Source organism: Triturus cristatus, chromosome 9 (assembly GCF_964204655.1).
Source record: "Triturus cristatus chromosome 9, aTriCri1.1, whole genome shotgun sequence".
In the NCBI taxonomy this organism is placed as follows: Eukaryota; Metazoa; Chordata; class Amphibia; order Caudata; family Salamandridae; genus Triturus; species Triturus cristatus.
This window is the reverse complement of record NC_140592.1, coordinates 1,046,286,664-1,047,440,096: the sequence shown is the minus strand read 5'-3', so window position 1 is coordinate 1,047,440,096 and position 1,153,433 is coordinate 1,046,286,664. Positions and strand designations below refer to the sequence as shown.

Genomic DNA, 1,153,433 nt, shown 5'->3' with positions numbered 1-1,153,433 from the left:
TAAGTTCACCTCCTTTTCTGCCGCCGTCGCGGCCACGAATGAGCATGCCAATGCCTCTACACATGAACCCCCTTTTTTAACCAAATGCTCCCGGCAAGCCTCAGACAGGAACTGTACTGTCTTCCTTCTCCAATTAATTGTGGGATTGTGGAGGCTAAACCATGGCATCCCCAATATAACCTCGTACTGTGGGGCGTCAATGATGTTTAGCGATACTGATTCGAAGTGATACATGTCACCGGTCCTGGTTTCTAACCGGAGTTTCTCTGTTTGTTCAATGAGGAGACCGGATGTTAACGGTTTGCCGTCAACCGCCAACACCTCTTCTGGGATCTTCCTTGACACCTTCCTAATGGCCAATCTCTCTACCAATCCGTGGTGTATGAAATTACCTGTGGCCCCGGAATCCAACATGGCTCTAATCTGATAGGATAGCGGCCCCGTCTCTATCCACATAACTAGCTCGATATGCCTTTCTGTGTCTTGCTGTTGCGCGGTAGCCAAAGAAGGAATCCTCCATTGTTGATCCTTCTCTTCTACCACCCTCCCCAACACCCTGGGTTCTATGTCTGTGCTGATCACAGCGGCTATGGACTTTTTGCTCCGACTGTACCCCCCTGTCTTTTTGGGTCGAGCGGGGCATTCACAGACGTAGTGTCCTTTTTTCCCACAATACATACAAAGCCCCTGGATTCTCCGGCTTTCTCTTTCCGCTTGGGACAGCTGAGCCCTCACTGCTCCCAATTCCATGGGTTCCGGTGCTGTCTCCACACTAGTTGTCAGATATGAGAAAGGGGAGGGAAAACTTGTGTTCACGGACACTTAAAATATTGGTTTTACTGGTCACTACGGGACGGGATTTTTACTTAACAAGCGAACGGGTTCCCTGTAGAATGAGGGACACGCGCTAAAGAGGACGCTAACTGATCGCTCACGATGCCCACACATTGTATCTGATAGTTATCTTTGGGTAACCAACATCGACTACGAGACCTTATAGAGTCAATAACATTAGGGTTAATGAGAACGCGCGTTTAACATTCATCCCCATCAATTCGTAACGTTAAGATTGTACACTCTAATGGAGATTTATCATTGAACTCAAACAATCACCAATGTTGTTTATATGAGCTAGCCTCTAATAAGTTCTTTGCATAGTCCAGACAGTGCTTTAACCTTGGGGTTTCATGAGTCTAATCACAGCAAATAGCGACCCAGTTACAAAGGTTGGAGCAGCCATTTCAGCAGATACATGTTTTTAAATATTAGACCAAGGAGAGTACCTTGACCATACATGAGGTTCATTGCCACTTCTCTATGCATGTAACTCCATACAAAATAACGAACCGCTAACACCAAAAGAAAGATTGTTTTTAGTCGGTTAATTGGAGTGTCTCAAATACATTTAGGATGTATCTACAACAATAAGAGAAGGGGCCAACATGACCCTGGAGTTTGTCATTCTTAAAACGACCCCTGTTCCTTTAGCAGTGTTCATATATGATTACAGAACGCGAGGAACTCCTTGCGTTCATCTACCAGGAACTGCAGTGGGATATCCTTAAGAATTGTTAGGGTAAGTCCATTTATGAATTTTATCAACACCGAGTATAATAGAAGTCACTTCACAGGGTTTAGTCTTCACTTAGTTTCTTTTCACCTTTCACGTTTAGAGTGCACTTTCACCATAGTAGCACTCAGTGGTTCACGAGATATCTTATGTACATAAACAGTGACTATACAATGCTTTCTTTAACCTCCTTGGCCTTTATCCCCCCACAGGTAGACCGAGCTGCAGGTAATACCAATTTGTGACAGAGATTGCGTACTGTTTATTCAAATATTAGTTTAGATGTAGATAGACAAACATCTTTTTGGTCCTGAAGAATCGCCAGAGTACTTCTCTAAATGGAGCGAGAAACATGTCGACCTAACTGAGGCAGTGTATATAACTTAGTTAATTACTCTTAGTTAATAACACTAAACCTCAGAATCTTTTAACTAGGGGAGAAGACTTCCTAATAAATTAGTTGAGTAAGTACTTCGACCCCTATTTTAAATACCCACGCATCTTTCATCTACATCACTTTAGAGCCCCATACACGCACGCATCCACCGGCTTCATTGGATTTAAAAGATCTCCATCAAAGTGCTCCTTGAACAAGAGCCCGTCGGGTATTGCACCAGCCGACTCGACGCAGGAGCAGCCCGATGATGATGCAATACATTCAAGGGGGTAACGTAAATTACGATAGCCCTGAGTTTGTGTGAGGGCCTCAAAATCCAATATTTTAAGTGTCCGTGAACACAAGTTTTCCCTCCCCTTTCTCATATCTGACTTTCAGGAACAGCTTTGTTTTCGTTGTTGTATCTTCCTAGGGCACACATAGCTGGACCTCCTTCAAAAAGCGCCCTTACGCCCCCCCAGTTCATTTTGTGGATATATTATGCACGGATCTTTATCCGTGGGGCATCTTCCGGTGGGTTAACCAGTGTATATCCCCCATTTTTAAGGTTTTTTTGTCCACCCCCCCTTTTTTCCTCTTTCAGTACAAAAAGAACCCCATTTTGTCAGTTCACCTGAACCCTGAAATTGACTTCTACATTCGATAATCCTACAAAGAGAGGATCTCATAATCAGAGACCACTACTTAGATCATCATGGAAGGTCAAGGACTAAGTTTTGGGGATGATTTTGTCGACGAGATACTGAATGCCCCCTCAATTTTGGGAGCTGATGGTGGGGCAGCCACAGGGAGCCAATCAGAAGACTGGCAGTCCTTATCTTCACTAAAAAGAGACTGGGTGAAGATCACACTCCATGGCGCCCTGATGACAGAATACCTGAGGGCAAACATCGCCCCTAATGGCTTAATAGTGAAAATCTTCCCACGTATTTTTCTAGAGGATGGTACATTCAAGACCGATTGGTCACAGGTGTCATGGAAATGCACCAGAGATCTCCTCATATTGATTATTAAGACAGCCAAGAGACTAGCGGATACTCTCTTGGCAAGGATCCAATTGGCAGAAAGCGCGTTGAAAAGTGCAACATCGACGACCCTTTTTAAATCTAAATTGTCGGAAATCAACAACGAGATCGCAGAACATCGCGAATACCTGATGCGACAAAAGGTTAAAAAATTACAAAAAGATGTGAACAACTTCAACAAAGAGAAAATGTACCCCTATTTAAAAGAAGATTTTGTACCTCCAGGTTCCAACAATTCTGGAGATTCCGATACAAACTCTAACTCCACCAGAAGAGGCTCCTCGAGCAACAGCAACTCGAGCTCTGACTCAACTAACTATGGTACTTCACGTAAGGGAAATCGCCAAACCTACCCTCCTTTCCAACCACCTGCTTTTCAATATCCAACCTTTTGGCAATATCCTATGAATTTGCACGGCCAACCTCAATATCCAATGCCACCACAGGGCCCGCCACAGATTTACCCCCCGGTATTCAACCAGCCTTTTTTAGGCAGAGGTTGGGGCAGAGGGCGCGGGCGAAGAAGAGGAAACAATCAACAAACCCAACAAGGAACCAGAGTCCAGTGGGAAGATACTCCGAGAACAATGGAAACCAGGAGCCACACCAACATCAGGAAGAAGACTTAGTTGTCAATCTTTCTGAAAGAACTCTCACTGAGATTGAACACAGAGTACTCCAAAAAGGCTTGGGCTTTGTACCAACACCTCAGATTGATGAATTCAAACAGCAGTGCGAAATTCAACAATTTTTTCGTAAAATCAGATTAAGATCCTTTTTTGATGGAACCGAGACCACAGAACAAACAGACAGTGGCCTGCACCTAAAGTCTTCCTTCACTCCCAATATGTCAATGATTCCACCAGAAGTATTGACTTTTGAACAAGCGGTATTAAAAGATCTGGCCAACATAACCAAACCCAATAAATACAACAATCTGTGCAAAATGGAGACTGAGGCTATTAGGACCCTATCCAACGATACATCAATTACCATTAAGCAAGCCGATAAAGGAGGAGCCACGGTCATAATGGATACATCAGATTATGACCGAGAATGCAGACGACAACTGAGTGACAGGACTTACTACACCCCGGTCTCCACTAACCCCACCCATAACCTACTTGCTACCATCACAGCCTTAGTCTTCTCGGCTGAGAGTGAAGGCTGGATTAGCAAGAAAGAGGCCGCATTTTTGGTGAAGAAGAATCCACGCACTCCATACTTTTATACCCTACCAAAAATCCATAAGGGTATTTCACCTGTCCCTGGAAGGCCCATCGTATCAGGGATAGATTCTGTTTTAGAACCATTGTCCCAATTCTGTGACTACTTTTTACAACCTCTAGTCAAGAAGACTGCTTCTTACATACAGGACACCGCAGATCTATTAAGACTCTTGAATGAATTACCATCCACAGACGAGATCACACTATTGGTGACCCTAGATGTACAAGCACTGTACACCAATATACCACAGAGGGCCACTCTGAATGTGATAGAAGAGGTCCTGAATCAGGGAGTTTGGGAACACAACACCCCCACGGGTTTCATCATGGAATGTGCCACCCTAACATTGACGGAGAACTTCTTCGAATTCAAAGGCCAGATTTACAAGCAGATACAAGGAACTTGCATGGGGAGCACGGTTGCTCCTAGTCTAGCTTGCCTATATATGTCTGATTTTGAGACCCGATACATTCACCACGAGTCCAACCCTTTTAGCACAGACATATACCTCTGGAAGAGGTTCATTGATGATATCCTCATCCTGTGGAAGGGGGATATGTCGACCTGTACCGAGTTCTGTGATTGGATCAACACACTTGATCCACACCTCAAGTTTTCAAAGACAGTGTCTGACAATATCATTCCTTTCCTAGATCTAAATATCAGTCTGCACGGGGGCACTTTATCCACCTCTCTATACAAGAAACCAACAGATCGTAATAGTTTACTACTATACACAAGTCATCATCCCCGCAGTCTGAGGGATAATCTACCCATTGGACAGTTCCTTAGGGTCAGACGAAATTGTAGTGACTTGGCAGACTATAGAGTAGAAGCGAAGAAATTGGCTAAGAATCTCCGGTCACGCAGCTACCCCACTAAGCAGATAGCCTTGGCCAGGAAGAGAGCCCGGAACAACAACCGTGAAGCCCTACTAGAACCCAATGTGACAACTCCTAACGACACTTCGACCTGTGTCACATCATTTACTCCATTGTCAAACCAGATCACTAAAACAATTAAAAAACATTGGAGCATTCTAAACACAGGCACCATGCAACTCGAGATCCCTAGATTTGCATTCAAACGTACAAAAAACTTAAAAGACACCCTGATTCACACTCGGCCACGTCCACAGGGGCAAACAATCCAGAGACAACTATGGGATTTGCCACCTGTAACTGGACATTACCCTTGTGGCTCATGTTCAGTGTGTCCTATGACCACAACACACAAGTCTGTTCTCTTCAAGAATAATTTCAAATGGGAGCTACGTCGCCATACAAATTGCAACACAGCAAACTGTATATACCTTATCACTTGCCCCTGTAGACTGCAATATATTGGCATGACCACCCGCCCCATCAAAATACGCATGACGGAACACCGCAGCAATTTCCGCTGCAAAAAGATCACCACTAGAATGTGCACCCACTTCCTAGAAAAAGGACATCTTCCTGAGTCATTCACCTGGCTCATTTTGGAATCATTTTCAAGCATCACAAAGGATGCTTTACTTACAAAAGAACAGAGGTGGGTGTACAGACTGGGCACTCATATGACAGGATTGAACGACGCTATTCCATGGGCTTCGATCAAACCCCCGTGAATTATGTACCCAATAACATCATCCCCCTGATACACTGAACTCTCCTACACTGACATATAGCCAGTGCATGACAAATGACGAACATACTATGACCCCTACCTAAGATGGCGACCGGGTCTGCCACAGGCTGCTAGTTAGCTATACGACATCAGTCTCCGTCTCTCTCCCCCCCCCCCACATTCCTCCCACCCCCCCTTTTTTAGATCAGTGCCTTGCAAATAACAAACGAGGTCCCAATAGCAACATCACTGGAAGAGCCAGTGCACGACAGATGGTTATTACACGATGTCCCCCACCCAAGATGGCGACTGGGTTTTGCCACTGGCCGCTAGTGAGCTATAGAATCTCTAGTGTTCCGATCACTTCCGGGATAACGTCAAACGCCGGGTTAAATACAGCAACGGGATTCTAGACACCGCCGCCCAGTCCTGGTAGAACGGGGTAGGTGTATACGAGACACGGACTCGGCGTGTCAGTAAGTAGCCTTTTCTTTACATTTCATTTGCTGATGGTTATTGTCTTACATTTTTTAAAAAACGAAGCAGGGGTGTGGAGGTTTTACTGGTCACTACGGGACGGGATTTTTACTTAACAAGCGAACGGGTTCCCTGTAGAATGAGGGACACGCGCTAAAGAGGACGCTAACTGATCGCTCACGATGCCCACACATTGTATCTGATAGTTATCTTTGGGTAACCAACATCGACTACGAGACCTTATAGAGTCAATAACATTAGGGTTAATGAGAACGCGCGTTTAACATTCATCCCCATCAATTCGTAACGTTAAGATTGTACACTCTAATGGAGATTTATCATTGAACTCAAACAATCACCAATGTTGTTTATATGAGCTAGCCTCTAATAAGTTCTTTGCATAGTCCAGACAGTGCTTTAACCTTGGGGTTTCATGAGTCTAATCACAGCAAATAGCGACCCAGTTACAAAGGTTGGAGCAGCCATTTCAGCAGATACATGTTTTTAAATATTAGACCAAGGAGAGTACCTTGACCATACATGAGGTTCATTGCCACTTCTCTATGCATGTAACTCCATACAAAATAACGAACCGCTAACACCAAAAGAAAGATTGTTTTTAGTCGGTTAATTGGAGTGTCTCAAATACATTTAGGATGTATCTACAACAATAAGAGAAGGGGCCAACATGACCCTGGAGTTTGTCATTCTTAAAACGACCCCTGTTCCTTTAGCAGTGTTCATATATGATTACAGAACGCGAGGAACTCCTTGCGTTCATCTACCAGGAACTGCAGTGGGATATCCTTAAGAATTGTTAGGGTAAGTCCATTTATGAATTTTATCAACACCGAGTATAATAGAAGTCACTTCACAGGGTTTAGTCTTCACTTAGTTTCTTTTCACCTTTCACGTTTAGAGTGCACTTTCACCATAGTAGCACTCAGTGGTTCACGAGATATCTTATGTACATAAACAGTGACTATACAATGCTTTCTTTAACCTCCTTGGCCTTTATCCCCCCACAGGTAGACCGAGCTGCAGGTAATACCAATTTGTGACAGAGATTGCGTACTGTTTATTCAAATATTAGTTTAGATGTAGATAGACAAACATCTTTTTGGTCCTGAAGAATCGCCAGAGTACTTCTCTAAATGGAGCGAGAAACATGTCGACCTAACTGAGGCAGTGTATATAACTTAGTTAATTACTCTTAGTTAATAACACTAAACCTCAGAATCTTTTAACTAGGGGAGAAGACTTCCTAATAAATTAGTTGAGTAAGTACTTCGACCCCTATTTTAAATACCCACGCATCTTTCATCTACATCACTTTAGAGCCCCATACACGCACGCATCCACCGGCTTCATTGGATTTAAAAGATCTCCATCAAAGTGCTCCTTGAACAAGAGCCCGTCGGGTATTGCACCAGCCGACTCGACGCAGGAGCAGCCCGATGATGATGCAATACATTCAAGGGGGTAACGTAAATTACGATAGCCCTGAGTTTGTGTGAGGGCCTCAAAATCCAATATTTTAAGTGTCCGTGAACACAAGTTTTCCCTCCCCTTTCTCATATCTGACTTTCAGGAACAGCTTTGTTTTCGTTGTTGTATCTTCCTAGGGCACACATAGCTGGACCTCCTTCAAAAAGCGCCCTTACGCCCCCCCAGTTCATTTTGTGGATATCCACACTAGTTGTGTCTTACCTGACCCTCTCCCCTCTGAACCTATCTCCCCCCCGGTCCGCTATGCGCCCATCCAACCTTAGTGCTAGGCTAATCAGAGCGGTGCAGGTGCGGGGTTGTGGGTCTATTCGGGCGATGACGTCCTTTAATTCATCACAGAGTCCCTGGTAGAATAGAGACATCCGTTTCTCTTCTGGCCAGGCTGCCTCCGCTACCAAACGGTTGAACGAGGTCAAACAAATCACAAGCTCGTTCCTCCCTTGTTTAAGTTCTAGAAGCTCTCTGTCTGCACTAAACGTGGTGCTTCGTCTGTCAAATACCCCCTCTAATGCTGCCCGAAACTCGCCCCAATCGGATAACACCGGGTCGTTGTTTCTTACCAAAGGTACCGCCCAGTTGGATGCGTCTCCTGCTAAATAAGAGATAGCAAATGCCATTCTAGAATGATTATTCGGGAAGGAGGACGGTCGGCAGGAAAAATGCATCAGTATTTGGGTTAGAAATACCTGTATCTTCTGGGGGTCTCCGGTATAACGTTCCGGATTAGCTAGTGGAATTGGTGGAGGCACATGGACCTGAATGGGTAGAGTCCCTGCACTGACGTCAAAAGGATTTCTCGACAGCCGTTCTACCTTCTCCCGTAATGTCGCCGTTTCAGCCCTAGAGGCTGCTAATTCTTGACGCACCGCTGTAAGCACCTGCATAACCTCATCCATGCTGCGTCCCTACAGTACCCCCTGAACCGGGAGGAGTGTATATACGTGGGTGCGTAATTCTGTGACAATTCCGTCCCAGATCAGACTCTCCTCAGGATTCAGGCAATGCTATAGGGGGTCCACCTCTCGACGTCTCCAACTCCTGCACTAATGGCACGGAAGGTTGGAGCAATCAAGCGAGGGAAGGGAAGGATGGGAACAGCGGGGAGTAGAACCTGTAAAAGAAATATAAACATACAAACAATAACAGAGTTAAACATGTGAGGCTACACTCATCAATTCTCGCTAGTGGTATCAAAGCCTTGTAGTTTAGAAGCGGGTATTGTGTGGATGCAAGTTGGCTGGCAGCATTATTACATCATACACATACAACCATTGTCTCACATCCATCCTCTCCCCGTTTAGACACACAACTGCGGGCGGCCTCCCCCCCTTCTTGGCGGTACCCCTTCAAACCCCTTTTGGGAACATCTGAAAGGATTGTCTTGGAACTTATGAGCCTTGTCTGTAAGACCCTTAAAGTCTCGTTATCTATGGTACCAAGCGCGCAGAGGAGACCCTGGAAATTAATGGTGTAGTTCCTTTTTCAATTATTCACCAGGATTTGGTTTAGGCCACACTGGCCAATGTACTCACGGTTTCAGGCCGTGTAGTCCTATCGTCTTGTGACTCTCGTGGTTAACTCACCACTCGGTGCTTTGCTGTCAAGGGGCGAATACTGGGCTCTCCGCCCAGGGAAAAGGAGAATGCAAGCAGACCCTCCTTAATTGGGATCCAACGCCTCGCAAGGACCTCGGCGAACATACACCCCCAAGGCTTCGGTGTCAATAAGAATAGTTGCCGGCTTTACCGGTCAGAGACGCTCTGAGCATACAGCGCGTCGGTGCGTCCCTTACGTCGGGAACCAGCGTAGTCCACGCTGAGTTCAGCTTTTCATTCGCCAATACCTCCCGACCTGAATCGCAGGGAGATTCTTCGTAGCAAACGGCCCGGGTCTCTTGAATCGGTCGAAACAGGAAACCGGAACCCCTACGATGTTGGAAACACCAATGTCGAATTATGCACAGCGTCAGGCGTGCGTTTCCATTGTTTTATGCTCGCGGCTCCGCCCACACTCACCCCGAGGATTCTGGGGATTGTAGGTGAGGTAGGCGCGATGTCCAAATCACAACAAATATATCACTTGACTTCAGCCACCAGGTTCGACTGAGCCAATGCCATATATCCAACAAATTCACAAGCCACTGGCCACTGCATCATGCAACACATTCTGTCTTTTCATACTCCCCACTCACCTAGAAGCAAACATTACCTACCACTGTAGACATCAAGATCTGCTGCACAAGACATGCCACTGATACTACCTCCAGCCTCAGGACAGTTGCTACTTGCCCTTGCACAAACACTGCCACCGCCACCACAAACCTAGGTGCAGACACTGTTCCACCACTATTACAACCAGTTCAATCACAAAGAATAGGTTTCTCATTCCTACTGTTGCAGACATCCTCCATTTAAAATATACCTGCTACTATTATATTAGGATTTTCCAAAGATGCTTTACCGAGTAGGCAAAGTGACATTTTAGTTCCATCTAATGCCTGTGCCCATAATGTCCTAAGTGAAGTGCAACTCATGGATACCACAGCCTTCTGCTGTGTTTCCTTAGAGCCCAACCATTTGCGTACAGGTCCCCTTAAAAAAAGCATTGCCAAAGCCAATAGGTCTTGCGTATGCTACCAGCCTTTTCGCTTTGCTAATGCTTGGTTCATTTTGACATGTGTTTTGTAAGCTTTATGTTTAGGGGTCTGCGGGCCCTGACCAACATAAAAAAGTAAGCATTGGCTAAAAGCAAAAACACCTTTGGTCTCAAAAAGCACCCACTGCCATTGCCATCATTTTTGGCTCTTTAGAGAACTACTCTGTGTATGAATCTGCTCTTTGTGACAGAGCAGAATGTCTGGGAGTAGAAGATTTGTACTCTTATAATCTTTGATATTCCTTCTTAAAAGGGATTGTATATTGTTTTGCGTACTGTAACATACATAATTATAATGTTATGACTTTATGCCTGACTATAGCATTGTTTGAAAGCTAATGCTCAGTGTAGCATGCCTGAGTTGGTTATGATGACAAGCCAATTTAGAGGCAATAGGCCGGATGGTTTAATTGGGAAATGCTAGTCAGACACTAAATGCTATGACGAAAGCAGTAGACCTGACTTATTCATTATGAAAAGCACATGTTAAAACCAATAAGTCTTTAAGGATGGATTGTTATTACATCGTGTTAGTGCCAGGAGCCTGGTATTTTGTTACACGGGAACCCACAAATTACATTAGTAGGATAGGGTTTTGGGAAGGATTACATTATTTGACAAAACCCTGGGGTTAGAAGAAATACTCTGTGATTATCCTTTCAAGGCTATTTTAGGACGGCCTGATATGTTTAGTTGTGTTAGGAACTTCTTGAAATAAAACAAAATAATAAATATAAATATAGTGAACAATAAGGTTTTACATGCTGTTGCCTTTCGTGAAAGAAAATAAATGGACACACCTGTTTGATGATGCATTCTGGGCGAAAACCAAACCGCAGTGGCAATGCACGGGGCAAGGTGAAGAACAGAATTGTACCCGTGATCAAGCCTCTCATGGAGGAGAAACGCATTGGGTTTTTATATTTGTGCAACTTTCTGCGTGGAGTAAAGGCATTTTCAACCTCAAGCCGTGGTGTCAGTGTTCCTCACTTCAAGGTTTAGTGAGGTGTTGTTGGGATTTTGATGGAGGGAACCGGTATTGTGCCACGGACCCGCCCTGCAGAGCCTGTTGGCATATATACATATATATATATATATTCACTGAAAAAACCATAGGTTTCAGGGGCGTTATAGTTAGCTGGACTTTTCACTCGTACAAAACCATAGAAATTCCCCCGTTATAGTTAGTTCAGCTAACTATAACTCGCGCGCCCGCAATGCACTGCTGATGACGTCACATATTACATCACTCATGACATGGTCAGTGACATCACTCATGACATCACTGATGACATCTCAAATGACATCACTGATGACATCATCCAGTGAATGTGTGTTTATCTGAAAATTACATATGTTTTATATATGTATATCTCAAGGTCGATGGAAGAATAAATGGGTATATAAGTGTCTAAATGGATGATTTGTTTTTGAAAAATTGATTGTATAACTGACTGATTAAGTGTATCTTAGTGAATACATGGCTTAGTGAGTAATGTTTAAATATGTAAATATCTGTATCAGTCTCTCACTTTGTGTATAAGTGGCTGCATAGGTTGGTGAGTAGCTACATGAGTGTCTATATAGGTTATTAGTTGGTTTTTTGAGTATCAGTATAAGTGTCTGATGTCTGTATGGTTCGGTGGGGGGTATTACGTAGTGCATAGGTGCATGAATGAGTGACTCACTGTTTGTATGTGTTGAAGACAGCATGTGTGCAGGACTGTATGGGTGGATGAGTGTGTGCATGGGTGTGTTAGTGAGTGAATGACTGTGTCAATAGTGTCTCTATGAGTAACTACATATGTTTTAAACTAGTATATGTGACTATTGGTGTATATAAGTGAGTATAGGTGAGAGTGAGAGATTGAAAGAGTTCCTGTATGAATAAGTATGTGTTTCTATAAGTGATTGTTAAAAAGACTAAGTATGTGTAAGTTTCTGTAGAAGTAAGTGTGGTGGTGTGTGTATAACTGTATATGCAGGTAAACAGATGTTTGATTCTTTATTAGCATGAGTGACTATGTGTGTGAGTAACTTTATGGATGAGTGGCGTTGTGTAACAGGATGTATAGGGGTATGAGTACATATGATGAGTGAGTACATGTATGAGTGACTGTATAGGACTGTTGATGAATGAGTGGATGTGGATGTGGATCTTACAATTACTGAATAGGTTGTTGTAACTGGTATTGGTATGTCCATTGTTTTGAAAATTTTAATTTCTATTTTTGAATGTGTGTATCAAAGGTTATATTAGGGGGAGAGGAGGTCTGCCACTCTATCACAAGGATGATGTCATCAGTGATGTTATGAGTGATGTCACTGACCATGTCATGAGTGATGTAATATGTGACGTCATCAGCAGTGCTTTGCGGGCGCGCGAGTTATAGTTAGCTGAACTAACTATAACGGGGGAATTTCTATGGTTTTGTACGAGTGAAAAGTCCAGCTAACTATAACGCCCCTGAAACCTATGGTTTTTTCAGTGAATTTCTAAGGTTTTTTAAATGCTAATTCCTAGCTATAACATGCCTGAAACCTATGTTTTTTTCAGTGAATTTCAAAGGTTTTTTAAATGCTAATTTCTAGCTATGCCTACAGAGATAGGACATGTGAAGAAAGAAGGAAAAACGCACAGAAAGAAAAAAAAGAAATGCAGAAAGAAGCAACAGAAGTCCTCAAAGACGAAGAAAAGTGCAGGAAGAAGTATAACGTGCAGAAAGAACAAACAGAAGAGCAGAAACAAGCCTTGTTGCAAAATCATCCTGTACCCTCAACTTTTTCAGACGGATACTGGTGGTAACTGAGTCTGACTAACCAGTCCTAGAGCAAGTGCTATGTTAAAAGACACTCAGAATACAGTGAAAACACCTACATACACTAGGGCACACTATGTGTTGGGGTCCCCCTGTGATTAGCATGACCTCCTCTGTAAGCCCCTAGTATATAATAGGGCAGGGGATTAAAACTACCTCTTAAAACGCACCACAGGACGTGTTTGAACACATCACCTCATGCCCCGTCCCCTCCCTTCCCCACTGTGTAAACACGCCCTGTAGCCGTTTTAAGTTGGGAGATTAAGTCCCCTTGAATCCTGAGGGTCCCTAGGGTCCAACTAGACCACTAGGTACCTCCAGTAAGCGCCACAGAGCTGCGTTGCAGAGAGGTGTAAAAAGTGGCACGGCCTGCACCACCTCTCTGCAACGCAGAGCAGTGGTGCTTACTGGAAGCACCTGGTGGGCTAGTTGGACCCCAGGGTCCCTCAGGATTGAAAGGGAATTATTTCCCCAACTTAAAAACGCGCCACAGGGCCTGTGGGCGTTCTGAGTTGAGAGATTAAGTCCCCTTGAATCCTAAGGGTCCCTAGGGTCAAACTAGCCCACTAGGTACCTCCAGTAAGCGCCACAGAGCTGCGTTGCATGGAGGTGTAAAAAGGGGCATGGCCTCAGAACACCTGTCTGCAACGCAGCTCCCTGGCGCATACTGGAGATACCTGTTGGGCTAGTTGGCCCTCAGGGACCCTCAGTATTGAAGGGGAATTAATTCCTCAACTTACTGGCCAGGGGGCACGTTTGCAGAGTGCTGCAAGGAGGGGTCGTGGCCTCCGGCGCGATAGCGGTCTTTTATTTATTTATTTTTAAGAAGGAGGGCAGTGTGGCCCCCTTTCTTTTTCTAATTTATTAGCCCTGGGGACCCCATCCCCCAGGGCGTGCACCCTAATTTTTTTTGTTGAAAAAAATTAATTTGGCCCTCCCAAGGCCTTAAACGGCCCCGGGGACCCCAACCCCCAGGTCATGGCCTTTTTTTTATTTTCTTATTCTTTAGGAGGGGGGTTGTGTTGCCCCCCTCCTCAGGCCACTTATGGCCCCGGGGACCCCATCCCCCAGGGCCGGCCTTTGTTTTTTATTTTAAAAAAAATATATATATTTATAGAAACAGCTAGGACATGCTGGACAAACCGTATGTACCTATCACCATGACGATTTGCGTGACATCCATTAAGGCGACTATGCATACAATGAATCCACGTAGAATGTATTCACACCTCTATTGAAGCTCTGACATGTCTGACACCCTACCGTGCCTAATCCCGGCACCCCCGCTGGTGGGTACTCTCCAAGAAGACACCCTTGTCGTTTATTTATACAAACATGGGTAGCTATTGACGGGCACATTTAATACACATGCACACCAAGCCATTCAAAGGGGATTCGACAAAAATTCGACAAAACTATGCAAGAAACCCCCTCACGGTTAATAAAACACACATCCACCGCCGGATGTGTAATACTTTTTATTTTACTCTCTGGAAAGGAGACAAACCTCACTTGAGAGTCACAGCGTGCTCCTGGCTGAGCCCAATGCTGTGTTACACCCACCAGTGCCCGCCGAGTGCCACACACCTCTGTGTTGTATTCCACCAGCTAGTGCGTATGCTATGACACTCTCTAGCCCATGTGCACTGTAACACCACCCCGTGAATATGTCATGCCACACTTGCCTTCGCATGGGTTATATTGCCCCATCTAACGTGCCTTCCTCGATGCCTATGTTATAAAGCACAGCGCTATGCCATACATATTACAATCTGGGATCCATATCTTTGTCACAGTGCATATGCAATGTTACACTACCCAGCACATATTTTATATTACAACTTTAGAGACTACTTAGGTTACACAACACTGCCCTGTGCATATTACACTCCAAGGCGCATATCACATAGCAAGCGCTAGTGCATGTGCTATCTCACGCTCTCCAATGAATCTGTCATTGCGCACAATGTATTGCATATTATATTTCACGTCCGGTTCATCTTATATCACACTTTTTGGTGCATAGTTTATACCATATACTATATCTAGTTTTCATTTTCAATCGTGCTCTCAGGACTATGTTCTATATAACACTGCGTCCACCTACCCTTTTCACGGGCATTACATTTTGCGATGGGGGGTGGAGGGTCAGGGGATGTTTCTGCCAAGTGAGCCCGGAGTCACAGTCCCAAACGTCCTCTTCTTCCTGAATAAAAGTGAGATTATGCTGCATACTTGTTTATATTTTAAGTAGTTCGCACAGACACACATTTTAAAAACAATAAAGTTCCTAATACCCACCTTCTATGAACAGTTAGCTTGCTGCCCCATCCACCTCCTCCCTATCCTCTGTTGTCTGAATCCATGCACTAGCCTCCTCCCTCCTGCCATGTATGGTCTGATGTGCTGCCACTGCCCTGCATTTAGCATGATGTACCAGTCCACTCATCCTGCCCTCCATTGCCCAATTCTATGGCCTATCATTGACCTCCTGCTTAGCCTCTGTGCTTTGCTTGCTGCCCCTATTCTCCTTCCCCCTGCCCTCCAATGTCTTTGTGCATGCCCCTGCTCCATCCTTTTTGACCACCATGTTCCATGGACCTGCCACTCCTATCTACTCTGAGTGTTCTGTTGAGCTGCCACTCCCCTACCACCTGCCTAGCATTGTCAGATGACTGTAACCTGTCCCTGCCACCTCCACCCTGCCTGTCCACATGCCATGCCCCTATCCCCTTCCTCCTGTCCTCCAAGGTCCATTTTACTGCCACACCCTCCTGCCCTCCCTGGTCTGTTGTGCTGCAACTGCTCCTCCTGCCTGCCCCGCGCGGTCTGTTGTGAGGCCCCTTCCCCTGAACTCTCTTGTCTGTGCCCAGGTCCTGACCCTCCCTTATTTCTTCCATGGTCCTTTGTGCATGCCCCTGCACCCTCCTTCTTGTCCATCATAGCCATTGTGCTGCCACTAACCCTCCCGCTTGCCATGCATGGTCTTCTGTGCTGCCATGGCCCCTCCCACCTTCCCTGTGTGGTCAGCTAGCTGCTCCTGACCCCCTCTCACCTTCCCTCCATGGTCTGTGTGTATGCCATCATAGTCTCACTGTTGCTCTCCATGGTGTGTCTTGTTTCTAGTGCCCGTCCTGTCTGACCTCCATGGTCATCTTGCTGCTCCTGCCCTGCCCACTTGCCCCCAGCCCTCTGTTTCCATGTGCAGACCCCTATTCCCTCCCTCCTGGCTTGTCGGTTCCATTGTAATGCCCCTGATCCGTCACTCCTGCCCTTTATGGTCTGTTATGCTGCAGCTTTCTCTCCTGTCTGTCCATTATGGTCAGCTAGCTACCATTGCCTCTTTCCCCTCTGTTGTCTGTTGTTCATGTGCATGGTCCTGTCCCCTCCTTATTGCTTTCTATGGATTGTTGTGCTGCACTCCCGTCCCGCATGCCCTGTGTGGTGTATTGTGCTGCTGCAAACCCTGATGCCTGCCCTGTAGGGTCAGTTTGGTGCACCTCTCAATGTCCCTCCTGTCCTCTGTTATCCTAGTCCATGTCCCTACCCCAATTCCTCCTGCCTACCATGATCCAATGTACCATACTTGCGAACATTTTGAACTTGGTAAGAGGGAGATTTTGAAAAAAAACTGGGGTATTGATTTTCCCCTTTGAGTTACATTGAAAAAGAGAAGATTGTAGACAGGAAACAGATCAAGTAAAGCCCATTTGAGCTTAAAAACATTGGACGTTTCCTGGCTGAAACGGGTCTGTTGGCATGTATGGTTGTATGACCACTGCCTCTTCCTTCTGCCCACAATGGTCTATTATATTGCCACAGCCTCTCTTGCCAGTCCTGTATTGTTGGTTTGTTGCCCCTGCCCCCCTTTCCACTGCCCTCCATAGTCTGTTGTGCTGCCACTGCCCTTCCTGCCTGCCTAGTGTGGTCAAATTGTTGCCTCTGCACTCTCCTACCTGCCTTCAATTTGCAGAGTCCGTGCCCCTGGCCTCTGCCTCTCAACAGTATCCCAATGAACAACTAGATTGCTAACATTCTATATTTATTACAAAAGTGTGGAATGCCTGACGTCATCTTGATGTAATCAAAACTGTAATGCCTAGAGCATTTCCTTTAGAAATTACATATATGAGAGGGTCTTATTTGCATCAAAATTATGGTTAGTGCTCTAAAAAACTAAAATGAGGACATATTTTCTGAGTTTTCAAATAGCGACAAAGAACTTTTAAATTATTTTTTAATCTTAGTTTTTTTATCCAGTTGACCACTTGATTAAATGTTGCATCCAAGGGGAGAGGGTGTGGTGTTACTTCCAGAGCTGCAGACTTTGCAACTGAGGAACCAGGTTGGAGTTTCTGCTTCAGCTCAACATTCTGGGATTCTGGTCAAATCACTTAATCTCCCCATGTCTACAACCAAAATGAATTTGATCTTGTGTGATGTAACCAATGTTCTTGTAAAGCACTCCAATACCTGACAAGTCTGCACTATATAAAACTGCAAATACACCAAAAATAAGTGTTTTGCACACTTCTGTCATTGGGCTATACTTGGGCTACATCTGGGTGATATTTGGGCTACATTTGGGCTCTTTTGTCTCTGGTGGCCATCTTGGGAGATTTATTTGTTATGAAGTTTCCTAATTTCCTCATTTACTGCAGTCTCCTCAGTAGGAAATACTTTAAGTTTTTTACTTTGATTCCATCAAGAAGGCATTCAGATGTGTCACACATTTTCCATAAATTCTGAATGTTAGCACTCTAGTTGCTCATTAGATCACTGTAGTAAAGCTACTGCTCACCAGGCAAGTCTGCTGCTGGTATTCAAAGTGCATGTTTCAGTCTGCATGTCAGAATGTTTTTATGAAATAAAAGAGGATTTCAGAAGTCAAAATGTGCCCTAGTTTTTCTTTCTGCAGCACTAATCATAATTTATATGGCAAAATGAACCCCCTCATTTTGTTCCTTTGTAAATTAAATGTTTTAAGTGTTACCACTTTATTCCAATCAAGATGGCTTCAGGTGTGCCATACTTTTGTCATAAGTAAGACTGTTAGCGCTCTAGTTGTTCTTTAGAGCACTCTGGGAAGCTGCAGTAGAACACAAAGGAATCAACTGACAGTCTCTGCCCTTGTTGGATGTACATGTTTTACTGAGAATGTCACACTTCATTCTTTCATGACTGAGAAAGATAATGTGAATTTACAGAAAATATGCTCTCAGTTTAGCTTATAGATCACCTTCCAAACCTCTGTGGGAAAAGTATGAGAAAATAGTTTTCTCTCAAACATGGTTCGTGATATCACAGCAGAAGGCTTTTTCACATGGTAAAATCACCTTAGAACACACCACAATTCCTAAAATGAGTATGGTACCATCAACAAATGATTTATAATGTAACTAAAGTCTTAAAACCTTCTATTAACTGCAATGCTTTTTAATGAGGTGCTATCATGTATATTGGTCCCAAGATGGCTGCCAACACTTCTTGGATGAAGTACTGACAGCCAATCAGATCTCACGATGAGATGTGTGGTTAGGCTCCGCCCAGATATGTATGTGATTTTACTTTTGATTTTCTCAGGAACTACTGAACAGATTGACACCATATATGCAAAAGGCACATGCCTGACCTGAGGACTACCTCTTTGCCAAATTTCAAGTAATTCTGTTCAGCCGTTCGGGCTGTACCTTGGACTAAAGGTCCCTATGGAAAATTGCATGGGGAAAATGTGTTTTGGGACCCCCCTTTTTTCTCAGCCCCCGCTTGACGAATCCCCCCAAGACTTTCAGGGTAGGAGCGGAGCGGAGTGACCCACCTATTTTGAAAATTTCGCGAGGATTCGTCAACCGGCGCTAAAGTTATTCTAAATAGAATGTTGCGGATTTCCTATGGAAACACGGTCCTAACTATAACTATCTACTGACGACTGCCAGTAGATAATATATATATATATATATATATATATATATATATATATATATATATATGTACATATATATATATATATCTTTGCTCCTGAGTTAGCACCAGCCCAGCGCACACATGAACAGTGCTAGTCACGGCGGGGGTGCTCCCGCCTTAAAATTCAGCTCCACACTGCCAATCGGTAATTGTACCGTAACACAGACGACAGCACTCACGGGGGAGAGTTCCAAGAGATGATTTATTTTGGGAACTCTGGGCGCTCAAAACAGACGCGTTTCGGCAACTCGCCTTTCTCGATGTTAAGCTCGGAACGCCAACATCGCCATTGTTTTAAATTCATGGTTCGCGCTTACGTTGACAATCAACATAGTGAAAGGACTAACAAAACCCTGAAATCAGGGTGTTAACGTTCCGCCATCTTAAGATGTTCCAAATGGTAACATGTAGCATCAACATTAATACAGTAAAATGGCGCAAATAATCATAATAAAGCCCTGGATGGGCATACGTTCATATGGCGCGAAAAAGAACAAATTGTCACCAGTAATAAAACAATGGACAGCGGCTTTCAATACTCGACGCATAATGTTCCAAACAATGCATAGTGTTTCATGAAAAAAGAGAGAAAGAGAGACAGACAACTCAACGGATACAAACGTCATGTACAGACAGAAATTCATATTGAAGATGCAATCAGAATACTTTAGTCTCCCAAATGTACCGCTAACTCCTCACTACTATTCAGACCAAACGGATTTTTACTTTGCAGATCAATGATATAACGTGACTCAAGACGTCTGAGTCTTTGAATCCTATCACCTCCTCTAGGATTGATAGGTACGTGATCTAAGCAAAAGTATGTTAACAAGTCTCGGTCTCTCTTGTGACATTGATTAAAATGTCGAGCAACAGGATAGGACTCATCAAAATTTGAAATAGCCCTCATATGCTCCAGGATCCGAATCTTGGCAGGGTGAATAGTACTGCCAATATAACGGAGTCCGCAAGGACAAGTCAAACAATATATAGTGTAAGGGGTGGTACATGTTAGGAATTTGGTGATTTTCTTAGGTGTTACCAGGCCTGGGACAGTGTATGATAAGACCCTTTTGCTTTTCTTACAGGCCTTGCACTTACCGCAAGGAAAGAAACCATTCAGAGCCCCAAATGGTGATTTTGGATCTACAGTGGGTTGATAACTGTGCACCAGGGTGTCCCTAAGGGATCTGGCCTTCTTGAAAGTGATCAGGGGGTTGGAGGGTAAGTCACTGCCAATGATAGTGTCAGATAGGAGAGTGGCCCAGTTCTTTTTTAGGATGCGTCTAAGATGACCTGCATCCTTCGAGAATGTGGTGATCATTCTAAATTTACCTGTATTCTCCTCGTCCCTGTGTTCATGTTGATTACTCAAGAGGTCAGTTCTGTTAACACGTTTGGCCTTGTTAAGGGCTCGGGTCAGGACATTCTCACTGTACCCTCTCTGTCTAAAGCGGGCAAGGGTTTCATTAGCTGAAGATTCAAAATCTATATCCCTGGTATTATTTCTCCTTAAACGTAACAGTTCCCCGTAGGGGATACTGTCAATCAGTTTTTTGGGATGACTGCTGGAGGAGTGTAGAATAGCATTCCCAGCCGTTGGTTTGCGATATAGTTTTGTATGTAATTTCCCCTCTGCTATGAATATACTAAGGTCCAGGTAATGAACAACATCTGTACTGACCTCTCCTGTAAATTTCAAATTTACATTGTTGGTGTTTAAAATTTGTATGTATTCAGATGCCAATGCCGGGGGTCCCTTGAAAATTATAAAAAGGTCGTCGATATAGCGATGCCATACCACAACTCTGTCCGTCCAAATTTTATTGGTTTCGGCCCATGCCACCTGCTCCTCCCACCAGCCTACGAAAAGATTTGCATAGCTGGGGGCGAAGCAGGTGCCCATGGCCGTTCCCGAGACCTGTCTGTATAGCTGTCTTTGATAAATGAAAATGTTATGAGTAAGGCAGAAATCAATAAACTCAACAATCATGGCATTATGATCCATAGAACACAGCGGACGATTGGCAAGAAAATACTTCACTGCTCTCAGCCCGTCACTGTGTGCTATACAGGTATAAAGACTAGCAATGTCTAACACCATTAAACAAAAACCCTGTTCCCATTTGACTTGTTCAATCTGTACGAGAAAATCTTTAGTATCTCTAAGATACGATTTCAGTAGTACCACCTGTTGGAAAAAAAAGTGATCTATGTACACAGATAAATGTTCAGTCAAACTGCCCAAGGAAGCCACAATGGGCCTACCTGGGGGATTTATTATGTCCTTATGGACTTTGGGTAGGTAGTAAAATGTAGGAATTGTAGGGTTCAGACATCTCAGGAACAAATGTTCATCCGCTTCCAGTAGGTTTTTTTTGTACCAAGAAGACAACATGAGGTGAAAATCCGTGATGCCCTGATTGTACAATAGCATACTGTTTTTTTCATAATACAAAGGATCATTGAGTTGCCGGTACACTTCCTGATGGTATTGTTCTTGAGTCAATAAGACAATATTTCCTCCTTTGTCAGAAGGTTTACAGACAAGTGTATCGTCCTTGCACAGATTTTCTAGTGCCAGTTGTCGTTTTCTGGAGAAGTTATTGATGTTTCTCCGATATTTCTCTTCGCTTCGAAAACGAAGTAAATCTTTTACGACTAAGTCCGAGAATGTAGCCACCGCGTCTGTGGGCATTTGTGGAAGAAACACAGACTTAGGTTTAAATGAACTATTACCACTTCTCTGCGGTATATCCAGATCAGCCAAAAGTTGGGTTTGACTGATAGTTGTTTCGCCAGCCTCGACATTCACTTCCAATAGACTGTCCATAGTGCGTAATGTTCCAAGGTCAGATCCCGTTAGATTTCTCATGGGTCTCTCTGACTCGCAAATGCCAATGGATTGACTTTTCTTCGTAGTAGGTTTCAGCTTGAAATATTTGAATAATTTCAGCTTACGAATGAACTTAAATAGATCTATCCGCGTTTGTGCGAATTCCATTTTACGTTGTGGGCAGAATGAAAGTCCAAGTCTCAAAACCGATATTTCAGTTTCGGTGAGGATTTTGGGTGTCAGGTTGATGATTGTAAGATTATTACCATCTACCTCCGCTTGTTGAAACCCTTCTTGCTGCGAGTGACTGGTGGTGAGTGGTCGTTTCTTACGGCCCCCGCCCTCCCGCCTCGTCTTCCTCTTCCTCTTGCCGAGGATTCCGGGGGTTTGCCTTTGCCTCCCTGTTGCTGTTGTTTCCGGATCAGTTTGAATTCTTCGTGAAAAGGGGTGGCCTCGGCGCCATGACTTCTGTCAGTTTCCTCGCCCGATGTTTCCCCACCTGTAACATCTGATTCGGTGGTGTCCCGGTTATCTGCTGGTGCCTGTGTCGGTTTCTTCTTAAGTTCCTTTCTCGGATTATCGTATTTTTGGGCAAAGGTCAGTATACGTCCGAGATTATAATCGCGCTCATCGCGTTCAAACTTCTCCTCCTTACGTTTCTTGATTTTCTGCTCATAAATTTTCAAAAGTTTTTTCATTGATTCTCTCTTTTCTTTCAATTTACTCTGATCTGGTTCTTTGAGTAGTTCTTCCTCCAATTCCATGATCTTAAGCAATGCTGTCTCCCGGTCACTCCATGCAAATCTCACAAGTATGACCAACATCCCCTTGCAAGATTGGGCCGTGTGTTCTGCCCATTCATCGAGCAAAGGGGGATCGGGATTTTCATAAGCGGGGACAGTGTAAATATGCAGGCCGCGTGGCACTCGGTTAACCTCAATATAACTTTGTAATGAGGTGGCCTCCCACCACTTCCTGACCTCCCGCTCATACAGTCTCTCCAAGGCGTTAAGTTTGGTATTAACACTCGTCGGAACCGCCTCTTCATTGCTATCACGTGCACTGTTGCCATTACGTTTACGAAACATATTTTGTGCCGCTTCACGGCGTTCCGTTTCACAAAACATATTTGTATGACCTTAGTATGATTGATACAGTCACAAAGATGATTCTTCGCCCCTATTCCCCCTAATTCTTGCGATAAAGGAGTATCCACAAATGGATCCGTTGTGCCATCGGCACCTTACCCGGAGGTCTCGTACTTCAGCTTGTCCGTACGCCGCCACAGATCAGACAGCAGTCCCCAGGTTGCACGGTTCCAGGTCACACTGAAGCGTGTAAATCCCACGGTAAAGTTCGGTGTTCCTTAGTATTCCTTACTCCTTATCCCGGTGCGCCAGGAAAATGTCAATCTTTGCTCCTGAGTTAGCACCAGCCCAGCGCACACATGAACGGTGCTAGTCACGGCGGGCGTGCTCCCGCCTTAAAATTCAGCTCCACACTGCCAATCGGTAATCGTACCGTAACACAGACGACAGCACTCATGGGGGAGAGTTCCAAGAGATGATTTATTTTGGGAACTCTGGGCGCTCAAAACAGACGCGTTTCGGCAACTCGCCTTTCTTGATGTTAAGCTCGGAACGCCAACATCGCCATTGTTTTAAATTCATGGTTCGCGCTTACGTTGACAATCAACATAGTGAAAGGACTAACAAAACCCTGAAATCAGGGTATTAACGTTCCGCCATCTTAAGATGTTCCAAATGGTAACATGTAGCATCAACATTAATACAGTAAAATGGCGCAAATAATCATAATATATATATATATATTATCTACTGGCGGTCGCCAGTAGATAATATATATATATATATATATATATATACATATTATCTACTGGCGGTCGCCAGTAGATAGTTCTAGTTAGGACCGTGTTTCCATAGGAAATCTGAAAATTCTATTTTGAATAACTTTGGCGCCGGTTGACGAATCCTCACGAAATTTTCAAAACTAATGGGGCGCTCCGCTCAGCTCCTATCCTGAAAGTCTCGGGGCGATTCGTCAAGTTGGGGCCGAGAAAAAAGGGGGTTCCAAAACACGTTTTTTTTCCCATGCATTTTCCCATAGGACCTTTAGTCGAATGTACAGCCCGAACGGCTGAACAGAATTACTTGAAATTTGGCACAGAGGTAGTCCTCAGGTCAGGTATGTGCCTTTTGCATATATGGTGTCAATCTGTTGAGTAGTTCCTGAGAAAATCAAAAGTAAAATCACATACATATCTGGGCGGAGCCTAACCACACATCTCATTGTGAGATCTGATTGGCTGTCAGTACTTCATCCAAGAAGTGTTGGCAGCCATCTTGGGACCAATATACATGATAGCACCTCATTAAAAAGCATTGCAGTTAATAGAAGGTTTTAAGACTTTAGTTACATTATAAATCATTTGTTGATGGTACCATACTCATTTTAGGAATTGTGGTGTGTTCTAAGGTGATTTTACCATGTGAAAAAGCCTTCTGCTGTGATATCACGAACCATGTTTGAGAGAATAGGGTGGGGGAATCATATCGCCCGACGCCCGAACCATGTTGTTTATATTGACCGGCAAGAAGATTTATTGTCTATTTATGTCCGATGGACATGTAAACTTTAATCACGTTTTATTCACGTTAAAACAACAGGCTGTGGGCACTCTGGGGCTCACAGCCAATCCGAAGCTTGCAGAGAGCCTTTGGCGGCATCTGATTGGCTAGCAGCCCATGACTGGGCTCTAGCCAGTGATTGGCTGAGGGAGTGAAACGTCACTCAGCCTCTGCAAGCAGTAGTCCGTGGCCGCCACGAGGCTTGCAATAAGCATTCAGGTAAAATAAGCAGTTTTGCCCGCTTGAATTGTGTGATATTGTGACGGATGTGCTGCGATTTTCTTTTATTTATATTTTTAGCAACCGTGCGTGGGTAGATTAATTAGTACAAAAGCCTAGGCCTGGTCCGCCTCGGCGCTTCAGATGAGGACGTCAAAAAAGCGTATCGCAAGCAGACGCGCTGCGCTACCACCGCTTCATAGGGGAAACACCCATTACAACGAATTCAGATTCACGCGCTGCCATCGCAACGCGGGTTTAACATCGCGGGTCCAGAGCCTTCATACCGCAGATGGAAACAGATCTGCAGATTAATGCTTTCAAAAGAGACATCCGTTGGTGACTTGCAATTTATAACTTAAAGTCCTAATATAGAATAGTGAACTATTAACTTTCAGCCCAGAACTGCATAAACACACCGACAAATATACATTACAAAATTGATTAATGTTGCAAAGAGGGTACATTTGGCGAAAAAACGATTCTTATTATTAAAGGAAGCACCCAACTTTGCTGTTTCTTTTTCGACTCTGCGTTTGTGCTTCTCCACACCAAGCACTCTTAAACTACTGCCTACCAGTATGGGTGACATATGACTCCTACACTTTCACTCCTTTGGCTTATGGGCAAAAAAACATTGTCGCACACGGCGCAGCCAGCACTAAAAGCTTTCGAAGCACCTGCTGCAGCGTTTCTTTCCGCCGGCAATTACCAGGCCTCACAGAAATGTGTAGGAAACTTGTGTGATGAATTACCATCCTGGAAAGAGATCCGTGTTTTGTATAGTTGAGGTTGTGACCTCGGTGAAGTTAGTGCAGAGGGTTAATATGCCTGCTGCAAAGAACATGTACGAAGTCGATTACAGAGTGCATAGGATGGGAACAGATCTGCAGATTAATGCTTTCAAAAGAGACATCCGTTGGTGACTTGCAATTTATAACTTAAAGTCCTAATATAGAATAGTGAGCTATTAACTTTCAGCCCATAACTGCGTAAACACACCGACAAATATACATTACACAATTGATTAATGTTGCAAAGAGGGTACATTTGGCGAAAAAACGATTCTTATTATTAAAGGAAGCTCCCAACTTTGCTGTTTCTTTTTCGATACAACTTACCGATTCGCAAGGAACGTAGGGCTCACGTCTGGCCAGCTGCAAAAGTGAGGGGGAAATGGCAGGAGGCACCATGGCTGACACCTTTTATATCCCACTCATACGTTTTTACAAGGGTGACGGTAAATTAGTACATTACGTATGGTTCGAAATGTACGTATTTTGTGGGAATAAATACACAGCCAAGGGTGACGGTAAATTAGTACATTACGTATGGTTTGAAATGTACGTATTTTGTGGGAATAAATACACAGCAAAAAAAAATAGAAAAAAAGGGGAATAGAAATAAAAGAATTGCTGTCAGGGTTAAGGGGAGGGGGCGCAGGGGGGCAGGAACGCGATAATATCGCCTGACAAGTTTTCCTTTAGCATTATTATTGCACAGCATTCAATGGTTTACTGATTTTAATAAAGCAAAAATATATTAATGTTTCTCTGTCAGCCGGAGCCCTTAGGTTTGATATGGAACGGGGGTAGGTGGGACAAGTGGATTTTACAGGACATGTAGATCTCAGTGGCATTTTGTCCCTTGGACAACTAGATTATTTGGAAGATTCCACACCCCTGTAAATAAAAGACCGTCATCGCGCTGGAGGCCACGCTCCCTCCTTGCAGCACTCTGCAAACGCGCCCCCTGGCCAGTTGTAAGTTGAGGAATTAATTCCCCTTCAATACTGAGGGTCCCTGAGGGTCAACTAGCCCAACAGGTATCTTCAGTATGCGCCAGGGAGCTGCGTTGCAGACAGGTGTTCTGAGGCCATGCCCCTTTTTACACCTCCATGCAACGCAGCTCTGTGGCGCTTACTGGAGGAACCTAGTGGGCTAGTTTGACCCTAGGGACCCTTAGGATTCAATGGGACTTAGTCTCTCAACTCAGAACGCCCACAGGCCCTGTGGTGCGTTTTTAAGTTGGGGAAATAATTCCCTTTCAATCCTGAGGGACCCTGGGGTCCAACTAGCCCACCAGGTGCTTCCAGTAAGCACCACTGCTCTGCGTTGCAGAGAGGTGGTGCAGGCCGTGCCACTTTTTACACCTCTCTGCAACGCAGCTCTGTGGCGCTTACTGGAGGTACCTAGTGGTCTAGTTGGACCCTAGGGACCCTCAGGATTCAAGGGGACTTAATCTCTCAACTTAAAACGGCTACAGGGCGTGTTTACACAGTGGGGAAGGGAGGGGACGGGGCATGAGGTGACGTGTTCAAACACGCCCTGTGGTGCGTTTTAAAAGGTAGTTTTAATCCCCTGCCCTAATATATACTAGGGGCTTACAGAGGAGGTCATGCTAATCACAGGGGGACCCCAACACATAGTGTGCCCTAGTGTACGTAGGTGTTTTCACTGTATTCTGAGTGTCTTTTAACATAGCACTGGCTCTAGGACTGGTTAGTCAGACTCAGTTACCACCAGCATCCGTCTGAAAAAGTTGAGGGTACAGGATGATTTTGCAACAAGGCTTGTTTCTGCTCTTCTGTTTGTTCTTTCTGCACGTTATACTTCTTCCTGTACTTTTCTTCGTCTTTGAGGACTTCTGTTGCTTCTTTCTGCATTTCTTTCTGTGCGTTTTTCCTTCTTTCTTCACATGTCCTATCTCTGTAGGCATAGCTACAAATTAGCATTTAAAAAACCTTTGAAATTCACTGAAAAAAACATAGGTTTCAGGCACATTATAGCTAGGAATTAGCATTTAAAAAACCTTAGAAATTCACTGAAAAAACCATAGGTTTCAGGGGCGTTATAGTTAGCTGGACTTTTCACTCATACAAAACCATAGAAATTCCCCCGTTATAGTTAGTACAGCTAACTATAACTCGCGCGCCCGCAATGCACTGCTGATGACGTCACATATTACATCACTCATGACATGGTCAGTGACATCACTCATGACATCACTGATGACATCACTGATGACATCATCCTTGTGATAGGGTGGCAGACCTCCTCTCCCCCTAATATAACCTTTGACACACACATTCAAAAATAGAAATTAAAATTTTCAAAACAATGGACATACCAATACCAGTTACAACAACCTATTCAGTAATTGTAAGATCCACATCCACTCATTCACCAACAGTCCTATACAGTCACTCATACATGTACTCACTCATCATATGTACTCATACACCTATATATTCTGTTACACAACGCCACTCATCCATAAAGTTACTCACACACATAGTCACTCATGCTAATAAAGAATCAAACATCCGTTTACCTGCATATACAGTTATACACACACCACCACACTTACTTCTACAGAAACTTACACATACTTAGTCTTTTTAACAATCACTTATAGAAACACATACTTATTCATACAGGAACTCTTTCAATCTCTCACTCTCACATATACTCACTTATATACACCAATAGTCACATATACTAGTTTAAAACATATGTAGTTACTCATAGAGACACTATTGAGACAGTCATTCACTCACTAACACACCCATGCACACACTCATCCACCCATACAGTCCTGCACACATGCTGTCTTCAACACATACAAACAGTGAGTCACTCATTCATGCACCTATGCACTACGTAATACCCACCACCGAACCATACAGACATCAGACACTTATACTGATACTCAAAAAACCAACTAATAACCTATATAGACACTCATGTAGCTACTCACCAACCCATGCAGCCACTTATACACAAAGTGAGAGACTGATACAGATATTTCCATATTTAAACATTACTCACTAAGCCATGTATTCACTAAGATACACTTAATCAGTCAGTTATACAATCAATTTTTCAAAAACAAATCATCCATTTAGACACTTATATACCTATTTATTCTTCCATCGACCTTGAGATATACATATATAAAACATATGTAATTTTCAGAAAAACACACATTCACTGGATGATGTCATCAGTGATGTCATCAGTGATGTCATTTGAGATGTCATCAGTGATGTCATGAGTGATGTCACTGATCATGTCATGAGTGATGTAATATGTGACGTCATCAGCAGTGCATTGCGGGTGCGCGAGTTATAGTTAGCTGAACTAACTATAACTGGGGAATTTCTATGGTTTTGTACGAGTGAAAAGTCCAGCTAACTATAACGCCCCTGAAACCTATGGTTTTTTCAGTGAATATATATATATATATATACATATATATATATATATAGTATACATTTTGGAATGTCCTTGCAAACGTAGATACGTGGGTAGTACCACTTGTATGGTAAAGAAAAGAGTAATGGAACATCTCAGAGCTATTACTAACATAAATGTACAGTACCCCATTGCAAGGCATTTCCTGGAATTCCACCAATCCAATAATTCCCTGTTGCGATACTTTGCTATTGAACAAATAGTCCTGGGTCCAAGAGGGGGCAATAGAGACCTTAGACTAAGGCAACGGGAATCCAAATGGATTTTAGAACTGGAAACAAGATTCCCGGGAGGGCATAATCTTGACGAGGAACTGGCCTCACATTTGCATATTGAATGAGAACTATCACAAGTATAAATGGAGATAATGTTGAACTTTGAATAGAGTAACTGTATGATTATATTAATCTTCAAATATATTGCTTGGTTATAGAGTATTTGTCTTCCCTTGGAGAATATAATGGCTGTATATCTTTGATTCTGTGTTTTACAGGAGGAAAGGAAGGGGCCCACTCTAAGCATGACTGTCTCACGGGTTCCCTAACCTTTTCTTCCCCGGGCTCGGGACTGCACTCAAACACAGATAAGAGAATTTTATATTGGGATTTCTATTGGTGTTTGATTTTTTTGATTTCGATTATATGTTTGTAATTATATCACAAGGTTCGGTGGTTTCACTTATTTATGAAATGATCTTTGTCTAGAAAGATGCTGCAAACAACTTTGACTATAAGCACAACCAGCGCGAAGTAATAATATACAGACCTTCATAGGCACTAGACCGACAAAAATGAATGTTCCATCAAACAACGTATATATGTGTATATGTAAGCCACTAGAGCGTAGATACACAATATTGATGTTCTTGTATTCTGCCAACGAATAGATGGTTATATCGCACGCTAAAATAAAAATGCAACTTAGAATGATTCGGACTACCATTACAATCATGGGTTGTGTTGCACCTAGTAAAAAGATACGATAGATAGCCGTCTTGTTAGGCGATTGGTATAGACACTTGTCTAATGTCCTATTATTTAATAACACTAATAACGGGAACTATCATCAGTAATACGACATTTAATTACCATAAAATGTTTTATATTATTACGTTGCTTTGGACAAAAATACATGTATAATTTTTACAATGTAAATAGGTCATGATGTATAAGGACACAGCAGGTTTGCATTTCCAATATGTCTGCCGCACTACACAACATCTAAATAGACAAGCTAGAGATATAGTCCTATTTCTGTTGTTATTTTGAGTGAGTGAAATCACGTCAATGAACTTTATTTAAACTAATGACAAACGTTTGGTGATTCGTGTGATCAAGACACTTTTTGTGTTGAAACGCGTAACGAAGAACAAACTGCTGCCAGATTTGTAAATACCCGTGACTTCGAGTGTGCATGTATCGGTGAAATTGGATTTTGATGAAAAATTGCCGGTTTTCTGGTTTACCGGCATCAGTGCACCAACTGACAACGGGCTCAGTTTCAAAACAACCTGTTTGGATGAAAGGAATATATATATATATATATATATATATATATATATATATATATATATATATATATATATATATATATATATATATATTATCTACTGGCGGTTATAGTTAGGACCGAGTTCCCATAGGAAACCTGAAAATTCTATTTTGAATAACTTTCGCGTCGGTTGACGGATCCTCGCGAAATTTTCAAAACTAATGGGGCGCTCCGCTCAGCTCCTACCCTGAAAGTCTCGGGGTGATTCGTCAAGCGGGGGCCGAGAAAAAAGGGGGGTCCCAAAACGCGTTTTCTCCATGCATTTTCCCATAGAACCTTTAGTCGAAGGTACAGCCCGAACGGCTGAACAGAATTACTTGAAATTTGGCAGAGGTAGTCCTCAGGTCAGCCATGTGCCTTTTGCATATATGGAGTCAATCTGTTCAGTAGTTCCTGAGAAAATTGCAGTTAAAAGCACATACATATCTATAGCCGCTCACCGTACGCGCACTGTACGCGCACGATGCGCGCACACTAACGTGCGCGAGCGTAGTTCTGATTGGTGGATTTATGTCAGTCAACATTCGAATCGGTCGAAATCAGGAAGTGTCGGCCGCCATTTTATGTGTGGTGTGTGTGACAGGGAAAAAGAAAGGTGGAGAACTTGAAAAGGGGGCAGGGTAGAGAGTTCCTGACCCCCTAGGCTTTGTCAGGGGGTCCCTGAAGGACCCCGAAGGGTGAAACAAACATTTTATTTTTTTTCAAAAAATCACGGGGTGCACGCACGGTGCGCGCACGGCCAGCCGCCATTTTGAGTTTTAGAGGTAGAAGAGAGTTAAAAACACAAGAGGAAAACGTGAAAAGGGGGCAGGGTAGAGAGTCCCTGACCCTCTAGGCCTTGTCAGGGGGACCATGAAAGACCTCTTAGGTCTCAAAAAAAAAAAAAATGTAAAAAAATATCGCGGGGTGCGCGCACCGTGCGCGCACGGTGGCAAAAAAAACATTAAAAAAATAGATTAAAAAATCAAGTATAAGTGTTGGCTCTAAAAAATGGAGTGTTTTTTGTACCTACAAGTAAGTACCGATGCAGAGTCTAAAGTTCAAGAGGAAGACTCTGTTGCCTTCATCTGTGAAATGAACACCGTCTGCTCTATAACTGCCTTGCATGTTGTAACGCAAGTTGTTGTGGTATATAGAACCCATACCATAGTCTCTGAGGAAAGCAGAAACAGACTTATTGACGTGCTTTCTTGCTTTGTCAATCTGTGGACAATAATGGTTGGACCAGCTCCACTTTTGCCTTTGGCATATATTAGAATATACAAAGGTAGTTTGTGGAAAAAGTGACATCAATTGCACAAAGGTGTCCTTAACAAGCATTTCCAGACCTACCCCAGTTAAAGTGCCTAGGCAATTTCCACCACAGTGCACAATTAAAAGGTCAGGCTGTGGGAGATGTAGAAAGGATTTCACCAAGGGCATTAATTGGTGCCACTTTAACCCTCTCTGACCAATCCATTTAATGTCTACATTTGGCAAAGCAAGGTATTTGAAAATACCTGTTTTTTCTGCATACTTTTCACTCCAGAAGACATAGCTATGACCTACAATCCACACTGTGAACATCTTTCAAGGAGATCTGGATGCACTCAGAAGGTGTCTTTCAGTAGAATGGCAATATGAAAAGAAAGATAGTTGTAAAATGGAGGCTTACATACTTTTTTGTAATAAAAAGAGCTAATTGGCTGTTTCAGATCATTCTACACAAAAAACTAGTCTGTAAGTTTACATTTTTAAAAGCATGTTTTGTATTGGTTCAGAAAAATGTGTACCCACAGAACATTACTTTAGATTTGCTGTTAGGTTTGAAAAGTCAAGCACTCTTGCTCTTTGGATTAGAAACATTGTGTGCTGAACTTCTGACCTCTCTGCTCACACCAGTGTTCCATGACCTGTTGCTATGGTAGCAGGCAGAAGTCATGTTGGGGGTAGGAATCATTTGGAAAAGGGTTGAAATTTGCAACCAATAGAAATGTGTGTTTCCATTTGAAAAAATGTGGGAAGCACTGTGATTTGAAGTTAACATGTATATGTGTGAAAAAAGAGAGGGACACATTGCCATTTACTGGTTCTGCTGAGAGGTGTACAGTTCAGAGATTCTGGCTCTGATAATCTGCTGTGTGAGTGCCACATTTCTTTCTCAACTAACTACTTTTAAAGGTGAGTTATCAATTTGAGAGGGGATGTATGTGGTGCATTTTGATAAAAATATTTTTAAATGAGATTCTTGTTATAAAGTTGTGTTTTACATTTTATGTTTTGGAAGAAATTTAACTGCCAAGAACTTGTCAGATAATATGGAGTATGTCTTCAAAATAAGTCAAGGTGTACTGGTATCAACCAGGAATATTGTGTTATGCCTAGACTCACACCATGAGCCTGTGTGCACAGAGTAATTTGTTGTCAGAGATTTAATATGTCGTGGTCTGGTTCTGTAAGACTTGCATTCGTAGGAAAGGGGCAGCTTGTTTTCTTGAACTGTGATGGTTTGCACTGTGTGGTATTTCAGATAGCAGTGTGTAACGCTAACACATTTACAAGGTGAGTTATGAATTTGAGAGGGGATGTATGTGGTGCATTTTGATTTAAAAAATGTAAATGTGATTCTTGTTTTAAAGTTGTGTTTTACATATTATGTTTTGGAAGAAATTTAACTGCCTTGAACTTGTCAGATATTATGGAGTATGTCTTCACCATAAGTTAAGGTGTACTGGTATCACCCAGGAATTCTGTTTTCTGCCTAGAATCACACCATGAGTCTGTGTGCACACAGGAATTTGTTGTCAGAGATTTAATTTGTGGTGGTCTGGTTCTGTAAGACTTGCATTTGTAGGAAAGGGGCAGCTTGTTTTCTTGAACTGTGATGGTTTGCACTGTGTGGTATTTCAGATAACAGTGTGTAACGCTAACACATTTAATGTCTCTAAGGCTCATTTCCTTTGCTGTAGTCTAATCACTCACCCAGGTTCCATATGCTCATGCTCTCAAGTAGCTGTTAGGACATGTGCTCTTTTCTACCTCTCTAAACTATAAGGAAAATGAGTCAGGCTCTTACAGTAATTATCACTTGTAAAACCACAGCGTTAAATGTGCTTTGAAATTGCCAATGAAAAATCGTTTTCTGCCTAGAATCACACCATGAGTCTGTGTGCACACAGGAATTTGTTGTCAGAGATTTAATTCGTGTTGCTCTTGTACTGTAAGACATGCATTCGTAGGAAAGGGGCAGCTTGTTTTCTTGAACTGTGATGGTTTGCATTCAGCAGAAATCACTATCTCACAAATGAGAGGCAAATCCTAACACATTTGAAAACAACAGGGTAGATTTTCCTTCCACACCTGCCATGGGTGAGGTAGATCCTACATGTTCCAAACTGCGATTCACCCTTACCCCACATGTACTCTTACATACATCTGTGCAGTCTTCATGCAGTTCTGCAAGCGTCCATGCAGATCTCTCTTGCACCTGACAATACACAGTCTCCAAAAGCATGCTCTTAGCACACAGGCAGTTGCTTCTCCTGCACTCTCATGCTGAGTATTCAGCACTGTGTGGTATTTTAGATAGCAGTGTGTAACGCTAACACATTGAACGTCACCAAGGCTCATTTCCATTGCTCTAGTCTAATCACTCACCCAGGTTCCACATGCTCATGCTCTCAAGTAGCTGTTAGGACATGTGCTCTTTTCTGCCTCTCTAAACAATAAGGAAAATGTGTCAGACTCTTACAGTAATTATCACATGCAAAACCACAGCTGAAAATGTGCTTTGAAATTGCCAATGACAAATCGTTTTCTGCCTAGAATCACACCATGAGTCTGTGTGCACACAGGAATTTGTTGTCAGAGATTTAATTTGTGTTGCTCTTGTACAGTAAAACATGCATCCGTAGGAAAGGGGTAGCTTGTTTTGTTGAACTGTGATGGTTTGCATTCAGCAGAAATCACTATCTCACAAATGAGAGGCAAATCCTAAAACATTTGAAAACAACAGGGTAGATTTTCCTTCCACACCTGCCATGGGTGAGGTAGATCCTACATGTTCCAAACTGCAATTAACCCTTACCCCACATGTACTGTTACATACATCTGTGCAGCCTTCATGCAGTTCTGCAAGCGTCCATGCAGATCTCTCTTGCACCTGAAAATACACAGTCTCCAGAAGCACGCTCTTAGTACACAGGCAGTTGCTTCTCCTGCACTCCAATGCTAAGTATTTAGCACTGTGTGGTATTTCAGATAGCAGTGTGTAACGCTAACACATTCAACGTCACCAAGGCTCATTTCCATTGCTCTAGTCTAATCACTCACCAAGGTTCCACATGCTCATGCTCTCAAGTAGCTGTTAGGACATGTGCTCTTTTCTGCCTCTCTAAACTATAAGGAAAATGTGTCAGACTCTTACAGTAATTATCACATGCAAAACCACAGCAGAAAATGTGCTTTGAAATTGCCAATGAAAAATCGATTTCTGCCTAGAATCACACCATGAGTCTGTGTGCACACAGGAATTTGTTGTCAGAGATTTAATTTGTGTAGCTTTTATTGTGTAAGACTTGCAGTTGTAGGAAAGGGATAGCTCATATGATATGTTTTGAAATATAGTAATATATATAAATTACATAAAGGTTTTTTTTTTTAGTTTTTTTCAGGTATTGCTGAACAACACTGAAATAAATTAAAGATGCCTATAAAATCAAGAAAGAGAAAAGAACAGCAACAACATCTATATTTGAAGACAACTGGACAGAAAAAAATAGTTGAAGAACCTCATGTTGGATAAAAGAAAAAGCCTTCTGGTAAGCAGACTAAGGATTTTTTTAAAAATATCTTCAAGCAAAGAAAAAATGTTAGTAATATATCCACTGGAAATAGTGTTTCAAGTAGAAAACAACCAGACAACCGACAGAATATACTAAATGCTAATGTACAATCAGAAGTCGGAAAGAATGATTTAAAAAGAAAAATAGATTTTAAAAACATTCGTAGAAAAATGTTTGAGAGAAGAGTGATGTTCAATTTGTTGAAGGATGTGAAAAAATATAGGAAGAAAGCCAAATTTTATAAGAAAAGGAATCAATTGTTGCCAAGGCTTTGGAATTAAAAATTTGAACAGGATCCGTACATTAGATACATTAGTGAATGTAATGAAGTCAAAAAGCAAAAGAAAAAGAGAAGTGAAAAAAAAAACTTTTGTAAAGTGTTCTTAGGAGAATGGAAGCATAGTTCAAGTACTGAACCATTTTTTAATGAAGAGAGTTATCTTCAAAGTAATAGTTTGCTGCATGCAGTTGACACCAGTGGTCAAGCTTATGAAGTTAAGGATGGTTGTGTAATGGAAAAGGAGAAAATGGTTCCAAGAAATGAGGAAGAAGTGTTAGCTGATGAGGTTATGGGGAGACGTCCTAAAGCCCCAGTGTACACTTGGAATTGTAGTAGTATTTGTACTGTACGACAGGAATCAATTGATAAATTTTGTGATTTTCTAAGAGAATATAGTAAAAAAAAGTGTTAAACAGAAGATTAAGGTGCTTCAAAGACTAGATCCATGCAGAGTGAGAGAGAATACTGGTTTGCAAGGACATTCTCTGGCTTGTCTTTCTAGGAAAGTTTGTCAAAGTGTTTTTCACCATTTTAGGATGCTGGCTGTTCATCATACTGAAATCAGAAAGTTTGTGAGAAGATTGTATTTTGCTAAAAGTCCAGCTTTAAAGTTAAATGAGTTGAATAATGCTCTGTTCCGTGGATCTGTAACAGATGTGAAGAAGGTTTGTGAGGATATTGAGTTTTGTTACTTTGGTCCAGAGCAAGAAAGTGCAGGAAATGACACAGTTATTGAAGAAAATGTGGAAGAAAATGTAGAACTCACTGTTAGTAAAATATTTGAAGATCAAATGACAAAATTTACTATCATCTCTAATGAAAGACCAAATATTACTTGTATTTGTTGCCGGAGAAGCCATTATAAAAATCAAACAAGGTATGTTGATCTCTATAAAAAAATTGAAAAAGAAAATAATACTAAGTGGATGGATTTTGCTACATATTCATTTCTGGAAAATTGTTTTGATTTGGGTGAATATCACCGTATTTGTAAATACTGTTATAACAAGTTAGAAGAAAATAAAATGCCAGCAAGAGCTGTACATAATAATTTAGAATTGGTTGAAATTCCTGCCGAACTTAGTGATTTAAATACGTATGAGTCTATACTTATTCAATGTGTCCATCCTTTTCAGACTATAGTTCGTATGGAGCCCAAAACAGGCAAATTACCTCCTACAGATTTACAAAAAGGTTTAAAAGGAAGAGTTGTCTATTTGCCATTAGATTTGAAAAAAAATATTGAAACAATTGATGCAGATAGTTTGGAAACTGAACCATTAGTTATTCTGGTTAATGGTGTACCTACAAAGAACAAGAAAATTTGGCAGGAGCTGGTGGATGTACGAAAAGTACAAAGAGCAAATTTATATTTGAAAAGAAATAAAAAATTGTATGAATCAATTTATATGGAAGAAGATGAAGAAGTTTTACTAGGAGACTCAGGAATACCAACTCGGCAAATTGAAAAAGTGGATAAGTCAAAAGAAGAAGAAATTTATGAACATTTCAGCATACATCCTCTTCATTCTAAAGAAGTTATGGGAAACACTATTGATCTCTTTCAGATGAAAAAAGCAAAAGGAACTCCCGTGAGTGTATGGGAGGAGAGCTTGGAAGCTCATTGTTTTCCCCAGCTGTTTCCTACAGGAAAAGGTGGACGATATGATGAACGTCCAGTACAGATTCCTGCTTCTGAGTATCGGACTACAAGGTTAAATGCAGAAGATCCAAGATTTCGTCAAAGTATTCCTTATTTGTTCCATCTTTTATTTGAAAGTGACTTATCAGCACTATCTTATGCAGTAAATCACATTTTGAAAACTGGAGTACATCTACATAATGTGTCTGCAAAGGATTTTCTGAACAAAGTGCAACAGCGAGATGATCATTTGGAATCACAATTAATAAATCTGATGGCTTGTCAGCGTGGGACTAATGAATATTGGTACCGACGCCATGGAGAATTGAAATGTATGTTACGGAATTTAGGAACTCCTACATGGTTCCTTACCCTAAGCTGTGCAGAGTACGCTTGGGATGATTTACTGGATTTTCTTCGAGAGGCAAATTCAAATATTGAAAACATCCAATACAAGACAGCAGGAGAATTTTGCTCATTGGATCCGGTTAATGTTTGCAGATATTTCAATCACAGATTTGAGGCTATGATGTCCTTCATCTGGAATAAAAAAAATCCACCTCTTGGAGAAGTTGTGGATTTCTTTTGGAGAAAAGAGTACCAAGCAAGAGGTGCTCCTCATATTCATATGCTGTTGTGGATCAAGGAGGCTCCAAAATTTGGAACAGATTCTGATGATGCAGTTTTATCTTTCATTGAAGGATATGCAACATGTGCTATACCTAAAAGCACAGAAGAAAAAACTTAAAAGAGCAAGTTTTACGTTTCCAAAGTCATCGGTGTGGAAAATAGACGAAAGTACAAGAGTAAAGATAAATTCTACACAAAATGTCGATTTGGATTTCCACGACCTGTTCTTTCAAAAGGAAGAGTAAACAGTTTTATGTCAGCTGTGCGACATACCATTACAAGAAAATCGCCTAAGAATACCTATAACCTAAGAAGAAAAGAAGAGTCAAAATATATAAATGACTACAACCCAGTCATTTTATCCATGTGGAATGCTAGCATGGATATACAGTGTGTAGCTGACAATTCTATTGCTGTTGTTCGGTATGTCACATCTTACATCACTAAATCTGAGAAAACGGAATTGAAAGAAATATGGGAAGAGATTTCTCACGAGAAGACTGTCAGTAAAAAGCTACACAGTTTCAGTTTAAAGATGTTATCGCATCGAGAAATTGGATACTACGAATGCTCAGATAGGTTATCATCTGATAGTCTGTACTCCAAATCCAGAAGAATAATTTGGGTAAGTTTAGGCCTTGCAGGAATGAGAAATCGGGTACTGAAATCTATTCGAGAAATTGAATATTTAGCAGAGTACGAACCTGAAAGTACAGACATTTTAAGAACAAACATGTTGGACACATATTACCCAAAGAGAAGTCATCATCTTGAGAACATGTGTCTCTATGAAGTGCTGCAGAACTACATTTATAAACGGAATGCCACAGAAGACATCAAAAATGGAAAATATAATGTCATTGGTGAGGAAGGATGTTTGGTAAAACAAACAAAAGGAAGTTTGATTAATCACAGAAAGCTGAGTTGCGACACTACTGACAAGAAGTAATTTTACCACTTAGCACTTTTACAGTTGTTTAAACCATGGCGCTCAGAGGATGAATTACTTGGACATTTTCAAAGCTATGAAGATTCCTTTAATGCATGCAAAGATACCATTGAATGCAGTACTTTCACAACTTATGTAGAAATGTTAAATGAAGAAATTGAACAAGAAGCAACAATTGCAGCTGAAGTAGCTAGAGACAGTTCTCAAGACAGTCAAAGTTCAAAGTCAAAGTCAAGATCCCCTAGGACAACCAATCGTAGAAAATGAAGCTGCAATAGCCATGACTGAAGTGGAAACAGCTATGAATCAAGCTCAGGAAGATTTAATAAACTTACCAAGTTTGGAACAGCAACTGAATGATGAACAAAAACAAATTTATGAGGAAGTCACAAAACAAATTGATTATGGATTACTACATGAAAATAAAGAGTGCTCATGCACATCGTTTAAACCAATCAGAATGTATGTGAGTGGACAAGCCGGAACTGGAAAAGTTTCTTGATTAAAGTAATTAGAAGCTACCTACAGCAAAAAAACGATTCAACTTTGTCGTGTGTTGTTACTGCTCCAACTGGGTTAGCAGCATATAACATAAAAGGAATTACCCTCCATCGTTTGCTAATGTTACCAGTAGAGCACGAGAACAAAATACAATACCACAAGCTAACAGGAGAAGCATGTTTTGAAGTTGCAAGAGTATTGAAAAAAATGAAAGTTCTCATCATTGATGAGGTAAGCATGGTATCAAACTTAATGCTTGCCTTTGTGCATTTAAGAATGCAGCAAATTCTAAAGACAAACTATGACGTGCTATTTGGAGGAAAACATGTTATAGTTTTTGGGGATCTTCTGCAGCTCACTCCAGTTAAAGGACAACCAGTATTTCAAACTCTTACACATGAAGACACGAAAAAGTCGTTAGGAAGTATAGGTAATGTGAATATTTGTGACATACTTTGAGTATAAAGAACTCATTACCAATATGCGGCAGGCAAATGATGATGATTATGCAAGTATTCTCAAAGATATCAGAATTGGACTACTCACAGAACATGGCAGAAAAGCTTTACAGAGTCGATTGCTATGTAATTTGTTCCCAACAGAACAAATTGTTCCAGAGAAAATATACAAGAAAATTGCTGGAAAAATACTGTAATCTGCTAATGCCAACACTACATGAATGCTCTATATTCAATCAAGAACTTTTGAAATTGGAAAATGAAGAGATTGTCAAACTGGAAGCTGTGGATAAAATACAACATGAAGGAATAACTATTATATTGACAAGCAAATTGACAACTAAATTGGATTCTCTAGAGAAAAACATCTCGAAAACAGCTGGTTTAGAAAAGAATCTTTATGTATGTATGAGCTGTCGAGTAATTTTAAGACGTAATTTGGATGTAGAGAAAGGTTTAGTGAATGGAGCTATGGGTAAAGTTGTGGGTTTTGTTAATTACCAGAAAAAAGTTGGAATTGAATTTTTTAAAATAAAATTTGATCAGATTGAAGAGGTTAAAGACATTTGTCCTTGTTCAGTTCGTTTCTTGCTTGTGAAAGACTTATATGTACGTAGGAAGCAGTTTCCATTTTCTCTAGCATATGCTGTAACTATTCACAAATCTCAAGGATTAACTGTAGATAGTGCTTTTGTAAACATTGGATCTACTGTGTTTAAAGAGGGTATGGCATATGTTGCTTTGTCACGAGTGAATAAATTATCTGGTTTATTCATGATAGACTTTGATGACTCAAAAGTTAGTGCTGATGCAAACTATGTAAAGGAATATAATAGATTAAGAAGAAGCTATGCTCCTCATTTAGGTCAGTATCCTGTGTTTGAAAAACGTGTTGTTTGTCGGAAAAGGAGAATTGAGAATATCTGTAATGAGGATGTACAGAAGAGAAAACAAAAGGAGAGTGATATGATTCCAAGCAAAAAGAAAAAGGACAATGTTGAAGAGGTTGTTGGTTGTCATTTTGAAAATAGCTCTGGTGTCAACTGCTATGCTAATGTAGTGCTGAATGTTGTATTTTATCTTGAAAGTTTGCAAGAGCAGATAATACTAAATCATGAAAAAAGATTCTGTTCTCTGCTGAGTTTTCTTTTTGAGAAGCTGAGTAATGATAAAACTAAAATAGAAAGTGCTTCTGATGTTAGAAAACTTTTAGATGTATGTTCAGGATGTAATCAGTTTACTCAAAATGTCCAGCAAGATGCACAGGAATTCTTGATGTATATGCTTATGGTACTAGAAGATGAAGGGGTAGAAATAGAAAATATGTTTGGTCTCTCTTATAAATGGGAACATAGTTGTGAAAACTGTTTGAACACATGCAGCTCTAATGTTGATTCTGAAAGGTTCATATATTTAACATTACCAGAGAGTAAATCAGTGACTTTTAGTAAATTAGTTAAAGATGCCAATCACAACATGGAATGTTCTCAATGTAAATCAGACATGTTATCAACGTTATTTTTAAATAAATATGGACAGTATGTAATTTTAATGATGCAACGTTGTAGAGCAGATGGTACAAAATTGAACACTTTAATAAAGAAGTTTACAGGACATCAATTATCAATATCTGGAAAAACTTTTGTTGCAGTTGCAATAATTTTCCATGATGGACCTTCTATAACTTCTGGTCATTACACAGTTTATCTAAAATGTGAAAAAGGCTGGACACTGTGTAATGATTCTCAATTGATTTTTAAGCAACGTTTGCCTGCAGAATTACCAAATTCCTACTTATTTTTCTAAAACCAAAATTTTAGATACAAATTGCAGCATCTGAAAAAACCAAGATTTCGATTTTATTGGATTACCATTGGATATTTCACCAAAAAAGAATTTAAAAATTACCATTTGGCCTCATGGAAAGGTAAAAATTTCTCTTGTGGACTTCTTTGACAGATATTATTTTGGTGTATGTGCTTAAGCAACAAGATTTACAGACGATATTTATTGCAAATAGTTATTGTTCTTTGATGATATTGTGATTATATATATTACATTTCTATCAAGGTATGTTTTACTGAGAAGAGATTCAGGGCTTTTTTTAAACAATCTTTCAGATTGTTAATTTTTTTGCCCGCTGTTAAGTGATGAATGCAATTGGTTTCACAATTTGCAGTGAAATTCAATATATTCTGAAAACAGCAAAAAAAGGGCAAAATATTACTTTGTTAAATATGAAAATATGTGTACTGTATTCTAAAATGTATTGTTAAATATTAATACTTTTTTTCTTTTTTTTCAGATCGAGAAAGAAAATTTAGGAAAATTATTCCTTTTTTCTAGCAATTGGGCCCTCAACAGGCTAGGTCTCAACTTAAACTATCCCAACTAGCGGGGAGTATTCTTAAAATGTCGAGCCCCCCACACGCCCCGGGGACCGTCACCTCCCCGGGGCTCTAAATATTATAATTGGGGGGTCTGTGATGGACCCCTATCTCCCGGGGACCACCACCTCCCCGGGGCTTTTGAAATGTTGGGAGGGGGGCCACGCGGTCCCCCTCCTGGAGCTCTTGATGACCCTGGGGGCCGCCACCCCCCAGGGCCAGCTCCTGCACTGTCCCGGGGTGCCCACCCCCGGGACACTGTAGTTTGCTATGGCAGGGTGGGAGCCTCGCGGATTCAAGGGGAGTTAATCCCCCAACTTAGAACGCGCCACGGGGCGCGTTTGCACAGTGGTGAAGGTAGGGGGCGGGGCCTGAGGTGACATGTGTGCAAACACGCTCTGTGGCGCGTTTTAAATTGAGGAATTAATACCTCTTCAATCATGAGGGTCCCTGGGGGCCAACTAGCCCACCAGGTACCTCCAGTATGAGCCAGAGAGCTGCGTTGCAGAGAGGTGTTCAGAGGCCATGCCCCTTTTTACAACACTCTGCAACGCAGCTCCGTGGCGCTTACTGGAGGTACCTAGTGGGCTAGTTTGAGGCTAAGAACCCTTAGGATTCAAGGGGACTTAATCTCTCAACTTAGAATGGCCACAGGGCGCGTTTACACAGTGGTGAAGAGAGGGGACGGGGCCTAAGGTGACATGTGCAAACACGCCCTGTGGCACGTTTTAAGTTGGGGAAATAATTCCCCTTCAATCCTGAGGGACCCTGGGGGCCAACTAGGTGCTTCCAGTAAGCGCCACTGCGTGGCGTTGCAGAGAGGTGGTGCAGGCCGTGCCCCTTTTTACACCTCTCTGCAATGGCGCTTACTGGATGTACCTAGTGGGCTAATTTGCCCCTAGTGACCCTCAGGATTCAAGGGGTCTTAATCTCCCAACTTAAAATGGCCTCAGGGCGTGTTTACACAGTGGGGAAGGGAGGGGACGGGGCCTGAGGTTACGGGTGCAAACACGCCCTATGGCGCGTTTTAAGTTGGGGAAATAATTCCCCTTCAATCCTGAGGGCCCCTGGGGGCTAACTAGCCCACCAGGTGCTTCCAGTAAGCGCCACTGCACTGCGTTGCAGAGAGGTGGTCCAGGCCGTGCCACTTTTTACACCTCTCTGCAACACAGCTCTGTGGCTTTTACTGGAGGTACCTAGTGGGCTAGTTGGACCCTAGGGACCCTCAGGATTCAAATGAACGTAATCTCCCAACTTAAATCGGCCACAGGACGTGTTTACACAGTGGTGAAGAGAGGGGACGACGGGGCCTGATGTGACGTGTGCAAACACGCCCTGTGACGCGTTTTAAGTTGGGTAAATAATTCCCCTTCAATCCTGAGGGCCCATGGGGGCCAACTAGTCCACCAGGTGCTTCCAGTAAGCGCCACAGTGCTGCGTTGCAGAGAGGTGGTCCAGGCCGTGCCCATTTTTACACCTCTCTGCAACGCAGCTCTGTGGCGCTAACTGGAGATACCTGGTGGGCTAGTTGTACCCAAGGGACACTCAGGAATTCAAGGGGACTTTATCCACCAAATTAAAATGGCCACAGGGCGTGTTTGCACACGTCAGCTCAGCCCCCCTCTCCCTTCACCAGTGTGCAAAAGCGCCCTGTGGTGCGTTTTAAGAGGTAGTTTTAATCCCCCTGCCATATTATATACTAGGGGCTTACAGAGGAGGTCATGCTAATAACAGGGGTACCCCAACACATAGTGTTCCCTAGTGTATGTAGCTGTTTTAACTGTATTCTAAGTGTCTTTTAGCATAGCACTGGCTCTAGGACTGGTTAGTCAGAGTCAGTTACCACCAGTACCCATCTGTAAAAGTTGAGGGTACAGGATGATTTTGCAACAAGGCCTCTTTCTGCTCCTCTGTTTGTTCTTTCTGCACTTTTTTTCGTCTTTGAGGACTTCTGTTGCTTCTTTCTGCATTTATTGTTCTTTTTTCTCTGTGTTTTTTCTTCTTTCTTCACATGTCCTACCTCTGTAAGCATAGTTAGAAACTAGCATTTAAAACACCTTAGAAATTAACTGAAAAAACCATTGGTTTCAGGCACGTTATAGTTACAAATTAGCATTTAAAAACCATTGAAATTCACTGAAAAACCATAGGTTTCAGGCACGTTATAGTTTGGAATTAGCATGTAAAAAACCTTAGAAACTCACTGAAAAAACCATAGGTTTCAGGGGCGTTATAGTTAGTTGGACATTTCACTCATACAAAACCATTGATATTCCCCCGTTATAGTTAGTTCAGCTAACTATAACTCGCGCGCCCGCAATGCACTGCTGATGACGTCACATCACTCATGACATGGTCAGTGACATCACTCATGACATCACTCATGACATCTCAAATGACATCACTGATGACATCATCCTTGTGATAGAGTGGCAGACCTCCTCTCACCCTAATATAACCTTTGATACATATACTCAAAAATAGAAACTAACATTTTCAAAACAATGGACATACCAATACCACTTACAACACATCTATTTAGTAATTCCAAGATCTACACATACAGCCACTCATTCACCAACAGTCCCTATACTGTCACTTATACATGTACTCACTCATCATATGTACTCATACACCTATACATCCTGTTACACACCGCCACTCATCCATAGAGTTACTCACACACATAGTCACACATGCAAACAAAGTATCAAACATCCATTTACTTGCATATACAGTTATACACACACTACCACACTTACTTCTACAGAAACTTACATATACTTACTCTCTTAAACAATCACTTATAGAAACACCTACTTATTTGTACAGGAACTCTTCCAATCTCTCACTCTCACATATACTCACTTAAATACACCAATACTAGTTTAAAACATATGTAGTTACTCATAAAGACACTATTGTGACAGTTATTCACTCACTAACACACCCATACACACACTCATCCACCTATACAGTCCTGCACACATGCTGTCTTCAACACATACAAACAGTGAGTCACTCATTCATGCTTCTATGCACTAAGTAATACCCCCACCGAACCATAGAGACACTCAGACACTCTAACTGATACTCAAAAAACCAACTAATAACCCATATAGACACTCATTTAGCTACTCACCAACACATGCAGCCACTTATACACAAAGTGAGAGACTGATACAGATATTTACATATTTAAACATTACTCAGTAACCCATGTATTTACTTAATCAGTCAGTTATACAATCAATTTTACAAAAAGAATCATCCATTTAGACCCTTATATACCCATTTATTCTTCCATCAACCTTGAGATATACATATATAAAACATATTTAATTTTCAGAAAAACACACATTCACTGGATGATGTCATCAGTGATGTCATCAGTGATGTCATTTGAGATGTCATGAGTGATGTCACTGACCATGTCATGAGTGATGTAATATGTGAAGTCATCAGCAGTGCATTGCGGGCGCGCGAGTTATAGTTAGCTGAACTAACTATAACGGGGGAATTTCAATGGTTTTGTGAGTGAAATGTCCAACTAACTATAACGCCCCTGAAACATATGGTTTATATATATGTATATATATATATATATATATATATATATATATATATAAATATATTACCTACTGGCGGTTGCCAGTAGGTAGTTATAGTTAGGACCCTGTTTCCATAGGAAAACCGCAACATTGTATTTTGAATAACTTTGGCGCCGGTCGACGAATCCTCGCGAAATTTTCAAAATAGGTGGGGCGCTGCGCTCCGCTACTACCCTGAAAGTCTCGGGGGGATTCGTCATGCGGGGGCTGAGATAAAAGGGGGGTCCCAAAACGCGTTTTTCCCATGCATTTTTCCATAGGACCTTTAGACACAGCTACAGCCCGAACGGCTGAACAGAGTTCCTTGAAATTTGGCAGAGAGGTAGTCTACAGGTCAAGGAAGTGCCTTTTGTAGGTTTGGTGTAAATCTGTTCAGTAGATTCTGAGAAAATAGCCTTTAAATCAATATATATATCTGAGCCAGCTTACGGTGCGCTTACGGTGCGCTTACCGTACGCGTACGGTGACGTGCGCGAGCGCGATTCTGATTGGCTGTTCGATCTAAGTAAACATTCAAATCGGTCGAAACCAGGAAGCGGCGGCCGCCATTTTCTCTCTCGCACTCTGAGGGGGGCAGCAAAAACAAAGACAAAAACCATCTAAAGGGGCAGTATATTCAGTTCTTAACCACCCAGCATCGATATAGGTGTCCCCAAACAACCCCCAAGGCCAAAAAAACTATTTTATTTTTTTTCGAAAAATTGCCGATTACGCTTACCGTACGCGTACGGTTAAAATTATTTAAAAAAAAAAAATTATCCACACTCTCCACACCCCGTGTGCAAATGGTGCCCGAAGGACACCATTTGTGCATGGCTTATATGTTCACGAAATAGTACAAATGAATACCTTTTCACAACGAAGCGCATAATATGTCCCCCATGTGCGCACGGTGCGCGAAGCGCATCGTGCGTACATGGCCCATCCCGCATAACGTGGGCACGCGGTGCGCGCAGCGCACCGCGTGACCACCGTGCGTGCACGGCACTAACTGCGTAAAGTGGGCGCGCGGTGCCCGAAGCGCACCGTGCGCGCACGGAACGAACTGCGTTAACTGGGCGCGCACGCCACGAATGGCGTAAAGTAACTTAGCATTTAAAAAACCGTACAAATTCACTGAAAAAACCATAGGTTTCACACACGATATAGTTAGGAATTAGCATTTAAAAAACCTTGCAAATTCACTGAAAAAACCATAGGTTTCACACAAGTTATAGTTAGCTGTACATTTCACTCGTAAAAAACCAATGAAATTCCCCCGTTATAGTTAGTGCAGGCAACTATAACTCACGCAACCGCAATCCTCTGCTGATGACATATGTGTCTTTATGAAAAAAAAATATTTGTAATATATGTATAGCTAAAATTTAATGGAAGAAGACATGGGCAAATAAGTGTCTAAATACAGTATTAGCATCAGCAGAGGATTGCGGTCGCGTGAGTTATAGTTGCCTGCACTAACTATAACGGGGGAATTTCATTGTTTTTTTACGAGTGAAATGTACAGCTAACTATAACTTGTGTGAAACCTATGGTTTTTTCAGTGAATATATATATATATAACCACCATTCAGCTCCGTTCGGGGGACCTCTGGCGCGCCTTTATCCGGTGCAGTGCTATGGCCGAGCCATGCCGTGTTAAATGTATCCAACGGTTCACTTCGCAGTGAACCAAATTAGCACGCACTCACAGTCTGTTAAAACTATCCCAAGTTCTTTATTTTCTTTAGTAGGTATCCAGTCTACAAAGTCAAACCAACGCGTTTCGCCATCCACCGATGGCTTGGTCACGGTTAACATTGTGCATTTCATTTACCCAATAAAAACATTCGTTGTTAGTCATGTGATTGTTGATGTCACATCTTTCTTAACATGGAATTCTGGTATATGTAGTTTCCACCATATATTATTTACAATTCATTTTTAATTACAATTTCAAACAATAATCATGCGGATTTTAATATTGATTGTTTCCTTTAGTATGGTAACCTATCATATTTTGATCTGAACCACTATCTCGATTGAATTATTATTGTGGATTATCCCAAGCGTGTTTGTTAAACCGTGTGTTATTGGTAAATGTGTAGGTCACTTATTCTATTTTATTATACTTAATGCCATTAGTGCTGGCCACTTTGAGATTGATTCACATTAAGGTTAGAGTTTCCTAATGATTTAGGTTTCTAAAGGAGAACCGGTTCTCACCATTCAGGTTTCACAAGGAAACCATTTTTTATTAGTGAATAAGGTTTCACTGATCAGATTCAAGGTCACCAATTGTATTAGTATGATACCCTCTAGTGGGTTAATCCTCACAGTTTGATTTGAATCCCCTCTAGTGGGGAGAGACTCTCACTGGCTGAACTTGTTGATAATTGTAAGTTGGTTCTACCGATTTAAGGAAATACATTGTGTCTATATGGTGTGCAACTACCTAAAACAAAAAAAAATCTCCTTTAGAAACCTAAATCATTAGGAAACTCTAACCTTAATGTGAATCAATCTCAAAGTGGCCACAATAATAATAATAATTCAATCGAGATAGTGGTTCAGATCAAAATATGATAGGTTACCATACTAAAGGAAACAATCAATATTAAAATCCGCATGATTATTGTTTGAAATTGTAATTAAAAATGAATTGTAAATAATATATGGTGGAAACTACATATACCAGAATTCCATGTTAAGAAAGATGTGACATCAACAATCACATGACTAACAAGCTGACAGCGATTTTCAAAATCCGACTTCCCCGAGACCGCAGAGACGTATTTTTCGACATTCACAGGGCGACTCTGATGATTACTTTACACCGTTGACAATTGTGGCCTGCTATAAAATGGCCACCAACCGCAGCCTATTCTCGAGTAGACGAATTATGAGAACGATGCTTCTGCACTGACACGACCCTGTCCTTTGAATGAACCGGAGAGCTATGTCATGATGACGGTCCAGGAGCAGTGCCAGGATGCCCCTGAACATGCAGAATTTATGTTGATAAAAGAACATTTAAAGATGGTAAACCGGACCCGTACAGGGAAAAAGGACACTTTGTATTTTGTGTTTGAATTCACTTTTTAAAAAACTTCTGTACCTCTAAACAGAGCTCCTCTCTGTATTCACCGCCTTGCAGGCTCCATACCAAACAGCGGATCTAACGCTGCACCGTAGGAAAGAACGATCACACGGACGCTCTCGCTGCTCAGCGCGAGGCCACGCCCACCCGTGAGGCCACGCCCACTTCCCACCTCCCAGCCTATGAATAGCGCTAGCTGACAGCGCGTGTGCCAGAAACTGAAGACCTCTGAGGCGGAAGCCGGAGGCGTTGTGACTCGCATTTTAAAATTGTATTTTGTGTTTGAATTCACTTTTTAAAAAAACTTCTGTACCTCTAAACAGTGCTCCTCTCTGTATTCACCGCCTTGCAGGCTCCATACCAAACAGCGGATCTAACGCTGCACCGTAGGAAAGAACGATCACACGGACGCCCTCGCTGCTCAGCGCGAGGCCACGCCCACCCGTGAGGCCACGCCCACCTCCTCGCTCTTCAAATGTGCCTCCCTCGCAAGCGCAGCGGACGAGCGCAGCGGGAGCGCCGTTTGCGCGCCGAAGGCACGCTTGAGGCAAGCCCGTCTGCGCCCGTCCGCGACCGACCGGGACTAGGGGCCATATCCCCTTCAGGCTCCAGCTCATCCACGGCCAAACCCATCCGCTACACTCGCAATGATTTACTAGCTCTTAACAAAACCACCACGGTTGCTGGATCGCCTCCATGCATCCAAACTGGCCCTGGCCTATCTTATGGACCTATCTCTTGCCGCTCATGTCGATGGTCAAGCCTGGGTCAACTTCCAACTGATCATCACACACTCCCCACCAGCAATCAGCTGGAACTGAAATCCCTATACTTTAATGCCAGATCTCTTCCCAAACATGCATTAGACATCTGGGACATACTAACATTTAGGACCCCTGATCTGGTCTTTATTACCGAAACATGGTTATCTGACGCCAGTGCTCCAGACCTGGCCAACGCCCTTCCCCCCGAATACAAAATAATCACACATAATAGACAAAGCCAAAAAAAAGGAGGTGGAGTTGCTGTGATTTTCAGAGACCACCTAACATGTCTCATGGAAATAACACCTGTCTACCCCGAACATGAGATTCTTCCATTTAAAATCTTCGCGGAGAACCTCATCATACTAGCCGGTGCAGTTGTCTATAACCCGCCAGGACAACAAACCAGCATAGGCACCAAACTACTGAATCAATTGCTTCCATCCTGCCTGAAACACAAAAATTACATGGTCATTGGTGACTTCAATGTCCACTATGAAAATACTAATGCACCCGGATCGTCACAGTTGAAGTATGACATGGAAATACTGCAACTTAAGCAGTTGGTTGAGGGCCCCACACACTCAGCAGGACACACCCTGGATCTCCTTTTTACTAACATTGAGTCGACTACCATGAAGGAAATCCTCCCCCTGTCCTGGTCTGATCATTCCATGCTATCCTTCTCCTTTAAACTCCTCGGTAAATCCGCGAAGCCTAGATCCACCCCTCTCACCACCAACAGAGCTTGGAGACTAATCAATGACTCCAACTTTCAAAATCACTTTCTTGAGATAGATGTCATATTGCAGGATGACTCCTCCGTCTGTAATAACCTCACTTTGCTAGAAACCAGAATTCGCCAAACTTTAGATAAACTAGCACCCATGCGGGAACTAAGAAAAAAAACAACTACCAGGAAAAAATGGTACACCCCTCTCCTTAAAAGCCTCAAAAAGGAATGCCAGAAAACTGAACATCGATGGAGACAAACCAAAGATTCAGAAACCAGAGCAGACTATGTCACTAAGCGGAAACAATATATTCTTGCCATTCGAGATGCGAAAAAAGCATTCTTCACGCAACGAATCCATGAAAACCACAACTCCGCAAAAGAACTGTTCAAAATTGTAAAGGAGCTTAGTAATCCATCCAGCACCTCACAAACCCTCACCCCCTCAACTGAGGCCTGCGAACGTATTAGCACCTTCTTTGTCGAGAAGATTAATAAAATTTACTCCACCTTCACCCCTTCACATTCCTTTTCCCTGCCCGATAACCCCGATGAAAATTCGCCAATATCAGACAAAGATAATGTCCATCCGGACGCAGGCAATTCCCCACGTCTAACCAATTTTCAACCACTTTCTGAAAACGAGGTACTATCGGTTCTAAAGACAATTAAATCAGGCTCTCCTGCAGACCCATGTCCTCATTTTGTGTTTTCTGAAATTGCACCGACACTTTGCCCTTTCATCACCAAACTTTTTAACCAGTCCCTCACCACCGCGTCTTTTCCAGAAACCTGGAAGCACGCATCTGTAACCCCCCTCCTGAAGAAAGCCGGATCCGACATCCTCTACCCGGAGAATTACAGGCCAATTTCCCAGCTCCCTTACCTCTCCAAGGCTTTGGAAAAAATGGTTAATATACAACTTTCCAAATACCTGGAAGACAATTCACTTCTGGACCCCTCCCAGACCGGCTTTAGAGCCAATAACAGCACCGAGGCAACGTTGCTGGCAGTGTCGGACAGTGTCAGATGCATCACAGATCAAGGGGGATCTGTGGCTCTGATACTGCTAGACCTGTCAGCAGCGTTTGACACGGTATCACACGACTGCCTAATAAACATCCTCCTGAGCAAAGGAGTGCAATCCACAGCGTTAAGATGGATTAAATCATTCCTTAGCAATCGCACCCAAGCTGTGCGCATGGGCCAATTTCACTCAAAACCCTGTCCCATCGGCTGTGGGGTCCCACAAGGGGCCTCACTAAGCCCCACTCTCTTTAATGTCTACGTTTCATCTCTGGCTGACATTGGAAGAAAGTGGGGCATCGGCATATGTTCCTATGCCGATGACACTCAGCTGATGGTGACAATGGAAGGGTCGGAAACAACTAAGAAAAAACTACACAGCTGTCTCTCCGAAATGGCAGAATGGATGCGCAACCACTGCCTAAAATTAAATGCCGGAAAATCGGAGATACTACTGTTCGGAGGAGCCAAACTCTCATGGAACGACACGTGGTGGCCACCGTCTCTGGGATCAGCCCCCGTCCCGAAACAGTCTGCCAGAAATCTTGGCATCATGATGGACGACGCCCTGTCCATGAAAGATCACATCCGCATACTCTGGGGCAAAGGTTTTGCAATTCTCAAACTCTTGGCAAAAATTTTCTCCTGGATACCTTTGGACTGTCGACGCACAATCACCCAGGCCCTCCTGGTTAGCCGCCTAGATTACGGCAATGCCCTGTTCGACGGGATGAACGAGCAACTGTTCTCCCGCCTACAGGTCCTACAAAACCAGGCGGCTAAACTGGTCTGTAACAAAGGCAAGCGAGATTCGGCCTCTGTATGCCTAAAAAAACTTCACTGGCTACCAATGCGTCAGAGGGCCACCTTCAAATTACTTTGCCATGCGCACAGAGCCCTTCATAAAACAGGCCCCATTATCCTTCAAGAGAAAATTGAATTTTATATCCCCAACAGGAATTTAAGATCCAACAACTCAGCTCTGGCGAAACCCAAGCGCATTTACAAAGTAAGGACTGGTGGACGCGCCTTCTCATACTTGGCGGCTAAAAGATGGAATGAGTTACCTGTGGACCTCAGACATACCACTAACTACCTCCAATTCCGCCAAAAATTAAAAACTCACCTCTTTCCCAAAAACTAACCCCCCAGCACAGTTTCAGTAGTCTTCTTTTCTTACAGCGCCGTGATATCCCATGGGATGAGTGTTGCGCTTTATAAATACCAAAAATAAATAAATAAATAAATAACAACGAATGTTTTTATTGGGTAAATGAAATGCACAATGTTAACCGTGACCAAGCCATCGGTGGATGGCGAAACGCGTTGGTTTGACTTTGTAGACTGGATACCTACTAAAGAAAATAAAGCACTTGGCATAGTTTTAACAGACTGTGAGTGCGTGCTAATTTGGTTCACTGCGAAGTGAACCGTTGGATACATATATATATATATATATATATATATATATATATTCACTGAAAAAACCATAGGTTTCAGGGGTGTTATAGTTAGCTGGACTTTTCACTTATACAAAACCATTGAAATTCCCCCGTTATAGTTAGTTCAGCTAACTATAACTCGCGCGCCCGCAATGCACTGCTGATGACGTCACATATTACATCACTCATGACATGGTCAGTGACATCACTCATGACATCACTGATGACATCTCAAATGACATCACTTATGACATCACTGATTACATCATCCAGTGAATGTCTGTTTTTCTGAAAATTAAATATGTTTTATATATGTATATCTCAAGGTCGATGGAAGAATAAATGGGTATATAAGTGTCTAAATGGATGATTTGTTTTTGAAAAATTGATTGTGTAACTGACTGATTAAGTGTATCATAGTGAATACATGGCTTAGTGAGTAATGTTTAAATATGTAAATATCTGTATCAGTCTCTCACTTTGTGTATAAGTGGCTGCATGGGTTGGTGAGTAGCTACATGGGTGTCTATATAGGTTATTAGTTGGTTTTTTGAGTATCAGTCTGAGTGTCTGCATGGTTCGGTGGGGCGTATTACGTAGTGCATAGGTGCATGAATGAGTTACTCACTGTTTGTATGTGTTGAAGACAGCATGTGTGCAGGACTGTATGGGTGGATGAGTGTGTGTATGGGTGTGTTAGTGAGTGAATGACTGTCTCAATAGTGTCTTTTTGAGTAACTACATATGTTTTAAACTAGTATATGTGACTATTGGTGTATATAAGTGAGTATATGTGAGAGTGAGAGATTGAAAGAGTTCATGTATAAATAAGTATGTGTTTCTATAAGTGATTGTTTAAAAGACCAAGTATGTGTAAGTTTCCGTAGAAGTAAGTGTGGTGGTGTGTGTATAACTGTATATGCAAGTAAATGTATGTTTGATTCTTTATTAGCATGAGTGACTATGTGTGTGAGTAACTCTATGGATGAGTGGCATTGTTTAACAGGATGTATAGGTGTATGAGTACATATGATGAGTGAGTACATGTATGAGTGACTGTATAGGACTGTTGGTGAATGAGTGGATGTGTATGTGGATCTTAGAATTACTGAAGAGGTTGTTGTAACTGGTATTGGTATGTCCATTGTTTTGAAAATTGTAGTCTCTATTTTTGAATGTGTGTATCAAAGGTTATATTAGGGTGAGAGGAGGTCTGCCACTCTATCACAAGGATGATGTCATCAGTGATGTCATCAGTGATGTCATTTGAGATGTCATCAGTGATGTCATGAGTGATGTCACTGACCATGTCATGAGTGATGTAATATGTGACGTCATCAGCAGTGCATTGCGGGCGCGCGAGTTATAGTTAGCTGAACTAACTATAACGGGGGAATTTCAATGGTTTTGTACAAGTGAAAATTCCAGCTAACTATAACACCCCTGAAACCTATGGTTTTTTCAGTGAATTTCTGAGGTTTTTTAAATGCTAATTCCTAACTATAACGTGCCTGAAACCTATGGTTTTTTCTGTGAATTTCAAAGGTTTTTTAAATGCTAATTTCTAACTATGCCTACAGAGATAGGACATGTGAAGAAAGAAGAAAAAATGCACAGCAAGAAATAAAAGAAGTGCAGAAAGAAGCAACAGAAGTCCTCAAAGACGAAGAAAAGTGCAGGAAGAAGGATAACGTGCAGAAAGAACAAAAAGAAGAGCAGAAAGAATCCTTGTTGCAAAATCATCCTGTACCCTCAACTTTTTCAGATGGATACTGGTGGTAACTGAGTCTGACTAACCAGTCCTAGAGCCAGTGCTATGTTAAAAGACACTTAGAATACAGTGAAAACACCTACATACACTAGGGAACATTATGCGTTGGGGTCCCCCTGTGATTAGCATGACCTCCTCTGTAAGCCCTTAGTATATAATAGGGCAGGGGGATTAAAACTACCTCTTAAAACAGGACACAGGGCGTTTTTGCACATGTTAACTCAGGCCCTGTCCCCTCCCTTCACCACTGTGTAAACACGCCCTGTGTCCGTTTTTAGTTGGAAGATTAAGTTCATTTGAATCCTGAGGGTCCCTAGGGTCCAACTAGCCCACTAGGTACCTCCAGTAAGTGCCACAGAGCTGCGTTGCAGAGAGGTGTAAAAAGTGGCACAGCCTGGACCACCTCTCTGCAATGCAGCTCAGTGGCGCTTACTGGAAGCACTTGGTGGGCTAGTTAGCCCCCAGGGGCCCTCAGTATTGAAGGGAAATTATATCCCCAATTTAAAACGTGCTATAGTGCGTGTTTGCACACGTTACCTCAGGCCCCGTCCCCTCCCTTCACCACTGTGTAAACGCGCCCTGTGGCTGTTCTAAGTTGAGAGATTAAGTCCCCTTGAATCCCTAGGGTCAAACTAGACCACTAGGTACCTCCAGTAAGCGCCACAGAGCTGCGTTGCAGAGAGGTGTAAAAAGGGGCTTGGCCTCAGAACACCTGTCTGCAGTGCAGCTCCCTGGTGCATACTGGAGATGCCTGTTGGGCTAGTTGGCCCTCAGGGACCCTCAGTATTGAAGAGGAATTAATTTCCCAACTTACAACTGGCCAGGGGGCGCGTTTGCAGAGTGCTGCAAGGAGGGGGCGTGGCCTTCGGCACAATGCCAGTCTTTTATTTATTTTAATTTTTTAAGAAGGGGGGCTGTGTGGTTCCCCTTCTTATTCTAATTTATTGGCCCTGATGATCCCATCCCCCAGGGCCTGTCTCCTAATTATATTTTTTTACCCCAATCCCCAGGGCCGGCCACTGTTTTTTATTATTTTAAAAAAATATATATTTATAGACACACCTAGGACATGCTCGACAAACCGTACGTACCTATCACCATGACGATTTGAGTGATATTCATTAAAAGGCGACTATGCATACAATGAATCCACGTGGAATGTATTTACACCACTAGTGAAGCTCTGACATGTCTGATGCCCTACCGTGCCTAATCCCGGTAGACACCCTTGTTGTTTATTTATACAAACATGGGTAGCTATTGACGGGCACATTTAATACACATGCACACCAAGCCATTCAAAGGGGATTCAACAAAAATTCGACCAAAGCTATCTAAGAAACCCCCCTCACGGTTAATAAAACACACATCCACTGCCGGATGTGAAATACTTTGTATTTTACTCTCTGGAAAGGGGACGAACATCACTTGAGAGTCACAGCGTGCTCCTGGCAGAGCCCAATGCTGTGTTACACCCACCATTGCCTGCCGAGTGCCACACACCTCTGTGTTGTATTCCACCAGCTAGTGCATATGCTATGACACTCTCTAGCCCATGTGCACTGTAACACCACCCCGTGAATATGTCATGCCACACTTGTCTTTGCACGGGTTATATTGCCCCATCTAACGTGCCTTCCTCGATGCCTATGTTATAACGCACAGTGCTATGCCAAACATATTACAATCTGGGATCCATATCTTTGTCACAGTGCATATGCAACGTTACACTCCCCAGCACATATTTTATATTACAACTTTAGAGACTAGTTAGGTTACACAACACTGCCCTGTGCATATTACACTCCAAGGCGCACATCGCATAGCACGCGCTAGTGCCTGTGCTATCTCGCGCTCTCCAATGAATCTGTCATTGCGCACAATGTATTGCATATTATATTTCACGCCCGGTTCATCTTATATCACACTTTTTGGTGCATAGTTTATACCATACACTATATCTAGTTTTCATTTTCAATCGTGCTCTCAGGACTATGTTCTATATAACACTGTGTTCACCTACCCTTTACACGGGCATTACATTTTGCGATAGGGGGTGGAGGGTCAGGGGGTGTTTCTGCCAAGTGAGCCCGGAGTCACAGTCACAAACGTCCTCTTCTTCCTGAATAAAAGTGAGATTATGCTGCATACTTGTTCATATTTTAAGTAGTTCGCACAAACACACGTATTAAAAACAATAAAGTCCCTAATACCCGCCTTCTCTGAACAGTTAGCTTGCTGCCACATCCCCCTCCTCCCTATCCTCTGTTGTGTGAATCCATGGACTAGCCTCCTCCCTCCTGCCATGCATGGTCTGATGTGCTGCCACTGCCCTCAATTTAGTATGATGTACTAGTCCCCTCCTCCTGCCCTCCATTGCCCAATTCTATGCCCCATCATTGACCTCCTGCTTAAACTCTGTGCTTAGCTTGCTGCCCCTATTCTCCTTCCCCCTGCCCTCCGATGTCTTTGTGCATGCCCCTGCTCCATCCTTTTTGCCCACCATGTTCCATGGACCTGCCACTCCTATCTACTCTGAGTGTTCTGTTGAGCTACCACTCCCCTCCCACCTGCCTAGCATTGTCAGATGACTGTAACCTGTCCCTGCCACCTCCACCCTGCCTGTCCACATGCCATCCCCCTATCCTCTTCCTCCTGTCCTACATGGTCAATTGTACTGCCACACCCTTCTGCCCTCCCTGGTCTGTTGTGCTGCAACTGCTCCTCCTACCTGCCCCGTGCGGTCTGTTGTGAGGTCCCTTCCCCAGAACTTTCTTGTCTGTGCACAGGTCCTGACCCTCCCTTCTATCCTCCATCGTCCTTTGTGCATGCCCTAACCCTCCCACTTGCCATGCATGGTCTTCCGTGCTGCCATGGCCCCTCCCACCTTCCCTGTGTGGTCAGTTAGCTGCCCCTGACCCCCTCCCACCTTCCCTCCATGGTCTGTGTGTATGCCATCACAGTCTCACTGTTGCTCTTCATGGTGTGTCTTGCTTCTAGTGCCCATCCTGCCTGACCTCCATGGCTATCTTGCTGCTCCTGCCCTGCCCCCTTGCCCCCAGCCCTCTGTTTACATGTGCAGACCCCTACTCTCTCCCACCTGGCTTGTCTGTTCCATTGTAATGCCCCTGATCCGTCCCTCCTGCACTTTATGGTCTGTTATGCTGCAGCTTTCTCTCCTGTCTGTCCATTATGGTCAGCTAGCTACCATTGCCTCTTGCCCCTCTGTTCTCTGTTGTCCATGTGCATGGTCCTGTCCCCTCCCTCTTGCTTTCTATGGATTTTTGTGCTGCACTCCCGTCCCGCATGCCCTGTGTGGTGTATTGTGCTGCTGCAAACCCTGATGCCTGCCCTGCAGGGTCAGTTTGGTGCACCTCTCCATGTCGCTCCTGTCCTCTGTTATCCAAGTCCATGTCCCTACCTCATTTCCTTCCATGATCCAATGTACCATACTTGCGAACATTTTGAACTTGGTAAGAGGGAGATTTTGAAAAAAAACTGGGGTATTGATTTTCCCCTTTGAGTTACATTGAAAAAGAGGAGATTGTAGACAGGAGACAGATAAAATAAAGCCCATTTGAGCTTAAAAACATTGGACGTTTCCTGGCTGAATCGGGTCTGTTGGCATGTATGGTTGTACTACCATTGCCTCTTCCTTCTGCCCACAATGGTCTATTACATTGCCACAGCCTCTCTTGCAAGTCCTGTATTGTTGGTTTGTTGCCCCTGCCCCCCTTTCCACTGCCCTCCATAGTCTGTTGTGCTGCCACGGCCCTTCCTGCCTGCTCAGTGTGGTTAAATTGTTGCCTTTGCACCCTCCTACCTGCCTTCAATTTTCAGAGTCCGTGCCCCTGGCCTCTGCCTCTCAACAGTATCCTAATGAACAACTAGATTGCTAACATTCTATATTTATTACAAAAGTGTGGAACGCCTGACGTCATCTTGATGTAATCAAAACTGTAATACCTAGAGCATTTCCTTTAGAAATTACATATATGAGAGGGTCTTATTGGCATCAAAATTATGGTTAGTGCTCTAAAAGACTAAAATAGGGACATATTTTCTGAGTTTTCAAATAGCGACAAAGCACTTTTAAATTATTTGTTGTCTTTATGTTTTTTTATCCAGTTGACCACTTGATTAAATGTTGCACTTAGGGGAGAGGATGTGGTGTTACTTCCAGAACTGCAGACTTTCCAACTGGGGAACCAGGTTGGAGTTTCTGCTTCAGCTCGACATTCTGTGATTCTGGTCAAATCACTTAGTCTCCCCATGTCTACAACCAAAATGAATTTGTTCTTGTGTGATGTAACCAATGCTCATGTAAAGCACTCCAATACCTGACAAGTCTGCACTATATAACACTGCAAAAACACAAAATAATAAGTGTTTTGCACACTTCTGTCATTGGGTTATATTTGGGGTACATCTGGGTGATTTTGGGCTACATTTGGGCTCTTTTGTCTCCGGTGGCCATCTTGGGAGATTTATTTGTTATGAAGTTTCCTAATTTCCTCATGTACTGCAGTCTCCTCAGTAGGAAATGCTTTCAGTTTTTTACTTTGATTCCATCATGAAGGTATTCAGATATGTCACACATTTGCCATAAATTCTGAAAGTTAGCACTCTAGTTGCTCATTAGATCACTGTAGTAAAACTACTGTTCACCATGGAAGTCTGCTCCTGGTATTAAAAGTGCATGTTTCAGTCTGCGTGTCAGAATTTTTTAATGAAATAGAAGAGGATTTGAGAAGTCACTCAAAATGTGCCCTCATTTTCTTTCTTCAGCATTAATCATAATTTCTATGGCAAAATGAACCCCCTCATTGTGTTTCTTTTTAAATTAAATGTTTTAAGTGTTACCAGTTTATTCCAATCAAGATGGCTTCAGGTGTGCCATACTTTTGTCATAATGAAGACAGTAAGCGCTCTAGTTGTTTTTAAGAACACTCTGGGACATTTTGTCATTGGGCTATACTTGGGCTACATCTGGGTGATATTTGGGCTACATTTGGGCTCTTTTGTCTCTGGTGGCCATCTTGGGAGACTTATTTGTTATGAAGTTTCCTAATTTCCTCATTTACTGCAGTCTCCTCAGTAGAAAATACTTTCAGCTTTTTACTTTGATTCCATCAAGAAGGCATTCAGATGTGTCACACATTTGCCATAAATTCAGAATGTTAGCACTCTTTTTGCTCATTAGATGTAAATGTAAAATGTAAATTGATACTTGGGGCGGGGAATTGAACCCTGGTCCCGGGCTAGACCTCTGCATCAGGGTCTGCCGCTCTAATCATTGAGCCACTGTAGTAAAGCTACTGCTCACCAGGGAAAACTGCTGCTGGTATTGAAAGTGCATGTTTCAGTCTGCATGTCAGAATTTTTTAATGAAATAAAAGAGGATTTCAGAAGTCAAAATGTGCCCTAGTTTTTCTTTCTGCAGCACTAATCATACTTGTTATGGAAAAATGAACCCCCTCATTTTGTTCCTTTTTAAATTAAATGTTTTAAGAGTTACCACTTTAATCCAAGCAAGATGGCTTCAGGTGTGCCATACGTTTATCATAAGTAGGACTGTTAGCGCTCTACTTGTTCTTTGGAACACTCTGGGAAGCTGCAGTAGAACACAAAGGAATCAACTGACAGTCTCTGCCCTTGTTGGATGTACATGTTTTACTGAGAATGTCAGACTTCATTCTCACATGACTGAGAAAGATAATGTGAATTTACAGAAAATAAGCTCTCAGTTTAGCTTATAGATCACCTTCCAAACCTCTGTGGGAAAAGCATGAGAAAATATTTTTCTCTCAATCATGATATCCCAGCAGAAGGCTTTTTCACATGGTGAAATCACCTTAGAACATACCACAATTCCTAAAATGAGTATGGTACCATCAACAAATGATTTATAATGTAACTAAAGTCTTAAAACCTTCTATTAACTGCAATGCTTTTTAATGAGGTGCTATCATGTATATTGGTCCCAAGATGGCTGCCAACACTTCTTGGATGAAGTGCTGACAGCCAATCAGATCTCAGGATGAGATGTGTGGTTAGGCTCCGCCCACATATATATATGATTTTACTTTTGATTTTCTCAGGAACTGCTGAACAGATTGACACCAGACCTGCAAAAGGCACTTCCCTGAGCTGAGGACTACCTCTCTGCCAAATTTCAAGTAATTCTGTTCAGCCGTTCGGGCTGTACCTTGGACTAAAGGTCCCTATGGAAAATTGCATGGGGAAAACGCGTTTTGGGACCCCCCTTTTTTTCTCAGCCCCCGGTTGACGAATCCCCCCGAGACTTTCAGGGTAGGAGCGGTGCGGAGAGCCCCACCGATTTTGAAACTTTCGCGAGGATTCGTCAACCGGCGCCAAAGTTATTCCAAATAGAATGTTGCGGATTTCCTATGGAAACACGGTCCTACCTATAACTATCTACTGGCGACCGCCAGTAGATAATAATATATATATATATATATATATATATATATATATATATATATACATATATATATATATATATATATGGTTTCCAAAGTCCTTCAGAATGCCCAATGATACAAGCAGCAGGAACAGACCACTCCGTGGCTATAAGGTAAAGTGCTTTATTTTTCATACGACAGCATGACGCGTTTCGACCGGAGAACCGGTCTTGATCACATGACATGTACAAGGGTCATAGAGTTTAAATAGCCGTGAGTGCCGCCAAAACTACCAACCATGTAATAGAAGTAGAAAACATACTATTAGCTAAAATCATTTGCAGGTCGAGTCAGTAATATTGAGAAAGAAATATAATCCATGCCATCAATCATGAACCAAACAGTCTAGAACAATAAATATAAAATACAATAATAAAATGTTGAATTAATGTATTGAACGCCTATAATCAGTAAAAGCGGGAGAACATTAAAAGATATTATTTAAGTAAATAGAGAATCCTTTAAAATATTTTATGTCACGCTGTTATAAATACTGAAAAAAGAATAATAATAGGGGAATAAAAAGGCTCTTGGGCAAGTGCCCCTAGACTGTTTGTAAAACAATGGTTACATGGAAAACAACTCAGACCTGGAAACCAAAATTGGTTGTCAGTTGGACGAATAGTAGCAAATTCACATAAAAAATATACAGTGAGTAAAATAGTGCAGATGCCTACAAGCAAGAAAAGGTTAAAATAACAGAATCACAATACTAACCTGAGCTCTACCTTGTGAGAATAATTAATGCAATATAATGTGGGAATAGTCCAGATACCAGAAAATAGGATGAATGAATTCATTAATGTAAACATTGGCGAGAGCAAAAAATTACAGAATAAATACTCTAAAATGAATTTGAGTAGTGAATAATCCTAATGAGAGACATAAGAAACTGGACAAATACCTGCAATAAATTTTAGGCAAAAAAGGTTTGGAGACAATAGTGGAATAACATCAAGACCATAAAGATCACCAGCTATGAGGATAACATAATCAAAAGCACCCCACCAGCATCAGTCTAAAAACCGATAAAATCAAAAGATAAAACCAGTTAAAACGACACACATGGAGTAAAATAGATCAGGATAAGAACATAGCTGGATAAGAAAAAGTAGTATAAATACTAAAATGACGTAAAATAGTATAAGAGAAGAGAATGCAAATAATAAGGGAACATCTAAAAAATCAAGTATATTAATCAGTTCAAACACAGAGCGTCATACAAATAGGGAAAGATCAATGAATTGCACATTATAGGAAATTGTGAAGGTCCTCCCCAGTGTTCAGGCCATTGGGAATCTTGGTATCTAACAGAAGAATATAGTGGCTTTCCAACTGTCTGAGCCTCTTCTCTCTATCGCCACCTCTCTTGGAGTTCGGGACAGCGTCAATAACAAAATAGTTAAGATCTTTCAGATTGTTCTGGTGAACTAGTTTGAAATGACGCGCCACAGGATAGCTAGGATCAGAGTTGACAATAGCTCTAAGGTGTTGCAGGATACGGTGAAATACTTGGAGTTTGGTGCTGCCAATGTACCGGAGATGGCAAGTGCATTGGAGCACATAGACTGCATAGTCCGTTTTACAAGTGAAGAAACCTTCAATTCTCTTAACATTATTACTGAAGGCATCGCTATATTCACAGGTATTCACACCAAACTTACAGGCCCTGCACGAACTACATTTAAAAAAACCTTTCCGGTTTGAAAGCCAATTGGTAGATTTGCAAGATTCAGGACTGACTTTAACTAAAGCATCTCGCATAGAAGGTGCTCTTCTGAAGGTTATGCCAGGATGTTCAGGGATGAGGGGGGCAAGAGTTATGTCAGTTTTCAAGATAGACCAATTAGACTTGAGAATATTCCTAATTTTTTTCTCATGACAACTATAGGTGGTGATAAGACGTATGGTCATATCTTCTTGAATAGAAGGTTTAATGGCCTTAGGAATCATAACACTGGTGTTGGAGGCATGAGAACAGTCAATTCTGGTGTTACTAAGTTTACGCATGGCATCATGAAGAATATCACTTTTATAACCACGAGCCAAGAATCTATGAAAAGATTCATCAAGATATTTTTTGCGATCTATTTCATTACTGCAGATTCTCTGGATTCTAAGAAATTCCCCATAAGGTATACTCCTGATGAGATGTTGCGGGTGGGAGCTTGACGCATGAAGGGTAGAATTGCCTGCTGTACTCTTTCTATGTAATCTGGTTTGAATTTCATTGTTGACCACATATATTTCCACATCTAAAAATTCCACTCTTTCTTTGCTAATAGTAGCCGTGAATTCCAAGTTGAGATCATTAATGTTGATGTTAGCCACAAAATTCTCAGCAGTTTCTCTAGATCCGTTCCAAACGATGAAGACATCGTCAATGAAACGCCACATGTGAACAATGCCTTGATCGCATGTTGGTGAGGCGCGGCCGAGGACATGCTTCTCCCACCAGCCCACATGTAAACATGCGTAGCTGGGGGAGAAGCAAGCCCCCATGGCCACGCCCCGCAACTGCTGGAAAACCTCATTATTAAAGAGGAAATAAGTGTTGCAGAGGCAAAACTCGATCATTTGGACTAGCATCTTACTGTGTTCATAATGACTGATGTTTCTACCAGAAAGATAGTATTGAATAGCACGTAGGCCATCAGAGTGGTTGATAGAAGTGTAAAGTGAACAAATGTCCATGACAATAAAATAGTAATTCGAATTCCAAACAACATTGTTAAGTTTAGATAAAAAATCACCAGTGTCTTTGATGTAAGTGGGGAGGGATTCCATATAGCTGTGCAGGAAAAAATCAACGTACTTAGAAATGGGTTCAAGCAAACCATTCTGTGCAGAGATGATAGGCCTACCCGGTATAGGAGACACACCTTTGTGGATTTTAGGTAGAAGGTAGAGGGTCGGAGTAATAGGGTGATCCTTTTTCAAAAATAAATACTCCTTTTTGTTAATTAAACCCTGTCCTTTCCAATCAGATAAAAGTCTATGGACTTTTTCCTTAACACGATTGAGTTCAGAGAAGGAGGCCTTCCTATAGCAAAGGGAGTCATTAAGTTGTCTCTCAGCCTCAGTTATATACATATCCCGTGGCCATAAGACTATATTTCCACCTTTATCTGCTTTGTTAACAACAATGTCACCATGGTCATTAATTTTACGGATAAGTTTGGAGTATTGAAGTTCAGTATAGCTCCGCCGTTTAAAATGTAAAGAACTGGAGCGATTAAGTTGTTTAAGATCATCAATCATACGATCACTGAACACATCAATAGCGTCCCTGGGCATCATGGGAACAAATGTGGAGCGAGGACAAAAAGGGCTAGAGCCTGCACTGCTATTAGATATACCCATAGAGGTCAATTCATCCTGAGTGTTGGCACAGGTATTATCACCAGTATTAGAGAGAGAATGTAGAGTTTTAAGGGTGGATACATCAGAAATGAGGATGTTTTTACTAGGAAGGGAGTCGGCAATAATATTGCTAGCAACATTAGTAATTTTATTTAACTTGAAGTATTTCATCAATTTCAATTTGCGTATGAATTTGAAAACATCAATACGAGATTGTATATATTTGAAATTGTTTTTAGGGCAAAAGGACAAACCCAAAGATAATAGTTGAGTTTCAGCAATATTGAGATCTAAATCAGTCAAATTGATAACAGTATTAGTCTCTTTAGTGATTGTAGATACATTTACATCGCCTGAAGATTCCCTCTCCCTCTTGCTTTCCTAATTGCGCCGCCTCTGCCTCTTCCTCTGTTTCCGACTTTTGTTCCGCTTGTGCCGTCTTTCATCTGTTGTGGTGCTCTCGGTCTTAAGGTGTGCCGTCTGTCCTCTATTATAAACCCCAACTCTTCAGAAGGGGTAAAACCGCTCGAAATTGGTTGGCAAGCCGCACCCAAACTATCATCAGAGTCAATGCTGCTGATCACTGAACTAAGGTCAGTATCCGATGTTGCTGGAGTGTTGATTTGTTGGATTTGAATAGTCGATGCTTTATTGCTCATGGCCTGACGTTTCACAGATTCAAATTTTTTCGAAAAAGTAAAAATGCGGCCATTCTCATAATCAGCTTTGTCGCGTGCAAATTTGAAAATTTTACGCGTTTTAATTGTTTGTTCATGTTTGTCAAGACGTTTTTTTATCTCATCTCGTGTCTTGATAATTAATTCTTGCTGATCACTGGCATCTAATTCAGTATTTAAAGCATCTATTTGACAAACAATATCAGACCTGTCGATTTCAGCATATTTAATGAGGATACACACCATATTCATTGATGCCTCTAGGTTGTTGGACGCCCATTCTTTCAACATGAGGGGGTTGGGGTTCTCAAAAGAAGGAGCAATGAGAACCCTTAACCCACGTGGCACTCTCCCCACTTCTTTGTATTTCTCTAGGGATTTCTTTTCCCACCATTTGGTTAGCTCTGTACGAAGCAGTTTTTCAAGTCTTTTAAGTTTAGATGTCACATCATTCTTCTCAGTTGGAACAATGCCACCTTTATCCACAGTGTTCACATCAGGTATATTAGAAAATAGAGCATCTGCTACTAATTCACGATCCTTGAGCACGTCAGCTGCAGTTGCCATGACGGCAGATTCACGAAAAAAGTTATGCACAAAAAATCGTGAGCAAAGTTGAATAATTGAAAATCAACGGCTCACAAAATATACAAAGCCACAATCTTCTCACCCGCTAATGTCCATGAGATATAAGAGGTAGCTGCACACAAAAACGGCTCACCTCGATCAACAAACAAAGGGTCGTGGGTAACCTCCGCAACCTCGCAATCCTCCGGTTGAGACCTTCCGATGACGCCGCACTAGAACTGCCAATCCTCTTTTCCTTCTCAGGTGGCGGGGGGCTGGTTAACGAAATCCTTCCGGATCACTCATAAAATCGAAAACGATGATGACTGCTAGAAACCAGCCGCTTTGCGAGAAAAGGGTCCGTTTAAAGCGGAAACAGTCAAACCGCCGAAATTCAATGGTTTCAAAAGTCCTTCAGAATGCCCAATGATACAAGCAGCAGGAACAGACCACTCCGTGGCTATAAGGTAAAGTGCTTTATTTTTCATACGACAGCATGACGCGTTTCGACCGGAGAACCGGTCTTGATCACATGACATGTACAAGGGTCATAGAGTTTAAATAGCCGTGAGTGCCGCCAAAACTACCAACCATGTAATAGAAGTAGAAAACATACTATTAGCTAAAATCATTTGCAGGTCGAGTCAGTAATATTGAGAAAGAAATATAATCCATGCCATCAATCATGAACCAAACAGTCTAGAACAATAAATATAAAATACAATAATAAAATGTTGAATTAATGTATTGAACCCCTATAATCAGTAAAAGCGGGAGAACATTAAAAGATATTATTTAAGTAAATAGAGAATCCTTTAAAATATTTTATGTCACGCTGTTATAAATACTGAAAAAAGAATAATAATAGGGGAATAAAAAGGCTCTTGGGCAAGTGCCCCTAGACTGTTTGTAAAACAATGGTTACATGGAAAACAACTCAGACCAGAGATGTGTGGTTAGGCTCCGCCCACATATATATATGATTTTACTTTTGATTTTCTCAGGAACTGCTGAACAGATTGACACCAGACCTGCAAAAGGCACTTCCCTGAGCTGAGGACTACCTCTCTGCCAAATTTCAAGTAATTCTGTTCAGCCGTTCGGGCTGTACCTTGGACTAAAGGTCCCTATGGAAAATTGCATGGGGAAAACGCGTTTTGGGACCCCCCTTTTTTTCTCAGCCCCCGGTTGACGAATCCCCCCGAGACTTTCAGGGTAGGAGCGGTGCGGAGAGCCCCACCGATTTTGAAAATTTCGCGAGGATTCGTCAACCGGCGCCAAAGTTATTCCAAATAGAATGTTGCGGATTTCCTATGGAAACACGGTCCTACCTATAACTATCTACTGGCGACCGCCAGTAGATAATAATATATATATATATATATATATATATATATATATATATATATATATATACATATATATATATATATATATATATATATATATATATATGATTTGTGTCAGCCCTCTTCTGCTATTTGTTTGTTTGAGGTATGAGTGTCATTGTCACTCTGCTTCAATCCAATGCAGCATACAGCATGGACAATGGGCAATTCATCCACTGGTTCCATTTTCCTGTGAAAGATGGCATTTTGCCAAATTACATGTGTACATTTGCATTTGCCTGAAAAGGAGTGTGCTTCACTGCCAGGGCTGGTTGACCAGTTTCTGTATTCTGCCATGTTATCCTTTTATAGGCCCCGTTTCATTTCTATCCTTCTCCATCTTTTTACCTACTGTGGCCCCACCCCAGACCGGCAATCTGGGCTACTTGCTTTTGAATCACTTCATCTACTGTGTGCTGCTTCTCACATGGATACTGGCGTGGTTTTGTCCATTGCATATCATTGTTTCACTGTTACGATATAGCCAACAAGTTGCCTCTAAACGTGGCATGTTGGAACGCTAAATCATTAGCCTATGTACAATCCCATTGAAACGCGGTCACCCCTTGCTATGGTTTATTTTACTTTTATTGGAAACATAAACCTGCCACATTTAGGAATCAGCAGCCAGCACATTTATTTTCATTTTTATACTTGTACTCTTTTAATTTATCTAGATTATGCATTTTGAGTTTGTATGTCTGTTATTATGTGGATGATTGAGTGGATGAATGAAGGAATGAGTTAGGAGGTGGGTGAATTGATGCATGAGTGCAAGGCTGTGTAAAAGAGTGCATGTGTGGTGACTTAGGAAGTGCCTAAACCCACCACTGACTAAAGAGGCCCTTTCATTCATAAGCCATATCTATTGGCATTGCCGATGCTTGTTTATGTTTTGGTTGCTTTATAAGGCGCTGGCCTTACTGAAAATCACCTGCTGTTTAATTAATGCAATATACAGAATATGGCAGGAAGCTGGACAGGCAAGTTTGCTTGCACCTACAGAACTTGCAGGAGCCTTGTATTGGAGTACATCTGGGGGTTCCAGAGTAAAGGTCCCCATGTTAACGGAATGCCCTGTTAGAGCAGGTCAGAGACCTGAAACAGTAGGATGTGTCAAACTCAGGTAGTGCTCGAGGGTAGCACGATCAGTGGAAGTGGGTGGTACCAGTGGTAGAAGACATCTGTCTGAGTGGTGGGTGGAAGTGGACAATGCAACAGGGTAAATGGGCAATGACTACGAAAAAGTTTGAACACCTGTACTTATTCTTTTTACCAATAAAGAACTGCTAAGGTCTGACTGAGACCCTCCCCGAATGAGCTCCAAATACCTGGAATTCCTTTCCTCCTTCTCTTTACAGCATTTCATCCCTTTCCACATTTGAGAAGGTGCCGCTCGTGCAGTGGAGGAAGTGTGGATAGTGTTCTTTTCGTTGGAGGGGCAATAACAGCAGCGGAGCCCTTCTCAAGACCCTCTGCGTGGCCTGGGAGCATTGCGGCTCGGTCACCTCGGCTGGGGGAGTACCATAGACGTCACCTGCATAGGGAGCGGGACTGCGAGGTCCAGAAGTGCTTGCGCCGTCCACCGCGCGCACCTGGTTCCTCTTCCCGCCCCCTTCTCCCTCGGACCTCCCTGGACCCTCCCTGGACCCTCCTGGTTGTGTACTTAACTCCTCGCGGCCCCCGCTGGCGCGGGTGCCGCTCGTGCAGTGGAGGAAGTGTGGATAGTGTTCTTTTCGTTGGAGGGGCAATAACAGCAGCGGAGCCCTTCTCAAGACCCTCTGCGTGGCCTGGGAGCATTGCGGCTCGGTCACCTCGGCTGGGGGAGTACCATAGACGTCACCTGCATAGGGAGCGGGACTGCGAGGTCCAGAAGTGCTTGCGCCGTCCACCGCGCGCACCTGGTTCCTCTTCCCGCCCCCTTCTCCCTCGGACCTCCCTGGACCCTCCCTGGACCCTCCTGGTTGTGTACTTAACTCCTCGCGGCCCCCGCTGGCGCGGGAGCCGCTCGTGCAGTGGAGGAAGTGTGGATAGTGTTCTTTTCGTTGGAGGGGCAATAACAGCAGCGGAGCCCTTCTCAAGACCCTCTGCGTGGCCTGGGAGCATTGCGGCTCGGTCACCTCGGCTGGGGGAGTACCATAGACGTCACCTGCATAGGGAGCGGGACTGCGAGGTCCAGAAGTGCTTGCACCGTCCACCGCGCGCACCTGGTTCCTCTTCCCGCCCCCTTCTCCCTCGGACCTCCCTGGACCCTCCCTGGACCCTCCTGGTTGTGTACTTAACTCCTCGCGGCCCCCGCTGGCGCGGGTGCCGCTCGTGCAGTGGAGGAAGTGTGGATAGTGTTCTTTTCGTTGGAGGGGCAATAACAGCAGCGGAGCCCTTCTCAAGACCCTCTGCGTGGCCTGGGAGCATTGCGGCTCGGTCACCTCGGCTGGGGGAGTACCATAGACGTCACCTGCATAGGGAGCGGGACTGCGAGGTCCAGAAGTGCTTGCGCCGTCCACCGCGCGCACCTGGTTCCTCTTCCCGCCCCCTTCTCCCTCGGACCTCCCTGGACCCTCCCTGGACCCTCCTGGTTGTGTACTTAACTCCTCGCGGCCCCCGCTGGCGCGGGTGCCGCTCGTGCAGTGGAGGAAGTGTGGATAGTGTTCTTTTCGTTGGAGGGGCAATAACAGCAGCGGAGCCCTTCTCAAGACCCTCTGCGTGGCCTGGGAGCATTGCGGCTCGGTCACCTCGGCTGGGGGAGTACCATAGACGTCACCTGCATAGGGAGCGGGACTGCGAGGTCCAGAAGTGCTTGCGCCGTCCACCGCGCGCACCTGGTTCCTCTTCCCGCCCCCTTCTCCCTCGGACCTCCCTGGACCCTCCCTGGACCCTCCTGGTTGTGTACTTAACTCCTCGCGGCCCCCGCTGGCGCGGGTGCCGCTCGTGCAGTGGAGGAAGTGTGGATAGTGTTCTTTTCGTTGGAGGGGCAATAACAGCAGCGGAGCCCTTCTCAAGACCCTCTGCGTGGCCTGGGAGCATTGTGGCTCGGTCACCTCGGCTGGGGGAGTACCATAGACGTCACCTGCATAGGGAGCGGGACTGCGAGGTCCAGAAGTGCTTGCGCCGTCCACCGCGCGCACCTGGTTCCTCTTCCCGCCCCCTTCTCCCTCGGACCTCCCTGGACCCTCCCTGGACCCTCCTGGTTGTGTACTTAACTCCTCGCGGCCCCCGCTGGCGCGGGTGCCGCTCGTGCAGTGGAGGAAGTGTGGATAGTGTTCTTTTCGTTGGAGGGGCAATAACAGCAGCGGAGCCCTTCTCAAGACCCTCTGCGTGGCCTGGGAGCATTGCGGCTCGGTCACCTCGGCTGGGGGAGTACCATAGACGTCACCTGCATAGGGAGCGGGACTGCGAGGTCCAGAAGTGCTTGCGCCGTCCACCGCGCGCACCTGGTTCCTCTTCCCGCCCCCTTCTTTCCTCCTCTACTTTAACCCCGCCCTGAACGCGTACGCGGGACGCGCGCGGACGAGGAAGCGGGCGAAGACCGGGCAAAGAGCGGGCCGTTTTAGGCCGTTAGAGGCCGGCAGAGACCGGACCGGGCCCCCCCTCTAACGTTGTCCCTGTCTCAAGGCTTATTTCCATACTCCATCAGCCTGCGGCTTTGACTGTTCCTCTCGCCATGGCTACTAGAGTATCCAGGAGTAAGGCTACCCAACAGTGCTCTAGCACACTGGACAAATTCTTTCCGAAGACTAGTGCTGCGGCTAGTAAAGGTCGCACAGCATCAGACACTCTCCTTGAGGTAAATTTAGAAAATGTGTCAGTCTCAATGGTCCCCTCGGACTCTTCATCCATTGATGTTAGTACTCCAACACCCTTTGACGCCACCCACCTATCTCTCATGGATAGTATCGATCAGACAATCGAGACAGTCCTTCAACAACTTAGGACTCCGTCCAATCTATTGAGGGATAGTGAGTCTCTGTGCCCCTCGGGGGTGGTGGAGACCACTCCGTATATCAACTGTGCGGAAATGTCTAAGGTACAGGATGAAGGGCAGGTTGCAGCGCCAACAGATCCCGTAGGCAGTAGAGTCTACCATCCGCCGAAAAGGAAAAGGTTAAGGAAACTCAGAGGGGTAAAAAGGGCCAAAGTGGATAAAATCAACCCAACATTAGATGTTAGCTCAGGCATTCCGGCTTCTCCCGTGGTTACCTCCCCGGGAATTGGGTCTGATCAATCAGACTCGCCATTAGCCAAAGTGGTACCTGGGTGTTCTGGCCCGTTTATATTCGGTGGAAATCCTCTAAATGCGACAGAGGCTCTGATTGGCTCTTTTAGGGATATCCTTAGGAGCCTGTTGGAGCCCCTGTCTGTAAAATTGGATTCCATAGTTGCTAGACTCAAGGCTATAGAAGACGCACATTAGAGGAATAGTCCTAGCAGGGGGTTGGGTCCAAGTGCACAGACGGCTCCCCGGGATTCTGCAGGGATCAGACCATCTACTGCTGGAACAAGCATACAGGTCCCGGTTGGGGCACAAGATAGTGTTACAGGTAGTCATGCTCCCCCACTGCCCTCTTTACAAATGTCTAGGCCCCCTGTCCCGGCACCCAGAAGATCTAAGCAACCAACACTACCCCTCCCAATGAGTGGGGGGCGAGCCAACAATGAATATACTGGTCGCCCCATTAGTCCTAACACTAGGCGCAGGGTGGTTAATTTGCCCCCTGAGGCTGTGCCCTACACAGCGATTATGGTGGGAGTTCCTGAGCTCACTGGCGACACCAGAGAGCCACAGGACTCACTTCGTAATAAGGTAATTAGTTGGCTTAATATTAATAGGCCCCTCCCTTCTAACATCAAAGGTGATGTGCTGATGGTCAGAAGGATCCCATGGATTGGAACTACCCCCAAAAACAGGGCAGGGGACTGTATCATAATTAGTTTTAAAAGCCCACTAGTTGCCCCTTACATTTGCAACTGGCCGGTAAGGCCGGATAAATCCAACATAGACGTAGTGTCTCTCTCACATTTTTATCCAAATGTTTCCAACTTAATAGTGGGGAGGGAACAGAGTTGGACCAGAGTGGGCTTCGCCGTAGATGGTTCACGGTACAGACCCAAGCACAACTCATTGCCCGCCCATGGTAATTTTGTCCTTCAGAATAGATTCTCCTGTCTGGACCAAGTAGATTGACCAATAAGGGGGGACATTCCACAAAACCCAATAAATTCTGCCTATGGGTCTACATTCAGGGGGGAAGGTACATCTGTTCCCGTAAATAAAAAAAGGTCCCTGGCCCCGGCAAAAGACGGGGGGACCACACTGGGAAGCACCCAAGTTTTAGATGAGGATCCACCAAACACATTAACTGTTGCTGTAACGCAATTGGTGGAGTTTGTTGAATTACCCACCCGGTCGCCCATTACCACTGGCCTGGGTGACTTGGGTAATTCTGCACATGACACCCCGTCTGCACTAAGTGAAGTAGGTCCCCAATTCCAAGGTCCAGGTTTGACCATCCTGTCCTGGAATGTAGCTGGCATTTCAAGTAAGGTGGATACCCCGGAGTGGGAAACTTTGGTCAGCAAAAGTGACATACTCCTCTTCCAAGAGACATGGGCTAGGGTACCACAGCTCAGGAGGGGATATGACATTTTTGAAATCCCGGCAAAGTCGAATGGGAGAGGGAGACCCTCGGGAGGTTTGGCAATCTGGGTGGTGAGCCACATTGGGTGTCAGGTTGTTGGAATGGATACACTTTCACCGGACATTCAGTGTGTGCTCCTCAGATGGCCTGACAAAAGTACTTGGGCTATTGTTAATGTCTACTCTCGACCAGTCGCTGTGGGTAAAGAATCCCCCACCCTAGCTGTTCTCTCATCTTTTTTAGGGTAATTGACAGGTAACCTGAAAATAGTGATGGGAGGAGATTTTAACTGCCACTTTGAACCCCTGGAGGGCCTAATGGAGGGTGCCTTTACTGCCGAGGATGACCATTGGGGAGTCCCTCCTTCTTCATCACCCCACCCCAAAGCTTGGTCTCCGTTGGAAGTACAACTTACCTCTCTCACCCTGAACTTTGCACTGAGGGCGTGTAATGGGCGTACCCCTTCTGACACTCCCTCGGTGTGCACCTTCAACAAAAACGGCCATGAGTCAAGGTTGGACTACATTTTTATAGATATTTCCCTGTGGCCCAAAGTTCTAGATTTTAGAGTGATCCCGAGGACAGACAGTGACCACAATTCCCTTCTCCTGGAGATCCAGCACCCAGCCCCTGCCATAGGGATGCTAACTACCGATTTTGTAATCGACCAGGGAGACATATTACTCACCACAAGCAGGCGCCGAGTGAAATGGGGGAAGCTAGTTGATAAAGAAGAAGCTTTAAAAAACCTTTATGGTATAGCACTCCCCAGGTTCCAGGAGGTGGATGCCCTCATTAACCAATCTAGACCCTCAGACTACAATGAGAGACTATTTGGCATTCACCAGGCCCTAGTAAGGGACCTTGCAGATGTCTTCAATCCGGCCCTGCCTATTAGAAGGAAAAAGACTCGTGCTCCGACTTGGTACACCTCCACCTGCAGGAAAACTAAGTCTGAGCTTCTTTCCGCAATCAAAGAGGGTAGTGATAAGGTGAAGATCGCTGCCCTTAGGAGGGGGTACAAGTTAGTACTGGCCAACGCAAGGGCAGAGTGGGATTGGAATCACTGGCATGACCTGTCTGAAGCCCTTAAATCTAAAGACTTTAGAAAATTTTGGGCTCTGGTAAACAATGGAACAGGGGATCTGTTATCCGCAGTAGAACCCAATATTGCCCCCTCTATTTGGGAGGCTCACTTTGGGTCACTATATCAAGAAACCACTCTCTGGCCGGAAGGGATGGTGGTGGAGTCCCCCTGCCTGCCAGATGTGGCCTTGGAATTTTCCTTGGGGGAGGTGAAGCTGGCACTGGAGGGCTTAGCGCTGGGGAAGGCACCGGGGCTGGACAAGCTACCCGGTGATTTGTTCAGATATCACCCTGACATTTGGGCCCCGTACTTTCTTGTCCTTTTCAATGCTATTCTGGGAGGTATGGCGATCCCCTCCTCTTGGTTAGGGGCTGAAATAGTTCCGATTCATAAGAAAGGGTCCCCCTTGAGTCCTGCAAATTACAGGCCTATTAGCCTGATAGATGTTCCCCAAAAGCTTTTTGCGCGTCTTATCTTGAACCATCTATTAGACTGGGTGGAGGAAAATGACATCTTGAGTCCCCTGCAGGCTGGCTTCAGGAGAAACACGTCGACCATGGACCAGATCTTCCGCCTAGTTCTCCTCTACTGGAAGACGGTGAGGATTGAGGGCGGGAGATTGTACATGGTCTTCGTGGATCTGAGGTCAGCCTTTGACCTAGTCCCGCGCAGGAACCTTTGGGAGGTGTTGGAAAAGTTAGGAATTCCCCCCCAGCTACTTAACATCTTGGCCAGGCTGCATGAGAACAACTATGCGCAAGTTAGGTGTGGGAAAGATGGTAGACTTTCATCCAGGTTTCCTGTGCGCCGAGGTGTGAGGCAGGGTTGTGTCCTGGCACCGACCCTGTTTTGTTTATTCATCAATAATGTCATCTCACACCTGGAAAACGTCAAGGACAACGACGCCCCCTGTTTGGCAGGTAGGAGGGTACCGGCAATCATGTTTGCCGATGATACCCTCCTCCTTTCAAAATCCCCAATGGGGATCCAGACGATCCTGGATGGTTTTGGTCTTTTCTGTCATCAGCATGGGTTGGAGGTGAACACAGAAAAGACCAAGTTCATGATCTTTAACCCACCAATTAAAACTAGGCCCAATCCTACCCTGGGGACCGCCAGCCTTGAGAGGGTGTCCACCTTCATATATTTGGGGGTTACACTGCAGGAAAACTTGGCATGGGATCGACAGATAGTACGATCCAAGGCCAAACTATCCCAACTGTCGGGTGCAATCCTGAAAGTGGCTAACACCTCTTCCTTCAAGCCCATAAGCCCGGCCCTTGAAACTTACAAGACCCAGGCCAAGGCTGCGGCCATATATGGCAGTGAGCTATGGGGACATAAAACGGTGAAGGGCCTATCAATAGTGGAAAATAGCTTTCTAAGGCGCCTTCTAGCCCTTCCAAGTGCCACGCCACTCCAGCCTCTAAGAATGGACATGGGTCTCCCCCCTATTGCAGAGGAGCTTGTGTCAAAGCCAGTGAAGTTCTGGCACAGGCTCTGGTCTACGGACGAACTCCATCATTATAGGGAGGATCTCACCCATGTCATGAGCTTAAACTCCAGCGGCAAAATCCCCTGGCTCACCTTTGTGGAAAACGAACTGTCTGCCATTAATCTCCGTGTCCTGTGGGAGGACCCTGCACGAGGCTGCCGTACAATCTCACGCAAAGCTCTGGCACAAATCTACAAAGCCAGGTCCCTTGCACATTTGATGGACGCTCAAAATAGCGGCACCCTAACTTTGCGATTTTTAGAATCCAAAAATTCTTATGTTTTTGAACCTTTTATGGATTTTATCTTTCCCATCCTGGCAAGGAAACTGTATGTTCAATGGAGGTATAGCACACTACCTATCAACTCATACACCTCGAAGTGGACAAATGGGGGCGATAAAACATGTCCCTGCTGTAACAACCATGTGGAAGACGACCCCCACATCTTGTTTGTGTGCCCTGCATACCAAAGGCCCAGAAAATATTGGATAGCACCACTCTGTAAGAACCTGGGGTTCAGAGAGTATGCACAAGCATACAGGATTTTGAAAACTAGTACCCTGGGCCACATTGTGTTTGCTGTTTCCAAATTTCTTATGGCCATATGGCTGATTAGAAAGAAAAAATCGTCTGAAGCCCCTTGAACTTTTTAAAGAACTTTCTAAATGCAATTTTAAACCATTCCTCGCTGGGAGAGTCGTTTTTATTCAAATGCATTTTAATAATGTTTTAATGTTTGTAATGTTTTCATTGCATCTTTTATGGTCTACATGACCGAAATAAAGAATTTTTGGAATTGGAATTGGAACATTTGAGAAGAAACTGAAGGACCTTCTTTTTAGGTCTTGCCTACACGACGCATACGCTGCAAGAAGTATTGTTTACAATTCAGTGGGCTTACAACCTACCCCCAGTATACCATTAGTTGTTTTCGTTGTCACTCTTGTTTGCAATCTTTCAATTGCTTAGCTCCCTTAGGCTTCCCTTCCTTTCTTGTGTTAGCTCCTCCTTGAAGCATACACCAAGTACATGTGTTCTCGCTCGTCTTTTTGCAACGCACTGTTTTTTTCATTTTTATAAGCGTTTTGGTATTATTCCTGGATTGCAGTGTGCATTCCAACTTTTAACAAAGGCATGCAGCTTTTTATTCATGTTACTTTAGTACTATCTGCAGTCACTATTGATGCTTTAGTTACTTACATCTCCAACTATACTACTGCACACCTCTCCACTCTATGCCTCACCACTTTGTGCCTCTCCACTCTACGCTACTGTATGCCACTTCACTCTATTCTATGCCACTCCAGTTTACGCTACTCCACTCCGTACCACTCTATGCCACTCTGCTCTATGCCACACACTTCATTCCACCACATGCCACTCCACTGTATGCCACTCCATGCCACTCCACACAATGACACTTTATGGCATTCTGTGCCACTCTACTCTATGTAACTCTGCACTACTCCATTCTACTCTACATCAGTCTACTGTACACCACTCCACTCCACGTCACTCCACCCCATGCCACCCTACTTTACGCCACTAACCCTGAGCCATGCTGAACAGCCACGCTGATGTACTCCATGGCTAAAAGACATCTGCACAGCCAGTACCACTCACATAGGTGAGACCTATTGGATTTGCCTTCCCAGGAAACTTTGATGGTCCCAACTCATGTAACAGTGGTCCTCATTCAGAAATCTTTACAGGCTCACCTTCTCATAGAAGTCAGTCTGTTACTCTTTACAGACCTCCTACCTTGCCTCAGGACTGCATAGATTTTATTTGTCATACAGAACAAGTTGAAAAATCATTTTATACCACTAATATTACATTTGTTTCCCTGTAATGTTTACTATCCTGACTTACCTGTGTTGTTTTTATGCTACATTGCTCTTCTCACAATGCATATACCCTCTGCTTTGTGCTGCTATTTTCTAAAGCACTGTGGCAAATCTCCAGAAATGAAAACAAAAACTGCCTATCACGTCCTTAGAAATGGCTTACATGAAAGTTCAATATTTTGGCAAATAAGGCAATTTTCTATGCTTGTTTTTTCCTCTGTCAGCACAGCCCACTAAAAGATTTCTGTGACTGCACTCCCACTTCCCTGCTCCTCATCAGGGACCCGACCGATACCTTGAGAATGCAGATCTGCAGACTTACCTCCATTGAGGGTGACCTGGGAGGAGCACATCAGCCTGGAATCTTCAGCTTTCATCTGTATTTATATATTTCTGATGCATCCTGTAGGGGGTACACCTCAATGCACCTGGAAACAAACAACGCGCACAATTACGCTTTACTTATTTGAGCTGCAGTTCTTTATTTGAGCTGCTGTCAAATACAGGGCCAAATTACTCGCCCATTTGATAAATCTCAATATTGTTCGGGAGTCTCACTGATGTGTTGTCACTTTTGTGCTGAGTAGTGATCTTTTCTATCCATTTCCCTCATTAAAAAGCGCGAAATCTAGGGCCTCATTACAATGTCGGTGTCGGTTCCACCGACATCTATATCCGCGTCAGACCGCCGCATTACGGTGCGGTCGATCGGATCGCATTCTCCACAATGGAGGTGGTGCCTTCTCAGGCACCACCGTGGGGGATAATAATCCAACTTTCCACCAGCCACTTCATGTCAATTCTTCCAACGTGAAAAGGCTGGTGGAAGGGTTTTTTGGGGGTCCCTAGCAGGGTCCAGTCCCCCGTGGTCCTCCACTATAGGCCCTGTGCCCCCCTAAACATCCCTGCATTGTGTGGCAGTCACTGCATGGTGCCTGCCACAGGGTGCAGGGATGTTTAAAAACATGCCCTTTGGCATTGGGGCTTGAGCTGCAACCTTTTTCCAGGCTGCAGCACAAGCCTCAATGCAAAGATGCATGTTTCCGACTGCCTCCACGGCGGTTGGATTCTAATTTGGCGGTCGGGACCACCAACTACCTATTGGCTGATCCCTTTACACCAACAATCGGCGTAACTACGAGATCCAGAAAAAAGGAGATGGAAAGAAGAACATAATGTCCAGCAACCTAATAAAAAATCTATCCCACATCCAACTGTCCGAAAACGAAACCAGCATACTCAACAAAGGACTCTCATTCTGCCCAACTGCCCAATGGTATTTGACCAAAACACAAATAGATCTCTTCAAATTCATTCGCAAACTAAAACTCAAGGTTTTCTTTGCAGACAGGGACATAAGACAGGAAGCGCCACTCATAGCTACCACTTCGGAACTATCAATCCAAGAACTAGAAAATGTGGATTTACTAACTCACCTGAGCGAGGAAGAAAATGACTCAGATACACTGACCACAACTGCGCTGGAACTAGGAATTGAAACCAACATTTCCATAGACAGCAAATTAACCAAGAAATCTACCTTCCTACCACAACTACCGGCAGGGAACAACATAGATGCCTTTCACTTAGCAGTTACACGTGATCTGGAAAAAGAATACACTAAACACCAACGAAAATTAAAATACCTCCCACATAACACCACTCCAGAAGAGAGGAGAGCGATAAAACAACTAAAAGACAGGAAAGACCTGATTGTGAAAGAGGCTGACAAAGGAGGAAACCCGGTCACAATACACATTGATGACTACATACTAGAAGCAAATCGACAACTTGGGGATAACACCTGTTACGAACTTCTCACGAATGATCCAACCGCAGACATCCTCAAATCCATTAAAACCAGACTTGACAAATGGTATACCTTGGGACTTATATCCCAATCAGAAAAATCATTCCTGTACATACCGTACCCCACCATGCCAACCCTCTACCTCCTTCCCAAAATACATAAAGGCACCTACCCTCCACCAGGAAGACCCATCATAGCAGGAATTAATTCGCCCTGCTCACGAATAGGAGAGTACGTGGACAGAAAACTACAGGGACTAATGAAAGAAATACCGTCTTTCATCCAAGACACAAAAGACATTCTGAACAAACTCCAAGATATAACGTGGGAACCAGATTTCATACTAGTCTCTATTGACATTGTCAGCCTGTACACATCCATCGAACACCGCGATGGACTAACTGCAGCACAACTCTCATTATGGACACAATCAGCCAACTTACTGGAATGCAACAAAATGACTCTTGAAATGCTGAACTTCTGCTTGGAAAACAATGTCTTCAGCTTCAATGGGAAGATATACAGACAGAGACGCGGGACAGCTATGGGAGCCAAATTCGCGCCGCCGTACGCATGTATCTTCATGAGCCACGTGGAAAAATTCTGGCTGTGGGACCATAACTTCGCCGATTTTACCTCACACATAATACTCTGGCGACGATACATCGATGACATTTTATGCATCTGGCAAGGAGATGAAACACTTCTAAAAAGATTTCTGGAAAAACTCGACCAAAACCCCTGGGGAATCAAAACGACTCACACTTTCTCCAAAAAGGAGGTCAATTTCCTGGACGTTACTCTTTATGTCAAAGACAATACGTTACAAAGCAAACTTTACAGAAAGGACACTGCAGCTAATTCCATCCTGCGAGCTGACAGCTTCCACCCACGTCACAACATCAAAAATATCCCTAAAGGAGAACTTCTGAGGACCCGCAGAAACTGTAGCGAGGATGAAGTCTTCGAAACCAAAGGGAATGAGATCATATCAAGACTATCCGAAAGAGGATATGAGAAGTCCACACTTAAAAACACCATGACAACAGTATCAAAGTTAGATCGCAAACAGATGTTTACAACTGATGGTAAAAGAAAAAATAAGAATGACTCAGCAATAAGATTTATTACAGACTACAGCATTGGTCATCACCAAATCAGGCAAAGCCTGAAAAGACACTGGCACCTGCTACAACACACTCCAAATCTAGCTGATGAAATCAAAACCTATCCGGAGATAACCTTCAGACGTGCCCCGAACCTAAAAGACATACTGTGCAAATCAGAATTTGAGGATAAACGCAAACAAGTTACCACCTTTCTAGACAGACCGCCAGGATACCATACCTGCAAGAACTGTAGTGTCTGTAAACTGAGCCGCGACAAAACCAAAAAGATACCAATGACACAAGGAAAAGAATTCACAATAAAAGAATGGATTGATTGCAATAGCAAATTTTGCATTTATGTGATCCTTTGTCCATGCAACCTACCATACATCGGGAGTACAATCCGACCCCTACGTATCCGGATACAAGAACATTACCGTAATATCCACAAACACACATCCGGTCACCCCCTGACGGAACATTTTGCAGACAAACATCAACACAAAAAGGATTTCATCTTCTATGGACTGGAAATTGTACACCAGACCAAAAGAGGAGGAAACCGAGAACTGAGACTTCGCAGACGCGAAAGCGAGCTGATCATGAACTTCAAAACAACTGAACTAGGACTCAACAAAGATGCAGAAATGCATGTATGGCTGGGAGATGACTAATTGTATTAACTGAATGTCCACCTTTTCTGATTGTTTTTTCTCCCTAGGGTGTGAAACCATTATGATTAACATCCCTATCTTAAAACCTAGAATTTCCTCTCATTCCCCTGGAAATGTGTCTGAATAGTATTTTGTACAAATTCTACACTATATATCCAGAACCATTCCACAGTCCGACCCTTGGTATCCCCTAGAATTTCGCTTTATATTTCTACGCACCTTCTTGAATGGCCAATGATCCATTGGCCCCTTTCAACTCAACTAAATCCTTATAATTTTTCTTACTAGAAACTTTATTTGTCCTTGACTACTAACATGACATTTAAACGGCCAATCTACCTCCCCCGTCCCCTTCCCTATCCAAAATGGCGCTCCCGCACGAACCAGGCCACTTCCGGGTCCCGACCCGGATGTCCTTCCATGAGCCCCGCTATTTACGCTGCCTCCGCTAAGCGCACAAACAGAACTGAATGAAACAGAACACTCGTACCGGGCATTAGCCAAGATTTGAGGTAAGCATTGCAACGAAGCAGTTACTCCCGTCGGCTTTACCTCCTTCTTTGAACTAAGGATTTCTTTTCTCCTTTTTGATCCCCTCCCCTTAGAATCCGACTATATCTTTCTAGCACATCGTGGAAACGTCCATTTTCAGTAATACCCGGTAAGCTCTACTCTGCCCTTCCTTGCCTCTAACGCTTAAATACCTCACTCGTCACGAATACCATCACTGTAAAATATAAATCTGCACGACCACAATACTCGTATTTTGTTATACTTTTAAATTTAAAATTAAACACGCACAGTGAAAACGCCTCTCTGATCACGTCTTGCTGTAATCACGTCAAGTCTTGTCACCACTGTATTATCAGTTTCTACTTAACTTCATCATTCAAGAGCACGCTAAACCTTTTACATATGCCCTCACAATACCGCGCCACGTAAATATAAATACGTCTATCCCGTTTGGGACCACAATTTGCCGTGCTGCCGACCTCGACTTTTTGACGGCCGATTTATAAGTTCACGCATGAAATACCTAGTGCACGTTAATGAACTCTTTCGAATGATTCAGACGCCTGTAAATTCCCTCCTTGATTACCCTATTCACGATCTCGCGTACAACCAACCAAGATACTCACCTCGAGCATTTTATTACACAACAACCACGCCACCTGATTTTACCTGATCACTGAATCACGACCACTTGGCTTTAAGCCTTCTCACTTTTCTCGTCTATAATTGAGATATCACCATACTCGCCTTGCATGCGCTACGACCAGTTCCATTATAAAGACTAATTTAAATCCTCTCTCTCGTGACAAACCCTACCGACGCAATATCAACTCATCACCCTGATGCCCATGACCCGGTACAAACCTGTAAATATATAACTTTTACTTATTTACACACCAAACTTTAATGTTTTGTTGGCCCACAATGTGTCATATATACGTTTCGTCATTGCCGTTCTTCACCAATGTATACTTTTTTGGCACTGTTATTTATTCACTCTCGTGTTCCATACTCTATGACTTGTCGAAAATTTCATACCGTTACGCGTATGTGGATCACATTACATTTACCCTGTAAATTGATACAAATAACGTATTTTTCTCGATATATGACAATGTTTCTGTTTATACACTCGAATGATCTGTGGCATATGGAACCTTTGACTTCTTTGGTCTTGATGACCTCCATTACGTCCTGTGATTCTTCTTTCTCTAATATGGACATGCACAATATTGTATTGTATCCTATAATATGTCACACACTGTACCTTTAACTTACTTATTCTTGATACCTACTGTACCGTCCACACTAACCCTCACGTGACCTCTCCAAATAATTAAAACAAACCCCCCTTCTTTTTTCCTTTGGCTTTCTTCTATAAAACGCACTATCCTTTTCCCTACTAATTCTCCGCTGTTAAACATTACTCCTAAATGTGTATCTTATTGTTCTTTCTGTTTTCTTCTCCCATTAACGTTCTTACATTTTGACTCACTGGCCTGTTTTCTCTTTAACTCTTGTGCTTAACATGTCATATGCATTCGCATATCCCAAATGTTTTTTACCTACCCTTAAAATGAACAGCCCTGAAGAAGCCCCAGGCCTATAGGCCATGTAGGGGGCGAAACACGTGTTGGCTGTGCCACCCCTTGGTTTTTTCTCATACCCACCCCTATGTATGAGTGCAAATAAAGGACTAGCTCACGTTTAAATCAACTTGCTTTGAATTGGAATTTTTTCCTCCAAGAATCAGAATACACTAATCTTGCCTTGACAACCCATCAGAATGTTTAAAAACATGCCCTTTGGCATTGGGGCTTGAGCTGCAACCTTTTTCCAGGCTGCAGCACAAGCCTCAATGCAAAGATGCATGTTTCCGACTGCCTCCACGGCGGTTGGATTCTAATTTGGCGGTCGGGACCACCAACTACCTATTGGCTGATCCCTTTACCGCAACGATGTCGTTCGGACGCTTGTCCAACTGGCATTGTAATCGGGCCCCTAATGTCCTAAGCTGTCGATGATCAAGAAATATACCTGCCGTGTGCACCAAATTTTAGAAAAAAGTTTGAAAATGGCATTTTTACTGTCAGTACATAACCATCCTTGGTCGAAAATCCAGTTGCGTGTACTCACTAATAGCTTCTACTTCATTCATTCGCTGGTCACCTACTTTATTTAGGACATTGAATGAACCACTGTGAAAAAAATGCCAGTTGCACACAGGAACTGGTTTTGAATGTAATTAACTGTTTTTGTTGTCTAATGGCGTCTATTTGTTTCAGTTTATTTTTAGGTCTGGCTTCATCCAGAAGTCTAATGTTGTGTCATTCACATTTTCTTCCACCCCTAGCCCATCTCATTCATTGTCTGACTTCAATGTGAATTACACAGCGGTGGCTGCTCCGTTAAGGTGAAGAAGCGTTGCCCCACTGCTCTCTGAGCACTGCAAAAAGGAAAAATAAAATGATAATAACAGGATGTTATTATCATTTTATTTTTCAGTACTGAGCAAGTTTAGAGCTGGGCGGGGCTGGGCTGTTGTCACGGAGCAGGGAGGTGGAGTGGTGGGCAGCATAAGTACGCATGACGTTTTGGCCGGATGTCTTAGGACGGTCAAACCGACATGGGCACTTGGCAATTCTAGGCACTGTCTGAGCAGCAAACCAGGCCGCTTAGATCAATCACAACGCTGCTGTCATCCTGGTAATACTATTATTGTATTAGGCGAGTCTGGAAGGCTGGGTGCTGCCGGGTAGTTGAAAGGAACCGAAGACGGGCGCCAGCAGGTAAGTGATCTTTTCTTCCCACCCCCCACTCTCCACTTTTGTTCTGAAGCAGCCGCCACTGGAATTACAACGTGCTACCCTCACAAGGAGCACAGCTGCACAAAAAGTAGTTCTCTTTAGTACCAGGGACACCTATGGTAATGTGGGCCCTTTTGGACCCAAAAATATTTTTCCTATACTCAGTGTTTTTTAGATTGATGAGGGCCTGGTAGTTTCCCAAACAATCACGTCTTGCATAAACCATGAGAGAACAAAACAAGAATTACCAAAGTCAAAAGCCTGACGACCAACTCCCGACCTCTTGGATTTGCCAATGCTTGTTGTATTTACCCAACAGTATTTTGACATATATTTGCTGTTTTCCAAATAAAATCACACGCTGTAATTCAAACCAATGGAAACCTTTCACAAGTGGACAACTAGACTTTCCATCTGCGAACCATGGGCCCGATTCATAGAACTAATCTGAGACAAAATCCTAAACTCACTACTTTTGGTATTCACAGAATGCACTTACTACTTTTGGTTTAACTTACTACTTTTGGTTTTCACAGAAGGCATTTAGTTGTAGTAAAGTTAGTTTAGTACTACTAAATGCCTTCTGTGAATACCAAAAGTAGTAAGTTTAACCAAAAGTAGTAGGTTTAACCAAAAGTACTAAATGCCTTCTGTGAATACCAAAAGTCGTAAGTTTAACCAAAAGTAGTAGGTTTAACCAAAAGTACTAAATGCCTTCTGTGAATACCAAAAGTCGTAAGTTTAACCAAAAGTATTAAGTTTTACCAAAAGTAGTAAATGCCTTCTGTGAATACCAAAAGTAGTAAGTTTAACCAAAAGTAGTAAGTGCATTCTGTGAATACCAAAAGTAGTAAGTTTAGGATTTTGTCTCAGATTAGTTCTGTGAATCAGAACCTACGTGTTTTTCCAAGCCATGAGAATAAATGTAAATGGACCAGGATCCAATACATACCCCTCATCCCCCCCCTGATAAAGGCTCACTCGTCCATGGAGGACTGGTCCCAGCGCCTCATACCATCCATACATCCGAGCTGTACAACGCGCTATACTGTACAGACTATGGACATCCGCTTAGCCTACGCAGTTTTTTTACATCTTTGTTTGCTATGTATAGCACTGAAATCTGGGACAGGGCTCCTTCATCGGTCAAATACTAAAAATGCATACCAGTTTTCAGGTCATCTACACTGAATATGTATGAGACACATTTACATATAATGAATTTCAATGGAGATTCTTTGTGTGTTTGTTGGCTAATCTGAAAACCACACTTGTTATCATAAAAGGCATGTTGACAAGCCCAGCCTTACTGAAGACTGATGTGAGAGCCCGCTACATCAGTAATAATGTGAGCTGTTAGCTGAGGCTGAGAGAAACAACTGACCTTGTTTCGGGCTCCTGTGACCAGCCATGCAGAGTGACATTGTTTTATTTGAAAACAGATGCATCTCATTGTACCTTCTGACTAAGGTAGCTAAATCGGTTTAGCGCATGTTACTGAGATCTGTGTACGATCAGCAGTTTAAAATTCTGACATTAATGACACAGCCTAGCATTCTTCTGAGACTGATAAAAATGACTGGTAATTTTGACTGGGTATTGGACATAGAATATTTCATGCAAAATTATTTGAAAGAAGTATTTCATAAATATCATATTTTTATTTTTCCTATATTTCTTTCACTTTAAAATCTTCTTTTTAAGTCTTGTGTTAGCCAAGACCTTTTGATTTTTGGGTCTACTAAAATAATTTATATAACATACTTATTTAAAGGAGCTTTCAGCCACCCCTCTTCTCCCATTGGTCTGTTGTTGAGCCATTCCTATTTTGCTTCTGCCAACTAAAGCACACTCCATGGGGCACTGGGTCAGCCTACTTATGCCTCTGGTTTCACAAGTTGGGCATCCACACACAAATTATTTCCCTTTAGTGCCAGTGTTGCCTGTTGTGATAAGAGGAAACATATGAAGTGAGTGCAGAGCACATTCCAGCTTTATCATTTCCTGTCTCCTTTCAAAGCTCTTGTAAATTTCTGCTGCTATTTCACACTATACAATGTTGTATTCCTGGACTCAGTTTCACCAATGGTTCTTTAATATATTTTACTCAAGAAGAAAAACAAAATGTATTGTGTTTAATTTGCAGGACACTTGTAACAGTTTTATTTAAACATGGGGGGGGGGGGGTTGTAATTTGAGTTTTAGTATCCGGAATTTTCTACTGTGAACCCTATTTTCTTCCTGCTTTACATCTTCCTTCTTCCCTTACTTCTTTCTTTCTTTTTTGCCTTTTGTTTCCTTCATTTTTTCTGTTATGATTTCTTTCATTACTTTTTTCTTTCTTTTTTTGCCTTTCCTTTCTTTCATTCTTTCTTTCATCCTTTTTTATTTTTTTGCCTTCTTTTTCTTTCTTTCCTTCTTTCATTCCTTTCCTTTCTTAATTTCCTTTGTTTTTGCCTTCTTCTTTTATTCTTTCTTTCTTTTTCTTTTTCCATCATTATTTCCTTTTTTCCTTCACTTCTTTTTTCTTCTATCAACTTTCTTTCCTTCTTTCTTTCTTTTTCTTTCTTTTGTTCTCTTTTGTCTATCATCAATTCTTTGCCTTCTTCTCTCTTATTTGCCTACTTTCCTTTTTTCTTTTCTTCCTCCCTTCCTTTTTTTCTTTTATCCCTTCTTCCCTTTTTCCTTTCCTTCTTTCCTTTTTTCTTTTTTGCCTTCTTTACAGTTTTTTCGGCTTTCATTTTTTCTTTCTTTTTTCATGTTTATACATCGCCTTCTTTACTTTTCTCCTTCTTTCCTTCCCTTTTCCCTTCTTTCCTTATTTTTTTCTGTTCTTTATGCCTTTCATTCTTTTTTGCATTCCTTCCTACTTTCTTTCTTTCACACTTTCCTTAATTCTTACTTTTTTGACTAATTTCCTCTATCTTACCTTCCCGCCTTCTCACCTTTCTTCTTTCCTTTTTTCTTTTTCTTAGTTTTTTTCTTGCCTTCTTTCGTTCATGCTTTCCCTCTTTCTCTCTGTTGTGCATTCTTTCCTACTTTCGTTCCTTTTTGCCTTCTTTCTTTTCCGTTTTCTTGCCTTCTTTCTTCCTTCATTTCCTGATTTCCTTCTTTCTTCCTTCCTTCCTTCTTTCGTTTTTTTGCACTCTTTCTTTCTTACTTTCCTCTTTTCTTCCTCTTTCTTTCTTTCTGTCCACCTTTTGATCTTTCCTACTTTCTTTCTTTCTTGCATTTTAACCTTTTTTCCTTCCTCCCTCCTTTCTTCTTTTTTGCCTTCCTTCCTCTCCTTTCTGTCTCCCTCGCTTCCTTCCATCCTTTCTATCTTTCTTCCTTACCTCTTTGTCCTTCTTACTTAATTTTTTGTCTGCCTTCCTTCCATTTTTCTTTCTTTCTTTCCTTCCTTCCTTTCTTCTTTCCTTCCCTTCACTTTGGCACAGTTTCCTAAAGCAATGCTAGCAGCCAATGCAAGACTGATTTGTGTTAGCCAAGACTTTTTGATTTTACTAAAGTTCATAACATAGTTACTTATAGGGTTTTCAGCCAGACTTCATCTATTAGACTGGGACTGTGTCATTCAAATTTTTCTTCCACCCACTCCAGCTATCATCAATGTTAGCTCACTTCAGCCATGGACTGACTTCACTGCCGGGTGTACTATGGTAATGTGTACTTTTTTTTTAAACCAGAAAAACATTTTTCTCTTTAGCCATGTTTTAAATTTTTTAATGAGGGGCGTGCTGCTTCACGACAATAAAGTTTTTAAAAAACCATGACAAAACAAAACAAGAATTGTCAAAAGGTCGGTGACCAACGGTAGACCTACTGGTTTTACCACTGCTTGTTGCATAAGTGCCACTGAATCTGGCAGTAAATAACAGAGGTCACCATTAACCAACTCAACGGTATCCATTTTCTCTATCTCAGAAGCGTGAAAGGCTGGGCCATGGCGGATTTGAGCCTGAAATTGTTAGGCTAATCGAAGATGGATCTCTGCTGTGGGTGCAATAACCTGCTGCTGCTGAGAGCTGTGCACAAACTGCAGGTCACAGACGTGAATTCTAGTTGGGCAACTCATCCCTTTATCCTTTTAGTGTCATCCATTGAGTACTGATGGAGTGCTTTTCTTGGTGCTAATTTGGGTCACTTGAAGCGCTCTCTGATGAATCTTGATTTGCAACTGAGGCTAGTCACTAAAATCATTACATATAAATAACGTGAAGCACATTTGGCTCCACAAGGAATACAGAGACATGGTTGAGGCAGTGTCGGACGCGTAAGCTGCTGCTCCAGGACCCCTCCTCTCCCTCTGGATGTAACTTAATTTGGAGTATGCCAAGTGCCCCACCCCGCTGCTATGACCTAACAGCCTCGTCCCTTCCAATGATTTGAATCGTCTGTGGTATCTCCTCTGAGCCCACACTTTGCCTGGTGTGTGTCGCTGGATTCACACCCTCGCTGTGTCAGCGCCGCTCATGGGGCTGCAGTTCCAGCAGCTCCAATGGCCACAATGCCTCCGAAAGCCACCAGAGGTGAGAAACCTCGCGCTTTGGGCGATACTTCCGGGATAACGAAGTGAGGTCTCGGCTCACTTCGCAGCGGTACCCACACCCTGGAAAGCACTGCGGAAAAACAGGACACAATCCACAGAGGCGACTTTGGGGGTGTGAGAAGTTGGACTGGCATATGCTGTCCACTAGTTATAGGGGATACCTTGCACCAGTCCAATTCGACTCTGAAGGTGATAGGTTAAAAGACAACCTTTAAAGAAAGCTATCCTAGTGGTAGCTGTGGAGAGCAGCCTTCAGGCTAAGTCTTGAAGGAGTGTTAAGCTTATTGTTTTACCATAGATAACCTCTTGAATAACCAAATGAAAGAGTAGTCCACACAGGTATATATACAAAATATATGTATTTATTCTAAGAATAATCCCACTAGTTTTTTTTATGAAACTGGAGGTAAAGATACAATTCAAACAAGCATTGATAGTTACAATAAATAGCACTGGAATCATAGGGCCCCAGGGGGGGACCAAACCATATATCAAAAAAGTGGTATAAGAACCACGACAATTCTACAGACAGTGCCTAGGGCACTTAGGGTCGCTGGCCCCTTAAGAAACCACCCAAGGTAGTGAGGAAGGGGGCCCACGGGAGTCGCGTGCAGTGGTATAAACTACTGTCGGGATCTCTATTAAACCCTATGGAGAATGTCGCGGTTGGAAATTGCAAGAATTAAAACACTTCTAGCAGGAGTTGAAGTTCAGCAGCTTAGAGTTAAGCTCTTGGAGGGCCCACACCCACGACAGTACCGAGGTACCACTGTTATCTGCCCCAAGGAAGCCGGGTGCATAGGTTGTTTTCGATGTCGGGTCGCGATCTCGTTTTCAATGGAAAAAGGTGAAGAACTGCTGCTGGCGTGAAGCGTTGTCGATGTCGTGCAGATCGAAGATGTAGATCTTGAAGGTAAGGACCTGAAAGCAGAGGGGACAGAGTCTGGGCCATGGCACAGTGACCAGGGGGCTCAGGAGAAAGAGCCCTTCAATGTCGGGTGCTTCCAGGTGGAAGATGGGTAGCTTGGATTGGCAGCCACGGGATTCAGGAGGCTTCAAGGAAGGCCAGCTTCTGGAGAGCGACTGTCCCACAAAAGATGAAGGCCGCTGCGGTGTTAGTGTCCGGATTGGATCCACTAAGCCTTGGCAACCACAACTCACGCAAGGATCACAAAACAGCTACGGTGCAGACCCACGAGGTCTGAGCAAGGTCTCCAGCAAGGAGACTGTAGGGTAGGCCTGGAGCAACCAGGGGAGCCCTTTAAAGTGAAGATTGACCTCCACTAGGGCCCACCAGTCGAGAGACAAGGGACCGCGGGAGGCAGCAATTTGGCGTGCCTAAAGATGTGCCCACGGGTCGCCGGAGCAGGCTAGGGTGTCGATCTTTGACACAGATGATGCTGAGAGGTTGGCTCAATAATGGGCCAAAGCACAACATCCCCACTGGTCGGGGTCGTGTGCTGTGCAATAGGTGGCTGGTGTCCTAGGGTATTGGGAATCTCAGCACCCACGGGGTCCACGGTGCTGAGCTTTTCTGTGCACACTCACTGGCCTCTGGGATGCCTGGAAACCCACCTCAAGGTAGGCAGAAGTCTTCGATGTCCATAGGAGCAGCAGAGTTCCAACTGGGTCACTTGCAGTGTTTCAGGGGCCTGCCAAGCAGGGGGGTAACTCCTTTACCCCAAGGGAGATTTCTTCATTCAGCTGTGTGGCAGCAAGTCTAAGGTTCAAGTCTGTGAAGTCCAAGATTAATCTGAGGCTCTGGGGACCCTGCATTCACCTTTATCCAAGGATTAGGGGAGTGTCTAAATCAGAGCCCACCAATGAGAGTTCAGGGGGGAAAGGGTGGCTACACCCTCTCCCCTTTGTGTGTTTTCCCACCTGGGCAGGGCACAGGATGCCCCTAAACTGGTTTGAGGCGGTGTATGCAGAAGTAGGCACTGGAGAAGCCTACGTGCAAGTCTGAAAGACATCCTATGGTGCACTCACCCAGTTCCAATCCACATAGTCTGTCTGGGGAGGTGGGAGCACCTCCCTGCAACAAGATCCCTATTGTCCAGCTGCCGTGGCTGGAGTTCTGCCCATCAACAGGCAGCCAGAGTCGTGTGGGTGGCGGGTAGCATCCATTTTGTACTACGTGTGCACTTTTAAATTGGTGTCTAAAATCTGCCGCTTTTACCATATCGCCCCTCTAGCAGGGGGGAATCAGGCCCTCACTCACATGGTTGGATTGGGGTTATGATTCCTACATGTTTGACACCAAACACAACATGGTTCTGTGCAGCCACTCTCAAGTTATCACGCTATCGCGATTACTTATAATGCGGTTAAGAGTATGTGGTGTGGCTGCACTACAAACAACCCAGCAATAGTTTTATGAAGGTTGCAGAGGGGCCCTACTCAATTAGGGGTTCCCCCTCACACATATCTCAGTACCCTGCCTTTTAGGATTAGCAAGGCCTGCCTTAGGGGTGACCTATGAGGATATATGTGTTGTATTAAGTGGGATACAGAATACCTGTATCCCTGTAAGGGGTGCAAGCACCATCTTACCCAGACTACAGTAGTGGTCTGGGGGTGTCAGTTTGTATGGCTGTCCCAGGGGTGGCACAATAAGTGCTGCAGCCCCTAGTAGGCCTCTGAGGGACCCATGCCCTGGGTACCTAGGGTACCATCTACAAGGGGCTGATAGGGTGTCCTCAGTATCCAATTGGTATGTACCTAGGGTACTCACATCAGTTTAGAGAGGAAGCAGATAGGCTGGGGTCCTGGATAGCAGGATCCCAGCCAGACTAGTCAAAAACCATTCAAATACCAGGAGAAAAGTTGGGGGCAACCATATAGCCAGATTCCACCTTCCTACATAACCCCCCCCCCCAAACAAAAGGAGATAAGGCTAACCTTGTCCAGATAAGCCTTTATTTCCTGAGTGGCCATATAAGGGAGAACCTGCACTAGCATGGTTGCTTCCTGTCTCATGGGCCACTTGGGAAATCCTACCCCAAGGGGTTTTAGAGTTTCTCCAAAGTCTAGGGGAATTACCTGCATTGGGTTTTGGTACAGAAGCAGGCTGGTGGGGTGTCTGAGTCTGGAAGTGAGGCCCTATTTGGGGTGGTCTCAACCTCCTCAGGCCACTGGTCACCATGGAAGCCTTTCTGTCCATGACTGTGTCATATCTGGCCCTAAGGGTCAACCTCCGGCTGCCTACAGCTGGGGGTGGGGTCCCTCTGGTTAGAATAGTGGGGGGCACTGGAAGGTTTGGGGCAACTATGTCCCAGGTTTCCCTGTGCCCAACAAATTCCATCTGGGGGGTACCTGCACCTAGGGGCAAGGGGGATCCCTTAGTTTGTAGAGGAATATCCACCTGGCTAGAACTACTCTGCTGGGTGTCCCCAATCTGCTGATGAGGGGGTTCCTATGGACCGGGTCCCACTAAGGGTCCACTGACCTTCCTGACCTCTGCAGCCCTGGGCTGACTGAGGCAGGGTAGAGAGGGGCAGGATACCTGCTCCAGACTGGGTACCACCTTGGAAGGATCCCCTGCCATCAGAGCTGTGGCCAGGACAGGCCTGACCACTTCTGGGGCAGTTACTTCACAAGGGGCAGGATCAGTTCCCTTAGAAAGCTGACCCTTACCTTTAGTCTGGCGGGGGAGGACTGTTCCTCACCCCCTATGCTCTCTGTTTGGGTGGAGTGATCCATTGTTTCAGGCTTCACTCCCTTTAATTCCTCCTGGGGTGGTGGTGAGGCCCTCAGGGTCCCATCCACTCTCTAAGGGATGCCTAACATTCTTAAATGGGTATTGTGGTCTACCTCAGCCCAGGCTGAGATTTCCAGGTCATTCCCCAGTAGACAATCTCCAGGTAAGGTTGGGGACACTGCCACTCTCTTGGGGCCAGTGACCCCTCCCCAGCTGAGATTTACCACTGCCATGGGATGGTCTGTCCTAATTCCATCAATATTGGTCACCTGGTATCTAAACTCAGGTAAAAGCTGTTCTAGGGGCACTAGTCTTCTTGTCACCATGGTGACACTAGCCCCTGTGTCCCTGTAGGCCACAGCCTTCTGACCATTGATCATGGGCTCTTGTCTGTACCTGCCCAAGATATTGGGACTCATGGTAAAGTTGGCAAACCCCATGCACCATCACAGACTAGAGTTGCTTGTGTAGGGGACCTGGTTAGGCCAGAGTCCACCTGAGTTCCCCAAGAAAGCCCAACTAAGTTTGTGGGTGCACTCCCACCACCTGGGGGATTACTACTAGTAGTAACAGGAGGTGTTGGAGCTGCAATGGGAGGAACATTTTCTTTATTGCCATTCTTTGGACAACTGGAGTCAGTTTTCCAGTGGCCAGGTTGCTTGCACACATGGCAATATGGCTTCTTATTGGAAGAGGAAGGATTTTGGGAACCACCCCCAGAACTGGATTTTTGGGGCCCTTCAGAGGACTTTTCTGTTTTATTTTCCCCACCTTTCTCTTTGGGCTTTGTGGAATCTTTCTTCTGGTCACCACCTTGGTTCTTGAGCCTAACCCTGGTTCTGACCCATTTGTCTGCCTTCTTTCCCAATTCTTGGGGAGAGGTCAGATCAGAGTCCACCAGGTACTGGTGTAAGAGTTGGTTTTGACAATGATTAAGGATCTGCTCCCTCATGATGAGATTGTATAATCCCTGATAATCATTTACTTTACTGCCACATAACCAACCCTCCAGAGCCTTGGTAGCACAATCTACAAAGTTTACCCAATCTTGATTTTGTGCTTTCTGGGTATCTCTGAACTTTTACCTGTATTGATCAGTGGTTAGACCAAACCCATCTATCAAAGCATTTTTCAAGATATAATAATCATCTGCATCCTCTTCCCTAACAGAGAGGAGCTTGTCTCTTCCTTTGTCAGCAAAGGTGAGCCATAAGATTGCTGCCCACTGATCTACTGGGACCCTTTGAACTTTACAGGCCCTTTCAAGTGCAGTGATCCATTTATGGATATCTTCCCCTGACTGATAGGGGGGCATGATCTTATGCAGGTTCCTATGGTCAGGAGCTTTCTCTCTAACTCTAGGGGTATTATTACTGCCACCAGGGGTCTCTAGACCCCACTTTCTTGAAACTTTCTGAAGCTCCAGGGACTCCCTGTCTAATGCTAACTGTGCTCTCCTGAGCTGAAGCTTAGCTTGCTCAAACTGGATCAGTCTGCTTTTCCTCTTTTGGGAGGACTCTCTTCTCTGAGAAGAGGCAGGGGTCCTTGTGGATCTCTTAGAATGGTTAGATTCCTCTAAGGGGGATCTGTCCCTTCTGATTGGATCCACCACTCTCCCATTGGGGATGGAGGGAGTGCCCCTTGAGTCATCACCTCCATGTTGTGAGTGGTCTGGTTCATCCAGGTCAAGTTCAGTTTCCTCTTCCTGGTCCTTATCAGAGTCCACCACCTGGGTGTCCTCTTCTGTGGGATGCCCACCCAACCTAGCTACCCCATCAGACACTAAATTCTGATTGAAGTCTGCAATGAGCAGAATTTCTCTGAGACGTTGAGTGTTGGCACCTTTGTTTGTCTTCAAATGTCTAGCTGTGTACATCTCCCTAAGCTCAGAAAAAGTGAGATTGTCGTACCTGTCGACTGGGACCTTTGAAGGTCCTTCCAGGGCCTTATGGGCTCCTGATCCTGAAGACATTTCTAGTGTAGTGGATTGTTGCATCTACCTACACTAGGTGTGGCCTACTGATCCCTTTCTTGAGCTGTAGTCAAGGTGTGCTAAGCCCTCTACACACAACTCCTAAGTTCAGTAGAACTTATTGTATTCTAAGCTAAATTTATATGTACCTTTAGTACCAAAGTTGCTTTCACTTTAGAAATTCAATTTGTTATCTGGTAAAACAATGGCAAGCTTGAATCCCACCGCTGCCACCAATGTGAGAAGTTGGCCTGGCATATGCTGTCCACTAGTTATAGGGGACACCTTGCACCAGTCCAATTCGACTCTTAAGGTGATAGGTTAAAAGACAATCTTTAAAGAAAGCTATCCTAGTGGTAGCTGTGGAGAGCAGCCTTCAGGCTAAGTCTTGAAGGAGTGTTAAGCTTATTGTTTTACCATAAATAACCTCTTGAATAACCAAATGAAAGAGTAGTCCACACAGGTATATATATATATAAAATATATGTATTTTATTCTAAGAATAATCCCACTAGTCTCTTTATGAAAATGGAGATAACGATACAATTCAAACAAGCATTGATAGTTACAATAAACAGCACTGGAATCATAGTGCCCCAGGGGGGGACCAAACCATATATCAAAAAAGTGGTATAAGAACCATAACAATTCTACAGACAGTGCCTAGGGCACTTAGGGTCGCTGGCCCCTTAAGAAACGACCCAAGGTAGTGAGGAAGGGGGCCCATGGGAGTCGCGTGCAGTGGTATAAACTACTGTCGGGATCTCCATTAAACCCTATGGAGAATGTCGCGGTTGGAAATTGCAAGAATTAAAACACTTCTAGCAGGAGTTCAAGTTCAGCAGCTTAGAGTTAAGCTCTTGGAGGGTCCACACCCACGACAGTACCGAGGTACCACTGTTACCTGCCCCAGGGAAGCCGGGTGCATAGGTCGTTTTCGATGTCGGGTCGCAATCTTGTTTTCAATGGAAAAAGGTGAAGAACTGCTGCTGGCGTGAAGCGTCGTCGATGTCGTGCAGATTGAAGATGTAGATCTTGAAGTTAAGGACCTGAAAGCAGAGGGGACAGAGTCTGGGTCACGGCACAGTGACTAGGGGGCTCAGGAGAAAGAGCCCTTCAATGTCGGGTGCTTCCAGGTGGAAGATGGGTAGCTTGGATCGGCAGCCACGGGGTCCAGGAGGCTTCAAGGAAGGCCAGCTTCTGGAGGGCGACTGTCCCACAAAGGATGAAGGCCGCTGCGGTGTTAGTGTACAGATTGGATCCACTAAGCCTTGGCAACCGCAACCCATGCAAGGATCAGAAAACAGCTACGGTGCAGACCCACGAGGTCTGAGCAAAGTCTCCAGCAAGGAGACTGTAGAGCAGGCCTGAAGCAACCAGGGGAGCTCTTTAAAGTGAAGATTGACCTCCGCTAGGGCCCACCAGTCGAGAGACAAGGGACTGCGCAGGCAGCAATTTAGCGTGCGTAAAGATGCGCCCACGGGTCGCCGGAGAGGGCTAGGGTGTTGATCTTTGGCACAGATGATGCTGAGAGGTTGGCTCAATAATGGGCCAAAGTACAACTTCCCCACTGGTCGGGGTCATGTGCTGTGCGAGAAGTGGCTGGTGTCCTGGGTATGGGGGATCTCGGCACCCACGGGGTCCACGGTGCTGAGCTTTGCTGTGCACACTCATTGGCCTCTGGGATGCATGGAAACCCACCTCAAGGTAGGCAGAAGTCTTCGATGTTTGTAGGAGCAGCGGAGTTCCAACCGGGTCACTTGCAGTGTTTCAGGTGCCTGCCAAACAGGGGGTAACTCCTTTACCCCAAGGGAGATTTCTTCATTCAGCTGTGCGGCAGCAAGTCGAAGGTTCAAGTCTGTGAAGTCCAAGATTAATCTGAGGCTCTGGGGACCCTGCATTCACCTTTATCCAAGGATTAGGGGAGTGTCTAAATCAGAGCCCACCAATGAGAGTTCAGGCGGGAAAGGGTGACTACACCCTCTCCCCTTTGTGTGTTTTCCCACCTGGGCAGGGGACAGGATGCCCCTGAACTGGTTTGAGGCGGTGTATGGAGAAGTAGGCACTGGAGAAGCCTACGTGCAAGTCTGAAAGGCATTCTATGGTGCACCCACCCAGTTCCAATCCACATAGTCTGTCTGGGGAGGTGGGACAACAAGATCCCTATTGTCCAGCTGTCGTGGCTGGAGTTCTGCCCAGCAACAGGCAGCCAGAGTCGTGTGGGTGGCGGGTAGCATCCATTTTGTACTAATTGTGCACTTTTAAATTGGTGTCTAAAATCTGCCGCTTTTACCAGATCGCCCCTCTAGCAGGGGGGAATCAGGCCCTCACTCCCATGGTTGGATTGGAGGTATGATTCCTACATGTTTGACACCAAACACGACATGGTTCTGTGCAGCCACTCTCAAGTTATCACGCTATCGAGATTACATATAATGCGGTTAAGAGTATATGGTATGGCTGCATTACAAACAACCCAGCAATAGTTTTACGGAGGTTGCAGAGGGGCGCTACTCAGGTAGGGGTTCTCCCTCACACATATCTCAGCACCCTGCCTTGTAGGATTAGCAAGGCCTGCCTTAGGGGTGACCTATGAGGATATATGTGTTGTATTAAGTGGGATACAGGATACCTATATCCCTGTAAGGGGTGCAAGCACCACCTTACCCAGACTACAGTAGTGGTCTGGTGGTGTCAGTTTGTATGGCTGTCCCAGGGGTGGCACAATAAGTGCTGCAGCCCCTGGTAGGCCTCTGAGGGACCCATGCCCTGGGTACCTAGGGTTCCATCTACAAGGGGCTGATAGGGAGTCCTCAGTATCCAATTGGTATGTACCTAGGGTACTCACATCAGTTTAGAGAGGAAGCAGATAGGCTGGGGTCCTGGATAGCAGGTTCCCAGCCAGACTAGTCAAAAAACATTCAAATACCAGGAAAAAAGTTGGGGGCAACCATATAGTCATATTCCACCATCATCCTACAGGGGGGAAGAAAGGCATTCCCTTATTGTTTTCATCAGCCAAGAGAAGAAAGTCCCAGCCCCCCCAAAAAGAGAGAATGGATCTGGATAGTGTCCGAGCCTGTCAGGAAGGCGATGCTGGCACTCAGCAGAACCTCCCTGTGGAGGCCGGTCAGCTTGGGCAGAAAGCTGATGCTGCCCTTCTGGACAATGAGATTCCAGGCAAACAGGACAAGCTGGTAACTGGTGTTGGAGCCTTAAATACTAATGGGGGGTCTTGGGTGAATTTTGGATTAGGACACGTACCTCTCCCCGCTTTAATGGGGGCGGGCATCCCCAGTGACCGCACTGAGCCACGCAGGCCAAGTAGTACTACTCCATGAAGATCATCCATGAGGAAAGTAAAGGTGGCCAAAGCAACGCTCTACGATGAGCAGGGGGCAAAGGGTAATGTCGGCAACCAGGACACTGTAAAAGAGATAGGCTCTGGGGATAATATATTTTCCATGTCGGATCCATCTAACTCATAAGGAGAGGAGACCCCGTCTATTCTTAGACCATGCTCTAGAGGACAGTCACCCGGTAGCTGCTGGAGTGAAGCTAGTAGGATACACCTTGAGGATGAGACTGCTGGCAATTCTGAAAATGGCTTAGCAATGGTACGGAAGAGGCATGAGATGCTTGAGGGAGCTGTACAATTCGGAGACACAGGTGCACTGCTATGGGACTATTCATTTTCAACAGGGCTTGGAGCTGTCAGAAGGCCTGCATCTAAACATCCGGAAGAGACACTGTTGGAAAAACCTGAAGACATATCCCTTGACGTGACGTACCAAAGTATTATGGCACACAGAGAGGAGACTCGCACGAGGAGAGCCAAAGGACGCAGGGAGCATGTTAAAAACTTCAGAACTCTATAAGGCATATTGCTAAAGCCTGCACAGAATTTGTGGATACGATTAATGAAGCAGAGGCTTGGATTTCAACCTTGGAAGACAAACTTGCATCTCAGAGATCTATAACCGAGGCGATACGCTCTGAGAAAGAAGACACACAATGGAAACTAATGGACCTGGAGAATCGCCTATGACAGAATAGCCTTAAAGTCTTGGGTATACCGGAGGGCATTGAAGGACAGGATGTCAGAAAATGTATTATTGAACTCTTTGACTAAACCTTTCCTGAACTTTCTCACTGGAACTGGATTCAAGAAATACAAAGGGCACATCGATTCCCTTTTAAACAACGGCTGAGACCGGGACATCTACTCTTAGACTGAGGACAATTTTGATATGTTTAAATAATTTTCTAGCGCGCCAAGCGGCGTACGAATTGGCACGACCAGATAAGAAGAGGGTAGGGAAGGGGAATTAGATTTTCGTCAGACCTGACTTTTGCCATTAGACGGTTGAAAAACGCTGGCAGCTCTGTCAACTAATTCCACTATTTCAGGGCAATGGCGCACAGGCTTTTCTTATGAACCCGGAAAAGTTGAAGATAATTCATAATGAGTAAAGTCGGTTTTTCACCTCAGAGGTGCAAGCCAAAGCATTTTTACAGTCACTTTAGTTGGGGCACCTGGGTCTATACTCTTTCTCTTTTTTCTCTTGCTCTGGAGTTTAGGTATGGGGATAGCAAGATAACGTAGATAATGAAGAGGAAAGGGGGTGTTCCGGGTAGCCAGGGAGCTTCCCATTTGACAGGACCTTGGGTCCTATTGCCTCGTTTCTGGGAGGGGATGGGGGTGGGGTTCTGGAGAAGGCCCCGGTTGAGGGCCCTTGGGAGGATGTGGGGGAGTTGGTTCGGGAGTGTGGGGTGGGGAGCACTTGATGGGTTGTGGTTGGGGGTGGTATAGAAAATTAATCCATAACATGTGGAAGCTTGATGGGTGTGCTCAGATCTCGAAGCCTAGGTGGGTCAGCCTAGGGAATGCCTTTGATTTGATCAATGGGGGATAGGGCGATTTCTCTGGGGGTAAGCATTTGCTCTTTTCATGTATGTAGCTTGAACAATAATGGGAAAAGGCAGCGAGGGGTGGCAGAGCTGTGGGTGATGAAACCTGATGTGGTCTGTATACAGGAAACCACATTCCTTGGGATAAACGCAGGATTTTTGCCGAGCTTGGCTATATGTTAATTGCGTCTACACAACAAGGTACAACAACTCATTGGTGGCTATCCTGGCAGCACAAAGTATACGGGGTACAGGGCAGGACGTTGGTAGATAAATATGACCTGTGGGTTATAGCAGAATGTTTAGCAGGTGCTGCCAAGTTTGTTGTATGCTCAGTCTATGGTTCAAACTTGGAAAAGGCACAGGTACTTGAAGGCCTCAATGTAGAACTTGCATCATGACCTAAACCCCTGGTATTGTGTAGTGATTTTAACATTCATACAGACTGTCAGAAAGTACAGGCAGACATCGCCAATTACAGTTGTAGAAAGCCGAAAGTCCTCAAGGCATTACAGCAGTTGGTAGCTGCTCATGGACTTGCTGATGTTTAGTCTACAGTGAGATATCCTGACCCCGGTTTCAGATTTTTCTCACTCCCACATAATAAGTTCGTTAGGTTAGAATACTTTTTCATTTTGAGGATGCTAATTTCAGGGTCGAAAATTCAAGTGTGCCCCAGGATAACCTCCGACCACAGCCCGCTGTTAGTAGACATCCCAGCTATAAGCATCTCTCGACCTCTAAGATCTTTTTTGTTTGATAAGAAACTCTTGCAAGATACTCTGTTTACTAGTCATATTAGACATTGGATCATGCAATTTTTTGATATTTTTTTTTTTTTTTGAAACCGTTTATTGCAGTTTATAGAAGTTACAGGTATGGGCCTACAACCACACGGCCGGCCGCTAGAGCATCAAAAGCATATTACATACATACAGCAAAAAACTTTCTCAGCGGTGCACAGTAGGAAGACAGGAGTGATCAATGGTGCAGGCCTCACAGCTCCATGCCCACAGTACGGTTCCATTTTCTTAAAGCAAAACAACGTAAACAAACCACAACCGCAAGGCAACCCTCAATCCAAAGTGACAACACGTGCTCCATAAGTGGGGGATCCAAACCAGCAGCAAAATTCTGAAGAGGGGGACGGGAGTAGATCAGGGACTGGGGGACCGCGCGCCCGCGGCCAAGGGAGGGGCGCCATCTAGGGAGACGGAGCCGGCGAGGCCGCCGGTAGCAGCGGCGGCTCACAAATACCCCCGCGGTAGGCGTTCCAGGGGCCCCAGAGTTTCATCCACGCCCCAGGCTTACCCCTCGCCACATACACCACCTTTTCACGAAACATACACCAATCCATATGCTCTTTCCAGGCCGACACCGCAGGGGGCCTCTGGGATCCCCACAATTGGGCAATATCACGCTTGGCTATCATGTATCCCAGAGTCACCCACCGCGCCTGCGGGACCGAGTAGTCACTTGGTTCCCAGACATTCAGCAAGCATCTCCTCGCTTCAGGCAGCAGCGCGACACGCGTAACCATTCGTAGAACCTCATGCACACCACGCCAGAATCGCTCCACCTTCGGGCACTCCCACAGTATATGCATGAAAGTCGCCAACGCACCACAGCCACGCTTACACATTCCATCACCGGCAAAACCCATACGTAAAAGCCTTGGCCCCGTCACGTAGACCCGGTGAAGGATCTTGAGCTGGACGAAACGAAGGCGAGCCGGGATGGCCACCTCTTTCGGAGAGGCCACCGCGGAGATCCAATCCTCGTCGTCCAGCTCCAGCCCGTCGGCAACCCAAGCCTCGCGGAGACTAGTCAGCAGACACGATCTATCGTTAATCAATTTTTTGTATATGAGGGAGATCGTGCTGTCCGGGACATGGCCATCTAGCACTCTGTCCTCCAGGGGGGAAGACTCCGGAATGGATGCAACATCCGGGAAGACGGAGCCCAGCGCATGGCGGACCTGTAGGTACCGAAAGTACTCACTGCCCTGCAGCTGAAACTCCGCCTGCAGCGTCTCAAAAGTTTTGAATCCCCCCCTCGTCCAGAGATCTCCCACCGTGCTGATTCCGATCGTGTCCCACTTCTCGAAGCCCTTCGACGTCCACAGGGAGCCCAACCTCTCAGATGCATACAGCGGAGACGCTCGGGTCAAACGGTCCTTCCACCCCATAGCTGCATTAGCCGCGTGCCAGACACGCACCATGACACGCGTCGGTCCCGTCAAACGGGAGTCGGGCGCGCCAGAGTAGAGCGCTCGATTATAATCGGCACCGGGCAGAAGCGTCCTGTCCATCTCAAATGCCGGGTTCAAGGCGGGCCCGTAAAGGCCATGATTAATTGCAGCTAGTTGGGAGGCCCAGTAATACCGTTTGATGTCCGGGAGGGCGACCCCTCCATCGTACCACGGGAGCGTCAATTTAGCCAGAGCAATACGCGGCCTCCCGTCCCAGAACAGGCGCCGTTGGAGGCCCTCCACCTCGCGAAAGTAGCGTGCCGGGACCAGGTCCATGGTATTCTGGAGGGCGTAGAGGAAGCGCGGCAGGGACATCATTTTAAATAAGGCCGCTCGGCCGAGCGGCGAGAGCGGCAGACGCCGCCAGCGCACCACGTCCTCCCTCAGACGCTGGAGGGGGGGCAGCAAGTTCCGCTCATAGCGGGCCTCCGGGTCAAGAGTGATATATATACCCAGGTACCGGAAACCCTGGGAGGCAATCTGGATCGGACAGTCCCGTGGCAAGACCGGGGCCTCCCCGGAGAGCACATAGACACAGGATTTCGCCCAGTTGATGACCAGGCCTGAGTTGCGACCGAAGGAGCGCAAAACATCCACCAGGACGATCAGTGACTTGCGCGGGGAGGCGAGATACAAAAGGATATCGTCAGCATAGAGGGACACGCGGTCCTCATGCTCGGGGGTCCAGCGGAGACCACGGATAGAAGGGTGCCACCGCAACCACTCCGCCAGGGGCTCCATGGCCAGGGCGAACAGGAGAGGCGACAGGGGACAACCCTGTCGCGTGCCCCGCCCCAGCGCGAATGGGGCAGATACTCGCCCATCCACCACCACCTGCGCCAACGGGCCCGAGTATAGCAATTTGACCCAGCTGACGAAACCCGGGCCGAACCCAAACTTCGCCAGCATCGCCCAAATATATGGCCATTCGAGCGTATCAAACGCCATGGTGGCGTCCAAGGACGCCAAGATGGCCGGCTCCCACACAAATGGGACACGCGCGAGCACCCCGTGTAAGCGCCGCAGATTAAGCGCCGTGTTGCGGTGTGGTATAAAGCCCGATTGGTCTTGGTGGACCAAATCGCCCACCACGCCAACCAACCGGTTGGCCAACACCTTGGCGAGGATTTTGGGCTCCGCGTTCAGAAGCGAAATCGGCCTATAGGATGTGACCCGCTCACGGGGCTTCCCCTCCTTATGGATCACCACAATTGTAGCCAGACGCTGGTCAGGCGGGAGGGAGCCCTGCGAGTGGGCCGCAAGGAACATCGCGCGCAGGTGGGGCGCCAACACATCCGGGCGTAGCTTGTATAGCTCAATGGGAATACCATTGGGGCCCATGGCCTTGCCGGATGCAACCGAGCGAATAGCCGAGGCAATTTCGTCCGAGGTGGGCGGGGCATCCAGCGAATCCCTGTCCTCCACCGTAAGGGAGGGCAGTGCGATGTCCCGAAGCAAGGCATGGGAATCTTCCTCCGAGCAGGGAGAGACCGGGGAGTAGACTTCGCGGAAATAATCCGCGAAGCAGGAGACAATGGCTTCCGGCTCAGTGACGCACACACCATCCACGCTCTCAATCAAAGGCACCACGCGGCTCGCTCTTTCCCTCCTGTCCAACCACGCAATCAATTTGCCAGCCTTGTCACCCACATCATACAATCGCCCCTGCTGCTCTCTACTGAGGCCCCTGGCCGCCTCCGTGACGAGGGCCCGATAGGCCGCCTGCTTTAAGTGCAAAACATGCAACTTGGCGTCTGTTACCCCGCTCCCCAGGTCACCCTCCAGTTCTGCAATCTCGGCCTCAACCCGGGTCACCTCCTCCCGCTCGCGCCGCCGGGCATTGGAAATAAAGGAGAGGGCCTCCCCTCTAAGAACCACCTTGAAAGCCTCCCACAGGGAGATGGCAGACGGGACCGACCCCACATTCTCATCGAAATAGCGCTGTAAGGATTTGATCAAGTCGGCACGAATGGTGGGGTCGCGCAAATACCATGCATTGATCGGGGCCACTCTGCCATCCCCCCTCGGGAAGACATCGAAATGCAACAACAATGGGGAGTGGTCTGAGATACCCCGTGCCAAATGGCGCACCTCCCCCACCCTCCCTGCCTGGGCCGCCGGGACAAGGATGTAATCAAGCCGCGAGAGGCTACCGTGGGCCCCCGAGTGGAAGGTGTACTGTTGCAATACGGGATGCTTTAAGCGCCAGCAATCCACCAGGCCCAGCGTGTCTAAAAGGCCGGGCAGCCACGCCTGTGCCCGGGGGAGGTCCCTAGGGGGATGGCGATCCATAGACCCAGAGGCAACCGCGTTAAAGTCCCCTCCAACCACCAACAGGCCACCCGGAAGGTCCAGAAGGAGGCGCCCCAGGTCCGCAAATGTAGTGGCTTGTAACCCAGGCGGGACGTACACTGATATAAAGATAAACACTCTACCCTCCATTCGTCCCACCAGAACAGTGTAACGTCCCCTCTCATCATGGCGCTCCTCGTCAATCTCCAACGGGAGTGAGTTCTTGACCATAATACCCACCCCCCGCGAGCCCGAAGTGAAGCCGGAGTGGGCCGCCAAACGATATCCCCGCCGATTCATTGCATGAAAGGTGTTACCTATAAGGTGTGTCTCCTGCAGGAAGACAACATCTGGAGAAATACGTTTTAAATACTGCAGGACCACACCACGCTTAATCCTATCCCCCAGGCCATTAACATTCCATGACAACACAATCAAATCCCTACCCCCCATCATACGTCAAAACAATCGGTCGCCCCCCACCGAGCATCTTAAAAACAACAAAACAGTTGCGGGTTTGCCTTGTGGTGCTAACAAACAACACACCCCCCCCACCCCCCGGTCCCAACAGAACTCCCCCCTCCCTGCACCCCTGCATGAGCCCAGACAGCCCCCCCAAAGTGCAGTGTGCCTGTCGCCCCATAGCTAAGTACTAACTAGTCCCCCCGAGGAGGAGGGAAGCCCCCAGCAGACCCCACCCGACCTCCATGGGAGGGGAACATACGAAAGCAATATATGGTAAAGGAACAATATCCAGAGCAAGGCCTATACAGTCACCCCTCAATTCTGATCCGGCGGGCCCTCCCCGCCAGCCGCGCCCCCCCCACCCCGATCTCCAGGCAAAGTATCTAACCAGTCCCCAGCCACCTCGGGCCGGTCGAAGAAGTGCGTACGGCCATCCACCTCCACCCTCAGCTTAGCCGGAAAGAGCATTGAGTACTTGAGGTTTAGGTCCCTTAGGCGACGTTTAATACCAAGAAAGCTCTGTCGCTGCTTCTGGACCGCCGGAGTAAAGTCTGGGTAGAAGTGTACATCCATGTTGTCCAGCCTGACCGGTCCCTGTTGCCTGGAGGTCTGGAGGATGGCGTCTCTGTCCCGGAAATTAAAAATCCGGGCAATAATAGGCCGCGGCGGGGCACCGGTCTTGGGGCGGCCCCCAGGGACCCGGTGGGCACGCTCCACCGCAAAAAGCTTACTCAGCCCCCGGGGCTGGAGATGGGTCAGGATCAGTTCTTCCACGAAGAGATCTGCCGCCTCCGCCTCTCGGCCCTCCGGCACACCAATAATGCGAACATTGTTCCTCCGGGCCCGACCCTCGGAATCCTCCAGTCGCCGGTCCATCAGGGCGCTCGCCTGGCCAAGCCGGCGCACCTCCTTCTGGAGGGCCACCACGTCCGTAGTGAGGCTCGTTGTGGTGTGGGCCAGGGAGTCAACTCGGTCGTTCGTTTTTGACAAGTCTGCCCTCACAAGGCCCACATCCACCAGGACCGAGTCAATTTTTTGCGCCAAGGTATCGAAACGCTGGTCCACTGAGGCCTTCATCTCTGCGATGGCGCCCATGACGTCCCGGAGGGTCAGATCCACCGGTTGGGCAGGAGCCTCCGTCGGGCCCACCAGGGATGACCGCGATGTCTCCGGAGAACCCTTCTGGAGCGTATAGCGATCCATACTATTGGCCTGGTGCGCCGTGCCACGGCGGGTTGTCTTCATCTTCGCCCGGTCGCCATCTTGTTTGGTGGACATGCTGGCCCTTCCACCGTCGTGCCAAGATCTCCAAACGGGCCGCCACACCAAATCACGGGTGTCAGGGGGGGGGGCGGGGGCGACCACCGGGCCGCGGGTCAACCCACCGCCGGCGGGTCAGCCGGGCACCTGGACAAGGCAACACCACCGCACCCCGCTCCGCAGCCCGACCCCGCCTGAGGCAAGGAGGGCGCAAAAGCGAAAGTGAAAGTGCGGGGTACGCGAGTCGCCCAGCCCCGCTCGCCGCTGTTATTCACTTCGTCCCCGGATCGCCCCACTACTCCAATCCGGGGGGCCGGCGAGGAGAAGGCCGCAACCTTCAATCGATGCTCCCACCGGTGTTCGGGGTCCGATTCGAGCCCAAAAAACGGGTGGCGCCTCAGCTCGGGTTCACCGACACAGTCCCCTCAACAAGGACAGGATATCGCCAGGATTAATTCAGGAGGTCGCGGAGGTCCTCGGGAGCCTCGCACCTACGCGGCCATCTTGGTTGCGCGCTAGGCTCCTCCCCCAATTTTTGATATTAATCGCAATTCAACCTCGTGCCTGTTGATTGGGATGCCTTTAAAGCAGGGCTCAGGGGGGAGGCTCTTAGTTTTGGGCTTTAAAACAGAATCAACTCAAACTTCAGATGCAGGGCTTCTTTGAGGATCTCAGAAGGGCCGAACGGAACCTTATGCAAGGTGTGCATAATAGTACAATTATCACGTCGCTGCAAACCAAGGTAGTCTGCTGCATGGCTACGATTAATCTATACTGGAGGAAAGAAATTGCATGTAAATATAAAGTATATAGAGAAGATAATTACGAATTTGGGGAGGCCACAGGAAGGTTTCTTGCGCAAAGGCATCGGTCTAAGGAAGCAGCGCAAGTGATTGCGGCTATGACAGACAACAGGGAAGATAGTGGAGACACCTGCCAAGATTGTAAGAGTTTTTAGTACATTCTTTGAGGCACTCTATACGGAGAGCAACCCTGGTGGTCAGACGGGGGAATTCCTATTGCAGAATGCATGTAGGGAAATGTTGGGCTATGAAGAATCAGTGCTGTTGGATACACCTATCACAATGGAAGTGCTAGAGGAAGCAATACATTTATTGGCTATGGGCAAGGCGCCTGGCTCAGACAAACCTCTGCTTGAAGTTTATATAGCTCTCTTTCTGGATTTAAAAACTGACATGCTGGTCACATTCCAAGAGGCACAATATGGGCACTGCCTTAGGATAAGGCAAATCTCATTGTATAAAAAAAAAGACAAGTCCTCCACCCTACTGGGTTCTTATAGACCAATTTCTTTGCTGAATTGTGACAGGTAAGTTTATGCTAAGATATTAAATATGCGTCTTGCCATTGTTATCATTACCCAATTGGTCTCTATCCAACAGCATGGGTTCATACCCGGAAGAGGCACGGTCAACCATATCAACAGGGTGGCGACTATGCTGGATATGGCTAGTGTGCATTGAGCCACCATAGGCCTGGCATTATGGGGTGCCCAAAAGGCATTTAACCAGGTCTCCTGGGAGTCCTTATGGGTGGTCCTGAAATGCCTCGGGTTTGGGACAGGCTTTATCAACTCTATTCAGGTTATGTATAGGACCCCTACAGCCAGGATATGTATGAGGGGTCTGGAGTCAGATATTATCTCCAATGGTACAAGGCAGGGATGTCCCAGCTCCCTGCTTTTATTTGCTTTATACATCAACCCATTTTTAACCATACTGGAGGAAAGCCCGTTGATGAAATCCGTGTTTTGTGGACAGGAACGTTTTCGGATGTTTGCTTACGCAGATGACATTGCGGTTGTAACTGCCAGCCTTGAGATAGAACAGTTGGCTCACTCGTTTGGGCTGGCATCTGGCTATAAACTCAATTCATCCAAAACGCAGGTTATTTGTACAAATCAAACCTGCAGAGTTACGGATGAAGTTACATATTTCAGCATCAAAATTAGGGTATGTCCGAAAGAAGTGGTAAAGCATAATTGGGGCTCTATGCCGATTGGAATTAAAAATCAATTAGACAGTATTGAATGTCTCCTTTTATCGTTTGTAGGAAGGTGTAACATGCTCAAAATGAATATTTTACATAAGGTGCTCTATTATTTTAGATCAGTTCCACTGGAACTCACTCTGGCACAGCTCCAGAATATACAGTCATTATGTGGTAGATTCTTGTGGGGCTAGGGGAAGCCACGTAGGGCAATGACATTTATGACATTACCCCAACCCATAAGCGTCGTGGGTGGGCAGAGCCTAACTTTACTCTTATTATTATGCCTGTATGCTGCAAAATATGCGGATTTTACTCATCGGGGAGGATGTTGGAAATATTTCAGAAGCCCCTTCCATTTATCAGATGTTACTTGGCTCTGAGGACGAGAACTGTTTATTCAAGATTCTTCAGTCAAGCTACTATCAAAAAACTTGCTTTAAGGTTTTGATAGCTGCTTGTAAAGTTTGGAAAGCGGTACGGAGATGCTTCAAGATGGAGGGGGTTTGTTATTATATATCCATGGCCGCCTCAACAGTGTTGCCCCCTATTTTCTGGTATACGGTAATGGCCAGATGGAGACACAGGGGGATAAAAGTTATAGGGCATTTTTATAATGATGATGGTATTTTCACACATGCAACACTGGCTGGAAAGTGTCTTCTTCCAAAACTGAATTTTGTAAGTTTTTAGAGGTTTGAGATTCTGTACGAGTCAGAAGGAGACGGCAGCAGATCAAAACCCCTTGGCAGAGGCTATTAGACGTAAGGATCGGATCGGTTCTCTATATAATTGTCAATTGGATTCGTAGCAGGATGATTTAGAGGCCAAAAATCGCAAATGGAACAATTGGTTGGGTATGCAGGGGGCAGTGTTGTAGGAATCTATTGCGATTGCAGAGCACAGCATTTTTAACCGTATTTAATGTTTACTATACTCCTGCTAGAATGTATAAATGGGGGGGGCGAATGATGGGAAATGCTTTTGCTGCGGGGCGGGACAGGCTAATATCCTGCATATTTTTTGCATGTGCTTATCTAAGTAAGTTATTGGGTCAAATTTAAACCTTTCTTTCTGAGATGACTGGGGTGGAAACTCAAATAAAGCCAATAACATTGGGGCATATCAACAACAACCGGCGATAATTATCTCTAAGCGCACTTAGCGCCAGGATAATTATCGCCGGCTAGCGTGAATTTTTATCGCTGAGATAGCATGCTATTAGCAACGCTTATCTCAATAGCGATAAAAATCCTCACGCTAACAGGCTAATGTGAGATTATCGCTGGAAACCCAGCGATAATCTCACGTTACCTTGTTGATAGGGACAGGCAAACTTAGCCATGGTATCCTTCTTCCATAGGATATCATGGCTAAGTCTGAAAAATACCAGACGTAAAAAAGCAGCGTTAACCGCGGTTAGCGCTGCTTTTTTTGTCTCTAACAGGGTTAGCGACATTCTTGATAATAGGAGAAATGTCGCTTAGCGACATTTCTCCTATTATTTTACTCTGGAACGCCCCCTTTGCATCTCATTAGAGATGCAAGGGGAAGCGTAGAGTAAAAGGGTGCTAACATGCAAATTTGCATGTTAGCACCCTGTTGTTGATAGGGCGCTAGTTTTATCTCTCCTTTTTTGGCTTTTAAAGCCAAACAATCAGAGATAAAGCCCTTGTTGATATGCCCCATTGTTATTAGGTATAGGGGAGGAGATAATACCTGGACAGGCTCCTCATAAATTCCGCTATCTGATTTTCATGGCTATGGCAGTGGCACGTTTGATTATAGCCTCCTAGTATCTGCAAAAGACCCCCCTCCTTTGAGATGTGGAGAGCTAGATTTTATGCTTTTTTATAATCTTGAATACAGTCTCTACTCTCTCAATGGGCCAAGGAGACGGAAATTGGGATTACAGGTCTGGGGCCCAATGATTGACCATATGAAAGAGTAAAATGTTTCTGTATGCAACCTAACCTTATTTATTTTCTACCCCATCAGATAGTTTTTAAACTACTGTTTCTACTTCTGCACCCTATGATTAAGATGTAATATGAAATATTTGTATGTATTATTGGATTCGTATGGTTAATTAAATTTCATTTTGATGAACATGTTATAGATTGAAATTAATAACATAAATAAGGAAAACATAGAGTGGTTAAATTCAAACCATAACGGTTTATTAAGGGATTAGCAAGGTTACACATTCAAATTATCAAGTTAGTTATAAATCAGTAGTCAGCACATGAATGCGTTAGTCAATATATAGCTCAAAGCAATTAAAACGTCATGAAAGCAAAGTCGAACTATGAAAAAGGTGTCTCAAAAAGGAAAGGGAAATAAAAACAGTTCTCTTATAAAGAGAGCACGCAACTCTGCTAAATCGGGAAAAGGTTCTGCTAATAAGTCAGGAAAAAGAGGTTCTGAATTCTCATCTACATTGTAATTGCTTAAAATCACACAATTCTGACTTTTGATATAGCTGCACATGGTTCCCATATAACGGACCAATGAGATTAAGGCACAAGTAGATACCTAACTAAGCTCGTTATTTTCTCAAGCTCCTACACAATGAGGCTTCTCTAAACGTCCTTCAAATTTATAGTTATCTGCAACCTAATGAGATACACTGGACCAGTCTGTACTCTGCAGGTGCATTGAAACAGCTCATTAGTTCCTTCTATAAGCATCACTGTAGGAAATTGGGTTACTGGTTGATGGGGCTGAAACCCTACTCAAGCATCAACCACAATTCCTGTCAATGTGAAGTCACAGGCAACCCCAAATTAACCTGTGTTTAACCCTCTAGTAGCTTGGCATAAAAGCAGTCAAGCTTAATTGAGAGGCAATGTGTAAAGTATTCATGCGCCACTTCAAACTGTTATAAAGTGACACCGCAACACAAGAAAAATCCCACACCATTTTAGAAAAATAAATAAAAATGTAATATATTATTTGAGACCAAAGTGAAAAAAAATCCAATTGGTAGAACTGGAGATATGCAATTTTAAAGATGGAAGTGAAAATAGTGGATAAAAGCACAAAGCCCCAACTTTGTTTATCTGGTCGTGCCGGACCGAGACAAACTTCCAAGTTCAGACTGAACGCTATGGAGCGCAGCTGGCTACAGGGACCAAGTTAGGCCCACTGAACGAAGTACCTTAAATCCTGTTTATGGAGCATTGTAAGATACTGTGGCAAGGATGCGGTGAGGATGCGTCATATAGCAGCAGTTCCAATCAGCTTTCACGATGATGTGAGGTCTGGCATAAAGGATGCATTGCGCAGCAGCAGGTCCGATGCAGAGCTGCGAGGAGATGCTTTGTGCTGCTTCAGTTCTGCCCAATAGGTCACAGCTGAGCTGGTAGAGCATCTTAAGGCCCACTTCCAAGGCTGCAGGACTAGGGTTGCACCACTTGGATGGCATTACTCACAGCAGGCAGAGTCCAGTTGCTGGGTTCAAGGTGGATGGAGCCTGTTCTGTCCCTGAGGCTCTGATCAGGAGGCAAGCCAAATAGCTCTTGGATTTAATCTGGTGGTCCTGGGTCCAAGATGTAGGTCCAGTCCTTTTCACTCAGGCAGCAGGGCAGCAAAGTAGCAGTCCTTCTTGCAGCAGAGCAGCACAGCAGTCCTTCCAAATCTTCTACAGGTCCAGATATATACGTCTGAGGGTCCAATATATATACCTGGTGCCTGATTTGCAGTAGGAGAAGGTTCTGGAGGTTTCCACTCCCAGAGGTGTCTGGGGGAACAGAATACTACCGTCAAACCCTTTGTGTATGTGCTGAGGCAGAGACTTTGTGTATGTGCAAGTGTGGTAGGTGACAGCTCCGCACCCCTAACAAGTAACAGGTGGCCCATCCTGCCAATACCTATTTCCCCTTCATCTCGCTGTCTAGGGATAATACACACAGACCAACTGACAGCCACACCTAGTGGGTTAACAGTATGGCTGAATATAGCCTTAGGGGCCTGGCTACGTCAAGATTTTGGTGACGCCAACTGCTAGTTTCAAATTAGTACTATGGAGGAGCCATTTCAGTCTTTATCTAGCAAACTTTTATAACATTGATTTTATAAACTCCCCGAATCTTAAACTCTCCGAGTTATTTAAATATCTCATCAAGCTGATGGATAAAGTCACGACTAGAGGAGACTGTACTTACGCTTAGCGGGGGATTTTAATGTTTGTCTTTCTCCTTGTTCAAGTACTGTCACTTGCCCCCTGTGATTTCTGATCTCAGAAGTCAGGAGTTAGTGTCCCTACTTGCACCATTGGACTTAGTAGACGCAATGGCGGTTGTTGGCAGTGATATACTGCTCTACCCACATGTAGCGGCAAAGGCACAACCTCAACAATGGATTATATGTTTGTAACACAGAACCTAAAGGATGTACTTCTATATGGGACAGTTGTCCCGTCTACCTATATAGTGAAAATAACTGCCTTGAGGTTGTTTTTTTAATATACCTAAGAATAAGTATAGTAAAGAGATTGGGGTTAGTAATCTCCATCCCACTATGGACAACTTGCGAGTATTCAAGGCTATAATTAAGGAAAATCCAGGGTTTGGGGAGGCCTGTTTGACAGAGGACAATTCTGAGAATCAGATTATTGGTGCATTTAATGGCCTATGTTTAAGTATTGGAAAAGCTCTCCTCAAACCTGTGCAGCCCATAAACAAACTACAGCACTGGTTAAATCGTGATTCTACTGTGGCTGATCGAGAGTTGAGATTGGCCCTTGTAAAGACACCCAGAGATCAATTACTAGTCGATACCCTGCTGAAACAAAATAAAGCAATTGTTGGCAGGAGGTGATATCTGAGCAGTAGGAGCTATTAGAGCCGGCAACCCTTCAGAAAACTATCAAGCACTTCTGGATAACTGTTTTGGACACGAAGCACAAGAATCAGTTTGTGTACTCAATTGCTTGTCATATTACTAGTGAGGTATGGGAGGCCCACTTCAGGAAAGTTTATGCTGTCCCTTCATCTGAGTGTGATTTTGAAATAAAGCCCAGTTTGATGACAGACATTAAGGTAACCCTGGGTGAGGTGGAACTGGCCATTAATCATAGTGTAGGGGGAAAGGCCTCAGGGCCCGATGGCGTTCCAATTGACTTTAATAAAACACAATACAGCTTTCTGGGCCCATCTTTTGACTAATGTATTTAATAACCTTGCACATTCTGATCTGCCTACTTTGTGGTGCACTTCAATCATTGTCGCTATATTTAAGAAGAGTATTCAGACAGACTCTAGCTGTTATAGACCCATTTCGATGATAGACTCCACCATTAAGATACTAGGTAGCATAATTTATACCAGAGGCAAGGAGTGGGCTGCAGCATCTGTGCAGTATATCAATCTCAATATGGGTTTAGAAACAAGATAGGGACAATCAAGCAATTTCTAAACCTGAATTTGGTGCTCGACAAATATATGTTGCCAAGCAAATAGCTCTTTAGTTGGCTTTTATGGACCTGTCTGCCTCATTTGATTGTGTCAGTCGTTCCACACTTTGGGTAATGCTATTATCTCGGGGGTTGGACATAGCACTTGTTCACTTTCTTGCATATTTGCATATCGACATGAAAGTCAGAATTAGTGACAAGGGTGAATTGTCTAAGGATATAGAGATTCACAGGGGTGTGGGACAAAGGTGTGTATTGGCCCCTCTTTTCTTTATTTTATATGGTAATGAACTTCACTTGTTTTTATCAAGAATTACTACTGATATTCCAAAAATCAGGTACAGATTAATACCTACACTTTTATGTACGGATGACAGTGCTTAAGGCTCACACCCCCAAGGAGCTGCGTCTCCTAGTGCATGCTTTCCTTGAGTTTATTGCCACTCGGGATCTGCACACTAATTTTTCGAAGTCACGTATCATGGCATGTGGGACAAGATGCAGCCAGCTCTCAACCCTGTCGGCAGGGCCGGACTGGGAACCAAAGCCGTCCCTGGCAAAGTGCTCGGCCGGGCTCCCAGGGGGTTGATGGTGCGGCTGAGCAGGTTTCCAGGGCTGGTTTTGACCGATTTCGTTACAGCGGCAGGTATTGCAGCTATGCTGAAAAAATGGCCCTGCAACAAAACTGCCCCCCATGGGCCCAAAACCGGCCCCAGCCCTAGTAGCCCACTGGGTAAATGCCCGGTGCCCGCTACGGCCAGTCCGACCCTGCCTGTCGGTTGGTTCTAATCGGCTGACCAACGTAGGTAGCTTCCCGTATCTGAGAGTTACTTTTGCAGACTCTGGATCATAGATTCCAAGCATTATATAATGCAGAATACAACTATCTAAGGCAATTAGTTCCCTTCTCAGTCTCCCACAGCCTCCTCTGTTGCAGATATATAAAGCTCAATGTGTCCCCACAGCAACATATGGTGCTGAAGTGTGGAGTAGAAAACAGGGTCTGCAGACGGATGCTAGCAGTTCCTATTTCAACCTCTCACTTCATCTGCCATTAAGAACTAGGTTTACGTTACTTCAGGGATTACATTAGAGGCCGACCAATATTATTATGGCTGTCAATTTGAAAGAATGAGGAGGTAGCCCTATCTAGAGATGCAATATTGGCCTGCCTCTCCTGTGATAATGGCCTTCCAATACCCCGGTAGGCATTTGTTATCACTGTGCTTGGTAAAATCGGTCTGCAGACGGCCTTTGTAGAACCCGATACATGTACAACCTTTAATTAAAAAGAGATTGCATTAGCACTTTATAATTGTGAGGAGGCATGTTGACTTAGAAGAGTGGAAAGGTAGACACAGATTGTGGCATAACAGTCTTTGAAAGCAATTAACAGCCCTATAATCTATCTCTGGAAACAGCGGGGACGATGAGAACGTTTCTTATTGTTCCATCTAAGAGCTAATGCTGTTAAATTCCTTGCTGTGTTTTCCTCTTGGTTTTAGGTCAAACCTGGCTGCTAATACGTATCCTTGTGATGGGAAAATAGGCCAAACCATATTTATGTTCATTTGCAAATATTATGAAAGGTGTAGTAGGCAGTTTTTACACCCACTTTTTGAAAGAAATATCATAACATTAGGCACTCTGGTGCTGCATTTACTTTTCTTCTGCAACCACCAGATGAAGAGGTTAGCCTCCATGTAGGCTGCTTCTTAAAACATCTTATAAGGACTCTAGGTACTATTCTGCTACAATCATGTTGCCGAACCAGTCTGATATTCTCTTTTAAATAAATTGCGATATTTTACTGTTTTAGGTTTTGTTTTTAATGGGTGTATTTATGTAACTTTTATTTGCAAAATCTCGAACAAATAAAGTTTATTTTGAATTAGACTTTGAGCTACACCTAGTCATATGATCCAGGATACAGACTGCAGACACCAAACGGTTTTGACAAGAAAATGCCAACTTTCCAAAAGTGACATTTTCAGAATTGTGATTTAAATCTGACTTTACCATTAAAGATGTTTTTAAATTACAATCCTTTATAAACCAAATTTGAAATTTCTACTTGCTCCCAATTGAAAGTTAATATTTATTAAATGTAGTAAGGTAACCCAATGTTATCTCATGGTAGAGGTAGGCCTTGTAATAGTGAAAAACAAATGTAAGAGTATTTTCACTATCAGGACACATAAAAGTTAAGAGCACATGCAAAACTTTTTAAATACACTGCAGCCTGTCCTCTTAGCTGTGTAGGGCATATCCTAGTGGTGACTTATATGTAAGAAGGTTTAGGTCTAGCAAAAGATTTATTTGCCTGGTCGAAATGGCAGTTTAAGCTGCACACACAGGCTGCAATGGCAGGCCTGAGTCATGTTTAAAAGGCTCCATAAGTAGGTGGCACAATCAGTGTTTCAGGCCCACTAATAGCATTTAATTTACAGGCCCTGGGTTCATGTAGTACCATTTTACTAGGGACTTACAATAAGTTAAATGTGGCAATTGTGTGTAAGCCAATTAGACAATGTTTTAGGGAGTGAGCACATACACTTTAGCACTGGTAAGCAGTAGAAAAGTGCACAGATTCCTAAGGCCAACAAAAACTAAATCATCAAAAATAGAGGTGTAAGGTAAAATGTTTGGGGGTAGACCACCCTAAAGCTGACAGGTCTAACAATCACGCAAAAGAAATCATTCCACATGAGAACAAGAGCAAGGAAACGTTCATTTTGTAAGTGCGAAGTCAGCGTCTCCTGGAATAAAGAAAGACATGAAATAAAACAAGATGGCAATCAGACATATAGCCTTTGCAGGCCTACATTAGCTATAGTCACTCTAAACGTGAATAACACATACATTTAGTTTTCATGTGCACATATTAATGTTGATATAAATGCAGACATTTAATTTTGAAAAATTCTCCAGTAACATTGAGTTAGATACACCATCTTCCGCACAATGGAACAACACAATTGCAGTGGACGGTGCTACATTTTTTTTTTTTTAAACACTTTTTATTGATATTTCAAGAGCATTAATAACAATCTCTGGCATTGCTTATAATGAGGATCATTCCAGAAATACATGTATATTCAGTTAACATCTGACACAGTAATACATTGATATGATCACATCTTATACCATTCCTCCGCGTTAACGCCCCATCAAAAATATCAACACCGCCATCTATCCCTCAACCGTCCCTCAACTTCTTAATCACTCATTTCTGATTCTGAGTTTTCTTTCAGGGGCTCGCATATATTCCCACGATGCCTGTTCCACCCCCTCCATATCTGAGTCCATTTTTGGGGGCATCCTCTATGTACATATACTGCCTTTTCAGCAATCATTGTGGTATCCATGTCCCTGCACCACTGGGGGAGGGTAGGGGGCTGTCCGGATCCCCATCTCTGTGCTATGTTTCACTTTGTCATCATCATGCCTAATGTTACCCATGTTTGCGTTGTGCGGTTAAGATCTGTGGGTTCCCATATGTTAAGGAGGCATCTCCTTGGTTCTGGGAGAATCGTGATTTTCGTAACCTGAGAAAGTGTGCGCATTACCGCCCTCCAATATTGGACAATCATGGGACACATCCATAGGGTGTGAAAGAGAGTCCCCTCCTCTCCGCAGAGTCGAAGACAGAGCGGCGAGTCTGTCCGTTTGAGCTTATGTAGGAGAGTTCGGGTATAGTAAGTGCGATGAAGCATTTTTTGTTGTATCAGTTTGAGTTTTGATGGTATCGCCACCTCCCTGGGGGACATAAGGGCTTCTTGCCATTGTGTGTCGTCGAAGTCCCCTATTTCTGCCTCCCATTTAGATTTGAGGACTGCTAGGGGGTCTGGCTGGACGGTGCTACATTAAAACAAGATTTTAATATTGTCAGCTGGAAGAGTTAATCTGCAAGAGCTTTATAGTACCCTGCTCCTCATCACGGCCGGGCTTGAACTCAAAATCACCCTAGTAAAAATGTTCAAATGAGTCCCACGCTCCAGGAGACCATGAGAAGAATGGGTGCCTGGCTTTCTTTCTCAGAAAGCAGCCAGGTTGCCTATCAAGAAAATGAGACATACTAATAAACCCTACCAATTTAAGATGTAGGTTATCATTTTTAGGTCGAGCCTAGGTAGCGCACATGCACTGTCTGGAAGACTTGCTGTAATCACTGTACAAAGTTTAATCCCGCCTGCTGCTTTCCACTGGTTTACTCCTGCGTTGCTCTTTTTTTTCTGGCTCCTGGTTTTATGCCAAGTAGCACCGGCTAACTACACTTCACTTATGCAATAGGTTGTTATCTGTTCTTTTAGGGACTACTTTGTTTTATTTCATTCTAGTAATTCACCACACCGCGTGCATAACTTTTTTTGTACACATATGCTGCGCTTCATGGTATAGCAAGGTGCCCACTTTCGTTTTTTTTTTTATCACCATGTCTCCCGCTTTACGGCCCGCCATGCGCATAACTTTTGATATAGCCGGGCGCCACACTTTATGTTTCAGCACCGCGTCCGCTCTCATGTTTGGAACATGGGCACCGCGCTTTATGTTTCAGCACGGCACCCATTTTCATGTTTACCATCAAGAACTATTGCATTGCAAATGTGTAATTTTAATGGTGTTTCTTGAGGGTCACCCTGATTAACCTATTTCCTGATGTTTCTTCTGAGCATGCGCATATAAACAGCATATTGGTAATGAGCAGGCTCTAGGGCCGCAAACAAAGTCTGTAACAGACAAGTAAAAGTTCTGACGTTGGCAGAGCTGGCATATTTCAAAGGTTGCACACTGTGTGTTGGAACGTAGGTGTGCAGGGTGCAAAGGTTGTGCCAGCAGCCAGCATTTGTGTTAGAGTAGATACAGGTTGATAAGGCAGGTAGCATTTTACACCTGCACCTCTTTGAAGAGTTGGCGTGTGATGTAGGTTGAATGGGATCGGTGGCACTCACTCATAAATTGTTTGAGCGCGTTTCAAGGCAGGGCAGTACCTCTCTTACATTGGGTTTGTACTATCAGTCAGCTATAGCACACGGGAAAGCAGCAGCCATGTTGTTCTCTCACAGACAGGGACTATCTGCGACTCACTTCCCAGACCTTCGCTCACTACATAATCCCTCACACAGAGTCAGGTGTCGGGCCGCTGCGTGTTCTACCCACTCTGAGCCTTAGTCAGCCCCGTCTGCCTCCGAGAGTGCACTCCCAACTGCTGAATGCATGCTTGCCTCTAGCAGGAAGAGCTGTGGATGTGCAGCTGCCACTCCTCTGCTGCAGTCTGCAGCTCTTGTCACCACGGAAGGGTCCACCACATCACCGTCGGCTCTTCACTGCAGACACCGGCTGCTTCCTTGCCGGGGATTCCTCTTACTCCCATTGAGCGGCGCCCAGCCTACGGGTTCACACCCTCTGCTAGGGCGGCAGCAGCAGCTGGCACCAATGCCATTGTCCTCCTGGTCCCTCCACATTGGGTAAGTGTATTTAATGTTAAATGTTTTGCTGCACTCCGCATAACTTCCGATCCACTTGCAGTTTTTACACAGAGCAAGAAGAACATTAGATGTAAGCCAAAATGCGCTTTATGTTACTGTGACTCACTTTCACTTGTGTACATGCCCCTCTACAAGATCGTCACAACTGTAAAGATGTAAAATATGGTTTGGCCTGGTGTTTTGTTCTGCCGACCAGTCTCTCCTTAAAGATCCTAAATTCATGGAGAAGGATGATTGTTCTTACCGGGCTCAGGTTGGTGAACAGACTTTTTCCTTTTTATGCGTCCACCCCACTCCGAACCAAAACACGTTTGTAAAAGACTTTGGTGCCGATCACGATCCGGTAAAAACAGGGTACAACCGTCGGACGGAGCATATTCTCCGTCCGACGCGTACCCGGTCGTCAAAATATGCAAACATGGAATTACGATTCGCACGGAAACACCATTTCCGTACGAATCGTACAAAACCCCGACCGACGAAAATAAACATACAAATGTGATCCGGGAAAGCGCCGACGTGACGTCGGGACGCACGCAGCCTGCCATTCACGAACCAGGAATCACGATTCGCACCGACGTCATCTCGCACGGTGAATATTTTCCGGCTGCCAAAAACTGCCGGGAAATCAGGACGACGCGAACAAGGAGTACCTGTACGCGACGGACAGACATGGACCCGAACCTACGTGTCATCCCGGCCCTCATAGCAGTCGACCTCCTCTACAGGTTCGGACGCAGACGCCGCAGAAGGTCAGAACAACAAAGGGAGGAGGGAAAGGGGGGGGGGCAGGACCAGGGGCAGGCCACCAAACCCCCACCAAAGTCACACAGCACACATGCCCTGGACATACCTGACCCCCAGGCCCTGGTCACTACGAGGGGGTGGGGGCGTGTCCAGCAAAGCCAGCGTCCGCCACAACGGAAGTGCTTGACGACGCGAACCGGCAACACAACAATACAGGTACGTCCCGTACCCACGCCTTAAGAGCGTGGGTACGAGTCGTACCACGCCCACACCTACGTCTTCCCAACAATGGCGGGACGGCTGTACCCACGTGGCATAGGCCTGGGTACGGCCCGCACAAGCATCACATAGCGTGGGGACGCATATGTACGGACCGTACCCCCACCCCCGTATGCATGGAGCGTACCTCCACCCCAACAGTGTAAGTACGACCCGTACCCTCACCCGCGTATGCATGGAGCGTACCCCCCACCCCAACAGTGTAAGTACGACCCGTACCCTCACCCACGTATGCATGGAGCATACCCCCACCCCAACAGTGCAAGTACGACCCGTACCCTCACCCGCGGACGTATGGAGCGTACCCCCACCCCAACAGTGTAAGTACAACCCGTACCCTCACCCGCGTATGCATGGAGCGTACCACCACCCCAACAGTGCAAGTACGACCCATACCCTCACCCGCGTATGCATGGAGCGTACCCCCCACCCCAACAGTGTAAGTACGACCCGTACCCTCACCCGCGGACGTATGGAGCGTACCCCCACCCCAACAGTGTAAGTACGACCCGTACCCTCACCCGCGTATGCATGGAGCGTACCCCCACCCCGTACCCTCACCCGCGGACGTGTGGAGCGTACCCCCACCCCAACAGTGTAAGTACGACCCGTACCCTCACCCGTGGACGTATGGAGCGTACCCCCACCCCAACAGTGTAAGTACGACCCGTACCCTCACCCGCGTATGCATGGAGCATACCCCCACCCCAACAGTGCAAGTACGACCCGTACCCCCACCCCAACAGTGTAAGTACGACCCGTACCCCCACCCGCGTACGTATGGAGCGTACCCCCCACCCCAACCGCGTATGTATGACCCATACCCTCACCCGCGTATGCATGGAGCGTACCCCCACCCCAACAGTGTAAGTACGACCCGTACCCTCACCCGCGTATGCATGGAGCGTACCCCCACCCCAACAGTGCAAGTACGACCCGTACCCCCACCTCGTATGCATGGAGCGAACCCACACCCGTGTATGTTCTAAGCGTACATATCGTGAAATAGGAGGGGTGGGTGCAGAGTCCTCCCAGCAGTGCCCAGAGACAGGAGGGGTGGGTGCAGAGTCCTCCCAGCAGTGCCCAGAGACAGGAGGGGTGTGTGCAGAGTCCTCCCAGCAGTGCCCAGAGACAGGAGGGGTGTGTGCAGAGTCCTCCCAGCAGTGCCCAGACACAGGAGGGGTGTGTGCAGAGTCCTCCCAGCAGTGCCCAGACACAGGAGGGGTGGGTGCAGAGTCCTCCCATCAGTGCCCAGACACAGGAGGGGTGGGTGCAGAGTCCTCCCAGCAGTGCCCAGACACAGGAGGGGTGGGTGCAGAGTCCTCCCAGCAGTGCCCAGACACAGGAGGGGTGGGTGCCTATCACTCCCAGCAGTGCCCAGACACAGGAGGGGTGGGTGCAGAGTCCTCCCAGCAGTGCCCAGACATAGGAGGGGTGGGTGCAGAGTCCTCCCAGCAGTGCTCAGAGACAGGAGGGGTGGGTGCAGAGTCCTCCCAGCAGTGCCCAGACACAGGAGGGGTGGGTGCAGAGTCCTCCCAGCAGTGCCCAGAGACAGGAGGGGTGTGTGCAGAGTCCTCCCAGCAGTGCCCAGAGACAGGAGGGGTGTGTGCAGAGTCCTCCCAGCAGTGCCCAGACACAGGAGGGGTGGGTGCAGAGTCCTCCCAGCAGTGCCCAGACACAGGAGGGGTGGGTGCAGTGTCCTCCCAGCAGTGCCCAGACACAGGAGGGGTGGGTGCCTATCACTCCCAGCAGTGCCCAGACACAGGAGGGGTGTGTGCAGAGTCCTCCCAGCAGTGCCCAGAGACAGGAGGGGTGTGTGCAGAGTCCTCCCAGCAGTGCCCAGACACAGGAGGGGTGGGTGCAGAGTCCTCCCAGCAGTGCCCAGACACAGGAGGGGTGTGTGCAGAGTCCTCCCAGCAGTGCCCAGAGACAGGAGGGGTGGGTGCAGAGGCCCCCAGCATTGCCCATGGAAAAAAATAAGGGTGGAGTACCCACAGATCCAATTGCCACAATTGTCAGTCAGGTGCACAAAGACCCTGCAGTACATGTAACACATGTGTGCGAGGCTGGGAGTACACACATGCATACAGCCTAAAAGGGAACATGTCCACATGAAGTCATGTCAACAAACTACATACACAAATACAGTGATCACCAAGGATGCCACGAATGATGCAGGTGGAGACATCGCTCTGCATGCATGGCCAAAGTTGAAGGGGTCCGTCACACACCCAGCTAATGTAGACACAGCTGAGCGCTAAATATTGGGAACACCCTGCAGGGAAGATGTCAGGGTACACAGAGGAAGGAATACACCTTGGGACAATTTCACCATGCAGTAACTGCGTACATGAACAGAGAAACCTAGCTAACACCTTGTGATGGCACACAGATACCAGGGTCCCCCCTATAACCAGCACACTACTACATTTCCCACACACCCAACACATGATCACCACCCAAAATCATGTAGCAGCCCCACCAACAGCAACACCACAAAAGCAGTAGTGTTCTAAGGAAAAAGAAAGGCTTTATTCAGCATTTCCAAATAATGTGTGTGTGGATCAAGTTCAATATTTACAAAGCCCATAGGGCAGTCCATGAGTCACAGCTGGATGGGGGACACAGTAGGACGCGTGTCCCCTAGCTTGCCTGCACAGTCAGACTCCTTCGTCCTCCACAGCGGGGAGGGCATCATATGGGGGGGAAGGACCAGGCACCGCAGGGACATGAGGGCGAAGGGTAGGCGTCGTGGGTGCAGGGATGGAGGACTCCACCACAGGGGGTGGGGCAGGGCCAAAGGCGGAAGCCAGGATGTCGCTGCACACCTTATCAAGGTCCTCCAGCGTCTCCCCTGCACCCGAAGGAACCACAGGCCCCAAGGAGGGGGGGGGCGGAGGGATGGGTCGCAGCGCCACTGGGGGAGGGTGTGGACAGGGGGGGGACTCAACCACCCTGACCGGGGACTCCCTTGACCGCTTGCGGGGTGGTGTCACAGTGGGGCTCAGGGACTGAGCGGCCATGAATGAGTCCTTGCCGGATATGTGGCCAGGAGAGCTGAGAGGAGGGGATTTGGAGGGAGTGGATTGGGTGGAATGCGGACTCCCACTCTGGCTGCATGACTTATGTTTGCCCCCCGACCCAGTGGGTGTGCCTACTTCACCCTATGTGTGCGTGCCAGGAGGTGTGCGTATGACCTTCCCTGCTGGTGTGGTGCCTGTGTCTGTTGTGGTGGGTGCATGCTGACGTCTGGGTGTACGTGGGACAGGCATGGGAGTGGGAAGTGTGGATGGGGCAGGGGTAGGGGGTGGGACGTAGCACTGCAGGAGACCCACTGCTGCAGTCAGTGTCGAGTCTATGGACCTCAGCAACTGGCGTTGGTCAGCCTGCGATGAAAAAATGCCCTCCAAGTATGCCTCCATGTTGTGCAGCACTTGGCTGTGGCCATGGAGGACATTAAGGATCGCAGCCTGACCAACTTGCAACTGCCGCTGGATGTCCACAGACTCGCCATTGGCGGCAGCAGTGGAGACAGGGGCAGGGGGTGCGGTGCCTGGCAGGAAGGAGACATGTGGTGACCGGGCACGCTGGGAAGGGACACGAGCAAGTGGGAGGCGGCTGATGGCAATGGAGGGGGCGGGGTGCGATGTTGTGCCGCTGTCAGCTGCTGGTGCAGCCTCCGCCCACTCGGAGAGATCATCCTCGGACCCGTCAGCATCATATTCTGTTGTGCCAGTGGACAGGTCCTCGGCCTCACTCTCCTCTGCCTCAGTACCACTCAATGTGCCAGCCACGATGTCAACGCTGGTACTGGTGCTCGGTCCCTCCGCTCCGTCTGTGCTCATGTCTCCCTCCGTGTCCCCCGACGATGCTGTGGGCAAGGTGAAGAGACAGCAATTAATCCCACACCTGTATACATATGTCACATGAGTCCAATCTACATAGGTTACAGTGCATAGCCTGCAAAGAAAGATCAGTAACATCTACAAAACAAGGTACAGATGTAGGGCATGCAATACACAGGTGGTTGACCCACCATGCCACTGAAAATCCATGGAGAGCATGACACAATAGCAAATGACATGAAATGGAGTTTGACATAGGAGCCAGGCCCTGGGGACAATCCAGCACTGCATCTGCACCACACAGCGGTGCCGAAAATAGGGATGAGGAGGGACCATATCCATGAACTTGAGGCACATGCTGCATAGGTAATACTGAAAACATGCCCACCATGACTGGCTCTCTGCACCTTTAGTGTATATCCAGACAAACATCACACACTGGCCAGACCTAGCAAGGAGAATTCTGGTTTTGACATGTAGGCTTGGCCCGCACCAACCACCCCCTACATGAGACAATTTGTTGAGACACAGGTGGCACTTACATCTCTTAGTCTGGGTGAAATACACAGGGGCTGCATAAATGCAAGATTGGACGCCAAATACCCAAGGTGCGCCTGTCCAAATAATCATGTACAAATGGCCATCATCAGATGATTGTAACAAGACACACAGGCACTGGCCACTGTGAGTATGAACAAGGAAAATCAGGTCAGGCTGTACAGTGGACACTGGTACTACATTTTACGTCAATATACATGGTGCCAGGGGACAATGGCACAGAGCACAACCCATGCTGTAGACACTGAGAGTGTCCACATTTTGTGATGACACACATGACACCTAGGAAAATATGCCCCAGGGGACAGTAGTGGCCACACAACTCCATGGTCCTGAATGGGAATGACTGCAACACACGCCACCATCCCTGCACTATGCGTATCGCACACTCATGCACATCATGTCACAGGCCACAACATAGGACATGCGTGCCGTAAGGCATGACACTTGAGAGACTAACTCCCATGTCTGGACTCAGCATCAGTGCCAACTGACATGGAACCCACAAGTACTGAACTGGACAGGGCACAGGCAAGGTCCCCAAACCTGTTACACACCACCCCCACACATGATGCTACAGGCATACTTCACGTTGAGAAAGCGCCAGCCTACATTACCTTGTGAAGGAGTGACTACACACAGACCAGGGAACACATTGCAAGGAGGGGAAGGGAGGCAGGAGAGCACAGCTATACTGTGGGTAACTGGATCTGCACAGCACCTTTAAACCCTGGCAGTGTATCCATGCAACTGAGCACTTACAAATGCTGGTGACACACAACAAACACACATGTACCTACCCCCTTCCTGCTGCTGCTTCTCCTGTAAGCGCCTGTCCAAGTCTGGAAATACCACCGCCAGCACACGCTTGTGGATGTGGGTCAGACGGCGGCGCCAGCGGTTCTTATGGGTCTCAGGTGAGTCCCCCAGCAGGACCCGTGCGATCCTCCGCGTCCAGCACCGGATATCCTGCCAGCGTTTCCTCACCTGGGCCAGGCGCCGCTTGCGACCATCCGCACTCCTCACGGCACTGACGGCTGTCAGCCATATCTGCTTCTTGGCAGAGGCGCCTACCTGTGAGGATGAACAAGTGACACTACATCAATACACCAGGCACATGTCACAGAGAGACATATTAGAACAAATTTGCTGTTTACAACAAGGCATAGTATGCATCCAACGCATTGCACCTTTGTCATAGTGACATGATCCTCTGGGGAAGGGCAAAAGCAGTCCGTGCCATTGAAAGTACACAGGTGGAATGAGGGCAACTACACAATCAATGATCCAGGCTCACACTGTGCATCACAAGCGACACCAGGATAATGTGCAGCACCTCTAAGCAGTCACATGCCACAGGCCACTGACGCTACCGCAGCAGAGTACACAGACACACACAGGCACAGGACAGTCACCTGCCATTGCCAAATGCAGCCACAAACCTCACTCTGCACATGTGCCACTAGACGGGGGGGGGGCTCACAGGTGTGGGGCTGGCTCTGCACGTCAGACACACAGCACTGCTCCCTGCTCACATCACATGGGCAGGGTATATCCATCCCTCATGCAGCCCGGGTGCTACACTCCACATATGCACCCACCCACATGACAGGGGACTTACACACACACCGATGTCCAGGGTACGAACACATCATGTGGACACTCTCAGCACAGGTACACAGAACTAACACACATCTGTGGGTACAGTCACCTGTCACACTGGGCTGACCACATAATCACATGAGGACTGTAGAGGCTACATTCCCAGGAGGACAAGACAGGCAGAATGTGGCATGCACCATGCAGTGATTGTCACAGTAAACACAATGCTAGTGAGGACGGCAGACATGCACAACAGCATGCTCTGGCTGGTAGACATCAGGCATTCCCCCCCCTGGGACACCCCCTACAGTACATAGCATGTGTGTCACACCTGGACACAATGGCAGAAGTCTCACTCACAAAAAAGGGACACAGTCTGTGCTAGTGGACTCTGCACTCACCTGATACCCTGGTCGCCCATACAGCAGGGGGTACTGTGGGAGGATCACATCCAGCAAAGCCAGGTTCTCCTCCAGGGTGAAAGGCTGTGACCTCTCCACAGACCTTGACATGGTTCCAGGGAATCAGTAGCAGCAGCTGGGTCGTCGAATACAAAGATGTGCAGGCAAGTGCTCCCTCATGGGACCTGGCTGCCTTATATCTGCCTTGCTGGCCTGTTTCATGCACAGGAGTACAGAGTGATTGGTCACTCACATTTGCATCCTATGTTTCCTCCAATCCCTTCAAACCTAGCACAGTCAGTGGGTTCTTATTGTGTTTTTTTCTTCAGCATGATGTCAACTCCAGAACCACATTGCAACAAAGTAGATTCATTCAAACTGACTACTGCTGTGCACCTGCTTAAAAAAATTCAAACTTTAAACTTGGTCTCCATGACAACCAGCATGCATGTAGGCCTTTATACTTGTCCCTCATGTGTCCCCTATGTAATTTGGAGCTTCACACACAGGTACGGTGTGTCCCGGGGCCCTAGGGCACCCAAAATGCATATCAACGGCCCGTACAGGCGTGTGTACGGTCCGTCTCACTATGGGTGTTCTCGCGTATGCGTACTCATAGTGGTACGGACCGTACACACGCCTGTACGCTCACTATCACTATGGGTGTTCTCGCGTATGCGTACTCATAGTGGTACGGACCGTACACACGCCTGTACGCTCACTATCACTATGGGTGTTCTCGCGTATGCGTACTCATAGTGGTACGGACCGTACACACGCCTGTACGCTCACTATCACTATGAGTACGCATAGACGAGAACACCCATAGTGAGACGGACCGTACACACGCCTGTTCGCTCACTATCACTATGGGTGTTCTCGCGTATGCGTACTCATAGTGGTAAGGACCGTACACACGCCTGTACGCTCACTATCACTAAGAGTACGCATAGGCGAGAACACCCATAGTGAGACGGACCGTACACACGCCTGTACGCTCACTATCACTATGGGTGTTCTCGCGTATGCGTACTCATAGTGGTACGGACCGTACACACGCCTGTACGCTCACTATCACTATGAGTACGCATAGGCGAGAACACCCATAGTGAGACGGACCGTACACACGCCTGTACGCTCACTATCACTATGAGTACGCATAGGCGAGAACACCCATAGTGAGACGGACCGTACACGCGTGCGTACGCTCACTATCACTATGGGTACACATACGGCAGCACTCCCATAGTGATAGGGAACGTACACAGGCCCTCTTAGCGAAAGTACGGTGCCTTTCACACATCACAGTGGTGACAGGCAGCACACAGGAAGGAATAGGGCTGACATACTTGTCCATGGATGGACATCAAGGCATTGTCTGGGCAGTACTACATGTGTGGGGCACAGGTGTGAAAGGCTGTGATATGGCACATTACTCCTGAGTCGAGAAGGCACCAGATGTATGATGAGATGTGTACAGATGTTATGTGTGACGGTGCAATGTGTGCCAGGCATGCCCTTAACTCCTTTGACATGTGTGCATGTCGTACTGCACACTTGGGATGAGCGTCACTGGCATGGCACGGTCAACAACACACGCAAGTGTCCCCTGATGCCCGCTACAGGGGTTACCACACCAGACATGTCACTACCCACGGTGCACAATGTGACTATGTGATGTATGTGTGGGGGGTTCCCATTAGGTTGATGTTGGAGGTCCCTCAAAAGCATCAGCTGTTGCAGCAACCAACATGTGTCTGTGTGTAGATGGACATGGCACACTGTTCCGCACACCAGGCCACATGTGGTATTGGATGTGAGGTGCGTATGTATGCATGAGACACGGAGTAGCATAACAAGGACATGTCTGCATCCTCTCTATGAATGTGTGGTGTACACCTTCATGGCAAGGTGTGTGGGCTGTCCTAGTGTGATGTCATGTGACCTGTGGCTCTAGTGTTCCGCTACCAGTCTCTGCAATCGACATCCTACTTCTGCTGATGTGTGGATGTATGTCACTCCTGTGTTGCGTCTGGCTGTTCACTTACACTGGGACACAGCTAATCCCATGCCATGGCATGTGGAGGTTCACAATCTCCGTGTGTAGCTGGGTCTTGGTAGGAGTGTCACCTGCCAGCCATACGTGTCCAGGGCATGTGGCACATACCTGACTCCGTATGTCGCATATGTGTATTGACAGATTAACATGTGCTCAGCACCAAAAAATTGTTGTTGTAGTGCACTCACTCTTCCTTGTCACTTCCAAATTACTGCAGAGCGCCGCCTCTTCCCCGAGCACTTCCGGACTTGGCTGACATGCGGGAGAATGACTGTATCCGGTGCTACCGCTTCCCCCAACCGTTGATTCTGGAGTTGACGGCGAGGCTGGCACCACACCTGCAACCGCTGCACAGGTATCCTACGGCACTGACACCCAAGCTGAAGGTAATGGCAGCCCTACATTTTCTTGCCATGGGTACCTTTCAAAATACCATAGCTCATGTTGGTGGCATGTCCCAGAGCATGTTCTGCCGTGTGCTGCATGATTTCTTAGAGGCCATGTTGCTTCACCTGGATGAGTTCATCCATTTCCCAACCCCTAAAATGTTGACTGGTGTCAAGCGTGGATTCTATGCCCTGGGAGGGATGCCCCATGTCATTGGGTCCATAGATGGGACACATGTGGCTTTGATACCACCACAGGCACCGGAGGTAGCGTACAGGAATCGCAAGCACTACCACTCCATCAATGCCCTTGTGGTGTGTCTGTCCAACATGGTGATTTCACATGTCTGTGCTCGTTTTCCAGGATCAGCACACGATGCCTACATCATGAGGCGTAGCAGGGTGCCTGAAATGATGACGCAGCTGCGCAACGAACGAGCATGTGTTGTTGGTGGGTACACTCTGTCTGTCCTGTATTTTGCGTAGACTTCCAGCACGACCGCTTCTCCTGTCCTACTTATGTCCATGTGGTTTCCATGTAGGGGACGCTGGCTATCCCAACATGCCATGGCTGATCACACCTCTCCGCAACCCCATCAAGCCGGCCCAGCTCCGCTACAACACCGTCCATGGCCGGACAAAGCGAGTGATAGAGAGGACATTTGGCCTCCTGAAGAGCCGATTCAGATGCCTCCACAAGACCGGCGGCGCCCTCCCATATGCCCCGGCGAAGGTCTGCAAAATCTTCATGGTCTGCTGCATGCTGCACAACATGGCAGTTGAGAAAGCTGTGCCACTCATCCTGGATCAAGATGATCAGGACCATCCACCCGTGGAGGATGAAGGTCTTGGCAATGGGGCTAGTGATGTGGAGGATGTGGTTCCGCAAGAGGACATCCGGAATCGGCTCATACACGACTTCTTTGCTTAGTGGTGAGTACCAGTGTCTGTGTGTGCACGCATTGGTCCCCGTGTGGCATGTGTTGCGATGTGTGTGTCCATCTGCATGTATGGCACGTGAGTCAGAGGTGTGTGTGGATGTGTCACTGGAGTGATGGTGCCAGTGATGAGTGTATTACCCCAGTCATAATTGTGACCTAGCATGTTGTCATCCTTACATGTGTCGAGTACATGCACATGCAAGTGGCAGTGCTTTTTGTGGCTGACTTCTTGTGTGTCTCTCTTCCCCAGGTACTTGCGCATGCCGTCTGCTGGTTGCATTGTTGTGGCACTGCTATTCCTCATGGACACTCCATCGTGTGCTGACTCAGCGTTACACGCACGGACAAGTTTGGAAGTCTCCTTAGGGTAAGGGATGCATCAGGGGTGTATTGGGTGTGGCAGTTGTTTACGATGTATGCACACTGCCCCTGTCGATGTTTGGTTTCTCTGCAGACATGTCGCATCACCATGGTACACGTGACATGCAGCTGGGTACACCTAAATAGATGGTCAGACTTGTTGACAGTCATCAGTGATGGGATTGTGGAATGTGATGATGGCATCAATGTGTGTGACACTGCCCTCGGACACATACGGTTTGCATTGGCTTGACATGGTGTGGGACTTCCACATTAGCGGATCAATGGTGTATGGCAGTCTCTCCGTGAGCAGCAGGGGGTGTTTAGCTGTTAGCCGACACTTGTGTGCCAGTTCCATGGCTATCACGCATTTGTGCTGCTGAAGGGGGGTGCCAGTGTTGGACCCACATGTTACTCCACATGACCCGTTCATGTGTACTCCGAGTTGCCTCTGCAATCCCAAATACATGACTAATAAAGGTGTCCCTATGCCTCCAAGGTGCCTCTTCTCAGTCAATGCTGGTGTGTTGCCACGGTGCATCCGGCATGTCTGGCATGGTTTTCCGTGATAGTGGCTATGTGGCTATGTGTCGAGTAGCAAGATGCAAGCTGTTTGTGTTGGATTACACTGTGTATTGTGCATGATGTCCATGACTGTGTGGGTATTGTGACATGTGCCATCCCCATGCATCCAACGTTGGCCAGGCCACCATTCTCTGCATCCACCTGACTCAAGCTTGCAGGACATGGTTCTGCCACCTGTCCACACATACCTGGGTGCCCCCCAGGACACTCCACATGATCCCTGACCTCTGCGCATGGCTGTCGCTGTACTCAATGTGTCTGTCGGCACAGTTGTGCGGCCACCCCCTCAGCTGGTTGGGCCCATCACGGGTGTGTATGGTGCTCCATGTCTGTCTTGCCTAATACAATGTGACCCATGTGTGTCCTGTGCCAGACTCAGGCCCCAGGGTGTGGATGGTTGAAGTCAAATGAGAACTCTGGCATGGTTAGACTTTAAAAGACACATGTAAGGTAATATTGCAATCAGTAGGCATCTTCTCTTTATGGTATGACTTTTTATTTTGGTTGGGGTAGGGGGGGGGGTTTGACATGAGGGGCTTTCCGGGTGTGTGGAATCCAAAGTTCACTAGGGGAGTTGGTGTCCTTGCCATTTGAAATCCTCAGAGTCCATGCCACAGTCTTTGTCAACATTGGTCAGACAGTGACCAGCAAGTCCATGTGGCAGAGAATGTCTTTTGCTGCTGTGCTGCTGTTGCTCCAGTGGGCCAGGTGCCAGGCCAGGTGTCCTGGGAGATGGTGCTGTTGCGCCGACCCTCACGGTCTTTTCTGTGGACGACCCGCCCTCCTGCGGGGACCCTCAGAAGCCGGCCGTGACGATGTTTGGGATGCTCCGTCGGATGTCTCCTCCTCCTCCTCCTGATCCCTCCCTGTGGGTGGTGATGTTCTACGCCTGATGGCACAGGGAGGGTTGCCCATGTTGTCGGCCATCCGACGGAGTGTACTGTGTATTCCCGTGAACACCGTCACGAGCTCAGCCTGTCTGTCCTCCATCCGCCGTTGGTGTCGCAGTAGACAGGCATGTTGCTCCGCATGTTGCTGGGCCTGCTGGGTCTTGATCTCCTCGAGGATGGACACAACCTGGGCCATGCCCGTGGTGTCCTGCCGGTATGTGTCCAGGATGTTTCGGACATGGGAATATACCGGTTCCCCAGCCAACAGGTCAGGCTCGCGCCTCCGCCGTCCTCCACTCCCACCACCCCTGCCCACTTGCACCTGGCCTGCCCTTGTGGGCACATCGGGTCTCCGGGACCCCTGAGGGGTGGCATTGGGGTTGTCGCCTGCCTCCTCCTGGGTGCCCGGGACACCGTGTCCCTCCTGGCCAGCCTGGCTGCATTGTGGTGGTGGGGCAGGGATCCTGGGTGTCTCCTGGGATGTGGCAGGAGTGGGGGTGGTGGTTGGCCCAGTTGTACCTGACGCAGGTGCTGCAGGTCGTTGGACAACAGAGGGGCCAGGTTGGTCGGGTTCGTCCACAGAGTGGTGAGAGTCGTCGCTGCCGGTGGCTCCGTCATCCCGCCGAGCCGGGTCCTGTGAGTCTTGCCCCCCAGTGTTGGGGGGTGATCCACGACGTTGACCTGTGTGTGAGAGAGACAATGTTAATTTTGTTCCATGCAACATGCATGTTTCATTCGTTTCAAAGTTGGCACATTTCCTCTGGGAATTTGGATATGTCTTGCATTCCACTCACAGTGCACTTGTGCATGGGTATGTCCCTTGGCCACAGCTTTTGCGACTTTACCTATGTGTGGAACAGTCTTACTTGCTGCGTCAATTGTGACTGCAGTCAGCAGTGGAGTGGGCAGGTGTGGCGAGCCATGCATTGGCGCCTTCCGTGTTGCACTGTACGTGGGCACATGGAGTGGTTCCACACACTTAGATAATGCAGGTAGCTGGCGTTGTGCTCGTGCACAGGTTGTGACATGGCCCTGTGTTTTGCCATGGAGAAGAGGGGGGGTTCTGGCACTGGCCACCCTTGTCTACATGCACGCAGTCCACCTGCTGACGAGCAGACATTCCCACACCCCACAAGGCTGAATTGGTCTCCCTGTGTGTCCCTTTCTCACTCCCTCTCTGTCCCCCTCTCCCTCCCTCTGTGTGTTAGCCTCCTCCCTCTGTCCGTCTCCCTGTGTCTCCCTCCCTCTCTCTCCCCCTCTCCCTCCCTCTGTGTGTCACCCTCTGTCACCTCAGCCCAGCTTCCTAGGCACACACTTTTAGCAGATCTTTGAATGGCCCTTGGCTTGTTGATGTGAGTTTGTTTCTGATCTCCAGGCAGCCATTGGGTGTAGTGTCTGTGTGTGCGCTGCTGCTGTGGTGGTGTGTGCTGCCACACTTTCACAGTGTTGGCTGTTCATTAGCTGCTGTCATGTGCAAAAAGTGCCTTCACCCCATGTGTTAATGCAAGGCGTGCGCCATTTGCTGGCAAGTCTTTCCTGTGTGGGGACACACTGTTTGTCTGGCTGTGACCTAGGCCATATGGGCAGAGGGCATTGTTGTCTGCTTCTGAGTTGCACTATGTGATTTTTGTGGCCCACACTCCAGCCATCCGGGTTACCGTGTCTTGTGTTGGTGTTTTCTGTGGCCTGTGACTTTGCATTGTCCAGCTGGGTGCATGGGGCATGGTGGCGCCAGTGGCATGTGCGTGTTCATGGAGTGTGGTTGAGTCATGCGATAGCTTGGGGTGGTTGCGTGCCTGTTTGTGAGTTTGGTTGTGGATGACGTTCCCCCCATGTGAGGTGAGTTGTTTGTGTACTCACCCGGGTCTCGGAGTCCGTCTAATCCGTCCACTGCCACCACCGGCAGTATGGCCATCACCCTCTCCTCCCAGGGATGGTATTCTACGCGTCTGCGGGGCGGCCCTCCTCCAGTGACGTTGGCCTGGTTGTGTTCGTCGGTCATTTTGGCTCGGACCCTCCTCCGCAGATCGTACCACCTGGCTTGGCATTCATGCCTGGTCCTTCTGGTGTCCGCAACAGCATTGACAGCATCGACAATCGTCTGCCACATGGCTGTTTTTTCTGAAATGCTGGTCTGTCTGACCAATGTTCCAAAGAGGTGTGGCTCGACTCTGAGGATTTCATCGACAAGGACCTCCAACTCTCGGCTAGTGAACTTTGGATTCTTGTTAGTGGGCATGGTGAGGGGTGTGGGTGTGGATGGTGGGGGGGTGTGTGTGTGGATGGTTGTGGGTGTGTGTGTGTGGTTGTGCAGGTGTGTGTGTGAATGTGATGAGGGGGTGTTTGTGAAGGTGTGTGTGTGAAGGTGTGCAAGTGTAAGGTGTAGTAAAGGTTCTAGTATGGTGCTGTAGGTTGTCTGTGGGGTCTGGCAGCAGTGAGTCTGTTGCAAAGGCTCATGGTTTGTGTGTGTGGGCCCTTTTTATTGGTCCATTGGTGGGTGTGGCTGTGTTTGAACTTTGGGTGGGTGTGTTATAAGGAGTGGTTGTGTTTTGGGCCTCTGTTTTGGATTTTGGCAGTTGCAGGTCAGTGAATGTGTTGTTTTTGTGGTTGTTGGACATGTTTAGTGGCTTTGTGCCATTCGAATGGTGTATTCTTGTGTTGTTTTGCTTTGTCCTGGTTGTGTACGTGCGTTTTTAACGTGTGTACGGTGTGTACTTCGGGCATTTTGTTGTACAGTGCTGTCCTTGTGTCTGGCTTGGTACGACTCGTACATGCGCGATGTTGTGTGAAGGTGCTGGTGTTGGGGCCTGGGGTGCGCTCCGTACTTAGAATGTTGGGGTGGGGATACGCTCCATGCATACGCGGGTGGGGGTACGCGTCGTACATACACGGTTGAGGTGAGGGTATGGGTCGTACATACACGGTTGAGGTGGGGGTACGCTCCATACATGCGCGGGTGAGGGTACGGGTCGTACATACACGGTTGGGGTGGGGGTACGCTCCATGCATACGCGGGTGAGGGTACGGGTCGTACATACGCGGTTGGGGTGGGGGTACGCTCCATGCATACGCGGGTGAGGGTACGGGTCGTACATACGCGGTTGGGGTGGGGGTACGCTCCATATGTACGCGGGTGAGGGTACGGGTCGTACATACACGGTTGGGGTGGGGGTTATGCTCCATACGTCCGTGGGTGAGGGTACGGGTCGTACTTACACTGTTGGGGTGGGGGTACACTCCATACGTCCGCGGGTGAGGGTACAGGTCGTACTTACACTGTTGGGGTGGGGGGTACGCTCCATACGTACACGGGTGAGGGTACGGGTCGTACATACACGGGTGGGGGTACGACTCGAACGCACACGGGTGTACATACACGGGTGGGGGTACGACTCGAACGTACACGGGTGTACATACACGGGGGTACGACTCGAACGTACGGGGGCTGGGGGGGTCGGCGCGTACATACGGGGGCTGGGGGGGTCCGCACCGTACATACACGGGTGGGGGTACGACTCAAACGTACACAGGTGTACATACACGGGGGTACGACACGTACACGGGTGTACATACACGGGTGGGGGTACGACTCGTACGTACACGGGTGTACATACACGGGGGGTACGACATGTACACGGGTGTACATACATGGGGGGTACGACACGTACACGGGTGTACATACACGGGGGGTACGACACGTACACGGGTGTACATACACGGGGGTACGACACGTACATGGGTGTACATACACGGGGGTACGACACATACACGGGTGTACATACACGGGGGGTACGACACGTACATGGGTGTACATACACGGGGGGTACGACTCGAACGTACGGGGGCTGGGGGGTCGGCGCGTATGCGGGCACATGTCTCCATGGTTGCTATGGGTGTTCGGTGCGGACGGTGTTTTTTCCATCCGGTTGTAACATCGGACGCACGGGATGGATCGTGATTCCGCGGTCGGACTTCACTTTTCACATTTGTACGGTAAATCGTCCGGGACGTGTCGGACACATTTTCCGACCCGAGGACGTGTGGGGAATTATTCCCAATGCGATTCGTATGGTCTTTTTCCCATGCGAATCGTAATTGGCAGTTTGTACGGCACTTGTACGATTCGTACGGTAAAAAGACCGGATACGAGTCGTACGGGGAATTTTTTTACCGGATCGTGATCGGCACCTTTGTCATTTACAATACCAATAACTCTCGCAAATGAGACCCATTGCATTGCAAATGCTTGTTTAATGATTCCTACTGCATATCAATTTTCCAGCAGATTATTATAGCTTTTTAATTTTTCCAGCCAGTCCGTGATTTGACTGTTAAGGATGTGCAGGGTCGGACTGGGAACCAAAACCAGCCCTGGCAAACTGCTTGGTCCGCCCCCGGAGGGTTGGGGGTGCCGGCGAGCTGTTTGTCAGGGCCGGTTTTCAGGGCTATGCTGCAAAAATGGCCCTGTAATAAAAATGGTCCCCCAGGGGCCCAAAACTGGCCTTCACCCTGGCGGCCTACCGGGGAAATACCCGGTGCTTGCTACGACCAGTCCGGCCCTGAGCATGCATTGTGATAAAGAGTGCTTTTTATCTGTGGAGGAAGCTGGCTCTCTATATAGTGTACTAAAATGAAGTACACTGTGCAGAGAGTCCAGGGATCCCTTTCACAGTAGATAATAATAATGCTCTGTTTGGGGTAGTGTGGGCAAGGAGTTAGGCTTATCAGGGGGTAGTGCTAAGTATTTGTTGTACTCATAGAGGCAATAAATGAGACACACGCTCAAGAAAAAATCAGAGACCAATTTAGAAAAACAGTGTCAAATGTTATGTATATTGTAAGACCAAGAACTTCAATCTACAGTAAGTACTTTACAAGTTACGAATTTTAAGGGTTTGGAAAATATGTAATTGTGCGCAATTATGCACCATTGAAATCAATGGGGAAAAGCTGAAAAATGGATATAAAATCAGGAAACGCTTTCACGAAATTCACCTTCTCGTTTTAGGGCAATAGCAGGACCAGGTCCACAGTTCCAGCAGGAAAAGATCGGGAGTATCCCAGATTGGGCTGGGAGCAGGGTGCTGAAGATGCTGGTAGCTGGAGCGCTATGACGAAGGGGCCCACCTGGAAAGACACTGCACAGGAGGACTTGGAGGACAATGGGAGCATGGCTGGTCCATTGTTACCAGGGCTGATGGGCAGGGTGCAGAGCAGATAGGTCGTGAGTCAAGAAGTCCTTACGGTCAGGAGCAGGCAACATGGAGAGGCAGGACAGCTGGGTCATTCAGGAAGTGGATTTTAGGCGTCTCAACGTCCCTAAACGACACAAACTCTGTGTCTCACTTATTGGTGTTGGGGACCCGGCACCCTCTGTATTGTTATAGTGCTGCTTCGGAAGGTCCTATTGTCTCCAAACTTGGTGAGGAGACAGACCTACAGTTATTTATTTATTTATTTGGATCACTTGTATCGCGCACGAATCATCCCCAATGGGGATCTCTCGGCGCTGGCAAAAAGGATCAGCAGTCGGAGAAGGAAAAGGGAAGAATTAGAAGAGCCAAGTTTTAAGCATCTTTTTAAAGAGAGCCAAATTTGAACATTGGCGAATAGATTCAGGGAGGCTATTCCATAGCTTGGGTGCTAAGTAGGAAAAAGCACGACCCCCTGACCTTACTTTCCTGATTTTATATTCGCACAGGATTTTACGATTGCAGGATCTGAGCTGTCTTAAAGGCTGATACCATTTAAGTTCATCCCTAAGATAAACAGGTCCCAATCCATATAGGGATGTAAAGACCAAACATAACATTTTGAAAGTGGCCCTTTTTCTGACTGGCAACCAGTGTAGTTGGCGCAGAAGCGGCATGGAGGGGGTTCACGCAGGCTTATCGAGAGTAAGGCGGGCAGCTGTATTTTGCACCACCTGCAAACGGGAAAAAAGATCCTCCCTGATTCTGACCAAAAGGGAATTTCCATAGTCCAGTCGACTCATTAGCAGGGCCTGGATAAGAGTTTTTCTGGCACTCAGCGGAATCCAAGGAAAAATCTTTCTTAACATCCGCATGGTACCAAAACACGATGACACCAGGGTTCTAACTTGGGTCTCCATTGAGAGCTGATTATCTACAAGGATCCCCAGATTTCTCGCACAACTTCTGGGAATAGGGGCTGGACCCAATTTTGATTGCCACCAGTCAGGGGTCCAGAAATCAGCAGCTTTGCCGAACAGAAGAATCTCCGTCTTAGATGAGCTCAGTTGTAGAAAATGATTTCTCATCCAGTCAGCAATATCGATCATACAGGCTGCAAACTTTACTTTGGTAGTTGCAGGATGTCATCAGCATAGGAGATTGACTCAAAGCCACAGTTTCTGATAACAGACGCTAGGGGGGGCCACATAAAGATTAAATAGTGTGGGGCTTAAAATAGATTAGATTGCCTACACCCTTTGAGTGACCTCTTCCTGTGGGAAGGGGCACTACCCTAGGACTGATTGGTTGTCTCTCCATCATCCCAAGATGGTGGATTTTCAGAAGTGGGTCTTTACATCACCTGCCCCACCCTAGGGGTGGTGGTGCTGGCTGAGTGTGGACCCTCCTCCTCATCTAACTAATTTTCCCACCTGTCCTCCTGCCAAATGTGGAGCAGGACATGGGGGTTGGCATCCCCCACTATCTGAGGACGCCTGGGCTGAACTTCAAAGGCGAAATGCCTTTGAAGCTTCCTGCTCTGGGCAGCCATTCCGGCCTGGAGGAGGTTTGAAGCACCTCCGCCCACAGCAGGTTTTATTTCTGGCCTCTGAGAGCGCAGGCTGTCACCCCAGGAGGTCAGGAACATGTCCGGTGGTGGCAGACTAGCTATGACTAGTCAGAGACCACACCAGTGCTTGGTAGATGTTCAGGGGACCCTTTAAAAGGTCTCCTGTGTGCATTTATTAATAAATCCGTCACTGGCATCATTGAGGATTTATTAAGACAAGATGTTTGGTGCCAAACATCTTAGGGTACAGTGAAGCCATCATGGAGCTAGGAAACGTGTAAAGACAAGTATCCAGCCCATGTACTCTTTATGGCTTTCCTGTGCACTTAACAATATTGTGGAATGGCTCAGATATTGCAGGGTCATATCTGCTCATGTAGATATGACCACACATGGGATATAGTGCACCCTGCCTTAGGGCTATAAGGCCTGTTGTAGGGTTGACTTACCTATACCTCATGCAGTGTATGAGGGCATGGCACACAGGGCTGTGTACAAACTATGTCACATACTTCAAGGTGCACTACTCATGCCCATAAGGTGCAATTGAACAAAAAGTTTTTTGAATAATTCTTCATTTCTAATTTATTATGATGTATCCCATTTTTTGAGTGCACGTAAAATTATTAACAATCATAACAACTATGTAAACCGTTGATCTTCAACATTTCTTGTCATATATAATGTTCATATTACATTGTTCACATTGAATTGAATTGAATGTACAATCAAGAAAATAACATAGAGTGTCCAATGCCGTGCTCCCAATGCATTTCGGGAAATCCCTTTGTCAGGGGAACTTCGAGCAGCAATAGATGAAAGTGCGTAACTGGTCCATCAAGGAATATAAAATGCAGCAGCTTTTTTGTTTGCTGAACTGCTACCTCACGTAACTCGCTCTTGCCCGTGTGTTTAACCACAAAGCACCATTATTCCTTGGAATACAAAGGTGTGCAGGCTATGTCCATCGTTTGAAGTACACAGGGCTGTGTGCCATGTCAACTTTTTGGTTTTCTCCGCACCAAGACACACAGCCTGCATCGGCAGTTTGCGCGGCTTCGGTGAGGGGTCCCGCGGTGGCACAATTTGTGCTGCGGACCCAGTGGGCCCTCTTTAGTACCCATGCCCTAGGTACCAGGGGTACCATATACTAGGGACTTACAACGGTGGCTGAAGTTGTGCCAGTCTTGTTACAGTTTTGGGAAAGAGATCTGGCACTGGGAAGCTGGTGAGCAGGGATCCAGTGAGGTCACAGTTCGAGATCACATCAGGCATCAAGCAAAAAAGTGGGGGCCAACCAGGTCAAAAGAAGCATTTTCCTACAAACTAAAGCAGTTTAAATGTCTGCTGTGTTACAATCAGAATTTTATTTTGTGCTTCTGAATGTTTCCCATTACTAGGGTTTGAGAAAAAGGTAGAAAAATGCTTCAGATTTTAAAAGTAAAGAAGTCCAAGGGGCACGTTGAAAGCTTGAAGAGTATTTATTTATGAGTACATGTATTGAACCACCAGCCCAAGCAGCAGTCAATCTCCAACTGCCCAGGATGCAGCCTTCAAGAAACTAGAGCATTCTGTTGCCAAGCTATGACACATGGAATGCATGGACGCAGCCCAGCAACACAGGTAAGAAGAAATAAAGGCAGGACACAAGGGTAAGAAAAGAAGGTGTAGAAAATATAAGTAAAACCACAACACACTCAAACTCTTTAAACATGTTTCTTCTGGACTTTTTAAGAATGCTCAGACAGTTTTCCCAGTCCTGCCTTTACAACTAGGAGCTGAACTAATTAATATAAGTATCATTAAGGCTGACTCTGTAATCAAAGCCCACTTGCTTATGACAAGTAATGTATGGTTAGTGATCTCATCTTGGTCAGAAGCCACATCATTCTCTCTGATGTCGATCTTCTCTCATGGTATGTAATTCCTTGTAATGTCATTGTCAGCACAATGAGCGTGCGATGTAATTTCCAAAGATGTTATTAGTCTGCGAATTTGCCATTTTAAAAACTGGAAATACTACCTCTTTTTGGTCAAACAATGGCCAGAGCAGTGCTTACTTTGCAAAACCACATTTGCCGAGGCCCTCGTCAGGCCGCTGCGGCTTGCACCACCCATTGCTACTGCCCTCACTGCCAATAACAGTACCTACACAACTACTAACCATCACACTACAAGGGTGACAATTCAGACTATAACAATGTAGAATATGGTGTTGTCAATGAAGTGCCGGTGCCGAGCACCGTTAACCACCGGCTCAAATTAATCACTGGGCGTCCTTACATCTCATCTTTATTGCAACGAGCTCTCCTGTATCCAGCCCTGTCCCGAGCCAACGTGTGTACACGTCTCAGGTGGCACTCTGCCAGCACACAGCCCATCCTCTGTTCATTTCAAAACAACACGCCCCTTCTGCTGTAGCAATATCTCCTGGTGTTTACCGGGAAAACCCATGCGCTGTCACCGCGAGGAGGTGGGGGCGCCACCGGCTTCACCGTTTACAATTGCAAGCCAACCCAAGTGCGCAACAGCAGCTGTTTTGGAATTAACTCCACTGTAATTAGCGCGCTGCAGCTGGTGCTAGAATTAAAGTGAGTCTTGTAAACAATAAAGGGACTCCTGGGGCCCAGGCCTGGGCCTCAACCGTCACAGTAATAACCGTGAATTAAAGAGCGGCAAGTGGAAAGCTCTCTTCCCATCCAAGGCTGCTACCTGAGGGATGCCGCCTGCACGAGCAGCATCGTAGCAAGCGAGGCCGGGGCCAAAAAACAACTTCATAAAAAAGACACGGTCCCTCTGTCAATCTACGCCCCTTTAGCATTCATCAAAGAGGTTTACCCCATAATCCAGGCAGAACCGATCGCTGTGGGTTGCCGTATTATTCCCACACGCAATGCAGTCTCCTTACCTCCGGAACGCCTTGCAAAACACAGTGGAGTTGATATTTGCCAAAGTGACCCCTTTCTTTCTGTGCTTATAGACTAAAAGGCAGATATGTTAAAACATTATGGGCCAGAACACATTTTCCCATAGACACAGAATGGGTAAATCCCTTTGATACATCTGGCCCATAGTGCTCGTAAAACCTGCGATTTACAAAATCATAGGGTTTGCAACTTCAAAATTATATTTAGTAATATACTAAATCCATTTTGCGAGTCAGAAACACTTTTTCGACCAGCAAAAGCGTTATGCAACTCATTACCGATCACGTTAGAAAGGGGTGTGGAAGGGACGCCCCCTTTTAATTGCAGTTCTAAATTGTATGTAGTAGTGATATGATTTGCGGTCCCAAACTATTGAAAAGTTGAGTTGTTTGGAAACGGAAAGCTTTTAAGGGACAGCTTTCCCTTTGGAAATCATATTGGGCGACCTCGGATGAACTAGTAGTATGTTATTCTTCATTTTTTACTTTTAATTTGTATGTGTGGTTTTAGATAGATAAAATTGCCTTGTGGGCTAGTGTAAACATTAGATCTAGAAGTAAGCAGTCCTCCTTCTGTAGAGTTAGCTGCTACTTGAGAGTTTCCCTCTCCCATCCCTCCTAACGATAAACGAAACCGCTCCATTCTCAGAAATTGCATTTTGAATAATACCAGAAATGTCCTTCTACAGCTAGACTCTCGCTTTTCTGAAGAAAAATTCTGCCACTCCCTTGGAGCTTCAATCTGGCATAACAAAGATATCAAAGTGGACACTAACCTCTCATCAGAAGAAGCTCCTGGTGTGCGAAAGGCATACATGTTGTTGGTGAATTTGGTTCCTCTGAGTTCTGTGATTTCTTTAAGCTAAAGGCAGCCATCGCAAAGCATGCTGCTTTCCCTTTTGAAGACGCATTCCTACCTAAGCTCCTCCCAATTCTCAGAAAAGGAGGCCATGTTGCCTCTAAAATATACTCAGAACTGAAACCTTTAAATTCTAAACTGTGTACCCTAACCCAGCACAAATGGGCGACCAACTGGACGTAGGACAGAAACCCTGATGCGTCATCCATCAACTGGGGGAAGCTGTGGTCATGTCTGATAGAGCGTTATGAGATTCTGAAATTTGTAGGGGTACATCATACTCACCGTTAGTCAGCACCCGCATATTAATCAATGTATGTTTAGAAGTGCCATAGAAATGTATTGCTGTAATCGTTTAACATAGAGGTGATTAGAAATTTAATAACGCTTTTGTGAGGATCGATGTTGCAAGTTATCGTGAATGTATTTAGTAAAATGCACAATGATTAGTTTTCGTACAATGCAATGTATTAGGTTAAACGTGTGCCATGTTAAAGTTATACGTTTAGTTTGCTTATTTACACATATGGGAATGATAACTAATGCTTAGAGTGTGATTTAATAGTGTGTTTAACTTTGTAAAGGCCTAACTGCATATACGATAGAAGAAAAGGCCTGTTCATTTCTTATGTTAGCTAATGTTGTAGGCCGAAAATGATTCCCTTGGTAAAGGCTTTGTGCTGCAGAGAAATGTAAAATCTTAAAGATGTGAAATTTTTCTTCTCGTTCCCATATTTCTGTTGCAGGTGCAAGGACATTTAGCTCGTTAGTGAGAATAGATCTTTGTTTTAGGAGTTAGGATGCTGTGAGAAGCCAACAGGGGAGTGCATTGGAATGCGAAATAGTTACTTTTGCCGAGCAAGGTGCCTGGGACCCAAGGTCAAGCTAACGGACGTTGGACGACAGACAACTTTGATGGAAAACTACCGAAGGAAGACCTGGCCGAAGAGGTGTGCCGAGGGCGTGTTCTACGATTTAGGGTTTTGTATTAGGGACAGTGCCCCGTGGGTTGAGCAGATGAGACTTGAGTGGGAAGCTAGAAGGAGCATCTTAGATCGAGCTCTGACTGAGTGAATGTACTTCTTAGGAAGTCTTCACTTCTGACACCTTATCTTTGATCCTCTTGCCTGGGATGGGAACGCTAAGTAGGAATGTCACCTTAGAGATAGTGTAGGGATAGAAATGTTTTTCTTTGACTAATGATTCCTAAAATAGACATCAGCTTGACCATTATATTTTTGATGCTTTTAGAATCTGTAATTCTTTTCGTTTTAAGTCGAATGAGAATCTTGCCTAGGCTGGCTTTTGTATTATTGCCCATTTACCTTTTGCACCTTGTATTGAGGTGTTTGTATGTTCAGATGTTTTTGATTGTAATAAAATCTTATAAATTTTAGATTTAGAGTCAGTGGTCCTTTCCAAATGAAGTCTAATTGTGGTAGATATATCTTGATAATTGTGTTTATCCCCTCTACGCTATTTGGCAGATAAAAAGATCCTGGCGACCTGTGAGGATTCTTGGAGATAACCAGGTAGGCAGGAATCCGGCCTTAACATGTCCATTTAAAAAAAAAGATTACGCCTAATGTGCATATCCTACACAGAATAATTTGTACCCCCCCTGCTAGCTTCCTTGTGTCTATCAGAAGATAGTCTCTGTAAAACTGAGAATGCCATCTTATGACACATGCTGTACGAATGTCCCTCATTACACATCTTTTGGGAGAACGTATATGATGTTGTTCACAACATTTGCCATCTATAACCACCAATCTACTGCCCAGGAACTTCTCGTTTCCCATATGTGGTCCCTTCAGCCCTCCAAGATCAGCCTTTTTACCATCAACGTACATTCAGTCCTTCGGTATGGAGCAGAAACTTGGAGAACAACAGAGATCACTACCATCAAAGTCCAAACTTTCATTGACATCTTTCTGGGGAAAATCCTCCAAATCCGCCGGTCAATCACCATCAGCAACACGATCTATGGCAGCAGACTTTTCAACTCCCTGCTCATGTAAAAATCCTGAAAAGATGCTGGGGCTAGATAGGTCACACCCTCCGCAAGCCTGCATCAACACCACCAGGCAAGCTCTCACCTGGAACCCTCAAAGGAAAAGGAAAAGGAAAAGCAGTAGGCCAAGAAATACCTGGCGCAGAGGCCTCAAGGCTGACTGCAAGGAGGTGGGTTACATCTGGAGTCATATTGAAAGAAAGAAAAGCCCATGACAGAGATGACTGGAGAGCCCTGGCTGATGGCCCATACCTCAGGAGGGGTAGTAGGCATAAGTAGGTAACTAAGCACTGAGGCTAGGATTGCACGGCACCTGATGCGCGCACATTTAAAACATTTTCTAAGAGGCTGGTACCTGTGTGTCCTTCTAGAGCATAGTTAGTTTTATTGTGGCTGGGCTGATCAATAGCAAGGACCTACTAGGGAATAGCTCCTTCTCAATACATGGAAAACCAAAGAATAAACACAAACAGCAGGTCTCTAAGTGATTGCAGTGCTTTGATGATGCTGACATGGAATCTATCCTAAATGAAAATGGTGTCAGAACTTTCCTACTCACTCACTCATCCATCTATAAATACCTCTCAGTGACTTAATTACCCTCTTCAGAGATCTGTCGGTAACTTACATGCCACTCATCCCTTCACTGTGCACGTTTTGTGAGTGATGAAAGCGGCTACTAGTCTGTCCTGCTGAGTCTGCTCTGCAGGGAATAGAGGATTGTACTTGCTGCCTTCTGTGAGAGAAAGCAGCTTGCTTTGCTGTTGCCATGTGGTTCTTGCTTTGTGAGGAATCAATGACTGCACAGCTGCTGACTGATTTGTCCATGTCCTCTGATGAGAAAAGCTTGTGCTGCTGCTGCCTCTGAAGGTTGGAAGCATGCTCTGTTTCTGCCCAATGTGTACTTGTTCTGTGAAGAAGGCGTTTTTCCAGTGCCACTGCCCCATCTTAAAAAATAAAGGGAAACATTGAATATACTTGAAGGTACGGTTTCACATTGTTTCATGTGACATACATGTAGTCCAGAGGAAGGTGCCTGGCCTGTAAGGGCAATCTTCGAGAGCCAAACAATGTTGGCAGAAAAGAGAAGCACTGCCTGTTTTCTCCACACTCCTTTTTTAGGTCTCGCTGAGTCAGCGTGCATGTGCTGCTCTGCGAGACATTTAGTAGGTGAGTTTTCAAAGTGCCACTGGCTGTCCTAGCGCTTGCGTTCATGCGCGCAGCCGGCCGCCATCTGTCTTTCACGGGTCATTAGCACCGTGATGACTTTCACTTTCGCAAGAGTAAAGAAATATAAAAAAACATCTATTTCTTTACTTTTGCTATAATCGCAGCACCCGCGCTTTACTTTTAATGTTAACCCCTTGAGTGCCCATGACGAGAAGGTCTCGTCATGGGCCGCGGTTGCGCTGTGCCCATGACGAGACTATCTCGTCATGAACCCCGCCCGCTAATTCAACGCCCGGCACAGGGCGGGGAAAGGGCGGGGCAAATAAGGGGTTAAATGCTTGTTTTTTTAAACTTTGAGCTTATCCCGCTTCTGCAACCCACCAGCGCAGCATGCCGTTTTTCTCTTTTCTTGTTTTTTCTCTCCTCCTATTGAGTTAGGAAAATCAGCTTTAACCAATTCAACAACGTATTGTCTAGACCATGTAATTTCAAAAATATAATGCTTTAAGTTTGGTACATTTTCAAGAGCTCCCTTTCATTCTGAAGTGGACTTCTACCTGGTCTCCGTATTTCTCCCATTCCTTGCTTAAGGTGAGTCCAACACTGTGGTGTCTCTTTGCTACCACCCCCCTTTTGCCAAGCAAAAGATACTAGAATGCAGCTTCTCCCCCTTCAAGGCATGACTTTAAAGACCTAGGGGCAGATTTATAAGCCCCATGCGCCACTTTTGCACCGCCGTTGCGTCACTTTTGTGACGCAGCGGCGGCGCAAAGCCAGCGCCATGCTGCGGGCTATTTACAACGTGACGCATCTAGGGAGATGCGTCACGTTGTAAAGCATGCACCACATGTGGACGTACCTGCACAGGGGGGGGGCGTTCCGGTGCAGGAACGCCTCCGAAAAGTGGCTGAGTGAAATCTACAAGATTTCACTCAGTCACTTTTCCGGCCATGCTGCGTCAAAACCCTTCGCCTGCTTGAAGCAGGCGTAAGGATTGACGCAGCATGTGAGGGATAGGGGCACCCCGAGCCTTGCTGGAGCTGTGTCGCGGTTGCGACGCAACTCCAGCAATGCGCCAACCTTATGGCGGCAGACACGTCACGCATCTGCTTGTCCTTGCGCCACGATGCACCGCATTGTAAATGTGGCGCATCTGCGGTGGCGCAAGGGCAAACTTGCGCGACGCATCTTCCCTGGCGCATCCCTGCTGATTTGCAGGGATGCGCCAGGGAACATAAATCTGCCCCCTTGTAACCAGAAGAACTCACATTGCCTAGCTGTGGAGGCACACTCAACGTGCTGGTTTACTATTTGTTATATTTTCATTGTGACACGAACGGGACATTGGGCTGTTACAGATGAGCGATCGCTAACTTTATTGTGCTGCCAGGCCAGTTCCATAAAGAACAATTTACAAGCACCAGACTTATGCTTACATACAACTGGACACCCTAAGCATCAGATCAGTGACAGAAGGAAGTGAAACTCTTACAGCCAAGTCCTACACATTTATAATCTCCTTCACTGACAAGGCAGACATTTGGGAATAAGAACCAGATTCACACATATGGATTGATTGTTTAAGCAATGCAAATGATGCATCAAGAACCTCAGGATACTCCTCTTTTAATGAGACCGGGGATTCTGTATGTACTAGTACAATTTCAGTACTTTTTTGTTTTTTCGTTTGTACTCCCACTCGATTTTAGAGGTCACCCTTACCCCTACCCATCTCCCACTACTGAAGACAACTGATCTGCCAATTCTATAACTTTTGCACGTGCTAGTCTTTTGTCTGTCTGACAATCTCATCCTGTCATTACTAGGGGTGGGCGGAATTTGCGAAATTAACTTTCGCAAATTATCGCGAAAATGTTTCAAATTATCGCAAACAAGCGGAAATATCGCGAAGATGTGGAAGTTTTTTTCCGGCATGTTCGCGAGATTTTCTGCATGGTTGCGGGTCGCCAACTTACCCAAGTGGTTGCTTGCGGGCGCGGCCATCTTGTTTTGAGTTGTCTCGCGGTGCATGATCGCGAGAAGAAAGACGTGATCGCGCGACGCATGACGTCACTGCGGGCGCGAACTGTCGCGAGACAGCGCAAATGGCTAAAAACAATACAACATCTCATGGAGAACGCGACCGGATCAAGAAAACTTGTCGGCGAATGCAGGGATTCAGGTAAGGCGATCGCGCGCGCGCGAGAATGTATTATTTTACAGCGCGAGCAAGAAACAAATTATCGCCAACATTTTTGACATTTTCGCGCTCTCCGCGGAACGCGAAAATGTCAAATTATCGCAATTTCCACGAACGGAACACAATTTTCGCCCAGGCCTAGTCATTACACACCTCTGCATCCACAACTGGTAACCTTCATTCGCTGCTGTAGGTGTTGGTAAATAAAGGCCCAGACCTGACTCTGAGTTGTTCGTGCCAGACTGAGGCTAGGCAGCAAAAAGGAGAACCAAGTCCAGACAATATTTCCACCCACCCCACACCTCTTTGCCCTTCAATAGCACTAGCACTGTTCACTTTTTATGAGCAAATACAAATCTTTATTTTTGTTAAAAATAAATGCATGGTTGAGCATCTTTTGGCTGCCATTTGTGTTCCCTATAAGTTAATCGTTTTTTTTTTTTTAACTCCTCGAACTTGCTGTGCATTGTACTTGGTTCTGAAAATATGGCAGGCAAAGCTTCCTGTGACTCTTCTTTACCTGTGGCTCCGGGGCACCAGAGGGTGCAAGCACCGTACAAGCGATACAGCAATAAAATACCGGCACCCCCACCCTCACTTCTCTTTCCCCCCTCCCCTGCTCCTTCTCGTTCTATCTTTCGTCTCTCCTTATCTTATGTTCTTTCTTGCCTCTCCCTTTCCCCGACCTCTTTTGCTCCCCTTATCACATCCTCCTCTCTGTCGGTTATTATTATAAATGTGCCATTTTCCTTCCAAGCAGTGTGTTTATCTTGGCACATTCGGTACTTTTAACTGGCCTGCCCAACTTCACGGAGACCCCCGCCCCCAACCAGCCCTTTCTAGCATTGACTCACGGTAGTTAGGGTATACACGATGCTTAATCAGCTTCGAAATAGCTATTTTTAAGGTTCGGTTGATATTTGCACTTAGTGATTTTTTTTAAATTAGATATCACTGACGTTTTCTAGTTGTTTTTCGTCGCTTTCTGAAACTCATGACTTCTCAGAAGGGCTGTCCCCACGTGCAAACCTTGCCTGGTGTTGTTTGTAACATCTTTTCACAGAGGTTTTTGATTATCATGTTATTGTTTATCTTCCATTCATGACTTTTTGGACCTCCATGGATCTTTCCTAGATAGTTTTGGATTCTAGATTCAAAGTTTGTTTTGCCGTCTCTTGGATGCAAGGTACATAGGACAATTTACATGAAAGTTTGGTTCTCTTCTTATTATGCTCTGGCAAGTGTGATGCTGTGGATTCATGCAAAAATTATTGAAGTATTGTGCTAGTTATCAGTATTCAGTTGTGCGTTATAGTGCGTGATGTGTTACAGCAACTGTGTGATGTTTATTGGGTGCCAGAGCTCCTTCAACCCAGATTTGAAATAAGAGCCAATTTAGATAAATGCTTTTAAAGAATAAAACACATTCTGGTGGTCTCTTAACGTCATTGCTGGAATTGTCCTACATTATTTCATGCCTTCGGCCATTATTCAGTTGTTGATCTGCATTTACAAATGCTGTTCTTGTGGTTGATGTGATTTCACATAACAATGAAAAACGAGGCACTTGTCAGGAGCATACACTTAGCAACCTGAAAAGTCTCTGTTCCGCAATAGGAGAATGTCTCTGGTCCTTATTAACTTCTATACGACCAGAACTGTGCAAAATGACTTGCAGTGCTGGCATATTCAGTTAATTGATGGCTTTTTTTCAACAGCAATTATTTATATCTTCCGCCATTAATTTCCCACAAACTTTGATATCGTTGATGGCTAATGCAATGTAATAGGCAATATACTGCATTGGTATACGGTCCCAAGGCGAGACCTATTGGCTATGCCAATGCTTGTTTAATCATTTGGTAGGGAGACACCATTAAAGCTTTTTGCTTACTTACACACAATTTTGACATAGGTCTGGCAGTTTAACAAAGGGAGAACATAAATGTAGACACGAGGGACATAACCTCACTGAAACTAGTGAACCCATGACTAGGAAACTGTAGAACCAGGGGGCAGTAGAACCACACTAATTAAGTGAGAGTTCGTCATCTCAAGTGAGTACATGAATGTATGGTAATTCGATTAGGGTTTGCTGTTTCTTCGAGGAGTGTTCCATTCACAATGCATGAAGTGAAAGAAAGAGTGAAGCATTACAAAACATGTGAGCAGAGTTTAGTTTTACGTGTGAAACAAGCAGTTTTTGAAATGAACAAGATAACTTCATACATTTTAAAATATAGGTCACAAGTGGCTCCATGTCATGTATAACACTTTCAGCCAATTTTGTCATTTTAGCCACTAGCACTCTGCATGTTGGGGTTTATAGCTCATAATGAAACTGTTAAAAGTAAAACTACGAGCCCCACAATGCAACATATTTTTGGCCGAAAAGGCAGGAGTGGCTAATGGTATGGTATGCCACTGCGTTCCTAGGCAGAATTCTGAAGTACAAAACAGGAATTGGCTCCTGACTTTCTCTCTTTTTTCTCTTATGCATTAGCCAGCCTATAGGGTTGGAGGGCAAAGGTAACCTTTCAAATGCAAATGCAAGCAGTTCACTGCTAATGGGCTAACATTAAGACATTATTGATCAGGACAGTGCAAGCAGCAATAGTTAGGTGCACCTTGAACGACAAAGAAAAGGCACTATGCTCGCACCCCTCTTCCGAGGTCAATTCTTCAACCTAGAGGTTGGTGTCCATTAGGTGGAGCATCTGCAAAATCACCTTGATGCCCTGATTTGAACCCGTGCTGCGAGGCAGTAGCAGCCGGTGTCAAACCAAAGTAGTGGGGTGGGGGAACGGACGACCACATACACAACAAGACACAAATAACTTACCTTTCGTATTGCCGTTCTTCTGTTCCTCTCTGGCTCCAGTCCACTGTAGTCACAGGCTCCCACACACTCCTGTGGCCAATCCAGACTGGCAGCATGGGAACAGGGTCACAATTGGCCTGAGCGCCCTCGATTTGTGCTCCCAGCTCGGGGTGGTGACAACTCAGTGCACATGTCGGTTTGGTCATCCTAAAATGGCCAGCCAAACCAACATGTGCACGGATAGCAGTGCCCCCCACGCCGCCTCCGAGACAACCAAGACTCGACCCTCAGAGGAAAATTAAAACGATAAGAAACATTTTTTATGTGTCCTTTTTGAGGCTGCTGGTGAGGGTTGGGGGTTCCTCTTCTCTGCCATTGCTGCTGGGATGGCCCCCAGTGATGCAAGCATCCCTGGAGCATCCATAGAAGACAGAAGGAGGAAGCCCATGGGACCTGCTGTAGCCAATGGGAGCTCCTGAGATGGGAATAGCTGGCTGAGAGGGCATCGACGAACAGGCAACCTGCCCAGGAAATTTATCTTTGGGCCTGCAGGCCACCACCCACTGGAGGGACCAAAAGAATGTGGTTCCCATAAATAAGTGTCCATTGGCAGCCACTGATACAACATATGCACTGTGATGTGGTGTTGCTTCAAGGAAGGAGGACTCACAGGAGAGATTCAGTACTCTGTAGAAAAGACTCTTGAAATTCTCAGCTTCTTCATCAGTTAGAGGTGGTGAAACATAGAAATATGGGATTAATGCTCACCATTTTGTACATGGATTTAGCTTAGATGTGTAGCCATGATGGGGATGATAAAAATAAAATCTTCTGTGGTGATCGGCATGTTTGCACTGCTTGTGAGCAGGCCTTTTTTCGTAATCAAGTCTCAATAATGATAAAGACTAGACTATTGTCTTGAGATCTTGATCTGTGATGTATGGTTTTGATCACTTATAAGGATCTAAATTGGCATCATGCACTTTGGCTGGTTATCCATGTAATATTGTAGATTTAATCATCTGTCAAGAGTGAAACCCAATTATTTATTACATTCTATGGTCTCAGGTTTGAAGTCTAGAATACAGCAGAAACCGCAGACATGGTGGTCCGTTGACCCCAGCACGTCACCATGCCTGTGACTCTGGCCAATCATAGTAAGTTGCAATTTACAACCCATCTCATGCATATTAAGGAGGTAGGTCGAATTGTGACCAATTACGATTCTGTATTTTGTGAACTGACGTAATAATACATAGGCTGGTTATGAAAATATCAATGTGTTCGGTACGTTGGTCTGCTCATTACAACCACTTCTACCAAATCCATGTTAGTACATTCCAAATAGGAAATCATAAATTGCTATTCCTTATTGTTTGAAATCTATAATTTCTTGTTTGGATTTTAGTACTTGAGGGCCTATATTCTGTGATTGACAGAGATCTGTGACAAGGAGATACATATATCAGCATTGCAGCAGAGCCCCCAATTCTAAGCAGACCACATATACATACCCTACTACCCAAGTCATTTTAGATGTCATCACATTGTATTGTACTGCAGCATTTATATGGCACTTACTATCCCTAAGAGGGGTTTTAAAGCGCTTGCCTACATAGGCATCATGCCAATTAATGTAGAGTGTGTGTGTCGGGATGTCAGTAGCTCAAGGTAACAGGCAGACTACTAACCTTACGTAACAGCCAGCAGGGACGACAGCCTGTAGAGAGGCCTCCCTATTCGCCTAGACACTACCTCCCACCAATGTGTAAACAAATGTATGGAGGGCAGCGCCCCGGGGAACAGGGAAGAGAGTAGCCGCTCGGGATGTGATGCGGAGTGTGGAGGGAGAGGGTCTGGGAACACACGTTCGTGAGGAGGCCTCCGTCAGAAGGAGGTCTCTTAGGGTGCTGGGGTCGTGACGTTTCAACTGGCTGTTCACACCACAGCCAGTGTGTATTTGGCAAGTGTTAGTGTCGTTAGATCCCTCCCACCTCTCTGTCAAAGTGTTCCAATCCTTTATAATACACTGGAAAAGATACAGTATCAGCGTCCTGGCGAAAAGCAGGTAAGTGCGAGAATCCAGAGCGTTAGTTCACGCCCCCGGCTCTCCTTACCTGTTACTCGGGACAACGGTCTGCTTCGGAAGCAAAGGGAGAGAGTAGGGAGCTTGAATCCAAAGCGGGAACGCAAGCGTCCGCCCTTGGCGTCGTGGCCACGCCCACCGCTGTTCCTGCGGGAAGGAAAGCGTCCGCACACAGCGAGGCGTCGGGAGAAAGTGATTCCGGCTTGGGTCCGGAGCGGGAAGGAAAGCGTCCGCGCACAGCGGAGGCTTCAGGTTTGGGATGGCACTGAAATCCGGTTTGCGGGAAGGAAAGCGTCCGCGGAACGGTGGTCCAAGCGAGGTGGTCAGGTCTTCAGCAATGACTCCGCGGCGAAGATCCGGTTCGGGTAGGATTGTCAAGCACTGACCAACAAGCGGGGTGGAGCTTATATAGGGGCGGGACGTGTCAATTTCCCGCTCGATTTCTCGGCGGTGCCCCGTGGAATCATGGGAGTTGTAGTGCTTTCGTATTGCGCACTGCTTTCGTCTTCCCCCAAGGGTCCTTACCATGGTAATAGGGGCGGTGGTGCCCTCTGGGATGTCTGTGACTATGGAGGATCGCTACAGAACCCCCTCTCAAGGACCGCCGACCCGGCGGGCGACCAGGCTTACCTGGATGGTCCCTGTGAAACTGTTCAAGTAAGTCAGGGCAGTGGAGATTCTGTAAGGGTTCCCATGTCCTGTCTTCTACCCCATACCCTTTCCATTCTACCAGATACTGTACTCTCCCTCGCACCAATCGGGAATCTAAGAGTTGTTGGACCTCATACTCTTCTTGCCCATCAATATCTAGGGGAGGAGGCTTGTCTGGCAACCTCACTGTAGAAGGGCAGGGTTGGAGTAAGGACACATGGAACACAGGGTGTATGTGCCATGCCACGGGTAAAGTTAGTCGCATGGCAACTGGATTAATCACTCTCTCAATGCTGTAAGGACCGATATATTTGGGCTTTAATTTCCCCACTCCCTTTAAGTGTAGGTTTTTTGTGGCTAACCATACTCTGTCTCCTACGTGATATTCTGGTTCTCTCTTTCTCTTCCTGTCAGCAAAGCGTTTCTGTGCTGCTTGCGCTGCAATGAGATGTTGTTTTGCGTCGAGTAAGACCGCTCTCAGGTGTTCATGATGTTCCCTTATGCTCGGAAGGTTGGTGGTACTAGGCCATTCAAAAGGAAGCATGTTTGGGTGGTATCCGTTGAGACAAAAGAAAGGGGAGCACCCCAATGTGGCATGGTCAGCATTGTTATAGGCGAATTCCGCCATCCACACTAATGGCACCCAGTTCGCGGTGTTTTGTAGAGTAAAACACCGGAGATACTGTTCCAGAGTCTGGTTGAGGCGCTCCGTTTTTCCATCCGTTTGGGGATGGTAGCTGGAAGAAAGGCGCGCTTCTATCCCCATAGTAGTACATAAGGCCTTCCCAAAACGGGAGGTGAACTGGGTTCCTCTGTCTGTGATGAGGACGCTGGGAATCCCATGAGGTCGAACTACGTGCTGTAGGATCAAAAGGGCTAATGCGGAGGATGTAGGCAGCCCTGTCAACGGTACGAAATGGCCCATCTTTGTCAAATGGTCTACTATTACCAGTATCGTTGTGTATCCTTGGCAGGGGGGCATTTCTACGATGAAATCCATGGACACCGTATGCCATGGTCCAGGAGGGATAGGAATCGGTTGTAGCAGTCCTGTCGGTTTTTCATGTATCGCCTTCCCTTGTATACACACAGAGCAGCTCTGGACGTATTTCTTGGTATCTTCCTTCAGTGAATTCCACCAAAAGGCTCTTTCAACACAGGCAATCGTCTTGCGGATCCCTAGATGTCCTCCGCGACTGGAATCGTGTGCCCACTGCAATGCCTGGATCTGGAGGTCAGGGACAGGAACATATAAGGCATGGCGATGGTATAGTAAACCACGGTTCATGGTCCTATGGTTGGGGTTTTCTTTAAGCCATTCTTGTCCATCTATACCCTTTACTGCTGTTCTAACTTCTTCTACGAAGTCTGTCGTTGTTAAAAGAGCGATGGATTGTTGTCGGAACGCTCCTTCCGCCAAAATCAATGGAGTCTCAGGGACGTTATCATTTCTTTCGTTCTCCGTATTTAGGCTACGTGAAAGGGCATCGGCCTTGCCGTTTTGAGGCCCCGGGCGGTATTTTATTACAAAGTCGTAGTCTGCGAAGAAAAGTGTCCATCGCAACTGGCGAGGGGTGAGGGCCTTGGCTGTTTTCAGAAATAACAGATTACGGTGGTCAGTATAGATCTCGACTGTATGATGAGCCCCTAGCAGATAGTGCCTCCATTCCTCGCACGCCCTTTTTATCGCCAGTAGTTCTTTGTCGGTTATCCAGTAATTTACCTCACTGGGGGTGAGTTTTTTCGAGAAATATGCCACTGGATGTATTTGTCCAGTTTGAGGATGTCTTTGGGACAACACCCCTCCAAGTGCGTGATGGGAGGCGTCTGTTTCGACGAGGAAAGGGAGTTGTGTGTCTGTGTGTCGAAGGATGGGGGCTTGCGTGAATCGAGTTTTAAGAAGTTGGAAGGAATTTTCTGCTTCTTTACTCCAAGTAAACGGCGTGTTTTTTCTCAAGAGACTGGAAATAGGATGTATTATTTTTGAGAAATCTTTAATGAAGCGACGATAGTAATTCGCAAACCCCAAAAAGCTCTGCACTGCTTTTACATGCTGGGGGCTTTGCCACTGGGTGATGGCCTCGATTTTTCCTGTTTCCATTTGGAACCCCTGGGCGTTGATAATATGCCCTAAAAAGGCTAACTCCTGTACATGGAAAAAACACTTCTCCAACTTTGCGTAAAGCTCATGCTGACGTAGTCTGTTAAGGACTTCTTTCACATGATTCACATGGTCATGGAGGCTGGATGAATAAATGAGTATGTCATCTATGTATACCACGCATATAGTATCCAGTAATCCCCTCAGTACTTCGTCCATAAAATACTGGAAGGCTGCCGGGGCGTTGCAGAGCCCAAAGGGCATTACCTTATACTCGAAAAGTCCAAACTTTGTCCTGAAAGCCGTCTTCCATTCATCCCCACTCTTTACTCTGACAAAGTGATATGCTCCTCGGAGGTCCAACTTCATAAAATAACGGGCTCCCTTGAGCTGATCCAGTAAGACAGGAATCAAGGGTATCGGGTATCGGGTATCTGTTCTTCACGGTTATGCTATTAATAGCTTTGTAGTCTATGCAGGGTCTCAACTCATCACAGTCCTTCTTAGGTATAAAAAAAAGTGGGGAAGAAGCTGGTGAAGAGGACGGGACGATAAAGCCGGAAGCAAGGTTCTCCTCCAGGTAGTTTTTCAGATACAGTGTTTCGGGTTCTGTAAGTGCGTATACTCTACTGCACGGTATGTGTGCTCCTGGTATTAAGTCGATGCGGCAATCGTATTCTCGGTGAGGAGGAAGCCGCGTAGCCGTCTTTTTATCAAAAAGAGTGCGGTATTCTTCATACTCTTGTGGTAGTGTACGGGTGACAGAGATCCTTTCTTGAATGTTAGCTATCGCAAGGAGGCTGGCTTGGGTGTTCGGGAACCCATTCCATGAAGCTGGTTTGTTGCGACAGTTACTTTCGCAGTACGCTGAGTCAAGGGATACTGTTCTCTCAGCCCATCTCACTGTGGGATCATGGAGTGTCAACCATGGCATGCCGAGGATGAGACGAAATTGCGGGGCATCTATCAGATCGAACTGGATGTATTCTTGGTGCCAGGCATTAAAGTGCATTAGCATGGGAATAGTATGGGATGTAACCGGTCCTGATGTCAGCGCGGATCCATCGACAGCTTTAACGTATTCGGGTTTTTTCTTCGTCTCCCAGGTTACCCCTATGCTTGATGCATACCCTTGATCCATGTAATTGCCCGTTGCACCTGAATCTAACAGTGCATCCACCTCTCGGGTTGGTCGTCAGTAGAAACCCACAAGGTAACATTGACATAGATATGCGCAACAGCTGGTTGCAAGGTATTGGCTAGAACTGAAGAGATCGGATTTCGTCGTTGACCCGAACCAGTGATCTCCCTCTGGCACGGGCTCTTCAGTTTTCCAACGTGTCTTGTATTCCCATCACGGCTTGTTGTCTCGGTGCTACCGGCCGTTCTGGTAGTTGGGCTCTGGCTCTACATTCTCGAATGAAGTGTCCTCCTTTCCTGCAATACAGGCACAACTTCATCTTGCGTCTTTTCTCTTTTTCTTCGGTGGTGAGGGGCCGGCGAATACCTCCAATCTGCATCGGTTCTGCCCCATCTACCGCTTTAGGATGCTCTTCCGTGTTTTGTCTTGGTTTCGTGTACCAACCCCGGGGGTCGCTTCTACTCTTATCACTTTTCCGTTCTTGCACTCGATGATCTAACTGGACGGTGAGGTCAATCATTTCCTCACAGGTGGCAGGTAACTGCACTACTTGTGCGAGTACATCCTTTAATTCACCCCTTAAACCCTGATAGAAAAGAGTGGTCCGTTTTTCTGTCGGCCAATCAGTTTCCACCACCAGTCTATTAAAGGAGGTTATATAGGATAGCAAATCCTGAGATCCTTGTCGAAGAGTCAGCAGTTCTCGGTCAAGGAACAACATGTGCGATTTGCGATCAAACAACTTTCTCATTGCCACACAAAAGTCAGTGTAGGAATGCAATGCGGGATCATTTCTTTCCATTAGCGATATGGTCCAACTGGCCGCATTCCCCCCCATGTATGACATCATAAAAGCTGTTTTAGCTGCATCATTCTGAAAGACTGAGGGTTTGCATAGAAAGTGGAGTCTACACTGATTGAGGAAAGTCTTAAATTTCTTCGGGTCTCCATGGAAGCGTTCAGGAGGTGCCAGTGGAATCCCTGTATTTTGTATCACGTGCACCGTAGGGTTCGGGCTTGAGGATGATGACGGAACAGGAGGTACCACAAAAAACCCACCCTCACTTGTGGTAATCAATACCGAAGGGGGAACCCCCGCCCCCGGTGGAGGAAGGGTTGCTTCACGAATATAAGACCCTGTCCCAGGGCCTCTACGTGATAGTCCGGCTACCTCTCTACGCAAAGTGTTCATTTCTTTTCTCAGGTCCTGGTTTTCTACCCGGGAGGTCTGTACCTCCTGCTGAAGTGCTGTAAGACAATCCAGCAGGGAGGACAAGACCACGTTGGTGTCCATCGTCCAGGCCGGTCCTTTTAACTTGGGCTTGACAATCTGTCGGGATGTCAGTAGCTCAAGGTAACAGGCAGACTACTAACCTTACGTAACAGCCAGCAGGGACGACAGCCTGTGTAGAGGCCTCCCTATTCGCCTAGACACTACCTCCCACCAATGTGTAAACAATTGTATGGAGGGCAGCGCCCCGGGGAACAGGGAAGAGAGTAGCCACTCGGGATGTGATGCGGAGTGTGGAGGGAGAGGGTCTGGGACCACACGTTCGTGAGGAGGCCTCCATCAGAAGGAGGTCTCTTAGGGTGCTGGGGTCGTGACCTTTCAACTGGCTGTTCACACCACAGCCAGTGTGTATTTGGCAAGTGTTAGTGTTGTTAGATCCCTCCCACCTCTCTGTCAAAGTGTTCCAATCCTTTATACTACACTGGAAAAGATACAGTATCAGCGTCCTGGTGAAAAGCAGGTAAGCGCGAGAATCCAGAGCGTTAGTTCACGCCCCCGGCTCTCCTTACCTGTTACTCGGGACAACGGTCTGCTTCGGAAGCAAAGGGAGAGAGTAGGGAGCTTGAATCCAAAGCGGGAAGGCAAGCGCCGGCCCTTGGCGTCGTGGCCACGCCCACCGCTGTTCCTGCGGGAAAGAAAGCGTCCGCACACAGCGAGGCGTCGGGAGAAAGTGATTCCGGCTTTGGTCCGGAGCGGGAAGGAAAGCGTCCGCGCACAGCGGAGGCTTCAGGTTTGGGATGGCACTGAAATCCGGTTTGCGGGAAGGAAAGCGTCCGCGGAACGGTGGTCCAAGCGAGGTGGTCAGGTCTTCAGCAATGACTCCGCGGCGAAGATCCGGTTCGGGTAGGATTGTCAAGCACTGACCAACAAGCGGGGTGGGGCTTATATAGGGGCGGGACGTGTCAATTTCCCGCTCGATTTCTCGGCGGTGCCCCGTGGAATCATGGGAGTTGTAGTGCTTTCGTATTGCGCACTGCTTTCGTCTTCCCCCAAGGGTCCTTACCATGGTAATAGGGGCGGTGGTGCCCTCTGGCATGTCTGTGACTATGGAGGATCGCTACAGAGTGGTTAGAAGGTTTTTTTTGTGTTTGTTTTGTTTTGTTCCTGTGTGGGAAGTGTTTCCATGTTTTGCATGAGGACCACCAAGGCATGGGAAACATCCATTACAACGCAGTCATTACAACGCACTACCTTTACAACATGGCTGTTACAACGCATGCACTACAACGTATGCCACTACAACGCATGCCTTTACAACGCATGCACTACAACGTATGCCATTACAATGCATTATAAGGTAAGTAATAGGGATTTTTTAAGTTTTAGGATGGGTATGGGCTTAGGGGTATATGGGAATAGTAATTTTTACCCCTACACTATCCAACACTTACTCTACTGTTGCCCTAAAAGTATTATGCATTGTACTGGTATGCGTTGTAATGGTATGCGTTGTAATGGAATGCGTTGTAAATGTAGTTTCTAAAAAGGCATTGTGATGGCACGCGTTGTAAAATCATGCATTGTACTGGATGTTGCATTGTAAAAACCGTATTGTAAAAGCATGCGTTGTAAATGTTTGCATTGTAACATGTCCTATTCCCAAGGCACAGTTATGATGTAATGGAATGCAGCGCTTAGCAGTGTAACGGATGAAGAAGTGTGAATGTAGGTGTGCAGTTTAAAGTTTTCAGCCGGCAGCTTTGAGCAGCTCTGTGGTCTCTTTGTGGTATTTGCTTTGATCATAGTCCACTTAGTTGGTTACTGCACTAGGTTGTCCATTCAGAGCTATTTTGTTAAACGCTTATTGCCCTGAGCAGACAAAGGCTGGAGGGAGAGATGTTGGAGAGATATGCTGGGACAGACTTTATTTTATATCATCCCATATGATTGTCATTGTGAGATGTCAGGAAGTACTCAGAGTAAATAGCTTGTTGGGCCCTGCAGGTGGTGAGCTACATTAAAGGTCTTCATTGGTCAGTGACAACTCTTCAGTTATTAAGTACCTGTTTATTTGGTAATGGGTGATTTATTGCTGTGCACTAGTACAGAAATGGGTGGTGAATACTATCCGTAGCAGTTTCATCTTATAGGAGTGTCAAGCAGTGTAAATGAATTACTATGCAGCCTTTATTAATTACATTTGGCTGCCAGATTGCTAAGTGTTATAGTTTTATTATTAGTGTGGGCCAAGAGGGTTATATGTTATGTTATGTTATGTTATAAGTTTATAAAGCGCATCTGTTACCCGTAGGTGTCCTGGCGCTAGGGAAAAGTCCTCCTTCAGCTGAGTGAGTTGTCAAATATGACTACTAGTACACAAATAGCCAAGTTTTAAGTGCCCTTCTAAAGCTGAGATTGTTAGAAGTGCCTCTAAGGTACCGTGGTAAGGTATTCCAAGCCTTAGTGGCTCCGACCAAGAAGCTCCGGCCAACCCATTTTTTTTTTCCGCTAGTGCAGTTGTTGCCAGTTTAGCCTCGGCAGAGCGTAGTGCTCTTCTGGGTGTGTACCAGCGGATGTGCTTGGTCAAGTATGAGGGTCCCTCACCATGGAGTGACCTATGCACTATACACATGGCTTTAAATAAAATACGTTTTTTTACTGGAAGCCAGTGTAATTTTTTGATTTCGGGTGAGATAGATGTGTACTTTGGGATCCCAGAGATGAGACGAGCTGCTGCATTTTGAAGTAACTGGAGTTTATTTAACAGCCCTTCCCGAATATTTAGGTATAGGCTGTTGCAATAGTCCAGTTTTGAGAGGGCAAGAGCTGATACCACTGTTCTTACACTCTCTTTGGGAAGTATGGGGAGAATTGTTTTACAGGACTTTAAAGTAAATGAGGTGGCGGACACCACTGCATTGACTTGATCTCTGTAAGAAATCTGACAGTCTAGCATTATCCCTAGGTTTTTTACTTTCCTGCTGGGTGGCGGAAGTGGTCCCAAAGAATCTGGCCACCATTCTGGAGTCCAAAAATTAGGATCATTCCCAAAGAGAACCACCTCTGTCTTGCTGGAGTTCAGCTTGAGGCAGTTCTGAGCCATCCACTTGCCAACCTCTGTCATACAATCATGGAACCTAGAGTGGATGTTCTGTTGTACTTCCGGGAGCAGAGACACCACAATCGGGGTATCGTCGGCATAGGAGGTAAGCTGGAACCCAAATGATTCTACCAAAGGTGCTAGCTGTTTGACATAAACATTAAATAGTGTTGGACTAATGGAGGAGCCCTGCGGAACCCCACAGGGGAAGGAGAAGGGTTTGGCAGTGAAATCTCCTAGGGTAACCGTTTGTACTCTATCCTTCAAAAAGGAGTTAATCAGGTGCCAGACCATGCCTCGGACTCCAATTTCCTCTAGTCGGTCCATCAGCAACCCATGGTGGACCGTGTCAAATGCTGATAAGTCCAACATAATCAATGCCGCTTTTCCTCCTGGATCTAGGGTGGCTCTGATCTCTTCTGTTGATTTAAGGAGTGCCGTTTCGGTGCTATGTCCTGCTCGGAAGCCATATTGAGTAGGATCAAGTGCCCGACCTGCCTCCAAAAAGTTGCTGAATTGGGTATTCATGATTCTTTCCACGATTTTGGCAGGAAACGGGAGCCTAGAAATAGACCTAAAGTTGTTAGGATCATTATTATCAAGTTGCGGTTTTTTTAGAAGTGGGAGGATTGATGCAGTTTTCCAGTCTAAAGGAAAATGTCCTTTTGTAAACATGGCATTTATTACAACTGCCAGATATTTTGTGACTGGTTCAGGTGCCAGCTTCAGCACTGATGCAGGGCATGGATCCAGTGGAGATCCTGATCTAATATTAGTCAGGAGATTCCCTACTTCAGTGACTGTGATAGGGGCAAACTGGAGTAACTGATTTGCTAAAGCAATCTGATTATTCTAATCTACCGTGCTCAGATAGGAATTTTTGGATACTTGTGAAAAGGTGGAAAATATCACATTCACCTTGTCAAACAGATGGTTGGCTATCCTGTCGCAAAGCTCTTGAGAAATATTTAAAGGAGGAGGAGTAGGGTGAGCCAGCATCATAACTGTATTGAATAATTCCTTCGAGGAGTTTTTTGCCTCGTTAATTTTAAGGGCAAAGAAATCTTCTTTAGTTTTGAACACCAGATTTTTGTATTCTTTAAGACCTTCTCTGTATAGTGTTTTCTCTAATTCATCGTAGTTCCTTCTCCAGTTTCTTTCAAGCATTTTGCAGCTGAGTTTTTTTCCCCTGAGTTCCTGCGAGTACCATGGGGACGATGGTCGTTTCCTGGAATTCCTACTTTTTCTTAGGGGGGCCAGATTGTTGCTGGCAGCTTCCAGCCATTTAAAATAACATATGGCGGCTTCATCTAGATTAGTAGGAGGAGTAGGAAGGGTATCGTGTAGCAAATTGTTTAAGTCCTGTCCCTTTACCTTATTCAATGGGCGATATACCCTGTGGGCCGTCTTACCCTGAATTGTGTCAAAAGAAGGAGATATATTGGATTGCATAGCATTTGCATTTATATAGTGTTTACTGTCCCTGATGTGGCACTGAAGTACTTTACGCCAGGCGGAACACTGCTCCGGAACCCAAGGTTAGTGTTTTTTCACCAGTTATTTCTGGCTATTTGGATAAGTCTTGGGCTCCTAATGAACTCTTTCCATGCATTTACTCCATTTTGTATGTGGTAGATTAAATTAATAGGAGTTAGGAGTGATCTTTAGGGGCGGGGTGGGGGCATGTGAAAACATGTTAATGATTGACTGTATTAGCAGTTGATCTATAGAAGATTAGGTATTGTGAGGTTGCAAGGGCTTTTAATGGAGAGGTTTCAATCTTTGAGGGGTTGGAAAATTGAGGAAATACTTCCCCAATTCCATGATATGAAGCATCTGTTTGGACCACAAATTCTCTGCTAAAGTCAGGTGACTTGAGTACAGCTGTTGTGCATAGCGTCTTTTTCAGGGTGGCAAAGGCCTTCTGACACTGTTTATTCCAAATCACCTTTTTGCACTGTGTTTTTAGGTGAGTTCTGTCAGGGGGCAACAATGGTGCCATACCCCTTCACAAATCTCCTGTAGCACCCGGTCAGGCACAAGAAGGCTTAGACTGAGCCTTTGTTTTGGGAGGCTCCCAAGCCATGATGGTTTGGATCTCGAATTGAAGAGGTTCTACATGTCCTCCACCAGCAGAGTGGCACAGATCCCTGCACTGTCTGACACTTGCTGGCCTTGACAGTCAGGCCTGCCTGTTGCAAGGCCTGAAGCAGCTGTCTGAGTTTGGCCAGGTGCTCTTGCCAGGTGTGGCTGAAGACAGCTATATCATGGAAATATTCGGCAATAAAGATCTTCACAGTACCCTGTTCACCAACCTCTGGAAGGCGACAGAGGCATTCTTCAGATCAAAGGACATCAGTTTTAATTGAAAGTGGCCCTCAGGAGTGGAGAATGCTGACCTCTCTTTGGCTCATTTGGAGCAATCCTAGAAGTAAGATAAAAAGTACTGAGATATATGCCATACCCAATTTGTCAATGAGCTCATCAGCTCTTAGATGGGTGTGCATCATTCTTGGTGACGGCATTGAGCCCTCTGTAGTCCACGAAAAATCTGAATTCTGGGGTCTCCCCTTTTGGGCTGGTGTGGGGCACTAGTACCACAGGGTGGGCCTGGGACTATTGGAAGTTTCAGTCACACCAGGTCCAACATTTTAGTCAGTTCTGCATGAATGGTAGCCTTGACTTTTCCCAACAGCCTGTAGATTTTGTTTTTGATAGGTAAATTGTCATGGACACAACATTGGGTCAGGCCAGGGTAAGGCCAGGTGGAAGGGAAAATTGTCCAGCAAACTGATACAATAAATGGTACCAATCTTTCTGCTACTGTTCAGTCAGTGTTAGAGAGAGGGCCTCTAACGTCCTTAGCATTATAGGATAAGAGGTCTGGGAGAGGCTCACTATCCTCTATTTCTCCTCCATTAGTCACCATGCCCGTCCTGCCAAAGTGTGGTTTCAACCAGTTGAAATGCATCATCCTCTGGGGTTGTCTGGTCATTCCAGTGCTTAATAAGCTTCTAACTCCTAGGTTTTGGTTAGTTTTCTTCATGTACTCTCCCTTGCGGAATGGCAAGCCCAGCACAAAGTCCACTAAGTCCTGGTTCAGTACCTTGAGGGGTTTCTCCCTGGTCTGGCAGTTCGGGCTGGATTTGTCTAATGGGGAGCAGGGTCAAGGCTGATTTTCATATGGTTGGGTCCAAACCGGAATTGCATTGTGAGCAAATAAATGATGGATTAAAGCTAGATCTGTGACTGGGGGTGAATGTTTGATTTGTTCAGCATTCTGTGCATCTTTGTTCTTTTCACTTTAAGAATTTGGCATTTTCTTACTTTAATCGTTCTGTGCTTCTGCCTGAATCTGAACACACATCCGGGTTTGAATGACAGTTGGGCTGTTTGTGCATTCATGCTAGACAGTCACACAGAGGGAGCTGAGGGGTGCCCTGCATATCCTGACCAGGCTGATGGGCCTTGCTGAGCTAGAGTGGTGGGAGGAGTTGACACTGACGTCTGAATAGGGCTATGCCTGTCCTCACACAAAGAAGAGTCCACCCCTGTAGTGTGTCTGGGCCAGGTCAAAAAAGAGCAGGGTTGTGTGCGCTACAAAGACTTTCCTTTGAAGTTTGGGTATTAGTACTGTACCTCTGGCACCATATACTCCGAACACCTCTGGGGGGTTGAGGACATTCTGCCAGAAGAAGAGCTACATTGCTGGCAGGAGGGACTGCCACTTTGCTGTTTGCTTCGCTGGCCTGCTGCTTGATGTGTCTGTCCTGGGAGTGAAAGGACTGGACTTTGTTTTCTAAATTCTGCTTCCCAGGGTCTCCAAGGGCTTGATTTGAGGTTTCCTCCTGTTAAGACATCTCAGGCCATCAAAGTCTTAACCTGCAATAACCTGGAATCCACTGCTATGAGTCCTACTCTGCCAAGTTGTGCCAAATCCAGTTCCTGGGCCCTTGGAAGTGAGTTATGGTGATACAAAAAAGAAAATCCACGCATCGACTCCTAGTGTCGTTCATTAACGGTGCATCCTCACCGAAACTCAACACATCGCTGCTTCCTATACTGGAGTGTGGTCCCCGCTTGAACCAACAACCATGGATTCAAATGCAGACCCCAGCTTTTTGTTGCAGCGCATCCGAAGAACTACCACTGCGTGAGTCACCAAAGCCCATGACATATCGCCCTGACTCCGTTGCAGAGTCTGCTTCAGTACTGTGGATTCGATACAGTGCGACTTGTCTTTCTACACATCGTCCCTGGGCACCAATTTCTTCATTGACATGGCCCCGCAGTAAGGAACCGAAGTATCATGCAGCAAACGATGTATCACCTCCACTGCCTAACAGTAAGGAACCACTGCATCATCTGCTTTTTCGACACCTCACCTCCTCTGCGCCTCGCATCATCTCTATTTTTTGACACGTCTAAGGTCCTTTGTCGTGATAAAGTGCAACCATTGTTTTTTTAGGAACACAACTTTATTTAATCTCTGAAAATTAAAATCTTGACTTGTGTATGTTAGATTTCTGTCGTTTTGGTCTTATTTTATTCAGATAAATATTGCCTATTTGTCTAAACTGGCGTGGAGTCCTTTTGTAGAGCTTTCAATGTGTTACAGTGTGTGTGTGTGTACAAATACTTTACACATTGCTTCTGGATTAAGCCTGACTGCTCTGTGCCAAGCTACCAATGGGGTGAGTAGGGGTTATTTTAGGAGTGTAACTTACTTACCCTGACTAGAGTCAGGGCCCTTAATTGGACACGTGCAAACCACTGCCAACTAGAGACCCCATTTCTAACAGTGACTTATGTGTAATAAAAGGGGAGTTTAAGGCTTGGCAAGTGGCTTTAAATGCCAAGTTGAAGTGGCATTAACCTATAAACACAGACCTTGCAATTGCAGGCCTGAGACGGGTTTGAAAGGCTACTTGTGTGGGTGGCACAAGCAATGCTGCAGGCCCACTACTAGCATTAAGATTCCAGGCCCTGGGTATATGGTATACTACTTTACAAAGGACATATAAGTAAACTAAATATGTCAATCGTGTATACACCAATGCCACAATGTTAAGAGGAGAGGCACATGCACTTTGGCACTGGTCAGCAGTGGTAAAGTTCTCATAGTCCTGTGGCCAACAAAAAGATGCAGCAGAAATAGGAGGTAAGCAGACAATAATTTTGGAGGAAGACCACCCTAAGGATGAGAGGTCTAACAGATAGGTTTTTAATCTCTTGTGAAAGGGCCTGAAATCCACGATTGCTTGGAGGGCAGAGCTCAAAACACACCTAGGAGGATATTTGGTAATGTAGGCAGTAAAAGCAGGGGGCTGGATTTGTTTATTACTATTGGTGCAGACATAAAGCTTTAAAAAGTACTCTTTCCTTAATAGGTAGCCAGTGCAATTAACACCTGGTTTCAGTGATATGCTTGAATGCACACATTCCAAGAGCAAGACCTACAGCTGTATTCTGGATCAGTTAAAGCCTGAGCACATTTTTTTTCAGGCAAGCTCAGATAGCAGGCATTGCCATATTCGATCCTGGAGAGGATGAATGATGCAACTACTATAGCCCAAATTGCAGATGGATGACTCAGAGACTCAGGAGTTTAATTTGTTAGGAGCATGCAGACATTGCAGTATAAATTTGTATCTACAAGCACAAGTCAATGTCAATTTTAAGGCCCTAGTTTTAGTTTTTACCACCTTGACCGGATTAGGTGGAGAGTCCAAGTTTACAGGGCAGAATCTGTTGTTTCATAAGGAGTCAGGTAGACATATTTAAATTTATGTTTTGCCAGCATTTCATTTGAACAAACTTTTACTTGTCAATGTTTGGAGAGCAGCAAGTCAGGGCTTAAGAAATTGCAGAATGTTTTGAATAGGATGGCTGAAATGAAGCAGAATTTGAGTGTGATGAGTGTGATTGAGTGTATTTGACTCGCTGCTCCCCGATGACCTCGATGCAGCACTGAAGCAAGAAAAGGTACAACAGCTCCAGAGGGTTAGATCTGACTTTCTACCAAGTTTGGAAGCACCAGGACCTATCTGAGCCGCAACGGCAAACACAGAGGTGAAGTGTCCACTCCGTACTACCAAAGTACCAGAAGCAGACACCCATCTAGGGACATCGAGCTACCCGAGTCCCACTTCCTGAGTGGCCCAGCTGTCCCTAGATCACCTCTCCAAGTTGCCTGCTCCTGACTCCAAGGACCACAAGACTGACAATGCCCGGCTGACCTGTTCGCTCAGCACCCGGCCTCACTGGCCCCAGCATCGACCAACCAGCCCTGATCCCGAAGTCTGCAGGCCCATGTCACCTCCTCCCCCCACTAACAAGACCGACTGGATTTACCTGTAAATCCTTCTGTGCAGTGCATTTTCAAGTGGCCCCCTTCATCTTTACGCACCACCTTCCAAGACCTAAGCACTCTGCCCCGGACGATCTGGGACGCTTCTGAACTTCTCTTGCTGGAACTTTGGATCTGATCCCCGACATCGACCTAAAACGAGAAGGTGAACTTCGTTAAATCATTGCTCTGCATTTCTCTGTTTACCCCATCATTTCCTATGGTGTGTAATTGGACATAGAAGTGATATATTTATCGAAAATTCATATTTTTTTAGCATATTTATCCTAGAACTATGTTTATAGTCTTAAAAATTATATAAAAATGTGTTATTTTTTACAAATAAGTGATTTAATCTTGAATTTCTGCCTAATTTATTGCCTATGTGAGTACAACAAATGCTTAACATTACCCTCTGATAAGCCTAACTGCTCGACCACTACCACAAAAAGAGAGTTCGTATTATCTGCTTTAACCTCAGCCTGCACTTTGGGGATTTCACACACTCTCTACATAGTGTGCTTCATTTTAGTACACTGTACAGAGAGGAGGTTTCATACAAACTGTCCTCATGATAGCAGGATCAATCATGTCAAATGCTGCTGAGAAGTCTAAGAGGTGGAGACCTGCCAGATGTCCTACTGTCAGACCCTTTCATTCCTCAATTTATTCAAAATGGAGACCAGAGCAATTGCGGCACCATTTCAGATTGAAATCCAGTTTGAACCACACCCAGTAGATTATTTTGTTCTATGTGGTTTGAAAGCCACTTACCAAGATATTTCTCCCATATGTTTGAGATCAAAGAAGAGAAACATTGGCCTGTAATGAGACTCCAACAATAGGTCCAGATTGGGTTTTCTAGCAGTGGTTTGGCTCCCTTTACATTTTTTGGAACCTGTCCAGAGATAAAAGAATGGGCCATGATGATAAATGGCAGTCTAAGGTCCACTTTTAATATGTCCTTCCTGTCGAGGCAGATGGCTCCTCTTGAAAACATATCTTGGCTGTCATTGGGATTTGTTGTAGTATCCTGTGAGACTGGGTCACTTTTAATACTTTCATTGATTGTTTGAACTTTATTAGTAAAATAGGAAGACAGTTTGTCACATAGTTCCTGGGTAGGAATTACTGAGCTCACATACCAAGAGGGGTTGTTAAGCTTTGCAACTATTTTAAATAAAGTGCATGCAAAGTTACTGGTGTATTTAATTAAGGTTCCAAAACAGAAACCTTTAGATTGACAAATACAATTTGTGTAGCTATTGAACTGCGATTTAAAAGTTAAAAAAGCAATATTGTCAAGATCAATGCCAGTTTCCGCTTGCCTGATCTTTCGTTTTTCAGCTGGATGTGTGATTCGGGTATTTGCCATTCATCAGCAGAGAGCAATCTTTTGTTTAGGGGGTGCTTAACATGCTGCTACATAGTCACCAGGGCACGTACTACTGCAGACACAGGTGCATCCCTAATTCCTCATCAGCCACAATCATTTCTCTCTGCCAGAAGCTTAACAATTTTAGTGGATGGGAGCCCACTGTTGATAGCCTACATCCTGAGCCTAGAGCGGCTTGAAGATGATAGGTCCTATAGCAAAGGAATCAGATGGGAGAAGTCTGAGTTAACTGGTTGGTATCTGGGCACATTTAGGCATCTTTGACTACCTTATGGGTACATTCACTCAACTACCCTGAAGTGGACTTTTTTTTTAAATCACTCCTGAAATAACGCACAAAAAATCAAATTGGTAAAGCTGCCTTTATCTGCCGACTTACGCTATTGTTTGAAACCTCTGACCTTGCAGGATAGTTTTCAACTTTTGTGTACTTTCAGGGACTGACTGGGATCTTGGATACTTATTCAAGAAAGATGTAACATCCTCAATAGAAGGGGAATTTGCTGTTCTGCAAACTATCTTACCTGAGCTTATGAGAATTGTCACTGCATTGTGACATACAGCTTCCTTGTTCATTCTGTTGGACTCCGTTTTCCTCTTAAAATGTTTCTTAAGTTCAAACTAAAATCTTCATCAACCTATTCCTCAACCATTGTCCAAATACATGCACTTGTGGTTGGGCCTTTCTTATTATGTCTTTCTGCTGACGTGTTAGGACATGCTTTGCAATTTTTTGGGAACTTTTACTCTTCCTGCTCATTTGTGTTATAACAAGATTTCTTATCTTTTATATGTAGCATTTTTTGTTTATAACACATGAGCTGCTTCAACGCCTTCTTCCATTTTGCATAATTTTGTACATGTTCTACTTTTAATCAAAATGATTTGGAACACAAAGTTGTTTATCTTCATCATTCATATTGTTTTCATTTTTTTTCCGATCGGGTTGTGCCATACCACAATACACATACATATTTCTCTCAGGGTTTGCCCTGATGTCCGGGCTAAGCTACCAGTCAAGGAAACTTGTTTTATACTTCTGGGTCCTCCTGGTTAGTCAGAGTGGGAACTCAGTCACAAATTACATTACAACTGTGACTTCTCTCCTCTATACGCTGCCAATCAAATTCTCTAAAGTTTGGTTGTTGGCACCCTTAGGAAACCATCAGTGGCAACATAGCTCTCTTGCCTGATTGACTTGCTAGGAAAAAGGGTTTAAAAGCGTCAAATTAGTATTCTGCTTATCTCAAATACAAACATTTAAGTGAGATTCTAGGGATTTCAAGAATAGTAATTCTACCATATTATAGCCTTTATTGCCCGCTGTTGAAGGCTATACCAGTTGTTAAAGGACCTGAACTCGAGTTATAGGCCTGAGCCGCAGGCAAGGGCCTATATCAAGGGTGAGGGCATAAAACAACTGGTAATAGCACGAGGCGGGGAGAAATTATGCATTTACTCTCCCCACCCTGGCAATTCCCTACCACAACTGCCTCAACATTTTTGTGTTGGTATATCCTCCTATTTATCGGATTCTGCTTTTATTTAACCCCTTGTGCGCTCATGACGGAACCACGCCGTCATGAGCCACGGGCGGCGTGTGCTCATGACGGCGTGGTTCCGTCATGCTGCGGCCGTTGGCGGGCGCTCCTCCCACGCGGCTCTAATTCCCCGCCTGTGCGGGCGTAATAGAGAGTGGGCGGAGTCGTGACAGAACCACGCCGTCATGAGCACAGCTCGCCTGTGACTCTTGACGGTGTGGTTCCGTCATGAGCATGGCGGCGCCGCGCTCACCCCTCACTCCCCCAGCGCTGCGGCGGAATTCGCGCCGCAGCGAAGGGGTTAATGTGTATGTATTTTTATCTATGTTTTATGTAACTTGGGTACCTGATGCTATTTAGTTTATATATCCCACTATATACCATTTACATTTTTATCATTACTATATATTTGTATCCACTCTCTATCAACCTCATGTTAGAGTGATCCTTACTCCGTAAAGCGCTCTGATATCTTCTGGTCAAGTTCGCTCTATATAAAACTTATAAATAAATAAATTAATAAAAGGCCATTAGAACATCCCACCCAATTAAGGGTAGGACTTTCTAAATTAAAAAGGGAGATACATGAAGACACACATTGGAATGTTGGTGCTGCGGGCTTGTACCAGCCATTAGAAACCCTGAGCGACCCCTTTGGTTTCAATGGAGCTCTCAACATTCCAATGTTCTGATATATGTTGTATGCCTGTATGATGCCCTTTCCGTTCAGTAACAGACCAAAATCATCTGTTGTTGGTCGGTAGGAGATATGGCCTAGCATCATGGGCCAGGCTGAACTTAAATGTCTGAATAATGCTAAAGGTATATTCAGTGGCTTACAATATATGTAGAAATACTTTATTAATTTTTAGGCAAACCTTATGTGAAAAAGATATATTTGCAAGTGGACCCATGCTACACTTTTCGTTGATGCACAATGAGACCGAAACCTGTCTGGGGTTTGCTTGTTGACTATGCAAGGAGGACACGGCCTACTGACCCACACCTACTTAATGAGCACATGCATAGGGGAATTTTCATTTCCTTCCTTTTCCAGTCGATACTAGAAATAACGGTGTTAAGAATGATAATGATAAGTGCATCCAGTATTTTAAAATGCCTCTTTCTGCTTCAGGCAGTGCATAAAGACAGCAACTCTGGGGGACATTTATACATGCACCCAAATGCTTCCCACAGATTCCGTTCCATAAAACTCACAGGGGCATATTTACAACAAAGTGGCAGAGTGTGGCTTAGCTCCAAAATTGCTAACGCTGCACCCCGTCACTTTAGAAGCACATGGCTGCGCCGTATTTACAACAAAACGGCTCAGCCCTGTGTTTCTCCCTCTATTGGCGCTAAACTTAGCAGCCTAGCACCAACGCAGGCACCCTTGTACCATAGTGCAAAGGTGCCTGCGTTGTGGGAATGATTGTTTATGTGCAGGAAGTTGGCCTTCCTGCACATAAACAATCATAAATGGCGATATGTAACTTCTATGGGTGCTGCTTTGTGCATCACACATAGAAGTTGCAAATCGTCATTTTGTTAAGGATTGTTTATGTGCAGGAAGGGATACCTTCCTGCACATAAACAATCATTCATGGCATTTTGCTGTTTCTATGACAGAAGAAACAGCAAAAACGAGGAAAAATAAAGCATTTCTCCTCGTTTTGCCATGTTAAGACCAGGTTTTCCCTGCTCTTAATTTTGGCGCTGACCCATATTTGTAAATATGCGGCACCAACAAAAATCAATGAGCGGTGCAGCGGAACGCCCATTGCAACACCCATTGCCCACCCCTTTCACACTAAGTGTAGCGAGTGTGAAAGGGTGCCTTATTTATAAGGCAGCATTAAGCCACGTTAAGCCCCTATCGTCACAGGAACGTCGTAAAAAGTGACTCTCCTGTGGCGATAGGGTCTTGTAAATATGCACCACAGTCTTCCAGCCAAGACTGCAGCTCTTTTCCCTATGGTTTTACAATACAGGTTTCTACATTACCTACTTATTGTCAAGAGTACTATTAATCAGGCTTAATGTATTAATCGCCAGGCACGGTGCGTCCATTGGGGCGTTGGAGCGTTGCCCCCCCACCCACGCCCGCAGCTCCCTCGGCGTCTCTGAACTTAGTTTACTTAAGTTCAGAGACGCCGAGGGAGAACTGACAATGCATGTCAGTCAGCATGACGTCGGATTGTGGGCGGTCCGGTGTCATGTTGACTGACATGCATTGTCAGACCAGGCAGGGACAGGCAGCACTGCAGCACAAGTGCGCATGAGTGGGGACGGTGTCGCCCGTGCCCAGTCATGCGCATTTGTGTTTTCACTGCCTTGCGCATGCCCATTAGGAGCCCCTCGGTCTCCTAATGGGTAGGCGTCGGGCGAAGAGTAAGCTGTGCCCTCAGCCAATCCTGGCGCTGCAGCAGCGCCGGTATTGGCTGAGGGGTTGCTTCTCCCGGCCTTTGGGGATGGGCCAAACGGGCAGAGAAGGAAAAGAACTCTGTCTGTTCCTTCGTGCCCAAAGAAGACAAGGACAGTGTCCAGTTCTCCCACTGCTGGCAGCTGGTCCCCCCTCCTTTGTTCCCCCTCTTCCCTCTCTGTCTTGCTCCTCCTCATGTAGTAAAAACTGGTCTGAGACTTCAAGAAACAGGTATTACCTTCTCTTTCCTCCTTTCGTTTATTTGCTTCCTTGTGAAATGGATCCAAAAAAGAAAAACACTTGCTGGAAATGTAGTCTTTTGCTGACATTTTTCAATTTCTAAGTGCAGCCTGTATTCACAAACGTGGTCTTTTGAAACCATTCTGCTTTCGTTTTGTAATGATATAAGCAATGGGCATTAGGTCAGCTCCATTACTCTCACACGTTCCTTTAGCACCCTCGTTCCCTTATGTCACTGTTTCCTTCTCTTTCTATTCCCCGGTTAACTGACTCTCTCTTGCTCGGGGGTGAAGGCCGATGATGAGAAATACGCCCCGGACGCCGGACCTTAAAAGAGTGGCAGCGCTAAGCGCCCACCACCTGCAAACACCGGTACATATTAGGCGCTATAGTAGAGTCTAGAGATAGTTCATCCGATTCTTGTATGAGATGTGCTCTGTCGTAACTACTTGTCATTTGCTATGACAGGGGAATGGAGGTACGGAGACAGAGAAAGAGACGAGGGAGGAAGGGATACTGAGATGTAGGGAGGGATAGCAAGCAAGATGGATGTGACAGCAACAAGATAGGAAGAGATAGCAAGATAGGGAGAGGAGAGCATGGGGGGTTGCGAGACAATGGAAGGAGCAGCAAGAGACAGTCACCGGGCAGTGTCAGCAGCACCCAGCCAGTGACAGAGGAGGGGAGATGCTGAGATAGCGAAAGAGATAAGGTAGGAAGGGATACTTAGATGATGGGAAAGTGAGAGTGTCACTGGAAGAGAGTGACGCCGATAGAGCAGCTCGCAGCCACTTACAGGTGAAGGTGGTGAATTCTGGGAAAGAGACAGGTAAAGAGAAAAGTGACAGTTCACAGAGGCACTTTCACAATTGCTTTATTAACCTTCCTGCTTTCTCAAATTTGCTTGAAAATGCACAATTTTTCTTCTCTTTTTTAAAATTTTCACGGGAAGAGAATCGCAACGAACCCCCCTTATCGGGGTTCGGGCTCGCTCGCTCGCAACGGTGCAGTATGCCAATCATTTTACGCCTCACCGCTTTCAAATGTCACCAGCCGCCCCTGTTAATCGCGTAGATTACAATGAAAATTACATTTTGCAATCATTATATTAAAATTAAAAAATAGTTAAAATGTACTGCATGAGTCATAGGAATAAAATAAGTCAACTGGTGATGGGCAGTAAAACCAAGAACAGCAGATCTCATACCAATAAATGTGCCACATTTTACAAGCATTGTGCATACACAACCCGGTAGACCGTTTGTGGCCCCTTGGAAAGCGCAGGTAGGGCCCAACTTATCAATTCTTGGCTGAGGTGCCCTACAAGGTATCACTCACGTTTCTCCCTCAACTTACCTGGAGTTAAGGCACATAACAATGCCAGAGACAATCAGGTAATATTTATTTATTCTTGATGCGAGTTTGCTGCAAATGCGCACATACTAAAAATCCACACTGTTATTTTTAAAGCCTTTATTTTAGGCCAGCCAGGTTTATTGTGGAAGAAATTAATCAAAATATTTGCAGAAAACAGTAAAGTCATAGCAAACTGGAAACATATCATGCACAGTGCATTTTAAGAATTCCTACATGCCTAATCTTTAATCATCAAAATTCTAACCGTAATGAGGGTCAGTATTCTAAAAGAATGAAAACACAGTTTTACTTGTACTCATTCTTCGCTTGTCCGGTTCGCAGGACTGTGTGCAACACACGGCTGAGTTATGTCTGCATGGGAACAAGATGTTATGGGACCAGCAGCCCAGATGGCCTGGGATGGCTGGACTTGGAGCCATGCAGCTCTGCTGCCTGGAATGTTATCGAAGTCACCATCTGTCTCAAGGAGTGGGCTCTACAGAGCTAATATATACTGTCTAAGCCATTTACTTTGAGAAGAAAAACGAGTGTATTTGTGGTGTAAGATGAGAGAAATACGTGGGATTCCCTTACAAAAGTTTAAAGCTAGCATGATTTCTCCTAAGAACCATCTATTCAAACGAACACATGAGCTTACCATCAAACTACAAGGTGAAGGTATTGCATGTAATGCAAATAAATGCATCAGCTGTTACACATGGATAATACACTTATATGTCCTGAGCAAACGAGCAAATGCCCGATATAGGGCCTCCCAAAAGACAAATAAGGCAAAATATGTGACAGAGGGGCCAGCAGATCTTGCTTGTTTTATTATCTCCCCATAAAGGCAAACAGACACACACAAAAGGCCGACCTATGGAATTCTGGGAGAGGATTGCATTTGTTGTGGATCTCATGCATACATTTTGTTCTCGTAGGTGATATGTGGAAACTAAACCAGGTATTTAGGGAGGTGCATGCATCCACTGTGAAGGTTCTGATTTTGTTTTGTTTTTGTTTATTTAGAGAGTTATATTTCTCCCAAGAGTAACAGATCACTGTACAGAGTAACCCAAAAAACAGCCCGTTATGTAACATAAAGTCTCCCATAACAAACGGTATAAAAACTATGGGGCATATTATCAAGCACAGCGTTACAATTATCGCCGCTTTAGCGGCAGAAAACTGCCGCTAAAATGGCGATAATAGTCTTGATAATATGCCCTTGTGAATTCAAATAGAAGCCCATGTTCTGGTGGGAACCTGGGCTTCTATTGGAATTCTCTGCGGCATATTATCAAGCCCAATCGCCGGTTTAGCGGCAGTTTTCTGCCGCTAAAGCGGCAATAATTGTAACGCTGTGCTTGATAATATGCCCGATAGTAACAAAATGTCTGCAATCCAACAAATGCCCACGTGGCCATATGACACTGTGCTGGAAGCTAGATGCATCTAGGCAAGATGATGCCTCTGGTGCCAGGGGACTCTGAGACTGGTTAGATCTGAGCATTATGTTCAGAATCTGCTTGATAAAATCCTCTTAACCACTTTCTTGAACATAGTTGTTGATGGGTTAAGTTGAACCTCCGGCAGGAGAACATTCTATATTAGGGCAGTGGATCCAGGGAACCTTAGGGCGTAGGTTTTCTGTTTCCTGAATTTGGGTGATTCAAGCAGGAGAGACTTGGCGCTTCATAGCGAGTGGCTGCCCCCTGAGGTAAGGAGCTTATTTGTAAGGTATCTGGGTGCATCATGGTGCAGGGCTTTGTGCATCATGCATGCTATCTTCATCCGAGCTTCGACTGGCAGCCAGTCTTTAGAGGGGGCGTGATGTGATAAACATGTCTCTTTCCTGTGATTAGTCTCGCTGCTGCATTCAGAGTGGCCATGAGTGGCGCAGTGCTTGATTTTGGTAAACCCATCAACGTCGCTCTCCCCTATTCAAGGCCGGATATTACTAGGGACTGAACTGCGCTATTGAAGTCAGGTGGTCGGATTGTAATTGTACTCATACAGCGCTTACTACCCCTGACGAGGCATCAAAGAGCTTTTCGGTAAGTAGCACGCTACCCCAGAGCCCAAAAAGGATTTGTTGTACCCTGCACATAGAGACACTGGTAGCCTTGTAGTATTATTCCAAGTATTTTTTATTTGTTCCGCGTCAGGGTAGAATCAATCTTAGTTCAGCCAGCTCTAGTCAGGTACTAGCCATGTACCAGCCCCACCAGGGGCAGCCTGCCTAGCTGCTCAGCCCATCTCCAACTGTCACCACTCATCCACACAGGCACCCAGTCATTCCATTCATCACAGTCACACCAACATTCCGTTACCATCTCTCACTCTGGCTGAGCAGCTAGCAGGGCCTAGGCTGATTACATATACATGCAATACTTAGGATATAACATTATTCCTTTCCTTTAAATAGAAATACAAATTACAAATCTAAAGGAGAAAACTATACACAAGAAAGCGGTAATGTTCATAACTCAGGGATGCAACTAAAGGCAAAACATCACAAGAGTGTGAACAATGCAAATCAAGAAAAGATGGGCAAAATCCGAAACATAAAAAGGTGCATCAATATCCCCCATCCTCCCTCATGAAAATTATTAAGACATTTCAAAAAGTGAAATAAATTATTAAGTCATAAACAATGTTAAAACGCAGAGAAGCGAAACTAATAGCAACTTCGCCAGAGTATATACACTGCGTACCTTTAGGAAGGAATAAAATTGTCAAGCAGTAATAATTACCAAGCAATAATAAATACAAAGCAAGCAATAATAATTACCATATACATGCAATACTTAGGATATAACAGGATTAGTGGTGAATTAGTATACAGAGCTATGAATTAATTTGAGAAGAGGATGTGGGAGTCTGTTAGTTATTGAAAAGGAGAATGGAGGGATAGGAGAGGGAACAGTCTAGAAAGTGTTTTTTGGCAGATCATAGTATTAGGAGGAGGTTTGGGATGAGTAAAGGAGAGACGGAGCAGGGAAGAGTCTCTAGAAATGGATTAAGGAGATCATAGTAGTAAAATGAGGTGTCGGATGAGTCTAAGGAGGGATATATGAGAGAAGAATTTAGAAAGGGTTGTTTGGGAGATCTTAGTAGTAAAATGAGTTTGAGGTGATGCAAGGAGGGATACAGAAGGGACGAGTCTGGAAAGGGTTATTTTGGAGACCATAGTAGCAGAATGAGGTTTGTGATCAGTCAGAGAGTGTAGGTAGAGGCTATATTAAGAGAGGTTTAGGGTGAAACATAGGTTAGTGCATTCGAGGTGCTCAAATGTGTTTTTCTTTTTCTTTTTTTGGGGATAGCCCTGGATAAAAATCTCAACACGCAAACACACATCAGATGCGCTGATATGTGTTTGCGTGTTGATATTTTTATGCAGGATTATCCCATAGGATGTCAATGATTTTATGGTGCAGGTGTGCACTTGAGCCCATGTCCCCAACATCTCCTGAGAAGCTTTGCTGATAGGGTTAACTTCAGATTAAATACTTGCAGTATGTGTCTCTCACATACAAATTCCTGTTGTATTTTCAGTGTCTTCTAAGTTTGCTTACTTCTTTTTTAAGTATTCTGGGTGTGCTGTACTGGCTTGGCCCCACAGTATCCAATCAATCAATCAATAAAACTTTATTCGGCCAACTTCACCATAAAAGAGAATACAACAAAGATAAAAGCAAGTTAAAATACAGACATTAATCAAAGAAAATGCAGATGCCAGCCATGGCTAACAAGAAGCTCATATCTAAAATCATGTGCAGAACAAATAACAAATTTAATTGTTACAAAGTAACAATAGCCTACGTACAACAGGAATAAAATACAGTTTAAAAACAACAAAGGGTTCAATAAAAACAATTCAAAGCTGGCAATTTGCCGATATTCTAATATCTCTCCTGATCCATAAGAAATGGCATAAAATCAGTAATAGCATGGCAGATAAGTTTAAAAGTCAAACATTGCAAAAGTTTTAGGCACTGCCGGGCCTGATCAACAATTGTTCAGTCATAGGATGGGGCATACAATTTGTATTCTAGGGACTGTGTAAAAGCTACAAAAAAACATAAAATGCATTGTAGATTGCAGACTAGTATTGCACAGGGACCGCAGGGCACATTTGCAAACCAACTACCCTGCTGTGGTAAAGCAATCAGGAAACAGGCATTGTACAGCCTAAAGCATCTTAGATAAAACCTGTGATCCTGATCAGGAATCCACACTAAATAAGGTTCGACCCACTCTAAGGCAATAATTTCCATATGGTAACATACTGTATCCATCACCCATGACTTGTTAAACCTTTTCAGATCACTGTTTGACTGAAAGAGGGAAGGGATCAAGCTCTTTGTATTCCCAAGTATTCTGGTAGGGGAGTGAAAAAGGTGTGGGGCTCCAAGATCTAAGTAGGATTTCCTGACGTATGCTAACCAAGACATTTTGTAACCACAATCTAGTGTAATGCAATCTGATAATACAAGGCAAGAGATATTAGTGAAAGGTGAGCTCCAGATTTTGACCCATAATAATAGTGGTGATAGTTTGATCGCATCTTCAATGTACGACAAACCAACCTCAGTGTGGGTAACAATAGAATTGGTGCTGTGGGGAACGGCAAACAATCTGGAGAGAAATTTGTTTTCAGAGATTTGTAGATGGTCATGAATTTATATACACCCACACACCTGCCCCGTAAGTACCCAATGAAAAACATTTTGCTCTGTAGAAAGAGATGAGGTCTTCAACCGTTTTTTAGGTCGAGCATCAGCGCGCATGCGCTGTCTGCAAGACCTTTTGTCTTCAACACAAACCACGTTTTTTCCGCCCCCTGCTTGCCATAGGTTCAGGCCACTGTCGCTCTTCTTGCCTACCTCCTAACTCGTTGACTCGGCCGGTACCTCACTTCCATTTAAGGGTGAGGAGCACCGGTCAAGCACAGATTTCTTGCGCATGCATCCTTATCTAACCATTGAGAGAACTCTTTTGTAATTACTGCTTTCCGCCCATTGCGGAACACCGCCACCCATCTGCTTTGCAATTATTAATTTCTGCTGCCAGGGAGTGTCGTGCAGGAACACACAGCTATATGCATGGGCGCCGTGCTTTATGTTTAAGCACATCGCCCAATTTTCTCTTGCACCATTGTTTATTTTACAAGAATCGTGAAGTCAGTGGCTAGCTATTGTAAAGAATAATTTTTGGCCCCGAAAGTTCAGAAATATTAGAAATGCTTCATGTAATGGAGATGTGATGCACGTGTACCTAATTTAGGCTAATATACTGGGATAATTATGTGTTATTATTGTGTGTGTTACTTTTTGCAACATGCGCAGAATTTGTAATGTGGCTAATGTACTAATCCGCTGCATAGAAAAATTAATATAAGTTGACAATTACAAAACCTCCCGCCTCTTGAAAATGAACCAAGCAAGTTACTCTTTGTAACTGGCTGGTATGAATGGCTGCAAATGCACAGTGCGGACAGCAAATCGTCATCCCTCATGGACATTAGCATCTTGTCAACACTACAATTTTCAGTGAGGGGGGGGGACCCTTTCATACCCCACAAACTTCGACATTCATCGTGAGTCATACGCATCAACATTGGGAGCCAAAATACTTTTCCAAATCGTAAAAATATGTTTTACACTTAACATAACACATTCTTGTGGTTCTAAAGCCTGTTTTTGTATTGTACGTGAGGCGCAGTATTCCGTACTTGAGTGTAACCTGCTCCAAAACGAACCAGGACTTCAGCTCGCGAAGGCACCGAAATGTTGGCCTCTTCCAAGAGAAGGCGCCAGTATGGACTATAGCAATGTTCTCCCCAAGCAAAGTCCAAACACAGGCCTGGAACAGACAAGTCAAACAAAAATCATATTCAAATATTTCTGGTCAGCTACTGAAGGTGCCGGATCGCCAGAGTGTCCAAGCCACTCTTCTGGTTGAGACACCCACCCGCCACTGCTTCAGTGACTGAAACAGCTTTTCCCGGTGGCATACAATTTATCGACGCAATGATTATTCTCTGTACTACCTTTCGGGATTAAAACAATAGAGGTACTGGCTGAGCACATGATTAGTTTAAACAGCATGCATATACCACGCACGTCTTTACCATGCATCAATTACTACGCAATGTAAGTTTATTAAAGGTAAGTTAAATCCTTACATACTTAAATATATTTAAAAAATCCAAATTAATAAATGTTCAAATATATTTTATATTAGTAATTTTAAATGAATGTTATTTCTTTCTTTTTTAGGGGTGAGAACCCCCTATCTGCCTTTTTTTTTTAAACATTATCATGCATTTAGATTTTGTTCTTTATTGGGGAGACCCCCCTCGATCCCTCCCTTTTAAAATTATTTTACCCCCGTTTTTAGGTCCTATTATAAATGACAACGCCTTTTATTTGTGTGATGGTTTTCCAAACATAAATTAAAGGCATTGTCATTTACAATGCCAATAGCTTAAAGTATCGCAAATGCGAGACCTATTGCATTGCAAATGCTTGTTTCTTGAGTTTCCTAAAGAACCTACAAATGGCATCAGCTGCACTATTCATTTTATACCCTCTCTGTCCCAGAAGTTTGCCCCAATTAAAATTTGCGTCCACTAAAATCTCTAGATAGTTAAAGTTTGAAACTTTCGTGATAGCAATACCGTCCACGGTAAACCTACATGTGGGAATATTTCTGGGTCAGTAGGTCATAATAAATGATTTTTTGTGGTTCACTCTTAACTTCGAATTCAACTTAAATCATTGAATGAATCCAACAATAGCTGTAGGCCTTTAGCTGTGCTCGATAGCAGGACAGCATCGTCAGCATACATTAGTACGGGCACAATCTGGTCCCCTATCCTAGGCAGGTCTTTAGCCCTAGACTATAGAGTTATATCATGAGAATTAATTAAAAAAAGAAAAAGAATAGGAGCTAAAATGTACCCCTGCCTGACCCCCTTTCCAACTTTGAAAGAAGGCATGCACTCTCCATCATGGCCAAAACATACCTGGGCTAAAGTATCCAAATGGATATTCTTGATAGGTTGCACCAGGCAGGTGTCCACCTCGGCTTGGTTCATGAGGTCCCACAACCTGCCCCTGTCCACGAGGTTGAACGCGCTAGACAGGTCCATGAAGGCAAGATGTAAAGAGCCTACCTTGGCACACTTACTCCTGAACAGGAGCACGTTGGGCAGCGGATTCTCATTGACTAAGGCGGAGGAGCGTCACCCCACTACTCTGAGCAGTTAAAAAAGGAAAAATAAAAGGATAATAACGGAATGTTATTATCCTTTTATTTTTCCGTATGGCTTAGGTGCGGGGCTGGGTTGGGCTGACCAGAGCAGGGGGAAGAGTGGTGGGCACTCTCTAAGAGCACATGACGGTTTGACAGTCATGTACACTTAGCATGTTCACCACCTGGCTGTATTGCCCAGCCTGGGCGGAAAACATGCACAGGCTCACCGTCCCTGTCTGAGCGCCGAACCATGGTACTCAGACCAATCATGACACTGCTGTCATGCTGGTGACAGCAGCGCCGTGATTGGCTAGGGGAGCCTGTGGGCTTCCTGCTTTTAAAAGTCAACGACCGAAGAGGACAGAGATGCGACAACCGGCCTGTAGATCCGTTATTTATTTATTTATTTTCAACCTCCCCTGAACTCTCCGGCTTCACCACCCCTGATAAGTAGTAGCCGCCACTGAGGTAGAGGGACTGTTTGACCATGCCCACACCCTCTAATAAGCAGTACTGTACTTCCAAAAGGAACCCCCTATCTTCTGCCCACGCCTCTAATTTCTCAAGAATTACCCTTCCTAGTATTTTGACAAAGTAGTCCAACAGCAAGATTCACCAATAACATGAAGGATTTCCTCTGTCACCCTTTTTAAAAATTGGGACAATAATAGTTCCCCCCCCCCCCAGGAACTAGGTATTTCAGCTAAGAAAAGGGCGCAAAATACGTTGGCCAACAAAAGGGCACAGAAAGGCATGTTCTGTCGGAACACATCAATTGAGACTCCAGCAGGACCAGGAGTCTTACCAGGAGGATTGTATGATGTAACAACGCATTCCATTGCAACGCATGCCTTTACCAAGCATGCCATTACCCCGCATAACCTTTAACAGAAATATGCCTATACCACCCAGACCTTTACAACAAATTTCGCACTAAAACCATGCATGGTAAGGGCATATTCATGCTAAAGGTTATCTCGGACTCCTGCCCCAAGTCTCATAACTGGTCCCTTGTGCCCTCCCAGCTCCATCCCTCAGATCGTTTTTCTAAAAACATACCCCTCCCCTGTTCCCCCACGGAAACCCCCCCCCACATCTAGCCCCCAATCCTTCTAAGAAACACCCTCCCCTGCCCTGAACCCCAAAAATTGACTCCTGCGCAATTCTCCCACCCCCAAACCCTTTTAACAAATTCCCAGCCCGATTCTCCCATCCCCAAACCCTTCTAACAAACACCCCATCCCTGCTCTGAACCCTAGAAGCAGCCCCCTGCGTGACCCAACACCCCCATCCCTTTATTTAGTCAAATATTAATTTATCTATAAAGTAAAAAAACCCTTACCTCTCCACTAGGTCTCCTCTCTGAGTTCTTCTGAGGTGCGGAGCACGTCATAAAGACGAAGCGGAAGGGTCTTTCCGTTTTCTCTAACGATGCCGTGAGCCTCCACCTCCCTTACCACACACATACCTTTATCACACATGCCTTTACTATGTATCTCGTTGTAATGGCATGCATGATAAAGGCTGTGCGTGGTAACGGTGTTTATTCGTCACACACATACATTTACCATGCATACCTTTAAATGGGATGAAAAAACTAGCGGGTCCCTCAAAGAGGCGTGGCCAATGTAATTAAGGGCGTGGCTTATAAAGACCTAAACTAAAAATCTGTGCTTAGCATAATGTGCCGCTCGACTTGTATTTTGCTATTTCTGCCATTGCATCCAGTTATGATACAAGAAGTAGCATCATACCTACAAGTCAGGACTATTGGCTTTGTCAATGGTTGTTAGCTGCATAAGATAAATAAACAGCAACTATGGCTTGTATTTAATATTGAAAAAGCTTCCACTTAAAGCCTTGGTGTCACCACGACAATGTTGTTGCTCCTGAGTTTCAAAAAGAGAAGGGAAATCCAGAGAGAAAATTACTCTCTTTAACCCCTTCCCCGCTCATGACGGAGCCGCTCCGTCATGAGCCACGGTTGCCGTGTGCTCATGACGGAACGGTTCCGTCATGACACGCCCGTTGGCGGCCGCTCCGCCTACGTGGCGCTGTTTCCCCGCCTGTGCGGGGGGACAACACAACTGGGCGGAGTCATGACGGAACCGTTCCGTCATGAGCACAGCCCAACCGTGGCTCATGACGGAGCGGCTCCGTCATGAGCACAGCGCCACCGCGCTGCCCCCCCGCACCCCCCAGCGCTGCGGCGGAATGTCCGCCGCAGCGAAGGGGTTAAAGGATTTCCCTTCCCCTACAACGCTCACCTGGCATGACGTCATGCCGTAACTTCACCACTAGTGAGAAGTGAGCAGTGTGAGCATGGGCACATCGATGTGCCTGCTGTCACTGCAGTCAGGAAAAAATAAAGACCTCCTGTGCCAGGGCACAAAACAGAGCCCGATAGAGACACGTTTCGGGGCCTCCTTTAAAAAACTGCCGGTGCTCAGCACTGGTGAGACCCGGCCTACTTAAAGCCCTGCCTTTACAACTTAATTTGTTGTAAAGGTATGCGTGGGAAAGGCTATACGTGGTAACCATGCAAGCGTTGTAACGCATGCGTGGTTAAGGTTATTCGTGGAAACGGCCGCGTTGAAGTGGCTGTTTCCCTACCAGGAGTGCTCTTTAAAACAGCAGAAACAACATCTTTAGGAAATAACAATGAACCGGAGAAAGACATGGGGGCATATTATCAAGACAGGCGATAAAATTATTGACACTTTAGAGGCAGAAAACTGCCGCTAAAACGGTGATAATGGGCTTGATAATATGCTCTATGGAATTCCAATTGAAGCCCATGTTAGATGTGAAGGACAATTTATCGCCTGTTTTGATAATATGCCCCATGGTGAGGGGGCCGAGGACCGAGGTCAGGTGGTTCAGTAGTCGATATCTCGAAAATGCGAGAAAAATGGGACAGCCATAAATATCTAAGGAAATGTGACAAGTGATTTTTAGGCCATTATCGTCTGAGAAGAATGAATGATTAATTAAGTCCCAGAAAGCTTTGGCCTCCCATAATATATTAACAGTATTCAAAGCAATGTAATGCTGGGCTCATTGTCTCACATTCGCTGCATTTCTACTGGCTATATGCACCTCTCTCAATTCCACAGCCCAGGCAAGCAATCTTGCAGCGCCATTGGTGAGACAAAATAATATATTTGTCCGAAAAAATTAAATCAGTTGAGTTTTATATAATCGGACCCTTCATTCAGAAGTATTTACAAAGTTTCAAAATAGTAAGATTGTCTGCATGCTGACTATTCTTATCACTGTGCTGTAGGGTCATACTGAAAGCATGCACCTCACCTGTGATACATTATGTGCCACTTTGTATGAGTACTACTGCAAACTGGTTCATATTTTTGAAACTTACAATTCAGAGCCAGGCCCCTGCACCGAGAGGGTCGCTTCGTTGCTGGAAAAGATAGTCAAGTAGTTGTACCATTTAAAACGTTTTGTAGCATTCGAAGTTAACACCGCCTAGCTAGGTCAATATCCTCTAAAAAGCTTAATGTTAGGAGAATAGCTCAGCTAAAATTAATCAGTATTTGCTGCTAAGATGAATAATAAAACAGAAATTCAATATCTAACAAGTCGATATGGCACAATGCTGTGTGTCGTTACAGAAGTCACACACCTGGGAGGCCATCTGCACAGCTGCACAGCTGAGTGTCACAACAATCTTTGCTGATGCATATTGTTCTGACTGAGTTCCTATGCAAAACGTTGCAAGGCATTGGTTCAAAAACAGTGTCATAGCCACTACAGTGAAGTGAATCCTGATATAAATACAATACAAGCATTGGTACAGCCAATACGATTGGCGTTGGCCAGCAGCCATTTGGCAATTCTTGTTTTGTCATCTCATGGTTTTCCTAAAACAATATTTTTGAAGAAATTACCGGGCCCTCATCAATCTAAAAAAAAAAAAACATTTACTTGAGGCAAAGACTGTTTTTGGCCTTAAGAAAAGCAGAGATTGACACAGAACTCCCTGGCACATAAAGGAACAACTTTGTCCGTAGATGTGCCGTCCGTCAATTGTGTGTCTTTTGCTTTCTTGCCCTAAGTGCGCTAGGTATGCCCAGACGTGGGTCCTGGGCTTACTGTGCCACTGGAATCAAGCTATCCTGGCTGAAGAGGGGTGAAACCCCGAAACCTGTCCTAGGATGCTTATTTCCGGTCCAGGGAAGACCTGGCTTGGCAGTTCGGGCTGGACTGTTCCCATGAGGCACAGGGTCAAGACTGATTTGCATATGGCCAGGTCTAATCTGGGGTGGCATGGTGAGCAAAAGAATGATGGATTTAACCCAGATCTCTTGACTGGGGATGAATATTTTGATTTGTTCTGTATTCCATCCACCAATTGTGTGTCTTTTGCTTTGTGAACAGGCAGCATGACATTTAAAAATCATAATGAAGTCAGCCAATGACTGTAGTGGACTGACACATTACCCTTGGATGCATGCTGGAATGGGTAAAAGATCTGAATGATGTGAGCAGAGTCTGACGAATGACGTCTGGCTGAAAACTCCTATAGTTACATACTAAACATAATTTTATTAAAATCAATTGGTCTGCTATTGTCTGCCTGTCCCTTCCCTTTGAGAAAGAAGATAAGAAAGAAAGAGACAAAGAAAGAAAGAAATCAAGAAAGGAGGTAAGCAAGGAGGTAAGCAAGAAAGAATGAAAGAAAGCAAGGAGGCGAGGAATAAAGAAAGAAGGGAAGAAAGAAATAACAAAACATAGGAAGAAAGAAGAAAGGAAGGCTAAGGAAGAAGGAAGATGGAAGGCAAGGAAGTAAGAAGGAAGGCAGGAAAGAAAGAAAGAAAGAAAGAAGGAAAGAAAGAAAGAAAGAAAGAAAGGAAGAAAGAAAGAAAGAAAGAAAGAAAGAAAGGAAGAAAGAAAGAAAGAAAGGAAGAAAGAAAGAAAGAAAGAAAGAAAGAAAGAAAGAAAGAAAGAAAGAAAGAAAGAAAGAAAGAAAGAAAGAAAGAAAGAAAGAAAGAAAGAAAGAGAGAAAAATGGGAAAAGTGAAGGATCAAAAGAAAACATGAATAAAGGAAAGATAGAAAGCAAAAATAAATGAAAGAATGCAAGAAAAAAGTAAGAAGGGAAGAAAGAGAAGAAAGAGAAGGGATAGTGCAACAGAAAGAAGGAAACAAGGAAGGAAAGACAGAAGGCAAAAGACAAAGAAGAGAAAAAGAAAACAAGGATGAAGTGGACAAAGCAAGAATAAAAAGGAAGAAAAAAAGACAGGGATGGCAACATTGATAGAGCAAACGGAATAGCTTATATTCAGAGTTCATGCAAGGTGATGTGAAATAACAGCAGTCAGATAAACAAGGCCACTACAAAAGGAATTTACAAAAGCATTAGCAGGAGATAAGACCTGAAAAAGCTGGAATGTGCCCTGTGCTCACATGAAAAGTTTCTTGCTATCACGTAGGCTATAAATACACAGACAACACTAAAGTAATAATAAAGTTAAAAAAAACACTGGCACTGATGGGAACTACCTTTTGTGTGGATGTGTCCCCTGTAAAAAAGCAAAATGCAGTCACTCAGAGTGAAGTTAACCAGCGGCTTAAGTAGGCTGACCCATTGCACTATGCTGTAAACTGTCGTGGGCAGAAGCAAAATGTGAATCACACAACAGCAGACCAATGGATGAAGAGAGGTGGCTGTAAGGGCCTTTGTGTAAGTATATTATACGTATGATTTTAGTAAAATGAAAAGGTCTCCGCTTGTCAAACAAAGTACCTGAACTTGCGCCTCCACAGGAGCCAAATGGCTGAAGTCTACTCTTGCTGAATATTTCCCAACTCCCCTGCACTCCTAGAACCAGAAGACTCTCTGACTCCAGAATCACGGGGGTAAGGGGAATGGGAATAATAGAGAGACTGCCTGTGGTATGCTTCTAAAATTGGATTTCAAGCATTTTTGAGGGGTATTTCTTTGCTGGTTTGGACTGAACGAACAGGCGTAAATTGACTTATGGTTTAAAAGTAAACAGGGCATTCTCGTGAACCACTCACCCTGCTCGCGGCATTCCATTTCCTTGGTAACGTCTTCTTCGCGAGGTGGAAGTGTCAAGGAAGCGTGGATCTCGTGATCGATGTCACACGTCAGTGCGAATCTCGTGATCGATGTCACACGTCAGTGCGTGAAGAGCTACACTGACGTGGTTGCTTAGCTACACATGTGGCATTCCATTCCCTTGGTAACGTCCTTTGCGTGAAGTGGAAGATTTAAGGAAGCATAGAACACGAAATTGATATCACATGACTGTGCGTGATGAGCTGCACCGACGTGGTTGCTTAGCTACGGGCGTTTGTTATCCTGTTCCGACATCAGGAACAAGGAGGTGCATTGCGTCTCACTGCAGTTCCGTTACGATCAGAGGAAATTTAATTTCATCGATCCTCATTTGGGTGTTGCGTTTTTCAGCGATGCGCACGCTACATAAGTAAGGCTATTTTGGTGGAAATTTTAATGTGATTTCATCTCACAGCGACACGCACTCTTTCAAAGTGATTCTCATATGAGGTGTTGTGTTGCTTCTGCGATGCACACGCTATACATGTAAGAATATTTTTGTGACGTGTCGTTTCAGCGATACGCACGCTATAGTTTTGAGTTTCATGTTTCTGGGATATTATACTATGCTTCAGGTTTCAGTAATACGCTAAAAAATTATCTAGTACGATTTAATCTTGCACAATATTGGTGTGTTGTTTACATTTCATTCCTTGTTTTTTTTTCTTTGTGTATGTTGTAGAAAATTTTAGGCAACTTAATGTGCACAATGATATTGTAGTTTCTGACCTGCGTACACGTACACTGTTAAAAAAAAAAAGAGAAGATAAGAAGTTTCATATCTGGAGGAGCATTAGAGTTTGGAGGTATGCAGAACGTTACTGCTGCTCCGTTTTTCTTAGCTTCTCCGGGTGAACCTACAATAAAGTGGAAGAAGTGGAAAAAAGTTTTTGAAAGGTATGCAAGGGTATGTGGGGCGTCTTTAGGTGCAGAAAGGAAGACGTCATTATTGCTCCATTGTTTGGGGTCAGAAGGTCAGGATGTTTTTGATCATTTACCCGAATTGACCTCTGTTGAAGCACGAGGGCTAAATGATTATGAAATTTGTATATGTAATTTAGATAAACATTATTTGCCTAAGATAAGTACCATCTTGGAGAGGTATCACTTTGGTAAGAGAATGCAACATGAAGAGGAGTCTGTAGAAAGTTATTTAACTGATCTCAGGAAGTGAGCTTCTTCATGCAAATTTGAGGGCTTAGTTGATGAGCATTTACGTGATCAATTCATGTTGGGTTGCAACATGGTTAAAGTTAGGGAAGAGCTTTGGCTTAGAGATCAGCCCAATCCAGTGGCGTCACTAAGGTTGGTGTCACCCGGTGCGGGTAACTCCTGGTGTCACCCCCTCACGACTTACCGCATGGACCTCCTCCGCTCCAAGTCCGCTAGCCTACAAGCCCTAGATTAGATTACATCTACTTGCAAACAGTCACCAGTATACAACGGATCAATTCTGTGTGTATACAGAGCATGTGGAGAGTTGTTTGAAAGTAAGAGCGATGTCTGGATGTAAGTGCAAACCCTCAAATTCCAACAGGCCAGGTTTTAACACAAGTACTTCCAGGCCCGATTGTCCACTTTTCGACCATCCCGCTCCTGTGTACCTTATCTCACAGCTGACCTTCGGGCCCCAGCCCCATATCAGCCCCATACAGCTCTACTTTCATTATTACCGTAAAAAACATTAGCAAAATCACCTTCAAACTTAAAACATTAAATATAGCAGTAAATATAATTAGCACGCACTTTAAAATATGTTCCACAGTTGCCCTAATGACCTGATTGCTAATTAAATAAAAACAGAAAGGCAATGACAGGGCCGGTTTTATCGCTAGTATGTAATTCCGTCTACAGGGAATGTCACATGAGCCAATGAGGATTACAAGATGTAGGAATCACATGGCATCCATACTGGTGGGCAGTAAATTTAAAGAGGGTTTGGGCTGGGGAAGCACAAACTCAGGATTTAAAGCATACCGTAGTGGTTGGGGCTTGGCTTTACTAATAAAAATGTATATCGGCCCAAACTCTTTTTAGCAACATTAAAATAATGAAAGACTGGGGAATTTCTAACTTTATAGTAACACAAAACAAGCATTTACAATGCAATGGTCTCGGCATTGGTAAAGTTAGAGCTATTGGCATTGCTCATGACCTTATTTTTGTTTATGTTTTTGTTTTTAAAACATTTAAAGAAACGGCATTGTCATGAGCACTGCCAATAGCTCTAACTTTAACAATGCCGAGACCGTTGCATTGTAAATGTGCCTCTGCATGAACTTGAAGAGCAAATGCGACATAGATGGATTGATAAAGCATTCAATTCTAACTGATGGACAGAAATGTGTGATTCAGATCAAGCTTGTGTTTTTAAGTGTTTTAGTGTGTGGATATGGCTGATACTGCATCTTAAACAAGCGAGTCGCTGTACTTATGTCAGTTGTAGGAGAGAAGCGTGAGGATGGATGGACCTGCATAAGCGAAGACTTCCCATCAAAGGGGTGGTCTTTATTGGACTGTTCTAATTGCATAGATAACGGGGCTAAGAAAGTGCAGGGATGGAGGGAGTTACCCGTGTGAGGTGCAAACTAAGGGATTCAGGAGGTTTTTGAATGCATACAATAATCCCCAAAACAGCCTTTGTGGAAGGAAAAAGCCAAAAGAACTTCACAGAACAATGGAGCCTACAGCACCCACAATAGTTTTGCTTAAGGCAACCCTTACCTGGGATTAGGGAATCAGACAGGGTTTGAATAGATGGGACATAAATTATAATTTTTGATAATATGACAATATATATATATATATATATATATATATATATATATATATATATATATATATATATATATATATATATATATACATATATTTTTTTTTTGTTCAGTTTATGTTCAAATAGTGGCTAATGTTAATAATGGGTTAAAAGCATTAGGAAAATAAAGCAGAGCAACGTTTCTACCATTTCTGCATTTTGAGCCTCTCAGGGGTTAGGAAAGTACTATAAAAATAACAATATAATAAAATAGCACTGCTTTTCTGCATTAAATTCCGATGGATTTTGCATTCTCGGTCTTGTCTTGAAGTTAAAGTGTGGTGAAGAACCCCTGCTGCGTATTTGTTGATGTGGTGGATTGTGCTAATTGGGATCGCCATCCCTATTGATCTGCCCCCAGTCATTTTAAGTAGGCCACCATGTCCAATTACAAGTTGCGCAGTACTGGTAGCGTGCAATCTCTGCACCACTTATTACCAGTAATGTGTGGTAACAAACCACCAGTACCATGCAATTATGAATTAATCACCATGAAATGGGAAACTGCTTTGAGGACCTGGATTTGCCAGCCGGTATTCCGCATAATTTTCCTTTTTCCTTGGGGTCTCAGCAGTTCGTAAAAGTGTGCAGGGAGCAGTGGTAAATATGTGTATGTAACTGTTGTAAGGTGGGGGTGGTGGGAAGGAGTGAAAAGGATGAAGGAAGAGTGGAGAATATTGGCTAGCACTGCCTCGTCTGAACTTTGGGTTGGGTTTTTGGAAAGGGTCCGTGATACAATGCATTATTTTTCCACAGTGATTTTACCTGCTTAATTTTCCAGCTGGTAAATTCGGGCTAGTTGATCTTGCACCTAGTAAATCCGGTTGGCAGAACACCAGAAATTCCATTCCACACAGTCCTCAATCGGGCCAATGTCTTTTATGGGCATCTTGCAAGTGGACTTATTAGGTAGAGATAGCAAGACACCAAGGAGAACCAGCGATGAAAAAGCAAACAAAGCTTCCTCTGCCTGTAAATGGCTTTTGGACGACCTCAGTGGCTGAAACGAGTGTGAACTATTGGGAAAACATTCCCAATATTTTTAATTTTACAGGAGCAGTTCTCATATATTTCATTAACGGATAAGGTTGTCCTTCTGGCTGAAAGGTAAGGGAGCTGGTCTCCTGTTCTATGAAGCCAAGGGAGAGGTGAAAGAAGAAACATGCCTTTCCTGCCAGGGTGCCTGCTATCTGAAAGACATGTAATGTGTGCAATTGGTTAATCAACAAATATAAAGGTTGCTCAGGAGCCAGTATTTGGCTTTAATTGATGGAGTCATTAGAGGTTTCATAGTGACAAAGATGTATTCTTTTTTAGAGGTAATGTAAGGGTACTATCAGAGGAGTTCTGGGCTAAGCACTTCTAATGGAAACTTATGGAAAAAACGTGCACTAGCTAGATACAGTCTAATTGCATATTACAAAAAATATGTATTTTAACACACTTGTTTTATCTCAAACACTAAGGCCCACACTTCCTGACCATTAGCACCATGGTTTAATTACTTTTGTAATGCAAACCCTGTGCAATGCATTCAGGTGGTACTTACTTTCCAATGTAATTCAAAATTTGCATTGGAAATCTGTCCAACATAAGGCAAAGTAGCCCTATGTGCTACTCTGCATCAAGGGGGAGTTTCCTGGGTGATGCATGGACGTTTCCATAGAACCGTCCTTGAGTTGTGACGTGAATTCCCATCTACTAACTGTATGCAAGGATTTGCCCAAAACCTTACGCCTCCATGAAGAAGGCTTACTGGAGGGAAATGATTTAATTTCTCCATACTTTTCAATCTTTACATGTGTGTTGCACTGTACAGCACACATTCATAGTGGGAAAAGTATTAAAGCAGGGGTCTCCAACGGATAGCTCGAGAGCTACCAGTAGCTCACCAGTACCCTGGAAGTAGCTCCCTAAAGTACAGCGCAGCATAGTACATAACTTAGAAGATCTAACCCTATTAAAGAAGGCAACGCTACACAACTCTGTATCCTTGGCGTGATCTGTAGTCAAATCAATGGCAGTGCTACATGCTTACAAACACACACTGTGACAGTACCTGCAACATGGCTACCTGTCTTCACTCTCAATCAGTCACATACAAAATGGTCACTTTAAAAGCCCCACTCTATCAGTCATACAATGTGTGTGAAAATCGGACCAGAAAAAAAGTGCAATAGCCAAACTGGAGTCGCTAACGTGTGCGGGACTACCTGAGACAGAATGGAAATGTGTGAGAACCATATGTTAGCCATCCTGTAGCCAGGTAGAGCTATGGCTGGAGTGAGAGTGGAGTCAAGTAACGGCACTGTTTGTTTTAGGTAATGCGAGTGGTGCAAGTATGTAAGCGTATTTGTTTAAATGTTTCAGGGTGTGTGTGCATGCACATATATGTTTTATATATAGGTTGTATATCTGTCTGGTGTTGTGACCCTTCGTGAAAGGCATTTCCTCTTCCTGGAAGATGGTCGTGTTGTCAGGGAACACCAAATGTATCATGTGCCCCAAATATAAGGGCTTTAATGTCTTGCAAAATGTTGCCTATTATTGACATAATGTTGACACTGGCATAATAATAGTAAATCTTGACACATGCCAGGCATTCTTGGACTAATCATGGTAACTATCCTTGCCATATCTTGGGTATGCTTGGCCCAATGGTTGCAATCTATCAAAAATTGTGGCTATTGTTGGAAAAATGTCCAATGCTGACATGTGGGGTTTTGTTAGAATTATGGTAAGCGGCAGTGGCACAACTGTAGTCCTGACATAATGGAGTGCATACTTGATATGATGTAGCCATCTTCGGCACTATGGAAGGCATCCCAGGTGAGTGATGGTAAACTCTGGACAGGTGAGACGTAATCTGTCTGTGTGATGCATTTGTACTAGGGAAATGACAAGTTGACTTTTAATGATCATGCATGAAATCTGATTTTCTACGCAAAAGTTTTTTTTAAAGTGTGTATTTGATAGAAAACCAATATCTCACATTTTGAGATATGCTGGTATTTAAAAACAAAATAATGAAAATCTAAAATATATTTAAGCTGGTCTTTGAATGATAATACCGAATTGTAGAAATGTATAGCTTTTAGTTTCTTCCTCTGTGCTAATGGGCACTGCAGTGGTTATTTCATTAATCATGAGAAGGCATTTGATTAGGAAAAAGCTTTCCTTGAAATTGCTGTTAATAACTCGGTCTTAGGCACTTGGGTGGGAGGTGTTCTACTACAAAATAGAATTTTAAATATCGCCCAGTCAAAATATTGTTCCAGACTGTAGACTACCGCAATTTCATGAAAGTAAGTATAAATAAGTATAATGTTAGTTACATTCTTAACTCCACATCTATTTATCTTGAAGATGTATACAGCTTCAAGGAGTGCAGATGTGGAGTTTAGAATTGCAAATCTATACTTACCTATATGTATGAACCTTCATGTTATTGTATTCGTCAATATTCTGGATGTGGTCTTTTGGCATCACTCAATATAGTGACATACAGCTGGATGGTCACTGTTTATATATCTCAAAGGAAACTTAGAAGGGGTGGTCACTATTGTGATTGTCTCTAAAGTGGTCGCTACCGCAACAACTGTCAGAGTCATTTGTGACTTGGGCTATTTTCAGCAGTCAGAAATGGCTCTTGTCAGAGACCCCTCAATTAAAGCATAGTTTTTATACTGGAAGGATATCCTTCCAGTACAAAGCCTATGCATGAGAGAACGCTGCCACTTTTGCACTATGGTGCAAGGGGTTGTGCATTAGCTCCTAGTAGCCTAAAGAGTGCCAGTGCTGGGGGAAATAAAAACAGCACCATATCTTAATAGAAATGCCACTATTTTCACTCTCCCTTTGATGCAGCATATAAACTTTGGCTTCGGTGTTGTGTTACCTCACATTTTAGTGAATGTTCATTTTTAATCTCTTTGTACATTTTGCAGCAGCCTATCTTATAACGTGTGCAATAAAACAAATTAAAATGACTTGCATATTCGCAGGGCTTTCAGTTGCAGCCTGGGACCTCGTCGCGCTATAAATTAAACATGTCCAACTCAGTAACCAGAATTCAGTTTTCTCTTTGGATACACAGAGACAATGACATCCGCAATTAACTCATTAACCAACTGACCTTCCATAACATTAAATAATGCAACATCTACCGCAATGTGTACAGCGGTGAGTTACATGGCCACCACATACATTACACAAGATCGCATTCATTTTTCCAGTACGGAGAAATTACGTGACGTGCCCAGAATTCACAGAGAATACTGAAGCAAAAACGAGAACCAGTAGATGCAGCAGGCGAGCCTTGGTTACACGACGGGGTGGGGGGGATCTGAATCCCTTTTTGCCCAAAGGGCTTTTTCCCACCAGTCTGAAGCCCGACCCGGTCGGTGCCTGGGAATTTCTTCATCAATGGAGGCAGGACTCAGACGAAGATGATGCTCGGGGGTGGACGTAAATAGCAGGAGAAGCCCAGCGTGTAGCTGCATGTCGAGGTTCTCCCCTCTACTGAAAGATACGTATCAAAAAAAGTGGTATCACGTTTCTTAATCCAAATAACCGTTTCCCTTAAAGACTGCTAGAGTAAGAAAATCGCGACGTTCCGCTTTTCCTCAAAATCTGCATGGTTGTTGTTTGAAGAAGCTGAGGGAGTGTGGGAGGGTCGCAGCCCCGCGAAGAAGTGACGCGCAGCGAGGCAAGGGCGGAGTGTAGCTGCTGGGCGGAACTTCGTAGCACTGGCACTCAAATTTCTAACACCGGAAGTTTTGCTTTCTGAATCTTGTTTCAGATAGATCTCCGTTTCCAATCGCTGCTGGAAGTAAAAAAAAACAACGGCCCCGAGCACTAGATCCTGGGACTTGCACAGAAGCAGCCTTCGCCATCACCCGGCAGTGAGCATCATCCCACACTTGCTTGCATGGGGCATGAACACGGCGCCGGACGGATGGATCCTCACGGCCAGACGATAGGGAAAAAATGGCGGATGGAAGCTCCGAAACTTTTTCGGATTCGGGGGCGTGTTCCTGCTGTTCTAAAAGGGCGTGGCTAAAAAGTGGAAAGAACAGCAAGAAACACGCCCCCGAATCTGAAAAAGATGGAGCCTATTTGGAGGGACGGCTCTCTCCTCCAATGGCTGGCCTCCGTTTAGGAAGCCAGCCAATGGAGGAGAAGCAAAAAGAGAGGCGGGCTAAATAGCCACTCTAGAAAACATTAAATCTTCCGACTTCCGGTTCTGCCTTCGGCAGACCGGTAGTGTTCGACCTAAAAAGTGAAGTTCTAACTATACCATTCATGTTTGTCTGCAGCTCTTTGATGACAGTTCATAGCCACTGTCCTATTTAGGATTGTAACTTTTGAACTGCAAGTAACACAAGAATCTCTGTGACAAAGGCAGTAACCCACTGAGCTATCCAAATAAAATACAGTTTATCTGCATTTCAAAACTACCAACAGGCAAAGGACTGCTCTCCAGCAGGATCATTAATCACCAGTTCTCTGGACATGTTTTATTGTTGCCTTGCATCCATGGCCATGATAATGATGTGCCTTGCTGGGCCTGTGCAGATTTTTAAAATAAAATAAAACTAACAGTAACACATTCTCTGACCTACTCCTTGTGTCACAGCCTGATCTGATAAGCAACTGCAGGAGTCAGGAGAGGTGAATCAGAATAAACAAACTTCTTTGCTTAAATGCTGAACAAAAATGGAAATATCCACGCAGCAGCACAGGACGGTAGGCAAAAGTTACTCGGTGTCAAATAAAGCATTTGTTCCCTTTGCCATGCCCCGCCCTATTGTACTTGCACAAACAGCCAGCCCGCCCGAGCCCAGGCCCAAATGAATAACGCATCTCCCAGATTGAATATGAAGAAAAACAACGTTCGGAGGAACGTTTTAAATTAAAGTGCCCAATATTTTCTATTGGCCTTCATATCCTCACTGCGAGGGTTAAGGCTCATGTTTGGGTAGGCCTGGGCTGGCCCACCCGGTGACCCGGACCACCCTAGATTAGAACCGGGCCTGCTGTCAATGCGCACCGCCAGGCGCCAGCGTGTGAGCAATGTTGTTTGACTCTTTTGTTTCCAGACCAGGAACCTGACCTGTGAAAATGAAAATTAGTAACGCCCGGCACTCGTCGGTTCCATTATACAAATGGCGCCCTCCGGAATCTTCTGTGCACATGTGCATCCATACATAAGATTAGCAAATATTCACACGTTTATGAATTAAAAAATGTGAGCTGCTGGCGCACAGATATGTAGTAAGTCTGTCCCGCTGTCCCCACTCTTTACCAGATGTATCCACTAAACACTTTAAATTAATTACTGCAAAATGTTCAGGTCCCTTATGCACAAATGACGTGGGCGTTTCCTTGAAATACCCGCATAAAAACCCATTCATGTCATATGTATAATTGTAAGTATTTGTCACGTGCCCACCCTGCCCTGAGGCCATTTCAGGGTGCGCGAGAGTGAGGGGGGATTGGGAAGAGAGCGCAGGTTCTGCAAGTAAAATTTTTGAGGCAACAAGACAATCAAGCACTTCCTATTGACAGTTACACCCGACTGCCCTAAAGCCGGCACTGTCTGTGAAATTCCCCCTGGTGCTCACCCCCACCCCCTCCAACAGCGGGGGCTTTTGTTACGCCACTCTACATAAAATAAAATGACATCAAATCCTTTGCCTGCGGCCTGCACAAGAGCGTCACAGACTTCTTTCGACAGCGCGATCTGCACCCAAACTAGGCACGCAGTTTGCTCTCAACGCTTAGAAACATTTTGATAGTATATGAAAGGCATTTCCTCTGGTTAATTATGAATGCTCAGATTCTAAGGTACAGGTAGTCTTGTGTTCCAAAGGACGGCATGATGAGTTTCCTATGCATTATGAGGCGCGGTCTGCCTCATGTTTTGAGGTACGGCCTTCCTCAAACTCCGAAGTACACTCAGAGTCGTGTTACAAAGTAAGGCAAGCCTGCCATATGTTCCAAAGCACAACCAGCCTCGTGTTCGGAGGTACCTCTAACCGAGCTGCAATGTCTTCTCTGGTACTGTCCGACCTGCCGTCATCCGGCCGTGTGATGTGAGACACTGCTTACTGTTCCTAGTCCTGTAATTAAATATTCTATTTAATTAGAAGCACTCATTTACAAACCTATTGCGAAAGACCTTCGAAAACGGCCATACTATCGTAATGTTGTGCGTTACGTTCATTTTTATGTTACTGCCATGGGTTATTTTAATATTTTCTGACAGCCCGCATTAAAACGCTGCGATCCAGCTCGCGCCTGCTGGCTTAGATTCCCTGAACGTTCCATGATGGCGGGAGAAACTTGGATGTTGCCATAGTGCACAGCTGTAGTAGAATAGTGTTAAGTAGTAATCACGAACAAAACATAACAAATAGGCAATATACATAATGCAATAGGCCACTCACCTGCTGAGTTGGTGCCACTGGCAGAGGGGGGGGGGGGACTACCTCGGTCGGCGGCTAGCCTTAAACCAGGCTCCGCTCCTGTCCTCTTGGAATAAAGTTACATTATAGTGGCGACGGCGACCTGAGACGAGACCTCCTCACCTCCTCGTCATGCCAAGTCACGCGCACTTGGGGCACTTGGGGCACAATGCGCATGCGGGATTCGGATTCCCGTATTCCAAACAACTGACAACATCGCCGACTGCACCCCTCTAGTGACGACGTGCCGAGGCGCGCAGACGCGGCGGAGGAGACAGGCACCTCCTGCTGAATAGTTAGGTAACGGTTGCGACGCGTCGTTGCGTTTCAGCCATTTCTGGTTTCAATTTTGCACCTGACCGTCACTGCACCACACCACAACGACCGGACCGGCCCTTTGGTGTCACCCCCCCCGTGAGGGTGTCACCCGGTGCGGTCCGCACCCCCCGCACCCCCCTAGTGACGCCACTGGCCCAATCTAGATGAGGTTATTGCGGTTGCAAAAAGAATTGAGCACTCATTAAAATGTGTTGCCATTATTAACAAAGATAAAACTGCTGATTCCACAGTACAGAGTGTGAGTGGAAAGAAAGTTGCTGTTAAAACAGAAGACAGGGAGAAAGTTGGCTACAATAAAGGAAGGATGAACAGTTCATCTTTTTCTTTGAGATGTTATAGGTGTGACAAATCAGGTCATCTTGCGAATGATAAAAAATGTCCTGCTATAAATAACACTTGTAGTAAATGTAAAAAAAAAAGGGCATTATCCATCTGTGTGTAAAACTAAACCTCCTCCTAGGGTGAAAAGAGTTGATGTGTGTGAGGGTGGTGGTGATTACACTAATTACGATGAGTATGAGTGTGGACAGATTATTTCGGAAATTGGAGGTCCTGTTAACAAGAGGTCATGCCCATATGATGAAATATTAGTTGATGGCATTGCAACTCGTGTTTTATTTGACTCAGGCGCTAAAATAACGATTGTGTCTAACGAATTTTACATGAGGAAGTTAAGGCATAAGGTGAATTTGTTGAAACCGGACATATCTCCAGTAGCTTACGGAGGGGAACCCATAAAGCTACATGGTTACTTCTTAGGTATGATTGAGTATAGAGATAGGATGACTTCTGGAAAGGTTTATGTGTCAAAAAAGGGAGATAGTTTAATAAGTTGGATTCATCAGGGCGAGCTTGGTGTTTTCTTAGATCCTAATTCGGATCCTCAGATTTTGTTGAAAGACCAAGTGTGTGCTGTGGAGAAACAGATTGATTGTGAGTTCACGAGGAAGTTGAAGATGGAATTTCCAAAGGTATTCAATGATGGTTTAGGTTGTTTTAAGGGTTATCAACATAAGATTAAACGGAAAAATAATTCTATTCCTTCATCTTGTAGAGTCAGGGGAGTACCTTTGGCTGTTAAAGATGAAATGGTGAAGGAATTGGAGAAGCTTAAAAGAAATGGGATTATTGAAGAGGTGGAAGGTACTGAATGGCTTTCTCCAGTGGTTGCTGCAAGGAAAGCCAATGGGGATTTACGTTTATGCATTGACTTGCGCCAACTAAATAAAAATGTAGTTGTGGACAGGCACCCTTTGCCTAATATCAGTGATTTGTTAGGATTGTTGGGAAGAGCGAAGGTCTTTAGTACAATCGACCTGACGTCGGCATATCATCAAATTGAACTTGAACCATCTTGCAGGGATCTTACGGCTTTTATAACTCCATTTGGAACGTTTCGTTTCATTAGGATGCCTTTTGGTCTCGTTTCTGCGTCTTCAGTATTTCAAAGAGTCATGGAGAATTTACTTAAAGGCGTTGAGGGCGTGTGCATTTATCAAGTCGATATTTTGGTATTTGGTAATGACACTGAGCAACATGATTCTCGTCTGAAGGATATACTCTCTGGGTTAAGCAGTGGGAATTTGACTATAAAGATTGAAAAGTGTAAATTTAGATCGGATTCTTTGAATTATCTGGGACATAATATTTCTGGAAAGGGAGTCAAACCAAAAGAAGATTTGGTTAGTTCTATCCATAAGTTGGCTGCTCCTAGTTCTAGAGATGAGCTTATGAGTTTCCTCGGCATGATTGAGTATTATGCAAAGTTTATTAAAGGGTTCTCAGAATTAACAGCAAATATGAGAATGCTTCTCAAGAGAGGAGTAAACTTTGCGTGGTCAAGTGCATGTCAGGAGGAATTTGTATCGATAAAAGAAAAGTTAGCTAGTGCCCCGTTTTTACAGAGCTTTGATACTAGTCTTAGATCTATTTTGACTACTGATGCAAGTGAAAAGGGACTTGGTGCTGTATTACAACAGGTTAGTCCTGATGGCTTAAAGACTATTTTGTTCCTTTCGCGTGGTTTGAAAGAACCGGAGACTAGATATTCGGTGGTTGAGCGTGAGTCTTTAGCTATTTTTTGGGCAATAAAGAAATTGAAGAAATTCCTGTGGGGTGTTGATTTTGAGCTCAGGATGGACCATAAGCCATTGGTTGAGATTTTTGAGAATAAAGGTTTGGATTTGATATCTAGTAGGATAACCAAATGGATAATTGGTCTTCAAGAGTACTCTTTTTTGATCAAATATATTCCTGGTGCTGATAACGTGGTTGCGGATGTGTTCTCAAGACTAGTTTCAGAGGACTGTAATGAGTGTGATGATGTTGATGATGGTGGCGAATGGTTTGTACTGTGGAACCTAATCACATTTCTCAAGAGAAATGGTCGGATGAAGTAGCGGGAGATGATACTCTGAAAGAGGTTATGAATCTTATCCAGGGTAATTGGGTAAGTGCAAAATGTGGATCAGATGGGACTAAGCCTTTCTGGCATGTGAGGGATGAACTTGCGGTGGATGGTGGCATATTATTTAGGGGGATGAAACTGATTCCACCTGAGAAACTTAGGAGTGAATTGGTAAATTTAGGTCATGTTAGTCATCCTGGGATTACAAAGACAAAGGAAAGGTTGCGTTCATCTTATTGGTGGCCAGGTATGGATAAGTTTATTGAGAGGCAAATCCGTGATTGTGTGTTGTGCAATGTGAGTGATATGTCCAAAATGCCCAGGGTGCAACCCATGGTTGTAAGGGCTCGACCTAAATCGCCATGGGATGACATTTCCTTGGATATTTTCGGACCCATTAATATGTTGGGTTCTCAGGTTTATCTATTAGTGATAATTGATATGTACTCTCGTTGGCCTGAGGTGTTTTTTCTATCTAGCGTAGACTCTGCGAATGTCATTAAATGTTTGAAAAAACTGTTTGGTAGAGAGGGTTTGCCTAAATCAGTTTTATCGGATAATGGGGTTCAATTTGTCTCCAGAGAAATGGAAGAATTTTTAAGTTCTTGTGGGATTCTACATAAGAAATGTTCTCTATATCATCCCGAGGCAAACGGGATGGTAGAGAGGTTTAATAGAGTTTTAAAAGAAACAATTACTCTTGCTAAATCTCTTGCTCTGGATTAGAGGGGTGAAGTTCTTAAAAAGGTTGAAGAATATAGAAGGACTCCCCATACAACTACAGGGAAAACACCATTTTTTTTGTTTCGTAGGAGGATTCCTAATACGCATCTGGAGCCGAGTTGGGTTAATGAGTATTGTCTAAGTAAGGGTAGAGAGGATGTGTGTGATGAAGGAGTTCTGAAGGAAAGGGAAGATTGTAAGGGGAATAAAAGAAAAATTGATTTTGACAATAGGAATTGTGTAAAGCTGTTAAAAGTAAAAGTTGGTGATTTAGTAGCTATCAAAAAACCAGGCCAATGCGGTAATGTTAATCTAAAGTATTTTAAACCCATGTCTGTTATTAAGGTTTTTACAAATGCCATCAAGACTCAAGACCACCGTGTATGGAATCTTAACAGAGTGGTAGTTCTAAAAAATGGACACAGCAGAACAAGTGAGAGTGATGTTCATGGAAACTCTAAAGATGACACCTTGAGGAGGAATTTAACTACTCCTGCTGTAGGTGTTCGACGTTCTTCCAGAGTTTCTTCTCGTCCAAATTATTTGAAGGAATATGTTTAATGATGTTGCTTTGGCTTATTTTTATTTGTGTTGTTTTCTTTTAACCCCTTGAGTGCCCCACCCTTTCCCCGCCCTGTGCCGGCCCTTTCATTAGCGGGCGGGGTTCATGACGAGATAGTCTCGTCATGGGCACAGCGCAACCGCGCTCCATGACGAGACCATCTCGTCATGGGCACTGAAGGAGTTAATGTTTTGTTTTGTTTTTGTATGGAAGGGAGATGTGTGGTATCTTCTATTTCTATTGTGGTAACCGTGTATGACATACTGGTGCTGTTGCCAGGTGTGACATACTGAGGTTCTGTGGAATGAGGGGATTGAGGAGGTTCTGATGATTAGCGGTTGGAGCTGAGCTTGTGGACGGTTTCTGTGAAGAATAAATTCATCTTCAACTTGATTCCTTGGCAGCCTGCTTTATTTACAACACTGCCACACTGGTGTTGCCACTGGAAGGCCTGCACCTGAAACAGTAAGCAAACGGTTATAACAGTTCTGGACTTCCTAAATCAACTTGGTACTCTCCCCAAATAAACCCTGATTACCTTAATGTGTGTGTGGAATTGCCTCTCTCTAGCTGACCTTGTAGGTTGATAGTCAGGGTAAATTAATCCTTTTCTTTTTCTTTAGTTGCAGGATGGAAAGAGCTCAACTGTGAAAAGTAGTACCAACTTGACTCTGTCGCCCTCAGCAGAATAGAAGATGCAGCTGGTAAAGATGGTAAGTAAAAAAATATATATATATATTTGTATTTACTTGAAGAATTTATCGAAGGTTAATGCTGGTGAGAATTTTGGGTAGGAGTGCCATATGAGAGTAGTTAACTTGACAGAACTTGTTTGATTGGTTGACCAAGTAGGAAAGGTCAGATGCGTCTTATGATAAGAGTTCAAAGGCTAGCGCCTCTGAAGTTGGAGTTCAAGTCTTAGCGCTTAAAAAGTTGGAATTCAAAGTCTAACGCTTCAAAAGAAGGACGTCACTAATAGCTAACTGACTGGAAATCATTAAGCTTCAAAATACTGCTGACGTGTCGCTTGGACTGAGGAAATTACCATATGCGGCAATACCAAAAATTACTACTGCCTCTTGCTGCAGGAACAAACTGGAAACATTATACAAAAAAGAGACAGTACCTGAATGTCAGCAATTGCGAGTCAAATTCACACGCTAAGTAAAACCTGGAGATAGCGAGCGAGAGAATACTCGCTAACAGAATCGCTGGAAATACTTGGAGCGCTGAGGAGAAAACTCGACTCTTCCCTCGAAAATGACCGTTGAAGTGCGCGGAGCACGGAGTGCGCGCGCGATACTCCTGAACACCAAACTACAGAACGCTGAGAGGAACACTAGAACGCTGACCTGCATTCAGCGACCTCCATGTTAAAAGTATCTTTTGGGGGGGAAGAGAGTAAACTCAAGCCTGAGCAATGGCAGCAAACCCTTTAGCAACCCTGTGGCTCCAGCAAAGGGGTGAGTACCCAAAGGTGTCACCCTGCCTAATTTTGAAAGTGGGGACTGTGTGTCTTGTATTAGAATCAGTGTGGCCAATCCTGACATCGCTAATACCGGATCTAAACTGCATAAACATGCATGGTGCTTTATGTGTGCTTGTATTTCAGAATAGTGTGCGGCTCTGTGGGCATTCACCATAGATAGATATTTATTTTCTTGTTTCGAGCAGTGACAGAACATGAAAAGAAAAAATATACATTAATTACCAGCAAACTAATAGATAAAGATAAGACATAACAATCAGATGATAAAAATGATCCCAAATTATTTATAGATGCATACATCTATTGTTCAGATGTCTCTCAGAGTAGGAATTTGGATTATTAAATGGCCCACCTCAAGGAAAAATCACAACTTTTATCTGAGGGATCTCCACTAACTCCTTAGTGGAGTCTGGGAACACCCACTGAGTCATTACTGGAAGCCATGGAACCCAGCCTAAGTATTTGTGATGATTTGAATCGCAAAACAATACACACAAATACAAAAACAAGCATTCATCTAAAATACACAAATTATGAAATATTTTATTTACTTGATAATTCTAAATTTTAATTTTAATGGAAAGGTTGGAGCTTTTCTTAAATTCAATTTAGGCCACTCATCGTCAACACTGTATTCTGTTTGATGAACATGCACTTCTCCCACAAATCAATCTGAGGATACTAATTTAGGTGCTGCTTACGATGGCAGTTAGACCGCCACCGACAGGCTGTCGATGGGGGTCTCACCGCCATCTGAATCACCTTCACCCGCCACATTAGGATGGCGGGCGGAGTGATGGCGGTCGGAAACACCGACCGCCACGCATCAAATGGGCTCCTTGAGCCCGCCGGTGCCATGGAGGTCCTCGTAAACCCTGCAATGGCTGCATTGCCTACCAGGCACCTCCATAGAGATTACGATGTTCCTCCCCGCCAGCCTTTTCATGGCAGTTCACCCGCCATGGAAAGGCTGGCAGAAAGGGACATTGGGGGCCCGAAGCAGACCCCCTTCTCTCCTGGCCCTCCAATGTGGGCACTGGGGGGCACCTATGTTTCCCCCCTACATGTCCCTGCACCATGTGGCAGGCACCGTATGGTGCCTGCCACGTAGTGCAGGGATATGTCAAGTGAACCCTTTTTCTATTGCGGCGTGTGCAAAAGATAGGCAATGCGACCACCGTGGTGGTGGTCACATCGTAATGCCTATGTCGGGACTGCCTACAGTCTGTCGGCTGGTCCTGATTTTCGATACGGTGGTGGGCGGACATAAGGCTGCCCGCCATCGTAACAAGCCCTTTAATTAAAAAGAAGGTCCTGAAGAAGGATGTCTGCATAAGGTTCTTTACCACCGAAACTCACATCGACCAAGTTGTATGCACTCAGCCCACGACAGGGTCAAGGAGAACGAGAAACAACATTTTTCTTCTGACCACATTGTGTATGTGTATGTGGGTTGATTGTAAGTTTGAATGGTGTGGCTGTGTATGTATGTTAGGTACTTTTGAGTTGTTTTTGTACTGTCAATATGTTGATAGGGGTTCACTGTTGGTCATTACATGTTATTGCACAACATTACAGTATGTTTTATGACAAGTGTCAAAAAAGAAAAAATAATACCCATAAAACAAATATATGTTGTTGAAAAATGATTGTTTTAAAAATAATTCTGTGTTTTTGATATACTGATAACATAAAAGAAATAAGTACATATCTGAAATAAAAGAAGGTTGATCAAAAATACAACATGTTTTAGAAAATGTTCTTTTGTATTAGCCCTTTTGGAGCAGTTATAGCCCTTGTTTAAAGCAATAGAGGTCAAATGGGAGGTGTTATGATAGTGTCATCACTGATGACATCTTCCAGAGAACGACTCACACAGCAACTCAGACCCCCATAGAGCCACTCATATGCCCACTCACACACCCACACGGCCACTCACATATCCATTCACAGTCTCATACAAGTACTTACAAAACCACTCACTTATCCATAGAGCCACTCACACACCCACTCATTCACTCATAGAGCCTGATCATTCAATGAGTCAGTAACCCATGCAGCCACTCACACAGCCACACACTCACCCATACAGCTACTGGCACACCATGTTGTTCACCTATGCTTTCATGCCAACTCACGTACCCAAACATTCACTCAAAGAACCACTCACTCACCCATACAGTCACTAACACACCCACTCACCCACCAATACAGCCACTAGCACAGCCACTCACTAACCCACCCATACAGCCTCTGACACACCTACTCATTCACCAATACAGCCACTCACAGAGCCACTAAGTCACCTACACAGCTACTCAGACACCCACTTATACACCCATACAGTCACGCACACATCCACTAACACTACTGTACAGTCACTCAGGCACCCACTCACACATGAATACATACAGTCGCACAGAGACTCACATAAACGATGTTAAAAAAGGAATCACTCATTAGTAGTACACAAAGTATACTAATTTAACATTTGTGGTACCTTAGTATATACGTTTTACACACAAAAACATTTAGAAAACACCCACAATCACTGGATATCATCGCTGATGTCATTTGCGATGTTATCAGTGATGGCATCAGTGATGTCACTGACCATGTCATGAGTGATGTAATATGTAAGGCTATAAGCAGTGCAGCCCCTTGTTAAACAGCATTAACCCCGGGGCGGTGATGGTCTCTGGGGCATACAAATGCCCAAGGAGGGCGGCCCCAAGCTCCCCTTCCTTTAATTTTGTGTTAGACCGCAAGCCCACAGGACATGGGGGCTAATTAGTAGAGAAGCGCAAAAGCCCATGCTTCTTTCTTTTTACTCGGAGGAAGCTGTGAATCTAGCCCATCTCCTGGTGAAAAGAAAAATGCTGTTTGCTTCAGGAAGCAGAGGGGGTCTGGGTACTCCTACTCTGCCTCGTCTCTTTCTTAAAATAATTTTTGGGGGACTTGACTGAAGCTGAGTCCCAAGATGGCTGCCAACACTTCCTGGCTGAAGTGTTGGCAGCCAATCAGATTGAGCACGGGATTTGCAGATCCTTGGAGGATCCGCGTTCCTATATAAACACATTTGGAATTCAGTTAATATCTCTAAAACTACTGAACAGATTTACACCAAAGCAAAAAAGGCATTTCTCTAGACCAATATCTACGTTTCTGCCAAATTTGGAGTAATTCCGTTCATCAGTATGGGCTGTAGCTGTATTCATAATCCCTATGGGAAATTGCATTGGGAAAACGCATTTTGGGTCCCCCCCCTTTTTCTCAACCCCCACTTGACTGATCACCCCGAAACTTTCAAGACAGCAGCTGAAGTGAGTAGCCAACTAGTTCTGAAATTTTGTGAGGATTGTTCAAATGGCGCTAAAGTTATTGGTGAAACAAAAAATGCTTTTCCTTTATAAACTATGTCCTAACTATAACTACCCCCTGACGACTGCCAGTAGGCAATATGCACTTACCCATATAATCTTGATGTTTTGTACCACAATATTTTGTAAACAATATTTTTGTAGTTTACAGTGTAAGTATATAAACTTGATATTTAGTTTGACAATATTTTTGCTGTGATAGTTGTGTAATCCAACTTTCTTGATGCCGATATTATTTCAAAGTAGCCATCTGGTTTTACTTGTGGCTTGGGTTACAGTCTGAGCCAGCTGGGTGGTCTGGTGTTCTTGTACCACCCCATTTTCCTTCACTTTGCTACTATTGATCAACCAGCGGCTTTCCAGCAGCTTCCTACTTCCTTTCAGTGGGTCCGGTGGAGAGTGTCACCCATTGAGTGAAAGGTAGCTTACTCCCCCTGGACATGTTTGGATTGCCAGCTTCTCTATGGATTGGTCCTGCTCCTACTGTCTTTGTCTGCCCTGACTTGTAGATGTCCCCTCCATCACCTGACAGTGTAGGAGGCACCAACTCTGGAGCTTCAGGGAGGGGACAGGGGGCTGGTAGCTAGACTTGGGTTGTGGAAGGCATCTCCTGGTGTTGAGGTAATCACTTGAACGACTGGAGTCTTCTTTAAAAAAACAAGGACAAAATAAGAAAGAGGGGAGGAAAATAAAAAGGAGCGAATACCTTTTAATTATTCTTTACGTGAGAGGCATGTTTTATTTTATTCAAATGGGTATCAGTTCTTTTTTTAAGCTGCAGTTACATTGTAGGGGTTTCATTCTTTCAAAAATCGACATTTGCTAAAAAAAGAAATACACGCTGTTGTAATGTTATGGAGTATTTTAGAGTTTTTTCTGGTTAATGTTGCTGATTGTGAATCTGCATATGCTACTTGCCGAGTATAAAAATTATCCAAAAGTGGTCAATTTCAACAAACCATAGTCTCACTCCGTATATACAGACACTGATGTACATGAAGATGGAAGATTGTGAATTAAATGTCTGTACTGTATGCAGGTCCGCGTACAGGGCTAACAGAGCTAACAGAGCAGCGGCGCTGCAGAATGAAAACATCTGAAGTACAGTCCAGGGGATTGTGACGTCAGCTAGTCTAGTACTTTTTAATTATGCCAGTGTCCTCCGAGACAGATTACAGCCACCTGTGAGCAGGGATGTGCTGCGCCAATGAACGCTGCAAAATTGCATTTGGTTTAACGATCTCCGCGTTCGAGCTTTTACAAATGTGAGGGTTTATTACAAATATAAACATTAGACATTTGAGATTTCCTGACTTCTCAAAATATATTTTCTAAGAAATGTGCTAAATCCTTTTCACTTACCACTCAGCCACGCTTTAATACGTATACTTATTTACCGAGAATAAAACGTCTCACCAGTTTTCAATGCGTGCACATTAAATGGTTTCTTAATCCTTTTATATTTCTGGTTGTTTGCTTCATTTGAATGTCTGGTGATCTGTTCACATGAGTCACTGATGGTCAACAGATAACTGCATTTAGAAGGCACCTAATAAAACGAAGGAAATCTTCAACATCTGTGTTGGACTGCCACATCCAGACTTATTGAAAAGCAATCCCTGCATATCTAAGCAACATTGCCACATGTGTGGCTCATTACCCTCCTGCCACCTCCTGAACTAAAGCCTCCTTCATATGACCAGCTAAGTGCCTCAGACAGCCCTCCTTAATGAATGTAACTGGAAGGAGGAATCCCTCCTTCTTTCATGAAGTGTTCCTGGTCCTTAGAAACAAAATGTAACCTGCTGCCCCTGAAGTACTGGTCACCAAGCAGCCTATCGTCAACCTCCCTGTCAAGAAGAGCCATGTGCCAGCGGTTCTTGGCTAAGGAAGAAAAGTATTAAAGAAGATGTTGCAGGGACCAAAAAAGCAACAAGTACAATAAGATCTCCACAGCGCTTCTTCAATGCTCCCGGTAACTTATTCCAAGGTGCAAAACACCTATATTCATGATTCCATCTACTGACCAGCCCAGACTTCCAACTTCACCCCACAAGACTCACCTCACATACATTCTGATACCATACATTAAATATCACACATTTCCTCAGCAATAACATGGAAAGGGAAGTCGGAGACCACTTCAAGAGGAACTAAACACCTCGACAATTACCATCAATCCTGATTCTGACCTATGATAGGTGCCAAAAACCATTTTAGGCAATATGAGGGAAGAGCTTCTTCTCCCCTTATTTAAGGAGATTAAAGCTACCCTGGTATTCCATGACCTGTCTGCGCCCTACATCCCCATCGACCACTCAATACTGCTGGAAGAGCTCGAATAAAGGGCAGGCATCTGTTGACCTTGACTGCAATGATCCAATCATTTCTCTCTAACCACAGTTAACAAGTCAGAACTGGATCAATCAAACCATCCACCTAGGCTGTGATGTCTTATATTCACAAGGAGCATCCCTTCCTTGGCTTCTTTTCAGTATCTCCATGCACTCCTCTAGCATACCTCCTTCAGGTGTATCACATTAACTTTTACATGTATGTTTACTATACATAAATGCCCTTATATTGGGAAAACGTTCCAAAGAATCCGGACAGCATCAGCTTGTGTTTGGACCTAGTATTCCGCTGGATGAAGTAGACATTCTTATGCACTGAACCCGATTTTGACTGACCACTAGTCCTTGCAAAGCCTTTGCCTACCTCCCCAACAGGAAAGATCTTGATCATTTATTTTGATGCCCACCTCACCTTTGCTTTTCAAATCATTATAAATGGTGTATGTTAGACCTTGCATCCTGAGTGGTTTCACCTAACTTTTTGCCTTCTGACCTCCAGTTTTTGACTGTTTCGATGAACTTTGTTTTTGCTGGTTGTACTTTTTCACTGCTGACTAGTGCTAAAGAGTATGTGCTTGGTATCCAAAATGTGATAACAATTGGTTTATCCCAGATTGGCATACTTGATTTACCTATAGGTCCCCAGTACAGCACACTACATGTGCCCAGTGCCAATAAATCAAATGCTGATGGTGGGTCTGCAGCACTGATTGTGCCAACCACTCCAGAGCCCTTTAAATATGTCTCAGGCCTGCCACTGCGGAGCATGTATGTGCAGTGTTAAACTGCCATGTCGAACTGGCAAGTTAACCTACTTGCCAGGCCCAAACCTTCCTTTTTATTACAAATAACTCACTTCTAGAGTAGGCCATGGACAATCCAAGGGCAGGGCACAGTGTAGTTAAAAGGTAGGGAATGTACTTTTAAGTTTTACATGTCCCGCTAGTGAAATACTCTTAAATTCGTGTTTCCCTACTTCAAGGCCTATCTCTCCCATACGATAACATTGAAGCTGCCTTGTAACATTTTATAAGTATAGCTTCCAATTGGAAAAATATAGGAAAACAAAATTTGGTGTTTCTGGAATCACAATTTTAAAACACATCTTTTTATGAAGTTGGTTTTTAGAATGGAGTTCTGAAAATGACTCTTTTAGAAAGTTGGCATTTTAATACTGAAATAATTTGGTGCCTTCTGCCTGTCTCTGGCATACACCACATCTAGGGTGGGTAACAGCTGGCTCCCTGCATTCCCTCTAGACAGTCACGCACAAAGAAAGGGAAGGTGTGCCGGAGTGGTCATCTGCATGTTGCTGAGTCTGCCTGAGCAGGATGAGCTGACACTTCTACCTGAAAGAGTTGTATCCTGTCCCCACACAAAGGGTTGCATATACACCTGCAGTGAGTCTGGAGCCAGGGCAGGGTCTTAAACACTACAAAGAGTGTTCTTTGAAGACCCCCCTACTTCAAAGACTAAAATGGGTAAACGTACTGGACCTCTGACATCATGTACTCAGAACACTGCTGGAACTAAGGACATTTTGCCAGGATGAAGAGCTGCTTTGCTGTAGGAGGGACTGCCACTTTGCTAACTGCTTTGCTGTGTTGGCCTGCCAAGCCTTGCCTGAAAGTGAGAAGGACTGGACTTGCTCTCTACATCCTAAGGACTTAAGTTTCTCCAAGGGTTTCTCGGCTTGCCTCCAGTTTCTAAAGTCGCAAGGATATCAAACATTTCACCTTTCAACTTCATTCCAGCACCTGGACATTGCTAGACTTGCCAATCTAGTCCTGGCCCCTTGGGTGTGATTTTAAAGTGCTGCATCTGCCAGAACCTGCGCCTCAAAATCTCTGCACCAATCGGACACCGATGTGTCGCATGCTGCGACATTGGGATCAATGCATCACCGCCACTACGATGTCTGGACCTGGTGTACTGCACTTGGCACTGTCGCAGCTCCTCCGGAATCACCACTTCCACATGGAGAAGATCAACACATCATCTCCAGTGTGAATAAACCCTGATGCTTCACCCTTACATTCAGACTAGGCAATTTGTCCACAGAACCCACACCTCGCCACTACTGCCTTGCGTTCTGCGACAAGGAGTAAGGTACTTTGTTTAGCGGGCCCTGCGTGGGTCTTGTAACTGGCCTGTGCTCCGTCACAGGTGGCCTGAACTCTTGACTTTGTCATAGTCCAGCACGACCTACAGTAACTGCAAGGCAATATTTGCTTCTAAGTGCTGTTGTACTTAATGGATTTTTGTCGTTTTGGTCTTGTTTTGTTCAGAATATAAGAATCTATTTTTCTAAACTGGTGTGGAGTTTTTGTGGTGTTTTCACTGTGTTACTGTGTGTGTTTGTACAAAGACATTAAACATTGCCTCTTTAGATTAGCCTGACTGTTCTGGCCAAGTTACCAGAGGGTGAGCATGGGGAATCCTTTAATGTGTCCCTCACTTACTCTGACTAGGATTGTGGTTCCGGCTTGGACAGGGTGGATTCCTTTTGCTGTTCTCTGGATAATCCCACCATTCCTTCACCATGACCACAGACCTGAGTGGCTGAGAGCCCCACACCTGTCACTTAATGGCTACTGTAATATCATCTATTCTGGTCTCTCCAACAAGCTCATTGCATGCTTCTAAGACTTCAGAACCAGGCACTCAGAATATGCCCTAAACTCTGTATGGGCCACATTAAACCTTCCCTTATAGTACACAACTTGGTCCCAGTGAACAGCAGGATTAGATTCAGGGCTTGTGCACTGTCCACAAAGCATGCTGAGGTTCAGATCCTTACTGCCTGCGGAAACCAACTACGTTTTATTTCATAGGCAGAGACCTGTGTCCAATGTTATTCAAGCTGATCAACCAGTGAACCCTCAATAGAATGAAACACAGAGCCGGGTCACCAAGGGTACAAAGGCAGACACTAACACCCTTAACCTGAACCAGATAGCAGAACCTTTTCACAAGAGATTTTGGTAACCCATGAAAACGGAACTTTTTAGGCTTGCCATCAACTAAATATAATACAGATCAGGAGGTGCAATTCAAGACCATCAGATTATCTAGAATTTGGCGCATAGGATACTCAGTAAAAATGTGGTGGATATCCTGTCCACCGTATTGCAACTACCATAGATTTTAATGTACTTGTAATATGGCGGATGTGACATCTGCCACGTTTGGGAAGATATATCTCGTCGGACAAACTCTAATTAAGGCCCTTGGTTCATCACACCACCTCCCCCTTCAAGCATGAAGCTAGCTTTCCTTTTCTGTCAGTGCTCTGAACCCACCAACAGGTGATAGGCAGCACTTGATGAAACTCCTTAATGCATTATTATATTGCTCAGTGAACTGCTGTATGAGCTGAAACTCTCTATCACATGCTATTCTGTCTTCAAAGTAAAGGTTAATAATAACATTACATTAAAAATATCTTGGGTACTGAATAAACTAAACTAATAGTATTTCAATGTTTTAGAGCGTTTACAATGGTTGTGCTTACCAGGTTGAACAGATGTGTGATACTACGGCTCTAACCCTTATTCAATAAAGACATGTGACTATGATGCAATGTGGTTGTGCATCAGATATTGTCTACAGAAATAGTGTGTGACATAAATATTGTGTTGTAATTAATGCCTACAAAAATATCATCTTATTCGATTTAGATTTCGTATTATTGAATCCAACAGGGCGATAGTTATGTAAACAATATTTAGGGCATGATCTTTATGTCAGACGATATTCTGGTACCAAACCTATGATGTATCAGAGCCACCACAAACATCTGCACGTAGGTTTGACTCTTTTACTAAATGTATTGATGTTGCAGGGTTATGAACTGAGAAGAATGTCAGTCACTGGTAGTTACTTGGATCAACATTCCAGTGCATTTTATTTTTTTCTCACTGTTCCACTCCAGACAGGGACCAACCATGTCCTGATCAATCTTGCAGAATATCTACAGCTTAACTGACTAGGTTTAACTTCCTGGCACTGTTCCCTCTCTGTGGGAACACAAGAAACCAAAGATATATCCAGCCTTGCAATACCTCACTAGTGAGGAGCAACTTGAGGCCTATACCATAGTGAGCTACAGGACCAGTGCCCAGGCATATCCATCTCACATGGCTACTATAGGAAATCCATCTTTTTTGCTGTGTTTTCAGCGGGTTTGTTTTTCTTCTACTTTGGATCTTTTGTATTTGGACTTCTCAGCTACTGGGGCCAATCAATTAACTTTCAAATGCATGCGGGCTTCCATAAGAAAACAAAATCTGATTACATTTGCACGGTTGACACTTTGGCAATTCACAAAGGTCAGATCTCAGATGTAAGCATGCAGGAAATATTGTCACCACTCGCATTGCGATAACAATGTAACACGTTTAAACAACACATATTGATGCCATTTCTAAACGCCTATGTTTAAGAGAGAAGGAAGGCCTCGTTGCAATTATTAAGTCAGATTTAACACTTTAGTAGTCCAGCTTTAAAAATTCTTAAAAAAATTGGCGCACGTGCCTGGTGTTTAAGTCTTGAAAGTGGGATGTTTTAACACCATTTAAAAAGTTACATGCTCTTGAAAGACCCTGTTTTTTAAAAACATTTTTTAGTAAAAGCCTGCATTTTAAAGTGCAACTTACGGGGGAAAGCCTCAATCTCCACAGGAAAAAGCCTCCAATTTATCAGCATTTAGATCGATAAAAAGGACAACATGGATAGATACCTTGCTTACCTACACTCAAACAACTTTTATAAATTGTCACATTTCCTGCCTAAAGTTTAGTCTCAGCCAAAGGTCACATTTCTTGATCAAGTGTAGCTTGTAGCTACGTGTAGCTTGTAGCTAATTACCCTACTTCACACCTCATGATCCCAGAGGAATGGTGGCCAACTGACCAGATATAAAGAGGTTTACTGTGAGCTACCAGAAGGTGTTGCTCCAACACAAAACACATCTCCCTGTATAATAGCTATGAAACGTGTTCCCCTTGCTTAAACGTGACATCCCAAAAACAGCAGAGGTCTCCTCGGCATGGCGTGGGGGGCAGGTCTGTCACTGAGTGCGTGCAATGTGTTAGGTCCTTTGGAGGCAAGAGTGTAGTGGCCGTAGGTGGATTTGGGTAGGGCTTGGGATAATGATGCAGGAAATGTAGGGCTTCCATCTCTGTTTGCTGTTGCACACAGAACTCTGGGACAACGTTTTCAATACAGCACCTTTCTGAGATACCAACAGGTTCAGCTTTTGGTAGGACATAGATGGGGAAACTGTACTATAGTTTGAGTTGTTAGACATTGTCACCAATCACAGCTACGTTCTGCCCTAGAAACGAACTCTGTTATACAGAAATAGATTGGGCCAGAAGAACATATGATTTCTGAATGAATTCACGTCTGTCTGATAGATGACTGTGAAAAGAATTACCTTAAACATTATTAGCAAACTCTGGAACTGAAGGACTGCTCCAAGGGTGAAGAAAGATAGCCATTGACAAAACACAAGTACATTAGGGTTCGGATACTGTCCAGGGAAGCTTCTTGTTAGTCTCAACTTCCTAACTGACCTGGGAGGGATGAAGAGGGCCCAGGAAACAAAATAAGCTGAGTCTGCTGTCAGGAGAAACAGTAGACCAGTTGCACATAAACATTTTGTACAGTCTACCCATATGGAATGTACCCTCTATATTTGGCCATTGGAGAAGACCCTGTGGATGTAAGGAGCTGGAGCTTCTGCAAAAGGGAGGCAATGAACCAGTTACAACTGGCCATTTTGACAGGCGTCAGGTTGTGGGACCATCCACTCACTGGTGAATCCATTGCTTTGCGTCTTAGCTTTCACATCACTGGGAGATACACTGCATCCAGAAATGCTGCTTCCTTCAGGAAATGCACACGTGAAGGAGATTGGTGCAGGATTTTTGGTGCAAGTTTGTATGCTCCTCTTCATCCTTCTCGAATGGAGTAATCTGAGATTATCTTGATTTCTCCTCAAATCTGAGAGTTTTCTCTACCTAATGCTCAGCTGGAGCCCTCTTTCCTGGCATAGGGTTTAATTGGTTACTGCTGACAGGCCTGGTAAAGCAGCCAGATATTTCTACATGATACCCAGAAGAAAAAAATTATCCAATCAAACATCACAAATGATTCAATCGAAAAGTTCTAATCATAACATGAATAATCTAACCCTCAGTCTGATGCGAAATCTTACATGATAAATTGGTTGTGCAGTAGATGTTAGACACAAAAAAAGCCTATAGCCACACCTCTGAACAGGGTACAGCCAGCCCATGGGGACCTTCTTTTCAAAGCTGGAGTTGAAGATCACAGTTTTGATGTGAGCTGTGGGGACCTACCACAGTGCACAAAACAACCTAGGGCAAGATGTATGACCATGTTTTGCTGTCGCAAACAGGAAATCGGGCTGTTTACGACCGCAAAAAGGGTGCTGGTATGTATAAACGCTATTTTGGAAGGGGCGTACCAAGGGCAGCCCTTCCAAATAGCGAGTCAGAATGGTAAGCACCACTGTTTAGCGACCGCTTTTGTGGTCACGAAAACTCGCAGTTTACAACCTACTTCATGTGGGTGGTAGGCAACTCACAAATTGGAAGGCGTCCCCAGGGGACCCCTACTCCTTTGTGAATGGATGCAAAAATATATTTTAAGAGCAGGTAGTGGTCCCAGGGACCATTGCCTACTCTTAAAAAACTGAAACAGAAACGTTTCATTTTTCTTTTTTAAATTTAGCCTGTTTTCCTCTAAGGAAAACGGGCTGCATTTTAAAAGGAAAAAACCTGCTTTATTGAAAACGCAGTCACAGACATGGTGGTCTGCTGACCCCAGCAGGCCACCATCCCTGCGAGTGCTGGCCATTCCCGATGGGTCGCAAATTGCGACCTGCCTCATGAATATTGATGAGGCAGGTCATCTGCGACCCCATTAGCAATAGCAAACAGTGGCAGAGACACTGTTGTACATCCCATTTTGCGAGTCGCAAAATGAAATGGCATATATCTGGCCTCTAGTTTCTAAAAACTATTGTATTAAAAAAATCTCTTGCGGCTCATTGCTTTCTTTGAGTGCCAAAAATAATGCTCTGCTGTCCACAGTAGCTGTTTTTGAGGCTCTACCCAGCCAACTGATATTGTTTGATTTTGCTCCCAAAACTGACTTTTGCTTCTATAATTCCAATTCCTTTTTGCCATAACATTTATTCCCTTCACAAGATTCTCACCATGAATTTTAGGGCCTTCAACTTATGAGGTTTGGACCTTTATGTTGTTAATTGTTGTTTTGCTTTATTATTACACATGCACGGCACATTTTAATATTATGGATTCCTTGTTGTTTGAGCCGAATATCAAAAGTGAGTCAGGTTTTCCTACCAAACAAAAAACGTATTTAAACTTTGTCTAAACTCACTCACAGCTCACATCAAGACTGTGATGACTCTCTCAACCTTAGTTTAAGAATCTGGATTCCTACTCTTGCTCGAAGAAAAGAATAAAACATGAAGGATGAATGATTGACATAGCGCCTGATTTAGAGTTTGGCAAACAGGTTACTCTGTCGCAAACATGACGGGTTGCAAGTGACGTGTATACGATGGCACTTGTAGTAAGGAGGATGGGATATCCATCACGTTTGTGGCAGAGTACCCATCCTCCAAACAGTAAATCAGACCCTTAATCCCCCCAATATCATTTACACTTTCTCTTGACAGTGTTTACTGTCTCAGTTAGCAGTGAGCCAGCTACAGGTTTTAGACAAATTTGTAGAGGGAGCCCTAAACAAGGTCCGTCTTGCATGTGTTTAACAAGCCAAGGGGCAGATTTACAAGCCCTTGCGCTGCCAGTACGTCTGTTTTTTATGACGCACTGGCAGCTCATTTCTCTGCCCCATATTTACAAGGACAGGAAAAGCAACCTTGCGTGGCTTTACCTGTCCTTGTAAAGATGGCCCCTTTACTTGTAGTACTTTGCGTGAAAGGGGCGTTCCATGGGTGTTGCTGTAGGTGTTCCCACGCAACACCCATGGAGCAAGACACATTTACAGATTTACGAGAAATCGTCAATCTGGAAATGCGTCCATTTGTTACGCCACCCTATGGGTGGCGTAGCCAGGCGCAACGAGGAGAAATGTTTTCATTTCTCCTCGCTTTTTCCTCTTTCAATGAGTGCTGCATTCTACAGCACGTATTGAAAGAGGAAAACGCCTTTAGTGATTGTTTTTGTGCAGGAAGGTGCCCCTTCATGCACAATAAACAATCTCCCCATGGCGCAGGCATCCTTGCACCATGGTTCAAGGGTGCCAGTACCAGTGCATGGCAGCTGTTTGTGCGCCAGCGCAGGGGAGCGCACAGGAATGCGACATATCTCATTTTAAATATATTTATTAGTTTCACCATTACACAGTTAGCACAATATATCACATAATCTCCAATAGTAGATTAGATTCTCATACAAAAAAGATTTTTCATACAATAAGATAACATCAATACAGAATTCCAATGCCACATACAAACAGAATTATCCTGACTTTTCCGGCTTAACCCTTTTAACCAATACCCTCCTTCCATTTTATTATAGGGTCCCATATCCTTAGCCCCAATTTCCTTCCTGTTTTACCTTTCCGTGCATATATATTTTTCTCCATATTATAAGCGGACAATAAATTAGAAAGCCAAACTTGCATTGTAGGAGGGTTTTTATCCAGCCAGGCCCTGGCTATGCAGAGTCTAAACACTGCCATTGCAACAAAAATAAAATCCCTCTGGATAATGTTAGTATCCGTTGCAATTCCTAGCAGTATTTCCGGGGGGTTTAAGATAACTTGAATATCCAGGGAGGCATCAAGAAATTTTTCTATATCTTTTAACACTGTTTGTAATTGTGGACAAACCGCAAAAATATGGATTTGATCTGCCTCAGGGGAACTACACCTTGGGCATGTAGTGCCGGCGGTGCCCCCCCACTTTGCTATTTTTGCCGGAGTAAAATATAACGAATAAAGAGTTTTATAATGCTGCGATTGCAGCGGCGCTGAACAGAGGAGAGTACGCCCTCGATCCAGTGAATCGTTAAACCAACTGGGCTCCCCTGTCAGCTTATCTGCCCACTTCATCATCTGCTTATCCAAGTCGTCTGGTTTACCTGCTAGGAGATTCGCATAAAAGCTCCTAATGGAGCAATCCCCCCCTAACCTTATTTCCTCCAGTATATCTACCTTTTCAAACCCATTCTTTCCACCCTGTTTATCACCCAAAAAACTTCTTAACTGCAGAAATTTGAAAAAATCCCTTCTGTCTAACCCAAAAGTATTTGCTAAATCCTTAAATTGAATCATCACCTCCGAGTTCCTCAGGTCTCCAAGCTGGACCACCCCCTTCTCCGTCCAAACCGCCATTGTACTGTCCCAAAATATCTGCTTTGGGAGGGAGACATTTTTATACAGTCTGGTATATCTATTATATCTGCCCAAGCCAAATTTTTTCCGCACTGCATTCCAAATCTTAATTGCTGCTTGTACCGTCTTGAACCTGGTTCTTTTATAGTATGCAAAATCAATACATTTAAGAAAGGAATTCTCCACCTCAGGTCCCAACACTATAGCGTATATTCTAGATGAATCATTACGTGTTCTGTCATCGAGGTCGCCCCCGCCTACTAACCCACGCATATATTGTAATGCAGCTGCCCAATAATACAATCTGAAATCAGGGGCTCCCCAGCCTCCTCTCTCTCTAGGCAGAGACATGAAGCGGTATGCCCTGCGAGTCTTTCCCTGGGCCCAGATAAATCTGTTTAACATATTTTCAAGCTCATTAAACCATTTCAATTCAAGCCATAGCGGGATTGTCCTAAAAAAATATAAAAATTTTGGCAGTATTAACATTTTTATGACATTGATACAGCCCATTAAAGTCAGATGCAAATTATTCATTCGACCCAAATCCGCCTTAACTTTTAACATTAGGGGTGCCAAGTTCTTCTGTACTAGTGACCCCAAATCTGCTGTAATTGCAACCCCCAGATATACCGCTGAGTCAGTGACTCTTTGATCGTTGAAGACGATATACTGGTTACATATTATTTGTGTTTTAGAGCTATTTAGGCTATACCCCGATACCTGCCCAAACCTTTGTGCTTCAGCCTCAATTTCTCCTATGGCCATGCTAGGGTTGGGGGTCAAGATGGCCACATCATCAGCATAGGCAAGGGTCTTCATTATACTTCCATTCAATCTTATTGGAGGGATCCTTACGTTATTATCTAAATTCCTTATCAAAGGGTCCAGATAAAGTGCAAATAATAATGGGGAAGATGGACACCCCTGTCTGGTCCCTCTTCCAATACTAACTGCTGTTGATTTACCCCTGTTGACTCTTATCCTTCCTGACGGGTTTTTGTACAAGGTCTGCATTGCGGTCGTAAAGCTATTCCCGAAACCATTCCACTTAAGTATTTGCCATAGATATTCCCAGGAGACCCTATCGAACGCCTTCTCAGCATCTAAGAAGAGCGCCGCCATAGGGTCCCCGAGGCCAGCCGCCGCATCAAAAGCTGTAATTACCTGTCTAATATGTTGTGTGGTCCCTTTACCGGGAATAAACCCGTGCTGAGTATGGCTTACTAAACCCTCTATTACTTCTGCCAATCTTATTGCTAATATCTTAGAATAGACTTTCGTGTCAGCGTTCATCAATGTGATAGGCCTATATGATCCTGGGAGCAGCAAGTTCTTTCCTTTTTTTAAAATAACGATAATGTCTGCTTCCCCCCATGATTCGGGGATCATATCCCCTGTCTGTGCTTCCAACATAACCTGAAACATGTCTATTCCAAGAATTTCGTAAAATACTTTATAAAACTCGACCGGGAGCTGGTCAGGACCGGCTGCTTTGCCTGATGGCAATGTATTTAGTGCCGTATAGAATTCCTCCCAGCTAAAGGGAGAATCCAGTCTGTCCTTTTCTTCCATAGATAAGACCGGAGGAATAATCTTACTAAGATAATTTTGAATTTCCCTTATAGACGCTCCCCTGCCTCTCGTGTATAGCTCTTCGTAGAATTCTCTAAACACTTCCCTCACCCCGATTGATGCAGTGACGCTAGTTCCATTCCTATCCCTAATCTCCTGAATATCTGATGCTGCTAATTTCTGTCTCGTGCGTACTGCTAATAGATGGCCTACCTTATCACTTAACTCGTAAGCAGCTTCCCTTTTAGTTAGATAGTTCTCTACTGCTTTTTTTGAAGTACATTCTGTCGCCTCTGCTCTGAGAACGGCTAGTTTTAATAAGTGTGCTTCTATTGATACCTTATCTCTTATATCCCTAACCAATTCCTCCTCTACTCTTAGTATCTTTTGGTAAACCTCCCTAATTTCCAGCCGTGTCTTTTTTTGTGATGAAAACACATAGCTCATCGTCTCGCCCCTTACTCCGGCCTTAAAGGCATCCCATACTATTCGTGATGGAGCCGTGCCTTTATTGATTTCCCAATACTCCTTAATCCAATTAGACATGTAAACCCTATATCCCTCATCCCTCAGCAGGGCTCTGTCAAATGTCCATTGCGTATCCTTTCGCATTGCCTGGCCTACTCTAATCGTCAGTATCAATGGATTATGATCCGAGATAATACGTGGCTGCTTTTCTATCTGTGCCTCTGACATCAGGGAAGATGAAATCAAGAAATAATCTAATCTGACCAGAACCTTGTGAGGGGCTGAGTAATAAGTACTACCATCACTACCTAAGTTTAGCTTAATCCATGGATCCCTTAATGAGTTGTTTGACACCATATCCATGAGTGCCTTATGAGTTCTCTTTTTTCTCCCTGCGTATGTCCCTCCTGGATATAAAAATGAACTACTGGGATCATGGATATTAAAATCACCACAGCATATAATTGGTTCGGGCCATAAAGCCAACTCAATGTCCAGAAATTGAAAGAGTTCGGGATCATCCTCTGTTGAGCCATACACAGAGACTATAGTGCATTTTTCCCCTTTAAATTTTATTTCAACGATTACCCACCTCCCCCATTGATCTTCCTTTTTCTTTATCACCTCCACATCAGTGGATCTTCCTAGTATCGCCACCCCCCTATGCTTAGTCCCTTGTTTTGTGTTTGCTAATACCGCAAAACCTAGGTGATCCAATAGATAACTCTTGGATGCTTCGACATGAGTTTCTTGAAGACAAACCAAGTCCAGCTTAAGTGTCCTAAGTAATGCCGCCGCCCTAATCCTCTTCCCTGAATCATTGAGACCACAGATATTAATGGTAGCAATCCTACAACTCATTAGGACCCATCATAGGTTCGACCCAGCATTGCAAACCTTATTCTATCTAATGTTCTGTTGTGACTTGTAAAGCATATCTTATGATTTTGCTGATTTTGATTATCATTTAAACTCCACCTTATAACTAATCTATGTTGTGCTCTATGAGTTCCGTGCGTGAAACATTGTGCTCTCCTGTGTTGCTTCTTAACCACTACCTCCCCTTTTTTTTCTTTTTTTCCCCTCTTTTTACCTCCGTCCTCCACCCTCCCCCCCCTCCCCACCCTCTGTCCTCTGTCCACCACCCCCCTCCCCCCCTCCCTACACTTACTGGCAAATAGGTCCAGAGACCTATGTGCAGCCGCTCTAGCTTGCGGCGACCGCTCCTCACTCGCCCCCCGACACCTAACCCCTATTTTATCCTATTTCATCCTAAACCCCACCTATGTGTTTTTTTTTAATAACTTTCGGGGCTTTAGTACTTAACATTTGACATTTTTATCTTACAATTCTCAGCCCCCCTTCTGCGATTTAATTTCCTCTAAAAACTGTTGGGCCTTAATCTCAGAGAAAAAAACACTCGTTCTGCCCCTAAAGACCACCTTTAGTCTTGCCGGAAATAAGAGGAATGCCTCGGACCCTAGAGCCTGGAACGGTTTGATGAGCTGTCTGAGTTTCCATCTTCTTTCTACCGTTACATGGCAAAGATCCGGTCTAGTAAAGAATGTGGTTCCCTCAAATGTTCTTCTCTTGTCAGGTCTAGCCTTATTTATAATTTCCTCCCTGAGCAAGAAGTTCCCCACATATACCAAAATGGCTCTTGGAAGTGGGGGTAGACCTGCCTGGCTCTTGGTCCCTTGGTTTTTCCTAACCGTGAAGGGGAATCTGTGGGCACGTTGGATCTCTCTTTCCCATTCCCACTGTGATTCAGGGAAAGCTCCCCTAAACAAATTAACCACGAACTGCATAATGTTGTCTCCCTCTTTCCCTTCTGCCACCCCCAAAATGCGAATGTTATTCCGCCTCTGACGGTTTTCGAAGTCTTCCAGTTTCCATTGCAAATCGCTAGACAGTTTTTCTTGTTCCTGTTTGAAATCCTGCAGACTCCCAAGGTCATCCTCTATTTTTCCAGTCCGCTCCTCTACCTCAGTCACTCGCTGGGCAAGCCCTTCATAGAGTTTATTGACCTTCTTAAGGGTATTGTGGATTTTCTTTGTGGCTTGCCTGGCCCTCCGACTTTCCGATCTTGCCTCCCCTTGCATCTGTTTAAGTGTAGCACAAATCGTGTCAAAAGGGGCAAGGAACTGTGCAGGAATGGGAGTACTATCTAGGGTCTTGCCCTCCTCCGCATAAGACTGTGACGTTGCGGAATAATCCCAGTCCAACTTCTTCCCCTCTACTGTAGGTGATTCCAATTTGCCGCCGTACCTCTTACCCCTTGCCTTTCTCTTTTTCTGTGTAGCCTCTTTCATAGAGAAGTTTGAATCAGAACTTATTTCTTCGTCCGATTCCCCCTCTTCTGATGTGTCATCGGTTGACTGGGAGATGTCTGTGTCCTCATTCAGCGAAAAGAAACATTCGCCATCGGCTGAGGCTCCCTCTTTTTTCTCTGGGCCCATATTTTTAACATCAATAACCAACATAGGGTCTTTTCCTGTTGGGATACAGTCATTATTTGCTTCCTTGCCCCTTCCTTCCTTGCCCCTTTTCCCGCTCATTTCAGCTTCCAATTGTGTAAGTGCCTCTAACATGTCCATACTTCCAGATAACCCAGGTACAGATACAGATAAACGCTTACTAGAATCCGGCATCAAGTTGTTTTTAAGCCCCCTTGTTGCTTCCTCCTGACAGTCATTGGGGGATATAGATTGTATTACCTTAGGTTCTGTAGTGCCTGCATTGCCTTCTCCGCCGTCTCCGTAGCTGCCGGCGAGTGCTGCCGTCGAAGTGTGTGGTTGCTTAGCAACGGACGCCTCCGGTGCGTCCTCGAGGACGCTCGTAGTCACGGTTCGCTCGCTTTGCTCGGTGTCTGACTCAGGCTGCAGAAGAGGGCTTTTCCTGGCTGTGAAGGCTTCCGTCAAGGTAGACTGCCTCAATGTTGCGTCTTTCCCCTTGTTCTCACCCTGGGCTTCACTTGCAGACGTATCTTTGAAATCCTCCGGGACTCGTCTGGAGCGGGTTTGATCGAGGCTATTTGACCCCGTTGAATCCGTTTTCCGCTGCTCCTCGGCACACTCCGTTTTCTCCGTTGCCCGAGGTTTGTACACCTTTTCATTTTTCTTCATCCTTTGGGGTAATATCGTTTTCCGTATTGCACCTGACCCTCGCTGCTGTACTCCCGAGGGTGGATCGCCACTGCATTTCTCATCTTCTCGCTGAATCTTCGCTGAATCGAAGTTTGAAGGATTTGTTTTCTCTTTATCTTTAAGGGCTTTTACCAATCGCGCTGGCATTCTCGTCAATAGGGCCCGCACCGAAGTTTCCCAGTCACTTAGTCTTAGAGCAAACTGCACGAGCTGAGTTTTAGACTTGGGATATTTTGACCTAAGGCTGGTTAGTCCTGCTTGTATCCAAACAACGAAATCCATAGGTTAGATTATACAATCTTCATCCACTGGCCATTAGGTGTATCGGGGGGGAGAGAGCTGGAGCGTCTTCTCACCACAACCTCACGGCGGCCATCTTGCCCCCGGAATGCGACATATCATTGTAAATATGTCACATTCCTGTGCTCTGAAAGTGCCGCAGCGTGGCACAGCCAAAGGGCTTTTGGTGCTGCGCTGCGTCACTTTCTTGTAGATCTACCCCCAAGTGTTTTCAAGAGTAATGCCTCAGATATCAGTGTTTTGACTGATAATTTTGTGTTTTCCTAGAGGGAACAGCCCTATACAGAGATTGGGTCTTGCAATCTTTCCCAGTCCTAGGTGCTTCAAAGAACCCTGGAGTGTGCTAGCAATGTTTCCTGTATTCAGGGTATATGCATAACAAAGTAAATGTCTAGCTGTATCATAGTTCATGTCTCAGTGTAAGAGTTTCTTGTTTACATGCCACTGCCTCCATGTCAGCGCTTTTGTGTCTGACTGTGCTGATGTTAAAGTATGTGTCTTCTTTTCTAGTGTCATGGGTCCCAATCTAAATGTTTGCAAGTAAATCTGTCTAAGTGTCAGTGTCTTTGTGTTCCAACATAAGCGTTTTGTCTCCCTGTCCAAGTGTCTTATACTCCCATTCTCAATGTCCTTGTGACCGCCTCATTGTGTCCATGTGCAAGAGGCCCAGTGAAACTTCCTCTCTGTGCGGAAGTAAGTAGTCATTTCTCCCCGTCCTAATGTTTTGTCTCTGTATTCCTCTCTGATTTTCCTACCCACTATGCTTACCCTCTTTTGTGGCCCTCACTCTCCACTTTAGTGTAAAAATTCACAGAAGCCCCAAATCTTTCTCATTGACACTGGGCGAGAAAGATGGTGACTGAACGCCTGAAAGCTGTGCACATTTAGACTGCATTTTCCAGGAACAGGCCTATATATAATTAAAATTATTATTTATTAGCTCATCTTGGGAAACTGCGAGGAAAATAAATCAAACATTAGATCACAAAATCTGATTTAATGGTGAAATCAGATTTTTGATCATTTAGGTGGAAGAGTAACTTTACAAAAATGTATTTTTTGTTGCCTGAGCCAAAACTGGAATAGAAGCAGTTCTGTCAAAAGTCTCACCTCCAGAAGCAAAAACACATCACTGGCTGGAGTTAACAACCATGCCGTATAGAGGACAATGGCCTAACCGTAGATTTAGGGTGACAGGGGTGTTTTTGACAACTGGCCTCTTAGCAGGGAATAGCTGTAGGAAGGTAGGATCTGACTACATGGCTACCCCCACTTTTTTCCAGGTGTTGTGCTGGTTTTTGAATAGTCTGACTGGGATCCTGCTATCCAGGACTCCAGTCTACCTGCTTTCTCCATTAAATTGCTATGCATGTACTTTAAGTACACTCCAGATTGGATACCAGGGTACCCTTATCAGTCCCTAGTATATGGTTCACCATGTAACCAGGGCATAGGTACCCCAGAGGCCTCCCATGGGCTGAAGCATGTATTATGCCACCCAAGAGAGGCCATTCAAAATGACACAACAGGCCTGCTACAGCAGACTGTGTAAGATGGTGCTTGCACCACTTACTAAGATATAGGTTCACTATATCCAGCTAAATCACTACACTTAAAAATCTATCAGTCACCCCTATGGCAGGCCTTATCAATCCTGAAGGCAGGGTGCTGGGTTTTACGTGAGAGGGTACCCCTGCATGAGCAGAGCCCCTCTGCAGCCTTCAGAGACCATTCTCCGGGGTTGTCTGTGATGCAGCCAGACATATATGTTCAAGTGCATTATAACCTTGCGGTAAATGCTAACTTTGAAACAGCTACTCAGAAACATGTTGTGTTTGGTGTCAAACACCTTGGAATCATACCTCCACACCAGTAACTGGTGTGGTAGGTATAATTCCACTCTTCCAAAGGGACATATGTGGGTCACCAGTCTACCCGGTACCAACTTTCTCGACCTGGGCAGCACAAAATGGACGCTGCCAGCCACAGACACGATTCTGCTCTCCTGCTGCTGAGCCAAGCTCATGCAGAGGAAGACATGACAATAGGCATCCTGTCACAGGGAGGTGTGACCACCTCCCAGACAGGGTTTAGTGTATTTGGGCTGGGTTGGTGCACTCTGAGAGTGCCAGAAAGTCTGCACTGGGGGCACATTTGGTGTCCCTGTGCATAGTCCAGCTCAAACCAGTTCTGGGAGCCATTGGCTCCTGCTCTGGTGCAAAACTGGACAAAGGACATGGGTGTAGCCACCCCTCTGTCCTGCCTCTCCCCTAGGAGGGTCCACAGAATATTTCCAATCCCTTCCCAGGGGTAAAAAGTGGGTTACCTGGCTACAGGATTTTAGATTTTACCTGGACAAGATTCTGCTGAGAAGAAACCAAGTACTTCGACTGCCTGCATAATACTGGATGACTGAAGAATCTCCCTTGGAGTAAAGAGTTACTCCCCTGCAAAAGCAGGCACCTAAGCGCATCTGACCGGTTTGCTTCTCCCAAGCTCCTGAGGACTCTGAATATTTCAGCAACACAGGAGGTGGATTCCCGAAGGTCCCTGAGGTAGATCTGACCTTTCAGCAATTCTGAGACCAGTATCCCTCGTGGGGGCCGTGCAACCCGAACCCCTGTGCACCGCATACATTTGCAAGTGCATATGCTTGTTTACAATTCCCGAGTTTGTGCATTGTACTCCATGTAGTCCTGACCCCTAACAGTAATTGCACCAAAGATATCTGGCTTCCACTCACCGACTGTACTGTGGGGTTGTACTTTGCAAACTAGCTTGCGGTCTCCTCGCAATCCCTGGTCTGTTGGCCTGTGGGTCCTGGCAAGGGTCACCTTGTTTGTTTTTGGGCTTACTTGGTTGCTCCAGATGTGCCCTGACTCTCCATTGCTTGGGGAGTCCCCTGGAACTTGCTGGTCCACATTGTAACCTGTTTACTCTGACTGCGTGGGGTGCAGTTGCCAAGGCTTGTTGGTGCTCCAGCCGGACATCGACCCCTCAGCACTCGACATCCTTCATGGAACAGCTCACCTTTGGATCCTGGTTGTCCTCGACATCTCCTGGTCCCCGTGGCTGCAGACTCAAACAACCCTTCTTCGCACCTGAAGCATCTGACATTGGTGGGCATTCGACTTCCGAGCCCCTGGTCACCTTAAGTGACCAGACTCTGTCCCCTCTGCTTTCAGGTTCTTATCACCTCGAATCCAGGCTTGGATTCCCCCGGACACTCTTCGCCCTCCTGGCAGCAGTACTTCTTTGCAACTCTCCATTGAAAACGACAAAGGTTTCCAACACCACTTGACCCCTATGCAGCCGGCTCCTCTGGGATAGGTAAAACGGGCACCTTGGTACTCCCTGGTGGGTTGGCCTTAGAACCTCCTATGTTCCAAAGGGTTTGCTCGAAGTCCTCGTAGAAGTGTCCTTAACTTGTACTTTGCAACAGCGACTTTCCCATAGAGTTGTACGGAGCATGCGGTCGTGTTTCCTCACTGCACCTGTCCTCCATGGGCTCCCTGTATCACTCCTCTGGGTGGTTCCTTGTGGTCCCAGCGATTCTACGTGCTCTAGGCACTGTGTCTAGTCAAATCGTGATTGTTATACCATTTTTTTAGTCTATGGTTCGGCCTCCCCCTGGAGCCCGCTGTGTAATTTGCTACTTACGAATGTTCTATTGATTCAGTATTGCGTGCTTTGTGCCCTAGTCTCGTATAGAGACTACTTGAGAGTGTTATATTAATAAATACTTATTTTTATACAACTACTGTGTGGCTCTCCTTTCATTTTGTCATTTAGGAGGTGATATTCTGGTAAAACAAGCTGCTTTACATCCCTTCAAGATTAAGCCTGAAGGCTGCTCTCCACAGCTACCACTAGGAAAGCTTTCTAAAGGTTATCTTTGACCTCATACATCATAAGGTTCATGTGGACTGGTACAGGATGGCCACTTTAATTAGTGGACAGCATATACCATGCCACCTTCTCACAATAGCTATCTGGGAATGTACAGAAACAGTTGGCAGAACAAGAGTAGCCTTAACAACACTACTATTGAATTGAAGATATCAAGTGGGACTGCTCCCATTCATTCCCAGAGCCCTTCCTGACCCATTGGCACTAAGATCAGCAGGAAGGAAAACCAGTTTGGACTCTGATAAAGGGGAGGAGACCTCACATAAACAGGAAGTGATTTTAGAGAGCTAGAGGCCTTCCTGATGCAATTTGGGTTCAGCCATCTTATATTTGGGGCTTCTGGGAATTTGTATAGTAAGAGGAAGAAGATATTCTGGTAGTACACCTCCTGAGTACACTGAATATAGTACCCTTAGGGTCTCCTATGAGTGTTTCCAGTGGGCTAGGCTTTTGTTGGTTCTTTCCTAATAAAGTAAATGCCTTTGTGGACCTCACTGATGCAATGGCAGTCTTTACGTATGATTCAGTTCACCCCAAAAGATGGCAAGTGCCTGCAAGTGCAACTGTATCTATTCCCACCAGATGCACAATGCTAACTGGATAAAGAGCTTCAGCCCACCTCCTCCTCCCTCTCATGTGTCTTAGTCCGGGCTGCTGCAGATTTCAGGGCACGCACAATTCATTTTTTGTGTTTACTTGGTCTTTATTCAAAATGTTAAATAGTCATTAATTGTACTTGTACAGAGCATTAGCCGTAAAGGAATCTTCAAATATTTATGACAGACACACCCAACTCTTTGGGTGAAGTGTACCAGACTGTACTGCAGATGGGACCTCAATATCAGCCTCGTAAGTCTATATAAAATAATGGGTACTGTGATCCTGAGTGCAATGGGTCCAAGGAGTATGAGGGAGGATCCAGACACGTGGCTTTAAAGAACAAACAGGCACATGCATCAAACCTTTTTGCGATCGCAAACGGTGCGAATCGCAAAAATTGGCCGTTTGCAATCGTATCAACTGTATATTTGCGAAAACACAGGTTTTTCTCAAATATAAAGAATCGCTAAACATTCTGCGATTCATATTGCGATTCGGTATTTGCGTCTCCCAAATAGCGAATCGTAAATAAAGAATCGCAAAATATATGCATGAAAAATCGCAAATTGCGATTTACCCGAAAATCGCCATTTTGCGAGAGCAAAATAAGAAGGATCACAACCAGGTGGTAATCATGAGTGCAAATCAGATACAGCTGAAAATCAACTAAAACCTATTTAAACACACCAAGAATGAGCTAGCACATTTCACAATGGCAGGGATTTACCTGATTTTTTTTTGTTGAAACATTTTTTTATTGTTTTCAAAGCAACAACTCAACACACGTTCCACTACCCCCACCCTTCAAAGGAGTACTGTACATTTATCGTCGCTACCAACTATCCAGGAGAAGAAACATCCTTCCCACACAGTCCCCTTCCCCCCCTCCCCCACCCCATGTCAGTGTGCCCCCGTTACCTACCCCTCTTCTGATGTACCCCTCCTCCACAATGAAGTATGTACGAGTGCTCAACCTCTCCTTAAGGAAACAAGGCCTTCCCTCGCGCCGAGCTAAAGTTTATGCGTCCAGGGCTTACCACTATTCCCCTCCTACTCCCCGCTCCCCGCTACCTCCTGCCTATCAGATGTGCTCTCCACTTCCCCTGCATCCGACATCAACCCCTGAAGTTCCACCACCAACGCCTCCCATGCCCGGGCCGTCGCTAGTGCCTTCTCATCGTCCCTCCGAAGGGCTAATTGCACCCGGAGCGTACCCTCCGCACCTGCCCATCTCGCAAACGCCGCCCTCCACCGCAAGAAGCTATGCCCCGCCCGGGATTTCCAATGCATAGTCAGTTCCCTCTTGGCCATTATCAGTCCTAAATCGTAAAACTTACTGGTGACCTTCGTCCGGCGGGTGTGGGGAAACCAAAGCAACAAGCAAGCCCCCATTTCCGGGGCAATAGAGCGGTCCGTCACCTGATTCAAACAATCCACAACGTCTGCCCAATAGTCACCCAACTGCGCGCAGGACCAAAACATATGACGAAAATCCGCCCCATCTCCCCCACACCGCGGGCACTGAGATTGAACCCCTCCGAAATATTGCAAGATCTTGGCCGGCGTCATATACGCCCTGTGCAACGTAAAAAACTGAACTAACTGAAACCGGGCATTCCTCGTTCCCTTCCAGGCCCTCCGCACCAGCAGCGTGGACCATGTGGTCTCGGGGATCGCTTTCTCAAGGTCCGTTTCCCACTTATCCCTCAGGGCGGCCAGAGGTTGCAGGCCCTCCATCGACAGTCTGCGGTAGAGGCAAGTAATGGCCTTAGTCGTCCCCGCCGCCATCACTACATATTGGCAACCCGCGGCAATCGGCGGCTCCGAGAGCCCCACATTCCAATGTTTCTGGAGGCTCACTACAAGGGCCGCATGGAGTAAAGAGTCCCCCCGCGGAAGCCCATAAGAGTCCTGTAATTCCTGGAAGGGCAACAGCACCCCCTCTCTGAATAAGTCCCCCACCACCTGCACACCCAGCTCCTCCCAAACAGCTAGCCCAGACCAATCGCCCCCATGCGGGAGCGCCGTACACATCCCCAGGGGGATCTCCCGGGCATAGGGGTGAATTATGGCGGCCCTCCTCTGGCACCTGTTCCAGCACAGCCGGAGGGTACGTTCCTCCAGGGTAAGCTGGGCTAGGTCCAACCGCTGCTGGAGGACTATGAAGGCGAGCACATGCCGTGGAATCAGCCTGCCCTGTGGGCCCTCCGGGCCTCTAGACTCCCTGGCCACCGCCTGCGTAAGCCATTGGAGCTGGGCTGCCAAGTAGCACCACTCAAAATCCGGGGCTGCCAGGCCCCCCTCCGCTCTCGGCCGCCGCAACGTGGTCAGCGCCACCCGCCGCCTTCCCGAGCCCCAAATTAAGCCCGTAGACAGTGCTCGCAGCCGCGTGAAAAACGACGCAGGGATCCATATGGGAAGGGTGCGAAAAAAGTAGAGGAGGCGTGGCAACGCCACCATCTTCAACAGCGCCACCCTCCCGGCACACGAGAGTGGGAGCGTGCTCCAAAACCCCATGCTACCACGCAAGCCGCGAAGGGCCCTGCCAACATTCCCCTCCAGCAAATCAGTCTGGGTATGGTAAATGCAGGGATTTACCTGATGGCGAGGAGGATGAGGCTGCAGGCTGCTGCACACAGACGGAGGCGTATAAATGAGCGCATTTTCAGAGTCCGCATAACTTTGCTAGGACAGCAAGAGGATGAGATATACGATAAGTATAGGCTCAATGCAGCAATGATCCATGATCTAATCAATGAATTGGGATCCCATTCTGCAACGACAGACACGTAGGACCAATGCTATCCCAACGCATGTGCAGGTCCTATGTTGCCTACACCTTCTGGCGTCAGGCAGTTTTCAGGGGGTCATTGCTGTAGCGGGAGGTGTGTCACAAAGCGCACTTTCAAGAATATTCAAAGCATTCCTTGATGCCATGATGGCCGTGATCGGGACACACATCAATTTCCCTACCACCGCGCTTGACGTTGCGAAAACTAAACAGGAGTTCTACCAGATAGCTCGCTTCCCACATGTTTTGGGTTGTATCGATTGCACCCACGTGGCAATATGTCCCCCTGCAGCACAGGAATATTTATATAGAAATAGGAAATGTTACCATTCCCTCAATATTCAGGTTGTTTGCAATGCCAAAAACATAATAACTGACATAGTTGCGCAATTTCCCGGGAGTGCACATGATTCTTATATATTCAGGCAAAGTGGCATACACACCCGTCTTGTCAGGGGAGAATTTGGAGAGGGACATCTGCTTGGTAAATATGTGTAATTGTTTCTCACAGTCATTGTACGTATGTCAATGTCAAACTGCCACTGACCCTTTGCTTCCTTACATGTAGGTGACAGCGCATACGCCTTGCGTAATTACCTCATGACGCCTTACCTCAATCCCACATCTGCCAATCAACAGAGGTATAATGCAGCACATATTTCAACAAGGAACATCATAGAGCGCACATTTGGGCTGCTGAAGAGCCGATTCAGATGTCTCCATAAGACCGGTGGAGCACTTCAGTACAACCCTGAATAATGCTGCAAGATAGTAGCAGCATGTGCCATGCTACACAATATTGCGACAAAGGGAGGAATGGAAATCGAGGTGTCTGACAGTGAATCGGAGGATGGGAACCAGCAAGTGCCACACCACCGTGCAGCACAAGGGGCAAGCGCAGCAGAAGGGCGCAGGAGGAGATTGGACATCACACAAAATTATTTCTGAGGTGAGTAATGATGACACAGAAACTTTATATTGCAATCAAAGTAATCTTTAATTAAATAAGAATGACATGAGTGTTGAAGCACACTTTTAATGTGACCAGTGTATTGGACATAATTGGTTTGCAAAAGAAAATTGAAGATAAGTCAGTAAAAGGTCAGATCACAACAATGGTTACGTCACCATAGTGGAATGTAATTCTACATGGCAGTCTAGCGCTTTCATCCACAAACACCCAGACGCCTGTCAGAGCCAGCATGGTCATCCCTAATGTTGGAAGCGGAGGGGGTACTGCTGCGTGTGTTGCGTCGTCTTGCAGTGTCGACTGGCATTGCCAAACTACTTAGGCTTGAGACACCCTCACTACCCTGTTCCGGCGTGGAAATGTTGGCCGCAATTGTGGAAGCATTTAGCATATCTACTGCATTGGTCACCTGGTCCAGTGCTTTAGCCACATCCCCGCTCCAATGGCACATTTCTGTTTGCATGGTCACAGACCTACGTGCCAGCAGTGCAGTTGTCGTGGCCAGCCTATTGTTAGATTTGGCAAACATTTTGAGGTGCTGCATTAGTTCGCGATGGTGTCTTTTCTGGGATACATGTCCCTCCTGCATGACCTTGGTCAGTTGCTGCACACTATCGGACATTACTGCAATGTTGCTTGCCATTTTGCCAATTTGTAATTGCACTGCACGTGTGTTTTTTGTCTGCAGGCGCTGCATACTGAGCATCTGTCCCTCAAGACCACCCCAGACATCATTTGGTTGCTCCTCCTGCTGTGTTCTCAGTTCTCTTCCTCTTCTACGCCGGACTCTGACATTGCTTCTGTGGACCTGTGTTTGGTTTTTTTTTTTAACATTCTGGACACTTGATTTTATCTTGGGTCCAGCATAAACCCCAAACTATATGAAGTCTATGGACGGCAATATCAATAAATGAATAGTCTTTATTTCAATTTCGTATAAAACTATAAAAGAACATTGAAACAACATAAAATCGCCATCTAGTTAAAAATCCAATGTAGACCACCTCTCAACAGCACCGTTTAAAAAACAAGAAGCATTAAAACATATGCGTCAATTAAATAGGATTTGTAAATGGGTCAATGCTGGCCAGACCTGAGTAAAATGCATGCCTCTGAACAATGGTAAAATATACAGGTTACGCAAATCTTTGTAAAACCCACAAAATATAATGAAATGTATTGTGTCCTGATTGGAAAATACATCGCATTTGCACATGCCCATATTTGTTGCAAAGTGCCATCCCCTGGGCCTTGCCAGAAGGCAATGTATAAGGTTTAACCTGAATCTGACAAATAAAAAACAATGATTAATTTTTATCACCAAGGTTAAACAAGGTTCGATGCACAGGGGGTTCTCAATAGGAGATGAGCGCGTGGAAGTGGTTTAGGCATTTCCCTTGGTTCTCTGTTTTTTTGACATGCATGGGACAAAAATAATTTTTGGATCTGTATCAAACCCGATTGGATGATGACCTCAAGTGTGTCAAATAATTCAGGGCGACCCAAAACAGAAAACACATTGTTTATTTATTTTAATCAAGGAATCCTGCCACCATCATCTTGAGGGAAGCAGAATGGTAATATCATGCGCTTTACCTCTGTCTCCGTTTGAGATATAGTGCGATCCATCTCAATAAAGGAGAGAGAGCAAATGTGTCTGAAATGTATCCCAGACCTAGCTCTTCATGCACCATAAAAGATGAAACACTAGTAGTGGAGACCAAGTGCCATTATAATGAATCATGACACCAAGATATGAAAATGGCTCAGCCCTAGTGGTCTCACAGCCCTGAAAAAGTACCTTCTTATCTTTGTATGCCTGGGACCCGCTATCGTGATGTGGGATTTATTAAAGTTGTTGCTTACATCTAAAGAATTTATAAAAACCCCAAAACAAACAAGTAAGGGGCCGATTCCGATCCTGGAAAAACCGGGTACAAACCGTCGGTCGGAGCGTTTTCTCCGTCCGACTCGTACCCAGTCAAAAAACATTACAAAAACGCAAGTACGATTCGTATGGAAACACTATTTCCGTACGAATCGTACAAAACACCGACCAACGAAAATATACATACAAATGTGATCCAGGAAAGCGCCGACGTGACGTCGGGAAGCATTCAGGCTGCGTTTCACGAACCAGGAAGTACGATCCGTACCGACGTCACCCCGCACGGATTTTATTTTCCGGTTGCCAAAAACTGCCGGGAAATCAGGACGACGCGCACAAGGAGCACCTGCACGCGACGGACAGCCATGGACCGGAACCTACGTGTCATCCCAGCCCTCATAGCAGTCCACCTTTTCTACAGGAACCGACGCAGATGCCGAAGAAGGTCAGAACAACACCTAGGGGCAAAGGGGGGGGCAGGACACATAACCCCCACCCAAGTCACAAATCATACATGCCCTGGACATACCTGACCTTCAGGGCCTGGTCACTTTGAGGGGGTGCGGGCGTGCCCAGCAACGCATGCGTCCGCCACAACGGAAGTGGATGTTGACGCGAACCGGCAACACAACAATTCTGGTACGTACCGTACCCACGCCTTAAGAGCGTGGGTACGGGTCATACCACGCCCACCCCTACGTCACCCCAACAATGGCGGTACGGCCCGTACCCACGTTCTAAAGGCCTGGGTACGGGCCGTACCAGCATTGTTGGGGTGATGTAGGGGTACGCGTGGTACGACCCGTACCCACGCCCTGAAGGCCTGGGTACGGTGCCTACCCCTACGGCACCCCATTGGGGGTCCGCACCGTACCCAGGCCTTAAGAGCGTGGGTAGGGGTCATACCACGCCCACCCCTACGTCACCCCAACAATGGCGGTACGGGCCGTACCCACGTTCTAAAGGCCTGGGTACGGGCTGTACCAGCATTGTTGGGGTGATGTAGGGGTACGCGTGGTACGACCCGTACCCACGCCCTGAAGGCCTGGGTACGGTGCGTACCCCTACGGCACCCCATTGGGGTCCGCACCGTACCCAGGTCTTAAGAGCGTGGGTACGGGCCATAACGCCATTGTTGGAGTGACGTAGGGGTACGCGTGGTACGACCCGTACCCAAGCTCAGAAGGCCTGGGTACTATGCGGACCCCTACGGCACCCCAACAATGGGGGTATGCACCGTACCCACGTTCCAAAGGCATGGGTACGGGCCGTACCCAGGCCTGCAGAGCGTGGGTACGGGTATGTTCGGAGCGTACCCCCACCCGTGTATGTCCCAAGCGTACATGGCCAGACATAGGAGGGGTGGGTGCAGAGTCCTCCCAGCAGTGCCCAGACATAGGAGGGGTGGGTGCCTATCACTCCCAGCAGTGCCCAGACACAGAAGGGGTGGGTGCCTATCACTCCCAGCAGTGCCCAGACACAGGAGGGGTAGGTGCAGATTCCTCCCAGCAGTGCCCAGACATAGGAGGGGTGGATGCAGAGTCCTCCCAGCAGTGCCCAGACATAGGAGGGGTGGGTGCCTATCACTCCCAGCAGTGCCCAGACACAGGAGGGGTGGGTGCATATCACTCCCGGCAGTGCCCAGACACAGGAGGGGTGGGTGCAGAGTCCCCCCAGCAGTGCCCAGACATAGGAGGGGTGGGTGCAGAGTCCTCCCAGCAGTGCCCAGACACAGGAGGGGTGGGTGCCTATCACTCCCAGCAGTGCCCAGACATAGGAGGGGTGGGTGCAGAGTCCCCCCAGCAGTGCCCAGACATAGGAGGGGTGGGTGCAGAGTCCCCCAGCAGTGCCCAGACACAGGAGGGGTGGGTGCCTATCACTCCCAGCAGTGCCCAGACACAGGAGGGGTGGTTGCCTATCACTCCCAGCAGTGCCCAGACACAGGAGGGGTGGTGCAGAGTCCCCCCAGCAGTGCCCAGACATAGGATGAGTGGGTGCAGAGTCCTCCCAGCAGTGCCCAGACATAGGAGGGGTGGGTGCAGAGTCCTCCCAGCAGTGCCCAGACACAGGAGGGGTGGGTGCCTATCACTCCCAGCAGTGCCCAGACATAGGAGGGTGGGTGCAGAGTCCTCCCAGCAGTGCCCAGACATAGGAGGGGTGGGTGCAGAGTCCTCCCAGCAATGCCCAGACATAGGAGGGGTGGGTGCCTATCACTCCCAGCAGTGCCCAGACACAGGAGGGGTGGGTGCCTATCACTCCCAGCAGTGCCCAGACATAGGAGGGGTGGGTGCAGAGTCCCCCCAGCAGTGCCCAGACATAGGAGGGGTGGGTGCAGAATCCCCCCAGCAGTGCCCAGACACAGGAGGGGTGGGTGCAGAGTCCCCCCAGCAGTGCCCAGACATAGGAGGGGTGGGTGCAGAGTCCCCCCAGCAGTGCCCAGACACAGGAGGGGTGGTTGCAGAGTCCCCCCAGCAGTGCCTAGACATATGAGGGGTGGGTGCAAAGTCCCCCCAGCAGTGCCCAGACACAGGAGGGGTGGGTGTCTATCACTCCCAGCAGTGCCCAGACACAGGAGGGGTGGGTGCCTATCACTCCCAGCAGTGCCCAGACACAGGAGGGGTGGGTGCAGAGTCCCCCCAGCAGTGCCCAGATATAGGAGGGGTGGGTGCAGAGTCCTCCCAGCAGTGCCCAGACATAGGAGGGGTGGGTGCACAGTCCTCACAGCAGTGCCCAGACATAGGAGGGGTGGGTGCCTATCACTCCCAGCAGTGCCCAGACATAGGAGGGGTGGGTGCAGAGTCCTCCCAGCAGTGCCCAGACATAGGAGGGGTGGGTGCAGAGTCCTCCCAGCAGTGCCCAGACATAGGAGGGGTGGGTGCCTATCACTCCCAGCAGTGCCCAGACACAGGAGGGGTGGGTGCCTATCACTCCCAGCAGTGCCCAGACATAGGAGGGGTGGGTGCAGAGTCCCCCCAGCAGTGCCCAGACACAGGAGGGGTGGGTGCAGAGTCCCCCCAGCAGTGCCCAGACACAGGAGGGGTGGGTGCAGAGTCCCCCCAGCAGTGCCCAGACATAGGAGGGGTGGGTGCAGAGTCCTCCCAGCAGTGCCCAGACATAGGAGGGGTGGGTGCAGAGTCCTCCCAGCAGTGCCCAGACATAGGAGGAGTGGGTGCCTATCACTCCCAGCAGTGCCCAGACATAGGAGGGGTGGGTGCAGAGTCCTCCCAGCAGTGCCCAGACATAGGAGGGGTGGGTGCAGAGTCCTCCCAGCAGTGCCCAGACATAGGAGGAGTGGGTGCCTATCACTCCCAGCAGTGCCCAGACATAGGAGGGGTGGGTGCAGAGTCCCCCCAGCAGTGCCCAGACATAGGAGGGGTGGGTGCAGAGTCCCCCCAGCAGTGCCCAGACACAGGAGGGGTGGGTGCAGAGTCCCCCCAGCAGTGCCCAGACATAGGAGGGGTGGGTGCAGAGTCCCCCCAGCAGTGCCCAGACATAGGAGGGGTGGGTGCCTATCACTCCCAGCAGTGCCCAGACATAGGAGGGGTGGGTGCAGAGTCCCCCAGCAGTGCCCATGGAAAGAAAAGGGTGCAGTACCCACAGATACAATGCCCACAATTGTCAGTCAGGTGCTCAAAGACCCTGCAGAACACGTAACACATGTGTGTGAGGCTGGGAGTACACACATGCATAGTGTGTAAAAGGGAACATGTCCACATGGAGTCATGTCAATATACTCCATACACAAGTACAGTGACCACCAAGGATGCCACTAATGATGCAGGTGGAGACATTGCCCAGCATGCATGGGCAAAGTTGAATGGATCCGTCACACACCAAGGAAATGTAGACACAGCTCAGCACAACATTTAGGAAACACCCTGCAGGGAAGATGTCAGGGTCCACAGAGGAAGGAACACACCTTGGGACAATGTCACCATGCAGTAAGAGCTTACATGAACAAAGTTATTTTGCAAATACCTTGTGATGGCACACAGATACCAGGGTCCACCCCATGAGCAGCACACTACTACATTTCCCAGACACCTAACACATTATCCCCACCCCAAATCATGGAGCAGCACCACCAACAGCAATACCAGAAAAGCAGTAGTGTTCAAAGGAAAAAAAAAAAATTCCTTTATTCAGCATGAAAAAAATTGGTTATTAAAAATTCAATATGTACAAGGCCCATAGGGCAGTCCATAGTCCAATTCCTGGTGGGGGACACATAGGGACGCGTGTCCCCTAGCTTGCCTGCACAGTTCATACCTCCTTTGCTTCCACAGGGGGGGGCATCATGTGGGGGGAAGGACCAGGCACCGCAGGGACAGGAGGGGCAAGGGTAGGTGTTGTGGGTGCAGGGACGGAGGACTCCACCACAGGGGGTGGGGCAGCGCCAAAGGTGGAGGTGAGAATGGCGCTGCACACGGTTGCAAGGTCCTCCAGTGTCTCCCCTGCACCCGAAGGAACCACAGGCCCCAAGGAGGGGGGGGGTCGGAGGGATTGGTCACAGCGCTACTGGGGGAGGGTGTGGACAGGGGGGGACTAACCGGGGACTCCTTTGACCGCTTGCGGGGTGGTGTCACACTGGGGCTCAGGGACAGAGCGGCCAGGAAGGATTCTTTGTTGGAATCTTGGCCAGGAGAGCTGAGGGGAGTGGATTTGGAGGGAGTGGGTTGTGAGGAATGTGGACTCCCACTGTGGCTGCGTGTCTTCCGTTTGCCCTCCGACCCAGTGGGTGTGCCTACTTCACCCTGAGTGTGCGTGACAGGAGGTGTGCGCTTGGCCTTCCCTGGTGGTGTGGTGCCTGTGTCTGGTGGGGTGCGTGCATGGGTACGTCTTGGTGTGCTTGGGACAGGCATGGGAGTGGGAAGTGTGGATGGTGCAGGGGTAGGGGGGGACGCAGCGCTGCAGGAGACCCACTGCTGCAGTCAGTGTCGAGTCTATGGACCTCAGCAACTGGCGTTGGTCAGACTGCGCAGCTGAGATGCCCTCCATGTATGCCTCCATCTGGGTGAGCACTCGGGTGTGGCCATTGAGGACATTAAGCATCGCAGTCTGACCAACCTGCAAGTGGCGCAGGATGTCCACAGACTCGGCATTCACGGCAGCAGTGGAGACAGGGGCAGGGGGTGCGGTGCCTGGCAAGAAGGAGACACGTGGTGACCTAGCACGGCGGGAAGGGACCCGAGCAAGTGGGAGGCCGGTGATGGGAATGGAGGGGGCGGGTAGAGATGGAGTGCTGCTTTCAGCTGTGGGAGCAGCCTCCGCCCCCTCTGGGAGCTCAGCCTCGGACCCGTCAGCATCATAGTCGGTGGTGGGACTGGACAGGTCCTCCGCCTCACTCCCCTTGGCCTCCGTGCCACTCGATGCGCCAGACAAGACAGCACTGCTGGCACTGGTGCCCGCTCCCTCCTCACGGTCCGTGCCAGTGTCTCCCTCGGAGTCCCCCGACGATGCTGTGGGCAAGGTGAAGAGACAGGAAATAATCAGACACCTGTATACATATGTCACATGAGTCAAATCTACATAGGTCACAGTGCATAGCCTGAAAAGCAACATGAGTAACATCTACAATACAAGGTACATATGTAGGCCCTGCAACACACAGTTGGTTGACCCACCATGCCACTGAGAAACAATGGAGAGCATGACACAACAGCAAATTACTTGATATCAAATTGGACAGAGGAGCCAGGCTCTGGGGACAATCGTGCACAGCATCTGCACCACACAGCGTTGCCAAAAAAGGGATGAGCAGGAACCATGTCTATTAACTTTTTGCACATGCTGCAAAGCTAATACATTAAAACATGCCCTACATGACTGGGTCACTGCACCTTGAGTGTATGTCCAGACAAACATCACACACAGGCCAGACCTAGCAAGGAGACTTCAGATTTTGACATGTAGGCCTTGCCCGCACAAACCACCCCCTACCTGAGACAATGTGATTGAGACAGAGGAAGTACTTACACCTCTTACTCTGGGATAAAAACACATGGCCTGCACTAAATCCTGATTGTACACAAACTACCCCTGGTGCGCCTGTCCACATATATCATTGACAATCAACCATCATCAGATTGTCGTACCAAGCCACACAGGCACTGCCCACTGTGAGTATGCACAAGCAAAATTGGGTCACACTGTACAGTGGACACATGTAGCACAGTTTACGTAAATACAGATGAGGCCAGGGTACAATGCCACAGAGCCCAACCTATGCCGAAGACACAGAGAATGTCCACATTGTTGGATGACACACATGATACCTAGGAAAAGGTGCCCCAGGGTACGGTAGTGGCCACACTCCTCCATGGTCCTGGATGGATATGACTGCAACTGAAGCAACCGTCCCTGCACTATGCATTACTCCCACTCATGCACATCATGTCAGAGGGCACAACATTGGACATGCATGCTGTAAGGCAGTACACTTTTAAGACACACTCCTATGTCGGGACTCAGCATCAGTGCCAACTGACATGGACCCCACAATGACTGAGCTGGCCAGGGCACAGGCAATGTCCCAAAACCTGTTACACACCACCCCCACACATGATGCTGCAAGCATTGGGCACTTGGATTATCTGCCAGCCTGGATTACCTTGTGCAAGAGTGACTACACACAGACCAGGGAACACATGGCAAGGAGGGGAAGGGAGGAAGAACAGCACCGGTTTACTTTGGGGAACAGGTTATGCACTGCACATTTAAACCCTGGCAGTGTATCCATGCAACTGCGCACTTTCAAAAGCTGGTGACACACAACAAACACACATGTACCTACCCCCTTCCTGCTGCTGCTTCTCCTGTAAGCGCCTATCCAAGTCGGGGAAGACCACCGCCAGCACACGCTTATGGATGTGGGTCAGACGCCAGCGCCCACGGTTCTTGTGGCTCTCAGGTGAGTCCCCCAGCAGGACCCGTGCGATCCTCATCGTCCAGCACCGGATATCCTGCCAGCGTTTCCTCACCTGGGCTAGGCGCCGCCTTCCGACCCTCCGTCTTTCTCACGGCACTGACGGCTTGCTTCCATATCTCCCCCTTGGCATGGACGCCTACCTGTGAGGATGCAAAAGTGAGAATACTTTAATACACCTGAACAATGACACAGAGACACACATATTAATAATTTGTCTTGTTTGAACAGGCCATGGTATGCAGGCAACTCATTGCACCTTTGTCATAGGGACATTATCTTCTGGGGAAGGCAAAATGCACTACGTGGCATTGAAAGTACACAGGTGGCATGAGGGGTGCCACACAATCAATGATCCTGGATCACACTGTGCATCACAAGCTACACCAGGATTATGTACAGCACCTCAAAGCTGTCACATGCCCCAGCCCACTGACGCAACCTCGGCAGAGTACACAGACACACACAGGCACAGGACAATCACCTGCCATTGCCAACTGCGGGTACAAACCTCACTCTGCCCATGTGCCACTAGACTGGGGGGTGTCACAGGTGTGGGGCTGGCTCAGCACGGCAGTCACACAGCACTGCTCCCTGTTCACATCAGATGGGCAGGGTATATCCATCCCTCATGCAGCTGGTGTGCAACACTCCCCATATGCACTCACCCACATGACAGGGGACTTACACACACACACCAATGTCCAGGGGACGAACACATCATTTGGACACTCACAGCACAGGTACACTAAACAAACACACATCTATGGGTACTGTCACCTGTCACACTGGGGGGACCACAGAATCACATCAGGACTGTAGAAACAACATTCCCAGGAGGAGTAGCCAGGCAGAATGTGGCATGCACCATGCATTGATTGTCACAGTAAGCACTATGCAAGTGAGGAGTGCACACAGGAACTACAGCATGCTCTGCATGGGAGACATGAGGCCTTCCCCACCCTGGGACCCACTCTAAACAACATTGCATGTCTGTCACACATGGACACAATGCCAGAAGTCACAGTCACAAAAAAGGGGCACAGTCTAAGCAAGTGGAGTCAGCACTCACCTGCTCCCCTGGTCGACCATACAGCATGGTGTACTGTGGGAGGATCACATCCACCAACGCCATATTCTCCTCCATGGTGAATGGCTGGGCCCTCTCCACAGACCTGGACATGGTGCCAGAGGAATCACGAGCAGCAGCAGTGTTGTGGAATGAAAGGATGTGCAGGCAAGTGCTCTCTCATGGGACCTGGCTGCCTTATATCTGCCTTGCTGGCCTGTTTCATTAACAGGAGTACAGAGTGATTGGTCAGTCACATTAGCATCCTATGTTTCCTCCAATCCCTTTAAACCTACCCCAGTGAGTGGCTTTGCATGGTTTAAAAATTGAGCATGATGTCAAGTCAACAACCACTTTGCAACAAAGTATATTGTTTCCAACCAACTTCTGCTGCCCACCTGATGCAAAAATTTAAACTTTAAACACGGTCTCCATGACAACCAGCATGCATTGAGGCCCTTATACTTGTCCCTCATGTGTCCCCTATGTTATTTCAATATTTACACACAGGTACGGTGCATTCCACGGCCCTAGGGCACCCCAAATGCAGTGAAACGGACCGTACAGGCGTGTGTACGGTCCCTATCACTATGGGAGTGCTCGCGTATGCGTACGCCATAGTAATACGGACCATACACACGCGTGTACGGTTCGTATTACTATGGCGTACGCATACGCCAGCACTCCCATAGTGATAGGGACCCTACACACGCGTGTACGGTCCGTATTACTATGGCGTACGCATACGCCAGCACTCCCATAGTGATAGGGACCCTACACACGCGTGTACGGTCCGTATTACTATGGCGTACGCATACGCCAGCACTCCCATAGTGATAGGGACCCTACACACGCGTGTACGGTCCGTATTACTATGGCGTACACATACGCCAGAACTCCCATAGTGATAGGGACCCTACACACGCGTGTACGGTCCGTATTACTATGGCGTACGCATATGCCAGCACTTTCATAGTGATAGGGACCCTACACACGCAAGTACGGTCCGTATCACTATGGCGTACGCATACACCAGCACTCCCATAGTGATAGGGACCCTACACACGCCCTCAGAGCGTATGTACGGTGCGTTTCACACCTGACAGTGGTGACAGGCGGCACACAGACAGGAATAGAGCTGTCATACTTGGCCAAGGCTGGATATCAAGGCATTGTCTGTGCAGTACTACATGTGTCGGGCACAGGTGTGTCAGGCTGTGATGTGGCACATTACTCCTGAGGTGTGAAGCAAATAAATGTATGATGAGCTGTGTAAACATGTCATGTGTGATGGTGTACTATGTGCCACACATCCCCTTCACTCCTTTGACATGTGTGCATGTAGTACAGACTTGTTGAGCCATGCGTCACTGGCATGGCACAGTCACCGACACCCGCAACTGTCCCCTGATGCCAGTTACACGGAATATTACACCTGACATGTGAATGCCCGCATTGCACGCTGGAACTATGTCATGTGTGTGTCATGTGTTCCCATAGGTTTGCTGTAGGTGTTTGGTCAAATGCACTTGCAGTTGCTGCAACCAACATGTGTCTGTGTGTAGATGGGCATGGCACACTGTTACGCACACCAGTCCACATGTGTAATCCGACGTAAGGTGTGTATGTATGCATCGACACGGAGTTTCAAAACAATGACATATCTGCATACTCTCAATGTATGTGTGATCAGTCTTGACATGTACTCCTTCATGGCAAGGTGTGTGGTCTGTCCTTTTTCTATGACATGTGACCTGTGCATCTAGTGTTCCGCAACCTGTCTGTACAATAAACATCCTTCTTCTGCACATATGTGGATGTCTGTAACTCCTGTAATGCGTCTGCCTGTTCACTTACACTGGCCCACAGCTAGTTTCATGGCATGGCATATTGAGGTTGAGAATCGACGTTTGTAGCTGGCTCTTGGTAGGAGTGTCACCTGCCTGGCATACGTGTCCAGGGCATATTGCACAGACTGACTCTGTATGTAGCATATGTGTATTGCCTGTTGAACATGTGCTCAGTACATTGACATCGGTGGTGTACTGTACTCACTCTTCGTTGTCCCTTCAAATTTACTGCAGGGCTCTGCCTCTCCCTCGACCAATTCCGGACTTGGCTGACCTGAGGGAACATGACTGTATATGCCGCTACCGCTTCCCCCGACAGTTGATTGAGAACTTGACCACACGGCTGGCACCACACCTCCAACCGCTACACAGGTATCCTACTGCACTACACCCAAGATGAAGGTGATGGCAACCCTACATTTCTTTGCCATGGGTACCTTTCAATATACCATTGCTCATGTTGGTGACATGTCCCAAACCATGTTCAGCTGCGTTCTGCATGATTTTTTAGAGGCCATGTTGGATCACCTGGATGAGTTCATTAAATTCCCAACTCATGAGCAGTTGACAGGTGTCAAGTGTGAGTTCTATGCCCTGAGAGGGATGCTCCATGTCATTGGGTCCATAGATGGAACACATGTGGCTTTGGTACCACCACAGGCACAGGAGGTAGCGTATAGGAACCACAAGCATTACCGCTCCATTAATGCCCTTGTGGTGTGTCTTGCCAACATGGTGATTTCACATGTCTGTGCTCGTTTTCCAGGATCATCACACGATGCCTACATCATGAGGCGTAGCAGGGTGCCTGAAATGATGCTGCAGCTGCGCAACAAACGAGCATGTATTGTTGGTGGGTATACTCTGTCAGTCCTGTATTTAGCGTCATCTTCCTGTCTTACTGCTTCTCCTGACCCACTTTTGTCCATGATGTTTCCATGTAAGGGACGCTGGCTATCCCAACATGCCATGGCTGATCACGCCTCTCCGCAACCCCAGCACGCCTGCCGAGCACCGCTACAACAACGTCCATGGGCGGACCAGGCGAGTGATAGAGAGGACGTTTGGCCTCCTGAGGAGCCGATTCCGTTGCCTCCACAAGACCGGCGGCGCACTCCCATATGCACCGGTGAAGGTCTGCAAGATCTTCCTCGTGTGCTGCATGCTGCACAACATGGCAGTGGAGAAAGGTGTGCCACTCATCCTGGATCCGGATGAGCAGGACCATCCACCCGTGGAGGATGAAGGGCTTGGTGACGAGGCAAGTGATGTGGAGGAGGAGGAGGCGGTAGAGGGCATCCGGAGTCAGCTCATACGCGACTTCTTTGCTTAGTGGTGAGTTCCAGTGTCTGAGTGTGCACGCATTGGGCCGTGTGTGGCATGTGTTGCAATGTGTGTGTCCATCTGCATGTCGGCCAAGTGAGTCAGAGGTGTGTTTGGATGTGTCACTCGAGTGATGGTGCAATAGAAGAATGTTTTTCCAGAGTCATCATTGTCACCTAGCATGTTGACAACCTTATACGTGTCGAGTACATGCACATGCATGCGGATGTGCTTCTTTTGGCTGACTTCTTATGTGTCTCTCATCCACAGGTACTTGCGCATGCTGTCTGCTGGTGGCATTGTTGTGCTCCTGCTATTCCTCATGAACACAGCAACATGTGCTGAATCAGCGTTACATGCACGGACAAGTTTGAAAATCTCCTTAGGGTAAGGGATGCAGCACGGCTTTTTGGGTGTGGTATTTGTTTTGAATGTGTGTGCACTGCTCCTGTTCATGTTTGGTTACTTTGCATACATGTAGAGGCACCATGGGGCACATGACATGGAGCTGAATTCACCTGAATTGATGGTCAGACTTGGTGACAGTCATCTGTAATGGGATTGTGGATTGTGATGAGGCCATCAATGTGTGTAACACTGCCCTCGGAAACATACGGGTTGCACCGGGTTGACATGGTGTGTAAATTCCCCATTTGAGGCTCAATGGTGTATAGCAGCCTCTCCGTGAGCAGCAGGGGGTGTTTAGCTGTAACCCGTCACTTGTGTGCCAGTTCTATGGATTTCCAGCATCTGTGGTGCAAAGGGGGGTGCCAGTGTCGGTCCCACATGTTCATCCACATGACCTGTGTATGTGTTGACAGAGTTGCATTTGCATTCCGACACACATGACTAATAAAGGTGTCCCTCTGCCTCCAGGGTGCCTCATCTCTGTCAATGGTGGTCTGTTGCCACTGTGCATGCAGCATGTCTGGCATAGTTATCAGAGATAGTGCATATGAGTCTATGTGTAGAGTAGCAAGATGCAAGCTGTTTGTCAGGGATTAGAATCTGTATTGTGCATGATGTCCATGGCTGTGTAGGTATTGTGGCAGGTCAGTCTCCACGACGGCCACTGTGCTGCATGTGCATCCATTGTGTGTGCGTGTGCCATGTTGAACCAGACATTCCTTCCTTGACATACGCCTTTTGCATAGTTCCTTCCTGAGATCCTTGTCTTTGTGTGCAACTTGTGGCATTGTTTTATTGACATGGCGCATGCTGCTGCACGCCCTGCAGCAAGGGCACCCAGTGTCCACGCAAACGAGCTGGTGTTCATCATGGATTGCTTGCTGACATGTGCTATGCTGATCAGCAGCATCTGTGCCTCATGCTGCAGCACACTTTGCATTATGCACAAGATCCCTAGTTCCATCCACCTCAAGGCAAGAGAGACCATCCCCCAGGTCAACTACAACAACCGTGTCTAATCCTACCCTGCACTGTACGGACATGTGCGTTACAACTCCCATGATACCCGTCCACATCCAGGGTGCATCTGCACAGCTCTGCTTCTACATCCGGCGACCAAGCCACATCAACGTCCAACAGAGATGGGGGGAATGGATCACTGCCAGCTGCAGGATGACCTTCTCAATCCACGCACACACTCAGGATGCAGCCCACAACCCCAACACAACCTTGTGGCACTGTGATCCCAGACCCCATTGTGCCATCTCCATGCATCCAACCTTGGCCGGCCCACCATTCTCCACATCCACCTGACTCAAGCATGCAGGCCATGGTTCTGCCACCTGTCTACACATACCTGGGAGTAGCACCCCAGGACACTCCACATGATCCCTGACCTCTGCGCATGACTGTTGCTCTTCTAAATAGGTCTGTAGGCACAGTTGTGCGGGCACCCCCTCAGCTGGTTGAGCCCATCACGGGTGAGTATGGTGCTCCATGTCTGTATTGGATGATACATTGTGACCCATGTGTGTCCTGTGCCAGACTCAGACCCCAGGGTATGGATGGTTGTAGTTCTTTAAAATACTCAGGCATGGTTTGACTTTACAACACACACATGTAATGGAATAATGCAAAAGGACGGCATCATCTCTTGATAGTGCTGAATTTTATTTGTGGTGGGGTACGTGTTTGGGGGGGGATGACAAGAGGTGCTTGCCGGGTGTGTAGAATCCAAAGTTCACTGGGGGAGTTGGTATCCTTGCCATTGGAAGTCATCAGAGTCCATGCCACAGTCTTTGTCAACATTGGTCAGACAGTGACCAGCAAGTCCATCTGTCAGAGAATGTCATTTGCTGATGTGCTGCTATTGGGCCAGAGGGCCAGGTGCCAGGCTAGGTGACCTGGGAGATGGTGATGTTCCGCTGACTCTCACGGTCTTTTGCGTGGACGACCCACCTTCCTGCGGGGACCCTCAGAATCAGGCCGTGACGATGCTTGTGATGCTCCGTCGGATGAATGCTCCTCCTCCTGATCCCTCCCTGTGGCTGGTGATGTTCTTCGCCTGGTGGCACAGGGAGGGTTGCCCATGTTGTCGGCAATCCGACGGAGTGAACGGTTCATTTCCGTGTGCACCGTCAGGAGCTCAGCCAGTCTTGCCTCCATCCGTCCTTGGTGTCGCTGTTGACTGGCATGTTGCTCGGCCTGCAGGGTCTTCATCTCCTCGAGGGTGGACACAACCTGGCTGATGCCCCTGCTGTCACGCCGGTATGTGTCGAGGATGTTGCTGACGTGTGAAATTACCGGTTCCTGAGCCAACTGGTCAGGTTCACGCCTCCGCCGTCCTCCACTCCCACCACCCCTGCCCACTTGCGCCTGGCCTGCCGTTGTGGGCACATCGGGTCTCCGGGACCCCTGAGGGATGGCATTTGCGGTGTCGCCTGCCTCCTCCTGCGTGCCCGGAGAACCTTGTCCCTCCTGGACAGACTGGCTGTGTTGTTGTGTGCGGGCAGGGCTCCTGGGTGTCTCCTGGGATGTGGCAGGAATGGGGGTGGTGGTTGGCACAGTTGTACCTGACGCAGGTGCTGCAGGTGGTTGGACACCAGAGGTGCCAGGTTGGTCTGGGTCATCCACGGAGTGGTGAGAGTCGTCGCTGCCGGTGGGGTCCTCTTCACGCAGAGCCTGATCCTGTGAGTCTTCCCCCCCGGTGTTGGGGGGAGATCGACGACGTTGACCTGTGCATGAGAGAGACAATGTTAATTGTGTTACATGCGACATCCATGTTTCATTCATTTTTGAGTTGGCACAGTTCCTCTGGGTAGTTGGATATGGCTTGCATTCCTCTCACAGTGCACTTGTGCATGGGTATGTCCCTTGGCCACAGCTTTCGACACTTTACCTATGTGTGACACAATCTTAGTTGATGCATCTTTTTGGAACGCAGTCAGCAGTGTAGTGAGCGGGCGTAGCAAGCCATGCAGAGCCGCCTTACGTGTTGCACTGTACGTGGGCAAATGGTGTTTTTTCCATGCTATTTGAGAATGCAGGTAGGTAACTTAAGCATTTGTGACAGGGTTCTAACAAACACAGTGGGTGGGTATACTGGGTGTAAGGTTAGGTTTGTGCCTGCAGCACGGATGTACTCGTGCACAGATTGACACATGGCCCAGTGTTTATCAAAGGAAAAAGGGGGGGTTAACGCACTGCCAAACCTTGTCTACATGCACACAGTCCACCTGCTGACGAGCGGACATGGCCACACCACCCAAGGGTGATTTGGTCTCCCTCTGTCTCCCTTTCTCCCTCCCTCTGTCAGCCTCCTCCCTCTGTCCGTCTCCCTCTGTCTCCCTTTCTCCCTCCCTCTGTCAGCCTCCTCCCTCTGTCCGTCTCCCTCTGTCTCCCTTTCTCCCTCCCTCTGTCAGCCTCCTCCCTCTGTCCGTCTCCCTCTGTCTCCCTTTCCCCCTCCCTCTGTCAGCCTCCTCCCTCTGTCTGTCTCCCTCTGTCTCCCTTTCTCCCTCCCACTGTCAGCCTCCTCCCTCTGTCCGTCTCCCTCTGTCTCCATTTCTCACTCCCTCTGTCAGCCTCCTCCCTCTGTCCGTCTCCCTCTGTCTCCCTTTCTCCCTCCCTCTGTCAGCCTCCTCCCTCTGTCCGTCTCCCTCTGTCTCCCTTTCTCCCTCCCTCTGTCAGCCTCCTCCCTCTGTCCGTCTCCCTCTGTGTCCCTTTCTCCCTCCCTCTGTCAGCCTCCTCCCTCTGTCCGTCTCCCTCTGTCTCCCTTTCTCCCTCCCACTGTCAGCCTCCTCCCTCTGTCCGTCTCCCTCTGTCTCCCTTTCTCACTCCCTATGTCAGCCTCCTCCCTCTGTCCGTCTCCCTCTGTCTCCCTTTCTCCCTCCCTCTGTCAGCCTCCTCCCTCTGTCCGTCTCCCTCTGTCTCCCTTTCTCCCTCCCTCTGTCAGCCTCCTCCCTCTGTCCGTCTCCCTCTGTCTCCCTTTCTCCCTCCCTCTGTCAGCCTCCTCCCTCCCTCTGTCTGTCTCCCTGTGTCCCCCTCTGCCTCCCTCCCTCTCTCTCCCCCTCTCCCTCCCTCTGTGTGTCACCCTCTGTCACCTCAGCCCAGCTTCCTGGGCACACACAGTTTGCAGGTCTTTCAAAGGCCATTGGCTTGTTCATGTGGGTTTGTTTCTAATCTCCGGGCACCCATTGGGCGGAGTGTCTGAGTCTGCGCTGCTGCTGTGGCGGTGTGTGCTGACACTCTTTCAGAGTGATGCGTCTTCATTAGCTGCTGTTATGTGCAAATTGTGCCTTCATACCCATGTCATCCTGCAACGCGGCCACCATTTGCAGGCAACACAGTACTGTGTGGGGACACACTGTTTATATGGCTGTGCCCTAGGCCATATGGGCTGAGGGCATTGTTGTGTGCTTCTGAGTTGCTCAATGTTAGTTTTGAGGCCCACCCTCCCGGCATCGGGGACATCCTGTCTTGTGTTGGTGTTTTATGTGGCCTGTGACTTGGCATGGCCTTGCTTGGTGCATGGGGCATGGAGGCGCTAGTGGCATGTGTGTGTTTTTGGAGTGTGGTTGTATCCGGTGCTGGCTTTGGGGGGGTTGCGTGCATGATTGGGATTTTGGTTGTGTATGGCGTTCCCCCCCATGTGAGGTGAGTTGTTTGTGTACTCACCAGGGTCTGGGACTCCTTCTACTCTGTCTACTCCCACCGGCGGCAGCGTGGCCATCACCTTCTCCTCCCAGGGATGGTACTGTACCAGTCTGCGGGGCGGCCCTCCTCCAGTGATGTTCCCCTGGTTGTGATCGTCCGTCATTTTGCGGTGGACCGTCCTCCGCAGATCGTACCACCTGGCTTGGCACTCATGCCTGGTCCTTCTGGTGGCCCCAACAGCATTCACAGAATTGACAATCCTCTGCCACATGGCTGATTTTTCGGATATGCTGGTCCGTCTGACCAATGTTCCAAAGAGCTGTGGCTCGACTCTGACGATTTCATCGACAAGGACCTCCAGCTCATCCTTTGTGAACTTTGGATTCTTGTTAGTGGGCATGGTGTGGGGTGTGGGTGTGGATGGTTGTGGGGGTGTGGGTATGGATGATTGTGGGTGTGTGAGTGTGGTTGTGAAGGTGTGTGTGTGTGTGAATGTGATGAGTGAGTGTTTGTGATGGTGGTTGTGTGAAGGAGTGCAAGTGTAAGGTGTATTGATGGATGTAGTATGGTGCAGTGCGTTGTCTCTGTGGTCTGGCAGTAGTGGATCTGTTGCAAAGGATCATGGTTTGTGTGTGTTGGGCCTTTTTATTGGTCCATTTGTGGGTGTGGCTGTGTTTGAACTTTGGGTGGGTGTGTTATAAGGAGTGGTTGTGTTTTGGGCCTCTGTTTAGCTGTTTGGCAGTTGCAGGTCAGTGTATAGGATGTATTTGGGCTTGTTGGACATGTTTTGTGGTGTTGTGTGAATCGAATTGACTCTCCTTGTGTTGTTTTGCTTTGTCCTGGTTCAGTACGAGTGTTTTTGGCGTCTGTACGGTGCGTACATGGGCCATGTTGTTGTACAGTGCTGTCCTTTGCTATGGCTTAGTACGACTCGTACATGTGCGATGTTGGGTGAGGGTGCTGGTGTAGGGGCCTGGGGTAGTGTGCGTACAGACACGGGCAGGGTGTTGGTCCGCACCGTCCATCGGTGGTGGTGTTTCGCACCGTACAGACAGGGGGGGCTGGGTGTACGCTCTGTACATACAGGGGTGTGGGTACACTCCATACATACACGGGTGGGGGTACGCTCCGTACATACACCGGTGGGGGTACGCTCCGTACATACACTGGTGGGGTGTGGGTACGCTCCATTCATACACGGGTGGGGGTACACTCCGTACATACACGGGTGGGGGTACGCTCCATACATACACGGGTGGGGGTATGCTCCATACATACACTGGTGGGGTGTGGGTACGCTGCATTCATACACGGGTGGGGGTACGCTCCGTACATACACGGGTGGGGGTATGCTCCATTCATACACGGGTGGGGGTATGCCCCGTACATACACGGGTGGGGGTACGCTCCGTACGTACACGGGTGGGGGTACGCTCCATTCATACACGGGTGGGGGTACGCTCCGTACATACACGGGTGGGGGTACGCTCCGTACATACACTGGTGGGGTGTTGGTATGCTCCATACATACATGGGTGGGGGTACGCTCCGTACATACACTGGTGGGGTGTTTAGGTACGCTCCATTCATACACGGGTGGGGGTACGCTCCGTACATACACTGGTGGGGGTACGCTCCATTCATACACGGGTGGGGGTACGCTCCATACATACACGGGTGGGGGTACGCTCCGTACATACACTGGTGGGGTGTTGGTACGCTCCGTACATACACTGGTGGGGGTTCGGCGCGTACATCCGCGGCCGGGGGGGCGTTTGGCGCGTACATACGGGGGCTGGCGGGGGGTGTTCGGTGCGTACATACGAGGGCTGGGGGGGTGTTCTGCGCGTACATATGGGGTCTGGGGTGGGGTGTTCGGCGCGTATGCGGGCACATGTCTCCATGGTTGCTATAGGAGTTCTGTCCGTACGGTGTTTTTTCCATATGGTTGTAATATCGGAAGGACGGGACGGATTGTACTTGCGCGGTCGGACTTCATTTTTCCGATTCGTACATTAAATCGTCCGGGGATGTGTCAGACAAATTTTTCGACCAGAGGACGTGTGGGGAAATGTTCCCAATGCGATTCGTATGGACTTTTTCCTATACAAATCGTACTTGGCAGTTTGTACGCTACTTGTACGATTCGTACGGAAAAATATCCGGATACGATTCGTACGGGGAACATTTTTAACGGATCGGAATCGGCACCTAAATGTTGATGGTTGTTAGACCTGTCAGCCTTAAGGTGGTCTTCCTCCAAACCTTTGGCATCTCCTTCTTCATATGCTGAACCTATTTTTGTTGGACTTAGGACTCTGCGCACCTAACCACTGCTAACCAGTGCTAAAGTGCTTGCACTCCCTCCCCAAAAACATGGTTAAATTGCCTTATACCCAAATGGCATATTTAATTTACTTGTAGAGTGGTATGTCACATACCCTGGGCCTGTAAATTAACTGCTACTGGTGGGACTGCAATACCTATTGTGTCACCCACTTAAGTGGCACTGTAAAACATGTCCTAGGCCTCGCATTGCAGCCTGAATGCATTTTTAAACTGCCATGTCGACTTGGCATTTAAAGCTCCTTGCCAAGCCGTAACCTCCCCTTTAGGAATCCTCACTATACTACTCCTAAATGCCTTTTGTGAATACCTGAAGTCGTAAAGTTAGGATTTTTCTCAGTTTAGGAGTAGTAAAGTTAGGAAACCTAACTTTACTACTCCTAAATGCCTTTTGTGAATACCGAAAGTGGTAAAGTTAGGATTTTGTCTCAGATTACTTTTGTGAATCGGGCCCATATGCTTTGTAAGCATCCCAAACAATATGTGGAGGAGCTAAGTTTTCAAAAATACTGTCTCAGCTTTTAGAGTCTTTATTGTTTCTGGATCACCTAAGAGGGTTCTATCTAGGGTCCATCTGGTCTGTGATGAGGGACCTCTAAAGACATCTCTAGTATCACCGCGGCATGGTCTGATAAGTGTGCCTGTTGGTGTACTACACTTCTGATGGATTTATTAAGTTTGTGGTCTGTAAGAAAGAAGTTGATTCTAGACAAGTGGGACAGCTTTTTATTCAGAAAAGTATACCCTCTTTCCTGTCCTGCCTTTAATCTCCAAATGTCCACCAAGGCTAAGTTCTTTATCAACTGGTCCCTCATTTTAGGTGAGTTCACTGCTGGTCTGGTTGTAGATTTATCCAGCACTGGATCCAACAGTGTGTTAAAATCTCCTCCTATGATGATGTGGTATTTTGTGTTGAGAAGCTGTTGATATAATTCTCTGAGTGGGGACGGGTCATCAACATTTGGGCCGTAGTAGCCCACAAATGCATACCCTATGTTGTGTATTTTACCATAGCTTATTAGCCATCTGCCCCCTGAATCTACCTTGGAACCCTCCACCCTAGCATGGCCAGAGTTCTTAGATAAAACCGCACCCCCTTCACATTACAGGTAAGGGTGGGCGTAGTTCGCGAAGTAGCACTTCGCGAAGCTACACAAAGTGAAGTTCGCACTACGCGAGCTACGCGTAGCACTTCGCGAACTGCGAAGTAACATGTTCGCACTGTGCAAGATGTTGTTTTCAATGATTGCACAGTGCGGACAAGCAACCGGCACTGTGCAATCATTGAAAATGGCATCTTGCACAGTGCGAGCTGTAGTTTTCTGCTGCTCAAGTAGATTTTTACTCGAGCTGCAGCTTTCTCAACGCGAACTGGTAGTTTCTCATCGCGAGCGGTCGCGAGCATACGCGACCCCTCGCAATGAGAAACCTGACCTTCTCGCGTTGGGAATCTCGCCGGGAGGTTTATTTTCCATGCTCGCGATCGCGAACAAGGAAAAAGTCTCGCCAGGATGTCATTTTGCTTGCTCGCGGTCGCCAACTTGACGTTGAGGACCGCGCCAAGCAAAAAATGACCGCAGCACTACGCAACACTACGCTACGCGTGTTCGCACTGTGCTACGTGCAGTTCGCGTAGCGCGAAGTAGCGCGAACTTCGCAAACTACGCGAGCGTAGCGTAGTGCTTCGCCCAGGCCTAATTACAGGACTGATTAGTACATGAGAGGTGGGTAACCCATTTATTCTTCTCTAGGACTCCCTGCCACTCTTCTCCTCGTAGATGTGTCTCCTGTAATATTATGACATAATTGTCGGAGGGTTTGAGGTATTCCAAGATCTTCCTTCAACTGGTATTAAACCTTAGCCCATTCACATTCCAGGAAAGTACCCTACGTGCCATCCTTTTCACCTTTCCCTATTGTGGTACGCGTATTGTATTGTATTGTATCCGCTCTCTCCTGCTATTGTTCTTGTTAGAACTGGGGGTCTCTAGTTGGCTGAGGTAAGTACCTTAGGCCAAATATGGACCCTTGCTTCTAAGTCAGGGAAAGGAAGGCCACCTTCTCAGATAGGCCCTGCTCACCCCCTTGATAGCTTGGCACGAGCAGCCTGGCTTATCTCCAAGGCAAATGTGTAAAGTATTTGCAACCACGCTCTCAGTAATACAGTGATATCACCACAAATGGACTCCACGAGTTTCATAAAAATAACGAATATATGTTTATATAAAAAAGATATACGATGAGACCACACGATAATAATCCAACATATACGTAGTTGTAATATTTCACCTTGCCGGTTATTAGGCCAGCAAGCACTGGTAGGTTCTTGCAGTATTAATGAGCAATTCATGATGATCTAATGCAGTCCTAATGCAATGCTATGCAGTTCGTAATGCAAGAATCAGGCAATTTGTAATGCACCAATCAGGCAGTTCGTAATGCGAAAATAATGCAATACGTAATGCAACAACCAGGCAGTTCGTAATGCAAAAATAATGCACTTCGTAATGCAACAATCGGGAAGTTCGTAATGCAAAAATAAAACATTTCGGCACCGATCGCGGTCCTCTGGACGGTCTTGCTGCCACTCTTACGGACTCGCGGTCAGCTACTGCCAAAACATGCCCCCAACACTGGTATGATGGAAAACAAAGTGCGGTTCCACACTCCGGCCCCGGTACTGCCTCTCCTCGGCACTTACGGGCCGCGATGCAGACTTGAGCGGAGGCTCGCACTACAAAGATGGGGAAAGCCGAGAGCGTTTCTCTCGTAGCCCGCACCCCGCCCCAGGTGGCGACACACACACACGCTCGCTGAGCATTACCTGGGGGTGCGATCTCACTCTCCTCTCCTCTACTTGCGACTTGGGCCTCCGGTGCGACTTCGTTGATCTTGGGCAGTGAAACTCGGGCCCCCCCCCCTGACAGGGATGGTTCGAGGTCTCTCCTTGGCAAAGGCAGGATCGGACCGGCAGCACAGCTCCTTCGGGGATGCCGGTCCGGGCCGATGGCAATGACGATCGGAGCACTTCTGATCACGCTGCTGATCAAAATAGAGAACAAGACTGCTTCGGGACACACAGTCACGGGCCAATCCTCACGAAGGTCTCAGGCTGCAACAGGACACACGCACACAGCGTCACTGAGACTCACTTGAGTTTCGGGTGTACACAATCACAGGGCAATCCTCGTGAAGGTCTCATCTTGTATGAAGCACACGCACACAGCATTGCTGAGACTCACTTGGACTCTGGGTGCACACGATCACAGGGCAATCCTCACGAAGGTCTCAGGCTGAACGAAGCACACGCACACAGCGTCGCTGAGACTCACTTGGACTCCGGGTGCACACAATCACAGGGCAATCCTCACAAAGGTCTCAGGCTGCACGAAGCACACGCACACAGCGTCGCTGAGACTCACTTGGACTCCGTGTGCACACAATCACAGGGCAATCCTCACAAAGGTCTCAGGCTGCATGAAGCATCCGCACACAGCGTCGCTGAGACTCAATTGGAAACTTTTATGTTCCTGAGTTTCCACAACAGGGAGCCAGCTCTCCTCGGGCCCTTGGGGACAAGTTACTTCAGGACACAGCACACAACAAAGTCCTTTCAAACAGGGGGACATAGCACACAGCGAAGTTCCTTAGCCCCTCCTTGGTTAAATCAGCAAACTGCAGGCCAGCCCCAGAGCACACAGCAAGGGTCAGTCCTTTCCTTCAGTCTCTTCAGCTGTTTTTCATTGGCAGAGATTCCTCTTGACCACGAAGTAGTTTCAATCCTTTTCAGTGTTGATCAGTCCAACATTCAGGGGTTTCAGCTCTCATAGTTATACCCCTCAATGTCTTTGAAGTCTTTTTGTTCAGGGGGCACTGACCCCTGTCCAAACCAGTTCTGGGTGTCTCCCTGCCAGTGACACCTTATTCCTTTGATAGTGGAAGTCTGGGTCCTTAATCACTCAGCAGGAGGTGAAGTCATTGTTTTATGGCAGCAGCCCAGGCCTCTTCACCTCCAGGAGCTACTCCTCCCCCCTACACTCCAGATGAAGGTCAGCCGTGGCTGTCTCACCTACTCCTCCCCTGGGTCAAGACATTCCCCAGATCCTATCACATTCAGATCTAGACAATAAATCCACAACCAGGCAGAGACACACAGAACTGTTAGAACCAAAAAAATAGCCACTTCTAAAAGCGTGGTTTCTAAACATACAATTCAAAAACCACCTTCACATAAAGATGTGTTATTAAATTGTGAGTTCAGGCACACTAAACGTCACCTCTCCATCTTAAGCCTATGGGAAGATAGGCTGGAAACATAGTACACAGCTCCCCCCATTCTGTCGTATGGGCAAGATGGCCTTGCAACAGTGAAAAATTAAATGGAGAGTATTTCACTTTCAGGACATGGTACACACCTTAGTACATGTCCTACCTTTCACACACACTGCACCCTGCCCAGAGGGGTACCTTGGACCTACCATAGGGGTGTCCCATGTGCATAAAAAGGGAAGGTAAGGCCTGGCAAGTGGGTGCACTTGTAAGGGCAACAGGGCAGTTTAAAAAACTGTGCACAGGCATTGCTGTGGCAGGCCTGAGATCTCTCTTTAAGGCTACTGGTGTGGCTGGCACAATTAGTGCTGCAGACCCACTAGTAGCATTTGTGTTACCATCCCTGGCACACATAGTGCACTTTACTAGGGACTTTACTAGTAAGACAAACATGCCAATTATGGACAACCAATTACCATTACACTTTATACAGGAAGTACTTGCACTTTGACACTGATCAGTAGCCTGTATGTCCAGCCAGATTTTGCACTTTTGAGACTCTGGGATGTGCAGTGATTTCGTGGCTAAAAAGCACTTCATGGCTCCTAACTATCTCCTCAATGAGTACCTCCTGCTCTTTGTCACTGAATTTATGTTTTCTTTTCCAGCCTCTGACACAGCCTCAGACAATCAGGAATAGCATGGGCAGTCACACTTCCTGGGTGTGATGTCATCAAGCTGCACCGGAATAGCGGATTCGCAAAATTGTGATTTCTTAATAGCGAATTCGCAATAAAGTAATCGCTATTTTGGAAATCGGTAATGGTGATTGTGATTTTTAGAGAAAAAATATTTACATAGCGTTTTGCGATTCTCAAATAGCGATTCACAAACAAATCGCTATTTGGGAATTGCAAACCGCATTTTTGATACATATCCCCCTTTGTTCCAGCAGACAGAGGAAGAGATGCATGAGAAGTATAGGCTGGACTCAGCTACTATACTAGACTTTATTGCTGAGCTAAAACCTATGCTTGAACACCAAACCTGCAGGGCCCAAACAATTCCACCACATGTGCAGGTCCTGTTTTCACTGCACTTACTGGCATCAGGGAGCTTCCAGGGGGTGATAGCGACAGTAGGAGGGGTCTCCCAGAATTGCCTGTCGCGCTTCTTCCATGCATTCTTGGATGCAATGGTACAGAGTATACACCATCACATCATATTCCCCGCCACACAACAGGCATTGCAGTAAACCAAACTGGACTTCTACCAGATTGCCCAGTTTCCCCATGTCATTGGATGCATAGATGGAGCACATGTAGCCCTCTCACCCCCCTCAGACAATGAGTACGTATTCAGGAACCGGAAATCATTCCATTCAATCAACATACAGGTCCTCGTTGTCGATCTTATTATCTCTGGTTCCCTCTCCCATTTTGTTTCACTCTCACTTTCCTGTCCTTATCTGCTTTCCTTTCCCTTTCGTTCTGACCCCCCTTCCTTCCCCTGCCCCTTAGATTGTTCTCATCTCCTATTTTCTGCCGCTTTTACTGTTACCTCACTGCTTTTCGTTACCTCACCTAGCGTCTTTGTTTGCCATCCTCGAGTATTCTCATGTCCTTAACCCCTGTTTTTACTGTGTAACTTTGTGTAATTTATTGTACCTCTGTAGATACTCTTATAAAGCGCACTGATACCTTCGGGTCTAGCCTGCACTATAGAAAACTCATAAAATAAATAAATAAATAAGGTAATTTGCAACGCAAAACAAATCATAAGTGATATAGTGGCAAAATACCCTGGCAGTACACACGTTTCCTTCGTTTTTAGACAGAGTGGAATATACACACGTGTCACTGGGGCCGAATTAGGCGAGGGATACCTGCTAGGTAAATGCATGTCAAGCACTCTGATATACACTTAAGAGCTGAAGTGAGAGGACAGTGATTAACCGTATGTCTTTCAACCTGTAGGTGACAGTGTATATGCAGTGCGCGCATTCATCCTCACACCATGCATTAATCCGGCTAATCGGAGTGAGCGAAGATACAATCGCGCACACAAGTCTACGTGCTGTGTAATCGAGCGGACATTTGGTCGACTGAAGAGCAGGTTCCGCTGCCTGCACAAGAGTGGAGGAGCACTGCAATATGGGCCAGAGACCTGCTGCAAGATTGTGGCTACTTGTGCCATGCTGCACAACATTGTGACAAGAAAAGGCATACCAGTGGAATTCACAGATACAGAATCAGATGAGGATGAGGTACCAGGTCCACTTAGCAAACCTCTGTGCACTCCAGGACATTCAGGATCCTTAAGTTGTTTCTTCTAGAATTATTTTCCAAAACTTCCAGTTTGTCTGTAAGTTCCTTTTAATGCTAGAATCTCCTTTTGGTTATTCTTCACTTCCTCTTGCAAGGCCCCTAGTGAGACTTCCATGGTAATTATCAACCAACTCTGGGGCCTGTCTCTATTGCACAATGCTTTCTCCACCCCGTGTGGTCATACTGCACCAGTGCGTGCAGGACTGGTTTGGACTGGGATCAGAGACCCTTGCACAAAGAGAACAAAGACAAAATGGGGTATAAGTAGTAGATCTTAAACCCCAGAACTTTAGATCACTTGTGGACTCAAGAGGAACCTTAGCCAAGGAGAAGAGCTGGAGAGCTGTGAGGAGGAGTACTGCCCCTTTACTGTGTGCTGTGTGGGGTGGGCCTGCAGTTGCTGCTTCTGCCTAGGAAAGGACAAAGACTGGAACTTTGCTGTGAACCTGCTTGAAGAAGAATCTCCAAGGGCCTGTGTGTGCTGGCCTCCTATTCTGAAGTCTCAGGGACGCAAAGACTTCACCCCCAGCTCCCCTGAACTCTTTTGCTGAGAGTTCTGACCTGCCAGGAGGTGCCTATTCCAGTTTTGGACCTCTGGAGTTTGTTCCTGCTTTTGGGAGCTGGAATAAACCTAAGAGATGTAAAAAAAACTGTCTCTGACACCGTAAGTGACGTTGCTCCAATGTCGCAACTTGCACCGAGGCCAGAGGCACAGTTCGTGAAGTCCGTGTGACTCCATGCCCGACGCTGCGCTCCTCGTGGTCAGTGCTGTACTTTGGATTTGAGCTATCACTGTGTCGTGATAGCCCCAGGTGGAGCTAATTGTTTTCTACAAGCTTTGTTTGCGCAATAACAATTCTAAAGTCATATCTTATTACCTGTAAGTTGGATATTTGTTGTTTTGGTCTTGTTGAGTTTAGATAAAGATACTTTATTTGTCCTAAACTGGTTTGGTGTTATCACTGTATTACTGTGTGTTTTGAGTACAAATATTTTACACGTTGCCTTTGGGATAAGCCTGTCTGCTCATGCCAAGCTACCCAGGGGTGATCAGGGGATATCTAAAGTGTGTATCACCCTTACCCTGATTAGAAGCAAGGGTCCCTATTTGGATAAAGGTGCCCACCTCTGCCAACTAGAACCCCCCATTTCTAACACAAGCACCCTTGCACCATGGTGCAAGGGTGTCTGTGTTAGTGCACAGCTGCTGTTTGTGCGCTGGTCCAGGGGTGAGTACAGGAATGCACTGTATTCTTGTAAATACGGCTCATTCCTGCACTTAGACAATGACGCAGCTCGGCACTGCAAAATTGCTTGCGGCACTGTGCTGTGCTATTGTCTTGTAAGTATGCCCGATGTATTTCAACATATTTATTTCAAAATAGTTATTTTAAATTTCCAAGCACTAGTGCACATAATATTGGTAACAGCACAGGCGATAATAAAGAACAGCTAAGCTTTCCAATCACAGTGAACACAGGGAAAATTTGTAACATCACAATTTATAGCCCATCCACCCTCATTGTTCTATCTCTAAGCACTATGCTAGTTCTAGCAGATGAATTAATAATAAGAGTTTTGGAGGTAGAGCCCATACCTGGGCAACAGGGTTTGTTGTCTGTTTGGAATAGCCTGTCAGCTATTTCGTGCACTAGGCCAAGAGCTGGGAGATTGCGTTTGTGTGAGAACACAATCCTGGTGCCAGTTGGTGAAGGTGGAATGGAATGCTATGCTGACCCCGGAGAGTCCTGCTGCAGGCTTCCTCTGTTGAGACAAAATCTGGTGCTTTGCACATCTGGATCTGTAATCTGCATCTGTGAACTGTGTGAAGTTTCTCTCCTAACTAAGTGGTCAACTGGTAGTCCTTATATGTTGTTTCTTATCTGAAATGGAATTTGCAATGTCACCTTTGGAATATTTCGACATAATCATATCCATCAGTAGCTGTACACATAAAGTAAAAATATGTCAATATAGACTGCATTGCTTGGGTTATGGTTGTTATTTAACCTTGTCTCACTAGGGGTTTTGTTGATGTCTATAGCTGAATGACTTGACACTTTCACAGTACTTGGAAAGATGAGCACAGACAACATCTGCATCAAAGGCAGACATGTTGATGATTCTGCAAAAAGTGAGGAAGATGGTGACTCCCATTACCTAAAACTTCCATAATGGAGACTTCCATTACCCAAGATGGATTAGGAGCCTACTTCAAAATGGATTCAGACCATAGGAATTTACTTTATAATGACATGCAGTGTCTGGGCCAAAGGTAACTAAAAATGGAGATTATAGATGAACTAAAAATGGAGATTATAGATGAAATGGAACCTGCCCCATATGTGTTTAATAGCCTAACGCTAAAAGAAAGAAGCCTAAAAGCAAGTGATTAAAACAGATTAAATAGAATTATGCAGTGATGCTGTCGTGAGATTTATGATATTCCTGGTTAATCATTTCTAAACTAAATTATTACTAAATGTGTTTTGATGGATCTTGCTTATCAGACTAATTCATTATACATTTACAGAATAAAAGCACATGCCAGAAACATGCATTTGATGAAATAGCAATTCATCACTTGTTATGTGTTCAATAACACGTCTTCAAACTGAAATGAAAAATGGGTCTCTGCACTGGAAGACACAATCCTTACAACAGTCTCTGAGATCACATTGTTCCATTTCAATCTGCATCCATGTTCAGAAACATACACAAGACTGTTGGCAAACTGACCATAGCATATATCACCTTTGCTATTATCCCAGACTGGTGCAAGATTATCATGATCATTCTGCTGGGTCCATATAACTTTAAAATGCCTTATTAAATGGGCAAGAGCAACTGATACAAAAATAAATTCAATAACAGTTGCATGCCCTCTGCCTATAATAGTGGGAAAACTACCCAGGTGATTCCTGTTGCCTCCCAACTTCACTGTGAACACAAGGTTAAATAAAAAAAAATAGAATTAGGCATTTCAGCTTGTTACGAGTGTTCCACACACGGTAAATGTTTTGCACCACTTTCCTCCCCCAATTCGTAGCCATAACATGAATCAGTATACAAGTGTGTGGGAGGACTACGGAGCAGCAAAATTCTCACCCACATCATCAACTCCTCCATCAAATCAGCCACCTTCTCTGAAGACTGAAAAAATGCTGCAATTAATGCCCTCCTCAATGAAAACACAGCCGACCCAAGCGAGTTGAGAAACATCTGACCCATCTCCCTGCCCCTGTACCCAGTCAAAGTGATAGAGAAGGCAATCAACAAACAACTCACCATCCACCTCAAACTCCATTCGACTGCACCCAATCATGTTTTTGGATCAACTTCAGCACAAAAAGCAGTTCTGATTGTGGTCATGGATTAAATAATAGAGGACCATGGAGAAACTGCTGCCCTCATCCTATTGGACGTTTCCGCTGCTTTTGATACAGTATCACACTACACCCTCATCAGAAGGCTACATGAAAAGGGCATCCAAGGACTGGCTCTCAACTGGGTATGCTTCTTTCTAACAGGAAGAATACAGCAAGTCATACTACCACCATAAAACCTAAGAATCTGATCTGGGGAGTCCCCCAGGGTTCATTGCTCAGCCCAACCCTTTTCAACATTTACATGACTCCACTCACCTACAGTATTAATTCACATGGCATCTCTATAATTCCCTATGCCGCTGAAACCCAACTCACCCTATTGTTGTTCGACAAGTCCACCGCTACCAGAACCAACTACTTCGACTGCATGATCAGCATAGCAGATTGGATGAAAGCTAACTGCCTGTAACACAATTCTGACAGGATGGAAGTGTTGATCTTTGGGAACAAGAACTTCGCCAGTGATCACTAGAACCAGGACCCACACCAACCGGCCATGCAAGAAACCTGGCCATCATTCTTGACATCAAACTCAATATGACAGCACAGGTCAACACAGTCAGCTCCTGCTGCTTCCATATGCTCCTTATGCTTCGCAACATCTTCAAATGGATACCCGAGAATACCAGATATATCATCATACAAGCCCTCATTGCAAGCAGACTAGACTGCGCTCTGCCTCACTCACGCACCCACATATCTCTAAAAGTAGAATGGGAGGTTTAGCATTCTCCTGCATTGCTCCCAAACCATCTGGAATAACCTCCCTCTACACAACAGGGCCTCCTTCTCGCTCCTTGAATTCCGCATGAAGCTGAAGACGTGGCTCTTCAACCAATTCCCCCAGACTGACTCACTCACTTCAACCTTAGCCTAACGCCTATACTCCTGCACTAGCACCTGGATACCCTACTAGGTGATAAGCCGCGCTATACAATTCTACATAATGTTACATAACGAAACGAAATATAACATAACAAAGCATGATATGACATGACATAACATCTTGTTTATGACACAGTTTCAGCCATATCCACACACCAAAACATTTCAAACAGGCATGACTGCCCTCACAAACTTCTGTCCATTAGTTAGAATCGAATGCTTAAACAACCTAACTCTTACTCATTTTCTCTTCAAACTTATGCAGAGGCATTGCAGCAAAACTATTAAGTGCATAACTCTGTTCCTGACGTATGATATCAACATACTTGCCATATAAGGCTGCACGACAAACACACACTGTTCCATCTATAGCACTGCACAGAACAGCGTACTATCCCTCCACAATGTGCTTTGGTGCCTTGTTAGGAGTATGAAGCACTATACAAATACAACTACAATACACTACAACTCAAACCAGACAGCATTGCTGGGACAGTATAATGAAAATACTGAGCTAGACAAATCTCTATCCCTGCTTTCTATAAACCTGTTTAGACCCTAATTCAAAGTTGTGTTTTAAATTCCAATCCATGCTCAGATGGATGTTTAAACACAGATTGGAATTCGGAGTTGTGCATCTGTTATTATACTCTGCATTTTTTTCCTTACAGATTTCAAAAGAAAAAAAATGAGGAAATCTGTCAGGATTAAATGCTAAGACATAAATGTAAAACATGCAGTAATCAGTGTGGTAAACACTGATTCCACATATTAGTCTTCATTCTGAGGTGGCAAGACTCAGGAGAAGTTAATCATATTACCCAGTAAATATCCCACACCAGGGTAGCAGTAATTGTGCACTAATTATCACCCGAATTCTACACAACTCCACATCTTGGAAGTATGAGCTTATTCTCCAAACCTGTCTTGCTGCTGCTATCATGGTGATATCCATACGGCCACATAACGTACAACATATTATTCTGTGAAACATCTATTCTGTCCATGTTCCTGGCTGTGTTTGTCTTGCCTCTTCAAACTAGTGTAGTAAACACCAAAATACTTATGAAACCCTTCAAACAAAACCTGCGTCTCTGAAATTGTATATAATAGGCTACCAATACCAAAGCATTGCACAATGTAAACAATACTTTGCACTGCTTGTGTCAGTTATACAATGACAAACTCTGACCATGTTGTCTGCCTGGTATCGTTCTTGTGCCCCATTTATGTGTGTCCCCTTGTCTGTCCAGGCCAGGCTAATGTCTCTAGTTAGAATGGACATTTAGGAGCAACCGTTCTAGAGACTATGGTCATTCTTCTCAAATGGATTTTGGAGAAATGTGTAGCAAATGTTGCATTATATAATGTGCATTGCCCCTGCAGGATTTAAAAACCATTGATATTTTAGTGGATTTGACACAATGTGCTGGGGGCTTCAGAACAGAATTGAAATCATGTTTTTTGTCATTATAGCATACGCTATCAAGAGGCACAATTCTTGTTTCTGTTGGAGTGACCTCTTTGCAGGACATTGCCCATCAGCCACATAATCTATCTGTTCTAGGGTGTGAAGTTAAACGTGCACCCTTTGTAGTTTGGTTGCGGCCATTTTGAGTGAGGAAAACGATCCGAGATTGCTCAAAGAGGAAGCAAGCCCAACTGCCTGAAGAAAATGGACCAAATGTTTCGTGGCGGCCATCTTAGATGAGGAAGAGTTTGGTTGCGGCCATTTTGAGTGAGGAAAACGATCCGAGATTGCTCAAAGAGAAAGCAAGCCCAACTGCCTGAAGAAAATAGACCAAATGTTTTTTACGTATTTCAAGACGACTACCTTGTTGCCAATTCTTTAGGCCTGGTGGCTTCCTGCACAGAGGTAGCTCAGTCATTCTGTATGAAAACTACTCAGTGTGTGGTGCATACAACAACTAATTTGGTAGAGGAGAGCACCAATGCATGGCAAAGTAACTAACATACAGTAATATTGCCAATTGATTGGCATTCACTTATTCAATCTCAGGAGGAATGGAATATGTATTAAGAATCAAACCTGTGCCTTGCCCATCACACAACCTGAAATACGATATGTTAACCCACTGAGTTCAATATTCTGAGACCTGCACATCAGTATGGCCTCGAATAAGCACATGTTGAAATCCTCCAAAATGCACGTTTGGTAAATCGTCAGGCAGGAGTATAATTTTAAAGATGGAATTAAAATATTTCATGAATTCAGTGTCATTTCAAATAAGGAATTTTCTGAGAATTGGTAAAGAGGATCATTGTCCTCAAATAACTTTGGGAAACTAGTTCTAAATTGCTTTGTGTTAAAATCTATAGAATTTGCTTTTTGACTGTCAATTCTCTCATTCCTGCTCTTAAAGATCTCTGTCCACTGCCTAGTAATATTGTCAAATCCTGTAAAACATGTTTGTTCTAATTGTATCGGGTTTGACCAATATGTTTAAAACGCACAATTTATCACTCTAATTTCTTGTATTGGCTCTAATGATAGCTTTGCCCTACTGTTTAAATTGATAAGCCGTTGGTTGACATGTTAGCTCACTGAGTAGTTATCATACACCTTTTGAAATACTGCTCTCTGATTAGAAGTTTTTTGGCAGTCCTCATTCCCTATTTTACTAAATGGGTTTATTTCGACTTTGTTTCCACAAAATTTACCATCAGTGTTATTACATTTTTGCAAAGATTTTTTGACATTGAGGGTCCTCCAAGAGATTTAGTTCCAGACATTGGCACCCACCTTCCCTCATCTGTCATGAAAGATTTTATGGATCGTCTCCGCATTTGAAGGTAGCACTGTATTCTCCAACTCAAAATGTTCTTGTGGAAAGGATGAATAGGTTTCTCAAGGAAGGTATTCAGACAGCGGTGATAAATAGATTACCTGTAGAGGATTTCCAGAGAAAAAAGATTTGGGCCTACTTCATCACTCAGGCACAGCACCACGGGATGTTGCACCTTTTTTGCATGTTAAGGAAAAAAACAACTAAATGTGAAACTTGTCCTGATCGGACCAGAGATTTAGTAACCCCAAAAAAAGGCTGTTGGTGTGATCTTACGAAGGTCGTTAAAGACTCTGGGACAGATTTTCAAAAAGACAGGCAATGCAGCGCAGCACCCAAAGAGGCTGTGTTGCGTTGTGTGACAGGTAGCGAGCAGGAGAGTGCCATATCTACAGAGATATGGCTCTCTCCTCCCCTTTCCCTAGCGCCAGCACCGATTTGAGCTGGTGTGTGCCTATCACACACCTTAGTGCTTTAGCGCTAGGGTGCATGCCTGAGTCTAGCTTTGGTTTTATACAGAAAGGGTACCCTTCCTGTAAAAAACAGTATGTCTAGACAAGGTTAAACACTTTTCCTACTTTGTATGTGTGTTGTACAGTGTAGCATGCATGCAAGGACGGAAAAGAAAGGAGAAAAAAATAAATTTCTCCTGGTAACGCCTCCTTTGAAGCTGCGTTAACTTTTGGCACTTATCCCTGTCTGCAAGTGTTTGTAGATAGGGTTTTGCATCAAATGGCATGGGTGGATGCATGGGAATGCCCATGTACCACCCATGTGATACTGCCTTGTCGCTAAGTAACACAAAATAGTGCTCAGGCTGTTTTGCATTACTCTTAGGGCACTTTCCAGCGCAACATAAGTTTTGTTCTGGAAAGTAACTTAGGAAAAAACATTTTGTGCTGGAGGTTGTTGGCGCTCAGTTCTCAATCGTTAGCGCTTCGATTGGCTCAGTGGCACTAGTTTAGCTCCTTAGCTGGTTTCACTGGCACGGATAAGTCACTCCTTAGCGCCTCTTCCGGGCTCGTTGGCCTGGTAGGCACTGGTTAGCGTCTCACTGGGGTCGCTGGCACTGGCTGACATGAGTTTAGCACTTGGATGCCTCTAGCTGGAACACAGTTCAGGTCGGCGGGCTCCTCCCTGCACAGGGGGCGAGTTCCCCCTATGACATGCACCATGAAGCCCCAGAAGGCATGGGCGGCGCCAGTTGAGAGTTCAAGGCAGGCTGGAGGTCGGTGCCTTCGGAGGAGGCTGTGATGCAATGTGTGATGTGAGGCAGAGTCTGGGCCCCCGTTCCTCCCGACCGCCTGGTCACTGCATGTTCACATGGGGGCTGCACTGCTGGGGCCCCTCCCCCTGGTTCAGCTGTATGCACTGCTGGGGCCCCAGGCTCCTCCCCAACCCCCACACAGGACCCGGCTGCATGTAAGGTGCCTCCCAACCCCTCCTCCAGCTAGCTCCTCCTCCCGGGAAGCTGCCGGCAGGGCAGGGAGAATGCAAATTTGGCACTACAAAGGCCAGCCTGTCCTCTAGAACGGGTCACAGCCCCGTGGGGGAGGGGAGCAGAGGGATGCACCCTGTGATCTGTGGACGGAAGCACACTCGAGGACCGGGTGTCAATGGTCACCCCCACCCACGGCAGACACGAGATTCTGCTTCATCAGGAGGTGGGGTGTACCACATCTGCCATGGGTGGGGGGGGTTATGTGTTCATTTATTTATTTATTTAAGCGTTTTTATATAGCGTGGACATTACCCAGAGGTGTCAGAGTGCTTTACAATAGAGCGAAGAACGTTGCATGAGAAATTCAGAACAAGCATTTGCAATGCTATAGGTCCTGCATTTACGCGAGTTTGAGCTATTCACATTCCAAATAACAATGCCTTTTATTTTTATTTTAGTTTTTAAAACTTAAATAAAAGGCATTGTCATTTACAATGCCAATGGCCTATACTCGCGTAAATGCAAGACCTATTGCATTGCAAATGCTTGTTATAACGGGGGAGATGATGAAGTGTGATGTTTACTAGTCTTTTTTTATTGTGGTTATGGGCTTGCACTAGGGGCTCGTGTGACTCTTGGGTATATACAAAACGTGTTTGTATTTGGCCTGCGTCAATGCTTCCAAGTTCTTTCTCCATGGCTGCCAACTCCATCTTCACCCGTTGGAGTTGAGAACCACTGGAGGAAGGCGTGGGTTACTTTTCTTGGCTAAAGATACCTTCTAAAACGCAGCTTCTGCTTCGGACTTGCTTCTATTATGCCGCTGCTCCTACCAAGCTTGACAATAAATCATTTGGTGTGACAGTCCAGTTGTACTGTAATGAATCTGGCTTTTGTAGCTAGTATCGCCAAATGCCCTATTGAATTTGTTGATTTCAGGATTGGCAAACAATTATTTCCCACTGCACCCCAGTACATTCCAAAGGATAGGCCCTATGTAAGGACCATTCAAACCCCTAACATGACCCACAATGAGCCAAGGTATACGTACAATATCCCAACTTACAATCGGTTTGATTATGCTTTTTCAAACCTAGAAGACCAGGATTCACTGGGGAATATTGTAAGTAATACTGAACGAATAGAGGTAGCTGATGCCACTGGGGAATATTTATACTCAATACAAACTGACATTACTAAGCCAATGCCTGCACAGGAAGTTATCGCCCCATTACTAGTTATATGTGAGGACAAAATATCTTTACCAACCCAACCTAAACAGAGTGCAGAGGATAAACCCCTGGGCCCTACCCGTGGCTTCGATTTATCAATTCTTAGCTGGAATGTCGCTGGACTTAAATCAAGACTGTTAGACCCACAATGGGTACAGTTATTGGATGGTAACAACATCGTCATGTTCCAAGAGACGTGGGCAGTGGAGAATTTGCACTTAGAGGGCTACCATTGCTTTAGTATAACTGCATCCAAACCGGTTTTTGGGCGTGCAGTGGGAGGCCTTTTCATTGGAATTAGGATACTGGCAGGCGGCACTATTAAGGACCTGTCAGAAGGGAATCCAAATATTCAGGTCCTTGAATATAAGCGAAAGACCAAGATTTATTTAATTAATTTTTATAACAATGATTTTTATTCTATACCGAATAGGAGCTACACAGCACTTTCCAACACTTTACGTCACCTTGAATCAAATATAGGTCTAGAAGAGGAGTCAGGGATTTTAATTGGAGGAGATTTTAACGCCAAAATCATGAAAAAGCACTGGCTTGTGGATAAAAACCACCAAGACCCAGCAGAACGTAGAGGCATTGAATTAGTCAACATGCTAAGTGAATACACCCTTAGCAATGTTATGGAAGCAAGCCAAACCCCTAGGATGGCTAGCGCCCCCACGTTCAGAGGTAGGGATTCTTGCTCAACCATTGATTTTATCTTTACATCCCCCTACCTAACAGACCGTGTAATAGACTCTAAAGTAGTAGAGACACTATTTGGAGATCATAAACCCCTTGTAACCATCTTACACTTAGGCCCCAGCCCGGTATTTGTCAACTTAAATGGCGCCAGAGACATTATACCATCTGGTGATGGCCTTCGTCTAAAATGGAGGGGAATTGATTGTGGGGCCATACTTGATAGTGTGAAAAACAATCATTCTGAATTAATCAATTCCTGTTCACTATCTGATGGGGACAGTTATAGAATAATCACGGATTTTGATAAACTGTGCTCAGTAATAAAAACCTCTCTGTCAGTCCCACCACCCACAAAAGGGAAAGACCCAAGGTGGTTCGACTCTGCTTGTTCTTTAGCAAACAGGGAATTACGTAGGACATTGACAAGTAAGCCAAGGAATTTAGCAGAGGTCCAGTTAGCTAGGAAATGGTATAAATTAAAAATAGCTGAGAGGAAGACTGTATTGCTGACGGAACAATGGGAATTGTTGGTTGTTAGCGCGAACCAGAAGAACAGTGGCCCATTCTGGTCTGCAGTTGGGAAAATGCGGGACTTGGTCAAACATCTATCCCCAATTAGCTGTAATATAACCAGTAGCACTTGGGAGGCCCATTTTTCTAAAATCTATTCTACCCCGATTGAGAATGTAACCACCCCAGATTTGGGACAGTCGCGCAATCTACAGATTGACCTCCATGAGGTAGAGACAGCCATCAGAGAGAGTCTTGGTAATGAGGCCCCTGGCCCAGATGGACTCCCCATAGATGTCATCAAAGCACAGCCTGGCCTTATGGGCACCAATTCTTCTCAATGTTTTTAATAGTTTGTCAAAAGCGCCCATTCCTAAGACATGGACTTCCAGTATCATAGTTCCAATCTACAAAAAGAGCGATAGATCAGATCCAGCTAACTACCGCCCAATCTCGCTCCTGGATAATACTCTTAAAATATTGGGGCGAGTTATTTATAATAGGGTCTTAGAGTGGACTAAAGACCTAGATATATTGGACCCGTGTCAGATGGGATTTAGGGGAGGGGTGGGTACGGTCGAGCAATGTTTGAATTTAAAACTAATAATTGATAAGTATAATGTTGCTCGATCGTCCCCCATTTACCTCGCCTTTATGGATCTTTCATCCGCTTTTGATTTGGTCAATAGAACCAAATTGTGGACTATGCTCCTTGGTTACGGCCTCGATGAGGCCCTTGTACATTTCCTGGCCCACCTCCATACTGACCTTAAAGCACAGGTTAGGATTGGGCTGGGTGGTGAGGTATCTGGAGCAGTAAAGATTGGTAGGGGGGTTAGGCAGGGGTGCGTTTTAGCACCCCTGCTGTTTATTATCTATATCAATGGTATAGCTAAGGCCCTAAAACAAGCGACTAAAGATGTGCCCAACATTCAGGGGTCTCCCTTGCCAGTCCTTTTATATGCAGACGATGCGGTCCTTATGGGCCGCACCCCAAATGCCCTCCGTCTGCTCGTGGAGACTTTTGTACATCATATGGAGGGCTTGGACCTGCGCGTTAATTTTAAAAAATCTTTTATTATGTCTTGCGGGCCAGGGAAACGGAAGCTCAATACTATACATATAGGGTCAGATAAATTAGACTCTGTAAACGCTTTTCCATACTTAGGGTTGGTTTTCGCTGCGAACGGCTCATGGAGTGGGCACTTAGCCCATGCCATGAACAAGTTCTCGAAAGCCACCAATTCAATATTGAGCCTCCCTCGCCCAAAGAAATTAGGCCCCACCAAAGCTATTTTAAATTTTTTTAGATTACAGTGCATACCTGTAGCTACTTATGGGGCCGAGGTATGGGGCTTAGGAAAAAGTTCCGGTATCCGGCGGGAAGAGAGTCGTTTCTGCAGGAAAATACTGGGCGCCCCAATCTCGTCCCCTGATTTTATTTGCCATAGAGAGTTAAACCTCCCCCATGTCTGTGACTTTATTAGATCCAGACCAGCTCTATTCTGGTTGAGGATTTGGAGGAACGATTCAGCCTCCTTAACACAAGACATAATCAAAGATTGTCTCAAATGCGATCATGCCCTATCAATTTCCTGGCTCGCTGGAGTTCAAAAAACATTGAGCTCTGTGAATAGGAGCGATCTTTTCTCCGACCCAGCCAGAGTTGAACCGAAAGACAAGGTAGAGGTCAAACAAGCACTTTATGCACTTTTCGATACAGAGAGAATGGAAAGGGAAATTTCCAAACCCACCATTGTTAGATACATGGAGAATGATCTGTGCAAGCAATCATTTCCACTTTATCTTACCCTCCCCTTGTCTAATTGGGAAAGGTCTTTGTTATTCCGACTTAGGGCAGGCTCTCTAAAACCTTTGTTGGGCTTTCCACTGGGTTACCATCACTCAACTGAATATAACCCATGCCCATGTGATGGAACCAGTACACAGAACGAATTGCACTTTCTATTTTTCTGTAAATTTTATCTAAAATATATTAATTGGTTTTTAACGCCCTATTTTAGGAAACGAAGACCCCTCTCATTGAGGGAATCCTGTCTAATGTTATTTTCCCTGGACACGGACGAATTAATTTTTCGCACCAGCACTTTTCTGAGACTTAAAATATGTGTACGTAAAATGATGGAAAATCCCTGAATAACAGCTGTGTTGCCTTTCTATTAATTTGAAATTGCATCTTGGATTACTGTGTAAATTTGGTTTTATGTGTGTACTTTTATGGATTTTATGAAATTCGAATAAAGGTCTTTTGATTGATTGATTGATTGATTGTTGTTAATCTTTCCCAAGGATTTTTTCGGTATAATCATGCATCCCAATGGAGGCTGCCTTGCTTTTGGTTTGATAGTACTAGCACGTGCATGACAATTTTTCACAATATTTTCGACTTATTCATCCTTATTTGGTCACCAGAATATCACTTTGCGTCACTTTTTTGTCCAGGGATGACCTGTGTGAGCAATCTTCATCATACACTCGCGTAATCCTCATGGGCGCACAATCTGATTACACTTTAGTAATTTACCACCGCAATGCTTACTTCTTCTTTTACCCAGTGACACTTCTTCCTGTGATCCACTTAAATCAATCCATCCCTTTACAGTGTGCTCCTCTCCTTGAAAGGTGAGCTCCTCACCTGTTAATTCCTCTGATTCATCCTCCTCTTCCTTGTCCACTTTCTTGAATACACCCCGGGAGATGTCATAAGAAGTCTGCAATTACACTTTGAAGTCCCTTAACATATTGAAGTTCGAAATTATGATCCATGGCTGTCAGCATCCACTTCCATATCTAAAATATGTACTAGAGGCTTATGATTATTTCTGATGATGAACGGAAAACCTTATATGAAATGTCTGGACTGTTTCACTCCCCAACAACAAGCCAAGACCCCTCTTTCTAGGACTGAAATGATTAATCTGCTCCTCGCGATGCAAACCCCGAAATTCTTTCTTATCCTTCTATCTTCTGTGACAGTACCAGCCCGTATTCTAGTTTACATGCATCTGTAATTTTATATGTCTTTCTCTTTACATCAAAATGTCCCAGTGTGGGAGGTTCACTCTTGTTTGACTTCACTTTTCCAAACACCACCTGACTTTAATTCGTTACATTTCTCGTAGGCTCTACAATGTCAGAAAAGTTGCACACACACTTTGAATTCCATTCATCCTAAACTATTTCTTACTCTGTGTTTGGGGTGCTTCCTGCACTGGATCAAAAACAACAAAACCCCAATGTCAATCACCCAACTAGGCCTTTTGATATTCACTTCTAACATGGCGATAATTATCGCTAAGCGCACTTAGCGCTAGGATAATTATCGCCGGCTAGCGTCGATTTTTATCGCTGATATAGCGTGCTATTAGCACCGCTTATCTCAAAAGCGATAAAAATCCTCGCGCTAACTGCCTAACGTGAGATTATCACTGGAAACCCAGCGATAATCTCATGCTATGTGGCGTTAGCTTGTTGATAGGGCCCCACAAACTTAGCCATGATTTCCACTTTCCATAGGATATCATGGCTAAGTCAGTCCTGAAGCAGACGTAAGGAAACTGTTATCGCTACTTTTCTTACCGCTATGCTTCATAGCGTGGGGCTTGATGATAGGAGAAATGTCGCTCAGCGACATTTCTCCTGTCATGTCATGTCAGGAACGCCCACTTTGCATCTCATTAGAGATGCAAAGCTGGGCGTTAGGAATTCCTGCGCTAACGCAAGTTTTCACACGTTAGCGTGAGCTTGCTAATTAGGCGATAATTATCGCCGCTTTTCGGCCGAAAACGGCCGGAAAAGCGGCGATAATTCTATCGCCTCGCCTTGCTGATATGCCCCAAAGTCTTTAAACACTTGTCAGTTTAGGACACAGTGATGCTCCGGTGCAACTCAGAGTCGGGGTTTAATCCCAAAGCAACAAGGGCTAAAGGCTTCCGGCACTGACATTATTATACCTGTTATACTTGTAAGTCCTACCCAGTAAGGACCCACGTGCCTGTCGATGGAGCTTATCAGGCAGGTCTTTACATCTCGGAAGCATCACCATTGTATTGTTTGTTCCCAACTCCACAGCGAGAGACAGAGCTTACTACAGCTTGCAAAATCAGACACAGTTTTATTGAGGAGAGTACACACATTCCAAATCACGTGAGAGAGGCCTTGAGTAACAAAACACCCGTAAATCGGAGTCTGTGGGCATCCCACATAAGAGGACGGTTTAACCAGTCAGGATTCAGTAGTGCATTTTTCTTCATATCTTTTTATTCTGCACGTTGCGCTTTATGTGAGTTTTGCTAAACACATTTTTCCTTTTACTAGAGCGTGGGTGATCTGGTTTTCCAAAGTGGTTTTATTAGTACCTTTTGAATACCTGAGCTTTGCTATCGTGCATGACTTAGTTTTTAAATTCTGTGTATTGTATTAGTCTGTGTCTTATATGGCCATAATTGGCCAACAAAGTTTCTTTGACTTGATTTGATAATTATATTTCAATATTGGCAAGGTTTCACTTTTAGTCCAATTGACTTTCAAGCCAGAGATTTAAGGGAAACAGGAAATCAGATCAATTACAGGAGGTAGCATTTTCAGGGTTACAAAGCATCAATAGGAGGTGAACTGCATAGAGCAATGGCTTCTGTTCACACACCGAGAAGTGAATGTCATCTGGGGACATATTATCATTTTCAGCGTTAAAATTATCTCCACTTTAGCGGCAGAAAACTGCCGCTAAAGCGGCGATAATGGGCTTGATAATATGCCGCAGAGAATTCCAATAGAAGCCCATGTTGACACCAGAACATGGGCTTCTATTTGAATTCTCAAGGGTATATTATCAAGCCCATTATAACTGCTTTAGCGGCGATAATTTTAACGCCGTTTCTTGATAATATGCCCCTTAGATCCTTGGGGTGCCTTATGGCCCCTGCGAAAAAGCAGTGGGAAAGCAGTGGTGACAGTGGGTAGCCTTGACATGTAGCTCCCTGGATTCAAACTACTCTGATGGAAATCCTCCTTTATTTACTTGCACTCTTGAGTCCTAATAAACCATTTCAGTTTACTAATTAAACTGTTCCCTGTGCCTGCCTTACTTGTGTCCTGAATAGGAACTCTTACTCCACCCAATCAAGTGCCTTCTCGGCCACCAGGCGGCGCACAAGCTTGCTATCATGGTGATTACAGTGAACTACAGTCTATAGACGATTTCTTAGTGATGTGCCTGACACAAAGCCGACCTTAGCATCTTCACATTAAAATGTATCACTAATATAGGCCCTTAGTTATAGCACAACAGAGGGTCTTCGCCTGGCTTAATGATGAGTGTTAAATTCGGGGCATAGCAACTCATCTTTATCTACTTCACTAAGGGGCTTATTTATGAGCCCTTGCGTCACTTTTGCGCTGCCAGTGCATCACTTTTTGTGACGCACCAGTGGCGTAAAACGTGAGCCTCTTTGCACCATATTTACAAAGTGACACAACTACCTAGATGCGTCACTTTGTAAACCCCTGCGTCACATTATACCTGCGCCAGGTATAATGTATTCAGGCGGGGCGTTCCCACGTAAGTAAGCCTCGTAGAAGTGACGCTGTGAAATCTACGAGATTGCTCCAATTCTATCCTACGCCTGCCTCATGGCAGGCGTAAGACTGACGCAGGCCCTTTCACATGGGGCTTGCCCATGTGAAAGGACACATTGCTGGAGTTGCGTCACTTTTCTGACACACTCCAGCAATGCGTCACTTTTGCGCCTACAGATACGTCAGAAATACTGACATATCTGTAACTCCTTGCGACATAATGCGTCATACTGTAAGTATGACGCATTCCATCATGTCGCAAGGAGGGTGCACTGAGAGGTGAAGCATCGCTGCTTTCACGCAGCAATGCGTCACTTCTCATAAATGAGGCCCTAAACACTTTACCTAGTATTAAATATATTTTGAACAAGTTAATTTTGTAAAATTCTACAGGGAGGCACCATCCCTTGGTGCCTTACCAGTGTACATCTATTTCACTGCTTCCAAAATTTGGTTTATGGGAATATCTCTGCATATGCCCTGCTTCCAGGAGTTTGGCTTGTCGCATATGTAGTCCTGAAGAAATTCCTCCTCTGCTGCAAATCTGGCTGTGGTGATGGTGCTATGAAGTACCCCAAAAAAGTTGTAGATTTTCTGGAAATATCCAGTGGGGGAGCAAGTAATCACTCCTGCACATCCTTTAGTGCCTGAATTGCCTTCGTGGCTTCCTTCTGTCTTATCTGTGCAGCCAGAAATCTCCCAGCCTCTTTGCCAAGCTCCTTTGGTCCATCTCTGAGATATGACAGAAAATACTCTCCTCTGGAGATAGATGGCAAATTCAGAGCCAGCTTGGATGTAACCCTGGATTCCAAGAGGATTCCAGGAGGAGCTTTGATGTAGGACCACAGAAGGGACCTGGTGGTGTCTTTCAGCTGTTTTTCCTCTTCAATGCTCTTTTAATTGGCACCAATCCCATTGCACACAGAACCCAACTCGCGTACTGAATAGAATACCATAGTCACTCTGAGTGTGCTGCAGGGGTTCCTTATACTGCGGATTGTTTTACGTTCGTGGTGCAGGGGCCAGCTCTTGAGTGAAAGGTCCATGTATCTAACTCAAGTTGTAGCTGCATTCAAACATGTTAAATTGTCCATTTGAAAGGTGATTGGCTTTCCATGCATCATTGTGCTTTACAAATAAATAAACTAAACAGAAACCTTGGTCAAAGGTTTGCAGGACCGAAAGACTGCTTTAACGAGGGGATTGGAGGCTCCTCTCCCAAGAATGGTTTGGGGAAGGTCTGTTGAAAATAGTGCATTCTTGCATTCTTTAGACCAGTAGCACTGGTCAAAATTGCATTGAACAATTTATAGCAGCACGTTTTATTTTGATAAAGTACACTCTCGGTAGCCGCAGCAAGCAGCACTCCAGAGGCAGTCCTGAAAAATGTCTTATCCGACACTGTCTCATACCATCGAGGCTGAGGGTGTCCAACATAAGCCCACAGGGGCCCCATACATAGCACATTTTCAATATAAACATGCAGCATGTAAATGAGTTCCATTCAGGCTCACTGAGTGTACACTTGTAGTGTGTGGATTTCCTCAAAATGTGACACGGCTTCCTTGAACTGAAGGGAACCCCACAGCTCTAGCAGTTTACAGTAGTTTAAATCCACCTGCCAAACTCTTGCAGGACCTCTCAGGGAGCTGATGGTTAGGTTTTTGGGGATCAGTCACAGCCACTCACTCTCAGACAAGCATTCCACTATGAACTAGCTCCAGTCACCAGACCTTATCTCTGTCCTCGACAGAGGCTGTGCACATAACTTTCTTGCACGTCTGGTAATCCCTGTGGCCTACACCGAGGCAGGTTAGTTCTACTCCAATCCTGTATCAACAGCAGGGCATTAACCTATCCGACTCCTTCAGCTGTGTCAAGCAGGGTCGGACCGGAAACCAAAAGCAGTCCGGGAACAAATACCCCAAACCCCACACCCATCCATCCATCCTTCCCTCCCTCCCTTCCTCTCGTCTCCTCGGGCCCTTCTCCCTCTCTGATCATTTAGGCTGTACCTTCTCCCTCCCGGCCTCTCTCTCTTGAAGCCTCCGTTCCGACGTAGGGGAGCTTTGGAAAGAGAAAGAGTCACTAGGAGCGACTCCCTGGCCTATAAAAACCGGACTCCAAGTGCTCCACCCCACCAGGGACCTGCCTGGTGGAATAAAAGGCCCCAGGAAACTCAATCGAATGAATGAACGGAGAGATCAGGCGCACGCACATGCTTGGAGGACCATCCCAGTAACCATAGTAACATACTAACTCAAGTAATGGGTATATTGTATTGATGGTGTTTTGGTCAAGTTAGTCTTTTCATGTTTATTTCTAAAATAGTCCTCCTTGAGTCCTTTTTTTGAGGAAAAAAAAGAATAACATGACAGAAGGCCGTGCTAGTCATACTAATCCCCGCCCCCCACCCCCCAAACACTCATCCCCGACCCTCCCAACCCTCATGCAGTTCACGAGGAAGGAGTTGTGAGCCTAAGTCGTCGGCTCAACAGCACGTGATTCGGTGGTATCTATGAATCTCTCTCTGCATGCCTAAAAAATGTGTATTGCGAGTTGGGGCTCATATAAAACACTCTAGTGTCCTCAGGCTCAGACCAAGTTAAATATGAAACTGTAAAAAAAAAAACCAAAAACAACCTCCGATGAGAGTTGAGAAACCAGCTTTTAAATAACACAATATCCCTTTAGGGCCGCAAGAGGGCACTCTCGCTTTATTTTTGTTGCAGTGTCATAATTTCAGCTTGGGAGGCAAAGTTCGAAGTCTGAGTTTGGAGTTTGCATAAAATATAAAGCTGCAGAGCTGCAAAGTGCCAGTGATCGGCCCAGCGTGTGTGTTTGTGCGTGCGTGCGCGCACGTGTGTGTGCGTGTGGTCATATACCCACATGTATATATATTCACAGAAAAAATTTCACGTCGTCAGTGATGTCACTGGCCATGTCATGAGTGCTGTAGGACGTGAGGCCATAAGCAGTGCATTGCTGCAGAATTACAGTTAGCTCAGGTAACTATAACAGCTGAATTTCTATGGTTTGTGTTTGAAATCTGAGCCTAAATATGCAAAAGTCCATTAAGTAGAAAATCAACATACTCATGTTGTAGTGTATTGTGGCATTTTTATAGTGTTACCTATTTGTTGAGGACCTAACACGCTCTCTAAAAGTCCGAGTGGTTATGCAGGCTTCTAGTGCATGGATGATATAGAGGGATTTATGTTGCCAAAATCAGGGCCTGTCAGATGGCCTGCGTAGAGGGCCAGGATGCAATGGAGAGAGCCTACGAATAAAGCCGGAGTCTTATCCAACGCCTGTGAATCATTATTTCATCTTTATGCTTCTAAACTGCTTTAAATTGAACTTGCACCAACCTAAAAGAAGCTGTACTGTCTTCCATTTTGAAGAGATGCTGCACCACACAGTGCGATCATTGTTGTTACTTCTCGGTTCTATATAAAGAATTGCAATCTTCCCCCTAAAAAACAGCGAGCGTTCCCAGGAGCGTCTCGCCATGCTGTACCCACCCAAGGACATCCAACTGTCCCAGGCTCTCGTTCATACAATGTGTTGATTATTGTGCTTGAATAAACTGTGAGAGGGACTGTATTCAATGTAGTAGTATTAACCCCTTGCATGCCCGCCCCTTTCCCCGCCCAGTGCCGCGCCTTCCATTAGCGGGCGGAGTTCATGACGAGCTGGACTCGTCATGGGCACAGCGCCACCGCAGCCCATGACGAGTCCAGCTCGTCATGGGCACTGAAGGGGTTAAAAGATAATCATCAAATGTATTCTGTAGTAAAAATGTTTTTTCTTGCTCGTCTCTCATTGGTGCATATTCTGAGAACCATGTACATGCTTAGTAATGTATAAAATCCTTTGTATGAAGTCGTATAAAAGGGATTACTTTTCACCTGTCACTAGGGTGTCCGATTTCCCACTTGTGTAAGGCGAATCTATGTTGGATTTTGCATTGAACTTTACAGAGCTCTCTTTACGTATGATCTGTACTCATTAATACTGAATATACTTAAGAAGTATTTCATGTATGTGGATTAACAATTCTATATATAAAATTCCTTAAAATCGTGACCCGTGCCTGTCTTTCTTACTGAGAATGCTATAGTTCTGATTCTTCATTTGGGCTCAGCAGAATTAGAGATGGGTCCAGTTAGGGAGCAGCAAAGTTTGTATACAGCAGCCGCGGTCGGTAGTAGGAGTAACTGCAGGGCGGTGACGTGGGGCGGGGGAGGGGCAGGTTGGGGGGTAGTAAACTATGGATTACGGAGGTTTACAGGTAAATTAACATTTAAATTAATAAAACGAATTGAATTGACTAACCACATCCTTTTGTCTTCTGTAATTATTCTGAAATTTTAAATAAACCTTACTGGTTTGTACTTTGGCTCTTGTCCTGTGTGGAGGTTCCCACCTTGGTTCTGTGGGTTTACATGCAATTTTGTATTTGTTTTTACAGCTTTCATCTTTAAATGCTCACACATAGCCCTGATCCATCAATCAGCCCATTTAATGTAGAGAAGAACGAGCACTGACACTGCTGCAGTGCACCTCGTTTCATAGTAAAATAGTTGACGGAGGAGGTTGCCCTGGGGTCTTGGCTCTGGCTCCGACGAGTTACCTAGCATCCATCCAAAAATGCTGTTGCTGCTGCTTACCCTCTAGGTGCATTGGCAGAGCTGGATGCAGAGATCTGCTCTGGAACATGCGGGGTGTTGCAGGGTGTTCGAAGCTGGCTCTTTATATAGTCGACCAAAACGAGGTACACTGTGTAAAGAGTCCAGGCAAACCCCAATCGGTTTACTTAGACACAAATGATATCCCAAATGCTCTCTTTTGTGGTAGTGTGGGCAAGCAGTTAGGTTTATAAGAGGGTAGTGCTAAGCATTTGTTGTGCTCGCTGATGCAATAAATGAGACACTCACTCAGGAGTAAATCCAAGACCAATTTAGAAAAATAAAAATAAGTAGTATTTTTATAAACATTTTGATACCAAGAACTTCTATAGCAAGTAAGTATTTTTCTAAATATTGAATTTTGCAAGTAAGAAAAACAGTTAAATGCGCCTGTACACACAATGCTTTTCTAAGGGGGGAAAAGGCATAGATAGCATACAGGTATTTACGGTCAGCTTCCGAGATTCTCCTTCGGGTCTCAAGGTCCGCACCTGGCTGGGACCAGGGGCCACAAACCCTGCCCAATTGGGCCTGGTCTTTGCCAACATGGTCAGATACTCTAAGGTGGAATTAGACGCACTTAAGCCAGTTATGCCCCCTTCCTGCCAGCACTCACTTGATACCAACAATCCATTGAGCTGCAATAACTGCGGCTTTTCATTAAGCACCTCTCCACAGGTCAAACATCATAAAGAGGCGAGGACTGCCCAACATTGGAAGATGGGTCTAATTAATTGTAGATCCCTTCCAAGACACTCTATCAAGATTGGATTGCTTATAGAGGAAGAAGACCTTGAGGCACTGTTTCTCACAGAAACGTGGCTTCGATAAAGCTCCTCGCCGGACATCATAAGCAACCCCCCCCCAAGGATTTGAGATATATCGCCTTGATAGGGTGGGTAAAACTGGTGGCAGCATTGTCATCATTTGCAAATTGCATTTTAGCTGCTCCATCTCCCCATGTAATATAGTGAATTGCGAGGCTATTGCATTCAGACTGTACCTTACCCCCACATCCTCCTTTTCAGGCAGCCTCATTTACAGGCTACCAGGGACATGTACATCTTTTGTAGAGGCCATTCCTGACATCCTGGCCAGCCTGATCATAGAAAAAAGCGCCTTCACCTCACTAGGTGATTTTAACATCCATATGGATGACCTAAACAATCTATCGGCCAGGAGACTCCTAACCGACTTTGAAGCCTTACAACTTACACAATTTGTGAGCCTGGCGACACATGAAAAAGGTCACATACTGGACCCTACTTACTCTAATGACCCTAGACTGCAGGCCCTCACTCCACTCCGGATTCCTCGATGAGACCATTTTTTCATTCCCCTTCTATACCAAAACTCCCCATCACTCAAGCCCTCAGGGGATAGGTCAGTCCTAAGACGCAAATGGCCATGGCTGGCCCATGAATCCTGGACCAAGGATTTGGAGGCTACCAATTCAATTCATGTAGTCTTTATTTCGATAAAATTTCATCATAAAAGACATTTTACAAGCAAAAATTTAAAATACAATGTCATTTAAAACAGGAAAAAAGACATAGATCATAAAACACTGAGAAGGAAGAGGAAAGTCACAGCATCATACCAGGTGGCTATTAAGACTTGTTGCGAATAATCCAGACCCAGCCAAGGAATTTAGCCACAGCGATTACAACACACTCATTGGTATCAAATCGCAAAATGTTAAGTGCTACAAAACCTTGCCGAGTGCCCATATTCTGACAAAGTGGTTTTAGCCATTTAGCCCGTGGTGCAACATAGGCCGGGCAGGCAAAGAATATGTGGCCAACTGATTCAACACAGTCCGGACACCACCTACAGATATCACGGGAGCCACCCTTCCATTTTTTAGTGAATGAGTTGATGGGAAGGGAGCCTACCCTGAATTGGTGGTATAGTTTTCTGTCACTAGGCCTGGTAATAATATCCCAATACTCTTCGAAAACAGGAGTTAGTTTAAATTCAAAGAATTTTCCAGTCAGGGACTCAGGGGAAACAGATAACATGTGTTTTTGGGAAATCAAAGACCAATAGAGGGTCTTAAAACTTTGTTTGGGGGGAAAAGAGCTGTTAGCTGGGTCAGACCAAAGGGTGTCTAAGCCCATAGAATCCAATAAAAGACTAACATGTTTACACCAAGGTAGGTCACCCGCCCCCAAGATACAACGGACGTCCATAAAGGCTTTGGCAAAGGGAGCCAGTTCGGGGACTGTCCATAGCCTCCTCCAATAAGCCAGAGGTTTAAACCTGGCAATGTCATCAAATGAACAACAACCAAGGTCCAAAAGAAGTGGTTTCACTGGCGTTGAGCTGGGGAGTCCTGTTAGCTTTCTAAAAAATTTGTTTTGGGCTATAACCAGGGAGGTAAGATCAGTATGACCCCATAATTCGGCACCATATAAAATTGCTGAATTAATTCTGGCTTCAAAAATCTTGATCGGAGGACCAATCATTTTAGCCTGGGATTGCTTTTGCTCCCTGATCAAACAGCCGGATAGTTGGGCAAATTTAAGAGAGAGAGCGTCTATTTGGGGTCCCCAGTTCAACTTATTTTCAAATAAAACACCCAGGTAAGTCATAACATTTGTGCGTTCCAAAATACCACTATCCATGGTCACCTGGCCCCTCACAGGTTTCCCTTTATTAAAGACCATGTATTTGGTTTTTGAAACGTTAACTGACAGGTCGCAGTCGGAACAAAAAGAAGAAAATAGGTTCAATGCCGACTGCAGCCCGGACAAAGTTTGTGAGAGGAGTAGGGTGTCGTCCGCGAACATAAGCAGCGGAACCTTGGACCCTCCTAGTGTGGGGGCATCTGTAGATTTGTTAGAAAAATATTGGACAACTCTATTAATAAATAGTAAGAATAATGTGGGTGCAAGGACACACCCTTGTCTGACGCCTCGATTAACATTAAACTTGTCAGTAACCTGCCCTTGGTTACCCCAGCGAACTTGGGCAAAATTATTGTCATGTAACCTAATTATGATGTTTAGAAGGTCTGAAGATAGTCCTAGCTCTGCTAATTCACCCCAAAGTTTAGTCCTATTGACCAAATCAAAGGCAGACCGAAGGTCTACAAAAGCTGCATAGATTGTGCCATTGCAAAGATAAACCGTTTTCCAGACAATTAGTTGAAACCTCAAAGCCTGGTCAATGGTACTAATGCACGATCGAAAGCCTGCCTGTAGAGGCGAAATAATATCAAACTGCTCAGCCCAGAGCTGGATCCTTACCAAAATCATTCTTGCTACAATTTTTTGTACACAGTCAATAAGACTAATGGGGCGATAATTGCCCGGGCAAGAACGATCACCTTTTTTATAGATGGGCAGGATCTCAGCGCCCTTCCATGAGTCGGGGATAGGGGCCCCTTTAACTAGAGCATTAGCTAAGAGAGCGATGTAGGGGGCCCAAATGCCAGGATCGGATTTAAAAAGGTCCGCAGGGACACAATCGATGCCAGGAGCCTTGCCATTGGGGACCCTCGAAATTGCCATCTCAACTTCATCAACGTCAAACTCAAGGTTAGAAGATCTAAGCGAGTCCCAACAAAGCGGTTCAGAAGATGTAATTGCCATATCAGCATCGGAGAACTGGGATTCATAGTGGGATACCCAGTTGTCCGGAGAAACATTGTTGGAAGGAGCCTGTGAGTTAGAAGTATTACCCCACTTCAAGGTGTGCCAGAACAATGTTGGGTTCCTTAATTTACTTGCTGCTAATAGGGCACACCAATGGTCATTATCCCAGTCACGCTTCGCCTGGACTTTGGCCCTGATATAAAGTTTTCTCGTGGATCTTATAGTGGCCAGGTCCTTAGAAGCGATAGCAGCTTTCAGGGCATTATATGAGTCTCGGCAGTTCTTATTATACCAAGAGCTTTGCTTAGGGATCTTGGAAGGCATAGCCTTGCAGGGTTTTGAAAAGATGAATTTTAGGTCCAAAAACAGATTGGTATGTATGTTAGTAGCAGCGGCAAAGTCGCCGTTTTCAGACCTAAGAGACTGTAAAGCTACAGTTGCTGAGGAGACTTTATCACCTATCTCAGAGAGTATGGCACTATCGAGAGCAACTCTATCCCACCGCACTCTACGATGATTGTTGGTTAAGAGGGCATTTGCTGTCAATATCTCGGTTTGGGTCCCTCTAAGCTGGGGACTGAGCAGGAGTGTCAGAACCAAGGGGTTGTGATCACTCTCAATACGCTCAAATATCATCATGTCACCCAGAGTATGCCAATGCTCCACTTTTATTAGAGCATAATCTATTCGACTACTACGTCCTCGGCCATCGGAAAAGGTCACTTTGCCCGACGGATCCGAGGGGGTTCGTCCGTTGGCAGCTCTATAACCACGTTCGAGGCATAAACTCGTCCACTGAACAGCAGATTCGCTCCAGCGTTTAATAGGAGTGAGGGCAAGAAAGGGTATGTTCCAAATAATATCAATTTCCGTGGTCAAAGAATCACATTCTGGGTATAACGGCTCAAAACAGCAGTTGAGATCACCTACAATACATACATTGGAGCTAGGATCAACTATCTCCAGGAACTCATCCAGTTGTAAGAATGTATTAGTTCCACGACCTCCTGGAAGACCCCGATTGTAAATGTTAATTAGTAATATTAAGGGTTCATCATTACTCTGTAGCGGGATAATCAGGAGGTCTGGATTGTCAATAGACAGTTCAGTTAGGCTGTACTTCAAGGTTTGCTTAACCCAGAAACAGAGACCACCAGAGGGACGACCCCTAGGGTTACTTGTTGCCCCCTTAGAAAAGTTTACATACCCAGGATAACATACAGGGTCAACAGCCCATGTCTCCTGGAAAGCCAGGATATCATGGGTAGAGACCCAAGCAGACCAGTCCTCATTATTTAGTTTGCTGTGAAGACCCGCAATGTTCCAGGAAACCAGGGAGAGGGCAGGGGAGCCGGGAGGGGCCAGGGGAACTGGGGTGCAATGTAAAGTTGGAGAACTAGGAGATCCCCGGGGAATTGGGGAACATAAAGGTATTGTAGGCACAGAAGGGAATTCAACGCCAACGATGTCAGATGCCACATCAGAGCATATGCAACTGGTGGTAATGGGAGCACATGACAGGGATAAATCAGAGCTCTCCAAAACTGCAAGTGTAACAAGGGGCTTGTAGGGGTGTGTATGTGACCGGTCACAAGAAAGACCAGGTGGTGAAATCCTCTTGTCCATGCGGGATCGTTCATGCATACCCCGACCACTGGGCCTATAAGGTACGGGGCTATGGCTGCAAAGAGGTCAATCAACCCCATCCAAGTCACTCAGCGGGGCATATGGGTTGGATAGTGGAAGGTGGAAATCCAGTCCCTGTACTCTACGAGAACCCCTAGGGACCATCTCCCAACCAAGTGATCCAGCGTTAAACTGCTGGAGAGGTACAGGGGGGTAGAAATAAGACAAATCCGTAACAAAAATTCCGGGGGCACTCGAGATGTTAGGGTAGGAACATAAATAACGCACCACCCTGGGATCACGGAAATTCACAAGCACACAGTCCCCCTCTACTCCCTTAACCCCACTGCCCAACCAACAAACCCTACGAACAGTCAATATTTCTGCACAAGAAGAAGGGGGCAGAGGCCTATTACGATTCAACCAATAGGTAACCTTGTTTTTTAACTCACTATGGGACTCAGCCTTACCCTGCGAAAGACTGGGAACACCCACCAGAATAGCAGTATAAGGATGAGACTCAGGTGGAAGATTAATGCGAGGAAGTTCTGAAAAAGGAGCAGTGCCCTGAACGTGGGAATGCTTAATGATGGATTGGCTTCTATTATTATTAGCATTGCTATCTGGAACGTGGTGGGAAGTGGTACAAGGTGACTGGTGGGGGGTGTTTGTGAGGGGGACAGAGGGAGCAGGGGGGGCTGGAGGAATTCCAGACATGGGGATAATGCCATTTTGAGCGGCCTCAGCCACAGTAGTTACATCAGAAGATAATGTAGGCCCAGAAGGCAAAGGGGAAGCTAGACGCTTCTCAATTATTACCATGTTGGCATGCATCATAACCTCTAGTTTGTCGACTACTTGAGAAAGACGGTTGACTTTCTCATATAGTGGTGTAAAAAAGGCCTTGAACAGCTGCTCTAAAGCCTCAGCATGGACGACAGGCAAGGAAGGTGTGGTGGATAAGGGCACTGGGCAAGAAATGAGCACGGAACTCACGTCAGCGGCAGGAGTAGCCTGTGACGCTGGGGGGATGGGATCGGGGCAGGGAACCGAGACAGCGGGCACTTTGGTATTGTTAGCTGAATTGCCCTTTGGAAGCACTACCCCACATGCGTTCGTCCCCTGGTCTAACGGTAACGGAGCACCCAGTGACAAGGTAGCGGGACCAGGCAGAACAACCAAGGGCTGTAAATGGTTATCTAAGACAGTAGGGGGCAGACCAAAAGGGGGAGAACCAGGTGTTGTAATTAGAGTGTTAACCAGTGGGCCTGCTGCTAAGCCAGTATCCAAACCAAGCTCATTACTCTTTGTATGATCGGAAATAGGTTGTGGGGGCCTAGGGACAGGAGAGGGGACTTTCATAAGGTTTCCCAGAGAGGATCTTTTAGAAGACAAATCAAGGGACAGTCTTTTTTCTGTTAGATCAATTTCACGTTCAAGAATCCGGGCAGCTCTAGTGATAAAATTGTCTAACGTCCCTGAAACACAGCCCCCAGTACTACTCTGAGCTAATTTCCTACCTGACCTCAGAGACGACATCACTGTGTACAACAGTTACAGAGATAGAAACAGGGTCTGGAGCAGGGCGGCTAAGATTATGCTCAGTCAGTATACAATATATGGGCCCGTCCCGTCCACTTCCGTCCACGAACGGCCACAAACGGCCCGCTCTTTGCCCGGGAGGAGTAAGGGGCGTGAACGGGAAGAGGAACCAGGTGAGCAGAGTTAGAGGAGCAATGCTCCGTGGTCCTCGCAGTCCCGTGTGTGAGGTGTTCAGCGTCCAGCCCCCAGCAAACAGCGTAGCATCCAATGCGTTGTGGTTCGGCAAAGAGTCCCACTGTTGAAGAGCCCCAGCCAAGGTTTTATGCTCTCGGGGTCAACGAGCGGCTCCCGCGCAGCGGGGGCCGCGAGGCGTGGCAGAGGTGGGAGGAACCTGACGGGAAGAGGAACCAGGTGAGCAGAGTTAGAGGAGCGCAATGCTCCGTGGTCCTCGCAGTCCCGTGTGTGAGGTGTTCAGCGTCCAGCCCCCAGCAAACAGCGTAGCATCCAATGCGTTGTGGTTCGACAAAGAGTCCCCTCTTTGGAGGCTACCATTCCACTAGACACAGGAGATCTTGAGGAGGCTCATAAAAGTTGGTCAGATTGTATTATCAGATCGGTGGACAAAACCTTTAGGAAACTCGGATCAATAAAATGAAGAAACCTTAATAGATCTACTTCGTTAAGCCCACAACTAGTAGCCCAAAAGAAACACTGTAAAAAACTTGAGAGGACCTGGAGAAAAAGGTATGCACCTGACCTTAAATTTGCATATAAAATAGCTATCCAGCAATATCACAGGGATATTAGGAACGCCCAAGCAGTTTTTTTGAAGAAAGGACCGAGAGATCCTCCAATTCTTCGAAAGAGCTGTTCAAGATAGTAAAATCCCTTACTATAATTGGTCCAGGCACTCACCTTCCCCAGCCTTCAAAAGAGAGATGCAATAACCTAGCCACTCTCTTCAAGAGTAAAGTGGAAAACATTTATAACTCAGTTCACCCAAGAATAGGCCAGAACCTGGAAGCAATGAAGGAGTTTACAGACATGCCTGAACTCCCCTCAGGCTCGGGGCAAAACATGCCAATTCTCTCCACGGCTCTGCGTACCTTTCCTAAACTGAGCGAAGAATGGGCTGGCATACTTTTAAGTAATATCAAGTCAGGATCTCCCAGAGACCCTGCCCCCCCCCCCATATTCTTATTCAAGGGGGTGACTCCATTCGGGCCAAGCTCACCAAACTCATCTCTCTATCTTTCGAGAACGGCCTAGTACCCAAAGAGTGGAAGCATGTGATTGTAAAACCCCTGCTAAAAAAACTCAACTAGACTCCACTTCTATGGGAAATTATCGTCCCATCTCACTGCTGCCCATCCTGGGAAAGATCGCAGAGAAACATGTGAACAGTTGCAACGCACACTTCCTGGAAGACAATGGTATTCTGCACCAGTCCCAGATGGGATTCGGCCCAGAACACAGCACTGAGTCAGCCCTACTCGTGGTCTCCGAAAAATTAAAATCCATACTTGATCAAGGAAGAGCCGCTGCTATTCTGCTTTTAGATCTTAGCGCGGCCTTTGACATGGTAGACCACAAGAATCCTATCCACCGTCTCAAGGAGATTGGGATAAGAGATACGGCCAACCGGTGGCTGGCTTCATTCCTAAACAATAGATCCTTTCAATACATGGAAGCAGGTATCCTCTCAGATACCTTCTCCGCCCTGTGTGGAGGGCCTCAAGGATCATCCTTGAGCCCTACTCTCTTTAATATTTATATGAGACCATTAGCACATATTGTGCAGGAGTATGGATTATCCATCGTATCATATGTGGATGATACCCAACTGGTGGTCTCGGTGGCTGAAACTCCCAACTCCAACCACCGGCAACTAATCTCCTGCCTGGATAAATTAGGAGCCTGGATGGCCAACTGCAGCCTCAAACTTAACGGGGCCAAAACTGAGCTCATGCTCTTAGGCAATGGTCCAGGCCCATGCCCTGAGATCAATTGGCCAGGAAACTGGGCAACCCCACCCACCCCACCCACCCCCAAAACCTTAATAAAAAACCTGGGGATGTGGTTGGACCAAAATCTAACTATGGAAATGTAAGCCCAATAATTCGCAGGGACCTGCTTCGCCATTATTCGGATGATTAAAAAAATATTAAGCCTACTACCAGAAAAATCAAGAAGGACAGTGGTGAAAGCCTTGGTAGTCTCGAGGCTAGATTACGGCAACTCTCTGTACGTTGGTGCCCCCAAATATGTCACAGACAGGTTGCAGGTGGTGAAGAAGGCTGCAGCCAGATTGCTTCTTAAAATCCCCAGGCACCAGTCAGTTAGATCATCCATGAGGGAATTACACTGGCTGCTGGCTATCCAGGCCAGGATTAAGTTCAAGGCCCTCTTCCTGGCCCACAAGGCCATGCATGGAAGAGGCCCCATAATGTTAAGAACCTTGGTCTCTCAGTACGTCCCCCACAGATGCCTTAGGTCAGGAGTCAGATTCCTGATGAATACTCATAAAGTCAAGAGAGCAAGATGGGGTGGAAGAACCTTTTCACACCTGGTCCCTAAACTATGGAACAGCTTGGATCTTGAATTATGGCTAACCAAGAACAAACAGTGCTTTAGAAAAAAACGAAAAACTTGGCTGTTCTCTTAAAAACCTCGCATGACGTTGGCCCCTCCCTGTTCAGCAATGGGATGCCCATGGGTAGCCATGCGCTTTATAAATCCCTAAACCTAAACCTAAACCTAAACCACAGGGGGGCAAGGTCCAAAGTGCTACCAGCCATTTCTCTTCACCTGCCCTGGAGTATCCGGGTGCAGAGGTGCTGGTCGAGTTGGTAGCTATGTGCCCACACCGATAAGGAGAAGGGGGACCACCTAGAAACAGGCAGTAGAGGGGCACTTGAGGACAAGTCCGGGAGCTCCCAAAGAGGTGCTTGGATCACAAGGGTCTGGGGACAAGGAAGCACAGTTGGTTCCTCAGTACTGATGCTGGGGCGCTTAGGTGCAGAGCAAAAATGGTCGGCTGGGTTCTGCGTTTTCTGGAGCCTTGTGGTCATCAGTTTTGCCAGTTAAGGGTGGAAAATCGAGACAGATGGGCCACTATCAAAGTGGGTCTCCGGGTGCTGACATCCATCAATGTCTGCTCAGTGTCACTGGGGTCTGGATTGGACTCTCATGGTCTTTGTTTGCTGCAAGGGGTCCAGTACCCGGGGTATTGGTTCTGTGCAGCTCTGGTTTATCCTGATGTCCTTTCATGTGGAGGGGGACAGATCTGAACTTCAGGAGCATAGATGCATCTTCCTGGGGTCTGCTACATCGGACTGGCCGGTGAGTTGCAACTCAGTGAACCTGACTTTACTTTTTGGTGCCTGCGGACTACAGAGGATTAACTCCTCTACTCCAAGGGAGATTGCTGCGAATTTGCGAAGGGTTGGAGGTCTCCTGGGGTTCTTGGAAGCTGGTGAGCTGCAGGACGAGACACTGGTCATGATTGATGAGACTTGGTGCAGGCAGGGTTTGGTGCCAAAAGTACACAGTCAGTCTTCTGTTCTTGCTTTTCTTGTAGCTCCCCGTTGTCCTCTCTTTGTGATCAATCACATCTAAGTTCCTGGTGTCAGGGATGGCACCTAAATACTCAGGTTAGGGGCATTACAGGGAGTGACAGGTAGTACCCAATGGAGTACTTACCTTTAGGGTGTTTACACCCTCTAAATGACCACTTCCTTTGAAAAGTGAGCATAAGCCTGACCCAGAAAGCCTAATTCTGCCAAAACTAAGAAGGTGGAATTAAAAAAGTTGTGTTCACATCAGGTAGCCCACCTTAGGGATGGTACCAAACTAAGAGGGGAGCACGCCTCCTGACTAGCTAATTTTCGCATCTGTACTGGTGGCAAAAGGGCCTGGGGCAGGGGGTTGCATTTTCCCTGTCTTCGGGAAGCCTTGGGTCACATATCAAAGGCGGCAGAGGCCTCTGATGCCTCCTACCTTAGTGTGCTGCTCACCTAGCCATCCTGCTTGGGGGAGGCGACAGCACCTCTGGCCGGAGCAGACATTATTTCTTCCCTCAGAGAGCACGGGTTCTCACCTGCAGGGGTCCGAAACCTGTCTGTGGTGGCTGGCTGGTCTATATCAGTCAATCAGCACACTAGTAGTCATTAGGTTTTCAGAGGTCATCTCTAAGGTCCTTTTTCTAGAATTTGTCCCGGGGAGGTGGTAGCCCCCGGGGCTGGGGGTCAGCAATGGACCCCCTCCATTTGATTATTTGATCCCCAGGGAGGTGGTGGTCCCCGGGGCTGCGCTGGTCCCCCACATTTCTATAATGCATTGTCCTGCGGAGGTGGCAGTCTGTGTGTGTGTGGGGGGGGGGGGCAGGCAGGCCCCCCTCATTTGTATAGTTCATTGGACTGGGTAGGAGGCAGTCCCCGGGGCTGAATAGCAAAGAGAATGACTATAAATCAACCAATCAAAACATATTCTTCGAATTTAAAAGCTGTGCTGTGATACCATGTTTGTTTTGCTGGTATGGAGAAAGGAGAAAGCTGAAACTCGTTTACTGGATTAAAAATCTTTGAAATTGGACCCCTTGAGTGCTCCAAGTTTGTCCTGTTGGATGTTGAAATGTAGATATTGTGGGTGCCACCACTATGTAACGGAGGCATCCGCCCTGAGTGCAGGCGAGTCACTGGTGAACTTTTGAAACGGTGTTTATGTGTACAGTGCCTGTACCGCCATGCGTCATTTTGGGAAATCCAGTCTTGATGATATGTTCAGCAAGTATGCAAATTGTTGCCAGTGCACTCATTTGTCCCACTCCTGTGAGTGCTGTGCCTATAAAATTGACATGACCGCTGTGGCGCGGGGAAATCATTGATTTTGTCAAGATGTGCAAAATATAATGCAGCATGCATCAAATAACAAGACTTGTAACTGTGGAATATAAAACAAAGATGACTGCAGGAACTTCCTATCCTATGTGGCAATTAACTAGTATGTGTGGCGCTGTATACCCATGTAAGGTTTGAGGAACTATTGGTGTTATCTGTAATGTCATGGGAATCAAATGTAACAGCACTAGTTTCACCACTGTGCAATTTAAAGAAGGAGACACACAGGAATCGCGGCCATGGATTTTGAATTGCAAAGAGAACAGCAGCAGTCCTCTTTTGTGCATGACTATAAGTCAACCAATCAAAACATATTCTTTGAATTTAAAAGCTGTGCTGGGATGCCATGTTTGTTTTGCTGGTATTGAGAAAGGCGAAAGCCAAAACGCGTTTACTGTCATTAAAATCTTTGAAATTAGACCCTGTGAGTGCTCCATGTTTGACCTGTTAGATGTTGAAATGCATACATATATGGTTTTAAAACATATTTTATGCTTTAAGATGAATGAGTTTTAAATTGAAGAAAAGAAAAATTAGGTTGGTACTTTACCGTTACCAGTGTCTTTTCTATTCACCTCACATCCACTCACACTCCAAACCTCTGTGTGGTAAACATCAAGACATTATTTGATATATTGGTCGTGTCTTCTTTGTAAATAAAGTTTGTTGAAAAGAGGTGGAGCTTGGAGCGTATGCTCCTTTAAATGGGCCCTCTGCACATGCATCTCTATGGCCCTGTGGAAGGCTACGGCCGAAACGCATAGGTTATCTCACGCTGCTGCACTTGGTGTTATGACTAATAAATCTGAAGAATCAAATTGAATGAATGAATGAATGAATATTACATTTATAAAGCGCTAACTTAACCCAAGTGCGTCAAGGCGCAGCAGAGGGACTGTTGGATGTGCCGCATCTTGTTTTCCACGCCGCTTTGATGTGAGGCTGTTTAGCGTTTGATAAAACGGACTGTTTATGCATACATATATATATATATATATATATATTACCTACTGGCGGTCGCCAGTAGGTAGTTATAGTTAGGACCTATTTTCCATAGGAAATCCGCAACATTCTATTCCCAATAAGTCTGGCGCCGGTTGATGAATCCTCGCAAAATTGTCCAAACTTTTGGCCAGCTCCGCTCCGCTCCTACCCTGAAAGTTTCGTGGTGATTCGTCAAGCGGGGGCCGAGAAAAAAGGGGGATCACAAAACGCGTTTTCCCTATGCAATTTCCCATATTATCTGTTGTCGCAGCTACAGCCCGAACCGCTGAACGGAATGACACCATTTGGCAAAGAGGTAGTCCTCAGTTCAGACTCGTGCCTTTTGCTTAAATGGTGTAAATCCGTTCAGTAGTTCCTGAGAAAATTAGAGTTAAAAGTACATATATATCTATGGCCGGGGACGATCCGCGGACCCTACCCGCACTGTGTGCGCACCCTCCCCGGACCAAGCGCGCACCCTCCCGATCGTGCACTGAATGCTAATTGGCTGTCGAGTGTCTTTCTACATTCGAAACCAGGAACTGTTGGCGACCATTTTCTGCCTCGGTAGAAGCGAGGCTGAAGAAGCAAGGGGAATAAGTGTGTAAAACATATACAGGTGGTAGAGTGGAAATACTCTGATGCTCTAGACCTGCTTAGGGGGTCCCAGAAGGACCCCCTGGGACCCCCTTTAAAAAAAAAAAAACTGTGAAATGCGCACACGGTGCGCGCATCCTATCGCGTTGGGTGCTTGGATTCTCTTGCGTTGGGTGCGCAGATCCACGGAAAAAAAAATTGAAAAAAGACAAGAAATCATTGGTTGTATGACTACTTTCTACACTGAAAGGTAGGGTGTATATTTCTGTTTTTTAAAGGTATGATTCTTATTGGTTAACAAAAACAGATTGTAAGGAACATTATATATGATAAGCTGATATGTTGAAAAGTTAACACACTTGCTGTCTTGTTTAGTAACATTGTGTGCTGAACTTGTGACCTGTGTGCTCAGTGCAGTGTTCCATGACCTGTTTCTATGGTAACAGGCAGAAGGCAGATTGGGGGAAGGGTTGAAATGTATTTCAGTTGGAAAGGGTTGAAATGTTTAACCAATAGAAATGTGTGTTTGCTTTTGAGTTTATGTGTGAAGGATTGTGATTTGATGTTTACATGTATATGTGTGGAAAATGAAAGGGAATCTTTTCCATTATTTGTTTTTGCTGAGAGGTGCACAGTGCAGAGATTCTGTAAAAGAAAATCTGGTGTGTGATTGATATACTTCTTAATCTACAAAACAACTTGAAAGGTGAGTTATTTAATTGTGAGGGGATGTATGTAGACTATTTTGATTTTAATCAGACTAATGTATTTCTCCTGCTAAAGTGTAGGGAGTACTTTTTTTCTCTACAATCTTATTGACAGTGTGTGTGCATGTAGAAACCATTCTGTGATAAGCATTTGTGTTTTTCATGTGTTTGCAGACAGATAACTGTGCTGTTTTTATATTTTGGTAGAATTAGAAACCAGTCATTGTTTATGAATTTGTGAAATGAGTTATGTTTCTATATTAAAATGTAGTACTCCTTCTAGATGAAGAAATGTGTTTTGGTATAGTGCAAGGGATAGTGTTTTTGTCTAGAATCACACAGTGAGTATGTGTGCATTTGGGAACCACTGTGAGAGAAGCATTTGGTAACATCGTGTATTTGCTGGCAGATAACTGTTTTAAAACCTGTCATGTTGTCAAGGTTCAGTAGCATTAGAAGCCAGTCTTTGCTTATGCATTGATAAAATAAGTCATGCTTTGACACTAATGTGCTGTACTTTAATATGTAGATTGTGTGTAGTCTCCTTACCCCTTGCACAGTAGTGAATGAGTTTTGGTAAGCTGCTAGGGATAGTGTTGCTTGTCTAGAATTACACTGTGAGTCTGTGTGCATTAGGGAACCACTGTGAGTGAAGCATGTGGTAATATTGTGTATTTGCTGACAGATAACTGTTTTAAAACCTGTCTTGTTGTCAAGTTTTAGTAGCATTAGAAGGCAGTTTTTGCTTATGCTTTGATTCAATGAGTCAGGCTTTGACACGAAAGTGTAGTCCTGAAATATGTAGATTGTGTGCAGTTCCTTTACCACTTCCATTGTAGTGAATGAGTTTTGGTAAACTCCTAGGGATAGTGGTGCTTGTCTAGAATCACACTGTGAGTTAGTGTGTATTTGGGAACCACTGTGAGAGAAGCATTTGGTAACATTGTGTATTTTCTGACAGATAACTTTTTTAAAACCTGTCATGTTGTCAAGTTTTAGTAGCATTAGAAGCCAGTCTTTGCTTATGCGTTGATTAAATGAGTTAGGCTTTGACACAAAAGTGCAGTCCTGAAATATGTAGATTGTGTGCAGTTCCCTTACCACTTCCACAGTAGTGAATGCTTTTTGGTAAACTCCTAGGTATAGTGGTTGTTGTCTAGAATCACACTGTGAGTCTGTGTGCATTTGGGAACCACTGTGAGAGAAGCATTTAGTAACGTGTATTTGGTGACAGATAACTCTTTTAAAACCGGTCATGTTGTCAAGTTTTAGTAGCATTAGAAGCCAGTCTTTGGTTATACATTGATAAAATGATTCATGCCCTGACATTAAAGTGCAGTACTGAAATATGTAGATTGTGTGCAGTCCCCTTACCCCTTCCACAGTAGTGAATGAGTTTTGGTAAGCTGCTAGGGATAGTGTTGTTTGTCTAGAATCACACTGTGAGTCTGTGTGCATTTGGGAACCATTGTGAGAGAAGCATTTGGTAACATAGTGTATTTGCTGACAGATAACTGTTTTAAAATTGGTCATGTTGTCAAGTTTTAGGAGCTTTAGAAGCTATTCTTTGCTTATGCATTGATAAAATGAGTCAGGGTTTGACACTATTCTCTTCACTGTGCCAGAACTGAACATTTAAAAGTTTTACCCAGGCACTGTTCTAGCAGTAGGCTGATGATTTAGCCAGTTTCCAAGCACTCATGTTGTGAACCATACATTACCACATAGATTGCTTCAAATGTCTATGCAGTATGCATGCAGTCTTCTAACATACTATACACTTGTCTTTCACATTTTCAATTCCCTAGTCAGTATCCATACACTTCCAGGAAACACCCTGTAACTCCCTTTGCAGTCCTCTAGTGACCCATTCAGCACCATGTACTAATCCATTCACTGTGCCAAAACCCAAACACTTATAAATACATCAAGACACTCTCTTTGCAGTACTCTAATCATTCAGTCAGTGCCTAAGTATTCATGCACTGAGCCAGGCCTTAGCACATGGACTGCTTCAAACCCCTATCCACTATGCTTGCAGTCTTCTAACCACCTAGACACTTGTCTTTCACACTTTCAATTCCCTAGTCAGTATCCATACAGTCCAGCAAACATCCTGTCACTCCCTTTGCACTCCTCTAGTGACCCATTCAGTGCCAAGTACTAATCCATTCCCTGCGCCAAAAGCCTACCACTTATAAATTCACCCAGGCACTCTCCTTGCTGTACTCTAATCATTCAGTCAGTACCCAAGTACTCATGCAGTGAGCCAGGCCTTAGCACATGGACTGCTTTAAATGCTTATCCAGCATGCATGCAGTCCTCTAATCACCTACACAGTTGTCTTTCACACCTTCAATTCCCCAGTCAGTATTCATACACTTCTAGCAAACACCCTGTCACTCACCCAGTGTGTCTCCTTATAGTACTTTAATCATTCAGTCAGTTAGCATGTAGTCTTTTAGTGAGGTAGGCTTTAGGGCATGAACTGCTTCAAAGTAGTATGCACTATGCATGTAGTGTTTTAACGATTGTCACACTTGTGGTTCAGGGCTCTAGTTTCTTAGTCAGTTTTTATATAAAATGTGTTTGTACAGTAATGGAATAGTATAAATTTGAAAGTTATTAATATACATTAATTTGTGATTCTTTTTACAGATACAGAACAGGAGTGTTTCTCATCTGTTTGCACTCTTCTCGTGTTAATTCAAAAAAGGAGCTCAAGAGGGAAAGAATGCCAGAACACCCTCCACTCAATAATTATTTTAACAACAAAGAACTGGCACACATAGGCACCCTTCACTTTGGTCAAAATTGGGAAGAGGAAAGATAATTTTATCAAAAAACCTCCATCACCTATGTAATATCTTGGTGTAACCCACTCCAGCGTGCCTCATACTCTAAAAAATCAAGAAAACAGATAGAATCAAAGAGTGAACAGTCAGTACTTCAAGAAAGTTTGCTTAATTTACTTTACACATACCACCAACTTTCAATGTATATGTGTAAAAAATGTTTTTGATTTTGAGACCTCTTGGGTCTTTGTTTTTCACGGGGGACACAAGTTTTCTTTTTTAACTTTACTTTCTTCTTCACTGGACACATCACCCTATTGTGAGAAAGTTATCAATGATGAAACAAACGTGGGCAAGCTGGTGAGAACCTGACAGTAGCTCCTCTGGTGGTGCGCACGTGAGATACTTTCTCTTTTTTCTACACATTTTTTACACATATACATTGAAAGTTGGTGGTATGTGTAAAGTAAATTAAGCAAACTTTCTTGAAGTACTGACTGTTCACTCTTTGATTCTATCTGTTTTCTTGATTTTTTAGAGTATGAGGCATGCTGGAGTGGGTCACACCAAGATATTACATAGGTGATGGAGGTTTTTTGATAAAATTATCTTTCCTCTTCCCAATCCTGACCAAAGTGAAGGGTGCCTATGTGTACCAGTTCTTTGTTGTTAAAATAATGCACTCTTCTTGTGCAAGATTGTTTGGATGAAGGGTCCTTCGGTGTTTCATCATACTTGCCGTGCCGTACGAGTTTTTCTTGTTAGGATCCCCTTGCAACAGAACTCTTTTGCAAATATTGCACGTGACCAAGGTGGCATTGGTCTTTGTTTGCCCCTCGGGAACAGTAAAAAATTTCCACACCACTGAAGGAAAACATTGTGGGCGTGGAGCGTCCTCCAAACATTCATCCTTAGATTCGGTGAATATTTTAAAGCGACTACATTTACAGTTTTTGTAAGTTAAACTTATAAAATTTTGTTAGCTGCAAGCATTTTATATATCTGTGATTTGTATCTTGTGGTATTTTGTTGAGAATAGCATGTTGTTGTTTTTTTAACAATCTTTGTGATTGTTTTTTTTTTGCCCGCTGTTAAGTGATGACTACGATTGAAATCACTATTTTTAGTGAAATTTAATATATTCTGAGAACAGCAAAAAAGGCAAACAAATTACTTTGTGGAAATTATGCTGTGTTGTAAAAAAAATGTATTATTACATGTTATAATTTTTTTTCCTTTTCTTTCACAGATCCAAATTTTAAAATAAGCAATTTAGATGAATTTAGATTAGAATGAAAATCTGAAAAAAATGTATACCGTTTTGTATTCCTATTACTGCGAAGGTAAGTTTAACTAAGTCTCAATATGCAGAATGAGGAGGTCTGCAAGAAGCTACAAAGTTGAAACACGTTTCTAAAAACACTCTGTTTATACCTATGTAGTTTTGAAATCTGACCATAATCATGTGACCTGCAAAAAAAGAGATTTGAGGGGTTCATGATATTTCCCATTTTAGCTATTGAAGGACCGCAATTATTTCAATCATTCTTCTTTGAACATCTTTGCAGACAAAACTCTGTGCTTACCTTCTATCATTCGCAAGGAATTTTAAAAACGGAAATATGTCACTTTTTGTAACATAGTTATTGTGCAAGATACTCTTTCATATTTAAAAAGAGAGGAAAAGGCACTCTGTGCACTTTTTATACTCCATGTAAATATAACCTCATCATGCACACCACTTTGTGTTGAAAGGGTGTTCTATAAGGGTTGTTGTGCATGATTGCACTTAATACTCATAGAACAAGACACATGTCTAGATTTATCATAAATCATAAATGTCGATATGTGTGTGAATGCTGCACCATTCTAAAATTGGTGTAGGAAAGCACAACAAGGAGAATTGTTTTAATTTCTCCACATTTTTATATCTTCAATGTATGTTGAAATGTCCAGCATACATTGAAGGAGAAAAATGCATTTTCTTATTGTGTTTGTGCAGGAAGGTGTGTCTTCCTGTAGAAAAACAAACAGCACATGACACAGATATCCCTGCACTATGGTGCAAGGGTGCCTGTGTCACCACATGGCTGCAGTTTAAGCAGCCGTGCAGAGAGAAGCATAGATTTGCAACATATTTATGTACATATGTTGCATCCCTGTGCTTCGGAAGTACTACAGCACACAGCAGTTAAAGAGGTTACTGTGTGATGCTGCAGCACTTCCTCATAGTTCTGCACTTATACATTCACCATATGCTACTAATGCATTAATTCAGTCAATTACGTACTACACACACATTCATCTAAACTTTCACACACTAACAAAGAAATGTAGCTCTTTTTTTAAACCAGGAAAGTTAGTGCTTAGAAGAACTTGTTTTTTTCTTCTTTTTTGTTTTTTAATTTTTTTGTACTTTTTGGAACAATTTTGTTATTTTTTTTGTTTTTTTCAAAAGGAAAAAAAGACAACAGGAGGAACAAAACAGTCAACTTCTGCAAAAAAAAATAAACACAAGTTTAGCACTTGTGGTTTTGCTGCGCTCGGCAGATTAGTACAATTGACTGCTCGCCGTAACATAGTAGTTTGTTCCATTTAATGCAACTAATTTTTAGTTTTCCAAATTCTGGACGTATGTCCGGGGGAGTGCTTGATGGTGATGCTGCAGAAGTGCTTGCCACTGCTGGCTGAGGCTGCTGTCGGAGTCTTCTGCATTCCTGCTTGGCCAGGTTCACAGGATGCAGAGTCTTCAGGTGTTTTAACATACTTGCAGTCACTAATGCATACACTCACAGTCCTAAAGAACCACTTGCACACCCACACAACCACTCACACACCCACTCACACACCCACCCATCACAGCATTTAAAGTTAAACTAATGTTGTAGTTCAGTGTGTTTTATTAATATATCTTTTTTAAAACAAAAAGTACAAGTTTAGTCAAAAAACAAAGATTGCAGACATATAATAAAGTTAGTACATAAAACTAAACAAATGTGCAAATTCACTAAAAAAACAAATGTTACATGGGTGTAATAGATAAAAAAATACCACAGCAAAACAAAAGAAATTCACACAAAAAACAAAGGTTACTTAGGCATTATAGTTAGGAAATACAATTTTAAAAGCCGTTGAAATCCACAGAAAGAAAACAAAGGTTACAGGGATGCTATTGTTAGGAAATACAATTAAAAAAACCTTAGAAATTCACAGAGAAAACCAAAGGTTATGGGAAATTATAGTTAGGCTCAGATTTTGCACACACAAAACCATAGAAATTCAGCAATTAGAGTTGTCTGAGCTAACTATAACTTACCCCCACAATGCACTGCTTATGACCTCACATATTACATCACTCATGACATGGTCAGTGACATCACTGATGACATCTCAAATGACATCACTGATGACATCATCTAGTGATTGTGAGTGTTGTCTAAATATTTATGAGTGTTAAAAATATATACTAAGGTACTACAAAAGATAAATTAGTATACTTTGTGTACTACTAATAAGTGATATTATTTCTAGCATATATTATGTGAGTGGCTGTGTGACTGTGTGTATCGATGTGTGAGTGGGTGTCTGAGTGGTTGTATGTGTGTGTGAGTAGGTGTGTGAGTGACTGTATGGGTGAATAAGTGGTTGTGTGAGTAGCTGAATGGTGAGTGAGTGGGTGCATGAATGGCTGTATGGGTGAGTGAGTGGTTGTGTGAGTGGCTATGTGGGTGGGTGAGTGGGTGCATGGGTGGCTGTATGGGTGACTGAGTAGCTGTTTGAGTGGGTGTTTGGTTAACTGAGTGAGTGTCTGCATTAGAGACTAAGTGTCTGTGTGAGTGGACGTGTGAGTGCGTGTATGGATGTTTGAATGGGTATGTAAGTGCGCAAGTGGTTCAGTGAGTGGTTATATGGGTGAGTGAGTGGCTCTGTTGAGAGGCTGAATGGGTGAGTGGGTGTGTAAGTGACTGTATGGGTAAATTAGTGGGTGAGTGAGTGGCTGTGTAAATGGTGGTATAGGTGAATAAGTGGGCGTGTGAGTTGCTGTATGGGTGAGTGATGGTGTGAGTGGCTGTATGAGTGAGTGGGTGGTGGTATGAGTTGGTGCAAGGATAAGTGAGTGGCTCTGTGAGTGGCAGTATGGGTGAATAAATGGGTGTGTGAGTAGCTGTATGGTTGAGTGAGTGGCTGTGTGAGTAGGTGTATGGGTAACTAAGTGGCTGTATGGGTGAGTGAGTGGGTGTGTGAGTGGTTGAATGGGTGTGAGTGTGTGTGAGGTTTTCTGTGGATGATGTCATCAGTGATGTCATTTGAGATGTCAAGAGTGATGTCACTTACCCTGTCATAAGTGATGTAATATGTGAGGTCATAAGCAGTGCAGTGCAGAGGTGTAAGGTATAGTTAGCTCAGATTACTGTAACTGCTGAATTTCTATGCTTTTGTGTGTGTAAAATCTGAGCCTAACCTCTAACGTCCTGTAACCTTTGGTTTTCTCAGTGAATTTCTGAGTTTTTTTTAAAATTCTATTACCTAACTATTATATTCTTGTAAACTTAGTTTTTTCAGTGAAATAAATAAAATAATTATGTGTATAATCTAATTAATAGAAATATTTATTTTACATTATATAATTTGCGTTTATTCATTAACCCCTTGTATGCCCATGACGAGCTGGACTCGTCATGGAGCACAGTTGCGCTGTGCCCATGACAAGTCCAGCTCGTCATGAGGCATACCCTAGGGAATCCCTCTGGTGCGGGCACCAGAGGGATTCCCTTTCTTCACAAATAGCCTCGGGAGCTGGGGAAGAGCTTCCCCAGCACCCGAGGCCCCCCCCCCCTTTCACTGCAATGACGATCGGCAGGCACGTCGTGCCGACGTCATTACAGTGAAAGTGAAACTGAAATGAGCCAAGAGGCTCATTTCAGGTTTCACTTTGTACGTGCTCAGTGGGCTATCTCAGCCCCCTGAGCACGTAGAAAGACGGGAGAGGTATCGTTGGAAAGGGGAGCATCTCCCCTTTCCAATGGTACCCCTCCCCAGTGGATCCCTGCTTGGGGATCGCCACAGGAGGGCGATCCCCAAGCAGGGATCCACCCACAAGACACCAGGGAGGGGGGAGCGGCCCCTTGGGCAAGGGCCTTTGCTCCCCCTGTGTATTTTTGGGCATTTTAGTATTTTTGGGCATTAGCCCCAAATCTGCCCCCCCGGGGGGGTAAAAAGCCCACTAGACACCAGGGAAGTTGCGTAAAAAAATAAATAGGGGTGGGGGCTGCCCAAAACGGGCAGGCCCATGCCCTCCAATTACTACAGTCTTTCTGCCCCCCCGGGGGGCAGATGGGGCATTGGCCCCTAATCTGCCCCTCCGGGGGGGCAGAAAGCCCACTAAACACCAGGGATTAGTTTTTAGTTTTATTTTTAGGGTGGGGGCTGCCCGCAACGGGCAAGCCAATGCCCCCACCCACCACCATTACAGCCTTTCTGCCCCCCCTGGGGGGCAGATGGGGCATCGGCCCCCAATCTGCCCCCCCGGGGGGGCAAAATGCCCACTAGACACCAGGGAATTGTTAAAAAAAAAATAGGGGTGGGGGCTGCCCAAAACGGGCAGGCCCATGCCCCCCCCCAATTACTACAGTCCTTCTGCCCCCCCGGGGGGGGCAGAAAGCCCACTAAACACCAGGGATTTTTTGGGCGCAATTGTTTTTAGGGTGTGGGCTGCCCGAAACGGGCACGCCAATGCCCCCACTCTCCCTCCCACAAAAATGTCAGTCTTTTTGCCCCCCAGGAGGCAGATGGGAGCTGTAGCCCCCAATCTGGCCCCCCCTGGGGGCGCAGAATGCCGACTAGAAACCATGGATTTTTTTGTTTTATTAGTGTAGGGGTAGGGGCTCCCCAAAATGGGCATGACAATACCCCACCCCACCCCCAGAGAAATTCCAGTCTTTCTGCCCCCCCGGGAGGGCAGATGGTGGCAGTGGCCCCTGATCTGCCCCCTGGGGGGGGCAGAAAGCCCAGTAGGCGCCAGCGAGTATGCAGGCTTTTTTTATGCGTGGGGGTGGGGGCTACCCAAAATGGTCATACCAATGCCCCCACCCCCACAAAAAATAGCCACAGTCTTTCTGCCCCTTTAGGGGCATATCAGGACGAAACCCCCTTCCCCGATTCCCCCCCAGGGCGGCAGAAAGCCCACTGGGCTCCTATTTTGTTTTTAGCAATGTGTATACCTGTGGATTTTGGGCCCTAGCGCAGTTGGCACGTAGGCAAACCTAGCAAAACTGTACGTTCTTTAAAACTAGACACCGAGGGGAATCCTAGATGGGGTGACTTCACTGGCTCTCACCAGGTTCTGTTACCCAGAATCCATTGCAAACCTAAAAATGTGTTCAAAATAACACTTTTTCCTCACATTTCTTTATCGGAAGGTTATGGAATCTGCGTGGGTCCACACAATTCCACCCACCTGCGTTTCCCAAAGTCTTCAGAGAAAAATGGTACCTCACTTGCGTGGGTAGGCATAGTGCCCGCGTCGGGCAAGGGCCCAAAACCTATTGAGGCGACATCAAAATTACCTATCACAAAACAACCTGGTTTTGCAAAGGGGGTCCTATGAGTTTTTGGCCCCGGGCTTGGCGGCCACCTAGGGAAACCTACCAAACCCACACATTTCTGAAAACTAGACACCCGGGGGATTTCAGGGAGGTATGGCTTGCGTGGATCCCCCAACGTTTCCTTACCCAGAATGCCCTGCAAACCTCAAATTTAGCTGAAAACATCACCTTTTTCACACATTTTTGTGTGGGAAAGTTGAGGCATCACGGGGCTGACACAAATTTCCTACCACCCAGCGTTCCCCCTGGTCTCCCAATAAAAACGGTGCCTCACTCGTGTGGGAGGCCCAAGTACCCGCGACAGGCAAGGTCCCAAAACGTATTGAGGCGACATGAAAATTGCCTACCTCAAAACGACCTGGTTTTGCAAGGGGGGTCACCTGGGTTTTTGGCCCGGTGCTCAGCGTCCACCTAGGGGAACCTACCAAACCCACACATTTCTGAAAACTAGACACCCGGGGGATTCCAGGGAGGTATGGCTTGCGTGGATCCCCCAACGTTTCCTTTCGCAGAATGCCCTGCAAACCTCAAATTTTGCTGAAAAAATCACCTTTTTCACACATTTTTGTGTGGGAAAGTTGAGGCATCACCGGGCTGACACAAATTTCCTACCACCCAGCGTTCCCCCAGGTCTCCCGATAAAAACGGTGCCTCACTCGTGTGGGAGGCCCAAGTACCCGCGACAGGCAAGGGCCCAAAACGTATTGAGGCGACATGAAAATTGCCTACCTCAAAACGACCTGGTTTTGCAAGGGGGATCACCTGGGTTTTTGGCCCGGTGCTCAGCGGCCACCTAGGGAAACCTACCAAACCCACACATTTATGAAAACTAGACACCCGGGGGATTCCAGGGAGGTATGGCTTGCATGGATCCCCCAACGTTTCCTTACCCAGAATGCCCTGCAAACCTCAAATTTAGCTGAAAACATCACCTTTTTCACTCATTTTTGTGTGGAAAAGTTGAGGCATCACCGGGCTGACACAAATTTCCTACCACCCAGCGTTCCCCCAGGTCTCCCGATAAAAACCGTGCCTCACTTGTGTGGGAGGCCCAAGTACCCGCGACAGGCAAGGCCCCAAAACGTATTGAGGCGACATGAAAATTGCCTACCTCAAAACGACCTGGTTTTGCAAAGGGGGTCACCTGGGTTTTTGGCCCGGTGCTCATCGGCCACCTAGGGGAACCTACCAAACCCACACATTTCTGAAAACTAGACACCCGGGGGATTCCAGGGAGGTATGGCTTGCGTGGATCCCCCAATGTTTCCTTACCCAGAATGCCCTGCAAACCTCAAATTTAGCTGAAAAAATCACCTTTTTCACACATTTTTGTGTGGGAAAGTTGAGGCATGACCGGCTGACACAAATTTCCTACCACCCAGCGTTCCCCCGGGTCTCCCGATAAAAACGGTGCCTCACTCGTGTGGGAGGCCCAAGTACCCGCGACAGGCAAGGCCCCAAAACCTATTGAGGCGACATGAAAATTGCCTACCTCAAAACGACCTGGTTTTGCAAGGGGGGTCACCTGGGTTTTTGGCCCCGTGCTCGGCGGCCACCTAGGGGAACCTACCAAACCCACACATTTATGAAAACTAGACACCTGGGGGATTCCAGGGAGGTATGGCTTGTGTGGATCCCCCAACGTTTCCTTACCCAGAATGCCCTGCAAACCTCAAATTTAGCTGAAAAAAACACCTTTTTCACACATTTTTGTGTGGGAAAGTTGAGGCATCACCGGGCTGACACAAATTTCCTACCACCCAGCGTTCCCCCGGGTCTCCCGATAAAAACGGTGCCTCACTCGTGTGTCAGCCCTTTGAGGCCACAACTTTCCCACTCAAAAATGTGTGAAAAAGGTGATGTTTTCAGCTAAATTTGAGGTTTGCAGGGCATTCTGGGTAAGGATACGTTGGGGGATCCATGCAAGCCATACCTCCCTGGAATCCCCCGGGTGTCTAGTTTTCAGAAATGTGTGGGTTTGGTAGGTTCCCTTAGGTGGCCGTTGAGCACGGGGCCAAAAACCCTGGTGACCCCCCTTGCAAAACAGGTCGTTTTGAGGTAGGCAATTTTCATGTCGCCTCAATACGTTTTGGGGCCTTGCCTGTCGCGGGTACTTGGGCCTCCCACACGAGTGAGGCACTGTTTTTATCGGGAGACCCGGGGGAACACTGGGTGGTAGGAAATTTGTGTCAGCCCGGTGATGCCACAACTTTCCCACACAAAAATGTGTGAAAAAGCTGATTTTTTCAGCTAAATTTTGGGTTTGCAGGGCATTCTGGGTAACGAAACGTTGGGGGATCCATGCAAACCATACCTCCCTGGAATCCCCCGGATGTCTAGTTTTCAGAAATGTGTGGGTTTGGTAGGTTCCCCTAGGAGGCCGCCGAGCACCGGGCCAAAAACCCAGGTGACCCCCCTTGCAAAACCAGGTAGTTTTGAGGTAGGCAATTTTCATGTCGCCTCAATACATTGTGGGCCCTTGCCTGTCGCGGGTACTTGGGCCTCCCACACGAGTGAGGCACCGTTTTTATCGGGAGACCCGGGGGAACGCTGGGTGGTAGGAAATTTGTGTCAGCCCGGTGATGCCACAACTTTCCCACAAAAAATGTGTGAAAAAGGTGATTTTTTCAGCTAAATTTGAGGTTTGCAGGGCATTCTGGGTAAGGAAACGTTGGGGGATCCATGCGAGCCATACCTCCCTGGAATCCCCCGGGTGTCTAGTTTTCAGAAATGTGTGGGTTTGGTAGGTTCCCCTAGGTGGCCGCCGAGCACCGGGCCAAAAACCCAGGTGACCCCCCTTGTGAAACCAGGTCGTTTTGAGGTAGGCAATTTTCATGTCGCCTCAATACGTTTTGGGGCCTTGCCAGTCGCGGGTACTTGGGCCTCCCACACGAGTGATGCACCGTTTTTATCGGGAGACCCGGGGGAACGCTGGGTGGTAGGAAATATGTGTCAGCCCGGTGATGCCACAACTTTCCCACACAAAAATGTGTGGAAAAGTTGATTTTTTCAGCTAAATTTGAGGTTTGCATGGCATTCTGGGTAAGGAAACTTTGGGGGATCCATGCAAGCCATACCTCCCTGGAATCCCCCGGGTGTCTAGTTTTCAGAAATGTGTGGGTTTGGTAGGTTCCCTTAGGTGGCCGCTGAGCACCGGGCCAAAAACCCAGGTGACCCCCCTTGCAAAACCAGGTCGTTTTGAGGTAGGCAATTTTCATGTCGCCTCAATATGTTTTGGGGCCTTTCCTGTCGCGGGTACTAGGGCCTCCCACACGAGTGATGCACCGTTTTTATCGGGAGACCCGGGGGAACGCTGGGTGGTAGGAAATATGTGTCAGCCCGGTGATGCCACACCTTTCCCACACAAAAATGTGTGGAAAAGTTGATTTTTTCAGCTAAATTTGAGGTTTGCAGGGCATTCTGGGTAACGAAACGTTAGGGGATCCACGCAAACCATACCTCCCTGGAATCCCCCGGATGTCTAGTTTTCAGAAATGTGTGGGTTTGGTAGGTTCCCCTAGGTGGCCGCCTAGCACCGGGCAAAAAACCCAGGTGACCCCCCTTCCAAAACCAGGTCGTTTTGAGGTAGGCAATTTTCATGTCGCCTCAATACGTTGTGGGCCCTTGCCTGTCGCTGGTACTTGGGCCTCCCACACAAGTGAGGCACCGTTTTTATCGGGAGACCCGGGGGAACGCTGGGTGGTAGGAAATTTTTGTCAGCCCGGTGATGCCACAACTTTCCCACACAAAAATGTGTGAAAAAGGTGATTTTTTCAGCTAAATTTGAGGTTTGCAGGGCATTCTGGGTAAGGAAACGTTAGGGGATCCATGCAAGCCATACCTCCCTGGAATCCCCCGGGTGTCTAGTTTTCAGAAATGTGTGGGTTTGGTAGGTTCCCCTAGGTGGCCGCCGAGCACCGGGCCAAAAACCCAGGTGACCCCCATTGCGAATCCAGGTCGTTTTGAGGTAGGCAATTTTCATGTCGCCTCAATACGTTTTGGGGCCTTGCCAGTCGGTGGTACTTGGACCTCCCACACGAGTGATGCACCGTTTTTATCGGGAGACCCAGGGGAACGCTGGGTGGTAGGAAATTTGTGTCAGCCCTGTGATGCCTCAACTTTCCCACACAAAAATGTGTGAAAAATTTGATTTTTTCAGCTAAAATTGAGGTTTGCAGGGGATTCTGGGTAAGGAAACGTTGGGGGATTCACGCAAGCCATGCCTCCCTGGAAGCACACGGGTGTTTAGTTTTCAAAAAAGTATAGGTTTGCTAGGTTTCCCAAGGTGCCCGCAGAGCTAGGGTTCAAAAACTACAGCTAGACATTTTGCCAAAAAAGGGTCATTTTTCACTGCGAAATTGAGGTGTGACCACGTTGCGTTTTGCGCCGTTTCCTGTCGCGGGCACTAGGCCGACCCACACATGTGAGGTACCGTTTTTCTCGTAAGACTTTGAGGAATGCGGGGTGGGTGGAAATTTGTGGATCCACACAGATTCCCGAACTTTCCACCACAGAAATATGTGGAAAATGTGTTTTGTTTGTCAATTTTTTAGGTTTGCAAGGGATTCTGGGTAACAGACCCTGGTGGGAGGCAGTCAAGTCACCCCATCCTGGATTCCCCTGGGTGTCTAGTTTTTAAAAATGTATAGGTTTGCTAGGTTTCCCAAGGTGCCCGCAGAGCTAGGGTTCAAAAACTACAGCTAGACATTTTGCTAAAAAAGGGTCATTTTTCACTGCGAAATTGAGGTGTGACCACGTTGCGTTTTGTGCTGTTTCCTGTCACGGGCACTAGGCCGACCCACACAAGTGAGGTACCGTTTTTCTGGTAAAACTTTGGGGAACGCGGGGTGGGTGGAAATTTGTGGATCCACACAGATTCCGGAACTTTCCACCACAGAAATGTGTGGAAAATGTGTTTTTTTTGTCAATTTTTTTGGTTTGCAAGGGATTCTGGGTAACAGACCCTGGTGGGAGGCAGTCAAGTCACCCCATCCTGGATTCCCCTGGTTGTCTAGTTTTCAAAAATGTATAGGTTTGCTAGGTTTCCCAAGGTGCCCGCAGAGCTAGGGTTCAAAAACTACAGCTAGACATTTTGCCAAAAAAGGGTCATTTTTCACTGCGAATTTGAGGTGTGACCACGTTGCGTTTTGCGCCGTTTCCTGTTGCGGGCACTAGGCCGACCCACACAAGTGAGGTACCATTTTTCTCGTAAGACTTTGGGGAACGCAGGGTGGGTGCAAATTTGTGGATCCACGCAGATTCCGGAACTTTCCACCACAGAAATGTGGGGAAAATGTGTTTTTTTTGTCAATTGTTTAGGTTTGCAAGGGATTCTGGGTAACAGACCCTGGTGGGAGGCCGTCAAGGCACCCCATCCTGGATTCCCCTGGGTGTCTAGTTTTCAAAAATGTATAGGTTTGCTAGGTTTCACAAGGTGCCCGTAGAGCTAGGGTTAAAAAACTAGAGCTAGGCACTTTGCCAAAAAAGGGTAAATTTTCACTGCGATATTGAGTTGTGACCACGTTGCGTTTTGCGCCGTTTCCTGTCGCGGACACTAGGCCGACCCACACAAGTGAGGTACCGATTTTATTGTAAGACTTTGGGGAACGCAAGGTGGGTGGACATTTGTGGATCCACGCAGATTCCGGAACTTTCCACCACAGAAATGTGAGGAAAATGTGGTTTTTTTGACAATTGTTTAGGTTTGCAAGGGATTCTGGGTAACAGACCCTGGTGGGAGGCAGTCAAGTCACCCCATCCTGGATTCCCCTGGGTGTCTAGTTTTCAAAAATGTATAGGTTTGCTAGGTTTCCCAAGGTGCCCGCAGAGCTAGGGTTCAAAAACTAGAGCTAGGCACTTTGCCAAAAAAGGGTAAATTTTCACTGCGATATTGAGTTGTGACCACGTTGCGTTTTGCGCCGTTTCCTATCGCGGGCACTATGCCTACCCACACAAGTGAGGTACTATTTTTATCGGGAGACTTAGGGTAATTGAGTTTTGTAAAGGAACTGTTATTATCTATTGACTTTCGATGCATTTCTGCCTTCCAAATGAAAGATATTGTGTAAAAAAGAAGTCATTCTAAAAAATGACTGATAATTCTCATGCTAGTATGAGTATTCCCAATTTCAGAAATGTGCACATATCTACTGTTTCTAAACTCTATATTTTGTTCCCATTTCAGAAATACATAGGTGTCTTTCATACCGATTTTTCCATGTACACATTTTTACAGAATAATTACTATATACCGGGTACATAATAAAAAACCATTGCAAGTTGCTGCTCAGTTTTTGGCTCTGGGTTCGTCGGGTTCTAGGTGAACCTACAAGTCCTATATATCCCCACAACCAGTAATGTCCAGCGGATGTAATGGTATATTGCTTTCAAAGAGCTGTCATAATTAGAAGAAGTTACAGGTGAAAACGTTGACACGAAAGGCTTTTTTTTCAACTAATTTTCAATTTATCCTATATTTAACTGTTAGTTTCTATAAAAAAAACCTTGATGGATCTACACAAATGACCCCTTGCTGAATTCAGAATTTTGTCTTCTTCTCGAAAATGTATAGCTTTCCAGGATCCATTATTGCTTTTGTACCCATTTCTACCATTAACTGGAAAGAGGTCAAAAGCACAAAAAATAGCAAAATTAGGCTATGTCCCAGAAAAATGCCAAAACTGTGTAAAAAATGTTGGGTTTCTGACAAAAGTCTGGTATCCCCGAAAAGCTGGGAAAATGGTGATTTCAACCCCACAAACCCTTTTTTCATAACATTTGCAGGGAAAAACCCAGATGCTTTCATTTGCAGCCCGTTTTTCCAATTTTTCCAAAAATCCCAAAATTTTGCTGTATTTTGGCTCATTTCTGTGACCCCTCTAGGAGAATCCACAAATCCTGAGTACCTTTAGAATCCCCATGATGTTTGAAGAAAAGGACGCAAATTTGGCGTGGATACCTTATGTGGTCAAAAAGTTACAGGGGCCTCAGCGCGCACTACCCCAAATAGCCAAAAAAGGGCGTGGCACAGGAGGGGAAAAGGCCTGGCAGCGAAGGGGTTAACATGGATATAAACAATATGAATGGATCACTTGTACCTGTGTTACCAGGGTCAGGTATTCTGGCCGTCTTTAAAATTCCTCATTCACGTACATAGGTAGTCGAGCGGTATATCTTGGTTGTCCACCTAATTATAAACGTGACAGCATAATCATTGTTTTTTTTTTGATATGCTATCCTACACCTGGAGGTAGACCCACTGGTAATACAGTAGTGATCAGTGACAAGTGGTGCTTCAAGTGAATGAATTAAAATTGCCTGCAATGCCAAAATTAAAAAATGTATTCAGTTCGGAATGTAGGAAGGTAAAAACAGTGTGGTGAGTAAGAAAACAAGTTACCGATCTAACGCATGTTCGGTATTAACCCGACTCAGAACTATTTATTACTTTTAACAGATGAATTAAAAATCTATTCTAATTCAATTAAAATAACTACTTTTATTTTTTTTTTTAAATAATAACAGTCACACAAATAATAGCAGCACATAAAATTAGCATACGCACTAAAACACATTAATATCATTAAAAAAATATATTTTTTACAAATATATTATGGAAAACAATATGAAAAATGACAATGTTTTTAAAAACGATATTACTTACCTAAAAATACTATGTTTTGAAAAATGATATTTTGTTTCCCGATAATTTTTTTCTGATATTTGTGTATCCTGATAATTACAACTGGACATTTTGTCCAAACGCCTTTGTTAAATTCACAGCCTGATATTTTCAGAATTCACACATTTCCTATTCTAATTCTTCACAAGAAATTCATTGTTATTGGTTGACACTGTTTACAAACGCTGGCATCAATAATAGGTCTAGCGTTTGTTAGGCGTTTGCCCATTGTTGTGTGACATGTTTGGATACAGTAACAGAAACCTCACAAAGAATCACTCAAATTCTAGTCATTGCTTTGATTTACTCTCAAGAAAACGTCACTCAAAGTGTCATACACTTGACAGCAGAATGTCACTTATATATAGAATAAACCTTCATAAATGTCAGAAATGACAGGCTTTGCTTATTGTGCATAGGAACAATGCTTTTGCACACATTGAAGGCCATTGAGCTTACAGAACACCGACCCCACTCCATCTTGGCACGCATGCACACAGTCTCAGGGACAAACACAACACACACAAAGCCAATGCCATTTTCACCCAGTTGAAACCACATGGATCACTTTCTCACTAAAATAACAAGCATTTGCAATGCAATAGGTCTCGCATTTACGCGAGTTTGAGCCATTGACATTGCAAATAACAATGCCTTTTATATTTGTTTTCGTTTTAAAAACAAATAAAAGGCATTGTCATTTACAATGCCAATAGTTAACTCGTGTAACTGCGAGACCTATTGCATTGCAAATGCTGGTTATAAATTGGTGTCCTATTTCTTTCAGGTTACATGACGGAAGGAGACAAATTAAGACTGACTTCCATTGCCTTTTCTTTAACACGGATTTGAATGTGGCTGTAGGCTCCCGGTGCAGCCCCCATAAGCACAGGCTATTTGTCTCCGTTTGCTTCACTGACTGTGTGAAACCAAAATGGCCATCCATAATCCACATTTTATGCTGACCTGTCTCTTCTATGGTGACAGCAGCATTAACTCAACCCAGCGAAAAACAGAGCGATTATTACAGAGGAAGTATTTAGAAGTTATCGTCACTTTTGGGTGAGCAAACTGAGAGAAGCCGGCAAACCAATGTCAATCAATGGCAGATGTTTACTCACAGGCAGTGTCAGTTTATGCTAGGAATTTCCTGACACATGCAGCGCAGCAGCATGGGCACACTCCGTATCACACTTCAGCTTCAAACACGGCTTAAATCCTCCGTGGAAACGGCAGCAATTATTGGGAGCTAAAACAAAACAAATAAAGACGCACAGTGCGCCAGTGGCGGCACAGCAGATGCCAGACTCATGGCGCTGATGGAAAGGGAATACAGATTAAGGAGCTATGGAAAGAGGATCAGCCGAGCAGTGCCCAGCAGGGGGCCCGGTTGCTTTACATGACGCCATGAACTATCAACACGTATGCCGCTCATGGTATTGATATTTAATATGCTTGGCATTTATCAGGGTCATATGTAATGGAAGCCTTGCAGCCACATCATTCATGAATTGCACATGGACTTTTTCGCAGTAGTTCCTATAAGTACCTGCACGCACGATTTGCGGCATTGTGAGTACACGCTTTGGTTTGTTTCGTGCTTTGAAATTTGCCCAACCCCGTCCCGAACACCCAGAATCTTTCACCTCCCCTGAGAGGAAAGGAAACAACAACAAACCAGCAACAGAGGAGCCCGCGAAAGTGAAAGTGATCGTGATTACGATCGCTACGGAGGAAAGACACATGGCGCTGTGCGCATGCACGTTCACGTGCACTGTAGCTTTAGGCCACGGCAGCACTTTGAAAAGCCCAGTTATAAAATGTCTCTTCGAGCCTTTGGCTCGCGAGACCTAAAAATGGGTGGGGGTGGGGGGCGGTGTTGCGCGGGGTCTATACGACTTGTATTTTGCTGTCTCTTTTGTCATTGCATCCAGGCATAATGATACAGCAAGTAACATGATACCTACAACAAGTTAGGACTATTGGCTTTGTCAATAGTGGTTAGTTGCATAAGATAAATTAGCAGTAACTGTGGCTTGTATATAATATTGAAAAAGCATCCACTTGAAGCCCTAGTGACACCACGATAATGTTACTGCTCCTGAGTTTCAAAAAGAGACAACAATATAATCATGCAGTGGCTGAACTCGACAGATTAAGAAATATATCCCAAATTATATATAACAGTCGGTAGACGCATGCCTCTACAGTGTTCTCTTATATTTTGAAACCAGAATTGGTCAAGTTCGTATCCTTTCAAAGTTCCCTTTTCAAACAATCATTATCAACGCCAAGTCTGGCCCTGGCACGGTAGTGCGATTTTTGTTTAGTATTAATAAAATTTGACACTTCAGACAGCAGTTTCAGCAGAGAGGACAAAGAAGGAATGGGCATGGAATCCAAATACAGAAACTGAAACTTCTCTATCAAGGGGAAACATCACTGCCAAAGTTCAGAGCTTGTGAAAAAGCGACCAGCGAAATCACTTGCTAGTTAATGTTCGGGGGGGGGGGCTAAGCAAAAATTTCGGGGGGGGGGGCTGAATCTTTAAACAGTAGGCAGAGTGGCGCTGATTTCGGGTGTGGGGGGGCTGAATCTAGTCAGAGTGGAGCTGCGGGGGTTCTTAGAAGGGGTGAACCAACAGCGAGGCCTTATTAACATGCAAATGGTCTTTCTAAAGACCTGTGAAGTGCTCAGGCGCGGCTTTGTGTCTCCCCGGGAAGCGGTCTCATCCCGGGCTGCCACACACGACGGGGGGGGGGGGGGCTGAAGCCCTTTGAGTTCAATGGGTGTTGCGCACCTGATCACAGGTAAATGCGGGACAGAACGGGGTAGTTGAGCAGGGCCGGGCTGGCTTGCCCGGGCATCGGGCGTTTCCTGTAGCAAAAGTGCTTCACAGTTAACCTCCCCCATGACCCTCCAGCTGGTCCGACATAATTGCCAGGCCTACTTTGGGGTTCCAGTTCGGCCCTGTTGTTGAGTATCCTACCCAGGGCTTTAAGTGGGATAAAAAAAAATGGGTGGGGGTGGGGGGCGGTGTTGCGCGGGGTCTATACGACTTGTATTTTGCTGTCTCTTTTGTCATTGCATCCAGGCATAATGATACAACAAGTAACATGATACCTACAACAAGTTAGGACTATTGGCTTTGTCAATCGTTGTTAGTTGCATAAGATAATTTAGCAGTAACTGTGGCTTGTATATAATATTGAAAAAGCATCCACTTGAAGCCCTAGTGACACCACGACAATGTTACTGCTCCTGAGTTTCAAAAAGAGACAACAATATAATCATGCAGTGGCTGAACTCGACAGATTAAGAAATATATCCCAAATTATATATAACAGTCGGTAGACGCATGCCTCTACAGTGTTCTCTTATATTTTGAAACCAGAATTGGTCAAGTTTGTATACTTTCAAAGTTCCCTTTTCAAACAATCATTATCAACGCCAAGTCTGGCCCTGGCACGGTAGTGCGATTTTTGTTTAGTATTAATAAAATTTGACACTTCAGACAGCAGTTTCAGCAGAGAGGACAAAGAAGGAATGGGCATGGAATCCAAATACTAATCATGCATATTAGTCTGGGCCACTGGCATTTTGCGATGCTGCAGCGTTTTCCTCATAATTATGGATTTGCCAAACTTCCCAAATAATGCTCGCATAATAAATCTCGCTTTTGAGAGTGATTAAGCTATTGACATTGTAAATAACAATGCCGTTTCTTTAAATGTTTTAAAAACATAAACAAAAATAATGTCATGAGCAATGCCAATAGCTCTAACTTTAACAATGCCGAGACCGTTGCATTGTAAATGCTTGTTTTCCCATGAGGCCGGCCAGGCAGCTAAAACTATGTTTAGGGCAGACCTTTAAAAAAAATATATATATTTTATAGGCTTTGAACCGAAGTAACATATTAGAGCAAAAAATTCGTAATATGAATGAGAACTGATACCACATGACAAAATTTATTTTGAGTGTTATTTTTCAGTCACAACCTGTAGTTTAGATCTGTGCTATGCCGAGCATACAATGTATTTTGTTAGTGGCTAGAACTTGTATGTAAAAATACATAGCTTTAGATTACATTCACGACAATAGCTCCTTCATCGAGGGCGTCATTGTGTGCAATGGCAGGATAGCAAAGTGCGCGCACAAGTGCTGTCAGTGTTGCCCCTGGGGCCTAACCTGTTCTCTCTGTGGAATGCGAAGGGAGGCGTGATTTAAGCAGCCTCAAGTCGTATCTCTTTCCGCTTGGAGAGCGAGGGCGTGAATAAACTCTTTATATGGAGGTTAAGAAAAGGCATTGCTTGCCCGCCTGTCTCTGCAGAGGACGTACGGAAACAGCATTAGTCATTGTTTATGATTTGGGAGTTTTACGTATTTTTTTTGCTGTGACTAACAGAAATTTACATGATGGTACTCTGAGCCAATCCTGTGACGCCTTGCTTTTCTGACATGTGCAGCAGCTGTTTGTAATTTGTATGCTGGTGTCGATTTTTAAATACGAGTGCAGTACTGAGTATTTCTGTTTTAGTGGCATCAGTGTGCCATCGATTGGCCATTGCATGGCCGGGAATGCGAGGTAACAGATTGTAGAAGCGTGGTCTGTAAGATAGTCTGCCCTTGATGTGTCGATGATCACGATGAAAATATGTGCATAATATGTGTATGCTCGTTGTGCCTGCAGATGGGAGTGGAGATACCGTAAAAACCCTGGAAAGTCTTCAGGTGAGGGTGAAGCGGCAGGAAAATTTACTTCAGCGCTGCAAGGAAATGATTCGGACTCACAAGGAGCGCAGCGCCCAGCTGAGCAGCGAGAAGGAAACATTGCAAGAGCAGCTGGAAGAGCGACTGCAGGAGCTGGAGAAAATGAAGGTAGGTCAGTCACTCTGCCGGTGTTTCGAGTTCACTCGCACGAAAACCTGGCTATCGACAGCATGGAGTTTATTGAGATCCTCACTGGAGGAGGGGAGGGCTCGCACATACGGGTGGGGAGTTTGTATTTGTTTAGAGGGGCACCGCCCCCTCCGCCTCAGGGAGGACAGCAGGTGTTTTTCTTAATTGAGCTGACCAGTGCGTCGTCTTGTGCACCCCCACGGCAGTTCGCCTGAGTCACAAACCAGCAAAAGAGGAGCCCGCGAAAGTGAAAGTGATCGTGATTACGATCGCTACGGAGGAAAGACACATGGCGCTGCGCGCGTGCACGTTCACGTGCACTGTAGCTTTAGGCCACGGCAGCACTTTGAAAAGCCCAGTTATAAAATGTCTCTTCGAGCCTTTGGCTCGCGAGACCTAAAAAACTAACCATAGAAGTCTCTCAAAATGAAAACATAATAAAGCAAACATCAAGTTACTTTTGTTAGTACAATTTAAACTCTCTGGAAAGTAGTAAATTTAAAACAAGCTAGAAGGTACTTTACAGTCAGTGTGATAATTTCCTCAGGGGTTCACCTGTGAGGGCGTTGACTAGGGGTGCTTTCAGGTGTTATATCCGTGTCCTGTTGTGTGTGGTTACACAGGGGGAGGATTTGAGCTGCAGAACGTTCACCGTTGCTAACCATCTTAGTGCAGTGCTGGGAGTCCTTCCCATGTTCAGGAACTCTTGTCCTGTCCTGGTAGGGGTCGTTAATGACTGGGTGGTGCGCCAGAATTGTCCACTGCCATTAATGCACCTTGCACTCCAAACAGAATGCTGACCCTTCAAATTATATTTTACAGCTCATTTTGCAATAGCTTAATGAGGTCAGAGGACCCTCGCTTTATCTCTGCGACTTTCATGTGTATGATTGGCGAAAAGTAATTGGGAAGTGGTACATGCATTTATCAGAAAAGAGCAACATGGCAGGTAGATGTGGACAGGTTAGAGTTGGCACAGACAGGGTTGCTTTTTGCAGCCATTCAGCGTCCCTGAGTAAAGGATCTTCCCAAGCGACGGCACATGCAGGAAATTAAAAACAACTAGGACGCAAATTCTCATAAAACGGTCGATTAAAATGAAACGGAACCATCAAAATGGCGCCCAAAGTTGAGCAAGTGCTAATCAAGCGCAAGCTCCGCTACTACATTGGGGCAAACGTGAATTGCAAATTACATTTTAAAAGATAACAAATATTTGCAAAATCCTTAAATCATACGGAAAAGAAGGACATTAAGGAAAACCATAGAGCACACCACAGCAAACAAAACACTAGGAATAAAAAAGTGAAACTAAAGAATAAAAGTGTTTCAGTAAGCCCTAGCAGTGTGTATTCTGGGGAGCAAGGCAGTGTAATCTGAAACGCAGCATCAATATCAACAAGGATCGCTGTCCAATAGCGTACCAATTTCGAACAATGCCATAGTAGGTGAGCTAAGGTTCCTGTTAAACCACACCCCCGCCAGCAGAGATCAGTTTTGTTCTTGTCCCAGTAGTGCACGTGAGCAGGAGTGTAATATCAATATGTAACTACTTTAAAAGTGGATTCCGCCCCCGCTGTGTTGTGTGCAGTCTGATGTGTTCTATATAGAACGTGCTCCCACACCTTAGGCATTAGGGGCCTACCCAATACAGTCTCCCAACGCACCTGCGCCTTTGTATGATGACCTGCAGGGCGTGTCATAAGCATGGAATACAGTTCAGAAATAAGCCGGCGATCATCTGCTTTGCGCACTAGCCATTTTTCAAACACAGTAAGGGATCTGGACATGCGGGTATAATCAGCGGGGCCTATTCACCCAGTGACAAACCTGACTGTAGGGAAATGCGTCCGTAGCTAATAGATCGTAGTCTTTCCGCAGTTGGGAAAAGGAAATCAGCCCCTCCATATCAAAAAGGGATCCAACCCTCTTACAGCCTTCTTCCCGCCACCTCTGAAATACTGACAACGCCTGTCCGGGGGGAAAATCAGGATTATCGACAATGGAGGACATAGGTGAAGGAAACGATGTCCAGCCTTTCGCCAAAGCTACTCGGTCCCAGACCTTGAGAGTAGTCAAAGTGACCGGAAAGGAGTATAGCCCCCACGCTCTGTGTTTGCGGGGTAACCACTGATCTCGCCAAATATTCACCCCCGCGACTGACTGATCCATGAAATTCCAGTGTTTGCTGGACAGAGGCCTGTTCCATTCCACTAGATATCGTAGGCACGCCGCTTGATAGTAGCCACCTATAAACGGAAGGCTCAGGCCACCTTGCGCTTTCGTGTTTGTCATTTGCACGAGGGAGGGCTTCTTCCCCTCCTATACAAACCTATTAATAAGTGATAGCAGTTTTTTAAGCGTACCAGCTGGTGGGGTCATCGGCAGCCACTGAAAAATATACAAGATAAGAGGCAGCACTGTCATTTTCACCGCCGCTATTCTCCCGAACCATGCCAGCCTAAGACACAACCAGGCATCCAGCGCCTTGGTCGTGTGTTCCAGCAGCAAGGCATAATTTAGTGACACCATCCTCACAATGGTTGGCGTTAACTTAAACCCTAGGTATGTTATGTCCATGTACATCCTGTGGAATGTAAAATCCCTTTGTAGGGCCTCCACATCCTCAGGGGGAATGGAAAGGTTCAGGATCTGCGATTTTGCAACATTGACTTTAAATCCCGAAACTTCCCCGAAGGCAGCGAGTTCGTCGAGTAAAGCAGGCAGTGTCGTCTGGGGCTGGGTAAGCGAGAGGATCACATCATCTAATTTTATGCACGTCCACTCCAAACTTAAGGCCAACAACATTATGGTTTGCCCGGATCCACTGAGCAAAGGGCTCCATATAGAGCGCAAATAAAAGCGGAGACAGGGGGCAACCCTGTCGTGTTCCCCGGGTGATAGAAAATAAGCCGACCTGCAACCATTACCCCCGTACAAATGCCTTGGGCGCGCAATATAAGCACTTGATCCATCGCAGGAAGTTGTTCCCGAGCCCATAGCCGCGCAACACTGCAAACTAATAGTCCCAATCTACGCGGTCAAAGGCCTTTTCGGCATCTATTGACAAGAGGAAGGCCGTTTTCCGTGAACGGTGTATACTATCGATGAGGTGCAACAATCTTTTGGAATTGTCTCATCCCTGCCGAGAAAGGATGAAACCCGATTGATCCCGGTCCACCATGTCGACCAAAATCCCCGCGAAGAGCTTTGCATCGATGTTAAGAAGCTAAATGGGTCTGTAGGACCCGCATACTCGTGAGTCCTCACCAGGTTTCAGAATGACTGAGATCGCCGCTTCCGACATTGAGGGTGTCACCGCTCCTGTATCAAGAAAAGAAATAAACAACCGGTTTACAAAGGGAGCCAGCTCCGCACAAAACGTTTTGTAAAAGGAGGCCGGGAATCCATCCGGACCCGGTGATTTGGCTACTTTCAATCTAGATATGGCCGATATCACTTCCTCTATGCAGATTGCAGAGTCTAGGTCTTCGGTTACAGTTTTGGGAAGAGGCGTTATGTCACATGTGTCCAGATATGCAATTGGGTCGTGCTGAGGTGGATCTAGCTCCGTATATAGAAGTTGGTAAAAACTGCGGAAGGCGCCGACAATCCGATCATCTGCGGACTGTTCTACACCAGAGTGATCCCGCACCGACTGAATTAAGGACGCCTGCGTAACATTTGTGACGCAGCCATAGGAGGGCATGTTCCACCCTGTCCAGGTCCAAATGTTTCAGCATTCGTCTGTGGTTTTCCAGGTCTCACCACACCCGTGGAGCCCCTGTGTGCTTATGAATCGCCTCCAGCTCTCCCACCTCCCTCTCTATCTCTGCACGTTTACCCCTGCGTATGGTGTTGTAAGTTGCCACAACAGCAATGAACTCTCCTCATGCCACCAACTTCAGGGCCTCCCACACTGCCGAGAGAGAAGTGGATCCCACATTGTTTACCCAAAAATACTATACTATAGTGTATGGCACACGCTTAACCACATCCTCAGAGTGGAGCAGATTCTCTCGAAGCTGCCATCCGGGAGGGAATGTTCACGTACGCTGCGCGGGCAAGGGGACGGAAATAAGGGCGTGGTCAGAAAGTGAGCATGGAGTAATAGTCGAGGAATGTAGGCTATCCATGAGTGAAGTAGATGCTAGAAAATGGTCAAGGCGCGCATATGTTTTATGTGCGGCAGAGAAAAATGTATAGTCGAGCTTGCTCGGCTGGGTGCTGAGTCCGCCACACATCCTGCAATCCACTGTCCTCCAGCCGTCCCATCCCACCCAATGAGAGAGCCCCGGCTTGGTGCGACCGCTGCCCTGTCCTGTCCAGCTCCGCATCCATTACAAGATTTAAATCGCCCCCAACTAGTATCGCAGCGTCTGGGGATGTGAGTACCTCTGTCAAGGCCGAGAGCAGGAAGGGTTCCTGCTTCTCAATAGGGGCGTATAGTGACCCTAGCATAAGATGTGACTCCCCCCATTGCACCTTGATGGCCAACAACCGAGCCTTTATTTCTGCCACGGTGGTTATTACTTTGCACAGGCAGCGCACACCCAATAAGATAGCCACCCCATTCTTTTTTGACGGCCGAGCGGACCAAAATTGCTGCGGGAATCACTTATTGCGCATGCGCACGGTATCTTAAGAAAGCAGGTGGGTCTCCTGAAGTAGGCATATGTCGCTACCGGTATTTTCCAGGAGGGAGAGCACTGCAGCGCGTTTCACAGGGTTGTTCAACCCACGTACATTCAAACTTATATTCTTAAGATCTCTACCCATCTGTCAGCCAGAAAGATACTATGCAAGCTGTTAGCCGTTTCCTGATCAACAAGTGAACTCTAATAGAGACCTTGGTTCACCCTCCAGTTCCTTGTCCCCGAACAAACCTCAATCACAAACAAAAGCAAACAGCACAAAACCGAAAAGAAAGAAATTCAACAAGATGATCATGACCAAAGTTCGTCACAGTAGTTAAAGTCTAGGGGATCGTGGCTGCGACTGTTTCCCAGTCCACAGAGGGGTCGTTTAGTGTCCACTTGGATGCTGAGGGACTGTCAGCTCGATGATCCAAACATTCCCTTCCGCCCTTCCGGCGCCTCTCAATGTGCACACCTCCGTGCCATCAGCTTGTATCTTCACGGGGTGGTGGGGCGCTCTGCAACCTGCGACATGGATGAAAGCACTGTCTCTCTCTCTCTGTCTCTCGTGGCCTGGTCAGGCTTCTGAACCGGTGATGTCTTACCCACTCATTGCCATCCTGAGGTGTGGCGTACACGGACTGGTCAGCGCCCACTGCGGAAATTGTATTTTCGATACCCAAGGTCTATCGCCAGTGATCTGATTTGCAGGAGCTTGCCTTGATGTTTGAATATCAGGCGGAATGGGTGGCCCCAAGAGTAAGGAATGTTCTTCTCGTGGAGGTAATTGGTCACAGGCTTGAACGCTCTTCGCTTAACAAGTGTGGAGGCCGCTAGATCTTCGAATATAGCTGGTTGGTGACCGCGGAATTGTATGGGGTGCGCCTCACTTGCCTTCCGGATAATGCCTTCTTTCAATTGAAAATTTTGTACAAGCACGAGTATATCAGGAGGAGAAGCTTTATTACCTCGGGGGAGGCCCACATGATGGGCCCTGTCCATTTGAATGTCCGACCCCTCCTCTTCCCCGAGGATTAGCTGAAATAGGGCACTGACATATGCTCTGAGATCGTCACCCTCCTCCTTCCATGGAACTGCCCTGATTCTCTCGTTGTTCCACTTGGAGCGGTTCTCCAGGTCCTCTGCGTGGACCTGGAGATTGACGTTCTGTTCGCGGAGGCACAACATGTCTTGTTGGAAGTGATGGAGCTCTTCTTCTCTGCTAACGTCGTGCTCCTCTAGAGTCACCACCCTCTCACCTATTTCATCTACATCACGACGGACCTCTTTTAGATCTGCAGCCAGTTGGGACCTAAGATCTTGGACATCCTCTTTTATGGCCGTGAAGAGCTCCACCATAAAGGCTTTGGTCGACGGGTAGTCATCGCCTTCTATTGTACTTGCCCCCTTATCACCTTGAGTCGCGGATTGTCCGGGTTGCTTCAGGAGAAGCTCCTTTAGCGACTTCTCCTTACGCGCTCTTGCAGCCGCCATGTCGTGCCCTTCTTGCCACGACGCCCCCCGGTCTCAACCGCCACACCAGGCACTAATATTGATGCAAACTTTGCTGGCCTCACACACCTTTCTGCCAGTGGTGCTCCGTGTGCTAGACCATCTCGTTCTTCTCCAAGTCAGACTGACCGCTTGGTTGTAGTCGCCAGGGCCTCACTCCAGGCCTCCCTCTCCTACCTCTCTAATGGGAGCCACTCTCCTCCCTTGTGGTCCACGGGTTAGGTGACGCCCATGCCGGTTCTTGCAAATTGCCTGGCCGGGACGGTCTGCTCAGGCCCCAAAGAACAGAGCAACCAGCACCTGCCTCCGTGCGCTCTATTCCTCAGCTGCACCATGTCACCATAGCTTGTGGGCTGCCAGGGGCACTTTAAATAGTTACTCTTCTGCCGCTTCACGGATCGCTTTGCGGATCGCTTCGCTACTGCCTACAGCCGCCGTCTCTTTTGTAGCGTCGCAGCTCAACCACCGTCCGCCGTTCACGGACTGCCTTAGCCTCAGCTCCGGCCCCCTCTCTTCGCTGCTGGGTGGGTGAGAGCACTCGCGGCCACCCTGTTGTGCACCATTCAATGCTGCTCTCGACCTGGAAGATACACTCTTTGCGCCCGCTGACCCCGCGATATTCACCCCCAGGGCCGAATCAGTCACACCGTGACTCTAACACCACACTGCGCGTCATGTAACACCCACCAGAAAGAACTCTTGGATTCAGCGACTGGCCAGGGCACGGATCCGACGTGCACCGTCTGCCGATCTGCGGACCGAGTATGCCCAGTCCCGGCCCAGCTAATGAGCGCAAGCCACCGGGCCCGACGCTCGAGTTCCGCTCCACCACACCAGGTGAGCAGGTCAGCTTTTTGCAGCAGCCCCGAGTCCAGGCCCAACCCGGCTGTGTCTCCAGGAGGCCACACTCCTCAGGGTCCCCAGCGCGGACCTCCGCTGGGGTTAGGTGTCCAGCCTTTACCAGGTACTCCCACTGCCGTCCGGTAGCCGCACACCGGCAGCCGCCCCTTGCATACCACAGGAACCACAGCTCTTGACATGGGCCAGCCGCTCCGCCTCAGCCCGCACTCCTAGCAAGGACTGCATCACCTCCAGGCCGCAATCAGTTTCGAGTAGGCCTCGCACACCCAGGGGCTCGGAAGCGGCAATACAGCACAGATTCAGCAGTGCGAATCTCGGTTCCCTGCACACCTTCGTGGGCTCGCCTACTCAGATCTTGGGTGGATGGCCCCGGGAATTGGCGCTAAGACAAGGCTAATGCGCGGCAGCGCCGGAGGGACACAAATCCACGTCCTACCGCGCCACCATCTTGGCCACGCCCCCTTACCTCCTCTTTTGCATGTATCGTTTTGTTTGCCTTAGGACTGATGGGGGCATATTTACAAGCTGGCGATAAAAAATTATCGCCGCTTTTGCGGCCGTTTTCGGCCGAAAAGCGGTGATAATTTTATTGCCTAATTAGCAAGGCCACGCTAACGCGTGAAACCTTGCTTTAGCATGGGGATTCCTAACGCCCAGCTTTGCATCTCTAATGAGATGCAAAGTGGGCGTTCCTGACCTAACATGACAGGAGAAATGTCGCTAAGCGACATTTCTCCTATCATCAAGCCCAACGCTATGAAGCATAGCGGCAGGAAAAGTAGCGATAACCCCTGTTATCGCTACTTTCCTTACGCCTGCTTCAGGACTGACTTAGCCATGATATCCTATGGAAGGAGGATATCATGGCTAAGTTTGTGAGTCCCTATCAGCAAGCTAACGCCACACTACGTGAGATTATCGCTGTGTTTCCAGGGATAATCTCACGTTAGGCAGTTAGCGTTAGGATTTTTATCACTGAGGAGATAAGCATTGCTAATAGCACGCTATCGCAGCGATAAAAATCCACGTTACCCGGCGATAATTATCCTCACACTAAGAGCGCGGAGCGATAATTATCACCGGGTGTTGCTGATATGCACCTTAGTACTTAACCACTGTTAACCAGTGCTAATGTGTGTGTGCTTCCCCCCTAAACATGGTGACATTGGTGTAGACATGATTGGCATATTTAGTTTACTTATAAGTCCATTGTAAAGTGGTATACCATATAACCAGGGCCTGTAATCTAACTGCTACTAGTGAGCCTGCAGCACTGGTTGCGCCCCCCACACAAGTAGCCTTTGAAACCTGTCTCAGGATTGCCTTTGCAAGGCCTGTGTGTGCAGTTTACTGTCACTTCGTCTTGGCGTTTAAAACCACTTACTAACTCTTAAACACCCATTTTATCACACAATATCACCCCTAAGGTAGGCCCTAGGTAGCACCTACTCACCTCATCGGCTAGCATTGGGAATTCCTTCATACACTTTATGAGATGTAATTCCTGATTAGAAAGGAGTAGCTGCATCATGTTTTTATATCTTTGGAATAGTAATGAGAAATCCTCTTTAGTGATAAAGATGGATTTAACAGGACTATTTTAGAAATGCCACTTTAAAGAAGGGGACATTTTGCTGCTCTTAGCTTAGCTCTGTGTGTCTGCAGACTGTCTCCAATATACGTCTGAAGTGGGTGACAGCTACACTTTGTGCATTCCCCCTAGACAGCCACAAACACTGTAAGGGTGGGTGTGACAGAGACCTCCTCTGCATTCATCTGCATTCTGATAGCTCTCCCTGGGCAGGAAGAGAGGGGGAGTTGACACACCTGAATAGGTAGTATCCTATTTCCCACACAAAGTGCTGATAATCCCCCAAAGAGAGCCTGAAAACAGTGCTGGGATGAAGGGGGACCTGTGCAGTTCAAGGACCTGCATTGTTTTCACCCCCACTTCAAGGGCACATTTGGGTATAAGCACTGAGGCTCTGTCCCTATCAAGACAGTACACTACTGGACCTGTGAAGAACTCTGCCAGGAGCAAAACTGCTGTGCTACAAGGATTGCCACTATGCTTGACTACTGCTCTGGAATACCTGCTTTTCTGCTTTCCTGTGCTGCCCTGCTGCCAACTGATCTCTGCCCTGCTGAGGAAGAGGACTGGACCCAACCCACTTGAATCCAGAGTGACTCCTAGGGCTTGCACCCTATTCTGGACCATCAAAGACATCCTTCAACTCTGCTACAGCAACTGGACTCTGCCATCTATGAGTCCTGTCCTGCAAAGTGGTGCCAAACCAGTCCCAGGGTCCTTGAAAGATGATTTCTGCAGTCCAGAACCATCAAAATGAACAAAGTGATGACTTTGCACCGATCGCAACTGATGCATTGCCCTTTAACGCTGCATCGTAAAGGGGTTCTTCATCGCCTGCACAGATTGGAACCGACACATTGTGACTTCGACATCAATCCTTTACTGCATCCAAGGTACTTTTTGAATGGGGTCAGCCTGAACTTTGGATTTGCCCCGGTTCTGTGTGACCTCAAGTAACCGCTAAGCGTCATTTGACTCAAAGCACCGGATTTTAATGTAATCTTTAAAAATTCTTAACTCTGGTTGTTCTTAGTGGATTATTGTCTTTTTGGTCTTCTTTTACTCATAACATTATTTTCCTTGTTTCTAAACCTGTGTGGAGTATTTATGTGGTGTTTCTATTGTTTTACTGAGTGTGTGTTGCACAACTACCTATACATTGCCTCTTTAGATAAGCCTGACTGATCTGTGCCAAACTACCCAAGCTACCAGAGAGTGAGCACAGGTTATCTACATCACTATGTCTAGGATTGTGGTCCCTACTTGGACAGTGTGCATACCTCTGTCAACTAGGGACCCAATTTCTAACAAAGGTTAAAATGTTTATAAATATTTGTATAGTCCTTAGAACATATAACAAACAGAAGAAAGGCAGTATAAAAACAAAATGACCTCTCAGCAAACAGCACACTGGTAATAAAGCAAGTGAAACTAAATATAAAAAGGTCGCAGTAAGTAAGCCAGTATCTGGTTATTATTGCTGCATGAAGGTAGAGGTCGCACAGCATCCTGGGTAAATGTCCAATCTAGTACCAACATTCAGGGAAATTAAAAACAACTAGACCATCAATCACCTTAAGAAGGGGGATTAAAAAAGAAGAGAGACCAGATTCCATCAAAATGGTGCCAAAAGTTAAGTGCTAATTAATCTTTTCCCTAGTATCTTTGAGCATCAGAATTCGCTTCACATAAATTCCTCCATGAGTGTCTTTCAGAAAAACATGAAGGTCTCTTTGATAAAATGCAACACTGAAGTAGCTTTCTCACGCTTAAGATCACTTGCTCTGTATGGACATTATGGGCTTAATGCACAGAAGAAGATTAAAACTGTACCCCACGCTTCCGATCTCTCAAGAGTGCAGATGGTTTCCAATTTTTTTAAATGAACACACATTTTCTGGGTTTTAGAAATGGCATCCTTGGCGTGGCTTTCCCTGACTTTTTGCTTCTACCGCTTATGTTTTTTATGCTATGCTGGATTTCTTTTTTGCTGCTTTAGATGCTTTGGGTACTTTGCCACTGCTGATCAGTGTCAAAGTGCAAATGCTCCCTGTATAAATTGTTATGGTGATTGATTATCCATGATTGGCATATTTGTCTTACCAGTAGGTCCATAGTAAAGTGCACTAAGTGTGCCAGAGCTGGCAAGCCAAATGCTACTAATGAGCCTGCAGCACGTATTGTGCGCCCCACATTAGTAGCCCTAAAGAGATGTCTCAGGCCTGCCACAGCAGTGCCTGCGCGCAGTTGCTAACTGCCATTTTGACCTGACAAGTACACCCACTTGCCAGGCCATACCCTTCCCTTTCTATGCACATAGGACACCCCTATGTTAGGCCCAAGGTACCCCTCTCAGCAGGGTGCAGTGTATGTGAAAGGTAGGACATGTACTGATGTGTGTACCATGTGCTGATAGTGAAATACTGCCAATTTCGTTTTTCACTATTGAAAGGCTATCTTGCCCATAGGACAGAATGTGGAATGCTGTGTAACATGTTTACCTGAGTATCTTCCCATAGGAGTGAGATAGAAAATTGGAGTCTGGTATCCCTGAACTCACAATTTAATAACACATCTTTTAGTAAACATGGTTTTTAAATTCTGTGTTTGAAAATAGTGCTTTTAGAAAGTGGCTATTTTCTTGTTCAACCTTTCTGTGTGCTTCTGCCTGTTTGTGGCTTGACTGTCTGGCTTGAGAGTGACTGGGGCTGGGGTGGCTCCAGGAGTCTGGGTGAGTCAGCACAAGGCTGAATAGACCGATCTGCATTTGGAGTGGTGGGAGGAGTACCACCTGGGCCTGAAAAGAGCTGTGCCTACCTTCCACAATGCTGGCTCCACCTCCTGCGGTGCGTCTGAAGACCCTGTCCCACATTCACAAAGGAAGAAGTTGTGCACTGGCAGAGTGCACCCAGAAATGGTTTGGACTGGGTCCAGGACCCCCTTACACATAGAGAACAAATACTTTTGGGGTATAAATGTAAGAGCTGAAACCCCTGAAAATTAGACTACTTTGTGATCAAGAGGAATCTCTACCTAAGAAGATCAGCTGAAGAGACTGAGGAGAAGAACTGCCCTTGCTGTGTGTCTGGGGCTGGCCTGCAGTTAGCTGCTTTCTACTAAGGAGAGGACAAGGGACTTTGCTGTGTGCTGTGTCTTCCCCTGCTTTTAAGAAGGACTTTGCTGTGTGCTGTGTCCTGAACGAAGCATAAGTCTCCAAGTGCCTGAGGGGAGCTGGCCTCCTGTTGCTGAAACACAGGGATATAAAAAGATTCCAAAGATCGCGAGGCTCACACTTTCTGAATAGTGCTTCACTTTTTATACTGCCTCTAAAAATAGCTGTGTGTTCTAGGACGCCGCTGGTGCCCTTCGTAAGACACGCATTGCCTGCAAGTCATTTGCTCCCAGGATCATTGTTCCCACGTTGTGTGCAAGTCGGCGCACAGCTGAAGACCTGCCGGGAGTCTACTTTGACCCAGTGTGCTGCGTGTTTTCACTACCGCCGGCCCGAGTTCATTACCCGAGCCGCGACCTGAGAAGTACTGTGTGTCGTCACCACTGCTGGCTAGAGATCGTAATCGTCGGTAAAGAAAGGAATGCTGGGCAGGGTTCCTCGGCTGAGAGGCATTGCCTCGCAAACAGGATTCCCCCGAGGCATGTGGACGTCACCGAGGGAGCCGCCCAACAAGACGTCAGCCTGGGCCGGGGGGAAGGAAGTCCCGTTCCCCCCGAGAAGCGCCGTCGAAGGAGAAGGGCTCCCGTCGGAGGATCTCCAAGTGCGGGCTTCAGCGCAAGACCAGCTCTTCAGGTAAACGCTTCCCGCCACACTGCTGTGTGTTGTGTGGCAGGGAGCGGTTTGGGAGTTGGCGGGGCTGCCACGGACTGTACGGGTGCCTGAGATCGGGGCCACTGCTGATCGGGGGACCGGATTGCTGAGAGCCCTAGGATGTAACTACCGGGGCCGGGCGGGGACTGCACGAGTATTGGCCTACGTGGTAGGGGTTCCCTCCTGACAAGTGAATCGGCCCGTACCGGCACAATAGATGAGCCGCGGTACCGGGGCCTGTTCCTCAGAGCCTGTTTGTTGTGCAGCCCTCGGGGGGGGGCTATTTATGGCAAATTACTAGACTCGGAGCCGCAGCCAGGCGGGGAAAGCCCGTTACCAAGAAGAGAACTGTGCAGATGACAACAAAACTGTGCAGGGGCTAAAGAGACCAGTGATATTGCTATTTTACAAAATGTACCTACAGAATACAGAATTTACAAGTTTATTTTCCTTTATCTTACAAAGAACCTTATCCAAGACATTTCTAGAGAAGAGCTAATTGTGTATGTGGAATTTTTGTTGTTTTGGCCTTGCTTAATTTAGATACAAATACAATTTTTATAACAACCTGTGTGGTGTCCATTTGTGGTGTTTCACTGTGTTACTGTGGATGTTGGCGCAAATACTTTACACATTGCCTTGGGGATAAGCCTGTCTGCTCTTGCCAAGCTACCAAGGGGGTGAGCAGGGGTTATCTACAGTGTGTTTCCCCCTTACCCTGACTAGAAGCAAGGGTCTCCATTTGGTCAAAGGTACCTACCTCTTCCAACTAGAGACCCCCATTTCTAACATTGGTTATCAGCGGTGAGGAGTTGAGCTTGTATTTGTACTTGACCCACAGTGATTGGTGTACATCACTAGTTTTAGCGCAGACCAGCAGCCACATACTGTGTTATGTTTTGGTTCTATTTTTGGTCTGACCTTTGAGACATCCAAGCATCATGTCTCAGAATGGTAAAGCAGCAAGTGAGAAAGCAGAATTGGAGTTTCGCATTGAGGATTTGTATTCCTATAAAGTAGATCAACTCAAGCAATTTTGCAAGGATTTGGGATGTCCTATGAGGAGTAGCTCTAAGAAGGATGAGCTACAGAAACCCTTGAAGGCCTGGTGGGAGACCAAAGAAGCTGAGTAAACAGCTAATGCAGAAGTGGATGAGGATGCACAAGGGGATGGGTTCAGGTCACAGGATTTGCCTGTGCCAAGAGGAGACTCCAGGGCTGGCAGTGTCCATTCCGCTGGAAGCCTTACCCCAGAGGAGCGGGAAGAGAACCAAAGAATCAGAGAGCACGAGCTGGAAATCATGAAGCTCAAGGCCAACACGGAGGAGAGCAAAGAGGCTGGTGCCCTAGATGAAAAGATATTGCGCTTTGAGAGTGAAAAGAGAGCAGAGGAGAGCAAGAACGCTCTTGTTTCAAAAGAGAAGAAACGTTTTATGGCTCATGAGTTGAGCATGAGGGAACTGGACATTAAATCCAAGCAAGCGGAGTCCAGTTCAAATGGTGGCAGCGCACAGCCAGTGCAAGCGGGTAAGGTGTATATACCCAAAGATTTAGTGCAGAATTACCAGAGGGGTGAGGATATTTATGCCTGGTTTGAATCATATGAGCTTGCACTAAAGATGAATGAGGTGCCTGAGAAACATTTGGGGGCAGGCCTATGGAAACACTTTGAGGCTTCTGGGAGGGATGTCTTACCACCCTCAGACCGGGCGTGTACCCTGACCTACACCAATATGAAGGAGGACTTATGCCTCAAGTATGGGCTCACTGCAGAACAGAACAGACAGAAGTTCAGGAACTTCAAGAAGCTTGATTGAAGTACATGGGTTAAGTGTGTGAATTTGTACACACGTGCACTGGACTGTGGATAAAGGGCAGCAAGGTAACTAATTATGAGGGGTTGTGCCATTTAATTAGTTGGGAGCACTTGAGTAGTCTGTGTGTTCCAGAGCTGCACCAGCATCTTATAGACAGTAAGCTAACTGATCCCAGGGAGCTTGCTAAGGAGACGGACCGCTAGGCCAGCACCAGGGTCCACAAGGGAATTGTGGGTACCACAGTCAAAGGTGGACAGGGTCCCCAGCAGAAGGTGGGGAGGACAAGGGTAACACAAAAGAGTTAGCTAAAGGGCCCCAAAATAGTTCCCAGGAGAAGGAGTCCCAGCCCCCCAAGCCTAAGAGGTCCTGGCCCCCTAACGGCAGACAGGACAACCGATCTCCACCCACGTGTTATTCATGTAGAGAGGTGGGTCAAATTGCCCCTAAGTGCCCCCGCTGGTGCTCAGACACCGGGTTTAGTGAGTGTAGCGTTGGGGGAGGAATTAGTTTCCAGTGAAGGAGGGGAGCAAGCAGTGATGACCCGTGTCTCTTTAGGAGACAGAGAGATGGTCCACGAGTCCTACCTGCCTGAGAACACTAAAAAATACAGGCAGTGGGTGACCATCAATGGGAGGAGGGTGGAGGCTCTGAGAGCCACCGGAGCAAGTGTGACATCTGTTAGGTGTCAATGGGTGTCTGAGGAGCAGGTTATTCCCAATGCACTTCACCCTGTGGTTGCAACAGACAACTCAGTGCACCTATGTAAGGTGGCGCTAGTTCCCTTTGAGTGGGGGGGTGTCTCAGTTTCCTTGAAGGTCGCTGTTAGTCCATCCATGCCTGTAGACTGTCTGCTAGGAAATTACCTGGAGAGTTCCCCATGGAAGGAGATGGAACACCAGGCTCATTTGGAGATGTTGGGTCTGCTTGAGTGGGTGTGTGTGACCACTTGGTCAAGGGCAGCCGGTAGGGGTAATCAAGAGGACCTGGAGCCTTAAACAGTGGCCCAGGGGCCTGCCAGGAAGAGGAGGGGCAGGGGGCATGGGAAACCAGCCTCGGAAGATCCCACAGTCGAGCAGGAGGCAGAACCTGAGGGAAATGCCCTGGAACCTACAGGGGAACAAGTGGCAGAACTGCCAGAGCTGACCCACTGGTCCCTTTAGGGAGGAGTTGTGCAAGGCGCAGATGGAATGCCCTTCTCTCGTTGGTATGCGGCATCAGGCGGCAGACCAGGCAGCAGGTGATCAGTCCAGGTCACATCTCATTTACTGGGAAGATGGATTACTCTACAGTAAGCCTAAGGTCACTGAGCACAGTGCAGCCCATGTGCTGGTGGTACCCAAGCACTTCAGGACCTTCCGACTGGGTCTGGCTCATGACGTGCCTCTAGCAGGACATTTGGGGTGCGACAAGACCTATCAGAGGCTTGTTACCCACTTTTACTGGCCCCACATGAGGTAGCACGTTGGTACACATTGTAGGACTTCTCAAACTTGCCAGGCAAGTGGCAAGAGTGGAGGGAAGTGTAAGGCTCCCCTTCAACCCTTTCCTGTGGTGAGCACCCCTTTTGAGCGGGAGTGCATTGACATTGTGGGACCACTGGAACCCAAGACAGCCTTAGGCAACAAGTTTATCCTGGCCTTGGTGGACCATGCCACCCGGTACCCGGAAGCTGTCCCTGTCCGGACAATCACAGCCCCCGTGGTGGGCCGTGCATTGACGGAGATCTTTTCCAATGTGGGGTTCCTCAGAGAACTGGTGTCCGACTGGGGTACCAACTTCATTTCAAAGTACATGACATCTTTGTGGAAGGAGTACTGTGTAACTTACAAGTTCACCACTCCTTACCATCCTCAAGGGAATGTGTTGGTTGAGAGGTTCAACCGAACCCTGAAAGGCATGATCAAGGGTCTTGCAAAACCCATAGGACGGAAGTGGGACGTCTTTTGCCATGCCTGTTGTTTGCCCACAGGGAGGTACCCCAGAAGTCCTTAGGGTTCAGTCCCTTTGAGCTCCTGTACGGTCACCCTGTGAAAGGACCTCTGAGTCTGGTGACGGAGGGTTGGGAGAGGACTCCCAGTTAGACCCTCCCAAGATATGTTCAGCTATGTGCTGGCCTTCAGAAACCAGACTCAATGCTTCAGGAAGCTCACTCAGGTGAACCTGTAAGCTAGCCAGGAATAAATGAAAAGATGGTATGACCAGAATGCCACTCTGGTAGAATTTCAACCTGGGCAGAAAGTGTGGGTGATGGCACCAGTGGAGCCCTGTGCCCTCCAGGACAAGTGGACTGGTCCTTATGAGGTACTGGAGCGCAAGAGTGAAGTAACCTATCTGGTTGACTTGCAGTCTCCCAGGAACCCTTTGAGGGTCCTGCATGTGAACCGCCTCAAGCCACACTTTTGAGAAGTCTGATGTGACAATGCTTCTTGCTACAGATGATGGGATGGAGGAGGAGAGTGAACCTCTTCCTGACCTCCTGTCAGCAAAGGAACAGGATGGGGCAGTGGATGTGGGATGAACCTCTCACCTACCCTGACCCCAGAGCAGCAGAGGGACTGTCGCCATGTGTTGGGTCAGTTTGCCTCCCTGTTCTCCCTGACACCAAGAGCCACCAATTGGTGCGTCCATGATGTGGACACTGGGGACAGCCTGCCTGTGAAACATAAATTTTACAGAATAGCTGACAAGGTCAGGGCCAGCATCAAGGAAGAAGTGGGGTGATTGAGCCCTCCAGCAGCCCCTGGGCCAGCCCAGTGGTCTTAGTGCCAAAAGCTGCTGCACCCAGTGCCACTCCAGAACTTCGGTTTTGTGGTGACTACCGTGGGCTCAATGCGGTCACCAAGACTGACGCACACCCTATCCCCAGAGCTGATGAGCTCGTGGATCGGTTAGATGCTGCCAGGTACCTCAGTACATTTGATTTAACATCTGGGTACTGGCAGATTGCCTTAACTGAGGGGGCCAAGGAGAGTTCAGCATTTTCAACACTTGAGGGGCACTACCAGTTCCGTGTTATGCCCTTTGGATTAAAAAACGCCCCTGCCACCTTCCAGAGACTGGTCAACCGGGTACTGTCCGGGCTTGAGGAATTTAGCGCTGCTTATCTGAATGACATTGCTCTGTTCAGCTCCACTTGGGAGGAACATCTGCAACACCTCTGTGAAGTGTTGAATTCTCTGCAAAGCGCAGTGCCAGATAGGGCAGGGATCAGTGGTGTACTTGGGACACCAAGTAGTAAATGGCCAGGTGGCGCCCCTACAGGCCAAGATTGATACCATTCTGGCTTGGGAAACCCCCCCAAGACCCAGACAGAGGTGAGAGCAGTCTTAGGTCTCACCAGGTATTACAGATGGTTTGTCAAGGGATATGGCACCATTGTTGCCCCCTTGACAGAGCAAGGAAGCGGCCCAAGAAGGTGATCTGGTCCGATGCCTGTCAGACCACTTTTGATGCCCTGAAAACAGCCATGTACATGGCACCCGTGCTCAAGGCGCCTGATTTCTCCAAAGAGTTTGTGGGGCAGACAGATGCTTCAGAGCATGGTGTGGGAGCAGTACTCTCACAATTGAATGACGAGGGCTTGGACCAACTCGTAGCTTTCATTAGTAGGAGGCTACTTCCCAGGGAACTGAGGTGGAGGGCAATTGAAAGGGAAGCTTTTTCTGTGGTCTGAGCACTGAAGAAGCTAAGGCCCTACTTGTTTGGAACTCACTTCTGGGTTCGGACAGACCACAGGCCCCTCAGATGGTGGATGCAGATGAGGGGTGAGAACCCAAAACTGTTGAGGTGGTCCATCTCCCTACAGGAAATGGACTTTACTGTGGAACATCGCCCTGGTACAGAACACGCCAATGCTGATGGTCTGTCCAGATTTTTCCGCCTTAGTGATGAGAACTCCCAAGAGGATGGGTAGTTCTCCCCACTCTTCAGCTGGAGGGGACACGTGTTAGACCTGGCATCATTGGCGTGGCTTTCCCTGAATTTTTGCCTCTACCTCCTATGTTTTTGATGCTCTGCTGGATTTTGTTTTTGCTGGTTTAGATGCTTTGGGCACTTTGCTACTACTGATCAGTGTCAAGTGCAAGTGCTCCCTGTATAAAGTGTTATGGTGATTGGTTATCCATGATTGGCATATTTGTCTTACCAGTAGGTCTCTAGTGAAGTGCACTAAGTGTGCCAGGGCTGGTAAGCCAAATGGTACTAGTAGGCCTGCAGCACTGATTGTGCCACACACATGAGTAGCCCTAAAGAGATGTCTCAGGCCTTCCACTGCAGTGCCTGCGCGCAGTTGCTAACTGCCATTTTGACATGACAGGTGCACCCAATTGCCAGGCCATACCCTTCCCTTTCTATGCACATAGGACACCCCTATTGCAGGCCCAAGGTACTCCCCTTGGCAGGGTGCAGTGTATGTGAAAGGTAGGACATGTATTGATGTGTGTACCATGTCCTGATAGTGAAATACTGCCAATTTCGTTTTTCTATCGTGCCCTTAGGACAGAATGGGGAATGCTGTGTAACATGTTTACCTGCATGTCTTCCCATAGGAGTGAGATAGGAAATTGGAGTCTGGTATCCCTTTTGTTTATTTTTTTTATTTTTTATTATTCAATCCATAGCATTTGACAGCACATATTTTATACATAATTGTTCCAGATCATGACAAACATATATCAGAACATAACATAAAGCCAGAGCAGCAAATACAAAGAAAATAAATACATATATACATGCCACATTTTACCTAGATCATACAATTAATTCAGATGTTCTACCATTTGGCCCCAGATCTGCATGCCCAATTTTTCCCACTTCAGTGCCTTAAGAGAGTAAAGGCTATATTCCAAATTGAAGATGTTATAAAATTTAGCACACCACATCCCAAACGTAGGAGCGTCCCGCTGCAACCAAACTGATGCAATACGTAACCGTGCCACCACCGCTGCAATGAATATATCTGAATTTATATGCCGGCTGACCAATTTTTAGATTATCCCCTACCGCAATTAACATTATATCCCTTGTCATATATATTTGCAACCCTAGGATTTCCGACAAGAACTGGTCTATATGAAGCCTTAATTGCTGAAGCACATTGCAGTCAAAAAACATATGCACAATGCCAGCTTTTTCCATACTACATCTAAAGCATTTCCCATCATTAGAGCCCCCCCACTTCATTATCCCCTCAGGTGTATGATACAAGTCAAAAATAGTCGTGCAGTGTTTGGCTTTCAAATTCGCCGATAACAAAATCTTCCCTGCCATATCAATTGATTGCTGCACATACTCGCCTTCCTGGCCCAACTCCATTTAACCGTTTGTGCAGCCATATCATCTGGTTGTGTCTCGATTAATATAGCGTACAATACCCCTAGCTGTACCCTCTTTCTAATTGCCTCAACCATCGAGGGCATAGTTATTCCCTCACCCATATGATGTTTAAATAAGAAATCTGCATTTGGAGCGGTGGGAGGAGTAGCACCTGGTTCTGAATAGGGCTGTGCCTGCTTTCCACAATGCTGGCTCCACCTCCTGCGGTGCGTCTGAAGACCCTGGCCCACATTAACAAAGGAAAAAGTTGTGCACTGGCAGAGTGCATCCAGAACTGGTTTGGACTGGGTCCAGGACCCCATACACATATAGAACAAAGATTTTTGGGGTATAAATGTAAAAGCTGAAACCCCTGAAAATTAGACAACTTCGTGATCAAGAGGAATCTCTGCCAAAGAAGATCAGCTGAAGAGACTGAGGAGAAGCACTGCCCTTGCTGTGTGTCTAGGGCTGGCCTGCAGTTTGCTGTTTCCATTAAGGAGAGGACAAGGGACTTTGCTGTGTGCTGTGTCCCTCCCTGCTTGCATGAAGGACTTTGTTGTGTGCTGTGTCCTGAAAGAAGAACAAGTCTCCAAGGGCCTGTGGAGAGCTGGCCTCCTGTTGCTGAAACACAGGGTTGTTTCCAAAGATCATAAGGCTCGCACTTTCTGAACAGAGCTTTGCTTTTTATACTGCCTCTAGCTGTGTGTTCCAGGCCGCTGCTGGTGACCTTCGTGAGACACGCATCACCTGCATGTCATTTGCTCCCAGGATCATTGTTTCCATGCTGTGTGCAAGTCGGCGCACAGCCGAAGACCTGCGGGGAGTCGGCTTTGCCCCAGTATGCTGCGTGTTTTCACTGCCACCGGCCCGAGTCCATTACCCGAGCCATGACCTGAGAAGTGCTGTGTGTCGTCACCGCCGCTGGCCTAAGATCGTAATCGTCGGAAAATAAAGGAAGGCTGGGCAGGGTTCCTCGGCTGCGAGGCGTTTCCTGGCAACCAGGATTCCCCCGAGGCGTGTGGCCATCGCAGAGGGAGCCGCCCAGCAGGACGTCAGCCGGGCCAGAGGGAAGGAAGTCCTGTTCCCCCCGAGAAGCGCCGTTGGAGAAGGGCTCCTGTAGGAGGATCCCCAAGTGCGGGCTTCAGCGCAAGACCAGCTCTTCAGGTAAACGCTTCCTGCTGCACTGCTGTGTGTTGTGTAGCCGGGAGCGGGTTGGGAGTTGGCGGGGCTGCCAAGGACTTTAGGGGTGTCTGAGATCGGGGCCGCTGCTGATTGGGGGACTGGATTGCTGAGAGCCCCTAGGATCTAACTACTGGGGCCAGGCAAGGACTGCACAAGTATTGTCCTACATGGTAGGGGTTCCTTCCTGACAAGTGAATCGGCCCGTACCGGCACATGAGAAGAGCCAGGGTACCGGGGCCCGCTCCTCAGTACCTGTTTGTTGTAAAGCCCTCAGGGGGCCTATTTTTGGCAAATTACTACACGTGGAGTCGCAGCCAGGCGGAGAAAGCTGTTACCAAGAAGGGAACTGTGCAGATGACAACTAGACTGTGCAGGGGCTAAAGAGACCAGTGATATTGCTATTTTACGTGATTTACCTACAGAATACAGAACCTACAAGTTTATTTTCCTTTTTCTTACAAATAACTTTATCCAAGACATTTCTAGAGTAGAGCTAATTGTGTATGTTTGAATTTTTGTCATTTTGGCCCTGCCTAATTTAGATAAAAATAACTTTATTTTTATAACAACCTGTGTGGTGTCCATTTGTGGTGTTTCACTGTGTTACTGTGGGTGTTGGTGCAAATACTTTACACATTGCCTTGGGGATAAGCCTGTCTGCTTGTGCCAAGCTACCAAGGGGGTTGTGTGTTTACCCCTTACCCTGACTAGAAGCAAGGGCCCCTATTTGGTCAAAGGTACCTACCTCTGCCAACTAGAGACCCCCATTTCCAACACTGGGTTACGTCTAAAAACCTGTATTGCTAGGAATCATTTGAGAATTTCAATTTGCTCACATGTGTACGCATTTCTGAATGCTCAGTTGTTGTATGTAGTCTAATATTGCACATGCAGACTGCGTGTCATGTGACCAAAAGCATTTATTTTTTTCGTTTTATTTCTTTTATCCACGGGAAACAATTTTGTCCTATTGCAATACTCGTTCACTGCAAGTCCACAATTCCTGAGGATGTTAACTGTTGGACTTGGCCATTTTTGCAGGGTCATCCCTAAACTTTTTGCCTTTCTCCTAGCCTTTTCTCTGACATGGTGTTGGTGGTTTTAGGACTCTGGGCACTTTAGCACTGCTGTCCAGTGTAAGGTGTGTGTGCTCTCTGTGATAAATATGGTAAGATTGGTCTACACCTGTTTAGCTTATTTAATTCACCTGTCAGTCCCTTGTAAAGCGGTATCTCATATACCCCGGGCTGGTAAATTAAATGCTACTGGCGGGCTTGCAGTGCTGATTGCGCCACCCTCCAAAGTATCCTTGCAAACCTATCTCAGGCATCTGCCATTGCAGGGCCTGTGCGCGCAGGGTGATGGCCGCTGTGACGTGGCACCTAAAGTGTGTGCCATGTCTGTGACCCCCCTTTTTAGTACATGCCAGTCACCCCTAAGGTAGGCCCTAGCTAGGCCTATAGGCAGGGTGCATTGTAAGTAAAAGGTAGGACATGTACCTTAAGTGTGTGAAATGTCCTGGTAGTGACAAACAGCCATTTTGGTTTCTCGCTACTGTGAGGCTGCCCTCCCATAGGGATGCATTGGGGATTCCCTGATAAGTGTTTCAGTGGTAATTCCTGATATAAGCGTGGTCAAGTTTGGTATATTTGGAATGGTAATAATAAATGCTGCGCAATGGTGTACGCAGAATTATTATAACTATTTTAGAAATGCCACTTTTAGAAGTTTATGTATACAACAATAGGGCAACCCACTTAACCCCAAGGGATTGGGTATAATATGTCAACACAATAATAAACCTTGAGGATTTATTCAACTTCTATTAATAAATTAAATAGTCACCGTAGTGAACTTCATTTAAAAAAAAATTCAGAAAAAGAGAGAAAAATACAAAAAAGCCACAGTTCATTCTTTTGTATTGTTTTTTATCTGAAATTATTCTTTTCTTGATTATTTTAATAACTTTCATTGATTTCATACAAAAAAGTAAAGGAATATACAATTTATATTTGAACACTGGCAACACAAAACTACTGTCTCAATCCGAAACCTAAGCAGTAGTTACTGACACTTTTTCAAATATGTACCATCCACAGTTGGTCATATGACACAAACCATTGGTTTAAACAATTGTAATATATGAAACATCAAATGGAAATTATTTGCGTCAAAGAAGTGTCACAGCGTCGACGTTTCGGTCTCCTATCTGAAAGCTTAATCCCCGAGACCATCCTCAGGACCAAAGTTGCACCACGTATCTATTATAAAAATATACATACATTAAATAACACAAATTTATAACACATACCAACATCTGAGTTCATCTATTAGTATTGTCAATACACTGAAGGAAGACAGGAAAACAGGTGTATCCCATTTTAACCACCCGATGTAGTGTGTCAGTGCCCAGTCCCCAACACCTATATAGCCACCAAATTTCGAACACACCTAATTCTACCACAAATGATGAACCAAAAGGAAACACCATAATGTGAATATGTATCAAACAGACATAGTTCTACCACAAATAATAAACCGTAAAGAAACACCATAGTGTGAATATATCTCTCCTATTTAAAAAAGATTTATAAGCACATACTCCCTCATTAATGCGGAACCTTTTCAATCTCATTTTTTTATCTTGTTTTTTACTTTTCTCACGGAAGCACTAAATCAAAGAATCAGAAAGAGGAATAGAATCTTCAATACCAATCATCTAAACCATCACTAAAACCATGGGCGGAACGAGAATCCAACAATAATGTTACCCGCCTTTACTTACACGGAAGCGGCTGCTTTCCTCTGCGCTTCTACAATCTACAACAAAACCAAAAAACAACAAGTCAATCAAGACTCGTCACCTTGTCTTACCTAAGAACTACGAACCCCCCTAAGGTGTAAAGCTCACTTCTTTCTCCTACAAGTCAGCTTCCTCTGTTCAACTCGCCAAACAAATCCGAGAAGCAACCTCGGGTTAGGGCGGGAGTTATTTAAAAGGTAGCGTCATAAAGATCGCCACAGACTGGTGGAAAACACGTCGGCCATCTTAGAACGTAGCCTTCTTGTCCGTAATGTAAGCATCTAGTACCAAGAATCTATTTAAAGATCAAAAATGTAATCAAAATGTAATCAAAAAATGTAGTGTGACACTCCGGGTTGGGTCAAATCTTGACTGTCATACGTCGCCCCATATTAACAAATGTTGACAACTATTGTCAGATAAGCCATAACATATATGCCTTAGGGGGCGTACCGAATTACTTCAGATCGCAATGCTGTGTATAAAATGTTCACTTAAACATGTTGAAAAGATATTGTAAAAATAAATATATTCTCATAAACGTGTTAAGAAAAAGATCATATATAGTAGCCTATGGCAGTTGGCAGACATATCGGCCATTTTAACATGGTAAAAAGACAGTTTATATGCAAATACGTAATTACTCTGTCTCCAAATCAAGGGGCTATATTAAGAGATAGTTATAAGAAATCATGGAAAGGCCCTTTTTAACCAATGGTTGAAAGATCCAACCAATTGGTTAATCTGAAAGGTGTTGAGCAGTAATAAAGAGAACTCTCTACATTACACGGGCCGATAGTGTCCCAAATGTCCTAAGGAACTGTCATCTTATTTAGTTAAACACAGACGGTATGACCGCAATAGTAGGTAACTAAAGTCATGGCTCATAGAAAACACAGAATTATAAAAACAAGTCTTATCATGGCTCAACGGAAACTTCAAATTCCAGAAACACAAGCCTTCATACCCCAACAAAAGGACCTAGGAGGCTATATAGTTCATAATGTCGCCAAAGCTTGCCATTCAATGTAAGAATTTAATCCCATCTCTACTGTTTTAGCAGACCAAATCCACCTGTTTTCCTTCAATGTAAGTAGTCGATCCACATTTTGTCTACGTTTTGTGTTTTTCACAGTCTCCAACACAAACCATTTCATATCCGAAGGGGTATGCTCTTTTTCTATGTAATGTTCCACCAAGGGTGCTGTTACAATTTTGCATCTAATGCGTGATTGGTGTTGGATTATTCGTTTTTTAATTTCCTGCGTTGTTTTGCCAATATAATATAAGGCACAGGGGCATTCTATGCAATAAATTACATTCTTAGTGAGACAATTTGTATGTTGTCGCAGTATCCATTCTTTTCCATTAAGAACGCAAGATTTTACCACTGATGTTGTGGGGCAGGCTGTACAATGTCCACATGGGTAATGGCCCGTTATGGGTGATAGCCCCCATAAATTTGTCAATGTAGTGGGGACTGGTTCTTTATATGCCTTAACAAGGAAGTCCCTTAGATTTCTAGCCCTCTTAAATGCAAAACGAGGTGTTGTCAGCTGAGGTTCTACCTTCTGGATCAAGTGCCAGTTTTTGGTTACTATCTTCTTGATAGAATTGGATTCCGTTTCGAATGTTGTAACACAAGTGATGGCTTCTTGTGTGGATACCGGTTTGTTCTTAGTCTGTAAGAGTGCCTCCCGGTCGTAATACCAGGCTCTTTTGAGAGAACGTTTGACCAATCTATACGGATAACCTCTCATCACCAATTTAGTTTGTAGCATTTTAGCTTCTCTGAAATAATCCTCCCGTCTGGTACAGTTCCGTTTGATACGAAGAAACTGTCCAAACGGAAGGTTATCTCGTAAGTTACGTGGATGATGACTGGTGTATTTTAGCAATGTATTCCTTGCAGTTGGTTTTGTAAATAAACTAGTAGATAATCTACCGTCATCATTCCATATTCGTAAATCTAGGAAATTAATTGCTTGTTCATCATAGTCTAAGGTGAATTTTAAATGGTTGTTCTGTTGGTTAAGCCAAGCATGGAAATCGTGTAATCTAGCAACAGATCCCTCCCATAACATAAATACATCATCGATGTATCTGAGATACTTTTTTATCTCATTCTCAAAGGGGTTGTTGTTATAAATCACTTCTTCCTCAAAGGCGGCCACATACAGGTTCGCTATATCAGGAGCAAAAATTGCTCCCATGGCGACTCCCTTGACTTGACCATAGAAGTCGCCATTGAAAAGAAAGTAATTTTGTTCAAGTGCAATTCTTGCACATTTAGTAATAAAATCTGATGGTACCTGGTGGGGACGCAATCTTTGTTCTAATGTTGCATTGATCACATCTAGGGCCTCTCCTTGGGGTATGTTTGTATACAAGCTTTCTATATCCATCGTAACGAGGATATTTTGCTGTTTATTAAATACTTGTCCCTCTACTGCCACAATCACGTGTGTGCTATCCCTGGTGTAAGATTTTGTTAACACTACAAATGGTTTGATGAAAAAGTCTACATATTCAGCCAGTGGTTGTAAAATAGATTGACAGCCCGCCACAATAGGTCTCCCGGGTTTATTTTTATCATCTTTGTGTATTTTCGGTAGCGTATAAAACGCCGGTATGGAAAAATCATTTATATTTAGGTAGTCAAACTCTTTTGGACTCAACCATAAATGGTCTCGTCCACTCTTTGTCAGGTCAAGGATCTCTTTTCATATCCTATCAGTGGGATCTCTTACCAATTTAACATAATGGGTGGTATTATTCAGTTGTCTTAGAACCTCAGAGTCATAATCAGTCTTATCTTGTATGATGATACTTCCACCCTTGTCAGCAGGTTTAAAAATAATATCATCCCTGTTGGCAAGGGTTTTCAATGTGAGGTGTTCCTCTTTTGTGAAGTTATATTTCACGTACTGTCTGTTTTTAAACATTTGTTCAATTTCCATCAGTACCACATTTTCAAAAGTGACCAATTCTTTAGGAATCAGGTTCGTAGATGGATAGAAGGTCGAGGGACATCGTAGACCTGTAACATTGTTCTGTGTTACAAAAGGAGTTTTACTAAACATGTACTTTAGGCGAATCGTCCTAAAAAACTTGTATAGTTCGACCTGTGTTACAAACATGTCATTTCTGTTGGTAGGAACATATGATAAGCCATGACTTAATAACTCGATCTCTTTAGTACATAATTCATGTTTTGATAGATTAAAAACTGGGGGTTAACTCTAGGTTTTGGTGATTATGATTGATCATTATAGGAGGACTGTCATGCACCGTTGGCTCTACCACTCATAGTATGTGTTCCTGGTCTGTCGGAATTCTGGAGTGTATTGACTCCTGAACCACCCTCTCCTGGTGTTGCGAGTTCTGCCTCTTTGTGGGTGTGGGCCCCTTCCTAAAAAAGTAGATGAAGTGGACTGATTCTGTCCTCTCCCGTATCTATAGTTGGAAGTACCTCCACGACTGTTAGTTTCTTCAGAACTCGAAGAAGCCGTGTCTGAAAAAGTGGTATGCTTAGGTACCCAATTAGATTGATTTGGATTTTGTTGAAAAAAATCTTTTTTCAAGAATGGATTGGTACGTTCTCTAGAATAGTTCTTTATGTCTTTTTGTAATTTTTCTGCTTTTTTCAGTATATTATTTCTCTGAAAATCAGAAATAATGGTCTCTAATTTTTTTTAAAATCCTCGAGCATCCGTTACTGAGGTATCCTCTAGAATTTGTTTTTCCAAATCTGCTATTTCTGCTTTCAGCTTATCTATATGTTTTAAAGCAGTTTCTATACTGAGGACCATCCAGCTTCGTGAGCATCTGTTTGAAACAAAGCTAAAACCTACATTAAAGTCCTCATCGTCTACAAAAATCACCGGAATGTTGCGTACCTGCAACCCCACTGGGATTATATTATTGTTCAAACAGTCTGTGAGGAATTTCGCATGCAATTCTGTTCTTATAAGTTTCTTATATAGCCTTTCTAGATTGTTCCGTAGTGAGGTCTGTTGGATATTCTGACTGCTGCTACCACTGTAGGGACCAAGCAGTGATGGTCCTCCTGCTATCTTTGCTATATATTCATCTGAGTATGTAAGGGTTTCTTGTTCTGACATTAGGGAGCGGTACTTGAAGTTAATCTAAATACAATCCAAAATTTTTTTTTTCAAAAATCATAAATTCTGTGAACAACCTTAAGTGTGACGACAATACATATAATCAAAAAACACAACCACTTTTTCACAAAGGGCCCTTGCAGACGAATCTGCGCTTACAAATGTATACAACAATAGGGCAACCCACTTAACCCCAAGGGATTTGGTATAATATGTCAACACAATAATAAACCTTGAGGATTTATTCAACTTCTATTAATAAATTAAACAGTCACCGTAATGAACTTCATTTAAAAAAAACTCAGAAAAAGAGAGAAAAATACAAAAAAGCCACAGTTCATTCTTTTGTATTGTTTTTTATCTGAAATTATTATTTTCTTGATTATTTTAATAACTTTCATTGATTTCATACAAAAAAGTAAAGGAATATACAATTTATATTTGAACACTGGCAACACAAAACTACTGTCTCAATCCGAAACCTAAGCAGTAGTTACTGACACTTTTTCAAATATGTACCATCCACAGTTGGTCATATGACACAAACCATTGGTTTAAACAATTGTAATATATGAAACCATAACGGGCCATTACCCATGTGGACATTGTACAGCCTGCCCCACAACATCGGTGGTAAAATCTTGCGTTCTTAATGGAAAAGAATGGATACTGCGACAACATACAAATTGTCTCACTAAGAATGTAATTTATTGCATAGAATGCCCCTGTGCCTTATATTATATTGGCAAAACAACGCAGGAAATTAAAAAACGAATAATCCAACACCAATCACGCATTAGATGCAAAATTGTAACAGCACCCTTGGTGGAACATTACATAGAAAAAGAGCATACCCCTTCGGATATGAAATGGTTTGTGTTGGAGACTGTGAAAAACACAAAACGTAGACAAAATGTGGATCGATTACTTACATTGAAGGAAAACAGGTGGATTTGTTCTGCTAAAACAGTAGAGATGGGATTAAATTCTTACATTGAATGGCATGCTTTGGCGACATTATGAACTATATAGCCTCCTAGGTCCTTTTGTTGGGGTATGAAGGCTTGTGTTTCTGGAATTTGAAGTTTCCGTTGAGCCATGATAAGACTTGTTTTTATAATTCTGTGTTTTCTATGAGCCATGACTTTAGTTACCTACTATTGCGGTCATACCATCTGTGTTTAACTAAATAAGATGACAGTTCCTTAGGACATTTGGGACACTATCGGCCCGTGTAATGTAGAGTTCTCTTTATTACTGCTCAACACCTTTCAGATTAACCAATTGGTTGGATCTTTCAACCATTGGTTAAAAAGGGCCTTTCCATGATTTCTTATAACTATCTCTTAACCCCTTCAGCGCGGCGCGGATTTCCGCGCCACGCTGAAGGTTTCGTGCGCGGGCGGGGCCATGACGGAGCGGTTCCGTCATGCGCACAGCGCAACTGACGTGCATGACGGAACCGCTCCGTCATGCGCGTCGAAGGGGTTAATATAGCCCCTTGATTTGGAGACAGAGTAATTAAGTATTGGCATATAAACTGTCTTTACCATGTTAAAATGGCCGATATGTCTGCCAACTGCCATAGGCTACTATATATGATCTTTTTCTTAACACGTTTATGAGAATATATTTATTTTTACAATCTCTTTTCAACATGTTTAAGTGAACATTTTATACACAGCATTGCGATCTGAATTAATTCGGTACGCCCCCTAAGGCATATATGTTATGGCTTATCTGACAATAGTTGTTAATATGGGGCGACGTATGACAGTTAAGATTTGACCCAACCCGGAGTGTCACACTACATTTTTTGATTACATTTTGATTACATTTTTTATCTTTAAATAGATTCTTGGTACTAGATGCTTGCATTACGGACAAGAAGGCTACGTTCTAAGATGGCCGACGTGTTTTCCACCAGTCTGTGGCGATCTTTATGACGCTACCTTTTAAATAACTCCCGCCCTAACTCGAGGTTGCTTCTCGGATTTGTTTGGCGAGTTGAACAGAGGAAGCTGACTTGGAGGAGAAAGAAGTGAACTTTACACCTTAGGGGGTTCGTAGTTCTTAGGTAAGACAAGGTGACGAGTCTTGATTGACTTGTTGTTTTTTGGTTTTGTTGTAGATTGTAGAAGCGCAGAGGAAAGCAGCCGCTTCCGTGTAAGTAAAGGCGGGTAACATTATTGTTGGATTCTCGTTCCGCCCATGGTTTTAGTGATGGTTTAGATGATTGGTATTGAAGATTCTGTTCCTCTTTCTGATTCTTTGATTTAGTGCTTCCGTGAGAAAAGTAAAAAACGAGATTAAAAAACGAGATTGAAAAGGTTCCGCATTAATGAGGGAGTAAGTGCTTATAAATCTTTTTTAAATAGGAGAGATATATTCACACTATGGTGTTTCTTTACGGTTTATTATTTGTGGTAGAACTATGTGTGTTTGATACATATTCACATTATGGTGTTTCCTTTTGGTTCATCATTTGTGGTAGAATTAGGTGTGTTCGAAATTTGGTGGCTATATAGGTGTTGGGGACTGGGCACTGACACACTACATCGGGTGGTTAAAATGGGATACAACTGTTTTCCTGTCTTCCTTCAGTGTATTGACAATACTAATAGATGAACTCAGATGTTGGTATGTGTTATAAATTTGTGTTATTTAATGTATGAATATTTTTATAATAGATACGTGGTGCAACTTTGGTCCTGAGGATGGTCTCGGGGATTAAGCTTTCAGATAGGAGACCGAAACATCGACGCTGTGACACTTCTTTGATGCAAATAATTTCCATTTGATGTTTTCATATATTACAATTGTTTAAACCAATGGTTTGTGTCATATGACCAACTGTGGATGGTACATATTTGAAAAAGTGTCAGTAACTACTGCTTAGGTTTCGGATTGAGACAGTAGTTATGTGTTGCCAGTGTTCAAATATAAATTGTATATTAGCGGCAGCTGCAACGTTTATGCCAGACCATGTTTAGGAGTCCCAGGACGTAGGGCATTTGAGCCCCAGAGAGAAGGCCAGTTGGCCAGGGGGTCAGTGTTAGGTTGGTAAGGCACCAGGCCCTAATGTGATTTATGTGGCGCCTATGATAAATGTGATTTATGCACCCTGATTTATGCCTCCAATGTGATTTATGCTTATGAGGTTATTGCATAATGTGTTTAAGCTTATGAGGTTGGCACATAATGTGTTTCACGCCTAATGTGATGCTGATGGCATAATGTGATTTATGTTGCTGGATATAATGCTGAATACAGTATTTTGCCAGTAATTACTGGTCGTGTTCTACATTTACTATTTTTGCTTTGTGATAGTTCTGACAGTGGCCCAATTGGCCCTGTCATGTGTATATAATCACTGTAAATATTGCCTAGTGCCAGTTGCCACAGTGTATATTGTGTGATTACTATTCTAATGTGTTTTGGATAATACAAAGGCTATTTTTATATATAACCTTGTGTGGAGTTTCTTTTGTGGCATGCCTAGTGTGTTGCTGCTGTGTGTGTGTGTTGCGCAAACGCTTTACACTTGCCTCTGGGATAATCCGGACTGCTCGTGCTAAGCTACCAAGGGGGTGAGCAGGGGTTATCTTCAGCGTGTAACTCCCTTGCCCTGACTAGAGTGGTGGTTTCTGCCTTGTTTAGGTGCAAGCCCTAGCCAACTAGAAATCCCATGTCTAACATTAACTTTCTATTTACTCACATGAAAATCTTTAGTTAGTAAACCCTCATACAAGTGCAGAACCAATGTTTGTGAACTACAAAAGTGGTTTTACAATTGTAAAAAAAGGCTATTTATGCATGTAAACAAAGTTCATGTTCAAATAGCTTTGTTAATTGAGTCCTTGTACTTTATATAGGGAATGTAGAGATAACTATGCAAATGATGGGATATCAGGCTGAAAAGATAAAGAGGTCCCATTCGAAGGCATGATTAGGACTGACAGTTTTAAATTGTTTGTATTTGCACTGCAACACAGAGGTTCTTATGGCTTTGCTTGAATAATTTGTCTTGCTGTATTGTCCTCTCTTTAATCAATGGTGTAATAGCTGTCTTGTACTATTTTAAAATTGGATAGCATGGTCCAGCCATAATAAGATAGGGACATTTTTATATGATATAACAATTTTATTGAAGTTAAAGTAACAATACATTGAAGCACATCAAAGTCTAGAATTACATATATATCACAATATGGTCACTTAAATAATGTCACATCTATAATGAAAGGCACACAAACTGTAAACATTACTTCTTAACAAAAAGTCAACTTGTAGTGTACATTGTTAGCAGAAGTACAGATACCCATTTCATAGGCAACTAAAGCAGGTCTTGCCGATCATAAAATCCTCACGACTTTTACAAATCTATTCACATTAAATTCCCCTGTTTACTCAAAACCTGGTACAGTCAACATCTTGTGGGGGGTCATAGCTCAACATCCAACATCAACATAATTTTTCAGTTGCGGATTATTGTTAAAAAGATTCATAATTCTACATCCTTAATGTCATTCCTTTGTTTAAATGTAGATTTACCCATATTCAGATTTCTCAAAGCTTGCATGACTGTTCCAAGAAAACTGCAACTCTCTCAGCATTTTTTGAGTAGTCCTCTAGAACCTGTATGAATTCTCTTACATTCATGTAAAGCCATTTATGAAAGGGCAACTGCACATAGACCCTAATAACAAATGCCCATTGGGTTTATAACATGTGGTGTTTCACACACCGATTTTGACACCTGATAGGAATAAATGGGATTCCATGTGCAATTTGCGAGTACCAAATGGGTACTCGCAAATTGTGCATGCAATTTGAAGGGTGCAAGGGGGCCAAAAGTCCACCTGGATGCAACCCCCAAAAAAGGTAGGTATGCACTTGTGGTGCACACACATGCCCTAAGGGCATGTGTGCACACCACAATGCACTTTGAAAACCATTAATTTCCGATTCCCTAACTGCAGTCACAATTAAGGGAATCGCAAAAAAATGCGATTTCCATAATTGCGAATTGCAAAAAAAGGAACATGCATCTCAAAAGGCCATTTTGTGATCGCAAACGGACAAATTTTTGCGATTCGCACTATTTGCGATAGTAAAATGGTTTGATGCATGTGCCCCATTGTCTTAAATTTATTCTTAGAATCATGTTAATAAACACATATGCATATCTTGGCAGGATTTACAGAGCTGAGTTTACCCCCAGGTCCATGTTACTCTATTCTTTGAATTTTGACCATCAAAGAGTTAGAATTCACCTTTATTGGGATGCTTTAAATCAACCATAGTCATACACATCAAAAATAGAACTTAATTGTAGTTTTCAGATGTTAGTAACTCTTGAGCTTTCTAGATATTCTGTAGAAAGACTGCACTCCTAGTTCCTCAATATTGTATACGTTGACCTTGTTACAAATAGAAGCAGAATATCAGCCTATGTAGATACTTTGTATTCAACAGGACTAACCTTTATATCATCCAACCTACCACCTGTTGCAAGAGTGTGACAGCAAGGCGATGAGTGAAATGCTTGAATTAACCTCAGCCACTGGCAATCACTTAAGCCTCATTCCAGTCTATTATTATTCATCCATCATGCCACTCTAGAAAGGACCCCTCCTGTAAGTCAACAGGTGACTTAGTTTAATATTTGTTCCTTCCTGCCTGGGATCAGAAATGTCCCTGTTTGCTATCACCTTTCTGTGCAATCGATATACAATACATTGAGGGCGCTAGATAAAAGTCCTGCCAAAGTTCATGTGTTCCCACACTGCTTGAAGAAAACTCCAAACAATGTGGTCAAATGTATTTGTAGAATCATTGTTTAAATTTGTATAAGGTGAATGTTTGCCCTTTGCAACACAGGGGCGAATTTCAATATTGATACAATATAGTTATGCCCCTCCTATTCTTAATAACCTAGCCATATTCTGTTTGCACAATAGCACATATAACACCATATATTTTGCACAGGCTGCAACAAAAATCTTGTTATCAGTATTATCCAATGAGATTGGACTTTAATTTCTGCAAAAGGCAATATTTTGCCCTCTTTTGTGAACACTAGTATTTTGACGCTTGCAAGCTACAATTGGCATTTTTACATTTTACATACAGCACAGAAAATAGAAGACATCTCACTCCTAATAGGCTTATTTTAAATCCTGTAAATCCATCAGCAACTGGTTGAGTTATTCTCCTATAGATTTAACCAATGAACAGAAATACTTTCGCCACATTTATTTTGATTTCTGCCTGCACCACAGGAGGGGAAAATGCTTGCCTCATCCATGTTACAGGTTTCATTCTTACAGACATTTTGATAACCAAGAGTTGAACTTTTTGAGCTCTCATTGGTCAATGTTAATGCACCATGTTAATTTTTGATTGCAAGGTTTACACTAGACTGTGCCTAGGGGTCAGCCACAGCTCCAGGGGAGAAAAGTAACAGAAAGTCATCCAGCGCCTATTCACAATGGAAATCATAACCCAAGAGGCAGATTGACTATGCAGCCCCAGTACCAGGAAGAGATCCACCCAACAGGGGTACGACCACAGGGGGTTGGGGAAGTCTACATCCAACGTCTTCCGGTTATTCATTTGCCAGCGGAATCTACCCCTTGTGTAGTGGTACTGGGGAACGTGCCAACTCTCGCACGGGGCATGAAGGAGGATTTCCCCCAGTTAAAGAAAAGAGCCCTACATTGGTTATCACATAACACATCGCTAGGAATAAGGGTGGGGAAAAATATGGTGTGAAGAGTGAGTTGGATCGGTAGCTCACACAAATCATACACTGGGGATTGCGTCATTGTCAATTTCAACAGGCCTCATTTAGCAGAGAGAATCTTGTTTTCAGATCCATATCTCGCCCCCTTTTGTTCCAAGTCGACCATCATGGCCTTACTACTTGGGTTTTTCTATAAACCAGACCCAGCAGGGTGTAATTACAAAAACCTTGCCGACATTGTCCCTTTTGATGTCCCTATGCAGAGAACTCCAACTACCAGGGACGTTCATTTGAATTTGTCCCCGCCTTTGGTTTATCCTGATCGTATGCTCATGCCTCAGCAGGATCTTGGCCCACCCCCTCTGGAGTTGTCTAATAGATATACTTCCCTGACCACACTGGATGAGAGGAATTTAGGATAAAGTGTCCCATAAAAGTTGAATTCCTCTTTGTCATACCATACTTCTAGCCATAACAATAAATCAAGATAATCCTTTAAAAGGAAAGGATTCTTAAAGTCAATTTTTACTTTCAACTTCTTCAGTAAAATGAACAGCTCAGACATTCTGGGCTATTCAAAAATTTGAATCATGTTGAAGGCAGGCGTAATTTAAACTGGTCCTCGCCAACAATAATCATACATGCAAAAAAATAACTAATTGTCTAGTTTGAAATTGATTGAGTCAGCAAAATGTAGTCTGTGTTATAAAATGTATGATGTTGTCTTCTAAAAAAATACAATCAGTTTAAATTAAATCGGCTGGTGTCAAATGTCTTTTATAACCAAGTTGTAGGTAAAAGCCTTCACAATGATTCTGTCTTGTTTATTTCTCTCCACTAATGGAAACCCCTATCCATAAGGCCCTACCTGGCTCTCAGAAGCAAGGACTTCCTGTGAAATTCTCACTGGATATGATTTGATATTTACAATATAAACATTCATCACTGCCAGTCTTCTCTATTAATTATCTCGCTTTTCAAGAATCGAAGGCTAACACACAATGTGTATTTATTTTCTCAATCAACATTCGACATTCCTCCTCACTGACCAGAGTTTCCTGTAATGGTACCTTGTCTATATTTTGTTCCTAAAATATGCCAGAACCTTGTTCCTCTTCACCACACTATTTAATCCACCTAGAACCCAGAAATGATAAATTAAGAGACTAATATTTTCATGGCAATTGAAATGTAAGATAGATCTTTTGAACATAAATGTGATCAGGTGATTATTGTATGGCGTTTGTAAAACTAACTAATAAAAACCTTTAATGGAAAATGGAATGACCTATGACATGGAGTGAACTACGGAAAAGGGTGTGTATGGCCAGAACGAAGGACAGAAACTGCTTTGAGGCAGTGGATTATGGAATAACTGCACTTGGGTAGGCCAATGGAAGTAAAGTGAGTCTCACTGTTGATGGGTTGGAAAGGATCAGTGAAACTCCTGCTGTGACAGACACGGGACTCGCCAGCAGTTTTTCAGTTCTGAAACCTAGTATGCAGTGTTCACAACTTCCAGGATGATGTTGAGATTGGGTGCAAGGAGTTGAAGTAAAATAAAGAAGATATTGGATAGTTGCTGTCAGTTTTGACCTGCACCTTCTGCTCACATTTCAAGCTAAGTTACACTTGAGTAATAACAAGATTCACATGGAGGAAGACCTACTGCACCAGGGTTATCCTGCAGGAAACTCCGCCCATGGTGCTTCCGACAATAAATAAGTGCTGGTTTATCCCAAGCTGTGCTTGCAAAATGTGAACAGATCAACTGTAGGCAAATGAATTCAGATGGTGTTCACCTTTTGTAACCCCCTAGCTGTACTGTAGAAGAAGCTAGGTTATTCTTGTCTGAGCTGGTTTCCAAACTGGTCTCCATGGATATGTGAGATCCACTAGAAAGGTTGCTGTATCATTCAGACCCCTTTGTCCATTCCACTGCCTTACATTTGAGGGTAGTTTTGGAGGTGGTGGTGTTTCCCTCTGGTAGCTTCATCTTATCCTCGTTTTCCTGTAGTGATGTGTCAGAAGCCACAGTCTCTCCGAGGTAAACTCCACTATCTCCATGGTACACTCCACACTTCCCAAGGTACACTCCACTGTCTTCATGGTACACTCCACTATTGACACGGTACTCTTTACTTTCTCCAAGGTACACACCACTCTCGGTTTTGTCGAAGTCCTGCACCTCCTTTTTCTTACTCGTCACTGCGAGTGGAAAATGGACTTTCACACAACTCTGCACAATGTCCAGGACCTCCAATGCATGTGACTTCACCTTCTGCCGATGCTCTGCCAGTGCTTCTTCCTGCAACTGTGTTCAAGGAAATAGAACCATTAATAGATATTTATTTTTGTAAGCTACCATGTAAAGAGCAGGGTTGTTCAACATTGGCTACAAGGGTGAAGTCCTGCTAGTTCTATGAAGATAACCATTTATTATATACATCTTTCTAATCCATTGAACTACTTATATTATTAACAAAGTTTTTCCAACAGTTTAAAAACAAAATACAGATGATAAATCTGAGATCAACAACGAAGCATTCCAAAATTTTAAATACGTTATGGATAAAAGCAGTTCCTTGATTCATAGAACACACCCTGCTTCACCCTGGTCCACCTAACCCAAAGTTAACATCACCCATACACTCCTTAGCTCCATCTCCTCATAAAGCAGCATATTTACATAATTACATAAATACACAGCAACAGTACAACACATGTGACATCCCCATACAACACCCTATCTGGACCATTGTGATGATTTTAGAGCTGTGCATGTATAATAGCAGTGCACCATCTAAGACATTGTGCATGAAAATACTAGTGAATATTTTTTCTGGGGAATATCTCACTGACTACCGCCAGTAACTTGAAGGCAAGTCCATGTTGTCCCTCTGATTACTGCACCCTCTATAGCGAGTGTACTGTAACAGCTTTGACCATAGAACTCAATATGGCTACCAATACTGTCACCCACCAATGTGCCAGCAGTGTTTTCATAAATAAAGACCAGCCATTTAGTCATCAACATATTCACATGTAATACAGCATTCATAGAAGGCTGGTCTGACGCCTTCACTCACTGGACCATACCTAAACACTCTCATTGACATGAACCCTGATTACATTTATGTGCATAATTGAAAGGACAGCAATACTCTTGTGTTTTTGTGTGAATAAAACCAGCATAATTGTTAGCTCTGTTTCATTACTACTGAGCAGTACATTCACCATTCATACTGCTATCATACAATAAACCTAGGAACCCATCATAACAAGCAAAATAACTTAGTGGTAGGAAGCAAACTGGTTTAGAAAGAGTACTCAAGGCTGCTTTGTTCTCTGGCATCTCATCTTGCCCATTCTCACTTGCGTCTTCCATAGTCTTCTCAAATACACTACCTTGGCGGCTTTGTCCTTTATCGTCTGTAAGCTTTGCTCTTGCTTTTGCTCCAGCTTCTTCTGTTGGTCGCTCCATTTGTCAGCCATCTTCAATAAAGAAGTCCAAGTGTTAAACTTCAAGGAAGCACAATACACAGGATGCTGCCCTTCCTTCCCAAAAAAGTGGCTCCCAAATGTGGCATTATATGTACCACGGGTCACAAACATATAATTTCTCCATTTAGTAGAAGCTATATAACTATCTTCTCAACAGCATGTTCAGTCTCTTGATTGTCTCTCACATCTTTACAAAACACATTTGAACTATAGCATCTTTAACCACTGGTGTGTGAAAAAACCTGGTAATCACATTCTTCCTAATAAAATTAAAATTGAGTAAGTGAACACTCATAAACCTATAAGTTTGTTTGTACTCATAAACCTCGACAGGGCCAGGCAGGATGTTCCTTGTGCAGACAGCGCAATCTGAACGTTAGCCATACAGAAGAACTCAGGTCAATAGATATTAGAAGGTCTCCGCATAATGCAACATTAGAAACCTCTTTACCTTTCAGGGATGCCTTATAAGGAGACATGTGAACCCTTGCAAACAAACAGCCCTGTTCGGGCAAGTTTTCTGGGGGAAAGCCTCCAAAAGCAAGGTTGTTGCATGGCAGCCCCGCGTGGACGAAGGGAGCTGCCGTCTTTGGACACAATGGGGGGACTTGGGTGAGGCGCATCCCTGCCCCATGTGAGAATTTGGGGCCCGTACTTAATTGCTGCATCATCAACCAGGAGAGGCTAGTAGGAGCATTTGACCAGCTCATGCAGCTAGTAGGTCGGTGTGGCATTCCTTGATGGAGGTCCCGATCCTACTCATGCTAATGGGCCCCAACAGGAGAGTGCTGAGGCGCTGGGGCTGGCTGTTTACAAGTTATAGGCCTAAGGTGGGCCTGAGCTAATCATTATGTCTTGCATAATATGCTATTCTGAGGAATGCGCTAAGCTGATGATGTTGGGCATGTATAACCTATAGTGTGATTTACACCCCAGAGCGGTCTGGTATTCAGGATATGTGCACAGCTGATAACATGTTATGCCTAATGTGATGATGCATAAGGTGTCTATGACCAGTGTTGATGCATATTGTGTTTATGCCTAATTTGTATGCCAATATGACTTATGCACAATGTGTTTATGCCTAAGGGATGCATAATGTGTTTATGCCTAATGTGAATGCCTAGTGTGGTTCATGCATAAGTGCTAATACCAGTAGCTACTGGTTGTTTGTGATTTTCACTACTTATATGCTAATGGTGATAACAGTGGCCCGATTGGCCCTGTGAGTGTACATAATCCCCTGTAAAGTGATACTTAGTGCCAGGTGGCACAGTTTATATTGTATGATTAGGATCTAATGTATTTATGATACTACAAAGGCTATTTTATATAACCTTGTGTGGAGATTCTTTTGTAGTGTGCCTAGTGTGTTGCTGCTGATGTGTGTGTGTTGCGCAAACGCTTTACACATTGCCTCTGGTATAAGCCTGACTGCTCGTGCCAAGCTATCAAGAGGGTGAGCAGGGGTTATCTTTAGCGTATAACTCCCTTGCCCTGACTAGAGTGGTGGTTTCTGCCTGGCTTAGGCGCTGGCCCTAGCCAACCAAAAATCCCATTTCTAACAACCACGCAAAGCAACACACACTTTATACAATAAACGTCTGCTTGCAAGTTAAAGCACACCTCATTGAGCAGCGCGAATGAGCTAATTTATTCAGTTAAATCTCATATATCAACATTAGGCCACATACCAATCCAAGGACCTGCACCACCTCCTGAATATGCGAGTTATTGATTTCTCTTTTTAACCTGAAAAGATAAGAAAGACAGGTATGAACCATCCCATTCCTTGCCCTTTCACCGATTGCAATGGATTTCATGTGCTATGTTATAGGAACATACATTTCTCACAAGCCTGCCATTTTGAAGATCATTTTTGTAGAACCTCTCTCTCTCTCTCTCTCTCTCTGTCTCTCTCTCTCTCTCTCTCTCTCTCTCTCTCTCTCCACACACACTGCTTCCTCTCTTCCAACAACTGGCTTTCCAGTCAGAATGCTATTGGGCCTGTGAGTGCATCAGCAGAGGGTTTCCCTACCTAATTACTTGCATGAACTGCTCCCAGGAGTGTGCCTCTGTAGTGCCCACTCTTTCATATCTTCTTATCTGCACAGCAGGGAACATGAAGTTGTTGACCAGTGAAGGGCGGGGCAAGAAATTGTTATTGTTATTATTATACTTTTTTTTATTATTGTTGTTGTTGAATTGTCATAATCACCGCCATGTTTATTATCCTCCTCATCCGATTAACAGTGACATCATAGTTGATAGTTTTATTTTGTTTTGTGTTACTATTATCATCATCCTTATCTTAAATATAATTTTTGCTGTCATAATTATTATCAACTAATTAACGTTAATGTCCTTATTACTGTCATCATTGTTTTTAATAGAAAGAAAATATATGAACTATGTTTGCATCTCCGGCAAGTTAAAAATAATGCTGAGCCACTCGTTTGACCCCCTATCACGCCTGGGTGACTATTCATTGCTGTAACTGTTGGGACACTTGTCCTCATTGACAGTCAGTTGATTTTTACAACTGAACCTTTGTCTCTGTATGCTGGGAAATGGAACTATGTGTGAGGAGTCTTGGGGCTGAAACGTGTCGATAATGCTAGAAAGTTTCCAGAGTTGCAATCACAGCTAACATACAAGCACTGGCAAAGCTGATATGTCTGGGTTTAATATGATAATGCTTACACCGTTAGCACATTAGACCGAGACATATGGGAGAGAGCCAGCAGAGAGGACACAGAGGCCTATATTTGTAAAATAGTCCCTCATGTAGTTTAATGCAGGCACTTGAGAGAAGGCAAAAGAATGCATTCAAATAGCCAACAGTATAAGGCAAAACGTGAATATTCCACTGCACTACGCCAAGATTGACAAAGGCTCAAGCCAATGGATGAATGAGGCTCGTTGAAGAAAGCCAATGCAAAATTGATTAATGAGGATTTGGTGGAGTATATTAGGGGCTTTGAAATTATTTACCTTCAGGAAACATGGCACAAGGCTGATATTGTGCTGGAGCCTTATTATTCCTTCACCGTCCATGCAACACCTTCACCGGCTGGGAGGGCAAAAGGAGGACTTGTGACCAATGTGCCCTCTAATTTTTTTCCTTTGTGTGCGGCAGTGTAGGGTCTCTGTGCTGCAGCCATGGCTATGTGCGCCAGGAACCAGACCGTGCTTGTGCGCAGTGCCAAATATCACTCCAAACTTTTGCATTTCCACACATACAACCCATGTTAGGTGGCTTAAGGCAGATTTGCAATTTGGATACACACGCCATGACAATAATGGAGTAATGGAGAAATTGGTAAGAGAGGGACAGAAAGAGAAAGGCAGCCAGAGGATTTGCAAAGTCAATAGTAGGTATGATCAGGGCTTTAAGTGGGCCGGGTCTCACCAGTGCTGAGCATAAGCAGTTTTTAGGTCGAGCCTACGGCAGCGCATGCGCTGTCTCAGGCAAGACATTTAGTAAGTGGCTTTTCAAAGTGCTGCCAAAGGCTTTTCCCGGCCACCAGCATGCGGTTATGCGCGTCGTGAACGTGCACAGGAGCAATCTGGCTTTTGTAATGGCTCATTAAGCCTTACAGCGCCTGAACCATGATCCTCAACCCCCTCTCTTGAGTTCCCTCTACCATTCTTGGCGAACAACAGAAACAAATTCAGGAAGCACGCAGTAGCTGCACACGCAGAAAACCACTTAACACTCATCCGAGCTTCCTACTTGTTAGATTTCTATCTCGTGCTTTTAATCCGTCTGCCCCGCCTCTCTTCCCCTCCTTCTCTCTGCTCCTTTCGCCAATTGTATTTCTCTGTATCTTGCCCACTATATATGTACTTATTGCTTGTTTTTTGCGTCCTCTCTTGTCACTGACTTCTCTCTCTTTCTCCTCTAGATCATTCTCCTCTGTGTTCTCTGTCTCTATCTCACTTTCTCTGTTTCCCTCTCAACCTTTTTCATTCTCTCTCTTTCTCCCCAGTCGTGGTTGCCCTCTCTTTCCAATCAATCTCTTCTCCTCTCATTAATATACTTGTATTGAATTTCGGATTCTGCAGATTATATAAAGATCTCCGCGTAAGGTGCATTAATTCGCCATTCATCTTAGTACAACCGACCAGTGGCTTAGGTCCTCCTGCTGAAGCAGTTAGCTTTAAGGCGATCATTACTTGTATTGATTCTACCCCAGTCTGGGTTGACCCTGCAGTACCGACCACGACAATTATGCCATCATGACCAGGAGAGGGGGTTTGGCTCTGCCCAAGCGTTTGGGGGAAGCTGTGTCTTCCACGAAACAAGCTTTGGCATAGCCAATAGGTCTCGCCTTTGGGACCTTATAGTTATCCAGCACAATATCCTTGGTGCAGCAACATGGAATGGAATGGAATGGAAAATACATTTGTATAGCGCAGCTATCACTCCAGGGAGCATCTTGGCGCTAGGTGTCAACATAGATGGAACATGTTGGCTAACTGATGTAGTTCGAGGGGTCCTGTGCATATTATACTAGGGCTTTGTATGCAGTGTCTGTAAGGGAGAAAACCCAAGTCTTCAGGACTTTCCTGAAGAGTTTTTCTGTTGAAATTTGCCGAAGCTGAGATGGCAGTTTGTTCCACGCCCTGGAGCCAATTACAGCTAGGGATTTCCCACCCTTACTGGAGAGCCTAAATTTAGGGGTCACTAGTAGGATTTGATTAGAGGACCTTAGGCTGCGTGCAGGACGATAGCGTCTAAAGCCATTCGACAAATACCTGGGTCCCTGTAAGTGGAAGGCTCTAAAAGTGATAACCAGGATTTTGAATAGGATACGCTTATGTATTGGTAACCAATGAAGGATAGTGAGGGCTGCCGAGGCCGATGACTTCCTAGGCCAGCCAAGGACCAAACGGGCGGTTGCATGCTGGACCATCTGCAGTCTGTGGAGCACAGATTTATTTGCTCCTGCATACAGGCTGTTACAGTAGTCCAGTCTAGATGTTATAAGTGCAACCGCTACCGTTTTCCTTGCTGGAAGGGGAAGGAGGTCAAAAAACTTTCGGAGGGTTCTGATGATGTGAAAACAAGTGCCTGCCACGGCCACTGCTTGTTGCTTAAATGATAAAGCATCATCAAACTTGATGCCTAGGTTACGGGCAGAGGAGATGGTGTTTGGAGGGGCTTCGGCATCTTCAGGCCACCATTGTTTGGGCGAATTGCATTTGAGATGGTTGCACTTCATTCACTCGAAAATGGCAGTGAGGCAGTTGTTGAGGTTTTCTTCAGCTCCAGGCAGCTCTCTGTCCAGCACCAGGATGAGCTGAGTATCATCGGCGTATGATATTGTGCTGATCTTATAAGAGGAAATGAGCTCAATCAGGGGAACCATATACAGATTGAAGAGTACAGGGCTCAGACTAGAGCCCTGAGGGACCCCTGCACTGATATTTTTTTCCTCAGAGCTGAATTCCCCTAGCACTGTGACTTGACGTCTATGGCCAAGGAAGTTTTTGAACCATGTCAGCGCTACCTCTCTTATTCCTGAGTTAAAAAGACGATCACTCAGGATAGAGTGCGAGACCATGTCGAAGGCTGCCGACAGATCAAGCAAGATCAGGACAGCCTTCTTCCCTTGGTCCAGAGCCGTTCGGGGGGTCTCTGCCGTGAATAGAAGGGCAGATTCAGTTGAATGTTTAGCCCTAAAGCCAGCTTGGTTGGCATGCAAGATGTTATTTTTTTCCAGAAATTCTGTAAGTTGTTTATTGACAAATGCTTCAGTCAATTTAAACAACAGAGGGAGCAGCGAAATGGGACGGAGGTTGGAGAGGATAGTCGGATCAGACAGGGGTTTCTTTTGGAGGGGCTTGACAGCTGCTAGCTTCCATTCGCTAGGGATTTCAGCCGAGGAAAGTGAAGAATTAATAATACTGTTAATGATAGGGTTCACCTCGTTAACCAAGACTTGTAGGAACGAGGGGGGGGCAGGGATCAAAAGGAGATCCGGATTTACTCTGAAGAATAGCCTGATGAGACTCTTCTAAGGAGATGGGGTCAAATATGTTAAGGCAGGGCATATTGATTTTTTCCTGAATTGGCTCTCTCCTTCCAGTTTCTGAGGCGGTCAGTATAGGTTTTGGAAAGTCCTTGACAAGGTCTTGGATTTTCTTTTCAAAGTAGTTGGCAATAGAGTTACAGAGGGGCAGGGATGGTGGAATTTCCTGTGAGAGGACCCTGGGGTTGGTGAAACTGTTAACGATCTTAAAGATTGCTTTCTGCCCATTGTCTGAAGAGGAGATTGCCTCTAGGTAATAGGCTTTTTTAGCCCGCTTAATTGAAGTATGGTACTGCCTCCATGCTGTTTTATAGGTGTAACAATCGTTAACCTCATAATTTCTGCGCCATCTTCGTTCCAGCGATCTAACTTCGCCTAGTTCCAATTTTAACGCATGTGAGAACCATGGGGCACTCTTTTTGTTTTTCATACCTCGAAGATTGTTATTTGAGCTTATTGGACCAGAGGGTTTACTAAGTGATATAATCCATTCACAGAACAGCTGGTTATCTGTTGAGGTGTGGCCAGTTAGTATGGGTTTGCTATTTGTTGCTTTCTCTAGGAGATCAGGCTGGGTAAGTGTTTTTTTCCTGTCAGGTTTGGAGCTCCTGGTGATTTTCCTAGTGATTATCCTTGGAGCATTATTTCCCAGTGACAAATCAAATGGGACAAATTTATGGTCTGACCAGGTTTGAATGCAAGGGGGTTTAATCATCACAGCATCAGAGTTAGAACAGATACAGTCCAATATATGTCCTGCAGTATGAGTAGGTTCCCGTGTCAACAGTTTCAGGCCGAGGATATTGATTATGTCCATGAAACAGGCTACCCCTGGTCCTTCCGGGGAGTCCAGATGGAGATTGAGATCTCCAAACAGCGTAAAGTGAGCGAATCTGAGCGTAAGCTCGCTCAGAACATCACCAATGCTGTCCAGGAAATCATTGGGTTGGCCCGGAGGACGATACACCAGGGCACCAGAGAATGTAAAAGAATCATGGATATTTAAACAGAAGGCCATGGCCTCTGCACCCTTAATATCTGGTAACTCAAACGTAGTACATTTCATGGTATCACGATGGATGATGGCCAGGCCTTCTCCCCGTTTATTCTGTCTATCCAGATGTTGAATTAGGAAGCCTTGCGGGGTGGCCAATGCTATATCAGGATTACACCATGCCTTTAGCCAGGTTTCTGTGATAATGCCAATCTAAGTCCCCCTCTGTGATCAAGTCATAAATGTGTAGAGCATTCTTACACAGTGACCTAACGTTAATGAGCCCCCCTTGCAGAACATAAGGCCGAGATTTGGCATTAGGTACTGGTTCCGGGGCAAATATAGCTTTACAGTACTGACAGCCGACTGGGTCTACCCATGTATCAGGGTTCAGAGCGTTGTTGCAGTGTATAGAGTGAATATTAAGAGACATTACGAATTCCCTTGAAGTACCTGGGTAGATTTGTTGGCGAGTGGTATACCTGGGCCCTGGCGCCTTCCTGGCGCTGACGGGCGCAGACGGGCAGGACTCGAGCACGACTCCGGCGCGGAACCGGCGCAACTGCTGCTCGCGTCCGCTGCGCGGAGGCATGTCCTTCCTCTTTTATGCTGTCCACTGGGAGCGTCTGACGCTTTCCCCAACCTAAAATGGCCGCCGCGGTTTAGACCACGCCCGGGGATGGAGAGTGTCCTCAGCGCCTAAGTCGGCTGGGACGGACCCAGTAAGCATGAAAATGTGAGGGTGGGGAAGTGCTGAGACCGCGCTGAGAGGTCCAAGCAGGAAGGGGGATAACCAAATATAAGGTGCAAAATTGAAAGGCTTTGTAAATCAAGCCAATCGTTACACACAGCAATATGGAAACCAGGGAGCGTAGAATTATACAAAATCGCACAGCAACCTCCCGGCTTCCGCCTCAGGAGGGATTCGAATACACAGTGAAGAAGGCCTAACTCGGGTGCCTCTTTTATGCTGTCCACTGGGAGCATCTGACGCTTTCCCCAACCTAAAATGGCCGCCGCGGTTTAGATCACGCCCGGGGATGGAGAGTGTCCTCAGCGCCTAAGTCGGCTGGGACGGACCCAGTAAGCGTGAAAATGTGAGGGTGGAGAAGTGCTGAGACCGCGCTGAGAGGTCCAAGCAGGAAGGGGGATAACCAAATATAAGGTGCAAAATTTTAAGGCTTTGTAAATCAAGCCAATCGTTACACACAGCAATATTGAAACCAGGGAGCGTAGAATTATACAAAATCGCACAGCAACCTCCCGGCTTCCGCCTCAGGAGGGATTCGAATACACAGTGAAGAAGGCCTAACTCGGGTGCCTCTTTTATGCTGTCCACTGGGAGCGTCTGACGCTTTCCCCAACCTAAAATGGCCGCCGCGGTTTAGATCACACCCGGGGATGGAGAGTGTCCTCAGCGCCTAAGTCGGCTGGGACGGACCCGGTAAGCATGAAAATGTGAGGGTGGGGAAGTGCTGAGACCGCGCTGAGAGGTCCAAGCAGGAAGGGGGATAACCAAATATAAGGTGCAAAATTAAAAGGCTTTGTAAATCAAGCCAATCGTTACACACAGCAATATTAAAACCAGGGAGCGTAGAATTATACAAAATCGCACAGCAACCTCCCGGCTTCCGCCTCAGGAGGGATTCGAATACACAGTCAACTGTTGCATGGCTAAACACTTATAAGGTCCCAAAGGCGAGACCTATTGGCTATGCCAATGCTTGTTTAAAGGGGGCCTCGAACCGGGTCTCTAGCGGACTCTGTTTTTTGCCCTGGCACAGGTGGTCCATTTTTTTCAGACTGCAGTGAGAGTAGGCACATCAATGTGCGCAGCTCACACTGCTCACTGCTCACTTCTCACTAGAAGAGAAATTAGGGCATGACGTCACGCCAGGTAAGCCTTGTAGGGGAAGGGAAATCCTTTAAAGAGAGTCATTTTCTCTCTGGATTTCCCTTCTTTTTTTGAAACTCAGGCACATCAACATTGTCCTGGTGTCACCAGGGCTTTAAGTTCAAGCTTTTTCAATATTATATACAAGCCGTAGCTGCTGCTTATTTATCTTATGCAACTAACAACCATTGACAAAGCTAATAGTCCTGACTTGTAGGTATAATGTTACTACTTGTATCTTATATCTGGATGCAATGACAGAAACAGCAAAATACAAGTTGGGCGGTGCACTATGCTAAAAGTACAGATTTTTAGCTTATGTGTCTTAAAGCTAAGCCCTTGATTACACTGGCCACCCCCTTTGCGAGACCCCCCCCCACAGTTTGACAACTTAAGTTTGTCCCACTTAAAGCCCTGTGTATGATGTTACTTATTGTATCATATATCTGGATGCAATGACAGAAACAGGAAAATACCAGTCGGGTGGCTACTCTGCCAAGAACAGCAAAGTGTAAATCACCCCTCAGCTGCGCTCTATTAAGAAGAGAAATTCAGCAAGTCTACAAACCAGTGGTCGAAGTGGGGGGAAAAAAGTAGGGGAACTGTGGGCGGAGAATCAGAGGGCGGGAAAAACCCAAGGATTGGATCACTGGGCCAAGCCAGAGGTGTGGCCAGAATGCGCAAACATCCCAATGTTTTAGTATTTGTTTGCCATTTCACTGCCCAGTTAAATCAACCAATCGATACACATGATTATTTAACCCCTTGCATGCCTGCCCCTTTCCCCGCCCAGTGCCGCGCTTTGTATTAGCGGGCGGAGTTCATGACGAGCTGGACTCGTCATGGGCACAGCGCCACCGCAGCCCATGACGAGTCCAGCTCGTCATGGGCACTGAAGGGGTTAAGGTGATAATGAGTTATTGACATTAAAATATATTCACAAAATGGGATATGTTTCTACTCACCGAATGTCCCAAATAAGGTAAAATGTGGAAGCACAAGCCATTTGTCTCCGAGCCATGGAGTTTCTGCCTAAAGCACTTCTCCCTTTTTCTAAAACAGCAGTTCAAACATGTGTGGTAAAATATCCTAGTTTGCAAATGTTCTCTATATAATTATGGCTCTGCCATATTTTCCTCATAATGCAAGTTCTGCGGCATGATCTGACCATTTAAACTAATAAATTGTTCGTAGCTCAAACGTATCAAACGTTAATAAAAAAATTAACTTGTGTTGCCGCGAAGTGGAGGGCACCTTGCAAAGGTTGACTGATCGCCTTTCTCACTGCTGCATGTGTATGTTACACTGTTACAAATAAGGCAAAATCTTTTCAGGGACTGTTAGCATGTTTACAAATGTCAAAATAATAAAATATAAGAAAATATACTGCATTACGCTGCAGCCTTTTTTTAAATGCATAATTTAGTCAACACAGCGGCATAATTTTGTCCTTCTTTGCTGCATAATTGATTCCAGTGGCCCCACAGCAGGCAGCACATGTTAAAAGTGCTTGTGAATGAAGCAGAGAGACTGTGAAGTTCGCAAACTTAGTTTGGTGTGCGTGCAAATTCTGCATTGCCAATCCCTGGTGAGTTGCAGCTACTACTGCTGAAACAAGGCCTATGGAGGTACGTATGGGTGAGGCAAACAGGCCTCAAGGGCAGGCCAGGCCTTAGCACTGGTGGTGCCCTGTGCATTAATGTTTGTTATTGCCCCCCCCCAATGACCACATCTCACTACCACCCTTTAACAGTGCCCCTCAAGTCTCCATAACCACATTCTCTCTCAGATGCATTTAATTTGATTTACAGCACCACAAATACCATTGTAGGGTGTCAGAGCACTTTGCATCACACACATTAAACAGAGACAATCAATATGTGTGCAAATCACTGTATAGAAAATGGTACATAATTCTAAGGACTACAAGGTGTAGGAGTCACATGACAACCATACTAGTAGGCCGAATAGTTTAATAGTGATTGGTCTGGAGAAACACAAACTCAGAATTTAAAACGTAATACCATGGTTGGGGGGGTTCTCTTTAATAATCAGAATTGATTTCTGTCCAAAAGAACGCTTTTTGCAACATTAGGATAATCAAAGACTAGGGGAAAAAACATAATGCTCTAATGTATACCTTGCAGTTTGTATGCAGTTCTTAGCTGACAGTTAATAGCTCACTGTTCTATGTTAGGATTTTAACGTAAAAACTGCAAGTAACAAAAGGATCTCTCTGACAAAAGCAGCAGCCCACTGACCTATTTACATTATGTGCACTTTGTGATCTGCATGGTACATGTTCTTTGCAGCAGGCACAGTAACCCTCTGAGCTACATTACCATGAGTCAAAACTTCCACTAAACAAAATTCTAGGAAGAACATTAATCACCAGAGTCATAATCACATTTTTATTGTTGCCGAAAATTGCTGGAGGCCAAGAAGGAGGCACCAAGTGCTTTAAATACCATAATATACTAGCAAACATGATGCCTCCACCCAAAGTCAGCACCCGGTGCGGTCACACCGGTTGTACCGCCCTAAAGCTGGCCCTTCTCAAGAGTCCTGTAACCTCAGTGACAGAGTCACTGTTGCTCTAGAGTGTGCTGCTGCATAGGCCTGCCCGCAAGACTAGAGGTAAACTTCAGTATGGATTGTGGTGGACAAGCCTTGAAGGTTAACCTACACTTGCCCTGCTAGGGTCCACCTGCTGGTGCTAAGACACCAGGGCTTCTAAGGTCTTGCGAAGCCTTCTAAGGTCTAGCATGGGATTGTGCTCTCTCAGGAGAGTGGTCTGGTGGACTGGTTATTAAGGTTGAACCTGGTTTCCCAGTTCCAAATTCAGCAGCTCTGGTCTTAGTGCCACATCCTCTCCCCCACTGAACACCATACTGCCCTACTGAGGAAAACTCACACTGCCTTGAACTACAACCCAATTGTTGCCGGCTATAAACACCTGGATGTGGCTCAATTTAAATTACGTACTAGACAAGAGCAATATGCGGCCAAAAAAAAAAGTAACAACATCATGGAAAAAGCAAGCACTCATAGGGAATGCAAAATCTAGCAAACCATGTGAAATGTAAGCAGGAACAACATGGTTACCTTAACTCTTTTACACTCACTATTCAGAAATCAGTGAGTGCTTTAGCCTGAAAAGTTAAGGACATGACTATAGGGCCCTGAATGGACCCATTTCAATGTCCATTGCTTATATCCTTACAAAACGTAAGCAGTATGGTAAAAAGTCCACATCCCTGGACGCAGCGCCGCAGTACACATTTTGTTTTCCAATCCACACATTGTAGTACCTCCAGGATTGGTGCACTAGTTGCAAGCCCAGGGAAAACAAAGACAAGAAAACAAAAATAGCGCTTCACTGGCAAACTCTGTAAAAGTGGCGCTAATGTGTTTGGGTGTGAATAAAATCAATCTGGCCAGTTTGCTCCCACTCTATCTCACTTTATTTAGTTAATTTTCATATTTTTAACCTTTTATTCCTGATGCTGCACTTTGGAATTAAAATGTCGGAAAAATAAGGCATTTCCAGCAGAAGTGTTTTTCTTTTTTGGATCCATTTCATAGGGGAGCAAATAAAAGAAAGGAGAGGAAAGAGAATGAGAACCCCGTCTTATAATCACGGTTTTCAGTAAGAGAAGAACTGCTAGACAGAAAGAGAGGGAAGAAGGAAAGAGTGGGGGCAGCTTAAGCGGCAGAGCAGAAGTGGACACTGTCTTTTTCTTCTCTGGGCAAGAAGGAAAAGACAGAGTCCTGTTACTTCTCTGTCTTCCCGCCCGTCACAAACGCCAGGAACCCCCGAGCTTTATTTATAGGCGGTGGCGAATTCTTGCGTCCTGGAACGCATTTTCAGAAAAAAAAGTAGGGGAACGGAATCCTTAAAATTAAAGTAGGGGCACGCCGTGCCCTGCCAATCCCGCCCACTTCGACCACTGCTACAAACACGACGTGTGTTTTACACACCGTGTTTGTAGAGTTGATGCATTTATTTTCTTAATAGAGCACAGCTGGGGGGTGATTGTGGGACTTTGTTAAAGATTTCTGGTTAATCACAGCGCCTGTCTGGAGCTGCAATTAACCTGAAAACTTTAACAAAGTCAGACAATCACCCCGAAGCCCAGCTCTGTTAAGAAGAGAAATTCAGCAAGTCTACATAAACGGCGTGAACTTTAGACGCCGTGTTTGTAAACTTGCTGAATTTCTTTTGTTACATAAGCACGGCTGTGGGCTGATTGTGTGCTTTGTTAAAGTATTCATCTTAATCGCAGCTCCTGATGGCCCTGCAATTAACATGAATATTTAACAAAAGCACACAGTAGGCACCGCAGCCGGGCTCTACACATATAAGAAGGTGCCCAAGACTTTCCTGCCTCTCCCTCTGGCAGTTAACACCCGTTTTTCGCGCCGCTCGCTTGTTAAAAGGAGCGGTGCGAACGCTTTCGCTGGATGTGCTGTGTGTGTGCGCGCTCCACACACAGCACTGCGCGCTACAGGTTTTAGAGGTGCGCGCGAGCGCACGCGCGCACCTTATTGGGAACGGTGCTTGTGACTTTCATCTCAGTCAAATATGGGCACATACAAACCCTTGTTGTAAAGACCTCACCCTGGTACCAGCTAATCCTCATTTCCAACTTGATTCAGGCAAAGTTATTGCTAGCAAATTGGTATTATAAGATCTTTGACCAGAATAGCAGTCATGTGATTGAAGACTTACAGGCCCTGATTAATAACATTGCGGGGAAGTAGCAGCACTTATGCATCCTTTGGGTGGGGGATTTCAACTGTACCATTTGTTCTTTCAGCAACAATGGAGTTTGTGGGCTGCTGGACACAGAGGGTCAGCCACACTTTATTCACACACCACAGGGTGAGGCTCTCAATTCTATTGTCATTGATAATGACCTAGGCCTTAATAATACTACTAATAATTTGGTCAGCAGCCCCTTACCCCAGTGTCCTACCTATGTCGGAGGAGGTAGGGAAAGCACTATTGACTGTATGTTTATCACAAGGAAATATTTCCCGTTTGTCGGCGACTTCGAGGTGGCACCAAATATTTCAAGTGACCATAATCCCATCACCGTTTTCTTCAGTATAATAGCTAAGGTTGGGAAAGGTGACGTTTGCCCTATTTATTTTAATAAAAATAAAGGGATAAGACTAAACTGGGGCAAAGTCGATCCCATCTAATTTGAGGAAACAATAGTCACGGCAAATTTAAACCTCATTGTGAGTTGCCTCCATGCTGACTCTCCCCCTGATGAGGTGGTTCATGATTTTTAACTGATCCATGTAGACGTGCCAAAAGACCTGACTAGATCAACTCAAAGAATGGAACCCCAGGACACGCGATGGTTGAACACCGAGTGTTCCAGAGCGCATAAGAACCTTAAAATGGCCCTCCACGCTAACCCTCATGATAGAATACAAATTAAAAATGTAAGGCAGACCTATACATGTACTATAAAATGTAAGGCAGACCTATACATGTACTATCAAACAAAGGAAAGATGAATTGAGGAGCTTAGCATGGGAAGATCTGGAGAAAGCCAGTGCACTGAAAGACTCCAAGAGCTTCTGGGACATAATTAATCGCCCCCTTTTCAAAAACGAGCCTAAACACATGGATTCACTGATCCTGGGGGCAACTTGGGAATCCCATTTTTCAGCCATAGTTAATCCCAAAAACGCCTCATCAGTTGAGGGAAGTGGGGAACTGATATTTGATTTACCCTTGGTCTTACAATTAAGTGGCAGAAGATGAAAGCCCCAGGCCCTGATGGGGTTCCCTTGGATTTGTTTAAAAAAAAAAAAAAACTATGGGCACCCTTGCTCACTAATGTTTTTAAAGCTGTGGGGATGGTTTCTATTAAGCTGGAAGGAGGCCATTGTGGTTCCAGTGTATAAGAAAGGCAACAGGTGTGACCCTGCCTGTTATAGGCCAATCTCACTAATCAATGCCCCTGCCAAGATACTGGGGAGGGTCATCCTTGCGCACCTTGAGACCTGGCAAACAGGACTGGGACTTTGTCCTGACTGCAATATGGTTTTAGAAGGGAGATGGGTACCACAGAACAGTGCCTCAATTTGTCTCTGATCATGGGCAAGTACGTGAAGGCCAGGAGGGGTTCTATCCATCTGGCCTTCATGGACTTGTCTAGTGCTTTCGACACTGTCATTCAGGAGAAATTGTGGGGACTGATAAAGCAAATGGGTTTTGAAGAAGCCCTCATATCCCTTCTACGTGGGCTCCACACTTCTACAACGGTTACTGTGCGATACGGCTCTTGGGGGTAAAAGACGGGGCCCATTGTCTCCACAGAAGGTGTTTGGCAGGGTTGCATTTGAGCTCCATTTCTTTTTTTATTGTAAACAAATGGTCTAGAGGCATTTTTAAATAGAGAAGGAATCTGATTTTCCTAAAATTAGAGGCAACTCGATCCAGTGTTATCTTATACGGACGATACTGTTCAAATGGCTTTGACAGCCAATAGCCTCCAAAAGTCACTTAACGCTTTTACTGATTTTATGGCAGCACTGGATTTTAAAGTTGATTTTATTAAGTCATATGCTATGGTGTGTGGCCCTAAAGCAACCAAAACAAGAACATTTGTTGTAAGGGGTAAGATTATTCATAAGCTGCCAAATTTTACATATTTAGGGAACATTTTTAATAACACTGAATTGGGACCACCTAATCACAGCAAGGGTGCAACATACTAGTCGGGCAGTCTAGGGGTTATTCCGCTTTGCCCGCAAGCTAGGCCATAAAACCAGTGACATAATTGGTTACCTTCTACAAAGCTATATGTTTGCCTGTGGCATTCTATGGGGCAGGTTTCTAGGGCTACCATAAAAGTCGACAATTGCAGGTCCTGGAAAATAAATGTATATAAAGGTTATTGGTTGCCCCAAATAGTGCCTCCACACTTTTTTGTCACCAGGAGCCGGGGCTGGACTATCTCGAAGATCGAGTAGCTATTGCCCCTCTGCTTTTATGGGCTAAGATCTGGCTATCTGAGGACTTAATGTTCTCAAGGGATGTCATTAAGGACTGTATCAACCTAGATAGTGCATTGTCTATCCCTTGGCTCCAATTTGTGAAGGACAAATTTCATGAGTTAGGCTTGGGGCACTATTATGACAATCCTGCAAGTATCTATACAAATGAGAAAGCTATTATAAAAGAGGTGTTTTACTCTGGGGCACATTTGAGCCGCGCACAAATGGTAGTATCAGGCCCCCCATGTTTTGTTGTGTGCAGATTTAGATTCCGTATATAGGTTTGCGATTTATGCCCTTATATAGGTACAATTCACATTGCCCTTATGGACATAGAAATCCGGCCCTTATTTAGACATTGTCCGTACAAACCAAATACAGGCATGGCTACCTACATCTGTCCATCCATGTCACAACAAATTCTTGGAAAACCAGACCCTTAAGCCTTTAGGAATTTCCCCCAGCTTGAATATTGATTTCTCCAAGAACTCATTAAGTATGCATGAACATCTATTCCTTAGGGGTTCATTCATGACGTTCCTCTGCCCAACTTTTACGTCAATACTGGCATTCCTAGACACCTTCAAGGTATAAATATACCAGCACTTGCCCTAGCAAATTGCGGTTCCTGAAGGATTCGATCCAACCCAGACTACGCGGTTCGCCACAGCAAGTTCGGAAGGAGATCGAGTTCCAGCCTGATGCACTGCCCTGACGCTGCCATCCTCCTCGCAGAGAATCCAGCTCCAGTGCTCTCTGACTTCCCTTGCGGGGGGTTAGACTATCGAGTCCAATAAAGAGATTCCAACCTCTCTCATTCTAAGGTATGGAGCTGACTAGAACTTAGAGAAACTTTTGGCAACTCCTGGCTAAACTAAAATATAGCTAGCTATACTTTAGAAGTGGCACCTACTTCAAACCTCGTACTGCACTTAGGCTTGGTACACTGAGGTAGAACAATTTAGAAGTATCAGATGAGTATCACATTTAAGCATATGTTATTTATGTATGTATTTTGATTAATATATGTCATAGCTACAAACCATGCTATTGCAGTATTATTTTATCTTACTGCTAACCTCATACACATTGTACTTCACAGTCTGTCTTACGATTGTAGCAATTCATATCTCTTGCATGAGAAATAAGACTGTTCAATAAACCCTTTTATTGAAACTCCCGTCTCTCTATTTCTGTGCAACTCTGTAGAAACGAAGCATGCACGATTGACTGAGTGAAACTGTTATCTATTGTTTCCACGATTCTGAGACTGTTCCGATTCTAAAGGGAAACAAAGTTGTCATGTTTATGCGGTTGTCAGAGACTAATCCCTTCTTGTATATTCGAGAAGTTTCTAGTGACCTCTGAGTTAGCTGGCACACACAAGTAATTAAGTTTAATATACTCGATAGAGACATACTGACCTTAGTCCTATGTCAAATCTATAGTGTATGATATTCCAATGCACAGAGCCTATCAGGGATATAGGAACTACACTACAGTTTGTTTCCCGCAGAACAGCAATTTTATCTAACTTTTACCACAAACATTCAAGTACAATGTTTCTTGACTAGATTTCGATTAAGCACCTTGCACTTTTTAGTGGCATTCCCTAAACAATCAGGATGGGTGGATAGATTACCACCTTGTCTGTGTGACAATTTGGCAGCTCACTTTATATTGTTCTGTACCCTTTATAAAGAGCCAAGGGGAAACATTTTAACCCCACTTTTTAGGGAAATTCGGCCATGTACCTACATTGTTGGCTTTAATTTTTTGTATTCTTTGTCCACTTTAACCATTTGCACTGCAGTTTCGAATTTTATTAGAGTTGCAATGTCCATAAGAAGACGCTATGAGTCAATATAGCCAAATAAAATCTGTGTAACATTTTTATAATAATTATTTACAATGATGAATTTTTATGGTTGATACCAGAGACTGATGCACAGGGTAATGGGCGTTAGTGTTTATATTCCCTCCCAACACTGTTTAAATGCTATCTCTTGTCTGTTTTTTATAGTCTGTTTTTATCTATACCTCTGTAACCATAAGATTTGAACATTTCATTTTAGAAAGTATGTGTGTGAAAATGTTATAGTCTCTGGAACCGAATAAAGTTATTTTGACTTGACTTGAAAGCCAATGGCTGAAATGGTCCGTTCCAAAGCCCACTCCATGTATAATGATAGAAATAAGGTTGGGCTGACAGCAGCGCTATAAAAACTAGGCCTGGGCGGTAAATTCCATTCCGCTCGTGGAATTTGTGGAATTTGGGTAATTTCGCATTCCTCGGAGAACGCGTAATTGCCAAAAATTCCGCGATCCGCGGCTTTGTGGAATTTTTTGCTTGTTCGCGCTTTCTAAATGCGTGTTCGCAAGATATTTCCCCCCGAGCACGCAAACCGAGTTCGCGAACAGGAAAAAAGCATTGCGAAAGGGCGGAACAAGCAATTCCGCGTGTTTTCAGAACTCTGCTTGCTCGCGGAGATTTTTTACCGTTTCGCAGAGCATTGCGAAGCGCGACTATGCAAATTCCGCCCACCCCTAATAAAAACCTAGACCTAGCTAGACAACCACCCTTCTAAAGAATGAGTCTGCGCTTGTTACAAACTGAAAGGGTGGGAATCAAAGCAAACTTTATATTTGTAGGTAGAAATGTTATAGTCTGAAGCTACTATCTTTCTGTTATTGAAAATATCCGTAGAGACTCAGGTCTTTTCTTGCTATAAAATCTATGAAATTGTCATGAATTTATTAGATATGTATTTGGTGATTGCAGAAGTACATCTATCACATATTTATTCATAATTACATTTCTGTGTCTCATTGGTCTGACTGGTTGCTCACCATGTCCATAAATGAGGATTTTTTAAAGTCTGCACTCACAGCCTTTATGGTTTGTCACTATTTCTGAAACTCTTACATTATGGGATGCCAGGGGCGACATGGATGGGCAAGTTCTCATGCTGTATGCCCAGGGCACAAGAGACTGACAGACTACAAGCTTAAGTCATGCATTGAAAAGATACCCTGGTGAGAAACCCAGAGGCCTGCAGCAGTAATGCCAAGCTGGGATGCAGGGGGGTGGGATATACTGATGCTCTTCTGTTTCACAGAAGCACGAAAATGGCAAAAAACAAGTACATACATATGAGCAGTCAGTGCAAAGAAAAAGACACCCAACATGATACACTTCTACAAAACCTTTCAGAACCTATCAATAAAGTGGGAAAAGTACTACCGAATCAAGAGCCAATTAATTTAAGGGCAGATTAGGAGGTAAAATAAATTAATGCAGGAAATGTTCAGGTCTCTGGAGTACGTTATACATTTAAAGGGACTATGGCATACAGAAACACTTGGTGAGACAACTTAGTTACATATAAAAAAAAAAAAAAAACCTTGAGACAGATCTTGGTAATCGATGCAGTGTATGTGTTTGATTGCAAGCTTTAAGGTTGGTTTAATTGCTTTATAAGTGCTATTATTAACCTTGATGTTCATGCTGGTAAACTGGTGAAGATGTTAACCTCTTAACCTGACAAATGTTAAATATTTCATCGACACCATCGTGGTGAAATATAAAATTGACAATTATCTCCGATAAACAAGCTGGAATCTTTTAACAGTTTCTAGTATGGCTTTCAGGTAGCATTTTCTATAGCTGGGGACAATTGGGGTGGAATGGGGGCAACAGGTCGAGTAATCTGGACAACTTTATACATTCTGTGTATGACAGCATTTTCAGCAATGTTGATGTGGGATTACCGCTAAAGCTCCTACTGTAAGAGAGTGGTCATTGTCTGAGACTGGTGTTCATGTAGTGACACTGGGGCTGTGCCTGGGGTCAGAGGCGTTTTAAGGCATTGGCAAAGTGGGTTCTGGCCCAGGGCCCCACACTTTCCGGGGGTCCCTGATAGAGCCAGCTCTGTTCTGCAGTGAGTCTTGGTCTGATGATCTTGAACAATTCTTAAACAGATTGTTTCAATACCGTTTCGTCTTAATTTATTTTTTATGTGGGTGATGTGTGAGTTTATTATAGACATTTTGCAGAGAAATGTGTTTGTTTCATGCCACATACATTAAAAACGTTTCTTTTTTTAATCAAAATAGGACTTGACATATGAGAAATGGGAGGGTGTCACAGAGATTATTTGCAGAAATATTAGTGAGCTGCTGCTGTGTTACAATATTGAAAACATACATCACTATCCCTGTCCGTGACCTGGCCAAAGAGGGCATGAAAGAGCTGAAACTGGATCATATGTCCAAAGCTGTGCCGAAGAGGGCCCCCCAAAATGCATTTGGCCCATTTAGCCCAGGGCCCCCAAAATCCTTAAGCTGTCCCTGCCTGGGGTTACAGCATTTCTACCTCCCTTCATAACACTGGGTGCTTACAGATTCCTGTGTTCATGTCAGCCACAAGGACAGTCCTGGCCATCATTACCACACCATAGCATGGCCTGCATCAATTTTTGCTTTTTATGCACATCTGCACTTGGTGACCCATGTGCTATGCCACTCATATCCTGTGTACCATCCCCGCCCTGTGAGGATGCTGGGTGCAGGTCAATGCTGTGCTTTCAGCCAAACAGTGTTCTGAGTTGAGGATCCCACAGTGGTTATGGGATACCTGTTTCCCAACCAGCACCCATTGCACTTTTATAATGGGAAGCAGCCTTTTACCACGCAATGCCTTTACCATACATGCTTAACCACGCAATGCCTTTACTATGCATTGCCTTTACCATTCATGTCTTTACCACGCATATGCCTTTATCATGCATACCTTGACAATGAAATGGTTGGTAAGTATATAACAGGTAAGTTTTGTAGGAAGCTGGCTCTGTATATACTGTACCAAAGTAAGGTATGGTGTGTAGAGAGTCCAGTGGGTCCTCAAAGCTATGCAGAGGTAAAAGTAGATAATACCTTACTCTCTATTTGTGGTAGTGTGGGCGAGCAGTACGGCTTTATCAGAGGGTAGTGTTAAGCATTTATTGTACACCTGCAGTCAAGAAATGATTTCACACACTCCAAGACTGAACGCTGACTAATTGATTTGAATAAAAATATTTCTTTGTTGCATTTTATTTTTAGAACCAAGCCAGACTTGGTGCAGGTAAGTAAAAATAGTACTTTTTCTGATAAAACAGTTGAATGTAGAGACAGATAGGTCAAATGTTCAGAAACAGTTGAAATTACTTTTCCGTTACTTTGAAATTACTTTGTGATTACTTTTTAAGTTACTTTTCAATTACTTTTTCTACTCAATGTGATATGCCTAGATATCACACTGGGCCATTTCCTTGACAAAGGGTGAGTAAAACAGTTTTTATCAAAACACAGTTTCTTAGGTTTCCATACAAAACACCCTCAACACTTCGAACTTTTTCAAAGGAAAACAGTCAATGCAATCCTATAGGGAAATATAGGGTTATCGTTTTGCAGGTAAATAAATGGTCTTGAGGGTTGAGTTTCTGAAGGTTAGAACAAGGGTTCCCTCAGGGTCAAGGATCCCCTTAGATAGCACCCTCAGCGGCACTAGGGCATATGGGGGATAGGAGGCCTCCGGTTCGTGGCTGCTCACTGGCATGTCACTTGGATGTGGGAGCAAAGCTCCTAGGTTTTAGCTCAGGGCAAAGGGGGATCCAAGATAGCACACAGTGTGCACCCACAGCGGCAGTGGGGCAGCCGGGGGCAGGGTGCTGGATCGGGAGCCCTGTTGGTTTCAATTGGGAAGCTCCGGTCAGAACAAACAGTGCATGCTCGGGCACGAAGATCTTCTGGAGGCGGCCACTGGATGGAGAGGTAAGTTGCGATGTTGTGGGATGCCAGGACACCGTCGGTTGTGCCACCAAAGGCCATGGGGTGTCAGATGCAGGGTTGATTTTTAGCGTCTTTCTTTACTGGCTCTGGTCGCTGTCGGTGGATCCTCCAGATAGGGGCTGCAGGCGTCGTCGGAAGACTTGGGGTCAGTCAGGAATCACCAGATCCCAGGTCAGAATCGCTGGGGAAACCTTCTTGTGCTGTTGGTCCACTCGAACTCGGGCTGGGGGCATTGAGTGCAGAGTGGTGCACACTCGCGGATTTGGCCGGAGCCAGAATCTGTTAGTGAACAAATCCGGTGCTCACAGGAGACAATGTCTTGTTGGAGAAGGCAGGGCAGGTCCTCCTGGATATGGGGGGCTTATGACTACAGGACACACTGGGATTTTGCTGGAGCAGGTCGAGGTCTGGACAGGCCGGTAGGGCTGGGGCCAAGTCAGTTGGTGTCATCTTTTTCCATCAGCATGGCTCTTCGGTCCTTCTTCTTCTTGTTTCTTCTTGTCTGAGGAGGCAAGGTTCATGGTTGCCCCTAAATACTACATTTGGAGGTGTTTCAGGTAGGTAAAGGTTAAGACCAATAGGTCCCTTCCTTGGGGTGGGTACACCCCTATTATGCCACCCCCCAGTGGAAGGGGGGGCATTAGCCTCACTCTGGCTGGGTCCTGTATCTTCAGGATGGCGGGGACTAAGAGTTGTGCTTTGCCTTGCCTCCCCCACCTGAAGGGTGGGAATGGCAAAGGTGGGCACACCTCTCCTCCTATCTTGGCAAATGGCCCGGTCAGCTCACAAAGGTGACAATCCATTGAAGCTTTCTATTACAAAGAGGAGACTGTGACACAGGAAATACGGAGGTCTTCTTCATTACAGCCATACACCACCACAGATTCCAGTCAGCTGGAGTCAGCTGTGGAATGTTCAGAAACAAAGGCATGGCACATGCCAAACTGGGTGAAAGGGGAGGGATAATGGGATGTGCCAAAGTACACAAGATTATACCACTTTCCCTTTGTGGACCCTGCCCATCCTGGGAGAGGAGGCTTGGCACCTCTGCCCAGGATGTGCTTTCTTTCAGGACCGCGATAGTGGGAGGCTATCGACCTAGGGGTCCAGAAACATGTCTAGGTGTGGCAGCTGGTGAGCAGCCAGTCAGCCAGGATACTAGAATCAGGTCGTTTTTCAGGGGGCACTGTAGGGCTACAGGGCTCATACACCTGCACCCTCACCACTGGCATTGTGCACCCAGCTAGAGGGGTGACTGACTTATGCCATAGGCAGTGGGCTGTAGGCATGCATGGCACACAGAGATATGTGCCATGTCATCTCTTCACTTTGTTCTGCACAAAACACGCAGCCTGCAATGGCAGTGGGTGTGTGTGTCAGGGTACAGGGCCTCTAAAGGTTGCACAATATGTGCTGCAGCCCTTAGAGGCCTTCCTTGGTCACAGTGCTCTTGTTACCTATGGTTCCTTTTAAAAGGGACTTTCATGTGGCCAGAGAGTTGCCAATTGGGTGTGCAACAGTACAGATGTAGGGAAAAAACATAGGCCCTGGGTCCCTATTTGGCAGGTACCCAGGGCACACTTAGTCAAGGAGCATCAACATCAGGCAAAAAGTGGGGGGTAACCATGCAAAAAGGGGCACACATATGCCTTGTCCACACATGCCTTTACAATGAAACGGTAAGTATATATCAGGTAAGTATATATATATAAATATATATATATATATGTACATATATATATATTATGCAAAATGACAGCATAAATTAAATTACTATTCTTTCTGTACTAGTAATCAGTTATACTATTTCTAACATATCTCATCTGAGTGGCTGTCTGACTGGCTGTATCAGTGTGTGAGTGGATGTCTGAGTGGTTGTATGGATGTGCTAGTGGGTATGTGAGTAGCGGTATGGGTGAGTGAGTGGCTGTTTTGGAAAGTGAGTGGGTATGTGAGTAGCTGTATGGGTGGGTTAGTGGCTGTGTGAGTGGCTGCATAGGTGTATGAGTGGCTGTACGGGTGAATGAGTAGCTTTGTGAGTGGCTGTATGGGTGAGCGTGTGTGTGTGTGAGTGGCTGTATGGGTGAGTGAGCAGCTATTTGAATGTATGTATAGGATAATGGGTATGAATGGCTGTTTTTGAGAGTGAATGTCTGTATGAGTGGCTGTAAGTATCAGTGAGTGGGTGTGTGAGTGGCTGCATGGATGTGTGAATGGTTATGTAAGTAGTTCTATGGATGTGTGAGTGGTTGTATGGGGAAGGAGTGGCTGTATCAGTGGCTGCATAGGCAAGTGACAGGGGGAGTCAGTCGCTGCATTGGTTAGTTAGTGACAGTATGAGTGGCTGTATGGGCGAGTATTTGGGGGTATAAGGACCTGCATGGGTGAATGCATGACTGTGTGAGTTTCTGTATGGGTATACGAGTGGGTGTGTAAGTGTCTATGGCTGTATGACTGGATGTGTGAATGGCAGTATTGGTGAGTGGGTGGGTGCATTAGTGGCTGTATGAGCAGGTTGGTGGGTGTGTGAGTGGCAGTATGAGTGAGTGGTTGTGTGAGTGGCTCTATGGTTTAGTGATTGGTTGGGTGAGTACTGGTATGGGTCTGTGAAGGGGTATGTTAGGGGTTGTGTGAGAGTGCGAGTGAGTGTATGGGAGGTTCTATGGTAGTGTGAGCGGGTATGTGAGTGTTTCTGTAGATGATGTCATCAGTGATGTCATTTAAGATCTTATCAGTGATGTCATCAGTGATATCACTGACCATGTCATCAGTGATGTAATATGTGAGGTCATAAGCAGCGCATTGTGGGGGCGTCAGTAATAGTTAGCCCAGGTAACTATAACTGATAAAATTTCACTGGTTTTGTATGAGTGAAGTCTGAGCCTAACTATAACGTCCCAGTAATCTTTTTTTTCCAGTGAATCTCTAAGGTTTCTTAAATTCTATTTTCTAACTATAACGTTCCTGTAACATTTGTTTTTTTCAGTCAATTTCTAAGGTTTTTTTAATTTTAATTCTTATATGCAAACTTTCAGAGTGAGTATGTGACTAAACGCATGAGTGTCTCAGTGGGTGTGTGAGAGAGTGCATGAGTGTCTCCATTGGTGTGTGAGTGGGTGTGTGAGTGAGTGTCTGAGTGAGCTTGGGAGTGGTTGCATAAGTGTCTCACTGGGGTGTGAGTGGGTGTGTAAGTGACTGAGTGGGTCTGCGAGTGGGTGCATGAGTGTCTGAGTGGGCATCTGAGTGGGTGTCTGAGTGGGGGCATGAATATTTGAGTGAGTGTCTAAGTGTGTCTGTGAGTGGGTGTGAGAGTGTCTGAGTGGGTTTTTGAGTGCCTTCATGTGTGTCTGTGAGTCATTCTGTGAGTAAATGCATGGGTGTCTGAGTGGTTGTGTGAGTGGGTGCATGAGCCTCTCAGTGGGTATCTCAGTGGGTGCATGAGTGTCAGAGTAAGTGTCCCAGAGGGTCTGTGAGTAGGTGTGAGAGCTTCTAAGTGGGTTTGCAAGCAAGTGTCTTCATGAGTGTGTGAATCAGTCTGTGAGTGGGTACATGAGTCTCTGTGAGTGGGTCTGAGTGGGTGGGCACGTCTGAGTGGGTGGGTGTGTGGGTGAGTCTCTGAGTGGATGTGTGAGTGTATAAGTGGGTGCTTGAGTCTGAGTGAGTCTGTGGGTAGGTGCATGAGTCTCTGAGTGGGCCTGTGAGTGGATGCATCCGTGTCTAAGCGGGTCTGTAGGTGAGTGCTTGAGTCACTGAGTGGGTATATGAGTGGGTTTATGAGTCTGAGTGGGTCTGTGGGTGGATACATGAGTGTCTAAGTAGGTCTGTGAGTGAATGCATGAGTGTCTGTGAGGGTTCATGAATCTCTGAGTGGGTCTGTGAGTGAGTGCATGAGTCTCTAAGTTTGTCTGCATAGTGCGGCAGAGTGTTTTGGTCACTTGGGAACTCCGCAAACTCCACCCAGGCCTAATATATTTAGCCTCTTCTGCTCATTGCTGACATTTATTGTGCCTCTTTGTCTTCATTTCTGACCTTTATTTTCCTTCTTTCTGCTTGTTTCTGACCTTTATTTTCCTTTTTTCTGCTTGTTACTAGACTATAGTTTGCCTCTTTCTGCTCATTACTGACCTTCATTTTCTTTCTTTCTGCTTGTTACTGACCTTTATGTTACCTCTTTCTGCTCATTTCTGACCTTTATTTTCCTTCTTTCTGCTTGTTTCTGATCTCTGTTTTGCCTCTTTCTGCCCCTTGATGGCTTTTATTTTGCCTCTTTCTGCTCATTGCTGAACAGAATTTTGCCCCTTTCTGCTAATTTCTGATCTCTATTTTACCTCTTTCGGCTAGTTTCTGATCGTATTTTGCCTCAGCCTGCTCATTGCTGGCTTTTAGTTTGCCTCTTTCCGCTCGTTTCTAATCTCTATTTTGTATTTCTGCTCGTTTCTGATCTCTATTTTGCTCCTTTCTGCTCACTGCTGGCCTTTCTATAGTTTCTTTCTGCTCATTTCTGGCCTTTATTTTGCCTCTTTCTGTTCGTTGCTGCTCTCTATTTGGCCTCTTTTGCTCGTTTCTGACATTTATTTTGCCATTTTCTGCTTGTTGCTGATCTCTATTTTGCCTGTTTCTGCTTGTTGCTGGACTCTAGTTTGCCTCTTTCTGCTCATTACTGACCTTCCTTTTCTTTCTTTCTGCTTGTTACTGACCTTTATGTTACCTCTTTCTGCTCGTTTCTGACCTTTATTATGGCTTTACTTGTAGCTGACTTTTATTTTGCCTCTTTCTGCTTATTGCTGACCTTTACTCTGCTTCTTGCTGCTAGTTTCTGACCTTTAGTTTGACTCTTTCTGCTCGCTGGTGGCCTCTATTTTGCTTCTTTTTGCTCATTGCTGGCCTCTATTTTTCCTCTTTCTGCTTGTTGCTGGCCTCTTTTTGCCTCTTTCTGCTCATTGCTGGACTCTTTTTTGCCTCTTTCTGCTTGTTGCTGACCTCTACTTTGCCTTTTTCTGCTCATTGCTGACCTTTATTTTCTCTCTTTCTGCTTGTTTCTGATCTTAATTCTGTCTCTTTCTGCTAATTTCTGACCTTTAGCTTGCCTCTTTCTGCTTGTTGTTTACCTTCATTCTGCCTCTTGCTGCTCGTTTCTGACCTTTATTTTGCCTCTTACTGATCATTGCTGGTGCTACTTTGCCTCTTTCTGCTAGTTGCTGCCCCTATTTTGCCTCTTTCTGCTCATCACTGTCCTTCATTTTCACTTTTTCTGCTAATTTCTGACCTTTATTTTCCCTCATTCTGCTTCTTTCTGACCTCTATTTTGCCTCTTTGTTTGTTTCTTACCTTTATTTTGACTCATTCTGCTTGTTTCTGATCTCTGTTTTGCCTCGTTCTGCTCCTTTCTGGCTTTTTTTCTCTTTCTGCTTGTTGCTGACCAGTATTTTGCCTCTTTCTGCTCATTTCTGACCTCTATTTTACCTCTTTTGGCTAGTTTCTGGTCCTATTTTGCCCATTCTGCTCATTGCTGGCCTTTAGTTTGCCTCTTTCTGCTCGTTTCTGACCTCTATTTTGCCTCTTTATATTTATTTCTGATGTCTATTTTGCCTCTTTCTGCTCGCTGCTGGCCTTTATTTTGCCTCTTCCTGCTCTTTGCTGATCTTTATTTGGCCTCTTTTTGCTTGTTTCTGACCTTTATTTTGCCTCTTTCTGCTTGTTGCTGATCTCTATTTTGCCTGTTTCTGCTCGTTGCTGGCCTCCATTTTTCCTTTTTCTGGTCACTGCTGATCTTTAGTTTCCCTCTTTCTGCTAGTTTCTGACCTTAAGTCTGCCTCTTCCTGCTCATTTATGACCTTTATCTTGCCCCTTTTTGCTTGTTGTTTACCTTTATTCTGCCTCTTGCTGCTTGTTTCTGACCTTTATTTTTCCTCTTTAAGCTCGCTGCTGGCGCAACTTTGCCTCTTACTGTTCGTTACTGCCTCTATATAGCCTCTTTTGGCTCATTCCTGGCCCCTATTTTGCCCGTTTCTGCTCATTGCTGTCTTTTATTCTACACTTTTTCTGCTAATTTTTTACCTTTATTCTGCCTCTGTCTGCTCATTTCTGATCCTTATGTTGCCACTTTCTGCTCGTTGCCTACCTTTATTTTGCCTCTTGCTGCTTGATTATGACCTTTATCTTACCTCTTTCTGCTCGTTTCTGACCTCTATTTTGCCTCATTCTGCTTGTTTCTGATCCTATTTTGCCTCATTCTGCTAGTTGCTGGCCTTTAGTTTGCCTCTTTCCGCTAGTTTCTGATCTCTATTTTGCCTCTTTCGGCTAGTTTCTGATGTCTATTTTGCCTCTTTCTGCTCGCTACTGATTTCTATTTGGCCTCTTTTTGCTAGTTTCTGACCTTTATTTTGCCTCTTTCTGGTCATTTCTGATCTCTATTTTAGCTTTTTCTGTTCCTTTCTGAACCTATCTTGCCACTTTCTGCTCGTTGCTGACCTTTATTCTGCCTCTTACTGCTCGATTATGACCTTTATCTTGTCTCTTTTTGGTTGTTTCTGACCTCTAGTTTGCCTCATTCTGCTTGTTTCTGATCTTTGTTTTGCCTTTTTCTGCTCGTGCTGGCCTTTATTTTGCCTCTTTCTGCTCATATCTGCTCTCTATATTAGCTCTTTCTGTTCCTTTCTGATCCTATTTTGCCTCTTCTGCTGGTTGCTGGCCTTTAGCTTGCCTCTTTCCGCTTGTTTGTGACCTCTATTTTGCCTCATTCTGCTCATTTCTGATCCCTATTTTGCCTCTTGCTGCTCGCTGCAGGCATTTAATTTGCCTCTTTCTGATCGTTTCTGATCTCTATTTTGCCTTTTTGCTTGTTTTGGACCTTTATTTTGCCTCTTTCTGCTTGTGGCTGATCTCTATTTTGCCTGTTTCTGCTTGTAGCTGGCGTCTAGTTTGCCTCTTTTTGCTCATTACTGACCTTTCTTTTACCCCTTCTGCTTGTTTCTGTCCTTCATTCTGCCTCTTTTTGCTCATTTCTGTCCTCTATCTTGCCTTTTTCTGCTTTTTGCTGGCCTCTATTTTGCCTCTTTTAGCTCATTGCTGGCCTCTATTTTGCCATTTTCTGCTCATTGCTGACCTTAATTCTGCCTCTTTCAACTCGTTTCTGACCTTTATCTTGCCTCTTCCTGCTTGTTGCTGACCTTTACTTTTCCTATTTCTCCTCTTTTCTGACCTTTATTTTCCCTCTTTATGCTCTTTTCAGACCTCTATTTTGCCTCTTTCAGCTCGTTGCTGACCACTATTTTACCTTTTCTGCTCGTTGTAGGCCTCTATTTTGCCTCTTTTTGATCGTTGCTGGCCTCTACTTTGTCTTTTTCTGCTCATTGCTGACCTTTATTTTCCTTCTTTCTAATTGTTTACGACCTAATTTCTGCCTCTTTCTGCTCAGTTTTGACCTTTACCTTGCCTCTTTCTGCTCATGGTTGACCTTTATTCTGCCTCTTGGTGCTCGTTTCTAACAGCTATTCTGTTGCTTGGCCGTTGCTGATCTCTACTTTGCCTCTTTCCGCTCATTGCTTACCTTTATTTTCCCTCTTCCTGCTCATTTCTGACCTCTATTCTGCTCATTTCTAACTCTTAACTTGCCTCTTTCTGCTCATTGCTAACCTTTATTCTCTCTATCTTTCTCCTCATTTCTGGCCTCTATTTTGCCCTTTTCTGCTTGTTGCTGGCCTTTATTTTGCCTCTTTCTGCTTGTTTCTGATCTCTATTTTGCCTCTCTCTGCTCATTGCTGGCTTTATTTTGCCTCTTTCTGCTCGTTGCTGACCATTATTTTACCGCTTTCTGCTGATCTCTATTTTGCTGTTTCTGCTCTTTGCTGGCCTCTAGTATGCCTCTTTCTGCTCATTGCTGGACTTTATTTTTCCACTTTCTGCTAATTGCAGACCTTCATGTTCCCTCTTTCTGCTAATTTCAGACCTTTATTCTGCCTTTTTTTTGCTCGTTTATTACCTTTATCTTTCTGCTTGTTGCTAACCTTTATTTTGTCTCTTTCTGCTCATTGCTGACCTTTATTCTGCCTCTTGCTGCTCGTTTCTGACCTTTATTTAGCCTCTTTCAGTTTGTTGCTGATTTTTTACTCTTTCTGTCCACTGCTGGTCTCTATTTTGCCTCTTTTGGCTTGTTGTTGGCCTCTAATTTGCCTTTTTCTGCATATTGCTTACCTTTATTTTTCATATTTCTGCTAATTTCTGTCCTTTATTCCGCCTTTTTCTTCTCGTTTCTGACAATTATCTTGCCTCTTTCTGCTCGTTGCTGCCTTTATTCTGCATCTTTCTGCTCATTTCTCACCTTTATCGGTTGATGCATAGTCACACAGCTACATACTTAATATATGTCAGAAGTGGTATCACTCAGTAGTAGTTTACTATGTATGTTTAACACACATACACTCTTAAAAACACTTACTCTCACTTGATGATATCATCAGTGATATCATTTGAGAGTGATGTCATCAGTGATTTTTCTGACCATGTCATGAGTGATGTAATATGTGAGGTTTTGTATGAGTGAAATCTGAGACCAACTGTAATGTCCCTGTAACCTTTGATTTTTTCAGTGAATTTCTGTGTTTTTTAAAATTCTATTTGCTAACTATAAAGACCCTGTAACCTAATTTAAGCAAAAGGGATATACAGATTGGTAAATAGAATAAGTGATACAGGCTAAACAAAACAGCACATGTGTGGAAAATATGAAGGTCATTCTAGGGCAGATATAAACATAAATCAGATGACAAAAGTGAAAGAACAAGAACCATAGCTTTTTTAAGCAAATTTCTAAGGTTTTTCAAAATCTATTATCTAACTTTAATGTCCCTATAACCTTTGTTTTTTTAAGTAAATGTATATATTTTTTTCTTCTAGTAGTCGTGTTTGCAGAGTGGTGGAGGCCTCCGACCAGCTCTGAGAAATCATGCTATGTAGGACTTACTGGAGGTAACAGGAGGGCTTCCGGGTCCCGAAGAACCGAGGCGCATCTGCAGAGTGGTGGACAAAGGGGGGTGGCCTCCAAAGATCGCTCAGCCATTCTGCTGTGTCGGAGTTACTGGAAGTAACAATAGGCCTTTTTGGCCCCCAAAGACACTCTAGAGCCAAAGGGACTTCATCCCCCAATGAGCAGTGTATCAGGAAGCACGCTGGCAGAGTGATGGAGAACAGCGGTGTGGCCTCCAAAGTCCTCTCAGCAATCACCCTGTGTGGTGCTTACTAGAGGTAACAGGAGGGCTTGTTGGCACCCAAGGACCCTCAGCATCCAAGGGGACTTCATTCCCCAACCAGCAGTGCACCAGGAGGCACGTTTGCAGAGTGGTGGAGAAAAGGCGTGGCCTCTGAAGACCTTTCAGCAATCTTGCTGTATGGGACTTACTGGAAGTAACAGGAGGGCTTGTTGGCCCCCAAGGAACCTCTGAAGCCAAGGGGACTTCATCCCACAACCAGCACTGCCTCAGGGGGGCGTTTGCAAAGTGATGGAGAATGGGGGCATGGCCTCTGAAGTCTTCTCAGCAATCTCTCTCAGTGAGACTTACTTGAGGTAACAGGAGGGTCTGTTTGCCCCTAAAGACCCTCAGCATCCAAGGGGACTTAATCCCCCAACCAGCAGGGTGCCAAGAGGCGCATTAGCAGAGTGATGGAGGCAGGGGGCAAGGCCTCTGAAGACCTCTCAGCAATCCAGCTGTGTGGAACTTACTGGAGGTAATAGGAGGTCTTGTTGGCCCCCAAGGACCCTCTGCAGCCAAGGAGACTTCATCCCCCAACCACCAGTGCACCAGGGTGTGTGTTTGCAGATTGGTGGAGAAAGAAGGTGGAGCTTCCAGCAACCTGCCATTCCTGCATTGTTTTGAGGCCCTCATGCCTGGACTTTAAAAAAAAATAATGATTTATACATTAAAGGGAGGGGGGTCGAAGAGGCCCCCTTCTGGGCTGATTTCTGCCCCAGGACTACCATCCCCCCCAGGGGCCCGGCCTATAGTGAGTGCCCTGGTCCCAGCCAGGACACCCATTTAGATGTGCTGGGGACTGCATGTGAGACTCAAGGCCCCCGCGGTCCCTGCTGGCTTCCTGCCTCCTGCGGGTTCTTGCATTGCTTTGACAGAGAGGGAGCTGCTAGCATGCAGCTCCCTTCTATCACAGCAATTGTGCTTTGCTTTGAGCAAGCAAGAGCAAATGCTCTTGATTGCTCAAAGTGGAGAAGAGTTTGCTGTGGCTTGGCGGGAGCAGAAAAGCTCCTGCCAAGCAATAGCAAACAGCTTTGTCCTCGGGGTGGGCACCCCAGGATATTGCAAGAGCCGGCCCTGGGGGGTGGTTGTCCCCAGGGCCATGTATAGCTCCAGAAAGGATGCTGTGTGCCCCCCTCCTTTCTTGAATTTTCCTCGGGTGGTGGTGGTCCCCAGGGCTGTATGGGGGTCACGTGTACTCGCTGCATTTTTTCAAATTAAAGCTCCAGGAAGGTGGTGGCCCCTGGGAATGCGGGGAGGGTCCACGTAGCACCCTACATTCTTTAAACTTAAAACACCAGGGAGGTGGTGTTTCCGGGGCAGCGGGGGAAGCCATATGGGCCTCCCCTGCATTTTTTGGTTAAAGAAGCCCTGGGGAGTTTGTGGTCCCTGGGAAATAATAAGCCCCAAGAGGGGGGCTTGTGTGCTCCCCTCCTTTATTTATACAATGTCCTTGGGACCTGGCCCACCAGGAGCCAAATAATAATGAAGCACGTGATTCCGTGCTTCATTTAATTTTTTTAGATTTTCGGTGGGATTTGTGGATCCATCGCGACTCCTGCCATAAATGTAACAAAATAATATGTTTTGGGGGGCCCTGGAGGGTCCCTGTGGAACCCCCTCCCCCCAAGCGGCCTAGGGGGTCAGGGTGTTTCTACCCTGCCTCCTTTTCCTTTCTTCTGTGACTTGGTTCAACCGAGTCACAAGATGGCTGCCAACACTGCCTGCTTTGAAGTGATCGATACCAATCGCTGGACCGGAAACAAGCACCCTGGGACCGGTTTCGGGTTCATAACCCTCAGCAGCCATGCTATCTTGAATCCAGTGGCAAAGTGAGCAAGGGACCCACGTCTGGGCATACCCTGCCAACTTAGGGTGAACAAAGCGATACCAAAGGTGATGATGGACGGAGCATTTGAGCAAATAAAACACTCACCCCCAGTCAACTGATCTGGGTTTAATCCATCATCATTCTTTAGCTCACTCCACCACCCCAGTTCAGACATGGCCATATGCAAATCAGTCTGACCCTGTGCCTCATGGTAACAGTCCAGCCCGAATTGCCAAGCCATGTCTTCCCTGGACCAGAAACAAGCACCCTGGGACCGGTTTTGGGTTCATAACCCTCATCAGCCAGGCTATCTTGAATCCAGTGGCAAAGTGAGCAAGGGACCCACGTCTGGGGATACACTGCCAACTTAGGGCGAACAAAGCGATACCAAAGGGGATGATGGACGGAGCATTTGAGCAAATCAAACACTCACCCCCAGTCAACTGATCTGGGTTTAATCCATCATCATTCTTTAGCTCACTCCACCACCCCAGTTCAGACATGGCCATATGCAAATCAGTCTGACCCTGTGCCTCATGGGAACAGTCCAGCTCGAACTGCCAAGCCATGTCTTCCCTGGACTGGAAACAAGCACCCTGGGACCGGTTTCGGGTTCATAACCCTCATCAGCCAGGCTATCTTGAATCCAGTGGCAAAGTGAGCAAGGGACCCACGTCTGGGCATACCCTGCCAACTTAGGGCGAACAAAGCGATACCAAAGGGGATGATGGACGGAGCATTTGAGCAAATCAAACACTCACCCCCAGTCAACTGATCTGGGTTTAATCCATCATCATTTTTTAGCTCACTCAATCACCCTAGTTAGGCCCAGATCTCTGTACTGGGGTGAATGTATGACATTGTTCTGCATTCTGTCCATCAACTGTTGTTTTTGCATTTGTCACCCCGAGCGGGAAGGGTATGCCGAGATGTGGGTCCCGTGCTCTCCATGCCACTGGAATCAAGCTATCCTGGCTGAAGAGGGGTGAATCCCCGAAACCGGTCCTAGGATGCTTGTTTCCAGTCCAGGGAGGACCTGGCTTGGCAGTTCGGGCTGGACTGTTCCCATGAGGCACAGGGTCAAGACTGATTTTCATATGGCTGGGTTCAAACTGGAACGGCATGGTGAGCAAAAAAACGATGGATTTAGGCCCAGATCTATGTACTGGGGTGAATGTATGACATTGTTCTGCATTCTGTCCATCAACTGTTGTTTTTGCATTTGCTTTGAAGTGATGGCACTCAATCAGATCTCAGCACGAGATCGGGAGGGCTCGCAGATCCTCTGCATCCCTAGGTATACAACTGGAAATTTCATTACATTTCTACGCAACTACTGAACGAATTTACACCAAATCACAAAAAAGGCATTTCCCTGAACCAACATCTACCTTGATGTCATTTGAGATGTAATCAGCGATGTCATAAAAGATGTCATAGAGTATGTCATGAGTGATGACATATGTGAGGTCATAAGCAATGCTTGGCAGGGTGCAAGTTATAGTTAGCACAGCTAACTATAACTGGTGAATTTCTGTTGTTTCTTTTTAGTTAACATTTGTTAATGTTCATACTGACAAATTCACCTAACTATAAGGTAACTTTAACCATTGTTTTTTCAGTGATGTTTTAGGGTTTTTATTAAATGAAAAAGGATATTTTTATTACACCTAACTGTAACGTTACTTTAACAGTTTGCTTTTTCATTGAATTTCTAGTTTTTATTATTAAAGTAAATAATTATTTTTGTTAGTATATATGGTATGATGACTTTATAATGTTGTGTTCTGACATTAATTCAGTAAAATGATGTGTTTTATATATTGTAACAAAACAGGATATGGTTTCCAGTTTGCAAAATTCATGTAAAATGTGCGTGCGTATTAAACAGATAAATATTCAATAGACATTGTTCATTTGCATCACCAGAAATCTTTTTTTGAGTTGTCATTACACACACAATGATGGGTGTGCATAGAAGGGTGTGGAGAGAGACGGGCCTCTCCTTTCAGACCTCTCTCTCAGATGACAGGTGTGCTTAGTAGGGTATGGGGAGGGACTCGCCTCTCTGCTGAGACCTCTCTCTGTGATGAAAGATGTGCATAGCAGGAGTTGGGGAGGGATTGCCCTCTCCTTTTAAAGCTCTCACTCAGATGACAGGTGTGCATTGTAGGGTGTGAAGAGGGACCGGCCTCTCTGCTGAGACCTCTGTAATGATGGGTGTGCATAGTCGAGCGTGGAGAGGGACTGGTCCCTCCTTTCAGACCTCTCTCTCAGATGATGGGTGTGAGTAGTAGGGTATATGAAGGGACTGGCCTCCCAGCTGAAACCTCTCTCTCTATTGATAGGTGCACATAGTAGAATTTGATGAGGGACTGCCCGCTCCTTTCAGGGCTCTCTCTCATATGACGGGTGTGCATAGTAGGGTGGGTGGAAGGACTAAGGTCTCTGCTGAGACCTCTCTTTGTAATGATAGATTTGCATAGCAGGGTGTAGGGAGGGACTTGGCTCTCCTTTCAGACCTCTGTCTCAGACAATGTGTGTGCGTAGTAGGGTGTGGAGAGGGACTGCCCTCCCCTTTTAGACCTCTCTCTCTCATATGATGGGTGTGCATAGTAGGGTTTGTGAAGGGAATAGCCTCTCTGCTGAGACCGCTTTCTGTAATGATATGTGTGCTTAGTAGGGTGTGGAGAGGGACTGGTCTCTCCTTTTAGACCTCTCTCTCAGATGATGGGTGCGAGTAGTAGGGTGCATGGAGGGACTGGCCCCTCTGCTGTAACCTCTCTCTGTAATGATAGGTGTGCGTAGTAGGATTTGGGGAGGGACTGCCCACTCCTTTCAGAGCTCTCGCTCAGATGACGGGTGTGCATCATACAGTGTGTGGAAGGACTAAGGTCTCTGCTGAGACCTGTCTCTGTAATGATAGGTGTGCGTAGTAGGGTGTGGAGACAGACTGGGCTCTCCTTTCAGACCTCTGTCTCGAGTGATGGGTGTGCATAGTATGGTGTGGGGGAGGACTGCCATTTTGTTTTATACCTCTCTCTCAGAAGATGGGTGTCGATGGTAGGGGTTGTGGAGGGAATAGCCTCTCTGCTGAGACCTTTCTCTGTAATGATAGGTGTGCTTAGTAGGGTGTGGAGAGGGATTGGTCTCTCCTTTCAGATCACTCATTCAGATGATGGGTGTGAGTAGTAGGGTATGGGGAGGGACTGCCCTTTCCTTTTAGACCTCCCTCTCAGATGATGGGTGTGTGTAGTAGGGTTTGTGGAGGGAATAGCCTCTCTGCTGAGACCTCTCTCTGTAATGATAGGTGTGCTTAGTAGGGTGTGGAGAGGGACTGGGCTCTCCTTTCAGACCTCAATCTCAGATGATGGATGTGCATAGCAGGCTTTTTGGGTGAGCAATAACACAACTGTTCCCAAAGCAGTGAGCAATGAGCATGAATTTTAGAGTCTAATAAACACCATCACCAGTAAGATTCCTTCATACAGTAGCAAGTGTGCAAAACAGAGTGTGTTCAAACATCACCTTGTCCTTTTCACGATCCCGTGAGAGTATCACAAGATCATAACCTTTTAAAGCAAAAGATGTAACCTTCTAATCATGACGGGACTTATCTATTCTAAACTTTCTCTCAAAATCAAAGAACACAATATGAAGTCCTACTAATAGAGAGTATTCAGAACTCATTTACTCCTTTCTCACTATTCATGATCCCGTGAGATCATAAAAATTAATTAAAAACAATCTACATTTACTTTTGTTCACAGTATGTATACTTTAGACACTTCCTCTCTAAATATAGGGGGACAACATGCCTTTCTGCGGCCCCTTTATATAAGTGTTTTACTTAATTTCCACAACACCTCCAATTTTTCACAGTAAAGAGTAATGGCTGGCATTTCTAACATTCCAACAGCAAGCCAATCAGAGCGCTTGCTCTTGCGAGACTTGCTGGAGCCTCTGGCTTCTGTGAAAGTATGAAGGCTAATGGGAATAATTGGCCTCTCGACTAATCACAGGTCGCCATTTCTGATTTCGCACTCTCGTGAGCTCAACTGGCAAAACATACAATAATTTTTTACCCTTAATATCTTCAAAACTTCTGAACAGATTTACACTAAATCACAAAAAGCGCAATCTGCGGACCAAGATCTAGCTCTCTGCCGAATTTGGTGTAATTTCGTTAAGCAGCTTTTGCTGCAGCCTTGGCTAATGAAGTCTATGGAAAATGCATGGGGATTCTGAATTTTGGGACCTTCCCTTTTTTCTCGGCCCCTGCTGGACGAATCACCCTCAAAACTTTCTGGAAGGGTAGATAGACCATTTTTTGAGAAAGTTTCATCAAGATTCATCAAACGGGACAAAGTTATTAGAAAATCAATAAAAAGCTCCATCTATGGAAAATCAGACCTAACTATAACTACCTAATGGTGACCACAAATAGGGAATATATATATACCTGTCTTGAGATGCCTTCTCCATTGTGTTCTTGCTCACAGTTTCGATCCGTTCTTGCCTCTTTAGATCCAGCTTCTTTTTCATCTGTTTAGTGTCACTGAGGAGAGATGTATAAAAGCCTATTTTACTTCACAGGTTTAGGTCTCACTTTTTCTTTTTCCAACTATCATGACGGTAAGCTCTATATTTTCATAGCTTGCCATATTTAAAATGTATGATCCTTTGCATACCAGGCTGCTTTACTTTGGAATACACTGCTGCTACATATGAGAGCTCAGACTAATTTATTGCACTTTACAAAGCTAAAATATGTCTATTTATGATTTAACTGTCTCTTTAATAAGTCCCTATGGTCCTTCTTTTTAATGCCATGACACCCTTGGTAACCACACGCTTTATAAATACTAACCCTGGGCGTAGTTCGCATAGTAGCGCTACGCGTAGCTACGCAAAGTGCACTTCGCACTACGCAAGCTACTGTGCAAAATGCTGTTCGCACTGATTGCACAGTGCCGGATGCTTGTACGCACTGTGCAATCATTGCAAACGGCATCTTGCACAGTGCAAGCGGTCGTTTTCTGCCGCGCGAGTAGATTTGTACTCGAGCGGCAGCTTGCTCAACGCAAACTGGTAGTTTCTCATCGCGTGCAGTCGTGAGCATACGCAACCACTCGCAATGAGAAACCTGACCTCCCCGCGTTGAGAATCTCGCCAGGAGGCTTATTTTCCACGCTCGCGATCGGCAACTTGATGTTGCTGATCGCGAACGAGGAAAAAGTCTCGCCGGGATGTTATTTTGCTCGCTCGCAGTCGCCAACTTGACGTTGAGGGCCGCGAGCAAGCAAAAAATGCCTGCTACACGTTTTTGCACTGTTCTACGTGCAATTCGCATAGTGCGTAGTTGCGAAAACTACGCAAACTACGCCAGCGTAGCGTAGTCCTACGCTCAGGGTTAATAAATACCATAAATAAATAAATATAAAAAAAATTAAAAAGCTAAATCTGGGTTTCCTTTTATATTATTTTAGATCAATCAGATAGATTCCTGCATTCACATAGAATAGTCATCTAAATCACAAAAGATTTTTAAACTAAATCGACAGTGTTAGATTAACTCTAACTCCTGTACTTCTAAACTCTGTAATTATAAGCAAGCATGGAAAATTGCTGCCTAAAGAGGACAAGAGGAAGAGCTGCTACTTGGCAAACTAAAATTCAACTGCACGCAGTTAGTACTTCAAATGCACACCTTTGAGCTTGTGTTTGGCCATGCCCTATGTCACAAACATGATGAGCGTCCGCTAACACCGTAGTTTCTGCCACAGCCAATTAGTCAGATAAGGTTGAGTCAGAGGTTAGTTTCCATGGGAGGTGGGAGGGGCTAACCATGGCAAGGAGTAGGAGAGTCATAATAATGGTAATCTCACCCAGCCTCGCTTTTGTTACCAATCAAATGTACCATTTCTATAAGCTGCCCAAGTGTAGCACCTGGAAGTTCTGCTGGTACTCTTCCGGGAATAATACAACATTCAGGTATGCCCCTCCTTGCATTGGAGTTACTGACACAGTCTTGTCAGCCAGTGTGCAACATAACCTTTTTAGACATTTTTATATACAACCTCAAGGGCAATAATCTATAGTTCCTTGTGTTGAGGCTCCACAGCCACCAATGACATGTTTTCACCCAGTGACCTGCAACAGGTCGAGAGGAGCACTCGCCTTTTGAGGTACAATAGTTTTAGGAGTGGGTCACTGCATACAGAATAGGATTGGGCGGAATTTGCGTAGTCGCGCTACGCAGAACTCCGCGAAACAGTAAAAAATCTCTGAAAACACGCAGAAATTCCGCGAACGCGCGGAATTGCTTGTTCGCGATGCTTTTATCCTGTTCGCGATCGCCGTTTGCGTGCTCTGGGGAAAATATCTCACGAACACGCATTTTGAGAACGTAAACAAGCAAAAAATTCCACGAAGCTGCGGAACGCAGAATTTTGGGCAATTCCGCGTTCTCCGCGGAATGCGAAATTACCCAAATTCCGCTAATTCCACAAGCCGAACGGAATTTACCGCCCATGCCTACACAATATACTGTCTACATTTCTTCGGCTCATTGCAATCAGCCTATTAAGTTGAGAAGAGGTCTCAAAACCCATTTTCTCTGCAACACTTATGAGTTGTAAATGCACTTTCTGTCCTCCAGCAATCCTCCTGGGACAGTTTTCCCTTTGCAAACGAGTTACCTCCCCTGGGCTCGGTAACTGATGAGATGGTTTACAACTACAATTATGATCTCAAATAATTGATGCATTCCGTTCCAATTTGTAACTAGGATTAGAGGACACTGTGCTTAATTTGAGCCGGTTCTTTCCGGTGCTCAGCACCGGCACTTTATTGGTTTCCGGTGCTCGGCACCGGCACCTGATTGTCAACACCAATCTTAAAAGGAGTCTAAAACATGGTGGGGTTGCTCATCTAATTTAGAGATGAGCAGAACGAGGGTAGTTTAGGACTACAATGCCCATGAAAATTGCTAATACCTGCCTCCCCAGCCATTCCTTTAGCTTTGGATTCCTGGAATAATCTGAACTGTCACATTTACATGCGAGAGAGATGGTTGGTAGTTGTTTTGGCAGCGATGACTGGGGCGATGGGGGGTGCAAGCTGCAGTGGCCTCCTGGTCAGAGCCCTGGCACTTAATATTTTCCAAATTAAGCACTGAGAGGACACCTCTTTCACGCTCCCTCCTAATTTCGTTCCTGAAAGGTCGTAAAAGCTCTTTTATAAGTTAGAAAGAAAATTCAAATGCATACAAGGGTTTTTATACATTTAAAATCCCTTACGATATAGCAACATCTGTCAATTTTTGAATTTCTGGTTTGTGGCTGCAAGCAGGCTTTGCACATCACACGCAGAACTGAAAACAGCTAATAAGATAAACAATTGTCACCTTTCTGCCATCTCTTTAAGGGTTTTCAGCTCCACCGCCTGCTTCTCTTGAGCCAGCTCTGTTAATTTAGTTATTTGCTGCTCAAACAAAAAAGAAACATGACTTTTATTTTACGAACCAAAACGTATACATGTTGTCTGAGAGATGAAAGGGTGTAGTTCATTGCACCAACTCTTTGGGTCAACACATAAATTCATCTTGTCAAAGTCTGAATCTGATCTACTACCCCTTGTTCTTGTGCCACCTGAAGTAATCAGCTTGTGTGGCATTAAGGTACCTTTTTAAGAGTTTGCGCGATGGGCAAAGGAAGCTTTCCTGTCCGTGGAAATGGTATGATGTTCCAGACCGAAAAATAAAGAGAGCAGAGAGGGCTGTGAATGAGAAACTCTTTTTTTGTTCACCAACAAGCAAGTCTCATTAAAAAGATTATATATATATATGCTGCTCAGAATTATTTATAAAGTGGGTAAAACGCCACAAAGCTCTTAAGACTTTTCTGCAATATTTCTACTGGAAATGTTCCGACATCGGTAAAGTGGATATGAAAACAAAGAAAACATTTACATCCGACAAATATGCCAACGGGTAATCAACTGTTTAATAATTTGTATATTTTTTGTGTGTCAGTTTTTGCTGTATGTGTTCAAAGGGGAATTAAGAAGAGGAGAAATATTTTTATGAAGTGACAAGTGTTTATAGACTTCCAACTAAAGCATACGTTGTACATGTCTTTACATTGAAGTTAATCAAGCACAAATGCATTGACAAAGCAAATCGGTGTGAACTGTGTATAGTGCATGCACAAATCGTACAATATATTCGGCCACATTAAAATAAATCATGCACTGAAACAGACAGAATAATGGGGCATATTATCAAGCCAGGGGATAAAATTATCGCCGCTTTAGCGGCAGAAAACTGCCGCTAAAACGGCGATAATGGGCTTGATAATATGCTCCATGGAATTCCAATTGAAGCCCATGTTAAATGTCCTTCACATCTAACATGGGCTTCAATTGGAATTCCATAGAGGATATTATCAAGCCCATTATCGCCGTTTTAGCTGCAGTTTTCCTACGCTAAAGCGGCGATAATTTTATCGCCTGGCTTGTTAATATGCCCCACAATACTCACAGATTTCCATTCACATACAGACCAACATAGAAGCAAGCACTCAAGTTCACAGAATAGCTACAGGAGCGGCCTGTGAAGGTAAGCGAGGTGGGGTGGGGAGTAGACAGACGACGAAGACTGACAATAACATAAAAAAACACAAAACAAACACTTACCTTGCGCTCGCCATATCGTTGTCTCGGCGATGCTGCGAGCACAAAGTAAGTGGTTTTCTTATTTTTTAAAATTTATTTTCCCTCCATGTCATCTGTGGACTCCCCCCCACCCCACCCCCCCACCCCACCCTGCCCAACTGCTCTTACCCGCACGGGCTGCTCCTGGAATAGCAGACAAACAAGACCTTGAACACAGTCAAGCATCAACCTTGCACATATACCTCAGTCACAATGGCCTGTGGAATTAACAAATCTCTAATAGCCACAGAAATGAACAAGCCTCATTGGCCGCTGACATTAATGTACCTCAATCACTACAGGCAGTACTAAGCCCAAATTGTCCCAGTAGTAATCTTCATCAGTAGTCCATGGCCAAAATTAACTTGAACGGCCTCAGAGAGTAATGCACCACCATGGTACTAGACAGTAATAAACATCAATGGCCCCTGGCATTAATGGTTATCAATGGCCCTAGGCAGTTATGAACGTGCATTTTCTAAGCAGTAATGAATATAACTGGCCCAGGCAGTGATGGTTTATATAATTAATGAAGTAAACCATAAGAATGAGTGTGGATCGTGAAGAGGTCCCAGCAGTGCTTAATTTTAAAAACAATAGGGCCCTTGTCAGGGGGCCACTGCAGGTTGCAGCACTTATTTACTATAACAGCACACCCAGTAGCAGTACCAACATAACTACTAACCATTACACTCCTACAGTTGTGACACTTGGGAGTACTGAAGTCCCCCAAAGCTGTAAGAATGGCTTGGGCAGCAGGTAGTACTATTTTGTATTGTATATTCAGTTAATAAACAACTGTTTTTGTGCTCATCCCTAAATTAGACAAGCATCGCCCCAATGTGGCAGACTACCATAAATGCCAGTGTTGACAATTAGGTGCCGGTGCTGAGGACTGGAAACCACCGGCTCAAATTAAGCACTGGATCCCAGCCCTGGGATGGACCCTCACAGGGCAATTGGGACAGAAAGCTTAGTGGCCGAATCAATGCCCACTTAGTGAGCTAAGCTGGACCAGAGCCACCAAAGCAAAGATTCTATGGAGCCACCTGCTCCCTAGACCACCTCTCCAGTAAAGGCTAGTGTTGAGGGCAGGTGGGAAGGCAATATAATCTGGATCTATCATCATCTCCACCCAGAGCATGCATACAACAGAGAAATGGAGTGCTAGTTTGATATTTGTTACTGTTCAGATAATGTGTCACTAGCAAACCAAAAAGCTTAAGACAAGAATTGCGATCACTGTCTGTTTAACTGCTGGTGATCCAAGGAGGAATATTAATTTAGTTTCATTGGTTTCACAAAATCTTGTATTTCCCGTGCATGCACAATGTTGGCTGGTGGGTTCAAACATTACTCCCAGACAGACTTGTGCAGCATACGGCTAGAAGTACCTGGTCTCAAGTTGTCTGTATGGAGGGGTTGATCTTCAGTCCTGTGTATGGCATGGATTTGAACTGATTATGAAGTCAGACCAAGAGACCTCTATTATGGCACCTTCAGGCATACATTAGTCTTCTGCACTGCCTGCACCAAAGCTTTTATTCATCAGCAGCAGATCATGTATCCAGGTGGCCGGCTTGACCCCTTCCTTGCAGGGCAGAGAGGTTTACGGGAGGTAGGAAAGTATAAAGAAGGAACACAAGAGCCCACAAAAGAACTCACAGAGGGCTCAACATCCTGTGATTCTTGGCAAATGCCTTAATCTCCCGTGCCTAAACAAAACCCATAAATGAATGTGTCCTTGTAACTGACGCTTATGTAAAGCACTCTAATATCTTCGGGTCGCGTTTGCACAATTTAAAACTGTAAATACAAAAACTAAAACAAAACATGAAAATAACATTGATGACTCTATTGAAGAACCTACTGAAGACTTAAGTAAGCCAATCACTAAGTGGGAGAAGTAAGTGACAGAAGAGGAGGAGTTTGACACCAAATCACCCTCAGATCAACCTGTTAGAGCAGTAGTAGAGCAGGAGTGAAGTTACACCCAAGCAAGTGGTGATGTGTCTTTCGCCAGTTTGGAATGCCAGCAATTTGGAGTGCCATCTAAATCCTTTCGTGAAGGACAGAATTCACATGCAGTCTACTGAATAAGAAATCACGGTGCATAGTAGGCCTTGTCGCCTGAGTGGTTTAGGCAAAGGCTTTTGTTGTCATTGTTTCTACTCCATACCCCTGTTCACCTAAACCAGAATGGACTATTAGTTTGTGCTCCTATGGATACATTTAGCTCTGTTTTTTAACCTTCTGTGTTTTTTTTAACTTCCAATTGGTTACCAAAGTTTTAATGCTCATTGTACTCTACCTCATGTTGTGTACCACTCCTTTCGGTTCCCAATGTACAGGTCTGGTTTTAATATTCTCTGTATACTGACTTTTGCACTTGCACAGTTATGGTCTCCGACCGAAATAAAGTTGAATGATTATTATTATGAAACATAATGAAATTCCTACTGAGTTTTAATGGGGAATACACACACACACACACACACACACGCACACACACACACACACACACCTTACGCCATAATGCATGTGAGACTGTGCGATTAGCATGGCAGGACTTACAGAATTGAGAAAAAGCTATTGAGCAAGGACACATTTCTAAGATATTTGATTTTCTGAAGACCCAATTTGTGTCTAGCTATTGAAATGGCTATAAACATAGTTGTAGTTCTTACCTCTATAACATGCTGTTCCCGCTTTTTCAGAATACCTTCATGTTGTTCCTCTCCCAAAGAAAGAAGCTCCACCTTCATTTTCTCCTTTAGGTCCAAGACTGTGGGGTCCCCTGTTTCTTTTGGCTCTCCCACGTACACCTCTGTGCAAAGCTCATCTTCAGGTAGGCTGTTCAAAAGTAAACCCAGATGTGAGTGCAGTTCTCATTGTTTAGTGTCTAGAGGAAGGTAAATCGAGATGGAGAAATTAACATCTTGTGCTCATTACGGATCCTCCATCTTATAGTGATCTTGTGCTCCTATGAAACACTGTCAATTTGGGATCATCAAATAGACTACAAAATTTTAAAAAATATTGAAAAAGGGACACAAATTCTGTGCTTAATCTGCACAGTGGTGGATTACGTAAGTGCTCCTGTAGCATTCCTTGGGTATTTTAAATTTTTAGAAAGGATCAAAGTGTGCCACCTTTCATTGATACCATTTACACACAAGCACATTTTGTGCCTAAGCCAAGAGACACATTTCCCTTCAGTGTACTGGAGAATCAACACTGATTCCAGTGACACTGTCCTTTCTCCTAATTATCTAAGTTGTGTGCGTCCTTAACTTTTTGATCATAATCAATAAGTTATATCATTAAAGCAGTAATATAACACTGGTTGATATACAAACTGAAAACATTTTATTCTGACAAATAATTGTAAATATGCAGTAATGCAAGATCAGTAGTCATAAAATATCACAACATTCCATTCCTACTAGATTTTCTAAAAGTGGTGGAATTTGGTAAAGTCAGATTAACAATGCCTGCTCCAAACTAAGCAACAGCAGAAGAAGTATTGGACTTTGGAGGGGTAGAATTAACTATTCTCACTCCAAACTGAGCAACATTAGTAAAAGCGTTGGACATTGGATGGGTGAAATATTCTATTCCTACTCCTACCAAAATAACAGCAGAGGAGGGTTAAACTTTGAAGATATCATATTTACTATTCTCAATCCAACCAGACCAACAATAGTAAAAGTTTAGGACTTCGGAAAAGTCACATATACTGTTCCTAATCTGAAATATTAGGAAACAAAACTAGATATATAAACAAATATATACAATATATTGCCTACTTAAATAATGTAAAAACCAATAGATTATTTAATTTAAAAATGTATATAAATAGATTAAAAAAAACATAAGATTTAAATTCACAACATAAAAATAATGAAAAATGTCAAAATGATTTATAAAAATAAGCTAAAAATTGATAAATAATTATACAATACCTGAAATTATGCATGACCTTTCAACCTACCACTGAGATATATATATAAAACTAATCGAGTAAACAAGCCTTGTAAATTATCTCCTGGAGTGCGAATGAATGCTTTCCTGGTGGTCATAATACTTGTGGAATTTGCCTCCTTTGCCGCATTATTCGCACAGATCGTGAGCGCCCTGTCAAAGGAATCATTTGGTGGCAATATATATACATATAGATATATATATATATTCACTGAAAAAACCATAGGTTTCAGGGGCGTTATAGTTAGCTGGACTTTTCACTCGTACAAAACCATTGAAATTCCCCCGTTATAGTTAGTTCAGCTAACTATAACTCGCGGCCCGCAATGCACTGCTGATGACGTCACATATTACATCACTCATGACATGGTCAGTGACATCACTCATGACATCACTGATGACATCTCAAATGACATCACTGATGACATCACTGATGACATCATCCAGTGAATGTGTGTTTTTCTGAAAATTACATATGTTTTATATATGTATATCTCAAGGTCGATGGAAGAATAAATGGGTATATAATGGATGATTTGGTTTTGAAAAATTGATTGTATAACTGACTGATTAAGTGTATCTTATTGAATGCATGGCTTAGTGAGTAATGTTTATATATGTAAATATCTGTATCAGTCTCTCACTTTGTGTATAAGTGGCTGCATTGGTTGGTGAATAGCGACATGAGTGTCTATATAGGTTATTAGTTGTTTTTTTGAGTATCAGTATGAGTGTCTGAGTGTCTGTATGGTTCGGTGGGGAGTATTACGTAGTGCATAGGTGCATGAATGAGTGACTCACTGTTTGTATGTGTTGAAGAGAGCATGTGTGCAGGACTGTATGGGCGGATGAGTGTGTGCATGGGTGTGTTAGTGAGTGAATGACTGTCTCAATAGTGTCTTTATGAGTAACTACATATGTTTTAAACTAGTATATGTGACTATTGGTGTATATAAGTGAGTATATGTGAGAGTGAGAGATTGGAAGAGTTCCTGTATGAATAAGTATGTGTTTCTATAAGTGATTGTATAAAAGACTAAGTATGTGTAAGTTTCTGTAGAAGTAAGTGTGGTGGTGTGTGTATAACTGTATATGCAAGTAAATGGATGTTTGATTATTTATTATCATGAGTGACTATTTGTGTGAGTCACTCTATGGATGAGTGGTGTTGTGTAACAGGATTTAGAGGTGTATGAGTACATATGATGAGTGAGTACATGTATGAGTGACTGTATAGGACTGTTGGTGAATGAGTGGATGTGTATGTGGATCTTAGAATTACTGAATAGGTTGTTGTAACTGGTATTGGTATGTCCATTGTTTTGAAAATTTTAGTTTCTATTTCTGAATGTGTGTATCAAAGGTTATATTAGGGGAAGAGGAGGTCTGCCACTCTATCACAAGGATGATGTCATCAGTGATGTCATTTGAGATGTCATTAGTGATGTCATGAGTGATGTCACCGACCATGTCATGAGTGATGTAATATATGACGTCATCAGCAGTGCATTGCGGGCCGCGAGTTATAGTTAGCCGAACTAACTATAAAGGGGGAATTTCAATGGTTTTGTACTAGTGAAAAGTCCAGCTAACTATAACGCCCCTGAAACCTATGGTTTTTTCAGTGAATTTTTAAGGTTTTTTAAATGCTAATTCCGAACTATAACGTGCCTGCAACCTATGGTTTCTTCAGTGAATTTCAAAGGTTTTTTAAATTCTAATTTATAACTATGCCTACAGAGATAGGACATGTGAAGAAAGAAGAAAAAACGCACAGAAAGAAAAAAGAGAAATCCAGAAAGAAGCAACAGAAGTCCTTAAAGACGAAGAAAAGTGCAGGAAGAAGGATAACGTGCAGAAAGAACAAACAGAAGAGCAGAAAGAAGCCTTGTTGCAAAATCATCCTGTACCCTCAACTTTTTCAGATGGATACTGGTGGTAACTGAGTCTGACTAACCAGTCCTAGAGCCAGTGCTATGTTGAAAGACACTCAGAATACAGTGAAAACACCTACATACACTAGGGAACACTATGCATTGGGCTCCCCCCTGTGATTAGCATGACCTCCTCTTTAAGCCCCTAGTATATAATAGGGCAGGGGATTAAAACTACCTCTTAAAACGCGCCACAGGGCGTGTTTGCACACGTCACCTCAGGCCCCGTCCCCTCCCTTCACCACTGTGTAAACACGCCCTGTGACCGTTTTTAGTTGGGAGATTAAGTTCATTTGAATCCTGAGGGTCCCTAGGGTCCAACTAGCCCACTAGGTACCTCCAGTAAGCACCACAGAGCTGTGTTGCAGAGAGGTGTAAAAAGTGGCACGGCCTGGACCACCTCTCTGCAACGCAGCTCAGTGGTGCTTACTGGAAGCACCTGGTGGGCTAGTTAGCCCCCAGGGTCCCTCAGGATTGAAGGGAAATTATTTCCCCAACTTAAAACGCGACACAGGGCGTGTTTGCACACGTGACCTCAGGCCCCGTCCCCTCCCTTCACCACTGTGTAAACACGCCTTGTGGCCGTTTTTAGTTGGGAGATTAAGTTCATTTTAATCCTGAGGGTCCCTAGGGTCCAAGTAGCCCACTAGGTACCTCCACTAAGCGCCACAGAGCTGCATTGCAGAGAGGTGTAAAAAGTGGCACGGCCTGGACCACCTCTCTGCAACGCAGCTCAGTGGCGCTTACTGGAAGCACCTGGTGGGCTAGTTAGCCCCAGGGGCCCTCAGGATTAAGGGGAATTATTTCCCCAACTTAAAACGTGCCATAGGGGTTGTTTGCACACGTCACCTCAGGCTCCGTCCCCTCCCTTCCCCACTGTGTAAACACGCCCTGTGGCCGTTTTAAGTTGGGAGAGTAAGTCCCCTTGAATCCTGAGGGTCCCTAGGGGCAAAATAGCTCACTAGGTACGTCCAGTAAGCGCCATTGCAGAGAGGTGTTAAAAGGGGCATTGCCTGCATCACCTCTCTGCAACGCAGAGCAGTGGCGCTTACTGGAAGCACCTGGTGGGCTAGTTGGCCCCCAGGGTTCCTCAGGATTGAAAGGGAATTATTTCCCCAACTTAAAACGTGTCACAGGGCGTGTTTGCACATGTCACCTCAGGCCCCGTCCCCTCCCTTCACCACTGTGTATACGCGCCCTGTGGCTGTTCTAAGTTGAGATATTAAGTCCCCTTGAATCCTAAGGGTCCCTAGGGTCAAACTAGCCCACTAGGTACCTCCAGTAAGCGCCACAGAGCTGCGTTGCATAGAGGTATAAAAAGGGGCGTGGCCTCAGAACACCTGTCTGCAACGCAGCTCCCTGGCGCATACTGGAGATACCTGTTGGGCTAGTTGGCCCTCAGGGACCCTCAGTATTGAAGGGGAATTAATTCCCCAACTTACAACTGGCCAGGGGACACGTTTGCAGAGTGCTGCAAGGAGGGGGCGTGGCCTCCAGTGCGATGCCGGTCTTTTATTTATTTTATTTTTTTAAGAAGGAGGGCTGTGTGGCCTCCCTTCTTTTTCTAATTTATTGGCCCTGGGGACCCCATCCCCCAGGGCCTGCACCCTAATTTTTTTGTTGAAAAAAAATACATTTGGAAGGGGGCCGCGTGGCCCCCCTCCCAAGGCCTTAATCGGCCCCGGGGACCCCAACCCCCGGGTCATGGCCTTTTTTTAAAAAAATTCTTTAGGAGGGGGGCTGCGTTGCCCCCCTCCTCAGGCCACTTATGGCCCCAGGGACCCCATCCCCCGGGCCGGCCTTTGTTTTTTATTATTTAAAAAAATATATATTTATAGAAATACCTAGGACATGCTGGACAAACCATATGTACCTATCACCATGACGATTTGCGTGATATTCATTAAAAGGCGACTATGCATACAATGAATCCACGTGGAATGTATTTACACCACTAGTGAAGCTCTGACGTATCTGACACCCTACCGTGCCTAATCCCGGCGCCCCCGCCGGTGGTTACTCTCCAAGTAGACACCCTTGTCGTTTATTTATACAAACATGGGTAGCTATTGATGGGCACATTTAATACACACGCACACCAAGCCATTCAAAGGGGATTCGACCAAACTATGGAAGAAACCCCCCTCATGGTTAATAAAACACACATCCACCGCCGGATGTGTAATACTTTTTATTTTACTCTCTGGAAAGGAGACGAACCTCACTTGAGAGTCACAGCGTGCTCCTGGCTGAGCCCAATGCTGTGTTACACCCACCAGTGCCCGCCGAGTGCCACACACCTCTGTGTTGTATTTCACCAGCTAGTGCGTATGCTATGACACTCTCTAGCCCATGTGCACTGTAACACCACCCCGTGAATATGTCATGCCAAACTTGCCTTCGCACGGGTTATATTGCCCCATCTAACGTGCCTTCCTCGATGCCTATGTTATAACGCACAGCGCTATGCCATACATATTACAATCTGGGATCCATATCTTTGTCACAGTGCATATGCAACGTTACACTCCCCAGCACATATTTTATATTACAACTTTAGAGACTAGTTAGGTTACACAACACTGCCCTGTGCATATTACACTCCAAGGCGCATATCGCATAGCACGCGCTAATGCCTGTGCTATCTCGCGCTCTCCAATGAATCTGTCATTGCGCACAATGTATTGCAAATTATATTTCACGCCCCGGTTCATCTTATATCACACTTTTTGGTGCATAGTTTATACCATATACTATATCTAGTTTTCATTGTCAATAGTGCTCTCAGGACTATGTTCTATATAACACTGCGTCCACCTACCCTTTTCATGGGCATTAAATTTTGCGATGGGGGTGGAGGGTCAGGGGGTGTTTCTGCCAAGTGAGCCTGGAGTCACAGTCACAAACGTCCTCTTCTTCCTGAGTAAAAGTGAGATTATGCTGCATACTTGTTCATATTTTAAGTAGTTCGTACAGACACACATTTTAAAAACAATAAAGTTCCTAATACCCACCTTCTCTGAACAGTTAGCTTGCTGCCCCATCCACCTCCTCCCTATCCTCTGTTGTCTGAATCCATGGACTAGCCTCCTCCCTCCTGCCATGCATCGTCTGATGTGCTGCCACTGCCCTCCATTTAGCATGATGTACCAGTCCACTCCTCCTTCCCTCCATTGCCCAATTCTTTGGCCCATCATTGACCTCCTGCTTAGCCTCTGTGCTTAGCTTGCTGCCCCTATTCTCCTTCCCCCTGCTCTCCGATGTCTTTGTGCATGCCCGTGCTCCATCCTTTTGCCCACCATGTTCCATGGACCTGCCACTCCTATCTACTGTGAGTGTTCTGTTGAGCTGCCACTCCCCTCCCACCTGCCTATCATTGTCAGATGACTGTAACCTGTCCCTGCCACCTCCACCCTGCCTGTCCACATGCCATGCCCCTCTTCGCTTCCTCCTGTCCTCCATAGTCCATTTTACTGCCACACCCTTCTGCCCTCCCTGGTCTGTTGTGCTGCCACTGCTCCTCCTGCCTGCCCAGTGCGGTCTGTTGTGAGGCCCCTTCCCCTGAACTCTCTTGTCTGTGCCCCGGTCCTGACCCTCCCTTCTATCCTCCATGGTCCTTTGTGCACGCCCCTGCACCCTCCTTATTGACCATCATAGCCATTGTGCTGCCACTAACCCTCCCACTTGCCATGCTTGGTCTTCTGTGCTGCCATGGTCCCACCCACCTTCCCTGTGTGGTCAGCTAGCTGCCCCTGACCCCCTCCCACCTTCCCTCCATGGTCTGTGTGTATGCCATCATAGTCTCACTGTTGCTCTCCATGGTGTGTCTTGTTTCTAGTGCCCATCCTGCCTGACCTCCATGGTCCTCTTGCTGCTCCTGCCCTGCCCCCTTGCCCCCAGCCCTCTGTTTCCATGTGCAGACCCCTATTCCCTCCCTCCTGGCTTGTCGGTTCCATTGTAATGCCCCTGATCTGTCCCTCCTGCCCTTTATGGTCTGTTATGCTGCAGCTTTCTCTCCTGTCTGTCCATTATGGTCAGCTAGCTACCATTGCCTCTTTCCCCTCTGTTCTCTGCTGTCCATGTGCATGGTCCTGTCCCCTCCCTATTGCTTTCTATGGATTGTTGTGCTGCACTCCCGTCCCGCATGCCCTGTGTGGTGTATTGTGCTGCTGCAAACCCTGATGCCTGCCCTGTAGGGTCAGTTTGGTGCACCTCTCCATGTCCCTCCTGTCCTCTGTTATCCAAGTCCATGTCCCTACCCCAATTCCTCCTGCCTACCATGATCCAATGTACCATACTTGCGAACATTTTGAACTTGGTAAGAGGGAGATTTTGAAAAAAAACTGGGGTATTGATTTTCCCCTTTAAGTTACATTGAAAAAGAGGAGATTGTAGACAGGAGACAGATCAAATAAAGCTAATTTGAGCTTAAAAACATTGGACGTTTCCTGGCTGAAATGGGTCTGTTGGCATGTATGGTTGTACTACCACTGCCTCTTCCTTCTGCCCACAATGGTCTATTATATTGCCACCGCCTCTCTTGCCAGTCCTGTATTGTTGGTTTGTTGCCCCTGCCCCCCTTTCCACTGCCCTCCATAGCCTGTTGTGCTGCCACTGCCCTTCCTGCCTGCCCAATGTGGTCAAATTGTTGCCTCTGCCCTCTCCTACCTGCCTTCAATTTAAAGAGTCCGTGCCCCTGGCCTCTGCCTCTCAACAGTATCCCAATGAACAACTAGATTGCTAACATTCTATATTTATTACTAAAGTGTGGAACGCCTGACGTCATCTTGATGTAATCAAAACTGTAACACCTAGAGCATTTCCTTTAGAAATTACATATATGAGAGGGTCTTATTTGCATCAAAATTATGGTTAGTGCTCTAAAAAACTAAAATGAGGACATATTTTCTGAGTTTTCAAATAGCGACAAAGAACTTTTAAATTATTTGTAATCTTTATGTTTTTTTATCCAGTAGACCACTTGATTAAATGTTGCACTTAGGGGAGAGGATGTGGTGTTACTTCCAGAGCTGCAGACTTTGCAACTGGGGAACCAGGTTGGAGTTTCTGATTCAGCTCAACATTATGTGATTTTGGTCAAATCACTTAATCTCCCCATGTCTACAGCCAAAATGAATTTGATCTTGTGTGATGTAACCAATGCTCATGTAAAGCACTCCAATACCTGACAAGTCTGCACTATATAAAACTGCAAATACACAAAAAATAAGTGTTTTGCTCACTTCTGTCATTGGGCTACATGTGGGCTACATCTGGGTGATATTTGTGCTGCATTTGGGCTCTTTTGTCTATGGTGGCCATCTTGGGAGATTTATTTGTTATGAAGTTTCCTAATTTCCTCATTTACTGCAGTCTCCTCAGTAGGAAATGCTTTCAGTTTTTTACTTTGACTCCATGAAGAAGGTATTCAGATAGGTCACACATTTGCCATAAATTCTAAATGTTAGCACTCTAGTTGCTCATTAGATCACTGTAGTAAAGCTACTGCTCACCACGGAAGTCTGCTGCTGGTATTAAAAGTGCATGTTTCAGTCTGCATATCAGAATTTTTTAATGAAATAGAAGAGGATTTGAGAAGTCCCTCAAAATTTGCCCTAATTTTTCTTTCTTCAGCACTAATCATAATTTCTATGGCAAAATGAACCCCCTCATTGTGTTCCTTTTTAAATTAAATGTTTTAAGTGTTTCCACTTTATTCCAATCAAGATGGCTTCAGGTGTGCCATACTTTTGTCATAAGTAAGACAGTAAGCGCTCTAGTTGTTCTTAAGAACACTCTGGGACATTCTGTCATTGGGCTGTACTTGGGCTACATCTGGGTGATATTTGGGCTACATTTGGACTCTTTTGTCTGTGGTGGCCATCTTGGGAGATTTATTTGTTATGTAGTTTCCTAATTTCCTCATTTACTGCTGTCTCCTCAGTAGGAAATACTTTCAGTTTTTTTACTTTGGTTCCATCAAGAAGGCATTCAGATGTGTCACACATTTGCCATAAATTTTGAATGTTAGCACTCTAGTTGCTCATTAGATCACTGTGGTAAAGCTACTGCTCACCAGGGAAGTCTTCTGCTGGTATTCAAAGTGCATGTTTCAGTCTGCATGTCAGAATTTTTTTATGAAATAGAAGAGGATTTGAGAAGTCAAAATGTGCCTTAATTTTCTTTCTGCAGCACTAATCATAATTTCTATGGCAAAATGAACCCCCTCATTGTGTTCCTTTGTAAATTAAATGTTTTAAGTGTTACCACTTTATTCCAATCAAGATGGCTTCAGGTGTGCCATACTTTTGTCATAAGTAAGACTGTTAGCGCTTTAGTTGTTCGTTAGAACACTCTGGGACATTCTGTCACTGGGCTATACTTGGGCTACATCTGGGTGATATTTGTGCTACATTTGGGCTCTTTTGTCTCTGGTGGCCATTTTGGGAGACTTATTTGTTATGAAGTTTCCTAATTTCCTCATTTACTACAGTCTCCTCAGTAGGAAATACTTTCAGTTTTTACTTTGATTCCATGAAGAAGGCATTCAGATGTGTCACACATTTGCCATAAATTCAGAATGTTAGCACTCTAGTTGCTTATTAGATCACTGTAGCAAAGCTACTGCTCACCAGGGAAGTCTGCTGCTGGTATTGAAAGTGCATGTTTCAGTCTGCATGTCAGAATATTTTAATAAAATAGAAGAGGATTTGAGAAGTCACTCAAAATGTGCCCTAATTTTTCTTTCTGTAGCACTAATCATACTTTCTATGGCAAAATGAACCCCCTCATTTTGTTCCTTTTTGAATTAAATGTTTTAAGAGTTGCCACTTTATTACAATCAAGATGGCTTCAGGTGTGCAATACGTTTGTCATAAGTAGGACTGTTAGCGCTCTAGTTGTTCTTTAGAACACTATGGGAAGCTGCAGTCAATGTTGCCAGATTGGGCTATTTCCCGCACAATTGGGCATCATTTTTCCCAATTGTGTGAGAAAAACACATAGCTGGCGGGGGGCTACTTTTTGGGCTTATTTCTAACAGTTGTGCGCAATTTTTTCGCTGGGGCGGCGCCGACACTAAAGCAACTAAGCCACCAGTGGTGAGCAGTGGCATTGTCAGCAGCCAATGAACGCAAAGCGCGCTGCGTGGCTGAGACATCATTGTGGGAGGAGGCGGAGCATGCTAGACCTCTGCTGAAGGCGGCAGTGCGTGTGTGTCTGTGTGTGCAGGTGCAAGCGCACCTGCTGCTATTGCCAATGCCAATTTGCTGGACACAGTCTCTTTGGGTAAGCGTGCTGTCAATCTAGTAGCGTGGGAAAGCGCTACTAATGACGGCCCTGGAAATACTGGATGCCCGTCCCCCGCGCGCTTTATTAAAAAAGTGACGCGCGCTCGCCGTTCTCTTCATCGGAATCGGCGGCGCGTAGGGCCTGATTCCTAGCAGTTTACCGGCAGCAATGTGCAGAACGAAGAGACCGACCAGCTGTCCTGTTCTCCAGCCTCAGTGAGTACCTGTCAAGCTGGAGGTTAGGTGGGGTGAGGGATTTTCAGTGAATATTAGAGCAGTTTAGGTGTGGTCAGGGACTTCCAGGGTTTGTTACACCGCTTAGAAGCGTTAGGAGTCAGTAGGATCAGGTGATTTGCCTCAGTTTTGTTTTCTTTTCATAGCTTGTCCTTGCTTGAATGAGTGTCATTTCTTATGTTTATCTGTTTATATGAACTTAATTTCTTGATTTTGCTTGCAACAAAGTGTCACTCTTAGTGTCATACATTTAACAGTTAAATGTCATTCATAAGTACTCTGAAACCTTGAAAATGTCACACCTAAGCACTCTTAAAACGTGGCAACTATGCAGTCTGTTTTCATGTTGAATAGTGCCCTTCCATTTCTGGTGCTTTACAATAGTTTTAAGATCTTTGTAGAGTTTCTCGTTGCTGAAATGGCTGTAATTTGTAATATATGTTTCCCTCATCTTCGTTGCTTGATTTTTGCTTGCGAGAAAGTGTCACTCATAATTACACTGAAATTATGAAAATATCACACATAAGCAATCTGAAACCTTGGCAGCTATGCACTGTGTTACTTTTCTCTCGGGTCTCAGACTGTCAGACCTGGCCTGGTGGTGCAGCCCTGTGCTGCTGTGGCCGTCGACTCATGGGGCCTGGCCGCAGCATGTACAAGCAAGCACAAATTGAAGTAAGTTAATTTATAGTAAGAGTAGGAATGATTGCTATATGATAAGTAAAGCACTCTGAATCAGATGTTCTGTATCGACTTGTTATCTTTTATGTGAAAATTTGCTGTTGTAAAGTGTTGAGATAACTTTGGATCTAGCTATTGCTATATACTAATCTCAAATAAGTGGTTTCTGATGGACTATTTCTGCATAATTTGAGAGTTGTGAGTTTGGGCTGGTTATTGGGCTGAAACTGGTCTTGTTGGGCTTATTTTGGGCTTATATTTGAGCGGCTTTGGGCATGGGACGGGTCTAAAAATCTGGCAACACTGGCTACAGTAGAACACAAAGGAATCAACTGACAGTCTCTGCCCTTGTTGGATGTACATGTTTTACTGAGAATGTCAGACTTCATTCTCACATGACTGAGAAAGATAATGTGAATTTACAGAAAATATGCTCTCAGTTTAGCTTATGGATCACCTTCCAAACCTCTGTGGGAAAAGCATGAGAAAATAGTTTTCTCTCAAACATGATTCATGGTGATTTTACCATGTGAAAAAGCCTTCTGCTGGGATATCATGAATCATGTTTGAGAGAAAACTATTTTCTCATGCTTTTCCCACAGAGGTTTGGAAGGTGATCTATAAACTAAACTGAGAGCATATTTTCTGTAAATTCACATTATCTTTCTCAGTCATGTGAGAATGAAGTCTGAAATTCTCAGTAAAACATGTACATCCAACAAGGGCAGAGACTGTCAGTTGATTCCTTTGTGTTCTACTGCAGCTTCCCAGAGTGATCCAAAGAACAACAAGAGCGCTAACAGTCCTACTTATGATAAACGTATGGCACACCTGAAGCCATCTTGATTGGAATAAAGTGGTAACTCTTAAAACATTTAATTTAAAAAGGAACAAAATGAGGGGGTTCATTTTGCCATAGAAAGTATGATTAGTGTTGCAGGAAGAAAAATGAGGGCACTTTTTGAGTGACTTCTCAAATCCTCTTCTATTTCATTAAAAAATTCAGACATGCAGACTGAAACATGCACTTTCAATACCAGCAGCAGGCTTCCCTGGTGAGCAGTAGCTTTACTACAGTGATCTAATGAGCAACTAGAGTGCTAACATTCTCAATTTATGGCAAATGTGTGACACATCTGAATGCCTTCTTGATAGAATAAAAGTAAAAAACTGAAAGTATTCCCACTGAGGAGACTGTAGTAAATGAGGAAATTAGGAAACTTCATAACAAATAAGTCTCCCAAGATGGACACCAGAGACAAAAGAGCCCAAATATAGCACAAATATCACCCAGATGTAGCCCAAGTATAGCCCAATGACAGAATGTCCCAGAGTGTTTTAAAGAACAACTAGAGCGCTAACAGTCTTACCTATGACAAAAGTATGGCACACCTGAAGCCATCTTGATTGGAATAAAGTGGTAACACATAAAACATTTAATTTGCAAAGGAACAAAATGAGGGGGGTCATTTTGCCATAGAAATTATGATTAGTGCTGCAGAAAGAAAAATTAGGGCACCTTTTGACTTCTCAAATCCTCTTCTATTTCATTAATAAATTCTGACATGCAGACTGAAACATGCACTTTGAATACCAGCAGAAGACTTCCCTGGTGAGCAGTAGCTTTACCACAGTGATCTAATGAGCAACTAGAGAGCTACCATTCAAAATTTATGGCAAATGTGTGACACATCTGAATGCCTTCTTGATGGAAACAAAGTAAACAAGCATTGAAAATGCAATAGGTCTCGCCCTCGTTTAAGTTAAAGCAATTCTGTTTGTAATTAGGTGACTTTTTAGCTTTGCTTGTATTAGTGTTTTTCAAACTTTCATGGACATAACATGCATATGTATGCATATATGTATATGTATATGTATGCATGCATTTATATTTATATAGATATGCAGATTATATATAAGTTTATATATATGTATTTATATATACACACATACATATATAAATGCATATGCATATATATATGCATATATATATGTGCATATGTGTGCATGTAGAGAGAGGTAGAGAGAGGTGGAGAGGTAGCGGTGTAGAGGTAGAGGTGTAGAGAGGTAGAGAGTAGTAGAGAGAGAGGTAGAGAGTAGAGAGCGAGTAATAGAGAGTAGAGAGTGAGAAGTAGAGAGCAGTAGAGAGTAGTAGAGAGTAGTAGAGAGAGCAGAAGAGAGTGAGTAGTAGAGAGTAGTAGAGTGAGTAGCAGAGAGAGAGTAGTAAAGGGTGAGTATTAGAGAGTGAGTAGTAGAGAGTAGTAGAGAGTAGTAGAGAGTGAGTAGTAGAGTGAGTAGTAGAGAGTAGTAGAGAGAGTGGTAGAGAGAGAGTAGTAGAGAGAAAGTAGTAGAGTGTGAGTAGTAGAGAGAAGTAGAGAGTGAGTAGTAGAGAGTGTGTAGTAGAGAGTGAGTAGTAGAGAGTGTGTAGTAGAGAGTGAGGAGTAGAGAGTGAGTATTAGAGAGAGTAGTAGAGAGTGAGAAGTAGGGAGAGAGTGAGAAGTAGAGACTAGTGGAGTAGTAGAGAGTGAGTAGTAGAGTGAGTAGTAGAGAGTGAGTAGTAGAGTGAGTACTAGAGAGGAGTAGAGACCGAGTAGTAGAGAGTGTGTAGTAGAGAGTGAGTAGTAGAGAGTAGTAGAGAGTGAGTAGTAGAGAGAGTAGTAGAGAGTAGTTGAGAGTGAGTAGTAGAGAGTGAGTAGTAGAGAGTAGTAGAGTGAGTAGTAGAGAGTAGTAGAGAGAGAGTAGTAGAGTAGTAGAGAGTGAGTGGTAGAGAGTAGGAGAGAGTAGTAGAGTGAGTAGCAGAGAATAGTAGACAGTGAGTAGTAGAGAGAGTAATAGAGTAGTAGAGAGTGAGTAGTAGAGAAAGAAGTAGAGTAGCAGAGAGTGAGTAGTGGAGAATGAGTAGTAGAGAGAGAGTAGTAGAGAGTAGTAGAGAGTGAGAATTAGAGTAGTACAGAGTGAGTGGTAGAGAGTAGTAGAGTGATTAGTAGAGAGTGAGTAGTAGAAAGTGAATAGTAGAGAGTAGTAGAGAGTGAGTATTAGAGAGAGTGAGTAGTAGAGAGTGAATAGTAGAGAGTAGTAGAGAGTGAGTAGTAGAGAGTGAGTAGTAGAGAGTAGTAGCGAGCGAGTAGTAGAGAGTGAGTAGTAGAGAGTAGTAGAGAGTGAGTAGTAGAGAGAGTAGTAGAGAGTAGTAGAGTAGTAGAGAGTGAGTAGTAGAGAGTAGTAGAGAGTGAGTAGTAGAGTAGTAGAGAGTAGTCAGTCAGTGAGTCAGTCAGTCAGTGTCAGTCAATCAGTGTCAGTCAGTGTCAGTCAATCAGTGTCAGTCAGTGTCAGTCAGTCAGTCAGTGTCTGTCAATCAGTGTCAGTCAGTGTCAGTCAATCAGTGTCAGTCAGTGTCGTCAATCAGTGTCAGTCAGTGTCAGTCAGTCAGTTTTAGTCAATCAGTGTCAGTCAGTGTCCGTGTCAGTCAATCAGTGTCAGTCAGTGTCAATCAGTCAGTATCAGTCAGTCAGTGTCAGTCAGTCAGTGTCAACTAGAGCGGCTCTGCTGACCTGGTTCTCTGGCTCTAAAGCAGCTCTGCTGACCTGGTTCTCTCTCTCTAAAGCAGCTCTGCTGACCTGGTTTCTCTGGCTCTAGAACAGGTCTGCTGACCTGGTTCTCTGGCTCTAGAGCAGCTCTGCTGACCTAGTTCTTAGGCTACAGAGCAGCTCTGCTGATCTGATTCTGTGGCTCTACAACAGCTCTGCTGACCTGGTTATCTGGCTCTAAAGCAGCTCTGCTGACCCGGTTCTATGGCTCTAAAGCAGTTCTGCTGACATGGTTCTCTGGCTTTAGAGCAGCTCTGCTGACCTGGTTCTCTCCCTCTAGAGCAGCTCTGCTGACCTGGTTCTCTCCATCTAAAGCAGCTCTACTGACCTGGTTTCTCTGGCTCTACAGCAGCTCTGCTGACCTGGTTCTCTGGCTCTAGAGCAGCTCTGCTGACCTGGTTCTTAGGCTCTAGAGCAGCTCTGCTGGCCTGGTTCTCTGGCTCTAAAGCAGCTCTGCTGACCTGGTTCTATGGCTCTAAAGCAGCTCTGCTGACCTGGTTCTCTGGCTCTAGAGCAGCTCTGCTGACCTAGTTCTTAGGCTCTAGAGCAGCTCTGCTGACCTGGTTCTCTGGCTCTACAGCAGCTCTGCTGACCTGGTTTTCTGCACTCACGATGCACGCACCCAACTTCGCGTAAATATATTTAAAAATAATCTAAGTTTATTATAAGTACAAATATATTATTTTTATGAATATCTTACATAATCTCTTGCCCTAATATGTATATTAAAGACACATACATATCATTTTGGAACATAACATTTTTTTGCGGGAGTCGCGCACCCAGCGCGCCCCAGCACGTATATGACATCACGCGGGACCCGCAACCGCGCAAACATCTCGTACCGTAATGCGCATGTGTCGCGAATGCGCAGTTGCAGGAGTCGCGGACTGGTCGCATACCAATCGCGCACATCACATGATATTAAATGTATATGATGTAACTGAAAAACACACAGCCGTCGCACACCATACGCGGATCCTTCATGATTTCTTCAGTGATGTCATCAGTGATGTCACTGACCATGTCATGAATGATGCAATATGTGACATCATCAACAGTGCATGGCGGGCGCGCAAATTATAGTTAGCAGAACTAATTTTAACGGAGGAATTTCTATGGTTTTGTACAAGTGAAATGGCCAGCTAATTATAACACCCCTGAAACCTATGTTTTTTTCTGTGAATTTATATAGATAGATAGATAGATAGATAGATAGATAGATAGATAGATAGATAGATAGATAGATAGATAGATTAATCAACAAATGCCCAAGAGCTTAAGGGCGCACTCGACGGAAAGCCCACCAACCGGTTCTTTGCATTTCAGCTCGCTGCGCCATTTCAACAAAAGACAATTCCCAAGCCTGACGCATTTCGAGGTGCATTGCCTCTTAATCATAGGCTGCTTTATAAATGAATCACCGCATAGAGGCTTTCCACTTTTATTCATTTCCGGCATGCTGAACAATGTTTCGCACTCAGCGAGGCCCCCTGTGGGCCTCGCTGAGTGCGACACATTATCACAAGCATGCTGGGACTTGTAGTCCCTGGAGAAGCAAAATCACCCCCTCAGTGGGTCCCATGGTGATTCACAGTTTTTAAAAGCATTTAAGTCCATTCTTCTAGTAGGATTTAGAGCAGTGTTGCGAGTCTCTTACTTTCGGCTTTCCGTGCTGAGATAATACATTTTTTAACTTTAAATTTTTAAACGCACGCTTGAACTTACTTAAAGTGGATTGTGTAACTGCATCAAGGACTCCACGCCCCATAATGCACCCAGGGACAGTGCAACGTCCACACGCCCATGGGAGGTGGGTATGGTAATGAATAAAACCGGAAATGATGAATGCAGGCATCAGGTGTGCTGTTTATGCCCATGAAGAAGGGGCCTTTGGACTTGAAATGCGTCGACAGAGAGAAAGTAATGGCGCAGCATGTAAGCAAGCTGCATAACCATGCTGGATGGCAGAGGATTGTCGTGTGCTCTCTCAATGCTTCAGGGCAATTTTGATGAAATCATATATATATATATTTTATATAATCATGTCAAAGAAAATTAATAAACTAAATAGAAAATATTTAAACATTTAATGTACAAAGTACTAAATTCATCTACCAATAATAATTAATAATAATATTAATAATAATAAAAATAACTAATACATTTTGAAACCAACAAAAATATATTTGAAGAAAACTTCCCTTCCTAAAAAATAAACCTCAAAATAATTGATACAATTTATCAAACAGAACGAACACAAACCAAGAACAATTTTTACTTAACAAAAATAATAACAATTTTATATATATATATATATATAACATGCAGCTCCCCTTGTGCAAAAGCAACTCTGCTTTGGTTTTTGGAATGAGAGCAGGGTTCCTGCTCTCGCTTCCAAAAACCAAAGCAGTGTTTGCTATGACTGGGCGGGAGCTGTGCTCCCGCCCTGTCATAGCAAACAGCAATGTTCTGGGGGTGGGCACCCTGGGACATTGCAGGAGCCGGCCCTTTGGCGTAGCGGTCCCCAGGGCCATCAAGGTCTCCAGGAGGGGGGCAGTGTTTAAAGCCCCGGGGAGGTGGGGCTCCCTGGGGCCGGGGGGTCGTAACTGAGCCCCGTGTTTGAATAAACAGTGCCCCGGGGCTTGGGAGGCCTGTGAGGCCCCCTGATCATATTTAAATGAAGCCCAGGGGAGGTGGCGGTCCCTGGGGCTTGGGGGAAGCCCACGAGGCCCCCCCCACCCTATTATGATAAAGCCCCAGGTAGGTGGCGGTCCCCTGGGCTGCGGGGGGGGGGTGTGCCCCCAGTGCATAAATTATAAAGCACCTGGGAGGTGGTGGCCCCCAGGGTTGTGGGGGCCCCCGCGGGCCCTGCTACAGAATTCAGGATTGCCCCTGGGACCTGACCCACCTGGGGGCTTTAAAAAACAAAGCACAGGAGACCGTGCTTCGTTTTTTTCAATTTCGACAGGGTTTGCGCACCCAGCGCGACCCAACCACAAATGCAAAAAACCCCCAACTTTTTTTGTGCCAGGAGGTCCCTGTGGGACCCCCTGAGCAGGCCTGGGGGGTCAGGGTGTTCCTACCCTGCCCCCTTTTTTTGGTTTTATGATGTTTCTGTTACCTTTTTCCCTCGGTCTGAAGCACAAGATGGCTGCAACACTTTCTGGTTTGAAGTGTTGGCAGCCAATCAGAGGCCAGCTCGTGCTCGGGAGGGCTCAGCCAATGAGATCACAGAATTCTCAAATATCGCTATCTTTAAATCTTTAAATATCTCAAAAACTACTGAACGGAATTACACCATTTAAATAAAAGCGTGCTTTCTGGACCAAGAGCTATCTCTGTGCCAAATTAGATATAATTCTGTTCAGGAGTTCAGGCTGTAGCCATGTCTAAAGTTTCCTATTGAAATTAACATAGAGAAAACACGTTTTGGACCACCTTTTTTCTCGCCCTCCCCTTAATGAATCACCCCGAAACTTTCAAGAGAGAAGCTGACCTGAGTGAACAATTCGTTTTGAAAACTTCGTGAAGATTCGTCAAACGGCGCCAAAGTTATATATATATATATTTTTTTTTTAACAAAACAATCAGATGTAAATAAGCTTCATCCAAAAATGTAAATATTGTCATGTTTAATAAACTAATCAATAAACAAATCAACCAATTATAACATTAGTAATATATTAAAATACTTCATATAGATATTCTTGTTCGTGGTATTATATCTCATGATATTCTTGTCAACATGATATTTTTAAATTATATGTGTCCAACAATATTTTTTCAGCATTATTAAGGTAGAACATCATGCTGACACTGTACATGGCAAAGATTTCTAGCCAGTGGGAGAAGTTTTTAACATACACAATATGACATTTTGGGGATTTGCCTCTAACACACTTGCATTCCTGAAATCTAGCAACTTCCATTCCCACGGCAACTCAAAGAGGCCTGTAGGAATATATGAAGTGGTTGCCATTTTCTAACCTTTCTATGGACATGTTGAAAACAGTCACTCACATGTCCACAACTGGCTACAAATTGTCCTTTCGTACCCTCTGGATAAGGTTATCGTGATTCATTAATGTCCCTTGTCACAGAGATAAATCAATGTATTTCTAAGAAAGCTGATACTAAGTTAGAATTTCTGAAGATTTGCCCAGCCACTGGCAAACAGCATCGCAAACACAAAGTAAAACCTCTGCTACCCTTTAAACAACAACACCTTTCTGGGCCAGAGACCAAATGTAAACATTAAGACAGTACCACACTTTGACTCTCTCACTCTCTCCCTCTCTCTCTTGGCTCTGCTCTCCTTGCTCACCACTCAATCAATCAATCAATCAACCAGTGCATTTGTAGAGCGCCCCACTCACCCGTGAGGGTCTCAAGGCTCTAGGGGGTGGGGGGGAGTGCTTCTATTGCTCAAACAGCCAGGTTTTGAGAAGTCTTCTGAAGGTCAGTAGGTCCTGGGTCTGTCGCAGGTGGATGGGGAGGGTGTTCCATGTCTAAGAAGCGAGGTGGGAGAATGATTTGCCACCGGTGGTCGTTCGGTGGATGCGTGGAATGGTGGCGAGGGCGAGGTCGGCGGAGCGAATCTGGCGGTTCGGGGTGTAGAAGGAGAGTCGTTTGTTGAGGTATGCTGGTCCGGTGTTGTGGAGTGCTTTGTGAGCGTGGGTGAGGAGCTTGAAGGTGATCCTCTTGTCGACGGGGAGCCAGTGCAGGTCTCTCAGGTGGGTAGTGATGTGGCTGTGGCGGGAGATGTTGAGGATAAGGTGTGCGGAGGCGTTCTGTATGCATTGAAGTCTTTTCTGGAGTTTGGCCGTGGTTCCTGCGTAGAGGGCGTTGCCGTATTCCAGCCTGCTGCTGACAAGGGCCTGGCTGACCGTCCTTCTGGTTCTGGTGGGGATCCATCTGTAGTTCTTGCAGAGTATGTGGAGGGTGTTGAAGCAGGAGGAGGAGACGGCGTTGACTTGCTGGGTCATTGATAGTGATGAGTCCAGGATGAACCCCAGGTTGCGTGCGTGGTCGGTGGGTGTCCATGCAGCTCCCAATGCAGCCAGCCATCAGGAGTCGTCCCAGGTGGATGGGGTAGAGCCGAGGATTAGGACCTCCATCTTGTCTGAGTTCAGTTTCAGGCGACTGTTCTTCATCCATTCGGCGACGGCCTTCATTCCTTCGTGGAGGTTGGTTTTGGCGGTGTCCTTGGTGAGCGAGAGGATCAGCTGGGTATCATCGGCGTATGAGACGATGTTGAGGTCGTGTGGCCATGTAGACGTTAAAAAGGGTCGGGCTGAGGGATGATCCTTGGGGTACGCCGCAGGTGATCGTGGTGGCTTTGGATCGGAATGGGGGAGGCGGACTCTCTGGGTTCTGCCGGTGAGGAAGGAAGTGATCCAGTCCAGGGTTTTTGGCACCGATTTCCACGTCGTGGAGGCACGTGCGAAGGGTGTGGTGGCAGACGGTGTCGAGAGGTCCAGGAGGATGAGGATGAGGGCCACGGTTTTGCCTTTGTCCAGTTGTGTCCTGATGTTGTCGGTGGCGGCGATGAGGGCAGTTTCGGTGCTGTGGTTGCTGCAGAATCGGAATTGGGATGAGTCTAAAGTGTTGTTCTCCTCGAGGAAATGGGTCAGTTGCCTGTTGACAAACTTCTCGATTACTATTGCCGGGAACGGGAGCAGGGAGATGGGCCGGAAGATCTTGAGGTTCTTTGGGTCTGCCCTGGGTTTCTTGAGTAGGGCGTTGATCTTGGCGTGTTTCCAGCTCTTCCAGAAGGTGGCGGTCTTGAAGGAACTGTTGAGGATCTTCTGGAGATGGGGTGTGAGGATGGAGCTTGCTTTGTTGAAGATGTGGTGGGGGTAGGGGTCGGATGGCGAGCCGGAGTGGATGGTCTTTATGATTTTGATGGTGTTGTCGTCGTTGACATGGTTCCAGGAGAGCAGGAGGCCGGTGTGGCTGGGGGCGGTGAGTTTGAGGTGTCGGCAGCTATCGGGGGATTCTGGGTGTTGAAGCTGTCGTGGATGTCTGTGATCTTGCAGTGGAAGAAGGTGGTTAGAGAGTCGCAGAGGTCTTGTGACGGCGGGATGTCGTTGGAGCTGGAGCTGGGGTTGGCGAGTTCTTTCACGATGTTGAAGAGCTCTTTGCTGTTATGTGCATTGTTGTTGATGCGTTCCTTGAAGGAGGTCCTTTTGGCAGTTCGAATGAGTTTGTGGTGCTTGTGGCTGGCGTTCTTGAGAGCAGCGTGGTTGTCCGGTGTCTGTTTGTGGTGCTACTTCTTCTCAAGTCTTTGGCAGGTCTGCTTGGATACCTGGAGGTCGGTGCGTCTGTTTGAGAGTTTCTTGATCCGGGCAAGGGTGTTGGCGCAGTTGTCAATCCATTGCTTGAGGTTGCGGGTGGCCATGTCGGTGTCGGTGGGGTCGGTTGATGGGCCTCAGGCGAGGGTGGTGATTAGCTGGTCTTCGGTGACCTTGTTCCAGCTGCGTGGTGTGTTTCTCGAAGGAGCAGCGGTGGTCGGTCCAGTGGAGTTCGGTAGTGTGGCTGAAGGTGTCCGGCGGAGTGGGTGGGAGTAGTGACAAGCTGTTTGAGTCCGAGGTTGTCAAGCAGGGTGGGTGAGTTGCGGTCATTGGCATTCTCGAGGTAGAAGTTCAGGTCTCCGAGGAGGATGTAGTCTGTGGAGGTCAGGGTGTGCGAGCTGACGATGTCTGTGATGGAGTCGCTGAACTGTGGCCGGGGTCCGGGTGGTCTGTAGACGAGGGTTCCACTGACCCATATAACTGAAATTCAAACTCCTGCTTTTCACCTTCTTCCTTTCCTTCAGGCTCACACACCTCTAAACAGATAGGACAAACAGCCATGAGGTAGATTCCTGTCCCTTGCTGATACATAATGTCTTGTATATTAACTATTCATGTTGAGATGCATCCAAAATGTTGCTTGCAAATATGGCTTAAAAGGCTCATATGAATCACTCCTACTACAAAGTGAGTTTTCCAAAGGAAAGAATAAAAAACACGTTTACTATCTCCCTTTGTAAATTATCAAGGGCCTTATGTAGGTGGGCTGGCATTTACCACTTCATAAATACAGAATCATACCGATTCGGTATTTATGAAGTGGTAAATGCTATGTAGGTAATTGGTCGGTAAATATTACCGATTCGGAAAAATTCGGTAATTACCGAATCGGTATTTACCGATTCGGTAATGAGGCATACCTTCCCATTGATGGGAAGGTATGCTTCATTACCGAATCGGTAAATACCGATTCGGTAATGGGGGAGCACATGCAAGGGTGGCAGGGTGTCAGATTGACACCCTGTTGCACCCCTGATTCGGCCATGTGTGCACATGTGGCACACATACATGCCCTGAGGGCATGTGTGTCTGCCACATTGCACACATCTACGGGCAAAATATTGCATTTACACACATATTCGTCATTTACCACCAACTATTAGTTGGTGGTAAATAACGAATCCCCACACACACCACACAGTCCCCCTACATCTCATTTCTGTATTCGGAATTTACCGAATCGGTAAAATTACCAAATCGGTAATTTTACCGATTCGGTAATTTTACCGATTCGGTAAATTCCGAATACAGAAATTCTCCCCCTACATCTCAAAAGCCAAAATACCAGTCGGTAACGGTATAATTACCGAAAATCGGCCGTTACCGACCGGTATTTGGCTACCTACATGAGGCCCCAAGACTCTGAAATCAGAACCATCAGTTTTCTGGTGCAAGCCTAATAATGATGTATTCCATCAACCAACTAGAACCAATGCCTCTAAGCCCGTAGTCATTTGTATATGTATTTACTACCTGTGCGAGCAGCGATGTCTCAGGCAAGCGGTTGTGAAGAGCCCAAAAGCTTAAGGGCAGCCCAGGACCTGAGAGGCACCACTTGGAGGTCACAAACTCACTGCAGCTGGGTCCAGGTGCTGGAGCAGGATATTGGGGAGCCTTTCATGTCCTTGAGGCTCAGATCAGGAGGTCAGCAGACTAGCCCTGGGAGTCATTCTGGTGCCCTAAGTTCAAGGGTGAAGTTACAGGTAAGGTTTTCATCTCGCACAGGCAACAGGCCAGCTGGCAGCAGGTCAGCACAGCAGGGTAGCAGTTCCTTCAGAGTAGCAGTCCAGCAGAGTGACAGTCCTTTCAGCAGCACAGCAATCCTTCCTTCTGGCAGAGTATCCGCAGGTCCAGAAGTGTACTGTAGAGTTGGTGTCTCAGGTTCAGTATTTATTCCCAGTTGTGCCTTTGAAATAGGGAGAAGCTTCTAGAGGCATGTATTTGAAGTACACAGGTGCCCTGCTTTCATGGCCTTGGTTCCAGACTAACTACAGATGATATCTAGCCCTTTATGTGGAGATAGAGCACAGCCTATTCAAGTGTAAGAGGAACTGGACCCAGCTCCTCCCTCCCAGCCTGACAGTGATGTCCCATCCAGTCACATCCAAGCTACCCACTGTCTGTGGCTGTCTAGGAAGAATACACAATGCCCAACTTCCAACTACAACCAGTCAGGTGACCAAGAGACAGGCTGCTAGCACCAAATGGCTAAGGCAATAAATTGCCACCTTCCCAAAAGTTTTTGGATATACTGGGAGAATAAATAAAGACTCGATCAGTACTATATTGAAGGGACTTGTCCAGCCGGACAGTGGTCAAGAATTTACTTGTACATCAAATGAGCAAATATTAATACATAAATGCACAAAGTGGGACACAAGCCTGTGTCCTGTATAAAAAACGGAAATTGTGCAAAACAGAGAGAAGAACAACATAGGCTCAGGCAGAGAACATGGTTTGTTGCAAGGAGCACAAATGAAAATGAAAAAACAAACGAATCACAAGAACACCTTTATGCTTTACAGTAAGTTATTTTTAGCATATAGGGTGTTTTTAAAGTGTCGACGGCGTTTCGATCCATTGGGGAAATACAAGGATCATCATCAGGACAACAAGTATTATGCCTGTTGGATGGAGCCTGAATAACCTGGGGCAAGGGGAGGGAGAGAGAGAGGGAAGGAACGTATGGATGCACACCAGCAACCCACTCCTTAGGAACCTATTCCTAACACACGGTGAGTCTCTACTAAGCCCCCCTGTATTTCGTAGCACCGCCATATCTTTGGCCTCTCTCTATATACCTTACCCTTGCCTCCTTCCTTTTTAGGCTCAATTGCCGGTTTAGCACGTACCCGACCCTACGACCGCCATCCTGGTGAGTTGTTCTTCTGGATCGCTATCCGTCTGTGCGGATCCTTCCTACCCGGGACCACTTTCCCGATTACACTCCGTTTCTCCCTTCCCACGCACTTTTGGTCATGATCCCGGTTGACCGTTCAGCACGTACTCTCTTGCACATCCTTCCGTTATCTATCTGACTCTTTTTCTTCATGTCGTTTCCCGGTTGGGAACCTCCAATATGTTATGGTTGGTAATTCCTTTTTGCTAATTATGTCGTACTCGAGGTCCGCCCTAGAGAGCTCTTGATATATTTTTTCAAATTGCGAAGAATTATAATTCTTTTGACGTGAGCTTGTTTCATGTATTGAACTATTTTGTCACTTCCATGATTACACCAGCCATATTCTTGCTCCACGTATCTATTTTGATGTTTATCGTGTGTCCTGTACTCCCTCGCCGTCCATTAGCCCACGAGGAATTGGCATTGAATCCTATGTATTCCTAGCACACTGTAGATTCCACCGCCGTTGTTTCGTCCAATCCTCACCTTAATCACTTAATGTCCTCCTTAGTTATGCGTGAGTTGTCAGCCATATCCTTTTATTTGAAATTGCGTTAAACTGTATTCCCCTTTTCCTTCCCCCTCTCTCTCCCTCCCCTTGCCCCAGGTTATTCAGGCTCCATCCAACAGGCATAATACTTGTTGTCCTGATGATGATCCTTGTATTTCCCCAATGGATCGAAACGCCGTCGACACTTTAAAAACACCCTATATGCTAAAAATAACTTACTGTAAAGCATAAAGGTGTTCTTGTGATTCGTTTTTTTTTCATTTTCATTTGTGCTCCTTGCAACAAACCATGTTCTCTGCCTGAGCTTATGTTGTTCTTCTCTCTGTTTTGCACAATTTCCATTTTTCATACAGGACACAGGCTTGTGTCCCACTTTGTGCATTTATGTATTAATATTTGCTCATTTGATGTACAAGTAAATTCTTGACCACTGTCCAGCTGGACAAGTCCCTTCAATATAGTACTGATCGAGTCTTTATTTATTCTCCCAGTATATCTTAAAATTTCTAGGGACCATTGTTGTTTGAAATAATTAACTTCCCAGGGTCCCTGGTCGACCTTTCTTGGGTGCCCTTGTTGTGTTAAAATACCTTTTCAAAAGTGGCATTTTCTAAATTGTCATTTGAAATCTGACTTCACCATAAGTCATGATTTTAAATTCCAATTCTGGAGACACCAAACATGAACTGATCACCTGTTCCCATTTGGAAATTACACCTTAAAAAATGTAATAAGGTAACTCCAATGTTATCCTATGGGAGAGGTAGGCCTTGCAGTATTAAAAATCAAATGTAAGACTTTTCACTACCAGGACGAGTGAAACTTAAAAGTACATGTCCTACTTTTTAAATTCATTGCACTCTGCCGTCTGGGCTGTTCAGGGCCTACCCTAGGGGTGACTTATATTTAATAAAAATGAAGGTTTGGGCCTGGCAAAAGGTTTACTTGCCAGATCAAAATGGCAGTTTAAAAACGCACGTATGCAGGCTGCGATGGCATGCCTGATACATGTTTAAAGTGTTACTTAGGTGGGTGGCACACTCATCGCTGCAGGCCCACTTGCAGCATTTAATTTACAGGCCATGGGCACAGGCAGTGTCCCTTTACTAGGGACTTACAAGTACATTAAATATGCCAATTGGGTATAAGCCAATTTAGTATGTTTTAAGGAGCGAGCACAAGCACTTTAGCACTGGTTAGCAGTGGTATAGTGTGAAGAGTACAAAGGCCAACAAAAACGAAGTCAGAAAAAATAGGAGGGAACATAAACACTTGGGGGATGACCCTGCAGAAAGGGCCAAGTCCAACACATACATACCTACATACATACATACAAGCATTTCTTCATATCTCCATACATAAAAACATAATATAGGAGTACTATAGTCACACTTATGTGTGACAAAGAGAAACAATCAAACACTTCAATCCTATTGAGGTTCTCCGTTAACACATTCTAAAAAATATCACAAGTTCTTTTATGCTATGTTGATTCCCCCTGATGCCTTGACTGGTGCAATGATTTACTTTTTGCACAATTTCTGAAGCTCTCTACAACTGGTTCTCTCAAGGATTAATTGATTTTTATTTCGACCACAGCACTTGTAATTGTTCTAACAATGAGCTGAACACATTTTCCCAATATTACCCAATGGTGAAAACCTTCAGGTATAATGACCCTTAAATACATCTTGAAATAGAAGCAGCTCAGAAATATTGTCACCAGTTACATGAGGCACTTGCTCCTTACTGTCCAAATCCAGTACCATACTCAGATTTCTTTGTGTAGGAGAGAAAAGACATTTTCTGCATAATTGATTGTGGCAGACACTATCCCAGATCCTTCATATCCTAAACTCTGACATGAAAAATGTTCATACTTTTATGAACCTTTACCCACATCTAGTCTCACATTCCCTATTCCCAAAGCCTGTCTAACAGATAGATAACACGAGGCTGTTCAGCTTGCCAGGATCATCACGCATACCCATTTCCATACAGGTAATTGGGTGATCTTGTATTCTTTTTCTCAGTGCTGTGGTACCATCAACACCAAGTTACTGAAACCCTCCACCAATACATCTACAACAAACTGCACTACTGCGTTAGTACACTCGCAATCACGTTAGTCACTATTTTGGTTACAATATCTTTGTAGGTTGAGTTCTTTTCAATATTCTGACATGCGACCTTTACTCATGAAGTCCCAAGCTAAATCATATCAGGTTTAGTCAAGAACACTGTGGTCAGAAATTGTAGAGGACTCAGTAAATTCAACATGCTCAGATCCTATACAGTTACCTTATCGGTGTCTCTTGTCACATACTAAGACTAAGCAGTAACCATCTTAGGACCTTTGCAGAAATATCTGAGGCAAGATGGATCCGGTACCTTCTAAATCCCAGTAAAAAGCAAGAGACCAGAATGTGGCAGATGCTGTGAGAAAACTGAGATATGTCTTTTGTCCAAACCTCCATGCAGGCCAGATGGTCACACGCACATGAATATCAGTGGACTCCAAACAATGAGGACTTGCTAGTCGCACTGGAACAAGTGTAGTTTTAAACACATTTGATGCCATTCCAAAGTACCTGGCATTCATTGCCTCAACTGTGTGCCTTGACATTGTCACAACATGAATAGCACACGTTGCCTGGGTTTGAGCCCTTCTTTGTATAGGATCTGGACTACTTGAGTGATGGCATGGCTCCCTGCATTTGCAAAAACAACAGTTGATGGACAGAATGCAGAACTATGTCAAATATTCACCCCAGTAAAGAGATCTGGGCCTAAATCCATCGTTTTTGTGCTCACCATGCCATTCCAGTTTGAACCCAGCCATATGCAAATCAGTCTTGACCCTGTGCCTTATGGGAACAGTCCTGACCGAACTACCAAGCCAGGTCCTCCCTGGACTGGAAACAAGCATCCTAGAACCAGTTTCGGGGTTTCACCCCTCTTCAGCCAGGATAGCTTGATTCCAGTGGCATGAAGAGCACGGGACTCACGTCTGAGCATACCCGTCCCACTCGGGGTGACAAACGCAAAAACAACAGTTGATGGACAGAATGCAGAACAATGTCATACATTCACCCCAGTACAGAGATCTGGGCCTAATTCCATCGTTTTTTTGCTCACCATGCCTTTCCAGTTTGAACCCAGCCATATGCAAATCAGTCTTGACCCTGTGCCTCATGGGAACAGTCCTGACCGAACTGCCAAGCCAGGTCCTCCCTGGACTGGAAACAAGCATCCTAGGACCGGTTTCGGGGTTTCACCCCTCTTCAGCCAGGATAGCTTGATTCCAGTGGCATGGAGAGCACGGGACTCATGTCTGAGCATACCCGTCCCACTCGGGGTGACAAATGCAAAAACAACAGTTGATGGACAGAATGCAGAACAATGTCATACATTCACCCCAGTACAGAGATCTGGGCCTAAATCCATCGTTTTTTTGCTCACCATGCCATTCCAGTTTGAACCCAGCCATATGCAAATCAGTCTTGACCCTGTGCCTCATGGGAACAGTCCTGACCGAAATGCCAAGCCAGGACCTCCCTGGACTGGAAACAAGTATCCTAGGACCGGTTTCGGGGTTTCACCCCTCTTCAGCCAGGATAGCTTGATTCCAGTGGCATGGAGAGCACGGGACTCACGTCTGAGCATATCCGTTCCACTCGGGGTGACAAATGCAAAAACAAAAGCTGATGGACAGAATGCAGAACAATGTCATACATTCACCCCAGTACAGAGATCTGGGCCTAAATCCATGGCTCCCTGCATTAACACAAATGTATGTACATGAAAATCGGCTTCTGCTTCAGAAGTACAAGATGAGGATCCTAGTCACGTTCTACTAGCATTCTCCTTTCCGTAAAAGTTTTAGTTAGTAAATGTAAGTACTAACTGAAGTAAAAGTAAATTGAAATATCTCAAGATGGTCAGAGAAAGAGAGCGAGCGAGAGATCGGGCATACAAAAATAGGTTTTCTGTCTCTATGAAATGAACCTGTGTTAAATTGTTTGGTTTTTCTATTTCTCGCTACAAAGATGCCTCTACTTGCAAGATGAGCTCTAATTGCCTGTTACTCAAAGTGCATCCATATTAGAAAAAGGAACTTGTACTGTTAATTATACTTGTGTAACACCATTATATATATATAATTACCTTTTGTTTTTCTTGCTCTTAAGGGAACCACCTTTCTTCTTGTTTTTCTGACTGCTGAGCTCTAATAATAGTGCAGAATATTTCTGCAGAATTAATTCTTTGCATTTGCTGCTCTTCCGTTCCATTTCCTTGAGTTCCTTCTCTTGTTTCTTCAGTAATTTTAAGAAACTTTTATGCTTCTGTAATTCCTCCAGGGTGGCAGTCTGAGACTCTGAAACAAAATGTGCATTTGAATGTTCTGTCCATCTATGTGTTATTCTCTTCACACCTGCCCCAACTACAAACTCTTTCTTTTCATGAGGCTTAATCTTCGACAAACTCCCTTTATTGCTCAGTGTCACCAGTTACAATTTCCTCCTTCAAATATTGGTGCAAGTCAAATATACAAGTCTTTTCTCTCTTTCTATGTTAATTTCTCAGATATAAGTGTAGGCTTAGACACATCAGAAAATAATGGGGCAACAAACCTAGAGACAGCCGCTTAAAGGCAATTTGACTCCTGGCCCCACCCCACTATCTTGAGTAGCCTCTGTCTGACTGCCTTGAGTTCTGGATTCAGTAGAATTAGTGGGACTGAAACACCCTGTCCCTGTGAGATCCGGAAGGGTCAGTAATCAATAGCAACAGCAGCCTTAGGGCTTGATTTATATCTTATCACCAAAGCAATTGTCTGCCCACCCAATTTAAATGCTGGTGGACCATTGGTATAACTATGACAGAGACTACCCTGTCTCTGCCGTGGTTAGAGCACCCTCGACAGCCCCATAGACAGAGGTTGACCTTTATGTCCGCCCAACTAATTTAGATGGGCGAACATACAGATCAGTTTTCACACCCTACCACCACCAGAAAACCCCTGGCGTTAACGGGTAGTGAATACTCTCTAAAGTTCCCTTTGTTATGCGAGATTACACCCATGGCAAGGGGAGCATTTCTTTATTTTCAAAAAGAAAATCCTGCTTTGGGTTTCTCGTTTTGAAAAAATAAAATATAGGTTTGATGGATGGCTCTGTCATGTTGATGGAACATGCGACACATTAAAAAAAAAACATTGACAGGAACCGATGGGATGGTAGTTCCTGATAATGCTTTTGAAATGACTGCCAGATTGGCGGCCATTTCTAATTTTTGTGGAGGAGGACTACATCAGGATGATGGAAGATTTTATTCTGTCACCCTGTAAACTTTGTCCATCAAAATTTAAATCCCCCTTTAGTTCCTACTGTGATGGCCAATGGGAAGAAAAGAATGATTGAAATTGGAAGTCCCTTACATTAGTTAAACAGTAACTCTGAATTGTGGCAGGCACTTAGCAGAATTGAGTAACCTCTCTAACATAATAAGCAGCCTTGTAAATATATAATTAGGCAACTATCTGACATAATACATAGTGGCATCCAATTCATTTATAAACCATCATAGCATTCAACATTGTTGTGGGTCCTCATCTACAAGTGAGCAATCACAATCAAAACACCAATGAAGTTCATCTATTACATATACTATTACAACTATTGGAAAGAATGGAGAAGGGTGGGAGTTCTATCATCAGAAACATCACAATTATCAACACTGGTCAAGTGGAGGGGCTTCAGATATCACTCACAGTAGATCTGACAGTCAGTGAAAGTATTGCAATCAGAACAGTATTTTAACAAACCCAAAAGAAGAACATTTACGCTCTCCAGGATACTGCTTAGCATGAATGTTTTAATGGGCTCATGGTTGTAGACCACCCTCCCCAGGACAAGCCAGTGAGTGAGTTGTACAATGGAATTAATACAACCATAGATGACTGGTCTGAATATATGAAGACCCATATATTGAATTCTCAATTGGCATAGTGAACAATTTCCACAATTGTAACAAGAACTAGACAAATGGAGTCCATCTGATTTATGCTGTGAATTACCTCTCATTTCTCTTCTGACAATATTCACTATTTGATTCCAGTAAAGATTAATTAAGTGGACTGGGGTCACTTGTTAAGCTTGCATTCTCTGATTTTCATGGAGCAAGAACTATAAAATACTCTCTGGATGCCTTTGGTCCCCTTTTTTTAGCTTATCAAACCATGAACCAACCAACAAATATTTGCAAAATAAAAATTCACAGAATGTCTGAGGATTTAGTTTTTTTACTTTTCTAATAAATGTAAATGTTTATAGGGACTATACAATTTGGCTCATTTAAAAATAAGATTATGCATTACCTGATGCTTCCTTCACATCTTCTCTTGGCCCAAGAGTAGATTGTCCAGATGGTCCTAAAGGAAATGACAGAACCACCGGTCACTACCAATACTCTAAAACTTGTGAAAATGACACGCATCGATCCTGGGGTGACAGACTCTTGTAAACCTTCTGTTGTGCTGTAGATGGTGATGAAAAGTATTATTTTAGAACTTCACAATCACACGCCAAACTCACATTTACGTCTTTCGCTCCTTGACCCAGTTTTTTCACTTATGGTTTCTGCTAGTAGATTTCCTTTTCTTAACTTCTGATGTCAGAATTGTTTAGAGAACCATGTCTATATCCAAGAGACATTTAGATACAGAAGAACGTACAATGCACATATACATAGTTGAAAAAGCGAAATGGATGTTGACTGCGGGAATTTAGAATCCTGGGACTATGACAAAAGATGGGGGGAACCCAATAAACATAGGGTGCAAATAATTGGAAAAAGATTTCAACCAGGAAAAATAAATGTTTCTATGTTAAAGCAGTGAGCACCAACCTTAGACTTGCCATTGATTATAATTAGGGCTCTCGGTTTTATGGTGTTTATTTTTTTTTCTTTTCTGTCTGTATTTATCCATATTTATATTTTGCTAATTTTATCTGTATTTATCCATATTTATTTATGGTTTTAAGGAAAAAATTAAGCTGAAACTAGTATAGTTCCACATTTATTTAACCAATGAATGTGCTTCAATGCCTGAGAGGTATCAATGATATGAAAACCCACAGATGATAAATCAGTGCACTTAAATGAAAACGTACACATTTTAAAATCAACCATGTGCATATCTGCTGCTGTTTATGCCTCTTTACTAAAATTTCTTTCTTTTTTCTAACCTCCTCGCCTCTCAATCTGAATAGCTATTCACTTTGCAGTCATGACTTACAGCATTTAGAATCACTCAAAAAACAATCCAATTTCCGTTTTTATCCACATTTAAAAATAAATACAGATAGGAAAATAAAAAGGTTTCTGTCCGTATTTATCTGTAAAAATCAGTAAAAACGGAAAACAGAGAGCTTTAATTACAATTATTCTCTCCTTAGTTAAAAAGCAACAGTGCAGTATGCGTCTATAGTCTCCAATCCATACATAGATCCCACCATCCTAAATAAAATTCCTCCCAAGTTTGTGCATCGATGGATCACTTCACCTTCCACTTTGTTTTGGCTGGATGGAGTCCCGGCGGAGCGCACAATGCCATTAGCTTGAGATGATGTGTGGCTCTTCCGTGTACTAAGCTGCCAGAAAGAAGTATGAGAGGCAAATTACATGCCAACCAAGCACATAATTAAGACGCAAAATGCCAGTGAAAGAGTACACACTTTCTGAATAAGTCTGAAGACCACATCCAAGGGAAACATACCATCAGTGAACTGGTGCCTTACCTGAAATTTATAGCCCGATTTAGGTTTTGGCAGGTGGCCTGTTTCTCCGCAATGGCGTCGTCGCTGTGTCGAAGATGCCTCCCACCGAATTTATAAATGACCGCCAAGCAAGCGGTCATTCATAAAGCATTGGCAGGGACCGCCTTCATGGTAGGTCCTGTCAATGCCTTTTGCAGTTTGGTGCAGGGTTCCATCAACATTATGGAGCCTTTGACCAAACTGTTTTCTAATTTTATTTTGAATAAGAAAATACAGAGGGGTGAATTATTTCTCTTTGACTGTCCCTCACTGCCAGGGTTTTCCTGACAGTGACAGACACTCAAAAAAGGGCCATATGTCTACACATCCTAATTGGTTGAACGGACATATAGCCAATTTTCCAACGGTCCTTACTCCTTCAGGCCATCGGAGAAGTTTGACCCCACCGGGGACAGAGTACTTACTGCCATAACCAAGCTTAAGGTCGACACATATTTAAATCGGGAAGGCTGACCACTATGTTGGTGGGAGGGAACTCTGTTGCGACAGAGTTCCCTCTTGCCAACATATAAATCAGGTCCTTAGAAACACGCTTAACAAACACTACATTTAAATCACAGCTGAGGGACTGAATTTACAATTAACACTGCAGTTTGTAAGTACTTTTTTCACAGAGTGAACAATATTCTTAGCCTTTGAAAAAGGAATGGCACTTATGGCATATGTATATGACAAACCTTTTAGAGATAAAGCAAAAAGGATATGCATGACTGTGAAATCACAGGCTTTGTGACTGAACTAGCACAAGAGCTTTGCATATGCCATGCTTTCTGGACATCCCTAACATGCCAACCGGTTTGCAGGTCTCACCTAAAGAAGCTTTGTATTGTCTAAAACATTATATATATATATATATATATATATATATATATATATATATATATATATATATATATATATATATATATATATATATATATATATATATATATATATAAAAACCATAGGTTTCACACATATTATAGTTAGGTGGATATTTCACTCATAAAAAACCAATGAAATTCCCCCGTTATATTTAGTTCAGATAACTATAACTCGCGCGCCCGCAATCCACTGCTCATGACGTCACATATTACATCACTCATGACATCGTCAGTGGCATCACTCATGACATCACTGATGACATCATCCTTGTGATAGAGTGGCGGTCGCGCGAGTTATAGTTATCTGAACTAACTATAATGGGGGAATTTCATTGGTTTTTTATGAGTGAAATATGCACCTAACTATAACATGTGTGAAACCTATGGTTTTTTAAGTGAATTTGCAAGGTTTTTTAAATGCTAATTCCTAACTATAACGTGTGTGAAACCTATGGTTTTTTCAGTGAATTTCTACGGTTTTTTAAATGCTAATTTATTTATGTATTATTTTTTTTTATATATTTATTTTACAATAAACTACAATAAACCGCGATTTAAAAAAAAAAAAAAAAAAAGATTTTTTTTTTTTTTTTTGAGTTTTTCAGGGTGCGCGCACCTCCGCTAGGCTAGGGGGTCAGGAACTCTCTACCCTGCCCCCTTTTCACGTTCGCCACCTTCCTTTTTCACTCTCGCACTGAAAACAAACAAAATGGCGGCCGACACTTCCTGATTTCGACCGATTCAAACGTTGACTAACATGTAACCACCAATCAGAATTACGCTCGCGCACGTTAGGGTGCTCGCACGGTGCGCGCACGGTGCGCGCACCCTGCGCGCGTATAGATATATATATGCTTTTAAATGCTATTTTCTCAGGAAATACTAAACAGATTTAAACCAGACCTGCGAAAGGCACTTCCTTGACCTTATGGCTACCTCTCTACCAAATTTCAAGTAATTCTGTTCAGCCGTTTGGGCTGTAGCTGCGACTAAAGGTCCTATGGAAAAATGCATGGGGAAAACGCGTTTTGGGACCCCCCTTTTTTCTCGGTCCCCGCTTGACGAATCACCACGAGACTTTCAGGGTAGGAGCTGAACGGAGCGCCCCATTAGTTTTGAAAATTTTGCGAGGATTCGTCAACGGCGCCAAAGTTATTCAAAATAGAATTTTGAGATTTCCTATGGAAACACGGTCCTAACTATAACTATCTACTGGCGACCGCCAGTAGATAATATATATATATATATATATGTATATATATATGTATATATATATATATTATCTGCTGGCGGTCGCCAGTAGATAGTTATAGGAAACATCCATAGGAAATCTGAAAATTCTATTTTGAATAACTTTGGCGCCGGTTGACGAATCCTCACGAAATTTTCAAAACTAATGGGCTCCGCTCAGCTCCTACCCTGAAAGTCTCGGGGTGATTTGTCAAGCGGGGGCTGAGAAAAAAGGAGGGTCCCAAAACACGTTTTCCCCATGCATTTTCCCATAGGACCTTTAGTCGAAGGTACAGCCCGAACGGCTGAACAGAATTACTTGAAATTTGGCAAAGAGGTAGTCCTCAGGTCAGGCATGTGCCTTTTGCATATATGGAGTCAATCTGTTCAGTATTTCCTGAGAAAATTGCAGTTAAAAGTACATAAATATCTATAGCCGCGCAGCGTGCGCGCACCGTGCGCGCACCCTAACCTGCGCGAGAGTAATTCTGATTGGTGGTTACATGTCAGTCAACGTTCGAATCGGTCGAAATCAGGAAGTGTCGTCCGCCATTTTGTTTGTTTTGGGTGCGACAGTGAAAAAGAGAGGTGGCGAACGTGAAAAGGGGGCAGGGTAGAGAGTTCCTGACCCCCTAACCTTTGTCAGGGGGTCCCTAAAGGACCCCGAAGGGTGAAAAAAACATTATTATTTTTTTTTTTTAATCGCGGGGTGTGCGCACGGTGCGTGCACGGTGAAAAACCTTAAAAAAATATATATAATAATATATACATAACTTAGCATTTAAAAAACCGTACAAATTCACTTAAAAAACCATAGGTTTCACACACGTTATAGTTAGGAATTAGCATTTAAAAAACCTTGCAAATTCACTTAAAAAACCATAGGTTTCACACATGTTATAGTTGGGTGGACACTTCACTATAACTATAACTTGCGCGACCGCCACTCTATCACAAGGATGATGTCATCAGTGATGTCATGAGTGATGCCACTGACCATGTCATGAGTGATGTAATATGTGACGTCATGAGCAGAGGATTGCGGGCGCGCGAGTTATAGTTATCTCAACTAACTATATCGGGAGAATTTCATTGGTTTTTTACGAGTGAAATGTCCACCTAACTATAACATGTGTGAAACCTATGGTTTTTTAAGTGAATTTGCAAGGTTTTTAAATGCTAATTCCTAACTAAAACGTGTGTGAAACCTATGGTTTTTTAAGTGAATATATATATATATATATATATATATATATATATATATATATATATATATATATATACATTGTACTGATGGTCAGCTCTTTGCTCATGAGTGGATGGCTTTCAGTGGTGGCTGGTGATCTTTAATTGTGGAGAGGCATAATACTTGCCAGGAGTTCACTCCATTTTTTTCTAAATTTGACTTGAGAATTGCCCATATGTTAAGAATTACCTTCATTGCGCCAATGAAAGCATTTTGTTATGGGTGTCCCTTATTCCAACAACTGCATGCAGTATTCCAGTACCAGCATTTTGCCACTGGTATTGCACATATACCATGTATGTGAAAAATTATCCCGTGTTTCAAGGGAGCATTTTATTATACTTTGCTTCCCCCAGCCCACCCCCAATACGCCATGGGTGCCATCTCTAAGGCAAAGAATTGTCTTTGGTATGCCAGTACCAGCATTTTGCCAGAGGTGCCCCTTTATGTCAAGTAATTCTTACAGAATTTCGTGGTATGCATTTTGCTTCCAGTGCCCCATGCCAAGAATTACCTTCAGTATGCAACTGCCAGCATCTTTCAACAGGGGCCATGTCATCCCTTTCTTATAGTAAGAATTGTTTCTAATACGGCAGCAGCAGCATGTTAGCTGGGTACTGCCAAAATTCCATAATTAGACTGAGTATGCCATGGCCAGTGGCAGACTCACAATCATAAACATGAAAACAAACACTCTCACTCACTCAAACTCTCTCACTCTTGCAATCACTCTCTTCTCCCTCTCTCACTGTAACTCACTCTCTCACTTATAGTTACTTCTACTCAAAGTTACTCACACACAAACATTCTCATACTCGCTGGTTCTCAATCTCACCTACAAACGCTCACACACTCACCCTTTCCCACTCAATGACTTAGGGCCTGGTGCACCTGCACCTGCTGCACCATTGATAGCTTCACACATAATGACCTTTCACACCCTCTAACAATCTGCAATCACTCACTCCTTATAACGTACTCACACTTCTTTAACCATTGCTTCGCACTAACTTACGCTTATTCATACACTCTCTCAAACATGGATTCCCACTCACTTTCACTCTCATTGACACTGACAAACAAACTCACATACACTCTAACTCAATCCAGTCACTGTTAATCACTCACAAACACACTCCCACATGAACAAACATTCATGTCTTTTTTACATACTTTGCTTCTTATCTGGAACCCTAACGCTGAGTTGTGTGACACAACAGGGCAGCCACTCAGCAGACAGTCTCAAGGAGTTTGTTTTAGAAAAGGTCAGCAACAACCACAGAGGCGGAGATCTGACAAATGTGCTCAACAAGAGAGATGATAATGGATTCATGTATTGGATACCCTGAATAAGGGTTTAAATGAATTTGAAGACATTTCCAAGCAGGTCGCTCAGTTAAACAATGGGTAATCCTTATCCACTTCAGCTTGCCATGTACCAGAGACGATTGTTAGTGGTACCTCTTTATTTGCATATTTTAACCCATTTTATATTACAAATTGTGTGCATTGCATGACAATTGGCTACTCTTTGGTGTGTGCCTTATTGCATTGCTGCCTGCTCCTGTGTAAATTCTCAGAGATATCTGTTTCTGTGTGATCTCGTATGACAACCTTCTTTAATGTAGTTCTGTTTAATGTATATCCATACAAGGAGCTCATCTATTTCCAATAATGCTTGTGTATGTATATTTTTCACTCCATCAGATGGCTACCGATAAATGTATGTATCAGTTTTACTCCATCCGATTCAAAGGACTGTGATATTTCTGTAATCATTCATTACAACTGCTGTATCGATTTGTACAGATTGAAAATCTGCTATCGGCCCCTTTCCGCTAGGCCAGATTTTGCTTGATTATGATTTTTTCATTCTGAACGCATACATTCTATTCATTTGGAACACTTGAAGTATCCATGCACCACGGTGGACCTAAACTGCTGACCATGTCCCGCCATATTGGGGGTTGGAACGATTACCCATTAGACAGTTGTGCACGCAGACGCGAGTTGCTGTATCTTTGTTTTCTATCGGCCATCTGTAGCTGAGGTATGAGCTGTTTTTTGCCTTTTTTGCTCCACATTTACCTGGCCCCACGAAGCAATTAGAGACTCACCAACCCCCTCTTTTGTCGTTTTATGTTTAGTGAAATTCTGAAGCGAATTGAAGGGCCCAATGACTGTAAATCTTTCACACATGTGAAGTCTGACAAGAGTGCAATCCAACTTTTCTTTGGCTTTCATCATTATATCTTATTCGTGGCTTACCATATTAGTATATTTTTCAGATTAGTGGGCATACGGAAGACTTTTGCCTCATGAAGAGCGCACCCGCCATCTACCAATCTTTGAAGGAAGATTATTCAGACTCCAGGGAAGTAATGAATGTATTTTTTTGACATATAAGCAGGAACACATTAGGTTAAACATTTCTAAAACATATGCTTGTTTTAAATCACATATTTTGCTCTTTCACTTGTCCTGATGAAGGCCCGCGCAGATGTTTCTGATTAACTTTGAGACTTTGGGTCTATTGGTTGCCTGTACAGACTCTATTCCCCTTAAGGGCGATGAAGAATAACTACTTCTTGCCCTACTCTCACAGGATAAGGAACGCCATTAGACAGGCTTTTCAGAGAAAATTGTTGTACTGAATCTGGATGTTGTTTTTAGTCACTGCACTGCGCGAGCCCTGCGCACTTGGCACTATTTGAGCAGCTTTCTTTATTTTTCATGCAATACTATTGATTTGCTAATGTATCTAATACAAGAATAATTGTAATTTATACAGTCTTTATGTGTTCTTGCTTTAAAGTTGCTTCATATGCCTATGAAGTTTCTTGCATCTAAGGGGCCTTATACCCTGAATATATAGTTACCAACAGCTGTATTTTTAACAACTGTTGTAAACTAACAGGACTATTGTTCTTTTTTCCGTAGGTAAACATGGAGCATGAGTGTGCACCATGACAGAGGCCTGCCTCATGGATTGCAGTCTTTTTAGAACAGGAGTTGTGCTCAAAGTGCTATCCTTACAGAGGTGGAAGGCTATAGCCTTCACCAGGAGGTCGTGTAGTGATCAATAGTAGTGAACAGGTCGTTTGAACCCCGTGTCACGGCAGCAGCAGAGCAGGAATCTGGTGCTGGGCATTAGAACCTTCAAACCTTGATTTTCAATGAGGAGCCAAAAAGAGCAGCAAGGCCAGGGTTAGAAAAGGGGAAGACCAACCTTAAGTCCTCTCTCAGCTTCTTGATAGGACTGGAAGCACAGCCCGATAAGAAGCTGGGAGAGTGCCTGGGATCCTGCCCCTGCTGCACTGTGTGGCTCCTGATAGGCCTGAGCGAAGCACTGACGTGCGCCCTGACAGTCATCTATTATCAGATGCACTATGCTGCCCGAGCCACGCGCAGTATATCTACTAAATAAAATAGATTGTGTCAATGTAAGGGAGCTGCAATTGAACTATGCCCCACAGACATGCGCAATGCAGACATCCAGCTATAGAGTGTTGTATATTGAAGCAACACCACCTCTCCCTCCTCTCATCAGGAGCCTGGTGAGGAGGCTGAGAGAATCCTGCTCACTGATGGTGTTCAACAAAACACAAAACTCGTGTTTTCATGAACTCTGTTCAGTTAACTCCTTAGCAGTAGAGTCAAGAAGCAGAGAGTGCTGGCTCACAGGACACATAGCTGCTTCCCTGAACCTCTGGTAAGGAGCCACTGCTGATGGCCTCCTCATCCATCTCAGTTCCCTGCATTTTTAAATTGCTTTCATCCATATTCTTGTGCTTGCACCACCACTGGAGCATTTCCTCTTTACATACATTGTTTCTGACTGGTATTCTTTCACTGCTGATGTGAGGGGACCATTTTTTTATTTGTTATTCTCCACTCTTGGAAGTTCATCGCTTTCCTTGCTCTCTTCCCCGCCCTTAGTTTTACTTTTTATTTATTTTTTCAATTCTTTAGGCAAGGGCCAAGCAGCTGCACATTACTATTCGGATACTGGCTTTTGGCTGATTTAAAATTCTTACCTTGCTTTTGGCAATTGGTACTGCGCTACTTACCCCACCGACTCACACAATATACCTTTCATCATTTCTTTTAAAATTATTTTTGCTAGGGTTTCACAACTGAACACTGATAACGACCCGCTCGCCTATGCTCTTTTGCATGGATGTGGCATACCATCCATACCTTCCTTTTTTCATTGACCATTCTAACATAGCCGGTGGCCATCGCGGAATGGTATACAACAGCAAAGCATAACAACATTTTGGTTACAGGTTCAATGTGGGGGGCCTTCATGCAATAACTTTTTAGGTCTCGCCTGACCCAGCGCATGCGCTTGTCTGGCGAGACTTATTGAGAGGGCTCCAAAAAGTGCTACCAGGCCAGCCTAGAGCTACAGTGTATGTGCGCGGGCGCGCGCGCCGCGCTTTACCGCGATTACTTTCACTTTGGCGGCCACACGGCCGCTTTGATGTTTGATCGTTTTCGCGATCACTTTCACGGCCGCTTTGCATAGCCAATAGGTCTCGCTTTTGAGACCTTATAAGTATTTAGTTATGCAGCTGTTGCATAGCTAAACACTTATAAGGTCCCAAAGGCGAGACCTATTGGCTATGCCAATGCTTGTTTATGTATGGCAGTAATCTTGCAATTATTTATTCATGCTTAGACAAAAAAAGAAATTGCAAGATAGGCACCCATGCATTCACATGTATGAGCACACTCCCATGGCCATCTTGGAGTACTTTGAGCCATAGAGGTTGGATAAAGCAAGCAAGCCCTGGAAAAGCCAATAGATCAGCACTCCTCTATCAAAAGATGACCTACTGGCTTTGCCAATGCTGGTTTTAGTGGTACAACAGATTAAGGAAGTGCATACTTTTAAAGTGGCCAGGTTGTGGTCAGTCCCTGCTGTAATCCACTTACTTTGGAAAGTAGGACAGACTGTCTTAAAGAAGTGTGTGTTTGTGTTTTTTTCTTTCCCCACATTGCATCTAATGGATGTCATCAGTGTAGACACTCTTTCGTTGTAACAATTTATTGCATATTCTCACAGCCGGAACCACATTCTTTTAACTGACCTGTAGGATCCCAAAAGCACTTGTAACTGAATTGTATGCTACAAACTGTAGCAGTACCTGAGTGAAAGAAGCATATTAAATCCCTTGAAAACAGCAAAATAAAAGAAGTCAAATTGCTGAGACCATGCCGAATGTTGGTATTATTTTGCCACATATAGTAAACACTACACCGCATTACCAATCATGTTGTGTTGCCTTGGTCTTCTATCGAGCCACTTCTTACTCTGTTAATGATCGTACAATCGTCCCATCGAGGTTGCAACTCCCACGGGCCAAATGCACGTATCATTTTTGTGTTCGCAAAGGGTCCGAATTCCAGAATCGGGCCATTTGTGACTGCTAAAGTCCTTTTCGTATGTACAAAACTAAATTGTAATTCAGTGACACATTACTGAATTGCAATTTATGTTTGTGACCAAATCCCGTTTCGGTATTTAGAAGAGGCGTGCTTAGGGCATCCCTTCTAAATACAGAATCATATTGGTATGTATTAATGTTTTGCAACCAAAATCCAGAAGTATATCATTGAGATTTTCCTTTCTCCCAACCCCATCCAGACCTCCATATCTTTCTAAAGTAGTTTTGTGCTGCCATAAACATTAGTAGTGTGAAAAACATTGGCCGAAGTACGTGGTTTAAGCACTCCAATCTTATGTCAACCTCATGCAGCCAAATCAGGGGTCTCCAAGGCACATGGTAGCTGCTCATCAACTAGCGCAGTAACCTTCCATGACCAACAGCAAAAGTGGGTTGATCACTTTGAGAAGCTTTACTATGCAATCAATGAAGGGGGAGGAGACAACGGTTATGGTGGCCTTGGTCGTACCAACATTCCAAGGCAAATTGAACCCCTTGAGATAACCAGCTCAGATTCTCTTAGGGAATTAGAATCTACTGTTGCAAAAAAAAAAAAAACACTGGGTCTGGGCTGCATTCCATCCGACCTTTATGCCTTAGAACCCGATATTTGGGCAACTCATCTAAAGGTTCTAACAAGGGCAATTCTAAAAGGGGATCCCATATGAGAATCAGGGCGTAGTGCTGAGTTTGTCCCAATTTACAAGACAGGGCAATGGGATGATCCCAGGAACTACTGGCCAATCAATCTGTTAGATGGACTCCAGGAGATTTTTTGCCTGCAGGTGCTAGGTAAATTGACTGACTGGGCATTAATAAAAAACATAGTCTCTGATCTTCAAGCGGGCTTTAGGCCAAAGACTAGCATCCTAGACCAAATTTTGAGGTTCAGCATAATATATTAGAGAACAGTAGTGTTAGGCAAAGGCCATTGCTACATCTTTTTCTTAGACCTAAAATCTGTGTTCAACTGGGATCCCTGAAGCAAATTGTGGGACGTTTTGGGTAGCATGGGAGTACCAGCTAACATTTTAGATATCTTTATTAGGATCCACGAGAATAACATGCACGTGTCAGATACAGAAAGAATGGGGAGTTGGCAGACGCCTTTGAGATTTTGAGGGAAGTACGGCAGGGGTGTGTGCTAGCCCCCACACTCTTCTCCTTAGTCTGGGAACAGTGGGAAACCCTAATACTGCAGCCAGCAACAGGAAGAGGCAGAAGAGCGCACAGAGATACACATCAGCATCCAGGACCAAGGGCACTGGCAGGTGCCGGGACTGCCTGCCACTGTAAGAGGAAAAAGATCCAAGGTTACACTGAGAGACACAGTAGCATTCACGGCCAAGGGCACAGCGAACCGCTGGGACTGTCTGCTACCTGCAAGAAACAGAGAAACAAGTTCACATAGTAGTCACCTACCCACTACCCATTTGTCTGCCCTACCACTCTCTAGTGCTGCCAGCTGCCACAGCTTGGCTGTCTTACCTAAAGAGAAAGTTTGAAGCTCTCGCCCTGGTATCCCTGTGGGAAAACCCTGACGACGACATTCGGATACCTAATCAACTGATCAAGGATCGAAGTAGGGGGAATTGATTAGAAACTGTACCTCAAGCAGCTTAACAGATCTATTTTTAGATCATAAGATCAGCCTACTTTATGAAGCCTCTCTAGATACCATACCAGGCTCATTTCCTAGGCAGCTCTATCTAAAGTTTAGATAGCCTACTCTATCAGTAGTTGAGTTTTATGCAAGTTATGGGATACTGTTAGACCTGGCAGCCTTGGCGTGGGTTTCCCCAGTATTTTCTACTTTGTCTCCTGTGTCTTTACTGTGTGTTGGACCTTGTTTTTGCTGGTCTAGATGCTTTGGGCACTTTGCCACTGCTGTCAGTGCCAAAGTGCAAGTGCTCCCTCTGTAAATTGTTGCCATGGATTAGTGTTTCCATAATTGGCTTATTTGGTTTACTGTTAAGTCCCTAGTACAGTGCACTGTGTGTGCCCAGGGCCTGTAAACCAAATGTTGATAGTGATTGTGCCTCCCACCTAAGTAGCCTTACAAAAGGGGCTCAGGCCTGCCATTGCAGTGTCTGTGTGCAATCTGGTACTGCCATGTTGACCTGGCAAGTGTACCCAATTGCCAGGCTCTAACATTCCCTTTTCGTACATGTGAGTCACCCCTCAGGTAGGCCCACGTACCCCTCTTGGCAGGCTGCAGTGTATGTGAAAGGTAGGTCCTGTCCTGATGTGTGTGGCATGTCCTGATAGTGAAATACTGCCAATTTCGTTTTTCACTATTGAAAGGCTATTTGTCCAATAGGATAGAATTGGAGTTCATTTATAACATCTTATAAATATTCCTATTGGGACAAGATAGGAAGGTAACATTTAGTATGCCTGAACTCCGAAAATAAAGCTGCATCTTTTAGTGAGGATGATTTTTACATTCTGTGCTGGAAAATATCAAATTTAGAAAGTAGGTGTTTTCTTGCTTAGCCATCCTGTGAGCCTCTGTTAGGTGTGTATATTGACTGTCTGCCTTTGGAGTGACAGGGGCTGGGGATGTGCATTCTGTTTAGACAGCCACTTGAATGGGTGAGGTCTGTCCTGCCTTTCCAGGGTGAGTCAGGGCTGGACTGAATAGTCCTGGGCCGCATTCAGAGCAGGGGGGTGGAGATTTATTTCACACATGAATGGGCCTGGTCTGCCTTGGACAATGCTGTCTCCACCTCCTACCAGGAAGCCGCACCAGAGAGGACAGAACTTGTTTTGGCTGGGCAAAGAGAACAAAGGAATGTGTGCTATATAAAAGTGGGACCCAGACCCCAGACCCCAGACTTTTAGATCATTTCTGGAATTCAAGAGGAACCTTTGCCAAGGAGAAGAGCTGGAGAAACTGAAGGAGAAGTACTGCCCCTTTGCTGTGTGCTGTCTGGGGCTGGCCTGCAGTGGCTGTTTCTGCCAAGGAAAGGACAAGGACTTTGATGTGTGCTGTGTCCAGTGATTGAGGAAGATCTCCAAGGGCTTGAATTAGAGCTTGACTCCTATTCTGAAGTCTCAGGGAAACAAAGACTTTACCCCCAGCTTCCCTAACATCCTTTCTGGGAGTTCTGACCTGCCAAGATGTGTCCGTTGCTGTTCTGGGCCTCTGAAGGTTGTTCCTGCTGTAGGGAACTGGAAAAGCGGCGCAACTATGAGAAGCACGACGCATCAGCACCTGTTTCTGACGCATCGCTGCCGTGCAGGAAGAATTTCCACGCATCATCTTCGTGCCACTAAAGAAACCTACGCAGCGCCTCTCTGCTGCTGGAGAAATCACTGCATGCCGCATCGAGTGAACCGATCTAGGGAGTCTGAGGTCACTGCAATGATTCCAACGCAGGCCCTGCTGTGCGGCTGCAAGAACCAACGTATCGTGGGACCGCACTGAAGAAACCAACACAGCGCCATTGCTGCCACCACATCGAGAACCGACGCATCCCCGATCCCCACGCATTGCACCGGGGCGCGAAGTCCACAAGGACACCAGCGTCGCAGTAAGAAACCGATGCATCACGTCCCCGCAGAGTAGGAAACTGATGCATTATTTCCCCTTCAGTAAGGAGCTGACGCATCACCTCCCCTGGAGAAAGGGACTGACACATCACCTTGCCTGCACGTAAGGAACTGCGCATCACCTTCCCTGCAGCTGTTCTTGTTTTTTATTTTGACGCATCCAAGGTACATCTATAGTTTGCTATGGCCAGAACTGTTTTATATCTACTAAGAAACTTATTTTGATAACTCTATTGTGGATTTTTGTTGTTTTGGTCTTATTTGGTTTAGATAAAGATTACTTATTTTTCTAAACTGGTGTGGTGTCCATTTGTAGTGGATGTGTGCACGAATGCTTTACACACTGCCTCTGAGATAAACCTGTCTGCTCGTGCCAAGCTACCTATGGGGTGAGCTGGGGTTATTTTAAAAGTGTATTCCTCTTACCCTGACTAGGAAGAAGGGTCCCTACTTGGACAACGGTGCAAACCATTGCCAACTAGATACCCCCATTTCTAACAGATACCAGTAGGCTTAGTAATATTTGCCCTGCATGAAATTTTGGCTCTAAGACTATGTTTCATTTAGAATGGGTTTGCCCTGTCTATAGGTCTCCAAGTAAGAGGTGGATTACTCCAGTGTGCCGCCTCCTGGGTCTAAGGTTTCATGGAGTAGATTTAAGGATAGTGAAGTCCGATGCAAGGGAAGTGGTTGTGGTTAGTATGACCAAATTCCTACACACAGCTTGTATAATTTGTAAACGGCTAGGAATATCACCATTGCCATCCTTGACTTAGCTTTTAGAAACTAAATATCTAGTATTTATATTACTATCCAGATTGGTTAACTGTGCTATGTGCATTTTCCTTGATGACTGTGTATATTGTTTATTTGAAGGGCTGGGCAGTGAACTTCACTCCACCAGCAGTTTGTGAAGTTTGTTTACTCCACGCTCGGCTTGGAACACGGAGTGCGACAAAAACTCTGCAACTGCCGGCGGAGTAGAGTTTTGCTGCTGTGCTCTGCTCACCCCCTGTGCTACTCGTTTTCCAGAATGCTGAGTTAGTGCTCTAGTTGATTATTGGAGTCCTGTGCACTTTTAGAGGACGGAACTGGAACTTCCTCAACCCACGGATTGCCAAATACACTTCCAGGTTGGCAGGTCACGTGAGGGCCAAGGGGGCTGATGATGTGCTCTGACACAGAGCGTTAGTGCCAATATCGGCAACACTCACCAGCCCTCATGCAGCAACATACAGGTAACATCAATAATCAGACAAGACAACTTTTTGGTGGAGAAAATTGCTGCAGGTTTATTAGCATACCAAATATGCCAACATGGTGGGTTATTTTACAGGTGATCCAAAGGCAAGCCGCCCCTCGCGGCCTACCACCTGATGGGCCAACTTGCATCGTGGCCTTAGCCAATCGGTGCTTAGCGGTTGTGGTGAGGGGATAGCCCCTCCCACTTCCGGTGAATTGTCGGTCCACCTCCTTACTCATGCCCCCCCTACGAGGGGCGGAGCGTTCAAGCGACCCCCGGTTGTACAGGTTTCCAACCGCCTGTTGGACAGACAGGGCGCCGTCGCATCTCAGGGTCCACCGCAAAGACTTCCTGGGGATATTAGGCCTCAGCACCCTTTGTGCTCCTGAGGAGGGTACCCCTGAGTACCTTTTCGCCTCTGGATCGCCCTGTAACTCCGCCACAGCCCTGGGTGGGGTGACCGTCGCAGCCAGGGCCCCCCACCAAGGCAGGCATTCCTACTTACATCCTGCTATTTCTAGGGCCTCTCCCCTATCCAGCAATAACAGGTCCATGCTTACACTGGACAGATGTACCCCATCGTCCTTGAAAACACACTGTGAATTTGGCGTGTAGCACTCATGTCTAATGAAGCCAAATCCCCTCTGCTCCGTGAATTTACGCATAGCACAGATGAACCTCCTGCGTGCAGACTCCATCGCCTCCCCCGACCAAGCTCCATGTCACGGGAGCCGGGGGGGTGATTTCAGACCACTAAAGTTCACCTGTCCCCAACTGGTTGCTAATTTGCACCTTGAGGTCTTTGTGGTCTTCTTCTAGGGTGCATTACTTCACCACATTGACCAGACAATTTCACAGCTCTTTTCAATTGATCCCTGGCGAACATAGTAATGGTGTCACAACAAGTTTGAGGGAATAAGTGTATGGTGTAGTTATTAGACACTGCACCCTTTCATGAAGTGAAACTTATGCAGCCTACCCTGCTTGCTGAACCTTCAACCGGTCACAGAAGCCCGGTCCCTGCTATCCACCTGTGACCTTTGACACTTACACCAGTAATGGTGTCGGACTACAAGATTCTGTGTCACATGTTTCGCTGTAGTCCCTTTGGTGGATCCGCTGGGACCCTTCTGCATCCCTGTAAATGCTGTGTCATGCACTACGGCTCTTTAATGCCCTTGCCCGTCCCTCAAAGACACCTGACAGCCTGAGGTCCCCGCAGCTTTGGTGAGGGGTTTTGGGCCCAGCACACCCCGTCTGTGTTTCCAACATTTATCCTCCATAGAGGCTCCAGTTAGTGTGAGTGGCTATCCCTGTCCTGGCAAGGCATGTCAATGGCCATCCCCCCCCTTGGTGACTATCCTGCCATGGGATATGTGACATTAAGCACGGTTGTCCTCGTGTACCTGCCGTGTAAGAGGGGGAGCAACTTGACGAATACTTGCCCCTTCTTGAGCAGTGGAAACGCCAAAACAATCTTTCTTCAATCATTGTAGCCAAATTATGCTCTGACCCCATGTTCCTCTCAGCCTATTGCACCGCAACCCACTAGTTAGCTGGCAGCTTCCGCAAATGCCTGGCTCTCTGGCTATAAGGCGGGTGTTTTTGTCTGTCCTGGATAGTCTCGAGGATCAATCTCCTGGTGCATGCTTGCAACCCTTAACATTATTACATTAGTTGGTCAAGACCAGTGCCTGGCCGCAATCTTAGCTAAGCCCACCGTTCCCTTTAAGGTGCGAGCGTGCGCACCTCTCTTAACGTCAGCGCGCACTGCTGTGTGTGGAGCGCGCACACATCCCGGTCATCGCGCGAGAGAGTCGCGCCGCCGCTACTTTAAAAAAGCGAGCAGTGCGAAAAGCAGGCACTTTTTGGAAGCGGTGTTCCTGGAAGAGTCGCAACGGAGTTCAGGTAAGGCTGCCTTGGGGGCTTGAAAGAAAGTAAACGAAATTAAAAGAAAAACCTCATACTGTTCCAAATGGACCGTTGCAAAGCTTCCTTCGCGAGCCTCCCTCCTCCCGACTCCCCCCTATGCTTTTTCAGCGCTGATTCCTATTGGCTGCTCAGAAAATCCAAGGCCTCGGAATATTGGACCCGGGAGAAGCCAAGAGGGCGCCGCTCTCTGCGGCGGTATCAAAAGTATTGGCCTCTCGGAAAACGGGGCACCTTCCAGGGAGGCTCATGTGAGCAGGGCTCTGGCAGGAGGATGATGGCTGGCGGGCAGCCAGCAGGGCACCCCGAACATTTTCTCCACCCGGGAAAACATCCTATTAACCTTGAGCAAGTATTAAGAGTCCCGCTGGGTCATTTAGCGAGATTGGCTGATTGAACGGCGTGCTTTACTGCACTAAGAGGTGTACTGCCAAGACCTCGTCTATATGTAAAGTGCCGGCGCGCTCACGCCCCTTTATATGTTTATCAGAGCCGGTGCGGGCACCGAGACCTGCCTGGGCTGCGAGGGGCGAAGACCACAAGCTTTGTTGCTGGAAGTGGCGGCGGGCCCTGTCTGGTCCCCGAGAATTGAAGAACACGAGCCTTATGGCTAGAGTGTGGAGAATGAACCATGTCTGGGCTCCGGAGGGGGGTGGGGGGCGGAGTGAAGACCATGAGCCCTGTATCCAGGAGAGGGGTTTGTGGCCTGCCTGGGCTCCAAGGGGTAAAGGCTGCAAGCCCATGTATCAGGGAATGGGGTTTGGGTCCTCTCTATGCTCCAAGGCGTAAAGGCCGTGACCCCATGTATCCAGCAGAGGGGTTTGTGCCCTGACTGTGCTCTAAGGGATGAAGACCTCAAGCACACAGCGGACCTTGTATCACTGAAATGATTTAAGGCCCTGTCTGGGCTCCTAGGGGTGAACACAGGGAACCCTGTACCTGGTAGTGGGGTTTGGGCTCTGCCTGGTCTTCCAGGGGTGAAGGCCTGGAGCCCAGTATCTAGGAGAGGGGTGTGGCCTGCGAGTGCTCTGAGGGGTGAAGAGACACGCCTTTCACCAGGGAGAGAGGATTTGGCCCTGACTGAACTCCGAGAGTGAAGGCCACAAGTCTGCACGCGGAAGTGGGGTTTGGGGCCCGCTGGGGCTACCCTGGGCATGAAGACCACAAGCCTTGTAGCTAAGAGAGTGGATTGGGCCCTGGTAGAGTAGAGCAAGTTTAAAAACACAGCGTGCACTTTCTGAAAGTACACGCTGTGTTTTAAAACTTCATAGCTGCCAAGGTTTCAGATCGCTTCTGTGTGACATTTTCTTAATTTCACTGTAAATAGGGGTGACATTCAATGACTGAGTGACACTTTCTCTGGAGCAAAATGAAGTAATGACGATGAGGTAAACATATAAAAAAAAATCAGTACTAGGAGAGAAAAGTGTAAGCGGGTCAAAATGTAAATCTTTACACAAACATCCAACCGAGCAAAGGATTCTTCTACAAAGTGGTTCATATAGCTCTAAAATATACAGAATCCAGTGTTTTTAATCAAAAAATCATCGGCAGAATAAGTGGTCCAAACAAGTCACTGATTTAGCCCTGAATAAATGTAGAATTCATTTATGTAGAGTACTGGACAAATGGTCTGGTAACTCTGCAGGAGGTAGATGGTGGGCCTAATTAAAGAAAGTAGTAGCTTTTCAGTTTTTAATATTAATATTATATAGACAAGTAGACATTGACCTTGAAAAATGTTGAAACACCATTGCATCACAATTACAAAAATGTTGACTTTTCCTATTTCAGGAACCTTTCTGGTAGTCCTAACTTGTGGTGATAATCTGTGATAGCATTTTCTAATGATGCAGTCATAGAGTTTCAGGGAATGCTGAGGCCTTAATGTTGAAAATACCTCTGGTAGAGACTAAACAAATAGGCCGTGTTTCATCAGCACCCCAGTAAAACCTCTTAGACAAAACTATTCTTTAGCAGACATTTTTGATGGGTAGAGCTGATCTGTTCGATATAATATTAAAATGTATGTAGGCCATGAAATAAACTCTGTGGTCACATAACACTTAAATGATCGATTTTACTATCACCCATTTTAGTGGGACTCATTTTAGAAACCTTTGAAAGATGAAGGGATGAGTCAACCTTCCTAGATGTGAACTTTATGATAAGCACAGATCTATACAGTGGGTGCTCAACCTATTGAGCTATTTCACTGCACACTGCCCATCAGCTAAAATTGCACAAGATGCTGGCCACCCATAATCCACCTAAAATATGAGCTTGTGGAATGCTTTTTGAAAGGGAAAAAGAACATTGGTTTGACATTCCCATTACAAAGGACATTAGCATCAAGAGTTGCAACATTTTAAATAGGCCTGTGGGAAATTTCCAGTATGCTGGCGTAACATGCGTCATTTTGGGAGTTGCACATCACACTTGAATGTAGGCATTTATGTCATTATGCCATGTGGCATAATTATGCTGTGTTTGTGGAAATAGTATACTTTAGGAGTAGGGGCACAACATGAATAATCAGAACACGAGCGGCAGTTGTGTGAACTTGTGGTTTTATGTTATTATGTTTCCACACACAATGCATCCTGGTGGCATTGTGGATAGCGGAGTTATGATGAACTGTGGCCCTAGAAAAGCTCATGCTTTATATCCACAGATCACCGAAACCTTTGAGAAAGTATGGAACTCACTGATACTCTATTTCACTTTGCTACTGTTTTTGGACTACCCTCCCCCAGTTGAGAGCACTGGGGCCTATTCTACATAGACTGTATTTGAAAGTAGGTGGTGTGATCCCAGGTATTTGTAGAACTGTTAGGGGAGGCAACCCCAAGAAATCTACACATGCATGTTGTATAGTAATGTGCGGCTGCGAGAGCAATTGTGGGCTTTTGTTTAAGTATTGATGTTAATCACAGCCCGTGAAGGGGCTCTGATTAACATCAATACTTAAACAAAAGCCCACAATCGTCCCCGCACCGCGCTTTACTAACAAAACAGTAGAGCAAGTTTAAAAACACAGCGTGTACTTTATGAAAGCACATGCCCTGTTTTTTTTTTTTTTTTTTTTTTTTGAAACCGTTCATTACCATCTCAAATAGTTACAAGTATGGGCCTACAACCGTCTGGCCGGCCGCTAGAGTAGCAGTAGCATATGACATACATACAGAAAAATCTCTTGGCGGCGCAAAAAGGGTAAATCAGGAGATATCAGTAGTGCAGGCCACATAACTCCAAACCAACAATACGGTTTCTTTTTGTCAAAACACAACAACACAAAAACAACCACACCCGCAAGGCAACCCGCAATCCCAAGTGACAGCACGCGCTCCTTAAGTGGGGATCCCCAACCAATCGCCAAACTCTGAAGAGGGGAATGAGAACAGATCAGGGACTGGGGAACCACATGCCCATGGCTGGGGGAGGGGGTCGGCTAGGGGGTCGGAGCTGGTGAAGCAGCCGGCAGCAGCGGCGGCTCGCAAATACCCCCGCGATAGGCGTTCCAGGGGCCCCAGATCTTCACCCACGCCCCAGGCTTACCCCTCGCAACATACACCACCTTTTCACGAAACATACACCAATCCATGTGTTCTTTCCAGGCCGACACCGCCGGAGGCCTCTGGGATCCCCACAATTGAGCAATGTCACGCTTAGCGATCATGTATCCCAGAGTCACCCACCGCGTCTGCGGGACCGAGTAGTCAGTTGGCTCCCACACATTCAGCAAGCATCTCCTCGCTTCAGGCAACAGCACGACCCGCGTAACCACTCGCAGGACCTCGTGCACACCACGCCAGAATCGCTCCACCTTTGGGCATTCCCACAGAATATGCAAGAAAGTTGCCAAAGCACCACAGCCACGCTTACACAGTCCATCCTCAGCTAGGCCCATACGTAGAAGCCTTGGCCCCGTCACATAGACCCGGTGGAGGATCTTAAGCTGGACGAAGCGAAGGCGAGCCGGGATGGCCACCTCCTTCGGAGAAGCCACCGCGGACATCCAGTCCTCGTCGTCCAACTCCAGCCCATCGGCAACCCAGGCCTCTCGGAGGCCAGTCAGCAGGCCCGATCGGTCGTTAATCAGTTTTTTGTATATAAGGGAGATCGTGCTGTCTGGGACATGGCCATCCAGCACTCTGTCCTCCAGGGGGGAAGACTCCAGAATGGACGCGACATCCGGGAAGACGGAGCCCAGCGCGTGGCGGACTTGTAAGTACCGGAAGTACTCACTGCCTTGCAACTGAAACTCCGTCTGCAGCATCTCGAAAGTTTTGAATCCCCCCCTCGTCCAGAGATCTCCCACTGTGCTGATGCCGATCGTGTCCCATTTCTCGAAGCCCTTCGAGGTCCACAAGGAGCCCAACCTCGCCGATGCCTATAGCGGTGACGCCCGGGTCAAACGGTCCTTCCACCCCATAGCTGCGTTAGCCGCGTGCCATACACGCACCATGACATGCGTCGGTCCCGTCAGGCGAGGGTCCGGCGCGCCAGAGTAAAGCGCCCTATTGTAGTCGCCACCGGACAGGAGCATCTTGTCCATTTCAAATGCCGGGTTCAGGGCGGGCCCGTAAAGGCCATGATTAATCGCAGCTAGCTGGGAGGCCCAGTAATACCGTTTAATATCCGGGAGGGCAACCCCCCCATCGTACCACGGGAGCGTCAATTTAGCCAAGGCGATACGTGGCCTCCCGTCCCAGAACAGGCGACGCTGCAAACTCTCCACCTCTCGGAAGTAGCGCGCCGGAACCAAATCCATAGTGTTCTGGAGAGCGTACAGAAAGCGCGGCAACGACATCATTTTAAACAAGGCCGCTCGGCCAAGCGGCGAAAGCGGCAGACGCCGCCAACGCACCACGTCCTCTTTCAAGCGCTGGAGAGGGGGCAGCAAATTCCGCTCGTAGCGGGCCTCCGGGTCCAGAGTAATATATATACCCAGGTACCGAAACCCCTGGGAGGCGATCTGGATCGGACAGTCCCGTGGTAGGACCGGAGCCTCCCCGGCAAGCACATATACACAGGATTTCGCCCAGTTGATGACGAGGCCTGAGTTGCGACCGAATGAGCGCAAAACATCAACTAGGACAATCAGTGATTTACGCGGGGAGGCGAGATATAGAAGGATATCATCAGCGTAGAGGGACACACGGTCCTCATGCTCGGGGGTCCAACGGAGACCACGGATGGAAGGGTGCCACCGCAGCCACTCCGCCAGGGGCTCCAAGGCCAGTGCAAACAGGAGAGGCGACAGGGGACAGCCCTGTCGCGTACCCCGTCCCAGTGCGAATGGGGCCGAAACTCGTCCATTCACCACCACCTGCGCCAATGGGCCGGAATATAACAATTTGACCCAGCTGATGAAGCCCGGTCCGAAGCCAAACTTCGCCAGCATCGCCCAAATGTATGGCCACTCAAGCGTGTCAAACGCCATGGTGGCATCCAAGGACGCCAAGATGGCCGGTTCCCGCACGAACGGGACACGCGCGAGCACCCCGTGCAAGCGTCGCAGATTAAGGGCCGTGTTACGATGGGGTATGAAACCGGACTGGTCTTGGTGGACCAAGTCGCCCACCACGCCGACCAGCCGGTTGGCCAGCACCTTGGCGAGGATTTTGGGCTCCGCATTCAAGAGCGAGATTGGCCTATAGGATGTGACCCGCTCACGGGGTCTCCCCCCCTTGTGGATCACCACGATCGTGGCCAGACGCTGGTCCGGCGGAAGGGAACCCCGCGAGCAGGCCGCCAGGAACATCGCGCGCAGGTGGGGCGCCAGCACATCCGGTCGCAGCTTGTACAGCTCGATAGGAATGCCGTTGGGGCCCATGGCCTTGCCAGATGCGACCGAGCGGATAGCAAGGGCAATTTCGTCCGAGGTGGGAGGAGCGTCCAGCGAATCCCTGTCCTCCACCGAAAGGGAGGGCAGCGCGATGTCCCGAAGCAGGGCATGGGAATCCTCCTCCGAGCAGGGAGAAACCGGGGAATATACCTCGCGGAAATAATCCGCGAAGCAGGAGACAATGGCGTCCGGCTCGGTGACACATACACCATCCATCCTCTCGATCAACGGAACCACACGACTCGCTCTCTCCTTTTTATCCAACCACGCTATCAATTTACCAGCCTTATCACCCACATCATACAGTCGCCCCTGTTGCTCTCTACTGAGGCCCCTGGCTGCCTCCGTGACGAGGGCCCTATAGGCCGCCTGCTTGAGGTGTAAAACATGCAATGTGGCATCCGTCACCCCGCTCCCCAGGGCACCCTCTAGTTCAGTAATTTCGGCCTCCACCCGGGTTACCTCCTCCCGCTCGCGCCTCCGGGCATGGGAGATAAAGGAGAGGGCCTCCCCCCTAAGGACTACCTTAAAAGCCTCCCAAAGGGAGATGGCAGAAGGGACAGACCCCACATTCTCCTCAAAGTACCGCTGCAAGGATTTGATCAATTCGGCTCGAATAGTAGGGTCGCGCAGGTACCAGGCATTAATTGGGGCCACCCTGCCCTCCCCCCTCGGGAAGACATCCAGATGCAGCAGTAGTGGGGAGTGATCTGAAATACCCCGCGCCAAATGGCGCACCTCTCCCACCCTCCCAGCATAGGCCGCAGGAACAAGGATATAATCAAGCCGCGAGAGGCTACCATGGGCACCCGAGTGGAAGGTGTATTGCAGCTGAGCGGGATGCTTTAGTCGCCAGCAATCTACCAATCCTAGTGTATCTAAGAGGCCGGGCAGCCACGCCTGTGCCCGGGGGAGGTCCCTGGGGGGATGACGATCCATAGACCCTGAAGTCACCGCATTAAAGTCCCCCCCAACTACCAGAAGCCCATCCGGGAGGTCAAGGAGGAGGTGCCCCAGGTCCGCAAACGTGGTAGATTGCAACCCCGGCGGAACGTACACTGATACAAAAACGACCACTCTGCCCTCCATTCTACCCACCAAGCCAGTGTAACGTCCCCTCTCATCATGGCGCACCTCATCAATCTCCAATGGGAGCGAGTTCTTAAGCATGATGCCCACCCCCCGCGAGCCCGAGGTGAAGCCCGAATGGGCCACCAAGCGATAGCCTCTCCGATTCATGGCATGAAAGGAATTACCTATAAGGTGTGTCTCCTGCAGGAAGATCACATCTGGTGAAATTCGTTTCAGATACTGCAGGACCACACCACGCTTAATCCTATCCCCCAGTCCATTAACGTTCCATGATAACACAGTCAGGTCCCTACCCCCCATCATACATGAAGGCCATCAATCGTCCCCCAAAGAGCATCTCAAAAACAACAATACAGTAAAGGGTTCGCCTTGCGGTGCAAACAAACAACACTCCACCCCCACCCACCCATCCCAACAGAACTCCCCCCTCCCTGCACCCCTGCATGAGCCCAGACAGCCCCCCCAAAGTGCAGTGTGCCTGTCGCCCCATAGATGAAAAAACTAACTAGTCCCCCAGAGGAGGAGGGAAAGCCCCCAACGGACCCCGTACGACCTCCATAGGAGGGGAGCATACACGATCAGTGAATGGTGACCAAAATGTTGTCCAGAGCAAGGCCTACTATTCACCCCTCAGTTCTGATCCGGTGCGCCCTCCCCGCCAACCGCACCCCCCCCACCCCCCCGGCCCCGATCCCCAGGCAGAGTATCCAACCAGTCCCCAGCCGCCTCGGGACGGTCAAAAAAATGCGTGCGACCATCCACCTCCACCCTCAGCTTAGCTGGAAAAAGCATTGAGTACTTAAGGTTCATGTCCCGTAGGCGACGTTTAACTCCGAGAAAACTCAGTCTCTGCTTTTGGACCGTCGGAGTAAAGTCAGGGTAGAAATTCACGTCCATATTATCAAGCTTGACCGGTCCCTGTAGCCTGGAAGTCTGCAAGATAGCGTCTCTGTCCCGAAAGTTAAAAATCCGGGCAATGAGAGGCCGCGGCGGAGCTCCGACCTTAGGTCTTCCTCCGGGGACCCTGTGAGCACGTTCCACCGCAAAAAGTTTACTCAGCCCCCGGGGCTGGAGATGGGTGAGGATCAGGTCTTCCACAAACAAATCTGCCGCCTCCTCCTCCCGTCCCTCCGGCACCCCGACAATACGAACGTTGTTCCTCCGGGCCCGACCCTCGGCGTCCTCCAATCGACGGTCCATCATGGCGCTCGCCTGGCCAAGCCGGTGCACCTCCTTTTGAAGGGCCGCCACGTCTGTAGTGAGACTTAAGGTGGTGTGGGCCAGGGAATCGACCCGGTCATTTGTTTTAGACAAGTCGGCTCTCACTAGGCCCACCTCCACCAGGGCCGAGTCTATCTTCTGCGCCAGAGTATCAAAGCGCTGGTCCACCGAGGCCTTCATTTCGGCAATGGCGCCCATGACGTCCCGGAGGGTCAGATCCGCGGGCTGAGCAGACGCCTCAGCCGGGCCCGCGGGGGATGTACGCTGTGCCTCTGGGGATCCCTTCTGGAGGGTGTAGCGGTCCATACTGTTTGACTGATGTGCCGGGCCGCGGCGGGTCGATTTCACCTTGGCCCGGTCGCCATCTTGCTTTGTGGACATGTCGCACTCCCAAAGTCGTGCCAATCTCCTCGAAAGGGCCGATAAACCAGTTCACGGGTTCCGGGGGGGGGTTGACCACTGCACCGCAGGGCAGCTCACAGCCGGCGGGTTGGCCGGGCACAGGGGCAAGGCCACACCACCGCACCCCGCGCCGCAACCCTACCTCGCTTGAGGGCAAGGAGGGCGCAAAAGCGAAAGTGAAAGCGCGGGGTACGCGAGTCGCCCAGCCCTGCCCGCCGCTGTTGTTCGCTTTGTCCCCGGATCGCCCCACAACTCCAATCCGGGGGGCCGGTGCGGAGAGGGCCGCAATCTTCGATCGGTGCTCCAACCAGTGTCCGGGGTCCGATTCGAAAACGGAAAACGGGTGCCGCCTCAGCTCGGGTACACAGACACAGTCCCCTCGTCAAAGACAGGATATAATCAGGATTAATTCAGGAGGTCGCGGAGGTCCTCGGGAGCTTCGCACCTACGCGGCCATCTTGGTTGCGCGCTAGGCTCCTCCCCCACATGCCCTGTTTTTAAACTTGCTCTACTCTCTTCTTAGTATAGTGAGCATAGCTGCCAAGGTTTCAGATTGCTTATGTGTGACATTTACATAATTTCAATGTACTTATTATGACTAGCATTCAATGGCTAAGGGTGACATTTTCTTGTGAACAAAATCAAAGCAATGAAGATGCGGGAAATATATAAAAATATCAGCAAGTAAAACATGATTGAAGGTTATTCCTCTTGATGCAGATTTTTAAATTTTAGGCTGGATTTTTTAATTTTTAATTTACTGTTCAAAAACACCCTTAAGTTCTTACAATCAAAAGCTATGTTACTCTTCCGCTCAGGTGGTCTGTCGCAGGTTTTCTGCCATTGCAATGAATGGAAATGCAGCTCTTTGGTAGTTAATAGCTCACTGTTCTATGTTAGGATTTAACTTATAAACTGCAAGTAACAAAAGAAGCTGTCTGACAGAAGCAGTAATGCACTGACCTATTTACATTGCATGTAATTTGTGACCTGCATGGTTCACCAGCTTCTTTTCATCAGGCATTTTAACCTCCTCGGCTACTTAATGATGAGTCAACTTCCACTAGACAAAACTTAGATCGCTGTGCAGCAGGTCCATCATTCTTCAGAGTTATCTTGATATTTTTATGGTTGCCTGAAAATTGCTAGAAAGTCGTTAGCATATTTTTTGCACGCCACTGCATCATCTTCAGGTGGGATCTTTTGATGGATTGTGTGCTGCTCAGTCCTCCTTGTGAATTTCCTTGTTCACCTACCTCAACCATTTGCGCAGTTTGAATGCCAGGGAAAATCTGCATCACAGAAGGTGTTATACAAAATACAGATTTAAAGACCAGTTTTAAGATCATGGATGCTAATAATGGAAAACATAGGCACACTCCTGCTTGTCCTAGTGTGGAATACCAGGTAATTATTTGGTCATTTATCCTATTGGGGTCTCTAGCCTGGTCCCATTCATAGTTTGTAAGCATTTGCCGATGATCTTGTCTTCAATTGCAGGTTTCCAGTCTGTAAGGTATTTGGATTTGAGTGGACAGGTGCGAGTACCCACAAAGACAAGGTAATTCTGTTTACGTTCCTCATTGGGTTGGGGGTTGCTGGGTAAATAGATTCACAATCTGCACCCCTTTTCTTTTGCAGCTTTGTGAGACCTTACTACGAATTCAATTTCACAGGCAGACGTGAGTACAGGCAGAACAGACAGGTAATAGGTTTCTTCTGTTGCAGGTTTCGCAGACAGTGCCCCACACATTTAAACGTACGTACGTGAGTACAAGCAGAAGAGGTAATTTTTTGGTAGAGTTAAACCGTGGTACATCTTGTAGATTGTAGTATAATATACTTACCCATGTTTTCTTCTGTTTCACAGCCAGAACCCCATACATTTAAACAGTCATACGTGAGTACAGGCAGAAGAGGTAATTGTTTGGTAGAGTTAAACTGTGGTGCATCTTGTACATTGTAGTATGATATACTTACCCATGTTTTCTTCTGTTGCAGTTTTTGCAGCCAGAAGCCCATACATTTAAATGGGCGTGCGCGAGTTCAAGCAGAAGAGGTAATTGTTTGGTAGAGTTAAACTGTGGTGCATCTTGTACATTGTAATATAATATACTTACCCATGTTTTCTTCTGTTGCAGGTTTCGCAGCCAGAACCCCATACATTTAAACAGGCGTGTGTGAGTTCAAGCAGAAGAGGTAATTGCTTGGTAGAGTTAAACTGTGGTGCATCTTGTAGATTGTAGTATAATATACTTATCCATGTTTTCTTCTGTTTCACAGCCAGAACCCCATACATTTAAACGGTCGTACGTGAGTACAGGCAGAAGAGGTAATTGTTTGGTACAGTTAAACTGTGGTGCATCTTGTAAATTGTAGTATAATATACTTACCCATGTTTTCTTCTGTTGCAAGTTTCGCAGCCAGAACCCCATACATTTAAACGGGCATGCGTGAGTTCAAGCAGAAGAGGTAATTGTTTGGAAGAGTTAAACTGTGGTGCATCTTGTACATTGTAGTATAATATACTTACCCATGTTTTCTTCTGTTGCAGTTTTTGCAGCCAGAACCCTATACATTTATGTGTGTGAGTTCAAGCAGAAGAGGTAATTGTTTGGGAGAGTTAAACTGTGGTGCATCTAGTACATTGTAGTATAACAGATTGCATTCATCAGCTAGGTGTCAACGCAAGCCACGTTCCCTTATTTTGCAGGCTTTGTGGCACAGCAGGTTCAAACCGGCGGGCACGGAAATGTTCAAGTGCAAAGCTGTAACTTTGGGAGAGTGCGGTGCTTCACCACAAAGGAAGAAATGTTGCCTTGTATTCAAGGGAGAGTGGATGAAAGAAATTGTGGAGGCTGAGACACAGAAATCACGAAGCAAGGTTTGCGTGCAACTCGGGGAACTATTCCAATACAGTCCAGACGTAGGCTTGATTTGCAAAGCATGTGCCGCAGCCAAGATTGTTGGGGACTTTTCTACTGGGAAGAAATGGAGTGATGGCTGGAAACTGGATTACATGAAACGCCATCTACTTAGCAAAGTACACGAGTCTGCCATGGTGATATTGAGAAACAGAAGTGCTGCTGCCAGGTTTGGTTATGGAGTGTGGGCAATGCTGACAGAAACTGCCACTGACAAAGCAAATAGAATGGAAGTAGTTGAACACCAAAGATCTATGCCTGAGGAAATAAAGATTCTCATCAACAACGTGTTGCTGGCAGTCAAGATGAATACTTCAATGTTATCTGTACAAGACATCCATGACCACCTAGCTTTGTAAGTGAAGATACCAGACAGCTGGAGGAGCAAGAGCTATGCCTTTGAGTTCCTTGAGGCCATCAATAGCGTGATACACTGTGAAGCTATGGCAGAACTTTGGCACGCTTTGTATCACACATTGATAATTGATGAGAGCACAGATATTTCTGTTACAAAAATGCTCATACTGTACTTCACGTTCCGACCTGTAACATCAACAGAGCACAAAACACAGTTTGGGGGCATAGTGAAGCTGACTAGTTGTAATGCTGAGGCTATCACTACTGCCGTGAAAGAATTCTACACTGCCAATGAACTGGACCTCATGAAAATGGTCTTGTTCATATCCGATGGTGCGTCTGTGATGCTGGGTAAGAATAATGGTGTTGCTACACGCCTTAAACAATCCATTCCTCATCTAGTTGAGCAGCATTGTGTCGCCCATCGAGAAGATTTGGGAGTTGATGATGCCTGGAAGAGGGTTCCAATGATTAAAGAGATGGAGACATTATTGGATTTGCATCTTTGTGCAAACAATTCCAAAAAAGTTCTTTGACTACTGTTGAAGCTGTACAGTATGCACGAGCAAAGATTGGCCAAATTAAGCAACAGTATTTGGGGGACACTGTCTTTTGGAGCAGCAATGTAAGAGATCTAATGGTGTTGTACAAGGAAAGGCAAGAGTTTGACAGTGGGCCTATTTTGTCTTTTGTTTCCCTTCTTTGTGAGCACATGCAAAAAAGGTTCCCTGAACATGAACTGAAAGAATGGGCAAGTTTTGAAATCCAGGCAATAGCAACACAATCACATTTTGATTTTGGGACAGAGAATATACAAAGACTTGTTGAAAAGTATAAAAATTTATTGGTCCTGGGTGATTGTGAAACACCAGAAGATATTGTTCAACAATATAGAGACTATGAATATGTGGTGGCAGAAAATGTAAACGGTGGGTTATTTACCACCTTTCAAGACATGGTGAATTTCACTGTACGCAATGCTGCTCAGTATAGTGTGGTGTCTCAGCTTGTTGATGTCTGCGCAACGTTTCAAGCATCTAGTGCAGATTGTGAGCGAGGATTCAGCCTCATGAATACTATCAAAAGTAATATGAGGAACAGATTAGATCAGAAGCATTTGGATATGCTGATGAGGACAAAGGTCTACCTCCTGGATGGGAAAGTTGACCTAGATAGAGTTTATCAGCACTGGAAAAATGGCAAGGATCGCCGTGAGAAGCAACCCTGTCACCCATCTAGTGATGTTACTTGACGTGTCTGAACGGCCCTCTCCATTATTGTGTATATGTTATATTGTATAAGCTCTCAACATTTCCCCACCCAATGAACAGTGCTCCAATTAAGAATATTTATTAAAATCTTATGATGGTACCACCGTTGAAGTCTTGTGATTTTCTAAACCTGAAGTGTACTTGCCTGTGTAACCAATTCATGTCCTGGTGTGTTTATCCAATTTGCAAACCTTCCTTAAGACCCTTAACGTGGCGCAGTATGTGTAAAAATGCACCATCCTTTCACTTTTTTAAGTAAACTTTTGGCGTGACAATTGGCGCTGCACACACGCGCGTTATGGTTCCTGGCACACACAGCCATGGTTGCAGCGCACAGAGAACCTCCACTGCCGCACACAGAGGAAAAAAATTAGAGGGAACATTGGCTAAGCCCCTGCAGAAATCACCTGCCTGTGCGAGCAGACCAAGATTCATTGCTCCCCACTCCATCACCATCACCATATTTCTTGCTTTCCAACGTTGGCGTTATGCCGTATATGGTGTTTAGCTTCCCTTTGCTCCAGGGGAGAGCAGCCCTGACTGGCGGAGTGTGTACTGATGGAGATGTGTCCTGGAAGTACCATTGATATGAGTTCAAATGTCACTACTTCACAGTACTTGGTGCGTTAATAAAACTAATAACAGGTCCAACCAATCACTCGGGCATTCCTCGCTTACTTTAGGCATGTTGGATTGAGGGGATTCCGTGAAATATGTAAGCTATCTCCCTTGGCATGCCATCCCTTTAACACATGTTTTACCTCTTTAGGCATGTCACTAATTGTCTCCATCATGTGTTTAAGGCTAGTTTGAGTTCTGCTTAGGCAACATCCCTTCTACACACCGTGTTGAGTAACTACTCATGTTTATCTCTTGTACAAGTTGTCCCCGTTTGCCTGGCACTCGTTGAACCCAAGGAAGCTTTTAACAAGCACCCTATACTAATGTATATACATGTTGCGCAACTTGGGGCACTATTACTTCCTCACTACGTACTTCCCGGCATGTATATAATGCAAAAGGTATCTCCACCTTAGTACCTGAATAACCACTAAATAAATACTGTCTAAGGTAAAAAGATTACCAGTGCACCTAGCCAAGGGCCCTCCACTGCGTGTGAACCCCTGTTGTTGTGTCTTAGACTGTTGTTTTTGCCTGCTCACATCCGGACCCTTCAAGTAAAACCAGCCAAACCAATCGCAGGCCCTCCTGCCAAGACACAACCTACATGGCCATTAACGTGCCAACATGTGTCCATTGAGATTACAAAAGTTAGTGGCTTTATTTTATCCGCCAGACCCAAAGTGGAGCCAGAGCTGAATGGTCTTAGTGTGGGTCAGACTGGAGGAGGTATGTGTGGCTAATGCAGGCCCAAAGATCTGTGCAAATTGCTGATGCATCACCATAATGCCAATGGGCCTGAGTATAAGAAGCTGGTGATGCTGTGATACAACTTATGTAAATGTGTGCAGTATTAAAACCGACAGTTCATTTTCAAGTCCATGTAATACCTCAGATCCAACAAAGTATAGGTTAACAAGCCTGCTCCTCCTATTGCCAAAATCTTCCCCTCCTGCTGGCCCCTGTGTTCTAATTGTGTTTGCGTCCATATACATAGTTCAAGCAACTGTGTAGTTCGACTGTAAAGTGTGTATCACTGTGACTCTATAGGGAGGGTGAAAGTAGATTGAGTCCTTCCCCCTGCAGGTTCAAAACTTTATTGTATAACACGTATACTACTCTGTGGATAAAGCATGAGTCATCCACTTACCTCACATTGTTGAACCATAGCCGCAGCTCTCTGATCTTACTGCAAATAATATCTGACACCCCCAATTCTTCATAGTTGCTGGCTTCACTGCCAAGTGTGCCCAGTTCATACACTGCTATTCCTTGACAGTTATTTTCTTTCTATAACTGAAAATTGTGAGGAGATTGTAGGCCCCAGTTCCAATGTTGAAACAACTAAAATGCAAGCAAAACTTGTCAGTAGACATTCAACCTCTGTCTTTGAAGCGCAGCAACGTGGCCCGTCCAATACAGAGTTAGATAGACCCACTATTTACCCTGAACTTAGATGCCCCGGACTGCTGGTCCTATTACCTGGAAAAGTGTGGTGCTTCCCTCACTGGTAACGTGTGGGTGCCCCCAGACACCTGTATCGTATAACCTGTGAGGCCCACGCTGTTTAGCAGTTCACTCCAACTTGCCACCCCTAATAGCTCTGCAGTCGTTCTTCCTCCAGTAGGCCAATGGCAAACTTCATAAGGCTCAACAGTGTGCTGTATGTGAAGTTAAAATGGAGGTCTAAAGCAGTCCTTCCCATACCCTTATGGTGCTTATCTAGGTGAGCCGCCGGCCGGTATTTGCGGCATTTGTCACTGCCTCCAGATATATCCTACAAATACTACACTCCGCCTCCAACTAGCAATTATTTTTAGGCTTTGTCAATGCTTCTTAGCTGCATAAGATGCGCAGGCCACCATTATGGCTTTGTTGCATCGCATATTGAGGAAGCTTCCATTCTACATGGTGAGACTGATGCGTTTATGTTTAACATTGAATCAAATGACTTAATTCAAATGAAAGGCAAGTTCTACAGCGAATGAGGGCATTACCACTAAACCGCACCCCAAATAAACAGAAATCAACAGTGCTGCCCTGGGAAGCCGATAAATGTATGTAAAACCCCATCTGTACCAGCTGAACCAATAGAAGCAGATAAAACAGGGACAGTGCAGTGACCACCCGGTGTCCTGCCTAGCCCTTCATACTTCTGCAACAGCCAGCTCGGTCACATGCGCGCGTGCCATGGACCCAAACTGGAAAGCAACGGCCATATTGAAGCCGGATTGGTGAAGTACAATCCTTACGCTGGTGGTGAAACAGACCGCCTTCTAGCCGGCTCCCGCTCAGAGCCCCCTCTTTGCCTAGGAGCCCCTGAAGCACAGACCTTCCTTACACTGCTAAGGTCTTGGAGCACTGGCCGATACTGCACAACTTCGCCTGCCGTGACGAGAAACCGAGCCGGCCAAGCATAACTTAATTACTGAATCAAGTGTTCCTCGATCCTCAGCCTAGAGAGAAAGGGGAGGATGCAATCTGCTGTCTTCCCCTCCCACCAGGACCACCAGGGCACTCCGGACATGGTAACTTGATGCTGAGAATATAGCCATGGTCGGCCATACCGAACTGTTTGAAAGTCCAGGATGCCAGGTCCAAAAGGAAAGTGCATATCACTGCGGCATTGTTGGCAAGGGTGAACCTGTTGCCCACCCCTCCCCCTGCAGTCTTCAATATACTAAAGCAGGGCCAGTAACGGTTGTGTGTATGGAGATGTTTGTTCAACCTACTGGTTGGCAATGAGTTGCACAGAAACTCCTTTCACCCACAGGCTTGTGACAGCTTGCGTCTGATGGCCAATGACCCGCGCGTGCGGGAAGTATGACCATGGTGACACCAACAATAGCACAATGAGGTGGACACGACCAATGTTCAAGCATGAGTCGAAGCCAAGCAAACTACCTGCTGTCCTGTAAATTGACGATGTGCCCTTAATTTGTCGCAGACACCTCTGACCTGAAAACACCGCGAGAGAATGGATTAACAGGTGCAGGCTGGAGATGAGCAAAAGGGTCTGGGCAACGCGACGGTAATTTAATTATGCATGTTCGTTCCTGTAGCGCAAAAAGGCCCCCGAACACGGGCACCAAGCTCATTACGCAAGATAAACCATTTTAAAAACGATGAACCCACATCTTTGCTGACACTAAAATATGTCAAAATTCCCCCAAGACGGGTGCTGACGCAAGCAGATTAAACCTCTCGCCTCACCTGTGAGGATTGCACAGCCAATCTAATCACGCTTTGCTGCCCAGAGAACACGGATGACAATCTCAGCAATGGCACCCTGCACATTATGAAACGCACAATATTTTATGTGCTGTTGTTGCGTAGATACATCCCCATGCAGGACAAGTTTACGACTTCACCTCCCAAACGCTTGTACACGGTATCATGGTTGGAGGCAGGGGAGGTGTAGGATTACTGATACCATGTGAAACACTACACGCGCTCTTGGGAGAGCCTAGCTTCTATCCAGGTTGAGCTATGACGCGCTCGCGGTCATATATTGCATGACGCTTTTTAGAGGTTATAAGAGGTTCAGGGGGTTTCCCACAGACCCCCCCAGTGGAAATAATACATTATAAAGACGCCCTTGTAGTCCTCCAGCTTATCGGCATAGGTGTGCTCGCATGCTGGAAGACGCACTTCCAAAAACACGGGCAGCATCGCTGGGCGGGGGGGGGGGAGCACCCACATGCCGCCCTACTGTTCCCTGCTCCCGAAAGAACCAGAGGGATAGAATCCCTGTTGTGCTTGAGTTTAAGTGCGCTCCGGGGCGAGCCCTGTGTCCAGGAACACCTCGCGCTCTGCCGCATCTCTGCTGGTGACCCTGGTCCCAGTACCTGCTGCGGGCACGTGAGTCGCCGGACCCCACGAAACAGGGAACACGATCGAAAGTAAAGAAAAGTTAGCTACACACATCAATGTGTACATTTACTGCATACTTGTCCCAACACTTGTTAAGACAGTAAGGGGGGCAGGCATACTCCCATGGCCCTGTACATGAATCATACGAAAGCACACCCCAAAGCTGTCCTGGACCAAGCACAGAGCAAGAAGGCAGCATTCCCATTAATATTGAAATGCTTGTGAAATGGCGTAACAGACTGTGGAATCCCACCTCCCTTAAAAGCACATTTGGAACGGCAGTTAAAACCATTACTATTTCATAACCCTAATTGAGGATAGAATACCTAAATCAGCAACTTTTCTTGTCGGGGATGGGTCCTGCCTCGCATGCTGACTACCAGACATGCTAGCCCGGCGACCGCCCCCGAGATACCTCCCCTTGAGTAAAGGCGTACATCACCTGTCCAGAGTACACTTATCCTGCTGAAACAACAAGTAAACATGGCCGTGTCACCTGCAAACACCATAGTAACAGTGTGTGACGTAAATACGCTGGAGGGGCTTGAAAATTGTGCAAATATATTAATGCGACTTGACCGGATGTATTGGTGCGCTTTACCGACCGGCCCACCCTCCCCGATAGCCCCAAAAGGGCGTGACTAATTGTGGCACCCATAGTACTGTCCCTGCCGGACGGCACAGGAGCGACCGGGCAATAGTGCAGCACCCATACGGGCACAGGAGCAGCCGATTAATTTAACCAGTACAGGCATACGCTCCCATAACCTAAGCGGGTGAGAATGCCCAACCGTGCCCACTTCCGGTGCAACTGTAACTGGCCCTAGCGTGCCGCAGTCAATTGCGGGGGAGCCTGGACCCGGTTCCAGTATTTCCCAGGGGGAGAGGAAGATGCGGGAGTGGCCGGTACTACCAGATGGCCCCCGCGGGCCAGTGTCAGATGCGGAAGGAGCCATCCATTACACATGGCCGCCGAGGACAGATGCAGGAGGAGGCGGCCTACAACATGGCCCCCCTGGCCCCCGCGGGCCAGTGTCCGGAGATGGATGAATCGGCATTCAAGATGACCCCCCCATGCAGAGCACAGATTTAAATTGGCTCCCGAGGGCCGGGTCAGATGTGGCACCTCCGGGCACTTAAACCCGTGGAACCGCCACCGTGCAGCGCGAGGGTAGTGGCCAGCACCGGCAACCTGCTGGCCATTAAGCGGGCAAGCTTGCCAACTACCGTGCCGACCTCCGCCCCCATTGGCCCACGCATACCCATTTTGATTCACCCCGCTAGCGCTCTTCTACCGGGTCCAAGCCCCGCACCTGGGTGGAGGCGCCTGGCAGGCCTGATCCCATCCTGCCTGCTCCCCATGTTACACATAACCCGGGGAGGGGGATACAGGGGGCTCGCTGTCTTCCCCGCCTTCCCCCCAGGCCTCGGCCTCCCTGGAGACTTAGGCCACCTTCAATCAGGCCCCTCCGCTAGCCCCGGGCAACCTGCGCAGGGGGGCCTGGCTCGTGCGCTGTTATGGCTCCCTATCTGGGAGTCCTCTCGTAGTAGGCGAGCTGCGCCTAACCACAATCTCGCCACCCCGCATGGCCAGTAACCCCTGCTGCAACCTGTGACCATCTCACGGCGTGGGGGTGGAGGGAGACAAGAGTGAGCCGCGTCCTAGTTCCGTTGGGTGGTGGGGAAGCCGAGAAAAGGAAGGCCCTATTCCAGAATTTGAAGCCGCGGCCATGCGCAGCTGCTGCCAGCGGGCCCACAACCCCTCCTGCCCGACTCCCGTCCCGCTCGCTAGCCCCACGGTACTGTTAAAAGCGGACTACCCGGGGACCATGCCAGGGCCGCTGGGACAAGCCCCTCCCAGGCAATGCCCGCGTGGTGGGGCCCCTGCTTGGGCCGGGGAGGAAGAGAAAATTGCTGCAGGGTAGGCAAAGCCCGCAATACACTATGTGGCTACAATACAATACAAACTGCCCCCCCTTGACCCGATACTGGGTGGGGGGGGGCTGCAGGTGAGGACTAGTCCCGGGGCCTAAACCACCCAAAACCTAGCCACCCCGCATGGCCCGTAGCACCCCCCGGGGGGGCAGGGGCCTGCTGTAGCCCGAGACCACCTCGCGGCGTGGGGGGGAGAGGAGGCTGTAAATATAACCGTATTTGTAACGCGCGACCCTTACGGGTCTCAAGGCGCTGTAGAAGGAAGGCCCTACCCCGCGAGCGAGGCCGTGGCCTTGCCGACTAGGCCTGAGGCAGCTGCTGCCAGTGGGACCACAACCCTTCCCGCCCGACCGCCATCCCGCTCCCTAGACCCCGAACACCCACAGTCTCATCAAGAGTTGACGGAATGGGCACGGTCGAGGCTGGAGCTGGGTCAGTGCCCTTCTCGAGCAATGCCCACGTGGTGGGGCCCCTGCTTGGGCGGGGGGAGGGTGGTGAAACAAGGCCCTCATTGCACTAACCTCGTGGTCCGACTCGACCTCGATGCAGCACCTACACACGGCATCAGGGTGAGGAACAAAGAGGCCGCCAGGTGGGCGGGGGAGGAACTTATACCTCTCCCCTTCCCCCACCTCGGCTGAGCGGGACCCCAAAGGGGTCTTCAGACACTAGGCTGTCCAGTGTGCCATCCTGTGGCACTAAGGGGGCCGCCCTCTTATGAGGGTCCCCTGCGGGGACGTCGTCGGTCAGCCCACATACTGTGCCTACCCGCAGTGTTCACCGCGCTGCTCCCCATGCCTCTCTGCACAGGATCTGAACCCAAACATCTTTGTTTAGCACTCTCACCCCTCCTATTGTACTCCCAAATGCTCACTTGCAAGTGCAGCCCTAACTCACTAGCAACGGGCTGCGGGGTACCGTCACCACACCCTTGCAGCACCCAGAGGTTTTTGAGCACAGTGGCGGTACCCATAAGAAGGAAGCAGTGTAAGCAGCAAAAGGAAAATCGGTTGCGAATGAATGCGATTGATGTAGGCAGTAGGAAGGAGGGTGAGCCCTGCTTGTTAACGCACTGTACTGCCTAAGAAAGGGGGAGGGGGTTTGAGTGTGACTGACTGCACTGTCTTTAACCTGTTGTTCTGTAACACTTCTAACCGCGCCCGCAGTGGAGCTCTGCGCTGACACTGGTAAGGCGGCTTTTCTGTGATAATAATTAATTCAATGTTCTGCCGTATTTTGAACGCAGCGGTGTCTCTCCAATCATGTAGTTTTGACTTTTTGTACAACTGTATCAGATTGAGCAGCGGGTAGCATCTATAGTGCTATCGGGTAGCCATCATCAGGACTGGGGATGGTGCACTCATTCATACATGCCTACTTCACCCGTTCGCGGAACTGTGAATGCATAATGCACTGAGTTTTTTGGTAACTGCAGAATTCCGCAGAGTGAAACTCCGTGAGCTCCGCCCAGGCCTCTTTATTTGGCTCCATACCCCTGTGTTGGCAAGGAATCCTTAAGAAAATTAGCTATACTTAAAACAGCCATGGTGGAGAGCTGTTAATTTAATGTTTAACTGGGAGAGAGGATGTTCACTGTAATGCTTGATCTTGTACAGAATGAATGGCACTTTAGTGTAATATTATCAAGAAAGCTGATGAAATGCCTATTTTGCTCAATATGGATGCCGCAATACTCGTAATAGAGGGAGGGTTGCAAATTCCATGTTATTGGAAGAGGGCATGTTTACGGCTTTGCTCTATTTTGCACACAACGATTAGTACTGTAGTGGAATTCTTTCTTTTTAAGGAAAGCTGCCAAAAGTTATTTTGCACAACAAGGTGCCGTATTATCTGGACTCTTATTTTCTTATTTATTGTTTTAACTGTTGAAACTGTATTACATAGTTGATGTATACGTAGTATTTGCTGTATTTTCTATGTTTTTTATGGATTTCTAATCCAAAATAAACAACTTTGATGATGATGATGTCTCAACTGTTTTATCAACGTAAGTTTTTTTTTGTTAGTATATAAAACCTGTTTGCTTGTTTATTTATTTGTTGGTTCATGGTTGTACTTTATGCTTGAGAATACATTATTTATTGTGTTATTAGCTGTTCCTTAAATGCAAAGTGAAACATGATGTGCTCCTTTAGTACTCCATTAGTGTATTTGTTAAGTTTGAGTATATTTGTATATGCTACTAGTTGCAAATTGTGGGAGATGTTTCTTAGTTACATCTTAAGTACTCACTCAAATATGCTGTGCTCCTTGTCTACAAGACTGTTACATTCCTTACAATATACATAGAGTGAGCTTTGGCTCCACCTAGAGGACTATTACTCTTGCACCTCATGCTATTGGATATTTGGCATATCATTCCGCATTCTAGGAAGTGCATTCTAAACAGAAGCCATCCTCTTTTGATATTCTCCCCCTCCAATGGCCAAGCCAATAATCCAGGCTTTAATGCAATAAACTGCATGGTCTAAAAGAGGGTCACGGCATCGCACAATGGGAATGCGGGAAGCAGTTAAAAAAATAATCCGGCCCACGGGCGAAGGAGTGCCCATGAACGGGCTGTAAGTTTGCAGATTCCTCTTCCGTGGCTCCCCATAAAGGGTGTGTGGTTTGAGGGCTGCCGGAGTGAAACTGGTCGGTCCTAAAGCTACAGCAGAATATAGCTAGACAAGCATTTGCAATGCAATAGGTCTTGCATTACTGAACGTTTGACCTATTGGCGTTGCAAATAATAATACATCTTTTTTTGTTAAATAATATCCCAGCAGTAGCATAAGTAAGGGTATAGTACCTTATGTGGCTAATAGAGGTCCCTTTATAACTCCACAGGGACACCTTATAGCAGCCTGTGGTACTGCACCCTTTTCTTGATTTCTGGATTTTTATCATATGTTAAATTATCAATAATAATACAAAAATAAAAAAAAACACCACTGATTTTTAACTATCAAATCTGCTTTTCACAAGCCAATTTTTATGAAACAGAAGGATTGCGATCCTTTCACATTGGAAAGACTACACCACTGTTATGCTAACTAATTCTATCAAACCCACCAAAACTAATAACACTTTGAAAGCCAAGTAGTAGGTGTTCTGAGGCAAGTCAACTGACCAGTTCAGGTGCCCCCAAATAAGATTGAATTTATCTACTGGAGTCTAAAATGGTGGGAGAAAATCCTAGTCTAGGGTAGGATTAGGGTATTCTCCGGACATAAATCTTGTAGGTAGAAGACCGATAAGTGGTACCAATACCAGATCAATGGCATCATGCCCAGAAGGGACTGTTCGTGCAGATGAAAGGGTCAGGATGGTCATTGACCTATGCATGCAAATACAGATGAGCTCACATGGACATGAGACACAGTGTATCTCACAAGTCTGATTTTCAACCTGCTAATCTAGCTAGCTCTCAGGCCAGCTGAGTACTAGACCACTGCACCAACAACCCCTTCATCCCCTCACCCCTAATTTGTGTCTGAGACACTTCTAGCATCCAGGTTAGTGATCTGCTAATGAACCTGTGCTCATACTGAGAGGAGTGAACTGGGAATGTTGATGGGCAAAGTGATTTGGGCCCACAAAGGCAACAATGGGGTGCAAGGAAGAATGCTTTTTAGACAGAGTCCCTGCTTCAGTGGACTCATAAGCACTGGTTAAGAAGTTTCTTAGACAGTTTTGAAATCTGGTCAGCTTCTATAAAGTCCTTGAGCAGACTCATGGCTTTAACAGAAGCAGGACAGGCCACCACAACGTTGCAGATCTTGTGTGCTTGTTCCTAGCTCTCACACCCTAAAAAAGGGGCAGCTCTCAGCTGTAATGTCTCGGAAGCACCAAAATAGGAACCACAATGGTCTGGTCGAGATGAAGATCTTCAAAGTGCTGGAGTGGGGGTCCAGTTTAGATACACTGTTCGGCAGATACTTAGTAGTTGTAGAGCGTCACGTTATTCTGAAATTTGTAGGGGTGCATCATATTCACTGTTAGTCCGCACCCACATATTAATCGAAGTAGTTTAAGTGTGACATAGAAATTGGATTATTAGTATTGTTTAACATAGGTGTGATTAGAAATGTAACCATGCTTTTCATGAAGAATAATGTCATAGATCATTGCAAATGTATTTTAGTAAATGCATACTGTTGATTTTATGCAACGTGTTAGGTTAACGTGTGCTATGTTAAAGTTACACGTGTAGATTGCTTATTTACGTTTAAGAGAATAATGAACTAATGCTTAACAGGGGACTCCTTGAGTCCCCTGTCACGCTGTTGGACCGGTTGCAACGAATTCAATCGGCCGTGGCCAAACTGGCTCTCGGCTGGTCGAGAAGGTCTTCGGCCACTGGGGCACTGGCCGAATTGCACTGGCTACCCCTAAAGCAGCGGGTGGCTTTTAAGTCCCTCTGCATTGTATTCAAGGCCTTGCACGGACTCGGGCCCAGGCCCCTGCAAACCTTGTTTCAGTGGTATACTCCTACTAGAGAGCTTCGGTCTTCCTCGGCGTATCTGGTAAGGGTGCCCAGATACAATAAAGCCAGAACCGGGGGCAGATCCTTTAGGGTTGCAGCTGCCAAGTTATGGAACAGTCTGCCCATTAAAATACGCCAAACCCCCCAACTTCTCCCATTTAGGAAGTGCATCAAGACCTGGCTCTTCCCTTAGACCTCCCTGTCTTACCTACTTGTGCTCCTCTTCAGTATAGTATTTTTCCTCAGCGCCAGGAAGCCTGCAAGGTATCAGCTGCGCTATATAAATAATTAAAATAAAATAAATAAATAAATAATAAAGTGTGATTTAGGAGTGTGTTTAACAGAGTAAAGGCCTGATCGCATATACTTTTATAGAGAAAGGCCTGTTTATTTCTTATGTTAGCTAATGTTGTAGGCCAAAAATGATTTCCCTTGGTAAAGGCTTTGGGATTCAGGAGGATGTAAAATCTTAGAGAAGTGAAAAGTTTTTCGTTCCCATGTTTCTGATGCAGGTGCAAGGACATTTAGCTCGTTAGAGAGACTAGGTCTTTGTTTTAGGAGTTAGGATGGTACGAGAAGCCAACAGGGGAGTGCATTGGAATTTACGGATGATACTTTCAGCGAAGAAGGTGCCTGGGACCCAAGGTCAAGCTAACCGTCGTTGGATGGAGTACAGGTTTCCCTGGAAAAGTACTGGGAGAAGACCTGGCTGAAGAGGTGTGTCGAAGGGCATGTTCTACGTTTTTGGGATTTTGTATTAGGGACAGTGCCCCGAGGGTGGGGCAGTTGAGGTTTAGACGGGACGCTAGAAGGAGCATCTAGAACGAGCTCCGACTAAGTTAATGTACTTCTAAGGAAGCCTTCACTTCTGACACCTTTTTATTCTCTTGCCTGGGAGGGAAATGTTAAGTAGGGATGTCACTTTAGAGCTAGAGTAGGGATGGAGTAATAGTTTTTTTCTTTTAGGCTAATGATTCCTAATGTAGACATTGGTTTAACCATTGCATTTCTTATGCTTTTAGAGTTGGTTATTCTTTTTGTTTTGAGTCGTATGAGACTCTTACGTAGACTTGCGTTTGTTCTAGTGCCCATTTATCTTCTTCACCTTGTGCTAAGATGTCTGTATGTGCAGTTATTTTTGTTTGTAATAAAATGTTACAAATTTTAGATTCAGAGTCAATGGTCCTTCTTAAATGAGATTTGATTCTGGTGATTATATATTAAGAATTGGGTTTTCTCCCCTCTACACTATTTAGCAGATAAAAAGATCCTGGCGACCTGAGAGGATTCTTGGAGAGAACCAGGTAGGCAAGAATCTGGTCCTATCAGTAGCCTCCCATGTATCCTGTAAGTCTAAAGTTTGGGGGAGCATGTTTCTGCTTCCAGGAAGAAAAGTGTTCTCGATGGAGAAGGCGTATCCTTCCCCCAGCATGCCTTGCTATCTTTTGTTGTTATGCGCAATCACATAAAGGGATCACACAAGGAGGTATGTGGTTTGGGGTTTATGTGCATGCAACGCAGACTGGCCCTGGAGAAAAAGGAATAAGATTTCAGTGGGCAGGATCGAGTCTACATTTAAAGTTTATGTTTTACATAAAGTAATGTTTGCTATCTTCTAAGGATAACCTTAAAACAGGTGCCTAAAAAGTAATCACAATAATTTTCCATTCATAGTCAATCCATAAATAAAAAAGTAGGCTGTTAAGAATAAAAAAGAATGGACTTAATTTAGTCGGGGTGCAGTAGGGAGTAGGCATCTCTGCTGAGTGCGGTCATGCTCCATCACAGGTGTAGGTGTGAAGAGTGGGGAGATCAGTTTAGGGGGCCTCTGTTTTGGGTGATAAAGGATGACCAGACGGAGCACTAAAGATGCAGCAAAGTTCCTACATTTATGACCCTGCTCCACACAGTCTAAAAGAAAGAACATACTGGGACACTTAAAAAAGACAGTATAAGACATCTGATATGAATAGCTTTAGACTTATGTTTTTAAAGATTTTCAGGCCCAGAAAGTGGTCCTTGGTATTGAGTCTTTTTTTTTAAATACAAAAAAACTAAAGCTGGTGGCTCCTCGCAATGGTGAAGAAGTGCTGCCCCACTGCCTGGCTCAGAGCCAGCAAAATGAAAAATAAAACAATATTCTTGCATTGTTTTATTTTGCATTTGCCGGTTCTGAGCCAGCGCTGCAGGGAAAGGCAGTGCCGAGGCATGGGAGGGGGGATGTGGGAGGAGAAGTGCTATGTGCGCTACACTCCCTAAGTGCTCATGTGTGTTTAACCGTCCGTCTCAGGTTGACCAACACACACTTGTGAACTTAGGTTTTCTCCAGCCCAGCTGCATTGAGCAGCCGGGATGGAGAAACCCCACGGACTCCCTGGCCTGAGTGGAGCATCTTTCCTGCCCACTCAGGCCAATCCCCATGCTGCTATGCAGCATGAGGATTGGATGCGAGTCTGTCCCAAGGGCTGCTAGGACCAGGTAGGGAGAGGGGAGGCGGCGCAACGCCGGAGGAGACTAACGGTACGTTTAAAAAAATGTTGTACCTCTACCCACCCGCACGACCCCACATACGCGACACCACCCGCCCCACCACCCTATGTTTATGGCGGCCACGACTGGACTAGAACATTGTGGACAACCACATTTTACTAACACAGGCCTTTACTTTTAATTTGATACAGTGTAATATACCACAATCAACAAACATTTGAAGCACTGTCTAATGCATGGGAGACTAGAGCCTTAAAGCTAATGGACTGAACGCATTATACTAATTTCCAGGAAATCAGATTGCATCAAAGCTTTGTTCCTCTATACCATCAATAATTCTTCTACAAAACTTTCTGAAAGCACTGAAAGGAAATTGCAGAGGAACAGGTTGCTTTAAAAGAGGGAAACTCAGACTAATGAGGCTATACAGGTCCACTATTAAGCCAATCTACCTGCCCACAAAAACCATGACAGCACCCCCCCCCCACAGCTGATTTTTAACCCTTCACGTCTGACTAATGACTGGACTTTGTTTTAGAACGTATTCAATGCAATGTCCACCCATCCTTAAAGTTGCTCCAGTCTGCCTCATTATGATTTGGTATAACACGGCCCCACGGACCCTGTCAGTACCAAAGCACACAAACTTGTCATCACCCTTATCAGGAGTTTTTAATTCCAGAGTCAAGGGAGAAGCTGTGAATATGCATATTAGCACTGCAATAGCCCCTTTTATTTGATACAGTGTCGTCTTAGCCACTGACGGCCCACACAGAACAGCATCTGTATTATGTGCTGAACCTGTTCAAAGCAGGGCCCATCATTGAACCGTTAGGCAAAGGTCAGGCACAGGGGTGCCGACACATTGTTTTTCCTTTCTCAGTTTCTTTTCAGGCACAGGTGCTGCTGCTTTCATTGTTGTAATAGTTAACGGGCTTTTGCATGCAATTTGTTTTTCCAAGGAGTGCTAATATTGCCTATTAGGCAATAGATGCCCACCTCTGCATGTGAAAGACAACCTACCCTTTCACCCTTGTACTGTTTAACACTTGTTTGTCAACAAGAATAAAGGTAGAAGGCCGGGAACAAAATGTTATTTTACATTTCCCAAATCTTCCAAGTGGCACTGTGACATGATGCCATAAGTCATTCTTGGCTTTTCAGTTCAGCAAACTGCATAGTGCATAGTGGAGCTTACTGTTTTGCTTTCAACATGGTTTTTAGGGACTCAAATCTTGTATGTTAAGTGTTGTTGACTAAAAGGCCAGAATTGGCCAAAGGCATTGTATATGACATGTCAACTGGGTTTTAAGATTTTACAGAGTCGTCTAGTCTATATGAAAAACTGTTTGCTTTATAGGTAGATTCAAAAGTAAACTTGCTCTACACAATTCGTTCACACCATACATTAAAACAAGCATTAGCAACGGGAATGATTCTGTATTGTGTAGCGGAACGTTCTAAAGCAAGCTACACAACACATCAAAGGTACAACGTGGACAGTAGCAGTGCAGACTTTCCTAACACAAACAATATGTAAAGAGCGGGTCGCAGGAGTAATGCCACATATTTCACTCACACATGCAGGACAGGTGTGGCACAGGTAGCTAACACACTAAAAAGGTTGTGAGAGGGGTTAAAGGACTGTTGTATGTTGCGCTCTGTTGACAAACATACAGAAACGGGCAAATGTCTTATGAAATTGCAATACATATTTTCACTTATTCACACAGGATTATGAACCCTTGTCTACCTTGTGTGGTTCAAGTGTATCCTCCCTCCAGCACTGTGAAGCATCTGCGAGTACTACTGTTCACCGGTTATACAGTCTCCTAGTTATGGGATTCCAAGTTTAGGTGAGATTATGCCCCTTATGTCAACATTTATGTTGTCATTAAACTGTAAGACCTGTATTAAACGGTGTGTGGGTGAGTTCTAAATCATCTTTACTGATGTATACCTACCACAAGATTGAACATGTTTCTTTGCCATTGACATATTTTGGGACTCAACTACTGCCCGAATGGGCCTCGGTTCTTCATATTAAATATTGTGAAAAGTCCATAGTTAATAGGGCATATTAATCACGTGCATTCATCATATCATTTGTTTTTCGTAAGATGGGCCAAGACTAGTGGAAACACTCATTCACAGAACAGATAAACCTTGGGCAGAGCCAGTGCAAGCTTTCCTCCTCCTAAGGACATATACATCTAGGGCAGCAGCAGCACAAGCTTTCTCCATCACTGGACACCTATCCAAGTGGGCAGCAGCAGCACAAGCTTTGCTTCCTCACAGAACAGATAAACCTTGGGCAGAGCCAGTGCAAGCTTCCCTCCTACTAAGGACAGATACATCTAGGGCAACAGCAGCAAAAGATTTCCTTCCTCACACAACAGGTAGAGCATAGCAGTACCAAAGCAGGCTTTTCTCTCAAAGAACTCACTAAGTGCAATTTTTCATCCAGAGCAGAAACAGATTCAAATGGGCAGACTTGTACAACCTTTCACAGAGCATGTACAATTAAGGCATGAGCGACATGTGGATTACAGACATATCTATGGGTTCTTTATTCGCTGAAATGAATATATAGGCGGAAGATTGAGTGAATTTGTGAGTTTTCACACCGTTCTCATACAATATTTTATGTCAGCATCCTGAAAGTCCTGGTTGGAGGCCTGCTATATGTGTTTATTACTTGATGTGACGTATTTAGAAGTAGCCATGAACTAGTATGTCATTGTTAATTGGAGCAGCCCAACCACAGCATCAGTAACTATGCTCTAGAGACAAGCACACAGGTGCCAACCTCTTCAAAAAGGTTTCCAATGCATTTTAAAAAGCGTTTGATGGTAAACCTGCGGGGACATGGGCAGCGCTTCAATTCCGCATTTTTTGGGGTTTTAGTGTGCAGAAGAGAAACAGGGCTCAAGTTCTAAAAAGAGGAGGAAGCATGGATGGCCAACAAAATTAATCACTTAGTGAAATCGCCTCAGCTAAAACAAGCACCCAAAGGAAGGACAATCGAGAGCAGTGGACCAATATAAAGCCAGCATTTCGGAATGGCACAAGAAAGAACCAATGGCAATCGGTGGGTGTGCCAAATGCCTAGAGAAGACATACAACAGGTCTTGCAGACAGGGCAAGCGCTGTCGAGGCTTGACCTAAAAAAGGGCTCATATGCACATGTGATTGAAATTCCAATATATTATTGAATGTTTACATGAACACTGGGTCATAATTCATATTTATGGATATCATACTGAGATGTTTCCATCCGAAAATGTTATTAGTATAGTTTGCAATGAGTATATATACTATAGTTTTATTTTTTTAGAATTATGGTAACACCTTGCCAAAGCCAGTAGGTCTACTTTTTTGATTATGAGAGCCCCTGAATGTGTGATATATAGGTGGTGGGTATTGTGATTATAAGTTCAGGGCTTGCTGGGGGTTTGTACTCTTCTGGGAGTGTCACCAAAGGTATTTCCATCTACCTGATTGTCTACATTAGTAATTAAGGCATAGTATTTGCTAGTGTATGTAATAAAGACATTTTCCATTTTGTAAAAAAAAGCACTGAGGTGGCTGTGGACTGCTCTGTTTCGCTACCCTGAGAGAGACAAGTGCTACAAAAGGGTTCTTCGCTCCCAATAAAGGTAAAGTTGTAGATTTATTACTTGTGAAGGACTCACATACATCTCAACTAATAAACCAATTTCTTACAATTCTGATTAACAAAAACATGTATGCTAAAGAATATAAATGTAAACATTAAAGGCCCGATTATGACTTTTGGCAGTGTGAGGGCGGTTGGTACGCCACCGCAGCACCCCCGCACCACCAAGAGTCACTGCTACCCGCCCACCAGATTACAACTTAAAAGTGGTCTGGCGGACGGGCGGCGTGATGGTTCCTGCTGCGGTGCCTCTTTCAAAGGTGGCAGTGCCTTTGAAAAAGGCATCACAATGGAAAAGCAACACAAGGTTCCTGCGCGGCATGGACTGTAACATCCATGCCATGCAGGAACTGGTGTGCATGCACACGGGGGGCACATGTTGTGAACCCCTGTGTGCATAAACATGGCGTGAGGCACCAGGGGGCCCTTTTGTTTCCTCTCCGCCATGATGGAACCGCCGTGAAACCTGTGAAAGAGAGGAAACTCATACTATGCTTGGCAAGACTGCATATTGTGACCCCCGAAGTCATAATGTGGTGGTAGGACTGCCGGTGCAGCGGCGACTGGGCGCCACCACCGCGCATCCATGAGTCTGGCGGTCCTCGGACTGGCAGACTCGTAACTGGGCCCTGAATGTGTTGAGTTACTGTTACATGCTGCGGATACAGGTGGCAGAATGATTGTAAGTCCTTTTTCATGATGTTAAGAATGGTTATCTGGACATTCTGCAGAGGAATCCCCATTCTTTTCACAGTCTGATACCAGATTGCCATTTTCTTAGATAGATGAAAAGGGCTTGCAATATGAATGGAATGTTCTAAATTAGTCGGAAATATTTAGGGGTTGTGCAATAAGGGAGGTTAATTCAGAGCTGCATAATTTAATAACTCCCGACAGACACATTTGCCCTTCACAAGTTGCTGGGTTGATTTTGCTAGGAATGTCCTAAATCTCTTCAAGTGTGTCTTGTCTAAGGAAAACCTATCTGGAACATGACCATCATTTATTTGTTTGATTTAAATTTATTTAATTTGTCCTGCTATGAACATGGCGCCAAATGTCATTTGCAATTATACCTTGAGAGGGTGAAAACTGAGATAAAGATTTACTGAGGTATTCACACTGAAAGCAGTACACCGCTCTATGTTAAAATAAACCCACTGCAATAAACAAATGTCTGCTACTAGTATATCTTTTCTGCTCCTCCCAAAAGAAAACCAGCTTATTTCCATTAAATTCGTTTATTCTCACACCCCTCCCCCTTTACTATGTTTTTTAATGGAAACAGTCAAATATTAATAATAAAAAATTGCAGGTTGCTTCTTACCTCTTCTGTGGCCACTGGGCTCTCTTTGGCATTCACTGACTTTCTTTCATGGCTAGTGGCAAATTTGATGGGGTTGGAGAGAGCATGAGTAAGCTCTAAAAGGAAGGGTATGCAGAAATAGGTGTTAGATATGTTATGGATGAAATGGCTGCAAAGGTACAGGTTAGTGTTTCAGAAATGATGCTTTTAAGTCACCGGTTTGAAAAGATCAAAAATCGATGGTGTTAAATATGATTTTTTTAATCTTGTCCTTACGATGAACTATATAAACTTTGTTTTGAAATCTTAGGTGTTTGCGTGTGAGGAGGATTGATTTTCATCATTTCCACCGAGCACTGGCACATGGTGGAGGCCCCTCAGTAGCTGGTGCTAGTTAGGACATGCTCTTTGCCTTTTTCACTTAAGAGCGCAGGTAGCCACAGTGTGGGCTGTGAGCAGCCTTCTCTCTTCTTTGTTTCGTACTATCCTGGGCTTGAGAAGGGCAGTGTGGGAGAGACATATCTGGTATCGCAAGTGCTGTCTCATTTGTGTTATTCATTCAAACAATTAGACAGCACTTTCAGAGGATTTGAAATTCTAAAGTTGTCTACTCCTAATACAGACTAGCATATACAAAGGTGGATGATACATATGTTCTTAAATGTTAGATATGGTAACCAAAATGAGATTCTTGGAAATATCAGCTATCAATTTCATTAAAAAACATTTCATTTATTAATTTATTCTTATGTAACACTGCAGTACCCATGCAAGGATGCTAGTGTGCTTAACTAAGTGAGAACTGTAGAGAAGCGACTTCTATTTCCAGTGCAACATAGAGCACAGTTTGCACAGAGGGGACCGGAAAGGATCAGCAAGAGATGGGTTTGTGGGAGAAGGCTGAAGCATTATAGCAATTAGAACCGATGGTAACATATACTATTAGAGATACATGGATAGAGAAGCATTGCATTCGGGTTGAGCGTGCAGGATACATAGTTACTTTGAGATATATTTGCGGATTGGAGAATTTTTAGGTTTCTCTTTAATTCAAAGAACACTTTTTGGCACCTCACTTCTTTAGGAAGAGAGATCCACAGAGTCCAGCCTCCTTAGATGCAGCTAGTGGAAAGAGTCATTTCCTTGTTCCAAGCCTTAAATTGACTTTTTCTTTGCTGGTGGTTTCATAACCACCAGAGATCTTCATCGATGAGACAAGGTATGGTGGTTCTTCAAGAAGCATTGCTTTGAAAAAAATGCAACCAAAGTCAAATTTGAATATCATTGTCAAAAGCCACCACTTCAAGCAATGTATAGAACACCACACCCGAGGCCCTGGACCCAGCTCCAACTACCAAACAGGAGCTGGTCCTGCAGAATGTATGACGTTTCTACGCATACATTCACCACGCATAGCTTTACAACGCAGTTGTTACAACAACGACTTGCTGGAGGGGGCACGCTGAACTTAGGAATAGTATTAATTACTATTCCTACTCCAGTTTGTGCAACAGCGGGGAAGGTGTTGGATTTAAAATCCAACACATTCCCTGGAGTTGCACGCCCCCTACAGCAAGTCGTTGATATGACTTGCGATGTAATGGCACTCGTGGTAACAATGTGGTCGTTGTAATGACCGCGCTGTAAGGCCATGTGTTGTGGAAACAGCTTTGTAAACGCTGTTTCCCAGTCCTGCACAGCAAAGAAACCCCTCTTGAAGTCATTTTTTCTCCTCATTCCCTTTTACCTGGTGCTCATTAACTGAAGCTCTGTAAATAATGTTTTTACCTGTAAAGTGCGAAAATTGTTCCTGGGGTTTTGGAATGCTTTTCATGGAATACACTAGTATATTTTTTGAATTACATAACAAACATAATACATATTGTTACCTTCGCAAGGAATAGAAAAATGTAGACATTATATAGTTTAGTTGTTCTCATGAGGACATTTAGTAATTGGTGCAGTGTAGTAATGGCATAAATTATAAGTTAGTATGTAGAATCTGTCGGACACAATCATTGTTTCAGCATTGGAGCATGCAGGGTGGTTGGGGGAAGGGTAGGTAAGGGAAAAGGGCGTGAGAGTGTTCCACCATCTTGAGTGTTTTGAAACGTTGGCCATGAGAGTCAAGAGACAGAAGGGGTTTGCGTCCTACTGTATAATAATCAGAAGTCTATGGAGAGGAACTGGTGATCATGAGGCCCTGACTATGAGGTACAGTTTTAGACTGTGCACAGTTGTGGCACGCACAGGTAATCTTCTTTACCATATGTGAGAGATTCTGCCATATGAGGTTGTATTCAATGCCGCATAGTGTACAAGTGTGAATATTCGGATTACACTTTATACACCCACAGCTTTTGTTATTTTCAGTCTTTCTACAGTTTGACACCCCTATTTGGTCTGCTTCTTGTAGAAATACCACAAATAAAATACATGCAATTTATTTTGCTCACTCAATCTAAGGGGTTATTATCCCAATTAGCTTGCTCGTTTTTTTTTTTTTTTTAAAGCTGCAAGATACTGCATTGCAGTCACAATGCAAACATTCACATTTAGTTCTCAAACAAGCTCTGCTATATATAGCGTATCTTCTTTAACTAGTGCACCGCTATAGGAATCACATCTCTCCTCCTGGTCTAGAGAAAATTTCAATTCCCTCTCTCTATTAATTTTGAGGGCCCATTTCGTAATATTTTCCAGTGCTCTGTGTAGGAATCTAGCCATCAAACTCTTAAAATATTCCACAATACGGTCCAGAAAATAATTTTCAATGATCTGCCCTTTGCTGTTAATAGCACTGAGCAGGGAACATCGTGAAACATCATTTACCCTGTAGTCTTTACCAAGACCAGCCTTTACAACAAGTTTAGTACCCCGCATTCGACATTACCATGTGTTATTTTGGCACGCAAGTTGTTACAAAGACTTGCTGTAGGAGACGCGTTGTTGGGATGGTGTTGGATTTTTCATTCCAACACTTTTCCTACTGTTGTGGAGACTGGAGTTGGAATTGTAATTTATACTATTCCAAAGTCCAGCGCCCCCTAAAGCAAGTCATTATAACAACTTGCATTCTAGAGTAGTGCATTGTAACGTCGCACGCGGGGTACTGACTGCATGGTAAAGGCGTATGGGGTTAATGCCTGAGAGGTTCAGTCATACAACCATGAACATCGTATTTGTAAATTTCCTATCAAGGGAATAAATAATGTTTCCTTATCACACACACCCGATATGTTAGTGATAGCAGTGCCATTAAGTGCAGAAGCTTTAGGATGCTTGGGTGAGGGATGCTGGCAAATGATCATTCTTTGAGAGCCCTCTTCCCCCCTGATTGTTGCTCCCTGGAAGATGAGTTCCCTGTGCTAGTACATACATAGATAGTTACAGGACTGTCACCTCATTGGCCCACCACACATTTTACCACCTATAAAGTAATCATTATAATATGTTTGGTTACCAGCCCATGTATCGGGAATGTAATCTTTCACCTCCACGTCAACAAATAGAGATGGCATAGTGAGCGGCATGTTACTCTCACTCCGAAGACAAATATGATGAAAACCTAAAATTGAAAGAAAAATATTGGGATTAGTATACACAGGACTAAGTCAAAGAAGGTAGAGAAAGTAGGAGATACTTCTACTACAGGAGGAAATGTAGGGGCTGATGTACAAAAATTTGGTTGGAACATAGTCACTCTTTGTGAAGTGACCGATTGGCGACTGTACCTTCATGTTCAGATGGGACCGATGTACTAATGAGTTGAATCACAAATTGCCACATTCACAGGAGGTCAGAAAACGTCCTGTCTCAATAATATGACTGAGCCAAGAGCCGTTTTGCATCCTCCTTTGAATGCCTGCTAATGAAGGAATGGAGACTGAGTGGAACAGTAGACCCCACACATGGATTCGTATTCCTGCTTGTCTCAATTTTCTTATTAGCATCCCTGCCCCTTTACATTCTTGTACTGTGTGTAACATGGCCAGTCCCACTCACCTCCACAGCATATGCACAGTCAGATTACATGAGAATGTTTCACATAGACATACGAAGAGGTTCATTCCGGATTGCAAATGACATTTGGCAATTCACTGTAGTCACAGGGGGCACACAGCACCCTCATGCCACTCCTTCCTGCATGGAGTCATCAAGCATTCGAAGCGTACCCTCTTCTAAACAAGCAACCATCAGCGGCCACAGTGGAGTACAGCGTAAAATCCATGGCAGTGATATGTGCCGGATATGTTGTCCATGCCAGAGGCACTAAGGATCGTTTTCCGGTCCAAATGCCCATATTAGAAATTATTATTTTGTAATTTACACATAGTTTAACTTGCCGATGTTCATGTCAAGCATTTTATAGATATTTCCAGTACATATACAGTTGGAATGATGTGTGATTGTCTGTCCCTGCATCTGTTGCAGTGAGCTGAATAAATGTAAGTCACATTTCAAAAGCGTATCTGTGTCACTTGTCAGTACACTTTGGTTCCCGTATGTCAAAATAATTGTGGGTGTCTTTTTTCCTCCTGGCATATTATTCAGCGGCAGCTCCATTGTTAGGGTGGAGGAGCGTCGCACCACTGCTCTCTGAGTAGTGTAAGAAGGAAAAATAAAATGTGAACAACACAATGTTATTATCATTTTACTTTTCAGTACTGTGTCTAAGCTAGACACTAAAGAACAAAGCTAGCGGTATCCCTCTAAGACAGCACTGGATTTTTTGTTAACCCATCATATTAGTTGGTGATATTTTAAGTTCACCCCAAGTGTGCACTCTTGATTAGCACCCGCCAGCACGATGCTATTCCAGCCTCTGGAGCATATATAAATAAACAGCAAAAGGTGCACCACTTCAAAGAATACAGTGTGTTTTAAATCAGTCCATATCCTTGATGTCTTTTCTTTTCAAATATTCTTCTTTATTTTTCATTTGTTATATAAACATTAAAAACAGCCAAAGCAGCCGACGCGTTTCGTCCAACTTGGGACTTCTTCAGGGCGTAGACAGTGATACACCAATATATATTTTCAATAGTAGCAATTCAAAGAACACCATTCAATGACAATTCACGACGTAAGTATGCCGATTTAGAAAAGTAAAAGTATCTGCTAGATAGCGCCAATGGAATCACATCCTTCCAGTGCAATTCATGTTTAGACTTCGTCCAATAATACTGACAGGAATAACAGTCTTTAGAATGCCCGATTCCGCATCTTCCGTGTTCAAAAAAGAGCCACCGCTGACGGATATCAGCAAGATATCCGACAGGGGTGACTCTTTTTTCTAAATTGGCATACTTACGTCGTGAATTGTCATTGAGTGGTGTTCTTTGAATCGCTACTATTGAAAATATATATTGGTGTATCACTGTCTACGCCCTGAAGAAGTCCCAAGTTGGACGAAACGTGTCGGCTGCTTTGGCTGTTTTTAATGTTTATATAACAAATGAAAAATAAAGAAGAATATTTGAAAAGAAAAGACATCAAGGATATGGACTGATTTAAACACACTGTATTCTTTGAAGTGGTGCACCTTTTGCTGTTTATTTAACTGTGTCTAAGCTAGTCTAGGGCGGGGAGTGGCTGGGCTGTTATGATGACCAGGGGGGAGGAATGATGGGCACCATAAGTGCACATGTTGGTTTGGCCAGTCGTCTTAGGTCAGCTAAACCAACATGCACACTTAGCATTTATCCACCCAGCTGTGTTGCACAGCTGGGTGGAGAAATGCGCTGTGTTGGTAGACACTGTTTTCAGGACAAGGATTAGAGGGTGAGAATCTCTGATAAACGGTTGTGGTGTCGCTGAACATGGGGATTCAGTGGCTCCCAAACAGTTAATGGGATGTTGGTGCATGGCTGTGGACTATTTGAGGAGCACTGGGTGGGCCTTGCCAAAGTCTGCTGTGGAGGATTGCTTAAGCATCCACAGAGATGTCCAGGATGACGCCTGGACCTCGCAAAAACATTCCTGCTCACCTACTCCATGATGAGCTGCAATGTTGACAGGTCAGTGCCACACCGTGCGTTCGCGGAGGCACCTTGGTTTAAGGCCACCTTATAGATGATCTCAATATCCCCTTTGTAGGAAATCCACCTTTTCTCGGTGGAGCTACTCTGCATTATACCCTATGCAAAAAAAAAACAAATCCCTAGATTTAATTTTAGTTTGAAGTGTCAGTGAGTTCTACACATTGCGATACGGATTCTTTTGCAAATCCCGCTCATGCTGGAATCGGGGTTACAGCTGGCTACAGAACTAGGCCCTTTACCTTTTAATAGCTATTTGTGCAATGAATAAGGGCTCAAAAACTGATATCCAGTAATGTGTTCCTTATAGTGCATTTGTGCTAATAAGCACAAATGACGGGAAGCAGTTAGGAGACATTAAAATGGTGTGATTACCTGACCGAACAGCATTCATGGGGATAATCCGGTGGCCAATGAATTTTCCTCCTTCCTCAAATGCTGCAACTCTGAGTGCAGCCAGCTCTGGCATGAGAATCTGCAATGAAAATGAATTCCTGAGGCCACAGTTTCATGAAACCAACTTGGAAATATAATTATAAATTTGTAAAATTCCTCGTTGCCCGTTAACTAAACATGTTGAAACCATTGGATGCAAATCATACCTAATCCCTGCAGATTCAGTTCCTTCATATCCTCTGAAGACACAATTTGATGTGAGAAGTATGTGCAATACCTGACTTTTCGAATGCAAAGTACCAGTCACATTTTATGCGTTGGAACTCGCATTACCGAGTTGCAAGGAGAAGATAAGAAACATGTCGCGGACGGAATGCACAAATAGTTTGCCACCCATCCCGTGGTGACAAAGCACTGAAGCTTCTCTGACATGATAGCGAGGAAAAAATATTGCAGTACATTATGAGCGCTGCAAAAATATGAAGCAGAAAAGTATTGACTTTACATACTTTACGGAATAAAGTAGAATAATACCAACTACTAGAACAATATGGATATAAATATCGAAAAAACACAGGTAAGTATAAAAAGTTAAAATTATTTAACATTAAAATAACTAAAAAGCAAAGGCAAAAATGTTAAAATAATATGTATAATCCAAAATACTATACATAAATGTGATACCTTAAAAAATGAAAAAAAAAATGGAATCAAAAAAATAGGTATATATGAAAATTAATAGACACATTATTTATTCAAATAAAAATTTTATCATTAAAAATAATTCTTCGACTAATATTCAGAACACAAACTGTGTATATGAACATATATAAAATTATTAAAATAAACAAAATTTAAATTACAAAATATAATTATAACATCATACAAATACATTATAAAAAGTGACTTTCCTCAATAAATGTAAAGAAAACGTACACTAATAATGTTAAAAAAAACCTTGAAATAAATTACAAAAATATATCTAAAAATACTAAAAGCGAATACCTGTTATCCGCTGTTCGGAAGAACTCCTTTCCTGCTGCTGGCTCACCACTCAAGTGTGCTCGTCCTGTCTTGGAACCAAGACTGCGCCCCACAGGTCCCTGGTCGGCGGACTGGGAGTAGGGACGATCGCTGTGAGCCACAGCAAGACCAACACTTACCTGTCAGTCCGCCGTGAGGGGAACGGCCAGCGAAGGGACTTCATCTCCCAGCAGCCCCGTGCTCAGCCCAGGCGCCTGCCATCGGAGTCATCAGGCAGTGCCGGGGCTGCTCTTAAACGCTGCTGGTGCCCAGCAGCGCGGGACGCGCTAAATCTTCTTTTTGCTTCTGCCACAGCCACAGCAAGACCAACACTTACCTGTCAGTCTGCCGTGAGGGGAACGGCCAGCGAAGGGACTTCATCTCCCAGCATCCCCGTGCTCAGCCCAGGCGCCTGCCATCGGAGTCATCAGGCAGCGCCGGGGCTGCTCTTAAACGCTGCTGGTGCCCCGCAGCGCGGGATGCGCGCGGGTAGCGCCTGGGCAAAGCGCGGGCCAAGGGCGGGCCCGTCCTTGCCTGTCATCGTCAGGAGGAGGCAGGGCAGGGCCATCCCTCTTTCGTTTTGGGCAACGGACCACTGAGTACTAAAGGTACTGTAATTGAAAATAAGCAGTGATAGGGGGACACGGAGCTAATCTGGATCCCATGGTGACCGTGTAAATTGAGCAGTTTACTTATTTCAAAGTGTTGTATCTGTTTATATAATTGTGACCAATGGGGAAAAGGAAATCACTGGAAGGAGGGGGCTTAGTATCATTGCTTCCCAATAAAAAAGGGAAAAAAGCAAAGAAAGTAGGCTCTGCCGCTAGCAATTGTGTGCTTACAAGAATAGAAGCAATAGTCGAAGAATGCGAAGAGGTCTTGGGAGCCAACAATATTAATAATTCTGATGACCACATAACCCCCTTAGAGGAGGCTCTAGTATGTAGGGGGGAAAAAAGAGTGATTCCAACAATGTTTACTAAACAAATTCAAAGCCCCCATACTGGTACAACTCTGCCTCCCACTGCTGAGAATATCATTTTGAGGGATCATGCTGATATTCCAAATCTAAGTTCTAGTCCCACCACTTCAAAGGCACTGCATCACTGTGAAGGCAGCAAACATCTTGTATGTTCTAACAGGTTCGCTATCTTAGATCATACTGATGATAGTATGCTGCCATTATTAGGTAATGATTCACCATTTGTAGCCTCTGTTATAGAGCCAAAAACGGGTTGTAAATACGCTATTTCAGTTGAACGGTTGTTACAGAAGGTCGATTTCCTCCAAACTGAGGTAACATCTCTCAAAGCATTAGTGAACAATCTATCACGTAGAACTGAGCAGCAACGATCTACTCCTGTCCATCTCCCCTTAACTACTCCTACTATGTCAGCATTAGGAGTACCATCTAGATATATTCGGGGGGAGGTGGTGAGTTCGAGCCTAGTCCCGGAAACCCAATCCCAGGGCTCTTCTATTGCTGTCATGGCCACTCTACCTAGATCTATTGGATCATACGCTGAATCCCTTAAAGTACATAGACCTTGGGATCAAAATAGAAATCACGTAATCTCCAATAGGCCACTTTTCTATAATAAAGATCTTATCAGATCAAATTTGCAAAGAAGTGCTGTTCGTGAAGGGACCAACTTACCAACAATTTACTTGACCCAAGATCCCCAAATCTAAACATAATTGTACTCACGAAAGTAGTGAATCCCCCTGCAATAAAACTATTCATTGGCTAAGACACATGAGGGGGTGCAGGTCAATTATATGGGATGATATGCTGGCAGTAAGGAGGATCACAATGGCAAATTCCCAGACTGACTGCATAGAGATGAAAGTGACTACTGTTGAATTAGCTGAGAATTTATTGGCTTTGGAATATCGCACCTCTGCCCCAGGGCACTCTGCAATCCAGATCAGATCCTCCCCTGTATGGACATTGCCAAGCTCGGTGGGGTTGATCGAACAGGGCAAGGTGGGAATTGAGTCCGGGCTTAATGCCATAGACTGACTTGGAAAGGGTACCCAGCAAACAAAGTTCAATATAGGGTCAGATGCCAGTTGGGGTGTTTTGGGTTCCCATTCAAAAAGCCTAGATGTGAATAGAATGGAGATGGCTATATGAACTGTTGAGCCGATGCATGTGGTTGTCGAGGCTAAAGAGAAGGGGACTAATAGACACACCTCAAGGGTGACCCATGTTCTCTCGTGGAACATAGGAGGCCTTCAGACCAAACTAGCTCTTCCTGAGTGGAATGAACTTATCGAGAAGTATGATGTCTGCATGTTCCAGGAGACCTGGAGCACGGTTCCCCTATACAAATCTTGGTATACTACATTTTTTGTTCCAGCTTCCTGGTCAGGGAAAGGCCGTCCATCAAGGGGGCCTTCTCATATGGATTAATATTTCTCTGAATTGGTCAAATGCCAAGGGTAATCTCAATTCAGCAGACTTATTACATTTATCGATTAAAGGTTCAACCACGAATAAAAAAAATGGAGCTTTTTAATATCTATGCTCGAGGGTCTCCTGGGGCCCAAGTATCCTCAACCCTTGCTGCTCTAGATCGAGAGTTATCACTTCTTTATCCTCTTGCTAATATTATTGTAGCGGGAGATTTTAACTGCACCTTCGAACCACTGAGTAGTGAGGACCTGCTGGGCACGAATGAGACAGATAACAAATGGGATATCCCAACTCTTAATATAGCTCCTAACAAGGAGTGGTCCCAAAGGGATATTCAAATGAACGCCTTAACGCTCGAATATGACCTAAGAGCAGTAAGGGGCCGGACACCCTCAGATCAGCATGGGGCTAATACTTTTAATAGAATCAGTTCACCATCACGCATAGATTATATCCTGATTAGCGCCCATCTATGGGGTGATCTCATAGATATGGTAGTAAAAGACACCCTGGATAGCAATCATAATCCACTCTGTATGCAAATAAAAAATAAATGGGGACCCAATGATTCTAAAGCGAAGGAGCCCCTTAGATTGGTAACGAAAGAGTATGAGCCCTCTAATTGTAACCGTCGGCTTAAATGGCGCAAGGTTGCAAATCAGGATGACAAGCTTTTCAGCATAACTGAATTGTTAAACCACAAGATCAAGGAGCTCGACTCGATAGGTGACAATTTAGAAATAACTCATGACTCCTGTTTTCCTGATTTTTACCAAAATTTAATTATAAGGCTGGGACAGTTTTTTACCATCAAGGTCAGTAAAACAGGGAAGGGAAACCGAATATCGCCCAAGAATCCTTGGTATTCGGTTGCATGCAGGGATAAGAGGCAGGCGCTATCTATAGCCCTTAGAGGGAAAGATGTGGGCTTAATTAGAATGGCTAGGAAGGACTATGCTAGATCCCAAGTGGCAGCAAAGCGCGAGTGGGAAGAGGCCCACTGGCAGGAGCTTAAGTCAGCTTCACGACAGAAAGATCCAATGCTATTCCGGGAGATAATCAATAAGGGGACTCGTAAAGGATCTGAGCCGGTACCCAACCATATTACGGGGAAACAATGGTATGATCATTTCCATGACCTATACTCTGGTAAGGTGGATGTTTCATATATAGAAGATGAACATCACCCCTATACACTGGGAGATTCCTTATCGGTAGAACTTTTTAACCCACAGGAGGTAGCCCGGGCAATAGGAAATATAGCCCCCGGAAAAGCAGCGGGTCAGGATGGCATACCTGGCGATCTCCTTTTGTATGACCAAAAATCTTGGGCACAGTTTATTTTACGGCTGATGAACCTTATAGTTAGAGGCCATGCAGTCCCTGAATCCTGGAAGGGGGTGGAGGTGGTTGTGATCTATAAAAAGGGGGATAGGGAGGACCCTTCCAACTACAGGCTGATCAGTCTAATAGATGTGATACAAAAGGTGGTTGACAGGGTGCTCCTTATGAGGTTAAGGCTGTGGATGGAGGAAGGTGATATTTTGTCGCACTTCCAGGCTGGTTTTAGGGGGCGAGTGGGTACGATGGATCAGGAATTTAGATTCTTTATGATCTATTGGAAGACCGTGGTCAGAGGGAAAGGCAGTTTGTATTTGGCCTTCATTGATCTGAAGACTGCTTTTGATCTGGTCCCCCGCCCCAGGCTTTGGCAGGTGTTGCGTGAGTTGGATACCCCCCCTCATGGTTCTGGATTTTATTAGACGCCTCCATGAGGGCAACTATGCCAGGATTAGGTGGGGGACTCAGGGACAGCTAACAGAGAGGATCGAGGTGAATAGGGGGGTACGTCAGGGCTGTGTATTGGCGCCGACCTTGTTCTCCCTCTTTGTGAATGGGGTGGTAGACCATTTGAGGGAGTTTCCGGCCGACGCTCCAGTCCTGGCGGGTGAAAAAATCTTGACCCTCCTGTACGCCGACGATACCCTCCTGCAGTCAAAAAGCCCAAGTGGTCTACAGAGGCTGTTAGATAGATTTGGCCTGTTTTGTTCTGGGCGAGGCCTAATCATTAATACTGCTAAAACAAAATTGTTGACTATATCCCCCTCGAAGCAGTTTAGAAATAACATCACCCTTGAAGGAAAACCATTAGACCTAGTTGAGTCTTTTGACTATTTGGGTATACGGGTCACTAGTGATATGAAGTGGAGTTCCCATTTGACAAAAATGCTTCTAAACCAAAAGCGAGTATCCGGGGTGATCTTAAGAGAGCAACAACTCTCTGCAACCAAACCAATATCCACGGCCCTTGTGGTTTATGAAGGTAAAGCACTCCCCTCAGCCCTGTATGGGGCCGAACTCTGGGGTTTTGAGAACACCACTGACCTAATGAGATTGGAGAACAAGTTTTTTAGAGGTCTGGTTTCTCTTCCAATCTCTACTCCACTAAAGCCCCTGTATTTAGATCTGGGCAGACGTTCAATCAAAGATATTGCACACCTCCGCCCTCTACTTTTTTGGGCCCGTATCCGATCGACCCCAGAGCTGTCCTTTTATGCAGCAGCCTTTAGCGATATCATCCAAGCGGTCATAGGCCAGAGGGTCAAGTGGATCTCCAATTTGAGGCGTTTATTATCTGACATAGGTCTAGGGGAGGCATGGGTTAGCCAGACCCCGCCTCCCAAACAGGTTATAAAAAAGCTTATTGGAATTGGGTGGAGGGGGTTCAAGAGACCAATGCGGACAGGGGAACCCTCACTGAGCGGTTCATGGAATACAAGCCTTTTCGGAAGTTGGAAGCATATCTTGATTTTATCCAAACTCCTAGAGATAGGTCCCTATATATGAAACTGAGAATCGGAACTCTTCCTATTAATGATTTAATAGTGAGCTGGAGGGGGATCGATCGATTGGCATGAGTAACAGCAGCAGCGCCATGCCCAGGATGTGAAGCTCGTACCGAGTCCATTGCCCACTTTATATTTGCTTGCCCAATTTACAGACACATCAGAAGCAAGTGGTTAAGACCTGTTTGTATATTGCTGGGCTCAAGAAATTATCTGTCTGTTTTACGTGTTCTCAGGAGAGATACTACCTCCCTCACTGTGATCTGCGGGGTGGCGAAATACCTGGGATGCGCATGGGTGCTACGTTCAAAGTTTTTGACACTAAAAAATATGGATTAGGCCTATACGAACTGTTTTGCATTATACTGATGTATATTACTTTTATGATACTTAAATTTTAGGGGTTTTTACCCATTTCTTTTATTTTTCGTTTTTATATAAAATGGATTTTATCTTTTAATTTTAATTTGTAAATGAATTGTTATTGCTAGTTCTATATCAAATTAATTCCATGAATTGTATAAGGATTGATTCTGCTTTTATGATATATTTTGTATTGAATACAGCTTCCATCTATCTATCTAAAAGCGAATACAGCACTAAAATGAATAAAATATTTAAGACATAATCCCAAATCATAGTGTAACTGAAGTCCTAAAAGCATCAAAAAATCAATAAATTCTTACACCATCATAATACACAATTAAAAACACAGAGATAAAATTATAACTACGTGCAGGCAAAAGTTAAAAAAACGTAAATCAAAAGTAAAATTTGATACTGAAACTCCAACCTAGCCAGTCATTGCTGTTTAATACCTCTACTGAGGATTAACCCCCCAGACCTCAGGCTTAACTATAATTCACACCTTAAAAGATATCTGGGGATATTTTATTCTGATTTGGACTGTGAGAGGCTTATTTATGAGCCCCTTGCGCCAGTTTTGCGCCGCCGTTACGTCACTTTTAGTAATGCAGCGGTGGCGTAAATAATGCACCATGTTGCGCCATATTTATGAAGTGACGCATCTAGACAGATGCGTGACTTCGTAAGCCCCTGCGCTACATTATCCCTGCGTCAGGTATAATGTATGGAGGGTGGGCGTTCCCCCGCAAGAAAGGGTCGTAGGAGTGGCGCAGTGAAATCTATGACGCCAATGCATCACAACCTTACGCCTGCCTAATATCAGGCGTAAGAGTGACGCAGGCCCTTTCACATGGGGCTTGCCAGATGTGAAAGGAACATTGCTGCAGTTGCGTTGGGCTTCTGACACAACTCCAGAAATGCGCCACTTTTTGCGCTGACAGATAAGCCAGTTATACTGACGTATCTGTCCTTCCTTATGACATGATGCGTCATATTGTAAATATTGGTGTCACAAGGAGGGCGCTTTCACGCAGCGATGCGCCACTTCTCGTAAATGAGACCCCCACTGTTTAAACTTTGTTCCCCTGTTGACTAAGATCCACTCTTTGTTTGCTCTCTGGAGATCACTCCCTATCTCTATGATTGGGCGGATATTGCTCATAAATATGTTGGTTTTACCTCTTTTATTGTTTACTTTAATGCATGGTCACTGCAAATTAACATAAGGTTTCTTTTGTAAGTTGGAGAGTAGTTTCTCATCCTTTTTATGGGGCAATAAATCCCCCCAGTATAGCTTGAAAACACTTCAACTGCCCAAGACAGAGGGGCCTAAGCTCTTTCCTGTCTCAGGACTTATTATTTTGCGTCCATTGCCTTCCAGCTGTGTGTCTATTCTCCATACAGGGATCTCAGTTCGATAACACTCTGGTGACATATGTTAGACCACTGCAAGATAGCCAGCTTTCTGTGTGTTGTCCACGATCCATAGAAGGTAAAGAAAGTCAGGTAGAATCATTTGCTGATTTTTAGTGATATGAAGTTAAACAAATGTTGTAAATCCGAGATGCTCATGGTTCATGCTGCTACCCCTCTGTCTTGATGCTCCCATCTTTCTCCTTGTTTTCAGCCAGCAGTCATTAGGAAGTGGGCGAAGCTTCATATTTATCAGATTGGAGATATTTTGGCCTCGGATAGATAGAGTAAAGACGCTATTTGAGGTTTGTTCCCGCAACACCGCATAAGCAACTTTTATTAGCTTTCCCTATAGACAGATGGTTTCTGTCCTCAACAGTCTCCCATTGTATGATGTTTATCTCTTGGCGGGCTGGTTGGGAACCTTCTCAGGCCAGAGATTGTGAATAGTTTCTGGTATAAAGTGCTTCAGCCAGACAATTCATCTCCCCCCCCTAAAATCTGGATTAAATGGCGGGAATGTACACAGATTAATTAAGATTGATGCTGAGAGCTGGTTAAAGTACTTTAACTATGGATTCGTGCTGCTGCGGAGGGTTAATTTTCATAGGATGATGTGTTTAACACCTAGATGCTTTATTATAGCCATCTCTAAGTTTTGGCTGCAGAATTTTGAATATATCTCATTGAAAGTTGACTACGAGGGCAAACCATGCTCCCAGTACCATTGTGTTTGGCCTTACTATTCCTCCACAGGTTGAGGAACAGGGCGCCCAATTTATCTATATTTTTATTCCGGTGGCTCGGTCTATTATCATCAGCCACTGGAAGTCCCCACTGAAGATTACATTTGAGAAATGGTTAAAGAAAATGAGGAACATTAGTTTAAGAGAACAGTGGTATTTCGCTCACTTGCATACATTACAATGTTATAAAATAATTTGGGTGCCCTTTTCTGGGGAAATGTGCAAGACAAGGTGATTGAAAACTGATATGGATTATTTGTATAGACTCTCTGACATTTCCATATATTTTGCATTTGCACTTTACCTTGGGGCTGGATGCTGGACTGCTAGATGCGGCCATTTTCAATGTCACTTTTGTCACTTAGTTGAAAATGTAAAAAGAGTCAATTTTATTCGTTTTTGCACTGTGACTCTATATTATTAGTCTATTGGAAGTCGACCCCTCGCAGGGTATTGTTAGCTATTAATCCAGGGCCTTTTCATTGCATTATATTTGTATTATGTTCTGTACTGTCATTTTATTTGCATAGGGCCCTAATACAAGTGTGGCGGTTCTATCAACCGCAGTACAGGTGGTGGCGGTCCAAGGATGGAGAGCTCGGAGGTGTGACTGCCGTATTACGAGTTTGGCGGATCGCCTTTGTGAAGACCGCGGTTGAACTGCAGAGACCGCCCTGTGACTGCCATGTTCGCAGTCGAGGATAGGCAGCTGGCATTGGGAGGTACAGAGGAGCAGCATCGCCGTGCATATTCCGAGTTGCCCTTTCCATGTGCTGATCGCGGCAATCCGACCACCTGTTTCAAGGTGGCGGTGATGAAGGGTTGCATACTCACCCCTTTCTAGTTCTTCCAGGCAGATTCCAACTTGAATCCCTTTCTTCAGGTCCCGCCTTCACAGCTGGATCCCTTTCTTCAGGTCAATCCTTCACAGCAGGTTCTTCACCCTGAAGAATACAACCCCGGTTGCCATGATCTACAGGTGAGTCCCCTCCATACCATATATCCATTGCCAGGACTGCCCACATATAGGCTGCAGCCCAGAAATGGGTAGATGGTATCATGCATATGTGTGCATCTGACACATATGCAAGGGGAATGCACACACAGGGATTGGTATATTTGGAAACAGTACTCACCACCGCAAGATCTCTGCAGTCACACCACTGGCACCGTGGTCAGCTCATAATACAGCGGTCTTTGGACCACCAACGTCGTGGGCTACTGGCGGGGGTGGACGTACTTCTCCGATGGTCAGTCCACCAAACTCGTCATAAAGCCCATAGTCACTCTACTGTACAAATCAATCACGGGATGCCGGTTCTCAAGGTATTGTTTTTCCTCACTCCAGGGCCCCTGTACAGCTTAAAAACGTTTTATGTTTTTCACAACCGCTTTATTCTAGTCATATAGTCTGCAATAAGGGGGGCTATGAGTCCCGCCTAGCACAGGTTACTTTAGTAATTATTGGTCAGATGCTGGAATTGTTATTCTACTGTCACTTTATTGTTCAAATTATCTCATTTATTGTTTGTTTCCTTGTGTATTGAAATATTGAGTCAAAAAAGTTGATAATATGTGATTACGATAACTCAGAGCACTAGGACTAAGAATGTTAATCATGTGTTTTACCTTGCCGTTAGCCAGTTTGATGTGTTATTTCTTTTTCATGTTTAAATGGGCTGCTATCTGTCTAAGTACATTATTTTTAATTTTCACTTTTTTCTTTCTATTGTTTCTGCACTTTCTCTTTTCTGTCCAATATCTTAGGAGTGGGGAATTTGCAGAAATAAGTGCCTTGTTAATGAGTCTGCATATTGAGAATTTTTAAACTGACAGATTTTAGATTAAGGTGAGTCGTGGTGCTGGGGCAAAGAATTTCGTATTCACTGCATGAAATTGTGGGCGTGCCCAATGCCGAGATAATTTCTTGTACTTTTTCCAAGCAATAAGTAAAAAATAAAAAATTATAAATAATAATTTAAAAATCAGAGTGTAACTGAAGTCCTAAAAGCATAAACAAAAATAAATAATTAAAATTCTTACCCCATCTCAATACACAATTAAAAACACAGACATATAAAAAAAGCTCCATGCAGACAAAGGTACAAAAAACATTTAAATCGAAAGTAAAATTTGACACTCGAACTCCAACTTAACCAATACTAGGGAATGTATTTAACTTTGGAGAGGTCAAATTTACTATTCCTGCTCCAAGGTAGACAGCAGTAGGGAAAGTGTTGGACTTTAGAAGTGTTGGATTTACTATTCACACTCCAAACTGAGCAGCAGCAGAGAAATAGTTGGACTTTGGTAGGATCAGAATTACTATTCCCACTCCAAACTGTGCAACAGTAAGGAAAGTGTTGGACTTTGAAAGGGTCATATTTCCTATTCCCATTCCCATATGAGCAACATTGGAGAAAGCATTGGACTTTGGTAGGGCTAGGTTTACTATTCTGGGGTGCCAGAGAGCTGGGCTGCAAGATGGCCGCCATTGTGTGAGGCTCTATCGGCCCAGAAAATCATCTCTCTAGTTCCCATTATGAGGGATGCCATCCATGCCCTAAGGCACTAAGGCCTGTCTCACCAGCAATCGGGTCGAAGACAGTGTGATCAAGGGGCTCGTCATCTTGCAGTGCAATGGCTACACCTCAGGCGATCTTCCACCTTCTGTTTCTCTGCCACTGCTGATGCACTGGCCCCTGCCCATGCTCGTGACACCCTCTTGACTCTGCCTGTGCGGGACCGACCAACTTCGGGACATGGAGGGGCCGGGCACAATGCTCGCTGATATCCTACTGGCTTGCGGCCTACTCATTCTCCCCCAGAGACCGGATACGCAGCGGGACACTGGACATGTCTGCACAGGACGTTGTATATAAGACAGAGGTTCACTGAAGCAGCATAAGGGGGGGTGACCCCCTGCTACTAATTTCACTGGTGCCTGCTTGGGCCCCCTGGGGCACCCAGGCGAGGTGGGGCCCACACACCGCAGCTCACCCGAGCTTGAGATCTGGCAGGAGGACATTTCACGGAACACTGATTGTACTCCACTGGGAGGATTGCTTTCAGCCCGATGGATTCCCCTGGGGGACCTGAGATATGGTGGGACCTTGATTTGAGTCTGTATGGGTCACCACTAGTCTGGCCTGAAGGGGGGTCCTCCTGCTGCTACCCCCATCAATGCCGACTTGAGCCCTCTGGAGGACCCAGGGTGAGGCGGGCCTCCATTACAGCTCACCAAGTTTGATGTCTGGCGAACCCTACAATCCCTTCAATTCCACAACTTGGACAACATAGCTGGGCACTGCAGATAAAAAAAAAACAAGAATGACATAGCACAGACCACTGACTATGCGCCATTGAGAGGCACCTCGTATTAGTGTTTCCACTCCCTCGCTTACATAACTCCAACAATGCCCGCACTCCTAGTTGGCCCAACGATGGGGAAGTCAGACAAACACCAGGCACTGGTCATTGATAAGCGACGCACCCTGAGAGTTACGGAGGAGGGTGCATCGGTGCTCCTCCTCCTGATGGAGACTTTAAGGGCCTGCTATCGGAGGTGCATAATAGCCTCAAAATTATCTACTCCAAGATTGACACATTAATGGACCTGCTTGACCGCATGAGTAACCATTCTAACAAACATGACAAGAGCCTATTCCCCCTCAGAGCAACTTTTACAAATGGAGCCGGTCCTTGCGGCTATCAAGGCACAAAATGAAGATTTGGAGGTGTGCTTCATGTGCAGCATCACCACAGTCCTGAGCCTCAACAAATCCACTTCCATGTCCACAGTGGTTGGCCTCATTGAAACCCTCCTCCATGCCCTGTTTGGTGACCACTTGACCACCATGTTCTCGATGGAGTACGCACATTGTTCCTTGGGACTGCACCCTCCATCAGGAGCTCCAGCATGCTTCATCATAGCACAGCTGCTCCAATATAGAAACTGAGATATCATCCTGTGCCTTGCATGTGAATGGGAAGAGATTACTTATCAAGGTAACAGAATATGCTTCTATGCAGATTTCACTCTTACAGTATAATCTGCCTGCAGAGATTCCTACCCGCAAAATGACTGCTGATGAAGTCGGACATCTCCTAAGCCCTTTTCTATCCAGCCAGGCTTTGAATCACTCTAAATGGCAAAGCTCATTTCTTTCCAGATCCCTAACTGGCCTTGAACATCTGACACAAGCATTCCGGCAAATTTCTGGGAATAGACCAGCAGACCGATTGAGACCAAGATTGCCATCTCAGTGATAATGATTGAACATCCAATTTGCAGCACTTGTTAGGACCATTCGGGGGCACCCGTCCCCTATTTGGGACCGGGAGTCCACCTAACTCTCCGCCCTACCCAAGGGATCATTCTCACTATGTTTACTTTGTGTTTTCTTGTTCAAGGGGAAATGGTTTCTCTTCAACACATTGGGGATGTTGAAGTGGTTGTGCAGTTGGATTGTTGCGATATGTACCTGCCAGAAATTCCCTTGATTTCACTCTAAGCATCTTGCATATCACATTTACAAGATACTTGCCCTGGGACATTTAACAGTAATATGGGGGGTGACTTTAATGTCATCCTAGACCCGCAGACTAATAGATCCCAATCCAACTGGCATGTGCATCCCCGTGCTGCAGCACATATATACGCCCTCATGACTGATCATGACCTATTGGTTGTCTGGTATGTCAGGCACCCCTGCATGAATGAGGACACCTGCATGACCACTTACTGTGGAGCTTGATTGTAAATAGACTACTGGCTTACCACCAGGGATGTCTGTGGGTGCATTGCAAACATCAAAGAGCCAGTCCGAATGATCTCAGATCATGCACCAGTGGCACTGGCCTTGACTTTGTGTAGTCCATCTGAACGTGCCTTCATCTGGCTACTTTCCCACAGTGCTCTTGACGCACTGTCTTCCACACCAAGCTACGCATCACTATTGCTGAATTCTTCACATACAATGTTGGCTCACTAAACTCCCCTGAAGTGCTCTGGGAGGCTTTTAATGCATACATTCACAGGATATATATATCTAAACAGTCAGGTATTCTCAGCAACATGTGTACACACCTGTATGCACTGGAGCATGAACTCCGACAGCTTGAATTGTGTTATTTCGACATGGCTGACACGCAGTTCCTGGCACAGTTTGAGACAAACTGTCAGACTTTGAGGATTGCATGGACAGCGAAGTGTCTTTCCTCCATAAGGAAGCCTCTGCAAGCCCATTTGGGGAGAGTAACAGTGTGGGCCGGAATCTTGCAGCATTGTCCAAATAGTGATGGAGCAGGTAATATATTACTGAATTGGTCGCTCTTGCTAGGGAACTGCAGAACTCCTCAGCGGACATTGCCCAGACTATGCTCCAGTTTTACACTGAGCTGTGTTCTTCTTAAGGAGAAGTACCAACTGACAGACTAACAGACTACTGCAACTCTATACAACTGCTCTGGCTTGACAATAACCACAGCCTCCACCTAGACACTGTTTCACAGTGGGTGATGTTACTCCGGCAATTTGAGACATGCCAGGTGAAACAGCCCCTGGCCGGATGGCTTGACTGCCCAGGTTATATAAGGGATACGCTGATGACCTGGCACTTCATCTACTGGTGATTTATGAAGATGCTAGAAGTGTTGGTCGCCCGCCCCCCTCAGTTAGGGAAGTGTTAATAGTTCCACTCCTGAAACCCAAGAACCACCCAAACAATGTAACTCATACAGACCCCTCTTTATGATCAACATGGATAAGAAAATCCTAGCAAAATTTTCACTGCCTGCATCCTGCACCTTGTTCCTTTAAATGTAAAACCAGACCAGTCAGGTTTTTTTCCTGGCCTCTCGACAGGCCATAACCTCTGCACCCTTTTTACATTATTCAATACACTAGATCCACAACTCTTCACCACACAGTGATAGAAAGACTCATCCACATCGGCATCCAAGGGGACGCACTCAGATGGATCACCTCCTTCCTCACCGGAAGAGCCCAGAGGATCCACCTTCCACCTCCAAACCAAAGTAGATCACTTGCGGTGTTCCCCTAGGCTCATACCTCAGCCCCACACTCTTCAACGCATATATGACCCCACTTTCAGATCTCACAGTCTCAACATAATTTACTATGGAGACAACATCCAACTCAACCTCTCATTCATTGACGACCCCACCACCAGAACCAACTTCCACAGATGTATGACAAGCATTGCCGACTGGATGAAGAACAACTGCCTGCAGTTTTTTTTTTTTTTTTGCATATTTATATAGCGCAAACTCGACCCGAAGGTATTGGAGCACTTTACATAGCACCGTATTTACATTACACATTCAGGAACGGGGAGATTAAGTGATTTGCCCAGAATCACATGATGTGGACGCGACCTCGAGGCTCGAACACTGGTTTCCGGCACCAGAGGCGGCAGCGCAGCCGACGGACCACATCCTCTTCAGTTGAAGACAGACAAGGTGGAAGTACTGATCTTCGGCAGCAGCAGCAACAAATGGAATGACTCCTGGTGGCCATCAGGCCTAGGACCCGCACCCACTCCCTCCGACCATACCAGAAACCTCAAAATCCTCATTAACAACAAGCTCACTATGAAATCACAGATCAACGGAGTATCCGCCTCCTACTTTCTCACTCTGTGCATGCTATGTAAGATCTTCAAGTGGTTACCCCTACACACGAGATGCACAGTGACACAGGTTCTCATCACTGGACTTCTGACCGTACAGAACGCCAAAGTCACACTCATCCTCAGACTTTCCCGACAAACCACATCACACACCACCTCAGGCAACCCCGCTGTACAGAAGAGATGCCAATTCAAGCTGCTGACGCAAGAACACAAGGCTCTACACAAACAAGGACGTGCCTACATTGACAATCTACTGAACTTCCACCAACCATCGAGAGGACTACACTCCACATCCCTCTAAAGTGCTCATACTCCCTGCATCTCCTGAAACAGATGTGGAGGACACTCCTTCTCTCATATTACAGCAAATAACCTGGAACAGCCTTCCCACAATACTCAAGGCCATCACCTTATTTCAGGAATACCGAATGGTCCTCAAGACCTGGCTGTTCGAACAAGCCTCCCGGACCTGCAAGCAACTGGATACCCTAAGGGGTGATAAACCGCACTTTATAAATCCTGATTAATTGATTGTGTCTTGACACAACAAATCTTTTGACTCATTGGAGTGGCCTTATCTCTTTGCATTCCTGCAACGCATTGGCTCAAACCCCATCTTTCTTCAAGGGATTAGGCACCTGTACACACTCACAACTGCCAGACTACGAATTAATGGTAAACTTGCACTTTTGTATAAGTTTACATTATTTTTGGAATTCATAAAACTGAATTTTAGTAGTAATTTTATGAGTGCAGAGACTCCACAGTCGAGGTGCAGAACTCCGCACATAAAAAGATAAAACATGCCTATCTATTTATATGTGGATTTCTCAACTCTGACTGCGGATTCTCCGCACTTGTAAACTTACTATTAAAATGTAGTTTTGTGAATTTCAAAACAAACATAAACTTACACACAGTGGCGTCACTAGGGCTGCTGTCACCCGGTGCGGGTAACTCATGGTGTCACCCCCTCACGACTTACCGCATGGACCTCCTCCGCTCCGAGTCCGCTAGCCTACAAGCCCTAGATTAGATTATATCTACTCGCAAACAGTCACCAGTATACAACGGATCAATTCTGTGTGTATACAGAGTATGTGGAGACTTATTTGAAAGTAAGAGCGATGTCTGGATGTAAGTGCAAACCCTCAAATTCCAACAGGCCAGGTTTTAACACAAGTACTTCCAGGCCCGATTATCCACTTTTCGACCATCCCTCTCCTGTGTACCTTATCTCACAGCTGACCTTCGGGCCCCAGCCCCATATCAGCCCCATCCAGCTCTACTTTCATTATTCCCGTAAAAAACATTAGCAAAATCACCTTCAAACTTAAAACATTAAATATAGCAGTAAATATAATTAGCACACACTTTAAAATATGTTCCACAGTTGCCCTAATGACCTGATTGCTAATTAAATAAAAACAGAAAGGCAATGACAGGGCCGGTTTTATCGCTAGTATGTAATTCCGTCTACAGGGAATGTCACATGAGCCAATGAGGATTACAAGATGTAGGAATCACATGGCATCCATACTGGTGGGCAGTAAATTTAAAGAGGGTTTGGGCTGGGGAAGCACAAACTCAGGATTTAAAGCATACCGTAGTGGTTGGGGCTTGGCTTTACTAATAAAAATGTATATCGGCCCAAACTCTTTTTAGCAACATTAAAATAATGAAAGACTGAGGAATTTCTAACTTTATAGTAACACAAAAAAGTGAAGTTCTAACTATACCATTCATGTTTGTCTGCAGCTCTTTGATGACAGTTCATAGCCACTGTCCTATGTTAGGATTGTAACTTTTGAACTGCAAGTAACACAAGAATCTCTGTGACAAAGGCAGTAACCCACTGAGCTATCCAAATAAAATACAGTTTATCTGCATTTCAAAACTACCAACAGGCAAAGGACTGCTCTCCAGCAGATTCATTAATCACCAGTTCTCTGGGCATGTTTTATTGTTGCCTTGCATCCATGGCCGTAATAATGATGTGCCTTGCTGGGCCTGTGCAGATTTTTAAAATAAAAACAAACAGCAACACATTCTCTGACCTACTCCTTGTGTCACAGCCTGATCTGATAAGCAGCTGCAGGAGTCAGGAAAGGTGAATCAGAATAAACAAACTTATTTTCTCAAATGCTGAACAAAAATGGAAATATCCACGCAGCAGCACAGGACGGTAGGCAAAAGTTACTCGGTGTCAATTTCAAATAAAGCATTTGTTCCCTTTTTCATGCCCCTATTGTACTTGCACACACAGCCAGCCCCCCCGAGCCCAGGCCCAATAACGCATCTCCCAGAATATGAAGAAAAACAACGTTCAGAGGAACGTTTTAAATTAAAGTGCCCAATATTTTCTATTGGCCTTCATATCCTCACTGCGAGGGCCAAGGCTCATGTTTGGGTGGGCCTGGTCATCAGTCGACTTCCCCCCTCACCCCGCCCTGCCCCTGCCCCACCTCACCGCCTCACCACCCTACCACTCTTACCTGTGCTGCCGCCACTGATTTCTATTTTAAAATGTGTAAAACACTAGATTTGGTCATTTGTGGCTCAGGTTCCTTAGTTCTAGCTACAGTTAACTCTCAAACCCAAGCTCTCGTCCTTGTAAATGAACAGAGAGGGTCTTACATGAAAAATACGAATGTATTATATGAGTCTTGGAGATCCCCATGAATTAAAAGTGTGAATAAACATGAAGACTGTAAAATAGGACACGCACCACAGACCGTGTGTGTCATGGGTGTTCCGCTGACCAAGGGGCTCCACCTCACCCCAGACCACCAGACTCGAGACAGAACTCGGCTGCAGCGGCGTCACTAGGGTTGGTGTCACTCAGTGCGGTCCGCAGCCCCACACCTCCCTAGTGACACCACTGATTCCCATGGTGCTAGCAAGGCCGATTACCACCGCAGCTTCCCACAACAGTGTGGCTCAGTGACCCCGAGCGGCCCAGCGCCACACGCTAGAAAGTGCTGTATAATTAAAGACACATTTGACATTTCCTTAAAAACTATTAGAGTGAGAGATACCATTACCTCACTCCATTTACTGACTCAAGGCAAGTGGCAATTCGGCAGAGATCCACCAGTGTATCCACACTAGGCCACTCAAGGCCAGGGCTCCTCCTTGTCCCATTCAGCGCCGTCCAGGACAGTGATCCAGAGGCACATGGGGAGAGAGGGCAGGCAATGGTACACCTCTCCTCCATCTTGACTACGGGCGTCTTACAACACAGGCCTTCCCAGGTCCGAGAAGCACTCCACACCTCAGTGCTCCTCACCCCGCCTGTTCCCACCCCTGGGGGGGTGTCACTCACCGATTCGGGTCCGCCTGCATACTCCGGGCTCCGGGCTGATGAAGGAGATCAGAGGCACAGTTGCTGAGGCACGCAGGGCCCCGACGGGCCATATTCAGTCCCTTCGCTCCAATCCAACAGCCACCGGACCCCAGGGCCCTGCCGAGACGGCTGGGGCAGGATCATCACACAGGCCCTGACCCCCACCTCGCACGGAGCTCTGAAGGTCCCGCTGCCTCCGGGAACCTCACTTGTGTAATTACATACCCAGCAGCTGTGACATGCAGAGGCGGCACACAGGCCCGTTTCTCTGCGCCAGCGTGGCGCGGCAGGATCTCGCATTCACGGAGGCCCTTCCCGCTCTACCAGGACCCTCCCAGCGTGGTCCCTCACTCCAACAAGGCCCCAGCACCAAGGGTCGGCCAGCGGGCCAGGCGATGACACATGGGTCCTCGGGCCCCCGATTGACAGTGGGACAAGTTCGCACAACAGCTCACCGGGAGGTAGGCAGGGTCCTATGCTGGTGTCTCCCATCTGCTCAGTACTTCAGGACCTCATAGGCGTCCGTTTGCCATTTTCTGCTCCGTCCGGAGAGCGCACGCGCACGGTGCACATTTTCCTTGAGTCCCACGGTGTCACCCCATGCGATGGTGTCACCCGGTGCGGCCCGCACCCCCCGCACCCCCCTAGTGACGCCACTGCTTACACAAATGTGTAAGTTTACCTTTGTGAATCAGGCCCAGAGGGTACAACATGCTTCCCCACTGTGTTCTCAAGTGGGCAAATGGGAGTGTCCTATATCTTGGGATTCGGATAAGCAGAGACATCATCCAGATTTGGCAGGAGAATTATGGCAGAGGTGGCTGTTGGTTGGAGGAGAGCATCCCCATGTGGACTTGACTACAGTGGTCACTCACTGGGCGTGTGGCCATCGCAAAACTGATGGTGCTGCCCATGCATCCTTACTTGTTTGTGAACATCCCAATACCACTTACTAGGGATTCTTTACACAGACTTGGGTGCCGATTAGGATCCTGGAGAAACCGGGTACGAACCGTCGGACGGAGGCTTTTCTCCATCCGACTCGTACCCGGTTGTAAAACTTCACAAACATGCAAGTACGATTCGCAAGGAAACACCATTTCCGTACGAGTCGTACAAAACACCGACCGACAAAAATATACATACGAATGTGATCCGGGAATGCTCCGACGTGACGTCGGGACGCATTCAGGCAGCGTTTCACGACCCAGGAAGTACGAATCGAACCGACAGCAGTCCGGACGGCAATATTTTTACGGCACCCAAAAAGTGCTGGAAAAGCGAAGTACGCCGTGAAACGAGCAGATTAGGGGGCCCGGTACGCACCGTACCCCCCCAGCCCCCGTGAGTACGTGCAGTACCCCCCCCAGACCCCGTGAGTACACGCCGAACCCCCCCCAGACCCAGTGACTAAATGCCGAACCCCCACCCGTGTACGTACGAGTTGTACCCCCACCCGTGTACGTACGAGTCGTACCCCCACCCGTGTACATACGAGTCGAACCCCCACCCGTGTACGTACGTGCCGTACCCCCACCCGTGTACATACCAGTCGAACCCCCACCCGTGTACGTACGAGTCGTACCCCCACCCGTGTACGTGCGAGTCGAACCCCCACCCGTGTATGTACACCCGTGTACGTACGAGTCATACCCCCACCCGTGTACGTACAAGTCGTACCCCCACCCATGTACGTACGAGTCGAACCCCCACCCGTGTATGTACACCCGTGTACGTACGAGTCGTACCCCCACCCGTGTACGTACGAGTCAAACCCCCACCCGTGTATGTACACCCGTGTACGTACGAGTCGTACCCCCACCCGTGTATGTACGGTGCGTACCCCAGCGCTACGCGCCGTACCCCCCCCAGACCCCGTGAGTACACGCCGAACCCCCCCCAGACCCCGTGAGTACACGCCGAACCCCCACCCGTGTACGTACGAGTCGAACCCCCACCCGTGTATGTACACCCGTGTACGTACGAGTCGTACCCCCACCCGTGTACGTACGAGTCGTACCCCCACCCGTGTACGTACGAGTTGTACCCCAACCTGTGTACGTACGAGTCGAACCCCCACCCGTGTACGTACGCACCAGACCCCCACCCGTGTACGTACCAGTCGAACCCCCACCTGTGTATGTACACCCGTGTACGTCCGAGTCGTACCCCCACCCGTGTACGTACGAGTCGGAGTCGAACCCCCACCCGTGTATGTACACCCGTGTACGTACGAGTCGTACCCCCACCCGTGTATGTACGAGTCATACCCCCACCCGTGTACGTACGAGTCAAACCCCCACCCGTGTATGTACACCCGTGTACGTACGAGTCGTACCCCCACCCGTGTATGTACGAGTCGTACCCCCCCGTGTACGTACGAGTCAAACCCCCACCCGTGTATGTACACCCGTGTACGTACGAGTCGTACCCCCACCCGTGTATGTACGCGCTGGGGGTACGCACCATACATACACGGGTGGGGGTATGACTCGTACGTACACGGGTGTACATACACGAGTGGGGGTTCGACTCGTACGTACACGGGTGGGGGTACGACTCGTACGTACACGGGTGGGGGTTCGACTGGTACGTACACGGATGGGGGTACGGCGCGTATGTACACGGGTGGGGGTTCGACTCGTACGTACACGGGTGTACATACACGGGTGGGGGTACGACTCGTACGTACACGGGTGTACATACACGGGTGGGGGTTCGGCGCGTACTCGCGGGGGCTGGGGGAGGGTACGGCGCGTACTCACAGGGGCTGGGGGGGTGTTCGGCACGTATGTGGGCACATGTCTCCATGGTTGCTATGGGAGTTCGGTGCGGACGGTGTTTTTTCCATACGGTTGTAACATCGGACGCACGGGATGGATCGTACTTGCGTGGTCGGACTTCACTTTTCACATTTGTACGGTGAATCGTCCGGGGACGTGTCGGACACATTTTCCGACCCGAGGACGTGTGGGGAATTATTCCCAATGCGATTCGTACGGACTTTTCCCCATGCGAATCGTACTTGGCAGTTTGTACAGCACTTGTACGATTCGTACGGTAAAAAGACCGGATACGAGTCGTACGGGGAAATTTTTTACAGGATCATAATCGCCACCTCGGTCTCTTCTGATTCAACTGGTATGAGCGGGCTGACAGACGAGATTGACCTGGGAAGCATTGACCTGGCCATTTGAACAGAGAGGCATATGCGGCCTGAGTACACTTTCTACTGGATGCGTCCACTCCAATATCTGCCTTACACTGCGATAGAGCCAGACAATACAGACACATGCCCCCTGCACCTGTAACAGTGTGCCCATGTTCGGAAACTGACACAGTCCGATGTACTGTGTGGGCCTGGCACTGGGTCTTCCTCTGTAATGAACACTTTACTAGACTGCCTGTACTCAGATAATCTCCCTCTTGCCGATAACCTTGCCCCCTAATCCTCACTGGAGATACATCTGTGAAATGTCTGCTGCATAGGCAGGGCCTGTAGACTTTGGGCGACCTCTACCCAGGGGGTGATTTCATATCCATGCAGGACTTACAGGCCTGCACCTGCTGAAAGCCATTATACTCCTATTTTACAGAATGTGCAGTGGCTGCAGGATTGCACACAGCACATTCCCCCATGAGCCCACGTATCTACAGTCCTTGTATTGTGTACTGGGCAACCAGGGACGACTAGAGGATTATTGGGTTTTGATGCCAGTGAAATCTCAACCCAAAGACACCTGTAGCCCCCTCAGGTCTTATTTTGCGCTCAGGGCGAAACCCACCAATACAACATTACTGGTCGACGCTAACATAAGTACTACAAAGCCTGTATAAATACAGTAAAATTACATTTTCTATGTGTACTAGAGTGCTAGCACATTTATTATATATTGCATGAATATTAAATGATGTGTAAAATATCCAATGTAGCTACGGCAATTTTGAAAGGTACTTACTGCTTTTCATTGTACGTACTTACAAAACTTAAGAAAGAGAGAAAAAAAGATTTACTTTTCCAACCTAAACAGAGAAAGTGATGGACTTTGCAGAGGCCAAACTTCCTATTCCCAATCCAACCTGACCAGCAGTAGAAAAAGATTAGACCTCTAAATTTACCAGTTGAAGTCTGCAGTGCACACAACGTATGTCTTACCTTGCATTGCCTTCCGTATTTTACTCTTACTAGACTGCTTTTTTTCCTTTTGCCATTAACATATGGGTATTTCGAAGAAAGTGGGCAACGTGTTATGGCATGTAAAAACAGAATACAAAATAATGAAAACAAATATATTATTGTAAGTACAATTTTAAATTTTAAATGACAATATCAGAAATGAATGATGAAAAATGAATACAAAATTATAAAAGTTATTAGACAAAACAAAAATAAGGATGATAATTAAAATGCAACTTATTAAAAAAATATATATATATACAGTATATATAAACAATAGAAACAAAAATTGATAAATTCAATGTGAATGTTTTAGATTTACACACATAGAAAACGATTCAACAAAGTAATAAATAAATGTAAATGTATTCAGAAAAAAATATTTAAAAAACATTTCCATCCCACTTCCCTACAAACCAAACAATTCCTCCCCAAAAAACAATATTATTATAATTTATCAAAAATAATAACCACTCACAGAATATAATTAAAAATCATATTAACACAATTTTTTGACATATATTTCCAAATGCTACAAATGAAGAAACCTACAAATAAAGGTAGCAGAAGTGTTTGATTTGAGGATTTTAAATCTGCGTTTGAGTTGAGCATCCAAAGGGCATAATATCTTTACTGGTTCTAGAACTATATAGGCCAGAAGGGTATGAAAGCAGAATAAGTACTTATAATGGCCTGAAGCAAGTTGTGTCTTAGAGCTGTTGCTTTTTTCGCTTTGCCTGCCCGACCTTTGAGAAATATTACATTAAGTTAAGGGCGTGCCTCCTAAAAAAAAGGGGAGATATTTTGAAATTATTTTTTAAACGTGATGACTTAGCCGTTATCAAACTTCTCTGACTGCATTTCTGAAATAACTGAATGTGTTGAATAAATCTTATTTTTCACATAATCTGATAATGAACACAAATAACATAAAGGGTCTTCACTATGGCAGTTTGAGAAACCTTAAATGGAAAATAGATCATATTATGTTGGAAAAGGTAAACTTGCTCAAATATTTTTCTCAATGAAAAATTGAATTTTACGAATCTGAATTTAACAAGAACATGATGGTATTAAAGTGACTGTTCAATGGCTACTCAGTAAGTCCAATGTTACAACCGATTGGTTGAAAGTCATGATAATTAAAAATAGTCTTCCTGGTTGTGAGAAATCTGGTTGTTGGGTGAGGGGAGTGTGAGCCCTGCTCAAGCAACAGCCACTCTGACTGTCAGGACAAACCATAAGATATCACTGAATTAACCTGTGCTTAACCCTCTGGTAGCTTGGTAGAAATGCAATCAGGCTTAAAACAAAATAAGAAATATTCAACACCTATTTAGAAAAATCGAGTAATATGTAACTCTGCTCCATTCGCGGAGTTTGCAGAATTTTCCGCACTCCGAGGAGCATGCGGAGTTCCCAAAAGCTCACGGAGCGGAGTTTTTTTCCTCCCTCGTCCTCGTCAATGTCAAGTGGGCGAGCACGAGTGTAGAAAATCCACCTCCCCGCGAGATTTTTCCTTGCTCACGCTCGCCAAGGTCTAGTTGGCGAGCGAGGAAAATCAACCTCCTGGCGAGATTTCCCAACACAGTGGTTGGATTTCTCAAAGCAAGTGGTCGCAGCAGATCATCACCATTCGCGCTAAGAAACCTTCCGTTCACGTTGAGAAAGATGCCGCTCGAGTAGAAAATCTACTCAAGCAGCAGAAAGGAAGCTGCGTCCTCTTGTGCTGCGCATGGTGCCGTTCGTGATGATTTTACAGCGCGGGACAAACACCCGCCGCTCACAATCACCACGAAAGGCATGACCCTATGGCACTCCACCACTCATGGAACTACATGTAGCATGCAAAGAACTCCGCGAACTCCGGCCAGGCTTAGTAATATGACAAAAATCCAATCAGTAAAAGCAGAGATACGCAATTTTAAAGTAAAAATAGAGCTTAAAACAGAAAGGGCCAGCTGTGATTATCTGATTGCGCCAGACTGGGACAAAATTACAATTTCAGGCCGACCGCTATGGAGCATGGGCCGGTTAGAGGGACCAGGTTAGGCCCACTGAGGATTTTACCTTATGTCCTTAATGTGGGGCATTCTGCCATGAAGATTCTGCAGTGTGACGCAGGGTCTCGCGTTGAGTTGTACTGCATTGGTTCCGAAGAAAAGCTGAAAGGTCTATGATGTCAAGTCCAATAAGCTGCGAGGGCTGTGATGTGACTTGAGGGGCACTGCGTTGCATTGGTTGTGATGAGCAGCGATGGCTACGTTGGGTTGCATCATGCTGTGTCCGTTCTGACAGGGACCACAGCGGGGCTGGCTGAGCACCCTTTATCACTACTTCCAAGGGTCCAGGACTGAGGTGGTACCACCTGGCAGATTAGGACTCACAGGAGGCAGAGTCAAGGTGCAGGGTGCAAGATGATTGGACCATTTACTGCACCGGAGGCTCTTATCAGGAGGCGAGCCAACTAACCCTTGGTGTTAATCTCGGGGTCCTGGGTCCAAGGTACAGGTCCAGTCCTTCTGAACTAGGTAGCAGGGAGGCAGAGTAGCAAGGCAACCTAGCAGTCTTTCTTGCAGCAGAGCAGCAGAGCAGTCCTTCTGAGTGAAGTGATGTGAAGATGGGGTCTGAGCATCCTATTTTCATATGTTGTGCCTTTTTTGAAATTGAAGAAGTTACTAGAAGTTCCCCTCCCAAAAGTGCTTAGAATTTCTTGCCTCCCTGTCCTGTTTCCAAGCTGTCTGCATGCCCAAAAGGTTAGTGTGAAGTTATTTGTGTGAAAGCAGGGCACACCGTATTGCCATGCAAGTGGGGCTGTGCCCAGCTCCATCCACCCACACTGCCAGAGATAGTCCAGCCAGGTATATCTAATCCCTCTATTGTGTGGCTGCCTGAGAGAAATATACAAAAGCAAGCTACACCCTTTCATGTGAGGCAGAAACAGGATGCGGGCACCAAATAGTTAGGACATAAATATGCCAACTTTCTAAATTTAGAATTTTCAAAATTGTGACTTGAATCTGACGGATGCTTGTTTCTGGTCCAGGGAAGACATGGCTTGGCAGTTCGGGCTGGACTGTTCCCATGAGGCCCAGGGTCAGACTGATTTGCATACGGCCATGTCTGAACTGGGGTGGTGGAGTGAGCTAAAAAATGATGATGGATTAAACCCACATCATTTGACTGGGGGTGAGTGTTTGATTTGCTCAAACGCTCCGTCCATCATCCCCTTTGGTATCGCTTTGTTCGCCCTAAGTTGACAGGGTATGCCCAGACGTGGGTCCCTTGCTCACTTTGCCACTGGATTCACAATAGCCTGGCTGAGGAGGGTTATGAACCTGAAACCGGTCCCAGGATGCTTGTTTCTGGTCCAGGGAAGACATGGCTTGGCAGTTTGGGCTGGACTGCTCCCATGAGGCACAAGGTCAGACTGATTTGCATATGGCCATGTCTGAACTGGGGTGGTGGAGTGAGCTAAAAAATGATGATGGATTAAACCCAGATCATTTGACTGGGGGTGAGTTTTTGATTTGCTCAAACGCTCCGTCCATCATCCCCTTTGGTATTGCTTTGTTCGCCCTAAGTTGGCAGGGTATGCCCAGACGTGGGTCCCTTGCTCACTTTGCCACTGGATTCAAGATAGCCAGGCTGAGGAGGGTTATGAACCCGAAACCGGTCCCAGGATGCTTGTTTCTGGTCCAGGGAAGACATGGCTTGGCAGTTCGGGCTAGACTGTTCCCTTGAGGCACAGGGTCAGACTGATTTGCATATGGACATGTCTGAACTGGGGTGGTGGAGTGAGCTAAAAAATGATGATGGATTAAACCCAGATCATTTGACTGGGGGTGAGTGTTTGATTTGCTCAAACGCTCCATCCATCATCCCCTTTGGTATCGCTTAAATCTGACTTCACCATTAAAAATAATTTCAAATTACATTTTCTCAGATACCAAACATGACTTTTCTACAGGCTCCCAATCAAATGTTAGCACCCAGTAAATATATTAAGGTAGCCCATTGTTATACAAAGGGAGAGGTAGGCCTCACTGTACTGAAAAGCAAAATTGTGAGTTTTTCACTACCAAGACATTTAAATCTTATAAGAACTTGATCAACTTTTCATTGTTCATTGTTGTTTAGGGTCTAGTTTAAGGGTGACTGATATGTGATAAAAAAGGAGTGTAAGGATTGACAAGGGGATCATTTAACGAAGTTGAATTGGCAGTTTAAAACTGCTAAGGTTGCAATGGCAGGCCTGAGTCAACATATTTTAAGGGGCTCCATAAGTGGGTGGCAGAATAAGTGCTGCAGGCTCACTAGTAGCATTTAATTTACCAGCCCTGGGTGTATGGTTTACCACATTACTAGGGACTTAGAATAAAATTAAGTATGCGAATCAGGAGTAAGGCAATTTTACCTTGTTTAGGGGAGTGAGCAGTGGTAAGTGTACAGAGTCCTAAGGCCTACAAAAACAAACCCAGCAAAAATAGGAGGGGTGAAGGCAGACAATTTTGGGGACGCCCACCCTAAGACTGACAGCTCTAAGACTGGTCTATTTACAGATACAACCGCAATGGACCGCACTCCGCTAGACATGTAAAACCCGGGACATGTATCGGGTCTAGAGATCATCAGTTCAACAAGTACTTACTTGCACCCACTGGGGTGAACCACTCAAGAACTCCATCAGAGATCATCAGTTCAACAAGTACTTACTTGCACCCACTGGGGTGAACCACTCAAGAACTTCATGTACCAGCTTCCCTTGGGGCGACCCGGAGGAGGAGCTAGCGGAGTGCGGTCCATTGCGGTTGTCTATTTACAGATACCCTGCCAATTTAAACATTTCAAAGGAAAGGTTTTGAGGAGTGTGTATAATATGCAAGCAGTATTCTGGGTTTAATCCCTAGATACAGAGATGGGCCTATGTTTGATTAACTATGAATATGAAATCTTACACATTAAATTATTAGCTTCAGTTATTGAGACAAACGGTAATTTAGTGGAAGCAGAATGCTTTAAAGAATTATGTAAAAGAGAGCTAGATTTTGTAAGTAATATATAGTAAAAATTGATTAATGTTTTTTCACCCATGATCTTTGCTTGAACAGGTACACAGCTATTAAAGTTGAGCCATAGATTGTTCCTACAATGGCCCTTTGTTAAAATGTCTTTAGATTAGTGATTAAATTGGGTACTGATTATATTAATAATAAGTAATCTTTATCCTATCATTACTGAAGTGAGGAAACAAATGAGACAGCAGGTTATTTTTGAGTGTCCCCAATCCATTTGTTGAAAGAAATATAATGTTGTTTCACATTAGTCAATTTATTATGATGTGATTATTTCACATAGAACAAGTGTCGATGTGTAAGTGTATGATCAAAAAAACCTCTTAAAATACACATTTTTATTGTTTGCTTGGACATTCAAAGACAGTAAATAAGATATATATGAAGAATCTATGGAAAAGCTCTGACATGTGGACAGTGTCTGAGGCATTTGCACTTCTGTATAAACTTACATTGGCAAAGGTGTTTATTGCAGTTTCACTTTATCTGTGAGATGTACGGAAAAATGAAATAATGTTGAGTTTTTCAAGCTTTATAATATTTTTGTACTGTGTACCTTTACTCTAATATCTTAGTGGATTTTAACTTCATGTACTTAAATAATGCAATTAATATGTAATATTTAAACTTTATTGTTTATATGGACATGAAGATCAAATAAGATTATATTTTAATAACTCGCAGAATATACTGAATTGTTAATTGAATATACTGGACAATATATATGGATCAATTTACTCACATAGCTACACTTTGCTCTACTTCTAATTTCAAATTAAATGTATCTGGTATTTCACAAGAAGACAAAATACAAGAAAATGCTGATTTGAATTGTATTACTATTTTTGTTTTCCTCCTTTCACGTGAGTTAAATGTTGTTACCTTCATTTTATGCAAGCTGCATCTGTTTATTTTACTCGCTGTTATTTACTTTCAAGCAAATAATGTAGGTAACAGCCAGAGTGGAACCTACTTTTGAAAAGAAAGACTTGTTATCTATCATCAGCCAGCCAAGCATTGATATGATTCATGTAGCTTTCACAAGACATTCATATATCAAGTGTTCTCTGTACAGACACACTTTGTTTCTCTCAATGCTAATGGGACACCAATTAAAAGAACTGATGGTGAATCAGCATGCAAGGGATTAGGGTTTAGTTTCTGAGCCATGATGCATGCAGTCCTCTTTCAAATATTCAATCTCAAAGTAATTTTACAGACTGGCCACCTCTTCCCTTGTTGTTGTAAACTCTATGTAATAATGTGCCATGGATGATGCAAGCTCCGTTACGTAAAACCAAAAAATTATGAAAATTAATGTAAAACAATGCAGAGTTAATGAGATCAGGAGTTGGATACTAAAATGATGAGAAAACATGGTTCAGAATTATAGAAAAAATCTAAAAATTAGAACAATCTTGTAAAGAATCAGCTAAATATATATTTCATATATAGGATTAGCACAATAATTCTCAATAGATAGCTCACTTAAAATTGGACAAATGTTAACATATTTATCTCACAGGTCTAAGCAACTTTGCAAAAGGTACAGTGGTTTAGAAATGCAATCAATAATATGTACCCTACACCGGCAATACTTTGATTTAAACATAATTTCCCTATCTTGTAATATACTCCATTAATGTTTTTCCATATCATTAATCTGTTAATTGCATGCATTGTTTATAAACAAATGGTGAAATAGCATTGCAAAACGAATTAAGGCTTGATCCTCTTCTCCTTTCTTATAAATAACTCACTTCTCAACTTCAGAACTCAGAACAGCAGCTGGGATTTAAAAACAAACATGAGGCAAAGAGGGTGTTTGGGATAAATGTGTCCTGTTGTTTCTGGTGTATCTGATCAGTGCAAATATCACTTAGAATAGATGAAAATGAAAGTGTTGGAGATCTTTAACTTAGGTCCTACATACTAAGCAAGTGGTTACAAGAAACACTGGGCCTCAGTTATGAAAATGAAGCATCGCTGCGTGAAAACAGCGATGCGTCATTTTTCATTGTGCCTTCCTTGCGACATGCTGGATGCGTCATATTTACAGTATGATGCATCATGTCACAAGGAGTTACAGATACGTCCGTATTTCGGACGTATCTGTAGACGCAAAAATGACACATTGCTGGAGTGTGTCACAAAAGTGACGCAACTTCAGCAATGGGTCATTTCACATGTGCAAGACCCATTTCATATGTGCCTGCGTCAGTCTTACACCAGCTGTGAAGCAGGCGCAAGATATTGACACATTTGCGTCCTAGAAGTGGCGCAGTGAATTCTCATAGAATTCACTGCGTCACTTCTACGAGGCTTACTTGCGTCGGAATGCCCACCCTGCATACATTATACCTAGATGCGTGACTTTGTAAATATGACACAACATGGTGCATTTTTTACGTCGCTGGTGCATCACAAAAAGTGACGCACCAGAGGCGCAAAAGTGATGAAAGGGCTCATAAATAAGCCCCACTATGTTATCCATGTTTGATAGCGCTGTGCATGCTACCACCAAGTGGTTGGAGAGAATTATAAAGCCTTGGGAAATGCCTATGCATCCTTAGTTTGACAAATTAAGGGAGGTGCGGTAGAAAGTGTGAACGTTCTGTGCTACCAAATTTAGGGGCTCATTACGATGGCGGGCGGACATTATTGCAGTGCTGGGACCGCCTGCCAGACGTGCAGCAGTCCTACCAGGGCATTTAACATTGCAGACGGTGCTGAAATGCCTTGCTGTGCATTTCCCTGCTCTACGTGGCAGGCACCACGCGGTGCCTGCCAAGCAGTGCAGGGAAATGCAGGGGGTACCATGGGTATCTCCCCACTGCACCCCCCAACACAGAGGGGGCCCGCAACGGGCCCCCAAATCCAGCCTCCACCTGTGTTTTCACGGTGGGATGACCGCCGTGAAAAGACAGGTGGAAGGGGATTTCCTAATCTGGCCTGTGTTTTGGTTCCGCAAGGTGGGCAGAAAAGGCCCGCCTTGCAGAACCGTGGCGGAGAGACTTTCCGGACAGATTGGGATTCCCACGCCATCCTAATTCGGCAGTGGGAATTTCCTGTGTGATGGCGGAAGGACCGCCACCGCCGACCCGGCGGTGGCGGTCCTTCCGCCCCCCTAATGACCCCCTTTGTCATGAAATCAATGATTTACTCTCTGTCCTGCTTAAGGAAAATCCCAAAACACTCCTACTGGATTATCTTGCAAAGAAGCACTCTATTTGATGTGCATACGCACATCCCAGTTAAGGAGGAAGCTTACTAATCATCTTCGAATATTCATTGGATCTAAAACTCATCCCTCTTACTGCTCAGAAAAGAATGCTTTTCATTAGATTTCCTCCTTCACCCCTCAATATACATTTAAATCCTCCTGTGCTGCTGCCCACCAGGTTATAAGATTGCATTTGTTCAATGATTTTTTGACTCTATACCCTCATAAAATCTTCTATCAGAAAATGATTTCTGTTAGTGCACTTCAGAAAATGGGTCATCTTAAAGAACATGCAGGTGAAAATATGATTTTAAAACACATGCCACTGATTGAACAGGCCCGGTGCATAAATAAACCCACTCTTCTTTGTGACCTCAAGGTAGATTTAGTTATTAGGAAAGATTCATCATTTCTATGCAACCTTCTCTCCTAGATAGCTGGGTGTATCCTCACTAGCACTGTTTAACATTCCCATTCTTACCTTCTCAAAAACAAATGACTCTTCTTTCCACACTGGGTTGATAGAGTTTGCAGATGGTGTTAACTTAGTCTTGTATTTACGTTTGGGGTCTCCTGGCAGCCCAAATACTTCAACCTCCACATAGGACTTCACACTACGGTCAGAAAGGAACTGTCCAGACAGGATCTATTTCGAAAATAGCCATGAGAAGTGAATGTTAAACTATTGGATTCTCACTCCAAAACATAATTTCATAGTATTCAAAATACTTTCACTCATCTTTGACCTTACAAAAAACTAAATTTTCAAATTCAGATCATGTAGACAGGTTATGGTCATGCAGTTTATTAAAATATACCTCCCCTTAAAAGGAATGATGAACATCTCTCCATAAAATAAAAATAACTAAATCTTGCTATGAGTATCTCCCCCCCAAAAATCCACCAGTTCCATGGCTTATCTTTCTAAGCTTTGGCCTTTGAATCGATTGAACAGTATCCTGCAAGCCCACCCCATTTTTAAACTAGTGTACATTCCCTTCCTGACTAACTGAGTAAATGACATGCAGTAAGCAGTCGTCGAACTCCCTGAAAGGACTCCACCGAATGCTTTGATGCCAATAATGACCGCTGAGAGTAGGTAGTGTGATGCAGTGATTTATACGGATGTATGACGTTACAACGCATACTTTTACAACGCATGCACTTACAACGCAATTTTTACAACGCAACATCCACTACAACGCATTCCTTTACATCGCATGACACTACAACGCATTTTTAAAAACTACCTTTACAACGCATTCCATTACATCGCATACTACCTTTACAACGCATACCATTACAACGCATAATATTACATTGCATTTAAGGTAAGTGTTGGATAGTATAGGGGTAAGAATTACTATTTTAACTCCAGGGGGTGCAACAGTAGGGTAAGTGTTGGATAGTATAGGGGTAAAAATTACTATTGTAACTCCAGGGGGTGCAACAGTAGGGTAAGTGTTGGATAGTGTAGGGGTAAAAATTACTATTCTAACTCCAGGGGGTGCAACAGTAGGGTAAGTGTTGGATAGTATAGGGGTAAAAATTACTATTCTAACTCCAGGGGGTGCAACAGTAGGGTAAGTGTTGGATAGTGTAGGGGTAAAAATTACTATTCTAACTCCAGGGGGTGCAACAGTAGGGTAAGTGTTGGTTAGTGTAGGGGTAAAAATTACTATTCTAACTCCAGGGGGTGCAACAGTAGGGTAAGTGTTGGATAGTATAGGGGTAAAAATTACTATTCTAACTCCAGGGGGTGCAACAGTAGGGTAAGTGTTGGATAGTGTAGGGGTAAAAATTACTATTCTAACTCCAAGGGGTGCAGCAGTAGGGTAAGTGTTGGATAGTGTAGGGGTTTTACCCCTATACTATCCAATACTTACCTTAAATGCAATGTAATATTATGCGTTGTAATGGTATGTGTTGTAAAGGTAGTATGCGATGTAATGGAATGCGTTGTAAAGGTAGTTTTTAAAAATGCGTTGTAGTGTCATGCGATGTAATGGAATGCGTTGTAGTGGATGTTGCGTTGTAAAAATTGCGTTGTAAGTGTAGTGCGTTGTAATAGTTGCGTTGTAAAGGTTGTTCCCCGATTTATACTTGCCTTAATGGTGAGAGTGTTTGCCACAACCCCATCAATCCTGTCCACAGCGAATGGGTCAAACTGCTTTTCAGCTTGCCGCATGAACTCGTGCTTGAGGATATAACCACTGCGGCCATTGAACTCGAACAGAGCCATGTTCTGCTGCATGGAAAGGTCTGTTCACAATGAGAATTGAGGAAGGAAGAGAGAGAAGAAAGAGGGATTTATCATAGTATAAAATGCTTATAAACTGATAAAAGTTAATTTGGTTTGTAAATTCATTGGTATTGCATGTGCTACACAGGTTTCCTAAGGGCAATAGCAAGTGAGTAGGGACTGAAAAGAAGGAAACACATCAAAGTAATGGACATAGGTGGTTACACAAAACAGATACTTCATCACTTAATGCGTATACTCATCCATTCATCATTTACACACGCTACTTCTGAAAGGTTTGGTAGAAGAGTGGCAACTGGAGAACATTTCTGAACTTGCGATCTCACAACGAAGACCCAAATTGGCTCAGTGATTTCAACTTGCTTCAATCAGCTGAGGAAAATAAGAAAGATCAGTAGATTTCTCACCCAGGAAGCATTGATTCAGGTGGTTCTAGCCTTGGTCATGTCCCCCATTGATTACTCCAACTCTTTATACTTTGGCATTCCACTATACTTAACTAAACAACTGCAACTGGTACAGAACCAGGCAGTGAGATTGATCTTTCAGCAACCCAGGTGAAAACATGTCACCCCGCTTCATGAGGAAGCTGCATTGTCTCCTTATTCCACTGAGATGCGCCTTTAAAGTATGCTGTCGCATCTTCAAATCTCTGAATGGCAGGAGCCCTAAATTTGTCGACGGCCTTATTCAAAGGCATATACCCATGCGTAACCTGCGTTCTGCCCACGAGAACCTTCTGTCAACACCCCCCTTCAAACTGAAGCGCTTTGGCGGTGTTAGGTTTGCCATACTGTTATGTTATGTTATCGGCATTTGTAGCACGCGCGGCTATTCACGAGTGTCCTGGCGCGAAAGCCAACTAAAAAGCAATAAAACTGAGCGAAGCGCAACTTAATTGAACAGCAGAGTCTTTAGGTGCTTCTTAAACAGCCTAAGGTCTTGAATCTCCTAGCTCCCAGATATTATAATTCCCTCCCCCTTGAAATCAGATGTTGTACAGACCTCTTAAGCTGCAGGAAGCGCCTCAAGACCTGGTTGTTTAAACAAGCTTATGAGTAATTCACCAGGGCTCGCCACCTCTTAGAGCAGCTCCATTAAACCAATCCGGTGTACGTGCGCTTCCAAGAACTTGCTAACATTTCATAACTTGATGCGGTCATTTTGTAACCACTTGGCATTTAAAATAATATTTATTTATTTCATTATTTATTTGTTTTAGCATATCACTACTCTGTGACATCAAGGGGCATATTATCAAGAAACGGCGTTACAATTATCGCCGCTTTAGCGGCATTGATAAAGGGCTTGATAATATGCCGCAGAGAATTCCCACAGAAGCCCATGTTCTGGTGTCAACATGGGCTTCTATTGGAATTCCCTGCGGCATATTATCAAGCCCATTATCGCCGCTTTAGCGTCAGTTTTCTGCCGCTAAAGCGGCGATAATTTTAATGCCGTGCTTGATAATATGCCCCCAAGTTACTTGGCAGTGCTAGCAAGATTACTTCTATTGGTTATAGCCTAAAAGCTTTCCCCAATTAGCGTGGCAGGTGCCAATCGATATTGAAAGAGAGACCCCTATATTTCACTTTTCTCTTCCTTCCTTCTCTTCTGTGGACAGTTTTTGTTTGAATCACCATCTTTTACATAGACTCGGACATTATTTATGTATATCCCCTTCACTTGACAGACTATAATGACTATAAAATTCAAAAGCAGGAATGCTAGAGTAGAATTTCCTCAATCACCTACCATAAAGAAATCTTAGTGGCCCAGGACATGATCCTTTAGATTGGTTCAGCATCCGCACATTCTATCCGTAGACCAGAAGAAGAGAAATTAAGCAAACAAACCCCTCAGTCAAGACAGGTTGCAAAAGTGGCCATTTTGCATGTTTTCGACAGACACTATCACCACTGTCCAGCAGTTTCCACTGGGTGAAGGGGACTCAGTGTACTGGCCTCATCCTGGGGAGGGAATCTGCCAGGCACCCTGCCCAGATGTAAGAAAAGTCAACAGGAATCCCTCACAATCTGGCCAGCCTCACGGAGACTTGCCTTTGCACACCAAACACCGCAGAGTATAAGACCAGCTAACGGCTCATCTTGCTTAGGGAAGTGATAAGGGAAACGCGTGGGCTCTCCACTGCTGACACTGAAACAATAAAAGTTATTGCACCACTGGTGGTGAATGGGGGTCAAATCAACCTGGGCAAATGATAATCCAGAAGAGATTAACTGCTGAGGAAGTTCACCGCCTGCGGTGTACACAGCTAGGTAAGTCCCTCTCTTATGTGCCAGGCAGTATATACCATAGGGTGGTAATCGAGGGTACCACTCAGCAGTGATAAACCAACCTGAATGCATTGTGGGCTATTTTAGTTTCACAACTAAAAGAATGTGCTGGCAGAGGTGACAACAGTTTTATTTTATTTTAAAGGGTTTAGGTATGTTCTTTTATTGCAATGGACTTGAGCGTTCCATGTTAGATTTAGGAGCAAGAAGTGATGGGGTGCATTGTGCGACAATGCAAGCTGTAACTCGGAAAAGTCAGGTTAATTATGAATATGAAACAAGAAGAAGTTAAAGAGGACCATACCCGCATCACTTTTAAGATCTGCAGCCTCACTTCAAAAGCTATAAGATTCAACAGAGCATTACACCCCTCGAGTAAGGTCTCTCAGGGATGAGGTGGCATCCGCTGAAGCTGCATCCCCAGGCTCCAGAAAAAGACATGCAAAAAAGGATAGGTCTGAAGCCAAACCCTCTCCTGTTTCACACCCAGGTTCTGGGATTTATCCCAGCACAGATCCCACAAGCGGTTCCTTCCTCGATTTTCGGATGAACCTGAAGACTCATCTTTCCAAGGAGCTTGACACTACAAGGCATATTAACAAGGAGTTAATGCCACCAAAAAGTTACTTTTTCCGACGTTATGGTGGCGTTAACTTCATTGCCTTGTTTACAAGGCGGTGTTAAGCCTCTTAACGTGGCTTAAAGCTGCCTTGTAAATAATGCCCCGATTCACACAGCACTTAGGGACACATGCATCGAAGTCAGGATTTGTGAAAATTTTAATAAATCGCTATTTAGGACTCGCAAATACATATGCATGTAGGAATTGCAAAAAAAATTGCGATTCCTCATATTCCTTAATTGCGACTCGCAAATTGCGAATCTCAATTAAGGAATATACCCATTCATTCCTAAGGGCCTTGAGGCCCATAGGAATGAATAGGAATTGAATGCGCAATTTGCGAGTGCCGAATTGGTACTCGCAAATTGCGCATGCAATTTCAAGGGTGCAAGGGTGCCAAAAAGACACCCTGTTGCACCCCTGAAATTGCCATGTTACCACATGTTGCGCACATACATGCCCCAAGGGCATGTGTGTGTGTGAGTAACATGAAACTTTGGAAAAAGCACTTTAGTGCATTTTTCAAAGTATTTGCAAATTACCATCAAGTTCAAATTGATGGTAATTTGTGATCCCTAATTGCAAATTTGCAATTGCATCATACATTGCATTTAGGGAATCGTAATTTACAATTCCCTAAATGTGTTTGAAATTTAAGTAATCGCAAATTGCTATTTTGCATTTGGGTTGATGCATCCCAAATGCAAAAATACCGGTTGCAATGGGCATATTCGCAAAATCTGCCCGTTTGCAATCAGTAGTTCTGTTGATGCATGTGCCCCTTAGAGTGAAAGGGGCGTGCAATGGGTGTTGCAGTGGGCGTTCCACTGCAACACCCATTGCTTTTTGATGCAGTCCCATATTTTCATGGTATGGGCAGCTCCAAAAATATCACCAGGTAATACCTGTTCTTAAGCAGTTGATACGAGAAGAAATGTTTCATTTCTCCTCGTATTTTGATCTTTCCAGGAGTGCTGCATTCTGCTGCACACATAGAAACAGCAAATCACCTGTAAAGATTGTTTATGTGCACTAAGTCTTGTTTATGGATGTTCATGTTGCAGGAAAGCAACATGGCACAAGGGTGCCTGCTCTGGGGCTAGGCAGCTTCTTTAGTGCCAATGCTAGGGGAAACGCAGAGGTGCCTCCGCATTCTTGGAAATACGACGCATCCCTGCATTTGGAAACTGACAGAACGTGGCGTTACCAATTTTGGTGCTACACCGTTGTCGTACTTTAGAATTTGGGACCGCGTAGGAGGCAGGGCCCTACCCCTGTCTATCCCAGTATTAGTGAACCGCGAATGGTTAATGCGGTATGTACAAGTGCTTTTTGTAACGTTTTAGCTATGAATGCACTGTGTATACGTTAGTATACATCACTACGTGGGTTCCATTTTGTATCGGTGGCCATCTTATGGTTGCCCTCACATAGGCTATATAGCATGAAGCGAATACGGGCCTTTTAGAGCACATGTGCCTTTCTTTGACTTTTCTGTGACCTGGGCAGCTTGGCTCCGCTGCTCCAGGTCAAACTGGTCTCACGAGTTCCCCGTCCTCTGGCCACCTGTGATTAGCATCAGGGCTTGACACACCATAAAGTCCTTTCATCCTACACGAGCCTCCAGCTAATCTCTTTCGCACCTGACTGTTCCTGCTTTATGGCTTGTTTCCCAAACAGGAGATGCTCATGTTTATTGGGGCCTATCGATATCTGATGTGGGATCTGAACCTTGCTGTGTAAATAATTACGGGCTGGCTTAACTGGAATGTGGGATGGTCATCATGACTCTGCCTTTTCGGTTGAAATGTATACATGTAATGGCCATATCATAAACTAAGGAATGTATGCCTGAGGCAGGATATTCTGTATTTAAGAAGAAGCCCGTTTCTGTGATTTTCAGCAGTCTCCTGAGAACATACACGCTGTTGTACTTCTAGGATACCTGTAATTGGTCTGCAGCCAATAAACTGATCTTTGACTTCACCCAGAAGACTCTGTGTTTCTGTAGGTCTGAAACAGGAAGAACCCCGAAGTCATAGGGTGTGTTCCCCTGCACCGCTGGGCTTAAAATACCCAGTACTTCAGTTGGCGCCCAACTCGGCGCGATTTCAGCGGTACCGGTCCAAGCCAGAGGTTCGTGAGAGGCTTCGTGTGGAAATTCTGGAGGAAGGCCGCCACTTCATCGACCCCTGCATGTCGACGTGGTCCAAAAGTCTTTTCTGCGAGGTTCTCCGCGTCCCGACGGCTACGAAGGACTGCTGCCCTGATTAATCGCCCTGTTTTGGACCCTTGACGATTTTTTGGTAGAGCGAAACAATCGAGAGGGTCTTCTGGTGACGCCATCGATCATCAATATTCAGTTAAGTATAAGTGGAGCGTCTCCTAGTTTGAATTTGGTATCCTTCGGGATCATTTTGATTTGGTGCTTGCAAGTCCCAAAGCCAGAGGACTCGTGTATTCACGAGACTATCGTATTCGATAATCCTTTGACGTTTGAAACTAGACTAGTGAGCGAAGATGCCTTGTTCTAGTGTATTTTGTAGATTGTTTTGTTTGGGTTGTGGAAGGGATTTCCAGTTAGAGGATTCATGTCCGGTTCCTCCAATTGGAACTCCTACTTATGAGGTTTATGTAAAACATGGCGTGGGCCCCATTGCATATAATGAAGTATGGATCCGATACACCAGAAAGGACGGTGTTTTAAAATGGCCCCAAAATGGTAGTTTCGATACAGATATCTTAGATAATTTGGAAGTTAAATTGTTTAAAAAGAAAGCCCGGCCGGCGATGTTTGATTCTTTCCGCCTATGGCGAAAGGAAGCCAAACAGAAGGAAATTAAGCTAGCAAAAAAGAATAAGAAAGAAAGAGGTATGTCAATGATGCAAGCAGCTTTGCAATTTAAAGATAATGAGGAGGAACAAATGAATGAGCAATTGCACAGACAGCGCAAACTAGGGATTGATAAATGTTACCCTGTTTTGTCACCCCTTGTGCAAGATGAGACAAAAGAGAATGAGAAAGATACCCTAATGTCCCATTTGCGAAGTTCACCACCCCCATATGCGCAAAACGCCACCGCACCTCCACAGCTTGTAAATGCGCAGCCTCCAGTAAATATGCCGCAAGCCTTCCCACAGCCGCCAGCTCCTCCTCAGCTGGCTCCTATCCCTGTAGTGCAGCCCTCTCAAGGGCCGCCAGTTTTGCTACCTGTTACCCCCGCGCTTCCTGCGACTTTGCCTAGCACGCCAGCGGCTTCCCCTGGCGCTCCTTCTTACACTACCCAGGTACCTGTATCTGAATCTGTTTTTCTTCCCTCTGTCTATCCCCCGGTTTTCGCCTCAACCTCTCCTTCAGCACGACAACGACTAGCTAATGTAGTTACTAGTCTAATGTCGCCTCTCTTTGGGTCATCTAGTGCGACTCCTGCCTTACAACGTAAGCAATTGCGCAGTCAGCTGCCTGATCTTGAAGAGAAAAAGGTATTAGATCATATGGCGCGTAGGTGGATTATTTTTTCTTCACTCTATGAGGTGGAGTCAGTTGTTGACGTTTTTCACAAATGGGATGCCCCGAAACAGAGGTATGTGTTCGAGAAAATGTGTGAAATCCTCTGTGAGGAATTGGATGATCATGGTAGAGATCCAAACCCGCAGGAGTTATGTCGAGTGAGATTCGATTTTGGAAAAGGCACGATTGTGGGCCCCGATGTGAATAAAGCAGTTGCGACCTTATTATCTTTGAGGAATGATGATTGCCAGCAGTCGTTGTTTGGGCAGGATTTCCCTGTGGGGAAGAAGGTAAAAGCGCGCCAATATCCGATGCGTGAGGTTCCCCCAGTTTGGAGACCTGCTGATACGAATGCTAATCCACCTGTCTTAGCACATTTTCAGCGTGTTTGGGTGCATGTCCCATGGAAGCGATCTGAGGTGTTAGCGCTTAAGCAGACATTGCCTGACCCCGTAAAAACCCTACAGGGTATTATAAGGAGTTATCCCAAACTGCAGAATCGTGCGTCATGAATCTGGCTGACATAGATATGTTATTTGGGAATGTTGTTCCACAGCCTTTATGGGGATCCATCCGTAATACGGATCATGCTGCAGAACTAGGGGGTACATGGGCTAATATCGTTGCTGCAGACGCTAGACAAGTTGGTGGCGCAAAGCCTGACCCTTTAGTGGCAGAACTCCCTGGTCGAATTATTACATACATGAAGACCATAATGCCCGCGATGCGCGTAAATTGGGACAAACTATCTGCATGCAAGCAGAAGAAAGATGAGACAGTGTCCGATTTCTTCACCAGGTTTGAAGAAACGTTTATCGACCACAGTGGTCAAGACATGAGCACTGAAGGTGGCCAACGGTTATTTGTTGATAAATTTGTGCAGAATCTACTTCCAGAGTTGTGTAAAAAATTAAAGGACTCAGAAAGTTCTTGGGCTGTTTCCTCTTCAGCGCAAATACTGGCTACTGCACAGTATTATGAGAATAGAGACAAAGATGAGAAGGATAGAACAGATAAGAAAACGAAAGAACTAAAAACAAAGGTCCTCTTGCAGCAGGCCTATCCGCCACGTGGAAGACAGAATAATTATAGGCAAACACAAGGTGTCTATCACCAGCCCCAACAGTTTCAGAATAATCAGCAAATGAATGGGTATTATCAACCACGTATCCCTATAGGTCCCAACCAATGTTCATATTGCAAAGAGGAAGGTCATTTTAAATATAGTTGCCCGAAATTAATGCAGCGTAACAGTAATGCGTATAGCGTAAGAGGTAGAGGTGGTCAGCAAGCTCCTAGAGGTAGAGGGCGTGGAAATGCTCCCCAGAACGCGCGTCCTCTTCCGCCTCAAAATACCATAAATAGCTTTGATCAGCAAGCCAACGCGACTGGTAATACAGCTCAGTACTACAATAATGATTATTATGCAGAAGATGACAATGTAGAAGATAATGATTACTAGGACAGCCGTAGACAGAGAGAGGGAGTTGTTTCAGTGCCAGTGGATCAGAGCGGACCTTATGTTAAAGTAACTACAGCAAATGTAACAGAGCCCTTTCTGCTGGATACTGGTGCTGCAAAGAGTTCAATCATGCATTCAAAACTCCCTGGCGCGCCTTTGTCTGGCGAAATAAATGTCTCAGTAGGTTTTTCTGGCGCCCCAGTTAGGAACCCGATTTCTAGTCCTATGTCACTTTCTGTTGGACCTTGTGAGCTAAAAGCACCCCTCATCCTAACAACAGGTTGTGGTGAAAATTTGCTAGGCTTAGATTTGCTAAAAAGATTGCATGCAACGCTATATTGTTCTCCCTCAGGAGTACAACTTACATTAGGCAAGAAAGTGATTTCCCCAATGTATTTGTCTAAAAATGCAATGCCACCTGAATTGTCATCCCTTCCGGATGTCCTTTGGGCTACTGGTCCCAATGATGTGGGTCTCTTGGAAATACCGCCATATGTGCTAACTTTAAAGGCCAATGTCAGATTGCCACGTATTCCCCAGTATAAGATCTCCAATGAAGGTCAGAAAGCGTTGTTAGAAATTGTCAGCGATTTGATTAAAAAGGGTGTGATTGAAGAGACAAGAGGCAACGTTTGCAATAGTCCGGTTTTACCTGTCTTAAAACGAACGGACCCTTCACAGCCACCTGTTTACAGATTTGTGATTGATCTTAGAGAGGTTAATAAGATTGTTGTACCACAGTTTCCAGTTGTCCCTGATATAACTGCCTTGTTAACCATGATTCCAGCCTCCGCTGCATGGTTCTCAGTAATCGATCTAAAGAATGCTTTCTTTAGCATCCCAATTGCAGAGGAGAGCAGAGACATTTTTGGTTTCAGTTTAGGAGGCCGAAGCTTCCGTTTTAAACGCGCTCCCCAGGGCTACTGTGAGAGTCCATCAATATACAGTCAGGCTTTAAAAGCGCAGCTTGATGCACTGGCTTTACCCAGTGGAGCCATCCTCATTCAGTATGTTGACGATTTACTAATCGCCGCGGATACTGAAAAGATTTGCAAAAACGCTACCTTGTCATTGTTGCGTCATTTGTCTGCCTTTCATCACAAAGTGTCTCTCTCCAAGCTGCAATATTGTCGACAAGAAGTGACCTACTTAGGTCATCTCTTATCGAAGGAGGGAAGGAAACTGACCCCAGAAAGAATTCAAGTCATTGCGCAGTTGAGTGTGCCAAGAACACAGAGAGAAGTGCGTGCTTTCTTGGGCATTACTTCATACTGTAGGCATTGGATTCCTAATTTTTCCTTGTTGGCAAAACCGTTGTTAGCATTAACATGCAAAGACACACCGAATCCTATCCCACGGTCTGAAGAGTGTCAGAAAAGTTTTTTGGAATTGCGTAATGCATTGTGTTCAGCTCCTGTGTTGGGTACCCCTGACTACAGCAAGCCTTTTACATTGTATGTTCATGAGAAAGATGGTTGCGCATTATCAGTGTTAACACAGCTTTTTGGCGATAGACCGCGTCCATGCGCATATTTTTCGTCAACCTTGGACCCGGTAGCGAGGGCATTGCCAAGTTGTCTGAGAGCCACAGCCGCTGCAGCTATGTCTATTCGACAGTCTGCTGGCCTAGTAATGGATAATACATTGATTGTTATGGTTCCACATGCTGTGGACACATTGTTAAACAGGACCAAGACACAGCACTTAACTAGTGCGCGATTATCTGGTTATGAGCTGACACTGTTAGCAAATCACATACACATAAAGAGATGCAACACGTTGAATCCAGCTACACTATTACCAATCCCAGCAGACCTAGATGAGATTGAGCAACATGATTGTCTGTTCAGAACAGAAGAAGAGACGAAAGGGAGAGTAGATCTTAAAGATACTCCCCTGACAGAGTGTGATGGTACTTTATGGGTGGATGGTTCGTGTTTCAAGCTTCCAAATGGTGATACGACTGCTGCATATGCTATCACGACTTTGCACACGATTGTTGAGACTGCACGTGTGCCACAAAATTCGGCTCAAGCAGCAGAATTGATTGCCCTTACGAGAGCATGCGTGTTGTCTGAAGGAATGAAAGTGAACATATATACGGATAGCCAGTACGCCTTTGGCGTGGCTCATAGTTTTGGGCGATTGTGGAAAGAACGTGGGTTCCTGACTTCACATGGAGCTAAAATTCAGAATGGCAAGTTGGTGAATGATCTCCTTGAGTCGCTGACCCTACCGTTACAAGTTGCGATTATGAAATGCAGTGCGCACAAGAAAATCACTGATGATGTTGGTCGTGGTAATGCGTTTGCTGATGAAGTCGCGAAAGAAACAGCAAAAGATGTGAAGGCTCGAATGTATGTTGCAGGCCCTGCCAGATGGGTTGGTGATGTTGGAATGTGTGAAAACACAATAGAGAGTGTAAAGTCCCTTCAAGCTGAAGCCACAGAGAAAGAGTTAAGCAAGTGGAGAGAAAGTATGGGTAAGTTGGATGAGAATGGTTGTTGGATTGATTTGTCAGAACATAGGCGATGGTTGTTACCTGATGCATATGTGCTTCCAGTGGTTACTATGGCACATGGAAGGGCACATATCAGTACGAAAGGAATCTGTAAATTGTTGGCTCCAGTATGGCAGAATGCTGGAATTCCTAAGTGTGCAGAGAATGTGGTCAATAATTGTATGGTATGCTTGAAGTACAACCCTGGGAGGGGAACCCCAACTCCAGCTGGTCATTTTGCGCCTCCATCATACCCATTTGAAGTTTTGCAGTTGGATTTTATCCACATGGAAAGGTGCAACAACCGGAAATATGTATTGGTGGTTGTTTGCGCTTTCTCAAAATGGATAGAGGCCTATCCTCTAAAAGATAACACTGCTCTGTCCACAGCCAAAGCCCTTGTGAAGGAATTTTTTCCTAGGTTTGGAATGCCAAGAATGGTGTGGAGTGATAATGGGAGTGAGTTTGTGGGCCTGGTGATGAAGAATGTGTGTGAGGGACTAGGTATTAAGCAGAAATTTCACGCTGCGAATCACCCCCAATCAGCTGGATTAGTAGAACGCTACAATGGCGCTCTAAAACTCAAACTGGCCAAAATCCAAGCGAGCTCAGGTCTTAAATGGCCTGACGCTCTGCCTCTAGCACTCCTGTCCACCAGAATGACCGTGCATTCACGAGTGGGACTTAGTCCCTACGAGGTCGTTTTTGGCCGCCCGGCCAATGTATGGGGTGTGCCAAGACCGACGAAATTCAGTGAAATCGAACACCCAGTACTGCTTGATTACTTGTATGATTTGACGGTTAAACTGCGTGTTTTACACCAACAGGTGCATGATACTCTCCCCCCGTCTTCTGAAGCTCCTGGACACCCTATCGAACCTGGCACGTGGGTCCTTGTGAAAAACTTCCAGCGGAAAACCAACGATGAGCCCCGCTGGATTGGCCCTCATCTCGTGCTACTGTCTACAAGATCAGCTGTTCGAGTAAAGGGAAAAAGGAACTGGATCCACGGCGCCCACGTGAAGAGGATCCCTTTGCCTCTGCCGTATGACCAGTGGGTCCAGGAGGGTATCGCTGACTCTGAAACAGACACTGTACCTCGTTTTGTGCCGTTCAGTGATGCACGCATAAAAGGCACAACTTCAGCGCAGGAAAGTGACGATATTTTGCAAGAAGCTGTGCCACCGTCAATTCGATTGGACACCACAGAGCCTGAACTCTTGTTCCAAGATCAAACAGTACCTGGCCGTCTCCATTACAATCTAAGACCAAGGCCTATGGACAAATAAATATTCTTTTCTTTTACCTTTTTATTTTTTGATAACCAGAGCTCTCCCATCTGAAGGACTTTCTTGATTTTTGTTTTTCGAACCACCATCGGGTTCAGCCGCAGGGTCGCGGTGCCAAGACTTTGGGGTACAGGCCGAAGACGTTAGGTCGACGGTTCTGGTTGGTCTAGGGCGTTCCCTGGACTGACAGGCGTACTCCTTAGCAGAAGAAACTCACCCGCCGCGAGCGGCACGATTAGAGGATGGAGTTTTTCAAGATGGAGAGACCCGCTGAGGAAATGAACTTTAAAACAAGAATGTGTAAAATAATGAAGAGCAAACGTTTTGTATTTTTATGCCTGTTTGTATTATGTAGTATGATAGTGTTTACTGTAGGATTTGTATTCTTCTCCTCTCAAGAGCCCATTGCACCCACTGTACAGCCTATACCTCCTCCTACTGTCTCCTCACACTCTTTTCACCCTCTGCCTGAACATGAACAAGTTAGACGGTCTGAATTTGTAAACAACTCGTTTATTCAGCTCCTGCACCAGCACCAACTAGTCATGAATACAACCAATTGTTGGGTGTGTGGTTTAATGCCACATACCATTAATAAGGGTATTTCCTATCTAGTGCTGCTGTATAGTTACAATGGATCGTCATGGGCATTCCAGACCATGTTCCTCTATGCACTAGATGCGTACTCCCCGCGACAACCGCGTTCCATCAGACCTAGCACCAATAATAAAGCTTTAATGAAAGGAGTTGCCGATATGAGCAGAGATATCGATGCATTCTCATCCATTCCCAAAGAAGAGTTGAGAGCTTATGTAGGGTGGAACGCGACGGGGTATAGTATTAGTCTAGGTGAAAGACAGCGGAAAATCTCATCCCCAATCTGGGTCGTACCCCACATAGGTCGGTTCTGTTTGCAAGGTAATGGTCAGAATCCTAGGGCTCAACTGGGAAGAAGTGACTGTACTGAAACGTACACTTTTCCGTCACAGTTTTCCCCAGCGTTTCTGGCTGCCAAGGGTACATATTTTATCTGCAATGACCGAGCATATACATGGTTGCCCCCTGACTTCTCGGGCACATGTTATATTGCAAATCTGCTACCGCCAACATTTACTGCCGCCTCTGACTATCACAAGACCAGAGTTGTGAGAGGCGTGATTAGTAAGGAGGATACTGCCGGTCAGGAAGCGGGAGATTTCTTTTTGGGTTTCCTGCCGTTTTGGGGACCTATGGTTAATAGTAGGAACCTGAGACAGCTGACTCGTGTGATTGAATCCACTGTTAATGTTACGGCTGGTGCCCTTGGTAATTTGACAGCTGAGCTCCAAGCGGATCGCCTCATGACTTTGCAGAACCGCATGGTTCTAGACGTCATACTTGCAGACCGTGGTGGGGTATGTAAGGTTATCCAATCCAGTTGTTGCATTTTCATACCAGACAATGCTCCAACAGTTTATCAAGCCATCTCCAAACTGCATAAAATATCTGAGTCCATACACATGGATAAAGGAGATTGGTCACTGGTGGGGTGGTTCTGGGAACTGATATCTGCCTGGGGTTGGAAAGTTCTGATGGTCATTGGAATGATCTTAGCCATCCTTTTCCTGTTCTGTCTGTGCATACAGTGTGCTCCTGCGATATGTGGCCTCTGTGCTACATTATGTGTAAGGAAACCTGTATCGAGGGACGAGCTAAGTAATAGGATGATGCTACAGCAACATCTCCATGACTTCATGAATATTGACCTAGACTCGGATTGAAATGAGTATAGTTATTGCTTATGTAAGGGCAAAAGGAGGGTCTGTCGTACGTTAGAATTTGGGACCGCGTAGGAGGCAGGGCCCTACCCCTGTCTATCCCAGTATTAGTGAACCGCGAATGGTTAATGCGGTATGTACAAGTGCTTTTTGTAACGTTTTAGCTATGAATGCACTGTGTATACGTTAGTATACATCACTACGTGGGTTCCATTTTGTATCAGTGGCCATCTTATGGTTGCCCTCACATAGGCTATATAGCATGAAGCGAATACGGGCCTTTTAGAGCACATGTGCCTTTCTTTGACTTTTCTGTGACCTGGGCAGCTTGGCTCCTCTGCCCCAGGTCAAACTGGTCTCACGAGTTCCCTGTCCTCTGGCCACCTGTGATTAGCATCAGGGCTTGACACACCATAAAGTCCTTTCATCCTACACGAGCCTCCAGCTAATCTCTTTCGCACCTGACTGTTCCTGCTTTATGGCTTGTTTCCCAAACAGGAGATGCTCATGTTTATTGGGGCCTATCGATATCTGATGTGGGATCTGAACCTTGCTGTGTAAATAATTACGGGCTGGCTTAACTGGAATGTGGGATGGTCATCATGACTCTGCCTTTTCGTTTGAAATGTATACATGTAATGGCCATATCATAAACTAAGGAATGTATGCCTGAGGCAGGATATTCTGTATTTAAGAAGAAGCCCGTTTCTGTGATTTTCAGCAGTCTCCTGAGAACATACACGCTGTTGTACTTCTAGGATACCTGTAATTGGTCTGCAGCCAATAAACTGATCTTTGACTTCACCCAGAAGCCTCTGTGTTTCTGTAGGTCTGAAACAGGAAGAACCCCGAAGTCATAGGGTGTGTTCCCCTGCACCGCTGGGCTTAAAATACCCAGTACTTCACCGTGCTCCACCAGTTTCTAGAAAATATGCCCCAACATTTGCCCTAGATGTTGTAGAAAGCAACTACTCCACCTCTTAAAATGCTTTCACTCTTATTGCATTCATTCACTTACTTGTACAGCTACGTTTGCCCTCAGAAATATACATAAATACCTAAAGTCAAATATTTGCACAGAGAGACGAGGACAAATAGCAACACATATATATAAGTGAACAAATTACTCATCCCTTATTAAAATGTTTGCAAGTTTAACATTGGGAAATTGAAGAGCATAACACCAACTTTGACATCTTTATGCACAGAGAGAGAGGGATGATATGGACAGCATGGGAAGAAGAGAGAAGGGACACACCTGGAAGTGTTGGGGCTGAAAGCAGGGACAGCTGCCATTTTGCACTTACCCATGGTTTGAAAGTTCAGGGCCACGAACTGACAGCCGGCGTTCCAGAACATCTGGGGCAGGTAGTTCGAGGAGTCCATCCGTGTCCCCTTGGGGTAGATACGGCTCATCTGTCGCTTGTTATATCTGAATCACTTGCATAGGAAAGCGTCTGCATCTTAGGTAGACATCACGCAGCGTTGGAATACAATTTGGCCTGTCTGAACAGAGCACTTAGAGGCACATAACACACATGCACTTGTATCGAAGAGGGGAACTAACCATCATGAATGTTTGTTTACTTAAAAAGGAAGCACAGAAAATGTGCACTTGTGCAGATCACACTTCTATCAAAGTGTGTCATAATATCTATGCTAGAGATGTGACAGCTCTCCCAACCATAGCTTTATGGATCTCAGCACCTATTTGTATATATAATATGTGCAGGCCATGTTTTGAGTCTATTTCCAAACCACTAGGCTGTACTTCTGCCTCTCAAACTAAAATATTAATGAGAATGATAAAGTGAACAACAACAATGACAGAACATCAGCTGACTTTTAGTGAGTACAGAACAAAGAAGGGAAACAATTTGTAAAGAGAAATTCACACCATCAGTTTCCCTTTACTTTTAGTGTTGCACACACTTCTCTCCATGCATGCATTCTTGCCAGACTCTATAAAGGTATCAGTTTGCAAGTTTTTAGTCCCAAATAGCATCGGTAACCGAAGTGCTTAACTTAAGAAGAAAAAACATATCTTCAGGGGACCAAAGTTTTTCTCAGAATGCCACCAAAGTCCTTACACCTTGTTAACTTTGTCGACCGTGCGCCCTTCAGTTACTGAGCATGTCATTATAGTACTGGTGCTGGAACACTTTTTAGAGTGGGGAAGCCGCCATTAATGTTATATCACTGAAGTCATAGGGATTGTGAAAGATCCAAGTGCAAAGACCGAACTGAGCAGGGGAAACTATGGACTCCGTGAAGGTGCTCATACCTTTTATTTATACCGAAAGTATATATGGAAATTGTCGCATCTTGCCTTGCTGCAATGCAGTCTTCCCTGGTGCTCTGCTCGTTGCTGCTCAGCCAGGATGAGGGCTGGAGTGCTTGGGGATGCAGTGAAATGCTGGAGTGTCTGGTGAGGTGGAGAGTGTCAGTGGGACTATGTGGTCTGAGCAGCAAGGAGGCTGCTCCTGCTGGGGCTATCTGCTAGGTACTTACCAGCTATTAACTTGAAACTAACCATATTAATAACCTGTAACTAAGTTTTTATTAACCCTCTTCATATAACCTACTCTACGGCTACTTCGACTTCCTTCCGTTACAGACATAACGCAAGATCTCTCAATTTCCTGCCACAGCAAGATGTTACCCAGAAAACAAAACAACGAAGCACCACAACAGCCATCGATGATTGGCAGGGCTCACCCACATACTAGGTGGCTATGGGAAGGTACTTTGTCCTAGTGACTGTGCAAGAAAGTGACTGTCAGTCTTTGCTGATCAGTCGCAGATTGTAAGTCATGTTCAAGAATTGTTCTGTCAGCTGACTGACCTTTGCTGCAACACTGACACAACAAACACAAGCAAAGTACAGACCTTCATCAGCCTACCTAATGCAAAAGCCATGCACTAATCCACCAATGCAGCTGCCTGGTGAGCAGTCTGGTTCTGAAACAATGCATGATGTATATATTTCCCAATAAGTCTGGAGTTTTCTTATGCATTCGGAGGGGAGGAACTTTGCACTTCTTTGCCAAGTGTGAAGCATAGGCTTTTTACACAGGGCAATAAAACCTCCAGGCAGTCCCTTATAGCAGGGCTGTTACCTTGGTTGCACTTGCGACCCATGTGTTCCACCCTGCGCCTCATATGGCATTGTGTCTATAAAAATGTCACATTAGTTATGGAGAAATGTATGTTTATTTTCAGTGACTTCATCGGGGTCACAGTGTGCAGAATGTCACCACTTGTGATGTTATCGTGGTGAAAAGTAATGTTGTGCCACATTATGTGGTGTCATCGCGAGGACCACAGGCTTGTGACGTCACGTCTCCTGCCTCATGATGACAGTGAAATTCTGCTTGTGATAAATCCACAATTGACCAGCACTCTCTTGTGTCATAACCTGCGCCCAAGAGGGCACCGGCACACAAGTACATTTATTCATCTACTGTGGCATGTGGGAAAACATGTTTTTGAAAACACTATTTCTCTTTCATTGAGCATGAGGGACTGAATGTAGACTCCATGGATTACATATCTACTGACGCCCAAGCTAGGGTTGGAAAGAGGAGAGAGTTGAGAGTACACTGCCATACATGGCCAGAGGTTGAATGTTCCCAGCATCATGTGGGCACTGTTGTCCCATCCGACTTGGACCCTGGCATCATATTACAGCTCTAAGGTGTATGGTATCATATCTGCCAGGCACACTTAACGCAGGCAACACAGTTTGCCGTCCAAGAGCCTATTTGCACCTTTGTCCGCATTGGTAATCGGGTGTACGTGCATACGTATTGTCATTCACTCCACAAATAAGGGAATGCCTCCTTGTCTTTGTGCACTAGCTCAAAACATGCATTTACGCTTTCTGCATCACACATAAAAAAAAGAAAAATGCCTTTAAGGACTGTTTTTGTGCAAGAAGGTGTCCCTTCCTTCACAAAACCAATTCTGCTCAGAACGCAGGCATCCTTGCACCATGCGCTAGGCAGTGCACAGTGCGCCAGCACAAGGAGGCAGCGAAAAAGAACCATATCTTTGAGAATATGGCGCATTTGTGATGTCTCCCTTTCACACAACACAGCGTAGCAAGTTGACTTGCTGCACTGTGTTACGTGAACTGTTAGTAAATCTTCCCTTATGCATCAAAGAAGGGGCCAGTGTCGGTGGATCATCTTATATTACGGAAGTGCAGTGCCAAAAGTAGACGCAAATAACCACTGTGCTCCAAGCGCAGGACTGCATGTAATCCAGTCCTTGCTGATCCTGGATAGACTAGAACAGAAACTGGAGGAATCTAATAGCAAGATTCAGGTGCTCACTACACAAATTTCCCTTATACTAAATCAGTAATACCACACCCACAATTACTGCTACCACAAGGTATGGTAATCAATGGATACATGAATACCACCGTATTACAAGTTTTACACTGAGGAATGGGGAATAGCTGCTGGAATTGGTGTTTTCCTCACGACCATCATTAAAAATGGGTGCAAATGCCCAATGTCCTCAAAGGGCACTTCCATCACCCAGTCTAGGTGATGCTTGGTAGACTAGAACAGACAATGCAAAAATCTAAAACCAAAATGTAGGTGCACATTACAAGTATTTGAGGTACACGAAATTGCTAATACCTAGGGCCGGGCTGGGAACCCAAAGCTGCCCTGGCAAATGTTGTCAAACCAGCCCTTGTACAGTGCATAGTGAGTGCAGCGAGCTAGCTGACCACTACAAGCAGGGTTTGGGGGGCGGGGGGTGTTCTACACCCAAGAAAATTTGGGCCAAAATGGTGCATTCTACAACACATATTTCATTATATATTGTATTAGCTTTTAAAGCATAGTAAATAATAACCTTACTGTTCACCAGGATACAACAATCTTTGCTGGGGCTCTTCAATGATTCCCTCACTGTAACCATCTAACAGAACCCCTCATCTCTCTATATCACTTCTCTCACATGGATTTTTTTTTTTTATAGCACCGCTCATACCAGTGTAGGGTGTCGGAGCACTTTACATCACGCACAAATACAGAGACAATGAATGATCAGTGTGTAGAAAATGTTATATACGACCAAGGGGGACTTAACCCCTTCCATGCTGCGCAGATTCCGCCGCTGTGCTGACGGAATCTTGCGCGGGCGTGGTCATGACGGAACGGTTCCGTCATGAGCACAGCTCAACCGTGGCTCATGACGGAACCGTTCCGTCATGAGCACCGAAGGGGTTAAAGGTGTAGGATTCATCCATACAGGTAGGCATTTTTTAAGAGTGCCTGGTTTGGAGAAGCACAAACTCATGATTCAGACTGTAACACAGTGGTTAGGGTCGCCTTTAATAACAAGAATGTATTTCTACCCGGACACACCGTTTTTAGCGACTTTAGGATAATGAAAGACTTGGAAAAAACATCATTTTCTAGCCTGTACCATGTAGTTTGCATGTCGCTCTTTGGTGATACTTCATAGCTCACTGTGCTAGATTATGATTGTAACTTATGCACTGCATAGTAACAAAATGGCCTCTGTGACAAAAGCAGTAACCCACTAAGCTATGCATATAGAAAAATACTGCCCTACGATCTGATGGTACATATCTTTTGCAGGAGGTACATTAACCCTCTGCGCTGCCTTAGATGAGTCAAAACTGTTACTAGACAAAACTTCGTGGTCTCTCCAGCAGGCACACTAATCACCAGAGTTATCTTGACACTTTTATTGATGCCTGAAAACTACTGGATATAAAAGGAACCTGCAGACGGTGCTTTCAAAACTGCTGCACTGCTACAAAGACAGTACCCAGTAACAAAATCCGACCCCTGCTTTCCAGCCTCCCGGGAAACACCCGATGCCAGAACGGCCAGTCCGGCCTTGCTAATACCACGCCGAGAATTGCCGACATCACGTGGTATAACAATTACTCCTCGTCTCGATTTGTGCAGAAGCTCCCTTTTCTGAACGTATCTAGATTGAAACGAAACTTGTAACTAATGCCTTAGTTGTGATTTTGGAGAATTTAAACAATTCATGGCAGCAACTTTTCCCCAGCTACGAAGAAAGCCCGAAGATGAGTCTGGCCTAGAAAGAGGAAAGAGTGACTCAGATTCCTTACTAGAACTGAATGAGGCATTAATGACCTTCTTGGAAGCAATCCCAAAGTTTGAATAAGGATTCGATAATCTCCACGCCCCCTGGGGAGTCTCAAGAGTCCTCACTTAAACAGTGCGAGGCGAGGTAATTACTTTTCCAAAGCTGCAGCCAGTAACCGAGCTGCTCCCTGCGGCTTTCCATCATTATGACACAGCAAATGGGTTTTATGGAGATTGTTTGAAACTGTTCTCATTGACGTGCTTTTTAAGCCCTGTTTCGGGCTAAAATAAGGAGGGGACAGCATATGAATACACTGGCCACCTTTAAGTGCAGGGGCGTGGTCCTGTGTGCTTGTTAATCAGACGGCCAATGAAAAGAACACTTGATGCAGGGTAAATGATTTTATTTTGGGAAATGTAAAAGCCTGTAAAAGGTGAGTGCTGGCTTGTTGTGTAGTATATTCATAAAAGCATGAATGGGTGGCACGTACGTCAGGTTCATCTGGGACTAGAACACCACTTATGTCAGGGCCCTGTTGTCACCCATTCCTGTGCGGTGAGCCCTGCAGCACTTTTACCAACTCAGGGGCATATTAACAAGGGCTTTATCTCCGCTTTTTTGGCTTTAAAAGCCAAAGAAGCAGAGATAAAAATATTGCCCTATCAACAACAGGATGCTAACATGCAAAATCACGTGTTAGCACCCTTTTTCACTACGCTTCCCTTTGCAAAGTGGGCGTTCCAGAGCAAAATATTAGGAGAAATGTCGCTAAGCGACATTTCTCCTAGTATCAAGCTTCCCGCTAACCCTGTTAGAGTAGGGTGACCAGACGTCCCGGTTTTCCCCGGACGGTCCCCGTTTTTGGAGAAGTGTCCCCGTGTCCCGACACTTTTCTCCAATTCAATGAAATGTCCGGGTTTTTAAACAGTGTCCGGGTTAAACATACAAATGTCCCGGTTTTTCAATTGTTTCGGTTGTTTGAGCATGCGCGTGCATGCTCTCTTTGCACTGATTAAAGCGTGACGTTTAGGTGAGCGTTGTAGCAGGAAGGGAAATCGGGCTTTGAATGGGATGGGGGGTGGGGAGAGGTGCTCCTTTCATTCCACAGCGTGAGGTTCAGCGCTTTGAATGCGACCTCTGTCTCCAGGCCGAGAAGTCAAAGGATGCAATCTGCATACATTCACACCTGAATGCCGGTCACTTAGGGTGCTTCCAGAGATACCTTTGTTTTGTTAATGCAGCGCTCCTGCTCCAACAGCTACTGATGGCAGTGCGTCTTTGAATGTCTTTATTTTGTAAAAGCCTACTTGCAGGACCTGCTTATATCCTTGTTTAGAAACAGTAACCTGTTTGTACTTCGTGTCCAGGGCCGGCTTTAGGGCGGTGCGAGTGCCACCGCACCGGGTGCTGGCTTCCTGGGGGCGCCGTGTTTTAAAGTTTATTATGCTTTTGAAGCACCTGCTGCAGCGTTTCTTTACCCCCAGCAATTACCAGGCCTCACATAAATGTCAAGATAACTCGTGTGATTAATAATCTTCCTGGAGAGAGATCAGCATTTTGTATAGTTGAGGTTTTGACTTCGGTGAAGTTAGTGTAGAGGGTTAACATGCCTGCTGCAAAGAACCTGTACCAAGTAGATTACAGAGTGCGTATGATGTAAACAGATCAGCAGATTACTGCTTTCAAAAGAGATATCCTTTTGTTACTTGCAATTTATAATTTAAAGTCCTGATATAGAATAGTGAGCTATTAACTTTCATCCTAGAACTGCATACACACTGCAAAGTATACATTATTAGAGCATTGATTAATGTTGCAAAAAGGGATAATTTGGCTAGAAATCGATTCTTATTATTAAAGAAAACTCCCAACTATGCTGTTTCTTTTTCGACTCTGCGTTTGTGCTTCTCCACACAAAGCACTCTTAAACTATACTGCCTACCAGTTTGGATGACATGTGACTCCCTACACTTTTAGTCCTTTGGCTTATGTAACATTTCCTATACACTGATTACACATGCATGATTGATTGTCTCTGTGTAATGTGTGTGTGATGCGAAGTGCTCGGACACCCTACACTGGTATGAGTGGCGCTATATAACTAATTCAATGCATCTGAGAGAGTGTGGTTATGGAGACTTGGTCACTGTTAAAGGGTGCTAGTGAGAGAATCCGTGGTGGAGGTGGTCTTGGGGGGGCGCCAACAAACACTGTCGCACAGGGCGCCACCAGCACTAAAGCCGTGGTCACCAACTATAGCAAATGTTGAGGCAAAGTCTGTTTAAATGGAATTAATGGTTGCAGCCAATGAAAGACCTCTGATTTGTCGTCTGTAATGCTTCATCTCGGTCTGTGGAGGGAGCTGTCATTATAGTCCTTTTTTTATGTCCATGGCAGCTGTCAAATAGTCCTACCTTTATGTCGATGGTTACTGCAAACCGTAGTCCTACTTCTATGTCTATGACCTGTCCCCGTTTTTTGTTTTGAGAATCTGGTCACCCTATGTTAGAGACAAAAAAAGCAGTGCTAACCACGGTTAACGCAGCTTTTTTATGTCTGCTAATTTTCAGACTTAGCCATGTAATCCAATGGGAGGTGGATTACATGGCTAAATCCACCATGGGCTATCAACAAGGATATCCCTATCCTTGTAGTTTTATCGCTGCATTACCAGCGATAACCTCCCAAAATGCCGCTATCGCTTGATTTTTTATCGCCTAGGCGGTTAGCGTTGTTAATAATGCAATAACCAGGCGATATTACCCAGAGATAGCGGGCTTTAAAAAAATTAACGCTATGCGCCCTTAGCGTTAATTTTCCCTGTTCCTTGTTAATATGCCCCACAGTGACTTTCTGCCCACAGCTAAATCTGCCTGATGCAATACAACACCCACAGCCCGAGTGGCTCGGGAAAGGTCCACCGCTAGCTGCTTGCAGCCCTGTCATTTCCACTCACTGTGCTTTCAGTCCTTACACACACACCTGAGCTATCTGCCTGGCAAAATAACCCCACTGTAACACTCCACATTATATGCAGCACCCGAGGTTAAAGGACACCTCTCAATGTTACCCCCATGACTTCGTACAAACAGAATACAAGAGCAGCTGTATCACCCCACCACAAGCAGAGCACTCTTCAGCCCTGCTGAGAGAGGCTTAGGAGGTGAGGAGGGATGCTCAGATCCATGGCAATAAAAGGTGCTGCTGCTGTTGGTCACTGTGCAGTGCACGCTCTGGTGATCAGCAAGGGGCCCGCCCACTTGCTTATTTATTTAGAAAGTTTTATACATCGCAAACATGACCCTTGCTGGTAGCAGAGTGCTTTACAATTGTTCAGAGAACAAAGACAAATCGAATCAATATTATCACAGTCGACAAAAATATAGGATATGGTAGCACAATAGATAAGGGAGGGTACAACACAATGCAGCCTTACGGTTAGAGTGGTCGGCCTCGAAACTGGGAAACCGGGTTCGAGTCGCGGCAACGACGCTCAACATCCTGTGAATCTGGGCAAACCACTTAACCTGCCCGCGCCTAAAAAAAATGAATGTGTCCATCTTTAACGAAACTGGTGCTCATGTAAAGCACTCCGATACCTGATATATCCTTGGGTCTAGTTCGAACTATATAAAACTAAACAAAAAGCAACAGGGGAGCAGTAGTCATGGGAGTGATAGAAATGTCATGAAAGTTACAACTGACTATAGTGGGGAAAAAGCCTCAGTATATCCGAACACTGATTGCGGCTCTGTGACGACGACACTATTGTTGAGGACAGTAGACGGACTCTTAAGACAACTATGTGAGACTAAGGCGGTCGGTAAAGTGCACTCATATTCTGTGGCACTAGTCGCCATGGCAAATATGTCAGCAATGGTGCCTATGCCATCTTTGGACCACGTGCATTAGCGATCATTATATAATATAAACACTGATGCTGACTTTGGAGTAGAGGTAATGATGGTCACTATTGGACTCTGGCACTGATGGCATCTATAATGCACTGGCACCAGTGACCACTGCAGCACACTGGCATTAATGGACACTCCTGGAGTCTGTCATGAATCACCAGTGTTAGGGAAAGGACACTAATGGCCACAATGCTCCACTGCTCTTTAATGTTCCATGCTCACTGCTGGCTCTCCGACACTCTAGCGCCGATAGGCATATCTAGCCTCTAACACTCAGGCCTGTTTAGGGTCATCCCATTAGAGATCTGGCTGGATGGTCATTGCTGCATATACTGTTTCACTCAGCAAGTCACGTGGGTTCACATGGGTCCTTGGGAGTTTGAGAAAGGGCCTCCTTTTGCGTGGGTGGTCAAACCCCCATTGACTGGACTGTGGACTGATGCTGCTGTGGTTAGTGCGGTGGTGGAATGCTGTCCAGGTCCCCAGCTTTTAATCTCTCAGGATTCTATAAAACATTAACAGCTAACACGCAGTGAGCAAAAATATTTCGAAGGTTGAACTCCAATATGGCCCAAATATAAGACAGTAAGTTAACGCAATGATGTTTTTACACACCGGCCCTCTGGTTGCACGTGTTGTGAGATTTGAACAACATCACACATTGCACACGAAGACATGAATGCATGGCTGCTTTCAGTGGCGTAGCTAGGGGGGGGCGGTGGGGGCGGTCCGCCCCAGGCGGCACTAGTTTTGGGGCGGCGGCCTTGCGACACTGGTGGCCTTGCAACACTGGTGAATGATGAACACAGTACACCCACCACCCCCCACGAGCACCGAGCAAATGCACGTGACGTGCAGTTATGTGTAAAGTGTGCGAAGTACTGCATTTGTGGGTCCCAGGGCCGTCAATCTTGTAGCGTGAAAGCGCTACCAATGACGGCCCTGGGCATAATTTTTGGCCAGCCCCCGCGCCGAAAACGCAGCAGTGACGCATCACGTGCGCCACAGGGCCGCTTCCCCACTCCTTGTTATGGCCCCGGTCTTGAGCGGGGCCCGGGCACTTCTGCACCCTGAAGGCGGATTATCCGCTGGCTCCGTGCGGGTCCAGCTGACGGACTCCACTCTCACTGGCCACCACCGACTTCAGAGTGGTTTCTCCCTGCGAGTGATTAATTCCTGCTGCTCGTGACCCCCGCACCTTCAGCTCTGGCAGCGGTTACTACTTCACCCTTCTCTCTGATGAACGGTGCAGATCGGCACGAGCTCCTTGGGAATACACCGAGGGTACCTCAGGAAATACGGTGAGTAAGACTCTGGGCGTCCATCCTGGCACCTTTGGCAATGCACTCTCATTCCTAATGCGCTTTAAAGATACAAACTGCCAAAGGGGGTCAATTGAGGGCATGATGTGTGAACGTGTGGTGTGCTTTAATGCTGTGAGTGGCTCTCTGCACCAGCGCTGCAATCCACATTTAATTGACAATAGGTTATCGGAGAGCAGCCTCTGTGAGTTGCCCGAACCTCCTTCTGTTTTGCTGACTATGTACATGTCGTCATTCACAGTCGGCTCTCTCTTGAAATCGTGCTGGTTGAAAAGTCAGGAATAGGTATGGATGTTAAATTAAAAACAGAAGTCCCCTGACTTTCCTTATGCTTAACTTCATACCTCCTCACAGAAAGACGTTTCATGTGTAGGTATACAGGGGTGTAGCTATCAGTGTGCAGCAGGTGCGCTTACACCAAGATCCAAAAGCCTAATGGGCCCAACCGAAACTGAGTATTGCTGTATTTCATCACCTTGGCAGAATGTTGGGGCCCATTTTCTTTGCAAGCTGCCCTTCCTGCGCCCCTGAATGTATATTGTGTCAGAATCATTTAGCATATCATACACATATTCATTGATTGTGTTCATAAAGTAATTGAACAAAAAATATTTGTCATTTGATGATAAAAGAAAATGGATGACTTGCCCAAACACAAACTTAACCCGAAGGTGTCAGAGTTACACGAGCACCACTTGCGTTACAGACGTATAGATTCATTTTAAGCGATTTGCCAAGAATCGCCGAATTTTGAGCTGTTCCTGCCGCAATGCGAACCTGGTTGCCTAGCTTCCAAGTCAACCGCTCTTGCCGTTTGGCCACAACTTCACGCCATGTACTTTTTCATTATGATTTGATAAGCTCGAAAATTTGGCTGCTTAAGGCAGCAGGTCTGAAAAATCAATCAATCACAGCAGCCAAAAGAATTCTAGGACAAAAAATATAAGAAAAGTATCAATGCAGTAGCAATGCTTGGACTATCATGTAGAGATTGTTGCTAAATTTGAAGGTATATCCCCAATGTAGCAATTTTGTTTCACAAGCGTAAGTGAGATATTGCCAGTGATTTTTAGCAATTTCTCCATTTGCACATTGAGTAATAATTAGCAGTGATTATAATTAAATGCAATCTTTCGACATGTTTTTGTAGAGGAATTAATCTGCAATGTTTTTCAGTGAACACTGCTGTATGTGATTCTATACTATGCTTTGTTATGCTATTTTACTATATGTTATGTTACAAGCATTTGTATAGTGCAATCTACCATCTGCATAGCACCTTAGCATATTTTGCTCTAGACTCTTATCATATGGCTATAAGTTTTGATTGATCAGTTGTGTATTTTTTATTTTTTTAGGCCGCGGATGATTATGTGCGGTTAGCAGCGATTTTTTTTTTGTTTTTGTTTTTATAAATGGTTCATGTGAAAGTAAAATGAATCACACCCACATGAAGAGCTTTCTTAACAACTAAAGAGTCCAAAAGATGGCTGCTTCCTAGACATACTCAGAGCCATATTCGCCCAGCAACCTTATACGGGGCTCCAGTCTAGGGCCGAAAGCTCTATATGGACCTAGAGAGACCACACTCAGGAGCAATGAGAGCGATATTCTCCAGTTTGGGAAATTGGGTTAGTTGCTGAGGAGAGTGGAAGCCACACTCAAGAAGCAACCACATGGGAAGCAGGATGGTGGTCGGCTGAGGTGACCGCTCACAGCTCATAACGCCTTGATCTATTGAAACCCCCCAATGTGCCTGTTCTAAAATAAGGATGCTATTGGAAGTTTTGAACACTGCTGAAATTGCTGAGTGAGGAGGTCAGCAGCTAGCTGCACCCCCACTTGCAGAGTTGCGGCCAGACAGCAAGAACTCCTACAAACCTGTGAGAAGCTCTACAGCACGCTGAGCGGGTTTGATTGCTGTTGCTCGGAGATGCATTTTCCACTCGGGATGAAGCCACAGGGGCAACCAGTAACTCGAGGTTAGACCGGGGCGGCTCTGGCTGCTGGCAGTCCGTCATTAAGTGTGGCCCCGACATCTGCCCGCTCAGCCCCTGAGATATGCGCTGGGACAGAGGCAGTGGCTTGACTGCCTGGATGCCAAGGGCAAACTGGGACCCGGAAGGATGACGTTCCAGAGAGGAAGGGGAAGGGTGGGCCAGTGCCCCAACAACACCTGCCGGTTCGACAATTTTGGATCTATTCGGAGGCTCCAGACCGCGACCAAGACTGGGAGCTGGAATCGGGAACTAGGAGCAGGGCAAAGCAGAGGATCTGGATGAAGGGGCCCAGAAGACAGCACTAACGGCCAGCCAGCAAGTAAATGACAATCCAGCAATATTTAATCTGGAAATGCCCAGTTTAGCAGAGGCTGGCTGCCTACAGATACAGGACAACTGTGAAGGGGGCAGAGATACTCAATTTGGACGGGGGAAAGGAACAAAGAAGATCAAAATGGTGATACTTATAGCCACTCCAGCAATAATATCAAGCTCGAAAATGTAATAAAAGTTATTGCAAGTGGGGAGAAGGGAGAAATACAGAAGGACCACATGGAAAATCCCTCTGAGAACCCTCAACAGAGCAGAAATAAGAAACCCCAGGCCAATACTTTGGGGCAAGTACGATGCCAGAAGTCACAGCACAACAGGGAAAGCCGGTGCCGGTCAAGTCGATGACAAACATATTATGCATTCATTCATTCATTCATTTCTTTAGGCTAAAACATCCATAAATCCATTTAACTGATATATTTGAATATACAGGATTAACCAGCTACGTCCTAGAACAGAATAAAACATTTTGTTTTCAATTTTAAAGCTGTTTATTGACCCATAAAAAAGAATCTTCACCTGCTATTTGTTGTCAGAACCCTGGCTTATCTGCACCATCTCGATTTCTAAAATACTAAACAAAAGTGTATAAAAATAATAACTCAACAGCTGAACGGTTGATGACAAACGGTTGCTCATTAATCCCCATGCCCTCCGTATGAAATGTGTTGTGTATTTTTGGATTAACAGGTTGGGTGAAACTCTACACTGTAGGACAATCCTATACACACCTCTTATAACAAATCAATTCCAAGATGGTTCAGCCACTTCCCTCATATTATGGTAGCAGGAGGGAATGAGGTCCTCCTTGTTCACAGCCAGGCAATGCTCCGCAGCAGTTATGAGAGTCTATTACAAGCAACGCACCAGGAAGAACATGCATATCAATAATCAGCTGGAGGTTTTTGGTGCAATAGAGCCAAGCTACACGGTTGACTCCAGAGAAAATACATGAGGCCATGGGAGCTTCATTTGCCACTCAGATAAAAGTGAAGGCTGAGAAACAGCCCAGTCAGTCAATGTCCTAAAACAACCGACAATAAAGTAATTCTCAAGGAGTACATTTTGCTATCTTATCATTCGGTTTATGGTTTCAACTTTTGTAAGCCAAAACTCGGTAGAAATTGAAGAATATACTTAGTATGCGGCACACGCGCAGCACAGCCTGTACTGTATTGGACAACAGCTAGGGCAGTGGGACTTCATGATGCACCTCTCACACCTTTCAAGTGCTCGCCGCCTTTTTTACCCAGCACCCCCACCCCGCTACCTGCCATGGGCGGCAATCTGAGGGATAGCCCCGGGCGCCAGAAGCTCTAGCTACGCCCCTGGCTGCTTTGTAGAGCAAACTGGATAGTGCTTTGCGTATTTCTCAAACGAAAAACTGCCATGATGACTGTCAGACATTGAGTGGATTGGGGGGGGGCACGTATCATTAAATAATCATAGCTTAAATTCATAATATCATTACATCACATGCTTATAGCACAGTTTGTTTTAACTATAGGCTGAGACCAAGTCTGTACCTCTGTGACGAGCCTTGTTTTCTGTTTCATTGATATTTTCATTTATTTTCCGATTATTTCTTCTTTTCTTCAGATTGCAAGACATGATGCTTTGCTAAATGCACTCCCTGGTGAAGGACTCCTGTGCGAAATGCATCGGGGTTTGTTGATGAAATAAGAGAAAGAATTTTTAATGTCATAAAGTGAAATGTGTTTTTTGCAAAAAGAACTCTACCACACATTGCTGAAGTTAATTGATGATGGCAACAGTATGATGACTCGATTTTGTAATAAAGACATTTTGAATACTAATTCACCTAACTGGGTTTAAATTGATTCACCAGTTTTGCAGTGACTAAGCATTGCCTCTGTGGGACTGTCTTGTCTGGTGGCAGGTGGCTTGGTAACCTTTGTATGAACAGAGGGTGCACCAGGTAGCACGCGCAACAAGGTGGAAAGAACTGCAACATTAATAGGAGAGAGAAGTGCACAGTAGGAACTATCAGTTTATGGTTTTCTGAAAACTGGGTAGTCTCCAATTGGCATATTTTACTTTCTAGTAAGGCATAGAAAGTTAAATGTCATACGTGGATGGCAGCACCTATTATGCTAATCACTAGGCTGACAGGGAAACCATGGCTTCAGTCCTAAATGTGTACCCTGATTGTTGCAGCTTTTAAACTTGCACGAGAACCCGTCAAAATATACATTTTTGACTGGAAGGAATCCAACTTTGAAATCACTGGGGACTTCACTGCCCAGAATCCTTTCAGGCCACGATGCAGGGGACAGTAGCAGTGCCAGGCAGGGTGCATAGACCCAGCACTTGCAGCCCATGGTGTGGGTCGCTCTTCACTGGGTACTCCACTACCCAGAATCCTTTCCTGCAAGGAGGCGGGGGATATTTGCAGCGCCAGGCAGGACAAATAAAACCAGCACTCACCACCGGCGGTGCAGGACGCTCTTCACTGGGGACTCCTCTGCACAGAACACCTTCCTGTCAGGAGGTGGGGATATTTGCATCGCCAAGCGAGGCGCATAAAACCAGCACTCACTGCCGCAACGTGGGATATGCGGGAGACGCATCGGGGCATGTGTCAAGGCGAAGACCAGGCAAATAGCGGGCCCATCTGCGTCCGTCAGAGCCCGAAGGAAGCTGGGCCGGGCCCCTCCTCATGGTCCTTAGATCCGGATACTGACATCAAAGACTGCGGGTGCGGCTTTTGTTGTTGTATATACCTAAGCACCCATTTTTATTGTCTGTGCTCCTATCTGTGAGACCGAGGTCTGGGAATGCAGAACTATGATCATTTGACATTGCTTTTTAAAATCACAGAACACAGGGAAACTCAAGGCTGCAGATAACCTCAGTGGGGCTTCAAGATAAAAAAAAATGCCGGTCGGGGATTGAAAGCTTCACAGACATGTACTCTAAGTGAGACATGTAATTTGAGTGAATAGACAACTTGATGGAAAAAGTTGAAACAATATTAAACCCCCAGAATGCAGTAAAATCTATAGTTAATGACAAACCTATTGCAAGCAAATATATTTATCAATAATGGACTGAAAGCTATTAAAATGAGAGGCAAGCAGACTACTGCATCAACATCAGAAAACACCACTGTATCACAAAATGGATTCTGGGCAGTGGAGTCCCCAGTGAAGAGTGACCAAGAGTAACTGCTCCAGAGAGTCTGAAAAGTGTAATGGATCCCTGCTACTATGGTATACGACGTTGATATAACTTTGTCAGATACCACTTCAGGCTTCTCCTGCTGAAATATTTTGAGTTCCATAAAAAAGAATGTCCAAAGGTAGAATTCTTAACCGAACAAAGGTACGAAAAGTATTTGCCCAATGATGACAGCTTGGCAGAGGCAAAATTTAAATTTTCACACCAACATTTTCAGCGAGACCTGATCAAGAAACTATCTGATTTTGAGAGGACTTCATCAATATAGCCCTCAACCTTGCCCCGCAGGAGGATTTCCAACTTCCATAAAAAAGACTAAGGGGCACATGTATGACAGTTATTAGCGGTCGCAAACAGAGGATCAGGCCAATTGCAGACGCTAAAACGGCTTGTACAATGTACCAACCCTATGTTGTGAGTCGGTAACCTATTACAGATGTGCAAAATAGGGTTTGCGAGTCGCTATTAGGCAGGCGCGTGCCAAAGATGTCCCTTCCTACTAGCGAGACGCAAGGGCATGTACAATTGTTTTGTGACCGGAATGCGGTCGCAAAACAATCGAAGTTTACCGCCTACTTCAAGTAGGTGGTAAGCCAATCTCAGACCCCTTCCCCTTTGTGACTGCCAGCAGAAAGGTTTTTTTAAGAGCAGGCAGAGGTCCCATGGACTACTGCCTGCTCTTAAAAAATGAAACAGAAACATTTTGTTTTTCGTTTTGAAACACATCCTGTTTTCTTTCAAGAAAACCAGGCTGGAGGGCAAAGTGGTTGTCTTTGTATCAGTATACGTCCCACCGGGGCTACAGTCGACCACTTTTGCAGACCTGGGGCGCCTCCTCCTTGGCCTTCCGGGGGGGCTTCTGGTGGTTGGGGGGGACTTCAATGCGGTGGTTTCTGGGACTGTGGATCGTCACCCCCCTAGGGACCTCCCCCGGGCACAGGCGTGGCTATCCGGCCTCTTGGATACACTGGGACTGGTGGACTGCTGGCGCTTAAAACATCCCACGCAGCTGCAGTACACTTTCCACTCGGGTGCCCATGGTAGCCTCTCACGGCTTGATTATGTCCTTGTCCCTGCGGCCTATGTTGGGAGGGTAGGAGAGGTGCGCCATTTGGCGCGGGGTATTTCAGATCACTCCCCGCTCCTGTTACACTTTGGTGTCTTCCCGAGGGGTGAGGGCAGGGTAGCTCCAATCAATGCCTGGTACCTGCGCGACCCCACTATTCGCGCTGACTTGATTAAATCCTTGCAGCGATACTTTGATGAGAATGTGGGGTCCGTCCCTTCGGCTATCTCCCTGTGGGAAGCCTTCAAGACAGTTCTCAGAGGGGAGGCCCTGTCCCTTATCTCCCATTCCCGGAGGCGCGAGCGGGAGGAGGTGACCCGGGTGGAGGCCGAAATTGCCGAATTGGAGGGCGATCTAGAGGGTGGGGTGACAGATGCTGCATTACATGTCCTACAGCTTAAGCAGGCGGCCTACAGGGCCCTCGTTACGGAGGCGGCCAGGGGCCTCAGTAGAGAGCAACAGGGGCGATTGTATGATGTGGGTGATAAGGCTGGTAAACTGCTTGCGTGGTTGGATAAAAAGGAGAGAGCGAGTCGTGTGGTCCCGCTGATTGAGAGGATGGATGGTGTGAGTGTAACCGAGCCAGAAGACATTGTCTCTTGTTTCGCGGAGTATTTCCGCGAGGTGTATTCCCCGGTTTCTCCCTGCTCGGAGGAGGATTCCCACGCCCTGCTTAGGGATATCGCGCTGCCTTCCCTCTCGGAGGTGGACAGGGTGTCGTTGGATGCCGCTCCCACCTCCGACGAAGTTGCCCTCGCCATACGCTCGGTCGCCTCCGGCAAGGCCATGGGCCCGAACGGCATCCCTATCGAGTTGTATAAGTTGCGACCGGATGTATTGGCACCCCACCTCCGCGCGATGTTCCTGGCGGCCCACTCGCTGGGCTCCCTCCCGCTGGACCAGCGTCTAGCTACAATCGTGGTGATACACAAGGAGGGGAGACCTCGAGACCGGGTTACATCCTATCGGCCTATCTCGCTCTTGAATGCGGAGCCCAAAATTCTCGCCAAGGTGCTGGCCAACCGGCTGGTCGGCGTGGTGGGCGATCTGGTCCACCAAGACCAGTCCGGCTTCATTCCCCATCGCAACACGGCCCTTAATCTGCGGCGCTTGCACGGGGTGCTCGCACGTGTCCCATTCGTGAGGGAGCCGGCCATATTGGCGTCCTTAGACGCCACCATGGCGTTTGACACGCTTGAGTGGCCATACATCTGGGCGATGCTGGCGAAGTTTGGATTTGGCCCGGGGTTCATCAGCTGGGTCAAATTGTTGTATTCGGGCCCATTGGCGCAGGTGGTGGTGAATGGAAGAGTATCGGCCCCATTCGAGCTGGGACGGGGCACGCGACAGGGCTGCCCCTTGTCGCCGCTCCTGTTTGCGCTGGCCTTGGAGCCCCTGGCGGAGTGGCTGCGGTGGCATCCTTCCATCCGTGGTCTCCGTTGGACCCCCGAGTACGAGGACCGCGTGTCCCTATACGCCGACGACATCCTTCTATACCTAGCCTCCCCACGTAAATCACTGATTGTCCTGGTTGATGTTTTGCGCTCATTCGGCCGCAACTCAGGCCTAGTCATCAACTGGGCTAAATCATGTGTGTATGTGCTCTCCGGGGAGGCTCCCGTCCTCCCGCGGGGCTGTCCGATCCAGATTGCCTCTCAGGGGTTTAGGTACCTGGGTGTCTACATCACTCTAGACCCGGAGGCCCGCTACGAGCGGAACTTGCTTCCCCCCCTCCTGCGCTTGAAGGAGGACGTCGCGCGCTGGCGGCGCCTGCCGCTTTCGCCGCTCGGCCGGGCGGCGTTGTTTAAGATGATGTCATTGCCACGCTTCCTGTACGCTCTCCAGAACACTATGGACTTAGTCCCGGCGCGCTACTTCCGTGAGGTGGAGAGTCTACAGCGCCGCCTGTTCTGGGACGGGAGGCCGCGTATTGCCCTGGCGAAATTGACGCTCCCATGGTACGACGGGGGGATTGCCCTCCCGGATATTAAACGGTATTACTGGGCCTCCCAGCTAGCTGCAATTAACCATGGCCTCTACGGGCCTGCCTTAAACCCGGCATTTGAAATGGACAAGATGCTACTGCCCGGTGGCGACTACAATCGAGCGCTCTACTCTGGCGCGCCCGACGCTCGCCTGACGGGACCTACGCGTGTCATGGTGCGAGTATGGCACGCGGCTAATGCAGCTATGGGGTGGAAGGACCGTTTGACCCGGGCGTCACCGTTGTACGCGTCTGAGAGGTTGGGCTCCCTGTGGACCTCGAAGGGCTTCGAGAAGTGGGACACGATAGGCATCAGTAAAGTGGGGGATTTCTGGACGAGGGGGGGATTTAAAACATTCGAGACGCTGCAGACGGAGTTTCAGCTGCAGGGCAGTGAATACTTTCGGTACTTGCAGGTCCGTCATGCACTGGGCTCCATCTTCCCAGACGTCGCCTCCATCCCGGAGTCTTCCCCCCTGGAGGATAGAGTGCTAGATGGCCACGTCCCAGACAGCACGATCTCACTTATTTACAAAAAACTGATAAATGACCGCTCGGGCTTGCTGACTGGCCTCCGAGAGGCTTGGGTCGCCGATGGGCTGGAGCTGGACGACGAGGACTGGATCTCCGCGGTGGCCTCTCCTAAGGAGGTGGCCATACCGGCTCGCCTTCGCTTCGTCCAGCTTAAGATACTCCACCGGGTCTACATGACGGGGCCAAGGCTTCTGCGTATGGGCTATGCTGAGGATGGGTTGTGTAAGCGTGGGTGTGGTGCTTTGGCGACCTTCCTGCATATTTTGTGGGAATGCCCGAAGGTGGAGCGATTCTGGCGTGTTGTGCACGAGGTCCTGCGAGTGGTTACGCGTGTCGCTTTGCTGCCTGAAGCGAGGAGATGCCTGTTGAATGTGTGGGAGCCAACTGACTACTCGGCTCCGCAGACGTGGTGGGTGACTCTGGGATATATGATAGCTAAGCGTGATATTGCTCAATTGTGGGGATCCCAGAAGCCCCCGGCGGTGTCGGCCTGGAAAGAACACATGGATTGGTGCATGTTTCGAGAAAAGGTGGTGTATGTGGCGAGGGGTAAGCCTGGGACATGGATGAAGGTATGGGGCCCCTGGAACGCCTACCGCGGGGGTCTCTGCGCGCCGCCATTGCTGCCTGCTGCTTCACCAGCCCCGTCCCCTTAGCTGACTCCTTCCCCCAGCCCCGGGCACAGGGTTCCCCCAGTCCTTGCTCTGTTCCCCTTCCCCTCTTTCGACTCCTGTGGATAGTTGGGGTCCCCCATTCGGGGAGCACGTGCTGCTATTTTCGATTGCTGGTTGCCTTGTGGGTGTGGTTTTCTCATTGTTTGTACAAAATGAAACCGTATTGTGGGGTCTGATTGATGTGGCCCACGACGTTGATACCTCCTGATTATGCTTCTCTGCAATGCCAAGTGTTTATGAACGTATGTCATATGCTCCTGTCATTTCTAGCGGCCGGCCGGAAGGTTGTAGGCCCATACTTGTATATTCTTGAGATTTGTAATAAACGGTTTCAAAAAAAAAAAAAAAGAAAACCAGGCTGCATTAAAAAAAGAAATGTTTGATTTAAAAGCAAACACAGACTGGGTGGTCTGTTGTCCCTAGCAGGCCACAATCAATGTGTTATTGCTCGTTCCAATGGGTCACAAAAATTGCGACTTGCCTCATGAATATTGATGAGGCAGGTCCATTGCGACCCCATAGGGAATGACTAATGTGTCTGAGACACATTAGTACATTTCATTTTGCGAGTTTCTAATTGTGAGTCGCAAAAAATCACAATTAGAGACTCACAAAATTAAATAGTTGTACATGTGGCCCTAAGGACCTCATTTAGAGTTAGGTGGATGGGATACTCGATCACAACCATGGTGGATATCCTGTCCTTCACAATTCATAGGCCTTGTAGCCTAGGAGACGTGTAATACGGCGGACCGATTATAGGCCATGTTTTGACGGACTATCTGTCAAACTCTAACTAAGGCCCTAAGTCAAAACGTAACATCTGTGACCAGGAAAACCCGCTTGGTGTATCTCACTTCCACTCCATTGCAGTCAGTCTGAAATTACACCTAGGTCAAACTCAACAGTGATGCCTGATAGGTGCATAACTTTTACTTGGCATCTTTTGCGTTAAAGCTTCAAAAATTCTCTGGACACCCTTATTGCATTTTAGTCATTTTGGTGTTACTTTTCTTCTTACATTTACTTCAATTTTTAGATATTGGTTGTGGGATTTTTATTGAGTTGTGTTTTGACATTTTGACTGTTTTAGTCTTACTAAATATTTTGCAAATTTTCCAAAATTAAGCCTGTCTGCTCTGTGCTATAGTTACCAGTGGCGGAACCCAGGTTTAAATTATTAAAGCTGTGTGATTGACTTGACAGGTTTTTGGGGACTTATTACTTGGATGAGACTCATATCCACCCCAACTAATAACCCATTTTAATACAAGTATTTAGTACGGGACAGTGCCACTGTTGCATTTATGGGGTATGACAGGTGTACTGATGGCCACGGTTTATGTAATGGTTCTGATACTAGGGCACCATTAGGGTCACATTAGTGTTTCATAATCTAGGGGCACACTTAACAAAAACTCTTGTGGTCACTATTGGAAGTTACAGATTTAATTCCCAAGTCCTGTGGAACATAATCAATATATAGCAGAATTTGTATTCTCCAACTGTCGGTTATCAACCCACTTAGAAAAATATATTTTCGCAATAATATGTGAGTGAGAGAATGGGTGTTCGCAGGGGTGCGGCCATAGAGAGTAATGGGAGATCCGACAAAGTTGTAACTTTTTGGGCATCACAGAATTTCCAATGGCTTCTCACAGACTATTTGGTCCTGAAAAGGGTTGACACGTGGAAATAAAGTGCAAAACATGTCCCAGGCACCTCCCATCTGTTGTATGGATGAGAAGACATTTATCCACAATGAAAATATTTTTCATAAATTCACATGCACATTTCTGTATTTTATTTCATTGGATTGTCCACACTGCAGACAATTTATGGGAGAAATTATTGGGGTGTAGGAGTAAGCCTAGAAATCTATGACTTACATAGATGCCTGAGGCGGTCTGCTGGTAAATTTGCGATTCCCAAAACGAAGGAAATGTACGTCAATTATAGTTGAAATGATGTTTAGATTTTTTTTTGTGTTTAGGAATTCAACCATATTGATCTAGTGATTCTATACTGGTTCTTGCTTGGGAGTCAATTCATTGTGGGGATACTGGCATCCATATTGAAATTCATGTTGCAAAGACATGCTACCACTGACTAAAACTGACCAATATAGTGGGCTCTCTGATATATAATTATGCTTATAAGACAGTTTATAGTTCACTTCTTAAAATAAAGACTTACTGCATCGCTGTCTTGCAATGTGTATCACTTTTAATCTGCATTTTACCACATTGCTGGTGATGGAGCAGGTAAAACAAATTTCTGCATACCTCCTCTAATTTGGATGAAATTAATTACGTAATCATTCTAAAGTTAATTTACAATAACATGTTTGCAGTGGAAGTTTTACTAATCAACCTTTACACCTTGATAAACATAAATACACATGGGACTAAATTGCTAATTGCATGGCAGAACAATTAATTAATTAACTATGGTACGCAAAACTAACCTTAGATTGTGGTGAAATAGTAAAATTGCATGATACATGTTGCTTTGTGATCGTTTGTGCTTTAAAAGTTATCAAGTGGTAAGTATTATTGCTTTAAATTTTGTTACAGCTAGGAAAATACTAATATATAGTGGGATTAGTATGGGTTTGAACATCAGAACCTTAAATCTATACTTTAATTGCTGTTATGTCTATTTCTCCTTAAGTTGGCATTCGGGCCTATTAGGCCACAGTACCCAAGATGGCGTTCTCCAGGGCCGGACTGGCTACCAGGCGTTTTGGCATGCTGCCGAGCTTGGGGCTGATTTCGTTGATGTGGACCTGTGTGTGCTGAACGAAATTCGTTTTGCTTTGTTTATTTCGAAGCACACGCAGTTCTCCATCAATGAAATTGGCCCCCACCACAGTGACATTAGCCCCAGCTCGGCAGCATGCCAAAGCGCCCGGTAGCCAGTCTGGCCCTGGCGTTCTCTGAAGCAGATGCCACCATGTGCATGTGATGACTTCTGCGCATGCCCAGATGGCTCTTGAAATCATGAGGTAGCTTGAACTCCTGACATCGTGTTCCCTGCCAAGGCCGAAAATTGATAACTTGACCACAAGCCAGAAGATGACCAAATGGGAGTCAAGGAAGAGACAAAGAGAGGACCTATCAGTGGGACCCTTTTTACCTTGGGAAAAGATACAACTACTGTTTCCCCGCATGGGAACTGAACAGACAATGTCGATTTGAGAACTTTGTGAAAAGTCACTATTGAGAGCCAGTTTGCACTGGGAAAATTCAGCAAACTACAGATAACCAGGCCTGGGCGTAGTGGGGCTACGTGGAGCAGCGCGTAGTGTGGCAAAATCTATGCACACTACGCACCGCCCGCCTCCTGCCCGCCCTAATTTAAAAATAATGTAAAGAAGGCTAAAAGTAAATAGAAACCTCCTTACCTTGAGAGTGGCGTCCCGGGGCTCCCTCTTCTTTCTGACGGTAACTTCTTCACGCAAATGCGCGGACGCCCGCGCATTTCTCGCAAGAAATGCGCATGCGCGGGCGTCCGCGCATGCGCATATGCATGAAGAAGTTACTGACAGCAAGAAGAGGGAGCCCTGGGATGCCGCGCTCAAGGTAAGGAGGTTTATTTACCTTTACCCTTCTTTAAATTATTTTTAAATTAGGGCAGGCGGGAAGCGGGTGGCGGGCAGCTCTGCTTCGCTACGGTGTGTACGTAGCGCTGCCTGCTACGCCTACTTCGTAAACGGCGAAGCAGGCAGCGCTAAGTGCACTCCAAGGGTGAAGCGGAGCACGAAGCCCAGGGTTACAGATAACCCCAAACTGTCCAATCAGAACATTTGGTCTGCCTTTAAAGTTGCTATTCTAAAAGGAAGTAAGGCAGAAAAAGGGTATAAAACCTTCTCATCAATCATTACGGGGCGAGAGAGTTGGAAGGGCTGGTTGCAGCAGAGTTCGTTCGTTGGTTCGTTCGTTGGGTTTCGGTTGTGGCTGCATATATCTTTGGTTTATTTCTTTGTGTTTCCTAAATTCTATGCTATCAGTCTGAATGTGGAATTGGTCCATGCTCCAGATTGATGTTCGGACTTTGCCGAAATTCTGAACTTTTCTACGCTGTATCCTGTATTTTGCACACCGGTTTGATCCTTTGGGGAGGACTGGACTGCCCGGTCGAGGGAGCCTTCATTTGAGAATGCTGATACCTCCCTGTTTGATTTGAACCTTTCATCATCTTTCAATTGGTAATGATTCAATGTACTTTTCTGAAAATCTATGTCTAAGGGTAATTTCTGAATGTTTTTCTTTAATAAATTTACTGATCAAATAACGAGCTCTAGAAAATAAATGACAACTTAAGAGTTTAATGAACGGTAAGATAATCAAAATTTGAATTCACAAGAAATGAGTATGTGGTTCTTAAATTAATTACAGAAAATATCAAATGTTTCCTAGGCTCTAATTGTGTCTTAGCTGGTTCTAATTCACCATCAACTTGTCCAATTAGTTGGTCCATCAACCAAATAGTGGAGTGCCTTGATGTTAAAGTCAGGATTCTGAAGCTATATATGGAATGTGTATATAATGTAAAGCAAATTAACACTGATAGGTAATAAGGTACCCACATGTCCAGCGCCTTTTCTCCTGTGAACAGATTCGAGTGAGAGTGATTGAATGACAAGTGTGTTGGTGTTATGGGCCCCACTAATGAATGAGTGTATGAATGAGCTGTTGTGGATAAGAATCTGTGACATAAGGAGAATATGTAAATGTTGTCCTCCGCGCTGGATCAGTTTTTCTTGGTATCAGATTGATGGTTATTATTGTATTGGTTTGGTGATTATCGATTTATGTTTAAAAATGTATGTTGAGTATTGTTTATGTTATGTTCCGGGAAGTAGGAAGTGGATTCATGTGGCAAGAGAAGTCACATGGAATTGAACATTGTCTGGTTTCAAAAATTGTGATAACACGGAATTGTGTTATGTTAGGGAAATCTCTGTATGAATGTGTGTGAGTGGAATAGTAATAGGTTCTCTTGTGAAACTCTGGCCTTAATTCTCAGGAGCATTGTAGTCTCCACATGTGTTTTATCCCCAGAGAAACATGTTTGCCTCTTGCTTGATAGAAGGGTAAGGTAGATGGAAGTGCTACTTTATCAGCAAAACGGATAATTCTGTGGTAGGATAGAGGTAAGCGCTGCCTACTGGAAAGACAGAATTCTTGCGTAAATGAACAAGGCTATCTCTTTGGTTTAGCGAAACAGGCAATGGAAATGTTTGATGTTGTTACTAACAGATTTTGATTAAAGGAAACGCAAGAATAGTTTGCTGATAACATTTTGTAAAGGAGGGGTCAGCAAGAGCAGGAGTAGTGAGAAAGGCTGACGTCAGAAAGACCGTGCTGGGATTGGTCAGCTGTAGAAAGACGAAGCTTTCACTGATTGGTGCGTTAGTGTGAGACGCGCAGGGAGTGGAGGATTACAAGAGTGACGTAGACGCTCCGGATTGGTGCGTTAGTGTGAGACGCGCTGGGAGTGGAGAATTACAAGAGTGACATATATGCTCCGGGTTGGTGCGTTAGTGTGAGTCGCGCTAGGATTGGTCAGAATACGGAGAAACCTTGAAGAAGCGATTTGCAGAGCTTAGTTGATTATGAACGTTTGAAAATAAAAATTATGTACTATGATCCACCTGAGAAAGAGAAAAAATCATGGTTTGGAAAAATCAAAGACCTATTTAAAAAGGATAAGCCGATTGTAACTAGGGAAGGACAGATACTTCCTCCACCGAAAACGCCTGCATCATTTATGGTGGCGAAATATGGTTATCATACATGTATTTGGTTGGAGAATTGGGCAAAGTATACCAAAGATGATGGAATGTTAGCGTTTCTGGAAAATGGTTCATTTAGTCTGGCAGTACTACGAAATTTGAGAGATAGAATGATGAGATTGGAACCAAAATCCAGACCTACCCAATTTGAGGCTTTGACTGAATGGGAAGAAGAGATGTATGAATGGGAAAGACATCGGAGTGGGAGACGGTATAATTATGTATTTGGTGGATATTGTGGTCAAGAAAGCTATGACGACAGAATGAGAAGATGGCGAAATGCAAGCATCACTGATGGTATGCTTCCTCTGAGAAATGCTGGAGAGATGAGTGGCAGAAAATGCACAGAAAAGAGAAATAATACAGAGTGGAGTGAGTGAATCGGAGGATGAAGTGCTGGAGGACATGTTTTATTTAAAAAAACTCCATATCAACAGGATTCTGCATTGGTGACGCCAAGTGCACCACCACAGGAGACTGTAATGAATAAAAGTTTTGAACAAATACCGAATTATTTTGGGAAAAATAATCCATTTAAAGGTTCAGAAATGTCACAGACAGTAAGAAGTGAAAATGAAAAATCTGCAGAATTAGCTAGAACTAGAGGAAGAGGAAGAGGAGTGCGTACTTGGCGCAACTCTAGAGGTAGACCAGACGGGGCCCTTTGTGGATGGGAAGGTGAATGAAGTAAACATTACTTTCCTAGTGGATACTGGTGCTACTCGTTCAACTGCTAGATCAGCTGACGTGAAAAATCTTCCTCTCTCGGGTGAGACAATCCAAGTGGTTGGAGTTTCTAATAAACAGATAAAAGCTTTTCCTACTGATCCTGTAAAAGTTACAATAGGGAAATTTGCTGATATGCATTGTTTTGTAGTGTGTGACACTAGTCCTGTAAATCTGTTAGGAAGGGACTTACTTTGCAAGGTGAATTGCATCATTTTTTGTACACCTGATGGTATAGCCTTTGAAACTCCAGACGATGATGTACTGTATAGAATGACAATGGCTAACCTAGAACCAGAAATTACTGAAGCATTTGTTGTATTTGATCCAGAGGGATTACCTCAGGAGTTAAAAAACAGTGAAAACAGAAGTGTGGGAGTTCACAGGAGAAGATGTTGGATTAATCAAGAGAGTAGATCCTGTGAAAATAACAGTAAAAGAAGGAGTAAATTACCCGAACATTCCTCAGAATAAGTTAATACCAGAGATAATTGCAGGAGTAACGCCTGTAATAGACACAATGATTGAACAAGGAATTCTGAGAGAAATAACGAGCAGTCCATGTAACTCTCCAATCATGGGTTTGAAAATGCCAAATGGGACATTTAGAATAGTACAGGATTTGAGAAAGGTGAATAAAATTGTTGTTCCTTGCTGTTCTATTGTGCCAATCCCTTCAGTAATTCTATATCAGATTCCCCGTGATGCAGAATGGTACACAGTCATTGACTTGTGTCATGCTTTCTTTTCTATTCCATTGCACCCTGATAGCCAACACATTTTTGCATTTCGGTTCGGCGAGCGTATTTTGGCATGGTGCCGTATCCCTCAAGGGTATACAGAGAGTCCTTCAATATTTAACCAGAATTTAAAGAAGTCACTGAAAGATTTGAAAATGCCAGAAAGTTCAGTGCTCGTCCAATATATCGATGACCTACTAGTGGCATCGAAGACGTGAGAAGCATGTGTGAATGACACAGTTGCATTGTTAAATCATTTGGCAGATGGAGGACTTAAAGTATCACCATCAAAATTGCAGTTTTGTCAGAAAGAATTACAACACTTAGGTCATAAGATTGAAAAGGGCCTGAGAAAAGTAACAATGGGTAGAATTAAAATCATTACAGGAATGAGAGCCCCAATGACTCAGAGAGAAGTTAGAATGTTTCTTGGAATGGTGGGATATTGTCGACAGTGGATCAGCAATTTCTAGTTGATTGCAAAACCATTAGAACGTTTGACAAAGAGTGATGTGAGAGATCCACTTGAGCTGAATAAGGAAGAGATTAAATCTTTTAAACAACTGAGAAACAGCTCGTGTGAAGCACCGGCTCTTGGAATGCCCGATTATAAAAAGGAATTTGAGCTCTATTGCAGTGAGAGAGATGGATGTGCTCTTTCTGTGTTAGTACAGAGACATGGAAGATTGAGACCACTGATTGCTTATTATTCAGCTGTACTAGATCCAGTAGCTGTAGCATTGCCTGGATGTTTGAAAGCAGTAGCTGCCCCTGCAAAAGTTTGGAACAGAGTGAAGGAATCATAATGGGATACCCTGTGAGAGTGTTTGTTCCCCATGATGTGGCGATCCTTTTGACAAGAAGTAAAACACAGTTCATGACGCATAGTCGTCTAACTGAATATGAAAAGGTGATTTTGGGTGCTACAAATGTGAGTCTTGTAAGATGCACTAATGTAAACCCATCAACATTACTACCTGATGCTGTGAATGCAGAAGTGAAAGATGATGTTGATCATGATTGTTTGGAAGAGCTTGATTTTTGCACCAAACCGTGTCCGGATATAAAAGATGTGCCTCTGAAAGAGAGTGACTATGTGATGTTTGTGGATGGGTCGTGCCTAAGAACTGGAGAAGCGATTTTGAGTGCTGCATGTGCTGTGTGCACTGTAGCGACTGTGTTGGAAGCATCTTGTTTGAGAAGAGTATGATCTGCTCAAGTTGCTGAGTTGTTTGCACTGATTAGAGCATGCAAGTTGGGAAAGAATTTGTGTGTCACTGTGGTTACTGACAGCCAGTATGGGTATGGAGTGGTACATGATTTTGGGCAAATTTGGTCCCAAAGAGGTTTCTTGACGTCGAGTGGAACTCCAATTAGAAATGCAGAAATAGTTGGAAAATTACTTGAAGTGATACAGCTGCCTAAACAGATCGCTGTTATAAAATGTAGCGCACACAGGAAAGGAACCGATTATGTGTCAGCAGGCAATTAATTTGCCAATGATCTAACTCAGTACTGTGCACGAAATCAGACTTCATTAAATCGTAACAGGGAAAAGGAAATGGATTTATGTCCCTTGCTTTTTTACTAACACCGTAAGTACATGGAATGAAGTGAGACAGTTACAGGAAGAGCCAGGGGAAGAGGAGAAGAAACAGTGGATAAAATCAGGATGTGCACAATGAGAAGTAGACAGTGTTTGGGTTTATAGAGATGGAAGACCAGTAATGAATGATAACATGATCTCTGCCATGGCACAAATGTACCATGGGCAGGCCCACATAGGCAAGGATGCCATGATTAGACTTTTTAAGCAAACCTGGAATAATGCAAAATTTTGGCTTATAGCTGAGAGCCTTTGTCAGAGATGTCTCATATGCCAGCAATTCAATCCAGGAAGGAAAACTGTGGTAAGCTCGGGAACCATAGGACGAGAGGGAGGTCCTTTCACTTGTGTGCAGCTTGACTTCATTGAAATGCCCTCATGCAACAGGTTAAGATATGTATTGGTGATTGTTTGTCTGTTTTCTCATTGGGTTGAGGCTTACCGGACCAGAAGGAATAATGGAGTTACTGTAGCGAAACTCCTACTGAGAGAGTTCATTCCTAGATTTGGTTTTCCAGTAAAGATTGAAACAGATAGAGGGACACATTTCCAGAATGAAATTATACAATTGATTTGTGAAGCATTAAATGTACAACAAAAATTGCCTTGTGCCTACCGACCAGAGGCTTCTGGAGTGGTAGAACAGATGAATGGCACCATAAAGAACCGACTGGGAAAAATGTGTTTGGCCACGGGTTTCAAATGGCCAGATGTCTTGCCACTTGTTCTGATGAGCATTAGATCAATTCCTGATAGGAAGAATGGTCTGAGTCCCCATGAAATTATCATAGGTAGAGCAATGATACATGTTTTCATTCCTGTCAACAAACTGCTGCCTATATCTGATGACTTTGTCTTGGATTATTGCAAAGGATTGGCTGATATGGTACATTCTGTGTTTCATCAGCTTGGACCAGATGCGACCACTCTTGAAAGGAAGCCGGCTCATGACTTGAGTCCTGGAGATTGGGTCCGCACAAAAGTACACCATAGAAGAAATTGTCTGGTTTCACGCTGGGGAAGACCAAGTCAAGTGATTTTGACAACAACAACTGCTGTGAAGTGTGCAGGGGTGAAGAACTGGATTCATGCCAGTCACACTCTTCGAGTCCCAAATCCGGAAGGCCAATCTGAAGAAGAACATCGAGAAGTATCAGATACCAGCTCAGAATCAGAATCAGAAGAAACGAGAACCAGACAAGAACCAGAAGCAGGTGAACATGGTCCAAGCCAAATTGCTGGACAGGAAAATGTACCACTAAGAAGACGCCTCGAGATTTCTGATACAAGCTCTGAATCTGAGACAGAACCAGTAGGAATACAAGAAAGAACGAATCATGAAACTGGAAAAACTGAACAAGTAATCTTTGGAAAATAAATCCCAAGTACAAGCACAAGAGAAATTCCCCCTTATAGAGATAGAAGGTGAGGAATTAGATACAGAGAGTGAGGGTGAAGTAATTGCGGAAGAACCCCGAGGAGGTGTAGGGACACAACACACACAGGTAGAAAAAGGATCAGATAGTCAGCAGGAAGCTTGTGTGGAAGAAACACGAGGAGGGATAGATACAGATAGTGAACCTGAAATATTGAGGATAAAATTAAAAGAAGGTGAAATCCAGACGGAGACAGAATCAGAAGAAAGTGTAGCAGAAAGTAAAGGTGGAAGAATTTTGAGGAAAAGAGCTTGGAAAACCCCGTGGGAAAGGAAAGGATCTAAATTGAAAAGGCCTTTGAAAGAAGATATTTGGCCCATCAAAATCAAGAGGTTGAGATACCGACTGACCAGAATAAAGCATGATAATGCTGAACAAGGGAATGAAGTGTCTAGTCAAGAGAAACAAAAGGTCATGGATCAAAGCACCTGCAAGACACAAAGAGGATAAAGAAACCAAACCCGAAGTACAAGTCACCGGAATGGACATATGTGGCACTTCCTGATATTCAAGAGGAAGCTGCTAGCCAAGGAAGTCTATGAGTGACTGTGCAAGAGGTGGACAAAAGAGAAGAAGATTCGGAAATTCTGAGAGTTATCTTGTCTAACACCAGAGAAGAAACGGATGATCAGGAAATTCTGAACAAAGACTGTGAACCTAAGGATAAGGATGATTCATACATGGACTGAGTGACAAAAGAAATTGAAAGGAATTAAAAGCCGGACCAGACACATGACCAGAAAAGAACCAAGTAGGCAACTAAAGCCTTAGGGTTAGACAAAGGTTAATTGTTGAAGAAAGAGGATAAGTCAAAAGACACTGATCATTACCAAAATGGCAAACAATGAAAATAGAAATCCAACATGTGGATTTCTCCGGAGATGGTGTAAAATGTGTTTTTGTTGTACAGGATTATTAATGCTTGTTTGGATTATATTAGCAATAACAATTTCATTTAGAGTAACATTTGAAAATATAGGTGGACACACAACAAATGGAACTAATAATGAAAACGCTGATGACAGTCATGTCACAAAATTGGTAGATAGAACAGAATTTCATAAAGATAAGTCCATAAATAATTTTTCTAACAATCTTTTTTCAAAGTTATTGTATGAGTATGTAAAAACCATGGACGTTAGAGACTGCTATGTATGCATGCAGTTACCTGCATCCGTATCAGAGGGTGTCACTTATCATCACCTTCCTTTGACATATGGGATAACTTGTAGTGTCTTAGCCAGTTTGTTTTATAAAACAGGAAAATTAGAATACTATTACACTGATATAGATATTATTTTCTCACAGATTCCTATAGTTCCTGAACTAAACAAGGTGATTCCTGGTAAAACTCTTGGTGAATTTTTTCTGGAAACAAGAGAATTAACTTTAGAAGAAGTGTTTAAGAATAACCTTACTTGTAGTTTAAGAAAAGAAGAGAAAACTTTCCTGAACATGGTAGAGGAGAGGAGAGTTCAAATGCAAAAGAAGGTGTCTGGGGAAAAGATGGAAACAACGTTCTGGGATGTTGGGAAGGAAAATCATTTAAAGGGAGAAACAAACCCAGCAATGGCTTTAGATTGGCCCCAGAAAGGGAAGTTATGCATAAGTAGAGATAATACGGTATATGATAATTATTTTGTAGGTGGAAGTGAGTGCCATGACTTGTACAAAATGATGGGAGGATGGGGATTTAAAGGAGGAAAAGATCCGGTATTCCCTGGAATATATTACATCTGTGGAAACAGAGCTTTTTTTAGATTGCCGGACCATTGGTACGGGACTTGTTACTTAGGCCTGGTCTTTCCAAAAATATTTCATGTGGAAAGGGGAGATGACAGATTGCACGAAATAGGTAGACAGCTAACACGTAGAAGAAGGGAGAGTTGGTCAGAAATTATTGGGGATATCTTTGGAGCACTGATGCCAGAAGTTGGAATATCTCTGAATGCACATAAAATTAGAAAATTGTCTACAGTTGTGGATCGTTTATCAACAAGCACAGCTGGAGGGTTCTTAATGGTAAATACCAAAATGGTTGCCACGAGAGCTATGGTAATGCAAAATTGACTTGACATTATATTGGCAAAAGAGGGAGGAGTCTGTGGAATGCTGAAAGTACAACACTGCTGTACTTTCCTGACGAGAGTCAGAACATAAAGAAATATATTAGGAATATAACTGAATTGCATAAAGAAATTATTCCAATGGAGGTTGAAGGTGTATGGGAGAAACTTGGTAAGAGTTTTTCTACTAATAAGAATTAGTTAACAACATTAGGTAGCTCCTTTGTGGGAAAAATACTGATACCTGTGACTTCAGTGATTATTTTATTGCTAATATTAAAATTAGGATGTTTATGCATAAAAAGAAGAACATTACAAAATAAGATAAAAAGAGAAAACAAGAAAAATAAAGAGAAAGAAATAAGAAAAAGAGAGGTAGAAGAAATAGAATTAGAAGAATTTCAAGAAAATATGTACAAGAAAACAAAAGAGAACAGTATGGAGAACACTATGATTCAAATTAACAAATGCAAGTGGAACTGAATAAAACCATTTCCATAGATACATTTAGTGAAATTAGTGAGTCGTGGTGATGTTTAAAATCACCAAAGGGGGGATTGATGGAGCAGGTAAAACAACATTTTGTATACCTCTACTAATTGCATGGCAGAACAATTAATTAATTAACTATGGTACGCAAAACTAACCTTAGATTGTGGTGAAATAGTAAAATTGCATGATTCATGTTGCTTTGTGATCGTTTGTGCTTTAAAAGTTATCAAGTGGTAAGTATTATTGCTTTAAATGTTGCTACAGCTAGGAAAATACTAATATATATTGGGATTAGTATGGGTTTGAACATCAGAACTTTCATTTCTATACGTTAATTACTGTTATGTCTATTTCTGCTTAAGTTGGCATTCGGGTCTATTAGGCCGCAGTACCCAAGATGGCGTTCTCTGAAGCAGATGCTACCATGTGCACATGATGACTTCTGCGCATGCCCAGATGGCTCTTGAAATCACGAGGTAGCTTGAACTCCTGACATTGTGTTCACTGCCAAGGCCGAAGGTTGATAACTTGACCGCAAGCCAGAAGATGACCAAATGGGAGTCAAGGAAGAGACAAAGAGAGGACCTATCAATGGAACCCTTTTTCCCTTGGGAAAAGATACAACTACTGTTTCCCTGCATGGGAACTGAACAGAAAATGTCGATTTGAGAACTTTGTGAAAAGTCACTTTGGAGAGCCAGTTTGCACTGGGAAAATTCAACAAACTACAGATAGCCCCAAACTGTCCAATCAGAACATTTGATCTGCCCCTAAAGTTGCTATTCTAAAATGAAGTAAGGCAAAAAAAAGGGTATAAAACCTTCACATCAATCATTACGGAGAGAGAAAGTTGGAGTTGGAAGGATTGGTTGCAGCAGCGTTCGTTCGTTGGTTCGTTCGTTGGGTTTCGGTTGTGGCTGCATATATCTTTGGGTTATTTCTTTGTGTTTCCTAAATTATATGCTATCAGTCTGAGTGTGGAATTGGTCCATGCTCTGGATTAATGTTCGGACTTTGCTGAAATTCTGAACTTTTCTAAGCTGTATCCTGTATTTTGCACGCCAGTTTGATCCTTCATTTGAGAATGCTGATACCTCCCTGTTTGATTTGAACATTTCATCATCTTTCAATTGGTAATGATTCAATGTACTTTTCTGAAAATCTATGTCTAAGAGTAATTTCTGAATGTTCATATTTTTCATATTTTTCTTTAATAAATGTACTGATCAAATAACGAGCTCTAGAAAATAAATGACAACTTAAGAGTTTAATTAACGGTAAGATAAACAAAATTTGAATTAATAAGAAATTAGTTTATGGTTCTTAAATTAATTACAGAAAATATCAAATGTTTCCTAGGCTTTAATTGTGTCTTAGCTGGATCTAATTCACCATCAACCAGTCCAACTAGTTGGTCCATCGACCAAATAATGGAGTGCCTTGATGTTAAAGTCAGGATTTTGAAGCTATATATAGAATGTGTATATAATGTAAAGCAAAATAATCCTGATAGGTAATAAGGTACCCACATGTTAAGCGCCATTTTCTCCTGTGAACAGATTCGAGTGAGAATGATTGAATAACGAGTGTGTTGGTGTTATGAGCCCCACCAATGAATGAGTGTATGAATGAGCTGTTGTGAATAAGAATCTGTCACATAAGAAGAATATGTAAATTGTGTCCTCCACGCTGGATCACAGGCACTGCGGGCACACCTGCTATTATTTTTTGATGTAGTCTTAATTTCAACACAACAGTTACAGGCATTTTATTATGACATCTGTGACGATATATCTTATCTATATTTGAACTAAAGCGCTTACAAAACAAAAACAATGCAAGTACTGTACATTTAAACTTCTTTAAGTGTTTCCACATCTAGAAAAAAGAGCAGAGGTGTATGTACGAATTTCGATTTATTAATTACCCAACATTTCTTTTATAAATGTACTTGCTCAATTTAAAGCTTCTGACGTAAACAACCCCAAGCTCAATTAATAACTTTCTATAGTAAACAACCCTACCCCCCTCAAAGCTGGAGGTCAAGCTCCATTCCAAAAATCTGAGGCTAGTGCCAAATCTGGCTTTATTTAGATGTAGACCTATAAAAAAAAAAATCCAAAGGGATAAGCTCTAAGTGTGATAGGTGTGCCCATTGGTGTGTTGACTGCTTACTGGTCAATAGGACGGGAAATAGCGTTTACAACGCTGTCTCCACAATGCGGTACCTTTACAACGTGGTCGTTACAACGACCGCGTTGATACCACGCGAACCAGTACATCAAAAGTCATTGCAACGACTTGCTGTAGGGGGCACGCTGGTGTTGGATTTACAATCCAACACCTTCCCTGCTGTTGCACAAACTGGAGTAGGAACAGTAAATAATACTATTCGTAAGTCCAGTACCCCCCCTACAACAAGTTGTTGTAATAACTTGCGATGTACTGGTTCGCGTGGTAACACCGCAGTCGTTGTAACAACCGCATTGTAATGGCATGCAATGTTTTTGCATGCGTAGTAAAGCGTCCTATTCCAATAGGATTCTAGTTGCACCCTTTGAAATACCGAAACCAGAGTGAGGTTCCTGTCTGGTGGGTCCTGGCCTAGCAGTTCCTGCTAGACTGTGGATTGCCCTCTGTATGGAGTGGCATTGTGTGAAGAAATATGTAGTCTGAGTAATTACAAGTGGCTTTAATTCGTTCTTGCAGTTCACCCATCATTTTTTTGGTCTTCTAAGTGAGAAACGCTCAGTTTAACATGTATGCCAAGATTGAGTTTTCCGTACTCACTGTGCTACCGGCATCAAGCTGAAACACACTGAGAAAGCCCAAAAGGCCAAAACTGATCTGAAATTGCTTGAGTTCTCATCTGGAGGTGATCTGACCCACATTTCAAGATGGCCTGATCATGTTGGAGCAGGACCAAAACTGATTTACATATGGATTGTTTCTGTGTTCAGTGGTTTGGTGGGCAAAAAACGCTGGACTGGAATGCAGCCCCATTAATTACCAGTGACTGATTAATTCAAGCATACCACTCATCACCTTTTTGTTTTCTGTGACACGATAATTGTAACAGGTATGCCTAGACTTAGGTCCTGTGCTCACTTTACCAAATAATCAAATAGCATCACTCTGAAGAGGCCCGAAAGTTCAAAATGAGTGAGAGGTACTTGTGTTCCTGGTCAGAGGAGACCTGGCCTTGCAACATAGGCTGGAACAAAAAAAAAAAAAAAAATCCACCTATCAGCCGGCTGTCTCTCCCTTCAGTTCCTTCAGCCGCCTTCTCCTCTGCTTCCATAGCGGAAGGAAGACGGAAGCACACAGGCTCCCTCCCCTTAGCCAATCGCAATGCTGCAATGCAGCATTGTGATAGGTCTGAGCGCCGTGGTTCGGCGCTCAGATGGGGACTGGGAGTCTTTGCATGTTTCTCACCAGGCTGTGTAAAGCAAGCCTGGTGAGGAAGATGCAAAGTGCGCATGACTGTTTGAAGTCATGCCCACTTGGAGTGAGTAAACCACTCCTCCCCCGCCCCGCCATAACGGAGTCCGTAGTGAAAAATAAAATGATAATAACCAGGTTATTATCATTTTATTTTCCTGCTGCACTGCTCCTTAAAACAGTGGGGCAACACTCCTCCGTCTTAGCGGAGGAGATGCCACTGGGCTCCATTATTTTCTTAGCCAAAGCAAAGCTGAAATAAAAAACATCAAAGCCAATGAAAAAAGGATACTCCACAAACTGTACTGGGAACTTGGTGAGCAGATCATACGCCTTCGTTTCAACAAAGGATGAGATGACAAAACTCCGATTCTTCTCTATGAGGCAGGAGAAGGAAGCAATAGTGGGGAGAGAGGCAAAATACCTTGATCAATCTCTTAAAAGCAATCCATTGGGACAAAGTGAAAAAGGTGTAAAAAAATAACTTTTTTGCAACTGCTGTAAAATAACAGTAATGTTTTTGTGGCATGTATCCAACTGTGAAGGTATCATTCTTTTTGTTACAAAATCTTTTAAGCTGCATGAAAGCCCAAGCAAATATTTTGCTTTATGGAATGTGCAAGGTTTAACAAGATTGAGAAAATGTGAAAAAAGGGAATTATTACAGGTATAGAAATTATTTGATAGCATTGTCATTTCTTATAAACACCAATAACAGCTCTCTCTTTAATATTATGGTGGCATCCTCTATCTTAAGTATCTTCCATAACATTGTCATGAATTCTGATTTGTGTCAATGTTTAGTTCTTCAGAGTCTTTCTTGACCAGCAAATGTTTAATAAAAATATCTTAAAAAATGCAATACCTGTAGATAAATACACCTTAAGGTCCAGTGTGGAGAAAATATTAACTTGCCAAAAATTGAAATTTTGAATAGCTCTACCAAGGAGTCGGATGTGAAGAAAAAGCATTTTGTTTAATGTACCTTATCCATTAATGGACCTGCAGTTATATGGTCAAGGACATACCTTAATATAACCGTTGCTAGACTTGAAAATAATGCCCATGAAAATTATACTTAGCAATAAATATTTTCCTCCATTTGAATATGCTAGTATATTAATGCATCACAGATCACAACTCAGAGATAATAAATTAGAATTGCCAGCCTCTACTTTTGAATCAGCAATACATTAAACACAGCCTACACACGAAGCTCAAACTTTGAATACAACCTGTATTTAAGTTTTCGAACAGGGCACATTTCTTTTGGTCAACAGCGGGATAGGAAACGTTGACCAGTGAGGGGATTAATTTTGCTTGGCCCGCTCCATCAGAAATATTTCTTTGGAACATCTTTACTTGGTGCAACAAATAGTCAACGTTATTGTCAACGTTACTCTTGTGTAGGTATTGGTAGAAGCTGCGCAGTGAGTGCCTCATTCCAAGGTATACATAGCGTTATTTATTTAGTCATTTTCTAAAGGTGCACGTTGACTTTCAGTGACAGGAGGTGGTAGTGTAGCGATAAATTACTATTTGTACGTTACGTGAAAACAAGAATTAACATAATGCACCACAGCAGGTATACAAAACAGGCAAAACAGGGGCTGATAGATGCTAAGGCCCTGATTCACATAGGGCCTCCGTACTCATGGTGGAGGCCCTGTAGTCGTGAAAGAATCTCCGTGCTCGGGACGGACTCTCCCCAATGAGAATTCTCATTGTGGAGATTCTGCCCTAAGGGCCTCATTATTATGTTGGGATGAAACTTTCCGCCCGACACTGTCTTAGTTTCTGAACCGACCGACTCGCGGTTCCGCCCGATTGATTACCATGCAACCAAACACTGTTCGGTTGGAGTCCCATCGTTGCCTATGGGAGCCCGTGTTCCGACCAACAACCGGCCATAACATGGGCTCCTATGGGAAAATGGGGTACGTGCGGAAAACCCTGCACCTTGTCACAGGCATCCCATTGTGCCTGCAACACAGTGCAGAATTTTACAGGGGTGACCCTTAGGTACCCCCTCGGCCCCCAACTGGAAGCCGCTGGCAGAAGGGGGCCCTGCTAGGGGCCCCTAAAGTCACTTTCAGATAGCCTTTTCATGTCGGAAAGGCCGACTCGGAAAGGCTGTTGGAAATCGACATCATGATCAGTCGGTCAGAAATGCTGTCCATAGAGTTGTACTCTCTGACCGCGAACATCGTAATTGGTTGGGCGCATTGTAAACCAACCGAGTCATTCAGAAGGGTTCCGATGAGGTCTAGGAAATTCCGACTGTCGGGCGGAGGCTTTCTGCCTGACATTGTAATGAGGCCCTAAGTACATGGACTCCCCCACAACTGCGGGGCCTACGCCACGAGTGCGGAGAGCCTTTGTGAATCAGGTCCAGAGGGATAAATTCATAAAGGAAAACTTACATCCGAAGTTTAAGATTAGATCAGAAGTCTAAGGGCCCAATTCAGTCTAAGTTTATCTTCATGAATTGGGCCCTTAGACGTCAGATCTAAACTTAGACTTCAGGTCTAAACTTAGACTTCAGGTCTACGTTTACCTTTGTGAATCAGGCCATAAACTTTGGAAAGATATGGGTCTGATTACCAGTCAGTAATTGTTTCAGACCTGTGCTTAAACCCCTGTTTATGCATGGATTGCAATTACAAGTTGAGAGTTTTTTAACCCATCCGATAATTATTAGATGTGATCAAAATCTCAATATTTGTTATGTTTCGGCAGGTCAAACCTGCTAAAATTTAACAGTGAAAAACCATATGGTAATTACCGTAACATGTGGAATTTGGTGTGTTAAACACCAAAATCCACATGTTATTCCCCGGAAATTCGTAATAGGTTTTATTTATCACATCACATAAGTAATGAACTCTGTGGGATTGTTATTTACCAGGAACAATATAAAACATCTATACCTGTAATCAGGCCCTAGGCGTAGGGTCCCTACATGAAGAACTGGGCACATTGTCACTAGTGCTTAAAATACAGATTATACCGCCTGCAAAGGGAGACCGAGACATGTATATGAATACTTAAACATCTTGACCTGCTGGCTACACTAATACTCCATTTGAGACCAAGCACATATTGCTACTTTTGCTATTTGCTCTTTTTTCACAGATGCTACTTACGTGCTGAGAATTCAAAAGAATCAAATTTGACGGGTTGAACATAGTTTACGAGGCAGGACATTTCCTCATATGCTGCTGCTTCCAACCCTGCAGTGCCCTCATCTGATTCAGACTGCATCTTCTTCAATTCCTCTTCATCCAAGTTTTGTAAATCCTCCTCATTCTCTGGCTCTTCTTCCAAGACATCACCTACGTCAAACATCACAGAGTACATTATGGAACTTCATGCCAGATTCTACATATACAAAAAGTAGCATACATTGACATAGTGGATTTTGAATAGGTTTCTAAAATTTGTTCAAAGAAAGCAGAGATTACAAAAATCTAGACACTTCTCTTTGAAAAGTCAAGTTCTAATGGTTCTCCATTTTGAATGTAGGTTGTATCACAGAAAGGAAGAACATCAGTGCTTGACACCACTTTTCTCAGCATCCGACCACAGCAGGTCATACCAGATCTCTTCTGACAACACACCTCACAACACAACAACAAATTACCACTCAGTACAACTCCTACCACACCACACCATAGCACCCAGCACCATTTCAAAACATACTCCTGCATCCATATCCACTACATACATCATCAGACTTTGCCACACCATGCATTCTATACCACACCAGTCAACATCATAGCAACACAACCGCATAGCAGATGCTAGACCAAACTACACTATATATACCATACGAAATTACATTATTAAGCACAACAAGGAATAGCACTGCACCTTTCCACACTGCATCATGCCACATACATCACATTATTTTCACACCTGTCCACACAAAACTACAAAGTACCATACAACATATTTCAACACAGTACCACACCACTTCACCTACTGCACAACAGTTCATTAACTCATCCAACACCATACCATACCACGCAATATACCAGTGTACCACTGTTCTACTCTTATTATTCTGACCTTCATACATCACATAGTATATCCCTCCTCCCCACCATATCACAATCATCACATATTTTATAATACAAAGTACCACTCCCCGGATACCAAAATGAGTTAAACTGCTCCTTTACAAAAGACACAGGAAGACACATGGGAGCCTGAAGTTACAAAATGGGATGCAATAGCCAAGACAATATTATTGGGGGCCTGATAGACATGAGAAAAAACTCAAGGAGATACCAGAAAAAGTTTGAGAAGGCTTCAGGAGCCACATTCCTTACAAGTACTGTAGGGATAGGCATCACAGCCTCTTAAAGCCAGGCAGACAATCTTCAGACTCATGGGTTCTGTGGACCATAGAATGTAAATAATTTATGTTTTTCATATGTACTGTGTCATCCTTGGTAGTCATTCCACGACATATAGGACAAGGTGTATGTTAACTTCAAAATGTTCTTTGACGTCAGTTGGACCAGCTAGTAGTTAGTCATTGTATGTGAACAGATGAGGGGCATACCCTTAGAAACAAAGAAATGAGTAAGGCTCACTCATTTCGTGACATCCTGATCCATGCACACTGTCTAAAAGAGATAGCCACTGTGAAAACCCACTTACTGGCAGATGACAATGGGCACTTCACCTCCATGCATTATCAGTTAAACTGGAGTAACAAACTTCGGAACATGCAAAGTAAGACCTTGATTTCCAGTGAGGATTTTAAGACTTCCATGCAGTAGCAAATTGAAGACCAGCTCCCCCAGAAGCACCCTCCACTACGGTAAAGTACTATAGCACCGACAGTGATCACAGATTGCTTGAGTTGGGTAAATAGGGTCAGGAAGATAAAGACAGTCAATATATTGGATGTCTTTGTGAAAAAGGCACAGTGAGCTGAGTCCATACTGATGTATCTAAATACGGACAAAAAGAGCTTTGTCACTGGAGTGTTGTAAATAGTGAAATCTCACACTGAGCAGTCATTCAAAGATGAAACTGAGCATTAGCTATCAGACTAGACAGGTGTGCACAAAAGCTGTAACCATCTGAAAAGGACCTGTGTCGGTTCAAAAGACTGTGAAAGAAAAACAGAAGGTCTGAGCCTACTTGAATATTATAACATGTTTATTATGCAAAAATAAGCAGAAATAGTGCTACTGGAGCCTCCTGAAGCAATTACACACTTGTATAGATTTTCTTCACATAAGCAACAGCAGGAAGGTTTATCTGATAGAAACTTAAAGTTAGACAGCGAGAGTAAGCAAGTGTTCAGCTTCTTAATGAGAAATGTGCAAAATACCTTGAAACTGAGATACTAGAAGGGAACCTCCTTTCCAAGTTAACTAGACTCTATGTTCTCGCTTTAGAGTGCTACATAAGGCAGGGCACATTGAAAGCAAGAAAACCTAAACAGTTAAAAAGGTACAACATAGGTATACAAATTGGTTTTTGTTAACATTGTATTAAATCATTATACAATTGCAAAACTAGTTTACTAATTAGCTCCTCCCTTTGCACCTCCAAGTGCAAAACCTAGAGCAGATCTATTGCCATTAATCTACTCCTTTCTATTTCAATATAATTTTCATGGCATTTTTCAGATGCATATCCATAAGCATCATGATTGCTTTCATCGTATTCATTGATAAGAATGGAAATAAATGGGTAATGCCTTTATGGTTTGCGAGACAGTGAATAGCACCCATTCATAAATGTATGAGAATATAAACAATCACTAAAAGAATGAATTGCCAGGAAAAATCCATAGAAAATACAACTTAAACCAGTACCAAATATTACTTTAATCTAAACAAAACCTATCTAAGGCTGCATTTAGTGCCCTGACAAGAACCTCTAAAATTATCTATCTCTTCATGAAGTGAGGTGTTAGGAATATAAGCGCAAAATTCAGAGAACACTAAAGCACGCAAACCACAAAGATGCTGCCATGACGGGTCTCACAGGTCCTGCCACAGTCAGCATTAACAAGGTGAATGGCAGCAAGCATGATACTTTCATGGTGTGTAGGATTCCATTACAGACTGCATCATACTATTTTTGAAAGTACAGGTCAAGGCACGCTGCTGTACATTTAAAATGTGGGCTCTCAAAATATTTGAATGCATAAAAGTTGTTTCACTGTGTATGTTTAGCTATGTTTTCAATAAGACAGGCCTAGGTGTGAATAAAGTATTTAATTTTATATCTCCGCCTAAGAGAATGCAAGCAAAGTTTTTAATAGGGAAATCAGATTTTTCATTACCTGAGTGGGAAAGTAAGTTTATAAGAATTTAACTTCGGCTACTAAAATCAGAACTGGCATAAAACATCAGAGCTGGAATATACATTATTGACCAGGAGTGTTAACTGCTCTGTCTCAGAAGAGAATGGCATGACTCTCAGCCAAGGATGATCAAGGTGGTGTTAAGTGCTGACCACTTAGGAGGGGATAGCTATCTGAGAGTGGATGGAAACAGCTAGCAGAACAAAAGATGGCCGTAGCATTACCTGTTTTGACTTGGAAATGCCAGGGAGGCTTCTCCAATCCATCCCAGAGCCATCCTAGTCAGCCAGACTCCACTCATATTGGGTGAGAAAACCAGTTTGGACTAGGCCTGGGCAGAATTTCAGTTATGCCAGAGTAATCAGAGTAATTTTGGCAATTCCACGTTATTCTTTGATGTGGAATTACTGATAATAATGTGATTACATCTGCTCATGAAATTAGGAGTAATTTGGGTGGCAAAATCCTACATGAAAAGAGCACATTTAGCGAGAATGAGCAGCTGCTTGTGCTGTTGCTTATATTCGGTTGCATTTAGCACTATTTTCTTGGTGCAAACTCGTGTCCATGCTGGATGCAAGGGTGCATTTTGTGCTAAAAATTAGTGCTTAATCCTGGGAGAAATATGGGGGGAAATCCTACACCAAGTACACATTTATCGAGCATGTGCAGCTACTTGCACTCGCTATTCATTTTCTGTTGCATTTAACACCATTTGTTAACTCAAAATGCATTTTTGTGTCCATTTTGGATGTAAGGGGGCATTTGTGTGCTGAGAGAATAGCACTAAATGCAGAAGTACTCCTCTTATGTAATTACACGTAATCTAGTAGAATTTTGGGGTAATTCTGCGTGATTCTGCGTGATTTTGCTAGGGGTGAGTTACACCCACCCCTAGTTTGAACCCATTTAGATGTGATGAGAGCTTGTCGAAATAGGAGAGAGCAAAAGGAGCTGAAGACAGGCCTGCCTGGTGGCAGCAGGTTTTACCACATTAAAATAGGGGCTCATAGACAAGTTTACAATAGGACAAACAGGAAGTGCTGCAAAAGGAGGTGGGAGGACTTCAAGAAAATAGTTAGGATTGGGTAGCAGAGTTTTTGCAATCATTCACTAACGCTGAGGATCAATATAAAACCTCAGCAACCTGTAGTGTAGTTCCTATTTCCCTTATAGGCTCTGCGCATTGGAATAATATACACTATAGTTTTTGCATAGAACTAAGGTCAGTATGCCTCTATCGAGTACATTAAACTTAATTACTTTATGTGCCAGCTAACTCAGAGGTCACTAGAAACTTCTTGAATAAACAAGAAGGGAGTAGTTTCTGACAACTGCATAAACATGACAACTTTGTCTTCCTTAGAATCGGAACGTGTCTCAGAATCGTGGAAACAATACATAACAGTTTCACTCAGTCAATCATGCATGCTTAGTTTCTGCAGAGTTACATATAGATAGACGGCGTTTCAATAAAAGGATTTATTGAACAGTCTTATTTCTCGTTTAAGAGATATGAGCTGTTACAATCATTAGACAGTAAGCATGATATAATACGCACAGCGTAAGCAGTAAGAAGAAATAATACTGCAATAACATTGCCTTTTAGCTATGACATATATTCATATATAACACAGGCTAAAAAGTGAATACTCGTCTGATGCTTCTAAATAGTTCTACCCCAGTGTACCTAACCTAAGTGTAGTACTAGGTAAGAAATAGGTGCTGTTTTCTATAGTATGTTATATACTAGGGGCCTCATTTATGAAAAGTGATGCATCGCTGTGAGAAAACAGAGATGCGTCACTTTTCACTGCACCCTCCTTGCGACACCAATGAGGCGTCATATTTACAGTATGACGCATCATTTCGCAAGGAGTTACAGATACGTCAGTATTTGTGACGTATCTGCAGGTGCAAAAATGACGCATTGCTGGAGTATGTCACAAAAGTGACGCAACTCCAGCAATGGGTCATTACACATGGACAAGTCCCATGTTAAATGATCCTGCGTAAGTCTTACGCCTGCCATGAGGCATAAGATATTGACGCATTTGCGTCCTAGAAGTGACGCAGTGAAATCTAATAGATTTCACTGCGGCACTTCTACTAGTCAAAACGCCCACCCTGCATACATTATACCTGGAGCAGGTATAATGTGGCGCAGGTGTTTACAAAGTGACGCATCTACCTAGTTGCGCCACTTTGTAAATATGATGCAACATGGCGCATTTTTACGCTGCTGGTGCATCACAAAAAGTGATGCACCGGCGGCGCAAAAGTAACGCAAGGGCTCATAAATAAGTCCCTAAGGTTATATGCCAAGAGTCCCTCTAGGTTCTAGCCCGCTCCATACCTTAGAATGAGAGAGGTGGGAATCTCTTTCCGAATCTCAAACTCCAACACCACGCGAAGGGAGTCAGAACACTGGAAGCTGGATTCTCTACGAGCAGGGACGACAGCGTCTGGTCAGTAAGTCAGGCGGGAATTCAAATTCCTTCCGAACTTGCCGTGGCGAGCCATATTGAGCTGTGCCGTTCTTGCCATGGTAAGGGAAGGTATATTTATACCTGGAAGGTGCTTAGGAATGCAAGCATTGACGTAAACTTGGGCAGAGGAAGACGTCATGAATGAACCCCTAAGGAATAGTAGTTCATGCATAATAGATGAGTTCTTGGAGAAATCAATAATCCTAGCTAGGGAAAGTCCCAATGGCTTAAGGGTATGGTTTCTAAGAACTCGTTGTGACGTGGGATGGGTGGATGTAGGTGACCATGCCTGTATTTGGATAGCATGGCTAATGCCTAAATAAGGACTGGGATTCTATGCCTAAATAAGGGCAAAGAGAATTGTGCCTATATAAGGACATGATTCAGGGAAACCTATATACGGGCATCTAAATCGAAACACAACACCCACTCCATTGACAAATGATTGATATTACTAAATGCTAAACATGCTAAACACATAAAATTGAGTATCACATGTTCACTAAAAACATTTCTAAATGCAAACTTAAAAATAAGTTCATGTTAAAAACTCTCAGCTTAACATGGAATGCAAAGGTGCTGTACATATTTAAAGTAATGTTTCATCCGAAGCATATGTTTACAATGGATGCTAAATGCTAAATGAATGCACAGAAATATACACATATATTATGAAATGGTCCATTTTTACAGAGAGGAAACAAATAGTTCAGAGCCATTTCATGTCATGATTACATAAATGCGAAGAAAAGGTGACCATGTGTCCCTGGAAGTGTTCAAAGAAGTCTGTTCTCTATGAATAGTTCTACGGTAAGCAGTGTTTGTTTTAGTTTTTTTTTTAAAAGGAAAAGAAAAAGTCAATTATCTGAAAAAGGTTCCAAATTTTGTCTTTTGTTTTGAAAACTGAAGACCAAATTCATATATTATCCGGTACACTGTGAGCCAAATCAAAAGTCAGTGTAAGATGCTCGTGAAAACATGAACTCTTCTATCCCTGTGGTCAAAAAATTGTCTACCCATGTCGGTGATAGGTTGATTACCTCGTTTAGAAGACTAACTGCACATAGATGTGACGCATCGTCAGTAGCAGTGTTCGTTACCGATGTTACCTGTGTGTCTGTTGATCCATTTCGTACCTCAGCAGTAGCATGATGCGTCTGTGAGATCTCAATGAATGCCGTCATCAGGATTGGTAGCCTCTGGGGACAAGACAGAGCATGGGCCATTATCGGGTCCAGCAGAGTATCGATATCCATTGGCATGACTGATGGGAGTGTTAGACAGATGTCTAGCACACATTCTTTACCGCAAAGCAGGTAGCGTAGAACAGGTGAGATGCAATCTTGCCAGATTGGTCTGAACGACAGAAACTATGTGGTATTTAGTTCTCGTAGACGAGGTAAACCCAATAGCTGTACTATGCGCTCACGACACTTCCTCTCAAGGAGAGCTTTCTCCAAGTCGCAGGGAGTGACGCTGGTGGATTGGCTTGCCATAGCGTAGTAGTAGGAATAAAAATAGGATTCCTGCAACAAGTGCTAGAATTAGCGGCAGACCACCAAACACCGAGTGCATGAAGTTTGGAATGATTCCGATGACTGCTTGAAAAGGTGTTAACAGTCCTGAACATATGGTCTTAAATACATGCACAATACCGCTCGTATCAGACATGTTTAAGAATGCCCAACATTTCTGTGAAATGTGTGGGGCAGTTTGTCCTTAGCTGAGCCTGTATCTCAGCCGAAGTCCTTGCAATTTGTAGATCATAGGTTTCTTTGGCTGAGGTCAAACGCACGGTTTGTTGTAAAAGAATGGCTTTTATTCTGCCTAATGTATCAATTCGTATAGAAGAGATGTTCAGTGAAGGCCATAAAGGCGACTCCCTGACTGTGTCTATTTGGGGGAACAAGACTTGTATACAGTAAGTGACCCTGGAAATAACCGTTACTAGATATGGGATACCTGGCAACATGCCACAACAGCTCTGATCATTCAACATGAGGTAACTCCCATTTGAAAGTTGTCCAAACGTTGGATTAATCCCAGCGGTCGGTGAACTTTGCAGGAGGCAGGATAAATTTGCAGTGGAACTGCTACAGGCCCCATGTAAACTAATATCTCAACATATGAGTGAACCGCTCAGTGTATTTTCACAGTGTGTACCGCTAAGGAGCACTTCACACCCCCACTCCAACATCTGTGTGTGTAAGGTAAATCCCAGAATGTCCTGATGTATTCTTTACCCAACCTTTCATATTTGCCTGCTGGCATGTGTTTGAGGCAATACTGAAAATGGAAAGTTGTAACAGGCAGAGTTATTTTGCCATGAATGATCCGTAAAACAGAGAAGACGTGTTGATGAAACGCCAAGGCACATAGCCTGCATACAAGTTTTGTAGCGTCCAGCCTAATAACAGAATAGAACGTAATTAAGACTGACCTTGTCGCAGCAGGACCAAATCTTGTTCCACAATGTCTATAGCAGAGGATACAATGTTGCCCAATGAATATATCCTGGATGACAGAGTCGTTAACCCATTGTCGACCACAGCGAGAGATTTCTCTAAATGAATACGATCAATTTCTCGTATTCTTTCTGCGGCGTCTGCTTGGGTAACCTTCCATATTTAATTATAAGCAGCATAGATACCGGCATATATGAAACATTTTTGACGCGGTTTTCTTGGACTTAGCAAGAAATCCCTGAGGTTTGCGTCTTCTTTAAGTAAAGATAGGTGTTGTTTCACATCCTCTAGTGTAGATGTCTGTAGCCAATCAAGGCATAATTTCCCTACACTGTATTTTGTTACTACCCCTGGATGCTGTCTTTGAACATAGCGTGGGTCTGGCCTATTGATAGTAAAACCCTGTATGTTGGCCAGGAATCTCTCCTGACAGATGTTTGTATCTGTGGGCCAGAGCAACTCTTTTTACCATTCAGGATCTGATCTGTTGTTTTGTAAAATAGTATTTATGTCAACCTCCCCCTGGGTAGTGCTATTACTTGCAGGTGTAGGTATAGACGGTGTGTTCATGTCTTTGATCTTGGCTAACCCAAGGCAAGACGTTTGTTGAACAGTGTCATTCAAAAACATTTTTTGCTGTGGGATGATGCAGGCTCTAAACAAAGCTTCTATCCCCTGCACTTGCCAATCTTTTGTACCCCAGACAGATTTTGTTTCAATTGTGTTTTTCCAAAACTCAAAATCCTGTCTAGACAGTTGGGCAATAAAGGCAGCAGAATAAATCTGTTTTGTATTAGTTAACATATTTTTCATTCCTGTTTTGTTCACATTTTTAAAGTAAAACGTTTCTGGATTGGATGTATTGTACCCTGAAAAATATGGAAACTTCATTGCAAACGTTTTTGAGCTACCCCTTGGTGGTGTAGGACAATGTTCCCATTGGTTATACATAAATACATTTCTAGGTGTTGCAGATTTATGCAAGAAATGATGACCATAGTGGTTGTAACAAAAAAGCTGCTCACAGTCTGTTGAACCCTCTAAGTATTCGTGGTTAGAGAATGCAGCAGACCTTTCTAGATCAGACATCATCTTATTAACAGTCTCAAAGTCCCAATCATCCTGGAGGTAATAAAGTCACTTAATGAAATTTTAAATAAGTGTGGAATTTTCAAGAGTTCCGACGGGCCGAATATATAATAATCTGTTTTGTTCCAAACTATACCATCTTGTATAAGAATGGCTGTGATGTTCACCGCTGACAAGTCTCTTGCTTCAAGATGGGATGATTTGTGTGGTCACATTTTTACTTCCTGTGTCCAAATGAATATATCTTCCATTTATCAGCATGCCCAGAGTCATCACTAAAGCTAGCCAAAGCAGAAAGAAAAATATTCCAGAAATAATCCATAGTTCAATCCATGGTGAAACCAGATAAATCTTTTTCACGTGATGAAAGAAGTCTTGTGCTCGTTCTTTGAAAGTTCGTTTGGCTGGCATCGTTTCTAGTTCACTTGGATCCTCAGAAAACGTATCAAAGTTAATGAAATAGCCAGTGGCAGTTCTGTCAATGGTTGAAATTGCATCAGGATTGGTTGAAATTTCTGTCACCAGTTGATCAGGTGTTACGTTGGTATAGACCGGTGTATCAGGATGAACTGCTATTTGGGTTTCAAGAGGAATGAGTTCCATAGCATTGTTGCTTAGTCCTTCATTTCTTACTGTTGAACTCTCAACGGTGATGAGTCTTTCAGTTGAAACCTCTTGGATAGTAGCTAGAGGAGTGCGTCTGCTACTTGGTCGGAGTCCACAAGGCCTACTGCTTAGTATTGGCCACATAGTGTTGTTTGATGAGGTCGATGGCCACAAATCTTTTCTCCTTTTTACCAGCAAGGAGCAGCAGAAGTACTGTTCTTGTTCCGTGAATGGCTAGGACAGGTACTGGTTGTCTGTAAGAAGGCCCAAATTCCTTCTTGTCCGCGATCTTCTCTCTAACTAGATCTCCAAGCTTTGGGATCCAGACAGGCCTTGCTGGGACGGCTGGATTTTCCCCAGTGGTGGTTGGCTTCAGGAACACGTTGCTTTGTTTTGATCTTAGTTCATTTAAGTCCTGGAAAATTGCCAAACGATCTTTGATATCAAATGGTTTCTTTTCCACCACTGTGCCTTTACATTCGAGATCAGGAACCCACATTGTTGTCCCAAATAGGACCTCATATGGAGTGACCCCCTAGAGAACTTCTTGGCAAATTGTCTAATGAGCGTTAGACCCCATAAAGATGTTTGACCCACCCATCACCCAAACCTAATACTCTAGCTGTTATAGACCGCTTTATGTCCCGGTTTTTCCTTTCCACAACAGAATTTCCCTCAGGATGGAATGGAGAAGAGTACCGCAATGCAAAGCCCAAACTGGCCATGGCTTCTTTGTAAGACCGAGAGCTAAACGCAGGGCCCTGGTCAGAGTGAAGCGTGCCTATTGCATATGTGTCGATAAAGACTTGCAAATCTTTTATAACAGTACGAGCGTCAGCCGAGCGCGGAGGCCACATCCATAGGACCCTTGAGCACGAATCCACTGCAACCAAGATATAGTTATTTTTACCATCCCTTTGCAAGGGACCGCAGTGATCCAGGTAAACACAAGCTAATGGTTTATCTGAAATTAACAGGCGCGTCTGCTCAGGACGTTTCACTGTAGAGACTTTAATTTTTTGGCATATTTCACATTCCAAAACATAGTTTTTGGTCTGTTTCCTGATGCCTGGCCACCAATATCTCTGTTTTAATAAAGATACTGTGGCGGAAACACCTGCGTGGGCAGAGGCTATCCCTTCATGTGCTGCTAGGATTAGTCCTAATCTGCGTTCCATGTTTGAAATTACCCTATCCCCCACTCCAGGGATTCGAGCAAACGGAACGTTGTTCGCATCAATTATATACGAGTATTTGAGTGGACATTTTTTAGGTAATGCTGCACCACTGCCTGTGCTTGAAGCATTGACAGCCAACAATATCTCACTGTCTATTCTCGTTTTCGAACGAGTGATCGCAGCTACGGAAGCCGTTTACACAGCCCCCTTCGTGGCTTCGTCAACCAAGGAATTCCCTGCAACATGAACGCCATCACGTTGATAACTCAGCGTGTGTATCACATGAGTGCTTTGTGGTCCGTCTCGCAACTGAACTACTTGTTCCCAAAGCATTTTATGCTTGATTGTGCCACCTTTTGCATCTTTGAAACCATTTTGAAGCCAATTCTGTAAATATTAATTTAGGATTGAACACAGTAAAAAGAATCGCACACTATACGTGTGGGGAATTTGTGATCCGTATTTTCAAGTGCTAATTTGAATGCTTGTAGTTCAGCTCGCTGAGCTGTACAATCCCCTAGAGATTGTGTTTTAGTGACCATCGGTCTGAATTCACCATCGCGCATGCGACCTTTAAGGATTGCGCACGCTGAACTGTAAGCTTGCTTACTCCCCATAGCAAGTTGTGCTGATCAGTCAGTATAAATTATAAATTCATACTGGTCAAGAGGGAGAATCTCAATAGGCAGAGGACATTTGTGTTCGTATTGCAGGAATGCTTGTGTTTTTAAATTAGGATCAAAAACGTATTCAACATCTGTTGCAGCAAGAGAATTAACCCATTGGATTCATCTTGGATGTAAAGATTTTGCATTTGGAATGCTCGCTTTTGTAACTGCCTCTAAGGCCGGTACCGGAGTCATGACAATAATGCGTTTCCCCTGAGCTAGAGCTCTTTCTTTTGCTACAGCGGTTTGAACTGCTGTCAGAATTTTTTTGTCGAAGTGAATCGCATTTCCGCTTGTGTATACAAATGTGATTTGTCTGCAATTGGCACTTTTTCAACTTCATTAAAAGTTAAGTATGTGAATCCGCATTGACCCGAAATTATTCGGATCACTAAATTGCGTGTATTTACGCGTGTTTGTAAGTGATTTGTTGCTAACATGTCAGCTTGTAGTGAATGCAGAATGTCTGTGTGTTCCTGTGTCCAATTTTTGATTTTGAAATCAGGTTTGATTAGTTTGTAGAGAGGTTTAATCCTTTCTGCGTAATTTAGAATGTACGTTCTTCCAAAATTTAGGAAACCTAGAATCGACTGTAAATTTTTCAGCATTTTTGGAGGTTGGAGCAGTGCACACTTTTCTAAAATGTTTACTGCCAGGCTTTTGCCTTCACTTGAAAGCTCATATCCTCAGAAAAGGACATTGTGATGGGCAATTCTTGATTTTTTTAAATTAAATTTGTAGCCCTCAGAGGCAAAGACTGCTATAATGGTATTTACCCTGTTCAAGTGCCTATCTAGGTCATTGTCTGTCAGATAGATATCATCGACATATGACAATGCCTCGTCATTGTAAATTTGTAGTAACTATGATACTCTTGCTGAGAAGAACCTCGGGCTGTTCTTGAACCCTTGTGGGAGTCGACAGAAGTGACGCTGGGTCCCCATTATTGAGAAAGGTGTCAAGTACCTACTTTCAGGTGCTATATTTTGACAAAAGAAGCCATTTGAAATATCTAATGTGGTTTTATATTTTTTACGCACAATGTTATCTATTAATGCTGTACTGTGTGCATTTTGCACACCAAATGTCTTAGAACAAGTGTTCAGGTGTCTGTAATCCAAAACTAGATAATATGTCTTGTCTGGTTTGGAAACAGGAAGCAAAGGATTGTTCATTGATGAGGTGCATGTTTCAATCACCCCTTGGTATTCAAGTTGATCTAAGATCTCCCTGACATGTTTTTTAGCTTCTAGCTTGATTGGGTACTATGTTTGTGCAGTAGGTTGACATTTTAATTGGATTTTATGGTGAGGTGAGGCCTCATCCCATCCTACATGATTTTTGTATAATGCTGGGGCCTGGGAAAGTGCCCATTTCCTGGCATAAGTATATTTTAGGTGTATTGGAACATGGTTGGAGAAGGCTGGCATAATGATGTCTTCGCCATGTGGGCACTCCCTGAGAAATTTTGGTGGCCAGTCCTGTTCTGCTAGAAGTATATCATAACCCCTTGAACGTTTTTCCCAAAAAAGAGTGCTTTCACTTTTCTTGGTATGTCTCCCTCCATCCGGAGTGTTATTTCATATAACCTTTGTGGAGTACTAACCCTGGTGTCTACTGTCTCAACTGTGATGTACTCATTCAAGTCCACTATCTCCAGAAGTTCCTTCAGGTTCTGGCGAGCTATTGTTACTTCTGCTGCACTGTCCAGCATTGTCTGAGCCCATTCTCCGTTCTTGAGTTGTGTTCTCAGAATTATCAGCATGTCTGATCTTCAGACCTGCTACCTATTTCTTAGTGAATTGAGGTTTTGGTTTGTTTTTCTGAACGTGTTGATCGTCTTTGGACTTCACGCGTTCTTCTTTGTGATCTGACCATCCTCATCTTTCGGATGTCTGTGACGATATCTGAAAGGTACGAGAGGAACGTGTATCAGTATCTTGATACCTGTCAGGTTTTCTCAAATTTTCCCTGTTCCTGAGATTAAACCTCCTTTCAGAGGGCTCCTTTTGAGGAGATCTACCTCGGGATTGAGAACATTTCTCTTTTGAATGTTGTTTGTTATTTTCCCACTTCTTTTTAGAAGATGTAGGACCTTCAGACAGTTGTGGTTTAACTGTGTAATTCTATTAATTCTTGTATTTGATTAAGAAATTCTTTGTCTGACATTGCTTCAATGTCAGGATGAGGAGTGTAGCCGGCTAAAATCGGCCATGTTGCTCCTGGTCTACCTAGTGGACCGAGCCTGGTAATGTGTTTGTAATGTTTTAGGGCGCCTTTAAACCAGAGCTGATGCTCCTGGTATGTGAGTGGAATTTCAATATCCTCGAAGGGAATGTATTCCTCAGATGGTTCATCTTCTTTGAAGAAGTGAAACATATGTGTTACTGGATTTGATTCTGGGAATACTATCCATAAATAGAATACCTCTGTCTGAAAAAATTCATGTGCCTCTATCACAAAAACTGCTCTACCACCTTTTGATGTTAGACCATGTTTTATAACACCCTCATCGGTTTCATTTAAACCTGTAGTATTAAAAGCTGTTACGACTTGGTTAGTCGCAGCCTCACCGGTCACGGCATTATGATCCCCGTTTTTTGTTTTTGGAAAATGTAGAACAAGTTTCAAGGAAACAAAGATAAGGTGCACAATATTTTGGAACACTGTATCTTTCAACGTTGAACAAACCAAACAGCTAATACATAGGATTCTCGTCCTACTCAGCTATGGCGGATATTAACCCTACCCACTCCAGACGTCTTATGAAGAATTATGAGTAGGGGTCTCTGAGAAAAGCACGACTGAGTTACTTCGGTATCTAGCGTTAAATTAGTGTCTTACCAAACCGTTGGGCACCATGTAGTGTAGTTCCTATTTCCCTTATAGGCTCTGCACGTTGGAATAATATACACTATAGTTTTTGCATAGGACTAAGGTCAGTATGCCTCTAGTAAGTACATTAAACTTAATTACTTTATGTGCCAGCTAACTCAGAGGTAACTAGAAACTTCTCGAATAAACAAGAAGGGAGCAGTTTCTGAGAACCACATAAACATGACAACTTTGTTTCCCTTAGAATCGGAACGTGTCTCAGAATCGTGGAAACAATAGATAACAGTTTCACTCAGTCAATCGTGCATGCTTAGTTTCTTCAGAGTTACACAGAAATAGATAGACGGGCGTTTCAATAAAAGAATTTATTGAACAGTCTTGATTCTCATGTAAGAGATATGAGCTGTTACAATCACTAGACAGTAAGCAAGATATAATATGCACAGCGTAAGAAAAAATTATACTGCAATAGCATTGTCTTTTAGCTATGACATATATTCATATATACATACATAAATAACACAGGCTAGAAAGGGGATACTTGTCTGATGCTTCTAAATAGTTCTACCCCAGTGTACCTAACCTAAGTGTAGTACAAGATAAGAAGTACGTGCTGTTTCTATAGTATAGTATTTACTAAGTTTATATGCCAAGAGTCCCTCTAGATTCTAGTCAGCTCCATACCTTAGAATGAGAGAGGTGGGAATCTCTTTACGAATCTCAAACTCCAACACCCCGCGAAGGGAGTCAGAACAATGGAAGCTGGATTCTCTGCGAGCAGGGACGACAGCGTCTGGTCAGTGCGTCAGGCGGGAACTCGAATTCCTTCTGAACTAGCCGGGGCGAGCCATATCGAGCTGTACTGTGCCGTGCTTGCCATGGTAAGGTAAGGGAAGGTATATTTATACCTGGAAGGTGCTTAGGAATGCAAGCATTGACATAAAGTCGGGCAAAGGAAGACGTCATGAATGAACCCCTAAGGAATAGTAGTTCATGCATAATAGATGAGTTCTTGGAGAAATAAATAATCCTAGCTAGGGAAAGTCCCGATGGCTTAAGGGTCTGGTTTCTAAGAACTCGTTGTGACGTGGGATAGACGGATGTAGGTGACCATGCCTGTATTTGGATAGCATGGCTAATGCCTAAATAAGTACTGGGATTCTATGCCTAAATAAGGGAAATGCGAATTGTGCCTATATAAGGACATGATTTAGGGAAACCTATGTACGGGCATCTAAATCGAAACACAACACACCATCTTCTCATAAAATTTGGGACTTTGGAAGACTCTACCTGAAGGAGAAGGCCCTGCTGGAAGGAAAATGCTGGAAGAACAGGACTTCAGACTTTGGCTGCGCCCTCTAACTCTTACACTGGTGCGGTTCTTAATTGAGCAGGATAGCCCATTATGGTGGGCTATAAGGCTATATTAAATGAGGGAGTAGGCCTTTACTAACTGACATAGCTCAAGACAGAAGGACTATAATGCTATTAGAACGTTTCCCTCACAGAGGAAATAATGTCCTAAAAAAACCAGGGAGAAACAAAAAGACAAACATTGGAATGTTGGAGAAGACATCTGTATCCCTCAGCCATGGCATTGTCTTCAATGGAGTTCTTAACATTACAATGCTCTAATGGAAAACAAATGCAAAGTTTACAAACCAATAATCACAAATATTACTCATTACAGGAAGTGAACACAACACATTTGAATAATATTCTTTAGTTATCCAAAGTGACAGTGAACAATTGACTGCTCTTCAAAATAGCACTAGACATCAGTCACTTCAAACCACTTAGGATGCATGGTGCAAAAGCTGCATTATAGGTCTCCCTGTTTCATACGCTACCTGTTGTCTCACCATTCAGAGCGTCACACTGCTCTGGTGCACCAGCCTCAGTGCTCCGCCCCTTCTTCTGGGAATCTGTATTTTTCTGCGAGGGGCTCTGGTTCTTCTTATTTTTAATTAGGATTTTTCCCATGAGCTCCTCAGGACTTGGTAAGGGAACTCCTGGTTCTAACTGTAAAGGGGCACATTTAGGAAAAAAAGTAAATGTGCAGTATGTAATCAAATATGTAATAACTAATTACTTTTATCTTGAATCAAAACAATTTCACTCAATCCAATGTCTTTCCTTCCATCATGATTTCTCACACATATGGCCGATGTACTGAAATTTGAGTCTGAAAAAGCATTTGCAAATCATGCACAGACGTTTTCGTATCCAATTAAATTTTGTGAACTGGCATAGGTACTAATACGTTATTTTGCAAATTGCAGTTTTTGCAATCTCACAATATGTTGATGCATTTGGCCCATAGATCCTGTCTAATGCTGAGAATCTCCCACAACCAATACAACTCGATTAACTACTCAACTTTAAACTAATGCTATTCAGCAACCTTTAACACGATCAGTTATAAAAAAACATTTTTCAAATCCTGCACAATTAAATGGAAAGAAATGTATACTTCTTGTTGTTGTACATGGACAGACAACATTAAAAATGTGATGGAAATTCTTAAACTAATTACTTTTCAAAGACTTAGTGTATACATTCAGATCAACATTTCCTTATACTTGTGTGTGCAGTTGCATAAAAGAGCCAACTCTTTTCAAATCAATGTTGCCATAACCCAAAAATCAGATGGGACTTCACTCCCAAGCACTAGACATCATGTCGCCCTTGAAATATTTCCTCCATTTTAGGTCTTACCAAAAGGTGACACTGGGTCTACACGCACACTTAGTACATTGGAGCCTGAGGTTGTAGGCACAGAGAGCACGGTGGACCTTCTCAGTGATGTATACCGCTAACCACAGTATGCTTAGGGACAAAGCCAAAGAATATTTTGCAAAACACACGAGCAATCACTTCCAAAGTGCTGAAAAATCTTCTGTGCAGCATTTTCTGCTCAGAGCAGCTAACTCTAGGCTTATTTGAGCCCAATCACTGTGGTAAATATTTAAATTACCTGTACAATTTTTTATGCGGTAAAGTCTAGTAAGAATAACTCAGTCAAAATAAGAGGCAGAATCCGTGGTATTAGAGGTTCTGAAAAGGACTTTATTCCTTACAAAGGAATTATGGTTCGAACCAGGCAATCGTATTCCATCACCACGAAGGTTCAGGAAGGGATAGGCAATACATTATTGACAAGTAATGATATATATATGAAAAGCATTACATTAAGACAGATGCAGGAGGCGTAACAGCTGATAATACAGATAAGAATACACATACGTAATGAAAATAGGCGTAATAATAGGCGTATACTAGAAACGTCATTAAAAATGATGTCACAAGTGGGTGGATCCATAAGAGAATCCTGTAGTGTCAGCAGAAATATTTGGCAGAGATGCGCGCACAGCCGCATGACGTGTGATTGACGTGTAACTAGAGGGTGAAGGGGAATTGACATTTAGCTCTACATGTGGAGACAGAAGTCTGGGGGGTCAGGTCAACCTAATCCCAAATCGTATCTAATATCTTTGTTTAAGGAACTGTTTTATCCAAGAGGAAAGGTCTCTCGGACGGAATCTATTCTATACTGACTGTTAGTGCATGTACAAGCGTCTATGTGTCTACATGAGATGCGAGGGGGCAGGAATCTTCCATGGTAACAGGGGCTATGAATTACTTGCATAAAGACAGCGAGGCCGGGCCCTTTGCTCGGTAGCTGGAAGGATGTTTACCTAAACTACTAGACAGGAATGCATTGAATGAGGAGCGGAGCAGATAACTTGAAGGCTGAATACAGTTTTTGGCAGGCAACAGGCCGCGTCAGGCACCGTTAGCCGCGCAGGGAGTAGGACAAAGTTCATGGATACGGATGCAGGTCCAGGCTGGAGCATTTCAGAGGCAGAAACAGGAAAAGGCTTGATGGCAGAATTCAGGGCCTACTCGCCTGAACTGTAAAACGTGAAAAGTGAACCATATAAAGTCGGTGGCCAATCATACTTAGGAATGGAATATTCGACCCATTCATGGCGGATCTGAAAGAGGACATGTTGACGTTGGACGCACATGTATTTGCGTCTTCATAGCTGGAACTGGAGGGAACATACATGTACTTGTAACATGTACATGGAGCCGTTGGGGTCTAAGATAGGGGACATAACTGATCATAAAATTCATATTTCCTCATTCCCTCCTTGTCCCCTACGGACCCTTCATGAAATATCCATCTTCATCAATCCATCAATCTGTTCATATAGCATCATTTGTTCTTCTTTCTTCTTCCGGGATCTTGAATGAAAATTTGAAGGCGGGATACACGATGTGGCACACAGACCACAAATCGCTGGCCCACATTGTAGACACAAGCAGCAACTGAATAGTATGAGAAAGCCAATACCTAGGAAGGATAGGATCCTCCATCCCCAGGCTGACAACACGCTCCAGAACCAACCGGACCAAGTCCAGGTGCCTGGATTCTGGTGTATCTGGCTTACGATCTTATGAAGGCGAGTTATGGCTTTATATACTGACGGCGCGTTTTCTGGTATGAAAACACAGCAACTTGATCCGATGACCCTACAAGCTCCGCCCCTATCGGCCAGAATAACGTCAAGGACAAGACGATTTTGAAGAACAACAATCCGCATCGCAGACTGCTCCTCTGTTAAGTTGCCTAAGGCGGAAGTAGTTTCATTCACTACTGCTTCAAGGGTTCTAGTTAATCTACGTATCAGCTTACTATTAGTGACTGTACCTATGTAGGGAAAGAAACCTTTATTGAAATCTGTGTATTGCTCCCATGCTGTTTCAGTGTAGTCGACAATCGGGAGATCTCTCTGCTGTCTATTGTGTACTAAATGGGTATTCCTATGGTAATCAGGCGGGGCTAGGAAAACAGGTGGCAGAAGGAATGCAATGTAACAGGTACCATCCCAATCTAGGGGTAGGCGCATGTATGCGGTGTGACCACAGATGAAGTAGGAGTGACGGGAAGCTCTAAATGTAGACTTGCCTTGATCACTGAATTCTATTACAGTGGTACATTTACTATGGCCCATGTGTATTGAACCATTCTTTCTTACACATAATTCGCCTCTAACTGGAAATACTGACACAGCGGGCAAGATTGGTGTAGCTTCGGATTCAACATTCAGGATCATGAGGTTAAGTGTAAAGTTACCTAATCCATATACTTCATTTTCTAGATCAGTTCCTGTTCTTTTGGGAAGTCCCTCCTTGTTAGGGTAGCAGACTTTAAGTAAAACTAGGTTCAGGTTTCCCCATACCCAGTTGTCTTGATAAACTACTGAATTTGAATCTAGGGAATTAATCAAACTAAACCATGCTCCACAGGAGCCATTGTGTGTGAATGGATACGGAAAGAGGGGCAGAACTCCCCTGTATTTCTGATAGGGAGGGAGTCGGCCACATATCCAACAATTTGTAGCATTGCTGGTCTGATGAGAATGATGTAACATACTAATGAATGTATTGTTGCGCAGCGCAAATCTATAGGACAACTCATGCGGAGGTAATTCGCTAAAAGAATGTTCGACAGTAGCATTGAAAGCACGCTTGGAAATAGGGTAATACATGTGTAATAATATACTGGCAATAATAATCAGAAGACTTAGAGAAAACATAATTAATAATGTCACGATGCAGTGACTACGAAGTGATTTACAGTACGCATGTTTCTTGAGCTGTTTCTGTCTATTTCTCTCTCTATTTCGGTCTAGAGGATACATGTCAGAGACAAATTCAACCGATTCACCTTGGAGAGGACTTAAACAATCAAATTGTCTGACTTGCTAGACCTTAGTTTCAGTTTATAATTCTCTTTTTCTGGCTTATCAACCAGGGGGAGTTTTGAGTCAGTCTGTGAGGGAATGCAGGGCTGAAAGTTCAAGTCAGATGGTAGTCCATGAAATTTTTTGATATGGCTCGAGTGCAACCACCCTTTGCGTCCCTCAATCTTCACAGCTGTCCTTGTGGTCAATAAGACGAGCTTGGGCGACTGCCAGCGAGGCTCCAGCGGGTTCCTTCTGTCGAAGTTCCTTACAAGCACAAGGTCCCCCGGAACCACGTCATGGGGCTTCACCTCAGTGTTATCGGGAAAAGCTGCAGCTACCTGTGAACGACAAGATTGTAGTGCAGACATCAAGGAAGCCAGGTAATCTGTCAGCATATTACAATCAACATCAGTGATTTTACGAGGTATAGGCGTCCCCCACATATTTGGTGGTCTACCGAAGATCACCTCATACGGGGATAGCCCTGTTCGAGAGTGTGCTACCATTCTCATGTAAAAGAGAGCAACTGGTAAAGCTACTATCCAGTCGACACCTTTTTCTCTACATACTTTGGACAGTCTAATTTTCAGAGTTTGATTATGTCGCTCCACGAGACCTGCTGCCTCGGGATGTCGGACGCAGTGGAATTTCCATTGATAGCCTAACAGAAGTGAAACATGTTTCATTAGCTCGGATGAGAATGGCTGGCCATTATCTGAGTACACGACACGGGGCAAACCATACCGTGGGAAGAATTCTCGAACTAACTGTTTGGCAGTAGTCGGGGCAGTGTTAGCTGGCATGTGGATACTGTCAAGTTCTCTTTTCAGTGCTTGGCTATAGATGCTGGGGCTTTCTGTGAATCCTTGAGGTGCACGTGTGAATTTAAAACTTCGTCCATTTAAACTGAATCCGAACAAATATTGGCTTTCCGGATCGATTGGGACGCTAAAGAAAGCGTTCTTGAGGTCAATTACAGTAAAGAACGTTGCTTCTGAATCTATGGCTGTTAGCAATGAAGAGATATCTGGGACCACGGGGTATTGTGGTACAATGCATTTATTTAATTCGCGCAGATCAATAACTAATCGATATACTGGCGGTGCCTTTGGATCAGTTCGTTTAAGAATCGGAATTATCGGGGAATTACATACATTGGAGTCGGTTTCCACGACCACTCCTTGTACAATGAGCTCGTCAATGATTCGCAGCAAAGCCACAACAGCATCTGGCGGTAACTTGTATTGTCGCATTCGTGGTAGTACCACTCCTGTTTTGAGTGTGACTCGATATGGTGTAATGTGCATACAACCTACATCAGTGGGGCCTTGCGCCCATAAATGTGCAGGTAGATTCTGTAACCGGTGATCCATGTCTCTAGACACGTAGTGACCTTTAAAGTCACGCAAAAATAATCGTACTCCTTCCGGAGAACAACATATTATAGCTCCTAGAGCTTTCAATGTTTTTATACCTAACAAGTTTTCTGGACATGATTTCGTAAGCAATAGATCTGTAGTCCGTGTTAACGGACCGACTGTGAATGCAAGTGGTTGCGATACTTCGTTAATAGTTGGTTTTCCTGAGAATCCAAGGGAAATATTTTGTGAGCCTGAGAGGGGTGCCCCTGGGACTTCGCTGTGACTGATAGTTGTTCTGCTTGCCCCTGTGTCGAGTAGGAACTTTCGGTCTTTCCCTAATACTTGACTCTGTACATAAGGACCCTCTTGATCTACAGGAACCTCAATAAGGGGTAAGCCAACTTCCCTCTCTAGGCTATTTCATGTGTAGCGCTGATACTCTGGATAGTCATTTTGTGCATACTGGTACATCTGTTGTGTCGTGTTTTGTGTTGCAGCAATAGGCTGTGGCTGTTGTTGTTGTGGTTGTGGTGCGGTCTGTTGTACAGCTGGCATAGGCTGTATATTCTGAGGTACTTGTTGTTGGATCTGATCCTGTCTAGGCGGACGTGGTCTCTCCTTCGTTATGCCCGTAGAGATATTATGTTTTAGAACTGCGCAATCGTGTATATAATGACCTGGCTGTTTACAATAGTTGCATGTCCCTCTAACAGGACCCGCTGAATCATTGGACTGCGTTGTACCCTTTTTATGACCGTCAGCTGGAACTGACTGCGCAACAAGCATTTTCATTTTCGTGTCTTTCATACGTCTTTGTTCATGTTCTTGTTCTTCTCTAATTCTATTGTGATGATATTGTAACATTTGTAACATCTGTGACGGTGTGTTACCTTGCCAAGTACTCTCGAATTTTAATACTCTATTCTTAACTTGGGGCAGAGAATTTTCAACTAATTTTGTCACAAACAGATGTGGATACGACTCACTACTTGCTTTTATGCCACTATTAATACCAAAACATTTTTCAAATCGGGAATAGAAATCACTAGTGTCTTCATCTTATTTTTGTTTACAGGCTGAAATTGCACCCCAGTCTTCCTTTTTCGTAGTTAATAAACGTGGTAGTACCTGCACTAATAATCCTGGTAATGCTGTAGTCTTTTCCCCAAGCCCTGAACCTGCAGCTCGGGCCTTTTCTTCGTTTTCTAATGCTGTCCAATCTATCTTTTGGTCTCCCACCTCCCATTCCTTGTCTTTGAGTTTCTTGTAAATACCGGCAGGTAATAAGACTTTTAATATTTTCATAATGTCAGGGTAAGTATACTCTCCCATGAGTAACATGTCTTTTATCTCACGGTGGAAACCTGCTGGGTCTTTGTCATGGCTAGGTACTACTTTCTTCATTTCTAATAATTCAATTTTAGTTATGGGCGTGTACACAAACACGCGTTTAAAAGTATTGTCATCACCTCTGACTGGGTGCACTTCGCGTAAGGGATTCTGTCTGTCTATGTGATACCTTTTTCTTTCCTTGGGGGGAACTGAAACATGTTCTGGGCATACGAAGATAATGTACTGGTGACGATATTCTAGAATTTCTTTAATTAAATCAGTACCTGAACCTCTCCATTTGTTCGTGAGTAATTCTATCAGTATATCAGGTAGGGGACCAGGATCGGAGTGTTGGCTTCTATATAATATAAGGAGGTGTTGTATCATGTATATACCAGCTAAACGCTGTTCGTCTGGGGTGAGATTCAAAAACGTGTGTGCTAGCGCATCATCACTGTATTTTTCAGAACTGTCAGCCCATTGTACTGCTGACCTGGCTAATTCTTGTTCATCCATAGAATCGAGCATATGATACCCCCTTCGGTCTCGAAGTAATTTATCAGCAGCCTGGAATAAGTGTTCAGGGGACTTCGTATTTAGCATAGGGGCTTGAAAATGTCTGTTGTCTGGACGTATCGGACGTATCGGATCATTAAAGTATTTGGTATTGTTACAAGGTCTTCCCCTACCTACATAAGCTATCGTTTCTAATTGTCCTGTGGGCATTTCTGATTCTTCCTCCTCCTCTCCCTCTGATTCAGTTTTGTCTGCCTCCAATCTGGCTTTATGTATTCGTTCTACTTCTTTGCGGATCTTTCGGCACATAGCTACTATACACGTCTGTTTATCATGTTTTCCCTCTGATATATTCTGACCCCATCTGGTAAGTACTTGCATTTCATCCTGATCTACCCCAGGCCTGTCTCTGATCAAGCAGTTTATGAAGAAGCGTAACAGTAATCTCTGTATATCCACTTTCTGATAATCCATGGCTTCGTCAATACTTTCAGGGCCTTGCCCTGTTTGGACAAAGCGATATATATTGTCTAGATGATTAACCATTCCTGGTAGTGTCGTTAAATATAGTGAAGCTCGTCGTATACGTAGTGATGATAGCAGCATTCTGTCATTTTTACCGGGCACTGGATCATATCTACAATCCACAAGATGTTCCTTAAACATGTCGGACGTTGCTATTTGGGGTGTACGTTGGTTTGCTAAATCTCTAAGAGACGATTTACTTCGTGACGGTGGCGTGGCAAAAATTGCTGTCGCACCTCCTGTCGCACCTTCTGAGGTGCTAGGCACGAAAGGATTTGTGGGATGTAAGGTAGAAACTGTGGATGCAGGAAAAGCGGTGGAAACAGATGGACCTGTTGGATTGTGCGGAGGAGTTTGTTGTTGCGGAGGTGGGGGCGGATGATCTCGGGGTTGAGCACCATCGACAGGTGGCGTGTGTGGTGGAACATTAACATATTCGGGAGCTACATCGTCTAAATAGGAGGAAAGGAAAATATCTTTTGCGGTCTTGGGATGTGCTTTAATCGGGAGTAATGGGGGTGGCAAATCTTTCGGTATTTCCGGGGTGGCCTTAGGTAAACCTTCGGCCAAAAGAGGGTACATACCATTCATAAGAGTGTTCCGTTGTCTGTCTACTTGTTCTGTTTTTACTCGGATACCTTCTTCAACTAATACGTTTTCTCGGGCTTTATTTGAGTTCTCCCTACTTTTCTCTTCCTGTCTGAGCGCTTTCTCTGTGCGCCTATGCGATTCTTTACGCCATAGTTCAATGGCATCTTTCTGTGACTGTCTGGCTTTCTTTTTCCATAATTCTTCTTCTACTCTCATGATGCAATCTGCATCCCATGTCCCAGCTGCGGGCCACCTCTGACTTTCTGCTAGATCCTTGGTGTAGTCCACCCATAAGTCAAGATATAATACGGCATCTAGGCCATGTTTATGATACATAAAGTACCCTGGAGTGTCCCTAGGTGGAATGGGAACAGCTTCTTCGAGTACTCCTTTTCTAGTTTTGATCTGTCTTAATTTTGAAAAGAACGGCATCTTTAAACCTTGCTACTTGATTCTTACTCAAACTGGACTTGAACACAATTAATACGATAAACACAATAATGAACACTCATTCATACCACAATTTTTAAACACAGTAAAACATTTAACATTTAACATTTAACATTTAACGAACAATGATAATTAGAAGAAAACTAGTTACTGACATAATACTAATACTAGATAATACTGGATTATATATATGAACATACTAGATATACTGCTAAACAGTACAGATACACTGCTAAAACAGTGCAGACCGGATCTGTGTACCCAAACCCGTCATGACCGGCACAAATTAATGTGCACGTCTAAATGCCTCCCCAGCAACGGTACTCACCGGGTAGCACGGAACGGAAGGCCTCGGAACTGAACTGAACTGGACCGGACTGGACTCGACTGGACTCGACTCGACTCGGAACTTCGGAACCTGGTGGGCCTCTGTATACCTCGGATCTTGCTCTCTCAGCTAGGCTCTGGTCGGGATACTTCGCACTTCTCACCGCCTCGTCTGGGTGTTGATCGCAGCCTCAGTCACCCCCGCTTGGCCGGAGGGAGATACAGGAAATCCTGCGGGTACGCGTTTTTGTCCGTCCAGCTGTGGCAGGAGACCGGGCCTGCAACGCACCTCCGGCGCGTGAGATGAGAAAGTGTCCCTGTTCGGGCGCCAATTTATGTGGTAAATATTTAAATTACCTGTACTATTTTTTATGCGGTAAAGTCTAGTAAGAATAACTCAGTCAAAATAAGAGGCAGAATCCGTGGTATTAGAGGTTCTGAAAAGGACTTTATTCCTTACAAAGGAATTATGGTTCGAACCAGGCAATCGTATTCCATCACCACGAAGGTTCAGGAAGGGATAGGCAATACATTATTGACAAGTAATGATATATATATGAAAAGCATTACATTAAGACAGATGCAGGAGGCGTAACAGCTGATAATACAGATAAGAATACACATACGTAATGAAAATAGGCGTAATAATAGGCGTATACTAGAAACGTCATTAAAAATGATGTCACAAGTGGGTGGATCCATAAGAGAATCCTGTAGTGTCAGCAGAAATATTTGGCAGAGATGCGCGCACAGCCGCATGACGTGTGATTGACGTGTAACTAGAGGGTGAAGGGGAATTGACATTTAGCTCTACATGTGGAGACAGAAGTCTGGGGGGTCAGGTCAACCTAATCCCAAATCGTATCTAATATCTTTGTTTAAGGAACTGTTTTATCCAAGAGGAAAGGTCTCTCGGACGGAATCTATTCTATACTGACTGTTAGTGCATGTACAAGCGTCTATGTGTCTACATGAGATGCGAGGGGGCAGGAATCTTCCATGGTAACAGGGGCTATGAATTACTTGCATAAAGACAGCGAGGCCGGGCCCTTTGCTCGGTAGCTGGAAGGATGTTTACCTAAACTACTAGACAGGAATGCATTGAATGAGGAGCGGAGCAGATAACTTGAAGGCTGAATACAGTTTTTGGCAGGCAACAGGCCGCGTCAGGCACCGTTAGCCGCGCAGGGAGTAGGACAAAGTTCATGGATACGGATGCAGGTCCAGGCTGGAGCATTTCAGAGGCAGAAACAGGAAAAGGCTTGATGGCAGAATTCAGGGCCTACTCGCCTGAACTGTAAAACGTGAAAAGTGAACCATATAAAGTCGGTGGCCAATCATACTTAGGAATGGAATATTCGACCCATTCATGGCGGATCTGAAAGAGGACATGTTGACGTTGGACGCACATGTATTTGCGTCTTCATAGCTGGAACTGGAGGGAACATACATGTACTTGTAACATGTACATGGAGCCGTTGGGGTCTAAGATAGGGGACATAACTGATCATAAAATTCATATTTCTTCATCACAACACTTCATTAGTGAAGACAAGCTTGATGAACAAGGCACGCTGAGCAAAGGGTATCAAAGTCATGATATACTAAGGACAATAAAACAGTTGGCACATTTTATCATGGTGGTTATTTAGCCACTAACCCTTTAAAAACATAGCCTTAGTTCATTTTTGTGGTTACAATCCTGTGGAAATAAATTTAGAATGGTGTATAGGAGAGAATTTTCAAAAGTAAACTTGACGCTCCCTGAAACTCCATGAAGACTAACTGAATCTAGAAACAAGTGAGACTGGCCCACGTTCCTTTTCCATGGACGTCAATTATCAGTGGACCGTGGTTCCGCTTCCTGCTCCTGCGTTGTCCACCTCAGGCCTAGCACTGCCTTTAGTGGTGAAAGTCTCCGGGACCGTGAGGGAGGTGAAAGGAACAGAAGGCCCAATTCACAAAGGTAAACTTAGACCTGAAACCTAAGTTTAGACCTGAAGTCTAAGGGCCCAATTCACAAAGGTAAAGTCAGACCTGAAGTACAAGTTTACCTTTGTGAATTGGGCCCAGAATGTAAACAACATTCTAAGAGCCCTGTCTGCCTTCTGCAGCCACAGTCTGTGGCCAACCAACTGTCCTTCAGCCATAAAGGAGGGCTGTTGGATTTGACCCTTTCTGCAGGGTCGTCCTCCTTTTTTCTGGACGCTTTTCTGTTGGCTTTTAGGACTCTATGCACATTACGGCTGCTAGCCAGTGGTAAATTGCTTATGCTCTCTCCTTTAAACATGGTAACATTGATTTACACCCAAATGGCATATTACATTTGAATGTATGACGTTACAACGCATGCCCTTACAACGCAGTTTTTACATCGCAACATCCTTTACAATGCATTCTTTTACATCGCATTATACCATTACAACGCATACCATTACATTGCATTTAAGGTAAGTGTTGGATATTGTAGGGGTAATAATTACTATTCTAACTCCAGTGAGTGCAACAGTAGGGTAAATGTTGGATAGTGTAGGGGTAAAAATTACTATTCTAACTCCAGTGAGTGCAACAGTAGGGTAAGTGTTGGATAGTGTAGGGGTGAAAATAACTATTCGAACTCCAGTGAGTGCAACAGTAGGGTGAGTGTCGGATAGTGTAAGGGTACTATGCGTTGTAATGGTTTGCATTGTAATGACTTGCGATGTAATGCCTGTGTTGTGGTGACATGCGTTGTAATGACATGCGTTGTAGTGACATGCGATGTAATGGCTGCGTTGTAATGACATGCGATGTAAAGGATGTTGCGATGTAATGACTGCATTTTAAAGGTAGTGTGATGTAATGACTGCGTTGTAAAGGTTGTTTCCCATTACATATACTTGTAAGTCCCTGGTAAAGTGGTACTACATGTATCACGGGTCTGTAAATTAAATGCAACTAGTGGGCCTACAGCACTTAAGTAGCCCTTTAAACATGTCTCAGGTCTACCATTTCAGAGCCTGTGTGTGAAGTTTCAAGCTGCCATTTCAACCTGGCAAAATAAAACTTTATCCAGGACCAAACCTTCCTTTTTAGGTCTCGCGCAGCGAGAGACCTCTAGTAGGGGTTTAGGAATCGCACACACACGAGCATGTGCTTTTCCTTTTGGGCCTTTTTACATAGACAGTACGCCATTGGCCAAAGGCGGGCGCATTGCTCCGCCCATGGCCTATTGGTGTCTGTTACGTGCAGCAGCAGCATCATATGTTTCCAATTATCGTGCCCAGACACAGGCGTGATAATTGGAAACATATGCTGATGCTCGCAACCGCGCGTGCACACCAGCAGCTCCCGCATCTCGTTCTGCTTGGATTTTCTTCTCCCTGTGTCATTAAGTGTGTGCAGCGGTGTCGAGAAGTGTCGGTACTCTCACATTAAATCTAGTGCAGCAGGGCCGAAAAGTGCTGGTACTCTCTCATTAAATGTATTGTAGAGGTGCCGGCACTCTTCCGTTCAAATGAAAGAAGTGTAGGTAGTCAGTACCAGACAGCACCTGCCCATTTGAAGCACTGCCTCAAACACATTCTTAGTTTCAAAGGTCCATGTGCGTAGCTTCCACGCGCACTTATTTTTCGGCACAAAAACAAAACAAATTTTAAAAATAATGGCACGACTTTAAAAACATCCCAGAAGTAGTTACTGTCTGCCAAGCTCGTGTGGGGCCGGGGAAGAACCCCGGTGTTAAGCAGATTTTTGCAAACACACACATCGCGCGCACCGCGCACCTCTCACCTCTCGGAGCAAAACCCTCCAGAGAGCCCGCCTGGAAATCCATTCCCACCACATCTCAAAGGCACTACCCGCATGCGATGCCAGCTCCGCGGACAAGCTCTTCATTTAGAGCCTTTTGCGCATTAAAATCTAAAAGAAACGAGTAAGTCCAAACAGCCCTCAGAAAGTAATTAGTTGTTTACACCAACTTCTATTTATTTAAGAGCTTTACCGCACTTGTCACTTTCCCCAACATGCAAACATCGAACAATTAGCAAAGAGTCAAAGCTGGGGCCGCCTTGTTTAAACTTTTTGTTGCGTTTAAAAAAAACTAAAAAACGTGGCGCTATTCAAATTCCTGGAAACACGTAATGGGGAGTCTTTTAGGGCCTCATGTAGGAAGCCAAATACCGGTCGGTAACGGCCGATTTTCGGTAATTATACCGTTACCGACCGGTATTTTGGCCATTGGTATGTAGGGGGACAAACTTTGCTTTCGGAATTTACCGAATCGGTAAAATTACCGATTCGGTAATAATACCGAATCGGTAATGTTACCGAATCGGTAACTTTTCCGAATCGGTAATTTTACCGATTCGGTAAATTCCGAAAGCAAAATCGAGATGTAGGGGGAGTGTGTGTGTGTGTTTAAGAGTCGGTATTTACCACCAACTTATAGTTGGTGGTAAATAATGAATGTATGTGTAAATGCATTTTTACGCGCGTAGCAGTGTGCAATGTGGCATACATACATGCCCTTAGGGCATGTATGTGTGCCACATGTGCACACATGGCCGAATCAGGGGTGCAACAGGGTGTCAATGTGACACCCTGCCACCCTTGTATGTGTTCCCCCCATTACCGAATCGGTATTTACCGATTCGGTAATGAGGCATACCTTCCCATCAATGGGAAGGTATGCCTCATTACCGAATCGGTAAATACCGATTCGGTAATTACCGACTAGTAACGATTCGGTAAAAAATACCGACTCATTACCTACATACCAGTTACCACTTCTAAAATACCGATTCGGTATCGTTCGGTATTTTAGAAGTGGTAACTGGTATGCTACCTACATGAGGCCCTTAGTATTTTGTTCCCCTGAGTGTGGTTGAGCGAAAGGACACGTACGCTCAGAGGAGGTTGGCATTTCTAGACTGCGCTGGATTCGTAGGCAGTTGGAGCAAGTAATTAAATAAATCTTACCAGTGTGTGTGCGAAGGGGAAATCCCACCTTGTTACCACTGCATCGAGAATTTGTTGATACCACATATTCTTCACTGCATCACACTATACGTCAGTATAATGACACTGTACTCTGAGTCTGCTTGATGTAGTGTCCTAGCATGGACACGTTCTAGTGTTCTGACATGTGTGTATCACACTATACACCCACCCACCACAGACGTCACTGGGTCAGGTGACGCTGTTAATAAAAAGGGCCGAGCGCACGTGCTCGTGGCCATTCCCACTACAGTAGCCATGTGTCCTGCGTCAGTCATTTCCCGAGCATGAGGGCCTAAGGCCCGACATTACACTGGCGACGAGGGGGCTGTGCCCTGGGGTGCAGCAGCCCAGCTAAAATGAAGGGGGAGAGAGAGCTGCCTGCGTGACCCCCCCCCCCCGGCAGGCAAGAGAAGCGCCTGTTCGCCCGCAGGGCGTGCGAAGAGCCCTGGGCGCGAGCGGTGACCGGGAGCCCACCCCGCACCGCCGCGATGACCTACGGGCAGTCGCTGTGCCCCAAAGTGTAAGCGTCGAAGTCGGGTGCCCACCCCGACCCCGTCGAGCCTGCAGTTGTGCCCAGAGATAATGAGCGAGCCGTGCGGAGCCCACCCGCATCGGCCACGACCAGGCAAGTGGCGGCGACCACGCGGAGCCTACCCGCGTGGAGGAAGGTGAGGAGCTGCGCGGCGAAAGAAGAGTGAAGCCAGCGGGTGCCACCCCGCATCAGCGGTCGACCCGTGGTGAGGCCACGCTGTCCACAAGAAGCGCTGTATGCCCGAGTGGCTCGAGGGCGTGTGGAGAGCCCACGGAGAGGGCAGAAAAAGCAGAAACGAAGAGCGGAGCCCACCCGCAGCCGCACAACCACACCGAGAACCCCGTCTCCTCCGCCCGCTCCCTGCGCTGAGGGCAAGCCGACTGAGGCTGCGGGGGCGGGGGAAAGCGATGAGGAGACAGCGCGCGGCCCGGGGCGTCTAAGCGGATGATAGCCGGTGGCGCCGCGAGGCGCGAATGCAGAAGGAGCGCCGGACTAACTGAACCAGCGGGTGCCTACCCCACATAGAGACTTACTGCAGGTGCGCGAATGAAGAGCAGCCGGTCGTGGTAGTGTGCCACACCTCCGGGAGCAGCGAGCGCGTGGCCATCGGCCACGCAAAAGACAGACCCTGCTGGGAGGCCGCAGCGAGGACAGAGCAGGGCCGACAGCCTGCGAGGGCCTCCCTCACCGCCTGCAGTCACAGTGGAGATAACGGCCGGCATGCACTGAAGCCAGCCCCGCCCCCAGCAAAGCGAACAGGCTGCCAGTAGTAACGTGTGTCCCCGGGCAGCCAGAGAAGCGCGAGGAACCAAGCTACTAAGCCCCCACCCCTCCCGAGGAAAGAAAGGACCGAGCCCTCCCAAGGGGCCGTCAGGAGGCAGAAATGTGGCCCAGAGAAGCACTCTGCAGTAGAAGTGAGCCTAGACTAGAAGGAATGCCCTGTGCCCTCCTGCCTCTGGATAAACAAATGGTAAACGACTTACCTGCTGTCTGGCTCCGGGTCCTGCACTCCACTGTTCTGCCTGGCTCCAGCTCCCTTCCACAGCCGGAGTGAATCCTGGAAAGAGGGAAGACAACAGGGCAGAAAGTTCTGGCAGCCAAGAAGGGTGCTGCTGAGTGAAGGGTAAAGCAACACTGCCATCTAGTGGCCACTGGTGGTACTGCAGCAATGGAGAAATAAACAAGCCTGCAGCAAGCCAAGGAAATCCAGCAGCCACAGGAGACCGACGGAGTGCGGCGCAAGGAAGAAGAGACAGTGTGCCACAGGGATGCGGCGCCATCCCACAGCAACAAGGAGGAAGAAAGAAAAAACGGTGTCAAGCCACATCCACCCCAGCGAGGACTGCGCTGTCGCCGCATCAAGTGGAGCGAACCCTCGAGCGAACTAACGGACTCAGCGCAGATGTACCCCGGGCGCGGAAGGTACACAGCAGCGCCTACAGGAGAGGAACCCACTGAAGAGGATGGGCGCAGCAAGTATCCGACACTGACGGCTAAGGATGCAGAAGCACACCCAGTGGCGCCAAGAAGCCACCACAACAAGAAACCCCACGGCGCAAGGAGCAACGCGACACTGAAGATGTACCGCGACGGTACGAAGAGAAGCATGCACCAGCGCTCGACAATTCAGCAAACACAGGTAGTCACATGACGTGACGCACCTCGTGAAGCCGACCAGCCAAATGGTCGCACCACAAAGGCCAAGCCGACCAGCCACATGGTCGCACCACAAAGCCAACCCGCCAGGGGTTGCACAAGGAGGTGACTGACGCACGGGTCAGCGAATCTACAACCAGCCAAATGGTCGCACCACAAAGCCAACCCGCCAGGGGTTGCACAAGGAGGTGACCGACGCACGGGTCAGTGAATCTACGAAACAAAGGTCTGACGGAAGACCGAAGGTATCCTGCCAGTGATCGGCAGCGCGGACCGTCCAGTGGTCCAAGAAGCTCAAGAAGAACGAAGAGGACCAAGAGTATGGCCCCACGAACTTCAACAACCAAAGTAACTGGTGAAAAGGAGAAGACGAAGAGAAGGTCACGACCCTAACTCGGAATGCTGAGGAAGATGGAGAGAGTGTCCTCGGACGAGGACAAGACCAGGGGGAACACGTGCAGAGTGCGCTCGCTGCATGGAGAAGCCTGGCCAGACCAAGTGGAGAACAGAAACGGCCCAGAGTAGGTCGTGAAGGGAAGAAGACATCGGAGTGGCACGTTGCCACTACAAGAAAAGAAGGAAGATGACATCGGAGTGGCACGTCTGCCACCAAAAGGAAAAAGGGGAAAGAAAGAGATCTGAGTGGCACGGTTGCCACTGCAAGAAGAAGGAGAAGAAGTCAGAGTGACTCGACACCCTCACGGAGAAAAGAATCGAGGAAAGAGAGAGGAGTGTGGCAAGACTACTCACACCCCAAAGATAAGGAAGGCGACAAGTGCCAGAACATGGAGAGCAAGTCCTGAGAACACCCGTGGCACGGAGAGAAGACCATCTGCTTGGCGATGCTTTCAGCACACCTGGGATCTGCAGAGGTTAGCAGGCCGGACCGTTCGGAACACCCACCTTTGGGGTCACACGGACACTGGACAACGCCAGCCGTGGTGACTCAGGGGCAAAGGCCTCAGGGATGCCATTGAGAGAGAGCATCCCCGCGACGAGAGATGGTCATCGGCCGCTCTTCAGCGAAGGTCCCAGGAGGATGAAGACATCGCGCACAAAGACAGGAGCCAACAGCTACCCTCCAGGTCTGACTGCGGAATCTGAGGTGAGACTTGTCGTCTCCTCCGCACCCGCACTTATCGGCATGGGAGTAACACGATACAGGACACTCAACCCAGGACAGATCTGATGAAGAGGGCCTCAGGGATATCCCGTGGCAGGGGAACACCTGCGAGAGAGGCATCATGGTGAGAGGGGTGTCTTGCAACCAATCCGTCTTTTGCCAAAACAGAATACACGCCACAGATGAAAAGAGGACAAGACGGAAAGATGAACGGCAACAGCTAGCAGTGAACCACAAGAACTTCAACTGCGTTTGTCGCCATGGAAGTAAAGTGAAGAAAAGACTGTGAGTACAACTTCAAGGCAGAGTCGTCAACGGACTAGATCCATCGAGCACCCATGGCTGGTGCCACAGTAAACTGGTGGTCTCCGCGACAAGAAGAACATCGTCTGGGACCCCAAGCAGCGGAGGCGTAAGAGACTCTACAGAAGTTTTGGTCACTGTCTTACATATGTATGGGTTTTCTTTCTCCCACAGGTTGAACTTTGACTTTGGGTTTTGTCATTATAAATTGGGAGGGATGTAGTGTCCTAGCATGGACACGTTCTAGTGTTCCGACATGTGTGTATCACACTATACTCCCACCCACCACAGATGTCACTGGGTCAGGTGACGCTGTTAATAAAAAGGGCCGAGCGCATGTGCTCGTGGCCATTCCCACTACAGTAGCCATGTGTCCTGCGTCAGTCATTTCCCGAGCATGAGGGCCTAAGGCCCAACATTACACTTATGTGGCTGTATTTACAACTAGCAGGGGAGAGGATGTGGCCTAACGGCAAGGGCGGTCGACCTCTAATCTGGAGATTTGAGTCTAGGCAATGACGCTGAACATCCTCTGATTCTAGGCAAATTACTTAATCACCCCGTGCCTAACAAAAATAAATGTGTCCTTGTGTAACGCATCTGGTGCTTATGTAAAGCGCTCTGATACCTTCCGGTCAAGTTTGCGCTATATAATAAAGAAAAAATAGAAAAAAAAATGCGCCTTATAACTTGTCATGGCCCACCTACACATTCAATAAATGAATGTCTTCATATTACTTGTTTAATTGCAGAAACCCTGTGGTATCAATCCCGTATGTCACAGGTCCCTGTATAATCTGGAAACTATTTAATTGGGGCCTTTGAAATATGGGGTTAATCATCATAATAAAAGCACCGGCCGCTGCTTCAACATTGTGCACTGTTTAATCAACATTCTATCCATGAAAGGTAAGCAAAGCCTGGGCAGTCTAATTCCAACCGGTGCCTCGTGCCAGCAGCACCTCACAGAGAACAGCCTCAGCAATCTAAAGGGCGTTTTTCCTTAACTACATCATTACATATTTTCTTAAACAGTATAGCCCAGTATTTCATGGAATGATTTCAATAAACATTTTACCGTTTGAAAAAATGAAAAATGTTGAAGCCACTACCGCAAAAAAAACAAGCGGCATAGCCAATATTTATCCTGTAACATGTTAGATTGGATCTTGGGGACTTTACAATCCACTTGACGTCGGCCTCCTGGTTTATGATATGGCCCAGAACCCTCAGCGGCTCTGCGGGACCATATTACATGCTTACATCTTATGCATCTTCTCCCATTCTTTATCTGCAGTTGTACCAGGTGTAAAGTGGTATTTTTTCCCATTGTTGTGTGCGGAGGGACCGTTCATCAACAGAGTTGAAGCCTCCAGTGATTAATGCTTTCTCTCTCCTACCTTAAGAATGGTAAAATAACACGCTTACTGCACCCGGCTGCTACCTCTGCATGTATGGCCATGTCGCCGTGTGTCCGTTCTGAATAGGTGCATGCACAACACAAGTGCTGACATCTGTTCACTGTGATGGATTTATAGAAAACAGACTTCACGACTATTTGCGGGAAAGTTATTGTAACATGCATTCTATGCAGTAAGAAAACTTTTTTTTCCCATGTCAGTTTCTCTGCACTTTGATAACATCGTAGGATAGGATCTTTGCCTTGTACGAATAAGTGTGTGAATATTATTAACCCTATTTTACATAATTGTGTCACTGGCCCACATTTCACCGATATGGGGGCTCTCTCTCTATATATCTATCGCCTTATCTGTATTTCTGTCTGTCTTTCTCTACATCGAACATGCTGTTGAACACATGTACTATAAAACCTACACTCATCCACGTACCTATGAAGTGTAAAAGTCAAATTCTAAGTTATTACCATAATACAGCCTAACTATTGCCATAAGGCACTGCTTATTGGATCAGCGGCTGCAACTTGCAAATCATAACCCTATTATTGCTTGCAGGGGCTATTTAAGAAATGTGCATTTCGTTGGATCGATTTAACCATTTGTGCACTGATTCTGGTTGAATACATTTGCTTATAACTGCCACTCATGAAAGAAATAGCATGGCATAAACCACGGAGGCTGACCGGCAGAGTAAAGTGTTTTTATGGCCATGATTGTGGGACCAGTGACTCGGATACCCATTGCCTCTTGGGAGGCAGAGCCTTCGCCGCACTTAAAACAAGCATTTGCGAGTTTAAGCTATTGGCATTGTAAATGACAATGCCAATTATTTATGTTTTAAAAACGAAAACAAAAATAAAAGGCATTATTTGCAATGTCAATAGCTCAAACTCGCCTAAATGCGAGACCTATTGCATTGCAAATGCTTGCTACTATTCTTCAGTCACCACTAGTGTAGGCCCCGGAGAGTCCAGAGGGCAGGATGCAATGTATTTAAAAAGTAGGACATGTACTTTTATGTTTTACATGTTCTGGTAGTGAAAAACTCTTATATGTGTTTTTCACTACTGCAAGCCCTATATCTCCATAGGATAACATGGGAGCTGAACTTGTTACTTTGTCCTGGTCCACCACGACCAGATAACCACTGTTGACGCTTTGTGCTTCTAGGCACTATTTTTATTTCAAACATTGAAATTGCATACCTCCGATTCTACTTATTCGATTTTTGTTGTTTTGGTGTCAAATAATTTATTAAAATTGACTCTATTTTTCTAAATTGGTGTAGGATTTTTCTTCTGTTGTGTTTTCACTTTATTATTGTTTGTGTGTTACATAAATACTTTAGACATTGCCTCCAAGTTAAGCTTGACTGCTTTTGTGCCAAGCTACTAAAGGGTTAAGCACAGGTTAACTTAGGGTTTGCATGTATTTCACCCTGACAGTGATTGGGGTTGCTGCTTAAGTAGGGGTTCACCCCCCTCAACTAGTAACCCAATTTCCAAGAAGGGTGCTAATGGTTTAAGGGTGGATAAAGAGTTAATGTGGACTGCAGGTTAATGTTTATCTCTTCCTCTAGCCCTAGAACTTGGTGACATCCATATTCTCGTCTTGTCTTGTCTACCAAGCAATATGTTTGATTAGTTACAACGGTACACTTTAAATATACATATTATGATCACATTGAAGGGCACCTACTTTAATGAATAGGACATCTTATGATAAGCACCTCAACTATACATGAAATGCGATGTCTCTGTCAGGGTGTCTGGTTGTTTTTCAGTTGTTTTATACAGTGCTTAATTTGTTAAATATTAAGTGCCAGGGCCCTCACCAGGAGGCCACTGCAGCCTACACCATCCATTGCCCCTGCCAGTGCTTCCAATGACAGTACCTAAGCATCTACTAACCATCACACACTACAAGTGTGATAATTCAGACTATTCCAGGCCCCCAAACCTATAAGATTTGCAAGGGTGGCAGGTAAAAGTCATTTTTAAAGTATATTGAATTAGTAAACAACTGTTGTTGTGCTAACTCTAAATCAGACAAACAGCCCACCATGTGGCAGACTGTCAACAGTGCAGGTGCTGTCAATTAAGTGCCGGGGGTGAGCACCGGAAACCACTGGCTCAAATTAAGCACTGGTTTTATATACTATCAAATATGCCTACATGTTCTGTACCTGCTCTTGCATGCACACACATTTCCACATCTGCAGTGATTCACAGGATAGAATGAATCTGCACTAGCTGTTCATGATTCCTTGCCACATAGCAGGTAACAGCAAATATACACCAAAGCATGAATACAGTTTAAACGTACTCACTGGATATTTTTCCAGGGTGTCTGTCAGCAGCATGTCTCCAAATATATTTCTGCAGTAGTCTGCCATCTTAGCTTGCTGCTTTGCACTAAACAAATACATATAATACATCAAAATAGAATTGTTATTGTGAAATTAGGCACGTCATATTTACCTGAGGAGACAACTGATTAAGATATACATACTAATCAGAAGACACACCAGCAATATGTATACCAAAAACTATTATATATTATGATTACAGAATTGAGTTTGTATTCCAATACAATCAATGCACACTGTGATAGCAGTGATTTTCAGAGGAGCTCTTTAAAATGTATATTTAATAACAGGGATGGTCTCAGGAGATCCTTAAGGACCTATATTTATATTGGTTTCCTAGTGAGAAAAGGATGATCTCCAGTGGTGTAACATAAAAAGACAGAACCACCCTTGCAGAATGCGAAGAAGGGCCCATATGTCACATATATTGATTGGCCTTGAGTGTAATTGATACTGTCAGCCCTGTCAGCCTTAGGTGATCGTCATCCAAACATTTTGCCTGCTTGCCTCCATTTTTGCTGAATTCCTTTTTGTTAGGACTCTGTGCACTTTACCACTGCTAACCAGTACCAATTAGCTTCAGCTCACTCTCATAAACATGGTTTGATTGATATATACTTAACCCCTTCCCCGCTCATGACGGAACCACTCCGTCATGAGCCACGGTTGCGCTGTGCTCATGACGGAGTGGTTCCGTCATGCCGCGGCCGTTGGCTGCCGCTCCGCCCACGCGGGGCGTTTTCCCCGCCTGTGCGGGCGTCCAACTTAAGTGGCCGGCGCCGTGACGGAACCACTCCGTCATGAGCACAGCTCAACCGTGGCTCGTGACGGAGCGGTTCCGTCACGAGCACAGCGCCACCGCGCTGCCCCCAAACCCCCCCCAGCGCCGCGGCGGAATTCCTGCCGCGGCAAAGGGGTTGATTGGCATATTTGATTTACTTAGTACTAGTAGTCCTTTAAACTTGTCCCAGACCTGCTATCGATTCCTGAATGCAGTGTTACCTTGCCATGTTGACTTGGCATTTAAAACCCCTTGGCAAACCTTAAACTCCCCTTTTATTACACACCAGTCACCTGTGAGGTAGGCCATAGATAGCCCATAGGGCAGGGTGCTAGGTAACTAAAAGTTAGGACAAGTGTTACATGTCCGGGTGGTGAAATACTCCCAAGCTTGTTTTTCATTACCCTGAGGCCGACCTCCCCTCCCCCCCCCGTTATGATTATGCTGGGTTTGCACATGCAATGTATGCAAGTTCCTAATTTTGACTTTCAAATGGTCTACACCCACCTTAAACAGAGCTCTCATCTCCATCCCTCGCATCACAGACTCACTATTGCCTCATCAAATCCTACCTCCCCCACCTTGCATCTCCTCAATTTCCACGTCTGGATTCCTTACTGGCACTTCTTGACTGAAATGCACTACCCCAGGGCCTAACAGCTGCATATGTACTGCGCCCATGAAAAACAGTATTTGAACATTCAACTGTTGGAATTCATTTTACTCCCTCCTCTGCCAAAGATGATGCTACTTGTACAGGGGGTATCCTAAACATGCTCTTGACTCAGATGTCTAATATTTCATGTGATTGCCCTAATTGTCTTGCTACGTCTCATTCAGTGCCCTCTCTCTAAAATGTCTGTACTATTCTATGCAACCTCTTTGCTGCATTACTATTTGAAATGGTCTGCAAATGTACACAAATAATGCACACTCTAGGTCCACATGTTCTCCACATGTAAATGCAGAATTGAGCTCAAATTCCAACACACATTCACAGAGTGACCTCTAGATGACAAGTGGATTCATATGACTGTGGTCTGCTTATGCTTATATGTTCACAACCTTCTCTGCCGGTGTTTTGTAAGGAACCTTTGAGTGTTCGATTCTTGAGAGGGCAAGTTAGTACAGCTTCAGTATTACAAAATCCTCATAATGAGCAGTGGCGGCGGGTGCCTTTTGAAAGTGGAGGGCGTTTAAGTTCTTTCCAACTTTGATGGCACGAGCAAGGCACCCACATTGGCATAGCCAGCCACTTTGCAGCCCCTGCCTTTGCCGCTCGCGGCGGCCGCATAGCTGAGCGAGGGGGGAGAGGGGTACTGGCGATTCCTGCAACTGTAGCCCTGCGGCAAACGCATGTAAGAGAGCAGAGTGTGCCGCTGCCCCCAAAAGTCATGCCGCCCTGGGCGTACCGCCCTCCCCCTTTTGCTATGCCACTGGGCAGCCACATGGTCCCAAGGTATGAACTGTATAATGAAAAAGCAGAAATACTGGCTTCCCCACTTGACCAAACTGTGTAAATATTTTATTTTACCAAGCCTCACTTTTCTTCGTTATCACATATGAGTGCACCATAAATACACAAGTTCAGGATATGCTTAGTACAAAGACATCTTATGTTTGATGGCACAGAATATAATGTTGCTTGAGGTATCAAACAAAACTAGGCCACGCATATGGTGTACAGCAACTCACTAATAGCATTGTCATTAGGGTGGGTACACAGGAATGTTTCTAAATTCATATTTAAAAAAATTATTTTTAATGACAGCAGTCAAACATACTCTCTCTCATACACATGCTTACACAGTCACACATATCAGCGCCAGTCAGCCACTCGTTCTTGTGTTGGAGGGCAGCTCAGACCGGGGCTGACGCTGCTGCGTTAATCACTGTGAGTCCCAGAGCAGCGTCACACCTGGCATCGCACTTCCTGCAGCAGTCACTGAGAGGAAAAGGAGCTTGCTGTGCAGAGTATTGGTGGGCTGACTGGGAAAACTGAAAGTGCCTAGATTTTCAGCTACTGCTGTTAGTTCCAGTCAGGGCTTTAAGTGGGATGAAAAAACTGGGGCGTGGTCAACGTAATTAAGGGCATAGCCTAAAAACACATAAGCTAAAAATCTGTGCTTAGCATAGTGTGCCACCGACTTTTGCTGTTTCTGTCATTGCATCCAGCTATAAGATACAATAAGTAACATCATACCTACAAGCAGTCAGAACTATTGGCTTTGTCAATGGTTGTTAGTTGCATAAGATAAATAAGCAGCAACTATGTCCTGTATATAATATTTAAAAAGCTTCCACTTAAAGACCTGGTGACAACACAGCAATGTTGCTGCTCCCGAGTTTCAAAAAGAGTAGGGAAATCCAGAGAGAAATGAACTCTCTTTAAACGATTTCCCTCTCCTACAACGCTCACCGAGCATGACGTCATGCCGTAACTTCTCCACTAGTGAGAAGTGAGCAGTGTAAGCACGCGCACATCGATGTGCCTATTGTCACTGCAGTCTGGAAAAAACTGACCGCCTGTGCCAGGGCACAAAACCGAGCCCGTTAGAGACCCGTTTCGAGGCCCTATTAAAAAACTGCCAGTGCTCAGCACCGGTGAAAGCCGGCCCACTTAAAGCCCTGGTTCCAGTAAAAGGAAGAGCCGCAGAACACAGTCTTCTCCTGAATTGTCCATAAAGTGCTCGCTGGCAACTTGTAAATTGGCATCTCACACACTGATCCCTGCAGCGAGCAAGTTAATACACAGAGATATTGTAGTTGGATTTGAACCTGCGACCGTGAGGTTGCTAGAAATCTCTACAGTGAGTGCATGAGTGAGTCATATGAACATTCTTCTGGAATCCTATCCTGTGACATGCAAGTTGCACTTCACACACACAGATCTCTGCAGCAAGCGCATTCGCCCCCATAGGTCTTACTGTGATTTGAGTCTGTAACCTGTGGGTTCCACACAACTCTTTGCAGAATGCATATTACTCACTAACCCACTGATCTACCCAACAGGGATTGGCACCTGCGATCCACAGATTATAGGCAGATCTCTGCATCTGGCACATTCATGCGATCTGTTTTTTTTTAACTTATGGCCTGCAAGATACTCCCACATCACAACATCGCAACAGTACATTCTTTGTCCCACTGGGCTATCCTACCTCACGTATGCCTGCAGCGTAGCCGGTGTGTCATAGGCCCTAGTGCAAGGATGGAAATCCCTCCGGGCTGCTGTTTGAATATTACAGTACAGCAATAATCAGGGTTCAGTGGGCCCTTAGGTCCCTGGACCACAGTGCCACTGCACGGACCTGTGGCACTAATGAAAGCTATGCCCCAATGTGCATATATTCACTGGATCATGTTATTTCCCTTTCTTTAAGTTCTGAGACACGGCCGGCTCTGGATGTTATGGCGGCAAGCAGCCACTAACAGCCCAATGAGAACAGACTGAACAGGAAGGTCTCAGGGCGTCAATCAATCCATCAATCAATCAGGACATTTATAGAGCACGCTACATACCCGTGAGGGTCACAAGGCGCTGGGGGGAGGGTGGGGGAGAAGCAGCTACTGATCGAACAGCCAGGTCTTGAGAAGTCTCCTGAAGGTCAGCAGGTCCTGAGTCTGTCGCAGGTGGATGGGGAGGGTGTTCCATGTCTTGGCGGCGAGGTGGGAGAATGACCTGCTGCCGGTGGTCGTTCGGCGGATGCGTGGGATGGTGGCAAGGGCGAGGTCAGCGGAGCAAAGCTGGCGGTTCGGGGTGTAGAAGTTGAGTCATTGGTTGAGGTATGCTGGTCCGGTGTTGTGGAGTGCTTTGTGGGTGAGGAGCTTGAAGGTGATCCTCTTGTTGACCGGGAGCCAGTGCAGGTCTTTTAGGTGGGTGGCGAGGATGAGGCATGCGGAGGCGTTTTGTATGCATTGGAGTTTTTTCTGAAGTTTGGCTGTGGTTCCCGCTTAGAGGGCGTTGCCGTAGTCCAGCCTGCTGCTGACGAGGGCTTGGGTGACCGTCCTTCTGGTTTTGGTGGGGATCCATCTGTAGATCTTGCAAAGCATGCGGAGGGTGTTAAAGCAGGAGGAGGAGACAGCTTTAACTTGCTGGGTCATGGAGAGCGTTGAGTCCAGGATGAAACCCAGGTTGCGTGCGTGGTTGGTGGGTGTCGGGGGAGCTCCAAATGTGGCCAGCCACCAGGAGTCGTCCCATGCAGAGGGGGTGGAGCAGAGGATGAGGACTTCCATCTTGTCAGATTTCAGTTTTAGTCGGCTGGTCTTCATCCACTCTGCGACGGCCTTCATTCCCTCGTAGAAGTTGGATATTGGTGGTGGCCGGGTCCTTGGTGAGGGAGCTGGGTGTGGTCGGCATACGAGATGATGTTGAGGTGGTGCATTCGGACGATGTTGGCGAGTGGTGCCATGTAGATGTTGAAAAGGGTTGGGCTGAGGGATGATCCTTGGGGTACGCGGCAGGTGATCGTGGTGGCTTCGGATTTGAATGGGAGGAGACGGACTCTCTGGGTTCTGCCGGTGAGGAAGGAGGTGATCCAGTTCAGGGTTTTGTCACGGATCCCTGCGTCGTGGAGGCGTGTGCGTAGGGTGTGGTGGCAGACGGTGTCGAAGGCGGCCGAGAGCTCCAGGAGGATGAGGACCGCGGTTTCGCTGTTGTCCAGCAGGGCTCTGATGTCATTGGTGGCGGCGATGAGGGCGGTTTCGGTGCTGTGATTGTTGCGGAAGCCAGTTTGGGAGGAGTCCAGGATGTTGTTTTCCTCCAGGAAGTGGGTTAGTTGTCTGTTGGCAGTCTTCTCAATGACTTTTGCCAGGAAACGGGAGCAAGGAGATGGGTCGAAAGGTCTTGAGGTCCTTTGGGTCCGCCTTGGGTTTTTTGAGAAGGGCGTCGATCTTGACGTGTTGCCAGCTCTCCGGAAAGGTGGCAGTGGTGGTGGTGTGGTGTGGTCAAAAGGTGTGAGAAATTAGGTCCAGGCATTTAGAAGTAGGAAAGCTAATATCAATTTAGCACCAGGAAGTGGACATCCTGTAGACTCAGCTGTTTCTTTATGTGGGCTTACCTCTTGGAGCTTAGTCTACATGGAAGTGCCGGCAGAGGCTGGATTGTGCTGGATGTGCTCAGGGCTGGTTGGGCTTTGCTGCTGTGCCACTGTGAAAGGAATTAATGGAACTTACGGAAGGTGGTTGACTTCCTACAGCCAACGCAAACCTAACCAATCCTGGAGCTGCTCTCATGTTGTTTCAGCATGAGAGAAGCACCAGGATTGGTTTGAGCAGGCTAACCCAGCTGTCCTTTTGAACCTAGGTGCCTGTGACTGCAATCACCAGGCAGTTTAACACTGCTGGGATTGGTATGGTCTGAAGTGCACATGTCGGGCTGCCCGTCCCAGGACAGCCGGCCAATCTGACAAGCGCACTCCACAGTGACAGCTTCACAAGTCCTTGATCCTGATCCTGCTACTGCAATCAGCCCTGCCCCCGCACTCACACCCAGACACTGACGCTAGCACAGCGTGTGTCTATAATGAAATGGCAATTACCATTATTTACATGTATCTGCTGCTCTCACAGCAGGCACAGTGACGCTGCTCCGCCCTTTAGGAGGAGCCGCCACTGACAATGAGCGACACTAGAGAAAAGAGCAAGTGCACTGCAATATGCAGGTTGTGCTTTTAAACCAAGTATCATAGGTTGCATGAGCAAAAAAGAAAAAAAAGGCTTCACAATCTAATTCATCCGCCATTTTGCATGCTTCCTGGCAGAACAGGAAGCAATTTCAAAAAACTGATCCAGGAATGCATAGTCCCATGTGAAATATAAAACAAATACTCACGTGTCAACGTGGTTCTCAAATGACAGGACCACAGGGTAGGGACTTGTTTTGAAAGCAGTTTCTGCAATGGCCTCAATGACATCCTGTGATAGAGCAATAGATTTCCTTTAGTGGTGGTTATTTTATTAGCTCAATATGATTGCTTTATAGCTATTACTCAAATTATATATGTCCATTTCATGCAGTAGAAGATTGTTTTTATTGGCTTTTATAAAACTGGTTCTGGAAATTGAAAAATATGATTAGTAATTCGGTACGACCATGAACCAAATTGCTTGGCTTCTGTCTCTTTTAATCACTTTATTTGCCCTAACATTTTTGTACAGTTTCAAAATTCATTGCAAGAAGAGTTACCGTTTACGGATTAGTAACAAAATTCAACTGCACTGGAAATGGCCAATTTGCAAACTCACTGTATATTATGACGTAAAGATTAACAGGAAGTGGTACCAGTAAAAACTAACGGTTCAATTTAGTCCTTCAGCTTCTTTACATCTATATCTTGCTGCATTCCTAGCTAGCCTTCAGCTTGCCCAGACGGCTAGCACACCGACACTTACACACCCCTCTTTCCAAGTTGACGAGTTAAGTTCTGCTTTTTACGTACCTTTCACATATTATCTTTTTTGCAAATGTAACATTTTGAAGACCATTCACAAACTACATTTTATAGGACATGTAGTGGTACTACAATAGCACTACTCACATACTACAATATGCTATCCAGAAACCTTCATGCAAGGTTCCCGCCACCCCCTTTCCTATCTTTCTGTGAAGAGATCTCTGGCCCAATTGTGGATATCTTTCCAAGTGTAGACCTACATTTTGGTAGTAACTGTGGGAGGGATAAATTAAGGGCATGGAAAATGGGAAATACTACAAAATGAGAGGGGTTAATGGAGGAACGAGGAGGTTTTAAGCTAGGGCCACAGAGGGAATTAGGCAGGGAAATGCACTCACTGACTACAGCGGTTCATGGGACAGCCGTAGTCCTGTTGCCGGTCTGACCACCGCCACACTGCGGGACCACCTGCAGAATTATAAGTGTGGCAGTTGGACTGCCAATGAACACTGCTACCACAGCGGATCAAGGATCCTGCAGCGGTCTGGCAGCGGTTTGAGGCCAAAATATACTGTTAGTGCCGCATTGGCACAGCCAAGCATATTTTGTCTCACTGCCACCCATTTCATGGCAGATGCACTGCCACGAAAAGGGTGGTGGTGAGGCAACAAAGGAAGGCCGACAGGGCCTGATGTGCCTCTGTGCACGGGAATGCATGCAGAGTGAGGGCCTTATTATGACTACAGCGGTTCAAGGGACAGCCGTAGTCGTGTTGCCGGTCTGACCACCGCCACACTGCGGGACCACCTGCAGAATTATAAGTGTGGCAGTTGGACTGCCAATGAACACTGCTACCGCAGCGGATCAACGATCCTGCAGCGGTCTGGCAGCGGTTTGAGGCCAAAATATACTGTTAGTGCCGCATTGGCACAGCCAAGCATATTTTGTCTCACTGCCACCCATTTCATGGCGGATGCACTGCCACCGAAAGGGTGGTGGTGAGGCAACAAAGGAAGGCCGACAGGGCCTGATGTGCCTCTGTGCACGGGAATGCATGCAGAGTGAGGGCCTTATTATGACTACAGCGGTTCATGGGACAGCTGTAGTCGTGTTGCCGGGCTGACCACCGCCACACTGCGGGACCACCTGCAGAATTATAAGTGTGGCGGTTGGACTGCCAATGAACACTGCTCCCGCAGCGGATCAAGGATCCTGCAGCGTTCTGGCAGCGGTTTGAGGCCAAAATATACTGTTAGTGCCGCATTGGCACAGCCAAGCATATTTTGTCTCACTGCCACCCATTTCATGGCGGATGCACTGCCACGAAAAGGGTGGTGGTGAGGCAACAAAGGAAGGCCTACAGGGCCTGATGTGTCTCTGTGCACGGGAATGCATGCAGGGGGCACATGTCCCCCCCTGTAGTTTTGCATCCCCAGTTCCTGCATGGGAAGGAATGCCTGATATATGGTGCATTCCATCCTGTGCAGGAAAGGGCACTGGTGGTCCCGCAGTTCAGCAGTTTAAGGCTCACAATGAGCCTTTGAATAGTACTGCCGCGCCACCCGCCCACCCACCAGACCACAAAATTAGTTGTATTCTGGCAGGCAGCAATGAATTTCGGCAGTCCTGGAGTGGAGCCATGGCATGCTGCTTGGTACAGGACTGCTGAAACTGGTAATAAGGCCCTAAGCCAATTGCTATTCACAAACTGCACTACTACAGTTACTACAGCCAAAAATGACCCAAAACAGTCATAAACGTACTCCAGCCCATACCAGAAGTACACCCAGCACCACTCGTGGCCAACCTCCAGTAGTGCAACACCCTTGCATAGAAAACAATGGGAATAGGGTCTTAAACTAGAACCCTAAAGGAATTAATGCTAAAATAAAATAATTTATGTGGACTTCTTAAATATATATATATATACATTGAAATAAATGTTAAAAAATATATAAAAACTGGATTATTTTATTTTAAAACATTTTAAGAGTCTTTTTTAGTTTAAAATAAATGCAACTTTAGTTTGCTTATAAACTAATAAAATGTATTTAAATTAATCCAGTACATCACTTATAATAAGCAGTGTGCTCTCACTGATGATGCCTCGCTTGAAGCATCTAGCACTTATATGTATTATGGAACGTGTATTAAATTGTATTATTATGAATGAAATTAATTTTATTACCCAGGTTCATAATGAAGTAAGCACTTTATCTTAACGTAATTGTTTTTATTTTTACTAGTTGTATTTTGAATTTATTTTTTAACCTGTTCTTCTCTATTGCAGATTGCTGAAATAAAGATGTGAATGAATGAATGAACACATTGTATAGCATACTAAATAAGTATAAACATTAAACTTCGAGTTTGTTTTTTTTTAATTTAAAAAAAAAAAAAATAGATTTAAATGCAAATATTTAATAGCCCTGTAGCTTTTTATTTTGCTCTCTATTTAAAATAAATATACTCAATTAATTGACATTAATATTTAATGTAAATCAAAAGGTTTTTTAAAGGTTTGGTGAACTTTTTAACCTTTCCCTATATTTTACCATTGGAATCTCCACTCCGATGGTGGAGTCCATGTGAGAAGTTATTAATAGTAACTTTACACTGAAAAAGTAGGCTGCAGCCCCTGGTTTAAATTAGTGGGGACATGTAAGTCTATACTTTGGAGAGAATTTACAAATGATGAAAAGCCCAAAGTAGTAAATTTACTTTTATTGAGAACTGCATCTTGATACATAAGTGCTCTTAACTGCTCCCAAATGCTTTCAAACGAAAATCAGCTCCTTCAGGAAAGCTCTTACCTACCTACTGTCCAATCCCCAAGACGAGGTTTAAATGTGAAACCAGCAGAAGGCCCAGCATGTGAGAAAAAGGCAGACAACCTACAACAACCCAAATGTTGGTCCTAATATTTTTCATTATTGTTCTGCAAGTCTAAATGTTTCTAGGGTTAAATAGACCATGAAAAATATGGTTTACAAGGCTGGGCTGTGTTGACCACACAACTCATTGACTGTGGTTTAGAAAGAAAAGTTGGAGTGACAACGTGTACCTTGGCCAGAACAAATCTCAACAATGTGCATATAAAATTGAAAGAAACATGAAGAGTGTTAGACCTGTCAGCCTCAGGCTGGTCTACCCCAAACCTTTTGCCTTCCTTCCCCATGTTTGCTAATCTCGTTTTTGCTGGCCTTAGGACCCTGAACACTTTACCACGGCTGACCAATTCTAATGTGCCCGTGCTTCCTCCTTAACAAATGGTAACATTGGCTTATCCCCAATTGGCACATTTAATTTACTTATAAGTCCGCTGTAAAGTGGACCTACATGTACCTAGGGCCTGTAAACTAAATGCTTCTAGTGGGCCTGCAGCTCTTATTGTGGCACCCACCTACGTAGCCCTCTAAACATGTGTCAGGTCTGCCATTGCAGCCTATGTGTTCACTTTTAAATTGTCATTTCGACCTAGGAAAATAAACCTTTTGCCAAGCCCAAACCTTCCTTTTTAATACACATAAGTCACACCTAGGCTAGGCCCAGGACAACCAAGAAGGCAGGGTGCAGTGTATTTAAAAAGTTGGACATACTCTAGTGAAAAACTCTATAGACAGCAACACACAATAGAGAGCTTAGGTTTGCCTGGATGGGCCATCAGGTTGTTACAATTGAATAGGCTGTGTCCTGCCTCCACACAAAGGGCTGCATACCCCCTGTAGTTAGTCTGGAGCCAGGACAGGGGAGGAAGGAAACATGTCTACTTCAATGGGAAACCTCCAGAAGCTTCTCCCACTACAAAGGAAGCACCTGGTATACATATTGGGACCTCAGATACCAACTCTTCTCTGGTGAACGTGTGGAGACCCTACCAGGAAGAAGGACTGCTGCGCGGCTGAAAGGACTGTCACTCTGCTGGGCTGCTGCCCTGCTGTTATACTTAATTGATGGACTGCTGCCCTCTTGCCTGAGTCGTAGGAATTTGGACCTGCACCTGAACCTAGGACTCACAGAGTGACTCAAAGGGCTAGTCTGCCGGCCTCCTGTTCATAGCCACAGAGACATAACAGGCTCCCAACCCCCTGAACCAGCACCCAGATCCAGCTGGAGCAAACCCCTGATCCCTAATGGTGCCCCTTAGGTCCCAGACCCTTGGTGTGGCCTCAGAGAGCCTGAATTGAGATTTTTCACCTCATTGTGAGCGCAAAGGGCCCGTTGGTGCCCAAACATTGTCACTAACACAGCCTGCCAACACAAAGTATTATCTTCCCGACCTTTCGCGCTGGAGCATCAGCCGCTTGCAGCGAGCACCACCGCAAAGAACTGGCTTGATCGTTCGTACAACAGGATCTTCACGCTCCATAAACACCCATCCACAATGCTAGGGCTGCTCTTTGCACTACATTTTTGACCATCTATGACACTTCCCTGCCCCTAACGGCTCCCACCATCGTGAACAGAACTCTATGCTCTGGACTGAGGAGGTAACTTTTCATTGGAACTAACCTGGTCTCTGTATTCGACCTGCTCACCATCGCAGTCGGTCTGAAGTTCTAACTTTCTCCCAGTCTTGCGTGACCAGACAGACGGTTCTACAGATTGGGTTTTTGTTGGTTTGGTCTTATTTGTTTGATAAAATATACTATATTTATCTAATCTGGTTTGGGATCCCTTTTGTGATGTGTGTTCATTTACACATTGCCTCTAAGTTAAGCCTGACTGCTCTGTGCCAAGCTACCCGAGAGTTGAGGACAGGTTAATTTAGGGCACGCTTGTGACTTCACCCTGACAAGTATTGTGGTTTCTGCTTGAAAAGGATTTCACCCCCTTCATCCCTAATTTCTTACACTGAGGTTTTACTCTACAGAGTACAAACTGTTTGCAATTTGAACACGCACCTTGATCTATTGACTGAACTTGGATGTTGGGACTGCAACATGTAAAGTGACATGTGTTCGAAGTGGGAGACCTGTTGCAAAGTTATGCCACTGTACATTCTGTTATTTAAGTACTCAGGTGTCATTATACATGCCAAGGTTTGTAGGGGTGGGTGTTCATTAGTTTTTGAATGTTTTGCTCTCTTAAATACAATAAAGATAATTAAGAAACAAAATGGCAATCAGACATGGGCTAATCAACATCCTTGGTAAAGGCATAGTCTGTAAGGATTACCTGATCAATGGTGCTGAAGGCTGATGTAATATCTGGAAGAATTAATGTCATCACTGACATTCACGTTTCATAGGTGTTTGTCTAAGACTGACAACAAGATGGGTCTGAAGCCACCCTGTATATAGTTGTAGATGTTATTTGACCCTATTAATTATAAATATTTGATCACACACCTCTCCCTACAAAATCTTACAGAATGTAAGAAAGTGACCTGTAGATACTTTAATCACCTGGATCCAGCATTCAATACTCACCTATTCCAAAAGAAAGTTCAAGAACTCCAGAAGGTTGAATGAAATAGATGGTATGTTAGCTAGTGAACATTTTAATACAGCACTTCAAAGCATCCAAAGCCATGGCTTTTGTCATTACCTACTGTGTAAAGCTGATACACAGGAATGATATGGAAACATATTTATGTCACAGCTTTTTAAAGGGATGAAAGTCTGACATAATGATGGAACCTAATAAAATCCATAAAGCCTTTGATATGGGTAGGCCTGTGAAAAATGTAAATTGTGCTGGAAAAATGTAAAAAGTTCCTCTATTCCTTTTTACGTGAAATTGGTGAAATGTTATTGTTATGGAACTATACTTAATATTTGCCCTCAGGAGAATGGTTCACATAACGAATGTTTGATAAGAGACATTTCTTACTTGAAGCCGTTGCCTGCTAGAATCCCCCATGACTGTGTTAGCAAACACATAGTTCATACTAAAATATAATTTGGTGTAATTGTCATAAATTTTCACAAGACAAAATGATGTGATTTCACAATTCCCTAGTCATTGGCCCTTGATTGTCAAGATTTCATCAAGGGGAAGGCAAGGGAAAACACACTGATATGAAAAGTATATGGATTTGTTTCAGGCACATATGAAATGCAGGAAAGGCCTGGACACTTTGGAAGGATAGCTCTTGGCGACTGGACCACAGACACACACAAGGTAAAAAAACAGATTGTTCCAGGTCAAGGCAGGTAATCCGAGAACATCTGCTGCAAGCCCTGATAGAAAAGACACAAGCTATCAGGATGGTGCCTGGCAACTTCTTGTGTTTTGTATGGCTCCCACTATTGCTAAGTTCAACCCCGTCTTGCATCCTACACTTATTTTTTAATTTTTTATTTATTAAGGAGTTTTATATAGCGCTAGCCTGACCCCAGGGTATCGGAGCGCTTCACAACAGTTTTTGAGAAAGATTCATTCAATAAGCAGTATTCTACATATAGGTTCAGCAGTCCAAGTGTGCTGAGCAGCATTGAGGTAGTACGTGAGTCCTGAGATAACCTCATAGAGTGCACTTTGTCTTGGGGTTGACACAATAAGGCAGGATTCTACATATAGGATTCGGAAGTCTAAGTGTGCTGAGCAGCATTAAGGTAGTCTGTGAATCCTGAGATAACCTCATAGAGTTCACGTTGTCTTGGGGTTGAACCAATTAAGGGGGGAGGAGCAGTTGGGGGATGAATAGCAGGGAGGAGGTGAGTCTTAGAGCTCAATGTCAGGAAGTGACGATGAGCAGGGAATAGCGTTTTGATGGCGGCTATCCATTCGGGAGTGAGCGGTTGAGGAAAAGGACTTTAAGTTTTTTGTTTTTTTTTTGTGAAGGACGAGATAGTCCTGATACCGACTGAGATGGTGTTCCAGATTTTGGGCGTGTTTCCAGCGAAGGACCGTGTGGCAATTTTTTGTTTGCGTGTTTTCATGGGGATGAGTAGTAGGGTGCTGAGCTCCTGAGGTTCCTTGTCTGACCAGCCCTCTTGAGTTTGGCAGCCAAATACTCAGGTTTTCCTGTGTGCAGGGCTTTGTGTGTGAGGCAGGCAGTTCTGTATCTGGCACGCAGTTCGATTGGGAGACATTTTAGTTCTCTGAGTGCTGGTGAGATGTGACCGTATTTCCTGATTCCAGTGACCATTCTAGCTGCTGCCTTGAGAGTAGTTTTGAGGGGTGCTAGGTGAGATTTTGTTGTACCAGTGAGGGTGTGATTCCCATAGTCGAGTCTGGATAGCACCAGTGATTGGGTGGCTTGTTTGAGGTCGTTGGATGGGATGAATGGTTTTATTTTGTTAAGTAACTTCAGGTTGACAAAGGCACTCTTTGCGGAGTTCTTGATGTGATTGGCCATGTCGAGTTTTGAGTCTAGGGTAATTCCTAACGATTAAACGGAGTGGGTCAGAGTGTGATTGCCGTTAAGAGCATCCAAAGCTTTTAGCCATTCTGAAATATGAGGGTTCTCCTCTTTGTTGGAGATGAGGAGTATTTCGGTTTTGTCTTGGTTGAGTTTTAAGTGGTTAAGCGACAGCCAATGTTGGATTTCTTTTAGAGTGACATTTAGTCTGTGAATGTCATCAATGGAGGAGGTTTCTAGATAGATGTGGGTGTCATCTGCATAGAGGTGGAAAGGGATGTTCGCATTTTTGAGTAGGGTGGTGAGGGGTTCCATGTATATGCTGAACATTTGAAGTGAGAGCACTGAACCTTGGGGGACGCCCCTGCTAAGAGGGTGTAGGTCGAAGGTAAAGTTTTTTTATTTTTATCCTTTGTGAGCGGCTGTGTAAGAAAGAGGAGAACCAGCGTAGGACCACCTCATCAGCTCCTACCCTTTCTTGTAAAGCCCTGATGAGAAGTTGGTGATCAACTGTGTCAAAGGCTGTCGATAGGTCGAGGAGAATGAGGAGGCAGCATTGGTCGGTATGGAGGGATTTGTGGATGTCGTCTGTGATGTTAAGGATCGTGGTCTCAGTGCTGTAGCCTTTTCTGAAACCCGATTGTTGGGGGTCAAGAAGGTTGATGTTATCCATGTGCTGAGTCACTTGTTGGAGGACGCATTTTTCAAGGATTTTGGATAGGAGGGGGAGATTGGAGACGGGTCTGAAGTTCTTCAGTTCCTTGGAGTCAATGCCTGTTTTTTTTTGTAGTGGCGGGACTTGGCCAACTTTGAGGTTTTCAGGTATGATGCTGGTTCTCAGGGAGCTGTTAATGATCTTGCACCATAAAGTGGCTTCTGGAGAGTCTCAGTTTTTTGGTCAGTTCGGTGGGAATCAGGTCAAGGACGTGAGAGGCTGGTTTGGAGGTGGAGATCAGTTTGAGGATCTCGGTTTCCGGGATGGGTTTGAAGGACTTCCAGGTTTTTTTGGGGTGCTTGGGTGAGCTATCTACTGTCACTGGAGGCAGGTTTTTGCAGACAGGGTTGACGTTGATGTCCAGTGAGAACTCAATCCTGGTGATTTTTTCTTTGAAGAAGTTGGCAAAGTTTTCACTGATGTGTTTTTTGTATTTCCTTCGGGCTGCTTTGAGTTGTTCGAGTAGGCTTGAGGAGGGGTTGCTCCTCCATAGTCTTTCTGTAGCTCTTAGCTGTCTTCTTTCGTTGTTAATGTCCATGTTGAACCAAGATCTGGATGGGATGTTCCTGTTTTTTTTTTAGTTTCAAGGGGGCTACTTGATCCAGAATGGATGTCATGTTTATGTTGTAGTGGGTGGTGAGTTCTGTTGTGGATAGATCGTCCGTGGAGGCAGTGAGGAGAGAGTTAACCCTTCCCTCTAGGTCAGTCAAGTTAATCTGGGTGAAGTTTCTAGTCCATTTCGGAGGGTCTTGGGTGGGGGGTTTAGGTGTGATAGGCTAAGTGAGGTGGAAAAGGATTAAGTGGTGGTCGGACCAGTCCACGGGCAGGGTGCGGTCTATCATGACAGTTCCATGCTGGGCGATAATGGTGTCTAGGATTGCTCCTTTGTTGCCGGTTTCCTTTAAGCAGTGTTGGGTAAGGTTGTTGCTGTGAAGCAGCTCCTTCAGCTTCTGGATTAGCAGTACACTTTTACTGTTTACTCCCTACCTGGTTTGTGTTCCCAGTTCCATTGTTGCTGTTATTGTTATATGTATTTTTGTCTCCTGCCCATAGTGTACCTAGAACTTACCTATCACACCTCCTCAGCTAGGTTGTTGTCTCCTTACACTCTGGGTGCTTCTGGTAACCATGGTGTTTCCTAGTTCCTATGATAGTCTTCACCAAAATATCTTCAGAAGTACTCAATGAGTCCACTCAGCCTTCTATTTGTTTTTTCTAAAATTGATAATCTGGGTAGCACGTAATAACCTTTCAGCTCTTCATTGTCATAGGTTTTGTCCAGCCCCAGAAGTCATTCTCCTATATCATGCATTGTATGTTATTCACTGTGCAAGTGTTGTAGGTTCACCTGTGGGGCCCTACAGTAGACATGTTGTGTTCTCTCTCTTACGTACCTTACCATGAACCCCTTTTTTCCGTGTTTAAAATCTATTCTGAAGGCTAGTCCACTATACAGCCTCTTGAGACGTCCTTCATGGTCTTTAATGCATTATCACCTGAATCTTGTGTCCTCAACTTCCATGTGGGAAAGGGGGCAACCCTGACAGTTTTCAGGAAGTCATATGGGCTGAGGCTTGGATGTTAAACAACTTCAGGCTATGGCGAAAACAATTAATAAAATTCAAAGAAAATTGAAGGTGGCACGGAAAGTTCAGCGCATTTTACTAAATACTCTCAATCAACTTTTATCATCAACCTCTAATGTGTCCCCTCAACTACTTCATCGATAGGAGGGAGAAATACAAGTGGGCAGACAACAGGTCAGACTTTCCCGGTATCTTATTCTGTCCCAGGTTCTGTCAATTTAGCATCTCCTGAAAAGTTATGGGTGACCTGAGGAAATTCCAAAAGGTTGCTTTTTTTATATTGTGCACCTTTTTCCTATGGATTAAGCGAAGATGAGAAGATACAAACAGATTTACTCCACCTCTATAGGAAGTACGATTGTCCCATTGGCCTTGTCTTTGGAGTAGTTGTTCTCCATGGCAGAATTTATCTCTTAACCTTTAAGGGAACTCAAGTGTGTCAAGTATAACTAGAGGAGAACTTGAAGAGACATATTTGTCAGGCATTCAATATCTCATGCTGGGGCTCTAATATGCTTCATCCCATAAACCAATAGGACCTATGTACATTGCGTTGACTACCATGAATGAAATAACAGCGTTATTAGTGACCGGTATCTTTTGCCCCTGATCTTGGCATTGATGGACCAGATCAAGACTGATAAAGCCTTCTCCAAACTGGATCAGTGAGGTGCATATATTTTGGCACTGATTCAAGAAGGAGATAAATGGGAAACAGCATATATCACCAGATATGGCCATTCTTAGCATTTTGTCATGCTTTTTTGGTTTGTGCAATGCCCCCATGGATATCCTGGATCAATTTGTGGTCCTCTAATTAGGTGGCATCTTAGTTTTTTCAAATTCTGTAAAAGAACATGAAATTGATGTAAGAGAGGTTCTGTCCCATCCAAGAAAAAAATATTGTTTGGGAAATTACAGAAATGTGATTTAAAAAAATGTCAGTTTTGTGGGGTTCATAACCTCCAAACAAGGCATAAAAATGTATCCCAGTAAAGTCAGGCAAGTACTAATTAGGTCGGCACCAAGTATTGTCAAAGTTATCCAAAAATGTCTGTTATTCGCTAACTTGTACAGACAGATTATTCCAAATTTTTCAAAGACAAAAGCAGTTGTCATGTTTCAGTGGGGATCGGAACAGGGAGCATACTTCAAGCAATTAAAGGACTTGTTCAATAGGCAATCAAAATACAACATCTTGATAGTGATCACCCTGTCATCATTCATACCGATGCTTCTAGCTATTCCCTGGGGGCCATGCTGTTGCAGAAACATTCAGAGACTTAAAGGTTACACCCCTTTGCCTTTTTCTCTTGAACGCTCTCTACGACTGACAGAAATTATTGTTATTTGGATATTTATAAAGCGCAACATTCGCTCCGGAAGGAGCATCTTGGCGCTGAGCATGCGTATAGGGAATAAGCGGTGAAAAGATCTAGATGGCTGCTAGCACATAGGTATCTGATTGCTGATAGACCCAGGTCTTCAGTTGTTTCCTAAAGGGGCATTCAGACTCGATCAGTCTAAGATTTACAGGTAGATTATTCCAAGCTCTTGCTGCTGGGACTGTGAACGTTTTTCCGCCCCTAGTTTTGTATTTATGCCTCGGGATCTTAACAAGATTGGCCCCTGAGGATCGCAGACATCGTACAGGATCATAGCGAATAAAACGTTTAACAAGGTATTTGGGACCTATATTTTTCAAAGATTTAAAAGCTGTGAGCAAGAGTTTGAAAAGAATTCTCTTATGCAGTGGCAACCAGTGTAGAGAATTTAATGCAGTTGAGGCTGAAGATTTCCTAGGGAGTTTTAACACTAACCGTGCCGCCGCGTGCTGTACACTTTGCAACTTCTTCAAAGTGGACTTTTTTACCCCTGCCATCAACCCATTGCAATTATCGAGTCGGGAGAGTATTAGTGCAACCACGACCGATTTCCTGGAGGCAGTGGGGAGGAAGTCAAAAAATTTCTTTAAAGATTTGATAAGGCCAAAGCAGCAGCCAGCCGTGATCCTAACATGATCATCAAATGATAAGGTAGCATCAAATTGCACGCCTAGGTTGCGAGCAGAAGACACAGCACTGGGCGGGGCCTCAGAGTCTTTAGGCCACCAATCCCTCGGGCAGAAAGGTAGGTCCTGACCCAATGGTATAATTTCGGTTTTCCCACTGTTGCACTTCAAGTGGTTTTTGTTTAACCACTGAAATACCTCAGTGAGACAATTCCGAAAACGCAATTCTGTATCCGTGCGGTTTTTGTCTATGGAGACGACCAATTGAGTGTCGTCGGCATATGACGTAACAAGGATCCCGTGTGACTCTATCACAGCGAGGAGGGGTGCCATATAGATGTTAAAAAGAAGTGGACTTAATATGGATCCCTGCGGTACTCCGGATGTAATAGTTTTTTCGCTGGATAGGTAGTGACCCAAAGATACAGACTGGGACCTATTGGACAGGAAAGATTTGACCCATGCCAAAGCTGTATCTGTCACACCAATCTCTCGCAGCCTGTCATTCAAGATGACATGAGAGATGGTGTCAAAAGCTGCTGTTAGATCGAGCAGGATGAGGACGGCCTGCTTTCCCTCATCCTGCAGGAACTTGATGGAGTCAGAGAGTTCTACCAGAGCCGTTTCAGTGGAGTGGCCGGAGCGAAACCCAGATTGTTGGGGATGCAAGATGTTGTGGTTCTCCACAAATGCTTTTAGCTCCGAATGCACCATCCGTTCAGTGATCTTTCCTAGAACAGGCAGGAGTGAAATGGGGCGCATATTGGTCAGATCCGTTGGCGATTTATTCTGCTTTTTCATAAGAGGTTTTACGATAGCCTTTTTCCAAATTACACCTTTTATGATCGGAAGTTACTAGCTATTAAGGATGCTTTCAATCAATGCTAGTATATCTAAAAGGGGCCAAACATAAGGTAACAATCTGGACTGATTATAAGAATTTAGGATTTGTGAAACCTATCAGATATAGTAATGCTAGGCATGTCAGATGAACTTTCTTTTGCTCTAGATTTCACTATGGGGTATCCTATCATCCAGGAAAAGGCATGGGAAGGCTGATGCTCTTTCTTGTTCAGTTGAAATGCAAGAAGAAACTGAATGGGAGATTCTGGTGTTCCAATCATCAGGAATTAGTGGGGGCACATGTTTTCAATAGATCAGAGATGGCAGAAACTACATTAGATGAGAAAGGATGGTTAAATCAAGCACCAAGTCAGCAAGTTAAGAGACAAGGTCTGTTGTTCCATGAAAATTTAATTGCTGTTCTAGAGAATAAGCATCAAAGACTAATTTTTCCATGTGCCCAGGACTCCCAGGTAGCAGGCCATATAGGGGTTACCAAGACTTTTGAGTTTGCTCAATTAAAGTTTTGGTGACCTACAGTTTGGAAGGATGTCAAAGCAAGTAGTGTTTGTGCACAAGTTAAGAGTGAAAATCGGAGGCCAGTTGAAGACCCTTGCCCACGTCTTTCTGTCCTTTTGCAAACATTCCAATGGACTTTGATGTTGACTTGCCCCTATCTCACTCATACACCACGGTGATAGTTGTGGTTGATTATTTAACTAAACAGTTGTCACTTAGGCTGTTACCCAAATTCCCAGAGTTAGCTGACAATTTATGGAATGGGATTGTTAGGCAGCGGATCACAATTAAGTGTGGGCGGTGAACTCTGCTCTGCCTGTGGATTTTTGCCACTCCGTGCTACGCTTGGGAGTGAGAAGTTCAGTAAAATGCTTGGTCTACACTCCAGTGGAGCGGAGTTTACTGGCGCGCCTGCTTTGACCCCTACTTAATAGTATTATCTGCCACCATTTTAGGATGGTCGCCTTTCTTTACATGAAAGTCTGCTAGATGATGTCTTCCTGACTCGTGACATGGGTTGCAACTTGTTGCTTTGGTTACAGAGCTGGGACTGGAGGGTGGCTTGCGCATGCATGCTTTTTAGGCTAGGTATTTCAATCTTGGAAACTTCAGGTCTGATGACAATCTGTGATTCAGCACTCTGCAGCAGGTTGTGAAAGATTAGTCATCGGTGAGCAAGCTATTAGAAACAAGTACTTTCTTGAATATTTTAATTTCGTTCTTGGAGGTGCTTCCGTAGGATAAGAGAGGTACTCCCCCACCTTACTAAACATTATAGACACCTCACTAAACATTATAGACATGGGCATGAGGCCTCAGTGCATGTCCGGTGGCAGTGCCATGGCACAGCCCTCATGCAGCAGTGTCGCTGAGTGCCTGGTGCACAAGGGTCCTTGGAGCAGTAGTGGCCTTGGTGCTCCTGACAAAGGGTGGGTGAAGCCTGGATCTCTGCATCTCGTGCCTTGCATCAGTAGGTGCGGTAGTGTGGCTGCCCGTGTGGGCCAAGTCTCCCTTGGTGCCCAGTGAGGATTGGGCCCGTGTGGGCATCTCCAGTGCCATGGCACAGAGGAGGGTAACAATGGCACCTCTGTTCTGGTTTTTATGGGTGCCAGAAGCAGCACCGGGCGTCAGCGGATCTACAGTCAAGGGTGCCAAGGGTGTTTTTAGCACAATTACAAATGCAAAACTTTGTTTGCTTTACATCTCGTTACAGTGTTCAACATTAAATAGCTCAACCCTGTCATCTAGTGGTGAAAAGTCGTAATTTCGATGTTTGCCGCCCTTTAATTGAGATTATTTATTTATTTGATTGAGTGTTAGCATTGCAAAATAGAACTTTGCCTGCTAGGTTAGCTTCATGGAATTTGAAAGAGCTTTTTGGAACTTTGCTGAATTCCGCTAAGTAGAAATCCTTGAGCTCTGCCCAGGCCTAATCACAGTTCATAGCCAAATGCTGGAATACATTGCTGCAATCTTTAGGCACAGTAAATAATAAGCTCACCAGTTACCATCCTCAAAAAGATGGGCAGACAGAAGGGCTGAACCAATCCCTGGAACAGTGTTTGCAATGCTTTGTGATGGAGAATCCAAAGGACTCTGCATCTTGGGGGTCCCTAGAGAAATTGGCATACAATTAATGGTGTCTTCAGTTGATCATCCTTTTGTTGGATCTCAGGTTTTACGTAAGGTTATAACCTTCCACATTTTCTATTTCTTCAGTGCCCTCTGTGACATCTCTACTTAAAAAGCTTTACCACACACACACACAGATTGGGTAATTCAAATCTTTTAAAAACGAAGAAGGATTACAAGAAATATCTTAACCATCACAGAAGGAATACCCTTAGTTACAAAGTGGCGGATACATGATAGCTCTTTACATCACACCCATCCATTCCAGTGTCTGACCCAAGTTTACCCCCAGAGTTGTGGGGCCCTTTAAGATCACACAGCTGATAAGAACTTCTGCCTTATGTTTAGCCTTGATAACAGATGAAAGCTAGATCCAGAAGTATAAATATATTTAGGGTAAAGGCATCCACATCAACACCACTACAGCACCACCATCAAAGCACCAACACCAGTTTATCTAGATGAGTCACCGGAATATGAAGCTGTAGCTAGCCATGACTCAAGAATATACACAGTACCCTGCAGTATCTTATAGCATGGAAGGGGAATGATATTCAGAAAGGTGTTAGGAGTAGAATCATTTGTTAATTCCCCAGGATTAGTAAATGCATTTCAAGTAGCTCATCCTTACGAAGAAAAGAAAAGGCAAGAAGGCAGAGTCATTTCAGGGGAGGAGGTACTATCATCAAGGGGAAGACAAGGAAAAGCACACTGGTGATAAAATATACAGTTTTATTTAATAAAATATGGGAAAGAACTGGAAACCAATGAAGACCATTTAACACACACAAGGTCATGAACAGACAATTCTCGGTCAGGGCAGGTGAAGTAAGAACATAGGTGACTATAAAAAGGATAAACTAGGAGGATGGTGCTAGCAACCTCACTGTGTTGAATGGCTCCCACTCTTGCTAAATTCGGCCCATATTGTGTCCTGCACCTTTATTGCTTTTTCTCTAGCTGCTTCAAGTTCCTCAGTTCACTTGCTGCTGTTATTGTTATATCCATGCTTTTGTATTCTGTTCCCAGTGAACTTAGGATTTATGTGTTACACTACCTTAGATAGGCTACATGTCTTCTTACCCCCTTGGTGATTCTGGGTTTCCAGTGCTTCCTTGTACCTACGGGATTTGTCATAGCAATAGCTTCAGAAGTGTTTGTGAGTCCGCTGAGACTTTTATTTGTTCTCATATTTATGATTTGACTGTCATGTAATATACTCTGTGCAATTCATTGTCATAAGGCTTTATCTAGCCTCAGTAGCCGATCTTCTATGTTAGCCACAGTGCAAGTGTCAAGGGGTCTCTTGTGGTGTCCTCCAACATATGTATTGTGTTCCCTCTTTCAATTACTTTACCCTAAAACCTCTTTTTCCCAGCTTCAAACCCATTATGGAGGTTTGTCCACCTACACAGCTTCTCTAGACATCCTTACAGGGAGATCTGAATTCTATGACCTCTACTTCATTGCAGGAATGGGTGCAACCCAGGCATTGGTGCGCTATTTGAGATAATGCATGAAACTAGCTTTAGAGAGCTCTCTGAGCAGGGAGAACTTTGTTTGCTCAGTTCCTAACTATTTAGAAGATTATCTTATTTAAAATTCTATGTACGCTTTGCTTTTACTACTATGCCCTCTGTCCGGGATCCATGTTATTAATATAGTAGTGCCAAATTTTAGTGTTGTTGAGTGCAATTAAAGTTGCAACTGAATTCTTAAATAAGCGGATCCCTGATTTTATTTGAATATGGGGTAGTGGTATTGTACCTTATCCATACATTCTTACCATGACAAGTTTATGTTGTTGTGAAAGACTTGTCAAACCTCTTAATAATAATTTCCAGTCAGGATTTCGGAATGACTAGCAAACACGAAAATAACACCCAATGGAAATTCATTATAAATTACCAATGATTTAGAACTACTGTGACTATTTCATAAAATTTGATTGGCTTCATTATTTAACAGTTTAATGCAACCAGTCCTAAATATTGTAATATTTCATATCTAGTTGGAGAGCTTGATGCCGGCAGTATTACTGTTAAAAAACAAATACAAAATAAAAATAATAAGTGAAATGATACTACTGGTAATGACTCAGAATTACATTCCAGTCCACTATTTTTATTCCCACTGTGAACCTTGTGGTTGATGTCAGCTGGATCAAAATCAGTCTAAGTCCTGTAGAAACCGCCCAGCTTGATTTGCCTGGAAAGAGCTCCTCTAGACAGGATTACAAGCAAGCACAGAATGGTTTTGTCTTGTTGGGTTTCATGAGTGAGAGGCAATGGCTTAGTATATGTATCTGGGCAGTGCCTAGGCTGAGCTTAGGGCATCTTGTTTAGAAAAATGAAAAACTGTTTGGCCGATCGCTTGAGTTAATCACTGTGATTGGTAATTACTTGGGTGACATTGCAAACCATTGTTTTTTGTATCTTTTATCACGTTAGCTGAACAGGATTTAACCAGGAAAGTCAATGTTTTCAGCTTAACAGCCATTTTGTACATTTGATCAGGGCTTAAGACTACAAATAGAGATAAAAGTAGATTTTTTGGGCAGTTGGTGTACCCAAATACACCTCTGACTTTTCTGCTACCTCCACCAAGGTCTTGATCACTTCGCACTCAAAGAAGGACATCAGGGCCCAGATTTATTAACATTTGGTGCAATGCAGCAAGACAACTTGCTGCACTGCGTCACATGGAAAGAGCAAGAATGCGCCATACTTTCCTACTCTCACTGTGCGCAGGTGCACTGAGTGCTGCCTTGCGCCAATGCAGTCATCTTTGCGCCATGGTGCAAGTGTGCCTGCTTTACAGGAAGGATTGTTTTTGTGCATGAAGGGACATCTTCCTGCACAAAAACAACCCTTAAAGGCATTTTCATCTGTTTATGCGTGCTGCAGAATGTGGCACACGTGCAAAGATGGAATAACAAACAGAAATAAATATATTTCTCCTCGTTACACCTCTGATGGGATGGCTATTATTTTGATGCATTCCCAGGTTTACTATGCTTAGTAAACCTGGGACTACTCTACAGTCCATGGGTGGATGCATAGAAACGCCCACACTGTACCCATGGAACTCCGTCCCAAAGCAGAGTAACGCAAGACAGCAACTTTCACTGCCTTGGTAACTCTACATTTACTAAGCCACGCAGGGCCATGCAAGGTGGCTGAGTAAATCTGACTTAAGGGCTTATGCTGCCTTGCGTCGCCTTGTGTGATGCAAGGGCAACGTAAGTCCATAGTAAAACTGGGCCCTGGTTTTTGCAGCTTTGATCAGTGGTTCTTTTTTTCCCCATCTGATTGATGCACGCTGGGAACATGAGCCAGGACAGATACTCTAGGGGTGAAGTTAATATGGTCGCACCTGCCTTGTCCTAGGTTCAGGCAGGCAGCGGCTTGGAGGATGGCCTGAAGGAGAAGAGGCTTGAGAGCCAAATAATGTTGTTTATGAAAGCTGTATTGGAGTAAAACACAGTCCTCGTACCTTGAATAGAATTTCAGTGGTCATGGTGTAGCCGTGGGTTATAATGGGTTCTTCTTCAGGTGGTTTTCCCTTCCAGCAGTCCAGTTCCACGCAGCGGCATCCAGAAAGGAGTGTCTGTCGGTACATCTCAGGAGAGGAAATTCCAGAAAACTGGCCAGCTAGATTGGTGTGGTAAGAGGTGAGATAGGAAAGACACAGAGGTTACTAATTATGACCAATGTACAAAAAAAATTATCTTTTGTGCTTAAAAGCTTCAAATATTTGAACAAATACGTCACCATAGGACATCCAGAGAGACCTTCTAGAACTAAGCTAATGTAGGGTGTCTGAAAAATAAATCTAGTTAGCCTCCCATTGTTTTACCAAGCTGTTTGGACATTTTACTGCACTCAATGCACTGGACTGCTTTTGATGTGGTAGACGCTCACATCAGGGATAGGGTGTGTCAGTCAAACATTGACTCGTTTTTCAAATATCAGGTGGAGCAGCTCTAGGAGACATTGAGATCTCCGGGTTTTTAGAAAGTATCATAGTTTGGACCACCACTCATCATAAAGATAGAACCTAACCTCTGACAAACCAGGGCAGTGGTCTTGTATGTACTCTGGGAGAGTGGTAGCAAACTAGGCGAGGCATTGAAGTGTAATAAAAACCGGACTGACACTGTCTGCATTACATGACAGTACAATGTGTAAACTAGTACAATAATGTGGAAGGAGGCATAGCAATATGTGTTTTTTATTCTGTGTGCACTGGCATCATCACATTATCTGTAACCTACAGAGTGACTCTACTATCTGAGGGTATAATCCAGATAGCTCAGTAATCTGAAGGTTACAGGTAACCTGCATCAGTCCTAGCACTTTGAGCATCATCTCTGATACCTTGATCACCCATCTTGTACAGTGAAGAGCCCTAGGCATAGAGAAGATTGCTAAGGCTGGGCTGGCACCTGAAAGCAGCCCTAGAAAAGTTTTTCTCCCTTCCTCCCCATTCTCTGATCTCTCTCTTCTCTCTCTCCACTCCACCCCACCTGCTGTAATCATCTGAGGAAGCTGGAGTAAGTGACAGAGGCTCCTGCAGGAGGCTCCCAACCTAAAACCAGCCTCAAAAGGCTCCACGGGGGAAATGCCTGGTAGAAAGAAAAGCGGGCAGTCCGGGCCTGACATCAGTTCTCTGTAGAATAAGCAGGGCTGACCTAATTTTAGCACTTGCAATTCCCTCTCACAGGCTGGCAGAGCAGTATTTTGCAAATCTGAGCAGCACCTCTGGCCCTTTGCAATTATTAGTGACAATTTATTTGAGACCTTTTAGAATTGTTGAGCAGTACTCATTAACACAATGGCTACATCCTAAAATACTTGAACAATACCCAGGAATACACTGGAAGCTCCACTGCATCTGATTTGGCAACAATATAACTAATAAAAAGCAATAATTCTGATAGTATCTGACTTTCTTTCATGGCTGTTTCAAGGGTAACTGAATGGCACAGTAAAAGTAATGGACATTGTGTCCTGGCACACTATTTATTTTTCCTGCCGTATAATTCTTTATGGACATTATTTTCATGTAACAGGTGGGAGCTTCTTCTCATGTGACACTAATAGACGCATGCTTTGTATCCAGTTTCTGCTGTTAGGTACACTGTGCCCTTCTAGGCACATTCTCGAATCTGCTTCTTTTATTTTTGACAAGCTCTACATAACTGCCTTAATTCATTAGTTCTCCTTCAGAATTTCCTGTAAAACCTTTTGATGATACGTTCCAAAAAATGTCCTGTTGGTCAGAAGGTATGTCACCAGATCCCTTTGGCTGAACTCACTTTCTTCTTTGGCTCACTCAGTGTGAGGTTTTGCCAAGAACAATTTTGCTTCCCTATCTGGCCCTTTTCATGTTTACACTGTCACATAAGGTATACTGTCTCATAAAGCATGCCAATCTAGCTGGCACATCAATAGACAGGATTTGACAGAAATGGCAGCCAGAAAAGGAAACATCTCATCTTTAACAATGGAAGCCGACGGGTTTTTGTGAAGCCATAATTGTTCATTTACATGCAGGCTCTTGGTTCTAATATGAAGGTTCATAAAGAAGCTTCGGAATATCCTGATGAGCAGTTAGCGTCTTTGGAAATCTATACTGTTTATAACCATCAGAGTCGTGATTTATTGTCGGTATCTCCACAGTAGCCATATATCTGACAGACTGCTCATTGCCTGACCCTAAAATGGCGACAGTATGAAGACACTACAATCACCTTCCATTGCCTGACCTCAAAATGGCGGAACCCCTAAGACAACCTGATTATCCTCACCCTCACTAGTTATTCCTCGAGAGCTGCCAACCAATTATCCTCATCCTCGCTAGATATTCTTTCGAGAGCTACCAACCAGGCTCTTACGCTAATAATGCGCTCTCCCGTGATACTGACACATTACAATTCAGTTTCCCGCACGGTGGGCAGCCCACTCTGGTGCATAACTGTCCCTATTGGTCCTTGAGTAGCCCACCCGAGCCAGCATGGGAAGCCCTGGCCTATCTGCTATGGGGGTAAACTCTTACACTCTGGTCTACCCCCCAACCTCTCCAAAACCACTACAAAATCCTTCAAGCACTCCACCCTGAAAAGGCACCCTGAGACATTGATCTCTGACCTACGTTACAGCGCGGACAACTGCACAGTCATTAATGACCTCATCTTCTACTCTAGAAGAACCTCTGCCTGGAGCAAAACCTTTGCCCACCTCCTCAATGTAAGTGCAACAAAGAACATTCCATACGGCACTAAGCTAACAATAGCACCCTCTCCTACCCTGCGAGCTGACCTCACCATCACTCTTTACAAAAATGGCATTGTCTTGATCCAAGCCTCAATCAAAAACCTGGATAAATTTGCAGACCTTTTTACCCTCCTCAGAAACCACATGCACAACACTGGCAGGGTAACCAACTCCCTCTCCGATGAGATCTCATCCAGCCTATCCAGCGTAGTTAGCCACTCACAAACCCCTCTAAGGTCTTCCAACACAGTCCCCCCTAACCACTCCAGCACGGAACCCGGGCTTGCCAACAGACCCCCAAACCTTTGGTCCCCCCCACTAGCCCCCCAAGTAGACTATGCCACCAGTACGCCCCCAAAGACCTACGATACAGGTCGTGCTCACCCTTCCAGTCCTCAACCCAACCCGCAAAGGGGCTCCAGCGTAGATCCAATGACCTACAACGCAGGCCATACTAGTCCTTCCTCCCTATCACCTATACATGCCGACAGAACGACTCCCGAACCACTGCCCCCCGACCTCTAACGCCTCAACCTGATAGGGACATGGTTTCCCTGCACTTCAGAGCTGTCAAACTAACCCAGAGCATTCATATTTCCATCTTGGAACTAATGAACCTCCTTCACCTCGCTGAACTCTCCCTCGCCAAACTCCACCCCCCGCATTTGACAGAGCTCCCTAAACAACCTCTTCCGCTAGCCTTGAGACATCTTCGCCCTCATAAGCAACCATGCCACTTCCCAGAAGAAGAAACCCTTGCTCTTGTCCTCTCCTACAACTCTACCCTTGCCACTCCAAGCCCACTAAACCTCACTGAAATGGAAATCCGTGCCATCCTCAGGGACTACAACTCTACCCCAGCTACCCCTTATCCTTTCTACGTGAATGCCGAACATGCCATCCGCATGGTCACTATCAACCCTGTTGCAGGGATTCTGCTTATACACAGAACTATGCGTAGAACCCCAGGACCTAAGTGAGTTGTGGTGTACCAGAAACTCACCTCAGAACCCAGAACCCAGTATCCGGCTAGCATAAGTGTCCCATTCGTTATCCGAGATTTAGCTCGGAGGTCCCAATGAAAAGACAACCCAGAACACGCGACTCAGTACATACTCAGGAATGGTGGGAATCGGAAATACCTGTTCGTATATTATTCTCACATCAGTCCACAACAAGAATCAACAGAGACACGGTGAAAATAAAAAGAGTTTATTTTTATAGACCACGTGTCCTAATATGCAGTACTTTGGCTAATACAAGCAGACAAATGATTAAAATCAAAACCATCAACATAGTTACAATTCCATAGAATATAAAAGGGGTGATCATGTTATAATGACAGTGGATACTACCACTTTCCCTTTACTAAGAAGCTAATATTATTATTAGTCTAACAGAAGGTCTCTTAGGCTTGAATAGGGGACCCCATACCTCAAAGATCAGCTTAGTGAAATCACATCACAGGAGCATCAGGAGTCTTCTCGCAGGAAGGCTCGTCTTCGGTCTGAATAATAAACATGATGTCCGTGATATTTAAAAGCACCAACTTTCAGGTATGTGCAGCTGCTCGTGTGTAATGACTAAATAGTGGGTCGATCAACCTAGAGTGGAAAACATGCATTGTCTAACAACACAGACTGTTTGTCACATCGTGTGCAGACCAAGGTCGCTTCGCAGAGCTCGGGATGGTAACAACAGATTGCTCTCGTGTGAGGCAAAACTCGAGTCAGCAGTTCGTTTAAGCAATAACATGTGAACGCAGTGTCGTGTGCAAAAGCAGCAAGATGGCTTTCTAACTTCTGACGTGGTTATGCTAACTTAACAATGTATGTACGTATTAAGGGAGTCCTTACTACATGCCCCCTTGATCGAAGCACTACTTAGTATGCAAGAAAAGAGAGAACGCAGAGTTCAAGCGCGACAGAGCAGAACAAGGCGTATCCAATTTAAAAAGAACTGGTCAGTTCAGGCAAAGTTCGAACAGGAAAAAAAACCAAAAAATGGATAGAAAAAACAAAAAACCTCAAACGTGCCGTGGGAGGTGAAAAATGAAAAAACGCCTCACCGGGCAGAAGTGCAGACGTATAGGGACAGTTCAAGACACGTGAGGAAAACACAGTGGACAAAAGTTCACTCAATCCATGAAAGTATATGCAGCATATGTGGCCACTGCTTCCAGCAGAAAATCATTGGCACGGCCACTGAAGGTTTCAGCCATCCAGTTAAGTAAAGAAAAGGAACATACGTGTTCTTCCATCAGCGGAGCCTCTAGCACCATCAGAGGGCAACCAGCGTGTACTTCCAAGTAACTCATATCCAAGAAGTCATATGCCGCTCTCACGACGTCCCAATTACCCAGGATACCATGCGCCGCACCGCAGGCCATAATCCGAACACCAGAACAGGCAGACTCGTGAGACTCTAAGGGCCTCCTCAGTCGATCAAAAACCTGGTCCGGAGACACCATGTTGGTTAAGCACAAATCCATAGGCCATTCAAAGGGACAATCTAGGCAGTGGAAGACAGGTTGCACGCAGGTGAAGTAGGAATACCGGAAGGATAATCCATATGCCAGGCTCAAAGTCGCCAACGGCAGGACACCATAGTAATCAAGCATCCTGTCACGAAGAAGCTGCAGACGGGACAGGCTGACGTGTGGCACAGAAAGAGCATCCATTCCGCAAGATGAAAAGTAAAAGTAGCACACCTGCCACTAGAGCCAGAATTAACGGGACACCTCCAAAGACGCTGGAGAAAATAGAATGAAAAAATGCCGGAATCACACCAAAAATAGTTTGGAAAGAGGTCACGAGGCCCGAGCCCACAAGTTTAAAAAAATGAGCCAGGCCAGTCGTGGACGAGGCATTGAAAATTGTTTGGATCAAAGCTCCAAAATGCAGGGGGAGGTCAGTATTCAAAAGCGCCTGTACCTCGGTGCGCGTATTTGCTACGTGAAGGACAAATGTTTCCCGGGAGGAAGTCAATGGCACCTCCTTTTGGGACAATAGCGCTCTTATTCTGCTCATCTTGTCGAACTCTGCTTTCAAGGTTGGAATTGAAGGCCAGATAGAAGCATCCAGCCTCCCATGCGGGGGTGGAAACAGGACGTTATTGCAGCAGACAACCCTCTGTGTTACAGTTACTATATACGGGATCCCTACTAACATCCCGCAGCAAGCTTCATTGTTTAAAATTAAATAACTACCGTTTGCAAGCAGCGTGAAAGATGGCGTAATCACTGGTACCGGGATACCTTTGAGGACGCAGGCCAAATTCGGAGCGTGTACATTACAAGCACCGTGCAATTGAATGTGCCTACACACAACAGAATGATCAGGTGACGTTGTACATTCTTCACCCTTCAGATAAACCTCAGTACCGTCCCTTGTACATCTATACGTAAAGGGGAGGGACCAGACTTCATGTATGAAAGCGGTACCCAGCTGTTCATATCTACCCAGAGCATAGTGTTTCATACAAGAGGTAAACTTAAAAAGCGCAAACGGTAGACTTATCAATCCGTGTAATAGCCACACAGCGGAGTCGACTTCCGCAACAGAAAAAGGTAACGGCTCCAATTTCTCAATATGGAGCAAACGAATTCGATTTATGCAGGAAGTGATTGCCATAATGTTGAAAACAATACTGTTCCGCATAATTAGCCGCATTTTCATACAAATCCTCAGCATCAAAGGCGGCATAATATTTCAAATCTGAAAACAGTGCTTCAATGGCGTGTACATCCCAATCATCAGAACGTATGTTCTGTTTAACTACATCACCCATAGAAACACGAAATACATTAGGCACATTAATGACCTCTGTAGGCCCATGAATTTGAAATTTAACTGCATCCCATGCGATTCCATCCATGACGGGCCAGGCAGTAATATTCACAAAAGTCTGGTCCCTTTTCATGATGTGCGATGAGGAGTGGGGAACCAAAGTTCCATTGATAAGTCTAATTGTCGATCTCTCTTTGAGATAATGGCCATCCACCAAACGGAAGAAAACTACAACAAATCCAATGGACATAAACAAAAAAATACCAAAAAGCATCACCCAGATGTATGTCCAAGGAGCTATCAAAAAATGTTTCTTAAACCAGCTCACAAAAACAGCAATGTTTGGTGGGGGAGTTGAGGGCAAAGAGTTAGTGTCAAAGGAAAAACGGGACTGGCCAAGTGCTGTAGATTGTAAAACAGGCGAAGGTCCACGTGTAGGATAAGCGTACTCAGTCTCATCGGGCAAACCACCGGCCGGTGGTATCAGCAAGGGATCAGTAACTGAATGCATCTCGATTGCAACATCAGACAAGGTGGTAGAAGCAGGAACCATCATTGAATTTCTTTGCATTGTCTGGCATGAAATTGCCGGAGTCATACTAAGAAGTATCGGCCACTCGCTGAAGTTTGACATTGTCAATAGAGATGTACCTGTTTTCTTTGCGACCAGGAAGTGGAGGTAAAATGACTGTTCTTGTACCCTGCACTCCAAGCACTGGAACTGGTGCACGAAAAGAGGGGCCGAACTCCTTCTTGTTCTCCACCTTCTCACGGACCAGATCACCAACTCGGGGTAGCCAGCCGACTACCGGAATCTGAACCTCAGCTTCAGACGTGGAGGGCAAATGTTCTTTCGAAAGAGAGTCTCTGGCTTCTTGTAGAGTCTGCAAAACAGCACAGTGATCATCTACGTCAAAGGGTGCGGTCGACGCCGCAATGTCTAGACCATCAAGGTCTGGAACAAACATTCTGATTCCGAAGAGCATCATGTACGGGGTCCGCCCACCCAGAGACCTTCTAGGGAGATTATTTAGTGCACGTTGGACGTTATACAAATGGGCTAGCCAGTTTCGGCCTGTGCCTAAAACACGTGCTGTCAATGATTGCTTTAAGTCACGGTTCATTCGCTCCACCACACTATTACCCTGAGGTCGGTAGGGAGACGAAAATTTGACTAGGACCCCCAAAGTTTTCATAGCCTCCTTGTAAGCCTTAGAGGCGAACGCAGGGCCCTGATCAGAATGGAAGGTACCACACGCAAAAGTTCCCACAAAGACACGCAAATCCCTGATGACAGTCCGCGAGTCAGCACTCCTTTGTGGCCATACCCATAGAAAACGTGTGCACGAATCCACTGCAACCAAGATGTACTTGTACGCAGTATCAGAAGAAAAAGGACCGCAGTGATCTAAATAAACACAACCAAATGGCTTATTAGAGATGTACAGCTGTGTCAGTGGTGGGCGCGCAACAGTAGAAGGTTTAATCTGTTGGCAAATGTCACAATCAAGAACATAAGCGCGCGCTTGTTTATATAAACCAAACCACCAGTAACGTTGTTGTAGCAGAGATATTGTAGCTGACACACCGGCGTGGGCTGACGCCAACCCCTCGTGCGCAGCCAAGATCAGTGCTGGTCTGCAGTCCGCGTTGGGAATTATTCTATCACCAACGTCGTTAATCCTCACTAATGGGACGTTATCAGGACTTAAATGATAAATATACCGAGAGGGAAAACCCTTCGGGTAATCTCCTCCCTTCTCTGTAGCAGCAATAGCTGCCAAGATGTCATCATCAATCTTACTTTTGGATCTTGTAACTGCTGCCACTAAGTATGTAGCCACTGCTGTTTTCGCTGCCTCGTCAGCTAAGCTGTTGCCGACAGCATGGACACCAAGCCGCTGGTGACCAAGAGTGTGAATAACACTTACGAGAGGGAGACGTTCTTTAAAGTCTGCCACTCGAACCCAAAGCGTTTTATGCTTAATTGTGCTACCTTTAGTGTCGCGGTAATCATTCTGAGACCAGAAGTGTAAATTGTCATTGTAGGACTGGACACAGTAGAAGGAGTCACTCACTATAAGAGTAGTGACTCGGGGATCAGCAAACTCCAGTGCAAGCACCAGAGCCCGGAGCTCCGCCAATTGCGCGGTACAATCACCCAATGACTGCGTATGCACTGCATCAGATTGGAATTCACCATTTACGAATGTACCTACGACAATTGCGCAAGCCGCAGAATAAGCGTGCTTCGATCCAATTGCGGGTTGCGCAGACCCGTCAGTGTATATGACACAATGGTATTCTTCGAGCGGGCGCAAAGACAGAGGTGCCGGATGAACGAATTCATACTGCAAGTACTCTTGAGTCTGTAACGAGGCATCAAAGATGTAAGTGACGTCTGGCGACGTCAGTGTTGAAGCCCATTGTATCCACCGTGGATGCAAAGCTTTAGAATTGGGTACACTTGCTTTAGTCACTGCCTCTAAAGCAGGATATGGATTTACAACCAGAATCTGTTTCCCATGCGACAGTGCGCGTTCCTTGAGGATCGCCATCTGCACAGCAGTCAGAACTTTTTCGACCGTGGAAAAACGTAATTCAGCAGGGGTGTACAAGTGGGATTTGTACGCAATGGGGACTGTGTCGCCCTCATTAAACGTCAAATACGTGAACCCCACGGCGCCCGGTACTATTCTGATTACCAGGTTAGTGCGGTTATCACGTGTCAGCAAGTATTGTGAAGCAAGAAGGTCAGCCTGTAAAGACTGTAAAATTGCAGAGTGTTCTAGCTGCCAGCTAGATTTCGAAAACGAAGGCTGTACCAAGGCGTAAAGCGGCTTGATACGCTGGGCATAATCAGGAATGTACGTACGGCCGAAATTCAGAAAACCCAGCAGAGATTGTAATTTCTTCAGTGTCGTAGGAGCACTTAAGCGTGCACACTTTTCCAGAAAGTGGGGGGCTAACCCCTTACCTTCATTGTTGAGCTCGTAGCCCAAAAACAACACCGTATATTCTGCGATGTGTGACTTCGCAAAATTGAATTTGTAGCCATAGTCAGCAAAACTCACGATAATATTGTCAACCCGAGACAGATGCGGCATCAGCTCATCATCCGTAAGATAGATATCGTCAACATAGGAGTATGCTTCGGGGTCTATTCTTTCTAAAAGAGAAACCACGCGAGCAGAAAAGACGCCAGGGCTATTTTTGTAACCCATGGCTAATCTTGTAAACTGTTTTTGTTTTCCGCCTGAAGTAAACGCTGTCCACTGGCTACTCAGTGTGGACAGGTTGTGGCTAAAAAAGCCATTGGAAATGTCAAGTGTCGTTTTAAATCTTTTACGCACGAGACTGTCGACCAAAGCCGAGCTATGTGTATTTTGTACCGCGCAGGTCCGGCAATGGGAGTTTAGGTGCCGGTAATCCAAAACTAAACGGTACGAGCCGTCAGGCTTCGTTACAGTGAATAAAGGGTTATTCATAGGGGACACACATGTTTCAATAACACCCTGATATTCCAATTGTTCAAGGATTGCCGCGACGTGGGGTCTCGCTTCACGACGCATAGGATATTGAGGTTGAGGCTGGGGCATAGACCGCAATGGAATCTCATGGCAGGGGGACAATCTGTCCCATCCCACCTGAGTACGATACACCGCCGGCGCAAGCGCAAGCGCCCACTCCTCAGCATACACTTCAGCTTGGTCCTTAGGCACTGTGTGCGCAAAGGACGGGAGGATTACTTCCTCCCCTCTAGGAGCCTCTAAAATGAAAGCTGGGGGCCAATCTGCCTCCGCTAGGAGGATATCATAGGTGGTGGTCAGATTATCCCAAAAAATCCCTTTTATTGTACGTTGTATGTCACCCTCTATTAATAAGACTATTTCATAAAGTCTGTCAGGGGGAGCCACTCTGGTGTCAGCTGTTTCCACAGTAACCGATATATCAGTTGCTGTCACCGCCAGAAATGGACGCAGAGCTTGACGGACTATGGTAATTTCCGCTGCGCTGTCCAGGAGCGTCAGCGCCCATGTCCGGTTCCGAAGCTGTGTCCGCACTATCTGAGGCATACCTTGCCGTCAGAGCCGCCACTTTCTTCTTCTGAAACGGGGGTCTTTGTCGTGCAAATTCGTCCTGCTTGCCTTTACCCTCAGTCTGTCGGGGCTGGTCACGCTGTTGTGGAGCACCCCGACCTTTGCCACCGCCTCCGCCACCGGACTGTGTAGCCGATGTTTCCTGTGAAGAACGAGGAGAGCGCTGTTCAGAAACCTGAAATCTATCAGGAGACTTTATAGCAGCACGATCGCGCAGATCATAAGTGCGTTCACTACTAGACTGTATGGGAGAGGCAGGCCGAGAGCCCTGTTTCTGTTGCTGCTGCTTTCCCTGTTGTTTAACCTGCCATTTTTGTTTAGGAAAAAAGGGCCGTTCGTCCTTACCAGACGTTTCTGCCTTACCCTGCTGTTTTAGATCGGGATTCTTTATTACAGGCTTAACTCCTAAAGAGCTACGACCCAAATCCCGATATGCCTCTGCGATTATTTTCGCAAATTCCTGCGGTTTGTCCTCCTCAGCAACTCGTTTCAGTTCATTACGAACCTGGAAATGCAAAGCATCACCCTTCAGGTTACCAATTATCATGGTAGCCACCAGGTCAAATTGCCCGAGGAGCCGCATCCCTAACTCTATCGCAGACTCCGCACCATGGTTCTCTTGAACTCTTTTGATAACGGAGGGCAGCTGCAACATAGACGGAGTGCCAAAGCACTGCGCGAACGTCGCTGCAAAGACCTTGCCCCAATTTACACAATCATCTATGTGGGGGACCAAGTCTTTAGGCAAACTAATGGTGAGGATCCTGTGTTTCTCCACAGGAGTAGTATTCGGGTAAACCGCTTCTATTTGGTCAAATTTTTCAGCAAGCCAAAAGGGGAAATCATCCCTAGTTTGGGGGCGCTTGCCCATAACAGAATTAACCATAACAGGACTAATGACCACCGCGTGATGATCAGTAGGCTGTCCCGCAACAGCAGGTGCCCCCGCCTGCATATTGCGCGACACATACTGCACTAACGCCCTATATACCGTAATGAGGGCAGTGTGTAGTACACGCAACTCAGCCACCGTCATCGTGAGGTAACGGGGATGAGGCGTAAATCCGGCTAGTACCGGCCAAGTGGCCCCTGCAATTGATAAAGGGCCCATTCTCGGCGGTATAACCACATGGGGAAGGGCGCCATTAAACCAAATATGGTGCTGCCAAGCAGATATTGGTATTTCCTGTGTCCTATACGGCGTATAGTTCGCCGGCACTGCAGCGGCAGTGTAAGAATGAAAGGTGTCATCATCCCCCACCGCTGGAATCGTCACCCAAGAGTAGAACAACTCATAGGGATGAGCCGCATCGGCTCCCACTACAAAGATGACGTTCATACCAGTGTCCGGTACCCCATACTGCGTCAAATGACGTTTCACAGCCGCACGGCTGTGCGCCGCAATCTCCACCGACATTAGGACAACACACACGTGAAACTATCAGTAGCACAAGGGTTCAATAACCTTTTTAATTATCAAGCTTGAAAGAACCTATATCAATAGACCTAGGTAGGATTTAAATCCGTCAGACTTGTTATCCGGAAACAAGAATGAGGGTGTTGTGGACAAACGCGAGCACTACTAAGGCGTTTCAACTCATAGACCAAACGTTAGGTGCGCCATGTTGCAGGGATTCTGCTTATACACAGAACTATGCGTAGAACCCCAGGACCTCAGTGAGTTGTGGTGTACCAGAAACTCACCTCAGAACCCAGAACCCAGTATCCGGCTAGCATAAGTGTCCCATTCGTTATCCGAGATTTAGCTCGGAGGTCCCAATGAAAAGACAACCCAGAACACGCGACTCAGTACATACTCAGGAATGGTGGGAATCGGAAATACCTGTTCGTATATTATTCTCACATCAGTCCACAACAAGAATCAACAGAGACACGGTGAAAATAAAAGAGTTTATTTTTATAGACCACGTGTCCTAATATGCAGTACTTTGGCTAATACAAGCAGACAAATGATTAAAATCAAAACCATCAACATAGTTACAATTCCATAGAATATAAAAGGGGTGATCATGTTAAAATGACAGTGGATACTACCACTTTCCCTTTACTAAGAAGCTAATATTATTATTAGTCTAACAGAAGGTCTCTTAGGCTTGAATAGGGGACCCCATACCTCAAAGATCAGCTTAGTGAAATCACATCACAGGAGCATCAGGAGTCTTCTCGCAGGAAGGCTCGTCTTCGGTCTGAATAATAAACATGATGTCCGTGATATTTAAAAGCACCAACTTTCAGGTATGTGCAGCTGCTCGTGTGTTATGACTAAATAGTGGGTCGATCAACCTAGAGTGGAAAACATGCATTGTCTAACAACTGTTTGTCACATCGTGTGCAGACCAAGGTCGCTTCGCAGAGCTCGGGATGGTAACAACAGATTGCTCTCGTGTGAGGCAAAACTCGAGTCAGCAGTTCGTTTAAGCAATAACATGTGAACGCAGTGTCGTGTGCAAAAGCAGCAAGATGGCTTTCTAACTTCTGACGTGGTTATGCTAACTTAACAATGTATGTACGTATTAAGGGAGTCCTTACTACAACCCCAACAGGCCAGCTACCCTGCACAACAGAGCTGTGGTCAAGAGTAATCTAGCACCTGTTCACCTGTCCGTCCAGACTCCTGAAACTCTGTCCAAATCTTCTCTGTCTGGTCTGTTAATCAATTGCCGATCAGCAGCTAGGGACGCCGCAGATATTGCTGATCTCATCCTTTGCAAAAACTCTGACTTAGCAATCCGAACAGAATCATGGCTCAATGAATCCTCATCTCCATGCCTGGACCTCCTAGTCCCTCCTAACTACAACATCGCAAGGCTGGACAGACAATCAAACAAGAAAGGAGGAGGCATCGCCTGCATCTACCGCACTAACCTTCTTGTCACAGAACTTTTGGCGGACACCACCGAATCCTGCGAATACCTCGCCCTCGCTATTTGCAGCAACTCCACACAACTGTGCAACCTGCACATCTTTTACCACCCCCCAGGCATGAACGACTCCTTCACCGACCACCTCATGAAAATCATCACAGCTAAGATTCCCACCAATGCCAAAGATATTTTCCTAGATGATTTTAACTTGCACTGGAACGATCCCAAGGATTCACATGTCAACGCCATCAAAGACCTCCTGGTTGACCAAGCCCTGACCCAAGTCTGCTCACTACCAACTCATTCAAAAGGGGCCACTCTTGACTGGATCATTTCCAAAGGTTCAACAGTCAAACTTATCTCTATTGACCCATGCGACTGGTCTGACCATCATGCCATCACCTTCCATCTACCTGGCACCCACAAGACAAGAGCACCGCAACCGGCGATTCCTAAACACTGGATCAGAGACACCAAGAACCTGGATGGCAGTGAACCTGAGGCTCGCTGCAAATCTGACCTCCCCCCGCCCTTCGCATATCACAACAGTCAGTGGCCTCAACGATCACTACTCTGCAACTATATCAAACATCCTGGATGATCTAGCCCCACTAAAACTGAAAAGAACCCAAATCAAAGACAGAAACCCCTGGTTCACGGGATCCCTTAATAATGAGAGGAGAGCCCTCAGGCAACGGATAGATTCTGGAGGCAGCACCCCTCTGACGCACATCTGAAACTCCTCCGCCAGGCCAGAAATGTCTAGAAAAGGAACATACTCAATTCAAAAAAAGACTTCTTCAGAACTGAACTAGAGAAAGCCAAGAACAGACCACACAAGCTCTTTGAACTGGTCAAACACCAATCTAATAAACTGGCCAAAACATCAAAAGAAACCCCCAAGTCTCTTATATCCTCAGAGGAATTCTCCTCTTTCTTCGCTGACAAAATCTCAGCCCTCGGAAACGAACTCAGCTCCATCACACACCCTCAACCCCTTCTGACCACCACGACGCACCCGCAGGCTCCTACCAAACATCATGCTCACTGGTCTGTCTTCAAAGACTATGACGAAGACTCCATCTCTAAAATCCTATCTACCTTAAACCAGAACAACCATTTTAATGACCCGCTCCCTTCCAACTGTCTAGCTGCCGTTGCCCAATCCATTATTCCTAGCTGGCCTACAATAATCAACGCCTCCCTCCAGCTCCCTGCTGATGCCTGACTCTCTAAAAGCCGGCCAAGTCCTCCCCATTCTGAAAAAGCCGTCGCTGGATCCAGCCTCCCCGACAACTTCAGACCCATCTCCAACATCCCCAAAGTGCTGGAGAAATGTGTGCAACAGCAGCTAAGTCAACACATCAACAACTTCCACCTGCTCAATGACTTCCAATCCGGATTTAGATCAGGGCACAGCACCGAAACCACCACGCTCCACATCGTGGATGATGCCCTCCAAGCCCTTGACCTAGGCAAAACTTGTCTCCTAATTCTCCTGGACCTATCCTCCGCCTTCGACACAGTGAACCATGAAAAACAACTTGAACGCTTCAAACTCAGGATGGGATTGGATGGCACTGTTCAAGAATGGTTTAGGTCCTTCCTCCAAAACCGGTCACAGAGATTCCTAATCAACGGCAACCTATCGTCACCATCCCTGGTCACAGTTGGAGTCCCTCAAGGATCAACCCTGTTCCCTACCCTTTTCAACCTCTACCTAGAACAGCTTACCGAAGTATTACGCACTGCTAATATCTCCTATCATATGTACGCTGAACTACATCAAAACCTCATCTCTCGAAGAGATTCTCTCCCTGAACGAAGCCCTGAAACTCACCGTCCAATGGCTCGCATCCAATCAACTCAAACTCAATGCAAAGAAAACAGAATTTCTCCTGGTCTCCCCGCCCAATACCAACCTTGAGATTCAATCATGGATTAAGGCTATCAGAGCCTTAAATTGCCCACCGACCATTGTGGACTCGGCCAAATCCCTGGGAATTACCCTCGACAGCAACCTAAACATGCAGGACCAAATCAATTCGATGGCCAAAACAGCCAGTTTCCACCTGAGCTACCTTAGGAAATTGAAACCCTTCCTCAATGCTCCCGACCTGAAAATGGCAGTCCAGGCACTTGTCACCTCTAGACTGGAATATGGCTGCTCTACCCTCTTGGGTTTACCCAAGATCTCCCTTTCACCTCTTAAAGCCTGCCTCAATGCGGCCGCCAGACTACTCCCCTGAATATCTGGCACAAAAACTTGTGATCTCCGGAGGAATCAGAAACTCCCAATTTGCCAGAGACCTCTTGCTCCTACCTGCACGCTTTCGGAAAAATAAACTTACAATGCGGCCTTCTCTGGGGCTGCTCCAAGAATATTGAACTCTCTCCCACCCGACATCAGAAGAATCCCCTCTCTGACTCGCTTCAAAAAGGATGCCAAAACCTTCCTTATGAGTAAATTTTTCGTTTAAATGTTGCCTCAACCACCACTATGGCCCTGATCTATGGCCATCCATTGCCTCCCTTCGGACTACCTAGTCACCCGATCAGAAACTTGGGGCCCTGACTTGCATAATTGTAATCATAACCTGTAAATATGTTATCTAGTCTTGAGTAATTGGTTATGTAAACTGTAAATGAGTGCCCTTCTTTCCCTTATGTACCCGGCACCATGCCCCCTACTACTCGATCTGTTACTTGTTGATTCTAAGCCTGTCTGTATATTGCTTTTGCTCTCTTGTAAAGCGCTCTGATACCCTAACGGGTGAAGTTCGCGCTCTATAAAACACATAAATAAATAAATAGAAAAAAATCCTTGAGATCATAAAAATTGTTTTTGCACCTATCTGTCATGGCTGAGTTGTGAAATGTCAAAATCTGTAAAAGGCGTTAATGCATCCAACATTATTTAACCAATTGTTCTGCATTACATTTCATAGTAAATCCACATGCAATTGCCTCAGACTAAGGAAATTGTGGTGGCCTCATTAAATTGCCAAGTCACGCTTAAAAAAATATTTAGGACAGAAAAAATTTGACGGTTTCAAATTGAGTACTCACCTGTGAGGTACGTATTGTGAGATGAATTGATGAAATAATGGGAGAGTGGTTGAGTCATGTCCTGGTTTAACGTCAGCTGGTCCAGGGACACCACACTGTTCTCAGCACCACACAGGAACCAGACCATCCCTTCTGGGGATAACTGACCTGCACATAAACGTCTCTGCTATTATAATAGTCTCTATACATTGTTTCTAAAGTTAAGCCGAATAAGAACAAGTATTAGTCAATTTGCTGATGCTAATTGGACGTACCGCTGAGAGGTAAATATTGCTTATTCCAATGTGAAAAAAAATCACCTGCAGTAGAATGCACTCTACACAGTTCATGCCAATGGTATCAATATAGCTTGTGGTAAGTGAATAACCTTGAGCTGTTAACCTCTAATCGCAAAACACCTATCCCAAAAACAGATAGAATTTGAAACTTACAATAACATTAAATTTGGGCTTCTTTTACATTAGGCAAACCCATAACAATCTCATACAAAGTGAAAATTCATTATATGTGATTACGAAACCCACTGTTTCTGAAGCAGAATTGTTTTTATTGCAGGGTTAATGTTAGCGAGCAAAACATTTTCTTAACTTCATCTCTCAGCCCTACCCTGTTCAATGTCTACATGTCTCCACTCACCAACATCATCTGATCCCAAGGCATCACCCACATCTCCTACACCAATGAAACCCAACTCATCCTCTCCCTGACAGACAAGACAACCACCACCAGAACCACCTTCATCAATTGCTTGACCATGGTAGCAGAATGGATGGGAACCAACTTCTGGAATCTCAACTCTGATGAGACAGAAGTACTTGTGTTTTAAAACAGGACCTCCTCAAGGGACACCACCTGCTGGCTGACAGAGCTAGGACCAACACCCACTGATAATGCCAGAAATCTGGGGATCATCCTGTACAACAAGCTCAACATAATGGCAAAAGTCAACAAATTGAGCGCTAACTGCTTCCACATCTTACGTATGTGATGAAAGATCTTCAAGTGGCTGGCACAGAACACCAGAGGCACCTTCATGCAAGCACTCATCACAAGCAAACTTGACTATGGCAATGCACTCTATGCTGGAAACTCCAATCAGCTCCTACGCAGATTTCAGACCATCCAGAATGCTGCAGCAAGACTTATACTCAACCTCCCACACTGCACCTACATCTCATGCAACCTCAGAGAGTTCCACTGGCTCCCTATCCACAAACAAAGCCAATTCAAACTTCTCACACACACTTCAAAGCCTTGAACATCACTGGGCCAGTATACTTGAACAGCCGCATGAACTTTGACCAGTCTGAATGACACCTACGCTCAGCCTCACTCTCACTGGCATTCACAAAAGCAGAGCAGGAGGTCGTTTGTTCTTCTACATCACACTCAAAACATGGGATGGCCTGCAAATCACTTCTGGAGTTCCACAAGAAGCTGAGGATCTGGCTCTTTGAATAACACATGCCTACACATCTGCTCAAGTGCCTGGATAACCTCATGGTTGATTAGTGCACTATGCAAATCGACATTGTGTAACATAACAGGTTATTTTTCCTAATACTGAGATGTTAATGCAAAACACAGAAAATATATTTGGTCACATGTTTGGAACTCTGGCCAACTAAAATCTGTAATTTCTGTTAAATTGTTTTGGACTAAATAGCATAACATTTTAAGATATTCCAATACATATGGTCTCAATTTCTCAAATTACCAATAATGTAGGATCTTGGGAAGTCAGAAGGGGGAATGAAATTGAAAGGTATTCAAAGTTTTTGAGGAATAACTAGTGGAAATAGGACTTTCTGTGCTGATTTCTTCTACTTTTTCGTGGTATTTCAGCCTGAGACTTCTCATTTACAGTGAAATATCACACATTCCCATCAAATTATGGCAAGTACAATTATAATGGCCAACATTAGTAATTTCTTTTCTGTAAGTTGTGACTGTTGTACTTAGCTATTCGGCAGTAAAGAAGAGAAATAACCATTGCTAGGAAATTACTACTGGTATATTCTGTGCTGATGAACGGACTTTAGTTGACTTCGTTTTTTTTCTAGCACAGAAGTGCAACCATTGGCAAGGCAAATAGGTCTCAACTATTGAAGACGGGGCTAATGGCTTTACCAATGCTTTTTAAATGCCTGCAAGCTAATGCATGCTTCATGACACATGCACACGCATAGCTGGAAATTGTGCAATGGATAATTTATTAAAGAAACCTATTCAAATATGGCTCCTGATGTGTGTGCATGGATTATGCATGTGCACCTGCATGATGCATGTGCATTACGCATGTGCTCTTCATTATGCAGCCTTTTAAATTTACAAGTCTAACATAGCAGACAATCACGTAAGCCAGGTAAATTTAAATTTAAAAAAAGGAAAATAGGTGTATATAAGTGCAAAAAAATAAAGCATGCTGCTCAGTAATTATGCTTTGCAGCAGGCAGACCCCTGCAATAAAAATAATGTAAACATTTTTTTTTTAAAAACATAACGGCGGGACTGAGATGAGGAGCAGGGCATGGAGAAGTTGTGAGCGGGGAGGGAGTAAAAAACAAAGCATACATAAGCGCACAAAAGAAAGAAAATGATCATGCATGCAAGGGCAAATAAAGGAAGAGTGTGGCCTAGCATCACTTTGCAGATGATGGCTCTTGTAACATTTAAACTAAGAAGCTTATTGTAACTATGGTAGTCCTCTGGACTGCTGTAGCCATAGTGGTGGTGCCGGCACTGCCGCACCGGCTGTCCGACTGCACTATTACGAGTTTGGCCGTTGGACTGCCAAAGGACAGCTGCAACCACCAGGGATCCCAGATCCCCAGCGGTGGCATAGCAGTCTGTGGCCCGCAATATGCTTGACTGTGTCGCTGCAGCACCACCAAGCATAATTTACGAGCTTCTTCACTGCCACAGTTTTCATGGCTGTTGTCTCACGGCCAGAGGATGCATGCAGGGGAGCACATGGTGTGCCCCCCTGTAGGCATGCACCCCTAGTTCCAACACGGCATGGACTCTGCAGTTTATTGGGTATTATTTTGGGAAATATTTTTTTTATTTATTTGCAATTTAAAAATAAAACATAATTTGTCTCACAACATTTAAAAATAGGAGTGCCTAAAGGGGGCGTGGCTAGCGACTGACGGGAATAGTCGCTCTCTGAGGCGGCTCCGCAACCCTCGCCGAAATATCGGTACATTTCTCTGCTTATAGCTAGGTAGATTCCCCAATCTCATCAAGAATCTCCTCCTTTAGCAATCCAGCACAAAGGCGCTGCTCGTGAATGTATCCCCCCTGACTTGAAGCCGGTGAGAGCTGCTGACTCGGGACGCTCCGTGAACACCAAAATGGCGACCTGAAAGGGGGAAGAGACAGCTATGGACAGAGCCTGTGAAATATAGACACACTGCCCTTGGTGACGGGACTGGCATCGCTTGGAGCTGCTATACCCCCTAGGGGCCACCGAGAAGCGATGGTGGTGGGGTGATGATCGGGCGCTGCTGTGGACGGTGGCGCGAGGAAGACGCATCTTTGGCCCGCGGGAGGCTGAGATTGGGCCGGGTGGCCAGGTAAATCGAGGCCCCCGGCTTTGGGGCCTACCCGCGAGGCCACTGGGACACGCCAGGAGCTGCTGCATCCTCCGGGAGCCAACAAGGGAGTGGAGGTGAGGAGTGCCGATCGATAGCTGCGGAGGGAAGAGACGCGACAGGGACACCTTCGCCGCCCGCGAGGTGCTAGGAGCAGGCCGGGCGGCAGGTGCCAAATCGAGGCCCCGGCTTTGAGGCCTACCCCCGGAGACACCAAGGCATAACCGCTCCTTCTGGTTTCAGGCCAGCAATAGAGAGCAACGGGGGCATCTATTCCCTACAAAAGTAACAGCTAACACTGGTCCCACAATATCTTTTGATTTCCTCATGAGCCCCTGAGCAAGACGCCAGTGATGGTGGGGCTAGGAAGTGGCCAGGCAGCCCTGCAAAATCAAGGCCCAGGCTGGGAGGTCTATTGGCGATCACAACAAACACTGATCGTGCACCATGGACTCTGGTCTGCCTTAGCAAATATAATGGATGTCGGACCCTTGACCTCTATTCAGGGCAATAGCAGCGGGTGCTGCTTGGCAGTCCGGCCCCCAGCACCCTCTGGCCTCCTCAAGCGCCCCTCTGTGGGATACCACTGTAGAAGGTACTGCAACGACCCGATGCTCGACCGGCTCCTACAGGTTCCAGGAGTGGCGGAGAGGGCCCCTCCGCGTGAGACCGACTTGTAAAGCGTCCGAAGCATTGTTCGCTGCAATGAAGAACTTAGGCATTATGGTCGTAGGCTGCAGACGAACTGCTCCGATATCGGGACAGACTCACCCTGCTGCCTAGAGATGACCAAATTCCCTCCTTACTTACCAGAACCACCTGGAACACCGACAGGCCGGCGGAGGGCAGCCCTTTCCTCCGCGCAGGTGGCGGCAATTACAGATGTGTATCTTCGAATCTTAGCACTTCCTCGTCTCCTAAATGGGCAACAACAAAGGACTCAAATCCCAGTCCCAAAAACAACTGGCAAAGTTTGCCTGGACCAAACAAGGAGAGGACACCGACGTGACACCAGGAGATGATCCCAAAACCTCACAACCTTGCCCTTCAGCTAAAAGCCTCACCCTTGAAGACGTCACGGAGGCCATAGCAGATGTACAGACACCTTTAGCGACGCGTATCGACTAAATATTGAGGTAACCCTCCTGCGAGCAGACCTAAGGAATGTGGACTCCAGAGTCAAGGACGTGGAAACCACTATGACGGCTCTCATATGCGACACCTCTACTCTGCAGTAGCAGGTGGCTCAAATCCAGAATCAGCAAAAAAGGATGGAGGAGCTCCTGGATGATTATGAAGGGAGGGCGAGATGGAATAACATCCGTATCCTAGGGGTTCCTAAACGGATGGAAGGACCAGCCATGGACCTCTTTGTGGAAGACCTGGTGATCAACAAACTCCAGCCCAAACGTCTCTCCAGCTACTTTTCCATCAAACGGGCCCATAGGGTTCCCGGGGGGCGTCCAAAGCCTTTAATTTTCACGACAGGGATGTCATTTTACAGACAGCACGGGCCAGACCTCAGTTGAAAAGTGGCAATGCAAACGTTACCTTTTTCCTGGATTTTACTGTTAAAGTTCAGGCACAAAGACGCAGCTTCACAGCGGTTAAAAAAGCCCTACGCGGCAAAGACATTAAGTACTCCATGCTGTTCCCGGCTAAACTTCGGGTAGAATTCGAGGGTAAGACATGTTTTTTTCGGTCCCCGGAGGAAGCTTGGGAGAGGCTGGAGGGATGGCGTCGAGTAGGGAAACCGTTGGAGGGCTGCAACAACAGGGGTCCCAACAATAGCCAACGGGCTCCTCCCACATCAAGAAAGCATCACCCAGAAGAGGACTTAGATGGGAAACTCTGACTCGGGCCGCCGAATCTCGTTTGTTCTCACCAACATTTCTTAGCCACGGGTGTACTTTCCAGTTCCGAGACTTGGGACCTACATGAGACGACTCCTTAGGTGATTGTCGACACTGTGTCTGAGGCAGAATTAACAGTACTGAGCTTATGCCTCAAAAGTTTTACGCTAACACGCAACATACATGAGGATTGGACTAGAATTGACTGCTTTTAAGTTTACTATGAATATATTACGTTGATTAGGCGAGGGGTGGAGGTGGTTAGCCAGGCACCTCACACATGGAGGGGTAGGCGACAGGCCCTCTGCCTTGTTGGGGAGTGGATAGTTCAAATTCCACTGACAAGGGGGCAGGGAGGGGGGTTCAGAGGGGGGAGAGGGAGGGTAGTGGAGGTTTTCAATGTTCTAGTTTTCTTTGCACAGAGCATCCCAGTGAACCTAACTTTGCCAGACCAATATGCTAGACTACTGCTGCCACCTATATACTTGGGGGGGTGAGACGGGGGGGTTCCGCCACTACTGTTATCATGTACCGCTCTTCAGACTGGGGATCAACATGGATGCCACCAACGATCGCACTGCGTTCCCTTTTTGCTCTCCACAATTACCCTACATGGCAGACACAAGGGATGTGAGGCTGTCAATACTGACGTGGAATGTTAATGGCCTAAGCAGTAAAATAAAAAGGGACCTGGTCCTGCAGTACCTTAAGAAACAATCGCCAGATTTGATACTATTGCAAGAAACTCACCTGGTGGGTAATAGTTGTAAGGCTCTCAACAGGTGGGGGTACAAGCTTCTGGTCCATGCAGGGTTTACATCTGGGTCTGGAGGTATGGGTATCCTTATACGTAACAATGTAGCCCTTACTCCTACCCGTATATGGGCTGATCCACAGGGCAGATTTGCTGTTTTGGAGGCACTCGGTGAGGGTAAGCCATTGAATGTATTATCGGTCTATCTTCCACCTGCGCTGGGGAAGACGGCATTGCAAGACCTGGGTAGGATATTGATAGATCTTCCCCCTGGTACTCTTATATTAGGAGGGGACTTTAACATGATAATGGACGAGAAGCTTGACAGGCACTCCCAGAAATCGTCTCCCTGGCGTAGCCCACACATGGCTGACTTCACCCAAGCAATGGGACTTGCTGACATTTGGCGCATGCTGATTCCTGCTCTAGTTCACTGCACACACTATTCCAATGCACATAAAAGTATGTCCCGCATTGACTATTTTTTTACGTCCCTTGCAGACATAGGTCACTTCCAACATTCCCAGGGGCTCCCAAGAGGTATCTCTGATCATTCCCCCCTCAGGATTGAACTTACTTTTCACTGGCAGTATACCCAAGGCCCCATAATCATTAACCCACGGCTCCTTGAAATTACAGATATTAAAGACGACCTTGCTGAGCACACAGACCATTACTTCACTGAACATGTCGGCTCCGTCAATTCGGCAAACACTATGTGGGAGGCCTATAAGGCAGTAATTAAGGGGCACTCCCTAGCATTGAAGGTCGGATATATCCGAAACCAAAACGCACAATTGACTCAACTTGAAAGTGACTTGCTCCAATTAGAGGCTGAAGCCACAGCCCACAATCTCCGGAATAAACAACTAGAATATAAAGCCCTAGCACGTGAAAAAACCCAGGCGGGTCTCCTTCGTACACGCCATAGGGTAGACGAGCTTGGAGAAAGAGCCGACAAAATGCTGGCGTGGCTAGAACGGCGGGATCAAGTGGCTCAATGGGTCCCTGAAAACTTACTTGAGGGTGAGACACGGGTAAAGGACCCCCGAGAGGTAGCGGAAGCCTTTGCAGACCACCTGGAGGCAGTATATACCTCCAAGACCACCACCGCCTCCGACGACCCACATAAGCACTTGGAGGAAATGAACCTACCTACACTTTCGGACAGTGACAGGGACGCTCTAGACGCAGACATAACAGCAGAAGAGAAAGCTATCTTTGCCGTTAACTCGGGGAAGGCAATGGGGGCCTAACGGGATTCCGATTGAATTCCTCAAGGGTATGGCCCTTAAAGTGGCTCCACATCTAAAAAACATGTATGACGAGAGTCTGGAGCAGGGTATTCTTCCCTTGGATCAAAGGCTAGCTTCTATAGTTGTCATACGCAAACCGGGTAAACCAGCGACCAACTGCGGCTCATACAGGCCCATCTCTTTAATCAGCTCAGAAGCCAAGATATTAGTGAAACTTCTCGCATCCTGTCTGATTGCAGTCCTCCCGTCCCTGGTCCATGAAGACCAATCAGGGTTTATACCGGGCCGCAATACCGCTTTAAACATTCCTCGAGTCCACAATGTACTAGGCAGGCAGCCATATTTGCAGGAAGACGTGGTTATACTGTCATTAGATGCCACCATGGCGTTTGATTTGATAGAATGGCCTTACCTCTTCGAGGTATTGGTGAGGTTTGGTTTTGGTCCACGGTTCCGACAGTGGGTGGCACTGCTCTACACTAAGCTGCTAGGCCAAGTCAAAGTAAACAACCACACGTCACGTACATTTGCTTTACAGTGAGGGACTAGACAGGGTTGTCCCCTGTCCCCCCTACTTTTTGCGTTGACTCTCGAGCCATTAGCACACTGGATACAGCGGGATGTTTCGATACGCGGACAGCGATGGAGCAAAGACAAGGAAGACAAAGTATTGTTATACGCTAACGATATCCTAATATACTTGGCATCCCCTCGGGCCTCTATTAACAGCTTGCTTAACGTCATTACTAACTTTGGCAAATATGCAGGTCACACCATCAACTGGTCCAAATCTGTACTATATGCTTTACACGGCCCTCCACCTAGGCAACCTCGCGGTTATACGATTGAATTGGCCACTGAAGGTTTTAAGTACTTAGGTATCTTTATCACACCTGACCCCAAAATATTTTATGATCAAGATCTTCTGGGCCCCTTTATACAACTCCTAGAAGAGGTCAAACACTGGAGGTCGCTACCCCTGTCCCTCTTAGGAAGGGCAGCCTTATTTAAAATGCTTGCACTCCCTAGATTTTTATACGTACTTCAAAACTGCCCATTCCAGCTTGCTAACAATTATTTTACCACCACTGAAAGGGAGGTCTGTACCTTATTATGGGACGGGAAGGCGCATCGCACCGCCCTCCAGAAGCTAAGAGTGGTACGATGGGGGGATTGCCCTTCCGGATCTGCGTCTATATTACTGGGCCTCACAACTGGTGGCCATCAACCACTGGATTTATGGCTCCCAGTCGAACCCGTCCTTCCAACTAGAACAATATCAAACAGGGCAGGAGGGATATCTAGGTGCTCTCTGCAGCAAGGCCCGAAGGGGCCGTTACCTGGGGCCTATGTCACAAACTGTGGCCATTTGGCATAAGACCACCAAGCGTCTAGGACGGATGGATAAACTCACAAAAGCTACATCGTTGTGGTCCTCTCAGCGGCTGGGATTGCTCTGCTACCACACAGGGTTTGATAAATGGGATACCATTGGCATAACCAACATAGGAGACCTGGTCTGCAAGGGCAAAATTCTCACATTCAAGGAACTGCAAACCAAATATGCTCTTGCACCAGGAGAGGTTTTTCGATATTTGCAGATCAGACACGCTCTTCTCACACACATTACAGACCTACCCTCCTTACCAGACTCCTCCCCTTTAGAGGACCGCCTGCTCTCGGAACTGCTCTTGACAAAAGCTATCTCCTGCACTTACAGTAAACTCTGTAACAACTTACCTTACTCCTTTCAGACTCTTAGGGACCGCTGGCAGACGGTCATAGGGCCAATAGATGACGAGGATTGGCAAGCAGCATTAATGTCTCCCAGGGAAACGGCAATAAATCACTGCTTTCGCCTCATACAACTAAAAGTTCTACACAGGTCCTATCTTCCCGGGGTACTCCTGGCAAAAATAGGCAGCCATACAGATGCGTTGTGCCTTAGAAGCTGCGGCCAAGGCAGCACCTTTTATCATATTCTGTGGGACTGTCCAGAGATACGTCCTCTGTGGAATAATGCACCCAAAAAAATGAGGGACACATTGGGTAAGCAGCTCCAATTATCACCTTGAATGGGGATTCTAAATATATGGGAGGCCACCGACCTGACGGACATAGAGCAACAATGGGTGGCACTGGGGTACTTGCGGGTGAAACGGGCTATAGCGATGCTCTGGGCATCCAACACACAACCATTGATGGTTGGATGGGTGGCGGAGATGGATAGATGCATGATAGCGGAGAAGGAGGTCTTCAAACAGCGGGGATGCCCCAAGAAGTGGGACAAGAAATGGGGAGGCCGGAACGCCTTTAGGGGGGAGATTTGTACTTCACCGACAGAGGATATGGCGATGAGTAAAGACCGAAACAGTGACCTTCCAAACCATTAAATATATGTAGTCTGTGAGTATTGATGTACCGTAATGCACGGAAATTGGAATGTAATATGGTATTGCAATGATGACTCTGTGCTTTCAACTTTAATAAAATTGTTAAACAAAAAAAATAAAATAATAGGAGTGCGGAGTAAAAAGCAATTGTGGTGTAAAGACTTAGAGGGTAAAGGCATCCATGCATAGTAAACACAGTGTTGTAAAGGCATGCACTGTAAAGGCATGTACAGTAAAGTCTGATATTCGGGGCAGAGCACCCAGAAGTGGGATGGAAGTAAAAACAGGGCTCAGAAACAGGCGGGAAAGAGAACAAGGAAATGCACCCTAAAACAAGTGCTCCATTAACTTTTCCAATCATAAAACTGTGAGACCGAAATGCACCTGGGTGAGACAAACATGAGGATCAGAATGAAAGTCCATTGAATAAATATCAGATACCTTGAAAGCTATCCAACCATGAGCAAGAGGCTGAACTAAAGCCTTTTGTTCAAATGTCTGTACCGACACATAAAAATGTCTGGTAACCTAAATACCAAACATTCTTACAAGGCTGCCATGTTCAAAATAACTCTAGTCCCATTTGATAAAAATATTGAAACTAATAAACATTCACACTCCCCTTTCACCCACACCCCCATTCCATTCAAACAGGGCAATGGAGACCGGGTAGCAAGAATACAGCTGCGATTAGAAGAAGTCCATCCATTGATACAGGGGGTACACTTAGAACCAATTGTTAGAGGGTACTCACCTCTTTGAATGTTAATCACACTGGGTTCATACTTCTCTATCAGCCCTTGGACCTGCTCAGTCTTTGCAGGTGGAAAGAGGACTTCATTAAGACGTGAATCCCGTTGCTTCTTATTAATAAACTTTGTTAAGTGATCCTTGGCCATGTAGGGTTTTGCTTTTGTTTGGCTATTGAAAGAAGAAAACAAGCAAGGGGTATGATCACATGACAATGAAATGTAGTTGCTTGCTAAAAGAATTGTTTATATCCACTTGTAATATGTAAATGTTTGGGCTCTACTATTTTTGGAATTATTTATCCACTCTTGCCTCTACACACATTTAGTCAAAAACAGAATCACAAGCGCATATTGAGATGTACTCTCACATACACATACATAACGCAAGTGAACAAACCAAAAACATACACATTAATATATATATATATATATATATATATATATATATTCACTGAAAAAAAACATAGGTTTTAGGGACGTTATAGTTAGTTGGACATTTCACTCATACAAAACCATAGAAATTCACCCGTTTTGGTTAGTTCAGCTAACTATAACTCGCAACCCCGCAATGCACTGCTGATGACGTCACATATTACATCATTCATGACATAGTCAGTGACATCACTGATGACATCACTGATGACATCTCAAATGACATCACTGATGACATCACTGATGACATCACTGATTACATCATCCACGTGACAATCTGATGCACCTCCTCACACTAATATAACCTTTGATACACCCACTCACTGTAAAATACAGAATACCATTTTCGAGACCATCGGCACACCAATACCAGTTACCACATATGCACTCACTGATTTCTAGGTCTAACACACATCCACTCATTCACCCATACAGTCACTCATTCATACAGTCACTCATCAAAACAACACTATCATATGCACTCATACACCCATACAGACACTCACATACCGCCACTCATCCATTGAGTTACTCACACACCTAGTCAGTCATGCAAAGAATCAATCACACTCCCATTTCCTCACCTAAATAGTTATACACACACCACCTCACTTATTCAAACGTATACGAACACATACTTACTCTCTTATACAATCACTGATACAAGTACACACTCATCCATACAGCCACTCACAATCACTGACTCTCACGTATAGTCATATATATACTCCAGCTCTCACATACACTGCCTTTTACATATGTAGTTACTTGGACATGTACCACTGAGACATTCAATCTCTCACCAACACATCCATACACACACTCACCCGCCCATACAGCTGTTTCCACATGCACTCTTGAACCCATACACCCAGTGAATCAACCACTCACACATCTATGCCTAGAGTCACACACCTCCCATCCACCCACACACACACTCAGTCTCCCATACAAATACTCAGGCAACCAATCAATAACCCATATAGACACGCATGTAGCTACTGACCAACACATGCAGCAGCTTACACAACAACAGACATATTGATATACACATTCAGACAGTTTAGTCACTATCCCATGCATTCAGTAAGACACATTTAATCACTCACTTATACAGTCAGTCACACACCTACTAAATTCTTCATCCAGACACTTATACTCCCACTCATTCTTCAATACACCCTGGCATATATATAAAACATATTTTAACTTTACAGAAACACACAGTCACTGGATCAGTGATGTCATCAGTGATTTTATCAGTGATGTCACTGACCATGTCATGAATAATGTAATATGTGACGTCATCAGCAGTGCATTGCGGGGCGCGAGCTATAGTTAGCTGAACTAACTATAACGGGGGAATTTCTATGGTTTTGTACGAATGAAATGTCCAACTAACTATAACGTCCATAAAACCTATGTTTTTTTCAGTGAATTTCTAAGGTTTTTTAAATGCTAATTTCTAACTATAATGTGCCTGAAACCTATGGTTTTTCAGTGAATTTCAAAGGTTTTTTAAATGCTAATTTCTAACTATAACGTGCCTGAAACCTATGGTTTTTTCAGTGAATTTCAAAGGTTTTTTAAATGCTAGTTTCTAACTATGCCTACAGAGGTAGGACATGTGAAGAAAGAAGAAAAAACGCACAGAAAGAAGCAAAAGAAATGCAGAAAGCAGCCACAGAAGTCCACAAAGATGAAGTCCACAATTAGAATGAAGCTCATGGTCGAGATGGTCCGCGGATCCACCGCGCCCCTATATATCGAACCTTTTATTTTTTTAATTTCTCAGGAACTACTGAACTGATTTACACCATTTAACAAAAAGAGTTCTTTCTGAAACAAGAGATACTTTTTGGCAAATTTGGTGTAATTCCGTTCAGCAGTTTGGGCTGTAGCCGTGTCTAAAGTTTCCTGTGGAAATAACATGGAGAAAACACGTTTTGGGACCCTTTTTTTTCTCGTCCCCCGCTTTCCGAATCACCCCAAAACTTTCAAGACAAGTGCTGACCTGAGCGCCCCGCGAGTTTTGAAAATTTCACGAAGATTCGTCATCCAGTGCCAAAGTTATTGGGAAAACAAAAAACTCTTTTCCTATAGGAAACTAGGTCCTAACTATAACTATCTACTGGCTACCACCAGTAGATAATATATATATATATATATTTATATATGTACACTCACATACACACACACAACCAAAAAGGATGTTTGGCCTGGATGTCCATCTCAAAATAGGCCTCCAATTTAGACACTTGTAAATTTGTGTCTGTGTGGAACTATAATACTATATTTATTTACATGCAGTTAAAACACCACTGAGATATCAAATTTAATAACATAATACTAAATGTATTTAAACATTTTTGTCACAAAAACTTCTACACAGCATTTGGCCATGTAGAGAGCTTTGGGCGTGGCCTTAAACCTATCCATATCATGCCACAATGCACAGCAAAGGGCCTTTGGCAATTTGATGCACAGTCTAGGCACACGGTGCAAGTCAGTGCTAAACATTATTTTGGAAATGTTCTAGATATTTTTATTAGGAATGTGTTAACATTGAAGAAAAATAAATGCAAATGTGTTCAACGCAAACTTTTGCATCGAGAATCCACTTAATCTTGGCAGTGTATTAAACCTCCAAGAACATCACATGGAAGCCACATTTATTTCTCCATATTCAACAGATAGAGAACATTTGGAGTGCATCTGTGGTTTAGCAGAATTCGGTTAACAATGAATAAGGACGTTTTCAGACAAAACCAACCATTTTAAATTCTGGCAAAATACTGGGCCTGATGATGACTTTGATGGCATCGGAGCATTCCGCCCCGCACCCACACCGCCAAAGCCGACCACCACCTGTGAACCAGATTATGAGATTACTCATGGTCTGTTGGGCAGGCGACTAGGTGGTCCCATGGTCACATTGCGGTACCTATAACAAAGGCACTGCAAAGTCACCGCAATGGGAGTGTCAAATGCCATACCTGCACTACATGGACTGTGAAGTCCATGCCGTGCAGGAAAGGAGGTGCATCCCCATGCACAGGGCAATAGGGAGCCCCGTAGGACCTCTTTGTTTCCCCACTGTCAGCATTTTCATGGCGAGCTCACTGCCATCAAAAGGCTGGTGGTGGCGAAACTCGTAATATGCTTGGCGGTTCTGCTGCGGCACCATCAAGCATCTTGCATACCTAGACCAGCACGCCACCATGGATCCCTGGTGGTTGCAGTTGTTCTCTGGAGGACCGACCGCCGTATTGTAATACGGCGGTTGGACCCCTGGTGCGGCGGTCCTCGGCTGCCACCGCACCTCCACAGTCAGTTTGGCAGTCCCAAGGACTGCCAAAATCATAATTAGCCCCAAGATCGATTTAGGGAGAGGAAGAAAAAAGTGGATTCCAGCTGGTTAAAAAGAAAGTTGCTAGTGCATGATGACTTAGATCTTTCACAGTTTGCAGGAAATGTATGAGTAATGTGGATCCTAGCAGTTAAAGTATTTTGGAAGACTTAAATCCACCTTCCCTGTACCTTTAGGTAACAACTTTTTCTGTAAGCACACTATTCTATCTAGATTCTCTGTGTATTATTCTTAATTTTTATTTATTTTATTTTAATTGAGATTATTTATATAGCGTATATCTGGACCATATGGGCAGATGTCTACTTTACATAGCACAAGCGGTACCTCTCTCTACACTCATATCACAGAATCATAGACAAATATTTACCGTAAGTCAAGGAGTGAAACAAGAGTGCATGCAGGAGTTGCAGACATGTACACAATTCACAAACGATGTATTACCTTCCAGTGGCAGTGATTCGGTCTTTGTGTATTACACCTAGTGATTCCACCTTTTGCTCCACCTCATTATTGCACTGTTATTTAAAACCTGGTCTCTATGAGTTCCCTTCACACAGGAAGAACATGCAGGTCAGAATGTGCAAGAACACTTACTGTGATGTGAATATCTCATCAATTTCAGGCCGCGGACACAGATTTATTAGGAAGCTTTTATAGACAGATTCTGGGAAATCCTCAGGATTGATGGCTTCATTCTGAAAATGAAACACCGAACACAGGATTTGCAACACAGAATCATGCGAACGATGTTTAGAAGCAAAACCACATTTTTTGTTTACCATTAGTGATCTGATAAAGTACAATATTATTCACTCTATACATTAGATTACAGTTCACTATGTATGCTGTCTTCATTGTTGATAAACTGCTGATAATACTGTATTGTATAAGAGTATGAACCGTGCTAGAATCTTCCTCTGTCCTACTCATCCTCGCCCTGCCATTGGTGCCACCAATGACATGACAGGATGACACCGAGAGGGATTGTGACTAGTTCAGCTGAGAATTTTTTTTTCCCTGTTTGATACAATATTTTTTATGTTGGGCAGGCAGGGAAAGATTCCCTAGTTGATGGAAATTGCCATTGAAGACCCAGAGGCACCACTGTATGTATTGATGGCGCTTCAGCATGAAGTATTGCATAGCTCACATTCTTGTTTCATCGGTCATTTACAGCTTTGAAGACCAGGATCAGCAGCTTGCATACAGCCCCTTTTCTGACTGACAACTAGCTGACATGGTGGCAGTACCGTGCAAGAGATTTGAGAATAAGGAGAGTTCTTGTACCAAAGTGTTGAACGTAAACTAGACAGATATACAAATACTGGGAAACCCAGAAGAGAGTTACATTAGTCAAGTGGGATATGGATGCCATGGCTGTGTTGAACAAAATCCTACAGCATAATTTCCATATATTAATGATTCAGTAATTTATCATTTAGTTTGAGGATGGTCTGGTAATGTTTTCATATTGTAGACTCTGAACAGCTTCCTGTATCCCTGGGGAAATCCAGGAATGGGCTCCTCCTTTCCTTGTGTTTGTGGTAGAGTGTGAGATTATAATGCGACCGGTGCTGGAAAAGTTTTGGTATTGGTGGTGAGGGCCTCAGGAATGTCCAACTCATGTTGTGGCTCACTTGTAGCTGTTGCTAAGCATGGTGTGAATCAAAGAGGAGTCGGATATAGACACTCCTCTACTGATGATAAAAATGAGATCCTTCATGGTCAACATGACTACTTATGGGCATCTGATCAGAGATACTCACCTTACCCTTAGGAAGATGACAGCTGGCAAGTGCAGATTCCACTCTCTTCCTGTCAGCTGGAAACATCTGAAAAATGCTGAGAAGAAAATTGGAGTGAGCCTCCTTACACAGCATTCCACTGTGGTGTAGTTTACAAACCATGAGGTGCATGGGTAAAGGTCATTATGCAAAGTGACATATCTATAATAACTGCTTAAAGGAGTTTGGAAATGGACCATAAAGAATATCATGCAACCTGTCTATCAATGAAGAGTAAAGATAGTTAACATTTTAAAAGTCATGGGTGCATAGTGCTTTAATCTGGAGCAACTGCATCAATAAATATTGTACTATGCTTACTGCATGTGTTGTCCTTCCAAGTGTGCAAAGCATAAAAATATTATACAAACCTTAAATTTTCTAAATTGCAATGGCTAGCTCAGCCAGCTGCATCGCTCAAATTATCTGCCTACTTTTATAATGATATATAGGTTACGGGTCCCAATTTGCAGACATAATACAATATCAAATGCAACCCTGGCTTAACCCTGGAACTCAATACTACTCTAAAAAATACAGAAGTTTGAAAGTATGCATCATAATATACTACCTGCCTTTTCAAACTGTCTGGAAGTCTGTTGGTTTTATAGCAAGGTCTTGCAAAAATCATCAATTTATTCGTCCCCAAAAATATGTCAGCAGAAAACTTAATTTAGCTTTCTGGACAATAGTAAGGTTGGTTTATTATAAAAGTTCAAAAATAAAGAAAACATCTCTAGATGGATAAATCAACCTACAGTATTTGTTTAACAATAATGCATCAGCTATTATTGAACATTACACAATTGCTTTCAATGCAATGTTTAAAGTGCTGCCACATCGGAACCTCCTTTACGGTTCCCTGGGTCAATGAAGCATATCTTTAGATAAGAACATGATATTTGTACTCCTGCATATTCATAGACAATGTATTATGCATACTAAATATCTCAAAAATCGAGGTCCACACTGTCCTGATCTGATATACATTAGAAAATGAGGCAACCAGTCTTGAATTTAGAGCAAGGTTGGTCTGGCGATATCCCACTATTACACAGATCGCGGAGTCTTATAAGTGTAATGAATCCTACTGGTATTGAAGCGACGGGCAGCAACTAAATGTTTCTTTTTATCATTGTAAAGTGGACTTCCCCTGTGATGTGGACAACCAAAAATTGTATGTTGTACTGTGAGATATATAAGTATTAACAGTTTACAACAAGTACACAGACTTGGATGCGATGCGCACTGTTCACAATCAAAATTAAGCAAACTTTTATAATGTAACACTCTCTGCTTATTTCTTCGTTAGAATACTTATTTTGAATCAATCAGTATTCATTGATACTTCTGATAACACTTTGGGAATAAGTACCAAATGCTTACTTCACACGCAATAACTTAATATCATGAGTTCCTTGAATACATAATTTAACATAAATGAAACATCACATAATACACAATGTTATGATCATGTTCAATTTCACGCCCGATGCATTTCGGCCAGATTAGCTGTCACATGATAGAGAGAGCCCCATCCTCAGATGCTCGATATTTACTTCAACTGCATGTAAAAATGGCAGAGATGCAAGCTTGATTTATGTTTGGGTCCGCAGATCTGGCTTTACGATAAAATTCACAGGTAATGTTGATTGCGTTTGTGGCAGCTACTATGGTTACATATGAGCAACATATGAAATTGATTTAATGTAGCGAGGATGTATAAGTATTAATAGTTACTGCTCCATGCTGTCTGCATGGGATGGCACCAAAAAGTGGTAGCGTTATAACAGTGAACTAGAACATGTAAGATGAGTTTTGTAACCACATATGTGGTTATGTAACACTTTACTCATAAAATATGGAATAGTATAGCATACATCTTTTGAAGTGTGCTGCCTGACTGTTTGTAAATATTAGATGAGCCTGATTCACAAAGGTAAAGTGAGACGAAAGTCTACCTTTATGACTTTCGGTATTCACAAAGAGCGTTTACTACTCATGTACGCCCTTTGTGAATACCAAAAGTCTAACTTTACGACTTTCGGTATTCACAAAGGGCATTTACGAGTCGTAAATGCCCTTTGTGAATACCGAAAGTCGTAAAGTTAGACTTTCCTCTCACTTTACCTTTGTGAATCGGGACCCATGTCTTTTTCTTTCCTGTTGAAAAAGATTTTTGGCGCAGTATCAAACTATCTTTGCAAGTTGGTCACCTCGTCTATGGAATTTTATTTCATTAAATAAGATTATTTTCTTCGGTACTGCCAATACTTGCCAGGACGAACTTCAGAAGTTGGAAGGAGTATTGTATTAATTAAATTCAAAATACTATATAAATAATATTTGAAATATAGTGTGAGGAGATGGCATTTTGTTGAGTTTGATTGATAATGAAGAATAATGAATTTCCAAGCATGCTCCTCTTTTGCAATATCTGCTATCGCTCCCTCTTTACTAGTTGCTAGAGAAGATGAGCAAGTGAAAAAAAACATAAAATAGCTATCAAGATTTGTTATTTTGATACTATTAGGACATTTCAAGCAGAATTAACTCCTTGCGGTATTTGTACAAAAATATAATTATATGAAAAGAAGACATTGTATATATATTCTGACAAGTGTTTTGGTCTAATAGCTCCAGTAGTCTGTAACTACTAGGAATTGGGTTGGAAGGATTGAGATGAAAGTGACTCACAAGTGATTATTGATGCATATTGAATGTACTTTAGAAGCATCATGTTGATTGGTGTTTATTATGTATGTTTTTGTAGATACCCATGTTCTGTGATGAAATCCAACATTATACCTGATTAAACCTATCAAATATCAGCCCGTCCTGAAGAAGGTGGAATGGAAAGTTGAGAATTTCCACTGAAATGTGTGTCAACATTTTTAGATTTCCGCTAGTTGGAAATGGCCCTTTTTAGGGTGCTTTGCCTCTGCTTTTTGCTTTTGTCTCCCCTGGTTTTCTGCTGATCTTCGTGCTAGCCTTAGGACTTTGAGTACTTTAGGACACTGTCATTCAGTGTTAAAGCGCTGTGCTATTCATATACATACTGGTGTTGTATACATGATTGTCTGATTTGAGTTAACTTTAAGTCCCTTGTCCAGTATTAAGACATATACCTAGGGCATGTAACACAAATGCTACTAAGATGGCCTGCAGCAATAGTTGTGCCATCCACAGAGGTAGCTCTTCAAACCTACCAAAGGTTTGCAATGGCGGGGCCATTGTGTTCAGGTTTCTGTCCCTCAGCTTGGCATTTAAAAGCTACTTGCCAAGTTCTGCATGTCTCACACTACATCTGAGTACTCCTTGGGGGTAGGGTGTGGTGTAAGGAAGAGGTAGGGCATGTTCACATGTGCGCTACATGTCCTAGTAGTGAATAACATTGGATGGTGTGTTCAGTACTGTGAAGCCTGCTTCTCACATTGAATAACATGGGGAATCTGTGGAAAGGCTGTTGAGCTGTATTTGTTAAGTGCAGAAGAGTAGCAGTATGATATTTAGTATTGATGGATTTTTGAATGGCAAATCCTCCCTGGTAGTGAGGGTAGATTTGACATTTTTCATGTGGAAATGCCACTCGTAAAAGGTGGGCCTTTCTATGTGCATGGCTCTCTATCTGCCTGTCAGCCTTGCTCCAATCCGCATGTGGGTGCTGGGGGGACACCTACATCTGTGCATTCATGATAGATGGCCATAAACTAGGGGTACTCAAGGGAAACTGCTGACCTCTGACTCAGATGGGCCTTCCTGGGATGGATATAAGGGGGTGGAATTGGCACCTGCATTCCAAGGGGCAGGGTCCTGGCTCCACTAAAGATATTGATCAAGCCTCCCAGGGTAGGATGGTGGACAGGACTAAGGTGGAATGTAAGGCCCGCACAGGGTGCAGCGGAAACAGGTGGAAGTTATTGTCACTTGGGACAAGGACCACTGTGCAGACGAGTGTGCTTGTAAAGATCAGTAGCCCACCTAGGGTGCTGTAACGTGAGGAGTTTGAGGAGTACTGGGGAAGTTTGGCAAGTCAGAGAGATCCAAGCTTGCAACCGGAAACCTGTGCTAGCTGCCACTTCATAGCATGCGGTGTCCGAGGGGTGCAGGGGGACGTTTGCCGAGCCAGAAGGCGGGACTGTCTCTGACCTCCAGATCAGCCTGACATCACAGCTTCCATATGAGATCGCTGGCTCCCTCCCCCGAACCCAAGCCACAAGGTACTCGGTTTTTGGCAACATCGTGACAGAACCCGAGTGGTCTCGTTGTGCTTTGTGTGCACCCATGGCTGGCTGCCTGAAGCAACTGCAGCTCGCACCTCCGCCTGGGGGAAAACATATCTCCAAATTGGAAGCGTGTCACAGCTTTTTGTCTATGAGGGGGGGAATAGTGGTACCACACTCGTGAAGGTGTCTCTTTGTGCTTTGACGGCCTAATATGGATGGAAGAAACCAAGTAACTAATTCCTTCTTCTTTAGGTGGAGGCAGTGACCTAATTGTAGGGCCTGATTATGATGTTAGTTGGAGTTGCCTCTCATCTCTGCGGTTTCGGCACTGACCTCGGGTTGGCGGTCCAAAACCGCAATTATGATGCAAGCGCACATGGTGCAGTCACAAACTCCCATTTCCCTATGGGAGCTTGTGCAGCGTTCAGAAACCGGCCGCAGCACAAGCTCCCATAGAGAAGTGGGATTTACTGTAAATCCCTGCACTGTGTGGCAGGCACCTCATGGTGCCTGCTACACGGTGCAGGGATTTGCGTTGGGGCACCATAGGTGCTCACCCAGCCCACAATCGGAGGCTGCAGAAGGAGGGGGGCCCTGCTAGGGCCCCCAAAAGTCGCTCTCTGACAGGCATTCCATGTCAGACAGTACCCTCCCGCCGCCCTCCTCCCAGCTGACCCCTCCTCCCCAGCTACCCCATATATGGTAACCGCTGCACGACCGCGCAGCGGACGCGCGCAGCGGACGCGCCGCTGGCGTGCCGAAGGCGCACCTAAGCCAAGCCCGTCTACGCCCGTCCGAGCCTGGACCGCGCCCAGCGCCATGACCCCTGGTCCCCGCGACCCCCACCCCCCCCGCCGCCTCCGCCTGACCTACGACACCGCCTCCCTCACCGCTCTCAACCCCGGCCGCATGCCGGGCTGCTGCCGCGCTGCCCCGAAGCGAACCCACGGAGCCTTCACCTGCCGCAACTGCCGCTTCACCTGCCTACGAACACACAACACACCCAAGAAGAAAAACTCCTCCGGAAATAACCTCGAATGCATCCTGATCAACACCCGATCCGTCCACAGGCATGCCATCGAACTATGGAACCTCATCGACTCAACAAACTCGGACATCGCCTTCCTCACCGAGACCTGGATGAACCCCTCCTAGGCACCCGACATCACCATAGCCATCCCCGACGGCTACAAAATCATCAGGAAAGACCGCACCAACCGCACCGGAGGAGGCATCGCCATCGTCCACAAGAGCTCCATCTGTGTCTCGACCTACACCGACGACTCACTCCCCGACGCAGAACACCTCCACTTCTCTATCCACAGCGACCTCAAGACCTCCCTCAGAGGCACCCTCATGTACAGACCACCAGGACCACGCACAAAGTTCAGCGAAGACGTCGCAGACTTCATCAGCCCACACGCACTCCCGTCCACCGACTACATCCTCCTAGGGGACCTCAACTTCCACCTGGAGAACCGCGCCGACAACAACACCACCACCCTACTGGACAACCTCGCCAACCTCGGACTGAAACAACTGGTCAACACCCCCACCCACTACGCCGGACACACTCTCGACCCCATCTTCTCCTCCAGCAAATACATCTCTTTCAGCCACACCTCCGAACTCTCCTGGACGGACCACAGCTGTGTCTACTTCAGCTTCAAGAAGACCACCGTACACCACCACGTCCAACAACCACCGAGAAGGCAGTGGCACCGTATCACCACCGAACAACTCACAGCAGCCCTCTCCCAGAACCCCCCCGCCAGCACTACAGACCCCGACGAAGCCGCCAACAACCTCACAAACTGAATCTCCGAATGCGCCAACACCCTGGCCCCCCTGAAGACCCAAGCAAACAAAAACAACCACAAGAAAAACTCCTGGTTCACCCCCACCCTCAAGGACTCCAAAAAAGAATGCCGCACCCTCAAGAAGTCTTGGCGCCTCAACCAGACCGACGAGAACATGTCTGCTCTCAAGAACGCCACCCGCAAACACCACCAACTCCTCCGCGCCGCACGAAAATAAGCCTTCCAGAACTGACTCAACGACAACGCCCACAACAGCAAGGAACTATTCGGCATCGTTAAAGAACTCTCCAACCCCGACGCCGAAAACAACGCCATCCCCCCCTCACAGGATCTCTGCGACTCCCTGGCAGCTTTCTTCCACCACAAGATCACCGACATCTACAACAGCTTCGCCACAACCAACAAGAACCCACCACCGGAACTCGCCACCGACAACACCGCCATCCACACCTGGAACCCAACCACCACCGAGGAAACCACTCACATCATGAACTCCATCCACTCAGGATCACCATCCGACCCCTGCCCGCACCACATCTTCAACAAAGCCGACAACATCATTGCACCCCACCTCCGAGACGTAATCAACGCATGTTTCACCACCGCCACCTTCCCGGAGAACTGGAAACACGCCGAACTCAACGCCCTCCTAAAGAAACCAACAGCAGACCCCACCATACTCAAAAACTTCCGGCCCATCTCGCTCCTCCCGTTCCCCGCCAAAGTGATTGAGAAAATCGTCAACACTCAACTCACCACCGCCCTGGAAACCAACGACTCACTCGACCCCTCACAATTCGGCTTCAGAGCTAACCACAGCACCGAGACCGCCCTCATCGCAGCCACGGACGACATCAGATCTCTGACTGACAAAGGAGAGACCGTGGCCCTCTGTGGGAGTCTGCGGTCCCTAATGGGGTTTTACTGTCAGTAAGAAGTCGGGTATACCACGAATAGGTTTAGGTTCTTGTTTATTTACAGATATGCGGGTTTGTATAGGAGAACCAAGCACTGGTATGAGAGTCTCCTAACTGTAGCAGGGCAGAACAAAACAACATAGGTCTTCTCCGAGGTTCCTCCCTGTAGGGTGCTTTCTTGGCGCCTCCGCGTTTCAGGGTCCTCAGTCTTCACATATACTCGGGGTTGCAGGGAGAAAGAAAGAGAAAAGAGAACAGGTCTGAGTCACTGCTACAAGGGTCTCTTACTGTGCTACCGTCACCAAGGGATGTGTAGGGGGGAAGTGCGGGGTCGGGGATGTTCTACACCTTTCACGTGGGTCACAGCCCTTCACAACCTCCCCACCGCCCCCACCCAAAAGGTCCCCGCAGAGCCACTTGCCTCGAGCCACGGCCCGTTCTCCGGACCGCGGCGCTGGGACCCGGGGTGGTTTCTCCTCCCTGCTGCCCACCGGGTTTGATCGCCGTAAGGATGTTGCTGATGCGACCGGCTCCGTCGTCTTTCCCCGCTGCTGTCTCTCCTCTCGCTCGTCGTCCTCCTCCTCCGCTCACCGCTGCTCCGATCGCCGCTGCTCCTCCGGTCACCGCTGCTCCTCCGGTCACCGCTGCTCCTCTGCTCACCGCTGCTCCTCCGGTCACCGCTGCTCCTCCGCTCACCGCTGCTCCTCCGGTCACCGCTGCTCCTCCGCTCACTGCTGCTCCTCCGGTCACCGCTGCTCCTCCGCTCACCGCTGCTCCTCCGGTCACTGCTGCTCCTCCGCTCACCTCTGCTCCGCTCGATACTCCTTGCATCCCACACCATTCCTCGTCCTTCCCTGCCTTTTTTAAGCGTCCCGCTTCCTCTTCCGTGGCTGGCCCCTCCTCTAAGGGCGGTCTCGAGACTAGACCGTCTCTCGTTTCCGGTGCAAAATGCCGCGGCACAGTCCCGCTCCACTTCCGGCCTGCCTCGCATTCCGGCTCACAGATCTCCCCCTCTAGGAATGGACGTTGGGGCCATTCAGTGGAGGGATTCCGGGACAGGTAGTCGGCGCAGCCTTGCCGAGTGCCGGGTATATGGAATGTCTGGAAAGAGAAAGGTTGTAAGGACATGAACCATCTGAGTATTCGTTGATTGGAATCCTTATGTTTCGCAAGCCAGGTTAAAGGGGCATGATCGGTGAGTATGGTGAAGCGACGCCCTAATAAATAGTATTGTAGCGCTTCCACCGCCCATTTTATTGCTAAGCACTCTTTCTCTATTGTTGAGTAATGACACTCCCTAGGAAACAATTTCCTACTGATATAGAGGGTCGGCTTGAGATCCCCCCGTGAGTCCGGCTGCTGTAGCACAGCCCCCAGACCAATACCTGATGCATCTGTTTGCAGGACGAAGTGTTTGCTAAAATCTGGACAGTGTAACACAGGGGCTGTGCATATGGCTTCTTTCAGAGCTTGGTAGCTACGTTCGTGTGCCTCTGACCAGTTTTGTATTCGGGAGGGATGTGTCTTAGTTAGGAGATCCGTGAGGGGGCTTGCCAAGGTCGAGAAGTTAGGGATGAACCGTCTGTAGTACCCCAGGAACCCGAGGAAGGAGCGGACATCTCTTTTGGTTTTTGGTTGAGGCAGGTTTTTTATTGCTTCTGTTTTTGTGACCTGAGGTTTAATCAGTCCCCCTTTTATCGTATATCCGAGGTATTGGACTGTATCAGTCACTAGCAGTGATTTCTTTGGGTTTATTTTTAGCCCGGCGTCCTGAATGGCTGAAAACACTCCTGCTAGATGCCTCAGATGTTCTGTCCACGATGGGCTGAAGATGGCTATATCGTCCAGATATGCTGCTGCGTAACCTGTGTGTGGTTTCAGAATGCGATCCATGAGACGTTGAAATGTCGCGGGTGCCCCGTGGAGGCCGAAAGGTAGTACCCGGAACTGATAGAGCCCCGATGGTGTTGAGAAGGCTGTCTTCTCTTTGGCTTGTGGTGTTAGGGGTATCTGCCAATAACCTTTGGTCAGGTCAAGGGTTGTCAAATATTTGGCGTTCCCTACTTTCTCTATTAATTCGTCTATACGAGGCATTGGGTAAGAGTCGAATTTAGTGACATTGTTTACTTGACGGAAGTCCATACAGAACCGTATACTCCCGTCAGGTTTTGGTACAAGCACTATTGGTGAACACCAGTTGCTTGTAGAGGGCTCTATGATGTTTGCCTGCAACATGTCGGTGACCTCTCGTTCTACCGCTTCTCTTCGTGCTTCGGGTATTCGGTATGCTTTTAGCTTTACCACCCGGTCATCCACGGACACAATGTCATGCTGGGTCATTGAAGTCAGCCCCGGGGTTGTGGAGAAGAGACCCGGGAAACGATCTAGTAGAGAAGCTAACTGGGTTTTCTGGTCAGGTGTCATAATGTTGCCCTCAGGGGCCTTAGTACTCGTGGTCGGGGGGGTGTTGGCGGTGGTTATCTCTAGAGGTCTCTCTGTGTTTACCGTGAGAACAGACAGCCCAGGCCCGTCTGGGTTTGTGGGCTCCTCCCATTTTTTTAACAGATTGACATGGTATATTTGTTTACCTCCTGTTCTGAGCGGTTGAAGGACGCTGTATGTCACGGGAGTGATTTTTTTCTCGATCACATAGGGGCCTTGCCACTTGGACAAGAGTTTGTTGTCTGTGGAAGGGAGCAATAGGAGTACCTTATCTCCGGGAAGGAATTCCCTTAGTCTGCTATTACGGTCATACAGGAGCTTTTGGGAGGTTTGTGCTTTTTCCATATTTTCATGTACGAGGCCCCATAGTTTCTCAACAGCAGACTTTAAATCGGCTGCATATTTGGGTAGGGGTTGTCCCTCCTCCTCCATTGCTCGGCTGCCATGTCTAGCAGGGTTCTTGGCTTTCTACCAAATAGTAATTCAAACAGAGAGAATCCTGTTGATTTTTGTTCATGTGTTCAAATGGCGAACAGGACTAGTGGTAACTGCTGGTCCCAGTCCCTTCCTGTCTCGGATATGGCCTTGCGAAGCAGGCTTTTAATGGTCTTATTGTAACGTTCCACCAGACCGTCCGTCTGGGGGTGATAGACCGACGTCCGGATCTGGTGGATGCCCAACACCTTGCATACTTCGGCCATTAATCGTGACATGAAAGGAGTTCCTTGGTCCGTGAGGATTTCTGCCGGAAATCCCACCCGGGTGAAGAAACTAATCATGGCCCTAGCTACGACAGGTGAAGTCATTGATGTCAAGGGAAACGCCTCTGGATACTTGCTAGCGTAATCAACAATGACTAAGATGTATTTATGGCCTCTGGCAGAGGGCGGGAGGGGGCCTACCAAATCCATCCCGACACGTTGGAAGGGTACATCTATTATGGGCAAAGGACGAAGTGGGGCCTTTCTAACCCCTTCGGGGTTTGAGTATTGGCACCTAACACAGGACGCACAGTGCTTTGCTACATCCTTATAGACGCCTGGCCAGTAGAATCTGCCCAGTAGGTACTTCAGAGTGTTCTCTTTCCCGTAGTGCCCACCCCCTGTATGGTTATGTGCTAACTGCATGACATGAGGCCTGAAGACAGAAGGCACCAGGAGCTGCGTTCTTACCCTGTCCCCCTCCTTTCCTGAGCGGTATAGAAGACCCTTAGACACATAAAAATAAGGTCCTACATTCTCATCGTTCTGCTCCTGTGCTTGTTCCCAAGCATGGATAAGGGTCTGATCTTCTCTCTGTGCTGAACGGAAGCTACTCGGGACCGTCTTCACAGGTTCTGTAAGGGAGATAGGAAATGCGTGATACGGGTCATGCGCCTCTGCATACAGGTGTTTTGCTTTCCTTTTCTCAGTCTTGCTTTTTCTGTCTTTACATGCGCTTGTTTCTAGACCGCATTCGCTAAAGGGAGCTTCCTGTAACCATGAAGTCCCCTCGTTTCGTATCTCACTTAGATACTGCTCAAACTTGGGGTGGTCTGTTCCTATTATGACTGCCTCGGGCAAGGACGGTATCACCCCTACTCGCCGTATTTGTGGGTCATGAGATATGTCCAGTAGCACCTCTGCGACCGGATAGGTCTTCGTGTCTCCGTGTACACAGGTGACTTGCACTGTGTCTGTTTCTCGTAACTGAAGCTGGGGTACTAGTGACCTATCCACCACGGACACGTGACACCCAGTGTCTAGCAGCGCCCGTTGCTTCCTTCCGTTTAAGAGGACCTCTTTTTTGTATCTAGGAGCCCCCTGTCCTCCCACACATATCCGCCCCCTTGTATATCCTACCTCCATGGGTTCTACGGTTGAGGGTTTGTGTGGACATTGTCGAGCTATGTGGCCCCACTCGGAGCAATGAAAACACTGTGGTTCCTGATTTCCTATGCTCGGGAGAGGTGGAAGTGCTCTAGTCTGGACACGGGGTTTGATCTCAGGCCTGGGGAGATTTCTAGGGGGAATAGAGGGGGTCCGGGATGTTCCTGCCTTAAACTCGGGTGATCTGTGGAAGGCACAGGCTAGGTCGACTGCCGTGGAGGTGTTGAGATTAGGGTGCTGTTTTATCCAAGATCGAGTAGTGAGGGGCAGAGCGTCCAGGAATTGTTCCAAGAAGATCTTTTCCGTCACTTCCTCCATTGTAGACACATGGGGTGTCAGCCATCGGTTCCCCATATCCCTGATCCTATAGTACAGTGCACGGGGGTTATCCCCAGTGTTCCATTTCTCCCTCCTAAATTTATTTCTATAGTATTCTTGATCACAACCGAGTCTCTCCAAGATGGCTTTTTTCACGTCTTCATAGGCTGTTGTTCCAGCAGGGTTGGCGGCCTGATAGGCGGCTTGTAGCTCTCCCGCCAACAGAGGGGCTATGTACTGACTCCAGCGTTCCGGGGGCCACGCCGTTGTTGTGGCCACCCTTTTGAAGTTCACAAAAAAGTAATCGGGGTCGTCTCCTTCCTGGAACTTTTGGAGGACCGACCCGGGGACATTAGGGCGGACTCGAGCACTGACGATGGCGTCAGTCAACCTAAGAATTGCGGTGTCCTGAACTTGCTGGTTCGATGTCAGAATCACTGCCTGATCCCGTAAGGCGCCATGTAACACCTCCCTATCTTTTCGGGCTGCCAGAGCTTGTTCCTCTAGAGCCAACTGTAGATGTCTCTGTCCTTCCGCCAATTGGTTAATTATGCTCTCTATCGTGTTAGGCACGGGTTGGGTCATTGTCGACACCCGGTGACTATCCCACTTCTGACACCAAGTTGTGGGAGTCTGCGGTCCCTAATGGGGTTTTACTGTCAGTAAGAAGTCGGGTATACCACGAATAGGTTTAGGTTCTTGTTTATTTACAGATATGCGGGTTTGTATAGGAGAACCAAGCACTGGTATGAGAGTATCCTAACTGTAGCAGGGCAGAACAAAACAACATAGGTCTTCTCCGAGGTTCCTCCCTGTAGGGTGCTTTCTTGGCGCCTCCGCGTTTCAGGGTCCTCAGTCTTCACATATACTCGGAGTTGCAGGGAGAAAGAAAGAGAAAAGAGAACAGGTCTGAGTCACTGCTACAAGGGTCTCTTACTGTGCTACCGTCACCAAGGGATGTGTAGGGGGGGAAGTGCGGGGTCGGGGATGTTCTACACCTTTCACGTGGGTCACAGCCCTTCACAACCTCCCCACCGCCCCCACCCAAAAGGTCCCCGCAGAGCCACTTGCCTCGAGCCACGGCCCGTTCTCCGAACCGCGGCGCTGGGACCCGGGGTGGTTTCTCCTCCCTGCTGCCCACCGGGTTTGATCGCCGTAAGGATGTTGCTGATGCGACCGGCTCCGTCGTCTTTCCCCGCTGCTGTCTCTCCTCTCGCTCGTCGTCCTCCTCCTCCGCTCACCGCTGCTCCGATTGCCGCTGCTCCTCCGGTCACCGCTGCTCCTCCGGTCACCGCTACTCCTCTGCTCACCGCTGCTCCTCCGCTCACCGCTGCTCCTCCGGTCACCGCTGCTCCTCCGCTCACCGCTGCTCCTCCGGTCACCGCTGCTCCTCCGCTCACTGCTGCTCCTCCGCTCACCTCTGCTCCGCTCGATACTCCTTGCATCCCACACCATTCCTCGTCCTTCCCTGCCTTTTTTAAGCATCCCGCTTCCTCTTCCGTGGCTGGCCCCTCCTCTAAGGGCGGTCTCGAGACTAGACCGTCTCTCGTTTCCGGTGCAAAATGCCGCGGCACAGTCCCGCTCCACTTCCGGCCTGCCTCGCATTCTGGCTCACACCCTCATACTCCTGGACCTCTCTGCAGCCTTCGACGCGGTTTGCCACCGTACCCTAATACGTCGCCTCAGCAACGCCGGCATCAGAGGCAAGGCCCTGGAATGGATCATCTCCTTCTTCTCCGGAAGAACCCAGAGAGTCCGCCTTCCCCCCTTCAGATCCACTACTACGGAGATCATCTGCGGCGTCCCCCAAGGATCCTCCCTCAGCCCAACCCTCTTCAACATCTACATGACCCCCCTGGCGAACATCGCACGAAAACACGGACTCAACCTCATATCCTACGCCGACCAGCTCATCCTCTCCCTCACCAACAACCCCACCTCAGCAAGAACCAGACTACACGAAGGCATGAAGGAAGTAGCGCACTGGATGACAGACAGCCGGCTCAAACTTAACACAGAGGAGACGGAGGTCTTCATCCTCGGCCCTACTCCCACCGCCTGGGACGACTCCTGGTGTCCCCCCGCCCTAGGCAGCACTCCCCAACCCACCGACCACGCACGCAACCTCGGCTTCATCCTGGACTCATCCCTCTGCATGACCAGACAGGTCAACTCGGTGACCTCGGCATGCCTCAACACCCTCCGCATGCTCCGTAAGATCTTCCGCTGGATCCCCACCGACACCAGGAAGACCGTCACCCACGCCCTCGTTACCAGTCGCTTGGACTATGGAAACGCTCTGTACGCCGGCATCACTACCAAGCTACAGAAGAAACTACAACAAATCCAGAACGCGGCCGCACGACTCATCCTGAACATACCCCGCCACCACCACATCTCCGGACACCTGAAGAAACTTCACTGGCTTCCAGTCAGCAAGAGGATCACCTTCAGACTCCTCACCCACGCACACCAAGCCCTGCACAATATCGGACCAAAACTCATCAACCATAAACCACCGCGTCTCCTTCTACACCGCTCCTCGCACCCTACGCTCGACCGGACAAGCCCTGGCAGCCGTGCCTCGCATCCGCAAAGCCACTGCCAGAGGCAGGTCCTTCTCCTACCTGGCAGCAAAGACCTGGAACTCTTTTCCCAGCCCCCCCCCTCCCCCCCAACGCCTTGAGAACCCTACGGGTGAGTAGCGCGCTTTATAAATGCAAATGATTGATTGATTGAACATGGAAAGCATGTCGGAAAATAACATCATAATCCCGATGGTGGAAACGCCGCCCGTAAGGGATTATGTGGCGGTACCGGCTGGCCGACTGGCTTAAAGAGCCCTTCGGAAGCCAGTCAGAATGACCGGCTGGTTTGATCTCCGCCCGACATCATTGAAATATGGCGAGCTGACTTCAAACCAAGGATGTCGGTCCGTAAGTCTTCGACGAGTGGTCGGAGGCTTACCAACCGACATCCTAATGAGCCCCAAAGTGTCTACAGCGGGTGCAATGTTAGCTGGGGTAGTTTCAGTGGCTGAGGGGCTGGGTCACAAGGCGTAGTCAAAACCTGAGATATCTTAACCATTACAACGGTACGGGCTATGTGTTATTTGAAAATGTTGTGTTTTATGCTAATGTGATAGCTGGAAAGTGGAATACCTCTGAACAGCCTGCATATATGTTTCTGTCATTTTTGGGAGGGATTGCTTGAATTGTGAATACCTCGGGGAAGTACGCACATGGGTTTATGTCGCTCTCGAGGCTAAGGGGATAATGGGCAAGAGAATGCCTATGACTGGTACATATACGTTCATGGTGTTCTGCTGCTATTGGAAAAGTCCGACAATTGCATTTAACTGTAAAGCATATATAAGATGTGTACGTTGTTTTGCATTCAATGTGTGTGTAATACAAAGACCAGTGTTTTATACATACTGTGTGGAGTCTTTTTGTACTGTAGTTAGTCTGTTGCGAGGGAGGTGCTGGGCCAATGCTTTAAACTTTGACCCTTAGGATAAGCTTGACTGCTCTGAACCAAGCTACCAAAGGGTAAGGACAGGTTATCTTACGATTATATCTTACTCATCCTCAATCAATAAATCAGGGGGTTTATAAAGCGCGCAACTCACCCGCGAGGGTCTCAAGGCACTGGGGAGGAGGGTGGGGGGGTGCAGCTCCAGTTCAATCGAAGAGCCAGATCTTGAGGTTCTTCCTGAAGGTGTGGCGGGTGAGGGAGCGTCTGATGTTCACAGGGAACATCCTATCTGGGACAGTGGATACTGTCTGACTTCGATGAGTCCCAGCCAGCCAGAAACCGCTGGGTCTAACACCACTGTTGGCGGCCTGTGAAAGAAACAAATTTTGATTGCTTCCAGGATGAGGTGCAGACTTACACTGCTCAACAGGGACTTATATTTTTATGAATTATAGACAATTTATGATGATTTCTTGCTCTGTTTGGAGGTTATTTTCAAGATATCTCGATAGGTGCTGTTAATAATTATTATTTAGATGACTTTTGATTAAAGTGTTTTGGGATAATTCACTTTTGAAGAATTACTATTCACAGCCCTTTTTAGTGTCTCTAAAAACTTGAAGGAAAGTGTTTTTGTATTATTATGAAAGCTAGGGTGGTAGGAGAAAAGGTTTGAGCTTGTGCAGGTTGACCTATATATTTATTGAGAGTGGATGACAGGAGGTTGTTTGCTTGGAGACATCACTTAGAAATGAGTGCATGAAATGTGTTTTTTGCAGACAAAACTAAGCCTGGATGGTAAACTCCGCTCCGTTGGCAAAATATTTCGCACTCCGCAGAGCTTGTGGAGTTACAAAAAACTTAGCAGAGTGGAGTTTTTTCCTCACTAGCCAAAAGTAAGTTGGAGAGTGCAAGCGAGGAAAATCCAACGCTACACCACTTCCCAGCGAGATTTCTCAACGCGGGCAGTCACGGATGGTCGCTACTGCTCACGTTTAGAAACCTTCCGTTCGCGTTGAGGAGGCTGCCACTCCAGTAGAACTTCTACTCAAGCAGCAGAAAGTAGGTGCGCTTTCTTCCACTGTGCAAGATGGAATTTGCAGTGATTTTACAGCAAGAGGCAAACACCCGGCACTAAAAATAAGAGCGAAGGGTGCAAGGTAACCAATTCTGCCGCTCGTAGAACTCCACGTAGCTTTGCAAAGTTTTTTGTCACTTTGTGGAGTTCTGTGTAGCTGAACTCTGCGTACTCCGCTGAGGCTTAGACAAAACACATTTTGACAGAGCGACATAGAAACACACACACATAGTAACCCAAATCCACCATGTATTATCTGTTTTTATGTACTTTTCTGAGTTTCTAGCACCGTGGGGGATTTAAGAAACTGTGTCTGTGTGCGGGTGGTAGTAGGGCTAATTGTTTGATATTTGGCAAACAATATCAGTCTAAGCAAGTAGAATATGAATGTTTGTATATGTATATGTAATTTACAGCTCATCATAACTACATATTTGGATGTCTTTCACAGCTCCTGTGTGTTTGTCTGACAGCTGCAAACACATGCACGTAGTAGGAGCTAAGGAAAGTGGGCAGCAGTTCAGGCTCTGATTCTCCTTGGACTCTGCCAAAATGTTTTCCTTGGTCTGCCCCAGTCCAGGGAGGCAGGAGCTGAGGACACTTCCTCTTCCCCTCCTTCCAAGACACCATTGACACTGACAACAACAGGAGGAGGGATATTGAAGGCTTGCTGTGTGCCTTACTCTACAATCTCTGGCTCGCTCATTCTCCTGCACAATCCGCATAGTCTGTTCAGAGGCAGGGAAGAGTCAGAGGGTGTGAATTAGGACCTTGGAAAGTTGTCAGCAGCAGGCCTATGCCTATACCTGTGTCTATTGCCCACTGCTGCCTCATGTTCTGGAATTGTTCTGCCAACATTCCAATGTTCTAATAAGATGTTAGGTAACAGGATACCATCGCCCACTCAGACTCTTCTACAACTCAGGAAACCGAAAAGCCTGCCCGTGAAAGTTTATTTATAACACCTATAAATGTCGTTTTCTATCAGCTTCTAGATATAATCATTAAGCTTTATTTATTGTGAGGTCAATGTGTATTTAATCATTATCATTTCTTTACAGCAATATCTATCCTTGTATATGGGCCAAAATGGTTAAGTAAAGAGATTGCACAAGATTACTGCGAGAATTGAAACTGGAAGTAGAAGATGAAGAGAGAGCAGTATTTCTTATTGCAAAATAATTTCTTCCACTTCGTTAGCCCAAACAGCTCACTTTGATTGGTGACATGAGTTTTCTCTTCATGAGGACCACTTAAATTCAAAACTGCTGTGTCAACTACCTGGTTTCATTGTGTCACTGACCCTGTAATGCCTTCACTGTCAGGATGTCTCAATTTAAACAACCCTCTATTTAAACTTCTGTTGCTGATCTTATTTGTTATTTTCTACATTTTCATTTGCATGCTGTATTGGTACTTGATGAATATTGCACTTATGCACTTGTATATTGTTGATATTGTATCATTATGGCCTAATGTTAAATGTTATAGCAGTTAGTGAAGGACACAAACCCAAGTTCTAGGTTTTAGATGCGGGCAGTGGCCTACTATGAGGGAGAGGATCTTTAAGAACTGATATTGTCAGTGGAGAAGGGCTGCAAAGCTAGTTAAACATTTCACCCACTGAAGGTAGAATGTTTTATTTAAAGAGGGAGCAACAGAAAGATCAGCATTGGAATGTTGGAGCAGAAGGTCTAAACTAGCCCTCACTATCCCTCAAACACTTTATTCAGAAATGTGAAGAGTAACTCTTTAAAGATGGTTGACTCCAAGGTGATCATCTTGAATCAAGGCCAACTTGGAAATGTATTATTTTGCATTCAGAAACCCTGTTTATTTCAATTGTTTACAGATAATAAAGTACCACACATATATAATTCTAAACCGCAAATATTCACTTATTATATCCCTATGTTACAGCCCCCAAAAGGCTAACATAATCGGCAGAGTTATGAATAACATGGTAATTGCAATTGAATATATTTGAACGTATTAAACAATTCAAGTGACATCCAAATAAATTTAACAACAAATGAAAATGCACAGCCTTCCAAAACTAATTGTACATTCGCTGTTGCGTTGAAGTCCCCTTGGAAAAGGGAAACGTTAAAATTATGTTGTGATTCTAGCACATATCAAATAAATGAGAAATGCTAAACCTGCATTATTTTTTACTAAAAGGTAAAGCAAGGGGGGTCTACTCGCAAACTACATTTTGTAGTTTGTTTGATAGTACCACAATAGTGTTACTCACGTACTACAAACTGTTATTCACTAACCTACGTGCAGAGATCTATGTCTCTGGCTCTCCTATGTTATCTCTGCACATTCATATGTTTAAGTAGTAAATGTAGCAGGGATGACAGGGTGGCTGAAAACTAGAGAATACGTACAACTACAAGGGCAGGGTTTAATGCTGAGTAAGGAGGGATTTAGTGAGAACTAAGGAGGGGTTTAGGAATTGACATTCATCCACGCACAAAAGAGTAAGTCCACCCCTATTATCAACTACACTTCTAAAGTGAGTACAACCAAAAATGACCTAAAACAGTAGTAAATGTACTCCAGCTCAGACCAGGAGTATGCCAGCACCACAATTGGCCAACCACTGGTACTACAACACCCTCCTATAGAAAATAATGAAGGCAGGGACCAGAAATACAACTCCATAGTAAATAATGTTAAAATAAATTAATTTATTTTAACTTTTTAAAACTATATATTAAAGTAATTTAATGTTAAAAAGTATTTATAAACACAATATGATGTTATTATAAAATATTTACCTTTTTTAATTTGAAAATAAATGAAACAATTTTTTAAAATAATTAATTTAAGTTAATTCTAAACATACTTTAAAAAAGACGTATATAAACGTATTATTATTACTTTTTAGTAAAAACCATACAATATAAACATGGCTTGGGTCAAACGTACAATAAAATATTTAAGCTGATATTCAAGAACGACAAATAAAAGAATTGTTTAAAATGTAATTTATGCTTCATTTCTCTAATCAATATAGAAAGTAGCAATTTCATTTGTCTTTAGTCATCTCTCTTATTGTCAATGACTTGTTGGTCTCTTAGCTTTCCATGTTACATATATGCAAGAGACTACAGGCGAAAACATAGCTTTTCAGTCTGTTTCGTAGCAGAGTGGCAATCCCTCCCTGCAGCTTCTGATATTTTGGTTTATGAACAGAGGCTGTTGGTACAATCTCTTTTAGTATAGTGCCTTTTTACAAGCATGAAATGTGTGACGGTTTCAGGCCCTCCAGCAGATCTGTGGCATAGATCAATAACAGTGGGTCTTTACGCCAGTTTTAAGGTCTGGCTGTCGCAGGCAGTTATGTGAGACATTGTAGTGACATTGTGCACTGACAGTTCATTTACATTTAGGTTTCACTGTCTTCTTCCTTTTCCTTCAGGTTTTCGAGATTTTCACGACAGAACACACACCTTTTTCTTTTATGGAGAGAAAGCAACTGATGATGATAAGTGGGTGTGCTAGTGAGTACCAACCAGCAACCCCCTTGGTGTTACGACCGTGAGGTGCTTTCTCTTCTTTCTCAGACTCTTGTGAGGGAGTACAGAAAAATATTGGAAACCCCTCTAGTGTCTAGTATTTAATAATAGGTGTTCAAGTCAAGTCAGGCCTCTTGTTGTTTATAGGTTGTTGAGTGGGGGGCGGCCTGACTTTTTTCTCCCCCTGGTGCTCCAGTTGTGTTGATTACTAATGCTCATTCGTCACAAGACTACCCACCATCAAAGCTGGCATGCTGTATATTCATGAGCATATCTCTACAGGAGTATTTTTGCATGTCTTTAAAATTGTAAATTCTTGCAATGATAAACAGGGGGGTGACATGCAAATATTTAAGTGATACGACCAATTCGGTTTTGTTGTTCGCTTTTATATAAAAGTTCGCCGTTCCTAATTGACCACTTCAACCAACTAACTTCAACGGAGCCTCATAGTTACCTCTATCCCTTTTTCCCTGCATATCTATTTTCCTTTTCACTCTTCCCCATATCTCTTCACTTTACCCAATTCTTCCTTACATTGTTCCTTGTATTGCCTTTCTCTACCCTCTTTGCACTACCATTGAAACTTCTAATTTCCAACTTTAACTTTCTTTCCTGTATCTTTCCGCTTTCTACTTCCCATCTCTCTATTCTCCGCTACATCTAGCCCTTCCCTTCTGCTTCTTGTTATTCCCCTTTCTTGTTTCCCTTCTCTTCTCCCTTTCCTACTTCCCCTTCTCCCCTGTATCTTTGCATCGATCTGTATCTAGCTACTTTACACCTTCACTCTCCCCCACGCCACTCTGCTCTTGCTCGCATATTAGCAGCCGTGTTTAGCTGCGCTGTCCCCTAGTCTCATACCTCTGTATTGATATCATTTTTCACTCTCTTTCTATCTTCTTTCCCTTCTCTCCTCTTCTTAGTCTGGAGTTTCTCCTCCATCTCTTCCATCCTCCTTATCTCCTACGTCTAACATCACCTCCACTTTCTCTTCTCTCTGCTCTACATCTATCCCCTCTACCTTTCTATGCCCTAAACCCTCTATTCCTTACTACCTACATTTCTAACATTTCTTTTGCTCTCTCCCTCTGTTTCTCTTTTCTTTCCTGTATCTCTGGTCTCTCTTTTCCCACGTAACACCCTTTGAGTAAACAAAAAACTAGACTTAGGCAGGCACTTGTTTAAAAAAAATCTGTCCTGGTGGCCAGGGCCAGACTGGGAACCCAAATCAGCCCTGGCAATTTTCTCGGACCAGGCCCTGGGGAAGCCCTGCCTGGCCCTGAAACTCATGCTTGCTGCTTTTGTTACCGCCCCCAGTAACACAACCGGCCCCACTGCTGCAAAACCAACCCCCACCTTTCCAGCCTCCCAGGGAAAAGCCAGATGCCCGGTGATGGTGGCTTGGTAAGTAAACTTCCGCTGTTATAGGACAGACAGGGCCCCCCCCACCCCTCTCGGCCTGGTACTATAGTGCAGGCTGAACCACTGATAGCTACACCTCTTATAACAGACATTAAATATTTGGGAGTTTGTGAGGTGTATGAATTTATTACAAGTTTAAGTTCCCAAAATGTGAGGGTATAATGTCTTCATGGTCTGATAATAAACAGTAAAACCCTTCCTTCAGAAGCTACTCATTGCTGGGTAAAATGAGTGCAAGCTGGACGACAGTGGCACCCAGATAAGCCAGGAAATATCAGGATTGATCTCTACCAAGGATAAATGTAATCAATTCTACCTTATATTAGGCCCTAGTAAGACCTCAAGCCAGCTGCTTATTACCATAGCAGGGAAAACAACGTTTACTGCACAACTTTTACAACGCAGTACTTTAGAACGTGGTCGTTACAACGACCGCATTGTTACCACGCGTGTCATTACAACGCAAGTTGTTTCCACAACTTGCTCTATGGGGCGTGCAACACCAGGGAATCTGTTGATTTTTAAGTCCAACACCTTCCCTGCTGTTGCGCAAACTGGAGTAGGAATAGTAATGAATACTATTCCTAAGCTCAGCGCGCCCCCTAGAACAAGTCGTTGAAATGACTTGCGTTGCAATGACATGCGTGGTAACAACGCGGTCATTGTAAAAGTGCTACATTCCATAGCAGCACATGAGTGCCTTGGGCCAAGATGACTTTATCAAGAATCCATTATCGGCCTACTTAAAGAAAGCACTTACTATCTAAGCAATCAGGTAACCAATATATGAAGATATCTTCTGGATAAAGCTGACAACATGGGAGGACTTTAGCATAGACCATTCCTGCAGGTCCCCTCCTCATTATCCTCCATAATCAAAATGTAACATCCTTTAGTAATGCTCATAAAAGGGATGGCTGAAAGTGGGTCAATCCAAGCAGCAGTCTGCCTTCTCTTTTTACTTCTTCCTGACTCATCTATCCTCTTTCCAAGGCCAGGAAGACTCACAGAGTTGATAACCCAGTTCCTGCATACAGGATAGGCACTGGAAGGACTCAGGAAAAGTACCATAAACTTAACAAAGGACAACCGCCTGCAAAGTATGGTCATAATCTGAGCACATGTCTCTGTCTCTTGCACATCCATCCTTCTTCACACTGCTAAACTCTGCACTCCAACAAAAGACACTTCTCTGGTCACTCAGGTACAGTACAATATCAAAACATTTCCCACATACGTTCACCACAAGTACAATGCTCTTCCAACCAAGCACTCCCACGAGGTGTGGCAATTGCCCTATAAATGCATGTACCATACCATACAATACCTGCAACCAAAATAACATCAACGGATGCTGGTAAATTGGAAACATTGCTTATACTCACTTTCGGACCGGGATCTTTCCCTCTGCATTCAGCTGCAATTTTAACTTTACTAATCTGTGAAAAAAGTAGAACACCAATTTTGAGACATGGGGATATCTGCTCAAAATCACGCAAAAGTAAAGGAGAAAGGATAAGAACTCAGTTCACTTGGGTCTACCATCTTGAACTAATCATAAAAAGTTTATTTTATTTATTTGTTTTGGTTCTTGATATAATGTGTGAAGACCATGGGCACAGAGCGTTATGCCATAGAGTAGCCCGCTCTACCACTCTGTGCCCCTGGTCTTCACACATTAAATCAAGAACCAAATGAAATAAGCATGGACAGGTTACAAAATGTGATTTGAGGTCATCAAGGAAATAGTGACATCTTTGTAGTACAGGTTCGGGAGATCGGGTGAGAGTGGTGGATACACATTACATCTTCCTCCCATGAAATTTCTACACTAAGAGAAACAAAGGTCAGGCTAAACACTTGTCACTGCAGAAATAACAGATGCACAACCAAAAATTCCAAAATGAAGAAGAAATCGACTCCTATGTGAAGGGATCACATTCATAATCAGACAACAGATAGTACATTGGATGCTGAAAAAGCATTTGACAGGGTCTTCTGGCGGTATTTATGGGCCATTATGAAATGGAAGGGATTCTGTGGGGAAGTCGTTCAGGCAATCAGGGCGTTATATCTCTCACCAAAAGCGAAAATTTGCATTTCATGGCAGGACTCAAGCAAGTTTAATATTAGTAGAGGAACAAGGCAGGACTGCCCGTGTTCTCCCCTGCTCTTTGCCCTTTATATTTAGCCCTTTTTAAACAAATTAGAACTGGACATCAACATCAAGGCAGTGAGCATTCATGGTACTGATTATAGAGCACTAGCGTATGCAGATGACATTGCGGTGCTATCAACCGATGTTGTATCCACAGTCCCAGAGGTAAATCAAGTAGCTGGTCAGTTTGGAGCCCTGTCAGGTTACAAATTAAATATTGATAAAACGCAAATTCTCTGCTCTGGAACGGAGCAAACTGCGGACCTCCCGATTGTCCAAGAAGCAACTTACCTGGGGGCCAGGATTACAGCGGCTGTAGACAAAATCCTTGATATGAATATTACCCCAATAGTGGATGGTGTAAGTCAGAAACTGGAAAGGCTAGATCATCTCCATCTTTCTTTATGTGGCCGAAGCAATGTCAGTAAAATGTTGGTTCTCCTGAAGTTTCTATGTATTTTTAGGACGATCCCTCTGGAATTTTCTGTTTCCTCTTTAAAAAGGATTGAAAGGATCTGTCAGAGATTCCTCTGGGGATACGGTACATCAAGAAGAGCAGCCAAATTGATGTTTCTCCCAAAACAACGGGGTGGCCGGGCGATCCCCAGCTTCTCACTGTATTACTGGGCAGCTATCGTACAACATATGGGTATCCTTTTAGTTGGAGATAAAGAGGAAATCCTAGAGGAAACTAGACCAACAATATTTGAAATAGGGCTGGGAACGGAAGCTAAGGGCTGCCTGGATAGGATTTTAGAACCTAGCTACTATAAAAAAACGAAATTCAAAATAGTGAAAACAGCATATAGTATATTGAGACAGATAAGACGGAAAATGAAGATATCAAAGCTGAATGCATACTCTATTCACGGCTCCAGGCCTACTTCTGCCAATATTTCTGGACCAAGTTACTCATAGATGGGGGAGAAAAGAAATCAGTAGCCTGGGAGATAGGTTTAAGAAGGGTCAGCTTCTATCTTTTCTAGAGCTGCAGGACAAATTTGGGGTGGATAAAAGGGATTTCTTAAAGTATTTACAGATACAGAGTTTTTTGGGGTGCAGCGAGAACAGGACAAATGTGGCATCTGAAAGGATTTCTTTGGTGGAGTTAGTGAGGGGCAAATCTAGGGTTGGGAAGATCTATCAAAATGTAATTCACACATCCCTGGATATAATATAGAAGCCCAGAATAGGAAATGGGAAAACAGGCTGGGAAGAGAGGCAATCTATATTGAAGATTCACTGGAGTTGGCAGACCAAGTGATTATAACTGGGAGTTTTAGAAGCCAACATTTTATGTCTGTGTTCGATCTATATTACACTCCAGCAAAGGTAGCTAAATGGGTTGTTGGGAGAGGAGGAAAATGTAGCAGATGTGGCTTAGTTGCCGCTGATATATTACACATGTTTTATTTTTGCAGAAAATTGAATATATTTGTGCAGGATCTCTAGGCCTTTTTAACTATAATTCTAGGTTTTCCGGTCTTGATTACCCCTACTCTTCTTATCCTGGGTTTATTATGACCAAGAGTCAAATAAAAGAATTAGAGCAGAGACAGGATTGCTTTTTATCGCAATGGCTATTGCTAGAACATGTGTTACTTCCCAATGGATAAGTATAAACCCCCCTACCTTTTCTAACTGGATGTCCAGGATGCTGGCTACTTATAATATAGAATCTGCAGTATATAAGTTAAGACGGCAACGGAAAAGAGAGTTTGGGCAAAAAATATGGCCCCCAATTAGAGATCTGGTCAGTTAGAACAGTAATGTAATGCACTGGCACTTTTGGCCAAACTATCAATTGTAACTTAAGATGTAAATGGTGCTGCTACATATTTATGGATGAAATTGAGATGTTATCCCCTAGATTGCACAGGCACTTTCTCTCGCTGAGCAATTAGATCAATTTATTTATTGCACAAGCACTTTATCTTTGTGTGTTATCAAAAGTAAATATTTCAGATAAATTGTGCTGCTGTTCTTTTTAGATATTTCTGTGTTCGAAATTTTCTTTTTTTATGCTGGTGAAAAGATGTACTGTTTGTATTTATAAGGTGTCATGACATGTATTATCTGTGTTTTTTTTTATTTTTTTCTGCAAAATATTTTTTTTTTTAAAATGACAACAGGTATTACTAAGGTCTCAAAGTCATCCTTTGTACCTATAAGGTGTGAACATGCATAGTTTTACTGGTGAATTCTATAACTCAACCAGAAAAATATTTTAAAGAAATTTAAGCATCTCCCGTTGCGTCAAATAAGGGAATTTCTGTTGAGATGTATAGAAGAATCTGCTAAAATATTGAAGGCAGGCGCTGAAACAAACAGCTTTCTATAAATTAAAAATTGCAGTCATATAACAAATGTGAATAGCAACCAGATTATACCCCAATGATCAATTTCAAGTAAAAAGTTGCATTTCTAGTAAATTTCTTCTGGAAAAAAGGCCCTCAATATTATTACCAAGGGGTTTTGTTATTTTGGGTGCAGAGTAGCAGCAGCACAGTTTAATTTCTCAGTCAAAGTTTAATGTCAGAGTTGAGCCTGCAATGGCGCCACTTCAGAAGACACAGATATGGGCAGCACACAGCTCTTGCTCGAGGAGACCAGACAATTGATTATTGTTATCCTATTTATCAACATCTCACTTGAGGATTGCAAACAGGGTTGTCTTGGTTGTCTCTATCAATATTCGGCAATTACCACGCTACCAAAAGTAGAGTGGAGGTGCTGGAGATACCAACAACTCACCCTTCGCTGTACAGTCGATAGTTTTATTATGTATGAATAACATTGATTCTGCTACCTAGAGGTCCTTTGGCCCAGTCAACTAGTTGCATAAAATTGGTGGACCTTGAGAAGTTTTAAAAACCTTTCTAAGCAGCTTAGGTGTCCAATTTTCTTGTGCAGGAAATGCCTACGGAGGGTGGTGGGGGACAGTCCTGCAAAAGACTCTGGCTTCACTGGTATTATGCTTGACCCATAGGATGCCCATGGCTCTATATTGCCAGGAGTATCCAGAATTATTCCACAGTAAAATGCATGATCAGAAACACAGCCACATTATATTCATAGCTGAACTTAAAAGCCCAGATAACCAGGATTTGGCCACTTATATGAAAACAAAGCTGCTTGACCTGGAAGAATGATAACTGCCCATTATGGAATAAATGAAACCATTCCAAGAAGCTCTGTGAGATAATGTGTTGATTGCACTAATTAGTGCGTATAATGAAGGCAGAGTCAGAGAGTGGCTGAGCTTTTCATCCTTCCTAAGTTTCAAAAAAAATATGCCACTAATCACAAGTTTGGCGGTCTAAGGACCACTAGACTTCGCAGGCACGTCAGTGGCAGTCCAGCCACCGCCGTACCAGCGGTCCAACTGCCCCATTACAAGTGGGATGGTCGGACCGCCCTGGGACTGCTGCCGTTCCCTGGAGGTAGCGTGACAGTCGGGAGGCTGCGATATGCTTGGTGGAACCACCGCGGTCCCGCAAAGCATATAACAAGTTTCCTCTCTGACTCTGGTGTCATGGAGGCTCCTCTTCCATGTACACCCTGGAGGAGAGGAAACAAAGGGGGCCCTACAAGACACCTTGTGTCTCCTAGGCTTGTGGATAAACACAGGGACCATAGCATGTGCCCTCCTGCATGCATGCACAACAGTTCCTGCACGGCATGGAATTTCGAGGCCATGCCGTGCATCAACCTTGTGAGGCGTTCCTATTGTGGTGCCTTTTTTAAAGGCACCACCACCTTTAAAGGAGGCACCGCCCTGGGACCGCCACACCACCCGCCCGACAGACCACTTTAAAGTCGTAATCTGGCGGGTGGGCGGCAGTGAGTCTCGGTGGTGCAGGGGCGTGGCGTTGGCATACCGCCCAGCTCTGCACCGCCGAAACTCATAATCGGGCCCTTAATGATTAGTTGGGAACAAATAGGTGTCTATCTGTTTACAATGAGCATAAAAATGCACATACAAAGTCCACCAGATCTACTCTTTGTAATCTATCTTTAACGTCACCTACATTGGGGAAGGTCTTATGTACTAGTTCACTTCTAATGACTTCTTGAAAAGAGAGAGAACCGACTCCTACAAGACGAGCAGAAAAGCTACATCTAATGGGGACCCAGGAAATTGCACACCCCTAATTCTTCTTTGTGTTCCTGAAGGCAGTGCTGCATCCTGTAGTAGGATTAATATTTGATGTTGGTTGGTTTGTCTTCATCATGTTGTTCCTGAGAGGGCTGGATGGACCTACTTTGTAGGTAAAGTTACTGTTTAAATTGCTATGTCTCATTTTTAAAGCAATGAAGTGAATGTCACTATTTAACTAGGTGAGATTATAAAATTATTTGGAAGATTAAGATCAACATGGATTAATGGAAACATATTAGGGCTTTGCTAATATTAAAGAAAACCAAAACAAGCAATACAGCCATCTCCGGACCTATGACATTGAATAAAGTCACAACTGGTCATCAAAGTACCACTCTTGCATAAATGAAAAACAAATAAAAACCCAACTCTTGGCAAATGAAACCATTGCTTATATTGCTTGTTTTAAATGTGTATTTGATGTTTTATAAGATTTATACAGATTGCTTTGGTAAATACACAAGGCATTGATTTGCTTCTTCCTCTAACTTGATGTTCTACAGTCCAAAAGACCTAGCAATTTGGCGAATCTTTTTGATTGTGGCTTGACTTTGCTAAGTAGATTTATTTGGTATTTCTATGATTACTTGAATTTGTTAGATATAGCATTTGTCAATATGTGGAATTTTACAATTCCTTCATTCCCTATATTATAACACTGTATTCTGTGCTTTGTTTGCTTTCAGGTACATGCCTGTCAATAACTGCGTGCCCAATTCACATAAGTAATCTGAGACAAAATCCTAATTTTACGATTTTCGGTTTTCACAAAGCGCTTTTAGGAGTAGTAAAGTTAGAATTTTGTCTTAAGTTTAAGTCTTGGCCTTAAGTTTAACTTAAGACCAAAACTTAAGTTTAACTGAGACAAAACCCTAACTTTACTACTCCTAAATACCGTTTGTGAACACCGAAAGTCGTAAAGTTAGGTTTTTGTCTCAGATTACTTTTGTGAATCGGGCCTTGCGTTCTCATTGACATTGTGTTTTCTAAAATAATTCTAACGAGATTTTATCTGTATATCAGAATACTGTACCACTGTGAAATACATACATTCGATAACTTAGAATGTAATACGAATGACTTACATTTTTTCCAGGAATGTGTACCGAGATGCATTGGCTGTTAGAGGATTTAAGATAATGGCTAGGATATCAGCAGCCCAGTTCTGAAAAATAAAATCATCTGTGTGTATGAAAAGTCAGATATTTCATTTACTATTCTTTCAATTACAATATTGAACCTATCAATATTAGAGTGGCAAGCACATAAACAGGTAAGGTAATCTGACAGATAGATTAGTATTAGTATTCTCTCAGAATATAAAGGTACAGATTTTTGTGAATTTCCCCCTAAAGCGTCCTATTAATTGTTTATTCACCTATTTTTCCTAAAGAAAGCTCACTCCTCTCACACAATCTATTTCCAGGCACGAGTCATGATATCAGCTTCAGATTTAAATAATTTTTTTAAGTCTGACTCACCCAATCACTATACCATTGCGATGCTCTCAAAGAAATTACGCCCTTTTGGGATAAGATTACACCTACGAATTTATGTCTACTATGGAATTCACATATTATTCCTGAACTCTGTACATTCACAGATTCCCAGAGATATTTGTTGCGTTGTTTATGAATTTCTCTAATGCATACCTCAGTGTAGTAATTGTATCTCTGACAATAGCTAAACCTGCTTTAGAATTGTTTTTGCTACCTTTTTTGATTAATTAAGGGGAAATTTAGTTGGAGAACCTATTCTCCCTCTTTTGTCATCTATGACCTTTTCCATGGCAGGAATGTGCATGCCAAACCTTACTCAAGGAAAACACTGTATGAAACATGAAGCATTTTCCGGTTAGTAAGCACATCTACTCCTGGAAATATATGAGTAGGTCACACATAAGCTTGGAGTAAGTGGTACATGTTCACAGGAAGTGCTTTATGAATTAGGCCTGGTAATTCAGAAGTGATTTATATCTATTGCCTTGATTAAGAGGGTCCCAATGCCAGATGCAACATGTATCAAGTCGAATTCAATCCGACACTGATTTGTGTTGAATCCATAGGGTGAGATAATAATAGCCTCTTCCGAGTTTAGCACACAGAAATGGGGATCATTTACTGATTTTGGTCTACATATTCCTCTATTTACTGGACATTTTCATTGGTAATTATCTGCATGCTTGACCTACCAATAGTTACCTGAGGAAAATTGCAGTGCTGTGTATTTACCTGAACACTCATAATAGAGGTCTAAGATAAAAGTAGGACACAACTTCTCATGGGTAAGAGTTGTATATCAGACACTATGGCCAGGATTATAGGCCAGGTGGGGTGGAATCAGTGAATAGAATCCGGCTCTACCTGCTTCGGTGTGGGTCGATGTTCATGCACCCAGTTTTTCTGCCCAGTAGATTCACATAAAACATTGGCTTCAGCCGCAGCCAAGCCTCTTCCTCCATATTTGTCTTGCCGACAAAGAACAATGCTCCTCCCTGCCAGAACGTCACTTCACAGTTAACCCCTCTTTCCCATTGCCTGCGCCCTCGTCCCACACAGAGACCCTCAGTGTGCATTTACCACCGATTCAATATTGGGGATTCTGTGTGGTTTTATGGCTGGTAAATCCAGCCTCATAAGTTATTCCTTATTCCACAGGGTTCAACTTAGACAATAGTGTCACGGTGTTAGCGGATGTTAACGTTAAATCCATGTGTGAAATTTGCACCCCAGTAATACCAGCCAACTCATAAACATGGCCTATGACTTTTAATGGAAAGCACACCTATCACAGTTTAAATCACCTCCAGGAGTCAGGGAATAATTCCTTAATAATGAACAGAAAGAAAACTCCTGTGCCCTCTTTTAACTGTGCCAGATGGAGAAAAAACTATGAAGGTCATCACAATACCACATTCCATGTTTAGCACCTCAAGGTTTGTCCACATTACCACTAAGCTCATGTAACAGATTTTGACACCAACAAAATAGAGGATATTGTGCTACACTGTTAATGAATGAACAAAGCATTAACATCTACTAGGTCATTCATAGTGGGGGCATCATTCAAACTCAGAAATATTTGGACACTGAACACTGGGCAACAATTAATATATCTTACTGTCATCTTTTTGGATATCCTTCAAAAGACTTTGGTCTGAACATAAAGCAATGCTGAACAACAACACAAGAACATATTTCAATTTAAAATGGTGAAAATAAAAAATATCTTTGAAAGTATACACAAAGAAATTACCAGAATGTTTAGTTTTAGTGGCACAGAAGCAGAAAAAACAGCCTTCAGCAATCAGTTTCAGGAGTAACAACATATTTTGTGCGTGCATGTGCGTGCGTGCGTGTGCGTGGGCATCTGTGTTGTTATGAACGCCTGTGAGCATGTGCAGAAAAGAATATTTCATTATAACAAAATTGAACGTGAAGAGAATCTAGCACAGCACCTTAAGGCTGATCAAAACAATACCCTTGAGTATACCAATTGTAAGACAATTCGATCTCGGCCACAACTTGCCTATAATCACAGTACCTTGCCAACATTCTCCTTATAGGAGACAAAGTTGTGAAAGGTGAGATCCACCATATCAGGACCGGCGACGATGCACAGAGTTTTAGCCAGAAAATTATTTTCAGGAAAATCCAGGTTAAACACTTCTCGAAGCTTCTGACTCTGAAAAGGGAAACATTGAATATTCTATATTTAGAAAATACGTAGACCAAAACTAGCAGTCAATGCCTTAACTCTTTAAAGAATGCACTGCAACGTTTTTTGTATAACTTTTTCCCAAATAAGGGAAACCTGTCAGATATGTTTTAAAATGTGTTTTTTTAAATTATTTAATTAGTTATTTATGGAGAGCATGTATTTTCATAAACAAACTGCATATATATTTTACCGTATAAAAACTATACACATTTGGCAAATACATCTTAAAATTTAAAGATTAAAGTCGAGTTATAATGGAACAACTTTTAATCTGTAGATGATCTCCCATACAAAAAGCATGTGCATTATTCACTTTACAATGGACAAGCCAATATTACATGGTAGCTACAGGATTCTCACCCGGGTAAGTCTTTCCTTCAATTTTATATAGCATCAATTTTACCTCACCGAACCATAGTTCAACAAATTGCCAAACATTTCACTGTAACTGAAGGACATATATTCCTCTTTAGGGGCGCAGTGGGCCTAGTTAGTCATAGTATGTGGAAAGTTTATAAAAAGATCTCAAGATTTGTTCTCATAGCCATGGGTTTTCGTTCTCATTTTATTTATGGTAAATCTTTCAAGACTAGAGTCTTGCATGTTGTAAGGAATTGGGTTACTGGTTGGGGGGACCTTTCTTATGCAGCAACCAAAATTCTTCTCAGGGTGAAGTCACACACTAACCCTAAATTAACCTGTGCTCAACCCTCCAGTAGCTTGGCACAGAGCAGTCAGGCTTAACTAAGAGGCAATGTGTAAAGTATTCATGCTACACCTCAAACAGTAACACAGTGGAAATACCCCACAAACAGACCCCACAACAGAGTCCAAAAAATAGAGTATCTTTTAATAAATAAAACAAGACCAAAATGGCAAAACACTCATTAGTAGAGCCAGAGGTATTTAATTTTAAAGTTTTTAGAGAAAATCTGCACTAAGATGAGTAAAGAGCCAACTGTGGATAGTTGGCTATGCGGGACCGGGACAAAGTCATAAGCTCAGGCTGACCATGATAGAGTGCAGACTGGCTGCAGGGACCCAGTTATGCCCAATGAACAAAGTACCCTGAATCCTGGTTTGCGGATCGTTGCATTGATTTGCATCAAATATGTGTCATGCAGCTGAGAGGATGGGCCAGTTCCAAGATTTTGTGAAGCTACGATGCAAGGGCCTGTTGTGTTGGCATCAAAGATCCCGTCCACAGAGCTTGCGATGCAAAGTCGAGGATCAGGGATGCGGCACGCAGACTCAGCGATGTGTTGTTTCCATAGAGGTGTGGAGATGCGATGCTGAGTTCAGCGTCATCAATGCTGCCGTTAAGGGATGCGCAGGCCTGTGCCAAGCATGCATTGTGTAGCTGCAGTAATGTAGGCAATGGGGGTCTTTACGACGTGTCCACTACACATCAGTAGAGGTGCGTCGGTTCTGCTCAGGGTTGCGTCGCACAGCATAGGAGATGCTTCGGTTCAGCTAATTCCACAGAGGCTCTAAAAGCACATTAAGCTCACTTCCAAGGGTCCAGGACAGGGGTGGGGCCATTTGGCAGGGTAGTCCAACAGAAGGCAGAGTCCAGGTGCAGGTGCAAGGTGGTTGGAAGCCTGCTATCTCTCTGAGGCTTCAGATTAGGAGACCAGCCAATTAGCTCTTAGAGTCACTCTGGGGTCTAGCTCAAGATATACAGGTCCAGTGCTTCTCACCCAGGCAATAGAGCAGAAGGCCAGCACAGCACAGCAGGAGTCCAGCAGAGTGCAGTCGAGCAGAAAGGCAGTCCTTCAGCAGCACAACAGCCTTTCTTCCTGGCAGAGTATCCACAGGTCCAGAAGTGTACTAAAGTGGTGGTGTCTGAGGTCCAGTGTTTGTACACAGATGTGCCTCTGAGTGGGGGAGAAGCTTCTAGAGGTTTCCCTCTGAAATTCCCCAAGACCTTGCTCCAGACTAACGTCAGGGAGCATGCAGCCCTGTCGTGGAGGCAGGACACAGTCTATTCAGGTGCAAGTGAGGCTGTGCCCATCTCCTCCCTCTCATTTTGCCAGTGATGGCCCATCCAGGCACTCCTAAGCTCCCTATTGTGTGTGGCTGTCTAGGAGAAATATACGAAGCCCAACTTTCAGCTACACCCAGCCATGTGACCAGAGACAGGCTACAGGCACTAAATAGGTAAGGCAGGAAAATACTAACTTTCTAAAACTGACATTTTCTGAAATGCAATTTAAAATCCAACTTCACCAAGTTAGGATTTTAAATTATCAAGCAAGAGACATCAAACATGAATTGGTTATCTCTTCCCATTTCAAAATTTCTATTATAGAATATAATAAGGCAACTTCAATGTCCTTCCTTGGGATAGATAGACCTCGCAGGAGTGAAACACAAATGTAAGAGTATTTCACTACCAGGACATGTAAAACTTAAAAGTACATGTCCTACTTTTTAAATACGTTGTACCTTGCCCTCTGGACTGTCCAGGGCCTACCCTAGGGATGACTTAAGTTTATTAAAAAAGGAAGGTTTGGCCTGGCAAAAGGTTTATTTTGGCAGGTCGAAATGGTGTTTTGAAACTGCACATGCAGGCTCTGAAATTGCAGGCCAGGGACATGTTTAAAGAACTACTTGAGTGGGTGGCACAATAAGTGCTGCAGACTCACTAATAGCTTTAATTTACAGGCCCTGGGCATAGGTAGTCCCACTTTGATAGGGACTTTCAATTAAATTATATATTCTAATTTGGTAAACGCCAATGTTACCATGCTTTAGGGAAGGAGCACAAGTACTTTAGCATTGATTAGAAGTGGTAAAGCGTGCAGAGTTCTAAGGCCAGCAAAAATGAAGTCAGCAAAAACAGGATGTCTGGAGGCAAAAAGTTGGGGGAAAATCACACCAAGGGTGCCAGTTCTAACACTATAAAAATCTCATGCAGACTTCTGCAATGGAGGAAGTCCACCCTGATTCTTGCAGAATTTTACTATCTTCTGTCTTTATTAATTGCAGACTTCTGCAGTATGATTTAATGTTTCATTTAATTTGAGAAATCAGAGAAATCCTTGCAGTCGAGTATCTTCAGCATCACATTATCATAGGAAGCTCAACTAATACACAACATTTCAGAATAATAGGTCATACGATAGTGGAAGAGTACTAAGCCCAGGAACAGCACAGCGGAAGAACAGAAGAACTTTGGATAGTTGCAACAGTTAGCTTGAAAGTGTGTTCACAATATATGCACATTGAAAAAATACAATTAAATCAGCCTATCTCTTGTTCCGCGGAGCCTATAGGGAGAGAAGACATCACAGTGGAACAGGATGGGAGAGCAGGAGAGAAATGAGCATCACCAAAACAGCATCCATGTTAACTAATATGGCGAATTTATGAACATGTGGCACAACTAAACTACATTAATAAACACTCTTCTGCACATCTTATTGAACTAATTTCAACTACTGTCATTAATTCAACATTTGTGTTTCGAATCTATCGCATCACAATAATCATAATTTTTCCACATTAATTGTCACCCAAAATTATTACTCTAATCATAGGACAAAGTACTTTACAAGTACTTGGCCCTATGTTAGTTTTATCCTGCTCCAATTCCTCTAGGCATTTTCTGGAAGAAGTCCATGAGCCACTCAGTGCCGAAATTAAGAGAGAGCTATTACTAACCCTAGAACCAGGTTTAAAACCTCCCACGGAAATACCACCACCATACAGTTACAGTTTTAGTTTTACAAGAATAATATGCTGGATATCCAACTGAGGAATTTGCAAGGAATCTTTTTCTGCATTTTTCGGTATGTGAAATGTAAATGAATTTGCATGGCCTCAAAACTGGAAGTGAGAACAATTACTGTTCAACTTCTATCTTGACACAAGAGGCAACATCACCACTCAATATAAACATTACCTCACTACTGATAATGAGGCCATCAAAAAAATTCTGCATGTCTTCTTCAATTAAAGTATGTCAGGTTGACCTATGTGTATTTTTTCAGAGACGCAGAGCTGAGGAATACAAAGCTGTCTTTTCATTTCAACAAAGATGGAACATTCAAAAAGGTTGAAGCTTACTGAGGCATTGTCATTCTAGAATAGGCTAATGTTCTTTCATACCAGAGACCATCTCTGTAGCTACCCTGAATATGGAAGAGAGACATGTTTATAAATTGTTCATCCTTGATGACCAGTAATGGGTCTTCTTTGCCACTAGTCTGGTGTACCATCTACTGTGCATGTAAGTGCTGCCTTGTGTGCCAGATGTCTGAGGATTCTTGCTTCTTGCTACTCTCATACTGCCTTTTGAAGGGTTGAGAACACCCGGACGGAGTATACCCAGATCCTGAGTTCGGGAAATCACTCCATTTGAGTTTCAAAGAGTGAAAACTGGAAATCGCTTAAACAAAGGAATGTTACAGTTTGTGTGATCTAATTTCAGTATGCCCTAAAAGCTCAATCTAAGTATCCGTGATCTACTTTGCATTCTTCTTCCAATAACTTCCACCACCCATTTCTAAAATAAGCTAGGGGCTTAAACTTTGTTTGTTTGTGGGTGCCACAGACAAAACGTAAATTGATTAATTATCAATAGCTTTCAACTTTCACTTTAACGTCAGTGATACAATCATATTTTTACTCTGCGTGTACAAAAACAGAAGTAAGTGCAGTTATCATCAATATTGTATTATTAATTTGTTATACATTAACCAGACACAGATATGGATTTTAAAAAACACACAGATTAGAGAACTATGCAGCTACAAAAACCTCTTGGAGTCTAAAACATGCTCTAAGCACCTTTCATTGGCTCTTAGTAGATAAACAGGTCAAGCAAGGATCGCTATCTCAGGCATCAATTAAAAAAAAACAAGCTCCTCAAAATGTCAATTAAATAGTAGGGGTGACTGTTCCATTTGGGAACAACGTTTTATATCCTTTCCTGAGCATCTCAGATAATAAAACACCATCCATTTAAAGGTGGCAGTAACATCCCTTTTATTGGGCTTCTCTTGTGAAACTGATTAGTTTTCTCTTTAGGAACTGCAAAATTTTCCTTCAGTTCCTTAATCTGTCCAGTCCATGAACCTGTGAACTATTGCTATAAATTAAACTGTGTGCTACTCTGGTAATGCAATCTCCAGTTGGGAAAATGTGTCCAGAACTGAGTATGATTGATGTTTCCCTACGTCACTTGTAACACGGCATGGATCTTAGGAAAATTTGAATTCGAGATCAAGACAGAAAGAGAAATAAAAAAGAGGAGAAGAAAGGCAGTCAACAAGGAACAGCAAACAGAAAAACAAATGGGAAAAAAGTTACAAAAATGACAATGGTATAGTCATTGGGTTCAATCTCTCCAATTCTGTTCTGCCATGTATTCTTGTTTTGCCATAGTAGTGTTTTTCACTGTCTCTTCAAGACTTACCTTGGGGCTCTTGGCAAACTTTCCAAATCTAGTATCTCGAATACTTGTTATATCCAAAAACTCAACTTCCTGAAAAGGAAAAAACACAATAGTTGAAATACAATAAGTTCCAAATTCACAATTGTGTTGTCAAGGTTGGCGTAACTTAGTTCTAAGAAAAATGGTGAACAGTGATTTATGAGTATTAGGCCACCATTCAGAAGAAATGTCTTCAACCTACTTTGCTGTTTACTAATACGGGACTGGTGTCCTTTTACATTGGGAAGTAGCTGGTTTTTGGTTTGTTACTATGCATAATTGATGGAGGAGTATTGGGAAGTAGTTTTTAATATATCCTGTCCCTGAGGGAGATTGATCAGGTTATGCCTTAATGTTTACTTTCAGCATCAGGATTCCGCTAGATCCTTTCTGGAACCATCAGTACTACCAGCTTTCATCCTTGTAATTCCAACTCAGCAGATAGTTTATGCACAGCCCTATTAATAAATATTCTCTAAATAGGCATTAAGGTGTGAACAGTTTTTTGACAGGTTTTAAGAAGAACAGTGTATTTGTCGTGAATGTTTGATTTTGCAGGTAATTAAAGTCATGATTATTCCATGAAGCGCCACAATTGGCATATCAATACATACTTGGCAAATATGGTATTATTGACTTGCAAGGAATTACCTTTTTTCCTCAGTCCTTGCATATCACATGCTCATATTGGAATATGTTTTTGTTGAGATTCCTGAGCTGTGAATTGCCAATGTGACGGAAAAAGAGCCAGAATCTGATTTGCAGACATGCCTCTATGTAAGATAATCGATGCCCATGATTTAAAATAGCACATGTTCTTTCTTGTTTTGTGGCACTTTAATGACAATGTCCTCATCTAAGATCATAGGGCCCAATTCACAAAGATAAACTTACGCTTTTGAGTGCATTTACTCTTTTTCGCTATTCACAAACAGTTTAATAGAGTTTACAACTGCGGACACTCCGCAGTCAAAACAGAGAACGCCGCACATAAAAAAATAGGCCCATCCTATCTTATTATGTGCGGAGTTCTCCGCCACGACTGCGGAGTGTCTGTAGTCGTAAACTTACAATTAAATTTTTTGTGAACAGCGAAAGAGTAAACTTGCACAGAAGCATAAGTTTACTTTTGTGAATCGTGCCCAGAGTGTGGACTGGGTAACAAATACAAATAAAAACACATAAGTGGCATTCACAAAGTAAATAACACCTTTGGGATACTACCAAAGTGATTGAAAGGGGTCATCCGTGAAATGATGTCACAATGCATTTCAATACCCCAGCACGTCATCAAACAAACCAACACTCTAGAATACTTATTGTTGGTGATTGTTTGAGATGAATGACTGGGGAAGGAGTCTTGGTTTTTTTTCCTCTACATTGGACTTTGGGTGAGAATTTAGAAGTTTTGATGGGAAAGCAGGTATGGCCAACAAAATATATCTATCACAAAAGAGAGTAATCACATGAGACACAAGGTTTAATAAAGTAATCCCTCTGCAGCTATACCAGAAGCTCACAACTGTTGATGCTGCTCCATACATTAAAATAATGTGTCTAAAAATTCCATGTAATTGCAACAGCAGCAGAAAAGGTATTAGATATCCAGAAATTGTATTATGTCAGTAGTAGCAGATATGATGTTTTGTTAGCCTGGTATCGCAAAAGTTATCAAGGCAGTTAAATATTTGGCATGAAGGATGACCAGGCCACTGGAATTATGTGATTCAGTGGCCACAGTGTTTTCTGAACTATTTTGATTTACCACATAATCCACTATATGCTCAATAATCTGCAGATTTTATAGCAAAAAAAACTTTATAGCTCGCTGCATTATGCCACATAATTTGCTCAACCTATACCCACATATAATTTACTCAAGCCTGCCGAGTAATTTTTTCCTTCGCTGCCTCATAATTCAAGGGGGCCTGATGATGATTTAGGATCAAAAAGATTTGATAGCATTGGTGATCTCACAGTTCACAATGTTCAACATTCTGTCCATGATCTTTTTGTGTGGCATTTTCACCCTAAGTGGGAAGGGTATGCCCAGACGTGGGTCCCGTGCTCACTACGCCACTGGAGTCAAGCTATCCTGGCTGATGAGGGATGAAAGCCCGAACTGGTCCTAGGATGCTTGGTTCCTCTCCAGGGAAGACATGGCCTGGCAGTTCGGTCTGGACTGTTCCCATGAGGCACAGGGTCAAGACTGATTTGCATATGGCCATGTCTGAACTGGGGTGGCGTGGTGAGCAAAATAACGATGGATTAAACCCAGATCTGTGACTGGGGGTGAATGTTTGACAATGTTCAACATTCCGTCCATCATCTTTTTGTGTTGCATTTTCACCCTAAGTGGGAAGGGTATGCCCAGACGTATGGAGTCACGCTATCCTGGTTGATGAGGGCTGAAGGCCTGAAACCGGTCTTAGGATGCTTGGGGGTGAATGTTTGACAATGTTCAACATTCCGTTAATCATCTTTTTGCGTTGCGATCTCACAGTTCCCTCTTTCACCAAGTTGTAGATCCTTCTGATGTAACTCTTGTGGAATCCATTTTGATTACATTTTTATTTTGTGACACTTGATAATGGAGCCCTCAGAACGTGCATAGGCCTGTTTGCCTCTGAGTGAACTTTAACTCTCTATACCACTGCTGTAACCATAAGGCCTTGAGAAACGATAATGTCACTCGTGTATGCGCCATACTGTTGCTATGCTTTCTGTCGTAGGTAAATGAAGTCTAGATGTAGTCTGGTAGTAAGTTCCAAGATAGGGCTTTATTAAGTTCCAGTTGCAAATGAAGTATGATGGTAGATATGATGGTAAGTAGATAGGTAATTGCCCCATCCGGAGCAGCCTCCCTGCTGCTCAGCCTGCAATCAGCAACTGACACTCCACGCATCAGCAGGCAGCCACGCATTCCGTGGCATCCCCACACGTTCCAGCACTCATCCTGGCTGAGCAGTAGGGAAGAGGAGAATAAGGACAAAGAGAGGGGACAATCAAGTCACAACACTTTCCTTGCTGATTTCATAAATCAATGACCACGTATAGTCAAAGGTTGTATTCTGATTAATGATTGGATAAAGGATCAGAAAACTCCTATTGTTTCACCGATCAAGTTGGCTCTCATTGGCTGTGTATCATTTGTGCAATATGTATTGTATTCTATAAAACCCCCTTGTTAAGTTATGTATTTAGAGGTAGTCCGGCTCGCAGCTGTTGAAGATAAAGTTACACTTTGAATCTTACTTCTGAGTCCTGACTTCTTCCAGACTCCTAGCCAGTGTTCTTGAAGATGCAGCCATGGGACATCACTCCTGTTCATGTTCAGTGAAGGCCTTGATGCCAAGGATCGCCGTATCGCATAATGGGAAGGTGGAATATTTTTACCGTCAGGGCAACGCCGACATTTCTAAGCCCATCCTTATCCCTCTGCCTGATTGATATGTCTATATGAGAAAAGCTTTATTGATCATCGCCAATGAAGCTGAGCTGCAAAACCTTTGTAAAAACCCTTGCTGTAGGGTTGGTAAAGGTCACGAGGGAAGCATTTGACTCAGCCAGGATGGGGTGTTGGTAAACACTAGATTTACTTCTGATAACTACTGTTATTTTGAGATATAATGGATGCAGAATCCAACTCTGATGAACAAGTTGCCTCAAACCTAATTTAAGCTGAGTCTTTAATTGTGTGGAATGTACCTACAAGCGATGGATCATTCATTGTGTTAACATTTAGAATGGTTCAGCATTGCTGTTAACAGGGTTTGGGGTAGAAACCGACAACACCGGATGCTGTATTTACTGGGAGCGCAATGACTGAACCATTCTGTTTCAGACATCAGCTTGGGGAATAACATGTTAACAGTGTGTGTTTTCCACCTTTCCAGGTAAAGCCTTGACAAGTGTGCTATTTGCTTGCACGAAAAGAGCCTTGTTTTACCTGGAGCAAACAGCGACTTTAAACACAAGTGAAGTGCACAATTTGAACTCAAGTTAAGATCTGACTTCAGGCACAAATGGACGTTTGTGCCGTCAATTGGATTTGCCTATCAGAAGGAACAGTGGGGCCACAGTGTCAGTTCCAAAACTCAGCCTCTTTTGCATAAAATTGACTATCGTGTGGCATACCCGCTCTCTTTTTGCTTGTTTGTCCTCACTGTAAATCCTTTGATTTCTTCTTTAAGAAAACTCTGGACGTCATTTAGGGGTTGCCAGGTGTGGCAGGCGCAACTCCCCACTTGCCCCTTGGGACCGCTGGCACTTCCTTTGCGACCCCTTGCCTAGGAGGTTGGAAAGGAATCATGGGAAATAGAGGAAACAGCATTTGCAACTTCTCTCTCTTTTTAATAGCATCTCCCGTGTGCTGCCGGGCACAAAGCACCGTTGAAACTTTTAGATGTTTCAACTTGTCCGTACATCTATGCCGTTATCGATCAGTATTTTTCCAGGCCTCCATGGCCCTGCATGCTTGGCCTGCACTGCAGGCTGTGGATTTTGGACTTTTTAGCCTGGCCCGTCCATGTTCCCACCAGGTTTCTTGTGGTATATAACCTTCATTTTTCCAGAATAAAGCATTTTTGCAAACTGCCAGAAATCTGCCCTGCTAGTGGGTAGTTTAATTTTACTTTTTGCATTTAAACCAAGTGTGCTTACGTTACATTGCATAGCTGACAAGCGATATGTTTGCTTAACTGTGTATACGTGTGACATTTCATTGCCTTATTTAAGACTCTTTAGCTCAAATCTGAGTTGCATGATATATGCAGGGCGCAAACTCAACACATGTAGGGGCAGATTTACAAGCCCCTTGAGCCACTTTTGCGTCACATTTGACATTGGAAAAGTGACACATAAGTGGCGCAAGGGGCTGGTGCACTGCAAATAACACTCCACTAGTACCGTGCACTTATAAGTTAAACCCCCTGGAATGGGTAACCACGCCGGGAAGAATTCCTGGCAATATTTCCTTTTCAGCGGGGTTTAACAGACACGTTTAGGACCTGCTCTGGGCAGCTGGTAAATGTGTGCAGGAGCTTTAATGTCGGGCAGTCAGGTGGGAGGTGGTAGGAAGGGTGGGATTGAAAAGGAAGAGGTTGGCTTGCAGGTAGACCATTACATGCTCCCCAACACCTTGTGAGGCGGGCCTGGGAAATCCATATGGGCTGCAATGCAGTCCTTTTCTAATGGGATTTTAATAGCTTGATTTCCTATCTGGTAAAATATAGTCTGTTGTTTCTGTAGGTGGTAAATCCGGGCGCAGGAACTGCTGTCTACTCATGAGTGGAGCAAATTCCACCCAGGAATTCCGCTGCCCTCAAATCATTACATGGCATGTGACTGACGCTTCAGCACTCAGATGTAAGAAGTTGTGAGAATGAGGATCTAACAACCTGATGGAACTGCTTAAAACTGTGGCAGCTTCGTGAATTGAAAAGATGGTAAGAATTTAGAAAATAAAATGAAAGAGAAAGAAAAACAGAACAGTGGGAGACATTTGTTGTGGCCCTGTGGCAGTCAGCAGTCCTCCACTGCAGCACACTCCTAGGTGAGTGAGTAAATTACTTTAATAGTACAGAATATAGGCCCTTATGCTTCACTATACCAAAAAATGGCACCTATTTCCCTGAAGCTAGATATCCCACAATAGGAGGCTAGATGTCTGATAATCCAGAATTCCCAATTAGCTACTTCTGGGTAGAATTTCATCAGTCCAAATCACAGATGCCAAATCAATATGGGAGACTACCGTGAGGTCAGGAAGACTTTCATGGATATTATCAAGGCTTACCATAGATAGCAGATTTCCCATTGAGACCCCTGGTATTGCCCGTGTGACCCCCATAGATGCAAAAGCAGCACCAGGAACAGAAAGTAAATCATCAGCCCTATTTACTTTCTGCTACTCCACCCAAACTGGAATATTTTGATTTATTAGACTGTGCAGCACACTTCTAATTTTTTTTATTTTGCCCAAAAAATAATATTTAAAATGTTATCATGCACAGGTGTGATAGAGCGTTGTGCTATTCTGAAATTTGTAGGGGTACATTATATTCATGACTAGTCCGTACCTGCATATATTCCTATGTGTGTTAATTTTGGTAAGTAAATTGTGTTGTAATAATCAATGGTAAAAGAAGTGTTAGAATGAGTCGTGCCATTCAAGAAAAGTAAAATGGCATTTAGATGGAATCATGTAATTCTCGATGTTCATTGCAAATGCTTAATAAGGTAGTTCACAAGTAATGTAAAGTATTATATTTAAACGTGCATCATATTAAAGTCCGCACACGTAGGGATGATAGATTGTGTTTTAAAATGTGATGAAATGTAGTGCTTGCAGATGCAATTATCAAATGTGTGTTTAATTTGATGTCAAAGGCCTAGCTGGAGCATTTACTTTTTCAGATTATGAAAGGCCTATTCGTTTTACTTATGTTAGCTGGTTTGTGTAGGCCTGAAATGTATTTTCCCCTGGTAAAGCTCCCATTTGGAGTCAGTCAGCGAAATTCATGTGCTTGCAAGGATGTTCTGTTCTCATGTTTCTGTTGCAGGTGCAAGGACATCGTCCTCGTTAGGTAGAATAACGCCTTTTGTTTTAGGAGTTAGGTATAGCGGAGACCTGTTACAAATTATTCAGGAATACCGATAATTGGGAGCCGATGTTCTTTCTTGCTGAGGAGGCCTGAGACCCAAGGACACACCAACCGTTGCTGGACCAAGTTTTGGTGGAAAATTACCTACGAGAGTAGCCTGGCCAGAGGAGGTGTTTCAGGGGCGTGTTCTAACAATTGTGCATTTTGTATTAGGGACAGAGCCCGAGGGTTGAGGGGGGCTGAAGTAGTTAGGAGACCTGAAGGAGGGGAGCGAGCTGAGGGGAAGGAGGTCTTAGAGCGAATTGTAGCTTTGGCTACTCCTTACAACGTGAGTGTACTTCTTCGGAAGTCTTCACGAGCTGACACCTTTCTTTGATCTTGCCTGGGAGACGTAAAGTAGGGATGCCACTTTAGTGATTGTGTAGGGATAGATTAACGGATTTCTTTTACAGCCACTAATGAAGACTGATATAGATGTTGGGGCAGTTATTGCCTATTTAGTATTTTTGGAGTTGCTTATTCTTTTTATGCTGCACAGGATTAGACTGATTCGTAGGATGAACTTTGTAATAGTGCCTATGTATTTTTTCAACCTCGTCATGAAGTGCTTGTATGTTCAGTTGTTTCTGGCTTTGTAATAAAATCCCTAAACTGGAATTCGGAGTCAGTGATCTTTCCCGAGCCTTATTTGATTGGTCCATGTTAGTTAGTCATGAATGTATGGTTTCTCCCCTTTACACTTCTCATCAGGTAATAAAGATCCAGTCGACCGAGGATTCTTAGTGAAAGTTTTATAGTGGAATCCGGCGTCTTCAGTTGGTAGCGAGAGGATGGTTACCTCTGTAGTATGGGGAGACGTAGAGAAGGGTAGTCATTGAGTCCCCATAGAGCCCAAGTGATGGTCATCCAGTGGATGGTGAGCGGTGGATGACGGCGTTTGATGGAAACCAACGGAGTTGCGGCGGTAGAGTGAGTATGAAAAAGGATATGTGTCTGTTAGATTGTGGTGTTCTTTTGACTGTGTGATGTCTTGCAGAGTTGGAATGAGAGTTGAGTGATTGTGGTTTTGGGCCGAACGCATGCCGTCCATGAGATTTGATTTTTCAAATCCCGGGATAAGAGATTGTGGTGTAGAAGACACCAAGAGTTGAAATTGTCTGACCAGTGATTGTGGGAGTCATGAGACGTCGTTGACTGACCAACCGGTGATAGGGAAACATGTGTGTGAGTGCGTGAGTAACCTATGCAGGTCATGGGTTACTGCATGTGGAACATTGAGTGATTGGATCCTATCGATTAAGTACATGATTGCCCGGTCGTTCGTTGGCAGATAGTCTGAGGCAGCTGTCCGGTTGCTTTGTGGACAGACGGTTGCCAGAGTTGAGGTCGACAATTGCGTGAGACCGTCCGGTCGTTTGGTGGACAGACAGTCAGAGAAGTGACTGTTCGGTCGTTTGGTGGACAAACAGTTATTTCATTGTCTGAGAGAGACGCGTGAGTGTGCGAGAGACAAATTGTAAAGGAGGGGAACTGCTGCATGAGGAGGAAGAGTGACGTCAGGGAGTGCCGCGCTATGATAGGTCGGTTGGTGTGAAGCCGCGCTGGTATTGGTGGATTGACATCAGGAAGTAAAACAAAAACAGAGTGCGTAAAAGAAAATTGATCTCATCATGAAATGTTTTAAAGTTTTATGAGATATGTGTAGAGGAGATAGAAGGGTGGTTACATGGCTACGAATGTGGGATTGCATACCATAATTTAGCTCGAAAAGTGGCACAAAATGACCGAAAAATAGGGAGAATTTGCTTTTCAGTGTTATGGCACTTTCAGTTTGGAGGTGTTGTATCAATTGAAACCAGTGATTTCTTCATTGCGACCTTTACCCAGACCGGCACAGTTTGAGGCGCTACACGCATGGATGAGAGCAGTATATGACAGGAAGAGGGACCGAAGTCAGGGAAGGGTGAAAACATCGATCAGCGCGTTTCAAGATGCACGATGGGATGCATTGGAGAAGAGATGGAAGGTAGAAACTATTGAGGGGGATAGGCTATTCCCGTTGATGGTGAAAGTAGGAGGTACACAGAATATGTATGGTGAGGAAGATGATAGTGAAACAGATGACAGTTTGTTAGATAGTTTACTATCAGAAAGACCACCTCCATATAATCCAGATTCAGAAGAGGGAAAGTCAGTAACAACAGAGGGGATTGGAGAATCGCAGACTCAACCTAGTGCGAGAGTAATTGGAAGAATCTCAACAGGAACAGAAGGGATGGGAACACAGGCTCCAGCAGGTACCGAAGCTAACGGAGTTACAGTCATTACAAGGCTACCGGATGCTCTTATAGTGCCGGTTACCATCGGCCCCATAGTGTCAGTACATGACCCAGATCAGGTAGGAAATGGAAGTCTAGCACAATCCGCAGCAGGAGAGGGGACTGGTTGTGGAGGGAATGGCATAAGTGAGTGGAATAGCTCACTTTCCGAGACCTAGGGAATCAAGTATGCCATGGCCAGCCACTGCAGACTCCTTTAGAGGACAGGTGGATGTAAGAACAGCGAGACCAAGGTCTTTGGGCGAAGCAAGATCTGACATAAGGATGTGGGAACCACCAGTGAGAGGCCCTAATGATAAGACAACATGAAATTGGGATCACGGAAATTCGGGAAGCCGACAAGTCCATGGGAACATGGAGGAAGGGAACCAATGTGGAAACCAGAACAGTGAAAATGGGGAATCGAGTGGTGCATTTAGTCGAGGGACCCTCAAAGTTGCTATAAGAGCAAAGGTGTTGGATGTGATGAGGTTAAAAGCTGAGGTAGACGAGATACTTAGCGGGAACCTGCCTTTGGAAAGAGTGGAACTTTATGAACCAGACGAGTTGCTGTTTGTAGCAAAGAATGTAACTCGCAAGGCGAGGACAGCACATGAGAAACTGACAGATTTGGCAAAGAGATATGAGGTGGATCTGTCCAAAACAAAGATGTTGCAGGGAAGTCACAGATTGCAGTACAGTGTTCAGGAATTGGAAGAGAAGAGAGTCATAAGATTGAAAACGCACATTCGAGAATTGATTGTGGGGATACATGCATGGAGCATGCTTGATAAGTGGGAGGAAAGATGGTCCAAGAAGAAGAGTACCAAAAAGAGCGTAGGAGTGATACCGCCTCCAGGAGGGGGGATGACAGGAGTGGAGGATTACCCTTTGCGAGAGGTACAAAATGGAGGGTATGTGCACGTGCATTGGAGTAGAGGTGATTTGGCAGCATTTACGAACGAATTTCCTCGGCTGAGGGAGAAGCCTGTCGAGTGGTACAAGTAGGTCGACCGGTTTGTTAAAATCTCAAAAGTGTTGTGGGTTGCCCTGAACACATTGTTTGTTATCGTAGTACGAAGTGATTTGTGGGCAGCTTGTAAGGTTGCAGTTGATTTGCCAACTTCCGAACCAGACAGGGATTCTGTTACCAATGGTCCTTCACCGAAGAGCTTCCACTTGACCTAAGAGATTCTGTTTCATTGGATGTGTGGGTTATTACAGGAGAAGAGATTGGACTGATCAAAGGTGTTGAGCCAGTTAAGATCCCGGTTTAAGCAAAATGTTGAGTTCCCGAGAATGCTCCAGTATAATCTGTCACCTGAGACGATTGCTTAGATAAAACCTGTAATCGATTCCATGATTCAGCAGGGAATCCTGAAGGAGATAAGGGTCAGTCCATGCAACCTACCCATCATGGGATTTTAGAAACCAAGCAGGAAATTCAGAATCGTGCTAGACCTGCGAAAGGTTAACATGATTGTGGTTCCATGTTGTCCAGTGGTAACAAATCCATCAGTGATACTATTCCAGATTCCATGTGAAGCTGAGCGGTTTACTTTGATTGACTTGTGTCAAGCCTTCTTTTCGATACCTTCTACTGAGAGGCATGTGGCCCGCATCCGCAACAGCACCACACTGGTGATAGGAGTCCCCCTGAAGAGATTAGACCAAGTCCGACGGAAGGGAGAGACAGCATCAGACACAGTGGCCCGGGTTCAGCTGCAGGGAGTACGACACCGCGGGCCCCCCGCGGAGACACCGGGCCTAGCATGTTATTGGCTCATCCACAACGCAAGACAAATAGATACTCCACATCGCTAAAAAACAAATTTGGATGCAGGGGTAGATCTGAGATGACACAGTAATACGATTACCTCCTGCTCAGCGCCCTCGGTAAACCTACCACGAGAAAGAAGAAACGTGGGAGTCGCTCGTCATGAGCATCCCCCAAGGAACGCGCTTCTCGGCTGGAAACCCCAGGTCCACAAAAGCCTGCACGAAGGTGCGAAGGGTGCGCCCGACTGAGCACCCCCTCATCCGAAGAGATCCAGATACACAACTTCTCAACTGACAGGGTATACACCTGTGATCGGATCTAGATCCCCGAACAGCGGCTTGCCGGATGGTCCCAGAATGGCCCTGGGGAGTTGTCCCTCACTTCCACTCACCATGGGGAAAGGCAGGAACAAAGCCATCTGCAACACAAACTAGGATAGACCAATACACTACAAATGGGCCCATACCCACCGAAACTATCACTGAGAAAAATCCCCTCCCAGAAGGAGACCTTAGCGCAATCCTTCAGGCCATATGCTCTTCGCAAGCCTCGGTCGGAAACAAAATAGGCGAGGTGTGAGTTGACACGGCTCTCATGCGGCAGGTCCTCCGTAATGCCACGGCCCGCATATCGGAAGTGGAATCCCATCTCTCCACAGTCGAAGACAATGTACAGCAGCTGAAAGAGCAAGTCATGCAAGTTCGATTCCACACGAAGGAACTGCAAAAAAGGGTTGAAGATGCAGAAAAACGATTAAGGCACAACAATCTTCAACTAAAGGGCTTTCCCGAAGGGCTGAGCAGGGCCAGGAGGCGACCCTCATCGAGAATCAGACCAGGTCTTGGATGCCAGACAGTGCACTGTCGGCATGGTCACAATATAATGATCTTCCCAAACTATACCAGAGAAGTTCAAGCCCAGCAGTGATCCTACACAGAGGTCAAACAGAAGCTACGCACACTCAACCTCCAGTATAAATTGCTTTTCCCTGCCCGCCTCTGTGTCATTTTCCAGGACAAAACCCACTTCTTTGAATCACTGGAGTCGGCCTGGACCTGGCTGACTGAGGAGCACCCTCTTGGATCCTGAGTGGCAACCTTCCCTCCAGGGCCCCGAACCAGCACTGCACCACCTGCGAGCCTAGTCTTCCAGAGGCGGTGCACCCGCTCCCTTAGGGGTTGAGGTGTTTGAAGAGGTCCATTTGCCTCGCCCACTGCTGCCGATCATAACCCCGGGAAATGGCATGGACCATCAGCTACTAAGACCCCGCAGCGAAGTCGCTCCGCTGAGAGGCCATCTGCTGGGGGTAGTCCCCCCACTCCCACCAAACGCTGGGTCCACAGACACTTATCTTTCCTGAAGCCTGACAATCTAAAGACAAGCAGTCCAGAATCCGAGCTGATCCATGCAGAGATTAACCTATCCGGGAAACCAAGCTGAGCTGTCCAATAGAGTCGAAGTATCCAACTAGATTTAGTCGACGAAATGTATATATCCTGATGAATGAGGTGGTCCACCATGTAGCTTTCATACTGAGCTCTACAGTTTAGCTTTGTTCATACCATTGTTATTAGGGCGGCAGATGTTTCCTTTCCAGAAGTATAGGTTGCAGAGAGGGGTGGGGGGAGGGTTCGGGACCGTTGTCCCAATTTCTGATTCACCTTCATTAGACACCTGCAGCACTCAATCTCTCACTCTGAACGAACGACACACGGCTCTCGCGCCAGATGCCTAGACCACTGCACACACCTACCTGCTGACCAAACTAACCCTCTGGGCCAGCAGCATTATGCGCCCCCTGGGTCTCCATATGCCAACTATGATATATACACCATATAAAGGAAAGCCCCTCCGAATCCTGTCATGGAACGTTAATGGCCTTCTGGACAGAGTTAAGCACATGGCAGTCCTGAGATATACCCACAGACAAGCTCTTGACACCGTTTTGCTCCAAGAGGCACTCCTTTTGGGTAATCACTGTCCCTTTCTCGCAAGAAATGGATTTGAGAGAGTCTGGCACTTTGTACCCACTAATGTAACTAGAGACCCCCAAGGCTGCTTCGTGGCCCTTACCGGGACACTGGGAGGAGCCGTCATCAACCTAGTGGCCCTCCACGTGCCACCAGCCACCCTAACAACCACCTTGAAAACCGCTATCGACAACATATGCTCCCTACCCCTAGGTTTGACGGTAATAGGGGTGACTTCAATGCGGTCATGCAGCCAGACCTGGACACCACAGGCGCACCCTCATCAAATAGGACCCTATGTACAAAAAGGCTGACAGAGTGGGTGACGAACCTGGGCATATGCGACGTCTGGAGGACGTGGAACCCCAGAACATCCCATTATACTCACACCTCCACGGCTCACCACACACACATGCATATTGACATGGTCTTCATGTCCACCCCTGAGGGCCAAGGCATCTCCAACATTAGTATCCTCCCCCCAGGCATCTTGGACCACTCGCCCGTTCTCTTCAGAATAGGGGACCCCACGGACACGTTACACCCCATCTGGAGGCTGAACATCTGGTTCCTCCAAGATAGCAAATTCCAGAAGGCGATCGCAGATGAACTCCAACAATACTTCCTCACTAACCAAAATACGATACCTTCACCGGGCACTCTCTGGGAGGCCGTTAAGACCACCATCTGTGGCTTCGCCAGAGGGCAACTCAAGGCCAAGTGACTGGTGCAGGACAGCCAACTCACCCTCCTCGAAGCCCGAGTGACCCGCTTGGAGCGGGCCTCATCCGAAACCGCAGGTGAAAGGGAGGAGAGACAGCTCGCAATACTGAGAGATAAAATCAACCAACTCTTGCTGGACTAAGCAAAACTGCTATGCAGGTCCTAACGGAAAGATACTCAAATAGGCTGACATCGTACCCCTTGGCAAAGTGTAAAGTCCCCGAGATCCAAGACTTATCAGGTATCACTCACTGTGCGCCAACCTCCATAGCCTAAGCCTTCGCCGACTACTATTCCTGGCTTTACTCAGCAGCGCAACCCGAAATCCCAGCTCCTGCGTTGTCCGATCTCGGAGCGATTCAACTCTCCCGGCTCCTCAAATCAGAAGCGGCCAGACTAGACCTCCCCATCACAAGGGAGGAAATTTGTGAGGCCATCTCCCTGATTGCTGCCGGGTAGAGACCGGGCCAGATGGCTTCCCACAGGAGTATTATGCCTCATATCGAGACATACTAATACTCCACCTCCATAACCTCTATTTTGAAGTGGCAGAGACGGGACATTCCCACCTGAAATAGACGAGACATCGCAACTGTGGTTGTCATCCCTAAAACGCACCCCCCTTTGCCCTCCTGCTCAGACTATCATCCAATTTCTCTAATAAATACAGAAGTTAAAATATACGCTACGGTCCTGGCCAAACAACTAAGACCAGTTCACTGCAAACTTGTTCACCTGGACCAGTGCGGCTTTATGCCGCTGCGCAGTATGAGACATTGCCTTCGATACCTCCACCTAGCCCTGGCGCATCGCCATCTACTCTCCCCTTACTTAGCGCTTCTGCTAATCGACTTCGAAAAAGCCTTCGATACGGCCGATTGGCTGTACCTGGAAGGCGTGCTAAGCGCAGCAGGCCTGGGCCATTGCTTCCGTCACTTGGTCCGAGCTCTTTACTCCAGACCCATGACGCGGGTGCTCATCAATGGAGCCCTCTCCGAGACGTTTCCAATCAGAAGAGGGACAAGGCAGGGATGCCCCCTATCACCGCTCCTCTTCGCCTTGGCGATGGAGCCACTTTCATGCCTCATTCGGGCAGACAAACAGATCCAGGGATGGAGATGAAGGGGTTCGCACGAGGACCAGATCGCTCTTTACGAGGACGATGACCTGCTCTTTCTAGATGACCCAGCATGGTCAAGACCTAGATGCCTCCAGATCCTCCGCACCTTTGAGCAGGCATCAGGCGTGCGCCTAAATCCCAACAAATCGACTTCAGTGCCCCTTCACATATGAAGGGAGTGCATTGACTGGCAGTCAACCATCCCCATACAATGTCAATCATTTAAGTACCTGGGTATTTGGGCAGCGCTGCTCCCAGATCTGGCATGGTCACTCAAAATCCCCCCGCTAGTCAAGAAAACCAAGGAGGACCTCCGCGGCTGGCAAACTCCCCCGCTCAACCCCATGGGGAGGATTGCCCTGTTCAAAGTGATGATTTTCCCCCTCTTCGTGTATATCATCCAGAACACCCCATTCCATCTACCGCGAAGATTGATCAAGGACTTGGACATTCAAACCACAACATTCCTTTGGGGCAATTCGAGGCCGCAAATGATCCTCGCCCACTCAAATACCACCATTTGACAGAGGCATGGGTATGACCAATCTCTATTTATACTACTTGGCTACTCTCCTACTAGTCCACGACTGGTTCAATGGCGGATGGTCCGACCTAGCCTACAGAGGTGAGCTGGAAGGGCTGGGGCTGTCCTGGATCCAGGCAATGTTATACAGAGACCCAATACCTACTGGACTACCCACGGTGACTCAGACGGTCTTGCTTGCCTGGCGTTCCGCATTGTGCCATACCCATTGGGACACCAAACTCATGCAGCAGACACCCCTCTGGCACGGCGTCAGGCTGAGGGAGGTGGGGACATTAAAAGGCTTCAGAAAATGGGATCTCATTGGCATATCACAGCTGGAAGATGTATGGAAGGGGGGCCATTTTCGTTCTTTTCAAGACCAACAGGCCAGCTACTCACTTTACCGGTCACAATTCTACAAATACCTACAGCTTTGCCATGCTCTCGCCTCGCACGTGCCCACAGACACTTTGCTTCCATAGTTTAGTCTGATGGAGGCACAAATCATGTTGGGTAACCTGGGGAAGGGTGGGATATCAAGGATCTACCTCTCGCTGACCAGCAACAGCCCAATCACACTTGACTCTCTTAGACACCGATGGGAGGCATGGTTGGGCTAATTGGAGGATGAAGATTTGGCGAGATGCCCTGATGGCTTCTAAAACCATCACCATTTCAGCGAGGCTCCGTGTGATACTATCTCCATTGTCCATATCTCACCCCCAGTCGCCTCAACCTGGCGGGACTGCTGGCCACCCGTCCTCCATGCGCTGTGGGTTGGAACCGGCAGACTTCTATCACATGGTGTGGGTATGTCCTCGTCACACCCCGTATTGGGAGACACTGGTATCGGAGCTGACTGACGGTCTGGGCTGGGAGGGGCTACATAGTCCCTTGAACCTGCTCCTGGGAGTTATGGACGGCTTAGACGGGTCCCGGGCGGACAAGCTCTTCTTGGGTACTGCCATCGTGGCCGCATAGAAAAACCGTACCCCACCTAGTGTAGTCAAATGGAGCATAGGCGTAGATTGGTGCCCACCACAAGAAAGGCCACTGTACGAAGCCAGGGAATGTCCAGCCAAGCATGGTCAGGTGAGGGGCAAATGGTTGGGTCTGGTTGTGTAATGAGATTTTGTCGTTGTGTGTGATATACAACTAAATACAACTACAAAATCAATGTATTATGCTTGGAGTGAATTGACCAGTGCTGTATTTTTCCTGTCACAAAACTTAATAATATTGGTTATCAAAAAAAGGAAATGTGTGTTCCTCTTAATGTTAATATTATTATTAGTTTTAATACATTTTTACATTGTTTAAATAAATTATGTACTGTATTTATTTTATTTCTATTTTACAATAATAATTAAAATATTCCATATTTATTCTGAATCATATTTTTCTTTCAAAGTATTATTATTTTAAACTTTAAAAGTTTTAATAAATTACACATGATGCTATATGTTTATATAATATCTAAATATGTATATTATATTAATAGCTATATTCTACCATCGGAGCTAAAGAAACTCACTCTTCAGTTGGAGCTCCAGTAGGTGGTGAGGTAATTATAGTACAGCGTCCCATTATTCCCATCGGCCCAAAAGCCTCCAGCTCTTTCCCCATGGACAAGGAATATGCTGCTAGGGATGTCATTATCACCAGAGACAGGACTGCCTAGCTAGCCTGCCATTGTAGTAATATAGGGCCCTGAGATTAGGACATAGACCAACTGCCCATATCCTATACATAAAGATGCTGCTATGACTGAGAGGTAATGTGGCTACCTGAATTTGTGTTCATGTGTTTATCAGATCCAGATTGATTCAGGAAGGTCTGGATGACTCGTGTCCTTCATAACCAGATCAGATTGTATCTCTCTATCAGAGTTAACATACTGCATTACACATTACACATTTACCACTAATGAAGGAAGTGTACACATATTGAAGGTATGTGGTTATTTGTGGTACAGTGATGCAGTATTTGCACTGCTGCACATGGCTTCAACCTATGTTTAAGGCTAAGTAATTTCCTTCTAATAGACTGCATAGGATGTAGTTCTTCCCTGTAGGAAATTGAGAACTACACCCTTTCCTGTGTTGTCCAGGGTACCCTTAGTGGGATTGGAAACTAAGAAGAGGCAACATGTCCAAATCAAGTTAATTACATACAGCATCCACCATTTGTATATCTGCATTGCTGGATAAAGATACATGTCCCAAGGGTTACAGCCTGTTCCTTATGGTCCCTAGCTTATGATACTAGTGAAGGAAGTGTGATTTCTAAACCAGTAGTATTTGTGTACATGGTCAGTTAGTAATATCCACATGTTCAAAAATCATAATATAAACTTTTGTGGTGAATGGTGAAATTATACAAGCATTTGAACTTTCCACAATCAGTCTCAAGACATATTTACACAAAACTGACGCAACAATTACTAATAACTAGAAAGGAGCTTTGGTAGAGTCAATGGCCTACATTGCTCTTCTTCAGATAAGGAAGGCATACACTACACATAAACCTCTTGTTTAAAAACGTAAAGAAATTTCTTTCCTGAAAGCAATTACTTCATGGTTTGGAGATTTACAAAGAGCAGACGCCTAGTCTCCAAAGACTGATGATGGTTGGAAGAATGTTTTATTTGGTGAGTAAGTTTTTCTTTATTCAACATACTGTAGGAGTGTCCAGTGAAAACCACTATCAGGGTTCAAAATGGCCGTTACTGACAGTTTCCCTAATGAGCAGAAACTATGGGTCCAATTACGAGTCTGGTGGTCCGTGGACCGCCAGACTTGTGGGGGCGTGGCGGTGGAGGTCCCCCGACCGACCTATTATGAGTTGGGAGGTTGGCCAGCCACCGCCCGCTGCAGCTACCAGGGAACTGCATTACCTGCAGGTGTTGTAGCGGTGTAGAGGCATCAATATGCTTGGTGGGACTGTTGCGGTCCCGCCAAGCATATAAGGAGTTTCCTCTCTGCCAGGGTTTTCATGGCGGTTCCTCCTCCAAGAAAACCCTGCTGGAGAGAAAACAAAGGGGGACCTACACGGCACCCCTGATGTCTTTGCACCCTGAAGATGCATACAGGGGGACACAACATGTGGCCCCCTGTGTGCATGCTTAGTCCATGCCAAGCTGGAACTGTTTTTGGCGTTACCATTGCTCTGCCCGCCATAGGAAAGCCAAGAAAAAGCCTGCCAGACAGGAGGAAATCCCTAATCTGGCTTGAGGCCTGACCACAGCTTTGGTGGTGCGGTGGCAGGGCGGATCCGGCGCCGCAATGACAAAGTCGTAATTGCATGGTCCAATTGCTCCTCAATCTCAAGGTATTCAGGATGAATGCAAATTGTTGAATAGCTTTCGAGTATCAGTGTCCAATTGTGCCCCCAAAGTCCCATCCCATTGGTCCGAGGTTCCTCAGCAGCTCAGAATATTGATACAAGCGTGCACTGTCATAATCATCGCTGACATCATCATCATCATTAAGTGCCATTTGAAACCGTACATAGAGCATTGAGACAATCACAAATTGGAAAACACATAACAATGATTATAACTGAAACATCTTTGTGTTAATAGGTCTCATGCTCTCAACTTATGTGGGAACTATTTAAGGGAGGCCTTCTGGTGCATATTGTTTATAGTAAACAAAAAAGATTAGAGGCCTCCAATACATTGTGTCTCACCTGTCATTGTTAAACGTCCTTCCACTGTGCCAGTGGGAGCACTTTCAGCCAACGTTCCTCACCAACACAGCATGTAACTCTTGATATGTCAGGTGATTGGCAGCTGAGAAGGATGAGTCAGGGCTTCTTCAGCCCAAGTGGTTTTGCAACCTATGCACCTACCTCTAAAAAAAACCCAGGTTCACTACTATTGCTTATCTGAATTCCTACATAAAGAAAAATTGTGTCTGGTGAAATATCATAAATGGTACAGGATCAAAACTGCTGCATTCCTTCTACAAAATGTGGACTATGCATTTCTCTCAAGAAACCCTGGTTTCAATTTCCTTGCACTCCTTTGTCTATGTGGATTAGACGGTGATTGGAGTACACTGTAAGTGTTTATTTTTTTAAAGCATAAATATTTAGAATATTTTTGTAGCACAAACCTAGCCAAAAAGTAGTGGACAGCCGGTCAGGGTGAAAGGCACAACAATGTTACTCGTGTTGATCATGTTACTCGTGCTGCATATAATGAGCCCGATGTGCTTTAAATGAATAATAGTACACAATCTGGTGCTGCAATTAAATGCGACATCTGCATTAACAATGTAAGCAGAGGTTTAAAGCCACTGAGGTAAATATCAGCTCATCATTTGCTCACCCCCTTAATAGTTTAATATTGATTGCTGGCTTCGGATTCAGCACTTACGTAGAAATTAGATGAGAAGAAGTTCTACTGAGTGGGGCTAGGTGACTGGATCAGATAAGATCTTGTGTCTTTCAAGTCTCCTCCAGATCTGCCTTTTATGGTTCTGATTGAGCATTAAAGAAGAAGTAGTGATGTGGCAGATTCTGTATTTCAAGTGAAGCGAGTGAAAGAACGGCATTTTTCAGTGATGTTATGGGTTCACAAGAAGGCTTTTTTACTTGTTGCATCAATAGAATGCACCTCTTTCTGAGGCCCATATCACTATCACAATGATATCCTTGGCTTTGGGCATGCCAAAAAATCTGAGGGTGCTTCCCCGACCATGAAGACTATATTCCTGTTTCCCCATAGAGAGCAGGGCAGAGAGGAGTGTGGGAGTGTGATTAATGAGTTACAAAAGGACCAATGTGCTCCAGTACCACATCAGTCCTGATATACAAAACTGGAGCACATTTATCTGCTGGGGCCCTCACTTGAATGGATACAAATCTTGGAAAAACATTGACTTCATGGATGAACTAGGAACTGCTAGGACTCACTCCATTAATAATTGATGGAGAATGAGGACCTGATGCTTGATCTTGATTGAAATCTGAAGTCAGGTGGTTTAGTGACCTCACATAACTTTCTAAGACCATTAGACCATCATCCCATCTGGGAGCCAGTGGTCTGCTGACCTCACTGTGATCTTCAGATAATTCAGACGGAACGCAGGACAGGCGTTAAACCCCCATTGAATGGTGTAGCATGCTTTTTCCTTTCCCTGACAATTTCTGCTGACAGGAAAGGATTACATGGGGGACACTTCTGCCATGTGTTCTCTATTTACCCTGTTGGTGTATATGGAGCTCTTCACTGAAGAACTGAAGAGAGTTGTTTCTATAGTATCTGATAAGTCTTACTCAGTCCTAAAATATGCAGCAGCACACGTTGCCATTGGCATATCATGAGAGGATGGAACTCTTGTGTGGCAAATTGCTCCATACAACCCTGCCCCCTGAGTACTGTTAACCTCAGGACAACTAACTCCCTTAATCCAGAGTTGTACATCCCTGATGCTGAGGCATAATAGACAACTAGGATGGTTCCATGTTTTCATCTGCTGCCAGATAGATCTCAGGGGGATACCTAATTCCGTGGGGATTGTCCATTTTCTTGTATCCAGAAAGTTAATATCTTTGTTCAGTCTCAGACCCCTGCTAAGAGCCTGTCTACTCCTACCCAAGCATGCACTTTCATGCCCTCATCAGCTGCCAGGACCCACACCATGTATCATTCCTCACTCCTTCGGTGTGTTTTACTTGCCACTTGCTCCATCTTAAACCCTCATGCACACTCTGACTGGCCTAATTTTGCTGGAATGGCTACCAGGCTGCTTCTCTCACCCTTAAGAAACTCCATTATATTCACTCACAGCTGGTAACCACAAATGATGCAATCTACCTAAGTTCCACCTCATATCTCAGGGCCACCATAATTTCTTCAAAATGCTCAGCTATGATTGCCAATGTGTATGAAATCTGGTAAAGGGGGTGCACATGTAGGCAGGGAACCAAGACATTGGGTCCCTTTAGGGGACATTTAGGGAACTATTTCAATGGCAGGGAACATCATTCCGATTTGTCTTTTCCATACATGATTTTTCCATTTAGTTTACTCTATATGCCTTGTCTGTGGGGTTGTTCCATGTGTGAATAAATTTACAGGTGTTCCATTTCAGGTGTCTGCATTTAATAGTTCATCTCTCTGTAGAAACCTTCACTTTAGTAGTGAAGCACACACTCCTCGTACATCCAACACCAAGGTGAGGAACCCTGTACAAGCTCACCCTAAGTATTTATTTTATGTATTCTTCCATGATGCAGGATACCTATTACTCTGAGAGTACACACCTATCCTCTGGGGGTAGAGTGTCAAGGACTCCCCTTTGACCTGATCAGCGACAGCCCGTCAAAGTCCCACTACAAGTGACAATGTTATAATTGATATATTTCACAGTAACCGGTGGTAACAGCTTGCAGTCAGACATCATGAAAGAAGGCAAATTGATGTGTCCACACGAGCCGGCTCTGATTTGTTTACAGTTTGTTTATTTTGATTGACATAAGAAGTCACTGTATTTACTAGGCAAAACTGTTATGTGATGCGAAATACAAACTCTCGTGACGACATGCTAACTCAGCAAGAGCAACAGGAAGAGCAGTAAAAGCAACAAAAACTAAAGGTTGGCACAACCAATGATCTTGTCAGCAACAGTGACCCACACAGCATAGTGATCAAGCACTGGTAATGCAGTAGGTCTGGCTTCAAATTAATGTTGTACGGTAACGTGAAGCATTACAAGTGAATAGCATGGAAATAGACATACATTTTTGAGAAAGCAAAGAATTGTAAAATATTATTAGTGTAGATTAAAAGGTCATGTGATAGACTGTCAAGCTAGACCTACAAATCCATGCAAGTTAATGACTGCCCTCCTCCCATCTGTGTCACTGTCAGAGAAAAACAACATACATTATCTAGTTATCTAAGGCACTTTAGAGGCATTCCAATGTCATGTGTGTGTCCCTGAAAGTTCAAGTTTAGGCAGCTGGATAAATAAACCAAATGTTCACAGCAACCTGGGCCTGATGAGCAGGCACTTTTTTTGTGTGGAAGCACACAAATTGTGTCAAATCAAAACATGTACTCCTGGCTCCTAATATGTGGGCCAAAGCCCCTTTCTGGTGATGTTCACATAATTGTCTAGTGAGAGCTGAGCTGTCAAGTCAGACCATACAATGGTAATAGTGTGATCAAAGTACAACTTTCAAATACACACACCTTTTATGCCTTATGAATACGTGCATTCTTAGTAGGTACTTTCCTGATACATGGTTCATTGGTGCTGAAGAGCATTGGACCTATTTTAAAGGGTTTACCAAGCATTTGTTTAATAGTATACGCGTGCTGCTATACTCCCTAAAAATGTATATGTAATATCCTTCTAAATATGTGCCTTAGAGGACTGCAGTGCAGAGGGTAAATTACATCCAGGGTTGGCTTCTTAGAACTAGGAAAGGTTAAAGCCGTCATCACAGAAAAACTGAAAAACTGAAAAAAGTAATTCTTGCTTCGTTTCGTTCAACACAGTTCAGCGGTATTTAAATACGTGTTGTCACCTTCCTCTACACTATTTCTGACAACCACTTGTGTTCTGCTTTTCACTGGTGACGGTTTCTACTCTTTAGAATGTTTTCAAATATTTCTAACATTGGTGTCCTTCTCATATTCTTCCATGATTCAGGGCTGCCAAGAAGACCTCCTTCAAAGACCGCCTCGACAACAACGCACACGACAGCAAGGAGCTCTTCAACATCGTGAAAGAACTCTCCAACCCCAGCTCCAACACCAATGACATCCCGCCGTCGCAAGCCCTGTGCGACTCCCTTGCCACCTTCTTCCACCGCAAGATAGCAGACGTCCACGACAGCTTCAACACCCAGACAGCCCCAACAGACAGCAACACAACAGACCCTCCGCACACCATCGACCACGTCCCCTTGCTAGCCTGGACCAGCGTGAGCGTCGATGACACCATCAAGACCATGAGCACAATCCACTCCGGCTCTCCGTCAGACCCATTCCCGCACCACGTCTTCAACAAAGCAAGCAGCTCCATCGCACCCCATCTGTGCAACATCATCAATCTCTCCCTCGAGACCGTGACCTTCCCAGAGAGCTGGAAACCCGCCGAGATCAACGCCCTACTCAAAAAACCCAAGGCAGACCCAAGAGACCTCAAGAATTTCCGGCCCATCTTCCTGCCCCTTTCCCGGCCAAGGTCATCGAGAAAATCATCAACAGACAGCTAACCCAATACCTCGAAGAGAACAGAATCCTGGACCCTTCCCAGTCTGGGTTCCGCAGCAACCATAGCACCGAGACTGCCCTCATCGCCGCCCCGGACGACATCAGGACCCTGCTAGACAACGGGGAGGCCGCAGCACTCATCCTCCTAGACCTCTCTGCTGCCTTCGACACCGTCTGCTACCGCACACTACACGCACGCCTCCAACCCGCAGGGATCCGAGACAAGGCTCTGGAAAGGACCACCTCCTTCCTCTCCGGCAGAACCCAGAGCGTACGCCTCCCCCCGTTCCGTTCCAAAGCCTCCGAGATCATCTGCGGCGTACCCCAGGGATCCTCCCTCAGCCCGATACTGTTCAACATTTACATGGCCCCGCTCGCACACGTCGCCCGACAGCACGACCTCAACATAATCTCCTACTCCGATGACACTCAACTGATCCTCTGCCTCACCAAGGAACCCATCACCGCCAAAGCCAACCTCCACAAAGGAATGAAGGCCGTCGCCGACTGGATGAAGATCAGCCATCTGAAGCTGAACTCAGACAAGACGGAGGTCCTCATCCTCGGCTCCAACCCGTCAGCCTGGGACGACTGCTGGTGGCCAACGGCACTAGGGCAGCCCCGGCCGCCACCGACCACGCACGCAACCTGGGAATCATCCTCGACTCAACGCTCTCAATGACCAAGCAAGTCAATGCCGTCTCCTCCTCCTGCTTCACCACCCTCCGCATGCTCCGCAAGATCTACAGATGGATCCCGACAGATACAAGAAAGACAGTCTCCCAGGCCCTCGTCAGCAGCAGACTCGACTACGGAAACGCCCTCTACGCGGGAGCCCCGACCAAGCCCATCAAGCGACTACAACACATTCAAAACGCCTCGGCACGACTGATCCTCAATGTACCACGACACGGCCACATCACCCCCCCACCTGAGAAACCTGCACTGGCTCCCCGTCAACAAGAGGATATCCTTCAAGCTCCTCATCCACGCACACAAGGCACTCCACAAGACCGGCCCAGCCTACCTCAACAGACGGCTCTCCTTCTACACCCCCAACCGCCAGCTACACTCCGCCGACCTCTCACTCGCCACCGTCCCGCGCGTCCGAAAAAAAACACCGGCGGGAGATCCTTCTCCCACCTCGCCGCCAAGACATGGAACACCCTCCCACTGGGCCTATGACAGACCCAAGACCTGCTGACCTTCAGGAGGATACTGAAGACTCGGGCTGTTCGATCAGTAGCAGCCCCACCTCCCCACCCCCAGCGCCTTGAGACCCTCGCGGGTATGTAGTGCGCTTAACAAATGACTGATTGATTGATTGATTAACTAAAGTTGTAATATTGTTGATAGAAATTGATATAAAATATTGGTTATAAAAATTTATTTTCAACTGTGTTGAGCAAAATTAGGTAAGTATCACAATTTGTTTTGTCTACAGTGCAGTGAGATCAACTCTTCCACTGCATAAAAAATCGTTTTACCTGTTGGAAGAAAATCAAAGTGAAAAAGCTAAAATAATGGCTCCCATAGCTCTCTTAGAGGTAAATAGGAACCTCATAATGAAAACAGAAAGATTACTTATATTGCATGTTTGGGTGCATTTATTGCACAAAATGCAGCCATATAAAAGACATATTTCACAAAGCACCATAATGAAATATGGAAAATATTTCACAATTCCATGTAAAATATGGATTTCATCATTATACTAACAGCTCTTAAACCTCTTTGAAGAGCTTTAACATTGTCAAGGATATTAGGATTATATGGCATGGGGACAAAATTATGCAGAAAAATTATATAAATTATGTAAAAGATGCAACTCATGCATCACATTCTATGGCAGAATTATTTTCATCCATTTGAGACAGACACAACATTATTTTGTGAAATCTGCAATTTTGGAAAATTAAGCAGCAAATTATATGGCAAATGCAGTAAATCCATAATTACACAGTAAATGTTGCCCTCTCAAAATGGCATAAATACTCTGGCCCGCTTCCTTGCCTACTGATTTATCAACAACTTATTAATGAAAGGCAAACCTAAATATTCTAATTCCATCAGTGCCCATTGTCAGCCGCAATTTGAAGAAAACATCTTTTTGTAAAAGAAAACACAGAAATAAACATGTAATAAAAAAATAAATGGGTAACCGTGGCTCTAGTGACCTATATGTATGCCAAACTGTCACATTCTGTTGCATGATGTCAGCTATGTCATCAGTGATGTCATCAATGATATCATGTGTGATGTCATCAATGATGTCACTGAACATGTCGTGAGTGATATAATGTGTGAGGTTGCAAGCATAGTATTGCGCCGTTCAAGTTATAATTAGCTCAGAAAAGCATAACTGGTGAATTTTCTGTGGTTTTCTGTTTTACAAAGATCGTTTTTATATTATTAGAAGGCATGAGTACCAGGGGGCATATTATCAAGACAGGCGATAAAATTATCACCGCTTTAGCGGCAGAAAACTGCCGTTAAAGCGGCGATAATGAGCTTGATAATATGCTCTATGGAATTCCAATTGAAGCCCATGTTAGATGTGAAGGACATCTAACATGGGCTTCAATTGGAATTCCATAGAGCATATTATCAAGCCCATTATCGCTGTTTTAGCGGCAGTTTTCTGCCGCTAAAACGGCGATAATTTTATCGCCTGTCTTGATAATATGCCCCAAAGTCACTTTAACCTTTGTCTTTTCTTATTGATTTTTTTGTTTTTCTTTAATGAAAGCTAAAATCTTAGTAGAATAACTCACTATAATGTCACTTTAACCTTTGTTATTTTAGTGAATTTCTGAGGTTTATTTAACGTAAAGTAAGATATGACTACCACACCTATTTATAACACCACTTTAACCTTTGGTTTTTTCAGTGAATTTCTGTTTTCCGTTTTATAAAGTAAGATTGTATCACTATACCAAACTATAACGTCACTTTAACCTTTGTTTTTTTCTGTGAATTTCAGTTAAATAAAAAAATCATATTTAACTAATTCCCTCACAGAACATACCTTTTGAATATGCACAGTTTGGGTTTGGACACAGGGCGTGGAAGCTTGGTCTGGCCCAAACCCCCTAACAGCAGCCATCCCCCTGCTTGCGGACAACCTTTTTTTTATAATCAGCCCTGGGGGGGGGGGGGTCCCACTGGTACCCCCCATATGGGCCAGGAGGTCAAGGTACCCCTAGTGTGCCCCCTTACACCTTATAGTTTTCTTGTTTCAGGACACAGAGACGGAGTCCCCATGTCCTGTAATGGCAGCCTAAGCATTTCTGTTGATATAGCGGCCAGCCAATCAGATGACTCGGTCCTGTGGAACCAAAGCGACCAACAGGAACACTCTCAACCAATCATATCACTCTATTGTTTGAATTTATTTGTGAATTCTGTGGGATATCACTAAATTCCAAACCTTAATTTCTTACAAACAGCTAAACAGATTTACACCAAATCCCAAAAGCACACTTTTTGAGTAAAGATATAGGTTTCTGCCAAATGTAGTGTAAAACCATTCAGAGTTTTTTTTCTATATTGCTGTCTGAAATTCCTATGGTAAATTGCATGTGGAAAGCACATTTTGGGATCCTCACTTTTTTCATTTCATTGAAGGAGCCGAGGTGGATGAACTTTTTTGGGGAAAGTTTAGTCAAGATTCGTTGTCAAAGTTATTATCTAAAACAAAAATATATGGGTATATAAATGTGTATGTATATATATATATTCACTGAAAAAACCATAGGTTTCAGGGGCGTTATAGTTAGGAATTAGCATTTAAAAAACCTTTGAAATTCACTGATAAAAAACATAGGTTTCAGGTATGTTATAGTTAGGAATTAGCATTTAAAAAACCTTAGAAATTCACAGAAAAAACCATAGGTTTTAGGGGTGTTATAGTTAGCTGGACATTTCACTCGTACAAAACCAGTGAAATTCCCCCGTTATAGTTAGTTCAGCTAACTAAAACTCGCGTGCCCGCAATGCACTGCTGATGACGTCACATATTACATCACTCATGTCCCGGGGTGTCCCGGGGGTGGGCACCCCGGGACACTGCAGGAGCCAGCCCTGGGGGGTGGCGGTCACCAGGGCCCTCGAGGGCTCCAGGAGGGGGGGCACGCAGCCCCCTCCACAACATACAAAGCCCCAGGGGTGGTGGTCCCCGGGGCTTGGGGGGACCTTTGAGCCCCCCAACCATCTATTTTCATGGGGGGCAGCGGTTGAGCCCCCCACACATTTATGTTGTAGCCCCGGGGGGTGGCAGTCTCCAGGGCTGGGGAGCCCCTATGGGCCCCCCATAACATTTTTAATTTTTGCCCCAAGGATTTGGCCACTCCAGGGGCTAATTATTAAAGCCCGTGCTTCGTTTTATGTTTTTTTCATGGCATGGACCGCGCACCCTGCGCATATTTTGCCGTTTAGAAAAATAAAATAAAAACGGGCCTGGGGGTCCATTTGGGACCCCCTAAGCAGGTCTAGAGGGTCAGGGTATTTCTACCCTGCCCCCTTTATGAGTTTTACACACTAGTTCTACTGATTTCTTCAGCCTCGCTTCTACCGAGGCAAATAAATGGCTGCCAACACTTCCTGGTTTGGAGTGTTGACAGACAGTTGACAGCCAATTAGCATGAAGCTCGTGATTGGGAGGGTGCGCTCAGGGTGCACTCAGGGCGTGCGGATCCAGCGCTGCCATAAATATATATGTGATTTTGATTTTCTCAGGAACTACTGAATGGATTTACACCAAAAGGCACGACTCTGAACCAAGGTCTACCTTTCTGCCAAATTTGGTGTAATTCCGTTCAGCAGTTCGGACTGTAGCTGCGACTAAAGGTCCCTATGGAAAATTGCATGGGGAAAACATGTTTTGGGACCCCCTTTTTTCACGGCCCCCGCTTGACGAATCACCCCGAGACTTTCAGGATAGGAGCGGACCTGAGTGGGCCACGAGTTTTACAAATTTCGCAAAGATTCGTCAACTGGTGCCAAAGTTATTCCACATAGAATGTTGCGGATTTCCTATGGGTAATAGGTCCTAACTATAACTACCTACTGGCGACCGCCAGTAGGTAATATTTATATATATTCTTCTAAAAATGCCCATGCATTCAGAGGCGCACTCCTACAGCTGGTGAGTAACAACCCTTTATTTTCACAAAACAGAGTTACAACTCCAGTTATTCCTGTCCATCCACCTTACGCGTTTCAGAGCAAACATGCTCTTTCATCAGAGGCAGTCTTTAAAAGGCACCGCAGTTCTTGGATTCTCCACAGTTCCATTGCATCGCATAATTTATAGGCTTCAGGTGTGACTTTTCCGGTTAGTCCGGTAACTTCATTCACATGCATGCTGGGGCTTGTGGTTTTGGTATCCTGCTCATTACCTTCGGTGGCTGTGTGCATTTTAAACCTTTGTATGGACCAATTCTCGCCCTCCAGTGGGCCCCAGAGTTGGAATTCTGTTCTGAAATGAAGACCCAGCTGCGCCATTCATTCCCGAAATATTTCGGAAACAAGGTCCCAATTCCAATTTTCCCGGGCTGTGCGATCTCCAGCGGCTTGGACGTGCCGCTCGTAAATCTTCCAAAAATGCCCATGCATTCAGAGGCGCACTCCTCCAGCTGGTGAGTAACAACCCTTTATTTTCACAAAACAGAGTTACAACTCCAGTTATTCCTGTCCATCCACCTTACGCGTTTCAGAGCAAACATGCTCTTTCATCAGAGGCAGTCTTTAAAAGGCACCGCAGTTCTTGGATTCTCCACAGTTCCATTGCATCGCATAATTTATAGGCTTCAGGTGTGACTTTTCCGGTTAGTCCGGTAACTTCATTCACATGCATGCTGGGGCTTGTGGTTTTGGTATCCTGCTCATTACCTTCGGTGGCTGTGTGCATTTTAAACCTTTGTATGGACCAATTCTCGCCCTCCAGTGGGCCCCAGAGTTGGAATTCTGTTCTGAAATGAAGACCCAGCTGCGCCATTCATTCCCGAAATATATATATATATGTGTGTGTGTGTATATATATCTATTTTTTTCATTAAAAAGCAAAGGTTATAGTTAGGAAATAACATTAAAAAACCATAGAAATTGACTGAAAAAACAAAGGTTATAGGGATGTTATAGTTAAGAAACACCATTCAAAAAACCTCAGAAATTCACTGAAGAAACAAAAGGTTAAAGGGACATTATAGTTAGGTTCAGATTTTATACACACAAAACCATAGAAATGTAGCAGATATAGTTACCTAAGCTAACTATAACTTACGCTACTGCAATGCACTCATAAAATGGTGACATCACTGATGACATCTCAAATGACATCACTGATCGGGCCCACACTTTTTCTTGACCCCCGCTTGACAAATCAGCCCGCACCATTCCAGACAGCAGCCGAAGTGACCAGGACACTAGTTTTGAAAATGTTTGTGAAGATTAGTTAAACGGGGCAAAAGTTATTTGCAAAACAAAACACTCTTCGTCTATGGAAACTAGGTCTTAACTATAACTACCTACTGGCAACCGCCAGTAGGTAATAGTGGTAGTAGAATATTCCTTATTTGGTTAAAATAAACAATGAAAGAAGCACATATATCTATAATCTATTAAACAATAATGAAATTCACCTTCTATTCAGGGATGCCATAGCTGACATATATCCCACCTCAGTATGTGTTAACTCTACACATATGTTCTTAGTTAATCAACAATTCATTGAACATATCATAGGGAAACATAACAGTCAAAGTGATCTGTGCACTGTAGTACTACAGCATGAGAGTTAAAAATGCTCTATGCAGCATAGTTTAAACAGACAGTGGCACTAATAGTACTCTCATATCCAAGAAAGTGGCTGTGCACATAATAATCACATTTCCATAATACTAAATAGCAGCATGATTTTGAAGTAGACACTGTAAATCCAGTATTAAGTGCATGTTTATTAATTTCACAAAAATGGAGGCATTCCAAAAAATTCTTTTATTTTAAAGTACTTGACAACCCACTTCAGCCATTGGATAGTGTTAAAACCATCAAAAAATTCTTAAAAGTTCCCATAAGAGACTTCCTAATACTTTTCTTAGTAAAATATAATAAAAAGTACAATTTCATGTACATATAGAAAAATCAATAACACAACCTTATATTTTGTTTTAGTAGCCTGCATTTCAAACAGCAGGCCAACAATAAAAATCTAGAAAGTGCAAAAACTAACCAGTGTTATTGCTTTAAGCATCCTAATTGTATCCATCATATGCCTTGTAGCTAGAATTCGGCTTTTCTATTAATAACTAAGTCATCCCGATTGCAACATGGGAAGGGAAAAAGGAGAGAAAATGCTCTTCCATTTCATAGCTAACCAAACAAGTAGAGCAAGTTGGCATAATATGACAACCATTTCACCTACTATAAAAAACATTTATGGGTAAAATACCATATCTAAGTATAACGATTTTGCTCATGGAAGGTCAATTTTGTTCAGAAAAATTCAAACTGCATATTATCCTTAAAATCTAAAAACCCTGTTGTATATACCACGGCAGTATTATTACATAACCATTTTCCATTGACATAGTTCCAGAATCTCCTCTTCAGGCACGTTAGAGTATTTTTCCGTATACACTCAGGACTGAGCCAAGATTCACTCATCCCTAGCCTGTATAGCCAAGTATTAATGTACTTAAACCAGGGTATTGCCCCCTTGTATCGAGTTCTCATACTTCATAGAACTATTGCATCACAGTAAGTGGTGAATCACTAATCCGAATCCTTAGCCAGTAGGCCAAAGGTTTAAAAGCAGCCACATGCACATTGTTCTTTAAGCCTAGGTCAAGACAAATGGGGGTTAGGGGCGCATTCTGGGGGAGTGAAGACCACATCTCATAAAATTGTTCTCTACTTTCTCTAGGCTTACTATATTGTTCAGACCCCATATCTCAGGACAGCCCCAAGACCTCTTGCACAATAGATTTATATAGCTGAAGTAAAAGGCCTATAGTTATAGGATGTAGCCTTAGGGCTAGAGCAGTCGACCTTGAAGCTGGGGAACCGGGTTTGAGTCTCGGCATCAATACTAAACATCCAGTGATTCTGGGCAAATCACTTAATCTCCCCGTGCCTAACAAAAATGAATGTGTCCTTCTGTAACGAAACTGGTGCTATGTAAAGCGATCTGATACCCGATGTCTCGGGTCTAGTTCGCGCTATATAAAACTCTAACGAGAAAAAAAAGTTCAAGCTTTTTAACTTTTTGATTATAGTAGAACCTGCATGCTGTAGTGCGAGCAGACTCTTTGTTAGCTGGGGAGTCCACATAAGTGTATTTGCAATACTGACCCCATGATAATCAAAATCTTTGACCTGATCCCAAAATTAACCCCTAACTTAACCCTACCTCTAAATGTCCTATGAGGGTTAAACGTCATGAATTTCATTTTAGAAACATTAACTTCCAATCCATATCTTACACATGCAGACAGAAATTGATTGAGTAAGTTTTGGAGTCATATAGGGGTCTTCGATACCAAAAAGGTATCATCAGCAAATAGCAAGTATGCTACTAAATGATCTGCCAACTTGTGTGGATCTCCATTACAGTATGATTGTGTCTCTATCAACCCATTTATTGTAGGATGAACAGAGTCGGGCCAGTGCACATCCTTGGCGAACTCCTCTGTTCACCCGGATATGCTGGGTTAGCTTTCCATTCCTCCCACACCTCACTTGAGCATAATGATTGCAGTAGAGCCGCATTAAAATGTGTAATTAATTAATTGGCATCCCCATCTTTTCAAATGCTGCCCACATTTTCCATCTCGAGATCAAAGGCCATGAACACTACATATATATGTTCCCTCATAGTGACCACACATTTCCATAATATTAATAAAAACCAAAATATTTGATCCACAGTGCTAGTGTTCACTCTAGAACCTGCCAGAAGTGGGGACAGCATCTTTTCCTCTTCCATTCAGAGAATGGCGTTTTAAGAACTGTTAATCAAACTAATGGGTCTAAAATTTATAATATCCACTTTGTCACTCTTCTTATGTACAGGCACTAAATCTGCTCCCATCCCGGAATCGGGTATATCTGCCCCCTTTGTTATTGCATTAAAGATTTTGTTAAAATGTAGCCCCATATCACTGGTTCTAAACCAAAAAGATCTCCCAGGACTTTATCGAGTCCTGGTGCTATACCGTTGGCAAGGGCCTCCATTCTTTCCTCCAGACTAAAACTAATTGGCTGGACCTCCCTCACCGCCCGCTATTGTCATTAGACACAAAATTACTTGCATTGGTCCCTGAATCATCCTGTTGTGAATAAAGGGTGCTAAAGAGATTGACCCAAGTGAGTGGCTGAATATGGAAGTCTTCTTCCGTAACCTGGTGGGTCATCCCTTTGGCTATAAGGTGCAAAAACAACATATTATCTTTTAGGGTTGCTGCCTTGGTTAAGTCTCTCTGTGGCCCCTCTTCCCAATTCCTTTTAGCTTCTAATTTGGCCATTTTATTCATTTTCTCCTTCCAAGCTATTGTTCCACTGGAGCCATTTTTGATAGCAGCCATTAGTACTTCCCTCAACGCCTTACATTGTTGGTTATACCATAATGCACCACTAGCACTGACTGACTTACTCTTACCCGCCCTATAGAAAAACATTTTAATCTTCTCCAATGATTCAGTAAAAATACCTATAACTGCTTGAGTCTCATCTCCGTACTTTTCAGTATCAATTAATGTAAATATTAGAATTGTATAGACCTGGGATATGGTTTCTTCATTCCTGTCTATCACAGTCCAATTTACCCTCCTCCTATTATTGCTAAGTATGCTAGGGATATCAGATTTATACTCTTTTTGTTTGCAGGGAAAGATAAGCATTTAAACCAAATCAGGAACTAGGGCACTGAGGTCACTTTCTAGCCTTTCAATTACAGCCATGTCCTTCACATGGGACCATAGAGACACATCCATAAGAATATAGTCAAACCTTGTTTTACTTCTGGCCCTTTTAAATGTATGACTTAATCCCTTATCAGATGAAGTGCAACCATTACACACTCGAAGGCCAAATTCAAATGTGAGGGAGGCATTCTCCATTGCTTCTTTGGTATTCCTAACAAAGCAGGTACTATGCAAGCTGGGAATTCCCCTTTCCTCGTCCTGTTCCTAGGTTAAGTTTGACAATACTTCAAGAGGCTCAAATGTTGTGTTTAAATCGGATCACTGACATAATATCGACTACAAAAAAATAGACTTACAAAAATATCGATGCCAAAATATAGAATACCAAAATATCGACTCCCTATCTCCAAACAGGAAAGTACAAAAATATAGAATCCAAAATATCGTTGTAAATAATATAGTTAGTCAAAATATCGAATTTTTTAAATGCCTTAAAAGTAATGTAAAGTTAATGAAATAATATATATAATTAACTGACACATACTTAAAAATACTTAAATAACATTAAAATTAATAAATATTTAATGTAAGTTAAAAAAATAATTAATACATATATTAACGTAATATTTATTAAAAATATTCAATATTTTTTGCGTAGGATAGCGGGCGGGTAAAATTTACTATTACCACTCCAGTAAGTGCAATAGTAGGGAAAGCGTTGGATAGCGGGGGGGTAAAAATTACTATTCCCACTCCAGAGAGTGCAACAGTAGGGAAAGCGTTGGATAGCATAGGGGTAAAAATTACTATTCCCACTCCAGAGAGTGCAACAGTAGGGAAAGCATTGGATAGCGTAGGGATAAAAATTACTATTCCCACTCCAGAGAGTGCAACAGTAGGGAAAGCGTTGGATAGCGGGAGGGTAAAATTTACTATTCCCACTCCAGTGAGTGCAACAGTAGGGAAAGCGTTGGATAGCGTAGGGGTAAAAATTACTATTCCCACTCCAGAGAGTGCAACAGTAGGGAAAGCGTTGGATAGCGGGAGGGTAAAAATTACTATTCCCACTCCAGAGAGTGCAACAGTAGGGAAAGCGTTGGATAGCGGGAGGGTAAAATTTACTATTCCCACTCCAGTGAGTGCAACAGTAGGGAAAGCGTTGGATAGCGTAGGGGTAAAAATGACTATTCCCACTCCAGAGAGTGCAACAGTAGTGAAAGCGTTGGATAGCGTAGGGATAAAAATTACTATTCCCACTCCAGAGAGTGCAACAGTAGGTAAAGCGTTGGATAGCGGGAGTTCAAAATGTACTATTCCCACTCCAGTGATTACAACAGTAGAGAAAACGTCTAATGGCGTAGGGGTAAAAATTACTATTCCCACTCCAAAGAGTGCAACAGTAGGGAAAGCGTTGGATAGCGTAGGGATAAAAATTACTATTCCCACTCCAGAGAGTGCAACAGTAGGGAAAGCGTTGGATAGCGGGAGGGTAAAATTTACTATTCCCACTCCAGTGAGTGCAACAGTAGGGAAAGCGTTGGATAGCGTAGGGGTAAAAATTACTATTCCCACTCCAGAGAGTGCAACAGTAGGGAAAGCATTGGATAGCGTAGGGACAAAAATTACTATTCCCACACCAGAGAGTGCAACAGTAGGGAAAGCGTTGGATAGCGGTAGGGTAAACATTACTATTCCCACTCCAGAGAGTGCAACAGTAGGGAAACCGTTGGATAGCGGTAGGGTAAAAATTACTATTCCCACTCCAGAGAGTGCAATAATAGGGAAAGCATTGGATAGCGTAGGGGTAAAAATTACTATTCCCACTCAAGTAAGTGCAAAAGTAGGGAAAATAATAAATTAATATTTTGTTAAAAATTAATTAATTATTAATACCAAAACAAGTATTACAAATAATTACCAATCACACAAGATTTAATAATTGATTATTTATAAATACCAATATATTTTTGTTTAATTAATTACCTATTAATAATTAATTAACAACCAATTGTTTTTCAATAACAAACATTAATAAATGCTAATAATACCAATTAATCATTAATTAATAATATATTGATTAACGATATACACAAATTATTTAAATAAATAATTTTTTACAATTATATTACTTTCCACCATATTCCCCTATAAACACACTACCCGCTACAAATATTAAATGAATACAATTAACATAATTATCAATTAAACAATTAATACAAATTAATTACCAATTAATACAAATTTTTTACCAATTAATAATTAATCAACAACCAATTAATTTTCAATACCAATGAATAATTAACTAATAACAATTACATTACTTCCCACCCTATTCCCCTATAAACCCACAACCCGCTACAGAACTAAAACGCTAAATTAAATTAAAGATATATTAATTAACAATATACACACATCAATTAAATAATTAATTATTTACAATTATATTACTTCCCACCATATTCCCCTATAAACACACTACCCGCTACAAATATTAAATGAATACAATTAACATAATTATCAATTAAACAATTAATACAAATTAATTACCAATTAATACAAATTATTTACCAATTAATAATTAATCAACAACCAATTAATTTTCAATACCAATTAATAATTAACTAATAACAATTAAATTACTTCCCACCCTATTCCCCTATAAACCCACAACCCGCTACAGAAGTAAAACGCAAAATTAAATTAAAAATAATTAATAATTCTTATAAACTATTATTTAATGTACTATAATTAAATTACTTCCCACCCTACTCCCCTATAAACCCACAACCCGCTACGGAATTAAATTACACAAAAATAAAATAACATAAAATTCATTACTTTAAAAATATACTAACATACATTACAATATTAATACATACTTTTAACACATATACTAATACTTAAAACACTATAAAAAATTCGATATTTTTAACAACTATATTATGACTTTCGATATTACTTACTTCTATATTATTGCAATCGATATTTCTTACCTGTTTTTCAATATTCTTCACCACTATATTTTGGCAATTCGATATTCTGTCCATTCTATATTTAAAACTCGATATTCTGTCCACTCGATATTTTTTTTTCGATATTATGTCTATTTATCGTTTAAATCTCCTGCCAAAATGAAGTAACTCGTCCTCTCAGCCTGGTCCAGATAGACATCTAGGGTAAGCAAGGTAGGCATGTCCTGATTCTGTGAGTAAAACCCGTTGTAAATATTAATCAAAAGGATTGACTTATTCCCAATTATTTAATGTAAGTCTCAAGCCTAATAAATCTGGTGATTTGATATCAAGCTTTTTGACAGTACAATTCATAGATGTTCTAACGCAAATGATAAGACCTTCAGATAGATGCCCTTCTGAGGACGGAGATCCTTCTACACAATAGTTTGAAAACCCCACCCTATGAAACGCTCTGGTGGCCCACGTCTCCTTTAGGAGACAGATATGAAAGGTATCAATTAAGTTACTCCATTCCACACTTTTCAATTTGGCCTTCAAACCTGCTGTATTCCAAGAAATTATCTTCAACCTGTTATTATTTTCAATTACCTTGGATCCTGGGGTTACTAGGGATCGACCACCCCCCTCATCACTAATCACATTTGGGTTGATAAGTTGGTCTAAGTGTTCAAAAACACAAGAAAGAGAGCCTTCTTCCTCTGCATTAGAGTTTGGATTTCAGGGTGAGCATCCCTCATCCCATCAAACCCTTCCTCTGGCTTCCACTCTCACAGCATTCCGATCAGAAAAACCCACTTGAACAATTGTTGGCACGTGAACCGAGGCCCTATTATTGCTACTAGTTTGTGTACTGCTCTTTTCTGGTAAGTTAAACCTAAACTGGATATTGGATCCATTAGAGGGTAAGATACGCTGATCCAAATTCACCATTCCAGCCCCATGTTTATCATCAGCTGGTTCAAGGGTAATATAATCATTATCATCATTGCTATGGCATAGCCTTGCAGTTAGAATATCTGATCTAATAATTGATCTGCAGTGTCTCACCTGCCTAATCCAATGTGTGGCTTTATTGATCAGTGTTTCTTTGTTCTGTCTAGCACTGGTTGATATTTTAGGGGTATTTATCATATATATTTTACTCCGAGTACCTCGTTGTAGTCTCATAGGTTCTGTTTGGATGAGATTTCTCCCATTGTTTGTATCCAACTCTGGGTTGTGTCTTCTAGCATACGTTTCCCTTTGTCCCCACCCACCTCGATTATCAATTATGTGTGAGGTTGACATTTCACTCCCATAGTTGATCCTCAAGTCAGGAATTATTGGTGGGTTAAACATTTGAGGGTCTACATTAGTCTGTGTGGAGATTCTAGGGTGGACCTCCCTATTCATTATCGGTGAATAATCATTTCATGTGGGTAATAACATCTGATCCTGACAATGTTGCATTCGTATCCCTTGGTCACCCTGGTGTAACCTGGTGTTCCCATTTATCTTTACACCAGCTTCAACCATCTCTATTACAGCTTTTCCCCTCTCAGATCTATGACAACCAGCTTCCTCACCCCTTTTTCCCAGTGATTGCAGTCTTTAAACTTTATTTATAAGCATTCCTATTTGGGCTCTCATTAGAGATACTTCATTCACCAATTGCGTAATAGTGTCCTTTACCTGATATGATTTATTCTAGCAATTACAGCCAGTACATACTTTACAACCAATGACCACAATCCGGTCCCTTCCTATGCAGACCTCATGTGTTTTTAACATGCAAATGTGGGTGGTTATTAAATAAGGTCAACGGGTGGGGTAGGGAGCTCTGTACATTTATTGAGTGCGAAAAGAAGGTTAGGCAAAAACATAAATCTCATATGGCACCAAAATACCCTCAAACAGGCCTGAAGGAAAGCAACAATTAAATGGTTTCCATATTTGATGTGTGAAAGAGCTTCTTCATTTATTGCTGAGTATTAGACCTGACAGCCTTAAGGTGGTATTCCCTCCAACGTTTTGCCTACCTCCTCCACTTTTCTTACCATGTTTTTGCTAGCTTTAGGACTCTGTGCACTTTACCACAGCTGACCAGTGCTAAACTGCTTGCGCTCTCTCCCCTACAAATGGTGATATTGATTCATCCCTAATGGTTTATTTAATGTACTTATAAGTCCCTATTATAGTGGCACTCCCTGTACCCAGGGTCTGTAAATTAAATGCTACTAGTGTTCCTCAAGCACTGATTGTGCTGTGTATTAGCCCTTTACCATGTCTCAGACCTGCCACTGCGGAGCCTGTGTGTGCAGATGTATGCTGGCATGTCGACCTGGCAAAATAAACCTTTTCCAGGCCCAAACCTTCCCTTTTCATACATATAAGTAACACCTAAGCTAGGCCCTCCGGAACCCAGAGGGTAGGGTGGAATGTATTTAAAAGGCAGGACATGTGCTTTTATGTTTTACATGTCCTGGTAGTGAACAACTTCTAAAGATGTTTTTCACTACTACAAAGCCTATCTTTACCCAAGGATAACATTATAAATACCTTATTACCTTTTATACATGTAATTTCCAAATGGGAAGAGATAAGACCTCTATGTCTGGTGTCTCTGGGATCCTAATTAAAATCCTAACTTATGGCAAAGTTGGATTTTAAATTACAATTCAGAAAATGACACTTTTAGAAAGTTGACATTTTCTGACTTCAGCCATTTGGTGCCTGTCTCTGATCAGTCTGGGGTGGTTGACAGCTGGGCTTTGTGTATTCCCCGGTGACAGCCAAACACAATGAGAGTTTAGGTGTAACCTGATTGGCCATACTAGGAGGATAGGAGGGAGGAGTTGGACTCAGCCTCACTTACTCATAAATAGGCTGCGTCCTGTCCCCACAAAAGGGCAGCATACCTCCCTGTAGTGAGTTTGGAACAAGGGCATGGGGGGAGGACCTCTGTGTACTTTAAAGGCCTGAGTTTGAAGTCTACCCCACTTTAAAGGCCAAACTAGGTATAGGTACTGGATCTCCGACACCACCACTTCAGTACACTTCTATACCTGTGAAGACTCTGCCAGGAAGAAGAACTGCTGTGCTGCTGAAGGACAGCCCCTCTGCTGGACTGCTGCTTTGCTTGACTCCTGCCTTGCTGTGCTGCCCTGCCGACTGCTGCTCCTCTGCCTGGGTGAGAGGGACTTGGCCTGCATCACTTGAACCCAGTTTGACTCCAAGAGCTAGCTGGCTGACCTCCTGCTCTGATGTCTCAGGGACATACAAGACTTCCAACTTATCTGCTCTGAATTGTGACCTAAAATCCGATGTTATCATTATAGAGAATTTTAAAGTACAATTAATTTGGGATTTGACACCATTGACCTACCTACTCTCAATCTAAAGTTAGCACTTCCAGGTCTGACTCATGTTTCAAAAGGCTTCTTAAGTGGGTGGCACAATGAGTGTTGCAGACCCACTAATAGCATTTAAATTACAGGCCCTGGATACAAGTAGTACCATTTATTAGGGACTTACAAGTAATTTAATGTGCCAAATAGGTGTAGACCTACCATGTTTGAAGGAGAAAGCTCGAAGGGCCCGATTCACAGAACTAACTTAAGACAAAATCCTAAACTTACTACCATTTTGGTATTCACAGAAGGCACTTACTCATTTTGGTATTCACAGAAGGCACTTACTCATTTCGGTATTCACAGAAGTTAGGAGTCCTAACTTTAGGACTCCTAAATGCCTTTTGTGAATACCGAAAGTCTTAAAATTAGGATTTTTCTCAGTTTAGTAGTAGTAAAGTTAGGACTCCTAACTTTAGGACTCCGAAATGCCTTCTGTGAATACCGAAAGTCTTAAAATTAGGATTTTTCTCAATTTAGTAGTAGTAAAGTTAGGACTCCTAACTTTAGGATTCCTAAATGCCTTCTGTGAATACCGAAAGCCTTAAAATTAGGATTTTTCTCAATTTAGTAGTAGTAAAGTTAGGACTCCTAACTTTAGGACTCCTAAATGCCTTCTGTGAATACCGAAAGTCTTAAAATTAGGATTTTTCTCAGTTTAGTAGTAGTATAGTTAGGACTCCTAACTTTAGGACTCCTAAATGCCTTCTGTGAATACCGAAAGTCTTAAAATTAGGATTTTTCTCAATTTAGTAGTAGTAAAGTTAGGACTCCTAACTTTAGGACTCCTAAATGCCTTCTGTGAATACCGAAAGCCTTAAAATTAGGATTTTTCTCAGTTTAGTAGTAGTATAGTTAGGACTCCTAACTTTAGGACTCCTAAATGCCTTCTGTGAATATCGAAAGTCTTAAAATTAGGATTTTTCTCAATTTAGTAGTAGTAAAGTTAGGACTCCTAACTTTAGGACTCCTAAACTGAGAAAAATCCTAATTTTAAGTCTTTCTGTATTCACAGAAGGCATTTAGGAGTCTTAAAGTTAGGACTCCTAATTTCTGTGAATACCGAAGTGAGTAAGTGTCTTCTGTGAATACCAAAATGAGTAAGTGCCTTCTGTGAATACGAAAATGGTAGTAAGTTTAGGATTTTGTCTTAAATTAGTTCTGTGAATCGGGCCCCAGCACTTTAGCATTGGTTAGCAGTGGTAAAGTGTACAGAGTCCTAATGCCAACAAAATGAATTCAGCAAACAGGAGTACTGAAGGCAAAAACTTTGTGGGAATACCACGCCAAGGGTGTCAGGTCTAATAGAGGGCAATTTGTGTCAAGGTGGTGGGAGGACCTAGGAGCATCTCATGTGCACTCAACCCTGCTCTTAGTGCTGAGGGGAAGAGCTGAGGCAGCAAGAAGCAGTTGTCTTGCATGCCCATCCCAAGGAGCACTGGAGGGAAGACAAGAAGGGCCACAGGGGCAATGGGACATAGAAATCAATACGTGGGTGCTCCAGAAGATGAGCCGGGGCATTCTTTCCTTCAAAAAATAAATTAATGCTGGTGGGCACAGGAAAAAGGGTTGCCACATCAAAACTTTTTCAAACCCCAGGCCTTAAGGCTGTAAAGAATGTCCGAAAATTCCTGGGGTGTACCTAAATGTGCATTTTGAAATGTGGGGACCTATGGGGAAGGGGTACAGCAAAAGAAATATCACTGCAGCAGCGGCTCCCACCCCACCCCACCCCATTCATCCCACTAGAAATTTGGAAGTTTCTTAGGTCACTGTACAGGGAGAAAGCCCTCTGTGTTTTTTAAGCATTCATTGAGTGAGGGCTTTCGCTCATAGGCTCTGGCTTGTTTGGTCCTTTACTGACGGGTCATCTCGCTGTTGCGTACTCTTGTTACTGTAGAAATAAGATTCTAGAATTAAATGTTCAGTGTGTTTAGGAGTTAATATTGTAGGAATATTGTGTGAATATTGAAAGTTAATATCAGTGTATTTTTCTGGTGTCATTTGAAATGGCGTTTTCTATAGCTATAATTCATTTTGACTGAAGAACTTACATTTTACTATGAACTGTATGGCAATAATCTGCCAAAGCCAATAGGCCTGACCATTTTTTACCACATATTATACTGCACATAAGTGTGTGCTATTTTATAAATTATTCAGTATCTGTGGCAATTCCTTGCTGTTCGCACCCTGTCATTGGTAGGGCTCTGTAGAGGGTGTCCCCATACACATTTCCACTTTCCAATCTGTATTTATTTGCCTTTTTTTTAGCACAGTAATGTGTTTCAGGTGTAGTAAAGTACTTTTCCTTTTTGAAAGTAAAAGCACTGTCTGAACATTTTTCTGTTTTTGTTGTATTCTTGACATCTAAGTCTCTAGCCCACAGTACTGCCCCCGAGTAAGCAAGAGTAAGCTTTTGGACTGCTCTGCCTCGCTAACCTGAGAGTAAAGTGATAAAAAGGGAGTTTTGGTTCTCAGTTTGGGGGTCCCCAGCATGTGACACCAGAGGTGAAAAACCCATTTGTTATTAATGGGACCTTTTAGCTTCTGACAGCCCATCGAATCCATATTTCTCACAGTAACTTAGTTTCAAGTGTACGTGGGGTATCTTTGCATTTCACTCTTAAAGAAATGGGATCTGTGAAAAACATACAAATACAATCAAAAGAAGATGATTTCCTAATATCAGTTAGAGCTCCAACCTGGTAAAAAAACTTTATTTGATTCAGGTTATTGCTGCTAACTTGCCCAGCAGCACTAAAATGAGAAAATAACCCATTCACAAGGTGCTGTAAACCTACACAAAAGAATTGGCAACCATTTTAGCACTCGGCAGACCTCTAAATATTGTAGAATGAGAGTCCAAAACATACCGTCCCTCTTCATAAGTGGGCTTGTATTTCGATTTGCACATTTTTTCAAACAAGCACTGCTAAAGCCACTAGTTCTGGCTTTCTTTTATAAAAGAAAGTGATTTTTTATTGATGTCAAAGGCTAAACGCTCTGAAGGTTTGTTGAATTTCCGATATTTTTTTATTTGTTTCCAAAAAAGTTACTATACAAACAGGCATTTAGCATCATACAAGACTAACATAGATGACGCCCCAAGTACCAGAGAGACACTACAATTCGATGGAAATGAATGATCAACATGGCCAAAGTCAAGGAAACAAATAAATGCATTGCAATACCTTCGGTACTCATCACTGCGTCCTTTATATAGCATTAAAAGTAAAACAGGAAATTACATCACAGGAAAAGGCTTAACTTTATCTTAAAATGGGAACTTTGAGCAGAAATCCCTGGACTTCATTTGGCTTGACCATGCCTTTTTGCTTTAACACATATCAGTGACAAGACATGGGAAGAAGAAACTAAATGTTGACATCTTTTCTTTCATGAAGGACACTGCAGTGCAATGTTCACCCTGCCCTGCCTTCGTGCCACATAAGTCACAGTACACCCCTCTAGGTGTCCGCAGCCGTGTATACGGGCGCAGTATGGGGCTTGAGGACGTCGAAGCCTGCATTTAGCACAGATTCCAGAGATATGCTGCCTGACTGTACGATAAGCCCATTGTCTTCTTTTCTTAGCTCATGGTGCCTCAGGCCAGCTACCTCCATCAATGTAACACCTGATTGGTGAGTTTGTGTGAATGGTCAGTGGCGACCGGTAATGATGCACTTTGTGCACGGTTTGAGCACCGTGGTTTGGCGCTCAGCCAGGGAATGTGAGCCTGGGCATGATCTCCATGCAGGCTGTAGTGCAGCCTGCAAGAGGAACATTCGAGGTGGGTATGCAAGTTTGGTCGGCCCGACAGGCTTTACAGAGTGCACAACCACTTCTCCTCCCCGACGTCAGAGAAGCCAAGTCCTACCCCACCCAAGCCTGACCATACGAAAAATAAAATGACAATAACTTCAGTTATTATCATTTTATTTTTTAGTTTACACTGCTCCGTGAGCAGTGGGGCGACGCTCCTCTGCCTTAGTGGAGGAGCCGCCACTGGCACAACACCTCCTCCTCCCTGACGTGAGGGGAGCCAAGCGCCGCCCTGCCCTAGCCTGACCATACAAAAAAAATTATAATAACTGAACTTATTATCTATTTATTTTTTCATTTGCACTGCTCCATGAGCAGTGGGAAAACCTCCTCCGCCTTAGCAGAGGAGCCGCCACTGTGTATGATTCTGTTGATGGGTGAGTAGGCGAATGCAAGAATGACTTAATGTTCGGATGAATGAGTGAGTAAGTGCAAAATGGTATGAATGGGTGACCTTGTGAATGGAGAGATGAATGGGATAAGTTGTAGCTGTCTAAATAGCTTGGGAGTGTGGATTGCTTGCAAAAGAGGATGTAGGGACTTCTGTTCCTCTAACCGTTAACTATAGCTACATCAACAGGTTTGCCTGCTGGTAACTAGTAGTGCACGCAAATAGACGACACAAACTTCCTAGAATTGTCAGAAAGATGCCAGAGCCAGTAGTATGACTGAGGAGGACACTATCGTACCAAAGATGCCCAAAATATGTGAGGAATTAGCACGTATGCAAGGTCCAACCTTAGACAGAAGTAGGTAACATCATACCCTGGGTGACAAAAGTGCAGGCAGGATGGAGTTGGCCTCAGAGACCTGCACATAGTCTTCTGGCCTAAATGAAAGACCAATGAGAAGGCGGGCACTGTGGTGTCTCTGCTTCACCATATGCCCGGTGCTTAAATTCCAAAAGAAAGAGGGCCGGTGCCTGAATCTCTGATCAGAAGTCAGCAGCCAGTGCAATTAAAGGTGGCTCGCTGAATACCTAGGCTGCATAGTCTGGAATCCACGTCAGGCCTCTTTAGTCCACTGCCACACTCCCTACCCCTTTATCTCACTTTTGCAGGGTCCTGCTTTCTTCCTTTGGGACGTTTTTTTCGTCTTTCTCTTTCTCCGTCTGTCTGATCTGTTTGTTTTACCCTCTTTTACGCCCGGTAAATATCTGATGGGAAGATAAGTGCCGGTCCCCAAAGATAAGTGCCGGTGGTCCCACCAGCTAGCACCTGCTCTAATTAAGCACTGCTTGTGCCCCACGGAGCACTACAGCTCCAGGATGAGCGAGTCTAGGTTGGGAGTTGTGGAATGTTGGAGATGCAGTGCTTTGTCATTTGACACTCACCCTGTATACGCACTCATACAGCTGCAAATCTAATAGCTTTATAACAGGAAATCCTCCACACATCATGACTGACAGTTCCAAAAACCAATGACTGTAATGGGGCTCCTTTGAAATGTGGATGACACTTCCAAACAAGCATTGGCATAGGCAATAGATCTCGCCTTTGGGGCCCTATCCGTGTTTAACCATGCAGCACATTATCCAGGGTGCCGCGCCGCCAGGGATGAAGGCATGGTATAATAACAATAGCACTCTTTTCCAAGGCCCCACACACAGTTCCTTTAGTGGATTATTACATGGGAGGCGCTCTGATGATTGATAGGCAGCAGTTATACTGATCAGCAACGTCATTCATCTTCTGACGTAGGCTACGAAACTAATCCTGTTTTTCCAATGGTGCTGTGAAGGGAACTTCGAGTTCTGCCTCACAGTATAAGAAAAGGGATAGACTGGCTTGATCTTCAGCATGTCTGCCTTTCCCTATTTTTTATTGAGCAAACTGTAGCCTGAGGACATTAACACGCTTTACTATTGAGATAAATGCTACCCATTTTTAGGCACAAAACTGTCAATTACTCTTTCAACCTGGAGAGAAAACACAGCTGAAAAAGCAGGGGCGGCTTCTCCGTTGGAGCGGAGGAGCGTTGCCTCACTTAAACCCCTCCCCCAAAGCACCAGAGATGAAAATAAAATGGGAATTCATTACCATTTTATGTTTCATAGCCCATCCCAAACAAAGTGTCGGTATGGGGGCAGGGCCGCTCCTGTTTTTTGCCCATCACCGTCCAAGGCTGACAGTGAATGGACTCGTTGGACTTTCAGTGTCGCATTTAGAGTCCCGTTTAACACTGCCCTGGAGCCGACCGGAACCTTCGTTATGTGACAAACTTATCCCTGAACTGAAACTTATAAATTTACAGGAGCCTGCTCCCACCACCCCGGGTCTGGCGGCTCAGTGGATTAATGCATCCACTACAGCATCCTGTGTTCGACCTCACCGTCACAGGTTCAAATCCTGGCGGTGCCACTCAGCTTTTCATCCATCTGAGCTCTATGAAATGAGTACCATTGAGCTGGGAAACAATAAACGTCTGTTATTCAGCGCCAAGGTACCTACGGGTGAACGTGTGCTTTACAAATACACAGTATGTTATGTTATACCTTCAAGTTAAAGCAAAAAGTGCACTTCGCAAAAATCATTTGGAAGTTGTGAATTCTTTGAAGTTGAAAACTACGAATAAAGTTGTATCCGACTACACTGCATTGTAAAGAATGTTACTAATACACGTACAATTAAAGTGTAAAGCGTTTACTTGATGTACATTTTTGTGCAGTTTTATATCGCCTAAATGGGACCTAATTGCATGAGCACCACTTACATTACACACGGTCACATCTACATGTTTTTAGGGCACAGGGAGAGCAGATGCGAGACTCGGATCTGGTTCTTCAGTTCCAAAGTCGGCAACTCTGGCCTTAATGCCACATCCTCTATTTCTTTTAAATCTGTCACTCATTGGTGATTGTAAAGCAAATGCTAGTGCTCATCGTAACAGTGAAATGGCCCATGTCACACAAAAATGTAACCTTTCAAAATATGATAGGAACATCAAAGCTCTCAACTTTCTGATGTCTATGCATATGCAGTTCAGCAACTTAAGGTGTCTACTTTGCATTCTGGGACTTGTGGTCCTTTCTATGCCGTTATAAAATCAGGACTAAGTCCCAGAAGGTAAAGCAATAACCTGGACTGGATATGCCAGTGAGGCATTTACACAGGAAATTAAAAAGAGTGAAAAATCTCAACATGCAAAGCCCTTTGGCAATATAAAACATGATGCGCCGCTCCAAACTTAAAATTACAGCCGCTCTATAAAAACATTTTTCCATTTTAAAGCATCTCTGTATATATTACATGATGTATAATTTATACTACAAAACGTTTGTGATAAACAAATACTTTGTTGAATTCCCTGACAGGACTTTGATCAGAGCTGGGCCGTGTGGAGGAGTGGAAGGGGGGCTGGTAAGAAGATCAAAGCGCTGCCCTGGGAAGTCTGCAGCAGCGGCCACATGCCTTAGAGAGGATTGTTTAGATGAAGGGCTGGGCTGTGCATTGTTTATTATGACGTGGGGCTGGATCGCTGCACCTCTGTGGTCGATGGCTCACAACATAGGGGTCTGATCGCCTGGGAAGTCTGCAGCAGCGGCCACATGCCTTAGAGAGGATTGTTTAGATGAAGGGCTGGGCTGTGCATTGTTTATTATGACGTGGGGCTGGATCGCTGCACCTCTGTGGTCGATGGCTCACAACATAGGGGTCTGATCGCCTGGGAAATCTGCAGCAGCGGCCACATGCTTTAGAGAGGATTGTTTAGATGAAGGGCTGGGCTGTGCATTGTTTATTATGACGTAGGGCTGGACCGCTGCACCTCTGTGGTCGATGGCTCACAACATAGGGGTCTGATCGCCTGGGAAGTCTGCAGCAGCGGCCACATGCCTTAGAGAGGATTGTTTAGATGAAGGGCTGGGCTGTGCATTGTTTATTATGACGTGGGGCTGGATCGCTGCACCTCTGTGGTCGATGGCTCACAACATAGGGGTCTGATCGCCTGGGAAATCTGCAGCAGCGGCCACATGCTTTAGAGAGGATTGTTTAGATGAAGGGCTGGGCTGTGCATTGTTTATTATGACGTGGGGCTGGACCGCTGCACCTCTGTGGTCGATGGCTCACAACATAGGGGTCTGATCGCCTGGGAAATCTGCAGCAGCGGCCACATGCTTTAGAAAGGATTGTTTAGATGAAGGGCTGGGCTGTGCATTGTTTATTATGACGTGGGGCTGGATCGCTGCACCTCTGTGGTCGATGGCTCACAACATAGGGGTCTGATCTGAGCTGAAAGAATGCTGTCCACATGTTGTGGTACATTACTGATTCGCGACTAATGTTGGTCCCGGTGGCACAGAATGTGCCCTCACGGACCTGCAGGGCGTCTTCAGCAGGCAGATGCCTCAGCTGAAGGGTACAGTCAGTCTCCATCAGAGGGTGCTTTGGTGGTCCCCGCGGGGTCTTTGGGCGCAGCACCTACTTCCCGAGCAGCAGCAAGGCGACGCTCTGCCAGAGACCGGGAGCATTGTGGGCACTATCCGGGGATGAAATAGCAAGTACAGCTCCAAACATCCCTTATCCCCCAGAACCGCATGATTAAACAAGTTGTAGACTGTTCCTATGAAATAAAACTGTACGCGACAACCTAGGGCACAAAGGGCTGTTGCTAATTGAACTGGCTGTCTCCAAGGGGAGCACTGCCTGCCCTGATTGGAGGGAACGGAGGGCATTAATTTTATGTGAGAGGGAGCCTGGACAGCCCCTGAAGAAAAGGGGCTGCCTGCCTGCGCGAGATGCAAGGTAGAGAAACATTCACTTGAGTTCAGGGAGAAGAGGGAGAATGAAGCACAGGCCGAAGGCGAAGCCGGACCCTGTAGGGGCCCGTGGCAAACGCCGCCAGGAAGCGGGAACCCTCCCCCAGCAAATCCCGCAAAAACGGGGGCGCACCAGATTGGTCGCCCCTCACAAACAACTGCTAGCCACCCAATAAGGGAGGATGGGGCTAGCCGCCAAGAGGTCTATAAGGGGGTGGCAAACCCCAGCGTAGGGATAGGAACCGCCAGGAAGAATTGACCACAATTGTCAGAAGGGTTTACGACGGATTTTCCCGTCCCTTACAAAGGACCAGTGGCCCCGCAGGACAGCCGCAACTTAAAACCAGCTTGAGACAACGCTGAGGTGGCTAGACAAAAGGTGGACAAGGAGATCCAGCTGACTAGAGTGGCAGGCCCTATCCTCTCCCCCCCAAACATAACATGATACTATCACCATTGGGGGTGGTGCCTAAGGAAGAAACAGGCAAATTCAGACTAATACACCATCTGTCACACCCACACGGGAATTTAGCCAATGATTGGTTGGAGCAGGGCAGCTGCTCAGTAGCATATGCTTCTCTGGACGATGCAATAGACCAAATCAGACAAGCAGGGGCGGGGGGGGGGGGGGGCACTACTGGCCAGAAAAGCCAAAGTGTCAGCCTTTCGTTTGCTACCAGTGCACCCAAACAGTTACCACCTCCTCGGTTACCAGCTAAATGTGAATATTACTGCGACAGATGTCTACCCATGGGATGGTCAATATCCTGTGCCTACTTCGAATCATTTAGTAGTTTTCTGGAATGGGAACTGGGAACACGCCATCCCGCAGGGGGTCGGGTCCACTACGTATATGATATCCTATTAATTGGGGCGGCTGGAACAGGGGAGTGCACCGGCCTCCTCCGCATATATTGTGGATATGGCAAAGAAGTTGGGAGTACCACTAGCAAAGGATAAAACCGAGGGCTCAACGACCAAATCGTCTTTCCAGGGGATAGAGCTAGACTCGGAGGCAGGGACTTGCAGACCACCACAGGAGAAGGTCACTGAGTTGCGGCTAATCATAAAAAGTCTACGGCAGCAGAAAATGGCAACATTAGATGAGATACAACAATTTCTAGGAAAACTGAACTTCGCTACCAGAGTAATACCGGCAGGACGCCCCATCGTGAGGCGCTTGGCTTGGCTGACCAAGGGTTTATCACAGAAACACCACAGGGTCCGCCTTACACAAGGTGTGAGGGAGGACCTGGGACAATGGGAACAGTTCTTGACCAATTTAACGGCACTCTTATATGACGGGAACCATGGGTCCGGGCCGACCTGTTAGAACTCTACACGGACGCCGCAGGGGGCCACGGCTTTGGGGCTATCCTAGTGTCAGCATGGGCGGCAGCAGCCTGGCCGGCCAGGTGGTTGCAGAATGGGACCACTGGCAACATCACCCTGTTGGAACTTTTCCCCATTGTAGTGGTATTTACCATATGGGGCCCCAGACTGGTGAACAGACAGATAATACTATGGTCAGATAACCACGCAGCAGTGCAAGCAATCAACCTAGGTACAGCAAAATGCCTGGTCATGGCCAAATTATTGCGTAAGTTAGTGGAGTGCCAGCTGACAGCAAACATGGCAGTTAGGGCAAGGCATATTGCAGGGATGGACAACTCAGTGGCTGATTCCATTTCTCGTTTCCAGTGGGCCAGGTTCAGGGAGCTCGCACCAGAGGCGGACCAAGTCATGACACCAGTGCCAGAGGGTCTATGAGAATTGGTGGACTCGGGATGAGAACATTATTGGACAACGCGCTAGCCCCCAAGACTGAGAACTGCTATCGTAAGTGTTGGGCCACCTTTGCCATCGTAACAGGCAGCAAAGGGATACAAAGGGTAGGCCTAGATGAGATAACCAGATTTATCGAATGGGCATTTCAGGAGGGGAAAACCAGATCCTGGGCTCAGACACACTTGAACACGGTAAATTACTACAGCAAAATAATGACAGGGAAGGACCCCACGGGTTCCTTTTGTTGCAGGATGGCCATGAAAGGTTGGGGTAGACTGCAGCCTAGAACAGGGGACAGCAGGAGGCCCATTGATTTTCAAGTCTTAAAATAGTCAATCCACTCGCTAGAGGAGGTATGCGACGGGGAGTGAGAAACAAAGGTATTCACGGCGGCTTTTGCGCTTGCCTTCTTTGGGGCACACAGGGTCAGTGAGATAGTGGCCTCGGCCAGGATAACCCCGGGGACTGCATGCTTACGCAAAGCAGATGTTGTTATGGGGGCAGGGCACATGGTAATCCGCCTGCGACGATCAAAAACAGACCAGGCGGGAAAAGGAAAGTACACCAGGATCGAATGTATCAAGGACAAGCTGTGCTGCCCTGTATGTCTGGTACAAGAGTATATGCCGGAGGGTGGGCCTGCACAGAGCCCCCTGTTCATGCATGGGGATAGGTCATGCCTCAGCCCTTTCCAGTTCATAGTGGTGATGCATAAAGCCCTAGCTAAGGCGGGTTTCCCCCAAGGGAGTTTGGGTCCCATTTCTTTCACATAGGGGCAGCAATCACGTCAGCAGGGGTGGGATTTGGGTCGGAACAAATCAAGGAGGTAGGGCGTTGCGCATTGAACGCTTTTAAACGGTACATACGCCCCCGGTTTACTAAGCTCAGCTCTCTTCCACCCCCCCCATCTAGGTCCGCCGGAAGGTCGCAAGAAAGTATGGATCGTCGGGCACTCCTACATCACATGGGCACAGTAATGGGCGGCGGTGCGTCAGTAGTTCAAAGGGATCTGGCTCCGGAACACGGAGGTGACCTGGCTGGGCCAATCTGGGATGAAATGGAACTAGCTAGTCCCCACGGTACAAAGGGCGCTGCGGCAGGGTCACGGGCCGGATGCTGTAGTGGTCCACCTCGGGAGCAATGACCTAGCTGCAATGTGGAGGAGATGCCTTCTAGAAAAAATGATGACTGATCTAGCATCGCTGGCCAGGTTAACCCACCCGGCAGAAGTAATTTGGTCAGAAATAGTAGTGCGTAGGGTATTGAGGGGGGCTCGAGAACAGGGAGCAGTCGAAAAATCCAGAAGAAAATTGAACATTACCATGGCAAGAATAGACAGGGCCAACAGCTTGGGCTTCGTAAGGCATGGGTTCATTAACTTGGGGTCCCCAGGGTACCACCTGGAAGACGGGGTACACCTGACAAGGGTGGGAATGGACATGCTCATACTTAACATAGTGGGAGTATTAAAACAGCAGGGTTTCTCGTGAGCAGGGCAAGGAGGAAAGGGGGAGCTGCCTCTGATCGGGGAACTGTAGGCATAGTGGCGGTAAAAACCCAAGAAAATACCCAAAAGAAAACAGCTATGTTAGGTAGATGAGCTGCTCATACAAGTGTCCATGGGAAGCCTCACAGCAGGGGCACTGAGGCAGCGAATGACAGCACACAGATACAGACAGAGTAGATGAGATGCAACACCGGGTCCTTGGGATGCCACAGAGGCACAGAGGAGCAGGCGAGTGGCCAGCAAGGGTCCAGAGCAAGCGGACCGGCACTTGCAGCCCGGGCAGGTCCTAAAGGATGCCCAAAATATCGGCAGCAAGGGAAGCCTGGAACCGTGAGCACAGGGACCTTGCTTAAAGGGGCACCTCGTACAAGAACAGTGCTGTCATAAAAAAAGAGAACAACAACAAATGTTAAAGGACAATGCACGTTGTTAAAGTAACATGATGTCTATGAATGACCAAACGAAAGTTGTGAGATGTAATAATCATGTTTAATAAACTACGGCCTTTCTATGCACCAAATCATGTTGTCAAGAAGATCATTATTGGGGAAAGGGAAGCAGTGTTTTTGTGAACCAAGGGGCTAAAAGGGCGGTGGTGATTCGCCCCCCTGGGACGGGTTTTGGTGAGGGCGCGAGAGTGAAAGGTGAGTCGTAGGGAAGCCAGGGAGCAGCAGGAGAGTTTAGGACAAATGTAGGTAGAGAAGGTGAGAGTGTAGCAAATTGAAGCAGAGGCTTGGGATAAGAGTGTGGAAGGAGAGATAATTGGAAGGCTGGTGAGATAACCAAAACAATGGGAAGGCATCAGCCAAAGATAAGCATGAAGCTAATAACAAGTATTGGCCAAGCCAATAGATCTCACATTTGGGACCTTTTAAGTGTTTAGCTAGAGCTCTTGGCGTTGTCATTGTGTTTAAGCTAAGTTGTAGTACAGCGTGGATGCTGTTCAGCATTTTGAAAGGTTATAATAAAAAGGTGTAATAAGCATTTTTTTTTACCTTATATATAACCAAGAAGACATAATGTACAACTGAACGACTCTATTAAAAAAAAAATAACATAACAAATTCTAGTTTTTGTTGTCTTTGCAATACTGGCAACTTATTTCTGCCTGTTCAAATGCTTGTTAGTTACAGCTTTTTTTGTTATGGGGGCTTATGAACACAGGAGGGGGGGCCAATCAACAGATACCAGATTCCAAGGGCAGACTGCACTTATGGCAATGGGGCACATAAGAAACTGTGTGGATAGAGTCAGAAATCAGTATAATATAATATATATAGAAGTATTGAGGACAGAGATACAGAATGAAACACTGAGTCTTTGTGTTTAGGGGGAAAAATAAACATGTGAGAAAGACAGACTGAGTTAGTATTCGAGGAAAGCAATAGAATAGAAAGGATGATACCCACAGGAAGGACAAAGGGTAGCAAAGAAGGAGAAACAAGAGGGAGAGAAAGAGAAAAAGAGCAAGAAATTGTGTGTGTATGTACTTGAGAGAGATAGAGGAGGTGAGAGAGAGATTGAGTGAAACTGAGAGAGGGGGAGAGATTAAATGAAATAAAGGAAGAGTGCCTGAGTAATGGTCAGACAGAGAAAGTGATAAGGCAGTAGACTAGAGATGGAGGGAAAAAAGAGCAGCAAAGAGGAAAAGAAAAAGAGGGGGAAATGAGAGAAAATGGTGAGGGGAAATGTTGAGAGGAAGAGTGGAAAGAAATAAACAGAGGAGAGGAAGGGGAAGAAGAGAAAGGGTCTCAGAGGAAGTGCGAACCTGAGAAAAATGTATGAAAACCAGGGAGCAAAAGCAAAGGAGTGAAGGGAAGAAAGTGAAAACTGACTGAGAAACAAAATGTGAACCTGATGTTTGTCAATGAAAAAAGACAAAGCTTGAGAACTAAATGGTTAGGTAATTTTAGAAATGAAAATTTGAAAGACAAAAGAAGAAAGATGGAAGATATGAAAAAGGGAACATTAAGAGGGGGTACATATAGTTATTAGCAAAATGAGAGAAATCTATAGAAAGAGGGAGAAGACCGAGGGCAAGAAAGAGAGGGGGGAAACAAATGAGAGCATTAGAGGGAGGAAGAAAGAGAGAGAGATGAAGGAACAAGACAGCAGAGGATGAAGACAGGAACAAGAGAAAAAAGAAGAGAGTGTGCACAAGAGAGAATAAGATTGAGAAAAACAGATAACAAGAAGGAGAGAGGGATTCAGGAAGACAGGAGAGAAGGAAGAAAGAGGAGAGAGATTGTCAGGAGGACAGAAAGAGGGAAGAGAAAATGAGGAAGAGAAAGAGGGATAGGAATAAGAGAGAGGGAGCAGAGGAAAACCTGCATTCAACAAATGAAAATTATTCCAGAAACACTGCACGAACCTTTTTTCTGGTCCAGCACAGGTCTTCAATGACCCTCACAAAAGAGACACCACACTGTTCAGAATGATCCTGCTCTAAGTAATTGATGAGAGTGGACTGTCTAAAAGATGCTTAGATCTTAATCAAGACCTTGCTAGACAATGCAAAACATAATAGTACCTAATGTCTTCCACATTTTTGTCAATTTTCATTTGGCAATGTGCATTCCTGAACTTACAAAGAAAGGCATCTAAGCTAAAAAAAAATAAAGGCCTTGCTGAGCATCTCTCACTTGGCCACGTTATCATCTACCTTAAATTACATCATACTGATGGAATTTTGGAATGCGCAATGTGTGGTGAGCATAAGATGCCGAAGACTTTCATGCCCGGACTAGAAATAAATACCTGACTTATAAGAGGGACATAGCTGTGGACATGTCCCATGTCATGACTGTGATCTTCTGCCAGTCGTGGCTTTATGTCAACAACACTAAGCATGTTGGGACTTGTAATTTCAGTGGCTCCATCACCTAGCTGTGGCTTAGTTTGACTTTCTGAAAAATCAGGACTGTTTGAAAGACACACATGACATTGAGGTCCGTTGACTGCAGATGCTTTGAATAAGGTAACAAAGTCAAGGAATGTGGACTCTTATTAACAACATCAAAGAAATCACATCCCATGTGTTGTCAATTGTGGAGCTGTGTTTCTTGATTGCAGGCCATTGTAATAACGTATAAACACACAAATAACAAATGTTGCCACGTTTGTTCGTCTATAGACTATTCTTCAAGTTTAGTCTAAAATACTTTAATCAATGTAGATTTGCTTAATTTGTGCTTAACTGAAGGTGATTCGATTTAGAATCTCACTAGTTCAAGCAACACCACTGCCCCGCTGCACACATCACAATAACTAACTGGATGCATAGGCTTAAATGGCCAAGTCTGTTGCATATTACTAAAGACCGCCGTCTATAGTCTCCCGGTCGTTTAGACCCTGAAAAGGGGCCTGTGAACTTCATAGCTGAAGTGGTGCTGGGTGATGTTGAGGTGGTGCTGTACTGGTTCCATGGTGGTGCTTTGCTGGTGTGCTGTACTGGTGCTGAGGTGGTGTTGTGCTGATGCTGAGTTGGTGCTGCACTGGTGTTGAGGTGGTGCTACATTTGTGCTGAGTTGGTCCTGAGGTATTGCAGTGCTGGTGCTGAAGTGCTGCTGAATTATGTTCAGGTGGTGATCTGCTGGTGCTGAGGTGGTGCTGTGCTGGTGCGCTGTACTGCTGTTCAGGCGCTGATGCTGCTGTGGTGTTGCATTTGTGCTGAGGTGGTGCTGTGCTGTTGGTGAGGTGCTGCTGAAGTGGTGCTATGCTATTTGTGAGTTGGTGCTGAGGTGGTGCTGTTTGATGCTAAGGTGGTACTGTTGTATTTGTGCTCAGGTGGGGCTGACTGATGCTTAGTTGCTGCTGAGGTGGGGCTGTGCTGTTGGATTGTGCACTGATGCGGAGGTGGTTCTGTGCTGATGCTGAGAAGATGCTGTGCAGAAGTTGAGGTGGTGCTGTGCTGGTGCGCTGTACTGCTGTTCAGGTGGTGCTGCGCTGATGTAAATGTAAATGTGTTTGTACTTGTATAGCGCACTGCCACCCCCAACGGGGGCATCCTGGCGCTTTTACTCATACCGCTGTGGAACCCTTCCTGGCTTTCCATGTGAGGTGTCCACTCCTGGGCACCCCCATGGTGAGGCCAGGCATCCCAGCGCTGTTGGGGCCGTTGTGGAGATTAAGCAAGCTATTGCCCAGAGTTGCAGCGTGGGACCCATGATTACAATAGGCACTGAGGCGAGAATATCCGGTCCGCGGAATTTATAGCCCGAGACCCTGCCGTGACGGGAATCGAACCCTGGTCCCGGACCAGTGCTCTGCATCGAGGTCTGCCACTCTAACCATTGAGCCACACTTCTCCTGCTGCTGTGGTGTTGCATTTGTGCTGAGGTGGTGCTGTGCTGTTGGTGAGGTGCTGCTGAAGTGGTGCTATGCTGTTTGTGAGTTGGTGCTGAGGTGGTGCTGTTTGATGCTAAGGTGGTGCTGTTGTATTTGTGCTCAGGTGGGACTGACTGATGCTTAGTTGCTGCTGAGGTGGGGCTGTGCTGTTGGATTGTGCACTGATGCGGAGGTGGTTCTGTGCTGATGCTGAGAAGATGCTGTGCAGAAGTTGAGGTGGTGCTGTGCTGGTGCTGAGGTGGTGCTGCACTGGTAGTGGTGGATTATTAATGAGGAGTTGGTTCTGTGCTGATGGTGTGCTGATACTGTGCTGATGCTGAAGTGGTGCAGTGGTGGTGCTCAGGTGGTGCTGTGGTGGTGCTGTGCTGATGCTGAGGTGGTGCTGCGCTGATGCGGGGCGGTGATGCAGTGATGCTGAGGTGGTGCTGCGCTGATGCTGTGCTGGTGCTGAGGTGGTGGTGTGCTTGTGCGGAGAATATGGTGCACAGGTGGTGCTGAGTTATACTGAGGTGATGCTGAGTGAAGCTGAGGTGGTGCTGAGTGATGCTTTGATGGTTCTGTGCTGGTGCTCAGGTGATGCTGCGTGATGCTGATTTGGAGCTGTACTTGTGCTCAGGTGATGCCGCACTGGTGCTGAGGTGGTGCTGCACTAATGCTGAAGTGGTGACCCATTGGTGCTGAGTTGCTGCTGAGGTGGTGCTGCGCTGGTGCTGAGGTTGTGCTGTGCTGGTGGTGAGATGGTGTTGTGCTGATGCTTTGGTAGGGCTGCGCTGGTGCTCAGTTGCTGTTGCGCTGGGCGTGGTGCATTGATGCAGAGGTGGTGCTGTGCTGATTCTGATTTAGTGCTGTGCTGATGCTCAGGTGGTACTGAGCTGATGCTGAGGTGGTGCTGTGCTGATACTTAGGTGGTGCTGCGCTGATGGTGAGGTGGTGCTGCACTGATGCTAGGGTGGTGCGTCCCTAATGCTGTGCTGGTGCTGGGGTGGTGCTGCACTGGTGCTGAGGTGGTGGTGTGCTTATACGGACGTGGTGCTCAGGTGGTGGCGAGTGATACCGAGGAGGTACTGAGTGATACTGAGGTGGGGCTAAGTGATGCTTTGGTGGTGCTCAGGTGGTGCAGTGCTGATGCTCATGTGGTGCTGAGTGATGCTGAGTTGGTGCTGTGCTGGTGCTGAGTGTGATGCTGCACTGATGCTGAGGTAGTGCTGCGCTGAGGCTGCATGATGCTGAGGTGGTGCTGTGCTGGTGTTGTGGTGGTGCTCAGGTTCTGCTGAGTGATTCTCAGGTGGTGCTGCTGAAGTGGTGCTGAGTGACGCTGACTGGTGCTGAAGTGGTGATGCGCTGATGCTGAGGTGGTGCTAAATGGGTGCTGTGCTGATGCTGAGTGATGCTGAGGTGGTGCTTAGGTGGTGCTGTGCTGGTGCTGAGTAATGGTGAGATGGTGCGGAGGGATCCTGACATGGTACTGAGCTGGTGCAGAGTATTGTTGAGATGGTGCTCATGTGGAACTGCAATGGTGCTGAGTGATGCTGAGGTGCTGCTCCCAACCCCTGAACATGCGTACAGGTCATCAATGAAGTTACTTTGTAAAGAGCTCCTAAATCTGTCCCTTTTGACGAGGGTGTGCCTCTGAGTCAGAGTGAAGCACCTCAGCTCAGATGGCCACACCAGCACAGACTTTCTAGGACAGAAAAGGAAATTATGCTGCATCCCTGCACCTGTGACAAGCACTGCAGTCGGCCCCAGATGTCAACGTGCACAGTACACTCAAAGCGTCTGAATGCACAATCTACAGATATTAGCTGGTTAACCGGGGGCCATTCTATCCACCTCAACAAAGCCAGCACTAGGCATCCCTGATCTTGCTCGAGTTAAATTTAGACTCTGGACCCCACAGATTAAACAGGCTGGTGGTTGTGAAAAACTAGTTTGTCTGCTATTCAGTATGGCTAAGAGTTATTGGTGTAGAGGGGCACTAAAGTTGAGTAGATTGCAGTGTTATGGAGTGACGTAGAGTGGCGTGGCATAGAGTGGAGTGGCACTGCGTAGATTGACATGCATCGAGTGGAGTGCAATAGCCTGGAGTGGTGTTTCGTAGAGTGGAGTGGTGCTGCGTGGACTGGAGTGGTGTTGCATAGAGTCGCATGGCTTAGAGTGGTGTGGTGTGACATAGAGCAGGAGTGCAGTTGCGTGTAGTGCAGTTGTATGGAGTGGCGTGGAATAAAATGGCTGTGACGTAGAGTGGAGTGCAGTTGCCTGGAGTGCAGTTGTATGGAGTGGCGTGGCATAAAGTGGCTGTGACGTAGAGTGGGAGTGCAGTTGCGTGGAGTGCAGTTGTATGGAGTGGCGTGGCATAAAATGGCTGCGACGTAGAGTGGAGTGCAGTTGCCTGGAGTGCAGTTGTATGGAGTGGCGTGGCATAAAATGGCTGCGACGTAGAGTGGAGTGCAGTTGCCTGGAGTGCAGTTGTATGGAGTGGCGTGGCATAAAGTGGCTGTGACGTAGAGTGGAGTGCAGTTGCGTGGAGTGGCATTGCGTAAAGCAGAGTGGTGGAAGAAGCCGAGATTTTTGTGGCCTGTCTAATAATCACACTGGCACCAGAAACAGGAACCTCAATCAGCACCCCACAAATGTGTCCGGTTACAAAAAAAGTAAAACAACTCTGCGTTAACAGCCTCTCCCCAGCCACGCATGCACTTAAGCTCAGTTTAATTAAGAATGTGTGCAAACAACACTCTCTTTTGAAAATTATTTTTTTAATAGTGGGCATAAGGAGCAGAATGTCACCTTTGGGTTTGCATCATAAAGTACTGCTTGGTACATGTTTTTCATGCACATCTGACAATAGCTGAGTTAAAACTGTATAGACGTTCAAGAATGGGAAAATAAAAAAGTAATTATTAACTAATAAGACAGCAAGAGCCCGTGTCATAAAACAGAAAAAATCAGTGGGAGGTTGGCACAACAGCAACCTCTTCTGCAGAGATCCGAGACGCTCTTAAGGTGGCATAAATCACTACACAGCTAACCAGTTGCTGATGGCATCCAGCCATGAATAGGAGAAGGGCACATTTTCCCAGAACACGCTTTATTATATATAGTTTAAAATCTCACAAAATTGATCCAGCACCCGAGAAACAGAAATAATCTGTCTTGTAACAGCAGTGTTGCATCATATTTTAAAGGCAAAACAGAATATAGAACAAATAGCTTCTCAATGAAAAGACCAAACGGTGATATTTTTGATTGTAGAAAACGCGGTCCCTTTATTCCAAAATGTTTTTATTCTTAGAAGACACAACAAAATTGCTCGCCAACACATTTCATCCCCTTGGGACTTCTTCAGGGCTCAAGCTGTTTCCTTTAATTTTGTTGTTTATTGTGTAGACAGTTTAGATAAATTATTTTAATCGGCAAGGCACATATGGCGTATCTGAGGTCAATGTTGTACCTATATAAAGAGATAGCGTCAACAAGGCGTCAACAAGGGATCTTGTAACACATCATTTAGTTGTGAAGATTTGGGAATAAGTATATCCCTCCTTCTGTATACGGGTGTCCGGTTCTGAAAAAATGACAGAATTTTTTCAGAACCGGACACCCGTATACAGGCGGAGGGATATACTTATTCCCAAATCTTCTAAGAATAAAAACATTTTGGAATAAAGGGACCGCGTTTTCTACAATCAAAAATATCACCGTTTGGTCTCTTCATTGGCAAGCTATTTGTTCTATATTCTGTTTTGCCTTTAAAATATGATGCGACACTGCTGTTACAAGACAGATTATCTGTGTTTCTCGGGTGCAGGGTCAATTTTGTGCTTTTGTTAGTGGCGGTTCATTAACTGCCTAATTAGGGTGTATGCAGGTCACATCCCAGACCAAATGCACCGAGGTGATTGAAAGGATTTAGAGGCTGTTACACTCAATACATGTCTGGTGCTGGATTCTTATGCTCTGACCCTCTTCCTTGTTTGTGCATATAGTTTAAAATCTCAGATGTTTGGTTGGTTGCGTGATTTTTGCACTCTCTTTAAAATGGCAGATATTAAATCAGTATTCTGCAGAAATATGTGCCACACATATCACGCGTCTTGTGACAGGTTTGAAGAGGCCCTGCAGACCCGGCTTTTCATTCGTGTACGTGTACTTAATCGTTTTTGTTTTCTCCTCTCTACCAGAAGCACTGGGTGAACTCCTTACAGAGATATGTAACAACTGGAAAGCAGTAGCGGCTCCTCTGCCAAGGCGGATGAACGTTGCCCCACTTTTAAGCAGTATGACTAAATGAATAATTAAATGATAACTCAATGGTATTGTCATTTTATTGTTTCCAGCTGCTTTGCGGGCAGGCGGGCACGGCTGCTCTGCTCTCAGAGCAGGGCAGGGGAGGAGTGGTCTGCCTTCCCTAAGTGCGCATGAATGCTTGGCCAGCCCTCTGGGGCCAGCCAAATAGTCATGGGCACTTTGCATGTTCTCCACACAGGCTGCATTACAGCCTTCGTGGAGAACATGCCCTTGCCCCCAGTCCCGACCAATCTAAACGCATTGCAGCATTATGATGGGTCAAGAGAGGCTGGGTGCTTACTAATCACAATGCTACATTGCAGCATTGTGATTGGTCAGGGGAGCCAGGGTGTGCTTCCTAATTCCTGTTCCTGTCCCAAGTTCAATGGAGGAGAGACGGAGCAGAGACGCCGGACGCGGCGATTAGGTAAGTGTTTTTTTTGTACATATTTTTTTTACATTCCCCTTCCTCCTCTCTCACCACCCTTGATTCGTTCCGGCCTCCACTACTGGAAAGGTATTTGCAATTTCACATAGGAGCTGTTTCAGGAAGCCATGTACACGGATGGAACCTTGTGATATTTGTAGTCCGGTTCAAACAGGGACAGTAAGCAGCATGCTTTCCTCTGGGGATTTTAAAACACACTGCCTGACAGCTCGCAGCTATGCCTTCCTGTGCCTCGGCCCGCTGTCCCATGTAATGTGAGCAATGAAAGCAACGTGCTCCTGCTGGAAAGAAAAAACACACTAAAAACTCAAACTCAAATACCAGTGACACATCCTGCAAGATCCGATGCTGAGAAATGTGAAATGAACCTAAGAAATCAGCCCCAACACTGCAAATGCAAAGATAATACACTGGTTTGCTGCCTTATCCTAGTCACCCTCTAGTGTGTGTTCTGAAAGTGTGAGCTGCTCTTTTCACTGCATCACAAATATGTTAAAAAAATCACTATACTTTTTACACCCTGGAGTATCAGTTTTACAAGAAAATATCTGAGATTGGGTCTCTTTCTGTCCACAGAAAAAGTCATTTGTTCTGTTAAAAAGACACATCCCTGATCTAGGAAAAGACAATAGAAAGGAAAGTTGAACTGTTGCCTAATAGGATCCAAGTGCTAGAGTGGCATGACACCACTCCCCGAGTGGCAGAAATGGTTAAGTTGCAGGTGGAGTAAACAGCGCGGAAACTTCATACAAGGGAAGTGAGTTGTATCACTGTACATGGGGCGGGCAGTGCTCCCCATTAAGTGCCCTTATTCTGAAGGTTTCAATGTCCCAGCCTCAGTCCTGTCCAACTAGCTGTGGTACTGGGAATCCAGAGCTTCAAGGTCCAGTATCTACCGGGCTTCCCACAGCTCCTTTACGAGACATTTTGCAGCAGACATATCAAGCAGCGCGAAGCAGAGTTATTTGTTGACATGGAAAGATACACTAGTAGCCCCCTTAGTTTCTGAAGATCCCCGCCTCGGCGCATGCTGGAGTCCAGCTATCTCAAAAAGAAACTGTTTAGATAAACAAGTGTGGAGGAGTGGGAGGGGAACAGGGGTCTCCAGCACAGAAAAATGGTGGGTGGGAGGTGATTCGAAAAGCATCAATAGGGTAAAGGCCAAAGTCGCCGGCTTTGGATCTGAGGTACAGGAGTCAAGTCTCCGCGTTCACTTAACATCCCAATGAATCTGCGCCAATCACCAGATTTCCCTGTGCCTAAAAATCCAACAAGAATTAAAGTTTAAAACAGTAAAAACACCTCCCAATGCTGAGCCAGGGAACCAAAACACCAACACTTATGGGAAGTGCTTGTTCCAATAAAAAAAATATTCCCTGAGCCACATGCCACAGCTCTTTAATGAGAGAGCGCGCCTGCACTCACTCCGTGCACAACACCTGGTCTTTTCCGGCTTAGTGGGAGATATGAATGCTGCAATAAAATGCAAGCAGCTATGTGCCTGAAGCTGAACACACACCAATAGTGTAACATGAGCAGGAAAGAAATAATAAAATAGTCCCCCGAAGAACAAGTATACAACCAAAGCATAATGATAGAGTACTTGGTCCCTGCTTCCTGGGAGGAATGAAAGAGAAATGGGAGGGGCAAATAGGCAAGACTGACCACTAGGAAGCAGGAATTTTTAAGGGATACTGAAACAAACAAATGAAAAGCAGGGAAGACCGCAAGAGAAGTATATACTAAAGTATATACAAGAAGTCTCAAATGATCAACCTAAAAAAGAGTCCCCCTCCTTCTTCCCCTTTGCAGAAGTCATCTGTTCACACATGGCATGCAGCATTTTCAGAGTACGGCTGAGGCACGGGGCCTGCCGTCCACATGAAGGAAGCCACATCTGGTGATAATAAATATTCTGGCTTTTGCCAATCCTGATGTGACAGATAGAAAACATGTTCTAGACCCCAGCACGCTGGGTTTCAATGATCCCAGAGCATAAGAAAATACAGAGCCCCCAAATTGTCTCACTGCCTACTCACTGCGTGCTCACCTGTAAAAGAAGCGTTGTGCCGTCATTCGGTCTGCATTGCTTAGTATGGGTAAAATCGAACGAGTGCCTTCATTGCAAGCAGCAATGTGTGGGGACTCGAAAAATAACTATCTGGGGACAGGAGCACAAGGAGGAGCGAGAGGGGCTGAAATGCTTCATGAGCCCAAAGCAGAAGAGCACTTTCATGAAAATTTAAGGGAGGAAGGCCTCCAAAATGGATACAGTCATCAAATGAAGTTTGTTTTGCAAGTTGGTGGTCTAAGAGAATGCTGCATAACATACAAGGCTGCCGACTTTGGGACCTGGGAACTCGGCTTCGGCTCTTCCTGTACCAACAAAAAACCATAACAAATCAAATTAAACAATTGCAAATCAAAACTGAAACAAAATTACAATTGCCAATCGGTACTACCACAGTGGTTGAACTCCCTTCGTGAACGACTAGGCCGATGGTTGAACTACCTTTGTAAACGTGTACAGGATCGTGCGAACAAATGGCGTCGGACTAAATCAAAGAACAAGCCAAACTTAAAAAAGAGTCCCTCAAACAACGTAAATGTAGACAGGAGAAAGAAACAATGTGAAAGGGCCAGTCGCCATCGAAGGAAACAAAAACAACAAAGGCGGGACAAATGGGACCGTTTTACCATCCAAAAGATACAGAGTTTAAAAGACACACAAAAGCACCAATTAAAAGTAAGAAGCCTGATGGAACCCAACAGAGTAGATACAGCGTATCTTGAATGAGACCGCACATGTGCTGCTTAGGCGAGACCTAAAAGAAATGGCTGAGGGAAACTGCCCCATTGTCCCTCTCTTTCATTCTCTATTATGTATTGATTGTATACCCTCTGCTGAACCACTAAAGGCTTCTCTAGACAGACCTCCAAATATACTAAAAAGGTAAATTAAGTAAGACATTCACCTGGCTTGCAACCTTGTGTTTGAGCCAGGTAGACTTTAAGTGGTCATGAGACACGTTTGAAGATGCAGGCATGCAATGTGTAGCTCGTAATTTGAAATGCAAATTGAAAATGAGGTTCTCTTGGAAACATGATTTACCTACTGAGCAAACAGCACACATTATGCCACACCCAAACAAAAGCACCTGGTTAGAAAGAGATCAAGTGCATCAAATCAGTATTCACCTCTTTCAACAGTGCCAGTTTGGAACACAATATTTGTGTATTGATGTATTTTCATGTTTGAAACACTTGTGGAAAAAGAATCCAAATAAACATGTTAAATCAACCGGTACCACACTTCTGTAGGCAATAAACAACTTTGTTCAGTGTAAAGTCATTGCACAAAATACACATTCACGAGAGACTGGAAAAATAAAATAAAATATTGCTGGCATCTATATCTGAGACCATCAGGCACAGATCAGATGACAAAGAGCACTAGTTACCTGCATTATTAAGATAGAAAGGCCCATATTTATCAAAATATCACACAACACAGTCACCTTGCTACTCTGTGTTGCGTGACAGGGAAAGGGAGCGAATGCTCCAAATTTAACATTATATGGTGCATTCCTGTCCTCTCCTTGCACTGGCGCACTATGTGCTGCCTAGCACCAACGCAGACACTCTTGAGTGGTGGTGCAATGGTGCCTGGCTTTGCAGGCAGGATTGTTTTTGTGCAGGAAGGGACACTTTCTTGCATGAAAGCAATCCTTTGAGGCTTTAAGAGGGAAAAAAAAGATGAAATAAAGATATTAATCCTAGTACGCTTCCGCTGAAAAGTTGTAGCTTCTAAATACATTCCCAGGTCTACCACTCATGGTAAATCTGGGAATGGGCCAAAATCCATGGGTGTATATGTGGGAACACCCATGCTCCACCCATGGAACGCCTCCTTGGGGTAGAGTAGCATGCTGCCTTGGATTATTCCTGATTTGCCAAGCCATGCAGGGCCATGCAAGGCGGCCTTGAGTGGTTTGGCAATTCTCATTCTAGGTTTTGCGTCCCCTTACGTGGCGCAAGGGCAATGCAAAACCCTTGATAAATATGCCCCCTACTAACTATCAAGAACCCTTAGTTAAGGGTCAGAGACTAACCAGCCTAGAGGCTGAAACAGAAAATACAGAAAGAGCTGAAAAGCATAACCAGAAAAGTGTTGTCGACAGAGTTACTCTGGCCTCAGATGCGAACAACGAGTACAGGATCTGCATTCTGAAGGGTAAATCCCAGAACTAGCAAAAAATGCATTAAATACTTGGCAGGTTGCTGCTAGAGACAAAATATTCAAAAATCTGTTGTGTGAAACGGTGACAACACGAATGACTCTACCGCTTTTGTTAAACTATTTCAATTACTTATTTCACTACCCTCTTGACAGGACCCAAAACCCCACACACCTGCAGACACCATCCGGAATTCTTCGAAAAAAGATCTCCGAAAAAGTGACCCTTCGGGGGCCCGTGGGTAATTGCAGCGCCGGCCCCACGAGGAGCAAATGCCCGATGATGAAGCATGACACCCTTCGGGGTGTGTGAGGGCAACAGGAGGCAAGACATGTCTTTCCGCCTTAGTAGTGGGTCCTGTTCGAACCTAGGTTTCTTTTTCTCTCTTTCCTTTTGTATGGGCCTCTGGGTACACTTTGCACCCCGCATTAGGAACAGTGTCCTTTTTTGTTTATATGTTATGCTTAAGGAGCTCGGACACTGGACCAGAATTAGCTCCTTGATCCCATTCTTTCTCTGTTGTTATAGTGATTGCACGGCGGCTCAGCAGAGGGACTAGATTACTTTCGTATCCCTTCTTTTTTCTTTTCTCTTCTCTGTTTTTCCTCACATGAGACATATATCTTTTCCTCTGCACTCTACAGAACAACGGTATTAGGAAGCCTCTGGATCTATTGATGCCAACACTTTGCATAACTGTGTCCCGTTCCGTATTGTCTTGGTTTACCAAGTTCAGGAATGACACTGCACCTCGTGACATATTCACGTATTTTGAGGGGTATATTTCCCCTTTGCAGTTGGGAGACGAGAACCACCCCAGCAGTACTTCCACGCCCCACGCATTAAGCGTTCACGCATTAAGCGTCACTGAGATGAGCACATTTGCTGTCATGATGATTATTTTTTAGAATCATCATGTTTATGCGCAGGCGCACAGGAGTGGTTCCTGCTTTGAACGCAGGCGAATTTGTGGCCAGCTACCGCACATACGCACATCCTGTTCAAACGAGACAGAGTTCCGGAAATAGGTGCCGCCCGAGCACGACCATTTACATTATTTAAGCCCGTACCTTGCCTTAACTTGGTCACTACCGACAGGCGCATGGACGGGGTAGGCTCCCGGAGCAGGCACCTGTAGAGAACTGTAAGTAAGGAGTGTGGGTGTGGTTAGGATGGGCCCTGCGGACAACGTTTGTTCGGGGCAAAGACAACTTAGGGTGTCAGTATGTCTGTTTGCTCATAACCGTCCATCATTCTATTTTTACCTCTAGACCGACAAGGTGCAGGTTTACATCGCTTATAGCCTTTGGAGTAATTCTCCTGATTGGGATGGGTAAGGATTTTACCAGTATGGCTATTCATGAATGTTAACATTGTTATCTGACAATGGGGATATCGGGTTCTGTTTATGGAGTTTCTCGTGTGGCAGTGGAGTGGGTACCTGGAGTTGGCGGTCCCACTCCGCCCACGGGTGTCCTCCACTCAACTGGTAGGGGGGTAGCAGCCCTGCCATTCTTTATCCTACCATTCACGGGCACGTTCCTATGGGGGAACAACCTTTACAACGCAACTTTTACAACGCACTACACTTACAACGCATTTTTTACAACGCAAAATCCATTACAACGCATTCCATTACAACGCATGACACTACAACGCATTTTTAAAAACTACCTTTACAACGCATTCCATTATAACGCATACTACCTTTACAACGCATACCATTACAACGCATAATATTACACTACACTATCCAACACTTACCCTACTGTTGCACCCCCTGGAGTTAGAATAGTAATTTTTACCCCTATACTATCCAACACTTACCCTACTGTTGCACCCCCTGGAGTTAGAATAGTAATTTTTACCCCTATACTATCCAACACTTACCCTACTGTTGCACCCCCTGGAGTTAGAATAGTAATTTTTACCCCTATACTATCCAACACTTACCCTACTGTTGCACCCCCTGGAGTTAGAATAGTAATTTTTACCCCTATACTATCCAACACGTACCCTACTGTTGCACCCCCTGGAGTTAGAATAGTAATTTTTACCCCTATACTATCCAACACTTACCCTACTGTTGCACCCCCTGGAGTTAGAATAGTAATTTTTACCCCTATACTATCCAACACTTACCCTACTGTTGCACCCCCTGGAGTTAGAATAGTAATTTTTACCCCTATACTATCCAACACTTACCCTACTGTTGCACCCCCTGGAGTTAGAATAGTAATTTTTACTCCTATACTATCCAACACTTACCCTACTGTTACACCCCCTGGAGTTAGAATAGTAATTTTTACCCCTATACTATCCAACACTTACCCTACTGTTGCACCCCCTGGAGTTAGAATAGTAATTTTTACCCCTATACTATCCAACACTTTCCCTACTGTTGCACCCCCTGGAGTTAGAATAGTAATTGTTACCCCTATACTATCCAACACTTACCCTACTGTTGCACCCCCTGGAGTTAGAAAAGTAATTTTTACCCCTATACTATCTAATACTTACCTTAAATGCAATTTAATATTATGCGTTGTAATGGTATGCGTTGTAAAGGTAGTATGCGTTGTAATGGAATGCATTGTAAAGGTAGTTTTTAAAAATGCGTTGTAGTGTCATGCGTTGTAATGGAATGCGTTGTAATGGATTTTGCATTGTAAAAAATGCGTTGTAAGTGCATGCGTTGTAAAAGTGTGCGTTGTAACGACATACATCCGTTTCTATGATGATGGGTCCCCTCATGCTGTGGCAAGGTGTGCCATGTGGGGATCTGGGGCGGTCACTGGAGAAGACCGCATTCGTGATGGCCAGTAGCCCTGATGCTGTTCATGTCCAGCTCGCCATTGGACTCACTCGGGTTGCCCAGAGAGGGGGGTTTCCCGTTTTTTATGTTTTTAATGATTTATTTCTCATGTGTCTTTTAATTGTGATACAATGTGCACACGATTGTGGGACACCATGTTGCATCAAGTTGGACTGATGCGCATATTTTGTGTTCTATCTAGTCTTTCTTTCCTTGGTTTTGATCAGGAGCAACATCAACCCTCAACCACACTGTAAGGTATACAGGTGTTTGGCCCGCCCTGACTTACTCTGAGGGTATTAATGATTTTTATAATAATTTTAATGTGCACTTCACCATATTTAGTATCTTTGGTCCTGATGAAGCGCCAACGACCCTTGTGGCAATAGGGGCGCGAAAGATGTTGACTCGATATACCCAGGCAAGGGTGCCTGGCGGGGTAATATTTTACCCGTAGGGCTTGATCAGACTATACCTTTTTACAACAACCTCTGCACAATTTTATTTCACGGAGCACTCACTTATTTCACTACCCTCTTGACGGAATCCAAAACCCCACACAGCCACAGACACCATCCGGCATTCTTCCAAAAAAGATCTCCAAAAAAGTGACCCTTCGGGGGCCTGTGGGTAATTGCAGTGCCAGCCCCATAAGGAGCAAATGCCCGATGATGAAGCATGACACCCTTCGGGGTGTGTGAGGGCAACAGGAGGCAAGACATGTCTTTCCCCCTTAGTAGTGGGTCCTGTTCGAACCTAGGTTTCTTTTTCTTTCTTTACTTTTGTATGGGCGTCTGGGTACCCTTTGCACCCCGCCTTAGGAACAGTGTCCTTTTTTTGTTTGTATGTTATGCTTAAGGAGCTCCGACACTGGACCAGAATTGGCTCCTTGCTCCCACTCTTTCTCTGTTGTTATATTATAAACTATATGCCACGCCAATAAAACATGATGGTGTTGTACTGTGTTGAACTGGAAGGTGCGCCGCAGGGGCAGAGAAATTGATGAGAAAGGAATCCAAAGTTGGTGTGTCAAGAAAGCATCACTTGAACACATGAACTTATTTGGAGTGGGTCAAATCGGCATTGCGTGAAAATTAAGAAGTAATATAATAGGGGGGTAGGAGTTGGCCTAACGGCTAGGGCAGTCGACCTCGAATTTAGGGAACTGGGTTCGAGTCTTGGCAATGACGCTGAACATCCTGTGATTCTGAGCAAATCTCTTAATCTCCCTGTGCCTAACAAAAATGAATGTGTCCTCATGTAATGCAGCTGGTGCTATGTAAAGCGCTCTGATACCCGATACGTTCGGGTCAAGTTTGCGCTATATAAAACGTCGTAAAAAATAAATATATATAATATAGGGATACAACAATCACAAATTCAATATATAGTCATTCCACAATGAATTAAAATAATAATTTTGGAAGGACACATTGAATTAAAAAAAAAACTACAAAAAAATAAATATATATATATTCACTGAAAAAACCATAGGTTTCACACATGTTATAGTTAGGTGGATATTTCACTCATAAAAAACCAATGAAATTTCCCCGTTATAGTTAGTTGAGATAACTATAACTCGCGCGCCCGCAATCCTCTGCTCATGACGTCACATATTACATCACTCATGACATGGTCAGTGGCATCACTCGTGACATCACTGATGACATCATCCTTGTGATAGAGTGGCGGTTGCGAGAGTTATAGTTATCTCAACTAACTATAACGGGGGAATTTCATTTGTTTTTTTACGAGTGAAATATCCACCTAACTATAACATGTGTGAAACCTATGGTTTTTTAAGTGAATTTGCAAGGTTTTTTAAATGCTAATTCCTAACTATAACGAGTCTGGTTAGTTTCCATCTCTGTGTCCATTTTATCAACAAGGGTATCAGCTCTACTGATACCTTCAGCACGTTCCTTAGCTTTTTTCAGGACCCAGTTGGGGTAACCTCTGGTTTGAAATCTACTGATGATGTTTTCCATCTCGACTGTATAGGCCTCAGAGCTATTGCAGTTTCTTTTTGCCCTCAACAGCTAAGGTATGCTCCATTTGAGCACATCAGGGTGGCTGCTGAGGGCATGTAGGATGCTATTCCCTGCTGTGGCTTTCCGAAAAACCTGGCTGATGTTATATGTGATTCCATTTACTGTTCAACATGCCTTTGGTAATATCTTATTGGGACTCTCCACTGTGACTTACTGGTGGCTTGTGGATGTGATTTTGTTGCATTTACGCACTCTGATGCCCTGTATCCACTATGGTTTGGTTTTCACTATTGACAATCTCCCCGTTCCAAGATGGCCGCCATAGTCACTGCCATGTAGTCCTTTGTTGATTATCATAACCTGTTTGAATACTTCTCTAAATGCTTTATTTATGGCTGTCTGTACATGCTCATTTCACACGTGATCAAGGTTCTGTACCGAAGCGCGTTGTGTGAATTAAACACTCGGACTATACCATCCTGCTGGCTGTCTGTGTCTCACTGAGAGCGCACGTTCCACTAACTTTCATATTTTGAGAGATATATATATATATATATATATATATATATACATATATTCACTTAAAAAACCATAGGTTTCACACATGTTATAGTTAGCTGGACATTTCACTCGTAAAAAACCAATGAAATTCCCCCGTTATAGTTAGTGCAGGCAACTATAACTCACGCGACCGCAATCCTCTGCTGATGACGTCAGATATTACATCACTGATGACATATGTGTCTTTATGAAAAATCAATATTTGTAATATATGTATAGCTAAAGATTAATGGAAGAAGACATGGGTAAATAAGTGTCTAAATACAGTGATGTAATATCTGACGTCATCAGCAGAGGATTGCGGTCGCGTGAGTTATAGTTGCCTGCACTAACTATAACGGGGAATTTCATTGGTTTTTTACGAGTGAAATGTCCAGCTAACTATAACATGTGTGAAACCTATGGTTTTTTAAGTGAATTGGCAAGGTTTTTTAAATGCTAATTGGTAACTATAACATGTGTGAAACCTATGGTTTTTTCAGTGAATATATAAACATATAAATATAATCTGCATATCTATATAAATATAAATTCATGCAAACATATACATATATGCATACATATGCATGGTATGTACATGGAAGTTTGAAAAACTCTAATACAAGCAAAGCTAAAAAGCCACCTAATTACAAACAGAATTGCTTTAACTTAAACGAGGGAGAGACCTATTGCATTTTCAATGCTTGTTTACTTTGATTCCATCAAGAAGGCATTCAGATGTGTCCCACATTTTCCATGAATTCTGAATGGTAGCACTCTAGTTGCTCATTAGATCTCTGTAGTAAAGCTACTGCTCACCAGGGAAGTCTGCTGCTAGTATTGAAAGTGCATGTTTCAGTCTGCATGTCAGAATTTTTTAATGAAATAGAAGAGGATTTGATAAGTCACTCAAAATGTGCCCTAATTTTTCTTTTTTCCTCACTAATCATAATTTCTATGGCAAAATGAACCTCCTCATTGTGTTCCTTTTAAATTAAACTACTCACTCTCTACTACTCACTCGCTACTACTTTCTACGACTCACTCTCTACTACTCACTTTCTACTACTCTCTACTACTCTCTACTACTCACTCTCTACTACTCACTCTCTACTACTCTCTACTACTCTCTACCACTCACTCTCTACTACTCTACTACTCACTCTCTACTACTCTCTACTACTCTCTCTCTACTACTCTCTCTCTCTACTACTCCCTCTCTACTACCCTCTCTACTACTCACCCTCTACTACTCTCTACCACTCTCTACTACTCTCTACTACTCTCTACTACTCTCTACTACTCACTCTCAACTACTCACTCTACTACTCTCTCTACTACTCACTCTACTACTCACTCTACTACTCTCTACCACTCACTCTCTACTACTCTCTCTCTCTACTACTCACTCTCTACTACTCACTCTACTACTCTCTACTACTCACTCTACTACTCTCTCTGCTACTCACTTTCTACTACTCTCTACTACTCACTCTCTACTACTCACTCTCTACTACTCACTCTCTACTACTCTCTCTACTACTCACTCTCTACTACTCACCCTCTACTACTCTCTACTACTCTCTCTCTACTACACACTCTCTACTACACACTCTCTACTACTTGCTCTCTACTACTCACTCTCTACTACTCCCTACTACTCCCTACTACTCACTCCACTACTCACTCTCTACTACTCTCTACTACTCACTCTCTACTTCTCCACTACTCTCTAATAATCACTCTCTACTACTCACTCTGTACTACTCTCTACTACTCTCTACTACTCACTCTCTCTACTACTCTCTCTCTACTACTCACTCTCTACTACTCACTCTCTACTACTCTCTCTCTACTACTCTCTACTACTCACTCTCTACTACTCTCTACTACTCACTCTACTACTCATTCTCTACTACTCATTCTCTACTACTCTCTCTCTGCTACTCAGTCTCCACTACTCACTCTCTACTACTCTCTACTACTCACTCTCTAATACTCACTCTCTACTACTCCCTCTACTACTCACTCTCTACTACTCTCTACTACTCTCTACTTCTCACTCGCTACTACTCTCTACTACTCACTCTCTACTACTCACTACTACTCTCTCCTACTCACTCTCTGCTACTCTCTCCACTACTCTCTACTACTCTCTCTACTACTCTCTCTACTCTCTACTCTCTATTACTCATCCTCTACTCTCTACCTCTCTACCTTTCTCTACCTCTCTCTCTACTACTCTCTACCTCTCTACCTCTACGTCTCTACCTCTACGTCTCTACCTCTACATCTCTACCTCTACATCTCTACCTCTCTACCTCTCTCTACCTCTCTCTACACAGGCGAGACCTATTGCATTTTCAATGCTTGTTTACTTTGGTTCCATCAAGAAGGCATTCAGATGTGACACATTTGCCATAAATTCTGAATGGTAGCACTCTAGTTCCTCATTAGATCACTGTAGTAAAGCTACTGCTCACCAGGGAAGTCTGCTGCTGGTATTCAAAGTGCATGTTTCAGTCTGCATGTCAGAACTTTTTAATGAAATAGAAGAGGATTTGAGAAGTCAAAATGTGCCCTAAGTTTTCTTTCTGCAGCACTAGTCATAATTTCTATGGCAAAATGAACCCCCTCATTTTGTTCCTTTGTAAATTAAATGTTTTAAATGTTACCACTTTATTCCAATCAAGATGGCTGCAGGTGTGCCATACCTTTGTCATAAGTAAGACTGTTAGCGCTCTAGTTGTTCTTTAAAACACTCTGGGATTTCTGTCATTGGGCTATACTTGGGCTACATCTCGGTGATATTTGTGCTACATTTGTGTTCTTTTGTCTCTGGTGGCCATCTTGGGAGACTTGTTATGAAGTTTCCTAATTTCCTCATTTACTGCAGTCTCCTCAGTAGGCATGCTGTCAGTTTTTTACTTTGATTCAATGAAGAAGGCATTCAGATGTGTCACACATTTGCCATAAATTCAGAATGTTAGCACTCTAGTTGCTCATTAGATCACTGTAGTAAAGTTACTGCTCACCAGGGAAGTCTGCTGCTGGTATTGAAAGTGCATGTTCCAGTCTGCATGTCAGAATTCTTTAATGAAATAGAAGAGGATTTGAGAAGTCACTCAAAATGTGCCCTAATTTTTCTTTCTGCAGCACTAATCATACATTCTATGGCAAAATGAACCCTCTCATTTTGTTCCTTTTTAAATTAAATGTTTTAAATGTTACCACTTTATTCCAATCAAGATGGCTTCAGGTGTGCCATACCTTTGTCATAAGTAAGACTGTTAGCGCTCTAGTTGTTCTTTGGAACACTCTGGGAAGCTGCAGTAGAACACAAAGGAATCAACTGACAGTCTCTGCCTTTGTTGGATGTACATGTTTTACTGAGAATGTCAGACTTCATTCTCACATGACTGAGAAAGATAATGTGAATTTACAGAAAATATGCTCTCAGTTTAGCTTATAGATCACCTTCCAAACCTCTGTGGGAAAAGCATGTGAAAATAGTTTTCTCTCAAACATGATTCATGATATCCCAGCAGAAGGCTTTTTCACATGGTAAAATCAACTTAGAACATACTACAATTGCTAAAATGAGTATGGTACCATCAACAAATGATTTATAATGTAACTAAAGTCTTAAAACCTTCTATTAACTGCAATGCTTTTTAATGAGGTGCTATCATGTATATTGGTCCCAAGATGGCTGCCAACACTTCTTGGATGAAGTGCTGACAGCCAATCAGATCTCACAATGAGATGTGTGGTTAGGCTCCGCCCAGATATGTATATGATTTTACTTTTGATTTTCTCAGGAACTACTGAACGGATTTACACCATATATGCAAAAGGCACATGCCTGACCTGAGGACTACCTCTTTGCCAAATTTCAAGTAATTCTGTTCAGCTGTTCTGGCTGTAGCTGTGTCTAAAGGTCCTATGGAAAAATGCATTTTTTCTCGGCCCCCGCTTGACGAATCACCCCGAGACTTTCAGGGTAGGAGCTGAACGGAGCGCCCCATTAGTTATGAAAATTTCGCGAGGATTCGTCAACCGGCGCCAAAGTTATTCAAAATAGAATTTTGAGATTTCCTATGGAAACTAGGTTGTATAACTATAACTATCTACTGGCGACCGCCAGTAGATAATATATATATATTTACATATATATACATATATACATATATATATATATATATAACTCTTACATTGTTATTATCTTAGATAGGCTTGTTTTTGGGTCGGTTTTAGGGTCGGTGTGATTGGTGTTAAAGTTCACATTAGAGTTAATGAAAGGATTAGGGCTCCAGTACATGAAATGGGGCAAGGTAATTGTTAGATCAAGAGTTAGTATTAGCTTTAGGGTTAAGGTTGGGTTGATACAATCTTTTCAACACTATCGTAATCTATATTGTTTATTCTTTATTCTGGTGAACCTAATACAAAATTGAAAAAAGTGTTGCTTTTTTGTAATACAGGGTTGTTAATATTGTACTCTTCAGACATTTTTACATTTTCACAAGGATAAAAAAACAGGTGCTCGTGGAAATCACAGCGGTATCGCGAGAGTCAGTTAATTCTTCCTGTAGATGTAGGACTATTTGATAACTTCATTTCACCAGAGCATCAAGCTTCCAGTCCTGGGCCTTTTCTTGGTTAAGCAACACTTTCTTAGAATTGTAACCTTGGTTCAGTTCAGCTGAACCTGATGAACCAACAACCCTAAAAGCAATGCCTGTGAATAGAAAGTCCAGGGCTGGAAAATGCGTGGCTGTGGCATGGAGCCACCTGGCACCATGAAAATGTTATTCTTCCTTGCTTATAACACATTTGTATGCTCTTTCAGTTTTCCTGTCTGTCAGTGTTCTACACAATATGCTTTCAGGTATGGGAGAGGGGTAAGAAGTAAGGGTATTTATTTTTATCTATTAAGGTGATGGATATCGTAGTGAGCTAGCGCAAAAGAGCAAAACAGTGCTCAGAGCTTGATATGACATAAGCATATATATATATATTTTTATTTTACAGAGTTTTATATAGCGCAAACTTGACCCAAATCAGGTATCAGAGCGCTTTACATAGCACCAGTTGCATTCCATGAGGACACACATTCATGGTTTCTTTTTTTAGGCACAGGGAGATTAAGTGATTTGCCCAGAATCACAGGATGTTCAGCGTCATTGCCGAGACTCGCACCCAGTTCCCCAGATTCGAGGTCGACCGTCCTAGCCGTTAGGCCAACTCCACTCCCCAGCATAGAAATGGAAGTGATATAGCATGATAAAAAACCTGTTGTGGAAACACAAGAATTAGTGCTTAGTAGTTCACGAAGTCAGATGACGCTGGGGGCATTTACAGATGGTATTCAGCAGGAGAGGGGTATCCGGTGTCTAAATGAATTGATAAGTCCCTTCCAAATGAAAGGATAGCAGAAACTATAGGAAGGGGCAGCTCCTGCTTCTCCAAATGTTTTTAAGTCTGTTGTTAGTCAAGACCTTTTGATTTTATTAAAACTGCATGTATATCAACCAGCCCACATTATCTGTTGATCTCCTGTTTTATGTATAGCGACTATCACCCAGCCCGCATTATCTGTTGATCTCCTGTTTTATGTATAGCGACTATCACACAGCCCGCATTATCTGTTGATCTCCTATTGTTTCATTCACATTTTTCTTCTGCCCACTACAGCATACAGCATGGAGCAGTGGGTCAGCCCCCATCAGCCATTGGCCAACGTCACCATGCCTGATGGCATTTTACCCTTTCACAAAGATCCAAATCACACTGTCAAACACAACTTACATCCTTTAAGTGCCAGAAACTACTAAAGCACTGTGTTCTTTTTCAGACCCAAAAATATTTTTGCCTTTAGACAATGTTTTTTTAGATTGATGAGGGCCCGGCAGCTTTCCCAAACATAAGGTTTTGTAAAAACCAAGACAAAGCAAATAAACAAGCCTTTACAAACACAAAAGGCTAGCGACCAACAAAATACATGTTGGCTTTGCCAATGCTTGTTCTTCATTGCATTTCTGAAACTCACCTCTTGTGACATTATGACTTTGACACTCTAAATCGCCAGATACTCGCGGAGATAATCCATTTTCTTTACAATAAAGACTCTAAAGATTATGCTGTATGTCTTGAAGGATTGTGGGTGATCGCGTATCCACCCGCATCAGGAGAGACGGGGGTTCAGTACTTTTACAGTGGTGGATGGTTTTCCAGTGAGTGAAGGGCAGGTCGAATACAGAACTGGATTGCAAGCTTAGGCAAGGATCTTTGGATTGGGAAGGCTGTATTTGGTTGACAATTAGAATTGAAGGTCAGGTGTATATAGTGCGCGATTAGCTATATATGGTGGCAGAAAGGTAGAAGAGATAGGAATTGGAACTAGAAGAAGGCTTTTGCAGTTATCCAGTTTCCCTATACCTAAAATGTTGCTACGGATTCTGGAAAAGGGACAGGGAAATTTGGGGCAATCATAACAGAAATATTAAGCAGCAAGTAATATCCAAAAGTGGTGGCTGATATGATGAAAGTGGACAGCCATATTGCACTGCCAAAAATGGTGAGAATTACACGAGGTAAAAGGACATGGAGCATGGGATGCATAAGCTGTAAGCACTCTGCATCCCAATTAATCACTAGGTTGTCTGTGCCATGAGCATGGAGAGAGTAGATAAGGGAAGAAGGGGGAAGCATGTGTATGTGCACTAAGCAAGGTGGTAATAGCAGAAGCCCAATGTTTGAGTGTTGTTATTGACATATGCAGAGACACAAAAGAAAGTTGGGTCAAACAAGTAGGTATTTGGCTGAGGAACACAATGTCACTTAGTTTAAGTAATCAGCAGGTAGAAATATAAACTGAAGGTTGCAGTGATGGTGATTCCAAAACCTGACAAGGTTATGTCGGCCCACATTTACAATGAGTTGGCGCATCGCAGGGCAACAAGCAAATTCGCTGCATTCCGTGAACTGGAGAGAGCAGAACTGTGCCACATTTACAATGCAATGACATAGTTCTCCTCTCTTCTTGCAGAAACACACTTTCAGCAGCCATGTGCCTAAGCAGGCACCATTGTGCCATAGTCCAAGAGTGTTGGTGTTGTGGCGAGCATAGTTTTTGTGCAGGAAGAACTCAATTCCTGCACAAAAACTATGTTTTAAGGCAATTTCCTCTGCTGCATACATAGAAAGAGAAAAAACAAGGAGAAACGAAAATATTTCTTCTCATCACACCAGTCTCAGGGAGGTGCAGGATTTTGGCGCAAATCCATGTCTACAAGTCTTTGTAGATATGGATTTGTGTCAAAACCCATGGGCGGATGCACAGGAACGCCCATGCACCACCCATGGAGCAAACCCTTGATGCAAGGCAATGCAAGGCATTACATTATGCTGCTTTGCATTACTTTTGGTTACAAGCCAATGCAAATTGCTATTTGCGTTGCTTTGCAAATACCAACCTGGATTTTGCATCGGTTCTGCTTTAAAAAAGTAACACAAACCCGATGCAAAATCTTTATAAATCTGGGCCCAAATGTTTTACAGTTTACAAGTCAGTAGTGTTTAAATGTAGGAGGAATATTTTACATTTTTATGTCTGTGTTTATAAAGTTTAATCAGGGGTGAAAGATGTAGAATAAACTGATTTCTAGGGCTCTTCATTGCACATACCAATAAAATGTAAGTCTTTAATGGTTTTCAAAAATAAGGTCGGCCATGAAGTGATTATTTTTGGGTCAGGGAATGGGTGGTGAATTTACTGGTTTTGGTGCAACAGGGGTAGAATCCAGAACACAGCAGCTAGTCAGGAATAGGCGTCAGATGGGAAGGATGTTATGATTTCCTTGTTTGAAAGCAAAAGGTGTCAGCGTTGGTAAAGGACCAGTGTCTGAATGTAGAACTGGCACAGGCTAAGTTGATGTGGTGAAATCAAATGTATGATGGTTCTGTGGGATCAGTTGGGATCTTCTGGGAGAGGCATGAGAGAATGTGAAGAATGCTAGCTCATTTTTGAAAGAAGAGCAGCATGTTTAATATGGGAATCACATGTATGAGTGTGCATGGTAATGAGTATGACATGTAAGAATTAGTGTCAGGGTCAGCGTGAATTTGGAAAGTGGATGGAGGAAGGCAGAATGGATGGATGATTAAGTAGATGTGTTGGAAATAGCCCTTTTGAGCATGCTTTCCCTCGATTTTTTGCTTTTTTCCTTCCCAGTTTTCCACTGATCTGGATGCTAGCCTTAGGACTTTAAGCGCTTTTGACACTGCCATTCAGTGCCAAAGTGCTGTGCTCGTCATATCAATGATTGGCTGATTCGAGTGAGCTGTAAGTCCCTTGTCAAGGGGTAAGACATATACCCAGGGCATGGATCTCGAATGCTCCTCCGAGGGCCTGCAGCACTGATTGTGCACCCACGGAGGTAGCTCATTGATTGTGCCACAGGTTTGCCCTGGTAGGGCCTGTGTGCACAGGTTATTGTTACTCGGATTGGCTTTTGAAAGGCTATGTACCAAGGATCTGCAAATTTCTTGCTATATCAGAGTTCTCCCCGGTTACAGAGTGCGGTGTTTGGAAGAGAGAGAGCGTGTTCATGTGTACGTTACATACAAGGGCAGTGAATTGCACCGGGTGGTGTGTTCGGTACGATGGGGTCTGCTTCTTGCATTGGATTAGCATGGGGAATGTAGGTGAAAGGTTATTGAGCAGTATTTCCTATGGGCAGAATAGTAACAGTATCGTGTTTGGTATTGATCAGTTCATAAAGGAGGGTCCTCTCGGGTAGTGCGAGTGGATTCAACATTACGTGTGTGAAAATGTCACTTCTGGGAAAGTGGGCATTTCGATGCTTTCGGCTCTGTATTCCTGTCGGCCTGACTCCAATTCACATCTGGGAGCTAGGGGGACATCTACATCTGTGCATTCCTGATTGAAATCCATAAACTAGGGGCTCAAGGGAAACTGCGGAGGCTCAAGGGAAACTGCGGACCTCTGACTCTGAGGCAGTGGCGTAGCTAGAGCTTGTGGCGCCCGGGGCTATCCCTCAGATTGCCGCCCCGGTGCGGGGGGGGGGGGGGGGGGGGTTGGGGGGTGGAGAAAGGACAGCACGCACTTGAAAGAGGTCCGAGAGACACGTAGCATCGCCGCTAATAGTTACCTCGATCATGCAAGTTACATGCACATACATGACACTGTCCAGGGCTACACAGTTGAATACACCAGTGACCGGCAGTACAAAGGAGGACACACAGACTGCATGATCTATCTGGGGACTCAGAAAAACCACATGCGACATCTATCAGAAAGCTGCGTGAACGATTACCTGGTAATCACCTCAGCACAATGTAAACATGCACATACATGACACTGTTCGGGGACCACCACAGAAGAGCATAGCTTAGCTGAACCCTAACGTCAGTCAGCTGCCACTCTGTTTCCTGTTTCTTAATCAAGTGGATAGCCTTTCCTAAATAAAGTCCTGTTTTTGGACTATCCAACTTGTTTTAATTCACTCACTCACATCCACACCCACACCATTAGGCCCCTCACACACACCACATCATACGGCCAGGAACAAAAGATCTCCGCCAAAGAGCCCCTTTAAGGGTGCCCGTCGGGGATTGCAGCGCCGTCCCGACGAGGAGCAGGTCCATATGATGAAGCATGACACCTAGCTTGCTGGGTGTGTGAGGACCCTAGTTCCGACTAGAGGAATTCCCCTTCCTCTATACTTAGTCTTTTCCTGACACACTCTCTCTCTCCCTTTGTTTCTGAGGAACTGCATACTCTTTTCTTCTCACTGTTCGGGGATCCGTCATTTACAGCTGACAATAAATGACCAAACATCATGGTCCCCCCCATTAAAGCAGTGGGGACGTGCACAAACGTGATGTGCTCTGAGGACCCAGAGCCAACTTAACAGTGTCGAAGCCTGTAATTCTTTATCTTTCAAAAACAGCAAATTAATTATTCACAGGGAATGACTCACTGTGTGCCCTTAGAACTAAACTCAGCACAAAGGGGTCAGTCAGCTCCACAACCTTGCCAACACAGACCAGATACAAAGCCCGCTCTGGTGGCCCAATGGCAACAACCAGGGATCACGCCCTGTCATTACTTCTAAGCAGCAGCAACCAACTCCCTGGGACCCAAAGCCAGCTTGTAATAGTGCATCTCTCCTTAAGAGCAACCTCAGCACACACATGGTGCACAGCCTACTCAGGGGGCCCAAAGCTAAAATATAGGGAGTGGAGACACATTGTCATCACAATCCTTAAACACAGCTGTGGGGGCCATGGGAATATGTTCAACCCTATCCAGGGACTCCGTGAATAATCAGAAGAAACAAGAAACATTACATTTTTCTGCAATTTTGTTTTCACATTACTTTCATGGTAACCAACAGTGTTAAAAGTCTGCAAAAACAGTAAAATCATAATAACGTGTCTAGTATGGAACGCCAAGGCTGTGTAACACACGTCCCTGTAACACACGTCTTCAGCTGCCTCCCAGACCCGAATGTAGGCATGGCAGAACCAAGGTCTGGAGAAAAATAACCACTTAAAAGAAGTCCGAATATGAAGTAAGTTATGTGTGCTTTTACGCATGTGTGTTTCAAAATGTCCACGGCTCAATCATTGGACAGTGGTAGTTTGCTACTACTGGTATCGCTCTACTCACAGACATCCAGGAATAAAGCCCTTCATCAGATCCCTTACGCATTTCAAAAGGTTCATAACCTTAGTGGACACAGACCTGGATGCGCCTAGACAACTGCTGACTAACTGGAGCAATCACACTGGCAACCTGCGATCACAACTGGAGCTCTCGTAACCTAGGCCCTGGTGCCCTGGGATCAGAGAATACCAGGTTCTTCTCTTGTATCTTGTATCTCAATCTTTTGTGTTCCTTTCCTCTCACAAGCCAAAATGCTTAAGGTAAATAGCTCACACAACATTCAACTCTCTCTAGAACTCTAGGCTCTACAGATGAATGCATTATTTAGGAAGAGAGAGTAGAAAGGCTTGCCTGTGCTCGCAGGTAAATGTATCAATGAGAGAATGGAAGCAGAGAGGTCAGTTTATCCCTGCTGTTTCCTGAGGAGAATTACAAGAAGACATCAACATAAGGGCAGGGTACAGACTGACATTTACCCAGAGACAGGTGCAATAGCCCACATGTCTAACTGGCGCTAACAGCACAGCCACCACTAGCTCAGATGAAGACTTATTCCACACTCAGCGCTTATAGTACAAGTATCACTCATATGTCACAGATAGCAAAAGTACTACTTACGTGCCACAGTGACCACAGCTATCATCACATGTCAAAGGCAGCTGATTAGTACCATTCATCTGATCAATCCCTTGCTCTTCTGGTTAATTTCTTACTCAGTACAAACAGCAAATCTATCCTTTAAGTTTTTTGTCAGCAGAGCTACTCTCACCAGACAACAGAGCATTCCCAAACAAGTTACAGGGAGCAAAGCTATGCCTTAATAGCAGCTGAGCTATCCCTGAATAGGCGATTGTCCTTCTGACAATCTGTCTGCACGGTGTCTAAGCAACTAGGGAACAGGGAACCAGTGAACAAGAGGGGTTCGGGAACTAATGCTTTCAGGATGGCGTTTGGAGAAAGAGAGCCTCTCATACTTTAGTGGGACAGGTAAAATAAAGGAACCGGGAGACGCAATAGATAGGCCTTGGAGACAGAGAGACCTTAATATTGAGCAGCTTTGGGCTGGGAAACATCAGGCAGAGTAGAAATGGAAGGCTAGAACAAGACAACAGAAACATTGAAAGCAAGAGACAGGCCAGTTCCAACTACAAGGATGCAGGCAAATAAGAACCTAGGGTGGAATGTTTGAATTTGAACCTAGATGAGGAACAATGCATACCAAAGGAGAAACATAAAATCCACAAATATTGCACTAGGATGACTCTTGCATCAACCACCTGTGTCATTTAAAAGGGCACATGGCATTACTTTCAAACAACACTACCATAGCTGACACTAATTAGGGGGAAGGATTCAAGGCCCTAACCTCCACTGTGAACCACCATGCAGAACCCCCAAACACACTCAACATTAACACAGGTTAGGCTGGAAAGTGTCAAGAGTCTCTCCTCCCCCCCCCCCCACTCCCTTTATAGAACAGCTCTATGAGGATAACCAATGTCTTCCAAGCCAGCCACCCACATTAATGTGATTCAGTTCCTCTACTGGAAAACCTCTGATGGATGAATCACAATGTCTGCATAAAGTGCCGAGGCCAAGTAATTGGCTATCTCTGAACCCTATCTGGCAGGTCAACATAACAGAACTGCTGCTACACATGCTAAACAATGCTCTGTGTGTTTGGAAACGTTGCATACCAGCTGTCCATACTGTCCCTATGCTGTGTGTGAATTAGCGAAGCTTTAAGAGACCGTTCCACTTAAAAAAAAAAAGAAATCAAAATGACTGTCCTTGTTAATTTTTTTTATATTTAGCTGCTTACAATTGTGTTTCCATTATTTTTTTTGAAAATTTCCCAAATTAAGCTTGAATATTGACGTTCAAACAGTTTGAATCAAACTTCTATGTAGGTACACCAGGAATACACTGTTGTATGTATCAAGTCTGCATCATCTAGGGCTGTAAGGGCACAGCCTGTCACCATTTCACATAATTATATTAAAAAGTAACGAAGTGTGCAAGGATAAACGTTCCCTGTCTCTGTCCCCATTTCTCTCACAAGAGGAACCTAATAGACAAGAACTGCGCCGGGGCTTACCTGAATGAAGCTCCCCTCACGCTACATTCCACAAACAGTGCTCCAGGTTTAATTGTCTCGTCCTCGCAAGCACCAGGAGACCCCAAGCCTAGGCACCCCAAGCTCCTCTGCACAGTGCCGTCCACAGGAAGCGAAAGCACTATTTTGTGTCCCGACCCGGACCAGACCCCAGGCGGCGCGCACAATGAACCCGGACGCCTCCGCCCAGCGTGCAGTCAACCTTGCAGAAGCTCATGCAACGTCACGGGCCTATGCTAGGTGGTGGTGGCGGCGTGCGTACGCTGCAGGCAGCAGTTGCAAGCAGCAGGTGGCAGTGCGCAAGCGTTCGTACTTCAAACAGGGCCGCGCGCGTGGCACTGGTGGTCCATTGCAGTGGCCTTTATAATTTATTTGGGGACACTGACACTACTGTAACAGTAGTGTCAGATTCCCCAAATAAATTATAAAGGCCGCCGCAACGGGCCACCAGTGCTGCGCGACCGCCACCCCAAAAATAGTGCCGCCTGGGGCGGACCGCCCCCCTCTTAGCTACGCCCCTGGAATCAGGTGAGTGAGATGGGGCGTGAGAAGATGGGATGAAATGGGAAAAGGGAGGGTGGGGAAGGGAGATGCAATGGTGACTGAAGTGTAATGGATGGAATGTAAGTGGATGGAAAGAGATGGGAGAGTGGTGGGATGGAATGCAATGGGATAGGGGATGGGAAAGTAAAAGGGATGGGGTGGTCTTTGGGATGGGCTATGATGCGAGGTGATGTGATGAGATGAGGAGAGGGTAGGTGGGGTTGGGGTTTGATCTTGTAGCGTTCAGATGGGATGGATTGAGAAGATGGTGAGGTAGGATTTGATGCAAATGGGATGGGGTGGGGTGAGATGTGAGGGAAGAAATGAGATGTGAGGGAAAGGGGTGAGATGGGCATGGTGGGGGTTTGGTTTGATGGGACAGGGTAGAGTTGTGGTATAGGGTGGGACAGGAAGGAGTGGGCCAGGGTGGAATGAGGTGTGATGAGAAGGCAGGGTACAGTGCTGCATGGTAATTGTTACTTCAATGCTGCACACTGGAGAACTGAATGTCAGCCTTGGATACATGGAGAATGTATGTGAGAAAGGACAATTGTAAGAGCACTTTTCAAAAACTTCAAATAAATAAGAGTTATTGGCACCTGAAGCATTACTACAATAAAAGTAAATTGGATTTTTTTCCAAATTAAATAACATATTCTATAATTACTCACAGAGTGCTCTGGTTATCAACCTTGAAAGGATGAAAGGCTAAGATCCACTTTACTGCGATTCAAACTTCTGACCTGCAGGTAAAACTAGAGGTCTTAACTTGCTGGGCCTTCTTGCTGGCTGCTGACGTATTACCACTCCTCCACCCACTCCTTCGGCATCGTAGTGCAGTGTGTGCACATTTTGAAACATAACTAATCAGTCCAGAAAGAAGTGCGGAGGAGCTATTCAGTTTCACAGTCCCGCAGGTTTTATATTACTAAAGAGAGAGAACGCACATATTAGCCCCACCTTCAGGGGCTGGGGCCTACTTCTGCTGCTAAATTAGCTGGGGTAAGGCTGATTTTGGATATTCGCGCTGAAGAGGAGAGAAAGAGTTGCTTTGCTGCAGAAGACGCAGGGCCTGCGCCACTAAAACATTTTAGAAATGCAGTGATCCAACCTCACGAGTGGGCGGTGGGAGGGCAAAAGTTTAAGCATTATCAAAATTTCACAGGCACTTTTGTAAAATGCGAGGCATTTTTACAAAAGTGTTGATATTGTGATTTTTTTTGCAATCATGACATCCTGAAGGGTTTGATTTACACCTTAAACAATAAGCATGCTAAATCTATTCATCGGTTTCTATGAAATGGTAAATGCAGTTCATCCCGAAAGTTTCCAACAGTCAGTTTATGTGGCATTTAACCGTTTTTCTATGAAATCACGTACAACCCTGTGGAGCAGGTAGGCACAGACTATGGCTGGTGCTTTGAAGAGACAGCCATTGTCACTTGGTGCTGTGTATCTGTGAAAGCATGCAGAACTTCCACAGATCAGACCCAGTGATGGCTCTCTGTGATCTCACTTCCAAGCAATCACCTGCTCGCACACTATCACCTGCTCACTCGCACGCAATCACCAGGCCTCGGGTCATCTACTGCATGCATTAGCTAGGCTGTGAAACAGTGGCGGTCTGTAGCCAATCAGTTCATGGACTGTCCAGTGCATCACACGTGAAAAACTATTTCAAGATGTTATGCACCTACCATATGTTTACTGCAGAATGTGTAACGTCATGCATATGGTTGCTAGATATCACAGCTGAACACTGACACACAGGCTCACCATAAACCCATGGCAAGTTTAATTCAAGAAACTAAAGAAGCTATAAACATATCACAAACACACCCTCCTTCACCCCCACTCAGTGGAGTGTGAACACGGAAGCACATTGGAGCAACTGTGCTTATAGCAGAACTCACAAAACTTGTGTACTTTGACATTTTTTTTTTTTTGCATATTTATATAGCGCAAACTCGACCCGAAGGTATTAGAGCCAGGGCCGGCTTAAGTGCTGGTGGCGCCCTGTGCGACGTTTGTTGGCGCCCCCCCAATGACCACCTCCACCACCACAGGTATCTCTCGCTAGCACCCTTTAACAGTGACCAAGTCTCCATAACCACACTCTCTCAGATGCACTGAATTAGTTATAGCGCCACTCATACCAGTGTAGGGTGTCCGAGCACTTTGCATCACACACACATTACACAGAGACAATCAATCATACGCGTGTAAATCAGTGTATAGGAAATGTTACATAAGCCAAAGGACTAAAAGTGTAGGAGTCACATGTCATCCATACTGATAGGCAGTATAGTTTAAGAGTGCTTGGTGTGGAGAAGCACAAACTCCGAGGCGAAAATGAAACCGCGTAGTTGGGAGTTTTCTTTAATAATAAGAATCGATTTCAAGCCAAATTAACCCTTTTTGCAACATTAATTAATGTTATAATAATGTATACTCTGCAGTCTGTATGCAGTTCCAGGATGAAAGTTAATAGCTCACTATACTATATTAGGACTTTAAGTTATAAATTGCAAGTAACAAAAGGATGTCTCTTTTGATAGCAGTAACCTGCTGATCTGTTTGCATCATACGCACTCTGTAATCTACGTGGTACATGTTCTTTGCAGCAGGAATATTAACCCTCTGCACTAACTTCACCTAAATCAAAACCTCAACTATACAAAATGCTGATCTCTCGCCAGGAAGGTAATTAATCACACGGTGACATTTATGTAAGGCCTGGTAATTGGGGGGAATGGGGAGGTGGGGGGGGGAGAAACGCTGCAGCAGGTGCTTCAAAAGCATAATAAAACTTTCAAACACGGCGCCGCCAGGAAGCCAGCACCTGGTGTGGTGACCTCGAGGCTCGAACTCTCGTTTCCAGCACCAAAGGCGGCAGTTTAGGCCGGCCGAGGGACCACATCCTCTCCCCTTCATTTAAAATCACTTACTTGCGCCCGGCGTTCTCAAAAAGTGCCGTGGAGGGTCCTCTGGTCTCTGCCCTGCCTGGCTGTAGTCCACGTCCCCGAACAATTAACTGCTTCGAGCCTAGACTCGCAGATTTGTATTGTATCTATCTATCTTCTCTCTGCCTGCAGCTCCGTCGGCCTGCCACCACCTCCGCCCGGATTGCTGTCAACCTTGCAGAAGCTCGTGTCCTGCGACGTCACGGGCCTATGCTAGGTGGTGGCGGGCGGTGCGCATGCGCTTACATTTCAAACAGGGACGCGCGCGCGGCACTTGTTGCCCGTTGCGGCGGCCTTTATAATTTATTTGGGGACACTGACTGACACTACTGTAACAGTAGTGTCAGTGTCCCCAAATAAATTATAAAGGCCGCCGTAAACGGGCAACAAGTGCCGCGCCCGCGCGGCTGCCGCCCTAAAAATAGAGCCGCCTGGGGCGGACCGCCCCCACCGCCCCCCCCTAGCTACGCGCCTGCTCTGAGGGGTCTTTCTGGGATGGCTACATGGGGTGTAATGGCACCTGAATTCCATGCGGCATGGTCTTGACCCTACTAAAGATAGTGATCTAACCTCACGGGGTAGGATGTCAGACAGGACAGAATTTAGAGAGGGACTGTGCATTTCAAAAGTGGTCTCTTGAACTGATTGCATCTCCAAAGGTCATTGTGGGTATAACTACTGGAACTCTGACCTCAGCAGCCAAAGATGATTTTGGATTTGGAACCATACTAACCTGGTTTGACACTGGGGCATCGACACAAGGAATCATTAGGGTAGGAGGGACTTCAACAGGACTAGCTGCGGACTTGTGTTGGCTTGGGGCTTGTTGTACTCCAGGAAGAAGACTATCACTTGGTGGATTTTGCCTGGACGTTGCTTGCCTGCAGCTAAGCACCAACTATTATGGCCTGGGTCCCAAAGTACTCTCCAAGGGACAGTGAGTTGGCCTCCTGTCCATGAGATCCTAGGGACACAAAGGATCTCACTGTTTCCATGAGATCGTAAGGACCGCACTGGGTGCAGCAGAGACACGCTGTGCAGAGGAGTGCCCTTGTAAAGTTCAGCAGCCATCTGAGGTGCTGAGACATTAGCAGTTTGAGGAGTACGAGGGAAGCTTTCAGAGTACGAGGGATGCTAGGAGACCTGTTCTAGCTTGCACTCCAGAGCGTGTGGTGTCCGAGGGGTCTTTGGGGAACCTGAGCCGGGAGCTGAGACTGTCTTCAGCCCGCAGATTGGGAGGATGACAGTACCTGACATCGCTGCCTCAGTCCGAGGTCAATGGCTTCCTCTCCCTGGACCCACGCCACAAGGTGCTTTGTTGTGGAGAACACTGTAATGAGGCCCGAGGGGCTTCGTGAGCCTTGTGGGGACCTACATCAGGGCTATGGCATGTCACACTTCCACTTGAGGGGAAAACATTTCTCCAGACTTGGAAGTGTGCCAGCTTACTAGATCACAACCTTTGGTCTACAGGGGGTGGGGGGATTGCGATCCTGCACTTGTGCAGGTGCCTCTGCTAAGTAACTGTTTCTTTCCGTGTTTGGTGGCTCTGACTGTCTAGTCAACAGGACACTAGCAGAGGCAGCATGTATCATTGGCTGAAGTAGTAGAATGACAGAGAGGCTAAGTAACAAGGTGTAGTCAAAGACCTGTGATTGCTGGATCTTTCTGTTATATGGGAAAGTTCAACAATTGCATATAACTGTAAAGTCTATATACAACGTGTGTTTCTTTTTGATTTCAATGGTGAAGTTTTGACAATTGTGTATAACTGTAAAGTGTATATACAATAATACAATGTGTATCTCATTTTGATTTCAGTATGTGTGTGTGAGTGTAATACAAAGGACTAGTGTTTTATACATAGAGTGTGGAGTCTTTTGTGGCATATGGAGTGTGTTGGGAGGGTGATGTTGGGCCAATACTTTACACTTGAGCCCTGAGGATAAGCCTGACTGCTTGGTGCCAAGCTACCAAAGGGTGAGCACAGGTTAAGGACAAGTGTATCGTACTCATTCCATTTGAAACAGTGGATTCTGACTGGCTTCGATGCGTTCCAGCCAGCCAGATTCCACTGGGTCTAACAAGATGGATGAATAGACAGATAAATGGCTTTGGGTTGCTGGGTGTATTCATTGATACATGGCCTTAATATAGCACTCTGGTCAGATCGAATCATCATAAGCCCTTATGTGTTGTTTGGTCATTGCAGGGAATATGTGGTCATTTCGTCCGAGAATTGTATTCACCCTCTGAATATGCATGATCAAGTTCCAGACTAATATCAATAGAAAGCTAATTTCATAATGTACTTCCTTTAAGTTGGCTTCTTGGCTATATTTAGCAGTTTTGGAGACTGCTGGGACTGGAGTGGCACCTAAATGTACAGATAAAGAAAGGCAAAGCTTCTCAAACAGATTCTGTTCTCTACTATTAACCAGAGTAGGTAGGTGAAGCAATTGGATGCATATGATCTTCTCTTTCTTTGTGAGCCTTTTGTAGTTTGATATGTTGCTTTTTGGATTACCTGCTGTTAGACCTGATATCCCTTAGGATGGCCTTGCCCCAACCTTTTTGCCTACTCACCTCCTGTTTGCTGAAATTTGTTTTTGCTGGCTTTAGGGCTCTGTGCAGTTTTCCACTGCTAACCAGTGCTAAAGTGCTTGTGCTCACTCCTTAAAACATTCTAAAATTGGCCTATGCCTGATTGGCACATTTAAGTAACATATGCATTCCTAGTAAAGTGGTGCAAATTGACCCAGGGCTTGTACATTTAATGCTACTAACGGGCTTTTAAAATATGTCTTAGTGCTGCCATTGCAGCATTTGTGCAGTTTTAAATTGCCAGGTCGACCTGGCAAAATAAACCTTTTGCCAGGCTTTAACCTCCCTTATAAATTTATAGACGTTCATCCTAAAGTAGGTCCTAAACAGCCCATAGAACAGGCTGCAGTACTTTTAAAGCTAGGAAATGTGTTTTTGAGTTTTACATGCCCTGGTAGTGAAAAACTTTTAAAGTTGTTTTTCACATGTGTGAGGCCAAGTTCTCCCATAGGATAACATTAGGTTACCTTATTACATTTAAAGTGTGCTAACTTTTAAGTGGGAACAGGTAGAAAAGTCAAGTTTGGGCCAAAATGAATGGTAATTTAAAATCCCCCTCAATGGTGGAGTTGGATCTTAAAGCATAGTAAATTCCGAACTGAAATTGTTGGAATAACCTGTATGCACTGCTGAATGCATTTCACCTAAAAATGTAAGCAATTCAAAACAGCATTACATATTTTATATTCAGAGAATTATTTACATTAGAATCAGTTTCAACATTCCTTTTTAATGCATTTATGGATATATATTTCGCAACAACATTTACAAAACAAAATAAGTCCAATTAGGTAATCAAACAGATACAATTGAACACTGTTTATCATATAACACATGACTTTATCAAAGACAACGATACGAATGATCGTCGATGTCCTATGCTTTGCGGGATCCACGATCCCTTCTTCAGGAACCAAGAACAACTGCGGACCAGAGTTCCTTAGAAAAAATTCCAACCTGCTCAATCTCGCCGATAGAACAGACCACTGGAAAACGCTCTAGTATTTGTAGAGAACACAGCGCTCTTCGGGTACCTGTAATCTCGTTCAGTATCTCTACCCAATGTTCAAGCAATTCTGCTGCGAAGTTGGATTTTAAGTCACAATTCTGAAAATTACTATTTTAGAGCGTTTTTTACATAACACAGAGTTCTTTTCAGGAAAATACTTGTATACTCGAATAAACAAAAACACAATCATATGAATAAAAATATACAGTAGGATGCAGACAAAGAAGACTTAACACTGATAACACCTGCAAATAATGATACAAAACAGAAAAACTAGTTGTGATAATACATTTTATATATTATTCGAAGACATATACACAATATAACATGTCTCATGTGAAACAGAACCCAACGGGAACATATACAGAAAACATTTATAAGACAATAAACTAAGGGTGGGTGGACAACTCCGTTCCGCCCACAGAATGTGCGGAGATTTGCCCTTCCGCGATAATAGGCGGAGAAACAGAGCAAATCTACGCACACTCGGGGCATAACGGACAGTTGGCCACCCGCCTCCCGCTCGCAGTATTAAATACATTAAAAACATTCCATCCTCCTCCAGTGCGTCTTCTTCTGGGAACTACGCATGCGCGGGAGCCCGCGCATGCGCATTCCTTGGGAGCCCGTGCATGCGCATTCCTCGGGAGCCCGCGCATGCACATTCCTCGGCAGGAATGCGCATGCGCGGGCTCCCGCGCATGCGCAGTTCCCAGAAGAAGACGCGCTGGAGGAGTGTGGAAGCCCGGGGACGCCGCCGATAAGGTAAGGTTATTTAAAAATCTATTTTTTAATGTATTTAATACTGCGGGCGGGAGGCGGGATGTGCGTAACGGAACTATGCGGAGAGTGCGGAGAGTGCGGAGATTGGTTCCATCTCCGTGCCTCTCTGCGTAGGTCCTTTACGCACATTACGCCCACCCTTACAATAAACAAAGAAGCAAGGGTTTCAAACTCCAAGAACAAACAACCTCAAATTAGTTTACACACAAAGTGTTTCAAAACAACCCTTCCAGTCAAAGGAATGGGATTATATAGTTAGTTTGAGACTGTCAAAGACGTTTCAACCCCCAAAACTCCCAGACCCATATAATGTGAGGGAACCTGTTGGGTTGTATTTCACATGGGACATGTTATATTGTGTATACGTCTTGGAACAATATATATGAAGTATTATCACAATCATCTTTTCTGGTTTGTATCATTATTTGCGAGTGTGTTCAGTGTTAAGTCTTCCTTGTCTGCATCCTACTGAACATTTTAATTCATACAATTGTGTTTTTGTTTACTAGAGTTTACAAGTATTTTTTTGCCTTGAAAGAGGCTCTTTTCAATGTGCCACCACTGGGGATATACCTCAACTGGTGCCTGTTCTTAAAACATGATATTACCTACATTAGCTTCTGTGATCTCTACTATTAAGTAAGTATTTGCTAGTGAATAGCTACTAAATCTTTGACAACGTGCTCTGAAAATCAGAGAACACTGTACAATTCCATTCACTGTACAATTCCATTCTTTTATATAACAACTTCCCAACAGTCTTTGAGCTGCAGAAGTACCCCTCTGAAAACTCTGGTCATCAACCACTACAGTGACTTCATCCAGTCCTAGCTTTTTATTCTATATTGTGCTACAGTACTCGCTGCCCCACTTTTACCATTGTGAGAATTAACCCCTATGAGCAAAGTTTTATTGGCTACAAAGGGAGAATTTATTAAATACACCACACAGTACAAGGCGCTGCATGGCAGCTATTTGTAATGTGGGAGACAGGGATGCAAGGAGGAATAAGAATGGTGAAGGGGTGTGATGGGCGACTTTAATATTTAACAAAGGATATGCCTACAGACAGACCAAAAATAGGAGGAAGGTTGGGTTCCTTCATGGAACCTCCCTGATGGGAATGGATTAGATATAATATATAAGTACTAGTTTAGTGCCTGTTTTGGCAGAAGGGTCCTCTTTAGGGCATGGAATTAATGGGACAAGGATAAAAGAGTCAGAAATGAAATTAGTTTCAAGTACTTTAGACATCACTCTTCATCTCCTACTAAACCTTGAAAAATTAGCAATCTATCTTTTTTATTCTCTGCCTTTTCCGATTAAAGAATATTCAGTAACATAGATTTTCACAGAATTTCATAAAATGTTGACAGTGTCAAATTATGTCTATTCCTAATTTCTAAAGAAATTATTTTGCCTGTCTCTCTGGGGAATATAGAAATTGATTTCATTCTTTGGGACCGGTCTTTTATTATTCTCATCTGGAGATTTTATTGTAGATTGCAATCTATGAATTCTGAAAAAAGTATTAACTATTTTCAGTAATTTCACACCCGAAGCACTACTGTTCGCTGTTAGAGTCTGTAAAAAAAATAGTTTCTGGCGTAAAATAAGCCTTGCTTTGGTCAGAAGTGCAAGTAATTCCACAGGTCTAGATGTGCAAAGGAGAAGTCTCAAAAAGTTAGGAAAGCAAAGTTACCACAACATGAAAAGTCACGATGACATGAACAACAGTATGCACCTTTAGAGAGGATAGCCCCATGTTGCAGAGATGTATGTCTACCCTGCACTTGGAGGGACTAGATCCTGGCAGAAATTACTGCCCTTTTTCTGTTAGTGGACCTTCCAGTAATAATAGCATCTACTGTCAAGCCAGAGTATCTTTTGTGTTTTGTGCTTTGTATATTTCAAATATGTGATTGTATTACCATGTATTGTCTATGGGTAGGAATGAAGCAGCCTGTTGGTGGTTTCAATCCCGTTTACATATAAAGGGCAATATACAAATAGGTGATCACTCTGAGAGTCAATGAGTGTCGGTCACATCATTGTTAATTAAGTTGCTGAAGAGTAGACCAAAAGTAATGTTCCATGTTAGTTCAGGGCATCTCCTCAAAAGGGATCTAGGAAAGCTGTGTCAAGAGCAGTAGAGGAATCTCTAGCCGGAATGAAAATACTTAGTATAGTGATCAGCGATAACATTATCAGAGATCGAAGTAGCTTTGGAAAAGTAGGGCTTTCAGATCGCTCTTGATGGCACTACATTGGGTCCTAGCACTCTCCAAAAGTGACATTCAGCAAAAGCTAAGGTAAGAATTTAATCCTCCAAGATACTACTTGCAACCCCAGTCAACAGTCTGGAATCCTCTGCTGTAACTAATATCACTGATGATGTTCTAAGAACAAGTACATATTCTTTGGTACTGTATCTTTGACTGCTGTTACTGCCTTTCATATATTGTTTTTTATTACATACCTATGATCTCAAGTTATCATTATGGATTATTTAATAAATGCAGAAAGGACCACAATTGGGGCCTCAATCCCACTAATGGATTAATTAAATAAATGAGCAAAGGTCATGTGGCATCACATCCTGTAAAGCTGTAAAACCATCTTACTTTGTAGCACATCAACTGAAGTCAAAGGAACTGTTTGGTGAATTGGCCCCAGTGCGACTTGACACATTTTATACTGCACTGCCTGTCCCAGTGAATGTGATGTAAACAGTATCCTCGTTGGTGTAACGATATCTGTACAAACCAAAAGCCTGTCTGTGATGTTGCATATAATGATATTTTTCGTGTATTCTTCAGCAGGCTATGACGTCCTTTCCTTTCCTATGAAATGTGCCACATTTTGAGAAAATGATCTCTCCCTTTGTCTCTTTCTCTCTCACTTTATACCTTTCTTTCACTACCCCTGCATTTTGTGTTTCCCTCTAGCTATTTGTCCTCTGATGGAGTACTGGAGATTACTTAGACATTATAGTAGTGAAATGTGATGAACTGTTATCTATGAAATTTTTTTTAAAAAATATACTGAATAAAATACAAAATCAAGCATCATAACTTCCAAATATTTTCATCAAAAAAAAGCTTAAACACGTAATTTTCTCAAAGGTCCAATATCACATCTCTCTGGAAAATTTCCTTCACGTAACTTGCACATTTACGCTTAGATTTTAGAAGTGTATGCAAGATATGCTTAAGTATATTTCTTTGTATTTTCAAATTTTTCAAATTAAATTATATAAAGAATAAGTGAACAAAGCATTCTCCCTTCTAAACATACGTCTTTATCTTACCTTACTTTGATATGTCCAGTACAAATAATATCCCTTTGGATCCACCCGCAAAACCACTGGAGATGCAATAGAAGTTTCCTGAATTAAAAACAAAAATACAAAATAGTCAACTACCAATTTGGTTCCCCCCTTGATTTTTAATGTCCTCGTTCCCTAGCTCTCTTTCGACTTCCTGTTTTACCTAATTTGTTAGCTCTTTAACACTCTTCATCAAGTATTACAAATTCAACAGATTGTCCATGTACTTCATTTTTTGAATGATTGTATGCTTCATGTAAATTCCCATATCATAAGCCCTAATGCCTTTAAACCCATTTAGAATCATTCCATAACTTGTTTGTTTTCATTACAGGGAGTACAATTGAATCCATACATCCATGCAGCCTTCTATCCATCTTTAACTGCATTCTGCATAATGAAGGAGTCTGAAAATCAGAATTTATATAAGGGCAGTTTGGAAAGAGACAAGTAGAAATGTTTCACTGAAAGTATTAGCAGATGTTATTTCAGAAAGAGATAGGTGCACATGTTTTATTGAAAGCCTCTATTGTGATTGATAAGGAACTTAGATGAAGGGAATTCTAGTACACACAGAGGATTCCCTTGACTATATCATCCTAAAAAAAGACCACGAGTTCTCGTGGGCTGTCCTTTAATGTTAGTCAGTAATTTTGACAGGTATACTGTTCACAGTTGATTTTTTTCTGAATATAACTTTATCATACAAAACGCGCACACTCAATTATATTATTTAAGACTGCGAAATCTTAAAATTGGCCTCCACCTTCAGACATTCTATAATACATCTTAAGGTATTTAAGATGTGATAGAGAATCACTTTTTATCAGATTGAGCTGGGTCTCATCACATAAAGACTATGAAGTAGAAACGTAATATTTGATGTTTACAGTTTCAAGTTTATTCTAGTGTTTGGTCTTTTTAAAACCTTTACACTAAAACACATTCATAAAACATTTGTGCACTCATTTTACAAAATCATAAAAATAAGTATAAATATAAGAGAAAATGTATATCATCTCAATAAAATACGTACTATACCTCAAATATCTCTCATGCAAGAGAACATTGGCAAGAGATGTTTATTTACATTCAGAACAAGATAGAAAACAACTCCTGTTTACTTTCAAAATTTGTGTATAAGATGTGATACATTTTTTCTGTCAAGATCATTGTTCGTGATTAATTTTGGTATTGTTCTTGAATCCAAAATTTCTTCTTAATAGGGTGCCAAAATTAATCATTCAGTTTAGGATTACTAAATTCTTGGTCGGTTTGTAATCCAACCGATCTTTACATATGTACTTTTGTAATATTTGTAGTTTACCATTTGGTAATATTTCTAAAAAACACATGGACAATATTTGCAAAGATGAGCATAAAGGTAAAAAGAGACACATATTTTCCAAAAGCTATAGGAAAATGTAACACATGGGGAAACTTTTTGTAAATGGCTAAATTGCTTCTATGAGTAGCTTTTTTTAACCAATAGCTTAAATATGTAGGTTGCAATACTGAATGCAAACAAAATTCAGTCCATTTTTACAATGCATGTTTTCTGATCATGTCAGTTTCAATCAGTCTAAAAGTATTTTATTTGATTGCCATAGCCATCAAAGCATACAGTAATAAACGTCCAAAATCACAATAAAATAAATCACACACAAGTACAAAACTAACAGTCTTAAGTAATTTTGTTGTTGATACATTTTTTACTTCTTAGTAGGAATCCGTAAGATTATTGTTAAATGGCAAAGTATACTACCACTTCATATATGACCTAACAACAAAAGTACAAAATCAATTTTGTTCAATTGATTGACAATAAAGAAAGACCAAGGAGTGCAAAGTTTATGAAGTGCAAATTATCATGAATTCCACAGAGCCCCAGGGGTCCGAAGTTAAATAAGTAATGTGACAGCACATAATGAGAAGGTGCAAAATTTATAACGTGCATAATGGCAAAATTCTCTTAAAACCTTTTAAAATTTCTTAAAAACTTGACAGTCAAAAATGGAGATACCAGGCGTATCCACTAACGACAGGAGCCACGATACTCTGTATAGAAGAACAAAATATGCTCATCTGTCTCAGGGGCCAAAGCGCAAGCTGGGCAAATATCAAATATCTGACCTTTTTTCCATTTGGAACTAAAAGCATTAAAGGGTAGACTGCCCAGACGAAACAGCATATATAAGCTTTTAGCTAAGGGTGGGGTAATAGTGTCCACTAACACTTCAAAGGGGGTGCCAAGGACAAGTCTGGCGGCGGTGTTCTGCATCGTCTGGAGTTTGCGGAGTAAGGACTTGTTTATGCCGGCATAGAACGCGTTTCCATAGTCAAGTCTGCTGGTGATGAGTGCGTGGTTGACTGTCTTTCTTGACTCAGGGGTGATCCACTTAAAGGTCTTGTGGAGCATTCGGAGGGTGTTGAAGCAGCTGGAGGTGACGGCGTTGACCTGTCGGCTCATGGTGAGGGATGAGTCGAGTATGATGCTGAGGTTTTTGGCGTGGTCCGAGGTGGTCGGCGGGGTTCCGAGGGCGGACGGCCACCAGGTGTTGTCCCATGCTGAAGGGGCGGTTCCAAGGACGAGTACTTCCGTCTTCTCGGCGTTGAGCTTAAGGCAGCTGTTGGTCATCCAGATTGCTACTTCCTGCATCCCTTTCTGGAAGTTGAGTCTGGCTGTGGCGGCGTCTTTGGTGAGGGAGAGGATGAGCTGGATGTCGTTGCTGTAGGATGCGATGTGGAGGCCGTGTTGTCAGACGATGGCGGCGAGGGGGGCCATGTAGACGTTGAAGAGGTTGGGCTCAGTGACGACCCCTGTGGGACTCCAGATGTGATATTCGTGGGGTTGGAAAGGAAGGGCGGCAGTCTGATTCTTTGGGTTCTTCCGGTGAGGAATGATCGGATCCAGTCTAGGGCTGTTCCTTTTACACCGGCGTCGTGTAGTCTGTAGATGAGAGTATGGTGGGAGACAGTGACGAAGGCTGCTAATAGGTCGAGTAGGATGAGAGCTGCAGAGGGTCCTTGGTCCAGGAGGGTGGGGATGTCATCCATGGCGGCGAGTAGGGCGGTCTGGGTGCTGTGATTGCTCCAGAATCCAGACTAGAACGGATTGAGGATGGCGTTGTCTTCGATGAATCGTGTCAGTTCCCTGTTAACTGTTTTCTCTGCAACTCTGGCTGCGAAGCGGAGGAGCGAGATGGGCCGGTAGTTTTTGAGGTCGGTGGGGTCAGCTGTGGGCTTCTTGAGCAGGGGCCTGACTTGTGTGCGTTTCCAGTCATCTGGGAAGGTGCCTGTTTCAAAGGTGGTGTTGATGATGTGCTGTAGTTTGGGTGCGATGGAGGTGGTAGCTCTGAGGTAGATGTGAGGGGGGCAGGGGTCTGTGAATGCCTTTCATGGTCGAGGAGGTGTCTTCAGCTGTGATCAGAGTCCAGGTGGAGATGGTGGGCTGGCTGGTGTGTCTGGGGGACGGGCTGTGGCCAGCTGTGGCATGTGATGGGTGGTTGACGTCTGATGGGTGGTTGGCGAAGTTGTCGTATAGGTTTTTGATCTAGAGGTGGAAGAAGGTTCCAAGCTGGTTGCAGCGGTCTTGGGACGGGGTGATGTCTGTGGCTTCGCTGCGGGGGTTGGTGAATTCCTGAATGACGGTGAAGAGTTCCTTGGAGTTGCTGGAGTTTGCGAGGATTTTGTTGTGGATGAAAGTTCTTTTGGTGGTTCTGATTTGGTTGTAGTAGTTCGTCATGGCGTCCTTGTTGGTGGTGTCGTTTTCGGGTGTCTTGGCATTTCCCCAATTTTTTTCCAGGCATCTGCAGGTGCGTCTGGCTTCTTGGAGGTCGGTGGTGAACCAGGCGGCTTTCCTGTGGCGCTGTTTGTCGGTGTTGCATAGCGGGGCGAGTTTGTCTGCGCAGTTGGCGATCCAGGTGATCTCACCGTGGCATTGGCGTCGGATGCCAAGGTGTGGCTCTCATGTGGGGGTGGAGTTGAATTGCTCGTCGGTGACCTTGCTCCAGTTCCTTTGTGGTGGGCATGGGGCAGGTTTGGGTTCCTTGGGTTTGTCGACGGTGAAGTGTAAGCAGTCATGGTCGGTCCATGGGGGTTGCATTGTGTGGCTGAAGTGGACACTGTTTCCTGCTGCGAATATGGGGTCGAGGGTGTGTCCTGCCCTGTGTGTCGGTGTGGTGATGAGTTGGTTTAGTCCGATGTCACGAAGTTGTCCTGGAGGGTGGTGGAGTTGGGGTCGATGGAGTTGTCGAGGTGGAAGTTCAGGTCACCAATGAGTATGTAGTTCATTGAGGCTATGGCGTGGGGTGCGATGAGGTCGGTGAGGTGGTGGCGAAGGGGGCCCGTGGGCCAGGGGGTCTCTAGACGAGGGTTCCACAGAGCATGGAGTTGGGGCTGGTCTGGATCTGGAAGTGCAGGTGTTCCGCGGAGGGGAAAGTTTTTCTGGAGGCGGTGAGGTGGAGAGTGTCCTTTTGGGGGGAATGGCGAGGTCCCTTCCCGGGTGGTTGGGGCGGTCCTTCCTCTGGACCTTGTATCCTTCTGGGATGGGGGTGTTGATGTCAGGCCGGAGGAGGCATTGGTCCAGGTCTCCGTGAAGAAGGCGATGTCTGACGATAGAGAGTCAAGTAGGTTCCAGATCTCCACGACGTGTTTGTGTACGGAGTGCAAGTTGAGGAGGATGCATCTGAGGGTGTCACTGGTATTGGTGTTGGTGGTGCTGGAGGCAGGGTTGGTGGTGAAGGTGAAGGTCTGGCGGCAGTGGAGGCAGGAGAACTGGCCATGGGTCATTTTAGGCGTGACCTGCTGGCAATCTCTGAGTCTTCCGGGGTTGAGTGCGTGGAGGGCGGCTGAGTTGTAGTGGTGGGTTGTCCGAGATGCAGGGTCCCTGGCGCTAGTCGCAGTCGGGCCGCGGACGGTCGCAGACGGGCTTTGCTTTGGCATGCCTACGGCATGCCGGTGGCGCAGTCGCGCAGCAGCCTCCATTAAGTAGGGGAGGGGGGATGCGGGAAGGCGGGAAGCGGTGTTTGGGAGGAGGGCGGGGTCTGACGGACGGGAAAGACAGAGAGGAAAAATGAACAGTCGCAAGCACTAGGACTGAAATAGGCAAAAAGGAAACAGCAATCATAAAGAGGCAAGCACTGGGACTGTAACAGACAAAAGGAAACAGCAATCACAAGGGGCAAGCACTAGGACTGAAATAGACAAAAAAACAGAGTCAAGCAGGTAAGGGAGCGGGTCAAGAGCGGTCTCGAACTGTGCTCTCCTAGTTCAGCGGCGGTGACGGCTGGGCAGTGCTGAGTGGAGGGAGAGCGGTTCCCAGGCCAGGAGGTCAGGGCATTTGCTCGCTCCTCCACACAGCAGCCTCCATTAAGTAGGGGAGGCAGGAACTGGCGATCGGGAGGTGGGCGGGGTCTGACATGCGGCGAAGACAGAGAGGAAAAACAAACAATCACAAGGGGCAAGCACTAGGACTGAAATAGGCAAAAAGGAAACAGCAATCACAAAGGGGCAAGCACTGTGACTGTAACAGACAAAAGGAAACAACAATCACAAGGGGCAAGCACTAGGACTGAAATAAACAAAAAACAGAGGCAAGCAGGAAAGGGAGAGGGTCGAGAGCGGTCTCGAACCCTGATCTCCTTGTTCAGCGGCGGTGACGGCTGGGCGGTGCTGCGGGGAGAAAGAGCGGTTTCAAGGCCAGGAGTGGCTTCAATTGCGCCACATCTGTAATTCATTTGAGACCCAAAATGAGGAACAGAAGTATAAGGGCCGTGCTGACCGGAATTGATATAAGTGCTGTTACAAATGTGTTCTAAGCTACGGCCAGCTTCTGGGTGTCAGCATACCCGCAAACTCTGGCTCCAAAAAGTGCTGCACTATGGGCGTAAGTGTGGTAGACCTCAAGTGCAGGTGACATTGCATGAGAATGGGTCCGCTTGTGTAAACATAGAATAGCTTTGGATCTACGTGCTGTTAGCATGGAAATTTTATTGAGTTGGGGTTCCCACTTAAGCTCATCAGTTAATTTAATTGCCAAATAATTTAAGCTAAAGACCCTTTCAAGAGTTTCACTAGCAACATTTACATCACAATTTCTAACTGTTCCTTCCCCAAATATAATTTATTTAGTTTTATTTGCATTCAGCTCGAAACCCCATGACTAAGCAGAATTTCACAAACTTATCAATCAAAGTTTGAAGACCTTTAGGGGTCTTTGAGAGAAGAAGTGATTTTTTCTGCAGAAAGGAGTATGGGAATCTTTTTACAATTCAAAACAGGAGAGTCGTTCTTACAGGCCACAAGTTCCTCCCCCATGCCATTAATATACAGTGTAAACAGGGTAGGGGCAAGAACACATCCCTGCCAAGAACACATCCCTGCTGAATGCCGGGAAAGATGGTAATGCGGTTGATCTGTTCCCCACTACTGCCCCAGCGGACCGAGGCATAATTTGTATTGTGAAGTCTAGAAAGAAGACTAGTAAGAATATCAGGTGCCCCCATTTCTACTACAACTCTCCAAAGATTTTCCCGTAGGACAAGATAGTATGCTGCTTGCAAGTCTAGAGTGCAATTTAGGGTTAGACATTTCCACAGGCCAGGAGACTTTTCTGTGATTATTAGCTAGAATAGGCTCCGGAACCACAGCGTTACAAGAGGTTAAAATCCTTTTAAAAGCATCCCCAGTTAAAGTAGTGATCCCGGGGTATTATCATTATCAATTCAAGTAACCACTTTCATGTCACCAAGCAGTGACCACAGCCTTACATCAAGAAGAACATATTCAATGACGCTTGAGTAAGATCCCCTTTCAAATGTAAATGATCTTAATGGATTGGAGCAGGTTTGCCCATTACATGCCCTAAGGCCATGACGAACCAGTAGCTAATAGAAAGGCAGCATTAGAGAAATGATGCTGGAATTTGCATATTAGAAAGGGAATGCTCCACTGTTCTTCCTCTTGCTTGTCTAGGTCATTAATGAATGGTGAAGGCTCGAAAGATACTCTGAAATCCCCTGCAGCTATTATTTTCACTTGCTACTGATACGGATCAATTAATTTCGTCCAGCAGAACCAGGGCGGATGAATCATTATCGGCAGGAACTGACTTGACATAAGATTGACCAACACCATGTGCAAACCTGAAGGGAATTTAAGCGAAACCCCCATTACATTGGGGGAGTCTATCTTTAATAATGCTTGCGAACATGCAATATTATTTTTTACCAAAATGAATAACCCCCCAGCTGCTTTCCCAAATTTCCTTGGTGGCGTCGCTTCCCAACTATATGAGACAAATCCATTTTTAAACATTTTTTCCACTGCCCATGTCTCTTGGACTGAACATACATCATGGTTTTCTATGGAGGAAGTCCATTCAGAATCAGTAAGTTTAGGTTCAATCCTTGCCGAATTTCATGAAATCAGGGAAAAAGCATCTTGTGGAACCAACATTGCTTGGCAGAAGGGATCTTGATCTGCACGATCGTGTAGTGTCATGTTCTTGATGCTGAGGTTAAAAGTGTCTTTTCCCATTCTTTTCTTCTGGATTCCATACCCATTTGCACCAGCTGCAGTAAGTGCGATTGCATTAAGTAAACAAGATTGGGTAACCTTAGAATTGGATTTACCTTGTTGCCTCTATCAATCAATTGAATTCAAGGTAGTGACTGCGTCTCCTGCTGCGAAGCCAGGCACTAAAGGTCCTAAAACAAGGAGGTGTGTGGGCAGAAAGAGAGTCCAGGTTCTTATTAACATTTTGGGATGATGGTGGTGAAAGCTTTAATCTGATGGCAGAGTTGGAGTTCCAGATTAATGAGATCTTGGACTAACAATTCATTTTTTAGCGACAGCAGGATGCAATCAGGATTGGAAGAGCCAGTATTGCACCATTAAACACACTCGTTGTCGGATCTTATTATAGAAAGACAGTTGTGTTTTGTTCTGAGCCAATTTATAGCCTTAATTATTAATGACTCAGCGTCCTCAAAAGCATCCTCTGTCAATTTGGGATGTTAGATAAATTAATCTTCTATTGTTATCTCCCAGGGACTGTGGTTGCAGCCAATACGGGCATCTGACAACAGATGGCTCACTTGCATCAGAAATAAAACAAATTAGTAGACATATTAACATGAGATGGATAAGTAGAGGGAGGTCTTTGATTAGGCTGATGGTCAAGAGAATTTAGCAATAGACCAAAAAGGTTCATGCCCTGGCTGAGTCCGCCAAGGAGGCGGAACAACTCTAAAATAATCTTTGCTTTGGGTAAAATTAGTGTTGTTAGGAGGCACCAGACTTCCAGGAGTACGACTTGAGTTCTAAAAAAGAGAAAGTAATTGGTTGGTGTTTTGTGAACCATTGGACTCCCCAGCAGTAGTATTTATTCCAGCAATAGGCCGTAATTGTGCCTCCTAATCTCCGCCCTACAGTGGCAGGTACAGGTTGGCTGCGTGACTTTTCTCATTTGCAATTCGGTCAAGTGTGGTGACTAGGTGCCTTAGATCATCCAGCTTACAATGGAGTGAAAGGAGACCTTCTGAGTCTACAAGTGCAGTAGAAGTTATAGCTGTAGAGTCAATAGGAGTAAAGTTAACCAGAGTTATAGAGGAACCTTGGGGTTGACCTGAAGAGGCAGCTGGAAGTTGACTTGGTGGCTTGTCAATTGTTAAAGCAAAAATACCTATTAGAGCTTGGAAGGCTAAGGATGATATTAATTTTGGTGACTTGTGATAGGTCAAGGGATCTTTATATATATAGGGCCACATTACGAGTCTGGCAGTCCACAATCGCCAGACTAACTGGAACGCAGCGGTGGTGGCCCTCCAGCCCCCCTATTACGACCAGGGTGGTCAGGCCACCCTGGGATCCCCACTACTGGCGGATCAGAGATCCCTGGTGGTGGCGTGCCAGTCTTAAGGCTGCAATATCCCAAGTATATCAATCAATCAATCAGGGTTATTGTAGAGATCGGCTAGTCACCCGTTAGTGTCTGAATGCGCCCGGGTGATGGGGAGTTCTGCAGTTCAGTTGAAGAGCCAGTTCAGTTGAAGAGCAAGGTCTTGAGCTCCTTCCTGAATTAGGGCAGTGAGGGTGATTGCCTGAGATGTAGAGGAAGAGAGTTCCAGATCTTCATGGCGAGGTAAGGAGAAGGACCGTCCTCCAGCTGTGGTCTTGCAGATCTGCTGCATTGTGGCCAAGGCTAGGTTGGCGGAGTGGAGGTGTCTGATAGGAGTGTAGAAGGAGAGGCTGTGGTTGAGGTATGCAGGTCCTATGTTGTGGAGGGCCTTGTAGGAGTGTGTGAGGAGCTTGAAGGTGATTCTTTTGTTGATCGGGTGCCAGTGGATGTCTCTCAGGTGACCGGAGATGTGGCTGCAGCGGGGTATGTCCAGGATAACTTGTGGCAGCGTTCTGGATTCCTTACAATTTTTTGGGAGCTTCTGGGTGGTGATGGCATAAAGGGCATTGCCGTAGTCGAGTTTGCTGCTGACGAGCGCCTGGGTGACCGTTCTTCCGGACTTTGTGGGAATCCACTTAAAGATCTTTCAAAGCAGCCAGAGTGTGTGGAAGCAAAGGATGAGATGGTGTTAATTTGGTGGTTCATTGAGAGTGAGGAGTCAAGGATGATGCCAAGGTTACGTGCATGGTCAGTGGGTGGAGGGAGCTCCACCAAGAGTTGTCCCAGGCAGAGGGGGTGGTTCCCAGGATGAGGACTTCAGTTTTGTTGGAGTTGAGTTTGAGGCAGCTGTCCTTCTTCCAGAATTCTTGAGGTCCGTCGGATCGGCAGAGGGTTTTTTCAGCAGGAGGTTGATCTTTGCATGTTTTCAGTCTTCAGGGAAGGTGGCGCACTCGATGGAGCAGTTGATGGTGCAGCAGAGTTCGGGGGCAATGGTGATGCTGGCTCAGTTGAAGATGTGGTGGAGCAGAGGTCCCAGGGGGCTCCTGAGTGGATGGTCTTCATAATCCTAAAGTGTAGTTGGTGGACAGGGTCGTCCAGTTGTACAGGGTCAGCTGGAATCTTGAGCAATTGGGTGCGGTGGCTGCAGTTGGGGTGGGTGGGTCCTACGTTGCGAAGGTGTCATAGATGTCTGTGATCTTGCAGTGGAAGAAGGCGCAAGGTTGTCGCAGAGGGCTTGGGGATATGTCAGAGGCATCCATGCTGGGTTTGGTAAATTCTTTTATCACAGTGAAGAGTTCTTTGCTGTTGTGTGCGTTTTCGTTTATACGTTCATGTGTGGCAGTTTCGTTTGTGGTTCTGATGAGGTGGTGGTGTGTGGTGCCGGCGGTTTTGAAGGTTGCGTGGTCTGTTGGGGTCTTGCTTCTATTATAAGTTTCCTCACTGCCAAAGTTTTCATGGCGGTGAGCCCACCATGAAAACCGTGGTGGAGAGGAAACAAATGGGCCATATAGGGTCCCTTGTTGCCTCAGGGCCATGGTATGCATTCAGAGAGCCACATGTTGTGCCTCGCTGTGTGCATGCACCCCAGTACTTGCACTGCATAGACTGCAGCAGTCCCTGCAATGCAGGTACTGATTTTGAGGTTCCTGTTACGGTGCCTGTTTCACCGCTCTGGGAAAGACAAAGAACCACCTGTCAGATAGGAGAAACTCCTAATCTTGCAGGCGGATCAACCACAAGTTTGGCAGTGCGGGAGTGGGGCAGTCCAGCTCCCGCACCGCCAAACTTGTAATGAGGCACTATGGGGCATATTAACAAGCCAGGCGATAAAATTATCGCCGCTTTATCGGCAGAAAACTGCCGCTAAAACGGCGATAATGGGCTTGTTAATATGCTCTATGGAATTCCAATTGAAGCCCATGTTAGACGTCCTTCACATTTAACATGGGCTTCAATTGGAATTCCATAGAGCATATTATCAAGCCCATTATCGCCGTTTTAGCGGCAGTTTACTGCCGCTAAAGCGGCGATAATTTTATCGCCTGGCTTGTTAATATGCCCCATAGACGTTTAAAAAATTGAAACTATTTTGTGTTACTGTGTAAATATGTGGATTTCATCATGAAAATGCCAGCTCCCAATGTGCTAATGTCCTGCTGTCCTATTGGACACTCCTAAACAGGTTAATTAAATAAAACCAGATTATATGCAGCAACTCCTGAACCCATTTCATAACTGAAACACTCTAATTTAAATAATAGCCAAAGTCAGTATACACACCTAAACAATACAAATAACACATAAGTACCAGAAGAGACAATTCATTCACTTCAGAAGATTGGCAGCAGCTTACAATTGGTAAATGGCATGTATAGACCCATATATAATATGGTGCTAGCATCAAACAATCAACAATTTCCAGCTGACAGATTTAAAGGTCTCTCACAATTTATACTGCCACAAATTCAAATGCCATCGCTGCAGAACTGTTTACGTGTTAAGGCAATAACTATTGTCAACTTTGACATCATCCAACTAGTACTGCTGACTCAAATGGTTCATGTGATCCTGTCAGTCATCTAAAATGTAGAAAGCCTGATCTAAGGATTTCAAATCTCTTACAATTTACCTACTACAGTGTAAATGTTCTCTAGGCAAGAACTCCCCAGTTAACTATCACAATTTTATATTGTGCTTTTTAAAGTCTCTTTGCTGCTCTTCCTTGTTTACTATCCGGTCCATGCAGCCTTTGTTATTCCATTCCTATCCGAAAATGTTTTCAGCTATAATTCTAAGTAATGGCGAACTTGACGAAGCGCGCTTCATCTTTCTTCGAAAATTGCGTGTAGTTTTTTAGATGCACCTTAGACAGTACCATATGCCACTGGCTCCTTCTAAAGAGGACATTTGCATGCTTGACTTCATTTGCAAGACATTCAAAAACCTGGCTGGGGATTGCTGTAATCTGTTTTTCAAATTTAGTAGATGGAGGGAGGCGGCGCTGTGAGACATATGAAGTCTTGAAATAACAAGGGAGATTTGATATCCACACCAACAAGTAAACATACCATTTAGGGCTTAGGGCCTGTTCTGAAAGCATGAAAAGCACACAAATTAGTGCCCCATGGTGTTTCCAAGAAGAGTATTAATAGTACAGCCTTACCATGTGTGAGTGAGTGATGCCAGCCAAAATATATAGAGGTGGAAATGTCAGGTAGATAGGGTTGAGATCTCCTTTGACAAAGGGACATCAGAGAGTCGCATGTAACACTTATTAGCACCCAGAATCGAATAGTGGGTCCTGGCTAGCCAATCAGAATGCTCCCTTTGCTGACTCTCTAACTTTACAGCCCCATAAAGGAAGCCTTCTGTACTGCCTGCTTGCAGCGTCCCTGCTGTGGGGCCAGGGAGCGCTGTGGTAGCAGGAGCTGTCTCTTACCTTAAAGGTATGTTGAAGAAAAGTCTCCATTCTCTTGCTGGGCTTCCTCGGCCTCTTCACAAGCTGACAGGTTCACACATGGCTGTCTGGACAGGAAACAGTCGGAAAACCACGGTCTGAACCACATGTGTTCCAACTACGCAAGCTCCACCACCCTTGCCTTAACCACGCCTATGCCGTAATCACGCATATGCGTGGTTAAGGCAGTGCGCGGTCTTGCTGCTGGAGGACGGAAGCAGGAAGACAGCGCTCTGAGGTAAGTGGGGCTGGTTTTTTTCTTTTAGGGCTGGAAGTGGGTCATGGTAAGTTTTAGGGCAGTGGAAGGGGTTGGGATAGTTTAAGGAACAGAGCAGGGGGAGAAAGGTGGGTTGGGTAGTGTAAGTTAAGGTGCAGGATTTTAGGCCTTAGGGCAGTGGGAAGGCGAATGGGTTGCTGCGTTAATTTTTAGGGCGGGGTGGGGGTAGGTTTAGGGCAGTGGAAGGGGTTGGGGTAGTTTAAGGTAAGGCATGGGGGTGTGGTGGTGTAGGGGTTTAGGCCGTAGGGCTGTGGGAGGGGAATGGGTTGTTGGGGTCGTTTTTAGGACTAGGGGGTGGGTAGGTTTTAGGGCAGCGGAAGGGGTTGGGGTAGTTTAATGGACAGTGCAGGGGGTCAGGGCAGTGTAAATTAGGGTGCAGGGTTTTAGGCCCTAGGGAAGTGGGAGGGGAATATGCAGTTGGGTTAGTTTTTAGGGCAGGAGTCAGGGTAGGTTTTAGGTCAGTGAAAGGGGTTGGGGTAGTTTAAGGGACAGCACAGGAGGGGCGGGGGGTCAGGGCAGTGTAAGTTAGTGTGCAGGGTTTTAGGTTTTAGGGCAGTGGGAGGGGAATGGGTAGTTGGGGTAGTTTTTTGTGTTGTAGGGGGCCGGGTAGGTTTTAGGGCAGTGGAAGGGATTTGGGTAGTTTAAGGGACAGTGCAGGGAGAGCAGGATTGTGGGTTGGTCGGGGGGAGGCAGGGTAGTGGCGACCCACACATGCCCCTTTACCATTTATGCCTATACCACAAATTTTGTAGTAAAGACATGCGTGGTAAAGGAAGGCATGATTAAGACGCATTTGTGGTTGGTTGCGTGGTAGAGGCACGCATGGTAAAACCATTTGTGCTTCTATCATACAACCCTGTCTGGACTCCTCCTCTTCTTCGCTCTTTGTGAGAAAGTAAGCCAATCAGCCAAAAATAAATAGCAAAACGCAAACAAACCTTTTCTATATTTTCATTGGCTAGTTGACCTTCATATAGGCTGCGCAAAAACCTCTGCAACTTTTCACAGCATCCTTTCATCAAATCAAAATGCTGACGTTATAATGAACTATGTTTGCTTGTCCATGCTTCAGATTAGTCACTAGGAGAGAGGGTGGAGTAATATATGCTGTCAAACTCCAGAATATAAAAACAATTCTTAATTTTGTTCTTCCAATAAGATTTCTAACTGGCAGCATGTAGGAAATTGGGTTAGTTGAGAGGGGTGGAAGCCGCACTGAGGCAACAACCACAATTATTGTCAGGGTAAACCAGAAAAGTCACTGAATTAACCTGTGCTTAACCCTCTGGTAGCTTGGCGCAAAGCAGTCAGGCTTAATTCAGCGGGAATGTGGGAAGTATAACAATTTAACTTTAAAAAATGCATAGATACCAGAATGACAAAAATACAATCAGTAGAACCGGAGATATTGAATTTATAAGGTTTTAGGAAAATAGTGCCAAGAAGCAGAAAGCACCACTTGTGGTTATCTGGTCGTGCTGGAGCGGGGGAAAGTTCAGGCTGATAGTGATGGAGCATGTGCCGGGTACAAAGACCAGGTTAGTCCTGCTGAAAATTTACTTTCTCAAGTCCAGCGTGAAAACGTACTGTTCATGTTTTAGGAGTCTGCAATTAGGAGGTTTTCGGCGTGAAGAGCAGGTTGAACATTACGTACAGAGTTCACTGTAGCACACAGATCTGGTCATCACTGGAGCTTCGCGGTGGAGGATCGTTGCAGAATATTGCGGTCGGCGCAAAGTGCAGGTTTTGTGTTGCCGGTCAAAGTGGGTGGTTGCTGTTGTCTCAAAGAGCAGGTCTCACTGGAACTTCATGTTAGTGGTTGTGGGCGGTGACAGAGTTTTGGTGCGAACACTCTGATTTTTGGTAGAAAGAAGCCCAAAACGTCAGGATTTTCACCTTTCCTTCCAGGAGGAGCTCTCACTGATGCCAGCCAAGAGTCCAGGACCTGGAGGCACTGCTTAGTGATCATACCTCACTCCAGCAGAGGCCAGCAGCAGGGCTCAGGCATGTTCTGGCAAGCCCAGTTAGTGCTGGTCTGCTGGGCAGTTGAAGGAAGGACTCTGGAAACTTGTTGTGTTCCTGTGGCTCACACATGAGGTCAGATAACTGACCCTTGGAATCACTCTAGTTAGCCTGGGATAAAGACAAGCAGGTCCAATCTTCCTTCTTCAGACAGCAAGGCATTGCTTATGGCAGCATGGCAGTCCTTTTGGCAGCTGGGCATTCCTTCTTCTGAATCTTCTACAAGTCCAGGTCTATTCTGATGAGTGATTCTGAAGGTCCTCTTTTTATACCTGGTGCCAGCCTTTGTGTGAAGAACTCCCTGGCCTACCTTCAAAACAGGTTATTTTCAGTTCTTCCCCTGGTCCATGCTACAAACTGTCTGGGGTGACAAAAGGAAGGGCAGGCCTGAGGGATAAATCATTTGAAATACAATCAAGGTAGGGTACAGGGTGCAGATCCTCCCCAGGCACCCTGCCAGGAAGACCCTCTCCCAGCTACACCCAGGTCCAATTGTTCACTGTCTGGGTCCAATACACATCCTTGATAGGAACCGTTAACATGCCCAGACAGCTAAAAACTCCTAGAAAGGACTCAGAAACGTTTGGGCATGAAAATGCCAACTTTCTAAAAGTGTCATTTTGAAAATTATAATCTAAAATGCGACTCTATGATTATATAGAATTTTAAATTACCATTCATTTGAGTGTAAACATCATTTTTTTATCTACTCCCAAATTGAAGTTAGCATTCATTAATTGAAAGAATTTAACCCAATTTCAGCCAATGTGAGAGATATGGTTTACAATGGTGAAAACAACTTCAGGATTTTTTCACTGGCAGGAGATGTATTAACTTAAACACACGTTCCGCTTTTTAAATACTCTTTGAGCCTTCAAGGTGTACCATAGGAGTGACTTACAAGTATCAAAATGAAGGTTTACACCTGGAAAAAGGTTTATTTTGCCAGATTGAAAGGGCTGTTAAAAAACTGCACTACAGGCTGCAGTGGCAGGCCGGAGACATGTTTTAAAGGGCTACTTCAGAGGGTGGTAAGATGGATGATGCAGCCTATAAGTAGTTTTTAATTACAGGCCCTGGGTCCATGTAGTACCATTTATTAGGGACTTATAAGTAAATTAAATGTGTCAATCAGGTGAGGTCGATTTTACCATATTTTAGGAGAAAGCACTTTGGCACTGGTTAGCAGGGGTAACCTAATGCTAGTAAAACCAAGTTCAGAGAAATCAAACACTGAAGGCAAAACGTTTGGGGGAATAACACACCATGGTTCTCAGGTCTAACACAACATTCCAGTCAGAATCTGAATTTCAATCTGTTCTTGCATCATCATCCCACCCCCCACTTAAACATGCTTTCTTCAAGGAGTCATCATGCCTTAGAGACCCCATTAACATGTTCAAATGCTGTATGAATTACTCTACTTGCACAGTCACTCAAACAGAATATAACTTCCTGGTTAGGGGTAAGCACGGATCCAAAAGAGAAACCTGGCACAAACTCGATGACTTTGATTTGGTTTTAGCCTTAACCACGTGGCATTATAGTTTGCGGGAGTGTATTCTGAAAATAAGTTGAAGCTTGGTCACACGCTGTTGGGCACCAGAAAAGAAATTATGAGTAGGTGTAAATATAGAGTAAAGCGGAGTGGAGGTTTAGCCAGCAGGAAAGTCATCACAAAATGATGACTTTGGCTATAGATTAGGTGACTATCGGCATAGAGAAAAGCCACACTAACAGGGAAAGATGGCAATTTAGATGACATGTAAGCAAATTGACATAGTGCAAGTGCCATGGTACGGTAGAGTACTTCAGTGAAACACTAGTATCTGTAAATAGGCTAGATATTGGTCTGCCGATTGATCCATTTAAGGAATCACTGTTTGACTGTTTACTACAGAGCATCTGCAAGATGTGTCACTACCCAGCCCTACTGGCCTTTCGGAGACACACCCCTCACTCGTAACTAGCTGTTTAAGCATCATTGGATTCTCAAATGGCACAATCTTTGTAATTGATCACTAGGTCCTAGACTTACTGGACTTTGTGAGGCACAAGTGCAACGTCAATGACTCAGACCTACATGGATTTCAGAAGAAGAAGCCTAACTTTGCCCATCAGTACTGGCCTTTCGAAGGCACAAGTCTGCCATGTGATTTAATCTGCTCCTATTAGAGGCACCAGCCTAACGAGTTTGTGTCAGTGTGTCTACTGGTTAAACTGAATTTGGTAGCTTTGTGTGTCGTGATATAGAACATCATATTAAAGCTCATTAAAACAAAATAACATCTATAATATTGATGTCGAAATATAGGTTACCAAAATATTATCAACCCTATACTATAATTAAAGTAACAAAAATATAGAATCATAAATATAATAATACAAAAATATTTAAAGTAAACAATATCTAAAAAAATATATAGTTTTACGTGTAATGTTAAAATTATTGAAAATATCAAAAACCCTAACTATATTGTAAAAAATATCAGTAATATCATTTAAAAATACATTATTTTACATTTAGAAATCGCACAACTATAAACATTTTTTTTATATATTTTACTTAAATGCATCTTGTAATTATGTATTAAAATATATATTTTAACATAATATAATTAAAGTTTTTTACTTTTTTACATTATAAAAACAGAATAGTTTACTTAAAAAGATCAATAAAGAAAAAACAAAAATATTTTTAAAACTAGACACTGAAATAATTATTTTTAAGATTTTAAAAGTATAACATATATTTATTTGGGGGTGGTGCATCATATTAACTATTCCCTCTCCAAACTGAATATGATTGAAGTGGTAACTCTGAAGGGGTCAAATTTACAATTCCAATTCCAAACAAAGCAACACCGGGGAAAGCGTTGGACTGTGTATTTTCGGTAGGAGGATGAGATTTACCATTCCCACTCGAAACAAAGCAGCATGTGGAAAGCATTGAGCTCTAGGTGGGAGATTCTATTCACACTCCATACAAGGCAACAACTGGGTAAGTGTTGAACTCCGAGGGGGCCAAATTTACTATTCCCTCGCTAAACTAAGCAACACTGGGCAAAGTGTTGCACTCAGGAAAAGAAAAATGTGTTATTTTCCTTCTGAAGACAGCGAAAAAATAAAAAAATGGATTTAAACAAATATCAATAAAATAATAAAACATCAGTCATTTATTAGATATGGAACTAATAAAATAGCAAAATGTTCCTTTACAGAAATAATAAATAAAACAATTAAAGGCTTCATTACGATGAGCCTCGGAAAGCCTCCAACAACAGATCAAAGGCTTTCCGAGTCTCATCGGGGATTTCACTTTCGACCACTGCATTACGATGGAGGCAATCGAAAGTTAAACTGGCCCGTCATTCCGGCTGGACTCCAACGGGCTCAAGGAACCTGTCGGCCAGTAGGAGGCCCCACTATAATCCCTATAGAAGGCGTTTCCTCCGTAGGAATTACGATGTTGGTTTCCAACAGGCTTTCGATGTCAGGCTTTCAGAAATGGAAAGCCTGTCGGAAAGCGGCTTTGGGGGCCCCTAGCAGGGCCCCTTCTATATGCAGCCTCCATTTGGGGCCCATGGGGGTACCTATGGTGCCACCCGGTTGAGCCCTAGATGGTGTGGCAGGCACCCACACGGTGCCGGGTTTTACAAGGGCCCCCATTTCTCTATGGGAGGTTGTGTGGCGGTCGTAAACCGGCCGTAGCACAAGCTCCCATAGAGAAATTGGAGTATGCAACCACACCATGTGTGGTCGCATAGTAATGTTGCGGTCAGGACCACCGACCAGAGGTCAGTCGGTCCTGATTCCGCAACGGTGTCCGCCCAGCATCGTAATAAGGCCCACAGTGTCCAATATATATATTTAAATAAAGTCAAAATTTAATTCACAATTATAAAATTTTAAAATATTATTTATATTAATTAAAAAATGTAAAACAAATTAAAGATGATTGTTATTTTGCACTAATTATTAAATACCATGATTCAACAATACTTCCATAATTAATACAATATAATAATAAACATTAAAATAAACATTTATACATTTTAAAAAGTACCCACCCAAAACTCCTATAAAACCTAACATCTGGGTATTAGAAATGAATAAAGATAACTACGTGGAAGCACAACACTGACCCCATAAAAGTGCCTCTCTGTGAACATTTCTCACATGTGCCTAGCAACGTGTAGCATGTGTGTAGCTTTTGGAACCTCCGATAAGCAAAGGGAGTCTCTACAACATATATTTCAATATTTTAGGTTTGACTGATTGCTACTAGGTACATATTCAAAGAAGTCATCACTGGTGTCTTTTCCAGAGATCTAGCATAAATAATGCCCTTTATCTTTTTCACTACAAGAATTCTGTCATGCATTGTATATTAGCTAAGTCTGGGTGGTGAACTCTGCTCCGCTTGCAGACTTTGCAGAGTTTTACGTGGGGCTCAAGGATTTCCCTCACTCGCTTTTGTCAACGTCAAGTTGGCGAGCGCGAGCGAGGAAAATCCACCTCCTGGTGAGATTTTTCCTCATTCACGATGTCAACATCAAGTTGGAGACCGCGCGCGTGGAAAATCAACCTACCCGTGAGATTTCTCATTGTGAGTGGTCCCGTATGCTTGCGACCGCTCGCAATGAGAAACCGTCCATTTGCGATGAGAAAGCTGCTGCTCGAGTAAAAATCTACTCGAGCGGCAGAAAGGAAGCAGCACCCCCTTGCACTGTGCATGGTGCCATTTGCAATGATTGCACAGTGCGGACAAGACCTGGCACTGAAAATCACCGAGAACAGCCTTTATCTAACACACTCCGCTGCTTACAGAGTTCCGCATAGCGAGGTGGAGTTTTTTTTGCACTTCGCAGAGTCACGCAAACTCCGCCCAGTCTTAATATTATCCAGGGTGAACCATAAATGGCCTTCCTCTATATACATCACAGGCCCTACTGTGAGGTTTCAAGTGTCTGAATATGGTTTTCCCTCTAGGCATAGACCAGCGGGGCTTTCTCCTTTTGGTAACAAATTATTTTCTTGTTCAAAGGCTGACACACTCGCCTGATTCTTCTCTTAGTATCCAGGATCCACCTATCTTCACTCTTCATACCATGGGAACCCTTCAACATCCAGTGTTTAAATGTCTGCAGGAACTGAGAAGACCAGTACTTGATTCTCTAGCTACTACCTTTTCCTCACTGTAGCTATCAGAAGGTGCACAGATTGCAGTAATGCGATGAGTGTTCCTCAACTGACTCCTCTGTGTAGTGATTTGCCCCATTGTTTGTTTTTTCCCAGGATTCATTTGCATGCCTGTCAGGTTTTACGGAGTCCTCCTTTGTTTTTGCTCTCTGTCAATATACAATGACACCCCCATCTCCTCAAAGCCAGAGCAGAAGCCTGCTAAGTGCAGCTGAAAGCCAGAGTGGAACCGGTACATTATTTTTAGATGACCAGCCCCATTCTTCAATTTTACTTTTTGGCTTAAAGTAGTTTATTGAAATTTTCACAGCAGATAACGTATAACCATGTAAACCCAGAAACCATAAATCCCCCCTCACCAAGTCAGACAATTAAACTCATCATCAATCTAAGGACAGCTTAATGCCCCTCCCCACATCCTTTCTCACTTGCTTCCTACCTGGTCAAGCCATTGGCACAGCTTGAAGTCACACAAATCCCCTGTTGGGGTTTGCAATGTCTCCCCTTTCTATAAGCAAGTCATTATGTCAAGTATTCTGGGTTTCTCCTCAGTGTTCGCTCTTTCACAACAGCTTGCTGAATCTGACTGTAATCCGAGAAACTAATGTGCATCATTTTGAGGTTGGTGTGCAAGTGAGCTCTCAGAACTTCAACAATAAGTGTAACATGGGATCCTAGTCCAGCCCAAAATGGGCAGTGTGATCCGCAATTTCCAATGTCAGTTTCTCCATGCTAGTAAGTACCATAACCAATAAAGCCAGACCCTCTCAATTTCTATCCTCCATCTAGCTGCTATTGCCTGACATGGCTTCAGCAAATTTTCTATGCTATTAGACATCCCCTCTTTGACAGGAGGAAGAATGTCCCATCTATTGGGCTGCCCAACAGCAGCACCAAAGAATCTCTATGGAGAGATATATTGTATGCACTATTGATTTTGCTCAGGGCCTCTTCCCAACACCTGGTCAACTTGGGGACAGTCCAAAAGATGTAGAGGAACTTGCTGTTCTCACCGCAACAATGCCAGCATTGATCAGATAAGTTGATTTGCCATTTCTGTAGTCTACCTCGGACATCATTCCAATAATAGAGTAGCTCATACTGCGCTTCCTTACCTGTTACACTTCTCGCCATTTTCACCACAGTGGCCAACATGTTACTTTATTGCTTGTCCGTCAACACTGCTTGGAGTTCCTATTGAAAATTATTTATCCATAAGAGGCCTACTGGCCAGTTGTGACATACCTGACTACAAGACCCACTGTCACAGCTGGTGATATCAAAATTGAGCAATTTGGAGAGCCCATCAATATTTTTTGATCTGGTCAAAGATCTCAATGACTCAATTTTTAAACATACCTTCTACCTCTGTGTCTCTACTTAGCCTGAAATCTTTAGAACCCTGTTTATTCTGGCAGGGATGAAATCCAGGTTACTCCCAATTTGTGGAAAGGGGGAAGAAATGAAGGCAGAGTGCCAAACAGCCATCTTGGTCCTAGTTATTGGGAGAGGGTGTGGTATAGACCACCAAAAGTGTCTCTGCTTTCAATAGCCACCAGACAGATCACAGCAGGTTGCCTGCAATTTTGTGGCCTATGAAGCATGATTGCTTGCCAAATTCCCCTCTGGACTATGAGTGGGTGATACATTTCGGTCTGCCAGCGGAATGTATCGCCCACAGTAAGTTGGCAAGCGTGAGCGAGATTTGGCATTCTCTAGCCAGATTTTCGGTCACTAGGTGGGCACCCGGTGAGATTTCTCCAATGTGGGTGGTTGCGGACAATAGCACCAATTCGCGGTCAGAAAGTTCCTGCTCCAGTAGAAAATTTACTTGAGCGGCAGCAAAATCAACTTGAGAAACTGTGCGCTCTGGTGCGCCGCGTGGTGCCATTCGTGCTGATTTTTCAGTGTGTAGCAAGCTCCCACCGCTATACCACAGCACAAGCAGCTTGATATAGCTTTCAGCCCGTTCATGGAATTTTGCAGAATCTAGCAAATCTTATTGTAACTCTGTGAATTCTGCGCAGGCCTACTCTGGACCAGTCTACTAAATATTGATGGCTTACTGCTTGGTGGAAATGGGCCACATCTGGGGCACCAAGCTCACCTGCTTTGGGTCAAACATTAATAGTTTGTTAGATAAACTCCTACTTTTCCCTAACCATATCTAGTTGTCAATTAAAACCGGACATGAGCCGTGGGTCCTTGGCCACAGTAATAGCAGTAGCACATTAGACCAATGCAAGTATGCTTACCAGCTTATGCCTCCCTTTATGAACACACTGACATAAAAGCCAAGCCTAACTTTCCATCAACCATACAACAGCCATAGGAGTCAATTCCCAGACTTACTCCTTGGTACTCCAGGCACTGCCCTTGCTTTTCCATTTTCAGGCATCAGGAAGCTAGCCACATTAAAAAGAAAGGAAAGTAGGCACCAAGAACCCTGTTTGCTTTTACAGTTTTCACTTTGTGCCCTTCTCTAGCAACTCAGCAGCAAATATAAGTCTGTTGAAGAGAAAAGGGTGAGATACAGGATCAGCGCTCTTATTGTCGCCAAGGCCAAAGAGTGCGTGATGGCACTGCCTTCCGTTTTGGTGAATTAATTTCCAGGACACAATTGATGTCCATGAGAATGTCATTATAGGACCCAGAAGGACAAAATGTATTGTGAGAGGTTGAGAGAATCAAAGAGGATGATGAGAGGAAGTGGCCTGTGCACAACACTAAAGGCCTGAATAGGAGTTTGGCGGTCCTACCACCAGAATGCCGCTGCCGCCAGTAGACCACAGCGCTTTATGTGTTTACCATGGTGCTGTGGTGTGGCTGTAGAGATCTTGCGGCGGTGATTATTTTTCCATATGTATTGATGCCTGTGTGAACATTTCAACTGTATATGTATCGAATGCAAACATATGCATGATACATGTGGTAAAATACCATCTACTCATTGCCAGTGTCTGGCCCATACATGGGCAGTCCAGGTAATGAATATATGGCACAAAAAGGACTTACCTGTATATCGCCGCAAACAAGGTCATAATCCTCGGGGTGAAGATGCTGCTGTGAAGCGGGGACCTGAAGAAAGGGATCCACGCCGAACTCTGATGGGAAGAACAGGAAAGGGGTGAGTACATACCTCAAATCCTTTGTTTCCGCCAACTTGAAGCTGGCAGTCCCACTGTCACAGTCGGCTCATCGGAAAGCCAACTTGTAATGCAGACGGCAGCTAAACTCCTCTGTACCGCCCTATAGCAGCTGCTTTTCCCTGACCATGACTCCGGCGGTCTGCGGTGTGCTGGCAGTGTCGGGGGTTCAGCTGCGGTCTTTACAATAACAATCCGCTAAACACGTAATACGGCGGTCAGACTGCCAGACTGGCAGCAGTTGGACGGCGACTGCGGGTACGGTGGTCCACCGAACGCCTAACTCGTAATAAGGCCCTTACACTTACAAATACAGAATTTCTAAACAGAGACTCCATTTTACTTTAAATATACTTGGAACTGAGTGCCACTACTGTTTAGCCACACAGCAACAGTGCTAGTTTCTTTTTTATGTTTTAAAGTACAGTGGTGATCTGCTGCCTCTGCATGTAGAGGTAGGAATGTAGTAGATGGCTTATATCATTTATCATAAAAAGTCAAAGAGAAGTGGCAATACAGAGAAGAGGTAGTGGGACCAGTTTTGTGGCTTCTTGACTCTTAAGACACTTACAACGAGAGCACCGCAGTGTTTACAGTGGCACCAATTTTGTTCAAACACAGTTCACCTTGATTAGGATGTATTGGTTTGGGGGTTTCACCCTCCACCTCATCAGGCAGGGAAATCCCTTTCTAAGGATGTTGGGCTCGCACCCACATTATTTGGCATTTTTCATCATCGAGCCCACTCCTAGCTGTGAAATATGGTCCAAAGGGAGTCTCTAACAGCTAGAAGAAGGGTATTCTACAGGACACACCTTCAAGAGAAGCTTCTTTTTAAGGTGAAGATCATGCTTCGACAGAGGGGCCACTTGGCATAAAATTGTGTAGTGGAAGATATGTAGAGTATGTTTTACTCTAATCTTCATATCACAAGATTAAATATAATGGAAGGACATACAGGGAATTAGTATGCCACTGTAATGCCTTCTAAAGTCAACATGTTTCGGCCCACAGTATAGCTATTAAAGGTCATGGATGAATGTGTGTTGAGTGTGTGGTTAGGTACATGCTGCATGGGCAAGCTGCACAAGGCTGCTTTGACACGAGTGAGAAAAGCTCAGCCTTTAATTAATCTGAGGTTAATACATTGAGATACACTGACTAGGGGTATCAGTTGTCCATTGCCGCATGATGAGGGCGGTACACTATGTTAGTGAGAAGTATTCACTATGGAGAAAGTGTACAGCGACTTGTGTACCAAGCATTCAGTGATTTCACTTACATTCTAATGTAGCTGAGAGTGACCTAAGCTGGAGCTGCAGCTTCTCTTATCATCACTAGAGCACAATAGCCTATGCTCTTAGGTGGATGGAACTAACCTATGCCAGATAGCACACGTGCACATAGTCCAGGGAGCATCAGCATGGTCGTACCAGCCACTTGTACGTACAAGCGAACACTAACCGTATTGTTTTAGGAGCAGCTGTTCAAACAAGCATTTGCAATGCAATAGGTCTCGCAATTATAAGAGTTTGAGCTATTGGCATTGTAAAATTACAATTCCTTTTATTTATGTTTTGGTCTTAAAACAAACAAAAGGCATTGTCATTTACAATGTCAGTAGCATAAACTCGCATAAAAGCAGTGTGGGGAGTGCAGCAGTGTGCGGCGTGCAGCATTGTGCGGCGTGCAGCAGATGTGGGCAGTGTGCGGCGTGCAGCAGTGTGCGGCGGGCAGCAGTGTGCGGCGGGCAGCAGTGTGTGGCGTGCAGCGTCATGCAGCAGTGTGTGGCTTGCAGCAGTGTGTGGCGTGCTGCAGTGTGTGGCGTGCTGCAGTGTGTGGCGTGCAGCAGTGTGCGGCGTGCAGTAGTGTGCGGCGTGCAGCAGTGTGCGGCGTGCAGCAGTGTGCGGCGTGCAGCAGTGTGAGACGTGCAGCAGTGTGAGACGTGCAGCGGCATGCAGCAGTGTGTGGCGTGCAGCAGTGTGTGGCGTGCTGCAGTGTGTGGCCTGCAGCAGTGTTTCGTGTAGCAGTGTGCGGTGTGCAGCATTGTGCGGCATGCAGCAGTGTGCGGCGTGCAGCAGTGTGTGGCGTGCAGCAGTGTGTGGCGTGCAGCGGCATGCAGCAGTGTGTGGCGTGCAGAAGTGTGTGGCGTGCATCAGTGTGTGGCGTGCAGCAGTTGTGGCGTGCAGCAGTGTGTGGCGTGCAGCAGTGTGTGGCGTGCAGCAGTGTGTGGCGTGCAGCGGCATGCAGCAGTGTGTGGCGTGCAGCAGTGTGTGGCATCCAGCAGTGTGTGGCGTGCATCAGTGTGTGGCATGTAGCAGTGTCACGGTTGCAGCAGTGTGCGGCGTGCAGCAGTATGTGGCATGCAGCAGTGTGTGGCGTGCAGCAGTGTGTGGCGTGCAGCAGTGTGTGGCGTGCAGCAGTGTGTGGTGGCATGCAGCAGTGTGTGGCGGCATGCAGCAGTGTGTGGCGGCATGCAGCAGTGTGTGGCGGCATGCAGCAGTGTGTGGCATGCAGCAGTGTGTGGCATGCAGCAGTGTGTGGCGTGCAGCAGTGTGTGGCGTGCAGCAGTGTGTGGCGTGCAGCAGTGTGTGGCGTGTAGCAGTGTTACGCGTGCATCAGTGTGTGGCGTGCAGCAGTGTGTGGTGTGCAGCGGCATGCAGCAGTGTGTGGCGTGCATCAGTGTGTGGCATGTAGCAGTTTTGGCCTTTAAACAACATGTCCTCCCCATTTGTAGGGTTTCTGTGCTCTGTGTTAGGCAGGCTAACCATTCAAACCTGCTCTGTAAAGCTTCAACATGATAAAAGCCCCGGCACCTCTTTGGTTACAAATTAAGCACTAGGAAAGTGGCTGTAGCCAAGACACTATTGAATTTTAGTTTATATGCTCTGTGTTACGCAAACTAAATAAAGACATATACAGGGTAAAGCTGCTGCCTCATCAAAACACCGGCACTTCCTTTGTTACAAATTAAGCACTAGGAGGGTGGCTGTAGCTACGTGTTTGCAGCTACACACAAATAAAAATAATAACGTAGCTCCACTTTAGGTCATATTTATGTTTGTGTCTATAGAAATATCAACTAATTTGTCCACAATCACAGGCTATTAAGCATATTCAGACATTAAAACCTGGTTTCAAAACTCGTAGGTTAGCAGTAGTGGACTTTAAAGAACATCCCCTCCCCATTTTTCCGGTTTGTGTGCTCTGTGTAAGGCAGGCTAAACAAAACAACATGCTGTGTAAAGTTGCCACCTAATCAGAGCCCCGGCACCTCCTCTGTTACAAATTAAGCACTGGGAAAGTGGCTGTAGCCAAGCCACTATTAAATTACAGTTTATGTCCTCTGTGTTACGCACAATAAAAAAAAAGTATGGCGTGCAGCAGTGTGTGGCGTGCATCAGTGTGTGGCATGTAGCAGTGTCACGGTTGCAGCAGTGTGCGGTGTGCAGCAGTGTGTGGCGTGCAGCAGTGTGTGGCGTGCAGCAGTATGTGGCGGCATGCAGCAGTGTGTGGCGTGCAGCAGTGTGTGGCGTGCAGCAGTGTGTGGCGTGCAGCAGTGTGTGGCGTGCAGCAGTGTGTGGCATGCAGTAGTGTGTGGCGTGCAGCAGTGTGTGGCGTGCAGCAGTGTGTGGCGTGCAGCAGTGTGTGGCGTGCAGCAGTGTGTGGCATGTAGCAGTGTCACGGTTGCAGCAGTGTGCGGTGTGCAGCAGTGTGTGGCGTGCAGCAGTGTGTGGCGGCGTGCAGCAGTGTGTGGCGTGCAGCAGTGTGTGGCGTGCAGCAGTGTGTGGCATGCAGTAGTGTGTGGCGTGCAGCAGTGTGTGTCGTGCAGCAGTGTGTGGCGTGTAGCAGTGTTACGCGTGCAGCAGTGTGTGGCGTGCAGCAGTGTGTGGTGTGCAGCGGCATGCAACAGTGTGTGGCGTGCAGCAGTGTGTGGCGTGCATCAGTGTGTGGCATGTAGCAGTTTTGGCCTTTAAACAACATGTCCTCCCCATTTGTGCAGCAGTGTGTGGCGTGCAACAGTGTGTGGCATGTAGCAGTGTCACGGTTGCAGCAGTGTGCGGCGTGCAGCAGTATGTGGCATGCAGCAGTGTGTGGCGTGCAGCAGTGTGTGGCGTGCAGCAGTGTGTGGCGTGCAGCAGTGTGTGGTGGCATGCAGCAGTGTGTGGCGGCATGCAGCAGTGTGTGGCGGCATGCAGCAGTGTGTGGCGGCATGCAGCAGTGTGTGGCATGCAGCAGTGTGTGGCATGCAGCAGTGTGTGGCGTGCAGCAGTGTGTGGCGTGCAGCAGTGTGTGGCATGCAGCAGTGTGTGGCGTGTAGCAGTGTTACGCGTGCATCAGTGTGTGGCGTGCAGCAGTGTGTGGTGTGCAGCGGCATGCAGCAGTGTGTGGCGTGCATCAGTGTGTGGCATGTAGCAGTTTTGGCCTTTAAACAACATGTCCTCCCCATTTGTAGGGTTTCTGTGCTCTGTGTTAGGCAGGCTAACCATTCAAACCTGCTCTGTAAAGCTTCAACATGATAAAAGCCCCGGCACCTCTTTGGTTACAAATTAAGCACTAGGAAAGTGGCTGTAGCAAGACACTATTGAATTTTAGTTTATATGCTCTGTGTTACGCAAACTAAATAAAGACATATACAGGGTAAAGCTGCTGCCTCATCAAAACACCGGCACTTCCTTTGTTACAAATTAAGCACTAGGAGGGTGGCTGTAGCTACGTGTTTGCAGCTACACACAAATAAAAATAATAACGTAGCTCCACTTTAGGTCATATTTATGTTTGTGTCTATAGAAATATCAACTAATTTGTCCACAATCACAGGCTATTAAGCATATTCAGACATTAAAACCTGGTTTCAAAACTCGTAGGTTAGCAGTAGTGGACTTTAAAGAACATCCCCTCCCCATTTTTCCGGTTTGTGTGCTCTGTGTAAGGCAGGCTAAACAAAACAACATGCTGTGTAAAGTTGCCACCTAATCAGAGCCCCGGCACCTCCTCTGTTACAAATTAAGCACTGGGAAAGTGGCTGTAGCCAAGCCACTATTAAATTACAGTTTATGTCCTCTGTGTTACGCACAATAAAAAAAAAGTATGGCGTGCAGCAGTGTGTGGCGTGCATCAGTGTGTGGCATGTAGCAGTGTCACGGTTGCAGCAGTGTGCGGTGTACAGCAGTGTGTGGCGTGCAGCAGTGTGTGGCGTGCAGCAGTATGTGGCGGCATGCAGCAGTGTGTGGCGTGCAGCAGTGTGTGGCGTGCAGCAGTGTGTGGCGTGCAGCAGTGTGTGGCATGCAGTAGTGTGTGGCGTGCAGCAGTGTGTGGCGTGCAGCAGTGTGTGGCGTGCAGCAGTGTGTGGCGTGCAGCAGTGTGTGGCATGTAGCAGTGTCACGGTTGCAGCAGTGTGCGGTGTGCAGCAGTGTGTGGCGTGCAGCAGTGTGTGGCGGCATGCAGCAGTGTGTGGCGTGCAGCAGTGTGTGGCGTGCAGCAGTGTGTGGCGTGCAGCAGTGTGTGGCATGCAGTAGTGTGTGGCGTGCAGCAGTGTGTGTCGTGCAGCAGTGTGTGGCGTGTAGCAGTGTTACGCGTGCAGCAGTGTGTGGCGTGCAGCAGTGTGTGGTGTGCAGCGGCATGCAACAGTGTGTGGCGTGCAGCAGTGTGTGGCGTGCATCAGTGTGTGGCATGTAGCAGTTTTGGCCTTTAAACAACATGTCCTCCCCATTTGTGCAGCAGTGTGTGGCGTGCAGCAGTGTGTGGCATGTAGCAGTGTCACGGTTGCAGCAGTGTGCGGTGTGCAGCAGTGTGTGGCGTGCAGCAGTGTGTGGCGTGCAGCAGTGTGTGGCGGCATGCAGCAGTGTGTGGCGTGCAGCAGTGTGTGGCGTGCAGCAGTGTGTGGCGTGCAGCAGTGTGTGGCATGCAGTAGTGTGTGGCGTGCAGCAGTGTGTGTCGTGCAGCAGTGTGTGGCGTGTAGCAGTGTGTGTCGTGCAGCAGTGTGTGGCGTGCAGCAGTGTGTGGTGTGCAGCGGCATGCAACAGTGTGTGGCGTGCAGCAGTGTGTGGCGTGCATCAGTGTGTGGCATGTAGCAATTTTGGCCTTTAAACAACATGTCCTCCCCATTTGTAGGGTTTCTGTGCTCTGTGTTAGGCAGGCTAACCATTCAAACATGCTCTGTAAAGCTTCAACATGATAAAAGCCCCGGCACCTCTTTGGTTACAAATTAAGCACTAGGAAAGTGGCTGTAGCCAAGACACTATTGAATTTTAGTTTATATGCTCTGTGTTACGCAAACTAAATAAAGACATATACAGTGTAAAGCTGCTGCCTCATCAAAACACCGGCACTTCCTTTGTTACAAATTAAGCACTAGGAGGGTGGCTGTAGCTACGTGTTTGCAGCTACACACAAATAAAATAATAACGTAGCTCCACTTTAGGTCATATTTATGTTTGTGTCTATAGAAATATCAACTAATTTGTCCACAATCACAGGCTATTAAGCATATTCAGACATTAAAACCTGGTTTCAAAACTCGTAGGTTAGCAGTAGTGGACTTTAAAGAACATCCCCTCCCCATTTTTCCGATTTGTGTGCTCTGTGTTAGGCAGGCTAAACAAAACAACATGCTGTGTAAAGTTGCCACCTAATCAGAGCCCCGGCACCTCTTCTGTTACAAATTAAGCACTGGGAAAGTGGCTGTAGCCAAGCCACTATTAAATTTCAGTTGATGTCCTCTGTGTTACGCAAAATAAAAAAAAAGTATAAAGTGTAAAGCTTCTGCCTCATTAAAACACCAGCACTTATTTGTTACAAATTAAGCACTAGGTGGGCGGCTGTAGCTACGTGTTTACAGCTACACACAACAAGTAACATGATACCTACAACAAGTTAGGACTATTGGCTTTGTCAATCGTTGTTAGTTGCATAAGATAAATTAGCAGTAACTGTGGCTTGTATATATTATTGAAAAAGCATCCACTTGAAGCCCTAGTGACACCACGACAATGTTACTGCTCCTGAGTTACAAAAAGAGGCACAAGAATCCAGAGCAGACATGGCGAGTAAGTTGGCTGAAGAGGTGGGGGTGGCAAATGGTGTTCACGGGCGCTTTGATGTCCTCAGTGGCCGCGCGGCTCACTGAAAACATCAAAGCGCCCTCGAAATGTAAGTGATCGCAATCGCGATCACACTTCAAAGGCTGTGTGACAGGCGAAAGTGAAAGACGAGTGCTTTCAGGCTGCCAAATGGTGCGCGCGCCCGGCACACATGCACAGTAGTTGGCGGCCTGAAAGCACTCGTTTGCACTTCCAAAAGTGCTTACTATAAGTCTCGCCAGAGCAGCGCTAAAGCGCTGTCTCAGGCGAGACCTAAAAACGGAGAGTGAAAGCTCTGGTCTTTGCCCTCACTCTCCCTGTCTAGACTCAACGGTGTAGATTGAAATCAGCGGTGTGGTCTGAGTTAAAACTGTAGTGAAAACAGTGGGAGGCAATAATGTAAAGCTGAGGGAGGGTATTGAAAGAGGGGGAGGGGCAGCGAGCAGAGCATCCTGGGAGTGTGAATAGTGGAGGGAAGGAGAGAGACATCATGCACAAGGCCGCGCGTGAGGGAGAAAGAGAGAGACATCAAGCTAGAGGCAGTGTGTCTGGGGAGATGTTGGGAATAGAGCAGGTAAAGGATGACTGTTGAGAAAGAAACTAGGCCAGGAGGAAGGGTGAAAGATGACTTGGCAGGGAGTAGTAAGCGACTGGGTTGTGCAAGTGCATGCGCTATCATCCAAAGCTGAGAGTCATGCTACGGAAATAAGCAACAGAAAAACAGGACCCTATTCTAAGCAGTGGAACAAAACAACTCATTCACTGGAAAAATAGTGAGGAAACCATCAAATGAGGATATGAGGCCTGAAATAGGCCAAAAGGTCACCCAAGCACGAGCAAGGGACAGAAGAACGTCCACTGTAAATATATGCTAAAGTTTGAGAAAAAAAAGAATCTAGTTTCCTGCAATATGTTGATGACAAATTGTTAAAAGATCCAACATATACAGGCAGCATGACTCCAGCCACTGTTGGCAGTTAGTCCTGCCAGAGGCGGAAGCCTGTCTAGTGATGGAGAGAGGCTCTGTGAGCATGGAGGTCTCTGGTCCCATACTCTTGCATGAAGACCCTTCCCTTCAACTACAATGATGTAGATGGAGGGCGGGGCTTCACACAAGAGTCTGGAGCACTAAACATTCTACAGCATGTTCAATTGCCCATGCATATATAGACACATCACTTCACTACTTCATCCCCTCTCCTTACACACAGGACAAACGAGACATGCTATGTCACTACAGATCAGGGACCCAGGGTGGCACTAAGGGGCTGATTAGGAGTTTGGCAGTCCTCCTGCAGCACAACCCCAGCTGCGCCAGCAGGAAGAACGCCAAGCCAGTGGTGCACCCTCCGCCGGATACTGAGTCGAATCCAGGGTGGGCGGGTGGTGCTAAGGCTTTCTCACAGCAGCAGTTGTGTTAGGCACATAGGAGAGCCTTAACAGCAGACTGCCACCATGACAGCGCCTGCAGCACGTTCCTGCACGGTGGGGCATGCCACACCGTGCAGGAACGGGCATGCAATCTCTCATGCACCCCCAGGCCCAAAAGCGGCTGGGCCCCCCCCCCCCTTAGTTGCATCTCCACCACGCATTTCATGGCGGGCTCACCACCATGAAATGGGCAGCGGAAATGAAACTCGGAATATGCTCAGCTGTGCAGCAGCAGCACCGGAAGTATATTCCTGCCCTTTTCCGCTGCAGAATCTTGGATCTCGGTGGAAGCAGCGGTCCTGTGGTGGTCCGACAGCCACAATTGAAATACTACGGGCAGACCTGCAGTGGTGGTGGTGACGAACCGCAACAGTGAGTACGGCGGTCCTGAGACCGCCGTCCTCGTAATTAGGCCCTAAGCCTTCAAGTTCAACGGTTCTGCAGATTCAAAGGATAAGAAATGTACAAATGGATAAATGCCCTCTCATGTAGCCTGGCTCGGCAGCCATTCCAAGCTGCTCCGCCTCCATCCTTTGGTCGTCAATAGAAGGGACACGCTCTGCAATGTCTGACCACCAATTGCTCCCTTTTGTGCATATAAATAGGGTCTATTTAGTACTGATTGTCTAACAAAACATGTCTTCTCCCTTATAGTTTTGTTATATTGTTGGTGACTGAACTGATCAATGGGTTCTGAACATGATCAGCTTCACCAACTCACCTCCATGAGCAGGGGCTCTGCCTAAAGTGGATAAATGCTGATAAATGCTGGAAAAATGAGAAAAACGTAAGAAGAATAAATACAGATGCAAATGACCCATAATAACGACCATATTTCACGGTTCAAAAGGCGGCCACGGGGGTCATTTCTTTTCGTAACTAGGGCAGACTTGCTATGGCATGTGGCGCCATTTCCTGAGTTCCTGTTACGTCATCTGGAGTAAAAAGAAGTGTTCACTTTTTATCTCTACGACTTTGCTGAAATGTATTATCCTCGACACGGTGTTTTGCCTGGGAATTACATGACAACTTTTGTACTTGCAAGTAATATTTATTAGCATGTATTTGTATTTCCTGTGTTATGTCTACTGCACTTTAAAGTACTTTTTTAACCCCAAATAAAAAAAAAGGGTTAAAATATTTATTTTGTGATACGAATATTTGGGGTCAAGGGGTGCAGTACTAGACACGAGAGTACCTTTTCAAAGCCGCTTACATGTCGTGCATTGGTTCGAACTCTACACTTACCTGTCATTTTACATCTTTTTGAAGAGTCATGAGTGAGGTTTGAAGCTGAGTTAAATATGTCAGCCGTGTTCACAACTTCACTCAATACATCCCTGTAGCCATATTCTCTGTGTGCTGAGGATCACAGGCTCCGAAGAGTGATTACGAGCCCAGCCAGGCCTGATCTCCTAAAAACGCGTTCTTGCTCCGTCTTTACTGACTGGTGTTTCCCGTCACCCAACCTTCCCACTACCTGTCTGTGTTTATCTTTACTTTGCAATATGTCACTTGTCTGTATGTCGTGGCTACGAAGAAAGAGTGCACTAATAGACCTTATGAAATGAAATGAATGAAATGAAATGAATGAAATGAAAAGGAGATTTATATAGCGCGACTGCTGCCCGAGGGCGTCCAAGCGCTGAGTAGAGATCAGAGTACTCTGAAGCGGGGATGAGGTGTTTAGTGTCTGAAGAGGAAGGTTTTTAATTCTTTGCGAAATGAGGAGAGAGTCTGATTGGATCTTAAAGAGGGGGGAAGGGAGTTCCATAGTCTGGACGCATTGAACTCGAAGGACCTGCCTCCGGCCCTGGATCTTTTTATTCGGGGAACTGTGGCAAGGCAGGCGTTAGAAGATCGGAGCTGTTTGCCGGGGAGGTATGGAGTGAGAAGGGGGTGGTTGATCTGGGGGCCCACTCTGTAAAAGGCTTGGTGGGAGATACAGAGGGCCTTGAATTTTACTCTTTCCCTGACAGGGAGCCAGTGGAGAGATCGGATCCCCGCCTTGACTGATTCTCTGCGGGGTATCTGTAGTAGTGTCCTGGCTGCACAATTCTGGGTCCGTTGTAGTTTTTCTAATACATATTCTGGGGCTCCTAAGTAGAGGGCATTATTAAAGTCAAGCCGAGATTGAATGAGGCCCTGAATGACGATTTGTTTGGCTTCGAGGGGTAGGATAGGGAGGATTTTTTTCAGCATCCGGATCAAACCGAAGCAGGTTGCTGAGGTCTTGGTTGCCTGGGTATTAAGAGTTAGGGATTTATCAAGCCAGACTCCTAAGCTCTTGATGTCCTCCTTTGGAAATGGGGGTGGACCCAAGCTGAGGGGCCATAGCTGTGTAATGGTAGTTGGAGAGGGGGGGCCGAGGAACAGGATCTCGGTTTTGTCCTCATTTAATTTTAGAGAGGATGCCGTCATCCAGCTTTTTATCTCTTCCATGCAAGATGCCAAGTTGACTTGAGGGAGCCTGCTGTTCTTCTGTGCCAGGGAGACCACTAGCTGGGTATCGTCCGCATATGATATGATCTTGATATCATATTGACGAACGATCCCAGCCAGCGGTCTCATATAGACATTAAACAGCGTGGGGCTCAGGGAGGAGCCCTGTGGCACCCCGCAGCTTAGAGGTTTGCTGGTGGAGCAGGAGTCGCCATCGAAGACCTGGAAGGTCCTTCCACTTAGGAAGGATCTTAGCCAGGCAAGAGCATTTCCAGAGACTCCAAGATCAGAAAGTCGATGTAATAGGGTTTTGTGGCATACCGTGTCGAATGCGGCACTGAGGTCGAGGAGGACCACTGCCACTGATCCCCCTCGGTCCAGGATCTTTCTTGATTCTTCTACCACGGCTAGGAGAGCTGTTTCCGTGCCATGTTTTGGGCGAAATCCTGTTTGGGAGACATCCAATAGGAGATTTTCTTCAAGGTGTTTAGTTAGGTGATGATTAAAATGCTTTTCCAGTATTTTACTTGCCCAGGGTAACAGAGAAATAGGACGATAGTTGTTGGAGTCGTTCACGTTGAGGTTGGGCTTTTTTTAAAAGTGCTTTCACCATGGCCTTTTTCCATATGGAGGGTACTATTCCTTTTTCTAAGGAGCAGTTCAGTAACTCTAAAAGGGTGGGGAAAATTGTTTGGGTGGCCATGGTCATCGTGAGGGGGGGTGCTGGGTCAGAGGGCGAGCCAGATTTTATTTGAAGAGCAAGGATTTGAAGCGATTCCAGGTCTAGTGGTGGGATGTCGCTCATGGTTGTTAGACGCAGACGTATCTGTTGAGAGCTGGGGCTTCTTGATGATTGGGTCGGATGCGGAGGTGGTGAAGGAGGAGTATATTTTATTGATCTTTTGGTGGAAGAATTCGGCTAGATCATTGCATTGGACGATAAGGTTATTGGCTGCCACTAAAGGGGGGAGATTTTGGAGAGAGTTTTGACGATTTGGTAGATTTCTTTGGGTTTGGATCTGGCGGAAATCTTTTTTCCATTGTAGTAGGTGGATTGGGCTTTAGTGATCCCAAGTTTGTATACATTTATGGTTTCCTTGTATTTGGCTTTGTCAGTGGTGGTATATTCAAGTCGCCATTTCCTTTCCATCCTTCTACACTGACGTTTGAGTACCCTTAGTTCTTCTGAGTACCAGGGAGCGGTTTCCTGGACTCTTTTTAATACTGTTTTCCTGATGGGAAGAACGGTGTCAAGGGAATCCTTGATCCACTCATTAAAGATCCCACTGTCCAGTAGGGGGTCCTGAGTAAAAGAGGGTTTTGTGGCCATAAGTTTGTTGCCCCATTGTTCTAGAGGGAGTTTTGACCAGTTCCTCTTTGTGCGTGAAGTGGGGTTTTTAGGGGTATGTTTTTGGGTGGACCAGGTGAGTGGGATGAGAAAGTGGTCTGTCCATGGGAGCTGAGTGATAGACCCTACTGAGAGATTGGGACAGTTACTGAAAACAGGGTCTAGCAGATGACCTCTGTTGTGGGTGGGGTTTTTAATTAGTTGCTCCAGCTGGATGGCGGCTAGACTTGAAACTAGCTCATTAGTAGTGTTGTCAGACCGGTCGTCAAAGTGCAGATTGAGGTCACCAAGTATAGTGAAGTTGGAAGAGGACATGGCGGAAATTGCTGCTTGCGAGGGAAGTGCTAAGTGAAAGTTGTTTAGAGGTCCTGGGGGGCGGTATATGAGTATACCTGTTAGGCTATCATTGGGAGTGAATTTCAGGCAGAAGGACATACTTTCACAGTCCGGGATTGGATTTGGTGTATAGTGACACTGAATTGCGGATTTGTGTATGACAGCGATCCCTCCTCCTTGTCGCTGAGTGCGGTCTCTGCGGGCGATCTGATAGCCTGGAGGGAGTGCTTAAATTACATCTGGGTCGCAGTCAGGAGTTAACCAGGTCTCAGTTAGTAAGGCAGCGTCGGGTTTTTTCTCGTCGATTAGTAAAAAGATTTCTGCGCTATGTTTTGGCAGTGATCTGCAGTTTAGGAGTAGTATGGTGAAGCTTTGTTGCTTAGGGACGTGTCGGTATGAATTGAGACTAGAGTTACAGCGAGGGCAGGAGGTAGGAAGGGACAGAGGGTGGTGAAGGTGATGACAGCAGGCTTTCTTGGGAGGATTGAGTTTGTGAAGGTCACTACAGCTATATTGGGTTCTGGTGGAGATACCAGGGGGGATGGCCCTTGGTCCCTGTCGGCCGCAGACGGGCGCAGACGGGCTTGCCTTTAGCGCGCCTTCGGCGCGCTGGCGGCGCGCCCGCTGCGCGCGTCCGCTGCGCGTCCTGGGGAGGCACATTTTATTGCGGTGCAGGGGGCGTGGCGTCACGTTTGTGGGCGTGGCCTGCGGGCTTTCGGCGCAATGGCGGTCTCCACCCCGTGACAGCATTCAGCTGGTCTGCTCGGGACTTAGGAGATCGGTGACAAGGGTGGGAAGTGCTCGGGAGATGAGGTGAGCTTTCACAGAGAACACACAATCATAAAAGCAGTTTTTTAAAATTAGCGCGCTTTTCAGCAACTCCCAGCCTCCGCCTCAGGAGTGCAATGTCTCTAGGTGAAGTCTGGCGTCAGCGCGCCTATGTAGCGGTGCAGGGGGGCGTGGCCTCACGTTTGTGGGCGTGGCCTGCGGGCTTTCGGCGCAATGGCGGTCTCCACCCCGTGACAGCGTTCAGCTGGTCTGCTCGGGACTGAGGAGATCGGTGACAAGGGTGGGAAGTGGTCGGGAGACGAGGTGAGCTTTCACAGAGAACACACAATCATAAAAGCAGTTTTTTAAAATTAGCGCGCTTTTCAGCAACTCCCGGCTTCCGCCTCAGGAGTGCAATGTCTCTGGGGTGGAACAATGGTACGTAAAACTGATAAAAGAAATTGGAAAGAAAGTACAAAATAAATACGCCTAAATAATGAATGGCCTTTTCTGGAGCGGTTCAACATCATAATGAGACCAGATACTTCTGTGTAAGGCACCTTCGATTCTCACTAATATCCTGGCAAAAAACTGTGCACATTTAGAGCAGGTTCACAGCCAGGCCTCAGATTCCTGGCTGTTCATAATTAGGCCATAACCTTTTCAAAAGTATTAATTGGTGTCAGGGAAACAGGGATTGTCATTTGTGCACTTGGGTATTTCAATGTAGTCACATCTGCTGGCGTCTAAAGTAAGGGTGTCCAGTGGTGGTCCAGCAGGGCTGACTCATGCTAGATTTTCCGGATCACTATCATGTTGATGATTCCTGTTTTATTTATTGCACGTAAAGTTATCCTAAGTGGATATCCTGGTCTTAAACTGCAATATGTCTGTTTCTCCTTCCAGATCTCAACTTCCTCAAGCTTCCCTTTTACAAGATCCCTTCGAAGCTTTTCAATTGGACACGATCATTTAATATGTTGACACTGGAACCAAAAGTCCTCTGATCCTCCGAGTCCAGATGTAGCGTTCGATTAGGTCATTTACACGAATGCATGCCTTTGATTGGATTGGACTTCAATGAAGAGTGACCCCCTCCTCGGCCTTATATTGTAAAAGTCTCAGTCTGACTTTTGTCAAAGCACTGGAGACACACGGAGGTGACTCGAATGCTTCCAAATTTACTTGTAGGAGGTACTATTGAAACATGAATTTTACGTTTACGCTATTGTTATAACGTAAATCTGACTCAATAGCATTAGAGCGCTTTATAACAGACCCAGACGTTATTGATTTCTTTTAAGGCATAGGAGATTAAGTGATGTGCTCAGAAGCACAGGATGTTAATCCAAGACCAGAATTCAAGAATGCCTAAAACAATTCACTGTACATTGAAGGTAAGTGCAGTGGTGTTAAAAGCTGAAAGGGCATCATATGTGTGCTGGACACAGAATAAGATTATTCTCAGAGTCCATTAATTGGGAGTCGAGGGTTGGTCCTGGGAGGGGGGCGGGTGAGAGAAAGTGCCCTTTTTCTGCATGGTTGCCCCCACTTTTTTCTGAACTGCTGATGTTCTTTGAATGAGTGTGCCCTGGGCCCCTGCCAATCAGGTACCCAGGGCCTATATTCTTTCCCTAAAACTGCATTAAAGACAAAACCCAAATGGCATCTCTGGCCACAGGTCAGCCCTTGGTAAATAGTACCACAGGTACCCCGGGCACTGTGACCAGGGAAGGCCTCTAAGGCCTGCAACACTTATTGTGCCACCCTTAGAGGCCCTGTACAATTGCACTCACACTGCCTTTGCAGGCTGTGTTCAGGTTCAAAAACAAGTTTATTTAGACAATTGTCCATAAAACATTCTAAAAAGCACACTTAACAATTAACCCCTTCAGTGCCCATGACGAGCTGGACTCGTCATGGGCCGCGGTGGCGCTGTGCCCATGACGAGTCCAGCTCGTCATAGACCCCGCCCGCTAATACAACGGCCGGCACAGGGCGGGGAAAGGGGCGGGCACTGAAGGGGTTAAAACCTTTAAATGAATCCCCTCCTCGCCGCCCCACCCCCATTACATTTCATTTTAAAATTCTGTTTAACAGATCGTAAAAACCGAGCAATCCCAACTGCCACATCTAAATATCGCATCTCAGACAATAACTCCACCGCTTTATTCGGATGAAGAGCATCATATTTAAAAAACAAAGGTCTTAAAAACTTGATCCGATTTACAAGATAAAAACGCAGTCCATAAGACTTTCCAGGGCACACACATGACACTGTAATACTGTAAAAATGTCTTAGATAACTAGATAATTTATGGTGTTAGTATTTTTCTGGCAGCAGCACAAATAGAAGAAGGGCAGCCAAGAAGAACGTAAATGCAGTACTAGCACATTCTCATTCGGTAAAGCTTACACTCTATACAAGACTGAGTTGCTTATGGTGGCAAGACAATGATCATGGCTACAGGCGTGATCTGTTTATCAAATGTTATAATGTTGTGAAAAGCATATGTTAAAGTCAATAGGAATTTAAGTATTGTTTGCTATTACTCTATATTAAAGCCTACAAATAGGTATTTTGGTTCATAGAATCTCACAGAATACCATAGGAGGAAATGTTTTTGATGTTAGTTACCCTCTGTGAAAAAACATGGATTTAGTAGGTTTGCTCTGTGAGAATTCTTGTTAGGCCATCTTGGGATAGACATTAGTTTGCTTAACCAACTGTAATTTATTTACTGTGTGTCAATGATTGACAATATTCATTACAGTCACCATGTCCTAGCCCCTGTCTTCAGGATCCTGGCGAGCTCTAGTTCTAAATTGCTCAGAGATTGAACTGTGGGAAATGAGAGTGACAGTTGCTCAAACCGTGGCTGAAGTGTCTAGCTTAAACATGTACTTTTACAGTGGCGATGAGGATGGGATTTCTTTGAAGACACACTAACACCCTATGTCTAGAGGAATCTGGGTGATCTACTGACCTGACTTTCCTTGAAGGGAGTACAAGTAGATGTTATTATTTTTACATTGGTTAGAGTCTTGGAAGACCTACCTCTCTAATGGTGCTGATGAGAAAAGGTAATCCTTGTCTATATTATTCTGCTTGGAGGGTGTGAATCATTGTTTGAAGGAGCCGCTGTGAACAGAGATTAACTATATAAGATTGTTCTCATAGGAGCGCTATAATTGAAGTTTGTCTGGTGAAATCATATTGTTCAAATTTAGCCCAGCTTCTCTTTAAAATGCAGAGCACACATGGTGAGGAGTACAGTGATGGCACATGTAGAATTTGAAGGTAGCGCAAAGAGGCTCTATATGCATGTGCGTCAATGAGAGCAGCTGTTCCACCAGCATGTGAAGGTGGTGTGTGGCAGGCTTCAAACACAGGGAGTGCGAACTAACAAAAGACAGAATTTCCATAGCAAAGGGAGCTAAAATCTTTGAGAAAGAGGCTTACTAAAAAGGAGAAGAACTTTTCCGCAGTTAAGAGTGCTAGACTGCCGCTGTTTTGACTCTGCTAATCTTATTTCCTTTTCCTTCTGTGCCCTGTAGTTTATTGAGACACACTGTCACAGAGTTATCGAGTAATAGAATACAGTGTGACCTACTGGTCAAAGATAGTATACAAACAGTAAACTTCAAGGGTTACTTGGTTTAAACCTATACTATTCAAGAGGGTTAATGTTTTGTTTAGTGATTCACACACTGCTATGGATCAACACAAAATAGATTCACTGATAATTCTCAACTATTGAGAGGAAGAAAAGGCTTCAGTGATCCACACACTTGTATGGAGTTTGAAGGTCAGTGATCCGCACAGATTTTGTGGATCATGACAGAATATAGTAAAGCATAAAATACAACAGTGATTCACCCACTTAGATTAGGTCCCTCAATTTCAGATGATTGTGTTCTTCATACTTGATAAAGGGGTGGGCTTGTGTCAACACAGCTGTGCACAGATAGCGGGGGTTGGTATAACACCACACTTATTTTAAATTTTAGTGTATATCATAATGCACACTGTTACACCGCTGCAGTTTTTCCCAGCTTGTCCTGGTGAACTGCCATAAAGTCGGAGTAAATGGAAAAAGATACTATGTAGTAGTATGTGGACCAAATTTGGGTTTGGAAAATAAATTAACTCTTTTGCAACATTGTTTAGGAGAAGAAGGTCAGGAAATTTTGGAACATTTACCAGATCTGGAGGATGAAGCTTGTATAAAAAAACAGGACAATCACTTCTTACCTCCGATAGTATCATAATAGAATATTATCATTTTGGTGAAAGGAAACAAAAGGAGGGGGAGATGGTGGAAGAGTTTGCATCAGCACTGAGGAAATTGGCAGTGACATGTACATTTGGTAGTTCCTGTGATGACCGCATTAGGGATCAGTTTGCACTTAACAATAACAATGATAATATACGGTAAGAATTATTGTTGAAAGATGATACTACTTTAAATGAAGTACTCATCGTAGTAAAACAAGTGGAGCATATGATGAAGTGCGTAAAATAAAAAACAAAGGTACAGAAGGTAAACAGTATCTACAACAAGTGATAAAGGAAAAAAGTGAGTTACAAGCAGGCGTGAGGGTCCCATGGCCAATTCTAAAGACTGTCCACAGGTAAAAACCATTTGCAATAAATGTGGAAGAAAGGGTCACTTCATGATGTGTTGCTGAAGTGGGAAACTTACAAAGAATTATGACTATCACAATGAGACAGAGGTGTGGGATCAGATCATGTTGCAAATTTCTGATTGTGAAGGTTGTAATCCCAAGGGTTTCCTAAAAATGGAAGATGTTGAGGTAGAAGTTATGTTTGACTCTTGCTCTAGATTGACAGTCAGTTCTGAAGAAAAATACAACAAGTCATTCAAAGGAAGGGTGAAGCTGAAGAAAATGGATATTTGCCTAGGTGGGTATGGTGGACAACCAATAAAGATGAAGGGATATTTTGAGTGCAAGGTTGGATATAAGCAAGTTTTATGTGTCAATAAGAGGAGCAACATTTAAGGGTGGCCTGTTCAGAAGGATTTAGGGGTGTATCTCAATCCAAATGCTTGTACGCAGATTTTAGTACAGAAAATAGAGCAGCCGGAAGATAAGTTGTATTTGAGAAAGAATTTCTAAATGTGTTTTGTGAGAACCTTACCTCAAGTCATATGTACATAAAATCAAGCTGAAATAAAGTGCAATCCCTGCAAAAGTGAAAGTCTTCCAGTGAGTGTGTAAGATGCCATGAGAAAGGAGTTAGAGAATATGTGCAATTTGGGTGTGATTGAATGCATTGAAGGTAACGAATGTTTGGCGCCAATAGCTGTTGCGGATGGCTAGATTTGTTTGTGTGTTGACCTGAGGGCACTTAATAAAGAAATTGTTCTGGATAAATTACAATTGCCAAACATAACTGAGATGCTTATAGCAGTATCTGGTGCTAAATTGTTCTCTACTCTGGACTTAACATCAGCATATCTCCAGGTATGACTACACCCTGGTTCTCATCAACTGATAGTATTTATCACTCCAATAAGGACATACAAGTTCAAGCGTATGCCTTTCGGTCTTGTGCCAGCAGAATCTGTGTTTCAAAGAGGAATGTCCTCTATGCTTTCAGGGATTTCAGGGGTATTCCTTTACCAAGATGATGTCCTTAACTATGGTAATTTAGAGGAGCAACATGATGAGAGATTCAGATTGGTATTGAAAAGATTTCAAGAGTATGGACTCATTGTACAAAAAGAGAAATGCAAGTTGTAGAATGGAGATATATTACCTAGGTCATAAGTTTACAAAAGAGAGTGTGCAACCTAAAACAGAGTTAGTAGACACAGCTGAACTCATATATATTGGGTAAAAGAGTGATCGTAGCACCTGATGCAAGTTCAAAAGGTTTGGGTGCAGTACTGCTACAAAAATACGAAACAGGTGAAGAGACTATTGTCTTTTTTCCTTCGGAGCTTTAGGACAGAGAAAAATTGGTCAGAAATAGAGAAAAAGGCACCGGCTGTGGTTTGGGCACTTTACAAATTGAAGTAAATATGTTATGTATTGAAACTGAGAACTGATCACAAGCCTCTTAAAGAAGGCTTACAAAAACAAATCTGGAAGCAATATTGAATAGAATTGGAAGATGGGTGTTCAATCTACAAGAGTTTACCTTTGATGCTGAATATATTCCAGTAAAAAAGTATGCAGCAGATTGCATGTCAAGGTCAGTTGATGGACCTGGTGTAGAAGAGGATACCAACTTTGAATTTAATTTACCAAGGAAGGATGTGTGTATGATCACAAAGGGAATAGTTGGAAAAAAACATGAAAATAAGAGTTGGAATTAGATCCCATTTTATGGAAGGTAAAAGGAATGCTAATAGAAGGATGGGGAGACAAGAATAATGATTGGGAACAAGTCAGACCTTTTTGGATGATTAGAGGAGAACTGTCAGAGTTGGATGGGTGTTTGCTCAGAAGAACGAGATCGATACCTCCAGAAATATTACAAATGAAACTTGTTGATGTTGCTCATGAAGGTCATTTTGAAATCTCCAAAACTAAAGAGAGGTTAAAGATGGAGTTTTGGTGGCCAGGGATGAATGCAATGGTAGAAAGGGTGTGAAGAGATCGGATGCCTTGTTGTAGTTGTAACAGTGACAGTAACAGTGACAGGATATTGAGGTCACATACACCTCTGATGTATTGTTGACCTCTCCCAGCAGGGCCTCTGATGGATGTAGCCTTAGACATTATTGGCATGTTATTTTGGTAAACAAACTCACTGTAGATACTAGTTTTAGTTGGCCTGTTCTCGAGATTGCCTGAAGTAACGTTTGTCTCAGATATTAGTACAAGTACTGTTATATGCTTTTTAGTAGAGTTATTTATAAAAGAAAGTCTTCCAAACACACTTTTAACTGACAATGGAGTTCAGTCAGTTCTGTTCAAAGGAAAGATTTCTTGGCCTTTAATGGGATTGCACATCATCTATGTGTTCTATACCACCCCAAAACTAATGGAGTTGCGGAGAGGTTTAACAAAACACTTAAAGAAGGGATGCAATTGGCCAAGTCTAGTGGGTTGTGTTGAAGGGAAGAGGTGCTGAACCTCCTCAAAGCCTATCCACTAACTCTTCATCAATCTACAAGTAGAACTCCATTTGAGTTACTGAGAGGCAGAAAACCTAATTCTAGGCTAGTGCCTGGTTGGATGAAATGGCATAAAGGTAGGATGAGTGTGGATAGTGGTAATCCTAGAGACGAAGAGTTGAAGTTGCAGTCAGCCCAAAATTAAGCACATAACTCAAAATGAATACATTTCATGAAAGAAGATTGGGCCAAAGTAAACGCTCCCATGGATAACTGTAAGTGGTCAAAATTCACTAAGCCTATGAAGATAATAAAACTATTCCATGATACTATCAAATCACAGGAAGGCAGAATCTGGACTTTGGGTAGAGTGGTGAAATATCTGTGGCCTGTTTAGAATAATGATAAGGAAGAAACAAAGAATGAAGTGCCTCAAATGGGATCTTCTGGTCTTGAAAGGCATGACCAGGCGAGTAGTAGTGATAGAGTAATGGAAAACAGTATTCCAAAGAGAGTAATTAGATTAGGTTAAGGAGTCACACGTCCTCCAGCTTTTCTAAAAGATTTTGTGGTCAAATGAATTGATATAAGTTTTTTTAAGCTTCAGGTAGAAAAATGACTTCACTTCTAAATTTTCTAGAACAGTATGATGACATATATTACAGTAAAGACAATTTATTAACAATCATTTATGGATATATTTACTTGTTTATTTAATGTTTAATTTCGTGTTGTCATAGACTCTGTTTGGGGAATATGTTGTGTGTGTATATATTTATATATACATATATATATATATGTATATATATATATATATATATATATATATATATATATATTACCTACTGGCGGTCGCCAGTAGATAGTTATAGTTAGGACCTTGTTTTTATTCAAAAAGTGTGTCTTCTTTTGACAATATCTTTGGCACCCTCGACAAATCTTTGCAAAATTTTAAAAACTAATGGCCCACTCACATCAACTCTTGTGTTGTAAGTTTCAGGATGATTCGTTAAGCAGTGGGCGAGAAAAAGGGGTCCCAAAATGATTTTTTTCCATGTTAATTTACATAGGAAACTTTAGACATGGGTACAGCCTGAACTGCTAAACGGAATAACACCACATTTGGCAAAAAGATAGCTCTTGTTTCAGAAAGCACTCTTTTTCTTAAATACTGTAAATCCGTTCAGTAGTTCCTAAGAAATGTAAAAAGTTCTCAGATATACAAATATGGCCATGGACGATCCGCGAACTCTCCCGGTCTCGAGCCTGTGATCTGATCGGCTGCCAACAGTTCCAACCAGGAAGTAGTGGTAGCCATCTTGTGACCCGGTTCTAGCGAAGAGTGATGTACAAAGGGGGCGTGGCCTGGTATCAGAACTCAGCAATCCTGCTGTGTGGGACTTACTGAAGGTAATAGGAGGTGTAGTTGGCCCCCAAGGATGTCCTTAGGGGCCAACTACCCCTCCTGTTACCTCCATTAAGTCCCACACAGAGGTATCCGAGACCACGCCCCCCTTTCTCCAGCACTCTACAAACATGCCTCATGGCGCACTACTGGTTGGGGTATAAAGTCCACTTTACTCCTGAGGGATCTTGGGGGCCAAGAAGCCCTCCTGGTACCTCCTGTAAGTCCTATGCCGGGGAATTCCTGAGCGCTGGTAGGAGGACCAGCCTCCTTTCTCCAGCACTCTGCAAACGCAACTGCTAGTTTAAAAATAAAATTGAAATTCACTGAAAAAAACACAGGTTTCAGGGACGTTATAGTTAGAAATTAGCATTTAAAAAACCTTAGAAATGCACTGAAAAAAACACAGGTTTCAGGGACGTTACAGTTAGAACCTAGCATTTAAAAAACGTTAGAAATTCACTGGAAAGCCACAGGATTCAGGGACGTTATAGTTAGAATTTAGCATTTAAAAAACCTTAGAAATTCATGGAAAAAAACACAGGTTACAGGGACATGATAGTTAGGCTGACATTTCACTCATACAAAGCCAGAGAAATTCAGCTGTTATAGTTAGCTGAGCTAACTCTAAGTCGCTCCCGCACAATGCACTGTTTATGACCTCACATATTACATCACTCATGACATGGTCAGGAACATCACTGATGACATCACTGATGACATCTCAAATGACATTACTGATGACTATGCCAGATTTTATAGGTTGGATCTGTTTATGAAATGTTTACAATAAAACCATTTGGCCTTATTGTGATAAGTATGTGTTAAAGAAGAGTTTGCTTGCTGGTGATTCATCTGAAGAAACCTTGGGGATAAAAAGAAATGCACTACAATTATCTTTTTAGGCTCTCTTTGGAGAGAAATTATTTTGCTTTGCCAACTTTAATGTTGTATACATTTGTCACTTCTTGACTGTTTGCCAGATGGTAGCTGTAAAGAATACATATACTATTGAAAAGTATTCAAATGCTTTATTGGCAACCTCGGGACAGCACAGGGAAGTAGGTGATAGCACGTCCTCAGCTACACCGTAACTGATTCCTAAGTATTCTAATTTACACGTACAGAATAAAGAATACAGAACACTCGACACTCAAAGATCAATTAAAGAGATATCACTACACACCCCCCTTCTTTATTTAAACAATACCCATATCCTCTCTATATAAAGAAACAAAAAAAATAAAAATCCATAAAATAAATCAAATATAAGTAGTACAAATATAATCTTCAAGTTTCTTGGGTTTAGTAATTTTCCTACCAAAACCGCTAATCTTATCGGAGCAATTTTGGTTTGTATGTAAATTGGAAATTGTATTATCATCACAAGAAACTGGTGTATGTCTATTTTCAATGTCATTAGATACATGTATTTCTCCACTGGGGACAGGTACATTGACAGTGTTATCATGATCAATGGTGATCCACCAGTACCTGTCAGTCTCGGAATCAGTACTAGTACAGAGATTTTTCTCCTTACCATCACACATTTTGGCAATGGCTAATTTACTCATATGGTAAATGGATCCATCTTCAAGTTGGACCGTGTTTCTGTTTACTTTAACAATTTTTTTTGGTTAGCTGAATCTATTTTCACCTTTCACAACCTTTCTACTGGATTTCACTTTTAACCATTGTCCTACATGAATATTTACATCCTTGACTCGATGTATGCTGTCAAAATATATTTTGTTCTTCTGTTGAGTTTTATTCATACAATCTCTAATGTCACTGATGTCCTAATCAATCTTTCCTCCTTTGTTCATCCAACCTGGATTAACTTTGGAATGAGGAATCCTACCTCTCATAATGACAAAAGGACTAATGCCAATAGAATCATGTACAGTGACTCTATGACTCCACATCCTTTTCATCAGTTCAGTATTTAAATCTTTCTTATTGTTCATGGAAAGCTGTACAATACCCTTAATAACTCTATTCATCCTCTCAACCACAGCATTTCCCCTAGGATGGTGTAACGCATTGAACCTTTGTTCAATTCCTGCATATTCCATACATTTTTTCATTTCCAGAGATTTAAACTGAACACCATTGTCCGTAAGTAAGGACTTAGTAAAACCTTCTCTCAAAAAGATGTTTTCAAGAAATTTGATAACAGAACGAGTGTCTATCTTTGTAACTATTTCAAGTTCAAGCCATTTTGAAAATAAATCCATCAAAACAATGATGTATTTCTGTGAACCGTCAGTCCATAATACAAGCCCCATTAAATCTAGAGCTACATCTTCCCACGGTAAACTTGGACAAATTTCGGGACTAGATGGAGGATTCAAGGTTTTCTGGGACTTGTCAGCTGAAACACACTCTCCGCAAGATCTAACAAAGCGTTCAGTTTCAATGTCAACTTTGGGCCACCAATACAGTGACTTAACATTCTGTGTGGTACGTGCAATACCTGGATGACCTTCATGACAAAGAGCCAGTATTTGATTTCTTAAAAGAGAGGGTGGAAAATGTGTTCTCCTCTAACTAAAAACAAGCATTTGCAATGCAAATTGGTCTCGCTTTTGAGAGAGTTAGATGTTTTGGCGTTGTAAATGACAATGTCTTTTACCTACCAAAGGAATGAAAGAGGAAAGAATATGGAAACAGAAAGGATGCTGGAGAAAGGAAGAAAGTGAAACAGATGGAATGAAAATGAGGAATGGGGAGAACTGGGGTGAAACGAAAATAGAGGGGAAAATAGAAACGGCGCAATAAAGATAGAATGAGGAAAAAGAGAATTAAAGAAAGCAAAAATGTCCATAGATCAACGAAGTAAAGACAGCAGGAAATAGAGTCGAACAAATAGAAACAAGAGAAGAAAATAACAAATCAAAGTAGAGCAAAACAGAAAAAAGAAGCGAAGGAGCGAAAGAGAAACTGGCACTGAGATTAAGAGAGACAGATGCAAGGACAGACTGAGATATGCATAGTATAAAATAAAGTGAAAAGAGGAACAAGGGCAGAGACTTTTACGGACAGGTACAAAGAGAAATGGAGAAATATTCGAAAAGCTGAAGTATACAAAGAAGTCCATGTTTGCGTGAGGTGGGCTTACAGTCAGGGCAAACTCCTTAACGCAGTTTGCTCTGGGGGTGCTAGTAGGCGGCGGTGCTGACGAGCACTTTTAAACAGGATGGTGGCAAATAAAAACGTTGAAACTAAAGTGTTTCAATAAAGACATTTGATCATTATTTTGTATCGCACACCGATGATATTGCACACTCACCGTGCTGTGTTATACACTGCACTGTCTTACACGCTAGATCTGTGCTATGCAAATACTGCAAATGAAACATGAGTGCGCCTGTGCACTGTCAGTGACCAGGCCTTAGAGGGCATAAAAGAGCTGAAACTGGTTACATAAATTGAAAGCTGTTACAAACAGGGGTCCCCAAAATACGTTTGACCCAGGGCCCCCAAAATCCTTAAAATGTCCCTGTTAAAGAGGAATATTTTAATTGAAGCAAAAATCTCCACCACGCGTGTTGTGAAGAGCTGCCATGTGCTATCAGCAAATCTGCAGTACTTCTGTCCATCGCCATCAAGGTGAAGATGCTGTGTACTCTTCAATTTTTATTCATGGATCTTGTTCCTTCTTTAGTAGTTCTCCATTTACATTACATTTGCAAGTCACAAAACGCCCATGAAACCTTTCACCACATTTTGTCATTGCTTGCTACCCGAGTGCTTTGTTTTCATGGCAGTTGCCTTTATTCTAATTACACACCCTGGGGTGGGGGCAGAGAGAGGGTGTAAATAACAGGAGAGGATTTGGCCCTTCAGAGCAGCCGACTGGGAAGCCAAGCTGGAGTCTCGGGGTCGGCAGAACACCTCACGATTTTGCCAAATAAAGTAATCTCCCTGTGTCTAAGGAAATGAATGTAACTGCTGCTAATGGAAAAGCGCTCTGAATCTTTTGGTTTTGGCTACTTAAAACTGTGAATAAAAAAACATGGGAGGGGGAGAAAATATGAAAGCAATGGAGCAGGGGCTTGGCAGGGACACGGAGGAAAGAGCAATAGAGGGGAGGCGGAGACCGCTGAGAAGGGAGGGAGCACGAGCACAGAGGAGGAAGAAGCACAGGGAGGAGAAGAGAAACTATAGTAACATCTATTAAGAATGGATCATGTCAGGCAAAAACATGGCCAATGTGCCCATTTAATTAGCTCCCTATTACCTTCTCTTCTACTACGTCTGCCTTGAGACACCTTACTTGGCAATCAAGTTTCTCTCAGTTAACCCCTTCCATGCTCATGACGGAACGATTCCGTCATGAGCATCGGTTGAGCTGTGCTCATGACGGAACCGTTCCGTCATGGCCCCGCCCGCGCTCGAACCCTTCAGCACCGCGGGGGAATCCGCGCAGCGCTGAAGGGGTTAAGATCCTGTGAAAGGATAGCTGAAGTACACGTGGACAGCTGCAACACAGAATTAAACCCATGGCAAATACATTTGATCAAGTTTAACATCAGACTGAAAAATTCATAGTTCTGGGTATATCCTCGGATCCCGACTGGAGTGGAGATGTTTCCCACATGGCAGAACTTTCTTTTTCCTTGTTTTGCATTCTTGCTACAGCACTATGAAGGAGGAAGGAGGAAGGCACGCTTCCCTTGTGGTGTGTACAACACTACCAGTGCACTCCCTGGATTGAAGGAATTATTGTGACATGGTATATGGTGGGCGATTATGTTATCCAGCACGGCTTTCCTGCTATCAAACCCTATGTTAGTGACTTGTGTTTCATTAAGGAGGTGACGAGGGCCGAAGAAGCTGCATGGATAAACCTCAGAAGCACTACCGGGAGATGTGGGGGCTGTGGCTACGAACCCTGATGGGGAAGGGTAAGAGAGGCCATCCAACACATGTAGGAGGGGTGGGGCTGACCACAACCCCACTGTATGCTTCTTGAGTTAAGAGTGTTGCCCGACACAAACAATTGCTCGGATGAGGGCTGTTTTAGCATAGAAAGATAACAGATCATTGTCTCGCAGTTAGGAGGGGCTGTTTAGTTGGGTTGGAGTAGCTGGCTGTCGGGGAGGGGCAACTGAAAGAGGCGGGATCTGCGAAGGTTCCCGTGTGACAGGACCAAGAAGACCTGATTCTACTCTAACAGGGATGGAAAGGTAAAGTGTATGTACACTAGCCCCTGTATACTTTACATGAATATTCAGTATATCGCCTGGGTGTAGCCCTAGATAAGTGAGAAACAAGAAGGTACACGGGAAAAATTAAAAGCATTCATAGTTATATTCAGATACAGTTAAATAGGAGAACCACTAGTGCCTTGGTGACAGATGATCGTAATTCATGTAAATGCATGCTCATCACACGTAAAACAAGCAAATAGAATGCACGCAGTCGCAGGTGTCACCAAATGGGCTGTGCATTCACTGAATTCAGCTTTCAATTGGACAGCGTTGTATTGTGACCTGAAGAGAACCCTGCACGGTCAACGTTCCCTGCTGCTCAGTGACCTTGGGATTCAGGCAAGTGAACTCCCATGACCTCCCCCCACACCAACCTCCCGATTGCTGAAAGAAAGTATGTGTTGCGTGTAGAACGTTATTTGGTGATTGAACGGTGACCATTTAACAACATCAATTACACCACAGACATTGTGTGACAACGGTGCTCTGTGGGCTTCTGCTTGACTTTAGAGGGGTCTTGAGTCAGCTACATGTTGAAACAGACCCCTAGGCGGTGTCACTGTGGTCAGTGCTGCTCTACATGGGCACGGGGCTAAATTCTCTCTATGAACCTCTGCGCGCTTTGTTTGGCTCTAGAGTGTTATGGAGTCATTAGTTCTAGTGCTTTAACGAGTTCGGCGCGCCTCTACCTGGATTTCCAATGCACCACCATCAGAGCTCTCCTTTGCCCACCAATGCTCTTTGAGGCTTACTGAGCCCATGTACCTTCTACAATACCTTCCCTTCGTTCTAGTCTCTGCAGGTCCCTATATGCTTCGCTCATTTACATCCGATTAAAAAAATACACATATATGCTGGTTTGCAGGACTCCGTAGGGTCCGCTAAAAGACTATACCGGGCTTTATTGGCCTCAGATAGTTTTCTCCAATACAAAAATGTCATCTGGCATAAATAATAAATACTTCATCGAAAGCTCCGAGACTACACACCACAGCCCGCAGCAACGGTCTTCCAGCGCTGGGGTCATTCCTCATGTTTACGGTAGTCCAGTCACGGTGCATGTCGGCGTTCACGAGAATACCATCAGTGTCAGTGACAACAAACAAGTGACAACAAACAGCTGCGCTTTCTATTCGTGGAGCACCTGAAGGGTGCAGTGCGAGTACTAAGTTGGGAAACACGCCGGTCTCCGGGAAACGACTTTCCCAGCAAGAAAGGCACGCTGAAGTGGATGCCTTATTGTGCCCCGGGGGGACCGCAGAGTGCGTTCTGGTAAAGAAGCACTCTAGTAGGTCCCTGCTTGTGCCCCAGGGGCACTATAAAGTGCACGCAATGTCGAACACGTTTGAAGTTTTTGAATATCACGCGCTTGCCTCAGGTAAAAAAAAACGGGAGTGCGGGCGATAATAAGACATGAACAACGGAAGTGGGGGGCGGGAGAGAAGCCTCGGACAGAGTGCACGCAATGTCGAACACGTTTGAAGTTTTTGAATATCACGCGCTTGCCTCAGGTAAACAAAAACGGGAGTGCCGGCGATAATAAGACACGAACAACGGAAGTGGGGGGGCGGGAGAGAAGCCTCGGACAGCGGGAGGGGTGGCACGGGACCAAAGTAGTGCTCAGAAAACATGCAGTAAAGGGGCCAATAGCCGTGGAAGGAGACATGGCCGTCATAAGGCGGGACTAGCAGCCTCTAAACCAATCAGAAGGCAGCACTTCGAAAGGAAAAAGCCACAAGCCAATGAAAAAATTGATGGAGGAGTGGGCGGGGCTTCCCTCACCTATAGTGTATACTGCATGCCTCGCAAAGCGAGCAGCGCATGCGCTGCACCGCTAGGCGAGACCTAATAACCCTTCAATGCCAAGCTCATTTCTCACTTCCCAGAATGCTTTGAGTTCACCAAGAAATTCAGGTTTGTTGCACCCTTCCCAACAATGTTCTACACAATGCTTCACTTTCTCTAAAACAGTGTTGTTCGCTTGCGCTTCAATCCATTCTTTTTCTTGCAAACCATGGCACTTTTCATCCACAAAAATTCCAGCAACACATACATCATTCCAAGAACTGGAATCAATTTCTGTGAGAGGTAATGACAATCTACTTAGAAAATCAGCAGTTACATTCATTCTGCCAGGGACGTACTGCACTTTATAAATAAAGTCTTGTAATCGCATGGAAAGTCTTGCGATTCTGGCCAAAGCTCTTGATAATCCTTCTGTTGTCAATACTTTTGTTAACGGTTTATGATCTGTTTTTACAGTGAATTCTCTTCCCCAAATAAACGTCCTAAAGTGCTCTAAAGCCCATACACACGCCAAAGTTTCCCTTTCTATAACCGAGTATTTCTCCTCTGTGGGAGACAAGGATCTAGAAGCAAAAGCTATAACATCCTCACTTCCCTTCTCATTGCTTTGGGTGAGAACTGCACCCAATCCTTTGCCGCTGGCATCAGTAGTTATAAAGGTAGGATCAGAAGGGTTAAATCCTTTCAGTGTGGGATCTTTAACTATAGCAGCCTTAATATTCAAAAAGGAAGACTGACATTTGTCTGACCATTCAAATTTGCTCTTATTCTTAAGTAAAGTACGCATCTCATGTGTTTTGTCTGCGAACTTTTCCACAAACTTAGAATAGTATTCCGCTAAACCTAAAAAGGAATGGAGTTCGTCTTTGTTAGATGGCGGGGGAGCTTTAGATATAGCTTCAATGAGTTTTTTTTTACGTTTGATGCCATCTCGACATATAACATGGCTCAGATAGGTTACACTTGATTCTGCAAATTTGCACTTACTAATCTCACCTGTTAGACCCTTTTCTTCAAGCACCTGTAGGACATTCCTCAAGATTTCATCATGATGCTTTTTGGATTTCCCCATGATTATTATATCGTCCTGAAAAAATACTACATTTTGAATGTGACCTAACAACTGTGTCATGAGCCTTTGAAACACAGCTGCCGCTGATGCCAATCCAAACGGCATTCGGCGGAATTGGAAACACTCAAAAGGAGTACAGAACGCAGTCAAGTGTTTACAATTAGGGTCTAACATGATTTGATGGTAAGCTGATGACAGATCTAGTGCAGCGAACCATTTTGCATCCCTGGTTAAAGATAACATTTCATCAATGCGAGGTAACAGAAACTGATCCACGATAATGTTGTTCTTCAGTCCTCTTAAGTCTACACATAATCGAACCTTGCCGTTGGCTCGTCTCGCGACAACCAGCAGAGATATCCATTCAGATGAATGAGAAATTCAGAATTTGGATATACCTACTTCTCTGCGCCTCATCTTAAATTTGCTAGATTAGACTATTTTCTGGTGTCCCCCTCTCTCATGAAGGATGCTAATATTGATATATTCCCAAGGATAATGTCGGATCATAATCCTCTGGTTTTTTAATTTTCCGTGTCAGGAGTGAGAGTAAGACAGAATAAGTGGACTTTTGAGAAAGCATTACTCACTGACCATGATTATGTGAGGCACATGAAACAATGGATGGCTGAATTCTTTTATTTTAATAAAGGTAGTGCAGCCCCAGGAATAATTTGGGATGCCTTTAAAGCATCTGTGAGAGGGGAGACATTGCGATACAGCCTGATTAAGCAGAAAAAGAGCTCAGAACAAGTTAAAGGTTATTATCAGAAAATTGCTTTGCTAGAGATGGAATTGATTGAGGCCGTCAATAAAGGTTGGGATTATACAAAGGTGACCGATTTGATAATGGTGACTAAAGCTTCACTGAATGATTTTTACTTGGATAAAACAGCCGGCAAGTATTTGGCGAAAAAGCAACAATGCTATGAGTAGAGTGAGACAACTGGTCGAATATTAGCAGTTAAGGCGAGGCAACAAATTGCTATGGGTCATATTAAACGGATTAGGAATCTTCATGGAGACATAGTCACGGACCCTATAGAAATTAGGGAAGCCTTCAAAAAGTATTACGAGGAGTTATACACTGCTGCCGATATACCTGTGGAAACATAGAGGTCATACGAAAATGAATTTTTACCTAAAATAAAAATATCTCGGGAGGAAGCTCCTTCCTTGGGTATAGAAATTTCGCAGGAGGAGCTTCATTTAGCTGTACAAGACCTTCCATCAGGTAAGGCCACTGGCACGGATGGTTTACCATTAGAATTTTATAAGATTTTCTTTAGCGAAGTAGGGCCCGAGGTATTAAGGCTATTCAAGGAAGTTAGGAATGGGGCAGCAACACCAGCATCTTGGGGGGCCGCTATTATTATTATTTTCTTAAAAAAGGGGAAGGATCCTTTGAATCTGGGTTCTTATAGACCCATCACATTACTAAATAGTGACACAAAGCTATATTCTAAAATATTTGCATCTCGTCTTAATAAAATCATGCCACAATTAGTGACAGCCTGGCAACATGGTTTTATCCAAGGGAGAGGGACGGAGGACCATATCAGGCACCTTATTGCTTTATTTGATGCAACAGAAGTTCTTAGGAAACCCATGGCCGTGGCTCTGTTAGATGCCGAGAAGGCTTTTGACCGCGTTTCATGGGAATTCCTTTGGAAGTGCTTGGAAGCTAATGGGCTGGGGCTGGAGTTTATCGCAGCCATTCAGGTATTATATGGCAAACCTACTGCACGCTTACAAATGATGGGGGGGGAGTCTGAATGGTTTTTTATAAAAAGAGGAACGAGGCAGGGGTGTCCTTCCTCCCCTCTGCTGTTTGCGTTATATATAGATCCTTTTTTGCGCTGTTTGGAGTCTTCCCCTAATATCTCCCCAATTACGTTGCATGGCTGGGCGGTCAAAATAATGGCATATGCCGATGATGTGGCAATAATTACATCAGAGCCCGATAAAACCATTGCAGAAGTTGAGCTATTGGCTGACTGATTTGGCTCACTTTCAGGCTATCGACTGAATAGAGCCAAGAGTCAGATTTTGGCCAACAGATATACTACTACTGCCGATAGTAGGCTGGTTGTTGAGGCTACATATTTAGGGATACACATAAAAGCAAAGATTAACGATATTCTCAATATAAACCTTGCCCCTACAATTGGAAAAATAAAACATTATATGCACCGATGGGATAATTTAAAACTATCTATAATTGGCCGATGTAACTTAGTTAAAATGACCATTTTGCAAAAATTATTATATATTTTCATACGATCCCACTCGAAATATCCAACGACTGGTTTAAGTTAATAGAGCGGGAGATCTCTAGGTTTATTTGGTCATACAAACGCACACGGAGATCGAATATTTGCCTATCCCTGCCTAGAGACAGGGGAGGTCTTGGTCTACCCAATTTTTAGCTTTATTATTTAGCAGCTTCTCTGCAGTACTACTGGCCACTTTTCGGCGCCGAAAAAAAAAGGAAATTGCAATAGATTCTAATTCTGTACCATCAATTTTTTAATATTTAATCCGCCCATGCGCTAATGGTTGTTGTTAGACCCGGCCCTCGTGACAAAGCCATACCTGACCCCTGCACCTCACACGGCCCCCGAGCCCACGACCCTGCCGATCCTTCCCACCAGAACACACACACACGACCCGGACTTCCCCGTCCGTGGCCTTCCTCCTTTCGACCACACCGGGCCCGCGTGGCCACTTCATGCACCAAGATGGCCGCCCGGCCCCAGCGCGACCCTGGCCTAGAGGCGCCACTCCGGCTGGAGGACATCGCGCTCCCCTTGGGATGAGAGAGGGAGGAGCAGTTTCTATCACACCTCTGCGCTTCCCTGGGAAGGTGGGTTTCGATCGGCCCGCCGGCCTCCCCGAGGGCTGGCTCCACGCCTGCTGGGTGTCTGGGATTCCTCCCAACCCGGCCCTGAAAGGATCAAAAGACAATGGCAGGAAACCCCGACAAGCGACCCCCCAGGTGACAAGACCCCTGCCTGCACAGACTCCGGACATCAAAGAGGAGTCGCCCTATAACAAGGGGTGCTCTGGGACTGTCCGGCAGATTCGCCTTTGGAAACACCTGAGCCCTGCTGAGTGACTCGCGGCTCCCTGAAGATCGTAAGACCTCCGAACTTGTGCTTGAGCCCTGCTGAGTGACTCGCGGCTCCCTGAAGATCGTAAGACCTCCGAACTCGTGCTTGAGCCCTGCTGAGTGACTCGCGGCTCCCTGAAGATCGTAAGACCTCCGAACTTGTACCTGAGCCCTGCTAAGTGACTCGTGGCTCCCACAGACTCTCTTGGTCCCGCCGGACCCCACGACGACAAGCGTATCCCCCAGCTCGAGGATTGTGAGCTGTGCGCCGGGTACGCTCCTGCATTTGATCCATATCCCCCAAAGACTGTCCCGCTACCTCTTACCCCCCTCAGAGACTCTGTGAGCCCGCGTTCCACTTGTATATATTTGCCGTGCTGATCATAAAGATCCTACAACTCCGATCTGATAAAGATTTATTCTTAAGAACTCCCGGTGTGGTGTCTCTTTGTGGTGTGTTGCCGAGTGTACGATCCTAGATACGAGATTCCTCCCCTGAGGAGTCTCCCGCCAGTGCCCGGCTACGATACCTCGAGGGTTGGTCTCAGAATAGTCGGGGCCCCCTCCGGGCTCCTCTGAGGTCGCCTTCTAACATTGGTGGCAAGCGACGGGATTCGGGCCCATAATCTAGAGATCGTACCGTGAACGGCTGACGCACTACCGACAAAGATGGCAGAAGGAAACACCGTGGTTCTCACCGAAAACGACACCAGTACCGTGTTCCAGGCGGAACAACTGGAAGAGTACACACACAAAGAATTGAAGCAATTCTGCAAAGAACTCAAAATCGCTACCACTGGTCTCAACACCAAAGAAGATATGCAAAAGGCACTGAAAGCTTGGGTGGATTCTGGAGCCCCCCGCACAGAAGGAGCGGTGGAGCCCCACGACGAAGCTGGACCCTCTCAAGGAGAACGCAGCAGCAACCAGGCGCGAAGCTTCGTACCAGACGGGGGCCTATCCCCGGAGGAACTCGCAGACAGAGAAAGAAGTCGCCATCACGAACTCGAATTAGCCAAACTCAAAATTGAGGGCGAGTTGAAATTAGCCGAGAAAAAGCTAGCAGTGGAACAGATGCGGGTGCAAGGAGAACTAGAAGAGAAGAAACTCCAACGGGAACACGAAGGAAGGAGACTTCAACTGGAACATGAACGCAGCTTGAAGGAAATGGAGCTAAAAGCGAAAAGCGAAGAAGCGCGGCCCCCGGGGAACCGAGGGGCGGCCTCCCCGGCGGAGCAGAAGGTCCACATCCCCAAGGATGTGGTCAAAGAATACTACAAAAACGATGACATTCAACAGTGGTTCCGGGCCTACGAGGTCGCCATGACCTCCCATCGGGTCCCGCAGAAGGATTGGGGGGCTGGGTTGTGGGGACGATTCCTGAGCGAAGGGAGAGACACCTTGCTCGACCTACCAACCTCCATGCAGACCTCCTATGACCACATGAAGGAGGCCCTCCTCACAAGGTACGGCCTCACCCCGGAGATGTACCGCCAGCGGTTCCGGGACTGCAGGAAGATCCCAGGTACCACCTGGGTGGAATATGTGAACTTTTTCAGCCGCGCATTCGATGGGTGGATCAAGGGCAGCAAGGTAACCACCCTGGAAGAACTAACAGACCTTATGTTGTGGGAACACCTGGCTGCAAACTGCTTTGTGGAACTGCGCCAGCATCTGCTCGACAGCAAGCTCACGGATCCGAGAAAGCTGGCTGTCGAGGCGGATTGCTGGACCAACACCCGGGTCTCCCGGGGCCCTGTAGGAGAGTACCCCCGAGCCAGTCAGGGACCACCCCGCCAGAGAGGGGGGGGGAAACCAGGGAGGGCAGAGAGAGTCCCAGTTTAGTCCCCCGAAGACCCAACCTCCGCCTTTCCCGGCCCCCCCACCAGCTGTATCCGGCCCCCCCCTGAGACGGGGGCACCAGGTGACCATCAATTGTTTCCGTTGTCAGAAGCCCGGGCATTACGCCAACGACCCTGAATGCCCCATGGCCCCACACCCCACCCAGGCAGCACCCCCCGCTAGACAGATAGCTAATGTAGCACTGGGGGAGGAGGTTGAGGAGACCGAAGAGTGGGAACCCGCAGCCATGGCCCTAGTATACTTAGGAGATAGAGAAATGGTCCCTGGAAGCCTCCTGCCCTCCAACACGAAGAAATATGGGCAGCTCGTAACGATCAATGGCCACCAAGTAGAAGCCCTCCGTGACACCGGGACCAGCATCACCGGTGTCCTCAGTCATTTAGTCCACGAAGACCAGGTCCTCCCCAACGTCTTTTGCCTGGTCATTTCCGCTGACAACACGGAAAGTCTGTGTAAAGTAGCCCTGGTGCCTTTTGAGTGGGGAGGGGTGGTCGGTAAACTGAAAGTCGCAGTGAGAACCTCCCAGCCAGTCGACTGTCTCCTGGGGAACGACCTGGAAAGTTCCCCCTGGAAACAAGTCGAGCGCAAGACCCACCTAGGGATGATGGGCCTCCCTGAGTGGGTGTGCGCCACCACCCGATCCATGGCGGCCCGACTGACCCCCCTGGGGGAAGTCGACGACGCCCCGACCACTGAAGATAGGATGGTCCCCGCCGAGGGTCCCCACATTCCCCCACAAGAAGGGTCGATCGCCAGTGACGAACCCCCACCTTCCGACTCCGCCCAGGTCACCGAGTTAGGTGATTTGCCCGAACTGGCCCAATGGCGCCACGAGGGGGGCCCCTCCCGAGAGGAGTTCTGCCGTGAGCAGGCTACCTGTCCTTCCCTGGTCGGACCACGGCAACAGGCAGAAGCCCAGGCCGCGGGCGACCAGACTGGGACGCACCGGGTGTATTGGGAGGATGACCTTTTGTACAGCGAGCAGAAGTCGGTGGAGCTAGGATCCGGCCGGGTGCTGGTGGTACCCCTACGCTTCCGAAACCTCCTCCTGGGCTTGGCCCACGACGTTCCCCTCGCAGGCCACTTGGGCCAGGACAAAACCTACAGTCGCCTCGTGACTCACTTCTACTGGCCCAGAATGAAAGCCGATGTAGAAGCCCACTGCAAGTCCTGTCCCACGTGCCAGGCCAGTGGGAAGAGCGGAGGAAAGCGCAAGGCTCCCCTCCAACCCTTCCCTGTCATCAGTACCCATTTTGAGCGGGTCGGGATCGACATCGTGGGGCCTCTGGACCCCCCAACCTCCCAAGGGCATCGCTTTATCCTCGTCCTGGTGGATCATGCCACCCGATACCCCGAAGCCATCCCCCTGCGCACAGTCACAGCCCCCGTGGTGGGCCGGGCGTTGATGGGAATCTTCTCCCGCATGGGTTTTCCCCGCGAGGTCGTGAGCGATCGCGGGACCAACTTCATCTCCAGATACATGACGTCCTTGTGGCAACAATGCGGGGTGTCCTATAAATTCACCACCCCATACCACCCCCAAGGGAACGGCCTGGTAGAGCGGTTTAACCGGACTCTGAAGGGGATAATCGCGGGCTTGGAAGAGCCCCTCCGGCGTAAGTGGGACGTCCTGCTCCCCTGCCTCCTATTCGCCTACCGAGAAGTTCCCCAGAAATCCTTGGGGTTCAGCCCTTTTGAGTTGCTCTACGGGCACCCCGTCAGGGGGCCCCTCAGCCTGGTCAAGGAAGGGTGGGAGGCGGCGCCCCGAGGCCCCCCCGAGATGTGTTCCGGTACGTCCTGACCCTCCGAAACCAGACTCGGAAGTTCCGAGAGATGGCCGAGGCCAACCTGGAGGCGAGCCAGGAGGTTATGAAGCGCTGGTACGACCAGAATGCCACTCTGGTCGAGTTTCAGCCGGGCCAGCAGGTATGGGTCATGGCCCCCGTGAAACCCTGCGCCCTCCAGGATAAATGGACCGGGCCCTTCAAAGTGGTTGAGCGGAAGAGCCAGGTCACGTACTTGGTGGACGTCCAGTCACCACGGGACCCCCTCCGGGTCCTCCACGTGAACAGCCTCAAGCCCCACTTTGTGCGGACGGAGCTGAGCCTCCTACTGGCCACTGATGACGGGCCCGAGGAGGAGTCGGATCCTCTCCCTGATCTCCTGTGCACCAAAGAGAAGGACGGCTCCGTAGAGGGAGTGAACCTCTCCCCGTCCCTCACTTCCCAGCAACGTGAGGAGTGCCGCCAGCTCCTAGGGCAGTTTTCTGACCTCTTCTCCCTGGTCCCCAAAGTCACCGACTGGTGTGTCCATGACGTGGACACCGGGGACAGCCCACCGGTGAAACACCGAGCCTACCGAGTCCCTGATCGGGTCCGGTCCTGCATTCAGGCCGAGGTCTCGAAGATGTTGACCTTGGGAGTAATCGAACCCTCAGACAGTCCCTGGGCCAGCCCCGTGGTCCTGGTCCCGAAAGCAGCTGCCCCCGGTATCGCCCCAGAGCTCCGCTTCTGCGTGGACTACCGAGGACTCAATGAAGTCACCTGAGCCGATGCCCACCCCATTCCCCGAGCCGACGAGCTCATTGACCGACTCGGGGCTGCTCGGTTCCTCAGCACCTTCGATCTCACCTGCAGCTACTGGCAAATTGCGCTCACAGAAGGAGCCAAGGAGCGGTCTGCCTTCTCCACCCCGGATGGGTACTATCGCTTTCGCGTGATGCCCTTCGGGATGAAAAATGCCCCGGCCACCTTCCAGCAACTGGTAAATAGAGTCCTGGCCGGGCTGGAAAAATTCAGCGCTGCATATCTCGACGATATTGCAGTTTTTTGTTCCGAATGGAGTGAGCACCTCCAGCACCTCCGGAGGGTGCTAACCGCCCTGCGCCAGGCAGGCCTCACCGTGAAAGCCAGCAAATGCCAGATTGGGCAAGGTTCGGTAACCTACCTGGGGCACCAGGTCGGAAGCGGTCAGGTCGCTCCTCTACAGCCCAAAATCGACGCCATCCTAGCCTGGGAACCCCCCACTACCCAAACGGAGGTCCGAGCCTTTCTGGGCCTCACGGGCTACTATCGGAGATTCATCCGGAATTACGGCAGCCTGGTCGGTCCCCTCACGGGACTCACGTCTAAGAAACAGCCCAAGAAAGTGCAGTGGACCCCTGCCTGCCAGGAGGCGTTCGATGCCCTGAAAGCGGCCATGTGCACTGCCCCCGTTCTCCAGGCCCCCGACTACTCCAAGGAGTTTGTGGTCCAAACGGACGCCTCCGAGCATGGAATTGGGGCCGTCCTGTCCCAGGTGAATGACCAAGGCCTAGACCAGCCCGTGGCCTTCCTCAGCCGAAGGCTGTTGCCCAGGGAACAAAGATGGAGCACCATAGAGCGCGAGGCGTTCGCCGTAGTCTTGGCCCTCAAGAAGTTACGCCCTTACCTGTTCGGCACCCATTTCAAGGTCCAAACCGACCATTGCCCCTTGCGATGGCTCATGCAGATGCGAGGAGAAAACCCCAAGCTACTGCGGTGGTCAATCTCCCTCCAGGGGATGGATTTCACCGTGGAACATCGCCCTGGGACTGACCACGCCAACGCCGATGGCCTCTCCCGGTTCTTCCGCCTCAGCGAAGAGAACCCCCAAGAGGATGGGTAGTTCTCTCCGGCTTACAGCTGGGGGGGACGCATGTTAGACCCGGCCCTCGTGACATAGCCATACCTGACCCCTGCACCTCACACAGCCCCCGAGCCCACGACCTAGCCGATCCTTCCCACCAGAACACACACACACGACCCGTCCGTAGCCTTCCTCCTTTCGGCCACACCGGGCCCGCGTGGCCACTTCATGCACCAAGATGGCCGCCCGGCCCCAGCTCGACCCTGGCCTAGAGGCGCCACTCCGGCTGGAGGACATCGCGCTCCCCTTGGGATGAGAGAGGGAGGAGCAGTTTCTATCACACCTCTGCGCTTCCCTGGGAAGGTGGGTTTCGATCGGCCCGCCGGCCTCCCCGAGGGCTGGCTCCACGCCTGCTGGGTGTCTGGGATTCCTCCCAACCCGGCCCTGAAAGGATCAAAAGACAATGGCTGGAAACCCCGACAAGCGACCCCTCAGGTGACAAGACCCCTGCCTGCACAGACTCCGGACATCAAAGAGGAGTCGCCCTATAACAAGGGGTGCTCTGGGACTGTCCGGCAGATTCGCCTTTGGAAACACCTGAGCCCTGCTGAGTGACTCGCGGCTCCCTGAAGATCGTAAGACCTCCGAACTTGTGCTTGAGCCCTGCTGAGTGACTCGCGGCTCCCTGAAGATCGTAAGACCTCCGAACTCGTGCTTGAGCCCTGCTGATTGACTCGCGGCTCCCTGAAGATCTTAAGACCTCCGAACTTGTACCTGAGCCCTGCTAAGTGACTCGCGGCTCCCACAGACTCTCTTGGTCCCGCCGAACCCCACGACGACAAGCGTATCCCCCAGCTCGAGGATTGTGAGCTGTGCGCCGGGTACGCTCCTGCATTTGATCCATATCCCCCAAAGACTGTCCCGCTACCTCTTACTCCCCTCAGAGACTCTGTGAGCCCGCGCTCCACTTGTATATATTTGCCGTGCTGATCATAAAGATCCTACAACTCCGATCTGATAAAGATTTATTCTTAAGAACTCCCGGTGTGGTGTCTCTTTGTGGTGTGTTGCCGAGTGTACGATCCTAGATACGAGATTCCTCCCCTGAGGAGTCTCCCACCAGTGCCCGACTACGATACCTCGAGGGTTGGTCTCAGAATAGTCGGGGCCCCCTCCGGGCTCCTCTGAGGTCGCCTTCTAACAGTTGTCTATTAAAAATGTATGAACCTAGCTATTACAAGAAGGCTCACTTTAAGACCCTATTGGCGGCATTTCGAAATTGGACTGGTATTAGGAAGAACATGGGGATTGGTAGATACAGCAGATATACACCATTGATAGAAAATAAGCAGATGCCTGATGCTTTGTCAGACTGGCATCTACATAGATGGGAAAAACTAGGGGTTCATAGGATAGGCGATCTTTTAAAAGGAGAATATATTGCATCCTTTGAGGAATTGAGAATTAAATTTAATATAGATCATTGAGATATTTTTTAATTTTTACAAATAAGAGACTTCCTTCTTAAAAAAGCTGGTGGTGCAAAGGGATTTTCAGCTATACCACTTATGGAAGTTTTAAGTCATACATCTAAATTTACAATTTCTTCTCTTTATAGTTTACTACTGAGAAATGCTACGGATGATCTTGAAAAACATGCCTTGAAATGGCAGGTTAGGATTGATGTCTTAGATTCATGCTTTATAAAATCTATAGAAATGGGCATTCTGGTTTTGAGATCTGCCAATTTGCGGGCACAACATTAAAGGACTTTGTTTGACTTGTATATCACACCCGCGAAAATTGCTAAATGGGGGGGCATAGAAGAGACACACTGCTTTAGATGTAAAGCTTATGAAGCAGATATAACTCATATTTTTGCAACATGCCCCGTTTTCGACCCACTAAGAAAAGAAATTATAATATTTTGTCAACTGTGTTGAAAAAAGAAATTATACTCTCACCTCAGTTAATGATGCTTGGGGTAACGACACCAGATAGTCATAATAATGAATTTTTATTTATATCTATGGCAGTGCTGAGACTATGTATTGCTTCAGCATGGCTGGATCCCTCTCCCCCTACTTTTTTGCAATGGAAAACACGGTTGGTTAATATTTTTAATCTTGAAAGAACACTTTACGCACAAAAGGGCAAAAAGAACACAGTATTAGGAATGAAGATATGGAATCCTTTAAAAGACTGGGCGGATAGTCTAACTCAGTAATTATGATTAGAGTGTAGGATTTATATCTTGATTCTTTTCTTCCTCTTTTCCACTTATGCTGATGTTGATTTTTTTATTTTTATTTTTTCTTCGATGATGATCACTGTCAGAACTAAGATGTGGTTAGAAAATATGTGTTTTTGCTTTCTGTATTTTCGGATTTTTTTTAATAATAATAATAAAAATAATTAAAAAAATCAGATGATTCTCTGGGTTCGATGATGTGAGCACTTAAAAGCTTATCTAACTCCTGTTTTACTTCATCTCGCACAATGAATGGAATGTTCCATGTTTTGTGAATTTTGGGAATAGCATTTTGTTTCAATTTAATGTAATGTGAAAAACCTTTTAGCTTCCCCACTTTGTTGTTAAAGGCATTAGGAAATTCTTCTAATACCCATTTCTTAGTATCCTCAGAATCACAAGCTACTAAGACTTGTTCCGGACTATTTGGGTTTAAAATAATGTCCAATTTACGTTGGTCTTTCCATCCTAGGACGGAAGGCCCATCCTTGGCTACATATAATTTACAGAAGGCAGATCTGCCTTTGAATCTGAAAACCAACTGTCTGAAACCAATAATGTCAATTTTCTCACCAGTATAGCTTTCTGGATTAATATCAGGTGATTCTAGATGACTTCCAATGGTGGAAAAAAAATGGCGTACCCATACATTCTCAGCAATGATCGTGTAGGGTGAGCCAGAATCTGCTGCGACCTGTAAGGAAACACCTCCAAAGGAAACCCAACATAAAGGTTTACTGTCTCCTATTTCACCAGATATTTTCAGGACTACTTTCTTTTTTTATCACACTTGAGTTTGACATCATCTTCACTATCGTCTGAGGAAGATTCCTCAGTATCACTCTCTCTCACATATGCAACTTTCTTGTTTTTCTTGTAAGTTTTACGCCTACAGGATTTGGCAAAATGACCAATTAATCCGCACTCTAAACATTTGGCAGTACGTGCAGGGCACTTGTAATACTGCGCAGAATGTGAAGTGCTACCACAATGGTAACAAGAATATTGCTGCTGCTTATTTCTAAAAGAATTGTCATTCTTTTTTAAATCATTTTTATCAATCTTCTTTTTGTGTGTTTAATAAGATTTGTTAGGACCTTCGTTAATTTTGTTAACAGAGTCGCTACTTTCTTTTTTATCAGATGAAAGTGTGGCTTTTGCGCAACGTTCTGATAGTTCTGCTTTTTTAACAATAGAGATAATTTCTTTTAAACTGGAATCACCCTCCACCCACAATCTATCTTGTATAGCCTTGTTCTTTGTATACATCACTATTTGGTCTCTTATAAGTTCCTCATTGAAATTACCAAATTTACATGTAATGGAAAGTTTGCGTAAGGCAGATACATAATCCTCCACGGACTCATGTTTTTTCTGTTTCCTTTGGAAAAAGGTGTGACGCATAACAGCAACACACACTGTGGGTGAATAGTGTTCATCTAAATCCAATAAGGCAGCTTTAAATACATCAATATCACCGGATCTTTCTTTTTGTTGTAATTCTCCAAAAACACGAAGACCTTCTGGACCCAGACAGTACATTAAAAGCCTTTTATTTCTTTCAGGTGAATAAGTTCCACTACAATCTTCAAGATTAGCAATATAGTTTAGAAAATATTCTTTCCACTCATTCCACTGAATGATAGGTTCATCAGGAGAAGACAGAAATTCTTTAGGTGTAGAAAGATGTAGAGCAGCTTCACTGCGTGGAACTATCTCTCTTTGAGAGGGTGCTGCTGGGGTGGTAATTATCAATGTTTAAAAGAGTCAAAAGCAGGGTAAATATAGTAAAATACTCACTGTCCGGTTGAGATATCTTTTAAAAATGGTAAAAAACGCTTCCGATATACTCCTTTTGTTAAGATGAGTAATACTTCCTTTCCAGCGAAGTTCTGTAATCACGAAGGCTTAAAATTGACGAAGAGTCATTTTCCAAGATGGCGTCACGTCGGGGTCATGACCAGCGCGATGACGTTAAAGAGCTAAATCACGTACCCTAGTGACGTGAGGAACAGAGCTCCGGTGAAAAAGCAGCTCGCAGGAAAGGCAGCTCGAGGCTCCGTAGCATTGAAAGTAAACAACACGCGTGAGAGCACTTAACTGCCGGCAATCGAGCGTTTGACGACAGGACGAATTACACAGGTATTTCTTTTTAAAAACAAAACAATACCTTTTTGATTCCACAATCGTCCGCTCACCGCTCACCAAAGGAGTAGGAAGTTGTAAATGAAGATTAAAACAAATGCGGGGGCGCTAGAGGGCGCGCACGCAGTATGGCCGCACTAGCGTGAGGCTCCTGCTGCCTGGAGGCAAGATCCTGAAGTTATCCTGGTTATCGGACTGCGGGCTGTGCCACGACTGGATGTGATTGTAGCTGATGTCCCCGCGCGGCTCCGGTCCAAGTTCGGGGGCTGTCCGACCTCCAGTGACGGAGATAGAGGCGCCGCGGTCCTGACCGTGCCCCTGGCTGCTGCGGGGTGGAGCGATCGTCCGGACACTGCGTCTACGCGACTCCGGTGCAGTCCACGAGGCCGGTGGGCCCGGCGGAGCAGACTAATGAGGCGGCGCCTTCCCGGGGCTCGAACCGGAGCATCGACTAGGCGGCGGGTACCGGAGGGGACCGGAGTGGCGTGGGACTGTCTTCTTGCCTGTGGCGCCCCCCCCCTTCCCCCCCCCCCGCATGCACTCACCTCTGCAGGGCTGGAGGAGCTGGGACGCCTGACCTGCCGGAGCGGACGAAGTCTGGGGGGACGGTGAGGTCCCTTGGTGCAGGGGGCGTTCTGGGCCCCCCCCTCGCGCCTCTGGAGCGCCCTGGACCGACGGGGGTGCTGTGGTGGCCCCCCCCTCTCTGTGCAGCGCCCGAGGCTGCTTTCTGGTGCCTGGTGTCCCGCCCTTTGCACTCCTGTTTCGGCGCCCTGGGGCCCCGGCGATGGAGCGGCGCTCCTGCTGCGCTTACCCCCGCTTCTCGTGAGGATCTGGTGCCGGTGGCGCGGCCTCGACATTACTTGCTGCTTGGTCGCCCCAGGGGCACTGGCGACCGGAGTCGCGATCTGACTGCTTGGACCTAGATGCGACACATGCGACGCCCGCTGTGAGTGCGGCCTCAACAATCCTACGGACCCCTGCCGCGTTGTCGCCACGTGGCCCATCCACTGTTTGTGTGTTCGCTGGTGGGAAGAGTTGCCTGGAGGGGTCCGGGTGGCGGTGCGGACTGACACCGTGGATCCTGTAGCTCGGCCTGACGTCTCCCTTCGCCGGGCCCAGGATGGGCAAGCACGACCACAAACAGTCTAAACTCTCCTTTGCGGCCCCGGCTGTTAAAGCGGGGCTGCGGAGTGCGCCGGATGCTGGAGACGGACAGGGCCCTCCGGTGGCGGACGGGGACGGGGCCGCTGCGACGCCGGATCTCCAGCAGATGATGCGGGAGATGAGGCAGGGCTTTGCCACTGTTGTGGATAAGGTGGACCGCCTTACCTCGCAAGTGGATGCGTTTGCCCAGAAAATAGATGCCCACGAAGAACGCATCACTGAGGTGGAGCGCCGAATATCGGATAATGATGATACCACAGCAGCCCACTCTACGAAGCTTACAAAAATGGACAATGTACTGAGGGTCATCGCCGCTAAGAACGAGGAGTTGGAGGCCCGCAGCCGACGTAATAATATACGCGTGGTAGGTGTGCCAGAGTCCACCAACAAAGGGCGCATGGAGGACTACGTGGAGAGGATTCTCCTGGCCGCTGTTGGCGCGGAGGCCCTCTCTAAACAGTTCATCGTGGAGAGGGCCCACCGCTCCCTCGGGCCGCGGCCCCGTCCTGGCGCTCCGCCTAGGCCCATCATCGCGCGGCTCCTGAATTACCGGGACCGTGACGATGTGCTGAGGGCTGCACGTCTGAACCAAAATTTATCTTGTGATGGGGTCAGCTTTACTATCTTTCCAGACTTTACGCCTGTGGTTCAAGAACAGGGGCGCAAATTTGTTGAAGTCAAGAAGAAGCTCCGGGCTCTCCAAATTGATTACGCATTGCTGTACCCAGCGAAGCTACGAGTCACGCATCAAGCGAAGCAACACTTCTTCTTGAACCCTCAGCAAGTTGAAGACTTCTTGAAATCTTTGCGGAAGGTGCGGGATGCACGACCTGAAGAGGAAGATGCCGATTGTGGTAATGAACATTGACTGCTGACTCGCCTGCCGTTGAGGTCGGGGTCCTGCCTCGTAAGCGGCCCCTCTGCTTTTTTCCTGGTGGCTCGCAGCGGACGTCCCTCCTGCTGGGCGGTGGCCCTGGCTGACTGAGACTGTTCTGGTCGTGTGCTGGCCGATGGTCGGTAAAGTATTCCAGGCACCACCCTTTCCCCCGCTTCCTGTGTCTCGGAGGGGGAACGGGCTGCAATGGGTGGATATGTGTGCCCCCTGGATGTCCCCCGTAGGGTGTACCCCATTGACTAAAATGACTTGGTTGCTCCTGTTGAGCTGTTTGATTGCACTGATGGGTGGGGGGTGGGTAGTCTTTTCTGGCGATTTGGGGCTGCTTCAGTGGGTGGGGGGTGGGGGGGTGGATTTTGGGGCCATGCAGGTTTCCTCCATTTGTCTCCTGGGGGCGGCTGGGTTGCTGCTCCTGCGGGATGCGTGGTGCTCCCTTGGGGCTCTACTTGACTCTTCTGCCTTATTGGGTTTCGCTGCCCTTCCTGTAGAGGGTCACAGTGTGGCCCCTAGGCTGGGCGGCTTGTTTCGACTTCTTGTTACCTATTCTGTTGAATTGGGCAGCGGGGCGCATGACGCGGGATGGGGGTGCGTGCTGATCTCAGTTGGGTGGGAGTTCGGGGTTGAGGGTGGAGGGTGGGCTCCTCTCCCGGGATGGGCAGCTCGACACATCGGTCTGAGAAGGCTGCACGGCAGGGTAGGCTCCTGGATGGTATATGGCGATCCTGGCCCCAGACCTTCTGTGTGGGGCTGTCACACTCCTCCTGCTCGATTAGTACGGGGGCTTTGCATAGGCTTCCAGTTGATGTTGTTGTCAGGGGTGGTTGGGAGTTCGGGAATGTTTCATATGGTTGATGCACTGTTGAGAACAGCTGTGGTTGGGATAATACTGTCCACGACGATGCCTGGGGTTGTCGCTGAGTGGGCGGGACATGGCCCCCTTGCGTGGTGGGGAGGTTATACAATTGAAGACGTGGTATGCGGATGTGGCCTTATGGATGGTGGGAGCTGTGGAGAGACAGGGCCTCTGCGAGTGATGTTTAGAGTAGAGGACGTGCATGCCTGTTTGAAGGTGGATGGCCGAGGGCCCTGTGCCGAGACCTACTGTTATTTATATGTTCTGACCTGCCTATGGGGGATACTGACCTAAACATCATCACTTGGAATGTCAGGGGCCTCGGAGATCCTAGAAAACGTCGGCACATCCTGTCTTATTTAGATCGGCACGCAATCCACATCGCGTTTCTCCAAGAAACCCACTTTCGAGCGCAGTCTACTCCTACCTTTGCGGGTAGATGGGCGCAGTGCACTGCCTTTTCTTCCTACTCTAAATACTCCCGTGGGGTTGCAATATTGGTCAGAAGAGGTACCCCCTTTGTTCTGGCGGGTACTAAAGGCGATGCCCAGGGCCGCTATAGCCTGATGTGGGGCAGACTGGGGCACAGGATGGTTACGCTTGCGTGCTCCTACGGTCCCAATGTGGACGACCCTACCTTTTTTGCAGACTTGGGCGCAGATAAAGTGGGTGTGGGCACGCAACACCTCATATGGGGGGGAGATTTTAATGTCGCGCTCCGCCCTGCGATGGATAGATCCCACCCGGCCCCGCATCGTTATACTAGGTCCCGGGAGGCGCTGTCTGCGATCGTAGAGGAGCATAGACTAATAGACACATGGAGACACCTCCACGCTGAGGTCCGTGAGGGCACACATTTTACAGCGCAGGCCCGCACCTGGGCCCGGCTCGACTATGTCTTCCTGGCCCTGTTGTTCCACGCGGCGCTGGTTACGGCGCGACACCTCCCGGGAACCTTCTCTGATCACGCACCAGTGCGGGTTACCTTGCGGGCTGCGGGCCTCGGCCCCCCTCTGGCGGCCTGGCGCCTGCAGCCCCTGATGCTCCTCGATCCCCCTTTCCAGGAAGAACTGCGGGAGGATTGTCTGGACTTCTTTAGGCGTAACAAAGACTCCGTGCGGGATGTTGAAACCATCTGGGATGCGTTCAAGGTGACCTTGCGAGGCCTGTGCATTGCCAAAGGCTCGGGAGTTCTGAAGAGCATAATGTCGCGCCTGCGGGCATTGGAGGCAGATCTCCAGGCACTTGAGGCGTCGCTGGCTGTAGGTCCGGATGATGCCACGCTTGCTAGTATACGGGACAAGGTCTCGGAATATACTGCTGAAGCTGCAAGGGAAACGAAGTTTAGGGGTAGGTACTGAGTGGCCCGGAGCTATGGGGAGGGTGAGAGGCCAGGGAAAGCCCTGGCGGCGACCATGCGACTAGTGCGTCCTTCTAATACGATCATGGAGATAGTGGAGGCGGACGGCACGCTTTATAGGGATACTGCACACATCCTCAACACCTTCGTGGCACATTACCGTGTGCTGTACGCGTCGTCTAGGTCAGAAGAGCTACGTTTGCACGACTACCTCGAGGATGTCTCCCTGGGGTGGCTTAGTGATACACAAAGGGAATTCTTAAGTTCTCCTTTTAAACTGGATGAGGTAAGGGAGGCCATCATGCACATGAAGTCAGGCAAGGCCGCCGGGCTCGATGGGATACCAATCGAATTCTACAAAACCTACATCGATTTTATGGCACCGGTTTTGCGAGAGGTGTATGAAGACGCCCTGGAGGTAGGCCACCTCCCCCCCTCTATGCGCATGGCCCTCATCACTTCGCTTCTGAAGCCAGGGAAGGCGGCGAGTGATTGTGACTCTTACCGGCCCCTATCCCTGCTAAATTGCGACGTGAAAATCCTAGCTAAGATCATAGCCACCCGCATCAACCTCCTTCTCCCTAACCTGATACTGCCCGATCAGTCCGGGTTTGTGCCAGGTAGGGCTACATCCCACAATCTCCGCACTTTCTTCTCGGTCCTTAATTCTGTACACGAAGACCTGCCCATGGCCGCCGTCTTCCTTGATGCCACGAAGGCGTTTGATTCTCTTGAATGGGACTATCTGTTCCAAGTGCTGGGGCGGATGGGATTCCCGAGCATTTTCATTTCGTGGATCAAGTTGTTATACATTGATCCTAAGGCTAAGGTGTTGGTAAATGGTCAGCTCTCCCCTGCGTTCCCCATTACTAGAGGCACCAGGCAGGGATGCCCCCTCTCGCCCCTGCTATTTGCCTTGGCCATGGAGCCACTGGCGGCCAAGTTGCGGCAACACCATCGAGACAAGGCGTTGCGTTGCTTCCAGCGGCAAATATTGATATCCATGTACGCTGATGATATCACCCTTTACGTCCATGACCCTAAGGAGAACCTCAACCCGATCCTTCGAGAATTTGTTCGATTTGGCATGCTTTCTGGTGTCCAGATCAATTGGAGCAAGTCTTGCCTGTTCCCACTGACGGCCTCTACTGCGCGATTTGAGCTGGACTTCCCCCTTGCCTGGAGTGAGGGGGATTTCAAGTACCTGGGCGTCCGCGTTGAGAGGAGCAGGGACGAGCTTCTTCGGGCTAATTATGGTACTGCGATGTCTCGCATTACGGATTATGTCACTCGCTGGATCGCGCTGCCCCTCTCCATGGCTGGCAGGTCATCATTGATTAAAATGGTAATATTGCCGCAACTGTTGTACCTCTTCTTAAATATTCCTTTTTCCCCCGGTGCCTTCTTCTTTCGCCAGCTCCGTTCGGAGCTCACCAGATTGGTGTGGGGAGGTAAGACGCCTCGGCTCAGGTGGGAGATACTTATTAAGCCCTACGACCAGGGCGGGTTTGGCATTCCCAACTTCGAGCTCTATTACCTAGTGGCCCAGGCGCACTATGCCTACTTTTGGATACGGCAACCTAGATATATGCCACAAGTTGCGGATGAACACTGGCTAGCGCACCCCATTCCTATAGAGGGGGCATTGTACATTCCGGTGCAGGGGAGAGATAAGACGCCCACGACGCTGATTAGCACAGTGACTGCGTGGCAGAGGTTGGCTACCATTCTAGGATTGGACTTGCTGTACGCGCCGCTGTTGCCCCTTGCTTACCACCCGAATATGCCCCTGTTGCAGGAGGCAGGTTTTCGGAAATTGCTTCACGCTATACATGTTGAGACATGGGGGATTTGTACCACAATGGCGCGTTCCGTTCTATGGAACACTTGTATGGCGGTATGCAGCCTACTCCCCTAGATACCTTCCTGTACCTCCGACTCCGGCAGGGGGTGAGGGCACTCACGCCCGACTTTCCGCAGGAACCCCCACATATGGTCCCACTGCAACGCATATTGAATGACGACAATCCTGCCAGGCTCGTTTCCAGAATATACCGCTCAGTGCATGCTTCGGCGCCGGCGCCGCAGCTGGCGGCTAGGGAGAAATGGGACAGTGAACTACCGGCCCCGCTAACGGATAAGCAGTGGCAATTCTGCTTAATGCAGACGGATCGCGTTTCCTCCAGTAGTCGCCTTAGAATTATCCATTATAAATACATCCACAGGCTTTACTATACCCCGGCTAGGCTTCATAGCTATAAGCTTCGCGAGGACGACCGGTGCGTGCGCTGCCGGGCTCCCGGTGCGGACTTTCTCCACCTGGCTTGGTAATGTGCGGCGGTGCATCAATATTGGTGTCAGGTGTTCGAGGCGCTCTCGAAGATGATCTCCACAGCTGTGGAGCCATCTCCCCTCCTTGCCCTGCTGGGTTACGTGGAGCCTATACAGGCGACGCACCGCAAATTCATGGCACTTGCCTTTCTGCTCGCTAAGCGACGGGTGGCGTGTCGATGGGGTAGGGGCAGGGCTCCGAAATTCAAGGACTGGGTGCGGGATCTGGTATACTGTCAAGAACAGATATGTACTTACTCTGAGCTTATGCCCCCGACGTCCAGGCCCACGGATATTTGGGATCCGCTGCGTTGCTATTTGCGAAATGAGGGCGCCGCCACAGGTGATGTGCTGGCAGCTGAGTAGTGGTATGCTGGTGACCGAGGTGACTGGCGTAACTGGATGCCTGGGCTGCTGGCATGTGGCAGGAGCGTGGTGAGTGCTTTGGTTGTAAGTCGTGCGACTGGCTGCCTCGATATAACTCCGGTATGAGGTGTGCAGCGTCTGGGTTCCCTCCCTGGGGCGTACGCGCCGGGCATTGTTGTCGGCGTTTTGAAACAGAAATGTTGGTTTGCATTGTTCTCATGCTGATGCTCTAGCTTCTGTCATTTGCACTGTACTACGAATCCCTCTACCACGCCTAATCTGTCTAATGATGTTTGTTATGTGATTCAGTGCTGCTCCTTGACCACAGCTGTATGTTTTGCTCTAAAATTCTCAAAAATAAAGTTAAAAAAAAAAAAAAGATTAAAACAAATGCGCGAAACCTTGGATTTTTCAACAGCTAGGTTGTCCTTGACCTCTTCAGAGTTCAGAGTAGATAAATTCGATAATTACTTCTGCGTGGATTCTTCGAGGTTGCAAGTCATCATCGCCAAATTTGTAAAGAATACATATACTATTGAAAAGTATTCAAAAGCTTTATTGGCAACCTCGGGACAGCACAGGGAAGTAGGTGATAGCACGTCCTCAGCTACACTGCAACTGATTCCTACGTATTCTAATTTACACATACAGAATAAAGAATACAGAACACTCTACACTCAAAGATCTATTAAAGAGATATCACTACAGTAGCCTTGTAGAAAATGTATGAACTGTACAATAGACTTGAGCTGGTTATGGGGACATGCCATTGATAAAGGCTACAGGCCAGATTGATTATCAGTACAAGTAACAATAAAGGCATATTGATTTTGAAAAGCATATGTTTAAGTCAATAGGCATGCAAATGTTAAATATTGTTACTCTGAATGAAAGCCCACAGATAGGTTTTTTCTTACATGGAATCTCACAGATTACTTTAGTAGGCAATAGTTTCGGCATTGGTTGCCCCCTCTGACAAACCATGGGTATAGAAAATTTGCAATGTGAGAATCCTTATTTAGCCCTATTAGTAAAGATTGTATTTTGCTCAGTTGCTTGTAAATTTGTATTCGTTTGCAATGTTATGACGTTTAGGAAAGATTACACACAGTATAATAGGGCTTAGATGGTAAAACTGACAAGGCAAAGACAACAGCAATAGGCTTATTGGTTTGCATTGTTAGTAATGAAAAACATATGGTGGTATCACAGGCATCTAACAGTAGTTTTATGTTGCATTATGTTACAGTCCCTATAAAGATATTTGGTTACATGTGATCTCACAGTATATCATAGTAGGCAAGGCTTTTAGTATCGGCCACCCATTCTGACAAACCCAGGGAACTGGATTTTACTGTGTCAATTCTTGTTAAGCCTATTGAGAGGAGTTGTATACTGTTTTGTAAATAATTGTAATTTTGCAACTGTATGCATGATGGTTGTCAGTTTATGCACAATTCAGTAGCCCTGTGTTGTATATAGTGTCAAGCCATTAGTAAAGGCTAGAAGCCTAATCGGTTCACTGGGAAAACTTATGTCAGATTCGTTAGGTGTGATCTGTTCATAAGGAAAAGTATGACAAAGAAAGTGCGCCTTACTTACTGTGAAGAGCGAGTGTTAAAGGCAATAGGCTTTTAATGGTGAATTCTTATTATATTGAGCTAAATGCCTGGAGGTCAGAACTTTGTACCGTGGAATCTCACAGATTAACTTAATGAGCAAAGGATTTGGTGTTGGTGACCCACCTGAACAAACTATGGGGGATAGAGTATTTGCACTACAGTAATCCTTATGAAACCGTAGGGATTTTATATTCTTTTGACAACTTAATTTTGTACATGTTTGTAATTTTATTGTGGTATACCTGATGGTTGCCATAGTAGGTAGGAGTAGGCTATGTTGACACGCCAATGATAACAGCTAGAGATCTGATTGGTTCACTTGGAAAGAATATTCCTGTTGCCATTGATCGGTTGTATTTATTATAAAATGTTATGACAAATCCAGTAAGTTGGGCATATTGATTGTAAAACACATATGCTAAAGTCAATAGAAATGTAAGGGTATATTTGCTATTATTCTGTATTAAAACATACAGAAACGTATTTTGTTAAATAGAATCACACAAATTACCTCTGTAGGGAAGGAGTTTGGTGTTGGTTACTCTCTCTGATAAACCCTAGAGGGAGAAGATTGGAACTGTCATAATTCTTGCTAGACTCTCTTTTTAGCGGTGTGATGGGATCTTGCAACAAAGAAAACCATTAAATAATACACACATCAGTTTATGTAAATATATATATAGATCCCTATAAGGCCATTGGGTCACCCGTGTTCTGCCACTGGTTTGTCCTAGTGTCATTTATACTCTGCTTCCATCTATGACAGACAACTGCATGGGGTAATGGTTCAGTGCACATGAGTAATTGTCTCTCTTGCACTGTGAATGACAGCATTTTCTGATCAGATGTGTACATCCACCTGAAAATGAGTGTGCTTCAATTTCAGGGCTGGTTGACCTGTCCTTCAGTCTTCAGTTATTTTCTTTTTATAGATGCCCTTTAATTTCTTTAAGACAATAATACAGCTCTCCAGAAAGTACTAATGGGTCACTTGCTTGCCTCTCATTTAATCTGCAGTGTGCTTCATCCCACATGACCACTTCCTCTAAATCAGGTGACCATAATGGAACATTGTTGTCCATAGTGTATTATTGTTTTCCATTCCAAGATGGCCAACATATTGGTTGTAAATGTTTCAGCCATGCTGGAATTTATAAACAATGATAGATTATTTACAATACCTTTGTAAGTCAGACACCCGCTCGCAAGTATATACTTGCCATGTTTAGACAGCAGCACATTTTTTTTCTTCTTATATTCCTGTGCATATGTTGTTGAATTTGTGTGTTTTAATGACATTCTGTCAAAGGGTGAATGCAAGAATGAGTCAGTTGATGGATGAATTTATGTATGAGTGCAAAGATGAGTGAGAGAGTACATGTGTGATTACCAATTAAGTGCCTAAACCGTCAGTAACACAAGAGACACTTTTATTCATAAGCCAGACCTATTGGCATTGCAAATGCTTGTTTAAGAATAATATTGTCACAGTATATGATAGAAACAATGAGTGTTCGGCAAAACGCAGTCTTGAACTACAGTGCTGAAAGTAACAGCATTCTTTAAAGCCAATTCTATTTCTCGTACACCATGCATAGAGATTCAGTGGCATATTAAAATACTCAAAGATGTGTTTTTGATATTTCTATATATTTTAGTTGGTTAAACTTGAACATCAAAAAATAAAAAATATTTGTTTCACCCTATAGTTTGTGAGAACTTTAAAGGATGCCAAAACAATCACACTGAAGATTTGTGGGGACTTATCTTGCTCTTCATCTGTATAATTGTGAATATTTCTAGGGGTGCTACTTGAGAGGAATCTCAAATAAGTGTTGTTATTTTGCGCACTGGTGTTAACTATGGAATTAAGATGGCATCAGTCTACCTTCTATATGTAAAATTAGGGGTCATCAAAAGCTCTTAGATATGGTGAAGCATGCATCGTTGCATTATGTCCAAATATAAACACCATAACGATTGGTATTTGCGAAACACTATACAAAATGGAGTACAAATACTTGGATCAATTATTGGCTATTACACTAATGTAGATGTGTCTGCTCATAAGCAAGAGCAAATGGGTGCATCTTTCAGCAGATGTCCTCCAGAGACTGAACCATACTTTTTCAGGGTTACCAAACGCTTCCATGAAGACAGGATTTGAGGTAAAAAATTTCATTCATTTGAATTCATTTTTAAAATCCACCATTGATGGTGGGTCTGAGTGCTCTGTAGTCTAACTCCTCCACTACAGGAATCAGGTTTTAAACTTGTTAGGGTCAAATCCAGGTAGTTTCACCCAGCCTTTCATTCTCCTGAGGTTCAGAAATAAGTTCCAAGGAGTTGGCTAAAAATAAGCCTTAGCTATTCGGCGGAATAAAATCGTTAAGGTGGATTGTGCTTCACAAATACTCATCATTTTCTGTTTTGGAAGCATCAATATTGAGACTTCAAGCCCTCTATTCATATACAGGTTATAGACTATGAATAATACCTTAAATCAAGCACATGTAGGTTTCTGGCCACTGTTCTGAGCTGTTAGTTTAATTTATGAAATGCTTCTTACAGGTCTTTATAGGCTGACATCCCTGATTAACTAAATTAGATAGATTCATGAGGGAAATTTGTTTTTTAACTTTAGGTATTGGTCTCTGTGCTAACTTTGATTGGTTTATTTTATTACAACTTGGTCCTCAATAATTGTTTCCAAAACTGCGCTCAAATTATAAATGCCCAATATTGCTAACATAACATAATGTAATTTAAATTCACAAAGTTTTGAAATCACAACTTAGAAACCCAGAAACTATTTCATAGAAAGTATTTATGGTTTCATATTGTTTGTTTATTGTCTCTTCACAATCAATCGTTTTTTAAACAGAGAATTTAAGATTCTAGAGTTTAATAGACTCAATGACATTCTGAGTATCAAAGATGTGGCTGCTTTTTATAATTCTGACTCTTGGATGCCTATATCTTGAAATCGTACCTTACAAAGTATTGTGAGAATGGAATCTAATCAATATCAAGAGACAATCTAGTCAACTCTTACATATTTGTCAATTCTTTAAACAATATGAATCTTTCCAAGGCTATCACCAGTGATTTTGGAAAATCTGATTACAGTATCCATGCTTAAGAAAGATTTGCCTCTATACTTCAACCAAAAGCATAAACCAAAAGAATATGTGAAGCACATGGTGGCTGCCATGAAATATCGTGAATATGAAGACTCCATATTCTCTGTTGGAAGAATATTGATTGTGAAAAGACTATGAACCTGTTTCTGTAGAAAATATCAAATCAACAATAAGGAAAATTCAAGGAAGATGAGTAATTTTTCTTAGTGGTGTCTCCACAAGTTTTTGATTTAATATTATAGTTATAGCACCATCGGACGCTTGTGAGCCCCTATAGCTCTAGGCGCGTCTGCCATAGTTACCCCACAGTGTTTTCATTATAATTTAACATAACGTGACATAACATAACATGTTATAACATAACACAGCACAGGGGTAGACCAGGAAAAGATCTCCATCTGCATGCTGAGCTCGGGCAGAAATCCCTCGAAATATTCTGTCATCCTAAGAGTGCCTAGCGAGGAATGACCGAATATGCACTCATTTTGCTTAGCACATATTCATTGGGGAAACCCATTACTCTGATTAGATTTTATTATTTTGGGCAGCCATGCGCCCAGCTTTACTTTGCAGAATTGGATTTTCCAGTGAAACTTCCCTGTAGATGTACTTTGTTTTCCCAGATCTCAGTTTTTTTCTAGGCTATTCTGGTGCACTACAAAAACCCTAGGGTGCTGTAACTTTATTTCTTCCAATTAAAACTTATTGAATTACTTAGAGCCAAGAAATAGTGAAAGAGGAAGGATCTCTGACTAATTTAGCGAAACAGATACAGGAGGAAGGCTGAAAGTTGATGCCTCCGTGTATTGACCACAGCACAGTCAGTGCAAAAAAGTGGAAGTAGGAAAGAGCGGATAGAGAGATACTGCATACATCTGTGCATAAACACCCCCCCACCCCAAAATGCACATATCCAGACATGCGCAAACGCTGAGCCCTGACCTCAAACAAAACGACCATCCTAACACAGTCATTACAAAATCTGACAAAAGCAAAAGTAACATGATTGTACTGGTCAGTACCCTGCAGGCTCTTAAACATGAATCTGTAAAGCGTGTGGGTGCCTGCGCTCCTTTCTTGCAGAGGGTGGTTTGTCCTTTGTTCTGATCAACACCTTCCTGAAAATGTTCAAGGTCAAAAAGTCACAGAGGTGGATGAACTTCTCGTACTTGGCAAGAAAACTGCATCTGAGTGCGCCTCGGGTGACTTATCTGATACAACTGCGAGCACGAGGAAGTGGTCTAAGTGTGTGTGTCAAGCAATAAAGAAGAACAATGAACATTTGTTTTTGACCAGAAATGCACTGGTTAGAGACGCAAAAAATATGCAAAAGCACATTTGACGAAGGAAGATAGAAAACGGGATGACGACACGAAAGTCATATCAATTCTGCACTGGGCCCCAAACACTTTCCAACATAGTTCTGGGCATTATGTACACGACTTTGGATACAGCTGAACTGGAAACCAAAACCAGTCTTCGCAAACATGTTCAGCAAGCCCCACGCTGCAGGAATCGGCATCTCCTATTGGTCATGGGGGCTTTCATGGTTGGGATAAAACAGAAAATTCACCTTTGAAGTCCCATCACCTGCAGCCCAATGCATCATGCCAGAATAAAAGATTAGCTAGTCCCACCCTCACACCTATAGGTTAGGCTCTTGGAAGATAAAAACTTTTTAAGTCTGCCATTAGTTAGGACCGCTTAATTTGACTAAAATTATGTGTATATTGCACTTGGAGGCGCTTTCATCCAACCCTCCTCATCCACTAATCCGTGTTTGTGTCATGCATATTTTGCTTCTACCCACGACAGCATACAGAATGGGTTAGTGGGTCAGCCAGTGCTTAATTTGAGCCAGTGGTTTCCAGGGCTCACAACCGGCCATTAATTGTCAACGCCAGCGCTTGTGAATGCCTGCCACAAGGTGGCACTGTCTGGCTAATCTAGAAATTACCACAACAACAGTTATTTATTAATTTAATATACATTAAAAATTACTATTGACTGCTGCCCAGGCCATTCGTATAGCTTTGGGAGTCTGAAATAGTCGTAAATTTTCCACACTTGTAGGCGTATGATGGTTAATAGTTGTGTTATTACTATCATTGACAGCACAGCAGGGGCAACGTGTGGTGCAAGCTGCAGTGCCTTCCTGACGTTTATTATTTTTACAAATTAAGCACTGGGTCAGCCAATGTTATCCCTTGGCTAAATGCGATGTGAGTGGCTGAGTGACAGCAATCTGCCTTTCCGCAGGAGCACATCTACACACAAAGTAGTTTCCTTCAGTGCCAGGAACTACAAAGACAATTTATAATTTTGAGACCTAAAACATATTTTTGCTTTTAGCCCATTTTTGGGAGGAGGGGGGGGGGGATTGATCAGGACCCATCAGCATCCCTAACAATAACGTTTTCCAAAAACCATAATAAAACAAACATTGACAAAACCAAAAGGCTGGTAGCTAATGCCTTGTTTATTATTAAAGTTTAAGAAAAAACATTTCGCTTAGTCAGCTCTTAGCAGTCAAAAAGCAAAGCTAAGTCATATGTAAAAAGCAAAGAAAACATTACACACATGTAAAACAATGTTAAAGTTAGGAGCACCCTATTCTTGGAGTAAACATCATTAGCAACCCCCTCTGCAGAATCTACTCCTCCAGACTTAAGCGCTGCGAAATATCTTATTGCTGATATTGGGTGCTGCATAAAAACATAACAGAGAACCTCCAGGAGGTGGAAGGAAGACCTAATGTGCATTGACTGCTCTGATGGGATCTCGATGAGCTGCCAGAAGCTGATCTACAGCGCATCTTTTGTGATGTCACTGCATGACTTTCATGTTTCTGGTACTATTTTGGTAAGTGCACAAACAAACTCATTTGCATTGGGTGCAAAGCAAGGCATATGGGCGTTGCTATTGAGAAGAACAAGCCATATTCACCTGAGACACTGACATTTACCTAGGCAAATTCATGCTTACATTTCCCACAACAGGCAAGAAGCTTTGCCCTGCATCTGAATTCAACTAAATGCTGATATGTGCATGTGATTTTCCACGTGAACATAATCTGAAATATATATTGCATATGGAGCAAGTTTTATTAAGTGAGGCAATTACATAGGTCAATTAATCACACGTGTTAGCTAACCAAATTTTATATTACTGTTATGTTAGATTATATTTGTAGAGCGCCAATCACCAAAGGTCTCGATCCGCTTGACCCAATTCAAAAAGCTTTTTCTGTTTGTGATACTAACAATTGTAAAATGTCATAACTGACGTTTATGTTATGTCTATGTTATGCATACGGAGGAGTCATCTATATTGTCTATTCATCACGACTCATTCTGCTCCACATCCCCCGCTGAGAGAATACTCAAACTCTACGGGACACAAGCCCTCGTTCCCCCATCAGACACAAATCATGAAGTCAATAGACTCTCTTCCACAATATTGGCATATCCATACAAACTCTTCCAGCACTCTCTCTCTTAGTAGCTGTGTAGTCTTCCAGTGCTCCCTCATTTCATCTATATATTCTTCCAGTATTCACTCTTTTCATCTATATACTCTTCCACTACTCTCTCCTTTCATTTGTATACTCTCCCACTTCTCACTCTTTTCATCTACATACTAACTACACCATTGCTCTCTCCTTTCATCTACACACTCTCCTACTTCTCTCTCTTTTCATCTGTATACTCATCCATTGCTCCATTTTGTTCATCTATATATTCTTCCACTGCTCTCTCTTTTCAACTATTTACTCCTCCCTCTTTTCATCGATATACCATACTACTACTCTCTGTTTTCATCTACATACTAGTCCATGATTCTATTTTGTTCATCTATATTCTTCTCTGCTACGCCCTCTTTTCATCTATATACTCTTCCACTAATCTCTCCTTTCATTTCATTTGTATACTCCCCCACTGCTCACTCTTTTCATCTATGCACTGTTCCAACACCCCCCCTTTCAACTACATACTCTTCCACTACTCTCTCTTTTCAAGAATCCGACTACTGATTCCTCTTCTTAGTTAAACTAATTTCCTGTTCCCAGCTCCCTTTTGTACAAGAGAGTTGACCACAAGGGGCTGTTATATGTAAAACTACACACTACCCCTTTCAGCGGCAGGCACTGTCTCAATACGGTGCAGGGGGCAGTCAGGAACAGTACTCCATATTACATAAAACATATGCTGTCCAAATGAGCTGCTCTCAATACAGGGGGGGATTTACAGCTGTGCTGGGGCAGTGCAGGAATGAAACACTGACCACATGATGGGGATTCATGGCCCTGCTTTCAATGTATTAGGGTCTGCAGAATGTTGATGGATCGGAGATGATCCCCCATAATGTCTGACTGCCCCTGCCTGCGTGGAGGATTCCTGGGTCCCGGGACCAAATGCCTCCCACTCAAGAACTTTTGGGTAACACTGACTGCCCCACTTCATATGTGGCACACAGTGAGTGTGCCTGTCAATAGCCTGATCATGCCTGCACCTGCATCTGTAATGCAGCGTGGATGCAAGAAGCAAAGGTGTTCACTCCTGTGAATGGGCCCTCTTGGGACTGTACTGCATGATCCTTGTTACAGAAGAGGCTGCAGATGTTTTGGGGCCCTCTCTGTAATACCACAGTCCCCTGGGACAAATGCCAGTTGTGCCCCTTGGGTCCTTTTGTCAATATGGATCCTTTGATAAATTGTCTCATCATTCTCCCTATGACACAAACTACTAAATTCCTAACAATCACATTCCACCATATTCATTACACCGAGGCCTCCTTGACGCATGTGCAACTTTGTCACCCCTGCCCACTAAGATGACTCTGTTTACATCATTTCATGCGGTGAAACCCCCCGCCCTGCCAGAGACTCGTGCTTTCCGTGTTTTCTTTGCTGATTAGCAGAATTCTGCCAAGATTGATTGATTGATTGATGTGAAACTTTTATAGCGCGGCTATCGCCCTACGGGCATCTTGGCGCTTTAGACTGAAGGACATCATCAAATGGTGACAGAGGGAGAATCAGAGAGAGAAACCTACTAAAGTTAAACTGTAGGATATAGCCAGGTCTTAAGTCCCTTGCGAAATTCAAGTAGAGAGTTACACTGTCGCAGGTTCGCGGAGAGCTTGTTCCACAGGCCGGATGCTACTATACTGAAAGATCTTCCGCCTACCCTAGTACGCTTGAATCTCGGGATCGCCAAGAGACCAGCTGAAGAGGAGCGGAGCTGCCTAGTTGGTAAATAGCGAGCAAACCTGTCCCGAAGAGGGACTGGGCCAAGCCCATGTATTGCTCTAAAAGTTATGCACAAAGACTTAAAGACAACCCTTTCCCTCACAGGCAGCCAGTGTAAGTCCTTTAGTGCTGTGGCCGACGAAGAACGACGACACCTATCAAGCACTAGCTTAGCTGTGGCTGACTGAATCCTCAGCAAACCTTGGAGGATATACTGCGGAGCGCCCAGATAGAGGGAGTTGCAGTAATCAAGTCTGCTCAAAACCGTGCTGCGGACCACCGTAGCTCGCGACTCCCTGGGGAGCAGAGGAAGAATACTCCGAAGTACCCGCAGCAAGGCAAAGCAGACGTTGGCAGTCTTACTAGCCTGGGATACCATCTGAAGATCGTCGTCGAAGATCACCCCAAGGTTGCGAACCTTCTTGACTGGTGTGAGAGGTCCTTCCTCCGGTGTAAGACAAAAATCAGGAGGGAGGTGTTTGGGGATCCTGAATGGCGAACAGAAGACCACCTCAGTTTTGCCGCTATTAAACTGAAGAGAATTCCTTCTGAGCCAATTCGTGGTCTGGTTCATGCACTGATGGAAGCAGTCCATGGATATTGCATCGGCCCCTTCCAAAGAGAAGGCCAGTTGCGTATCGTCAGCGTAGTTCACCACGCTGACTCCGAAAGATTTAATTAACGGGAACAGGGGCCGCAGGTAGATGTTAAAAAGAATGGGACTGATAGCGGACCCCTGCGGCACCCCGTACGCAACTGGAGACCTGCTGGAGGAGAACGGTGGTAGGGTAACAACCTGCCTACACAACAGCGGACCCGAATACCTCAACGACAGAGTAAACTTCCACGTACCCAAAAGAAACCTGCGATCTTCCAACCTCGCACTAGCGGAAAACCCGCAAATCCACAGAGCCAGAGCAGGCAGAGGATCGATCGTTCTCCCACATCGCAGCCAAGGCCTGGAACAAGCTACCGGCAGACATCAAAAGCGCCCCCTCCCTGAACACCTTCAGGAAGACGCTCAAGACCTGGCTCTTCGGCTGAACAGGAGCGGCACCCTCCCCCCCAGCACCTTGAGACCTCATGGGTGAGTAGCGCGCTTACAATTCCCTGATTGATGGATTGAGAGTAAGGTGACGCAGCGATTTGTGTTGCATTGCTTTACTCATTGTTTATGAAGTCACTCAAACCCACGTAGGGTGGCTTTGCGTGGCTTCATAAATCGGATTGAGAGCCCTGCGTAACGCATGACCAGTTAACTTGGTGCAAAAGTGATGCAGGGCTCTCATAAATAACCCCTGCATCTTTATCTGCCTGGAGAGGGATGCGGCTATGATGACTAATTGTTACTGACATCTGTCACATGCACCTTGAGCCTGCTCGCTGTCCAGCCTCAATTATTCATACAGGCTACTCCCGCTTGCACACTGCATTGCCATGTGCAAAGAATTGCCTTTGGTTTCATAAAAACCTCCAGGGCAAATGTCAAGGTGCATCCTGAACTCAAAATATGGCAGTCTTTGGTCCATCAGTGTGGTGGACATAATGTCCTCCACTACCCTGATGGACAGAGTGAAGACCGCAATGGGCTAAATCAGCTCCTTAATCCTTTGATGTATGAACTGGTACTTCTGGACGAAGTGGGATTCATCCCAGTACAATCAACGCCACAGAATGTGCACTCATTATGTGCCCCGACACATCGTCTTAGACCAGAGTTAAAGGCAGACTCTGTGTTTCTCAACACTGAGAAACCCTTTCACTCGATAGAATGTCCCTTCTTGGGGATGGTGATTGAAAAGCTGGGCTTGATCAGCTAGTTGCCTGATCTAAGAGAGTGTCTTTATGCTAGGTCTGTGGCCAGGCTCCCTATCAACAGGTGTCAGTCGAGCCTTTTTCGATATGCAAGTGTCTGCTGCAGGGCTGCCACACGCATTATCTGAGAAGTTATCAGATTTGGGCATTTTTCTGACATCACCATCAACTGAGGATATGCCTACTTACTCTAGTCAGGAAGTGAATCGATATTTAATATCCCTTATGAGACTCAGAATATTTTCTGGCCATTATGAATCATAGCAATCAGGAAATTCAAATTGAAGATAGTTATAGGAGTGACAATAGAAAACCTGATTTCTCAAGCAGAACAAAGGATTACAAGCCCATGGCCCATGGCTGTTTGATTGGCTCTAATTACAATGGTTGTCCTTCCTACATTTCGGTATGTTGCCTTTTTATCACATTAGACTCTTATGTCTAGACTGATTTGGACCAGGAAGCAACCTTAGAAAAGATGGGATATGTCGATAGTGCCTTACGATAAGGGATCGTTCTCAGTTCCAGAATTTGAGAAATGTTATTACGCAGCTCAGGCCGAGCTTGAAGTGGTTTAGTTTCGCTCTCTGCCTCGTATGTCACATTTGGTCGTGGCTGAGAAAAGCAAGTCGAGATAGGTGTAATGTAGATCTATCTGGTTATCCGACTGCATAAACTGACTTCACTCTTACAAAAGGTTCAATGCACTAATTGGGCCTGGTTTGAGAGGGCACAGCTGCTGGGAACACACATTTAATTGTATGTATTATCCTCTGGCACAACCCCCGCACTCCCTCATCCCACACGACTGATAAATCGATTAGGGATAAACTGGTCAGAAAAGGATTGACGTAAGTGTGAGAGTTCTTTAGAAAGAAAATCTTACTGACTGTCGAGAAATACAGAGAGGGTGCCACGTCACTTGAATTATTTGCATATTGCGGTTGTGTTATCCATCCTATCTGTCATAACCACTAGAGTTTAAATTGCTCACACAGATGATTCTTAATCAAGATCCCAGGTGACGAGTCTCTTAGCTTTATGACATACTAATGAATATGAAAGCACAAGTTGTAAGTCAGCTCCAAAAATGTAAGCAACAGAAACAAGCGTTTCCATTGTTGAAGATTGCTGGCATTAATGTGATGCCGGGTGTGTGTGTGTATATGTATATTTTATATATCGTAATTATTACACTACACCATGTGCAGTGAGAGCTACTTCTGATCATTGAAAACTGTTGTGAGCTTCTGCCTAATATAGTGAGTCTATAGATGTGCACAGACTCAGAGGCCAAAGAACGTCCACATTGCCCCTAGAGTACCCCAATTCTTCTACAGGGAGGATACAGTATTATGGCACAGGAGCTGTATTGCAAAAGTTTTACATTTGGAGTTCCTGACAATAAGTGTTGTTCATTTGCTCTGGAGACAGTGAAACAGAGAAAGAAAATGAGCGAGAAATAGAGAGAGGGAAAACGAGACAGAGAACGTGAGACAGAAAAGGAGAGCACGAAAGAAGAGGAACAGAAGAAGATACCTTTTGAAAAATTACCTATTGCCATTTCCTAGGGGAGTCAGTGTACCCTTTCTAAGGCAGTATTGTTATATGGATTGAAAAATGGAACAACATCACAAAAAACATTCCAACTTCATACTTCATACAAAATATATTTGAAATCTCCTGCATATTTCACAACAATGTAAGTCCACAGAGGAATCATGTTCAGAGAATCTCCTAAGACAGAAGAAAAATCAAGTACACATAAATCTCATGGTTTGAAAGCAAACTGACCCTTACTATAAAAGTTGATGTAATTCCCATACCTTCTGTAGTCCCTTCTCATATGATTTTCTATCAACGTAATTTAAGTAATTTTTCTTCGGTCTATCTTGCATCACCAATCCTGTACTACCTTCCAGCTCTGGACTATTTATCATATTTTCAGCCCGATCTAGCCTTTGGACTTTTTTTCTGATATATTAAATGCCTTTCAAAACTCAGTTGCTCCACTGAAATTATTGAAACCTACTGATAGACACTCTCAACTTTGGCTCAACCTCAAACCGGTCTGTTTTCATTCTTCTGAGCATCACTTCAAATATATCGGTCAGAAGAATCAGTGGCGGCTGGTGACATTTGAAAGTGGTGCAGTGTAAAAAGTGTGGGATGAGTGCCCTGTGGTAAGGGAGCGTTGTGAGTGAGCCCAAGGGTCATGAGGGGGATAGGGGGTCTCTCCGCCTGGAACAATTTGGAAAGAAAGAGTGGCCAAATGGTGCATTTTCAGCCAAATATGAGAAAACAAGAAGGTTAATATAACAATTGTGAAAGTGTAGTTATGACACCAATAAAGAGATTTCATATGATAATGACTTAGGTAGCTGCTTATTCAGTAGGAACCAGAGAACTTCACTTTACAACCCCCAAACACACAATGCACCAACTCATCTGTAAGCACTGTATTTTCACTTACTTTTGCATTTGAAATATTTTGGCAAGTGTGTACCTCCTACAAACAGTTGCACAGAATCACAGTTGCAAATGGAATAAGTGACCATTGCTCTGTTTGTTCAGCAGAGAGGCCAAGGATTGGATGAACAAGTATTCTGTACACCTTTTTGACCCACTGTTAGGCACTGTGAGAAATTCCATCTGCCTTCAGCCTTTGCTCTAGAGCTCTCCATAGAGGCCTGTTGGACTTGGCCCTTTTTGCAGGGTCATCCCTGAACTTTTATCCTTCCTCCTGGTATTTTTTCTGATCTAGTGTTAGTGGTTTTAGGACTCTGGGCACTTTATCACTGCTGTCCAGTGTAAAGTGCATAAGCTCTATATGCTAAATGTGGTAAGATTGGTCTGCCCCTGTTTGGCGTATTTAATTTACTTATCAGTCCCCTGTAAAGTGGTATCTCATATAACCGGGGCCAGTAAATTAAATGCTACTGGTGGGCTTGCAGTGCTGCTTGCGCCACTCACCAAAGTAGTCTTTCAAACCTGTCTCACGCCTCTGTAATTGCAGGGCCTGCACGCATGGTTTACTGCCGCTGTGACGTGGCACATAAAGTGGGTGCCACGTCTGTGACTCCCCTTTTACTACATATCAGTCACTCATAAGATAGGCTCTAGCTAGAACCATGGGCAGGGTGCGCTGTAGGTAAAAGGTAGGACATGTGCCTTAACTATGTGGCATGTCCTGGTAGTGACAAACAGCCATTTTAATTTCTCACTACTGTGAGGCTGCCCTCTCATAGGGATGCATTGAGGAGTCCCTGATATGTGTTTCAGTGGTAATACCTGACAAGAGAGGAGCAGCGTGGTCAAGTTTGGTATGTTTGGAATAGTGGTAATAAATGCTGCATAACGGTGTTCACAGATTTATTATCACTATTTTAGAAATGCCGCTTTTAGAAGTGGGCATTTCTATGTGCTATGTGTCTTTGTGCCTGCCTGTTTTGTATTGCATGTCTGGCTCTGCATGACAGGGGCTGGGGAGGTGCAGTGTCTCCAGAGGGGCTGGGTGAGTCAGCACTAGGATGAATAGGCTGATCTGTATTTGGAGTAGTGGGAGGAGTAGCACCTGGGTCTCAATAGGACGCTGCCTGCTTTACACAATGCTGGCTCCGCCCCCTGTGGTGTGTCTGGGGCCAGAGCCTACACTAACAAAGAAGGTTGTTGTGCACTTTAAATACAATGTTTGAGTGCCCCCCAGAACTGGTTTGGACTGAGCACAGAGGCCTGTGCTATGGGGAGAACAAAAGACATAGGTGATATAAATATTGGGGCTGTGACCCCTCGTAAGATGTGCTTTTGTGCTTATTTGGACTGGAAGGGGCACTCTGTCAGGAGGAACCGCTGTGAGGCCCAGCTGCTGCCCCTCTGCAGGGAGGCCCCACGTGCTGGCCTGCCTGTGCCCAGCTCTGCCCTTGTGGACTTGGGGGCAAAAGAGCACTGTCTTCAGGAGGGAGACAGGCTGGGCACTCGTGGATTGTGCCCTCTGAAATTGAGGGCAGGTGGGCGCTTTGGCCCGACCCAGAAACCAGAGAGTGGGAAGCGCTGCATTACTGCACTCCTGATGAGGTGGGGTCCTGCCCACTAGGAGTGCATGGAGGGTGCTGTGCGTGTCGTCCCTCTGAGCCCGAGGCGTGGGCTTTTTCGCAGTCCATGGAGAAAGCATTCCGCGAACCGGAAGCCAGACAAGGAGGTGGGCGGGGCCAGCCGGAGGAAGCTCTACGGGAGCAGGAAGCAAGGCGAAGGACACCTGGTTGTGGGCGGGGCTCTCGTGCAGACGAGGAAGAGCCCCGCATGCTTCCCAGTCGAAAGCAGGCGGGTGCCTACCCTGCGTTCAAGGGCCAAGAAGAGGGGACCGGACCAGCAGGGAGAGGTGCCGGTGAAAAGGACCGTGTGGCTGTGCTCGGCCCAGGGGACAGTGACACTGAGGGAGGTGATTTGGGCCTCCTGCAAAATATAGGCACTACACTCTGGGATGCTCCAGGACGTCTGTGGGCATGATATTTCCCTACTGTAGGGCACTCCTAAATTCTGCCTAGGGATAGTGATGTATGCTGTTGATGAGGTTTAGGCCTAAGGTGGGCCTGATGTAATTACGATGTGTGCCTAATATGGTATACCAAGTAATCCTGTGATGTTATGCCTCATGCTTGGTGCTAAGTGTAACTTTACTAGTAGTTACAGGTTGTTTTCACTAACTGTGAGTTGTAATGATATGACAGTGGCCCGATTGGCCCTGTAGTGTACAAAATCCCTGTAAAGTCAAACCAAGTGCCTGGTGGCATAGTGTATATATGTGATTACGTTCTAATGTGTTTTATGAGTAATACAAAGGCTATTTTGATATAACCTTGTGTGGATTTTCTTTTGTGGTGTGCCTTGTGTGTCACTATTGTGTGAGTGTGTTGCACAAACGCTTTACACATTGCCTCTAGGATAAGCCTGACTGCTCTACCAAGCTACTAAGGGGATGAGCAGGGGACTATCTTCAGTGTGTAACTCCCTTGCCCTGATCAACGTGGTGGTGTCTGCCTGGCTTAGGTGCATGCCTTAGCCAACCAGAAATCCCATTTCTAACAAGGCCCATTACATTACAAATGCCTGAAGGCGACTCAGTTCAAAGTATGCCCTGTACAAGAAATATACTATCCAAAAAAACACAGAAATACAACATCCTGGAAATAGTGAGCACCGTTAAGAAATGTAAGATTAAGTAAAACGTGTGAAATATGTTATGTTATGTTATGTTAGGAGCATTTATATTGCACACAGCTGCCCCAGCTAAGGGGCGTCCTGGCGCATGACCGGTAAAAACACAACTAACACTGAAATTGAAGACACAAAAGGGGCACATCTAGTTAGGAAGGAGAAATTAAAACAGGAGGGTTTTTATGGCTTTACGAAAAAGGAGAAGATCTTCCATCGCGCGAATCTCAAACGGAAGCGAGTTCCAGAGCGCTGCTGCTTTTACCCGAAAGGACCGACCACCAACTCGGCTGAGCTTAAACCTCGGAACCACAGCGAGTGCCTGGCCCATTGATCTTAAAGAGCGGGTCGGAACATAGCTAGACAAGAGATTCGAAAGGATCTGGGGAGCTAATCCTTTCATAATCTTAAAAGCCAAACATAAGACTTTAAAATGAATTATTGACTTAATCGGTAGCCAGTGTAAAGATCGAAGAGTACTTGAGACAGAGCAGAACCTAGGCAAGCCAACTATGGCTCTAGCTGTGGCATTTTGGACACGTTGAAGGCGGATGATTTCTGCCTGGTTTGTCCCTATCAGGAGCGAGCTGGCATAGTCCAGACGGGATATTACTGTTGCCTGAACCACCAGCTGCCTGGTAGGGGGGTCAAAAAACTTCAGGACAGGGGGGAGGAGCCAAGATGGCGACCGGAACGGCAGCGTAGGCTCCCGGCTCCGTGAACCTCCACATCCCGCACAGATTTCCTGCATGAGATCCTTAGCCTGCGCTATATCCCCGTGTTGGTGAATGAGAGCGGCAACCGATCGTGTGACTCCGAAGTTTCTGGCGGCGGTACCGCCGGAGAAATGTCCATTTGAAGTTTGCGGCCTGTGCAGCCCTGGAACCGGGACCTCGAGTGGACAACATGGCCGGGCGGCAGTTCAACAACAGCGGCCTTTGGTGACTGGGTGGAGTCGGACTACCGGAGCGGTGCGAATATCGGCCTACATTTCGCCGTGGTCGTTCCTACCACTAAGCGTAGCGGAACGAGTGCATGCCCGAGGTGGCAATTTCAAGATTCTCCGGTGATTGCCTCAGCCTTCGCCGGTGAGCTGCCCGAACGCCGCCCGTAACTCGCCCTGATTCTTGCAGGCTGCTCCCGGATTTTCGCGGGCGCTGGTCCGTGGTGGGGATGACTGTTGCCCGTGACCACACACCGGATAAATTTTTGCCTGCCCCCGGAACCCTGTTCCCAGTGACATGGAACTTCGAGGCGCTTGTCCCTGAGTCCCGGTCCCACTCTGGGTTGGACCTACCCGGCGGCCATCTTGATAGGACGAGGTCTACCATCCTGTCCACTAGGTCGTAGCAAGATTGGGAGTGTGCAACTATGAGGAGCGTAGCGGAGCGAGCGCCGGGAGCTGTGCTGGGGTACGGTGACCTTCTCGAAGCTCTCGGTGCCCTTCATTCCACCTTGGTTCACGGCGCCTGGGTATTAGGGAGTAAGCTTGATGGGGTGGCATCAGCGTCGGAACAGTTGCGGCCTGCCTGTCCCCAGGTACACAGGGACTTCCTACACTGCACACAGGAGGATAGTGTCGTGGCCGCCCCTGTGAATAGCGAACAGCTGGAAACTCCGGACAGTGAACTAACGTGTGATCGGCCGGCTGTGGGTCTGGTCTGTTCCGGAGGTCTTGGACCTGAGTGGGGGGTGGTGGCCTTGTCCCGTGCGCGGCCCCCGGCTACCCAGGCAATATACAAGCAACGGTCGCCTGCCCTGGCTGATTCCGCCTTCCTGGACCTTGTGTGCAGTTCAGATCCTGGGGCAGCACTGGGAAAGACGACCCTCCATAATGCTGACTGTGTTGGTATTCAGAGACTTCCACCCTACCTGTGTGTGTCGCTTCCTGGTCTTTTTTGGACGCTCCTCTTCCTTGTAACATTGTACATGGCACTGGGTCGATGGGTATGCATGGGTGGATTCGCAAAGAGTGGCCAAGGATGAGGCTAATCCTTCAGAGGTGGTCATTCAATAGGCGGGCGGGCTCAGGGGTTGCGTGCTCTCACGGCATAACTGTTAGTGTAATAGGTGCATAATGCTCCCCATTTTTCTTTGACATGAGCGATTTTGTGTTGTTTATTGTTTGCTTTGGGGGAAAACATATTGTGCTGGAGGGAGAAGCCGGGGGCAGGTCTTGAAGGCCCTCCTCCAGTTTATTAATACTCTCTCTACCCCCCCGTCTGGTGGGGTTTCTTTTCTTACTCCTTTTTCTCTGTTTCTTCTATATTTCGGGTCTGGTTCCGGGGCGACAGGCACACTGCTGGGGGGGGGGGGCCGTACTCATCTGCAGAGGTGCAGGGTGGGGGGTTGGGGGAGGGGATTCTTTAGTCTTTACTCCCTTTTTTTCTCATGGCCTCCTTTTTCTTCTCTTATTCTTCTTGGTCTTTCTTCTCTGGGATCAGCATGGTAGAACTCCTTCGTTGTTAATCACCGCATTTTCGTGTGTGCCACAATTTCCGTGGTGTTTTCTGGGTTTTAGGGCAGGGGACTGCAGGCGCAAATGGCCGTGATATTCCTCCACATCCTGAACTTCCTGTTTCAACGCCATTGATTAGATAGATTGCTGTTTATTGTTGACGTTTATTATTCTGCCTGTCATTTTTCGCTGTTGGGAAACTGTTTGGCACCTGATCCTTCCATCCTCCCTTATTATAAAATGAAAACCATTTGTATCCTGGTCTCCTACTTGGGCTGTTCAGTGGCCGAGAGTGTACTAGCATGGAGATTCTGCTCCCCGAGGTGCTGCCTGTGATAAAATTTGATTTCTGTTACTCTGACTGCTTAGCGGCCGGCCCCGGGGGTTGTAGGCCCATACTTGTTATTGGTTGAAATGTCAATAAAGGTTTTTCAAAAAAAAAAAAAAAAAAAAAAAAACTTCAGGACAGGTCTTAAGCCCCGAAGGACCCCAAAGCAGCAGCTGCGCTTTTCTTGGTGTGTCCAACAAAGCTCAAAGTGGAGTCCAACCACACTCCCAAATTTCTCAACGCCGTAACCGGAGTAGGATACGGCCCAAGTTCCGGAGGCCACCATCTGTCCCCCCAAAGTTCCTTGCCCCTCCCGACAACCATGACCTCAGTCTTCTTAGCATTGAGCTGGAGACAGTTGGCATTCATCCAGCTCGCCACCGCCCTCAGTCCATTCTGGAACCTAGGGGCATCCAAGTCAGCATCCCCGCTGATGGTAACGGCCAGCTGTGTGTCGTCCGCATATTCATGCCCCACTGCTTGACGACATCAGCCAGCGGTCTCACGTAAAGATTGAATAACGTGGGACTCAGCGAGGATCCCTGTGGCACCCCCAGGCCCAGAGGATGGAATTTGGACTGATACGGTGGTATAGCAACGCAGAAGGACCGGTCGTCGAGAAAGGAACAGAACCACTGTAGGGCTAACCCACCAATGCCTATCTCCTCCTATCTCCTCCAGGCGATGTAGAAGGATGCGGTGTGAAACAGTATCGAAGGCGGCGCTCAGATCTAATATTACTAGCGCCGCCATCTGTCCCCCATCCAGCACCGAGCGCAGATGTTCAACCATGGCGAGAAGGGCTGTCTCCGTGCTGTGCCCAGCACGGAACCCGTTCTGGGTAGCATCCAGGATGTTAGCTCGGGTGAGATGGTCGGAAAGAACCTGGTTGACGTGAGCCTCCACCAATTTTGCCGGCCAAGGAAGCAAAGAAATGGGCCGGTAACTCTCCGGCTTCAACGGATCCAAAGATGGTTTCTTCAGGATAGGAGAAACCACTGCACGCTTCCATTTAGCTGGAACCATGCCCGTAGCCAGCGAGATGTTGATCAGGGAACAGACAGTGGAGCGTCCCAAAAAAGACTGATCCCTGAAGACGGCAGGTCTCACCGGATCCAAAGGAGATCCAGATTTAATCTTCAGGGACAGTCTATCAAAAACCTCAGGTAGGAGCAGGGGAAGAGAATCCAAAGTAGGAGGGGCAGGAAAAATGTCCACAACCTCCGAGGGTGGCCTTGTACAGGGAAAGGCCCGGTAGATGCCCTGCACTTTCTCCAGAAAGAAAGAAGCTAAAGCCTCACAATGAGAGGTAGAAGCCATAGCCGGGGAGGAAATTCGTTTAGACAGAAGATCTTTAAGGGCCTTGAATATGGTTTTAGACGGGTTCGTGCTGTTGCGGAATTCCAGAGAGTAGAACGCAGCACGGGCTCTGCATAAGGCACGATGATAAGTCTTAATGGAAGCCAGATACAACACTTTCTTAGCCGCATCATAAGACCTCCACCATTCTCTCTCGGCCCGCCTACAGTTCCCTTTCAAAGCACGTAGAGCGCTGTCATACCAGGGGTTCGACTTTCTGGAGCTCAATTTACTTGTAATAATCGGGATCAAAGAGTCAAGCGCCCTGGTGATCCATTGACAGAACTGGTCATAACCAGTTTCAACGTCATCCAAGGGTCCTAGCGGATCAATAGTCAAAACATGATGCAGGTCCTCTAACCTAACTTTACTCCAGTGTCTTCTAGGGACCGATCTAGCCGAAGGAGTAGAGGGGGTCATAGGCAGAGAGGCCCGAATATCCACTAGATAATGGTCAGTCCATCCTAGGGGTGAGATGGAAAAGACTATGGCTTCCGTTAAATTAGTAAAAAAGGGATCCAATGTATGCCCCCCTATATGGGTGGGTTGTAAAACTTTTTGAAACAACTGAAGGGCCTCGAGATCCGCTGATTGTCAAGATGGAGATTAAGGTCTCCCAGAATCGAAAAATTGGCACAACCAACTGCCAGGGAACTAACGGCGTCAGGGAAGGCATCTCTAAACGCAACACCGTTGCCTGGAGGCCGATATACCACCATCCCTGAGATCGAAAACTGGGGGCTGATCCAGATCTTAAAGGAGGCGCTTTCGCACCCAGCGATATTTAAGACATTCCAGCTACAGGGGAAACAAGATTTAACAGCAAGGGCAATGCCCCCTCCTCTAGTTGGACGATTTAGAGTGAAGATGGAATATTCAGGGGGAAAGGCCAGATTGATAATAGCTGCATCGTCCTCCTGCAACCAAGTTTCCATAATAGCGAAAACATCTGGGATCTCATCCTGCATAAGGTCTAGGATGACTTGATGGTGTTGCACCAAGGACCTAACATTCAGGCTAAATATTCGAAGAGCGCGCGCCGTACCCTTACTCCGAGAAGCGAAACCCAAAGGCTTCTGGCGGGTATGTACGGGAGAGGCAAGAGCCCATCTTTTGCAGGCACACGAATACGGGCCGCTTAGAGGGTGGATATTTACCTGATCGCACTTAGGGATGGTCAGTCCAATGGACCGTAACGTCTCATTGGAATAGGCGATCATCACGGCAGATGACCCGCTGCGCCCAGCGCGTCCCTAGCGCTGACGGGCGCAGACGGGCAGGACTCTGGCACGACTCCAGCTAAGCGACGGCGTCCCACTGCGCGATCCCACTGCGCGGGAAAGAGCGACTTTAAGTAGGCGTCCCGCGAGGCTGACCGAGCGTAATAACGCTCAAAATGGCGCCCGCCGGAAGATGCACTGCCCAATCCAAGATGGCGCCCAACCTGGACTACCCCCGTGACCCGGACCCACCAAAACGGCGGTGTATGTCAACAATTAAATGCGGTATGAGGGAGGGAAGTGCCTAGCGTAGTCCCAGATAAAACCAGGGGCAAACAAACAAAGTTGAAAGCAAATACAAAACAGGAGTATTTTAAAATAATAAAGCGCTAGTAGCAACACGAGTGCAGCTCAACTGTGCAGGTACCTTTGTCTGGTCTGAAATATAAACAAACTAAATCACTGAAATGGATTACCTTAACGTTTTATACATCCACTGTTCAGAAATCGATCGGTGTTATTTGACAGTTGTGGATTGGTGGATTGGAGGATGCATGCATGCCGGAATGTATGCATGGATGGATAACTGGTGATGTGGATGGATGGGTGTGTGAGTAAGTGGATACATGTGTTCGAGGAAGATGGATGGATGAATGGGCAAATGTGCTGATGGGTGAATGAATAGATGTGTGGGTTATGGATGGATAGGTGGATGGATGACGTTGTGGGACAAACAGACAGATGCAGGAAAGAAGGGATGGATGAATTGGATAGAAGAATAAAGAAACTTCCACTGTCCTAATTATGCAGCACATGCTGCAGAATGGCCCAATCTGTGGTCCTGCTCATAGCACTCAAAATAACGTCAGATGCAAACAGACAATAAGATTACTAACACACAAGCAGAGGCGCACCCAACAACCTGCCGCTGAATTCATATCACCCACACTGGAAAATCCCTAGGTGGGTATTTATACAGAGTCAGACTAATACGATCAGCACTAAGTATTCCATTCCAAATAAAAAGGTATTACACGCTCCCCGGCAGTAAGGAATGCAAATCTACTGTGTTGTCTTATCATTACCACTCACATATTGACACTAATTGTTTTTGACAAACCGGTTTATGCAACTTGTTTGGACAGAATGCTCATTAGCGTGCTCAGCTCATCTATAGTTTGTTTTTATAAGAGCACATCTCTTATCGGGTGAATTGAGCAACCATTTTACATCTCATATACATGTTTGACCTGCAACAACAATAGAGAACACCACTTGTTTGGAGTGAACTGTAGCCTTCAAGAGTCGCACTTAAAAACACACCCTTCAGTCAAGGGACACATGTCACACTTCTCCTCACCAGCACAGCTTGTTGGGCATAGAACGTCACTGCTGCTTGAAGCAATGACAGTGAAGTGACTTTTTGTAACACGCTATGTTAAGACACGAGGCCTACGACAACCGGGATGCGCCGTAGTTGAGTGCCTGTGGCCTCTGTATATGGATGTGCATTCCAGGCACAATAAACAGTAACAACGCTGTAAAACCCTCTGCTTCCTTCAAGGGAGCTGTTTGGTTTACAGCACGTTGGTTTGTGTGTCCCCTTCTTATGGCATTCTTTGTGGTAATTGTAGTTGTAATACCGGGCACCAGAGTTTAGCTGTCTGCAAGTGAGGCATTCCTCAGCATTTTGGAATTTAGTACTGAGAGTGAGAGCCCATTGTGGTATACCAGACGAGCCAACTGCGTATATCACAGACCTGGAGCAAGTACTCTGCATTAACATTCATGCCTCTTTCAGCCTCACGACCCGAAGTTCATTACATAGGGGTAGCTACATAAGCACCATGAAGGCACTTTTTAAACAAAAATGAGCAGGCAGCAGCACACTCACAGCACGGTTTGTCAACAGAACACTCGTGATTTTGCCTCCATAGGAATTCACTGTTCACGGGTGGTCCTCCAGTTCCTCCCCCGCAACTGTAAGCAGCATGAGAGCACTGCGAGGATTGGCTGGGTCAGGGGCTGTCAACGCTCCTTTGGAGACTTGGGGGCTCTGGCTGTAATGCAGCTAGGGCTCGGGCGGGTAGGCGAGGGTGGAAGTGCGCTTGTAGGGCTGGTCAGAGCAAGGCACCCATATAACCTGACCTGCGCACTTCACCCCAAGGAGGCCCAGCTGTGTAAGTGTCACACTCAACCATTCACGCTCCACTTCCATTCACATCCGTCTCTGCCCACCCTCACCTGACTACTGCAAAACAGCAAACTTTGCCCCGGAAAATGGGGCCTGGGGGTAGGGGGTCAACTCCTCCACGCCCCAGTGAAGAAACCGCCGCTGGGGAGAATAGGTGTGAAGCTCTCTAGGGCCTTTTTATGGTAATTTACAACAACAGAAGCATAATTCATGTAATTTTGGGAATTTCACCAAAGCCTTTTACGCAAAATTCCCGAAATTGTGCTGCTGTGCCACATCGCCTACTTATGCTACCATTCACTGTAAGATTATAGCACTGGAGGGAAATGAACAACACAAACAACCAGAAAGCATGAGGCTGTTGTTCATAGCACTAGTTTTTCATACTTTTTGTTGGTTCTATAAGCATATCTACCTCAGAAATTGACAAGAGAGCATATTTCAGGCTAAAATATAGTTCTAAATGATGGATTATCATTTTGTGTATTTCCGCATAATTTTCCTAAACTTTTTCTCATAATTACGCAAATATGCACATTCCACTCCTCCATCACAACATCTTTAGCTATCAGCTTAAAATTGCTAAGGAGACCATCTTCCAACAAATCGTTTCAGGCCCAGCAGCCTTGTCAACATTTACAGCCTTTCAATCATTTAGTCTCTCCATCTCCCTGATCCTTCTTAATGTTCTTCTAATTTCATTGGTGACCTAGCCATATACTTAATCACTAAGTTCTTCCTTATGCGTGCTGATGGTATTCATCTTCTACCCGCCCATAGCCTTCTATTATACCTTCTACTATTACTTTCTCAGTAACTATCATGACTTAATATTTTCTTTTCTGCCTAGCTGTGTATACCCGTCAGCCTCAGGGTGGTCTTTCCCCAAACATTTGGTCTTACTCTGCCATAGTTTTCTGATCGTGATTTTGCGCTAAAGTGCATGTGCTCACTCCTTAAAAACATGGCAGCATTGGCTTATCCTCAATTGTCATATTTAATTTACTTATAAGTCCCTAGTAAAGTAGTAGTACATGTACCCAGAGCCAGTAAAGTACATGTACTAGTGGGCTTGCAGCACTTGTAGTGCCACCCACTTAAGTAGCCTTGCAAACCTGTCTCAGGCCTGCCTTCGCAGCCTGTGTGTGAAGTTTTAAACTGCCATTACGACCTGACAAATTCAACCTTTTGCGTGGCCTAAACCTTCCTTTTTAATACATTTAAGTCACCTCTAGGCTAGGTCTTAAATAGCCCAGAGGGCTGGGTGCAGTGTATCAAAAAAGCAGCATGTGTACTTTTAAGTTTTGCATGTCCTGACAGTGAAAAAACTCCTCAATCCGTTTTCACTATCGCAAGGCCTGCCTCTCCCATAGGATAACATGTGAGGTACCTTATTACATTTAATAAGGATATCTTTCAAATGGGAACATTCGAAAACATATCTTTCAAATGGGAATCAGTTCATGTTTGTTGTTAGTTGTAGTTGGCAGTTGGTCTTTGTGTATTGCTCCTAGACAGCCACACAATAGAGAGATTTGATGTCTCTGGATGGTCCATCACTGGCAGGATGGAAGTGTGGAGCTGGGCACAGCCCCACTTACACTTGAATAGGCTGTGTGTTGCCTTCACACAAAAGATTGCATACCCCCTGAGTTAGTCTGGGGCCAGGTCAAGGGAGGCAGGCAAAATATTATATAAATATTGAACCTCAGACATCAACTCTTCAGTCCACTTATAGACCTGTGAAAGACTCTACCAGGAAGAAGGACTGCTGTGCTGCTGAAACAACTGCCACTCTGCTTGACTGCTGACCTGAAGGACTGCTGTCCTGACTTGCAGCCCTGCTTCCCTCTTGCCAGGGTGAGAAGAGCTGGACCTGCCACATGTCTTCATGGGTAAGTCTGGGTCTGAACTGGGGTGGTGAAGTGAGCTAAAGAACGATGATGGATTCAACCCAGATCTGTGGCTGGGGGTGAGTGTCTGTAGAGTTTCAGTGCTCCGTCCATCATCTCCTTGTGTTTGCTTTGTTCACCCTAAGTTGGCAGGGTATGCCCAGACGTGGGTCCCTTGCTTGCTTTGCCACTGGATTCAAGCTAGGCTGGCTGATGAGGGGTGTTACCCTGAAACCAGTCCCAGGATGCTTGCTTCTGGTCCAGGGAAGACCTGGCTTGGCAGTTCAGGCTGGACTGTTCCCATGAGGCACAGGGTCAAGACGGATTTGCATATAGGTGGGTCTGAACTGGGGTGGCGTGGTGAGCTAAGGAACGATGATGGATTAAACCCAGATCGGTGACTAGGGGTGAGTGTCTGAAAAGTTTCAGCGGTCCGTCCATCATCTCCTTGTGTTTGCTTTGTTCGCCCTAAGTTGGCAGGGTATGCCCAGACGTGAGTCCCTTTGTCACTGGATTCAAGCTAGCCTGGCTGATGAGGGGTGCTACCTCGAAACCAGTCCCAGGATGCTTGTTTCCGGTCCAGGGAAGACCTGGCTTGGGAGTTCGGTCTGGACTGTTCCCATGAAGCCCAGTGTCAAGCTGGGTCTGAACTGGGTTGGCAAAGTGAGCTAAAGAACAATGATGGATTAATCCAAGATCTGTGACTGGGGGTGAGTGTCTGAAAAGTTTAAGCACTCCATCCATCATCTCCTTGTGTAAGTCTCTTGTAACCAGCACCTGGACTCTGCAACTGTGGGTCTTAACCATTCAAGTGGCGCCACCCCAGTCCAGGAACCTTGGACTGAGCCTGAAGGTGCTCTGCCAACCCATCTGCGGACCCAGCAGATCTGTGCGGTGCAACCCCAAGCAGAACCAACACATCGCCTCTGCTGTGTGAACTTTCCCGTCGCAAGGACTTCGCATCTTTACCTCGCAGCCACATTGAAATTGCTGCTGCGTGATGCATCTTCAACGCAAGACCTCATAACGCAAGCCCCTTGTTGACAGCATCCTTGACCACGATGCATAGCCCCGCAACGCATGCCCTGCAGCTTCTTCGGAACCAGCTGATGCACGAACCATCCTTGGCACAAGACTACACACCACAATTCCCCTCATCGACAAATTCCTTTGCAACGATGCAGAACCTCACATCACAGCCTTGCAGCTCCCCAGAACAGACGCTGTGAGATACATCTCTGACTGGTACCTCTCATCATGGTACATCACTGACGCGGGACCTCACAACAATCCGCAGCCAGGATTTGAGGTACTGATGTTCAGCAGGTCTAACTGTGCCGCTGTAGCCGGCCTGTGCTCCATACTGGTTGGCCTGAACTTGTGACTTTGTCCCGGTTCACATAGTCACAGTTGGTGCTTTGTGCTTTTTGGCTCGAATTTTATTGAAATCTTTAACCGCTTTGCTGTGGCCGGAATTCCCCCACAGTGCTGAAGAATTCCACACGTGCACGGTTTGGACTGCTCCCGGCCATCCTCGGCACACACCCACCGTGACGTCAAACGGCCGGGGGCCATCTGACGCATGGAAGAGGTTAAACCTGCTTATCTCCAGTTCTACTCATTGGATTTTTGACGTTTTGGTCTTGTTTTATATATTAAAAAGTACTATGGCATTCTTCTGGTGTTGTGGTTTCATTGTATTACTGTTTGAAGTGTTGTACAAATACTTTACACATTGCCAGTGGTGGGCGGTAATTTTCTCATGGGGGCACACAAGCACACATACACACTCACTCACACCCATGCATTCACACACACACAAACACATACACACATCCATTCACAACACTCACTTAAGTACACATACATACATGCACACACGCACGCACGCACCAAACATCAAAAAAGAAAAGTGACCTTCACTGCGTCTCACCGGAAGGGTAGCCTCAGAGGTCCCATGAGGGTTGAGACTTTAGCCAGAAATGCAATCGTCACATTCGTCACAGAGTACGATGGGTTCCGTAAGGCTTGCTGACCCCACTCTGTGATGAGGTGTCACTGATTGACACTCGCTCCTGGGCACTTCAGCTTAAAACTTGAAGTTCCAAAGTCTGAGGCATCAAGTGGCGTTCCCACCTGTCATGAGGGGAGGGCCTCAAGCAGAGGCGCAACTAGAGCCAAATTTTGGGAGGGGCAAATAAAAATTTCGGGGGGAGGGGCAAATTCTTCCAGCCATAGGCAGAATGGACATGCAGGGGCTCTAAGAAGGGGTGCAAAAACAACAAACCCTCGGTAACTAGGAAATGGTCTTTTAAAGACCTGTGAAGTACTGAGGTGCAGCTTCAATAAGATGAACGCCAGACCAGCCAGCCTACAGCAGGTCAAAAACTGTCTGTGTATGAGAATGGGGGCGGGGGCGGGGGGCTGAAGCCCTTTGAGCCTTATGGGCGTTGCGCGCATGGCCTCAAGGCACTTTTGTCAAGCTTAGAGGTCACGTCCACGGGGCTGTGAACTCCTCAGCATGGCAAAGTTCATTTCAGACAGTCAGGAGTCTGCACATTTAGCGCATGTATAGCCAGGAGGCTGTCTGACCTAAACAAGAAGAGTGTCTGTCAGGCTGACCTTTCTTTAGCCTGACAGACACCCTCTTTGTCATGAAAAAGGTGGGGCGAGGCCCCTCAGCCCATATGGACGGGCTGCTGCTGCACATTACCTCTGAGTTAAACCTTAATGTTCTGTGCCAACCTACCCAAGAGTTGAGAACAGGTCAATTTAGGGTTTACTTGTGTTTTCGCCCTTACAAGGATTGTGGTTGCTGCTTGAGTAGGGTTTCGCCCCCTCAACCAGTAATCCAGATTCTTACACTTGTGTTTTCTTCTTTTCAGTCTATCTTTGATGCTAAAATTATAGTTTTAGTTCAGAGGGCTCGAATCCAGCCCTCTGACACACGTGCCTCAACTCTTGTTAAATCAAGCTTCTTCTCTCCTTTCTGGCCACTCTTTTTTATCAACCTTTATCTTCTGGAATGTTTCCGTCTGTCTTAAAATCAGCCTCAGTTATTCCTTTGCTCCTAAACCTTCACTGAATTCTGCTAAGCTTTCCAACTTCTCTTTGTATTACCTTCTCCAGTCTTTCTGAAACTCTTGAACAGACTGCTGTTGTACTTCACATGAATATTCTTTTTTCTTCCACCCAATCTGGTTTTTGCTTTAGATATTCAACTGAAATGGCGCTGTTTTATGTTGCCAACTCTCTCCTCCATCATTATCAGAATTAGCGTTTCCTAGTTTAAATTTAATTGGACTTCGCTGCAGCCTCAACACGGAAGGCCACTCTATTCTCTCTTCTCTCTCTACTCGTGGGATCTTTGGTTCTTCTCATAACTGACTGTCTTCATATCTCACAAGTATTCTTTCTGTCTAAAAGAATAATAATACCTAATCTCATTCTTTTACTATTCAATTTAGGGTCCCCCCAAAGGCTTTTTCCTAGTTCCATAACTTTTTTCACTATATACAATTCCTCTTTTGGATTAATTGCATCATTTGGATTTGATTCTCACTTTTACGCTGGCGATTTACAAACATTCTCCACTTACTTCTCATTTGCCACATCTTTACATCAGTGCGCCTCCTTCTGTCTCTCTGCATTCAGGAGCCGGATGACGTCCAGTTCCTCAAGCTCAACACCAACACTGCAGAGATTCTTTTCTTCCCTGCTAATTCCTCATTAAGCTGCCCCCATCTATTCTTTTCCACCAACCCTGTTTTATTTCTCTTCTTCTGCTGGTAATATTGGTTTTCTCTTTCATTGATCTCTTGACTTCATGCCACAGATTTCTGCAGTTACTAAACTCTCTTGATTGCATGTAGGAATGCAAACTCGTAGCCTTGCACTTTATAAATCAAAAATACAATAAAACAATATTACAACTGTATAATATTCTAAAAAACAATCCTTTTTAATATTTCTCTGCTATGAAATTACTCTTGCAAACCTCGGGGCAATCATGTCTTAATTATTACTCTTCACTTTATATGTGTTTACCTAACTACCGTTACACTCACTCTAAGGTTTACGAAATGCCTGCATGCGTTGTCTCTTTTCTCTTCTACCTCAAGCTCATACTTGTACTTAACCGTATTCAGTTTGGCTGGATATCTTTCTATGTATAATCTAAATTGTGTTTTTTTTTAACTGTCTTTAAATGTCTTCGTTTCTTGGCGCAGCCATATCTATGTTCTCTTGTTTCTCTATACACCACTTTCTTTCCTTGCGCTCTGCGTTGTCTCAGTTTTGCTCCAATGTCCTGTTAGCACCAATGGAATGAACTATCATTTTAAATCAAATCAGCCTCCTCATTGGCTGCCTGCTATAAAACTGCCTTTTCACACCTATTCAGACTTGAGGTGGCTATTGCTGTTCTTGCGTTTTGTGTACATTTATTTTGTATTTTGTTAAGTGCTTTTGAAAAAAGTGCTACATAAAACAATTTAATAAATACATTATATGGGGTGATACTGCTCAGTGCAGACCAGCATTGTGGGATTTTATTTCCCCGATGGTATTACAGTTTCTTTCTGAGTTCCAGAGACTGAAACAGGGATAACTTGGTAATGCCAAACAGTTTCCCTTGTTCCATAAAGAAAAACTCAGAATATTGTGGCATTGCTCAGCACACATTTCACCCAGTCATTGCTAACGCAGTACTTGTGAAGAGGCCCCTGCCTGCTATTTTGAAATAAAATTAGAAGTTTGTTTAACCCTCTATTTAAAATGTTTAAACACATGAAACTCTGACCAAACCGTGAACACACATGCACTAAACATTATTAATTGGCTCATACACATGAAATCATTTAAGAACAGGGGTAATTTATACGGTCAGTGAGGGCTCCTGCGGGTTTCACTTCTGAGTCCTTGGGAACTTCTGTGATACACTGTTTCTTCGAAAACACGGTTTATCAGATGTGACTTCTGCGAAATGAAATACGTTTCTAATTTTGTGGGCAATTGAAGGCAAAAGTAACAAATGGAGTCATTTTGCACTGGTAACAAATACTCGAATTAAGTATTAAAGTTGATACACAGGATTTTGAAAATCAATTTACAACAGATATGTAGCCAGTTACCGGTGACTCATGGCACTGAACGCATGTAGTCTACTGTGCAGGGACAGACAATCTTTAGTGGCTTTTTGGGAAAGCAGTGATGGTACCAAGGCAAAGTAGAATGCATTCCTGGACAGGCCTAATGTCGCCCAGGTGAGCAGTGTTGGACTTGGCCCTTTTCGCAGGGTCATCCCAGAACGTTTTGCCTTCCTCCTGTATTTTTTCTGACCTGTTGTTGGTGGTTTTAGGACTCTGGGCACTTTATCACTGCTGATCAGTGCTAAAGTGCATGTGCTCTCTATGGCAAACTTGGTAAGATTGGTCCTCACCTGTTTGGCATATTTATTTTACCTGTCAGTCCCTAGGTACAGTGGTATCTCATATACCCAAGGCCAGTAAATTAAATGCTACTGGTGGGCTTGCAGCGCTGCTTGCGCCACCCACCAAAGTAGCCTTTCAAACCTGTCTCAGGCCTCTGCCACTGCAGGGCCTGTACCCGCAGTTACTGCTGCTGTGACGTGGCACATAAAGTGGCTGTCACGTCTGTGACTCCCATTTCACTAAATGTCAGTCACCCCTAATGTAGGCCCTAACTAGCCCTATGGGCAGGATGCGGTGTAGGTAAAAGGTAGGACATGTACCTTAACTGTGTGGCATGTACTGGTAGTGACAAACAGCCTATTTGCTTTCTCACTGCTCTGAGGCTGCCCTCTCGTAGGAATGCATTGGGGATTCCATGATATGTGTCTCAGTGGTAATTCCAGACATGAAAGGGGTAGCATGATCAAGTTTGGTATGTTTGGCATAGTAGTGATAAATGCTGCGGATTTATTATCATTATTTTAGAAATGCCACTTTTAGAAGTAGGCATTTCTGTGTGCTAAGTGTCTTTGCGCCTGCCTGTTGTATATTGACTGTTTTACCTTGGAGTAACAGGAGTTGGGGAGGTGCAGTGGCTCCACAGACTCTGGATGAGTCAGCGCTAGGCTGAATAGGCCTGGTCTGCATTTGGAGTGGTGGGAGGAGTAGCACCTGCACCTGAATAGGGCTGTACCTGCCTTCCACAATGATAGCCCCACGCCTCTATGGTGTGTCTGGGGCCAGGGCTTACACCTACAATAGGGAGTGTTGTGCACTGTAAGGATAATTTTAGGTGCCCCAAAGAACAGGTTTGGACTGGGTCCAGGGCCCTGTACCAGAGCAGAACAAAGACTTTGTGGAGTATAAGTATTGGGGCTGTGACACCATGTCTTTTGAACTACTTGGACTGGAACTGAGGAGCAGGGAAGGACTGGAAACTGAAGCCACCACAGGGACTTTGTTTGGTGGACTGAATTGCTTGAGGGGCTGCATCCTTGCCCCAGGACCCTGTGTGCTGGCCTGCTACCTGTTCTCTTAGAACTAAATGCCCCCCCTTGCTCAAAAAGAGCCCAGAGCGACAGGAGTGCTACTATGCCCCTTGTCCTTGAAAGGGAATAGTGGGGAGAGTTCCTTATTGTTTGGGAGCACCCCAAGTCTTTTGGCTTCATGGGAAGTCCTTGACCCGTGCTGGTACTGCTGAGAGCCTCATGTTCTGGTGCCAAGATAAAATCCTAGCTCTGCATGCTTGCTTGAAGCTCTGTGTGTTATTTTTACCACTGGGGAGACTACTTTGCACTGGGGTCGAATTCTGGGCTGAGCCCCCACCCGAGCAAGAAGAAGGCACAAAGCGCGGCCACTCGTCAGGAGCCGAGCACTGCAGAAAAGCCAGGCGTTGCCTAGCAACCTACTGGAGCCGGCGGAGTGCGAGGAGGGGAAGCCGCAAGCAGGAAGAGTCTGCTGGGAGAGGAGTGGGAGAAAGGAGCTCCCTAGCGCTGCCTGGCAACTTCTCTGGGAGCATTACCGTGAGCGGAAGCAAGTTCCGCCTGCACCCAGGCTGGAGAAAGAAGCGCTGATTGGCCCTACCTCAGGCGGGAGGCCATGCGAGGAGTTGAGACAGCGTGACTCCATTCTCCAAAAATAGCAGCGGCCCCATGTGGTAGGGGGCAGCTGCCATGACCAACCAGGTGAATCTGGCCAGAAGCGAGGGACCCTGCGAGGTCTCTCTGCCGAGGGAGGTGGTCCGCACCCTCTCCCTTTCTGGCACCTATCTTGTTGGGGCATGTCCTGAATGTGAGCATACGATCTAAGATAGTGTGCAGGCTTTCACGCAGCCTGGGCTAACTCAAGAAGTTGATTTGTGTGTCATCGTGGCATACCCTTTGGGGTCAGCCTGTTTTGTGGAGGGGCAGAGTAGTTTGTTGGCGGCTGACACACGGGACCGTCGCTAGCCTAATTGTCGGCTCTGCGCTTAGTGCCTAAATTACCACCTAACCTGTAGTAGGAGTGCAGCTGCACGGCCTTCTAGGTGTTTTAGTAACCTCTGGTGATTTCCTAGGTTTCGCATGTCTCATGCCCTGATGTAATGTTACCTATGGAAGGGATATTCCCAGTGGGGAGGCATTTCTACTGTGTGCACCTTATAACATATGCTGGTTATGTTAATTGATTTCCATGATGTGTGCACAGCTGCAAATGTTTACTATGATGAACTGCTGATGATGTTTTACGCCTAGTGCCCGACGCTAAGTGCAAACCTACCAGTAGTACTGGTGACCCTAATTGTAATGATTATGACAAGGGCCCGATTGGTCTGGTGATTAATATAATCCCTGTAAAGTCATGACAGATGCCAGTGGCACAGTCTAATATATGTGATTATGTTCTAATGTGTTTTTATGGCTAATACAAAGGCTATTTTTTTATGTAACCTTGTGTGGAGTTTCTTTTGTGGTGTGCCTAGTGTGTCGATGCTGTATGAGTGTGTTGCACAAACGCTTTACACATTGCCTGTGGGATAAGCCTGAATGCTCTGCTAAGCTACCAAGGGGGTGAGCAGGGGTTATCTTTGGTTTGTAACTCCCTTGCTCTGACTAGAGTGGTGGTTTCTGCTTGGCTTAAGCGCATGCCCTAGCCAACCAGAAAACCCATTTCTAACAAGCAGCTTGAGAAAAAGAGCCATTTCTTAAGAAGGGCTTAAGAAGGACTTTAGGCCCATATGTACTAACACAGCCTCTATAGACACAAAATGGAAAAACCCTTTGGTACATCCGGCCCTTGGCTTATTCTCAAGTCGTAAACTGATTCACTAAGTTGGAGAAAGACCACACCTAAAACAGTCACACAGATGTCAGAGTTGTGGTGCTCTAGGTTATTTGTGAAATGATTGCATCCTCTTAAGGCTCCTTCAGAATGCTGACATCAGTTTATAACAGTGATGGTAAGGGAGAGAAGAAGGCATGATTGGTAGTTCTGGTTGAAATGGTGGATTTACACCTTGCCAGCATGGCAGGGAGGTGTTTTCAGGAGCAGAAGGGAGAAGCTGCATTGCAAGTGGAGGTAGAACAGTAAACGGAGGGTGCGGGCAGTGCTTCCAGACAATGAACTTTACACTGGAACACCCTCCCACCACCGACTTCCTACAAATAAAAGAGTCAGAAAACAATCTAGTTCAAGAATTACTTGTCCTGCTACTTTGTTCTGCTTTCACTGTTTGCTGTCACTTTTGTTTCCTCTAGTGTTCTACCTTGTCTCCCTCTTCTTTTCTCTGCTATCATTGGCCAGCCATCTTGCAAGCACTCCGAAGCGCAACGTATGCAGTTGCTGCCGCACACAAACAGGCTAAAAAATAAACAATGATTCATATAAGCAAATTCTTTGTATTGCAAAGTGAGTTAAAAGGCTGCGTCCCCCAATACAGCATCTAAAAATAAAAACAAGAAGACGCATGTTTCATCACTTTTACAAATCTCGTCTAACACCGGGTTAGCCATTTTGATCCCTATGATCCTTTGCATGTCATCCTACTGGCCAGTTCATCATCGTCACTGTCCTCACTGTCAATCATCAGTGGAACAGGCCCAGCTGCAGGAAGCGCATCACAGCACCTTCTAGCTTCACATGGGGGCATATAGCGGCATTGTCACATACCCAGAGGATGAAGCAGTGAACACTAGAGAGGAGGGTGCAAGATATCCATTGAAATTGCAAGTAGTCAGTCCTGAAATGGAGGACTCATATCACTTAGCAACTTTCAAAGTCCCTGCAGAAACCTGCAAGCCAACAATCAGCAAGCATGCACACTGCCATGTCCCCCTAAAATTTCTAGCAAGCCAAAGACTGTGCTCAAAGAACCATAATGTACAAGTGGAGCATCAGGTAGTAACATAAATGTACACGTTCGTCAATTGACCCCAAACCATGTGGGACATCTACAGTGTATTGTATCATTTATAAAGCACTCAAAGCCTCCGTGCCAACACTTTCTTTCTTAGTGCTTTAATATGCACAGTGGCACAATGCCATGACAGTGCCCAGCATACAAATTACTGTTGGCACCAATGGCAAGACTTGTCAAAGTTGGCAAACAAGGAATGGATCATTAAACTGCGGACACACATGCATCTGCAGACATTGCCAAAGGTATGAACAGAAGCCCACAACAACTTCAGAGCCGCCACCAACGTCCACCAACTACTCATCAGAAAAACAAGGAACACAGCGATTGTAGACAGAATCTCCACTCATGCACACAACAGCAAAGAACTCTTCAACATCATCGAGGTGTTTGCCCAACCCACCAGCGAGTCCACCGACATTCCTCCCTCACAAGACCTCTGCGACAAACTCAGCACCTTTTTTCACCACAAAATCAAGAGCATCTACGACAACTTCAACAAAGACAACCAACACACTGAACCCTCACCAACCACCTCCGACACCCTGAAGCCAGCGATCGACAACAAGACAGCCCTCACCACCAAAGACACACTGAAGATGATGAAGTCAATCCACTCTGGGGCCCCCACGGACCCCTGCCCCCACCACATTTTCAACAGAGCCGCCAACACCATCGCACCCATGCTCTGCCACACCATCAACCGCTCCCTGGTAACCGCCTCGTTCCCCGGCCACTGGAAACATGCTGAGATCAACCCCCTCCTGGAGAAACCCTCGGCGAACTCCACCGACCTCAAAAACTACAGACCCATCTCCCTGCTCCCGTTCCCAGCAAAAGTCATCGAGAAAGCCATCAACAGCCAACTCGCCACATTCATCGAAGAGCACAACATCCTCAACTCCTCCCAATCTGGCTTCAGAAAAAACCACAGTACGTAAACCACCCTTCTTGCCGCAACTGATGACATCCGTACCTTACTGGACAAAGGAGAAACAGCAGCCCTCATCCTCATCGACCTCTCAGCGGCGTTCAACACAGTCTCTCATCGCACCCTAATACGCAGACTCCACAACGCAGGAATCCAAAACAAGGCCCTCGACTGGATCCGCTCCTTCCTCTCCAGCAGAATGCAGTGGGTCTGACTCCCCCCTTTCCTCTCCGACCCTACACCTACCACCTGCGGAGTCCCCCAGGGGTCCTCCCTCAGCCCTACGCTCTTCAACGTCTACATGGCTCCGCTCGCCCCCATCGTCAGAACCTAGGGACTCAACATTGTGTCATACGCAGACGACACCCAACTCATCCTCTACCATCCAAGGAACCCAACACCGCCAGACACAACTTTCGAGAAGGCGTGGAAGCCGTCGCCAAATGGATGAAAAACAGCTGCCTACAACTAAACATCAACAAAACGGAAGTACTCGTCGTGGGCCCAAACCCCGACGCCTGGAACGACACCTGGTGGCTCCCCGCCCTCGGAAGCCCACCCACCCTCACGGACCACGCATGCAACCTGGGAATTTTCCTGGACTCAGAGCTCAAAATGGACCTACAGATCAACTCCGTCTTGTCCTCCTGCTTCCACACCCTCCACCTCCTACGTAAGACCTTCAAATGGATCCCCCTCGAACACAGAAAAACCGTCACTCACGCCCTGGTCACCAGCAGGCTCGACTACGGCAACACACTCTATGCCGGAATAAACAAAAACCTCACCCGCAAGCTACAGAACATCCAAAACGCCGCCGCAAGACTGGTCCTCAATCTGCCAAGACACTGCCACATCTCCTAGCACCTGCACACACTCCACTGGCTCTCCATCGCAAGCTAGAGTCACCTTCAAGATGCTAACCCACTCTCACAAGGCCCTCCACGACACCGGACCAGCATACCTGACCAGCGACTCAAATTCTACGCACCCCAAAGGACCCTACGATCAGCCCAGCTCTCCGACGTCGATGTCCCCCGCACCAAAAAGACCAGATCGGGAGGCCGCTCCTTCTCCTTCCGCGCGGCCAGTGCCTGGAACAACCTTCCGCTCCACCTCAGACAGACAACATGGCTCCCCATCTTCGCAAGAAACCTCAAAACCTGGCTCTTCGACAGACCCCCTCCTTGATGGACTGGAACCTGCGAGCCCCCCACCCCCCAGCGCCTTGAGACCCTTACGGGTGAGTAGTCGCGCTTAACAAACACCTGAACAGTGCATCTGTGAGATTACACACTTATTGTCACAACTCAATGTGCACACCTCTAACAAGACGACACACTATAAAATATAATTTTCTTGTATTTAAATAGCTTTGTCATTACATTTACACTACTCGCTCACAAGGTGAAGGGCACTCCACTCACTTTTTCTTGGAGATATTTAATATCCTTTTTCATGTCAAAATACGGATTTTATTCATTGCTTGTTTTCTAAAATAAATGTCATATGAAATGTTCAAGAACATGCCCCCTAGTATATATTACAAACAATACAACGACCTTAAAACTATGTGCTATTGAGTGCTGCGTTCACTTACAACAATGGAATTATTAACGCTTGGCACAATTTTTATGAAATAAGAGAGGAGGAAGTACACTGTTCTTGTTTATATTCTAGGGCAGTATCACAATTAGACTCCTAGTACGAGCTGAAAGTAAATTGTGTTTGAGTGCTGAGCTAGTAACACACAAACGTCAGAAGATGTTCTCCTTGGTACTTCAGTTGCTCAAAAAGACAAGGATCTCTGGGTTAAAATATAGAATGAAGAATAATTGTGGAAGTCTGATATATTAAATCCGATTCTCCTGTTAATTCACAATTTCTTGTAATGTAATGATTTTCCGACCCTGCTCCTCATCGTGGTTGAATGGTACTTTAGCCATCAACACTGTAGTACTAACATACCATTTTATGATTCAAATGTAGCAATTACATTAGGAGTGACATGGGATGGCGCATGCACCAAGACAATTCATGCTGGAATGGGATGTCTTATGTGAAAGCTTGTGTGTGTGATTATATCGATTGGTAGACTCATGTGAAAACGTGTTTTTTCTCTGCATCTATTTCTTGCAACTACATGTTTCGAATTTAATTTGCAAAGTGTTCGAGAAGCTTCTACTTCTTAAATCTCGTTTTCTTCACAGTGCAGAGGAAATCATTAATTTTGAAGCTTAGATATGCCGGACTGAAGTGCCCCAAACAGGGCAAAACCTGTCTTGCGTTGCTTGTGTTTTAGTTCATGGACATTCTGGCTCGGCAGTTGGGCTGGTTCCTATTGGAGCAGGGTCAAGACAGATTTGCATATAGCTAGGTCAAAACTGAGGTGGCCAAAAGAAAATAGGTTCCAATGCTACCCCAAGTAATTGCCAGCAGTTAGACAAATTGCATGCAATCCTCTCATCATTTTTTGTGTGTTTGATGCACCATCCAGCCCATCTGCTGATCCAGCCGAAGCAACACATTTCATCTGCTGCGCAGTTCAATCCCAAGCAGAACTGACACATCACCTCTGCTGCGTGGACTTTCCTGGTCAAGGACTTCATTTCTCAGCCCGAAGCCTCATTGGAAGTGCTTCTGCGCCACACATTCCTGATGCAGACCCTTGCATCTCAAGCCCCTCATCAATGGCAGCCTCGATGATGACACAAGACTCCGCATTACAAGGTCCACAGCTTCTTCAGAACTAGCCGGTGTTCAATGCATCCTCAACGAAGGACTTTGCATCGCAAGCCCCATTGTTAATGGCCTCCTTGACAATGACACAGGACCGCATATCTCAGCCTTTTAGCTCCCAGAATCAATGCTGAATGACACATCTTCGATGGACTGTGCATTACCTCAGCTGCATGATGTATCCTCGACATGGGACTCCACAACTCTTCGCAACCAGGAATTAAGGTACTCTAGGTTCAGCGGGCCTAACTGCATCCCTGCTCCATAGCGGTCATGCTTGAACTAATGACTTAGTCTCAGACTAGCTTGAATAGATAATCACAGTTAGCGCTTTATGGATTTTGGCACTATATTCACTGAAATCTTTAATATTGCATACCTCTGTGACTATTGGATGGAATTTTGTAGTTTTGGTCTTGATTTATTTATTGGTGTAGGATTTTTCTTCTGTTGTGTTTTCACTTTAACACTGTTTGAAGTGCAGCATAAATACTTTACACACTGCCTCTAAGTTACACCTGACAGTTCTGTTCCATGCTACTAGAGGTTTGAGCACAGGTTAATTTGGGATTTGCTTGTGACTTCACCCTCACAAGGATGGTGGTTGCAGCTTGAGTAGGGTTCCCCCCCTTTCAGCCAGTAACCCAATTTCTTACACGGGTGATCAGTGGTGAGGATATGAACTTGTGTTTGTTCAGTGACATAAAGTAATTTTGTGTTACACTGCCATCCCAGGTAAATAATTTGAGCCCATTTTGTTTTTTTTTAATTCTCCCTGATTGGCTCTTTTTGTTTTTTCAAAAATACTCTCATTGCTACCATATCTGGTATACCATATACCATATGGGGTTTGAGCAGGCCACCCTGGGAAGTTACACTGTAGTTGAGCTCAAACAGCTCTGTAAGGAAGTGGAACTGCAAATGAAGAAGGGCACCAAGACATTGGAGCTTCAGAGAGCTCTGAGGGCCTGGACGGAGGTCCACCAGCTACTGACAGCAACAAAGCGGGGGAAGGAAGAGGATGATGTAGAGGAGCTAGATCAGGACCTGGATATCAACCATGAAATACAGCCTTCAGGGGAGAGGGCTGACTCATATTCTGGTTTGGAACTCCATGCCAGGGCAGGAAGCAGTGCATCCTTGTGTGGCCTGTCCCTAGAGGAGCTGGCAGACAGGAGGACAGAGAGGGAGTTCAGGTTACAAAATATCCAAGCCTAAAATGGTGTAGAATCTGACCCTGAAGGAGAAAAGATTGACTTATGAGAGGAGCCTCAGAAAGCTAGACATTAAAGCTAGACAAGCAGCGTCCAGCAGCAATAGTGGCAGCATACTGACAAAGTCTGAAGGAGACAAGAAAGTCTGCATACCTAAAGATCTGGTGTCCAATCATGTGGTGGGAGATGACATAGACAAATGGTTTTCTGCTTATGAGATGACCCTGAGGGTGCACAAGATCCCAGAGGAGCACTGGGGTGATGGGGGCTGTGATGCCTCCAGTGGGGAGGGACACACTTCTCACACTATAAGCAGAGGACCATGAAAGCCATACTTGTCACTAAATTTGGGCTGACCCCAGAGAAGTACCGTCAGAGGTTTAGGGACCGCCACAAGCTCCCACAACAGTCTTGAGTGGACTTCTTGGATTATGTCAGCAAGGCAAAGAATGGCTGGGTGAGGGGCAACAAAGTTAATGATTATAATGGGCTGTACAACCTGATTCTTAGAGAGCACAGCTTAAGGCTCCTCTGGCCCCCTTACCTGTCATTGGCACTCCCTTTGAGAGTATGGGCATCAACATTGTTGGCCCCTTGGACACCAAGACAGCTTTAGGCAACAGGTTCATCCTGATCTTGGCGGACCATGCCGCCTGGTACCCAAAGGCCATTCTTCTGAAGTTGATGAGTGCACCTGTAATTGCCAGGGCCCTGATGGGGATTTTTACCCGTTTGGGGTTCCCCAAAAGAAGTAGTTTCTGACAAATGCACTAACCTCATGTCAGCATACATGAAGTCCATTTGGGATGAGTATGGAGTAACTTACAAGTTCTCAACAACCTATCACCCCCAAACCAACAGGCTTGTGGAGAGATTCAACAAGACCCTTAAAGACATGATAATAGGCCTACCTGAGCTGCCCATGAGTTGTAAGTGGGATGTCCTCATGCCATGCTTACTATTTGCCTACAGGGAGGTGCCAGTGAAGGGGGTTGGATTTAGCCCATTCAAACTCCTTTATCGACAATCGACACCCTGATAGAGAATCTCTCATTCTTGTGAAAGAGGGATGGGAGCAAGCTTCCAGGAAACTCCCGCAGGATATAGTAGCACATGCTGGCATTCTGCAATCAGATGCAGCGCTTCTGGAAAAACTGAAGTACAATCTTGAGGCCAGTCAAGAAGTGATGAAGCTCTAGTATGATGAGAAGGCCACTCTATTAGAGTTTTAGCCTGGCCAAAAGATGTTGGTTATGGAGCCTTGGAACCCAGAGCTCTCCAGGATTGCTAGACAGGCCCAATCAAGGTGAAGGAGTGGAAGGGGGAGTCTACTCTAGGTGATGGATTTCAAGATCCCTAGAAACTCCTCAGTGGTGCTCCACATAAACCTCCTCAAACCCACTTTGAGAGTTCTGAGGTCAATATGATCCTGGTGAAAGATGAAGGGGCTGAAGAGGAGAGTAAACATCTTCCTGATCTCCTGTCTACTCAGGAGCATGATGGGTCAGTGGAGGATGTTAACATCTCCCTTACTCTGATCCTAGAGCAGTAGAGTAACTGCTGCCAGTTATTGGGGCAGTTTTCATCTCTATCCTACTCACCCCTGGGCTCACACAAGTGTGTGCCCATGACATCTATACTGGGTACAGTATGCCTGTTAAAAATAAAGGCTCTCAGAATAGGTGAGAGCCAATATCAAGGGGTGGGGGTCATCAAGCTGCTGGAGCTAGGTGTGATTAAGTCTTACAACAGTCCTTGGTCAGCCCTGCGGTGCTGGTGCCCAAGGCTGCCCCACCTGGCACCACTCCAGAGCTTAGATTCTATGTGGACTACTGGGTAATCAATTCTGTCACTAGGACTGATGCACGCCACATCCCCCAAGCTGAGGAGATCATAGACAGGCTGGGTGCTGCCAAGTTTCTCAACATTTTTGATCTCACATCAGGGTACTGGCAGATTGCTTTGACTGAGGGGGCAAAAGAGAAGTCTGCATTCTTGATCCCAGAGGGCCACTTCCAGTTTAAGGTGATGCCTTTGGCTTAAAGAATGCCACTGCTGCCTTTCAGAGCTTGGGCATCAGGGTCCAAGATGAGAAGGAGGCATTCTGTGCTGCCTACTTAGATGATATAGCTGTCTTCAGTTCCAGCTGGGAGGATCACCTGTACCACCGCCAGGTTTTTCTGGCCCTGCAGCAGGAGATCCTGACTATCAAGGTCAGTATGTGCCAGATAGGGCAGGGTTCTGTGGTGTTTCTGGGCCAAGGTGCAGCACCTCCAGGCCAAGACTGAGACCATCCTGGCAACTCCTTGAAACACAGACAGAGGTTAAGGCCTTTCTGGGCCTCGCAGGATATTATAGGATTTTTGTCATTAAAAATGGCACCACTGTTGCCCTGTTAAATGAGCTGACCTCCAATAAGCAGCCCAGAAAGGTGATTCGGACAGTGGCCTGCCAGAAATCCTTTGATACCCTTAAGATAGCTATGTGTACAGCACCTGTATACAAGGTTCCTGACTTCTCTAAGGATTTTATTGTGCAAACAGACGCTTCAGAGAATGGCAGAGGGGCTGTCTTAGTAGAGTTGTATAAGGAGGGCCTAGACCAACCTGTAGCCTTTAGTAGTAGGAGGTTACTCCCCCTGTAACAGAGGTACAGTGCTATTGAAAGGAATTACTTTGCTGTGGTCAGGACACTGAAGAAGCTGAGACCATACATTTTTGGGATTCACTTCCATGTTCTGACAGACCACAGGCCCCTCAGATGGCTCATGCAAATGAGTGTTAAAAATCCAAAACTGTTGAGGTGGTACATCTCCTTACAGGGAATGGACTTTACTGTGGAACACTGTTCTGTGTCAGTGATAGTCTATCCAGGTTCTTCCACCTTGGTGATGAGAACTCCCAAGAGGTTAGGTAGAGCTCCCCCTTTCAGCTAGTGGTGACACATGTTAAACCTGTCAGCCTTAGGGTGGTCTTCCCCCAAATGTTTTGCCTTTCACCTCCATATTTTTTATTTCTTCATTTTGTTGGCCTTAGGACTCCGTGCACTTCACCCTGCTAACCAGTGCTAAAGTGCTTGTGCTCACCCCTTAAAACATGGTAACATTGTTTTTCCCCCATTGGCATATTTATTTACTTATAAGTCCCTAGTAAAGTGGTACTACATATACCCAGGGCATGTAAATTAAATGCTACCAGTAGTCTTGCAGCCCTAATTGTGTTACACTTTAAACATGTCTCAGACCTGCCATTGCTGCCGATGTGTGCAGTTTTTAACTGCCATATCGACCTGGCAAAATAAAACTTTTTCCAGGCTGAGGTGGGGCAGAACTTGCAGAGTTTCACTCCGCAGAATTCCGCAGAGTTACATGAAAACTCTACAAGTTTCTGCGAGCGGGCGGAATCAGCATGTAGCGCTGATTTTTAGTGCTGAGATCTTGTTCTGTGCTGCAAAATCAGTACAAACTGCCCCATGCATAACGCCAGAGGGCGCTGCTTCTTTGCTGCTGCTCGAGTAGATTGTGTTCTCGAGCAGCAGCGTTCTCACCATGAACAGTTGCGACTGCGCGAATTGAAAAAATATCACCGAGGGTCATACTAGCGCCTGAAAATCACACTAGGGGACAAAAATTATCGCTCGCCTAGTTACCTTTGGCAAGCCACTCACCGGAAAAACTCTGCCATGTGGTGGTTTGCGGAGTTTTGCTGGAACTCAATGTTACATAAGTAACGCTCAGTGGGCAAAACTCTACAAACTTCACCAGTGGAGCGGAATTTATCACCCACCCCTTTTTAATACATATGTCACCCCTAAATTAGGTCCTAAACAGCCCAAAGGGCAGGGTGCAATGAATTTAAGAAGTAGGACATGCACTTTTAAGTTTTACATGTCCTGATAGTGAAAAACTCTTAAATTTGTTTTTCGCTATTGCAAGGCCTACCTTTCCTATAGGATAGCATTGGAGTTAACTTATTACATTTATTAAAGATAACTTCCAAATGGGACCATTTGTTCAAGTTTGGTGTCTTTTAAATTGTAATAAGGAATCTTCGTTTAAGGTGAAATTGGATTTATATTACAATTTTGAAAATGCCCCTTTTAGAAAGTTGGCATTTTCATGCCTTAGCTATTTATTGCTTGCAACCTATCTCTGGGTCACATGATTAGGTGTAGTTGGCATTTGGTCTTTGCGTATTCCTCCTAGACAGCCACAAACAATAGAGAGCTTAGGTGTGCCTGGGTGGGACATCACTGGCAGGAAGGTAGGGTGGAGTTAGGCACAGCCCCACTTAACATGCATAGGCTTAGTCTTTCCTCCACTCAAAGGATTGCATACCCCCTGTAACCAGTTTGGAGTCAGGGCAGGGGAGGCAGGAAATCTGAGCACTTCAAAGGGAATCCTCTAGAAGTTTCTCCCACTTCACTCTCCAGGAAGAAGGACTGCTGTGCTGCTGAAAGGACTGCCACTCAGCTAGACAGCCACTCAAAAGGACTGCTACCCTGTTGTGCTGCCCTCTTACCTGGGTGAGAAAGGCTGGACCTGCATATCTGGAACCCAGGACTGCCAGAGTGACTCAAAGGCTAGTTGCCTGGTCTCCTGACTAGAGCCTCAGGGACTGAAGGCTCCCACAATCTCGAACTCAGCTTCTGGATTCTGCCATCTGTGAGTCCTACTCTAACAATTGGTGCTACCCTAGTCCTGGATCATTGGAACTGTGAATGAAGGTGCCAGCCCATCTGTGGATCCAGCAGAACAGTTGCTTCTCCTCTGTTGCTTGGACTTTCCCAGCTCAAGGACTACACTTCGCTGTCTCATCAGAACTGCCGAAGCGTGAACCATCCCCTACTTAGGCACTTGCATCGTAAGCCTCGACATTGACAAAGGACTCCGCATCGGAAGCCCCAAAGCTTCTTCTGAACTAGCTGATGTGAGACACATCCTCGATGCAGGCCTTCGCATTGTGATGCCCCTCGTTGCTGGCCCCCTCGACGATGAAGCAGGACCTTTCATCGCAGCCTTGCAGCTCTTAGGAACCAACACTGAGCAACGCATCTTGGACCAGGACCAGGCATTGCCTCTGGTGCGCAACACACCCTTGACACGGGACTTCTTAACTCTTCACAACCAGGATTTAAGGTACTCTTGTTCAGCAGGTCTAACTGGACCCATCTAGCGTGCTTCATTGCGGTCACCTGCACTTGTGATTTTATCCCGGTCTAATGCGACCAGATTCCCACCGTTGGTGTTTTGTGCTTTATGGCACTGCAATGCCTCAAAGTTAGGCCTGATTGCGCTGTGCCAAGCCACCAGAGTGTTGAGCACAGGTTAATTTGGGGTTTACCTGTGACTTCACCCTGACATGGATTGTGGATGCCGCTTGAGTATGATTTCACCCTCCTTAATCAGTAATCCAATTTCTTATAGTGGGCAAAAGAATGATGGGTTGGAATGGTACGCATGCAATTGTCGGTGATTAGACACATTGCAAACATTCTTGCCATCACCTTTTTAGTGTTTGACTTCCATGAGGTTGCCTACCAATTGATCCTCTTCCACTGGATCAAGACGTTCGATAATCTCTTCTGGGAATTTAATTTCTTGAGTGTCCAAAGAGTGTAACATGTTATATCACTAGTAAACAGAAGTACCAGCCAAGATTATGGCAGAAGGCAGTGATTGCTCAAAGATCACAGAAGCAGGCCTCACAGAAACCATGATATAGCCTGTATACATTTATTTTTCGAGTTCAGTAATCATGAAATATATACATCCCCACTGTGTGAAGGCTTTCCATATTTTACAGAAAGTAGACTTGCATCATCTATGGCCAACAAGTTTTGAAGATGATCTTTGAAGGTCATGCCTTGGACTTTCCTCCAGCCCGGTTATCTGATTTATCTAACATTGTTTTGCCCATTTGTCTCTTGAATTAAATACATACCAGGCCAGCCTAACCTTCCAAAGGCTTCAGACTAATCTTTTCGTTCAGGAGCCAATGGGTCCCAAGAAAAATAATCCAGGAGTCAATTAGATGTATTACAAGTCACTAGTTTAGGATGAGTAGCAGTTAGTATAAGATGAGTAGCAATTAGAATATAATATAAAGCAAAATATTTGATAAGCCGTAAGAAACAGAAAAACACACGTATTCCTTTTTTCTGTTCATTTATACCTTGCTCATCTGAATTTAATCTCATAACTCATTGATCAGCTCATCCTCTCAGCACACACTCTCATCCATGCATCTCTCTTGCTGTCATTCAGCTTCTTGGTCCTTCTACTTTCTCACCTTCCTCCACAAGCTCTCAGTCACACTCCCAATGACAGTCCTAGCTACATATTCACCCCATATCCGTTCTCCCCACTCTCTTATACATACTCTCATGCCATCCACTCTCTCATCATAGCCCACTACCATGTCCTTTCTTGCATGTCTAACTTCACCACTGAAAACTAGCCTCTATTTTGAGTCTTCTTGACTTTGCATCAGCATTCAACACTGCTGGTCACTAAACATTACACCTTTGGCATCACTGACATGGTCATCGGCAGGCTGCAGTCCTACCTCTCTGACAGATAGTTCCTTGTTTCCTGATGCTTCTCTCACTCACCCCATCTTACATGCTTGGAAGTGCTTATTCTTGGGTCCCTTCTCGTTCATCCTGTTTTTTTGTCTCCGCAACAAATGTGATTCCCTTGTTTGGCTTCTCTGATCATCTCTATGCTGACACCCTTCAAATCTTTTTCTCTTTCTTCTATTTCTCCCCCACCTCCAGACTTGTGTCTTGGTTTTACTAACTGCAAGCCACCAGTGGATGGCTTTCTGTTCATGTATATTGAACTCTGCCAAGTTCTAGATGTTCCACTTGTCTTCACCCACAGTGCCAGCACCTCTCTGACCTCTACTTTCAGCCAGGCTCTTCCGCACCCACCACCTTCAGCTAGAAATCTTGGCACACAGTCTAACCCCATAATGCACCTGGTAATCTTTCCATCCACCACTGCCAAAGGCCCTGATCATTCTCAAGATCTGCCCCCACTCCTATTACACTTGGCCAAAGGCTCTATCAATGCCCTAGCAATGAGATTTCTTTTTTAATATGAAATGAGCATGATTGATTGTAGCAACACTCACATGGGTGGCCTATACCAATGCACCTCTGCACTCTTAAACCCTGTCATGTCAGTACCTTTACTTTTACTGTCAGGTAGCTGGATTGCTATCTGCTAGAGCATTGCACTTTATCTACTGCTGTCCTTGTCTCCCAGATACTCCATGGCGATTGACCCACCTACCTCCCCAATAGGCTCCCTTGCTACACCTGTCAGACATCTGAAATCTTCCACATGCAGCCTTATCATTATGAACCCCATCAAGATTATGGTCTTCCAACTCCTGGATACTCTAAAAATGGAACTCACTAGTGGATGCCCGGGGTGGGGGCAAATACCTACCTATCAAGACTTCTGTAAAATATTATCTTGTACAAGGGAAACATTAGGGTTGAGGGAAAGAGGGGTCATTTACCCTCAAAATAGGCAAATGACCCCTGTTACCCTATATCCTAATAGCATGATCCCACATTTCCATTATGCAGTCAGGCCATTACAAAATCTGGACTGGATGGAAGCTAGGGTTTACAGCAAATAAACTCCAGGTTTCGCGTCAGTTTGTTGTACCGTTCATCACCAATGACTATTTACACCACATTTTATCATATTACCCTGACTGATCATGCAACACTACTGGTTTACAGTTTATTATTTAATTCCTACTTTGTGTTTGCTAAACTAGTAAACAAATAACCAAATTAACGTCTGGGTATAATTTCATATATATCCCACCATTACACAAGGAGGCAGGTGGATTGGAGACACGTGTGACGCGCCACACTGTCCTCAGCACTCTAAACAGAGCCTCGTGTCCATTTGGACACGCCCTCTTTTCCAAGGCAGAGGCTGAGAGTAGGAGCAGCACTATTGTTAGAGGGAATGGGGCTCAACCTGCATCCAATTAGGAGCCAGCCCTTAATAAATGATTGGGTGTGTCCTCCTTTTTGATAATCACAGTTTAAGTTTAAACAGTTGCACTGCACAACATCAATGTTGTGTAGGACATGGACAGACCACCTGGGACACAGGGACATTCCTGGTAGGCTGGAGGGCAGGGGCCTGCTTCAGGGCTGGCTCTGAAGGCAGCCATCGGGATTCAACACTGTGTGCTCATATGGGATATTAACTATTTGCTACTGCAGGGAAGCAGCGCTCCTCAATACTGGGCAAGAGTCTTCTCAAAGGTGTCTGTAAAACACATGTTTGTTCAGTAAAAATATTTGGGAAAATATGCTGTAAAATGAACTGTTTGGTCCCAGTTTTTAAAAACTCTGCTTGGGGAATGAGGGAAGGAGACCACCTGGCTTGCGATCAGTGCTAGATTTGATGGGTGAAAACTGTCGATATATTTTCCAAAGCTGTGCAAGGGTTTTATTGATAATTGTGAGGCGAACCCTGAAAAGGTACACATTTCGTCTAGTGTACTCCAAAGTCCTTGGGCAATGAAAGGGGCTTACATTGATCAGTATAGTCCTTGCAGAGGCAGAAGATTAATTATTGCTATATATCGCTGTATCTCAAGAAATACAAAGCATGAACATTTTAGCAAAACCTTTTCTAAACAAATGCCCACAAGCAAAAAAACGTTTTGCAGAATCAAAGAAGGCGTATGAAGTTTCGTTTTCAATGAACCAAAATGCAAGAGTGTACTCACGTCGTCCCATTTGATGAAGCGCTCCCCCTTGGAAAGGTACGCCTTCACCTCAGGGGGAGCGATGACCCGGGTGAGCATAGACATGCTGTCGGAGCTCCCGTCCGTTCAGGGCTCACTGCGGCGCGTGCCAGGAGGCGTGCACGGCGTGCAGGCAGCTCGCGCACTTTCCTCTGTCTCCAGGCCTTTTCTTCCTCTCCTCTTCACATGGTGCCATCTAATTCACTCAGGTCTACACACGGCCCTGAGTCCCAGGAAGCAAACGCTCTTTTATGAAGCCACTGCCGTCAAAAGTAGCGCCTCAAAACAAATTTGCCTTCAGAATCTGCATTGTAAAGCAGCCAGGCTCGCCAGGTACCGAAGAAAGCCGAAGATGCAACAACTGCCTTGCGCGTGAGGCTGCAGACTGATGCAACCAGATAAACACGCCGGCGAGAGGCCGCAAACTACCACAGACCTGCCTGCACGATTGCAAAAAAACACACGCTTGCCCGAAACTTCCTTATTCACAGCTTCCTGTGTGCGCTGCTTCCCACTTATCTATTCGAGAAAGCAAAATTTCACCACACGTTGCAGCAGCCACCTCGCAGGCAGCTTCAGCAGGCACGGTTGTTTAGCTCAAACTCGAACACATCTCCGGACTGAAAACGTCCAACTCTCTCCCTCTAAACTAACCTTCAGAGAATATGGACGTTTTGCGCACAGACCCAGTTTGCCTGAGAATCATTGCTTTTCATCACGAGTTTGTCCGAATTTCCCTTAATTCGAAATTAGTTACTGGTTGGTGATAAGGAGGGGAGGCAGAGAGGTGGGGTGGTGAGACAGGAGAGTTGTCACACCGTTAGTCACCCAATGAGGAACATTAATTGGTGACTAACAAGTTTGAGATCAAGTTCAAATGCACCACTCTCAGGACCATGCTATACAAATAAAGTATCGCAATGGGAAATCCCAACCTTCTAAAGAAGTTAAATCTAACTCAAATGATGCACACTAGGATCTCTGCTACAGCAACACAGAATAAAAGAAGCAGAACTTGATACTCTGAAAAGATGAGCTGATTCTCCCTACAATACATTTCAAAATGTAATGGAATATGGCACAGTTCTATGAAAGAACACCAGGAAACAATAATAGTTTCAGACAATTTAAGATAGTTCGGTTATTGTATTAATGATCCAAAATCAATACAGATAAGCAATCTCTTAAGCATTTCAGTCAGGAATAGTACAGTATGTAGTACGAAACTACACATTTAGTCTGAGATACAAATCCAGAGAGGATGGTTTAGCAAAATCATCGAAAACAAGGTTACAGATTCCCACCATCAATATAGCAGAAGGATAGTTTGTCTCTCTAATTGCATCTAAAGGTCCGAAAGCAAAAAGGGGTAAAAGGCAGGGGCGGCTCCTCTGTTTGAGCGGAGGAGCGTCGCCCCACTAAAATGCACCCAAACCCAAGAGATAAAAAAAAAAAAATGATAATTCATCACCATTTTATTTTTCATCATCCTGTCCTCAACCGAGTGCCAAGACAGGGCAGGACCTGCTGAGCGGCAGCAGGGAGGAGTGGTGGGCAGGGAGCTGCCTGTACTCTGTTTAAAATGTGCATGTCTTTTTGGCCGGCTGCCTTGCAATGGTCAGTCAGATTTGCGCACTTTAAACCTCTCAACCCGGGTGACTTCAGACAGCTGAGTTTAGAGCAAGTGCATGCCTCCCTTGGGAGTTTGCTGGTGCCACATTGCAGTAGGAAGAAATCTGGAGCAGCAGAAGTGTGAGGTAAGTTTTTAATTTTTAATTTGTTTGCACACGGGCCCGCTCCACCTCCCTGTAGAAGCAGCTGCCACTGGAAAAATTAATCAAATTAAAGTCCACTAAGGGCGTGTCCATAAGCATGGGCAAAAAGGGGAAATAAAGCAAGATCAAGTACTTCGGCAAGCCAGTTCAACTGCTTAAGGCAGCAGTATTGGCACAAAGGCAGTCCAACAAATGGGAGATCAAAGAATAGTCTATAAAATCATAGGGAAAAATATATGCATCAGTGGCTTTTGCCAGGCTGTGGGGAGAGGGTGGAGGAAAAGGTGGAATTTGGCTGTGTTAGCAGAATGCACTTTTCTTGTTGTAGGCTAACACAGGGCCGAATGCGGTGATGGCGGACCAGCACCTCACGAGTCGTTTTAGGGCTCAGGGCCTGGACTGGTATCGGCAATAGGATTGTGGAGGCCGGTCAGGTATTTGATTGGGTTTGAGAAGCCGAAAGTGTGAGTATCAGGCTCAGGGTTGGGGTAGTTTTCAGGGCTGGGGGCCGGGTTTTAGGGCTCAGGGCAGGTGCAATTTTCTGGCTCAGGTCGGTTAGTTTTTAGGGTTGGGGCCAGGTTTTAGGGCTCAGGGCTGGGGCTGGATGATCTTCAGCGCGGGGGGAGGGGCAAGGAATGGCGCATATGGCTTAGGGTTAGGAAAGAGGCTTGGGATGTGGACGTCGGGGAGTGCCGGTGCCAGTTGTCGGTGTCAGGGTTCAGGACTGGGTTTGTGGCATTTTTAGGGTGTGGGGTTTGAGAGGGGCCTTGACAGGTGCTGGCGGTTACAACACAGGTACCGTTACCATGCATAACCTTTACCACGGATATGCCTTCACCATTCATGCCTTTACAATGAAATGCGTTGGAAAGGAATGCTTGATACTGGCATATTCATTCTAACATTCTGCGTGGTAAAGGTAATCCGTGGTAACGGTACCCACGTTGTAACTGCTGCATTGTAAAGGCATGCCTGGTAATCACATACATTGTTCCATCATACAACCATAAAATCATAAGAAAAATGTATGCATCTGTGGCTCATGCACAGAAAAGAAAAGTATGGCATTTGGCATCTGATGTTTGGCGTTCTGTGTTGTCCCTCTTTTTGGGTTCCTTCTTTTATAGTCTTTATGACACTATCTGTGATGCAGTATCACCCTATGTGGTCAGACCATGACATGATTAGTTTACGTATAACATCACTTAATACAATTTTAGTTATTCCTGCATGCTTTACCCTGCTGATTATGAGAAAGAACTGGCGCTCCAGACCTCACTGGTTTGTCAACGGTAAGAAGAATACTTTTTAGCAGTATATGTCATCGGGTTATAGTTCATGTTCTCAGCAGGCTAATTCCCAGTGAACTCTAAAAGAATGTCCTTTAAAAGTAACATGATATATGTACAGGAAAAAGAAAGCAAATTTTGCAGAAATGTCAAGGGACCATTGTACTTGACTAAGGGATAAATGCAGCTAAGAGGTGAACACGTTTAAAAGGCCTTAAACTGCATTTGTCAGTTTTAAATGAATTAAAATCAATTAGAATCAAATACAATGCATTAAATCATTATTTCATAATAAGAGAAAAATAGCAATGCTTTTCCAATGTATTTGTTAGATTTGGGGGTCTCTAGTTGGCATAGGTAGGTACCTGTGACAAATAGGGACCCTTGCGGCTAGTCAGGGTAAAGGGGTACACTCCTAAAATAACCCCTCCTCACCCCCTAGGTAGCTTGGCACGAGCAGACAGGCTTTTCTCAGAGGCAGTGTGTGAAGCATTCGTGAACACATACAGTAATCAAGTGACAACACTACAGATGGACACCACACAAGTTTTATATAAAAAATAAGTATTCTTTATATAGATTTATCACAAGACCATAAACGACAACAACTCCACAATACTGTTACTTTAAAATAGTAGAATTTAGCTTGGTTCTCTTAAGATGGTAAATGCGACACTCAGAGTTCAATTTACCTTAAGATGCGACACGCAGGGCAACAAAAGTGTTGCAAGGACAGTGATGCGTTGAAGATCCGGTGCAAATAAACAAAGATAGCACTTTCTTCTTGATGCGACACGCTTCCCGGTGATGCGGCGGCACCTGATGCGACGTCGATCCTCTTCTCCAGTGATGCAAGATGCTTTACACGATGCGAGCCGCGACAGGCCCTGCGACACACTTCCCAGTGATGCGGCGGCGTCTGCTGCGACGTCGATCCTCTCCCCTGGTGATGCGAGTTGCTTCCACAATGATGCAAGCTGCGACAGACCCTGCAACACTCTTCCCGGTGATGCGGCGGCGTCTGCTGCGGCGTCGATCCTCGTCTCCTGCGATGAGCCACGACAGGCCATGCGACACGCTACCCAGTGATGTGGCGGCATCTGCTGCAACGTCGATCCTCTTCTCCTGGCAAAGCGAGGCGCTTTGGTGGACCTGCGATGACTCAACGATTCTTCTGCGACACGCTTCCCAGTGATGCGGCGGCATCTGCTGCGACGGCGAGCCTCTTCTCCGGCGATGCGAGGCGCTTGGTGTTGTGAAGCGGCAGCGGCACTTCGGCGACATGCTTCTTGTTCTTGAGTCGCGCTTCCAGCTCCTTGCAACACGCATGTCCTCAAAAAGTCCAGCACAACTGCAGGCACTTCAAAATAACTCTTTGGCAGCTGGTGGGTGAAGTCTGTTGGCCCTGAGAATTCAGCAGGAGGCAAGTTCTTTTCCAAGCCCTTGAAGATCCTTCACAAGTTGAATAAAAGTGCACACAAAGTCCTTTCTCCTTTCTTTGGCAGTCAGGTAACCACTGCAGGCCAATCCCCCAAGCAGCACTTCAGCTTAGGGATAGTCTCTCCTCAGTTTCGTCTGGTTCCACTCCTCAGCAAAGGTTTTTTCTTATTTCCCAAAGTGATCTAAAGTTCTTGGGTTTGGGTCCCAATATTTATACCCAGTTTCTCTTTGTTCTCTGAAGGCAGAGAGGCCGTTGCCTAGTCCAAACCAGTTTTGGTCAGTCCTGGAGCACTTTGTTGACAAGACTCCTTCTTTCCTTTTTTTAGAGTGCAGGGCAGAGACATCAGATGCACCACAGGATGTGGAGCCAGCATTGTGGAGGGAAGGCACAGCCCTATTCAGGTCCCAGGTGCCTTCTCCTCCCACCCATCTAGATGCAGATCTCTCTATTCAGCCCTGTGCTGACTCACCCTGTCTCCTGGAATCCCCCTGCCCCTGTCACTCAAACTCCAGACAAGGAATACACAGCCTAGCAAAGGCAGGTTTGGATGGTTACACAAGAAAACACCTACTTTCTAAAAGTGGTATTTTCAAACACAGAATGTTAAACCCAACTTCACTAAAAGATGTATTTTATCATTCTGAGTTCAGGCATACTAATTTCGAATTTCTACCATGTTCCCTGAGTCAGTTAGGATTATAAGATGTAATAATCAAACTGCCCATTCTGGCCTATGGAGAACAGGTTGCCTTGCAATAGTGAAAAACGAAAATGGCTGTAATTCACTATTAGAACATGCCACACACACCAGGGCATGTCCTACCTTATACTTACAATACACCCTGCCCTTGGGCCTACCATGGGGGTGTCTGATATGAAGAAAAGGGAAGGTTTAGGGACTGGCAAGTAGGTGCACTTGCCCAGTCAGAATGACAGTACCAGACTGCACACAGGCTCTACAATGGTAGGCCTTAGACACACTTTTACAGGCTGCTTCTGTGGGTGGCACAGCCAGTGCTGCAAGCCCACCAGCAGTATTTGGATTACCAGGCCTGGGTACTCCTGCTGCACTGTACTAGGGTCTGACAGGTAAACCAAACCAACCAATCATGGAATCACTAATTCATACATCAATTTACCATAGGGAGCACTTGCACTGTGGCACTGGACAGCAGTGGCACAGTGCCCAAAGCATCTAACACCAGCAAGAACACATGAGGCAACAGCAAAAATGGAAGGGAGACCCACACCAAGGTGCCAGGTCTAACAGTATTATTACACAGAACTGATTGATGTCAACTATGGCCTGCTGCCACAATTTTCAACATCCATAAATGTAAATTATTCTTTAAACAAATTTTACTAAAATTGGGGCATATTCTCAAGGTCCGGCGTTAAAATTATCGCTGCTTTATCGGCAGAAAACTGCCGCTAAAGTGGCGATAATGGGCTTGATAATATGCCCTGGAGAATTCCCATAGAAGCTCATGTTGACACCAGAACCTGGGCTTCTATGGGAATTCTCAAGGGCATATTATCAAGCCCATTATTGCCGCTTTAGCAGCAGTTTTCCGCCGATAAAACGGCGATAATTGTAACACCGGACCTTGATAATATGCCCCAATTTTAGTAAAATGAGTTTAAAGAATAATTTACATTTATGGATGTTGAAAATTGTGGCAGCAGGCCATAGTTGACATTAATCAGTTCTGTGTATCTATCTCTGAGGAATGAGGACAGAAGTGCTAGGGCTTGACGAGAAATACCCAGGCCTTGGAGTCAATCCAACAGCAACAAAGGCGAGATGGTATTAAATGCGCTTATAGATCCAAGAGTATCAGAGCCACACCCTGTCCATCATCCACTAACCACTTGATGCAGGCTGTGGATGAAATCAGCTCAGTTTCTGTCCCATGATCTTTCCTAAAGCTGAATTATGAGTCATTCAGCCAATTCTGCTGTTCTTCAATTTCCATCAGATAAATATTAAGGTGCATCTGAAGAATTTTTGCTGGACAAGGAGCCAGAAGGATCAGGCAATCATTTTTGCAGTCCGCGTTAGTCAGATTCGATTTCTTTAGGAGGGGCCTAAAAATTGCCTCCTTCCAACTCCGGAGATAACATCCGGAGAGGATCACTTTATTCTATAAATTACAAAGAGGATGAGCAATAGTGCTGGCTGTCAGGTGAAGAGCTGCTGGTGAGCAGGCCTCCAGAGGTGACCCTGAATCTGTATTAAGAAGATAGTGTTCCACCATCTTACGGGAGAGAGTTGGAAAAACAGATAAAACTTTGGTCTCTAGGACTATTTGTGCTGACATCCCTTGAGGTGTCAGTTTAGGCCGTCTGATAAGAATTAACTGCATGGACAAATTAAGGAATAGTTTGAACCCTTCATGGATGTCTACGATCTTAGAACAAAAGAAATTTGACAACTGATTTCAAAACAATTTAGAGCCCTACGGCTCTTCCATGACCTGCGGCATAGAGATTTGCAGCACTACCCTGAAGAGTTCTCTAGCAGAAGTGGCATTTTCAATTCTATGAATGCAATATTTGGATTTTTCCTCAATTAGAGCAAGCTTGTATTCTTTAATTACCTTTCTGTATGTAATTTTTTCTTGCTCTTCTTGGTTTTTCCTCCATACCACTCTTGACGGCGACATGCCTGCTTAAGCTTTCTGACCCGGTCACTGTACCAGGGGGTTGATGGTGAGAGTCTTTTTTACGAGACTGCCCTAAGGGAGGCAGTTTGTTGGCTGTCCTCTTCAGCCACTCAGCAAAGGCCTCCGCCCCCTTATCTGTGTCATCTGAGATTTCACAGGGCATACTATTTAATGCTCTGGACAATGTTTCAACTGAAACTCCCTTTCAGCTTCTTGACCTAATCGGGTGTGAGGGGGTTGATTACGTCTGGCTGAGGAGGAGGACAAAAGAGAAAAGGCTACTGTGTTGTGGTCAGTCCAGCTGATGGGGGTGACTTTTTGATAGGCCAGCCTTGTATCATTAGTAAAAATACCACCCAGTGTATGGCATGCCCTGTGAGTGGCGGTGGATACCGATTGTGGCATCCCTAAATTAGAGAGAGCTTATATAAGGGAGCATGAATTTTGATTATACGACTCTTCAAGATGGAAATTGAAATCACTCATGATGGTCAAAAAAGTATTAGCTAGGAAATGTTCTAATAGGTGTTTAAGCTCAGTAAGAAAGGGAGATCGGGGTCCTGCGGGTCTATAAATCAGCACGCCACCAAATGAACAGGTGGCTTATAAAATAAATTTAAAATGGAGAGCTACACATGTTTTAGAGCGTATCCAGATTCCATCAGGCATTCAAAATGCGATTTGCCAGACCTCCGCTCGGCAGATTGTTGGATTAGCTTCAAACCCATACTGAGAAAATGCATACAATGACCAAAATGTACCTCAGACCATTGCATCTCAATGAAGACCGTTTGCATTTGATTGAAAGAACCCGCAGATTTACCAATGTGACTCCTGACAACCTGTGTTTTTTTTCCCAGGGTTTTGGTGTTGACAGTGACACACCATGCATCTATGGTACAGTGTCTCTGCTGTCACTCTGATTCTGAGATTGAAGAGACACATTATTGCATCTCTCCCCACATGTGCAGGGCCTGATAATGTCTCACCATATGTGACAATAAGCTATCAGGTAATACAGGTCTGCCATCCTTATGAACCCAAACATCATCCCCTCCTTTGTTACAAACAGATTGCACCCAACCTTTCTGTTCAGCTTCTGTCACTTCCTCCTGCAACTTTCTTATCTCATTCCAGGTGTCTATTGCTGCCAACAATAAATTGCAATCTGTGTTATTTGATGTTTCTTTCAGTATTTCCTCATTCAAAGTATGCACATTTAATGCACAATACTTTTCTATTTCATTGGCGTATTGATTTCTAGATGTTACATAGTCAGTGCCCTAGCTATGAACAACAAATTTCACAACTGCAATTTGGACAGGCAAATGTAGCGACCGCAAAAGGTTTTCACACACCCTCTGTTTCATATTGGTGAACCAGCGGCTGCCATGAACCCACGCTGGGATGACAATTTACCGAAGGTATGCACACCTCCAAAGCTGTACTATCATTGTAAATTGTAACTCTGAGTTGCTCTGAAACTCTGAATGCTCTAATTAAAGCAATAAGTTCTGTGATTTGCATAGAATACACTCCTTGCAACGTGATGCTTTAACGACACCTCCAACTGTACACTCAGCATAGGCAGCTTTCAGATTTCCTTCATTGTCTCTCAAGCAAGATCCATCTACAAACAACACATGATCAGACTCAGGCAATGGTTCCTCCGAAATATCAGGACATGGCTTTGTACACAATTCAGTCTCTGCCAAACAATCATGTTCAGCTTCCATCAGTCACATTTAATTTCCATGCAATTGGATCAAAGTAGCCGGGTTCAAAATCATTCATCTTTTAAGCGTCACCTTTTCGGCACCAAGCAGAATCTGCTCATACTTAGTCAGACAACTGTTTGTCAGATACTGCGTATGGGTACGTGTCAACAGCATCTCCACTGAATGAGGTGCAAATACAGTCAATGGGTGTCCCATGATTATACTTTCACACTGCTCAAGCCTCACATATGCAGATGTAAAGGCTTTCAGGCATTCAGGTAAAGCAGCCACAACGGGATGGAGAATCGCCAAAAAGTAGGTGATTGTTCTGTGATTGCTTGCATGCATTTAAGTCAGCACTGAAAGAGCGCAGGCATCTCTTTCACTGCAAAACAACACAAAGCATTTATTGTATTCATGCATTCCCAATGCTGGTGCCCTTCAAAGGCTTTCTCGCAGCACAGTGAAGGATATCATACAACTGCCATCCCAAGGTGCCAGATCAGGCACGTCTTTGAGTGTCAGCCTCTGAAGAGGTTTTATGCCAATGACAAATTTGGAATCCATTGCCAGCAATAGCCCACCCATCCTAAGAACATGTGGATTTCCTTCTGGATTGTAGGAGGATTCATGTTAAGAATCAAAAAGATTATTTCCTGTGACCCTTTCCTTTCCACTCTCTCAATGTGATGTCCTAGGTACAGGACTTCTGTTTTGCAAAACTGTAACTTAGTTGGGGATACGTTATGTCCATTCTCTGCTGAGTGATTCATTAGTGCAGCTTCTCTTATATTTGATGACACTAGTAGGTTGTCAATGTAATGCACTAACACTGAATGATTTGGCATTACCAGAGACTCAAGATTCTTTTTAAGTATCTGGTTAAAAATTGAAGGGCTCTCCCTATACCCTTGTACTAGGCACCATGCCAAGACACGGCTGCCGAAACAGAAAGCAAAAATATATTGGCTATCCACATGCTATTTAATTGAGAAAAAGGCCTGACATAAATCTATAACAGAAAAACATTCGGCTTCGCATGGAATTTGAAACAATAGTACAGCTGGATTGGGTACCACAGGACAACAAGGAACAACAATTGAGTTTACCCTGCATAAATCCTGTACAATACAATATTTTCCATTTATTTACTGTAAGTCCATAATGCGAGAGTTAAATGGACTTTCCATTATCTGCTTTAAGATCTCGTGCTCAATCATTGAGTCATCACAGGAGTAATTCTGGCAATAGTGTCGGAAGTCAAATTTTATTGTGGGATTCTCGGAAATTCTGCATTTGGCTTAATACGGATTCAGACTGGTTCAACACCATCAATTATTCGGATATCTTTTCCTGTAAAGGCCCAGACATTAGCTAACATGCTGTCTCTCAATTCAATTGGCAAATCCTCACTCATATGTAGAGGATCCCACATAAAATATCTGTTGGATAAGCTTAAAAACAATGTCCTCATCATTTGTGTGAAACTTGCTACTTCTTGTTGTGCAATAAATGGAGCAATTTAACGTACACAGTAAGTCATGTCCAAGCAGATTCACTGGACTTGTATCACACACCATAAATCAATGTCGATCCTCATAAGGACCCAATTTTAACTGTGACAGGTTCTAAAATTGGGAAGGACAACTTTTTGTTCGTAAATCCTACAACTTGGATACTTTCTCCAGGAGAGGGGTAGGTTAGGAACCTCTGCTGTTCTCACGGTAGAGTCGGTAGCACCAGTGTCAACAATGAATGAGACATGATTCCCATTCACTTCTCCATCCACATAGGGACCACTCTGGTTTACCTTTAAGGCTGTGCCAAGTACTCAGTCTTCCTCCTCTCCCAGGCACCATCAGGCTGAAGGGCCCTGGTAAAAAGCATTTAACTGAATCAAATACTGTTGCGCTACATTCTGGTTCTGGAAAGAATTTCTGTTCAATTTCTGATTCGAGTGTACATTGTACATTTTGCATTCTCTGACCTTGTACCTGCTGAATCTGTACCATATTATTCCCTTGAGACTGCGCATATTCTACATTCTGCATCTGATTCCCTACATTATGTACAATTGACTTACACTCACATTTCCAATGCCCAAATTTTCCACAAGCATGACATGGATTCATTTTCTTCAACAGCATCATCAACACCAATTCTTGAATCTACTGGATTACCACAACCTCTACCTTGTGCCTGAAAAGTATGTTCCTGTAAACCATTTATACCATGCATCATCAGAACTTGATTATATCCTCCCTGTACCAGAGTTATGTTCTTAAAACTCATCTGAATCTGAACTTTCTGTATCACTCTTATCTGGGCAACCATCAACTTCTCTTCAAGCTTTTTGTACCTTCATCTCAATCTCGTCCCCAGAGTATTTTGCATAATGCAAAATGTCAACGAATGGTTTGCTTTGCCAACAAAGCAACTGCTGCCGTATCATGTTAGAAATCTCAGTTTCGCAAACCATGCACAAATCTGTGAACAAAATGTCCTATAGCTTTATCTGCTACGTTATCCAATTCACTGTATTGTTTGAAAGCCTGTACCAAGCTCTCATAATAGGCATGCACCGCTCCTTTAGTTCCTGGGTTGTTCTGTCAAACTGTACCCAATCAATATCTTTAGGGGAAATCTTAGTCTTCAGGAGATATATTATCTGCTGGCAGTTCTTCAATAACACTGGAGATGGTGCTCCTGTTCTAGGATCCTCTCTGGTTCTGTCTCAGGCCAATACACAGTAACTTTAAATTCGGGCCACAAATCTTCTGTTACCACAATGTCAAACAGTGTATTCAAATCAATCCACAAAAACTTTGAAATGTTCACAAATATTTCAATCTGTCTGTACCATTTCACTGGATTTTCTCTCCATTTCGGGAAATCATTTGTAAATGGCAAAAAATCAGGTCTTGTCCACAGCACATGGACATAACCTCCTCCAAGTACTTTTCTCATCTGGAGCATTTGTATTTCTCCTACACTTCCATCCAGGACATCAGGTGATGACTACACCCTAACTCTTTTTATTTCCTTTTTTTCAACCATCTACCTTCCCATTTATCTCTCTCACTCCATTTCTTGATCAGTGTCAACATTTCTTTCATCTGCAATTTCATTCCAGGAACCCGCACATTTCTTTCTCACTAAATTCTAATCTGTATGAACTTTGTAAAACCTTTGATTTTTGAATATCTATATCATATTTTTGAGCCAATTCAGTCAATTTCTCAAGTGCCATTCTTTCTAGTCGAGCAATGTCTTTACAGAGAAACAATAGTTCCTCCTCATGGTAAGGTATGCACCTTGTTGTCTTTCGATTTAGATGCCCGTACATTGGTTTCCCTTAATCATGTCCTTATATAGGCACAATTCGCATTGCCCTTATTTAGGCATAGAATCCCATTCCTTATTTAGGCAAATACAGGCATGGTCACCTACATCCGTCCATCCCACGTCACGAGTTCTTAGAAACCAGACCCTTAAGCCGTCAGGACTTTCCCTAGCTAGGATTATTGATTTCTCCAAGAATCATCTATTATGCATGAACTACTATTTCTTGGGGGTTCATCCATGACGTCTTCCTCTGCCCGACTTTACGACAATGCTAGCATTCCTAAACACCTTCCAGGTATAAATATACCTTCCCTTACCATGGCAAACCACGGCACGGCTCGGCACGACTTGACTGCACGGTTCGCCACGGCAAGTTCGGAAGAGACCAGACGCTGTCATCCCTGCTCGCAGAGAATCCAGCTTCCAGTGTTCTGACTCCCTTTGCGGGGTGTTAGAGTTTGAGACCCGGAAACAGATTCCCACCTCTCCCATTCTAAAGGTATGGCGCTGACTTGAACCCAGAGGGACTCTTGGCATAAAAAACTTAGGATATACCATACTATAGAAAACAGCAGCTACTTTTACCTCGCACTACACTTAGGTTAGGTACACTGGGGTAGAATTATTTAGAAGCATCCGACGAGTATTCACTTTTTCGCCTGTATTATTTATGTATGTATATATGAATATATGTCATAGCTAAAAGACAATCCTATTGCAGTATTATTTCTTCTTACTGCTTACGCTGTGACTATTATATATTGCTTACTGTCTAATGATTGTAACAGCTCATATCTCTTAAACGAGAAACAAGACTGTTCAATAAATCCTTTTATTGAAATGCCCGTCTATCTATTTTCTGTGTAACTCTGGAGAAACTAAGCATGCACGATTGACTGAGTGAAACTGTTATCTATTGTTTCCACGATTGTGAGACGCGTTCCGATTCTCAGGGAAACAAAGTTGTCATGTTTATGCGGTTGTCAGAAACTAATCCCTTCTTGTTTATTCGAGAAGTTTCTAGTGAGCTCTGAGTTAGCTGGCACACAAAGTAATTAAGTTTAATGTACCTGATAGGAGCATACTGACCTTAGTCCTATGCAAAAACTATAGTGTATATTATTCCAATGCGCAGAACCTATAAGGGAAATAGGAACTACAATACATTGCGCCCAACGTTTGGTGAGGCACTAATTTAACGCTAGATACTGAAGTAACTCAGTCGTGCTTTTCTCAGAGACCCCTACTCATAATACTCCATAAGACGTCTGGAGTGGGTAGGGATAATATCCGCCATAGCTGAGTAGGACGAAAATCCTATGTATTAGCTGTTTGGTTTGTTCAACATTGAAGGATACAGTGTTCCAAAATATTGTGCACATTATCATTGTTTCCTTGAAACTTGTTCTACCTTTTTCATTAAACAAATATCTGATACAGAGGCTGCGACTGACCAAGTCATAGCAGCTTTTAATACTACAGGTTTAAATGAAACCGATGTGGGTGTTATACACATCCCATCAAATTTAAGGAGAGCCATCACTCTAAAACTTATAAAACATGGCCTAACACCAAGAGGTGGTAGAGCAGTTTTTGTGATAGAGGCACATGAATCTTTTCAGACAGAGGTATTCTATTCGTGGATTACATTCCCAGAATCAAATTCAGTAACACATGTGTTTCACTTCTTCAAAGAAGTTGAACCACCTGAGGAATACATTCCCTTCAAGGATGTTGAAATTCCACTCACATACCAGGAGCATCAGCTCTGTTTTAAAGGCGCCCTAAAACATTACAATGACATAACCAGGCTGGGTCCACTAGGTAGACCAGGAGCAACATGGCTAATTTTAGCCGGCTACATACCTCATCCTGACATCGAAGCAATGTCAGATAATTAATTACTTAATCAAATACAAGAATTGATATAATTACACAGTTAAACCACAACTGTCTGAAGGTCCTGAAAATAACTTAATTAAACACAATACTACATCTTCTAAAAAGAAGTGGGAAAACAACAAACAACATTCAAAAGAGAAATGTTCTCAATCCTGAGGTAGGTCTTCTCAAAAGGAGCACTCTGAAAGGAAGTATAACCTCAGGAATAGGGATAATTTGAAAAAACCTTACAGGTATCAAGATACTGATACATGTTCCTCTCGTAATGTTCAGACATCTTCACAGACATACGAAAGAAGAGGACGGTCAGATCACAAAGAAGAACGCGTGAAGTCCAGAGACGATCAACACGTTCAGAAAAACAAACCAAAACCTCAATTCACTAAGAAAAAGGTAGCAGGTCTGAAGATCAGACATGCCGAGAATTCTGAGGACACAACTCAAGAACGGAGAATGGGCTCAGACAATGCTGGACAGTGCAGCAGAAGTAACAATAGCTCGCCAGAACTTGAAGGAACTTCTGGAGATAGTGGACTTGAATGAGTACATCACCGTTGAGACTGTAGACACCAGGGTTAGTTCTCCACAAAAGTTATATGAAATAACACTCCGGATGGAGGGAGACATACCAACAAAAGTGAAAGCACTCTTTTGGGAAGAACTTTCAAGGGGTTATGACATACTTCTAGCAGAACAAGACTGGCCACCAAAATTTGTCAGGGAGTGTCCACATGGCGAAGACATCATTATGCCAGCCTTCTCCAACCATGTTCTATAAATTTTAAATATACTTATGCCAGGAAATGGGCAGTTGCCCAGGCCCCAGCATAATACAAAAATTATGTAGGATGGGATGAGGACTCACCTCACCATAAAATCCAATTAAAATGTCAACCTACTGCACAAAGACAGTACCCAATTAAGCTAGAAGCTAAAAAACAGGTCAGGGATATCTTAGATCAACTTGAATACCAAGGGGTGATTGAAACATGCACCTCATCAATGAACAATCCTTAGTTTCCTGTTTCCAAACCAGACAATACATATCGTCTAGTTTTAGATTATAAACACCTGAACACTTGTTCTAAAACTTTTGCTGTGCAAAATGCACACAGTACATCATTAATGAATAACATTGTGCGTACAAAATATAAAACCACATTGGATATTTCAAATGGTTTCTTTTGTCAAAACATAGCACCTGAAAGTAGGTACTTGACAGCTTTCTCAATAATGGGGACCCTGCGTCACTTCTGTCGACTCCCACAAGGGTTCAAGAACAGCCCGGGGTTATTCTTAGCAAGAGTAACAGAGTTACTACAAATTTATGATGACGAGGCATTGTCACATGTCGATATCATCGACATGTGACAATGCCTCGTCATCAGACATCTGACAGACGATGACCTGGATAGGCACTTGAACAGGGTAAATACCATTATACTGGGCTTTGCCTCTGAGGGCTACAAATTCAATTTTAGAAAATCAAGAATTGCCCATCTCAATGTCCTTTTCCTAGGATATGAACTTTCAAGTGAAGGCAAAAGCCTGACAGCTAACTTTTTAGAAAAGTGTGTACTGCTCCAACATTAAAAAACGCTGCAAAATTTACAGTTGATTCTAGGTTTCCTAAATTTTGGAAGAACTTACATTCTAAATTACGCAGAAAGGGTTAAACCTCTCTGCGAATTCATCAAACCTGATTTCAAAAACAAAGATTAGACACAGGAACACACAAATATCCTGCGTTCACTTCAAGCTGACATGTTAGTAACAAATCACTTACAAACATATGTAAATAAACGCAATTTAGTGATCCGAATAATTTCGGGTCAATGCGGATTCACCTACTTAACTCTTAATGAAGGTGAAAAAGTACCAATTGCATACAAATCACATTTGTAAAAACAAGCGTAAATGCGCTTTACTTCTGCAGAAAAAAATCTGACAGCAGTTTAAACCACTGTAGCAAAAGAAAGAGCTCTAACTCAGGGGAAACGCATTATTGTCGTGACTCCAGTACCAGTCTTAGAGGCAGTAACAAAAGCGAGCATTCCGAATGCAAAAGCTTTACAAGATGGATACAATGGGTTAATTCTCTTGCTGCAACAGATGTTGAATATGTTTTTGATCCTAATTTAAAAACACAAGCATTCCTGAAATATGAACACGAATGTCCTCTGCCTATTAAGATTCTCCCTCTTGACCAGTATGAATTTATAATTTATACTGACGGATCAGCACAACCCGCTACGGAGAGCAAGCAAGCTTACAGTGCAGCATGCGCGATCATTAAAGGTCGTATGCGCAATGGTAAATTCCGACCGATGGTCACTAAAACACAATCTCTAGGAGATTGTACAGCTCAGCGAGCTGAACTACAAGCATTCAAATTGGCACTTGATAATACGGATCGCGAATTCCCCACACTTAGTGTGTGATTCTTTTTACTGTGTTCAATCATATAATGAATATTTACAGAATTGGCTTCAAAATGGTTTCAAAGATGCAAAAGGTGGCACAATAAAGCATAAAACGCTTACGGAACAAGTAGTTCAGTTGCGAGACGGACTACAAAACACTCACGTGATACACACGCTGAGTCATCAACGTGATGGCGTTCATATTGCAGGGAATTCATTGGCTGACGAAGCCGCAAAGGGGGCTGTGCAAATGGCTTCCGTAGCTGCAATCATTCGTTCAAAAATGAAAATAGACAGTGAGATATTGTTGGCTGTAAATGCTTCAAGTAAAGGCAGTGGTGCAGCGTTACCCAAAAATTTTCCAAAATATTTGTATATAATTGATGCGATCAACGTTCCGTTTGCTTGAATCCCTGGAGTGGGGGATGGGGTAATTCTAAACATGGAACGTAGATTAGGACTAATCCAAGCAGCACATGAAGGGATAGCCGCTGCCCATGCAGGTGTTTCCGCCACAGTATTATTAAAACAGAGATATTGGTGGCCCGGCATTAGGAAACAGACCAAAAACTATGTTTGGAATGTGAAATATACCAAAAGATGTAAGTCTCTACAGTGAAACGTCCTGTACAGAGGCCCTGTTAATCTCAGATAAACCATTAGCTTGTGTTTACCTGGATCACTGCGGTCCCTTGCAAAGGGATGGTAACTATAAATATATCATGGTCGCAGTGGATTTGTGCACAAGGTTCCTATGTATCTGGCCTCAGCACTCGGCTGACGCTCGAACTGTTATCAAAGATTTGCGAGTCTTTATCGGCACATACGCAATAGGCACACTAAATTCTGACCAGGGCCTGCGTTTAGCTCTCAGGCTTACAAAGAAGCCATGGACAGTTTGGGCGTTGCAAAGCGGTACTCCTCTCCATTCCATCCTGAGGGAAATTTGGTAGTGGAAAGGAAAAACCGGGACATAAAGCGGCCTATAACAGCTAGGGTATTAGGTTCGGGTGATGGGTGGGTGGGAAACATCGTTTATATCGCATTCAGTACAGCGCGATGCTGTTACATCGCGGTCGTTACAACGAACGCATGTAACCACGCAATGCCATTACAACGCAAGTCTTTACATCGGCTTGCGCTAGATGGCGTGCTAACATTACAAATAGTGTAGTTTACTATCCCAACACCTTCCCTACCGTTAAGTGGACTGGAGTTGAAATAGTAAATTACGCTTTTCTAATGTTAGCACGCCATCTAGCGCAAGTCGATGTAAAGACTTGCGTTGTAATGGCATAGCGTAGTAACATCGCAGTCGTTGTAACGACCGCGATGTAACTGCACGCGTTGTAATGACTCGCGTTGTTACGTCATACATCCAGGTGGGTTAAACATCTTTATGAGGTCCAACGCTCATTAAACAACTTGCCAAGAAGTTCTCTAGGAAGGGTCACTCCATATGAGGTCCTTTTTGGGACAAGAATGTGGGTTCCTGATCTTGAATGTAAAGGCACAGTGGTGGAAAATAAACCATTTGATATCAAAGATCATTTGACTGTTTTACAGGACTTAAATGAACTAAGATCGAAACAAAGCAACGTGTCCATGAAGCCAACCACCACTGGGGAAAATCCAGACGTCCCAGCAAGGCCTGTCTGGATCCCAAAGCTCGGGGATCTAGTCAGAGAGAAGATCGCGGACAAGAAGGAATTTAGGCCTTCTTACAGACAACTGGTACCTGTCCTAGCAATCCACGGATCAAGAACCGTACTTCTGCCACCCCTTTCTGGAAAAAAGGAGAAAAGATGTGTGTCCATCGACCTCATCAAACCACACTATGTGGCCAATACTAAGCAGTAGGCCATGTGGGCTCCGACCAAGTAGCAGATGCACTCCTCTAGCTACTATCCAAGAGTTTCAAACTGAAAGACTCATTACCATTGAGAATCCAACAGTAAGAAATGAAAGACCAAGCAACAATGCTATGGAACTCATTCCTCTTGAAACCCAAATACCAGGTTATCCTGATACACCTGTCTACACCAACGTAATAAGTGATCCACTGGTTCCAGCGATTTCAACGAATCCTGATGCAATTTCAACCATTGACAGAACTGCCTCTGGCTATTTCATCAACTTTGATATGTTTTCTGAGGATCCAAGTGAACCTGAAAGGACGCCAGCCAAAACAACTTTCAAAGAACAAGCACAAGACTTCTTTCATCATGTGAAAAGAGACATCTGGTTTCACCATGGATTATTTCTGGAATATTTTTCTTTCTGCTTTGGTTAGCTTTAGTAATGACTCTGAGCATGCTGATAAATGGAAGATATATTCATTTGGACACAGGAAGTAAAAATGTGAACTTACTTTTAAAACCACACAAATCATCCCATCGTGAAGCAAGAGACTTGTCAGCAGTGAACATCACAGCCGTTTCTATACAAGATGGTGTAGTTTGGGACAAAACGGATTATGATATATTCAGTCCGTCGGAACTTTTGAAGATTCCACACTTATTTAAAATTTCATGAAGTGACTTTATTACCTCCAGTACCTATTCTGATGATTGAGACTTTGAGACTGTTAATAACATGATGTCTGATCTAGAAAGGTCTGCTGCATTCTCTAACCATGAATACTTAGAGGGTTCAACAGACTATGAACAGCTTTTTTGTTACAACCACTATGGTCATCATTTCTTGCATAAATCTGCAACACCTAGGAATGTACTTATGTATAACCAATGGGAACATTGTCCTATACCACCAAGGGGTAGCTCAAAAACGTTTGCAATGAAGTTTCCATATTTTTCAGGGTTCAATACATCCAATCCAGAAACGTTTTACTTAAAAAATGTGAACAAAACAGGAGAGAAAAATATGTAAACCAACACGAAACAGATTTATTCTGCAGCCTTTATTGCCCAACTGTCTAGACAGGGTTTCGACTTTTGGAAAGACACAATTGACACAAAATCTGTCTGGGGTACTAAAGATTGGCAAATACAGGGGATAGAAGCTTTGTTTAGAGCCTGCATCATCCCACAGCAAATAATGTTATTGAATGACACTGTCCAACAAACGTCTTCTTTGGGTTAGCCAAGATCAAAGACATGAACACACCATCCATACCTACACCTACAAGTAATAGCACTACACAGGGGGTGGTAGACGTACATACTATTTTACAAAACAACAGATCAGATTCTGAATGGAAAAAATGGTTGCTCTGGCCCACGGATGCAAACATCTGTCAAGAAAGATTCCTGAACCAGATACAAGGTCTACCAATCAATAGGCCAGACCCACTCTATGTTCAAAGACAGCATCCAGGGGTAGTACCAACATACAGTGTAGGAACATTTTGCCTTGAATGGCTACAGACATCTACACTAGAGGATGTGAAACAACACTTATCTTTACTTAAAGAAGACGCAAACCTTAGGGAATTCTTTCTAGGTCCAAGAAAACCGCGTCAAAAACGTTTCTTATATGCCGGCATCTATGCTGCTTATAATGAAATAACAGAAGGTTACCCAAGAAGACGCTGCAGAAAGAATACGAGAAATTGATCGTATTAATTTAGAGACATCTCTCGCTGTGATCAACAATGGGTTAACGACTCTCTCATCCAGGATATATTCATTGGGCAACATTTTATCCTCTGCTATAGACATTGTGGAACAAGATTTGATCCTGCTGCGTTAAGGCCAGTCTCAATTACGTTCTATTCTGTTATTAGGCTGGACGCTACAAAACGTGCGTGCAGGCTATGTGCCTTGGCGTTTCATCAACAAGTCTTTGCTGTTTTCAGATTACAATCTCACTGATAAACAGATCGAACTGGCACAAAGGGGAGCAAAGTATACAGGGCTGAGCATTGAAAAACTGGAAAAATTGCCATTTACGGTAGCAGAAAAACCAGCTACAGAATGGATCATACATGGCAAAATAACTCTGCCTGTTACAACTTTCCATTTTCAGTATTGCCTTAAACACATGCCAGTAGGCAAATATGAAAGGTTAGGTAGAGAATACATCAGGACGTCCTGGGATTTACCTTACACACACAAATGTTGGAGTGGGGTTCGTGTAGTGTGTATTAGCGGTACTCACTGTGAAAATGCACTGAGCGCTTCACTCATATGTCGGGATATTAGTTTACACGGGGCCTGTAGCGGTTCCACTGCAAAATTATCCTGCCACCTGCAAGGTTCACCAGCCGCTGTGATTAATCCAACGTTTGGACAACTTTCAAATGGGAGTTACCTCATGTTGAATGATCAGAGCTGTTGTGGCATGTTGCCAGGTATCCCATATCTAGTAACGGTTACTTTCAGGGTCAATTGCTGTATGCAAGTCTTGTTACCCCAAATAGACAAAGTCAGGGAGTCGCCTTTATGGCCTTCACTGAACATCTCTTCTATACGAATTGATACTTAAAGCAGAATAAAAGCCATTCTTTTACAACAAACCGTGCCTTTGACCTCGGCCAAAGAAACCTATGATCTACAAGTCGCAAGGACTTCGGCTGAGATACAGGCACTGTTGAGGACAAATTGCCCTACACATTTCACAGAAATGTTGGGAGGTATCTTAAACATGTCCGATACGAGCGGTATTGTGCATGTATTTAAGACCGTATGTTCAGGACTGTTAACACCTTTTCAGGCAGTCCTCCTAATCATTCCAAACTTCATGCACTCGGTGTTTAGTGGTCTGCCGCTAATTCTAGCACTCGTCGCAGGAATCCTATTTTTATTCCTACTGCTGCACTATGGCAAACCAATCCACAAGCATCTCTTCCTGCGGCTTGGAGAAGGCTCTCCTGGAAAGGCAGTGTCGTGAGCGCATAGTACAATTATTGGGTTTACCTCGTCTACGAGAACAAAATACCACATGGTTTCTGTCCTTCAGACCAATCTGGCAAGATTGCATCTTACCTGTTCTGCGCTGCCTGCTTTGCAGTGAAGAATGCGTGCTAGACATCTGTCTAATACTCCCATCAGTCATGCCAACGGATATCGATACTCTGCTGGACCCGATAACGGCCCATACTCTGTGTTGTCCCCAGAAGCTACCGATCCTGATGACGGCATTCATTGAGATCTCACCTATGCAACATGCTACTGCTGAGGTACGAGATGGATCAACAGGAACAGAGGTAACATCGGCAACGAACACTGCTACTGACGATGCTTCACAATCTATGTGCAGTTAGTCTTCTAAACGAGGTAATCGACCTATCACCGACAACGGTAGATGACTTTTTGTCTACAGGATTAGAGGATTTCATGTTTTCTCCAGCATTTTCAAATAACTTTAGATTTGGCTCACAGTGTACCATATAATCTATGAATTCGACATTCATTTTTATCAAAACAAAAGACAAAATTTGGCTACGATCACTTTTGTGAATATTGACTTTTTTTTTATGGCTAAAACTCTGCTTACAGTAGAACTATTCATAGAGAACAGACTTCTTTGAAACACTTCCAGGGACACATTGTCACCTTTTCTTCGCATTTATGTAATCATGACATGAAATGGCTCCGGACTATTTTTTTCCTTTCTGTAAAGCTGGACCATTTCATTACATATGTGTATATATTTCTGTTCATTCACTTAGCATTCACTGTTTATATGTGCTTCGGGTGAAACAGCACCTTTACATTTTATGTCTAGCAAAGTTTTAACAAAGACTTCTTTTAGTATGCTTTTACAAATGTTTTTAGTGAACATGTGATACTCAGTATTATGTGTTTGCATGTATAGCATTTAGCAATATCGATCATTCGTCAATGGAGTGGGTGTTGTGTTGTGTTTCGATTTAGATGGCCGTACATAGGTTTCCCTAAATCATGTCCTTATATAGGCACAATTCACATTGCCCTTATTTAGGCTTAGAATCCCAGTCCTTATTTAGGCATTAGCCATGCAATCCAAATACAGGCATGGTGACCTACATACGCCCATCCCACGTCACAACGAGTTCTTAGAAACCAGACCCTTAAGCCGTGTGGACTTTCCCTGGCTAGGATTATTGATTTCTCCAAGGACTCATCTATTATGCATGAACTACTATTCCTTAGGGGTTCATCCATGACGTCTTCCTCTGCCTGACTTTACGTCAATGCTAGCATTCCTAAACACCTTCCATGTATAAATATACCTTCCCTTACCATGGCACACCACGGCACGGCTCGGCACGACTTGACTGCACGGTTCGCCACGGCAAGTTCGGAAGAGACCATATCCCGGCCTGACGTACTGACCAGACGCTGTCATCCCTGCTCACAGAGAATCCAGCTTCCAATGTTTTGACTCCCTTCACGGGGTGTTAGAGTTTGAGACCCAGAAAGAGATTCCCACCTCTCTCATTCTGAAGGTATGGAGCTGACTAGAACCTAGAAGACTCTTGGCATACAAAACTTAGTATATACCATACCATAGAAAACAGCACCTACTTTTACCTTGCACTACACTTAGGTTAGGTACACTGGGGTAGAACTATTTAGAAGCATGAAACAAGTTTTCACTTTTTAGCCTGTGTTATTTATGTATGTATATATAAATATATGTCAGAGCTAAAAGACAATGCTATTGCAGTATTATTTCTTCTTACTGCTTACGCTGTACGTATTATATCTTGCTTACTGTCTAATGATTGTAACAGCTCATATCTCTTACATGAGAAACAAGACTGTTCAATAAGTCCTTTTATTGAAATGCCCGTCTATCTATTTTCTGTGTAACTCTGGAGAAACTAAGCATGCCCAATTGACTGAGTGAAACTGTTATCTATTATTTCCACGATTCTGCGACGCGTTCCGATTCTAAGGGAAACAAAGTTATCATGTTTATGCGGTTGTCAGAAACTAATCCCTTCTTGTTTATTCGAGAAGTTTCTAGTGACCTCTGAGTTAGCTGGCACACAAAATAATTAAGTTTAATGTACTCGATAGGAGCATACTGACCTTAGTCCTATGCAAAAACTATAGTGTATATTATTCCAATGCGCAGAGCCTGTAAGGGAATAAGGAACTACACTACAACCTAGTCTCGAATACCTAATTGTTCCCAAAATCATTTCTTCCAACTTCACCTTAGTCTACTCACATCAATCAGCTTTCTTTTCTCCTGAACTGGATTCTGAATCAAACTTGAACTTCGAAGTGAAATCGAAGCTGGAGCTGAAAAAGAAACTGGAGCTTGTACGGGAGTGGGATCCAATTTTGGGACTGCAGCTGAAACTGAGACATTTTGAGCATTCTGAGTACTAATCAGAGTACTATACCCTTTAAGCCATTCTTCAAATGATTGAGGAGCAAACTCTAATTGCTCTGTTGGTGTAATTAAATTAAATCCTCCATTACTCAAATTTGCATTTGTTCCAGGTTGCATATTTAATGAGGATATATCTAGAACTGCACGGTCATGTCAAAAGCATGGTAAGTCATTTCAGGAGGTCCTCTCGAATGGGGGCAATAAAAAAATGGACACCTCTAAAACATTCTACTCGTTGGGTCAAATTGAGCTTGATTTGAAATGTAACCTTCATTTCTAGCACGGGACCATAGGCATCTGAAGCAGTGATCTTGCTGTCAATGCTAATGAATTACCGTATGCTGTATTTAATCCAGTAGGCACACCCAAGTTATAAATAGTATTTACCCGCAACCCTGATTTGTAAAGAGGTACAACTAGTCCAATAGTAGCAAGAACAGTTAGAGTATCTGGAGCATTCGAATTAATCAGGTTATTTGGAGCTGGTATTCCTTACTCACTTTTACAGGAGTAACAAGTGTATGCTTTTTGGGTGTGTCATGTATTAAATAGGCCTGAGTGTGAGATTCTGCTCCATTTGCAGATTTTTCCCACCCCGCGCAGCATGCCACAGAGTGGAGTCTTTTCCTCACTCGTGCTCGTCAATATTAAGTTGGTGAGCACGAATTATTATTATTATTATTTTAGGTTTTTATAGAGCGCATAGTCACCCTTGAGTATCCCAGCGCTGAACCTCGTACTCCTAAAGGGGGGGGGGCAAGGAAGACTTCAAGTAGATCAAGGAAAGAGGAGGGTTTTGAGGGATTTCATGAATCTTAAAAGGTTTGGTTCCGCTCTGAGGTTTGGGGGAAGTGCGTTCCATTTTCTGGCTGTGTTCACAGAGAATCTGCGGCCGCCAACGCGGGTTTTCTTCACCCTGGGGACCACAATAAGGTTTCCCTGTTCAGACCGGAGCGCTCTCGGTGGTTTATATGGGGTGATCCATGTGCTCAGAATGGGAGGGCCAGCGTTGTGCAGGGTCTTGTGGGCCAAGCAAAGGGCTTTAAATGCGACTCTTTCCCTCACGGGGAGCCAATGAAGTTTCCTCAACGCTGGTTTGGCCGATGTTCTAGATGGGGTGTTTGTGAGCAGGCGTGCTGCAGCATTTTGGATTTTTTGTAAGATCTGGTAGGTGGCTTCCGGTGCGCCGAGGTAAATGGCGTTGCTATAATCTAGCCTTGCTAGCACTAGGCCTTGGATTAGCAGGAGGCGAGATTTGAATGGTAGTAGGGGCAGTACCTTTCTGCATGATCTTAGAAGCCCATAGCAGATACCGGCAGTTTTCCTAGCCTGGGTCCTGAAAGTGAGGTCTGTCTCAAGCCACACTCCTAGACTCTTGACCTCTGTTTTGGGGGAGGGGGGGTCACCCATACAGGCGGGCCAGATGTCAGGTGGGAGACTCGGGGATTTGTGGCCGAGGAGCAGGATCTCTGTTTTTGACCCGTTAAGCTTTAGGTCAGAGTCGCTCATCCATTGATGGACGGTGGAGAGACAGTCACGCAGGTTGGAGGGTTTTAGCTTGGGGTGTGAGAGAGTCACCACTAGCTGGGTGTCGTCAGCGTAGCTGACGATCGTCACTCCGAATGAAGAAAGTCTTACTCCAGACCAACTCCCGGCGAGATTTCTGAAAGTGGGCAGTTGTGGATGGTCACTACTGCTCGCATTGAGACACCTTTTGTTTGCGTTGAGGAAGCTTCTGTTCGAGTAGAACATCTACTCGAGCAGGAGAAAGAAGTAAAAAATCAGCGTCCTCTTGTGCCGCATATGTAGCCATTTTCACTGATTTTACAGCACGGGACAAACACCTGGTGCAAAAAATCTGCGCAAATGATGCAACATACTGCACTCTGCCGCTTTCGGAACTCCACGTAGCGTTGCAGATTTTTTGGTCACTTCGCAGATTTTCCACGTAGCCGAACTCCGCGAACTCCACGAAAATTAATCGAGGCTAAGCAAATCAATGTTTACAGTTCTAAAAGAATTGCTTTCGGCATTACAGTTAGAAGAGGCCTGCTGACAATTACTACCTACTCTGGATTTAAAAACATAGTGAATAAAGCAATCAAAGGGATTTCACTGTCATTGGACAAAACACCCTTTACAAAAAACACAACACACATGGGATGTGATACAATCTTACAAAATGCTGGAACCCCAACCGAACTTGTCCAAACACTTTTCACACCAAAAAAAGCAAAATCTGACGCTCTTGAGGCTGGGGTCATTCCCTACGAAAGATCTCACCCCAAAATGGAAACAGAAGTGGATGACAAAGGAATGCGGCCTCTGCGGACAAGGTGACGAGTCACTATTACATCTTCTATGTATCTGTCCTTCACTTCTAGATATCCGGAAAACTGTCCTTCGGGAAATATTAAGGAGAGAACAAATAAGGAGTTGCCGAGCTGCAGTTATAAAATGCCTTGAAGGCTCGTCTGTCCAACTCTCCTGCAGAGCCATAAAACTTTGGAATATTGCGGCAAAAGAATTAGACAAAGAAGAGAAGTGACCTGAATATTTTTAAACTGAATTGCTTTGTACACTTACTTTTCTATCGCTTTGCTCACATTTTTTATACATTTCCTATTTAATCAGTTGACCATTCCTTCAGGATATGAATTTTGTTGTGTTTTTATTTCTTTGTTTTTAACCAAATGATTGCTTGACGCTCTATGTACCTCGGTGGCTTATCCCACCCTTTTATGATTTTAATGAAATCAAATAAAATTATTATTGACTAACTGACTGACATTTCATGTGTGTCACAGTCATTTTAAAATTTCAATGTAATATGTGCCATATCGATTCCAATGGATGTTGCATTCTATTAAAAGCTTCTCATATTTATTTAAGTGGGGGCATATTTATTTTAATGCACACCAAATTCATTTCAATTGCAATCTTATTCATATGAACATGTGTCATATTCAGTTAGTTCAATGTTAGTCTTCATTATTTTGACACAAGCACTCACCCCCAGTCAACTGATCTGGTTTTAATTCACAGACGTGGGTCCCTTGCTCACTTTGCCACTGGATTCAAGCTAGCCTGGCTGATGACGGCTGATTAGCCAGAAACCGGTCCCAGGATGCTTGTTTCCGGGCCAGGTAAGAGATGGCTTGGCAGTTCGGGCTGGACTGTTCCCATGAGGCACAGGGTCAGACTGATTTGCATATGGCCATGTCTGAACTGGGGTGGCGGAGTGAGCTAACAAATGATGATGGATTAATCCCAGATCAGTTGACTGGGGGTGAGTGCTTGCAATGTTCAACACTCCATCCATCATCCCCTTTGGTTTTGCAGTGATCCAGTAATTGCAAGTGGAGAAAGACAAAACAACTGGGGAATGTTGTCAGGCACATACCCACTGCTTATGAGACTCTTATATTGCACTTCTACCCCTTTTGCCCTGAGAGTTCTGCCCCTAACATGAAGGGAGATAACATAGTTCTCATATTAGATTCCATGCCCCGGTCTTCCATATTTTCCTTGCCTGACTTACCTCTTCTGATCTTGATTGAAGATCTGATGCTAGATATCTAACTGTGTGTACTATAGCCTCACAATCTTCCTACACATACCTGATACTATGAGAAAGGCAGCACTTGGGTTATGCTGTGCCATTCATTGGATAGTTTGTATAGGAATATGTCTGAGAGTAGTATAAAGGCAACTTAAGGAATAACCTGGAAAGGGTATTGCCATGCACTAAATTTGTACAGGGCGTACCTTTCTAAATCAGATTATTGTTCACTCACACTATAGTTTTCTAAGCTTTGGAGTAACATTTCAGGACATATATTGCAAACAAAAGGAACTAGGACTCTGATTTTCAATGTTTATCTATATTAACTAATTAAATAATCATTTCATTCTTTCAAACGTGAATATGACTTCTACTGCTGGGCTTCTCAAAGCCTGGTTTGCTGAATTGCACTTTCTTCCTGATCCCTGAACCTGGTGGAGTGAGGCGGGGCTACCTCGGACCACGAGCGCAGGAGCGCTACAAAAACACCAGAGGCATCCCGCAGCCTGGGACCCTTAGAGCCTTGTTTGCTTTATTTGCACTTTCTCCCTGATCCCTGACCCTGGTGGAGTGAGGCGGGGCTACGTTGGACCACGAGCGCAGTAGAGCTACAAAAACACAGGAGGCGTTCCACAGCGTGGGACCCTCAGAACCTGGTTTGCTGCATTTGCACTTTCTCCCTGATCCCTTACCCTGATGGAGTGAGGCGGGCCTACGTTTGACCACGATTGCAGGAGCGCTACAAAAACACCGGAGGAGTCCCGCAGCGCGGGACCCTCAGAGCCTGGTCTGTTACATTTGCAATTTATCCCTGATCCCTGACCTTGGTGGAGTGAGTCGCGGCTACATCATACCACGAGCGCAGGACCATTACAAAAACACCGGAGGCGTCCTGCAGCGTGGGACGCGTGCAGGGTGTGTCCGGGCTCGGCCTGAGCGAAGATCAGGCCAAGATGGGCCCGTCTTAGCCCATCATAAACCGACAGAGGCCGGGCTGTGTGTCCCCTCTCTTAGTTCATTGGGAGCACCCGTGTTATTTTGTCGCCGGTGAGTGCATAAAAAGGAGAGTGTTGTAAATCTGAATACCTAGTTACCACCAACCACTTATATGCACTTACATGCACGTTGGGTTTGCATTTTTATTTGATCACAAGCTGTCGGGCTACCTTGAAACTTTTATCTGCATAAAAGAAAAAATTACCATTTTGCATCAGGTACTTTAACTAGCATGAACCATCGGGAAAAGAAAGGCAGAAAGTAAGAAGACGGAGACCACATTGACTACATCTAAATCGACTGCGGGTTCGCGCCTAACATTGTTGAACTGACAGGGTTGATGGGGGCAATAGAAAAACAGATAACATCCGTTAAGGAGACTTTAAATGCAGAAAGTCGGGGAGTAGAGCTAATCCCAAGTGATGGACCCTTAACATCTGTAGTTACTGAACCCCAACAGTCCACAAACGGCTGTGTGCAGAATATTTCAAATCATGTATGCGCTAGTGACCTGAAAAATGATACCCAGCCCCTGCCAAAGCACCCTAGGAATGCAGGGGAAGGTATTAAGGTTTTGGATGATTGCCATACAGGATCAAGAGTTTTAAGTAAAAAAACACATAAAAAGCCAACTAAGCGGGGTTAAACATCGGTGTCATCTGACACTGGCTCAGGTGGGAAATTACCAGCACATACTCACTTTTACAACTCAAGGGATGACATGAGACAGCTATCCACAAAATTAGATGGGTTAGAGAACCTTTTAACAGAGGCCTTATCTAAATTAACAGAGAGATTGACATCAATTAAAGTGTCCCTAAAAAAACACCTAGGAAATATGATTCATTGTAGTGATAATAACGCAAAAGATTTTGCTAACTTATCGAGAAATGGGGATAAGGGGGCGCTCTACATGTCAGTTCCAAAATCACTATCTACAGTGGAAGGGAATCAAGCAGGGACGAACCATGAGAGTTTCCCAGTAATGCTGGGATTGCAACTTCTCCCAGGTCCAGTAAGGCCCTCTCACAACCACGGCTTGAAAGACACAGATAGTATATCTCTGGAGAGGAGTTCAAATGCCCAGCTCCCTCTATTGAGCCAACCTGATCATGATCACTCTACAACGACCCGATCCCAATTTAGACACCAGTCGGAGAAGGTCTCCCTAGATTTACCTCCGGAGGCCACTCCCTACATGATAGTGATGGCAAACGTTCCTTCACTTCCCGCTCATGTGTATGAACCCTGGCCTGCCTTGAGGAACAAATCACTACGCTGGCTAAGTACTAGAACTGGATTAACTGAAGTCCTTTTTACTGAATTTAAAATGGTCAGAAGAGTAGGTTGGGTAGGTAAAGCTTGTAAAACCCTTGCAGGTGATTGTGTGGTCCTAACATTTAGATCCCCTCACTTGGTGTAGACTATCCTTGATAGGGCAGGGAACCACCTTATTATGTCCTAGGGAGTTAATATTGTACCACTGGGATTTTTTATCAACCACCAAAGGTACAGCGGAGAAGACCTATGAGTAGGAACTACCTAGACATGGTGCACCATAGATATAGTTTCCCAGTCAGTAACCGTTTCAATAGCTTCAACACTCTAGAAGAAATAGACTGACTAATCAAAGAAATAGATTCACATCCCACAATAAAGAGGACCCCAACATAAATAGGCCTAGTAAATTAAATACATGCAGAACTGTCCATGACCATTTACATAATGGACCAATAAAGCAGGTTCAGTCACTAATTCATTCTAATCAGAGCTTCAAGTTGTTGGGTACTATACATCCTGCAGAGGGCACTATACCTATCCAAGGCATAATTTTGAATCAGGTACCACCCACTAACTCTCTGACAACTCCTGATAATGCTACTGCTGTGAGCACCACAGGTAGCAATAATAGTGATTTTTATAACCTGTTTTTTTGGGAATATTTCAGGTATACGATCGAAGCTGGTCAACCAGTTGTGGGGCGACTTTATATTGAAGTTCAATATAACGTGTTTCCATGAAACCTGGGCAAAGGATACAGTACATATCAATGGATATAGAACTTTCCATACTGCAGCTGCCGCTGTGGACCATGTTAGGGCAAAGGGTGGGTTGTCTACTTATGTATCCAATATCGTGAACATGAGAAAAATAGAGATGAATACAGAAAAATTATATTACCAACTAATTGTACTTCATACTGATAATAAGCACTGTATTGCCTTGATAAACCTCTATAATAATGCACCCTCTGAACAGGTTGGGATGGTTATGAAGAAACTAGGAAATTATCTGAAAACTATTCATAGGGATAGTGCAAAAGACACGACCATAATCTTGGGTGGGTACTTTAATTCTGCCCTATGCCCGAATAATGGGAGAGAAGTATGTGGGTTCACAAGTGAGGACAGGAATAGCTACATGCATTTCCCACATACTAAATTTGGGGAACTACTTAACGAAGTAATGTTCGGCCTTGATCTGGGATTCGCCAATGAGCTGTGTGTATCAGCTGCCTCTTCAGACACACTTTTAATGGTAGAGGATGCTTCACGACCATAGATTACATACTGATGTCAAATAGATACTCAAACAGAATTAAAACATTTACTACTCATATTATTATTGACCGTTTTTCACTGAGCGTCTCTTTTACACTTTGCACAAAATCTAGGTATAAACAGAGTAAATGGCTATTCCCTGCACTGGTCGATGGTGAACCCCTTAGAGATTACAAAGCATGTAGTAACTGAGGGGTTGATTACGATGGCAGTCAGAAAAGCATTCCGACCGCTGTGGTAGCAGACAATTACCATCCGCAGGTAGCGCGGGAAAACCGGCAGTCAGATTAGGATGCACTGCCTGAAACATCCTACAGCGGCGGTCAGATTTAAGGATACACCGCCGGCAAAGCCGAGAATCTGCCCGGGGTGGTCGGCTTTGCTGCGTAAAGACCCAAGACCGCCGTTTGCCCAGCGAGCAGGACCGCATGGAGGTGTCCGGGATTCAATTTTCGCTATACGCAGTAGTGCTTCCGCTGTCCCCAAATGCCCAGATTCTCCGCTGCGGTGTGATGGACTGTTTGAGGCATCGTGATTTGTCCGGCGGTCGTAACCACATTTCGCATGGTGGTCCCTCTCTATTGGCTCCGTCTGCTACAGGTGCGGAGGGGGATTTCTGGATGTTCACGTAACTCCCCAGCGGATGGAAAATGGGCTATGTTTGCCCATTGTAATATGACGGGCGCAAGGACCGCCGCTGGAGTGCAGAAAAGGACATTTTCCGCCACTGCCAGCACCGCGGATGTGCCTCCGTCCACCATCGTAACCAGCTCCTAAGTGTAAACCTGCTTTTACAGCCTGTCTGGATGAAACAACTACACACAACAATGTTTTGACTTCATTTCACCAGATTTCAGGAGCTATGATGAAAGAGGCTTTATTCGTGCAGAAAAAAACAAAAGTGGTTTGACACTAAATGTACATTGGCCTATGCTAAATTAAAATATGAAACACCTAAAACTCCTAGAAATCCACATGACATTAGACAGGCCAGAGGGGCTTATAAACGTGCACTCAAGGAGAGTAGAGGAACACTGAGAAACGACACGGGGACAGGTCTGCATGATGCTTCCCAATCCAAAGATAGCTCAGCTCTGTGGAAAGTTGTGAAGACTCTTTTCCTGGACTCTGGGGTTGCTCCGTCCATTGAAATAGCAATTTCAGAAGAGCAATGGGTCGAGCACTTCATCAACATGTATAATAGTGGTGTGTGTGTTAATTATTCAGGAACTCAGTCATCAGGCGATGTCGCACGGGCACCTTCGTCATATTCTATTGACCTCCAGTTCACCCTGGAAGAAGTCAATCGTGCTTTTATGGCAAGCATGGGTGGAAAGGCCCCTGGGCCTGATGGGGTCCCTGTAGATTTATATAAATCTAATGTGATGCTATCGGGGCAACTGTTAACACTGCAAGCTGCTCTTCATATTATATAAAAAAGCTGGTCTCAATCAATTTTAGTTCCTATTTTTAAAAAAGGGGATCACCAGGATCCCGGCTGTTATCGACCGATATCATTATTAGATTCTCTGGTAAAAGTAGTTGGGCAAATCATTCTTGAAAGATTACAGGACTCGGCCGACGACAACAAGGTTCTCTCCGATTTACAGTTTGGCTTCCGCGAGGACCTAGGAACAGTTGAACAAAGCATAAATTTGAATATCATCATAGGGAAGTATACCCTTGCACAGAAGGACAGGATGTTCTTAGCATTTGTAGACCTCACAGCAGCCTTTGACTGTGTAAGGCATGATAAGCTCTGGAGGATTTTTGAGGACCTAGGAGTGGAACCCACAATTATCCACATTTTAAGACGATTGTATAGTGACGCAAAGGCAAGGGTGCAGTATGGTGCCAGTGGAGAATGCACAAACCTGTTTGAAATAGAGGGATAAGGCAAGGCTGCGTGCTGGCCCACTTTTTTATTTAATCTTTATATAAACGGATTAGGTCAAGCACTGGTGAATGAGTGCCAAGACCACCCACAAATATGTGGACGGCCCATACCCACCCTATTGTACGAGGATGATGCCATTTTGATGTTGCGCACCCAAGTGGGATTACAAAGGGTAATGAATAGCTTTTCATCTTTCATGCACTATCTGGGTCTTAGGGTAAATACATCAAAGACCTTTGTAATGAGGTGCAGTATTGGCTATCAAAAATGCAGAGATATGTATATTGATAAGCAGAAGGTTGAGTTCATAATTAGATTCTCATATCTGGGCATTCTCTTTGACCAAAATGGCTCCTGGACCCAGGCAGTGCAAGCCAGAACATGTATATTTTTTTAAAGTCACCACCGCTACATTGTGTAGGAGACCATCGACTGAGCTTTTACAGATTTATAAGGCCAAGTGTGCTTCTACGGCTATGTATGGAACTGGGGTTTGGGGCCATGTCGATTCGCACTCACTACAAGTAGTGGAAACTATGTTTTTAAGATATATATTGGCAGTCCTGAGCAGCACATCATCATACGTTTGCCATTCTGAATTGGGTGTGCCATATATTGCAGATAATAGAAAAATGGAACCCATTCTATTATGGCATAGGATATGGTCATCATCTAAAACCACGCTTAACCAGGATATTTTAAACAATAGTTTTAAATTGGAACAGGCATCAACTATCCCATGGTTAAGGTACGTTCAGTACTTCATGTGCGATCTGGGCCATCCAGAGTTTTACACTAAGCCGAGCACCATGACCGTCATAACAAGAAAAGACTTAAAAAAGAGGGTTTAATTTTACTTGAATAACTTACAGCAGCAATAATAAAGCCTACGATATTGTCTAATCAAATGATTTTAACAACATTCAGTATTTATCCTTATCTCAAAATCGTCCCTGATATTTATGATGATTATTACTGACCAGATTCAGACGAGGGATTCTATATAAACTAATAAGCTTCATATGAATGAATGGCTGGTCAAGAGTTATGCACCTGTGTCCTTATGACGATCATTCAGAACAATCAACACTTCATGCTATTTTATTTTGTAAATATATGCTGTGTAAAGGAAAGAATGGTTTTTACCAATTTTAAAATCATTTGGTCTTAGACAATGTTTCCCTGTTTTTATAGCATTGCAGCTTTTAGAGCATGGACATGTAGTATGGATTTAATTGATGTTTTTAAAAAGTGTATTTAAATGCAGGAAATCTATTATAATGTGAACGCCTGATTTTGTAAAGAAAGGCATAAATGAATTTGGTTCTTAAATGAGATCGTTAGCAGACCAAAACGAAATGATGTTACACACAATGAATCAAATTTTACTGTGTAATGTTTTTTGGTTTTTTGTTGTTTATGATTCTCTAAAAAGAAATCGAATAAAGCTTTGTTGACTTGCCTACTAATTTTATAAGCAATAACTCTGACTAGTACATACTGAAGTCGGCCTTGATTTTCTTGCTCAAGCTACAGTTAAAGACTCAGCAATGTAATGAGAGAATTGGCTATCCAATTTGTGTGCAACAAGACCTAAGTCCTGAAGAACCCATGGTAAATAACAATCGCCAGTACTGATATCAACCAGTGAGGCTGACGTCCCTCACACCAAGTATTTGGAATATCTAAGAACACCCCCATCCAAGCCCTAACAGTAGAGTTGGATCAATGCAACTTAATTTTAGGGCATTGCAAGTAAGATGGTTATAAATGGCCAAACTTTGCCTCAAGCATGATCACACCATACAACACCTGTAAAGAAGGTATGTGATATTCACTCAGGAGCCTGATTCATAAAAATAAAATACACTTTTGAGGAGGTTTACTACTTTTAGGTATTATAAAAAATGTAATTACTTAAAATAGTTAAACTTATAAGCAAATTTAAATTAATGCCAAAAAATATAAAATGTATGTTTATTATTTAATTATTAAATATTTAAGAACCTATTTTGTTATTAAATATTTTATATATATAAAAATAAATATATATTTGTTAACATTATTTATATTCATTTACATTTTTTATCTAGTTTTAAATAAATTATTTCAATTTAACATTATTTCCTAGTGGGTTTTACTTTAAGTCCCTACTACCATTACATCCTATGAGATTATGTTACAGTACTTGCAGTAGTTGGCCTTGTCTAGTCCTGAACTTACTCCAAAAGTGAAAGTATTACAACAGCATAAGTTAGTACAAAAAGAAACTTGCAAATACCGAAAAGTAGCAATCTTGCTCAAATGTGCAAACTTACTCAGAAGTGAAGTTTGTGAATCAGGCCCACAATATCTATTGTTTTTTACTTGAGCAATGATGATATTAATTTCAACTAGCCTTTTTCTCTGAAGTGATATGCACTTTCCTATTGTACTGTTCTTGTTTGTGTATATCCTTAAACACAACCATCATTATGGATTGGCTACCCTTACACTCTGAGGGCCCGATTACAAACTCATCAGGAAGGCCATCCAAGAGCCGTCCAGAGTCAGACCTTCTGACCGATTTGTACAGGGATCTGGTTTTTACCAGTTTTTACCGGACACATTATGATGCCCAAAACCCTTTACTTACCGAACGACTAGGTCACTCCGAATCGACTGGATTTTCCTAACGGGAAGCCTCCGTAAACGCAGAATGGAGTTGTCCGGTGGCACTTCCCAGTCCGAATCCTACCGTCCAAGTACGATGCGTACTTCCTATGCGCCGAATCGGTCGACACAATCAACACCTCAGAGGGGTCAGAAGAGGAGTATTTCAGCTCTGATTCGCGCCCCAACACCATTCCTGTGACCCACACTGTCCAGCTATGCATCCTATTGTGCATGTCATCGCTCTACACTACTACATCTACAATGAATACTATAACCCCAAACGACGCGGTTGTCGCAGACAGTAAGATAGACATCTACCCACACACAATAAAGCAACTACCCCGCATAAGACAACATAAGAGAAAGCAGGGGTAAAACTACATGTACATTTAGGGGGGAAATGCTTCCAGCAATGTAGAGCCAATTTAGGAGTTGGGGGGCTAATATCCTACGCAAGGTACAGCCAATTTGGGATTTGGGGGGCTAATACCCCCAGCAATGTACAGCCAACCTGAGGGTTGGGGTTAATACCCCCAGCAATGTAGAAACAATTTTGGATTGAGGGGCTAATAGCCCCAGCAATGTAGAGCCAACTTAGGGTTTGAGGGGCTAATACTCCCAGCAATGTCGAGCCAATTTGGGGGTTGGGGGGCTAATACCCCCAGCAATATAGAGACAATTTGGGGGATGGGGAGCTAATCCCCCAGCAATGTAGAGACAATTTGGTGGGTGGGGGGCTAATACCCCCAGCAATGTAGAGACAATTTGGGGGTTGGGGGCTAATAACCCCAGCAATGTAAAGGCAATCTGGGGGTGGGGGCTAATACCCCCAGCAATGTAGAGCCAATTGGGGGTTGGGGGCTAATACCCCCAGCAATGTAGAGCCCATTTAGGGGTTGGGGGGCAATAACCCTAGCAATGTAGAGCCAATTTGGGGTTTGTGGGTAAAACTCCCAGCAATGTGTACTTGAACAATGTAACTGGTGCTCATGCAAGTACAAGCTGCAGAAAATTCCCAAGAAACAAAGCCAAAAGTCATTTTGCAGGAAATGCATTCTCAAACTGTGGCAGCAAAAGTAACTGCCCACTTTAAGGAATGGGCAGAGTGGAGATGCTAGTGCTCTAGGGATTGCTAAAGAAAAAAAAAACAAAGCCTCCTCATCTAGCAAATTGTCCCTTAAAAAGCTGTGAAATACTTGGGTGCTGATGCACAAAGACGACAGACCAGCCACCCACAGAAGCTCAAGGAATGTATGTGTGTGTGGGGAAGCTGTCTCAGCCTGGACCAACACACACAATGGGGGGTAGAGAGGGGGCTGAAGCCCATTGAGCCCTTTGGGTTTTGGATGTTGAGTTTGATCAGAAAGGTTTCTGTATAGGCTTGGATTAGCTATGCGGCCAATTGGGCATTGGTTGATGGGTTGGTGTACCAGGGTCATCTGTGTCCCATGGATTTGGGGCCTTTGTAAACCACACCAAGAGACTGACTCACTTCCACAGTCCCCACCAGGCCACTGCAATGTGGCGCCTGTATGTTGTCTGCTCACCAGCTGTGCTGCAAATTGAGGCTGAGGGCCAGCCTTTGTAGCATACTCACCTTGGCGCCTTGCCTCGTGTGCCTTGCCAGAAGCAGTGTCACCTACCCCACTGCCCATGACTTTCAGGTCATGGCAGGTTCAGGGAGGTTGCATTGTATGTAGGGGCCTCGTAGGAAGGCAAATCTCACCTGGCCAGTCTAACCTACCCCCTTGTTCAGCAGCAGTGTGCCTTTTTGAAACCTCCCTTGAGAGGTAAAAAGCACAGAGGTTACAATGAATGCGATGATCACGGAATGTGTGCCAATTACTTTCAGAATGCCTGAGCATCATTGTGATCCCAATCCGACCGTGGTTACATAGCATGTTGTGTCTGTCAAATGAGGGAATGTCATCATCGAGTTGGAGAAACACACATTTGACAGTGGAACAGGAATTTCCATAACTACATATATGTATGTATCACAAAGTGAATGCATTATTCCACCACAACACACACTGAAACATCGCAGGGCAACAGAACTCGAATGTACTCACAAAAGTATGACATTGTGATGCCTCTGTGTACAGTAAAACCCAGAGGATATTGGCCCAGACAACACACAAGTCCACAGACCCAGCCACTACGACAACCTAGAAGTGGTTTTGTCACAGTAGTCATATAAATATTTGTAGAGAAAATCCATCTTGATTTAGAAAGAAGCATGGGCCAACAACAATGTAGGATACAGTCACGATGTGAGGACTTGGGGTGCTGCACACAACACCCACCCACTCTGTATGTGTACAGAGTCATCCTCTGAGAATGCAGTTCCCAGCAAATCTGCATCTAGCTCCTCAGGCTGTAATGTGTACCGCAAAACAATCATCCCATTTTGAATGTGCAGAATGTGTCCTGCAGAGTAGTAGGAGTACGCATGAGTCTCAGGATGTAGGATCCACCTACAGTGTTGGAGGGTCTAGTGCACAGCCTATTGTGTAAGATAAGCTGCCAGCAAGTGGTGAGGATGCCTGGGGGAGTGACTCAATCTCTGGCTCTCCAACACAATTGACATAGCCATCCTCAAACCAGGGTATTTGGGTACATCTTGTGAAGATGAGGGATATGTGCAGAATGAAGTCTGCTTTGTCCACATTTGGCACTGAAACACTTTCTCTAAATCTATGAAAATGTCAAGGAGACCTTCAACAAAGACATATTGCCCTCAGGATCTAGGGCAGTGTTGAATGAGCAAAATGGGAGCCCTTTTGGATACACACAGGTCTACCCTTGCCAAACCAGATTAGAGTTTCAAATATATTGACAATGCAAACACTGATGGAACTGGGTGTACTGTTCCAGTGTCACATGTGTGTTTGCGTACAGTGCAATGTGTTTTCATCTGCACAACCAGAGATATCATCACAATGAGTCCATCTCCCTTGGTGTCCCCATACCTCGGACATTCAAAGTCAGAATACCATTAATACCCATGCGTGTGTAGTCTACTGGGAAGTGTGGGGATGTGTTTCTGGAGTAATCTGACCCCAGGTGGCACAACAACACACACCCTTGACTTTTCACTTGAGGGGGCTATTGCCTCTAAGCAATGGACTGCCATCCAATGTTCCGGCATCATGACATTACATTATAAGCAATCACCACCTCCATCCCAGGGCAGTATCCAAGGGCAAGAATGACCAATCAGTGACTACAACTACCTACAAAGGGTAACTCGCCACTTATGCCCACACACAACTCAGACAAGGCAAGGCTAGGTGGAGGCTACTTGTCCTGTGATGCAAATAGGTTTTACATATGCCAGTGTACTCAAAGCTGCAAACACATTCCACGTCTTCATATTTTCTCTGGCTACTGCTTTTTGCCTACATACACATAATCCACACATAAGTACATTTCAACATTACCTCCTGGTCTGCATGAACTCTACTTATGCAGATATGACCCCACTCACATCCACCTCAAAGTACATGCTCAGCACTCAAAACTATCATACACACACAAGCACTTCATAAGCCCCCTCTGGTGCAGGTAGCCGGAAAAGCATGTCAGCCCCACAAGCTCCAGCCTTGTTCTCAAACTCTTCCAACCTTATTCTTACAATCTCCCACTGGTGCTTCCCTTCTTACATCCACACCTACATTCACAGCACCACTCTTAAGCACTATGTACACAACTCCTCTCACATACATGACATGTACACAATGTACTGTACTCATCACCTCCTCAGTAAACGTTAAACATAACATGTCAATTGGACCACTCTCATCACCAGTTGCACCCTAAGTAATGTATTGGACTGCACTCATATCACAACGTGCAGCATCACAGCCCACTCTGACATGCACACTTAACACAACACCACATCTCTCAACAAGACACTTACATTGCTCAATGTGTATGTCCTCGGTCATTCACATATCACCATACACTCAAAATACACGCACCCTACTATGCTTAAGTTCTACAGATAGTCATTTCTAAAAAAAATGCATTCATAGATTAAAACACAACATACACCAACTGGACAACACCTCACATTTCACCATACAGCACCCTAAATTACACAACGTGTGTATACCCTTGACACACACTTATCCACTTTGTCAAAAATTACAAGTTTAACCTTGTCCCACTGTGGCCCTGTCAAATCCACATATGACTTCCATGCTCCATACACCCATTGACTTATGCACATTAACAACTATCCTCCCTCATTGAACCTGCCCTGTTACAGTCATCTCTCACTGTAGTGCCACAGGCTATAGTTCTAATCTCCTACAAGAATCTAACCTTGTCTAGCTGGTTATACCCCTATCACTTCTACCTATTCCTAGCATAACTTGCACAGGATTTAACCAGTCTTACACTCTGATTCCCACCCCCACATTTAAAACCACTCCATTGGAACAATGTGTATACTTCACGTCTCCTACACAAGAACTTCCTATGAACCTAACTCCTACCTTACACTCCTTGAAATCTTTAAATTTGTTCTGCCCCATTGCGTATGATTCTCCACTCCATTTCAAAATTGGAAACACTAATCTCTCTCACCTCTACCCTTGTTTAAGCTACCTTAGCACATGCAACATTAACCTTGCAAAACACATCTGCAGCTAGGCCTCACATTCCAAAATCCACCTCCTCCCCTGTGTGGCAACTAAGAGCATGGATGTGACACTGCCTCCTGTAGCATCTGCACACCAGACGGACCCACAACTCTTCTGTGCACTTACTGTCCACTCGGCTTACCACATGTAGAACAGGGCAATCCAACAGACTTACCATCACTCCTAGTTCAGCTCTGTGTGATCTGGAAGAGCATCAAGCATAGCTTAATAGGACCCCATTGTCAGTCATGTACAACTGACAAACTACACTCAAATCATACGTTCAACTACGACTGATGTGTGGTTGTAACTATGAAATCCAAGCTTGGGCAGACAAAACAAACCATCCACATGATGTACCCAAACAATATCAGGATGGCATGACTGACATATGAATTAGACAGCACTGGTCTATTCAGACCACAGACACCTTGCCAAACAGGAATATCTGCTGAAAGTGGAGTCCTTGGAGGCAACAGGGTCAGATGACTGTGAGAATACTGCTCACCTTACACTCACCATGGGCTCAGGAAAATTATCAGATGAGTACACAGCCATAAATGGAATTAGCCTACCGTGGCATGCTACCTGTGTCAAGGTTGTCACTGCAACTAGTCTACCATATCTAAAGAAGACACAGACATGGGTCCACCACTATCGAGTCACATACAAGGAATGTACCATTACTTTGTGTACATGGCTGTGTCCAAAGTCACTACCATGTAGTCAAACTCCATATGCACCCACGTGTATTAATGAGACAGGTGTCTTTCCGCACATCACAAACATATGCAGCATGCTTTTCCTAAACTGTTGCACTTTGAGACACTGTCACTATGTTGACAAATGAAAGCATGACCAATGTGCAATTGTGATGTAAAAAACTAAAGGTCTGTGACTTCATGTCACACTTATAGCCAAAATGTATGTAGACGATGACACACAGCAAATGTAGACACCAAAATCTTGAATAAATACTGTCAAAGGGCACATACTCCATGGACCATATGCAATCCATGCCATACTAACATCATTGTATACTTACACTACTAATTGTCCATGATTTACAGTTAACTAAAAACAATTTGTGGGACAAAGAAATCAGAATTAAAATGCTGCAAACATACTTTATTCTGCATGAAAAGGCAGAGAAATAAAGAGCACAAAGCCAATGGCCAGTCCAAAAATGTTCATAGGCTTTATGGGCCCAAGCATCTTGCCCATTGACTCTTGCCTGCACAAATACTGCTAGGGGGTCACCTCCCCTGAGAGGGGTATCCATGGGGCATGCCAGGCACCAAAGGGACAAAACTATGGAGGACTGGGTTGGGTTTTGGGAGGGATCGGATTAGGAGGGGTGGGTGGGTCCACTGCAGTGGTTGGGGCAGATTGAGGGGGCAATGGGTCTGCTGCAGTGGTAGGCTCAGATTGCTGGGGGCAGCTGTAGTGGGAGGGATAGATGGAGGGGGATGGGCTGAGTTTGACCATTTTGGGCATGGTGTAATGATGTATGGTGTGGACAGGAACAGGGAGGGACTCAAAGTTTTTGGGAGGGGGGGTTTTGGTGCGGGAGGTACTGGGCTGGGCTGGGGAAGTATGGGTTGGTGGAGGGTGTTTGAGCTTGGGAGACCAGGATTTTGTTTGGGTGGGGAGTGATTTTGTGCTTTCTTTTTTCTCAGGGGGGGCAGATGTAGATGGCAGGGCCGGTGGATTGGCTTGCCTCTTCTTCTTCGGAGGGGGTTTGTAGGTGTGGGTAGGGAAGAGGTCCAGGGCACAGAGGTGGAGTATCTGGGAAGAGAGGGGAACAGGAGAGGCAAGGGATGTGGATTTAGAGGGTTCTAAGGTCTGCGGAGTGTCTGTGGATGCATGTGTGTTGTTTGCAGGTATGTCCCTGGTGGTGAGTGTGCTGTCTGTCTCCTGAGTGTACGTGTGTGTGTGTGGGTTTGTCTTTGTGTCTGTGTGTTTGTGTGCTGTGTGTGGCTGTTGATGTGGCTACATGCAATTGTTTGCGTGTGCTTGGGTCAGGGAGGGTAGTTGGGACAGTGGATGTGGCAGAGGCAGGGGGGTGGGACGGCTGGAGCTGAGACACCGCTGCCATCAGTGTGGAGGACAGAGCCTGAATGGATCTGTATAAGGATAACATGTCCGATTGAATGCCCTCCAGGAATGATACCATTTGTGTCAAATGATTGATATGCACCTGGAGAACATTCAGCACTGCTGTCTGCCCCACAGAGATCTGCCTCAGGATGTCAATGGCCTCCACACTCAGGGCAGCAGGGGAGACCAGGGCAGAGAGTGAGGTGCCTGGCGCAAAGGAGATGGGTCCCCTTCCACAGGAGCAGCCACGGGCACTGGGCCTGGGAGGGTGGAGATGGTAGGGGTGGTGGTGTAGAGGATTCAGTCCCTGTCTCCTCCACCACCACAATGGAATCATTAATGGAGCTGGAGTGGTCTTCAGATCCTGCAGATGTTGTCTCAGGCATGCCCTCAGTGTGGATCCCCTCACCTTCCGTGCCACTGGGCCTCTCCTCCTCCGACTCAGCATGGACCAAGACTGACAAACTGCTCCATCTTCATCCGTGGCACTGCCTCCTCTGCTGGCCGGTGCTGATGCTGTGAACAAGAATGAAAAAGAATCACATAAGTCATCCGTATATACTTGACACATAGGTAACATCACAAATCTTCACAGATCAAACCAATACATCATTTTGACTAGTGCTATTACCTTTTGACACATTTACATACATGGCACTTGTTAGTCTGACAGCTAACCATTGCTCCTTCACACACGATGCTATCTGAAACATTGGGTGTATGAACATCAAATGCCACAACCACAATGTCAACTACTTAACTATGTAGCAGGTCATGTATTGTCTTTTGCTCCTGACGGTCTTGTGTCGTGACATACCTGTCTCATCTCCTGCAAGGGAGTTTAGAGCTCACAGTGGAAATAGGATTCACACAATTGAATTGAGACATTGTATCCATTCTGCAATCCCTAGTTGTTGGACTTGGCCCTTCTGGTGCTGGAGCAGAGTTTTCTGTTGAAAATCTATTGGGTTTTTAAAGCTCTGGTTTGTCTATTGTTGAGAAAATTAAAATTATTAATATGTAATTACTAATTATTTGTTTTGTGTAAATGTTCTGATTAATCAATACGTACTAATAAGAGAAAACTATACGTGGGGATGCGTTCATGTGCTTATTAATAATGTGCATGTTTATTAAATAAATGTTGCTGAGTGCTGTTTATTTTAAAGCACAAAACGGTTTTTTTAAATGTCGTGTACTAATGCTTTTCTTATGTTGCAAAGGCTAGATAATTACATACACATAAGGGTATTAGTGGGGTTAACACTGTTTAATCACTATGCTGTGGTAACGTTGTTTTTTGTCTCTTTTAATTAAGATGGTCTGTTTTGGCCTGTCGTAAAATGGCTGGTGTTTAAAGCCTGCGTTTGAATAATTGAGTTTTGATGAGAAGGTCTTGCTGAACCTGGTCGAGAGTCATCTGACCACAGTCTTCGCCTGGTTTAGAAATTTTCCGTGAGGACAGCAGCTCTAGGTTCACCCCTAAACTTTTTGCGAGCATATTAGCTTTTTCCCTATGGTGTATTAGTGGATTTAGGCCTCTAGGCGCTTTCACACTGTGTCCCAGTGGAAAGCGCATGCACTCTGTGTAGGATTTAGTGAGACCAACCTGCCCTCCCATAGGAATACATGGGGGAATGTATGTGTCCCTGGTAGTTCCTGATGCGTGGGGAGTGCAGGTGCGAGTTTGGTATGTGCGGACTCGTGTGATTAAATGCTGCGTGATGATGTGTGCGGCGTGGCTGTGTCTAGTGTGGAAGTGCCACTTCTAGACGCTGGCATAAATGTGCAGTGACTGCCTGTCGCGTGATTGGCTGGCTGAGGTCAGGTGACGGGCTAGGGAATCCCCAGAGTCAGGAGGAGTCACCCAGTGGTGAATAGGGAGATCAGCAGCTAGATGGGTGGGAGGAGTACACCTGGGTCCTGAATAGGGCTGGGCTTTCCCCACACAATGCTGGCTCCGCCCCCTGTGGTGCGACTGATGACCCTGGCCTGTTCTCTGAATAGGGAGAGGGGCTGAGCAAAACAAAGTGCTCAAGAACCAGTTGTATCTAGTTCGCCCCTTCCCTGCACCTTGAGACAAAGGGATTTGGTGTATAAAAGAGGGGCTGTGACCCCATGAAAATGTTCTTGTTTGTGGACTTGAATATACCAGGGGCATGCTGCTGCTGGGGTCCAGGGGAAGGCTTGCCTCCCTGGGCCCTGCCCTGCCCCTGGATGCCTGGAGGACTGCTTCTTGGGATCCTTCTGCCTTGCTGGGACTCCAGGACTTCTTGGACTTGGTGCGTTTATCCCTAGCGCCTGGGAGCGCTTTATCTTAATTTGCTCTTTATTTGGAGGAGGAACCTCGGTGCCTTGCCTTGGCAGCGCTGGGCTGCAATCGTCTTTAAGGGAACCCTCAGCGTAGGGATTCCCCCGTCATGCAAATTTTAATTGCAGGTGCCCACCCTGCATTATGGCCCCATGGCCGCTTCTTTCTATTTTTAATTCAGCGGGAGCCCACCTCGCATTTCACCGCCGCGGCCCGAGCCGCCTTCGAAAATTGCCGCTGAGTCCGCGGCCCGCCTGGTTGTGGGCGGGGCCGCGGGACGGAAGCGGAAGTGTCACCCTTTCCGGGGGAGGAAGTCCCGGAGCCTCGCAGGCTCCATCTACCAAGTCCCGGTCCCGAGATGGGGGACCGGGTGAAGCGTGGCTGCGTGATGAGGAGAACGGGAGCCTACCCCGCCTCCTCGAGTGCCGGTAAACAAGTCCCGGGTCCCTGGAAAGGGCCCGGGTGAAGAGGGGAGAGAGAGAAGAGGAGATCCCCCTCCCCAGTCGAGAGAGAGCCCGGTGAGTGGGATGGCTGAGGGGAGCAGAGTCGAGGCACCACGCCGGTGCCTATTTCCCGAGCAGCCCCGCTTGACAGAGGGCTGCTCCAACACTGGGCACATTCGTTATAGAGCCTGTGTGGCTCCAACGCTATTCTGGGCATTCTTTGTTTAGAGTCCAGAAGGACTCCAACGTTGTAGGGCATATTTGTTTTAGAGCGCTCGTGCGCTCCAACGAAGAGGGGACAATTTGTCTAGAGTCCAGAGGGACTCCAAAGGGGACCTATTTATTTTAAAGAGCCCCGTGTGGCTCCAACGTTTTGGGGGCACATTTCAGTTATTTAAACCACCAGTGCGCACCTCCGTGCTCAGGGCCAGTCCTTCTTCAGCTGGTGGTGCATATTGATTGCAGGAGCCCGTGCGCTCCATGGGGGACACGGTTGTTCCCCGAGCCAGATGGCTCCAACGTTTGATACCTTGGTTTCAAGGGCCATGGAGAGCCCACGCCGCATTTTAACTTCTCCAGCTGCCCAGCAAGTAGTGGGCAGCTGCGCCGTTTAGGTCTTCCTTTTGCTTTGGGGGGACATGCCTGAGTTAGGAGTGAGATGCACTCCTTTACCCCTGACATTCACAGCTGCGCAGCACTTAGTGCCAGCTGCAACGTTTAGGTTTTGCGCAGTGGCGCACCCTTGACCTTCGCTGCCTAGGCAGCAACCCTGACCTAGGGTACATAGGGCATTTGAGCCCCTTTCTGAGATGGCCAGTTGGCTAGGGGGGGATGGTTGGATTTATAGGGCGCCAGGCCCTAATGGGATTTATGTTCAGGTGATTATGCCTACTGTGAGTAATGCTTAGGATGTTGGTGTCCAATGCGTTAGACTTCTAATGTGACTTTTGTGCTAAATTTGATGTGGTGCTAGGAAATGTAATGTATGTAGTTTGGTTACGCACCCTGTGTTGATACCTCTAAAGGTGTGTTATGATTATGAGGTTGGTTTGCATATAATGGGTTAGGCTAGTGAGTTTTATTCCCGAAGATGAGTTATGCTTAGGAGGTTAGAGTTGAATGTGGTTAGACTTGTGAGAGAATTAGGTAATGTGGTTATGCTGAAGCGGGCATACAATGCGTTGGCGCCTGATATGAGACTAAGCCTAATGTAGTTGATGTTACAGGCTGATGCTAAGTGCAGTAAGTGCCAGTAGTACTGGTTGTGTTCTATGTTTATGCCAAATTCTACATTTACTAAGTTCACTTTGTGATGGTTCGGACAGTGGTCCATGTGGCCCTGTCATGTGTACATAATCCCTTGTAAATATTGCCCAGTGCCAGTTGGCACAGTGTATATTGTGTGATTACCATTCTAATGTGTTATAATAAGACAAAGGCTATTTTTTTGTATAGAACCCTGTGTGGAGTTTCTTTTGTGGTGGGCCTGGGATGTTGTTGCTGGGTGTGTGCGCAAATGCTTTACACATGGCCTCCGGGATAATCCTGACTGCTCGTGCCAAGCTACCAAGGGGGTGAGCAGGGGTTATCTTTGGCGTGTAACTCCCCAACCCTGACTAGAGTGGTGGTTTCTGCCTGGCTTTGGCGCAAGCCCTAGCCAACCAGAAATCCCATTTCTAACACTAGTCATAAAGGGCCTCATGTAGGTAGCCAAATACCGGTCGGTAACGGCCGATTTTCGGTAATTATACCGTTACCGACCGGTATTTTGGCCATTGGTATGTAGGGGGACAAACTTTGCTTTCGGAATTTACCGAATCGGTAAAATTACCGATTCGGTAATAATACCGAATCGGTAATGTTACCGAATCGGTAACTTTTCCGAATCGGTAATTTTACCGATTCGGTAAATTCCGAAAGCAAAATCGAGATGTAGGGGGAGTGTGTGTGTGTGTTTAAGAGTCGGTATTTACCACCAACTTATAGTTGGTGGTAAATAATGAATGTATGTGTAAATGCATTTTTACGCGCGTAGCAGTGTGCAATGTGGCATACATACATGCCCTTAGGGCATGTATGTGTGCCACATGTGCACACATGGCCGAATCAGGGGTGCAACAGGGTGTCAATGTGACACCCTGCCACCCTTGTATGTGTTCCCCCCATTACCGAATCGGTATTTACCGATTCGGTAATGAGGCATACCTTCCCATCAATGGGAAGGTATGCCTCATTACCGAATCGGTAAATACCGATTCGGTAATTACCGACTAGTAACGATTCGGTAAAAAATACCGACTCATTACCTACATACCAGTTACCACTTCTAAAATACCGATTCGGTATCGTTCGGTATTTTAGAAGTGGTAACTGGTATGCTACCTACATGAGGCCCAAAATTGGGAACCATTGGCTCTAATGTTACGGGTCAAATGACTTCCTTGTCAAACTTTAGCTTGCGTACTCACTGCATGAGTCATATCCCACAGATAACAGTGATTGTGCTCATTTGTCCTGTAACTTAGGTTCTCTTCAATTTCAGGTCACACATCTGACTCTTATTGTGTAGACACCAAGGAAGTAGGCAGAGTTAGGGTGAGAGGCACGTGGCTCACTGTTGTGTGTCATCTAGTCATGAAGATGAATCAGAATATTGTGCAAATTGTAAACAGCTTACCTTTTTCAGATGTGAGCAGTGGTCAATATACTTCCAAGTTCGATGACTGCACCTTCACAATGCTTCTGGTGGAACACCATGTCAGTAGACTGTCTGGGTGCATTGTCTGCAAAGACTATTAGTACTGAACCTCTATTCTTTATGAGTCCAATCAACACGGTGTACCAATCCTGTCTAGACTGCAGAAGTCCCCAGTTGCATGGGCCAAGTCTGAATGTCCCACACTTCTATTTGACTTATTGCACACTATGTACAGCTTACATTGCTCTTATGTTCCATCTAATTTTGGTAACTTACTCCAAAATGATGCACATTTGACGTTTCTGAATCTGACAGTGATGCATCATACACATGGTTTACAAAGCCCTCAAGTATGAATAGTCAACAGCATTTACACAAATGTCAACAGTTGTGAATGTGTATCTAACATCATACCTTACAATTTCAGCCATGTTTCCACCAGTGACCACCAGTGTTTGTCAGTAAATGGCATGTGTTGTCACTGTTACAGAGTCAGACACATGGACTCACTATTTTGGATGGAGTGAATGGAATCTTCCAAACAATCATGTTAAAGGCCAGTGTGACTGGTGACCAGAGTTAGTATACCTGTAATTAGCCCATGGGATACATTTCATTACACTGAGCACCACGGCTGGGACCTAACATTGGCACACTGACCAAGCAAAACTCACCAAGGCCTCAACATTGACATCACTTGCTGCTGGGATGTGCAGAATGGGCTTTTCACACTTGAGTGCTCCAATAACAACATACTTCACAGATTTGTTGACCACACTGAGAACAGGTAATACATTGGTCAATGTGCTGACACATGTTGAGCAATTGAATTGCTCCTGAAGGTTATCTCCATGCACATGTTGTAATTTGTGCTGATCACATGAGCATGGCATTACTGTCACTACCTTGAACATAACTTCCTCCCATGGCCCTGATGAAAGGGGCATAACCGGGCATCCAATAATCCTTGTGCATATGCATCTTTTAAAACTGAACAGTGGTTTTGGCTAACTTCTGACCTGTAAAAGGGCCAGCTGGCTAATATACTACAACATGCATGTTTCAAGAAAGCTGTGCAACAAGGCACATTCTCACCCCCTCCTTGCTGCTCAGGGAAGACCACCACTAGCATACAGAGCATGTGGAGGGTCAGGGTTTGGTGCCCGCCCCTCTTGACTGGAAGTGACAGGTTAAGTTGGACTTCAGTGATCTTCTTGGTCCAGCCACGAAGGTCCTGCCTACTCTTGCGGCAATGACCGACGCACCGAGTTTCCAACCCCACAAAGCACACATTCTGTTTGATGGTCCTCCACAGCTTGGCCTTCTCATGGGAGTTGACCTGTAAGGATGACATGGTGACAGACCCTTAGTTCACATGCAACATGTTTCTGAGTCAGAGACTTGTACACATAGGTCATGGTCAGATTGGCAACAATGTCTAAGGGGTAGGCATATCGCATTATGTGCAGTTGTCCTCTGTTCAATGATGACTCAATCCCATGAGAACAGTGAGAAGATGTTTACCACAGCACACATAATTCTACAGCAGTGTACCTGTACAGAACAGTTATCAACACACTTTTAAACTTACAAAAAACACTTTACATGCTTGCCAAGGAGATTCCTAATGCCAATAGTGCATGGTAATTGCATATGTTCAACGAAAATGCAGTGTGATCATCCCTCACCTGCTCTTCTGGTTTGCCATACAACTGGCTGTACAGTGGCAGGAGGTTGTCCAGCAGGACCTGGTCCTCCTCCGCTGTGAAAGCTGGGGCCCTGCCCACTGTACATGCCATTATAGCTCCCAGAGGATTTGGACACAGCAGCAGAGAGATGGGGAGGTGCAGGAATGATGCAGGTACTACAGGCAAGTGAAGTCTCTAAGGAACAGGCAGACTTATATCTAAACAGCAGAGGCACTAGGTTTGCGTCCATCGCATTTTCCGAATTTGTCCCATGCATTACATTGATTTCATTTTTTTCAATAAATTCTTTATTGTAGTTTTCATAACACATACATAACATAGAGAGATGTGCCAGCAAAAAGAAACGGAAGAGTTATCCGGCCCTCCCTCCCCATGACCCTCTCCCCCTCCCCCTGGTCCAGGTTTCCCAACATAAATAAACCAGTTCTTCCTTTGATAAGAGTGCAGCATTAACCATGATCTTCGGCCTCTCTGGATTCCACCTGTAGGAGTTCATGCCAGCTATCATAATGCTTGGTTAAATCATCCGGCATTGTCTCATGCAATATCTTATATATCATACCAAGTGAGGTTGACACTTTAAGCAGCACCTCCACCAGTGACACCCTGGCGAAGCCGCAGCGACCCCAGCCTTTATTGCTAAGAATCTCTTATCTGGAGATATCTGAAGAACTGCCTACAGTTCACCCCCTCTCTATCCTTGATCAGATCAAATGGTACTACTCCCGCCTCGTCCATAACATTATCAATCATCCTCACTCCTTTTCCATACCAACATTTCATATGACCGTCATTAAAAATACCAGGGACTGACTCATTATTGTACATGGGGTATAGGCATTCATAAGTCCCAAACCAAGGGCCTGATTAGGATGGCGGGCGGACTTTCGTCTGTCTGCCACCCTAGTGGTGCTAAGACCGGCCGCCAGATGTGCGGCGGATCCGCACCACTGATTAGGATGCGACTGCCAACCTGGCAGTCGCAATCCGCTATCTTGACATTGTGGCATGTTGTGCATTGCCATGCACAACGTGGCAGGCACTGCGCGGTGCCTGTCACCTTGTGCATGGCCATGTAGGGGGGGTACCATAGGTACCCCCCAAGTGCAGCCGCCCACCCCCATGGGGGCCAGGAACGAGCCCCTGAAGCACTTTCCGCCAGCCTTTCCATGGCGGCATCGCTGCCATGGAAAGGCCTAGACAGCCCAGCATCATGATATGGATGGCGGGGCCCCAGCCGGCAATCGTAACGATTTCCGACTGACAGAAAAGCAGCGGACGGACTTTCCGTCTGCCGCAGCACCCCCCCGCCATGATAATATGGTGGGGGTAAATCATGTTATGATGGCGGGTGGATCGCCACCGCCGGCCGGTGACGATCCGCCTGCCATCATAATGACCCCCCAAGTTTTTTCCGGACCGCAGACCAAACCTTAAATACACAGATCAGAGCCTTAAACATAACCCTTTTTAATAGGTCAATTTGGTGTGACGCAAAAGACACCCGCTAGCTTCCTTTCCTAGTAACAGCTCATATATTGAGGCAGAGGCTGCCCCATGGGAGCAAGCCCTTTTCCCATTAAGTAATACGGCCATTTTATGTAGTATCGAAGTCCAGTGATATAGCTGGAAATTGGGGACAACCCACCCACCTCTATCCCTTGGAAGAGTTAAACATTTCAGCGCTCTTCAAGGGTGACAATTAGCCCAGAGGAATTTAGAAACCAACTGGTTTAAGGACTTAAACCAGCAACTGTCTATGATCAATGAAATGGCCCTAAAAAAATATAAATTTTTTGGCAAAAATAACATTTTAATTACATTGCTTCTCTAACCAATGTAAGTTTCAGGTTGTCCATCCGGGCAAAATCTGTTTTGAATTTTGGGAGTAGCGGGCCCAAATTTATTTCGACAATTTTTGCAACGTCTGCCATAAGTTCCACCCCATGATACAACACCTTTTGCACTACCCGCGGATCATTTAGCTGTATCCTATTACTGATCACAATTTGGGTCTTATTTTGGCTAAGCCGGTAGCCAGAGATATGCCTAAAGGCATCAGCTTCCTTTAAAATTTTCAGTAATGCGCCCTCTGGGCTAGGACTGACAATAGCTAGATTGTCAGCATAAGCCAAGATCTTTGTATCCCCCCCGTTACTCTGCATTGCTAAGATCTTTCTGATTAGCGAGTCAATGTATGAAGCAAACAGTAGGGGGAGCAGGACAGCTCTTGTGAGTCCCCCGACTAATCAAAACTGGGTCAGACATCTCCCCCCATTATCACTACTCTGGTCACTGGGTTACTGTACATCATTGTGATGGCATTGATAAAACATTTTCCTAGCCCATCCTCTCTAAAGTTGCCCAAAGAAAAGGCCAAGAGACCCTATTAAAAGTTTTCTCTGCATCCAGCAGAATTAGCGCTTTAGTGTCTCTGACAATCCCTGTGGCATCAAAGAGTGTAATAGCCCGTTGAACATGATTGAAGGTACTGCGGCCCGGGACAAACCTGTGTCGAACTGGGGAAACCAGTTTATTACCCCCGCAAGTCGTTTGGCTAATCTTTTAGCATGCACCTTTACATTGCTATTTATTAGCGTGATTGGGCGATAGGACCCCAGCTTCTTAATAGGCTATGCCTTCTTGGGAAATATGACTATATTAGCCGATCTCCATGAGTCTGGTGCCCCCTCACCAACTTGAGCCTCTAAAAAACTTCAATCATCAATTTTTGTAGGCAGGGAGCTAGCTTCTTATAAAATGCCCCAGGAATGGAGTCTGTTCCTGCCGCCTTCCCTATCGGTAGGGACTGGATCGCACCCCTAATTTCTTCCTCCATGATAGGTGCCTCTAGCACTTCCCTTTCTTCCAGCGATAAGCTCTCCCCTGGTAATCTCGCCAAATAATCCTCTATTTCTTTACCCCCATAGTTGGTTTCTTCGGTATATAGATGCTGATAAAATCGCTGGAACGCAGCCCATATATCCGAAGGTTCAGAAACTAAGCCAACCAGGGGATCCCCGTTAAGCCTGGGCATAGTTTGCAGTGTTTTGCTACGCGGAACTCCGCGAAGTTGCAAAAAAACTCAGAGAAGTTCTGCGAGTGGCAAAGTGCAGTGCGAACTGCAGTTTGTGCTGGTATTCTTGCCGCTTGGGTAGAAATTCTACCGGAGCGGCAGCTCACGCTTGCGAACTTACCGTTTGCGATTGCGAACTTACCGTTTGCGATCGCGAGCAGGGAAAAATCTCCGCTGCATATCGAGTGCAAAAAAATCCGCAAACTCCGCGAATGGAGCGAAGTTCACCGCCCAGGCATAATCCTCAATTTCCTCAATTCCCCCCTGAATTACCCGCTGTCTTGTGTGTAGCGCAAGAAGATGTCCAACTCTCTCATTACATTTGTACATTTTAGTACGCTAGGCCATATATTATCCTGCTGCCTTTTTGCCGAGATATCCAATATTGTTGACTTTATTAGAGCCACTTTTGTTTGTGCCTGATCAATGTCTCCCCTATTCGTGATTACCCCTCTGTTTGGATGCACCGCCTCTCAACAGATATCCTTTTACAACTATTACAACTATTCCTCTTTTTTATCAACTGCTCTCTATACGGACCTTGTTCTCAGTTTTCTGTACGCCGACGTTTGTATTATCTGTCAGCGTTATCTCGATCCTCTGGGGCATGTACACTTCTGTGCCTCCTCTATCTCACCATGCTCTTATCTTTCAGCATTTCCACGTAGAGTGTACAGGAATAGTTGTAAAAGGATAACAGAGACCCCAAGAGCAGAAATACAACAGAAGTCAAATAATAAACATGACTGAGGTGAATTGTAATAATTGTATTTGTTTAGGTTGATTTTATGAATTGTACTATCCTTTATATTTTTGTGTTGGAAAACATTTATTGTATGTCAAACCGTGCTCTGTTATCAGACAACTGAATCTTTTTTCTGCGTTAAATGTAGGAGACTCTGGATACCCCAACCAGCCTTGGTTACTGACATCACTCAGTAACTCTGTCACACTGAAGAACCAGAACCTTTTGGACCTGGCGGCGCAGGGTACGCTTTATTCTCCTGGGTTCTCCTGCTTCAGCTAACATAGACACGGGGACACTCTGTCGGCGTAAAAGATCAGATTTTAGGCTGAAGTTGTCTCTCCATTAGGAAGCTTAAAACAAGAACCATCTACCCATAGCGTTCCATCCGGATTCACTAATGGCGTATCGGTTAAGTCAATCCTTGCTTTTGTCTCTTCCTCAGTACGAAAGAAACAATCATGTTGCTCCTGAACACCTTTCTCTTCTGGAAGAGGCAACAAGGTAGCTGGATTTAAAGTATTTCATCGTTTGATGTGCACGTGACTAGCCAAAAGCGTCAGCTCGTATCCAGTCAAACGAGCACTCGTAAGATGCAGTGTTTTTGTTCTGTTTAGCAAAGTATCCACTGCATGTGGCACCATAACAATGAGAGTATTATCTAGCACCACTCCAGCAGACTGTCGAATAGAAATTGCTGCTGCTGCTGTCGCTTTAAGACAACTAGGCAATGCTTTAGCTACTGGATCTAACGTAGCCGAGAAATAGGCACATGGCCGCTGTTTATCTCCAAATCGCTGCGTTAAAACTGACAACGCACAACCTTCTCTTTCATGAACATAGAGCGTGAAAGGCTTACTGTAATCAGGAGTACCTAGTACAGGAGCGGAACACAAAGCAGCACGTAAGTCAGTAAAACTCCTCTGACACTCGTTAGTCCATGGAAGGGGCTGAGGCGTATCTTTCAAAGTGAGTGCCAACAAAGGCTTGGCCAACAGAGAGAAGTTAGGGATCCACTGCCTACAATAGGAAGTAATGCCCAGGAAGGCACGTACCTCTCTTTGTGTGGATGGCACAGACATTCGCGCAATAGCTTGGATACGTTCTGGGGTTAATCGTCTTCCCTCCTTTGACAAGAGATGACCCAAGTAGGTAACCTCTCGACGAACATATTTTAGCTTAGAAGGTGAAACCTTATGATTAAGATCGGATAAGTGTCGCAACAATGTAACTGTCACATTCTTACATATATCCTCTGAATCAGCAGCGATTAACAAATCATCCATGTACTGAATGAGAGCAGCACCAGACGGCAAGGAAAAAGCATCAAGATGACATTTCAAAGCTTGGCTATAAATAGAGGGACTTTCACAATAGCCTTGAGGTGCGCGCTTGAACTGGAAGCTTCGGCCTCCAAGAGAGAAGCCAAAAATATCCCTACTTTCTTCAGCAATGGGAATACTAAAGAAAGCATTTTTCAGATCGATAACAGAAAACCAAACCGCTGTAGAAGGTATCATTGTCAACAGCGCAGTGATATCTGGGACAACAGGAAACTGTGGTACAACAATTTTGTTTACCTCCCAAAGATCAATTACAAAACGATAAACAGGAGGCTGAGAAGGATCAGTGCATTTAAGAACAGGAAGAATAGGGCTATTACATATGTTACCTCTCGTTTCCTCAACCACATCTTTCTGAATCAAGTCATGAATGATTTCCAAAAGCGCTTTTTCACCTTCAGTGGAAATTCTATATTGAGGAACACGTGGAAATTCAGCATTGGGCTTAAGAGTGACAACATATGGTGGAATTTCAAGACAACCAACATCATTTGGACCCTTAGCCCAAAGCGTTGTAGGAAGAGAGAGCAATTCAGGAGGAAATTGATCTTTAGACAAATACATTGGAGAAGTCAATTTCTGTCCTAAAGTGAGATATACACCAGAAGGAGAACAATATATTGTTGCATGCAATCTTTTCAATAGATCCAAGCCCAATAGATTCTCACCGCAACCATTCGTTAAGAGAAGCGGAACTTCTAAATCATAAGGGCCAATTGAAATAGGCAATGGGCAAGAAACTGGATTACGAACTGGGGCGCCAGAAAAACCTACAGATACATTCGTTAAGCCAGACAAAGGTGCCCCAGGGAGTTTTGAATGAATAATAGAACTTCTCATTGCACCAGTATCTAAAAGAAATGGCTCTGAAACACCCATTGTAGTGACATTAACATAAGGTCCATTCTGATCTACTGGAATCAACACAACTCCCTTACTTTGTCCATGGCTGTCCTAGTTAGCATGAAGAATTTTTATTTCCGTCTTCAATGTAATAATCCTCATTGTAATACTGTGTAGACCGAGCGTTTTGCTGATCAAAGTAGTTCACGGAATTAGAGGGAGGAAGGGAACGCTGTTCTTGGGTCAATATACCTCGACCTCTACCTTTGTTTGCTGACTGGAGGCCAGCACGACCTCGTGGAGCAGATAGTGTCCCGTTTCGCTGCAATAAAACCGGACAACTATTCTTGAAATGACCTTCCTCTCTACAATAGGCACATTGATTAGGACCTAACAAAGGTCGCGGAATATATGGCTCAGGCTTTTGATACACCCTCTGAAACTGTGGAGGCTGTTGAAACTGGGGCTGAGCATAATGAGGTGGATAAGCCTGTTGCAAGAGAACCTTAGTTTTCAATTCTTTAGTCTTTTTCTCTTGCTTATCTTTTTCTTCTTTATCTCTATTTTCATAATATTGAGCAGTAGCCAATATCTGAGCTGAAGAAGAAACAGCCCATGAACTTTCGGAGTCTTTTAAGTTATGCGACAGCACAGGAAGTAAATTAAATACGAATTTATCTACAAATAACCGCTGTCCACCCTCCGTAGTCATGTCCTGACCACTGTGATCAATGAATGTCTCCTCAAAACGAGTGAAGAAATCGGAGACACTCTCATCTTTCTTCTGTTTACACGCGGCTAGTTTATCCCAGTTAACTCTCAAGGCAGGCATCATCGTTTTCATTAATGTAATAATCCTACCAGGGAGTTCTGAAATCAAAGCATCAGGCTTCGCACCACCCACTTGGTCTCTATCTGCGGCAATTATAGCATCCCAGTTTCCACCTAATTCTTGGGCATGATTCTCTTTACGAATCCTAGTCCATAATGCTTGTGGAACTACATTCCCCATCAACATATCGATCTCTGCTAAATTCATGAAGCAGGCTGGGAACTGACTATGAGACTGTCTTCGAGAAAAAGCCGGAGACGCATTTAATGCCTCAAAGAAAGGTGATAGAAGACCTGAGACCGTTTCTGTGAGTCGTTTACGCATAGACGGAGAATTAGACATAAGGATAGGGGACAAGGTATTAGGCGAACTAATGGAAGGGAAGTCAGTAATTACCGGAGGAGCGGAAGGCATAGAAGATGAAGGTAAAGGAGTCGAAGGCAAAGCTGGCAAAGGCGGCAATACTTGAGGGGGCAAATGTGGAAGAGCCGGAGCAGGCGGAGGCGCAACTGGCGGCTGAACAGGCTGTAACAACGGGGGTGCATTAGCACCTTGTACATAGGGCGGAGGCAATCTCAATAGGTGAGACATTAAGGAATCCTCTCCTAAATCCTTTCTTTTATCAGAGGGGGAAGCTGGAAACATCGGATAGCATTTATCTATCGCCATACGATGCTGTCTTTCTGAAATATCCTTCGCATTATCATCTTCATCATCTTTGAACTGTTGAGCAGCCTGTATAATTGTCATACCCTGTGCTTTCTTATCTCGTTTTTCCTGTTTAATTTTTCTCTGTTTGGCTTCCTTACGCCAAAGGCGGAAAGAGTCAAACATTGCCGGTCGGGCTTTTCTTTTGAATAAAATAGCTTCCAAATTATCTAGTATGTCAGGCTCAAAGCTACGATTTTCTGGCCATTTTAAAATACCATCATTCTTCGTGTATCGGATCCATGTCTCGTTAAAGGCAATGGGGCCAACACCATGTTTAGAATAGAGCTCATAAGTGGGAGTTCCAACCGAAGGAATCGGACAAGAGTCTTCCAGCCGGGAATCCCTATTACAACCAAAACAACAAAGTTTCTCAAACTTAGTCAAACCAGGCATCTCGTGATTTCACTGGACTGTTCACAAACATCAAGGGGGTTAAATACTTAACACAGCACAAGTGTACTTACCCCTCGGCTTTGGTTATTGCAATACCCGAATAAAAGAACCTAAGAACCAAAGAACCAAAGAACCAAAGAACCAAAGAACCTAAGGACCAAAGAGCCAAATGTGGGAGCGACCCACCAATACTTAACTAAGATGTCTTCTTACACCAACACAGGCCCCGTCTATCGTCTCGCTTTACCATACATCATCGAAAGAGAGGGCCAAGGCGGGCGGCAGTCAGGGCAGCAGTCGTCAGTAGCCGTCAGGAAGGAGTAACCACGCTGCAAAAGACCTTCGGACTACTTTCGACATACAGGGGTCGCTTGACGTGGCTCGCGATTCCTCCAGAATTTTCTTGCGGGGTTCCTCACGACCTACAGGCAGAACCACTACCTCTGAAGCCGCCCCACATTGGGCGCCAGTTGAAGAACCAGAACCTTTTGAACCTGGCGGCGCAGGGTACGCCTGATTCTCCTGGGTTCTCCTGCTTCAGCTAACAGAGACACGGGGACACTCTGTCGGCGTAAAAGATCAGATTTTATTAGCTGCAGCTAGTACAGTTTTCCTAGAAGTACACACGGTATGTTCTCAGGAGACTGCCACTTCACTCCGTGGCGCACAATCTTATATAGTACATAGATAACATATACATTAACCAGAAACACACCCAATACATACATGAAGAACCAATAAGGAAGGTTTGGAAACAAAACGTAGCCAATAGAAAAGGTTTAAAAATAAGGTATCGAGTAACTCGAAGAAGCCTCTCCTGCAGCGGTGTTTGCCATCCCTCCCACAGGTTAAGGTATTAACATGTTTGTAACTGGTTTGCAGGTGGCGAGATACGTTCGTGTGTTTTGGAGGACAGTTGTGAAACAAGAGAATACGAGCGGAGAACAGCAAAGGCCAGAAGATAAGATAAAGTCAGGAGAGAATAGTGTGAACCAACAGATAGTTAAGACAGGGATTAGAGGAACCAGACAGGGATTAGTGTACTCGGCCAGTCTCTAACACCAGCTTCGTAAACAGAGGCACAAGGCTATTTCGACACAATATTGCAGGAAAAGCAGAAAAGACTTCGATCGTCGTGCTGCCTGAGTGAGGGCAACACAAAATGGTGGCAGAGCACAAAATGGCAGCTCAATGCGATCGTGATCGAAAATCGAATTTCCTCAACACTTGCAGAAGTGCAGTTTAATGAGGCCCATGGTAGGACTCGGCATGTCGTGGAGCGGACTTTTGGGCTACTGAAGACCAGATTCCGCTGTCTGGGTTGCACAGGAGGAGCATTGAAGATCATCAAAGATTGCTGCATGCTCCACAACTGGCTATACGGAAGGATATATCTCTCATACAGGATGACGGGGACCAGCAGGGCCAGATGACAGTGGTAATGATGATGGTGGTGGGGATTTGAGACAACAGTTTATCCACAACTTCTTCACATGAGTGTAAGTATGCAATGAGAGGAACATGGCGGCCGGCAGTTAGCGGGCCGCGGAGGGGAGACATGGCGGCCGGTAGTTAGCGGGTCGGGGAGGCTCCAAAGGTCGGGCGGTTTCTGCGCTATCTAACGGATTAATGTAGGCAGAAGTAATGGATTTTCGCCTATGGTGAAGTATTTGAAAATCTCAAATCCGAAACAGCTGTTGTAATATGGTATAATACCTTAGTCGCGGTGTGACTGTGCCTGAAACGCTTTGTAGTTCGTACTGAGCTGGGAGCTGACGGGCGCGTTCTCTGCAGATCTGTTTGAAGTGTTCCTTCTCCCCTTCCGTCTGCGAGTTTCGGAATCGTGGCAGAGGCGGCAGAGTTGGCAGGGCGTGCTGTGATCGCCCGGGATCCGGATTCAGTGTCTCCAGTGTCTCCATCATTGGAGAAAGAACAGACTTGTCTCTGGTCTAGGGCTGCCCTGGAGCTTCATCGTGGTAGGAAGGCAACTGCGAGGCTTCCTGTTCATGGCGGCAGGGGCAGAGGTGGAACCGAAGGGAAGCCTGATCTCTCTATTCCCCACTTCATAAGAGGCAGTGGCAGTGGTACGCGAGGATCCCCCGGTGAGAGCCTTGATGCCGACATTAATATACATCAGCTACCGAAAGTAAGTGTGGTATCGGCAGAACAAGGTGGGGGAGCTCGAGCTAAAAGGGGATTAGTAGGGAAAAAGAGCAAACTAACTAGTAAAACAGCGCCACGATATACCTTAAGAAGTTCAGAACGAGACTCATATTCGGTGCCTTTAGAGGATCTAAAGTTGGCTGATTATACTGTCGTAAAATCCAAGTCCAGGGTAAAAAACAAGACTAAATGCTTGAAGCAAGAGAAAAAAAAGTCAACAAGCTTAACACCTTCATTAAAAGATTTTTTCAAGTCAGTCCCCGCCACATTGTTTCTCAAACCAGTTGACAGTATGTCTAAAGTAGGCACTGACAACAATATGGATGAAAAGACTGACCATTTCCAAATTTCTGAGGTGGTTTCAACTTTGAATAAGTTCCAGTTACTAGCGGACCTTCCACCGGAGATGGGGGTAGAAGGGCTTGGAAGGCAAGATACAACTAGTGGAATATTAAAACAGGGGAAAGATGAGTCCCTGGTAAGTAATTTTCAGGTGGCGGGGAATGAAAAGACCCAGCAGGAGTCATCGAGCGCAAAAGAAAAGAATACAAAAGCTCAAAGGTCAACTTCGGATCTTTTACAGGCATTAACTGAAGAGATGAGAAATAGATTTCAGGTTTCAGAAAAAAACCAAACTGAAATAAAGGTTTTTTGTGAGAAAATGGAAGATAAACTGGACTCATTAACAAGTAGGGCTGCATTACTAGACACAGCAGTAGCAGAGTTAGCAGCAAAGGTGGATGAAAATGTTAATGATTTAACCAAAATAAAAGAACAGGAAGTCAGTCTCCAGGACAAGATGGAATCTATTGAAAATGCTCAACGAAGAAATAATCTTCGTTTACTTAAGGTTCCCGAGGGAGCCGAGGGGGTTAATATAAAGGAATTTGTAGTAAAACTAATTAAGCAAACAACTAATATTGAATGTTCTGAACAAGCCCTCTCAGCCGATATTCAAAGGGTGCACAGAGACCCTTTTAGACTGAGCCCAAATAAGACCAGACCTAGAAAATATTGATTCATTGTCTGACATACAGCCTAAAGGATGAAATACTAAACAAGGCCCTAAAGGCGAATACTTTGAGTGCAGAAGGGTTCACTTTTCAAATACGATCGGATATATCCTCCATTACTGCTTCTAAACAGTGGGAGCTGGGAAAATTACTAGAACCATTCAGACAGCTGGGTGCCACGGCACATCTGAAATTCCCGGCTACACTAAAAATAATGTATAAAAATGAAATGCACACATTTAGACGGGTAGAGGTGGCAGAAACCTTTGGTGTCATATCCAAGGAGGAACAATGAACAGTGTATAGTCAACAGTGAATGGATAAGGCAATGGCTCTTTTTATAAGAATCTTATTAGAACTTCACCTTAAAGTAACTGTGTGATAACAAAAAAAATAAAAAAAGTTAGCAGTAACCGCCCTGACCAAAGTGAGGGTAGCCTCGAAGGCCAGGGTAGGGCCATGAGAGAAATAGAGGGGGTTTTCCAAGGGAGCACAGGGGGGAGTGATGGGTGGGGCAGGGGGGATCACTGGATGGGGAGCATTTGGGAAAAAAAAAAAGTCAGTCCAACTCGCCATATAAGGTCTTCAAGAGTTTTCTTGCATTTTTCTGTAAGGAATGACACATACATCAGCTGAGCACATTAAATATTTGAAGGTGATGACATGGAATCTAAATGGTTTAAGGGTAAAGCGGAGGATGGAAAGAATATTTCAGTACTTAAAAGATGCTCCAGAACAAATTTTAATCCTTCAAGAAACGCATTTAGTAGAGCCAGAGATGAGATGTTTATGTAAAAGTAAAAGCTGGATTAAGGAGGTAATCTGTACTACACAGCAAATAACAGCAAAGGGTGTAGCAATAATTGTAAAACAACATCCTGCGCTATCAGTGGAGGGGGCTAAAGTGGATAAGTTGGGGAGATGGGCCATAGTAAGGTTGAGGTTTCATTTACACAAATCTACGGTGGCAAGTTACTATGGCCCAAATCAGGAGGATACAGCCCCATTAAAAAGCTTGGGTGCCGAGTTATTACCATTCCGAGATCCTTTAATATTGGCAGGAGATTTTAATCTAGTCCTAGATCCAGTCTTGGATAGATCTCTAAAAAACAGAGCCCCACAAAACTGCAAAATGAGATCCTTATTGAAAAACATGATGAAGCATTTAGGATGGACAGATATATGGAGAGAAAGAGAAGGAGGAATGAGAGGCTATACGTTTCACAATAAAAAGCATGGTCACAGGTCTAGGCTAGATTTCTTTTTAATCAGTATGATGTTGAGGCCTTGGGTAACAGACGTAAAAAACCTTGGGTGGCACTTATCAGATCATGCGGCTGTAACACTAATGTTGAAGATTCCCAATAGTCCAACAAGCACAAGATGGACATTAGATCGTGCTATTTTGACAGAGGAAGACACAATAGAAACACTGGTTGAAGAAACGGAGGCTTATTTTTTAACAAACACTGGTAGTGCTCCCATGGAAATAGTATGGGATTCTTATAAAGCTTTTTTAAGAGGCTGTATAACCTCGATACAAATTGTCAGACAGAAAAAATACAAAATGGAGATAAAAGAAATAGAGGATAAAATTCAGGAATTAGAATATGATCTCATCATGCAAGACGATGAAACGGAAGAGAATATCGCTGATAGATTATTATCTCTCAGAACAGATCTGGCAGCGATACTAGATGTAAGGCTGCATAAGAGGTGGGATATGAGTAAGATGGCGCACTTTGAATATGGGGAAGGCTCGGGCAAACTTCTTGCTTGGAAAACCAAGCAGGAACTAGTAACGAGCAATATTAAGGAAGTAGCATGCAATTTTACTGGGAATATGTGCTTGACTTCTGGAGATATAGAGGAAGCTTTTCGAAACCATTTTGAATCAGTCTACAGAGAAGATCTTAACCCACAGGAAAGTATAATAGAATCCTGGCTCCAGCGCTACCCTCCAAAAAAAGTCAGTGATATGGCTTCCAGTAATTTTAATAAACCTATATCTCAAGCTGAAATTAGGAAGGCAATAGAATCTGGCAAGAAAGGGAAAGCACCAGGACCAGATGGTCTTCCGGCCGAGCTATACAAATCCTTAGTTGAAGTTCTAATTCCAGTAATGTATCAACTGTTTTCTTATATTTTTAACGAAGGTGGGCCTATGCCTCCCTCCTGGAGTCAGGCTACGGTTGCCCTGATTCTAAAACCAGCTAAGCCTGCAAGTCAGTGCGATTCGTACAGACCAATCTCTCTGCTCAACCTCGATTATAAAATCTTTGTCAAGGTTTTAGCAGAGAGAATGAACAGTATTATGAGCGGGCTGTTGCACCAGGATCAAAAGGGTTTAGTTAGAGGGAGGGGTATCCAAGATCTAACGTATAATCTGATTGGCGCTATAGATATTGCAACAATACACAAACTACCCCTAGCCGTTATCACGTTGGATGCTACGAAAGCTTTTGATCGGGTAAATTGGGTGTATTTAATTAAGGTATTAGAAAAATATAACTTGGGGGAAACATTTTCTAGAATTATTTCAGCTATTTACAAAACCCCAACAGTTAGAATATTGATAAATGGAAACCTCTCTTCTCCTATACAAGTGCAAAGAGGTACAAGGCAGGGATGTCCTCTGTCGCCAATGTTATTTAATTTATATATAGAGTCCTTCGCAGATAGTATTAGGACACATGAGGACATACTTACCTTTAGACATGGTAGCTGGGAAAAAAAAGTTTCACTATATGCCGATGACATCATGGTATACGCATCAGACCTCAAAAAAACTATCCTCATTTTATACAGTCTAGCCCAACAATTTGGTAATATTTCAGGGTACGAGATTAATCAGTCTAAAACTGAATGTATGGCTTGGAACACTACAGTTTGCCCCCCTCAATTGAAAAGAGAAATAAAATACTTAGGAATAAAAATTACTCATGATATTAATGATATACCTGATTCGAACTTGCGTAAAGTTGATAAAGAAATATCCGATTCCCTAAAAAGTTGGGCTTACTTACCCTTAACACTAATAGAAAGGACCAACTTGGTTAAAATGATGCTCTTACCTAAATTAATTTTTATATTCCAAAATATACCACTGGCTTTTAAAGAAGAAGCTTTGAGAAAGATCCAGTCAAAATTGAATTCATTTATATGGGCTTCCAAGGGCATTAGAATTTATTGGAAAAAACTTTGGAGGAAAAAGAACAAGGGAGGCTTATGCGCGCCTGATATAATTCTGTATGCATGGGTCTCTCTAATGAAGGCAGGAAAAATGCTCATGAATGAACCTATTTTCTCAGACACCTTTTTGTGTCATATCCAAGGAGGAACAATGAACAGTGTATAGTCAACAGTGAATGGATAAGGCAATGGCTCTTTTTATAAGAATCTTATTAGAACTTCACCTTAAAGTAACTGTGTGATAACAAAAAAAATAAAAAAAGTTAGCAGTAACCGCCCTGACCAAAGTGAGGGTAGCCTCGAAGGCCAGGGTAGGGCCATGAGAGAAATAGAGGGGGTTTTCCAGGGGAGCACAGGGGGGAGTGATGGGTGGGGCAGGGGGGATCACTGGGTGGGGAGCATTTGGGAAAAAAAAAAAAGTCAGTCCAACTCGCCATATAAGGTCTTCAAGAATTTTCTTGCATTTTTCTGTAAGGAATGACACATACATCAGCTGAGCACATTAAATATTTGAAGGTGATAACATGGAATCTAAATGGTTTAAGGGTAAAGCGGAGGATGGAAATGATATTTCAGTACTTAAAAGATGCTCCAGAACAAATTTTAATCCTTCAAGAAACACATTTAGTAGAGCCAGAGATGAGAAGTTTATGTAAAAGTAAAAGCTGGATTAAGGAGGTAATCTGTACTACACAGCAAATAACAGCAAAGGGTTTAGCAATAATTGTAAAAAAACATCCTGCGCTATCAGTGGAGTCGGCTAAAGTGGATAAATTGGGGAGATGGGCCATAGTAAGGTTGAGGTTTCATTTACACAATTCTACGGTGGCAAGTTACTATGGCCCAAATCAGGATGATACAGCCCCATTAAAAAGCTTGGGTGCCGAGTTATTACCATTCCGAGATCCTTTAAAATTGGCAGGAGATTTTAATCTAGTCCTAGATCCAGTCTTGGATAGATCTCTAAAAAACAGAGCCCCACAAAACTGCAAAATGAGATCCTTATTGAAAAACATGATGAAGCGTTTAGGATGGACAGATATATGGAGAGAAAGAGAAGGAGGAATGAGAGGCTATACGTTTCACAATAAAAAGCATGGTCACAGGTCTAGGCTAGATTTCTTTTTAATCAGTATGATGTTGAGGCCTTGGGTAACAGACGTAAAAAACCTTGGGTGGCACTTATCAAATCATGCGGCTGTAACACTAACGTTGAAGATTCCCAATAGTCCAACAAACACAAGATGGACATTAGATCGTGCTATTTTGACAGAGGAAATATGTTTAAGGAAATGTTGCAAGACCTAAAAGGAGCTGAATTTGCTTATTTATATAAGTTTGGAGATCCACGCTACTTCAAAAAAGTTAGACTGAAAATTTTAAAAGATCTAGCAGTCACTTGGACAAAAATCAGAAAGTTCTCAAAAATCAGCTATTATAGCGCTATGGCGCCCATATGGGACACACCCGGATCACCTGAATGGACTAAAGATACACTAGTAACACCTTTAAAAACTGCTGGCATAAATTGTTGGGTCCAGCTTATGCCAGAGGGTTGTTTGATAGCTTGGGAAGATTTGAAGCTTATGATGGATTACCAGTTATCTAAATTTAAGTACTTACAAATAAAAAGCTGGTCTCAGAGGGTTGGCACACCAGTTGGTTTTATGAATGATGTAGAGGCTGTCGTGAGTGCCAAACGACGGAACAAAAAAGAAGTGGCTAATCTTTACTGGCTTCTGATAGAGCGGGCAGACGAGGACTTTACACTTCCAGCACAACTGTGGAGCGAGTACTTGCCAGATGTCAACACGGAAACATTATAGCAAGTATCTTTTGATTTATTATATGCTACAGTTCAAGCTGCCAACTTAAGAAGGAATCATCTCTTCTCTCTTCATAGAGTATACTGGTCTCCATTAAAACTATCCAAATTTGCAAAGGGCACTATTCCATGCTGTCCGAAGTGCCGGAAAGAAAAAGCTGATGATGAGCATATGTTCGTAAACTGCCCTATAATACAGCAATTTTGGGGACTGGTTCTAAAAGGTATGGAAGGAATTTTTGGGTTTGATATACAGGTGAGCATCTTGCTAGCTTTTTTTGGTCTTTTTCCCAATTATGAATTGCTCTCTTTGGATACTAATAAGTTGTGTTTTTATCTTGTACTCTTAGCTCGCAGAGAAATATGTAAATCTTGGATTAAAAGTACCCCACCGACCTTTTTAGATTGGGTCAATGCTATTAAATATGTAATGAAATATGATATAGCTACAAGAAAAGGTAATAGCAAGAAAAGGGCCTATTGGGGACCTTGTATAAATTGGTTGGATAGTCTTTAAACTATATCAAACAGGGGTATGTATTAGGCCTGGGCGAAGCACTACGCTACGCTCGCGTAGTTTGCGAAGTTCGCGCTACTTCGCACTACGCGAACTGCACGTAGCACAGTGCGAACATGCGTAGCGTAGTGTTGCGTAGTGCTGCGGTCATTTTTTGCTTGCTCGCGGTCCTCAACGTCAAGTTGGCGACCGCGAGCAAGCAAAATGACATCCTGGCGAGACTTTTTCCTTGTTCGCGATCGCGAGCATGGAAAATAAACCTCCCGGCGAGATTCACAACGCGAGAAGGTCAGGTTTCTCATTGCGAGGGGTTGCGTATGCTCGCGACCGCTCGCGATGAGAAACTACCAGTTCGCGTTGAGAAAGCTGCAGCTCGAGGAAAAATCTACTCGAGCAGCAGAAAACTACAGCTCGCACTGTGCAAGATGCCATTTTCAATGATTGCACAGTGCCGGTTGCTTGTCCGCACTGTGCAATCATTGAAAACAACATCTTGCACAGTTCGCGAAGTGCTACGCGTAGCTCGCGTAGTGCGAACTTCACTTTGCGTAGCTTCGCGAAGTGCTACTTCGCGAACTACGCCCACCCTTAGTATGTATGTCCAATGATTTTGCCTCTACATGGAATTACTCCACCACTCGGGTCAGTTCCTGGGCTTCACAGATACAAGAATGGAACAGACAAATTTCGAGAGGTTCTGTGTAAAGTGCAAACCATTTAGATCAGCTTTCTCTTGCTGATGCCTACTAGATGGGGGTCAGCGAAGGTAATCAATTGAGCTCTGGAAAGATCTAATGGCGTATGAGGACTAAAAAAACAAAAAAAAGTATGCAATGAGAGGAGGTGACTATCCCCAATTGGTTGTTCTTGTGTTGCTGGTGAACAATGTGTATGTATGCTTGTGGGTGTTGGATAATTGTCCAGACAAATGTGCAGGTTCACATGTACAGTGTTACTGTGAAGCCTAGCTAGTATTCACAATTTCACACTGACATTCATGTGCTTCAGGTGACATAGTTTGTAAAATTCAACTACCTTACTCATGGGTTCCTGACTCTGTTCTATGTTTCTCCTTACCAGGCTATGTTGCCATGTCAACTGCAGAGTTGTGGCCTCATTACATAGGGTTATAAATGAAGAAGGCATCATTTTATAGTGTCTTCAAGGTTTCAACTACTTCTCACTGATCCCTATTCAGCCCAGAATTTGATTAATCCACTTTAACTCCTTGGTCTAGATTTTTGAAGCTAATTGGTTTTCCAATCCTCTTTACAGTGAAGAGATTAACCATCTCAAAATTATAACTGTCATGTCTGTAGAACAACCCCTGCCCAGTCCGAAATCAGGGGATTTTTAGATTCTCCATTGAAAGGTCAATAGTTATATGTTATGGCATGAAAGTGGAGATGTAAACACAAAGTTACATTTCTTTCCACCTTTCAATTTATAGCTCAATGAAGACAATGCATTGGGGTACCTGTAAGCATTATTCATGCTCCACACTTGGTAAGTGATGCTCAACCTCAACACCACAAAAAACTGTTACTTGGGCGAGGACCTCTTGGAAATGTCCCGCCAGAGGAACTCACTTGGAACCTGAAACCCTGTTGTCCCTCTGCAGTATCTGCTACCTAAAGCCAAAAGCAATACTGCTTGCCAGTTACAACTACGGGGAGCATTGTAACGTGTTAGGAGGGTCAGTAGAGAAACACAGAGAAGCTGAAAGGACTCCATGATAGGTGTGTAACTGTTGACAGGCCTGCATGCTTAAGAGTGAAGGGGAAGCCAATCCATAATGATGGCTGTGGTCAAGAATATACACGAAAAAGACCACTACAATAGGAAAGTGCATATCACTTCAGAGATAAAGGCTGGTTGGAAGTAATTTCATCATTGCTCAAGTTAATTTTTTTTTAGAAATAGTGGGCCTGATTCCCAAGCTTCACTTTTGAGAACGTTTACACATTTCAGAAAGATTACTACCTTTTGGAATTTGCAAGTTGCCCTATTGTAGTAACTTACGCTTTTGTACTACTTCCTCTTTTGTAGAAAGTCGAGAACTAGACAAAGCCAACTACTGGTATTGCAAGTATTGTGACATACTCCCATAGGAGATAATGGAAGTAGGGACTTAAAGTAAAACCCAATATGAAATAATGTTAAATTAAAAAAATGTAAAACTAGTTAAAAAATATGAATGAATATAAATAATGTTAACAAATATATACATATATATTTATTTTTCTTTATAAAATATTTAATAACAAAATAGGTTAATAAATATTTAATAGTTGTATAATAAACATGCATTTTCTATTTTTTAACATCAACTTATATTTTTTTATTTGTTTAGCTATTTTAAATAATATGCTTATATTATCAAAATTTTAATAATATGCATATAATAGCAAACAGTAGTAAAACTCCTCAAAAGTGGAAGTTATTTTTGTCAAGCAGGCCCCTGTGTGAAAATCACATACCCCCTTTACAGGTGTTGAATGGTATAGTCATGCTTGAGGCAAAGTTTGGCCATTTATAATCATCTAGCTTGCAAGGCCCTAAATTTAAATTGCAAAGATCCAACTCTACTATTAGAGCTTGGGTGGGGGGGGGTGTTAGAAATGGAATTTGCGGTTGGCTAGGGTATGCACCTGAGCCAGGCAGAACCCACCACTCTAGTCTGGGCAAGGGAGTTACACACCGAAGATAACCCCTGCTCACCCCCTTGATAGCTTTGCAGAGCAGTCAGGCTTATCCTAAAGGCAATGTGTAAAGCGTTAGCGCAACACACACGCCTTGAGTCAGCGCACTGGCAGTGGCCCTCCTGCCAAACCAGTATACTTCAGGACATGGGAGGAGAAGGTGCGGGACATCCTACCACCAGAGAGCGTCCATGGTCTAGCAGACATACCAGAGCCTGGTGAGTACACAACCAACATACTCAATATTGTGTGGCAAGGGGACAGTGAAACCATGCACCGTTAGCAAAGCCACAGTAACCAATAGATAATCATCCCAAGATGTGTATGCTAGTCAGACAAACACAATACCTGCCATCTCATAGTGACTTGGAACTGTGTCATGACATGTACCAACCTACAAACAAATAGATCAAGGCAGTGGCACAAAGCCAAATAAACACTGTCAGTCAGTTTGCCACCACAAACACACTACCTCACAGTGCAGCTGACTGACAGGAAGGAATAGTGGGTATGCAGGTGAAGTGAGTGTATCCAAAAGCATGATGGGGTTTGTAGTCACAGATAATGCTCCCCCTCAAAATTGGCCCATCAAGACCTCTCTGAACCATCCCAACATCACAGGGAGTGGAAAATGAATGACAAGATGTCTGGCACTGGGTCCTGCTGTGGGGAGCACAAGCCCCTGGTAGGGGTTGTGCGCCAATCAGACGCAGGACACCACTGACTGACATCCTGAAAGCCAACTTGCACACCCTCCAATGAAAGCACGTTTCATGGTGGGATGTCTGGCCGGGTGGGAAGGAGGACTGACAGCTCTGACCATACTTACCAGCATGAGGAGACACACAGACCCCTCAACACAAACTCCACACAACTCACCGGGTAGAATGCATTGACTTACACCGTAGTGAAATAGCAGCCAAAGATACACCGTACTGGGTGCTGTTGTGTGAAGCACAGGGGCTCTGTTTGGACTTGTAGCCAAACAAACACCAGGACTTCACAGTAAGGCCATCTTGCCATTGATGTCACACCCCCTCACAGGGAAGCAGAGTCAAAAGGAAGGAAGTATGGCCATGCTGGGAAGGGGGGTGTAGCCAAGAGCGTGATGGGAGTTGCAGTCACAGACATTCCCCACCCACCAACATGGCCCAGCAAGCTCACACTGAACCATGCTCGCCTCACAGGGAGTGGGAATGGACTGACAAGATGTCTGACACTGGGCTCTGTTGTGGGGAGCACAAGGTCATGCTGGGAACTGGGCAACAACAAACACCAGGACTGCACTGACTCACATCCTGAAAGTTAACCTGCACCCACTGCAATGTTGGCACGCTTCATGAAGGGTTAACTGGCCTGGGGCAGAAGGAGGCCCTGACGTTCTAAACAAGTAACACCGATGCTGGCCATACACACACATTCTATGCTAAAACACATTGCACACTTGGTATCAGTCACTCACAAAGATGATGCCCGGGCAAGATGTCTGATACGTGGCCATGAGAAATGATGTTGCAGAATATCACACATATGCACTGGCCAAACAAAACACGGTCGCACACACAGGCATTGCAACCATATGTTCAAACTCATTGTCTGGAGATGCAGTGTCCAGGGGTGCCCCCTGGCCTGGCTGGACAGGTGTGCTTGCAGATGACAAGTGTGGAGAGCCATATATGGTACATTGCACAAAACACACAGGAACTCACATATGCATCATTGACAGGGGACATCTGACAGTGACTGGAATGGACACCCCAATATAGCCGACACCATAGCATGGTCTCATTCACACTCGGTGCTGTTGTGAGCTGCATTCCACTCCTACATCGTGCTGAAACATATGCATCCTTCACACAACACACCACTCACTGACATAGACACTGTAGACACAAGGTCTAACCTGGACTGCATTGGAGGAGACATGCTACTCACAGCAGCCTAACTGCAACACACACACCACCGGCCCTCACTGCCATGAGCATTGAAAAGCCAGAGTGCTACCTTGCCCAGTCCATGTCACCATGGAGAACATTGACAAGTCAAATCACATATGCACGTACAAAACTCAGCACCAGACTCATTAACAATGGTGACATCATCACTTGTATGAAATGAGATGGGAACTAGGAACACTGTAAAAAAAACACTTCCTCCAAAGAGATCACAGGCATACCGGACTGTGACCATGTCATACCAAAACACCAATGTGGCACAGAAAGACTAGCAAAATCTGCTACCACACATGCCCCAATCTTACAACATATCCTCAGTGGAATAGCATGTATGTCCTTGTTAAAGCTCACGTGTGTACAGGGATGACACACCTGTGTCAGCAACGTGATGGCCCTTGAGTAATAATGGTCATGTACAGACAAATCTATACATGAGCTGGGCATGCACACACTTTGACATGCACATTGAAATGTTTCATTTTGGCTGGGCAATGTGCAACAACAATATCAATCTCTGTCCGTGACAACCCTGGACAAAGCAGTGTACAGGCAGGCATCCGGACGTACAGTAGAAAATGTCATGTATGTGAACCATTGGTGCCAGTAGAAACCTAACTTACATTGTGTGTCTCTTCCAAACACAGGTGGTGCTGGAGACACAGCGCCAAATGAAGAGGAGTCCCTGTCCCAGACTCTGGTGGACCCTCAGCTCTCTGGTGTGGATCCGTCTCTGTCCTTTTCGGATGACGACGAACAACCTGGCACCTCTGGTGTGAGTCATCATGCAGCACCAGCAGTACCAACATCTGCACCCCCTGTACCCATGCTTCCAGCATCTGGAATCAGACATGGCACCACCGCCAACACGGACAGACCAAGGCCACAGAACACTGACAGCACAGGGACACAGGACCCCCAGGAAGCTACAGACAACACCACCAGCAACAATACCCAAAGAGTCCCAGTGTCACCTGTGCGTGCCACTGCAGGTCCTGCCCGTGTGGATAGGGGTGATGGGAGGGGTCGGAGGCAGAGGGCGCACCTTGCAGAGGGGTCTGGACTGCATGATGACCCCCAACTGGCACGCATCATAGATGCGTACCAGGATAGCACCGGAGGATTTGGCCAGGTAGTGGGGATCCTCAAGGACATACAACAGGAGCAGGCTTCCCACCATGCCCGCATGGAGGCAAAGTGGGATGCACTTACTGCGGTGCATCGGGACATACTCCAATGCCAGATCGGCACAAACATGTCCACACCTCCCTGTGTGGCCACAACATCTTTTGCCACACCATCTGCCAGTGCCACAGGGAGGGAGAATGACTCTGGCGGAGAGTCCTCTGCACCGCAGACGCCTGCACCTGAGGATCCGCCCCCAAGAAGAAGAGGGGTCGTCCGAAGAAGGACAAGTGAGACGCAGATGTCCATGCACATCCCCCAGGGCCTCTAAACCTGTTCTGGACAATGTTCTTTGTGCGCAACCCGTTCACCTTGTCGTATCTGACACAACTCGCCTACATGACATGGAGGGTTCATGTTGGTCCAATGTAGCAGATGACTGTGTACTTTACTCTGGACATTTCAGCTGCCAACACTTTCAACTCTACTGTGAACTTTGGATTCGAAACCCAATGTACAGCACCCACCATCCTGTGCACTATCCTCACACATGTTTGTAAATAAACTCACCGGTACACCATACTTGCCTCTGTTGTGATTCCAACTTGTCATGTGTCATGGAGATGTTAATCTGCTAAGCAACACAGTGCATGCCAAATACTACAACAATGTGACCACCGTTATGTAAGTCATGGTGATGTGACACATGTGAGGGAGACACACCACTTTGGCACCACAACACATACTCACCATGCCCATGTAACTCATCCCACACAATGATGTTGACCTGAAATACATTGGTATGCACAGACACAACACCTATCCACAGTCAGTGGTAACAAGTCCACAGGTGAGGTAAGCAAATGTCAGTCAGATGTGCGAAGACAGACAACGCACCTAACAAAGCGTAGCACAGGTTCATTACACATCAGCAACATGTTTATTCCACAATAGTTGCAAGGCAATTGTAGGTTACAGTGGACACACGGTCACAAAGTGTCGGAGAATTGAAGTCCAGGGGTGTGTGGCACATCACTTGATGGGAATTGACAACTTCCACACTGGTGTTGGATTCTGGGTGTTGGGGGTCAGTGTTGACCAAACTACAGGCAAAGTACCCTGGGAAGGACAGACACAAGACACAGTCAAAAGCACAGCAGAACAGAAGAGAAATGAAATACACATGCACAAAACATGTCACAAGAAACCTACACAGAAACAAGTTAGCAGTGCTACACTATTGTGGAGTACAGACCACCTGAAAGGGCACATCACTTCACGCATCCAGTCAAGTGGCACACAGACACACTCAAACAGCAACAGAGCAGCCACAACACATTCCTGGCTAACTCTACATTGACATACCAATCCTGTAAAGTCACATACAGGTGAAGAAGTTGTTGATGAGCTATGTGTGGATGTCACCCTCATCATTAGTCGCGCTGGGGCGGACGCGACGGCGGCGCACGGAAGGCGCGCCAAAGGCAAGCCCGTCTGCGCCCGTCAGTGTCCGTAACGCATCCAGCGCCATAACCCCTGGCCTTTCCGGACCCGGAAAATATAGCAGGGAAGAGCTGTTAGCTTTAGATCAAGGATCATGTAAGCCACATGACCTAACTCTTCTAAGTAAAATGGATTGTACTAACTGCCCGTTTTGTTTGGGAGGTTCGATCAGTGCTAAGGTAGGAGGGAGGGAAGGTGGAACTGTAGAAACCCTAAGGGATATCCAAAGTGGCCCCTCCCCCCGGCTTTAAGTGATTGATAACAATTTCTGTGTTCAGGAACCAAATCTGCAATGTATGTTGCTTAATATTCGATCATTAAATAAACATCAATATCAGATCGAGGATATGATTCGAAGTACTAACGTTGATATAATCTTTCTCACCGAGACATGGGCAGATAACACCTGATGTCCGGATTGGAACATAGCCCTGCCACAAGGCTATACAGTGATTTCACAAGATAGAGAGGTGGGAAGAGGGGGGGGGGGGGCATAGCTATTGTTTATCGTGAATAGATAAATCTGCGGATAACTGCCACTAAAGATCTCCCGGCAGAAGCCTTGCATTTTACCATCAGTATTAATAATATAATGAGTGTTCAGGGCTTATTGCTTTATCGCCCCCCTGGCCCAAAAGAGATATTTGCTCAGTCCCTGATGACCTATCTAGAGTCTCAAACTGACTCTGGCCCGTTCATGCTACTCGAGGATTTTAATTTTCACTTGGATCTTGGGGACAATTCTGACACTAAAAGACTTCTTGATAATCTTTTCACTTTTGGATTCACTCAGTTGGTCACAGAACCCACTCATCAGGCGGGCCACACTCTGGATGGTATCTTCTCAAATGATTCTAACATAAACGTGGTAAAAGTTATTCCTTTCCATGGACAGATCATTATGCTGTCCATTTTAAGATCAAGGTTTCCCTCCCACCGTTGCGGAAACAAATAAAACCCACCAAAGTTATGTCCAGACGGTGGAATAAAGTCAGCACAGATGATTTACTAGTAGCTCTTAGCAAAGGCCCCCGGTTGCTGTCCAAAGATTGCAACGAGGCTGCCTCCGAAATCAACGACTGGCTTCAGATAGCAGCTGACCAGTTAGCTCCTGAAAGATGGTATACCATTAGAAGACATAAGCCGACCTCCCCCTGGTATAACCCCCATCTGAAAGCCATAAAGGTGAAATGTCGAACAGCTGAACGAAAATGGCGGCAGGATTATGACAAATCTGCTAAAATGATCTATAACACTGCCCTTAAAGAATATAAGATGGCAATCATAGAGGTGTTTTTTGCCACTGAAATCGAGGAGGCGGGAAACTCCTCCAGGGACCTTTTCAAATCAGTTAATTTGCTCTCTAAATCCCAACTAGGCACTACTTATCATCCCGATCAAATCATGTGCGATAAGATGGCAATCTTCTTTCAAAATAAGGTCCAAGTTATCTATGATAACCTTTCCAAAGCTTGTCAGCTTCCAGATATAGTACAGCATTCACAGGCGACAGTGGGACCACTTTTGAGGGAACTAATTAGCTTTCCTATGATTAGTCGAGAGAAAGTTTGTGATCTACTTCTCTCCTTAAAATCAGGATCACCTAAAGACCCCTGCCCTGCCACGGTACTACACCTGGTTGCAAATAGGATTGGTGAGGAACTAACGCCATTATTCAATCAAATTCTGGAGTCAGGCAGTTTTCCAGCATGCTGGAAGATGGCCACTATTAGGCCTATCTTAAAAAAACCTACGCTAGACCCCATAGAGCTCAAGAACTACCGGCCGATTGCCGGCCTGCCCATAATGGCTAAGATCCTGGAAAAATCAATGAACAGAATTCTGACTGAATACCTCGACACCAATGAAATATTGGATGTAACTCAGCATGGTTTTAGATCTAACCACTCAACTGAATCTGCCCTGATTGTAGTTACAGAGGAGATCCGGAGAACAATGGATCAAGGGGGAAATGCAGTCTTGGTTCTGCTTGATTTGTCGGCAGCCTTCGACACCGTAAACCACACGGTGTTGGTTCAGCGGCTCCGAGATGTGGGTATTGGGGGGTCAGCGCTGTCCCACCTATCCTCTTTCTTGGATGGGAGAGTGCAGAGCCTTTGTTGGGAGGGTCTGCAATCGGAGAGCTTCTACCTGCCCTGTGGGGTCCCTCAGGGTTCTGCATTATCACCTACCATTTTTAATATCTATATGTTGCCACTGGCCAGTTTGATCAGGAAGCATGGTTTTGAATTCACATCATATGCTGATGACTCATAATCTCCATGGCTAAACATCCCGAGAACACGGCTGTCAGGTTTCATGCCTGCTTGGAGGAGATTATATCTTGGATGAACCATAGCTTCCTAAAAATAAACACTGACAAGACAGAAGTTATTAATTTTGGCCAGGGGCAACCTCGATGGTACGCATCCTGGTGGCCAATGACAGCGGGGGAATGTCTCACCCCTGCATCTAAGATCAGAAACTTGGGAGTCATTTTTGACTGCAATTTAACTTGCTCGGCCCAAGTCAATAGTCTTACTTCTTCTTGTTTCTTCTTAATTAAAACCATGAAGAAGATTTTTCCCTTCATTAGGAAGGAACAACAGAAATCAGTAGTAGTAGCCCTCTTGCTCTCCAAGTTAGATTACTGCAATGGCCTACTACTGGGAATTAATAAGTCCCAAATGAGCAGGCTTCTATCATTGCAGAACGCTGCTGCTAGATTACTTCTAGATATACCCAGGGGCAAGTCTACCTCCACGGGTATCCGAACCTTGCACTGGCTTCCAATTCAACTTCGTGTTGAGTTCAAGGCCTTATGTTTGGTCCATAAAGCTTTTTATGGAGGAGGTGCTAGGGCTATGCGCATACTGTTTAGACCTTATATCCCTGCCCGATCACTAAGGTCTGGTACCTTGGGTCTTCTCCGCCTGGACAGGATTAGGAAGGCAAGATGGGGTGGTAGAGCTTTCTCCCATTGTGCAGCAAAGTTATGGAACTCATTGCCTGTAGCCATGCGTCTCCAACCTAACAGACTAGTTTTCAGGAGAACCTTGAAGACATGGCTGTTTGCTACAACATAGGCGACTGTTACAGGCTATAGGCTTTACTAGGTTCTCACCTCTTAGCGCCAAGACGCCACGGCATACGAGCGCTCTACAAACATATATCCTATCCTATCCTATCATCATCATCACTGGCATCGTGGCCCAGGCCTGGATCCTCCACAGGTGGCAGAGGTAGGTCATCGTCATCCTGGATGAGAGGCAACTTCTCCCGCATTGCCATGTTGTGTAGCATGCAGCATACAAGGATCATTTTGCGCACCTTTGCAGGCTCATATGGAAGGCCCCTCCGGTCTTGTCCAGGCAGCGGAAGCGGCTTTTTAGGAGACCAAATGTCCGCTCAATCACCTTACTGCTCCGACCATGTGCCTCATTGTAGCGCATCTCGGCTGGTGTCACAGGGTTCCTGAGGGGCGTCAGCAACCACGGCATGTTGGGGTATCCGGAGTCACCTATACACAAACAATTGAACAATTAACAGAGTTTTGAAGGAGGGTGGCATACAACATTGCTAAACACACACAATGGTAAAGTCAGTACACACCGACAAGTCAGGCACGCTGGTCTGACATCTGTGACATCAGCGTTGCAATGCAACTACTTCTCATGATGTAGGCATCGTGCGCAGAACCGGGGAAATGTGCACACACATGTGTGATACACATGTCTGCAAGACATACCACCAGAGCATTGATGGAGTGAAAATGTTTCCTGTTCCGGTATGCCTGCTCATGTGCCTGTGGTGGTATCAGGGCCACATGTGTACCATCAATAATCCAATGACGTTCGGCATCCTCCCCAGTGTATAAAAGGCAGCCTTTATTTCAGTGAGTTGACCTGGGCTAGGAAACTTGATGTACAGGTCAAGGAAATGCAACATCCCCTCCAAGACATCGCGTAGCACACGACTAAACATAGTTTGCGACATACCACCACCAGTAGCCACAGTGTACTGGAAGGTACCAGTAGCAAAGAAGTACAGGGCTGCCATCACCTTCACCTCTGGGGTCAGTGCTGTAGGGTATGTCTGGCCAGGTAGCAGACGTGGCGCCAACTGCTCCGCCAACTCCTCAATCAGAGGCCTGGTGAAGCGGCACCGTCAGATGCAGTCGCGTTCCTGCATGGTTTCAAGGTCTGGGAATGGTCTATGGACAGTTGGTGCCCTGCAGAACAGAGATGCACAAAGGAAGATTGTCGATTCATCCACCCATGTGGCTATGACCAAGCAAAATATCACATGATACATCATGACAATACACAATGTACTGAGGTGTGTGCTGTTGGGCATGGACACATATGTCACCTACATGCCCATCACCTCACATCTAAAGTCCACATGTCCACATAAGTCCCATGTAGTGCAATGGCCAATCATTGGGCTGTGTCACCCTACCTATGTACTGCTGTGACGTTACAAACACACACCACAGTGACAAGTGAGGCCTGATGTCTCCCAGGCATGACAGATCTTTGCCATGCAGATACCCAGGGTCCCTGTATTGCCACATGGACACTGGCATGACATGGCGTATCATGTAAACGCCACACGGCAACCGTGAGTCCCACAGGTAGTGGCCACTGTTGTCTCTGCAGGCCCTACATGTACGTCTCGTAGACACACACACAACATCAATGTTGATGCACAAACCACATGGATGTGGAGACTGTCTTCCATTGGGCACATTTTATCAGCCACATCTGAGACACAACATGCACACAGACTGTGGGTGTACATCAGAATTGTGGCTATAGGTCTCACTGTGATGTACATACCATCACCCCCAGGACTCAGGGTGTATGTGACATGTCCTAAACATATCCAACCTGAAACTGTGTCCATGACTCATGCCCATAACTATACAGTTGCACATCACAGTGGTAATGTGCACAACACACAAAGGATTCTGTCCCCATGAACACGTGCACAACCTGGGAGTGGCTGCACAAAAGTGCCACACAACAAAACAAATGTTGCCCCCCGCTAACACGCAGGAAATGCAGCCTTACATGCCATGGGACACTGTGTGGCCAATGCTGTAGTGTGGTAGGTGTGCTCCTGAATCCCTGGCAAGTAATTTTGTGTTGAAGCCATCAAATAGTCCCACCAATGACGTCCGACGTGGGGGACTATGCGTGCGCATTGCACAGTTCATGACCAAGCCGTGCATACGCTTAGCCATTGACTGAAATGAGGTCTGATGCGGGTGACTATGCGTACGCATTGCACAGTTCAGGACCAAGCCGTGTGTATGCTTAGCCATTGACTGCAATGAGGTCCGACGCGGGTGACTATGCGTACACGTTGCACAGTTCATGACCGAGCCGTGCGTATGCTTAGCCATTGACTGCAACACAGGACCTGAAGATCTAGTCCACATAGTATGTATCTGCCCAAACTTAATGGACAAAAGGAGATCCCTATGACGCGTAATATGGAATCAGAAGGGCATTAGAACCTGTAGGCATGCAGTCAAACTATGCTTTAACCCGCAGGAGACTCAATTAAACTGCAGATTTACAAAATATTTCGACGCAGTGGTGGAGAGAATTAAGCAGAAACAAAACGAGAAAACTGAGTAAAAGCCAAATAGCCCCCCCGAACATATCTTATGGGCTTACGAACAATTAAAAAAAAAATGCAAACCATTAATATGAATCCCACAATTTTAATTTCTGATAATTAAATTGTTTTTATCTTTGATATGTATCTCTTTTCAAATCTGTGTATCTGAAATTGTAAGTTTTAATTAACTGTGCAATAAATTATTATTATTATTATTGACTGCAATGAGGTCCGACGCGGGTGACTATGCGTACGAGTTGCACAGTTCAGGACCGAGCCGTGCGTATGCTTAGCCATTGACTGCAATGAGGTCCGACGCGGGTGACTATGCGTACGCGTTGCACAGTTCAGGACCGAGCCGTGCGTACGCTTAGCCATTTACTGCAATGAGGTCCGACGCGGGTGACTATGCGTACGCATTGCACAGTTCAGGACCGAACCGTTCGTACGCTTAGCCATTGACTGCAATGAGGTCCGACGAGGGTGACTATGCGTACGCATTGCACAGTTCAGGACCGAGCCGTGCGTACGCTTAGCCATTGCCTCAAATGAGGTCAGATGCGGGTGACTATCATGCATACGCGTCGGGCAGGCATGGTCCGAGACTGGCGTACGCCTTGGCCATTGAATCGTATGGAGACGGGTGCGTGTATATTTTCAAACTACGCGTTGTAAAGTCAGTTAACCGAGCCGGGCGCACCCATTGGCTCTGGAGTGTCATGGAGACAGATGCAGATTCAAAACTTGTACGAGTCGTGCGCTGGAAATTCAGTTGGATGCCTACAACAATGTTGCAATTCCTAGGGTTTTATGAAGGTGAAGATTTGAACGATGCGGAAGACTTGTACGAGTCGTACATTTCCATGGATTGGCCAGATTCATACAATGCAACCGTGTTGGACCTATCACTTGGGACACATGGCACAGATTGTGCCTCTGCAGCACAGATATAATGCTGGGTGGCCCCCAGGGAGCTCACTTGCCTGCACTACATGCTACTGGACCACATCCTTACTACCACTGCTGCTGTCTCTGCATCCCCTGGCTACTGCTATGGCACGTACTCTGGAGAGGGCCCCAGCCTTCACTGAGGAGGAGAACCAGGCCCTGCTGGACGGGCTCCTTCCACAGTACAGCAAGCTGTATGGGGAACCAGGGGAGCAGGTGAGTGTGCAGTCCACTGCCTTCCTAATGAATGTTGTCTGACTAGCAGTACTAGCAGTGTGCACACCAGTGGCAAGCAAACTCACTGACTACTTTCATCCCCCAAAGTGTGTAGGTACATGTAATGAACAGGTGTTCTGCAGCTAAAGTGCATTTGTGCAAGCTTAAACTTCCCATGCATTGTTAACATGTCAGACATGCATGCCATTTGTTCTTTCCCATGGGTGCACTACCTTTGTAACTCATTTTCCTTTGTGATGATGACATGTATATCCAACTGTGTGCAGCACAAATATGGGCCATGTGTGTTAATGGACTTTTAACTTTGTCATCTTCACAGGTTGATGCCCACCAGAAGCAGGAGATATGGCTGACCATCGCCCGGGCAATTCGATCGGTGGGGGTCTACAAGCGCCGGATCCGCAACTACCAGAAGAGGTGGCAGGACCTTCAGGGCTGCACCCGGAGGATCGCAAGGGTCCAGCTGAAGCTGTCGCCTCCTCGCAGGAGGGGCAGACACCGGACCCTAACCCCCCACATGCTCAAGATCCTGGTGGTGGTCTTCCCGGACCTGGATGGGCAGCTGAAGGCCAGTCAGCAGCAAGGAGGGGGTAAGTCCATGCCTAATATGTGTACTATGTCTGACATGCTAATTGCAGTCTTTTGGCCTGGTCACACTTCCACATTACGTAGGTCTTGTAGTCCAATACTCAGGTCCTTCAATTGTGTGATGCACCCTCCTCATCTGATCCACAGGTGTGGACCCTACAGTCTGTTGCTTGTGTCACTAGGGCACTGTGTCCCTGCTGTCAGCTATGCTTCAGCTTCCGGACAGCATCTGTTACCGTGACACTGTTGTGTGTTTCATGGGTGGGTCAATTGTTTACACAATGCCTGAGATCTGACATGTGATCTGTGTGTGCCTTGATATGTGTTACAATTGTTGGTCTGACTCGCAACATGTGGCTGGGGTATTTCAAACAAACCCATGCAGCAGGGGACTCCAAATTGTGTGCCTCAGGAGTATGTATATCAAGTGTGTCACACTTGCTTAGCCACCTGACTACTGTCCAGGGCTAAACACTGTTTCACTTAGACCTGGGCAGTCATGCCTACTCAAGGGCATTTAGAAACACTCTGTAATCCCACTCCTGTGCATCAACTTACAGGTTGTGCTTAGTGACATATGCCTTCAGGTGTCTGCCTCTGTGTCATTGTGGTGTGGCTTCCTTTTCCGGACAACTGGGCTGTTCATGAGTTTGAGAGTCAGCAGGACATCTGAGATGTGACTATGAGAGACAATACCTGTGTGACATATAGATATGTGATCACATGACAGTGCACAATGGTGTATGCAACTGTGCACTTCAGGCAGCTGTGTTACATGCACAGTAGACTGTGATGTGCTAATGTACAGGGAGTTGTGTTCGCCGAGACTCATATGTCTGTTTTATATGATGTGGGGTCTTCTGGGTCTGGGATATGTTGTTTGCAGGGGAAGTGCACTTGTCAGCTGCAGAGTTTGCTTTACCCATGAGCTATGATTGTGACACAGTGCATACTGTTGTTGTCTGGATGTCCTGCCCCTGTGACAGGAGACAGTGTTAAGTGACTTTCCAGGCATGCCATTAACTTGCTACGGGTCATCCTGCATTGTGTTCAAATGTGCTCCATGCACCCCATTGTGGCATTGACTATCAGGACATGAGAACATCATAGTGTGTGTTGCTGGCATGCATCACAAGCATGTGAAATGAGACTCTGCCCATCCCTTCATCCTGACACCTGTACTGAGTCAGTGGAAAGAGATGTGATGTGTGTATAGTGACATACTCCTACATGTTCACTTGCATGTCCAACAAATGTGTAGGTGGTGCATGTCGGCACATTGGGGTATTAGCATCCAACATGCAACAGACATGTGGGTGCAAGTCCAGGAGGGATATGAGTGCCATGGTTGATGGTGAGACTGACAATTGGCTTATTTTAAATAGTGTGAGCACTTTGAGCAGTGATCAGCTGATGATGCCAGGGCTTGCCCTGTAATGTGATGGAGTCACTGTAGTGTGTGCAGTCAGTGCAGGTGACTGATGTTGTTCTCTTTTTTCCTAATTCTATCCAGATAAATCCACGGCCACAGGAGGGGACAGCTCCATGGACCAGGAGGAGCCACAGAGCCTGACTGGGACAGAAGGCGAGGAGTCGGAGGGACCCAGTGGCACGGAGGGCGAGTGGAGCCACACCGAGGAGTCGTCAGCAACATCCCCCTCAGCTGAAGGCCACAGCAGCTCGTAGGATGACTCCCTTGTGGAGGCGGGTGTCAGCAGCCACCAAACCCCAGCTAGTGAGGCTGTCCCCGCCACCGCCCCCACAACCACCATCACCACCCTCCCATTGGCTCCCATCCCAGAGGTCCGTGGAGGCTCCCGTGTTTGTGAGCATGTCTCCTTTGTGCCAGGCACCACACCCCCTGCTCCTGTGTCCCCTGCTGCCCTGAGTGAGGAGTCTGTGGACTTGCTTCGACAGATCCATGTTCGGGCAGACATCAATGTCCTCCATGCACACACCAGTCTGTTGACACAACTGGTGTCGTTCATGGAGGGCATTTCATCGGGCATGTCTGCCCTACAGACATGTTTGCCAATCAGTCCGTGGCCTCCCCCCTGACGGCAGCAGTGTCCCTCTTCCAACCATCCCGCACCCCTCCTACCCCTGCACCACCCACGATTCCTAGCACCCTACCTGTTCCAAGCACACACACACCTGCACATTCTCGCAAACCCACAGACACTGGCAGCACACAAACACCCAAACCAAGGGCTAGACGTGCACACAAGCAAGCGCAGGGGACTGATACCACACTCACAGGGGATGGTTTGCAGACACACACACAGTCATCCACAACCGCTCTGCAGTCCTCTGATACCTCTCCCTCCCAGCCCCCTTCCTTTGCCTCACCTGCAACCCCATCTCCACAGAAGCTCTTCCTCTGTGATCTTAGCCTCTTCCCCACTGACCCAGCAGATCCATCTTACAAGGGGAAGAGGAAGTCCCCACACACAGAGGGGAGTGCCCCTCATACCCAGACACCCTCCCCCAGGCGCAGTCAGACTGAGGCCCCCACCCGCAAGTCCACCCAGAGCCGGAAGAGCAAGACCCCACCCCCGCCCTGCAGCTCCACGACAAGTCTCCGTCCTCCATCCCCCAGGCCACCACTCCACAGGTTCCCCCGCCACACCCTGCCCCAGGTTCCCCCACCCACAGATACACCATCCCCAAAATGCTGAGGCCCTCCCCCCCACCACTTGCTCTTCCATCCCCGGTCAGACAATTAGTGCCACTGATGTGGGGACCATGTCCCCCCCATCCTGCCGACCTCACCTGAACCCCATTCAGCTCCCATTGAGTTAGGCACTGCAGTGGAGTCCACGACCACCCCATCTGACTTGGGCACTGCAGTGGGGACCCAGTCCACTCCATCTGACCTGCCCACTGCAGTTGTGCCGGCACCCACCCCATCTGACTTGTGCCCCACAGTTGTGACTGCACCCACTACTTCAGTCAGCTCCACTGCTGTTGCCAGTGACTCTCCTGCATCCACCACCCCTTCACTGCCTCCTTCTGCTGTGCCCTGATCCTGTCCCTGCGGTGCCTGGCCTGCCCCCATGTATGCCCCTCCGAGGGGATGTCCCATGTCCTTACCAGTGAAGGCAAGCAACGTGTGACAGTTGTCACTCAAGTTAACTTTTTGTCATTTGGATATGGACTGGCCATTAGCCTTTGTTTTGAGAGGACTTTTCATTTAAAAATTGCTGAATAAAGAGTGTTTCTTTATCCTTGTGAATTTGATTTAGCTGTACATTATGTTGATGGCGTTTAGCATGACCTTGCAGTTGTAATGCTGGATTTCCAATGTTGAATACTGAGGTGTTGATGTGAGGTACTCCATGTGGTCCATGAGATATATATCCTATTCTGGTCGTTATCCATATCATCCTTTGCAGCTAAATGGGTGTGTCATGATTAACAATTTGTGGACATCTCTGTACACATTTCATTTGCATGGTCACATCTGTGGCTTGCACACATGCACATATGATGTGCTTCCCATTGTCCAATTTGTCTATTTCCATGACTGTGGGCGCATCTCCACTGGACATGTAAGTGTGGGCATCATTGGTGTAGGAGCAACTGAGTCCTCTGTGCAACTTGCTGGACATATGTATAAAGTATGTGCAGATGATTTAAGGGACACTCCCGTACAAAGGCTGTTGTTGTGACCAGAGCCTTCATTGTGTGGTAACTGATGGCTGACTGACCAAGTGTTCTGCTGACATGACTAAGACCTGCTGGGACTATGTTTGGCACAGCTGAGCTTCCACAGGAGTTGAGTCCCCTCAAGTAAGTATGTTGTTCCGTGACATTGCCTGGGCCCATGGTGTGTGTTGTGTGAGCATGTGTGTGTGTGTCCACATCCCTTTTCATACACAGGCAGTGTTCCCTTGATATGGTCCTGTTGTTGATGCTTGCTGAGTTGTACTGTGTTCATCCCACAACTTTGCCATGGGCTACCAGATGTGGGGGTGCATGACACACTACTGTTAATTGGTGTTTCATCATTGGGATTTGTCAGTTCTAAGTGGTGATGATGTGGTCAGACGCAGATGAGACACAGTCAGGGGTCCACAAGGCACTTGTTTGTTTGCAATATCATGTAGTTGTCCCTAGGTGGTACCTTTCAGTGATTGAGGCATGTTTATGTGTGTGTGACTGCTCCCACTTGTCCGGTTCAGGGCTTCAATGTTTGCAGGTGTCAGCATGTGTGCCTTCTGGTTCGCCTTGGCTTCTGCATTGTCCTGGGACTGTGGCAGGGATTCCGAAGGTTACGTGAGCTTTGACGTCATGGCCATGTACCGCATACTGTGCAGTATGTCTGTCATTCACCAGGGTTGTAAACTGTCCTTGTGTGATGAGTCTGTGCACCTTAGTTCCTCCCAACATTACTGTGTTTGTCTTGGGTGCATGTGCAATGTCACCTGTCCATGTGGGCTTCACAGATGCACATTGGTGCAGTTCAGGGTGTGTGGTGTTGAGGGTGGACTGATGTAAATGTTAGCATGGATGGGCCCCTAGCTCCCGTTAGTCCATGGATGATAGGCCATGCTGAGTGATTTGTGTTTGTGTAGGTGTGATATCCGTTAGTGGCACAGGACACATTTCTGGATTTCACAGTTTGTACAACATCTACCTTTGTCATCAGAGTGGATGTATCATGCATGCTTGTGTCACCCCAATGTCTGGTCCCTGGGGGTAGTGCTGTTGTGTGTCAGTCTCTTACTGTGTTAGTTGCTGTTCATTCCAGCTTGTGCCACATGTGTCTGTTGTGCTCCCTCTCATCTCGCAATGTCTGATTGCCCACTAAGGGGGGGGCCATTGATGGTTTACTTTTGTATGGCACTGTGTCCACATCTGTCTCACTGTAGTTCAGCCACCCTCATGTGTTGTGTAGTTGCCTGGGGCTACTGAGACACACACACACACACACTTGTTGTGTCAGATGTGCAGTGTGAGGTTGCCTGTTTGTGTTGCATTGGTATTGCTGTTGTGGGCCATTGTCTGGATGTTGTTTTTGTGATTTTCCCTGCTGTCCCTGCGAGTCATACCACATCATTCTGCACATTCCTCCTGGTTATTAGGTCCCATTCCTGGCATGGAATGGGAGTTTGTGACCTGACACCTACAGTCTACACAGGAGGTTTTGATTTGTGTGTCTATTTTCGAGATGTGTGTATGCTTTGTGATGGTCACTTCTGCTTTTGTGCCATTGTACACTGTATGCATTGTCAGCCCCCATGGGTGGTGCTTGTCTGCACATGGCCGAGAGTATGTTAGGGTTTCACAGCACTGTTAGCCTCACCACATCTATGTGGGTATGGGACACAACCACTACTTTACTCCAAAAGTGTTTCATGTGTTGGGACCAGGAATCATACATGCTGTTTGGCATTTGCAGCTTTGACCATGATGACACTTACCTTTTGGTCACTGTGATGGGGGGGTTGTGGACCCCATCATCACAATTTCTTGCAGTTTGGAAACCCACACTTAACTTTTGTTCTACACAGTGAGGGGGTGTTAGTTTACATTGACACCGTGCTTAAGTGATGCCTGCCTTGTGTAGGCCACACTCAGTTTTTGGTCACACATGTGATGGTAGTTACATTGTATGTTCAAAGTCATAATCACTGTTGTGGACATTTGTCACTGACTACACACTGTTGTCATGATGTTAGGGGGATGTATTTTGCTGACATACCTAATGTTGGTGTATGATGGATGTGTGGCGCATCACCCATCCTATGGGTGGGGGTGGCAGGGGTGATGGGCAACATAAGCCCTATGTGTGGGGGTGGCAGTAGTGATGGGCAACATAAGCCCTATGGGTGGGGGTGGCAGGAGTGCTGGGCAACATAAGCCCTATGAGTGGGGTTGGCAGTAGTGATGGGCAACATAAGCCCTATGGGTGGGGGTGGCAGTAGTGCTGGGCAACAGGTCCCCTATGGGTGGGGATGGCAGGAGTTTTGGGCAACATAAGCCCTATGGGTGGGGGTGGCAGGAGTGATGGGCAACATAAGCCCTATGGGTGGGGGTGGCAGGAGTGCTGGGCAACATAAGCCCTATGAGTGGGGGTGGCAGTAGTGATGGGCAACATAAGCCCTATGAATGGGGGGGCAGTAGTTATGGGCAACATAAGCCCTATGGGTGGGCGTGGCAGGAGTGCTGGGCAACATAAGCCCTATGAGTGGGGGGCAGTAGTTATGGGCAACATAAGCCCTATGGGTGGGGGTGGCATGAGTGCTGGGCAACATAAGCCCTATGAGTGGGGTTGGCAGTAGTGATGGGCAACATAAGCCCTATGGGTGGGGGTGGCAAGCGTGCTGGGCAACAGGTCCCCTATGGGTGGGGGTGGCAGGAGTGATGGGCAAAATAGTCCCTATGAGTGGGGGTGGCAGGAGTGCTGGGCAACAGGTCCCCTATGGGTGGGGTGGCAGGAGTGATGGGCAACATACGCCCTATGAATGGGGGTGGCAGGAGTGATTGCAACAGATCCCCTGTGGGTGGGGGTGGAAGGAGTGATGGGCAATATAAGCCCTATGGGTGGGGGTGGCAGGAGTGATGGGCAACAGGTCCCCTATGGGTGGGGGGCAGGAGTGCTGGGCAACAGGTCCTCTATGGGTGGGGGTGGTAGTGGTGCTGGGCAACAGGTCCCCTATGGGTGGGGGTGGCAGGAGTGCTGGGCAACAGGTCCCCTATGGGTGGGGTGGCAGTAGTGATGGGCAACATAAGCCCTATGAGTGGTGGTGGTAATGGTGCTGGCCATGCAACCCCTATGGTGGCCTGTGGCTAGTGCCCAAGATATGGATCCCCTGTGTGTGTGTGTGAGATTTTGCGGGTACGTGTCATTTGTTTTTGTGGTGGGTGTCTGACTTACCGTCCGCTTGGGTTCCTGATCCGGTCATAGATGTACAGTACTGGTGTGTCCTGCGCAATTGGATTCATGATGTGTTCTTCTCATACACGCTGCTTGTTGCTCCATCTCGTACCCGTTGCAAGCTAGTCTGTCTCGTAGCCGTGGATTGAGTTCTGGTGTGAATCGTACCTGATATGCTTCTTTTTCGGATGCTCTGACGTGCCGTACGTAGCGACCCGTCCGGCGTGTATGATTTGCACATCGTACTTGCCTGGCCGGAAACTGCTATGGATACTGCTTCCGGGCGACTCGGTTCGGCGTTCGGAGGTACGGCTCAGAAGGAGAATGAAGCTTGAATCACAGCCTACGTGTCGGTCGGATTTTTGTCAGTTATGAGCTTCGTACTTCATCGCCAGGACGGACCGGCTCCGGGTACGAGTCGGTCGCAAGGCAAAGCTACGAACAGCTCTCGGAGAGCTGTCCGACCCGGATCGAAATCCACCCCTAAATGCTTAATCTTGATTTTTTGCCAAGGAAGGCATCGATAGTGTTTCAACCTTATTAATTTGTCAGGTAATCATCAGGACATAATATATAGAGAGCAACCATCAAATGTTCAAGAAATGCTAATCCAGTCTCAAGCGTAAAGTCAATGAGAGTCCTGCCCTACGATCAATCCAAAGTCTAATTTCCGCAAGACAATGGATGTCTAATGTGGCATAAGGGCTACCAAAGGACTAGTTTCCTTGATTCCTCCCAATTCCAATTCGCGTATATATTTTTTAATTACTTAAATGAGAACCTGCTCCTCTCATCACTGCACTCAACTTGGGATGCAGTGTCGAGAGGAGCGGGCTGTGATTTAAGTAGTTCTCCAGCTACCCTCTTTTGTGTTTACAGACCCTCTTATGTTTATACGCTCACGACACCACAAGGCCTGCGGGCCGCCAAGGAAGGTCTGCTGGGCAGCTGGCAGACCACACTCCGTACTATGACTACCCTGGGGGTAAAGGATGGGAAGTTAATTAAATATAATTAATTATGTATTAGTTAATTATTCTTAATTGTTTAATTGATAATTATGTAAAATATGTAATTATTATAATTTGTAAGATATATTTTAGGTGTCAGGTGTTCCGGCTTTTAGGGGTACAGGGTGGGAAGTTAATTAAGAAATAATTTATGGATAATTGATTATTAATTTGTTATTAACCATTTAATTGATAATTATGTACATTGTGAAATCATCATATTTGTTAAGTCACATTTTATGTGTGAATTTAGTTTGTAGAAGTATAGGGTGGAAAGTTATTTAAGCAAAAATAAATTTACAATTATTTATACTTTTCTTTTAAATGTGTTATTTATTACGTAATATGTTAATTGTGTTTAGCTTTTCAATTTCAATTCCATTTTATTTGTTGGCTTTTATGTTTGTGTGGAAATAGTGTGGTATTTTAAATTAATCAATATTATTTATTTTATTTTATATTCATTAAAAATTGAAATAATTATGTAATTTGTTCAATTTTGGTAAAAATGTAGACATATTTATTATTTAATAGAGTTGTTAACATATGTTATTTGTTTGAATTGAACTACTCTCTCTCTAATGTTGCACCGACTGGAGTGGGAATAGTACATTTTACCCCTCCCGAGTTCAGCGCTTTCCCCACTGTTCTAGTGATAGGAGAGAGAATAATAAATTTTACCCTCCTGTGTCAAACGCTTTTGCTACTGCTGCACAGACTGGAATGGGAATAGTATGTTTTACCCCTCTTTACTCTAACGCTTTCCCTACTGTTGCACAGACTGAAGTGGGAATCGTATATTTTACACCTCTGAATTCAGCGCTTTATCTACTGTTGCTCCGACTGGAGTGGGAATAGTATATTTTACCTATCCTGAGTCCAACATTTTCCCTATTTTTGCAGCGATTGGAGTGAGAATAGTAAATATTACCCCTCCTTAGTCCAGCGTTTTCCCTACTTTTGCACAGACTACATTGGGAATAGTGGATTTTGCCCCTCCTGAGTCTGAGGCTTTCCCTACTGTTGCACAGTCTGGACTGGGAATAGTACATTTTACCCCTTCGGAGTCCGACACGTTCCCTACTGTTGCACAGACTGGAGTGGGAATAGTAAATGTTACCCCTCCTAAGTCCAATGCTTTCCCTACTGTTGCACTGACTGGAGTGGTATTAGTAAACTTTTCTCCTCATGAGTTTAACACTTTCTCTACTGTTGTATAAATTGGAGTAGAAATAGTACAGTTTCATTTTTAATTAGTATTGCTTAATAAAGTATTTTTACTATGTGTTTGTGTATTCAATGATATATTTTTTATCTATACATTTATGTAATCTTTAAGATCTTTTTAGTAAACTGTATTTTTGGACATTGTTTACTTTTTATGTATGATTAAATTGGAATTATTTAACTTTTTTGCAGTTTATTTAATTGTATTTTTATTTGCATGTAATATCTATCTATCTATCTGTCTATCTAATATATATCCATCTATATATATATATATATATATATATATATGAATTCAAAACATGTTTCGCGATATCCTCTGCCTCAGCGGGATGGCGGGCTGCCGGCAAGGACGCGACCCTTATTATTCAATCGATCAATCCTTTACTCAAAAAAGATTGCGCCGAGCCCCAATTTTGTAACAGCGTTTTTTTATTCCATCAGGTTTGTGGCAAACAACTCCCGACGCGTTTCGAAACCCTCCGGTTTCTTGGTCACGGGTCGATACGATGTTGACACTCGTCACATGATATAGTGCACAAAGTATAAATAAACAAAGGACTACATTGCTGCCAGGTTCACATAGCTAGCATGAGTGCCATCTTTGAATGATAAGATGATACTGAATTTCAGCACTTGGTCCACAGCATATCATTTTAAACACATTCCAATGGACATTTGATTAATTAATATGATACAATTTCCAAATAATAATTACAAGTGTACATTCAGTCCAATGATTATATAACCTGTGTAATTTACGATTACATCATCATAATTAAACTGGTCATGTTATATAACCCTAGTGGGTGTACTGTGGTTTCTGTTGCATTTAATTGCCCCAGTGGGCAAACACTTATCAATTGAAATCCAATTCAAGAGTTCAGTTCATTTTTCAAAATTTCAACAGATGGCTAACGCTGCATATTTCACAACCTCTTGTAAAAGCTCCGTCTCCTATAATAATAAATCATAAATGTACATCAATAAAAACTTTTTTAAAAAGACCTTATAAACATCAAATCACAGGAGGCAACGTGACTTCATCATAATTCTATTTACATAACAATTCATAATGTTCAAAAAAACTGTTTCAACCAAGGTGGACTGACAGTTCCTCATCTTTATTAATGCCCACCGGATGCCCAGTATCATATTTAATAATTAATCTGGATTCTAACCTGCGCAAATCCTGGATTCTATTCCCTCCCCGTTCGGAGAAAGGAATTCTATCAATGGCACAGTATTTCAATAAACTAGTGTCTTTGTTATGGCATTCCTTAAAATGCCGCGCAATTGGATACTGTTTGTCCTCGTTTGTTATTGCTCGCATATGCTCTAAAATGCGTAATTTGACCTGGTTGATGGTGCTGCCAATATAAACCCGTTCACATGGACATATTAAGGCATAGACACAAAAATCAGACTTGCAGCTAAGATGTTTAGAAATGACAAATGGTTTTAAAGATTTTGATAAAACTATCTGTTTGCAGTTCAGACTATTCCTGCAAGCTTTGCAGGAAGCACATTTGTAGAATCCCTGAATTTTAAAATAGGGATCTTTCTCATCAGTCAGCATACTTTTACATAAAAGATCTTTCAATGCTGGACATCGTCGGAATGTAATACTGGGATAGTTTTCCAAACTTTTTTCAAAAGTACTATCGACACTCAGTACATTCCAAAATTTCTTCAAACACTTTCTGACTTCATTCGCTTGGTTACTAAAGGTAGTGATAAACCTTATTGGTTCTGTGTCAGTTTCAGTTACTTCTTTTCTGACTAATAGATCTTCTCTTTTGATTTTTCTTACCTTTTCACATGCTTTTCTAATGACTTTCTGTGAGTAGCCTCTCTCCTCAAACCTGACCTTCATGACATTCATTTCTTCTGCAAAAGCCATCTCTGAGCTACAGTTTCGTCTGGCCCTTAATAGTTCTCCGTAAGGGATACAATTAATCAGATTTGGCGGATGACAACTTGAAGCATGTAAAATACTATTTCCCGCTGTAGCTTTACGGAATAGTTTGCTCTCCAAATGGTTCTCATTCACTTCAACTAGTATATCCAAAAATTCTATAGATTTTTTATCTATTGTGTAGGTAAATTTCAAATTCAGATTGTTATCGTTCAGTGAATTCACAAACTCCATTGCCTCTGTTTCATCTCCTCTCCAAATGCAAAAGATGTCATCGATATATCGGGCCCAGAGGACGACCTGGTCATTAAAGGCACTGATGTTTTCCGCCACCTGCTCCTCCCACCACCCCAGGTACAAACCCGTGTAACTGGGGGCGAAGCAGGTCCCCATTGCCGTCCCCTGGGCCTGACAATATATCACATGGTCAAATATGAAAAAGTTATTCTTAAGACATACTGACATCATATTTAGCAACATTTCGGTATGCATCAAAAAACAGACAGATCTATCTTTTAGGTAATGCCTGCAGGCCTCAAGGCCCAACTCATGCGGTATGCAGGTATACAAGCTGTTGACGTCCAGTGTGAGTAACATCATGTCCTGTTCCCAACAGACATTTTCAATTAATTTCAAAAAATGTCCGCTATCTTTCACATAAGATGGTAATGCTTGCACATACGGTCTTAAAAATGGTCAATATATTTCGAAGAATTTTCAAACATACTACACACTGAAGAAACAATGGGGCGACCAGGTGGAACTTCCTTATTTTTATGTATCTTGGGTAATAGATACATGGCTGCCAATTTGGGATATTTACAATATAGATATTTATATTCGTCATCTGTAATTAAATTTTCATTTCTCCACCCATCCAATTTTTCTTTGTACATATGATTACTTTTCTCATAGAATTGTCTATTACTCTTAGTATAGTTTTCAACATCATTCAGTTGTCTCATGCCCTCCTCAATGTACATGTTCCGTGGCCATACTACCACGTTACCTCCTTTGTATCAGACAAACATAATGATGTTGAAAACTGGTGGTGGGAGGAGCAGGTGGCGGAAAACATCAGTGCCTTTAATGACCAGGTCGTCCTCTGGGCCCGATATATCGATGACATCTTTTGCATTTGGAGAGGAGATGAAACAGAGGCAATGGAGTTTGTGAATTCACTGAACGATAACAATCTGAATTTGAAATTTACCTACACAATAGATAAAAAATCTATAGAATTTTTGGATATACTAGTTGAAGTGAATGAGAACCATTTGGAGAGCAAACTATTCCGTAAAGCTACAGCGGGAAATAGTATTTTACATGCTTCAAGTTGTCATCCGCCAAATCTGATTAATAGTATCCCTTACGGAGAACTATTAAGGGCCAGACGAAACTGTAGCTCAGAGATGGCTTTTGCAGAAGAAATGAATGTCATGAAGGTCAGGTTTGAGGAGAGAGGCTACTCACAGAAAGTCATTAGAAAAGCATGTGAAAAGGTAAGAAAAATCAAAAGAGAAGATCTATTAGTCAGAAAAGAAGTAACTGAAACTGACACAGAACCAATAAGGTTTATCACTACCTTTAGTAACCAAGCGAATGACGTCAGAAAGTGTTTGAAGAAATTTTGGAATGTACTGAGTGTCGATAGTACTTTTGAAAAAAGTTTGGAAAACTATCCCAGTATTACATTCCGACGATGTCCAGCATTGAAAGATCTTTTATGTAAAAGTATGCTGACTGATGAGAAAGATCCCTATTTTAAAATTCAGGGATTCTACAAATGTGCTTCCTGCAAAGCTTGCAGGAATAGTCTGAACTGCAAACAGATAGTTTTATCAAAATCTTTAAAACCATTTGTCATTTCTAAACATCTTAGCTGCAAGTCTGATTTTTGTGTCTATGCCTTAATATGTCCATGTGAACGGGTTTATATTGGCAGCACCATCAACCAGGTCAAATTACGCATTTTAGAGCATATGCGAGCAATAACAAACGAGGACAAACAGTATCCAATTGCGCGGCATTTTAAGGAATGCCATAACAAAGACACTAGTTTATTGAAATACTGTGCCATTGATAGAATTCCTTTCTCCGAACGGGGAGGGAATAGAATCCAGGATTTGCGCAGGTTAGAATCCAGATTAATTATTAAATATGATACTGGGCATCCGGTGGGCATTAATAAAGATGAGGAACTGTCAGTCCACCTTGGTTGAAACAGTTTTTTTCTGGCTTTTCTGAACATTATGAATTGTTATGTAAATAGAATTATGATGAAGTCACGTTGCCTCCTGTGATATGATGTTTATAAGGTCTTTTAAAAAAAGTTTTTATTGATGTACATTTATGATTTATTTCTATAGGAGACGGAGCTTTTGCCAGAGGTTGTGAAATATGCAGCGTTAGCCATCTGTTGAAATTTTGAAAAATGAACTGAACTCTTGAATTGGATTTCAATTGATAAGTGTTTGCCCACTGGGGCGGTTAAATGCAACAGAAACCAAAGTACACCCACTAGGGTTATATAACATGACCAGTTTAATTATGATGATGTAATCGTAAATTACACAGGTTATATAATCATTGGACTGAATGTACACTTGTAATTATTATTTGGAAATTGTATCATATTAATTAATCAAATGTCCAATGGAATGTGTTTAAAATGATATGCTGTGGACCAAGTGCTGAAATTCAGTATCATCTTATCATTCAAAGATGGCGCTCATGCTAGCTATGTGAACCTGGCAGCAATGTAGTCCTTTGTTTATTTATACTTTGTGCACTATATCATGTGACAAGTGTCAACATCGTATCGACCCGTGACCAAGAAACCGGAGGGTTTCGAAACGCGTCGGGAGTTGTTTGCCACAAACCTGATGGAATAAAAAAACGCTGTTACAAAATTGGGGCTCGGCGCAATCTTTTTTGAGTAAAGGATTGATCGATTGAATAATAAGGGTCGCGTCCTTGCCGGCAGCCCGCCATCCCGTTGAGGCAGAGGATATCGCGAAACATGTTTTGAATTCATATATATATATATATATATATAGATGGATATATATTAGATAGACAGATAGATAGATAGATATTACATGCAAATAAAAATACAATAAATAAACTGCAAAAAAGTTAAATAATTCCAATTTAATCATACATAAAAAGTAAACAATGTCCAAAAATACAGTTTACTAAAAAGATCTTAAAGATTACATAAATGTATAGATAAAAAATATATCATTGAATACACAAACACATAGTAAAAATACTTTATTAAGCAATACTAATTAAAAATGAAACTGTACTATTTCTACTCCAATTTATACAACAGTAGAGAAAGTGTTAAACTCATGAGGAGAAAAGTTTACTAATACCACTCCAGTCAGTGCAACAGTAGGGAAAGCATTGGACTTAGGAGGGGTAACATTTACTATTCCCACTCCAGTCTGTGCAACAGTAGGGAACGTGTCGGACTCCGAAGGGGTAAAATGTACTATTCCCAGTCCAGACTGTGCAACAGTAGGGAAAGCCTCAGACTCAGGAGTATGGCAAATATCAAAACAATGTTATAATTAGAAATTTTAATAATTCTAACAATAGTTTTACATTATATATATGTATATAAACATTCACACCTAGATATATAGATGTGTATACTTGTTTAAATTAGTAAATATTTAGATATATTTTTAAATATCATCATCCTATTTCCTTTTTTTCAGCTCAATAGAGCTATAAAAGGTACAACGTAAAACATTTAAAATAGAGATATAATAAAACATTCAAATTCATTTTTTAAAAGTTTTCTGAGGTAATACAAAATCGTGTGGAAATTATAAACCAGCAATATCTAATCATGTTTTAAAATCCATAATTAAAAAATAAAATAGTAGAAGATATTAACAAAAGGCAACCCAAAGTTAAAACGATTTGCAAATAAGATCAATTCAATTCCTGCAAAGAAATGTAGGTAAGACATCAATAAAAAAGATTTGAAACCAATCACAAATACATCTGAGACAGGATGTTAATAGCGCAAAGATATGCTTACTGTTTTAAAGAGCATTTGACCTTATGTGCCATATTGCCGACAGTTATCTCACGTTTGAATACACCACACAGTCTCTGGTGTTGGGTTTACATGCACAAGAGCTTTGTGGCGGTCTCTAAAACCAAAATGTTTACAAAGAGGTATAATCCATAGTAATCGCTGTTTAGCATAGGCCTTACGGAAAAATAACAAGGGCCAGATTCACAAAATTAATCTGAGACAAAATCCTAACTTTAGTATTCAGAAAGGGCATTTAGGAGTAGTAAAGTTAGGATTTTGGCTCAGTTAAACTTAAGTTTTGGTCTTAAGTTTAACTTTAGTCCAAAACTTAAGTTTATCTGAGACAAAATCCTAACTTTACGACTTTCGGTATTCCCAAAGGGCGCTTACGAGTAGTAAAGTTAGGATTTAGTCTCAGTTAAACTTAAGTTTTGGCCTTAAGTTAAGACCATGGAGGCCGGTGGCTGAGCTGGTCAGAGCTCTCTTACCCTCTCGGCGGTTCAGTGGTGGTATGCAGCACAGTGGGTTCTGAATGGCGGGGGGACGTGGTGAATCTTTGGTGAGTGTGCCGGTCTCTCGGCACGTCGCATATGCAGTGCCCAGAACCACACAGGGGAGCCTCGGCGGCCGCAAGCGTTTGACGCCAACAGGGAACAGGAGTGTGGGCGGAGGCAGAAGCGCAGCTCTCCTAAGATCAGCAGGTCTCCTCCAGGATCTGTTTCCAGGGCATACCCGGTACACAGACAGTGAGTGTGCAGTGAAAAGGTTGGCAGAAAGAGACTTGAGTCTCTAGGATAGGGAAACGGAGCAGGCCACAGTTAGACTGTTGAAAACAAATAAAATAAAGGCTAACTTACAAGAATATGGGGATTCATATATGACTTCCACAAGGAGGAAAGGTGGGAGGAGACGTGCTAGGGCCTTTTTAGGTCTCCAGCAACAGAGAATGAAACAGGCAACCCTGGAGTAAATAAACGTGCCATTGGGGAAAGGAGGGTGGAGGGACCTATGGGGGGGGCAGGTAAGTAGATATGCTCTGAGGAACAAACAAACCTTAGAGATTTCAGCTGCTTCAGAGCAAGCCTCAAAAATACAGTTAGAACAGGCTTTCCCTATTTGGGTTTGACCAGCAACTAGACTGTGTAATCCACCAGATGACAGGAGAACACTGAAAGAGGGAAAGCGGAAAGGAATAAAGACAGTATAACGCGTTAAAATTACGCCCTCCCTGAGGTCATACTGTAAAGTGCAGTCTCTTGGAGAGGCCCATCTTAACCCACCACCACCAACCTCGCAGGAGCATAAAAATAAAGGGACATTCGCCATAGAAGATCGGCACCGAATAAAGATATAACAAAACATATAAATTCATTTTTAAAACTTTTTCTTAGGTAATACAAAATTGTGTGGGAAATTACAAACCAACAATATAAGTCTCATTTTGTTTTAAAATCCATAATAAAAATTAAAAAAATTAGTAGAAGATATTAAAAAAGATTGGAACTTTGCTGTGAACCTGCTTGAAAAAGAATCTCCAAGGGCCTGTGTGTGCTGGCCTCCTGTTCTGAAGTCTCTGGGACACAAAGACTTTACCCCTAGGTCCCCTAAACTCTGCTGCTGAGAGTTCTGACCTGCCAGGAGGTGCCTGTTCCAGTTCAGGGCCTCTGGATGTTGTTCCTGCTGTCGGCAACTAGAAGAAACCTGATGAGAAAATCGACACATCGCCCTTCTTGCAGCGTTTTTTTCTGACGCAGCACCACCATGTGAGAAGATTCTACAAGCACCCCCGTGCCACTACAGAGACGATGCAGCGCCTGTCATGGCTGCAAGAAACACCGCATTATGGGATCATGGCCGAAGAACCCAACACATCTCTGCTTGCTGCATCGATCGCCAGTGCATCCCAGATTTCCACGCATCGGACTTGTGCAGCAAATTTTCGCTGCGCATCACCCGCAGACCAGAACCACCATTGAGTCGATGCATCACTTCCCCCTCCAGTCCGGATTCGACGCATCACTTCTCCTGCGTGCAGTAGAACTGTTGAATTGCGTCTCCAAGGACTCATAACTTACGCATGTCTCTGTTTCTCGATGCTTCCCTTCTGAGCGGCTGTTTGGCTGTTTTGACACATCTACAGATACTTTGTGTAGAATTCCACATCCATTGTTTTCTATGGAGCCAGTTGCTTAAAACATTTGAAAAGTTATATTCTTATTACATGTATGTTGTATTTTTGTTGTTTTGGTCTTGTTGAGTTTAGATAAGGATACTTTATTTTTCTAAACTGGTGTGGGGTCCATTTGTGGTTTTATCACTGTACTACTGTGTGTTTTGAGAACAAATACTTTACACATTGCCTTTGTGATAAGCTGGTCTGCTCGTGCCAAGCTATCCAGGGGCTGAGCAGGGTTTATCTAAAGTGTGTATTCCCCTTACCCTGACTAAGAGCAAGGATCCCTACTTGGACAAAGGTACCTTCCTCTTCCAACTAGAAAACCCCATCTCTAACAGCTACTAAAAGAATTTATTCCAGACCTAGAAACTAGGTTGCTTGAGTAAGATATACAACGTATTCATTGAGACCCCTTTTGTAAATACCCTGCTAGAAAGGCTCCCATGAAAATCTTAATACATTTTAAAACTTATGTCCTTAAAGAGAGAATACTTACTGAAGCCATTAAAGCAGGCACTTACACAAAGGGAGAGTGGCCTTTAAAAATGTAAAATTAGATCACACATAAACAGAGCCACTCAAGATAGGCATCTAAAGTCACTAGGAGCCACAGCCCAGTTGCGTTTCTCAGCCACATTGAAGATAATGTGTAATAACAAAATGCAAAATATCAAGGACCCAAATAAAACGGAAAGTCTGATTGAGCAAATTAAAGCACACCAAAAAATATGAGCTTAACAGTTACCGGAGGGTTAGGAGAGCTCGATAGGGAAGCCTCAAAGTAAATTACCCGATGACATGTGGGAGGGTTCCCCAGGGTGGGAAAGTGGAGGTCACAATCACAAAGGAAAGTTTGTATAATTTTTAGCACAGGGTATGGGAGCATGTGGGAGAACAATGAAAAAAATGAAGTCCTCATTAATGAAGAAAAGAGCTGTATGGCTAACAGGGACTCACGTTTTATTCCCTTTTTCATATATTCCAAGATTAAATCATGATAGACCCACCTAAAGATAAGACCCTCAGGATATTATCTTGGAATGTCAATGGCCTCAGAGTTGTTAGCAGACAAAGGAAAATTTGGAGTATTGGAGATTATCAAGTAGTGAAATAATATTAATAATACAAGAGACACATTTAATAAAAGAGGAATAAGCGAGCATCTTAAAAAGGCAAAGTGGGTTGAACTTTACGTGAATACAAATCAGAAGTGGTATGTAAAAGGGGTGGCGATGCTCTTAAAAAAATCTATTGGTGCAACCTTGGGGAAAATGTACGGTAGATAAAAGGGGGAGATGGGTTGCAATCAAGGTCAAACTGCATCGAAATTGATTGGCCGTTTGTAGAGATGTCTACTGCTTATGTCATAGCCCTGTTACTTAGCTACAAATAGAAGGAAGGTGGTGATAAGTTCTAGGATAAACAGTTTGAAGAGAGAGATTGAAGTTAAAGAAGCTACTCTCTGCTGGGATGCTGTTTGATGAATAAACTACCACTATTCTACAAGAAACCTGTGAAGGCTCTTCTTTTCATGGCGACGATGGTCTGCGCAAGGAGCAGAAGCCAGCATCTCATCCTTGGATTGTCAAGAAAAGATTAAGGCAAGACAAAACCATATGAATCCTGTGAGTACATAACTAAAATATCTTGGGATTTTCTACTATATTTTAATTCATCAAAAGTACACTTGAAAGTTATTTGAAGATTAACCTCATCATCTTCAAAACAAAATCTTTTCCTGTACTAACGTGAGCCTTTCTCCGTGTAAAACCTGGTTGCCAAGCAACTGTATAAACACAAGCTGTCTTCACAAGTTAAGCACTGAAAGCTTTTACTGATGTGCAACCAACCGTGAAGGGATAATTGCTTTCCAACAATTGAATGTCTGGCAATCGGCTCAACAATCAACAGATCTTGGTTGAACTTTACATGAATACAAATAAGAGGTGGTATGTAAAAGGGGTGGCGATGCTCTTAAAAAATCTATTGGTGCAACCTTCGGGAAAATGTACGGTAGATAAAAGGGGAGATGGGTTGCAATCAAGGTCAAACTGCATGGAAATTGGTTGGCCGTTTGTAGAGATGTCTACTCCTTATGTCATAGCCCTGTTACGTAGCTACAAATAGAATGAAGGTGGTGATAAGTTCTAGGATAAACAGTTTGAAAAGAGAGATTGAAGTTAAAGAAGCTACTCTCTGCTGGGGTGCTGTTTGATGAATAAACTACCACTATTCTACAAGAAACCTGTGAGGGCTCTTCTTTTCACCGTTGTAGTGTATTATGGCCCAAATATTGACGATCCCGATCCTCTCCAGGAGTTATATAATCTTCTCTTGGATATAAATGTCCCTAACATACTGGGGGGTGATTTTATTGTCTTGATCAACCCAGTTTTAGATAAATCCTCATCTAGAAATGCAGTTTATACCCCGAAGATGGGAGTTCTTATAAAACAAATAATGGAGGATCTAGATCTGATCGATATTTGGAGGGAAAAAGGCAGTAAGACAATAGATTTACCTTTAAAAATAAAAAATACGGGCACTCTTCGAGAATAGATTTCATTCTTGTAACTAGCAGGATTGGAAATAAAGTTACAAAAGTGGAGCATATAGTAGGACACTTATCAGACCATTCAGCTGTAAGTTTGGAATTAAGCTTGATTCAATCCTCTATACAGAAGAGATGGAACCCAAATTGAGTCCTATTACTCGAGGTTGAATTAGTGGAAATTTTAAAGACAGAAAGAAATGATTTTGTTCAGAGCAATAAGTCTTCAGGCCCGCCACACATTGTTTGGGGCACCTATAAAGCTTTTAAAAGGGGAAGATTAATTAAGCTCTCCATTGGCCAGAGTAGGGAGCGGAACGCCAAGACTGGGAATCTGGAGTCTAATATAACTAGGCTTTCCAAGGAGCTGGAGAATTCCCTAAGTATTAAGGACCAGGCTCAATTATAGGCAAAGCTGCAGGAAGCAAAATATAGCTTGTCAAGCATCTTGGAAGAAGGAATCAGAAAAAAATAGGAGGCCAGTAAGATGTCTTATTATAAGTACGGGGAGGGCGCTGTGGTAAATTGTTGGCATGGAAAATCAAAACAGAGTCCACTAGAAATAACATTGTAGAAATCCTAGACCTCGTGACAGGTAAAGCATGTAGGGAGGTCAATGAAATGGAAAGAGCCTTTGAACATTAAAAAAAAATGTACAATGAGGACACAGTAGTAACTAGTGAACATTTGCCAAACTACTTTGAGGAAATAAATAATATTTGATTGACCCCAACCTCAAAAGAACATTTCTGCTCAGAGATAAGTCTGGAGAATTAAGAATGGGTATTGATGAATTGAAAAAAATGAATGCAGCCGGCCCGGATAGCCTCCCAAATGAACTATAGTGAGGCCTAAAAGAAGAACTGGCACCGTGGTGTAGGGGGATGGTAAATGTGAAGGTAAAGAACTTCTGCAATCCTGAGAGGAAGCCACAATTAGTATTATTTTAAAACTAAATAAGGACCCCAAGTTATTTGAGTCATACATACCATTTCTTAAATTGCGATTACAAGATCTATACGGTTGGAAAGGGTTATTGGGCATTTAATACACAAAGATCAAAAGGGATTCATTGGGGGAAGACAACTACATGATCTGACATATGAGTTGATTGGAGCAATAGACTTGGCTACAAGAGTCCTTACCTTTGACTCAGCCAAGTCAGTTGATAGAGTCAGCTGGCCCTTTCTGCATTGGGCAATTAGGCAATATGATTTGGGGGAGGAATTTTCTCGAGTGATATTAGCCATCTACATAAATCCTACTGTTAGAATTCTGGTAAATGACAACATTACAAGGCAAATATCAATCAAAAGAGGAACACGTCAGGGTTGCCCTCTGTCGCCCCAACTTGTTAATGTATATACATCGAACCCCTGGCAAACAAAATCAGATTGAACTTAAACATCAGTCCATTCAGATGTAGAAGTTGGAAAAAAGGTGGGCTCTGTTTGCAGACAATTTGACAATTTATTACAGTGATATGAAAAGGTTCCTCCCAGACATTTTGAAAACCTTAGAGGAGTTTGAGAAAGTATTAGGTTACTCAGTTAACAATGAAAAGACAGAAATTATGGAGTGGAACACACCGTGCTCTAGCCATACGGTGAAACAGGAGATTAGATATTTAGGGATCCAGGTGGTACAAAATCTTGATAAATTGGCCCAAATACATTTTAATAAAGTAAAGGCTGAAACTAAAAGGTTACTCGAGACCTGGAGTAATCTTCCCCTCTCCTTTTTAGGAAGATCAAATCTTCTTAAAATGTCTACATTTTAAAGTTTACTTTTATGCTTGACACAATTCCCTTAAAATTTCACCTAGATGCCTTTAAGAAATTACAAGGTGAATTAAGCAGCTTTATTTGGTCTGCTAAAGGAGTAAGGATTGCCTCGAAGAAGTTGCGTTGGAGGAAAATATGTGGGGGGGATAGCAAGCCCAGATTTTCTTATTTATTATCGGGCATATCAGTTTAAGACTTTTAGATCCCTCCACTTAGAAAAGGACTTTTACACCCAACTTTTTGAGGCCTTGACAAGGGATCACACAGAGACTGAGGACTTTGTTTGTATAAATTTGGCCATCAGAAATACTTCCAAAAGGTCAAGCTGAAGATTTTGAAGGCTGCCAGTAAGACTTGGTATCAAAAAAGACAGTGCTTGGGAATACCATATTACTGTATTTTAGCCCTAATTTGGGACTCCCCAGGTACTCCTATATGCCTTTCAGATAAGTTGGCAGCTCCCCTGGCTGAAGCAAGTATTAACAAGTGGGGTCAAATTCTGCATAAAAAAGCATTCATTTTGTGGGACATTTTAGATCAACTAGCAGCAGGTCATCTTTCAAAGTTCAAGTACTACCAATTGACAAACTGGACAATAGAACTGGGGAAAGTGGTAGAAGGGAGTAAGGACTATGGAGTAAAACAACTACTGAGACCCCCTCAAGTGAAGGAAGTTGCAAATTGTATTGGATGTTGATAGAAGCAGTAAAATAACCCTATTCTCTGCTGAGAGAGATCTGGAAGTGGGACCTGCCAGATTTACAGCCTGAAGACCCATGGCAAGTATTAATGGTTTCTTTTTGGTCAATTATAAAGTCTGTACCCCTCAGGAAAAATCATCTTTTCACAGTACACAGGGCATTTTGGACACTGAAAAAGATGTCCAAGTTGGGGAGACAGGAGGTGAGAAAGTGCCCCAAATGTGGTGAGGAGAAGGCAGACAACATTCATATGTTCTGGCAGTGCCCTCTTGTGGAGACCTTCCAACAAGAAGTAGGTAAGATGGTTAACAAGGTTATTGATAAAGACATTAAGGTAAGCTTAGCAATGGCAATATTTGGGGTTATTGAGGGGAGCCATAAACTTGTGAAATTGTCTAAAAAGCAAAAATCTCTATTGCTTATATTAACACTACTTGCAAAAAGGGAGATATGCTTAAAATGGGTACAGTCTATTTCCTCAACAAGTACTGACTTGGCACTATCTGTCCAGAGGATAAGTGCTTTAAAACATAAGTCTTCATCACCTAAAAGAGTAAACTTTTGGGAGTGATGGGATGCCTGGGAAACAAGACCTTAAGATTATGATGGCTGGATACTGGGGGATAAAGGAAAATCTGGTCCTATGATTATGACATCAATAGCAACATTTCTGGGAAAGGGGTTGGGACACGAGGGTCCAAAAAAACAAATCCCTAACACTCATCCCAGATAGATTGCTAAAGAGGCTGTGGAGCCGGTTTGATGTGCAACATGAATAGAAGTCTTGTCTCTATCAGTAGGGAGAGGAAATCAAAGTTGCCTGCTGGATCTGCTAATATAAGACCCTATTGATGCACAATGAAGACTTTTAAAAAAAAAGGAGTCGAACCAGGGAACCAGGGTATACAGCAGGAAGTTTGGCTCCTAATACAATATTCCAAAAGGACGTTTTCAGCTTCAGCCCCAGGGGGTAATGCAGAAGGCTCCAGCCAAAACCCTTCCAGACCCAACTTGAATAGCCAGTTTTTAATATAGACAAGCCATAGAATCTTCCCAACATGGTGGTCATCTAATATGACTCTAAAGCAATCCCTATTGGGACTTAAATCCTCATTGGTCCAGAGCCTTATCCAATATTGGATAGGTCTCAAAATAGCAATGCAGAAATTGATCTTAGGTTTAGGTCAAGTGTAATTGGCAGCGTTGGTGCAGGGCTGGGGAGTCTTGATAAAGGCATTTTCAGCTTTTTCAAGGGTGTTAAGGTTACAGTACCCCTATAAATCTGCCCCAGATATCGCTCACCCACAAGCTTGAATCTTTTATATCTTCAACGGGGGGAGATAGCAAAAGTGGGTGATCTATAGGTGAATCTTATGATAGATCCTGTTCTTTATTTTAGAGTCATAACACTTTCTGTACTTGGGCTACCCATCTATAGGAATCTTCCAATCTTGCGCCCAAATCTTCAAACTCATGTACCCTGTCCAAAGCCTCTGCCCCTAAAAATACCTTACTCTTGGACGATTTCCCCCTGGCACCGAAGACCATGTACTTAGTTTTGTTACTGTTAAATTCCAGGCCAGACTCTAAACAAAAAGGGTTACATTTGTCCAAGAGAATAGATAGACAACGAGGAGTCTTTGATAATAACAAAGTATCATCTGCAAAAAAGAGACACCGTTTTTTATAATCCTTTACCTCTGGGGAGTCATTTTCACAATTTAAAAGATAGGAGATACAGTCATATATGTACAAAAGAAAGAGTGGTATAGGGGGCAAAATACACCCTTGACTTACTCCTCTCCTGATTGGAATATCTTCAGTCAATTCTCCTGCGGGGTCCCACTCACCCTCGCAAATGTTTATGTATCTAAAGCCTGTATTAGGGACAATAATCCCTGTGGAACCTTGATCTTATTTAAAGACACCCCTAGTTTTGCCCTTGGGACAAGATCAAACGCAGCTCCTGATCCACAAAGGCAACATACAGCAACCCCCTATCAGTGTCTACTATCTTTCACTTAATAGACAGGAATCTCACAATCTCATCAATCATACTAGTATTGGATCTGAATCCCGCCTATAAGTGGGGTAACAATTTAGCTCGGCAAACCCAGTCCAATAGTCTAGATAACATTTGCAAACAATAGACTTTCTGGATATTGCCAATCAGCATATGGGTCTGTAATTTCCTGAAGTAGATTTGTCACCATTTTTATAAATAGGAATTATTTCCAGGAATTTCCCGCGAGAGATCCCTTTGGTTTTATGAGTATACCCCTGAGTATTGCTCAAAATGGTGGTGGGCCAGGAGAGACCCATTGTAGTCACACTTACATCAAAGGTGGTGCTCCTCCTTCTCGTCAGGGCTCGCCTCCCTGCCGTATAGAGATACTTAGGGGTAAACACGTAAAACCCATGGAATCTCTCGTGGGAAATTCCTTAGAGTATGATCTAGGGCATAACACACCTACAACCTCGACTGGAGTATTGGGTGTAACTACAGGTACTGGGATCTGGAGTGTCCTGAAGAAGGCCGACATGACCAAAAGATTGGGCACAAGGAAAAGGTTGAAACATGTTGACCACCGAGCAATAAGGAGAGGTGTAAGGGGCACATTGCAACTCCCGAGCACCACCATCCTTCACGTTTTTTAATCCTGACCGGAGGATACAGTAATAAAATAGACTTAGGGACACCTCTGAGTTAGTTTTAACACTCACCACACTGCACTTCACCTCCATTGTACCCCGTACACAATTTGGGTGTTTTGTAGGCAGCCCTATGATAAAGCATGTCACACTTTGGTGTGAGTGAGGGCACAGCACTCTTCCACTTTATATCCCAACCACATAGGCGTTCACTTCTTACTCCTTACAGTGTGTATAAGTGTTTGATAGGGGGATCAGAGTAGGAGAGCACTGCACCCTCTCCCCTTCTTTTGTGTGTGAATTATTCTGGAATTAGCCTGCGGGAATTCAATCTAAGCCAGGAACTTAGCCAGATTTATGGGGCTGGATTGCATTTAAGAATGAATAGCTTGACCTCCTCCCCAGCAGAATCTACAGTAGATAGTACAGGCTGGTAAGGTCTCTGTTATCCCATCTCATAAACTTGCCTCCTCATAGAGCGTTGAGAAGTGATTCACACAGACTTCTGGGGCGATATAGCAATGTGGGCGAGTTCGGTCTTTACGGCTGTCATCTGCGACCAACTGCCAGAAGCGCTCATTATCTCTGAGCCTGACCGCCTCTAATAAGTCATCCCTGTTAGAACTGGGGGTATCTAGTTGGCTGAAGTAGGTACCTTAGGCCAAATTGGGACCCTTGCTTCTATGTCAGGGAAAGGAAGGACACCTTCTCAGATAGCCCCTGCCCACCCCCTCGGTAGCTTGGCACGAGCAGCCAGCCTTATCTTCAAGGCAAGTGTGCAAAGTATTTGCAATCACGATCTCAGTAACCCAATGATAACACCCCAAATGGACCGTCCGAGGTACTATGTTATCATTAATTTCAAAGATCCCACCTTGGTCAAAAAATTGTTATCTGATACAGTGCACAAATGAGTGGGCCAAACTAGTATTGATCCTCTTCCCTTGGGATATTTTTACAAACCAACCTCTGGCCTAGGTTGAGCTCCTCATACCCTTCCCTCGGTCCATCATCAAATACACTCAAGTGTTCCCACTAATGGCCTGCATTGGTGGGTCTGGCCTTATAGTGTTTGTTAGACCTGGGAATCTCTAGTTGGCTGAGGTAGGTACCTTAGGCCAAATAGGGACCCTTGCTTCTAAGTCAGGGAATGGAAGGACACCTTCTCAGATAGCCCCTGCTCTCCCCCATGGTAGCTTGGCACGAGCAGTCCTTCTGACTCTTCCCAAGCTACTGCACTCTGCGTGTAAAAAGTATACTATGGGCCAATGAGGGAGGGTAATTTATATTCTTAGAGAGCCAGTTCAGACACTTATTCGCCAGATTATCATGTGATCCTTTCTGATCTACACCCAGCCCAGGTACTCCTATCAGAATTACCACATTGAGGCAAGCAGCAAAGGTTAAGTTAATACCAGGAAGATTCTTAGTCTCTTGCAGGGGTGCATCAGCCCACTTGCGCCCTGTGATGCCTCCTTTTTGGCAGATTTACATTGGTCATTGGCCCCTCTCTGAGTGAGCACCTGATTTTGTTATATTAGTGCAAGTAGATGGCCTTGGGTCAATGGCAGATACTTTTGCATTAATAATGCTCATCGTCTCTTTCCCTGTTTCTACAACTAAGGCAGTTGCTACAAAACCTCCCCTGTCATTAGACTGAAGGGAGGGTGACCGAGGTTTTGTAGGATCGTTAAGTACCTGTTCAATCAGTGGCAAACATGCCAGAATGGGTGAAAGTTCCTTTTTTTAAAAAAAAAAAAGATCCCTTCTAGCCTTACAACCAGATCTTCCACCAAATCAACCACCAAACTTGATTTTGTGCTGCTATCTACACCATCTGAGGTGCAGTGGAGGTTAGCAGCTGCAAGGGTGGAGAATGGCGAATTACCATGAGTACTATTCTTTGGCTGTTTATTTTGGACAGATCTCCTGGATCTTTTGGCAGCTTGTTGGGGTTCCTCATGCAGGATCTTAGGGGGTAGTATCTGTTGTGAGTTATCAGTAGATTGGTCATCATACAAAACATAAGGCTCAACCTCTGGGGTGCTTCCTGTTGGGTCACAGAGATTCAAGGCAGTGATTGTGCAGGATCCGTTGGGCCCATAGAGAGTCTTCTCTAGGTTGGCTCAATTTAAGAAGGTACAACACCGATTTCCCTCTGAGGCATCAGATCTATCGAGGTTGTTCTGTTGGAAGGGGTCTGTTGATGGAACCCCCCAGTGCATTTACGCTTGCCCATGTGGTCTTCTCTGTATAGATCTTTAGTACAAGGCAGGATCTTCAAATAAGATGATGATATGGGTGTAGGCCAGTGTAAAGTCAACTCACGACAAGTAAAAACAGCAAAGCCAGAAAATATCTTTTGTAATGTTTCTGGTAAAAAGGCAAAGCAGCATACAGCATGAGTACCCAGCAGCAACAGCTATCAACCATGTACCTCTTTCCCTGGTCTTGATGAGCTGCCACCACCACCCACGGCATGGAGGTGAAGGCAAAGGCAAAATAAAGGCGGCAGCGTCAGAGTCAGTGGTGGTCAGTAGCGTCTGTAGCTACGGCACTGGAGGATCACCGAAAATATCCTCCACTTAGCTATATTAGCTGCAGCCCACGATCTGAACAGTCAGCACAATCCGCATTGGTATGAAGCAGAACGACTCCCGGAGAATTGCGGATCAATTTTTCTGGTTATCCTCTTGCAGCATACACAGCATCACCTGGTGACCATAATTCTTCCTTGAACACTCTCCGGCGTGAGGCATGTATGCGTTTGGGTGCAGCGGGACGTCAGGGAAGGAGAATTAGTCTTTTAAACATACATTTTTAAATATTATTTAAACATATTTAATTTACTTTATCTTAATGTTATATGTTAAAATATTTACGTTTTACTTAGTTAACCTACATATATATTAAAAAATTATATTTTTGTATATATTGTTCGATATTAGTGTAAAACGATATTTATTACAATGTTTTTGTACTTACCATTATATGTATAGAAAAACAATATTTTTGTGAACGATACGTTTTTGACACAATGTTTTGATATCACGATATTTATGGTTTCGATATTGTGTCAGTGATCCTTGTGGACTCTAATCAGCTTCTGCTGGCAGTCCTCACCATGATGTCTAACACAAAGCCCATTGTACAGTTCAGTTTACTTACCCTTTTGCTTACATTCCCCTGTCCTCCCTCCTAGTTCTATTATTTATGGTTTTCATACTTATGGATAGTAGTGTTGCTTGTTGATCCTGGGCTTTCAACCTGAACCTCAGGTTGTCCCCTGCACAGCTTTTGTGTCTATATTTTGAGTTTAACTTTTGGGGTGGCGGAATTCACAGAGTTACATAAAAACTCCATGAGTTCCGCAGAGTTCTATTAGGAGACGGAAATCAGCACAACACGTTGCTCGTGCTGACTTTTAGCACCAGGAGCTTGTTCCATGCTGTAAAATCAGAGCAAATGACACAATGCGGTGCGGCTGAGGGCGCTGATTCTTTCTGCCACTTGAGTAGACTTTTTACTCAAGTGGCAGCTTTCTCAGCATGAAAGGTAGTGACCTGCTGTCTCCGCCCGCGTTCAGTGGTGTAGCTAACCCATGTGCCACCCGTGGCAGTCCATGCATTTGCCACCCGCAGTGGCATGTACGAGGGAGGGGGTGCTGGCGATTGCAGCGATGACCGCAAAGTAAGAGCGGGATTGCTGGCAATTCTCGCGATGGCCGTAGTTTAGGGGGTGCTGACGCCCCCAAAACTCGCTCCCCCTTGCTACGCCACTGCCCATGTTGAGAAATCTCACTAGGAGGCGTTGTAGCACCCCAAAATAAATCACATTAGCAAGAAAAAACTCCACCACGCGGTAGTTGGCAGAGGTTTGCCAGAACTTTGCACTCCAAGCAGAGCACGGAGTGGGCAAAACTCTGCCAACTCTGCTAGCAGAGCAGAATTTTTCACCCATCCCTATTTAAATTACATTCATTTTCCAACCATGTCTCCCAACACTTCCAATATGTTGGCATATAAACCTGGCTATATGTTCTGTGCTCCGTGATTGTTTATACTCTTGGATGCACCACAACTACACATTCCACCATAGAGGCCCCCCACACCATGGGCAGACAATGATACATCTAAAGCTGCTTTCTTGTCTGCCTGCCACTCCTTTTAGTTCACTCTTTCATGCTGCTGATGAGGCCTAGATGTTATCCCACCCTCCCCACCCCCTTAACCGTGTACAGATCCATTCATAGACATCAGCGGAGGTCTTGGAATTTGGTGAGTCCTTACCTCAGGAATGGGATGTATTCCATTGTCCTCCACAGGGTTCATGAGGGATTGCTCACCTTCTTAACTGTATGTGCCATCCCCTGCCAATGGGAGATCCCCTAGTGTATCCTTATACCATAAATTTGATTCCCCAGCAGCCCACCGAAAGCCTTCTGTTATTTTTGTGTGTTATTGTGAAGGATCCAACACTTCAGAGTGAGATCTCTGCGCATGTTGGGCTCACTTACTTGCAACAGCCATCGTTAAGGTGCACCATGTATTATCAAGCTGGGCTGGACCACATGTCACTTTAAGGCCAATGCTAAGGATCATCAGTGGAGAAAAAGCTACACTTTCAGTGTTCTCACTTTTTGTGGATACCACCTGTAGCTGGAGGGATCCGCTCACTGGTATGGGAAATGAGAGAGCACCAGGACGAAGCAAAAAACAAAGAAATATTATTATAATTTAGGATGTTGATGAAAGATAATGGAAGGACGAGTAGACAGGGTCATTTTAAGACGTGCAAAGAGGGCAGTTGCCAAGGGTCCCCCCACCTTTCCCTAGTAAATTGGTAACTATGTGCATAAAAAACATTGTTTTTAAATCTGACAGCTAGACATGTCCAGCTTGCGCCCAGTTTAGGACATTTAAATTAAATATTAATCTTTTTACTTCACGGTACCTCCTATAGCTGAACCTCTTTTTTTAGCTCACATCTCCCTCTCTCTGCCTATCTGTCTACCTCTCTATGTACCTTCTTCCTCTCAAATTACCCACCCTCGCCTTTGTCCACCTCACCTCTCTCAATACACCCCTCCACCCCGCTTCACCTCACTTCGCTTTCTCTTGCTCTGCATGCCCACCTCCACAAATTTATTCTATGCCTCCTCTCTCAACTTCAACTAGCTCTCTACTTCTTACTACTTATGTTTTTCCTTCTTTTCTGCTACCTTTATCCTCCATCATTACCTTCCCTCTCACTCTAAATTAAATTAAATCCATTGCAAATGCTCACCTCACAAAGCCTATTATTATATATGAGGGAATAAATAAAACATTTATGTTGGCATTCTGTGAAATAGCATTGCTACAGTCACCCAACCCCCATTAATTGTACTTCATTTGTCATCCATTGGAATTGTGAAATCCGTGGTAATACCCCCTCTCTGAGACACTTCACCTGGAAGATCTTTGGGGATAATACCCGGAAAAGCATGCAGAAACTGGTGCAGAAACTCCGGCTCGTGCATGCTGTACCGCCAAAACTGGCAATTGGGAGTATTTCCACTCCAAGGAGCTACTGATGCGATTTACGCATACGGAGACATCAGGGGCATAGATTCAGGAGGGTGTTTGGGGTGTTACATCCCCTAATGATTTTTTTTTCTGGTGAATAGTTGGTCAGAGGTGCTTTGATTCGGGTAGGAGAAGGTGTCTGTCGGATTTCACCTGGGATGTGTGCATGCACACACTGACAAGAACACACACACTCTCTCTCATCTCTGTTTTGAAAGTCCTAAAAAATGTAGGTTATTTTACAAAATGGCCGATTCACAGAACTAACTTAAGACAAAATCCTAAACTTACTACTTTTGGTATTCACAGAAGTTAGGATTTTGTCTTAAGTTTGTCTTAAGACAGTCTTCAGACATACTTAAGACAGTCTTAAGACAGTCTTAAGACAGACTTAAGACAAACTCAAGACAGACTCAGTGGCGTCACTAGGGGGGTGCGGGGGGTGCGGACCGCACCGGGTGACACCCTCACGGGGGGTGACACCAAAGGGCCGGTCAGGTCGGTGTGTCACGGTCTGTGGTGCACTCAACCGTCCGCCGTGCGCAATGTTATTGAAACCGCTCAAACCAGCAGTCGAATGAAACCGAAACGCAACCTAACCTTGTTCTATTCAGAAGGTGCCTGTGCGCAGCGCGCACTGTCTCCTCCTCCGCCGCGTCTGCGCGCCTCGGCATGACGTCACGTCGTCACTAGAGGGGTGCAGTCGGCGATAGTGTTACGGGTGGAATCCGAATCCCGCATGCGCATTGGCCCCCCCCCCCCCAAGTGCGCGTGACTTGCATCACGAGGGACAAGGAGGTCTCAGGTCGCCGTCGCCACAGCGCCACTATAATTTAATTTTATTCCAAGGCAGCAAGGCCGACCGACCGTCACCGAGGTAGTCCCCCCCCGTCTGCAACTCAGCAGGTGAGTGGCCTACTATTGCCTATCATCATGTACAGCGCTCCAATACCTTCAGGTCGAGTTCGCGCTGTATAAAAGATGCAAAAAAATCTAAAACCTGTCTTAGTTAGTTTCACTCTTATGTTTGAAGCTGTACTTAATCCATCTGACCCCTGGAGTCAGTAGCACACACACACCTCTCAGTTCAACACCTGATGGTGTGCCTGGGGCCGGCCCTTTCCTTGTTCACTCTCACATCCTCTCCGGGTGCGCCCGGCCCATTCTTTCTGTGGCACAGCTTTTACTTATGGCGGTGGGGCCGGATGGGGGCATTGATTGGAGGCTGCTGCAGCCGAGGCGTGGCTGTTGTCAATGCTTGTTGTCTTCTGGCGAGAGTTATCCATATACTTCCAGGTAATAAAAAGGTGAGGCCCTTTGGGCCTATGGTGAGATCATATGGTACAGGGTGGAGAGCATGGGCAACAGCACATATTGCTGGTCACGATGTTGTCGTCTTCCTTGCGCCCTCGTTTTGCATTCTCTGGTTATCTGAACCTGAGCACCACACCGACGAGCAGGGTCATCAGATCAGGCATGGGGGTGTGTGTGTGGGGGGAGGGGAGGGAGGGAGGGAGAGAGAGAGAATGAATGAATGAATGAATGAGAATGTTTGGAATCTATGCATTTGGTGGTGTGATCAATTGACTCCTGGAATAGTAAGGCTCTTCCTTTTCCCCTACATTGTTTTGAGTATGCATGAGTGTCTCAGTGCTTAATTGGGAGGAGGCATGTGTATTAATTCCCCCAGTACTTGATGGAAGCAAACTGTGTCTGGCTGTGGTTTGGTACTCCTGGGTGTGTGTACAGTTGTCTCTTGGCCTACCTGGAAGGTGAGTTGTTTTTCCTGTGCATGTCTGGAGGTTTCTCTTTGTGTATTTGAAGGGAAGTTGTTGTCCACTGTCCCTGTTAAAAGAAATTTCGTCTTCATTGCAATAGTGCAGTTTGGAAGAGGAGTTGTTTGATTTTGGTTATTCAGTGAACAATCCGAGTGAGAGCTTTTGTGAGCTGTACCTTGTGATAGTGGCTTTATTTATACCGATATTTTCGTAAAGGTAGAAAAAGCAAGGGGACACTTTTGTAAGCAAGCATTGGCAAAGCCAATAGGTCTTGTTTAAAGTGTTAATGTGTGCAAACTGAATTTGTGAATGCTTATATCTGCATGCCTCAGGGTACTAAAGTAAGACTTTTTTTTAAAGAAATGCTTTGCACTTGACCCTGGCAGCAGTGAAGAGAGGCTGCGATGGGATTTAAAAGAAAACAAATGCTTGGCTTTAGAGGCAGGGCAAAGAAGTCGCCATGGACTTTATAAAGTTCCTGTAATTGAACTGACCTGTCCCCCAAGCTGAAGGTAACCTCATAACAAATCATTTGTCACAGTCTGTGAGGCTGCTGAGCAGCAAACAAGGACTGGGCTGGTGAACAGCAGATACCAGTAATTTAAGGCTGGAAAATGGAAATAAGGAGATTAGAAAAAAGTATTTGACAACCAACTACCAATGACATCCCTCCCAGATAGCATGGGAGCATCAGAAAGTGTTGTGGGGTGTATATGAACCATTTGGAGTAAGTAAAAACACTCATCAAGTTCTCTAGTACCCTCTTCAGAAGGTGGCTACATTCTGTCGAGTACTTAATATTTCTGGGGTGGTTAAAAAAGATATGAATAGAGGCCAATGAGGGTAATGAAATGAGCGGACATTAAAGGGATGCAAAATCTGTTAGTCCAGTGATAGTGAAGAGAATCCTCCGGGAGGTTTCCACAATAAAATGCTCAGTCCCAGCGGAAATGCAGAGAAGTTCCGGAAACTTCTAAAAAAAAAATCAGCCTGCGGGGCAGGAAAAAGAAGCCACCAGGACCTTAAAAAATAATTCTGAAACAGAGGCACTGAAGAGAAGATGCTATTAGCTTACAAATGGTTGCCATATTGTGAAATGTCAGGGTGGTCATTTTGAGGTCCAGACTTTTAAAGAGAATCAGCAGTTAGCAGTTCATGTTAGGGTTCAGGTTTGCACTCAAGCATGACAAACAGATTAAAATGCCTTTGTTTTATGTGCTATATTGCTTTGTCTGTAGAACTTGTGTCACTTCAAGGACTAATGTGACAAAATGTGTGATGATTCATTTAGTTCTAACTGTAAACTAGTTCCTGAAGCATTCCAATGCAAACATTCCACACGAGGCAGAATGATACACCAAATAGGCAGCGTGGGGTGAGACATGTTTACTGCTCTGAAGCCTGCTGCTGCAAATATTTTTTTAAAAAATACTAGTGACTAAAGCTCAGGCAGGCAGCCGTGCTGATAAGCCAGATCTAAAAATGATGAGGACTGCACAACTCTGAACAGTTCTCATATGTTTCCCAATTTATTTGTGTGGTATTTTTGTGGTTGCTGCGTGAAACCATCGGGGCTTTAATACATTCCTTTTTTTTACCAACAACGAAAGTACCTGTGTAACAATTACCAGTGTATTGAACTCATCTGCCATCACCTTTCTTTATGTTCGTGCTATCTGTTAGAATTGTAAAGACATTTTCACTACCATCTGAACTGTGTGTGCATTCAATTTACAGCAGACTACATGCAACATCCATTCATGAGTTACTGCTTTAATCCATGCACTTTTTTTGTTTAGAATTGGCCAATCACTAACTGTTCACCCCACCCCAAGTATCGACTGACTACATAAACATTCCATAAATGTCACAGCTTCCCATGCAGCGGTTTCACAATACAAGGTTTAACAACATCAGGATGGCCACACAGAGAGGACCCGACAAGCATAGCAAAAACACAGCACTGCAAACACCTAGAGGCTTCTTTTTCAGAAAAGGCACAGTGGAAATGGTAAATACCGTTTAATCTGTTTTCTGAAAAGGAGGTTTGCCTTTGTGTGTCTGTCAGTGGGGTGCACATGCACTAGGTTGGTTCCTTGAACTGCATATGTGCCCTCCCTTGTATCTGGTGCTAGAGTCCTTGGACAGTGATGTATTTTGGGCCTCGGTTTTGGATTCATATGTCAGTGGCTCTTTCAGGCCATTTGAGCCTTTTCATGGGCGAGTGGAACCTCCAGAGGGCAGGATGGACGGAGTGTCAGGGTTCTTTCTATCCACTGACCTTTCTTATTCAGTATTTTGTTATTTACATTTTTAGGAAGGAACACTCCCACCTTTCATAACCTCGATGAGTAAACATTGGTGAGAGGAGGATTAAAACTCAAGCACTGGCCTGGGCCCAAGGGATTCTGGGCTCCATTTTCATTCATGGGAAAATATTATTTATTCTTTGGAGGAAATCTCTAGCAGCTCACCAGCCACTGAAGGTGTTTTCAGCTCATCGTCTCATTCAAAAACTAAACAGACATTTGTTGAGATAATTTCACTTCTGGTTACTTTACTCAGGGTTAGACCGAATTCAAATTTAATGTTGGTCAACATAACAGAAAGCCATGCAATTGACCCAAAGTTCATAATTATTATGAATTATATATTACCGTAGCTGCCGACGACGCCTCAATGCTCACACTGCCCTGTGCCTGCCCTGCACAGGCTGCACAGTTCTTAATTTACATGGATACCCAGCTATGCTCTCGAAAACCTATAGTTATGAATACACATCCTAAGACTCTCTCAGGGGCAGAGACAGGCACTACTGACTTGGACCCATGCTGATTGCAACTCAACAGCGACAACACACTTGGATGCTCCCCAAAGTTTACGGCAGCGTCTGCAAACACGTGTACGGCATGAAGCACTTGCTGCAGACTTGGGCGCAGACGTGGAAGTTGCGGCCTGCCGGCAGCAGGGCTAGACCAGAGGAGTGAGAGGAGAGTGGGTCGCCTGCTGCCTCGACATGTCCACATCGAGAAGGACCGACGAGAGGTCGTGGCCCCGACTCGCGGGGATGCCGTGTGGTGGAGGATGGTCCCTTCCTGATCCTTGGTCGAAGCTGCTTCCCGGTGCTCTCCTGATCCAGAGGGTGGGCCCTTGTGGACCCGGGTCAGCCCTGGGGAAGCATCCTTTGCCACTGAGAGACCACTTTCTCATGCTAGACCTTAGAAGGCTTCGCAAGACATTAGAAGCCCCGGTGTCGTAGCACCAGCAGGTGGACCCTAGCATGACAAGTGTAGGTTAACTTTCAAGGCTTGTCCACCACTATTTATACTGAAGTTCACCTCCAGTCTTGTGGGCAGCCTATGAAGCATCACACCCTAGAACAACAGTGACCCTGTCACTGAGATCACTGGGCCCTTGAGAAGTGCCAGCTCTAGGGCGGTGCAACCGGTGTGACCGCACCAGGTGCTGACTTTAGGTGGAGGCATCATTTTTGCGAGTATATTATGGTTTTAAAAGCACTTGCTGCCTCCTTCCTGGCCTCCAGTAATTTTCGGTAACAATAAAAATGTCATGATGACTCTGGTGATTAATGTTTTTCCTAGATAGAGATTGGAATTTTGTCTAATGGAAGATTTGACTCATGGAAAGGTAGCTCAGAGGGTTAATGTACCTGCTGCAAAGAACATGTACCATGCAGATCACAAAGTGCACATAATGTAAATAGGCCAGTGGGCTACTGCTTTTGTCAGAGAGATCCTTTTGTTACTTGCAGTTTATAAGTTAAAATCCTAACATAGAACAGTGAGCTATTAACTGTCATCTACTCCGCAGCAACACAAGTCACATTTTTTATTAACTTTTGATACGTTTGAGCTACAAACAATTTATTAGTTTAAATGGTCAGATCATGCTGCAGATCTTGCATTATGAGTCAAATACGGCAGAGCCATTATTATTTAGAAAACATTTGCAAACTAGGATTTTTAGCCATTCATGTTTGAAACTGCTGTTTTGGAAAAGGGAGAAGTGCTGATGACAGAAACTCCATGGCTCGGAGACAAATGGCTTGTGGTTCCACATTTTATCGTATTTAGGGACATTCTGTGATTAGAAGCATATCCCACTTTGTGAATACATTTTACTGTCAATAACTCATTATAACCTTAAATAATCATGTGTATCCATTGGTTGATAAAACTGGGCAGTGAAACCAAACAAATACAAAAAATTGGGATGTTTGCGCATTCTGGCCACGCCTCTGGCTCTGCCCACTGATCCAATCCTTGGGTTATTCCCGCCCTCTGATTCTCCGCCCACAGTTCCCCTACTTTTTTCCCCCCACTTCGACCACTGATATATCGTGTTACTGGATAGTGGGAACACCACACCAGTAAAAAGTACCATACCTATGATATTATAAATTCCAATAAACTGTTGACTAGCAGGTAGCCCACTGTACAACCTGATTAATGAGTCATTATCACACTGTTGTTAACAGGCACATTTTGTAAATATAGGACCTACATTTACAAACGTTACTAAGGATTCTGTATGGTCCTGTTATTTGCCAACTGTGTCCACTGGCGGACTCGGAGCGGAGGAGGTCCATGCAGTAAGTCGTGAGGGGGTGACACCATGAGTTACCCGCACCGGGTGACACCAACCCTAGTGACGCCACTGGACAGACTTAAGACAGGCGTAAGACAAACTTAAGACAAAATCCTAACTTCTGTGAATACCAAAAGTAGTAAGTTTAGGATTTTGTCTTAAGTTAGTTCTGTGAATCGGGACCCTTTTTCTCTCACTTAGTACTCCTCTCCCTTTCCCTTGCTCCTGAAGCCCTGCTTGTCGTATAACGTATTTTAACATTATATGCCAGCATGATTGTTGGGAAATATTGGAAATTATGAAGCTCGCACCCCCCCCATCTTACTCACCAAGCTACGCCCCTTCGGGTCGGTTTGGTTTTCATCCTAAACGCCTGTCTGCTTTGCATCCTCCGGGCGCACCTGTTTGCCACCAGCGTGTGCCACACACGATTTCCATAATGTGCAAGACGAGATTTTACAGCAAATCCAGCGCATGGAAATCAGCCTTCGCAGATTGTGTCATAAACAAATACTGTGGCCAGGACCGGCAGGTGGGTTCTCCATGGAGTGAGAGCAGCGGGGGAGCTTGCATTCTTAAGGATGCCCCCGTGTTTTCTGCTTTTGTGGGTGAACACGTCTCTCTTCATGAAAGTGACATTATTTGGGTAATCAATAATGTTTCAGATTGTCTTGCTTTTTATTTCTTTTTGTGAACTGAGGCTTGTGGGGGCAATAGAATGAACTCCCCAGACGTTGCTGTCAACCATCTGATAACGGATCACTCAAATTAATCAAGGCATTTAATTTTGTAGCACTAGTTTGCAAATTGACCCGCCTCTGGGCGCTTGTGTCGGAATTCGGAGTGCGCCTACAGATGGTTCTGAAAAGATGATTCTTTTTTTAAAGCTTGTGAAAATCTGTGAAATATTTTCAAATTTCTATGGGAAAATTAGGTACAATTTGCCGGAGAAAGGTTAGAAATCTGCTGAAGGTACAATAAAAAATTATATCAATGCGTCTTATTACGAACCTGAAAATAATTAAATATGTACAACAAACAGCACTTGATTTATTTGTTTGTCTTGGAAGTTTATAAAGAAAGATAATTGAAATATTAGACATTCTGTTCCCCTGCACGAATCTCTCTTCAGCTACTCTTTGGGAGTCCCGACGTCAAGGTGTCTGTCTGCCTCGCCCTTAATCAGTGGTGGAGCTGGAAAAAATGTCAGAGTGGGGTGCTGCCATGAATGCTATTTCAATAAAGTAATAGGGATTGTGAAAAATCTAAGCGTCACACCAAAAATAAGTGCAGCAAAGTGCCACGTCCGTTCAGCAGGAGAGTGGTAAGGGTGTGATATTATGTATGTAGCTGGAGGTGCATTTTGAAGTAGCAGTAGTGGAAGAAAACACATTTCCATTTTAATAGTCACTGAATTTGCATAGACATGCAGTTTTACTGATAATTATAGAGCAAAAATGACGATGTGTGGAAGATAGGTTTCAGTGAATATTTATCATGTGAGCATCAACAAGTAAAGTGTCTTGAATTTGTTTTGATCCCATTAAAATCTTTGAGGCAGATTTATAAGCCCCTTGCGCCACTTTTGCGTCATTTTTTCCAAGTTAAAAATGACGAAAAAGTGCCCCAAGGCGCTTGTAAATAAGCCTCTTTGTTTCCATCACACTTCAGAATTGCAAAAAATGTGCTTCATTTGTGCTTTTCCCTACTGCTGATGTTTTTTGAAATATGTGTATATAATTTACTGGTATTTAAATGTTTCAGTGTGTTAGAAAAACCTGACATCTTCCAGCCTTTCCTTTCACTTCCTGTACCATAGTAGGATCTTCACCTGGCAGCCAGAGACTTAAAAGTCCTTCCAGCATCCGAATAGGCAGCAGTTTGTCAGAAGAGAGACTAACTTTGCCTTTCAACACGCAGCAAATGTGACCACATAAACACAGGCAACATTACTGCTCATTCACCTTCTGAACTCCATCATTTCTATTTCTGGGGGTGCTGCAGCACCTCCCTCTCCCCGACTTCCAAAGCCTATGCCTTTGATGCCAGAGATTCTGCAAGAAATATGAAATCTTTCCAAAATCTGCACGGGAAAAAAATATGCTTTTCAGTGTACAATGTGCCACGTCTGGGGTCTGAGTGGAGGAATGCATCCACTGCAAGGTTCTGTATTTGACCTCACGGTCGCAGGTTCAAATCCCGGTGGGTCCACTCAGCCATTCATCCTTCTGAGGGTGATACAATGAGTAACATGAACACTTTCATCAACAAGATGCCCTTAGTGGTGATCATGCATTAAATAAACACATGCTGTGTTATATACCAAATTTGAATTGTCTCTTGTTAGTGATATTGTGTCCCCATAGCCATCTTACTGACTTGAAAAGCACAAAAAGAGGGAAAACTTCCCAAACTTCTGCAGCCCAAGATTTGGAGGAGGACTTTATGCTTATTATATTTTGTGAGCTTGAGGCATTGTCTTCTAGCAGATGCAGACCTTGATGTTAATAGGCCCATAAGAAGGGCTAGGCAGTATTTGAATTTCATCAATGAAGTCAGATACATTCAGGAAAATTCAAACTTTGCAAAGGCAGGCATTGATCAGGCTTTGTACAACTTCACATAGGTGAAGTTTAGCTTTACTCACAGGATCATAGCTTAGTGGAAAACGGCCTTCACCACGCAGTCTAAATTACGCGTGGCTAAACAACGCAAGCGGAACCATGCACACCTAAACCATGCATATGGCTTTACCACGCATGTGCGTGGTTTAGACGTTAGTGGTACTTAGCGCTCTAGACTCAGAGTGAATGGGCAGGGGGTGGGAGGTGCTGCAGACTTAGAGGAACTTCCTGCCCGGACAAGAAACTTCTTGGTGAGTATGATTTCTGGGAGTGTTGTGGTCAGGGACATTTTTAGGGTTTTAGGGCTCAGGGCGGGTGGTCAGGGTACTTTATAGGGTGGGGAGGCCAGTTTTAGGGCTCAGGGTGGGGGGCTGGGTAGTTTGCAGGGCTGTGTTTTAGGGCTTCAGGACGAGGGGCCAGGTCCCTTTTAGAGCTAGGGGCCGGTTTGAGGGCTCTGGACGAGGAGCTGGGGTGTTTTTTAGTGCTGGGGTCCAGGTTTTAGGGCTTAGGGCAGGAGGCCAGGTTTTAGGGTGGGGGGCTGAGTTTTTTTTAGAGCTGGGTGTGTTTTGTTTTCAGGGTAGCCTTTTTCGGGGCTGGGGCGATTTTAGAGCTCAGGGTAGGGGGCTTGGTTTTTTTTTAGGGCTGGGGTCCAGGTTTTAGGGCTCATGGCAGATAGGGTCAGGGTCGTTTTCAAGCCAGGGTGCTTGGTTTTAGGGCTCAGGGAGGGGGCTGGGTTGTTTTTAGGTCTGTGGTCGGGGTTGTATTCAGTACAGGGGGCTGGGTTTTAGGGTTCAGGGTGGGGACTAGAGTAACACCTTAACCACTCAAATGTCTTTACCAAGTATACCATTACCACCAAATCCGTTGTAAAGGCATGCGTAGTAAAGGCATGCATGGTTAAGACCCTGTTGTTGGTAATGCTGAATTGTTCAGCCATGCGTTGTTAGAGATTGGGTCGTTCTGTCATACAACCTAGCTTAGTCAGTGAGTTTCAGGGAGTGTAAATCTCAAATTTTCCAACTAAAAAAGCAGTGAGAGGCAGGGTGGAGGAAAGCGATGAGATGACCAAGGTTGGGGATGGACGGTTTTCATGAGAAACACGGTCAGTACTGATTTGCATTAGGTGGACCTCTGTCTAGACTGGCACAGTGGGTAAACAAACTGATGCTTTGGAAGGTAATCCCAGTGATTGCCAATTGTTAGACTATTTGCAAGCATTCATCCCACTATTTTTTGGTATATCAGTCAATGTACGTCTATTTACGTTTCCACTCCAAAAAATGATTGAAAGTTCTTAGTGAAATGAAGCGATGAGAAAACTGAGACAGACATAGCAGACCCAACTCAGGGTCACAACCCCTGAACCTGCGCCCGTGTCCGTCCCATCTGGGCCTGATGTTTCTCCCTGGGAACTCATGACTATGGTCACGTACAACACAATGGCCTGGAATCCCTGCCCTGAGATCACTTATTTGAAATGCCACTGCATGCACTCTATGTCCCTGCTACGAGAAGCCTAAATGCAAGAGTTGTAAAATTGGTGCACGTAGGCTGGGCTCCATGTTTCTAATCTCGCCTTTTATAAAGAATGTTATCAAGTGACTGACGGTCCCATGTACTTAGCCTGAGTTGCAAATAGAGGTAGGTGCTAAGCAAATTAATAGGGCGAGCTGAGCCAAGAGCCTGGCTTGGTTCTAAGAGTACATGCACAAGCCAATCCATGAAAAGGTTTGGCATGTTTATCGTGCTACAAACAGATTTTAAAAATATGGTACAATAGCTTCAAAGCTCAAAGATTCTTTAACATGGGGGTGCATTTCACCTTAGAACATCAGATTACATCACTACATAGACAGATATTTTTGAAAAGTGTTCATTTTTAAACACTTGTATTCGTAATTTGTAAAGTACATTATACCCAAGGGTTTCAAAGTGCTAGTAGTAAAAGAAGAAACTGTAACATGAGAAAAAGAACCAACCTAATTGTTATATAAGGGAGAAAAGCCAGATTTTCAGTTTCTTATGAAAAACAGTATGGGAAGTGATACCAGTGATGCAGGGGGGTAACGTATTCCACAGCCTGACGGCAGCTACCAAAAATATCTGCCCTCTTCATCTGGCTTTCCGAAATCTTGCTGTATTCATGTTCCTGAACACAGGGTACCTCAACAGTCTGTTGGGAGTATACCACTAGAAGGCCGTTCTCAGGGAAAGCGGTCCCTCCTACTGTAGGGTAAAATTAACCAAGCAGAGGGCTTTGAAGGTCACATGCTTCATGACCTACAGCCTGTTGAGGGCGCGAATGCCATCCCTAACCAAAAGGCATTTAGGGACATCCAGAATCAAGTGGGCAGCCACATTTTGAACAATCAGCCTATTGAGAGTAGATTTATTAATATTTAAATACAGAGAATTGCAGTTATAGAGGCGAAAAGTAATAAGAAAAATATCTACTACCACTTTAAGCTCGGCAGGAATAAAAGAAAAGTTCTTTTTTAAGATTCTAATGACAGAAAACAGGCGCTCATGGTCCTCTTGGCCTGGGAATCAAAGAAGAGGGTACTGTCAAAAATTACACCTATAGTTTTAGCTTCAGTAACCGGACATGGTACAGTGCCGCAGGTCTCTGCCCACCACAAGTCCGACCATACTGACAATTGCTCCCCAAATATCAGGATCTCGTGTTTTGTTGGCATTTGGTTTTAACCATTTATCTTTCATCCAGGTGAATATTTCAGTCATCCAGCATTTGAATCTATCCACTACCTCATGCATGTCATCTGTGATAGAGAGAAAAATGTGGGTATCATCAGCATACGACAATACCTGGAAACCAAAGAAGACTTTATCAGTTTAACCAGGTGTGCAACGTACAGCTTCAACTAAGCAAAGCTGAGAGAGAAGCCCTGTGGAACCCCACATGGCAGCTGGAAAGATTCTTCACTGAAATGCCCTTAGCTCACAGTGTGGGTCCTAATTGTGAGGAAGGACTCCAGTAGGGACAAGGCAGAGTCCCTTATAAGTGCCCGGTACAATCTATGGACCAAGCGGGAAGTGGACACCATATTGAATGGTCCTGTATTACCAATATGGCAGACCTTCCCTGATCCAGCTTGCAGCGGATAGCATCAGTACCCACCAGCATGGCGGATTCTGTGCTGTGGCCTTTCCGAAAGGCATTCTGTAAAGAATCTAGAAGACCTTAAGTGGCCAGAAACTCCGTCAATTCCTGATTGATATATTTTTCCAGGATCTTCGCAGGTGCAGGTAAAAGAGAGAGGGGATGAAAGTTGCTTAGGTCATCTGGGTCTCCATGAGGTTTCGTTTTAAGGGGGGTGACTATTGCCTCCTTCCAGGATAGGGTAAAGATACCAGTTATGATAATGTGATTAAAAACTCTTTCAAGAAAGGAGGCAATCTGATCTGGAGCCAACTGAAGAATTCTGAGAGGGGAAGTTCTTTAACTTTTAAGGAAGAAATAGGGGGGAAAGGAGATAAAGTGGCAGTTAAGGGGGATTGATCACCTCCTCCGTTTTGTCTGGGGGGGGCGCTGATTTCATTAGGATTAAAGCCATACACAATCTTCATGATCTTGTCCCTGAAGTGAACTGCCACTCTGTTACAAAAGCCTTGTGAACTTTCTACAGTGGAAAGACTATTGATCACTTAAAAATCCTTAGGATTAGTAGTAGCTGACCTGATTTTCATAGAAAAGTAAGAAGACTTGGATGTAATAATGGCACGCTTATACCTAGGGGCCGGACTGGGAACATCAACCAACCCTGGCTGATTGCTGCTTGACTGGCCCCGGGAGAAGGGGGGGATGGAGGCGGGGGGGGGGGGGGGACTAGCAAGATGCACCGCTCCCGCTTTTGTAACAGGAGGCTGATATTACAGCACTGCTGCAAATCCAGACCTCAGTGACAAAACCGGCCCCCACAGGCACATAATCGGCCTCCAGCCCACTGGGGAAATGCCCGGTGCCCACTACGGCCAGTCTGGCCCGCTTATACCTATGCAACAATTCCTTATTCTTATTTTTTCCATCACTAGGAGGTGTCAACCTCCATCTTCACTCTTGCTTTCTACACTTATGTCTGCTAATTATTACGTCCTCTGAGAACCAGAGAGCAGATGTTCTGGCTCTAGTCCTGCACTTGGAGGGAAAGGGTGGGGGGTAATCTGATTGATAGCATCAGCTACCCATATGATAAAATCCTCTGCAGTGTGCTCCAATGTTCGATTAGTCCTTACTAGGGATTCCCACAGTGCTCCTTCTTATTCTTCGGAGGTAAGTTTATTCCATCATTTATGTCCTTCTGTACAGTAATTCTAAAAGGTACCACAAAGTGTTCTGTCCAGCACATTGGGAGAAGAGCTCCCCTCTTCAGAGCCCCATGAGTGAAACCAAAAGCCTTCATTAGTTCCAGCAACCTAGTGGAGTCACTACACTCTGTGCCCTCACAATGAAAATTTAAATCCCCCAAGATAGTAAAATTGGGACGGGTAATGCACAGTTCCAATGCGAGGCTCTAGTCCTTGATAAACTTAGCCCTGGGACCCAGAGGCTGATAGACCAAAAGCCCCGAAAAGGAGGAGTTATGATTCATTTAAATTTTAAAACGGGCCATCTCATATGTATCAAATGGACCCGAAAGTATAAGTTCTAGGAAACAGGTAAGAGATTTTTTAAAAATCAGGGCCAGACCTCCTCCTCCTCTACAAAGGGTTCTGTCTAGCCTAGCGATCACGTAATCAGAGAGTAAAGCAACTGCTAGTTCAGTTTAGAGTCTTCTCTTGCCCATGTCTCAGTAATAAAAAGACAGTATAAGGCCAGTGCGAGGATCAGCTCATTAATTTCAGTACAGGGCTTGACCATGGACCAAGCGTTAATCAAGGTGCATGAAACATGAAACAATGACTTAGAGACATTATTGCCTTGCCACCCGCCCAACAATAATGCTGTTATTGAACTAAGAGGCAAGTCAGTGGTCATATAAGCCCTAATTATTGGACTATATTCTTATTAATAGTTGGAGTAACATTATGGTCTATTCAATCAAAAAGTAGAGGGGCTTGTACAGGGCACAGCCTGAACTTAAGTATTTAAAAGTTCTCTCATGTGATAATAAAGGAAAGGTTCTTTGAAATAAAATGTTTGCCTATGATCACACAATTTGGAGAAGCAGGGAAGCCAGTATGGATTCTAGGTTATCTGGTTTCACATTTTTAAATTCAGTCACCAGACTGCTATTTCTGTCCCTCTCTCTTTCTTGTTTTAGATCAAAGGTCACTGATTTGTCTTTGATACTTGGCAGAAAACCCAAGACAGACATAGCAGTCCGGACTCAGGTAACAAAAAGACCCAGCTTCCAAGCCAACAATCCATTTCTTTGGGGTGTGTCAGACCCCAGACATCCCCCTTGTAGCTACGCCCCTGTTAACTCATCCATGTTCCCTCAAGCCAGATGTCCCACTCACAATGGATGGGTCTTCAGGTTGCAAGTAATTGGCTTCTAAGTTGAGTTTTAACAGAGCTAGTCACAGCTTCTCTAAGTAGCAGCAAAGAGACATAGTAACTGTTCCTTGGAAGCCACTTATGCTGCATGATACAGAAGCACTACTTAATTTAAGCAGGTGGCTACAGGTGGGGCAACTGGTACTCATTTAGGGGTACTGGAACCCGGGGCCTCATTTACAATGAATTGGCGCAGGACAGCACCGAAAGGGCAGGAATGCACCGTATTTAGAAGATATTTTGCATTCCTGTCCTTTCTGCCTATTTGGTCCAAGGGTGTCTGAGTTGTTGGCAGGATTGTTTTTGTGCAGGGAGGGACTCCTTCCATCACAAAAACAATCCATGGAGTCTTTTTCCTCTTTTTATGTGTGCTACAGAATGCAGTTCACAAAGAGAGAGGAAACAATGAGGATAAATAAAGATATTGCTCTTTCTTACTCCCAGGTTAAAACCCAGGTTTACAGATCCTTGGAAATCTGGAAATGTGTCAAAACCCATGACTGTCGACGTGCGCTGTGTTGCCTTACACCATATCTATGAAGCCATGAAAAGCCACAAAAAGTGATAAAAAGTGACGCACCAGCAGTGCAAGGGGCTTGTAAATAAGCCCTCTAGGGCATATTCACAAGGACTTATCTCCGCACTTTTCTGCCACTAATGCAGCAATAGTTTTTTTGCCCTATTACCAAGCTGTCGCTAACAGCTGTTAGCGACAGTTTTTAGGCGAAATGTCAGTTATAAAGATCGATACTTCTGTTAGCGATAATTATATGCAGGGGAGGCGATCCCGTGCAAAAAACGCCCGCAAACAGCACTACTCCATATTCACATGGGGATCCTTGAACATTTGAAGAACCAAAAAACTGGCTCTGACTGCAGTTACTGCAGTTAGAGCCAGTTACTTAAGACAAGAAAATAGCTGGTCTTCAAAATGGGGATAACGCTTGGGGCCACATCTCAGCATGTTTTGGTGCTGGACAGCGCTGCAAGCAATGTTGCAGCGCTGCCCTGCGACAAAACTACAGTGCAGGAATGCGCACCCTCAATAAGATAGTGAGCATTCCTGCGCCCCAGGAATGAAAAGTGTTGCAGCGCTGCAACAAGACAGCGTTGCAACACTTCTCACTACGCCGTTCTTGCGACAGCATGGATGCGCTGTATTCACTGGACAGTGCTCCATGATCCAAGCAATGACAGATACGTCAGGAATCCTGACGTATCTGTCTGCGCAAAAGTGACGCATGGCTGCAGTCGTGTCACAACTCAGATGCCTCGCTAGACCTGCGCCTGGAGCCTGGATCCCTCGCTGGACCTGCGTCTGGCGCCCAGATGTCTGCTGGACCTGCGTCTGGTGCCTGGATCCCTCGCCGGACCTACGTCTGGTACCTGGATCCCTCGCTGGACCTGTGATGGCGCCTGGATGTCTGCTGGACCTGCGTTTGGTGCCTGGATCCCTTGCTAGACCTGTGTCTGGCACCTGAATACCTGCTGGACCTGCGTCTGGTGCCTGGAGTGGGATGTGGAGTAGCTGTGGAGCCAATGAGCCGTGATGGGAGACATTGATGTGCGAGGATCGCCCGTACCTGGTGGTGAAGTCTAGCAGGTTGCATGGAGACACGTTGCTGACCTGTGTGATAAGTCCGCCTTGTGCCCCTTGGAGCAGTCAATGGAAGAGGTGCTCCTGCACACCAACGTAGTGAGGTCCGCATCGCATACTACAATCCACCACTACACCGGGGTGCACGGAGGGGATTACCAACGGTAGGTGCCGTCTCCCTGCATCACAGGATTGATGATGTTGAGCTGGCCGGACGCTGTGGAGGGTGAGGCCCCTGTGCCACGCTGAACATGTGTGTTCTGAGCACTGTAACTACACGCCTAAGGGAGCCCTGCTGCATCAACTGCATTGGGAGGTCCACCAGCGGACTACACGGTGTCTGCTTTACCCAGCCCACTGATATCACACCTGGCTCAGGCTCCTGCTTGCTGTGTCACAGATTTGGAGAAAATTCAAGTGTTTGCGCCACTGGGGTCAATGTCCAGGTAAGGAGAAGGTGGGATGTGTAGCGCAGGATGGCCGGGGGGGTGAGTTGCTCATGCCTATCACATGGAGATGATGCACCCCCAGTGGCGGACCGACCGCTATGGTGGAAGAGTGTTGCTCACCACCTCAAGCAGTGCAGAAGAGGGACAATCATCACATCATGACAACTCAATCAATCATCACTCAGGGCAGGGGAATTGTAAGCGCACTACTCACCAGTGAGGGTCTCAAGGCACTGAGGTGGGGGTGGGCCGCAAATCTGTTAGCCGAATAGCCAGGTCTTGAGGGTCTTCCTATAGATGTTCAGGGAGGGTGCACCTCTGATGTCTGCTGGTAGTTCGTTCCAGGTCTTGGATGCAATGTGGGAGAAGGAAAATCCACCTGCTCTGGCTCTGTGGATGCATGGGGTTTCAGACAGTGCAAGGTTGGAAGATTGGATGTCTCATTTGGGTACGTGGAAGTTGATTGTGGAGTTGTGGTAGCAGTGGGTGGCCCGAGATCCAGGCTTCCTGGCGCTGGTCGCGGTTGGGTCGCAGACGGCCACACACGTGCTTGTCTTCGCCCAGCTTACGCCATTAAGTAGGGGTGGGTGGAGGTACGATCAGCTGGGAGGCGGGAATGGGCGAGGACAGGTGTGCGGGGCCGCAGGGGCAGCTGCGGTGGGAAGCGGGAAGTGCGGGTTCAGAGAAGCAAAGAAAACTGTTAATAAAAGGGAATATCAAGGGACAAGTAACTGATGAAATCATGCAATGTATCCTCAGGGGGTGGGAGGCTGGGTAGGGCTTCTCCAAACATGGAGCAGGGTATGTGCGGACTGGCATGCACACTCAAGTGCGCAATGACTGTTTGGTCGGCCCACTCAGGCCACCCAATGCAGTCATGCGCACTTCTCTGTTCGCAATGCAGGCTGCATTACAGCCTGCATGGAGAACATGGCCACCCCTACTGCCCCAGGCTCCATGACTTGTCCCGTTGCCAATTACCAATCCCACCGCAGCATCACAGCATTGTGATTGACTCAGGGGAGGGAGCCTGGCTGCCTACTTCCTTTTCCTAGGAGCAGACGCAGGAGTGCAGGAGCTACGAAGACACAGGACCCAGGTTAGAGGGAAGACTTCCCTCAATTAATTTTTACATCCACACCCCATACACACCTGAAATAGTTAAAATAACCCCATAACTGACCTCACAATGCGTTGCAATGAAATGTGAAGTTAAGACACCCGCATTGTCGTAGTTGCGTTCTTAACGAAGTACTGCCTGCGTTGTAATGGTCGTCTCCTGTGCCAAAGGCAACCCATAAGCTATGCAGTTTCGCCCGTCTGTCCCTGGACCCCGCTCAGCACCAAGGAGCATTCCTCTTGGACACTCCACCGCTACGACGCCAGCACCCTCCTCAACATCAACCCTGGACGCCACATCACCTTCCAGGACCGACCTCTGCTCTGTACCGGACATCGCCTTCACCATCACTGACGGCAGAAGTAACAGCCGCAAGGAGCACCCCTAATGTCAAGGATGAGGCATTGCCGTCACCTACAGAGGCACACTCCGACTGATCCCGCACTCTAATGTGCCAAGGGTGACCATGGACCACGTCAACTCCCAGATCCGGACCAAACCTTAGAACATCCTCTGCGGCACACTCATGTGCAGGCCCCCCCGGGCCATGGACCCCCATTCTTCAATCCCATTGTAGACCTCATTACACCTAAGGGTCTCCCATCCACTGATGACATCCAACTCGGTTAACTCAAGTTCCACCTGGGCAACCCCAGTGACTAGAGCACCAGCCCCTCCTAAGGAAGGTCACCCATATCAGACGCATGCAGCAAGTCACCTCAACAGGCCATATAGCTGGACACAGTCAAGCACGTCACCTCCGCCAGAGGGTACTTTAACTACAGCCACAACACCGGACTCGCCACTACCATCATTGGGTGAATCACGTCTTCACCTTGCCCACCGAACGTCTGCGCCATCATCGCACCCCCTCGTAGCTTGATCAAGGCCACCGCAGAACGTCTGGTCAACTCCCTCTGCACCAACACTCCACCAATGCTTCCAAACGCTGACACCGCAGCGCGCAAACACCGCCTATGGATCTCCAACATCGCTGACATTCGGGCACTCCTCATGTACGGCACTGCGTCAGTACCTCGCGCCTGCCTGATGGCAGGTGTGAGGGTGAGGCAGTGCCATAGGGATAGGCTGGCCTCATGCATTGCTGGAGTTGCATCATGGTTGTGACACAACTGCAGCAATGCATGACTTTAGCGTAGACAGATACATCAGGAATCCTGACATATCTGTCATTACTTGCGTCACGGAGCGTTGTCCAGTGAGTACAGCGCATCCATGCTGTTGCGAGAAGTGCATCATGAAAAGTGTTGTAACGCTGTCTTGTCACAGTGCAACCACACTTTTCATGATGTTGGCACAGGAATGCGCGCTATCATATAGATGTTGCGCATTCCTGTGCTGTATTTTAGGCGCAGGGTAGCACTGCTACATTGCTTGCAGCGCTGTCCAACACCAAAAACATGAACTTGAGGGTGGCCCAAGTCATATCCCCATGTTTAAGTCATGTTTTTTTGTGGTGTTAAGTTCCTGCGGCTAACGGGACTTAGCACGACTTTTTTTATCGCTTTGCGGGTCCGGGACATCACTGGTGATAGAGTGAACTGGTGTTAGCGACTTTTTTCATGAACTTTTGGTAAGGAATGCCTACTTTGCATGTCATTAGCAATAAATATCGCTGGCATGCAAGGCGATAAAAAATCCGGCTGCTATCGCCAGAAAGCTGTTGCTAACGCCTGTTAGCGCCAGCTTGATAGTAGCGCGATAAAAAAAAACGCGTTAGCGGCACGAAAGTGATAACTGTCGCACTGCCTTAATGCCGGCCCTGGGGGCACGTGACTTAGCGCATTAACTCTCGTTTCAAGATCAGCTACTGCGAGAGCTTCCCGAGAGGAGCGGACCATGCTACTTGTAACTGGACAACACCAGCACTTCTCCAGCTGAAGAAACATACTGTGAAACATAATAATGTGGACTGTCAAAAAAAACGCACTGTAAAAAGGGCCAAAATTAAGTGAAATGCAATCATTTTTTTCTGTCTCCTTGCCACCTCACCGTACACTAACTTCACAATCTCAAAATCAAACATTGGATGGACAACAATTGTAGTAATAACGAAAAATAAACCAAACGTCCCCGAATTCTCTCTGATTGCCTTCCTTGTGACTGTCATTGCACATTCCTCCCAGTCTCTAACTTTTGAGGCTTGGATACTCCACAGTTTAACTGAAAAACAAAAAACAAAAGCATAACATTTACACTGAACTAAGGTTTATTCCAAGATCTTTACTCCCCTAACGCCCCAGCTGCTTATGCCTGCTTTGGTTGCCTCTCCTGTGGCCAGATATTCAATAAGGGGCTTCTCTGGTACCGTCATGAGCCTCAGCCTCTCCAGTGCACTGCTACCTGCCTGCAGGTCAGGGAGAAATATATGTGACTGTGCCTATGTGCCAAAGTCTCTCTCTGTGCTTTATGTCTGTGTGCCTGGTCTTAAGAACCACTTTAAAAACATACATTTTTCATTCATGTTGTTAGTCAAATATGCATGAAATCCATTTTTGCCCAATTCACCTGGTTCGTTGTTCTTTAAAGCACACAATTTGCCACTCATTTTTCCAAAGTTCTTTGGGTCAGACCCCAATACCACTCCATAAATCCCACAATTTTCTGTTTTATTCTCCTAGACTGTCCTGGTGGTAGCCATAAACGCCCCACAAGCTGTTTTTGAATACCATCCAGTTTTGACCAAACCTTCTGATCCAGTGTGCTATATAACCTGCCATAAATTTGTCCTAAACTTTGTACATTTGCGGAAACCAACAGAGCACTGTGCAGGGTCAAAGACGCAGTCAACAAATCTCTGGAGGGCTGGAGGGCTTCTTAGAGCAGGAGTGGGCTGGACTGCTACAGCACAGTGATGCAGTGTTCTTTACAGAGGTGTGTCTTCTGTTCTTTCCTACATTGTGGTAGGAATGGAGCAGTCCCCAAATTTACTCGGGGCTCATTCCCCAAATGTACATATACAATTGTACTTAAGTCATTTGCAGAGTAAAAATGTATTTCAATTGAACTATATTCAGAGTTTAACTGTCTTGCTGACCTGTTGTATTTTTCAGCACACCATTTGTCATTCGCTTGGGTACAACCTTACCTGCAGGTATGGGATCATTGAACATTATAACATAAAGCAGATAAGCGTAGGAAGATACCTAACCAAGGATATTAAGGTTTGTGCAGAAAAGAAGGAGTTAATGAAGATTCAAGCAAGGTTTGTTTCAGAGTCCTGGAAGATAGCAACTTGGGGGGATTGGGGCCACTGATGGGAAGGGGATGGTGGTCTTACATTCTCCAGCTGAAAGTTACATGAGTTAAGAGCATCTGATGGAGAAAGCTGCATTGTTCTTTGGATCCTTTCACTTTCGGAATTTACAATACAGCGCACGATTTCTTCCTTAAATTGACCCTTGAGATGCTATTTATAGCAGTCTTTAACGCACCTCCATTTAAAAAACAAACTTACTGGTCAATCCACCTGTAGAACATACCATTTACCAAACAGTTTCAAGCAATGCAGTTAAAGAGGGGAGTGCAGGCCCTCCACGCCTACAAAAACAATAATCTATGCAGTTTTAATCAACATTGCTTTGCCGTGAAATGCAACATTTGCTACTATTTCTCAGAAATATTCCTTGATGTACAATGCCCATATAAGTTCAAGTGCTTGTTAAGATCTAAGGGGCATATCAGCAAGGGCCTGCGATAATTATCGCTCAGCGCTTTTAGAGCAAGGATAATTATCGGAGGCGAACGCTGGATTCTTTCGTGGAGATAGCGTGCTATCAGCAACGCTTATCTCCCAAGCGATAGGGGTTCCTGAGTCCATTTGGCCATTGTAGACGTTTGTTGCTGCTGCCCTCATTAGCGCTGCTTACCTGTCGCGCTGCACTCCCCCGCCGCCGCCATCCACATCAGCGGCCGCAGTGTGGGGACTGGGTCGAACTACATCCCCCAGCATCCTGAGCGCCACCGGACCCGCGGACGCCCTGTTCGCGCCACGAGGCGCTCAAAAGATCACCGTTGCCTCCGCGTCGCGGGACGTGCGCGGCAGCGCCGGGCTGAGCCCGGGCAGAGGGCGGGCCGTCTGTGGCCGTCCGTGGCAGACCGAGGCAGGGCTGGGCCGAGCCACCAACGTCATCGCCCTAAACCTAAGGTACTGTGTGTCTTCAAGTTTGTTGCAAGTGGTACACCCTGCCAAATAGTCGCTCTTTGTATCAAGCATTAGTGTGTATCCCACATCAGTGGTGTGACTCTGCGGACCCTTATTGATGGGTGTAGCCATTTAATCAGTTAATTATGCCAAAACCAACCCCCTTCCGTAAACCAGCTACGCTGGGAGGATCAGTCAGAGGCACCCTGGACAGTTTTATCACAAGAGCTGCTTCTGTTCTGGAAAAGGAGATCGCTATAGTTGAACGACGCTTATCGGCCGAGCATTTACAATCTAAAAGATCTTCACTCGGCCCTATCCAGCTAGCCGTTTCACCGGCGCTGGCTCTACCTATTTCCAGTCAGATTGCCTGCCCTTCGTCTTCGCCAGCTCATGTAAATAAGACAGTGTCGCATTCTTACACACAATTAACACTGCCTGCTTCTAACCCTGTTTAAAATCATTCTATGGACTCCACGTCATCGATCCTACAAGTTCCTGGATCCCCTCCCATTACTACTGATGCTAGCTTGCAAAGGATGGGAAGGAAAAGTCATACTACAGGTCCGCCCCCTTCAAAGAAAAGGAAGAAAGGAGGGTAGGAATCCATGCGTTAGCTGGAAAACAGTGTGATTATCGCTGGAAATCCAGCAATAATCACACTGCGACCAGCGATACCTTACTTATAGGGCAGGGTGGTCTTAGCCATGTACTCCACCTCCCATTGGATTACATGGCTAAGTCAGATCACAAGCAGGCGTAAGGAAAGTAGTGATAACTGTGGTTAGCGCTACTTTTCTTATCGCTCTGCTTGTTTGCGTGTAGCTTGATAATTGGATAAATGTCGGTTTGCGGCATTTCTCCAGGTATTCTGGCACGGAACGCCCACTTTGCATCTCATTAGAGATGCAAAGCTGGGCGTTGTTGTAAGGGGCGATAAATCAGCGAAACGCGTGATAGCGTGTCTTTGCTGATAAGGCAATAAAATTATCGCCGCTTTTCGTCCGCCTTGTTAATATGCCCCTAAAAAAGTATCATTGCCTCCCCAGCAGAGTCTGGGCTGGAGTATCTCCCCAGATCCCCTTCTCTGGATGTACCCTTCTGTGTGATTGTGGGTACTGACCACAGTCCTAAACCTTCTCACTGACTTCTTTGCACCGCTGAGGAATGTTGCACTATTGTGATTTCTAATTCATGAATCCAGAAAAGGGTTGTGCGAATATGGCTGGGACTCACTCACCAAGGCTGAGGTTCAGCACCAGCCGTTCACTGGGAGTCATATTTCTGGTTTTATCCACCTTTGCAATGACCCCCATTGAATCTGAGGGAGTCAAACTTGAAAAACAAAACTAAACAGCTGTAGTGGCTCACCTTGAATATCAAATATGTCCACTGAAATGTACATTTGGGAAGCAAAGGAAGTTTTTGGTTGGTGTAAACGTTTTATTACAGACTAGAGGAGGAAATTCTCATGTCTAAAGACACAATTAGGATCACTGGCAGAATATGGAGAAAAAAAATATTGTGTGAACATAATATCATCTCAAAAAGATCGAGGACCAAATATCAAGCAGGTAAGTGCAAATAGGTAAGTGTAGATTCATGAACGTCAATTTCAACAAAATGCGAGGGGTAGTGGAAGTGATATCACACGCCATTTGACTTTTACTTTCACTCACACACACATGCTTACACATACACACACATTCATATATACCCACTGTAAGGAGGACGATGACGCAGCCGGGAGGAAGGTGGGTGAAACGGACTACGACGGTGAGACAACGCCGGAAACAGCCTGCGGTCTAGTTGCGCTCGGAATGCGCACCGTCAGCACGCCTCAGCCAATGGGACATAAGGAGGGCGGTACCCGGAAGGAGGTCGTCCAGAACAGCGCGGAGGAAGAGCGGAGCCGAAGAGAGAGGACAATGGAGCAACGGACGATCGGCGGAGACGTCAGCGACGACCCTCTGAGGAGAGCGGGACCTGAGACGGCCGGAGAACCAGACGGAGGAACCACGGAGGCCGTGACCACAGGAGAGGAAGCGTACACCGCGCACAAGCCCGGCGGCCTGAGAGAGGGAGAGGACGCCCCGGGTCCAGCTGCCACGGCCCGGTTCCCGGGTCGTGGCCAGAGGCAAGTGCCACTCAAAGGGTCTTTTTGGTGGGGTAGCTGGGGTGTCTGCAAAGAGTGAACACAGTCACACTCAAGTAGTATCGGAAACCCCCTCACACCCCTCTCACACTTACAGTCCCTTCCTGATTCTTATTTCCCTTTCTCCCTCCCACGACGTTTTGGTGACGGTGGCACGGTCAAGTAGTAGGAAAGAGAAGAGAACCTAACCTGAGTGTTTCTTTCTTCCTTTTGGGGCTTTCCCGGGTTTGGAGTTCCCCGCGAAGAGAGAAGAACCAGGAAAAGGGGCGAGAAGGCCAATACAGCCCAGAGACGAGAAGGAGTGGTAGCGGGACTATACTGGCTCAATCCTGATGCTGTGGTGCTAATTTGCAGAGGCTGCCCTTTTTTGATCGTTCAGTTCATTTTCAGTTAATACAGACGACATCCTTTATACTGTGGCTTGTTACTATTAAACAGTATCCCCAAAATACCTCATATGCTGCCTGGTCTCCGTCTATACCTCGAGTCGGGCCATCGGCATCCTTACAAAGTGGTGTCAGAAGTGGGATTCCTGAGACCCGGTGTGTCGAGCCATGACGCAGCCCGTGCCTCTGGGGGATGTGCTCACCCAATTGGCCGAAGGACAAAGACATTTGCAGATGGTATTCGAGCAACAGCTACAGGCAGCCAGATTAGAGAGGGAAGCCTTACAGGGAGCCCTTAAGGACCAGGCAACGGTAGTCGCCTCGAATCAACAAGTGCAGGACACCGCCATTCTGCGGCTTACGGATGCTATTGTACATACCCGAGTCCACTCCACTGTTCCAGGAACGGTCCTGCAAAAATATAAGGAAGGGGAAGACCCTGATTATTTCTTTCTGAACTTTGAGCGAGTAGCGTCTACAGCGGCCTGGCCCCAAGAGAGGTGGGGCCAATACATCGCACCGCTCCTCTCAGGAGAGTTACAAGCGGCGTACCAAGCAGCCAACCCTGATGGGACGACTGCCTATGTGGATGTAAAGAAAGCAATCCTAGAAAGACTGGGGTTCGACCAAGAACATTACCGCACTAAATTCAGAAAAGAAAAATGGACTACTGGGGATAACCCTAGGGCTTTGTATTATAGAATAAGGGATTTAGGTACCAGATGGCTGACACCCCACGTATCCACAATAGAAGAGGTTGTTGAAAAAGTCTTCCTAGAACAATATCTGGACGCCCTACCACCCACCACAAAGTCATGGGTGAAACAACACCCCCATCTCACCACCGCTTCTGCGGTTGAAATAGCATGCGCCTTCCATAGGGCCCCCGACTTTAGAGCAGGCAATATAAGGCCCCAAAATCAGGTTCCACTTGCACGACCCCAGTTGCAGTCCTCCTTTAGACCTCCCCTAAAACCCGACTCCAGGCCCTTTCCACCCCTCCGGTCTCTTCCAAAACCAACCCCTGTTCCCGCAGGCCCTAGCGGACAAGATCCTCAATGTTTCAGCTGCGCTGAATGGGGCCATATAGCCAGACAGTGTCCTCACCGAGCGCCGTCCGCTGAACCCATGGAGGTAGGGTATACTCGGGGCAGGGTCCTGTTAACAAGGGAGGGTTCCCAACGCTACAAAACGGAGGTGTATTTAAACGGAAAGAAGCGACAGGCACTGTTAGACACCGGGTGTCACGTCACAGTGGTTGACGGATCCCTGGTGGGCGACCACCAGTTGCACCCCTCAGATCAAGTGAAGGTGGCATGCGTCCATGGGGATAAGAAATTATATCCCACAGCGGAGGTCATATTAGATGTGGATAACGACCCCCACCTCAAAAAGGTGGGTGTGATTCCCTGTTTGCCCGAACCCGTTATTATAGGAACTGATCACCCCAAATTCGAAGCCTATATAGAGGGAACAAAAAGAAGTAACCCCTCTTGGCTGGACGAAGCCCCGTTTCATACTACTGAGATAGAAACACAAGAAGCTTGAGAGAAAAAAAGTAGACGAGAAAGGAGAAGAGATTAAAAAGAGTTCTGTTCACCACTATTACGGACTGCCTTTCCCCTTTTCCTTGCAGATACCGACGGAACACCTCCTTATAGTTTCCGGACAGCCCAACGGAATGACAAAACGCTCATACACGCCTGGGAACAGGTCCAGAACGAGCCACCAGACCAGGTAGGACCTTACTTTGTAGTAAATAAGGGATTGTTGTATAGAGCCGAAAAGAAAGACTCCGTAGTAAGAACCCAACTGCTTGTTCCCCAATTCTTCCGAGATCATGTACTCCAGTTGGCCCATAATAAAATGGGGGGTGGCCACTATGGTAAGGAAAATACCCTAAAATACCTATTGGAGAAATTCTATTGGCCGGGTGTCTATAGAGACGTGGCCAAACACTGCGCGGCATGTGCGCGCTGTCAATACACGAATCCAGGGTCCATCACCAAAGCTCCCCTACAGCCGCTACCCATTATCGACATCCCTTTTAAACGGGTCGGAATGGATTTAGTTGGGCCCCTGACCCCGTCATCCCGGGGACACCGTTACATACTCGTCATAGTCGACTATGCCAGTCAATACCCGGAGGCTTTCCCGTTGTCACGCATGACCACCCCAGCCGTTGCACAAGCGATGATAACACTGTTTTCACGGGTCGGTTTTCTCTCCGAGATCTTGACCGACCAGGGTACACCATTCGTGTCATGAATGATGGGCCAGATATGTACCCTGCTCGGGATAAAAAGGATAAGAACATCGGTCTATCACCCACAGACAGACGGCCTTGTGGAGTGGTACAACAAAACCATAAAAAACTTACTCCGCAAGGTCGTCTCAGACACAGGGAGGGATTGGGACCGGAAACTTCCTCTAGTTCTCTTTGCATTACAGACACATGAACAGAGGTCCACTGGGCATTCCCCGTTTGAGTTGTTGTTTTGGAGAAAACCCAGGACTTTATTGGATATGGCTAGTGAACAGTGGGAAGGGGAAGATGAGGAAGGAAAAACCCTGCTGCAGTATGTTACCGACCTGAAATCCTCCCTAACACACCTATGGGGACTAGTGCAGGAAAACATGCAGGAAGCGCAGGATATGCAGAAAAGGTATTATGACCGCAACAGTCGACTTAGGGTATTTCAGCCCGGGGACAAGGTCCTTCTACTACTCCCTTCCACAGAAGACAAGCTACTAATGAAGTGGCAAGGGCCGAATGTGGTAGAAAAACAAATCACTCCTGTAACCTACAGCATCCTACTGCCCCACAGAGCCGGGGGTAAACAAATATATCACGTAAACCTCCTAAAACAATGGGAGGAGCCCCAGTCCACTAAGGAACAAAGCCCTGCTTTGCTGGCCTGTAGCACCCCACAGTTAGACATACCACTCCTGTCAGTCCACGACGTCATGGATCACCCTGTTCCCGTAGGAGAGGTGTTAACTACTGACCAAAAAGCTTGGTACTGTACTAACCACCTTTCCCGACCTTTTTTCCACAAGCCCTGGGTTGACATCCCTGGTCCAGCACAAAATAGTAACTCTACACCCGAAAATTGTAAAACAAAAACCCTATCGCATCCCAGAAGCCCGTAGGGAGGCCGTAGAAAAGGAAGTGGTAGACATGCTCCGGGCAGGGATAATAGAACTATCCCAGAGCAACTGGTGCTCTCCAATCGTCGTCGCGCCAAAGCCAGACGGAAGTCTGCGCTTTTGCATTGATTTTCGGCAGGTGAACGCCATCACAAAGTTTGACACCTATCCCATGCCTCGGATTGATGAGATGGTGGAGCGTCTGGGACAAGCTAGATATATGTCCACCCTAGACCTAACGAAGGGGTATTGGCAAATCCCGTTAGACTCCACTTCCAAAGAAAAAACTGCGTTTTCCACTCCTTCAGGCCTATATCACTTTAAGGTACTCCCGTTTGGGTTACATGGGGCCTCAGCCACATTTCAGAGGCTAATGGACCACGTATTGAAGCCGCACCAGAAGTACGCTGCGGCTTATCTGGACGATATCGTGGTTTTTAGCCACACATGGGAGGACCACCTGTTACATCTCACATCTATATTTCTAGCATTGCAGGACGCGGGCTTAAACATCAACCCAAAGAAATCTCTCTTGGGGACCAATACAATACAATATTTGGGGTATACTATACAGGAAGGACACATCAGGCCCCAGGTGGATAAGATCGAGGCCATCCGCACTATTTCCAGGCCACAAACCAAGAAGGAAATCCGGTCCTTCTTAGGATTTATAGGATATTACAGGCGGTTTATTCCCCATTTTTCCTCCATAGCTAGTCCGCTCACTGACCTCCTGTCTAATACACACCCGACACACATACAGTCATGGAATAGTGCACAAGAAACCAGCTTTGAAGCCCTCAAACGCGCTATTTGTACCGCCCCAGTGCTACGGTGCCCCGACTTTGATCGCACATTTGTTCTTCAGACCGACGCCTCTGGTTACGGGTTGGGGGCTGTGTTATACCAACCGGACTCCTGTGACGAACTGCGACCCCTGTTGTACATCAGCAGAAAACTATTCCCCCGGGAAACAAATTATTCCAAGATAGAGAAGGAGTGTTTAGCCATTAAGTGGGCTGTAGAATCATTGCAATACTATCTGTTGGGCAGACAGTTCCTTGTGCTTACTGATCACGCTCCCCTGACCTGGCTCGCACAGAACAAAGACACCAATTCCCGCATACTCCGTTGGTTTCTCGCCTTACAACCTTTTTCGTTTCAGACCCTCCACATGCCGGGGATGAAGCAACTGAGTGCGGATTATTTGTCCAGGCATCCTTGCTGTGAATGGCCCCACCGTCCATTCCTAAGGGGGTGCGACTGTAAGGAGGACGACGACGCAGCCGGGAGGAAGGTGGGCAAAACGGACTACGACGGTGAGACAACGCCGGAAACAGCCTGCGGTCTAGTTGCGCTCAGAATGCGCACCGTCAGCACGCCTCAGCCAATGGGACATAAGGAGGGCGGTACCCGGAAGGAGGTTGTCCAGAACAGCGCGGAGGAAGAGCGGAGCCGAAGAGAGAGGACAACGGAGCAACGGACGATCGGCGGAGACGTCAGCGACGACCCTCTGAGGAGAGCGGGACCTGAGACGGCCGGAGAACCAGATGGAGGAACCACGGAGGCCGTGACCACAGGAGAGGAAGCGTACACCGCGCACAAGCCTGGCGGCCTGAGAGAGGAAGAGGACGCCCCGGGTCCAGCTGCCACAGCCCGGTTCCCGGGTCGTGGCCACAGGCAAGTGCCACTCAAAGGGTCTTTTTGGTGGGGTAGCTGGGGTGTCTGCAAAGAGTGAACACAGTCACACTCAAGTAGTATCGGAAACCCCCTCACACCCCTCTCACACTTACAGTCCCTTCCTGATTCTTATTTCCCTTTCTCCCTACCACGACGTTTTGGTGACGGTGGCACGGTCAAGTAGTAGGAAAGAGAAGAGAACCTAACCCGAGTGTTTCTTTCTTCCTTTTGGGGCTTTCCCGGGTTTGGAGTTCCCTGCGAAGAGAGAAGAACCAGGAAAAGGGGCGAGAAGGCCAATACAGCCCAGAGACGAGAAGAAGCGGTAGCGGGACTATACTGGCTCAATCCTGATGCTGTGGTGCTAATTTGCAGAGGCTGCCCTTGTTTGATCGTTCAGTTCATTTTCAGTTAATACAGACGACATCCTTTATACTGTGGCTTGTTACTATTAAACAGTATCCCCAAAATACCTCATATGCTGCCTGGTCTCCGTCTGTACCTCGAGTCGGGCCATCGGCATCCTTACACCCACAATCTCTCTCACATAAACAGACTCTCATCCACAAGCAAGCACACACAATACTTTCAAAAGTAGTTTTTATTTACCTCAGCTGCCTGTGAGGGTCATATTTTAACTAATTGTTGCCCCTTATTTATTATACTAATAGTGAATAATATATTATTCACTGGTAGTGAATAATGCCCCAACCAACCTCCATAAGAACGAGCTGCCCTGTGTTCCTTGTACTGATTTTCCCACATATGAGGCCAGGGGTTGCAAAGGCAAAAGACACACAATTGATGGATGGAATGCAGAACAAATCAAAACATTCACCCCGGTCAAGAGATCTGGGTTAAATCCATCATTCTTTTGCTCACCATGCCACCTCAGTTTAGACCTGGCCATATGCAAATCAGCCTTGACCCTGTGCCTCATGGGAACAGTCCAGCCCGTACTGCCAAGCCAGGTCCTCCCTGGACCGGAAACAAGCATTCTAGGACAGGTTTCGGGGTTTCACCCCTCTTCAGCCAGGATAGCTTGATTCCAGTGGCACAGTGAGCCCAGGACCCACGTCTGGGCATACCTGGCGCACTTAGGGCGAGAAAGCAAAAGACACACAATTGATGGACGGAATACAGAACAAATCAAAACATTCACCCCCAGTCAAGCGATCTGGGTTAAATCCATCATTCTTTTGCTTACCATGCCACCCCAGTTTAGACCTGGCCGTATGCAAATCAGTCTTGACCCTGTGCCTCATGGGAACAGTCAAGCCTGAACTGCCAGCCAGGTCCTCCCTGGACTGGAAACAAGCATCCTAGTACCGGTTTCGGGGTTTCACCCCTCTTCAGCCAGAAAAGCTTGATTCCAGTGGCACAGTGAGCCCAGGACCCACGTCTGGGCATACCTGGCACACTTAGGGCAAGAAAGCAAAAGACACACAATTGATGGACGGAATGTAGAACAAATCAAAACATTCACCCCCAGTCAAGAGATCTGGGTTAAATCCATCATTCTTTTGCTCACCATGCCACCCCAGTTTAGACCTGGCCATATGCAAATCAGTCTTGACCCTATGCCTCATGTGAACAGTCCAGCCCGAACTGCCAAGCCAGGTCCTCCCTGGACCGGAAGCAAGCATACTAGGACCAGTTTCGGGGTTTCACCCCTCTTCAGCCAGGATAGCTTGATTCCAGTGGCACAGTGAGCCCAGGACCCACGTTTGGGCATACCTGGCGCACTTAGGGTGAGAAAGCAAAAGACACACAATTGATGAACGGAATGCAGAAAAAATTAAAGCATTCACCCCGAGTCAAGAGATCTGGGTTACAGGCATCATTCTTTTGCAAAGGCAGTACCAAGGGATGCAAGGGGCAAGGCAGAGGTTGCAGTTGTGACCCCTAAATTATGTCCATGGATTCATTATTCCTAACTCCAGATCTACATACCTTGAAGATATATAAATATATATATATATATTGTCAAGCTACATATATGTGGAGTTATATATAGTAAAACTTTGCTTACCTATAGAAACTCATTTTCATGGAATTTATGTCCTTGATATTCTTGACACAATGTTTTGTCCCACAATAGTCTAAACACTCACAAATATATTTCAAAAATAGACACAGTGAGTGTTAGATTATATATCCCATTAATGCAGGCTTACCTAGTCTCAACTCTGTCTATGACCTCACATGGAATTTAACTCTTTCCATAGTTACAGGCCTACCCTAGAAAAGAATTGTTAAACCCAATAGGAATAGTTTCTGTGCAGTTTGTGCATGCAAAGGCACGAACATGCAGGGGTATTCGGACTTTGTGCCAAGTTATTGTTGCAGACTGGCATTTCGCTGCTTTCACTGCAGCACCTAATTAAATAGTGCTGCAGTTGTAGTTGGCAAAATACCCACAGGCAAGGTGGGTAGGAGAGCATGGGCTTGGGGGTCATGCCCTGTAAAAATAAAAAAGAATCACCCCGGAGCAAACACTTGCGTTGAGAGTGAGAGTCGTGGTGAAATGTCAGCAAATCGCATGCAGGCACTCATCCACACTTAGATTACAGACACTGGCAGGTTTGTTATTTACTGAAGTTGTATTTTAATTATCTAGCCCTCCAACTGACACCCGCTCTTCCCTACTGTGTCCTCCCAACTTTAATGACAACTGGGATTCCTCTCTTTCAAACTTGTGCAGGACTTGGATTCTGCTTTCTGATTGACGAACAATAACTTTAAGAACATTGCATAGTGCAGAGGTGGCACATTACCAGATTTCCTGCACCCGTAGTTTTGGTCCTTTACTCTTTATGCGTCTAAACCACTCTTTTACCTTCCATTTATTCCAAAATCAGCTTGCCAAGGGAGCCTCCCTGATCTTTTAATCCAGTGGGTCTAGATTCAGCTGCCATAGACGAGAGGGACTGAGGAGATGTGTTATGGAACATGAGGGCATATTAGCAAGGGCAAGATCTCCGCTTTATCGGCACTTTTTGCCGCTAAAGCGGCGATGTTTTTATCGCCCAATTACCAAGCTGTCGCTAACAGCAGTTAGCGACAGCTTCCGGGCGATAGCGACCGGTTTGGGGCCCGCTTTGCATGTCGGCGATATTTATCGCTAATGACATGCAAAGTGGGCGTAGCCAAACTGGTAGCGACTGAAAGCAGTCGCTAACACAGCTATCGCCTATTAGCAATACCGGCGGCGCGATAAAAAACGCGCGCTAACCGCGATTAGTGCCAGGATTTTACCCCTGGTAAAAACCTGATTTAGCCATAATAGTCAATGGGAGGTGGATTCTATGGCTAAGTCCCCACCTGCCTATTAGCAAGATTTTCCTTAGCGATAGGATTTTTATCGCTGGAAATCTCACGTTGAAGATGGGATTCGCCGCTATCGCTGGATTTTTATCGCGGTGGGGATAAACGTTGGTAATACAGCGTTATCTCCGCGATAGAATCCAGCGATAGGAGGCGATAAAAAAATCGCACTAAGCGCGGTTTGCGATAATTATCACAAGTTGTTGCTAATATGCCCCATGGTTATTCTGTTTGGAGGGCTCAGGCTGGAAGCCTGAAAGCCGCATGAGCAGTGAGATAAGGTCGCGTGACGCGCAAAGTGAGCTAAATGCAACACCATGATGCTATTACGCTGATGTGACTGTCAGTTCTTTGTATGTACTGACATTACAGCAACATCACTAGGATTTGAGCAACGTAACAGTTCCTTTTTACTGTCTGTAAAAATCAACTACTGAAAAAAAAATGTTCCAATACACTAGGCAAGCTTCATTGGCCTGCGTCAGATGAAATCATCTCCATCAGTACATTTTTAAGTGTATTTATACAAACTGTCAAAAGTTAGAATTGACCTTTCTGACTGTCTCTTGAAGTGGAGTGCTACCAGTCAATCTAAGTCTGTCTCCATGGGTGGTGTGTGTCAATATCGAGTACCAGGATTTCGGGAATGTCAGTATATATTGTTAAGTGTAGGTTTGCTACTCCAGCTCCATGTACAATGACACTATGCATATTCTCAAGGTACGTAGATGTGGAATTAAGAATAGTAAGGCCCTTATTAAGAGTTAGCTCAGGAATCGGAATTACGAGTTATGTGACAATGATCACACCCTCACGGTTTTCCCCTGATAAATTCTGGCAGCTCAAACCTGCTGCTATTTATCAAGGAAAAGCTCTGTAAAAAGGCATAACATACCAAGAGGCATATTATCAAGGACGGCGTTAAAATTATCGCCGGTTTAGCGGCAGAAAACTGCGATAATGGGCTTGATAATATGCCCTGGAGAATTCCAATAGAATCCCATGTTCACACCAGAACATGGGCTTCTGTTGGAATTCTCTGCGGCATAATATTAAGCCCATTATCGCAGTTTTCTGCCGCTAAACCGGTGATAATTTTAACGCCGTCCTTGATAATATGCTCCCAAATACGTTGTGTTAAAAACCAATTCCATATATTATGCTCCATTTCAAACGCTCGGTCTAAAGGGTATTTACCACACATTGTAAATACCTCATTTTGGGCCATACCCCACGCTATTCCAACAAATTCGTAATGAGGACCTAAATCTATACTTACCTGCATACACTTACCTTCACAGTATTTTGGTACTCAATATTTAGGCTAGAATAGTTTTGTAAATGAATGTTTGTCCCATTATACTCTAGCGGCATAGTCACTGCAGTATGTCCAAAAGTGGACTAGTATTTGGATTGCCAGCAGTCACTTTTCTGTATATTTTATTTTTTCTGGTGTTTAGGATAATAACTGCAGTAGTCCTTACAGGCACAGTACGACATTGATGACTCAAATGATCAGACTGCAACTTTCTGGTGCAGCCTCAAAACAGAATATATTAGTCCAATTGTAACTGTTACCAATGTCTAGGTCTAATCCATGATCTAAATGTGAATACAAAACAGACTGCACTTTCTAGTGGAAGTATTGCCTAGCGTGCACAGTCAAGGGCCAAGGAAAAGTTAATATCTGAAAAGAAAGCCGCTCGAGCTTGGGACTCTGCTTTTTCCATCGACTTCGCTATTGCCAGTGCTTGTTTGTGGGTGTGAGGGACTGCGAGGCCTTCCAGCGGAACAACCACCATCACCTGAGGTCTCTTCCCGGACACTCCCCCTGTTCACCGGCTCACCTTAAAACGACTCGCGGCCCCCGCTTCGCGGGCGCCGCTCGAGCTTGGGACTCTGCTTTTTCCATCGACTTCGCTATTGCCAGTGCTTGTTTGTGGGCGTGAGGGACTGCGAGGCCTTCCAGCGGAACAACCACCATCACCTGAGGTCTCTTCCCGGACACTCCCCCTGTTCACCGGCTCACCTTAAAACGACTCGCGGCCCCCGCTTCGCGGGAGCCGCTCGAGCTTGGGACTCTGCTTTTTCCATCGACTTCGCTATTGCCAGTGCTTGTTTGTGGGCGTGAGGGACTGCGAGGCCTTCCAGCGGAACAACCACCATCACCTGAGGTCTCTTCCCGGACACTCCCCCTGTTCACCGGCTCACCTTAAAACGACTCGCGGCCCCCGCTTCGCGGGCGCCGCTCGAGCTTGGGACTCTGCTTTTTCCATCGACTTCGCTATTGCCAGTGCTTGTTTGTGGGCGTGAGGGACTGCGAGGCCTTCCAGCGGAACAACCACCATCACCTGAGGTCTCTTCCCGGACACTCCCCCTGTTCACCGGCTCACCTTAAAACGACTCGCGGCCCCCGCTTCGCGGGAGCCGCTCGAGCTTGGGACTCTGCTTTTTCCATCGACTTCGCTATTGCCAGTGCTTGTTTGTGGGCGTGAGGGACGGCGAGGCCTTCCAGCGGAACAACCACCATCACCTGAGGTCTCTTCCCGGACACTCCCCCTGTTCACCGGCTCACCTTAAAACGACTCGCGGCCCCCGCTTCGCGGGAGCCGCTCGAGCTTGGGACTCTGCTTTTTCCATCGACTTCGCTATTGCCAGTGCTTGTTTGTGGGCATGAGGGACTGCGAGGCCTTCCAGCGGAACAACCACCATCACCTGAGGTCTCTTCCCAGACACTCCCCCTGTTCACCGGCTCACCTTAAAACGACTCGCGGCCCCCGCTTCGCGGGAGCTGCTCGAGCTTGGGACTCTGCTTTTTCCATTGACTTCGCTATTGCCAGTGCTTGTTTGTGGGCGTGAGGGACTGCGAGGCCTTCCAGCGGAACAACCACCATCACATGAGGTCTCTTCCCGGACACTCCCCCTTCTTACAACAGGCATGCTATAAAGGTCAACTATCATTACGCCCCGCGGGACGCTCGCGGGACGCGCGCCGGGCGAAGCCCGGGCCAAGGGCGGGCCCGTTTAAGCCCGTTAAAGACCGATCAAGACCGGACCGGGCTATCCCCCTAATACTTACCATCTGATAGCCTGTAAACCTTTGTTATCCTCTGTCTGTTTCTGGCAATCTGTTGCTTTGCCACTTATTGCAACCATGGCAACTACAAGAGCAAGAGGTAGTAGGAACAAAACAGTAACGGACTTAAACAGTATTACTGGCCCTCTGGATAACTTCATTGTTAGAGCGAATTCTGTTATTGATCAAGGGATCGCAATATGGAACGTAGAGTCTCCCAGGAGTTGGCACTGGCAAAACGCTCTTCGTTGGGTCATTTTGCTTCAGTTAAAACTCCAACTAAACTAATTAAAGATGTGGTTCCTATAAACACTCAGCCGGCTCGTCAGAGCCTTCCCAACATGGTTGACCTGTCAGTATCAGCTTCCGAATTTCTTTCGGTTCTAGAACCAGATAGGTCCTTGACACGCTCTCACGATCCCTTGTTAGTTGAATCAACTGATATCCAGCGGAGGGGGATTAGTGAGGGAGCAATACCTAAATCTTTAAAAATTGTCAAGAAAAGAAAGACTAGAAATTTTAAGAAATCTAAGAAGCTCCAGAAATCGACAGGACCCGTAGAAAAGGAGCCCCACGAGCTACTATTAAGTGTTCAAGAGGGGGGACAAAATCATAGACAGGCTGTTTGTAGTAATCCCAGCCCAGACTCGCATAATGTTACGATGGATGCAGAATGTATAACTGTTTCCCCTAGTTTGACTTCAGCTATCATGGTCACCGAGGCAGATACTAAAATTTTTGATTATATGAGCAAATTATTTAAATTGCATCTCTCTCCATTAGAGGCTAGATTAAAAGGTGTCGAAAAACAACTAATCGAATTGACCACTTTTATCAAACCTCTGAGTAATCCTGGAGCAAATAGTGATGGAGAAAGGAAACAAATTATTAATAATAATTCAACGGGGGATTTGCGACCAAACAAAAGCTCATCTTTAAAAGAGCCCATTTTAATTATTGATCCTACCGCACCAGAGAATAATTCACTTATTATTGCTAGTAAATCTTCTCAAATTATCAAGCAGAAGGCTACTACATCTAGAAATACTGCTCTGACACCTAAGACAAACCATAACGGAAGAGTATTACCGCAGAAATTATCCATCGATTTGCCCCCGGAAGTAACTCCCTACCTGGTGATCCTGACTGGGGTGCCAGAATTGAGGGAGGACGTAGAGGCGTCTATAGGATCTTTGAAAAACAAGGTACAACATTGGCTCAATTTAAGACGGCCATTGCCTCCCAATAGGTCGAGCAAGATCCTTATGGTGCCTAGAGTACCATGGGTAGGGCAAGGTAAAAAAACCATGCAGGGGGACTGTATCTTGGTAAACTTTGATGACCCGGATACCGTCGACCATATTTGTTCATGGCCCAACCAGTTTAACAACGAAGACATTGCAACTATGCGATTGTCTTTTTTCTACCCACCTAGAAACCTCTATGAACCAGTCTTTGATCGAAGTAGGGGTGTGGCAGGCCCTCAAGATAGAGCAGCAGATAGGTGGGTGCGGGGTTGGCAAACAACCAGAGAAGTACGCCCAATGGACATTTGGAGAGGAATACCGACCGATAACAGTTTTAGTTGCTTGGAATCGGTCGATTGACGCCCCTTGTCCACTACTCCCGAGGGCGTCCTTAGCGGGGTCTCTATTGAGCCAACTAAAAGAGGAACCCACTCACTAACTGAAATCCCAGGGACCACAACCAAGAGAATAGAATCTGAGGCAGAAGGGAGCCATATTACTCTTCGACTGACAACAGAAGAGGCACCCTGTGGAGAGCTTGCAGGATCCATACATATTGACCCTGAATATGTTATGTCCAGCCAACACTCGCGACCACGCAAAGGAACGACTGCAGGAGTTAATTCCCTACAGTAAGACTTAGCAGGTGGTATCGAGAACTCCCCTGTCACGGAGCCGAAAAAAGTCCCCCAACGTAGTAAATTAGCCTTGTTATCATGGAACATTGCGGGCCTATCAAATAAGGTAATGGATCCTAGTTTTAGAGACTTCATCGATAAATACGATATTATCTGCTTGCAAGAGTCTTGGGAAAACAAAGAGATCCATCTTGAAGGGTACCGCACATTCGCCACTCCTGCAGTTCAGTCTAGGAGGGGCAGATCTTCGGGAGGTCTCTGTACGTATATTTCCAACACTGTAACCACGACTATAAAGCTCTTGACCAACGATGGTCATGTCTTCTGCCAGATTCTTTCCCTCGTTTTTGGAGGTAAACGACAAATTATCCTAGTGAATTTATATAATAATATTCCCAAGGAAGATTATAAGCATGTTCTTGAGGATATAAACAACTTGATTCATCATGGGACAGACTTGGGACATAAAGATACGTGTATTATATTCTCTGGTGATTTTAATTGTCATTTATGCCCACATAGCAGCATGGGTACTTGCGGTCTGTTAAATCCATCGGGGGAATGTTGTACTCATTTTGAGCATTCAACGTTAGGCAATTTATTGAATGTTTTAATTCATGATTGGAACTTGGGTTATGCAAATGAGCTCTGCAACCCACAAATTAGTTTTCAACCCACTTTTAACGGGCATGGACTACGTTCTACGATAGACTTTATATTAATTTCTACTAGCCATCGCCATAACATCCTCATGTTTAATACAGAGGATATTGTTATGAGTGATCATTTTCCCATCAGTACTATCCTCGATATTGGGCTGAGGAATGGAAAATTACCAAATATAGTGGAAAATCTGTATGGTCATTCTATTCAAATGACGAGAAAAAATGGATATGCAATAAAATGGAAAATGGTTGATCCCGTTAACTTCCTGCATAGTCTAATTACTGATCAGTATTTTAATATCATGACTTGCTTGGAAGATTCCCCAGTTCCTAATACGGTCATTAAAGCCTTCCAGACGATTGCGATGCAAATATCTAATAATCTGACTGGAACGCTTAGAGAAGGGGTGGGGTCAAAACCTGAGGGCTGGTTTAACTCTGAATGTAGTAAAGCCCATGCAAATTTGAAACAGTCTCTGAAAACCACGCCTAGAAATTACTCAGATATTAGAGCAGCCAGACTAGTATATAAACTTACCCTACGAAAACGAAAACAAGAGATCAAGGAGAATGCCTGGGCTGCCTTAGTAAAGGCGTCATGTTTGAGAGACAATACTGCGTTTTGGAAAGCAGTAAATGCTCCTTTTTTTGTGGATAGAAAAACTGACGTGATAGATTTGGCAATTGAACAATCTGTTTGGGAAGATCACTTCACTGAACTTTATAAGAAGGATGATCTGTTTGGTTTACAATCTACAATGCAAAGTATATCGAACAATAGCTTGCCTACTTCAATTGTCGGTTTCCCTCTGGAGATTTCTTTTTCTGTGACGGAAATGGAGTTAGCTTTATTTGAAAGCTCAAAAAACAAAGCCCCGGGTCCGGATGGGATTCCCATAGATCTATTTAAGGAAAATATCCCCCTTTGGGCCCCGCTCCTGACCAACTTACTAAACAGCTATAATAACAAGCATTTGCAATGCAATAGGTCTCGCATTTACGCGAGTTTAAGCTATTGGCATTGTAAATGACGATGCCTTTTATTTATGTTTGAAAAACGAAAACACAAATAAAAGGCATTGTTATTTGCAATGTAAATAGCTCAAACTCGCGTAAATGTGAGACCTATTGCATTGTAAATGCTTGTTTCATTTAGGAGGTGAGAGAGTATTAAATTGCGTCCCCTCCCAAGTTAACATGAACGTACCACGTTTTATTTCATACAGTCTGCTGTGCAAATATTAAAGTCGAAATAGGCTCATACCGAGAGAAAGGAATGGCACAGCACATCTCAAAGGGCATTCCCGGCGAATAAATTGTTAATTGACTACTGACGTGCGCGCGCCTCCACGTCGTATGTCAGCATTCGAAAGTTCTTAGCTGCTGCAGGAATTTGAGCCTTTGAAATAGTTTAGCGCCAAATGCGTTTCTGAAGTGAGACTTTGGGGACTGGGCTACGAAGGCAGAGAGAACAGGAAGATAGTTTTTAAATGGGCAGCGGCTCTAATGTCACATTGCAGAACAGGCTGTTCAGTGATTGCCGCTTCCAGGCCAAGAACACAATAAAGCTATGAACGTTATTTATTGCCACTTACATAACACAGCTCAGTTGTTGAAGCTGTACTTCTAAGAGGGGTAAGAGGGCATTCAATACCCATTAAATACATTTACAGACTGCATAATAAATCGACAAAATGTGTTGCATTACCAGGGGCGGGGGTTGGTTTGGAAATTCAGCTGGGAGCAGATTCGAACATACCTACTGCTTGATTTGTTTGCAGAGAGTATGAGGTTAAAAAGGTGACTCGTTCTCCTAAGGATTAAGACTACCGGAGTTCGGTTGAGTGAAAGAGTTTAAATATGCTTGGTCCTAGTTTGTAATAGCTTAGGCGAGGTCAAAACGATGGAATGGAATGCGCGCAGTGTCGTTCTCAGTGGTTCAGGCTGGCTAGGGCATTTCTAGCCATTGCCTTTGTGCTAAGTGAGTTGCCCTGAGTCACGGAGTTATTCCCAAACATGGGTCTTGATATCATTGTGCCCTAGAGATTCAAGCTGCGCATCACTGATTAGGATCAAGAAGACCACAAAGTGCCTGGTGTTGTAGCATTCTTAATCGAAGTGGTGGCATAGAAACACATTAACACTGATTTTCTATGCAGCTCAGTGGGTTGGGTCATTGCTGCTGCAATATGTAGTCATCATCAGTTTGCGAGTTGAAACCCTGACTCCTACTCAGAGCTCCATATCTTGAAGTTCAATAAATTATAGCGCTTAGAAAAAGAAAAAAGGACTGTTATGTAACTCGTTATAAAAACAAGTTATTTGTATTGTTTCTATCTGATTGGTCTGTATGTCATGGCACAGTCATGCTAAACATTTCACGGAAGGGAATATACACTAACTGGGTTCAGACTTATTTCAGCATCTCTTCGCTCCATCAAAAACAGGCACAGTAAGCACCACAACAACTGAATAATACATACATTGCTTGTAAATTTCATCTGCATACAGGCACTAGCACATAGATATCAATGTGTAGTGTCAGATGCACACAGATCAGGTACTTACATCCAGTCTTAACAGAGTCATAGAGACATGCCTTTGACAGCAATCGTCCACGACCTATATGACTGTTGTTTAGGAAATGGGCCATGATTCAATGTCAAAGGGGAAATTACAAGCCAATGATTTTATGACAGGTTAAAATTAAAAAACCAACAGGCTAAAACACATGTTCTTTTGCCAGAACAATGCGAGTAGCTTTAGCTTGGCGTGTGTTAAGAGAAACTGAGAAAGGGAAAAAAGCAGTCCACTGCCCACCCTTCTTCCGGAGGAAGTTTGTTGTGACTTAAATGAAGCGCCAGAAGTGCCCCGGTGATGCCCTGCCTTGAGTATTGTAGTTTTTTGTGTGGGCATGGGGATCCGCTTAGAAATAAGTCAAGTACCCTCGGATAGAGAAGGGTTCGGTTGAAACTGGTTGAAACTGGAGATTCTGTGGAAGAAAAGAGCCTTCGCGGGATTTACACTTTGTAAAGCAAAAGGGACATTTGAAACTCAGTGAAGTACAAACTGTGTAAAGTGATACTGAGTAAAGTGGCCAACTCCACAATAGCGTGTGCATTCACTGTTGTTTATCTGACGCACAAATATGTGAGTTTGAAAACCGGGAATTTAATCTGCTGATATTCTGTAATAATGAACGCGCATTCCGTTCTTTTCCGCCCGGTGTTGTTTTTCACGGCCATGATACGGCACGTGACGTCCTATATTCCTCGGGTCACCTTGAGTGCTCCGGTTTCCAGGGTAACTGAACCCGCGGTGTGTATTCCAATGTGTGATATGTTTCTGAAACACACGGAATCGCTTTCACGTCTTTCAGTAAGAGATGGACGGAAATCCTATACCGCATGCTGAGATGAAACAAGCTTTGGCAACGCGGCCGCGAAGTGACACGAAAGTGAAAGTGATCGCGATGACACATGGCGCTGCGCGCGTGCACGTTCACGTGCACTGACGCTTTAGGCCACGGCAGCACTTTAAAAAGCCTGTATACAAAATATCTCGGCCAGATCAGCGCAAGCGCTGGATCAGACGAGACCTAAAAAGGGTTTCCCTTTGACCTGGCAGGAAGCAATAATTGTCCCTATTTTTAAAAAGGGAGATCGCAATGATCCCAAATGTTATAGGCCTATCTCGCTGCTGGATTCGTTGATGAATGTAGCAGGTAGACTTATCCTAAATAGATTACAATTATGGGCTAAAGGCAGTAACATCCTTTGTAAATTTCAATATGGCTTTAAGGAAGGATTAGGCACAGTCGAACAAGGACTTAATTTAGCTATAATAACTGCAAAATACACTATAGCTAAGAAGGGCAACCTTTTTATGACCTTTGTCGACTTAAGCTCAGCCTTTGACTGCTTAAGCCATGAGCTTTTGTGGGCCACTCTAATCTCATTAGGTATTGATCTGAATATTTTGAACTTTATTAAAGAGTTATATCGTGGAGCAGGAGCAAAGGTCCGTTTTGGTAAAAAAGGTGAATGTACAAATAAATTCCCTATTATGAAAGGTGTGCGCCAGGGTTGGATCCTGGCTCCCTTTCTTTTTAATTTATATATAAATGGAGTGGCGGAGTTCTTATTAAAGCAGAAAGTAGATTATCCCCAAATAAATGCCGAGGCCGTTCCTATTTTATTATACGCTGGTGATGCGGTTATCATGGCCAGAACCCAATTAGGCCTCCAAAAGGCGTTAACTAGTTTTTCAGCTTTTATGTCATCTAGGGGTCTAAAAATCAACACCGGAAAAACCTTTACCATGAGCTGTTCATCAACAACTAAAGTTCCCTGCAATACTTTTTTAAATCAGTCTAAGATAGAATTAACTCATACTTTTTCTTATTTAGGGATTTTATTTAATTATAGGGGCTCTTGGACACCAGCAGTTAATACTAGGAATTTAGCCTTTGCTAGTTCACTTGGTGCTCTGAAACAGTTCGCAAACAAATTGGGAGGTAGACCCGTCCGTATTCTAATGGACATCTATAAAGCTAAATGTGTTTCAATTGCCACATACGGGGCTGGTATTTGGGGTATTGCAGATTTCCGTGAAATTCAAGTAAGGGAAAATATTTTCCTACGGTATTTGCTAGCGGTCCCCAGGTCCACTTCCACTTATGTGTGCCACAATGAACTGGACATAATTTATATTTCTGATTTGATTAGAATTAGCCCTTTGTTATTGTGGTATAAGATATGGACCTCATCAGCTACCACCTTAAATAGAGCTGTCTTATTTGATTGTATCAATCTTGAAAGAGCAAAAAATATTCAATGGTTAGCATATATAAAGGCTTTTTTAACAAATATGGGCCTACCAGATTATTTTAATAATCCTACCTTATTATCCACGCTTTCAAGAAAGGAATTTAAAGATCGCTGTCTTGTTTTCTTAGAAAACAAACGGTGGACTAAAGAAAGCATTAAAAAATCTGTCTCACAACATCAGTTACTCCTCCAGGGCTTCGGATTACAGTTTTATTTATCGCCTGACTATACTTGTTATGATAGAATGTTATTGGCTCGTTTGAGAACTGACTGTTATTATAGACTAATCACATTTCCTGAAACAAATAATTGGTCGCCACATCTAACTAAATGTCCATGTGATGACATTTCCGAGCAATCATCTATCCATAGTCTTTTGTTCTGTAAATTTTATGCGTGGGGGAGGAAGAGACATTTGATTCCTTTATTAAAGGCTGTATCTAAATTTTTGAAATATGCAATTAGATGCAGATCTTCTATGTCCTAGTTCCCTTCAATTTTATGCCCAAATAAGAACATTTTATTAAGACACAATTAATTGGACTTACTTGTATACTCTTTTTAAACATGTGATTGTTGTATTTACTGTGCTTTTATGGTTTTAAATGAAATCGAATAAAGCTATCTTTGACTTGACTTGACTTGAAAAGAAAGCAACTACCTTACGCACTGCTGGGCATGGGTAAACAAATGAAGTGAGAGCTGCTTTTTCAGCAAGAAATCCACTATTTTTTCAGTCCAACAATGTCAATCGGATAATAATCTTTTCTGTCGAAACATTGCCTCTAAGTTAAGCCTGACTGCTCTGTGCCACGCTACAGCACAGGTTCATTTGGGGTTTGCTTCTGCCTCACCCTGACAAGGATTGCGGTTGGGGCTTGAGTAGGGTGTCACCCCCCTCAAACAACAGACCTGTTTCTCCCAGCAAGCTTATCACATTCTTTCATGTAAGAAACCGAGACATCAAAGAGAGGCTCAAACATCAGAGACGAAATCTACTTTTAAGCATTGAGTAGCACCAGCAGAAGCACACGGCCGAAGCGTTAATGTTGCGCTATTATGATCAGTATAAAAGCTGCGCTAGATTTTTTAAGTCTTTGTAATGTTTTGAAGCCTTGATAAATAGATGACCAACCCGGGTTTCCAGGAACGAGCTAATTCTAATCCTAGGGGCCTGCAACGTTTTTATTCTGCATGCAAAGACAAGCAAAGTCAGAAAATGTTGACGTCTGCCAAAAAATGCAAGATTTCTGCCACATCATGTCTTTTGCCAAAGCAAAGTGACAATAAACAGGACATTCTTATTTTGGCATTTTGCTGCTTCAGAATGAATTTGATGCCAATTTCCTGTTCTTGGAAGTCCTCTGCTCGGGTCACCATGGAGTAGGAAATCAAACTTGAAAGGGGCTACTCCAAGTAGAAACTCGATGCCATTCCGCCTGCGTCCTAACTCGCTGAGCCTTAGTAATACAGACATTGCCATCATTATTGTAATCTGTTCAACCTCCAGTCCAATCTGCAGTCACTGTGCCCATATTATCCTCCACATCCCAGTGTGGTTGCTAGCATTGGAACCCTTGTTGTGCCCCATCTGTTTACCTTAGTGTGAACATGCATGCTTGATTATCTGTATTTGTTTTTTCATTTTGTGTTTTTTATTTTCATTTAATAGAATACAATTAAATTATTTTGTCCGCATTGTGTGTTTAATATTGTTAGGACTCTGTGGACTGAAGAACGATTAGGGGCTAACAATGGTGAAGAACTATATGAATTATATATTTATAGAACTGACCATACCTGAAGGCAGCACAGGACTTTATGGAACAACAGATACATCAAGTAAACAAGAATATATCAACAGCACATTGAGCCCTGGTTGGACCCCCGGCTGGAGTCCAAATGGAGTTCTTCTTCAAAAGAAACCCAACATGGCCAAAAGACACATGAGATATGGAACTTCGAAGAGAAAATGCAGAGACTGGTGACCCTGCCGATCTTCGAGAGCAGAACTTGCAAGATGCAAGAGATTAATACCCCTGACTCTGCCCAGAAGCCACAGCAATGGACTTAGTGCAGTGCATGCTGGTCCAGTGGCTTGAACATTCGTGGGTTGGCAAGGTGGTTACTCATGAAGGTTTCAGATTGGATTCGCCTCTTGACACTGTCCACTCCCGCCAAAATGCTCCACTGGGGTCTCCGATGGTAACATTGGTGGACCGTCCCTCTTGTACTCTGCTACTTTTTTCTTTACCACATTAAATAATTTTCGCAAAATGTAATATTCCTTTACTTTCAAGTACCCACTCATAGATCCATCATCCCTAGTTTGTTTATTTTTAAAGCAATAGTATGTTGCCTTAATATAGTCACTTGTCTAGCTAATTTTCACTTGACTACTTCCGCAAAATGGTTAAACTGGTACTTGTTTACATGAGAACACGTTTACACATAGTCAATACTTGATTTATATAATATTGACCGAGCATGTGTTTTGTCTGTTTATATTATTTTGGATGACATGATCTCAATATGCTGGTAACAACAATACTCTCTCCCTGAATCGATTTCCAGAAATCTACAGCATATCTACATATGATGATTCCCACAGCCTTAAATAGTCCGAACATAGTTGTGCTCTTTAGAACCCAATTACAAATGGAGTGTTTGCTTTCTCAAATGAAGGGCTTCCTAACTTCTTATCTTCCTGGAAATGTATATATAGCATTCAAATTCCATCTACTGGCATTATTGTATCTCACCTGATTTCTGATGTCACACATCCACCACTTATTTCGCTTAGCAGCCGTGTCAGATTGAGGGCCCAGCATTCACTCCTTGGTTGGATGCCCTGATACTTCAGTTTTGTTAAATTGCCTTGTAGTAATGAAAACATGTGTAAAGAAAGGTTTCCTTCAATCTTCACACAGCCTAGCATGTCCTAGGTTGGACTGATGAGTGCCACTCTTCTCTTTGTTCTAGTGCGTGCACTTACATGTTAATGCTGCCTGCCACTTATGACACTTTCAAGTGTTCCTAATTGACTGGCCTACTCGAGTCCTGGATATTGTATTGTGCACTGAGGATGGCGGTATTCACCTTTTTGGTATTTTTCTCACACACATTTGTTTTTCTAACAATTCATAATTCTTTCTGTCATCCACTTGAATTTGTTAGTTTCATTTCATTCCAACAAACTGTGAAGATATCTCGAGTACCACTTCCAAGCTCTACTGTTACTACTTAATTTTCATATCCCTCTCAGGCTTTTAGCCACACATATATTCAGAATTTATAAATGTCAATCTATACACCATATTTATTAGTATTCGCCATCTTGGTTCTCCTATTTTATAATATTGCATGAAAAGTCTGACTCTAGGTACTGCCATTACATCACATTTATACTCGGGCATCCTTTCACTCAATGTCTACACCAGGGCCCTGCATGTTTTTCTTACCCTGTAAAGTTACAAACTGGAACTACATTGGTCAATCGGTTTCGTTTCCTTCTACTTTTTTGTACAGTAAAATATCCTTGAGCTTCATGATGGAAGATTTGTGATTTCCTCAATTCCGAATAACGTGGTCTCATTAGCTAGTGAGTGTGCAGGGCATTTTAAATGATGATGATGATTACATTTCTAGAGCGCTACTAATACCTTGGGGTGTCAAGGCGCTGCCTTTGATGGGTATTTTCAGGTGAATATTAAACAATCGGCTAGGCTGAAAACAACCATGTTTTAAGGCCCTTCCTAAATTTCAGTAAATTGGTCTCCCTTTTCAATGAGATGGGTGAGGCATTCCAGAGGCCTGCAGTAGTGGCTGCGAAACTCTTACCCCCCCCCCCCACCTGACTCTGCTAGTTCTGGGTACAACTACATTTCTCTGATTGGTGGATCTGAGAGATCTGGCAGGTGTATAAGATTTTAAAAATGTTGCCAATTAGGTTGGCCCTCGGTTTTTAAGGGAATTAAATGCTATGCACAGGGATTTGAATTGACTCCTTTTGTACTGTCTGCAATTTATTGATGCTGCGTTTTAGTAGCGCTAGAAAAAAGGGCATTACAATAGTCCAACCTTGAAGCAATAAGCACAGTTACCACCGTATTTCTCAGGTCTAGTGGTAGAGTCGGCAGTATTTTCCTCAGTATTTTCAAAATGAAAAAGCAAACTGAGGTAATTACATAAATGTGCGCTTCAAAGGACAGTTTAGTGTCGAAAGTAACTCCAAGGTTTTTGGCCTTTTGCACTGGTTTCGGCAGGGCGCCAAGTTGAACTGGCCACCAATTGTCTGTCCAGAAAGTTGGATTGTTCCCTAGCAGCAAAACCTCAGTCTTAGCTGAGTTTAGCTTTAGACAGTTGTCAGACATCCAATTGGCGATAGGACTCATACAATTGTGAAACCTTGTATCTGTCTGACTCACTGAATTACTGACCGAGACGACAATCTGTGTGTCGTCTGCATACGACACCAAGGTGAAACCATAGCTTCTTACTATCCTGGCCAAAGGGGTAACATAAAGACTAAACAGTGTTGGGCTCAAAGAAGAGCCCTGTGGAACTCCACACGGCAGTGTAAAAGGTGCAGACGCAACTTTTCCCAGGGCCACCTCCTGGGACCGTTCTGACAAGTAAGAGCCCAACAGTGACAACGCATTTCCCCTGATCCCAATGAAAGTGAGACGCTCCTGCAGCAGCCCATGATTAACCGTATCAAAGGCTACTGACAGGTCCAAAACGATCAGTGCCGCGTTTCCTCCACCATCCAATATTAGCCTAAGTTCTTCCGTGGCAGCTATAAGGGCCTACTCTGTGCTATGCTGGGCACGGAAGCCAAACTGGGAGGAATCAAGAATGGCATTGTCATTGATAAAAGCCAAAAGTTCGATTTTCATAACCTTTTCAATCACTTTAGCTGGAAATGGAAGTCTGGATATTGGCCTGTAATCAGTTGTTTCCTTGGCGTCTAGACTAGGCTTCTTCAACAGAGAAAGAACAGAGGCCTTCTTCCACTCCACGGGAAATTTACCTGTTAAGAACATTGAATTAAAGATCGCTGTTAGTGGAATAGCGAGAGTTCCAGGTGATAAGTGCATCATTTTTGGAGGGCAAGGGTCTGCAGGGGAACCTGATGTGGTAGTTGTGATAAATCTAGCAGTATGTTCCACTGCTACCATGGAGAAGGAGTGGAAGATCGGGAAGTCTAACTCAAGAGTGTCTTGTACTGAGAATTGAATTGACTGCCTATTATTGGGAGGGATCGCTACCTGTGCCGACTGATTGTCTTATTGCACAAACAAGTCGTGAATGGACTTGACTTTATGCTGGAAAGAAGCAGCTAGTGAATTACAAAATTCCTGGCTAACATTAGTGTCCGGCGCATTTGGTAGCTTAGCAAGTTTTTGTACAGTGCTGAACAGAGCTTTAGATCAGTTGTTGGCCGCTGTAATTTCCTTCGTGAAGTATGCAGCTCTCTCCCTTAAAATGAGTTTCTTGTAATTTAGGAGGGTCGTCTTATATTCCAATCTAGTCACAGAGTTATTTTGGAGTCTCCACTTCCTCTCTGCTTTACGACAGAGTCGTTTGTGGGCTCTCAGTGTGTCATTGAACCAGGGTTCTGTTGGTAACCTCCTCGATCGGAAACATTGTTTAGGGGGGGGGGGGCAATTTTATCATTGCTGAATTAAGCCATGAATGATATTGGGCTGTTGCCTGAACAAGGTCCAAGGACAGATCGGGTAGAGTTCCTAAAAAAGTAAGGTTAAGAGAATCAGCCGCAACTTTATTCCAAGGGCTACTAACATAAGGTTCTCTGGGAATTTTGCCAGTATTTTTCTCTGGCAGAGCAATGTCAAATAGTACTGCCTTATGGTCAGACCAGATCAAGGACCAAACACCCGTCAAATTTAGAGAGGGATTATCTGAGAAAATACCATCTAGACAATGGCCCGCTCTATGCGTTGGGTCTTTCACCAGTTGATGCAGTTATACACTTTCCATGTGATCTAAAAGTACTTTAGTCTCAGTATCATCATTTTTTTCTAAATGAAAATTTAAGTCCCCTAGCACTGTAAAGTTAGGGTGCTCCGCTTTGTGTACCAGCAGAGAGTCTAAATGATTAAGGAAAGTGGTCTTAGATTTGGGTGGTCGGTCGATACAGTAAGATCCCACTGAAGGAGTGTTGACTGTGCAATTCAATTTTAAATTTGAATGATTCACAATCCTTGATGTCAAACATCATTTTAATAGATGATTTAAATTTGGACAGAAGAATAATAGTGATATGGCATCCAAGCACACAATAGCTTCCTGCCCATCTAAGCAAATCACTAAAGGGCATATCCATTAAATAGTGTGTTGCCCTTGTGCCATGCCATTGGGTGCAAGAGCGAAGCAACTCTTAGGTTATATTTATCACGACATGTGAGGCCACCTTGCATGGCTTAATAAATCTAGAGTAACGCAATGCAACGCAAATCATTGTGTTGTGTTACTCTGCCCCAGGGAGGTGTTCCATGGGTGGAGCGTGGGTGTTTACATGCATCCACCCATGGATTTTGGTGCATTTCCCATATTTACCATTACTGGTAGACCTAGGAATGAGTCAAAATGCTCCTCCTCCCCAGGTGAGGCGTAAAGAGGATAAATATTTTTACTTCTCCCTGTTACTTCCTCTTTCATGTGTGCAGCATTCTTGCAGCAAAACATAGAAAGGGGAAAATGCCTCTCAGGATTGTTTTTGTGCAGGAAAGTGCCCCTTCCTGCACAAAAATAATCCTGATTACAACGCAGGCACCCTTGCACCATGGTGCTAGGAAGCCTGCGTTGGCGCTATGCAGCACATTGCGTATCAGGGCTAGGAAAAGACAGGACTGCACCATTTAATGTTAGATATAGCACATTCCTGCCCTTTCCTTATCATGCAGCACTTAAGTTGGCTTGCTGCGCTGCGCGAGCTTTCAATAAAGATGCTCCTAAATTCACTAGGGAGTTAGGGTGAAAATGCTGGCCATTTCTTCCAAATGGTCAGGTGTGAGTATCTTATTGCGTTCCAATATCTTTTTCTATTCAAATTTATTACAAAAGTGCGTAGTTAGTTAAAACCATTACACGCTCCCACGGTATGACATTTAAAGTAGAGAGAACTATAAAAAGAAAATCACATTATACTCCTAATGAATGAAACAGCGTTGTAGGATGTGTTTTGGGGGGATTTTAGAAACGATCAAATAATGAATTTACATGTATGAAAACAGCAGTATTGAATTAAATTGCCCCAGAGCAAATAAATAAGTGCTTAAGTGCCAATGTTATCTGAACAGTCTCTTCAGCTGTGGTACCAGCATTTGACTGCACTCAATTTTCAGGTAGGAGAACGAACAGAGGTCCAGTCACGTGACTGGCATCAGCATCATGCTTATTATATCCTGGGTTCACTGTCACATGGATTTTGAGATTTGCTCTGCTCCATGACAGCCTTTTCCCTTTTGTCGAACATTGCTAAAAACTCACCATCCGTACTCAACATCCGTTGGACGTGCTCTGGATTAAGTGCTGTGATATGAACTTCTCTGCCTATTCGTATCATGGCTTGCGCAGGGCTTTAAATGGAAATAAGTAAGTGCAGGTCTCACCAAATGAACCTTTAGGCAAGGGGTGGAGTTTGGGGCAGAACAAGGGGTAGAGTTGGGGGCAGGACAGGGGGCGGGGCTATGGTACTAACTTTTGTAGACTTTATATGCCAGAAATCTGCATGGATTGTAAGAATGTTGGGCGATAAGTGTACAAATAGAATCATCTCAGCAAGTCTACTAGGCAATAGATATGAGCGATACCCTATGTTCAGGCACACACAAAATCAGCTTTTGGGCCTGATGGGGCTAGCCCTCGAAATAAAACTTTCTAAAACATTCAGAGCGCGATTTGGCAGTCACTGAACGATATTGGAATTTGATAAATTGCAACCTCCTAACTAGTACGTAGTACTGCATTTGGCGTTGAATGAATATGAATCTGTCCACAATCCACAATCCCAGGATGTTGAGTCGACGCCGGGATTCGAACCTTCTAAAGTTGCCAGCTTTTTACATTAGGCCACAGCTCCTTTGCTGTCCCTATAATGTTATCTCTCTGGTAAGTTGTGTTAGAGTTTGGTGTAAGAGGGAAATTCACTGACACTGTTTGAATTATTGCAAGTTTAGATTGCACGAGGCAGATATAGCTGGCTAGCCCTATGTTGCTCTTGCAGTACAATACTTAGACATATTGCATGCATAAGACCTAACCAGTCTGCAGCTGCTGCGCCAATGACCAGAGTAGAACTAGCTTCTTGCATTTTAACAGAAAATGAAGGCATTCTTTATCTTCCTGCTGCCCCCTGGCGCTCAATTGGGAGTCCTGCAGCTGTGCGGTATCTGGTCCGGTCCTCCAGCCAGTTGAATTGGATGAAGTGCTCCCAGGCAGGGCCGGGAGGCACAAGGACAGTCTGACCGAACGGCACAGGTAGACTCAGCAGAGATTGTGCCTGCTACAGCCTACACATTCCACCGCGCTGAACCGAATTATCCAATTGGAAGCAGAAGTAGGCTGGAGCCGCGCAACAAGAACCATGGAGCAGATGCTGCATAACGAGAGGGTTATGCATGCTCTCTGCGTGGGTCACCCTCGTATTGGGGGGTGATTGGAACATACGTTGTTGAGCACATTGGTGCTTGCGCCACAGCTGGACCACCATGAGTACCGGTACTCTCATTTGTCCTGGAAGAAGTTCCTGTACTCAAGGGGACAAAACTAGAAAGTGCTGGTAGTCAGTACCGGTGAGTACCGACTCAATTAAAGCACTGGGCGCTTGCTTGAAAACACCTCTTAGCATCTCTCTTACTTCAGGCAGCATGACAGAGCTAATACAGAGGACATGGAGGTCATAGTTTCTTTCCACGAGCCACACACTCAGCAGTTTACTGCATCAGCAGTATTCAGCCAAGTGGGCTCGAACCCAGTGTTTGTTGAACATCTCACCAAAGTCACATACACTTTAGCTTCATATGGTACACATACCCTGGCAAAAATAGGATTGGAGTGTAAGAGAACTGGAGGTATTAATAACTCGTCGGGCATGAGCGCTTTTTGCCAGGGTTGTCTTTTCCTATTGCACGAAAAGTGACTTGGTCATGATGTTAAGTTGTTTTGTGACACCACGGTATTCCAGAAATTGGAGGCCTGTAGCCAATGCTGTGCTTCTGCTAATGTGCAGCTGAATATGGACCGCAAATTCTGTTTTCTTTCCAGAGGTATTGCACCAGAAAGTTTCCATTGGCATGTTTAAATCTATGACAGATCTTGAAGAAAGAGATTTTTAATGCCCAAGATTGTTTTAGCAGCCCTAACTCCAAACACAATTGAGCCTTCGAGGTGTGATTTGGAAGTTTACACACTGTCCTGAGGACTTTGACCAGTAATGAATCTAATAGCCAGGACACCTTATCCAGTATCATTTTGCAGCCATACGTGATCGTTGGTAGAAATTTTGCTGCCCGGGACTTCTGAAGTGGTCCTAAAATGGGGCCCTGGAATGATCTTGAGAGGGTGGTAAAACCTGCTGTCAGGAAGGCGGATTTGCATTTATTTGCCTCCAAATGCGGGACGAAGGTGCCCCTGGCGTCGAATAATACCCTGAGGTACTTGGATTGTGTGTCACAAGTGAACCACGTTCCAATACTGTACGCTTAGCTTCTTGCTGAACTTCACGACTTTAGTTTTCGTGGGGGTTGATTTCCCGTTTGTTCTGCTGCGTGAATGCAGAGAGGGTGACTAAGAGTCGCTGGAGCCCCACAGGCGTCATGCTCATTAAGAGAAAGTCGTCTACGTACAAGACATGAGTGAGGGCGTGGCCCCAAGTTTTGGCATGTGAGTATTCGGTATGTCCAATGCATGCAGCCTACATAGAGAAAAGTTAGAGTGCGTATGAGTGGTTTGGTCGGCCCCAGAAGGCCGACCAAACAGTCAGGGCCCACAACATTGGGCAAGCCACTCCTTCCCGACCCGCCAACCCCCGCCCCCAATCAGGAATGCCCGTCTGCTTTCTCACCGTGGGAGAAGTAGATTCATAAAATGGTATTTAAAATATCATTTCATGTTTCTGCTTCTCGCACTGCGAGAAAGCAGTGGGGCGACGTTCCTCCGCCCTAATGGAGGAGCCACCCCTGATAATTGGATGGCTTTCATTAGTTTTGATAGAGTCCCAGTGCTTGTTAATTTCTGCCAGAGTAAACCTTGAGAGACCCCATTGAATGCAACCTTAAAGTCTATAAAACTGGCATATAAGGCGGTTTTAACATTGAAGGCTTTTTCCATTAATATTGCAAGGGCAGCTAATTTTGACGATGTGACCTGCCCTGCAGGGAATCCAGTCCGATTCCAAGGAATGAGCTCCAGGCTGTCTACCCATTCTAAGAGATCTTACAACATTGAACTGGCACAGTGCTTGGAATCTATATCAAGCAGAGCGATCAGACAATTGTTGGCTGGATTTCTCCTATCGTCTTCGATATAGATTGGATCTATTATGGAGCCTCGCCCGGAGTCTGGGACAACCTGCTGTAGGCTAACGACGCTGTATAGGATGTTCAGTCATTTTATCCTAGAATTCCATGCCGGACCTAAAAATATCTTTTTCTAAGCATTCTAGGACCCATAGCCCTTCTTTTTAAAGAGGATAACATTCTTGCAGTGCCCGAGTGCAAAGCAATGACACAGGACTGGATGAGCTTCTCCAAGAGGACATTGGACAATTTGCGACATCCATGACACCCCATCTTTTCACTTACCGCTCATTAAGGGGCATATTTACAACGAGGCGATAAAAAATTATCGCCGCTTTAGCAGCCGTTTTTGGACGAAAAGCGGCGATAATTTTATCGCTATATTAGCAAGGTCACGCTAACGCGTGAAACCTTGCTTTAGCGTGGGGATTTCTAACGCCCAGCTTTGCATCTCTAATGAGTTGCAAAGTGGGCGTTCCTGACCTGACATGATAGGAGAAATGTCGCTAAGCGACATTTCTCCTATCATCAAGCCCCACGCTATGAAGCATAGCGTCAGGAAAAGTAGCGATAACACCTGTTATCGCTACTTTCCTAACACCTGCTTCAGGACTGACTTAGCCATGATATCCTATGGAAGGTGGATATCATGGCTAAGTTTGTGAGTCCCTATCAACTAGCTAACGTGAGATTATCGCTGGGTTTCCAGCTATAATCTCACGTTAGCCAGTTAGCGATAGGATTTTTATCGCCGATGAGATAAGCGCTGCTAATAGCACGCTATCTCAGCGATAAAAATCGGTGCTAGCCGGTGATAATTATCCGAGCGCTAAGTGCGCTCAGCGATAATTATCGCCGGTTGCTGTTGATATGCCCCTAAATTCCTTCACTGTACATCACATTTTCTTCCCTTAATTCATGTGCCTTCATAATGTACTCTGTGTCCCTGATGTATACATCTCTCAGTGATCTCCTGAAGCAAAACACACAGTGTTATGCATTGCTCAGTATCTACGCCTACCCCCCCACCCAGGTTCACTCTCCCTGGCCTCTCCTGCTCTAGATCACACAGTCACCGTGTGTCTCGTGCCTTACATTTTATAGTTATTCGTTAGGTCACAGTTTACATAGGGCGTTTTTTGTTTTGATACTTACTGCGGCACTGTTTGACAAATGTTCATGAAATTTTCCCCCCAAAAAGCTCATCCTCCTCGGCTCCTTCCTGGAAGGCTTCGGGGTGATCTGTCAAGCGGGGGCTGGAATAAATAGGTGCCAAAATGTAGGTTTCCCATGTTATTTTCCATGGGAAATGATACAGAAAAAACAGCTGAACAGAATTACACCAAATTTAGCAGAAAGTTAGATCTTTACGCGGGAAGCGAGAAAGAGCAATGTGATTGGCTGGCTGCAACACTAAGGGAAATGTTACAGCAGCCATTTCAGGACTCACGGACTCGGTCCCCATGTTAATTTTTATCGAAAAATGAGATATAAGGGGCAGGGTAGGGGTACCCTCATACTTTACTGACCTTGTTGTGGGGGAGGGGTGTAGTACCGTGGGACTCTGGTGTGAGCCGAGGCACTGAAATACTATGCACGCTTCAACAAGTGAAGCTTGCGTGGTCTCACAGTACCACTGTTGGTGCTTCAACCATAGTACCACAGGAGTGCCACATTACTGCGAAAAAATATATAAAAAGAAGAAAATGTGGGGTGGGGGACCGTGGGTGGTTGACCTCTAGTGGGTCATTTGTCCATCTGTGGGGGTGTTGGACGACATGTGACCTACTCTACAGTGCGCATGATCCTACGATATGCTCAGTGAGAAAGCTAGGTGAGTGTGAGAAAAAAAATTACAAAAAACAAAGGATAAAATGACATAATTAGGTATGGTAATATGATCAACAATGTCATCAGTGATGTAATTTGAGATGTCATGTAGTGCATGGTCCGGGAGCAACATATAGTTCGCTAAGTAAAGTATAACTGGTGAATTTGAGTTTTTTTTGCCTTTAAATTTTAGATTTTATAATATTACAGCACTTAACAAATAACATCTCTTTAACTTTTGTTTTTCTGTTACTATCTAGGTTTTTTTTAACATAACCTAACATCTTATAACCTTACCTAAATAGGTCACTTGAACCTTTGTTTTCCGCATTCAGCATTTTTTATGCAAAATAAGATCTTATAACATCACTTTAACCTTTGGGTACATATATATATATATATATATATATATATATATATATATATATATATATATATACAAAAAAACTGTGCACAATGCACAATAGGTTTTTGACACCATTGAAGATGACACCGGGTAGATAGCGAATACTGAGGGCACCCTGAGTAAGTTATGTGCAATAACCCACTGGGGTAGTTAATAATAACTGTATAGCAAGTTTTACACATGTGTCAATAAGGTTTATACACAGATGGTTTTAACCCATGTTATAATGTGTATTAGGATTTTATAAAATGTGAGTGTTTATATAACCCTATTTTAATCCTTTTTAACCTGACTTTTAATGAATATATTTATATATTTAGTGATCATGAGTGTCTGGTATTTAGACCGTAAACTTGAATTTTTGCACACAACGCTACTTTGCACATGCAGTTATGTTAAAATATTGAATTGTAAATTACAATTTTGTATTGGAAAAAATGAAAGGGAATCACGCAGCATTATGCTGATATGTTTTCAATGTCTATGATTCTGACACGGCAGTGTCTGCCTGTCCCTTCCCGCGTATTGTCACTTTAAATGGTGTAACTAGAATCATGTGGTGTATCATGTGACCAAGGCTCTTTGGCAGCTGAAACGCGTAATGGCGGCGGTGCAGGGCACGGAATAAACTTTGAAACACTGAATCTGGGTTCGCCTCGTCTTTCCTAAAACAGACGGATTGTGGACGAGTATTGGATATATATATATATATATATATATATATATTCACTGAAAAAACCATAGGTTTCACACATGTTATAGTTAGCTGGACATTTTACTGATAAAAAAACCAATGAAATTCCCCCGTTATAGTTAGTGCAGGCAACTATAACTCACGTGACCGCAATCCTCTGCTGATGACATATGTGTCTTTATGAAAAAAAAATATTTGTAATATATGTATAGCTAAAATTTAATGGAAGAAGACATGGGCAAATAAGTGTCTAAATACAGTATTAGCATCAGCAGAGGATTGCGGTCACGTGAGTTATAGTTGCCTGCACTAACTATAACGGGGGAATTTCATTGGTTTTTTATCAGTAAAATGTCCAGCTAACTATAACATGTGTGAAACCTATGGTTTTTTCAGTGAATTTGCAAGGTTTTTTAAATGCTAATTCCTAACTATAACGTGTGTGAAACCTATGGTTTTTTCAGTGAATTTGTACGGTTTTTTAAATGCTAAGTTACTTTACGCCATTCGTGGCGTGCGCGCCCACTTAACGCAGTTCGTTCCGTGCGCGCATGGTGCGCTTCGCGCACCGTGCGCGCACAGTGAGCACGCGGTGCGCTTCGCACACCGCGTGCCCACTTTACGCAGTTAGTGCCGTGCACGCAGGGTGGGCACGCGGTGCGCTACGCGCACCGCGTGCCCACGTTACGCTGGATGGGCCATGTACGCACGATGCGCTTCGCGCACCGTGTGCACATGGAGGACATATTATGCGCTTCGTTGTGAAAGGTAATGTTTGATTTTTTGAAGTGCAGGTCGCTAAAATATGCCATGCACGAATGTTGCCCTTCGGGCACCATTTGCACACGGGGTGTGGAGAATGTGGATAATTTTTATTTTTTTTAATTTTTTTACCGTACGCTTCGGTAAGCGTAATCGGCGATTTTTCGAAAAAAATTAAAATTGAATTTTTGGCCTTGGGGGTTCTTTGAGAACACCTTCATCAAGGCTAGGTGGTTGGGAGCAGTCTAAACATCCCCTTTATATGTTTTTTGTCTTTGTTTTTCTTCCACCCCCTCAGAGTGCGAGATAGAAAATGGCGGACACCGCTTCCTGGTTTCGACCGATTCGAATGTTTACTAATATCTAACAGCCAATCAGAATTGCGCTCGCGCACGTCACCGTACGCGTACGGTAAGCGCACGGTGAGCGCACCGTTAGCTGGCTCAGATATATATATTGATTTAAAGGCTATTTTCTCAGAATCTACTGAACAGATTTACACCAAACCTACAAAAGGCACTTCCTTGACCTGTAGACTACCTCTCTGCCAAATTTCAAGGAACTCTGTTCAGCCGTTCGGGCTGTAGCTGTGTCTAAAGGTCCTATGGAAAAATGCATGGGAAAAACGCATTTTGGGACCCCCCTTTTATCTCAGCCCCCGCTTGACGAATCCCCCCGAAACTTTCAGGGTAGGAGCGGAGCGTAGCGCCCCATTAGTTTTGAAAATTTCGCGAGAATTCGTCGACCGGCGCCAAAGTTATTCAAAATAGAATGTTGCGGTTTTCCTATGGAAACAGGGTCCTAACTATAACTACCTACTGGCGACCAGCAGAACATTGGCACATTGTAAATAAATGATTTGGTACCACAACTTCCATAATTCCCTGCGCATTTCATTTAGAACAACCCATCCAGGGGCGTATCACTTTGGGATAATTAAAAGAAGCTGTGGCCTCATCGTGCCTCTCACTCGCCACAAGCCCATGAGGAAGATTCATTCGAAACGCGTCGGCAGTGGAGTAGGAGCTGTGAAAGGATCTACAGTCTGACGACTCCCGTACCTTTAATTAAGAGTCATGCTTGCGACTCTTGGTTGATGTTCGAGTGCTTCTCAATGTAGCGGAGCAAGTGTGAGCGTGATATATTGGCGGTGAACCGCGCCGTCGAGAATGCACCACTCCTGGACTCTGGTTGGCCGCGGGGGTGACATTTGCCGCCTCCATAATGCGGAGCATCAACTAAGGATTGAGGGGGCGTCCGCCTGTGGGGGCTCATCCATGGGCCCTTATTCCAGCAGAACATTGGCACATTGTAAATAAATGATTAGGTACCACAACTTCCATAATTCCCTGCGCATTTCATTTAGAACAACCCATCCAGGGGCGTATCACTTTGGGATAATTAAAAGAAGCTGTGGCCTCATCGTGCCTCTCACTCGCCACAAGCCCATGAGGAAGATTCATTCGAAACGCGTCGGCAGTGGAGTAGGAGCTGTGAAAGGATCTACAGTCTGACGACTCCCGTACCTTTAATTAAGAGTCATGCTTGCGACTCTTGGTTGATGTTCGAGTGCTTCTCAATGTAGCGGAGCAAGTGTGAGCGTGATATATTGGCGGCGAACCGCGCCGTCGAGAATGCACCACTCCGGGACTCTGGTTGGCCGCGGGGGTGACATTTGCCGCCTCCATAATGCGGAGCATCAACTAAGGATTGAGGGGGCGTCCGCCTGTGGGGGCTCATCCATGGGCCCTTATTCCAGCAGAACATTGGCACATTGTAAATAAATGATTTGGTACCACAACTTCCATAATTCCCTGCGCATTTCATTTAGAACAACCCATCCAGGGGCGTATCACTTTGGGATAATTAAAAGAAGCTGTGGCCTCATCGTGCCTCTCACTCGCCACAAGCCCATGAGGAAGATTCATTCGAAACGCGTCGGCAGTGGAGTAGGAGCTGTGAAAGGATCTACAGTCTGACGACTCCCGTACCTTTAATTAAGAGTCATGCTTGCGACTCTTGGTTGATGTTCGAGTGCTTCTCAATGTAGCGGAGCAAGTGTGAGCATGATAAATATATAATATATATAAATATATATATATAAATATATATCCAATCGCAGCTAGGCATCAGTGTTCTTAATGCGGACACCTGGGAATCTGAACTCCATGGCGGCTTTTGAGAAAGTCATTAACCCCTTCGCTGCTGCGGACATTCCGCTGCAGCGCTGGGGGGGGCAGGGGGGCAGCGCGGCGGGCCTGTGCTCATGACGGAGCCGCTCCGTCATGAGCCACAGTTGAGCTGTGCTCATGACGGAACGGTTCCGTCATGACTCCGCCCATTTGCGTTGTCGCCCCGCACAGGCGGGGAAACAGCGCCACGCAGGCGGAGCGGCCGCCGACAGGATTGTCATGACGGAACCGTTCCGTCATGAGCACACGGCAACCGTGGCTCATGACGGAACGGTTCCGTCATGAGCAGGGAAGGGGTTAAGACGAAACGCGTCATGCCGACGCCTTGGTTCTCATTAAAGCGAGCTCCCTGATGCACCCGTGTGGGCTCGTTCTTTTCATGAGAAGAGAGCATGGTTTTTATAAAATGTGTGCGGCCACAGCGCACTTGAGCACCCACCCCAAAAGCAGTTTAGCGGTTAAAGTGGCAAGCTTTGGTTGTTTTCCTAATGGACTTGGGAACCGCTAAACCGCCGCTTTCCCCAACTACATTTTTGCCATCCAGATGGATCGTGACTTCACGAGGAAATGCCGCTTACTTAGGTGATGTTTTCAAGTTGGATTTGGGATCTCTGCGGCGGGGTGAGGGTCCAGGACAGTCGCTTTATCCCACAGCAAGATTGAGGTAGAGTGGAGAAGAAGCAGTCACCACCCACAAGGGGAGCACTTGCGTTTTTTGACTGCTTGACAAGAGACTCGGATCAGCGGGTCTCTGGACACACCCCCCTCTACCTGCCACGATGCCTTGTCCAATCGCAGCTAGGCATCAGTGTTCTTAATGCGGACACCTGGGAATCTGAACTCCATGGCGGCATTTGAAAAAGTCATTAAGACGAAACGCGTCATGCCGACGCCTTGGTTCTCATTAAAGCGAGCTCCCTAATGCACCCGTGTAGGCTCGTTCTTTTCAGGAGAAGAGAGCATGGTTTTTATAAAATGTGTGCGGCCACAGCGCACTTGAGCACCCACCCCAAAAGCAGTTTAGCGGTTAAAGTGGCAAGCTTTGGTTGTTTTCCTAATGGACTTGGGAACCGCTAAACCGCCGCTTTCCCCAACTACAATTTTGCCATCCAGATGGATCGTGACTTCACGAGGAAATGCCGCTTACTTAGGTGATGTTATCAAGTTGGATTTGGGATCTCTGTGGCGGGGTGAGGGTCCAGGACAGTCGCTTTATCCCACAGCAAGATTGAGGTAGAGTGGAGAAGAAGCAGCCACCACCCACAAGGGGAGCACTTGCGTTTTTTGACTGCTTGACAAGAGACTCGGATCAGCGGGTCTCTGGACACACCCCCCTCTACCTGCCACGATGCCTTGTCCAATCGCAGCTAGGCATCAGTGTTCTTAATGCGGACACCTGGGAATCTGAACTCCATGGCGGCATTTGAGAAAGTCATTAAGACGAAACGCGTCATGCCGACGCCTTGGTTCTCATTAAAGCGAGCTCCCTGATGCACCCGTGTGGGCTCTTTCTTTTCAGGAGAAGAGAGCATGGTTTTTATAAAATGTGTGCGGCCACAGCGCACTTGAGCACCCACCCCAAAAGCAGTTTAGCGGTTAAAGTGGCAAGCTTTGGTTGTTTTCCTAATGGACTTGGGAACCGCTAAACCGCCGCTTTCCCCAACTACAATTTTGCCATCCAGATGGATTGTGACTTCACGAGGAAATGCCGCTTACTTAGGTGATGTTTTCAAGTTGGATTTGGGATCTCTGCGGCGGGGTGAGGGTCCAGGACAGTCGCTTTATCCCACAGCAAGATTGAGGTAGAGTGGAGAAGAAGCAGTCACCACCCACAAGGGGAGCACTTGCGCTTTTTTGACTGCTTGACAAGAGACTCGGATCAGCGGGTCTCTGGACACACCCCCCTCTACCTGCCACGATGCCTTGTCCAATCGCAGCTAGGCATCAGTGTTCTTAATGGGGACACCTGGGAATCTGAACTCCATGGCGGCATTTGAGAAAGTCATTAAGACGAAACGCGTCATGCCGACGCCTTGGTTCTCATTAAAGCGAGCTCCCTGATGCACCCATGTGGGCTCGTTCTTTTCAGGAGAAGAGAGCATGGTTTTTACAAAATGTGTGCGGCCACAGCGCACTTGAGCACCCACCCCAAAAGCAGTTTAGAGGTTAAAGTGGCAAGCTTTGGTTGTTTTCCTAATGGACTTGGGAACCGCTAAACCGCCGCTTTCCCCAACTACAATTTTGCCATCCAGATGGATCGTGACTTCACGAGGAAATGCCGCTTACTTAGGTGATGTTTTCAAGTTGGATTTGGGATCTCTGCGGCGGGGTGAGGGTCCAGGACAGTCGCTTTATCCCACATCAAGATTGAGGTAGAGTGGAGAAGAAGCAGTCACCACCCACAAGGGGAGCACTTGCGTTTTTTGACTGCTTGACAAGAGACTCGGATCAGTGGGTCTCTGGACACCCCCCCCTCTACCTGCCACGATGCCTTGTCCAATCGCAGCTAGGCATCAGTGTTCTTAATGCGGACACCTGGGACAACAACGACCGCAACACCAGCACCCTGCTCGACAACCTCGCCAACCTGGGACTCAAGCAACTGGTGTCCACCCCCACCCACCTCGCCGGACACACACTCGACGCAGTCTTCTCTTCCAGCACAGACATCGACTTCAGCCACGCCACTGAGCTTCAATGGACGGACCACAGCTGCGTCCACTTCACCTTCAAGAGAACGACGACCCACCACCACCAGCAACAGGCCGCCCGCAGAAGCTGGAACAAGATCACAGCAGACCAGCTCGCCACCTCCCTGAGCCAGCACCCTCCTGCCAGCTCAGTGAACCCCAGCCAGGCCGCCGTCAACCTCACGAAATGGATCAGCAACTGCGCGGACGAACTCGCCCCACTGAGGACCCCGCCTAGCAGACCCGGCAGCAAGAAGGCCCCATGGTTCACCGATGAACTCAAGAGCTCCAAGAAGAACTGCCGAGCCCTCGAGAAAGTCTGGAGAAGGGAACCGACACCGGACAACAGGACCTCCTTCAAACTTGCCACCCGGAAACACCACCAGCTGATCCGCGCCACCAAGAAAACAGCATTCAAGGACCGGCTGGACAACAACGCACACAACTGCAAGGAACTCTTCAACATCGTGAAAGAGCTTTCCAACCCCAGCGCAGGAAACAACGACATCACCCCATCGCAAGACCTCTGCAACTCCCTCGCTTCATACTTCCACAACAAGATCGCGGACATACACAACAGCTTCAACAACCAACCAACGCACACCATGACCGAACAACCACCCCCCACCACCACCCTCCACGCCTGGACCCCGATCAGCACCGAAGACACCATCCGCACGATGAACTCCATCCACTCCGGATCACCGACCGACCCCTGCCCCCACCACGTCTTCAACAAGGCCGACGCCGTCATCGCACCCCACCTGCGAGACATCATCAACACATCCTTCGACACCGCCACCTTCCCTGAGAGCTGGAAGCACGCCGAACTCAGCGCTCTACTCAAGAAACCCACAGCGGACCCCACCGAACTCAAGAACTACCGCCCCATCTCGCTCCTCCCGTTTCCAGCCAAAGTCATCGAGAAGACCGTCAACAAGCAGATGGCCGCCCTCCTCGAGACGAACGGATCCCTCGACCCCTCACAGTCCGGCTTCCGAGCCAACCACAGCACCGAGACCGCCCTCATCGCCGCCACCGATGACATCCGAGCCCTGATGGACAATGGAGAAACAGCTGCCCTCATCCTCCTAGACCTCTCCGCGGCATTCGACACGGTCTGCCACCGCACCCTAGTACGGCGCCTCAGCAACATCGGAATCCAGGACAAGGCGCTGGAATGGATCATCTCCTTCCTCGACGGAAGAACACAGAGAGTCCGCCTACCACCGTACAAGTCAGAGGCCTCCGAAGTCATCTGCGGCGTCCCCCAAGGATCATCTCTGAGCCCCACCCTCTTCAACGTCTACATGAGCCCCCTTGCGGCCATCGTACGCAAACACAACCTCAGCATAATCTCCTACGCCGACGACACCCAGCTGATCCTCTCCCTGACCAACGACCCCGCCGCCGCCAGAGCCAACCTGCACGAAGGGATGAAAGAGGTAGCCGAGTGGATGACGACCAGCCGCCTGAAACTGAACTCGGACAAGACGGAGGTCCTCATCCTGGGCTCCTCACCCTCCGCCTGGGACGACTCCTGGTGGCCTCCCGCCCTGGGCACCGCACCCAAACCGACAGACCATGCACGAAACCTGGGCTTCATCCTGGACTCCTCCCTCTCCATGACCAGGCAAGTCAACAACGTCTCCTCGGCGTGCTTCAACATCCTACGCATGCTACGGAAGATCTTCTGGTGGATCCCCACCGAGACCAGGAAGACCGTCACCCAGGCCCTCGTCACCAGCCGACTGGACTACGGCAACGCCCTCTATGCCGGTACCACCGCCAAGCTCCAGAAGAGACTCCAGCGGATCCAGAACGCCTCAGCCAGACTCATCCTCGACATCCCACGAACCAGCCACATCTCCGGACATCTGAGAGACCTTCACTGGCTCCCCATCAACAAAAGAATCACCTTCCGCCTCCTCACCCACGCACACAAAGCCCTACACGACCAAGGCCCGAGCTACCTCAACAGCCGAGTCAACTTCTACGCTCCCAAACGCCACCTCCGATCAGCCAACCACGCCCTCGCCGCCGTCCCCCGCATCCGAAGAGCGACTACAGGAGGAAGGTCCTTCTCCTACCTGGCCGCCAAGACCTGGAACTCCCTCCCTCCCGACCTGCGCCTGACCCAAGACCACCTCTCCTTCAGGAAGAAGCTGAAAACCTGGCTGTTCGAGCAGTAGCGGCACCCCCCCCCCCCCCCCCCCCCAGCGCCTTGAGACCCTACGGGTATGTAGCGCGCTTTATAAGTGTCACTGATTGATTGATTGATTGAATCTGAACTCCATGGCGGCATTTGAGAAAGTCATTAAGACGAAACGCGTCATGCCGACGCCTTGGTTCTCATTAAAGCGAGCTCCCTGATGCACCCGTGTGGGCTCGTTCTTTTCAGGAGAAGAGAGCATGGTTTTTATAAAATGTGTGCGGCCACAGCGCACTTGAGCACCCACCCCAAAAGCAGTTTAGCGGTTAAAGTGGCAAGCTTTGGTTGTTTTCCTAATGGACTTGGGAACCGCTAAACCGCCGCTTTTCCCAACTACAATTTTGCCATCCAGATGGATCGTGACTTCACGAGGAAATGCCGCTTACTTAGGTGATGTTTTCAAGTTGGATTTGGGATCTCTGCGGCGGGGTGAGGGTCCAGGACAGTCGCTTTATCCCACAGCAAGATTGAGGTAGAGTGGAGAAGAAGCAGTCACCACCCACAAGGGGAGCACTTGCGTTTTTTGACTGCTTGACAAGAGACTCGGATCAGCGGGTCTCTGGACACACCCCCCTCTACCTGCCACGATGCCTTGTCCAATCGCAGCTAGGCATCAGTGTTCTTAATGCGGACACCTGGGAATCTGAACTCCATGGCGGCATTTGAGAAAGTCATTAAGACGAAACGCGTCATGCCGACGCCTTGGTTCTCATTAAAGCGAGCTCCCTGATGCACTCGTGTGGGCTCGTTCTTTTCAGGAGAAGAGAGCATGGTTTTTATAAAATGTGTGCGGCCACTGCGCACTTGAGCACCCACCCCAAAAGCAGTTTAGCGGTTAAAGTGGCAAGCTTTGGTTGTTTTCCTAATGGACTTGGGAACCGCTAAACCGCCGTTTTCCCCAACTACAATTTTGCCATCCAGATTGATCGTGACTTCACGAGGAAATGCCGCTTACTTAGGTGATGTTTTCAAGTTGGATTTGGGATCTCTGCGGCGGGGTGAGGGTCCAGGACAGTCGCTTTATCCCACAGCAAGATTGAGGTAGAGTGGAGAAGAAGCAGTCACCACCCACAAGGGGAGCACTTGCGTTTTTTGACTGCTTGAAAAGAGACTCGGATCAGCGGGTCTCTGGACACACCCCCCTCTACCTGCCACGATGCCTTGTCCAATCGCAGCTAGGCATCAGTGTTCTTAATGCGGACACCTGGGAATCTGAACTCCATGGCGGCATTTGAGAAAGTCATTAAGACGAAACGCGTCATGCCGACGCCTTGGTTCTCATTAAAGCGAGCTCCCTGATGCACCCGTGTGGGCTCGTTCTTTTCAGGAGAAGAGAGCATGGTTTTTATAAAATGTGTGCGGCCACAGCGCACTTGAGCACCCACCCCAAAAGCAGTTTAGCGGTTAAAGTGGCAAGCTTTGGTTGTTTTCCTAATGGACTTGGGAACCGCTAAACCGCCGCTTTTCCCAACTACAATTTTGCCATCCAGATGGATCGTGACTTCACGAGGAAATGCCGCTTACTTAGGTGATGTTTTCAAGTTGGATTTGGGATCTCTGCGGCGGGGTGAGGGTCCAGGACAGTCGCTTTATCCCACAGCAAGATTGAGGTAGAGTGGAGAAGAAGCAGTCACCACCCACAAGGGGAGCACTTGCGTTTTTTGACTGCTTGACAAGAGACTCGGATCAGCGGGTCTCTGGACACACCCCCCTCTACCTGCCACGATGCCTTGTCCAATCGCAGCTAGGCATCAGTGTTCTTAATGCGGACACCTGGGAATCTGAACTCCATGGCGGCATTTGAGAAAGTCATTAAGACGAAACGCGTCATGCCGACGCCTTGGTTCTCATTAAAGCGAGCTCCCTGATGCACTCGTGTGGGCTCGTTCTTTTCAGGAGAAGAGAGCATGGTTTTTATAAAATGTGTGCGGCCACTGCGCACTTGAGCACCCACCCCAAAAGCAGTTTAGCGGTTAAAGTGGCAAGCTTTGGTTGTTTTCCTAATGGACTTGGGAACCGCTAAACCGCCGTTTTCCCCAACTACAATTTTGCCATCCAGATTGATCGTGACTTCACGAGGAAATGCCGCTTACTTAGGTGATGTTTTCAAGTTGGATTTGGGATCTCTGCGGCGGGGTGAGGGTCCAGGACAGTCGCTTTATCCCACAGCAAGATTGAGGTAGAGTGGAGAAGAAGCAGTCACCACCCACAAGGGGAGCACTTGCGTTTTTTGACTGCTTGAAAAGAGACTCGGATCAGCGGGTCTCTGGACACACCCCCCTCTACCTGCCACGATGCCTTGTCCAATCGCAGCTAGGCATCAGTGTTCTTAATGCGGACACCTGGGAATCTGAACTCCATGGCGGCATTTGAGAAAGTCATTAAGACGAAACGCGTCATGCCGACGCCTTGGTTCTCATTAAAGCGAGCTCCCTGATGCACCCGTGTGGGCTCGTTCTTTTCAGGAGAAGAGAGCATGGTTTTTATAAAATGTGTGCGGCCACAGCGCACTTGAGCACCCACCCCAAAAGCAGTTTAGCGGTTAAAGTGGCAAGCTTTGGTTGTTTTCCTAATGGACTTGGGAACCGCTAAACCGCCGCTTTCCCCAACTACAATTTTGCCATCCAGATGGATCGTGACTTCACGAGGAAATGCCGCTTACTTAGGTGATGTTTTCAAGTTGGATTTGGGATCTCTGCGGCGGGGTGAGGGTCCAGGACAGTCGCTTTATCCCACAGCAAGATTGAGGTAGAGTGGAGAAGAAGCAGTCACCACCCACAAGGGGAGCACTTGCGTTTTTTGACTGCTTGACAAGAGACTCGGATCAGCGGGTCTCTGGACACACCCCCCTCTACCTGCCACGATGCCTTGTCCAATCGCAGCTAGGCATCAGTGTTCTTAATGCGGACACCTGGGAATCTGAACTCCATGGCGGCATTTGAGAAAGTCATTAAGACGAAACGCGTCATGCCGACGCCTTGGTTCTCATTAAAGCGAGCTCCCTGATGCACCCGTGTGGGCTCGTTCTTTTCAGGAGAAGAGAGCATGGTTTTTATAAAATGTGTGCGGCCACAGCGCACTTGAGCACCCACCCCAAAAGCAGTTTAGCGGTTACAGTGGCAAGCTTTGGTTGTTTTCCTAATGGACTTGGGAACCGCTAAACCGCCGCTTTCCCCAACTACAATTTTGCCATCCAGATGGATCGTGACTTCACGAGGAAATGCCGCTTACTTAGGTGATGTTTTCAAGTTGGATTTGGGATCTCTGCGGCGGGGTGAGGGTCCAGGACAGTCGCTTTATCGCACAGCAAGATTGAGGTAGAGTGGAGAAGAAGCAGTCACCACCCACAAGGGGAGCACTTGCGTTTTTTGACTGCTTGACAAGAGAATCGGATCAGCGGGTCTCTGGACACACCCCCCTCTAGCTGCCACGATGCCTTGTCCAATCGCAGCTAGGCATCAGTGTTCTTAATGCGGACACCTGGGAATCTGAACTCCATGGCGGCATTTGAGAAAGTCATTAAGACGAAACGCGTCATGCCGACGCCTTGGTTCTCATTAAAGCGAGCTCCCTGATGCACCCGTGTGGGCTCGTTCTTTTCAGGAGAAGAGAGCATGGTTTTTATAAAATGTGTGCGGCCACAGCGCACTTGAGCACCCACCCCAAAAGCAGTTTAGCAGTTAAAGTGGCAAGCTTTGGTTGTTTTCCTAATGGACTTGGGAACCGCTAAACCGCCTCTTTCCCCAACTACAATTTTGCCATCCAGATGGATCGTGACTTCACGAGGAAATGCCGCTTACTTAGGTGATGTTTTCAAGTTGGATTTGGGATCTCTGCGGCGGGGTGAGGGTCCAGGACAGTCGCTTTATCCCACAGCAAGATTGAGGTAGAGTGGAGAAGAAGCAGTCACCACCCACAAGGGGAGCACTTGCGTTTTTGACTGCTTGACAAGAGACTCGGATCAGCGGGTCTCTGGACACACCCCCCTCTACCTGCCACGATGCCTTGTCCAATTGCAGCTAGGCATCAGTGTTCTTAATGCGGACACCTGGGAATCTGAACTCCATGGCGGCATTTGAGAAAGTCATTAAGACGAAACGCGTCATGCCGACGCCTTGGTTCTCATTAAAGCGAGCTCCCTGATGCACCCGTGTGGGCTCGTTCTTTTCAGGAGAAGAGAGCATGGTTTTTATATATATATATATATATATATATTATCTACTGGCGGTCGCCAGTAGATAGTTATAGTTACAACCTAGTTTCCATAGGAAATCTCAAAATTCTATTTTGAATAACTTTGGCGCCGGTTGACGAATCCTCGCGAAATTTTTAAAACAAATGGGGCGCTCCGTTCAGCTCCTACCCTGAAAGTCTCGGGGTGATTCGTCAAGCGGGGGCCGAGAAAAAGGGGGGATCCCAAAACGCGTTTTCCCCATGCATTTTTCCATAGGACCTTCAGTCGCAGCTACAGCCCGAACGGCTGAACATAATTACGTGAAATTTGGCAGAGAGGTAGCCATAAGGTCAAGGAAGTGCCTTTTGCAGGTCTGGTGTAAATCTGTTCAGTATTTCCTGAGAAAATAGCATTTAAAAGCATATCAATATCTATACGCGCGCAATTCTGATTGGTTGTTAGATGTCGGTAAACATTCGAATCGGTCGAAACCAGGAAGTGTTGGCCGCCATTTTGTCTCTCGCAGTCTGAGGGGGTGAAAAAAAAAGGCGGAGAACGTGAAAAGGGGGCAGAGTGGACAGTTCCTGACCCCCTAGCCTTGGTCAGGGGGTCACAGAAGGACCCCCAAGGGAGAAAAAAACATTTTTTTTTTTTTAACAAAATCGCGAGGTGCGCGCACCGCCCGCGCACGCCACGCAGTGCGAACCGTGGGTATTCGGTGCGCGAAGCGCACCGTGCGCCCACAGCGCGCGCACGGTGAAAAACCTGAAAAAAAAATGTCATAAATACATAACTTAGCATTTAAAAAAAGTACAAATTCACTGAAAAAACCATAGGTTTCACACACGTTATAGTTACGAATTAGCATTTAAAAAACCTTGCAAATTCACTTAAAAAACCATAGGTTTCACACATGTTATAGTTAGCTGGACATTTCACTCGTAAAAAACCAATGAAATTGCCCCGTTATAGTTAGTGCAGGCAACTCTGCTGATGACGTCAGATATTACATCACTGATGACATATGTGTCTTTATGAAAAATAAATATTTGTAATATATGTATAGCTAAAGATTAATGGAAGAAGACATGGGTAAATAAGTGTCTAAATACAGTGATGTAATATCTGACGTCATCAGCAGAGGATTGCGGTCGCGTGATTTATAGTTGCCTACACAAACTATAACGGGGGAATTTCATTGGTTTTTTACGAGTGAAATGTCCAGCTAACTATAACATGTGTGAAACCTATGGTTTTTTAAGTGAATATATATATATATATATATATCTATACAAAAAAACTTTTAAAGTGTAGTTGTGGGCCACTTATATAAATGCATGCCATAAATACCCTGAAATCCACTTAAAAACAAAGCTAAAGTACAGGTATGGGTATGCACAACAATTAATAACTCCTGAAATTAGCCAGTTATAATTATATTCACTAACCATAACGCACATTCCACTGCATGCACTGATCATGACATGACATCTCTTATTAACATGATATCTCAAATAAAATTAGTGATGACATCACTGAAAATATCTCAAATGACAATATTGATTACATCACTGATGACATCACCATTGACATTACTGCCAACTCTTCGCCAAGGGTTTCTTCCTTGATTTAGTGTAACTTCTTATAACCATATCCTTGATCAAAGCTCTTTTGTAAGTCACTGATGGTTTTAAATGCCAATCCTTCCTTTAAATCTGTTCATAGCTCAGTAATGTATGAGCACTTCTAAGATTTCAGTTGCATGATTTTTGCACCAATATATGAAAAGCACGAGAAAAACATTGTGTTAAGCATTAGAGTTCTGTGTTTCGACTTCACAAAATAAATATCTTAGATATAGCTATATCACTATGCACTTTGTAAGTCATTAAATGAGTACATTTTTTGTTAACTCGGTCCATTACAGAGATTGGCTTAATGGGAGAAGGGTCCCCACAAGAGTTGTGAGTGACCTTATGCATTTTCCTGAGTAAGTACTGTCGTTCTGCTGCTAATAATAATACTATCACAAAGTTATGATTACTGAGCATAGCTAAAATTCTATTTATTACCACAGTGTACTGTAAATAACACAAGAAAACATTGATTGTTGTCTCAAAGAACCCATATTCTAATAATGGGCAAAGAACGCAGCTCTGCTGGTAGCCACGAGGCCCGTTCAGCATGATTTTATCTGAATGCATGAATTTGACATCTTGTATTCTATTTCTAATTAAACACATTTGGTTATAACAACTAAACACAACAAAGCAGCATGACCTAAACCAATACATGCAGACCTACAGAAAGTAAAAAGATAATAACCTCTTTATGACCATTGTTGAGGGATAGGGGGGACATCATGACGCCATTTCCACTATTATGTTATATGAAGTATTAAAAAACTCATTTAAAAAAAAAAATTAGCTTAATTGTAATGGACGTACTGTTTTTTAGTAGTAGCAAACTCCATTAACGCAACAAAAATGTTTGTCTGCAGTGTATCTAATCAGGGCCGGACTGGAAGTCCAAAATCAGGCCAGGTAAAACTGTTCCAACCAGCCACACACTGCAGGAGACCCCTACTAGAATGGTGGGAGGGGGCATGGTAGAAGCATGCAGGCCATCCTGCTCTGAAAACTGCACCCTAGCCTAGAGTCTACGGGGGTCCTAGAGTCCAGGCCTTCATCTAGGGCAGGGGTCGTCAAACTGTGGGGCGCGACCCCCAGGGGGGCCGTGGAGCGATGCAAAGGGGGTCACGCATTCCAACTCACACTTCTGATCAGGTCCAAGGGCTTCAGCCCCGCCTTCCCCCCGTTCTGTGCAGCAGTGCAACTCGAGCTGCTGGGGGCTCGGCTGGGCAGTGTCTGGAGTCTTATCTCCGGCACGCCCGTCAGAGTTTTTCACAGGTCTTTAAAGACCATTTGCATATTTACATGCCTTTGTAAACTGGTTACAGAGGCTTAGTGTTTTTCCCTGGTTCCAGTACCCCCTGGGTACTCACTCTGCCTCTTCCTTACATTTGTATTTTAGATTTACTGCTGTAGTGTGAGAATGCATTTCATGAAAAGGAATATAAAGTAGGGTTGCCAAAAGAAAAATGCCAGCCATGTGTTGTTTAAAGTGCCTGCAAAGACCTCCTCTAGACACCAAATAGACTTATAAATAAAAAAAGCCAGGCCCAGGTGAGCTTCTAATGTGGCAGCACGTATTCCTGAGAAGTGGAAGCCCCTTCGCAAAGGTTGACTAGAAATCTTTCTGATGTTAATTGCTGTATTTTGGTTATAAACAGGTACTGATAGGGTGAAATCTTTCCTCAGTGTTACTGTGTGTAAAAAATGTATTTCAAAATAATGAAGCAATGCTATCCCAAAATATGCGGCATCACATAACATCATTTACATTTTCTTCCCACACAATTTAGTCAAGCCTGTCGCGTAATTTGGTCCTCACCTGCCTCATAATTCCAGTAGCCCTGCCTACAGGTTTAGACATTTTTGTCAGGAGGGGGTCATTACACCTCAAAATGTTGACAGGGGGGTCTCGGCATCCTAAAGTTTGAAGACCTCTGATCTAGGGTGTCTATCGGGTTCACACATTTCTTGGAGGCACATGATATGCCGCTGTAAAGAAGTGACGATTCTGTGTAGCGTTGCCGCCCTTTCATTGCTAGATTATTCCAGCACGGTCTGCAGGTGATACTGTTTTGAAAGCTGGGCTCTAAAATGTACCATCTGGCTCAATACTGTATTTGTGGATCAGGGTGGAGGTAGGCTGTGAGAACACTCAGAAGCTCAGTAAGTAGATTCTTGAATATTAAAATATGTTGTGAGTGGTACTTGAGAGCGGTCTAGAAAACCACGAGTAAATGTTCTGCACATGCAGTCTGCAAATCTAATTTTTGAAATGTTTTCTTGGAGGTATAAAACGTCTGCCAACCCTCACTGTGACTGCGGGTTATTTCCGTTGCTTACTTACTCGGTGCATTACAAGGAAGGAGTTTACAAAACACCCTCCCACGCAGCCAGTCAGAGCATATGTTTACTTCCTGAGTGGAAAAAAACGCGTCTGTGAGGGGTGAAAGGAAAGATCATGTGCAGAAGAGAAAAGTGAGAGTAATTACGAAGTCACGGGCAATCCCATTGGTATCAACAGAGGATTCTTCCTAGCATCTAGGCTTCTCTAATGACATACACTGCCATCTACTGCCCCCCAGTGGTACAACATTAGAAGAGACCGTATGACATTTAAACATTACTCTGGTGGTGGGTTGCATCATGCCGACTCAGAGCTCGCGCTTCAGAAAACTGCCCAAGAGTTTTTTCAGGGGTTGCGAGAGAAAGCCGGGGGTCCGCAGCTTTTAGAGGATGTGGAGGAGACCACAGCTTGGAAGTCGTCAGTAGTAATTGTGAGACTCATTTTTCACGGCAAAGGTTCACGGAAGGACACAATAGGGCATGAAATTAAGAACAGTAAGCATGCATGCCAACATTTTGGAAGCGGAAAGTGGGAGCATTTAAAGAAATATGGGGCATGTTATCCAGCACGGCGTTAAAATTATCGCCGCTTTAGCGGCAGAAAACTGCCGCTAAAGCTGCGATAATGGGCTTGATAATATGCCGCAATAGAAGCCCATGTTGACACCAGAACATGGGCTTCTATGGGAATTCTCAAGGGCATATTATCAAGCTCATTACAGTTTTCTGCCGCCAAAGTGGCGATAATTTTAATGCCGTTTCTTGATAATATGCCCCTATATTTCTCCCATTGGCTTGAAGCAGACACAATTTCTGGCGGGAGCCAGACAAAATAAAGCCATTTATTTGGCTTCAAAATCGTGAGTCTCCCACCCGAATCGGATCTATTGGCATGAGTGAAAAGTAAGCCCCCTGGTGCATGTGTTCTGAAAAGAGTGAAGGAGCTTTACGCATACTCAGGTCACTATTTAGTGAGATGCCCCGAGCTTCAGTGCTGCCATGAAAAGATGTCACTATGAAGGATAAACTGTAGCAGCAAATACCGACCACTTGCTGGTTTGTGTGATTTGTTGTTGCATATGCCCTGGTTACTTACCAGTAGTCTTCATTACTGCCAGCCCTAGTCTTCCTCACCACAGTCCTTGCTTGGTCCCCTCCCTCTCGGGTATGGTACTAGCCGTGGGCTTATTGGAAGCTGCTATAACTGGATTTTTTTTTCATATGTTTGTCCCGGGAAGGGGGCTGCAGGGACTAAATAGGAGGTTAATCAGGACACCAACATGAAGTTATCTCCGTTATGTATAAGTAAAATATTTTGCTAGGGATGCCTATTCAATTAAAGAAGACAGTTCATTTTGGAAAGGCTGGAAAAGGAGGACGGACAGGATTGTAATGCAAAAATCTGAGCTAAGTCCCGGACAATCATAATATCAGTGCCACTTTACTTCTTTGCCCAAGCTAAAAAAATTGTGCTTTTTAAAATTGTTTTTGCTTTTCTTTTTCTTTTTCAGTTTAAGCAAAGCACAAATCAATCACAGCGTTTTACAACCAATGAGTCAATCACAAGAATATAAAGCCAGGATATGATATATATCATGCTGTCCCGATTAACTGGCACATCCAAACTGGTAGCTAACCATAGAATTGCTCGAGTTTGAAAATGGTAAGATTGCTATGAAGAACCATACTGATGCTTTTCAGGAACTGTAGCCTCTACTTTGTCCAAAAATCTATCACGAGAGAGTGGTAATATTACCCACTGGCAGGTGAGAGGAATGTGGCCTTGAGCTCGATTCATGGTGCTGTTCAAAGATCTGTTGGAATGGGTGAATACGATGTCAATGATTGTCATGATATGTGCAGGCCCAACAACAGCAATATCAGTAAATGCAACGTGACTGTATGCCATAGCCTGTGCCAGCATAACTACATCAATGCTCGTCAATGCAATGGCAATGTATACCATAACTAGTGGCCCCACATCAGTGCCGACATCAGCAATAATGATACCAATGTATGTCATAATCCATGCTCGCATGATAATATTATTGTTGCCAATTAGAATAATGTTAATGTGCGTTCAGAGCAAAGCAAATATAACATTCCCAATACCAGTAAGAACGATGTCAATGTACAAGATGACAACTGTATGTGCAAGGTTGATAATGTTATAAAAAATTATATCAGTGGTGCCGTACTATTCTTAGACATTCCAATGCACTTCTATCATTGCTGTCGGATACACCAATGGTGACCTCCCCCTCAAACATTGAGTCAGCGATACATGGTCAGGCAAGTCCTGCGACCCACCCCTATCGAGTAACAGGTCACAGGTGGGGTCCCCCATAAACTAGAGGCAAGCACAGACCCAGGGGAAACCTTGATAGATTCCACAGATAGATAGTTGCATCACAAACAAGTCTGCTGTAGGGGGCGCGCTGGACTTTGGAATAGTATAATTTACTATTCCTACTGCCAGTTAGTGCAACAGCAGGGAAGGTGTTGGATTGTAAATCCAACACCTACTGCCCCCTACAGCAAGTCGTTCTAATGACTTGAGATGTGAAGGTTTGCGTTGTAACAATGCAGTCGTTGGGACAACCGCGTTGTAATGGCATGCAATCTAAAGCATGCACTGTAAACGCTGTTTCCCAAACTTTACACATCAAGAGATTTTGAGCAGACACACTCTGTCCAGGCTCTCCCGGCCGCATCGTTAAATTGAACCTACTTGTTCCTGTATTGCCAAACGCCTCTTGTCCTTTCATTTCTTTAAGGTAAATTCACATCCGAGCAGCATTTTCAAGAGCCAGACAAGAGAGATTGGTTAATCAAGCCAACTGCTGAGGAAGGAAGGACCCTGAACCGAATGGATTCACATCTGCGCAAAAAGATTGTTGAGCAGAAGCCATATTTGATTGGAGGTTCTGCTGAATCAACTGGGCTAAGGTCCATCCAGAGTGAGCTGTCACAGGGTAAGAGAGTTACATCTGCTTCTTAGTCCCAGTACGTGGCGTGTGGCAAACTAGGACAAGCCTATAGATCACTTTTGTTTTTCCTCCTAGTCAGCACGTTATAAGAAGGAGAAGGTAGCTACAATTTTTGGTATCCTACCCTGGGTGTGGACCACAGGGTATGGCTCATCCCTGGGTGTCAGTAAGGGATTGCTTGTATCTCTGGGTGTGGATCAGAGGATATGCTTAGTATCCCTTGTCAGTCGGGGATAGTTTGGACCGCTTGACTTAGTAGCAAGTTGGTTTGCATAGGCTCTGGGTGTGATATAGAGCCAACATCTCAAAAATGATTTTTTAGTTACAAAGGTTCTTACTTCTTAGGGCTATTGATTCCAACACTGATAACACTGGAAAAAAGTCAGAGTTGTTCCCATTTTTATCTAGGATTGGTTCGCTGGGCATTAGGCAGTGATACACACAACTAGGTGTGAAATAGGGTGCAATTCAGAAGTTAGGGAAACATTGGTGAATCAGATATAGCTTGTGTCTGGCCATAGCGGGCCAATAGTTTCAAGTAATTCCCTTTTCTCCAATCAAATGGTTGCTATTTTTGTCTGCCAAACCGATATTGACAGACTATCAGGCTCACCCAGCTCCAAATATGTCGTAGAGCATCCCTTCTCCTCAAGCTATAGGCACTAGTAGAGGGCCAAGTATTTTGGACAAAAGAATGTTTTCTTTCAACCTTTCTAGTCTTTGGATCTTTTCAAGTTTTTACATTTAATGATGTTGTGGTGCTGTTCAACTTTTGCAAATCATGCTGCATGTTTAGGTGTTAGGTTTCGTTAATAAGTCTATGCTTTTAGGTGATAATAACCGTCTTTTCCAAATCAGATGTTCATGATTGCTAGTTTTCTGCTGCAAAACAATCTGCACTGTCCTGAACGAACAATTGCATTATTGTTACAGGTTGTTGTTGCTTCATTGCATTATTGTCTCCATTGTAATGCTAACCAATATTTTTTTTAATACATCAGGTTGTTTTTCCGCTCGTAACCAGTAAATTGAGTTTTTGGTACCACCCCGTTTTCACAGTTCTCCCAAATAAGATTAGAATTGGTAACTCATTTTAAGAAAATCTCAAGATAACCAAAATTTTGCAAACCTTTAAAAAAAACAAATTTCTCAATATGTCATGTAGACTCCATTAGATCACTTGAAAGCAAGTTTCCCCACCCATGCTAGGCGACTAGATGAACACTGCTACGAGTGACACGTCCATACCAAAAACCATGCATTGTGGGTGGCCTTGTACACCCAATACACAAAGACAGAACTAGAAACAGTGGAAAAGAAAGCTCCAGTTCCTCTGAATCTGACAGCATGGGCAGAAGCAGAGTGGGGCCTGCCACCTCAGGGGGTAGATAAGGAGCACTTGCCTACAATCATCAGGACATGCAAGAGCACGCTCACAGGCAGCCCCGAGGAGGGCCCCGTGGTCACAATGCTCATAAGCAAAATGCCGTACCACTTTCTGGTGGATATAGGTATGGCTAGGTCATGTATTTGTGACCAACGCTAAGATACAGGGGATCTCAGGATCCGTGGCTAAGGTCCGTCTAACGGAACCCCTACAACTGGAAATAGGAGAAAATAAGATCTGAGAATAGTTATTGTTCTATCCATTGTCCCAGACCAATATACTAGGACAGACATATTGTCCAAACTGAGGATGTCCATTTAGTTCACTGAGGATGAAGGTATAGACTGCTCCTCCCCCAAAGTCTTCCCCCTGGAGCACAGACCAATAACATATGCCCACACCTCAGTCCGAGGTTATATTGGAAACCTCCTAAATTTGTGCAAACTAGCACAACAGTGGACAGGCCATGCACACCACCACTCGGTAAAAACGTCCAAAGCGGTAGCATGTAGGGCACGCAGGGAGCCGAGTGACCTCAGATCATGACGCTCACAGGACCATTGCTTTCCCTGAGGCTAGGTGGCAGCTTGGACAGGATGTGTTGGGAACATGGCAGTGGCAGCAAACCAGGTGAGCCCCCAGGCTACCTGGTGCAGCCTCTGTCACTACCCTGCTGCCTCCCAAAATAAGGAGATCGTATAGGCAAAACAACACTTTGCCAAGGGTATGTTTTCCGCAATGGGAGCCCCCTCCCTATTACTGAATACCATGCCGAGACAATTGATTGCGGTAGGAAGGGCAGTCTGTCTGACCAGCGGAACAATGCCCTAAGTATGTATCCCTGCCAGTCGCCCACGTCCCCCACACAAGGGTCCAGTTGGAGTGACCAAGTAAATGGCGAGAACATCCCCCAGGGGGCTGCAGCAACCATAATCGCACTCCCAGTGCCTGACTGGGAGAAGACTCAGCCACAGGGCCCCAGAAGTTTCCAACTGAGTGCGCACACCAAGAACCGAAAGGCTAGAACCCTCAAAAGTTAATACAATGCCACTATTGTTTTTTTGAAGAAATCACAGGGTGCCTATTGTCGCCTGAAGATATACCACAAGCGAAATAGGATGTCACCAGTGCCGACCTCACATAACTCCCATATAAAGAGCCAGCCCTAGGACACTTTGAATATCCAGTGAATCCAAAACCTCAGCACAAGCATACCTCTCACATCCACTGAAGGGAGCACCCCCCACAAACGTAAAAAGGAAACACCACACAGTAGGGATGACTCAAAATGTTTAATTTAGTAACAACAGCAGGGACACCTCAAAACCTTTAATTTAACACCAAATAGCCAGGATAATTCAAAACCTTTAAGTTCACAGAGGAAAACCTCAGGGCAGCTGTACTATGTTGACCGGGAATCCACCCTAGTCGGATGCCCACAGGAGGCCCAGGGCTCCCTTGGCTGTTGATCCCCTCAGTGGGTTGGCTAAACACGCCGCTCAGGGAAGGCAGTCTGAACAAGGAGCAGGACGGCTTGCACCGATGCATGAAAGCAGGCACCCAGATCCTTGTCCCCATACCACCAGGGTGTGCCACAGATCAAAAGAACCCAACTCTCCAATGTCTTTCAGCCCTCCTCCAAATGGAGGCCCGCCTATAGTTCCAAAACTGGGTGAATGCTCCGGTGCTGGAAGCCGAACCTACCAAGCGTTTGAGGAAAGGGGGGGTGTGAAAAAACACTAGAGCTCCACAGGCCTCACATTTGCTTCCATCCTAGTCTCAAATAAATGCGTTCAAAACCTTCTAAGGTCAAACCATTGGATCATACTTCACCAAAAGAGATAGATCCTGAACACCAAGTGCCAGGGGGAGTGGGGAGCGGCAGAAGGTAGAAGGTCTCCACAGATAACCTTCACAGCTCACATCCGGGGAATGGAATTGAGCACACCAACCATGCATATCTGGTCAAAATGACACTCACGGGGCCCCATGAGGCCGCATCCAAATAAGTGGATGGCCCGATACCAGTCAAAGGCACGTTTAAGCCACAGAGTTCACAGAAGAGATTCTCAGCAACGGATCCTCAAAGCCCCAAAGAAAGAACCCAGCTCATGGACCCCAAACCATTGGAAAGTCTCACCAAGTAAATTTACGCCACCTCCATCAGGCCTTACACCTAAAGTCCCAACTGCACACTTGACTCTTGTGCTACCTGGTTTACGAAGGAATGCAGGGTAGCCCAGCAAAACTTAAACATAGCCTTAAAGGCTGGGAACCCGTTACATATCACTTTGCAGAGAAAAGTATACAAAGAGATCCAGATCAAAGCCCGGGCTAATTGGGAAAGCCAGAAATGTGAGGAGCTCTATTAGGCTGAGGTCTCTAGGCCTTAAGAGAGTATGCACTTTTGGAGTTTTGATTGCAAATACAGGGAAATGTAACAGACGCTCCCTGACAAATTCTATCCATTCTGAAACATGGTATAAGTACTTCTCATACGTGTTAATTCTTACCTTGGGTACATCTTCGGAGGGTTGCGCTTCTTAAGACCTGGGATCAATGGCGCATTCTATGTCATTAAGCATCGATCGAGGAGAAACATCTTCTGCTATTAGTTCTGTTGCTATGGGGAAGGCGGCAGGGTTGGATGGGTCCCGGCTGATCTTTTTTGTCAGGAACTTGAGATATGGGCTTCTTACGTTAACATCTTGTCCAATGCAATCCTACAGAGGGCTGAGATCCTTACAAGCTGGAAGGCAGCTGAAATAGTCCCAGTGTATAAAAAAGTCCCCTGGGACTCCCCCTTAAATTACAGACCCATTAGTTTGATTGACCTATTATAGAAAATCTTTTGCAGGCAGATTTTGGATAAACTCAAGGGCTGGATGGATGAGACTGAAGCCTTATCTATTCTGCAAGTGGGATTCTGAGTAGAAATTAGTACTATCGACCAGGTCTTCAGATTTATGACCATTTATTGGAAAACTGTAGTTCTGCATAAATCTCATCTTGATCTGGTCTTTGTGGATCTGAAGTCTGTGTTTGATTTGATCCCGTGATACAAACTTTGGCAAGTGTTAAATAATTATGGGGTACCTGAGGTTTTACTAAGTAAGAGGCTGCACCAGTATACCTATAGCCAGGTTCGTTGAGGTTGCATCCTTGCAGCATCTTTGCCTGAACTTTGTTTTCCCTCTTTTCATCAGGCAAAAAATCCCACTCCAATTCGCAGATGACACTCTATTGGTGTCCAAAACCCCCATGGGTTTGTAGAAACTGATTAATACGTTTGAAGCTTTCTGCACAGAGAGGAGTTTGGTAATAAACCATCCTAAAACTAAGTTTATGGCCCTAAATCCGCATAAGACCTTTAGAGGGACCATTAAGCTTGAGGGGAAAGAACTAGATAGAGTGAATTAATTTGACTACTTGGGCATTAGTCTCTCTAGCAGTATGCACTGGTCCTCGCAGATCAAGAAGAGTAGCCTGAACATATCAACATGCATCAGGGATACAGAGAATGTATCAAGCATCACAAACTAAAGAGATGTCCCCTGCACTTAGAGTCTATATAGTGTCAAGGCTGGAGGTGATGCTCTTTATGGAGCCGAATTGTGGGGTTTTGGAGACTTAACATGCTTGAGGAAAGCTGTAAATACTTTTCTAAGCTCTTTGGTAGGCCTTCCCAAGAGTACACTGCTGATACCCTCGCGGTAGGACTTGGGAGTGGAACCAGCCATTCAGATAGTCCAACTAAGGCCTCTAATATGTTGGAGGAGGTTAATGACCACAGCAGCCCTTGAATCATACAATGAAACCCTTAATGAGATAAAAGAGTTAGATTAATATTTCAAGATTGGCTAGATCCAGTCTCTTTAGGCTCTCTGTGGCATATTGGTTTGGACGATTATTGGAAAAGTCAAGATCGCCCTTCGAATCTTGCAAGGGAGACGATCAAGGAGGCATTAATGTGAGCGTAAGTGGGCCGATGAGATGGGAAGAAGGAGAAATGGCTTCCTGACTGTGGCCGTTTTTGATCTAAAATTGCTTGGCAGGAATGAGTTTTAGCTTGATTACATAATGACCCCAGCAGCTAGGTTACTATACCTTAAATTGAGGCATGGCATACTTCCTCTGAAATCTTTCTGTGCAAATTGGAAATCCATTCTAGCCCGGAATAAGATCTGCTCAGTGTACCTGAATGATGATGAGAATCGTCAGCACCTAGGTCAAGATGGATCCTGCCCATATGCAGACAGTTGTGGGCTAGGCAGTGTGTGATGGCCTTGAGGGTGGTGAGAGCTGAGACTAAAGAATTGATAGTTTGTGCAGTTGCTAAGTATCTCCATTCTAGCTGGATCACGATATCTGTTGCACTGAGACTGCATATTGGCAACTTGGAAACTACCTGACGAGAACTAACTTGAACTTTTGGTATGATCACTAGAATTTGAATAAAATCGACACCTTATGCTTTCATGTTTCCCTTTTCATTGGGATGAATTTGTGATCCAAACTAGTGATAGAAAAATCTCAAAATAGTGTATTTACTTGTACTAGGATTATCTCCCACCCTTACTTTTTATGATAATGTTACCTTCTTAATCGCCTTTTAGTGTGCTGCATGGTGACACTCTTTCCTCGATGTTTTATTATTGGATTTTCAATCATTGCCTTTTTATCTTTTTATTGTTTTTTATGCTTCTTGGGTGCTGTATTTTAATGGCTGCTACATTCCATTTGATAGGAATTGCACTTATTTTCTCTGTGTCTGCCGTGAACTGTATTGCATGTTTACACATTGCACTTTGTACTTTTCTGTACAGTCTTAAGTAATGTTATTTATGTGCTTTCTTTTTGTATGTTTTACAGTCTAAACTGACTGAAGTAAACTATATATTGCTGTATCGGCCTCAAGAGTCGAGTGGTTTCATACCTCCATGTGAACATACCAGAGAAGACAAGGATAGGATGGGCATGGAGACTGAAGAATTTATTAATTCCCACCCTGCTGCAAGTCTCTTCTCTTTGCATGCTCTTGAGCTATTCAGTCCAATCTGGCATGATTTTGAAGTATTCTCACTGCTTTCTTGTCCATTAAGGAGCTGATAATTCTAGGGTATCTGTGCATTATTTGTCTTGTAGTGCACAAGATGCAGCAAGGGTAGGATTACCCATTTCTTCTTCTTTTGATGCTGGATCCACCACCTTGGTGAAACAGGATATGGTGACATCTTCAACTCTTAGTTGACGGTGTCCTTCTGCCCTTATTGATGTTTGCTTCATTGACTGCCTTCCATTCATTTTTGCCTGGTGTCTCAAAGAGGAACAACATGCTCCTTGCAGGGTCAATACATGATCCACCTGGAATATTCATGGCATGGCAGGTCCAAATAGTTACTTTGTTATCTGTTTATAAAGTATCAATCTCCTCGGGCTCAAATTCCTGTGATGTCACCTCGGCTGTGGTGGCTGTCTGCTCATGGATGGGGGCTCGCCGTGATCTTCTGCTCCCAGGGTTACCTCTCTTTTGCTTAGACTCCTAGACGGCTCAATGCCAATAATGTTTGAATGGTTGTATGCACTCTCTCATACTGTACCTCAAACATGATTTCTTCCATGGACTAGCTAAATATTAAAAGAGCATATACACTGCATCAATTGTTCATTCATATAGCCCTCTGTCCCCCCATTTGTCTCTACCTCTGTTGCTTTGTCCATCCCACTATGCATGTCTGCTTATTTCTCCATATGTTGTATGTGAATCCATAGGCCATGTACCTCACCCTATGAGAATTGCCTGAATGTGTGTTGCCTCTGCATGCATGGCTGTTGTATGTACATGAGTGCCTGTATATCTGTCTGTGTGCTAACAATTCTGTGGGGGTTTATGTCTTCGCATATCTGTGTAGGTGTTTTAACTGCATGTGTGTTTGTATATATGTTTTTGGTCCTCTTTCTTGTCTTGACAGAAATGTAGTCAAAGTGATTGCAAGTGGCTGAAGTTTTTGCAAGAATTCTAGCCAACACATTTCATTATTATAATTTGGTTATTAAACTGTGCCTATTTTGCAAACTGCCTAGCAAGTGCAGTTTAAAAAATTAAGAAAATTGGGGCTAGAAAGAGGTCAGTGGGATTTTTTTCACTGCTGTGCAGGGTCTTGAGTTCAAGCCACTCATCTATTTTGTCAGCACCACCTTGCTTTGTCCTTTTTAGGTCTCGCCTAGGAAGCACATGCGCTGTCTACGAGACATGTGGTTTTCAGTCTATGGGCTTTGAACACGCCCAGTGCTTACCATTGGTTCTTTGGTTTGCCTCTTCAAATTCCTTTGTTTCTCATTGGTTGTTTCTCGTTGGTGAAAAGCATACATTTGTCCTGCCTTTGGGCAGTTTTGTTCCACCCTGAAGGCTGCCCCTGCTACATGAATCCTTTCACTATCAGCCATATATTTTGCTTCAGTGCACTATTTTGTCTTTCGCTTTCTCCTTGCCGCTTGCACTTCACTTAATCTCCCTGTGCCTTCCCACAAGGACACGTCCCGCTCCTCGCGGCTTTTTTTTTGCAGTGTGTGTCATTAATCTCTGATTGGCCCTCCCCTCTCTACTTTTTTTGAATGACTGCTACATTTGCAGTGCCGTCACTTTATTTGGTTTTTTTGTCATTTTTTCGAAATATAGGCTTCTTACTTCTATGGCATTTTTTATTTGTCATTTTGTTTCCCTTTCGCATGATCATCATGTATTTAAATTGTTTTTTTTTATTAGGTATGGGGAGAACTGACGATGTCGAGACTGAAACCCAGTTCCCAAGTGTCAAAGTCGGCAGTTCTGGAAGTTACACAACATCGTTTCTCCATATTTCTCTAGGCATAGGCAGAGGTGTCAGTGTGTTTGACTTGGCTACGATCAGCTGCTAAAAGTGAACTAGTGCTGTTTAATTCAATTGTTGCCACAGCATTTCAGAATTTTTTTATTCAAATATAATGGTCCTGTTATAACAAAATATAAAACATATTCCGAATAAAATATAGTCTGCAATTGGTATACTGTAACAAACTACATTCTTAAATTATTTTGCTTAATGAAAATAGAAGGTTTAGCGTGATTTTAATTATGACGTCTGGCAACGTAATATAATATTTTTTTTCTGAAAATTTTGTTTTCTCGCTACAAATTGGAAATACCATCATTCAAATATAGCCGCCACGTTCACATAGACTGAATACAATGTAGCCTTCATCAGGCAACAAATCCCACTCCAATTCGCAGATGACACTCTATTGGTGTCCAGAACCCCCATGGGTTTGCAGGAACTGATTAATACGTTTGAAGCTTTCTGCACAGAGAGGAGTTTGGTAACAAACCATCCTAAAACTAAGTTTATGGCCCTAAATCTGCATAAGACCTTTAGAGGGACCATTAAGCTTGAGGGGAAAGAACTAGATAGAGTGAATTAATTTGACTACTTGGGCATTAGGCTCTCTAGCAGTATGCACTGGTCCTCGCAGATCAAGAAGAGTAGCCTGAACATGTCACCATGCATCGTGGATACAGAGAATGTATCAAGCATCACAAACTAAACAGATGTCCCATGCACATAGGGCCCGATTCACAGAACTAACTTAAGACAAAATCCTAAACTTACTACCATTTTGGTATTCACAGAAGGCACTTACTCATTTTGGTGTTCACAGAAGGCACTTACTCATTTCGGTATTCACAGAAGTTAGGAGTCCTAACTTTAGGACTCCTAAATGCCTTCTGTGAATACCGAAAGTCTTAAAATTAGGATTTTTCTCAGTTTAGTAGTAGTATAGTTAGGACTCCTAACTTTAGGACTCCTAAATGCCTTCTGTGAATACCGAAAGTCTTAAAATTAGGATTTTTCTCAATTTAGTAGTCCTAAATTTAGGACTCCTAACTTTAGGACTCCTAAATGCCTTCTGTGAATACCGAAAGCCTTAAAATTAGGATTTTTCTCAGTTTAGTAGTAGTATAGTTAGGACTCCTAACTTTAGGACTCCTAAATGCCTTCTGTGAATACCGAAAGTCTTAAAATTAGGATTTTTCTCAATTTAGTAGTCCTAAATTTAGATTTAGGACTACTAAATTGAGAAAAATCCTAATTTTAAGACTTTCGGTATTCACAGAAGGCATTTAGGAGTCCTAAAGTTAGGAGTCCTAACTATACTGCTACTAAACTGAGAAAAATCCTAATTTTAAGACTTTCGGTATTCACAGAAGGCATTTAGGAGTCCTAAAGTTAGGACTCCTAACTTCTGTGAATACCGAAATGAGTAAGTGCCTTCTGTGAATACCAAAATGAGTAAGTGCCTTCTGTGAATACCAAAATGGTAGTAAGTTTAGGATTTTGTCTTAAGTTAGTTCTGTGAATCGGGCCCTTAGAGTCTATATAGTGTCAAGGCTGGTGGTAGTGCTCTTTATGGAGCCGAATTGTGGGGTTTTGGAGACTTAACATGCTTGAGGAAAGCTGTAAATACTTTTCTAAGCTCTTTGGTAGGCCTTCCCAAGAGTACACTGCTGATGCCCTCGCGGTGGGACTTGGGAGTGAAACCAGCCATTCAGATAGTCCAACTTTGGCCTATAATAGTTTGGAGGAGGTTAATGACCACAGCAGCTTTTGAATCATACAATGAAACCCTTAATGAGATAACAGAGTTAGATTAATATTTCAAGTTTGGCTAGATCCAGTCTCTTTAGGCTCTCTGTGGCATATTGGTTTGGACGATTATTGGAAAAATCAAGATCGCCCTTCGAATCTTGCAAGGGAGACGATCAAGGAGGCATTAATGTGAGCGTAAGTGGGCCGATGAGATGGGAAGAAGGAGAAATGGCTTCCTGACTGTGGCCGTTTTTGATCTAAAATTGCTTGGCAGGAATGAGTTTTAGCTTGATTACATAATGACCCCAGCAGCTAGGTTACTATACCTTAAATTGAGGCATGGCATACTTCCTCTGAAATCTTTCTGTGCAAATTGGAAATCCAGTCTAACCCGGGATAAGATCTGCTCAGTGTGCCTGAATGATGATTAGAATCCGCAGCACCTAGGTCAAGATGGATCCTGCCCATATGCAGACAGTTGTGGGCTAGGCAGTGTGTGATGGCCTTGAGGGTGTTGAGAGCTGAGTCTAAAGAATTGATAGTTTGTGCAGTTGCTAAGTATCTCCATTCTAGCTGGATCACGATATCTGTTGCACTGAGACTGCATATTGGCAACTTGGAAACTACCTGATGAGAACTAACTTGAACTTTTGGTATGATCACTAGAATTTGAATAAAATCGACACCTTATGCTTTCATGTTTCCCTTTTCATTGGGATGAATTTGTGATCCACACTAGTGATAGAAAAATCTCAAAATAGTGTATTTACTTGTACTAGGATTATCTCCCACCCTTTTTATGATAATGTTACCTTCTTAATCGCCTTTTAGTGTGCTGCATGGTGACACTCAATCAATCAATCAATCAAAGACATTTATAGAGCGCACTACATACCCGTAGGGTCTCATGGCACTGGGGGTGGGGGGGGTGCCGCTCCTGCTCGAACAGCCAGGTCTTCAGCTTATTCCTGAAGGAGAGGTGGTCTTGGGTCAGGCGCAGGTCGGTCGGGAGGGAGTTCCAGGTCTTGGCGGCCAGGTAGGAGAAGGACCTTCCTCCTGTAGTCGCTCTTCGGATGCGGGGGACGGCGGCGAGGGCGTGGTTGGCTGATTGGAGGTGGCGTTTGGGAGCGTAGAAGTTGATTCGGCTGTTGAGGTAGCTCGGGCCTTGGTCGTGTAGTGCTTTGTGTGCGTGGGTGATGAGGCGGAAGGTGATTCTTTTGTTGACGGGGAGCCAGTGTAGGTCTCTCAGATGTCCGGAGATGTGGCTGGTTCGTGGGATGTCGAGGATGAGTCTGGCTGAGGCGTTCTGGATCCGCTGGAGTCTCTTCTGGAGCTTGGCGGTGGTACCGGCGTAGAGGGCGTTGCCGTAGTCCAGTCGACTGGTGACGAGGGCCTGGGTGACGGTCTTCCTGGTCTCGGTGGGGATCCACCAGAAGATCTTCCGTAGCATGCGTAGGATGTTGAAGCACGCCGAGGAGACGTTGTTGACTTGCCTGGTCATGGAGAGGGAGGAGTCCAGGATGAAGGCCAGGTTGCGTGCATGGTCTGTCGGTTTGGGTGCGGTGCCCAGGGCGGGAGGCCACCAGGAGTCGTCCCAGGCGGAGGGTGAAGAGCCCAGGATGAGGACCTCCGTCTTGTCTGAGTTCAGTTTCAGGCGGCTGGTCGTCATCCACTCGGCTACCTCTGTCATCCCTTCGTGCAGGTTGGCTCTGGCGGCGGCGGGGTCGTTGGTCAGGGAGAGGATCAGCTGGGTGTCGTCGGCGTAGGAGATTATGCTGAGGTTGTGTTGGCGTGCGATGGCCGCGAGGGGGCTCATGTAGACGTTGAAGAGAGTAGGGCTCAGCGAGGATCCTTGAGGGACGCCGCAGATGACTTCGGTGGCCTCTGACTTGTACGGAGGTAGGCGGACTCTCTGTGTTCTTCCGTCGAGGAAGGAGATGATCCATTCCAGCGCCTTGTCCTGGATTCCGATGTTGCTGAGGCGCTGTACTAGGGTGCGGTGGCAGACAGTGTCGAATGCCGCGGAGAGGTCTAGGAGGATGAGGGCCGCTGTTTCTCCGTTGTCCATCAGGGCTCGGATGTCATCGGTGGCGGCGATGAGGGCGGTCTCGGTGCTGTGGTTGGCTCGGAAGCCAGACTGTGAGGGGTCGAGGGATCCATTCGTCTCGAGGAAGGCGGCCATCTGCTTGTTGACGGTCTTTTCGATGACTTTGGCTGGAAACGGGAGGAGCGAGATGGGGCGGTAATTCTTGAGTTCGGTGGGGTCCGCTGTGGGTTTCTTGAGTAGAGCGCTGAGTTCGGCGTGCTTCCAGCTCTCAGGGAAGGTGGCGGTGTCGAAGGATGTGTTGATGATGTCTCGTAGGTGGGGTGCGATGACAGCGTCGGCCTTGTTGAAGACGTGGTGAGGGCAGGGGTCGGTCGGCGATCCGGAGTGGATGGAGTTCATCGTGCGGATGGTGTCTTCGGTGCTGATCGGGGTCCAGGCGTGGAGGGTGGTGGTGGGGGGTGGTTGTTCGGTCGTGGTGTGCATTGGTTGGTTGTTGAAGCTGTTGTGTATGTCCGCGATCTTGTTGTGGAAGTATGAGGCGAGGGCGTTGCAGAGGTCTTGCGATGGGGTGATGTCGTTGTTTCCTGCGCTGGGGTTGGATAGCTCTTTCACGATGTTGAAGAGTTCCTTGCAGTTGTGTGCGTTGTTGTCCAGCCGGTCCTTGAATGCAGTTTTCTTGGCGGCGCGGATCAGCTGGTGGTGCTTCCGGGTGGCCAGCTTGAAGGTGGTCCTGTTGTCCGGTGTAGGTTCCCTTTTCCAGACTTTCTCGAGGGCTCGGCAGTTCTTCTTGGAGCTCCTGAGTTCGTCTCCTCGATGTTTTATTATTGGATTTTCAATCATTGCCTTTTTATCTTTTTATTGGTTTTTATGCTTCTTGGGTGCTGTATTTTAATGGCTGCTACATAAGGCCATTTGATAGGAATTGCACTTATTTTCCCTGTGTCTGCCGTGTACTGTATTGCATGTTTACATATTGCACTTTGTACTTTTCTGTACAGTCCAAAGTAATGTTATTTATGTGCTTTCTTTTTGTAAGTTTTACAGTCTAAACTGACCGAAGTAAACTATATATTGTTGTATCGGCCTCAAGAGTCGAGTGGTTTCGTACCTCCATGTGAACATACCAGAGAAGACAAGGATAGGATGGGCATGGAGACTGAAGAATTTATTAATTCCCACCCTGCTGCAAGTCTCTTCTCTTTGCATGCTCTTGAGCTATTCAGTCCAATCTGGCATGATTTTGAAGTATTCTCACTGCATTCTTGTCCATTAAGGAGCTGATAATTCTAGGGTATCTGTGCATTATTTGTCTTGTAGTGCACAAGATACAGCAAGGGTAGGATTAGCCATTTCTTCTTTTTTTGATGCTGGATCCCACTACTGGGGGAAACAGGAAATGGTGAAATCTTCATCTCTTAGTTGATGGTGTCCTTCTGCCCTTATTGATGTTTGCTTCATTGACTGCCTTCCATTCATTTTTGCCTGGTGTCTCAAAGAGGAACAACATGCTCCTTGCAGGGTCAATACATGATCCACCTGGGATATTCATGGCATGGCAGGTCCAAATAGTTACTTTGTTATCTGTGTATAAAGTATCAATCTCCTCGAGCTCCATTTCCTGTGATGTCACCTCAGCTGTGGTGGCTGTCTGCTCATGGATGGGGGCTCGCCATGGTCTTCTGCTCCCAGGGTTACCTCTCTTTTGCTTAGACTCCTAGACGGCTCAATGCCAATAATGTTTGAATGGTTGTATGCACTCTCTCATACTGTACCTCAAACATGATTTCTTCCATGGACTGGCTAAATATTAAAAGAGCATATACACTGCATCAATTGTTCATTCATATAGCCCTCTGTCCCCCCATTTGTCTCTACCTCTGTTGCTTTGTCCATCCCACCATGCATGTCTGCTTATTTCTCCATATGTTGTATGTGAATCCATATGCCATGTACCTCACCCTATTAAAATTGCCTGCATGTTTGTTGCCTCTGCATGCATGGCTGTTGTATGTACATGAGTGCCTGTATATCTGTCTGTGTGCTAACAATTCTGTGGGGGTTTATGTCTTCGCATATGTGTGTAGGTGTTTTAACTGCATGTGTGTTTGTATATATGTTTTTGGTCCTCTTTCTTGTCTGGACAGAAATGTAGTCAAAGTGATAGCAAGTGGCTGAAGTTTTTGCAAGAATTCTAGCCAACACAGGATCCTGCTTCCGAAAACTGCACCCTAGGCTAGAGCCTACGGGGGTCCTAGAGTCCAGGCCTTCATCTAGGGTGTCTACTGTCTATCGGGTTCACACATTTCTTGAAGGCACATGATATGCCGCTGTAAAGAAATGACGATTCTGTGTAGCGTTGCCGCCCTTTCATTGCTAGATTATTCCAGCACGGTCTGCAGGTGATACTGTTTTGAAAGCTGGGCTCTAAAATGTACCATCTGGCTCAATACTGTATTTGTGGATCAGGGTGGAGGTAGGCTGTGAGAACACTCAGAAGCTCAGTAAGTAGATTCTTGAATATTAAAATATGTTGTGAGTGGTACTTGAGAGCGGTCTAGAAAACCACGACTAAATGTTCTGCACATGCAGTCTGCAAATCTAATTTTTGAAATGTTTTCTTGGAGGGATAAAACGTCTGCCAACCCTCACTGTGACCGGGTTATTTCCGTTGCTTACTTACTCGGTGCATTACAAGGAAGGAGTTTACAAAACACCCTCCCACGCAGCCAGTCAAAGCATATGTTTACTTCCTGAGTGGAAAAAAACGCGTCTGTGAGGGGTGAAAGGAAAGATCATGTGCAGAAGAGAAAAGTGAGAGTAATTACGAAGTCACGGGCAATCCCATTGGTATCAACAGAGGATTCTTCCTAGCATCTAGGCTTCTCTAATGACATACACTGCCATCTACTGCCCCCCAGTGGTACAACATTAGAAGAGACCGTATGACATTTAAACATTACTCTGGTGGTGGGTTGCATCATGCCGACTCAGAGCTCGCGCTTCAGAAAACTGCCCAAGAGTTTTTTCAGGGGTTGCGAGAGAAAGCCGGGGGTCCGCAGCTTTTAGAGGATGTGGAGGAGACCACAGCTTGGAAGTCGTCAGTAGTAATTGTGAGACTCATTTTTCACGGCAAAGGTTCACGGAAGGACACAATAGGGCATGAAATTAAGAACAGTAAGCATGCATGCCAACATTTTGGAAGCGGAAAGTGGGAGCATTTAAAGAAATATGGGGGCATATTATCAAGAAACGGCATTAAAATTATCGCCGCTTTAGCGGCAGAAAACTGCCGCTAAAGCTGCGATAATGGGCTTGATAATATGCCCCAATAGAAGCCCATGTTGACACCAGAACATGGGCTTCTATGGGAATTCTCAAGGGCATATTATCAAGCCCATTATCGTCGCTTTAGCGGCAGTTTTCTGCCGCTAAAGCGGTGATAATTTTAATGCCGTTTCTTGATAATATGCCCCCATATTTCTCCCATTGGCTTGAAGCAGACACAATTTCTGGCGGGAGCCAGCCAAAATAAAGCCATTTATTTGGCTTCAAAATCGTGAGTCTCCCACCCGAATCGGATCTATTGGCATGAGTGAAAAGTAAGCCCCATGGTGCATGTGTTCTGAAAAGAGTGAAGGAGCTTTACGCATACTCAGGTCACTATTTAGTTAGATGCCCCGAGCTTCAGTGCTGCCATGAAAAGATGTCACTATGAAGGATAAACGGTAGCAGCAAATACCGACCACTTGCTGGTTTGTGTGATGTGTTGTTGCAAATGCCCCGGTTACTTACCAGTAATCTTCATACTGCCAACCCTAGTCTTCCTCACCACAGTCCTTGCTTGGTCCCCTCCCTCTCGGGTATGGTACTAGCCCGTGGGATTACTGGAAGCTGCTATAAATGGAATATTTTTTCATCTGTTTGTCCCGGGGAGGGGGCTGCAGGGACTAAATAGGAGGTTAGTCAGGGCACCAACATGAAGTTATCTCCGTGATGTATAAGTAAAACATTTTGCTAGGGAGGCCTATTCAATTAAAGAAGACAGTTCATTTTGGAAAGGCTGGAAAAGGAGGATGGACAGGATTGTAATGCGAAAATCTGAGCTGAGTTCTGGACAATCATAATGTCTTTTCCACTTTACTTCTTTGCCCAAGCTAAAAAAATTGTGCTTTTTAAAATTGTTTTTGCTTTTCTTTTTCAGTTTAAGCAAAGCACAAATCAATCACAGCGTTTTACAACCAACGACTCAATCACAAGAATATAAAGCCAGCATATGATATATATAATGCTGTCCCGATTAACTGGCACATCCGAACTGGTAGCTAACCATAGAATTGCTCGAGTTTGAAAATGGTAAGATTGCTATGAAGACCCATACTGATGCTTTTCAGGAACTGTAGTCTCTACTTTGCCCAAAAATCTATCACGAGAGAGTGGTAATATTACCCACTGGCAGGTGAGAGGGATGTGGCCTTGAACTCGATTCATGGTGCTGTTCAAAGATCTGTTGGAATGGGTGAATACGATGTCAATGAATGTCATGATATGTGCAGGCCCAACAACAGCAATATCAGTAAATGCAACGTGACCGTATGCCATAGCCTGTGCCAGCATAACTACATCAATGCTCGTCAATGCAATGGCAACGTATAACGTAACTAGTGGCCACACATCAGTGCCGAATAATCACAGGAATTATACCCATAGACCCAACTGAGATTGGGTAAATACTTGTAAATGCGACAATATCTCAGCAGGATGTACTGAATTATTTAGAAAGGTATGTACAAGACATTACAAGGAACACAAGAGAGGAAACTCAAGGTTATTTTTTCAAAAGCGCCAATCGGCGTCATATATTTGGCAAATCTAAAGAATTGCAGTAATAAGAGCACAGCAGGGTATAAAATACTCTGGCAACCCTAGTGAAAAAGTGTACAAAGTGCTCGTGCTAGTGAAACAATGGCGCTAGTGACAACGTGAAAAACCACAACAGACGGCGCATAAAGGCAATATATACAATACAAGGTCCATATAACAATTTACTCGACAGTAAAATTGGTATTTTTCTTTGTTTCAATGAACCAGGTTTGTGAGCGCCAAGAACGTTTAGGCTGGTGGGTAATGGTCGACGGCGTTTCGATCCTGTCAATTAAGGATCATCATCAGGACCTGGGTCGCCTAAATTGGGAGTGCTCTGTAAAGAAATAATTACCGGATCGATGGGAGCATGCTTTGCCCCGAATTTTGCCATTCTCTTTGTTCACAGACTCGAAACTTCCCTTATACTCTCACCCATCAACCCATTCAGACATCAAATTTCCCTGTGGCGTAGATACATCGACGATGTCTTGCTACTCTGGAAAGGATGTGCCGCCACTTTGTCCTCCTTTGTTAAATGGTTGAACAACTCCCAAACCCACCTGAAATTCACATGTGAACAAACCACCAATGACTTGCCTTTTTTAGATCTCACCATACACGCGGAGGATGGTCTAATTGGAACATCACTATACCGGAAGCCAACCGAGAGAAACACACTGCTGCATTACTCTAGTTATCATCCACGTGGGCTCAAAGATGGGCTACCCTATGGGCAATTCCTCCGGATTCGGAGAAACTGCAAATGGCGCAGAGATTACTTCAGAGAATCGGAAGTCCTATGTAAGAAACTTACAAACAGAGGTTACCCACGAAGATTGGTTTCACGGGCTCGGAAGAGGGCATGGTACTGCCATCGTGATCTCTTACTTACACCTCAACCTAAGAAAACCAATTCCAGGATTCCATTTGTTTCTCTCAGTTCAGTCCGAGTAGTAACCAGGTCAAGAAAATTATTACTCGTAATTGGACATTGCTGCGGACTAACAAATCCTTCCAAGAACCGCCACTCTTCTCATACAAACGTGGCAACAATTTATCGAACCATCTTGTCCATGCCATCACCTGGCCCAATAAATCGACCACAACCAATACCATCACCTCGAGTTGGGGTTTACCACCCATACTGGGCCACTACAAATGTCAATCATGTAGCGTATGTGAATTAACAACCAACACCAAGGATTTTAAGTTCAACAACCAATCACATACCCTGAACACATTTACCAACTGCCGCTCACAGAATGTGATCTATGCCATCGAGTGCCCTTGCCATCTCGTCTATATTGGACAAACTACTCAGATGATTAAGAAAAGGATCATCCAACATAAGAGCAGAATTAACTGTAAAACCATTACAGCACCTTTGGTCTCACACTATCTGGAACAAAATCATGATGCTCTGGACATGAAATGGCAAGTGATTGAGCAGCCCCGCCTGCCTCCCAGAGGTGGAAACCTTCAAGCTCTCCTTGACAAAAGTGAATGCAAATGGATAACTCGTTGTAACTCTGTACATCATGGCTTAAACACGATTGATGAGTGGAATGGTACCATTCATTATACCACCTGATATGCAGTCCCTCCTAACGCCATCCACACCATACCCTTGCCATTCTGCTGTCCTTTGTCCGGTCTCCTTCATGTCCTTACAGAGCCAGAAATTCTTTGCCCTCTTACCCTGAACGGTTGTTCATAATTTTAATACATTGTTTTTTCTACTAATGAATTGTTTTTTCTCTCCATGATGTTTGTTCTTGCATAATTGTCTTCATTACACTGTTGTTTACCACAACTGTAGTGTTCATAAGGTCAGATTTCCCCTCTACCTGTTTTCCCTCCCCCTTTCCTCTTCCTTTGCCCTCGGCCTGTCTCCTTTTCCATGTTGCCCTTTTACCCGCAAACTAGTCTTTTCACCAATTTTCTCCCCCTTCTCTGCCCTCCTCTCTGCCCCTTTTACTTTTCCTGTCATTACCCCTGCTGGTTCGATCCCCAGCAACCCCGTTCAACTCTTCCCTTTCTTTCCCTTTTTCCCCGTGCTTCTAGCGTCCTTAGCAACCGGGCTGCATTCCCACAACCCTAGTTACCAGATCGCTGACTCATTCCCCGCCTCCCATCTCCGCCGTCCTATAGACGACGACTCTGCGTCACGCCCATTCTGCCTTCATTTAGGTAGCTCCGTCCCTCACCTCACTGTCACCCATCGACCTAGTGGATGCACACGTAGTTGGCTCCTCTTGACCCCGCGGTATTTTCTCCCGCTCTGGATTGATTCCTGTTTTGCTGCTGATCGCCAATTGACTGCGCGACCAGATCCTTGACTGCTGCTCCAATTAACCTTGGGTAAGCTTCTAATGGTCCTTGTTCGGTCTGAGTCATAACCCCGTTGTACAGCCGGTAACGTTCTGCCCCCCTCTCCTCTTTTTCCCAGGCAGCATACCGTTTCTCCCCCTGCATCGGTTGCCCTTCCTGCGAAGTTCCTCAATTCTTTACTTCGGTGAGTCCCTGTTAGCTTTGCTGCCTCCCTTTCCTTTGTATTTTTCCACTTCCACCTCTTAGTTGAATTTCTCTTATCCCTCGTTTTCCACAGCCATCCGAGGGAGGTTTTCCTCCCCGTGCCCTTTATTCCAGCATTCACCTATTGCTGAACACCCAGCCCTCTCCCCATGCACAAGGTAGGCTTTCAATCATTGCCTGTTCCACTTCTATCCTCTCCCTGCTTTTCCTTCCCCGTTTTTATACCTTTTTCCCGTACCGCCTCCCTTTCTCCTTTTCCTTTTTTCCCCCCCACCCCCTCCCCCCCCCCCCAACCCCTATCTTTCTTTCCTTTACACGCCCCATCCCTCTTGGCATTTTCCTGCCCAAACTCTCCTTTCTTCTTGTCTCCTGACCGCCGCTCTGATCCGGTAATTGTTTCTTTACAGAGCACTCACAATTTAGGCGACCCAGGTCCTGATGATGATCCTTAATTGACAGGATCGAAACGCCGTCGACCATTACCCACCAGCCTAAACGTTCTTGGCGCTCACAAACCTGGTTCATTGAAACAAAGAAAAATACCAATTTTACTGTCGAGTAAATTGTTATATGGACCTTGTATTGTATATATTGCCTTTATGCGCCGTCTGTTGTGGTTTTTCACGTTGTCACTAGCGCCGTTGTTTCACTAGCACGAGCACTTTGTACACTTTTTCACTAGGGTTGCCAGAGTATTTTATACCCTGCTGTGCTCTTATTACTGCAATTCTTTTGATCTGCCAAATATATGACGCCGATTGGCGCTTTTGAAAAAATAACCTTGAGTTTCCTCTCTTGTGTTCCTTGTAATGTCTTGTACATACCTTTCTAAATAATTCAGTACATCCTGCTGAGATATTGTCGCATTTACACACATCAGTGCCGACATCAGCATAATAATGCCAACGTATGTCATGATCCATGCTCGCATGATAATATTATTGTTGCCAATAAGAACAATGTTAATGTGCGTTCAGAGCAAAGCAAATATAACATTCCCAATACCAGTAAGAACGATGTCAATGTACAAGATGACAACTGTATGTGCAAGGTTGATAATGTTAAAAAAAATTATATCAGTGGCTGCCGTACTATTCTTAGACATTCCAATGCACTTCTATCATTGCTGCCGGATACACCAATGGTGACCTCCCCATCAAACATTGAGTCAGCGATACATGGTCAGGCAAGTTCTGCGACCCACGCCTATCGAGTAACAGGTCACAGGTGGGGTCCCCCATAAACTAGAGACAAGCACACAGCCAGGGAAAACCTTGATAGATTCCACAGATAGATAGTTGCATCACAAACAAGTCTGCTGTAGGGGGCGCGCTGGACTTTGGAATAGTATAATTTGCTATTCGTACTGCCAGTTTGTGCAACAGCAGGGAAGGTGTTGGATTGTAAATCCAACACCTACTGCCCCCTACAACAAGTCGTTCTAATGACTTGAGATGTGAAGGTTTGCGTTGTAACAATGCAGTCGTTGGAACAACCGTGTTGTAATGGCATGCAATCTAAAGCATGCACTGTAAGCGTTGTTTCCCAAACTTTACACATCAAGAGATTTTGAGCAGACGCACTCTGTCCAGGCTCTCCCGGCCACAGCGTTAAATTGAACCTACTTGTTCCTGTTTTGCCAAACGCCTCTTGTCCTTTCATTTCTTTAAGGTAAATTCACATCCGAGCAGCATTTTCAAGAGCCAGACAAGAGAGATTGGTTAATCAAGCCAACTGCTGAGGAAGGAAGGACCCCGAACCGAATGGATTCACATCTGCGCAAAAAGATTGTTGAGCAAAAGCCATATTTGATTGGAGGTTCTGCTGAATCAACTGGGCTAAGGTTCCTCCAGAGTGAGCTGTCACAGGGTAAGAGAGTTACATCTGCTTCTTAGTCCCAGTACGTGGCGTGTGGCAAACTAGGACAAGCCTATAGATCACTTTTGTTTTTCCTCCTAGTCAGCACGTTATAAGAAGGAGAAGGTAGCTACCATTTTTGGTATCCTACCCTGGGTGTGGACCACAGGGTATGGCTCATCCCTGGGTGTCAGTAAGGGATTGCTTGTATCTCTGGCTGTGGATCAGAGGATATGCTTAGTATCCCTTGTCAGTAGGGGATAGTTTGGACCGCTTGACTTAGTAGCAAGTTGGTTTGCATAGGCTCTGGGTGTGATATAGAGCTAACATCTCAAAAATTATTTTTTAGTTACAAAGGTTCTTACTTCTTAGGGCTATTATTCCAACACTGATAACACTGGAAAAAAGTCAGAGTTGTTCCCATTTTTATCTAGGATTGGTTCCTGGGCATTAGGCAGTGATACACACAACTAGGTGTGAAATAGGGTGCAATTCAGAAGTTAGGGAAACATTGGTGAATCAGATATAGCTTGTGTCTGGCCATAGCGGGCCAATAGTTTCAAGTAATTCCCTTTTCTCCAATCAAATGGTTGCTATTTTTGTCTGCCAAACCGATATTGACAGACTATCAGGCTCACCCAGCTCCAAATACATCGTAGAGCATCCCTTCTCCTCAAGCTATAGGCACTAGTAGAGGGCCAAGTATTTTGGACAAAAGAATGTTTTCTTTCAACCTTTCTAGTCTTTGGATCTTTTCAAGTTTTTACATTTAATGATGTTGTGGTGCTGTTCAACTTTTGCAAATCATGCTGCATGTTTAGGTGTTAGGTTTCGTTAATAAGTCTATGCTTTTAGGTGATAATAACCGTCTTTTCCAAATCAGATGTTCATGATTGCTAGTTTTCTGCTGCAAAACAATCTGCACTGTCCTGAACTAACAATTGCATTATTGTTACAGGTTGTTGTTGCTTCATTGCATTATTGTCTCCATTGTAATGCTAACCAATACTTTTTTTAATACATCAGGTTGTTTTTCTGCTCGTAACCAGTAAATTGAGTTTTTGGTACACCCCGTTTTCACAGTTCTCCCAAATAAGATTAGAATTGGTAACTCATTTTAAGAAAATCTCAAGATAACCAAAATTTTGCAAACCTTTAAAAAAAACAAATTTCTCAATATGTCATGTAGACTCCATTAGACCACTTGAAAGCAAGTTTCTCCACCCATGCTAGGCGACTAGATGAACACTGCTACGAGTGACACGTCCATACCAAAAACCACGCATTTCCCTGGCCTGAGGGGGGAACGCTCAACACCAACTGCATAGAACTCACAGGAACTCACATCCAGGCCAGGCATAACGGCCAAGAAAGAACGTACAGACCCTGTTAAGAATGTGGGACGACCTTTGGGTGGCCTCGTACGCCCCATACACAAAGACAGAACTAGAAACAGTGGAAAAGAAAGCTCCAGTTCCTCTGAATCTGACAGCATGGGCAGAAGCAGAGTGGGGCCTGCCACCTCAGGGGGTAGATAAGGAGCACTTGCCTACAATCATCAGGACATGCAAGAGCACGCTCACAGGCAGCCTCGGAGGAGGGCCCCGTGGTCACAATGCTCATAAGCAAAATGCCGTACCACTTTCTGGTGGATATAGGTATGGCTAGGTCATGTATTTGTGACCAACGCTAAGATACAGGGGATCTCAGGATCCGTGGCTAAGGTCCATCTAACGGAACCCCTACAACTGGAAATAGGAGGAAATAAGATCGGAGAATAGTTATTGTTCTATCCATTGTCCCAGACCAATATACTAGGACAGACATATTGTCCAAACTGAGGATGTCCATTTAGTTCACTGAGGATGAAGGTATAGACTGCTCCTCCCCCAAAGTCTTCCCCCTGGAGCACAGACCAATTACATATGCCCACACCTCAGTCCGAGGTTATATTGGAAACCTCCTAAATTTGTGCAAACTAGCACAACAGTGGACAGGCCATGCACACCACCACTCGGTAAAAACGTCCAAAGCGGTAGCATGTAGGGCACGCAGGGAGCCGAGTGACCTCAGATTATGACGCTCACAGGACCATTGCTTTCCCTGAGGCTAGGTGGCAGCTTGGACAGGATGTGTTGGGAACATGGCAGTGGCAGCAAACCAGGTGAGCCCCCAGGCTACCTGGTGCAGCCTCTGTCACTACCCTGCTGCCTCCCAAAATAAGGAGATCGTATAGGCAAAACAACACTTTGCCAAGGGTATGTTTTCCGCAATGGGAGCCCCCTCCCTATTACTGAATAGTGAATACCATGCCGAGACAATTGATTGCGGTAGGAAGGGCAGCCTGTCTGACCAGCGGAACAATGCCCTAAGTATGTATCCCTGCCAGTCGCATTGGAGAAATCCCTGGGCCTGCAGGAGATAGGCTACCGCCCACGTCCCCCACACAAGGGTCCAGTTGGAGTGACCAAGTAAATGGCGAGAACATCCCCCAGGGGGCTGCAGCAACCATAATCGCACTCCCAGTGCCTGACTGGGAGAAGACTCAGCCACAGGGCCCCAGAAGTTTACAACTGAGTGCGCACACCAAAGCAACGAAAGGCTAGAACCCTCAAAAGTTAATACAATGCCACTGTTGTCTCTGAAGAAATCACAGGGTGCCTATTGTCGCCTGAAGATATACCACGAGCGAAATTGGATGTCACCAGTGCCGACCTCACATAACTCCCATATAAAGAGCCAGCCCTAGGACACTTTGAATATCCAGTGAATCCAAAACCTCAGCACAAGCATCCCTCTCACATCCACTGAAGGGAGCACCCCCCACAAACGTAAAAAGGAAACACCATACAGTAGGGATTATTCAAAATGTTTAATTTAGTAACAACAGCAGGGACACCTCAAAACCTTTAATTTATCACCAAACAGCCAGGATAATTCAAAACCTTTAAGTTCACATAGGAAAACCTCAGGGCAGCTGTACTATGTTGACCGGGAATCCACCCTAGTCGGATGCCCACAGGAGGCCCAGGGCTCCCTTGGCTGTTGATCCCCTCGGTGGGTTGGCTAAACACGCCGCTCAGGGAAGGCAGTCTGAACATGGAGCAGGATGGCTTGCACCGATGCATGAAAGCAGGCACCCAGATCCTTGTGCCCATACCACCAGGGTGTGCCGCAAATCAAAAGAACCCGACTCTCCAATGTCTTCCAGGCCTCCTCCAAATGGAGGCCCGCCTATAGTTCCAAAACTGGGTGAATGCTCCGGTGCTGGAAGCCGAACCTACCAAGCGTTTGAGGAAAGGGGGGGTGTGAAAAAACCCTAGAGCTCCACAGGCCTTACATTTGCTTCCATCCTTGTCTCAAATAAATGCGTTCAAAACCTTCTAAGGTCAAACCATTGGATCATACCTCACCAAAAGAGATAGATCCTGAACACCAAGTGCCAGGGGGAGTGGGGAGCGGCAGGAGGTAGAAGGTCTCCACAGATAACCTTCACAGCTCACATCCGGGGAATGGAATTGAGCACACCAACCATGCCTATCTGGTCAAAATGACACTCACGGGGCCCCATGAGGCCGCATCCAAATAAGTGGATGGCCCAATACCAGTCAAAGGCACGTTTAAGCCACAGAGTTCACAGAAGAGATTCTCAGCAACGGATCCTCAAAGCCCCAAAGAAAGAACCCAGCTCATGGACCCCAAACCATTGGAAAGTCTCACCAAGTAAATTTACGCCACCTCCATCAGGCCTTACACCTAAAGTCCCAACTGCACACTTGACTCTTGTGCTACCTGGTTTACGAAGGAATGCAGGGTAGCCCAGCAAAACTTAAACATAGCCTTAAAGGCTGGGAACCCGTTACATATCACTTTGCAGAGAAAAGTATACAAAGAGATCCAGATCAAAGCCCGGGCTAATTGGGAAAGCCAGAAATGTGAGGAGCTCTATTAGGCTGAGGTCTCTAGGCCTTAAGAGAGTATGCACTTTTGGAGTTTTGATTGCAAATACAGGGAAATGTAACAGACGCTCCCTGACAAATTCTATCCATTTTGAAACATGGTATAAGTACTTCTCATACGTGTTCATTCTTACCTTGGGTACATCTTCGGAGGGTTGCACTTCTTAAGACCTGGGATCAATGGCGCATTCTATGTCATTAAGCATCGATCGAGGAGAAACATCTTCTGCTATTAGTTCTGTTGCTATGGGGAAGGCGGCAGGGTTGGATGGGTCCCGGCTGATCTTTTTTGTCAGGAACTTGAGATATGGGCTTCTTACGTTAACATCTTGTCCAATGCAATCCTACAGAGGGCTGAGATCCTTGCAAGCTGCAAGGCAGCTGAAATAGTCCCAGTGTATAAAAAAGTCCCCTGGGACTCCCCCTTAAATTACAGACCCATTAGTTTGATTGACCTATTATAGAAAATCTTTTGCAGGCAGATTTTGGATAAACTCAAGGGCTGGATGGATGAGACTGAAGCCTTATCTAGTCTGCAAGTGGGTTTCTGAGTAGAAATTAGTACTATCGGCCAGGTCTTCAGATTCATGACCATTTATTGGAAAACTGTAGTTCTGCATAAATCTCATCTTGATCTGGTCTTTGTGGATCTGAAGTCTGTGTTTGATTTGATCCCGTGATACAAACTTTGGCAAGTGTTAAATAATTATGGGGTACCTGAGGCTTTACTAAGTATGAGGCTGCACCAGTATACCTATAGCCAGGTTCGTTGAGGTTGCATCCTTGCAGCATCTTTGCCTGAACTTTGTTTTCCCTCTTTTCATCAGGCAAAAAATCCCACTCCAATTCGCAGATGACACTCTATTGGTGTCCAAAACCCCCATGGGTTTGCAGAAACTGATTAATACGTTTGAAGCTTTCAGCACAGAGAGGAGTTTAGTAATACACCATCCTAAAACTAAGTTTATGGCCCTAAATCTGCATAAGACCTTTAGAGGGACCATTAAGCTTGAGGGGAAAGAACTAGATGGAGTGAATTAATTTGACTACTTGGGCATTAGGCTCTCTAGCAGTATGCACTGATCCTCGCAGATCAAGAAGAGTAGCCTGAACATGTCAACATGCATCAGGGATACAGAGAATGTATCAAGCATCACAAACTAAACAGATGTCCCCTGCACTTAGAGTCTATATAGTGTCAAGGCTGGAGGTAATGCTCTTTATGGAGCCGAATTGTGGGGTTTTGGAGACTTAACATGCTTGAGGAAAGCTGTAAATACTTTTCTAAGCTCTTTGGTAGGCCTTCCCAAGAGTACACTGCTGATACCCTCGCGGTGGGACTTGGGAGTGAAACCAGCCATTCAGATAGTCCAACTTTGGCCTCTAATAGTTTGGAGGAGGTTAATGACCACAGCAGCTTTTGAATCATACAATGAAACCCTTAATTAGATAACAGAGTTAGATTAATATTTCAAGATTGGCTAGATCCAGTCTCTTTAGGCTCTCTGTGGCATATTGGTTTGGACGATTATTGGAAAAATCAAGATCGCCCTTCGAATCTTGCAAGGGAGACGATCAAGGAGGCATTAATGTGAGCGTAAGTGGCCCGATGAGATGGGAAGAAGGAGAAATGACTTCCTGACTGTGTCCGTTTTTGATCTAAAATTGCTTGGCAGGAATGAGTTTTAGCTTGATTACATAATGACCCCAGCAGCTAGGTTACTATACCTTAAATTGAGGCATGGCATACTTCCTCTGAAATCTTTCTGTGCAAATTGGAAATCCATTCTAGCCCGGAATAAGATCTGCTCAGTGTACCTGAATGATGATGAGAATCGTCAGCACCTAGGTCAAGATGGATCCTGCCCATATGCAGACAGTTGTGGGCTAGGCAGTGTGTGATGGCCTTGAGGGTGGTGAGAGCTGAGTCTAAAGAATTGATAGTTTGTGCAGTTGCTAAGTATCTCCATTCTAGCTGGATCACGATATCTGTTGCACTGAGACTGCATATTGGCAGCTTGGAAACTACCTGACGAGAACTAACTTGAACTTTTGGTATGATCACTAGAATTTGAATAAAATCGACACCTTATGCTTTCATGTTTCCCTTTTCATTGGAATGAATTTGTGATCCACACTAGTGATAGAAAAATCTCAAAATAGTGTATTTACTTGACCTAGGATTATCTTCCACCCTTACTTTTTATGATAATGTTACCTTCTTAATCGCCTTTTAGTGTGCTGCATGGTGACACTCTTTCCTCGATGTTTTATTGTTGGATTTTCAATCATTGCCTTTTTATCTTTTTATTGGTTTTTATGCTTCTTGGGTGCTGTATTTTAATGGCTGCTACATAAGGCCATTTGATAGGAATTGCACTTATTTTCTCTGTGTCTGCCGTGTACTGTATTGCATGTTTACACATTGCACTTTGTACTTTTCTGTACAGTCCTAAGTAATGTTATTTATGTGCTTTCTTTTTGTATGTTTTACAGTCTAAACTGACCGAAGTAAACTATATATTGCTGTATCGGCCTCAAGAGTCGAGTGGTTTCATACCTCCATGTGAACATACCAGAGAAGACAAGGATAGGATGGGCATGGAGACTGAAGAATTTATTCATTCCCACCCTGCTGCAAGTCTCTTCTCTTTGCATGCTCTTGAGCTATTCAGTCCAATCTGGCATGATTTTGAAGTATTCTCACTGCATTCTTGTCCATTAAGGAGCTGATAATTCTAGGGTATCTGTGCATTATTTGTCTTGTAGTGCACAAGATGCAGCAAGGGTAGGATTACCCATTTCTTCTTCTTTTGATGCTGGATCCACCACCTTGGTGAAACATGATATGGTGACATCTTCAGCTCTTAGTTGACGGTGTCCTTCTGCCCTTATTGATGTTTGCTTCATTGACTGCCTTCCATTCATTTTTGCCTGGTGTCTCAAAGAGGAACAACATGCACCTTGCAGGGTCAATACATGATCCACCTGGGATATTCATGGCATGGCAGGTCCAAATAGTTACTTTGTTATCTGTGTATAAAGTATCAATCTCCTCGGGCTCCATTTCCTCCGCTGTGGTGGCTGTCTGCTCATGGATGGGGGCTCGCCGTGGTCTTCTGCTCCCAGGGTTACCTCTCTTTTGCTTGGACTCCAAGACGGCTCAATGCCAATAATGTTTGAATGGTTGTATGCACTCTCTCATACTGTACCTTAAATATGATTTCTTCCATGGACTGGCTAAATATTAAAAGAGCATATACACTGCATCAATTGTTCATTCATATAGCCCTCTGTCCCCCCATTTGTCTCTACCTCTGTTGCTTTGTCCATCCCACCATGCATGGCTGCTTATTTCTCCATATGTTGTATGTGAATCCATATGCCATGTACCTCACCCTACTAGAATTGCCTGAATGTGTGTTGCCTCTGCATGCATGGCTGCTGTATGTACATGAGTGCCTGTATATCTGTCTGTGTCCTAACAATTCTGTGGGGGTTTATGTCTTCGCATATCTGTGTAGGTGTTTTAACTGCATGTGTGTTTGTATATATGTTTTTGGTCCTCTTTCTTGTCTGGACAGAAATGTAGTCAAAGTGATTGCAAGTGGCTGAAGTTTTTGCAAGAATTCTAGCCAACACATTTCATTATTATAATTTGGTTATGAAACTGTGCCTATTTTGCAAACCGCCTAGCAGGTGCAGTTTAAAAAATTAAGAAAATTGGGGCTAGAAAGAGGTCAGTGGGATTTTTGTCACTGCTGTGCAGGGTCTTGAGTTCAAGCCACTCATCTATTTTGTCAGCACCACCTTGCTTTGTCCTTTTTAGGTCTCGCCTAGGAAGCACATGCGCTGTCTACGAGACATGTGGTTTTCAGCCTATGGGCTTTGAACACGCCCAGTGCTTACCATTGGTTCTTTTGTTTGCCTCTTCAAGTTCCTTTGTTTCTCATTGGTTGTTTCTCGTTGGTGAAAAGCATACATTTGTCCCACCTTTGGGCAGTTTTGTTCTACCCTGAAGCCTGGCCCTGCTACATGAATCCTTTCACTATCAGCCATATATTTAGCTTCAGTGCACTATTTTAAATGACTGCTACATTTGCAGTGCCGTCACTTTATTTGTTTTTTTTGTCATGTTTTCGAAATATAGACTTCTTACTTCTATGGCATTTTTTATTTGTCATTTTGTTTCCCTTTCGCATGATCATCATGTATTTAAATTGTTTTTTTGTATTAGGTATGGGGAGAACCGACGATGTCGAGACTGAAACCCAGTTCCCAAGTGTCAAAGTCGGCAGTTCTGGAAGTTACACAACATCGTTTCTCCATATTTCTCTAGGCATAGGCAGAGGTGTCAGTGTGTTTGACTTGGCTATGATCAGCTGCTAAAAGTGAACTAGTGCTGTTTAATTCAATTGTTGCCACAGCATTTCAGAATTATTTTATTCAAATATAATGGTCCTGTTATAACAAAATATAAAACATATTCCGAATAAAATATAGTCTGCAATTGGTATACTGTAACAAACTACATTCTTAAATTATTTTGCTTAATGAAAATAGAAGGTTTAGCATGAATTTAATTATGACGTCTTGCAACGTAATATAATATTTTTTTCTGAAAATGTTGTTTTCTCGCTACAAATTGGAAATACCATCATTCAAATATAGCCGCCACGTTCACATAGACTGAATACAATGTAGACTTCCGCAGGGCACTGTGACATCTCTTTGTGACGGACCTGCCTAGTAAACCTGTGTACGCCAGTAGAGAGGAGAGGATTGGACTAGAGACTGGAAACTTGCAAACCTATCTCCGCTCTGCCATTAGCTGCTTCTCTGCCCAGCCGTCAGTAGGAGGGACCATCTTCCAGGACTAAATAACGCGCCATTGATGCTGACATCTTAGGAAAGAAGGCTTTATTGGCTTAGAACCTGCGTGAACTTGCTCAAAGAAATCCTTCCTGTGCTTTCTTAGGCAGCTGTCACTTGATTGTGATGCTTGTTGTGAAGTGCACTGTGGCCCTTTCTTTCACCGTCGGTTCCTTTGCTTGGGCACTCGCTCCTGCAAGTTCATGCCTTTCTTTGTGCACTGTGCCATAGGCACCATGTTCGTGAACCTGGGCAGTCCTGGGACTGAATCATTAACCATGTAGCAGTACGTGGTGGCCCTCCATGCTGGGCGACTGGAGACGGATGGGTGGAGTATTGGTTGAATGCTTTATTTGGAGCCGGCGTACCCTGAAATGGTTAACCGCTGCTGCTGTGATGGCCATGCCAATTTCAACTACACACCTAAAGTTATGTACAGTACAAAATTGAACCAGCATATAGAGCTTATATTAATTTATCTCGCTTGTAAAAAGCTTTTAGGTATTAGGCACTGAGCAGACACTCTGCAGTGGAAATGCTACTGACTCAAGTGAACCCGGAAAGGCTCATAAAAGGCAGTTGACGGGTAACAGAAACCGCTCACTGGTTATTTAGTGCCTGATTGAACATCAAGATAATTATGGAGGCGTTAAAACATAATTGTTTTAGAATGTATAGCAGTAATGTTACATACGAGCTTAACATGGGTGAGCCGTGTTTATTGCTGCATTCCTTTCCCATGTCGACCTGCACCTCTTCCCATTTTTTCCACAATTGTGTGTTTGTGTGCCAATTCTTAAATCCCCTACATTAAAAGGGCTGCACATTTTTTACACGCACACACGTCCAGCTGCTTCTTGTGATGGAAGTCCTACGGTTTATGGTGCATTCATGCATTTATTCTTCAGAGATATGTGCATCCCCCATAACCAGTTTTGGAATGTGCTCAGTTTGGAGCGTAGTCTTTTCAGTAATGCCATATAACTCAGAATGTACTATACATGAATCCGTTTGGGATTGCTCGCACTTCAGCGTTAGCACAACATGCATTTGCTTTCTTCCGGTACCAGCCAGTGACACCACCAGCTTCAGGGCAGCCACACTGTTTAGATGTAAAGACGAATGGATGGGCTTTCTAAGACTCAACACAAGTGCACTAGAATCTAGAATGTTCCTTCTCAGTCATAACTCTTCTGATCACTGGGGATATAAAAATGTTGCCTTGAATTCCTGCGCTATGTGTAAATGACATTTAATTTAAAGTAAGATTCTCCATTCGATTCTTGGCTGCTGATCTGTGTAACTTATGTTTTTTTTCCTGTAGACTTATGTTTGTGGTGTAAGATATAAGCATACCACTTCCAGAAAACTCTCAAGCGGCCCCCTTTTATATAAGCTTGTTAAACACAGTGACGCTATCATTCTTTTTGTTGGGTATGCATCTTGAGATTAATTAAGTTGCTGTGTACCATATGTTAACGTATGTGCACACTCGTGCATGCAGTCTTATATTCAAACACTTAGGGCAGGATTCAGAAAGATGCAGCTGGGTCTCGCTCTTGTTTTTGGTGTTCCTCAGCTTTTCTCAAAAAACATTAAGAACACACTGATTCACGCTGCAGCTGGCTGCTGCTCTACATGCCATTTTGGTGTTGTGCCCTCCTCTTCCAGCCCCCTTGGTACTGAGACCTTAGCAGGAGTGAGACGTGCAGGGGCGGCCGCTTCATTAAAGTGGAGGAGGGCCACCCCACGCCACCGCCAAACCCGTTTTATTATCGTTATATTTTAATCCCCTGGACCCGCCCCAGGACTCTGATGAGTCTTGGGGGTGGGTCCAGGGGATGACACTGTTGGTGTGTTGGTGGGGGAGTGGTGGGCACTCCCTTCACTGTACATGAGGGTTTGGCTGGCCATCTCAGCCTTGCCAAACCCTCATGCGCAGTGAAGCTCTCTCGAGCCCAAGCTGCTTTGCTGGGGCTGGAGAGAGCAGGCACAGGCTCCCTGTCTGCCTGGGAGCGCAAGTTGCCAGCGCTCAGGCAAGTCCCGAAGCTGCTTTCATGCAGCGTCAGGATTGGCTGCAGTGAATTCTGGGAACCTGTGCCCAGAAGACGGAAAAGGGGGATGTGGTGGTAGATGGCAGCGGCGATCAGGTAGGTTTATTTATTTTATTTTCCATTTTTTGTACACAAACCATCCCCACCTCCCTCCTCCGGCCTGGCTCGTCCTGGCACTTCGGCATGGGATGAGCTACTGCTGGACTGGGGTTTGAACAGTAGCGAGTCCTCGAGGGAGTGCGGCAGGGCTGTGGGGCGGGGCAGGGGATCGGCAGGGTGGAGGGTAGTAAACTCCGTAATTGGGCCGAACGGAGTTGAGTGAAGAAATAAATAAATAAAAAGAATTACATTGTGCGCTGCATCGGCGATCTGGCGTTGCAGCGCGCGCAATGTAATCCGTTTTGTTTATTTATTTCTTTACTCAACTCCGTTCGGCCCAATTCCGGAGTTTACTACCCCCTACCCTGTCCCTCACCCGCCCCGCCTCGCCGCCCCGCAGCACTCCCTGGAGGAGCCGCTACTGGGTTCGAAGTGGCTCGTGTGGAGTTGATTATTATGTTGCTCCTCTGGCTTTTTCGGTGTCATAACTCGAGCTCACTTCCATATTATTCCCCTGCTTCCGGCTGTCACAATGAAAGGAAATGCTTTTGCTGGTGACAGCATCCGTTTGCTCCTTTGGCTGGCTAGATTGAGACTCTAGAGAGAGTGGAAAGATTGAATCTACGATTGCAGCAAGTTTCTGTCATTACGTGTTCGTAACATATCAAAAGTAGTTTTTTTCACTTAGTTTGCTTTTCTAGAATTCTTCTCTTTTTTAGGAATGAGGTTTGAACTCTTCGCCAGGGCTGGACTTCTAACAATGTATTTCTGTTATATGGATTAGAAATCACTCTTAAAATGTCTCTGAAAACAGCAACAATTAAATGTGAAAATTTGAAGAGAGCTTTTTTTTTAAAGACAATTTCTCAAACGTTTGAACAGTAGCAAAAAACATTGACAGCTAAACCCTGCCATGTAATATGTTTGATATTGTAGCGAGTGCACAGAGTTTTATATTACCAGTAACATTTTAAGTAGTTATTTGGCTGCCCATAGCTTGTGGGCCCTTCTGCTTTAACTGCATTTACACAATAGCATGTCCCAGCACATTGGAAATATTTCCCACGGTTGTTAGTGCTGAAAATTGTGCTGTTCTCTTACATCTTTGAAACTATTTAGAACAGGATTCTCCAACCTTTTCTGTAATAAGAGCTACTTATTTTCTATGAAAATCATTGTGAGCTACTAATATTAGAGTTGTAATTGTGACCACATTAGAAAAGATTACATTAGTGGCCACCAAATACAGAATTACCAGCAGTGGTTCTCAGTTCATCGGGTCTGGTTGCCAGCAGTAATGTAAAAAAAAAGCGTTGTCAATGCTGAATGCCTCAAAGCGGGTAATACATAACAGCCATAGCTGCAATGCACCTGGCATAGGCAATATTAGTAATAAGTTATAATCACTCAACATAATTACACTCTACTCCATACAACATAAATACACTCCACATAAATCCACTGTATGCCACGTAGCAACACTCCACAAACATACACTCCACACCATGCCACATATTACCTCTCAACATAAATTCACATAATACTACACAGATCGACACCACACAATTCCAAATAACACAATTCCATTCCACACTACCCCCTCTCATCTCACAATTCCACTGCCCACGGACATCCCTCCCTCACACTCCCTGTCTCCTCTCTAAACTGCCTGCTCACACATGCTACCTTACTGTACATCCTCATACTGCTGGGCACAGGTCCACCTCTCAGCCCTCCAGGTGCCACTCAAACTACTCCCTCGCTCTCTCTCTCTTACTCTCTCTCACACCACTCTCTCGCTCTCTCAGGCACTGACTCTGAATTTCTCATATTGGTTCACTTCATGTCTTTCAGCATAGTTTCTTTAACATACCTTTTCAAAAATTGAAGACCTTGAACACACACTCTCCTCCTCGTCTTTCGGTGTTTTCTGCGTACACAAGCGCAGCCTCTTTATGCATCTATAACCTTTTCTCACCTTCTTTCTCTCTTTTTCACACACTGTTTCTGTTACTCTGTCTGGAGCTCTTTCACCACTTCATGCACAAACTACCTGTCCCTCTCAATCTTCCTTTCTATCTATTCTATACAACTCTCACCTATGTATTCACCCGGCCTCACAATTCACCTACACAAATCCACTACACACCACACAGTTCCATCCCACACAATTCCACAAATAACAATTCCAAATCAAACCAATTAATTCCACTACAAACAACATACATTCACTCCACTGCAAACAAAAATACATAAGCAAAAACAAATGTCATTTACAATGCCTAAAGCTCTTTTACAAATGCGAGACCGATTGGGTTGAAAATGCGTGTTTCCTATTGCCCGTAGTCCTAGGTCAGGACTTCCGGGACCAGGGGAAGAAGATGATCCTACTGAGCAGCAGCTATCGCATTTTACCCCTGCTTAATTTTTAGTTTGAAAAAAAAAATCAAAAGTGCAGTGGGACAAATCTTAGGAGTCCGCCATCATTGGTGCCAAATGCCAAGGGTTGATGAATACAAAGTCTAACTGTTCTTGATTCCATCTCATGCCTCTTGCTTCCACCACCCCACACTTGCTCTCTCTTTACTCCACTACTGCAGGCTCATTTTAACCCCTGCTTGCTCATTTTGTCCTTATTTTCTTTTTCTCTTATTCTTTTTTTCTATCTCTTCTGCCTTCCTCTCTCATGCTCTGGGTCAATGTAGGAAGATGAAAAAAAGTCCAAGCCACAAACTGTGAGTGTTGGTGCCCAGCACCTACAACTACTGGCACAAATTAAGCATACCTCTGCCACATATTTGAGAGCAAGGAAATACAAGTCCCTGGACCCTTATGTCCCATCCATGTTGTGCGCTACATCCAATTAATTGGATGGACAAAGTTAGATTAGCCTCAGAAAAATTCAAGAACTTAATATTTTTGTGAAGTGTGAATTTTACCCAGATCTCTTGCATACACACAAACAAATTAAAAAAGTTTACCCACTCCTAAAGCATGCGTGCCCAGGCCTTAATATATGCTAGGAAAATGCCATCTCTGGGGCTGAGTGGGCATATGCCCCTGGCTCAATTACCACTGCATCATACCTTCGGTGTGGGCTGTGTAGCTGAGTGTCTATTGATCTGGGAACATGAATGTTGGTGTGTGTTTTGGGACTTGAAAACACATCATCAACTCAACCTAAAATCTATTTATCTGTTCTAATAACTTTTGATTGAAAAAAGGTATATGCAACATGTCAGTATTGACGTCTCTATAAAATGTTAACCACCAAGTAAACAATGTGTCTCTGTACTTCTCCCATAATATGTAAAAGCTCTCTACAATCCCTCGGGATAATGCCCACTCTTTAGAAGAAAAACAATAAAATAAATGACTGTGTCCATGCTGTCTGCAGGCATCTTGGACAGGGTTTGTGAATATCTGCATTCCTGCAGGCCAGGGTGTGTGAGTGCGTCTACGTTCATATTTCCAGGGCGATGTTGGGAATGTTATGGCTGTATTGTTCCACTCTTGAAGGAAAGTCTCAGTGCGCATGCCCAGCATTGCAGCCCTGCGCTTTTATCTTTAGAATGTTTGCAGTTCTTGTGAATTGAGTGTTTCCACTGGGGATCACTTTCCTGCCAAGTGCTGAGATAGGACAGCTCTCCAGCCTTTGTGAGGACAGTGAATTCCTTTTACAGGAACACGCCTGGGACCAGGAACACCCTTTCTGTACACAGAGAGCTTTTCTCTTAAACGCGAACCGTTTGCAAACTGCACATTAGTACTAGTTTCTTTTCTCTCAGCAGAATGAACGGTATGACTAAAATTACTGTAAGGAAAGTGTATGGTCTTTGAAGAAATAACTAGCCCCCCCTTTTCATAAGTATATTGGCTGCAGTCTTAGAAAAATACTATGTCACATAGATTGAGGTTTCCCAGCAGAACAGCCGGGACTTGTTTTGTTCAGAAAGCGTGACTTTTTCTTCACAACTTTTTGTGGCTGCTCCGCCTGCTGTTAATGCACCTCTGAGGGGCTCGCGTCTGGGGGCTTCCCGCCACAGTAAAAGGAACATGCCGAGAGTCACGTTCACTTACCGGAAACGCGGCCGTCCTTACTCTTCAGAACGCTTGAACTTGCATTTGTGCACGTGGTACTGACACCCGTAAAGCTTGTAACAATCCTCGCCTACAGGAGCACGAATATACAAGGACATTCATAGAATCATTAATTGCTTTATATAATGATGAATTGCTAGTAAGTCGGCTCAGCTTCGTGCCGCATTTGTCACAACAATAATGTGCCGTCGCTCGTCCTAGCACTGTGGAGCGCACGCCGTCGCCCCTTTAAGAGCCCCCCCTCCCCTTCCCCGCTCCACATCCTCTTCCCAGCCCTTCTCGGAATCTTCTTTGCCGGAGGACGCTGCATCTATTCCCTGGATGAGGCGGACAAGGGGCTCTCGAGGGCTGTGATGGGACACCGCGAGAAGAGATGACCTTTGAACTCTCTGCCTTATCGATCTAGCCCCCTGACGTCTCGGGCGGAAGAACAAGAGGGAAAGCGATCAACTGAGTTCATTAATGATGCAACGCACGCCGCAGAAACATCATCACCGGGCTGTGATTGACTCCCAGAAGCAAAGCAGTGACAGTCTGAAAGGAAAGTGATGGGGACACAGGCATCTGCTGACATTTTCCTAAGGGTTTGTCTCTGGTCCACGTCTTTGGGCCTCCTGTGATCTCCCTGAAAACAGATGGGCCTGTAGAAAAGGTGGGGAGGACACAGAAGCATCATGAAGGACAAAGGCTTTACGACAGCTATGGAAAGGGGAAAGCCTGCCACCTACACTGGGGACAACAAGGCAAAAATGGTTGCCAAAACCAACAAGAAGTGGGTGAGGGTCAGTACCATTGGGGCCTACGTCCTCTCCGTCTCCTTGGCTGCCATATTCCTGGCCATTTATTACAGCCTTATTTGGAAGCCAGTGCACTCTGCGGGGGAACTACCAAGTGGCAGTAGGTCAGGGCAGGGGGACTCCACACTCTTGGTCAGTGCAGATAAAACAACTCCACACCCCCAAGCGGACCGCTCCAATGCTGCCCCAAACCAGGAACTCAATCTCAAAGGAAGGTCACTGGAGTCCAAATACAGCTCCAGACTCGGAGCAAAGCATCAGGTATTGGAGAGAGTGGACGATGTACGACACACTGGGACACGGGCAGGTGGCCAAACTCTGGATGTCACTGGACAACGGAGGAGCCCCTCCAATGCACAGCAAGCTTTGCATTCTGAGACGTTTGTCTACAGGATGAGGGATTTCTTCAATAAGGTGTGGGAGGCTCCAGTGACCACCTCCTTTCCTAATCTTGGCGCGCTTGGTGAGAGGGTTCCTCAAGGCATAGAGGACAATGCTGCACATGGGCATCAAGGGGTGAGCGAGATCCATCCAATCAAAAGTTCCACATAAAACCTGCAGGAACCTTGAGGAAGTAAGAAGAACATGGGCAGAGAATTAAGGACCACCTCCTTTGGCACCCAGCCTTTTGGAGAGGATTGGGGAGTGACCAGCGGTACTCCTCACTACAAGGCGCAGTAGACACAAAGACATAGATGAGCCCAGCGAAGCCACGCCGCTCTACCTAGAGAGACCTATAGACTCTACTCATGTCTATTGCCTTTGAGGAGTTGGCTGCAGGAACTGCAGTGATTTCCCATTCAAAATTACTGATAACTCAGTTCCTGCAATTAGCGTTGCTGTAACTTGTAACTGCTTCCAATCTGCACATCTTTCGGGATAATAAACTTGGATTTCAAGAGCATCAGTTTCATCTGGTACTTCCGGTTTATTTGTCAATTTTCAGTGAAGCCCCTAGATGTGACCCAGACTAACTAGGGGTGTTTGACTTTAGGGTCACACAAATAAATATCCTATTTTTAGTTTGACAGATGTAGAGCTGGTGTTGTTCTACTCATAGTACCTGCCTCCAAGTTGGACCCCAAGAGCGGAGCTCAGGTACGTCACCTGCCACAAACGCATTCTCATTGAGACCGAACACCTCTTTATCCATATAGATATTCATTCTGACCACGTGACTGTTTTTAAGGGCTACAGCACTCAGTGTGTCATGCGTTCACCGGGGGGGGGCTGATATTGCACTGTACTAGAAGCACATATGCAGACAAGTGCATTTTAAGACTTCAATGCTTAGAGTTTGGTGGTAATGTGAAACACAAGCAGAAATGTCCCTTAAATGCCTGTGTTTCCTGATATAGAGACTTGGGAAATATCACATGCGCTATTTTCACAAATACCCCTCGCTAATTGCACATATGTGCAAATACCAGCTGAAGTCAAATTGACACAAAAAAATTATGCTTTGCTAATGCACAGCGCACGAATGTTCTTTACCTTCAAGCACAAATAATGCAGGAGGGAATTTGAGTATGTGCAAAACAAACTATTCTAAACACAGTGCATATTACTTTAATCGCGACCATGTTGACAAGGCCTTCACTTGGGATATTATATCCAGGTATTCCACTGGACCCTAAATGAGGACCTGGTGCTCAGATGTTAGGAGTTTTCTCTTGTTAACTCAGCACACTCTAAATGAGGTTAGGAAGCTGTGTTAAAGACAGGGCACAGTCTATGGCACTGTATGACATTTCTATAGTTTACTTATTCAAACTACCCAATGTGTCATTGTCCTCTTTGGCATGTGCGGCCATTTTATCCAACTCCATTGTTAAGAAGACTTCAATGTGACTTACAACAGAGCATCTTTCATCAACCACAGCCAACAAAAATTAAAATACATTAACAAATTGTATATCTAACTCTTCTCTTTGCCTGAGATTGGAATTGACCTCTTGTTTTTGAAGCCTAAGTTTGATTCCTTTATCTTTTTGAAATAAAGTAATTTTATTATTTTTTTAGTATAAATGCCTTCTGTGGCGACAGCAATTGTGGAATATCATTAATGTTATGATGAATGTGTATGATGTCCTTAACACCTCCTGTGATACTGGGAACATTGTTAGCCATCTACTTCAGAGGTATCCAACCCCAATTAATGCATGTAAATACAAATGGTGCCATTGGTGGGGTAGGGGGCACCAAGGCTTTCAGAAAGAGCTTGAGATCACATGTACTGAATTGCACAGTGGCCCTTCAGGCTCCCAAAAGCAGAGCTGCCAACTCACACGGTGTCACCATGTGTCACACGATATCAAGCGGAGAGTCCATGATCTTCGAATTCGGAGTCCATGCAGGGTGGTGCGTCCTCCTGAAGACTCTGGACTCTGGCTCAGAAACCTTTGTTTTTGTATTTTAAAGGAAGTAGGGGGGCTTCTTAGGCAAGGATGGCCACTAACCCCTGCCCTTCTCCATTGTCTACCCCTTAAATTGCCCCTAGATATTTGTTTAGAAAATGAAAGCTGAAAGCCCCACCCTCTCCCACACAATTGAAAACGTTTTTAAGGTTGGCAGGTCTGCAGCTGGTTTGCTGGATTAAGTTGCTGCATTGTTCCCTTCTCTCTACAGTTCAATTTGTTTCAGTTCACCCCCCACCACAACCATCGCTCACTTCCCATCGTCTGAGTATTGTTTTTTAATCCCCCTCCCTTTCAATTCAAACACCCACACCCTATAACCAACTTTCTTTTCATGAGGTCTAACCACAAGTTTAGGTGTTATTTAAGACACGTGATAAATAGCGATATCACGGGCTATGTTGTTTATTGAGTGTGATAAATACCACCTATTGTGGGGAATAACATTCAGATTTTGGTGTTTATTTTTCGAAAATCCATAGGATTCTGTAAATTCCTTATACTTTCCCCACATTAAATGTCAGCAGGTTTGACCTGCAAAAATGTAAGGAAGGCTGAGTTATTATGCATCCAATAATTATTAGATGCGATAAATACCTTTAAACACGTAATTCCAACCCATGCGTAAACAAGGATTTACGCATGGGTAGGAAATAACCGACCCCCTCGTATTCAGGCCCTTAGTCTCTTAATGCTGCTCCACACTCACTCGACTCTCCCAATGCACTCTCCTGACTGCACCAAACTCTGGCCACCGATCCCTACTCATCACACTTAGTATTGCTTTACCATCTGCCCACCCTCTCGTACTAGTCAGATTTTCTTAGCATTGCTTTTCTAATACTCAGGCGTTTTTAGACCTGCTTTACACTCTGTCTATTTATCCGCCCCATTTCAGGATTTCCCAGTATTGCTTTATACCCTACCTACATAAGCCTTCTAGGTCACGCTCTCTAGTTATTGCTTTGCACCCTGTCCACCCTTCCTTTCGAGTTCAGGATTCAACAATATTGATTTACACCTTGCTGACCCATGCCTTTTAGGCCAAGTTGTGTCAGTGTGGCTTTCACCTGCCCCTTCCAACCCATGCCTTCTACATCAGGGTTCCATGCCTTCTACATCAGGGTTCCATGCCTTCTACATCAGGGTTCCATGCCTTCTACATCAGGGTTCCATGCCTTCTACATCAGGGTTCCATGCCTTCTACAACTTGGTTTCTCAGTGTGGCTGCACACGCTCTCCTGTCAGGCCATCTAGGTCAGGTTTTCTCTGTGTGACTTTACAGCCTGCCCAGCCATCCCGCATGGGTCAGGCTTTTGAGTGCGGTTTTGCACCCTGCCTACCCTAGATCAGGTTTTCTCCGTGTGGCTGCACACCTTGCCCACCCAAGCCTTGTAGGCCAGACTTTCTCAGAGAAGCTGTGCACCCTGCCCACCCATGCCTTCTTGGTCAGGCTTGCTCAGTATGGGTTTATGCAACTTAGCAGCCATGCTTTCCAGGCCAGGCTTTTCCAGTATCCCTTTACACCCTGCTCAGTGGTCCCCTGCATGTCATATTTCCTTTGTAGTGTTTTACATTCTTCCCACCCATCACCTTCAGTTGTGGCATTCTCAGACCTGCACCTCCAGTCACGTTATCTCAGTAATATTATATCTCAGTAATATTAATTACCACCACTTCCATTTCTCATTTCTGCTTTGCTTTCGTCCACCACTTATTGTCTATGGCCCATGCTGTCTCTTTCTCGCTCTACAGTCAATTCCCTGTCCCTCACTCTCATTCGCTACCCTTTTGTCCATGATACATTGGTATAGACCCACCCCTACTGCTTTACTCCCTCTTCCCTACTTCAAGCAGCCTCCACATTACTCTCCAAGCTGGGGTTACTTTATAACAGCAAGTGTCAATTGTTGCACCATTTTACTTAATGTAAATACCAGTAAACAGGGAACACCGAAACCCCACCGTTTAAATATAGAACTGCTGGCACCCTAGGGATAGTTCTGACTCTCTTTACCCCAGCCCTTCTTTACTCTGCTGTTGCTGAACATCCTGATTCATTTACCTGGGAATGTACCATGTTGGCTGTTCTGTTCAAATGGATACAATGTTGAGCCAAAACTTGTCAGTGTTCCTAAATTACTATATACATTATATGTGACTGCAATTAGTAAAATAAGTCTTGCACCCTACTACATGTACGTGCTTCAGTAGAGGGGGTGATGTCCTCTGATGGCCACTTCTCCATGTAATGTATTTCTTGATAAACAGCTGTGGTAGCCACAGTTCTGTAACGATGTGCCAGAGCTTACCAAAGAGGGAAAATCAATTATAAATAAATATTTTATTCACAAGACGATCTTAAATTTGTATATTCATAAGTTGAGAACATTTGTGTGTTAATTGCTCCATCAATGTCCGTATGTATCAAGCATCGGAGACACAAGTTCCTCATTGTTTTTTGTGGTGCTTTAAATGTGTGTTGCTGCTTATGGTTTGAGTTTAAAATAGGCCCCTTTCCATATTTTCATCTCTTTAATTTTTTGCACAGTATATTATCAACCTTTGTCAATCATGTTCTGTTGTTTGCAATATGAAACATTGTTTATGGCTTCTCTGGGGTGACTGCCATCAGGCCCAGAGTGATGTCATATCCTGTTGTGACATCACTAGCAGAAGACACAGTGGAGGTCACCATTGAACAGCAGGCACTGTCCCAGCAGATGTTTCTGGGAGTATAAAGTGCTCTGCTGTTATAATGCATCTTTTCGATTTACCGAAGCTTAAAAAAAGGAACCAGTAGCTCTCTCTAGTCTAATGCTACAAACATAAATGTGTATCACTAACCATGGAAGAAGCAAACATAAAACAGTATCTCTCACTTTAGTGATATAAGGAAAATATATTATGGTCCTTTAAGGATTGCAAATGTACCACATCTCTCATTTCTATAGTTTCTAAATACTATTGCTTCTTTCTCTCAAAATAATATATGTTCCCGGAAAATCTGAAGAAACCAAACATTCCAAAGGAAATAAATGCTTGTAATTGTGCCACAGGTTAACGGAGGCTCTTTTGCAACATGCAGTACACAATCCATTAGAGCAACGTGATTTCCTGGATTTATAAAATTACAGCGGCAGGCAAATGCAGGGATTTTAAGCACAGTGTCTTTTGCTAATCTCCAATTAGGTGGCAGACTCTCCATGTCTGTTCCCACTTAGAAATGAACGGGATTTTCTTTCTGCAGCCAGCAGCTGTTATAAAGGCTGTCATGATTGCTCAGCTGTGTGATGCTGAACGTTTTCCGGGATGCATTATTAAAACATGTTGATCACAGCTTATACAAATGACCATGGGCATCGATTCACCAAAATCCCAAGGGTAGCGGAAGTGACATCATATACCCTTTGACCTTAATGATGTCACAGGAAGTGACATCATCTGGCCTTTGGCCCTGATTCATCCCAAGAAGTGATGTCACACGACCCTAATCCTGATGACATCACAATAATTAACATTGCTGAAGTTACATAATAATTGCCCAATTAATATTATTATAGAGCAGTCATTGGCTCTGTAAAAAACACTCAATAAATATTCAAGTCTTTTCATAGCATGCTTAGCTAATGAAACCTAAGAGTCCCCATGAGTTCACCCAATTATGTTTTTAAAATATCCTATTGGAGCTCCCTTATGTAAAAAAATACCTCCCCTTGCTTGGACCAGGATTTTGCTGTGCTGGACCCTTTTGCCTAAACATTACATACAATATGCCAGTGACAGAAATTTTGTAATGCTGCTTTTTTTTGCACTGTTGATGTCCCTTATGTCAAAGGTTATGTCTAATATGACGTGGACCACATTTTGTTATGTATGGCCCCATGACATTGCCACAGTTGTCTTCCCATATGTCAAGAATTTCCTCCAATGTGTCATCACCAGCAATTTGCCACAGGTGCTTCCTATGCCAAGCATTTCCTCCAGTAGGCAAGTGTGTCCCATGCCAAAAGTTGCCTACAGTGCGCCAACACTGCAATTTTGCTGGGGGTATCCCATATGCAAGTACTGTCTCCAGAGTGCCAGTGCCAACATTTTGCCAAGGGTGCTTCTATATGCCAAGAAGCATGCCATGTCCAACAGCGGATTTGCAAGCATAACAACACAGTTTCACTGACACTTACACTCACTCTCTAATTCGCACTCATTTGCACTCATTCATTTTCACCTTGTGCCTTGCACTCACTCTGACCCTGAATTACTCATTCACACTCTCTCTGACTGACTTACTCATTTTTACACACACACACACACACACACACACACACACACACACAGATCTCACATGCAAACATACATGCTCACACATATACATGCACTCTCACACAAAGTCACTTTCACCCACACGCATGCACTCAACATACATTTAAAGCCATTTTCGTTTTCTTACCTCAGATGCCTGTGAAGGTCCAGATCTTGCTGTTCCACTTTTATTTCACTAATAGTGAATAATGAAATATTATTCACTATTAATGTAATAAAAATTAGCAGAAAACGAGTATAGAGCCTGACTCTGAAAATGCGAGACACCCTTGTGTTCTTGGCACTGATTCTGCCACCTCTGAGGCCAGGGGTACCAAGGGGCAAGCTAGGGGGTCGCAAATGTGACCCCTGGCGATCCCTAAATGACATCCATGCACTTCATGTACACATGTTATCATGAAGGCATTTTTTGATTTGATAAATTTGAGCATATCATTGAGGTAATCTATTTTTAGGTTGGGATCAGAGATTTCAATGTTATGTTTAATTTTGTTTCTTTGTTTTGTACTCTCTACACACGAGAAACAGCCATCACATCGCATGCGTTACAACACATTTGATTACAATACGGACGTTACAACGACTGCGTTGTTACATCGCAGTACCATTACAACGCAAGTCGTTACAACGACTTGCTGTAGGGGGCACTCTAAACTAAGGAATAGTATAATTTACTATTCCAACACCTTCCCTACTGTTGCACACACTGGAGTTGGAATAGTAAATTATACTATTCCTAAGTCCAGCGCTCCCCTACAGCAAGTCATTGTAACGACTTGCGTTGTAATGGTATTGCGATGTAACAACGCGGTTGTTGTAATGACCGTGTTGTAATTGTATGCGTTGTAAATGCATGTGGTGTAAATACCTTTATTCCACACATGCCATCGCGTACAACCTAATGGCTGGCGAAAAGACAATGTATAAAAGAAATTACGATCCACAATCCCAACCTCAAGAATGCCCACGTACCGTAATGGACTCCCTTTTTCTCCTCTCCCACCCAGGGCACCATGCCAAGCCCTCTATGAGTGGTATCAAACCTATAAAGGCCTCCAAGGATGCCAGAAAAGATGGACATCCTAGAAGCAACCCTCCGCCACCCCCTCAGAGCTACCCCGATTTCCCAAATTTGGAATTATGTGTAACACTTTTAAATATTGAGCGCAGGTGACCTCCGTAAAGTCTTGTGACAGTAACACAGGATGGGCTACCAGTGTGGCTCAAAGGACTTACACCTATGTTTTAGTGCTAACCTGATTTACTTAATGGCCTGTATATCCCACAGCAGAATCAGCCAGTCCCTCTGGTGAAAGTCACCTGCTTCCCCCCAAAAGTCAACTATGGCCTGTATTGTTGAGACTCTGGCCAGTGTGAACTACCTACCCCATAGCCATTTGAAAGACCATACCTCTGTGAATGGCAAGCCCAAAAGGACCTTGCATTGCTAGACACTTGCACCTCACACATCTCATATATGCACAAAAGACCTCTTCACAGTATTTGCCCAACTTTTGAGTAGTGCCACAGTAAGTGTGCACGGGTGCCCATCACTTCGCATTCCCTCCAACATACATTTCTCTTGCTGTTGTTCCATAAGGCCAACCTGTCAGGCATGTGGTACAATAGGTGAGGGGCTTATACTCTCTTTCCCTCCCTTCAACACTGCAGGTAACTGGTTTGCACTATCAAAAAGCCTGGTCCAGTCATTATCACGGATCTTCTTCCCTCCCCAGTTCTTTTTCCCATCTTTTCTGACCCAGTCTTCTCTTCCCTGGTACAGCCTCTAATAGGAGTTACTACAACAACAAGATTACATGA

General features: G+C 45.0%; 1 protein-coding gene across 1 annotated transcript; it reads right to left on the bottom strand.

Moving 5' to 3' along the window:
* Window positions 1-347,773: 347,773 nt before the first annotated feature.
* Window positions 347,774-921,286, bottom strand: PLCB2 (phospholipase C beta 2). Its single transcript, XM_085626894.1, has 31 exons — window positions 920,882-921,286; window positions 798,404-798,481; window positions 704,255-704,323; window positions 698,656-698,796; window positions 696,198-696,277; window positions 690,178-690,231; window positions 667,680-667,755; window positions 666,508-666,608; window positions 662,111-662,277; window positions 651,505-651,651; window positions 634,880-635,037; window positions 616,208-616,290; window positions 609,555-609,639; window positions 588,206-588,377; window positions 571,835-572,023; window positions 568,981-569,065; window positions 532,553-532,677; window positions 517,652-517,806; window positions 516,026-516,190; window positions 484,234-484,333; window positions 481,281-481,385; window positions 477,839-477,933; window positions 430,514-430,601; window positions 429,326-429,379; window positions 427,114-427,324; window positions 398,159-398,324; window positions 394,165-394,241; window positions 391,219-391,314; window positions 355,597-355,654; window positions 353,807-353,893; window positions 347,774-352,712 (listed from the first exon to the last, which is right to left on the bottom strand). Exons 1-31 carry the CDS (start codon window positions 920,963-920,965, stop codon window positions 352,311-352,313), a joined length of 3,753 nt encoding a protein of 1,250 aa, XP_085483020.1. The 5' UTR covers window positions 920,966-921,286; the 3' UTR covers window positions 347,774-352,310.
* Window positions 921,287-1,153,433: the final 232,147 nt, after the last annotated feature.

What these genes read in the sequence shown, in the direction of transcription:
- PLCB2 (XM_085626894.1), bottom strand. Translation starts at nt 920,965, where the DNA reads ATGTCTATGCTCACCCGGGTCATCGCTCCCCCTGAGGTGAAGGCGTAC. An exon ending in TCACAATACGTACCTCACAG is followed by an intron (nt 635,038 to 651,504) that starts GTGAGTACTCAA and finishes ACACCAATCTAG; the next exon opens with CTGGCCAGTTTTCTGGAATT. An exon ending in CATGAATGCTGTTCGGTCAG is followed by an intron (nt 481,386 to 484,233) that starts GTAATCACACCA and finishes TTTCAATTTTAG; the next exon opens with GTTTTCATCATATTTGTCTT.